The sequence below is a fragment of the Mixophyes fleayi genome, chromosome 3 (genome assembly GCF_038048845.1).
Source record: "Mixophyes fleayi isolate aMixFle1 chromosome 3, aMixFle1.hap1, whole genome shotgun sequence".
In the NCBI taxonomy this organism is placed as follows: Eukaryota; Metazoa; Chordata; class Amphibia; order Anura; family Limnodynastidae; genus Mixophyes; species Mixophyes fleayi.
Genome location: NC_134404.1, coordinates 203,307,007 through 204,416,227, shown reverse-complemented (window position 1 = coordinate 204,416,227; position 1,109,221 = coordinate 203,307,007). Strand labels below are relative to the sequence as shown.

The following is a 1,109,221-nucleotide window of genomic DNA, read 5'->3' as shown; positions in this document are numbered from 1 at the left end:
ACATCTTCACTTTTCTACCCCCCAGAAACTCACAGTTTGATACATTTGCTCCCTAGTTCTTGTCACATAACTTGAATCTTACACTAAGATGCTTGTGTCTAGAGGACCAGTCAACTATAGTTTATGACACCCCCCCCCCCCCCCCACATGCTGAAAGATTTCAGAAATTCTTCTGACAAGAAGGACCAGTTAGGGGGATAACTCCAAGAGCATTATGTATTCATATAAATAATTCACATATATTAAAACAATACCTTATATAAACCATATTTGTGAAGGTGGCTGATATATATATGTAATCAGGGTAGCTAGCTACATAAAATGTGTCAGCGATAATGCTAGTCTCATAAGAAAGATATTGATATAGCTTAACTTCCCAAGGTTCCACCTAATATAATCATGTTTCCTGTGTATCTGTACTAAAATTTACACTTAGATTAATTGATACCCTTTTTTTCTGCTATTTATTGGAAAATAGTTAAAATATATATAGAACTTGTACTAGAATTGTGTTTGAACAAAGGCCCATAAAACCAGTTGTCTGTATCTTGTCCCATTATTAACTGGTCTTTGCACTGTCAGCTGCTGCTTAAAGGGTGTTAGCCTTGAGACTGTGGGAAGATGAATACTCATAAAATTCCACACCTCAGGTAAGTCAGACACAATGGCAAACAGCTAGATAGGTCCACACAGGGGCGGGCTGGGCTGGGGGCAGGGAGACACATGCCCCCCAGGCCAGACAACAAAAGATTATTTTGGGCCGGTCCGTAGTTCTACTTGGTGGCTGGCCCCTCCCCCGGGACCAGCCACCTTCTCTCAATGGCCGCGGATCCTTTAATCTGCCCCCCCCCCTCCCTCCCTTCCATTACGTGTGTGCCTCCACTGCTGTCACATTGGACGCGCTCCTTCTGGCTGTTGGAACAACACAGGGGAAGGGCTTTCCCAACAGCATGCACGCCCTTTCTTTCCCATCACCCAAATAAGGCTCCAGAGGAGCGCATCACATATACTTGTTTCTAACGTCCCTCAGAGAGGAACTGCACTCGGGTGCACATATTGGCATTAACCATACGTGTTACTTCTTGGGTGAGACCGCTTTCATTTTTTACACTTCCATTTGCAATTTGACCTCTTATTCACAGCTGTAATCCTGGTAGATTTGTTGCGGTCATCCAGGGCTTCATATTACTGTTAACATCGATAGACAGTCAGAATTAGAACAGACTTAAATTCTGCTCATATTAGACTTGTATACTATCATACACCTACAGATCTTCACATGGGGTCAGTGTTTTATGTAATGGTGATGGTGATGAAATCTGGTCTTATTTATTCAGTCACTCATTTAATATTTGTTGAATTTATATTTTGACTATTTTTTTTATTATTATTATTATTAATTTTTATTTATAGGGCGCCACAAAGTATCCGTAGCGCCGTACAAGGACAAACAATGGCACAGTACAAGGTGAAACAGCACAGTACAAGTAACAGTAAGCACTATAACTCTGGGGGCTCAGGCACAGCATGAAAGAGAGGGAGGGAGGGGAAAAGTGAGTATAGGCAGGTAACTATGGCCCAAGAGGGTGGGCACGGATGACAGGTTGAGAGTCACTGAGGGGAGCGGAGAGAAGCGAGAGGAGACAGAGGGCAGAGGGACTGAGAGGAGGTGAGCTGAGTAGCTGGAGAGCGCAGTTAAAAGTGATGGAAACAGAAGGTAGGAGAGCCCTGCTCAAAGGAGCGAACAATCTAAAGGGAGGGGAAGACAGACAGACACATGGATGAGACGGAGAGACTGAAGAAACTGAGACGGAGTCGAGGAAGGGGGAGAAGGGAAGAAGGGATGAGAAAGAGAGGTAGCCGACCGGTGGGAGTTTAGGCATGAGACTGGAAGGCTTTAAGGAAAAGGTGGGTTTTTAATGTTCGTTTGAAAGAGGACAGATTAGGGGAAGTTCTGATGGAGCGGGGGATATTATATATACAATATTTTGCTAAATGATTGATTATTTTATATATTTGTTTAAATAAACATTTTTAATTTGCCTAAGACAAAGTCTGAAATTTTTTCATTTTTATATATTTATTTTTATTAGTTTTTTCTTATTTCCCTGGCACACCTTATATTGTTCATGTTTAGTACCAAATATTAAGGTGTCTGTTACAGCTCCCACTGGAAGCCAGATAAACTCTTAGAACTAGGCAATGAGAAGTTTTCACCTATAGGAAGCCGCCTTTCCCGTAGAAATCGATATTGTCACAGATACTCAGATGCCCCCAGGGCTTCAACTCAGTTGTAAGAGTTTATCTTAGAAACCAGGTAGTGATGGAATATGGAGGCTGGGAGTAGCAGTACCGCAGATGGTATACACAGAATAACCAGAATTGAGGCAAATGATTGATGGCAGGCAACAAACAGGAATACCAAGGTCAAGCCAGAAGGTCAGAGCGGGCAGCGGGCAAGGAAGCAATTGTCAAAAATTTTAGATGAATCCCAACTCTCTCTTCTAGCGAAACGTCTGAGCTTTGTGCCTATGGCAGAAATCAATTTGTTTGAACTTTAAACTGCCAGAAACCTGGTCCTCTATGGCTGCTATATATATGATCTATTAATAATTTGGGGTGGTGGTGAATCACTAGTACTTTAGAATTAACTTTATTAAATTTAAAATGAAACTTTCCTAAAAGTTGATTAAAGATGGCATATACACTGTGGGAAGTGGTCTTGTTCTATTTGAGAAGGAGGTATTACTATGGTAATAGTAATACCTCCTAATACATCTTCAGAATACCTCCTAATCTGAAGATGACTTATGAAAATAAATTGTCATTATGACAGAGGTCATTATTGTAGACAATTATTGTAGAGATTTATTCAGTTGGGTACGGTATAGTTTTTATACTGTGTAGTTCTCTTTCTGAGTATGTTTATTTCTGGAGCTTAAGGGGCAGATTCAATTGTCCTTTGCAAACACGCTTTTTCACCGTTACTATGGTAAAAAGTAACGTTCATTTTTCTTCGCACCTCTATGGTGTGCGAGCAAAAATGATTATTACTTCTATAAAAAAAATCCAAGCAAGGTTTCTGGCGGCCGTTCCGGAGGCACCTCGCGTGGATATTTTTAAAATTAAATTCCTCCCTAAGAACTTATATATTTGTTTTGTATGGTAGATACCTAGATATTAGTGAATATGGATAGTATATTGAGGGGAGATTTGTTTGTGTTTAAATATTTGCAGACATTAGTACATAATGGTATTTGTTTAATAAATGTATCTAGATATTTATATATGCTTGTAGACATTAATATAATTTGATTTGTATATGTTGAAATGCCTATTGACACCAATGTTTTAATTCTATCTGTCTACTAAAAGTAACCTGTAGTACTGAAAATGTAAAGAAAATTAATGATAACAGAATTAAAAATTATTTAAGACAACATAAAAATAGTAAAAATAAAACATAAAAAAATAAGAAGAACATCTCCTTGCGTTTTACTCTACATCCCCTCGTAAGACTTGTAGAACTGCCATTTTAATTCATCACTTAATTCTTGTTACAGTCCATTCCACTAGGGCTGGACTGGCCAGCTGGCACTTCTGGCAAATGCCAGAAGGGCCGATGATCAGATGGGCTGGTCCACAACATGCTCGCCGAGCGGCAGCACTCTGCGCGCTGCTTGACGGATGGAGAGTCAGTGACCGCCGCCTATGCAAGTAATCACATGGGACGGCACCACGTGATAGGTGCCATCCCATGTGATTACTTCATAGGCTTCAGTCACTGACTCTCCGTCCGCAGAGCAGCACGCAGAAAGGATGTAACAAGGTAAGTGGCTGTGTCTGTGTGTCTACAGTGTGTGTGTGTGTGTGTGTGTCTGTGTGGTTACAGTGTGTGACTGCGGCTACAGTGTATGTGTATGTGTCTCTGTGGCTAGATTGTGCATCTGTGTGGCTACAGTGTGCGTGTGTGGCCCCATGTGGCTATAGTGTGCATATGTGGCTCCATGTGGCTATAGTGTGCGTGTGTGTGGCCCCATGTTCATATAGTGTACGTGTGTGTGTGGCCCCATATTCATATAGTATGCGTGTGTTTATGTGGCCCCATGTTCATATAGTGTGTGTGTGTGGCCCCATGTTCATATAGTGTGTGTGTGTGTGGCCACATGTTCATAAAGTGTGCATGTGGCCCCATGTTCATATATTGTGTGTGTGTTGCCACATGTTTGTATAGTCTACATGCGTGTGTGTGTGTGGCCCCATGTTCATATAGTGTGCGTGTGTCGCCCCATGTTCATATAGTGTGCGTGTGTGTGGCCCCATGTTCATATAGTGTGTGTGTGTGTGGCCATGTTCATATAGTGTGCATGTGTGTGTGTGCGCGCAGAATTTTAATATAATATGTGAGGGTAGGGAGGATCTTAATATAGAGTGGGAGGTAGGCTATTTAATGGTGGAGTGTAGGTGGGGGCTAATTATTTAAGGTGAGGTGAATGAACCTTTAATTTAATGCTGGGGTGGTTTAGGGGAGGAGGGCTATTTATTAAATGTGAAAATGAATTATTGCCGGGGATGGTTGTGGAAAATGGCTATATTTATTACACTTTAATGCTATTTAATTTATTGCTGAGGCTGTTCGGAGGGAGGGAAATATGTTTTGAGTAAATATATACTGTTAATTTAATGTTGGGGCTGGTTGAAGGGAAATAGGTCTACATATTAAATATGAATATTATTATTGTGGGGACAGGAGAAAGGCCTAATTATAAAACGTGAGTACTATTGTTTTAACACTGGGGCTGGTTAGAGTTTTCTAAATCTCATGTACTTTTATTTTTTCAAAATAGGGCATCCAATATTCCAGAATCAAGACAAGAAAAGAACTGAGCTAAAAAAAACAGCTGCTACAAGTGGTGAAAGTGACCAAGACAGGTAGGAGAGAGCAGGACAATCTGCCAACTGTCCTGAATCTGGTGGGGCAGTCCTGAATGTGGGTGACTGTATCACTTAGTCAGGATTTGGTCCAACTGCAAGGACAGTTGGGAGGTATGTCCTCTTCAAAACGTACTGCTTGTGAAGGCAGAACTGTGTGCTTCTAACAGTAGTACCTGTATATTTGTCTAACATGATAACCATGTTACATAATAGGGGCCCTGCTGTCTTAAATACCCTGGTGTAACGGATTACTGGATACACTACTAATCTTGATTAGCGCTGGCTTACCTGAGGTGCGGAGTCTAACGATCTCCCCGGTATTCACCAAGAACCGCCGCAAGGCGGGATGGGCTTTGCTGCCAGGAGTCGCAGGTCGGGGTACTCAGGTTTGCCTCAAGATGTAGTACAGCGGGTTAGGAGCAGGTTGAGAATAGTCGGACAGGCCGGGTTAGTACACAGGTAGGCAATGCAGACAGAATCGGGAGACAATCTCAGAGTCAATCAAACCGGGTCGGTACACGGGTCACCAGAACATGTTGCGAAGTCAGCTAGCCGGGTTGGTACACAGAAATGGCAGATAAACGTATAGAGGAAGGAGCGTCAGACAATCCGGGTCAGGAGCACAGGAAATCAGGGAGGTCAGCAAGCCGGGTCGGTACACAGGGGCAATACACACAAGGAGCAGAAACCAGGAGGACACAGGAATCAGAAGCCAGGAACAGGTAAGTTGCTCTGACACTTCTAGAGTGTCAGAGCGCTGTTTAAATAGGAAGTCCAGATGTGAATTCCCCGCCCAGGTCTGACGGTCATGTGACCGCCGAACCTGGAAGTGCGGCTTCCGGGTCCGACGGAGCGGCAGGGGAGCGAGGAAAGGTAAGTATCATTACACCTGGGCCCCTGAGCCTTAATCCACCTCTGGTTAGGGGAAGGGAACTGATAGCTGCTCCCAGTTCCCGGACAGGACACAGACTGCAGAGCAAGCCGAGGAGCTCTAAGTATCACAAGATTCGGTAATCTCGTGAGACAAAGAGCTTCCCTGCTCACTCTACAGGAAGTTCCTCATTCTTATGGGTGTCTGTAGCACCAGAAGCATAGATAAGTACAGTGGGCTGGGGGTATCATAATGTGCCTGGGGGAATGACGTGATGTGGCTGGGAAGGAGTGATAAATGTAATGTTTTATTATAATGTATGTATCAATGCCCCATGTTGGCCACACCCACAACACAATGTGGTCACGCCCTCTTCGTCGCCGCCGCTGTGCGGCGCCACATGGTTTCTTTTCTACTGGAACTGAGGTGGGCCTGTGTACTTTAAATGCCAGGGCTAATATTTAGTCTTAGTCTGGCCCTGCATTCCAGGATATTAGATGACCAAGGAAGATACACAATCTTAATTGGATCTATCTCCCAGACATCCATAACTATAGCTACTCTCTACTCTTCAAACGTGGGACAGGGCCCCTTTTTCCCTGATTTTTTTGCCAAGCTTTTCTAATCTGCTAAGGGTCATATTATACATGGTGGAGACTTTAATATCATGTTAAATGTAAAATTGGATCGCTCTCCGCCTTCTCCCTCCTCTCTGCGCTCCTCAAGAGACTCTCATCAATTGAATTCCCTGATTAAATTACATGACTTGTACGGCACATGGCGACTGTTGAATTCATCAGCACGCGTGTACACGCATTTTTTGGTCCCTCACAACATTCATACTTGCATAGAAATGATCATCACTGACAGATCTACCACTCTCCACTTGCGCTCTTGGGATGTAATCCCCATTACTTGGACAGATAATTTAGCAGTTTCACTTTACTTTAACATTTTTGTTCACCCCTGCCGATTTTGGCATCTACATGATGACCTCCTTTCCAAAAGGGAAAATAAACAAAAAGTCATGCGGACGATCTTGGAGTTCAGGGAATTTAACTCCTATCCAGATATTCCTCACTCTATAACATGGGAGGCTTATAAGGCCACAAATCGAGGGTTACTAATTGGATGGAGTTGGATGGAGCCACCACCAGAGCGAATATAGTTGTAATCCCAAAAGAGGGAAAAGACCCGAGTCAATGTGCAAGCTACCGGCCAATTTCTTTATTAAATGTTGATTTAAAACTTTTTTCCAATATTTTAGCTAACCGACTTACCCATGTGATTCCCTCCCTGGTCCATCCAGACCAAGTGGGTTTCATCAGTAACCGCCAAGTGGCGGATAACACGAGAAAAATCATTAACTTAATCCATGCTGCTAATAAATATAACACCCCTGCTCTGGTGGTTGCTTTTGATGTGGAGAAAGCGTTCAACTGCGTCTTGTAGCCCCTTATGCGCAAAGTTCTTCACGCAACCATTATTCAAGGTCCTTTCCTTAATGGAATCACATCATTGTATTATAATCCCTCAGCAATAGTTCTGGCTAATGGTTGTGCCTTCCCGGTCTTTACAATTTGTAACGGTACAAGGATGTTCCCTTTCTTCCCTTCTCTTTGCATTAATGTTGGAACCGCTTGCCGCTAGAATCAGCATTAATCCTAACATTACCAGAATTTCAACTGGCTCAAGGTCATTTATATTAGCCCTCTATGCAGATGATGTACTCCTTACCCTCACGAACCTGTACGTTTCAATCCCTTCTGTTTTTTCCGAAATTAAAAATTATAGTTTACTTTCTAACTGTAAAATTATCTCAGACAAAAATGAAGCCCTAGCTCTCAATTTTCAATCTAATACTCAAAAACACTTGCAAGACACTTTTAAGTTTAATTGGCAATCACAACATATTAAATATTTAGGAATCAAGCTAACCAAAAGTTATGATAAGCTATTTGGACAACTTTCCCCCTTTAATAGGCAATTTAAAATGCGATCTCTGCTCTTGGTCACCCCAATACATATCATGGATTGGTAGTGTCGCCTCAATAAAAATGAATATCTTACCCAGGCTTATTTATCTATTTCAAACCTTAACAGTATGTTTCCCTTTGCTTGTTCTCAAAGATATACAGTCTAGTATCGCTCAGTTTGTATGGTCCAGCAGAAGTCCAAGAGTCCGTCTAAGTCCTTTACAGGCATGCTAAAAAGGAAAAAGGGCGGCTTTCATAAATACTATGTAGCGTCACATCTCAATCAAGCAGTTTTAGCTCACGCACGCCCCCACACTAGATTGTGGGTTGACACAGAAGCAGATTTTCTCCAGGTGTTATCTCCCAGTATCTTATTCTGGCTTGATATAAAAGACCTTCCTCCTCCACACATCCTCTCTCCTACAGATCGCTTTTCACTTGAAAATATGGAAATATTCTACGTGTCCTTCCCTCTCCCCATTTTGGTACAGAATATGCCTCTCAACAATAAAATCTCAATCTGGACTAACCCCTTGTCACGGGCACTAGGAGTCTTTACCCAGGGATCACCAGGTGATAGGCTTACCAGAGCAGTATAGGTGGTAATATGGTACTCTGGTAGCAGGGTGATCACGGAACAGGAAATAGCAGATGATGAGATGCTCAGGAAAGTCTATGACTAGCAGCACTGGCAATATGGAGGTAGTAATACACGAGGAACTGTATGGACAAAGGACACGTGAAGGTAGTCAGTGGTCTGCGGTAGCAAGTTGTACCACTGCTATAGTGAGGAGGAATGTCCAACAGAAACGAGGAGGTGATGAGAGTCAGCGGTCTGCGGATAGCAAGTTGTACCGCTGTCTGAGTGAAGGAATGGAATCCAAGTGGAGGTATCCGGGGAGTCAGTGGTCTGCGTTAGCAAGTTGTACCACTGCTATGTGAGAGGATACTGGAACAGGTGAAACTGTAAACAGGAGTCAGTGGTCTGCCACTAGCAAGTTGTACTACTGAATATATATGTGAGGAGGTGCACGGGGAGAGACTGCAACACAATATATACACGGGCACCTTGACTTTGATCCACAGAAATATGCACAATATAAATGTATAAATGACTGAACAACACTGCCAATATAGAAAGTCTCTTGAAGTAATCCGGCATGAGATAACACAGTCAATGATGGCAGTAGAGTCAGCAGATAGTACACTCCAGAGGAGAACCAACACAGTCAATGATGGCAATAGACTCAGCGGATAGTACACTCCAGAGGAGAACCAACACAGTCCAGCAAGGTATGCAATACACAGCACAGTCAATGGGAAGTATGCATACCGTGGTTCAGGAGAAGGCAGTCAGACAGGAGTGCAGAGATACCTGAAGGGCAGGAGGCCAGCAGGATACAAGTCCCTTGATGGGTGAAGCAGGGGTCTAGCAGGTGCAGCGCACAGGTAGGTAGACCAGCAGGGAACACAGGAAGGCGTGGAGAGCGGATCAGCAGTAGATGGATGAGTAGCGCTGAGAAGTAACAGCAGCGGGTCTCTGCGGGAACACGGAGGTAACCAATAGCAACCAGCAGGTGCAGTAACGATGGGACACCGGAGCAGAGTTGAACTGGAACAGATGATCACGGAGAGTAGCGGGTAGCAATAGTGGCAGCAGACTCAAGGAAACACGGTAGAGTAGACAAGGACTGAAGACTGAAGCGCACAGAGGCAGCGGATAGGAATCAGCTAAACAGTCACGATGAAACACAGACGGGTTGCAGGTTGAAGACTGTAGTGCACGGAGGCAGCGGATAGGAATCAGCTAGCAGTCACGATGATGAAACACAGACGAGTTGCAGGTTGAAGCCTGTAGTGCACGGAGGCAGCGGATAGGAATCAGCTGGCAGTCACAATCATGAACAGGTGAGTGGATGTGGTTGAAGCCTGTAATGCACGGAGGCAGCGGATAGGCATCAGCTAACAGTCCCAATGATACATGGTAGAGTTGAAGTGATTAGAAGACTGTAGTGCACGGAGGCAGCGGATAGGAATCAGCTCACAGTCACGATGATATAGTAGATGGTAGAAGTGGTATGGGAACCACAGTAGCAGAAGTGGTTTGGAAACCACAGAGGTAGAAGTGGTTTGGAAACCACAGGAATCAGCAGGGCTGAATGAACAAGGAAACACAGGAACACCTTCAGAGACTCATGGGGAATGAGACTCCAAGATCAGGCAACGTGGTGTTGACCACAGGTGCTTAATATAGGGAGGTTGCCTGATCTGCCAATTAAGTTAAAGGAACATACACTGAAGGTTTGGAAAGGGCTGCGCATGCGCAGTCCCTCAGGATGGAGGACGGCCACGGTTCCTAAATGTCCGGGAAGAAGCACTCACAGTCCGGTGAGTGACAGTACCCCCCCTTTTAAAGGTGGGCACAGAACGCCTGGAACCGGGCTTGTCCGGATTTTTGGAATAAAACTTCTTCAGAAGGGCAGGAGCATTAAGATCTTCAGCTTTGATCCATGAACGCTCTTCAGGACCAAAGCCCTTCCAATGAACGAGGAAACGGAGGACTCCTCGCGAAATTTTTGCATCCAATATCTCAGTAATCTCGAAATCCTCCTCCTGATGAACTTGAACTGGCTGCGGTGCTGAGGGAGGAGTCGAGAAACGGTTGATGATGAGAGGTTTGAGCAAGGACACATGGAAGGCATTGGAAATCCGAAGATTCTTAGGAAGAAGAAGTTTAACACATACTGGATTGATAACTTGAATGATCCTATATGGACCAATAAAACGAGGGGCGAATTTCATAGATGGAACCTTCAAACGAATATTTTTGGTAGATAACCAGACACGATCTCCAATTTTTAGTGGTGGAATAGCCCGCCTCTTCTTATCTGCGAAAGACTTATATTTATTAGATGTCTTCTTTAAACAGGTTTTGACCTGAGACCAGATATTTTTGAAGGTGTGACAAGCAGTCTCCACAGCAGGAACTTGGGTGGGCGGGAGGGCAGGAAATTCCGGAAAAGACGGATGGTGACCGTAGACCACAAAGAATGGAGTTTTGGATGATGACTCATGGTACATGTTGTTATGGGCGAATTCAGCCCAAGGGAGCAATTCTACCCAGTTGTCTTGGTTGGCTGAAGAGAACATCCTAATAAAAGTCTCAAGATCTTGATTGACTCGTTCCGTTTGTCCGTTAGATTGCGGATGGTAAGACGATGAGAGTGCTAATCGTATGCCCAAGGTTTTACAAAGGGCCCGCCAGAATCTGGAAACGAATTGTACTCCTCTATCCGACACAATCTCAGACGGACATCCATGGATGCGGAAGATTTCTTTAATGAAATGTTCAGCCAGAGTAGACGAGGAAGGTAAACCGGACAGAGGGACGAAATGGGCCATCTTCGAAAATCTGTCTACCACTACCCAAATAGTATTGTGATTCTTACTTGGTGGCAAATCAGTAACGAAATCCATACTAATATGGGTCCAAGGCTTGGACGGAATGGGTAGTGGTCGCAGCAACCCTGCTGGAGTTCTGCGGGAGGATTTGAACTGAGAACATAAATCACAGGAAGCAATAAACTCTTTGACGTCTCTCCTCATTGAAGGCCACCAGTAACTACGAGAGAGAATCTCAAAGGTCTTGTGTTCACCGGCGTGTCCAGAAAAACGAGAGGCATGGAACCACGAAAGGATTTTCCTCCTCAGAGTAGGAGGCACAAGGGTCTTCCCAAATGGTAGCATTTTGGTGGATGAAGCAGCCAGAGAAATACATTTGGGGTCTAGAATAGCATGGTTGGGAACCTCTTCTACATCAGAGGACGTCACAAAAGCTCGAGATAGAGCGTCAGCTTTCTTGTTCTTAGCGGCTGGTTTGAAGGTTATAATTAATTCAAAACGGGAAAAGAAAAGAGACCATCTTGCTTGACGAGGGTTCAAGCATTGAGCAGATTGCAAATATGACAAGTTCTTATGATCCGTGAAGATCGTCACCGGATGGCGAGCTCCTTCCAACAAGTATCTCCATTCCTCTAATGCAGCTTTGATGGCCAGCAACTCCTTGTCCCCGATAGTATAATTTTTCTCTGCGGGCAGAAGACCCCGAGAGTAGAAGGCACAAGGATGTAATTTTTGTTGCTCCGAGCGTTGGGAGAGAATAGCTCCTAAGCCCACATTAGAGGCATCTACTTCTAGGAAGAAGGGGAGTGTCACATCAGGCTGTCGCAGAATGGGAGCAGATGAGAAGGCCTCTTTGAGGATTTGAAAGGCTTGGAGAGCCTCAGATGACCATTGCTTAGTATTAGCCCCTTTCCGAGTTAGGGCCACAATGGGAGATGCAATGGATGAGAAGTCCTGAATGAAGCGTCTATAGTAATTGGCAAAACCTAAAAAACGCTGGATGGCACGAAGAGTAGTTGGCTGAGGCCAATGTAGTACAGCATTTACTTTGTCTGGATCCATCTTCAGGCCAACTCCGGAAACTATATACCCCAAGAATGGAATCTGGGGTAACTCGAATGAACATTTTTCCAATTTACAGAACAACGAGTTTTTCCGTAGTCTGGAGAGGACCTCTGCCACATGTTGGTGATGAGAAGGCAGGTCCTGTGAGAAGATCAATATGTCGTCTAGGTAGACAACGACACATACATATAATAAGTCCCGAAAGATCTCATTGATGAAACCCTGGAAAACAGCGGGGGCATTACACAGCCCGAAGGGCATTACTAAATATTCGTAATGCCCATCTCTGGTGTTAAACGCGGTCTTCCATTCGTCACCGGAACGGATTCTAATTAAATTGTAAGCACCACGAAGATCCAACTTAGTAAATATCCGAGCTCCCTTGATGCGATCAAATAGCTCAGTGATCAGCGGAATGGGATACCGATTCTTGATAGTAATGGCGTTGAGTCCACGAAAATCTATACAAGGGCGTAATGATCCATCCTTCTTTTTGACGAAGAAGAACCCAGCTCCAGCGGGAGAGGTGGAAGGTCGAATGAACCCACGCTGGAGATTCTCCTGTATGTACTCAGATGTGGCTTGAGTTTCAGGTAACGAGAGAGGATAGACCCGACCCCTGGGAGGAGTCTTGCCAGGTAGAAGGTCGATCGGACAATCCCAAGAACGATGAGGAGGAAGACGTTCAGACTGAGCTTTATCAAACACATCGGCAAATGAAGCATACTGAGGAGGGAGTCCCGGGGAGGAAGATGAGATGGAAGATCGCTGTACTTTAAGAGGAATAACTTGAGAGAGACAACGATGGTGACATTCAGACCCCCAAGACGTAACTTGAGGGGTGCGCCAGTCAATCTGGGGAGAGTGACACTGAAGCCATGGAAGGCCTAAGACAATCGGACTTGTCGTAACTGGAAGAATTAAAAACGAAATTTCTTCATGGTGTAGTACACCAATCTGAAGGGTTACTGGAGACGTACTCTGGGTGATGAGACCATTGATGAGGCGTGATCCATCTATAGCCGTCACAGTAATGGGTGTTTTTAAAGTGATCACTGGTAGGGACCATTGATTCACTAGTGATTTAGAAATGAAATTTCCTGCTGCTCCGGAATCAATCAATGCCTGTGACTCAAAGGATTTGGTAGCAAAGGAAATCGTAACATCAAAAGCGCAGACTTTAGATTTCATAGACAATGGAGAGGACTCCAGGGACCCTAACTTCACCTCTCCAGAACTAGTTAGGGCCTGGCATTTCCCGATCTCTTAGGGCAAGAGCTGAGCATATGCGTGGAATCAGCACAATAGATACAGAGTCTATTCTTTACTCTTCGTTTCCTTTCCTCTGAAGATAATTTGGAACGTCCTATCTCCATGGGAATCACAGAGGATGGAGCTGGACGAAATTGAGGGTTTAAACGAAGAGGTGCTTTGACAGCTGTTGTTTTCTCAGACTCTCTTTCACGAAATCTCATATCTACACGATGGCAAAGAGAGATCAAATCTTCTAGTGACGAAGGAAGCTCTTGGGTAGTCAGTGCATCTTTAATTTTATCGGAGAGCCCCTGCCAGAAGGCGGCAACTAATGCTTCAGTGTTCCACTGAAGTTCAGAGGCTAAGATCCTAAATTGAATGACATACTGTCCTACTGTATGGGAGCCTTGTCGCAAACGAAGAATGCTGGAAGCAGCGGAGGTCACACGACCTGGTTCATCGAACACACTTCGGAACGTGGAAATGAATTTGGCACTATCTTGTAGAATTGGATCGTTTCTTTCCCACAGAGGGGAGGCCCAAGCCAGGGCTTGTCCAGAAAACAATGAGATAAGATAGGCCACTCTGGAACGATGGGTAGAAAAATTTTGAGGTTGGAGTTCAAAATGGACTGAACATTGGTTAAGGAAACCTCTACAAGTTTTGGGGTCCCCGTCATATTTTGACGGAGTAGGCAGGTGAAGCGTAGGAGCTGTAGACACCTGGGATGGCACTGGGGAAACGGAGGAAAGCACAGGAGCTTCAATACTAGCTGTAACAGTCTGTCCAGATGTTCCTTGGGAGGTTAACGATTGGTAACATTGAAGTAACAGCTGTTGGCGAGCATCCTGTTGCTCCACACGGCTGACCAGATGCTGCAGCATCTCTTTAGCAGTAGGTTCCGTATCTGGGTCTGTCATGGCCTGATCTTACTGTCACGGGCACTAGGAGTCTTTACCCAGGGATCACCAGGTGATAGGCTTACCAGAGCAGTATAGGTGGTAATATGGTACTCTGGTAGCAGGGTGATCACGGAACAGGAAATAGCAGATGATGAGATGCTCAGGAAAGTCTATGACTAGCAGCACTGGCAATATGGAGGTAGTAATACACGAGGAACTGTATGGACAAAGGACACGTGAAGGTAGTCAGTGGTCTGCGGTAGCAAGTTGTACCACTGCTATAGTGAGGAGGAATGTCCAACAGAAACGAGGAGGTGATGAGAGTCAGCGGTCTGCGGATAGCAAGTTGTACCGCTGTCTGAGTGAAGGAATGGAATCCAAGTGGAGGTATCCGGGGAGTCAGTGGTCTGCGTTAGCAAGTTGTACCACTGCTATGTGAGAGGATACTGGAACAGGTGAAACTGTAAACAGGAGTCAGTGGTCTGCCACTAGCAAGTTGTACTACTGAATATATATGTGAGGAGGTGCACGGGGAGAGACTGCAACACAATATATACACGGGCACCTTGACTTTGATCCACAGAAATATGCACAATATAAATGTATAAATGACTGAACAACACTGCCAATATAGAAAGTCTCTTGAAGTAATCCGGCATGAGATAACACAGTCAATGATGGCAGTAGAGTCAGCAGATAGTACACTCCAGAGGAGAACCAACACAGTCAATGATGGCAATAGACTCAGCGGATAGTACACTCCAGAGGAGAACCAACACAGTCCAGCAAGGTATGCAATACACAGCACAGTCAATGGGAAGTATGCATACCGTGGTTCAGGAGAAGGCAGTCAGACAGGAGTGCAGAGATACCTGAAGGGCAGGAGGCCAGCAGGATACAAGTCCCTTGATGGGTGAAGCAGGGGTCTAGCAGGTGCAGCGCACAGGTAGGTAGACCAGCAGGGAACACAGGAAGGCGTGGAGAGCGGATCAGCAGTAGATGGATGAGTAGCGCTGAGAAGTAACAGCAGCGGGTCTCTGCGGGAACACGGAGGTAACCAATAGCAACCAGCAGGTGCAGTAACGATGGGACACCGGAGCAGAGTTGAACTGGAACAGATGATCACGGAGAGTAGCGGGTAGCAATAGTGGCAGCAGACTCAAGGAAACACGGTAGAGTAGACAAGGACTGAAGACTGAAGCGCACAGAGGCAGCGGATAGGAATCAGCTAAACAGTCACGATGAAACACAGACGGGTTGCAGGTTGAAGACTGTAGTGCACGGAGGCAGCGGATAGGAATCAGCTAGCAGTCACGATGATGAAACACAGACGAGTTGCAGGTTGAAGCCTGTAGTGCACGGAGGCAGCGGATAGGAATCAGCTGGCAGTCACAATCATGAACAGGTGAGTGGATGTGGTTGAAGCCTGTAATGCACGGAGGCAGCGGATAGGCATCAGCTAACAGTCCCAATGATACATGGTAGAGTTGAAGTGATTAGAAGACTGTAGTGCACGGAGGCAGCGGATAGGAATCAGCTCACAGTCACGATGATATAGTAGATGGTAGAAGTGGTATGGGAACCACAGTAGCAGAAGTGGTTTGGAAACCACAGAGGTAGAAGTGGTTTGGAAACCACAGGAATCAGCAGGGCTGAATGAACAAGGAAACACAGGAACACCTTCAGAGACTCATGGGGAATGAGACTCCAAGATCAGGCAACGTGGTGTTGACCACAGGTGCTTAATATAGGGAGGTTGCCTGATCTGCCAATTAAGTTAAAGGAACATACACTGAAGGTTTGGAAAGGGCTGCGCATGCGCAGTCCCTCAGGATGGAGGACGGCCACGGTTCCTAAATGTCCGGGAAGAAGCACTCACAGTCCGGTGAGTGACACCCCTTAATACTGCTCCAGACTGTTATATACAAGATATTAATACTGTTACGTTAAACCTATGTGAAATGTCTTTAATGCTTTTTTCTAATATTCTGGTATGTAATACTGATTCACTTTCTGTACCTCTTATTTTTGAAAAAATCTCAATATAATTTATTTAAAAAAAAAAATAGGAAGAACAACTTGTGGTTTTAAACCAAATGTTTTTTTTCTGTGTAAATGAAATTGTGGAAAAACAATAAGAAGATGTAAGTGTATGAATTTATTATAATTTTTAATGAATTTATATAATGAAAGTTGGTTACAACAAAAAATGTGTGCTGCCTTGTACATTTGACAGCTAATTAAGTAAATAACTTGGATGGCGAATCATTAAAAGACGCACATTGTCTGAGAATGTCGTTTTTATCGACCAGTCCTTTGAAGAAATCACTTTTATTAACGCATAAGAAAGTAAAGTATCCCTGGTTACCACAAGTTTTATGTACACAGCATCTATTCAATATGCCCCTGGTGATACCAAATAATGCTATAGCTATGATCTAGCTTTCAGGAGTGACAGAATATAGCACGGACACGGTTAACAAGTTTGCGGGCAAAAGAACAGTGAGCTTGTGGAGGCACATCACAAACCGGGATAGGATAATGGCGGTTTAGAAGCAAAGGATCCCGGCTGCAACAGTCGGAGTAGAGAGATTTGGAGTGTGCCGTTGCGATTAGCGCATCCATTTTTAATGCAGCAATGGACTCAAGCAAACATGCATATATTTACCATCGCTAGACAACAAATTACCATAGAATTTCATGAGAATTTAGAATCTAAGGTGTTTGAGTGACTTTCTCCATCTCCAAACTGCATAGACCAGCCATCTATGAAATACTTACATTAGACAATTATTTGATTTAGACTGTATACAAATGAATGGCAGTAAGATTATATATATATATATATATATATATATATATATATATATATATATATATTTATTTGCATACCATAAAATACCAATTTTGAAAATAAGAAATGCATGGCCTACATTTTTCAATGCATACCTCTAGGATGCTCTTAACCTGTCCATAACACTTTAATTCAGTATACCTCTCTCAGCTTTAACATTCTCTTCCTGTTCTATATATTGAAGGAGAAACTTACACAGATAAGGCTTCCAGCTAGGGAGTTTCTATTATTATCATATTGCTATGACTACAGACCATCTGACATATGGCATATGAATGTAGATATATTATTAATGCCATAGCCGTGGGATGTAAGTGTCTCAGACCCAATGAGTACATTTGGTGGAAGCCAGTTGTTAAATCCAAGCTGCAGCTAATTCAGTTTCTAAATCCTCTTTTGTAATGTGCAAACATGATATTTTCCTGGCCTTTAACAATTACCATTTAGTTCTGTTTAGGATTAGAACCAACCCTACCATTTCCAACTATTTCAGTATGGTCAGTAACTTTTGGATTCTTATCATGTACCAGGGTTCTATTGATGTAGATCAAATAAGGTACTAATCATTCTCTGAGTAAAATGAAAGAACCAGGGCAACTATAGTCAAAGATAATTATGATTACAGTCAAGAATCCTCAACAACATCTCTGCAGTGCTTTCAAATTTAAAAGTAAAGTCTTTTTCAACAGTTTTGGAACATGCATTAGTCAGTCCACAGGGTGCTTACTAATAAATCATTGGAAGTACTGGAGTTCAGTGAAATTACAAAATCACGTTCTGTAATATGGAACTAGAAATAATGATTGAAATGATTGAAAAGAGGAACTTATATTAGCAGATCCTGATATTCCATATGAAGCAGAGAGAATTCATATGAATACCAGTTTAATCTATTGGTTATAAAAAAAAATAAGAATAATGGCAGCTTGTCAAACTAATCTATGAATGAAATCATAAATTTGATTATCTCTAATCTCAATAGTTTAATAAATGCTGCCTAGATTAAAGAAACTTTATGATGTTGGCAAGGCTGCCATCAGAAATTTTGGGGCCCAGTACAAATAAAACAGGCAGGGACTCTACCCTCCTCTTTTCAACTCCCTCCAGATCTACCAACATGAGATCTGAACTCCCCACATAACCCTTACATCATCATCATCATCATTTATTTATATAGCACCAGCAGATTCCATAGCATTTTACAATTGGTAACAAACAGTAATAAAACTATACTGAGTAATACATACATACAGACAGAGGTAAGAGGGCCCTGCTTGCAAGCTTACAATCTATAGGACAATGATTTGATACACAAGTGTAACTGCTACATCATATTGAAGATTTGTCCAGCTAGAATGCAAAGGTTACAAAGTATTTAGTGGGCTGTATGCTCAGTCACACAACTATGTTGTTCAGAGGGTGTTGTCTTGTGTTAGCTGTGTTGAGGGTGGTAATAGGGTAACCTAGGGAGATTAAGAGGATGGTAGAGGAATAATATGAGCTTGTCTGAAGAGGTGTTTTCAGAGGATGCTTGAAGGTTTTAAGACTAGAGGAAAGTCTTATTTTGTGGGGAGGGAATTCCATAAAGTGGGTGCAGCCCAAGAAAAGTCCTGCAACCGAGAATGGGAGGAAGTGATAAGAGTGGAAGAGAGACGCAGATTTTGTGCATAATGGAGGTGTCGAGTTGGGAGATATTTTGAGACAAGTGAGGAGATGTATGTTGGTGCAATTTTGTTGATGGCCTTTGTCATGAACGCCCACCCTGTCCCAGATACAGCAATCTGAACAGCTGGCCGTGACTGGCGTCACCTTAGTCACTTAGCAATGAATACTCCTTTTCTGTCACCACAAAGGATTTATTATGGTGTCCTTATGTTTACCAAAATCACTTATTAATGTTTCACACTTAAATCACATGCGCATGTAGTATGAGTCTCTCTGGGTTTCGTAAGTTCATAAAGAATCAGGGAGAATACACTAGATTAAATTTATTTAATCTGAAAAAATGTTTCCAAGGCTTAGTTACAATTATTTTTATAACAAGACATATATTAAGTTGCGAAAATAAGTTTCAGAAATTAAATAGGAAATTAAACCAGAGTTACTACTTACTAGTTAAGACACAATTGAGAAGTATGGGACATTTCGGTTTTGGTAGACCCACTCATGAAAGGCTCTTCACCCACACCTTAGGAATTATATTTTCAATTAAGTCAGATTGATTCCCAAAATGACACAGAGCTTTCTGAATTGAGTTATGAATGTCCTGAGATCTAGAATGTTCACAGTTCTCACCTCTACTAATTCTGCTTGGCTAGATGGTTTAAAACTTTGAGCTTCAAACTCCTCCAAGATGTTTATCCTTCCGGGGCCTGGCTAGTTTCAAAAGATTATTGACACTTGCATAGGTTCAGACTCATGTCATTTAGCAAAGCACACGTTGAGATTACATTACAAGGAAACATACAATATTGACTGTTCTACCTGAATATTAAGGGAAAATAACAATAGTACATAATCGACACAGCCTTGCATGTTAGTAGAAGAATTTTATATTGGATTTGTTGAAAAACAGGCAACCAATATAGAGGCTGACAGAGTGACTCAGCAGACGAAAAACGATTTGCCAGGAAAATCAATCTAGCCGCTGCATGCAAAATAGATTGTGAGAGCTCGAGTCCGATTTTGGGAAGACCATAAGAGGGAATTACAATAGTTGATGTGGGAGATCATGAGTGCATGAATTAAAGTTTGGCAGTGTCTTGAGTGAGATATGCACATATTCTGGAAATGTTTTTTAGACGTATGCAGCATGATATAAATATAGACTTGATGTGGGGAACAAAGGGTAGTTGTGAGTCAAGGATTACACCTAGGCAGCGAACTTGCAGGGTGGGATTTGTGGTTATGTTGTCAACAGAAATGTCAGGCAGGAAGCTTCTGTTGTTGGTTTGGAATATTATTAATTCTGTTTTTGAAAGACTGAGTTTGAGTTGGCGAGAGGACATCTAATTTGAAATGGCAGAAAGACAGTAATGGGAGACAACACAGATGGTGAGAGATCAGGAGAGGATTGAAAAATGTGTGTATCATCCACATAGAGATGATACTGAAATCCAAAGGAGCTTATTAGTTTTCCAAGAGAAGTGGTGTAGATAGAGAATAGCAGAGGACCTAGGACTAAGCCTTGTGGTACTCCAACTGATAAAGGAAGAGGATTGGAGGTTGTTCCAGAGAAAGTAACACTGAGAGAGTGATTAGATAGGAAGGCTGAGAATCAGGATAGGAAGTGTCTTGAAGACCTAGGGACCTATTAGACCTAGCGTCTGTATGAGGAGAGTGTGGTGAATAGTGTCAAATGCAGCAGAGAGTTCCAGGAGAATTAGAAGAGAGTAGTCACCTTTAGTTTAAGCTGTGATCAAATCATTGACAACCTTGGTCAGCGCAGTCTCTGTGCTGTGTTGAAAGCGAAAGCCTGATTGTTTGCAGAAAGGAAATGTGTGAGGCTAGTGTAGGCGAGTCTCTCGAAAAGTTTGGAGGGGCGTGTGAGCTGAGAGATAGGGCAGTAATTTTAGAGTGAGTTTTGGTCAGAGATTAGTTTTTTTAGAATAGGAGTAATCACTGTGTGCTTGAATTGTGATGGAAAGATACCAGTACAGAGAGATAGATTACAGATTTGGGATCAAATGAAGAGAGGGTGCCAGAGGATGCTGGGAAGGAATTGAGCTGATTGCTAGTCAAGGGAGATGATACCCTTTGAAGTCGGATCTTACCAATCTTGTCCATGAAATAGGAAGCAAGATTTTGGGCACTGATTGTAGTCGGAGGGGGTGGGAGGATTGAGAAGAAATTTAAATGTGTTAAAAAAGCAATTGCGTTTAGAAGCCTGAGTATAGATGAGATATTGGAAATATGCTTATTTAGCAGTGCCCAGAGCTTTTCGATAGGAGTGGTAGATAGCAGTATATGCGCTGAAATCATTAGAGGTACAAGATTTCTATATCTAAATCATGTTACATACACCTGAAGAACATTTCCAGAATACACACATATCTGACACAAGACACCACAAAAACATTAATTAATGCACTCATCATCTCCCGCATCTACTATTGCAATTCCCTCCTTACTGGTCTTCCCAAAGTCAGACTTGAACCCCTACAATCTATTTTGCACGTAGCGGCTAGATTGATTTTCCTTGCAAACCGTTATTCCTCTGCTGAGCCACTCTGTCAGTCTCCACATTGGCTGCCTGTATTTCAACGAATCCAATATAAAATTCTTCTACTAACATATAAGGCTATCAAGAAAATTGCACTAACATACATTTTCTCACTTGTCTCAAAATATCTCCCTACTCTACACCTCCGTTCTGCACAAGATCTACGTCTCTCTTCCACTCTCATCACATCCTCCCATTCTCAGTTACAGGATTTTTTCCGGGCTGCACCCACTTTGTGGAATTCCCTCCCTCGCACACTAAGACTTTCCTCTAGTCTTCAAACCTTCACTGAAAACCCACCTCTTCAGACAAGGTCATGATATTCCTCAACCACCATCTTAAATTCCTAGATTACCCTATTACCATCCTCTACACAGCTAACGCAAGACAACAACCCTCTGACCAACACTGCCACACACACACACACACACACACACACACACACACAGCCCACTCAATACTTTTACCTTTGCATTCTAGCTGGTCCATTGTGCAATATGATGTAGCACATGTCCTAGTGTTTCTAACTCCCATTGTCCTATAGATTGTAAGCTTGCGAGCAGGGCTCTCTTATCTCTCTGTCTGTATGTATTACCCATTATTAATGTTTGTTCCCAATTGTAAAGCGCTACGGAATCTGCTGGCGCTATATAAATAAATGTTGATGATGATGAAGATGAAGATTTACGCCAGTGATATTCAGCTTTACGAGAAAGTTTTTCTAGATTTTGTGTTACTTTAGTGTGCCATGATTGACAACAAAGTCTTTGCGAAGTATGAAGAGTCGCTGGAGCCACTTGATCCAGGGTAGTTGCTAGGGTATGGTGAAAATGAGGAAATGCAATATCAAGGGAGGAGAATGTAGGAATTAAAGAGAGAAGGTGTTGCAGACAAGTGGAAAACTGTTGAAAATCAATAGAGTTAATATTCCTGCGGGTATGAATAGGCTTGGAAGAATTTGACAGCAGGGAGGTTAAGGAATTGGGAGTGAGCGAGTAACTAATAAGGTGATGATCTGAGAGAGGAAAGGAGTGTTAAGGAAATTAAAAACTGAGCATAGTCTAAGAGAAAACAAGATCAAGACAGTGGCCATCCTGATGAGTAGCAGATTCAATCCACTGGGAGAGGTCAAGTGAGGAGGTTAGAGAGAATAGTTTTGAAGTAGAATTGGAATGTGGATTAGCAATCGGGATGTTGAAATCACCCATGATGATGGTGGGGATATCAGAAGATAAGAAGTGAGGGAGCCATGCAGAGAAATTTTCGAGAAATTGTTGGTGTGGTCCAGGGGGGCGACAGATCACAGCGATACGCATAGTGAATGGATTAAAAATCCTCACAGTATGTACTTCAAAAGATGTGAATGTGAGTGATAGGACATTTGGTAGAAGTGTGAATGTGCACTGTGGGGAGAGAAGTAGTCAAACCCCACCTCCCTATCTGCCTCTAGGTCTGGGGGTGTGAGTGATATCGAGGTCACTATGTGAAAGGGCTGCAGGTGAGGCAGTGTCTGATTGCGTGAGCCATGATTCTTTTATTACCCTGAGATTGTGGTTGTTTGAGAGAAAGAGGTCATGTATGGGGATAAGTTTTTTACAAACAGAGTGTGCATTCCAAAGGACACATTTAAAGGACTTTGGAAGAGAGCAGAGACAAGTGATGCATTTGAGGTATGCTGGATTCCAGTAACGTTCAGATACATGTGTGTGGGAGAAGTGTGGTGGACCTGGATTAGTTGATATATCACCAACTAATAGAAGCAGGGAGGAAGAAAGATAGGAAAAAAGATTGTAAGATGTTTGTCCTTTTAGTTTCTGATGACAGGGTGAGGTTGTAATAACTATCGATTATAAATAGTACAACAGTTCATGAGTGTTAACTAGAGGTGAGTGAAGTAATGAAGGGGCAATATAGACAGAATGTGTGTTGCAGGACAGGTGAAGGATGATATAGTTCTAAAGATAATGCCATGAAAGGAAAGCAAGAAAAATAATTTGGCAAACATTGGGGTTTAGAAAGAAAATAGCCACAAATGCGGAAATTAAAAGAATTACCGAGTTGTAATGTCCTGTGCAATTACAAGTAGCAGAGTAAAGCTGCAGCAGACGTAAATTATTTCTAGATGTCTTTAATTGTTGTTCATTGTTTGTTCATGCTTCTCAGACCTTCCAACATGACCTCCAGAGTCCAGACATCCCCACAAACCCCTTACATGCCTATCAGACCTCTCCACATGTCATCAGACCTCCCCATATGCCCTTTTAATGCCAGTAAGGCTGCACTTCAAACCTCCCCACATGTTCCTCAGACATCCCCACATGCTCCTTACATGCCTTTTAGACTTCTCCACATGCCATTAGACCTCGTCACATGCCCCTATAATGCCCCTCACGCCACCCTTCAGACCTCCCCATATGCCCCTTATATAGACCGGAGACTGTGCCTTAGACCTCCCCACACGGGCCACTCACATCTCCCCACATGCCTCTTATATGCCCATCAGACCTCTCCACATGCTCCTTGCATGCCCCTCAGAACTCTCCACATGCCATCGCACCTCAACACATGCCCCTTACATACCCCTCAGACTTTCCCACATGCCCCTTACATCCATCTCAGACATCCCCACATGCCACCCTGACCTCCACATATTAGCTAGTGTCATGGAATATTTGATGATTTTGCTATAGAGTTGTTGTGATGAAATAAAACAGCAACTTGTTAAGAAGACCAGTGTTCTTCACCTTCTGAGAACACAGATTGCAGATACAATCGTACATAATATTCTCTTTGCAGACACATATGAAGCCTGGAATGTTATTGTAAAGCGCTTAAATCACCCCCGACCAACTACACAGTATGTCACTATATGGGGTAACCCTGTGTTTCCCCCAGGCCTAGATAATAATTGTTTCTCTTCCTCAATATCCAAAGGCATTACATTGATAAAAGATGTTTTTGATCCTCATACAAAAATTCAGCCTACATAATACTCACTTCTTTATGTATTTACAATTACGACACTATTTCATGTCACATACAAACAATAAAATATCTCTCCCTGCATCTAGCACTTTAGATGATCTGCTACATTTTTCCAAAAACCGAAAATTCCTAATTAGATTGTTATATCCTGATTTACTTCCACCATAAATGTCTAAAATATGGGCTTCCTCATAAAATGCTTGGACCAAATATTCTCTTTTACTCAACTTTGTAACATATTTGGTTAAATATAATGATTACATATATCTCAAAGAAATCATTATATATTGAATGAATTGGGTTTCTGCCCCAAATGTAAACACATTTATGCATTCTTTTATCCTAACATATGGCAATGTAGAAAAATCCAGAAATTCTGGAACAAAATCTTAACCTTTCTATCCTCAGTGTTGGGTATTTCTTTACCAATTGATAAACATGCCATTTTTCTCTGTCATTTTGATAATTGGATTCCCCTTATTCCCCCTAGAGAATCTCAAGATGTTAAACCATTTCTCGCAGTCACTCTCACAATTGCCAAATTAGCAATTTGCCATCACTGGACTGTTCCATCCCCTCCTTCTCTCTCAGAAGTAAAAACGGAACTCCTAAATACATTATATTTCAATAGAAGATCTGGATATTGACAAGGGGTTGAAAAGGTCTGCAAGAAATGGAACCCATTTATTGAATCTCTTCAATTCAATATACAAGAAGAAATTCTAAAAATGTTTGAGAATACAACTAGGTCTCTTTACTGCTCCCTGGGAAGAGATTGAATGCTTCTCTTCTTCATTGCCTTGTTTTATAGGGTGGCAAGTTGGATGGAGTAATTCCGCATGCTCTGGCCTTTTCACAAATACCCCCCCAGGGTATGATCATCTCATTACATGGGGTTGAAAGCCTCCTACTTATATTCGGGTTCTCTAATGCAATTTTTAATAACTACTCATGGTCATTTGTTAGTTGTTTTATTAGTTGTTTTATAATGTTTATTATTTACTGCTAATTCTAAAACATAATATATTTCACATTATATATTATTACAATCTATTACCATTGTAACGCATCCATCTGATTTCTAATACACAAACATTATCTACTGTTTTATTGGTTGAACTATATAGAATACCTGTTTGTAATTCAATTATATCATATATGCTTTTTTTTGGGTGACTTCTACTCATTGTACATGCATTTGAAAAATTATTAATAAAATGGTTTTAAAAAAAAAAAGAAGACCAAAATAAAGAGTCACGTATTTGGCAATTTCTACTATAGCACCAACATATTCTACAGTGCTGTACAATCAGGGAAAGAAAACATAGTTAACAATACAGTACCAAACAATGAAACAGAGGTTGAGAGCGCCTTAATGCTTCCAATCTAAAGGAGGAGGAAAATAAGACATATGGTACAATTGCTTGTTTTGTACAATGGACCAGGGGGTAAATGTATCATACCCCGGTTTTGTCAACTCGCGGGAGTTCGGCGTCTTCGCAGCTTAAATTTAAAGCGGCGCTGCCTTGTAAAGGGAAACTTCCCTTTACAAGGCAGCGCTGCTTTAAATTTAAGCTGTCAACTCGCCGAACTCGCGGGAGTTGACAAAACCGGGGTATGATGAATTTACCCCCAGGTTTGTGTAAATCATAAAGATGAACTTGTCAAGTGACAGATAATTCTGAATGAAATTCTTTCCAAGCAGAGAAATAAAGTAAATTGAGGAGCATATATTGTTGAAGAATATAACACGTTCAAGAGAGTCTAGTATAAATGTCTTAGAGTAATAATAAATATGTTCTGGAGAGCAGTATTACTAAACGTATAAAGATATATCATTATCAAACTTCAGAATGAAGAAATTTGGTAAGTGTTTTTGAAATGTTGTGTTTTTCTGGGTACCCTGAAAATTATAAGTGAAATATTTTGAATCCCTACAAGCGCTTCACTATCCACTGCAGCTACATATAACCATAACAACTATACACCAGTTGTGAATAAGTGATTTGTGAAATAAAAGTATGGAATTATCCAGCGCTGTTTAATCTCTCATATGAATTCATAGAGTGAAATCAACAACATTCATGTGATAAATTTATACTTATATATTATTACACTTATATTCAGATATATATGTCTTTTCTCCAACGTTGACCACAGTATTCAATCACATGAAATAAAATAAAGAATAAATATAGTGTGGTACTTTAGTAACAATCTTATGTAAATAAATAGAAAACTTTGAATATTAATTCAAATGTTGTTCATTCTCCAAAATGGTTATATTCTTCAGAGGATCCAAAATCTCCCCTATGGGGATGCACTTACAATGAAAATAACATCAACAGCAATCGATCTGATATATTCTTGATTATGAGCTTCAAAAGGTATCTTTTAGTAATATTCCCATACTTTTCTTACTCATCAGCAGAAGAAACGATAATACCAAAATTCTGAATGAAAAAATCCTCTTCTGATGTAAACAAAAACCATTTATTCAATCATCATAAAATCTAATTTCAATAAAATGAAGTAAAGAGTCAAAATCACTCCTACCAGACTTATGCAACATGATCGCAGATTATCATCCGGATCAACTGGAATTAATGAGCCAAGTTAGATGTTATCAGTAGAAAATGAACATCCACCTGCCAACTTGATGCAACTCCTCACCAACACCTTTTGACCCAATGGTCTTTTTCAAGGTAAGTGTAATCAAGTGGAGTCTTGATGTATTTATTAGGGATGTGCACCGGCAACTTTTGGTGTCTCGTGTTTTGGATTCGGATTTTCGCAATGTTTTGGGTTCGGATTTGTTTCGCAAAACACCTGCCGAAAGGTTTTGGTTCGGATTTAAGGTTTTGGATTCGGATTTTTTTTGAAAAAAGCATAAAAAGTTCAAAAATCAAGTTTTTGGGCTTATTTTCACTCCTACGCTATTATTAACCTCAATAACATTCATTAACAAGCATTTCCACTAATTTACAGTGTATTCTGAACACCTCACAATATAGTTATTAGTCCAAAACGTTGCAACGAGGTATCTTTCTGGACTGCGTAGTGGAGTGGTCCCCACAATATAATAAGAAAACCATCAACTGGTCTTAATCGCACCAAAAAATGTACCTGGACTGCGTAGAGGAGTGGTCACCACAATATAATTTAAAAACCCTGAACTTGTATGATTCGCACCAATAAATGTATCTGGACAGCGTAGAGGAGTGGGTCACCACAATATAATAAGAAAACCATCAACTGGTCTTAATCACACCAAAAAATGTACCTGGACTGCGTAGAGGAGTGGTCACCACAATATAATTAATTAAAAACCCTCCACGGCTCTGAATTTCCAAAAAAATAAATTCTGGACTGTGTAGTGGGGTGGCCCCGGTACTAAATTTGTTACCGGGGCCACAATACCTCCATCAACCCTCTAAATCCCACTCCACTGATGGCGGACACTGGGCGCACGTCTAACACCAACATTGCAGTTACAGCCGCAGTTATACGCTTTGCAATAGGGTGACTACTATCGTATTTTGTGGTCATGGCAAACGACTGTTGGACGGTCAATTGTTTTGTGAAAGACTTAGCGGTCTTACGACTTCCCCTCTGGGAAGATGACCGACTAACAGCAGCAGCAGTGGCAGTAGTAGGCGTACCGCTGCAGGACTCAGATGAATTCCGTATTGGAGAGGACTCAGTCTGGCTGCTGACTTGGGCTGCAGGACTCAATCTGATGGAGATCGTGGAGGAAGTTGACGAGGAGGGTGTTGCTGGTGTGTATCCAACTGGACCACGGGATTTAGGTGTCCCTGTACCGATGACGGTCCTAGCCCCAGTTCCTGAACTAACCACTGAACTATGAAGGTTATTTAGGTGACGTATAAGGGAGGATGTCCCTAGGTGGGCAAGATCCTTACCCCTGCTTATTTGAGCTTTACATAAGCTACATATGGCCATACATTGGTTGTCCGGATTTGGATAAAAATAACTCCAGACCGAAGAGGTACATTTTTTGGTCTTCTGACCAGGCATGACGATGGGCTTTTTCATCCCATGGACATCAGCTGTTTCCCCCCCTTGTGCCTCATTTACAATAACCACATCACCATCCTCATCATCAAGTTCCTCCACAGCGCCAGCTACATCATCAATAGCCTCCTCCCGAGCCACCTCTTCCCGTACAGTGATGGGAAGGTCAGGCTTGACAACCACCAACACCCTTGGACTCGCCTTAGGGATTTGTGATAATTTCTCTTTAGAAGGCAGAGTTGTTTGCTGTTTTGTTGCTGACAGCATAACTCTCTTCAATTTTTTGTAGGGGGGGGAGGAGGAGGAGGGCTAAGATCCTTGGGTGAAGCTGAACCACTAGTCATAAACACGCGCCAGGGCCTAAGCCGTTCCTTGCCACTACGTGTCGTAAATGGCATATTGCCAACTTTACGTTTCTCCTCAGATGATTTTAAGTTTCTCTTTTTGGTTTTTTGAGAACTTGGGCTTTTTGGATTTTACATGCCCTGTACTAGGAGATTGGGCATCGGGCTTGGAAGACGACGTTGATGGCATTTCATCGTCTATGTCATGACTAGTGGCAGCAGCTTCAGCATTAGGAGGAAGTGGGTCTTGATCTTTCCCTACTTTATCCGCCAAATTTTTGCTCTCCATTATATGTAGCACAAGATACTGCAGAATGTGTGAACTTGGTAATATTGCAGTACCAATGGGCTTATACTGCAGGATTGGTTTGGCAAATTTTGTTGTAATTAAAAAAAAATTTAATTTTTTTTTTGTATTTTTTTTTATAACTTTTTTAAATTTTTTTTAAACACTTGGGAATAATGGGGAAATAACTATGCCCTTAGATGCACAGACCACAGGAAACAGCACGACTGGACTGAACAGGACACAGCACAGGACCCAGCAGCACCACTGAACTCAAAATTAACAGAGCACAGCACACAGCACCACTGGACTGATACTGCAGAACAGAACACAGCACAGCACAGCACAGAACAGCACAGCACAGCACAGCACAGCACAGAACTAAACAGCACAGCACGAGATCTACCAAAACAGAGGACCACCTAACACACCCTCCCTCTACCCTGATCAATGCCCGAGTGAAGATGGCGGCGACTAGCGGGGAATTTATAGGTTCCGAGTATCGCGAGATCCGACAGCGGGATTATGACTCGGAGCCTCGCTTTCAAGTTTTCACTTGGCGCCAATACCCGGATCTGTCTCGGATCCGACTCGGATCGGCAACGTTCGGGTGGGCTCGGATTCAGGAATCCGAGTGCGCTCATCTCTAGTATTTATAAGGACATAATGTTGATCACATGATCGGAACTGACCAATAAAAAAATAATAATGATAGATAATTCTAAATTAAAATCTTTCCAAGCAGTGAAATAAAGTACCTTGAGGAACAGATATTTCTGGAGAATACAAGATGTTCAAGAGGGTGTAGTACAACTGTCTTAGAGTAATAGAAAATATGTTCTGGAGAGCAGTACTACTAAACGTATTGTGACGACTATGTAGTATATCTAATGACTGATTGTTATTTTCTGTATGACAATGTATATTGTATGTAACCTCAAAGTGTGCTTTGCTAGATGACAGGAGTTTGAACTTATGCAAGTGTCATTTATCTGTTGAAAATAGCCAGACCAGGGAGAGATAGGATCTTGGAGGAGTTTGAAGCCCCAAAGTTGTAAACCATCTAGCCAAGTAGAACGAGCAAAGGTGGGAATTCGAGGTCCTGTGAACATTCCTGATCTCAGGACATCCATAGCTCACTTTGAAAGCCCTGTTAGATCAATCTGTCCTTATTGACAGCTAAACTCCAAAGGTGGGGGGTGAAAGCTAAGTGGAAAAAGGTTTAAAATCTTCTGACGTAGACAATAATGTGTGCATTTTCATGAGGGGGTCTATCAAGACTGAAATGTCACATTTTCCTCAATTGTGTTCCCTCACACACCAGGGGGTAAATGTATTAATCTCCGGTTTTGTCAACTCGCGGGAGTTCGGCGAGATGACAGCTTAAATTTAAAGCGGCCCTGCGTTGTAAAGGGAAACTTCCCTTTACAAGGCAGCGCCGCTTTAAATTCAAGTTGTCATCTCGCCGAACTCCCACGAGTTGACAAAACCGGAGATTGATACATTTACCTCCAGGTCTTAACTAGTAAGTAGTAATTGTGATATTATTTCATATTTTATTTTCTGAAACTAATTTTGGGAAAATTTATTGTCTGTCTTGTTATAAACTTTTCTGGTAATTAAGCCTTTTTCAGATTAAATAAGTTTAATCTAATGTGTTCTTCGTGATTCTTTGTGAACTTACGAAGCCCAGGGAGGCTCATGCTACATGTGTATGTGATTTAAGTGTGAAGCATTAATGAGTAGTTTTGGTGAGCGTAAGGACACCATAATAAATCCTTTGTGGTGACAGAAAAGGTGTATTCATTGCTAAGTGTCTAAGGTGACGTCAGTCATGGCCAGCTGTTCAGATTTCTGTATCTGGGACAGACTGGGCGTTCGTGACACGTATAAATATATATTATCATCAAACTTAAGATTGAAGTAGTTTGATAAGTCTTTTTGAACAGTTGTGTTATTCTGGGTACACTTAAAATTATGCAGATAAAGATTAGTCCTAAAGGCAAGATTTGCCTTTAAACACATTACCGTTTTAAATTTAGCCAAACTCACCGAATATCGTAGAGTTGCAAAAAAGCGCTGTTTGATACATTTACCTCCTGGAGTGAATTGTAAGAGGTGAGGATATGGGAGGATGATAGATGTAGATCTTTACCAGACTTTAGAGCATAGTTAGAGAAGTAAACAGAGATAAGAGAAGACATTTAGAACAGTGCAACCTTGTGATTTCATCCTTGCTCACAAGATTAAATATAGATATGGTGCTTGAAGGAGTTAGAAGGCAATAGTGAAAATGTTGAAACTAGTGATAGAGGGCCTGATTCATTACATATCTGCTGGTGTTGATCGTATCATCTTCAAAATCACTCTGCGCATGCTCAGAACCAGTATATACGTCTAGTAAAACAGCCCTTTTCCATTCAATAATGTACGGAAAGGGCTGTTAATACCCCCTACGTGAAAGGGGGGTATCCTGGACAGGGAAGTGTCGTGTGTCCGAAGTCAATGTACAGTGTCGGCATGCCACATTAGAACGCATGCAGTCACGGCCATAGAAAGCTCCATGGCAGTGGAAGTAACCTTCCATTTGTATCGTATCTCTTACTCCAGGTTTGTGGCATGCTTAACTTTACTGTGTACAAAAAAGTAATTTTTTCGTTGTCAAGCTTGTTTCTGTGTAAATATTATAGGGTCCCTAGGACTGAAGAAAAGAAGATGTTTTCAATGGATATTTTGAATATAATTTTTTTGAACTTTCATTTTTTTGAACTACTCCTGGACCTGGAATGTTATTTTTTTTGGACACCAACAGGGCCTTGGGAATATTTTTGTTTGTTTTGTTTATGGTTTCAAGCCTTTTTGGATTGAAAGCTTACAAGATTGGATTCCATACAGATGAAGACATCAGATGGTAAGTATCTGGGGTTTTGTTATTTTTAATAAATATATGTGGTTTAAACGAGGGTTGTGTGCTTTATTTAAGGGTGTTATTGTTTTTATTAAAGTAATGTGGTTATAAAGAGGGTGTTGTTTTTTGTCACGACTTGCACTCTGCAGCTGCTGTCTGCAGTGACTTTATTGGATTCATTATGTATTCTACTTGTAGTACCACTGCCCACCAACGCGGCCACTGTGCTACCTTGATCATTTTCCTTGATTACTGAGAGTGGTGTCACCTGCATGAGGCCTATATAAACCTGCCTGCTTCATACGGTCTGAGCCAGATCATCAGGTCATTCCTATGAGCATTCCCTGTGCTCAGCTTCTGCCTGCTAGCTGGACTCCTGCATATTTCTTCATTGAATTCACTACTGCTGTTATCTGCTATCTGGACTCCTGCAAATTACTTCATTGTATTCACTACTGCTGTTGCCTGCTAGCTGGACTCCTGCATATTACTTCATTGAATTCTCTACTGCTGTTATCAGCTATCTGGACTCCTGTATTTTCAACCATTATACCTGGGACTTATAGTTCCACGCTGCCTGTTGAAATCTACTATTGCAGTTACCTGTTGTTTATCATCTGCACATTGAACTGCCTCGTGAGTTACCTTGTCATCTGTGTTTGTTAATAAACTCATTATAACCACTTATCCCCTCTCCGTGGTCATACCTGGGAAATCCTGACAGTATAATCTGGCCATAATACCGAGCCTGCTGCTGCACGACTTTCATCCCTTTTTGAAAAGGATTTCCAGGGGAGTGACCTATTCTGTATTCATTAAGACCATGGCTACTATTTCCTCCGAAAATTCCCTGTTTCAATTGCTCCAAGACGACATTCTGCAACTTCGCACTCAAATAGTGCAAGTATCTTCTTTGTTGAATCAAGTGCTCAAGCAACTTCCAGTTTCCACCCCTGATACATGCTGCAGTAAGGAGTCTAACTGTGCTGCTAACATTTCATTATCAAATTTGTCTGCCTTTGACTTTCTGCAAGCAGCACCTTCCAATAGTCCTGTAACAAATTCCAGGTTTTCAGGTGCTCCACGCCCCCACCTGACCGAAGAGGAGCGATGGCGCAGGAGGACCTACAAACTGTGTCTTTACTGTGCCAGTGATTTACATTTTTTACAGGATTGCCCGCTCCGTAGACTCCGACCATCTTCAACCTCTATCTCCAGCTCTGAGTTACAAGCTTCTGTCTCCATTCCAGACACGTTATCTGCTCCCATGAGAACCCGGGTTCCCCCGTTCAACCCAGAGGGGGCGCTGCCCTTAAAGTTTGCTCCAGAGGGAGAGCTGCCCTTAAAGTTTGCTCCAGAGGGAACGCTGCCCTTAAAGTTTGCTCCAGAGGGGGCGCTGCCCTTAAAGTTTGCTCCAGAGGGGGCGCTGCCCTCAAAGTTTGCTCCAGAGGGGGCGCTGCCCTTAAAGGTTGCTCCAGAGGGGGGCTGCCCTTAAAGTCTGCTCCAGAGGGGGCGCTGCCCTTAAAGTCTGCTCCAGAGGGGGTGCTGCCCTTACAGTTTACTCCAGAGGGGGCACTGCCCTTAAAGACTTCTCCAGAGGGGGCGCTGCCCTTAAAGACTTCTCCAAAGGGGGCGCTGCCCTTACAGTCCTCTCCAGAGGAGGTGCTGCCCTTACAGTCTGCTCCAGAGGGGGCATTGCCCTTACAGTCTGCTTCAGAGGGGGCGCTGCCCTTACAGTCTGCTCCAGAGGGGGCGCTGCCCTTACAGTCTTCTCCAGAGGGGGCTCTGCCCTTACAGTCTGCTCCAGAGGGGGCGCTGCCCTTACAGTCTGCTCCAGAGGTGGTCCTGTCCCTCCAGCCCACTCCAGAGTTGCCTGTCCATGCGGTTCAGCCTGAGTTGCCTGTCCATGCGGTTCAGCCCGAGTTGCCTGTCCATGCGGTTCAGCCCGAGTTGCCTGTCCATGCGGTTCAGCCCGAGTTGCCTGTCCATGCGGTTCAGCCCGAGTTGCCTGTCCATGCGGTTCAGCCCGAGTTGCCTGTCCATGCGGTTCAGCCCGAGTTGCCTGTCCATGCGGTTCAGCCCGAGTTGCCAGTCCATGCGGTTCAGCCCGAGTTGCCTGTCCATGCGGTTCAGCCCGAGTTGCCACTCTATGCGGTTCAGCCCGAGTTACCACTTGGAGCGGTCTGCTCTGAGGCTTCTCACAGCGCTGTCTACCCTGAGGCTTCTCACAGTGCTGTCTACCTTGAGGCTTCTCACAGCACTGTCTGCCCTGAGGCTTCTCACAGCGCTGTCTGCCCTGAGGCTTCTCACAGCGCTGTCTGCCCTGAGGCTTCTCACAGCGCTGTCTGCCCTGAGGCTTCTCACAGCGCTGTCTGCCCTGAGGCTTCTCACAGCGCTGTCTGCCCTGAGGCTTCTCACAACAAAGATATTCCCCCTAGGAGATATAGTGAGGAGTATGCTAATATAGCCTTTTGTGGACCACAAGACATTGAAGAGGCAAAAGCAAGCGACGACTGGGAGCAATACAAAACGGCTGGATGACAATCATATATGGACTGAGGTTGACAGGCTGAGTAACTGAAAAACGATCAGGAACAAGTGGGTCTTTTGTAAGAAAGTGAATGCGGACGGTACCATCGCACACTATAAAGCCCGCCTTGTTGCCAAGGGCTACACACAAAAGTCGGGATCGATTACAGAGAGATCTTCTCGCCTGTTGCCAGATACAGCACCCTGAGGTTAGTGATTGCCACCTCCACTATCCATGATTTGTTGTTGTATCAGCTTGACTTTGATTCAGCATTCTTGAATGGAGAATTGTTAGAGGAGATTTACATGGAGCCACGTGATCACTACAACGAGGGTGTCTACCAAGACGGTAAAGTCTGCCTTCTAGAGAAGTCACTTTATGGACTTAAACAAAGTGGTTGATGTTGGTACATAAAACTTGATACTGTATTGCTAGACATGGACTTTAATAAGTCAGAGACTGATCATTGTCTGTATCACAAAACCATAGAGGAAAGGATGTTCTTCATAGTTGTGTACGTAGATAATCTGTTGCTAACAGGCCAAGAGAGACACATCACCAGTACCAAACATCTGTTGAAACAGAAATTAAAATGAAAGGATCTAGGTTCTGCAAACAAGCTGTTAGGCATGAGGATCGTGCAAAATTTGAATGATGGAAATGTTACAATTAATCAACAGACATACATCGAAAATATACTTACAAAGTATGGGATGTTTGACGCAAAACCAGCTAATACACCTGTGGATAGAAGCTTAAAAATGACAAAGGAAATGTCACCAACAAGCAGTGAAGAGATAGAGAAAATGAGCAAAATCCCTTACAGAAATGCTGTTGGAAGCTTAATGTTTGCAAGTATTAAGAATCAACTAGACGTGACATATGATGCGAATCGTGTGAGTCAATCTGCAATCAATCTTGAGAAAAGACATCGGACTAAAATCAAAAGAATTCCAAGAATTCATGACTTACATTGTATATTAACTCTTGGGGCTAGATTTACTAAGCTGCAGGTTTGAAAAAGTGGGGATGTTGCCTATAGCAACCAATCAAATTCTAGCTGTCATTTTGCAGAAGGTACTAAATAAATGAAAGATAGAATCTGATTGGTTGCTATAGGCAACATCCCCACTTTTTCAAACCCGCAGCTTAGTAAATCTAGCCCTTGATTTCCTGTTACAGGAAAAAGAGACTTTATTGAAAAATGTAATGTTTGATAAAGGCAAATTGTTTTTCTTTGTGACAGGAGACGTTGCTAAGCAAGGGGGTGTGTTAGTGTACAGGAGCGCTTTTGCTCCATCTCCTATCACGTTGCCCTGGTTACCTGTAATCTCTGGTGGTCTAGAAGGAAACACGAAGTGGGGCAACACTCCAATGTCTACTGTGCATGGCCAGACCTTCGAAACCGAAAATTCGGCTTTTCGCTCCCACTTCCATCCAGACTATTGAACAGAGAAGTCGCAGCTTGGAGAGCTGCGTGCCACATAATATATAAGTTCCCCAAAAGCCCTCATATATTCACCAGAGGCTCCCATGACTATATTAAAGAGTTTGTGTCCACAATAAGCTGACACAAGTATAGGGCCTGATTAACCATTATGCAAGCTTTAAAAAAAAAAAGTCCAGCGCTGCCTCCTCCGTGATCGGCCGTGGATGTTAAGCATTGTGGCTTAACATCCACATTAACACCGCTGAACACCTTTAGTAACATCAGAAGGTATAACCAACAATCACAAGGGGGCTTGAGGCAATGTAATTGTGTGTGATGGCATAGGGGACTTGTAACATTGTAATGTGTGTGTGATGGCAAAGGTGGTTTGTTATAGCATAGTGTGTGTGTGTGTGTGTGTGTGTGATGGCTTAGGGGGCTTGTGCAATGTAATGTGTGTGTGTGTGTGTGATGACACAGGGGGCTTGTGGCAATGTAATTGTGTGATGGCACAGGGGGCTTGTGACAGTGTAGTGAGTGTGTGATGGCCATACTTGCCAACTCTCCCGGAATGTCCAGGAGACTCCCGGATTCGGGATGGGTCTCCCGGACTCCCCGGAGTGTATGGCAATCTCCCGCATCTGCCCACTTCCTAGTGAAGTGGGCAGAATTAGGTCCAAAATGCCACGATTCTCCGGGAATTGCGGCATTTCGCTGTAAAATGATGCGTTTGCGTCATTACATCACGGAGGTGGGGCCAAAATTATGTGATTTTCAGGTCCCCACTCCCCGCATGCCCACCTCCCACGGGCAGCACCTGGAAGCCAACTACAAGAAGTTGGCAAGTATGCTAATGGCACAAGGGGGTTTGTGACATGGCATGTGATGGTAAAGGGGGCTTGTGGCAATGTGTGTGTGTGTGATGGCAAAGGGGGCTTGTGGCAATGTAATCTGTATGTAATGGCAAAGGGGGCTTGTGGCAATGTGTGCGTGATGGCACAGGGGGCTTGTGGCAATGTAATGTATGTGTGAGGGCAGGGGTCACAAGGTGGCAACAAAATATGTGTGTGTGAGGGAGGTGGTCGCTAATTAATGTGTGCAATTTGGTTTGTGGGGTGATGGTGGGGCAATTTAATTTAGCAGCGGAGACTATAAAATGCTTATAGTTGATAACATAACCAAAAGACCTTAGTCTTAACCTTAAATCTTAAGTAATATAATAAAAGGCACAACACCAACTTGTTGGCAAAAATTAGCTGCAATTTATTTAAATAGGCTGAAGCTGCTATAGTGGCGTGAGAACACTGTATTCGACCTTTCCACAAAATGCACACTGTTTATTACCCTTAATGGGACAGCCGTCCCCAGGTGTCCCCAGGCTACCTGGAACCCGCACCCCTCTGGGCTAATCGTAATGCACCACAAGTCAGCCCAGGAGAGCTGTACTTGCACCGAATCTAAGATGAGTCTTCGAAGGATACGGGTTCCAAACACCTGACTACCATAAATGTGTGCTTACCTACCTTGTATACTACCGTACAGTGTTCATCTGCCACGCCAGGTTCCCTCCTGAACCTAGGCTCGCCACCATACTACCCCTTAACAAACTCACCTAATGCCCTATAAATATACCCAACCCCTCATTCGTTAGGTGCACCCCATCAGGCATCAGGTCTATACAGGCTCGGGTTCTGAAATCTAATTCCTAGGTGCTCAGTTCTCAATACCCCAATTGACCGTAGATATTTGGCCACGACCGCATTCACCTTCTTACGGGCATGGTCCGCCAGTCTTCCGTCCGCAAAGATCTCCATACTAGCCGGGGAACTATGTCGGACCAGCACAGTAGAAGTTCACGCCAGGAGGCATGCACCCAAGCTAGGTTGGACACTATGGCTAGGCACAATTCTGTAGATTTGGCAGTGCCAAAATCATTTCCAGATGTATAACCAGAATGTGTGGGACCCCCATCTCCGGAATTTTTCTGGACAGTAGTCCTTTAAAACTCGGTCACCTCATTCCCCTCCAACCTAACCAGGACATGACTACCGGGCAGGGGAGCACAGCTGTGTCACCAGCTGCACGGTGCAAAGCGACCCAATGAACAAATGAATGACCCAGGACCCAGATCTTCAGCGCATTTCCATGCACTGTAATGCAGCAAAAAACCTATATCGTTAAAGCATCACACAGCATCATAGAATCCCATAGGCCATTGGAAAACTTTGAAACCACAGCACATCTAGAAAAACGAGACCCCCCCCCAAGAGAAGAAGAAAAACATGATGCGAGATAAGAGGGAAACGAAAAGAATTAGAAGAAGATGAGTAGAAGAGAAAGATGGGCGATCCAGATGAAAAAACTGTCAAAACCTTGTGGTACCAATAGCCAATCAGGTCCACTTTTAGAGGGAAAATCCGGAGAAATCCCTTCGCGCCCCTGCACCCAAGAGCAGCAAGCAATGTAGTCATGAGTCCACCCATGAAAAGGAGGTTAAGAAAAAGTCGAGAGAAGAGAGGGCCTAACGTATCTACGATATGCAGTGGACTTCCATCTGCCTAATTCCTGAATAAATGAGCCTGACTCACCCTCTATCGCAGCAGACGTGGCCGCACAGATTCTAAATGAATGCGTGTCAAATTGCTATCTATTCAAACCTCAGGCGTCTAGCTTGCGATTAAAAACTACTGTAAACTGGTACCGTGTGAGGGAGGAATCATCACTGTGCAATAGCTAGGGTAACGAATCCTTTGGCCTTAGACAATAAAAAATCAGCGACCACCCTTACTGGGCAAACTAAGCCACCGTGCCAAGGCGAAAGTATATCTTATCGCCCCCTCCTCAGTTGATCTGTCTTAGATTGCCGCACCCTACAGGCTATGGAATGAGGGGATATAACCACGTCTCTAGTCAACATCCCGGAGACAGGATTGAACCAGCCTGAGGCAACAAACTCACTCACTGGAAATACGCCAAAGAATAGCATAACAAAAGCCGAGCTAAAAAGGCAACTTTCGTATGGGTCCCTAGCCACCCCAGATATTGCACCTAGCAAGTCCTGCAATATCCCCTGACTAATAGGTCTCCTACCATCAGGAAGAACCAGGTGCGTCATCGCCCAGCCTCGGAGCACTCTGGAGATTAGAAACTCTTTGGTTACATCGACTATCCCATAAAGCTTAGAGAAAAATGAGATACCTGCAAGCGTGGAGGACATCACTGATCCGGCCCTACCAGCACTATAGCCAGCCCACAAAAACTCCTGCATCTGGTCGTGCCCATCTCTACTGACACCCGGGGTCGCATTCTGAAATAGTAGCCACTCCAGCCAGGAAGCCCGATATTTACGCAATGTCGCAGGGGCCAACGAGGATTCTGCCAGGCTCCTTATTCCGGCCTTACAATCTGCCAGACATAATTGGGAGAGGGAGAATTGAGTGTCAATCTCAATCCCCAGATAAGACAACCGAGTCGTGGGACCGTCTGTCTTATCATGAGCAACCGGAACCCCTAGAGAGTTCGTATGTTCTCCCTGCATCCCCAACTTGATCCATCACATCTGCCGAGAGAGAGAGGTTAGCATCTATATCATGAAACAATGCAAGCGACCTCTGCAAGCCAGAGGAATCAGAGTGGGTTCTAATCACCTGCTGTTCATCCGCTACTCTGGCAGCGCGAGACCCCCTGTCACCAGCTCTCCGGGCTATGTGGGTACTGAATGCCCCGCCGCCCGGTATACCAGCTATATCTGACCTGGCCACACTCACCCCAAGCCCTACGTCTGCTTCTCCAGCCTCCTGGGCAGGACCACGAGGCCTGGGTACCCTACTGGGGTGCGCCGCTACTCTAGATGTCGCAGCGACCAAATTTGCATCTACCCCGTGCTGGGCCCTGGACCTCCTAACCGATCCTCCTTCTGAATAGGCTCTCTGCGGATTTAAATACGCACTACTAGCCATTGGGTTACGTGATAGCCGAGCACCACCTATAGGTTCACTGGCAGCATACTGACCCGCATAACCATACTCCTGCCTACCAATCTGGATATGAATATCAATGGTAGCGGTAAATAGGTATATTTATTAAACGTAAATACTATTAATTTATTGCTGGGGCAGTTTGGAGGGAGGGAAATAGGTTTATTTATTAAATGGGAATACTATTCGTTTAATGCGGTGGTAGTCACAAAAACGACTACGAAAAATCTGACAGCACTTTCTCCGATAGGAGAAGTGCGAATTTCAGCATTCCTACCTTCTGTTGATAACGACAGCTTGGAATTACTGCTGGAAACAATTGCGCCTAATGAACAGTGTGGCTTGTAAAAAGAACGTCATGTTAAACTGTGACCTGTCCATTCTTCTTATTAAGGTGGTTATTTAAGGCAGCTATGCGTCCACAATGTAGACTCAACATTGTACACACAGCGTTTCCTTAAATAACCACCTTAATAAGAAGAATGGGCAGATCACAGTTTAACATGACGTTCTTTTTACAAGCTGGACTGTTCATTAGGCGCAATTGTTTCCAGCAGTAATTCCAAGCTGGCGATATCAACTGAAGGTAGGAATGCTGACATTCGCACTTCTATCGGAGAACGTGCTGTCGGATTTTCCGTACTCGTTTATTCGTACCCAACCCATTTTAATGTCGGGGTTGGTTAGAGGGATATAGATCTATTTATTAAATGGGAATACTATTATTATAATGTTGGGTCCTAATTATTAATTGTGAGTGCTATTGATTTAACGCCGGGGCTGGTTGGAGTGTTCTAAATGTCCATTTTTATCTTCCAAATAGGACTCTCAACATTCTCGGATCTAGACAAGCCTTAACTAAAGAAACCAGCAGCCACAGGTGGTGAAAGTGACAAGAACAGGTAGGAGAGAGCAGGACAGTCTGTCAAATGTTCTGATTCTAGTGGGGTGATATTTGGTGACTGTTCTTCCCAATTTAAGGAGGCCAAGACTGTGTACTCTTTATATACACACTGCATTCGTTATATGTTACACTATGGTGCTAGCTGTCCTTCGTGAGCTTTCCACACCGCCTCTAATGGTTTGGTTACGCCTCTCTAGCGGCTGGCCACACCCCATCTGGTGAACCTCTAACATTGTATTCAACTGTGGCCTTTCATGCAGTAGTCTGACACCGTCTGTATACCTGATTCCAGTACTATCATCATCTCTTTGGGATCATCAATCTTCCTTTAGGCCTAGTGTTAAATCCTGAGACAGTCCAGGGGACCGCGGCCTGCAAATTCTTCCCGCTGGAGAACTCGTTAGACCCCATGCCCCTGCTTTGCCAGTGCCAGTTAGGAATAGCACAGGTCTATCTTCCTGCAGAGCGTAACAATAATAGAAGAACATGGAAGTTTTCTTCTGGTTCCCATAAGATTTCTTTTGAACCCGAATATCTGCAATTGCGTCAAATTTTGGAGTCTCAGGGGCGCACGCAGGATTTTTAAGCGGGGGTTTCCACCCCTCCAAAAAAACATAGAGAAAGCTGCTGCGCATGCCCATTTCGGCAACACTGCACTGTATAGCAGCCGTGGCGCTGTCAAAGAAGCGTCCGCGGCGGTGCTGTATTGTACTACAATACAGCACCGCCGCGGACGCTTCTTTGACAGCGCCACGGCTGCTGTATAGTACAGTGCTGCTATGTAGGGACACTGTTCTTCGCGGAGGGCAGGGTTTTCTGGAGAACCAGAAATCCCCTTTGCGTGCGCCCCTGAGTCTGTTTCGAAAAATGGGTTTTCATGCAGTGCTGGACTGTCCAACTGGCAGTTCTGGCAAATGCCAGGTGGGACTCCACCCCAGGAACCAGCCACCTGACTACATGTGCAGCATTCCAACCCCAACCCCCCCACTGCAGCCGCAGTGCTGGGTGGTAGATTCTTTGTTGGTTGGGGGAGCAGGTTCCTAAAAAAAAATACTTACCTCATTGCGATGCCCCTCCTCCCTGCTCCATTCGTACTGAATGTCGGTTGTGATGTCATCACTTCACGCCTGACATTCAGTGAGAAGCGGTGCAGAGAGTAGCAAGCAAGCAAGAAGACAGAAGAGAGAAAGGAAGAGAATAAAGGAAGAAAAGAGATTTAAGAAGCTAATAGAAAGGTAAGTAAAGGAATGGAAGCAAGGGGGGCAGCAGCATAGGACAGTGTGATGAATAAGGGTGGGGGAGTAGCATGACACAGTGTGATGAATGAAAGGGGGGGAAGCAGCATGGCACAGCGTGATGAATGAAGGGGGGGAGCAGCATGGCACAGTGTGATGAAGGGGGAGGGCAGCATGGGACATTGTGATAAAGGTGGGGGCAGCATGGAACAGTGTTATAAAGGGTGGGAAGCATCATTGCACAGTGTGATAAAGGGGGGAGAAGCAGCATAGCACCGTGTGATAAGGGAGGGGAAGCAGCAAGGCACAGTGTGATAAACGGGGGGAAGCAGTATGGTACAGTGTGATGAATGAAATGGGGAAGACGCAGCATGGCTCAGTGTGATGAAGGGGGGCTAGATGAAGGGGTTAAAAGTGGTAATGTGTGTGATGGTACAATATTATTTTGTTATCATTTAAATATTTCTTGTAATTCTTTATAATGTTCCCAGGAGATTAGTGCAAACGAGTTCTGTTTGTTCAAATTATCTCTCAAGACTGCCTGCCTATGTGAGATGACAGCTGCGGCTCCCTCCCCGCCTGGCGCAAACATCAGGAGAATCAGGTAAGTTACCGTAATACAATTGATCATGTACGATGTACTTTTGATACCTTTTTTCCCCTTTCTTGAACATGGGGCACTACTGCATGGCATAATAGGATTTGGGGGCACTACTGCGTGACATAGTATGGTTTGGGGAACTACTCTGTGGTATATTGTGATTTTGGGGGACTAGTCTGTGGTATTTTGTGATTTTGGGGAACTACTCTGTGGTATATTGTGATCTTAGGGCACTACTTAATGGTATATTGTGATTTGGGGGCTCTATAGTGGCTTAATATTAATTGGGGACACGCAGGTGTAAGGGATGTGTGGCCATGCCCTTTTCGGCGTCGCCGCACAGTGGCGACACACAGTTTCTTTCCTAATCATCTATGGAGAGGGACCCAAAAGTTCACTGTACCCAGACCCCAAAATTCTCTTGATGGTCTTCTATATAGCATTGCCTGATACTGGTGCGCCCTATGCTGCAAATAGAGAGGTAAGCTGCGCTGATACATTTGTATCTCACGGGACACTGTATAACAATGAGGTTTTCAAAAAGTACTGGTATTGTTGTTATTATTATTATTATTATTATTATTATTATTATTATTATTATCTGGAACAGAGGTGGGCCTGTGTGCTTTAAATGCCAGGGCTGATTATTAGTCCCAGTCCAGCCCTGTTTCCAGGATTCTTTCTATAAGAAAGTGGTCATTTTCATCAACTTAAACACAACCTTGAGGAGACAAGATGCCACCAGTAAATTGATTTGGAATCACCCATTTCAGTAAATCAGCATGAAAACCTGGGTATACTTTCACTGAATCCAGGAGCTTAAGCTGGAAAGCAACTGTACTGACCTGAACTAAAATTTTAAACGTAGCAACAATTTTTTGATCCAGCTTAAAAGTAGACACGCTTTCTCTTTGTTTTAAAATACAGAACCAACCATCATTACCAATTTTTAAAGCTGGCGTTGCTTTAAACTGCTTGTTGGCAGACTTTTGAAAACTTCCCAGGGCATGCAATATTGTCTCTTTTAACACCTCAAGTTTATTTAATAGCAACTCCAATCTGTTAATGACAGCAGGAATTGATTAAATCGCAAATCAGCAATAAAAGAGCTTTATTTAGCGTTCACATGCTGCAGATTATGGAGGAAAACTCTGCTATTGGAAGAACGTTAACCCAGCCACCTTGCAGATGGCAAATATACCACCGAAGATATTGCTCTAGCTTCTGCTTTGTATGCTCGGTCTAAATGTTGGATTGAAGATGGAAAGCAGTCAATTTTTAATATTATTTTTAACAGCAGTACAAAACTGCCTCCAAAAACACAAGGTAAGTGCAATTCCCTTATCAGAGACCACTTAAGCCAATATATAATAAATACTGGGACAATTGAGCAGATACCTGTACATACATAGTAACTGGTGACGCAAGGTATACATTACCTAAGAACACATTTTACAGGATGCTTAAAGAAACAACAAGTTGCTACCTGGTAACTATAAAAAATCCCTGTACATATACATAGAGGGTCATAGTCCTTTGTTACTGATGAAAAGCGAAAGACAGGACTTAGGCTGGACAAGATCTATCTATCTATCATACATCTTTGTATCTTAAATAGAAAGGGGACAAGTGCTCAGATATAAATAGAAATGCAGATAACACTGCTGCCTCAAATACTTAAAGAGTGTCTGGTCCTTTTCTTAAATTGCAATAGACGTAGGTAGGTGTCAGACGCACAAATAAAATTCATACATCAACAGTAAGAGTAAAGGTATAAAAATTATAATACAAATAGTCAATTGTAAGCATGAATTGGTAATGTGAAAATAAATAGTAAAAATAACATTAAAAGAACTAAAATAAGATAGAATAAATTGAAATGTATTTACATTTATTCAATGACTTTTGTTTATTTTATTTTATGTAAGTTTAATCATTTATTTTCCCATTACCAATTCCCTTTTATTATTATCAATTCATCACCAGTCCATTATGATGTCTTAAAATGTACTTGCTTTATTACTTTTTGCTTTATTATTTATGTACCTTTACTCTTAGGGTTAATGTATGCGTATATGTTATTCATATCTCTATGTTTGTGTTGCCTTTACAGCAACCTCCTAAGTTCCTTGATGTATGACTAACAGAATCTTGTATTTTCTGCTGACGTTGCCTCGGTCACATGCATGCGTCACAGTTCCCAAGTGACAGGAACCCACCAGAGCTTTCCCTTCTGAATGACAGGCAGGGAAGTAAGCTCTTGCAAGCAAACATGAACAGCTGTTGCCGAGAAGAAAGAATAGCGCTAGCTTATGAGAATCCATCAGAAATAGCATACGTGGAGGAGGTGAATGATGGAAGGGGGCAATAGTCACATGACAAACATGGCATTTGTTATTCTGTAATTAGAAATAGACATTTGGAAAGTTCTTCCATAAACATTTTATTTAATTTTATATGGGTACATTTATTTAAACTGGTGATCATGAAAAAGAAAATGTATTCAACAGCTACCAGTTATGTGCTTTATTGTTTTTTAAATATGTAAAAGCAAAATTACATTTGAAAAATGAATACTTGTTACTTGGGTTACAACACCTTTTTCATTTACACTGACTATCATAAACCTTTGATTATACAGTCACGTTTCTCTAATATGAAATATGTCGATAAATTTTCAAATGGGTTTAAAAATGGGTTTAAAATTTCAGTGTAAAAATAAAGCTATCAAATATTTGTGTGCTACATCAAAAAGCAGCCAGTATTAAACTTATGTGCAACATAATGAACTAATTTGCACCCCATGTATTGTAACATGGTTTGTCCAGGAGAAAGCTTACTCATTTTTTTGCCTTGCTCTCATTCATGACTCAGACCCAGTACATGGGCAGACTTGAGGGCAAATCAGAAACATGGTGCTGAAACACAGTAAGAATGCTGAAAATGTATCCTGTAAAAATCATTTAAATGTAACTCATTGCTCTTTATTGTATAGGATTTTTTTCTTACCACTTTTCTTACTATACTAGAGTAGAGTTTGAAAGTTGCAGTGGAAAGTCTGGTTCGGGGAGTGGAACAAGAAAGTCATGTTATAAGAGTCAAGATCAACTCTGAGACAAGTCTGGTTAGAACGAATCATGCCTGAGCTTCGAGCCCTCCAGCAACAAGTGATATGTCTTCTGATGGGTGTATCTGCATCTGTGTCCTTGCCCTTACTGTGCTCGGCCCATTCTTGCCCACCCCTTTTCCCACTCCACCTCTCTAGTGGTGAAAACGTGTAGTCTAAGATGTGCCAAAATCTGTCTGTAGTCAAAAATTTTTGTATGTATGCACAGAAAGAAAATGCATAAAACATATGAACGTCCAACTTTATACACCTCCTCTCTCTATTTTCCTCACATCAGACACACACATACTTGCCTACTCTCCCGGAATTTCTCCTCCATTTTGGGGAGTCCTCCCGTACTCCTGGGAGGGCTGGCATTCTCCCGGATGTGAGGAAGGCAGGGCTTAATGATGCGTTTTTGCGGCATCAAGCCCCGCCACCTACTTTGAAATGCAGTGAATTTTAGCATTTCTTAACAGAGGGCAGGGCTACGGTGACACAATAGCGTCGCTACACCCCCTCCTACCCCCTGTCACAAGAACTCTCCTCCAGGATCTCCCGGAGCAGAGGTTTAAAAGGTTGCCAAGTATGACCTATATAAAGTTACTGCAGCACAAGCAATACTACTTAAAACACCTCCCATTATATTTTATTCATTTTTCCATCAATACACACAGCTTTAATTAACATTTACACCACACATGCATCAGGATAAACTACACAGCAATAAGTTACATGTCCACTGAGTTCTGCAACTAGCATCAAACATAAAAACAGACACTCACTTCATAAACTTACTACAAGCTATAAACACTCAGGGCCTGAGTCATTAAGGAGAGCAAAGCAAAACAACAAGTTTGCTCCTGGACAAACCATGTTACAATGCAAGGGGTGCAAATTGGTTTATTATTTTGCACATAAGGAAAATACTGGCTGTTTTTTCATCTAGCACACAAATACTTGATTGCTTTATTTTTACATTGAAATTTAAAATTGATCTAGGAATTTACCTCCCCCTCCAATGCAACATGGTTCTGCGAAGGTGCAAATTTACTCCTTTATATGCTTTGCTCCCCTTAATGACTCAGGCCCCCAGTACCTTAAACATCCTGACCAAGAGTTTTTGGCACAAGCAAGATTTAAACATTATTCTAAAAACAAGAGAAATTGCGAATGTTGCGAAAAGTAGACTACGAGCAAGAGTACACCACTTACACTACGAACAATAATAGCTATAAACACTGAGGGACTGATTCATCAGGGCATGTATTTGCTGATTTTTGAGCGTACACAAAATCACTCTGCCCATGCCCAGAAACAGGACATACGGCCGGGGTGTGAACGGGGCAGGGAAGGGGTATTTTGCCACAGTCAATGTACAGTAGGGGCGTGCCAAACTCAAGCACACACAGCCATGTCCAAATCAAGTTCTGAGCATCTCAAAATTTCTTGTTTTTCTGTCGTATCTCTTGCTCCAGCTAAAGGGCTAGAATAAGTCATGATCCGTAGTGATGACCGTCTCGTATGCATGCTATAACAAGTGTTTGCAATCACGTGTAACTGTAAAAATGCATTTTATGCTCAGTAGACATTAACAACATTCATGGAAAAACAATAACAAAAAAAAACACTTTTTAAAAAACAAAAACAAAAACTGTTTTATCATTAACTACAATATTATTAATTCAATCATCTTTTTACCCTCACTGGTAGATTAGGGGATTGTACATCATATTTGACTAGAGTCACTCATTTTGGTTTAAAATTGGGTATTAACAAACTTATATTTAACAACAAATGCAATTTATTTTAATATTAATATTTTATTAACCACATAAATATTATACGCTTGCACCCCAGTAGCTGTGTTGAGAGTTGTAGTGTTATTTGATTACTGTATTGTTCTGTAATACCGTGTACTGTCTTGTTGTTTTCCCTAAGTATGGCGCTGCGGACCTCATGTGGCGCCCTATAAATAAAGGTTAATAATGATAATAATAATGCACTAAATATCATTTACCTGAATAGAAGCTTTCTTTAGTTACAGTAATTAATATTATTTAACAATTGCTGGCTCTCCAAGTTGTGTCTGTTTGTCAACAGAAACTGTTTACAGCAGTTGGGGCAGTTTGAATTAGAACTTTATATCAGACAATTGTAGATTGAAAATAGCCCGAACAGAAATCGAACTGTCCCAAATGCTGCTAGCAAAATGCAGAGAACGGCCAGCTGTGATGGAACAGATGCTGTAGCTGGTAGGCAGTTACATCCTGTTAAGGGATTTTTAGTGTACTATGCCTTTCATAATATGTTTATAATAACATTTTAAAGCAAAACACAAGTATCCAATAACATTGAATCTAGTTCTCCGTATCCTCAACTAGTTTAAGTCACTGTGGTCTCACTGTTAGTTATCTTCTCTGAGCATGGACAAAGTAAAGCAGGTGTGACTCTGCATGTTGGACCTTAAAGACCATGGCTTGTCCAATCAGCTGAGACCTGATACAAGGTGACACACTGGAGATATTCATGAAAACTAGTGCACGGGAAAAAAAGTGGTATTTCCTTTATAGACAACAGTAAAGTTGTTTTTTTTGTTATAGAAAATACGGTACCATATTTTTTAAAAGCATGCTTTAGCTAAACAGATTATAATATATTGTAAGACTATTGTTAGATTGTTGTGATTAATATTTTATTCAATGTAAATGGCTACTTATGTCAGGGTTACATATTGTAAACCCAACAGCTATCTATTTTACTAAACTGAAAAGCAGGTCAGCCAATGATTTCCTAAACCCAGCTAGGGAGCAACAGTACAAGCATTTAGCAAACTATCTCAAGCTAGAACTCTGTGCCACATGACTATCAATTATAAACGTTTACGTGTTTGAGATGCTGGGCACTTACATCATAATAAAATGTCAATATTTAATATAACTATAAAAGCGATACAACCAATAACTTCTCTCTTAATTTTACCACAGTAAATACAGAAAAGAACAAAAGGTCACAGTCTTATCAGTGATTTTATGTTTACACCACTTAAGTAGAAGGGTAGAGATGGCTGAATTGCAGCTCTCTGTATCCATAGTTTATGCTCTCTGCTGCCAATAAGTGAGAATCATAGCTTTATATTAAATAGAAGAAAGGACAGATAAAGGAGAAAAGGGCAGTTAAAAGTTAACAACAATGCTGTTGTTGGTTTTGTATCTGGTTTGTTACCAGTTAGTGTCTACATCTAGTTTTTCTGTTTGTGTATTTGTGCTATATTGTTTCCAAAACACCTCTGGTGACTTTATGATGTATTTCCCAAACCTCTGCAGTACAGTACAGTGTGTTTTCTGTTAATACGTTCTCATGTCACAAAGAAGAAATTAAAACAAGGAAGTCTTACATCCTGGAGTAAACTTAACAATCAGATTGAAAACTTTCTCTACGCAATACAGACTTTTCATCATACTTGCCTACTCTCCCGGGAATCTAGGCACTCTCCCGGATCAAGGGCAGAGGCTTTCTGATGTGATTCATGTTGCTAAGCCATGCCCCCGCCGCACCAGAGATTTGAGAGTGAGGGGAGTCACCATGCCCTCTTCCATACTTGCCAGCCGACCTCCCCTCCAGGTTTTCTCTTGTAGGGGAAAAATCAAATGTTGGCACGAATGCTTTACATACAAATGCATGTATGTGTCTGGCCTAACAGGATATGGATTAAGGACTGCACATGCTAATTATAGTTGCCAACTGTCAGTTAATTTAGAGAGTTAAGATATGTCCACCCCCCCCCCCCCCCCGCGCATTTGGACCCGTTGAAAAAAAAATAGAGATTGGTACATATATGGCAATTTTACATCATTACTTATACCTTTATTATTATCTTTACCCAGGCCTCTGGTACCCGCAAGAGATATACCTTGTCAGAATTGCTTCATTAGGTCTTATTTTACATATACAAGCCCTTTCTGTACTCAGAAAACCAACACAACACTGCCATGGGGTGAGGAGATGCACACATATATAAATGTATTCCTGTGCTCATATAAGGGTATCTTTCGAAATGCGTGTTGCCATGTGTCACAAACTGTTTCAGTTATGGTGGTCTAGAGTAATGATTTCTATTATGAAAGTACAATAAAAGAGATATGCTAGAAATGATGGGCTACAGGCTTTCTCAAGATTAGCAGCTGGTTTAGGCATAAGGAAAGGATTAATCTGGTGTGCCTCGATGAATATTGATTCTATGCAAATTCTGGGTGAAAACTTGTGGTTATAGGTTCAGGTCAGTGCAAGGTTTCCTTGTCAGATTATTGAGTCTCTTAGGCCAGTGTCCAGCAATCCTGTATCCTGTGTATTGACCTGACCTGACTACCACTGCTGCTAGCTGCAACTCATACTGACTTTACAACTGTCCTGTTCATCTTCTATTTCTGGCACTTGGAATGTGTTTGCACTGAAGATACCTGGACTGCTGCATTATCTGATCTCTTCATCTTAGTCCGAGTTTGCACTAATAGAACTTCCACTGTTATATTGGGGAGCAAGTGTTGCCACAACTTGTTTCTTGTCCGAGCATCTGATAGTGTACAATATTGCACCTGTGCTGTATTATTCATAGTCTAACTTGTGCCTTAGAGAATGCATCAATGTAGTGGGAATCCTGCTACTGCTGACTGCCTGGTCTGGTTATGTTGAACCAATGCTGTTAATTGAGCATCTGTCGCCAGGGCCGGATTTACCGCAGGGCAACCTAGGCACCTGCCTAGGGCCTAGCGGCTCTCGGGGGGCACAGCTGGGGGGGAACAGGAGCAATTTGAAAAAAACATTTTAAAAAAACATCCGGCCCTCTCCCGACTCGTGGCACCCGAACCCCCCACCCCCGCGACTCGTGCGGGGGTGCCACGAATCGGGGGAGGGGGGACGGGTGCCGCAAATCGGGGGAGGGGCCACACGCGGCTAGTCTGGTGGCTGGTCTCCCTCTCTCTTCTGTGTGGCCTGCTGTGTGTCACATGGGACATGCACATCACAGGTGCCGTCCCATGTGTGAAGGGGATGAAGACTGCACGGCTCCTATGGAAAAAGGTAAGTTGAGGGAGGGGTGAGGTAGTATAGTGTGTGTATTGTGTGTGTGTGTATTGTGTGTGTCCGTGTGGCCACTGTGTCCGTGTATTATGTGTGTGTGTGTGTGTGTGTGTGTGGCCACTGTGTCCGTGTATTATGTGTGTGTGTGTGGCCACTTTGTCCGTGTATTATGTGTGTGTGTGTGTGAGGGGCCACTGCGTCCGTGTATTATGTGTGTGTGAGGGACCACTGCGTGCGTGTATTATGTGTGTGTGTGAGGGGCCACTGCGTGCGTGTATTATGTGTGTGTGTATGAGGGGCCACTGCGTGCGTGTATTATGTTTGTGTGTGAGGGGCCACTGCGTGCGTGTATTATGTGTGTGTGTGAGGGGCCACTGCTTGCGTGTATTATGTGTGTGTGTGAGGGGCCACTGCGTGCGTGTATTATGCGTGTGTGAGTGGCCACTGCGTGTGTAAATTATGTGTGTGTGAGGGGCCACTGCGTGCGTGTATTGTGTGTGAGGAGCCACCGCGTGCGTGTATTATGTGTGTGTGTGGGTGTGTGTGTGTGAGGAGCCACCGCGTGCGTGTGTTTGTGTGTGTGTGTGTGTGGGAGGGGCCACTGCATGCGTGTATTATGTGTGTGTGTGTGTGTGTGAGGGGCCACTGCGTGCGTGTATTATGTGTGTGTGTGTGTTTGTGTGAGGGGCCACTGCGTGCGTGTATTATGTGTGTGTGAGGGGCCAATGCGTGCGTCTATTATGTGTGTGTGTGTGTGGGGCCACTGCGTGCGTGTATTATGCGTGTGTGAGGGGCCACTGCATGTGTGTATTATGTTTGTGTGTGAGGGGCCACTGTGTGTGTGAAGGTGGGGGGCAAAACGATATCTTGCCTAGGGCCCCATGAGGTGTAAATCCGGCAGACTGTAGCTGTGCAATGCTGAACGGGTACTGTACCTCTTTACTGATGTGTCTGCTCTTCTGTGTCTGGACCTGCTGCTGGCTGAGGAAATTTCAATGTCTGACCTACTTCTATATTTTTATTTTTGCTGTTTTTGAACTGCAGTGTTCAGCTTCTCTGTGTCTGGATTTATGGTTCCTGCTCTGGGTTCAGTGTTGAGTTCAATTCAATTCCAATTGATTAACACAAACTTTTTATGCATTAGTCAGCTTGAACTTACACCTGCTACTTGCTGCTGACTATTTAAACTATAAGTATTGTGGCAAAAGCCTGCTACTGCAGAAGCACACGCAAACAACTTCTTCTTTTTTATGGTGCTTTATTGTCAGGATGGTAAATATTTTGACACCGTATACTTGCACAGCAATCATGGAGACCCTAAACACTAGCTATACACAGTCCAGCTCTCTCTCAGGACCAGCCAGCTCACCCAGCGTTGGTCTCCGTGCACAAATGATATAAAACAAGCTTTTATACCTGATACTCCTCCCCCAGCCTTAGGTTGATGGACAGGTGACACACCCACCTTCTCTTTAAAAGGAAACGCCCATCACTGGCTCTGTAATTTAAACAGACACACCCTGTCTGTTTGCTGAGAAGAAGGATTTCAAGTCATGTAAGTTAAACCAAATTTAAACTATTGCTTTTCATACATAGGTCTTTACATTCAATCTAGGTGCATTACTGCACAAATGTTTTACTCTACTTCCCTGCTTTTTCTGCATATTGCCAGCTAAATGCCTCCTTTTGTTACATATCCCTCCCCCTAGTGTCTCCAAGTAGGGGGATGTGGACTTCGCAAGGAGCGCATATTTTCGTGACAACGCATCTGCATTTTTGTGTCGAATCCCGGGTCTATGTTCTACTGAGGATTTGAAAGGTTGCAGTGCCAAGAACCAGCGGGTTACCTTGGCATTTACCTCCCGGTTGTTCTGCATCCATCTCAATGGTGCATGGTCTGTTATTAAGGTGAACTCTCTGCCTAGGAGATAATAGCGCAGAGCTTCTGTAGCCCATTTTATGGCGAGACATTCTTTCTCCACAGTGGCATATTTTTGTTCCCTTGGAATAACTTACGGCTTAGGTACAGGACAGGATTTTCTACTCCATTCTTCTCCTGTGACAGGACTGCACCTAAGCCAACACCAGAAGCATCAGTTTGGAGGAAGAACCTCCGGGTAAAATCCGGTGCTTGTAGAACTGGGGAGGAACAAAGAGCTAACCAAAGATCAGACAAGGCGGTTTCTGCAGAGTCAGACCAGGTTAATCTATGTGGACAACTTTTTTTTAACTTGTCCGTTAGTGGAGCAGCTCTAGTGGCGAAGTGGCTTACAAACCGCCTGTAGTAACCTACTAAGCCTAAAAAGGTTCTTAACTGTGACTTTTTCTCTGGTCTTACCCAATTTTTGACTGCCTCCACTTTGTCTAGCTGGGGTTTGACATGCCCTCGACCAACATCGTACCCCAAATATTTGGCTTCTCTCATGGCTATGGCACATTTCTCTGGGTTAGCTGTTAACCCTGCTGACCTTAATGAAGCTAAGACCGCCTCAACTTTGGCTAAATGTGATCCCCAGTCTGGGGTATAAATCACTATATCGTCCAGGTAAGCGGCTGCATAAGCTGTGTGAGGTCGTAGCAATTTATTCATGGCCCTTTGGAAGGTGGCAGGTGCTCCATGCAATCCAAAGGGTAGGACTTTATATTGATAGAGACCATCAGGGGTGGAAAATGCAGTTTTTGGCTTGGCCGTGGAAGTCAGGGGAACTTGCCATTAACCCTTTGTTAGATCAAGGGTTGTTAAATAATTGCTACCAGCAAGATTTTCCACTAGTTCATCCACACGTGGCATTGGATAGGCATCAAACTGCGACATACTGTTTAGGCGTCTAAAGTCATTGCAGAACCTAGATGTCCCATTGGGTTTCGGGACAAGCACAATGGGACTATTCCACTTACTAGTGGACTCTTCAAACACATCTAACTGGAGCATCTTCTCGACCTCCTTTCTCACGTCCACGCGTCTGGCTTCGGGAATACGATACAGCTTCTGCTTTACAATGACTCCTGGCGCAGTGACAATGTCGTGTTTGATTAAGGTAGTGCGCCCAGGAATGGAAGAGAAGACATCCCTGTTCCGGCAAATCATTTCTTCAGTATGCTGTCTCTGCTGAATGGACAAAGCTGGCTCTATGGGCACTTCAGACTTTTCAATGGCAGTACTCACTACCTGAGGAGAGGTTTCCTCATCATGCCAAGGTTTAAGGAGGTTAACATGGTATATTTGCTCCTCCCTTCTCCTACCTAACTGGCGGACTCTGTAATTGACAGGACCGACAGCCTATAGAACTTCATATGGACCCTGCCAATGGGCGAAAAGTTTGCTTTCCTGGGTGGGAACCAGGACTAGGACCTTTTCCCCAGGCTTGAAAGATCGAACAACAGCACTTTTATCATAACTTTTTCTCTGTCGTTCCTGAGCCTCTTTTACATGTTGCTGCTCAATGGGCCCTATCTTTCCTAGCCTCTCATACATTTGGGACACAAATTGTACCAGATTTGGCTCCCTGGGACCTTGCTGCTCCCACCCTTCTTTTAACATATCCAAGATATCCCTGGGCTGTCTCCCAAACAATAACTCAAAGGGACTAAACCCTGTTGAAGCTTGAGGTACCTCACGGATGGCAAACATCAAATAGGGAATAAGATTGTCCCAATCTTTTTTCTCTTGAGCCACTGCTTTCCTGAGCATGTGCTTTAAAGTGCGGTTAAAGCGTTCCACCAAGCCATCTGTTTGTGGATGGTATACAGAGGTGTGAAGCGCTGTAACCCCTAGCAACTGGCACATGTCCTTCATCAGTTTAGACATGAATGGAGTACCCTGATCTGTGAGAATTTCTTTGGGTATTCCCAAGCGTGTAAACATTGATACAAGTTCTCTAGCTATGGTTCTGGACTTTATGTTTCGTAGGGGAATTGCCTCTGGATACCTGGTTGCATAGTCAAGCACCACTAGTATATATTAGCGCCCACGTGCGGGTTTTCCAGTGGCCCCACAAGGTCCATAACTATCCGTTTAAAGGGAACTTGTACTATTGGTATTTGAATGAGAGGTGCCCTGTACAAGGGTTTGGGACAGGTTCTCTGACAAATGGGACAGGACCGGCAATACTTTTTCACTGCCATGTGTACCCCGGGACAGTAAAACCTAAGCAGAACTCGTTGCCGTGTTTTATCCTCCACTAGGTGTCCCCCACAGACATGTGTGTGTGTGCTGCTTTTAACACTAGGGGTACATGGACCTGAGGAACCATTAATGGTTCTACTTTTCCCCCCTGTACCATAGCAACTCTATACAGGAAATTATTTTTGACAACAAAATATGGTATACCTTCTGCAGGCTGGGCGGCTTTCGCTACCCCATTTACCTCAGTCACACTTTTATAGGCATGTTCCAAAGTTGCTCTCGAGCAAAGTCCTACAGAGGAAACAAAATTGGTATTGCGGACCAGTCCATATCCTCACTGACAGGCGGGGTGGGCTCATCTGCGACATCATCGACCAATGCTAGTTTGGACTGTCCATGTTTCCCCGCAGGTGGATGCTTTTGTGGAACTCCTGCTGTGACTCCCAGGATGGCATTCCTGTTTGGCGGTTCCCAAAGATCGATGTCCAGATGTTGTGGATCTTTAGGCGGTTCCTTTAAGACCGGGCTTCCGACCGTTGCATCAGTTGCCGTCATGTCCGGCCGGATCCGTTCCCCGAGGACATCATTAAACCGTGGGAAGTCTCGCCCCAAAATGAGTGGATATGGGAGTTTAGGTGCTATGGCAGCTACCACCATAACAGTTTTGTCTTTGAGTGTGACTGGTAATATTGTTCTTTCATACTCCTCTGTCGTGCCATGTACGCAAAGAACCTTCACCTTGGGCAACCGAGAAGTTATGGTTTCGGGTAAGGCAGAGCTGGAAACCAATGAGAGTTCACTCCCCGAGTCAACCAAGGCCAGAACAAGTTTCTGGTTGATTAGCACAGTCACCCGAAACAAACAAGGACTTCCTGATGTGGGACTCATGGTAAAACAGCTTGGAAAAGCAGGCCCAATATGTGCCACGGAACAGTCCATGGGTTCCGGTAGTTTAGGACACTCTACCTTAAAGTGGCCTAGCTCACCACATTCAAAACACTTCAGATTAGACAGCTTTGCACCTGGCCCTCACGCCGTAGCAGTTTTGCCATTGGGCCCTGTAGCAAGGATTGTCAAACCTGGCTTTTGGCGTGGCAGCGGCTTTGGCACAAATGCAGGTTCTTTAGTCATTTGCTGTAGCGCACAAAACCTTTCTACCACGGTGGCAAGCTCTTCATAAGTTTGTGGGTCTGATTGCAGAACCCACCTGTGCAAATCGCGGTCCGGCCCCGGATGCAGTGATCTATCGCTAGAACTTCAATAATCCGAGAAGGCAAATTATCCTCAGGCTGCAGCCATTTCTTTAAAATTTTAGAAAGCTCAGCCACTTGCGCTCTGACCGGTTTTTCTTTAATATAGCGCCATTGGTGATAGCGCTGGGCTCGGCCTGGCCTGGAAACTCCAATGCGAGCCAATATCTCAGACTTTAGGCACAAATAATCAGAGGCCCGTTCCTCATCTAGATCCATTTACGCTCGCTGAGCTTCACCAGTCAGATATGGAGCCAGCCTCTCAGCCCAATCTTTAGGAGGCCATTTTGCCCTTTTTGCAAGTCTCTCAAAGGACACCAGATAAGCTTCTATGTCATCACCTGTCGACATTTTCTGGAGAACAGGACCAAGTGGTTCATTTCTGTCATGTCTCACCTGGCTTAACTCTTCTCTTAAGAGCCTTGTGTTTTCCACCTGTGCCTCGGCAACTCGTAGCATCTGAGCTTGCTGCTGTTGCTGCTCAGCAGCCACATTCACGAGAGTTCTCAGTACTTCCTCCATGTTGACGTCTGCGCGGGTTGGGTAGCGGAAACTTGCTTCCCGGAAGATCCCACTTCTGACACCACTTGTGGCAAAAGCCCGCTACTGCAGAAGCACACGCGAACAACTTCTTCCTTTTTATGGTGCTTTATTGTCAGGATGGTAAATATTTTGACACTGTATACTTGCACAGCAATCATGGAGACCCTTAACACTAGCTATACATAGTCCAGCTCTCTCTCAGGACCAGCCAGCTCACTCAGCGTTGGTCTCCATGCACAAATGATATAAACAAGCTTTTATACCTGATACTTCTCCCCAGCCTTAGCTTGATGGACAGGTGACACACACACCTTCTCTTTAAAAGGAAACGCCTATCACTGGCTCTGTAATTCAAACAGACACACCCTGTCTGTGTGCTGAGAGGAAGGATTTCAAGTCATGTAAGTTAAACCAAATTTAAACTATTGCTTTTCATACATAGGTCTTTACATTCAATCTAGGTGCATTACTGCACAAATGTTTTACTCTACTTCCCTGCTTTCTCTGCATATTGCCAGCTAAATGCCTCCTTTTGTTTCAGTATTACTGTGCTCCAGATGATCTTGTTACATATTGAACATAGGAATTGTGAAAATGTGTGTGTGTCTGTGTATATTACTTGTACTTGTATATATGCTGGTGGTGATGCACTTTTATGTATGATGCAGTATTAACACACTGCACCGCTGTGCAGGTACTTGTGCAAGGGCTGATTATGGGTCACAGCCGCCCTAGGCTACTACGCCAGTTGCCGCCCCCCCAACCATTGTGTGTGCAAATATATAAATACACATATATATATATATATATATATATATATATATATATATATATATATATATATATACATTGATCTGTTTCTGCGTGTCCCAGGATCTGGCTATTCACCTTTGCTCAGCTAAGTTCACCTGTACCTGCTCTTGTATTCACTGCTATTTACCTGTTTCCAGCCACACCTGGATATCTGTTATTTATGCTCAGCTTTAACTAGTCTGTACCTTCTGTGCATTACTGGATTGAGTTATTGCTTCACCATACTCCTGACTCCATAGCTTTCATTGCAAGATACCAATTATTAGAACAGAAATTAGACAATTGCTTACCCTTCCTCCATCCAACCTCTCTCCTCTCCAACTCCTTTCTTTATCCTTCCTCATTTATCAATGTATCATTGGGTCCACAGCGTTGTACAGAGAGCACACATCAAAACAGTACATAGCACTGCAGGACAATACGATAAACACATTGCAGTACAATTCACAACACACTGTGGCAATAAGGTACAAGCGGTATCCTAAAACAAAATAACTAGAAAAGTGAAGAATGTTTGAACGGTGTATAATATAATATATGGTAGGGAGTACTTGCCTTTAAAAGATGTGTGCAGGCAAGCTTTAACCAAAATGGAAGTATGGCAATGGTTATGCTAAAATTCAGGATGAATTAAGCTTACATTTGGTATAGGACAGACCAGGAAAAGGGAAGACTTGGTCCGCTTCACATATATTGCAACATGTGGACCTAACATTCCCTGCTTTGAATACAAAGTACAGCTTTAAAGCAGCTAGAGCAGCCATTATGGTGTATAATGTTTAATGTATATTTTTATATGTTTTGATGTTATTACAAAACTGGAAAGTGCACCCATCACTCTGAAATTATTACAGGAACTTTTTGTTCTATTTGGAGATGAACCCCCAGCTAATGGCCCTGATTACGTGAGTGGAGACCAATTTTGAATATCTATTCTGAAAAGTGTGCAAACAGATGGCTCCTCACACAGGTTTTTCTGAAGCACTTTGACGTTTATTTACTTGTCAGGATGGTTAAACAGTCTTGGCAGTGTCTTCAGCAATCAAACAAAACATTCACAGAAATAAACAGTCCCGTAGCCCTAAACTCTGGCTATCACAGTTAGGTCCCTAACTGGTCACTGGCCACTTTTTGGCAGTAGTCTCCCACCTACAACACAAGATAACTATTTATGCCTCCTTCCCAGCACTACACTAGCTGATTCCTTAATTGCTTAGCCTTAGACCCAGGTGCTCCACTTGGCCTGCTGTGCTGTATGTGTATCCCAAGGATCCCATTTGCCACACTATGTATTATTATTTCATATATTGTGATCTAGTTACATTTCCCTCCAAGTTTCAGCTGTACTTTACTGTTGTTCTTCTGTATACTTAAGATAAAGTTAATGTTTTAACTTGCATCTTGGAAACCTGTGTATTCTTGCTATAATTCACTTGAGAGGCTCAAAGATTGGCAGCAATTGGGGACTAAATTTGCCTATGTACTAAACTGATTCTGCCTATGTTCTTGTTTCTGTAGAAGAGGTTCTGTCGAAATGCATGTTCCTATATCTGTAGGACACATGTTTCTATGCCTGTAGAAACATTCTGTTAGTGTGATGTGGAGCAGACCTTTGTTGGAATGCTGCATACACAGTTGTCATCTTACCTTTATTATAAGTGTGACTTTATATTAGTTTTTAATAAAATGATCAACATTTAATCTGTTGGACTCTCCCTCCTCTTCTTTTGTCCAGTGTCCTCCATGTGTATATAGGAACAGATCAGCATAAAAGTCTCTTTGCACTATGAGTTCAAACCCGATGATGCTAGGTTTCTGACCCAGTGAAGAATAGGAGACTATAGACAGAGAGCTACAATACAATACGGTACTGCATACTGCTCTTGTTCTGCTTGACAGAAGACAAGGAAGGCCTGAAAGTATTGTTCTAAATGGATGGTCATCTTTAAATTTTTAATATTCGTTTATGCAATGTATTTGCTACGTTGGATCTGTGTAGCGAATCCTAACTTGGCATGGTGACAGAGGTCTGGCACGTATCTGTTATCTTGTCAGTCCTTGACATTGACATTATACATATGCACTAGTTGTGAAAGATTATAGGTTCCCCACACTGTAGAAATGTGACCTTTTCTCAGTTTCTAACAGCTGTTTGAAATGTCTGCTGACTAGAAAGGGCCGATAAACCTAAAATATATGTTTATATAGAAGAACTACTAATTTCATTGACAGATGTATGCAAAAGATTTAAGAGCTTTTCAGAATAAAAATATTTGAAATAAACTCCTGATTATGGGGAATGATACTTTCCTACATTCAGCAGACTATGGCAGTAATCCCATTCACGGACACTGCACTTAGCCTTCTTTAGCTACCTTAAGACAATTCTAGCCATAAATGTCTGATAACAAAAAACAGTTGCTTGCTTTCAGCAGCATAGTGAATGTAAATACAATGTTAACTATCTCAAGTTCTCTCATAGTATACAGATTTTAAACTATATATTTATGAAAGTTATTAATAGTTCATTTATAAAAAGAATGTGTATTTTAAGGTTTCATGTTCTTAAGAAATACAGTCCTGCTAACTCTGCAGACTGCATTACATCACAAGAGGGTGCTATTGTACCATGAACTATCTACTACTGCTCGAATCAAGTATGCACAGACTCTTTCAAGCTACATAAAGTATTTCTTCCATGGCCTGGCCAGCCATGTAGGTAAGAGCATAAGGTACATATGGAAGGTAGCTATAAAAGGAAGTGGTGGATGTGACATAATGACAACATTAGTATCATGAAATGGGTGAGGCAAATGTGTAAAATGATGCTTATTGCATCATTCCATCTCTACTCTTATTGCGTCATTCCATCTCTTGGCAGGGCCTGATTAGCATAGATACTGATGGAGTAAGTGCTCCAGGCCTCGTTCAGAAATAGGCCTATGAGAAAAGACATTAGACAAGTGGTGGAGGAGAGAGAACAAAATAGAGAGACATGGAGCAAAGGATAAAAAAGGGTGTGTGTGATTGTGTGCGTGTGTGAAAGGGGGGGGGGCGCTGATGGTGTATGAACAATGATGCTCTCTGTATTGTACACCGGTCAATGGAATGCTTTCTATACTGTAGAGATAATTAGAATTCCCTCTGTATTGTATAGAGGTCAGTAAAATGTTCTCTGTATTGTATATCAGTCAAAAGAATGCTCTCTGTATTGTATATCAGTCAGTAGAATGCTCTCTGAATCAGAGGCGGAGCTAGCGAGCTGTGAGTCCTGGTGCAGGAAGGCGGGGAGGAGCGAACTGGGGCCCCGACCCTCTGCGTCTGTCATGCAGTGGGCCCTAATATCTCCATGGGCCCCGCTTCACGGCACCTGCTGCGCCAATGGTAGGTCCGCCACTGCTCTGAATAATATATCAGTCAAAGCAGGGGAGCACAAAGGGCGAGCCACATGCCATAAACAGTGGTGTGCTCCAATGCAAGCGAGAATAGAGAGGGCAGCAGGAGGTGTAGCTTAAGTTCTAGCCACACCCACTCCAGACTGGTCACGCTTAATGCATGGAATTTCCACTTCTTTTTTATGCAGAAATTAAGCACTAGCTGGGACAGTAGTAGCCAACGCCGCCTCCTTTATCCTCAGATAAGTCACCCTACCCCCTTCAGTGCTGAGAGATTTCAGCCATACCCAGTGCCTTATTGAACCATATCATTTCAGGCCACTGATCGTCATATTTTGGAGACCGAAATCCAGTAGAATAAACCCAATTTTGTGGCAATATCCATTCAGCTTACATTCTTTTTCAAACTTTCAGCGTAATATCTAATACACTTTGAGGAAGGATGGAACATGGCAATGCTGGGCCCCAGATCAAATTTGGAGGAGGACCTGGCGATGCTGCTCCAAGCTCCAAGGCGTGCAGCATCGCCAGACCCTTTTATAAATTTTGAGAGCACGGACACTGATCTTTTGAACTTGCATCGGAGATGGCACATGTGCAATGAGGTTCCGTTTACAGCGTTAGTAGAACTAATTTTACCAGTTATGTTCCATTTAATATATAGCTAGCACAATTGTTAGCCAAGAGCTAACTGCATTACCTGTGCTACATTGATCCTTGTCTGCTATTTCTCTGCACAACACATTGGGGCTCAGGGCTGCAGCTGATCCACCCTAAATGTGCACCCCTACTCTCTCTTCCCTCTTCTCTTTCTGTGTGAGTGTCTGCCTGTCAGGGTTGCACCTGCAGATATCCATTAAAAGGCCAGCTCAGTGCCTGTTGTCTGCTTGTCTGACCGAATTTCAATTACTGAACTTGGCTTGAATGACCTTACATCTGTCTGTTTATGGTCCTGACTTTTGGCCTGCCCCTGACCTTATCTCTCTCTCATTCTGTATCTGCTGATCTGTTCCTAATCAGCTGCTCCCTAGCAGGACAAACCTGAGAATAGTGACTTGTGGTTTCTCACTGGAAAGACCTTAAGAGGATCCCTGGTGAAGCCAGATGCAGCTACTGCTGCATCTGGCTTCTAGAGTAGAACATCAAGAGACTAACCAGGCCCAGCTCCTACAGTAAATTCAAGGGGTGGTATCCTGTCTGGACTCTCTCCAAAGCTCCTTACCATCCCGTCCTGTGGCAATAGTAAGTACGGCAACCACCTCAGCCGTTACCACGACTGCCAGCACCGCTGGGACCTGGGGTCTTCGTATACATCCTCCAAAAAAGTTTGATGGCGACCCCAAGAAATGCCGTGGCTTCCACAATCAGTGTGTCATCCAATTTGAACTAGAGATGAGCGGGCTCGGATATCTGAAATCCGAGCCCACCCGAACGTTGCCGATCCGAGCCGGATCCGAGACAGATACGGGTATTCCCGCCAATTGCAAAACTGAAACCGAGGCTCTGAGTCATAATCCCGCTGTCGGATCTCGCGATACTCGGATCCTATAAATTCCCCGCTAGCCGCCGCCATCTTCACTCGGGCATTGATCAGGGTAGAGGGAGGTTGTGTTAGGTGGTCCTCTGTCCTGCTATATCCCGTGCTGTGCTGTGCTGTGCTGTGCTGGGGAAATAACAATGCCCTTAGAAGGACAGACCACAGGACACAGCACCACTGGACTGAGCACAGCACAGCACAGCACGAAATTTTTTAAAAAAAGTTATAAAAAAAATAAAAAAAAAATAATTATAAAAAAAAGAAATTTAAAAAAAATATCCAAAAACAATCCTGCAGTATAAGTCCATTGGTACTGCAATATTACAAAGTTCACTGATTTTGCAGAATAGAATGGGAATTAGTGGAAATGATTCTTATTGAATGTTATTGAGGTTAATAATAGCGTAGGAGCGAAAATAAACCAAAAAACTTGATTTTAACACTTTTTATGTTTTTTTCAAAATAAATCCGAATCCAAAACCTTAAATCCGAACCAAAACGTTTCGTCAGGTGTTTTGCGAAACAAATCCAAACCCAAAACCTCAAGCAAATCCGAATCCAAAACACAAAACACGAGACACCAAAAGTGGCCGGTGCACATCCCTAATTTGAACTGGCTCCAGAGAATTTCTCTTCTGAGCGCACCAAGGTGGCCTACATATCTCTCTTCTGCTTGGGCATCACCTTTGTGGGAACATTTTGATCCTGTACTCCAGAATGTTACTGTGTTCATCATTAGTTTCTGCAAGGTCTTCGTTGAACCTGGAAGAGTGTCCTCTGCCACTTCTGGCCTATTGAATCTTCCTCAGGGATCTCTTACTGCTGGTCAGTATGCGGTCCAATTCCGGACCATTGCTTCTGAGCTGAAATAACGAGGCCTTGATTGCCACCTTCTGGCAGTGTCTGAATGATCGCGTAAAAGATTACCTGGGCTCCCGCGAATTGCCTACTAACCTTGATGATGTGATATCCTGCTGTGTCAAGGTAGACATTCGGCATAGAGAACACACACAGGAGCCGCTCATTTCTCACTTTCAGTCTCCAGTTGTTCCCACGGAGGAGCCTATGCAGATAGGTCGCTCCCGATTAACCCCTTAAGAACGGGAGAGGCGCATCAAAAATCGGCTGTGCTTATATTGTGGAGATTCTGGACATCTCCTCTCCTCTTGATCTAAGAGGCCGGGAAACACCACTTCCTAGGTGATATTAGTGAGGTCAACCTAGGATCCCAGTCCTCTTCTCCCTATCCGTACAAAGAATCTGAGTTCCTAATGCCCATCACCCTTCTTACCCATAAAGGACCCCAAGCTTTCGTGGACTCGGCATCCGCCGGGAACTTAATATCCGCCAGTTTGGTCTCTGAACTCCATTTGGCCACCCAGGCTTTGCCACAGCCTTTGGCATTAATTGCTGTTGATGGTAATCGAGTCTCTAAAGCAGGGGTGTCCAACCTTTTAGCTTCCCTGGGCCACATTGGAAGACGACGAGTTGGTTTGGGCCGCACATAAAGTACACTAACACTAACGATAGCTGATCATCGAAAAAAACATAGAAAACATAGTTAACATATTAAACTTACTTGGAAATGAAGTTAGTAAGAGTTAGGAAACCTGTTGCAGAATCATGATTAAAGCAGTAGTCCCATTACCAGCTACAATTTAACTTATCTGCATCTGCCCCTTAGTGGGGTTTGGGGAATTAAATGCCGAAAACTTTTTTTTCTCTCTTTCTGCACCCATGGATCATTTTTTTTATTGACCAGTTTGAAATGGTCACCGATATAGGTAGCATCAGGAAGACTAATAGAAATCTACAGAGATTTTAAGATAGGGTGGCGGGAAAAATGGCTCATGGAGCAGCCTCCGATGAGGGTAACAGTGGGTGATATTTTCACCCTACTCAGCACTGCACATTTAAAATGGTTTAAAATATTAAAAATACAATTATCTCTTAATATTTATATTAGGTACATACAGAGAACACAGCTAGTTCATAATTGCATGGTGCAGAAAGTCCAAATTCAGAGTAACAACAATAAGATACTGGATAATCTTTCACTGCTGCTGATAGTTCACGCGGGTGACTCCTCTGTGCTGCGCTACGCAGTGGATTTCGGGTGTGATGACGTCACCCCTGACATTCACTTTGAGTGCCACACGAAGGAGGAGACCAGGGAGGGAGCCGGAGTGCCAGCTGACGTGAACGCAAGGTAAGTATTTTCTTTTTTTTTTTGCAGGATTTTTTTTTTCAGCGCTGCCCCCTTGCCACAACCAAAACTCCTGCTGGGCCACATTTACAGGCATGCTGGGCCGCATATCCCATTCAGCTGTCGGTAGGAGTTCTACACACATGGATTAGTTTCCTATTAGTTTCAAAGTCTATTAATCCAATCATTTTAGGTCTCCCTTGGCTGAGAATGCACTTTCCACAATTTGATTGGATTCACGCATAAGTTATTTCCTGGGGCCCGACCTGCAAGGGACGCTGCCTGAATTCAGTACGACCTCCTGAGTCTTCTATTCCATGCTTCTCCATATCCTCGCTTGAGATGAAACCATATTCTGAATTCCTTGATGTTTTCAGTAAAGCTGCATCTAAGGTTCTGACTTATCAGTCGTCCTCTTAGATTGTACGCTCCTTCGAGCAGGGTCTTCTCTCCTCCTGTCTTCACCACTTTTACTCTGCTCGCCAGCTACCTAGCCTTACTCCTTGAGGTCCCTCTTCCCCCATACCCTCTCGCTTCCTCCTCTTCCCCTGGGGATCCCCCTCTAATCCGTGCCCTCCCTCCTTGGTGCCGTTGTTGGCTAACCTTCCCCCGCCCCTCTAGCTGTGCCTTGAGCTCACTGAGTTACTGTGATTATTGTTTACTGTTCTGTGCCATCTCTCATCGTATTGTTATTTCGTTTGTCTCTGTACGGCGCCGCGGACACCTAGTGGCGCCTTATAAATAAAAATTAATAATAATAATAATAATCATCGGTCCTGGGATTGTCCTATAGATCTGATTCCCGGTAAAAGCATTTCCAGGGGCAAGGTGTAGCCTTTATCCTTACCTGAGACCCAAGCCATTTTGCAGTACATGAAGGAGAACCTCAAATGTGGGTTTATTCGAAAATCCTCTTCCCCGGCTGGCGCTGGGTTCTTCTTCGTTAAGAAAAAGGGAGGTACCCTATGACCATGCATAGACTACTGCCAGCTGAACGCGATTATGGTAAAAAAATCGCTATCCTCTCCCTCTAATTCCTGAACTCTTTGACTGCCTTCATGGGGCGCAAATCTTCACCAAGTTTGACCTAAGAGGTGCCTATAATTTGATCAGAATTCGCGAAGGGGACTAGTGGAAGACCGCATTTAACACTAGGGACGGTCACTACGAATATCTTGCAATGCCCTTCAGGCTTTGTAACGCACCAGTCGTCCTCCTAGTGTCAGGCGCCGTCCCTGCTGATCCCCTGTCAGTCGGGGAACGGACGCCTTCCTTCTTCTGGGCCACAGCGGTCTGTTGCTAGGCAACAGACGCGCTGCAGCTTCCGCTCCAGGGTCCCGTCGGGCGCATGCACCTTACCTCGTCCCGTTGCTACCTGTTCTGCGGGACACCCACCTCCTAGCTCCTCCAATCATAAGCTGACCTTCCCTATTTAAATCTGGATCTGGCGCCATTAGGGTGTCAGAGTAACAGGTTCTATACCAAGTATCCTGGTTCCCCTGCTCCATTGTTCCCTAATGTGCTACCTCTGTTTCCTGTTCTTCATTGTGACCCGGCTTGGCGACCATCCTATTATCTGCTGACCTCCACTGTACTGCGACCTCGGCCTGTTGACTACTCTTTTCGGATTCTCCCTGGTACCATTCTTTCCCGTTTATCTCGACCCGGACCATCTGACCCTTCTACACTACACCGGCAACTGACTAGTAGGACCGTGACCTGCGTACCCTGTGCATCGAAGTCCAAACTTCCTTGCGGGGGTCCCTGTCAAACACCAGGGGTACGTTAGACTCCGCACCTGCTAGTTCAGTGGCGCTAATACCGGTTAGTGTTTGCTCTGCCATATTCCTCAGAAGGCCCGTGGCCTGACACCTAGAGTTCGTTAACAAGATCTTCCGAGATATTTTATACCATACTGTAGTCATTTACTTGGACGATATTTTGATTTTCTCTCAAGATCTCTCATCCCACTGTAACCACATTAAGGAGGTACTCCGTTGCCTAGGGGAGAATCATTTGTACTGTAAGCTAGAGAAATGTCTCAGGTACCCTTTCTTGGTTATTTAATCTCCCGCACAGGTCTGCAGATGGATCCGAGCAAAGTTGAGGCTATTCTCAATTGACCCCAAACCGTCAGTTTGAAAGCTACCCAACTCTTCATTGGTTTTACCAATTATTACCGACAATTTATGTCTGGCTGGTAGCGATGGTAGCAATAGCCGACAGAGCGTTTACCACAAGGATAGTTTAGTAGACACAGAGGCTGTGATGCTCTGTGGATAGATGTGCTAGAGACTTCAGAGAACAGGTAGCAATAATCTGCAGAGCATTGCCACAGGTTAGTGGTGTAGTCACAGACTCTTTGATGATCTGCGGATAGATGTACTGAAGACTTCAGAGAACAGGTAGCAATAATCTTCAGAGTGTTACCACAGGATAGTGGAGTAGTCACAAAGGCTGTGATGATCTGTGGATCGATGTGCTGGAGACTTCAGAGAACAGGCAGCAGACAGGAGCCAGGGAACAGTACATCTGAACAGGAGAGTAGACCTGAAAATCTGGCAACTTGATAGAGAAGCAGGTGCTTTAAATAGACAGAGCTGACAGGCAATTAGCCAATCAAGAGAATGCAGAAAGTTTTGAGCAGACCAGGGGGTAAATGTATCAAAGTGCGAGTTTGCCAGCGTGTTGTAATACAGTAAATACAGCTTACGCAAGTAGCGTAGCGCATGCGCAATGAGCTACGTTACTTGCGTAAGCTCTAGGTACAGTATTATGTGATTTCCCCACTAGCTTGGGGATGCCATAATACTGTACTTTGAACTTACGCAAACAACGTAAGCTCAGTGCGATACGGACCTCCTACTAGGTAGGAGGTGTTTGCGGCGTCTCAAGACTTTTTTTATTTTTCTTCAAGCAAGCACACAGATTCGGGATCTTACAAATATGGGCCTCTTCTGGGCGAAGTGTTCCTGCTTTTCAACAATCGTTTTTGGAAGTATAAAATGGCTGGGACTGGGGCAAGCCATCAAGATGGAGGTATAAATATTAAGGGACTGGGGCAAGCCAGGACGTTGGTAAGAAGAAAGAAGACATCATTGGTGAGTATTTGTTTTTTTTTATTTTTATTAAATAGATGTGGTTAAAAAGAGGGTGGTTAGTGTCTTTATTGTGGGGTTTTTATTTTTAATAAATATATGTAGTGTTTATGAGGGAGTTGTTGTTTTGTAAACTTTTTTCTTTGTGGAACTACAGGGCCCAGCAAGCCAGGGATATCAGGGCATGTTGGCACTTGTGGTTCTCCAAGTGCCAACATGCCCTGGCTGCCATGGGTATACTGGTGCTTGTAGTTATACAATCACCAGCATGGCCACACTGTTTTTGGCAACCTGGCTGGCTGGGACTTGTAGTTCCACAAAAAAATTGGTGTCAGTTTGTTTTTTTAATACTTTATCGCCGTATTACCCTACTACCCGAAGAGCCCTAGTGCTATTAGCACTGGGCTGGTTCTTTCTAGGGGGGGGGGGGCCCGCTCGTTTTTTTCGGTGGACCCCACTCCCTAGGAAATCCAGCCCAGCGCTGAACAGTCTAGGGTTGGTTAGTCATTTTGGCAGGGGGACCCCTGCCGCGCGTCCCCCTGCTATAGTGCCGTCAACCCTGGCTGGTTTGCCTAGTGCTGGTAAAGTGAAAATCGGGGGGACCCCACGCAAATTTTTTCCCCGATTTTAACGGGACCAGCACTAGTCAGGCAGCACTAGGGTTAAGCATGAATAGCGGGGGGACCTCACGCTTTTTTTTTTTTCAACTTTTATCTGTTCTTTAACTTTTTAACACTGCCTGGGCAGTGTAACAGTGATGTGTTGATACAACACGCTGCTATCAAGCAGCGTGTTGTATCTGGAGTGTTTAGAAGCAAACTCTCCTGAGTTTGCTAACTCACAGCTTCATACATTGTAGACTTGTATAGCTGCAGTGGCAAACAGTGGTGAGTTTGATCTCTGGCGATTTTGTAAGTAGCGATTTTGACAGAAGCAGAACTCTGGCGATTTTGTATGAAAACTCAGCTTCATACATCGGCGAGTTTCAACTCTCCCGAGAAAATCGCTGGAGTTGCAAACTCGCACTTTGATACATTTACCCCCCAGGTGTGAGTGTGCTCAGTTCAGCCCAGCAAGTGAATGCAGAAAGAGGGAAACAGGTGAGAACAGTACCCATAATGCAGGTTTATCTGGTGCAATGTGTGACAGTACCCCCACTTTTAAAAGTGAACACTGGACACCCAAGCGTTGGTTTCTTAGGATTTCTAGAATGGAATCTCTTAGGATAGGAGTATGGACATCAGAAGAGTCAATCCATGTGCGTTCTTCTGGACTGAAGCCTTTCCAACCCACAATATACTTAAGCTTACCACGTGAAATCTTACTATCCAGGATTTGACTTATGTCAAATTCCTCATCATGTGTAGCAGGAAGAGGTGCTGGAAATGTCCTGATGGGGGAAAATTGATTAATGATGAGAGGTTTGAGTAAGGACACATGAAAGGCGTTGGAAATCCGTAGAGCAGTGGACAACTTCAATTTCACCGAAGCAGGATTGATGACCTGGGGGTAAATGTATCAAGGTCCGATTTTTTTCAGCGAGTGACGGCAGAAAAAAGGAACAAGTGAGAACAGTGACCATAATGCAGATTTATCTTGTGCAATGTGTGACAATTCCTCCGGTAAGCTCAGACCGTGTGGATTTCTGTCTAAAAAAAATTCTCCCAATGAGGCCAATTACTGTATCGGTGACAAGGAACTGTTGGCCATCAAAGTTGCTCTTGAAGAATGGCATTACCTATTGGAGGGGGGCTCTTTTTCCTGTCACAGTGTTTACTGACCATAATTTTTTTTACTTATCTTCAGTCTGATCAATGTCTAAATCCTAGACAGGCTCGGTGGTCATTGTTTTTCAGCCGATTCCAGTTGATTTTAACTTTCCGTCCTGGCACCAAGAATTTCAGGGCTGATGCTCTTTCTAGGTCTTTCGACCCTGCTGACTCCAATTCTTCTCCGGTATTTAAGCCCATTATCTCTCTGTCCAAAATTCTAGGCTTGACCTCTGTCAAAACCCCTCCCGTTGGCAGATCTTTCATCACCACCCACCTGCGCACCAGAGTGAGTGTGTGTTATTTTAATACAGAGTAAGTGTGTGTGTTATGTTAATGTACAGTGTGTGTGTGGGCACAGTCTGATAATGTAGAGTGTGTATGTGTGGACACAGTCTGTTAATGTAGAGTGTGTGTTGGCATACTCTGATATTGTAGAGTGTGTGTGTCGGCACAGTCTGTTAATGTAGATTGTGTGTGTCGGCACAGTCTGTTGATGTAGATTGTGTGTGGGCACAGTCTGGTAATGTAGAGTGTGTGACTGAGCACAATCTGTTAATCTAGAGTGTGTGTGTGTGGGCCCAGTCTGTTAATGTAGAGTGTGTGTGTGGGCACAGTCTGTTAATGTAGTGTGTGTGTATGTGTGTGTGCAGAGTCTGTTATTGTAGTGTGTATGTTTGTGTGTGGGCACAGCCTGTTAATGTAGTGTGTGTGTGGGCACATTATGTTATTGTAGTGTGTGTGTGTGTGTGGGCACAGTATGTTAATATGTGAGGGAAGGGTGATCTTAATATAATGTGGGAGGTAGGTTATTTAATGGTGGAGTGCAGGTGGGGGCTAATTATTTAATGGGTGCTATTTTATTTGTGGGGTCATGGTGGGGCAATTTAATTTAATAGTGGGGCCTATTAATTTAAGGTGAGGTGACGGGACCTTTAATTTAATGCTGGGGTGGTTTGGGACTATTAATTGAAAATGGGGCTGATTTTGTGGAGGAGGGCTATTTATAAAATGTGAATAAGAATTATGTAATGTTGTAAATGGTTTTGGGAAATGGTTATATTAAACGTAAATGCTATTTAACTTAATACTGGGGCTGTTTGGAGGGAGGGAAATAGGTTTATATATTAAATGATTAGTATTAATTTATTTCTGAAACTGGTTGGATGGAAATAAGTCTATTTGTTAAATGTGTTTGCTATTATTTTAATGTCAGGACTGGTTGGGGGAAATAGATCTATTTAGCAAATGTGAATATTATTTTAATGTGGCGGATGGAGGGAGGCCTAATTATAAAATGTGGGTACTACTGATTTAACACTGGGCTGATTGGAGTTTTCTAAATCTCATGTACCCATTTTATTTTTAAATAGGGCCTCCAACATTCCAGGATCAAGGCAAGCAACAACTGAGCTAGTGTGTGTAGGATAGGAGTGGGGGCTGCTAAAGTGTGCGTAGGATAGGAGGGGGGCTGTTAAAGGGAGTGTAGGAGGGGTGGGGTCTGCTAAAGGGTGTGTAGGATAGGAGGAGGGGTTGCTTAAGTGTGGAATGGGAGAGTCTTAAAATATTGTGTGAAATAAGGGAAGGGAGGGGTGCTGTCTTAATAGTTCATGGGTGGGAGGTTGGGTATTAATTTAATGGTGGAGTTTAGGTTGGGGCTAAATATTTGTGGGATGATGGGGAAATTTAATTTATTGGTGTGGCAATTTAATTTAATACTGGGGCCTATTAAATTAATATTCGGTGAAGGGACCTTTAATTTAAAGCTGGGGTGGTTTGGGGCTATTAATTGAATGTGGGGCTGAGTTTGGGAGGAGAGCTATTTATTAAATGTGAATATTAATTATTTAATGCCGTGATGTTTGTGGGAAATGGTTTTATTAAACATAAATACTATTAATTTATTGCTGGGGCTGTTTGGAGGGAGGTAAATAAGTTTATTTATTAAATGGGAATACTATTACTTTGATGTTGGGGTCGGTTGGAGGGAAAAATATATATTTATTAAATTTATATACTATTAATTTAATGTTGGGGCTGGAGGGAGGCCTAATTATTAAATGTGGGTGCTATTGATTAAATGCCAGGGCTGTCCTTCATGAGCTTTCCACACCTCCTCTAATGGTTTGGTTACTCCTCCCTAGTGGCTGCCCACACTCCCTCTGGTGGGCCTCTACCTTATGTCACTCACCGGACCGTGAGTGCCTCTTCCCGGACATTTAGGAACCGTGGACGTCCTCCATCCTGAGGGTCTGCGCATGCGCAGCCCTTTCCTATACTTCAGTGTATGTCCCTTTAACTCAATTGGCAGATCAGGCAACACTCCCTATATTAAGCACCTGTGGTCAACACCACGTTGCCTGATCTTGGAGTCTCATTCCCCATGAGCCTCTGAAGGTGTTCCTGTGTTTCCTCGTGTATTCAGCGCTGCTGATTCTTGTGGTTTCCAAACCACTTCTACCTCTGTGGTTTCCTAACCACTTCTACTACTGTGGTTCCCATACCACTTCTACCATCAACTGTATCATCGTGACTGTTTGCTGATTCCTATCCGCTGCCTCCGTGCACTACAGTCTCCTATACCACTTCAACGCTATTATATTCCATAGTGACTGTTTGCTGATTCCTATCCGCTGCCTCAGTGCACTACAGTCTCCTATACCACTTCAACGCTATTATATTCCATTGTGACTGTTTGCTGATTCCTATCCGCTGCCTCCGTGCACTACAGTCTCCTATACCACTTCAACGCTATTATATTCCATAGTGACTGTTTGCTGATTCCTATCCGCTGCCTCCGTGCATTACAGCCTTCTCTCCTTATCCACTCACCTGTTCATCATCAAGTCTGTGAGCTGATTCCTAGCCGCTGCCTCCGTGCACTGCAGTCTCCAGCTTGCAACTCGTCTGTGTTCATCATCGTGACTGTGAGCTGATTCCTATCCGCTGCCTCCGTGCACTACAGCCTCCAGCTGGCAACTCGCCTGTGTTCATCATCGTGACTGTGAGCTGATTCCTATCCGCTGCCTCCGTGCACTACAGCCTCCAGCTGGCAACTCGCCTGTGTTTATCATCGTGACCGTGAGCTGATTCCTATCCGCTGCCTCCGTGCACTACAGCCTTCAGCTGGCAACTCGCCTGTGTTCATCATCGTGACTGCAAGCTGATTCCTATCCGCTGCTCCTGTGCACCTCAGCCTCATCTCATCTCTCCCGTGGGTCCGCAGAGTCCTGCTGCCGCTGCCAGTCCTATCGTTCATCTACTGCTGATCCGCTCTCCACGCCTTCCTGGTTCCCCTGGTCGCTACCCTCCTGTCAGCATTGGATTCGTATCCCTGTTGGTCTACTTACCTGTGCGCTGCACCTACTAGACTCCTGCTTCTTACATCCAGGGACTTCTCATCCTGTCGGCCTCCTGCCGCCCAGGTATCACTGCACTCCTGTCTGACTGCCTTCTGAACCACGGTATGCATACTTCTCATTGACTGTGCTGGTGTATTGCATATCTTGCTGGACTGTGTTGGTTCTCCTCTGGAGTCTGCAATCCGCTGAGTCTTTTGCCATCATTGACTGTGTTACCTTGTGCTGGATTACTTCAGAGACTTCCTACATTTGCAGACCTGTTCAGTCATTTATATATATTGTGCATATTACTGTGGATCGTGTTTAATGTGCCCGTGTACATCTTGTGTTGCAGTCTCTCCCCGTACACCTCCTCACATATATTTTCAGTGGTACAACTTGCTGAAGGCAGACCACTGATTCCTGTTCCGGTATCACCTGTTCCATTCCTCTCACATAGCAGTGGTACAACTTGCTACCGCAGACCACTGACTTCCCGGATACCTCCACTTGGATTCCATTCCTTCACTCAGACAGCGGTACCACTTGCTATCCGCAGACCGCTGACTCTCATCACCTCCTCGTTTCTGTTGGACATTTCTCCTCACTATAGCAGTGGTACAACTTGCTAACGCAGACCACTGACTACCTCCACTTGCCCTTGTCCATACAGTTCCTCGTGTATTATTACCTCCATATTACCAGTGCTGCTAGTCATAGACTTTCCTGAGCATCTCATCATCTACTATTGCCTGTTCCGTGATCACCCTGCTACCAGAGTACACTATTACCATCTACATTGCTCTGGTAAGCTTACCACCTGGTGATCCCTGGGTAAAGACTCCTAGTGCCCGTGACAGTAAGATCAGGCCATGACAGACCCAGATACGGAACCTACCGCCAAAGAGATGCTGCAGCATCTGGTCAGCCGTGTGGAGCAACAGGATGCCCGCCAACAGCTGTTACTTCAGTGTTATCAGTCATTAACCTCCCAAGGAACATCTGGACAGACTGTGACAGCTACTCCTGAGGCTTCTGTGCTTTCCTCTGTTTCCCCAGTGCCATCCCAGGTGTCTACAGCTTCCACGCTTCACCTGCCTACTCCGTCAAAGTACGATGGAGACCCCAAAACTTGTAGGGGTTTCCTTAACCAATGTTCAGTCCATTTTGAGCTCCAACCTCAAAATTTTTCTACCCATCGTTCCAGAGTGGCCTATCTTATCTCTTTGTTTTCAGGACAAGCCCTGGCTTGGGCCTCCCCTCTGTGGGAGAGAAATGACCCTATATTGCAAGATAGTGCCAAATTCATTTCTACATTTCGAAGTGTGTTCGATGAACCAGGTCGTGTGACCTCCGCTGCTTCCAGCATCCTCCGCCTACGACAAGGACCTCATACAGTAGGCCAGTACGTCATTCAATTTAGGATCTTAGCCTCTGAACTTCAGTGGAACACTGAAGCCCTAGTTGCCGCCTTCTGGCAGGGGCTCTCCGATAAAATTAAAGATGCACTGACTACTCAAGAGCTTCCTTCGTCACTTGAAGATTTGATCTCTCTTTGCCATCGTGTTGATATGAGATTTCGTGAAAGGGAGGCTGAGAGAACAACTTCTGCTAAAGCACCTCTTCGTTCTAACCCTCAATTTCGTCCAGTTTCACCCTCTGTGATTCCCATGGAGATAGGACGTTCCAAATTATCTTCCGAGGAGAGAAAACGAAGAGTAAAGAATAGACTCTGTATCTATTGTGCTGATTCCACTCATATTCTCAGCTCCTGCCCTAAGAGATCGGGAAATGCCAGGCCCTAACTAGTTCTGGAGAGGTGAAGTTAGGGTCCCTGGAGTCCTCTCCATCTTCCATGAAATTTAAAGTCTGCGCTTTTGATGTTACGATTTCCTCTGCTACCAAAACCTTTGAGTCACAGGCATTAATTGATTCCGGAGCAGCAGGAAATTTTATTTCCAAATCATTAGTAAATCAATGGTCTCTACCAGTGATTACCTTAAAAACACCCATTACTGTGACGGCTATAGATGGATCACGTCTCATCAACGGTCTCATCACTCAGAGTACGTCTCCAGTAACACTTCAGATTGGTGCCCTGCATCATGAAGTAATATCGTTTTTAATCCTTCCTGTTACGACAAGTCCAATTGTCTTAGGCCTTCCATGGCTTCAGTGTCACTCTCCCCAGATTGACTGGCGCACCCCTCAAGTCACGTCTTGGGGGCCTGAATGTCATCATCGTTGCCTTTCCCAAGTTATTCCTCTCAAAGTACAGCAATCTTCCATCTCATCTACCTCACCGGGACTCCCTCCTCAATATGCTTCATTTACCGATGTGTTTGATAAAGCTCAGTCTGAACGCCTTCCTCCTCATCGTTCTTGGGATTGTCCGATCGACCTTCTACCTGGCAAGACTCCCCCCAGGGGCCGGGTCTATCCACTCTCGTTACCTGAGACTCAAGCTACATCTGAGTATATACAGGAGAACCTCCAGCGTGGGTTTATTCGACCTTCCACCTCTCCCGCTGGAGCTGGGTTCTTCTTCGTCAAAAAGAAGGATGGATCATTACGCCCTTGCATAGATTTTCGTGGACTCAACGCCATTACTATCAAGAATCGGTATCCCATTCCGCTGATCACTGAGCTATTCGATCGCATCAAGGGAGCCCGTATTTTTACTAAGTTGGATCTTCGTGGTGCCTACAATTTAATCAGAATCCGTTCCGGTGACGAATGGAAGACAGCGTTTAACACCAGAGACGGGCATTACGAATATCTGGTAATGCCTTTCGGGCTGTGTAATGCCCCCGCTGTTTTTCAAGGCTTCATCAATGAGATCTTTCGGGACTTATTATATGTATGTGTCGTCGTCTACCTGGACGACATATTGATCTTTTCCCAGGACCTGCCTTCTCACCACCAACATGTGGCAGAAGTCCTCTCCAGGCTACGAAAAAATTCATTGTTCTGTAAATTAGAAAAATGTTCATTCGAATTACCCCAGATTCCATTCTTGGGGTATATAGTTTCCGGAGTTGGCCTGAAGATGGATCCAGACAAGGTGAATGCTGTACTACATTGGCCCCAGCCAACTACTCTTCGTGCTATTCAGCGTTTTTTAGGTTTTGCCAATTACTATAGACGCTTCATTCAAGACTTTTCTTCCATTGCATCTCCTATTGTGGCCCTGACTCGAAAAGGGGCTAATCCTAAGCAATGGTCGCCTGAGGCTTTTCAAGCCTTTCAAACACTCAAAGAGTCCTTCTCTTCGGCTCCAATCCTTCGACAGCCTGATGTGACACTCCCCTTCTTTCTAGAAGTAGATGCCTCTAATGTGGGCTTGGGAGCTATTCTCTCCCAACGCTCTGAACAGCAAAAATTCCATCCTTGTGCCTTCTATTCTCGGGGTCTTCTGCCCGCAGAGAAGAATTATACTATCGGGGACAAGGAGTTACTGGCTATCAAAGCTGCATTAGAGGAGTGGAGATACCTATTGGAAGGAGCTCGCCATCCGGTGACGATCTTCACGGATCATAAGAACTTGTCATATCTTCAGTCTGCCCAATGCTTGAACCCTCGCCAAGCAAGATGGTCTCTTTTCTTTTCCCGTTTCGAATTAATAATAACCTTCAAACCAGCTGCCAAGAACAAAAAAGCTGACGCTTTATCTAGAGCTTTTGTGACGTCCTCTGATATAGAAGAGGTTTCCAACCATACCATTCTAGACCCCAAATGTATCTCACTGGCTGCTTCATCCACCAAAACGCTACCATTTGGGAAGACTCTCGTGCCTCCTACTCTAAGGAGGAAAATCCTTTCGTGGTTCCATGCCTCTCGTTTTTCTGGACACGCCGGTGAACACAAGACCTTTGAGATGCTCTCTCGAAGTTACTGGTGGCCTTCAATGAGGAGAGACGTCAAAGAGTTCATTGCTTCCTGTGAATTATGTTCCCAATTCAAATCTTTCCGCAGAACTCCAGCAGGGTTGCTGCGACCACTACCCATTCCGTCCAAGCCGTGGACCCATATTAGTATGGATTTCGTTACTGACTTACCACCTAGTAAGAATCATAACACTATTTGGGTGGTGGTGGACAGATTTTCGAAGATGGCTCATTTCGTCCCTCTGTCTGGTTTGCCTTCCTCGTCTATCCTGGCCGAACATTTCATTAAAGAGATCTTCCGCATCCATGGATGTCCGTCTGAGATTGTGTCAGATAGAGGAGTACAATTCGTTTCCAGATTCTGGCGAGCCCTTTGTAAAACCTTGGGCATACGATTAGCACTCTCATCTTCTTACCATCCGCAATCTAACGGACAGACTGAGCGTGTCAATCAAGATCTTGAGACTTTTATAAGGATGTTCTCTTCAGCCAATCAAGACAACTGGGTAGAGTTGCTTCCTTGGGCCGAATTCGCCCATAACAACATGTACCATGAGTCATCATCCAAAACTCCATTTTTTGTGGTCTACGGTCACCATCCGTCTTTTCCGGAATTTCCTGCCCTCCCGCCCACCCAAGTTCCAGCGGTGGAGACGGCCTGTCAGACCTTTAAAAATATCTGGTCTCAGGTCAAAACCTGTTTGAAGAAAACATCTATCAAATATAAATCTTTCGCAGATAAGAAGAGGCGGGCTATTCCACCACTAAAAATTGGAGATCGTGTCTGGTTATCTACTAAAAACATTCGTTTGAAGGTCCCATCTATGAAATTCGCCCCTCGTTTTATTGGTCCATATAGGATCATTCAAGTAATCAATCCAGTATGTGTGAAACTTCTTCTTCCTAAGAATCTTCGGATTTCTAATGCCTTCCATGTGTCCTTACTCAAGCCTCTTATTATCAACCGTTTTTCAAAACCTCCCTCAGCTCCGCAGCCAGTTCAAGTTCATCAGGAGGAGGATTTTGAAATTACTGAGGTATTAGACGCAAAAATTTCGCGAGGAGTACTCCGTTTCCTCGTTCATTGGAAGGGCTTTGGTCCTGAGGAGCGCTCTTGGATCAAAGCTGAAGATCTTAATGCTCCTGCCCTTTTGAAGAGGTTTTATTCCAAAAATCCGGACAAGCCCGGTTCCAGGCGTTCTGTGCCCACCTTTAAAAGGGGGGGTACTGTCACTCACCGGACCGTGAGTGCCTCTTCCCGGACATTTAGGAACCGTGGACGTCCTCCATCCTGAGGGTCTGCGCATGCGCAGCCCTTTCCTATACTTCAGTGTATGTCCCTTTAACTCAATTGGCAGATCAGGCAACACTCCCTATATTAAGCACCTGTGGTCAACACCACGTTGCCTGATCTTGGAGTCTCATTCCCCATGAGCCTCTGAAGGTGTTCCTGTGTTTCCTCGTGTATTCAGCGCTGCTGATTCTTGTGGTTTCCAAACCACTTCTACCTCTGTGGTTTCCTAACCACTTCTACTACTGTGGTTCCCATACCACTTCTACCATCAACTGTATCATCGTGACTGTTTGCTGATTCCTATCCGCTGCCTCCGTGCACTACAGTCTCCTATACCACTTCAACGCTATTATATTCCATAGTGACTGTTTGCTGATTCCTATCCGCTGCCTCCGTGCACTACAGTCTCCTATACCACTTCAACGCTATTATATTCCATTGTGACTGTTTGCTGATTCCTATCCGCTGCCTCCGTGCACTACAGTCTCCTATACCACTTCAACGCTATTATATTCCATAGTAACTGTTTGCTGATTCCTATCCGCTGCCTCCGTGCATTACAGCCTTCTCTCCTTATCCACTCACCTGTTCATCATCAAGTCTGTGAGCTGATTCCTAGCCGCTGCCTCCGTGCACTGCAGTCTCCAGCTTGCAACTCATCTGTGTTCATCATCGTGACTGTGAGCTGATTCCTATCCGCTGCCTCCGTGCACTACAGCCTCCAGCTGGCAACTCGCCTGTGTTCATCATCGTGACTGTGAGCTGATTCCTATCCGCTGCCTCTGTGCACTACAGCCTCCAGCTGGCAACTCGCCTGTGTTCATCATCGTGACCGTGAGCTGATTCCTATCCGCTGCCTCCGTGCACTACAGCCTTCAGCTGGCAACTCGCCTGTGTTCATCATCGTGACTGCAAGCTGATTCCTATCCGCTGCTCCTGTGCACCTCAGCCTCATCTCATCTCTCCCGTGGGTCCGCAGAGTCCTGCTGCCGCTGCCAGTCCTATCGTCCATCTACTGCTGATCCGCTCTCCACGCCTTCCTGGTTCCCCTGGTCGCTACCCTCCTGTCAGCATTGGATTCGTGTCCCTGTTGGTCTACTTACCTGTGCGCTGCACCTACTAGACTCCTGCTTCTTACATCCAGGGACTTCTCATCCTGTCGGCCTCCTGCCGCCCAGGTATCACTGCACTCCTGTCTGACTGCCTTCTGAACCACGGTATGCATACTTCTCATTGACTGTGCTGGTGTATTGCATATCTTGCTGGACTGTGTTGGTTCTCCTCTGGAGTCTGCAATCCGCTGAGTCTTTTGCCATCATTGACTGTGTTACCTTGTGCTGGATTACTTCAGAGACTTCCTACATTTGCAGACCTGTTCAGTCATTTATATATATTGTGCATATTACTGTGGATCGTGTTTAATGTGCCCGTGTACATCTTGTGTTGCAGTCTCTCCCCGTACACCTCCTCACATATATTTTCAGTGGTACAACTTGCTGAAGGCAGACCACTGATTCCTGTTCCGGTATCACCTGTTCCATTCCTCTCACATAGCAGTGGTACAACTTGCTACCGCAGACCACTGACTTCCCGGATACCTCCACTTGGATTCCATTCCTTCACTCAGACAGCGGTACCACTTGCTATCCGCAGACCGCTGACTCTCATCACCTCCTCGTTTCTGTTGGACATTTCTCCTCACTATAGCAGTGGTACAACTTGCTAACGCAGACCACTGACTACCTCCACTTGCCCTTGTCCATACAGTTCCTCGTGTATTATTACCTCCATATTACCAGTGCTGCTAGTCATAGACTTTCCTGAGCATCTCATCATCTACTATTGCCTGTTCCGTGATCACCCTGCTACCAGAGTACACTATTACCATCTACATTGCTCTGGTAAGCTTACCACCTGGTGATCCCTGGGTAAAGACTCCTAGTGCCCGTGACACCTTAGCTCGCTTAGTCAGGATTTGGTCCGACTGAAAGGACAGCTGGGTGGTATGTCCCGCTTCACACTGTACTACTTGTGAAGACAGATCTGCGTGCACCTAACGGTAGTGCACACAGTTTTGCCTGTGTATTTGTCAAAAATGATAACCCCCCCCTGTCTTAAGTGCCCCAGGCCCCCAGGAACCTTATTCCAGCTCTAGCTCAAGTGGTTCTTGCATTGATTCCATTGCCTGCCTTCTACCTTGAGTTGGTCCAATTCTCAGATCACTTTGTTGACATATGGCCAGCCCCCATTGCACTGGCAATATCATTAATCCTTCCTCCTTTGCACTTAGTATATCACCAGCAAACCCTTGGAATAGCTCTCCCCTTCACTTATGCCATTGTCTGCCAACCCTCCCTGCACTGCTATTAAATCAAATCACCACCAATCACAGGGCACATTTAGGATTCATACACAATTGTTACTACAAAAGTGTTTTCTTGCAGATGCTTGAAGCTTTTTACCTTTTTGATGATCACACCGGATAGCCGTTTATTATAACGATTATATTTAGTGCATTTTTTGAAACACACAGTATACATTTTTATATGTTAAAGAGAGATATTTGACTGGTAGTTTACAGCTCATGATGTCAGGGAAAGATGCAACAGTGCAGTGAAGTGCGTATATGCTGCTGTGGCAGACTGATCAAATATGATTCTGCCAACAAGTTTCATAATAGTTAAACTTATTAAACAGTCAGATATGTTTCTATGAAGGGAAGTTTGAAAGGATGTGTTAGTAGGCAACTAAACGACTTTGAGCACAGAGGCATAAACTAGGGATGTGCACCGGCGACTTTTGAGGTCTCGTGTTTTGTGTTTTGGATCCGGATTTTCGTTATTTTTGAGGTTCGGATTTGTCTCGCAAAACACTTGACGAAAGGTCTCGGTTCGGATTTAAGGTTTTGGATTCGGATTTTTTTGCATAAAAACATAAAAAGTTTAAAAATCAAGTTTTTGGGCTTATTTTCACTCCTAGGCTATTATTAACCTCAATAACATTCAATAACAAGCATTTCCACTAATTTACAGTGTATTCTGAACACCTCACAATATAGTTATTAGTCCAAAACGTTGCAACAAGGTATCTTTCTGGACTGCGTAGAGGAGTGGGTCACCACAATATATATTAAAAACCCTGAACTTTTATGATTCGCACCAATAAATGTACCTGGACTGCGTAGAGGAGTGGGTCACCACAATATATATTAAAAACCCTGAACTTTTATGAATCGCACCAATAAATGTACCTGGACTGCGTAGAGGAGTGGGTCACCACAATATATATTAAAAACCCTGAACTTTTATGATTCGCACCAATAAATGTACCTGGACTGCGTAGAGGAGTGGGTCACCACAATATCTTAAAAACCCAGAACTTTTATGAATCGCACCAATAAATGTACCTGGACTGCGTAGAGGAGTGGGTCACCACAATATATATTAAAAACCCTGAACTTTTATGATTCGCACCAATAAATGTACCTGGACTGCGTAGAGGAGTGGGTCACCACAATATCTTAAAAACCCAGAACTTTTATGAATCGCACCAATAAATGTACCTGGACTGCGTAGAGGAGTGGGTCACCACAATATATATTAAAAACCCTGAACTTTTATGAATCGCACCAATAAATGTACCTGGACTGCGTAGAGGAGTGGGTCACCACAATATATTAAAAACCCTGAACTTTTATGAATCGCACCAATAAATGTACCTGGACTGCGTAGAGGAGTGGGTCACCACAATATCTTAAAAACCCTGAACTTTTATGAATCGCACCAATAAATGTACCTGGACTGCGTAGAGGAGTGGGCACTGGGCACCACAATAAAATATATAAAAAACCTTCAACAGGTCTGCATTACACTACACATACGGCTGCTCCTCTATCCTCTCCATCATATACATGTTGGAGTTTTAGCGTGTGACAACCTCTTGTTTTTGATAATGTCAGTGCATTTTGAATATTTTTCAATTTGCCCCACACCACTGAATGTACTTTATCTATGATACGCATCTATCTATCTTGACTGCGTAGTGTGGTGGCCCCGGTACACAATTTGGTACCGAGGCCACAATATAATTAAAAAACCCTCCACGTGTCAGAATTCCACCAAACAAGTATCTGGACTGCATAGTGGGGTGGCCCCGGTACCCAATTTGATACCGGGGCCACAATACCTCCTCCAAACATGGTACAGACAATTCGTCATTGAGATCCCAGACAGACAGGGTCAAAGTGTTATTGTTTGACTTTGTAAACCCAAAAAACTGTCCCTGTTGCACATAGTCGTGCAATGAAGACTGACTTTTTCATTTAAAGGCACGATCTTTCAAGTGTAGTGTTTGTAAGTCTAAGTCATATTATACTTTTGGTAAAATTGGTTTATTTTGTTCCTCTTTATGGTAATTAGTAATAGAATTAAAGTATGAAATAGAATTAAAGTATGAAATAGAATTAAAGTATTAAATAGAATTAAAGTATGAAATAGAATTAAAGTATGAAATAGAGTGGTATATAGAGTTGTAGTGTGGTATAGATAGAGTGGTCCACACAATATAATAATAATAAAACCCTCAACTGGTCTTAATTCCACCAAACAAGTATCTGGACTGCATAGTGGGGTGGCCCCGGTACCCAATTTGATACCGGGGCCACAATACCTCCTCCAAACATGGTACAGACAATTCGTCATTGAGATCCCAGACAGACAGGGTCGAAGTGTTATTGTTTGACTTTGTAAACCCAAAAAACTGTCCCTGTTGCACATAGTCGTGCAATGAAGACTGACTTTTTTATTTAAAGGCACCATCTTTCAAGTGTAGTGTTTGTAAGTCTAAGTCATATTATACTTTTGGTAAAATTGGTTTATTTTGTTCCTCTTTATGGTAATTAGTAATAGAATTAAAGTATGAAATAGAATTAAAGTATGAAATAGAATTAAAGTATTAAATAGAATTAAAGTATGAAATAGAATTAAAGTATGAAATAGAGTGGTATATAGAGTTGTAGTGTGGTATAGATAGAGTGGTCCACACAATATAATAATAATAAAACCCTCAACTGGTCTGAATTCCACCAAACAAGTATCTGGACTGCGTAGTGTGGTGGCCCCGGTACACAATTTGGTACCGAGGCCACAATATAATTAAAAAATTGGGCATCAACTGTCACCATTGTTTAATATCTGATACACCTAAATATGGACTGCACAGTGGAGTGGCCCCGGTAGTAAATTTGGTGCCGGGGCCACAATACCTCCTCCAACTTCCAAGTGTAGTGTTTATAAAGACAGACAGCGTCGAAGTGTTATTAGTTGACTTTCTTAACCCTAAAATTGTCCCTGTTGCAAATATTCGTGCAATGGACAGTTACTTTTTTATTGAAAGACTCAAGCTTTCAAGTGTAGTGTTTATAAAATATAAACAACAATACAGTAGTTTTAGAGCACGTCAATACCTCTTGTTTTAAATTATGACACGGCATTTTACTTTTGGTTTAATTTCTTGAATTTTTTTAAATTTGGTTTTACTTTTTGAACATGGCAAACGACTGTTGATTGGTCATATAATGCAAAAAAAAAAGGTCCAAGATGGAATTGTCCTTGGGCCCTCACACCCACCCTTATGTTGTTGAAATAGGACATGCACACTTTAACAAACCAATCATTTCAGCGACAGGGCCTACCAAACAACTTTGGCTGAAATGATTGGTTTGTTTGGGCCCCCACACCAAAAAAGCTATTCATCTCTCCCTGTACAGACTAAACAGGCTCTACTGAGGCAAGATGTCGTCCTCATCCTCAACCTCTGATTCCTCTCCCCCTACAGTGTGTACTTCCTCCTCATCACACATTATCAATTCGTCCCCGCTGGACTCCACAACCACAGGTCCCTCTGTAGTATCTGGAGGGCAGTGCTGTACTTCATTGAGGAATTGATTATTCATTTTTATAAACATCATTTTTTCAACGTTGTGAGGAAGCAACCTCCTTCGCCGCTCACTGACCAGGTTCCCCGCTGCACTAAAAACTCTTTCCGAGTACACACTGGAGGGGGGACAACTCAGGTAAAATAGAGCCAGTTTGTACAGGGGCTTCCAAACTGCCTTTTTTTCCTGCCAGTAACATTATGGACTGTCTGACATGTCTACTTGGATGGTGTCAGCAAAGTAATCATCCACAATTTTTTCTATTGTGACAGCATCCAATGCAGCGAGAGTAGACATGTCTGCAATGGTTGGCAGGTCCTTCAGTCCGGACCAGATGTTATCAGCATCCCCGTCAGTGCCTCTTTTGGGAAAACTGAGCTTTTTCCTCGCAGCCATAGATGTGGAAGAAAATGAGGGTGGAGCTGTTGGCATGTCACTGTCCTCTTCAGAGGACAATCTCCTGACCAGAAGGTCTTTGCACCGCTGTAGACTTGTGTCCACCGGAAACAGAGACACAACATACGCTTTAAACCGAGGATCGAGCACGGTGGCCAGAATGTATTCCTCTGACTTTAAAAGAGTGACCACCCTCGGATCCTGGCAAAGCGTACGAAGGGCTACATCCACAATAGCTAAATGCTTGGTGTAATCGCAATGGTTTGAATCCCGTATTGAGGAGGACTCAGTCTGGCTGCTGACTTGGGCTGCAGGACTGAATCTGATGGAGATTGTGGAGGAAGTTGACGAGGAGGGTGTTGCTGGTGTGTATCCAACTGGACCACGGGATTTAGGTGTCCCTGTACCGATGAGGGTCCTAGCCCCAGTTCCTGAACTAACCACTGAACTATGAAGGTTATTCAGGTGACGTATAAGGGAGGATGTCCCTAGGTGGGCAAGATCCTTACCCCTGCTTATTTGAGCTTTACATAAGCTACATATGGCCATACATTGGTTGTCTGGATTTGGATAAAAATAACTCCAGACCGAAGAGGTGCATTTTTTGGTCTTCTGACCAGGCATGACGATGGGCTTTTTCATCCCATGGACATCAGCTGTTTCCCCCCCTGGTGCCTCATTTACAATAACCACATCACCATCCTCATCATCAAGTTCCTCCACAGCGCCAGCTACATCATCAATAGCCTCCTCCCGAGCCACCTCTTCCCGTACAGTGATGGGAAGGTCAGGCTTGACAACCACCAACATCCTTGGACTTGCCTTGTGGATTTGTGATAATTTCTCTTTAGAAGGCAGAGATGTTTGCTGTTTTGTTGCTGACAGCATAACTCTCTTCAATTTTTTGTAGGGGGGGGGAGGAGGAGGAGGGCTAAGATCCGTGGGTGAAGCTGAACCACTAGTCATGAACACGGGCCAGGGCCTAAGCCGTTCCTTGCCACTCCGTGTCGTAAATGGCATATTGGCAACTTTACGTTTCTCCTCAGATGATTTTAAGTTTCTCTTTTTGCTACTTTTTCTTAACTTGGGCTTTTTGGATTTTACATGCCCGGTACTACGAGATTGGGCATCGGGCTTGGAAGACGACGTTGATGGCATTTCATCGTCTATGTCATGACTAGTGGCAGCAGCTTCAGCATTAGGAGGAAGTGGGTCTTGATCTTTCCCTACTTTATCCTCCAAATTTTTGGTCTCCATTATATGTAGCACAAGATACTGCAGAATGTGTGAACTTGGTAATATTGCAGTACCAATGGACTTATACTGCTGGATTGGTTTTGCAAATTTGGTTATAATTATTATATATTTTTTTTTTTTTTACATTTTTTATTTTTTTTAACTTTTTTTTTATTTTTTAAAAACTTGGGAATAATGGGGAAATAACTATGCCCTTAGAAGCACAGAGCACAGGACACAGCACCACTGGACTGAACAGGACACGGCACAGGACCCAGCAGCACTACGGAACTCAGCAGGACAGAGCACAGGACACAGCACCACTGGACTGATACTGCAGAATGTGTGAACTTTGTAATATTGCAGTACCAATGGACTTATACTGCTGGATTGGTTTTGCAAATTTGGTTATAATTATTATATATTTTTATTTTTTTTTAAATTTTTTATTTTTTTTTACTTTTTTTTTATTTTTTAAAAACTTGGGAATAATGGGGAAATAACTATGCCCTTAGAAGCACAGAGCACAGGACACAGCACCACTGGACTGATACTGCAGAATGTGTGAACTTTGTAATATTGCAGTACCAATGGACTTATACTGCTGGATTGGTTTTGCAAATTTGGTTATAATTATTATATTTATTGATTTTTTTTTTACTTTTTTATTTTTTTTTACTTTTTTTTATTTTTTAAAAACTTGGGAATAATGGGGAAATAACTATGCCCTTAGAAGCACAGAGCACAGGACACAGCACCACTGGACTGAACAGGACACGGCACAGGACCCAGCAGCACTACGGACCTCAGCAGGACAGAGCACAGGACACAGCACCACTGGACTGATACTGCAGAATGTGTGAACTTTGTAATATTGCAGTACCAATGGACTTATACTGCTGGATTGGTTTTGCAAATTTGGTTATAATTATTATATATTTTTTTTTTTTTTTAAATTTTTTAATTTTTTTTACTTTTTTTTTATTTTTTAAAAACTTGGGAATATTGGGGAAATAACTATGCCCTTAGAAGCACAGAGCACAGGACACAGCACCACTGGACTGAACAGGACACAGCACAGGACCCAGCAGCACCACTGACCTCAGAAGGACAGAGCACAGCACACAGCACCACTGGACTGATACTGCAGAACACAGCACAGCACAGCACAGCACAGCACAGCACAGAACTAAACAGCACAGCACGAGATCTACCAGGACAGAGGACCACCTAACACACCCTCCCTCTACCCTGATCAATGCCCGAGTGAAGATGGCGGCGACTAGCGGGGAATTTATAGGATCCGAGTATCGCGAGATCCGACAACGGGATTATGAGTCAGAGCCTCAGTTTCACATTTGAATTTGGCGCCAATACCCGGATCTGTCTCGGATCCGACTCGGATCCGCAACGTTCGGGTGGGCTCGGATTTCATAAATCCGAGTGCGCTCATCCCTAGCATAAACCAGTCGCAGATAATGTAAAAGGATACTTTTTTTTTTATAGCACATGACTGGCAGCTTTTTCCCTGCTTTGCTTTAGAAATGACCCGCTGTCTCTTCAGTCATCACATCCAGGTTTTCCTAAATGTTACTACAACCGAATTCCAGTAGTTCTAAATTCAGCCTACTTTTGTGTTGTCCCCACCCACAGTTGATTTGGACCCCGCCCACTTGAGGCCACTTCAAGAATATTTTGCAGAGCCACTTTAAGTTCCCAATCCGCCCCTGAATGGATATATATCTCAGGGTTGTTATTTATTATGGTTTGATACAATTTTGCCAGGGCTTTATTTATGGACTCTGTATTAAGCAATTTATTTTTATCATGTGACTGTTTTAATGGTTTAATTAATTGTGACTACATTTGCTAATTGCTGATTGGTTACCATGGCAACATTTTTTAACTGTTTTAGGGTGAGTTGTATAAGGGATCACTGTCCACTGTGTGGATCACTTTGAGAAAGGATCTGGCGAAATCAGAAATGATGGATTATAAGAACACATTTGCATTTCAGTAACAATTTGAGTGCTGATTCCACTTGTTATATTTTGGACACCATTTGAAGAGCATGTGGGCTGTAAGTTTAATACTAGAGAGCCCTTCTCCAAAATAATAATAATATGGGCACAAGTAGGATATCAATGTATGTGATGTATGCCTGAGGTAAACAATGCACATATACTGATCAGCACGCATTTTTAGCTGGTTGACAATTTGCATATGGTAAACAGGCTTGTGGTTTGTAGCACAATTGTTGAAAACTCTTAGCATGTCTATCAGATGTGAAGAAATGAGCTTTCTTTTTCAAAGAACACAAATCACACACAGACTGGTAGTATTGAGGAATATGTTTCCTACCAACATGAGGTTGGTTTAAAGATTATTATTTTGAAATATATAGAAATTCTATGTAGACTATTAGATGATTAGAAAACAAAGGTAGATACAAAGAAACCATTAACAAGTTGTTGTTAATTTCCATACATCAATTTTTTTTATCAATTCCCCAGTTTATTTCACGACAAAGGGGCCCTGACTACACTGTAGAGCAGGGGTGTCCAACCTTTTAGCTTCCCTGGGCCACATTGGAAGACGACGAGTTGGTTTGGGCCGCACATAAGATACACTAACAATAACGATAGCTGATCATCCAAAAAAACATAGAAAACATAGTTAACATATATATATGAGAAAAAAAGTGATATATATTAGAGATGAGCGCACTCGGATTTCCTGAATCCGAGCCCACCCGAACGTTGCCGATCCGAGTCGGATCCGAGACAGATCCGGGTATTGGCGCCAAATGAAAAATTGAAACCTAGGCTCGGAGTCATAATCCCGCTGTCGGATCTCGCGATACTCGGAACCTATAAATTCCCCGCTAGTCGCCGCCATCTTCACTCGGGCATTGATCAGGGTAGAGGGAGGGTGTGTTAGGTGGTCCTCTGTTCTGGTAGATCTCGTGCTGTGCTGTTTAGTTCTGTGCTGTGCTGTGCTGTGCTGTGTTCTGCAGTATCAGTCCAGTGGTGCTGTGTGCTGTGCTCTGTCAATTTTGAGTTCAGTGGTGCTGCTGGGTCCTGTGTGCTGTGTCCTGTTCAGTCCAGTGGTCCTGTGTCCCGTGCTCTGTGCTTCTAAGGGCATAGTTATTTCCCCAATATTCCCAAGTGTTTAAAAAATTAAAAAAAAGTTAATAAAAAAAATATACAAAAACAAATTAACAAAAAATTTAATTACAACAAAATTTGCCAAACCAATCCTGCAGTATAAGCCCATTGGTACTGCAATATTACCAAGTTCACACATTCAGCAGTAAAAGTCCAGTGGTACTGCTGCAATATTACAAAGTTCACACATTCTGCAGTATCAGTCCAGTGGTGCTGTGTGCTGTGCTCTGTCAATTTTGAGTTCAGTGGTGCTGCTGGGTCCTGTGTGCTGTGTCCTGTTCAGTCCAGTGGTCCTGTGTCCTGTGCTCTGTGCTTCTAAGGGCATAGTTATTTCCCCAATATTCCCAAGTGTTTAAAAAATTCAAAAAAAGTTATAAAAAAAAAATACAAAAAAATAATTAATTTTTTTTTTAATTACAACAAAATTTGCAAAACCAATCCTGCAGTATAAGCCCATTGGTACTGCAATATTACCAAGTTCACACATTCTGCAGTATCTTGTGCTACATATAATGGAGAGCAAAAATTTGGAGGATAAAGTAGGGAAAGATCAAGACCCACTTCCTCCTAATGCTGAAGCTGCTGCCACTAGTCATGACATAGACGATGAAATGCCATCAACGTCGTTGTCACGATTTGCACTCTGCAGCTGCTGTCTGCAGTGACTCTATTGGATTTGGTATGCTTTCCACTTGTAGTACCACTTCCCACCAAAGGGGCCACTGTGCTACTTGATTATTCTCCTTGATCACTGGGAGTGGTTTCAGCTGCATGAGGCCTATTTATACCTGCCTGCTTCAAACAGTCTGGGCCAGATCATCAGGTCATTCTGAGGAGCATTCCCTGTGCTCAGCTTCTATCTGCTATCTGGACTCCTGCATATTTCTTCGTTGAAATCCACTATTTGCTGTTACCTGTGTCCTGGACTCCTGCATATTTCTTCGTTGAAATCTACTATTTGCTGTTACCTGTGTCCTGGACTCCTGCATCTTCAACCATTATACCTGGTACTTGTAGTTCTACGCTGCCTGTTTAAATCCACTATTTGCTGTTACCTGTGTCCTGGACTCCTGCATATTTCTTCGTTGAAATCTACTATTTGCTGTTACCTGTGTCCTGGACTCCTGCATCTTCAACCATTATACCTGGTACTTGTAGTTCTACGCTGCCTGTTTAAATCCACTATTTGCTGTTACCTGTGTCCTGGACTCCTGCATCTTCAACCATTATACCTGGTACTTGTAGTTCTACGCTGCCTGTTTAAATCCACTATTTGCTGTTACCTGTGTCCTGGACTCCTGCATCTTTAACCATTATACCTAGTACTTGTAGTTCTATGTTGCCTGTTGAAATCTACTATTGCAGTTACCTGTTTCTCATCTGCACTTTGAACTGTCTCATGAGTTACCTTGTCATCTCTGTTTATTAATAAACTCATTATAACCACTTATCTCCTCTCCGTGGTCATACCTGGGAAATCCTGACAGTATGATCTGGCCCTAAAACCAAGCCTGCTGCTGCACGGCTTTCATCTCTTTTGGAAAGGATTTCCAGGGAAGTGACCTACTCCGTTTTCAACATTAAGACCATGGCTGCTATTTCCTCAGAAAATTCCCTGTTCCAGTTGCTCCAAGTGGACATTCTTCAACTTCGCACTCAAATAGCGCAAGTATCTTCCTTGCTGAACCAAGTGCTTAAGCAACTTCCAGTTTCCACCCCTAATACATCCTGCTGTAAGGAGTCTAACTATGCTGCTCACATTTCATTACCAAATTTGTCTGCCTTTGACTCTCTGCAAGCAGTACCTCCCAATATTCCTGTAACAAATTCCAGGTTTTCAGGTGCTCCACGCCCTCACCTGACCGAAGAGGAGCGATGGCGCAGGATGACCTACAAACTGTGTCTTTACTGTGCCAGTGATGTACATTTTTTACAGGATTGCCCGCTCCGTAGACTCCGACCATCTTCAACCTCTATCTCCAGCTCTAAATTACAAGCTTCTGTCTTCATTCCAGACATGTTATCTGCTCCCATGAGAACCCAGGTTCCCCAGTTCAACCCAGAGGAGGCGCTGCCCTTAAAGACTTCTCCAGAGGGGGCGCTGCCCTTAAAGACTGCTCCAGAGGGGGCGCTGCCCTTCCAGTCCGCTCCAGAGGGGGCGCTGCCCTTCCAGTCCGCTCCAGAGGGGGCGCTGCCCTTCCAGTCCGCTCCAGAGGGGGCGCTGCCCTTCCAGTCCGCTCCAGAGGGGGCGCTGCCCTTCCAGTCCGCTCCAGAGGGGGCGCTGCCCTTCCAGTCCGCTCCAGAGGGGGCGCTGCCCTTCCAGTCCGCTCCAGAGGGGGCGCTGCCCTTCCAGTCCGCTCCAGAGGGGGCGCTGCCCTTAAAGTCTGCTCCAGAGGGGGCGCTGCCCTTAAAGTCTGCTCCAGAGGGGGCGCTGCCCTTAAAGTCTGCTCCAGAGGGGGCGCTGCCCTTAAAGACTTCTCCAGAGGAGGCGCTGCCCTTCCAGTCTGCTCCAGAGGGGGCGCTGCCCTTCCAGTCTGCTCCAGAGGGGGCGCTGCCCTTAAAGACTTCTCCAGAGGGGGCGCTGCCCTTAAAGACTTCTCCAGAGGGGGCGCTGCCCTTAAAGTCTGCTCCAGAGGGGGCGCTGCCCTTAAAGTCTGCTCCAGAGGGGGCGCTGCCCTTAAAGACTTCTCCAGAGGAGGCGCTGCCCTTCCAGTCTGCTCCAGAGGGGGCGCTGCCCTTCCAGTCTGCTCCAGAGGGGGCGCTGCCCTTAAAGACTTCTCCAGAGGAGGCGCTGCCCTTAAAGACTTCTCCAGAGGGGGCGCTGCCCTTAAAGACTTCTCCAGAGGGGGCGCTGCCCTTCCAGTCCGCTCCAGAGGGGGCGCTGCCCTTCCAGTCCGCTCCAGAGGGGGCGCTGCCCTTCCAGTCCGCTCCAGAGGGGGCGCTGCCCTTCCCGTCCGCTCCAGAGGGGGCGCTGCCCTTCCCGTCCGCTCCAGAGGGGGCGCTGCCCTTCCCGTCTGCTCCAGAGGGGGCGCTGCCCTTCCCGTCTGCTCCAGAGGGGGCGCTGCCCTTCCAGTCCGCTCCAGAGGGGGCGCTGCCCTTCCCGTCTGCTCCAGAGGGGGCGCTGCCCTTAAAGACTTCTCCAGAGGGGGTCCTGTCCCTCCAGTCTGCTCCAGAAGAGTTGCCAGTCCATGCGGTCCAGCCCGAGTTGCCAGTCCATGCGGTCCAGCCCGAGTTGCCAGTCCATGCGGTCCAGCCCGAGTTGCCACTTGGTGCTGTCTGCCCTCAGGCTTCTCAAAGTGCTGTCTGCCCTCAGGCTTCTCAAAGTTCTGTCCCTGCCAGGCCTGCCGCCCAGTCCGGGCCTGCTCCCAAGTCTGCCGCCCAATCCGGGCGCCCTGCCAAGTCATCTGCCCAGTAGGGATTATCTTCTGCCAAGGGGGTCCTACCCAAGTCCCAAGGGATGTATGTTCAACCCGAGCTGGCCGAGTCTCATGCTAATTCGAATTCACCTTCTGTTCAAGTCTTCCAACCACCTACTTTCAATGGGGATATTCAGCAATTTCGTGCTCTTATTAAATTCTGTATATCCTATTTTCCCTCTGTATCCAACCTCCTTGATACTCAACGAAAGCAAGTGTTTTTCATGTTGGCCAACTTTACAGGGGAAGCTCTGGAATGGGCAGAGCCCTTAATTGAAACCCAAGATCCCATTCTGTCTGATTTACAGCTTTTTACTGAGGCCGTGATCAAAGAATTTACACCAGCACCTGCTATTCTCACTCCCAGTGCTTCATCTATGCCACATGTTCTATCTCCAGCTACTCCCACTTTGAGATTATCGTTTTCTTCACTCCATTTCCAGCAACCCTCTAAAAACCATAAAAAGAAAGTGAAGAGGAAGAAGAAGAAGAAGAAAGATTCTCCTGGATCTCAACTCCCCTGTGGTGTGGTTTCTATACCCTTCCCGTCCTTGCATGAAGACTTCTCAAATACATGCCCAATTCTGGACTATGACTCTGACTTTTCTGACCATTTCTAGTATTTGGGCGTCTGGAATCCGCCCTTTAAGGAGGGGGTACTGTCACGATTTGCACTCTGCAGCTGCTGTCTGCAGTGACTCTATTGGATTTGGTATGCTTTCCACTTGTAGTACCACTTCCCACTAAAGGGGCCACTGTGCTACTTGATTATTCTCCTTGATCACTGGGAGTGGTTTCAGCTGCATGAGGCCTATTTATACCTGCCTGCTTCAAACAGTCTGGGCCAGATCATCAGGTCATTCTGAGGAGCATTCCCTGTGCTCAGCTTCTATCTGCTATCTGGACTCCTGCATATTTCTTCGTTGAAATCCACTATTTGCTGTTACCTGTGTCCTGGACTCCTGCATATTTCTTCGTTGAAATCCACTATTTGCTGTTACCTGTGTCCTGGACTCCTGCATATTTCTTCGTTGAAATCTACTATTTGCTGTTACCTGTGTCCTGGACTCCTGCATCTTCAACCATTATACCTGGTACTTGTAGTTCTACGCTGCCTGTTTAAATCCACTATTTGCTGTTACCTGTGTCCTGGACTCCTGCATCTTCAACCATTATACCTGGTACTTGTAGTTCTACGCTGCCTGTTTAAATCCACTATTTGCTGTTACCTGTGTCCTGGACTCCTGCATCTTTAACCATTATACCTGGTACTTGTAGTTCTATGTTGCCTGTTGAAATCTACTATTGCAGTTACCTGTTTCTCATCTGCACTTTGAACTGTCTCATGAGTTACCTTGTCATCTCTGTTTATTAATAAACTCATTATAACCACTTATCTCCTCTCTGTGGTCATACCTGGGAAATCCTGACAGTCGTCTTCCAAGCCCGATGCCCAATCTCTTAGTACAGGGCATCGGGCTTGGAAGAGGTGGCTCGGGAGGAGGCTATTGATGATGTAGCTGGCGCTGTGGAGGAACTTGATGATGAGGATGGTGATGTGGTTATTGTAAATGAGGCACCAGGGGGGGAAACAGCTGATGTCCATGGGATGAAAAAGCCCATCGTCATGCCTAGTCAGAAGACCAAAAAATGCACCTCTTCGGTCTGGAGTTATTTTTATCCAAATCCGGACAACCAATGTATGGCCATATGTAGCTTATGTAAAGCTCAAATAAGCAGGGGTAAGGATCTTGCCCACCTAGGGACATCCTCCCTTATACGTCACCTGAATAACCTTCATAGTTCAGTGGTTAGTTCAGGAACTGTGGCTAGGACCGTCATCGGTACAGAGACACCGAAATCCCGTGGTCCAGTTGGATACACACCAGCAACACCCTCCTCGTCAACTTCCTCCACGATCTTCATCAGATTCAGTCCTGCAGCCCAAGTCAGCAGCCAGACTGAGTCCTCTCCAATACGGGATTCAAACCATTGCGATTACACCAAGCATTTAGCTCTTGTGGATGTAGCCCTTCGTACGCTTTGCCAGGATCCGAGGGTGGTCACTCTTTTAAAGTCAGAGGAATACATTCTGGCCACCGTGCTCGATCCTCGGTTTAAAGCGTATGTTGTGTCTCTGTTTCCGGTGGACACAAGTCTACAGCGGTGCAAAGACCTTCTGGTCAGGAGATTGTCCTCTGAAGAGGACCATGACATGCCAACAGCTCCACCCTCATTTTCTTCCACATCTATGGCTGTGAGGAAAAAGCTCAGTTTTCCTAAAAGAGCCGCTGGCGGGGATGCTGATAACATCTGGTCTGGACTGAAGGCCCTGCCAACCATTGCAGACATGTCTACTGTCGCTGCATTGGATGCTGTCACAATTGAAAAAATGGTGGAGGATTATTTTGCTGACACCATCCAAATAGACATGTCAGACAGTCCATATTGTTACTGGCAGGAAAAAAAGGCAGTTTGGAAGCCCCTGTACAAACTGGCTCTATTTTACCTGAGTTGTCCCCCCTCCAGTGTGTACTCGGAAAGAGTTTTTAGTGCAGCGGGGAACCTGGTCAGTGAGCGGAGAAGGAGGTTGCTTCCTCGTAACGTTGAAAAAATGATGTTTATAAAAATGAATAATCAATTCCTCAATGAAGTACAGCACTGCCCTCCAGATAGTACAGAGGGACCTGTGGTTGTGGAGTCCAGCGGGGACGAATTGATAATGTGTGAGGAGGAGGAAGTACACACTGTAGGGGGAGAGGAATCAGAGGTTGAGGATGAGGACAACATCTTTCCTCAGTAGAGCCTGTTTAGTTTGTACAGGGAGAGATGAATTGTTTTTTTTGGTGTGGGGGCCTAAACAAACCAATCATTTCAGCCACAGTTGTTTGGTAGGCCCTGTCGCTGAAATGATTGGTTTGTTAAAGTGTGCATGTCCTATTTCAACAACATGTGGGTGGGAGGGCCCAAGGACAATTCCATCTTGCAACTATTTTTTTGGCATTATGTGACCATTCAACAGTCGTTTGCCATGTTCAAAAAGTAAAAGAAAATGTCAACAAATTCAAAAAATGTAATCAAAAGTTAAATGCCCTGTCATTATTTAAAACAAGAGTTGTTGCATGCTAGAATTAGTGTAGTGTTAATATGTTATAAACACTACACTTGGAACTTGGAGGAGGTATTGTGGCCCCGGTATCAAATTTAGTACTGGGGCCACCCCACTACGCAGTCCAGATACTTGTTTGGTGAAATTCTGACCAGTTGAGGGTGTAACTATTTATTATATTGTGGCCCCGGTATCAAATTTAGTACCGGGGCCACCCCAATTTGGGAATTCAGAGCCGTGGAGGGATTTTTATTAATTCTATTGTGGTGACCTCTCCTCTACGCAGTCCAGGTACATTATTCGGTGCGATTCATACCAGTTGATGGTTTTCTTATTATATATATTGTGGTGACCACTCCTCTACGCAGTCCAGATACATTTATTGGTACGAATCATACAAGTTCAGGGTTTTTAAATTATATTGTGGTGACCACTCCTCTACGCAGTCCAGGTATATTATTCGGTGCGATTCATACCAGTTGATGGTTTTCTTATTATATATATTGTGCTGACCACTCCTCTACGCAGTCCAGATACATTTATTGGTGCGAATCATACAAGTTCAGGGTTTTTAATTTATATTGTGGTGACCACTCCTCTACGCAGTCCAGATACATTTATTGGTGCGAATCATACAAGTTCAGAGTTTTTAAATTATATTGTGGTGACCTACTCCTCTACGCAGTCCAGATACATTTATTGGTGCGAATCATACAAGTTCAGGGTTTTTAATTTATATTGTGGTGACCCACTCCTCTACGCAGTCCAGGTATATTATTCGGTGCGATTCATACCAGTTGATGGTTTTCTTATTATATATATTGTGCTGACCACTCCTCTACGCAGTCCAGATACATTTATTGGTGCGATTCATACAAGTTCAGGGTTTTTAATTTATATTGTGGTGACCACTCCTCTACGCAGTCCAGATACATTTATTGGTGCGAATCATACAAGTTCAGGGTTTTTAAATTATATTGTGGTGACCTACTCCTCTACGCAGTCCAGATACATTTATTGGTGCGAATCATGCAAGTTCAGGGTTTTTAATTTATATTGTGGTGACCACTCCTCTACGCAGTCCAGATACATTTATTGGTGCGAATCATACAAGTTCAGGGTTTTTAAATTATATTGTGGTGACCACTCCTCTACGCAGTCCAGATACATCTATAGGTGCGAATCATGCAAGTTCAGGGTTTTTAAATTATATTGTGGTGACCCACTCCTCTACGCAGTCCAGGTACATTATTCGGTGCGATTCATACCAGTTGATGGTTTTCTTATTATATATATTGTGGTGACCACTCCACTACGCAGTCCAGAAAGATACCTCGTTGCAACGTTTTGGACAAATAACTATATTGTGAGGTGTTCAGAATACACTGTAAATTAGTGGAAATGCTTGTTATTGAATGTCATTGAGGTTAATAATAGCGTAGGAGTGAAAATAAGCCCAAAAACTTGATTTTTTAACTTTTTATGCTTTTTTCAAAAAAAATCCGAATCCAAAACCTTAAATTCGATCCAAAACCTTTCGGCAGGTGTTTTGCGAAACAAATCCGAACCCAAAACATCACGAAAATCCGAATACAAAACACAAAACACGAGACACCAAAAGTCGCCGGTGCACATCCCTAATATAAATATATATATATATATATATATATATATATATATACCACTTCTTTTTCAAATCCCCTTATACTTACCTTTCAATCGCCCTGTTCAAAAAATCCTCTCTAGTTATTATACTATAATCACTTTTTGTATTGTTTCGATGCAATATCAATAAAGTGCATTTATGCCAGGCATTGTATATCAGGGTGCCCTGACCAGGCCTGCGGTACCTGACATATACATCACTGTGACCCCAAATTGTGACCTGTTTTGCTAATTACACCACTATGTTAGTTAAGGGATAACAACTTATAATGGGCCAAAGAGAATAATATATAATGCCCCATTAGTATTACAAGTAGAAGTATGTAGCAGGGAGATAAGGTCCATGGTGCTCCAGGACCAGGTGACTTTTATTCACCGGTCAGCGTCCCTTGAAATAATAAAAAAAAATCCCCCTTAACTTACCTTTTAATCGGCTTGTTTTCCTGTCCTCTTCTCTTCTTTTCTCTAATTCTGTGCTGCTGATTGTTCTTCTCGCGCGGGTGACTCCTCTGTGCTGCGCTCCGCAATGGATGTTGGGCATAATGACATCACGCCCGACATTCACTGCGAGCACCGCACGGAGGAGGAGACAAGGGAGGGAGCCCAGGGCCCTCTTAACAACTTCTTGGGCCCCCGGGCACAGCAGTGCACCGGGGCCCCTATATACACATGTATATATATAAAAATTTTTTTTATATATATGGGCCCTGCAGCCCAGGGGGGCCCGTCGGAGGCAGCAAAAAAAATAAAAAAAAACTGGGAAAAAAAAGTCAATACTTACCTTGCGGTCAGCTGGCTATCTGGCTCCCTCCATGGTCTCCTCCGTCGCGCTCCGCAATGGATGTCGGGCGGGCGTGATGACGTCACGCCCGACATGCACTGCGAGCGCGACGGAGGAGGAGACCATGGAGGGAGCCGGATCGCCAGCTGACCGCAAGGTAAGTATTGTCTTTTTTTTTTTTTCCAGTTTTTTTTTTTGCTGCCTCCGACGGGCTACAGGGCCCCTGGGCACCTGCCCATTGTGCCCAATGGGAAAGACGGCCCTGAGGGAGCCTGAGTACCAGCTGATGTGACCGCAAGGTAAGTATTTTCTTTTCTTTTTTTTGCAGGATTTTTTTTTTCCATTAACAGTGCTGCCCCCTTGCCACAACCAAAACTCCTTCTGGGCCACATTTACAGGCGTTCTGGGCCGCGGGTTGGACAACCCTGAGCTAAATGGTAAAACTAAATAAAAATAGATAAAACTAGGTAGAAGATTAAATAAAAATGCAAGCAGTAGCAATTAGATAATGCTAAAAAAAAGTACAAAACCATTGAGTGTCCGGACTTTTGGATATAAATTTATTTTGGACTTGGTTTACAGACATTTTAGGATTAAAAGCTGCTGACAACAGATGAAAACATCAGTGGTGAGTATATTGAGAATCTATTATTTTTTTAAAAAGTATGTGGTATAAATGAGGAATGTTTAGTATCTTTATTGGGGTTTTATTATTTTTATTAAAAGTATGTGGTTTTAATGAGGGTGTTGTGGCTTTGTAAACATTTTCTTTTGTGTAACTACAGGTCCCAGCCAGCCGCGGGTGTCAGGGCATGTTGGCACTTGTGGTTCTCCAACATGCCCTGGCTGCCATGGGTATGCTGATGCTTGTAAATATACAAGCATCAGCATGCCCACACTGTTTATGGCACCCTGGCTGGCTGAGACTTGTAGTTTCACAAAACAAAATGGCATCTGTTTATTTTTTTTTAACTCTTTTATCACCATTATTGCCCTACACCTACCGCCCAGGGGTGTAGGAAGAGCCCTAGTGCTTTCAGCACTGGGCTGGTTGTCAATCGAGGGGGGCCGCCCTTTTTTTTCCGGCAAATCCCACTCTCTATGGAATCAAGCCCAGCGCTGAACAGCCTGGGGTTGGTTTGTCATTATAGCAGGGGGACCCCAGCTCCGTGTCCCCGTGTTATAGTGCCACCCACCCCAGGCTGGTTTGCCTAGTGCTGGTGATGTGAAAATGGGGGGACCCCATTTCATGTTTCCCCGATTTTCATGTAACCAGCAGTAAGCTGGCGGCACTAGGGTTAATAGTGAATAGAGGGGGGACCCCACGCTTTTTTTTTTAACTTTCATTTATTTTTATCAGTTTTGACAGCTGCCGGGACCTCCGGCTCTATTGGCAGGGACGGTGTAACAGTGATGTGTTTACTAATCTCGCAGCTAGATAAGGACAACACAGGAGAATTTGCTAAACACGGGAGTGTTTGACATTGCAGCAAATGGCCAGAGATGACCAGCAATTTGTAAGATCAGGGTAAAAATCGCAGCTTAATACATTTGAGAAATTTGGACTAAAATTGCGGGTTATCACCTATGATTTGCCGCGAGTTTAACACGCTGAAAAAATCGCACCTTGATACATTAACCCCCTGATGTTAGTTTTGAACAACAAAGCACATGCAATATTACTGTGTCAGTATTCATCAAGTTGTGTGATAGTGCCCTCTACTGGATAAATTGAATAACCTATTTAAACAAAATTATTTGACAATGTTTTCTCATAAAGAAATAGTCTATAAAGGAGTGCACTTATTGACTCCTTAGATTTGATTTTAAAGAACATATTTAGTAACCTATCGATTAACTAGTAAATTGTGTTGCAATTCACTTTTGGTGTACACTGTGCAGTGCAACACTCATTTTACAACCAACCCATACGTGTATATGTTACCGTAAAAGACCGAAATTGGAGAATGTCGACTTTCACCAGTGAATGTCAACAAACACCAAATACGTCGGTGAAAGATCGAATATTTCATTACATTCTTGTACATTCGGACCCTCACTGGTGTATGTCGACAATCACAGACATGCTCTGGTGAAGGACGAAAAGGGAGGAGCCGACATATAGGCGACAGGTTGTTTCCTGTCAAATCCCGTGTTCTGGTGGAATGAGTGAGCTTCGTCAGTCTTATGCAAGATTTATTGGGGAGAGCATCGTTTTCTTCATTTTTTCCGATACCCTAATTTATACAGAATGGATACTGGAGTGGATTGTGATCTTTTTCTTGAAAAGTTAAATGCATTAATTGCGAGTAAACGAGAAGACAATTGTTTTTATTTTTCTCAAGAAAAGTACTCGAAAATACTTTCTGAACATTTTGAATGTACTGTATAATTGAGTAAGTTTTTACCTTCTATTATTTTCGTATCTTATTTTAAATGTACTGTGAATTAAAGTTCCTAATCATTCCTCTCAAAAAGAGAGGCGAAAATTTATCGCGACTGAACTACGGAGAAAGAAATATGAATCTCGAACATGTTCAACATTCACCATTAGTGCATGGTGAATGTCGACATTCACCGGTGTAAGTCAGAAATAAGGATATTTAACAAATATTTCGGACATACACCAAGCGACTATGTGAATGTTGACATTCACTGGTGAAAGTCGACATTCTCCAATTTCGGTGTTTCACCGTAACATATACACATAGACTATCTTCAGACCTTTGACCTCCCTATATCCTGAAAGTGTTCATATCACACTCCATTCTCTTAAAAAAAACACAACAAAAAATATTAATTTGGTTATAACACCTGAATAAAACTGACAGACTGTTTTTGTTGTTGCAAAGCCTTAATCTCCCCCATCCTGGCTTCAATAAATTCTAGAGTACCCTCAAGTAGTTATAGTTAAGATCACATGCAATCTAGTTTCTGTAATATGATCGGTCAAAAAAGCGGCATACATCTAGATTATTGATTGGCTGCCACTTCATTTTTAAACCCTGATCTCCAGGGCCTGATTAAGGGTTCTGGACACCCTAGGCTTATACACCAGTAGCAGCACCCCTCCACCCCCCCCCCACCCGCCCCCTTTAAATCATTAAAGGAAAACTCGGGAGTATTCTTCAGCAAGCAAATTTAGACAGATTCTCTTACATGTTTCTGTTGTTCTTTCCTGCTTGTTCGTGTAGCTTTGTTGTCATTTACCTGTCTTTTGGAAAGTTGGGGTCCTATTTTGAAAAGTTTCAAACCCTGAATATTTAGGTTCTTTAGAGAGCATTCTAAGGAATGCCACACAATACAGAGATCATGCCCCCACCAGCTTTTTCATCACCCACCCATTTGCTCACCCCCCTCAGTCATTTTCTCAACCCACAGCAGTCAATTTGTGACTTCCCCTAGCCATTTCAACAACCATTCCCCCATGCCATACCATCGCCCCATGCCAATTATAACTCTTCTCTTGGCTCAAGCACTTCTTCTGACAGGTAGTCAGCAGCATATTGGGCTCTGTAAGCAGCCCTGTCAGTGCAGCACGGTCTGTGTGCATAGTCTGTTCACGTGAGATGTGATATTCACACTAAGCAGTGCACCGCAGCTGCCCTGACAGGGCAGCTAAGAGCATCGGATTTGCTGTTAACTGCCTGCAACACTGAACAGTCGGAGCCGCCCCTTTGGTCTCAAGGGGGCAACTCAGGTGGAAATGATGATCGGAGATCCGGTCCAATCACAGGGAAAAAAATAATAAAAAATAAAACTAGAAACATTAATTTTGCTGGTGCTTCGCCTCCCAGAACCTAGCGCCCCAGGCTGCAGCCTGATCAGCCTATTGGTTGATCAGACCCTGCTGATCTCCCACCAGTCTGGTTCAAATTTGGTCAAGCAAGTAGCGAAATGCATGTGGTCTGTGTTTGTCAGACTGGAATGTTGCCAATTATAAAAGATTGATATTTAGGGAATATCCATGGACTGAAGACATTAGTCTAGGATGCCCCAGTCAGAGGGACACTGTCTAGTAGTCTAATGAAGCTGTAAGTTATAATTCTGCTGCAGACTCAATCAGAAACAATCAGAGACAATAGCTAGATCAATTATTTTAGAATCCAGGAATAGATGTAAAGACATATAATTGCTCATCAACTTACTATTTTAGGATACCAACATTTATTTCCCTAAATCTCCTTGTATATTTTGGGAATGTGGAAAGGAGGAAAATATTATTTAACCATATTATTTAACCTATGCTGTTTTGTTTTAGCAGATTATTATGATTCACATTACTTAACATTGGTGAATTTATCCCAGCTATCAAGAAGCATGGACTCTTTTCTAATTTCAGTGAGCAAGATTGAGTGCTTTTGAAACAGCTCTGTAGTGATACAATTGTTATTATTTTGTAGCAAGGCAGACATTAAAGATACAAAGTGATTTGAGTGGCTTAAAAACAGAAATAATAGAGCCAAGACACTACCTGTATTTAGTATAAGGAACAGCAAAACGTGTCAATTTCAGAGATTATATTATTAGAGAAGAAGATCAGATAGCCATGTTTATTTATTAATACACTTTATTAAACATATACAGTACTAATACATTATTTAAAGGGTACATTTCGAGATACTTACAGTAAATTTATATATATGACTTTTTTTTCTGTTGTCTTCCCCCATATACATAATTATAATAAATGTTAACAAAAGGCCTCTGCACTAGATATTTTTATTCACAATATATTTTTGCAGATATCTTTATTCTTGCTATTTCGCAGTTTTGTTTAAAAAAATGACAGTATTATTTTAAGGAAACCCAATAAAAGTTATTATGTTTTAGTATACTTAAGTACAGTGGTCAAAGTGGATATGTAGAAGTAGCGGTAAGTGAATGGATCTGGATAGTTTTACAATCAAAGCAGTAGGAAAAGTGGCGGCTTTGCATTCCATCATATATTATGCCCACTTTGAGCTCCAATCAGTGGACCACATATTGGCAACCACTTTCTATGCTCTTTTCTTGTTATGTAAATGATTTGTAGATTGCATTGAAGTGGGCGCATCCCACAATTTGAAACAAGATGAATAACAAAGACAAAAATGTAATATGGATATTTTTAGTACAAATAAATTTTGAATTATCAGTGTGGTTGGATACCTTTTGCTCTGTTAGTTGAAACTGGTTTATAATGCAGAGTCCAAACCAGAGATTACATATTATGTAAAAGTCCTCATGAAATCCATCCAAGGACATGCCTCTGAACCCTTAGCTTTAGGAGCTATTTTTACAGAAATATGGAGTCAGCAACAACATATTTAGCGGATAGCCAAGAAATCTCCTCGTCAGTGGTAAATCCACCATGGGTGTAGGGTGTGTAGTTAACATAGGACCTGGTCAGTGGTCCCAGGCTTATTGGGGCTTGTTCTGGACTATATGCTAGCCCCTTCTCATGGATCATCCACCATATTAAATACCCTGCTGCTTAAAATGTAGCTCAGCACAGCCATTGAGTCAGGGCTGGGGGCTGATTGCCTCTTCCTTATGACTCACCACTCCCCTCCCATGCATTCTTCCTCTTTCCAAACCGAATGCTCCTCTCTCTACCTCCCTTCCTACTTCTCTCTCTCTTCTTCTCGCTCTCACTTTCCACCATTTGGGCTATTCCAAACCCTGCACCCTTTAGCCACATGGTGTAGGTGATGGCTCTAGAGTGTGCAGACACCATGCAGGAGGCAGACAGAGGAGTCTGACACACAAGTTCTACAGATCAGATAAGTGTTGTGTTGGAGTATTAATGTAATGTGTATGTAAGTTTTAATATAATGTGTTTTTGGGAGGGTTTTAAAGTAATGTTTGTGTATAGGAGGGTTTCAAGGTTATGCAGTGGGACTATTAATAGAATATGTGTGGTAGAGGATATTAATGTAAGTTGTTGTCGTAATTATTACATAATCATCATCATCATCAACATTTATTTATATAGCTCCAGCAAATTCCGTAGCGCTTTACAATTGGGAACAAACATTAATAAGACAATACTGGGTAATACATACAGACAGAGAGGTAAGAGAACCCTGCTCGAAAGCTTACAATCTATAGGACAATGGGAGTTAGAAACACAATACATTGTGCTACATCATATTGCACAATGGACCAGCCAGACTGCAAAGGTAAAAGTACTGAGTGGGCTATGTGTGTTGCAATGTTGGTCAGAAGGTTGTTGTCTTGCGTTAGCAGTTTAGAGGATGGTAATAGGGTAATCTAGGGAAATTAAGATGATGGTTGAGGAATATCATAACCTTGTCTGAAGAGGTGGGTTTTCAGTGAACGCTTGAAGGTTTGAAGACTAGAGGAAAGTCTTACTGTGCGTGGGAGGGAATTCCACAAAGTGGGTGCAGCCTGGAAAAAATCCTGTAACCGAGAATGGGAGGATGTGATGAGAGTGGAAGAGAGACGTAGATCTTGTGCAGAACGGAGGTGTCGATTATGGAGATATTTGGAGACAAGTGAGGAAATGTATGTCGGTGCAATTTTGTTGATGGCCTTGTATGTTAATAGAAAAATTTTATATTGGATTCGTTGAAATACAGGCAGCCAATGTGGAGACTGACAGAGTGGCTCAGCAGAGGAATAACGGTTTGTAAGGAAAATCAATCTAGCCGCTGCGTGCAAAATAGATGGTAGGGGTTCAAGTCTGACTTTGGGAAGACCAGTAAAGGAGGGAATTGCAATAGTCGATGCGGGAGATAAGTGCATGAATTAATGTTTTTGCGGTGTCTTGTGTCAGATATGTTTGTATTCTGGAAATGTTCTTTAGGTGTATGTAACATGATTTAGATATAGAGTTGATGTGGGGAATAAACGACAGTTGTGAATCAAGGATTACACCTAGGCAACGAGCTTGCGGGGTGGGATTGATGGTCATGTTATCAACAGAAATAGAAATGTCAGGCAGGAAGCTACTGTTTTTGGGTGGGAATATTATTAATTCAGTTTTTGAAAGATTGAGTTTGAGTTGGCGAGAAGACATCCAAGATGAAATAGCAGAAAGACAGTCAGTAACGCGAGACAACACAGATGGTGAAAGATCAGGAGAGGATAGAGAAATTTGTGTATCATCCGCATAGAGATGATACTGAAATCCAAAGGAGCTTATTAGTTTTCCAAGAGAAGTGGTGTAGATAGAGAATAGCAGAGGACCTAGGACTGAGCCTTGTGGAACTCCAACTGATAAAGGAAGTGGAGCAGAGGTGGATCCAGAGAAATTAACACTGAAAGAGCGATTAGATAGCTAGGATGAGAACCAGGATAGGACAGTGCCTTCAAGACCTGACATTGTAGCGTTTGTATGAGGAGAGAGTGGTCAACAGTGTCAAATGCAGCAGAAAGATCCAGGAGAATTAGAAGAGAGTATTGGTTATTATTTTTTGTTGTGATCAAATCATTGACAACTTTGGTCAGCGCAGTCTCTGTGGAGTGTTGAGAGCGAAATCCTGACTGAAGAGGATCCAATAGGTTGTTTGCTGTAAGAAAGTGTGTGAGGCGGGTGTAGGCAATTTTCTCGAGAAGCTTCTGGGGGTCTCCCTGTCTTCCGCGCCCTCCTTTTGGGCCCCGTCATTTGCGGATACTCCCCCCGCCCTCACTAGCTGTGCATTGAGCTTACTGAGTTACTGTGCTTTATGTTTACTGTACTGTGCTGTCTCAGCTTGTATTGTAATTTGTTTTTGTCCCTGTACGACGCCACAGACAACTTGTGGCGCCCTATAAATAAAAATTAGTAATAATAATAAAAAAAGCTTGGAGGGGCATGGGAGATGGGGTGGTAATTTATGAGAGAGTTAGGGTCAGAATTCTGTTTTTTTAAAATGGGAGTAATCACTGCACGCTTGAATCGTGGTGGAAAAATACCAGTAGAAAGAGATAGATTACAGATTTTAGTTAGAGGGGGAATGAGCACAGGAGACAGGGACATACCAATTTGGGAGGGAATGGGATCAAGAGGACAGGAGGTAGAGTAGGAAGATGAGAAGAGAGTAGAAACTTCCTCTTCATTTGTGGGATCAAATGAAGAGAGGGTGCTACAAAGGAATTGAGCAGATTGCTTGTCAAGGGAGATACCATTTCAAGCCTGATCTTGTCCTTGAAATAGCAAGCAAGATCCTGTGCACTGATGTTAGTTGGAGGATTTGGGGCAGGAGGATTCAGAAGAGAGTTAAATGTGTTAAAGAGGCGTTTGGGGTTAGAAGCCTGAGCATAGATGAGAGATCGGTAGTATGCTTGTTTAGCAGTGTCCAGGACATTTCTGTAGGAGTGGTAGATAACAATATATGTGATGAAATCATTAGAGGCACAAGATTTATGCCAGTGACGTTCTGCTTTACGAGAAAGTTTTTGTAGAGCTCGTGTTACTGTAGTGTGCCATGGTTGGCAACGAATTCTACGCAAAGTATGTGGTGTCTCTGGAGCCACTTGATCCAGGGCAATTGCTAGGGTTTGATGAAAATGGGGTACTGCCCGATTAGGGGAGGAGAATGTAGAAATTGGGGAGAGAAGGTGTTGGAGAGAGGTGGAAAACTGTTGAAAATCAATAGCGTTGATATTCCGGCGGGTACGAAGAGGCTTGGAAGAGTTTGACACTAGGGAGGGTAAAGAACTGGGGGTGATCGAGTATCTAATAAAGTGATGATCCGAGAGGGGGAAAGGAGTGTTAAGGAAATCAGAAACTGAGCATAGTCTAGAGAAAACTAGATCAAGACAGTGGCCATCCTTATGAGTAATCAGGAGTTAAAAAAATAAAGTATAAATGTGATCATGAATATTCCTATGGTATGAGTTGTTTTTTTAACCCGTGAGAACCTTGTGTGCAAGTGCCTAGTGTCTGTGTCCTGTCACACAGATGGGTTATTTATATTTCAGAGAGACCTGGGACTCATCTACTGGATCTACACATAAAATCAATAGGTCAGATATGGTTTTATGACACTTGTCTACAAAGAATTATGTGGTCATCCCAGGACCTTATAATATGGCTGGTAGGGAAGGTTCATCAAAACATTTTTTTTATAGCCCATTTTTGAAGGGACTGCTGTACATATTTGTGATCGGTGCAACAAGCTGCATCAAAGGAGAAAACTATAACTACCAGCTGGATAGGGAACCTAGAAAACTAACCTATCGTCCTAAGTAATATATATTTCATAAAGACATATCATTTATATATTGGATGTACTATTATATTTCCATGATGTCCAGAGAAACAATAACTTATTTATAAGCATTTCTGATTAGAGCTGTTTTTGAGCAAAGCTTGTATAAATGGGTCGAAAAAGTAAATTAACATACACACAGACCTTCTTTTAGTGACCTCACGGTAAAGGGAGCTGGTGGACAGCAAGGAATGTTTAAAAGGTAATATGTGCTTATGATAAATAGTCAGTTAATGGGGTTCAATCTGCTATTGAGATTCTGTTGAATTTGAGTTTTCAATTTCTGTTTTATTTTTGTTTATTTTTAAGAAACTCGTTTGAAATTGTAAAACTGTTTGTCAATTTATTATGCTATTTATGCTTTAAGTATTGTGGTTTCCTTTGATGTACATTAGAGACACATAGAGACTACTACAATATGTGCTGTGATTCAACAAAAGGCATGGCAATAAAGTCTTTGACTGATTAAGATTCAGAGAATGAAATAGACAGTGCAGATAAGTATTTTACTATCGATACTCACACAGTTTTTTCCAATAGTAGCCACACATTCCAAAATGGAATGGCCTTTATTAGCATCATTGGGGGAGAAGTATTTTCACATACAAAACAGTCTATGTCATAAAGGGTTACTGAAGAGATTGGAAATTACAATGCAGAGGAGTTAAGCTGCCTTTCAGCAAAACACAGGCACAGGACAAGTGAAGAGCTGTTGATGTGGGTCCTGAAAATTTGGGAGGTGGTGATATATTATTATCTCCACAAGAATTCATAGGTCTAGGGAATTTCACTATAGATATACAATTATGTTTACTATGGAAAATTGAGAGAGACATAATATCATGCTGCTAGACACTGTATGATTGAGAATTGCAGAAGGATATCAGAGCTTATCTCTTGGCACACAATAGGTGTGTGTGAATATGGGAATACAATTTTACAAGACAATGTAAATACCTCTGCCCCCACACCAATAAATATCACACACTACTGCGTTTCTGGAGGGCAAAAAAGAGATCAAGAGACTATGTTTTGTACGGTTATCCCATTCGTTGGAGAATTTGACACAAAAAGCTGGAAAGCAGCATCCAGTAGTGGATTAGGAAAATGATTCAAATTCAATACTGATTGTACTAGAATCCTAGGACCAGTTTGCATTCATCTGGGAAGGACAGAAATAAACTGCTGCTCTGGTACCATAAGGCTACTCACAAGCGATATCCCAGCAAAGCAGGAGCTGCAACAGTTGAATTTGACTTACTAGAATCACCTGTAAAAATTCTTAATTAATGGCATACACAGGAACTTCCACTTTCCCTATTATTTTCAAGTTGTATATTTTAGAGAAAGAAGGAATGGTTTGTTAACGGATCAAATCCTCATACTTTGACAGGGAGGGATAAGGTTCTATCACACATTGTACACATGTTAAATAAGAAGTTGATAGGGAATTTTACTCCTTTGAATACACGGAATACAAAACTCAAAGTGCTAATTAATGACTCTTGAGGGCAGCAATATATGTGCTCCAAACAAGCCACTGAAAAGTGTACCCACATGGTAAAGTACCAGTGTCGGAGTGGGGCATGAAGGGCCCACCGGGGAAGCCAATGCCTTGGGCCTACATAATACCATGTAGCACTGCAAAGGGGGTGTTGGGGAGCCTGGTGCACTTAAGACATTTATCATCATTTTAGACAAATTTTAGACTAATACACAGGCAAAACTGTGTGCACTACTGTTAGATGCACGCAGTTCTGTCATCACAAGCAGTACAATGTGAAGCAGGACATACTTCCTAACTGTCCTTGAAGTCGGACCAAATCCTGACTAAGTTCCACTAGATTTAGGACAGTTGGCAGACTGTCCTGCTCGCTCCTACCTGTCTTGTCTCTTTCACCGCCTGGGGCTGCTGGTTTCATTAGATTATTTACTGCTTGTCTGGATCCTTGGAGGTCCTATTGGGGAAAAAATGGGTACATGAAATTTAGAAAACTCCAACCATCTCCACCATTAAATCAACAGCACCCACATTTAATAATTAGGCCTCTCTCCAGCCCTAACATTAAAGTAATAGGACTCACATTTGATAAATAGATCTATTTCCCTCCAACCAACCCCAACATTAGATTAATAGTATTCCCATTTAATAAATAAAGCTATTACCCTCCTTCGAAATAGCCCCAGCAATAAATTAACAGTATTTACGTTTAATATGACCATTTCCCACGACCATTCCGAGCATTAAATAATTAGTATTCACATTTAATAATTAGCACTCCTCCCCACATTCACTTATACACCCAAACCACCCAAGCATTAAATGAAATGTCCCGTCACCCCATCTTAATTTTTTTTGTGTAATTTGTTTTTATTAAGTCTTCAAAGTAGAACAAACATGAAATACAAGTAACGAGTAAGGCATGATTGAAACTTAAAGTCACAAATAGGATTCGCAAACTAAGCCTCAGCAAAATAACATTGTTTGTAAGGATATATATTGCAGAACAATTATATAAATGTGTAAGGACATAGACATAAAAGGAAGACAAAGAAAATTCGGAGGGGAGGGGAGGGGGGGGAGGGAGGGGACAACGCCTCGAGGTATATAAAGCCCAAATAAGGGAGGTAGTTTCCTAAGGGTTAACTTTCAACATGACCTCTCTCACCTAGGCATCTATCTACATTCAGGTCTCAACTGAGAATAGTTAGCCCGAGTCCAAAAGGGAGCGCTAAGACGTGCATTTCTTTAATTCATCGTAGCCATATTGCCGTGTATTCAGTGACCTTCTTTCGGCCAGAGAGGTATAAGTCACCCATAAGCCTAAGGTCTATCTGTCTAAACCACTCCCGTATGTCAGGGGGCACAGAAGGCCGCCAGTGGACTGGGACAACTGCTAAGGCGGCATTGCATCGGTGCCGAAGTAGGGATTTTTTGTATTAAGAAATTGGCATATTTTATATGCTAAATAACCAAAAGTCCGGTCTATCCGGGGATCGGGGTGTCTATGATTTTCTCTGTAACAGTTTTCATTTTACTCCAAAATGCCGCTATCACAGGGCACGACCACCATATGTGGAAGGCAGTTCCTAGCCCAGAACCACATCTCCAACAAGACCCTGAGATGCATTTTACTAAGCTGGGAAGGGCCAACGAGAGAGAACCTTGTATCGATGTCTCCACCACAGAGAGGCCAGAGGAGCTTGCCATAGTATATTGGAAAGCTTTGGCCCCAAATTGTTCAGAGGTGTGTCTCCCCAATTCTCTGTCCCAAGTACCGGCATAAACAGGTAATTTGGGCTATAGATTAACAATGAGCAGCTGGTATATCGTTGAGATGGTATCTTTGGGTTCGGCGGAGACGCAGCAAAATTCCTTGAAGCTAGTCAGGTTCCTGCTTGCACCCTCCTTAACATCTCTCGATTGAAAATTGTGTCTAACTTGCAGATATGGCCAAAACTCTGAAGCAGGTAAGCCTAGTCTGTCCTGCAAGAGAGAGAAGGCATGCACTCGCCATTAAACACCAGCTGGCCACTCCAAAGCGTCTTTATCTGTGGACCAAGTTCCAAAAGCCCCTGGTGTGAGTCCAGGTATAAAGCCAGGATTGGCATGCAGGTGGATAAGGGGCAATAGTGGGGATGATATAAATTTCAAGGTTCAGAGTCTGGCCCAGCATTGAAGAGTGGACCCAATGGTGGGGAGTATAGTTGTGGAGATCCCCATTGCTAGTTCCTCAACATGAATCCATTGCTTAGAGTGGCGGTTCCCAAAGTGTGCACCGCGGCTCCCAGGGATGCTGCGGCGCTGTCACAGGGGTGCCGCGAGCCAGCCAGAGAAATTACAAACAAAACAAAAACTTATCAATCCGCGCGGCGCCGGGACCCAGCATCCTCCTCTCATGCAGCTCGACAAGAGGAGGGGGACAGCCTGACAGAGGGCAAGAGGAGGGGGCAGCCTGACAGAGGGCAAGAGGAGGGGGACAGAGGGCAAGAGGAGGGGGACAGCGTGACAAAGGGCAAGACGAGGGGGACAGCATGACAAGGGACAAGAGGAGGGGGACAGCGTGACAGGGGGCAAGAGGAGGGGGGCAGCATGACAGAGGGCAAGAGGAGGGTGACAGCGTGACAGAGGGCAAGAGGAGGGGGACAGCGTGACAAGGAGCAAGAGGAGGGGGACAGTGTGACAAGGGGCAAAAGGAGGGGGACAGCATGACAGGGGGCAAGGGGAGGGGGACAGCATGACAGGGGGCAAGGGGAGAGGGACTACATGACAGGGGGCAAGAGGAGGGGGACAGTGTGACAGAGGGCAGAGGAGGGGGACAGTGTGACAGAGGGCAGAGGGGGGGAACGGCATGGCAGAGGTGGCAGCGTCAGAGGAGGCAATGTGTCGACACAGAGGGGGCAATGTGTCTGGACGCAGAGGGGGCAATGTGTCTATACAACTAAATAAGTATTTCTGTCCTGACCTAAATACTTATTACATATTTTTGACCCAACTACTTCTAAACCAGGACTGCTCAGTAATTATTTTGGAGGGGTGCCTTGAAAAATTTATGGAGACTTTAAGGGTGCCGCGAACTGCAAAAGTTTGGGAACCACTGGCTTAGAGGGTGCCGCTCTAGTCCACTGCATTACTCTATTAAGAAGTACCGCCTTATAATATTTAGCAAAGTGGGGGAGCTTAAGCCCTCCCTGAGTCTTCCGCCTATACAAAATGTCAAGGCAAAACCTAGGGGGTTTACCAGCCCAAACAAATTTGCGTGCCAAGCTTTGTAGGTCTAAGAAAAACCGAGTAGGAATTGTATCGGGAGGGTTTGGAGAAGGTATAGGAGCTTTGGAACAATGTTTATTTTAATTATATTTATCCTCTCTAGCCATGAGAAGCCCCGAGAACGCCAACGGCCAAAGTCTGCTCGAAATTTGGCGATCAATGGAACAAAATTGGTTTTGTACAAGGTGAAGAGGTCTTTCGGCAGCAGCAACCCTAGGTATTTGAGAGGAGTGCCAGGTGAAGGGGAATGAGCATTTAAGGCCTTCCACAATGAGCGGTAGGATGGAGAGGTTCAGAGTCATAGCCATAGATTTTGTGTAGTTAATCTTAAAATTGGACAGTGTCCCAAACCTCTCAAATTCAAGCATTAAGTTAGGTAGTGAGAATAAGGGATTGGTTATCGTCGCCAACAAGTCATCTGCGAAGAGAGCCAATTTGTGCTCTGTCATCCCCATCCTCACCCCAGACACATCAGGATTTTTCCTGATCGACTGGGCCAGTGCCTCCATACATAGTACAAAAAGCAGCGGGGACAACGGGCATCCCAGATGAGTGCCATTGTAAATGGAAAATGAGTCAGAGAGAGAGCCAGTGATCTTAATACTAGCAGTGGGGTTCTTGTAGAGGGAAATGATTCTGTGGAGACTAATCAGACTTAGTCCCATATGCTCCAGCATGCCTTCTAGAAATTGCCAGACCACCCTGTCAAAGGCAATCTCAGCGTCAGTGAATAACAATAGGGTAAGTGAATGACCTTCTTCTATGAGGTGCATCAAGTTAATAATCTTGGTAGTGTTGTTCCGTGCCTCACGGCCTGGGACAAAACCCACTTGGTCACTGTGTATCAGACCTGGCAAGAGGGTCTTTAGGCGGTTTGCCGTCATTTTCGCAAAAAGTTTGAGATCTATGTTTAATAGGGATATCGGATGATAACTGGAGCATAGAGAGGGGTCTTTTCCATCTTTAGGGATAATTGTGATGTGTTTCTTGAGGGACTGCCAGGAGAAGCCCGACTTTTCAGAGATCTCATTTATAGCCCGTAGGAGGAGGGGATTTAACACCTGGCCAAACATCTTATAGCAGCCAATAGTGAATCCATCCGGCCCTTGGCTTTTACCAGATGGTGTGGAAGCAATGGCTTCTTCTAGTTCCTGCATAGTAAAAGGTTGGCCTAGCATCTCCCTATCCAGTTCTGAAAACTTAGGGAAATTGCATCTCTTAAGATACGCTCCAATTTGTTCCTGTTTTACATCTGAGTCCATCAGAGGGGCAAGAACCTGCAATATTATATGGCACAGAATAGTAGGCATGTAACGCTGATGCTTTGTCCCCAGCCAAGTGGCTCTCCCTTCCTTTTGCATCTTTAATTGACTGGATAAATGAGACCGTACGTTGGGTTCCTAATGCATGAGCTAGCATTTTGCCAGGTTTGTTGCCCCATTGAAGGTATTTATATCTGCATCTGTCATGTGCCAATTTCATTCTGTCACCCAGTAATTTATTAAGAGCAGTCCTAGCATCTGTCAATTCCCTTAACATTCCCCCGGCCAGAGAGGATTTATGGATAGAGTCCAAATATCTGATTTTAAGTAGAAGGTTATCTCTTAGAACATTTTTTTCTCATTTGACCTTCGACCCTAATTGGATGATCTTTCCTCGTAAGACACATTTGTGAGCCTTCCAGATGGTAACTTTAGACATTTCAGCAGAGTTGTTATGAGTGATATAATCTTCTATAGCAGCACCTATTTGGTCTCTACAGTAGGTGTCATAAATAAGGGACTCGTTAAGTCTCCACATCCATTGTTTAGTTTATTATAACCCCCCTTCCCTATAATTTAGTATAGATAGGTAGCCCCCTGTCACGAACATCCAGCCTGTCCCAGATACAGCAATCTGAACAGTTGGTCGTGACTGGCGTCACCTTAGTCACTTAGCAATGGATACAGCTTTTCTGCCACCACAAAGGATTTATTAAGGTGTCCTTACGTTCACCAGAACCACTTATTAATATTTCACAAATAAATCATATACACATGTAGCACAAGCTTCCCTGGGCTTTGTAAGTTCACAAAGTATCACAGAGAACACACTCGATTGAATTTATTTAATCTGAAAAATGCTTCCAAGACTTAGTTACAAAAAATAATAACAATACATACAATATGTTGCACAAATGAGTTTCAGAAAATAAAATATGAAATAAATCAGAGTCACTACTTACTAGTTAAGACCTGGGGTAAATGTATCAAGGTCCGATTTTTCATAACCCACGATTTTAGTCCTCAAGTCACCAGATGTATTAAACTGCGATTTTTACTTTGATTTTAAAAATCGCTGGTCATCTCTGGCGATTTGCAGCGATGTCAAATGCTCCCATGTTTAGCTAACTCTCCTGTGTTGTCCTCATCTAGCTGTGTGATTACTAAACACATCACTGTTACACTGCACACTGTCTATACAGCCGAAGCTAAGTCGGCTGTCAAAAGTGTAAAAATAGATAAAAGTTAATAAAAAAAAAAAGCGTGGGAAAATCCCTTATACTATAAATAGACCTCGCGGCTGAGCTAAGTTCATTGCGTATCGGAGCTTGTACACTGTACAAGCTGTTTAGCGGCGTCTCTCATAATTTTTTATTTTTTAACCATTCATGTTCCAGAGTGGAATACAAATATGGGGCCCCTCCTGGGCTGAAGATAAGGAGACTGCAATCAACAAGCGGGCCCTCCTGGCCAGTAGAACTGAAGATATTTACAAGCATGGACTTTTGGAATACAAATTTATTTATGGACTTTACAAGCAGGGACTGTGGAATTACAAATTTATTTGGACATGATTTTCAAGCATTTTTGGATTAAGAGCTGCTGAAAAAAGAAGAAGAATTCAGATTGGTGAGTATTTTGGGGGTTTCTTATTTTTAATAAATTTATGTGGTATGAATGAGGGTGTGCATTGTTTTAATTGGGGTTCTATTATTTTTATTAAAATGTTGTGGTTAAAAATTGGGAGTTGTGGTTTGGTTTTGTGGAACTACAGGTCTCAGCCAACCATGGGTGTCAGGACATGTTGGTACTTGTGGTTCTCCAAGTGCCAGCATGCCCTGGCTGCCATGGGTATGATGGTGCTTGTAGCTATACAAGCATCAGTATGCCCACACTGTTTATGGCAGCCTAGGCTGGCTGGGACTTGTAGTTTCACAAAACAAAATGGCGTCTGTTATTTTTTTTTTACTTAATGTTCGCTGTTATTACCCTACACCCACCACCCAGTGGTGTAGGAAGGGCCCTAGTGCTTTCAGCACTGGTCTGGGTGTCCCTAGAGGGGGGAGCCCACTCATTAGGGAATCCAGCCCAGCGCTGAACAGCCTGGGGTTGGTTGTCATTATGGCAGGGGGACCCCTGCCGCATGTCCCCCTGCTATACTGCCACCCACCCCGGCTGGGTTGCCTAGAGCTGGTTGAGTGAAAATCAGAGGAACCCCACGCACATTTTTCCCCGATTTTCACGCAACCAGCAGTAGGCTGACAGCACAAGGGTTAATAGCGGCCAGACGGGGGGACCTAACGCTTTTCTAAAAAAAGGCTTTTATCTGCTTTTAAACTTTTGACTGCCGTGGAGACCTGCGGCTATTTAGGCAGACAGTGTAACAGTGATGTGTTTACTAATCACGCTGCTAGGATACAACGTGTTGTATCTAGAGACGTTCACTGACCCCCGTGTTCTGGTTTTGGTTTTGGATCTGGATTAACTTTGTGTTTTGGTATTGGTTTTGATTTTGGCAAAACCGCCCTTGTGTGTTTTGGTTTTGGATCTGTATTTTTTTGAAAAATTGCTAAAATATGCTAAAATCACATAATTGTGCTCTTTTTTTTGTTCCTACATTACTATTAATCTCAATAACAAAACTTTCAAGTCATTTGCAGTCAATTTTGACCACCTCACAGGTCACAATATTATTTTCATACACTTTCGGACAAATACTGCAGCGACCTGGCTGGATGCTAAGCGACAGACCAATGATTTAAACACACGGCAGTTTCTAGCACATCTAGGAAACATTGGCACACAGCAGTGGTAGAAAAGAAAAGTGGTGCAAGATGAAATTGTCCTTGGATCATGAAACCAGTTATGGTTCATTTGATCGCTATGGCTGTTTCTTGGATAACTGTGGTAATTGTACAGCTAATACATGGCACAGGGCGCTGACCCCTTCGGGATGCGTGCTTTTAACAGACCCAGACCAATCCAGGGTGCCAGACAGTGCACTAAAAAGAGCCATTGTAATTCCCAGCAAAAAACAAGTTCATCACTGACCTTCGAATCAGCCCCAATTCCCACAAAATTATAATATAGTTAGGTACCTTTGATGTAAAGTGCAGATTACAAACACTTGATGAAACAGCAGAAGTGGAAGGTAATACATATACATGTCTATTTAGAGATCCATGCTTACATTACTTCTGCAAGCAACGTTGTTGTTTGTTAATAAAACTGTTTTCTTTATACCGGTCAAATATTTTTAAAATAATCCTCCACCATTCTTTGGATGTTGATAGTTGACAGTAGGATCAGGTGGAGTTACAGCAGAGGTGTCACTAATTCTGGTCAATTCTTTTACAGTAGGCATGACCAGATGTTAAAATGTTGTACTGAGTCATCTGCATCATCAATGGGTGTTCAAGTTTTTTTGCTAAGCACACAACAGTATATAGCACATGTAGGTAACATTGGCACACAGCGGTTGCTGAAATTTAAAGTGGTGCAAGATGAAATTGTCATTGGGCCCTCCCACCCACCTTTATGCTGGATCTTAAAAAGGACATGCACACTTTAACAAACCAAGCACTTCAGCCACAAAAGTGCCACTCCTTGTGCCACACCTTTGCTTTCAAAACAGCATCAATGTGTCACTCACCGGACCGTGAGTGCCTCTTCCCGGACATTTAGGAACCGTGGCCGTCCTCCATCCTGAGGGTCTGCGCATGCGCAGCCCTTTCCTATACTTCAGTGTATGTCCCTTTAACTCAATTGGCAGATCAGGCAACACTCCCTATATTAAGCACCTGTGGTCAACACCACGTTGCCTGATCTTGGAGTCTCATTCCCCATGAGTCTCTGAAGGTGTTCCTGTATTCCTCGTGTATTCAGCGCTGCTGATTCCTGTGGTTTCCAAACCACTTCTACCTCTGTGGTTTCCAAACCACTTCTACTACTGTGGTTCCCATACCACTTCTACCATCAACTGTATCATCGTGACTGTTTGCTGATTCCTATCCGCTGCCTCCGTGCACTACAGTCTTCCAAACCACTTCAACGCTATTATATATCATTGTGACTGTTTGCTGATTCCTATCCGCTGCCTCCGTGCACTACAGTCCTCTAAACCACATCAACGCTATTATATTTCATTGTGACTGTTTGCTGGTTTCTATCCGTTGCCTCCGTGCACTCCAGCCTTTACTTCACATCCACTCACCTGTTCCTCATCAAGTCTGTGAGCTGATTCCTATCCGCTGCCTCCGTGCACTACAGCCTCCAGCTTGCTACTCGCCTGTGTTCATCATCGTGACTGTTAGCTGATTCCTATCCGCTGCCTCTGTGCACTACAGCCTCCAGCTTGCAACTCGCCTGTGTTCATCATCGTGTCTGTTAGCTGATTCCTATCCGCTGCCTCTGTGCACTACAGCCTCCAGCTTGCAACTCGCCTGTGTTCATCATCGTGACAGTTAGCTGATTCCTATCCGCTGCCCCTGTGCACTGCAGTCTCTTCTCTGCTCTCCTGTGTTTCCTCGAGACTGCTGCTCTCATTGCCATCCGCTACTCTCCGTGATCAACAGCTCCTGGTCTACTCTGCTCTCCCGTGTTCCATCGCTACTGACACCTATTGGTTGCTACTGGTTACCTCCGTGTACCCGCAGAGTCCTGCTGCTGCTGACCGCGCTATCGTCCATCTACTACTGATCCGCTCTCCACGCCTTCACGTGTCCCGCTGGTCTCTACCCTCCTGTCAGCATTGGATTCGTATCTCATCAGCTACTCCTCTGCTGGATCATCTCCATGCTCCTGGGTCCTCCATGAGTCCAGTTCCACGTGTTACTGATTCCTGTGGATTCGTGTCCCTATTGGTCTACTTACCTGTGCGCTGCACCTACTAGACCACTGCCTCATCTATCCTGGGACTTCTCATCCAGCCGGCCTCCTGCCGCTCAGGTATCGCTGCACTCCTATCTGACTGTCTGCTTCTGAACCACGGTATGCATACTTCTCATTGACTGTGCTGGTGTATTGCATATCTTGCTGGACTGTGTTGGTTCTCCTCTGGAGTCTGCTATCCGCTGAGTCTATTGCCATCATTGACTGTGTTAACTTGTGCTGGACTACTTCAAGAGACTTTCTATATTTGCAGACCTGTTCAGTCATATATATATATATTGTGCATGTTACTGTGGATCGTGTATAAGGTGCCTGTGTATATCCTGTGTTGCAGTCTCTCCCCGTGCACCTCCTCACATATATATTCAGTGGTACAACTTGCTGATGACAGACCACTGATCCCTGTTCCCTGTATCACCTGTTCCAGTATCCTCTCACATAGCAGTGGTACAACTTGCTACCGCAGACCACTGACTACCCGGATACCTCCACTTGGATTCCATTCCTTCACTCAGACAGCGGTACAACTTGCTATCCGTAGACCGCTGACTCTCATCACCTCCTTGTTTCTGTTGGACATTCCTCCTCACTATAGCAGTGGTACAACTTGCTATCGCAGACCACTGACTACCTTCACGTGCCCTTGTCCATACAGTTCCTCGTAGATTATTACCTCCATATTACCAGTGCTGCTAGTCATAGACTTTCCTGAGCATCTCATCATTTACCATTTCCTGTTCCGTGATCACCCAGCTACCAGAGTACCCTATTACCATCTATATTGCTCTGGTAAGCCTACCACCTGGTGATCCCTGGGTAAAGACTCCTAGTGCCCGTGACAGTAAGATCAGGCCATGACAGACCCAGATACGGAACCTACCGCCAAGGAGATGCTGCAGCATCTGGTCAGCCGTGTGGAGCAACAGGATGCCCGCCAACAGCTGTTACTTCAGTGTTATCAGTCATTAACCTCCCAAGGAACATCTGGACAGACTGTGACAGCTACTACTGAGGTTCCTGTGCTTTCCTCCGTTTCCCCAGTGCCATCCCAGGTGTCTACAGCTTCCACGCTTCACCTGCCTACTCCGTCAAAATACGATGGAGACCCCAAAACTTGTAGGGGTTTCCTTAACCAATGTTCAGTCCATTTTGAGCTCCAACCTCAAAATTTTTCTACCCATCGTTCCAGAGTGGCCTATCTTATCTCTTTGTTTTCAGGACAAGCCCTGGCTTGGGCCTCCCCTCTGTGGGAAAGAAACGATCCAATATTACAAGATAGTGCCAAATTCATTTCTACATTCCGAAGTGTGTTCGATGAACCAGGTCGTGTGACCTCCGCTGCTTCCAGCATCCTCCGTCTACGACAAGGATCTCATACAGTAGGCCAGTACGTCATTCAATTTAGGATCTTAGCCTCTGAACTTCAGTGGAATACTGAAGCCCTAGTTGCCGCCTTCTGGCAGGGGCTTTCCGATAAAATTAAAGATGCACTGACTACTCAAGAGCTTCCTTCGTCACTTGAAGATTTGATCTCTCTATGCCATCGTGTTGATATGAGATTTCGTGAAAGAGAGGCTGAGAAAACAACTTCTACTAAAGCACCTCTTCGTTCTAACCCTCAATTTCGTCCAGTTTCACCCTCTGTGATCCCCATGGAGATAGGACGTTCCAAATTATCTTCCGAGGAGAGGAAACGAAGAGTAAAGAATAGACTCTGTATCTATTGTGCTGATTCCACTCATATTCTCAGCTCTTGCCCTAAGAGATCGGGAAATGCCAGGCCCTAACTAGTTCTGGAGAGGTGAAGTTAGGGTCCCTGGAGTCCTCTCCATCTTCCATGAAATCTAAAGTCTGCGCCTTTGACGTTACGATTTCCTGTGCTACCAAAACCTTTGAGTCACAGGCATTGATTGATTCCGGAGCAGCAGGAAATTTTATTTCCAAATCATTAGTAAATCAATGGTCTCTACCAGTGATTACCTTAAAAACACCCATTACTGTGACAGCTATAGATGGATCACGTCTCATCAACGGTCTCATCACTCAGAGTACGTCTCCAGTAACCCTTCAGATTGGTGCCCTGCATCATGAAGAAATATCGTTTTTAATCCTTCCTGTTACGACAAGTCCAATTGTCTTAGGCCTTCCATGGCTTCAGTGTCACTCTCCCCAGATTGACTGGCGCACCCCTCAAGTCACGTCTTGGGGGTCTGAATGTCACCATCGTTGCCTTTCCCAAGTCATTCCACTCAAAGTACAGCAATCTTCCATCTCGTCTACCTCACCGGGACTCCCTCCTCAATATGCTTCATTTACTGATGTTTTTGATAAAGCTCAGTCTGAACGTCTTCCTCCTCATCGTTCTTGGGATTGTCCGATCGACCTTCTACCTGGCAAGACTCCCCCCAGGGGCCGGGTCTATCCACTCTCGTTACCTGAAACTCAAGCTACATCTGAGTATATACAGGAGAACCTCCAGCGTGGGTTTATTCGACCTTCCACCTCTCCCGCTGGAGCTGGGTTCTTCTTCGTTAAAAAGAAGGATGGATCTTTACGCCCTTGCATAGATTTTCGTGGACTCAATGCCATTACTATCAAGAATCGGTATCCCATTCCGCTGATCACTGAGCTATTCGATCGCATCAAGGGAGCCCGTATCTTTACTAAGTTGGATCTTCGTGGTGCCTACAATTTAATCAGAATCCGTTCCGGTGACGAATGGAAGACAGCGTTTAACACCAGAGACGGGCATTACGAATATCTGGTAATGCCTTTCGGGCTGTGTAATGCCCCCGCTGTTTTTCAAGGTTTCATCAATGAGATCTTCCGGGACTTATTATATGTATGTGTCGTTGTCTACCTGGACGACATATTGATCTTTTCACAGGACCTGCCTTCTCACCACCAACATGTGGCAGAAGTCCTCTCCAGGCTACGGAAAAATTCATTGTTCTGTAAATTAGAAAAATGTTCATTCGAATTACCCCAGATTCCATTCTTGGGGTATATAGTTTCCGGAGTTGGCCTGAAGATGGATCCCGACAAGGTGAATGCTGTACTACATTGGCCCCAGCCAACTACTCTTCGTGCTATCCAGCGTTTTTTAGGTTTTGCCAATTACTATAGACGCTTCATTCAAGACTTTTCTTCCATTGCATCTCCTATTGTGGCCCTGACTAGGAAGGGGGCTAATCCTAAGCAATGGTCACCTGAGGCTCTTCAAGCCTTTCAAACACTAAAAGAGTCCTTCTCTTCGGCTCCAATCCTTCGACAGCCTGATGTGACACTCCCCTTCTTCCTGGAAGTAGATGCCTCTAATGTGGGCTTAGGAGCTATTCTCTCCCAACGCTCGGAACAGCAAAAATTTCATCCTTGTGCCTTCTATTCTCGGGGTCTCCTGCCCGCAGAGAAGAATTATACTATCGGGGACAAGGAGTTACTGGCTATCAAAGCTGCATTAGAGGAATGGAGATACTTATTGGAAGGAGCTCGCCATCCGGTGACGATCTTCACGGATCATAAGAACTTGTCATATCTCCAGTCTGCCCAATGCTTGAACCCTCGTCAAGCAAGATGGTCTCTTTTCTTTTCCCGTTTTGAATTAATAATAACCTTCAAACCAGCTGCCAAGAACAAAAAAGCTGACGCTTTATCTAGAGCTTTTGTGACGTCCTCTGATATAGAAGAGGTTTCCAACCATACCATTCTAGACCCCAAATGTATCTCACTGGCTGCTTCATCCACCAAAACGCTACCATTTGGGAAGACCCTCGTGCCTCCTACTCTAAGGAGGAAAATCCTTTCGTGGTTCCATGCCTCTCGTTTTTCTGGACACGCCGGTGAACACAAGACCTTTGAGATTCTCTCTCGAAGTTACTGGTGGCCTTCAATGAGGAGAGACGTCAAAGAGTTCATTGCTTCCTGTGAGCTATGTTCCCAGTTCAAATCCTCCCGCAGAACTCCAGCAGGGTTGCTGCGACCACTACCCATTCCGTCCAAACCGTGGACCCATATTAGTATGGATTTCGTTACTGACTTACCACCTAGTAAGAATCATAACACTATTTGGGTGGTGGTGGACAGATTTTCGAAGATGGCTCATTTCATTCCTCTGGCTGGTTTGCCTTCCTCGTCTATTCTGGCTGAACATTTCATTAAAGAGATCTTCCGTATCCATGGATGTCCGTCTGAGATTGTGTCGGATAGAGGAGTACAATTCGTTTCCAGATTCTGGCGAGCCCTTTGTAAAACCTTGGGCATACGATTAGCACTCTCATCTTCTTACCATCCGCAATCTAACGGACAAACTGAACGTGTCAATCAAGATCTTGAGACTTTTATAAGGATGTTCTCATCAGCCAATCAAGACAACTGGGTAGAGTTGCTTCCTTGGGCTGAATTCGCCCATAACAACATGTACCATGAGTCATCATCCAAAACTCCATTTTTTGTGGTCTACGGTCACCATCCGTCTTTTCCGGAATTTCCTGCCCTCCCGCCCACCCAAGTTCCTGCGGTGGAAACTGTTTGTCAGACCTTTAAAAATATCTGGTCTCAGGTTAAAACCTGTTTAAAGAAGACATCTATCAAATATAAATCTTTCGCAGATAAGAAGAGGCGGGCTATTCCACCACTAAAAATTGGAGATCGTGTCTGGTTATCCACCAAAAATATTCGTTTGAAGGTCCCATCTATGAAATTCGCCCCTCGTTTTATTGGTCCATATAGGATCATTCAAGTAATCAATCCAGTATGTGTGAAACTTCTTCTTCCTAAGAATCTTCGGATTTCTAATGCCTTTCATGTATCCTTGCTCAAACCTCTTATTATCAACCGTTTCTCAACTCCTCCCTCAGCTCCGCAGCCAGTTCAAGTTCATCAGGAGGAGGATTTCGAGATTACTGAGGTACTAGACGCAAAAATTTCGCGAGGAGTCCTCCACTTCCTCGTTCATTGGAAGGGCTTTGGTCCTGAGGAGCGCTCTTGGATCAAAGCTGAAGATCTTAATGCTCCTGCCCTTTTGAAGAAGTTTTATTCCAAAAATCCGGACAAGCCCGGTTCCAGGCGTTCTGTGCCCACCTTTAAAAGGGGGGGTACTGTCACTCACCGGACCGTGAGTGCCTCTTCCCGGACATTTAGGAACCGTGGCCGTCCTCCATCCTGAGGGTCTGCGCATGCGCAGCCCTTTCCTATACTTCAGTGTATGTCCCTTTAACTCAATTGGCAGATCAGGCAACACTCCCTATATTAAGCACCTGTGGTCAACACCACGTTGCCTGATCTTGGAGTCTCATTCCCCATGAGTCTCTGAAGGTGTTCCTGTATTCCTCGTTTATTCAGCGCTGCTGATTCCTGTGGTTTCCAAACCACTTCTACCTCTGTGGTTTCCAAACCACTTCTACTACTGTGGTTCCCATACCACTTCTACCATCAACTGTATCATCGTGACTGTTTGCTGATTCCTATCCGCTGCCTCTGTGCACTACAGTCTTCCAAACCACTTCAACGCTATTATATATCATTGTGACTGTTTGCTGATTCCTATCCGCTGCCTCCGTGCACTACAGTCCTCTAAACCACATCAACGCTATTATATTTCATTGTGACTGTTTGCTGGTTTCTATCCGTTGCCTCCGTGCACTCCAGCCTTTACTTCACATCCACTCACCTGTTCCTCATCAAGTCTGTGAGCTGATTCCTATCCGCTGCCTCCGTGCACTACAGCCTCCAGCTTGCTACTCGCCTGTGTTCATCATCGTGACTGTTAGCTGATTCCTATCCGCTGCCTCTGTGCACTACAGCCTCCAGCTTGCAACTCGCCTGTGTTCATCATCGTGTCTGTTAGCTGATTCCTATCCGCTGCCTCTGTGCACTACAGCCTCCAGCTTGCAACTCGCCTGTGTTCATCATCGTGACAGTTAGCTGATTCCTATCCGCTGCCCCTGTGCACTGCAGTCTCTTCTCTGCTCTCCTGTGTTTCCTCGAGACTGCTGCTCTCATTGCCATCCGCTACTCTCCGTGATCAACAGCTCCTGGTCTACTCTGCTCTCCCGTGTTCCATCGCTACTGACACCTATTGGTTGCTACTGGTTACCTCCGTGTACCCGCAGAGTCCTGCTGCTGCTGACCGCGCTATCGTCCATCTACTACTGATCCGCTCTCCACGCCTTCACGTGTCCCGCTGGTCTCTACCCTCCTGTCAGCATTGGATTCGTATCTCATCAGCTACTCCTCTGCTGGATCATCTCCATGCTCCTGGGTCCTCCATGAGTCCAGTTCCACGTGTTACTGATTCCTGTGGATTCGTGTCCCTATTGGTCTACTTACCTGTGCGTTGCACCTACTAGACCACTGCCTCATCTATCCTGGGACTTCTCATCCAGCCGGCCTCCTGCCGCTCAGGTATCGCTGCACTCCTATCTGACTGTCTGCTTCTGAACCACGGTATGCATACTTCTCATTGACTGTGCTGGTGTATTGCATATCTTGCTGGACTGTGTTGGTTCTCCTCTGGAGTCTGCTATCCGCTGAGTCTATTGCCATCATTGACTGTGTTAACTTGTGCTGGACTACTTCAAGAGACTTTCTATATTTGCAGACCTGTTCAGTCATATATATATATATTGTGCATGTTACTGTGGATCGTGTATAAGGTGCCTGTGTATATCCTGTGTTGCAGTCTCTCCCCGTGCACCTCCTCACATATATATTCAGTGGTACAACTTGCTGATGACAGACCACTGATCCCTGTTCCCTGTATCACCTGTTCCAGTATCCTCTCACATAGCAGTGGTACAACTTGCTACCGCAGACCACTGACTACCCGGATACCTCCACTTGGATTCCATTCCTTCACTCAGACAGTGGTACAACTTGCTATCCGTAGACCGCTGACTCTCATCACCTCCTTGTTTCTGTTGGACATTCCTCCTCACTATAGCAGTGGTACAACTTGCTATCGCAGACCACTGACTACCTTCACGTGCCCTTGTCCATACAGTTCCTCGTAGATTATTACCTCCATATTACCAGTGCTGCTAGTCATAGACTTTCCTGAGCATCTCATCATTTACCATTTCCTGTTCCGTGATCACCCAGCTACCAGAGTACCCTATTACCATCTATATTGCTCTGGTAAGCCTACCACCTGGTGATCCCTGGGTAAAGACTCCTAGTGCCCGTGACACAATGCATCAATTATTCTACACTTGCACATAGTATTTACAGAAACTCGGCAGGGAGGTTGGAGAGCTAACCACAGATCTTCTGAGGATGTAAGCTTGGTCAAGTCTCTTCATGTAATCCCAGACAGATTTGATGATGTTGAGATCAGGACTCTCTAGGGCCATTTCATAACTTCCAGGATTCCTTGTTCCTTTTTACGATGAAGATAGATCTTAATAACATTGGCTGTATGTTTGGGGCCGTTGTCCTGCTGCAGAATAAATTACGAGCCAATCAGACGCCTCCCTGATGGTATTGCATGATATTGCCTGTATTTTTCAGCATTGATGACACCATAAATCCTGACCAAATCCCCAACTCCATATGCTGAAATGGAGCCCCAAACCTGCAAGGAATCTCCACCAACAACGCTTCACTGTTTCCTGCAGACACTCATTATTGTACTGCTCTGCAGCCCTTTGGTCGAACAAACTGCCTTCTGTTACAGCCAAATATTTCAAATTTTGACTCATCAGTCAGGAGCACCTGCTGCCATTCTTCTGCACCACAGTTCCTATATTTTCGTACATAGTTGAATCACTTGGCCTTGTTTCCACGTCAAAGGTGGGATTTTTGACCGCAATTCTTCTATGAAGACCGCTTCTGGCCAGACTTCTCCCAACATTAGATGGGTGTAACTGGGTCCCACTGTTTTTTTCAGTTCTGAGCCGAAGGTCTGGAGAGCGGTACAATAATGAGTGTCTGCAGGCAACAGTGAAGCATACTGGAGGTTCCTTGCAAGTTTGGGACTGCAGCTCGAATTAGCAGTTGGATGTAGCAAGTAACAACAGGATATTGTAAGATGTGGAACCACATATTCATATTCTCACAGTACTTTTGGATCAAAGGAGTCATTAATTTGACCAATTTATTATTAATATTATTGCTGTACAGACTTTTTTGATCTCTTGGAGAAACGAAAGAAATTCTAAATAGACAAATAATTGATTGATTTAATATGTGATATTAGGTAATGTATTGAGTATTTTATCATGTAATACAGTTTCCAGATATAATCTGCATTTTTTATGAATTATATGTGATATAGCTGTACCTTTTTTATGTATGATAAATATATTTGATATATATGGTTTTAGTGAATTTAATTTATATAATAAATAATTTTGAAACATCTGCAGATCTTACATTTCTTCGTAGCTACACTGTTGCATACTTTTGTTTTATTATTCTTAATTTGAGGGTTGCAGACCCCTTGCATTTAGTGGTGTCTAGCTACGGTCATATTAAGCACTGGAAAGGAAGATTTTTTGTTTATTGTTAAATAAACTCGAAAGCTTGGTATTGGATTCCAAGATGGTTGAATGGATAAAATATTGGCTGCAGGATAGAAAACACAGTTATAGTAAATGGAGTGCATTCATAGGAGGGAAAGGCTACCAATGGAGTACCTCAAGGATCACTTTGACAAGTGCTTTTTAATATCTTTATTGGTGACATTGCAAATGTTATTGAAGGGAAAGTATTAGTCTTTGCAGATGACACAAAGATATGCAACAGGATAGACACATCAGGAGGGGTAAAATATATACTAAACTGCGGGTTTGAAAAAGTGGAGATGGGTCCTATAGCAACCAATCAGATTCTAGATATAATTTATTTAGTACATTCTACGTTCTTGATTCTGATTGGTTGCTGCAGGCAACATCTCCTTTTTTTCAAACATGTAGTTTAGTAAATATACCCCTAAAGGAGTTTGCAAAACCCTTCAGCAGCAGTTAAATAGATTGATACACTGCAGAGACTTTTTACAGCATGACACATGCTGGGATTTACAGAGCCCCACATCCAAAATCAAGTCCATTTGGTGTTTGGTCTGCACAATTGTGAAAACTGCTACAACTTAAAGGACGAGACCCTCCTTTTTCGATAACGGTGCAGATTCATGTCGTGGGTAAAAGTGGCTAAAAATGACTATTGCTGACGATGTGGAGGGAAATTTGACCACCTCGTAGAGAACTGCTGAGCATAAAAATTGGTCTAAAGAACAGTGGCCTGGCCTGTTGGCACCTTTTCTTGCAGGAGAAGCTCAAAAAAATACTTCTAGTTAAGCACTGCAGATGCTCAGGACTACGAAGAACTAACAGTTGGGTTTACTCCATGGACCAAGAAACTGAAAGAGTTGTCATGGACCGTTATTTGAGGTCTCTGTCCATGGTTATGCACAAGTGGGTAAGCTACAGGGACCCTCAGACAGCTGACAAGTTGGTGGAGAGATATATGGCAAAAGAGGAACTACTGGCTGCTCCGCAGTGTCCCTTAGGTCCACTATCGTACACTTCAGTAATATCTGGTAAGACTATTCCATGAGAAAAGGATTTTGAGTGGTTCAGAGGAGGTAAAAAGGAAAAGACTGTTGGCACTGGGCATGGAGACTGGTCAGTGAGACCAACAAGGTCCCCTCCACAAAAAACTTGACAATCATGTGCTTAAATGTTTTAGTTGTTTTATGCCAGGATATGTTATTTCTGTTTGTCCAGTTATGCAAAAACCTATGCAATGTGATGCTGCCTTTGAATGTCACTGCTGAGGTGCATATTGAGACTGATTATGGTTCCTCTATTGTTAAGTTAAGGTTGATCCCTTTCTTGGTGTATGAAGCTACAATACGGAGAGATCTTAATTTTTTGGAAATTATGAGAATCCTATATGGGCTCAAGTGTGAATGGTTTAGAGCCTTTTAACGGCATTGAGCGTCTGTCCGCAGTGGGTGTGTCTTTTGAACACCCAGAGCCATTTCCATTTGCTAGTATGGCTGGGGAAATGATGAGGGTCAAAATGAGGCACCTCTTAAGGGAGAAGGAGAAGATGTAGATAGGGATGAAAGTATGCCTTACCTTGAAATGAGGAAGGAACTGTTTGCGTCAGAACAGTTAAAAGACCCCACCCTAATAAAAGCCAGAACATTTTTTGTAAGTGATTAATGGGGAGTCTGTAGAAGCTGATGACAGGCTTGCATTTTCACACATGGCAACTCGTAATGAGTTTTTGTACCAAATTACAAAAAGAGGTGAGGATGTGGTATAACAGCAGGTAGTTTCCCAGTCATATAGGAGAACCGTATTATACCTAGCTCATGGTCACATCACAGCAGGACACTTAGGCGCAGGGAAGACTAATAGGATTTTACAGCGGTTCTTTGGCCAGGGGTGCATAAAGAGGTGTCGGAATATTGTCCTGTTGCCAGTATCATGCTCCCAGACCTCATATGAGGAACCCACTAATGCCCATGCCTATTATAGAGGTTATGTTTGACAGGGTAGCCATGGATCTTGTGGTGCCCTTGTTAAAGTCTACTTGGGGGAATCAATATGGACTAGTGATAATGGATTATTCTACCCGGCATTCCAAGGCCATCCATTTGCACAATATCTAAACCAAGAAAATAGCTACAATAGAGAGCTTGTGCATGTCTCTAGCAGAGTGGGAATAAATAAAGAAAACCTGACTGACCAAGGCATTTTCTTTATGTCTAGAATCATGAAGGAAAAGTGCAAGTTGTTTAAGGTCGCTCACTTCAGGACATCTGTTTACCATCTCCAGACTGATGGGTTTGTAGAAGGGTTCAACAAAATCTTAAACAGCATGCTAAAAAAAGGTTGTAGATAAAGATGGGAAAAACTGGGATTATTTATTACCATATTTGTTAATGGCCAATAGATAAATTCCTCAGTCCTCTACAGAGCTCTCTCCATTTGATTTATTGATGGGAGATGCCCCAGAAGGTTGCTGGATGTGGCAAAAGAGATGTAGGAGGAGCAACCTACTCCTTATAAAAGTGTTATTGAACATTGATCTCAGATGCAGGATAGAATTGCTGCCGTAGAGCCCATTGTCAAGGAACACATTCAACAGGACCAATAAGCTCAACAGAGGGTGTAAAATCGGAAACACCAGAGTACATACGCTTGCCCCTGGGGACAAAGTTGTTATATTGGTACACACGGTAGTAAGCAAGCTTTTGGCTAAATGACAGAGTCTGTTTGAGGAGAGGGAGAAAGTGAATGAGGTGTACCAGGGAGGGGAAAAAAAGGCCACCCAAATTTACCATGTTAACCTAATAAAACAATGGAAGGATAGGTTAGCCTTGCGAACTGAACCTGGCCACACAGTAAACCAACTCCCTTTAGTTCCAGAAGTAAAAGTGTCAGAGACACTTTCAGCTGCCCAAAAGAACGAGGTTAAAGTGTTCCTCATAGGAAATAGGGATATATTTTCAGAGCTACCCGTCTGAACGGCCATAATAAATCATGACATTGTCACAGAACCAGGGGTCAAGGTCAACCTAAAATCATATAGAATACCTGAAGCCAGCGAGAGCCTATTTCCTTGGAGGATAAAAAAATGTTAGGACTGTATCAGATGCCGTCCACGTGCCTCGCTTGCCGGGGATGGTCGTCTTCTTCTCTCGGAGCGCCCCGTTGCTAGGCAACGGGGACGCTCCTTCCGGCCAGCTCCTGCACATGCTTCTCTGCTTCCTGTCGGCGGTCAATGCATCTGACCGCCGACCCACTGCCCACCAATGAGGGCTGACTCCTGTGTATATATTTCCTGCTCTGAAACCACTAGGGTGCCAGAGCAACTAGTTTACTTGTATCTTAGCCTCCAGCGTTTCCTCATATTATATATTATATATATTGTGGCAAGAGCCAGCTACTGCAGAAGCACACGCGTACAACTTCTTCCTTTTTATGGTTCTTTATTGTCAGGATGGTAATAATGTTTTGACACTGTATACTTGCACAGCAATTATGGAGACCCTCAACGCTTACTATACATAGTCCAGCTCTCTGTCCAGATCAGCCAGCTAGCCCAACGTTGATCTCCCTGAACAATGAAACAAGCAGGGTTTTATACCTGACACTCCTCCCACAGGCCTAGCTTGATGGACAGGTGACACACCCACCTTCTCTTTAAAAGGAAACGCCCATCCCTGGCTCTGTTTAGACTATCAGACCCACCCTGTCTGTTTGCTGAGAGGAAGCAGCTTTTAAATCATGTAAGTAAACCAATTTTAACATATTTTTTTTACCTGGTTTAATCTCCACCTAGGTACTAAACTGTGCCAATGTTTTAATCTACTTCCCTGCTTTCTCTGCATATTGCCAGCTAAATGCCTCCTTTTGTTACATATCCCTCCCAGTAGCCTCTCCAAGTAGGGGGACGCGGACTTCGCGAGGAGCGCATATTTTCGTGACAACGCATCTGCATTTTTGTGTAGAATCCCAGGCCTATGTTCTACTGAGAACTTGAAAGGTTGTAGTGCCAAGAACCAGCGGGTTACCTTGGCATTTACCTCCCGGTTGTTCTGCATCCATCTTAATGGTGCATGATCTGTTATTAGGGTGACTCTCTGCCTAGGAGATAATAGCGCAGAGCTTCTGTAGCCCATTTTATGGCGAGACATTCTTTCTCCACAGTGGCATATTTTTGTTCCCTTGGAAGCAACTTACGACTTAGGTACAGGACAGGATTTTCTACTCCATTCTTCTCCTGTGACAAGACTGCACCTAAGCCAACACCAGAAGCATCAGTTTGGAGGAAGAACCTCCGGGTAAAATCTGGTGCTAGTAGAACTGGAGAGGAACAAAGAGCTAACCGAAGATCAGACCAGGCGGTTTCTGCAGAGTCAGACCAGGTTAATCTATCTGGACAACTTTTTTTTAACATGTCCGTAAGTGGAGCAGCTCTAGTGGCGAAGTGGCTTACAAACCACCTGTAGTAACCTACTAAGCCTAAAAAGGTTCTTAACTGTGACTTTTTCCTCTGGTCTTGTCCAATTTTTGACTGCCTCCACTTTGTCTAGCTGGGGTTTTACATGCCCTCGACCAACAATGTACCCCAAATATTAAGCCTCTCTCATGGCTATGGCACATTTCTCTGGGTTAGCTGTTAACCCTGCGGACCGTAATGAAGCTAAGACCGCCTCAACTTTGGCTAAATGTGATCCCCAGTCTGGGGTATAAATCACTATATCGTCCAAGTAAGCAGCTGCATAAGCTGTATGAGGTCGTAGCAATTTATTCATAGCCCTTTGGAAGGTGGCAGGTGCCCCATGCAACCCAAAGGGTAGGACTTTATATTGATAGAGACCATCAGGGGTGGAAAATGCAGTCTTTGGCTTGGCCGTGGAAGTCAGGGGAACTTGCCAATAACCCTTTGTTAGATCAAGGGTTGTTAAATAATTGCTACCAGCAAGATTTTCCACTAGTTCATCCACACGTGGCATCGGATAGGCATCAAACTGCAACATACTGTTTAGGCGCCTAAAGTCATTGCAGAACCTAATTATCCCATTGGGTTTCGGGACAAGCACAATGGGACTATTCCATTCACTAGTGGACTCTTCAATTACATCTAACTGGAGCATCTTCTCGACCTCCTTTCTCACGTCCACCCGTCTGGCTTCTGGAATACGATATGGCTTCTGCTTGACAATGACTCCTGGCGCAGTGACAATGTCGTATTCGATTAAGGTAGTGCGCCCTGGAATGGAAGAGAAGACATCCCTGTTATGGCAAATCATTTCTTCAGTCTGTTGTCTCTGCTGAATGGCAAAGGCTGGCTCTATGGGCACTTCAGACTTTTCAATGGCAGTACTCACTACCTGAGGATAGGTTTCATCATCCTGCCAGGGTTTAAGGAGGTTCACATGATATATTTGCTCCTCCCTTCTCCTACCTAACTGGTGGACTCTTTAATTGACATGACCGACAGCCTCTAGAACTTTATATGGACCCTGCCAATGGGCGAAAAGTTTGCTTTCCTGGGTAGGAACCAGGACTAGGACCTTGTCCCCAGGCTTGAAAGATCGAACAACAGCACTTTTGTCATAACTTTTCTTCTGTCGTTCCTGAGCCTCTTTTACATGTTGCTGCACAATGGGCCCTATCTTTCCTAGCCTCTCATACATTTGGGACACAAATTGTACCAGATTTGGCTCTCTGGGACCTTGCTACTCCCACCCTTCTTTTAACATATCCAAGATACCCCTGGGCTGTCTACCAAACAATAACTCAAAGGGACTAAACCCTGTTCAAGCTTGAGTTACCTCACGGATGGCAAACATCAAATAGAGAATAAGAGTGTCCCAATCTTTTTTCTCTTGAGCCACTGCTTTCCTGAGCATGTGCTTTAATGTGCGGTTAAAGCGTTCCACCAAGCCATCTGTTTGTGGATGGTATACAGAGGTGTGAAGCACCGTAACCCCTAGCAACTGGCACATGTCCTTCATCAGTTTAGACATGAATGGAGTACCCTGGTATGTGTGAATTTCTTTGGGTATTCCCAAGCACGTAAACATCAATACAAGTTCTTTAGCTATGGTGCTGGACTTTATGTTTCGTAGGGGAATTGCCTCTGGATACCTGGTTGCATAGTCAAGCACCACTAGTATATATTGGTGCCCACGTGCAGATTTTTCCAGGGGCCCACAAGGTCCATAGCTATCCGTTCAAAGGGAACTTGTACTATTGGTATTGGAATGAGAGGTGCCCTGTACATGGGTTTGGGACAGGTTCTCTGACAAATGGGACAGGACCGGCAATACTTTTTCACTGCCATGTGTACACCGGGCCAGTAAAACCTAAGCAGAACTCGTTCCCGTGTTTTATCCTCCCCTAGGTGTCCCCCACAGACATGTGTATGTGCTGCTTTTAACACTAGGGTTACATGGACCTGAGGAACAATTAGTTGTTCTACTTTTTCCCCCTGTACATTAGCAACTCTATACAGGAAATTATTTTTAACAATAAAATATAGTATACCTTCTGCAGGCTGGGCGGCTTTCGCTACCCCATTTACCTCAGTCACACTTTTAAAGGCATGTTCCAAAGTGGCATCATTAAGTTGGTCTCGAGCAAAGTCCTGCAAAGGAAACAAAATTGGTATTGCGGACCAGTCCGTATCCTCACTGACAGGCGGGGTGGGCTCATCTGCGACATCACCGACCAATGCTAGTTTGGACTGTCCATGTTTCCCTCCGATTCTTATTTCTCACAAGTATTCATGTGATCATGGAACAGAGAAAAAAAGGACAATATAGTGTAATACAGTCCAATTAATATATATAACAAAAAATAAAAAATAAATAATAAATAAAAAATAAAAATAAAAAATAAATAAATAGTTCAATAGACACAGAAGATCTTCTCTTATATGTAGACACCCCCTATGGTGGGGTACTCACAAGAGTCAGATGAAATATGGGCTCATCAAAAGATAACTTGTCTTTTCTTTTCATATAGTCTCCATCCATGGGATATTTCCATTAACACGAATTTTAGATGTTTCACCAGCATAAAAAAAGAAATAAAATATCTCTAGTGTGATATTGCTTGGATAAAAATTTATTCATATAATCACAGAGATATATAGTATAAAAACAAAGTATATCTACTCATACCAGATAGATGAAATATTCAGGCAGTTGGTAAAGGTTCCACAAAGTTTCCAAACTGGTTCCCATGCAGAGTACACCAAAACATAAACATCCATTCAGTGTAAGAGATATTAATTGCTCACCTTCTGAACTGACTTTTTTTTATGGCCATTGACTCCATACAGAGTAATTGAAAAATCAGAAACATAGACAATTTATTAGCAAGAACAGAAATGTCTTGGATTTATAAACTTGATAGTCTAATCCCTAAAGGGTTAAACAGGGACTTTGAGTTAAAGTGTTTTCTGACTTGAACTATTATTCATCTGAGATGTCTCAATGTTACTTGATATTGTCAAGTCATTTTCTGTGCTTCTGTTATGTGTAATTATTTTTTTATTTTTTTCTCCTTATTTTTTATTTTTCTTTTTGTTTCCATGGCAACCTATGTAAACAATACATCTTTGAAAGACCCTGCATTATACTACAAAACCGGAAGTGACGCCAGTATCCTAAACAATAAGAAAGGATCTCAATATTGTTATATATGTCACTTCATTGATGTTTGTAAAATGTTATATAATATGTCATTATGTCTGTATTATGCTTGAGCGATGGGGGCCCATTTGATATATATGTAACTGGAATCCTGTATGATATTGACAAATCGAAAAAATGGAAGTGATGTCACATGATTGATATTTATTCATTTCTGTGAGTTATGTGTATACTTACCCCTGTATATATCACGGTGGTTGAGAAATACTAAGCAGGAATCATAGAATAGTGTTTTACATGGAAATATATCTATGTCACGAAACCGGAAGTCCCCATAACCGGAAGTGATGTAGCGCTATTTTCAATATCCTGCCCAAGCACATTTTCGTTTTACTCTCATATATGGTTGGTATTTGTATGCATCTCTCACTTAGAATATCTAATTGCAAGGATTTTCTGTGTACCATATTTGTATCTTTTAGAATATCGCTAAACCGGATATGATGTCACTATGTTCAAAACCGGAAGTGACATAGCGCTGTTATAGTTAGAATTTTTTTTTATTTTTTTTTTATTTTTTTTTCTCTTTTTTTTTTCTTTTCTTGTTTTAATGAAAGGGAAAGTAAGAACAATTATATTCATTTATTGCTTTTATGTGATATAAGTAACTGGATTTGGAATTGCTGATATATGGAAATTATGATGTTTCACCAAACTAATTGAAAGAATGCCCTTATTGGAGGGTTTGAATATAAATAGCCTATAGGAAAGATCAGTTAACTATGCACCTTGAAAAAGACCAGTTCAGGTCGAAACATGTTGGAGCTTGTTTATTACTGATTTTAATATCTCTTACACTGAATGGATGTTTATGTTTTGGTGTACTCTGCATGGGAACCAGTTTGGAAACTTTGTGGAACCTTTACCAACTGCCTGAATATTTCATCTATCTGGTATGAGTAGATATACTTTGTTTTTATACTATATATCTCTGTGATTATATGAATAAATTTTTATCCAAGCAATATCACACTAGAGATATTTTATTTCTTTTTTTATGCTGGTGAAACATCTAAAATTCGTGTTAATGGAAATATCCCATGGATGGAGACTATATGAAAAGAAAAGACAAGTTATCTTTTGATGAGCCCATATTTCATCTGACTCTTGTGAGTACCCCACCATAGGGGGTGTCTACATATAAGAGAAGATCTTCTGTGTCTATTGAACTATTTATTTATTTTTTATTTTTATTTTTTATTTATTATTTATTTTTTATTTTTTGTTATATATATTAATTGGACTCTATTACACTATATTGTCCTTTTTTTCTCTGTTCCATGATCACATGAATACTTGTGAGAAATAAGAATCGGAGGGTGGTCATCACCAAATTTAAGTATTATCTTTATTATTTATTTAGAAAGAATATTTATAAGCGCCTGTAGGTCTTCATATTATTGTAATTTGTCTATGAATTGTTGGGAAGTTGTGTATATTCCCTTTGAATTCCAGCGGGCGGCTGTTAAAAGTGAAGCGCTATTTGGATTTCACATTCCGTTTTTATATTGTCCATGTTTCCCCACAGGTGGATGCTTTTGTGGAACTCCTGCTGTGACTACCAGGATGGCATTCCTGTTTGGCAGTTCCCAAAGATCGATGTCCAGATGTTGTGGATCTTTAGGCGGTTCCTTTAAGACCGGGCTTCCGACCGTTGCATCAGTTGCCGGCATGTCCGGCCGGATCCGCTCACCGAGGACATCATTAAACAGTGGGAAATCTCGCCCCAAAATGAGTGGATATGGGAGTTTAGGTGCTATGGCAGCTACCACCATAACAGTTTTGTCTTTAAGTGTGACTGGTAGTATTGTTCTTTCATACTCCTCTGTTGTGCCATGTACGCAAAGAACTTTCACTTTGGGCAACTGAGAAGTTATGGTTTCGGGTAAAGCAGAGCTGGAAACCAATGAGAGTTCACTCCCTGAGTCAACCAAGGCCAGAACAAGGTTTTGGTTGATTAGCACAGTCACCCAGAACAAACAAGGACTTCCTGATGTGGGACTCATGGTAAAACAGCTTGGAAATGCAGGTCCAATATTTGCTACAGAACAGTCCATGGGTTCCTGTAGTTTAGGACACTCTGCCTTAAAGTGGCCTGGCTCACCACATTCAAAACACTTCAGATTAGACAGCTTTGCACCTGGCCCTCTGTCCTTAGCAGTTTTGCCATTGGGCCCTGTGGCAAGGATTGTCAAACCTGGCTTTTGGCGTGGCAGCGGTTTTGGCACAAATGCAGGTTCTTTAGTCATTTGCTGTAGCGCACAAAACCTTTCTACCACGGTGGCAAGCTCTTCATAAGTTTGTGGGTCTGATTGCAGAACCCACCTTTGCAAACCACGGTTCAGCCCCCGGATGCAGTGATCTATCGCCAGAACTTCAATAATCCGAGAAGGCGAATTCTCCTCAGGCTGCAGCCATTTCTTTAAAATTTTAGAAAGCTCAGCCACTTGCGCTCTGACCGGTTTTTCTTTATCATAGCGCCATTGGTGATAGCGCTGGGCGCGGCCTGGCCCGGAAACTCCAATGCGAGCCAATATCTCAGACTTTAGACACAGATAATCAGAGGCCCGTTCCTCATCAAGATCCATATAAGCTCGCTGAGCTTCACCAGTCAGATATGGCGCCAGTCTCTCAGCCAATCTTTAGGAGGCCATTTTGCCCTTTTTGCAAGTCTCTCTAAAGACACCAGATATGCTTCTATGTCATCAGCTGGTGACATTTTCTGGAGAACAGGACCAGATGGTTCATTTCTGTCATGCCTCACCTGGCTTAACTCTTCTCTTAAGAGCCTTGTATTTTCCACCTGTGCCTCGGCGACTTGTAGCATCTGAGCTTGCTGCTGTTGCTGCGCAGCGGCCACATTCACAAGGGTTCTCAGTACTTCCTCCATGTTGACGTCTGCGCGGGTTGGGTAGCGGAAACTTACTTTCCAGAGCATCCTACTCCTGACACCACTTGTGGCAAGAGCCCGCTACTGCAGAAGCACACGCGTACAACTTCTTCCTTTTTATGGTTCTTTATTGTCAGGATGGTAATAATGTTTTGACACCGTATACTTGCACAGCAATTATGGAGACCCTCAACGCTTACTATACATAGTCCAGCTCTCTGTCCAGATCAGCCAGCTAGCCCAGCGTTGATCCCTGGCTCTGTTTAGACTATCAGACCCACCCTGTCTGTTTGCTGAGAGGAAGCAGCTTTTAAATCATGTAAGTAAACCAATTTTAAACTACACATATGTTTTTACCTGGTTTAATCTCCACCTAGGTACATAACTGTGCCAATGTTTTACTCTACTTCCCTGCTTTCTCTGCATATTGCCAGCTAAATGCCTCCTTTTGTTACAATATATATTCTGATTGTATTCCAGTGTACCGACCCGGCTCTTCCTGACTCTGCTTTGGATTCTCCCTTGGTCCTGCATATTACTCTCCGGATTGACCCTTGGCTTGTTGACCATTCTCTGGCTCCTGATTTTGTACCTTATCTGCCCGCACGGTTCCATACTTCAGCTTGTACGACCACAATTACCTACCCCATCTCGCAGGTAGCTCCCTGGGAGGGCCGCAACCTGCACGTCGTTCGCCGCGAACTTCTTTGCGGGCAGGCCCGGTGCTCCCATTAGGCAACCTTAGGCAGTTGCCTAGGGTGCCGGGACCTGCAGGGCAGGGCACCGGGACCTGCAGGGCGGGGTGCCGCCGCTGTTTTTTCAATATCCGCCACCACTGTCAATTCATTCTGATGCGCCCGGTGCATTGCACACCTGATCACTGACGTCAGTGATCAGGTGACAGATCTTTACCCGGCGGCGCCTGCTGTATTATCACACTGTCTGTCAGTGAAAGACAGTGTGAATAAAGTTCTTTCCAGACGCCCCCCTCCCCTCCCACCATGCATCGCTCCGCCTCCTGTGTGAAGAAGATGAGGAGCAGCCATAGGAAAGAGATAAGAGAAGAGAAGAAAAGAAAAGAAAAGAGAAGAGAAGAGGTTTGAAGAGCCCCCCCTGCATCTACAGACCAGGTAAATAAAATCTAATCATTTATTTATTGTGTATGTCAGGGGGTGGGGTGTTGAAATTTTGCCTAATCCGCCGAAAACCCTAGCACTGGCCCTGCTTGCGGGGGTCCCTGGTGAAGATCTGCGGCGTGTTAGACTCCGCGCCTCCTAGTGTAGCAGTGGCAATACCCGCAGGTGCCGCAATCTTCTTCGTGACAGCTTGCTCTTGCCATGTCGACAGAAACACCAGGTGATCTGCCAGAGACCTACTTCTCCACCTTGCCCACAGAGTTGAAAAACAGGAGTCCGAACAGGCGCAGCTGCTCCAGTGCATCCAAGGTGTCGCTGCACGTCTCAAATCTCTCCAGGCTTTTGTGACCTCTGCCCAAGCTGTTCCTGTGATGATCTCTGGGGCCGGGGCTGCCTCATCCTCTTCTGTTGTGGCTTCTACCGCTTCCTTAAAACTTTACCTGCCGGACAAGTTTGATGGGAAACCCAAGAAATGTAGAGGATTCCTTAACCAGTGTCTAATACACTTTGAGTGTAATCCTGCATCCTTACCCTCTGAGCGGATAAAGGTGGCCTTTATTATATCCCTTTTATCTGGACAAGACCTTGCCTGGGCTTCCCCCCTGTGGGAATGGAACGACCCTCTCTTGTCTAATGTATCTACCTTTATTGAGGCTTTTCGGAGAGTTTTTGATGAACCCGGCTGGGTATCTTCTGCTGCCTCCAGTCTTTTGAACCTTCACCAGGGATCTCTGACAGTCGGTCAGTACGCGATTCAATTTCGCACACTCTACTCCGAACTCAGGTGGAATAATGAAGCTTTAGTGGCCACATTCTGGCATTGCCTGGCAGATCGCGTCAAAGACAAATTAGTTTCACGTGATCTCCCTGCTGATCTTGACTCCCTAATTTCTCTATGTAATCGCATCGATCTGCGTTTTCGGGAGCGTACTCAGGAACGCTCTGCTACCAGACGGATCTCTCCACGCCTTGCTCCTCTGTTTCAGAACCCTGCACCTTTGGAAGAACTCATGCAGATTGGCCGTTACCCGGTTATCCCCTGAAGAACGTCAGCGACGCTTCAAGCAAAATCTCTGTTTATACTGCGGGGAACCAGGTCATGTTATCTCTTCTTGCACCAAGAGACCGGGAAACGTCCGCTCCTAGTCGGTGGCAGGGAGGCCGACCTAGGTGTTGGGGTTACTACTCCCTACTCTAATTCTGGCACTGATTGCCTCATGCCCATCTCCCTGAATACTCCGGTCGGCCCCTTTGAGACCTTAGCCTTTGTGGACTCCGGCTCCGCCAGAAATTTCATCTCTGCCACACTGGCATCGCAACTCCAATTTGCCTCAGCCACTGTTTCTCACCGATGTGGATGGGAATCGAATTTACAATGGTTCCGTTTCTCACATCTGCGCTCCCATTCGGCTGACGGTAGGGGTGCTACATTCTGAAGTTATCGAGTTCTTGGTTCTTCCTCGTTCTGTAAATTCTGTTATTCTAGGATTACCTTGGCTCAAGCTTCATTCTCCCCAATTTGATTGGAATCGTGCGATGGTTATCTCATGGGACCCCCAATGCTTCAAGTCCTGCCTCTCCAGCGTTAAACCTGGACAATCCTCTCTCCAGTGTCATGTGACTTCTCCTCAAGTTGACTTGTCAACTCCCTACATCTCCTTCCTGGAGACCGCTGCTGAATCTCTTCCTCCCCACCGCCCCTGGGATTGCGCTATTGAGTTACTACCGGATAAACCGCTTCCCAAGGGCAGAATTTATCCATTGTCTCTCCCCGAGAATTCGGCAATGGCAACATATATCACTGAAAATCTCCAGCGAGGCTTCATCAGAAAGTCTACCTCCCCCGCTGGTGCAGAATTTTTTCATTGTTAAAAAGAAGGATGGCACCTTACGGCCTTGTATTGATTACCGGCGACTGAATGCCATCACCATCAAGAACAGGTACCCTTTACCACTTATCTCCGAGCTTTTTGACAGGATCGCTGGATCAAAGATCTTTACTAAGTTGGATCTGCGAGGGGCATATAACCTCATCCAAATACGCCCAGGAGACGAGTGGAAGACTGCTTTCTGTACTAGAGAAGGGCACTATGAGTACCTAGTCATGCCCTTCGGCCTTTGCAACGCCCCTGCTGTTTTCCAGTCTTTTATTAATGAGATTTTTCAGGACCTCCTCCACATTTCTGTGGTAGCCTACGAAGACATCATTTTAATCTTCTCTCCTGATTTACCATCCCATCGTCTTCATGTGAAAGAAGTCTTATCTCGCTTACGTTCCAATAAGTTATATTGTAAGCTCGAGAAATATGTCTTCGAGGTGCCACAGATTCCTTTTCTGGGCTACATTGTGTCGGGAACCGGTCTCCAGATGGATCCAGTGAAGTTATCCGCCATTCTCAATTGGCCAAGACCAATTGGCCCAAAGGCTATTCAGAGATTTATTGGCTTCGCCAACTATTACTGGCAGTTTATCCACAATTTTCCTCCATCATTGCTCCCATCACCGCCCTTACGAGAAGGTCAGCTAATCCCCAGAATTGGTCTTCTTCGGAGGCCATTTCCGCCTTTGAATTACTTAAGAAGGCCGTTTCGTTTGCTTCCGTGCTTGCTCAGCCAGATCAGAACAAACCCTTCCTAGTAGAAGTAGATGCTTCCTCTGTCGGTGTTGGGGCAGTATTATCACAGGAATCCATCTCTGGGACACTCCTTCCCTGTGGCTTCTTCTCTAGGAGATTCTCTCCCCCCCGAGGCTAACTACGGCATTGGTGACAAAGAGTTACTTGCAGTAAAGTCTGCGCTTGAGGAATGGCATCATCTTCTAGAGGGCGCTCTCTACCCGGTTACCGTCTTCACCGATCATAAAAACCTCATCTATCTTCGAGATGCCCGGTATTTGAATCCCCGTCAAGCCAGGTGGTCTTCGTTTTTTGATCAGTTTGATGTGAAACTCACCTACCGTGCTGGTACTCTGAATTCCAAGGCTGATGCCCTCTCCCGGTCTTTCGATATCTCCGATATACCACCCATTGCTGAGCCTCCACCGGTTATCGAACCTTCCTGCATTGTGGTTATCACTCGTAACCCCCTTTGGGTTGTTCTTTTCTAGAATCTCACCTACGTCTGAAGGCGCTCCGTTGGGCACATGTTTCAAGATTTGCTGGACATGCCGGTACAGAGAAGATCCTCTCGCTATTATCTCTACATTATTGGTGGCCAACTGTCCGTACGGATGTCCGGGACTTCGTAGCGTCTTGTACTATCTGTGCCCAGAACAAAGTTCCCAGGCAACTTCCTGCGGGACTATTGCAACCACTTCCCATTCCTGATCATCCTTGGTCTAGCACCTCTATGGACTTCATCACTGATTTGCCTCCCAGCTATGGCTTCAACACCATTTGGGTAACAGTGGATAGATTTTCTAAGATGGCCCATTTTGTCCCACTAAAGGGTCTTCCATCTGCCTCCAAATTTGCACAAGTTTTCATCAAGGAAATCTTTCGCCTCCACGGTTGTCCTCAGGAGATAATCTCTGACTGTGGCTTCCAGTTCATATCTCGCTTTTGGAGGGCCTTTTGCAAGGATTTAGGCATTGCCTTTAAATTTTCCTCTGGCTAGCACCCACAAACCAACGGGCAGACAGAATGGGTAAATCAGGACTTGGAATTATTCTTCCGCTGCTTCTCATCTCACAACCAGTCCAATTGGAGTCTTCTGCTGCCTTGGGCCAAATTTGCCCACAACAATCATTCACATTCTTCTTCTGGATATTCTCCCTTCTTCACCGTGTATGGTACCCATCCTATTCTCCCCATGTTCTCCTCTCTGTCTCCCACGGTTCCTGTCGCCCATGCCATGACTCAAGATATGGCTAAACTATGGGCTTCCACTAAGCAAAACCTCCTAAGGTCCGGACATAATTATAAATCTGCTGACCACCATCGGAGATTAGTGCCGGTCCTCCAAGTTGGGGACAAAGTATGGCTGTCCACGCGGAACCTTAGATTACGGGTCCACTCTATGAAATTGGCACCTCGTTTCATTGGTCCCTTCCCGGTGATTCAAGTAATTAATCCAGTTACCTTTAGACTCCAACTCCCTCCTACTTTGAAGATCCATAACACCTTTCATATCTCGCTCCTCAAACCTCTGGTACTCAAGAAATTTTCTCATGTCACCCCTATTCCTCGAGCCATTCCTACCACTACCGGTGATGAATATGAAGTTAGCCAAGTCCTTGCGGAACGCAAACTTCGAGGACGGTTGCAATATCTTGTGCATTGGAGGGGTTTCGGACCTGAGGAGAGGTCTTGGGTTTTTTAAAGAAGATTTACATGCTCCTCGCTTGTTGGCTGCCTTCCTCAAGCAGTGGTCATTATCCGCTAATTTCTCCAATTATGAGGTGGGGGATTCTATCAGACGCCGTCCCCGTGCCTCGCTTGCCGGGGACGGTCGTCTTCTTTCGGAGTGCCCCGTTGCTAGGAAACGGGGACGCTCCTTCCGGCCAGCTCCTACGCATGTGGGCCCATTGCCTAGCAACGGGACGCGCTTCTCTGCTTCCTGTCGGCGGTCAGCGCGTCTGACCTCCGACCCACTGCCCACCAATGAGGGCTGACTCCTGTGTATATATTTCCTGCTCTGACACCACTAGGGTGCCAGAGCAACTAGTTTACTTGTATTATAGCCTCCAACGTTTTCTCATATTATATATTATATATATATTCTGATTGCATTCCAGTGTACCGACCCAGCTCTTCCTGACTCTGCTTTGGATTCTCCCTTGGTCCTGCATATTACTCTCCGGATTGACCCTTGGCTTGTTGACCATTCTCTGCCTCCTGATTTTGTACCTTATCTGCCCGCACGGTTACAGACTTCAGCTTGTACGACCACGATTACCTACGCCACCTCGCAGGTAGCTCCCTGGGAGGGCCGCGACCTGCACGTCATTCGCCGCGAAGTCCAAACTTCCTTGTGGGGGGTCCCTGGTGAAGATCGGCGGCGTGTTAGACTCCGCGCCTCCTAGTGTAGCAGTGCCAATACCCGCAGGTGCCGCAATCTTCTTCGTGACAGACTTGATGTTATGGAAGAGTCCAACAGTCAGTGGTTCGACCCCATAGTTCTAATCCTGAAACTTAATGGAGCCTACGATTCTGTAACAATTTTTGTAAGCTAAACCCAGTGTCCAAGTTTGATGCATACCTTATTCCCTGTGTGGATGATCTGACAGGCTAGGAACATTCAAATAGATCACCACACTGGATCTGAGAAAAGGTTATTGGCAAGTACCATTGACTGACACTGCAAATGAAAAAGTAGCCTTCTTTGTTCCAGAAGGGCTCTATCAGTATAAGGAGTTGCCGTTTGGGTTACATGGGAGACTGTATGCAACTGCCTATCTGAATGATGTTGTGATTCACAGTCCGGATTAGGACTCTTACTTAAATAACCCAAAGAAATGTTGCCTAGCGATGGAAGAGGTTAAGTATCTGGGGTTCACCATAGGTGGATGTTTGGTTACGCCCCAATTGAAAAAAGTTGAGGCTATCCAAAACTGGCCCTGCCCTTTGAATAAAAAACGGATGAGAGCCTTTTTGGGGATCACATGGTATTATCTGCGATTTATTCCTAATTTTGCCACCAAAGCGTTTCCTTGATCAGTCTTTACTAAAGGAAGGCAGTCTAACATAGTGAAATGGAACTTTCAAAAAAAACTTATTCTTGTCGTTAAAAATTGCATTATTATGCAGCTGGCGTCGATAACGCCAGATTTTTCAGAAGAATTTGTTGTACAGACGGATGCCTTAGATGTAGGGGTAGGTGCTGTATTGTCCCAAAACCGAGATGGGGAGGAGCACATAAAAGCTGGAACACCTGGTTTACAAGATGGTTTTTAGCACTGCAAAATTTTATGTTCACAGTTAAACATAGGCCCGCTACACAACTAGCCTTGTATGTTCTGTTTAGGGGCTACAAGTGTTCTACCCCCTAGGTCGAAACAGGGAAGGGGGATGTGTGACAAAATCATTAGAATAGTGTAGCTGGGCAGATATGTTTGTCCCAGGTTTCTGACCTACATGTCCCATGGAGATTGTTTTATGTGGGAAAGAGCTTCCCGAAGAGTGTGTCCAGCTTTAGGGAAAAGCTGGTAAGGGTCCCTGGGGTGGAAATGGAGAGCGATGGGTGGCCTCCATTTACAAAGCCCAGTCTGGGTCTTTTGTTCTGCCAGTCTGAAAGCAGACTGATTAATGGTTGCACCTGTGATAGGTGTTTAAAAGGATATCTCAGTCTCTGCTCTGCCTGGGGGAAGGGACTGCAGAGTCTCTAAAATATAAAGCCTCATATTGGCTGTGAGTAACTATATATGCTGGAACTTCTTATGTTTTTGTTTCATTTGATAGTCAGAAATGACATGTTTTGTTAGTACTAGACAGGAAAGGTGTTTATTTTAAACTCTTCTTTATTTTTTTTTGCTTAATAAAACTATCTAAGGCAAGTTGTACCAAAACCTTGGACTAGTGTGACTTCTTTGCTGCTGTATACTACCATCTACACCAGGAGATAGCACTTGTTCCCCTAGCCCAGTTACAACTTAAATATTATATCTTGCCTCAGCATAGGCTACTGGTTTTGAGCCTGAACATATGCACATCAATATGATTTTTTTTTACATGTGTCTATTCCTACATATTTTAAAAGAGTAAAGGCGTCCAACTATAAATGAGCCCAAAGATGTCCACAAAAGAAGTTTAATAGACAAAAGACTCAGCTATCCTGAATGCACGTTGCTTATCTCACTGCAAAATAGTATGACTAATAATCACTAATGGCACAATAAGAAATTCACTGCATAGCCAGCTATTTTGTTTGCTTGTATGCACCCCTGCAAAGAAGTATTAAGGTAGACATAGTTAATCAGATGGCAGTTAGAGATGGTTGCATATTTGATCATTTTTGTGTCCTCCCTCCCACATAATTCTCTACTCACAAAAAAAACTTGTGAAAGCAGTGGGTAATTACAAGGTGAAATTACAAGCGTGTCATCACATCCAGCACAGGATTGTTTCAAAGATCTACTGGAATACTATCTCAGTTTAGCTGCTGAACACAGCAAGTTCAACTGTTATTGTTATTACCATCACTAATTCTTCTTTGGTGATATTTGCAGTGTCTTCGGAGGTAGCAACTGTCACCACATGTTCTGCAACTCTCTGTCCAGCACCAAGCATGATGCCGAAGAAAATTTCCAGGTACACAGCTACTGCAAGCTGGCACATAATCACAAGTACCCATGCAGCACACTGAATGACCTCTCCAGAACCAGAAGAGGAAGAAGGTTCATTTAAGATAAATGGGCAGTAATTGTTGCCAGCAGCAGACTGTCTTAAGTACATCTTTCTTCTATTATGTCTTCACCTTTCGCTGTCTCTATTCATTCCAACCATACCACACCACAGGTAGTTGCACAGAAATGTCAGTTGCCAATGATATATAATTATCAATGATTAATACATCAGTATATTAATAAATGCAAAATGTCTTCATTTCAATATCAAATGTATTGTGTGTAAAAATTCTAACATATGGCTTTTCAGTGAGAAATTGGGTATAACTCTTTTTAGCAGAGTAAGCTTGGCCAAGCTGAATTGACAGAAATTCCAATGACTAGCGACTAGCTGACCACATTTGTACGTAGATAGATGACTAAGTCTCCTTCAGGGCCATCTTAACAACATTACGGCCCCCCGGGCAAAGCAGTGCATCGGGGCCCCTATATATAATATATATATATATATATATATATATATATATATATGGGCCCCGATGCACTGCTTTTTTTAAATGTACTCGCTCAGTGACCCTTTAAGTTTTTCTTTTGCAGGATTATTTATTCTTATTAAGAGCCTTGCCTATGGGGCCCCCTTGCCCATGGGCACCCCGGGCACCTGCCCATCGTGCCCAATGGAAAAGATGGCCCTGGTCTCCTTATCAGATTTGTAGAAACACACCCTGTAATATTTACTGAAACCTTATGTGTAGGAGAATATGTTACATGTTGTTTAAGAATATTGGTGATTCCCTATATATTTTTATTGAGAAGTGACATATAAAGCATTTGCATGTTAGAAACCTACCATGAAAAAATGAGATGTGTTTTTTAACATAAATCACCATGGCTATAAAAAGAAGCTTGGTAATTATTATTTTCCTTGGTTAATTTTTTCAGACAATTAATTAATTAATGATTTAGAATTTCCACAGTGTCATGTGACTACCATGGCAACCACAGTCATATGGCACATGTGAGCAGAGAGGCTTTGAAATGCCCCTGTGAGCCTAGTCTACACTGTAAAATTCTTCCCCTACTTCTACTCAGTGGTGGATCCAGGGGGGGGGGGGGGGCAGACACTTGCTGCCGACGGCTGCACAGTATGTGCAGGTCCGTCCAGCCGTGACAGGCAGGGACAGTGTGCTGCCCGGCTGCTCTGATTGCTAAGATGTTAGAAAGGGGTGGGGCCTAAATCACCCCCCCTCCTATCTCGCCCCGGGTACAGCATTTTTCTAGATCCGCCCCTGCTTCTACTCACTCTGCCATCACATGACCACAGAGGCTTCTTATACAGTACACAACACTGAGCCACTGGCAGCCATAATTATCTGCTCTCCAGAGAGATTCTGATAGAGAGATAATCATTTGTAGGAAGACAGCAAAGAGAAAAATGACAGATGGTTGAGATGCATGCTTAAAATGTATTTAGGTTGTAAATAAAAGGAAAAAAACCTTCTATATGGAATTGCTGTTTTAAGTTGGCTGATTTGGCAATCTGTATATTGTTGAATTATATTGAAACTGTACAAATATTCAAGTAGCCACTAGTTTCACAGACGAAAGAGAGCAAGAGAGAGAGATGGCAAAAACATATGAACTTTAGACTTAACTACAAGCCTGTATTATATCCCATGTGCCTTGCTGTCATCTGTCTTGGATGTAATAAAGTCCATAGAAAGGGATACCTCTATGTTGTCCAGCCACTATGTTGGAATTGATAAATAAGGTTAAATGTTCCAAAAAACAATGGCTACAATTGTTTCTTCATTACCTTAGATATCAATTGTTCCACAAACTTCTCAGATTGTACACTCATTGTGACAGGGCCATCTGTACCTTCTGTTTTATGTCATTGTATGCTATTTATCATGATCCTGTTAATGTACAGTACTGCTCAGTATGATACAAGATTGTAATAAATAATGCTAATAGTGATGTTAACTGGAAATAGTCAGCTCCATATCACTCTGATATTATTATTGATATCATCATACGTTATCTACATGTTTTCCCCGTATAATAAAATCCATATAAAGTGTGTAAGTCCTATTTTCACATGCGTATGCATATACATTATTGAGTGCTAAATATATAGATAGAGATACATTGAAAATGTTTCATCAGCAACTCCAGTGTAACGCCTCCTAGTGGGGTTTTAGTAAACCATGCATTCCAGTGACTACAGGAGGGGGTCACCTGGAGGGCGAGCTAGGTGTTTCTGGTCGCTATGGTGACATCACAGCCCAGACTGCTAGTGACTGAGAAGAAGAAGGGGCTATCAAAACTGGGGGGGGGGTGAGGGAATATAGAGGAGGCAGAGAGACAACAGAGGTGATTTGAAAATCTGGGATCCTCCCAGGCTCCCCCGGCATTGCCTGGGTGCATGAGCGCGATGACTGTGCAAGGGCAAGTAATGTGTGCCCTGAATAGGGGGAGAGTCCCCAGAGCAGAGACAATTGGAGAGAAGGGGGGATCATCATCATTTATTTATATAGCACCACTAATTCAGCAGCGCTGTACAGAGAACTCACTCACATCAGTCCCTGCCCCATTGGGGCTTACAGTCTAAATTCCCTAACACACACACACACACACTCACAGACTAGGGTCAATTTGTTATCAGCAAATTAACCTACCAGTATGTTTTTGGAGTGTGGGAGGAAACCGGAGCACCTGAAGGAAACCCACGCAAACACAGGGAGAACATACAACCTCCTCACAGATAAGGCCAAGGTCCGGAATTGAACTCATGACCTCAGTGCTGTAAGGCAGAAGTGTTAATCACTTAGCCACCGTGCTATCCAGTGTCAGTGTGCATACACTGCAGATAAAAGTGTCAGAGTCAAAGCTGAGAGTACACTGCAGATAGAGTGTCAGAGCCTAGGCTGAGAGTTACACAGAGAAAGTGTCAGAGCTACACTGTGATTCATGCCTGTGTATACTGGAAAAAAACAGAGCCTGAACTGTGAGTAGCTGTGGAACTACGGTCACCAGAGCCGGATTTAGACCTCATAGGGCCCTAGGCAGGATACTGTTTTTGGGCCCCCTCCCTGAAACAATCCATAGCACTATATTTTTGCAGCCTACCATATACCCCTATAGTTACGTAGAAGTGAAAGCATGTGCCGCCGCATGCCTACCATATACCCCTATAGTTAAGTAGATATGAAAGCATGTGCCGCCAAAGGAGGTGAGGGCGTGGCTTGCATCTTTGGGGGCGTACCTAACATGTGAAAAGAGCAAGGCCACCCTGCTGCAGAAAAATTCACCCCTAAATAATTACCAAGCAGTCCCGTTTTTTTAAGTAGTTGGGTCAAAACAACTTAATAAATATTGAAGTCAGGGCAGAAATACTTACTTAAGTTGTTTGCAAAAATAATACGCATAAATCCAAGTATGTGCTCTTGTCACTTTTGTCCCTCTATCATCACACTGTGCCCCTTCATTGTCACTTTTGCCCCTTCACAATATCACATGTGCCCTTTCACCATCACCTCTGTGCCCATCACCACGTCTGTGCCAATCACCATCACCACCTCTGTGCCCATCATCACCACCTCTGTGCCTCTTCACCATCACCACCTCTGTGCCCTTCACCATCACCACCTCTGTGCCAATCACCATCACCACCTCTGTGCCCTTCACCATCACCACCTCTGTGCCCATCACCACCTCTGTGCCAATCACCATCACCAATTCTGTGCCCCTTCACCATCACCACCTCTGTGCCCTTCACCATCACCACCTCTGTGCCAATCACTATCACCAATTCTGTGCCCCTTCACCATCACCACCTCTGTGCCCTTCAACATCACCACTTCTGTGCCAATCACCATCACCACCTCTGTGCCAATCACCATATCTGTGCCCTTCACCCTCACCACCTCTGTGCCCATCACCACCTCTGTGCCCATCACCATCACCACCTCTGTCCCTCCATTGTTTTACTTACCTTTCTATTGCCTTTCTTCTCCGGCGCGCTGCTCCTCCTCGGTCAGTCCAGATTTAAAAAAAAAAAAAAAAGTCATGTGATCGCTCGTCGGGTCCCGGCAGCCTCTCCTCCTCTCTCTATCACTGAGACACTGAGAGGAGAAGAGGCTGCCGGGACCCGATTCGCGGCACCCGACCCCCCGTCGGGGAGGGGCCGGTTTTTTTTTTTAATTGCTCCTGTCCCCCCTAGCTGTGCCCCCCGAGAGCCGCTAGCACCTAGGCAGGTGCCTAGGTTGCCTAGCGGTAAATCCGGCCCTGACGGTCACCAGGAGAACCTGGTATATACTGTGATAACACCCAGGGCCGCCATCAGAAATCGTGGGGCCCAGTACAATGAAGCAGGCAGGGCCGCCCTCCCCAATGACCCACACCCCCCATGACCCCGCCCAATGACCCCTCCATCAACCAGGGCCATCTTTCCGACTGGGCACGATGGGCAGGTGCCTGGGGGCCCAAGGCATTGAAAAAAAAAATCCTGTAGAAAAATAAATAAATAAATAAATAAATTACCTTTTGTAGTCACGATCCAGCTCCCTCCCTGGTCCTCTCTTCCATGAAGGGGGGCAGACTTAGGCGATTAAAAGGTAAGTTAAGGGGGGCCCTAATATATATATATATATATATATATATATATCTCATCATCATCATCATCATCATCATCATCATCATCATTTATTTATATAGCGCCAACATATTCCGTAGCCCTTTACAATTGGGGACAAACGTAATAAACTAATAAACAAACTGGGTAAAACAGACAAAGAGGTGAGAAGGCCCTGCTCGCAAGCTTACAATCTATGGGACAATGGGAGATTGACACATGAGGTTAAGTATACATTTTGCATCTTGGCCCAGCCAGACTGCAAAGGTAAGGTGACTCATAAGCTAAATGATCCTGTCACACAACAATGTTGGTCCGGGGGTAGTTGTCTTGTGTGAAATTGTGTAACAGGCTAAAGGTAGTGAGGTTAAGATGGTGGTTGAGGAATATTATAAGCTTGTCTGAATAGGTAGGTTTTCAGAGAACGCTTGAAAGTTTGTAGAACAGAGGAGAGTCTTATTGTGCGAGGGAGAGAGTTCCATAGAGTGGGTGCAGCCCGAAAAAAGTCCTGTAACCGGGAATGGGAGGATGTAATGAGGGTGGATGAGAGACGCAGATCTTTTGCAGAACGGAGTTGCCGAGTTGGGAGATATTTTGAGACAAGAGAGGAGATGTATGTTGGTGCAGCTTTGTTGATGGCCTTGTAGGTTAGTAAAAGTATTTTATATTGGATTCGGTAGAAGACAGGCAGCCAGTGTAGAGACATACAGAGTGATTCAACAGAGGAATAGCTATTTGCAAGGAAAATCAGTCTTGCCGAAGCATGCAAAATAGATTTTAGGGGTTTGAGTCTGTTTTTGGGAAGACCAGTAAGGAGGGAATTGCAATAGTCAATGCGGGAGATGATTAGTGCATGAATTAAGGTTTTAGCAGTGTCTTGTGTGAGATATGTGCGGATTCTGGAAATGTTCTTTAGATGTATGTAACATGATTTAGATATAGAGTCAATGTGGGGAACAAAGGATAGGCGTGAATCAAGGATTACACCTAGGCAGCGAGCTTGTGGGGTGGGATTTATGGTCATGTTATCAACAGAGATAGAAATGTCAGGTATGCTCTTGTTGGCGGGTGGGAATATTATTAACTCTGTTTTAGAAAGATTAAGTTTGAGTTGACGAGAGGACATCCAAGATGAAATGGCAGAAAGACAGTCAGTTACACGGGACAACACAGATGTCGAGATATCAGGAGAGGATAGATAGATTTGGGTATCATCCGCATAGAGATGATACTGAAAGCCAAAGGAACTTATTAGATTTCCAAGAGAAGCGGTATAGATAGAGAACAGCAGAGGACCTAGCACCGAGCCTTGTGGTACTCCAACTGATAGGGGAAGCGGAGCAGAGGTGGCTCCAGAGAAATTAACAGTGAAAGAGCGATTAGAGAGGTAAGATGAGAACCAGGATAGAACTGTGTCTTGAAGACCTAGGGATTGCAGCGTTTGTATGAGAAGAGAGTGGTCAACGGTGTCAAATGCAGCCGAGAGATCAAGGAGAATTAGGAGAGAGTAATGGCGTTCAGTCTTAGCAGTGATCAGATCATTAACAACCTTGGTCAGCGCAGTCTCTGTGGAGTGTTGAGAACGAAAGCCAGACTGAAGAGGATCCAACAGGTTGTTTGCGGAAAGAAAGCGTGTGAGGCGAGTGTAGGCAAGTCTCTCTAGAAGCTTGGAGGGGCAAGGGAGCTGAGAGATGGGACGGTAATTTGAGAGAGAGTTTGGGTCGGAGTTTTGTTTTTTTAGAATAGGAGTAATCACTGCATGCTTGTATAGTGATGGAAAGATGCCAGTAGAGAGTGAGAGATTACAGATTTGAGTTAGAGGTGAAATGAGCACAGAAGACAGGGATCTACCAATTTGCGAGGGAATAGGATCAAGAGGACAGGAGGTAGAGTAGGAAGATAAGAAGAGCGTAGAAATTTCCTCTGCATTTGTGGGGTCAAATGAAGAAAGGGTGTCAGAGGGTAGTGGGAAGGAAATGAGCTGATGGCTTGTTGAGGAAGAGGATACCATTTCTAGTCTGATCTTGTCAATCTTGTCCTTGAAGTAGGAAGCAAGATCCTGAGCACTGATAGTAGATGGAGGGTTCGGGGTGGGAGGATTGAGAAGATGATTAAATGTATTGAAAAGGCGTTTGGGGTTAGAAGCCTGAGCATAGATAAGAGATTGAAAGTATGTTTGTTTTGCAGTGTCCAGAGCATTTCGATAGGAGTGGTAGACAGAAGTATATGTGAAGAAGTCATTAGAGGTGCGAGATTTACGCCAGTGACGTTCTGCTTTACGGGACAGTTTTTGAAGATTTCGTGTTGCTTTGGTGTGCCACGGTTGACATCGAAGTCGACGTGTAGTATGAAGTGTCGCTGGAGCCACTTGATCAAGGGCCGTTGCTAAGGTTAGGTGAAAATGAGGTACTGCCATCTCAGGGGATGAGAATGTAGAGATAGGGGAGAGAAGGTGTTGGAGAGAGGTGGAAAATTGTTGAAGATTAATAGAATTAAGATTTCTACGAGTATGAGGAGGCTTGGTTGAGTTAGACAGTAGAGAGGTTAGAGCAGTGGGGGTGAGAGTGTAGCTGATAAGGTGATGATCCGAGAGGGGGAAGGGTGTATTAATAAAATTAGAAACTGAGCATAGTCTAGAGAAAACAAGATCAAGGCAGTGGCCATCCTTATGAGTAGATGATTCAATCCACTGGGAGAGGTCAAGTGAGGATGTTAGAGAGAGTAGTTTGGAAGCAGCTTTGGAAGGTGGGTTATCAATGGGGATGTTGAAGTCACCCATGATGATGGTGGGGATGTCTGAAGATAAGAAGTGAGGGAGCCATGCAGAGAAATCCTCAATAAATTGTTGGTGTGCTCCAGGGGGACGATATATCACCGCAACACGTAGGGAGAATGGATTAAAAATGCGAATAGCATGTACTTCAAAAGATGTGAACGTGAGTGATGGGACATTTGGTAGAACTGTGTATGTGCACTGTGGGGAGAGAAGTAGTCCAACCCCACCTCCTTGTCTGCCTTCAGGTCTGGAGGTGTGGGTGAGATGGAGGCCACCATGTGAAAGTGCTGCAGGTGAGGCAGTGTCTGATTGCATAAAGGTTGAGGTTTTTTGAGAGGAAGAGATCATGAACGGAGGTAAGTTTGTTACAAACAGAGCGTGCATTCCAAAGGGCACATTTAAAGGACTTGGGAAGAGAGGGGAGACAGGTGATGTGTTTGAGGTTTGCTATAGAACGGTAGTGTTCTGATGTATGTGTGTGTGAGGAGTGTGGGGGACCTGGATTAGGTGATATATCACCAGCTAATAGAAGCAGAGTGAGCGAAAGATAGGCAAGGGGATTGTAAGATGTGTGGCCTTTTATTTTCTGGCGACAGGTGGAGGCTGTACTTGTTAGAGATAATAAATAGGATAACAGTTCATGGGTGTTAAATAGAGGTGAGTGGAGTAATGCAGGTGCAATATGAACAAATTTGTGTGTTGGTGAAGGGGTGAAAGATGACACAGTCCTAAAGATCATGCCATGAAATGAGACTAAGAAAAGCAATTTGTGAAACATTGTGATAAAAGGGGTAAAAGCAAAAAGCAAGGGTATTTTAAGAATTACCTCTTAGCAGTCTTCCATATAAATAGACAAGTAATGCAGAAACAGGCTGTGGCAGATGTTGCTTATTGCTGGAAGTAAAATCCAGTCAAATGTAGTCCAATGTTTGTCCAACTGTGTTGTCTAACTGTGCATTTTCGTCCACTTTGTGAGAAAATCCCACTTAGTGTAGAAATCACATAGGTCTACCCATAGACTGAGGCTAAGATGTAGTCAGTCTAATTTAGGAATACACTACAGATGTGCTAATTGGTCAGCTAATCAAAGGAAAAGAAAACATTTGTGGGAAAGGATAGAGGAGGCCAGATACCTATCATAAATTAGGCAGCAATAAAAGACTGTGCCAACCTTAGTTTAAACAGATAACAGTTTCCTATAACATACTTTTAAACACAGATTGCAGGGATGAATTTCACAGAATAATGATCAGAGTAGTAGTAGCAGCATGGATGAACATACCAGAAACACAGACAAAGTGAGCACAGAGTATGCTTATAGATGCGAAGTCCCGTGTCTCTCTTTTTTTTTTTCCTTTGACTCACTGCTCCTTTGACTCACTGCTCCTTATATATATATATATATATATATATATATATATATATATATATATACACACACACACATATATAATCACTTTTTTTTACATAAAATATAGATTATATATATATATATATATATATATATATATATATATATACATATATATATATATATATATATAATATATTTTATGTAAAAAAAGTGATTATATGTATGTGTGTGTATATATATATATATATATATATATATATATATATATATATACACACTAGTATTAGGGGAGAGGGAGGGAGAGAGATACTTCTGACCTTAACTCCCGCAGTGGAACACATATGTGTTCCACCAACAGGAAGTCCAGCATTTATAACTTCCTGTTGGTGAACAGGAAGTCCAGCATTTGGAACTTCCTGTTGGTGGATGCGTTCCACTGCTGAAGCGTCTTCGCTGCTGTCTTCAGTCTGGCTGTCACAGTGACAGCCAGGCTGAAGATAGCGGGCCCCCTGGTTAGAGTGTGCCGCCGGGCCCCCTGGTGAGCCCGGGCCCTGTACCCCCCTGATAACACCAGCAGTGTATGATGTGTGCAGGAGGAGTAAGGAGAGGTACTTGCAACCATATTGATATTGCTCATTAACTACTGTGCTGGAGAGCATAAGGAGCTGTGTATATATTTCTTTATTGCTGCAACCATTATGATTATCATGCTAGAGGAAGAAGAGTGTAAATAAAGATTTCAGTTTGTGGAAGAGATGGGCTGGTGCCCAAATTATTCTGACTTTTATTGCACTGCACTACACAGTGATATCACCTATATCCCACTGCCTTACAAAGAGACTTTGTAGTAAACACCCCCTCCCTACCACATTCACTCCTCTTCATCCTCTCCAATCTTACCCTCTTTAAGGAGAGTGAGAATCCGCTGGAGCCCAACCATTAATACTCACATAAGTGAAAACGTTGTTTTCTTTCAGTAAATGTTTGTCAGAGAGCAACTATCGTTTTTCCTACTTCTACTTTTCCCCACTTGTGGGCCATACCCCCTCATCTGGCACACTTCTGTACTGGGGGTGCCCTAGAATGCACTTGCTCCAGGTGCCACAGCTCCAGGCTACACCTCTGCAGCCACAACACTGAGTAACTATACCTAAATACTGATATATATATATTACACAGGCAGGACCTCTCTCAATTTTACAATGAGTTGGAGGGGTTTGATGAGCTGTGAAACAGCTTTATCGTTCATCTCTCTCTCTCTTTCTCCCTCCTTTTCTCAGTGTAGTGTGCATTGTTTCCAGTGAAAGCATGAAGTGTTTTGCCATGGAGACAGGGGGTTTGGGGAGCGCTCCCTAATAGTGTAAGAGAAAAGAAGGCTGCTTGGGGGGAAGAGAGTTGGTAAGGGTAGTTCCAGCCCTTAAGTATATAGATTAAAGAAAGGTCTCCCCGTAGCGCACAAATGTATGGCAAATATGTAGAAATAAGTTTAATAACATTAAATGCACTGGTTACAAACAATGCAAGGTTGCAACCTAAGTATTCAAACATGTCATAGACAAATAGGCATATAAAGACATAATAGTCACAACGGCTCAAACCTAAATAATCAGCAATAATCCTATATGGTTGGACACAGAGGTCCCATGTAGCTGAATAGGTTAAATGAGTTGTAGCTCTGCTACAACTCTAGGACACTTGAGCCTGCTCGTATCTACTGTGATGTGTTTGAATGCACCTTATTAATCCGGTTTCAGATTATGCCAATTCTGTTCCGAATGTGAAGCAGGGCCAGTTTGTCCATTTAGAGACTGTGAATGCTTTTATCGTTTGGACTAACCTTTGTGTATTGGGACTCATTTAACCTATTAACATTGGTCCTGTACTAACATTTATATTGTAATACTACACTATTGTGCGCCTTGTCCTCTCCTATCCTCTATTTACAGATTTTTCCATATTACACTGTTTGGTCTATGGTTGTACACGGGAAGTGTTCATAAAGACTTTTTTGGACTTTATATTCCAATTTTTGTATTACATAACTGATAATTTGTTGTAGCGCCTATTTATGGTATCTTGCTTTTTCTATAAAATATCTCTCTCTCTCATATATATATATATATATATATATATATATATATATATATATATATATATATAGCTATCTAATATATAAAAGCCTAGCGGTGTATGATAGTGTGTGTGTGTGTGTGTGTGTGTGTAAAAAAATATTTTCTCAGAAAGGGCTCATCCAATTGACATACATATGGATGTTTCCTTAAATGTAAGGCTTTTAAATGCCTGTTTAGACACAGTGTCACTCTATATATGCTTCTGCTATGTTTTAACTCCTTGTCCTAAGCTGTGATTTTATAAAGTTGTATAAAACATAAAAATGAAGTGCCCTTATAAAGTCATTTGTGGTGTTTCAACATTTTTATTTCTGTTGATAGACTGAAAAATATCTGCTACAAATCTGTCACAAATAATTGTCAAATATGGATAGCAAGGCATTAGGTGATTAGGAATTAATGTATATAGTTTAAGCATTTTATATTAAGCAAAAACAAAACAAACTAAGTGTATATTAAAGATATATTAAAAATTGCAATCTAAATATATATATTAAAGGTTTCTGAGGTCTGGGGAAAACTATTGACAAAAATCAGCTTTGTCACCTACATCAATTTCATGCTGAGCCAACAAACCCATGGACAATTTCTTAAATGACAGCAAGTCTATTAGTATTGGCTTTGTAACAAAACTTCTTGGTGTTAGCGGATAATAAAGTGTGTGATACCTGGAATAGAGCTAAAATGATGTCGGGACCTGGCAATTTTCTATTTAGCACAGACAGTTTAAGAAAAAAATAGAGGTGCCTCAGTGACAACTTGAATTTATTAAGCCCCTCACCCCAAGTGTTACTACTGTATCTATTTTGTAATGTTTGTAAGGGAAAATATTTGATTTTTATTTTACATAAAGTCTCTTTATTATCTATTTCTTACACAATATTATATTAATTGGACCTCTAAATAGAAAAGACAAATATAATACACATAATTTGATATTGCTTTTTTACATTTCTCTAAATTATATTCTAAAGTGTCAGTGTGTGGCAAATATACATCACTCACTTCCTTCACTGACCATGGAATGGTAACATGTTACCGATCTTGTATAGCCAGCAAATGCACCACTTCTTCTAGATGCCTGATAGAACTGGGGAGAATACAAATATCTCATTGTCAGGGAGGTTCACAGTCTGCTCAGTACCAGTCTGTGGCATGCCGGCATGTTAGCTGACAGCAGGCATCACAGGATCAGTAGCATGCTACTAGTTTATGTGTATATTCTGTCAATAGGAGCTGGGAGATTTCTATCTAATATATATGGGAAAAACAGACAGAAGAAGAGTGTGTCTAGAGGCACTCCAGGATGTAAATAAATTGATTAAAAAGTTAAACTTCATTGGTATGTATTAAAAGTAGTATCATATGGGGGGCGTGGTCTGGCAGCCATCCTAGTAAGCCACGTTTTCTTAGAGCTCCTAGAGATTACCGCTAATTACACTTTTTAATGTCCTTCCCGTTCCCAAATACTGCATAAAACGGGCATCCCTGACTCCGTGGTACCCCCAGCACTATTCGGACTTGGGTGCTGACTAATACCTTGCCCGCAGCCGGCTCAGAGCTCCGGAGGCCTGGCCGGCACTGGATATCACTCTGAGCTGCCGCCCCACGAGGTCCCGCTGCGCTAATGAGGTGTGGTGCCTGAAGGGGTCCGGCGATCGGGGAGTGTCCTACCTGGTCCTGTGGCTGGGTCAGCGGCTCTTCAGGCGGCATCCCCGCGAATTAAGGCCTGCTTGTACTCCTGTGGCTGCGGTCTCTGGTGCATCTGACGGCCGGACAGCCTGACTTCCGGTTTGCGGCAGGGGACTTCCGGTCGGCGGTCTCCGTGCAGCGTACACTGCTGCATCTGGAGCGGATCTGGTCTCCATTCTGGGCAAAACCCGCGGAGGCTTTCCTGTGCAGCCCCTTAGCTGCCGTTACCCCAGGCAAGTGCCTCCCTATGTCTTTTGGAGCTACTGGGCAGGGGAGTGTGCGGATCGTGGAGCACCCGATGGAAAGGGCTCCCGTTAAAATCGCCATTGACAGCTGCTAACAATTGCCAGTCTAGAAGCCGGAGAGATCTGTCCTACATTACTGCAGGTCAGTGTGCTTGGACTGAGACAGCACTGTGTTCCCCCATTTGGTAGCCAAACCTATGTTGCAGACAGGGTGCCCCCATGTTGGTTACACAGGGCTTCAAACAGTAAAGTGTGCAGCCTGGACGCCATTCCAGACAGACAAGATACTGCAGGACTCAGCATTAAAACTTGGATAAAGCGTGACGTGGCCTGGCAGCCGCTTCGGTAGGACGCGCTAGTGAAGGGCTCCGTGGAAATAACAGGTTTCTTCCTGTGACTCACTTTTCTTAGGATGTAAAACCTGTGGTTGCAATCGTCCAGAGCATTACTAAAAGGGCAAGTACTTCCTATACACAAACAAATCTTTATTTCCAACCTCTATCTAATCATGAGTAAATCCGCCTCCAAAATAAAAAGAGGGCAAAATGCTGAAATTACCCAGCACTTTTCTAGACAAGACAAACCAACTACGGCCGGCTCCCCGAGAAATGGGTCATCTCGGGAAAAGGACATGGAAGTGGAAGACGCTCCGGCAACAAGGAAAGACATTTCAGACATTCACTCACTCCTGGTAGATCTTAAACAATCTCTCACAGCTGAATTTCAGAAGACAGTGGGGGAACTGAAAAAAGATATTTCTGACCTGAACCAGCGAACCATTACCTTAGAACAGTCCCAAACACAATGTAAGACCTTCCACAATGAAACCAACCAAGACTTGGAATACCTCGGCAAGGAGCTTGAATTCCTTTGAGACAAGAACGAGGACTTTGAAAACAGGGAGAGAAGAAACAATCTCCGTATTCGGCATATCCCCGAGGACATTGATGCTCATTTATTGGAACCCTATTTGACCCGCCTCTTTATCCACCTGGTTCCCTCCCTCTCTGAGTCCCAGATTCAGATAGAGAGGGCTCACAGAGCCCTTCGACCCAAACCTAAAGACTCATCCCCTCCCAGAGATGTCATCCTGAAGTTTCTTTCTTTTAAGATTAAGGAAAAGATCACAATGAGTGCCAGGAACTCAAACTTCATCTTCTTTGAAGGCTCCAAGTTACAAATTTTTCAGGACTTAGCTCCATCTACGGTCGCTAAGAGGAGGGATCTTAAAGAAATCACAGTCGCTCTAAGGGACCAAGGTTACAAATACCGTTGGGGATTCCCCTTTTGCTTGGTGGTGCTGTCGGAGGGCCGTTCAGTGTCCATCAGATCTTTGGAAGAGGGCCGCCATTTCCTACGACAACTTCAAATCCGTGCCCCTGCAGGTCCAGCTCCTGAGATTGAGACCTCAAATTCACAGCATACCTGATTGATGTTAAAAATTGTGTGTTAACATGTCTTTCTTTCCTAGAATAACTGTCCTCAGGTAGTGCCCCAAGAGGCACATATTTACCTTATTTCTTTTGCTCCAGTGTTAAAATATAATGTATAGTAAGTAAGCTCCCTATAAGGGAATCAATACATTCTAATGCTTTTGTACTCGCACAGGATGTCTTTTGCCCACGCACCCTGGTTTGGAATTCCCTGCTGGCAGTAAGGGAGTCCGGGGGCTTGGAGGGGGTGGTGTCATTCCCTCCCTACTCTACCCGGAGAAACTCCCCAATATAGCTGTAGGATCAGCAGTGTCCGCTGGGCATCTTTCATTCCAGAGGGCGAGCATAATCTTTCTTCTCTTTCTTGAATAAGGTAACAATTGTTGAGTTTACGGTGTTTTTTATATTTATACCTACTTGACCCTAACAGTCACATTGTTATTCTTTCTTTTTATCTTATATTTAAATGCTCTGGATGGTGGCGGCCACCTAAGGCCAGTACCATTCCCCCACAACACAAAGGAACCGCCATAGTCAGTACGAATTAATAGATAGCACTTTTGCGTCCGCCTTGAGAGCGGTTACTAGTTCCGAACTCGAGCCTTCCCTCCTTGGGGCTCCTAACAAGTAGCAGACTTCCCACACCAGGGAACCTCTGACTGCTTCCCCCTATCCCCCCCGCCCCTTAAATTCCTTTACCTTTCTTCCCTTCCCCCCCACCCTGATCCACTCCCTAGGTTTACTCAACTTAAGCTACCACCTTATTCATATTACTCTGTACCGAATTTTTTGCTACAAAAATGCCTCTTACTGTTTTATCTATGAATGTAAAGGGACTGAATACCCCTCAAAAGAGGTCATATTTGCACTCCTATACTAACAAATGTCATGCCGATATTGTATACTTGCAGGAAACTCATTTTAAGAGGGATCACCACTCCTCGCTGTACTCTAAGAAGTACCCCACGGTCTATTACGCAAACTACACCTCCAAACGCCATGGGGTTGCAATTATGATACATAAGTCAGTTCCCCTGGTGGTGTCCAAGACCATTGCGGATGCAGAGGGTCGCTACCTCATCATATTGGGTAAGATTGGGCCTATCCCGATAACTTTAATGACAATTTATGCCCCGAACACGGGTCACTCTAACTTCTTTCACACCACTTTTCGGGAACTGCACTCCCACCGCTTGGGTCGGGTGTTACTGGGAGGTGACTTTAACACAATTCTTTCCCAAACTCTAGATCGCTCAACTGGGCCACTTTCGCGGGCACATACACCTGGTTCTAAATCCTTAAACAAACACATTGTAGAGGCGGGTCTGTTTGCTTCTTGGCGGGCCACATTCCCCTCTGCAAGAGATTATACATTTTACTCTCACCCCCATAACTCATACTCGAGAATTGATATGATTCTTTGTTGCCCACATCTTATGTCGTCATTGATCTCAGCAGATATTCTTTCCAACCCCTGGTCTGGGCAACCAAGGCTACTTTTGATTTCGCGTCCACCGGAGGAGTGGGGGCAACATGGAAGCTGAATGGAGCCCTTCTTAGGCTCCCTCAGTTTCAGAACCTTTTGAATGATAAGTTGGATGAATATTTTGAGATTAATACCACTGAGGATGTAAGCTTTTCCACCACATGGCAGGCACACAAAGCAGTTATCCGGGGGGAGATTATCAAATTTGCAGCAACCCGTAAAAAACAACGGTTGGCCCAGATTGAATTACTTTCTTCGCAGATCCTCGATCTCGAAACACAGCATAAACAAACACAATCCGCCCAGTTGTTAACCCAATTAACTAAAGCACGAGGGGAGCTTAGCCACCTTATAGCCGAAAAGACAGAAAAAAGCCTCCGATGGGTGGGACAGAGGTTCTACGAAAAAGGTAACAAAGCAGACTCATTGTTGGCAAATAGTCTTAAAGCCAAAAGAGCCTCTCAAACAATTAGCGGCATCCGTGATTCAAAGGGCAACCTGTCACATGACCCACGGGTCATCAATAAAACTTTTCGTTCCTTTTACGAAGCCTTGTACAGCCTTCCAAATCAGGGGGAGGCCAACTTAAGTAATCCTGACTTAGTTAATTACTTACGTTCATGTCACCTTCCATCTTTAAGTACGTCCAAAGCGAAGGAACTGTCTGCGGAAATAACCGAAGAAGAGGTTAAATGTGCCCTCAGCTCGCAGAAACCCTCTAAAGCACCAGGCCCAGACGGCTTCATTATGGCCTATTACAAAACATTTGCCCCCAAATTACTTCCCAAACTATCTACTCTATTTAATGCGATATTACGGGGGGATACTTTTCACCCTGACTCAACCTCGTCTAATATCATAGTTCTACCTAAACCGGGAAAAGACCACACCGCTTGCGCAAATTATCGTCCTATTTCCCTCCTCAACACTGACGTGAAACTCTTCGCCAAAATTCTAGCTAACAGAATGAATGGAGTCTTGGCCGACCTTATCGACCCAGACCAGGTGGGATTTATTCCTAATAGACAGGCCCCGGATAACACTCGCAGAGTAATTGATTTAATTCACCATGTCAATTCAAACAAACTCCCCTCGCTACTTTTGGCTTTGGACGCGGAGAAAGCATTCAACAGGGTTTCCTGGCCCTTTATGTTCTCCGCGTTAGAGGCTTTTGGTTTCCGAGGACATTTTCTACAAGCCATTTCGGCATTATACTCTAATCCCACCTCACGGGTTGTGACTAACGGCCAGGTGTCCAGTCATTTCCAACTACACAATGGAACGAGACAAGGCTGCCCGCTGTCCCCCTACTGTTTGCTTTATGCATTGAACCTCTAGCAGCCAAAATACGCCGCAATCCTGACATAACTGGTATCTCCCTGGGTTTAGAACAATATAAAATCTCCCTCTTTGCCGACGATGTATTACTAACGTTGACAAACCCGATGGTTTCGCTTCCAAATTTAATGTTAGAACTAGAACATTTTGGTAAGCTATCGGGCTACAAAATCAATGACTAAGTCTGAGGCATTACCACTTCATATTTCTCGTACCTTTAGAGAAGCTCTCCAACAGTCTTTTACATTTCAATGGCGGCCTCATTCAATCAGATATTTGGGGATAAATATCACTAAACACTTTTCTGGCCTTTACAATTCAAACTATCTATCTCTACTAACCAATATCCAATGAGACTTATCTAAATGGGAGCCCATGTACATTTCTTGGATAGGCAGAATTCAGGTAATTAAGATGAACATCCTTCCTCGCCTACTTTACTTATTCCAAACTCTCCCAGTGCCAATCCCTCGCAAAATCCTAACAACACTCCAATCAACCTGCAACAGGTTTATATGGCAAGGAAAGAAACCTAGATTGAGGAGGACCATGTTGGCTAAGCCCAAAGAGGCTGGAGGACTTGGCCTTCCGCTAATACATGAATACTTTCTGGCTACTCAGTTAAGTTTTGTCATTTCCTGGCACCTTAACCCAGGCCTGAAAAGGTGGGTGGACATTGAAAATGCTTTGTCACCAGTCGCCCCTGTGCATCATCTACCATGGCTTCCCAGATCCAGTAGACCTGCCTCGGCATACTTTTGCCCCTCCATATCTTTTACACTAAATTCCTGGGATCTGGCCAACAAAAAACACAGCCTGGCACCTTACCCATCCCCTTTGACACCTATCTGGACTCACCCACTTTTTCAGCCAGGTAGGTCAGAGGCGATGGCCGACTGGTGGAAAAGGCATAAAATGGAACGTTTCCTCCATATCGTGGGGGAAACCGCACCTGCCTCATACGAAGTAATCCAGAATAAATGCCATCCGCCACTATCGGCTTATTTCCAATATATACAAATCCGGAACTTTATACAGTCACAGGCCAGATCCACCCAATTGCGTAAAAGAACCCCATTTGAGCGACATTGTATACATTCGGCGGGACGCAGGGGTAACATTTCAATTTTGTACCGCATGCTCATAACCCCTCTGGACCAAACTCCCGAACCTCACGAGGAGGCTTGGCAACAAGATCTGGGGATAACACTGGACAGCGAGGAGTGGTCTATCATTCGTGCGAGAACTGCAAAGATCTCCATAAACGCAGGCATTCAAGAAAATTGCTTTAAAATTTACTCGCGCTGGTACCTAGACCCAGAAAAACTACACCGCATGTACCCATCTGCTTCTGACCGTTGTTGGCGTTTGTGTGGAGCTAAGGGAAGTTTCCTGCACATTTGGTGGGAATGCCCGGTTGTCCAAGCTTTCTGGAATCTAACTCTGGCTATTACACGTAAGGTAACTGGAATCAGAGTCACTAAAGTACCGGCTCAGGTGTTGCTAAATCAACCTATTCCTGATATTAGCAAGGCCGAAAACTGTTTAATCGCCCATATCTACCAGGCTTCCAAGCTACTTATTGCAAGAGCATGGAAACAACCGTCCGCTCCTTCTAAAACAGAGCTACTTAATCGTATCTGGTTCATTTCCTCTATGGAACATATCTCTGCTCTACTAAATGACACTGTTCCTAAATTCCGGGAAGTTTGGACACCATGGTTCAAGTGGCAAAAATCTCCTGTTCCGGGTACTGTTTGATTCGTATAACCTAACCCTATGCCCTCCCTCCCCCTTTCCCTCCATCCCCCCCCCTCCTCTCCCCAAAAACGAAAAAACAAAACCACCGCTTTACCATAAATGTTTTCAAGTCTTAATATTTAATAGACTACCCTATTTCTTATTTCAGCATTGTTTTCTAATTATCGCTAGGGTTAAAATTTTATATGTGCAAATCTGGGTCTTCTATTTTTGTATTATCTATCATTTGTTGTTGGCACAACTGTTAAGTATGTTACCTTTTTTGTCTCTGCGGTTTCAAAATAAAAATTTTAAAAAAAAAAAGTAGTATCATACATAAGCGAAAATTAAAACAAAAATATTTTGTGCAAATGTGAAATAAAATTGCATTCACTGCTGCAAATGCATGTAATCTCTCTGCAAATATTAAAAATGATCACTTGAATAAATCATTTGTGTTTGCCTCTTGTTGATATAGTGCTATAATCAATACCTATTTTGAATAATATAGTATTGGTATAAATTTGTCTACTAGAAAATTCTCTAAACTCTTGGTAATCCTTGTTAATTATACAGACTCTATCTCAGTCAGCTGTAACAGTGCCGTGTGGGTTAACCCTATTATAATCATACATGTTATATAGTAGAATACAGGGCAATTGTTGAATATTGAATAATATACTCGTGATCTGCAATTCCAACTGCCGATGCTCAAGCAGTCTTGCTTTGTAGAATTCAATAAATATCCCAGGGCATATGATTAGCAGTTGTCATTTGTCATATATCTGTTGATAGATTGATGCATTACATAGTATTTACATTGTGGATAATCTTAAAACACTCCGTAGTCTCCGATCTTAATAGTATCAAATAAGGTGGAAATCTAATAATAATAAAGGATAGCTCAATATCCAGTGTAATTGTGTTGCATAATTCGCAAACAATATCTCCCCAGTACTATCTAGACCCAGCGTTTGCAGCTAACTGAATCTACTGATAGTGTTAGTAATTACTCTGATTATAATAGATGAGATATTCCATTGAGCTCACTAATAATATTATATGATATCTGCATTATGAATAGTCTTAAAATAGTCCATAGTTTCTGATCCTGATTATATCAAGTGAGGTTGAGAATATTGTAATGAATGAAGGATAACACAGTATCCAATATAATTATATTGCAGGATCCGCAAACACAAGCTCCCCAGTACTATCTAGACCCTGCGTATGCAGCTAACTGGATCTGCTAATGATATTTGTGAGCGCTCCGATAATAAGGAGATATAGCATTGAGCCCACCAAGGATATAACTAAAGTATTGTCATAAAGATTTCTATAGAGTGGCTGACCACAAGGACACTGAATAAAGCATGTGTATAATAACGAGGCATGTAGAGAGATACAATGCAAATGCCGACGCGCGTTTCGCTTGTATGCTTTTTCAAGGCAAGACGAGCGGTAGTATTGATTGGATATTTAAATGGTTAGGATCGAGCCATTGTGTCAAATGGCACCAATCAGATCACAGTCTGGCGGGGAAGTTTGGCAGCACTATCCACCTATCCTAATCCTGTTCCTTTCTAAGGTAAGTATAATTGGTAAGTGTAATAGAAGGGGGGAGTTGCTATCTAATGCGTTTGATTGGCATTACTAACAGCCAATCCGACATGAATTCCATTTATCCCTAGTTGTTACAAGGTTGTGGGCGATGTAGTGTATGTACACATGGGCAATAAATATTTCATTCATGAGCACTAATGATATAATGTACATAATAAATAATAACATACATTACAGTTAGAACAATTTATGTCATAGATTATTTAAGTTGAGTTTTATTATTCATGTAATATCTATATATTTAAATATACATCTATTCATCTATATATTTAAATATACCTGGTTTAAACTGCATAGTCAGCTATAGAGAGGATGGAATACATGATAATCTATTCGCTTAGTGCGGCCTTATCCCATAGCCATTAAGATTTCTATCTAAGACACATGGGTCTTGGTGGTTGGTTTTAAAATTATATATGTATGCCAATCAGCTACAACATTAAAGCCACCTGCCTAATATTGTGTAAGTCCCTCTCATGCCATTCTGAAGGTGTCCTGTGGTATGTGGCACCAAGATGTCAGCAGCAGATCCTTTAAGTCCAGTAAATTGCGAGGTTGGGCCTCCATGGCTCGGATTTGATTTTTCAGCACATCCCACATATGCTCGAGCAGATTGAGATATGGGAATTTGGAGGCCAAGGCATCACTTTGAACTCTTTGTCATGTTCCTCAAACTATTCCGGTAAAAATTTTTGCAGTGTCTGATGACACATTATCCTGCTGAAAGAGGCCACTGCCATCAGGATATACCATTGCCATTAAGGAGTGAACTTGGTCTACAATAATGTTTAGGTAGGAGGTAAAAAGTAACATCCACATGGATGCCAGGGCCTAAGGTTTCCCAGCAGAACATTACCCAGAGCATCACACTGCCACCAGCTTGCCTTCCTCCTATAGTGCATCCTTGTGTCATCTCTACCCTAGGAAAATGATGCACACGCACTCGGCCATCCACTTGATGTAAATAAAAATGTGATTCATCAGACCTGGCCACCTTTTTCCATTGCTCGATGGTCCACTGTGGGTGCTTTGTCAGTGGTCAGCGGTCTCCATGGACACTACGCAGTGCCATACACAGCAAGCAGAGACGCACTGTGTTCTGACACCTTTCTATAATAGACAGCTTTAACTTTATCAGCAAGTTGTGCTACAGTAGCTCTTATGTGGGATTGGATCAGGCGGGCTTGCTTTTGATCCCTTCGTGAATCAATGAGCCCTAGGCATCCATGACCCTGTCACTAGTTCACTGGATGTCCTTCCTTGCACCATTGCATATCGGCAACACCCCACAAGACCTGCCATTTAGGAGATGCGCCTCTTACCCATTCATCTAGCTATCACAATTTGGCCCTTGTCTAATTCGCTCAGATGCTTAAACTTGCCCATTTTTTATGCTTTCAACAGATCAACTTCAAGAACTGATGTTCATTTACTGACTAATATATCCCTCCCTTGGACAGGTACCATTGTAAGGAGATAATCAATGTTATTCATTTCACTTTTTAGTGGTTTTAATGTTGTAGCTGATCTGTGTATATAAAAAGAATAAAACAAAGTTGTATTATAAAAGTAGTATGTATATGTGTCTGTGATATTGTATGCATAGTTGGCATTACTTTCCAGGAATTTTTTCTGCTCTACCATTATGCCAAAATTTGATAACAGTGTACTTTTTGTATTTTACAGTTTAGAGAATAAGAATTGCATCTAACAAAGAGAAAAAGGGAATTTACGTGTACAATTTGACAATGCTGAAAAACAGGAAAATTTCCAGGAACACATATTTAAAACCTGAAAAGTAGGCACAGTTGACAACTACGTGCGAGTGATTTTTTTTAAAAACTTTTCATGTTATGATATGTGTTCTAAGAGATAATATACACCTCTACAGTAAATTACTACATATAATATATATGCCACCTGGGAGTCCCATGACCTGTACAAAAGTGTTACGAGCCGCGTCCCGGACGTCGCTTTGACGACCGGGACATCACTTCCGGCCAGGACCCGGCCGTTGCCAGGGCAACGGTCGGATGCTTTCTGTCTGGCGCCGCCTCCCGGCGGTGAGGCTGTGTCGGGCGCGTGCGCATTACCAGCCTGTGGGCTAATTAATTTCATTAAAGTGTTTATTCAAGGGGCTGTGTATTCTAAGAGCCAGGCTCTGATTGGCTGCTCACAGTATTTAAGGCCTGCTGCCTCATTGCCGGTTATAGCTTCTGTATTCCAGTCTGCTGACCTGCTTGTTCCCGTTCCTGTCCTCTGAAACAGCTACTGATTTCCCGTGTATGACCCTTGTCTTTGAATTGGACTTCGCTTGTGTATCCTGTGACCCTGATCTCTGGCCTATTTACTGTTTCTGCTATCCGCTTGTGACCCCTGACCTCAGTTTGTTTTCCGATACTGTTGTTTGCTGCCGGCCCTTGACCTCTGCGTGGACCTCACTCCGCTTGCCTGGGTTCTCCCCAGCCGGTACACACTTCACGACCCTCTGTCAGTCTGCGGCCCAGTCTGTCCCCACCATCAGGGGCTCCAATGAACACCTGATTGGCAGAGTAGATTCCATGTTGTGTTGTGCTGGCTGGAGGGGTTCCTAACATTATAACCGGCCTACTGAGACGACGTTGTGATGGATGGAAGCGGATCCACACCGTCTCCGGCACAAGCCTAGCAGGCCATGTTGAGTCCTTGTACCAGATGATCCAGGGATTGGCTGAGCGATTGTCCGTTCAAGTGGAAGCCGCAAAAACTTCACAACCCGCTCCGAGTTCCACCTGTGAACCTAAGATGAACTTGCCGGATCGGTTCTCTGGAAATAGATCCCTGTTTCGGAATTTCAGGGAGAGCTACAAACTGTATTTCCGGTTGAGACCGCACTCCTCTGGTTCTGAGCAACAAAGAGTCGGGATTGTCATTTCCCTCCTACAAGGTGACCCCCAGTCCTGGGCCTTTTCTTTGCCACAGACCAGTCCTGTCATGCAGTCCGTAGACGCTTTGTTCGAGGCATTAGGTCTACTATATAATGTCCCGGATTGAATGGCCTCCGCAGAAGCTCATCTATGGGCCTTGAAACAAGGCTGACGGTCGGCAGAGGAATATTGCGGTGAATTCTGTAGATGGTCACCTGATAGCAGATGGAATGATCCCGCCTTACGTAGTCAGTTCCGTCTTGGTCTGTCGGAACAGATTAAAGACTCTTTAGTCCAATACCCGTCTCCTTCCTCTTTGGAGGATCTGATGCACCTCTCCATTAAAATCGACAGGAGATTTAAAGAACGGAAAACCGAGAAGGAGGCATCTTCACCTCCATCTGCCTTCATTCCTGTTTCCACGGATGGTGAGGAACCTATGCAATTAGGAGTGTATTGTCTCTCCCCTGAGGAAAGAGACAGGAGACGATCACAGGGCTTATGTCTCTATTGCGGCACAAAAGGCCACTTCCTGCCCAAATAAGCTTGGAAAAGAGCATGCCTGGGGAACGAGGGGAAAGTTCACCTAGGTCTGCAGATTGTCTCCCTGACAAATGCTGTATTGATCCCTGCACAGCTCATGTTCAGTGCTCATTCTGTGGACCTGTCGGCCTTCATTGACAGTGGAGCTGCAGGCAACTTCCTTGACTTCGAGTTTGCCCGCTCTGCTTGAATTCCGCGGGTTAAACTCAAATCTGCCATCACGGTATGTGGCTTAGATGGTAGTCCATTGCCAGGCGGTAAGATTACCTGGGAGACCCCACTACTACAATTGAACATTGGAGCTCTCCACTCAGAATCCATAGTCTTCCGCCTTATCAAATGCCCGTCAGTTCCTTTGATTCTGGGCCACCCTTGGCTATCCCGCCATAACCCTGTCATAGATTGGGTAAAAGGAGAGATTGTCCAGTGGAGCTCTTATTGTACTCAGTCTTGCTTGACACTACCTCTGCGTGTGATTCAGCCTATTCCGGAGCACCTTCCTTCACACTGTCATGACTTCTGGGATGTTTTCTCCAAAAAGGCTGCTGACACTCTACCACCGCACCGGGATTTTGACTGTGCCATTGAGCTCATTCCGGGTTCAAAATTACCCAAGGGACGCTTGTACTCTCTCTCCGGTCCAGAGACCAAATCCATGCAAGAATATATTGACGAAAACTTGGAGAAAGGCTTCATCAGGCCATTCAAGTCCCCAGTAAGAGCAGGGTGCTTCTTTGTATCCAAGAAGGACGGTGGACTCAGACCCTGTATCAATTACCGAGGGCTGAATCTTATTACGGTTAAAAATACCTATCCCCTTCCTCTCATATCTGTACTTTTTGACCAATTAAGAGGGGCAACTATCTTCACAAAAATCGATCTTCGTGGTGCCTATAACCTCATACGTATTAGAGCAGGTAATGAGTGTAAGACGGCATTCAACACGCTCTCGGGTCACTACGAATATCTGGTCATGCCGTTTGGCCTTAGTAATGCCCCTGCAGTATTCCAGGATTTGATTAATGAGGTGTTACGTGAGTTTCTGGGATTCTTTGTTATTGTCTACTTGGACGACATCCTCATTTATTCAGAATCGTTGTCAGTGCACCAGGGTCATGTCAGACAAGTCCTACAGAAATTGCGGGAACATCATCTCTACGCTAAAATCGAGAAATGTGAGTTAGAGGTCCGGAAGGTATCCTTCTTAGGTTACATAATCTCCTCAGAAGGTTTCTCCATGGATCCAACCAAGGTCCAAGCCATCATAGATTGGGTACAACCGAATAACCTCAAGGCAGTCCAGAGATTCCTGGGATTCGCCAATTACAGGAGATTTACTGGCGGTTTTGCGAATATCGTGGCTCCTATCGTCTCCTTGACCCGCAAGGGAAGTGATCCAGCTGTTTGGTCACCACAGGCAGTAACTGCATTTAAAACTCTGAAGAAAGCTTTTGTGTCTGCTCAGGTCCTCAGACACACGGATCCTAAGGTACCATTTATTCTTGAAGTAGATGCCTCTGACGTCGGTGCTGGGGCCATCTTGTCTCAAAAAGATACCCAGACCCCCAGTTTACATCCGTGTGCCTTTTTTTCCCGTCAGTTCTCTTCAGCAGAAACCAACTATGACGTAGGAAACCGAGAACTTTTGGCAATTAAATGGGCCTTTGAGGAATGGCGGCATTGGTTGGAAGGCGCTGCACACCAGATCACCGTTATAACGGATCATAAGAACCTACAGTATATACAGTCAGCCAAACCCCCGTCAGGCTCGTTGGTCACTGTTTTTCACTCGGTTTAACTTTATAATCACCTACCGTCCTGGTTCTAAAAATGTCCAAGCAGACGCCCTGTCCAGAAGTTTCCTGGCACATCATACTCCGGTCTCTAGCCCAGAGCCTATTGTTCCAATGTCCGTGATTCATGCTGGGTTAACCCAAGACCTAAGTTGCACCCTACAAAGATTTCAAAAATTGGCTCCTGATAATACTCCAGTAGGATGCTTGTTTGTTCCAGTACATCTTAGGAAGGCAGTCCTGGCGGAAGCACCTAATAATCAGACCGCTGGACATCCTGGGGTCTTGAAAACGTTGGAAATTCTTTCACATACGGTATGGTGGCCATCTTTGTCTGCTGACGTCAAGGATCACGTCCGGTCTTGTGAGGCTTGTGCCAGAAACAAAATTCCCAGGACTCGTCCGGTAGGCCAGTTGGTTCCTTTGGCCATTCCTGCAAAACCATGGACGCACTTGTGCATGGACTTTATAGTGGATCTGCCTATCTCTACAGGACACAATACCATCTGGGTCGTGGTAGACCACTTTAGCAAGATGTCTCATTTCATTCCATTAACCAGACTCCCTTCTTCTCGAGATTTGGCCGTCTTATATATTCAGCACATTTTCCGGCTCCATGGACTTCCTACTGACATTGTTTCTGATTGGGGGTCTCAGTTCATAGCACTGTTTTGGAGATCCTTCTGTATCCTTCTCGGAAATTAAGGTCAGTTTGTCATCCGCATATCACCCTCAATCAAATGGGCAAACTGAGAGGGTTAACCAGTCCTTGGAGAAGTTTTTACGTTGCTACACATCAGAGTTCCATGACAACTGGTCCTCCTTGTTACCCTGGGCGGAATTTGCCTACAATAATTCCTGTCACTCATCCACCAAAACCTCCCCGTTTTTTTGCAATTATGGTTTTCACCACAGGTCTAACTCTTTATACTCACTCAAGTCCGCTGGTACCCAGAAGATCCGCTCCACTGCCAGGGATCTCAGAGTTATCTGGAAGAAGGTCCAATCATCATTAAGACAAGCCTCATTTGTGGCAAAATAAAAATCGTAACCGCCATCGTACCATCTGCTCCCTCAAGGTGGGCCAGAAAGTTTGGTTGTCTACAAAAAATATCCGGCTTAGACAGCCTTGCAGGAAGTTGGGCCCTAAGTTCATCGGGCCATTTTCTATCGTTAAGCAGGATAATTCTGTTGCGTTTAGGCTAAAAATTCCGAGCTCCTTAAGAATCCCCAACACATTTCATTGTTCACTGTTGAAACCAGTACTGTATCCTAGCCAAACCCAGTCATCAAGTGTGCTTAGGGGAGATTCAAGCAAACCACCAAGATATGTGGTTCAAAGGATCCTGGATTCTAAAAGAGTACAAGGACAGGTGCACTTCCTGGTGCAGTGGAGGAACCGCAGGTTAGAAGAACGGTCTTGGGTTCCGCGGAGACAACTCCATGCCCCCAAATAGTTGAAAGAGTTTTTTAAGAGGTTCCCAAGAAAACCTGGATGTCGGGGTCCCTCGCCCCTCCTCAAGGGGGTGGTACTTTTACGAGCCGCGGGGGTGGCCAGCCGCCGTGACTCACTCACCTGCGTCCCGGCCGTCGCTATGACGACCGGGACGTCACTTCCGGCCAGGACCCAGCCGTTGCCAGAGCAACGGTCGGATGCTTTCTGTCTGGCGCCGCCTCCCGGCGGTGAGGCTGTGTCGGGCGCGTGCGCACTACCAGCCTGTGGGCTAATTAATTCATTCAAGTGTTTATTCAAGGGGCTGTGTATTCTAAGAGCCAGGCTCTGATTGGCTGCTCACAGTATTTAAGGCCTGCTGCCTCATTGCCGGTTATAGCTTCTGTACTCCAGTCTGCTGACCTGCTTGTTCCCGTTCCTGTCCTCTGAAACCGCTACTGATTTCCCGTGTATGACCCTTGGCTTTGAATTGGACTTCGCTTGTGTATCCTGTGACCCTGATCTCTGGCCTGTTTACTGTTTCTGCCATCCGCTTGTGACCCCTGACCTGAGCTTGTTTTCCGATACTGTTGTCTGCTGCCGGCCCTTGACCTCTGCGTGGACCTCACTCCGCTTGCCTGGGTTCTCCCAAGCCGGTACACACTTCACAACCCTCTGTCAGTCTGCGGCCCAGTCTGTCCCCACCATCAGGGTCTCCAGTGAACACCTGATTGGCAGAGTAGATTCCGGGTTGTGTTGTGCCGGCTGGATGGGTTCCTAACAAAAAGCACTCTGCCCGCTGTCTATTGCCTTTATATGGTCCTGGAAATCCTCATTGACTTGTAATATTCTTATCGTTTACAGAAATGGGTATATGGAGATTTTAATAAAGTTAGAAAAATACCTCAAATACCTTTTTGTTACCCCCATCTCTAGTCATTAATTATGATGTCTTCTATAATTTCTTAATTGCATATTTGGAGGCAAGATATAATTATTGTATAACATTGCAAGAAAGAACTGAGGTTTTTACGGTAGTGATGTATATCTTTATGTGTATTTGTACCTATTTTCACCCACAATGGTGTTCGAGTTGGACGAATGTCTGTTTTATTTGGCAATAATATGTATTTTGCTCATGGCTGTCTATTCAAATTGCTTAGTTTATATTTCCATTTGGACTGCGTCAGGAAAGAAGATTTCCATTTGATTTTTAAAGGGGAAAACAAAATGTTTGAATTTTCTTAGATTTAATTGTATTTGTATTTAATCATATTTTACATTATAAATACAACTTCCGCATTTATAAATAACTGTCAAGTCACTATTCTCTGTTGTGTATATGACATTTCATTACATTATTATATTATGTAGAAATAGGGTAATGCGACTGTCACGAACATGCTCCCAGCTGCCATGACTTTGGGGTGTTCGCTGTATGAGGCCACACACGATTTCAGCCCGCAGTCTCTCTCTACCTATCACAGGTTATAGACCTACGGAATCGCCCCCAACACAGCGCTCTCACAACTCCAGACACTTCAGGTTCTGCCACCACCAATTCAAAACAGGCAATAGGACCCCAATATACTGTTCCACACTGGCACGCAGGTTTCTAGTTATCCACAAACTTACGAGACCCACACCAGCACACACAGGGTTAACTCTTCACACCTCCAGACTGTTACACAAATGTAAATGCAAGCACGCACAGCTTGTTAATCAAATGTATCAACAAATCACACACTGGCATTCCAAGGGTTAACCTGGTCGAGCAATCTCTTCTTTTAATAGGCTAATGGATTTGTTAGAGTATCAAGGACGCAACTTATTAAATTATAGATTTAATATACAAAAATACAGGGCATTCAGATATAAAAAAAAATAATGAATAAACAATTAATAGACTGACATAACAAGCAAAAACAGTTTAAAATAAAAAGGGATAACAGTACAGAGCATAACTCACTTATTATCTGTATGCCTGGGGCAGGTCGAGAAGATGGACAGCCCTTCAATTAGATTGATTCCCCCAAGAAGCTGACCGTTTGTCCTTTCCAAAATACAGGTTTTTAAGCAAAATGAAATGGGATGGTATGGTCTCCACTGGGGCAGTGTTTAATGCTAATAGGGGGCAGGGATGTCCCCTGGGGGTCACTATACTTTGCTCACAAATATTTCCAAAGTCTTGACCTGTGGGTAATTCTTCACAGATATTTCCCAGAGAAATAACTCCCCCTTCAATAAACCGATCATAATCTCCCGCACATTTAAATACCAAACATGATGAAATTATGACAATGTCACATACCTTTTTCAAAGATATGTGATTTTAACTGTTCAAGGATACCCCCCATACCTGTCATCCACAACCCTGGTGTGATTTCTGCTCCTCAGTATGGAGAGACACTCAGTTTTCCCGAAATATGAACTATGACAACATTTTTTGCTTTGAAGGTCATATTTCTATATACGTGTATAGGCTTTCACATACTACCTGCAAGGATCTTCAGCTGGGAACGGCCCCACAAAGTCTATTCAAGTGTCCAAAACTCCCTCCCAAGCCAGGCTGTCTCACAGTAGGAGCCATTTGAAGATGTCCCAGGTGACCCACTTATCTTTTCACACTGGAATGTGCAAAGCCATCAAACACACTTACATTAGACTCTCTGTCTTTAAATTTTACACTTTAACTTATTAATGGATTCATTTGATACAACCTATTTACACTGCAGTTATGAATTATCCCTTATAAATAACTGCAAGCTCTCTATGTTCATGACAACGACTTTAACATTTACTGTTAACAACGTCAAGCCAGATTTCTATGCTGTCTCTATGCCCTTGTGACTTCTGACATAAACCTGGCACATATGTTATTGATGTACAGCTGGTTGCATTGTGAGATTCATCTGACTGCAAATGTGCTTTTTTATGTGTGCATACTTTCATGCTTACATTCAGGACACAAACTCAACATGGACCGCAGTGTGTATAAATAGTGTCATTCCCCAAAATGCAATTCTATAGTCTTTCTCTATAGATGTTTTGCACAATTACAACAGATTTTTTACAATGTCTAAAAAATTGATATGTGAACAGACATGTTTGCACTGCGGGAGATGATGCAAACTACCCAATTACTGCCTCAGTAAAGAGTTGCAAATTTGACAGCATGGTATGGTTTCTCTCGATAAAGGTGTTTGCACATTCCAAGGCTTCTCCTCTAAAATGTAAAAAAAGAAACAGTAGCTGCCTTTTTGGGTTGCTGACAAGGCTAGGTATGGAGAAAAAATATGAAGCACAAAACCTCAGAAGGGCACTAAGTTGAGAAAGGTTCCCATCAAAGGTAGGTGACAGCTGATACTGGACACCCTCAGCAGGAGACAACTTAGACTGTGCACCCTCGGCAGCAAACGGCTGGAACTAGGCCCCTTTGGCAGCAGACGGCTGGAACTGGGCACTCCCGGCAGCAGACTTGGATCGGATAGCACTGGGAGAAGCCTCGGACTAGACAGCACCAAGTGGCAACTCGGGCTGAACCGCATGGAGTGGCAACTCGGGCTGAACCGTATGGAGTGGCAACTCGGGCTGAACCGCATGGAGTGGCAACTCGGGCTGAACCGCATGGAGTGGCAACTCGGGCTGAACCGCATGGAGTGGCAACTCGGGCTGAACTGCATGGAGTGGCAACGCGGGCTGAACCGCATGGAGTGGCAACGCGGGCTGAACCGCATGGAGTGGCAACTCGGGCTGAACCGCATGGAGTGACAACTCGGGCTGAACCGCATGGAGTGACAACTCGGGCTGAACCGCATGGAGTGACAACTCGGGCTGAACCGTACTAAGCAGCAGTACAGGCTGTAGGGACTTCGCCCTCTTTGGAGCAGTAATTTGTAAGGCAGACATATTGCAGGAGAAAGCAAATGAAAATACATGCAGCCTCAGGAATGAAAATCTGAAGCAGAATCTTTCACAGTGCTCCAAAATTGTTTTTTTGCGATGTTATACTGTCAGACTTCAATGCTGAAAGCTGGAAATTACAGCTATGGAGCCCGGAATATGGTAAAAGCATATGATATTTATTGAACAAATATGATCCAGATAATGCAGATAATGCAGAAAATGGTATAAACTAATTATTGCAGACACTGAAGAAGGATTTCTGAAAGAGGCTAAAAGCAGGTAATGATAAGGAATACCGCTGGTGCAGGTAAACAGGCTGAGTGGAGAGAAACCAGGTACAGAGATGTCGGCCAGCGGCTTGTAGTAGTCCCAGGGAACAGGAGAAACAAGTGAGCACAACAATTTCAGGCACAGCAACATAAATGACCAGCAAAGGTAACTGGGAGAGGCAGGAATAAATAATAAGAAAACAGGTGCAGATGATAGATAGTGCAGCAGGTTAACTCCTGGTAATGAGAAGAGACAAGGCAAGGCACAATAGCAGCACCTCTGGTGGATTAGAGGCACTACAGGATAATTACCATAATCTAAAGTTCAATATAGTCCCAGAGGCAGGAGCTGCGATGCAAAGCAGCATGCTGATGCAATGCTGCAGTGGAAACTAAGGCAGTTTCTGATATAATCAGAGCTCATTAAACAGACAGCAACATCAATACACATTTAGATAAGCAGATAGACAAAGGTGGGCTGCACCAAGAAGAAAAATGGCAAAAGAAAGACCACACAAGCTATATTTTTAACATTAGACAGCATTCATTATGCAAAGTGAAGAGGTAGTAATCAGAGGACACTATACGGAAAGCAGTGGCATCAGTAGACATTTAGACACGAAGATAGATAAAAGTGGGCTGCACTAAGAAAAATGGTGAGAGAAATATCTCTTTCATATTGATATGCTGTGTTGACACATCATCAATGTGACTCTTAGAAAAGGTAAGATTTTATCTGGTAGTAGCATTTGTAGGAGAAGCTGAAGCAGAAGATGTGTCATGGGAATTCTGGTTAAACCAGTGTTGGACAATTTTGGAATACCCATTAAACCCACTTGATTGTAACAGTCCTCACCTCACTGCAGCCGGACTATCAGAATATTGCCTGCAAACCTTTGAGGTTTATCCTGAGACTGTATACCTGTGATGTAAATATAATACTTTTGTTGATTGTGATACACTTACATCTCTGTTGCTGCCATATGCCATCTACCCGGGTCCCTCTTGGTCGCCTGTGGCATTCCTGAGCACCACTTCTTCAATCGTAAACAAGCACTTGCTGTTTGTTCTGCTACATAGGTGTGGCCATCTTGGATTCAGTCAGGTGATCTTTACAGCCTAACCAAATTCAGCAGCTGTGATCACATAATCTGTGCAACCAATTGCTATTAGGAACACTATTTAAACTTGCTCCTCAGTTCTGCTCATTGCCAGGACAACGCACTTTCTCTCCTGAGGATAGTTCATGACTCTAGGCTCCAGTTTTTTCTGGCACTGTTTTTGATTACATCTTTTTGCAAGCACTCTGCATTCTAAGTACACATCATTCTGCAAAGTACCCTGCACTTCCTGAAGTGCTCAACTTTCTGCAAATACTGCATTTTCCAAACTGCTCATCCTTCTGCAATAATTCTGCATTTCACCAAGAGTGCTCATACCTCATCAAGAACTTTGCATCATCAATTGCTTATTCTGCAGTGCTTGGGGTTTTTCTGGTATCACAGTCCTGTAGCTGGGGCTGATTCTTAGTCTTTAGGGCTTATTTTCAGTTCTGTGTATCTGTGTGTGGATTTCAGGTCTGTGGCTCAGAGTCTAACAGTCCTGAGTTCTCCAATCCTAGTCACAGTTCTGAGTTCTGAATTCCTGTTTCCTTTCTGTTCTGCATTTCCGAGTGCTGCGCATTCTGAGTTCTTAGTAGTGAGTTCCAGTTCCATGTGCCTGGTTACAAGTGCCAGGGTTGAGTTTCCACAAACAGTTCCAGAGTGTTACTATGGGGGATTCCAGTTCCATACTGTGGCGCAGACTCTGGTCCTAGACTCCCATCCTGCTAGTGCTACTCAGTGCATTCCAGAGGAACAGAGGTTTTAGCAAGACCCCCAGTTCCTGCTACACTGCTATTTCAGCAAGACCCAAGGGTCCTGAATTGGATCAAGAAAAGCAGAATACCATGAAAAAAGGATTCTCCAGGGTGCTGGAGTAAGGTTACACGTCCCCCCTCTCCCTATCTCATTGCTTGATGTGTAGGTCTTGATGGCTTTCTGCTGTTGCTCTAGTCACTGATATAAAGTGTGGAATTTCACCGTATTACTAACTCTTGCATCAATTGGTGGCATGGCAGATGATATATTTTTATTGCAGTTGCAATGAAAATGTCAAAAATGACCAAAAATGTATGAGCCACAGACAGCATCTCCTGCACTGACTTCTCAGATTTTAAGAAATTCTGCAACACCAAGTTTCTTATGTGTGCAAAGCATGGTAGATGTTGAAATTCACCCAGTCATAATGCACACACAATGTTCAATCCATTATCGGCAATGAGGAATCCTGAGGAGAGTCTTAGCGGGATGAGCCATTTTGCTATTGCACTCCTGAGTTTTTCCAACAGATTGACACTGGTATCTTTCTTTGTGAAACCAGTAATATAAAGACTAGCTTGCCTTTTGAATAACCTTGCATTATTTGTTAGTACTACAATGCTGAAAGCATGTGGAGGATGATGATAAAGCTATCAGCGCTGCTGCTGGCAATACAACTGCCCAGTGGGCTGCCATGATCATGTAGTCTTTTGTTTGACCAGTACTGCTTGTCCACATATCTGTAGTCAAGTGGATAGTCGGTACAATGGCATTTTCTAGGGACTGAATTACTGTATTTTTTAAATTAAGTGTATTGAAAAAAAATTTCATAACAGGTGGGAGAGGAGGAGGAGACAGAAAAAAGACAGGGGCCAAAGGAGGTATGCAAAAGCATCATGAGCAATTCAATGGATCAGACGTCTTTTATAAACCACACTGTCAAAAAAGAAATAAGATGGATGCCACTGGTATACATGGTGCATAATGGAGCAGAGGAGAATATCAGAGAGAGGGACAAGGAATGTAGGGCATGTTAAAATGGGGAAGATAAGAGGGGGGAGGAGGAAGAGAAGTTTACTTAAACAGAGGAAGTTGAGTACTCTAAACATTTATATAGCAATCAATATATGAGAGTGGGTTGTCAAGATGTACAATAGGACACATTACCTTAACTAATCAGCTACAACCTGATGCAAATAACATAACGGAGGTGGTTCCTAAATTATCTACTTATTGTGGCATCACTGAGGCTACAGATGCCTTGACAAATGTTGTTTGGGATGGGATAAAATTATTTCCAAGCAGAAAAGGTGCATTTTTTTTTGTTTTATGCCCTGGCATGACAAGGCACTTATCATGGACAGGAGTTGGTACCACTGGTGGCTGCCTTACTTCAAAAGCATCCTCCTCCTCAATATCTTTATTTAAGTACAACACAGTCATTGTAAGATCCACAATTATCCTCCTCTTCCTCTTGCACATTTTGATGTCCAAATCAATATTGCTACTCCTCCTCACAATTCCAAATGGTTGAGGAATTTGGGAAGGAGGCTGCTCTATCATTACAGAATCGGAAATCTCGGACTCACATATAGCACTTATGAATACCCTCCTGAGAGACTTCTCTCAGGATTTTGTGAGTGCCCAAGGTATTGTTCAGTCACAGTGTTCTTTTTTCTTTTCAAGCACTAATGTGGCTGTTTTGGAGGTGACAGACCTACACTCTGAGTGAGAAAGTGGTGCATGGGAAGTTGAGGAAGATGAATAACAATGTTGGCTACTGTCTTTTGCTATGGGCGTTCTAGTACATGTACCAGCAGTAGCCGGACTCCTACTAGCAAAAAGTGGGCATGGTCTGAGCCCTTTCTTGCCACTGCAGGTGATGCATGGAATGCTAGCTATTTTAATTTTTTTGGAACAAATCACCACATTCAGCAGAAACTTTGCCCTTAATCCTTACATCAAGAGCTGATATTTTCTTTGAGATTGACCAACAGTGTTCGTATTTTGAGCACGCTCTCTTACACTTTGTTACTGCATAACCATTTTTTTTACTAGTAGAAGTAAAAAAAGTACTAATACTGGCAATACTACAGATCTTCTCTACTAAAAAGTACATGATTCGCAAATATTAAATAATCACTGCATTCTATCAAATTTCCACCATCTTAACTTAATACATTTTCTGCCAAAAAAAGGAAGAGAGGGGAGAACATCGTTTGGCCACTTCGTCTGCAGAGTTATTACCCATGACAAGGCTAATAATTCCCTTTCTGGTGAGCAGGAACTTTAGTGATCACAACCTCTTCAGGATGCATCATTCCCCATTCCCATAACTCTGAGCACTAAAACATGCACCAGGGGTTTATTCTGGCTATCCGCGAATCCGCACCTGTGCCAGGTATCCAAGTGTAATGTCAGGGACCGAACTACTTATGAGCTGTCGCTATATATAGTACGTGGTCCTGAAGGTTGGAGTAGTTAGGCTTCCTTTACTGCTTCCAATTCTGCCCTTTGTGCCGACAGGTGACCAGGTAATTTAACAAGACTCTGAAGCCCTGTAGTCTTATCCAAGACTGCATAACCTGTCACATATTTCCCATCGGTGTGAAACCGAGACCCATCAACAAAGATGACTCAGTCATCCGGATGTGTTGTTTGTCTGAACAAAGTCATTGTTTCATCATATGGCATTTGTCCACAGTAGTGTTCCGCTGTGTTTAGCAGTTGAGACAATCCATATTTGGCCTTGTGATTTACTTTGAGATTGCGCCCACTCATATCCATTATCCATCTGCCAAACCTCTGTTGAGAGACACCAGGCAGCATGTCCCGGAAAAAAAGGGTTAATTGAGAGTGTGGGGTATGTATAGTAAGGAATCTTAAATCCACAATATGGTCTGTCACTTTGACAGCATAATGTATTGCAGCCAGTTGTTTTGCACATTCATCAAAACCTCTTTCCATAGGAGAAAGAACTCTTGAGAAATTCGCCAGTTTTCTAGTCACAGATCCTACTTCTTGTAGTAAGACTGTTGATATGGACTCTGTGCGTGAGCCTGAATTGCCAGCTCACTCTCTGAGTGTGGAGTGGCCAAAACTTGGGCAGAAGAGAGATCTCTTTTCAGAGTAGAAAATGCCTCTTTCTGTGCTTCTGCCCATCCTCACCTCTGAGCAAATCATACAGAGGTTTCACTTTTGTAGCAAAATCCTCTATGAATTCCCTCATGAAGTTTGTAACCGCAAATCTTGTAGGGTATTTGGTCTAGGTAATTTGACCATTGCCTCAACTCGGGCGGCCATTATAACTTTTGTCCCATGAGTGATCTTGACTCCCAGAAATATGACCTCTGACCTAGCCAGGTTTGCTTTGTGAGGACTCAGTTTGCCCCTGCACATACAAGGAGGGCTAAAAATTCCTGTAGGAGTGTCAAATGTTCCCCCATAGTCTCTGTATGGAGTAGTAGATCATCCATACATTGCAGCAGGCATTCTGGGTGTAAAAATACGCTCAGTACTTCTGTTAATGCCTGATGGAAATATGTGGGACTACTGTGAAATCCTTGGGGTAATACACAAAACATGTATTGCGTATCTTGCACGGTGAACGCAAATTTGTAATGGCAGCTTTCTGTCAATGGTATCGAAAAGAAACCATTCGCTACATCAATGGTAGAGAATACCTTACTTTTGCCGTTTATTCTTGCCAATATGTCTGGTGTCTCTGCTACCACCTGTGCTGACATGGGGGTATATTTATTCAAAACCCTGAGATCAATTGTGAGTCTCCAGGTGTTAGTCTCCTTCTTCTTGACAGGCCATAAGGGATTATTACATTTCCCTTTATGACTACCCCATTGCTTCTAAATCAGTCACAGCTTCTATTACTGGTTCCATAGCTTCAGGTGGGAAACAATATTGGCGTTGAGGTGGTGGATTTGTTCCCTGTATGTCCACCTGAACATCAATCAGCTTTCCACAATCATTCTTCCCTTGAGCCCATAGCTCTGGGAATTTGTATACAATAGGTTCAAGGTCTGTGTTATGCGAGACCTCTGGCCATTTCTGTACAATTATGTTGACTGTTCCACCAATTTCATGTATGGGTGGTCCTAACTGATGTTTCTTTATCACACAGACCTTTGAGTTTCATGGGCCCTTCCATACCAAACAGTTTGCTAGATCTAAGATTCGGCCATTCACTGTCATAACATCAGTTCCGATAATGTTATCAGAACCTGAATAATAATTTTTAAGGTGATGATATTGTTGATTTCCACAGTGACTTCCTCAATTCTTTGGGCTCTTACCCCACCCTTGTTGGTGATCAAATCCAGTCACCACACATTGAGGCTGTTTGGTAGTAAGTCATGTTCCATATTAGTGATTGAAATTTCTGCCCCAGTATCAAGCATATTTTTCAGTAATTCATTTTTTATTCTGCCCATTATGTGGGGTCTCCCTGAGGAATCCAATATGATATTGCATATTGGTGCCAGATCCCTAGGGGTCCCTAACCTTCAATCTAGTTGCACAAGATTCCCAGTAGTAGTAGCTGTGCAAACTGCTACTTGTGCTTTCTGTATGTCACAATTGTTTACCTATTCTAAAGAGTTCTGTGTCTGTGGAGTCACTGAGTTATGCGACTGTACATGAGACTGTCCTGTTTGGCCAGTATGTGTACCTACAAGCGACACACATTTTTGCATCTGATTCAGGTGTTGCAGTTTTGACTCAAAATATGTTTGTTCGTCTAACTCTCTAACGTGAGGCTTTTTTTTTTAAAGCCATTTCTATTGCCCAAGTGTTCAGAGATACTTATATACTTGCGAACACCTTGTGGACAGTTACGTCTTACATGGCCAAACTTTAGGCATGCATAACATTTCACATTCATCCATTTCTCCTGTGGAGGAGCTGGAGGGGTAATATGTGTCTGTCTGCGCCAGGGCTGCCAAGAAGAATTCAGGGCCCGGGTACAACAAATTCATGGGGCCCCCCTCATATTCAAGTAAAAAAATTTAGGTGTATGGTCATACATTCAGGGGCGTGGCTAGCCAAATGGCGGTGCAAAAATTTTGGGAGGTGTGGTCATGCATTTGGGGGCGTGGCAAATGTGCCATTGGGGCGTGGCTAACATAAAAACCACTAGGCTCTCAATTCGCCAGAGCGTCACATATGTTCAAGCACTCCTGACTTTCAGGACATCTACCACCACAGTGTAGTATACAAACAATGCAGTGTGTACACAAACAGTTCAGTCTTGGCCTACACCTTACATTGGGCACAACATTCACCAAAAATTGGTATTGTCCTTACTAGAATCACAACATTTCACACACTGTGCTGCTCTCTCCTACCTGTTCTTCTCACTTTCTCCACCTGTGGCTGCTGGTTTCTTTAGTTGTGGCTTGTCCGGATCCAGGAATGTTGAAGGACCTATTTTGAAAAAAAAATGGCTACATTTAGAAAATTACAGCCAGCCCCGGCCTTAAATCAATAGCACTCACGATTAATAATTAGGCCTTCCTCCAGCCCCAACATTAAAATAATAGTATTCACATTTAATAAATAAACCTATTTCACTTCCTGCAAACAGCCCCAGCAATACCTATTTCCCGCAACCATCACTGCCATTAAATAATTCATAGTCACATTTAATAAATAGACCTCATTCTCCCTAAACTCACCCCAAGATTCAATAGCCCCCAAACCACCCCATCTTAAATTAATAGTCCCTACTATTAAATTGCCTCACCATCACCCTACAAACAAAATAGCGCCCATTAATTAGCCGCCACCTACCTCACACACACTACATTGCAACAAGCCCCCTGTGCCATCACACACATTACTGTGCCCCTTCATCACAACTACACTGTACCCCCTTATGCTCACACTGCGACCTCCATGCTGCTTTCCCCCCTTCTTTTTTACTTTGTGCCTCTCTCCCACTTTTTTTATTCCTCTGTTCCTCTCTCCCACTTTTTTTCCTCCTCTGTTCCTCTCTCCCACTTTTTTTTCCTCCTCTGTTCCTCTCTCCCACTTTTTTTTCCTCCTCTGTTCCTCTCTCCCACTTTTTTTCCCTCCTCTGTTCCTCTCTCCCCAATTTTTTTTTATTCCTCTGTGGCTCTCTCCTTTTTTTTCCTCCTCTGTTCCTCTCTCCCACTTTTTTTCCCTCCTCTGTTCCTCTCTCCCCAATTTTTTTTTTATTCATCTGTGGCTCTCTCCTTTTTTTCCTCCTCTGTTCCTCTCTCCCACTTTTTTTTTATTCCCCTGTGGCTCTCTCCTTTTTTTCCTCCTCTGTTCCTCTCTCCCACTTTTTTTTTTATTACTCTGTGGCTCTCTCCTTTTTTTCCTCCTCTGTTTCTCTGTCCCCTTTCTTTATAGTACTGTCCCTCCCTGTTTTCCTCCCCTAGCCTCTCCGTTTCTTTACTTACCTTTTGTCAACTTCTTTCTTTTCTTTTCTGCTCTTCTGTCTCCTCTTCTGTCTTCTTTCTTCCTGCTGGCTGCGGCGCTCCTCACTGACTGACAGGCGTGACTTGATGACGTCACGCCCGGCAGTCAGTGTGAATGGAGGAGAGGAGGGACACGGCGCCGCGCGATCACGTGAGTATTTTTTTTTTTTATTATTTATTTTTTCTTACAGCTCCCAAGAAACCCAAGACCCCCCCCCCCCCCCCGCGGGAAAAAAAATAAAAAAAGTTAAAAAAAAAATACCGCAAGAGAGAAAAATAAAATAAGAAAATAAATAAATTTTATTAGCAGCGAGGGCCCGGCCCGGGCCCCCTGGCATGGCCGGGCCCGGGTAAACTGTACCCGCTCCCCCCCCTCTCGGCGGCCCTGGTCTGCGCACATTGCCATATGTTGTGTAACGGTTATCTTGTGTTCTGCCATTTACCACAACATATTCCCTGATCTTCAGTGACTTCCTATTTTTCATCAAATCTTGTCTGTACTCTTCTATAAACATTGCTGCGTCTGCAAGCGTTGATTCTTTAGCCACACTTAAGCGAATTGCTGTGTCAACATGTGGAAAAGTTTCCACAAACATGCGCATCATGCCTTGTCGAACTTCTGTACCTTGATCTTTGGTTACTTTTCTATACATTGCTTCAAACCTACCACATAGAGACAATGGCTCATCGTGAATAGTTGGTTTAAAGTTAGATTGGATCTCTGCAGTAACTTCCCAATGACCAGTTGCCAATTTCAAGAGGACAGAAAGTCTCTCTTCCTCATTGTGAAATTGACCATTTTTGGCAGCAGTTTTTCCATTTGCTGCATACCTCTGATTGAGGTGAGTGGATAATCGCAATTTAAACAAGTCCATGCGATGTTCTGGGATGACATTAAATTTGTCACAATGTCCCTCAAAAATATCACAAGAGGTTAAAGGGTCTATAGTGGGATCATATTTTGGAATTTCCTTACTGATTTTAAACAGCAATTGAGTCTTCTCCATAGTATAATTTTGATGGGGAACATGCAATCCTGTGCCATCACCGTGACTTGTTTGTGGTGTTGGAGCGGTATGTAGTGTTTCCCAATCGCTGCCTAGGCCTAAAACTTGATAATCCAAAAATTGTGCACGACCATTAGATCCATTCCCTATGAGTGTTGGAGAATAAGTTAATGTGCGTGCTAAAGGGTCAGCCACTGAGGCTATTGGATTTCTCTGATCTATCACAGGAGTAAGTATGGGCATATTATGTCCTATACTCCCTGTTTCACTGCTTCTCTTATCTATATTGGCCATATCTTTGTCTCCCAATTGTGCTTCAAGTATGGAAACAATTTTAACCTTTTCAATGCAGCACTGACAATGAGAATCTGCATCAGTGCCCTTTTTGTTTTTAACATCTCAGCATGTTCAGATGTCCAAATCTTATCTTCATAAGCATGTACCAATTTAGCTAAAATTTGAAGACGTTTAGGTTTTTTGTTGAATACGGTTCTCCTGTTAATACACAGCGTATCATGTGTATAAGCCTGTTCTAAAAGTGTTGCCCAGAAATTTTCAGCAGTTGTGTAATTATTAGGTATCACTAGGTTAAACATACTATTTGACAGCTTCTCAATGATAATAAAATTCATACTCGCCTGTCCAGATACAGAGGTAATTTTTGTTCTGTGTTCAGTGTTACTTCTCACTGCAGTAATACCGGTCCCCTAAAGCCTTAAAAATGCTGCTTCCAGAAAGATCCTCTTCAGTTTAGGAACGCCTTTCTCTTCTCAGCAGGACTCTTCCAAATGACTGTTGCAACCTTGAAAAGTGAATCCACGTTTCTCACAAACACTCACAGTGCGACAATCCGTTCCTTCTTAACGAAACAAATAAAACAACGAGCATCCAAGAAACTTTATATTTTAAACTAGATACGTTGTAATTAATTGTATTTCTTCTAGGAGGCAAATAAAACAATGTTATCGGTCCAAACCTCTTTCCAGAAAAAGTGTACGCTAATAACACATAAGTATCACCTCCTCTGTGTACCTATGCTATTCCTCCCCGCCCCTCTACCGAATTAGGTTTACAATATAACAATTTTCACTACTATATCCTAGTAGAAATATTACAATTAAAATAGTTGGGCCAAGGCTCGCCAATGTAAAAGGACCTGTGGTTGCGCCTCAAATACGCACACTATCCTCTAATTCTGTTCTCAGATACACTCGTTATAAATATTGCACTTTTATGCACTTTTCCTTACACAATGTTGCCTTACTAAGTCTTTTCACCACACTAAATAACACTTAAGCTTAACAGAATTATTTATCCAGTAACCACTGTATCTCAGCAGTACTTCACAGTATACATTCATTATAAATAACCAATACTCACAACATATGTATGTATTTAAATGTAAAGTATTTTACTGTTCACACACAAAAGCTTGCATTCACAGTTCACACATATATCATAATGTTGTTCAACATAACATAGCATATCAATATAAAATTAACCCTAGGTTCACCACCTTTATTCCTTACACTATCCTTGGTTTACATATGCTTATCCTTAATAAGAATTAGTATTTATAATATTGATTTAACTATCACAGATATCAGACAATAGCTACATAGTTATATGTATATAAATAGTTAAATCCACATTACAAACACATATAGCTTTATAGATATAAATATATATTATCAATGATACTTATCAAATCCATGTATCCTGGATCCAATTCTTTATCTGTAATGTAGGGAACATTCCTGTAGTATAGAATCCTTTCCTGTAGCTTAGTGTAGGTTTTCTGTAGTATAGTGTATTTTCTGTAGTGCAGTAGTATAATTTATATGTAGTGTAGTGTGGTGTGGTATAATATATATTTTCTGTAGTGTAGTGTGTCTGTGGTGTAGTGTGTCCCTAGTGTAGTGTAGGACAGTGCTTGTTGTCCTGGGGCAGGCAGTGAGAGGGCGAGGGGAAGTCCCAGGACTGGCTTTTATAGTCCAGACCCGGAAACTCCCAGCCTCCCCAGCAGTAACGTGTGTGTGGTGATTGTGTGTGTCCAGGGGTGAAGATGTCATTACCCCTGGCGGTTCTCCCCACTGTGTATGTGCCGACAGTGGGGTTCTGCTATGTAACTGTGCATGCGCAGTTGCAGTGTGACCATGCACACGCCGATATCAGCGTGTGCACCCTAGGTACTGCACATGTGCGGGTAGCGCATGCGCAGTTGTACTATGTACGTGTGTGCGCGCGCTTCACATGCGCACATACAACACTGCTCCCCCTTCTCAGTATAAAATAACCGACTCACAATAACATTGAATATTCGGATGCACATAGATGAGCACCTTGCAAATTAGTGATGAACTAAGAATACAGCATACTATGTTTTTAACAGTGATGACTCATCTATTTTCTAAGAGCCATATACAGCACATTGAGTGGTTTGAGCAATGCTTCCTATGTTTTACTCTTTATGCACCTTGTTTAAACAAAGGGGAACAGAAGATTTTAAAAGACAGGAAAATGCAACTCATGTCTCCGAGCCTTAGATCCTGTTAGAGAAAGCTATAGGGAAACAGCAAACAAAAGGTTTTCTAAAACACTTATAGTGATCGGGCTACAGGAGATATGAAGTAGAGTGGAGGGCTCATAATTTGTAAGGAACATGACACATGACTGTGCTTTGGTATAGACACATGCTGTCTTCCAAGATGTCATCTTACATGGTTCAGTGCTGTTAAATAAAGTGATTGGGGTTTATACTGGAAGGGTGGAGGAACCCTTTAAATATTATGTAAAGAAATAAGTTGAGTGAGGAACAGGAACCTTTTGGAGACATTTAAGGGAACGTCCGGCCTGAGGTTTTTGGGGACATATCTGAAGTATTTTGCCATTTTAAATTTGGCCCTAGAACTGCCCTACATTTATATGAATGGGCTTAAAAATAGCCATAGCCAGTACAGTCACTGAGGACAGCCAAATTTTCCACGCTCCAGACATGGCTAGAGGGGAATAATGCCTATGGTGTTTTTAAAAAGAGAAATAAAAAATGTCTGTATGTATCATTAAATAGCTGACTTTTTTTGTAAATAAGGACCAAGTTCAAAAGGTTGCCAATTTAATAATGCTCACACCATAATTATTGTTAAAATTTTATTAAAATTCCCCTTTAAATATAATTCCTAGTACATGATGGCCAAGCAACTAATGAAATAATGCTGGTCATAGAAATAATATTAATAATAATAAATAGTTCACTATTGTTACAGCATCTCTGTTTCTATAAATGTGTAAATTTCCCTTCTGCATACAGCAGACAACAACTGCGCAACTAAATTTTTAAGGGGATGCTTTACAACCTTTAAAAAAAGACTAATCAATCTTTAGTAATTAACAATGGAATACTAATTTCCTTAAACAGAATCTTTTTTTTCGCCAGCTAAAGCACATTTCTTTTAAAATCACACCGTTACAGGAAGATAAAATATGCATTCTAATACAGTAAAATTCCTCAGACATCACAAAAAGTTCCAAATATTCACAAAAGAAAATTTTCTTATGTCATGAAAAAAAAAGCGCTCACATACACCATATTTTACATGAAACTTAAGTATAAAATATCAATTCTAAATGTTTAGATTGCTTTTCCTCTATAGAAATCTGTAGATGTCGACTTTATTTTGTAAAAGACAAGTCACATAAAAACACCAACAGTGGCAAAAGATAAAAACAATAACGAAAGAGCAGCATTTTCTCTGATGCTTTCTACTCAGCTATGCCTGTGGAATAATAGTTAAACGTTTTGCCCCATAGTTGGAATCCTGTTAGATCGAGATTCTATGGGGTGCATTGCACAGCAATGCATGACATATCTGCTAATGCCGTGGATCTTTACCTTAGGAGCTGGGATATCATGCATAAAAGGATTTGGAATGCTCCAAAATGACTGGACTGATGGATTTTACGCATTCAGAATAACCATTTTTCTTTGAATTATGAGGCTGTGAATGGCCATATTGCATTTTGAAAATGCTGCTTTGGAGCATTATATTGCCATATATTATCCTTGCACTTTATGCCCACTTTAAAAATGACTATAGTGACACAGCACCTGTGCAAAACCAGTCACAGACGTGTTCTGATCTATATTTTTTTAATGGAATAACCCTAAAGGCAACTCTTCAAATGTGTTTGTTTCCTGGACTAACAAACAGTTGTGGTCAGTGAAGAGGTTTGATGTCGAATCCCCAGAGCAAAAAAGTAGCTGGAAATACTATAAATCTTTGCAAGATGATGGTACTTTTACATCAAGGTTGATAGACGGCATCTCATACTCTATGTCCTCTGTGACAATCACATTTTGGCTGGGTTAAGGCAAAGTACAGGCATTTGATGTTCTCTTGTGATTGCCTGCAAAGCAACCTAATGTGTCCCACTGCCCCAAACTCAGGGGGTCTTTATGGCACTTTAAATTTTGTTCACAGTTTTTGATGTCCAGTTAGATCACTACATTTAGGTATCTCCCTCACAGAGTCACTGTGTGTGCAAACATTATACTGTAACTCAAAAGAGGCTGAGTTAGAGCTAACAGTGCAAAAGGAATTAAAAAAGCAGAGAGACTTCCAGTAGAGGGCACCAAAGCACCAGCAGTCTTCCTGGGACTACAGTATCTGTAGAAATACATTCCATTTGTGCACTTCGAGGACAAGGCTGATTTTGGTAACTCACATGGGAAATGGAATCATAAAAACAGATACTTTCTTCCCCTTTTTAACAATCCAAGAGAATGCTTCCATGGGAGTGCTCCATAAAACTTCAACGTCAACGCTTTTTAAAAAAATTATTTTGACCTAGGAAAGAAGAAAACAAATAGCAATCACAATTTAAAATCAAACAGAGAATAAAGTTCCAAACCAAGTATTGCAGCTTCATTAGTTCTGTATTTGAATTGTTATACTGTATTTTTATTAACTAACTTAACTATCTTTCTGTACGTCCATTTTCCAAAATTTATTGTAAGTTCTTTGGGGCTAAAGGATAACTCCAACCAAAACGAAAAATATCAGTTTGTGCGGCATTCAAAGAGATCAAATAAAGAAAAACCACTGGTTAAGGAATCCTGAGTTTAAATTAAGGATGAGTTTGCTTTTGCCTACTGTATATTGTTCAGGCGTGGAAGGCTAAGGGGGGCTTTGACCTTATTAGCCAAGGGCGGCCTGAACCCTTAATTAGGCCCCGATCGTATACATCTAGGATGGTCCCTATTATCCATAAATATGTTGATGACTCTCAGCACTGTGTCCACCCAGGAGCAGAAGTAGGAAAAATATCTACAAAGATGTCATGAAAGAACACTTTTCCCATAACTGGCTACTTTGTCTGGCCAGCTCCTGAAATCCACTACCAGTTCTTACCTACTCTAATGCCAGTGGGACATTGTGTGTTAGAGTCATGTATTGTGGGGATGCAACATTAAGCTCCTTCTGACATAAGGGACACCTTTTGCATCAACTAGCGTTTTCACCGGGAAGTGAATTAATTGCTATAAATCTAGGAATGTAATTAAACATTAACAAATATAAATGTGACACATGAAATGAAGAACATTCTAATGTCCTCTGACTTAATTAAGACATGGAGACAGAATTTTATGGTAAAAATTATGTGTAATAGACAGGAAACTTAGGGGCTAATTTATTATTTTACCCCACGTCATGAGATAATGTATGATTTATTTTTATCACTGGGATAACTCACCTTTTATCTGCATTTATCAAAAACATATCGTGAGACGGTTGAGCGTTACTCAGCTGCCCCAGCTATACTTGCCTGGTGCAATAAGACTAATTAGAGTTGATTTTTCTATAGTTATTCACATGCTTAATGGAGCTGAAAGCCCAGATTTACGGCTAATTTGTTGAAAAAAAAAATTGGTATAAAGTAGTAAAATACTCACACATACACACATAAATCACATTATATATTACATTTTCTTCTCTAGTTCTTTGTAAACATTATTTAATTAATTATACATTAGTGCATTAAAATGCTCTATTCTAAGATTAAGTTAGGAAGAAAATATGTACCTGCTTAATTCCTCTTCCAATCCTATTGTGATAAAACAAGATATTTAGACTGTCTTGACTACCAGGTATCTTGTTTCTGATCTCCATGGTGTTCAAAATTTATGTGCACTGTTAAATTATATGTAGCAATATATTATGGTGATGTTGTGAGGAATGTTGGTGGATATTCATTTATAGCCTTTATCTGTTTAGGTTTGTTTCTGTGTGTGTTAACTTTGTAATTTCAGTGCCTGTGTCACTTGTGTGTTCTCCTGTTTAATTCCATTTCCCTGTGATAACTCCTGCAGTAAAGACAGCACATTCCTTGTGGCTATTGCATTTGCTGATCCCACTGCAAATACAATCAATACTTGATTGCTGGTTTTTGTATCATTGTGGGCCCATGGAAAGTCGGATGACACCTTGGATGAACCAGTGCCACAAGTGGAATTAGGACGATCTGTACTGGGCACACCTTTTGTGTGAGCCACTTTGAACATTGTATTGTTGTTATATTTTATCAAGTATTATAATATTGTGATTTATGTTAAAAAGTCTTGTTAAATAATGTTGAGTTATAATTGGCTATCCATTTCAGTGATAAAGTAACCCAAGTAGTAGTGCTGCATGATAGCCTGACAGACCTAAGCAGATATCTATAGATGTTGAGAAGTATTTCCTAAAACTGGAGTATTGTGATACACTTTATCATCTTTCCTCTTCCTTTACATCCCACCTCCCCTTTATTGCTTTATCTTTTGTATCCCCTGTTTCTTCTCTCCCACCTCTTTCTCTTCCAGCTGGAATCTCATAGTCTATTACCAGGGCACCCTGAGCACATCACCCAGCACAATCCAACGTAGTAGGTGTGAACATGCAGACCCATAGGTAGCCGCAAACTCTCTGCTATGCATCCACACTGTCATCCCTTCCCTGGAGTAGATGGAACCAGAGCCATGGGTCTCCCTATACTTCCCTGTTATAAGCTGCACTTTTAAGGATGATATTGGAACTGTTGGTAGATGGTTTACCACAGGTTTTGGCCAATTATGCACCTTTTGTTTACAGTTAACATTAGGATATATTGCTAGAATTTATGAACTTTTATTAAACATATGTGAACTTTTATTGGACTAAATAAATTTTTAGATATTTTAACTGTTATTTCCCTACCTTATTTTTAAAGTGTTCCCCACACCACTTTGATTTTAAGTTCATTTGGGAAGGGCCCTCTTTACCTCATATTTCATGTCATTGTATGTAATCTATTTGCATCATGATCCCTTCAATGTACAGCCCAATATAATATATTAATACTTTGGATCCACTGTGTGTCGATTTGTGCAAAGGCACCTAGATTGGGGTTTATATGTTAGCAGAGCAAGATAGCAAATTTGTAGAGAAGCAATAGTGAAGATTAAATGCATTCCTAGGGAAGTACAGAGAAGGTGCACTGGAGAAACTCAATTTGCGAATGAAGATCCCGGCAGGCTGCGCTGACGTCACTTTGAAGGGCCAAACTATGATTCCTGCTGTTAGCCTGGTAATTTAAGGAGGCGGCGCCTGTACAAAGTTTTTTACAAAACCTAGTACATTTTATAGGCGGCCCCTCCTTAAATTACCAGGTTAACAGCAAGAATCATAGTGTGGCCCTTCAAAGTGACGTCAGAGCAGCCTGCCGGGATCTTCATTCGTCGGAAGTGTTTCGGGTGTGTGTTTCAAGCTGTCACTATTAGCACTCTGTTGGGGATTACACCTTTGGTATATTCATGTCGGGATATCCGTTGTTGGGGTTTCCGTCATCGTTATAATGAGTACCACCGACATTAAACTTGTCCTAAGTTTCATATGGGATTAAGCTGACTAAATAGGAGGGCTGCCCCTTGGACTGATTGCTGATTTGTGAAACTACATTTTCCATTCTCCAACACCTGTCAGCAGTGATTGAAGTTAATGACACTGCAAACACTACTCTTAGTTATATTAATACTCTAATTACAAGATGTAGTGTATTCTACCCTAGAATTGTTTAATGGACTGGGCCAAATTATTTCCACTTTTTAGAAGCAGTTAAAAATAATTAGATTTCAAACAGGTGATTCTTCTTCACTTTGCAACTGAACTGAACTGTGGTGAGTAGCAGGTGCCTGCAATATAAAATCATTCATTACCCTAGCTGAAATAGAGTAAAGTGCCACTGTGTGTATTGCAATGAGCATGGATGAAAGAAATCCAACTAATTGTCTGAGGAGGTCAGGCAGAAGATTGTAGCTAAGCAGCGGCGGATTGGGAACTTAAAGTGGCCCTAGAAAAAATTCTTGAAGTGGCCTCGTGTGGGCGGGACCAAATCAACTGTAGGTGGGCCAACACAAAAGTAGGCGGGATTTAGAACTACTAGGATATGGTTGTAGTTACATTTAGGAAAACCTAGATGTGATGATTTAATAAACATTGGGTCATTACTAAGGCAATGCAGGGGAAAGACTGCCTGTCCCGTGTTATACAAATACATGAATCCTTTTGCATTATCTGCGACTGGTTTATACCTCTGTGTTCAAACTTGTTTATTGCCTACCAACACATCCTTCCAATATTCCTTTCATAGAAACATATTTTACTTTGTTTAATAAGTTTATCTATTATGAAACATGTTGGCACAATCATATCTGATCAGTTTGCAAGAGAAGCATATGAGCACCTCACGCACTGATGCATCTTCCCCTGACATCATGAGCTGCAAACTACCAGTAAAATCTGGTGATATACTAAATGCAAAGGAAGCAGGATTAATGATATTATCAGTGCAATGGGGACTGGCCATATATTCAAGTGATCTGAGAATGGGATCAGTGCAAGGTATAAGGCAGGAATGACCAAGCTGGAATAAGGCTCTTGGGGGGGCCTGGGGCACTTAAAACAGGGGGGGTTATCATATTGGATACATTTTAGACAAATACACAAGCAAAGCTGTGTGCACTACTGTTAGTTGCACGCAGCTCAGCCTTCATGTGAAGTGGGACATACCTCCCGACCTCCCCCCCCTTAATGCCATCACATCCACACATTACATAGCCACATGCCCCCCTGCCATCAAATCCACACATTACATAGCCATGTTTCCCCCTGCCGTCACACACACACACACACACACACATTACATAGCCATATTTCCCCCTGCCATCTCACACACACACACACACACACATTACATAGCCATATTTCCCCATGCCATCTCACACACACACACACACACACATTACATAGCCATGTTTCCCCCTGCCATCTCACACACACACACACACACACACATTACATAGCCATGTTTCCCCCTGCCATCACACACACACACACACACACACACACACACATTACATAGCCATATTTCCCCCTGCCATCTCACACACACACACACATTACATAGCCATATTTCCCCCTGCCATCTCACACACACACACACACACATTACATAGCCATATTTCCCCCTGCCATCTCACACACACACACACACACATTACATAGCCATATTTCCCCCTGCCATCTCACACACACATACACACACATTATATAGCCATATGCTCCCATGCGCTCACACAATACATTTAGAGGCCCCCCTACACCAACATTATATTACTTATAGAGGCCCCTCTAGACAAATATTACATTACATTTAGAGTGCCCCTACAAACACATTACATTAACACATTACATTACATTTAGATTTAGAGGCCCCCCTAGACAAACATTATATTACATTTAGAGGCCCCCTACACACAAATATTAATTACATTTACACACACACACACACACACTTCCAGCCGCGCTTCTCAGCACACATGGGATGGCACCTGTCATGTGGTGCGCATCCCATGTGACCTCTGCAGCCACACATAGAGGAGTGAGGTATCGCATTCGCAGCTACTAGGGGGAAGGTGGCTGGTCCCAGGGAAGGGTTAGCCACCAACTATACTACGGAGTCAGCATCTCAGACTGGTTGGAGTTGCTCCCTCCCCTGCCCCCCCCCCCCCCCCCCATTAGGCATAGTTTCCGGTTGCCAGGACTAAGCAGATCTAGGTGCACAGTGATTCAAAGAAAAAAAATGAATGGACAAAAAAAAAAAAAGTAGCCTATGGACGGCCTCATTAGGCCATCGGCCTACCGGGAAAATTCCCTGTAAGGTCTATGGCCAATCCGCCCCTGTAGCGAAGCATGGACAATCTCAAAGTAAAAAAATCTAATTCCAGAGACCTTGATGTTCACGTTTTCACCTTATGTAATCTTATTAACAAGTTTAAGGTCCATGGCACTGCAGCCAGCCTCCATGGAAAGGGAAAACTTGATGGAAAACAGCAGCGCAAAATTGTTTAAGTAATGAAGAAAGCAGCTTGATCGACTGACAAATAAAGTCAAGCTGTCCTTCAGACACAAGGTACGACAGTTTCAATACTCATCCTTCAACTCATTGAAAGGGGATTAGCAGAGGGTTGGGCCCCTCTGCTTAGAGCAAGACATAAGTAAGAATGACTAGTGTTTGCCTTAGACACTTGAACAAGCCAAATTCCTCCTGGGAGAATGTCATGGAGGAGGTTAAGTGGGGTTTTGGGATTTTTGTGAATCATCTGGTACTGGGTAAACATGTGCATGGCATCATTAAATCTGGATATCACTGGGCCATTTTGGAGCACAAAGTTGAACCCGGTTTCAGAAAACTGGGTCTGTGTCAATGGTCATGGGCCTTTTCGCAGGGCAATGACCAGCAATGAATCCAGATCTAAATCCCATAGATCACCTGTGGTATGGATCTGAAAACAGCAGTTGGGAGAATGCACCCTTCAAACCTGGGAGAACAGCAGGTTATTGCACAAGAAGAGTGAACCAAACTGGCAGTAAACAGTTGATTGCACTAATTTTGACCGAAAACTGTGCTACCAAATATTAAATCTAGGGTGTCAATAATTTTGTCAATGCTATTTTATTTTCAATTTCTGATTTAAAAAGGGAAATACAGTATTAAATTCACAATAAAATAACAAAGACTCTGTCTATTAACAGACAAAGAATTGTGGAGACCATTTACTGTTCTAAATTTCACGTTCAGTTTAGAAGAATTTATGGGTTATCTGAATATTTATATATATAATCTAGTGGGGAAATGAGACAGAGAAAAAAATGGTGACAGTAAAGAGAATATATCAGTGTCAGCTGTATAGGTGGGAGTATCCTGGGATCTAGTATTGAGGTTGGTTTTGAGAAAATGTCTAAGATTTCATGGCTTGGAGAGAATTTGATCAGGTGCAGGAAGGAATTAGATGGCAAGAAGCAGCACTAGAGAAGTCTTTTACGTAGGAGCGAGAAGTGGTTATCAGAGATGAGGGAAGGCAGATCTAAGAGGGCATGAGGGATAGAATTTGGAGAGGAGTTCTGAGATGCAGGAAAGAGTGATATTGTTAAGAGCTGTGTAGACGAATATAAGTTATTTGAATTGGAATTTGAAGGATATGGGGAGCCATGGTAGAAATTTGCAGAGCTCTTCAGCTGATGTGGAGTGGTGAGAGATAATTATTGGCATTTAGGATAGATTGAATCAGGGACATAAGGGTGAGGGAGATGCCAACTAGGGCGAGGTTGCAGTATTTGAGACTGCGTCTGATTATAAAATGGAAAACAGTTTTGGCTGCAATCTTAAAGGGCATATTCTTGCAATGTATTTAAGATGAAAGTTATATAGAAAGAGCCAATGCCATGATGTCCCTGAGGAAAGTACTATACTGTACTATATATATATTACGACTCTGTCTCGTTAAGTATTTGTACTGTATTCATTTTGTACTAATGATTTCATGACATAGTTATATATACACATCCCAATCCATAAGTTGTCTACCTAAGATAAGATGATGAATTTTCTGTAAATACAGTATTAATAAAACAAATATTAGAAAATACAATTTAATGAAAATAATAAAAACCGTCCCTTAGGAAAGTCTACATATTGAAAATCTATCACAATGTTGAACCCGGTTTCAGAAAACTGGGTCTATGTCAAAGGTCATGGGCCATGGGACCATAAATGTCATGAGACATTTATCAGTAGGGCTTATCTATGTTAGACCTTATAGTTAGGAGGATTAATCTATCCCACATTTGATTGTTTTATTTTTTGATTTATGCATTAATTTTTATATATGATGCATGGACTTTTTATTACTTTTATTATTCTCTTACTTTTATGCACTGAATAAGAGGGACTCTTTAAATCTATGTCAGAGTCCGATTAAATCCCACTCATTGGCCCTTTAAATAGGGGTCGTGTTTGAACTAATATCAGCTTTGAGAAAGTCCTAGGATAGATGGAACGAAATGCGTCAGCAGTATATCGGAGCTGTGGGCGCTGATGTTTGGTTATGCAAGCACCTTCATTCAAGTGGAACTTTTCGTCATCTCTTTTGTTTCCACCAGATTCTTAAGAAGTTACACCTACTGGAGGCGACACCGAGTGGTGAGGAAACACTATATTCATCATATCCACTAGTTGCGGTGGTGTCTGGAAGTACATTTCATCTGTACTTTAGATTGTCAATACCTCCGGAGGGCTTAATAGTACTTCGAACTGGTAAGCAGTCCGTTTTTATCTATTAATTCTGGGTGGACTTTTTTAATAATCGACCAGAAGAGATAATTGTGTGCACACTCCATAAAGGACAACTCATACACTCTTAAATGTGAGTAATAGGATTCGTTTTGCAAGGTTAATTTTGAAATATTTGGGATATTTCTCCCTAAAGAACTGTTAGCAAGAATCCGGAGAAGAGTTGTTATATATTTTTTCCTTTACATGCTCTGCAGAGTTTCTCATACTTTTGGTATATATTCAAGGTGCTTGGACGTTCATTTAAGCCCTCATCAATTACTCCGATTTATATACTCATCACACTTAATCAATTAATGACAACTGTTAATAATATAGGCAGTAATGACAAAATATAAAAAAATAAAAAAAGTTGTTTTTATTTCTTTCTCCATGAAAAACATTTATTAAGATGTAATTAATGTATATTATACATAAAATACAGTTTTATAGTTGCTCCTTATTACAAACACATGTTCTAGCATACCTACTCAGCCGTCATCACTAGTAATCGCACTTAGACTAGACCTGTAGCTGAAGCACGGGATACGGCTGAAAAACAAGTACCTGAGAGCTGCCCAGAGCTTGAATCGGACCCTGCTGTATGCACTTGAGTTTGGCACGCTCATTCTGTACATTGACTACAGGCATATACTCTATCCCCACCCCGTTCCCTCCCTGAGATCATAGGTTATCATAAGTGTCCTTTGCACTCAAAGGTGAATTGAATGTTGCTGCTTTCTGTGGCGTAAGGGCAGGTTCTGGCATGTGCAGATTAACTGTGCTGATTATGCGCAAAACAAAAAGTCAGTTACTCTCCTAAATGAATCAGACCCTCCAAGTACAAGCATAATAGTAAAAAACACAACTTGCTTTCATCTAATCTTCTTTCATAGTTTTTGAGTTCTTGATAAGTCTGCAATGACACAGTATTTTCCTGTATAACTATCCTATTCAATTCTTGTCTTACTGGTCTTTAAATTGTTCCTATTTTTTGTCAATCTTAGCAGTAGTGTCCTGCATTAAAGCTTTTATTTCCTACTTTACATCACAAGCATCTTTACCTCTCTTTTTTTTTACTACTGTTCAATTCTTTCGAACAGATGGAGAAGCACATTTCTAGATGCACTCCAAGTAATGTTTCAGCCCATTTCACACAAAAAAATTCTACCTACACTTTTTAAAGTGAATAACATATAATAATCATTAAAAACCAGACGGCATGTCCAGCTCCTCTAGTTCTCAACATTCCCTAGTACTACACAGTCTAGTCAAGTGCATGATCTCCCTACCATATTTAAAACTAACCCCAGGCTGGTCAGCACAGAGCTATGGGGAGGAATGCTAGAGAACAGCAAGTCTTCACCCTCCCATAGGCTTTCAGCTCTCTTCTTCCAACCCACATCACACCAGGGGGTAAATGTATCAATCTGCGGGTTCTTGAACACCCGCGTGTTCAGCCTCTTCCGCGATTAAATTTCAAGCGGCGCTGCATTGTAAAGGGAAGTTAACCCTTTACAATGCAGCGCCGCTTGAAATTTAATCGCGGAAGAGGCTGAACACGCGGGTGTTCAAGAACCCGCAGATTGATACATTTACCCCCAGGACTGCGGGGGCTAGGGTAATGAAAAAGGTTCTACCACTTGGAGGGGCAACTTTGGACCGCCAATGGTCCCAGTTTAATAACCCCTGTCCATTATACCACCAAAAATGTAATAAAACAAATCACAACATTTTCAAATAAACTTTCATGAAATTAAAGACCCCCAATCTTGTTGAAATAAAGTTATTTGGGTTGTATTTATTTTGTACTAATGACTTAATGATATTCGTTATCTATCTATATTAGTGAGGTATACACAATACGAGATTTGTTGACTAAGGCATGTTATTTCGTTTTAGAGTTGGACATAGATCTGTTTTTATGGTGTAACTTACATATTTCTGTACTGCACTTGTGATTTGTATGCATGCATCCTTATGTAGACTTCTTGTGTACTGTTGACTTGCACCTCCTTATATCTGGAGAGGCACGAGGGAGAAAAGGGACCCGCAAAGGTAGGCTGAGTACAGTAAGGGCATGTTCGCTTAAATGGGACTCAGTACACAAATATGTCTGTCAGGGAGGGTATCTCTTGTGGGTGCTGGAAGGGTGGTGCAAAGATACGCAAAAATGGTGATGACTATCGTTGCCACTATCAACCTGCTTCTGATGGACTAATTGTGAATTCACCCTTCCAGCATCCAACTGTAAATGAGCATCATTGTATTCCATTTCCATCCCATAGTATAAAAGCGTAATAATCCAATTTCTTTCTGTCCCAATATCATTTTCAACTGAATGTGGAAAACATGGCCTGATACTAATAAGGTTTATATAAGTGTTTCAGACACATAAGGTACAATGCATTTCCATAAAAATATTAATGCCAGCCTAAACGAGAAATTTAAAATAACTTTGTAGTGATTTTTCACTTTCCTGATTTAAGACAAGAAACCATTAGAGAATAGGGCTAAAGTTAATTTTAAGCAGAACACATTTCCAAAAATCATTACACTGAAAAGTGAGGAGAGTAATATCTGGCTTAATATTGAGGAGTGTAGCCTGTGGTCAGAATAGAGGAAAATGTGAATCTGTTTAATTTGTATTTTCTGTCCTTTAGCAGAAATAGCCTTTTAATAACTGACACTCACAGCTTGCGAGAAGATGAAATACTTACATATACATAGGCTGCAGTTGTAAGTGAGATGTCTTCTGAGGACCCTGGTAGCCATAGGAGTCAAAGCCACCTATGAAATCAACTGCAATGGAAGGAGAAAACTTCATTATCATTGTGACCTCGGCAGAACGCTGCAATGAATCAGACGTGAACTTCCAGGCTTGTATGACAGGCTGCTAATAATCATTAAAAGTAACTAATTACCGGAATGTACAAAGATGATTCATGTTACAAAATGAGAAGGGACTGTGACAGAGAAAAAGTGGATGAATGATAAATCATTATTAAACTTTCTCAACCTTCTTGATCATTTTTATCACCATTTCTATTTAATGTATGAAAGGCTAAGAAGTTCTGGATAGAAAGAGAAGAAAAGAATGACTAAAAATGTTGGAGCATACACAGAGATTTAACAAAACACTAAATAAGTTATGAAACGGTACACTTGTGAAGCAATAGAAAGGTGCAAATGAATATATCGCCTGTGTATCATTAACTGTATTACAAGAACAGTCAATCTTGTGACTTACAAAATATATATACCTAGCAGATATATGACCAAGTGGCTTCTAAACAGGGTAGCAGTTTCCATCCCTCTCCTCCTGTCGTCACAGGGCCCCAACAGTTTTTCATGTGATTTTTGTTAAGGGGAACTTTATTCAGCCACAACCTTGACTGATTCTCTACTTTATGCCAGACTGACAAGGACTTACCCGACTTGAGAAGGGCGAAGCTGGCAATCACAAAAGAATGTTAACACCGAAAGTTTCAAATCACTAGCTGCCAGAATTGCTAAGAATGCAGAAGCCGGCACACAGAAAGTCATGTTACTTTCTGGGACTTTACTATTATTAGGGGTGTTAATGGAGTAATGCAAAGAGGCACCGAATGTAGAAAGTAGAAGGCTTGCTATAAAATATTGTACATCCGACGCCTCTTTGCATGACTCTCTTAACACCCCTGTCACGAATGCCCAGCCTGTCCCAGATACAGCAATCTGAACAGCAGGCCATGACTGGCGTCACCTCAGTCCCTTAGCAATGAATACACCTTTTCTGCCACCACAAAGAATTTATTATGGTGTCCTTACATTCACCAGAACCACTTATTAATGTTTCACACTTAAATCACATACACATGTAGCCTGAGTTCACAAAGAATCACGGAGAGCACACTAGATTAAATTTATTTAATCTGAAAAATGTTTCCAAGGATTAGTTACAAAAATTAATAAGAAGATAGACAATATGTTGCACAAATAAGTTTCAGAAAATAAAATCACTACTAGTTAATACCTGGTGTGTGAGGGAACACAATGAGAAAAAAAATAGGACATTTCAGTCTTGATAGACCCCCTCATGAAAATGCTCACGTTATTGTCTAAGGCAGAAGATTTGAAACCTTTCTCCAAATAGCTCTCACCCCCCACATTTGGAGTTTAGCTGTTAATAAGGACAGATTGATCTCCCAGATTTCACAGAGCTTTTAAAGTGAGCTAGGGTTGTCCTGAGCTTTGGAATGTTCACTGGACCTGATTTCTGACCTCTGCTCATTTGGCTTGGCTGGTCAGGTCCACATCCTCTGCATACCCAAAAATCTCAACAGAGCTGCTTATCTATCTCTGGATAATTTCAAAAGATTAATGACTCATGTCATTTAGCAAAGCACACGTTGAGATTACATTACAAGGCTACATAAAATATTCACATTGTCATACATGAATTCATCAGAAAATAACAATCATTCATTAGATATGCTACACAATCGTCACAACCCCTGATAATAGTATAGTCCCAGAAAGTCACATGACTTACTGTGTGCCGGCTTTTGCATTCTTCGCGATTCTGGCAGCTAGTGATTTGAAAACTTTGGTGTTAACATTGTTTCGTGATTGCCAGGTTCTCCCTTCTCAAGTCGGGTAAGTCCTTATTGGTGTTGTGCTAGTTGGGATCACATACCCAACCCCTTTATGCACCACAAAACTTTAACTGCTGCCCCAGCTCTTACTGAGTAATGGTGGAGCTCGGGGGCTTAGGCATCATGTGACCTCATCCACAAAATATAGGGAGGTCACAACCCATCTGAGATCAGAGGAGGAGGGCCATGCAGTCTGCAAAACGTAGTTTTCCTTCTTATTCTGTGCTGCTTTTATAAACAACTATACACCCAGGGTGAAGTAGTTATTTAATTAGGTAAGATTGAGGGCATGTGGAGATATTTTTTATTTACTTTTTACTGACATTGGGAGTATTGTGCAGCCCTTGAAGTGTATCAGGTTGCCCATCACTACCTTAGTGCAAGGTGCCTAATAACGGAATGGATTCTTCAGCTATCCTAATATATGATGCTTTCACTACATAACACTGCAACTTTTGATGCTTTAGATTCATAATTCCATTAATCTTATATTGTGATTTTTTTACTTATTTTAAAAACTTTTACAAATGGTGCAAATCTGTTGCACACAAACCACACACACTTATTTGGTGCTGCAAACTTGTTCTCCAGTCACAAGAACTTACCCAGGGTAAACTACTAAAAATGAATTCCCTCATATTAGGCAATCATATAACATTAATGCAATTCGGACACTATATCCTTATGATATAGGACACATTTGAGCATTAAGATTATTAAATTATGTTTTTATGCTCTATTTATCACCATTTTCTAGTACAACACTATATTAATAGATTATGTCCACCTTATATCACCAAGATAGCAGGCACGTAGCTGAGAGTCCTCAGCTTGAAAATAGAACAGAATGTATCAAAAAGGGAGAAAAGAAGTGATGCCTGTAAGGCATTAGGGCAATGCCACAAAGAAATAACTTCAAACTTCAGGAAAAACCTCTACACAATTGCCTAATGAAGTATCTAATTTAGTTGCAGTCAACTTGTTTTGTCACTCAATTTGTCATGTTCCCCAGATGCTTGTGTGAGGAGAGAGTTTTAACACAGATATAAAGTATTGTGGCTCAGTAATGAGATTATAGATAGGCACATCTAGAACACATTTGTCCTGATGATATTTAAATGCAAATAATCTATTATCACCTTGATTTATAGTAATCATTCAATCTTTTCCACCTCAGGTCTACAAATCCTGAAACATGTCTCCATCTGTCTCTTGTTCCCTTAAGTTCACTAGCTCTAGAAGTTTCTCACTCATGTCTCAACAATGATTTTTATATTCCTCCCTTTGGCTATCAGTAACCATGGTCATGGGCTGCCCCAGAGTGATCCATTTAAGGTTGATATGCCCTCTTTCCTCTGCCACAACACATACAGTAAATTATTTAACCACAAGAACAGCAGCTTACTTTTTTCAAATAAGATATTATTAACACTTATTTACATAGCACCAACATTATCCGCAAAGCTTTACAACTGATAGTAAACATAGTAATAAAAATGACTGGGTATTGCCAAACAATAACAAGTAGCACTTCCCATAATCCAGTTTTCTACTCCATCATAAGTACGGAGAGGCACAATTCTTTATCCCCAAGAATTATTGTTCAGCAGTAGAAATGTTAATCAGTTTGAGAAAGGCATATAGTCCATATTGGATTGTAGAGATTAGAGTAATGTTGATCAATTTAGTTTTATTGGTTTAATATGTGTTGAGTACGATTAATTCTTGACACATTAATATTTTCTTGAATTTTTGAGAGACACCCATAGACAGAAGAACAAATATTTAGGCAGCGGCCCGAAGCGGATTTCTAGAATGGGGTCCTCTACAGCATAAACAATGCAAAAACCTCTCTGGTGTCTATCATACAATACATAGTTACTCCGGTGTCAATTATATAATACCTCAAAGAAGTGTAAAAAATGCGCCATGTCATGAACACGCTCCCAGCTGCCGTGACTTTGGGGGTGTTTGCTGTATGAGATCACACAATTCCAGCCCGCAGTCTCTCTTTACCTCTCACACAGGTTATAGGCCTACGCAATCGCCCCCAAACACAGCGCTCTCACACCCCCAGACACTTCAGGTTTGCCACTACCTATTGAATATGGGCAATAGGACCCCAATATATTGTCCCACACTGGCACACAAGGCTTCTAGCTATCCACAGACTAGCAAGACCCACACCAGCAAGTTAAGGGTTAACTCTTCACACCTCCAGACTGTTATACAAATGTAAATGCACACACACACAGCTTGTTAATCAAATGTATCAACAAATCACACACTGGCATTCTAAGGATTAACTTGGCCGAGCTATATTCTTCTTAACAGGCTAATGGATTTGTTAGAGTATCAAGGACACAACATATTAAATTATAGATATAATATATAAAAGTACTGGGCATGCAGATATAAAAAAATAATAAACAATTAATAGCCTTTTCTGGCCAAGGGAAATTGGCTTGGAAGATGGAGAGCTTACAATGTGAATTGATTTCCCAAAAAGTCTGACAACCTGCCCTTCCCAACACAGGTTTTTTAAGCAAAATGAAATGGGGCGGTTTTCTCAGTGGCAGTGTTAAATGCTAATAGGGGGCAGGGATGTCCCTTGGGAGTCACTTAGGATTTGTTCAAAACGATTCCTAAAGTTTTGACCTTTGGTAGCTTCTCTCAGATATATCACAGAGACATAACTCCCCCCTTCAATAAACCGGTCATAGTCTCCCACACATTTAAATACCAAACATGATGGAATTATGACAATGTAACATACCTTTTCTAAAGATATGTGATTATAGCTGTTCCCAGATACCGCCAGTATCTGTCATTCCCAATCCTGGTGTGATTTCAGCTCCTTGGTATGGAGTGGCTCCCAAATTTCCCAAAATGTGAACTATGAAAACATTTTCCTTTGAAGCCCATATTTCTATATATCTGTTTAGGCTTTCAAATGTGGACTTTGTCTCCAAGATTCCCCCTAAGCATCTGTCTCTCTCATTTACGTTTAGTGGTTCTTTGGGGGCAATTCAGTTGGCCGTGTTACGGGTAAAAGTAATGCAGCCTGCATATTATTAGCATTATTACGGTAATAATGTGCTTAATTACCGTTATTGTTGTAGTTTCAACGCCGGCCCTTGAGCTGCAAGTAGAAACCTGGGTTAAATCTACTGTAATAACGGTAATAGTTTTAACGGCGCGCTAATTTGGGGGGTATTGAATTCCCCTTTGTGTTTACACTACCTATTGAAAGGAAGTCAATTAGGAAGTGGAATACATGATCAAAAACAATTGATGTCTGATCTGCACATATTAAGCAGGTCTCCTCACAAAAGGGTTTGCTCAACCTAATTACCTCCTACTGGGCTAATTGTTTCCTTTTTAAAACATTTGGTCAAACATTTATCTGAGTTGTAAATCAGGTTCATTTATGTATCAATGCAATATTTTATTTGGGCCCTGGCATTTAATATTCTATTTCATCATATCAGATTTATGCTCTCATCCTGACACACCACATGATTACTAATGTGCAAATTGGAAGGAATATCACTAATGAACGTATGGGGCTATATTTACTAAACTGCGGGTTTTAAAAAGTGGAGATGTTGCCTATTGCAACCAATCAGATTTTAGCTGTCATTTATTTGGTACATTCTACAAATGACAGCTATAATCTGATTGGTTGCTATAGGCAACATCTCCACTTTTTCAAACCCGCAGTTTAGTAAATATACCCCATAGAGTCTATCCACTAGTAACAAAAGTATGCTGCAAGACAAAATATTATTATACTTCCCAACTGATAAAAGGCAATATGTAATAACAAAAAAAGAAAATCAATAAATGTCACATATTAAGTTACTGTCATTTCTAGTACGATTCAAAACTTTGGTTGATGTAAAGCCTGCCCCTTGAATGGATGTGCATGAGTCATGGCCATGAGCGATGTCTGAATAAAGGAACCACCTCTGGGCATGACTAAAGTATAGTGGCACTACCAAAGCATGTAAGTATCCACTCTGGTGCCTAGGGAGAAACTCCAGGCAAGAGAAGGGAGAAACAAACCTTTCAGTGAGAAGGTCCTTTGAATCACCCTCTTTTTCATTGCCTTTCCAACTTCAGGGATAGTACTGTCAGAGGAGTGTTGAGTATGAGCTAGTCTGTGTTCTGAGAATGAAGATAAGCGTTTCAGCAATAGTGAGAGTGGTAACCGAGTGCCAGAGGGAACCTACGTTCCTAGTGGGAGGCTCTTGAACCCAGTGATGAAGATACTGCTGAGAATGGAGAATGGAGAGAGAGACCCTGGCGTGAAGGAAGAGGAGGGCAGGCTGATAGACATTTGTAGCAGGAGAGTGAGAGACAGGATTTCAGCCCCTATCATCGAGAGCGTCAGCTCTGGGGCTATTTATGTAATATACCTCTACTGTAATTTATGCAACCAAGTTCTGAACTGTGTAAAAAAAGGTGCAATAAAAGGGATTGTTTTTTTAATTAGAAAGAGGTGGTCTATTTAGTGTAATAATAACATATTACAGAACAAAACGTTTCTTTGCCGCAGTTGACTATTACAAGGAAATATTTAAAAAATCCATTTAGAAAACCCCCTGACACTTTGCACTGCCAATATAAATATTTTTAAACAAATCCTTAAACCACTACCTTTTGTGTAGTTTTATTTCTTAATTTTATATTCTGGGGCATATGATTGCCTGAGTTTTGAAGGCTGCTCTCACTAAATGAGCAATATGTCCCACTCAGTGCTTCCAAGAGGATTAACTGGCCCATGTGTGGCTGCTTCTCTTGGACCCCCTCACTAGGCAGCACAAGCTTTAAAGCCACTTCTGCAAGTACAGCTTAGGGAGGTAACATTTGAGTGGAGTTCTCCTTTAATCAGGGCCTAATTCTCTAACAGGCTGACTAGGGCAAAAATCTTTGGGGTGCAGAATTGTGTCAAGTAGAGGTATAAACTCAAATTAATTTTAAAATATTATAGAATATTTGTTCTCCAAAGTAAGAAGATAAAGAAAAATATAGTAAGCATTTAATCTTGACGTATTCCCATGGTAAAGGCTGAAGACAATGAATCAACCACAGCCGGGCACTTGAGTTTAAGCGAGTAGGAAAGACAAGGATGGCAACAGGAGAAGGTATGACAACCCCTTCCCCATCCACATCTTCACCCTCAGTAGCTTTCATCCATGCCTCCGTTATATACAGTTCCAATTCTAATGACAATTAAATGAATGGAATGATTGCCATTAGCCTTTTTATAAGCAGAGAGGAGTTTCTAAACCAGGGGAACAAAAACATTGGTTTGGCATAAAGGAAGCCAGATTTTAAATTAAGGACTATTTTGTTTTTACCTAGCACGTATTAGCCTGGTGTGGAAGACGAGGGGGCAGTATGACCGTATTAGCCTGGGGCGACCTTAACCCTTAATCAGGCCCTGCCTTTAATGTAACTTTAGCTATGGAATTCACAATAATTGTTAATAATAATTATTATTAACAATAATAATAATAATAATAATAATAATAATAATAATAAATAATGATATTAAGGATAATCTGTTTATTTCTACCACACAAGTTAACCAAAAAACTTTTTTTTAAAAAAATGTTACAATTGTATTAATATTTTTGCTGTCTTATTTGCAAAAGGGTCCATAGTGACAGTTCCAGTAAGATCTAATTTATTTTAACAGCGACTTAAGCTTTAAGTGCTGTTGATTTTCTATACTCTGATGTACATTAGAGTTGAATTTGTTTAAGAAGTGATGACAGCAACATTTTTTTCTACAATTGATTTTAAAACTGGAAGCCCTGTAAATGTTGTGCTAAATGAGATTATTTGTAGCAATAAATGTTATTTTTCACGTGTACAATAAAATACAATAAAAAAGTAATTGTGGCAGAAACAAAATCCAACAGTAATATTTTGCTATAATTTTATATATAACGTCCAGTGTATTTACGTAGTTCAATTATAATCAGTGAAAATTTCGAATATAGTACAGCACAGTGTCTTAGTGGTTAGCACTTCTGCCGCACAGCACTGGAGTAATGAGTTTGATTCCTGACAATGGCCTTATCTGTGTGGAATTTGTACCCTGTCTTTGCATGGCTTTCCTCCCACAATCAAAAACATACTAGTAGGTTAATTTGCTGCTACCAAAATTGACCCTAGTGTGTATGTGTGTTGGGGAATTTAGACTGTAAGCTCCTATGGGGCAGAGACTGATGTGAGTGAGTTCTCTGTACAGCGAATTAGTGGCGCTATATAAATAAATGATGATGATGATGATGATGATGATGAATATGTGTAAAGTTATAATGTGAAAGATATTGAGTAACATCCACACAACCTCCTTCTTTGTGTTGTACAGTGCAGTCAGACACCTACTGTCATTAACTGTTTAAAATGCTATGGGGTATATTCAATTGTCCGCGTTACTCGCAAAAGTAATGCAGCTTTAAAAGTATTACCGTTATTATGGTAATTCTAACCCAGCTGCGAGCTGAAAGCCGGCGTTAAAGGTACCGTAATAATGGTAATAGTGCGCAAGACGCATTACTTTTGCGAGTAACGCGGACAATTGAATATGCCCCTATGATTTATGATATTAATGTAATTATCAATATAATTTTAATCATTGCAATAAAGGTGCTGTTATTGGTTCAAAAGGAACACTTTTGTATCATGCCGTACTTATAAAGATAAGGTGGATAAAGATAAAGTCACCTTTGAGCCTGTCCTTTAGTCTAATGCCTTTATATGATCTTCAGTAACTTTTTTTATTTAGAGGTTCCCCCTACCCTATATTATCCCTTAAATAGTTTTTCTTCTGTATCGGCAGCTTGTAGTTTGCCTACAGTCTATTAAAATTCATGTAGCACTTTTGTATTTGTTTAGATACTTTTGAGGTTATGAATAGGTAATGCTATTATATTTGAAGAAAGGGGCTCTTTTGAGTGGCTCTCATTGCTACTGACCCTATACGTGGAATGGTAACAATGGAATTTATTTTTAAGCTTATTGAACCCTATATTATTGTCACACGCCGGCCCTGCGGACGGGTACCGACGTTGTTACCTTCCTCCTGTAAGCGTTGATCAGGGTGTCCTGACTTCATTCTCGGATCAACATCCACCATCTAGTCTCTTGCTCTGTGCATGTGCTACCAACTACCCTCTCCTAACTAACCTCCTATCTGTTCCCATTGGTCCTAGCATTTTGGAGCACTATTTAAACCTCCCAATTCCTTCTGTCCGATGCCTGTTCTTCGAGTTACTCACTCTCAGTAAGGATCTGGCTTCCTTTAGTCTGACTCACCTGCTGTTGTTCTGTATGAACGTCTCGGATCAGTGCCTCTCCGCTGCTACCTCAAATAGAACTGCTTGCTGCACCTGTATTCACCAGCCATGCTCTGATTTACCATCTACGGACCAGGTAAGTTCTACTTCACTACTGTTTCTATTTGAACTGCCGCTGTACCAGTAACTCCCCACCTGTTGCTCTGAATCACCATCTGCGGATCAGCTAAGTTCTACTCCACTACTGCTTCTATTTGAACTGTCGCTGTACCAGTAAATCACCTGTTGTTGCTCTGAGTTACAATCTACGGATCAGCTAGTTCTATCCCACTATTGCCCTCATTGAACTGCCGTTGTATCAGTATCCATCTGCAGTTGTCCTGAGTTGCCATCTACGTCTCAGCTAATTCTATTTCAGCTATTGCTTCCATTCGCACTACCACCAGTGACTTTCCTGCTGTTGCTTCAAGCTACCACTTACAGATTTGCTACTCCATTGCTACTTTCTCCGCTACACTATCATTGCTCTGCCTTCCTATGCCACTACCTTCAGTGCCTCTCTGACTTGTCATCACCACTCCGCTGTATCAAGCTCCACCAGGTACTCTGCAAACACTCATTCAGGGAATCGCAACCTGTAGGATAGGAGCAGCAAAATCCATACCCTCTTGCGGGGGGTCACTGGCGAAAACCACCTACCCATTAGACTCTGCGCCCCTGAATGAGCTCTATCATTTGGCAGGTACAAGGGATCCACTAAATATCCAACGGATTTGTGACAATTATATTATGTGTGTATGTATATATATATATATATATATATATATATATATATACACACAAGTTAACCCGTGCATGATACTCATGCATTCTAGTCAAATCAAGCTACTTAAGGTGTTAAAAAGGTTCTTGTCATGCATTTGGGCCATAGCCCAGGCCTCAACCACCAACACTTTTAACAATTAACAAATTAAATTAACAAATTAAAAACATCTTAGTATACCAAATTTCAGCCCTTTCTGAATTTTCCACACACACTAAGAATTTAGTAGGTCAGTGTATAACGCCGCCCAGCAGGTGGCGCTGCAGCTTGGTATATATATAGCACCACAGCGCATTTATACAAGCTTGGTGGCATTTACAGGTTCATTCATATTGATGGTAGTCTCTCCCTGAGTATATAACTCTCCCCAAGATCTCAACATTCCCACTAACTGGCAACAAGTCTTCCAAGTAGATCTTCCTTCCTGGGTCATATATCTCACACCTAAGTCTGAAATTCCATTGTTCATAGGAACACTCCTCAGTGGAACCAAACATATCTGTCTTGTGATTTTAAGTTACCAATCATGAAAAGGTCAACTTGTAACTGTTTAAATACATATTAACCTTCCCCTTATTACATAACCTCCCCCTCTGATACAGGGTGTAGGTTACATTTACATTTGGTCTTTGTTGATACTGAGTTTAATAACTCAGTTTAATAAAACCTCCAATTGCAATTTTAAGGACATATTAGAAGAAATAGATTAATCATTAAGAAATCTGTGGTGACCACGAGTGAATTGATTTGAACAAGATGTATTCAGCTAATTTGTGTTTAAACCCTTGATATATTTGAATAATCTTGGAAAGGTTTCAGGTGCAAAATCACGATTCAAGATTTAACTGAAGCAAAAGTGTTCTTCATTTTTATTAGTTTACTCTCTTTGGACCCTTCTAGTTATCACAGATAAGCATAAGCCTATCTTAATAAAAACAAGAAAAAGGCCACCATTTGAGTGTAATGTATTTTCCTTGCTTTCTATGCATTCTGTGTTTGTCCAATTTATTGCAAGTATTGCCCTGAAAAAATCCCTTGCAGCAACTATTAACCATACCATAAGAATGCCGGCTTGTGTACCTCTTTTCATTATTTTTGTGTGTTATAATATAACACAGCCTATGGGGAATTCTTTTTAACATTAAACTTCATTAGTTGCGAAAGCAGCAATCCATATCCAATTTTCTTTCCATGTCAAGCTTGTTCATGTATAAATCCAGTTCTTTTGTTGGATATTTGCAATTAATCCTATGAACAAAGCAAATGCAAATCTTGTGCTGTCAACCTCACCATTTCCAGCTGATTCTTTTCCTGACTTCCATCCATTACACTGAATAATGAACAAAAATTCCCACATTAAGTACGACCTAATTTTCTTGTGATAATAGACACACAAAAAGTCTCTAAGCACCTGACGCCTCATGGTAGTAACATCCTAATTTTACGTCTCTTTTAAGTGTTAAGTAAGATTTAAGCACCAAAGGAAATTAACCATAAAACAATTACCATAACAAAAATGCCACATTTTAAATTAATTACTCCCCATTTTAAATAAACTTGATATTCTACCGAGATTCATTATTTCTCTTCACATATGTCAACCAGCAATCATTAGTCTGTGAAACTCATAGGACGACTCCTATAATATTTGGTATAGGCTGCAAAATCACACCAAATACTTGAGAATACAAAGCACTGATTATTCCATAGGATAAAAGAATTTACATAATGTTGTGCTTGCTTTACACTATAGGCTACTAATGGATCTATTGTACTTTATCTGTTCTTTGTTCCGCTTCTGTCCTGTCAATACTTTCATTGTTCTCTAGCATTCAGATAAATAGCACAGACATTTGAATCATATTTCTTTGAGATAAACATCAGGATTGAGTGTGTCATTCAGAGTTTCAATTGCGCCATTCACCTTTAGCCATGCTGGACTTCAATAGTTTAACTATAGAATGGGTGGGGTTAGTACAGCATGATTTGGTGCACCCTCTACTGTTCAGAAGCTGCCAGGTCATATCATCAGGCTGAAGAAAACTTGTCCCATGGATAGTGTAAGTTTAATTTACCAACCAGCCCCTAGACTAGCCAGTGTAGCATGATTTTGTAGAGATCCACAGCATCAATGGCTCCCTAATCATGGCAACCATACCAAGGGCTGAGTACTGCAAGGCTTGCTGCTTTTGTATGCAGTGCTAAGGAACAGTGTTGGTTCTCTCTCTAGTGAATACAACTAGCCATAGTGCAAGGAAATGTGAGAAAATCTTCCTAACTACCCTGCTATCTATGGTAACTAGAATGATTAACTGAGTTCCCCAGAAGTAGTAAGTAAGCTATCCCCTATGTGGAACGGTAAGATACCTGTCCATTTACACCAGTGGTCAGTGAACAGGGGTAAATTACCACAAATGGGGTAAAAATGAAATTCCTGAGGGTAATGCTGTCGAGTCACATGCTGACAGTTGAATTGTAGACCCCTTTAAATGTGAATTTGCTGTTGTACCAGAAGAGCCTCAAGGGTTGGCAGAGGCACTTCTTGAGCTTCGATGCAATAATGAAGCACATATTGCATTTGAAAACAAAGCAGATCTGTCATATTTTTGGATGTCAACAGCTGCAAAGGCATTCAAAATTGCACATGAGGCAGTCAAAAAGTTGCTGTCTTTTGCAACAACCTACCTTTGCGAACAAGGATTTTCCACTCTAACGAACATAAAAACAAAGCAGAGATATCGATTGGACGCTGAAGACTGTATCCAAATTGCTCCGACATCAAAATGTCCCAATCATCATCATCATCTAAATTTATTTATATAGTGCCAACAGATTCCATAGCGCTTATGGATGCTCTCATATCAAAAATGAAGCAACATCATTGTCAGGCGCCGTCTCCGCACTGACACTTGGTGCAGGAGACGGACGCCCGCACCTTCCAAGCAACCACGTCCTGTTGCCTAGCAGCGGGACGCTATCTCTGCTCACCTGTCTGCAGCCAGCATGTCTTACCGCCAAAATCTCCCTAACCCTATCAGGAGGCACCTTAGGGTATATAAGGCAGCCTCTGACACATGTCTAGTGCCAGAGCATTTGGTCTTCAGCCTTGCTCCAGCGTTTGTTCCTGTGTTGCTGTTATTTGTATTCTGACCCCGGCTTGTTCCGGACTTCTCCTTTGGTTCCTGATTCTGGCTTAGAGTGATATTTGGTATTGACCCGGCTTCCTGACCATTCTCCTGCTTCTGATTTGGCTATATCCGTTCCTCTGGTTTTAGACCCGGCTTGCTGACTACTCTTCCATCCTGCATCCTGGTGGGCTATCACCACTGCCTCAATTTTTACCTCGCCAGCTGACTGATACTGAGGGCCGCAACCTGCACGTCCCTTGCAGCAAAGTCCATACCTCCTTGCGGGGGTTCCTGGTGAAAACCAGGGGCGTGTTAGACTCCGAGCCTCAGTACTCAGTAGTGCCAACTGCTGGCAGGTATCATCAATTCCACCTAGTAATTCTGACAATCATTTCTTCAAAACCTGAAGTTTCGAAGTTGTAGCTTTCAAAGAAATTTTGAATATATTCAATAAAAATTTTAATTCCAATAATTAATATATGATTTCCTTCCTTTCAAATCAAGGCGGTAACGTCGGCGTATCTAAATATATATGGGCGTAAAAGGTAAAAAAGTTTCCTGACCCATGATTTACACAATGACCTCTGATGAAACCAAAGACAAAAGACAGATTCTATTTCCTAGGATGGGGTAATTACATTTTTGAACTGGATCTATAAAATTATATTGAAGGCTTCAGATGTGGAGATATACATCCATCAACTGTGCTGCAAGTTGTCCCTTCGGTAGTGGAGAAAATCTTCTGCAGATAAGTACTCTTGTAATTATTTCACTAAATGTGGGAAGCATATTCATTTCTTTGGATACTATTCACTGCAGACTAATATCTTTGTGATCATACCCATGGGCGTTGAGGAGGAGGGGGGGATGGGTTCTAATTAATCTAATTTTTCCTCAATTTTTATTGTAAGTTTATCTTTGTATGGGGTTGCAGAGCCCTTAGAGGCAGCCATTTCTCTTATGCACTTACAATTGTGTTTCATTATCTTACCATTTTCAAACATGTGGGTATCTGATTATTTTTCACACACAGTTTGCTTGTTATATAATTATATATTGCGTGATCTGTGCTGTGTACTGTGTTCACTAATTATGTTCCATATTTCATGTACCTATACATTTTCCAAACAGGTCCCCAACATTCCGGTATCCATACAAGAATCCAGTACCAGGTTGAAAGTTTTAATAACAGGTAGGTAAAAGCAACACCATTTTAATACATAATGGTGGGAATTCAATTGCTGGTGATGTGGACATCGCACCACACACAAAATTACAGTAGACATATCTGACAAAATCTCTGCTGTGAAGTGTCTCACAGATGTTCTGGAGACACTTTGTGGAAAATTGAATTCCCCCATAATGTCATGTGTAAAGAGGCACACAGCCCATGTTGGCCACGTCCCATCACTATGTGGTCATGCTCCATTTGACAATACGCATGCCGCTCGGCAGCGGCACGCATCCCTTCTCCTGCTATGTGTGGAGGGGTGGGCACAGAGGTGCTGTACCAGGGCCCCAAATTCCTCCTGACAGCCCTGATCATACCACTGAAGGGGAAAGAATATGAGTTTCTCTGGATTCGATTGTTTGGAGGAGAGCACATACATAAATTGAGTGGTGAGCACTAGAACTGTGATCTGGAAATCATCTGTTGCTTGATAGCAGATTTAATAAAAAAAAAATAAAATATATATATATATATATATATATATATATATATATATATATATATATATATATATGTGCATATACATACATCCATACACACATGTACACACATGTACACACTTGTATTCCAGGATCAAGAGAATCATATTTAAGAGTGTTCTCTCTGGTACTGGCAATACCTGTGGATGATAGACCTAAGTATGGACTTATAAAGTATTAATTTCTGTAGTATTTTATAGGAAGTTGCTTATTTTCATCATATTGGGCAGTTTGATTGATTAGGTACATTGGGCGATTTTAATTTGTGATTTTATTATATTCTTTTTAATATAATTTTTTAATAAACTATTTGACGTATAAGATCAGACCTCTCATTAATTCCTTTTCTTTTTGTTGTTGGTTTTAGTGTGGTAGATACAGAGCCTGCTATTTTGAGAGCTGCAGATCTATTGAGCATCGATTTATTATTGATATTAACAATATTTATATCCACTAGCACCTGAAATATTTTTTTATCATTACACAAATGATACAAAAGTGACAGTATCCCCCCTATTATAATCAGCACTTAAGCTATCTATGACAGCTGGTTACCATGATTTTGGAAAGACTCACAGGTCACCCTAGTCATGATCTACATATCCTAGGCTGATCAGTATGGGTCTGGTTGCATTTACTAGAGGGGAAAAAAAAAACAGGGAGGCACTGCACATCTTTACTTATCACAACTATCCCAAGCATTACAAAGCATGTGTACTCTTCTTATCTACCCTCATGACATTACTGACTATGGAAAGGTGGTGGTTGGAGGTTGGAGTTGTCAGTTATGACAGCCATAACAGCCCAGATACTACTATAATAACATTGCACCTTCATTCTTGTGAGTATAATTTTTTTTCTTCATCCATTGGTTAATCTGTGATAAGAAAATGGTTTATAAATTACACACAGAAAGTGTTAGTAAATCACTCCAATAGGTAAATGTTTATTAGGCTAGTGTATAAGGAACACAACATTTCAAGGATGGACCCAGGGGCGTTTTAAGAATTTAGCAGGACTGTGTGTAAGATTAGTGCACACAGGCCCAAGAATGAAGAGAGCCCTATGTCACCTATCCTGCGCTCAAAATTTTATATTGCTTTCAGAATTATTATTTTTCCCTCCACATGAAGATCTACTCTCCATTATGTCCTCACCACATTGGCACCAGTCAGCCAGGCTCAGAAAGATCAATCTTACTCTTTCCTTCCCAGGTTCCCAACCGGACTTGACAGTAGATTCATCCACCAGCATTGAGCTGTCAATGCAGGAGTCAACAAAGGAGGAAGCTCCTCAAATGCTGGTTCCTGCATTGACAGCTCAATGCTGGTGGATGAATCTACTGTCTTGTGATGCGTTACCTGTCAGATGACACATCAAGTCCGTAGGGAGCCAGCAAGGCAGGAGTGAGAATGAGTTTTCTAAGCCCAGCCAACTGGTGTAGTATGGGGTATGGGAGATGGGGCCCCCTGACTTATTGGCCCATGTACAGTGTACACCCTGCGCACATTATAGGTGCTCCACTGGATGCACTCCCATCCTTCTGTCTGTCCCTGTAACATTATGTTCCTTCTATGCCAGCTTAATAAACATTCCCCTATAGGGTACATAAAGAAGCACTCCCCGTGTGCAGAGTCTGAACCATTTTGTTTGTCAAAGTAATTGGAGGATTTGGAAAAGAGACCAGTTCAAGAGAGCACCAAGGCATAACAATTTTGAATTGTTGGGGGAGAATTGTTCATCTGTGATAAGGGCACTGTTGCTACATTTTATCAACGCTCTACAACAAGTTTGCCTGTGCTAATTACTTATCAAAGTCATACCTTTTTTAATTCAGACATTGTGGGCCTGATGAAGGCTAGCAAAACAAATGTAAAGTGTGTTTTTGAAAAAAACCCCACATAAATCAGGCATATGCTTGTCTGTATTCAACAGCAAGCGGATCTAATGAAACGTCTCTTGTTGAAAACGGGTATAGGTACGCTCTGCATATATGGCACTTATCGTATTAAGTCAGACAATACAATGCATCAGAGGAAGGGATACTTAACAAAGCGGAACTAGAGTTTCTTAAAATCAAGGACCCTAGATTACCGGTTATATACCATCTCCCAAAAGTGCACAAGTCCCGTACCAACCCACCAGGGAGACCTATTGTTTCTGGGATAAATTCCCTTACTACCAACCTGTCAAGCTACATAGACTTTTTCTTGCAGCCACTTGTTACTCAACAAAAAAGCTATTTAAGGGATACTAGCCATGCATTGGAGATCCTACAGGAGGTTCAGTGGGAAGAGGGTTTTATCCTTCTCACATGTGATGTAACCTCACTTTATACGATAATTGATCACGATAAGGGGTGCCACCATGTGAGCTCCATTCTGAGAGAGGAATCTCACCTCCAAATGGAACAGATAGAATTTCTTCTGCAGAGTATAAAATTTGTCCTGCACCATAACTATTTTTGGGCTAACAGTGGGTACTACAGACAGATTCGCGGGACAGCTATGGGCGCGAAATTCGCGCCCAGTTACGCGAAGTTGTTTGTGGCCCACTGGGAGAATCTAAATATATGGAATAACAATCCATTTGCAGAATATGTACACAAATGGTATAGGTTCATAGATGATGTCCTGTGCATATGGACAGGGACTATAGAAAAGCTAGAGGAGTTTCTACTGTACATCAATACCAATGACCTCAATATGAGGTTTACAGCCAACTTTAGTAAAGAGAAGGTTGTCTTTTTAGACTTAGAGATATACATTGAAAACAATAAGGTTGCAACTAAAACACATCTGAAGGAAGTGGACTGTAATTCTTATATTCCGGCCTGTAGCAGCCACCATACCAACTGGCTGCGCAACATCCCCAAAGGCCAGTTCACTAGAATTAGGAGGAACTGCTCCACTATAGAACAATACGACATCCAGGCCGATCTGATTAGGGACAGGTTTCTGCAAAGGGGCTACGATAGCACCTCTGTAGAAAGAGCCCTTGTAGAGGTCAGAAAAGAAGACAGAGAAAATCTCTTAACTAAGAAAACAACAAAGTCCTTTGAACAGTTTGATGCCCCCTCTTTCATCACCAGATATAGTAGGGATTCCAAAAAGATAGAGAAAATCATCTGTAAACATTGGAACATCCTTTTGGGAGATGAGAGATTGAGGGAGATCTTACCTAACAAACCAAGGTTCATTTACAAAAAAGCCAACAACTTAAAGAATGCCCTTGTGACAAGTAGTATTCCAACCACTGTACCAACGCCTAGTACTACATGGTTAGGAGAGGCCAAAAAAGGGTTTTTTCATTGTACAAGATGTCATGCCTGTAAGATTAGCCATATGAGGGGCACTAAGCCCATGAGCACATTCACCTCTACTGTTACTGGTGCCACCCACACAATCAGAGAAAAAATCACCTGTGACATGAAGGGGGTGATATATTTGATAGAGTGTCCTTGTGGAAAGCAGTACGTGGGAAGGACTGCAAGAGAACTACACATCCGCATTAGTGAACATCATAGGAATAAAAAAAAAAAAAAAAAAGGGGTTTGAGGCACACAGTGTCTCAAACCACTTCTCTCTCTTCCACAATAAAGATCCTTCATTGCTAAAGTTTTTGGGCATTTGCAAAGTGAAGAAATCATGGAGAGGGGGAGATTTCATTCGATCCATGTCACGTGAAGAAAGCAAATGGATCTACACTTTGAAGACACTAACACCGCGAGGTCTAAACATCGACTTTGAACTTAATAGTTTTCTGTAACATACTAAACTTTTCCTTTTTTCTGGTTATTAATTCAATAAAAGGTTCTTCCTGCGATTTATAACATTCTTCGTCCCCCATAAGGAACAGCATATACACTCAAACAGATTCAGTATAAACTGCTATAACCTGTATAGCCTTAATTGGCACATCTGGTCATAAAGTGGCTTTTATTGGTCCATCCGTTTTTAAAACAACTACAAAAAGAGGCATAGTGGCTCTAGCCCTCTACACATCCCTGAGGAAGCCCATCATTGGGTGAAACGCGTAGGATATCGATCCCAAACGGATTAACCAACATTCACTAGCATCTCCAACTTTACACTTTCAAGCCGGCTGCACGGACCGGACATACTTCAACGCATGCGCATGCGTGAACTACGGACTTTCACTTTGGCAGCTGGACGCCAAGCAGCGTGGAACAAGGCTTCTACAGCGGCTTCCCCGAACGGACATCTGAGAAGTGGATCTTCTAGGAGCGGGGTGAGTCTACCATCTCTTTTCCCCTCCTGTGATGTACCGGAGCTGCTATCATAAGATCATTGTACACTGACTTTTATATCCATTTTACTATTTGACTGTTTATTGTGCAATCAGCACGGAAACTCTATGCAGCACATGTGACTCATCACCCACTATTGTTTGGGGCCTTGTTTTTATGGTGACTGCACCAATACATTGGACTTCGCTACCATTGCTGCCAACAAACCTACTGAGCAGAATGGGTGTCCATTCAGCATTACATATGTCAGCATGATTGATATGTGCTTGTTGTTTTATTATCAGTGAAACATTGTGAGATACAATACACATCTTTATTTCATCTGCGATTTAATAAACATCTATTACATATTCCTTTATTGTTCCATCACTACAGGCGCCTGGGGATTACCCCAAGTCTTTTTTTGTGGTTCTCTATATTACAACCAGGGGGAGGGGTCCCCCCTTTACAGTGTCCCCGTTTTTGGCAGCCATCTCCTATCTATACTGGTTGTTTGCGCAGGTATTACCCCACAAATTGTCTAATACACTGCAGGATACGTACAAAATATATGTGTAATGTAAATTACTAGCAGAACGCACAGATAAAGTATTCAGTTATTGTCACCTGTAAATAATATAGTCATTCATGAAAAATAATTAAAAAAAAAAATTTATTTTCATTTTCTCCCCCATGAAATACATTTATCGAGATGTTATTAATGTCTACTGTACATAAAACACATTTTTTACATTTGCTGCTGATTGCAAACACATGTTCTAGCATTGCATACGCGACCTTCATCACTATCACTCTGCACTTGCACCTGCCCTATAGATGGTAAAAGTGATACCACAGAAAAGCATGTACCTTAGAGGTGCTCAAAGCTTGAATCGGACACTGCTGCATGCGATCAACCCTCTCATGTCCTTACTGTATATTGACACCCGTCCATTGGCCCCCCTCTCCGTTCCACCCTTCAAAATGTAATCTGTCCGAAGTGTCATTTATGAGCGAACATAAATTGTGTTCTTTGGCATATGTTTGAGTTTTGCGCATGTGCAGAGTGAAAAAAAACACAAAATAGCCACGTAAATGGACTTATGTTCCTTAATGAATCAGGCCCTGTGAGTGTATGATATCCCTAAATTTACAATAAGATACCATATTTGCTTTTCCTTTTATTTGCACAGTCTGAACCCAAAATTTCATGCATAATACTATTATCATGGTAATTTTTATTCCTCAAGTAAAACAAACCATTGTTTTAACGTTCTTTATGCCCCTTTGTAGAACATCTTATAACCTTCATGTTGAAATTTAAATTTGAGTGGAAAAAAATCTCTTCATCATCTTTGTTGTCTTTGTATATGTACAAGAGAATTTAACTGGAGCACAGTTCAAGCTGTCTGGGATAAAGCAACAAATGGGACTGACAGGCAAGAAACCATCATCTTTTTTAGGCTAAACGGGCGGTTCCCAAAGTGTGCGCTGCGGCTCCAAGGGGTGCCGCGGCGCTGTCACTGGGGTGCCGTGGGCCAGGCAAAAAAAAAAGAAAGAAAACAGAAAAACTTACAAATCCGCGCGGCGCCGGGACACAGCAGCCTCCTGTCTCCCGCAGCAGCTGTCACTGACGTCATTCAATGACAGCTGCGGGAGAGGAGGCTGCTGGGTCCCGGCACCGCGCGGATTGGTAAGTTTGTTTTCTTTCTTTTTTTTTTGCCTGGTGCGGGGCAGAGGGAGGGGGACAGAGGGCAGAGGAGGAGGGGGACAGATGGCAAAGGAGGAGGACAGAGGGCATAGGAGGAGGGGGACAGAGAGCAGACCGAGGGCAGAGGAGGAGGGGGACAGAGAGCAGACCAAGGGCAGAGGAGGAGGAGGACAGATGGCAAAGGAGGAGGACAGAGGGCATAGGAGGAGGGGGACAGAGGGCAGACCAGGAGCACAGATGGCAGAGTAGGAGGGGGACAGAGAGCAGACCGAGGGCAGAGGAGGAGAAGGACAGATGGCAAAGGAGGAGGACAAAGGGCAGAGGAGGAGGGGGACAGAGGGCAGACCAGGAGCACAGATGGCAGAGGAGGAGGGGGACAGAGAGCAGACCAAGGGCAGAAGAGGAGGAGGACAGATGGCAAAGGAGGAGGACAGAGGGCATAGGAGGATGGGGACAGAGGGCAGACCAGGAGCACAGATGGCAGAGGAGGAGGGGGACAGAGAGCAGACCGAGGGCAGAGGAGGAGAAGGACAGATGGCAAAGGAGGAGGACAAAGGGCAGAGGAGGAGGGGGACAGAGGGCAGACCAGGAGCACAGATGGCAGAGGAGGAGGGGGACAGAGAGTAGACCGAGGGCAGAGGAGGAGGAGGACAGATGGCAAAGGAGGGGGACAGAGGGCAGACCAGGAGCACAGATGGCAGAGGAGGAGGGGGACAGAGAGCAGACCAAGGGCAGGGGAGGAGAAGGACAGATGGCAAAGGAGGAGGACAGAGGGCAGAGGAGGAGGGGGACAGAGAGCAGACCGAGGGCAGAGGAGGAGGAGGACAGATGGCAAAGGAGGAGGACAGAGGGCAGAGGAGGAGGGGGACAGAGAGCAGACCGAGGGCAGAGGAGGAGGAGGGGGACAGAGGGCAGAGGAGGAGGAGGGGGACAGAGGGCAGAGGAGGAGGAGGGGGACAGAGGGCAGAGGAGGAGGAGGAGGAGGGGGACAGAGGGCAGAGAAGGAGGAGGGGGACAGAGGGCAGAGGAGGAGGAGGGGGACAGAGGGCAGAGGGGGACAGAGGGCAGAGGGGGACAGAGGGGGACAGAGGACAGAGGGCAGAGGGGGGCAGAGGGCAGAGGAGGAGGACGACAGAGAGCAGAGGAGGAGGGCAGAGGAGGGGGACAGAGGGCAGACCAGGAGGACAGAGGAGGGGGACAGAGGGCAGAGGAGGAGGGCAGAGAGCAGAGTAGGGGGACAGAAGGCAGAGGAGGGGGACATATGGCAGAGGAGGGGGACATATGGCAGAGGAGGGGGACATATGGCAGAGGAGGGGGACATATGGCAGAGGAAGGGGACATATGGCAGAGGAGGAGAGAGGGCAGAGGAGGGGGAGAGAGGGCAGAGGAGGGGGACAGCGTGAGAGATGGCAGAGGTGGGGCCAGCGTGACAGAGGGCAGAGGAGGGGGCCAGCGTGACAGAGGGCAGAGGAGGGGGCCAGCATGACAGAGGGCAGAGGAGGGGGCCAGCGTGACAGAGGGCAGAGGAGGGGGCCAGCGTGACAGAGGGCAGAGGAGGGGGCCAGCGTGACAGAGGGCAGAGGAGGGGGCCAGCGTGACAGAGGGCAGAGGAGGGGGCCAGAGTGACAGAGGGCAGAGGAGGGGGCCAGCATGACAGAGGGCAGAGGAGGGGGCCAGCGTGACAGAGGGGGCAACGTGAGAGAGGGCAGTGTGCCTGGATGCAGAGGGGGCAGTGTGCCTGGTTGCAGAGGGGGTAGTGTGCCTGGTTGCAGAGGGGGCAGTGTGCCTGGATGCAGAGGGGTATTTTTGCATACAACTAAATAAGTATTTCTGTTGTGACCTAAATACTTATTACAACTTTTTGACCCAACTACCTCTAAAACAGGACTGTTCAGTAATTATTTTGGAGGGGTGCCTTGAAAAAATTTGGAGACTCTAAGGGTGCCGCAAACTGCAAAAGTTTGGGAACCACTGGGCTAAACTATAGTTGAACAAATACCTAATTATGCTTTATCTATATACACTAGTATACTATGGGTGTCAAATTGCAAACGGCAGCTCTACAACGCAAATACAGCGTTATACCCACTGCGCACCTCGATTTGCACAAATGCGCCTTGAATTCTGCCTGGGAACATACGTTTGTAAAGCAAGATAGTAGCATTAACGAAGCAGTAGAAGTTTGCAAAAGGCAGAGGGGGAGAGTTGGGTGGAGTTTCTAGTACAGAAAAGACATACTGGTGTACTCATTGCAGTAGTACTTGCAGACAGACCTCGTCTTACACTTTTAATGAGACAAAACAGATCCCATTTACAGGACACTGTATAAAATAAAAATATTTTAAAATGGGTGAATCCTCACCTAGTCCCAGTGCTGGATAACCTGGAATGGTTTCCACCATAACAGGGGACCTATGAGTGTGGTGATCCACTGCAATAGTTAAAAAAAAAAATCTGCCAGGCTAGTCAAAGTAGGACTGGTGCTAAATGAAAAACAATTCTGCAGGGGCCCAATCTTCTTAATTACCCTAGTCCTAACAGAGCAGGTGGTGAGCAAAAGTTCCAGCACACAGTTTTTTCTGCCGCCCTCCCCGTAGAAGCACCAGCCTGGGGATGGCTTCCACACTTGTGAATATAAGGGGGCATGCTGCCAATTTTATAATTATTTTTATTTTATTATAAGCAGTATAGTCTACTACATGTAGCAATTTTGTGTTGGAAGTGTATGCCTGCAAACTCGCTTCTCTGGAGAACAGATCTAGTTAAAAGTATAGGATGAGAGCCAATCTCCTCCAACTGCTGGTTAGCATGCCAAGCAATTTAATAAAAAGCTTCTCATAAACAAAAGTGGCACATAATAAAAGTAGTTCCAATGCCCCCTCACTCTTATGATATATTTAAGTCTAATGCTAAACTGAACAGTAAATTAGGAGAAAAATTGGAAAGTTGATTTCATTGAAAGGGTGGAACTAAAGGGATAAGTGGCTTTACTTTGATGTGACCTTTAAACTTTTGCTCAGTGTAAGATTTTTCTGACTCTCTGCACATATAGGCGCACTTATATTTTGCAGAGGCTGCAAGTGCAGAGAGGAGACATCCACCTTAATGTATGCTGTGTAGACCATAAAGATGCTTCAGTGCAAGCACACACGCTGCTAGCAGGATATACAGATGAGAGCCAGGAGCAGAGAAAAAACCTCTGCGCATGCACCCGGAGGTTCCCCTCTTCTGGTCCCTAGACCACTGGGGACCACGGAAATAGAGTGTAGCACTCTCTATTCAACACCCCCCCTCGCCAAGTGACGCCTCTGGTTACAGGTAAAAAAATCAACATGCATTAACCTTATTTATAAACATTCACATAGTTTTCCTGTAATAGAAAACATTGGAGTTAATACAACAAAATGTCAGCAAAAACATCAACATTCATGGCATTGCAAACCACATTTTCCACATCATTTAATAAACACTTGTGAGCAAGTCCCCTTGGATATTAGCTGCATTCTGTTCACTTGCAACATGGAATACACTAACTGACTTTTTCTCAACAATTTCACGTATAAATTGTTGTCTAATGGCAATATGCTGAGACCTACCATGATGCTTGATACTTGCAGACAAGACAATGGCACTTTGTATTTGATGTCAATAACTCTACTTAGAAGTTGTAGATTATACAAAATTTCTTTAATCCAAAGGGCTTCTTTGGCTGCTTCAGTTAAAGCCATATACTCTGCTTCAGTGCTGGAAAGAGCAACTGTAGCTGCTTCCTACTTACTCAGCTTACCACTGTGCCTAATCCAAACAGGTAACCAGTATACGAACGACAATCATCTTCATCTGCTTCCCAATATGCTTCACAGAAAATCTCCAGTTCTAAAGATTTGGATTTAGAGAACTTTAATTTTAGTAAACTTGTACCTTTTAGGTATCTCAGGATTCTCTTAACAGTTGTCCAGTGCTGTTTTCCAGGGATATTGTAAACTGACTCACTGAACCTAACACATGTGTGATGTCAGGACGAGTTCCAACAAATGTATACATGAAACTTCCTATTACATTCTTATAGGGGATTGCATTAATCTTCTCCATTTCAGATTCAGATATCTGTGGTAAATGTTGTTCTTTTATCTATAGGGGTATTGATTGACTTAGCATCTGTCATTCCATACTTTACAAGTATAGACTCAATATAACTTTGTTGATCTAAGGTGAGTGACCCAGCATTGAAACTTGGTGAAATTCTTATTTCCAACATGAGATGTCAATTTAAATTTCTATCCCAACAGACTTTTTACAGTGTCTATGTGATTTTTCTGGACTGCAAGCAACAGATCATCCACATGTACAACAATGATGAACAACTGTCTATCTATTATTTTGTGGTATAGACAGTGGTCAGTCTCTGAATGTTCAGGGCCAGATTAATTAAGGAAAGTGAAGCAAAAAGAAGAAGGAGTAACTTTGCACCTTGGCAAACTGCATTGGAGGGGGAGGTAAATTTAAACTGTTGGGACAGATTTATAGTTGGGATAGGGCATGTCCTAGATCAACTATAAATTTCAGTATAAATATAAAGCTATTAAGTATTTGTGTGCCATATGAAAAAACAGCCAGTATTTTCCTTACATGCAAAATAAACTAATTTGCACCCCTTGCATTGTAACATGGTTTGTCCGGGAAAAAAATTACTTTTTTAGTCTTTCTTTAATGAATCAGACCCACAAAGTCCATGTCAATCAACATAGTGCCAAGTTTAATGTACCAACACTGGCCACTTTATTTTAAGCCAGAGATTTATTTAATAAACATGCTTTTCTCTCTGGAAACATGCTCTTGTTATAATGCTCAGGGGTTTCCATATAGATTTCCTAAACTAATTAACCATTTAGGAATGCAGAGTCAATATGTAACAGGTAGAGCAATAAATCATGCACTGTAGATACGGCAATGACTAAACGAAGTGTACTGTACCTTGCCATAGGCGAGAAGATTTCCCCATATTTAATTCCGGACCTTTGAGTAAATCCCTTTGCTACAAGATGAGCCTTGTAATGGGCAATTGATCCATTTTTGCAGAAAACCCATTTGTTTTAATTGTTTTACAGTGGATTGGCCTATTAACAGTCCAGTGGTTTGTTTTCATCCAAGGATGTCCTTTCTTTATCTACAGTTGATTTCCAATGTTCCCACTCATCACTGATTTTTGCCTTTTGCAAATTTTGTGGTTCTGATAAAAAATGTTGGCATATTTCAGAAGACTCTTTTGTAACTTATGTACCACACGTGCGTGTAGTACTTTTTCTGTTTATACATATACAGCATGGGGCAATAGGGAGTCAGACACTGCACCTTCGCGCAGTAGCATTATTGGTCTCAGTGTCAGTCCCCTACGCAGTAGTGTTATTGTCCTGCTATATGCAGCATGCTGCTATCTGGATATACAGATGAGAGCTGGGAACATAGAAAAGACTTCTGCACAGTATGTCAGGCTATATGGAACCCAGTGGCAGCGTCGGACTGGCCTGCCGGCAGCCGGTCTAATCACCGGTAGACCCGGCCTCGTTGAAGCTCCGCCCCCTCCACTGTTAGGGCGGAGCTTACGGACCTTAGCCCTTGAGAAAGTCCATAGCAAGACGAAACTTGTTGGGACTCCACCCATTACAGTTCTATTGGCCAATAGCACTAACCGTAAGTGACGTCTATACCGGAAGTGCGTCTGCGCTCCACAGGTGGAACGCACCATCAGTCTCTAACAGTAGCGTTGTGATCACCCGCTGCTGCCCCATCTACTCTTCCCCTTGGACCGGGCTGCCATTTATGATTTGGAACATTGCATTTGGAATTATCTGGCAGGATCTGGACTCATTTCCCTTTACATCAAACCGCAAGTATTATTACCAACTTGCACGGAGCATTAGTCTGATTTACCACCAGATGACATTAGCAGAATAGTTACACGGAGTTGTGAAAACAGCAGGCTGGTCTATCCTTGATTGACAAAGCGTGGCTTAGTTTTTTTCACTTAAAACCATTCATGAGGTCCGATTATTGACTTTATACACAATGTCAACGGCATCTGCAATGTTTTCAGCCCGCCTCCATCTGTTTCTGATTTATGTAATTAGAGATTGCTTTTTATGTGCATTTTGTTGTTCATATTTTATTGTCATTTTAACGAGATAACATCTTTACTCATGTAAACTCCTGAGGCTTCATTTATGGCGTTATATGTTTCATGTCCTTTATGCATATCTGTAATAAATGTTTTAACTTTTTATACTAATTTATATTGATCCTCATATTCTTAGTTATATTTAGTTAGTACATAAGCAACCTAGTACATTAGGCCAATCAGTCGATGAGCGCCCAGCATTGTATTTTATTGGTATTTTAATTAAAGGGAGGGATACCCTTAGCAGGTGCAGCTCTCGCAAATCCTGGGTGGAGAGCGCGATTCCATATTGTATTTTTACTACCACGCAGGTGCAGAGAGACGGTTCTCTGCACCTGTGCGGTAGTGTTTTTCACTTTCAACAGGGTATATCTTGCCGCGGCCGCCCAGAGGAGTTTTCCACTGACAGAGGAGAAAGGTGCCCGCTCCCAAGCCAGCCAGCCTTTTTTTTTGTATGGGAAGTAATTGAGCTCCTATGCAGCATCCATCCCTCACACTCTCACCCATGTGGGAGGCTTTGAATCTGCACTGTGTTTCCCCCAGGCAGAATTTGCTGTTGGGAGAGTTTTATTTTTGGTGAACAGATTTAAATCTGATTTATAGAAATGACATTAAAGTCCATAGCCCCTCCAATACACCCCAGATAATGCACTGAGCAGTTTCTCTCTTTTACTGTGTCCTGGTAACATTTAAAGCAAAGCTGTTTAATTAAAACTTTTCAATTCGCCATCTAAATGTTAATACCATTTAATGTTAAAGACATGTATCAGGTATTTGTTATAATGCTCATTCTCTTTAGATTTGACATTTTGTTCTATTAGTGTAACTCACTGTAGAGAAATCAAAGCTAATATATGACTATTTGATGTGGTTTATGTCCATTTGTGTCAAGATTAAGTTCTAACGGCTTTAGTACTCTATTGCTCAAATATTAATATTATTGTCCATCTTACTTACATATACCATATTGGCACCTGCACCTGGGATTTATTCTATTAACCAAATAGAATGCAAGACAATAAATAATGCTGGGGTGGTTTGGGTCATTAATTGAATGTGGGGCTGAGTGTGGGGAGGAGGGCTATCTTTTAAATGTGAATATTAATTATTTAATGCTAGGAATGGTCGTGGGAAATGGATGTATTAAACGTACATACTATTAATTTAATGTTGGGGTTGGTTGGAGGGAAATAGATCTATTTATCAAATGTGAGCACTATTACTTTAATATTGAGGCTGGAGAGAGGCCTAATTATTAAATGTGGGTGCTGTTGATTTAATGGCAGGGATGGTTGGCGTTTCTAAATGTACCCATTATTTTTTCCAAATAGGGCCCTCAACATTCCAGGATCCAGACAAGTCGCAACTAAAGAAACCAGCAGCCACAGGTGGTAAAAGTGACAACAGGTAGGACAGTCTGTCAAATGGCCTAAGTCTACTGCAGGCTTGGCTAACCTGTGGTACTCCAGGTGTTGTGAAACTACAAGTCCCAGCATACCCTTACAGCAATAAGCTGCTATATATTGGCAAAGCATGCTGGGGCTTGTAGTTTCACAACACCTGGAGTACCACAGGTTAGCCAAGCCTGGTATAGTGGGATAATCCTGATTTTTGGTGACTGTTCTGTCCAATCTAAGGGGCAGGTCAAGACTGTGTATTCTTTATACATACACTGTATGCTTTATATACTACAGTAAGGTGCTAGCTGTCCTTCGTGGACTGACCACTCCCCCTCTAGTGTCAGGTCCCGCCTCTATGATGGCTGACCACACCCCCTCTGGTGGGCCCCTAGTGTTGCAGTCCCCTGGTGGGCCCTTCATGTCCCAGTCCGACACTGCCCAGCGGTGCCCCACTTCCGATGCCTAGACCACCAGAGGCCACAGAGATGGAGCGTAGCGCTTTCTATTCAGCAAGTATTACATGTATCTACAGATATTGGTATGTGTCAGTAACTATGCATTCATTCTAATTGACAGAATGAAAACAAAGTTTGATGCAGCTCCATAGTAGACAAAGAATTTGGAAGGCTTTTATATGACATGTAGTGATCATAACATTACAACATTTGTCTTATTTTCATTGTTATATATATTAGACAGTCTATATTTAACCAGTTCTGAGAAGTAGTAAAGTGTATACACTGCCTAACCAACTTGTGTGCTCTCAAATAAAAACCATTGAGTTTTAGAAATATATAAAAATATATTTAAAACGTTTAGTTTTAGTTATTCACCTTAGGAAAACATTATTTCAAGGAATAATAAAGAAACCAGTGTGGCTAAATAAGAAAGTATTAAACTGATAAAGAGTAGTAATTACAAGAGTGTGTGACAAAAGGTAAAGGTAAACAAGCCAATCAACTTTACTTACCCAACAGAAGGAAATGCTCATTGTCTAAACATTAAAATTTATAAAGCATTTGTCAAAGATGGTACCCACCCACATGTGCCAAGAGAGTTGAGTAAAAGTAACTCATTATTTGTTTTATTTGTGTGCTTCATTATACTGTAACTAGGTCCGTAATGCAAGACTGGTAAAAAGCAGATGTGGTACAAACATTTAAAAAAAAGTAAAAATGCAGCCACAAAATTATAGATTAATAAGTTTGATATCAATTGCGGTAATAGTTGCTGTTCTGCTTATCACCTCCCTATATAAGTTTTGCAATTTAATCTCACATTGCTGTTACATATGCTAGGAACATCACGTGTCATCCTGTACGTGATTTGGGCCCAATTTGTTTACAGTTCAATCTAAATTCTGGAGCTGAATTTAAAAATGGCAACCAGATATCGAATGTGCTAGACGTCCTGGGTTTGATGTTAGAACATCTTACACAGATGTCAAACGTGTTTGACGTTTGATAAGGTATTTTACATGTCAAATACAATGGATGTCAAATACAATCATAAAAAATGTTGAATAATTTTGAGACTTTTAAAAAACAACTTTGATCCTAATCAAAGAGGCTCAAATCAAGAAAAAAAATCTTTCAAACTTGCAAAAGTTCAAACATTTTCTGTAAGTTTTCAAACTTTAGCTTAAACTTAACTAACTTGTGAACCATTTTTAAAATGGTTTGAGCATTTTGAGGTCTCTTCCTGAACGCTAAATACCTCTATGATTGTTTGGAGAACCCAACAATTCACATGTATCTGATTGGTGGGAAATACCGACCTGTGTGTAGATGATTTGGACAACCGATTCGAGCTACATCCCATATTTCTGACTGGATGTCTATTCCAACCATTTACAATAAAAGATATTTAGCTAGTTATGGATCCAGATCTCTGCTGGTCTATTATGTTTTGCAGCCAGGATATGCTTCTGCAGGTTGTTTTTGATAATTCTGATGTACAGTAGGTAGGTAATGGATTTAAAAGTGCACTCGGTCCATATTACTGTTCATGGTTAACAGGTAGATATGTTATTTTTGTGCTATTTTATTGCAACTCATCTGTAAGAGAGAGCTACTGTAAAATGTTGTTTGCTCCAGAATTACCTTGCTCTACCACCTCGCTCTTGGCATCAGGTCTCTGCTTAGACATATACCTCTTTCTGTCTTAAGTATGCTACTTTAGTGAATCTCATCTGACTGCTCATTTGTGACCTCACTTTTTACCTATATCTGATTGCTAACTGACCCACTGTGATCAGTGGTTGTCTCACAACTATGCCCATTATCTCCTTGACTGTTTGAGAGGACACTCTTTAGACTTCATTGCCTCAGTTTGTTTGCTTTACTGTTGGCAGCGAGGTGTATCTACAATTTGTGCCCATAACAGTTTGCTTGGGCCATCAACTGCATTGACACACCCTGCCTACTTTGGCTATTTAGAAGCTATTAGAATGAGTAAAATAACAGGATCTGAAACAAAATTTACTTATAAGGATATTCAATTTTCTAACATATAGGCCCCAGTTTCAGCCATATTTGTTATATCTCAAATCACATGTTTGAATCAGCTTTAATACACAAAAGTAGTAGAACCAGTTTTGGACTGAGAAGCAGCCTGCATTTGCATATCAAATGCTGTGAGCCAACTCAGACAGAGGTACAGAGCTAGTAATTATTTCCTGTGACAAGGCTCTAAGGGGTACGAGGAAAAATTAGTGGAGATTCCAACCCTAACATTGTCATAAGTCGTCTCGTTATGGAGACACCTCCGTGCCAAATTGGATCTCCTCCATTGGGCTTGGTAGCTTACAGTACTGTATTTGAATAGAATATGTAGCTTACAGTGCTATCTTTCAATGCAATATGTATAGTTTGTGATTGATTGTCTATATTATTGCATGCGATATGAATGAAGTTGTAGGGATTTGTCTTTGTGGTACGCATTTATATGCTTATAGGATTAATGCTATTGTGAGACTTCTTCCCCTACACACATGCATTTGAAGTTTGATCTATATGCATGTTTACGTATATGATAAGTTTCTATGGGAGATAGCTGAAGTTTTTATTTAATATATGGTTTAACACAATGTGGCAGAGTAATAAATGTTGTTACATTGCAAAGCACTGTGCACATTGTGGTGCTTGTTTGAGATAGCTGGAATAAAATAATGTGAGGTTATGGTTTATATATAATGGATGTGAATGTTATGAGATATAAATGTTATTTAATGTTTATAGTATTATAAAGTTTATGTGGTATAAATGGATATATGCCCCCTTCCCCCCACACACAATACAGACTTGTACACACAGCACAATAGGGCACACTGATTCAGACACACCGTCCAATACACAAAATAAGCTCATGTCTCACACAAATACCCTTAAAGATTAAAGAGTTATTCTGACACACCAACACACACACACTTGTTGTTATTGCATTGTGAGGACCCATGTCTGGAACATGGCGCATAGAGACACCCCTTTTCTAATGCCCTTTCGACAGAACAATCATATGGGTATGTGTAGGAGCTGTTTGTCACTGGAGTTACCATTTTAGATTTACACTTTTACTTTGCTTAAAGGACTGAAAAGAACTACATGGTTGGGAAAGTTTGATGTAGTTTGACCATCTGAGGACATCCACATTCTCGCATACATAAGTAAATAAGTAACAATAATAATAATAATGGTGGGGGAAATTGAATGTATTTTGGTTGTCTGAGTATATACACATGCCCACATACACCAACACCTAGTCATGGAGGTTACAGCCCTGTTCAACCACTGCATATCATTCTAGCAAGTTTTATCCCTCCTTAAAACTGTTATACAGTTCTTTATGTAGAATTTCACCCCACGAAAAGATCATGGCTCGGCACTCCACAGTGCGCACTATCATTTGCAGGCCGTGCCCGACCTTGAGTGCCTGTAGCAATATAGCAATAGCCTGCCTATTTCTCAAAGCTTGTGATGGATATATTTGAGCCTGCCAACATCTGAACCGACCCAGTTGAAGAGATGCTGCCCCATCTGCTTTATGCATTGGTCATTTTTGACTGCAAGTAAGATTTAATCTGCGGTCATGTCACTCAAGAGCTTCCAGAAGCCACCACTGATGTCAGGTGGAGCAGGCTGAGCACAGTGACAGGACTTTTTTCCCAGGCGTGGGCCTGCTGGCCCTTCGGTTAGCTTACATCTCTTCCTGTGTTGCCACAGGTATTTTCTTGCAAACAAGCCTTGGCAGGCTGCACAGTGCATGAAGCCTTTGGCATCCACCTCTTTGTCTAGAAGTTTGCACAGGAACAAAATGCCATATTTTGACCTCATTACCTCAGTGTTGTGCGCAAAGTTGCCCCTAGATGTGCCAATTACATACAACTTTCTTTCAAGTGCTTGGGGAATTTCATGGCCAGGCTACTTCAGACTAATTGCGATGAACATACTCCAAATGCCGGGCAGAGATTTTGGACAGACACCGCTTTGTCTCTTTGCTCCACTGGTGGAAAATGGCGCATCACTGCTGGTGTCTGAACCACTCTCCTCCAAAGTGTCAGGGGCATACTCCTCTCCACTTCTCTCTGAGCTATAATCTGATTTGGTGGGCTCTGTGATGCTCCAGTGTCCCTACTTATCTTTCAGCAGCAGACGGATGCAACAGTGTCTTTATCTCCATTGAGTGAGTATGCACGGGAACTCTGCATGTTCTTGCTTATGCATGACCTCTAGCGGTGGCACGTGCACACACACACTCTTCCCTTCACATCGGACATACAAACACTTTTGATCCAACAAAGTGACTGGTGGAGACATGCCAGATTTTTATGCTGAGCATATCAGCAAAGTCCCCTGCATTGATTAGCTTTAGGAAGCTTTGTCTTTGTCCCCCCTACAACTAAGGTCCCCACAATGTTGGTGTGTAAATAGGTCAATGTCCCCACAAGCATAGGAATGCAAGTACACACACATATATACAATAATCTTGCATATATATATATATATATATATATATATATATATATATATATATATATATATATATATATATAATAGAGGCAGTGAATGTAGTGTACTGTTTTAACATCTATGCTAACATCTATGATATGATCTGTGCTAACAGAGCAAATGAAACCTGTTAATGTTGTATAATATGATTAATATACTGTTTTATATTATGTATAAGATTACTACAATTAGAATGATAATTGGAATACAACATTTTTTAATGAAGTTACATCTTGCATGAAGTTGTTAATGATAATATAAGCATAAGTAATATTTATGATGTAAATATTGGTTCTCTAAACTTAGAGCAGGAATTGTATCGCTTTGGTTAAACCAGAATTAGTTTTGTGAGGAGTTGATGATCTCACAGTCTGTTTATGTATTGTGAAATAAAAGGACACTTTGTCAGTATGTGTCCTCAAAAAACGGGAACACCAATGCCTAATATAATGACTCTTCCTGCTCTTATTTCCCATTCTGATGTGGGTTTTTTTTTCAGTAGCTTTCCTGTATTCTGGGGCAGAAGGAAATTTTATTGTACAAGGCCTGGTTTAAAAGTATCAGATTCAAGTAAATTCTTTTCAAAACATTTATGTATGTAATACCTATAGAAAGAATGTGATTTGTGCTAGATATATGTATATTAACCTATCCCCTTAATTTACAAGGGAACCTACAGAAAGAACTAATCTCACTATATGCTATCCCCACATCTTTAAATTGTGTTCAGCTACATTGTATTCAACAACATCTTCTTGTCATCAACCATTGGTCCAGTCTATCCATATATAAACCTGCTTTATTTCCTTCAAGAAAATGCCTCCAAAATTGGCATAGGAGAAATTCTATCCCAATGCCATAAACTTGTCAAATGTCACCTATGTGGTTTCTTTTCTAATACATTTTCATCTGCTGAAAGAAATTATTCCATCAGAGACATTTCTGGCTGTAAAAGTTGCCTTAGAGAAATTGAGACATATTTTGGATTTTGGAAGTAACGCTTCATCCTTTTTCTATCTCCACTACTTCTGGAGGCTTCCTTGTCAGGCCTGCTGGGCAATTTTTATGGTTACATTTCAAATTCATCAATCTATTTTGGCTCTTATTCCAAGAATTTAAGTAGATGTACTCTTGGTTCTTCAATCCTTAGGCTATGGAAGACCCACAGGAAGCATCGTATACCATTGATGCCTCATAAAAAGTGGCCGCTACATATATCAAGGGAATACTTTTGCTTCTGACAATGATGCTGTTGTGATCTGGACATCGACAATTTCCCCTCTATTCTTCAATATTTATGAGCTGAAATTTGTAATAACTAATATTATATTTCGCAAGGTAGTTAAAGTGCAACTTAACTTGCTCACTGGATGCTCTAGTAAAAGTACTTGTGCTTCCTGGTTGAAACTTTTTGCTAATATATTTTCAGCATGCATTCAACTTCATACAATAAACTTTTAACTCTCACATGAACTCACCATAAAATTATGAAAGTATTTAAAGTATTGAAACTTCAGAAAGAATAAGACTGATGATTTATTCACCACTAAGCCTAAAAAGACAACTGTCTTATACAAAAAGAAGAACATTTTCAAACATTCATGTAGAAAAGTTCTGGGTGGAGACACACATATATACTTTGCATAGGCTGTTACTTGACACTAATTTTATTAATTTCTTTTGTTATTCTGTAGAGTAATGCACTAAAATCGTTACTACACACATTTGTCAAACATTTCTTCCCATTATGTTTTCAATTTTCAATTATTTTATGACTCACTCATTTCTTTATACTAATAAACCTCTTTCAAATTGACTGATGTGAATTATTGATTGAAATCAAGTAGGAGAATTTTTCCCAGGACATTTATGGATTTTGTTATATTTAGACATGAGTAGGCTAAACATAATCATTAGCTTCCTTTGATAAAATGAGCAAAATGAAGTATTAATTTTGCTAAACCAATCTGGCATGCTAGAGTTAACAGGTTCACCTAGCACTTACTAGTGTAGAAATATTGCACTTTTAACAAACACGCTGTCCTCCCTCTTGTTAAACTAGAGAAAAAGTCATACATAGCCATTCATCCCAATGGAGTGCTGGGTGTACTGTATGTGGAGTCAAATGCCTATTGGATGTCCAGAGTGGTTTAGGAAAAAACATCAGTGGGTGGTGGTGGATAATATATGAGCAGAATGGTAAAAGTAATACTTAACAATACAAATAGTAGGTAGAATTTTTTTTTAAAATAAATTATGTAATAGTATTAATAATTATTATAATAAAATCTCTCTCTCATTCATAAAATTCCATTATACCATGAGTAAATCAAAGCATAATTTGATTAATTAACATACTTTATTATTTCCTTTTATTATACCTTTATTATTCATTTGCCTATCTCTCCTTTCTTTCAATTATTATATTTCAGTTTACATAATTTCATTATTATGACCTTTCACAACTTAATCCATTATCTCCATTGTTGGAAAGCTAGCATGTAGAGCATATTTATATTAAACATATTCAATTATTTAATTTTCATTATTCTCGCTGACCTCTTTCACTTCCATTACTTCATGTTTTACCTTTTACTCTCATACATTTATATTCATTTACCAGCTCTAACACAACTATTTGTTACCTGAAAAAAATTGCATCTTGTAATCATTAGTTTATTTTTCTTAAGCAATTTTAATTAACTCTATTCACTTATTTTATTTTTATGCTATTATTTAATAATTAATCAATCACCAATCAAATCGTTATTTCTACAAATCTCCCCATTTCTTATACTATTAGATCATATAATGTATCTTTCATTGTTATTGTCTTGTTGCATTATTACTGTATATTCATTTTCATCAATGTTTAGTTAGGTCAATTACAATTTTATTACAATTAAATATTTGCAGTACCAACTATTACTTTTACTGTCCTGCTTCTGCACTCATCCAAAACTAGCTGCTCCTGAAGATGTTTGCTGCACCACAACCAGATCAAGTAAATCTATATTCACATGACTCAGAAAATCAACCCAGTGCTCCATGGCAATAGATTACTAAATTGTAGAGACAAGGTTTGCAAAAGTTTGATAGAAAAACACTGCTTTACACTTAATTTTACTTCATATTTCTAAGCTGATTTATTAAGTTTCATTTAACAGTGAACAATGAGGCCCCCAAGTGCAAATCCACTTTAGATCTCTCGCTTTCATTAATTACATTTTTGCATTTTTCTCCTAAAATAAATCTTGTCTTTTTCTCACTTATGTCTTAAACTAACCATGAGTGTCAGGAGAGATCAGGACTTTCTTTATTACGTGCCACTTTCATGTCTTTACAACTTTTATTATATTTTCCCTCAAAAGTGCATCTGGTAGGTGCAGAATGAATCTGATTAAGTGTAGTAGGAATGACAGGATGGGTGTATTTTATGTGAACACCTCCTCAAATGTGCTTTCATTTCCTAGGCCTGAAAACTTGATTGTTGGTCTAGTTAGATGACTAGGGGACCTGCCAGGAAATCACTGCCTGCCGCTGACTTTTTGAGTTTTAGCTCCAGCTGAGGTACATGCAGAGACAGGACCAATGTGAGGAAGGAGACACAGTTGGGACTCACACTGATCACAAGAGAAATTAAGATACCCGGCACACACAACACATGGAAGGTTACAAAGCTGGACTGTGCTGTGATACTTTGAGTTGAGGAGGGTCACTTAAGACAGTATGGCTCAGGCTGATAGCACAGTTATGGCAGTTTGTGGGTTTCTGCTCACCATGCTTCCGCAGGCACTGGCAGGCATGCAGCTGCTATGTGAGGGGTTCAAGGTAGCTGAGAATTTGGAGATGGTGGTCTTGGAGAACACCTCAAATTTGAGTTAAAGAAAATGGATCTGTAGGCTAATTGCTGGTCCCGTTGCTGTGCTCATGACAACTGTCATCTGGCTGCCATGTCTGAGGGCCACTGCCACCTGCACAGATGTATCCTCAAAGGCTTCAACATGTGAACTGACAAAGCAAGTGGGTGCTGGCATCCGTCCCAAACAGGAAGATAATAACTATATTAGCATACCTAATTCTGTATCTTGAAATTGTTATTACCTTCTGTGTTTTTGATGGCCCAGTTGTTTTTGACATAAATGGGTATAAATAGCAGCATGCGTGGGCACCAATCCCAATCAGCATCTGAGTTAGACCATTGGAAAATGCAGGTGAACTATGACGGATACCATATGTGTGACCATTGCCTGACTGCTGTAGTTGTGCCCCATGAGGATTTAGTCTTGGCAATGGACACATCTGGAAACAAATTTATATTGTGGTACCTTAACATATCAGTTTGCTTTGTGATTATCCATAGGATGGTCCATATTTAAAGTGAAACTAAACCTGAACATTTTTTATAGGTGGATGAACTGCCTTAAACATTTGGGGTAAATGTATTAACTTCCGATTTTTGCAAGTCGCTGCTATTCATCGAGTTTACAGTGAAAATTTAAAGCGACAATGGCTTTAAAGGCAAGACTGACAATGATGCTGTTGTGATCTGAACGTCAACAATTTCCACTCTACTTTTCAATATTTATGAGCTGAAATTTGTTTGGTCAGTAAAATGTTTGGCATGAATTATTTTTATCATACCCATAAATGGCTACCATCACCTTACCAGGCAAGTCCTGTCCTTCACATTAATGAATGAAACCTCATATTAATTACCTTGATATATAGCAATATATGATAGAAATATGAGTATATGACAATTCATCTTCTAATTAGGTACATAAAAGAAATTTCCCTTCTCATAGCCAGTCATATGTTGAACAGAGATATACCATATTGCTAGTCATATTACATAAAGAAGCATATAAATTGCCAGTCTTCAGACATCCCACCTCTTCAACACTGTGCTGTCTGCTGTTTAGGTATATACCCCTGCTATAAACAACAGAGGAGTGATCAACAATAACATTAATTTCTGCTTTTTAGTAGGGATGAGCGCACTCGGATTTATGAAATCCGAGCCCACCCGAACGTTGCGGATCCGAGTCGGATCCGAGACAGATCCGGGTATTGGCGCCAAATTCAAATCTGAAACTGAGGCTCTGACTCATAATCCCGTAGTCGGATCTCGCGATACTCGGATCCTATAAATTCCCCGCTAGTCGCCGCCATCTTCACTCGGGCATTGATCAGGGTAGAGGGAGGGTGTGTTAGGTGGTCCTCTGTCCTGGTAGATCTCGTGCTGTGCTGTTTAGTTCTGTGCTGTGCTGTTTAGTTCTGTGCTGTGCTGTGCTGTGCTGTGTTCTGCAGTATCAGTCCAGTGGTGCTGTGTGCTGTGCTCTGTCCTTCTGAGGTCAGTGGTGCTGCTGGGTCCTGTGCTGTGTCCTGTTCAGTCCAGTGGTGCTGTGTCCTGTGCTCTGTGCTTCTAAGGGCATAGTTATTTCCCCAATATTCCCCTGTGTTTAAAAAAATAAAAAAAAGTTTTTTAAAAAAATACCAAAAACTACTTTAATTTTTTTTAATTACCACAAAATTTGCACAACCAATCCTGCAGTATAAGCCCATTGGTACTGCAATATTACCAAGTTCACACATTCAGCAGTAAAAGTCCAGTGGTACTGCAATATTACAAAGTTCACACATTCTGCAGTATCAGTCCAGTGGTGCTGTGTCCTGTGCTCTGTCCTGCTGAGTTCCGTAGTGCTGCTGGGTCCTGTGCCGTGTCCTGTTCAGTCCAGTGGTGCTGTGTCCTGTGCTCTGTGCTTCTAAGGGCATAGTTATTTCCCCATTATTCCCAAGTTTTTAAAAAATAAAAAAAAAGTAAAAAAAAATAATTTTTTTTTAAAAAAAAAATATATATAATAATTATAACCAAATTTGCAAAACCAATCCAGCAGTATAAGTCCATTGGTACTGCAATATTACAAAGTTCACACATTCTGCAGTATCAGTCCAGTGGTGCTGTGTCCTGTGCTCTGTCCTGCTGAGTTCCGTAGTGCTGCTGGGTCCTGTGCCGTGTCCTGTTCAGTCCAGTGGTGCTGTGTCCTGTGCTCTGTGCTTCTAAGGGCATAGTTATTTCCCCATTATTCCCAAGTTTTTTAAAAATAAAAAAAAAGTAAAAAAAAAAAAAAAATTAAAAAAAAAAAAAATATAATACTTATAACCAAATTTGCAAAACCAATACAGCAGTATAAGTCCATTGGTACTGCAATATTACCAAGTTCACACATTCTGCAGTATCTTGTGCTACATATAATGGAGACCAAAAATTTGGAGGATAAAGTAGGGAAAGATCAAGACCCACTTCCTCCTAATGCTGAAGCTGCTGCCACTAGTCATGACATAGACGATGAAATGCCATCAACGTCGTCTTCCAAGCCCGATGCCCAATCTCGTAGTACCGGGCATGTAAAATCCAAAAAGCCCAAGTTAAGAAAAAGTAGCAAAAAGAGAAACTTAAAATCATCTGAGGAGAAACGTAAAGTTGCCAATATGCCATTTACGACACGGAGTGGCAAGGAACGGCTTAGGCCCTGGCCCGTGTTCATGACTAGTGGTTCAGCTTCACCCACGGATCTTAGCCCTCCTCCTCCTCCCCCCCCCTACAAAAAATTGAAGAGAGTTATGCTGTCAGCAACAAAACAGCAAACAACTCTGCCTTCTAAAGAGAAATTATCACAAATCCACAAGGCGAGTCCAAGGATGTTGGTGGTTGTCAAGCCTGACCTTCCCATCACTGTACGGGAAGAGGTGGCTCGGGAGGAGGCTATTGATGATGTAGCTGGCGCTGTGGAGGAACTTGATGATGAGGATGGTGATGTGGTTATTGTAAATGAGGCACCAGGGGGGGAAACAGCTGATGTCCATGGGATGAAAAAGCCCATCGTCATGCCTGGTCAGAAGACCAAAAAATGCACCTCTTCGGTCTGGAGTTATTTTTATCCAAATCCAGACAACCAATGTATGGCCATATGTAGCTTATGTAAAGCTCAAATAAGCAGGGGTAAGGATCTTGCCCACCTAGGAACATCCTCCCTTATACGTCACCTGAATAACCTTCATAGTTCAGTGGTTAGTTCAGGAACTGGGGCTAGGACCCTCATCGGTACAGGGACACCTAAATCCCGTGGTCCAGTTGGATACACACCAGCAACACCCTCCTCGTCAACTTCCTCCACAATCTCCATCAGGTTCAGTCCTGCAGCCCAAGTCAGCAGCCAGACTGAGTCCTCCTCAATACGGGATTCATCCGAGGAATCCTGCAGCGGTACGCCTACTACTGCCACTGCTGCTGTTGCTGCTGTTAGTCGGTCATCTTCCCAGAGGGGAAGTCGTAAGACCGCTAAGTCTTTCACAAAACAATTGACCGTCCAACAGTCGTTTGCCATGACCACAAAATACGATAGTAGTCACCCTATTGCAAAGCGTATAACTGCGGCTGTAACTGCAATGTTGGTGTTAGACGTGCGCCCGGTGTCCGCCATCAGTGGAGTGGGATTTAGAGGGTTGATGGAGGTATTGTGTCCCCGGTACCAAATCCCCTCGAGATTCCACTTCACTAGGCAGGCGATACCAAAAATCTACAGAGAAGTACGATCAAGTGTCCTCAGTGCTCTTAAAAATGCGGTTGTACCCACTGTCCACTTAACCACGGACATGTGGACAAGTGGTTCTGGGCAAACGAAGGACTATATGACTGTGACAGCCCACTGGGTAGATGCATCCCCTTCCGCAGCAACAGCAACAGCTGCATCAGTAGCAGCAACTACAAAATGGCGGCTCGTGCAAAGGCAGGCAACATTGTGTATTACAGGCTTTAATAAGAGGCACAATGCTGACAACATATTAGAGAAAATGAGGGAAATTATCTCCCAGTGGCTTACCCCACTTAGACTCTCATGGGGATTTGTGGTGTCAGACAATGCCAGTAACATTGTGCGGGCATTAAATATGGGCAATTTCCAGCACGTCCCATGTTTTGCCCACACCATTAATTTGGTGGTGCAGCATTACCTCAAGAGTGACAGGGGTGTGCAGGAGATGCTTGCGGTGGCGCGCAAAATTGCTGGACACTTTCGGCATTCAGCCAGTGCCTACCGCAGACTAGAGGCACATCAAAAAAGCATGAACCTGCCCTGCCATCACCTCAAACAAGAGGTTGTGACACGCTGGAACTCCACCCTCTATATGCTGCAGAGGATGGAGGAGCAGCAAAAGGCCATTCAGGCCTACACAGCCACCTACGACATAGGCAAAGGAGTGGGGATGCGCCTCAGTCAAGCGCAGTGGAGACTGATTTCCGTGTTGTGCAAGGTTCTGCAGCCATTTGAACGTGCCACACGAGAAGTCAGTTCCGACACTGCCAGCTTGAGTCAGGTCATTCCCCTGATCAGGCTGTTGCAGAAGCAGCTGGAGAAAGTGAGGGAGGAGCTGGAAAGCCATTGCGATTACACCAAGCATGTAGCTCTTGTGGATGTAGCCCTTCGTACGCTTTGCCAGGATCCGAGGGTGGTCACTCTTTTAAAGTCAGAGGAATACATTCTGGCCACCGTGCTCGATCCTCGGTTTAAAGCGTATGTTGTGTCTCTGTTTCCGGCGGACACAAGTCTACAGCGGTGCAAAGACCTGCTGGTCAGGAGATTGTCCTCTGAAGAGGACCGTGACATGCCAACAGCTCCACCCTCATTTTCTTCCACATCTATGGCTGCGAGGAAAAAGCTCAGTTTTCCCAAAAGAGGCACTGGCGGGGATGCTAATAACATCTGGTCCGGACTGAAGGACCTGCCAACCATTGCAGACATGTCTACTCTCGCTGCATTGGATGCTGTCACAATAGAAAAAATTGTGGATGATTACTTTGCTGACACCATCCAAGTAGACATGTCAGACAGTCCATATTGTTACTGGCAGGAAAAAAAAGGCAGTTTGGAAGCCCCTGTACAAACTGGCTCTATTTTACCTGAGTTGTCCCCCCTCCAGTGTGTACTCGGAAAGAGTTTTTAGTGCAGCGGGGAACCTGGTCAGTGAGCGGCGAAGGAGGTTGCTTCCTCACAACGTTGAAAAAATGATGTTTATAAAAATGAATAATCAATTCCTCAATGAAGTACAGCACTGCCCTCCAGATACTACAGAGGGACCTGTGGTTGTGGAGTCCAGCGGGGACGAATTGATAATGTGTGATGAGGAGGAAGTACACACTGTAGGGGGAGAGGAATCAAAGGTTGAGGATGAGGACGACATCTTGCCTCAGTAGAGCCTGTTTAGTCTGTACAGGGAGAGATGAATAGCTTTTTTGGTGTGGGGGCCCAAACAAACCAATCATTTCAGCCAAAGTTGTTTGGTAGGCCCTGTCGCTGAAATGATTGGTTTGTTAAAGTGTGCATGTCCTATTTCAACAACATAAGGGTGGGTGTGAGGGCCCAAGGACAATTCCATCTTGGAACTTTTTTTTTTGCATTATATGACCAATCAACAGTCGTTTGCCATGTTCAAAAAGTAAAACCAAATTTAAAAAAATTCAAGAAATTAAACCAAAAGTAAAATGCCGTGTCATAATTTAAAACAAGAGGTATTGACGTGCTCTAAAACTACTGTATTGTTGTTAATATTTTATAAACACTACACTTGAAAGCTTGAGTCTTTCAATAAAAAAGTAACTGTCCATTGCACGAATATTTGCAACAGGGACAATTTTAGGGTTAAGAAAGTCAACTAACAACACTTCGACGCTGTCTGTCTTTATAAACACTACACTTGGAAGTTGGAGGAGGTATTGTGGCCCCGGCACCAAATTTACTACCGGGGCCACTCCACTGTGCAGTCCATATTTAGGTGTATCAGATATTAAACAACGGTGACAGTTGATGCCCAATTTTTTAATTATATTGTGGCCTCGGTACCAAATTGTGTACCGGGGCCACCCCACTACGCAGTCCAGATACTTGTTTGGTGGAATTCAGACCAGTTGAGGGTTTTATTATTATATTGTGGGGACCACTCTATCTATACCACACTACAACTCTATACCACTCTATTTAATACTTTAATTCTATTTAATACTTTAATTCTATTTCATACTTTAATTCTATTTAATACTTTAATTCTATTTCATACTTTAATTCTATTTAATACTTTAATTCTATTACTAATTACCATAAAGAGGAACTGCCGCTTCTATTTAATACTTTAATTCTATTAGTAGTTACCATAAAGAGGAACAAAATAAACCAATTTTACCAAAAGTATAATATGACTTAGACTTACAAACACTACACTTGAAAGATGGTGCCTTTAAATGAAAAAGTCAGTCTTCATTGCACGACTATGTGCAACAGGGACAGTTTTTTGGTTTACAAAGTCAACCAATAACACTTCGACCCTGTCTGTCTTTAACATACTTGATGGGATCTCAATGACGAATTGTCTGTACCATGTTTGGAGGAGGTATTGTGGCCCCGGTATCAAATTGGGTACCGGGGCCACCCCACTACGCAGTCCAGATACTTGTTTGGTGGAATTCTGACACGTGGAGGGTGTATTTATTTTATTGTGGCCCCGGTATCAAATTGGGTACCGGGGCCACCCCACTACGCAGTCCAGATACTTGTTTGGTGGAATTCTGACACGTGGAGGGTGTATTTATTTTATTGTGGCCCCGGTATCAAATTGGGTACCGGGGCCACCCCACTACGCAGTCCAGATACTTGTTTGGTGGAATTCTGACACGTGGAGGGTTTTTTAATTATATTGTGGCCTCGGTACCAAATTGTGTACCGGGGCCACCACACTACGCAGTCAAGATAGATAGATGCGTATCATAGATAAAGTACATTCAGTGGTGTGGGGCAAATTGAAAAATATTCAAAATGCACTGACATTATCAAAAACAAGAGGTTGTCACACGCTAAAACTCCATCATGTATATGATGGAGAGGATGGAGGAGCAGCCGTATGTGTAGTGTAATGCAGACCTGTTGAAGGTTTTTTATATATTTTATTGTGGTGCCCAGTGCCCACTCCTCTAGGCAGTCCAGGTACATTTATTGGTGCGATTCATAAAAGTTCAGGGTTTTTAATATATTGTGGTGACCCACTCCTCTACGCAGTCCAGGTACATTTATTGGTGCGATTCATAAAAGTTCAGGGTTTTTAATATATTGTGGTGACCCACTCCTCTAGGCAGTCCAGGTACATTTATTGGTGCGATTCATAAAAGTTCAGGGTTTTTAATATATTGTGGTGACCCACTCCTCTACGCAGTCCAGGTACATTTATTGGTGCGATTCATAAAAGTTCAGGGTTTTTAATATATTGTGGTGACCCACTCCTCTACGCAGTCCAGGTACATTTATTGGTGCGAATCAAACAAGTTGATGGTTTTCTTATTATATATATTGTGGTGACCCACTCCTCTACGCAGTCCAGGTACATTTATTGGTGCGATTCATAAAAGTTCAGGGTTTTTAATATATTGTGGTGACCCACCCCTCTACGCAGTCCAGGTACATTTATTGGTGCGAATCAAACAAGTTGATGGTTTTCTTATTATATATATTGTGGTGACCCACTCCTCTACGCAGTCCAGGTACATTTATTGGTGCGATTCATAAAAGTTCAGGGTTTTTAATATATTGTGGTGACCCACTCCTCTACGCAGTCCAGGTACATTTATTGGTGCGATTCATAAAAGTTCAGGGTTTTTAATATATTGTGGTGACCCACTCCTCTACGCAGTCCAGGTACATTTATTGGTGCGATTCATAAAAGTTCAGGGTTTTTAATATATTGTGGTGACCCACTCCTCTAGGCAGTCCAGGTACATTTATTGGTGCGATTCATAAAAGTTCAGGGTTTTTAATATATTGTGGTGACCCACTCCTCTACGCAGTCCAGGTACATTTATTGGTGCGATTCATAAAAGTTCAGGGTTTTTAATATATTGTGGTGACCCACTCCTCTACGCAGTCCAGGTACATTTATTGGTGCGATTCATAAAAGTTCAGGGTTTTTAATATATTGTGGTGACCCACTCCTCTACGCAGTCCAGGTACATTTATTGGTGCGATTCATAAAAGTTCAGGGTTTTTAATATATTGTGGTGACCCACTCCTCTACGCAGTCCAGGTACATTTATTGGTGCGATTCATAAAAGTTCAGGGTTTTTAATATATTGTGGTGACCCACTCCTCTAGGCAGTCCAGGTACATTTATTGGTGCGATTCATAAAAGTTCAGGGTTTTTAATATATTGTGGTGACCCACTCCTCTACGCAGTCCAGGTACATTTATTGGTGCGATTCATAAAAGTTCAGGGTTTTTAATATATTGTGGTGACCCACTCCTCTACGCAGTCCAGGTACATTTATTGGTGCGAATCAAACAAGTTGATGGTTTTCTTATTATATATATTGTGGTGACCCACTCCTCTACGCAGTCCAGGTACATTTATTGGTGCGATTCATAAAAGTTCAGGGTTTTTAATATATTGTGGTGACCCACTCCTCTACGCAGTCCAGGTACATTTATTGGTGCGAATCAAACAAGTTGATGGTTTTCTTATTATATATATTGTGGTGACCCACTCCTCTACGCAGTCCAGGTACATTTATTGGTGCGATTCATAAAAGTTCAGGGTTTTTAATATATTGTGGTGACCCACTCCTCTACGCAGTCCAGGTACATTTATTGGTGCGATTCATAAAAGTTCAGGGTTTTTAATATATTGTGGTGACCCACTCCTCTACGCAGTCCAGGTACATTTATTGGTGCGATTCATAAAAGTTCAGGGTTTTTAATATATTGTGGTGACCCACTCCTCTACGCAGTCCAGGTACATTTATTGGTGCGATTCATAAAAGTTCAGGGTTTTTAATATATTGTGGTGACCCACTCCTCTACGCAGTCCAGGTACATTTATTGGTGCGAATCAAACAAGTTGATGGTTTTCTTATTATATATATTGTGGTGACCCACTCCTCTACGCAGTCCAGGTACATTTATTGGTGCGATTCATAAAAGTTCAGGGTTTTTAATATATTGTGGTGACCCACTCCTCTACGCAGTCCAGGTACATTTATTGGTGCGATTCATAAAAGTTCAGGGTTTTTAATATATTGTGGTGACCCACTCCTCTACGCAGTCCAGGTACATTTATTGGTGCGATTCATAAAAGTTCAGGGTTTTTAATATATTGTGGTGACCCACTCCTCTACGCAGTCCAGGTACATTTATTGGTGCGATTCATAAAAGTTCAGGGTTTTTAATATATTGTGGTGACCCACTCCTCTACGCAGTCCAGGTACATTTATTGGTGCGATTCATAAAAGTTCAGGGTTTTTAATATATTGTGGTGACCCACTCCTCTAGGCAGTCCAGGTACATTTATTGGTGCGATTCATAAAAGTTCAGGGTTTTTAATATATTGTGGTGACCCACTCCTCTACGCAGTCCAGGTACATTTATTGGTGCGATTCATAAAAGTTCAGGGTTTTTAATATATTGTGGTGACCCACTCCTCTACGCAGTCCAGGTACATTTATTGGTGCGAATCAAACAAGTTGATGGTTTTCTTATTATATATATTGTGGTGACCCACTCCTCTACGCAGTCCAGGTACATTTATTGGTGCGATTCATAAAAGTTCAGGGTTTTTAATATATTGTGGTGACCCACTCCTCTACGCAGTCCAGGTACATTTATTGGTGCGAATCAAACAAGTTGATGGTTTTCTTATTATATATATTGTGGTGACCCACTCCTCTACGCAGTCCAGGTACATTTATTGGTGCGATTCATAAAAGTTCAGGGTTTTTAATATATTGTGGTGACCCACTCCTCTACGCAGTCCAGGTACATTTATTGGTGCGATTCATAAAAGTTCAGGGTTTTTAATATATTGTGGTGACCCACTCCTCTACGCAGTCCAGGTACATTTATTGGTGCGATTCATAAAAGTTCAGGGTTTTTAATATATTGTGGTGACCCACTCCTCTACGCAGTCCAGGTACATTTATTGGTGCGATTCATAAAAGTTCAGGGTTTTTAATATATTGTGGTGACCCACTCCTCTACGCAGTCCAGGTACATTTATTGGTGCGAATCAAACAAGTTGATGGTTTTCTTATTATATATATTGTGGTGACCCACTCCTCTACGCAGTCCAGGTACATTTATTGGTGCGATTCATAAAAGTTCAGGGTTTTTAATATATTGTGGTGACCCACTCCTCTACGCAGTCCAGGTACATTTATTGGTGCGATTCATAAAAGTTCAGGGTTTTTAATATATTGTGGTGACCCACTCCTCTACGCAGTCCAGGTACATTTATTGGTGCGTATCAAACAAGTTGATGGTTTTCTTATTATATATATTGTGGTGACCCACTCCTCTAGGCAGTCCAGGTACATTTATTGGTGCGATTCATAAAAGTTCAGGGTTTTTAATATATTGTGGTGACCCACTCCTCTACGCAGTCCAGGTACATTTATTGGTGCGATTCATAAAAGTTCAGGGTTTTTAATATATTGTGGTGACCCACTCCTCTACGCAGTCCAGGTACATTTATTGGTGCGATTCATAAAAGTTCAGGGTTTTTAATATATTGTGGTGACCCACTCCTCTACGCAGTCCAGGTACATTTATTGGTGCGAATCAAACAAGTTGATGGTTTTCTTATTATATATATTGTGGTGACCCACTCCTCTACGCAGTCCAGGTACATTTATTGGTGCGAATCAAACAAGTTGATGGTTTTCTTATTATATATATTGTGGTGACCCACTCCTCTACGCAGTCCAGGTACATTTATTGGTGCGATTCATAAAAGTTCAGGGTTTTTAATATATTGTGGTGACCCACTCCTCTACGCAGTCCAGGTACATTTATTGGTGCGAATCAAACAAGTTGATGGTTTTCTTATTATATATATTGTGGTGACCCACTCCTCTACGCAGTCCAGGTACATTTATTGGTGCGATTCATAAAAGTTCAGGGTTTTTAATATATTGTGGTGACCCACTCCTCTACGCAGTCCAGGTACATTTATTGGTGCGATTCATAAAAGTTCAGGGTTTTTAATATATTGTGGTGACCCACTCCTCTACGCAGTCCAGGTACATTTATTGGTGCGATTCATAAAAGTTCAGGGTTTTTAATATATTGTGGTGACCCACTCCTCTAGGCAGTCCAGGTACATTTATTGGTGCGATTCATAAGAGTTCAGGGTTTTTAATATATTGTGGTGACCCACTCCTCTACGCAGTCCAGGTACATTTATTGGTGCGATTCATAAAAGTTCAGGGTTTTTAATATATTGTGGTGACCCACTCCTCTACGCAGTCCAGGTACATTTATTGGTGCGATTCATAAAAGTTCAGGGTTTTTAATATATTGTGGTGACCCACTCCTCTACGCAGTCCAGGTACATTTATTGGTGCGAATCAAACAAGTTGATGGTTTTCTTATTATATATATTGTGGTGACCCACTCCTCTACGCAGTCCAGGTACATTTATTGGTGCGATTCATAAAAGTTCAGGGTTTTTAATATATTGTGGTGACCCACTCCTCTACGCAGTCCAGGTACATTTATTGGTGCGAATCAAACAAGTTGATGGTTTTCTTATTATATATATTGTGGTGACCCACTCCTCTACGCAGTCCAGGTACATTTATTGGTGCGATTCATAAAAGTTCAGGGTTTTTAATATATTGTGGTGACCCACTCCTCTACGCAGTCCAGGTACATTTATTGGTGCGATTCATAAAAGTTCAGGGTTTTTAATATATTGTGGTGACCCACTCCTCTACGCAGTCCAGGTACATTTATTGGTGCGATTCATAAAAGTTCAGGGTTTTTAATATATTGTGGTGACCCACTCCTCTACGCAGTCCAGGTACATTTATTGGTGCGATTCATAAAAGTTCAGGGTTTTTAATATATTGTGGTGACCCACTCCTCTACGCAGTCCAGGTACATTTATTGGTGCAAATCAAACAAGTTGATGGTTTTCTTATTATATATATTGTGGTGACCCACTCCTCTACGCAGTCCAGGTACATTTATTGGTGCGATTCATAAAAGTTCAGGGTTTTTAATATATTGTGGTGACCCACTCCTCTACGCAGTCCAGGTACATTTATTGGTGCGATTCATAAAAGTTCAGGGTTTTTAATATATTGTGGTGACCCACTCCTCTACGCAGTCCAGGTACATTTATTGGTGCGTATCAAACAAGTTGATGGTTTTCTTATTATATATATTGTGGTGACCCACTCCTCTAGGCAGTCCAGGTACATTTATTGGTGCGATTCATAAAAGTTCAGGGTTTTTAATATATTGTGGTGACCCACTCCTCTACGCAGTCCAGGTACATTTATTGGTGCGATTCATAAAAGTTCAGGGTTTTTAATATATTGTGGTGACCCACTCCTCTACGCAGTCCAGGTACATTTATTGGTGCGATTCATAAAAGTTCAGGGTTTTTAATATATTGTGGTGACCCACTCCTCTACGCAGTCCAGGTACATTTATTGGTGCGAATCAAACAAGTTGATGGTTTTCTTATTATATATATTGTGGTGACCCACTCCTCTACGCAGTCCAGGTACATTTATTGGTGCGATTCATAAAAGTTCAGGGTTTTTAATATATTGTGGTGACCCACTCCTCTACGCAGTCCAGGTACATTTATTGGTGCGATTCATAAAAGTTCAGGGTTTTTAATATATTGTGGTGACCCACTCCTCTACGCAGTCCAGGTACATTTATTGGTGCGAATCAAACAAGTTGATGGTTTTCTTATTATATATATTGTGGTGACCCACTCCTCTACGCAGTCCAGGTACATTTATTGGTGCGATTCATAAAAGTTCAGGGTTTTTAATATATATTGTGGTGACCCACTCCTCTAGGCAGTCCAGGTACATTTATTGGTGCGAATCATAAAAGTTCAGGGTTTTTAATATATATTGTGGTGACCCACTCCTCTACGCAGTCCAGAAAGATACCTTGTTGCAACGTTTTGGACTAATAACTATATTGTGAGGTGTTCAGAATACACTGTAAATTAGTGGAAATGCTTGTTATTGAATGTTATTGAGGTTAATAATAGCCTAGGAGTGAAAATAAGCCTAAAAACTTGATTTTTAAACTTTTTATGTTTTTTTCAAAAAAAATCCGAATCCAAAAACTTAAATCCGAACCGAGACCTTTCGTCAAGTGTTTTGCGAGACAAATCCGAACCCCAAAAATAACGAAAATCCGGATCCAAAACACAAAACACGAGACCTCAAAAGTCGCCGGTGCACATCCCTACTTTTTAGTAAGAAGACACCATAATGATTTGACTAATTTCGGTTGCTAACTATAGCTCTAGCCTCAGTTCACTGGACTAGACCTTAAACTAGCAAATGGATCACTTTTGCATCCCACAGTCTAGAACATCTAACTCTTTGAAATGTACCTGATCAGAAACAGTAAGTGGGAATATTACAGTAAGGAAGGAGAGACCCTACAAGGTTACAATGCAGATTTTAGTGAAGAGACCCACATCGGCTATATGTTTCAGGTGATGGTTGCCCAATTTCAGACATGGGTCATCTTTGCTTTGGTCAACAACTAAGCTACCTCCATTCTATTGCAGATAATTATTATAAAGACATTGTACATTTCTTAAGGTTATGTTCATCAAAGCTGCACTGAATATATTCTGATTTCATTCCCAATGGGTTAATTAATTTAACATGTTAACCATTTTGATGAACAAGCTATTTAGAAGTGCACAAGAATAAATTGTAATATATCAATAAGAAACTATTTGATTAAAAAAAAGCTAAGTATCAACATTATTTCATTTAAATGTTGCTGCCGTTTCATTTAAGATTTTCGGGGTGTGCACAAAGAACTACTTAGTGAGAAGTTAATCAACAGACAGATCATAATGGCATCCCCCGCATCTTTCTCATCGCTTTTCCCATTCATTGGTTTTCAATCACTATGCCAAGCCTCAGGTGCCATACAGATTTGATAAACTGTGTAACAAAAAGAGAATGCTATTATGTCTCATGCAGATGCAAGTAGAATAAAGAAATAATTGCTACCCAAGAGTACTTTTCTATTATTTGTTACGCAAACTCCAAATAGTTTTATATTGCTTATTTATTTTAAATACAAAGCTTCGTCCAAGTACCCTGTTATACACAGTAGGAGTACCGTATATTTTTTCCAGACAATTAAGGGAACTAAAGATGGCCAGTAGGTTGCAAAAACACTTGCAGTTACAAGCCATAATGATAATATGTTCCAGTTATTTATTTAGGAAACTTTGTGCATGATTAGAATTGCTAAGTGATGCGCATTTGTGGCCAGTTGTAAAGAACCATACATAAATACAAAATAATAGTCATCAAGCTAAACATCACTAACGCCAGTCCTGTAACACTGTGGTGTGCAAGATTCCTCAGTCTTTGCAAACCATATATGAAGGGAAGGAAAACTTACACTAGTTTTGGATGTATAGTGAATTTATTCTACACCCCCACAAGGGCACTTATATACACAAGCTAAAACATAGGTAACGTATAATTAAAGCATTCTATGCTCCAGAGACTACATGCACAACAAGTTAAAGACTCAACTTGATATATTTCACTAAAAATAATAAGAACATGATGTTAAAATATTTATGTATGTACTTACTCATATTTAGGAATTTAAAAAGTTTATGTAATGCCCAAAGCTTTCTATGCATTTTCAGCTAGGTATAAATTGACTTTGCAAATTCACAAGCATTTCCTGGGGTCCTAAGGCAGTTCCTGTCATTTGCAGTTGGTGAAACTACATCACCCAGCAACTACAGTCAAAGGAATTCTAGGAGAAACATGTTTATATACCCTTGCAAAACTGGCAGGGACAGCATTGAAAAAGCAACAGTAGAGAATGTTCTACAAAATAAGGGCATCGGGCTAGCCACAGCCACAATACAATCCAATAGTATCCAAGACCAGGAGACCTCAGAGAACTAACAACTCGGAATTAGACTACAATAGAGACCGGAGACATCCAGTGATCTACTTCAGCACAACCAGGTAGTAAGTTCTACTGATTCATTTACTACCTTTACTGCCTTATTGTATAGCTTAATAGGAACTGTGTTAGAGACATAAAGGTGACAGATTGTCCACCATATTAGCTGGTTATAACTGTGAAAGTAATCTGAGAGTTAGGACATGCTATGGAGATTAGTGGAGGCACTGAATATGCCAACTATGAGTGGGACTCCAAGAAACACATTACACCACAGAACATCTATTCAAGGGCTAAACTGATACAACTATTTTGGAAATATAAATAAGAAGACACATTCATATATTTGTTATGCTCATATTAATGACATTTTAAATACGATTGATTTGGGGTGACATAGAGTCTTTATTATCTATGAGACTTTTGTGTGTGTTCAATTGTTTTTTTTACATTATGTGAAGTGCTTTTTTCTGCAAAACTGGAAGTGGAAGGTGCAAAACCTGCTTGACTTAAAGTATAGTGTAAGATCTGAACTCTGCTACCTCAACTCGAAAATGCGAAATGAGTCCCATTGAAAGTATAAGACAAGTCCAATCTTTATTACCTCAGATGTGATGGAAAAATGTTCTTTAGTAGCAAAAAAAGGCTTCTGCAAAGTAGGGAAAATAATATTAAATATGCGAACACCCAGGATTCTCCTTGTAAAATGGGTTATTTTTGCATCATCTACTCCAGCAACTCTGCTGGTCCCAGACGAGCTACTTGGAGATAGAAACATTTCTGACCGGCCAACCGCAGTAAGGCCTACTGCAGCCTACATGTACAAGTAATACAGCAGCTCAAGTAGATAACTACTCAAATTCCTCCTCCATGCAGAAAGTGCGGACGAGCAGCCTAGCTGTGAAACTGGTAGCCTCACAAGGGGTCCTCCTGAAAAATTCACCTCTTTGCAAGACTCCACATAGCATCAGCCTTCTGTAAACCAGCTCTGCAGTAAAGCCTACTCTCAGACTTGACTGTGGCCTGGTCCTCACCAACTGTTTCTTACATTTTGGGACCTGGGTTTACACAAACCTCCAGGGAAGTGCAACATTGGGCCTATTTAATCGAGCGATTGATCTTCCTACTACATCCAATGAGAGCACTGTTATTAGTTATTCTGTGTTTGTCCTGCCTAACATTACACTATAGCAATATACTGCTTCAGTACTTCAAGGATTGAACTAAATTTTATATTGTGATTTATCTGTCAAGGAGGAAATATCCTTGAAGTATCTTAAGAATTAAAGCAGAATCTTCTTTTTCATAGGATTTTTTCAAACCTAAAATTTCACTTTAGACTGGTTGATTCTGAAAGCTTTGTTGTATATTGGTTGTGCCTAGAACAAATTGGTTATAACCAATAACCAACCATGGGTTGAACTAAAATAAGTAGTGCCTAAAGATGCTTTCTAGCAGTAATCGGACATAAGCGTGTCTAAGAAGTGCTCCTACCCTAGTTGCCTCAAGTTGCTTAAACAGGAGACTCCTGAATACTCACCATCCTTGTATTGGATTGCAGTGTAGAATTGTTTGAATGGAGGATAAAGCACCACAATTAGCTGCCAAACAGTTGACTTTCAGACACAAGGTACGACAGTTTCAACTTGCACCATCTGTTGCCAACTCAATGAATGTGGGTTATGTAATAGATGGCCCAGGGTGGGGGGGGGGGGGGTGTACTGCTAAGAGAGGGACATAAGAAAGCCCAACTGGAGTTTGCCAACTTACCTGTACAAGCCAAATTCCTTCTGGGTGATTGGCCTATGGACAGATGAGACCAAATTAGAAGTTTTTGGTGTAGCAAGTCATCCCTATGTGTACAGGAAGCAAAAAGAACACCTTTCCTACAGTCAAACATGGCGATACAGTGATGTTTTGGGGTTGTTGTGCTTCATCTTGCATTGCGTGGCTTGAATGTGTGCAAGCCATCATGAAATCTGGAGATTACCAGGCCATTTTAGAGTACAATGTTGAACCCAGTGTCAGTAAGCTGGGTCTCTGTAGCAGACCTTGCTTCTACCACAGGACAATGACCCCAATCACACTTCAGAAAGCACCCAGGAATGGTTCAAGACAAGGGGCCTGATTCATTAAGGAACTTAGGCAAGACATTTCTTACTTAAGTCTCCTGGACAAAACCATGTTAAAATTAAAGGGGTGAAAACTAGTTTTCTATTTTGCACTGTCTGTTGTTTCATGTAGCACACAAATGTCAATTTTAAATTTCAGTGTACAAATAAGCTATCAGGTATTTGTGTGCTACATGAAAAAACAGTCAGTATTTAACTTATGTGCAAAATAGAAAACTAATTTTCACCCCTTACATTGTAACATGGTTTTGTCCAGGTGCCTTAAGTAAGAAATTTTGCCTAAGTTCCATAATGAATCAGGCCCAAGATGCTGAACTGTTCTGAAGTGGCTAGCAGTGAGTTCTGATCTGCATCCCATACTACTGTTGAGACATCTGAAAACAGCAGTTGTGAGAAGGCACCCAAATCTGTAATAACTACAGTAGTTTGCACAGGAAGAGTGGAGAAAACTGCCAGGAGGGAGATGCCAGATGCTCATCAATGGCTATATGAATGCAATTATTTTGACTTAAGGCTGTGCTGCCAAATATTAAGTCTATAGTGTCAATATTCTTGACAATGATATTTTTTCCTTTTTTTGACTTACAATGATATACAGTATTACATTCAAAATAAGAAAAACAAAGCTTCTGTAATATTAATAGAGATGTGGAGACTAAATACTGTTAATTTTAACTTATGTTTAAAAGAAATTGTTGAGTTATTACAATAAAGTCCTCAGGATGTATTGTTTTCACAGATCTCCTTCAAGTATGAGGCTATGAAAAAAAATTAGATCAAACTGTGGTATTTCCTGTTCTCAGTTTACACCTGCTTCTACAGCTTCTACAGCTTCTACAGCTTCTACATACTTTTAATTTGGAGATCCAAACCATATACCCCTTTTTAGCAATATGCATATTCTTCCCCCTGCTAACTCAATGCAATAGTTTCTAAAAAGATACTCAAATTGCTAAGTCAAAAGTTTGACAAAAATAACTAGTAGACTCTCACAATGCCCAACATGCAATGCTATTGGGTCGATTAGGAATACGGAGGTCCAGCTGACCTATGAGCCTCAAAAAATCATGGTAGAATTTCAGTCTTTTTAGAAGACACATTATAATTTACCAAAACCAGAGATCTCCCCCTTAGATTTCAAGAATAAAATTGATGACCGTCTACCAAAATTGTCTCCAGAAGCTGATTAAATTCCTAATGCCCCAATAGCAGAGGAAGAAACTTTGTCTACTATTTACTCAATGAAATCAGCATATGCTCCTGGCCCTGAGTGTTTCCTGGCTGTCTATTATGAAAAAATGAACGCAATTCTGACCGTGAAACTTACAGAATTCATTAGCTCCACCCAAGACAGGGCATCCTCTGGTTTGCAATGCAGCAGCCACAATTTCTGTGATCCATAAAGGCAGCAAATATCTTACTTCTTGTGGTAACTACCATATGATTACCCTCCTGAATGTTGATATGAATATTTTTGGTAAGATATTAGACAATAGGCTTAAAGTATGGCTTCCCAAGATGATCCTTCCTGATCAAGTTGCGTTTCTGCCAGGCTGTCGAGCTTTAGACAACAAGAGGGTAATTGATCAAATCCATCAAATTAATACCACTAAGACTTCCATGTGGATAATGGCAATGGTCGCTGAAAAGACCTTTATGATGATAGCTCTTGAGTCATTTATTTTGAAGGGAAGTTTTTGGCTGGGATCTCAGCTCTTTACTGGAATACGTCAGCCTCGATTCTGGTTAATGGCTTCATCAGGGTGCCATTTGGATCCTTGAATGGCACTTGACTGAGCTGTTTTCATTCACTCCTCAATTTCGCCCTTATAATGGAACCACTTGCTGCAAAATTCTGATATTCCTTGTATTAATTTAGACTAATGCAATTACAAAATAAGTTTAAAATGAATCTCTATGCTGATCACTGCACTCCCTAATGTTTTAATCGAATGAGAAGCTCTCTAATTTTAAAATGAAGATCAGAAACCCTGGATTTCTTTTTGCTTCCTACTAAAGGCTACTTGAAATCAACTCTCAATTCAAATGACAATCCAATAAATTTAAATATTTAAATATGCCACTAAGCTTTATAAAACTAATTACACCTCCTTCATAGTAACCATTAAAGCAGACCTCTTAACATGGAATAAATTGCGCGGTGGAGGAGGAGACCAGGGAGGGAGCCAGATCGCCAGCTGACAGCACGGTAAGTATTTTCTTCTTTTCTTTTTCCAGGTTTTTCTTTTTTGGCTTCCTCCGACGGGCCCCCCTTTGCTGCAGGGCCCCCGGACACCTGCCTATTGGGCCTTATGGGAAAGATGGCCCTGATATTAATGCCAGGTGATACAGGTTCAGCAAATACACACAGAGGGCCTGAGTCATTAAGTAGAGCAAACCATAAAAAAGGAGCAACTTTGCACCTGGGCAAAACCATGTTGCATTGGAGGGTGAGGTAAATTTAAAATGTGGGGACAGATTTATACTTGGGATAGAGCATGTACTAGATCAACTTTACATTTCAGTGCAAATATAAAGTTATTAAGTATTTGTGTGCTACATGAAAAAACAGTCAGCATTTTCCTTATGTGCAAAATAATATACTAATTTGCACCCCTTGCATTGTAACATGCTTTGTCCAGGAGAAAACTTACTTCTTTTTGCTTTGCTCTCCTTAATGTATCAGTTTCAGAAACTGGACTTGACGCATTTTTGGTGTCGTTTAAATTAATTCATGTGTTGCCACAGTTATTTTCTTGCAAACATGCCTTGGCAAGCGGCAACAGTGCATAAAACCTTTAGGAACTAAACCTTTTTTGGGTTATTTGCATGGAATCAGAACTACGCACCATGTCTCTTAGTTGTGGGAAAAGTTATCTTTATTTCGAAGATGTTCAAATTGTATATGCCTTTCCTTTGAATGTTTGGGAAATTTAAGTCCCCTGACAACTTTATATGTTGTTCTATTTTTGAAACCTTCTGATTCCTCGATGTTTGTGTGGGGATGTCTCTGGTGGAGACCCCCGCCAGCGATGTGTCCCTGGAGGGACAGAAGATGTCAGAGCCGGTGCCCGTGAAGAGGGCGAAGATATCCGGCAGCGCTGTGCCCCTGGAGGGGCTGAAGAGGTCCCCGATGGTGCCCAGCAGGAAGAAAGAAGAGAAGAAAAACTTACCCGTCCATCGATCCAGCGGCGGTGAGTATAACTTCTTTCTTGCAGGTCCTGTGCGCGGGGGAAGGATGAGCCAATCAGGGCTCATCTTTCCCCGCTGGCCAATCAGCGGCCGGATGCGCGAGCCAATCGCGGCTCGCGCCCGGCCATTCAAAAGATTGGCGCCGACGCGAGCCAATCAGCGCTCGCGCCGGCTGATGACGTCACGCCGGCGACTATATAAGTCGGCGGGTGGCGCCATTTTGTCAGAAGTCCGTCGGCGGAGAAGAGAGAGGACGTCTCTGCAAGACGTCCAGCAAGAAGACCAGCGGCAGCGGCGGCAGGGGGCCCTTGTAAGGGCCGTGAGCTACCCTGCCGCCAGAAGACTCCAAGCAAGCCGCCGGAGCGGAGATCGTCGGCGGGGAGCCCTTGTCAGGGCTGAGAGCGCCCCCGCCAAGCACCCCTCAACAGCGCCGAACCGGAGAAGAGGCGCCGCCGGTTGGAGGGTCTGGAAGACCCGGAGAAGGCGGAAGAAGACGGCGTGGCAAGCTGAGACTCCTGCGCAGAGCAGGTAAGTATACTCAGCGTTAATTCGGGCACTAGGCTCGTGGCACAGTCGGGCACAAGGCCCGTTGGCACTGTAAAGTAGGGGCACAAGGCCCAGGGACCTGGGCACTAGGCCCCAACGAAGTTTAGTGGGCCAGTAGGCCATTAGTATATTGATATAAAGGGGACAAGCCCCTGTTAGATAGCAGGGGCGTGAGAGCCCAGGTACAAGGGCACAAGGCCCTTAGGTAGTTAGGGGCCTAGAGGCCATAGGAAGGCCAGAGGGCCTGGTTAGAGGCTGGTAGCCTGTAGGTTATTAAGGGCACAAGGCCCTCAGTTAGTTAGGGAGGCCACAGGCCTCAGGCAGGGGCTAGGACCCCTAGGTAGTAGGGCATAAGGCCCTAGTGAGTGGGCTCAGAGCCCTGAGGTAGAGAGGGGGCTGAGGCCCATTAATCAGAGCACAAGGCTCTGTGTGTAGCTGGGCAGAGACCCATGGTGTGTAGGGCATAAGGCCCTGGTGGTGTGTGGTAGAGGCGTGAGAGCCTCGTGAGAGTAGGCGCGGTCCTGTGTGAGGTGAGCACACGTGGTTAGGAGGTACGGTCGAGCGTAGGCTCCTGTGGTGTTGTAGCAACCTGCTGGTTGGCTAGCAGCGGTGTGTTCGGGTAAGTAGCGGGCAAAGTACTGTAGACTGTATTTATTCTGTCTGTGTGGCGAGCGTAGTTTACATTACAGTATTTTGGTGTGCTTTCTAACTGTGTCCAGGGGCAAGACGTCAGGCCCCCATTAAAGGTAGGCTCTTGTTTCCTGTGGTTTTCCTGTGCTAACCCGTGCTGTGGGGGACAATTGTAAGTACCAGCATACACATAGTCAGGGGAGAACACACGTAGTTTTCCTGTCCCTTAGGTCCCCGGGGTCACACTGGTACCCAGAGGGGGTGGCTGAGTGAGTTGGTGGCAGTACAGCACACCTTGAGGCAGTTCCAGGGGCGGCCGTGGTTCTGATCAAGGGTCCTCAAGGCCGGTTCCGTGCAGGTGGACCTGTGGTTCCGGACGTAGGGACACGTGTGAGATACCCGAGTACAGGCAGTCGGGCGGTTCAGTTCGATCGGCTGTTCCGTGCGGCAGTCGGCCCGCGGGTTAGTGTGCTGTTTTACTGAGCCTCAGCCGGGCTTAAAGAACCCGTACTTAGGGCCTGTGTGTGACTCCATAGCAAGAAGGCAGCTTCTTGGTACGACCTGGGTGAGGGGGTTAGGAACCGCCCTCCGGTTTAGGCTGTGAACACCGGCTGGTGTTCCCCGTAGCGTGTAACTGAGTAGTTCCGTTAGTGCACCACATTTAGTTAGTCATAGTGTTTGACGTAGTTGCGTTGCCGACCATTAGAACGTTGTTAGGGTCGGGTCGCCGTTGTAGTTAGTCCAGTTTTGTGGGTGCCATCTTAGTCTCACGGAGAGCGTAGAGGGAGGCTGTGTGTTCTTGTCATCCGTAGGAGTCGGGAAGGTGCAGGAGAACCGGATCGGAAGTGGGAGTGTCCCGGTGAGTATCACGCTCGATTCCCCCTTTCGGTTAGGCCCTCACCGGCAGGTGTGTGAGGTACTTGAGGCGGGATTAGTCCTCGGATTAGTCTTGGCCTTCAGTGCCTGTAGTCCCCCGCGTCTTGGCAAGAATAAAGTGAGGAGGCGGCAAGGAGCTTGGACTGACCGTGTCCTTGTGCTTTGCCGTAGTCTCGGACAGCCCTTACCTGGTAGGCACGGCCGTAATCTCTGCCTCTATCTTAGAGGGACGTGATTGGAGGTGACTGCGGCTGCGGATCTGCTGGGATTGGATCGCAGCTGGGAAATCGGAAGCGGACTGGAGGTGACCATCGTTTTCAAGGTGAGTTCTTTTGTGTTGCGTCTGTCCCTGTCTTTCCCCACAGGGGGCGTTACATTTTGGCGTAGTCGGCAGGATCAACGATGGCTCATCGGGGGATCATTCCGCTGTACGAGGGATACAGCTGTGTCATCTCTCGTGACGAAGTGGCAGCGTTCACGAAGCAAATCCTGGAACGTTGTGAGACAAGGAAGAAGAAGAACAGAGGTACTAAACGGCAACCGGTGGAAGAAATGCTGTGCTGGAAGTGTGGGTTGCCTGGACACTTCGCATACCAGTGCCCAGTTGCCGAGGAGCTCTTTGATGAATGGGAGGACGAAGAAGTCTCCGATGAATGGGAAGACGTAGAAGTCTTCGAGTGGAAGGACGAGGAAGCCTTCCATCAATGGTCTCAAGAGAAGTCGGAGTCGGGAGGGAAGGATCGGCAGAGCCTGCTTACTGTTGGATCGCAGGTGATCGTCCCGTCCAAGCAAGATTCGCGACAGGAATACCCGCGACAGCCGGATGCTGGAGCTGGGGTATTGGAGACGTCGGATACGTCAGACGACTTGTCCGTGGCTGTGGAAGAGTTGGTCCCTGAAGACGAAGGGAGAACTGAGCAGACCCTCCACGGGGCAACGTTGTGTCCGGAGACATGTGAAGATGTCTGCCCGGTGGTACCTGAGAGGATGGAAGCCATCAGTACCCCGGAAGAGAGAGCTGCTGAAGAAGTACTGCCTGGAGAAGACTGTACTTTAGAGAGCGCAGCTGGAGAGTGGTGGATGTTGTCACCTTCTGAAGAAGCTTCCCGCACAACCGAGGAGGTATCGGACGGATGGGAGGTTCCGGCATGCGCCGAGGAAGAGACTCCCTGGATACCGACTTCGGGCGAGGAAGTTGCCATGATGGTGTGGATCCTGCGCGAGAGGGCTTTACCGCGAAGGACCCGGTGGACGCAAGTCAGGGATGCCGGTAAGCGACCCTGGGAGGTAGACGTAGAGGAGAGGACGTCGATTGTGGGGACCACAATGGAAAAAAGCGGCGGAAATGTGGGGATGTCTCTGGTGGAGACCCCCGCCAGCGATGTGTCCCTGGAGGGACAGAAGATGTCAGAGCCGGTGCCCGTGAAGAGGGCGAAGATATCCGGCAGCGCTGTGCCCCTGGAGGGGCTGAAGAGGTCCCCGATGGTGCCCAGCAGGAAGAAAGAAGAGAAGAAGAACTTACCCGTCCATCGATCCAGCGGCGGTGAGTATAACTTCTTTCTTGCAGGTCCTGTGCGCGGGGGAAGGATGAGCCAATCAGGGCTCATCTTTCCCCGCTGGCCAATCAGCGGGCGGATGCGCGAGCCAATCGCGGCTCGCGCCCGGCCATTCAAAAGATTGGCGCCGACGCGAGCCAATCAGCGCTCGCGCCGGCTGATGACGTCACGCCGGCGACTATATAAGTCGCCGGGTGGCGCCATTTTGTCAGAAGTCCGTCGGCGGAGAAGAGAGAGGACGTCTCTGCAAGACGTCCAGCAAGAAGACCAGCGGCAGCGGCGGCAGGGGGCCCTTGTAAGGGCCGTGAGCTACCCTGCCGCCAGAAGACTCCAAGCAAGCCGCCGGAGCGGAGATCGTCGGCGGGGAGCCCTTGTCAGGGCTGAGAGCGCCCCCGCCAAGCACCCCTCAACAGCGCCGAACCGGAGAAGAGGCGCCGCCGGTTGGAGGGTCTGGAAGACCCGGAGAAGGCGGAAGAAGACGGCGTGGCAAGCTGAGACTCCTGCGCAGAGCAGGTAAGTATACTCAGCGTTAATTCGGGCACTAGGCTCGTGGCACAGTCGGGCACAAGGCCCGTTGGCACTGTAAAGTAGGGGCACAAGGCCCAGGGACCTGGGCACTAGGCCCCAACGAAGTTTAGTGGGCCAGTAGGCCATTAGTATATTGATATAAAGGGGACAAGCCCCTGTTAGATAGCAGGGGCGTGAGAGCCCAGGTACAAGGGCACAAGGCCCTTAGGTAGTTAGGGGCCTAGAGGCCATAGGAAGGCCAGAGGGCCTGGTTAGAGGCTGGTAGCCTGTAGGTTATTAAGGGCACAAGGCCCTCAGTTAGTTAGGGAGGCCACAGGCCTCAGGCAGGGGCTAGGACCCCTAGGTAGTAGGGCATAAGGCCCTAGTGAGTGGGCTCAGAGCCCTGAGGTAGAGAGGGGGCTGAGGCCCATTAATCAGAGCACAAGGCTCTGTGTGTAGCTGGGCAGAGACCCATGGTGTGTAGGGCATAAGGCCCTGGTGGTGTGTGGTAGAGGCGTGAGAGCCTCGTGAGAGTAGGCGCGGTCCTGTGTGAGGTGAGCACACGTGGTTAGGAGGTACGGTCGAGCGTAGGCTCCTGTGGTGTTGTAGCAACCTGCTGGTTGGCTAGCAGCGGTGTGTTCGGGTAAGTAGCGGGCAAAGTACTGTAGACTGTATTTATTCTGTCTGTGTGGCGAGCGTAGTTTACATTACAGTATTTTGGTGTGCTTTCTAACTGTGTCCAGGGGCAAGACGTCAGGCCCCCATTAAAGGTAGGCTCTTGTTTCCTGTGGTTTTCCTGTGCTAACCCGTGCTGTGGGGGACAAGTGTAAGTACCAGCATACACATAGTCAGGGGAGAACACACGTAGTTTTCCTGTCCCTTAGGTCCCCGGGGTCACACTGGTACCCAGAGGGGGTGGCTGAGTGAGTTGGTGGCAGTACAGCACACCTTGAGGCAGTTCCAGGGGCGGCCGTGGTTCTGATCAAGGGTCCTCAAGGCCGGTTCCGTGCAGGTGGACCTGTGGTTCCGGACGTAGGGACACGTGTGAGATACCCGAGTACAGGCAGTCGGGCGGTTCAGTTCGATCGGCTGTTCCGTGCGGCAGTCGGCCCGCGGGTTAGTGTGCTGTTTTACTGAGCCTCAGCCGGGCTTAAAGAACCCGTACTTAGGGCCTGTGTGTGACTCCATAGCAAGAAGGCAGCTTCTTGGTACGACCTGGGTGAGGGGGTTAGGAACCGCCCTCCGGTTTAGGCTGTGAACACCGGCTGGTGTTCCCCGTAGCGTGTAACTGAGTAGTTCCGTTAGTGCACCACATTTAGTTAGTCATAGTGTTTGACGTAGTTGCGTTGCCGACCATTAGAACGTTGTTAGGGTCGGGTCGCCGTTGTAGTTAGTCCAGTTTTGTGGGTGCCATCTTAGTCTCACGGAGAGCGTAGAGGGAGGCTGTGTGTTCTTGTCATCCGTAGGAGTCGGGAAGGTGCAGGAGAACCGGATCGGAAGTGGGAGTGTCCCGGTGAGTATCACGCTCGATTCCCCCTTTCGGTTAGGCCCTCACCGGCAGGTGTGTGAGGTACTTGAGGCGGGATTAGTCCTCGGATTAGTCTTGGCCTTCAGTGCCTGTAGTCCCCCGCGTCTTGGCAAGAATAAAGTGAGGAGGCGGCAAGGAGCTTGGACTGACCGTGTCCTTGTGCTTTGCCGTAGTCTCGGACAGCCCTTACCTGGTAGGCACGGCCGTAATCTCTGCCTCTATCTTAGAGGGACGTGATTGGAGGTGACTGCGGCTGCGGATCTGCTGGGATTGGATCGCAGCTGGGAAATCGGAAGCGGACTGGAGGTGACCATCGTTTTCAAGGTGAGTTCTTTTGTGTTGCGTCTGTCCCTGTCTTTCCCCACAGGGGGCGTTACATTTGTATGATCAAGTTATCAGTGTATATTAATATTAAAAGATCACATGAGGTAGCATATAGTGAACTTGACTGCACTTAACCCACTTTCCTGAATTTATTTAACTAAAGTATTTTAACAGTCTCTTCTGTCTCACTGCCATAATCTTTTGATGCTCTCTCTCAGCGTGGTCTCCCCTCATCTTTCTCCCTTTTTTCTTTTTTGTTCAGCTTCCCTTCTCCTCCTGACCTTTCCAACCCCTTCTCCTATGCCTTTTATTTGTTCCCTTATAATTGTGGAAATTGTTTATAGTTTGTTCCCTGATTGTTTCTATCACCTATCTTACTTGCGGTGTACCCAGTAATTAGAATTTGCAAAAAAAAAAAGTATTTTAAAAGATCTTACAGTGACTGGTGCCCATTTCTTTCACTCTCTACCATCTCCCTATAATATTCTTCTGTGGCTACAAATTGTGGTCTACAGTGTAAAAGAATACCCGATGACAGTAACACCAACATCAAAGACCACAATATAAAAATAACGATTAACATCACTGCCACAGTTAGTATATATGTACATACCATAATTTAGATGTACAGCATCTCCGTCAGCACTGAAACCCGTCACCTATAAATTCCGAACAAAAGGCGGCGACTGGAAAGGACGTCATTCACACTGCTGACATTGCAATTACTGCTTTTAAGGCGGCAATGGGTGGACCCGGCGCCTTTATCATGTATTCTAGCACCGGATCCACCCACTGCTGCCTTAAAAAGCGGCAATCGCACTGTCTGCAGTGTGAATGACGTCCTTCCCAGTCGCCGCCTTTTGTTTGTTTGGAGTTTACAGATGACGGGTATAAGTGCTGTCGGAGATGCTGTACATCTAATTTATGGTATACACATATGTACTCACTGTCGCAGTGATGTTAATCATTATTTTTATATTGTTGTCTTTGCTGTCAGTATTACTGTTATTTGTAATGGTGACTGGTGCTGCAGCTGAAGCCTGCAACGTGGGCTGCATTCGTGCATTCGTGAGGTTGCTTGAAACAGGATTGTGGAATCATTTGCTAATTTCATGTTAAAGGTTCTCAGTGCCTGTAAAAGTGCCTAATATAGGAGCTTACTGAAGACTTCAACATTATATAACAATAATAAAGTGTAGAACAAAGCTTTTTATAATGTAAGTTCAGAATAAAACAATGTGGAGATGATTGTTTATTGGTTTTGTGCAGGGTCGACTTTCTTTGGATTCGGCCTATCAATCACTCTTCAGTCCTAACCTTTCAGTTGCACTTACAGGATTTCTTAAACTAATGTTTGAGAATGAATGAGTGAAGGTTACGGAAATATTTGCAGTAAAGGTTATTGTAGTGATTTTGAGGCTCATTTTAAAGGTGGATACATATGAGATGAAAAAGTACATAGACAAAAGATGTGCATTAGAAAATTTAGGAGCATATATTGAGCATGATGTATCTCAAGATATACACAACTCAAGCGTAGTGTAGAGATGGCATAGAGATGTCGTAGAGATATGGCATGACAGTGTTAGTCGTAAATGCTAAAGTTGCATTACCATAAGTACACAATATAATGAAGTGTCATATGCACAAAACAGAATTTTGTCTTGACTGTGATATTAATACATGTGTTTCAGATAAAATTTAATTAAATATAAACACAGATACAAAATGCAAATGAAATTCACTTAGATACATTTATATGTTGTTTTCCTTTTTAAAAACCAAATAAGAATCTTCAGTAATAAGGCAATCCAAATGTAAATGTCAATTAAGTAACATGACTTCATATAAAATACCAGAGATGCTAATTAAGTTGTCAGCAGGAGGAGACAATACACAATCACTCTCTCCAGGTGCATTTGTAGGACAAACGTCCCCCAATCAAGATGAAAAACAAATTCTCAATTCTAAAATAGAAGCTTGTCCAGCATCTCCAGTCAGGAGAAAAATAGTGGAAATTGAGGAGGAAGGGAACATAATAAAAAGTAGTTTATTTTATTTGAGTGATTAGTTTTGATAGCGGTACATGGTTCTGTATTAAATAAAGGGTTTATCTTTGCACCCTTCCATAACATCAATACTTTTAGAAATTATATAAATCTTAATAAACACACCAAAAATGTAACACTCAAAAGCTACTTCCAAAAGGACAACACTTTAGTACACAATTATCATAACACTAATTTTAAATTTTTTTATTTTTTTTTATGATTTAGCAGAAAGATTAATTTCTGATAATACAAACAAAATGCAAGACACTGTTCCTGCAGTTCCCTTTAATGCTAAGTTAAGATCTATATTAAAAAAAGCTTTTGAACAAGATATCCTTAATAAAAATTAATTTATGATGACATTTTTTCTGAAATAAAATCTATGATTTTAGGTTTAACTATGTTGATCATCTTTTAGAAAGGTTTTTGGGAGATGTTGCCATCTTATTTGAAAGACCACTCAAACTATTAGAATTGTTGGAAAACATTAAATGGGACACTGAATTTATTTTTGTTACCACAGGAGTAAATTCCCTATATACCTCTATAAGGCACATACAATAGCAAGAGAAGCAAAATATTGTTTAGAAGGACAAGTCCATTTAGATTACAAACAAAATTATTTTCAGAAAGCATTGATTTCCTTCTTACTCAATTATTTTAAATTCTTTGATAAATGTTATTTACTATTACAAGGCACAGCTATGAGAACCAAGTTCGACACAAGCTATGCTTACCTCTTTATGGGATATTAAGAATCTACATTTTTCTGGCAGAATAATCCCTTTAGTGTGAACCTGGTCCTAAAGAGAATATATTTTGACAATGTCTTTTTTATATGGAAGATATATTTTAATATACTGACCAATTTTTTAAGCTTTTCAAATAATATTTTTTTTAAAGTCAAAGTAAGGTACTATTTCTAGATTTAGAAATGTATAGAGATGGTTCTATTAAAGCCAAAATATATTTTGAGAAAATTTATGACAATAACTATTTTACCCCAGCAAATTGCTGTAATCCATTGCGGATTAAGTTTTTTTTTTAAACCACAGGCTAATTTCCTGACTGATCAGTTTATTGAAAGGGGTTATATATTAAAATGTCATCGGAAACCTGTTTTAGAAAAGAAGAAAATATGGAAATATTCCGGTACACCTATACTTCCTTTTATAAAGGAATTTTGTGATGAAGCCACATAAAAAAATAAAAGGTTTTAAATAAACATTGGCATATTCTTTTTAAAGATCTAGTTTTAAAATATTTTCTCCCACAAAGATCTCCAGCTATTTTAGAAAGTCTCCTAATGTCAAAAATAAGTTAACCCCTACATTACCTAGAAATAATAACACAAAATAGGTAATTTAGCTCAATCTTAACAATAAAGATTTTTTTTTCCTTGTGACACTTGCAAGCTATACAGTTTTTTAATTAAGATAGATGTCTTCTCCTGTGTAGAAAATAAAAAGTATAGAACTCACAGTTACTCGTAGCTGCAATTTCATTATCTATTTATTGGAGTAACCATGTGGCCGTCAATATATAGGAAAGACATCCTGCACATTGAAAGTGAGAGTTAGGGGACATTATTGGTGTATACAAAAAGATATATTAACCCTCAGTGTGTCAAAAAACATTTTTTTGAAAAACGCAGTAAAGACACTAAGGGATTAAAAATTGTGTGGATATATATATATATATATATATATATATATATATATATATATATATATATATACATATATACATATACACACACACAAATACATACGCACAATACTGGGCAAGCATTTTAGGCAGGTGTGCAAAGTAAGAATGCTTTCAAAAGTACAAGTGTTAATTGTTTTTTTTCCAATTAACAAAATGCAAAGTGAATTGCAGAGGAAGCAAATATTTTGTCTGGGGAGAGAGAGTCGGGAGCAATTTAACTGTGAACTGTTCAGCACCTGTTTTTGTTTTTCAAAGAAGGCAAGAGTTTTAAACTATTGTTGGTTGTTGTGGTGCACACCTAGTTATTCATTGAGCTGTGAGTTGGGTGTGGTCCATAAAAAATACCCTGTACATAGAAGTTTGCTGTTTGCCTGTGTGTAATGCTAAAGCAACTGTGTGTTTTGCTAATTGCCTGCAGAAAATGCTGGCTATATATATAAAGATCAAGTTTGTTGTTTAAAGGCTGCAATAGAACAAAGGGTAATTATTGCCAGTACAAACTGTCTTTGCAAGAGAAATAAAATATATAAAAAAAAACAAAGGTTACTAACAGGTGTGTTTGAAGCTCAGTCCCAGCAAGATGATTTGCAAAACTAGCACTAGAGTTCGCAGAGTAGAGATGAAGTTGCTCTCTGCACAAAACTGGTGTTATCTGTGTGAGAATATGTGGCCTGGGAAGAGTATGATTACTTGGAGAAAACTTTTAGAGAAGTGAACCACTGTCTTGTAGAAGTGTGAAATTTCAAGCAACAGTATTATATAAAGATGACAGTCCAAGAAGCTGTTTCTGAGTCCTTAAGAAATGAGATGCATTCTTTTCATGAAATGTATAAAGAAAGAGGAACAGTGGAGGCTCTTAAAGAAACTGCAGAGGGATTCCAGCAAAAAGAGCAGGAAATTGTGGTTTTTGAATCCTTGAAAGATGAGTTGTGTGAATTGCAAGAGTCCTATGAAGAAAGTGAAAAAGCAGTGGGAGCTCTTAAAGAGATAGTAGTAGAGAAAGATGAAAAATTTACGGTCATAAAAAAAAAGCTTGTCATTGTTCATCAGGAGGTGAAAACAGCAAGAGAATCTGTAAAGGAACTTGTGAAGTGCAAGTTAGAGAGGCTTCATCTGACTGTAAAGCATGAAGAGCTTGAAAGATTCCTACATGAGTAAAGACTCTTTCTTATAGATACACTGAGGAACGTGACTAAGAGGTGGACTTGGCATCCTTTCAGAGGAACTGGTGAACACCAAGGATGAGAAAATTCAATTGGATAAACCCTAAGTCTAAGTCCTCAAACAGAACACTGTTGCTGGTCAAGCTCCAGCTGACCAGAGGTGTTTCTTGGACACTTTAAAGCCAAGTGCACTAGACCCCAAAAAACAATGGACTATTCATTTTCCAAGTTGGGCCTCTTTCCAAGCTCTGTTCCAGGAGTTTCACATCACAACCAATAGTTAGTTCACCTTTAAAGTGACTGTGTGGGAGAAAAACAAGGTTGCCCAGGCAGTCGTAGACTCTGGGAGTGAACTTATACTGGTCTTCAGCTCTGTCCTGGCTGTAGCCAAGGTCTCGCAGGTTAAAGTGTGAGTTAAAGTGCGCTGCACACATGGGATAGCCAAGATATTAAAAGGACTCTTTGGGTCATTAGAGTTAAAGGCTAAACCGTGAAGATAGTGGCTGCCATAGCGTTTAAGATGCCGTATCCGCTTATTCTATGGTGCAATTTCCCACTGTTTAGAGGTCATCTGTGAGGAAGTCCCGCCAGGCACATCAACAACTAATTCAATGGTCAAAACCCTGGTCTCAAAGGATCTGCCAATGAAATCACAGTGTCAGGACCTTGATCTTTGTGAACTACCAACCCGGAATGCTATTGTGTTGGTTACGGCAAGACTTCCACGAAACGGTCACTGTGCATGGAAGCCTGGACAGTCGAAATCAGCATTGACTGGTGATGTTGCAGATAAGCCGTCCCAGCCTGTTGGTGAGGGTATAGACTGGTTTGATTATCCAGAACTGTTGAGTGTGCCAAACTTTGTATGTGACCAGATAAATTACATGACAAAACATCATGCCTTTAAATTGGCTAATAATGTTGGACATAGTGCGAGACCTATCAATTCAGCAGGTTGTAGGCCATCATAACTTGTCAAAAATAATGTGTTATTTTGAGTGTTTACTGTGAAGCGGAGGAAGGTAAAGCAAATGGTAGTTCCACAGGTTCATGTATCCCTAGTGTTGGAAGCTACACACACTGAAGTGGGTAACAGATACCTAGGGGAAGGTAGAACAAAGGAACAAGCTCTACACAGGTTTTACTGCCCAGAGTCTAATTAGCCATACAAGGATTTTGGAGGGCTTGTTTTGAATGCCAGAAAACCTCTTACTTTTGCTGTACAGCCACAGTTAGAAAACGGGATTTATACTTACGATAAATCTTTTTCTCTGAGTCCATCTGGGGGACACTCCTTAACCATGGGGTTGAGTCGGGGGGAGGAGTCTGGCACCCAAAGGGTTAACTTTTTTCAGCTGACAGCATATCACCCCCGCCAATTCCCACATACCTCAGTTTGATTACAAAAGCCATTAGGACGATAGGCCAATCAACCAAGACACACCACTCAACAGAGGGGGGAGTGGAGACAAAACAACGAAAAGACGGGGGGGATCGAAGTGTCCCCCAGATGGACTCAGAGAAAAAGATTTATCGTAAGTATAAATCCCATTTTCTCTTTAATCCATCTGGGGGACACTCCTTAACCATGGGGACTTACAAAAGCAATCCCTCTGAAGGGTGGGACCGCTCTGATCTCCTTGCACGCAGAACACTTCTGTTAAAGGAGGCGTCCCCAGACGCAAATATATTAAATTGGTAGAATTTCGTAAAGGTATGGACCGAGGACCAGGTGGCTGCTCTGCACAGCTGGTCCGCCGTGGCTCCATTACGAGCCGCCCAAGACGCCCCAACCGACCTGGTAGAATGGGCAACAATACGTTTCGACACAGGGAGATTAATACGGACATAAGCCTCCCTGATAGTCAGGGTAAGCCATCTGGCAATAGTTTGCTTAGATACTGGCCATCCCCGTTTGGAAAAGTCAAACAACACAAATAGAGACTGTCTTACGCATCTTTGCAGATCTCTTAACATATATACGTAATGCCCTCACTACGTGCAAATATTTATATTTTTTTGTCTTTGTTCCAGGAGTCTGAGGGTCCTCTCTCTACGGGACCCTGTAGGGCAGGTTTTACCTGCAGCCCCAAGGCCTTGCTAGGACGTCCCTTACCAGTGGATATCTTGTTCTTGCTCAGAACTCTGGGACTTCCCTGTCTTTTGTTCGGTTCTTGTCCAGCAACCACCAGCTGAGGACCTACCTCCTCCACTGGTACCTTGAACACGGGAATGCTCCTCTGGGGTGGGACCCTGCCCAGGGTAAGGTCGCGACGGATGTCACCATCTTTCCCAGCAGCTTCAAAGACCTGGCTACTGACAGCCTCTTGTCTGACAGGATCCTGCCTGTCCACTCCATCTAGGACCTCAACTTGTCCTGTGAAGACAACCTTCTGCTGCGTACCAAGTCCCTCACTAGTCTCAAGAAACTCATTCTTAGACAAGGGATTCTCTGTGACTCTTTCAGACTCTAGAAGTTCGGTCATAGACTGAACAACTCGTCTAGCCTTAGCACCCTGAATGGGTGTGACTAAAACCTTTTCCCTTACTGGAAATTCTAAGCCTGTATAGCTTTGTCTGACCAAAGCAAATCGACAGCCCTGAGCTCTTTCTGATTTGACAGAAGCCAGCGAGGTAATTTTTTTCAAAACCTGAGGTGAGCTAGTCCCATGAATTCTATCACGATATTCTGGACCTACTCGTCTACCGAGGACCCTGTCTGCTGCCGGGCAAACCCAAGCAGCCATCCTCCCACCCCACCCTCTGGAACCAGAGGTGGGTGGTAGTCATGCTGCTGGTCTATCCGGCAGCTTGGCGGAAGAAGCTCTCCGCGCCACAGGGGCAAAGGATGACCTTCTCCTACGGGATTGTCTCCGGGATTCCACAGCCCCTGGACTGGTAGTCTGGCCTCTGCCAGACCCGCCCCCGTAAGGAGGCTGTCTGAAAGAACTAAACCTAGGCCTAGCCCTAGATCTTGGAGTATTTACAGGCAAGGACGTCTTCTTGCCCCCTGAAGCCTGTAAAATCCACGAGTCTAATTCTGGACCAAATAACATCCCACCCGTATACGGGATGGATTCTAATGATCGTTTAGACTCTGAATCCGCATTCCAAGCCCTTAACCATAGCTACTACAGCTGTAGCTGAAATAGACGAAGCTATGGAGGCCGAATTATGGGCCGCTTCATATACATAGCCTGCTGCCTCCCTTAGCTGCATGGCCAGAGGCAGTAAATCTGAATCCTGCAAGGCAGACTCTAACTGCCCTGCCCAGACTTCCATGGCTCTAGCTACCCAGGTAGAGGACAATGCTGGCCTGAGGCTAATACCGGCGGCCGAGAAGATCGACTTCAGCAGGGATTCTATTTTCTTGTCATTCTCGTCCTGTAAGGTCGCTGACCCGGGTACAGGTAGTGTAGTCTGACGAACCAATCTCGCCACAGGTATATCTACCTTTGCCACCTGTTCCCAACAGGTCATATCCTCCTCCTGAAGGGGATACAATACGCCAAACTTCCTTGGCATAGAGAACCTTTTATCTGGATATTTCCAAGAGGCCTCTACAATATCCCTCAACTCAACTGAGGGAGGGAACCTGACCACCTGCTTAGAAGCCTTCTTAAAGAGGGAGCGGTCCAAAGACTTTGTCTCCTCTACTTCAGCAAACCCCAGGGTCTGACGAACTGCTCTTACCAGGTCGTTCATACCCTGGTGTCTAGAGTTTCCCTTTTTTTTAAACCTACAGCACCTGGTATTCCCAGGTGGTCTCCCATCCAAGTACTAACCAGACCCGGCCCTGCTTAGCTTCCAAGATCAGACGAGATTGGGCTTGTTCAGGGTGGTGTGGCTGTAGGTCTTCTGACTCTATAATGGACACATCTGAATCGTCCAACAATTCCCCCTGCTCCTCTGAGGAACACTCAGTCTGACACTGACCACAGCGCTTTAGCTGTTTGTCTACGTCTTTTAACACTACGCTTAGTTCTCCAGTAGATGGGTAAGTCGGTCCAGGCTTTTAGCCACCGCTGACCATTCCACCTCTCCCATCTGGGAAACCACCGAGAGGGCTGGGGAGGGAAATACACCGACCCCTGGGGAAAATGACTCATCTGTCATTCCTACTGTTATACCCTGAGAAACCACAGATGTAGCTGGGATCTCAACTGGTTTAGATAACAGATTTACAAGGGTATTAACTCCCTGTGTTAAGGCAGCCGCCCACTCAGGAGGATCAACCGTTATGGTGGAGGTGTCTATAGGCTGTTTCACAGGAGCAATTGCAGACTGCACAGAGCCCCCCCTGATCCAGCCATTCACTTGTTAGTTTAACATTACATTTTGAACAGACATTATGTTTGGTACGTGTTGTTTTGCTTTTATCTGCCATCACAAGATAAGAAAAACTAAATCACGTTTCAAAATTCACAAACACTTCTCCAATTTATCAGAAAATACAGATTAGGTTATATTAACATATCATAGTATTTCTGATTTAAATAAGACCGGCTTGGAGAACTTTATAGTTTTCTCATAAACAACAGTTCTCTCAACACCTCATAGTCTTATAATACACATGCATACACAGAAGAAACAAAGCGATACTTAGCGTGGAAGATATGTGTCAACAGTGCACTTCTCTCCAAATGACTGTTGCATCTGTCCTCCTTTTGAACTTTGGCGCCAAAAGGGATCTTCCACGTGCTCACTGAGCGCGGGGGGGAGCGGTGTTTCTCAAACACATTCCCCTTCCACTGGCTCTTCTTCTGTGTTATTTACTTTAACAGCGTTTTGCCCTTTCTCTTATATTTGGGGAAAACCTGTTAGAATGTGTTCCCCGCTAGCGCTATTCAAAGTGCGCCATCCTCAAGAATTCACTGCCATCCCCATGGGAGGAGGACCTTGGTATACTCCAGCTGGCTTCCGGGGAACCTCAGCAGTAAAGGCGCTCTCTGCCTAATGGCAGCGCCCGTCCTGCATCAGCGGGGAGAGTCTCTTGCCGACTTCTTTCCACTGTGAGAAGCGCTTCTTACCTCTGTCAGCGGGGCCGCTCCCCCCGACAGGCGCTTCTCCCACGAGTCAGCTCTGTTTACATGGAGCCTCTCGCCACTGTCAAAAGAAAAAAACTGCAAAAGAAAAGGAAAAAACCTATATCCAGTGAACTCTGTTCACTGTCTCTCTTGGAGCTCTTCAGGTGCAACCTTCTTCCAAGGGCACCCAATTCAAACTGAGGTATGTGGGAATTGGTGGGGGTGATATGCTGTCAGCTGAAAAAAGTTAACTCTTTAGGTGCCAGACTCCTCCCCCGACTCAACCCCATGGTTAAGGAGTGTCCCCCAGATGGATGAAAGAGAAAGGGCAAATAGGCGTGTCTTTTGTAAGGACGAGAAACCATGGGAGAAAAGATATTGCGTTTGAAAATATGGTACTCAGGTGTCGAAAAGATAGGGTGCCCTTAGATCACTGGTAGGTGTTATTGTGAGGGTATTAAAAAATATTTAAAAAGGCAATAGAACCAGCCTTGTCTCAGATTGACAAAATAAATGCAGGGTCTCTCTTTCACAGAGATGCACTACTCGCAAAGTCCACACCACCCTAAATGGTGACTCTAGGGATGGATATATATACTTTCCTGCTACTGCTCCATCTCTAGTTTTTCCAAATTAGCCTTCCCACTCTCGGACCACAACCTCCTTTCCTTCAGCTTCACCTCATGCCATTTCTCCTGCACCCAAATCAACACGTACAAACGAAACTTAAGTACTTTAAACCCAAACAACTTCTCATTTTCACTAAAAACTATTTTCTCCAATGACTGCATTGTCCTGTCCTAATCAGGCTGCCTCTTTCTTTAACAAAACACTCACTTCAGCCCTAGACAATAGCGGCTCCAGCTACTACATATAGTCTCCGACGATCCAAACACCAAACAATGGCACACCAAACAGACCCGCTACAGGCAATAGTGCTCCCGCACTGCAGAGCGCCACTGGAGGAAATCTTGTTCTATCCCCATTCCCTCCACTATAAATTCATGCTTTCATCTAACAGCACTGCCCTTTCAACTGCCCTTCTTCAAATCTCTAATATCCATGCAGTCTTCTAACCCACCTCACCTCTTTGCCACCTTCAACTCACTTCTCTGCCCACCTGCACCTCCTCCCCCTTCCTCCCTCACAGCTCAAGATTTTGCCACCTTTTTCAAAGACAAAATCGACACCAATTGACAAGATATTTCCTCAAACCAAATTCCACTCACTCCACCCATTCTACCCACCTTTACCTACAATCCCAACCCATCCTTAATTCATTCTCTTCAGTAACTGAAGATGAAATCTCTGCACTCATCTCATCATCTCAACCTACAACCTGTCCACCCGACCCTCCCAACTTCTCCGCTACCTCTCCTCCAATGCATGACCATCCTTTTCTCACCTCTTCAACTTGTCTCTCCCCACTGCACATTTCCATCCTCCTTTAAACATGCGCTCATCTCACCAATTCTAAAGAAACCATCCCTTGATCCAGCCTCTCTCTCTTACTACCACCCCATTTTTCTACTCTCCTTTGCCTCTAAGCTACTTGAATGATTAGTATACAAATGCCTGTCTCCCTTTCTCTCCTCTCATTCCATTCTCGACTCTCTGCAATCAGGCTTCTGTCCCCAACATTTCACAGAAACTGCTCTCACAAAAGTGATCAACGATCTACTTACGCAAAGTCTAAAGGTCATTTCTCCATACTCATTCTCCTGGACCGCTCTGCTGCTTTTGACACTGTTGATGACCCTCTTCTGCTACACACCATCACTCAATTCGTGAAATAGTTCTTTCCTGGTTCACTACCTAGCTATCGAACAGCTCTTTTAGTGTTTCTACCTCTGACACATCCTCCCCTCCACTTCCACTATCTGTTGGGGTCCCACAAGGCTTTGTTCTTGGCCCTTTACTTTTTCATTATATCCCTCTAACTTGGGGCACTAATTCACTCATTCACCCTCCAATACCACCTCCTCTACACTGATGACAATCAAATATATATCTCTTCCCCTGACCTCTCTCCTTCTGTATTATCTTGTTTAACCAACTGTCTTTCTGCTAACTTCACATGGATGTTCAAATGCTACCTAAAACACAACATGTCCAAAACATAGCTTATTAATTTCCCTCCTGCCAGAGTCAGAACCTACCCTCAAACCTCCTTTACGGTCAATAACACCACAATTTCTTCAGTCTCCCAAGCCCGCTGCCTTTGTGTCACACTTGACTCCACCCACTGCTTTATTCGTCACATCCTAACTCTCTCCCAGTACTGTCGACTATACCATAAAAAAATTGCCAGAATACGTTCTATTCTTGCCCAGCATGCTACCAAAACCCTTATCCATTCTCTCATCATCTCCGGTCTTGACTATTGCAACCTTCTGCTATCTGGCATTCGTGACACCCATATAGCCACACTTCAATCCATCCTAAGTGCTGCTGCAATGCTGATCTTTCTCTCTCACCACTGCACATCTGCTGCACCACTTTGCAAGTCCCTACACTGGCTCCCTGTGTCCTCCAGAATCAAATTCAAATTACTCACCCTTACTTACAAAGTCCTGAACAATACTACCCCAGCATACTTCTCAAATCTTATATCAAAATACTCTCACTCCCGCCCTCTTAGATCTATCTCTGACCTGTGACTTGTCTTGTCTCTGGTAACCACCTCTCACTACTGCCTACAAGATTTCTCCCTTGCTGCTCCCTGTAATGAAACGAGTTTGATAACACCGTAACTTGCCTGTTTCTCATTTCTCACAAAGTCTGGATTATATTTATAGCATGCACTTTTTAAAACCCTTGCATTTGTTCCCCAGCTCAACAGAATACCACTGCAGTGTCTAATTACATGTGGATAAGGGGACATTGTAGCTCATTGTAAATATGTATATTGATGATGTGGCAGTGAGGTTGTCATTCATTGTCCTTAAAGTCAAGCCAGGTGGGTTATGGGTAAAGATCAGGTGGTGTCCAGGATACAGGTGAAGGGGCTGGAGCTACATTCATTCTTCCCCCTTAACCACAGCCTTCAAATCTTTAGACGCTCTTTGAAAACATCTCTTTTTTAGAGGTGACTTTATCCCCGATAACACTATTCACACTATTGCACCCTCACAACTATCTTAATCTCCACTCTGAACCACATTTGCTCATCTTGTTTCAGCTGTACCCATTTCCAATTAGAATGTAAGCTCTGTAATGAGCAGGGTTCTGCATACTTTTTGTTTTCAGATCTGCATCTATTTTGTCTACCTTGTATTTCTCTGTTTTAAGTATGTACTGTTTTCCCTTCTGTGCAGGGCTGCAGAGCAATGTGGCACCTTACAAATCTACAATAATGATAATATATGACAAAGGAAGTGATTTGCCACAAGCACCTAAGGAAGGAGTCAGGTGTTCTCCGGCAGTCTGCCGGAGAAGGCTGCAGAAAGGGTTAAGTCCTTGCACAGTAAAACTACTATGCTGAACACATAGATGTGGTCTAGTGAAGCAATTAGACCAAATGGAGAGATTTTGTGCAAATAAACCTGTTCTTTTCATTTGTACAGGATGACCAATGCCAGATGGTGGCCGGTGGGCAGACAGGAGAATTAATTCAGTGTTGGGTTTCCTGGTGTCAACCTGATGGAAGTATATGCTGTCTATTGTGAGGTATCTATCTTATACTATAACACCCTCTATCTGCTCATTAGTTATCAAAAACTATCTGTGGTTTTATATAGTGCTGAAAAATTATCCAATTTACAACTGAGGAGGATTGAAGGTTTAATGCTGCAACATGACAATAAAGTTATGATTATTTGACAAATATAATTTGTAAGATATTGTAGGAATAATTTTTCATGCTACAATTGATTAATTTATAATATTTGATTTTTTTTTTTATTGGAACCATTTGTGACACAATATCATATTATATTTTTGTTAGTCAGTTGAACATTAATAAGTTCAAAAATGACTATTCCAAAATGAATACTTATTAAAGGCCCACACTGCTATTACTCAGTTTTCAGATTTTCAAGATATTCAAATGATGCAAGACATTTTTCACAGCTAATTTATATCTTATAGTTAATCAATATCCTAACTAGAAACCAATAATTGAAAATGGCATACTTTCACAAATGATTTCCCCCCAAATTTACTATTTAGTTTTCAGAAAAGAATGGGGCACTATAATACACTTAGCAGAAACCCTGTTTTAAATAAAAGTTCCTTTAAAGATATAGGGTGATAGATAAAGCATGGGTTAATAGAAATGAATGACCTAAAAATGCTATTAGCTAGGAACACAATCTGATTAGCTGTTCTGGCTCACACATCTATTCAAATGCATGTTGACTTAACATTGGCTCAGATTTTAACTTACATTATTTTTATTTGATGTTTAGTTCACTTTCATTAATATAAATTGGTATAAGATGTATAACATGTTTGAGGTCCTTTTGTTGTCATACTAATATCTGCTATGCTTTACAAGTGAAGATTTCTTTTGAACGATAAGATGTTTTTTTTTCAAAAGAATCTTTGATAACTGACATGTACTACTATTGATGTTTTATATTTTGCAATGAAATATATTAATTGTTTTGTGTTATTATTGATGTCATCAGATCCACCAATAGAAACAGATTCACTGATGTATATGAACAGATTTTAATCATTCATATCACTTTTTCCTTTTTTATTTTTATTTGTAAGTACTGATGAGAAGATTCGGAGATTATATGCAAAAGAATACTAATTTGTTTTCTCATCTAGGTTAGTTATTTCACTTATTACGTTATTTTATACGGAGAACACTAATCTGGCATCTCTAATATCTCTTAACATATTTTTTAGTATGAATGGCTGGTATGTTTTACAGATCCACAATATAATTAACATTCTTTTATTTATAAAGCACAACAAGACTTCTGTAATGCTCAACAAAATTTAAAACATTCATAAATACATACAGATAAGAAAAATGGATACAGATAAGTAGAATAATAATTACATGAATGCAATTAACAGAACAAATTGCACGGCCTACAAAAATAATTCATCAAAAAAACAAAACAGGGACTAAGGGAAGGACTGACAGTGGTTAGATATGAGACATAGTACAGACAAGAGACATAAGGTAGAGGGACCCTGCCCCTGAGAACTAACATTGTAAAGGGAGGGGGTAATGAGATAAAAGGAGCAAATGGGAACAATATACATAGTGGGGTTCACTATGGCGTAGACGGCCTAGGAGCCCAGAATGTGCATAGGCCAATTTGGGCAACATCCAGGATGGTGTAGGGACCTAGAAGGTTCAGGGGCCATGATAGTGTCTGACCTAGATAGTGTAGAACCCGGGAAGTGAAAAGAGATATGACAGAGGCAACGTAATCTATAATCAGCAATGCAATAGGTTGTAAAACAACAGCAAGGCAACACTATGGCAAAGCAATTTTATAATAGAGCAGTACAACAAAAAAGGCAATGCAGTTTAATAATGAAAGAGTTAAGAACAGTAAATACAAAGTCAACTGCAAACTAGTGGGAGGGGGAATTGGTGGCAGGAGGGTAGTGAAGAGACAGTAGCAGGGAAGAAATGGTAAGAAAGAAGAGGTGAGAGAGTTTGTGGAAAGCAGAAGTACCAAGTGAAATGGTAGTGGTCATAGAGAGAGAGAGAAAACAGGATACGAGCAAGAAAACAGGATACGAGCAGCTGGATGGTGAGAGTGATGTAGAGTAATAGAGAGAGAAAACACATATATAATTACCAAGTTACAATGTCCAGGACAGTGAAATCAGAAGTGGAGTGGCAGGGTAAAACAGTTGTCACTTGTTACTGGCGGGTATCAAAGGTTGTTCCCTGTATGTTTAACTGTCATTTAACTGTGCATTTCCTTCACTTTATGAGAAAAAACAATTAAGGATATATTTACTAAACTGCCGTTCTGACGAACCACCGAATATCTGCGCTTTGACATTTTAAAACAGCAATTTTATTAAAGAGAAAACCGGTGGGTTTTGTCTTTAATAAAATTTCTATTTCAAACAATGGCAAGAAAGCGTTGAGAATTGGCGGTTCGTCGTAACCGCAGTTTAGTAAATATACCCCTAAGTGTAGAAGAACCACTAACTTTCATGGCTTTATTAGTTAGCACAGTCTGTGTCCCCAGTATGCTAGGTTATTTTCATGTTCTGTATTTATAACATTATATGAAAACATATAAACCTATAATAAAAGAAGAACAAATAAAGTTTTCCTGCAGCCCAGGACATTCCTGTGTTATACATCGGTCTTTATATAATTTTTTTTTAGATTCTTGTTCTGTGCTAGTCACTTGTTTCCTTAGTCAATAACATAACTACATGAGACACACAAACACTCAGGGCCGGACTGGCCATCTGGCACTTCTGGCAAATGCCAGAAGGGCCGATGGCTATATGGGCCGGCCCAACTCCCCCTGTCTTCTTGGTGGCTGGTGGTTCCAGGAACCAGCCACCTCTGCTGCGCGCTCCCCAGCTCCCTTCCCCGTTATGCTGTGCAGCCAGTTACACTGGTGAGTTTCCTGTTTTTTTTTCTAATTTGTTTTTTTTTTTACTGAAGAGGGGGGGGTCCCCGCGATTTTCGGGGGGTGCCCGCGATTTTTGGAGGGGGGGGTCGCGGGGGTGCCGCGATTTTCGGGGGGTGCCCGCGATTTTCGGAGGGGGGGGGTCGCGGGGGTGCCGCGATTTTCGGGGGGTGCCCGCGATTTTCGGAGGGTGGTCGCGGGGGTGCCGCGATTTTCGGGGGGGGGGGGGGGTGTCGTGGGGGTGAGAGCCAGGGGGTGCTGGGAAAGGGGATGAGAGCCAAGGGGTGCTAGGAGAGTGGGTGAGAGACAGGGGGTGCTGGGAGAGGGGGTGAGAGAGTCGAAGGGGGTGCTGGGAAAGGAGGTGAGAGAGCCGAAGGGGGTGCTGGGAAAGGGGGTGAGAGCCAGGGGGTGCTGGGAAAGGGGGTGAGAGAGCCAAAGGGGGTGCTGGGAAAGGGGGTGAGAGAGCGGAAGGGGGTGCTGGGAAAGGGGGTGAGAGCCAGGGGGTGCTGGGAAAGGGGGTGAGAGAGCCAAAGGGGGTGCTGGGAAAGGGGGTGAGAGAGCGGAAGGGGGTGCTGGGAAAGGGGGTGAGAGAGCGGAAGGGGGTGCTGGGAAAGGGGGTGAGAGCCAGGGGGTGCTGGGAGAGGGGGTAAGAGAGCCGAAGATGGTGCTGGGAGAGGGGGTGAGAGAGCCGAAGGGGGTGCTGGGAAAGGGGATGAGAGCCAGAGGGTGCTGGGAGAGGGGGTGAGAGAGCCGAAGGGGGTGCTGGGAAAGGAGGGGAGAGAGCCAAAGGGGGTGAGAGCCAGGGGGTGCTAGGAGAGGGGGTGAGAGAGCGGAAGGGAGTGCTGGGAAAGGGGATGAGAGAGCGGAAGGGGGTGCTGGGAGAGGGGGTGAGAGAGCCGAAGGGGGTGCTGGGAAAGGGGATGAGAGCCAGGGGGTGCTGGGAGAGGGGGTGAGAGAGCCGAAGGGGGTGCTGGGAAAGGAGGTGAGAGAGCCGAAGGGGGTGCTGGGAAAGGGGGTGAGAGCCAGGGGGTGCTGGGAGAGGGGGTGAGAGAGCCAAAGGGGGTGCTGGGAAAGGGGGTGAGAGAGCGGAAGGGGGTGCTGGGAAAGGGGGTGAGAGAGCGGAAGGGGGTGCTGGGAAAGGGGGGGAGAGCCAGGGGGTGCTGGGAGAGGGGGTGAGAGAGCCAAAGGGGAAGGGGGTTCTGGGAGAGGGGGTGAGAGAGCCAGGGTGGTAGGGGGTGCAGGAAGAGGAGTGAGAGAGCCGGGGGGTAGAGGGTGCAGGAAGACGTGTGAGAGAGCCAGGGGAGTAGGTGGTACAGGAAGATGTGTGAGAGCCTTCGGAGAAGGTGGTGCAGGGGGTTAAGTGAGAGGGACAAAGGAGAAGATGGTGCAGGGGCATAGGTAAAAGAAAGTGTAAAGGGAGAGACATCTTAAGAATGGGAATGTCAGGGATGCAGCCATCATAAAACACAAGTAGTAATGAAGAATGGAAATGCACAGAGGGGACAAGTGTTAAAAAAACAAAAAAAAAACAAGCCTTCATACTCCATTCACTTATATTTTCTATACCCCCACTCCTAAATTTCTGCTTCGACCACTGCCCTCTATTCCTGCTCCCGACTGCCTGTGTGAGCTGACAGCTGCTGATCCCTCCTCGCCCAGCGCGCCCAGTAGGAGAACAGAACACAGGATGCCATAATCAGGTAAGTTCATATATTTTCTCGTGTGCAATATGTTTTTAACCATCCTTTCTTGAACTGGGGACACTACAGCGTATCCAATAATGTTTAACACTATGTATTGCTCATTATTGCGCTGTAAAGTTTTTTGCATATTTATCTGTACAGAGATTTTTAATTAAGAGGAAAAAACATTGCTTGTCATAAATTTTATCTGTAATTGTGTCAATATATCTATTTTTGTTTGCATTGTAAATTATGTATTAAGCTGCTCTTGGGAGACTCACACTCAGTATCTGATATGCTGTACCAATTTTTATTTGTGAATGAGTTTTTATCTGAGCTTTACTAATGATTTGGGGGCACTACTATGCCATAATATGATTTGTGGGCACTTCTGCATGACCGAATATGTATTGAGGGTAATACTATGTGGCATAATATGACCGTGGGGCACTACGATGTGGCATAATATGAACTGGGCACACTACAGTGTGGCATCATATGAACTTCTGCCAAAGGCAAGTCTTTCATTGTTGAATATGACGGGAGCCCAAAGAAGTTGCTGTATCGGGGCCCAAAATTCCTCTTGTCAGCCCTGCCTGTGAGTCAAGGCGGTAGACGCCTCCAGGTAAATAATCTAGATGTTTCCTATCTAATCAAACTGATGGATCACATCCAATTATTTCTCACCCACCTCCTCTATCCCCCTTAATTTATATACTGTGTTATTTAAAATGAATAGAAAAGACGCATATCCAATTACTGTAGTAAAACAAAAATATTTTTCTGTGACATTTTGCTGTAGATGGAAATACTTTTAATGCGGCCGTGTGGGTTCAACTGATCATTCAATAGTTATGTTTTTTTTAGATATATGTTAGTTTTATTTCATGTGGAATGATTCATGAAAATTCTGCCATTACTATTTAATTGAGGGAATAGGGTACCTGTTACCTATATGTGTGTGTAAGTACTCTGTTCGTTGTTGCTATTTTGTGGGAGATTTGAAAAAAGCAAAACATTGTTTCCTACAGTGGCGTCTGTATAATTGGTGGTATTGCTGTAGTATGGGGTGGCGTGCTGGTGGCAATGTTGTAGTGTGTTTGGTGCTTAGTATTGCTAATAAGTAGGAGAGGGTATTGCTATAATGTGGGGGGTGACGCTGGACGCTGTAATGTGGGGGGTGATGCTGAATGCTGTAATGTGGGGGGTGATGCTGGACGCTGTAATGTGGGGGGTGATGCTGGACGCTGTAATGTGGGGGGTGATGCTGAATGCTGTAATGTGGGGGGTGATGCCGGTTGCTGTAATGTGGGGGTGATTGATGTAGTATGAGTGTGTGTGGGGGGTTATTTATTGCTGTAATTTGGGTACTAATAATGTATTGTCATGGTGTTTATTGATGTAATTGGGGTGCTAATAATGTAATGTTGAGGGTCATTAGGAGAAATAAATACCCCCCCCCACACACACACTCATACTACATCATGTTGTACTGCGCCAGCATCAGTGTGCAACAATATAGTGCATGGAGCCCACAACACGTGGGCCTGTGTGCTTTAAATGCCAGGGCTGATTTTTAGTCCCAGTCCGGCCCTGCAAACACTAGATCGCACTCATTTAGATTTGCCTATGATATATACAGCCCTAATGACTGCCCCCTCTGCACAATACAATTAGTGTGCTGATTGCTAACTGCACCTTGGTATCACCGAGTACATGTGTCTTAAGCTGCAGGCGATTCTACCTAGCTTTAAACTTGGGAATTACTATAATGAAAGTGTGACTATGAGTGTTTTTTTTGTCTATGTCTATTGCTGTTCAGTCTTGTATGATATCATGTTGGCGTTATACATAAAATATTTTTACTTCAACTTGCAGTTGTATTAGAAAGAAACTATGGCTGATAGAGAAAAGCCTTATTTTTTCAAACAGAAGAGTGAAGAGAAATAGAGACTAGAAATCTAATTACTCATGTTGATCCCTAGTGTCCATTGAAAGCAAATTTGTCTCAGCAGGATATTATTAACACAGGTAAGTAGAGGAAACTTTCATTACTTTTAATTGTGCATTGGGAGAATGGGAATTGACAGTGGAATTATACCCTTACCTTCTTACAGAAAAGTTACTTAAAATGTTTGTACTGTTGCAGCAAGTTATTAGAATGTATTTTTTTTTTGTTTTGAGTTCAACTGAGTTTAGTATTGTGCGGATGCCCTTTTGTTCCAGACAACTGGACTGCACGTAGGTCAACCTTATGTATCACTCTGGCCTCTTGATACCACAGCGTGGTTAAATAGATCATCTAGGTAAATAGGTGAAAATCACACCCTTTTATCACATAAAACACAGCACAAACAGCAGCAAATATATGACAATTACTGGAGGGTTTAGCACACCACAGCTTAAGCACAAACCCTATTCCACTCAATAATATAGTCACTGTCTTCTTGGTAACGCAATCCCGGCTGCTGAGCAACGTCCTACAACCATCTGTCTAATGACTACAAAGTAGAAAGTCCATGTACACTTCATTATCCACTTGTGTATCGCTGCCCAGCGACCAGCCCCTCCTCAGCACTGTTGAGAGATAGTGATAGTCCAACACCCTGCCTGCATTGCATCTGTGCCTTTTATTCCATCCTGGGCTATCCCTATCTCTGACCCCCACCCCCTTTCCCACCTGGGATTGACTCTTCATTTACTCGCTAGAAGGCTGTTCTTAGACCTACACCATCTCTTATCGCATGATAGGCACCGCGCGATGCCTGGCTTCAGCGCATCTGCTAAAACAGGATGTGTCCAAGCGGACTATCCGGTGACTATCTGCATATAGATGCACCTTCTAGGGGACAAGTTACACTGTAGTAGAAGTGTAACTCTTGACAACATTTGAGAACCCTATACAATTGTTATAAAGTACACACATAAGCATTACAATACATGCAATCTCAGAACAATTATGGTGAGAAGGGGGGTGTCATCTAGGCTAAACCTTTAATCTCAATACCAGACATCCAATCCTGCCACAAGTATTATGGGGTTTGAGTATTGTTTCTTTCCTTTCCAACATTGGCTATAAAACGTAGAGCTATCACCACTGCAAGGGGTTGGGCTGTTCTAGGGCATGGAGGTTAAGGGGACCTGAAAATGCCTCCTCATCCTCTTAAGGTGGAAAGTGGAATGAACCCCCCTTTCAGAAGAGCAGAGTGTGGGTCTTGGGAGAGTGGACCAGAATCACCAGGCCCTCATCCCATATTTTGCAATTGGGCTATGTAACACCCCTGCCTAAGGATAGCAAGTCATAAAGCAAGAGATTAGCAAAGGCTGAATTTTCTGGGCTTGGGTGAGAAGAGAGTAAGTAGAGGTATAAAAAGTATCACTAATTTCTCAATATTTAGAATTAAGTAAATTGTTTTTTCCTCAGGACTGCTGCAAAAAAGAGGAACAAATTATAATATGTAAATATGCAAATCAAAAATCGATCCTGTTATTTCACATCATGCTCATCATAGTAATTGCGCTTTTATTTTAGTATTGTTCATCATAAAGTGACATTTTTGGCAGTAAAATCCCACTACTAAACCTCCCTACTGATCAATTGCCCATTGCACCAAACAGCAATGAATAAATGATATATAGTGATTGAAAACAAGTTTAGACCCTGCAGTATAATATAATAAGAAGCTGTGATATGTAATAAGTGGTGATTGTCCAGATATGTGTTGAGTGGAGGAAGGGGGAGATGTCTAACTGCCCCCTGGAGGTTGTAAAGTCTTCTGCTTTGTGCCTGGGTTTTTTAACCTGTCATCTAATTTTGGATTGTTCTGGAAGTTTACAGTGTGGGGCTGGAGTAATAGTCTAGTCACCCTTCTGCTAAACTTATGTAGTTTACTCACATTTCACAGATCTAACGTAGTGATAACACAATGATGCCTGTTTGAGGTACATTTCTAGAACCTGTATAAATCAGTTTTTATAAATGTGCTTTTTTCTATAACATATTTTTGCACAGTTATGCGTGAACCAGATTTTATATATGTCCACATTGTAAATTTACACTGAATATATAAAAAAAAGACAAGCAAGCATCCTTGTGTAGATGTAGCCATAAAAAGGACACAGGGTGGTACCTGTCCTCATGCATTCATGTTATGGATAGCACGGTGGGCAGCACGGTGGCTAAGTGGTTAGCACTTCTGCCTCACAGCGCTGGGGTCATGAGTTCAATTCCCGACCATGGCCTTATCTGTGTGGAGTTTGTATGTTCTCCCTGTGTTTGCATGGGTTTCCTCCAGGTACTCTGGATTCCTCCCACACTCCAAAAACATACTAGTAGGTTAATTGGCGGCTATCAAAATTGACTCTAGTCTCTCTCTCTCTGTGTGTGTATGTTAGGGAATTTAGACTGTAAGCTCCAATGGGGCAGGGACTGATGTGAATGAGTTCTCTGTACAGCGGATGTGGGTCCACAAATACCTCTAGGAACCAGCCAATCTACATCTACATGTCTTTGACAGCAAAAGACAAAAGGCTAGCATGGGACTGGATATGGTCATGCAATTAGATGTAAAAGGGCTCATTTAAAAAGCTGTAAAACGGCAGACTTGGGGTAAAACCTAACAAGCATAGCATTTCGTGATATTATGCTCCTTTTTTAGTGGAAGCGCAATTTCATGGGAAGTGCGTGAAACTGCAGGTGCAAGTGCAATATTTTGAATCTTAAGAGGAGTTCTTTGTATTGCACTCACAGCTGTGAACTCCCTAGTTGCTAGATTCCCCGTTTTGCTAACATGATTTTTAAACATTGTCTGAAGTGACGGAGCTCAAGATTTCACCTGTTCTTTCAATTCACAATTTATGGTACAACTTGTATAGGTAAGCACATATTTCAGCTCATTTCTATCATTGTAAAAACAAAAACATTGTACAAATATACAATCGTGACAAGAATGCAATGTCTCCTAACTTTCATGATTGATTTAAGATATATAAGGCCTGATCATCAGATATTTCAGGAGAAAAAACAAAAATGTTAAATTATTGACGGAGGTGTTCCTAAAGACTTGTAATAATTTTTTGACACAGATAAGAACCTACTATGCAATATTGCGATTAACTTCTAATGGGAGAATCACAAAAAGCTTCAAAATATTAGAAAACATATTTTGGTTTTCTGCTGCATAGAAAGTCAGAAACCAAAGTAAGTTCTGGTCAATTGTAATTACGTTATAAATTATTGTACCCATGAATATCCTACATATAGAGCAAATCATTTATCAACTTGACAGTGGCATTCATTCTCTTTGGTTCACTGGCCTTACACAGATTCTCTGAAATTAAAAACATTTTCAGACTTTTTTTACGCTCCTACGCTCAGTATGTCACTGAAGTTAATGGTTAGAGTAATAATATGTCACAAGTATGAATACTTACAACTGTCCTCTTCTTCAGAAATACATTTCAAGACATAACACGCATAGATAAACCCAGCGAGCTGAAATAAAACAGATATATGTGAGGCTAAAGGGTCAGTACTAGATCATTTACAATACTAACTCTAATACTGCATGCGGTACTCAAGCATGAGAACTATCATTCTGGACTAATGACCTAGTTTTAATATGCTGTTCAGTTAAACCCTGATATTTTGTTTACCATAGAAAAAGAAACAAATTGTATATAATCTGGGAAAGTGCAAAGTCTAAAAAGCAGCTAAAACTTTAATGAAACAAGGAAGAAATATACCAGACATACATTAGTTCTCCATCCCCTGATAACACTGCTAGCACACATAGAAAATATTCACCCCCCAGGACTGGATTTGTGGATAGGCCACAGAGACCTGGGCATAAGATGGCAAAGATAGAGAAGTGGTTCTCTACTAACTGTGAACATGATTGCTTTTATATTATTCTTGTTTTGTATATTAATTATATCCATATTCTAAACATTTAACCACGGGCTTAATATAACTAGGTCTTTTTTTTTTTTGTACAAATGGGATGTGTTTTGGGGCAGCGCGGTGGCTAAGTGGTTAGCACTTCTGCCTCACAGCGCTGGGTTCATGGGTTCAATTTCCGACCATGGCCTTATCTGCGTGGAGTTTATATGTTCTCTCCGTGTGTGCGTGGGTTTCCTCCGGGTGCTCCGGTTTCCTCCCACACTCCAAAAATATACTAGTAGGTTGATTGGCTGCTATTAAAATTGACCCTAGTCTCTCTGTCTGTGTGTGTTAGGGAATTTAGACTGTAAGCTCCAATGGGGCAGGGACTGATGTGAATGAGTTCTCTGTACAGCGCTGCGGAATTAGTGGCGCTATATAAATAAATGGTGATGATGAGTGATTGTTAAAGCTCTGTTAAAGTTTTGCATGCATATTGTTGCCTGATTATGTGTTGCTGGTATTGACGAGAAAACGACAATGGCTTGCTTCTGCTACCAGTTGCTGTTTTTCCTCTGCCACATTTGGCCAGTTTCATGTCTGCTCCTTGCAGGTCAGAGTAATTACCCAGTGGGCATTACTGCCAGCCACCACCATGCCCACTGCTCCATATGTCTAGTGGAAAACCCAGGATTTCTAGAGGGGGATTTCCTGATTTCGAAATAAAGTAGTCCTAAGCGTATAATAGTGTATCTGCATATTACACGATTCGAGCACTAGGAGTTGAGGGAAAGGGGGTGTTCTGGGCAACATGTCTGTGTAGGACCCAGATAACCACTTGTCTAAAAAGTTACTGCTACCTAAACTGTTAGCGGTTATTTGTATATGTCTGAATGGGTGATTATATGGTTTCTTGAAATATTCAGATGCCTCCAAGATCTGTCTGAATAAGCTATAGACAATAGGGACATTGCAAGATTACCAGAACCATGAAATAATTACATTTTTGTGGGGTTATATTATTATATTAGAATATTGAGCATATTTGTAAGAAAACAAACACAAGACTATAATGGAAGAGGATGCTGAATTAGTGAACAGAGATATGCCAATATTGCAATTAATAACTACAGACTAGTGATAATTATCAAATGTCGCAGACCAAAGATGAAGCAATTCTCAAAGTGATCAAGGTAAGTTTGTGCTTGCCACTAGCAAGTGAGCAAAAATGAAGAGGCAGTGTAGTAATTCATCAGGTAACCTAAATCAGTATACAATTGTTTAAATTTAGGCTGCTGGATTTTAGTACATTATGCACACATTCTGAGAGAGAGTCTAAACAGTGGCTTTCAATTAACATACCACAGTCACCCCTTTATAAGCTTGTGAAAGAAAATTACTCATGCAGTGATTTACAGAAATGATAACCAGCTTTGTAAACTCCTCAAAATGTGAATTTACAGTACAGTGACGAATTGAAATACAAAAATGTAACACAAAGATTATGTAGCTGGAACTTTGCATCTCTGCAATACGACCTGGTTTTTGTGATGGTGGGTTTGAGTCATTAAGAAAAGAAAAAAAAATGAGTAAATGTTCTACGGGACAAACCATGTTACAATGTAAGGGGGTACAAATTAGTTCATTATTTTGCACATAAATTAAATACTGGCTGTTTTTTTTCCATCTAGCTCATAAATACTTGATAGCTTTATTTTTACACTGAAATTTAAAGTTGAACTAGGACATGCCTTACCCCAACTATAAATCTACCCCACGTTTTAAATTTACTTCCCGCTCCAATGCAACATGGTTTTGCTCAGGTGTAAAGTTACTCCTTTTTTCTGCTTTGCTCTCCTTTAATGACTGAGGCCTGGTGTGCGCAAAATTTTGCTCATCTCTATTGTGCACCTTAAAGTGTGCTAGGAAGACAACTGACACACAATGGTGCAAAACCAAGCATTTTGCGGTGCGCCTTCGATTCTTTATGTAAATGACCTCCAGATTCTACAAATTTGCATTTCACATTTGCTTGATTAAAACCATAACATTATTAGTATTATCAATAATATATCAAAAACAAATATTATTTCACAGTTAATGTAAGACTTTCAATTTATGCTATATACATGCATGAAGCAGATTTTTAACAGGATAATGAGCCATTCACTATGAAATATAAATGCAGTAAAACAACCAGGATACATTGTTTCCAGCCCTGACTTCAATATGTACTCATGTCATGAAGCATCGTGGACAGATTCATCAGATAAAGCTGTGCCTGCTTATGGATTGGCATTTATCTTCGAGAGAGAATTTATTTCATTTTTAGGATATTTTCATATCACTCTGAAGTATGTCCTGGAAAAGTACAGAAAATAAATGAATCTGTCTTATATTGCATTGTTAGCTGTCAAAATACCCTATCTGTTAAACTAAAGCAGAATTGGAGCAAACAGCTATGTAAAAGGTAGTCTAGTCCTTGCAAATGTTCTAGCATCACAAGTTGTATTAGCTTCAGCCATTGTTTCATTATTTCTCTAACTAAACAGTTGTGCTATAATCTCAAACTTCCATTACTTTTACATGACAAATCTAAGGCTGGATCAATTAAAGGGTCAGCTGCTAATCCTCTGAAATTCCTAAAAGCAAAGCCTAGCTGGACTGGGGCAGCAGGGACAGGAGTCCGAGCATTAGAGAAACCCCTTTTGTGTTTCTAAAATATAGTGGGCAAACATTCAACTTTTTAATACAACCTTTGCTGCCTCCATCATTGTATTTAAAGATGGAGTAGAATGTCAAATAAAATAAGTGATTCATACTTCATGATGCCAATTTTGAGTTAAGGCTTTCATGCTATAAATACCTTCCCATGTTCTTATTGTAAAGGCATCAAGAGTTGGAATTTTTGGGAAACAAAAATTCCCAGCTACAAGTTTCAAGTGGCAAATGGCTACATTCCTGGGAACAGGAAATACATGAGATCCCTATACACACCTAGCATTGCTTTATCCTATGTTGTTTCCTCTAATGTTCATGTAACTATATATTTTTCTGCAAAAGTAGTTGAATTGTTAGAATAACCATCTGCATATTCTCTGTACGGTTTCAGAAGGCCTCATAAACATTGGATTTTAGCTCTAACAATTACTATCTGAAATCAACCTATGTTATCAGTGCTAGGTAATAACCAATTAACTTGTCAAATATTAATCAGATCTAGTTTGATCAGGAGGGTTGGCCTATTGCCTGATACCAAAATATTGCAGCATTTTTGGTTAGTATTACTTATGCTTTCATCAAAGACAAAAATTAGCAATCCTGCCCTGGTAATGCACATCAGGTAATGAGTAGGATTCAATTAAACAACTTTACCATGACTATGAAGACTGGCCAATAGCTTGAAAAGCCAGTAATTCTAATATGTTTTCCCTAGGGAGGTCTAGATCAGTGATGGGCAAACTTTTTTAGGAGCGGGCCAAATGAAAAAGAAAAACTTTAGGCGGGTCAATATAATTTATTAAAAAACTCAAATATCGAAATATATAATACAAATTTTTTGAATGGGACGGGAGGGTGTTATATAGCAGTGTTACCTCTATAAGTGCAGCGATCGTACAGACACAGCACTTATTTCAGCAGGTTGTTGCAGATCCATCTTTCTCGTGAGCCACTAACTGACAACACAGCAGCCTATCGAAATCCACCTTAGTATGTGGTCCAGCCCATCTCTTCTTACATGACTTTCAGCCATTAGGGGGCGGGCAGGTGTTTGAGTGATTGACATACGAAGTGTCCTTTTAGGAAGGAGGATGAAGTGTAATAGAAGAAATAGCTGGGGAGGCATAAAAATGAAGCTTCTGACACACAGGGTCGGCCCTAATAATTTTATGCATATTTTAATGGAATTCTTTAAAATATTGGCGGGCTGGATAGAACCTCTAAGTGGGCCGAATCTGGCCCGCGGGCTGTAGTTTTCCCATCACTGGTCTAGATGAAAAATGTCTGACTCACAAATGTAGCCCTTCACCCCTACAGTGATAAAGCACAATCACCTGATCTTGCTGGCTGTTAGAACCATGCCAAAACCATGAGGTCTTATTAAAGGATTATGAGCATAGCCTGAACATCAAATATCAGATAGACCATCCAAAGTATTGGAAAAGGAGCCTCAGACAGAAGTGAAAATGAGTAAATAGTTTAGTTAGTTATGTTGTTGGTATGTCTTGTAGAGCTTACTAGGACAATAGCCACAGGTTACATCTCGCCAGTTTAATATGTAATATTTTGTAAATGATATCACAGGTTGCAATAGAACGATCTCCATTTAACAGGGCTATTTTAAACAGATTATTAACTGCTATGTATGTTAGAAGTTTATAGTAAAATACTACAATACTATACACAGGGAAGTACATACAGTTGGACAGATAGTTTTGTTTTAGAAAAGGTAGAATATCCATTTTTGTGCCATAATATACACATTTTCATTTTACAGATGCAGCCCAATATGAATCTATATCTAGATTTGTGCATTTCTTAGACTTGTAGCCCATTTCAGTTGGAGATGTGGAATAGAGTAGAGCAAACATAATTAGAGGTGTACTTCGGAGGGATCACTACAGTTTTGTTAGACTTAAGCATATGCATTTGTACGTCTGATACCCAAATACTTCAGATTGGGAGTTGAGCAAGTATGGACATACATCTGTAACTTTTTGCTAAATACACTTTCTAATAAAGTGTATCTAGCACATCTTTCCTGAAGCTCCTACTATGAGCAATGGACCGGCTAATAAGTAATTTGTCTATGGCTGCCCCTCCACTTCATTACAATCCCAATATCATCAGCACCGCCTACACAAGCATCTTCTCACAAATGTATTATGCCTCTAAAGGCAGTGGAAAATTACAAGATTGAGTGACAGTAAGGACAGAATTGTTTCTCAACTCTACTGGAATATCATCTCAGTACAGCTACTGGAACCAGACATTTTAATTGCCAATGCTATTGCCATCTCTGTTACATCTTTGGTAATCTTGCTGTCTCCTTGGTAGTAGCAGCCACAACTTTTGCAAACATGGAGAACAGGTGCCCTGGCTGTGTGTCCAGCAACATATATAATATCAAAAAAACTGAGTTGACAGATAAATCAAAATAGTGCAAGTGTAGCACAAAAGGCGAAAGATGACTCCAGAACCAGAGGAGGAAGGAGGTTTAGTTAAGATACATGATGTACAGTTGAGTGTCATAACAATGCTACAATGCTAATTAACTTTTCATGTTTCCACCTAACACTATTTCCTCATTCAAATTGTACCACACTATTGGCTTCTGCTAAAGTATATGTACAGGGTGGTGAATAAAGATCTCCCACATTTTGAAAGGGAATAAAAAATTAATGAAACTATTTAGGAAAATATTGTATTTATTTCTGAAAAGAACATCAAACACAGTTTTGTTTTAATTGGTTTTAAAAATCATATCGACCAAATGGCAGCCGTCATTGGCAATACATTGCTGAAGACGTTCCCGGAATTCCTCCATCACTCTCCGGGGTCATATCAGGCGGAACGGCTTCAATTTCCTGTCTGATCCTTTACTTCAAATCCTGTATTGCTGTGGTTATTTTTTGTTTTTAGACTGTCTAAAATACACAAGCCTACTAAAGGCACTTTGATGTGTAGTGACCAGTCACTTCCCATCTCTAGCATGTGGTTTGTATGGATAGGACTAACAACAATAGAGCTATCACTGTCTTTGTTCCATGATCTTGCTATAATGGAACACTTCCAAATATGCTTCCATTAATCAGAACACATGCATACTAATGTGCATTCACTGATGAACCATCTCTATATTAATAGCATAAGTTCAACTTTTATGAGTGAGTTATTTCTATGATACCGTTGTTGACCAGGGCACATCATATGCCAAATTAAAAGTCTTGGTATGTAGAATTGCAGAAAAATATTGCCGTTGTAATCGCTTGCCTTTTTTATTTCAAAAAACGTTCACCCTCTATTTACAACAATGCATTACTATTGTTCTCTGGAAATGTGGCAGTTGACAAACCTGTGCAACTGCTGGTTAATCTGGGAACTGTGACAGTTAGTGAACTCTCCCTGTGCACCTGCTAAATGACCTAGAACATGTGACCTGCTGGGTGATCTGGAAACTTGGACACTTATTTGCATCCCTGCTGGGTGACTGACAGTTATTTGCAGCCACATATATCAGGGTTTCTTGTGGGGACCTCAATCATGGATTGTTGTGTTATTTAATTATTCACTTATCCACGCTTTGTTTGCAACAAACATGCCAAGAGGCCACCCTTGAGGACGTTGATGTGATGGAACCCTTACTGGTCGTCCAGAGCGCACAGATCAAAGATCTTACAGTCAAGACCCTTATCACAATCAACATATAACAAAAACAACTGATACGCTGCTTGTATTGGACATTACGTATTCACCACAATAATACTCTTTTGGTCATATGGACGTGCAATGTGTGAACTGTGGTGCCCTATACATTTTGGTAGAGGAGTTTAACGGCCATTTTTCAGACTGCTGTCACAATAGAAAGGTTTTGTTTAAGTTGGTTAGTGTCGGTTTTATCTAGATTTTATGTATTTCACTGTACATTTAAGAGATAAATAAACCCTGATCAAACCTATTTTTGTCTTTAAATATAACATAAGAAATGCTATTTCAATTTAAAAATTAATGTTGACAAGTGCTTAAAGAATTTTTCATGTGTAAAGATCAATGGCAGGAAGAGTAGTCTGCCACATGGAGACAACTGAGGCAGAGAAGGTGGGGCAGGTGTTCTGTGAAGATTAATGATATGACAATTCTGGGGATAGTAGAGGGTCTTGCCCTCATTTAAAATGAATAATGTGCAGCTTTTCTGTAACTGCTGTTTGTCACGAGACAAAACATCATGCACACTTTGCTTTGTCTCTTGGCTAGAAACATTAACACTATATTGAGACCTTATGTGAAGGACAAGGCTACAAATTAGAAGATCAGATTTATTGAGGATATGCCTCAGCTAACACTGTCATTTTGTCCAGCAGAGTGAGTATCACATCAAAGTAGTGGTTTAATGCAACTGAAATAGGTGCAATATTAATCCAGAGGATGAGAATTTGCTACTATTTCTAAATAAGCCAACTCACATGTAGGCTTATGCAGTGATCGAAGTGAAATTCAGTAGTGGCCGGTATGGAAGTTTAGAAGTGGTGGTATGAAAAATGTAAAGACAATGTAAGTGAATGGAAGATGATAGTTTTACAATGAAGGCAATAGAACAAATGCTGGTATAGCATATCAACATATACACCCTCACTTTGGTCTATGTATATTGTATTGCTGGATGCTTTTTGGATACATATGGAGATCCGACTCCAGCTTCATAGTCTGAACTATTATTGCTAATGTATCTAGTATGACCTTTTATAATGATGATTAAATTTGTTTATTTGGTTTTTAAATCCATTTTTTTTTCAGACAAATGTCCTTTATACAACAGGCAGTCCAAGATATCTGTTATTTATTTGAATAATATAGAAATACCTCTTGGCCTGCTTCGCTAGCCCTGTTTTCCCTGTTTTATTAATCTTCGGCCTTCTTCTTGCTGATTTCTACTATCCCTTTCACTATCTGTCAGATACAATCTGATTTGCTTTACCCTGTCACCAGTGTTTGTATATATTTGTGTATCATGTTGTGTCTTGGTTCTGTTTTCTGTATATGTAATGTACGGCGCTGCGGACCCTTTGTGGCGCCTTATAAGTCAAAGATAATAATAATAATAATAATAATAATAATAATATGCTGAAATAAAAACAAAAAAATAAACCAAGTCTGCATGAGGTCTATTTTTTTAGTTAAATTTTTTTAGCTGTATTATTAAAAAGGATCAACTGATCTTGCTGTTATACAACAAAGCTCGTTCCTGAAGGGATATAAAAGTGTTTGTGATAAGGGAATGGCTCTAAGATTACCATGAATGTAGTTCTATAGTAATTTGCAATTAATTATGGTAATCTTATAATGTTTTTATAAATTGGAGGACAGAGTACTACCCATTAATTATCATATACGTGTCTCTGCCATGACAAGGGTAGGAGTATTTTGGTGCTTACAGACAACTAAAAACAAATAGCCTCTATTTGTCAGTACAGGTGGCCCCTGTCCTAAATTGTCTAAGCCTAGGCTGTGTCCTGTAATCATAGTCATCTGTCTCATGACTGCACCTTCCCCAACAACCTTGCATGTCCTTGTTCTGGTTCTATGTATGATTTATTTTTATATGATATTTTGCTATACCAACTGCCTGGAGCTGTGGAGTTTTGCGGATTCTTAAAATACACAATAATATAATTCCTCTTAAATTTGTCTTTAAATAATAACTGATGTATTAAAATATTGTTAAATGTATGCAGTAAATGTATTATACTGTATATCTTTTGGGTACCAAAATAAATATGATGCATATAATTTCAGGGTTGAGACAATAAAAAAAGCACAGTTACCATCTTTGTAGAAAGATTTGTGGTTACATTATGCCTGCCTAATGACATAGGTCTTACAATAGGCATATCATAATCATTTATTTATATAGCGCCACTAATTCTGCAGCGCTGTACAGCAAACTCATTTACATCAGTCCCTGCCCCATTGGAGCTTACAGTCTAAATTCCCTAATATAGACACACAGACAGATATCAATTTGATAGCAGCCAATTAACCTACTAGTATGTTTTGGAGTGCATATATTTTGTATCTTGGTAGGAGATTTCCGTGTTGCAAGTAGACTTTAGTCTATGGTTCCCGACTGGCTGGATATTGGAATTTAAAAAAGACAGCAGATCTTGTTAGGATAACATTTTGATGGCTTAGTCTTGTTAAGAATGGAAACTCTTTAGTAAAATCTTATAATCATCACCATTTATTTATATAGCGCCACTAATTCCACAGCGCTATACAGTGAACTCATTCACATCAGTCCCTGCCCCATTGAAACTTACAGTCTAAATTCCCTAACATGCATGCACACAGAGAGAGAGATTAGGGTCAATTTTGATAGCAATCAATTAACCTACTAGTATGTTTTTGGAGTGAGTAAGGAAACCGGAGCACCCGGAGGAAACCCATGCAAACACGGGGAGAACATACAAACTCCGCACAGATAAGGCCATGGTCGGGAATTGAACTCATGACCCCAGTGCTGTAAGGCAGAAGTGCTAACCACTTAGCCACCATGCTGCCCCCAGTAAAATCTTATAATACATGTTATGTTCCACAGATTAAGATTCTAAGCTTGCCTTGTCCACTAACTATGTCCAGTAGATGCTGTATGAGTTTCCCTTATCCTTGAAATAAAAAAACCTTTATGTGCATGTTACATGAACTTTGTTCTTTCCTTAGAATTCACTAAATGCTATGTTTCGTATGAAAAATAAAGCAAAAACAGTTACAAGAACCAATTTCATTTAATTCTCATCTTTCAAGTGCATCAGCGTTCTGGGAAAAGAAAGCAATCCAACTTACTGATTTGTAGTTGGTAAACCTGTGTCAGTCCTGGGAAAACATGACATATGAAAGCCTAACTTGAACTTCCATCCTCTAAAGGATTTTAACATGCTCTGCTGCCACCACAAATGAACTGGGCAATATAGAGAGAGTTCGTCGCAATGGTCTTGCTGACAAAATTGTCTCTGTTAGAAGTGTGCATTTTCTTTCATAAAATCTTAACCTCAACTGTATCTCCTTATGGCTCTTACTGGATTTGTATGTAAACCAGATTAGATGTCTGCATACAGAATTGCGACAGGTTCATCCATCTCTATTCTTCTTGTCAGTCACCCGTTATTGAATGATATGGATTCTGTACTTCTTCCTGATTTGCCTGAGGACAATACTCTAATACAGCACCAGGATTCTTCAAACATACTCTTCCCAGGATTCAAAGATGAGGATAAAATCTGTCTCAACTGCTGATCTAGTGACCTGACAAAGAAACTGGGATACTATTTTGGGGGGAGCTTTTATTTTTAGGATTTGTCAATGTTATGCAACTTCAAACCAAACGACTCACACTTAATTTTCTCCTTTACTAAACAAACATGTGCTAGTGATTTAAGCCTACAGGTACACAAACATTGGTACTGTAAACCGTGCTGAACCGCATGACAAGTCTTACACATAGAACATTCTGTAGCTTGTTGTTTCTGCCACAGATCAGAATGTATGGAAACTAGCCTGCGCAATTCATCCCCATTGAGTCATCTATTGTGTCTTGGAGACATAGCCTACTATAATGACACATTATTACATTAATGCCATAAGCAGGACATAGGCACTAGTCAACTAGCTGATGTGTCCAACCTAATAAGAAAAAAACATGACTACAGATAGTTAAACAATTTGTTTCTTTCTGAAATGATTTGCTGACCGTTTGTATATTGCTTTTTCAAATAAAGTGAGAGTTGTCTGAAATAGAGGGGGCTTCAGGGAAAGTATGTTTCAGCATATGGTGGATTTCATCACACATATAAAAAGCAAATAATAATGGCTAAGTCTGCGTGGGATAACTCTGAAGGATTTCTATTCCTTAGTATTAAGGCTTTAACTTCTTGCACTTCTGGGAATGCGATAGAATAGTTTAATCATCTGATTGCTCTTTCAATGCCTGAGGCAGAAGTAGCTTTTTATCATTCTGTCTCTGTGTGTCATCCCTTTTTATAATTTCTGCAGTACCTGGGGTCCAGGATAAGAAAACCTGCTTTTTATTCTAGAGATCTGAGAGAACCATGACAAGATCACTGTTCACAGTCGCAATAAATGGATCAATCAGTTCAAATATAGAGCAGGTTTACATGAAAACATTGATTTAAATAGATAGTTATATTTTTGTGTAAGGCATTTGACTTGATAAGCTATGGCATGAGGATAAATAATATAGGCTACTAAAAAATCATTTTGTAGAGAGGAATGAAATATACTGAGAAAGCCACAGAGATACAAATATGGACAGCAGGGTTTTACATTTACAGTGTGCAAAGTTTTGTAGCTCATCACAGTAGTAGAATTTCCAGATCTAAAATCCTAAAGTTTAAACAAAGAACGCTGTTGGTTTACACCGAGAATATACATGTAATGAATGTTCTTAGACATGCTGTTTATTTTTTTGTTGTCACAAGGAAAGTTTTAGCAAAATATGCACTTTAACCACGGAGAGTTGGGGTGCTGTCTCAGGTCCAGGCTGGGCTTTGGGGGCATCTGTCCCCCCAGGCTAGCCCCATAGTGGGCTACCCTGGGCTTGGTCACCTCAGGCTGCTGAGTTGAGTCTTGCCCCCAGGCTAAGATTAGCCAGCCCTTCCCTGCTCAGGTCTCACTTAATACTTTGAGCGTTGCATAAATTACATACCGGTTGAAAGTAGTTTAGGCAGGTGGAATTCCCTTGGGAAACTTCTGATGATGTTACAACTGTGATGTCAAAGAATTTCCCTGTATCAAACAGCAAATGCTTATTTTCACATTGAGCTGTACACAGTGTTCCATTTGAAGGCTATGGTAAACAACAATGGAACCTTGGGAAGCATTTATATCTTGGTTCCCAGTATAGGGCTGCATACAGTATTGGGCTGCTCCTATATTGAACAAAAATGTAAATGTATTGACTGCTCAGCAAACAGCTAAAAAAATGCAGTCTAAATGGATGTATACATGCTATGCATTTAGGGTATTAAGGTAACATGTTACATAATGCTCTAAAGAGAATACCTAATCAGTCCCCTTTCCAGTGGATCCTACAGTCTAAATTCTCAATCACAAAAACACACTAGGGTCAATTTTGTCCAGCAAAATAACCTAGCAGTATACTGTATTCTTGGAATGTGGGAGGAAATTGGAGCACCTGGAAGAAACCAATGCAAATACTGAGAGATCACCCAAACTCCACACAAAGCAGCCCTGGGTGGTATGAAACCCATGGCCCCAGTGCTGTGAGACAACAATGCAATACTCAATGCTTTATATAGTATAAAGCAGGGTTGTCCAACCCGCGGCCCACGGGCCGCATGCGGCCCAGCACGTATGTAAATGTGGCCCAGAAGGAGTTTTGGTTGTGGCAAGGGGGCAGCACTGTTAATAGAAAAAAAAATCCTGCAAAAAAAAAGAAAAGAAAATACTTACCTTGCGGTCACGTCAGCTGGTACTCCGGCTCTCTCCCTTGTCTCTTCCTCTGTGCGGTGCTCACAGTGAATGTCGGCGTGATGTCATCACGCCCAACATCCATTGCGGAGCGCAGCACAGAGGAGTCACCCGCGCGAGAAGAACAATCAGCAGCACAGAATTGGAGAAAAGAAGAGAAGAGGACAGGAGAACAAGCCGATTAAAAGGTAAGTTAAGGGGGATTTTTTTTATTATTTCAAGGGACGCTGACCAGTGAATAAAAGTCACCTGGTCCTGGAGCATCATGGACCTTATCTCCCTGCTACATACTTCTACTTGTAATACTAATGGGGCATTATATATTATTCTCTTTGGCCCATTATAAGTTGTTATCCCTTAGTTATAACATAGTGGTGTAATTAGCAAAACAGGTCACAATTTGGGGTCACAGTGATGTATATGTCAGGTACCACAGGCCTAGTCAGGGCACCCTGATATACAATGCCTGGCTTAAATGCACTTTATTGATACTGCATCAAAATAATACAAAAAGTGATTATAGTATAATAACTAGAGAGGATTTTTTGAACAGGGCGATTGAAAGGTAAGTATAGGGGGATTTGAAAAAAAAGTTTTATATATATATATATATATATATATATATATATATATATGTATATCACTTTTTTTCTCATATATATATGTTAACTATGTTTTCTATGGTTTTTTGGATGATCAGCTATCTTTATTGTTAGTGTATCTTATGTGCGGCCCAAACCAACTCGTCGTCTTAAAATGTGGCCCAGGGAAGCTAAAAGGTTGGACACCCCTGGTATAAAGAATTATACACATATGACCAGTGGTTGAAGTGGAAATTTATAAGAGGTGAATATAGAAAGTGTAAGCGAATGTAATTTAATAGTTTTACAATGAAGGCAGTAATAGAAGTGGCGCTATGGCATGCCACAGTACACATCACCACTTAGACAACTGCAGGTGACAGTATAAGGATATCAGCGTTGTGTATGATTTTATTACTCTATTAAAATTAATCTAGCAGACTTATAATTTATAATTTATTTTCACTGATACAGCACATATTCACCTATTTCTCAATGCTTTACTATATAAAGGTCTATACAGAGTCTTTATATATTACGTTACAATAAGTTGATGTGAAGACAGGACTACATTTACTTCTGTAAATTTGAATGAAATTTTTTAATCCATGAGTTACACCAATTTTGATTGCAAAACTACTGAAGATGAACCCAAGGATTGTTCCAGTGTAGCTATCTGTATTGAGAACATATTTGCTTCCATACACCCAATTATTTTGCTAAATTTGAGGGAGTAGAGATGGGATGAACTTACAAGAAAACATTGTGTATATGCTACTTCTTGTCACTTTAAAAATTGTTCTTGTGAAAAGAATTATGTAAATATGTGTTATGTAGATTACATACCTCCCAAATGTCTCAATTTATGCAGGTGTGGGACTGTACTGATTTGAGGGCTCTGTCCCGACGTCCTCCCTGTGGACACCTTTGTCACATGGATCAGAAAGTTGGGAATTATGTGTTGTTCACTGCTGCTCTACATAGCAGATCAGTGATAAATGGATGCCACGTGCATCTATTTCTGGCGCATCAATGAAATTACATACCTCTATGTTGACATGGTTGCCCACCCTTTCGAAGAGTGCCCCGATTTGAAGGCATCCATTGTTGTAAGTTATGAAATTAGGTATATTTTCACTCTAAACAGACATATGATGGCATGGTAAACTACTGTACATAAGCCAATATTATCCTATGACTTGTAGAACATAGAAAATACTCTGACGACGGACCGTGGGAAAACCAGAGTGTAATAAATAGGACTGATGGGTCAATCTCAGTCATTGTAGTCACAGTTTCTAGTGTAGCAAGTCTTCAGCGCTGCATAAGGACTTTTTATTTTTAAATTATAGATTGCTGACTGGTGTTTTTTTACAGCATGGTGCATTTAAATCTCACTTTACTATCCCACACCCACCATACCTGGGGTGAGGGATAAACGCTTGTGCATTTTTTTGCGCGCCCCCCCCCCTCCCGATCCCCTTAGGGAATCCAGGCCCATGCTAAATTGGCTAAACCTGATTGGAATTATGGCAGGAGAACCCCACTACATATTCCTTGCTATAGTGGCACCATCCCTGGCTGCCATTGCCTAGTACAGGTATCACCACCCCACATTCTCCATCTGCCCTGACTTTGCAGATACCAATCTAGCTATGAACGCTAGAGCAGGTAGTACATGCATTTTTTAATTTTTTTTTTTAAATGCATTTAAAAAAATAAATAAATTCACACAGCAGTCATTTTCATCAAGTTGGCCATGATTGATGTCTCTCTATCGCATGATATGCTTAAAGCATGTCTTACTCAGCCATGTGAAGTTTATATACTATGCAGTCACAGGTATCTTAAGACAGCTGCAGCTCTCCATACTATGTAAAATGCATATTTTATTAAAATGCAATTTACATCTATGTTGCGTTCAACTTAACATCAGGCTCCCAATGTAACAAAGTAAACTTTTTGTAAAATGTGAAGTGTGTGCTTATGTGTAAGGTTGTATAGAGAAACCCAGAAATTCTTCTCGCTACAATTCAGCCACATTTCAGTTCAAAATGTGTTAATCACAGCAAATAATGTTTTTAAAAAAGGAATAAATTCTGCTTGCAAATTGCAATTCGCTTTAATTAACTCCCTTCGCCTACTTGCTTCACTGTGTACGGAACCTGGCTGCCATTGACCACTCTATTGCACTATCCTCCAGTTTGCCTTTCTTTCAGCCATTGTATTCCTGTTCAATTTCTGGACCATTACACCAATGTGCTAGATTGCTACTTATGCAATTAGTACGCTGTCCTATTACTAAGGATAGATCAGATATCATGGTAGTTATGGTTTTATGACGGAGCATAAAGGGTCCCATTACAATTTAGTGTTGGGACACAGACATTTCTGTTACATCCCTCCATTGTGCATTTTGTGCAAATGCTCCTATTATTACATTGTACCTATACATGCAAGCACCTATTCCCCTGTTGACTGTGTATCCACTAACAGACTTTTCATAACAAAATATCTGAATGTTTTGAGAATGTTTAAGACATTGTTACAACCAGGACTCACCTGAGCTTGAATGATGTGTGACAAAGGGTTAGTCACAAGATACCCAGATGCCTGGCAATGATTAAACTCCCAATTTATATCAAACGCTTTCCATTAATTCTCAAAATCCTACCACCACCAGGTTTGTTTCAAGAACTGAACCCTTACATTAAGCATCAAAACTTTAAAACAACCAGAGATGTCATTAGCCAAATATTACCCTGTATTTCAGTTATGCATTGTTTACAAATAGCTAAGCTGATTGACCATGAGTCTGGTAAGAACACAAAGCCAAAACCTTGTTAAATGAGAAAATACTTAATTCTTAATGTAACAATAATAATAAATATAATAAGATATACAGTATTAAAATTATGCAAGCAAATTTCTTTAAGAATAAAAGGAGAAATCCAAAAACAGAAAAACTCATGTAAATCCTTGATTTGTTTTCTGGGGAGAGAACTTCATTAACCAAGTGAATTTCTTAGTCTGACAAACGACAAATGTTTGTCATGGTTTTAAAAGCCAATTCTTTTACCCTACACCTTCCCTTTTCTTTGTTTTTTCATAAAAGCAGTGTGTATGCTAATTGGGGGGATTTCAACTTGGGTATGAAGCATAGTATATGCAAGAATAGCTACAGATTCTTATATAGTCCATGATTTTCCTTCTGATAATCACAGGATCATAATTTTTCAACTTTAATTAACAGAACATGAAATTACCTACATGTAGACAAGATGCATCACTAGAAAATATTAATTATTTAGGCCAATATTTAATTTATATATTATATATATAATATATTTGTTTTTAAGCAGATCCCTAAACTCTGCATACTTGATGTACCTACTCGTCCTGATTAAACATAAATGCAGACATTGATGCCAGATTGAATTAGGAGCATTATATCTTTGATTTATTTCCTTTTCCTACATAAAACATAAGAACTTTAGTGACCACACTATGTATTTACAACATTTGCTGCGCCATATGTTAGCTTCCAGGCTGATTTAATCTTGAACTAGAGACATCTCATATGGCTGATTATGGCACCCTCTGCTATGTGGCATGATACTGGCACTAAACAGTCCCCAGGCTCTATTAAATTAACCCATTTGTACTTGCCCATAGTGAATTGCAGCAATACATATTTTATATTTTAACCACTTTCATGGCATCAAAAATAAAAAAAATGTATTTTCTCATGTTGACTGTAGTAGAACACTTTGGGGAAATACTACAGTAATAGTGAGACTGGGTAGAATTTACACGCATTGTACTAGGTCTCACTGTGGCTGTCTAGGGCCACTCATACAGCTGCAGTTAGACCCCACCATTCATCAGTGAGGTCTGGCAGAAAATGAAAAGGACTGTCTCTGTAGTACTACGGATTTTAACTGTCTGCACACCTGGGTGGACAGGTAAGTAATTTGCAATGGAATATAGGATGTGTTAATATGTTGCTGGAGAAGAGGAAATGTGTTGGGAGAGGGAGAGAATATATTCATACAAGGGAGGAGAATGTGCTGTCACACAGGGGAGAATGTTTTACTATAGAAGTGGGAGAATGTGCTACATAGATAGGTATTGCTACAGAGTGAGGGACATAATGCTACTGGGTGGGGAATGCGTTGCTATGGATGGGGGGGGATAATACTATAAAGGTGGTATTTATGTATAGCTTCCTGTAATGCAAGTATAACACTAGTCAATAAGGGCAGCTCTTAAGTTCTAGTCTAACAAAGCGTGGGCTGGCCAAGCCTCTTTCAGCACCACTGACCTTAGATTAGCCCCAGAGTTGGTGCAAGAGATATGGCAGAAAAACAAGTAACTTCGACGGCCATAGAGTTGTATACGGCCGTGGCTGCATGAACTCGAGTTTGGCACGCCACTACTGTAAACTGGCTACAGCAACACGCCCCTTCCCTGTCCAGTTCCATCCTCTATGTAGTCAGCTGTAGTATGTGTCACATGCGCTTGCCAGTGCATGAAACAGGCCTGAACTCACGGCCATATCTGACAGTTCTGGGCATGCGCAGAGTGATTTTGCATTTACTCAAAATCGTCAGATATGTGCCTTGATGAATCAGGCCCTCTATCTGCACAGTACAGAAAATTTGGAGCATCAGAATAAATTAAATGTATTACATTTAAACAGCATATTAAAATGCATATGTTCGTAATGTTTTGTGTTTCTCCTAGTGCCATGAAAATTGCCTAATCAGGAAAATAATATATTCAGTAAACATGATGACTCCTAAAATATTAACTTTAGATAACACGCTTTCCTGCAAATCACTACATGTAAGCAATGGGTTAATGCTAACTTAATCATAAAATGTGCCAGGGAAACATTATAATCAGGAGTGTGCTCGTACAGAGGCTGATGTTAAGTTGAACGCAAATTGCATTTCTGCCGTATAATAGACTTTTTTACTTTTGCTCAAAATCACAAAGCACTGGCTCCAGAACTAGTGGTTTGTGTGCAAACTCAGATGTAAAAAGACAATTTGTGTTCAATGTAACATGGTCTCCAAAATCATTGCAAACAAGTATGATTTACTTTATATTGGGGAGTTAAAGAAGTTTAGAAATGGAAACATTGAACAGTGTGCATACTCACTATTAAGTGTGAAGTTTATATATGCGACCGACACAAATAGGAGCGTAGAACACAGAATGATTAGAAGTTTGTGTGACACACCTGACATTGCTGAATTAGAGAGATTTGTCCACAGTGAATAAACCCTGAATTTACAGAGGAAACAGATTCGCATTAGATGTCATACTGATTTATGTCTTAGATATAAGGAGGATTTAATAAAATGGGAACTGTATTATTGTTGTAATGACTGATAATTCAAGACACACCGATAAAAACTGTATGTAATGGATGAACATACTGACTAAAACCTTTTTAAATTAAGATTTTTTTTTGTTGCTAAGATTGGGAAATATTATAATCAGCAGTGGGCTCATGTAACCATTGGAAACCGGCCTGATATACCGCACGTGTGGAATCTATGAATTACACCTGCCTTTTATGAATAAACCCTGAATTTATTTAGAGTATACATGAATCACATCATAGGGACTCACTTTTCTGGTACAAAGACACAATCTGAATCAATAAAGCGCTACGGAACCTGCTGGCACTATATAAATAAATGTTGATGATGATGCTTACATTTGGTTCCATAAATATATGAATAGACAATTGGTCTTACATAAAATATAAACATTCTTAAAATTATGAGGATGAAAGAAAGGTACTCAAGAAAAAAATCAATTTTGTTTATTGCCCAGATAAGAGCTCAAAATATACTAAAAGATTAGGAATTTCGTTTGGCTAAAAAGGACCATATTAGGAATCACTCCAAGTTAAGTGTATATTCTTCTTTATAGGACATAATAATCCATGTTCGAAAGCACTTCTTTATACATTTGTAATCTCTATAGTAACATAACATGTGCGAATGATCTACATATGCCCCATAAGGCAGCTATAGGGAAAATGTATTTTCAAGGGGAACTAATATAACATACTGATATTTCATATGCATATGGGCTGGAAATTATATGGGCAGCACAGTGGCTTAGTGGTTAGCACTCCTTCCTCACAGCACTGAGGTCATGAGTTTGATTCTCAACCATGGCTTTATCTGTGTGGAGTTTGTATGTTCTCTCTGTGTTTGCGTGGGTTGCCTCGGGTGCTCTGGTTTCCTCCCTCAATCCAAAATCATACTAGTAGGTTAATTGGCTGCTCTGAAATTGACACTGTGTGTGTGTCAGGGAATTTAGACTGTAAGCTGTTTAGGAGCAGGGACTGATGTAAGAGAGTTTTCTGTACAGTACTGTCGAATTAGTGATGCTATATAAATAAATGATGATAATGTTAGTGGAATTAATGCTATATCTCTGTGTTTCAGAATAGAGCTATACATTTATTCAGATAGTTGGTGTACAGCAATCCTGTTTTTAAATTATGTGGTTATTCCACTATTTGAGCAATCAGAGAGTAACTGAAGACCTACTCAAATCATAAGCTCTTAAATGAAATCTTAGTGGTAGCAAGACTTTGGGTGGTTTTGTTTTGAATAACCAACATCACATCCATATGCCACAAATTTCCAGGTGGGTTTTGTCCTGTGCTACACTTACCTCTCCTCGCTCCAGAACCGTTCTCGCTGTCTGCATCAGGACGGCACTTCACATGACCGCATGTTGGTGCAGAGAATTTGAAAACTCCCTGTGACTTTATCACTGATAATTAACTTCTGGTATGAATTTATTTAAAGGAAATAACGCAAGGCGCTTATTTATATAATTGCATATGCACTTATTTTTTATATTGTATATATTCTGAGATAGGAAATTGTTATTTGATACCAGGGTAGAAACTCGTTTTTCCTGTTTTAACCTTACTAAAAGGATATGCCTTATTTCTGATGTATATATCTGATACAATAGGCCATTTTGGATGGAGGTCTTTTGTGTATTGGGATGTGTTTTGTATGGAAGTGACATTTTTTGGGATTTGTAAAGTTGCTAGTGGAAACCTCCAATTAGGCATTTGCAGAAGGGAATCTGATAGCAGGAATTGCTAATAAAGTTTTGTGATGAAGTGTCATGCCTGCTCTGGCAAAAGGCCCAGCAGCGGGTCGTTACCGTGTGGCCTTTTGTCCAGAATGAATTTCATAGATAAGCGCAAATTTTGTTAGCTTTGCTATGCATGTAAATGTTTGTGTAAATAGGGCACATCCTGATGCTAAAAATAGCCTGTGTCTGAAATGTATAAAGGCACTAGCTTGTATTTGAAACTTGTTCTTCTGATTTCAACATTTGACCTGATCACTGTTACCTCTAACCAGTGTGAGCAAATAAACATCTTGCTTCAAAGACCTGCTTGGAAACATCTTCAATATTGCTGTATTCCTATGATCTATAGGCCCAAACTCTAATCCGTTCTCTGGCTGTTCTGAGGTTTTGACCCAAGCTTTCCAGTACTACCGCTCTCCCTATTACCCATGCAGCCCTGGTCAGTGTGATAGGCCAGGGGGAGATCCATCCACAGCAACCCTGATCTATAGTGAGAGGTCAGGAGCACCAGCCCAGGTACACTAGCAACGAGGTACGCTAGTAGCGTCAGTTACCCAGAAGAAACCTAGTTCTGGATGCTGGCAAGGAGTCCAGTGGCGGCAGCTCGTGTAAGCCCCTCCTACTGCGGCAAGAGGGCGCATTTGGGATAACAAAATGGAACGGTGGCAAAGTAAGCCCAGCCGGTTCCCAGCAACAATAGACAGGGTGGCATAAGTGGTCCATCCTGTCACACTCCCTTTATATAAACCACGCTCTGACACTCGTCCAGTGTCAGAGCAACTTGTGTGTATTCTGACTTAAAATAGAGCAAATTAAAATGAACACCAATTCAAAAATATAGTATAATATAACTTTATATTCAATTCAGAAAATCTGAAATAGATATGTGTTGGAGTAATTTTGTCGATGTGAAACGTTTACCGTTAAACTCTTTCAAACCAGACATTTGAAATATTCCATTTGTGTATATGTTTACATTAATACAAATATGTGCTCGTACTGTATGCCATACTGCCCATATAAGGGAAAGTCAGCATTATTCAATTTGATTTTTATTAAAGCAGCACAATATACATTTTAATAGTCAATCTGTATCTAGTCTGCAGACCTGTCAAGTAGCAAATAGAAAGAAGAACTTTGGCCGTTTTTAATTAATTCATGTAATTATAATTTATAATTACCAATTTAGAAGCTGTCTATTATGAAGGTTAAAGCAATAAGTAAAAATTTGTAGCATACAGAATGCTTGGTGTAGAACAGTGCTGTTTGCTTGATATGATTCCTACAACCTATTTAATAACCCCATTCATTAAAAATCAACATTGTTTAAAATGTTAACATTGAATACATCTTGCAAGAGTTATAACATGAGTCCAGCTGTAAGTGTTATGGCTGTTTCTTCTCTGTAAATAGTTATCATATAAAGGTTCGAAGATTGTCACAAACTGTCAACTCCTGTAGAAAATGTGAGAGTAGGAGGCAGCAAAAAAGTAGAAAGCCTATTCACATCAATTAACAACCATACATAGTATCACACTCCCATCATTGCTCGATCCTCCCCATAGATATAAACACTATTGTATAGCATGTTTGTGGGCAAGCGATAATGACCACATGCAAGGAAGACTCTGACAGTTGTGGTGCTTTATCAACACACCTACATTTATATCCAAAAATCTGTAGACCATCATCTACAACTTCACCTGAACTTACGGTACCATTCCGACTACACTAGCACCACTTCTTTTTTTTTTCTCTCTCTCTCTAGTAGGTATCAGGTTTGAATACGTGCTGACTCAAATGACCCACATGTTCCTCTACAGCAGTAAACTCCACTTTATTTGTCAGTAGTTTTTATTGAAATGATGAACCTAATTTGAATAAAAACGACGAATAAAAACTACTGACAAATAAAGTGAAGTTTACTGCTGTGGAAGAACATGTGGGTCATTGGAGCCAGCACGTATTCAAACCTGATACCTACTACTATTGTTGTGAGATCCACTCCGTTACTAGAAGACCACCATTATACAGATTAGCCTATATTACTATTTTTCTGATACGCATACTTCTTGGGGAGTGATCTCTGGTGGAGGTTTTCAATGTAACAGATAATACTGCACCATGATATATTTCTCTTTGCTTTCTCGTGAAAGCATCCATGTCCACGTGAGGACTGATATACCAAAGAGCCATCAACTCAATAAAAACAGTGATTGAAGTGCGTTTATCCATCTTCCTTCTGTTACGTATATTATTTGAACATTTCTATTAGAAGGCGCCTACTCCATATGTTCTGTTTACATCAATTTATACATTTCTGGACTAACCTACCAGTTTTGAAGTAGTGCTGCCACCTGTACATATGAGACTCATCTTTATATGAATTATTTATCTATTTACAAAAGATATCATCATCATTTATTTATTTATAATAAGATATCTTGTTAAGCGCCAATTGTATTCGTATATATATATATATATATATATATATATATATATATATATCTATCTAATATATAAATGCTTAGTGGCGTCTGTGTGTGAAAAAAAAAACCAAGTTGCAGCGCCACCTGCTGGGCAGAGTTATACACTGACCTACTAAATTCCTAGTGTGTGTGGGAAAAAAATTTCAAAAAGGGCTGAAATTTGGTAGGGCTCAAACTCATTTTCGTGAGGTAATTTTACCTCATGAACACACATGTGTAGAGGCGTGCATTAGTGTGTGTGTGGAAAAAACTATTTTCTCAGAAAGGGCTCATCCAATTGACCTGAAATTTGGTATACTGACATTATTTGACAAAAAAATTAGAATAGTCAAGTCAGTTAACTTCCATCATCCCCCCTTCCCCCCGTGGGAGGGGTAGTAAAGGCTAAATTTACGAGTTGAGGGGTCAAACTCATTTTCGTGAGGTAATTTTACCTCATGAACACACATTAAAAAGGGCGCTTGCGTCGGGAAGTAACGATCTTCCCCTGAGGAGGCCTGGGCTAGGCCCAAATGCATGACAAGAACCTTTTTAAGACCTTAAGTATCTTGATTTGACTAGAATGCATGAGTATCATGCACGGGTTAACATATATATATATATATATACATATATACATACACACACACACACATATATACTCATTTATATACACAAAAGAAGTTTGATTGTTCCTTTGCACGTTTGTTGGCGATTATCGTTCACAGCTATTAAGGTAAAGCCGCCAATACTTACATATATAGTTTAGTATCGAAAAAGCAAGCTAATAGACCACATAGCGACAACGCAACAATGCGACTTTGAGGATACCAGGTTTATCTGCAACAATTCTACCCACTTCACACTGGCTGGCCACCCAGGGGTGCCTTACAAATGCCAGGGAAGCCTACACAGTACCTTCTAAGATTCCTTTAGTAACTCAGGCAAATTCAGTTAGAAAGTTACTATGGTAATTGTTGCACATTATTACCGTTACTATAGTAATTTCAACACTGATGTTTTCTCGCAGCCTTGTGAGCCATGAGCAAAAATCCATGTTAAAATTACCCTAGTAACGGGAATAATGTGTGCCAAGCGTTGTTCTAGAGAACAACGCGGGGTATTGAATCTGCACCTTATTGTAATAAAAACAATCACTAGAATATTATATACTAACAGTAAGTACCAGGCAGGTTTACCACATATTCTGTCCCTTACCACACTAGCTTAAGGAGTTACAGTCACCTGGCTGTCCTGAATTGCAGAATCCAAAACCCATGGATCTCTCTCAGCTGCATATGTAGTCCATTGGTAGAAAACGGCAACTCAACACCAGTCAACTTGCACCCTCCAAGAATCAATTCCGAGAATGAACATCCCACAAACACCCCCCCCCAACTTGTAATGGCCCCTTATATCCATGGTAAAATTTTCAGTGTTTTCTCCTCCCCGGGCAAACCCCTGGCTGTCATCTTCTTTAGCATTGGTGGGTGCTGGATCAGGGGGTTGCAGGGAGAGTGTAGATGAGCTTTCTTTCACAGTAGCTCTCCTGCCCGGTTTTCCTGACTATGAAAACACAGACAATGAAGACACCTACAAGAAAACACGATGACTATGGCACCTACATGAATATAATAAAGACTTACATAAAAAGCGAACTTTGCGAAGAATCTTTAATCTGAAGTGTGTATTTATGGGGTCCTCACATTGCTGCTTTAAATTAAGATTTCTCTATGTCGTTCTGTTAAGTGACGTGAAACTGAAATGCTGGCAACCAGTGTGTTTGGAAGTAGTAGCTGTAAGCATGGTCCTGTCTTCATAAAGCTGGTGTGTCGCTTTTTAGATAAGTTTTTATTATATTCATGTCGGTGTTATAGTCGTGTTTTTTTGTAGGTGTCCTTGTTTTCTGTGTTTTCACACTTGGGAAAACGTACCCAACCCATCCCGCTGGGTTCTAGACAAAATGTTTGGATTAGCCCTGTGGAGGACAATGGATACTAATTGGCTTTCCCCACCTCCACATACATGATAGCAGTCAGCCCCTCACCTGTATCCTGGAACTTGATCCTTACCCATAACCCACCTGGCTTCACTTTAAGAACAATGAATAACATCTTCACTGCAATATACATATTTACAATGAGCTACAATGTCCCCTTATCCACATGAAATTAGGCAGAGCTATAAAATGTTCATATTGTTATATTTCACATTTTTTGAGAAATGAGGGATATGCTGGTTAAGGTGTTATCAAACATGTTTCGTCACAGTGACAGAGCGACAAAAATTGAACTTTGACCCAAGGAGACTGTTCTGAGCCTGCATTCGGACACACCTGCACCAATTGGGATAAACCAACACGAGGTGGTCCAGCTAGATCCTGGCCAGGTTTTACGGGGTGTAAGGCCCTGGTCGGTCCTCCAGTTGGTGTACACTGGGCAAAATTTTAACCCGGGGAGCCCTTTCTAAGCCTTCCCCTGGATGGATTTGAACAAAAACTTCATAGACTAGTAACATTGGATCCCAGACGACAGACTAGGGAGTTGAGATCCTGGTCGAATCTCCCATTAGTGTATGCTGGGCAGAACTTTGACCTGGGGAGCCTGTTCTGGGCTTTCCACTGGATGGATTAAGATGACATTTAATAGAAAAACAAAAACACTGGGCAGCCACCTCATGGGTGTGTTGGAAGACCTACTAAGCTGCTAATTATTTTTAAAAGGTTGAGAGCTACATCCAACTTATTGATAACGTAATAACTTGAACTTTAAACCTGGGCAATATCGGGTACTTCAGCTACCTAAATAAAACACAAAACCTGGCTAAATCATGCTTGGCTACCATAAATAAAATATCTACCGATTTTACTCAACACCACAGGCAATCCTAAAGCTCTACCTTTGTAAATTCTTCAGCACAATGCAGCATTAATAAAATGATGTCCAAGATGTTCAAGAATTCAAACAATTACTGGAAGGGAGCTGTCACTCACCGGACTGTGAGTGCTACTTCTAAAGTAGCTAGGAACCGTGTCCGTCCATTACTATGAGGTACTGCGCATGTGCAGCCCCTTTTAACCTTCAGTTCTGTTCCGTTAACTTAATTGGCTGATCAGGCAACACTCCCTATATTAAGCACCTGTGGTCAATACCACGTTGCCTGATCTTGGAGTCTCATTCCTCATGAGTCTCTGAAGGTGCTCCTCGTGTGTTCAGCTAATGCTGATTCCTGTTTGCCGTTTGTGGTTTCCAGACCACTTCTATTCCTCGTGTTCCTAGTGACTTCAGCAGCTGATTCCTATCCGCTGCCTCCGTGTATCTACAGCTACAGATTACTGCAAACTCTCCTGTGTTTCTTCGTGACTCCAGCAGCTGATTCCTATCCGCTGCCTCTGTGTATCTACAGCTACAGATTACTGCAAACTCTCCTGTGTTTCATCGTGACTCCAGCAACTGATTCCTATCCGCTGCCTCCGTGTATCTACAGCTACAGATTACTGCAAACTCTCCTGAGTTACATCGCTACTGTTCCAGCTGATTCCTGTTCGCTACTTCAGCGTGTCTACAGAGTCTGCTCGTCTCAGCGCTCCAGTCTGCATTCTACCTGCCGTCAGCTGCCCCGCTGCCTACTGCTTCTACAGTGTGTCCATTTGTGTCAACTCGCCTGTTGCATCGAGTCTACGCTCCTCGGCTTCCAGCTTTGCTACATCGCTTCAACTCTCCCGTGGTCTCCTGCTGTTCTATTCTATATACTACTGCTTCCTGAGTATTTATCATCTTGCTGGCCTACCTACAGTGCGCTGCACCTACCTGCCGCTTCCATTCTGCAAGGACTTCGCATCTCGTCTGTTCCCGGCCGCTCAGGTATCCCTGCAGTTATCCCTAACAGCCTGCTCATCTGAACCACGGTATGCATACTTCTCATTGACTGTGCTGGTGTATTGCATATCCATCTGGACTGAGTTGTTCTCCTCCGGAGTTTCCATCCTCTGAGACTATTGCTATTATTGACTGTTTCCTTTTGCTGGACTATTTGAGTGACTTTGTTTATCTGTGCAGTGCTGTTCATTCTTTATTATCATTGTGTGCAGTTCAACGTGGGATCAAGTTCAGTGTACCCGTGTAGACTCTGCATAGCATTTATCTCCTCGTGTCCTTCCTCACATATATATTCAGTGGTACAACTTGCTAGAGGCAGACCACTGATTCCTGTTTCCCTGTGTCACCAGTTGCACATATATTCTCACATAAGCAGTGGTATAACTTGCTACTCGCAGACCACTGACTTCCCCGTGACCTTCACCTGGATTCCATTCCTTCACTACAGACAGCGGTACACTTGCTATACGCAGACCGCTGACTTCCACCTCCTTATTACTCCTGGACATTCTTTTCACTATAGCAGTGGTACAACTTGCCGTGCGCAGACCACTGACTACCCTCACGTGTCCTTGTCCATCCAGATCTTCATGTTCAGTTACCTATTGTTTACCAGTGCTGCTAGTCATAGACTTTCTGAGCATTCTCTAACCATCTGCTGTTTCCAGTTCCATTATCACCCTGCCATCAGAGTATTATATACCAACTCTACTGCTCTGATAAGACCATCAGCGGGTGATACTGGGTAAAGACTCCTAGTGCCCGTGACAGGAGCCTGTAAGAACAACTACAAGATTAACTGAGGAAGTCTAAACCAGATGTCATAACACGTCATCAGAAAAACCCAAACCAGAATGAACTATAATAACCCAAATGTGAAAAGAAAAAAAGAAGCAAACTAAACACATAATTTAACAAACCAAAATCCCTGACAAGCTGAAAGTATCAGTGCCTTTTTCTGTGCGCATTAAAAAGGACTAATTGGGATAAACTAACAATTAGGACTAACTAATAAACATTAGCTCTCACCAAGCTAATCAATCAAAGTCACTGGTTATAATCACAATAGATCTGTCCCTATCCTACTGACTTGTTTTATACAGCCACGAATATATCCCTGTTTCTCTAACTCCAAAGATACATTAATTAAAGGGCAGAAAAAATTATTTACTGCCACTAAATTCTATATTTTTATGTTTCTCTGCCATACAGGAATAAAAGTGCATCAACAGACTAAAAAAAAAAAACAACATGTACTCAAAAGTAGGAAACGAACTTGTCTCAAACCTCTCATGAATGTAGAGGTTATCCAGGTCATACTATACAGATCCAAAAGAAAGTGGAAATTATCAGACTGGTTTCAGCCCATCACTACCTTCTAACTAAAAACTCCTTCAGAATAGCCTGTCAACCTAACAGCTAAAACAAAGGCCAAAAAATGATGCCCACAGTATATTTAGCTAAGTCTTGATGTCCCTAACATATCAGGAGGAACATTAGATGGGGTACTGGCCAAATGGTCCCTTAGTTGGTATTATACCTACTTAGTAGTATCTGATACCACTATCCCTAGCAGCAAATTCTTGCACCCTGGATGTCCTGAGATAATGTTATCTGTTTTGTTTTTTTCCAGAAAACGTGAATACACACTGTGAAAGGGGTACATAGTAAGTAACCATCTTCTCCAAATATCACCATTTACTCATACACCAATTAGAACCTGTTTAAAATGCAAAACACACTTGACCCAAGAACTGTTTATGTAAATCCTGCTTCCACCCAGCACAACATTCATTCACAACATTCAAGATTAGTCAAGAGTAATAAATCAACCAGATATTTCAAATGAAAAACAGGTCCATGTGCTGCAAGCACAGGTTCCTCCACCAAGTTGAACATTTAATTGCACACCACAGATGGCATATATAGATTGTGTGAATGAGGGACTACAGCCAATTTAGAATGTGATACACATGTGATATGCAGACAGACTCTAATTTACATTTTCAGGTAACTAGGATAAATTATGTAAAATTTGGGAGAGTGCTAAATAAATAAAAAGTTTTGAATACGTAAGAAGTTTAAATACACCCAAAGTGCAAAGGAGAAATCAGAAAATCAAACCAGTCCTATAGATTTAGTTCTCAATGAATCTATAACACTAACACACTCACACAGAGAAGAAGCACTAACTCCATCATACTGACATTATGCACACAGATGAACAAATATAATTGAATGTCTCATCTCCTGAAGTATTCTGTGCTGCTGTGATTTTATTGTTCTTTCCCTGTCCACTAGAAAACAGAGAACATGTAAATCAGTAAGAGATGTAGTTTGAATATAAAGATAAATCTTCTGCATCTCTATAGTTTTTGTAATTAACTCGGAGTCTTGGCAGCAGTGGGACATACCTGTCTGAGGAAGATACCCCATACATTAGACATGTGCATCAAGTGATTGCTTCACATTCTTCCTTGGGTCATCCTCCTCAACTATGTATGTCTCAGTGCTTCTTTGTCAAATGGCCAATAAAGATACATATTGTAATACTGCTGGCATTTGCTTAGCCTGGCCTCCCTGTGTTTTAATCACTCGCAGTTGCATCTGCCGGCTATCATTTCTTTAGAATACAGGATTGAATTTTTCTGGTGTGGATTCTAGTGTAATCGCCTTTTTATTATCATTTTATGGTTTCCATCTGACATTGCATTACAATCCACCAGTGGAAAACTAATTAAAGTAATTAAGTAATTAATGAAATATTGAAACCAGGAATAGTTTCCTGCTCCTGCAATTCTGCCACCCTTGTCCCAGTGTTCGGTTAGCCTTGCACAAATTCCTTTACCATCCCTAGGTCTCATACAAAGTATATAAAGGGACTGATGCAGAGTGGGACATAGCTCACACCCTATCTTACATACATCTCTCTGTACTTATGCAGCATCCATGATTCTGGCACTTAAGCCTGCCTGCACCTAGAGAGGTGGGAGGGGAAAGGGGAGGGTCATTCTAATGTCGGCTAAGTACAGTAAAAGCGTACTTGCGCAAATGTTGCTCATACAGACCTGCAGAAGCACACACATATGCCTGTTAGGAGTTGTATGTTACCTAACTGCTATAGTACAGGTGGAAATACTCACTGACTGATGATGACTTGTCGTACACTAGGTGCATATGTTGCTGATGCAGCGGAAAACACATCTCAAGATGTGTACAGCTCTGCATTTGGGTAGAGGTATGCTATTTTTCTGTGTTCCTTTATTAGGAATAATTTTTTCCCATTTTGCGGCTATCTATGCATCAGACCCAAAAAGTGCATGTGGCTCTCATAGGCCACCTTTTATAAAAGTCTTTCTGTGAATCCAGGACCCTTGATGTACAAAATGCTTATATAAATCTTAGTCTTTCAATTTGTTTACGTACAAGAGATGTTTTTTGGCAAATTATTGTCCTTTTATTAACACACCATTAAATAATAAGCTTAAAAGAGTTAAAACATATCGCACAGTTTACACTCAGCAGTATTGTTTCATAGTATCTCTTGTCATTAATTATTATATTTAAATAGCTAATGCATCTGGTGCTAATGTGATGAGGTGAACAGAGATCAGTTATGCAATTTTACTTACTTCCTTTTCATTGATGGCCTTTAAATGGCCCTAAAAGGCTTTGCAATAATTTGAGTGCAACAGCATGAGCTAATGACTGAACCAAGAGATTCAGAGGTTATGTTTTAAAACACTCAACTTGTTTTGCATCTGCATGATTGAATTGCACTGAGTAATAATCTGATGCCTGCTGGCAGCATTTGAAAATATTTTGAAGGATCAACCTTTATTAACGTGAAAATTTCTTTATGGAACAATCTCTTGTATGTACTAATTTACAAAAAGAAAAATAATGACTTTTATTATTATAAAACCTGTAATTGCGTTTGCTGGGAAATGCATATTTTCTGAAATGTAAGGTTTTATGTCTGTTTAGATGGAATGATTGTTCCTTGATGGTATGAGCGTCTTAACATTCTCTTTGTTTAACTGTTACTAGAAAATGCTTCTTTTTTACTCATGCTCACAGGGTCAACCAGGAGAATTACGTGGAGAAACTGCCTGGTATTAAATTCCATAAACAAGAAATTATGATCTGAAACTAGAATGTAACTCCTTTAGAAGCAATGGGGAATATTTCACCTCACCGGCCTCCCCCACTCCCATCTCTCCCCCCTCCGCTCTGTACTCAATGCAGCCGCTAGACTCATCTTCCTCACACGCCGCTCCTCATCTGCCTCGCAATACACTGGCTTCCCTTCCCCTACAGAATCCTTTTCAAGCTCCTCACCACCACTTACAAGGCTCTCTCCCACTCTACAGCCCCCTATATCTCTAACCTCCTCTCCATTCACACTCCTGCTCACTCCCTGCGCTCGGCCAACAACCGCCGGCTCTCCTCCACTCTTATCACCTCTTCCCACTCCAGAATCCAAGACTTTTCCCATGCAGCCCCCCTTCACTGGAAAGACCTCCCTTGTTCCATCCGCCTCTCTCATAATCTGTGCTCCTTCAAACGTGCACTGAAAACCCACCTCTTTCTTAAAGCCTACCAACCATCCGCTTAACCCCTTCATCTCCTCCACTCGCTCTCTCCCTTGCTCCCCTTGTGCCTGTTCTGTTTTCCCTCCTTTAGGATGTAAGAACACATGAGCAGAGCCCTCTTCTCTCCTGTCTCCCTACCTGTTCTTCTGCTCCGTATTTGTTGCTTTAGCCTGGAGTTTCTGAAGTACTGGTATTTTTGTTTATTGCTTTGTACTGTTTCACCCTGTATAGTCTACTGTTTGTACTGTGTACGGCGCTGCGGAAATCTTGTGGTGCCTAACAAATAAAAGATAATAATAATAATAATAATAATAATAATAATAATATTTGTTTATTTAGGAGAGGAAATGTCCCATCTGTTTTATTCCTGCCCCATATATTGTTTAAACTCAGTATATGTGTATTTAAAAACAAACTTCACCTTCTAAAAGATATGCTCATACCTATAGTATAGTTTCTTTCCCCCAAAATGTGTATGTTGCATTTCATTAAAATAATAAATGTAGCAATCTTGAAAATTATTGGTTGGTGACTTGACATGTAAACAGTGCATTATCACTGTGCTAGATTGAAAGGTCATTTACAACTGTGTAAAATTGCAATCCCTAAGTGCAAATGCCGATGTCATGGGGAAATACATGGATGTGTTCGCCAAATTGGCAGCGTCTGCTGGAGCACATATGTTTGTAGACTACAGATTATGTGCATGATTGTGCCCACTTTTGCAGTGACATGCAAAAATTAGATTTTGTTTTGTGGGATGACATTTGGGTTATTTTAAAAGACCATGGGTGTGCACCTTGAAATGCACTAGGTGGTGTGACAGACACAGGGAAAGTGATAAATGGCAGATATGTATTTCTGAATTTCTTCCATTTATGTGTTTTAAAACCCCAGGGAGATTGTGTGTTGGAAGGAGATACTCAAAGTTTGCATCATTATCCTTTATTTATATAGCACCAACAATTATGCAGCGATATACAGAGAATATTTGTCATTCAAATCAGTCCCTGCCCATATTGGCGCTAACAGTCTAAATTCCATAACACACAGATGGACCCAACGGACGAACCAGTTAGTTGTCAGCATCCAACTAACCATCTACTCACATGAAAAAGCCTCTTGATCTTTTCAGCATTTTTTAACATGTATGATGGTAATTGTGCCGCATGTATCAGTTCAAATGTTTTAGATTATGCCAAGACCCTCCTAATGTGTGTATTGGAAGCACTCAATCCAAGTATATTCCAAGCCATTCTTTTTCCATTAATTGCTTTTTTTAAAAAAAATATTACTCTATTAGTTTTGCATATGTTTATTCCTTTATGAATAAATGTTACTTTGCATTATATTTAACAGACTGAAGTACCAGTTAAATATATCTAAAGTCCCACAAGTAACCTAAGTTCTACAGTAGTCAATGGACTTTGTATCTGCAACTTGCTCATATATGTATATATGGCAGCATTGCAAGTGAAAACAATAAATAAGAGCAGGCAAGAATAGGATGCGTATAGTAAGGGCATGATAATGTAAGTGTGAATCATTCAGAAGTGAATTTATCAGCAGATACACCTGTCAGGCGGCATAGCTTTTGCGGGTGCTTGATCCCTGGATCAAAGATCAACAGCATGGATCTTTGTAGTGTTAAAATTAAAGATTAAAATATTTAAATAATTTCAAAACAAGTCATGCCCACACCAAAGTTTTTTCATGCACCAGTGCTCATAGCCTGGGCTGGTTACTGCTAATGCAGGGGGAGGATGACAGCAGAATTTTAATATGTGCACTACTGGTTCCAGCAAGCCCTGATAGCCAATAAACTTCATATGTATGCTAGTGCTTGTGTAACTACAAATGCCAGCATACCCATGTTTCAAATGTCATTTAAATTTATTGTTTTATCATTTGAATGTATGGCCTTACTTACACTATACTGTGTGTCAAAGCACATCAAATGACACTCCAATAAAAATAGGGGATAGTACTATTTCTAAAGTGATATTAACATCAAGGTCCATTGCATGATGCTAGCAAATGCAGCACCAATTCAGTATGCATGAAAATAGTTCAAATCCAAAGTCAAGAGCAAGCTGATAAAAGGCAAAATCAGGAATCAGGCAGGAAAATGGCAGAAAGCCAGAAGCAACAGTGCACTCAGGATCCAAACAGAACCATCGGACACTACACAGAACTTATATAACATGCGCACCCCTTTAAAGTACAAGTGTGAGTGACGTCTTGTGTGTTAGGAAGTCCAACCTTGGGACAGACAAATACCATGTGGAGCATCAAAGTCTCCTTTCCCTAAAAAAAACAAATATCCAAGAGAAAGAAAGGGAGGAAAGACCCCCCAGAAAACCCTGTTGACTTGTTGCTTGGGAAAGTGGTGAAATAGTTAGACATGACTATAATTGACCTTGGAAGTTAAAGTTTAGTGAATTCCAAGTGAGCTTATTGACATGCATAAAGCAAACCTGTGTTCAGAGTAGAAGGCTTCAGAACTCAGTCAACATATGTGGAGTCAGAGATATACTTAGTACATGAGAGGTTGATATAACAAAGAGAGGAGCAGAAGATAGTAAGCCTGACCTGGTCTATCTTAGGCTTTCCAAGTATTATGAAGCTACAAGTCCTAGCATGCCCTGCCATTTATTGGCTGGCTATCTACTGGCAAAGCTTGCTAGGGCTTTTAGGCTCAACACATGGAAAGCCACTGGTTGGACATCACTGCATCAGGGAATCAAGCAAGGGCTGTGAGACCATTGGCAGGGCCATGTGTACCAATTCTACCCTTGAGATACTACAGGGTAGCAGCTGGTAGAGACACAATGCTGAGTTATTATAAGGGGAATGTAGAGGCTGACAATATAGAGAAACAAAGTTATAGTCTTGAAGTAGCAAGAGTGCTAGTTCTTGGAACTACCATGTGAGCCACTGCCTTCATATGTGAATAAGGACCATGCAGGAGAAATAAAGATATAAACAAACCGTGCCTTTACTTCATCCTGAGAGAGGATCTGGTGCTCATTCTTTATAACAACTGTTTGTGTACTATACTACTACACCTAGGTGAGCTGCTCATCAACTACATAATTACTAAACCTACAAAGGGACACTTGTTCACTTTAAACCCACCAATACCTGAGATGAACAGACCTAAGCTAGCTTGGCAGAGACTGATCAAGAGGCAGTTGCCAAAGTGAGGCATATACCACACTTCCAATGAACAGGGGGCTACACATAACATAACACCTATCATTACTTACAAATGCACCGACATTAGCTTATCCCAGTATGTCAATAACTTGCAGCCAGAATCTGAAGAACTCTGCAGTGGTGCAGCCTGTCAAATGCTACCTAGCCTACATTTATTTCTGGTGTCATAATGATAACAGGTGTTCATTAACAATGATTATAAATAATAAATTATTAACTATGTTATGTTTTATTTTCAGTTTTAGTAGATCATTTAAATGTTGTGGTGTTTAAAAACACAAATATGACTAAAAGGGTAAATGAGGATTTACTTGTCTATATATTTATAAAGGCACTCATAAGCACGACCTTTAATGACTTTACTATTATGTTATATGTGTCGAATACTTTGGGTGCCTTAGTGAATTTAATTATTTTGCAATCCTTGGTAAAGACGTTTCGAGTTGTCAAGGTAACGCTGTTCATTTGTCATGCCAGTAATTCTTTTAGAACTCGTATTGATCCAGACACTTTTTCTCCACATGAAGCAGGAGGAAACTAATGGTGATTAAATAGAATCTCTGCATTTCTGTGTGAACTGAGCTCCTAGGTATAAAAAAAAATGAAGATTTGCAGGGTCACAATAATGGTTCCTTCACTATGTCCTGCATCTGAACTAATACTCTTGGCTTTCATTCTGCTAGGTCTCTTTGTGTTGTGTATATGATAAAAGCAGCCACAAATTCAGACCTACAAAAGCTTCTTTAATGGATGCTTCTCAAACACAGATAGGGCAATTTAACAATATGATGTGTTGTAACCCATCGGAATTAGATATTCGTAAATGGCTGTTAAAGGTTACATAACATTTATGCGATTTGTAAAAAATAATTAAACAAAGCAATCACGGGTATAAATAGCATGTCATATCAATTATTATTTTTATAATGAATCAGTATATCGGGTTGGGAAGTGCTGTATTCACTCAGTAATGAGGAAACAGTATAAAGTAGTAGATTGTTTACATATATAAATATATATGGGCACAACTAATTTTTAATTTTTGATTTTTTTTTTTACAATGAATAGTATAGCGTGGCTTTAGTTAGTGAATTTTAGCGTCGTCTGCTTTTACTGTATTTTTGCTCTGCCTCTTTTGAGCAATGATGGTAAGCAGTATAGCAATTGCCGCATTTAGTGCCACGGTGTGTGGTAATGTAACTTTGCTGTACAAGGTTTGGCTATTCTGATAGTATGGTATTAGAGAGGAGGAAATATGCCTACACACAGTACAGTAATGTGATACTGCCTAAATGAGGCTATGCAGAGAAATTGGGTCCAGCTGTATTATGTTTTTTACGGATTATATGATGAGGTTGGATTGTGTTATTGTGGGATGATGGCCCTTCGCTTATGCATGCCTCATTACACTTTTCCAAATTGGGACACGGTGTGATCATGTGTAGTGAATATGGGGTTAAGAGAATGTTTGTTTCTTAGAACATGTTTAACATATTGTTTCTTCAATACCACTGTGTGTTAGTAAACAATTAAGGAAACATACTACACCTTACCCCCTACTCTGGATTAAGGAACCATGCATTGTTCTATTTTGTAATGTTCATATAAGTTTGCTGTATAAATAGCCAGGAATCATCATACTGTTGGAAAGTAATGTAACAAACAATATTTCTTACTGTTTATTCTGGGACAGGATAAATAGCTAGGAATCTGTTAATAGGAGCTCTCCTGTTTGTTTGATCTATCATCTGTGCAAGTACTGCTACAACTATGTTTAGGATCATTCCTGCAGTTCACTGATTCAGCTGATTGCTAGGCAAATAGTTACAAGCTTCATTCAGCTCTCATTCTGACAGCCTCATGTGTGCAATCACCTACTACATTCATGCAACTAATCGTCCTGCAGTTCTGATTGGAGGTGCTGCCTTTATAAACCTCTTCCTGGAAGCATACCAATGCTGGTGAAAGTTCCTGCTTGATCTAGTGTGCCTTGTAACCTGACCTGCTATCAGTTTTTGTCCCGGATTGTTTATAAGAATAAACTCGACTCTTGGCTTTGTTAATCGGATTTGCTCCACATAAACCCATGCCTGTCTAGCTCAAAGTTTTGCTAATATACCCTGGTTGCTCATTACCTCCTACTGTGTTCTGTCCTTTCCACCGGGCAGGTGCTATATCAACAACTACTACTACCCTAGTCTAAGTCCTGGGAGCAACTGAGTACTGTGGAAAGTAACAAGTTTCTCGGAAAAGGGGCCTGCAAAGGTGAACATCATGCAAAGCGGTTCTAGCAGTTGAGGATCTCACACTACTCTGCCCTTAACAGAATCTTATAGTATACACATAGTTCTATTATATAATGCTTATTGATTTTGTTATATAATCACAAATCTAGATTTAGACATCTATTGTTCTATTGTGCAATGTATGTGTTTATTATTTCAATAACTAGGATCCTTCTTGTATTTATGTATCATGTACTATCCACATACCTTCCAATATTTAGAATTCCGAAAGTGTTATACAAGAAGCCCCACCCTGATCCAACCAAATTCCACCACTACACAAACATATTTTGGCAAACCCTGCCCACTTACCTGTTAAGTCACGCCCCTTCTGAGGGGATATTCTGCCAAAATCAGGACAGTTGGGAGGTATGTGTTTATAACATTTTGCAGAATAAGTAGGAGCCTTGCATCTCACACTAGCAGTTTCATCTTTGGACTGAAGTGCTGTGTCAAAGATTAAATGAAAAGCAATTAAACCTGTCAGGACTTGTATAGGTGTTGGGACTCCCTGATGACCATTTGTACCACTGATCATCCCCAAAGCTAAGTATATACATATCTCTTGTTTGTATGTGTCTAGATATGCCCTGCCATGACTTTACAATACAATACACTGCAGCATACATACAGCATATATGTTTAATATATTCAATTAATGTCACCTGTTAATGTAGTCATTAATGAAAAACCATTAAAAAAAGTTTGTTTTTCCCCCATGAACTACATTTATCAGGTTATTAATATCTACTGTACATACAATTTTAACGTTGCTCTTGTTTGTTCTAACATGCATACATGACCGTCATCACTAGTAATCGGCACTTACTTGCGTCAAAAAATCACGTACCTCAGAGATGCCTAAAGCTTGAATCAGGCGCTGCTGCATGTGTTCCAGCTTGGCATTACTGTACATTGACTACATGCATATGCCCCTTCCCCTCCCCCATTCCGTCCATGACATTGCAGGCTGTCGGAAGTGTCCATTGTGCTCGAAGATGAATTTCATGCACTTGCGTTCCCTGGCATATGGTCCATTTCTGGGCATGCGCATTGGAATTTAACACAAAATACAGCATGTATCAGCAGGGCTGCCATCAGAAACTGTGGTACTAATTAATCTGACGCCCCCCCCTCCCTGGGTTCAGTACTAGTTAATCTGGTGGGGCCCCCCCTCCCCATACATGTGCCTCCCTCCACATACATCTACCCCCCTCCACATACATCTACCCCCTCCCCATACATGTGCACCCCTCAATCTACGCCATACATGCGTCCCCTATTCCTCATCACAGTACATTCCCCCCCACTCCCTCATCACAGTAAATGTCCCCCCCCCCCAGTTAATGTCCCACCCACAGTTAATGTCCTCCTCTCCCCCCTCCCATAGTTAATGTCCCCCTCTCTCCCCCCAATCACAGTTAAGATCCCCTTCTCCCTCCCCCCTCCACAATTAAGATCCCCCTCTCCCTTCCTCCACAGATCAGGTCCCCTAGGCTCTCCCTCTCCCCCCCCCTTAAAAAAAATAGCTCATTAACTTACCTTCTCCTTCACGATGCTGCTGCTCTGTCCCCCGATCACTGATACACAGGGAGTCCGGACAGAGACGTCTGTCCGGGCCCCTCACAGCAGTACTGGCCGTACCCCCCTGATGGCGGACCTGTGTATTGGTATTTACATTCCTTAATGAATCAGGCCCTGGAAGGAGAAATTAGTGCAAACAAGCTGAATTTTTTTTTGTAGCATCTTATTAAATAATAATTGTGCTTTGGGACATTTGTTCCTATCAGACAATACAAGCAGTTGATATATACAATTATTGCTGGGGATATGTTCTCTAATATGAGCACTATTATACATTGATTTGAGTTTGTGTCCTGTATTTCCAATTACAGAGTATCTTATAATCAAGAGCCCCTTTCAATTATTCAGTGATTTTCGAACTTAGAGATGCGGCTGATGAAGAGTGAGTACTATGCCAGTTCGTGTGACCTATCTTACATGAAATCTGCCCATGCAGATTTGCGTGATGCTGCTACTTACACCAGTCTTTCTGCAAAAAAATGAAATGTGAAGAGGAATTCTTACGTAGGCGGAGTACAGTTACAAACAGTTACACACGGCTGCGGACTGGAAAAAAAGATGCATATACCCCCTAAGAAAGCTGTATAATTTGCGGGTGAGAGGAGTAGGTGCAAATAGCAGATGGTGGGGATGGTCTACTGCACTAGACACTGCTTGTGATTGGCGGTTTGTGATTGAACCACAGATCAGTATTTATTTTGTGCATATATGATGTTTTCGTGTTTAAGCACAATTTTGTTTAACAACTTCTGATTTCGCACAGGAAATGTTTTATTGATGCTTAATAGCGAATGTGTTTGTTGCACATAACATAAATGGATGGGCACAAGTGGGACGTAAGTGTCAGTGACTAGTAAATTATTTTTTAGGGTAAATTCTGCCCAATTTGCGATCAACTCTGCATCAGGCCCTATGTGTTTTTTGGCATATCATATAATTAATATTTTCAGGTTTAAGTCACATTGATGAAAATAGGTATTGTTCATTTCCTATTTATTTTGATATTCCTTGATACTACTTTTACTTTGCTTATACCTCCCAATATTCCTTCAGTTGTGTTAAAGATATTGGCTGATAGGACAGCGGAGCAGTCCATTTGATTGGGAAAGTTTTGAGTTACGGCTTTTATGGTTGTATGACAACTTTGTTTTCATTAATATTGGAGCTGTACAAAAAAAGTGTGTGTTTGCTGTTACTGTGCAATGCTAGTGGATTGTAGATATTATGCAGTGTTAATATTAGAGATGCTCACTGACCCCCGTGTTTTGGTTTTGGATCTGGATTACAGTCGTGTTTTGGTTTTGCCAAACCGTCATTGCGTGTTTTTGTTTTGGTTTTGTTTTGCCATTTTTTTAAAAAATACAATTTTTTGGGTCTAAAATAACCTAGTTTAGTGCTCCACTAGTTTCTTGGATAAGTAAGGTAATTCTAAAGCTAATAAATTATGAAAAAAAACAGTTTAATCCCTGGTAGGCCGTCCTTAATGCGAACACTTGCCTGCAAATTATACAGACAAACCTGGTTGTCTACCTCCTCCATCTTTGATTATTGGCAATGAAGCCATCATCTTTGGGTGTATATTACACCCTCCACTTGTAGCTGAATAGGTAAAAAAGCAGCCTGCATAGACTGTGGAATTAGAAAGTAAAAATAAATGGACCAAGGTAGTTTGGTATCTGTCTGCATCAGACCCCCTTTCCACTAGGAGTAAAATAGAAAACTATTCAGCCGTTATAGAGTCTAGAATATAAATAGAAATTGAGAAAGGCAGTTTGGTATCTGTCTGCATCATAATCAACATCATCATTAGTGTCCTCGTCGCTTACGCAAATCTCCCCCTCATCCTCTTCAAATTCAAAAGTGGCATCCTCACTTGGTGTATCACCGACTACACTCGGGCTGTTTTGGCACACATCAGCAGAACTGCTGAAAGGAACCTTCTTTATGGGTACACTGTCACTAACAGAATGCTCATGATTAGACATACCACTGGTGGATGGACTCTTCACAGGGATTGGTGTCATTTCTGATTCATAGCATACATTATCCTCTAATGCCTTACTGTTTTCTTGCAACTCGGCTTTCACGCGTAACAGTACTTGTGCACCACTTTTAGACTCCAAATTACTTGGTTTTGCTTTGTCACGAGTGTCCATACAAGAAGGCGGCTCAGTAACATTTTTTGATCTGCCACTAATAGACAAAGGTGAAGGCCTCATTCTCTCTTTGCCACTGCGTGTGTAGAATGGCATGTTGGCAATTTTTTTTTTTTATCGGCACTTAACTTTTCCTCAGTTACACTTCTTTTTCCCTTGAACATGGTACATTTTTTTTGTGTGTGTTTTTTTTGACCGATTTCAAAAGACTGTAGTTTGACATCGCCTTTCCCAGACGACGTACTGGGAACACTACCATCAGGACTGGTGACAGAACCTGGTTGCTCATTCTGCTCATATGTGGACTGCTTTGAATCCATTATGAGCCCAAAGCACTTGTAGTGCTACAAATTATTTTAGATACTGCTGACAAATATGACTTGACAGCCAGAAATATTAATACAAAAGAATGGGGGACACCCCAAAAGCACTTGGGAGTGCTAAATATTATATTTTAAGTCTGCTGACAACCAGGACTTTTGAAAGCCAGAAATATTAATGCAAAAGAATGGGGGACACCTCAAAGCACGTGTAGTGCCAAATATTGAAAGAAAAAAAAAAAAAAAAAAGACTCCTCTATCCTCCTCTCTTCTCTATCAATTGTAATCTCTGTCCCTGCTCTAATCAGCCTGTGACTACACCCTGCTCTCTCCCTGTCAAATGGCGATGGATTGCTGTGGAGGCAGGTATTTATAATTTTCAAGTATCGCGAGAACCGAGCCCCGAGATCCGACAATGTCACGATGACGTTCGGCCTCGATTTGGAATCCGATCGGGCGGGAGAGTACCGAGCCTGCTCGGCTCAGTACTCGGATAAGCAAAGTTCGGATGGGTTCGGTTCTCGGGGAACCGAGCCCGCCCATCTCTAGTTAATATAGCACTGATTTGCCCTAATCACTAACATTTTATAATAGTTTATAGGGATACTACTATTCTGCTTGGCAAGTGAATCTAATCCTGTGTCTGATGCAGCCTTGACAACCCTTATGAACCACAATGGTTAATATGAACATAGTGATTATGTAACCTTTTTGCATTTTAAATAATTATGTTTAATGTTAAGTAATAAAGACCAAAGGAAGGAACACAATGCAAAGTGAGTATCACATCTTACGTGCAAAATCGAAATATACTAGACACCCACACATATTGAAAAAAGTAAGGACGATTCTAGAACTAAACATTTCTGAGGATAAATCATTAAAACCTGGGACTATCCCTGAAAAATAAGGACAGTTACCAACTATATGTTACTATGTGATGTTGCTGTAGTACAGTGTTACTGTATTTTACAGATAATATGCAATGTGTTCTTGTTACTATTTTAGATATTATGCAGTGAGGTTTAAGTATAATATTGTGTTACTGTGTAGTATTAAAGTAATACATTGTTACTGTATTGCAGACATTGTGTTGTACGGTATTAATGTAGTACTGTGTAACAAAGTAAAATTTTCAAAACTGTTACACTAAATATTCACATTTAAATACAGAATTTGGCACTGAGTGTTTCCAATCACAACCCACACCATTGTTTTTTGTCATCACAGCTCTATTTATAGACTATAAATTCTACCAGTCATTGCAGTGTATCATATTATGGGCTTATAGTAGTGTGTTGCTGCTGCCGAGTATATATGCTGGGCATGATCTCATGGGCTCTGTTGGGCACTCCTATGACATGCAAGTCATTGCATGATATAATAGACAGTGCCAGGTATATTGTATTTCCACTGCTAAATATATAGCAATGTAAAAAATATGCACACCCTTATTGAAAAATACAGGTATTTGTGATGTAAAGCCAGAAATCAAGATAAATCAGATTAAATGTCAGACCTTTTCCCACCTTTAATGTGACATTGCAATCACCAAATTGAAGAGAAAAACAAATAGACAATTTTTAGGAAAAATAATTGAAAATAAAACACCTCTCAGTGCTCACTGCGGGACCGCTGCGCGGACATTGAAAACACTTGCTGAGTGACATCATTCTTTATGGTATATGCTCAGGAAAAAACTGTCACTGTGTATGTTACAATGCAGGTTGTCATCTTACATGGTTATTAAAGATGTTGTGTAAGTTACACACCTCTTGTGTTCTTGTAATAAGCTTGTTACCCTTAGATTACCAGCATTTCTTGTTGTTACACGGAAGGCCCCTCTGACAGTTGGAGAGGAACAATTCCACACATGCAGTGTTTGGAAGCATTAATAACAGGTAAATTACAGAGCAATATTCTGGAAACACTAATTAAGTACCTTGCACACTATGCTGTATGGAAGCTTTAAGAACATGATTCTAATGATCTGTTAAAATAATCAATAAAGTACAAAGTATTGTCTATTACCAGCTAATCACATAGCCCCATCATATTAAGCAGCACTGTACAGAGAATAGTCATTCACATCAGCACCTGACCCATTGATGCTTACATTCCAAAAAAATTTCCACACAAACCAGGGTCCACTTTTATCGGCAGCATGTTTTGTTTTTCTGTTAGTGTGGGAGGAAACTGGAGCAAACCAGGCCACAGTTGGGATCCAAGAGTGTGGAGGCCCAGCTTCTAGACCCACAACTAATTGTTCCCCACATGAAGTTTACACTGATGTTTCCTCTTATAAAAGACAAGTTAACCCGTGCATGATACTCATGCATTCTAGTCAAATCAAGCTACTTAAGGTGTTAAAAAGGTTCTTGTCATGTATTTGGGCCATAGCCTCCTCAGGGGAAGAGCGTTACTTCCCTACGCAAGCGCCCTTTTTTAAAGTAGTTTTGTCCACATGTCACCACCTCATAATTTTTCTCCATCACCTCATCCTTCATCTTTATCGCCACATCTATTCAGATGTCTATCCAGACACAGAGATCTCTCTCAGTGGTCCTGAGTATCACACTCCTCTCGCTCTGTCACCCCCGGCAACCACCAACCACTCCCCATTGTCACCCTCGGCAACCACCAACCACTCCCAACTGTCACTTCTCCTTTAAGAAATATATATATATATTTTTAAAATCTTTATAGACACTTTTAACAATTAACAAATTAAATTAACAAATTAAAAACATCTTAGTATACCAAATTTCAGTCCTTTGAGTTTTTTTTCCACACACACTAAGAATTTAGTAGGTCAGTGTATAACTCCGCCCAGCAGGTGGCGCTGCAGCTTGTTTTTTTTTTTTCACACACACACGCCACTAGGCATTTATATAGTAGATATCTCAGGGCTCACTTTTGAGCTCACATTGTTGTAACTTTATTGCAAGTAAGAAATAAATATGGAATTCTTTCCTTTGCGCATTTTATTACAACGATAATGTGCTTTCTACTGTTGTGGAAATAACATCTGTTCATACATCTGGTTGCTTTCAAGTTTGAATGCTTAAAGTGTTTGGGAAAAGTGGATAATATCAACAGATACTAAATGTTGAGTATATTATGAAGTTTGCAGTTCTTATCTGTAAAATTACTTATTTTGTGCTTTAAAATATACCCTGTGTGAACTGAGATGGGCGATTACTAGTCACCAACAAAAATGGTGTGTTATAGGCTGCCTAATTAGATAGTTTTTATATATATATATATATATATAATTTAACCAGATCTTCTCGTAAATAAACATATACTTGTTTTCTGTTTCACCAGTACCACACATATTAAACAATTTGTTTTTTTACAAATAAATACCTTTACTTTAATGATCTTCATAAGCGCATACACAAATAACTTGACAATGAAAGAATAATGAATTGATCAAAGTTAAATGTTCACCTACTCATTGTAATAGAAAAATTCTATGAAACAAAACAATTAAACATTTGTTTGTTTCATAGAATTCAATTGAAAGCCTGAAAGGTAATGTAAAGAAATTCATATGTTACTACTCAATTGCATTATGTTTGATAGAAACAAACTGGTTATTTAGGTCACTAAAGTTCCTGAAATTATTATAAAAGCTTTTACGTATATAGTATAATGCTACAGTATTTAATGCTGGATTTCTGTGAACTAGTTGTACTCGTAATTACATTGTACTCTATAGCAGGTTTTATAAGTCGCTCTATTGCCTGAAGAGCCAATTTCTCCTTATAGCTGGATTTGACTATTGCTGTTAATAGGCTCAGCAGCCTATTAAGAAAAAAAAAGTGCAGGTAGCCCAGTGACCCAGTGCAAGGTAGCCCACTATGGGATTGGTCTGGGGTGCAGATGCTCTGTGGCCCCCAGACCAGCCAGCCCTGGATGTGGAGGATAAACCCTCTCTCTGACAAAGACCAGAGGGTCTGGTGAAAGTTCTTTATCAAGCCTCTACTATACCTAAGGATCTCCAGAATCTTTGGGTAATCTCAATATGTGGTTCTATACAGTGGGGCACGCAGGGGGGGTTTCTGAGTCTCTAGAAACCCCCCCCTGCGCTAACTAAGTGGCCACTGTCCTATACAGCAGCCGCGGCGCTGTCAAAGAAGCGTCCGCGGCGGAGCTATAGTGTATACAGCACCGCCGTGGACGCTTCTTAGACAGCGCCGCGGCTGCTGTATAGGACAAATCTGACTAAACGGAGCTGCGCAGCAGCTCTCTCTCTGGTTGTCTTTTTTTCTTTGGGTCGGGGGGAAACCCCCCCCCCCCCCCCGACAATCCTCCGTGCGCCCCTGCTATGTGTGTGACTACAGATTATAATCTAACATAGTGCATACCTACCAACTGTTTGGATTTAGGTGAGACCTTCCTGATTTGTGGGCTCTGTCCCAACATCACGATCAGGACAGTTTTTCCTAATAGGTGGGAAAGGTGGTGGAGATTCTGTCTGCAGTTGCTCTGCATGGCAGAGCTGCATGGCAGAGCAGCGGTGAAGGGTGCCATGCGCACTGGTGCACACAGTAATAAAGGGGTTTGGAGGGGAAGGGAGGACAGAACTGGGCATCCTAGCGCTTCAAGAGTGCTAGACACACAACTGGGGTCATACCACCAGCATGCTCTGTGGCCAAACCCCTGTCCCGTTGCCAGAGGGACAAACGTTGTGAGCTATGGCTGGTAATGATAGTGCCAGACGAATGTCATATTCTGTTAATATACAGTGCCAGTAAGTGTCTAGTTCTTTATTTGTATGATAGATTGATACTCAATAACTTTTTGTTTACATTCTTGTGTTAAATGTAATTTAGACATTAGATATTGATATTGGTGCGGCAATGTGGGCTGAGGTCACTGTTTCCACTAGGTTTTTATTTTTATTACCTTGGTATTTTTTTTGTGCTTATCGTCATGATATTGATTTTACACTATTATACTTGTATATTTTGGTTGCTTTTATGCTTGTACTTTGCAATCCTTAAAAAGCATATGATAGGTTGTATAGGACAAGTTTTACATCCACACATAGGGGTATATTTCTCAGAGCAATAATAGGGCTAGGCAATTTTTTAAAAAATATTTATTTTTCTAAGTCTGGACTTTCATTTTCACTGCACATGCAGGAGCCGGCTAGCCAGGTCACACATGCACATGTCCCCTTAGGCTAGGTACACACTGGAGAATTTTCAGACCAATCTGTTATCTACCATTGTACCTAGGACTGAAGGTCCGACATGTCCAGCAATTCATGCACACACACTATACACAATTTACATTCAGACTTGTACTCTTCATTTGGTCCTATAGTCATTTTGAAAATGACAGCACAATGGTCATTCATTCATTCCTGTCATACTGATTAACTGCCTTGTTATAGCTATCCACATGTCCTAACGGATTTCATTAGCTTCTGTGATTCTGAAATGAAATATTCAGTCTCAGAAAGAACAAACAAATTATTCCATCTACAGCACTCTACATTTACTCACCAGGTCATATTCATTGCCGGCATTGGCTGAAAAGACAATGGGGTATATTACGAAACTGCGGGTTTGAAAAAGTGGAGATGTTGCCTATAGCAACAAATCGGCTTCTAATTATCATTTATTTAGTACATTCTACAAAATGACAGCTAGAATCTGATTGGTTGCTATAGGCAACATCTCCACTTTTTCAAACCCGCAGTTATATAAATATACCCCCATGACTCTGTAAACTCTATGGAGATCATGATCGTGCGTGCATACACACTACATTATCGGAAAGTGATTAAAACAAGATTATTAAACAGTACAACTAACCAAATGAAACGACAATCTGCACATCGGAATGACTGTCGTTCATTGTCTAAGTCTACACACTCATGCGATATGTGGTCGAGTGGTCGTTTATCGGGTGATTGGCCTCAATCGTTTGAAAAACCTCCAGTGTGTACCTAGCCTTAGACTGGCCTGGACAGATTTTAATGATAACATTTGGTTAACCGTTTTTTTTTTTTTATCACTGTGATGAGTGACAATAAAAAAATTGGTTATTGCAGCATGTTCTAAAATAGGCCTCTCAGTTAGCAGGCCACAATTTATTCTTTGTTTTTCTAAAGTTACATGTGTGTATGATTCTTTGTATCTATAGTTAGGTGAGGAGAACTCCTGCTTTCTGTTGCTTCATTTGTTACCAACTAGTAGTTTTGTATAGTTCAGAGTATTTTTGTACACAAATTATATTACCTTTGTATTTTCAGTCGAAAGCATGTTTCACACTTCGAGAAATCTGTTTTGAACTCAGATCTAATCTACCTTTTCTCACCTAAAGAAACTTTGGTTTTTGATCTGTCATCACATATCCTTCCGACATCCCCATAATTAGACTGGTTACTACGGGGCTTTCAGACGATTGGACCAAACACGCGATAAATGACCGCCCAATATTGCATTAGTGTGTACGCTTCAGCGATAAACATTTATCATTCCAAAGCACATCGTATTGTTTGATTTTTTAACCAGAAATAAAAATCTTTTTCAACAATGGAACGATGACGTTCCAATTCTTCAGTGTGTATGCACTCACGACTGACAGTGTCCATAGATCTCTATGGGGTGTGCAGAGTCCTGATCTTTTCAGCTGATGGTTATGACAGATGAAGAGCACAGATCTGAAGGTAAATCGTGTAAAACATGTTTAGTGTGTACACATGAATCGGCATGCTGATCAGGACTTTTTTTGTTCAGTGGTTGGTACAATCGTGAAGGATATCACTTTGGGAGACATTTTCTGTAGTGTGTACCCAGACTTAGTCTGCTGTATTAATTGCGCAGCTACTCCACCCTCTACAACAGTTGAATCAGAGACATATATTTACATACTGCATTTTAAAAGCCTGCATAAGTCTTTGCGGCAAAGACTTATGTAGGCAAAGACTTTGCCTGCTATTATAAGCATGTCCCAAAAGCACCTGCAACATCATGGTCTCTGCATTACCTCTACCTGACACTGCACCATTTGACATTCCAGGTCTCTGTACCATCTATGTCCCAGCACCATCCTGGCCTCAGCATCTTATAGACCTTCAAACTATAGTGGGCCCCACTATGCCTATTGTTCCACTTGTTCCTATTGTCTCCCTCACTTAGAACGTAAGCTCTCATGACAGGATCCTCTACCTTTTGTCTCATGTCTGTCCACTCCCTGTATTTCTCACTTGTCCCTGTCATGTCTTATGCTGAATTGATTTCTGCATGCCTTACAATCTGTTCTGTTAATTACATCCATATATTATTCAGGTTACATGTACCCATGTATGGTTAATGTTCTGTAGCTGTTTGTTCATTGTATAACTATTCATTGTTTAATTTTTTAAATGTGTACTTTTTTCATCCCAGTATGTATGAGGGTACTTTGTGGTATCTTATAAATAAAAGGTAACAATAATAATAATTGTTCATACAATTAGTTGCATGAAGTAAGCTGTACTGTGGAAATGTATTGCAGATCCAGGTAAAAGATATTATTATTATTATTATTATTATTATTATTATTATTATTATCACTGCCAGACATTGTGGTAAAACAGGACATAGAAGAATGTTGTGTATCAATCTATACAGTTTTCTATGTATATAAATTTCAGTTTGTCTCATCTCATATAACAAGAATAAAAGATGTATTTACTAAGAATTTCAAAATAAATCCAATGGAATATTAGATGTCAGGATGAAAACTAATAAATAGTCCTGAAGGCTTAAACTTCTAAATCTGTCCCATGGTAGAAAGAAAATGGTTTAAGACTATAACTTTTCAACTAGAGAAATCAATGCAGTAATTTTGAGTAAGTTGTCATGAGACAGAATGCTATATAAATCCTCTTCCAAAATTAAGCAATGTATACAACACAATGACAGCTGAGTGGTAGGTCTACCCACAAAGGTCGTAACAGTGAGGACTTGTACAGTGAATTGGGAATTGTAACAGCAAATCACGCAATGGAACAGACTGTCATTGTCACTCAGAAATGCTGTTCAGAGACCACATGCTAAGTTTTTTCTAAAAATGCAAAAAGGTACTTGTTACGTATTAGATTAATAAAACACACTACACAATTACAACTTGCATTATTACTCTTTTCAGAGCCATATTGTTTACAAGTGTAGAGAGTAGGGCAGTTTTGCCTAGCCTTTGACACGCCAGGTGTTGTGAAACTACAAGTCCCAGCATACTTTGCCAATATATAGCAGCTTATTGCTGGAAGGGTATGCTGGGACTTGTAGTTTCACAACACCTGGAGTGTCACAGGTTAGCCAACACTGGAGTAGGGCATGCATGTAGACAATATACAAAGACATAGAAGAATCCTGACTAAATTAATTTGTGCAGGCACACTACGCTTCAAAAGGGAAACGTAACATATTGGGCCTAATGCTGAGTTGGAGCATATTGGGAGCAATTTATGCTTAAAAACCCCTGTCTATTAACAAAAACCCTAATGTATGCCATATGCTGAGTTGGAGACATCTCAAGATGTGCCCAGTTCTGCACCAAAAGCATATGTGGCAGGTTACGTCAGGCATACATACATACATACATACATACATCCACATACACACACAAAATTCATATAAAATCCCACAAAATACACTAATACATGATTGATCAATGCAGAAAGTGCCTATCAGCTTCAGGGGTGAATCAGCCACTCACAAGCGGCTAGCTAGTGCTATGTGAATGAGGCTACTATGAGAGTACTGGGGGGGCAAGGCTACAATTAGACCTATGATGAGGAGGGGAGGCTACAGTGAGACCTATGTAGGGGGCTACAATGACACCAATGATATTGGCTACAATAAGAACTATCAGGGGGGTCTGCAATAGACCAATAGGAAATGAGACTAATGAGACTGTCACGAACGCCCAGCCTGTCCCAGATACAGCAAACTGAACAGCTGGCCGTGACTGGCATCACCTTAGTCACTTAGCAATGAATACACCTTTTCTGCCACCACAAAGGATTTATTATGGTGTCCTTACATTCACCAGAACCACTTATTAATGTTTCACACTTAAATTATATACACATGTAACATGAGCCTCCCTGGGCTTTGTAATTTCACAATGAAGAGTCACTACTTACTAGTTAAGACCTGGGGGTAAATAGAATCTGATTGGTTGTCATAGGCAACATCTCCACTTTTCAAACCCGCCGGAAAACTCTCAGCATGATACATTTACCCCCTGGTGTGTGAGGGAACACAGTTGCCAAAGATGAGACATTTCAGTCTTGATAGACCCCCTAATGAAACTGCACACATTCTTGTCTAAGTCAGATTTTAAACCCTTCTTACAGGCTCTTCACCCCCACCTTAGTAATTACATTTTCAGTCAGATTGATACCCAAAATGACACAGAGCTTTCCTAAGTAAATTATCTATCACTGAGATATATGTTTGGGCAGCTCAGAAAATCTCTCACCTCTGCTCGAGTGGCTAGATGATTTATAACTTTGGGGCTTCAAACTCCTCGAAGATCCTTATCTATCCCGGGCCTGGCTAGTTTCAAAAGACTCGCATAGGTTCAAACTCATGTCATCTAGCAAAGCACACGTTGAGATTACATTACAAGGTTATATACAATACACATTGTCATACATGAATTCAACAGAATATATCAGTCACTAATTAGATATACTTCTTAATCATCACAGAGACCTATAAGGGTTGGGGTTTCAATGAGTCCTATAGGAGGGGAGCTTTAATAAGACCAATAGGGGGTAGGGCTGCAATGAAAGATATAGAAACACAATGCTGTTTAAAACAGAAATTTTCACTGCAGGATTGCTTCAAATGTATATAGATAGATCTTTTGTAGTGCTTTATGCATATATTATTTTTTTTCTCTTTAGAAAATATTATAAAAATTATATTTATCTAACACCAGATTGTCAAGGAACCCCCTGAGCTTTCCTAATACCTAATGTCATTGATAATGAATAGTTAATGGAATTTCAAACTGTAGGAGGTGTACCAAGTCTGAGCTCTGGTAGCACAGAAAGGGAGTAAAATATGTAAGTTAATTATATTGTGCTAACACAACCCCCATTGGTGTGTACAGCAATTGAAGCAATTGTGTGCCATGGTACCCTTTGGTTTGTAATAAAGATTCCAGCATATGCTCCTCTATCTGTTTTCAGAACAATGTTTAAAATAAAATACAAAACCTGTGGCTGGCGGAGCAGAATTAGCTGGCTGTGGCTGGTTCATAGTGGTAGATGGTTTTTGGAGTGACCATGTGACTTACCATGTGACAGAATGCTCATGTTTTCATTCTCTGCACAGCTAGATGGGCCTTAGAGTTTGCTACAGGTAATGCAGATTTGTGAAACCCTAGAGATCAGTATTTTTTGTAACATTTTTCAGTATCTTAACAACTGGCTATTGGTTCTAAAAACAAGTCATATTTTACCTTTACCTTCGTGAAAGGCAAGAGTTCACATTGAGACTAGAGCACCCACATGAAGTGAACAGATCATTAAACAGTATATTAACCTATGAATGGCTAATCAAACTGGTGAGAAGACCTCAGAGTCCGATCCTGGATTATCCTGTGACAACATAAGAGGTGCAGAGATTATTATAGTTAGTTGTCCCATTTCAGGTACACTTATTTCTCACCCTGCTATAGAGCACACATTAATTATATCACTATCTTTAGATTCCTGCATACAAGAACTTGCTCTGCACAATGAGCCTCATTTAGAGTTAAGAGAAAATCCAGCTAAAGGGTAAGAATTTGAACTAGCTATTTGGAGGGGAGCAGCAATACAAGAGGGGCGCGGAGGGGGGCTGGAATGCAAGGGGCGCGGAGAAGTATGCAATGAGAGGAGCATGGGTGGGAGGCTGCATTGAAAGAGGTACAGAGATCACTGCAATGAAAGAGGCATGGAAGGGGAATGAGAGAGACATGGAGGGTAAAATGAGATACGAGAGATACAAGTGTAACAATAATACAGTTTTCTCTCTTGTGAATGCCGACAGTATACCCTTCATTTTAGACAAAAGGGGCCCCCTGTCCCAATTGCCCTGGGCCCCCCAAAGCCTTAATCTAGCTTTGACAGGTGTATATGCATTTCTGTGCTGGTCTACATGAACCACATTTCTGTTAAGATGCCATTACTGTACCTGGACTACATTAGATCATCCCTACCCTCCCCCAATCCGCATGTGCTCTCTGAGTATGTGCTGTGAAAATTTTTGTAATTTCCGCTATGCAAACTGGTGCCAGTGCAACTGGACTATAGGCTGAGCTCTATGGGAGAGTATCTTGCAAGTTGGCATGTGTGGACCACAAGTCAAATATACCGCTCACATATATATTGTGACAAGTTCATGAAAGATATTTTTTGGAGTAGATGGTGGCATACTTCAACAAAACAGTCTTTAATGGAGATACAGTCCAGCAGATAAGGTGGAATTATCCCACAGCTAGTTTTGTTTTTCAGGTTGCAATTAACAAGCGAACAACACATCAGACACTATATGACCTACACAACCCAACGCACAAATATACTAATTCAATATCTGCAGCTCCCTTTGGCAAACTGCTGAAATCGCCACAAAGCACATAAACAATATCAATAAGGAAGCGCTGATAGAATTGACAATTTAGTTATTTATTCTTGTATATAAATAAAATACAATCATATATGCAAAAACCTAAAATTGCTTAATCATATACCGGTATATCACAAGCCTAAGAGATCTCTGTTATAAATATATGTGATGTACATCCGCATTCGAGAATTGAAAAAGAAAAAAATAATCAAAAAAACTGCATGCATATATATCACCTTATTTAAAAATGATCAAAATAAAATTCATACAGATATGCTACAAAAGTTCCAATATTCATTCTGTATCCAAATAGATATTAATTGGTGTCACTATACTGAAATGCAAAATAGCCCTATGAAGACCACTTGTTTTATGGATAATAATAATGATAATCCACTTTCAGAGAGATTAATGGCACTCCACCATAAATGCATGTACACCAGATTCTCGCCTTGTAGTGGAATAGTCCCAGAGACATACGTCTCCTCTAAACCAGATAACTCTCCAGAATTCTTCTCACAACATATATCCAATAGTCTCCACGGAAAACATAAATATATAGCACTTATCTGTTTGCAGCATCAATCATATCATCGCTTTTAAGAATGGCCATTCATTGCGAGTAATAATATGCTGCTGCTGATTGTCTTATAGCAGTATGCAGTGGTCAGACACAGGCAAAGTGAAATCATGAAAATTACGTCTTCTACTTCTTCTAGCTTTAAATTCCTTGATTTTCCCCAAGACGAGTGAGTGAGAGATAAGGCAGCCTGTCCCACACTTTTATAGGAAAACTGTACAGATGCAGGTAATTATTTGGACAGCTAGTCCCCAAAACCTGCAGTGATCCATCCCAACTCACCATCTGCCCACTTCAGGTCACATTTTATGCTGCGGTTGGTTTTAGTTAATTCTGAAAACAGTGTTGTTTGCTACCAACTTGAATTGACATTATATAAGAGTTTAGTGCAGCTAAATATTTGTGAATATGGACATTTATAAAGACTCAAGCACACTAGCAGAATTATTATTTAACCATGAACAATGACCCTAACCACCGGCGTCCGCGCATGCATTTAATATGAGGTTATCTTGCAGCGGTTCATATGCACAGGACGCGTTTCCATTTTTTTGCTAATGCATTCAGATGTAAACAGCACAGAGCTTTTCTGTTCTTTTCTATTTATTTGAATGGACTTTCAGCATGTAGAAACACCATTAAAATAAATGGTCTATTAAAATGAAAGGAGAAGCTCCACTAGTAAATAAATACAAAATAATAATAAAGAAGACCTAGCCTCCACACCTAAAATCCATAATTAGCACCAGTGCTGTACAGCTGGTTTCCAATAAAATTGGACAGCGAACGTAGTGTCACTTTATTAAAGGTTAAACATTCTGGGCCAGAGAGCAAGATAATCCATAGTGTGTGGTCCCCATGCCATAATGTGAACCAGTACCAGCTTGGCCCACATGGGGCTGCAAGGTCAATAGAGGGGCAACTCACAAATAGACAAGTTCTCCCCTCACCCTCACAAGACTGCCAGCACTGATCTGAAAAATGGTGGTGCTCTTCCTGACATTGGGATAATGATAAACTATCAGGATGCTGAAGTGGCATCCCAATGGACCCAACATAATCTGAATGGCATCAATAAATTCCCTACCGCTTATACAAATATAGTATTAAGACATAAATAAACACAGACAAGCATTTCTAAAAAATAAAGTTTAAAGCACTCCCTGATATTGTTCACCACAGAGGCACAGTGGTTAGCACTGTTGGCTCACAGAATTTGAATCATGGCTTCAATTCTGAAGTTGGCGTTATCTTTGTGGAGTTTTAAGTTCTCCCTGTGTTTGCATGGTTTCCCTCCTGGTGCTCCAGTTAACACCAACACTCTAAAGACATATGTAAGGTCCCTATCGGAGATGTGCCTCACAGGGCGACTAACTCCTAATACCTCCGAATTTACCACGATCTGCGGGGATGACTGGATCCTACCTCGGTCCCGGATTGGGTTTTCTCCGGACGCCCGCAAGTAACACCTAAGAGGGAAAAACACAGTTAAACCGAGTCTACCCAGTAAGGGCTGTCCGAGACTACGGCAAAGAACAAGGGCACCGTCAGTCCAAGCTCCTTGCCGCCTCCTCACTTTGTTCTTGCCAAGACGCGGGGGACTACAGGCACTGAAGGCCAAGACTAGTCCGAGGACTAATCCCGCCTCAAGTACCTCACACACCTGCCGGTGAGGGCCTAACCGAAAGGAGGAATCGAGCGTGATACTCACCGGGACACTGCCACTTCCGATCCGGTTCTCCTGCACCTTCCCGACTCCTGCGGATGACAAGAACACACAGCCTCCCTCTACGCTCTCCGTGAGACTAAGATGGCACCCACCAAACTGGACTGACTGCAACAGCGACCCGACCCTAACAACGTTCTAATGGTCGGCAACGCAACTAGTCAAACCACTATGCCTAACTAGGTGTGGTGCACTAACGGAACTGCTCACTTACACGCTACGGGGAACACCAGCCGGTGTTCACAGCCTAAACCGGAGGGCGGTTCCTAACCCCCTCACCCAGGTCGTACCAAGAAGCTGCCTTCTTGCTATGGGGTCACCCACGGACCCTAAGGACCGGTTCTTTAAGCCCGGCTGAGGCTCAGTAGAACAGCACACTAACCCGCGGGCCGACTGCCGCACGGAACAGCCGATCGAACTGAACCGCCCGACTGCCTGTACTCGGGTATCTCACACGTGTCCCTACGTCCGGAACCACAGGTCCACCTGCACGGAACCGGCCTTGAGGACCCTTGATCAGAACCACGGCAGCCCCTGGAACTGCCTCAAGGTGTGCTGCACTGCCACCGACTCACTCAGCCACCCCCTCTGGGTACCAGGGTGACCCCGGGGACCTAAGGGACAGGGAAACTACGTGTGTTCTCCCCTGACTATGTGTATGCTGGTAACTACACTTGTCCCCACAACACGGGTTAGCACAGGAAACCACAGGAACAAGAGCCTACCTTTAATGGGGGCCTGACGTCTTGCCCCTGGACACAGTTATGTAGCACACCCCAAAATACCGTAATGTAAACTACACTCGCCGCACAGACAGAATAAATACAGTATACGGTACTTTGCACGCTACTTACCAGAGCACACCGCTGTTAGCCAACCAGCAGGTTGCTACAGCACCACAGGAGCCTCCGCTCTACTGTACCTCCTAACCACGTGTGCTCACCTCACACAGGACCGCGCCTACACTCACGAGGCTCTCACGCCTCTACCACACACCACCAGGGCCTTATGCCCTACACACCATGGGTCTCTGCCCAGCTACACACAGAGCCTTCTGCTCTGTTTCATGTGCCTCAGCCCCCTCTCTAACTCAGGGCTCTGAGCCCACTAACTAGGGCCTTGTGCCCTACTACCTAGGGGTCCTAGCTCCTGCCTACCGAGGCCTGTGGCCTCCCTAGCTATCTACTAGGGCCTTGTGCCCTTAATAGCCTACGGGCTACTAGCCCCTAACCAGGCCCTCTGGCCTTCCTATGGCCTCTAGGCCACTAACTACCTAAGGGCCTTGTGCCCTTATACACCTGGGGCTCTCACGCCCCCTGTCTAACTAATAGGGGCTTGTCCCCTTTATATCAATACTATGGCCTACTGGCCCACTAACTTCGTTGGGGCCTAGTGCCCAGGTCCCTGGGCCTTGTGCCCCTAAGATAGTGCCAACGGGCCTTGTGCCCGACTTTACTAAATGTGCTGCGGGCGTGGGCCCGGGAGAGGAGTTGCCTGGCAAGGCCTTACCTGGGGCTGTCTTCGGGGAGCTTCTCCTGGACTCCTTCCCCGTCTGCCGCCGCTTCTACGCTCTGCCGCCGGCTTCTGTTCTTGATCACGCCGGTCTTCAGGCAGCAGAGGCGCTCTTAGCCCTAACAAGGGCTCTCTGCCGCCACTGCTGGTCTCCGCTGTCTTCTCTTCTTGTCTTGATCCCGCAGCTCTCCGCGACACGTCCTCTTCCTGCTCTCTCCGCCGACGAACTGAACATGGCGGCGCGCGCGCTGACTTAAATAGTCGGCGCCGCGCTAACGTCATCACGTAGCGTCGACGCGACGCCACGTGATGACATGGCGGGCCCGGATTGGTCCGTCGCCATTTTCCTTTTTGAAATGGCCGGGAGGTGAGCCCTGATTGGCTCACCGTCCCGGCTGAACTGAGGGAACCGCCGCCCGAGGGATGACGACGGCCCCGGCCAGGTAAGTCCTCTACACATACTGGAAGGTTGATTGACTTCTGATTAAATGAATCCTAGCGTGTGTCCATGTGGTAGGCAATATGGATTATAACAGGCAGGAACTGATGTGAATCATTAAATGTTCTCTGTAAAGTGCTGCATAATATGTAGATACTATATAATAATTTAATAAATAAATATTAAAACAAAGGAGGCATTTTGATGGCAATCTGCAGAGGAAGCATGCAAACAGATTTACACAGTCTTGCTGTGGTGCACATAGTTTAAAGGTAAACAGCTGGAAGACATATGTGTAACAAAATAATAGTTTAAAGTCTCATTTACTTACATGGTCAGTGCCTTTTCCCCCACAGCAGGAGGGCCTGTCTGGAGAAAGACTAATCAAACAGAGCACCTGAGAGTATTTCCTTTTAAAGAGAAGATGGTGTCACCTGCCCATCAAACTATGGCTGTGGGAGGAGTGTCAGGTATAAAAACCTCTTTGTGTCGCTATTCAGTATGACCAATGTTGGAAAAAAGTGCTAGTGTGTGGAATCTCTATGATATCAAATACGTTTACCATTCTGACATTAAAAAAACTACATAAAAAAGTAGAAAAAAAAAAGAGCTAAGTTAAAAAGTGGATTTTTAATCCAATGACATTCTTACATCTTTGAAAACCATTGAAGATAATTTGTAATCTAAATGGGAAAGCCAAAACAGATTTTTTTTTAAAAAAGGGCTTTAATGGCTTTAATTTGTGATCCAAAAATGAAAGCCAATCCAAATCTTCTATTAATCAAATGTGATAACACAAACTGTTGTCTCTGAGCTTTGATACAGAATGAGAGTGAATGCAATTGATATGTACTCCCCTTTGCATCTCAGCCAATCATAATAGGTTTTCTTGCATTAGCTGCTTGTGATTGGCTGGAGGTAAAGGGGAGTACTGGGCACTCCCTGTTTTGGTCACACATCAATAGAGATTAGTTGAATCTTGATTGATGTGTAAGAAAAACAGTTAGCAGTGCTGTGCAGTTCTATTGACGTTTAAGGTCTATTCATTTCTATAGCCTTCATTTCAAATGACTGTCTACATGTAACACACAACTCAATTGAAATGAATAGACTATGTGAATGAATGTGTGATAAAAATGAATGAAAAAATTGAAGCACAATGCTGGGTTTAACGTAGTACTCAATGTGCTCCTATAGAAATTAGTGGATGTTTTTGAAGTGCCCTCCTGGCCTGCCCTAGACAAATACAACCTTAAAGAGCGCAGAAGTATTGTATGTTTTCTCACAGTCTAAATGAGATAACAGGAGGAAATACTAGAGGAAAGGGAGCAAAGCCAGTATGTCTGTCTTGTCTGCAGGAGCCAGAATACATGTTCAATGTTGTGGACAAGCCAGATATTTTCAATTATGACAGCGAGTGAAGGTGGATCAGTTCTTTTCCAGCAATGAGCTGCTAGGCATTTCATAGCATTTAAAATGTGCCAAATTAGCCTTTATGTATGCTTGGGGACATCAGGAATGCATTTTGTGTTCTGTTGTGTATGCTGTATTCAGATACTGTTGTATTTTTGTCAGCAAATAGAATCTGAATATGTGAAGATGGGATGTTGTCTGTGTTCTTTAGATCCTCTCAATATGTTTCATGTATATTTATGTATTTTTATATGATAACATTTTTGTAAAAATGGACAATTGTGTCATCATACATCAAGTATAATTGGGTGCTTTAGATTGACATAAAAGCTCATTGATTTTTGCATCTCAAAGTGTGCATGACATTGTGTTAGTTACAGATCAAAATGACAGATTTTCTTAAAACAGATAGGAAAAAAGAGAGTGGTTGAAAGATCTCTTAAATAAAGATACTCATCTGTCAAATGCTGAAATGGACATGATTTCCCTGCTGATTCCACTGCTTCAGAACAATGATAATGTTGGTCTTTCCAAGAAGTAGATGCAGGGATTTATCTGCTCATATTTCATGCGAATTATCGAGCATTTGCTTCTGGGGTCTATATAATGAGATCTTCCTGTCTACACCTCAGTTAACCTGCTTCAATCATTTGTCCTATATTTTATATGGCCTTCAAGACACATGTTCTACTTGATCAAGGGAGCAAACACAACCAAGGGCACACACACATAAAAAGTAACACAGATAAAATAGAAGCTTGATAGTATAGAGAAAATCATTAGGGATAAAATCTAGCTCTTCAATCAAAAAGGACTGAAAATATTCAGATTATATGACTTTTGTGTAATCAATTGTTTACAGAGCGTAATAGAGAAGAAAAAGGTAATATGTATTGATGTAGCAATAATAAGCTTACATTGATATTCATTTCCATTTCCATAATTAGACCAACATTCTGCAATACAACATAAGATGTTTATTCTCTGAGCCAAAGATTGGTATTCGATTTGGGGAATTTATGTAACAAAACAGTTGTATTAAACTTTAGTGTTTTTATACCTTTTATTTTACAAGAAACTATTGTATTATATCTCTGTATGTCATTTTGCTACTTGTTTTTCATCTTCAGCATTGTGGATTTATTTCCATATTAAATTACACTTAATAAGTTCTGGTCTCTGCGTTCTATGAACTCGCGTGTCAGACTTAGCTTTGTATTACCAGGGCCGCCACCAAGAGGGTATGGCACAAGGTAAGGTAATTGGAGACATTTACTGTGATTTGGGAGGGGGGCAGAGAATGTCCTGTAATATGGGAGGGGGAGGAGCATTTACTGTGATATGGGAGGGGGAAGCAGAACATTTACTGTGATATCGGCTTGGGGAAGCAGAACATTTACTGCGATATGGGCTGGGGGGAGCAGAACATTTACTGTGATATCGTCTGGGGGGAGCAGAGCATTTACTGTGATATGGGAAGGGGGGAGTGGAGTGTTTACTGTCTTATGGGAAGGGGGGATTGTTAATGTGAAGCTCTACGCTCTGTCTACCATCTTGGTAGTGGTGTCCTCTGTGGTCTAATGAAAACAGTTAGTGGGGTAGCCTTCATCCATCTGCATCGGTTTACTGAGCATGCACAGACAAGAAGTTTGTCTCTCAGCAGTTCTTCCAGTGACAGTTGAACTGTAAAGACGTTTTAACTAGAACTGCATGATTTTTGTGTTTTATTACTTATATATAGATATATAAAGTGACCAGAGGCACACAAATATATATAAGCAACTTGTTCTCTGACATTGCTTACAATATCAGCCTACTACCATCTGCATATATGAATGTACTATAAAAGTGTTAGTACATTAACTGCATATACTTATCACACTGCCTGTCTGTTACAGTCAGTATCAACTGTGAGCAACTGTATATATGTATATATCATCAGTTACAACCAGTTCTGAAATAAAACCTACAAAACTATACAATGTATAAAAGCTTCATGTGGTTTATCACCAACACTACTGGCACCTATTACATATAATAAGAGCACAAGTGCCCAGATAATAGGTTTCTGATAATAGAGATCAGAACATATACTGTGATATGGAGTGCGGAGCATAGCATTTACTGTTATGTGGAGTGCGGAGCATAGCATTTACTGTGATATGGAAGGGGGAAGAGTAGCATGTACTGTGATATGGAAAGAGTGGCGCATAGTATTTACTGTGCTGAGGGGGGAAGCAGATCATGTACTGTGATGGAGGTGCAGAGCATGTACTGTGATGACTTGATGGGGGAGGCATGTACTGTAATGAGGGAAGGGGGAAGCACAGCATGTATTGTGATGATGTAGGAGCAGAGGAAGTACTGTGATAAGGGAGGGGAGGAGTAGAGCACATACTGTGATGATGGGGGGGGAGCGGACCATGTAATATGATGGGCGGAGCAGTGCATGTGTTGTGATGAGGGGGGGAAGTGGAGTATGCACTGTGATGAGGAAGATGGGGAGCGGAGCATTTACTGTGATGGAGAGGGGAGACATTTAATGTGATAAGGGAGGGGGAGGCATTTACTCTGATGAGGGAGAAAGGGGAGGGCTGTACTTTGATGAGGAAGGGGAACAAGTACTGTGATGAGGGAGGGTGCGTGTACGGTGCAGATGGAGGGGTGCCTGTGCTGCAAAAAGAGAGGGGGGCATGTATGGTAAAGAGAGAGGGGGGGCTGTCAGATTAACTAGTATTAGGCCCTATAGTTTCTGATGGCAGCCCTTGGTATTAGAATACTTCATAGCTGAAACAGAGGGGATCATTTTGTTTACGATAACTTGATGAAAACTAATTCTGATAGATTAGTTTAAAGGGAGAACTGAAGACCTCCTGAGTAAGAGTATTAGCTCTTCAGAAAAACCTTGGTGGCATAATTAGTAAGGCAAAGTCAGTGTGTGAAGTAGACAGTGGGAGAATAATCATTTTTAACTTCAATATTATTTTTATAGATTTTCTAAAGGTTAAGGGGTACAGAAAGCAAACAAGGGAGGGTTAAGGGAAAGACAAGGTTTAGGGGAAAAGGGGGTACATAGTGGGGTAAGAACACACCAGTTTAACAATATTGCTTTAACTTGTCTAGTAGAGAATTAACACATTTTGACAACTAAAAACTACTCCAATGAGTATAATCATTTTTAAATAGACTAGGCAGTTGTTTTTTTCTCAACCCTTTGTCATTGAGTGCTGGATCGTGACAAACTGGTTTAAATGGATATGAGACCATATTGGTATAATATTTATACATGATAACGTCATATCTTACATGTGGGGTACAATCTAATTCAAATGTATACATTGGAGGACTGACTCTTGCTTTTGAAGCTTCAAGAGAAATTATATTCATTATATATCAAGATGCATTAACATATAATTATATAACAAGAGTAACATATTTATAATGTATTAATTATGGGCTGTGGGTTTTATGCATTCTTATTTTTTATTTTCATTGGCTTCTCCAAACAAGTCTGCAAATCCAATAGCTTTATCTTATGTCCATCTTCCCATGCACTATTTAGAGCCGTGTAATATACCGTATTTCCCCATGTATAAGAAGCACCTTTTTTTCCCAAATCTTGGGTCTAAAAAACAGGTGCGTCTTATACACTGCAAGCACTTACTTACCTTATTGAAGAACTCGGCATCTGGTGTGAGGAGTCCCCGCTAATCAGCTCCAGTGTGTCCAGCGTTTCCCCGGTACTTTGCAGAAGGATCTTCAGGTTCTTCAGGCGCCTCCCACAGTCTCGGCGCTGTCAGTCACGTGACTGACAGTTCCGATGATCGTCGATGACTACCGATGTTTGTCTGTCTGATTAAAGCTGCACAGTGTTGATGACATTAGACAAGTCACGTAGACACGCTTGGGGGCGTGTCTACGTGACTTGTCTCTTGTCAACAAGACTGTGCAGTAGCGCTCATGTGGGACTGAATGTGTGACCATTGTAATCTGACAACAAATTTAAAGCTCCTGTAGTGAATCCTGGACAACAAATTTCAGGCTCTAGTGAATTTGGGACAACAAACTTATATATCTTTTTTTTCATTTTGGGTCCCAAAATTAAGGTGTGTCTTATACATGGGGAAATACGGTAATTGTTTTTATTTTGCAACATTCTTTTGACTTGGAATATCTTAATAAATATATGTGGAAAAGTTTTTTTGCTTTTTTTAAATGCAAATTTTTAAAATAATTATATGATAAATTTGCAGGTGTTTTAAAATAATTAGGTTTGGAAGGTATAATTTACAGGCGTGCAAGTTTTTATAATTAACAAATTTAATGGCACATAGTAAAATTGCATATGTTTATACACTTTTAATGAACTGATAGTTTAAAACTCTCTTAATTCATGAGAGTGCCTAGCAGTATTTAAATGCTCCTGTGGGTGTCCTTTAATCACTGCAGGGCCTATTATATTTTTAAAGTGGTTCAAAACTTTAAAAATAATTTTATATAAGTTTCCACTTCTAATAATAGTAGTATGGTGGGTATCCCTTACCTGACACTCCAAAGTTTATAGTATTTAGCAGGGTTCCAGCATTTACATATACCTGGGGTCTCTGCCATTCACTGTTTGCATTTCCAATTGTAAGCCTAAAAGCTAATTTGTTAGAACTCCATGGGTATTAGCGATATTTCACTACTACTATTGGAAAGGGTAGTGATTTAGTAAAATTGAAACAATATTAGACCCACTTAAAACTATACTGTGCACACAGTGAATATCAATTTTTAAAATGGCATGTGAAACAAAAGTGCCATGAAAAATTAAAATAGAGTGATAACTGCTACCTTTTAAATGTTCAGGTCACCTTTAGACTAGCCACATTTGTAAGGCTCATGTAAAAAAAACATGGTACGTCATGAGATAAAGTATAGTTCAGTGAATAAGAGCACTGATTGCATAAAACACTTCAAAGGGACGCTTACGACAGCCTATCTTTTTATGAGTGGAGCAGGGAGAAGAATAATTGTATGCATATAGTAAATGTACAGTACGGGCTTTCCAAGCTCAAGCTCATGCAGCAATATCTGATTCAAGATTTAGGCATCTCAGGTACATGTTTTTCTATCGTATCACTTGCTCCAGTTATAGGGCAAGTGTCCATGCTAGAACATGTGTTTGCAATCAGCAGAAACTGATCAAATTTATTTTATGTACAGTATACCTTAATAACATCCTAATACATATAATATATATTTTATGGGGAGATGGGTTCATTTAAAAAAAAAACTTTTTTTTCTTTTTAATGTTTTTTTTTTTTATAAATTCTATTTTTATTGAAAATAGTACAGCTTATAAATATGTCAACAGTTTTGTGCATACAGTTGAGTAGTTAAGATACATTTAGATGTTTCACAACAATCTTTGCGGACAAAACTGTAATCTATGCAAATAAACGTATAAAAAAAAAAGTGTGCATTTGTTTAACCATATTTGGATGGGGAGTAAAGGGAGAGGTAAGACAAGAAGGGTGGGGTGGGTATTATTTAGGGAATAGGACTTGGACTTTAGTTATTCCATTGAATGTATAATGTGGTGTCTTTGAACTTCATCAATTCAAACCATAGAAGATAGAATATCCTATATTTATCTCCGGAGGAGTAGATCAGGTCATCCATGGATATGTAAGAATCTAAACGGTCAAACCATTCTTTTATGGAGGGGCCTGTTGATGGTCTCCAGTGGACCGGTATCACAGCCTTTGCTGCTTTGCTAATGTTTTTCACAATAGACTTTTTAAATTGGGAGATGGGCATTTTTGTATCGTTTATTCGCCAATAAGATGGACAATTTGGTAAGGCAAAACCCACTATGGCACTGGAAAGGATAATAACTGTATCCCAGAAGGGTCTGAGAGATGAACATGACCACCAAATATGTAGCAGAGTACCCGGCTCCATTTGGCATCTCCAACAAAGATCTGGAGTCCCCGTAACATTTTAGCTAGGAGGCTGGGACACCGGTACCACCTAGATAACACCTTCTATTGTGTATCGACCACTTGTACACTTAAAGCACTGGTTTGGGTGCGTTGGAATATGTCACTCCAATCTTGTTCAGATACACCCTTTCCCAGATCACCTTTCCAATCGTTGGTGAACTTCAGTAGATCTTGGAATGAATATTCAATTAATATGCTATAAATGGCAGATAAAGTATGTTTTGGGTATTTAAGAGTTGTACATAACATCTCAAATTGTGTAAGTATCCGCCCTGCCATCTCAAAAATCTCTGGGAAGCCTATGAAATGTTTCAACTGCAGATACCTCCATATATCTATATTGGATAAATCCCATTTCGACTGCAAATTAGCAAAAGGTATGGCCCCTGACACACCCACCAGCTGGCCGATACGAGTAACCCCTGCCTGTATCCATTGATTAAAGGCATGTTTTGTGAAGCCAGGAGGGAAGTCTGGGTTGTCGAAGAGTGGGGTCAAGGGAGAGTATTTTGTTGAAATGTAGGGAAGTTCCCTAGCTTGGATGATTTTGTCAGGGTAGGAGCAATTGTCGGGTGTTTGGTGGTGGGGAATGACGATAGCCAAGGAGTGAAGCTAATCTGTGCTCGCAGTGTATATCCCTCAATCCTAACCCATTGCTAATCTGATTCCCCTCTTGTCCAGTCTAGAACCCTATTTAACATGACAGCTTCATAATAAGTAGAAAATGTGGCAGTTGTAAACCACCAGTATGTTTGCGTCTGTAGAAGATGTCACGTTTGAAACGGGGCCTCCTACCTCTCTAAACAAAATGTCTTATAGCCCTGTGTAATTCGTTATACCATGAGACGGGGATGTGAACCTGAAGGGTATGTAGTAGGTAAAGGATTCTAGGCAGTAGGTTCATTTTAAATATATTGACTCTACCTATCAGAGTAAAGTCCTTTGGGAGCCAGCCTCTCAAATTGTTTCGAATGGTGGCCGTAATGGGTAAAAAATTATCTGCATAAATGTTTCAGACATCTTTGCTTATGACCACCCCTAAATATTTAAGTTGGGTAGTGTCGAAGTCAGCAAATTGGATAAAGTAATTTCAATTAAAATAAAGCAAACTTGGTTGTTTTTGTTTGAAAAGATGCATACAGTACGCTACGACGTGAAAGGGCACGCTACGGCGTGGAAGGGCGTACGCAGCTGCAACACGTGGCAACAACAGTATTTAGTCTTTTACATACATTGATGACTATAAGTTATAGGCATATCAGTAAAACATATGGTACACGTTGAAGGAATCTAGTCATGTGTGGTATCATACTAATCCTCTTCGCATTTGCAACTGTCCGGTTCACTCTGCGAAGGAGTCGCAGAGTGCATACGCAAGTTATTAATGTTAAGGAATTATGGACTATTATGATGAGTAATCTTGGCGGGAAGATCAGAGCTCATCCCCTGGAGAGATGATCCCCTCCTTTGGATTCCTGAGCTTAAACTAGCCTATGATCTGCAACCCCCTGGACCCTCCGGATGCCTGGACCCATAGAAGCAAGCCACACCTTTGCATTGTTTTACTGTATCTCTGTTTGCATATAAGCAGCAGCTCCTCATCCAGAGTTCAGTCACCTAGACCACAGACTTCAGGACTGAATGACTGTTCACTGGATCCAGAGCGCCTGCGATAAGTAACGGCTGTACTTACTATTTATTTCACTTACATATATATACTGCTACTTTAAGAGAATAAATCTTTGTGCGTTGGAAACACAAATCGAGATTTGACAATCGTTATTGGATAGCGACAAAATGCTCATAACAATTTGGGGGCTCGCAGCGGAGACTTCGTTGCCAGACGATATGCAAGACCAACGGATTTCGGTTCCCCAACAAAGGGTGGAGACGCATCATATACGTGTAAGAACGCAATATGTTCAAAACCTGAATTTTACTCTGTGTTGTGAAACCGAATGTCCGTTTTGCATTATCTAAGGTACGCTAACTGAACCTAGGGACAAAAGAGAAAAGTGTTTCTTTTTTTTCTGTCATATTGCGTTTTGATGTATTGTATTGCTGTGCGTATGTGTACTTCCTGCTTTGCGTACGCGAACTTCGTGGTTAAACAATCGTTTTGATAGTTGTTATACATGCATAGTATAATTACTTGTTAAAACCTCTGGGACTTATTACTATTGTTGGGAACTTTGATTTTCTGCGCAGAAAAGGTGTATGTCGTGTGATTTGTTGACTTTCAATACACTAAGGTTTGATCTATTGTTAAATAGAGTGTCAGTTGCTGTTTGACGAGGCAGGTGCCCAACTGGTGTACAGTATACAAGGCAGGTATACCGGGGGGCGGAAACTAAGGTAGTTCTTCGCGACGTGCACCCAAGGGTAATCGCATCGCTTACTGATAACCTTTAAGCGTTGTGATTGCACCGCACGGCAAGGAAAGCCGTGATTGTGACTTGAGAGTAACGGGGAGGAATTACGTTGGTAAGGCTGGTAACTGACTTTACCGGATGCTACCAGTTGTAATAAACTCAACAGATTTTGTTGGAGAGTCAGGGGTGATCAGGGAGCTGATAACCCTTTAGTCCGCATTGATATTTCTGTATTAGGGGTCCTCGTTCAATACGAGAGGAAGCGAGTGGACGCGGCTTGTAGCAAATACGTCCACGGGCCGGTAAAATATCTCTAGCGGTAGTGTTGAAATTAGTGACACCTTTCCCAACAATAGGGAGTTTTAATGCAGAGGTACTAAATACTGTAAAAGATAAAGTATGGTTGATTAAGTCAACGAAAGTGAGGAATAAAAATAATGATTGTTTGAAATTGTGGCAAATGGAAGGTAAAACATGGCAGAGTAGAAGATGAACCCACTGTAATTTCAGCCATTGCTCATGCTGTTAATATGGTAGAGGTTCAGCGTAAGTATGGGAAAGGAGCAATGGCTGAGATAGGTGAGAGTAGTGTGACCACTAGAAGTGATAGCATTCAAAATACTGAAACAGCAAACCCTGTAGTGTCTTCTGAAGACAGTGAACCAGTGGGTGCATATCCAGTCCGCACAATATCAGTTCCCAATGGGAAAGCGGACAAGGATGGTGTAGTTCCTTTAAAGAATGTTACAATGCATTGTCCCTGGACTAGATCAGAATTACGTTCCATTATGACTGAATTTCCAGGTCCTAGAAAAGAGTTGGCAAAGTGTCAAAAATTTGTTAAAGACTTAGGAAATGCACACGAACCAACCAATAAGGATTGGCGTGTAGTGTTGAGGGCATGTCTTCCTCCCAGTACTAACGTACAAAAATGTATTAAAGATTATTCGTTGGAGGAAGATGATACCTTGACAGATGAGGTGAATCAAGAGAATATAGAACAAATTATCCAACATTTAGCCATCTATTTTCCAGTAGTGGTAAACTGGAGTAAGATTTTCACCATAAAACAAAAAGATAGTGAAACTGCAGCGGACTATTTTGGTAGAGCTCTTGCATCAATAACACTGTTCACTGGGATATCAAACATAGGTGAGGACCCACATCACAGGGAAGTAGCTGTAGGAGTACTAATGGATTGTTAGGAACTCCCAAGTCAGTACAGTGAAACTCGGGAACTACTCTGAAGGCCCGGTATTCACTGGAGCCCCTAGTGGTGGGGACAGACTGGGCTGCGGGCCGACCGAGGGTCGAGTAACGTATACTGACTTAAAGGAGTCCCCAGGAGTGGAGTGTTTGGCGGACTGTAGTTAAGAAGAATCCTAGGTCAAAGGGTCACAAGCACAGATGCAATATCCAAAGACAAGTGAAGGGTCAAACACACAGGCAGAGAAGAAAAATCCGAAGTCCAGGCAAAAAGGTCGAGGACAGAAGAGAAGGGTCACAGGTCCAATAACAAGCAGGGGTCAAAACACGGGTAGTCAATCTAAGGTAGCAAGAACCGAACAGATAGCACAAGCAGGTAGCAGGACTGAGGACAGAACGCTATAACCGGCAGTGAGGCTAAGTCCTCACTGCCTTAAATAGTACTGATGGCCAATCAGGACACAGTCCAGAATGTGTCCTCAGCTGCAGCATAATAAAAATGCAGATCCTGCAGCCAATGGAAACAACAGAGTGCCAGCGGTAAACTAACTCCTTAATCAGCCCTGATTGTCTGATCTACAACAGCCTTGCACGGCTGACTCAAATTCTCCCTATGCGCACGGGCCCGGCTGTTTAACAGCTGGCCGGGCGCGGCGCCAGAAGCTCCCCTGCGTCCCGGTTGTTGACCAGGCAACCGGGACGCTGAAACCGGAAGTGACGCCCCGGTTGCCGTAGCAACAGACGGGGCGTCCCCAGAGAACCAGGAAGAGTGGCGGCGGCGCCCGCGGCCGCCGTGATCTCTAACATGGATGGTCTTATGGAAAATATAAAAACCAGAGTACAAACCTCATTACCTAATTGGAGAGGCATCATGGTAGATTCCCTTAGGGAGTCTGCTGTGGAGCATGATAAAAATATCTTTAGGAAAAAGGAAGAAAAGAGTGACAAGTTGATGACGGTGAGTATACAAGCATTAGAGGGAATGCATACTTGACCACCAGCCTATAACCCACATAACAGGAAACGCAGAATGTTGAGATGTTATAATTGCAAAGAAGAAGGACATATGAGAAAAGATTGTACTAAGGGAAGGTATAATCCTAATGAAGGGTCACATAGATATCCTCCAAGGAGGGATTCACATAGACTAGAAGACTCACACCTGCCAGCGCATATTACAGCAGCAAATGCTGCGCGGGAAAGCAATAGTTTGCGCTAGGGGTCAAGTCATACCTGTAGTCTACAGCCAGTGAGGTTAACTGAGAGTCTGAGAGAAGAACCAACAATGATAGTTGACATAGCTGGTAGGAAAAATACTTTTCTTGTAGATACAGGGGCGGCCAGATCTGTGATAACCTCTCCTTTTAATCTACAGGTGACCAGTAAAACTATTCCAGCTATGGGGGTAACGGGAAGAGTGTTGCATTATCCTCTAACTAATCCCGCTGAAGTTACTATCGAGCCCCTGCATACTAAGCATTCGTTTCTCTCGGCTGCAGTGGCTCCTACTAACTCGCTAGGGAGAGACTTGTTATGTAAAATGGGATGTGTCATATACTGTACTTCAGATGGTGTGTTCCTAGATATACCCGAGAAGGTCGCTCATGAGGTACAGGACATATTGGACACCCGTCAAAGGTTAATGTTACACTCTACTGTTATAGAACAAAGTCCATCTCAAGTAAAGGGGATGTTGCTGGAAATACCAGGTTCACTATGGACCAGAGATGGACAGGACACTGGACTGATGGCAAACGTAGCCCCTGTCATGGTAAATCTAAAAAGTGGTAGGATAGCTCCAAAAATCCCACAGTATCCATTAAAACCAGAGGTTGAACTAGGGGTATATCCTGTTATTGAAAGGCTGTTGCAACAGGGGATTTTAATTCGTACATCAAGCACAGCAAATAGTCCCATTTTCCCTGTGAAGAAGAGTGGGGGGAGGGGCTATAGATTAGTCCAGGACTTAAGGGGAATTAATAAAGTTGTTGAGAGCCAATTCCCCGTAGTGCCGAATCCAGCTGTCATCCTCATGCAGATTCCACCATCTGCTAGTCATTTTACTGTCATTGAACTATGTTCTGCTTTCTTCTCAGTCCCTCTTCACCCTGACTGTCAAAACCTATTTGCATTCTCCTACAGGGGATTGCAATACACATGGACCAGACTTCCCCAGGGGTTCATTGACAGCCCCAGTATTTTCTCTCAAGCCTTACATGACTGTTTGCAATCCTTTTAACCCCGCAATGGGTCTGTTCTAATTCAATATGTGGACGATTTGCTGCTGTGCTCTGATTCTTTTATGTCATGTTTACATGATACTAAATTGTTGTTGCTTTATCTCTCACAAACAGGGCACAAGGTGGCAAAGGATAAATTACAGCCATGTCAGACTAAGGTCAAATACTTAGGACACTGCCTCACCAAGGGGCTAAGACACCTGACAACCGACAGGATTGAGGCCATACAACACATGACTCTGCCGCAGAGCCAGAAGCAGATTCGTACTTTCCTGGGGATGTGTGGATACTGTAGATCCTGGATCCCAGGTTTTTCTATTCTGGAATTACCATTGCAGGAGCTAGTCTCTTCCTCAAAACCAGAACGTGTTGTACACACAGAAGAGTCAGAGCAAGCGTTCTTTAATCTTAAAGATAGTCTGACTAGAGCACCTGCATTGGGAATACCTGATTATGAAAAGCCTTTTGAGCTATACTGTACGGAAGCTGATGGTTGTGCAGCAGGTGTTCTCACACAGAAACATGGTCACGCCAGCAGACCGGTAGCATACTACAGTGCACAATTGGACACTGTGGCAAGATCACTCCCAACATGTCTCAGAAGCGTAGCAGCAACTGCTCTTCTGGTAAGTAAGAGCGAGGACGCTGTATTAGGACACAATTCAACTGTCTATACGCCCCATGCTGTATTAGCTCTGTTAAATTCAGCCCAAACCAGACATGTTTCTTCAGCTAGATTCACAAAGTGGGATCTAGCCCTGATGGCACCCTCAAACATCACCATCAAACGATGTAGCACCTTAAATCCAGCTACATACCTTCCATATGTGTCTCTAGAGACACAAAGAGTGGGAGGTGAGGAGACCCTGGTTGATGATGAGTTAGACAAGAGTACTGACACGCATGATTGTATGGAACACCTGAACCAGACCTTTACTGCAAGGCCCGACATACGTGACACCCCCTTAGAAAATGTAGATTTTACGTTTTATACAGACAGGAGTTGTCATGGACAGACAGAGACGGGAGAGCTATGTACTGGTTACGCTGTGGTAGACGATCAGGATATGGTAGAAGCTGAACCCCTTGGCCCACCTCACTCAGCCCAAGTGGCGGAACTAGTAGCATTAAGTAGAGCGTGTGAGTTGGCAGAGGGTAAATCAGCCAATATATATACTGACTCTAGGTACGCCTTCGGGGTAGTGCACGATTTTGGGGCCCTTTGGCGTCTTAGAAACTTTACGACAGCAGCAGGTACGTCAGTGGCACACTCACAACACATAAAAGGACTTCTGGCAGCGATACAATTACCCAGAACGGTAGCCGTTATAAAGTACAAAGCCCATACCTTTGAAGAAGACCCAGTGTTATTGGGCAACAACAGGGCAGACGAAGCTGCTAAATGGGCAGCAGGGCAACCTATGACTGTATCGACCGAGACTATGATGGTTTTTCAGACATTAGACATGCAGAAATTAATTGAAATGCAAGATTTGTGTTCCCAGGAGGAAAAGGCAGTCTGGAAGGCGAAGGGATATGGTCAAGAGTCCTCAGGACTCTGGAGCGATGGACAAGGTAAGCCTGTAGCTCCCCGAACATACTATCCAAGCCTGGCTGAAGCAGCACACGGTCTGACTTACCTGGGTAAAGAAGGTATGTGCAAACTGGTGAGAGCATACTGGTGTGCTCCTGGATTTTCCTCTCAGGCGGGTAAGAAAGCAATGTCATGTCTTACTTGTTTGAGGAAAAATGTCGAGAAAACTATTCCAACTGAGCCATCCCACATCCCTCCTACAGACGGACCTTTTCAGGTAATACAAATTGACTATATCCAATTACCACCGTGCAGGGATCTAAAGTATGTGTTAGTGTGTATTGATGTGTTTTCCGGTTGGGTAGAAGCATATCCGGCAGCCACTAATACTGCTGTGTTCACTGCAAAGAAAATTGTACAAGATTTTGTGTGTAGGTTCGGTATCCCTAGAATCATTGAAAGTGATAGGGGTACCCACTTTACTGGTGATATCTTCCAGAATATGTAAAAGCTCATGGGAATCAGTAGCAGACTTCACACCCCTTACCGACCACAAGCCAGTGGTAAGGTGGAAAGAGTAAATGGTACTATAAAGAACAAGCTTGGTAAAATAATGGCCTGAAACTGGGTTGGCATGGCCTGAAGCTTTGCCACTAGTCCTCCATAGCATTCGGACCACTCCTAGACCTCCTCTTAATCTGTCCCCCTTTGAGATACTGTTCGGCCGACAACCTCATTTGATCGTGAGTCCGCAAGACGACTTAAAGTGTAATAATGAAGTGACTGTGCAATATCTTATAAAAATGAGCAGACAGCTGAAACAACAACAACAAAAACTCAAAATGCTGTGACCTGGTATGCCAGAAACGAATTGTCATGATGTTGAACCTGGGAACTATGTTATGATCCGCAATTTCTTACGTTCAGGTTGTTTAACAGACCGTTGGGAAGGCCCGTACCAAGTGCTGCTGACCAGTACTACATCACTGAAGGTTACAGAGAGAGACACTTGGGTCCATTCCACCCACTGCAGGAAAGTCAATAACCCGGAGAAATTCAAGATAAAACTGAGACCGACGACACCGATCTGTCACTCGTAAATCTGTTCTGGGAGACCTAAAGCCCGCACCCAAGACACCTGAGCCAGAGACGTTGCATCAGAACTATCTTTCCAGCTATGGAGTGGCGGTTTTTGTTTTTCTTTTGTTCCAGGATTTTCCTTGTTTTTACTTTTTCTAGGACATTCTATTTTTGTGAAGGAGGATGGAGGATAGAGGAAGGCTCTGGCAGTGATGTGGATGAAATGGAGGTTGAGGAAAAGTTATTAGAATACCCAGAGAAGTCCATCATCGAGCTTGGTCCAGGGGTTATGAAAAGATCTGCTAGCTCGGGAACTCGGAGACAGTGTGAGGGGCTATTGTCTGATGAGTATTGTATCTGCAAGTTTTGTGACTCCCTAGTTGAAGAGAGATGCATCCAGCGATGTCAGTCCACCGGTAATCTGAATGTGGGCGGGCATCCTTTGGAGGTTTATCACTCCCTGGTGGGTAAGGTGCTAAACCAAACCGAGTGCTGGGTGTGCTCTTATGTGCCGCAGGGGCAGCATAACATAGGACTAGTGCCATTCCCATTAAACATCTCCGAAGTACTCGAATTGAGGGGTGGGAGGCCCATAGAGGGGAGGTACCACAACACTAGGTCCCCTAGTCTAACGCTTCGACAATACTCTGTAGACAGATCTTTGCTGTGTCTAAATATCTCTCATGCAAAGCGTCTGGAGAATTGGGAAGCTGACCTATCAGATCAGACAATTGCTCGCCACGCTCATTTTGGAGGGAGACTGAGGCCACCAATAAGCAGGAATGTTGACGGAAGTCACAAATTAGGGCGTGTAACCAAACATAAGAAAGTATCCATTGGAAAAGTCTCTATAGATAATTGTAAAAATGTCATCCATGCTGACACGTGTCTTGAGCAACTGGAGACACTAGGCATGGATAGTTTTATCGAAACTCTGTGTGATGTAATTAATGGACACACTGTTCCTTATGTTCTCCCTGATGATGTGTACTTTGTCTGTGGGAGGAAAGCTTATTCCTGGGTGACTCCGAGTTCCAAAGGTTTGTGTTTCTTAGCTAAACTGGATCCTGAAATCATGACTATTACTCATGAGGAAATGGTTGGTATTCACAAGACTACATCACCACCATACATACACACACAGTATGAACACCGTGGCAAGAGAAATATGATACCTGGTGAGGAACCCATAGCTACAAAATTGATTAGTGAAACCGCGGGTTTTCAAGTTATGGTTGCACTATATATTACCAGGACTGCTCGGGGAACATTATACTTTAAATATATCCAAGACCTAGCTAAATTAATAGATAATATCACCGAGATGTATGATGACACTTTCAGGTATACTGAAAGGGAGCTACAAGCGTACAAGAAGGAGTTGGTGCAACATAGACTGGTACTAAATTATCTCACCTCTATTACTGGTGGGTACTGTGTGACACTGGCCACCCAGTTCGGTGTCAAATGTTGCACGTACATCACCAACAATACGGATGACCCTAAAGAGGTTATAGACCGGAAGATGGATGAAATTCTGCAACTGAAATGGGAATTTCGAAGGAACCATAATTCTTCGTTATATGAGGTCGGGGAAAAGGTGGCAGGTTGGTTCTCATGGTTGAACCCTGTGAAATGGTTCTCTGGTCTGGGGAAGTGGGTACAGGAAATGGTTGCTAATGTAGGTAATCTCCTTCTCCTTATACTGGGAGTCATCTTAGCAATTGGTTTAGGTGTCAAATGTGTTCCTACTGTGTTGAAGTGTGGAAAACAGTCTTCTAGGAGAAACACTGAGAACGAGACTGAAAGGGTGGTGCAAGACACCGAGATCATGGTATGTGAAGAAGTGTTATATAACCCTGAACTTGTAACGGTGATTGGGTGATAGTTTATTATACTATCAAAGGGTGGAGCTGTCGAAGTCAGCAAATTGGATAAAGTCATTTCAATTAAAATCGAGCAAACTTGGTTGTCTTTGTTTGAAAAGATACGTACAGTACGCTACGGCGTGAAAGGGCACGCTACGGTGTGGAAGGGCGTACGCAGCTGCAACACGTGGCAACAACAGTATTTAGTCTTTTACATACATTCGCACAAACACGCACACTTGTAAAATAGTACACATTAATGGTAGTTGCAACACATAGTCATTTATGTCGAAATATAGTAGTATTTATATGTAATATTATAAGTTATAGGCATATCAGTGAAACATATGGTACACGTTGAAGGAATCTAGTCATGTGTGGTATCATACTAATCCTCTTCGCATTTGCAACTGTCCGGTTCACTCTGCGAAGGAATCGCAGAGTGCATACGCAAGTTATTAATGTTAAGGAATTATGGACTATTATGATGAGTAATCTTGGCGGGAAGATCAGAGCTCATCCCCTGGAGAGATGATCCCCTCCTTTGGATTCCTGAGCTTAAACTAGCCTATGATCTGCAACCCCCTGGACCCTCCGGATGCCTGGACCCATAGAAGCAAGCCACACCTTTGCATTGTTTTACTGTATCTCTGTTTGCATATAAGCAGCAGCTCCTCATCCAGAGTTCAGTCACCTAGACCACAGACTTCAGGACTGAATGACTGTTCACTGGATCCAGAGCGCCTGCGATAAGTAACGGCTGTACTTACTATTTATTTCACTTACATATATATACTGCTACTTTAAGAGAATAAATCTTTGTGCGTTGGAAACACAAATCGAGATTCGACAATCGTTATTGGATAGCGACAAAACGCTCATAACAGTAGGATGCCAGACAAAAGGGAAAGCTGGCTTCAGGCCTTCAACTACCGTGAATGGCGTTGTTATATTAAGGGCCACGGATTTTGAATAATTTACTTTAAAGTTAGAGAGCTCTCCAAAATTGTGGCATTCAGACATTATATTCGGTATTGAAATTACAGGGTTTGTGGGAACAGCTAAGAGATCATCAGTGAAAAGAGCAAGTTTAAATTCTTTGTCTCCATCTTCAGGCCAGAAATATCCAGATTCAATCTGATGGACCGTGCCAAGGCCTCCATACACAGGATAAAAATAATTGGGGACAGAGGGCAACCCTGTCTGGACCCATTAGTAATGTTAGCGAGTTCTGACTAATCTCCATTAACTCAGACTCTAGCCGTCAGAAGGGAGTACAACGTTTGAATTCATGCCAGACTCAGGGGGCCTAAACCCAAATGATGAAGCATGCCCATTATGAAATCCCAGTCCACTCTAATGAATGCTTTTTCTGCATCAGTGGATAACAGGACCATCAGAGTATCAGTGGATGTTGCACAATGAATTAGGTCTATTATTTTTGTGGTGTGGTGTTACAAATCCTACCTGGTCTGAGTGAATTATCTGGGGCAATAATAATTTCAGCCTATTCACTATATAAGTTTGGCATATAATTTTAAATCTACATTTAACAATGATATGGGTCTATAGCTGGGGCATAAGGCTGGATATTTCCCTTCCTTAGATAAAATTGAGATATGTGCCATCAGAGAATGGCTTGAGAAGTGGGATTGCGCTGATATTGAGTTGAAGGCCTGAAGCATAAATGCCAATAATTGCTTTTTGAAGCTTTTGTATTACGAAACTGTAAAACCATCGTGGCCTGGACTCTTCCCTGAAGTTGTCTTAAGTGCATCCTCCAGCTCCCCAGACAAAAAGGGGGCCTCTAGCAATTGTATGTTGTCCCCATCTAGTGTGGGAAAGTCAATCCTATTAAGGTAATTGGCTATACGTTCCTGTTTAAATGAACGCGCGGTTGGGCAAAAGTCACTAGTGAGGTTATAGAGTTTTGAATAATAAGTATGGAATGCCACGGCTATATCAGACAAGGTGACACATACTTTCCCATTATCTAATTTGATATGTGGTATGTATAATTGCACTCTTTAAGCCCTCAGGGCCCATGCTGAGTTTGCCTGATTTATCTCCCCATTGAAAGAACTTATTACAGCATTTGTGATAATCCAGCTTTATCTTAATCGGACATCAATTTATTTAAAGCCTTTCTAGTGTCAGCTAACTCAGCTAGGATTTATTTAGTACTTTCTACAAAATGACAGCTAGAATCTGATTGGTTGCTATAGGCAACATCTCCACTTTTTCAAGCCCGCAGTTTACTAAACATACCCCTTAATTTCTTTCTAATTGTAACTGTATCTATTATTGTCAGATTTCCCCCACTAATGTGATGTGGTCCTTATAAAGTATGATGATGCCGAGAAAAGGCTAATTTCAAGAGTTAATGTTGACCTACAACTCACTCGCTCCATTCAATCACACAAAACTAGTTACCAGCAGATGAGTTGTACATCAAGGTCAAACAAAAAGACTAGTAAAAGTAAACAAATGTTGTTTATTTTTAACTTTTTAGTGTTCACAGCAAGCTAAACTTAAATAAGTACACTGAGTTGAGATGTAATAGAACAGAAATCTAAGCCACATAACCATGGCTATGTTTCAATCTCTAAACTCTGTACATCTAGGGCCTGATTCATTAAGGAAAGTAAGGCAAAAAATGAGTAAGTTTTCTTCTGGACAAAACCATGTTACAATGCAAGGGGTATAAATTAGTTTATTATTTTGCACATAAGATAAATACTGGCTGTTTTCTCATGTAGAACACAAATACTTGATAGCTTTATTTGTACAGTGAAATTTAAAGTTGATCTAGAATATGTCCTATCCCAACTATAAATCTGCCACATCGCATTTTAAATTTACCTCCCCTCCAATGCAACATGGTTTTACCAAGGTATAAAGTTACTCATCTTTTTGCTTTACTTTCCTTAATGAATCAGGCCCATAGTGTCCTGTGTTTATGTCTCTCAGCTCCCACAATAAATTGGCAGCCTCAGATTCTAGAGTCTCCCCACTTTAGGTAGGCTCACTACAGGTAGCTCAAGCTTCTAAGTGTAAAATCTTTAAGCACCATCTCTAATGTCAGCCATTCTCGGGTGTTCTAACAGTATATAAATGTTTTCACAAATGGTTTCCATTTGTGAAATCCTTTATAATAAAAAGAAAATTAAGAAAACATTTTTTTACTGCAATTCTTGAACAAAGTAAACCATGGTATGTTAAACTAATGGTTATACATTACTGAAACTTTACTGTAATCAAAATAATCTATCAAAGTTTGCAGAGTATTGAGGTTCTCTGGGCATAATAACTCATTCCATCATCATTGTTTCATAGAGCAAAAAAAATGGAAACATTAAATAGTTACATCATTGGACTTTAAGTTGCCTAAGTAAGTCCTTGTATGCAGTATTTGCATTAATAATTACCTACATTTACCTATGCCTTTATATATTTTGTGATCAACATTAACTGAATTTGTCTCTGCTTTATATTTATTGCCATTTTCTGAAACGGTCTGCACACATTAGTGTCTTTTCTTGCTGTCAGTTTCATTCAGTTCATTAGCATTTATTCCTTCACCTTCACAATGTAAATGTATGAATGGTTGGCAAAGTGACACAGTGATTAGAATTACTACCTCACAGCGCTTGGGTCCAGTGGCGGATCCAGAGGGGGGGCAATCGGGGCTTGCTGCCGGCGGCTGCACACTATGTGCAGATCCGTTCAGCAGAGAGAGTTAGGGAGAGAGTCCTGCCCAACTGCTCTGATTGACACAATCAGAGCAGCCGGGCAGGACTCTCTCCCTAACTCTCTCTGCTGAACTGATCTGTACATAGTGTGCAGCCGTCAGCAGCCTTATGTGTCAAAAAGGGGGCGGGGCTAAATCGCCCCCCCCTAAATCGCCCCCGGTACAATTAACTTCTGGATCCGCCCCTGCTTGGGTCATGGATTCAAATCCAACCAAGATACTGGAATTGTCTCTTCAGAACGCACACATTTTTCACCTTTTACTATCTTGGTGGAATGTGTATGTTCTCGCTGTGTTTGTGTGTTTTGTTTTCCTGGGGCTCTGTTTTCCTCCACAGTGCAAAAAATATATTGGTAGGTTTGCTAGCTTTGGAAAAAATTGACCCACTGGTTTGTCTTTGTTTGTGTGGGGGACCATTTAGACTGTAAGAACTACTGCAGCAAGAATTGATTTAAATGATTAAACATTCTCTGTAAAGCGCTACCTAATATGTTGGCGATATATAAATATTTTGCTCCTAGTCTTGTGAACCGTCTCTCAACATTGTGTCATTGTGAATTTCCAACTTAAAGAGAAGTCTAATATTCTTTTTATATTAAATTATTTATTTTCTTTTCTGCACACTAGCAGAATTCTGTGGAACCTTGTAATATTGAAGTGGCTCATATAACTGATATTTATCCAGTAATAATAAGTACCAAATCAAGTCTTTTATTCATGTAAAGCTAACATAGGGCTTTTAAGTGCCCAGATTGTTTGAAATCGTGCACTTGAGTCATGCAAGAGTTAATGTTTAAGGTAGTGGGTGTTTGCCAGGGACTGGCCAATCACAAGAGGATAGGTGAGGACAGTCTGGGACACCAAGAGGTTGTATAAACTAAAGCCACACTGGACACTTGACACTGGAAATTATCCAACCCACCCCATTTCTTACTGTCACGTGCAGTCCTTGTGTCACGTTTTAACATGCTTTTTCTTTCAGAAGGGTCTCGGCATGGGGGGACACACATGCAAATCACCAGCCATAAATGAACCATCTCGTGGTACTGGAGCAATCTCTCTCAAAAACGGAAGATCATTGTTGGTAACATTTCCTCCGGGTGGGTTGTTGGGTACCGTCTGTGCGGTGAGCTGATTGGTTGCCCATTTTTTGGTGTTAGGAATGGCTGTTAGCTGATTGGTTTATGATTTCTTTGCCACCATTGAATTTATTTAATTCAATAGTGGCATTTGATTCTCTTCCAAACAAGTTTCATGTGTCATTATTTCTTTGTTATGGTATGGTCAACAGTTGTCAGAGGGCATAATGCAAAGTCTACTAGAGGTGCTAACACTTGCCAAAGTAGATCTGGGGCCTGATTCATTAAGGACCTTAACTTGAGAAACTTCTTATTTCAGTCTCCTGGACAAAACCATGCTACAATGCAAGGGATGCAAATTAGCATTCTGTTTTGCACATAAGCTAAATACTGACTGTTTTTTCATGTAGCACACAAATACTTGATAGTTTATTTGTACACTGACATTTAAAGTTGATATTTGTGTCATCCCACATCGGTGTGTGCCGTATGCGTACTCTAGACATGAAAACCCATCCTTATTATAATTACATGTGATAACTTATGTTACAGACTGAGGGGTATATTCATCAACAGGCTTTGTCTTTAATAAAATGAATGTTTAAAAAATAATGGCAAACCACAGAGAATCAGCGTTTTTTTTCGGAATAACCCCATAATCATAAGTAAATATATACTTGTGTCAGAAGTGCACTTAGTTAAAAAAGTAACATTATACCTCAGCAGGGATGTATAATGACTGAATGGATAAAATAATTATCAGTTGGAAGGTAAAAGGCATGAATCATTAATGTTAACGACAGTGGGTAAAAAAATAACACCTCTGAATGTTTGTGTGGGTCCACCTCATGCATAGTGACGTCGCAAATTTCCTTGCACATACTCAAAAAAAGCCCTGCTTTGTCGTGATAATCTTGCTGCTGCGCCCCATAGTGGCCGCACCCCAATGCAGTGGACGTAGTTTTACCGTTTACTGGGAGATCACATAGTTCCTTTCTTCTATTTAAACAGTAAATTGTAGCTTAGAAGAGGACATGCTATCACCAGAACAGGACAGAGTTGGGACAACATGCAGCTACAGGCACAGATGTCAAACAGTGCCCATCCCTCCAAGCTTCCACCTAATCATAACACTGAGTAGTAATGCTATGTGGCTTGAATTTCATCATTTTGGGTGTTCTGCTGTCACTAACCAATGAAAAACAAGAAATCATCCTTGGTGATGATAATCCACTGCAGGACACATTGAAGACACAGTACTGCTGATAGCCTGGGCCAGAAAAAATAAGTTGTATGTAGGAACTTTTTTTTGTACAAATTTGTGTTACATATATAGCTCTGTGTGTATTTTTCATATATTTTAATCATGCAGCACAGTTCCATTTTCATGAAAAGCGTGTAAAAAATACAGGTGCACTTTTGGTGTATTTCGGATACATGCAAAAACAAGTGTACCTATGTCTGTATATAAAGTCAGACATATCTTCATGTAAACAATTCAAAATGAGCTGTACTTACGCCAGATGTACTAGTGTGTTTATATATACCTAATGGAAGTGTAGGAAGCACGTTATAGCCGTATGTGTTAGTATTCAATGCAGAAATGACATCTGCTACAAGTGCTGCTCTTCAACATCCCACTTCACCAAGGACTGTAAGTTCAGTGTCAACTGCACAGAGTACAACAGCACAGATCACAACACAGCTGTACACCCTGGGCCACCCCCATGGACTATACTAAACAATCACAGTGACACAGAGCATGGGGAGTACTGTGGAGAGGGAAGAAACACTACTGCAGTCACACAAGAGATTACTTCACAATGTACCGAAGTCTGCAAAGAAGCCATAAGGGGTAGATCTTGTTCCAAAATCTGTTTAGTCAGAGACTACCCAAAGGGCCAGCCAGATAAAGCTGTGAAACTTTATGCAATCCTAGACGATCAAAGTAACAAAACTCCTTACTTCTTACTCTTTAATGACTTGAGCAGTGAGATTTGAGACAACAGGGAGGAGAGCTACTGGCTATCAAGTTGAGTCCATGGACGGAAGAACGTATCTTCCCTTACCAACTATCACTGAATGAAACCAGATTCCAGATAACAGGTCTGAAATAAACCAGGCACACTATTTATAGCGTCCATTTGAAATGTGTATCACATCTCATACCAGAACTAGACCCTGGGTCATAATAGGAGATGTATGTCTAAGAGAAGTACACAGACCAGTTTATGTTAATAGTATGCTTACCCATACTTTGGAAAATGGACATCCTTCTATTTTTCAGCCATGTCACATTAACTTTCTGATAAAATAACTGCTACACTGTCTTGTCATAGACTCCTCTAGTGACAACCACATCTGTGACAACTACTAGATCATCTAGGGTGCACAGTCTTCCAAAGAACAAAGACAGATGATCAGGGGGCAATGTCCATTGAGGACAAACTATTTTTAGAAATAATGGAGAATGAACTAGTTAAAGATGAGGCAAACAGCTGGATTGCACCTCTACCCTTTAGAACCCACAGACATTGCCTCCCTAACAGAGAACAAGTATTTAAACGTTTCTCTTCACTTAAACATAACTTTCACAGAAAACCAGAGATGAGAGATCACTTCTTCTCTTTCATGGGCAAAATATTTCAGAATGGTCACACCGAAATAGCTTCCCTCCTCAAAGATGCAGATATATGCAACCAATGTTTAGAGTATATCACCCAAAGAAACCAGGGCAGATCAGAGTTGTATAAAACAACAAATATGATACAAAAAGGCGCGTGACAAATTATTAGTAATACAAATTGAATTCAAATAGTTGTGATATACACTTCTAAAGTACAGGCGGCTGCCAGTCCCCCATAGAGACACACCCTGTCTGTTTGCTGTGAGGAGGAAACTTTTTTCTATTTTATTTAAATTGCACACTGTAGTGTGTGTATACTATCTGACAGCATTGTTCACAAAAATCTGTGCCTGACAGTGTCTACTCTACTCATTTGTCATTTGCTGAAAAAGTTTAAACATTTTTCAAATTTTTGGACAAATTGTGTGTGTTCATTGATATGGTTCATAATCTGTCACCAGAAGAACAAGAGCACCAACCAGCTGCTGGCATCAGTTATGATGATACTAGTCCTTCAACATCATTTACTAAAGCCTATGCTCAAGGGCATAGTGGGTCAGGGAAACTGAAATCCCAAAAACAAGCTTTTACAAAAACATAAAATTGCCAATATGCCATTCTACACACGCAGTGGCAAGGAAAGATTAAGACCTTTGCCTTTATTTATGAGTGATATAGTTCTACAACTGTCAGTGAGGCATCTACTTCTGTCTGGCATGACAATGCAAGACCTTGTCATTCAGAGCCTAGAAGAGGTGCCAAAAAAATGACATATTTAAAAGCGGTGCTGAAAAAAACCCAGTAAGGCAGTATAAAAAAAATGTGTGTTTGGAAACAAATCCCTGTGGAGAGTCTTCCCATGAGTGCAATGTTTGAGCATGACCTTTCTGATACTGTACTCATAAAGAAGCCTCCTTTCACCATTTCTGAAAATGTGTGGATGAGCAGCACATGTATAGCTGGTAAAATAGAAATTGAGGATGCCACTTTGGATTTGCAACAGGATGAGGGGGATATGTGTGCAGCTGACGATGGCGATAATGAGAATGTTTTACGTGTAAGTCCTGCACCAGTGGAAGCAGTTCTTGCCAGTGATAAGAAGAAGTCCATTGTCATGCCTGGGCATAAGACCAAAAAATCCACCTCTCATGTGTTGAATTATTTTTACCCAAATCCTGACAACAGTTGTCTAGCCATTTGTAGTATTTGTAAAGCCACACCGACAACACCTTCCTCACCAATATCCTTACTAGGCATCTGAATTAGTCCTGCATTTTGCAAAAGCTAGATGACTCCTCCACTATCCTGGATTCCTCAGAAGTATCCTTGAGCGTTAGACCTGCTGCTGGTGGATTTTCATCCCAGAAGCAGACCAAGAAGAAGACAACTAGTAGTTTACAACAATTGACTGTTAAACAATCCTTTACAAGAGGATGCAAGTATGACAGCTGTAACCCAGTCGCACAGAGGATCACAGGTGCCATGGCGACTATGCTAGTATTAGATCTATGTCCAATATCCACCATTAATGCAGCAGGTTTTAGACAGTTAATTGAGATCTTGTGTTCCCATTACCAAATTCCATCTCAACACCACTTTACTAGACAAGCAATTCCTCACCTGTACCAGGAGGTTACAAAAAAAACTAATTATTGGGCTACAAAATGCCATTTTACCCACTGCACACCTAAACACAGATATGGGGACAAGTGGAACTTGGCAAACTAAAGATTATAAGACTGTGACAGCCCACTGGGTTGTTGAATCACCTTCAGCAGCAAGAACAGCAGCAGCATCTAACAATCAATGCCAGTACGCAGGCTACTCTGTGTATCACCGGCTTCACTAAGAGGCCTACCGCTAATAAACTGTTAGAAAAACTAAGGGATGTCATTGCAACATGGCTTATCCTGCTTGGACTCTCCTCAGGATATGTGATTTCTGATAACGCCACCAATATTGTGAGAGCATTATAACTGGGTGAATGCTATCACATTCCCTGTTTTACTCACACAATCAACTTGGTGGTACAGAGCTTTTTATGACAGGGACGTGCAGGAGATGCTGTCTGTCAGGACATTTTTGGCATTCTGCAACAGTATTTAGGATATTGCAGGAGCTGCAATAACAATTTAATTTGCCCTGCCACCAACTGAAGCAAGGGGTAGTAACAAGGTGGAATTCGACCCTTTATACACTTCAGAGGATGTAGGAACAGAGAAAAGCCATCCACACTTACTCAATAAGCCATGAAATTGTGAAATGAGAGGGAATGTACTTTTCTCCACTGCAGTGGAAAATACTTTCCGTGCTGTGCAAGGTGCTGAAACCATTCAAAGTAGTCACCTGTGAAGTGAGTTCAGACACTGCTAGCTTGAGTCAAGTGATTCCCCTAATTAGACTTTTGGAAAAGCAGCTAGAGAAATTGGAGGTGATGAAACAAAGCAATTCTGCTAAGTATGTTGGACTTGTAGATTAAATACTTTACTCACTTCTCCAGGATCCAAGAGTTATCGACATCTTGTAATTGGATCACTATATTTTGGGGACGGTGCTTGATCCTAGGTTTAAGAGCTATGTCTTCTCTTTGTTTCCAACTGACCCAGATCTCAAGAGATGCAAGGAGCTCCTGGTGACAGCTGAAGTGTTACGTGACAGGACGACATCTCCTACTTCAGTTTCTCGGGCAATTGCTGCTAGGAAAAAACTTAGCTTTCCCAAGAGACCCAGGGATGATGCAGATGACTCAGCAAAACATTTTGACATCTGGTCTAAAAGAATTGATCAAAAATCGTGACACCTCTGCTGTAAATCCCCCTGATCCTACTATCAACATCCAAAGGATGGTGGAGGATTATTTTAAAGACAGTATAGAAATAAACACGTCAGACAGTCCCTTTACATACTAGGAGGAAAAAAAGGCAATTTGCAGACCCATGTACAAACTTGCTTTGCAATACCTAAGCTGCTCAATCTCTAGTAAGTACTTAGAAAGAGTTTTCTGTACAGCCGGGAACCTTGCAAGTGATCGGCTTAGGAGGCTACTTCTTTAAAATATGTTAAAGATGATGTTCATAAAAATGAACTACAAATTCCACAAAAGTGGCAGTCCTTTTCTCCGAGGTACTTGGATTGTTAAACTGTACATGTCCTTTTTAATATCCAACATAAGGGTGGGTAGTTGTGCCCAAAGACAATTCCATATTGCAGGACTTTTCTTTAGTGCCACTGCTGTGTGGCAATGTTTCATATATGTGCTATAAACTGCTGTGTGTTTGTGCTATTGCTCTGTTGCTTAGTAACCAGCCAGCTCGCTGCAGTCTTTGGCCTTAACTGGATGAAAATAATATTCTGACACATAAGATGGTCCAAATTGACTGTAAATGACTGGAAATAATGTATTGAGGTTAATAATAATGTAGGAACAAAAAAGAGCCAAATTATGTGATTCTAGCATTTTTAAGCAAATTTTGCAAAACAAATACAGTTTCAAAACCAATACACAAAGTTAATACAGATCTAAAACCAAAACACGGGGGTGAGTGAACACAATCAGCCCAGCCGAGTAGCATTCTCTGCCTGCCTGTCAGCCACCAGGAACATGAGTATATTGAGCTGCCGCTGGATGCCCACTCTTTCTTTTAGCAAAAAAGAGGGCTGGGCACAAATCGCCTTACCCCCAATAAAACAATTCTAGGCCTGCCCCTGATCTGGGGAAAAAATGATCAGCATAATTTGCAGAATCCTTAATTCCATACAAGTAGAAGCAGCAAAACTCATCAGAGTTTAACAACCTTCATGGCTGAAGTCTCAGCTATTGTCAATGCAAGACCTCTGAGTTCAGTTTCTAATGACCCTGAAGATCCATTTCTGCTTACTCCTGCCACTCTTCTTACCCAGAAAACTGGGACTATCTATGCACTTCTTGGAGAGTTCAACACAAAAGACTTATTCAGACATCACGGGAGGCAAGTACAAAGCCGTGCAAACACTTTCTGGGACAGGTGGAAGAGACAGTACATCTCTATCTTGCGACCATGAAACAAGTGGAAAGTTTCCAAATCTAACTTAAAACCTGGTGACGTTTTGTTAATCAGAGATTGCCAGTCACAACGCAATGAGTGGCCCTTAAGTCTTGTCACCAAAACATTTCCAAGCAAGGATGGGAAGATCTGTAAGGATGAGGTCAAGATCTTCAAGCACTGAGAGACTAAGTTGTTATTTAGACCAGTATATGAACTGATCTTATTGTTACTTTCTGTGGATTTAACTGATGGTATCAGCTAATATCAGACAGGGAATGTTAAGCCTTCAGCATTGTTGTTTTATATATGCATTCTTTCTGTGTAAACTCCATCTAGTGGCCAGCCTAGCATCAGCTTAAACTAAACACTCAGGCCTCCATTGTTAGCACTTAATGCATCTGGGGTAATGCAGGAGATCACCATTTTAGATTTCACATCTTAGTTAGGGATGCAGTATATATCTCGGTTTAACACAGCATCTGTCAAGTTATGCAGTTATACCATGTTTTCATTGCATTATATCTGTTTATATTGTGATTGCATTCTATCATTTCTGTATTACTGTCACTCACCAGACTGTGAGTGCTTCTTCCCGTGTATTTAGGAACCGTGCCCGTCCACCATCCTGAGGGTCTGCGCATGTGCAGCCCTTTCAAACCTTCAGTTCATGTTCCTTTAACTTAATTGGCTGATCAGGCAACACTCCCTATATTAAGCACCTGTGGTCAATACCACGTTGCCTGATCTTGGAGTCTCATTCCCCATGAGCCTCTGAAGGTGTTCCTGTGTTTCCTCGTGTATTCAGCTCTGCTGATTCCTGTGGTTTCCAGACCACTTCAACTCTCCTGTGGTTTCCAGACCACTTCAACTCTCCTGTGTTTCATCGTGACTGTATTAGCTGATTCCTATCCGCTGCCTCCGTGCACTACAGTTATCAACTCACTTCAACTCTCCTGTGTTTCATCGTGACTGTATTAGCTGATTCTTATCCGCTGCCTCCGTGCACTACAGTTATCAACTCACTTCAACTCTCCAGTGTTTCATCGTGACTGTGTTAGCTGATTCCTATCCGCTGCCTCCGTGCACTACAGTTATCAACTCACTTCAAACTCTCCTGTGTTTCATCGAGACTGCACCAGCTGATTCCTATCCGCTGTCTCCGTGCTCAACAGTTCCAGCTCATCTCAACTCTCCCGTGTTTCATCGAGACTGCACCTGCTGATTCCTATCCGCTGCCTCCGTGTACCTGCAGTGTCCTGCTTGCCGCTACCCTTCAGTTCTATTCGTGTCTGCAGCCAGCTGATCCGCTCTCCGTGCTTCTACAGGTTTCCTGCCTGTGTCAACTCGCCTGTCTGCATCGGATCAACGCCTCGCTGCTTTCATCTCGTCTAGACCATCTCTACACGTCAGTGTTCTCCAGGTGTCCAGTCCTATATACTACTGCTTCCTGAGTATTTGTTCCCATCTCCGCTGGTCTACCTTCCTGTGCGCTGCACCTACTTGATTACCGCTTCTACCCTCCTGGGACTTCGCATCCTGCCGGCCTCCAGCCGTTCAGGTATCTCTGCACTCCTGTCTGTCAGCCTGCTCCTGAACCACGGTATGCATACTTCTCATTGACTGTGCTGGTGTATTGCATATCTTGCTGGACTGAGTTGTTCTCCCTTGGAGTTTACTATCCGCTGAGACTATTGCCATCATTTGACTGTGTTACCTATTGCCCGGATAGTTCCTGTGACTTTGTATTATTGTGCAGTGCTGTTCAGTCATTACTATATTGTGCATATCATCGTGGGATCAAGTTCAGTGTGCCCGTGTAGACTCTGTATTGCATTTCTCTCCCCGTGCTCCTCCTCACTTATATATTCAGTGGTACAACTTGCTAGAGGCAGACCACTGATCCCTGTTTCCCGAGTCACCTGTTTCTGTATCTTTTCACATAGCAGTGGTACAACTTGCTAACGCAGACCACTGACTTCCCGGATACCTCCACCTGGATTCCATTCCTTCACATAGACAGCGGTACAACTTGCTAAACGCAGACCGCTGACTCTCATCACCTCCTCGTTGCTGCTGGACATTCCTCCTCACTATAGCAGTGGTACAACTTGCTACCGCAGACCACTGACTACCCTCACGTTTCCTTTGTCCATTCAGTTCCTCGTGTACTTCTACCTGTATATTACCAGTGCTGCTAGTCATAGACTTTCCTCGAGCATTCTCTACCATCTGCTGTCTCCTGTTCCGTGATCACCCCGCTACCAGAGTACCATATTACCATCTATACTTCTCTGGTAAGTCCATCACCTGGTGATCCCTGGGTAAAGACTCCTAGTGCCCGTGACAATTACATTTTCACTGCTTGAATTTGCATGTTCTTTACTACTTAAGTAAACACTGTTCTTCAGATCTTCACATTTAGACTGGATTAGTAAAGTAGGAGTGGTTATGCTGTCTGTCTGATTATACTAAGGCTAAAGGGAAGTTTATAGTGAGGACAGAACATCTTGTCAATAAAAGTGAAAGTCCCATTTACCATATAAAAACCAAATGAAATACAAAACCTCCATGTCCGTTACTTATCCTTTTAAAATTTAAATGGGATTCGTCTTTCATGCAGCAGTCTGTATGAAAATGTCAGTTAAGTAATGTGAATAGATGACTGCAACTTTATATAATATAACTTTATGTAATATAGCTGAAAATGAATTAAGTAGGGGTTACTACAGTTGGAAAGGTCAATCTGCAATTAGTCAACCAACTACATAGCACTGCTGATTGTCACCATCACATCATCATCATTGCGTTTATTTACTCCAGCCCTCTAGCACTCACAAGACCTACCCCTCTGCGAATGTGTTCATTGCGTAAACACGCAACACTGTGCTCTGTCTAAGCTTGGCTACCCCTTCTGTCCCCGATACACTTCTCTAGTCTTAAAGAGTCGTAAGACATAGAGATGCAAAATTCTTGTGACGGACATATACATATGCACTTTTGTTGTGTGGAAGAACAATATGAAAATCAGTATTTTACAAAAAAAACAAAAAACGACATATGGCAACCTCTAAATGGACCACTCACTGCTATTTTCATGCATATTTGTTACTCTGAGAAGAACTTCTTTCAATAAATCGTTTCCTGCTCAATGCAGGAAACATACATCTAAAAAGTGGGTACACATGATTTTCAGTAATTCAGTATGCACTGAAATCCTAGTGTAATGTATTTAGTGGTGGAGCTTTCTTGTGCCCTTCCTATCTCTTCTTCCTACCCCATGTACTAACTATAAAACAGGGTGTTTGGCATGATTTGGTGATAACTGTCCAGTTCCTGGTTTTACATAAAAAAATACAATGGGGGCAAAATACAGAAAAGATCACAATGCATTCCCTAGCATTTATGCAGGAAGCAAAAAAATTAGTACTTCATATCTTGAAATACCTGTGTGACAGTTACCAGCAAATTGCAGCAGGAGCTAGAGTTACTTCTGGAATTACTCTTTCTTGCAGAAACATTTTGATCTCTTTGCACTTCAAATTTGTCTCTGTGTACAAAAACACCCATGTGTTAGATACTTTTGGAACCAGTGATGCCAATGTGGTATAGACCATAGCAAGAAAAGTGAAACACTGGCTGTTACTTCAGTTTGCAGTAGACTATGTTTGAAAATTAAGAATTAAATCAGGTGTCATGGCATTTTTGTATACATTAATATAGAGCCAGATTCTGGAAAAGGAAATCAATTTGATAAAAGCTATTTGAAAGCATTTTATTTCCTGATTCATAATATTATTTTAAGAGTTTTACAACTAGCAATTCTTCAAAACACAATTCTTCAAAACATTCAGATTTAATCTAAATAATAAATGACTGTTATTGCTAATAAGTGACCAGAAATTGTTTTGCAGTGAATTATTTCCAAAGCAGTATGCTACAAACAGTGATTGTATGACTGGGAATCGTTCTGAAAATAAATGGATTGTGATGACACATTAGATTAAGCGATGACAGGTACGTAAGTTGCAAAGTGGTGAAAAAGAATGGAAGGAGATTCGGAAGGTATTCTTCACCCTGCCACTGAGCTTGTGATGGATTGTGCACAGCTGCTTACTAAAAGATCCTGGCACACGTTCTTTGTTCTTCTCCACATTAAAAATGCAGTCTTATAAACATCATTTCTCCAGAATGATTTGTACTAATTATTAGATGTAATAAGCCTAGCAGTGTTTCACTTCCAGTCCTACAAGTCTACATCTGAACAACATTTATTACTAAGAACTTCTTTTGAATTAATGTTTTAAAGTTGCCCTTGTTTGTCTGCAACAGGTATTTTTACAATGACATATGATATGTATAAACCATGGTAGAAAAGAGGACAACAATATTGAGCGAGGAGATCATATTGCCGGTAACCACAATGGCAACAATTAAGTAACATATGCCCAAAAACAATGCCTGAAGGCATGATGTTGTTGGTGGCAAATGAAATCATACCGAACATACATAGGAAAAGTGTGTACTATATGTTGGCTCAGCCACATCTCAAGATTAGTATTTGTGCTAGGGTTACAAGTGTATATTTAGACCCCACAGTAGCTCAAACATGTGACTTGACAGTGTTAGCAGTAAATAAAAAAGTTCACATTTCCTTATTTGTCCACAATTATAATAATATAATGAAGTGTCCCATACACAATAGAAAAGATTGTGTTGGCAGTTAACACATGCAAAAGTCACATTTACAATATAAAACATGATGAAATGCAATCATCTCCATATCTGTTGTTTGCTCCTTTAAAAATCAAATGGCAAATTTTCTATTCAAATGAAAATGTCAATTAGGCAATCCAAATGGATACAATTTGATCTTATATAGCCGCAACACTAATAATTTACTATAAGTACTGTTGGAGCAGTGGCGGAACTACCATTGGTGTGGCAGGTGCAGTGCACCAGGGCCCATGAAAATAATGTGGCCTGCTGCATGGCAAATGCAGAGGGTCGGGGGCCCCGGTTCCCTCTTCCCCGCCTACCTGCACCGGAGCTCACAGCTCGCTAGTTCTGCTCTGTGCTGGAGGGCTAAATAGTGCTGCTGATACTCATCATCATCATCATCATTGTGTATTGTTGTGCAAACCTTCCAGCACTTACTGCACAGTGAGCTTTAGGGTTTACTGTGAATCTCTTGTGGCGGACAAAGACTATCTTAGAGGACTATCTTGGACCCTGCAGACTTGTTAAACTGTATGCATTGGAAATTGTATCCTGTGTATACTTTTCAGAATTAAAGTTCTCTTATGCCTTGTGGAAATACATTTTATCTGCAACTCTCCCTGTATATTTGCAACCAGTCAAGAAAATCTTACAACTCAAATTTCTTGCCTTCTGTTTGCCATGATTTGGCCACATTTTCTAGATTTTTTTAATAATTTATCTGACCTGCAGAGTTTACTAATTCTAAACAGCCCTGTACCCTGTAAACCAGGTTTCTGAAATGTATATGATCCTATATGGATACTGGCGTAGACTATTAACCCTTGAATTAGAGGAATCCAAGAGAACATAAAACCACCATGGATGGTGGTTTTATGTTCTCTTGGATTCCTCTGGAATTTTCACAGTTGTTATGCAATTTTTTGATGTAGTGTGTACCTTTAACCTCTACAAGAGTGCTGTTTAGTGATGACAACGGGCAAGTTAGATGATGACACCGGGCATTGCTCAGTGGATGCTTTCTAAGATGGAAATCCCAAATATGTCCTCATAACAAAATGCTTGCATGCTGATTATGTGTCACCAATTTCCCACTGTACTTTATTACAAGGCTATAAAGATGGTGATGCAATAATCTTATTATGATGGCAGAAGCTGGGAAGATGGGACATTTCACTGAATTCGGGATAGATGTACTCATGAGTCTTGTGTTGCACATCCATTAAAAATCAAGAGTTTGTGTTGTGGAATGCTATATGCATTCTCTGGAGGCGACTGGAAGATGTCCTACACATTCGATAAGATGCTCTTTGTATCTTCTTTGTGTTGGATACATGAAAGTGCATTGCTATGTGCACAAAGTGCAAAGAAATAACATTCAAGCACATAAATGTGACACATGGAAAAATAATGTCCCCTTACTCCTATTCCATGATTAAGGTATGAATGGGGATAGAACAGCAGTATGCAAGTTTAAAAATGGAAAAGTTTTAATAGTGATTGGGGTGCTCATAGGGTGTTATGAACCCCCCAGTCAGCAACTGATCACCCCTATACAAAACCTATGGTGCAGGATGTTTACCACCATGAGCAGCCACCCTTCCCAGAACCACAGTGTTCACTGGTATTTGGATGGCCCCTGGACTTGATCCCAGTAGGGTATAGCTATTAACAGCAGTGAGGTATAGTCAGGAAGACTCCCAGCTATGGAGCAACATGCAAACAAAACAAGACAAACAGGACACAAAAAAAGAATGGTCAATTTGCAAGCTGGCTCAATGGGCAGGAGAGGTACACAGAGTCAATAAACAGGCTGAGAGTTCAAAGGCAGGCAGAGACCCAACAGCAATTAAAAAAGCCAAGGTCAAACACAGAAATCCAGCAATGGAAAAACTACCAATTTATACAGGATAAAAATACAAGAACTAGTCTACAATCATGGCCAAAAGTTTTGAGAATGACACAAGTTTTCACAAAGTTTGCTGCGTCAGTGTTTTTAGACCTTTTGTCAGATGCTGCTATGGTATACTGAAGAAATATTACAAGCATTTCATAAGTGTCAAAGGCTTTTTTTTGATAATTACATTAAGTTTATGCAAAGAGTGCTCCATCATACTGGAAAAGAAATTGTTCATCCCCAAACTGTTTTTGGATGGCTGGGAGAAGTTTCTCTTGGAGGATGTTTTGGAACCATTCTTTATTCATAGCTGTGTTCTTAGGCAAAATTATGAGTGAGCCCACTCCTTTGGCTAAGAAGCAAGCCCAGACATGTATGGTCTAAGGGTGCATTACTGTTGGCATGCCACAGGACTGATGGTAGCGCTCACCTTTCCTTCTCCGGACAAGCATTTTTTCACGTGCCTCAAACAATCTGAAAGGGGATTCATCAAAGAAAATGACTTTACCTCAGTCCACAGCAGTCCAATCCCTGTGCCTCTTGCAGAATATCAGTCTCATGATATTTTTTCTGGAGAGAAGTAGCTTCTTTGCTGGCCTTGTTGACACCAGGCCATCCTCCAAATGTCTTTGCCTCACTGTGCGTGCAGATGCACTCACACCTGCCTGCTGCCATTCCTGAGCAAGCTCTGCACTGGAGGTGCCCGATTCTGCAGCTGAATCAGCTTTAGGAGACGGTCCTGGCGCTTGCTGCACATTCTTGGGCGCCCTGAAGCCTTCTTCACAACTATTGAACCTCTCTCCTTGAAATTCTTGACGATTCAATAAATGGTTGATATAGGTTCAATCTTACCAGCAGAAATATTCTTGTCTTTTTGTGCAAAGCAATGATGACTGCACCAATTTCCTTGCAGATATCCATGGTTAACAGAGGAAGTACAATGATTTCAAGTACCACCCTCCTTTTAAAGCTTCCAGTCTGGTGTCATTCTCAAAACTTTTGGCCATGACTGTAGGTAAACATAACACAAGCATAGCAATAACAGCAATGAGTGTATTTATGTAGGTCCTGGTCAATCAGCTACTGTATAGAAACCATGTGAGCAGAGAGTGTTGACTGCTGCTAGGTAATGAGCAGTAATGAGTCTAGCAAGAGCTGATAGTCAGTTGCAACGTGGAATCCTCATTAGCAGCTCAGCAAGCAGGGTTAGTAAGGTTGCTCAGCAACAGGCACACAACTATTCTGATATTCAGCAAAATATGAAGTGGATTTTTGAGACAACAGAGCAGCAAAACAAAAGACATAGCAGCAAAAACTGCTCAGGGGGATTTGGACAAAATATAAAGAACTACATATTCAGCTGTTAAGTGACCATTAATTTCCTCAGCAAAGCACAATAAAATAATAAACCACAGCTGTATTTTAATAATATAATTATTAAAAAGGAAATGTGATAGATAATAAAAAAGAAATAATAATGAGAAATCTAGAGATGAAAATAATAATTAAATGGCTATTGAAGATGTTCATATGATAAAATATTAATAGCTTCTATGGGTGTTTCTACAGGCTTGGAACATTTATTAACTGAGCGATATATATAGGGATCATTAATAACCTCATTAAAACAGGCAGTTCTTATACATGGATATTGTACCAAAATGGATTTATATAAGGATGGATGATGATGGAAAAGAATAGCACTTAGCACATCTATGTTTTATCCACCATTTTTATCAATCTTTAATACAACTGGAACCTTTACAACAGCAAGAATGGATGAATTTTAAGAGTGGTATCAGACGGACGCTTCTCACGCCACATTTGTATCGTAACCTCTAATAGTGTCAAATTCAAGTAATTAATTTCTACAAGTGAAAAGGTTAGGATGTCAAATATTAGGTTTTTTTTTAAATGCTGATAGCAGAATCCAAAATTCTCAATATAATGCTCTCCAATTGAAATACATTATTTTTATACAAACCCTGTTTTCTATTTGCAATAAGAACACTATAAAAATGAGTGCTTCTGAAGCTAGAAAACCACTAGCAAAAAGGAAAGCACCTGTGGAACCACTTTTAGTGACCCATGTAGAGTTGGATGTATGTCTGATCTTTTGCAAAAAATACAAATGTGCAACAAAAATCCATACACACTAGTCTGTATGCAGATTTTATCTCAACTTACACTTATAACCCTATACAATTGGAGAGGTGGAATAGGGAGGGAAGGAGTGGGCAAGACAAATATACACCTGTCAGGTTGCATATCTCTTGTGTGTGCTGGAGGGCAGTGAAATGAAATGTAGTAGTGACAATGACGATCAGCAGCATTAGCTAGCCGATTCTCATTGGAGGATTGCAGATTGTCCTTTCTCGCTAATAGTACTTAACTCATTAGTGTTGCTTCAATTTCATAAGGAGTTGCAGCTATCTATTCACATTAATTACTATAACAACACTATTCTCTCTATTGTATATGACACTTTATTACATTATTATATTGTGTAAAATAGGGTATTGCAACTTTTGTATTTCCTGCTAACACTGTCAAGCCACATCACTATACAAGCTATACGCTTTTTCTATGCTATTGTGGGGTATATGTAAACATACTTGTTACCACTTATGGTGGCTTAGTGGTTAGCACTTCTGCCTCACAGCACAGGTGTCAAGAGTTCAATCCCTGACCACATATCTGTGTGGAGTTTGTATGTTCTCCCCTTGTTTGCGTGGGTTTCCTCCAGGTTCTCTGGTTTCCTCCCACACTCCAAAAATATACTGCTAGGTTAATTGGCTGCTATTAAATTGCCCTTAGTCTCTCTCGGTCTGTGTGTGTGTGTATGTTAGGGATTTAGATTGTATGCTCCAATGGGGCAGGGACTGATGTGAATGAGTTCTCTGTACAGCACTGTGGAATTAGTGCCGCTATATAAATTGATGATGATTATGTAAACCTGGAGCATATGCTATTGTCATACAGCTGGATGCATCTTGAGATGCCTTCGACTGAACATATGCACTTTTTCGCGCATGCGCATTTTCCTGCCCACGGTCGGGGATAAATACGTCCAACCCTTCATGAGCCTCTTGCTGTTTTCCTGTGCAAGCTTACTATGTATATATATATATATATATATATATATATATATAAACTGGCAGTTTACGCACTCGGATATTGCAGCAGTAGAGATGTACAGTATATATATGTATATATATATATATATATATATATATATATATATATACACACACACACACACTGTACATCTCTACTGCTGCAATATCCAAGTGCGTAAACTGCCAGTTTTACAGTAGACATAAATCAGGAATGATTTTATTTTTTTATTCCCCTAGGCTGCTTCCTTCTCAAAGTAACTATAGGGCTTGAAGAAGCCAATTATATCATCTTAAAAAGAAATCTATAAGCAACATATTAATGTACCCGTTGTGCATTGCTTATGAACTAGTGACTATCTGATGGCACATTATTAAATCCTAAATAATTATTGCAAGTACATTCAAAGGTAGCAGAAGGATAGATGGCAAAGCGATGTCATTAAAACAATGTTATGTTCTAAAGATAATTAACCTTTTCCTATATATAGACAGTTCAAATGCTTTAGATCTACAGCAAAATTGTGGCATTTAAAAAAATGATAGGTATTTACATGAAGCACATTAACAATGACATTTAGGTAGTCAGATATATGATTATAAATTGTTTAAAGGGAAAGGCCATCTCTTGGTGATATAAATATATTTGTCTCCAATCTCATATGAAGCAGAAGTGAGAAAAAATAAACTTCTTGCAGACATATTACAGATCATACAGGTTTTTTTTTGTATGGAATCAGCACAGTCTGACCTTTAGCATATCAGTGGCATACATATATCACTTAATAGCACGTAATGCAAGTCATTTGTCTTGTGAATAGACAATCGATTTGACAATGTCCCTGAATATCTTTTACTAGGAATAAGGGCCTTGAATCATGAAAGTATGCAAATACTGACATATGTACAGTACTCATAGATTTAGCTTTAAAAAGGTGGTTGGCAAATTTTTACATTCCTAGCAGAATAAAAGTCTATATATGGTACATGTCATTATAAAATTAAGATATTCTCTAAACATTTCCCTCAAAAAGGAATGTTTGTTTAATCCCAACTTAGTTTACTATAAATTGCAATAGCTGTAAATTGAAATAAGTGTTTTATATGTACTTATTTTAAACTATGTGTGGTATATTTACTAAACTGCGGGTTTGAAAAAGTGGAGATGCTGCCTATAGCAACCAATCAGATCCTTGCTGTTATTTTGTAGAATGTAGTAAATAAATGACAACTAGAATCTGATTGGTTGCTATAGGCAACATTTCCACTTTTTCAAACCCGCAGTTTAGTAAATATACCCCTACCTGTGTTTTGTTTCATTAGATGCCGCTTACAAAGCACACACACCAGAAAAGGCCTTGGTTTTGCAGGAGTGCACCTGGATGATTTGCCTAGCACACATCACAGTGCACATCTGTTCTTTACTCAGAGAGGTCTCTGCAAACTAAATGTGAGCCTTGGGGTGCAGAGAGATGGAAAATCTGAAGAGGTGCACTGTGCAAACATTTAAATGTCACATCAAAGTACAACTTTAGTACCACTACTTCCAATAAATATATTTTTTTTCAGCTTTTCTATTAAAAATGCTGCTGGCTTAAGCCATATTTAGATTAAGGGCTAGATTTACTAAGCTTCGGGTTTGAAAAAGTGGGGATGTTGCCTATAGCAACCAATCAGATTTCCGCTGTCATTTATTTAGTACCTTCTATAAAATGACAACTAGAATCTGATTGGTTGCTATAGGCAACATCCCCACTTTTTCAAACCCACAGCTTAGTAAAGCTAGCCCTAAGTCTTTTGGCTTCTATCATAGCATGAGGTCAGAAGCATAGTTGAAACTGGATTCTCATTCCCACTACTCATTTCACCACAGGTAACTCCATCTTATATCACTCACGTTCTCCTTTCCCCCTAGTGAATGTTTCATACCTTCAGACATCTGTTATGAACTGTGATTTTATCTCCTTCTAACCTAAAGAAAGATTTGGGGTCTATTTATTAAGATCTCCACAATAACTATATTTTTCATTGCTGCATGTCTTACTGCTTGCCAAGCCAGTCCTGGGGCTCTCTGCACATGTCAGCTTGGGTATGCTGCAAACTGGAACTGAAAGCCTGGACTTGGGTTTCCAGTTCCATATTCTACAAAAAAAACCAATCACGACAGCAAAAGCATATGAGTTGAAACTAGATGTCCAAGCATACAAGTGAAAACTGGACGTCAAGAATACAGGGCTGAAACTGTAGTTTAAACTGGATATGAACTGGACTTTCACTAACTCTTCAACTTCTAAGATTGTACAAGTTCTCAAACATCGAACCCCCTGCACCCAACCTCCTCAATTCCTCAATTTACAATCCTGCAACTTCATCTGATATATCTACCCATTGTTTCAAAGCTGTCTGATTTCTATAACTGCTGCATTCTTTCTTCAGTCCTATCTCATTTTGTAACATGCCCACTCTATTAATATCTTTTACCACAAACTTCTACACTCAATTCAATAATTCCATATCTCTCCACACAAGGCCTTCATCCTGCCCTTCCGCATCCTCCCTTACCTCCCCTGTACCATTTCTTTTCCATCCTACCTGTCCAATATCCTTACTTACCCCTTTAAACCTACCCTATCATCACTTAAACCCACTCTCCTGAAGCTTCAAATAATTAGCGTCCACCTCCTCTACTACCAAACTCTACAGCTAAGCTAAATATCCCCTTTGCTCTTATTGTCTCTCACTTCCTGTCCCTCAAATTGTAAGCTCTCATGGGCAGGGCCCTCTATCCTATATCTATAACCTATATCTCTTGTCTGTCCACTCTGCCTTACATGTTTGTCCATGCCGTGTCTTACGCTACATTTTTTTCTGTATATTAAGCGATTTATTCTGTTAATTGCATCCATGCATTCATTAATCTGCTCAATTGTACCCCATTCCTGCTATTATGTATACTGTTTTCATGTTTGTCGAATTTTGTATAATTATGTAATTTACTATGGAATCTGTGGCTCCATATAAATAAAAGATGAGGATAATGATGAATATGGCTTAACTTAAATGTTAGCAAGAGGACATCGGGACGGCCATTATTTAGTGTGCGTGACTCTTTTTTTGCATTACTCTGACACTTTGATGGTGCAAGATGGCAATGAAAAATTTGTTCCATTAAAAGTATAGACGTGCCATGGAAAACCAGTTCTGAGTAGGTGTAAAATTCAAGTTGTTTTGGACATGGTTGTGTGCACTACTGCACAGCAAGGGAGGCACCTAAAATGTTCTGTCTCTATGTCTTTATTTAATTTCAATCATGTCAAGGAAATCTTATTTCAGCACTGCTCAGCAAAAATACTCCATGCATTGCCAGTAACACCTTCATTCTGCCTAATCCCCTCCCGCCCCCCTCAACTGGTGCCAGTAACACCTTCACTTTGCCTAATCCCCTCCCCCCCTCAACTGGTGCCAGTAACACCTTAACTCTGGCTAACCCCCCCCCCCCCCAACAAGTGCAGCCCTCACACTGCCGTCTTACCCTGCAAACACATGCCCGTCAGCGGATATCTAGGGCCACTTGCACAGATTGATGCACACAACAAGTCCAAGTTAATTTTTCATTTTTTAATGACCTTCAATGTTTGGTCTGCATACCATCATCATGGATCATGTGAGCACAAAAGGTGCTTTTTGCAAAGGACAGAACACGGCTAAAATATTAAATAAATGCACCAATATCTTACTTTTATTATCTACGGTTTGTATTTTCAACAACAGGGATTGAAAGATATTACACAACAAGGAGTTCAAACTTCAAGGGTAGTTTCTCTTTGGCAGTTTGTAATCAAACTGATTTTTAGGATGAAAAATAAAAGGGCTCCCATGCCCTAGAGGTACTGTGGAGATTCCCTTTACACAGATTAAGAGAATTGAATTTTGCAAACAAGAAAAAAATGTGTAGCTTAAAGTTGTCTTCATATAGGGAATAAAAGCTGTGCGTGTAATGATAAACAATAAAAGCAGACACTGAAAGACTCATTTACTAACTGAAGAATATGTAGGAGCAAAGTGCATTTCATTTTGCACAAATGCGTCTATATGTCTGCCTAGAGCAGGGGTGTACAACACAGAGTCCACTATCCCATGTTGGTCCCACATAACAAATTTATTGCCCTGCTAGACAAAACCAAAATTGCTGGCCTGCCCCTGGTCTGCTGCAAACACTCCAGTACCTGTAGCTTGCAACTGCATCATTCAGGAGGAGTAAGAAAAGCTGCTGATCACATGACTGATGTGCTTACTACTCACTTCAGTGCTGCCAACCATGTAACACACGTCCTCACTCCCTCCTGGCTATTGCTGTCTATTAGAGCCGCAGGCTGTAAAAGAGGCCTGACCTTTGAGGAACTGGGCGTGTCAAAAGTAGCTATGGACGAGTGAATCTGGGTGGGTTTTGGACATATCCAAGCCAATTTCTCCCTATTTAGCTCTTGTTTGGTTTTTAAATGTCAAAAAGTAAACTGTGAATAGAGAAATTGGGGGCAGCACAGCAAAATTTACGCAGAGTTGGGAAGAATTTGAACTTTCTGGAACTCATAAGTTGCATGCCTTTTTCAGGTCACACCCACCATGAGGTACAACAAAGTGTGTCCCTTTTAACATAAACATTTATATGTGTTAAAATAAATAGCTGATTGCATAGTTTGGAGAAAAGAGATGTAAGGTAAGTACTGAAGCATTAAAGTGAATAATTAACATGTACAATGCTAAAAATGATATACAGTTATAACATCTATTATCTTAGATGCATGGGATTTAAAGATTTCAGGAAAATAGTGTTTTTCAATCATTCGGAATACCATGCCTAAAAATTTTTTAAATTAGATTTAGAACTTACACACTGCTACTGACATATACCTCCTCATTACATTTTTTTACAGTGCTCCTTACAATTACTCTAGGAGGAGGCGATGATTTTTTTTCTTTCTGATCTAAAAGACAGCCCTAAGGTTGGACTGTTCCTCAAATTTAACTTTTAGTAATGTTTACACTTCAATTTGCTTTAATACTTTTTATAATTGTCTTCTACCAATTAAATGGAGAAATGAGTTATTACTCTATAAGAACAGTAAGTACCGCTACCGATTAGCAGGACACCTCAGCAATTGAAAACCCTGTTCTCATTCTAATGTCACTTAGAAAAAACCTCAGACCACCACTCACTACCTGACATTTACTTAACCTGGCGTGTGCTCCAGTACACCTGTTGGTAAATGTATCAAGGTCCGATTTTGCAAATCCAGCGATTTTATCGTGAGAGTTGAAACTTGCAGATGAATGAAGCTGAGATTTCATGCAAAATCGCCAGAGTTGTGCTTCTGTCAAAATCGCTATTTGCAAAATTGACAGAGATGACCAGCGATTTTGAAGATTAGGGTCAAAATCGCAGCTTGATACATTTCTGTTTTTTTTCACTAAAATTGAGGGTTATCACCCGCGACTTGCCGCGATTTTAACACGCTGTCAAAATCGGACCTTGATACATTTACCCCCTGATCTCTGTTTCCACAATACCAAGGCCTTACCCAAGCAGGCATGCCACAAGGAGAGCAATGAGAGAGGATCTTGAAAACTGGAAGCAGGCATGTGACCTGTAATCAGTTTTTAAATAAATGTCAAACAACTAGTGGAGAAAAAGTAATTTATACCACGGTTATTTCTAAGCAGAGTCGGACTAAGCTACCATGGGGCCATAGGTATGATATTCATTCGGTCCCTCTCCTCTGGTTTTCCATGACAAATTGCCATTTTGCAGGGCACTGTACTTAACCTTTCCACAAAACTACTCTATTTAATGTAATGTAAATTGGTGAATGTTTACTATTATTGGAGTCTGTAGAGAATCAACAGCCATTACAATGCTGCTCCTTCCCATTTCCCTGTGCTGCTTGGCACTTGCTCTTAGAAGGCTGCTTTGCTGTGATTGGTAGTTCAGCAGTAGCAAGTTTCTGAACTGCCAATAGCAGCACAGAGAGTGTCAGGGCACGCACATCTCTTATGGGGTCAATGGTGACAGTAAAGAGTGGAGAGTGTTACCAAATTCTGATGTGGCCTTTCATCAATAGGTACCAATTTCGAACAATAATAAAACAAAAGGAATTTAGTACACTGGAAGCAAGGAGTCAAGAAATAGGATTTTAATGTACTTTGGAATATTTTTTATTTTAAATAAAAATTAAATATAATTTTTTTTTGGGCAGAGTGGGAGTAGTTGAATACTAATTAAAAGCCAATATTTGGAGACTCATGTACTTGGCATTTCTGGCCGAGTGCCTCATATTGTTGGTGCTCTAAGTGCTAAAGCAAACCATTTATATTTTTATGCAAGGAAAGTTAACTCATTTATTATATGTAAATAATGTTTTGCATGCAATTATGTTAGTGTAGGTCTGGTGTATAATGAGAAGTTTTCCTGTCTTATCGTGGTATAACAACTCTTTAAAAATGGTTGTATAAATGAATGGTGCTAGCTGGAGCTGCTTATCACTTTTTCTGTCAGTCAGTTTCAGTAGTTTAGATATGCTGAGAATTAATGTTCTCTGTGTTTTTGTAACATTTTAATACAGTAAAAATAAAACAATTCTATCTTACCTTTATATGTTGTTATATACCACAGTGTTTACGATATCCCTTTTTTAATTAACAGAATAATCAAGATTTCTACAGAAGAGAGAGGCAATATTAGACAGCAGAAGTGCTATAATACTGTATATGGTACCTATGTGGCTGTATGACTGTTTACAGAATCTTGTGGTTCCAACCAAGCAGTCATATTACAGGTGGTCGATACACGGCATTAGGTGTTACAATAGGTAAAGTGTGATGTTACTCTAGGAGGACATGGTCATAGTCTTGCCACACATTGCCAGTCCTGCATCTCTTTATATAATAATCTGCATCTCGAACAATATGTTTTTTTGGGTCAATAATTTTATTTTGTATTTTTCTCTCAAAACCTATATTTGTAGAGTATTGTCAAGTACTGTATAGTGTTTCACTATAATCCATGTAAAAGCGCTTGACCAATTATTTCCAAGGTCAGCATACCCACTTGCATGTTTAATTGCATTTGCTTTGCAATTTTTTTTAAGTGCTTTTTGCCTCAGTCAGTGCGTTTATCGCAAGTTAAACTCAATGAATTTTTGGAGTGATGTCCAAAGACATTCTGAAAGCAAGCAAAAATGTGAGTTCAATGCATGTCCAATGCAAATTTATAAACGCTAATCAAGCACCAGTGGATGCAAAGCCTTATATTTACTGGCTTGTTGTCATTATACTTTCTGGGTGTTGTTGAGTTGCAATATGTATAGTTGTCTATATAATTCTTTAGTGTCAGATGCTTATCAGACTGGAATCTCTTTTCTATGTGGTTTTATAACATTCACTTACAAAGTCTCTGTTTGTGTATCTTTAGTCTTTGAATGATGGTCAAGGTATAACACCATTTCTAAACTGATTGGTTGCATGAAGCATCTAGTAGGATGTCAGAAAAGTCTTTGGGGGCAACTTGTGAATGGGCATGATCAGAGTTTCATCAGTTCTCCCGGAAGGGCACACAGATGGTCCAATAAGGTTAAATATGCATACTTGTTATTGACTATCAGTTGATATCCTGCATATCCGCTTTGGACAAGCCTCTCTACTCAGCAGCGGTAAACATACCCGCTATAGACTATTAGCTGTGATGCTGCATATCTGTTTGGGACTAGCTCCTCTGCTCTCCAATTGTATATATACACAGTTACAGACTCTTATCACTCCTCCACTTATCCGCACCTGGACAAGTCCTCACCTCATCACAGCAGTGGTACAACTTGCTATACACAGACCACTGACTCTCCCGCTACCTACCTACACCTGGACAAGTCTTCCCTTCACAGCAGTGGTACAACTTGCTATACACAGACCACTGACTCTCCCGCTACCTACCTGCACCTGGACAAGTCTTCCCTTCACAGCAGTGGTACAACTTGCTATACGCAGACCACTGACTCTCCCGCTACCTACCTGCACCTGGACAAGTCTTCTCATCACAGCAGTGGTACAACTTGCTATACGCAGACCGCTGACTCTCCCGCTACCTACCTGCACTTGGACAAGTCTTCCCTTCACAGCAGTGGTACAACTTGCTATCCGCAGACCACTGACTCTCCCGTTACCTACCTTCACCTGTTCACGTCCACTCTACTCTCCTACCAGTACAGCTGCAAGTCGCTGACTCTCCTACCAGTATAGCTGCAAGTCACTGACTTTCATCTATTCCATTAGCATTCTCTCTCCATCTGCTGTTATATACGTTCCTACTATTCACCCTACTGCCCATAGGACCGCTGTGTAAACCCCGCCCCTCTGGTAAGCATTATCAACTGGTGAATCCTGGGCAGAACTCCTAGTACCCGTGACAGTAAGATCAGGCCATGACAGACCCTGTCCCCTGGGTCTTCCTCCAAAGTATGCTTCCTTTGCGGATGTGTTCGATAAAATCCAGTCTGAATGCCTTCCGCCCCATCGGGCGTGGGATTGTCTGATTGATTTACAACCTGGCAAGAACCCTCCTAGGGGTCGTGTGTATCCTCTCTCGCTACCAGAGACCCAAGCAACATCTGATTATATCAAGGAGAATCTCCATTGTGGTTTTATTCGACCTTCCACTTCTCCCGCTGGAGCGGGGTTCTTTTTTGTTAAGAAGAAAGATGGGTCATTACGACCCTGTATAGATTATCGTGGACTTAATGCCATTACCATTAAAAATCGGTACCCTATTCCGCTAATTACCGAGCTCTTTGACTGCATTAAGGGAGCCCGCATATTTACCAAACTTGATCTCCGAGGCGCTTATAACTTGATCCGCATCAAGTCCGGAGACGAATGGAAGACAGCTTTTAACACCAGGGTGGGACACTATGAATATCTAGTTATGCCCTTCGGGTTGTGTAACGCCCCAGCTGTCTTCCAGGGATTCGTGAATGAGATCTTCCGGTACTTGTTGTATGTTTGTGTCGTTGTCTACCTGGACGACATATTAATTTTCTCCCAGGATCTGCCCACTCATCATCAACATGTGGCAGAGGTCCTTTCCAGACTCTGGAGAAACTCATTATTCTGCAAGTTAGAGAAATGTTCCTTTGAGTTATCCCAGATTCCATTCTTGGGATATATTGTGTCCGGAGTAGGTCTAAAGATGGATCCGGAGAAGGTGAACGCTGTACTACGTTGGCCCCAGCCAACTACCCTCAGAGCAATCCAACGCTTTTTAGGGTTTGCAAACTACTACAGACGCTTCATTCAAGGTTTTTCCTCCATTGCTTCTTTAATAGTGGCTCTGACCAGTAAGGGCGCTAATACTAAACAATGGTCCTCCGAGGCCCTTCAAGCCATTCACTTCCCCAAGAAGGCATTCTCTACCGCTCCTGTTCTTCGACAGCCTGACATGACCCTTCCTTTCTTTCTGGAAGTAGACGCCTCTAATGTTGGTCTAGGGGCCATTCTATCTCAAAGATCGGAGCAACAAAAATTCCATCCTTGTGCCTTCTACTCCCGAGGTCTTCTTCCTGCGGAAAGAAACTATACCATCGGGGACAAGGAGTTGTTGGCCATAAAAGCAGCATTAATGGAGTGGAGATATCTGCTGGAGGGGGCTTGTCATCCTGTAACTATTTTTACTGACCACAAAAACCTGTTATATCTGCAGTCAGCTCAGTGTTTGAATCCTCGTCAAGCAAGATGGTCACTTTTCTTTTCCCGTTTTGAACTTATCATAACCTTCAAACCAGCTTCCAAGAATAGAAAAGCAGACGCCTTATCTCGGGCATTTGTGGCGTCCTCTGACACTGAGGATAGTCCTAATCATCCCATATTGGATCCCAAATGTGTGACTCTGGCCACTTCTTCCACCAAGGTGCTACCATTTGGGAGAACCCTCGTGCCTCCATCTCTACGTAAAAAAATATTATCGTGGTATCATTCTTCCCATTTTTCTGGACATTCGGGAGAACATAAGACATTAGAAATCCTTTCGCGAAGCTACTGGTGGCCCTCTATGAGGAGAGATGTCAAAGAATTTGTGGCCGCGTGTGAGGTTTGTTCCCAGCTTAAAACCCCCTGCAGAACACCGGCGGGATTACTTCAACCACTACCCATTCCTTCCAAACCATGGACCCATATTAGTATGGACTTTGTCACCGATCTTCCTCCTAGCAAAAGTTGCAATACCATCTGGGTAGTGGTGGATAGATTTTCGAAAATGGCACATTTTGTTCCTTTGACCGGATTACCTTCCTCATCTACTCTGGCTGACCATTTTTTCAAGGAGATCTTTCGGATTCATGGATGTCCATCTGAGATTGTTTCGGATAGAGGAGTGCAGTTTGTCTCCAGATTCTGGCGAGCCCTTTGCAAGACCTTGGGTATCCGATTGTCACTATCATCCTCCTACCATCCTCAATCAAATGGACAGACCGAGAGAGTCAACCAAGATCTTGAGACTTTCATAAGCATGTTCTCCTCAGCCAACCAAGACAATTGGGTAGATTTGCTTCCATGGGCTGAATTCGCCCATAACAATATGTATCACGAGTCATCTTCAAAAACTCCATTCTTTGTGGTATACGGTCACCATCCGTCTCTCCCAGAATTTCCTGCCCTCCCTCCCACCCAAGTTCCTGCAGTGGAGAGTTTATGTCAGAGTTTAAAAACTATCTGATCTCAGGTTAAATCCTCCCTGAAGAAGACATCTGCCAGATACAAGTGTTTTGCTGATAAAAAGAGGCGAGCTATTCCACCACTTAAAGTTGGAGACCACGTATGGCTTTCAACCAAAAATATTTGCCTGAAGGTTCCGTCCATGAAGTTCGCTCCCCGTTTCATTGGTCCATATAAAGTCACTCAGGTGATAAATCCGGTGTGCTTCAAACTTCTATTACCTAAGAACCTTCGTATCTCCAACGCCTTCCATGTGTCATTACTCAAGCCTCTTATCATCAACTGTTTCTCTGTTCCTCCTTCAGCACCTCGGCCAGTACAAGTTCATCAAGAGGAGGAGTTTGAAATTACTCATATTCTGGATGCCAAAATTTTGCGAGGAGTTCTTCGCTTCCTAGTGCATTGGAAGGGCTTTGGTCCAGAGGAGCGTTCTTGGATCCGCGCAAATGATCTCAACGCTCCAGCTCTTCTAAAAAAAAATTACTCCAAGTTTCCGGGCAAACCCGGCTCCAAGTTTTCTGTGCCCACCTTTAAAAGGGGGGGTACTGTCACTCACCGGACCGTGAGTGCCTCTGCGCTGGTGTGTGGTTCTCTATCCTTCCTGCCGGCGCCTGTCCTGAGCCGCGGCCGTCCGCCATCTTGATGGACTGCGCATGCGCAGCATCCATGAACTCTTATGACCTTGCTTTTAACCTAATTGGTGGATCAATCACCTCTCCCTATTTAAGGCACCTGTGGCCATGGTATCGTTGCCTGATCTTGAGTCTCATTCGCTGTGAGTCTCTGAAGGTGTCTCCTGTGTCCTGCTCGTGTCTTCAGCTGTCTGCTGGATTAACTGCTCTGCTCATCGGCGGTTCCCATACCCGCTACTGACTCCTGTTCACGTCCACTCTACTCTCCTACCAGTACAGCTGCAAGTCGCTGACTCTCCTACCAGTATAGCTGCAAGTCACTGACTTTCATCTATTCCATTGGCATTCTCTCTCCATCTGCTGTTATATACGTTCCTACTATTCACCCTACTGCCCAGAGGACCGCTGTGTAAACCCCGCCCCTCTAGTAAGCATTATCAACTGGTGAATCCTGGGCAGAACTCTTAGTGCCCGTGACAGTATTAATATGTGTTGTGTTACTCTACTGTGCTTGACATTAAACATTGTAATCTGTCACCTAGTTTTCAGGTAAGTTCTATGAAAGGTGGGACGAGTCATTGCTCATCTAACCCATGCTTAATTACTGAGTATATATGTACGTCCAAAGTACATGATTTAATTAGCTATGAAAATAACCTATTGTGAAAACACTGTAGTCAAAAGTGACTGAATTAAATAAAGTTCTTGTTTTTTCACTCTATTCACATGTATTGCAGATAAATCTTGAAAACAGTCTGTCTTGGTCCAAACAGCTGTCTGGGCAGGTAGTTCCTGAATATATCTGTACTACAATCTGGTAGTCATGCCGGTATCACAGCTTACACATCTGTAATCATTATCTAAAAAGAGCAGGGCAAGAGCTAGAATGCTAAGCGAGAATTATATTATTTCATTTCCTATTTAAAGGCAAGTATCTTTCAGCAAAGCTCTATTTGTGGAATTTAATACCAATTCTAAATGATCGCTCTGCAAAAGGGAAGCTAAATTATCGACTGTTAAAGTATGATTCCCTTATGCATATGAATTCAAGCTCTTAAATGCTAAAGTATTGTGATATTTGGTCTGCAAAAATTTTACTGAATTGTAGTGCATCTGCATGAATTGAAGATCTGAAAAGCTGCAGGAACAAATTAAAGGACAGCAGTAAGCTTAAACCATCCTAGTTATATAACACGTAGCAATGAAATTATGTTTTTCAAGGGCTTCTCAATGTTGTAGGCTTGCATAGAAAGGACAGCCAGATGGCAATCTAGCCAAGTTTTAGATTTCCAAGTAAATCATAAATATATGTGCTCTAACTGGCATGTCCCAAAGACATATTGCAGGTTAGAATTGCAAACTGTATCCAGATATATCATCCAATGAAATCTAAAATGTATTTTTTAACACAAATCTATTTGTGTATGGGCCAGACTGATGTTGTGAATTGTGTATGTTTAATCCCATTCGAATTGGGCCCTTAGTATTTTCAATGTTTTCCTCAATATTAAACTAATGTTTTTAACTATTTTATCATCATCTTTAAGTCATTTTTAGTTCTGCACAGTGCCAGTGGTGATTTGAGGGAGTTTTTTTTTTTACATTTTTATACAGGTTATGCAATTTTGTAAAATTTGAAAATGTATAAACTGATCAGTTTTCATGTGTTAATTGAGAAAGTTACCAAAATAAACAAAATATATGGCTCTTTGTGTCATCTTTTAGGCTGTTATATTGTTGAAAGAATTAATGCTACATGGTATGCCACACATCTAGACGTCTATTTAATAACATAGTATGAATAGCACATGCACTAAGTGCTCATTTTACATTATAAACCAGCCTATGCCATATACAATGGAAATCAATGACTTCATAATATTGTATATACAGATAGTGCTCTTTGAAGCAGGCAGACATTATATATATAAAACATTCATGTCACAGTGGCTTAGTGGTTAGCACTTCTGCATCACGGCACTGGCGTTCGATTAGCGACTATGGGCTAGATTTACTAAGCTGCGTGTTTGAAAAAGTGGGGATGTTGCCCATAGCAACCAATCAGATCCTAGCTGTCATTTTGTAGAAGGTACTAAATAAATGAAAGCTAGAATCTGATTGGTTGCTATAGGCAACATCCCCACTTTTGCAAACCCGCAGCTTAGTAAATCTAGCCCTATGGCTTTATCTGTGTGTCTTCCCCATATTTTGTTTGCGTTGGTTTCCTCCCACACTCCAAATACATACTAGTAGGTTAATTATCTGCTGTTAAAATTAGAGATGGGCAGGTTCGGTTCCCCGAGAACGGAACCCACCCGAATTTTGGGTATCCCAGTACCGAGCTGAGTAGCTCGGTACTCTCCGGGCCGCTCCGAATCCAAATCGAGGCCGAACGTCATCATGACGTCGTCGGATCTCACGATACTTCAAGATTATAAATACACGCCTCCACAGCAATTCATCGCCATTTGACAGAGGGAGAGAGCAGGGTGTAGTCACAGGCTGATTAGAGCAGGGACAGAGAATAAATATTCTTATTCCAATTGCTGTAACAAAAATCGCTAGAGAAGAGAGGAGGATAGAGGTTTATTTTATTTTTTTAATATTTGGCCCTCCCCAGTGCTTTTGGGCTGTCCCCCATAATTGTGCATAAATATTTCTGGCTGTCAAAATTACTATCTGTCAGCAGTATCTACCAACTAATTTTTAGCACTTCCCAGTGCTTTTGGGGTGTCCCCCATAATTGTGCATAAATATTTCTGGCTGTCAAAAGTCATATCTGTCAGCAGTATCTTACCAAATAATTTTTACCACTACAAGTGCTTTGCGCTCAGAGTGGATTCAAAGCAGTCCACATATGATCAGAATGAGCAACCAGGTTCTGTCACCAGTCCTGATGTTAGTGTTCCCAGTACGTCATCTGGGCAAGGCGATGTCAAACTACACAGTGTTTCGAAATCAGTCCAAAAAAACAAAAACCCCCAAAAAATTGACTGTGTTGAAGCGAAAAAGAAGTGTTACTGAGCAAAAGTTAAGTGCCGATAAAAAAAAAATTGCCAACATGCCATTCTACACACGCAGTGGCAAAGAGAGAATGAGGCCTTCACCTTTGCCTATTAGTGGCAGATCCCAAAAAGTTACCGAGCCTACAATTGGTGCACAACTACTGTTACGCGTCAAAGCCGAGCTGCACGATAACAGTAAGGCATTAGAAGATAATGTTTGCTCTGAATCAGAAATTACACCAATCCCTGTGGAGAGTCCATCCAACAGTGGGATGTCTAATCGTGAGCATTCTGTTAGTGTACCCATAAAAAAGGGCCCTTTTAGCAGTTCTGCTGATGTGTGCCTGAACAGCCCGAGTGTAGCCGGTGATACACCAAGTGAGGATGACACTTTGTCTTTAGAAGAGGATGTGGGGGAGATTTGGGTATCCGACGATGAGGATGCGGTTGATTGTGTAAGTCCTGTAGCAGTGTGGCACCAGTGGGAGCAGTTCTGGCACGTGAGGTTCTGGCACCAATATGCACTTTCCAAACACAAGCAGGGATGACGCAGGTGGCAGACCACAACAGTTTGACATCTGGGCTGGTTTGAAGGATTTGCCAAAAAAATGTGTGTCCTTGACCATAACTCCAACCAATCCCACTATTAACATGCAAAGGATGGTGGAGGGCCTATCAGGGATTAAACTGTATTTTTCCTAATTTTCACTAATAATGTTTGGGTATAATATACACCCAAAGATGAGTGCTCAATTGCTAAGAGTCATTGATGAAGAGGAAGACAAGCAGGCTTGTCTGTAGAATTTGCAGGCAAATTGTGCTGCGTTATATAGGTAACACCCAAAGAGAAGAGCTCCATTGCTCCATTGCTAATTGTAATTGCTGAAATAGAAATAATAGGGCTGACAGTCTTGGTCTAAATCTGCAGTTACATTTTATTGTACCATAGCTCACTGCGAAACAGGAGAGGTGGCAGGGTTTAGTGATAATCTTCCTCAAACAATACTAATTCATCCCACCATCATAGAAGTCTGTGTAGTATGATGTAATTGCCGATAATGGCCTTCCAAAGGGAATGACTAGTTGATTTTACGGCAGAGCTGTCACGATATTTGGGCAATTTTTTTACAGCACAGCAAATATCAAAATGTTGAGCGGACTCATCTGCATCACCACTGGGTGTCTTGGGAAAGCAATTTCTTTTACAACAAGCAGTTGCCAGAGAAACTGAAGGAGAAGACGTCCCAACAAGATGTTGATAAGTCTGGGATCCTTGCAAAGAAAATTATTTAATCTACAATTAAAATATAGTTAGCACATTTATTTTGTTTTAGTGCACACTATAATTTTCTGTAGCACCTTTTCAAAATGTATTATTAAGGCAATCACTTGACTCAAGCTAACCGTGTCTGCACTTTCTTCACAGGTAACTACTTCGCTGGACTAAAGTATATTCCCCTCAAATGCTAGTCTTCTTGCAGCTGCTGCATTCTCCTACATGCTGTTGCAGAAACCAGAAATTGACCCTAAATGTTTCTGGACACAAACAGCATCTCCTGCATGTCATTTTTAAAAAGTTCTGTAACACCAAGTTGCTAGTGTGTGCAAAACAGGAAATGTGATGGAATTCAACCCCGCTGTAATGCTTGACCAATATTGGGGTCGTAATCAGAAATGACATATCCTCAGGAGAGTCCAAGCAGGATTAGCCATCTTTCAATGACATCCCTTAGTTTTTGGAACAGTTTGTCAGCTGTATGCCTCTTACTGAAGCCGCTGATACACAGAGTAGCCTACTTCTCAAAAATGCTGTCCATGCTGGGGAAGGCGAATGACCAACCCAGTGGGCTTTCACAGTCATATAATCTTTAGTTTGCCCAGTTCCGTTTGTACACATATCTGTGGTTAAGTGTACAGTGGGTAGAATGCCATTTTGACTCCCAATAATTAAATTTTTAGGAACTTTCCGGTACAGGAGAGAATTAACTTTTCTAGTAAAATGGTATAGTAATGACGTTCGCGAACAGGGACAGAACACCTCAATTAAATGTCTTAAACCAACTGTATTAATAGTGGACATTGGACGCAGATCTAACACTAGCATAGTACCCAGGGCGTCTGTGATCCGCTTTGCGACTGGGTGACAGGTTTCATTCTTGCTTCCTCTTGCAGAGGATTGTTTAACTGCCAATTGTTGGTTCAGGAGATATTGATTATGAAGGTGGTGGGGGGAAGATTGCAGGTGCTGGGATGTAGATGAGAGAAGGGAGGTAGATTATGCTGGAATGCTTGTTGTTATTTTTTTAACCGAAGTTTCTGATTTTCCCAACAGTTTTCCAAGAACTCGCTGAAAAATGACGAAACATGGATGAGGATCCCAGATGGTTAAGGTCCCTACCTCTACTGAGTGTGGCTTTAAAATCGCTACAAATGGATAGACAACTCTTGCCAGGATTTGTGTAAAAATAATTCCACACTTAAGAGGTGGATTTTTGGTCTTATGCCCACGCATGACGATGGCCTTTTTGTTATCACTGGCAAGAACTGCAGCACTTTTTCTTTTAAAGTGTATGAAAATCATATTGTGACATAGGAGGTGTTCAAAAATGAATACAAAATGACCGGAAATTAGTGTTACTGAGGTTAATAATAATGTAGCTACAAAATAATACCTAAATTATGTTATTTTAGCACCAATAAATGTAATTTTTTTAACAAATTGCAAAACAAAACCAAAACCAAAACACGCAACGGCGGTTTTGCAAAACCAAAACCATAACCAAAACACAACGGTAATCCAGATCCAAAACCGAATCCAAAACCAAAACACGGGGGTCAGTGACCATCTCTAGTTAAAATTGACTTTATTCTCACTATGTCTGTGTGTGTGAGTATGTTAGGGAACAGGGCTGGACTGGGACTAAAAATCCCTGGCATTTGAAGCATACAGGCCCACCTCTATCGATGAGCAGGAAAAAACTGTGTGCCTGGCGGCGTCAAGGGCATGGCCGCATTATGTTGGAGGCGTGGTCAACATGGGGCATTGATACATACATTATGATAATACATTACATTTATCACGTATACATTAATACAATAATACATTGCATTTATAAATCTCATGAGACTTAGAGCTCCTTAGCTTGCTCTGCAGGCGGTGTCCTGTTCGGGGACTGGGCGCAACGATCAGATTCCTCCTGCTAACCAGAGCTGGATTATAGCTCGGGGGACCCGAGCAACTGAAGACAGGGGGGCTCCAATGATGTAATATGGTTATAAGACACATTTTCTACAAATACACAATACTGTGAGCACTACTGTTATGTGCACACAGTTCTGCCTTCACAAGCAATATAGTGTGAAGCAGGACATACATCCCAACTGTCCTTGCAGTCAGACCAAATCCTGACTAAGTGGGACAGTCACCCACCACATTCACCACAGTTGGAAGACTGTCCTGCTCTCTTGTTACTTTCACCACTTGTGGCTGCTGGTGTCTGTAGATCAGTTGCTGCTTGTCTGGATCCTGGAATGCTGGGGGCCCTATTTGAAAAAAAAAATGGGTACATGAAATTGTGAAAACTCCAACCAGCACTGGTGTTAAATCAATATGGCACCCATGTTTTAAAATTAGCCTCACTCCAGCCCCATTATTAAAATAATAGTATTCACATTTGATAAATACATCTATCTCCCTCCAACTAGCCCTGACATTAAATTAATAGTATATACATTTAATAAATAAACCTATTGCCCTCCCTCCAAACAACCCCAGCAAGAAATTAAATAGCATTTATGTTTAATAATATAATCATTTCCCACAACCATCCCAGACATTAAATAATTCATAATCACATTTAATAAAAAGACCTCATTTTCCCCAAACAGCCGCACATTCAAGTAATAGCTCCCAAACCACCCCAGCATTAAATTAAAGATCCAATCATCCCATCTTAAATTGATAGACCCCACTATTAAATTAAATTACCCCACCGTCACCCCACAATAAAATAGCACCCAATAATTAGCCCCTACCTGCAATTCACCATTAGATTAATAGCCTGCCTCCCACATTATATTAAGACTTCCCACACACATTATAGTAATATACTGTCCACCGCACGCATTATATTCATATACTGTCCCACACACACATTGGCCATTTTTATTTCCTTCCTCCTACTGCCATTGCCTGCCCTGCAGTCATTTTCACTTTCTTCCCCCCTGCAGACATTTTCACAAACTCGTACAAGCCCCCTGCAAACATTTTCAGTTCCTCCTCCGTGCAGGCTTTTTTACTTAATCCCCCCCCCCTGGCTAACATACACAGAAAGTTCTACTTAGTCTGAAGTTCTAGATGTCACTAAAACGACTGAAAAGGGTTAATTCAGGAAAGTTACCTAAGTTAATAATCAATTGTTAGGTTCCATTTGTTGAGAACCATTGTGTAAGCTTGTTATCTCCAAACTTTGTGGAACCAGCCCTGGCAGGGGGCCAAGGAGGAAGATGGGCAACTGTCAGTATCTCTGGGTGATAATGGTTGCCAGAAGAGTTAACTCCCTCCCTGTACCAGAAAACTTAAGCGTGGGAACCAGAACCAGGATAAAAGGTAAAAAGCTGTGCCCGCAGAGTCCAGTGATTTCAACACAGGGATTGTAAAGCTGGATATGAGGACTGGTGAGGGGTTATGGATCCTATTGTACAAGAGACAAAGGACTGTGAGGATTTGCAATAATTTTGATTCACTTTCATTTCTTGTGGGTATTGTGGATCTGCCTGCCTGCCAAAAGTAGAATGACAGTGAAGCAGGCGCTTCTTTTCTGACAGTTTTGGGAGAGGAGTGCTACTACAAAGGATTAAGCCCGAAGTAAATACCCCAGGTTTGGTTACAAGAAGACTGGTACATAATTTCCTTTTCATACCTCATCTTCCAAAAGTGACATATATTAGGCAGGCAAGTATTCATTAAACTGGTTCATGGTCAACCAACTCATCTGATGTGCCTGATCAATTAAAGGTAAGAGTCCACAACACATATCTTAAAATAGGAACAAAGCACAGCCTATTATCTCATTTGGTATGCATTAATTTTAAACATTTCACCTTCTCTCCCAATGGTTAAACCTCATGCAAACTTAAGTAACTAAGACAATGTCAGGGATGATTTTATTGCATGTGTCAAATATGTTTAACTTTTTTTAAATACATTGGTGTGACAATTATGTGTTATTGCTATTTTCCCTTAATATTTAGGTATGACGATGTATGTTGTATGTAACCTTGTAATGTAATCTTAACATGTGCTTTGCTAGCTGACATCCGTATTAACCTATGCAAGTGTCAATAATCTTTTGAAATTAGCCAGATAGAGATAGATATGCATCTCTGAAGAGTTTTTTTTTTAGTATGCAGAGGATGTGGATCTGATTAGCCAAGCTGAAAGAGCAGAGGTGAGAACTCGGGTCCTGTGAACATTCCAGATCTCAGGACATCCCTAGCTCATTTTGAAAGCCCTGTGACATTTGGGAGATCAATCTGTCCTTATTGACAGCTAAACTCCAAAGGTGGGGGTGAGAGCTATGTGAAAAAAGGTTTAAAATCTTCTGCTTTAGACATCACAGTGTGCATTTTCATGAGGGGGTCTATCGAGACTGAAATGTGTCATATTTCTCAATTGTGCTCCCTCGCACACACCAAGTCTTAACTAGTAAGTAGTGAATCTGCAACTTATTGTATGTCTTGTTATTAACTTTTTTGGTAATTAAGCCTTGGAAACATTTTTCAGATTAAATAAATTTTATCTAGCGTATTCTCCGTAATCCTTTGTGAATTTACGAAGCCCAGGGAGGCTCATGCTACATGTGTATGTGATTTAAGTGTGAAACATTAATAAGTGGTTTTGGTGAACGTAAGGACACCATAATAACACCATAATAAATCCTTCATGGTGGCAGAAAAGGTGCATTCATTGCTGTGTGTCTAAGGTGACGCCAGTCACGGCCAGCTGTTCAGATTGCTGTATCTGGGACAGGCTGGGAGTTCCTGACAATTGTTTTTTGTGTTCATTCCTCCGCAAAGTAATTTTATATGCACTTCAATATTGTGTTCTCCTTCCTCTTTTCTTCTGATACATTTAATTTAACTTTATTAAGGACCTCCAGTACAACAGGAATGAGCCTGAGTCTAATTGACAGCTCTCCCAATAAAAACACTTTAACATAAACAGCACTTTAAAACTAAATCAGGGATCATGTTAATGAAACACATCATTTTAAATTAGAGATGAGCGGGCTCGGATATCTGAAATCCGAGCCCACCCGAACATTGCCAATCCGAGTCGGATCCGAGACAGATCCGGGTATTGGCGCCAAATTCAAATCTGAAACTGAGGCTCTGACTCATAATCCCGTTGTCGGATCTCGCGATACTCGGATCCTATAAATTCCCCGCTAGTCGCCGCCATCTTCACTCGGGCATTGATCAGGGTAGAGGGAGGGTGTGTTAGGTGGTCCTCTGTCCTGGTAGATCTCGTGCTGTGCTGTTTAGTTCTGTGCTGTGCTGTTTAGTTCTGTGCTGTGCTGTGCTGTGCTCTGCAGTATCAGTCCAGTGGTGCTGTGTGCTGTGCTCTGTCCTTCTGAGGTCAGTGGTGCTGCTGGGTCCAGTGCTGTGTCCTGTTCAGTCCAGTGGTGCTGTGTCCTGTGCTCTGTGCTTCTAAGGGCATAGTTATTTCCCCAATATTCCCCTGTGTTTAAAAAATTAAAAAAAAGTTATTTAAAAAAATACCAAAAACTAATTTAATTTTTTTTAATTACCACAAAATTTGCACAACCAATCCTGCAGTATAAGCCCATTGGTACTGCAATATTACCAAGTTCACACATTCAGCAGTAAAAGTCCAGTGGTACTGCAATATTACAAAGTTTACACATTCTGCAGTATCAGTCCAGTGGTGCTGTGTGCTGTGCTCTGTCCTTCTGAGGTCAGTGGTGCTGCTGGGTCCTGTGCCGTGTCCTGTTCAGTCCAGTGGTGCTGTGTCCTGTGCTCTGTGCTTCTAAGGGCATAGTTATTTCCCCATTATTCCCAAGTTTTTAAAAAATTAAAAAAAAAATTACAATTAAAAATTAAAAAAAAAAAATATATAATTATAACCAAATTTGCAAAACCAATCCAGCAGTATAAGTCCATTGGTACTGCAATATTACAAAGTTCACACATTCTGCAGTATCAGTCCAGTGGTGCTGTGTCCTGTGCTCTGTCCTGCTGAGTTCCGTAGTGCTGCTGGGTCCTGTGCCGTGTCCTGTTCAGTCCAGTGGTGCTGTGTCCTGTGCTCTGTGCTTCTAAGGGCATAGTTATTTCCCCATTATTCCCAAGTTTTTAAAAAATAAAAAAAAAGTTAAAAAAAAAAAAAAATAAAAAAAAAAAAATATATATAATAATTATTATAACCAAATTTGCAAAACCAATACAGCAGTATAAGTCCATTGGTACTGCAATATTACCAAGTTCACACATTCTGCAGTATCTTGTGCTACATATAATGGAGACCAAAAATTTGGAGGATAAAGTAGGGAAAGATCAAGACCCACTTCCTCCTAATGCTGAAGCTGCTGCCACTAGTCATGACATAGACGATGAAGTGCCATCAACGTCGTCTTCCAAGCCCGATGCCCAATCTCGTAGTACCGGGCATGTAAAATCCAAAAAGCCCAAGTTAAGAAAAAGTAGCAAAAAGAGAAACTTAAAATCATCTGAGGAGAAACGTAAAGTTGCCAATATGCCATTTACGACACGGAGTGGCAAGGAACGGCTTAGGCCCTGGCCCGTGTTCATGACTAGTGGTTCAGCTTCACCCACGGATCTTAGCCCTCCTCCTCCTCCCCCTACCTACAAAAAATTGAAGAGAGTTATGCTGTCAGCAACAAAACAGCAAACAACTCTGCCTTCTAAAGAGAAATTATCACAAATCCTCAAGACGAGTCCAAGGGTGTTGGTGGTTGTCAAGCCTGACCTTCCCATCACTGTACGGGAAGAGGTGGCTCGGGAGGAGCCTATTGATGATGTAGCTGGCGCTGTGGAGGAACTTGATGATGAGGATGGTGATGTGGTTATTGTAAATGAGGCACCAGGGGGGGAAACAGCTGATGTCCATGGGATGAAAAAGCCCATCGTCATGCCTGGTCAGAAGACCAAAAAATGCACCTCTTCGGTCTGGAGTTATTTTTATCCAAATCCAGACAACCAATGTATGGCCATATGTAGCTTATGTAAAGCTCAAATAAGCAGGGGTAAGGATCTTGCCCACCTAGGAACATCCTCCCTTATACGTCACCTGAATAACCTTCATAGTTCAGTGGTTAGTTCAGGAACTGGGGCTAGGACCCTCATCGGTACAGGGACACCTAAATCCCGTGGTCCAGTTGGATACACACCAGCAACACCCTCCTCGTCAACTTCCTCCACAATCTCCATCAGATTCAGTCCTGCAGCCCAAGTCAGCAGCCAGACTGAGTCCTCCTCAATACGGGATTCATCCGAGGAATCCTGCAGCGGTACGCCTACTACTGCCACTGCTGCTGTTGCTGCTGTTAGTCGGTCATCTTCCCAGAGGGGAAGTCGTAAGACCGCTAAGTCTTTCACAAAACAATTGACCGTCCAACAGTCGTTTGCCATGACCACAAAATACGATAGTAGTCACTCTATTGCAAAGCGTATAACTGCGGCTGTAACTGCAATGTTGGTGTTAGACGTGCGCCCGGTGTCCGCCATCAGTGGAGTGGGATTTAGAGGGTTGATGGAGGTATTGTGTCCCCGGTACCAAATCCCGTCGAGATTCCACTTCACTAGGCAGGCGATACCAAAAATGTACAGAGAAGTACGATCAAGTGTCCTCAGTGCTCTAAAAAATGCGGTTGTACCCACTGTCCACTTAACCACGGACATGTGGACAAGTGGTTCTGGGCAAACGAAGGACTATATGACTGTGACAGCCCACTGGGTAGATGCATCCCCTTCCGCAGCAACAGCAACAGCTGCATCAGTAGCAGCAACTACAAAATGGCGGCTCGTGCAAAGGCAGGCAACATTGTGCATTACAGGCTTTAATAAGAGGCACAATGCTGACAACATATTAGAGAAAATGAGGGAAATTATCTCCCAGTGGCTTACCCCACTTAGACTCTCATGGGGATTTGTGGTGTCAGACAATGCCAGTAACATTGTGCGGGCATTAAATATGGGCAATTTCCAGCACGTCCCATGTTTTGCCCACACCATTAATTTGGTGGTGCAGCATTACCTCAAGAGTGACAGGGGTGTGCAGGAGATGCTTGCGGTGGCGCGCAAAATTGCTGGACACTTTCGGCATTCAGCCAGTGCCTACCGCAGACTAGAGGCACATCAAAAAAGCATGAACCTGCCCTGCCATCACCTCAAACAAGAGGTTGTGACGCGCTGGAACTCCACCCTCTATATGCTGCAGAGGATGGAGGAGCAGCAAAAGGCCATTCAGGCCTACACAGCCACCTACGACATAGGCAAAGGAGTGGGGATGCGCCTCAGTCAAGCGCAGTGGAGACTGATTTCCGTGTTGTGCAAGGTTCTGCAGCCATTTGAACTTGCCACACGAGAAGTCAGTTCCGACACTGCCAGCTTGAGTCAGGTCATTCCCCTGATCAGGCTGTTGCAGAAGCAGCTGGAGAAAGTGAGGGAGGAGCTGGTAAGCCATTGCGATTACACCAAGCATGTAGCTCTTGTGGATGTAGCCCTTCGTACGCTTTGCCAGGATCCGAGGGTGGTCACTCTTTTAAAGTCAGAGGAATACATTCTGGCCACCGTGCTCGATCCTCGGTTTAAAGCGTATGTTGTGTCTCTGTTTCCGGCGGACACAAGTCTACAGCGGTGCAAAGACCTGCTGGTCAGGAGATTGTCCTCTGAAGAGGACCGTGACATCCCAACAGCTCCACCCTCATTTTCTTTCACATCTATGGCTGCGAGGAAAAAGCTCAGTTTTCCCAAAAGAGGCACTGGCGGGGATGCTGATAACATCTGGTCCGGACTGAAGGACCTGCCAACCATTGCAGACATGTCTACTCTCGCTGCATTGGATGCTGTCACAATAGAAAAAATTGTGGATGATTACTTTGCTGACACCATCCAAGTAGACATGTCAGACAGTCCATATTGTTACTGGCAGGAAAAAAAGGCAGTTTGGAAGCCCCTGTACAAACTGGCTCTATTTTACCTGAGTTGTCCCCCCTCCAGTGTGTACTCGGAAAGAGTTTTTAGTGCAGCGGGGAACCTGGTCAGTGAGCGGCGAAGGAGGTTGCTTCCTCAGAACGTTGAAAAAATGATGTTTATAAAAATGAATAATCAATTCCTCAATGAAGTACAGCACTGCCCTCCAGACAGTACAGAGGGACCTGTGGTTGTGGAGTCCAGCGGGGACGAATTGATAATGTGTGATGAGGAGGAAGTACACACTGTAGGGGGAGAGGAATCAGAGGTTGAGGATGAGGACGACATCTTGCCTCAGTAGAGCCTGTTTAGTCTGTACAGGGAGAGATGAATAGCTTTTTTGGTGTGGGGGCCCAAACAAACCAATCATTTCAGCCAAAGTTGTTTGGTAGGCCCTGTCGCTGAAATGATTGGTTTGTTAAAGTGTGCATGTCCTATTTCAACAACATAAGGGTGGGTGTGAGGGCCCAAGGACAATTCCATCTTGGACCTTTTTTTTTTGCATTATATGACCAATCAACAGTCGTTTGCCATGTTCAAAAAGTAAAACCAAATTTAAAAAAATACAAGAAATTAAACCAAAAGTAAAATGCCGTGTCATAATTTAAAACAAGAGGTATTGACGTGCTCTAAAACTACTGTATTGTTGTTTATATTTTATAAACACTACACTTGAAAGCTTGAGTCTTTCAATAAAAAAGTAACTGTCCATTGCACGAATATTTGCAACAGGGACAATTTTAGGGTTAAGAAAGTCAACTAATAACACTTCGACGCTGTCTGTCTTTATAAACACTACACTTGGAAGTTGGAGGAGGTATTGTGGCCCCGGCACCAAATTTACTACCGGGGCCACTCCACTGTGCAGTCCATATTTAGGTGTATCAGATATTAAACAACGGTGACAGTTGATGCCCAATTTTTTAATTATATTGTGGCCTCGGTACCAAATTGTGTACCGGGGCCACCACACTACGCAGTCCAGATACTTGTTTGGTGGAATTCAGACCAGTTGAGGGTTTTATTATTATTATATTGTGTGGACCACTCTATCTATACCACACTACAACTCTATATACCACTCTATTTCATACTTTAATTCTATTTCATACTTTAATTCTATTTAATACTTTAATTCTATTTCATACTTTAATTCTATTTCATACTTTAATTCTATTACTAATTACCATAAAGAGGAACAAAATAAACCAATTTTACCAAAAGTATAATATGACTTAGACTTACAAACACTACACTTGAAAGATCGTGCCTTTAAATGAAAAAGTCAGTCTTCATTGCACGACTATGTGCAACAGGGACAGTTTTTTGGGTTTACAAAGTCAAACAATAACACTTTGACCCTGTCTGTCTGGGATCTCAATGACGAATTGTCTGTACCATGTTTGGAGGAGGTATTGTGGCCCCGGTATCAAATTGGGTACCGGGGCCACCCCACTATGCAGTCCAGATACTTGTTTGGTGGAATTCTGACACGTGGAGGATTTTTTAATTATATTGTGGCCTCGGTACCAAATTGTGTACCGGGGCCACCACACTACGCAGTCAAGATAGATAGATGCGTATCATAGATAAAGTACATTCAGTGGTGTGGGGCAAATTGAAAAATATTCAAAATGCACTGACATTATCAAAAACAAGAGGTTGTCACACGCTAAAACTCCAACATGTATATGATGGAGAGGATGGAGGAGCAGCCGTATGTGTAGTGTAATGCAGATCTGTTGAAGGTTTTTTATATATTTTATTGTGGTGCCCAGTGCCCACTCCTCTACGCAGTCCAGGTACATTTATTGGTGCGATTCATAAAAGTTCAGGGTTTTTAAGATATTGTGGTGACCCACTCCTCTACGCAGTCCAGGTACATTTATTGGTGCGATTCATAAAAGTTCAGGGTTTTTAATATATTGTGGTGACCCACTCCTCTACGCAGTCCAGGTACATTTATTGGTGCGATTCATAAAAGTTCTGGGTTTTTAAGATATTGTGGTGACCCACTCCTCTACGCAGTCCAGGTACATTTATTGGTGCGAATCATAAAAGTTCAGGGTTTTTAATATATATTGTGGTGACCCACTCCTCTACGCAGTCCAGGTACATTTATTGGTGCGATTCATAAAAGTTCAGGGTTTTTAATATATATTGTGGTGACCCACTCCTCTACGCAGTCCAGGTACAATTATTGGTGCGAATCATAAAAGTTCAGGGTTTTTAATATATATTGTGGTGACCCACTCCTCTAGGCAGTCCAGGTACATTTATTGGTGCGATTCATAAAAGTTCTGGGTTTTTAAGATATTGTGGTGACCCACTCCTCTACGCAGTCCAGGTACATTTATTGGTGCGATTCATAAAAGTTCAGGGTTTTTAATATATATTGTGGTGACCCACTCCTCTACGCAGTCCAGGTACATTTATTGGTGCGATTCATAAAAGTTCAGCATTTTTAATATATATTGTGGTGACCCACTCCTCTACGCAGTCCAGAAAGATACCTTGTTGCAACGTTTTGGACTAATAACTATATTGTGAGGTGTTCAGAATACACTGTAAATTAGTGGAAATGCTTGTTATTGAATGTTATTGAGGTTAATAATAGCCTAGGAGTGAAAATAAGCCCAAAAACTTGATTTTTAAACTTTTTATGTTTTTTTGCAAAAAAATCCGAATCCAAAACCTTAAATCCGAACCGAGACCTTTCGTCAAGTGTTTTGCGAGACAAATCCGAACCTCAAAAATAACGAAAATCCGGATCCAAAACACAAAACACGAGACCTCAAAAGTCGCCGGTGCACATCCCTATTTTAAATCAATGTCAATTGTCTCTGAACTTTACACCATGTGGACTATCTGACTGAGCTCATGCTAAAGGAGACTGATCTATGTAGGGACTGTGCTTGTGGGGTTCTGATGTGAGGACGCAGTAGGTCATTTTTCCATACCTCAAGCTCATCTTCACAATCTGAGATGAATATTTGAATAGTTGTAAAGGAATTTGGTTTAAGCAGTCAATGTAGGTTTGCACCAGATATACCTGGTAGTTTTCTGATTATTGGTTGCATTAGACAAATGTGTTTCTAGGTATCTTTGTGGCTCTAAGAATTTGATTGTCAAGCGCTATAATATGGTAGCCCTTGTTTAAGAATGTCTTCCTTCGTGTGCTGAGTTTTTGATTCTAGTCTGTAAAAGGAAAAGCTACTGTACACTTGACTGTAGATGATAGTTTTTGTTATGTTTGGAATCCTTGATGTACTATCTGAAGCTTGTTGTATGGGTAATGCATTGCTTTAAATTCTTGTGGTATACAGGACATGGGTATCGGTGTGAGAATAGTTTAGTTTTCGGTTAATGGTGGGGTGAAACTAAATGAAATGTTTATGATGCATTACGTCTTCAGTTGTGGTTATTAGGAAATTGTCAATGTAGTAGAATTAGGCCACAGACTTCATACAACAGGTGAACAAGAACTCCCTTTCATGTTTTGCTATAAACAGTTTTGCTTGCTGTGATGCCATTTTACTTTGCATGGAGGGTCTGTTGATATGTGATTGCCAAATGAGAATGCTTATGACTTTCTGTAGTGGGCTAACATCAAGTCACCAGCCAAAGTCGGGGTCAAACAAAAGCTTATTGTGAGGATCTACAGCACAACACAACACAGCAACACACGTGAACAGCAAATTAAAGCTATGCACAAGAGTTGTGAGACTTCCTCCCTTCCCAGACATCAGAGAAGACTAAACTGAATTTCAGCCCTTAAATAGGCCCAAACTTCTCCCCTATGAGGAATGGTTGGGACTTCCTCCTGACTCACAGTAGATTAACCCTTTCCTCAGATGTGGAAGTTTCTCTTTCTCCCATAGTCACTGATGGACTTTTCTCTTAATGATGTACTATGCTCTAAAGAGGTGGTTCTGCCATCTCTGCCCTGCTACCTGGATTTAATCTTTCTTATATACTACCTAACAAAGTACAAAGCATTGTTTTACTATACAAGTTAGAAAATAAATCTGTGGACTAATTTCACATTATAAATCAAAGCATTTTGTGGTGCTTTGATTTTTCGTTCCTTATTAACTACTACAATATTGCACATTGGATAAGCATATGTAAAAATCAAAGAAAACAGAACTAATGAATTGTTATTGTCACAAACAGTAAAAATATTACATATATAATTTACAATGCTCACATGCAAATAACAGCTATTGAGTTGTGAAATATTTTAGTTATACGTTAATGAAGTTCTTTAGAGTAAAACACATTGGGCCTGATCCATTAAGTAAATTAAATTAAGAAGTTTCTTATTTGAGTCTCCTGGACAAAACCATGTTACAATGCAAGGGGTGAAAATTAGTTTTATGTTTTGCACATAAGTTAAATACTGACTGTTTTTTCATGTAGCACACACATATCAACTTTAAATTTCAGTGTACAAATAAGCTATCAAGTATTTATTATTCTATATGGACAAAAGTATTTGGCCACACTTGTTAATTATTGAATTTCAATCAGACCCGTTGCCAGAGGTGTGTAAAATCACCCAATTGAATTTTACTCCTGATCTACCTAACTCAAAAACAACACAGTAACTTGGCTTGGAAACACCAGACATACAGCATTTGAACAATGAAGGGATTCTTATGAAAATTAAATAAAGACCATGGGCTAGATTTACTAAGCTGCGGGTTTGAAAAAGTGGGGATGTTGCCTATAGCAACCAATCAGATTCTAGCTGTCATTTTGTAGAAGGTACTAAATAAATGAAAGCTAGAATCTGATTGGTTATTATAGGCAACATCCCCACTTTTTCAAACCCGCAGCTTAGTAAATCTAGCCCCATGACTTTCTATATTTTCTTAAATGATCATTTATTTATAAAGCACTACAGAATATGCTGCCACTATATAAATATATATATTAATAATAATAATAATAATAATAATAATAATAATAATAATAGTGCTGCAGAGCTTCATAACTGGGAACAAATCTAGTAATAAATCAGGACTAGGTATTATTAAAAAGTTAATGATGCACATTTGAAGAGCTCCTCACAATTAGGGCAGACATTACTAATCAATCACAGTTTTCCTCCATTCTGAGGACTGACTTTTGCTGCATCCAGTAAGGGGGTCAATACTAAGGATGAGCGGGCTCGGATTCCACTAATCCGAGCCCACCCGAACACTGCGGATCCGACGGGATCCGAGCACTGTTCGGGTATTTCCGGCGCCAAAAAAATGAAACTGAGGCTCTGACGTCCAAGTCTCGCGTCGGATCTCGCGAGACTCGGATGTCATAAATACTCACCTTGCGGCCGCCATCTTCATTTCGCCTGACATCAGGGAAGAGGGAGGGTGTGTAGGGTAGTGGTGCTCCTGCGTGATCAGTGCTTTGTCCTTGCTGAGTCCAGTGGTGCTTTATGCCTGTGTCCAGTGCTCTGTCCTTGCTGAGTCCAGTGGTGCTTTTGCCCTGTGCTCTGTCCTGCTGAGTCCAGTGGTGCTTTGGCCAGTGTCTGTCCTGCTGAGTCCAGTGGTGCTTTAGTCCTGTGCTTAGTTGTGCTAAGTCCATAAAAATTTTATAATTATTAAAATCTCTTCAAAATTACAAAAAACTATTTATTTTAAAAATTATACAAAATGAATAAAAAAAAAATATTTAAGCAGTTCTAAAGAATAGGTACTGCAATCTATATTACATTTAATACGTTCAATTTTTAAGCAGTGCAAGAGAATAGGTACTGCAATCTATATTACATTTAATACGTTCAATTTTTAAGCAGTGCAAGAGAATAGGTACTGCAATCTATATTACATTTACTACGTTCATTCTTTAAGCAGTTCCAGAGAATAGGTACTGCAATCTATATTACATTTAATACGTTCAATTTTTAAGCAGTGCAAGGGAATAGGTACTGCAATCTATATTACATTTACTACATTCATTCTTTAAGCAGTTCCAGAGAATAGGTACTGCAATCTATATTACATTTACTTCGTTGATTTTTTAAGCAGTGCAAGAGAATAGGTACTGCAATCTATATTACATTTACTTCGTTGATTTTTTAAGCAGTGCAAGAGAATAGGTACTGCAATCTATATTACCTTTACTACGTTCTTTCTTTCTGTAGTTCAAAAAAGGAGTAACTGCCGATTCTATTAATACTTTCTTTATTTCAGTAGTTCCAAAAAATAGTAACTTCCATTTATATTACTACGTTCTTTCTTTCTGTAGTTCAAAAAAATAGTAACTTCCATTTATATTACTACGTTAATTGTTTGTGCAGTCCCAAAAAAGAGGAACTGCGGTCTTAACATCTATGTTGGTTTTAGACGTCCATCCGGTGTCCGCCATCTGTGCAGTGGAATTCAGACCTGTTGAGGGTGATATATTGTGGCCCCGGTACCAAATTTGGTACCGGGGCCACTCCACTATGCAGTCCAGATAGATGCGTATCAGATATTAAACTACATTCAGTGTTGGGGGCAAATCCAAAAATAATTAAAATGCACTGTCATGATCGAAAACAAGAGGTATTGACACGCTAGAACTCCACCCTCTATATGCTGCAGAGGATGGAGGAGCAGCTATATGTGCAGTGGAATTGAGACCAGTTGGAGGAGGTATTGTGGCCCCGGTAACAAATTGGGTACCGGGGCCACCCCACTACGCAGTCCAGAAAGCTACCGCGGTGCAAAGTTTTGGACTAAAAAGAATATTGTGAGGTGTAAGGTGTTCAGAATAGACTGGTAATTAGTGGAAATTATTGTTATTGAATCTTATTGAGATTAATAATAGCGTAGGAGTGTAAAAAAAACCAAAATAATGTATTTTAGCGCTTTTTATGCTTTTTTAAAAATAAATCAGAACCCAAAACCCTAAATCAGAACCAAAACCTTTCGTCAGGTGTTTTGACAAAACAAATCAGAACCCAAAACCTCAAGCTAATCAGAACCCAAAACCCAAAACACTAAAAGTGCCAGGTGCACACCCCTAGTCAATACTCACCTTTCCGACCAGCCCCGGCATATTCAGAACATCTAACCCGCTGACACGACGGAGGCTGAGCCTATCCACAGAGTGCAGCCGGCACCCCTCCTGTATCTCTGAAGAGGTTCCCATCGGAACTTCAGCACCGGGCCCAGTCCCAGTTACATGTAACCGGAAGTACCAGACGACATTATCATCTTCACTTTCGGTCTTCCATGTTGCATGACGTCTATGGAGAGCTACTCCAGGGCTATGACTATAGTCTAAATCTGTGGTGCGATTTCACTAAAAGCCCTCTGTGGTTTGTCCCCCTCTCTATATTGCATCACTGTGGCAGTTGAAACGCCAACATAAGTTTAAAGTTACCAGAACACCACTGTACACCTTCAGACAGAAGTTTTCATTATCAAATCTGTCATAAACACCCACCTGTCTGTGTACTAATCTTCTTATGTTACTAGCACCTGAGCCATTCCAATAAGACACTGTTGCTGAGTAGTGTCTATCCTGCCACACTACATCTTGTGCTTAAGCAGCTTACACAGTTTGTTAGTATACAAGATTAACAGAGTTTTTTTATGACAAACATGTAAACTGTTACCTCATTCATGCCTGTAGGCTTCTGTGCTTCTTCAGTTGCCTACTAGCTGCATGTTACCGCAGCCCTGCTGACTTGAGGATGCCTTCCTGACAATTTTTCAAATGGGCCATACTCATTATCATCATCATCATCATTTATTAGCGCTTTACAATTGGACTCTAAACTAAATGCTCATACCATAATATTTGGTACCATACCCATCACCGAGGATATCTTTAACATAAGAGGTGTCCACTGCAAACAATCTGCGTATCCTAGTCTGCTTGGACATCATAGCTCCTCCTAAACAAGCGAAGCCCGACAAACCAATTCCTCCTTTGGCTCTGGGTCTGCCACATCTTTGTCCAACATTGCTGAATCTCAGGCCACGGTGCGACAGGGGCGTCAAACTTCCCTGACCTCTCTGCCTAGGACACAATCAGATTCACCTAATGTACCGGCGGAAGCACAGTATCTGGGGATGGATGGCCCTGTTGAGGTCTATTCAGTCTATACTGGTAGCTATGAATAAGATTGATTGAGGAATGCGCTGATAAAAATATCAAATAGTTTATTGACTAGTATTACAAATACATTTAAAATCCATCATAAACAATACAAATAGATGAAAATAAAAGCAATAAAGATATATATATAAATATATATATATTGATTATATTGTTACCAATATTTCACAACACTAAATCAATCCGATTGAATGATAAAATAGACCTACATTTGATCAACATAAATCTTAGCACATCATGATGTTTGATGTTTAATTTTTGAAATAATAAGTGGGATCACTTCAATTATTTCTCCTAACATATAAGATATGAAAGAGTTATATTGAAACAATGATCTCCAAAAAATTCAGATGGAACTATATTTTCATGAGTCCTCAGTCCATGTAACAGATCTGTTATTCACTCATGACTGATATACATCATTATGTGGATAATATCTCTGAAATAGACTTATGTACTGTATGAAGATCATAAAAGACAAATATATTAGGATGCCAAATCTCATCCAATACCAAAAGTTCAATAATATGATAACTTATCTTAATGAAGAATCTTATACATTGCCGTCCAATGGAATGGCCATTGAATCCCGAGAAAAGGTTTGTGTTTACTTCACAGAGTGCAGCTGCTAGCGTCCTAACAGCTGATCGTAAACCGGAAGTGATGTCACTCGTCAGCTGACACGTTTCTCCGCTCTCATCTGTAATTTCATCAGAGGTAAGAACTGGTAGCTCTTAAGGTGGACATCACCTCTGAATTCAGAGCATCAATCAAAGAAATCAAGGTTGATGTGACCCAATTAGGTGCCAAAACGAATCAAATTAAACAAAAGTTGGAAGAACTTGTGTCTTCCCACAATGACTTGATATCTGCTCATGATCTTCTGAAGGAAGAAGTTGCTGAGTCTAAGGACAAACTGGTGGATCTTGAGGACCGATCGCGATGCAACAACATCAAAATTCGGGGGAATTCCTGACTCTGATGCTAACTCAGACATCTATTAATATGCCACGGACCTGTTCCATGAGCTATTACCAACGGCCTCTACTAATGACCTTCACACAGACCGTATTCACTGTCCGCCTAAATCCCAGATTGCCCTGGACTCTGCACCTAAGGATACCTTACTACGGGTCCACTTTTATAGAATTAAAGAACAGATTCTGTGAGCTTCCTTGCCCTCTTCTCCTATGCGAGCAGAAGTGGGTGATTTACAATTGTATCCAGATATAAATGCTGCTACTCTGGTCAAGTGCAAGTCATTTCACCAGATCACGGCGTCTTTAAGATCAGTCAATATTCAATACCGCTGGGGCTTCCCGACTAAATTGCTAGTCCACAGGAATGGAGCTACCCTGCCATGCGTAGATGACTCTGCAAGAGACGGAGCCGGCGAAGAAATCGTTGGCGGGAAACCCTTGTAAGGGCTAAAAGCGATCTCGCCACGAAGACCGCAGGAAGCAGAGTGCCAAATCAGAGAAGAGGCGCCACTGGCTGGAGGATCTGGAAGATCCGGGGAGGAGGACGTTGAGGCAAGTTGAGAGTCCCGCGTGGAGCAGGGGAGTATAGGTCGAATATAGGTCTCATTTAGTTTGGGCATAAGGTCCGGGGGAAATTCAGGCATTAGGCCTGTGGCGCAGGTAGTGGGCACAAGGCCCGGCAGCAGATAGGACCTAGGTAGGGTTATTTTGGGCATGAGGCCCCGTAGTTTGAGTGAGTGGAGCACAAAGCCCCATAGTTAGAGAGAGGGGGACACAAGGTCCCATAGTTGGAGAGGGGGAGGCATAAGGCCCCAGTGGTAGCAATAGGGCGCAAGGCCCTTGAGAGTAGCAGGGTGCAAGGCCCTTGAGTGTAGAAACACGTAGGCCTCTAAGTTAGTGGGGCGTTAGGCTCCTGACAGAGTAGCAGGGCGGCAGTCCTTTAGTTGTGAAAAGGACATTGGGTCCTTGTGGTTAGAGGAACAGTAGGTCCTGGTGGTTAGCAGGGCAGTAGGCCGTTATATTAGGTAGTAGGCTACAGGCCCTGGTTTAGCCGGATGCTAGGTACCTGGGTAGCTTTGGGGACACTTGGTCCCTTGAGAGTTAAGTGGTTAAGTTACTGAGAGTGGATTACAAATCCCCTCTACCCATGCGAAAGGGCACCTAAAGTCCTGAGTCCCAAGACTAGGCAGGCTTAACGGCCGGGCTCGGGTCACGGGCAGAGGCCTGTGGAGCCAGGCGGCTGAGAACGTGTGAGTGGGTGGATTCCATTCAAGGAGAAGCAAGGTATGGTGCATCTCGAAGTATCCCTCAGGATTGGGTGAGTACCTGGGGTGTTGGGGAAGGGATTGTTCTGTGTGGCTTGTCTCCCTTGTTTTACAGGCATTGGTTGGTTCTCCGACAAGGCCTTTGGAAGACCCCTGCAAGTGGAAACTCCCTGGAGCAGGGACAGAGGGAGTCGCCGGAGTAGACCCACATCCGTGAATCTGTCTTACAAAATCTGTCTCTTTGCAAATTACGTCCTGCTATTTGTTACGAAACCTGAGTTCTCACTGTCTGAATTATCCCAAATCCTACATGATTACTCAGGGGTCTCTTATTATAAACTCAAAACCTCTAAGTCAGAGGATCTTGGGGTGGCCCTTCCACAGAACTCCTTGCGGTCTCTAAAGTCACTATAAAAATTCCAATGGTGTACTACAACTATGACATATCTAGGCGTACGTATCCCCCCAAATCCTGCTTCAGTCACTAAGTGCAATTATCAGCCGCTTTTGAGAAAGTTTGATACACTCACCAAATATTGGGTAAACTATGAAATCTCTAGGCTGGGAAGAATGGCTGCCCTGAAAATAATGTTGCTCCCGAAGATCCTGTATTTGTTCTGTTCTGTCCCCTACCTTTTTCCTGGATCTCTCCTAAACAAATTATACAGTATAGCATTTCACTTTATTTGGTGTAATAAGCGCCCTAGAGATTGAATGTTTTGTTCTATGTCATATATATGTTATAGGTTAACAATGTCCATTATACAAACTTCGTATATTATTGACTGTAACCAGTATACATTGCTATGTCTGTTTTCCTTTACCTTATAAATACAAAAAAAAAACTTTTCAAGTTAGAAAAAAAAGTTAATGATGCAATTTAGATCACCAACTGTTATTGAATTTTGCCTCAGTAATCCAACTTTTTTTTTTTTTTAAATCCAGTATTTTTATTGAAATTTTTTAAGATATAAACATACTAAACAACAAAAAGAAAAGAAAAACAATCGCATACATATCGGAATTAAATGACGGAATTTACAAGATTACATTAAAGCATAATAATAATAAATGTGCTATATTCATTCAGGATCATACATCGTAAATGCTTATACATAAGTATGTTACACATGCAGGGTTTATTACATGGACTCAGATACTTATTATAAGAACTGCGGTAGCCATACATTTAAGTAGATAGAGCATCTGTACTAGATGACATAGGATAGAATGGAGACTCTAACCATCTGTACCATATATTCTCAAATTCCTTCAGAGCCTGTCTGCTAGTATAAACAAATCTCTCGTGCCTTATGGTGGTATTGACCAGTGCCTTCCAATTTTTAACCGTGGGACTCGTCGGGGCCAACCACAGCCTTGCTATACAGACCTTAGCCAACATCAATAACTGTGAAATATACATTTTTGTCAGTTTATTAACTTTCCCCTTCAATCGGAGCCCAAAGAGACAAGTGGCCGGTGAACTAAGAGACACTTCAATTCCAGTAACCTGAATACATCTCCTGATCCTTCGCCAGAAGATTTGTATACATGAACACTCCCATAGAAGGTGCCAAAAGTTAGCATTGATCGAATTGCATTTCGGACAGTTAGGGGTAGCATCCGGGTGAAATTTTGCCAATCTAATAGTGGTAAAGTAGGCCCTGTGTAAGATAAACACCTGTATTTGTTGAAATTTTAATGATGAAGTATAACCTTTAGTACTGTCTGTAACCATTTCCCACTCCTTGTCTGATAAAGGGCCAATATCTATTTCCCACTGATTCCTCAAACCATCCAAATCATCTGCATTGGATTCATACAGAAGACATGAATACATTCGAGAGATCAGACCTCTATAACCCAAGGCCTGTAATTGTTTCCTCAGTGGATCCACCCCAAACACCAAAGTCTCCCCTTTAAATTGTGTGTTTAGGGCGTGTCGTAACTGAAGGTAAGAATAAAACATTGTTCTGGGTACAGAGAATTCCCCAACCAACTGTTCGAAGGATTTAAGTACATTTGTATCATAAAGCTGACCTACGGACACCACACCCAACCGAGACCACTCCCTGGCCCTCTTCACTGCCTTCAACTTCTCAAATTTCTTTGCCCCCCCAGATAGTAGTATATGGATCAATGTCAGTTTGTTTCATTATTTTATTACAGATTGTCCAAATCTTAACTGCCTGAATCAGGAGCGGAGGAGCCCGCATACCAAGCCGCCCCGCCAGCAGTGACTGTAAGGGAGTGTGATTAGAATTAAATTGGTGTACCAACACCCAATGTAGCTCATGGTAATCGGGGTCCGAAACCCATGCCTTAAGGTGGACCAATTGAGAGGCAAAATAATATAATTTCAAGTTAGGAAGTGCAAATCCACCAGAAGATCTGGATCTATACAGCGAGCTGAGCTTGACCTTAGCCCTTCCCCCTCCCCAAACCAATGAAATCAAATAGCTATCAATGCATCGGAAAATGGAGGGTCGAATATATACAGGTGACTGCTGGAGTATATATAAAAACTTTGGCTGCACCATCATCTTAATTAAATTTATCCTACCGGAGACAGAAAGTGGGAGCTTCTTCCATACATGAGTTTTTTCTTTAATGTATTTGATCTGGGGCTGCAAATTAAGTTCTACATATTCAGCGGGGGTATTAGAGATCCATATTCCCAAGTATTTGAATTTCGATGCCCATTTTAACTGTAAGCCTTCTGGCATTGTCACGGGACACTCCCATCCCAGAGGGAACACGCTAGATAATCCCAATTAATTTTTAGGCCGGAAAAAACCCCAAATCCATCAACCACCCGCAGCAAATGTTTTAGGGAAGTGTCGTGATCTGAAAGGAACAACAGCATATCATCTGCATATAATGCCACCTTATCCTCTCTGTGCTCTGATCTAAGTCCCACAATTTCTCTATCATGCCGGATCTTACAGGCCAGCGGCTCTATTGCTAATGCAAACAGGGCCGGAGACAACGGGCATCCCTGTCTAGTACCCCGCTCTAATTGAAATTGTTGAGAAAGATGCCCATTGACACAGACCCGCGCCACTGGATGTGAATACAAAAGTTTAACCCATTTTATAAATTCCGGGCCCACTCCAAATCGGGACAATACCTCCCACAGGTATGGCCACTCCACCGAGTCAAACGCCTTGGCTGCGTCCAAGGACACCACAACTTTGCTCTCAGAAGAGGGTGACCGCACCTGCAGGAGAGTATACAGCCTTCTAAGATTGATAGACGTGGACTTGCCTGGCATAAATCCCGTCTGATCCGGATGAATTAATTCCAGCACCACTCTACTTAACCTCAAAGCCAGTAATTTTGCTAGAATCTTAACATCATTTGACAAAAGTGAAATCGGGCGGTAGGATTTAGGGTACAACAAATCTTTCCCTGACTTAGGCAGCACCACCACTATTGCCTCTGCCATTGAAGGGGAAAGAGCGCCAATCTCACCCAGCTCGCTGAATGTATCCAACAACCTAGACACAAAAAAGGGCCGGTGTTTTTTATATAATTCAATTGGGATTCCATCTACTCCAGGGGCTTTACCATTAGGGAATGACATAATAGCTATATCAATCTCTTCAAGAGTAAACGGTGAGTCCAAAAACTCCCTACTATCAACAGAGAGGACAGGAAGGGAGATACCATTCAAATACTGCTGTAACGTATCCATGTCATATCTGACCTGTGACTAATATGTATTTGTGTAATATTTATGAAATACCTCAACAATATCAGGCATCAGATACTTCTTAACCCCACTGTCATCACAGATAACCGGTACTGATGCATCTGCCCTCTCCGCCCTTGTCAGATAAGCCAGGAAGCTACCATTTCTATCGTCCTCTGCATATCGTACATGCTTAGAAAACAGAAATTTACGTTTGGATTTCTCAAATACATACTCTACCCACTCTCTCTGGACCAACTGCCATGTTCCCCTTGCAACCTCAGTTTTGTCCGCAATGTATTGTGCTTCTAAGTATTTACACTTTTTCTCTAATATCTGTTCTTTTTGTCTGGACGACTTTTTAATTTCAGCTATGCCAGCAATTAATGTCCCCCTTAGGAAAGCCTTAAAAGCATCCCAAACTATAGGTGGCCTTGCTGTTACCAGATTATCTTCAAAGAAGCCTTCCCAACTTTTAGCCTTTAGCTGCGATATTAAAATTCCAAGCATGTAAAGATTGTGAAGACTCTTGTGTGTGTGTTTTGGTATTTACATACATTTTATACATTTAGTAATTTTGGGGAAATCGCAAAACCATGAATATTCTAGGAGTCAATTTAAATAATAACGATTTAGCATATACATACAGTATGTATGCAATGTTCCCTATTCTCATTGGTGGAAAATATTTTGGAATTTGAAACTGTTCTGTCTGATAAAAATCTAAAAAATATTTTTTGTTGCAAATAAGAAGATTCCATATTCATAAGAATTCAGCAACACTTTTGAATTGATGACTATCATGTCAATATTCTTCAAACCCCTGCTAAATGGACATTTAAAAAATATTAAGAATTATTAAGAAATTCAAGATTAGTATCCCTTTATAAGGTCTAAGCATTTTAGGGTGAAAGTTATTTTTTTTGTAGGTTCATATGTATTGCGCATTATTTATATGACATTATATATACCAGTTTGCAGCTGTTCACCTCCAGTGCTGACTGCTTTGAGAGGGCAGTGCTGTCAATGCTGCCAGTGAGAGAGGGGAGTGCTGTGAGTGAGAGAGGGGAGTGCTGTGAGTGAGAGAGGGGAGTGCTGTGAGTGAGAGAGGGGAGTGCTATCAGCACTGACAGCTTAGAGAGGGGAGTGCTGCCAGCTGAGAGAGGGAAATGTTGTCAGAGCGGTCAGTGAGAACTGGATTGGTTAAGTGTGTAAATAGTGTCATTGCGGCTGTTAAAGGGACGATGCGAGGACATGCATGCTGTACAATGTACATCAGTTAGCTAAAAGCATTGTACAGCACGTGAGTCCTTGTATCGCCCCTTTAACAGCCGCAATGACAATGACGTATTCCTGGGAGGCGGCATGTTCAATCGTCTTAATAATTGCACTTCACTTTTTACAACAGCCGTGAATGTCAGCATGTCAGCCATCCGTGGTTCATCCAACCCAACCCAGTTGTCCTGTTTAGCAGAAATATAACATCTGAGGAATTCTTGAATAGTCCTCTCAGTGAGACCATTGGTTTGGGGATGATAGGCGAAAGAGAACTTTAGCTTGAGCCCACAAATGCAACAGAAAGCTTTCCAAAATCTGGCCACGAACTGGGTCCCATGGTCAGAAATAATCTAACCAGGACATCTGTGTAACCAGAAAATCTCCTTGATTAATAACTGAGGAAAGGTAGAAGCTGGAGATAACCCTTTTAAGTGTACAATGTGAGCAGCCCGGGAAAGACGATCTGTGGCAACCCAAGCAACAGTACATCCCTTGGAAGGAGGTAAGTAATGAAATCCATCAAAAGATGGCCCCAGGGATGATCAGGAATGGGAAGACGATGCAACAGGTCATGAGGAGACTGTCTGGGGACCATATTCTGAGCACAGACAGGACAAGCGTAAACATACTCGTGAACGTTGGACTGCAGGGAAGGCCACCATTAGCTTGGTCTTCTTAATACCGGAGTGAATAGCAAAACGAGAGGCGTGAGCCTATTTGAGGAGTTTATCACATACGTGAGAACGTATGAAGGTCTTCACATGAGGAATTTCCAAGTCCGCGGGTGTAGTACCTATCATACATTCAGGATCTATAATTGGTGTATGCTTATCTTGTTCTTCTGAATCAGTAGAGTCAAATGAACAGGCGAGAGCATCCATTTTTTTTGTTCTTTGACCCTAGCATGATATTGAAACTGGAGAAAAATAAAGATCATCTAGCTTGCCGTGGGTTCAAGTAGGTCGCTGATTGTAGATATAAAAGATTCTTGTGATCTGTGTAGATGGTCACAGGGAACTGAGTGCCTTCTAAAAGATGTCTCCACTCTTCCAGTGATAACTTAATGGCAAGAAGCTCCCTATCTCTAAAACCATAGTTCTTTTCTACAGAAATCAGCATTCGAGAAAAAAACCCACACGGAAATATTTTCTAATAGGAGGATTTGTGAGCTAAGACAGTCCCAACTCCGACATAGGATGCATCTACTTCTAGTTAGAAAGGCTTTCGTAGAGTAGGAGTGTAGGTAAATCCTCTTTGAGTAAGCAAAAAGCCTTAACAGCTTCAAATGGCCAATGTTTGGAATTAGCAGACCTCTTGATTAAAGCGGTAATTGGAGCAACCACAGAAATGAATCCCCTAATAAATTGTCTGCAATAATTGGCAAATCCTATAAATCGCTGGACGACTTTGAGGATGACGGATTGGGGCCAGTCTAAGATGGCTTTGAGTTTTTCAGCATCCATTTGAAGCCCAGAGCCTGACACTACATAGCCAAAATAAGGAAGCTGGTTCTTTTCAAAAACACATTTTTATAGTTTACAGAATAATTGATGTTGCCGGAGGGGCTAAAGAACAGTAGATATATATACAAGCAGGTTAATGTGCCTTATCACAGCGCTATTGTACAATGCTGCCCCAATATAACACAGAGGCAACCACTTTCCTCAATAAAGATCACAAAAATACAACAACAATGTGTATATGTCGGGCGCATGTGAAACAAAAAACTCTCTTCCGATTGTATATCAAACGTTTTGGGAAACAGTAGTCAAATTCAATGTCTGTCAGAATTGGCCTCTAGATTCTTGAACAATAAAGAGACTGGATATATACCCTCAATGTTTCCAGTATCCTATGTCAGCCAGCCAAATTCTACCCGGAGTTTCTCCAATGTTTTTCCACAGGCATAGGAAAGAAAGAGATAAGATCTATAAATACCACTCTAACAGTAGATACATGTTCGCGATGAGAGGCAATGTCAGGTGAGAATATCAACCAAATAGATGACCATGAAATACAGGAGGTCTCTGAAGATCTCACTGATAAAATTTTGAAAAACTACAGGCGTGTTACATCACTAAATACTAAAAGTGACCATCGTGATTATCAGAAACTATTTTCCACTCGTCACCTTTCCTGATACAAATTAGATTGTAGGCGCCTCTGAGGTCCAACTTGGTAAAGATGGTGGCCCCTTTAATCCTATCAAAGAGTTATGAGATCAAGGGTAACAGATACCTATTCTTAACGGTGATGGCAGTCCCCAAAAATCAATGCAGGGGTGGAGCCCTCCATCTTTTTGACAAAAAAAAAAAATCCTGCTCCAGCAGGAGATTAATATTTTCTTATAAAACACATTTTTAAGTTGTCCTCAATGTACTCAGACATAGCTTGTGATTCAGTTAAGGACAAGAGGTGGAAGCAACCCCTAGGAGGAGACATGTCTGGTAATAGGTTGATAGTACAGTCCCAGGGCTGATGCGGGAGTAATTTGGAAGCTGACTGCTCACAAAATACGTCAGGGTATGCGGCATACTGTGTTGGAATATCCAAAGATGCTGTAGAAGAGGAAGATGACTCCTTCTTAGGCAACTGCACCTTCTAAAAGGAGAGTGGCAGTTGGGTCCCAAGGAAAGTACTTGAGCTTTCTGCCAATCCAGTACCGGGGAATGAAGTCTGAGCAAGAGGAAACCCAAGACAAGACCAGAGGATTTATGGCTTTAGGAATCACTAGGAAAGATATGATCTCGATATGCAGTGCTCCTATTTAGAATCTAATGGAACCCCACTGAATCCTACTGCCATCAATGGCCATGATGGAAACAGGTTGGATCAGTGTAACCATGGGTAATGACAGGTTCACTGCCGTAGCAGCAGATATGAAATTCCCAGCGGTGCCGGAATCTATGAGGACAGGTACAGAAACATGTTGATTGGCATTACGAAGAACTACACCAGTAAAAAAGTTAGTGTCACAAAGAGAAAATTTGTGCATACCTAACCCAGCCTCTCTGGAGCCTGTTAGGGCTTCCTGTATCCCTGGCACTTAAGACAATTTCCAAGGAGGTCACCTGGTTCCCCAGAGTACAAACACAGGTTATTTTTAAATCATCTCTCCCTTTCTTCTGGGAAGAGGCGTGTATGACCGACTTGCATGGATTCCTCCACAGACATTCCTGGACTCAGGAACCCAGGAGCTAGGCGTAGGCTAGTGCAACGAGAGTGTTCCCACTCTTGATTCCTCTCCCTAAAACAGATATCAGTTTGGTTGCACAGAGAGATAAGAGCATCAAGGGAGACAGGAAGTTCACGACCTGCAAGTTCATCCTTATTCAGTTTGGATAATCCCTATCAAAATGTGGCTACAAAAGCTTCATTGTTCCACTGTAACTCAACAACCAAAGTACAGAATTGAATAGCATCCCATGCTAAGGCATTTCCGGACAGAAGTCAGGTAATGCATGCAACTTTAGTATTCTCAGTAGGAAAGTTCCCCAGCTTTAATTCAAACTGTATTGCGCACTGGTTTAGAAATCCTCGACAGGCCTTGGTATCACCATCAAATTTAGGAGGATTAGGAATCCGGAGATTGGACACCATGGCTTGGGTCACTGCAGGAGTTTGTGCCGAAGGTGAAGGATCTGGCGGAGCGGCTTGTGAAGCCAAAGTGTTCTGCAGCATATCGAGGCGAGTAGAGAGACCCTGAAGGTATTGTAGAAGTTGTGCTTGTTACTTCTCTTGCTCCTCTACCCGACTGATAAGATGTTCCAGGAGATCTCGTGGAGGAGGTTTGCCAGGGTCCTCCATCATTGAGTCAGAGCAAACTGTTGGCACTGAAGGCAACTATCAATCCAATCAGAAATGGTGCAGGCCTTCCTTAGACATGGAGTCTAATGGACCCCCCGGTCTTCACTTAGACCCGCCACAAGGCAGGATGGATTTTACTGCCGGGAGTCCGCAGGTCGCAGCCCTCAGGATAGCCCCCTGATGTGATAGTGGGTAGATGGATGGATGCAGATAGATAAACACAGGCAGGTACAGAGGTTGTGGTCAATATACCAAGCGGGTCAGGTGCACTCTGAGGTACACAGAGCCGAGGACAATCCAAAAAGCGAAGGCAGTGAACAAGCCTGGTCGGATACCCACTGAAGCACGTAGTGCCAAGGATAATCCAGAAAACGAGGTCAGCAAACAAGCCAAGTCAGAAGAACACTGAAGAAAGCAGTACAAGGGTTAAACCAGGATACATAGTCAGACAAGCCAGGAGAAAGTCACTAGGGGCCGAAAACCAGAAAGCACAGTGGGAGCCAGAAGCAGTGGTTGACAACCTTTTGCTCTAACACAAACAGTGAATCTTATGTAGTGCATGGAGCTTCAAACTTCCCGTCCAGAGTCACATGATCACAGCACCAAGCAAAAAGTAAAAAAGAGAATGCTGTGATCAGGAACATGGAGCAGGTAAGTTCCTCACAATTTTATAGTAGTCAATCCACAGTTATCACATTTTGCAGAAGAAATCTTGAAAGTTCTAGATTTGCATGATCATTAGGGAATGAACTCTTAACTTTATTGTGTACACATGGTTTGCTTCAGTGGTGGGATTCAAATAAATTAGCAACCGGTTCTCTGTATTAATGACCGTTTCAAGTATACAAAAAGATATACCGAAAGGTAGTTTAATATTTAATGCTTTTAATACTCAAGTAAGAATAATACAAGAGATACACAAAACTAGATTATGTTATAAGAAAGAGTTTTGTGCCATGCTGCTTTTCCCTCTCTACCCATTGTGCCATGCTGCTTTTGCCCTCCTTCACAATGTGCCATGTTGCTATTGTCCCTCTTCACACTGTGCCATGCTGCTTTCACCCCTCTTCACACTGTGCCATGCTGCTTTTGCCCTCCTTCACAATGTGCCATGCTGCTTTCACCCCTATTCACACTGTGCCATGCTGCTTTTGCCCCCTTCACACTGTGCCATGCTGCTTTTGCCCCTTCACACTGTGCCATGCTGCTTTTGCTCCCCCTTGCTTCCATTCCTTCACTTACCTTATCTTCTTTCTTCTCTTTTCTTCTCTTCTTGTCTTTTGTCTTCTTTCTTGCTGACTCCTCTCTGTGCCGATCCTCAATGAATGTCAGGCGTGATGCCGTCACTCCTGACATTCAGTGCGGAGGAAAAGTGCCGACGATGCGAACAGATAAGTATTTTTTTTTATTTTAAAGGACCCTGCTCCCCCACCAACGAAGAGGGTGGACTCAGTCTGGAGCCACCAGTTCGCTGAACTGACCTTAAAATTAGGTATCGGTTCGGGAATCCCACCACTGGTTTGCTCAAACTTAACAGCAATGCCCTTTTTTTTTATCATCATATGCAACCCTACCAAAGAAAAATGTGAAGGGTTTGCTACCAATCTTTATTTTACTTTATTTTTTTTTTGCCTGAGATTATATAAAGAGGAACACTAGTAACTATGGCACCTTATACTACGTATTTTTAAAGTGCATTATATTTATATTTATATTAACATTTGCAATTTGTGATAACAAAACAGTGATTAAAACAACACAAATAATTATGTAAAAACATGGGTAAAATTAGTGACAGCCCATGGCTGGCAGAAAATGTATGCAATATCCATAGAGTGTATGGAAAACCAGAAATGTAGCAGTGGGTACATCATTACTTGTTTATTATCATTTATTTATATAGCACCACCATATTATGCAGCGCTGTACAGAGAATATTTAATATTATCATTCATAGGAGCTCCTTCCTTTTATAGTATAACATGAAAATCTGTAAAATTAAGGATCATATTTTGTTTTATTGAGTAAAAGCAGCTGTGAACATTTCGGTGGTAACATTTCCATTATAAACATTTGTCATGAGAAAATGACCTCACCTTAAACTTGAAATGGCCAATTCCATGGAAGATTTAATAACATCCTCCCTAGCTATCCAAGAAGCACGTAATGAAATTGAGGCTTTTGGTCAGAGTGCCAAAATCAATAGCTATTATGTGAATAAAGATGTTTTCATAGATAGTACATATTTTCCCCTAGAAAATTCCTGGCAAAGTTGTGAAATACCAGGTTGAACAAAGCAGCTAAAATAGAAGCATTTAAAATATTTAATGTATTTTTAATTAATTAGGGTCTCTTTCTATGTAAACAGAATTCTTGCTCTTGCTAAGGGGTGAAGGCTAATGCCAACAGCCAGGATGTTAGTTACTCTATACACTATTTAAAGAACTAGATAAAGATATGCTCATTAAAGATAAGGTTTTATTTTCCAATAACAGACCAGCACTTGGATATTCATCTAACGCTGATGACATCAAAGCTGGAATCAAATATTACATTTCTAGCACAAAGGAAACAAAAAAGTCATTACATTTTTGGGTTTATTATTAAAAGTAATAATTTGATTTCTAAGCTTTTTTTCCCTTTTTTGTCTCAATATTAGGTAATAGGTATAAGTTGTAAAATTTAACAAGTTATTATCTTCCTCTCAAAGTTTAATTTTGTGTTCTATTTTTCGATGAAAACATATCTGAATAAGTATGTATGAATATTTTTTGAGCATAATGAGATCCGTTGGAAATAGGAAGGGGCCTATGTAAGTCAGTGCTTGCTGCCTGACTCCATCATGCTGAAGATAAGTTGGTTGCCCTAAAAGTCATTCTCTATGTGTGGAGTGAACAGAAGGCAGAATCAGAAGGAAAAGGGAGGAGGCGGAGGGAGGAGCATCTTGGTCGAAACATGTCACCTGGTTAGTGGATGTGAAGTGAGAATGTATGAGGATATTAAAAGTGTGTGGGGGAGCCACTAAAGATCCATAAATAAATTGAGTGAATCAACAATCAATAAATAAAGGAGCTTATGAGAGTGTGATGGAGTGATTGTAAGGATCTAAGATGAAATAAATTATGGAGAAAATGATTAAATAAATAAGTGAATATAAATAAATAGATAAAATCCCAAATGGAAAGATATATATATATATATATATATATATATAGACACACACACACACACACACACACAATATGTCGTCAACTATCACATATGACCCACACTCAACTTAATTTGAATTGTGTCTGTTTTCTCATAAAATAGTAGTTAGTGACCAAGTTCTAGATACTGCTGCCTTTCTTAGGTGATGTAACAGTTGACTACTGTTAAACAAGTAGGAAGGGAAAGTTGCCAGTGATGTTTCTTGAGTGGTCAGTGATCAGATTAATACGGCCGGAGAGAGATTCAGTGAAATACACACAGGTCTGATATTGCGAATGCTCTGATTTACTAAGACAAAGACATCAATTTTGGAAGTTCAGATTATGTAGACATATCACAATCACGTAAGCATATCAAGTATGTAAAATATAAGACATTATGCCAACCAATAGAAAAGTACATATCTCAAGGCTAAGCAGGCTAGAGAAAAAATACATTAGATGTGGGTATAATGATATTTCCACGTATTTCTAGAAAAATCGGTAATAAGCAGATGCATTATCTATGCTCCTCATTAGACCTTGAGTTTAACAAGTAACAAAAGAGCTGTTGTGTATCTTACCAGGCACTGAGCCAATATGTCATCTATACAAACCTTAAGACCTTGATTTTAGCAAGTAACAAAATACAGATGCAGGCCATGAAACTAAACTGCTTGTAGATTCATTTCATACTTCTTTTTTGAACAAAATAAAATGTTAACTCTATGTTAGATGACTCAGATGAGGGGGGGGGGGCAGTCTGTATGGAGGTTCTTCAGATAGCACAGGTTCTTCAGATAGATCCCAAATAGCTTCACTAAATCTTGATAATAGTGAACAATGTCATCAGTAGTAAAGTCCTTGGTGCAAAGCCCATGTATAGAAAATGGAAAGTAAAACACAGCCTATATAAAGTTCTTGATATGGATACATAAACTCACATTTAGAAGTCCGTAGTCAAAGATGGTAAATTTTCACATGTTGGTCCTCCTGTGATGATCTTCTGTTAACTAACCCAAAGTATGGCGGCGGCAAGCGGGGAATTTATACAATCCGAGTCTCGCGAGATCCGACGGCGGGATTTGGAATCTGAGCCTCACTTTCAGTGTTTCTCCCCGCCGGAAATACCCGAACAGTGCTCGGATCGCCCTCGGATCCGTACTGTTCGGGTGGGCTCAGATTGCGATAATCCGAGCCCGCTCATCCTTATTATGAATATGTGATCCACCCCAATCTTTCTATCACAGTGAAAAAATATGCGTACATCCTGCAAATGATACTATCATGACTCAGTAATGCTTTTATGACCATAAAATAGCAAATGTGGAAACTTAGACACAATTTACAAGATGCATGGTAATATTTTTTCTAGTTTGTAAATGTCTTTGATAAGCTTATATTGCAGCACATGGTTTGCTTGGGTATCTTGGGTATCATGGTAACCCTATCACAGCTTAGTATACTGCTAGGAGTTGTGAAATACAATGAACTGTAATGCACAGAGCTCAATAATGTATGATATGACTTTTACCAAAATTAACAACCATTGCATTATACCGTACATCTTTCCAGTCTACTCACAACGATGCATGACCTTTCCTTAACATAACACTATTCTTGGTTTTGCCAATCTTTTCACATAGCTTGGGAAACAAGACCATTATGATTCAGTTTGGTTACAAAAGCAGAAATAACAATGAATGCGTATTGGAATACACTGCAGAGGAAGGTTATGAGGAAGAGATCAGAGACAAGATTTGCATGCCTGCTGATGCATCTTGGTGGACATCCTGCCTACCACCTGATAGACTCTTGTTTCACTGAGTTTGAAATTCTAATGTTCAGGTTGCTAATAGGATGTTACCTGTATCTTCCTAATTATGGTTTGCTCAACCTGATAGGAAAATTGACTGTATAGTTTTATTTTATTGAAACCTTTTCATGTGCTTATTAGCATTTATTCATAAAGCACCAGCACACACTGCAGTAGTTTAACAATATACTGCCTAGAGGTTGCACAGAGATGGGGAGGCAGATGCCGCTCCTGAAAAACTCTCTCCGGTCTCCAGTACCTTTATTCCACTGTCACCGCGGCTCTCCTTATACACACTACACAGAAAGCATACACAGAACCAACACTGCACTCCACCTCCTATCAGTAAATAAGCTGCTAAGATGTGCTAGATGTGAGAAAGTGAGGACATTGTACTGGAGGTATTTACATTCAGTACCATAGAAATGATACAGCAAACGTGGTAACAATTTAAAAGAATATAATAAAATTAAGAAATATTAATCTTATCTTGCTGCCTGTACCAGCTTATGTAGTAAATATATTTTATAATACATATGGGTTCTTTGAGGAGGTACGGTGTGAAAATTGCAGAATTTTTGAGGGAATAAATATTTTTTTCATTCTGCAAGTTATTCCCACAATTTTGATTTGTTTATATCTGTATTTGAGGATATAGACTGCACTCTGTGCAAGTTAGTATTAAAGATGATTTCATAATCCTTTTTCTGTACTGACATATTATGACAATGTTTTTCTTTCACTACAGACATCTCTATTTGGCTTTGTTCTTTCTCTAGTCTCTTTAAGAATCATAAAGGTTATAGCATACTGTTATTTTCCTTGTCAGATATCTAATCCTTGGCAACCCGCTGAGCGAAAATACCTTGTCGCCTTGAGCTGTCATTTTGCTAGATGTCAGCTGTTTTGACCTGTATGTTAAATTTTAATGCTGCTATGAGATGTAAATGTTCCTTTTAGCTCTGCTGTTTAGAAAAAAAACAATGGTAATATCTATTTTATAGGAGACACTGCATCATCGTAAGACAATCCAAACAAATCAGAAATAGTTGTTACTTTATGTTCAAGGATCTGTATGGCAGCAGCTTTCGTGCAAATCTCTTTGCATATTCTGATATTCTTATTTAATAAAATACGTAAGGGTCTATTTATGAAGGGCCACCTGATTTTAGCGTTAACTAACATTTTTTATTAACAATCATCGCAGCAAGACATTTCTCCACAGTGATAACTGCAGCCTACAATCTGAGCGATCACAGTATCTGGGAATATGACAGATTGTTAAGATTCTTCTCCACACTACAATAGCAAGAAACATAACAACTGATAAATGAAATGTGAAAGATTGGGAGTAAAAGGAGAACAATTGTCATTGTGCCCTTTCTTAAGTAATTAGTATCACTGTAGTATATTGATGGTTTTATTGGTTGGCTAACTTGTAAGTTAATTTGTTTCAAACGAAAGCTGATTATTGTGCAGACACAGCGTGTCAGCGCTGTTACAGCTATTCTCTATGTTACTGATTATTCATGTTCTCCTCTGAATTTAACATTTAAAAAATTGAGGAAAAGGAATACAAGGACTCTATCCCTCCCACTCCCGTGGACACACTGTTATCTCTTGTCACACTGCAACCCTGGCTCCCGCATCTTCACTCTGTCTCACTATAGAATCCCTGCACCTGAGGACCTGCAGGATGCAGCACCCTGAGGACCATTATCACAGCCCTTACAAAATATTGATTGCTTCATCCGTTTTATTAGTGTCTGTCAGGCTTCTCTTGGCTGGAGGTATCTGTGCACCCCCTCAGTACATCTGACAAACTCTTCCCATCTCCCATATCCATGCTGAGAGTCTGATATGTGTCACCCCTCATTCTCTTTATCCTCAACATCACCTCTACCAAAAAGTACGCTCTGTCTATAAGGACCTATCAAACACTTGCAGGATCACCTTTTCCTCACTGTAGCTCAGGCTGATCCGCCACAATGAAGCAGGATGGGGAAGGACCAGGAGCTGCTTCAGGCTGTAAAGATTGACGACCTTAGCATGGTTCAGAAGCTGCTATAGAGACCAAAGACAGGCAAAGCCAGTGAGTAGGAGGGTGATACATGGTTTGAATTGTCTTGCACAAATATCAGAGCTCGGATCAAGGTTCCGTTTCCCTTACACTAAAGAACAATCGCTGAAAGGTTTACTATTCACCAAATTGGTGACTCATCTGCATTGTCTGCTCGTCATCAAATGTGACTCAATATTGTATATTGGTCACCTGAATCTGCATTTCATTTGGATATGTCAGCTAACATCAGACAACTATTACAAGTGTTCCAACATTGCTAAGGGTCAGGGAAGATATACATCAGACCCTCTTGCACCAATATGGTATTTTAAGAAAAAAAACGAAATTCTCCAGAAGTAACTATAACAAATAATGTCTTCCTATTGTTGCCTGTTTTCCACTATATAATGTGCATAAAATAAAATATATTTTCTGCAATATGCTACCAAAATAAAGCAATATAAAACACGATTGACTAAGAAATAAAAAAAAAATGAATCCTGCAAATGAGAGACTACAGTGAGGATGGGATGAAAACCCTTTGGTCTTTAACTGTTTAAACATGTTAACAACCCCTTCCCCCACCCCACCCCCAAACAGACTGAGAGGCACTTTGTACCAGAAGTGTTATTTCTAAGCAGGTATTCAAAGTGAATAATATTGACCACATGTGAATTTTTTTTTAAAATGAGTCTGCATCTTTTTGCAGATTTGCATTTATAATAGCTGGGTCTCTCGACAATACTCTCTAATTTTCCACAATGTGCATTAGCTCTGTGAACGAAAAGTAAAAACAATAACTATGTAAATAAGTCCACCACATTCTAAATACTGTTCAAACTTGAAAAATGTCATATTTAGCACATCTTAATTATCCATGTTAATTAATATTGAACCACATGGGCTTTCATTTCAATGAAGCGTTTTTTGTGTTGAGATATATTTTCTTCTCTAGGGGATAAATGAAATTTCTAGATAAAAGACATATGTTACAGTGAAAAGCCTTAATTATATGCTACTAGCGTAAGTACCTAGCATTGCCTGGGTTTAAATCTTGAAGTTAATGAGTTGGATGTAACTGTCAACATTTTAAAAACAATTAGCAGCTAAGATGTCATACAAATTGAATGGAAGGCCCAGAACAGGCAACAGGCTCTCTTTGCAAAAGTTCTTGCCAGTGTACACCAAAGGACCGACCGGGACCCGACCACTCCATTAGGCATCCCAGACCAATTGCTACCCCTCTGTGAAGTTTTCATTCAAATCCATTCAGTGGAAGGTCCATAACAGGTTAAAGTTCTGCTCAGCATACACCAACGGGAGTTCCGACTGGGACCTCAAAAACTCCATTAGGCATCCCAGACCAATTCCCACCACTCTGTGAAGTTTCTCTCCAAATCATAGTAACATAGTAACATAGTTGAAAAAAGACACCAGTCCATCAAGTTTATCCTATTTTGGATTTCCTGTAATCCCTCACTTATATTTGAAATTGATCCAGATTAAGCAACCGCCAATCTCTTTCAATTGGGATAAATCCCTCCAGACCCAATATTGCAGTCCTAGTTTTTCCCTATATCTACTACTATCCTTCATTTTAATTAATGGTTGTATTCCTGGATACACTTAAACATATCTATTGAATCTGCCATCACAACCTTCCCTGGCAGTTATTCCACATCTTGACTGCCCTTACTATAAAGAACCCCTTCCTTAACTGGTTGTGAAATTTCCTCTTCCTAACCTTAGGGGGTGACTGCATGTCCTGTGTATAGTCCTTGGGGTAAAAAGTTCCCATAAAAGTTCTCTGTATTGACCCTTAATGTATTTGTACATAGTAAACATATTTCCTCTTAGATGTCTCTTTTCTAAAGTAAACATGCTTAAACTGGCTAACCTTTTCTCATAACTTAATGACTCCATACCCTTTATCAATTTTGTCGCCCATCTCTGCACCCTTTCTAGTTCCAAAATATATTTTTTATAGAGTGGTGCCCAGAACTGTACTCCATATTCAATATGAGGTCTTACCAACGATTTATACAGTGGCAAAATTACACTGTCTTCCCTTGCATCTATGCCCCTTTTTATGCATTCAAATACTTTACTTGCCCTTGCAGCTGCTGCTTGACATTGAGCACTATTGCTAAGTCTACTGTCTACGAGCACTCCCAAATCCTTTTCCATTATAGATTTATCCAACTTAATTTATAGATTCCGGGCTTGTTTTTGATCCCTAAATGCATAACCTTACATTTATCTATGCTATGTTAAACCTCATATTCCATTTGGCCTCCCGATCCTCCAGTTTATTTAAGTCCCTCTGTAGAAAAGCTACATCTTGCTCTGATTTTATTACCTTACAGAGTTTAGTATTATCTGCAGAAATGGAAACTTTACACTCTAAACCATCACCAAGGTAATTAATAAATATATTAAAAAGGACTGACCGCAGCATAGAACCATGAGGTACACCACTTAAAACTTTTGACCAATTAGAAAATGTTCCATTTATCACAACTCTGTTCCCTATTCTCTAACCAGTTTTCGATACAAGTACAACATTTTAAAGACAGCCCACTTTTCTTCCGTATTTTTTCCTTCAAAAACTTTATCCCATTTGTGGGAAAACTAGGTATTAATATCGCCTCAACCTGTCTGCACCTCGTTTCTCACAAACTCTGGACTATAAAAACATATACTTTTCTAGCCCTCTGGTTCCCCATATTTCTCAGTCATATTTAGACTTGTGTATATTCTATTTTGATAGTAGTAAAAGGTCTGCCAGCATGTATCCTTATCTTGCAGACTAGTCCATTGTTTCAGTCTAGGCAAAATGGTTATTGTCCACTAGTCCTGTATGAATGTACAGCACACCATAGGGGTCTGTTGTCTTTGTTTAGATGTGAACTCGATGTTTAATTACAGAGGACTGCATTGTGTATTTAAATATAAATGTGTCTGGATTGTGATTTCTTCTGTTTTATCAAACTCTGCTGTATAGCCACAAAACAATACATGTCCCTAATCAAATCAGGAGTGACTCATCTGCTGTCCTTTTGGCTGTATGTTTACCTGTGAAAAGGTAAACACAGAAAAGGACCAAATCAGGCAGGTCCTGAATTGCTGATGAGATCATTTTTGGGCTTAAAAGAGAGCTCAAGAGGACAGCAAATTGGCATTCACTACCCAGTGATAGCTGAAGTCAGGGCTGGCATTGAGATATAGATCTCTGCCCCTGACAGGAAAGGGACAATCGGTCCCTGGAGTACTGCAGTTGCCCTGAACTACCTCTCCAGGTCTTGGGGAGCTGTGTGTCCACCGAAAGCGGAGTGACAGTGACGCAAGGCTGCTACCTTTGCTGGAAGCCTTAATGGAGAGACAGGGAGAAGCGTGGATTGATAGACAGCAGTCCCTGAGAGTGGCAAGGATACTGGTGAGGTGTTTAATTATACCCTGTATGTTGTCTGTGCCAGACTGCAGTGTTATTTGTTGCACATTATTAATTAAATATGTTTATTGCTATTTTGTGCTACCATTTTGTTAACTAAACTTATTTGTATTATTTTGGATACTTGCCTGGGTGATTTTGAACCTTGGGTAGGTACCGGGTAGGCCAGCTATGCGGTGCAGAAGGTTACGTTAAACCCGGTATTCTCACACCATTCTATGCACTTTATAGACTCCTTTAGCATATTAACATTTGCCTTTCTAAAGTTCTAGTTGATCCCTTATACAGTTGCTTCTGGAAACTAATTTCAAATGAGACCATATTACGATTACTGTTTCCCAAATGTTCCCTTACTTGAATATTTGATATTACGTCTATATTATTTGTTATTACTAGGTCCAGTATAGTCTGGTTCCGCAGGTCTCAGTACTCCAATCAATGTCCGGATAATTTAAATCCCCAATAATTAAAACTTGACCTAGTTGTGTAGCCTTTTCAATTTGCTGTAGAAGTTGGGCTTCCTCAATCATACTAATATCTGGCGGTTTATAGCTTATCCCTATTAGCAACTTCTCTGAACTTTTCCCTCTGCTGGATATTTCCACCCACAACGCCTCTATATTATCACCAATATTCTCGTAAACAACTTCCAGAATACTTGGTTTTAAATCTGTTTTAATATAAAGACATACTCCTCCCCTTTTATTTACCCTATCCCTCCTGAAGAGAGTATAGCCTTCCGAGTTACCTGCCCAGTCATCTGTATCATCCCACCAGATCTCCGTAATACCTATAATATCACACTGCTCAATTTATTGCTACTAGTTCTAACTCCCCCATTTTACCTGTCAAGCTTCTTGCATTTGCAAGCATACACTTAAGTCTATTGCATCCCTTAGGTATTTCTTTTTGCTTTAAAAAGGGACTCTCCTTATCATCTACGCTTCACGTCAAGTTGAATGCCCAGAACGGGCTCTCCGGGTCAAAATTCTGCCCAAGACACGCCAACAGGACGTCTGACCAGGGCCTCTTGGATCCAATGTTACCACTCTGTGAAGTTTTCATCCAAGTCTATCCAGTGGAAGGCTCAGAACAGACTCCCTGGGTCAAAGTTCTGCCCAACAAACAACAGGAGGTCCAACCAGGACCCTAACCCCCCTAAAAACCTGGCCATGATCCAACTGGACCACCTTGCATTGGTTTCATCCCAATCGGTGCAGGAGTGTCCAAATGCATAACCAAACAGACAAACAAACAAACCGACCAATTATTTTTATATATAAGATTATAAGCATTGAATACTGCTTGATTGATATTAATGAAAATGTAACTTTTCAGGGTTGAAGATAATGTATTACCTTACCAGATGTTATGGTTGCCTCAAGGTCAGGAGTATAAATAAGCAGATACTTTGGAATTTTCCCCAAATTAAATTAAATTTTTCAGATATGGTAATCTTGCAATTCCACTTTTGGTAAGACGTACCATGGAATGGCCCTTATGCACTTTATTTGTTTAGTCCACAGCATCAATCAATGAAAGCTCTTAGTTTCTGTTTCTGAGTTCCATCCTGTCCTACTCTTTCATCAATAAAACTAATGTTAGACTTTTTTTTACAGTCAGTGCCTGAATTGATAAAATGAGGGCACTCTCAAGTTATACAGCACCATGCTCTATGTATAAGGAGGATAGGACAAAGGGATTGTAGAGTGTATAAAAACTACAGGTGGAGCACATTTATTTGAGACAAACAGCACAACGTAGCATGGAGAAACTGTGCCAAACCACATTAGCTCAGACCATTTAATATTTTGTGCAAGTAAATGTAATGCATATGATTGTACTAGGCTGACGGTGTGTTTCTAGTGCTACATTGCATCATTAGTCTTTAATAAATTTGTTGCACCTATAATTCCAAGTCTGCACTAATCATGTATCAGTGCTATAATTAATGAGCGTTGTGCTTCAAAGTTGGCATTTCATGAGAAGGCAGCAAATAAAAAATAAAACATAACCTCAGCCAAAAACTAAGATTGCAACATATCTGAATTCCTGTGTATAAGACAATCTAAGCAATTATCATGTATATACATATATGAATATAAAAAGAGACTATTGCTACCAAAGAGATAACTTTCAAAATTAGTTATCTTTCTCCTGTGTTAGAAACTCTTTTATTTATATATGTGAGCATCGGTCAATGCTTTTTTATTGTTAATAAATAAAACACTTAAAGTATGAACTTCAAGTAAATTTAGAATTACATACTGAATGAATATAGACAACAGGGAATAAAGGATACCAAAAACCTTGTAAATCAGGACATGTATGAAATACACATTGTTGTGGTTAGGGCGCAACCATGAATTACTAAATTATAAGTAAGACTGTATATAAATGCTTGATTTTCCCCCATGAATAAAATGGTTTCCAACATGTAAACTCATTGAGGGCAGGAGTTAATTTGTTTAATTGACATTTTCCCTTATCCAGTTGCTACAGGTGATATGTTCTGTTGTAAGGAAAAGTTTCTCAAACCTAATTAAGGTATTTGTCTCCCCAAGCTACAGGATTTTATGAGGTACGCTTGTCCCCATGTCTGTGGATTTCCATCTGATAATCCAATTTCCCTCCAACATTAAAATCTAGTATAACTATATAAATTAAGATTATTGTAAAGGCAGAGGGATATTGGTATTTAAAGGTGTTAGTCTTGTCAATTAGTAAGGTGCTGTGGGGAGTAGCTCTTTCAGCTAAGCAGACGCCATAGCTACAGAATTACTGGCTGGTGTGTGCTTGGGAAAAAAAAAAAAGAGAAGAAAGCTTTGTTAGGATAGGAATAGCCTCCTTTCAGTGACATCACAGAAGGGGCCTGATGTGTGTACTATGTTAACCCTTTGAAAGTTAGGGTGTGAAATATTAACTCTTTGGTTACTGGAGATAACATATGCCAGAGTTTTAGGGTCCTAATACAGTTTTAGGGTCCTATTGACCTAATATAATAATAGAATTATTATTGACCTAATACAATGTATTATTGACCTAATACAATAGTTGGTGGCAGCCATTCAGTTGTATATGTGTGTGAAAGTGATTTAACTGCTTTTGGGTGGTATTCAGTTAGATCTGTAACCTGTGTGAAAGGTGAGTGCAAGATTAAGTGCTGGAAACCTGTTTAACCCCTTACAATAACATCCAAGTCAGTGATTGTGAATATGACACTCATATTTCCTGACTTCATTGCAATCAGATAACTGCCATTCTTGCTGTCTACTTTATAGTAAAAAAAAAAACTGCAGACATGCAACATGCATGTAAACGAATTGCAAATAAGCCATTCTGCATTAATATTTCATATGTGTGTTGATTTATTTGCCTGGTTGGTTATCCATAAGTATACTCAAAGCAAGTGCTTGCACACAGATGAATTCTGCAGGATTTAATAAAATTGGGTGTACTTGCATGAAATTGCTGTTCTATTTGTAAACTAAATCAAACAACATTAAATAATGTGGCTGGCACTAGTGAGGAGCGAAATTTTCAAAATTGTTCCATGTAATACTTGTTTCATTCCATGGAATTCTGTATGTTAGGCTGGATGCTGACTTTTGCATGTTTCTGTGGCAGAATTTAGCCTTAAATGTTCCATGTGGAGTTTCCCCTATAATTTGTTGCCACTCGGAATTCAAACCACACTACAGAACAGAATGAATCGAGCTCTATTTGTAGATTATATATTCCATGAAAAGTTAGTTTGTAATGGCCATTCTATAGACGTGGAACATGAATAATGGATCACTAGAACTTAGCACATGGTCAAATGGGCTATTCCACCATAAATTTGAATTTGCACAAAACTTGATGTAACTTTGCTCATCTCTAGCTGAAACTCTACACACATTTGGTGGAAGCTGCATTTTGCATAGAATAATGTGGTATTCAGTATCATCTTCCAATAGATGTCCAAATATTCAACTACAAAAAACAAAACAGAAATGTAAAGAGGCATTCGCACAATGGATTATTTTATTAATATTTGTTTATATGTCACACTACATCATTCTGGTATACAGAAGTGAGTGTGGTAACTATGACTGACAGGCAGTTCTGCTTGCAACCCCATGCCTTCTGAAAGCATTTGTGCATGCTGCTGCACACTAAACTGACATAGCTACTCCAACTCAATTCTGTAAGCTGGGAAAACATAATGTCAAAAATAAATACATGTTAACGAAGAATTCATATCTGTTGATATATTTCCTTTTCCCAGTGAAATAATACTGTTTCTGCTTTTCACACAAATTTTACAATGGCAACAGCATGCTTTTAATTAGTTAACAAATGCCTTTAACTTCAAATAATGAATTCAGTCCATGTGACTCAGCTGGGAAACAAGTGTAAAATCAGTAGTATAGTATTATCTTACTGGGAATACAGAAGGTTGGTAGGTATGCATTGGGTGAATGCCTTTTATCATTTCTATTTTCTTTTTGCTGAATTTCCTTAATTTTTTTTGGCATAAATGTATAACGTAAAACTTACCTGTAACTCCAAGCTCATGTAAATTGACTTAAAAATGGAAACAACCAGATACCTACAGCTTTATTGTTTAATATATATCTGTTTTGGAACCATTATACTGTTCTATTTATTTTGCAAATGTACCCATAATAGATCATAATAGAGCATAAGAACTGTAATCCAATTGGAGTCATATAGTGAATTATGTGAACTTCCACATTCTTTTTAAAAGCTTCTCTGTCAGCATGAGTATAGAGGATGGCTGGAAACTTTTGGCCTAGGGATCAGTTTTACGAGGTCTATGGTATTGCACTACAAAGCCAGGATTACAATAGTAGGCTATAATATCATTGAATTATTTATTTATTTATCTATTGAGCATATAGAAATTTATGTAATATAGATCCACAATGCCATTTCTCACTATAGAATATTCATGGCTATACGTATTTGTTACACAAGTTGCTTAATGCTGGAATTGGTGTAAACAAGAAGATCACATTAATGATCACTCATTACCATTGCCAGTTCCAAATCTGTTCCCTGAGCTTTCATCTTCCCATTATGTTTGTTTTATATGCAGGAAGAAGCATAAAGTAGTCATCATTAGAAAAGCATTCAGAGTAGAATGAAACTGAAGTACAATGAAGCCGGACTTGAAAGAAGTCCAAATGACTACATTAAATGCTATGTTTATTACTGTGGAAAGTGACTACAAAGCACCCCTTGCCACATGTACTGGGATGTAGCTGTTTGTTACAGTTTTACAAAAATAATCCCTTAACCAAAAAACAGGAAAGTCAGTTGATGATGGTAATAAAACCTTTAAATAGGTCTTTTCTTTGTTAATTAAGCTCCCAGTTGAAGGCATGTACTAACAGCATAATGACCGTAGCAGAGTTACATGAAGCAGCCATTGACAAGGGCTGGGGTTATGTAGTGCTGGCAGGGTGATTATCAACCTGGTGCATGCTCATTACAAAAGCTTTACATTGCAATTATCAGATTAATGAAGTACTGCATTATCTGAATGAAAATGTGGTTTGTGTGCTTAACACAGCTTTAAAATGGCTTATTTCTGTGTAAAAGATCCAAGAAGAGACCCGTGCGAGATGTCTGTTTTCAGATGCTTGCGGACTTAAATAAAAATAATAAGCAAATAAAATATTACTGGAATACAGTATATATTGATAATTTTATTTCAGTATTTATTATTATGGATAAAGTCAGAAATTTTGACAGTATCCAGATAACTGTTGACTATAAAAAAATAATATCCTTCAACCATAATTGGAGAACTGAGCTGGGTGTGAGTGATGTAATTTAGGATGAGAGAAGTTCACGATTAATATTTTAAATCTTAATCTCAAACTTTTATTTTTAATCATCATTTTACAGACACCTGGGGGGCATTCAATTGAATGCGCATTATTAGCGTTAGTACGGTAATAGTGCGCATTATTACTGTTAGCTCAGAGAGCCGCAAGCAGAAATCTGCGTTAAAATTACCGTACTAACTGTAATAGTGTGTGGGCCACGTCACTCTCATGAGTAACGCTGCCAATCGAATCCCCCCCCTAGAATAAATCAGAGTAAAGGGTTCCATCCAATACTCAACAAGTCAATCCTGTTGTTCTACGAATGAGTACTAGCAGGTATTATTGGCATTAATCCAAAGCTACCTTGATTAAGTTAATAGCATTGGGATAAATTTGATTCTGATTTTAGCCATCACATGTAAATAAAGTTTGCATACAATTGTAAAGACTCTAAGTAGCTCCAAGTGCACATTTTCTTTGTTAATTCAAAATGTTCTTGTGACTTTGATGTGAAATTGGACACTGAATAAAATGTTGCCTATCACATTTTGGCCTTCGTTATATAAAAATAGTTGACATGCACCAGTTTCTTCCCCCCCATGCTATATCACATTATAACTGCTGAAAATAGATTTTAAACTTTCACCCAATTTTTTATTCTTTCCAATGTTTAAAACATTTTATCTTCTCCACTAGAAGAGTGGTGAACCTTCTAGTGGAGTCATAAAAAAGAAAAAACATTTTACTTACTGCAAAAAAGATCTGGAGAGAGCTGTGTGCCACTTCTATATACTGGTATTCTAGTAAACACGCAGAAATAGTAATATAGCGATGATCCTCTGGTGCCCAATCTGGAGCTGGAGTCACTGAGGTTACCATGCACCCTGGGCCATTTTCCATCCACCAGGAACGATGCATTGATACATTAAATGTGAAGATAAGGTCTTTCTCCTAAAAAATATGATATATATGTACATACAATTAACTTGAAAAAAGGCATAATGAAATATTTACATGTGCGCTTACAAATAACATTAATTTTTTTAAAGGAATAGATTCTGCTAATTTACCACTGTGTATATCCCCACTTCGACCAATATATATATATATATATATATATATATATATATATACACAAGTTAACCCGTGCATTATACTCATGCATTCTAGTCAAATCAAGCTACTTAAGGTCTTAAAAAGGCTCTTGTCATGCATTTGGGCCTAGCCCAGGCCTCCTGAGGGGAAGAGCGTTACTTACCGACGCAAGCGCCCTTTTTAATGTGTGTTCATGAGGTAAAATTACCTCACGAAAATGAGTTTGACCCCTCAACTCGTAAATTTAGCCTTTACTACCCCTCCCACGGGGGGAAGGGGGGATGATGGAAGTTAACTGACTTCACTATTCTAATTTTTTTGTCAAATAATGTCAGCATACCAAATTTCAGGTCAATTGGATGATCCTTTCTGAGAAAAGAGTTTTTTCCACACACACACACACACTAACACACGCTGCCAGGCTTTTACTTTTATATATTAGATATTAGACAATGCTAGGAATTTAGTAGGTCAGTGTAGAACTCCGCCCAGCAGGTGGCGCTGCAGCTTGTTTTGATTTTTTCCACACACAGACTAACACACGCCGCTAGGCTTTTATATTATAGATACATATATACAAGCATGTTATAGACGAGCTAGAATTTAATAGGACATATTACATATGTAGCTCTAAGTGTCGCTGAGCTCAACTGTCCAGCGACACTGGCTTGAATTTGTAAGGGTTAATTTAGTGCTTCACAGTCTCTGCAGGTTTGAGCTTTCAGCAAAATGTACTAAAAACATAAAAAATGTTTTTTAAACCTTAATTTATTTAAAATTATGCTTTATTCACAGAATAACGCATTATTTTAACTATTTAGCCTATCACCATCCTGAGATGACAGAACGGTTATTGTGGTGGTAGAAGTTTCGATGCAGTCTTTCTTAGATAGGCTTCCACATGCAAATTCATGGGGAAGCTATCGCAGGCAAAAGCTAGGGAATCATACCACCAATGGGGGTTACTGCTGGCAACAGTAGTTTTAACTGGCAATAGGGCTTTTGCCCTTTAAAAATCAACCCCTAAGTGTCTATAGGAAGATTAATGTATTGGACTGTGACACCTCCTGGCTTTGTTCCTGAACTGTGGTACCACACCTAATTAAACATTTGTGGGGTGGACATTCCTGGATAAATCTACAATTCTGTTCAGCTTCAAAATTTGTGTACTGGTAGTTTGGGTGGATCTGGAATGGCTAAAGACCCACACACATTGATAGTGTAAAAGAAAATGGAGCATCTGGTTTAAAGGCTAAATAAATAAATAAAACACGCTTTTTCTGAACAAGTGGCTAGCATGATACATACAGCAGACATTCTTTAATCTATTATTCCATAACACTTTACTTCATGTGTCCTATTGCAGAATTTGATGACTACTCCATCTAGCCTGCACATTTTAATTACTATGTTACTGTTTAATTTTGACTTTCTAAACTTCAATGCTTCTGTGGGGCTATATTTGTTGTGGTGTGTAGGTTTGATTTTTAATTGTGACTTTAATTTTAATCTATAGTCATTTTTCTATCCATACGCATGCATTGACTATGTTGCTGTTTATGCCCAACTATATATAATTGGATATGTTAATAGATATTTTTTATTGTAACCTCTGAGCACTCATAGAAATGTTTGGTGTAGGAGTATGTGGCTCTGCCATGATCATGTAGCCCAGAGTTTAATTAATAGCCGGAAAAGGTTGTACTGTGTTAAGGCACTTCTCTGTTGATCAAACTCTAGATGTGAACTAATTTCTCCTGAGGCAGTATATTCAGAGAGCATTAATTGCCAACAGATGGATCTGTTACCTAATACTGAAATATTAGTACTAGCCGTTAATAAATCCCTTGACATTTCGGAGATCACTAATGCCTCAAACATTTACTGTACTTCTATACTTTGATATCCTAGAGTAGCATGTTATTAAATTTCAGAGAAATATCACCATAATGATGCTTGTTGGTAAATATACAAATATACAAATGTATCAAGCTGGCACCTAAGTTTTACCTCATCTCAAAATGTATAGTAACCTTATGGATATGTTAATAAATGCACACAATGGATTCAGAGCTCTAAATAGCTTTAGAGATCCAACAATAATAATCACATTAGTAGAGTCATGGAAACAAAGTCAAATATGTACTATGCACTGAAGAGAAAAATTAGGTTACTAAACTCCATTCAATACATCTTTCTTACTCCCAGCCGCATTTAAAACAGGTTCAAAATCCAATTATTTGAAATTCTTAGAATTAATGCATTCCACCTTAGAAAAAACAGGCCTGACTCTCTGTGTACTGTTTCTTGCACATTGGTGCAACATTTTATTATTATTATTATTATTATTATTATTATTATTATTATCTTTAATTTACAAGGTGCCACAAAGGGTCCGCAGCGCCGTACACGACATACAGAAAACAGTGAGCCATGACACAACATGATACAGAAAGAACAAAAAATGATCAAAAATATATATACACAGACACAGGTAACATTGTAGTGCAAATCAAATTATTACTGGGACAATGAGTGAAAGTGATGGTAGAAATCAGCGAGAAGTAGGCCAAAGCTTAAGAAAATAGGGTTAGGGAGGCAGGCCAATAGGTACAGAGGGTGAAGGAATAGTAGAAGGAGCACACAAGGAAAGAGGGCCCTGCTCCTGAGACCTTACATTCTAAAGGAAAGGAAAAGGGGGAGACAAAAATAGGGTGGTACTAACTGGGGGAGAGAGCCGTGACAAGGGAGTTAGGAGGAGGACTGACAGACTTGAATAAAGAAATGAGTCTTAAGGGCACACTTGAAGCCTTTAAGAGTAGATGCTAACCTGATGGAACGTGGAAGATCGTTCCACAGCTTTGGAGCAGCTTGGACAAAGTCCTGGAGACGGGAGTGATAAGAGGTGATCAGTGAAACAGTGAGGCGGCGGTCACAGCAGAGCGGTAGATATGGAATTGGAGATGTAGGTAGGGGAGGATTGATTAAAAGCTTTAAAGGTGAGGGTGAGGAGCTTAAATTTAATTCTGTAGGCTATGGGGAGCCAATGTAGTGACTGTTGGAGGGAGACAGCAGAGATGGAGCGGCGGCAGAGACAAATGAGGTGGGCAGCAGCATTGAGGATAGACTTAAGAGGATCAAGGTGAGAATCAGGTAGGCCACAGAGAAGGAGGTTACAGTAGTCAAGGCAAGATATTACAAGCGAGTGAACGAGGATTTTCGTAGCTTCCGTGATGATAAAGGGGCATATCTTGGATATATTCCAAAGGTGGAAGAAACAGATTTTGAGAGGAACAGAATGTGAGGCTTAAAGGAGAGGGAGGAATCAAGGATGACCCCATGGCATTGGACTTGAGGGACAGAAACGAGGGTAGTGTTATTAACAGAAATAGAGGGGGGGAGGTGGGAGAGTCCTGGAAGGGGGGGAAGACGATAAATTCAGTCTTGGAAATATTGAGTTTAACGAAGCGTTGGGACATCCAAGATGAGATGGCCGAAAGACAGCAGGAGACACGAGACAGAATGGAAGGGGAGAGGTCAGTGGATGAAAGATATATTTGGGTATCATCAGCATAGAGGTAGTACTGGAGGCCAAAAGAGCGGATGAGTACACCTAGGGAGGAGGTGTAGAGGGAGAAAAGCAGGTGGCCAAGAACGGAACTTTGAGGAACGCCAACAGGTAAGGGAAAAGGAGGGGGATTGTGAAGTCATGTGTAGAGACTGAGAGGGAGCGGTTGGTGAGGTAAGAGGAAAACCAAGAGAGGACAGTGATACAGGGGCCTATAAAATTGAGAGTTTGCAAAAGGAGTGCGTGGTCAATGGTGTCGAACGCAGAAGAGAGGTCAAGAAGGATAAGAAGGGAATAGTGTCTTTTAGATTTAGTGAGAGGTCATTAACGGAGGGGGCAAAAACCAGATTGGAGCGGATCAAGGAGTGAGTGAGAAGAGAGAAAGGAGGTGAGACGGTTGTAGACAACCCGTTCAAGGAGTTTGTAGGCAAAAGGAAGAAGCGAAATAGGGCGGTAATTAGAGAGAGAGAGGTGGGATCAAGGGACGGTTTCTTGAGTATAGGGGAGACAAGAGCATGTTTAAAAGACCCACGACTACAAAGTGTGGGTGGTGCAATGTGTAGCAGTCTTATACATGCAATATAGGAATAAGTCCACCCCTTGGCTGAAGTCCTTGAGGAATGCCTGGATTTTGATATGATGATTGTCTTTCCTGAATTCATGTTGACTCATGTCCATGAAAAAAAAAGAAAAACAGAATACAAAAGTGTATCATTGTTATGGAAAGAGGATTACCAATGTGCTAATCTTCAAAAGAGTTATGTTAAAAGTTTTTATTTGTAAAAGGATAAGGACTCTCTTCATTACAATATTAGTAAATTAATTTACAATGTATTATTTTTGAGGGGGTGCTCTTCCAACATAGATTAACATTTAACCAGCTCTGGTCTTTTAGGTTAATTTTCAAAAGAGGAAAGTTTTATCCCTCTCCTATAGAAGCCACAAAATCGCACTCTTTGGAATTACACTCATATGGACAGAGTCTAAAACAGCATATGAAATAAAGATGTCCTGCCATGTCTTACAATGTACCATCAAAATAGCTGATTGGAGCTCTTGAAGCACCTAAGGTGTTTTGCCAAAAGACAAGCCTACCATATTCATTGATCTGATTTTGCTGATTCATTAAGGAAAGTTAAATTTTTCATCCTTCATAGGATATTGATGCCTTGACCTAACCTTATGTCTGCTACTCCACCTAGAGCTGAGGCCTACATATTTGAGACTCACTACTATTGAATTGAAATTGTACATCAATGTTTCATAAAACATTTTAAAGTTTCTGGTGCCTTGCTTTAATATGCCATCATACTAATATGATTCCTACTCCATCCAGCTGGTTCCACAAATGGGTACATGTGAGTGCAAAGCCTGCTGGGGACATTCAATGCGGAAAAATTGGAATAAAGTAGGCAATGCATGTAATATGTTCATACTAAGCCTCTAATCTGCCTATGCTAACGATCGATCAAACCTCATATCCTACGCAGTGACCTTGTGAGAGTGCACTGAAATGTACTCCATCTACATTGTGTAAATACAAACCCTCAATAATTTGGGCTAAGATCCTCTTAGAGAACCTAATCAGAATTAATGGGAAACCTAACAGAACATTACATTAAACTTCAGGTGGATATACTGTAAGTGCTATGATTATATACCAGCAAAGGTGGTAGGCCATATTTTACTAGCAGTGTCCTTGACTATGCCAACAGAGGTTAATAACCATTTTATACTGGAAGTGCGCATGACAAGATCAAAAGTTGAGTACACATAAATTAGCGGCAGCAGTGCTAAGGTTTGTGTCAGCAGCAATGCCCACGACTGTACTCAAAGAGGTTGATTCTCATGTATTAGAAGCTACGGTGGCAGAGGTAGGTCCTACTATGCCAGTACACTTTACTACTATGTCAACAATTGTAGATGCCAACATATTCGCAGGAGGTATGCCTCTAACAATGTCAGCAAGTGAGGGTATGCAGCTATGCCAATATAGGTGGATTCCAATGTACAAGCAGCTCTATCGACCATTATGGCAGCAGAGGTTGATACCCAAACAATAACAAACAATGGGGTTGATGAATATATCACAGTGAACTTAAACCCCCTTGACTCCTTCATAAGGAAAAATATTTCACATACTCATTGCCGCTTATTCCTGTATGGTATTGGGACCAGCTAGCATCTAGACGGAGTATAAGTGGGAGGATTGGAATGTGCAGGACATTTTTGGAGGAGGAATTATCAGTGCAGCACAGATTTCTACATCAGAGTTGGCACAATGTCACTTATTTCCTGACGCAACTATTCCTGCAGCATTAGCCAGCCAGCACAAGAGATGGAAACATACCACTGATTTACTAAATGGGGCAAATGGATTATTGAAAAAATAAATGAGTAAATTGGGTGAACAGATTTCTCTGGACTCTAGCTGCCAGGCAGGTCAACCGGTTTCATCTTCAATATGTAATATAGTGGGGGAGATGGGAGAGTCTGTTGGGGTGCCAAATCAGGGGATAGTGAATCTAATCTATAATCATTAATCCAATAATTGGACAGATGTAAAGAATCTGGCGGAGGATATTTCACTTTTTTGTCACAGTGCCATCAATATCATCATCATTATAAGCAGCAGTTGCAATTATAATCAACTCTATGCCCATCTTCCTCCATAGCATTGCTATTTGTTTTGCAACCTCTTCGCTACAAAGCAGGAGTCACTTAAATTGAAGTTATTAAATCTCCAAAACTTGTTTTACTTTTTAAATGGTGTCTGAGTTTCATATTTTTTACACTTATTTTTTTGGGCATTGTGTGAAACCTGTGATATAAGCATAAATCAACTAATGGTGGAAAACATACAATTCAAGCAATCTAAAATGAAAACACTTGAGGGTAGATTTACTGAAAATCTTGGTTGGTAGCGTTTTGAAACTGCTGCACATCCACACAAATTTCAGGCGGTTTAGTGCTCCAAATCACCATATTTACTATAGGGCACTTTGAGGCTGGAAGGTGATACTACTGGTGATATGGGGCGGTTTCACAACATCTAACACGCTGGCCACAAAAACATCGACTTGTGGTTTCAACGAACTGTCCTTTAGTAAATCTTGGCCTCAGTGTTCACTGCACCATTGTGTACAGTTGATACCCTGTTCAAATTTGGGTGTGGTGGTTAGGCAGTCTCACATGGTGTTCATGGTGGAAGAGTCAATGCATTCTACATTAGTTCTAAACTAGACTACTAACAATGAATCTTGCTGTAAAGTATAGAAATGTGTGATTAATATATAACAACAGTCCCCGGCGCTAATGTAAAATAGTAATGCAGAGACAGAGATGTAAAGGATAAATGAGTAAATTTATAAAGACAAACACATGTATAAGAAATGATATTTGCAAAAGCTAAATAAAAACAAGGTCTGCAGACACATTGAAAAATACCAAAAAATATATGCATATAAAAAGTAGGGATGTGCACCGGCGACTTTTGAGGTCTCGTGTTTTGTGTTTTGGATCCGGATTTTCATTATTTTTGGGGTTCGGATTTGTCTCGCAAAACACTTGACGAAAGGTCTCGGTTCGGATTTAAGGTTTTGGATTCGGATTTTTTTTGGAAAAAACATAAAAAGTTTAAAAATCAAGTTTTTGGGCTTATTTTCACTCCTATGCTATTAGTAACCTCAATAACATTCAATAACAAGCATTTCCACTAATTTACAGTGTATTCTGAACACCTCACAATATAGTTATTAGTCCAAAACGTTGCAACGAGGTATCTTTCTGGACTGCGTAGAGGAGTGGGTCACCACAATATATATAATAAGAAAACCATCAACTTGTATGATTCGCACCAATAAATGTACCTGGACTGCGTAGAGGAGTGGGTCACCACAATATATATTAAAAACCCTGAACTTGTATGATTCGCACCAATAAATGTACCTGGACTGCGTAGAGGAGTGGGTCACCACAATATATATTAAAAACCCTGAACTTGTATGATTCGCACCAATAAATGTACCTGGACTGCGTAGAGGAGTGGGTCACCACAATATATATTAAAAACCCTGAACTTTTATGATTCGCACCAATAAATGTATCTGGACTGCGTAGAGGAGTGGGTCACCACAATATATATAATAAGAAAACCATCAACTTGTATGATTCGCACCAATAAATGTACCTGGACTGCGTAGAGGAGTGGGTCACCACAATATATATTAAAAACCCTGAACTTTTATGATTCGCACCAATAAATGTATCTGGACTGCGTAGAGGAGTGGGCACTGGGCACCACAATAAAATATATAAAAAACCTTCAACAGTTCTGCATTACACTGCACATACGGCTGCTCCTCCATCCTCTCCATCATATACATGTTGGAGTTTTAGCGTGTGACAACCTCTTGTTTTTGATAATGTCAGTGCATTTTGAATATTTTTCAATTTGCCCCACACCACTGAATGTACTTTATCTATGATACGCATCTATCTATCTTGACTGCGTAGTGTGGTGGCCCCGGTACACAATTTGGTACCGAGGCCACAATATAATTAAAAAACCCTCCACGGGTCAGAATTCCACCAAAAAAGGGTATGGACTGCGTAGTGTGGTGGCCCCGGTACACAATTTGGTACCGAGGCCACAATATAATTAAAATATTGGGCATCAACTGTCACCGTTGTTTAATATCTGATACACCTAAATATGGACTGCACAGTGGAGTGGCCCCGGTAGTAAATTTGGTGCCGGGGCCACAATACCTCCTATAACTTCCAAGTGTAGTGTTTATAAAGACAGACAGCGTCGAAGTGTTATTAGTTGACTTTCTTAACCCTAAAATTGTCCCTGTTGCAAATATTCGTGCAATGGACAGTTACTTTTTTATTGAAAGACTCAAGCTTTCAAGTGTAGTGTTTATAAAATATAAACAACAATACAGTAGTTTTAGAGCACGTCAATACCTCTTGTTTTAAATTATGACAGGGCATTTTACTTTTGGTTTAATTTCTTGAATTTGTTTAAATTTGGTTTTACTTTTTGAACATGGCAAACGACTGTTGATTGGTCATATAATGCAAAAAAAAAGTTCCAAGATGGAATTGTCCTTGGGCCCTCACACCCACCCTTATGTTGTTGAAATAGGACATGCACACTTTAACAAACCAATCATTTCAGCGACAGGGCCTACCAAACAACTTTGGCTGAAATGATTGGTTTGTTTGGGCCCCCACACCAAAAAAGCTATTCATCTCTCCCTGTACAGACTAAACAGGCTCTACTGAGGCAAGATGTCGTCCTCATCCTCAACCTCTGATTCCTCTCCCCCTACAGTGTGTACTTCCTCCTCATCACACATTATCAATTCGTCCCCGCTGGACTCCACAACCACAGGTCCCTCTGTAGTATCTGGAGGGCAGTGCTGTACTTCATTGAGGAATTGATTATTCATTTTTATAAACATCATTTTTTCAACGTTATGAGGAAGCAACCTCCTTCGCCGCTCACTGACCAGGTTCCCCGCTGCACTAAAAACTCTTTCCGAGTACACACTGGAGGGAGGACAACTCAGGTAAAATAGAGCCAGTTTGTACAGGGGCTTCCAAACTGCCTTTTTTTCCTGCCAGTAACAATATGGACTGTCTGACATGTCTACTTGGATGGTGTCAGCAAAGTAATCATCCACAATTTTTTCCATTGTGACAGCATCCAATGCAGCGAGAGTAGACATGTCTGCAATGGTTGGCAGGTCCTTCAGTCCGGACCAGATGTTATCAGCATCCCCGCCAGTGCCTCTTTTGGGAAAACTGAGCTTTTTCCTCACAGCCATAGATGTGGAAGAAAATGAGGGTGGAGCTGTTGGCATGTCACGGTCCTCTTCAGAGGACAATCTCCTGACCAGCAGGTCTTTGCACCGCTGTAGACTTGTGTCCGCCGGAAACAGAGACACAACATACGCTTTAAACCGAGGATCGAGCACGGTGGCCAGAATGTATTCCTCTGACTTTAAAAGAGTGACCACCCTCGGATCCTGGCAAAGCGTACGAAGGGCTACATCCACAAGAGCTACATGCTTGATGTAATCGCAATGGCTTACCAGCTCCTCCCTCACTTTCTCCAGCTGCTTCTGCAACAGCCTGATCAGGGGAATGACCTGACTCAAGCTGGCAGTGTCGGAACTGACTTCTCGTGTGGCAAGTTCAAATGGCTGCAGAACCTTGCACAACACGGAAATCAGTCTCCACTGCGCTTGACTGAGGCGCATCCCCACTCCTTTGCCTATGTCGTAGGTGGCTGTGTAGGCCTGAATGGCCTTTTGCTGCTCCTCCATCCTCTGCAGCATATAGAGGGTGGAGTTCCAGCGCGTCACAACCTCTTGTTTGAGGTGATGGCAGGGCAGGTTCATGCTTTTTTGATGTGCCTTTAGTCTGCGGTAGGCACTGGCTGAATGCCGAAAGTGTCCAGCAATTTTGCGCGCCACCGCAAGCATCTCCTGCACACCCTTGTCACTCTTGAGGTAATGCTGCACCACCAAATTAATGGTGTGGGCAAAACATGGGACGTGCTGGAAATTGCCCATATTTAATGCCCGCACAATGTTACTGGCATTGTCTGACACCACAAATCCCCATGAGAGTCTAAGTGGGGTAAGCCACTGGGAGATAATTTCCCTCATTTTCTCTAATATGTTGTCAGCGTTGTGCCTCTTATTAAAGCCTGTAATACACAATGTTGCCTGCCTTTGCACGAGCAGCCATTTTGTAGTTGCTGCTACTGATGCAGCTGTTGCTGTTGCTGCGGAAGGGGATGCATCTACCCAGTGGGCTGTCACAGTCATATAGTCCTTCGTTTGCCCAGAACCACTTGTCCACATGTCCGTGGTTAAGTGGACAGTGGGTACAACCGCATTTTTTAGAGCACTGAGGACACTTGATCGTACTTCTCTGTACATTTTTAGTATCGCCTGCCTAGTGAAGTGGAATCTCGACGGGATTTGGTACCGGGGACACAATACCTCCATCAACCCTCTAAATCCCACTCCACTGATGGCGGACACCGGGCGCACGTCTAACACCAACATTGCAGTTACAGCCGCAGTTATACGCTTTGCAATAGGGTGACTACTATCGTATTTTGTGGTCATGGCAAACGACTGTTGGACGGTCAATTGTTTTGTGAAAGACTTAGCGGTCTTACGACTTCCCCTCTGGGAAAATGACCGACTAACAGCAGCAACAGCAGCAGTGGCAGTAGTAGGCGTACCGCTGCAGGATTCCTCGGATGAATCCCGTATTGAGGAGGACTCAGTCTGGCTGCTGACTTGGGCTGCAGGACTGAATCTGATGGAGATTGTGGAGGAAGTTGACGAGGAGGGTGTTGCTGGTGTGTATCCAACTGGACCACGGGATTTAGGTGTCCCTGTACCGATGAGGGTCCTAGAACCATTTCCTGAACTAACCACTGAACTATGAAGGTTATTCAGGTGACGTATATGGGAGGATGTTCCTAGGTGGGCAAGATCCTTACCCCTGCTTATTTGAGCTTTACATAAGCTACATATGGCCATACATTGGTTGTCTGGATTTGGATAAAAATAACTCCAGACCGAAGAGGTGCATTTTTTGGTCTTCTGACCAGGCATGACGATGGGCTTTTTCATCCCATGGACATCAGCTGTTTCCCCCCCTGGTGCCTCATTTACAATAACCACATCACCATCCTCATCATCAAGTTCCTCCACAGCGCCAGCTACATCATCAATAGCCTCCTCCCGAGCCACCTCTTCCCGTACAGTGATGGGAAGGTCAGGCTTGACAACCACCAACATCCTTGGACTCGCCTTGTGGATTTGTGATAATTTCTCTTTAGAAGGCAGAGTTGTTTGCTGTTTTGTTGCTGACAGCATAACTCTCTTCAATTTTTTGTAGGGGGGGGGAGGAGGAGGAGGGCTATGATCCGTGGGTGAAGCTGAACCACTAGTCATGAACACGGGCCAGGGCCTAAGCCGTTCCTTGCCACTCCGTGTCGTAAATGGCATATTGGCAACTTTACGTTTCTCCTCAGATAATTTTAAGTTTCTCTTTTTGCTACTTTTTCTTAACTTGGGCTTTTTGGATTTTACATGCCCGGTACTACGAGATTGGGCATCGGGCTTGGAAGACGACGTTGATGGCATTTCATTGTCTATGTCATGACTAGTGGCAGCAGCTTCAGCATTAGGAGGAAGTGGGTCTTGATCTTTCCTTACTTTATCCTCCAAATTTTTGGTCTCCATTATATGTAGCACAAGATACTGCAGAATGTGTGAACTTGGTAATATTGCAGTACCAATGGACTTATACTGCTGGATTGGTTTTGCAAATTTGGTTATAATTATATATATTTTTTTTAATTTTTAATTTTTTATTTTTTTTTACTTTTTTTTTATTTTTTAAAAACTTGGGAATAATGGGGAAATAACTATGCCCTTAGAAGCACAGAGCACAGGACACAGCACCACTGGACTGATACTGCAGAATGTGTGAACTTTGTAATATTGCAGTACCAATGGACTTATACTGCTGGATTGGTTTTGCAAATTTGGTTATAATTATATATTTTGTTTTTAATTTTTAATTTTTTATTTTTTTTTACTTTTTTTTATTTTTTAAAAACTTGGGAATAATGGGGAAATAACTATGCCCTTAGAAGCACAGAGCACAGGACACAGCACCACTGGACTGAACAGGACACGGCACAGGACCCAGCAGCACTACGGAACTCAGCAGGACAGAGCACAGGACACAGCACCACTGGACTGATACTGCAGAATGTGTGAACTTTGTAATATTGCAGTATCACTGGACTTTTACTGCTGAATGTGTGAACTTGGTAATATTGCAGTACCAATGGGCTTATACTGCAGGATTGGTTGTGCAAATTTTGTGGTAATTAAAAAAAATTAAATTAGTTTTTGGTATTTTTTTAAATAACTTTTTTTTATTTTTTTAAACACAGGGGAATATTGGGGAAATAACTATGCCCTTAGAAGCACAGAGCACAGGACACAGCACCACTGGACTGAACAGGACACAGCACAGGACCCAGCAGCACCACTGACCTCAGAAGGACAGAGCACAGCACACAGCACCACTGGACTGATACTGCAGAACACAGCACAGCACAGCACAGCACAGAACTAAACAGCACAGCACAGAACTAAACAGCACAGCACGAGATCTACCAGGACAGAGGACCACCTAACACACCCTCCCTCTACCCTGATCAATGCCCGAGTGAAGATGGCGGCGACTAGCGGGGAATTTATAGGATCCGAGTATCGCGAGATCCGACAACGGGATTATGAGTCAGAGCCTCAGTTTCAGATTTGAATTTGGCGCCAATACCCGGATCTGTCTCGGATCCAACTCGGATCGGCAACGTTCGGGTGGGCTCGGATTTCAGAAATCCGAGTGCGCTCATCTCTAATAAAAAGCACAAAAATAAAAGAAAAAATGTGTATATAAAAAAGAAAGAAAATTGTAGGGCCTGTAAGTAAGTGTAACCACTTAATAGTATACACTATAGTCCTCCTGATAGAGAAAATAGCATGCTTCACCATACAAATGCTCTAATAGTCCACTGTTCAATTGTCAGAGAAATGTGTGATGCACAGAGAATGGACATATCGGGGTATATTTACTAAACTGCGGGTTTGAAAAAGTTGAGATGTTGCCTATAGCAACCAATCAGGCCCTAGCTGCCATTTTGTAGAATGCACTAAATAAATTAAAGTTATAATCTAATTGGTTCCTATAAGCAACATCTCCACTTTTTCAACCCCCTAGTTAAGTAAATATACCCCATTTTGTCAATAGGTCTGACAGTGTCAACATGGACAGTAAATCATTTTCGCTATCACCTGCCATCCAAGGCAAGAAAAATAGAAGTGTAAATACATAATAGTTGTGAACACACCGTCACAGGCATCATATTACCTCAGGGAAAAAACTTGATGCGGTGCACTTGATTTCCACTAATACTCAATGCCTCTATTTCTATTTCATTTCATCTATCCATTTCGCTCCAGCACTAGAACTTTAGTGAAAGCACTAATGAGCCTTAGGAGAAAATCACATGAACGAATCCCAAAAAGCGTTATTTTTTTTAACAAACTATTTCATCGTTGCACAGCTATGAGCTAAGCAATACTGATTAAAAAAGCACTTCTATAGCCATCCTGTCACCAGATACAGACGGGATAAATTTTACTTAGACCAATGACAGTTGCCCTTGTCTATCAGCATTACACTCACACAAGACTTGGGAAATGCCACATTACACAATTGTTCAATGTAAAATAAACATATATGTGATGCAGTAAGCACAGCCAAAGAGAGCACATTACATCAGACTACCTTGCTTTAATGCTCTACAGTATCAAGCACTGCCTACTATGAAACCAGATTTCATTTTGTGTAGCAAGATTATCAAAATGAGATGAAGAGTTAGAGAGGGTACATTTTAGGAGTTCATTGCTATGTGGCACAGAGACATTTCTATTACGCAAAACATTTTGGATTTTGCAGCAGGTTAAAGCTGGCAGAGGTCAGGTCTCACGCCGTGCTTTCAATGGGAATGTATTTTATACCTTCTGACTGCACTTTGGAGGAGAAGCACATTATTTAAGTATAGATGCACCTAGAAATATATACTAGTATAAAAATAAGCTTCAAATATGATAAAATGCCACATATGAAAAGACTGATATCCCCTTATTCATGATTATTTATAGATATAAATTTGACTAAACCAAGCAGTATTTTAGGAGTAAAACAGACCATTTTTATTTCATAAATAGTTCTAAAGTCGTAGGAAGTTGGACTTTAAAGTACCATTTACACTTTTGCACACTGCTACTCTTTACATTATGTAACCCCTGGGGATGCTGCAATTGGACTTGAGCACCCAGGGGCTAATAATCACAATTGCATCAGTAAAAAAAGAGATGGATATAGCTATTTACCAGTCCAGGAAGAGAAACTACATCTCCCACAAGGCTATTATGATAAGGGGCGGAGCCTAAGACTGTGAAACCAGAGGGCGGAGAGGGAGAGAGAGAGAGGAGCATCCTGGGAGAGACTGAGCTGTGTGACCAGTCCAGATAGGTGACCCTAGGCAGAAGGGCACTGGATGGGTGGTCTGAGCAGAGAGAACAGACAGTCTGCAGAGATATCAGAGCAGAGTGGAGTCCTGAACAGAACCTGCTGGAAGTCACAGTTTGAAGCTGTAGGAGGAGGTTTGCATGCACCTCTGAAGAAGGACATTTTACAAGTCAGCCATTTTGAAGATAATCAAGTTCAGACCTGTGACACACACTGGTGCAGATAAGTTACTGGTTATTTTACCTCTGTTATTATTCAAGTGGGGTTTGGACTATATCCGGCCACAAGGACTGAAGAGTCAGGGATAGATGGGTCCCAGAATACAAATAAGAAAGGATTTTACAGTTGTTGCTACAGGAGGGTTTGCATACTGTGACTGCTGTACCTCACTGCAAGTGATTTAAAGACCTCTAAAAGCTGCAAACTGGACATATGCTTCTTCCATGCCATGCTGCATCCATACAGAAGGGCCCCAACTTGCAGTGCACTGCTCCATTTTTGTGGCATGTTTGAACACTGCTGATGTGTGTGTTTGGCAGTACATTGTAGAGCTATAAGGAAAATATATACATTCACCCTGTGAGATATTCCCAGTATCAGGAGCAAGCAAGGTATCGGATATATTTTTCCAGTGTATAAGGCTGTGATAATTAATGTTTATATTGTATGCTGTTAATGTTATTGATTTATTGTGAGTTATTGTGTTAATTTAGTGTTCATAGTAAGAAGTGGTGCTCCACTTTCATCCACACTGTCTTATTACTGTATTGTATTGTTCGCACTATTATTTCAAATTATACTAAAGTATATTTTTCTATAAAATCACAAAGCTGCATTTAGGGTTTCCATTTCAATAAATGTGCCTGGATGACTTTTGCAGTACACAGTTTGTTACAGAGTGTTAATGCTGGGCAGGGGGTTTCCCGAATCTCCCCCTGGTGTATCTTTAGAACACCCCCAGAAGAAAAAGCAGCGTTTCGGGTGGAAGCACTGAAAAACAAGTACCGAGGTGAGAAGCATCTACATCATTCAATATATATACACCCTCACAATGCATAATACAGAAGGGGTGTTACAATTAGATTCAGATTAGACTCCCCACTCACCTAAGTGCAGTCCGAGGGGTATATTTACTAAACTGCGGGTTTGACAAAGTGGAGATGTTGCTTATAGCAACCAATCAGATTCTAGTTATCATTTGTACATTCTACAAAATGACAGCTAGAATTTGATTGGTTGCTATAGGCAACATCTCCACTTTTTCAAACCCGCAGTTTAGTAAACATACCCCTTAATTTCTTCCTAATTGTAACTATCTATTCTTGTCAGATTTCCCCCACTAAAGTGATGTGGTCCTTATAAAGTATGACGATGCCCAGAAACGGCTAATTTCAAGAGTTAATGTTGGCCTACAACTCACTCACTCCCCTCAATCACACAAAGCTGAGAGCTGAGAGTTGGCACACACCTTGGTGTGCAAAGCCTACCATTTAGTAAACAATCAAAGGGCCTGAGTCATTAAGGAGGGCAAAGCATATAAAAGGAGTAACTATGCACTGGGAAAACCATGCTGCATTGGAGGGGGAGGTAAATTTAAAATGTGAGGACAGATTTATAGTTGGGATACGGCATGTCCTAGATCAACTTTACATTTCAGTGTAAAAACAAAGCTATCAAGTATTTGTGTGCTACATGAAAAACCAGCCAGTATTTAACTTACATACAAAATAATAAACTAATTTGCACCCCTGTATTTTAAGATGAATTGTCCCAGAGAACAATTACTCCTTTTTTGCCTTACTTTCCTTAATGACTCAGGCCAAAGATGTTTAGCAGTGGGCATCCCTGCATTTATGCTTCTTTTGCAATAAACAGTGGAGAGTCTAGCCTGGAAGTTCTGGGAGGCTCCCAAATTTCCTCCTGGACTCCCGGAAGAGTAGGCAAACCTCCTTCATCTGATAAAATGCCAAAATTCATCAGCATATGTCCCAGCTTTACGCCAAGTGATAAATTACCTGTACAGAACTCCAATCTGCCTACAAAAGGCAACAAAGTCACAAACAAATGCCCACTAAATGTCTGCAATATGGCTGCAAGCAGTGAAGGAAGTAGTATCTGCAAGAGAGGTGATTCTGCAATCATCCAATTAGAAGCTAGTAGGTAATGTTGCAGGTTGTCATGATCAATGTGTACTTGCACCTGCCCTCTGCAACAGCCCCTGTTGTATGAACATGCCCAAACTGTATTCAGCCTACGTAAAACCGCTTCTTCACTCCCTGTTCCCCTCTCTCATACGGGGGCACAAATGTCAAATACACGCAGGTCTGAATGCACATAAGTGTGTTTTTTTAATTTTTACTCTATGCACACTGCATCAGCTCCATAATATTTTTTTGCAGATTATTTAATGCTTAGAATACTAGTAGTCACCATAAATATGGATATATTTGTACACTATGTTCCAATGTTTATTAGAAATCTGTTTGTGTTTTTATTCCAAGGTTCTCAAATTATGTTACCTGGAAAAACAACAAAGATGAAAATTGTTACATTGCAAAAATAGATTACCCAAATGAATCCTATTGAATGCATTGTAACAAAACTGCAATTTCATGGAAATGCGGACAAGGGATTGGTGGAGGGCAGGAAGACAATTGCCCTGGGACAGTCTTGTTTTTAAAGCTGAATATCCTGATATGTGACCAAATCTGTGTGCAATTCTACTTTACACTGAACTGATTATCCTTTAAATCATCTTTAGTGTTGATAAAAAGGAAAATAAACCATGGACATGCTGGAATTAATGCCTTCTTTCAAAATATTTCAAGGGCTTTAGGTATCATTAATTTGGCCATACAGGTTATAATTAAATAAAATGGAGACAGTCAACAAACTGGCAAAACATTTATTTTTTTTATTTCCTAGTGGTCAAAAACAGATTTTTTTAAGTTACCCAAGGGATCCAATTACTTTGAATTGAAAGGGAAAAACATTCTGTGCACTGTGGAGATAAAAAGGGAGAAATACACAAATTGCATTTAAAAAATATTGTTTACTTTTTTCAAAGAAATTACCAAAGCTTCTGAACATCGACTTATTATGTTGTTTAAGATAAGATCTAAAACGATAAATCCTTGAACTGATGTAAGCAATTAAAACTATATAGCAAAACACTGTAGAAAGAATTAGACAGAACTAGGTCATCCTTATATTTTTCAATGTTATTCTAGTTGTAGGAAACTTGTACTCTAGCATTGAAGGTATGATAAAAGTTCCTCTTCATCTTTGTGAAGACAACATGGGCACAGCTGAACCTGCTAAAGTTCTCGAAGCCTGAAGGAATGCAAAGCCTGTTACTTGAATGTAGGTCAGGTCATCATAGGGAATATGTATAAAGAGATTGTTATATAATAAACTAGAAGAACATATTTTTTAAGGCATATATAGGTTCGGGGGAAATATTTAATCTGACCATTTGTGGTAATAGATGTAAATACTCATACAGAAAAAAACAAAAAAAAACCATAATTTTAAAGTCCTGGGGCCTGATTCATTAAGAATCTTAACCTAAGAAACTTCTTATTTCAGTCTCCTGGACAAAACCATGTTACAATGCAAGGGGTGCAAATTAGTTTTCTGTTTTGCACATAAGTTAAATACTGACTGTTTTTTCATGCAGCACACAAATATCAACTTTAAATTTCAGTGTACAAATAAGCTATCAAGTATTTGTGTGCTACATGAAAAAACAGTCAGTATTTAGCTTATGTCCAAAACAGAATACTAATTGGCACCCCTTATATTGTAACATGGTTTTGTCCAGGAGACTGAAATAAGAAGTTTCTTAAGTTAAGATCCTTAATGAATCAGGCCCCTGAACATTATCATTTCTGGATCATCCCCTTAAAAAATTGGCCCTTTTCTCCTAAAATACCGCTCATGTTAGCCTCATTTATGACTTAACAAAGTCATAAGAGTAAGGGGACATTTAGGGGGGTCATGTTGAGTTGCATGCAAATTGCATTTTTTTCCGCTTATAATATGCTTTTTTATTTCTGCACAAGCGCCCAAAGCACTAGTTCCGCAAACTAAATGTACAAGTATAACAGAAAATAAAGACATTGCCAATGCCCCCTTACTCTTAGGACATTGGACATGCGTTTATATGTGGGCATATACAGATCAGGCTATTTAGCGTCATAGTGGTTGCACCGAAAAGCCAACTTATGTGTGGCCATGCAGACACAGTGCCGTGTGAGGTGCATAAAAGGCAACAGAATAAACGTGTGTGCCTAAGATACCTGTGAACAGATGAAACCCTTACAATGATGTCACAAAATGGTAAAAGCATAAAGTGCAGTAATTTTACTGTTTAGGTTTTAGTTTAAAAGTATTGGGCACAACATTGGTCAACTGTTTTAAATGTTACGTAAACTTTGTATGTCAAAAGAACAAGTTAGTTCTGGCTGTTATAATAGCCAAGGAAACATCAGTTTATAAACAGTTTATATGTAAAGGAAAATGATTTGTGGTGTTTCCAGGAAGGCAAGAATACTAATTATCTTCTCTTTACAGTATTACAAATACACCTTTTGGTAAGATAATGAAAATCAATGTAAGGGAAACCTCCATATACCTTACAGGAAGTATAATGAGAAAAAAAAAAATTTTTATTTTTTTTTTATTATTTTTTTATTTTTTGCTGTATTAAATGCCCCCCTTGCCCTGCCGCTAGCACAGTCCACCCCTGCTAGTCCTAGGGGGGGCCTGAGAGTACAGGTTGATTAAGTTAATGAGAAAATTTACCTCTGTACTTGAACAGATGGTAAAGCGACTAATATAGTCTATGTCTCAGCCATACAACATATTTTCATGTTGTTACTTTGGCATATACAAATTTAGAATTATACAATGTTTTGCTATTTAAATGTATATATTATTTATATTCTATTTTTGAATGGACTGTATTAAAACTTCTACTTCTGAAAATAAATGTACTTTAACAGTTTTAGTTATGACATAATAATGTTCTTTATTTGCATTGGAGCCCATAGTTGTCATTATTCTTCTTTTCACTGGGAAGTGGAATTTAAATATTTAATCTAAGGGTATGAGCTAATAAAATAATATTTGTGAGGGGAAATCTGTTGCAATAAGAAGTATTGTATAATTTCCCCTCCATGGATTACTTGAAGTAGCATCACCATCTGGAATCACGTATGCTTTGTACTCATTAAGCCAAATGGATCCATAAAAAATATGTACACTATTTTGTTTTGCTATCATAGTTCCTTTTGGTGAGATCATGTAGAGTTGGATGCATTTTACTTAAAAAAATGCAAATGTAAAATGTGTTTGAAAAAATGACAGAATTAAGTTATGCATCTTAAGATTGGCGTGACTCCGCATACTATTGCATATTCAATTAGCCACAGAGTGCCTCCAGAACGGTTGTGAAGGCACTCCGCGACGATTGAACATTGCAAATTTCTCTTCGTCCCCATAGGGGTGAAAGGAGAAATGTGCGGTGTTGAGGTTCCCGTAGTCCCTAAAAACGTGATCAGCCTCAATGTTCGGAGGAACATTATGACTAATTGAATATGCCCCGCTATGATAAATGCATCTACTGCATAAAGGTATACCGACTGCGAGCCAGGCCTTATCGCCCAACATTAGTGCCTAAATGCGTTATTCGTTATTTTTCTTTTAAATTAACAGTCTACTCTGTGAAATACTCACTTTTTTTAGGCAAATAGGTTAAGTTTCTATATGTCCTAGAATAGATTTCTTTTGCACCACCGAAGAAGTACTTCAGCACCCTGGAGAGCATTGATATACATACTAGAGTGATTTTTGACTTTCAGTTGCTAAAACGACAAAAGTCTCTGCTTGCTACAAAATGGCTGGCTAAGACAAGGCAAGCAACTGTGATAAATATTATTACTCAATGTGTATTATGTCTCATTTACACCTATAAATTAAAATTCTGTTTACAAGCATTTAAAAAAGTTTTTCTGGGGTGCTATTGCAATATTCCCACACGGGGTGAGCACAGCACATCATGAGGCATTTGCCTTACTCAGCTTGTGTCCTTTATATATACAATATCCATATCCATTTTCACCAATTCACTCAGTAGCCGGTATGCACCACACCATCACACCCCCATCAAGCCTTCCCAAGCAGCCCTCAACCCCCCACTCACGCACACGCACATACTAGAGAAGTTTATAGAAGGAAAGGTGCTTCTTGCAGATACTAAAGCTTCTATCAGTATGTACTATCGTTAGCTTACAGAGCACCATTTCTTGTTCTGCACTGAACTCTCATTGGCTGTTGCAGTTCAGTACATAACCATAAGTGGAGATCTATCAACCAATAACAGATTTTGCTGCTATAAGATCAATTTCCAAGCAGACATGACTCTTTTATATGTCATCATTCTGTTCCTACAGCAGATATGTTCAGCAAGTGGGACCCATCTAGATCACTACTGTTGCAACCACGGTAGTTTCACCCCTACATTTACTGCAAATTAGGGAAAGCAAGAAAATTCAGTTACAGCAGTAAAAAAATGTTATGATAATGAAACAAACAAACAATAAATTGTCCTTTTTCTTACTGGTCCAATGTTAATTTCATATGGGATTATCAAGGACTTATTGAACTCAGTCAACCTCTGTAATATATATTACACTGGCCCTTGTCCACGGGGGGACTGTTGTCCTGAGATCTGACTACTCAGCCTGTAGAGCTAATTCAGCTTGAGGAGAGATACAGACCTCGGAGCAAGTCTCCTGAAATTATTTTAGGTGGAAGGTTTCAAGATTAAGTCTTATGCCATAGACGCAACGGTACCAGGGGTGGAGAGGAGGCAGATTCTTTCTCACTCTGTAATCTTGTGTACAAGGGGGAGGTATACCCCTGCCACTAGCAAGAATGTTACAAGTGTGAAACTCCTACAGACTGATTCACATGCAACCTGAATGACTCAGACTGGAAAGGTTAAAGAGACAGGAGGCTGGATTACCTTCTATTAGCATACGTGCAGAAACTATATAAAAAGGGGTCACCTAGTCCTTTGTTTTCCATTAAGTATTCCATCTGTACTTCTGGATGATCCCCAGTGTGTAATAGTCCTTGTAAATACACTTTAAGTGCAGTAAAACACCATTATGCTTTCAAGATCATGCATGTTACTTATTGCCTGCTGTATCCTGTGACCAACAAATAAGAGCTAAACTCTATCAGTTCCCCTGTCTTGTGTTAAACCCAGTGCCATGAGTCAATCAGCAGAGATGCTGCAGTACACCCAGAGGAAAGCAGTTCCAGGTGCCCATGAAGGAGCTGTTGGCACTCAAGAGTGCACCAGTAGGAGTGGTCAGTAATGGCAAGATACTGATGGTAAGAGGTAATCCCAAATAAACTGCTAGGAAATAAAAGAGTCTAAGAGACAAAGGACAGATATTTCTTGGGATAGCTTATAGGCATATGCAATAGCAACTAAGTAGGGACTTGTATCATACACTGATGTCCATTATGAGTAGAATTCTTACTCAGACAAACAAAATGCAAGTCATATAAGTGCTCGTACATATGAGTGCTTGTCTTGAACACATGGTACAATCATTCCAATCTGTTATCACTGTAACTTATCAAAAAACTACTCGTTGTGTTCATTGTCCATAATGCCATTGGGAAATTGAATTGACAGTGCATTACTGCACCACGGATGCAAAGCAAGTACCTGTGTGTGTACCTGAGGGGCACATGATACCTCAGTACATTCTATGCCTGTATGCACAATTTTCTTGACTGTAACTATTTCTTCCCTTGCAGCCATTTAGACAAATGTGCCTATATAGTGTTGTGGTCACAGAAGTGGTATAACTATAGAATAGGCACAGAGTGTGTCAAATGTGTATCAAATGGATGACTGGATGACTGATATACACTTCCTATCTCTCAACACCAGCTATAATTTGTTAAAGCAAGAATGTCCCAGTTGCCCTCTTCTCCACCTCCCCACCCCACATCTTGCCTACCCTGATGGAAGTTAATGTCTGTAAATTAATAGTGCACGCCTTTGTGCTGAAAACATTACTAATGCATAAGCTCCTCAACAGTGCAGATAATGAAATCATTCTGCTAATGCCTGTATCCAGCACATTGCAAAATAAGGTATATACAAAGTCTCTGCAGGTTCACAAAATATGACCAAAAATAAGAGATAATCAATGTATAAGTCCCTATTTTTGTCTCACTAATAAAAAATCTGTCCTCTACGCCTAATAAGTTGAACTGTACTGCTCCAAATTAAAAATAGTAGCTTCAGAGTTTTTTCAACAAAAGTAACAATTTAAAACTTGCAACCAAGTAATAGCAACAATAATAGCTTTAAAACAATGAATCGAGAGACTTGCTTTTTGGCAGAGAGAAACAGATCAGCAATGACTTTCAGGTCGTGTTTATGTTTATTATATGCTACTGGGACTAATTTGTGCCATTTCTTCCTTGTCATGTTCTGTTCAGAGCATCTGTTTTCTACAAGGGAATAGTTTTCTGAATAAAGCCATAGTGGATAAAAAGCAGTACTTTACATCATCATGTTTTATATTAGTATTTGCTCACATCAACCCTTCCCCACCAAGCTTAGTTAAAACACATTTAGCTATATATATTATATATATATATATATATATATATATATATATATATATATATATATATTGGAAATGTTCACTGACCCCCGCGTTTTGGTTTTGGATATGTATTAAGTTCGTGTTTTGGTAAAATCGCCCTTGGGTGTCTCGGTTTCGGTTTTGGATCTGTATTTTTTACAAACATTTCTAAACTATGCTAAAATCAAATAATGTTGCTCTTTTTTTGTTCCTACATTAATCTTAACCTCAATAACACTAATTTCCATTAATTCCCAGTCAATTTTGACAACCTCACAGGTCACAATATTATTTTCATACACTTTCAGACAAAGACTGCAGCGAGCTGGCTGGATGCTAAGCGACAGAACAACAACACAAACAAACGGCAGTTTATAGCACATCAATGAAACATTGCCACACAACAGTGGCAGAAAAGAAAAGTGGTGCAAGATGGAATTGTCCTTGGGACCTCCCACCCACCCATATGTTAAAAGCTATAACAAACTCTCACAGAAACAGGAGGGGTAGCAGGTACAGTATAACAAACCAAGCACTTCAGCGACAAGGACTGTCACTCTTGTATCTGAAGTGATTGCTTTGTTTGGGCCCCCACAAAACAAGCTAGCAATGGGCTTAAGGCAGCTAAACGAACAGTGCTGTCAATGAACTGTAAAACTGCAGCAAGAGGCTGGTTAGAGCAATGGCACAAACACATAGCAGTATATATCAGATGTATGTAAAATTGCCAGTGCCACACAGCAGTGTCAGGAAAGAAAAGTGGTGCAAGATGGAATTGTCTTTGGCCCTCCCACACACCCTTAAGTTGGATCATAAAAAGGACATGCACAGTTTAACAAACCAAGCACTTCAGCGACAAGGAGTGACACTTTTGTAGCTGAAGTGCTTGGTTTGTTTGGGCCATTATACCAAAAAATGTAATAAGCATTCCAGCATTAGCTAGCGTCCTTCTCTTTATCAAGCAGGTTGTCAGCTGTATGCCTCTTAGTGAAGCCGGTGATACACAGAGATCATTTCTGAATCTGAACATACAGATTCTTCTAATGTCTTGCTGATTTCTTCCAGCTCGACTTTTACACTTAAAAGTATTTGGGCACCACTGTTGGAGTCAGAATGGCAAGGTCTTGCATCGTCATAACTGACCTTACAAGAAGATGCCTCAATGACAATTGCAGAACTAGCACTCATACAGAAAGATGAAGGCCTGAATCTTTCCTTGCCACTGCATGTGTAGAATGGCATGTTGGCACTTTTATTTTTTTTCTGCAGTTAAGCTTGCCTTGATTACAGGTGTTTATTTCTTTACTGAGGTAAAAGATGTTTTTGTACATTTTATTTTCCTGACTTAAAACCACTATGCACTTTAACATAGGCTTTAGCAAATGATGTAGAGGGATTACTATCATCATGACTGGTGCCAGCAGCTGCTTGGTGCTTCTGTGGAGTGATCCATATCGATGGCACAGAGCAATGTAACTGGAGACTTTTAAGAACACTGCCAGTCCTATTATTTCTGTTTTAGCACTGAATGAGCAATGGCACGTAGACTGGCAAAAACACTGCTACCTCTCCTGTTTCTGTGTGAGTTATGGCACAGTACAATGTCACTGGAGAATTTTAAGAACACTGCCAGCCCTATTATTTCTGTTTCAGCACTGAACACTGACACCTCTCTTTTTTCTGTGTGAGCAATGGCAGAGTACAATGTCACTGGAGAATTTTAAGAACACTGCCAGCCCTATTATTTCTGTTTCAGCACTGAACACTGACACCTCTCTTTTTTCTGTGTGATCAATGGCAGAGTACAATGTCACTGGAGACTTTAAGAACACTGCCAGCTTTATTATATCTGTTTCAGCACTGATCACTGCACCTCACCTGTTTCTCTGGGAGCTATGACACTGTACAATGTCAATGGAGACTTCTAAGAACACTGCCAGCTCTCTTCTTTCTCTTTCATTAATCACGCTGCCCAACTGCACCGGAGAAACCTGCTACCCCTAGTGTGTCTCTCAGTGAAATGTCAGAGATCTCCCTAGATGGTGGTACTTATAGAATCCAAAACTCGCAAGATCCGACGAAGCAACAATGACGTTTTGCTTCGTTTACAGTTCAGAGGGCGCGCAAAAGTACTGAGCTTCTCTTAGAGATATTTCTAATTATATATATATATATATATATATATATATATATATATATATACATACACACACACACTTTGCCACATACTGCTAAAGGGAGATCATAGGAACACAGGTGAAGCACCTGAGTGTAATCATTTAAGGGTTCAGCTAGCTAGTGCTTAGGAGGAAGCATAAATAGCTGCTTTGTGTTGTGTGTGGTATGACCGATACCAGCCAGTGGCCGGTAACCAGTGAAGATGCTGTATGTCAAGCTAGCAGCAGGGTCGTATGGCTATGTAAATATTTTTGTTTGGAGTGAATGCTGAAACTACAAAAATTGCTGTCTTTTACCATCCTGAAAACCCAAATTAAACTACAGCAAAGGGGTTTAGCATACCTGTGTCAGCACCGTTTGTTTGGCGTGCCTTTCACTATATATATATATATATATATATATATATATATATATATATATATCTTGTGACACAGGCACGTATTTAATGATGCATACACAAACAACTTCTTGCTGAAACAGTGCTTTTATTGTTCCATCAAAATAAGACAGCATACACTTTCCGTCAGAGACCTCTCATTGACTAGACATAACCCTCCTGTCTAGACACCGGCCACTGTTTGACAAAGCACAATACAGGTTTATATAGTTGAGAATTTTCCCACAGCCTTAGCTTGATGGACAGGTGACACTCCCACCTTGCTTTTACAAAGGAGTTCCCTGTAGGTGTTCCGTAACCACTCTTTACCGCAGACACACCTTGTCAGCCTTCCATGGCTGTGGAAAAGAAACTTTTAAATGTAAAACGTTCATGTAAATTAAATTATATATATATATATATATATGTGTGTGTGTGTGTGTGTGTGTGTGTGTGTTGTGAATGGGCACCCTTCTGGTGATTCACATACGTACAACTTCTTACTCAAAACAGTGCTTTTATTGTTCCTTCACAATTAGGACAACATACACTTCATCAGGTGTCACCAGGCAATCTCTGGCTGATCCCAGTTTCCCTCTCTGGTTATTAGCCACTAGCTGGCATCGGTTGCCAAGCACAGTACCACAATTCAGGTTTATTTTACTTGACACTCCTCCCACAATCCTGGCTAGACAGACAACTGACCCTCCCACTTTGCCTTTAGAAGGAAGCCTTGTCAGGTGCTCTGTAATTAATCTTCATTGCAGACGCTCCTTGTCAGCCTTGCTATTAGCTGTGAAAGATACTTTCAAAGCATGCAAGGTAAATCACATTTTATACTTTTAGTCTGTCACATGTCTTATGCCTGTATATATCTGAACCTGCAGCGTTTACCTGCAAACTATCAGCCGAATAGCTGATTTCTCTCTTAGGGGCCCTGTGGAAAACCACTCTGTTCTGGAGCAAAAACGAATACTGTAAAAGTAAGCGAACCTGTGGCAAGATTATCTTTTAAATTGGCCACACACATTGGTGGCCAAATCAGGCACATTTGGCATCTGGTCATTGCAGTCAGAAAATGTCTGCACACTTGTTATAAAGTACAATGTTCCATCTAGCTGAACAGTTTAAAATTAGAATAAACTGCTAACACTTTTAACTGGATATTCAGCCTTCTAAAATATGTAGCATTTCAAGGAGGTGTACCACACTTATATGTGCATGCCCTTATTGTATTTGAGTTACATTTTCAACTTGCTAAAAAATCTATGTTTTACTGCTTATGCATAGTAATACAAAGCAGAATTTTCGGCTATGTTCAAGTCTAAATGAGGTCCAATGGGTCTTTAGGATGGTATAAATAGCACAACATTTTTTTCAATTGATTACAATTTTATTGCATTTTATTAAATTAGATGTACTATTAATGACACTGTATGCATTTATTTACTAAAAACTAGGTATGAGATCTGTTTATATGATTCTAAGCTTCTGAGCCAATGAGAGATGACTGTGAAATAATATTAATTGCTTAATTATTTTATAGTTGGTAGTAATATTCCTAAACCCAAATAGATTACTTACAAAGGGTCATTTGGTGCAATTATTATTGCTCTACTACATTATGTTATATATCCTTTTGTCTTAAGAGTGCACTTGTGTCCGTTTGACAGATTTCCCATCAGTTGTAACAGTTGAAGAGTTACTTATCTTATTCCATTAACAGATTACCAAGAACAATGTGTGGGCTGTACCTGTAATACTTCAGGAAATTGGAGTGCCTCAGTACTTGAAACTTTATTTTCTTTGCAAGCTTCCAATATTGTTAAAGATTTCCATGAGTGAAGGCAGTCAGCTTAGTAAAGCTTTTCTTTTTAATGAATTAAAATGGCTACAATACCTGCACAGTTGGTAGCATCCTTGAAATATTAGGCTGGAAAGAAGATATCAAGGTATTCAATTAAATGCAAAGTTGGACATAAGCCACTATTTTGAATGCATTTCTGTGCTTTTACTCTTGTAAGCTTTTTTCCATGTACCACATTTCATTATTACTGTGTGTCCATTTATAAATTATTATGATTATTTCTGGCATGATTTATCTATATATGCTATTTATAGTGATTGCTCATTACATTTTACAATATTTTGAAAAATGTATATACATTATATTTGTATTTTAATTGTATTTATATTACTTACTGTTAGCATTTGCCTATGGATACAAACATGTATATATTGTACATTTAATCAATGATGTAATTGTCCCAGTTGCAGGGGATGCAGCTGCAAAGAGGATCCTGCATTCCCTGTCATAGCCCTATGTGTACATATCTGCAAAACTCTGCTGTGGGGCACACAAATGTATAGTTAGGTCCCTGCATAAAATGCAACAAATGACCGTTCTGTTTTTCTAAGTAGTAAAATACAGCAAACAATACACACACATGTTCACAGACCAGCACACACACACATGCACAAATACACCCCCCCATATCACGTTAACTGCACGTAAGAGTCACCTAGTCATAACTCTGAAAGCGTTACATTTCACTATGCCTTGACAAGCAGCAGGTTAGGAGTAGAGGTGTAGGAAGCTGTAGAAATTATATTTGTGACTATTTGCCAAACTTCAAATGAAAATTCTTGCATTGCACCAAAATATGCAAATTGCAGTCTCCACTGACCTATCAAAAATCCACCCCGATTTGTCAGTCCAAAAATCTTGATTAAATTTTTCGAAGCAAAGAACTCCCCTAAAAATGTGTGTCAACCTCCAGTTTATCTTATTTTATCAATCTTAAAACAGGTCTGCCAAACTGGGCATAATCTGCACCTAGCAAAGAATGACCTCTATTAGTCCACAATGACCTATGGGATGCAAGGGAGACAGACATTTGAATTAAGAATATCGCCTATTAGCTGTCAGGTAGAACAAATTAACGTGCCACAATTCCATTCACATGTGGATTACAATGAAACACAATTAAGGTATATGTGGGTATAAGAGGGGAACATGCTCTGGTATCCTGTGCTATTGGTATTAAGACATCATTGTTTGATTTAGCTTGCATGAATAATGGAATTAGTTTTATCTTTTTTTTCTTGTCTTAGAACATGGTAGAAGCTTATATATAGCCAGATAAACATACTCTCAGAAAGATTCCTTAATGATGTTAAATGCTGGAGATTTGTGCAAGGGGTGTTTGACCTTTAGTAATGTAGCATTTAGTATGGACTTATTATGACACTTTAAATACCTGTTTTGTGAAAATATGTAAATTTCAGTATGCCTAGCATCAAAGAATGCTGTCTCTGACTTTTACTGAATCATAAATAACATTCGTAATATATTCTGAGTGCTCTTTGACAGCCATGTAAATACACTGAATTGCAAAGCATGTAGCGAACAAATTGCTGAGATTTTGGCTACATAAATTAATGTCAGTTTGTTTGCAAAAAGCACAGAAGGCAATGGGCAGTAGTAAAAAAAATAATACTCATTTTTCACCTTGCAGATTTCCCAACATATTAATTTACAACAAACAATATTACAGATAAAATATAAACTGGAACTATTAATGAAAAATATCAACATTAGGATGTTTTACAATGTTACCACTATTCTTTTAAATGACTATATCATCCTTCGCCTCCTCTTACTACCAATAATAGTAACATAGATGCCAACTGTCCTTACTTTCCAGTGGCAGTCCAAGGTTTAATGATATGTCAGTTTGACTATATTGACTAACTATGCTGTACAATTCCTCCTGTTTCCTATACTGAATGCAATTCAAATCCAATATACTTACTATCTATTCTTATTCTCCAAGGTTTACAAGTTAATATTTATTGAAGTTGAGTATTTATAATAGGAAAGAAACATATATTATAATACACCTAGTTATTACAGATAGTGAACGTTACGTAAAATATAGGAAAATAATTATTATAACATTTATTATGATATATTATAATATACTTACTATATTTGGCCCATTCTGAAGTCAGAGGACACTGAATATAAATTGAGTATTTACAGTTGAAAAAAACATAAATGTTATGTAAAATATCTAAAAATAATTACTGTATTTATTAGATCATATTGTAATATGCTTTAGTGCATTCTAACATCAGAGCACAATAATAAAGTGCTCTGGGAACAATGGCGGTGACCCTCGTCATCTACAAAGACTATTTTCTGTTCACTGGCAGCCTAACGCTGCTGGCGAATGGAGAAATTGTTATACACCTACCTGTTGGTATAGCAGTCCTCAGTTTTTTACACTGCTGCAATTTGTTATTTTTATCCAATTGAAACTGCTCTGATTTTGCATACTGATTACTATTTTAGATATATTTCAGAATGTTATGAGGTAGGCTTTTTTTTTACTGGCTTTCAGTATACTTTATGTTACTCCAGACTTCTAAAGAACATTTATATTTCTTCACACAATTCATGGGATTTGTACTTGTACAATGTGAACATGTTCGATAATATACCAATTGCTAAGTCTTATCTTGCTGCAATGTCATACTTCATATTGTGTTACGGTAATCAGTCCCATTGCCAAATCCCATCTTCCCTGACCTGTTACAATGAGAACTTCACAAACACCTAGCATAGAACAGCTGCCGGTGTGGCTCACTGTTTTGCTGCACAAAAATGCAATCTGTAATGATTCACTTGTTCCTTTAAGCTAGGGTTGTTGATACATTCCTCAGAGATGTGGAGGAGGAAGATATTTACAGCTCAGAGGGTTCTTACACCTTCTGCTTGTTCCTTTCACTAGTAACTGTACCACAGGAGCTAGGACAAAACTTCCATGTAACCTGAAAATAGATTTATAACACACTTTATATATTTCATATATTTTATTCCCTTACTAAATGTAATTGAAAATGTGTAGACTGTGGATGCATCAGGGAACTGTAAACTACTATATACAAGTATCGTGTTTACCTAGAATGTTCCCTCATGCAATAAGTATTAGCATGGGAAATCTTTACTTGTAAATGCTTAAGTTCACCAAATTTGTTTCCAATCGGTTCCAAATATAAATTCTTAATGAAAATATGATGTTTTACTACATAGGGCAGATCAAAAGTAGTTTTTACTCAACAAATAGCATTATGAAGTGTCTGGATTAGCTTAAAAATGATGTATTCAGTACTTGGTTTCTCAATAAATAGATATTAAATGGGTATTATATTTTAAGTACATTTATGGTGCTTTACTAATTGTACAAGAAACAAAAGAGTGTTAAAGCAAGGCTTGATTTTTTTAATCAAATGTAACTTATATATTTTTTTGTGCCTTTATATTAACCCATTAAATATCCTCAGCAATTTACTGTGTCTCCTAAATGGTGTGTGGTCACATTGTAATGGAAGTGTGGTCCTGTCATCTATCTATCTATCTATTTATCTATCTATCTATCTACAGTAGGGAGATATATGTAATGCAACTACAAATCTAGCTTGCCGGGCATTTCTACACTAAAATCAGGCTACTGCCATGGGCCTGGATTTTAGGAAGGTCCCATAGCGGTCACACACCCTGAAATGGTGCTTATAATACCACTGCCTGTGAGTTTTTAAAATCAGAGATCAAGTGAAGCTGAAACAGTGCATCACTGTGATGCACAAGACCCTGCACATGCTCGGAAGAGCAGATCCAGGGCCATGGGAGAATGAACTGCATTGTTTGGCCCCACATTTTGCAACGGGGCCTGGAGTGTTCCACCCCTGAGTAGAGGTTACTTGAAACAATGTGCAGCCCCAGCTTCTGTTTTTGCATTCCTCGAATTGATATGTGACATTATCATCACCATTTATTTATATAGCGCCACTGATTCCGCAGCACTGTATAGAGAACTCATTCACATCAGTCCCTGCCCCATTGGAGCTTACAGCCTAAATTTCATAACATACACACATAGACCGAGAGAGACTAAGCGCAATTTTGATAGCAGCCAATTAACCTACTAGTATGTTTTTGGAGTGTGGGAGGAAACCGGAGCACCCGGAGGAAACCCACGCAAACACAGGGAGAACATACAAACTCCACACAGATAAGGCCATGGTCGGGAATTGAACTCATGACCCCAGCGCTGTGAGGCAGAAGTGCAAATCGCTTAGCCACCGTGCTATCCATAACATGAATGTATGAGGACAGGTACCACCCTGTGCCTTTTTTATGGCTATATCTACACAAGGATGCTTACTGTTTTTGCATTCCTCGAATTGATATGTGACATTATCATCACCATTTATTTATATAGCGCCACTGATTCCGCAGCACTGTATAGAGAACTCATTCACATCAGTCCCTGCCCCATTGGAGCTTACAGCCTAAATTTCATAACATACACACATAGACCGAGAGAGACTAAGTGCAATTTTGATAGCAGCCAATTAACCTAATAGTATGTTTTTGGAGTGTGGGAGGAAACCGGAGCACCCGGAGGAAACCCACGCAAACACGGGGAGAACATACAAATTCCACACAGATAAGGCCATGGTCGGGAATTGAACTCGTGAGGCAGAAGTGCTAACCACTGAGCCACCGTGCTGCCCTATATATTGCCTACATTGGGGTCCTTTACAAACCACAACAATGCAATATTTCTTGATATACACTGGTCCATGAGAGGAGTTAGGCATTTTGAGAGGGGGTTTTCCTTGCTGAATACATATTATACCGCTTTCATACTGCCGCCCCGGCAATATCCCGGGTTTTTCAAGCTGGGTTTTTGCCGGGGCTCGGAGCGTCCAAGCTCAGAAACACCATTCATACTGCACCTCGGACCCGGGAATTTCCTGGGTTGACCCCATTCATACTGCACAAGTCTGTGCCCTGGCAATTTGTGGGAGTCATCACCAGAGCAGTTTTCATTGGCTGAAAAATGGTGATACACAATATAATAATACAATAATGAATAAAGCAGAGCTGTGTGAAGCAGGACATATCTCCTAACTGTTCCTACAGTCAGGACAAATTCAAGGAGAAGACACAACTCCCTGTTCATTTACTGTTACCCTGCCGAATTTCTTACACCCATATGTAAGTGCATGTATTTCGCACCTGAATAAATTCTGTCAGCACTTCACTATGTAAGATTCCCTTTATTTGGCGCGATCTATGCCACGCATGCGCGGTTTACACGGATCGGGATTCAGCAGCTGCACCACGAGCACTCAGCGCCATTACACACGCCGCCATCAGCAGTCAGCGCTACCCGCCTGACCCGCACACCTTACGGCAACGGATAGACGCATCCACAACACAGCCGCGGACCGCAGCTAGACCACATACAAGATCTGGAACAATCAGGATCGTCAACCACCATAACAGTAGTTTGAAGCGTACCCACTACCGTTTCAAGGTAATTACATAGGATTACCACAGCACAAGATTGTCATCACTGCCTGTATACTGTTGTCACCTCTGTGTGAATCCTCTACACATCGGTATTCTGGAGACACTCCAGGTCGTCAAGTCCAAGCTACCCAGGACTGTTATCGAGATTGTAGAGACTGCAAATTTTCACCATTTAGCATTATTTCTGTTTTTATTTTTGTTTTGTGTTTTGTTTTGTGTTTTATTTTTGTATTTTGGATCCATCCCATTTCTGCCATTCGGTTCCGGTTTACTCCTTTTCCCTAGCTGCTCGTATATCCCAGTTGCCCCAGTGCACACACCCCCTCCTGTTTCAGCACAAATTCATGAGTGTGTCAGAATAGTTGGCAGACTGTCCTGCTCTCTCCTACCTGTTCTTGTTGCTTTCACTACTTGCTGCTGCTGCTCATGTCCAAAGCTCAGTTGCTGCTTGTCTGGATCCTGGAATGTTGGGTCTCTATTTGGAAAAAGGGCAGGTACATGATAAAGAAATCCCAGCAATGAGTAAACACAGTAGCCCCCCCCCCCACATCAAAGCAGCCTGATATTAACTAAAAAGCACTCATGTTTAATAATTAGACCTCCCAACAACCAACCCAGACAGTAAATTAATGTCAATCACCTTTAATAAAAAGATCCATTTTCCCCAAACAACCCCAACATTAAATAGTATTTACATTTAATAAATAAACCTATTTCCTCCCAAACCTTAAATAATTAGAATTCATTTTCACGAAATAGCTCTCCTTCTCCCCAAACTCAGCCACACTTTCAATTAATAGCACCCAATCCACCCCAGCATTAAATGAATAGACCCATCCCACCATTAATAAAAATCTGCCATAACCCCATTATTAAATTTAATATCCCCAACCTTCACCCCACCAATTATAAGCTCACACTCTCGACCTACTATTAAAATTAATATTTCACATCCCATCCACATCAAATAAAATACCCATAAAGTAACAAAAAACTTCAAATAAAAAATGTGGCACAAATAATGAAGACAGCTCTGTATTTATGGAGGAAAAGCTTAAATTAATAAAGGGACAGGTCCTACAGAGGAAGTTGCATTTTAATATAAATCTTTTACTTTTATATTTTATTTACACTATGCACATTTTCTGTAGTATTCACAAAACCACAAATATAAGCATAGGCTGACATTCTGGGAGCAATTGAATGGGTTGTTAAGTGGGTAGCCCATAAAATGCCTTTGTGGTTCATAAATGACCTTTACTAACACTTGGGGACCAAGAACCCAGGACCCAGTTGAACACGAAACCTTGATGTCTTAGGTATAAACGGTTACTACCCTCTGTTCTACAATATAATGACATTTATCATTTATTTTACATTGTGCCCAGTGACAGATGTAAGAGTTTTATATGTACATTTATTCTTAAACATAAAAAGTGTACACTTTTATGTAATGACTACATGTAGAACATATACACAAAGAAAAGGATTGTTTAAAATGTAAATCATTATCTTGAAAGTGGTGTGACTATACAGGCAAACGACATATGAATCAGCTTAATACTCTTAAGTTTTAAACAGTACTCTTACATACCATTATTGAGCTTATCACTAGAGATGGGTGGGCTCGGTTCCCCGAGAACCGAACCCACCAGAACTTTGCCTATCCGAGTACTGAGCCAAGCAGGCTCGGTACTCTCCCACCCACTCGGATTCCCAATCCAGGCCGAACGTGATCGTGACGTCGTCGGAACTCGGGGCTCAGGTCTCGCGATAATTGAAATCCATAAATACCCGCCTCCACAGCAATCCATCGCCATTTGACAGAGGGACAGAGCAGGGTATAGTCCAGCGGTTCCCAAACTGTGCGCCGCGGCGCTGTCACTGGGGTGCCGCGAGCCACACATAAAAAAAAAACAAAAAACAAAGACCATAAACTTACCAATCCGCCAGGCGCCGGGACCCAGCAGCCTCCTCTCCCCCGCAGCAGCTTGTTACTGACGTCGATATTCAGTGACAGCTGCGGGAGAGAGGAGGCTGCTGGCTCCCGGCGCCCGACGGATTGGTAAGTTTATGTTCTTTGTTTTGTTTTTTTATGCCTGGCGTGGGGCAGAGGAGTGAGAGGAAGTGTGACAGCGGGGCACAGGAGAGTGACAGCGGGGCACAGAAGAGAGTGACAGCGGGGCACAGGAGAGTGACAGCGGGGCACAGGAGAGTGACAGCGGGGCACAGGAGAGTGACAGCGGGGCACAGAAGAGAGTGACAGCGGGGCACAGAAGAGAGTTACAGCGGGGCACAGGAGAGTGACAGCGGGGCACAGGAGAGAGTGACAGCGGGGCACAGGAGAGAGTGACAGCGGGGCACAGAAGAGAGTGACAGCGGGGCACAGAAGAGAGTGGCTCAGGAGAGTGACAGAAGAGAGTGGCTCAGGAGAGTGACAGAAGAGAGTGGCTCAGGAGAGTGACAGAAGAGAGTGGCACAGGAGGACACAGCGTGAGAGGGGCAGTGGAGGGGGGACACAGCGTGAGAGGGGCAGTGTAGGGGGGACACAGCGTGAGAGGGGCAGTGGAGGGGAGACACAGCGTGAGAGGGGCAGTGGAGGGGGGACACAGCGTGAGAGGGGCAGTGGAGGGGGGACACAGCGTGAGAGGGGCAGTGGAGGGGGACACAGCGTGAGAGGGGCAGTGGAGGGGAGACACAGCGTGAGAGGGGCAGTGGAGGGGAGACACAGCGTGAGAGGGGCAATGGAGGGGGGACACAGCGTGAGAGGGGCAGAGGACGGGGGACATCGTGAGAGGGCAGAGGAGGGGGGACTTCGTGAGAGGGCAGAGGAGGGGGACTTCGTGAGAGGGCAGAGGAGGGGGACATTGTGAGAGGGGCAGAGGAGGGGGACATTGTGAGAGAGGGCAGAGGAGGGGGGACAGGGTGACGGGGCAGTGTGAGAGAGGGCAGTGTGTCTGGATGCAGAGGGGGCAGTGTGTCTGGATGCAGAGAGGGCAGAGTGTCTGGATGCAGAGGGGGCAGTGTGTCTGAGGGCAGAGTGTCTGGATGCAGAGGGGGCATTTTTGCATACAACTAAATAAGTATTTCTGTCCTGACCTAAATACTTATTATAATTTTTTGACCCAACTACTTCTAAAACAGGACTGCTTAATAATTATTTTGCAGGGGTGCCTTGAAAAAATTTGGAGACTCTAAGGGTGCCGCGAACTACAAAAGTTTGGGAACCACTGGTGTAGTCACAGGCTGATTGGAGCAGGGACAGAGAATATACCATATTCTTCATCCAATTCTGATAACAATTCTGATAACAATTCTGATAACAATTGATAGAGAAGAGAGGAGTATAGAGTAGTCTTTTTTTTCAATATTTGGAACTATAAGTGCTTTGGGATGTCCCCCATTCTTGCATTAATATTTCTGGCTGTCAAAAGTCATATTTGTCAGCAGTATCTAAAACAATATGTAGCACTACAAGTGCTTTGGGCTCATAATGGATTCAAAGCAGTCCACATATGAGCAGAATCAGCAACCAGGTTCTGTCACCAGTCCTGATCGTAGTGTTCCCAGTACGTCATCTGAGAAAGGCGATGTCAAACTACACAGTCTTTTGAAATCAGTCAAAAAAACAAGAAGTATAACTGAGGAAATGTTAAGTGCGGATAAAAAAAAAAATTGCCTGCATGCCATTCTACACACGCAGTGGCAAAGAGAGAATGAGGCCTTCGCCTTTGTCTATTAGTGCCAGATCATAAAATTTTACAGAGCCTACAAGTCTTGCACAAGCTGCAAGATAACAGTAAGGCATTAGAGGATAATGTTTGCTCTGAATCACAAATGACACCAATCCCTGTGGAGAGTCCATCCAACAGTGGGATGTCTAATCATGAGCATTCTGTTAGTGTACCCATAAAGAGGGACCCTTTCAGCAGTTCTGCTGATGTGTGCCCAGCACGAGTGTAGCCAGTGATACACAAATTGAGGATGCCACATTTGGAATTAGAAGAGGGGGAGATTTGTGTAGGCGATGAGGGCGCTAATGATGTTGATGATTATGATGCAGACAGATACCAAATTGCCTTTCTCAATTTCTATTTATATTCTAGATTATATAACAGCTGAATAGTTTTCTATTTTACTCCTAGTGGAGAGGGGATCCGATGCAGATAGATACCAAACTGCCTTTGTCCATTTCTTTTTATATTCTAGTTCTACAGTTTATGCAGGCTGCTTTTTTTCTATTCAACTACAAGGTGGAGGGCGGGCATAGATAGACACCAAACTACCTTGGTCCATTTATTTTTACTTTCTAATTCTACAGTCTATGCAGGCTGAGTTTTTTCTATGCAACTACAAGTGGAGGGTGTAATATACACCCAAAGATGATGGCTAATAGGCTAAGATGAAGAGGAAGACAACCAGGTTTGTGTGCAGCATTAAGGATGGCCTACCAGCGATTAAACTGTTTTCTTCCTAATTTATTAGCTTTAGAATTACCTTACTTATCCAAGAAACAGGTGGAGCACTAAATTAGGTTATTTTATGCCCCAAAACATTGATTTTTAAACAAAATTGCAAAACAAAACCAAACAAAACCAAAACCAAAACACGCAAGGGCGGTTTAGCAAAATCAAAACACGACGGTAATCCAGATCCAAAACCAAAACACGGGGGTCAGTGAGCATCTCTACTTATCACATCTCATTATACATTGTAGGACTAAATAGAATAACAGAAGACAAAACCTTGAACTTCTCTACAGCAATTTTCATAAAATGTAAAAAGTAAAGATTTTGTGTGCTTATAATAAGACTTAAATATATGGATGTGATATAATTTAACCCTTGAAGGGGCATCAACAAATCTCACATTCTTGCTTTCTGTCTATGCTTCGACAAGTATTCACCACCCTGTGTTGCCATAACTGTGTGAATGACCATTGCAGTCCTAATAGGATCAATGATAACTTTTTGAAGCCCTGTTTGAGCTTCACACTGGTGGAAGGGTAACATTTGCTGAATGAACATGGACAAGTATTTATTAAAACCACTAACTTTTTTGTTTTGGCCCACTATTTATGCAAATAGATAGTTACATAGCTAGTAAGACTGAGAAAAAGACACAGCTCCATCAAATGGAACCTTGCATAAATTCTAATTAATAGATTACACGACTTAAAATAGAAAAACAACTTCTTTTAAATTACAAACAATTCTTTAGGATTCCAAAATGGATTTTATTTGTTCACTGAAGCTGCCTATATTAATCTATGCTTTCTAGCTTGAAATTAAATTACTTTACACTTCTTATCAGTATAAACTGCTAAGTCTTTTTTTTTTATATCAGATCTAGTCTACAGATTGAGTAAAAACGGGGTTGTTTCCCTTGGCTATTCTCACTACATCGCTGGAACACAAAACAAAGTGGTATGTTGCCAGTTACTGAATGCTTGTATTTAAGGATTAATTGCAAGTTAGATAAAGGGTTTGCTGACAAAGTATATCTGAACTATTGTGTTGTATTCTATACACATTTGCTCTCTAAATTACTCCTTTTTCTCCTAATTAAAGCACAATTGTAATGAAGAAAAAAAATGCAGATTTTGAAAACAATGTAGATTTATATATCTTATTTTGTTTCAATGATCAAAGGTTCCCTGACTCCCGAGGGTTGCTTTGTTCAAGGACTGCTGTTCAGTAATGTAACGCAGTACAAGCAGTCTTTCATTTTATGTGCTTGTTATCAAGGGTTATTAATTAGACTTTGATAGACCCAGTTCTGTTTTGGGGAAAGAGACGTGGCTAACACTTCATTTTCACAGATTATCCTTGTCAAAGAAGGCAATATTCTGGCGCCCTTTCACCAATACACTAACAAGTTATACAAACTCTTTCAACTAGTTAGTAAAAATGTGCAGAATTGAGAAAAACCTTCTTTCTCCTATACCTTGTGCCCCTGATCCCTCATATAACTGATGGTATGAGGCTCTTTTCTGAAATAATCTTATAGTTTAATAAAAGAAATCCACCATCTTAAAGTGATATATATTTAATATTACTTCTAACCATAACAGGCCTCCACAACACATAAATTAGCTTGAATTGGAAATACAAACCTCTATGGACACGACCCATAACATCACCTGCAACATTCACTCAGACTCATTCCTACATGACCATTGTTTAAATCATGAGAATAACTTAACCAATAACTGTGAAATACCGTTCCCCACTCTGGGCATATGGAAAAACATTATACTGTCTCAAGTCTTAACCAAACCGGAATGATGAGGATAACTTGTCTTTTATCTGCCTTTTGCATGATAGCTTAAAGGCTCAATGCCTGATACCACAGTTGAGTCTTCAGTTGCCTATGTTCTTGAAGCTTGTCCCTGTAAGGTGGAACCCCAAAGGTAAGTCTTTATTCTGGAGCCTCAGAGGCTTAATTTGCCTGCTTTAAAAATAGATCTTTTTTAAATAAAATAGATTTTTTTTTATCTGAGCTTTTACATTTTGTAATCCCGATACTTGGATAATTTGTATGATATGTACTGTTGTGCTTTTGTATATATCTGTTGTTATAAATAAAAAGTTTTTAAAAATAAAAAAAATATAGATCTTTTCTGATCTTGCCTCACACTGGCAAGATCAGTTATCTTCTTTTGCAGACAAATCATTATTATTATTATTATCCTTTATTTTTAAAGCTCTGATTCATTAAGGATCTTAACTTGAGAAACTTCTTATTTCAGTCTTCTGGAAAACTATGCAGGGCCAGACTGGCCATCTGGCCCTTCTGGCAAATATGGGCCGGCCCGACTCCTCCTGTCTTCCTGGTAGCTGGTTCCTTCTCGGGAACCAGCTACCTCTGTTGAGCGCTCCTCAGCTCCCTCCCCCGTTGCACTGTTACAAGCAATCTGGACAGTTTCCAGATTTGTTTTCTCTGCATGAGGGTCGCAGGGGGTGTTGCGATTTTTGCGGAGGTTGCGCAGTGATTTTCGGGGGGGTGGGAGTCACGGGGGTGCCGCGAGTTGCGCGCGGGGGATCACGGTGGCTCAGTGGTTAGCACTTCTGCCTCACAGTGCTGGGGTCATGAGTTAAATTCCCAACCATGGCCTTATCTGTGAGGAGTTTGTATGTTCTCCCCGTGTTTGCGTGGGTTTCCTCCGGGTGCTCCGATTTCCTCCCACACTCCAAAAACATACTGATAGGTTAATTGGCTGCTATCAAATTGACCCTTGTCTGTGTGTGTGTGTGTGTGTTAGGGAATTTAGACTGTAAGCTCCAATGGGGCAGGGACTGATGTGAGTGAGTTCTCTGTACAGCGCTGTGGAATAAGTGGCGCTATATAAATGGTGATGATGATGATGATGATGATGAGTGTGAGAGAGCCAGGGGGCAAGGGGGTGCTGGGAGAGGGGGTATGAGAGCCAAGGGGGAAGGGGGTGCTGGGAGAGGGGGTGAGAGAGCCAGGGTGTAGGGGGTGCTGGGAGAGGGGATGAGAGAGCCAGGGGGTAGGGGGTGCTGGGAGAGGGGGTGAGAGAGCCAGGGGGTTGGGAGAGGGGGTGAGAGAGCCAGGGGGTAGGGAGTGCTGGGAGAGGGGGTGAGAGAGCCAGGGGGTTGGGAGAGGGGGTGAGAGAGCCAGGGGGTGGGGAGTGCTGGGAGAGGGGGTATGAGAGCCAAAGGGGAAGGGGATGCTGCGAGAGGGGGTGAGAGCCAAAGGGGAAGGGGGTGCTGGTAGAGGGGGTGAGAGAGCCAGGGTGTAGGGGGTGCTGGGAGAGGGGGTGAGAGAGCCAGGGGGTAGGGGTGCTGGGAGAGGGAGTGAGAGAGCCAGGGGGTAGGGAGTGCTGGAAGAGGGGTGAGAGCCAAGGAGGTAGGGGTGCAGAAAGAGAGGTGAGAGCCAGGGGGGTAGGGGTGCAGGAAGAGAGGTGAGAGAGCCAGGGGGTAGGGGTGCAGGAAGAGAGGTGAGAGAGGCAGGGGGTAGAGGGTGCAGGAAGAGTGGTGAGAGCGCCAGGGGGTAGAGGGTGCAGGAAGAGGGGTGAGAGCACCAGGGGGTAGAGGGTGCAGGAAGACGTATGAGAGTGCCAGGGGAGAAGGTGGTTCAGGAAGACGTGTGAGTGCACCAGGGGAGAAGGTGGTGCAGGAATACGTGTGAGAGAGCCAGGAGAGAAGGTGGTGCAGGGGGTTAAGTGAGAGGGACAAAGGAGTAGATGGTGCAGGAGCATAGGTAAAAGAAAGTGTAAAGGAAGAGACATCTTAAGAATGGGAATGTAAAACACAAGTAGTAATGAAGAATGGGAATGCACACAAGGGACAAGTGTTAAAAAATAAATAAAAAATTAAGCCTTCATACTCCATTCACTTATATTTTCCATACTCCCACTTCTAAATTTCCGCTTCGACCACTGCCCTCTATTCCTGTTCCCGACTGCCTGTGTGAGCTGACAGCTGCTGATCCCCCTTGCTCAGGGCGCCCAGTAAGAGAACAGAACACAGGATGCCATAATAAGGTAAGTTCAAATATTTTCTCGTGTGCAATGTGTTTTTAACCATCCTTTCTTGAACTGGGGGCACTACTGTGTATCCAATGACGTTTAAAACACTATGTATTGCCAGCGCCGGATTAAGGGAATGGAGGCCCCTGGGCTAAGGGGGCCTCCATTCCCCTGTGAGGGCCCCCCCCCGTGATCCGTGCAACCCCCCCCCCCGTGATCCAAGCCGCCCCCAAAGCACTTACCTCCTTCTCCTGGCATTGCAGTCCTACCCCGGCGCGCTGTACGCTCTTTACTGAGGAGATCTCATGAGAGTGAGACTCACGAGATCTCCTCAGTAAGGAGACTACAGCACGCCGGGGAAGGACCGCAGTGAAAGTGCTCAGCAGCATTGATCGCGCCAGGGGCGACCCCGCCCCGACCAATCAATAATGCTATTGAGCACTTTCAAAGGCCCCCTGGATGCCGGAGGCCCCTGGGCTATAGCCCAGTTAGCCCTAGGGATAATCCGGCCCTGTGTATTGCTCATTATTGTGCTGTAATGTTTCTTGCATATTTATCTGTAGAAAGATTTTTAATTAAGAGGAAAAAACATTGCTTGTCATAAATTTTATCTGATTGTGTCAATATATCTATTTTTGTTTGCATTGTAAATGGTGTATTAAGCTGCTCCTGGGACTTTCACTCTCAGTATCTGATATGCTGTACCAATTTTTATTTGTGAATGAGTTTTTGTCTGGGCACTACTAATGATTAAGGGGCACTACTATGGCATAATATGACCTTGGGACACTACGATGTGGCATAATATGAACTTCTGCCAAAGACAAGTCTTTCATTGTTGAATATGATGGGAGCCCAAAGAAGTTGCTGTATCGGGGCCCAAAATTCCTCTTGTCGGCCCTGCCTGTGAGTCATGGGGGTAGACGTCTCCAGGTAAATAATCTAAATGTTTCCTATCTGTTTTCCATCAAACTGATGGATCACAACCAATTATCTCTCACCCACCTCCAATATCCCCCTTAATTTATATACTGTGTTATTTAAAATGAATAGAAAAGACACATATCCAGTTACTAAAAAAAAAGTTAGTAAAAAAAAAATATTTTTCTCTGACATTTTGCTGTAGATTTTAATACTTTTAATGTGGCCGTGTGGCTTCAAATGATCATTCAATAGTTATGTTTTTTTTTAGATATATGTTAGTTTTATTTCATGGGGAATGATTAAAGAAAACTCTGCCATTACTATTTAATTGAGGGAAAAGGGTACCTGTTACCTATATGTGTTTAAGTATTCTGTTTGTTGTTGCTATCTTGTGGGAGATTTGAAAAAAGCAAAACATTGGTTTCCTACAGTGGCGCCTGTAAAATTGGTGGTATTGCTGTACTATGGGGTGGCGTGGTGGTGGCAATGTTGTAGTGTGTTTGGGGCTTAGTATTGTTAATAAGTAGGAAAGGGTATTGCTGTAATGTGGGGTTCAGAGCTGGATTAAGGCTTTGGGGGGCCCGGGGCACTTAAGACAGGGGGGCCCCTAAGATCTAAAATTAAGGGCACAGTGACACATCCTGCATTACATCACCTACAGCCCACAGTATGACACTTACAGCTCTCCCAGATGGCTCGCCTAGGTTGTCTGCATAAGAAAAATCATTGCTTCCACTAGAATAACAATATTTTACAGACTTTGCTGCTCTCTCCTACCCGTTCTTCTCACTTTCACCACCTGTGCTGCAGGTTTCTTTAGTTGCGGCTTGTCTGGATCCTGGAATGTTGGGGGCCCTATTTGGAAAAAAAATATGGGTACATTTAGAAAATTACAGCCAGCCCCGGCGTTAAATCAATACTACCCACGATTAATAATTAGGCCTTCCTCCAGTCCCAACATGAAAATTATAGTATTCACATTTAATAAATAAACCTATTTCCCTCCCTACAAACAGCCCCAGCAATAAATTAATAGTATTTACATTTCAGAAATATACCTATTTCCTGAACCCGTCACTGCCATTAAATAATGCATAGGCACAATTAATAAAGAAAGAGACCTCATTCTCCCCAAACTCACCCCCACATTCAGTAGCGCCCAAACCACCCCATCTTAAATTAATAGTCCCCACTATTGTGCCTCTCTCCCCCCTTTTTTCCTGATAATGTGCCTCTCTCCCCCCTTTTTTCTCATACTGTGCATCTCACCCTTTTTTCTCATACTGTGCCTCTCTCCTCCCATTTTCCCATACTGTGCCTCTCTCCTCCCATTTTCCCTTACTGTGCCTCTCTCCTCCCCTTTTTCCTTTCTGTGCCTCTCTCCTCCCCTTTTTCCTTACTGTGCCTCTCTCCTTCCCATTTTCCTTACTGTGCCTCTCTCCTCCCCTTTTCCCTTACTGTGCCTCTCTCATTCCTATTTTCCTTACTGTGCCTCTCTCATTCCTATTTTCCTTACTGTGCCTCTCTCCTCCCATTTCCCCTTACTGTGCCTCTCTCCTTCCCATTTTCCCTTACTGTGTCTCTCTCCTTCCCATTTTCCCTTACTGTGCCTCTCTCCTCCCATTTTCCTTACTGTGCCTCTCTCCTCCCATTTTCCTAACTGTGCCTCTCTCCTTCCCATTTTCCTTACTGTGCCTCTCTCCTTCCCATTTTCCCTTACTGTGCCTCTCTCCTTCGTATTTTCCTTACTGTGCCTCTCTCCTTCCCATTTTCCTTACTGTGCCTCTCTCCTCCCATTTTCCCTTACTGTGCCTCTCTCCTCCCCTTTTCCCTTACTGTGCCTCTCTCCTCCCCTTTTCCCTTACTGTGACTTTCTCCTCCCCATTTTCCTTACTGTGCCTCTCTCCTTCCCATTTTCCCTTACTGTGCCTCTCTCCTCCCATTTTCCCTTACTGTGCCTCTCTCCTTCCCATTTTCCCTTACTGTGTCTCTCTCCTTCCCATTTTCCCTTACTGTGCCTCTCTCCTCCCATTTTCCTTACTGTGCCTCTCTCCTCCCATTTTCCTAACTGTGCCTCTCTCCTTCCCATTTTCCTTACTGTGCCTCTCTCCTTCCCATTTTCCCTTACTGTGCCTCTCTCCTCCCATTTTCCCTTACTGTGCCTCTTTCCTTCCCATTTTCCTTACTGTGCCTCTCTCCTTCCCATTTTCCCTTACTGTGCCTCTCTCCTCCCATTTTCCTTACTGTGCCTCTCTCCTTCCCATTTTCCTTACTGTGCCTCTCTCCTTCCCATTTTCCTTACTGTGCCTCTCTTCTTTCCTTTTTCCTTACTGTGCCTCTCTCCTTCCCATTTTCCGTACTGTGCCTCTCTCCTCCCCTTTTCCCTTACTGTGTCTCTCTCCTCCCCATTTTCCTTACTGTGCCTCTCTCCTTCCCATTTTCCTTACTGTGCCTCTCTCCTCCCATTTTCCTAACTGTGCCTTTCTCCTTCCCATTTTCCTTACTGTGCCTCTCTCCTTCCCATTTTCCCTTACTGTGCCTCTCTCCTTTCTATTTTCCTTACTGTGCCTCTCTCCTTCCCATTTTCCTTACTGTGCCTCTCTCCTTCCCATTTTCCTTACTGTGCCTCTCTCCTCCCCTTTTCAGTTACTGTGCCTCTCTCCTTCCTATTTTCCTTACTGTGCCTCTCTCCTTCCCATTTTCCTTTCTGTGCCTCTCTCCTCCCCTTTTCCCCTACTGTGCCTCTCTCCTCCCCATTTTCCTTACTGTGCCTCTCTCCTTCCCATTTTCCTTACTGTGCCTCTCTCCTCCCCTTTTCCCTTACTGTGCCTCTCTCCTTCCTATTTTCCTTACTGTGCCTCTTTCCTTCCCATTTTCCTTACTGTGCCTCTCTCCTTCCCATTTTCCTTACTGTGCCTCTCTACTTCCCATTTTCCTTACTGTGCCTCTCTCCTTCCCATTTTCCTTACTGTGCCTCTCTCCTTCCCATTTTCCTTACTGTGCCTCTCTCCTCCCCGTTTCCCTCTCCTCCCATTTTCCCTTACTGTGCCTCTCTCCTCCCCATTTTCCTTAATGTGCCTCTCTCCTTCCCATTTTCCTTACTGTGCCTCTCTTCTTTCCTTTTTCCTTACTGTGCCTCTCTTCTTCCCATTTTCCTTACTGTGCCTCTCTCCTTCCCATTTTCCCTTACTGTGCCTCTCTCCTCCCCATTTTCCTTACTTTGCCTCTCTCCTTCCCATTTTCCTTACTGTGCCTCTCTCCTTCCCATTTGCCTTACTGTGCCTCTTTCCTTCCCATTTTACTTACTGTGCCTCTCTCCTTCCCATTTTCCTTACTGTGCCTCTCTCCTCCCCATTTTCCTTACTGTGCCTCTCTCCTTCCCATTTTCCTTACTGTGCCTCTCTCCTTCCTATTTTCCTTACTGTGCCTCTCTCCTTCCCATTTTCCTTACTGTGCCTCTCTCCTTCCCATTTTCCTTACTGTGCCTCTCTCCTTCCCATTTTCCTTACTGTGCCTCTCTCCTTCCCATTTTCCCTTACTGTGCCTCTCTCCTTCCTATTTTTCTTACTGTGCCTCTCTCCTTCCCATTTTCCTTACTGTGCCTCTCTCCTTCCCATTTTCCTTACTGTGCCTCTCTCCTTCCCATTTTCCTTACTGTGCCTCTCTCCTCCTCTTTTCCCTTACTGTGCCTTTCTCCTTCCTATTGTCCTTACTGTGCCTCTTTCCTTCCCATTTTCCTTACTGTGCCTCTCTCCTTCCCATTTTCCTTACTGTGCCTCTCTCCTCCCCTTTTCCCTTACTGTGCCTCTCTCCTTCCTATTTTCCTTACTGTGCTTCTTTCCTTCCCATTTTCCTTACTGTACCTCTCTCCTTCCCATTTTCCTTACTGTGCCTCTCTCCTTCCCATTTTCCTTACTGTGCCTCTCTCCTTCCCATTTTCCTTATTGTGCCTCTCTCCTCCTCTTTTCCCTTACTGTGCCTCTCTCCTTCCCATTTTCCTTACTGTGCCTCTCTTCTTTCCTTTTTCTTCATAGTGTGCCTTTCTGCTTTATTCCCTTTTTTTACTTACCTTTCTATTAGTTTCTTTCTTTTCTTCTCTTCTGTCTTCTCTCTTCTTGCTTCCTCTCTGCGCTGCTCATCTTTGAATGACAGGCGTGAATTGATGACGTCACGCCTGTCATTCAGTGTTAACAGAGCAGAGAAGAAGGACGCCGGCGCCACGAACAGGTGAATAATTCTCTATTTATTTATTTTCTTGCTACCCTGCTCCCCCCACCAACGAAGAGGAGCAACCCCCCCCCCCTCCCGCCGCAAAAAAATAAAAATCACGGGCAGTGCTGTCAGACAGCAACAGACAGGTTAGATCATACGGGCGACGGGGGGGTCCGCGGAGTAAGGGGGGCCCGGAGCAGTTGCTGTCAGACAGCAACTGACAGCTGGCGAGTTAATGCAGGCGGCGGGGGGACCTCGGAGAGAGGGGGCCCGGGGCACGTGCCCCCTGTGCCCGCCCCTTAATCCGGCTATGGTGGGGTTGATGCTGGTTGCTGTAATGTGGGGGTGATGGCGGTTGCTGCAATGTGGGGGGTGATGCCGGTTGCTGCAATGTGGGGGTCATGCTGGACGCTGTAATGTGGGGGTCATGCTGGATGCTGCAATGTGGGGGGTCATGCTGGACGCTGTAATGTGGGGGGTGATGCCGGTTGCTGCAATGTGGGGGGTCATGCTGGATGCTGTAATGTGGGGGGTGATGCCGGTTGCTGCAATGTGGGGGGTCATGCTGGACGCTGTAATGTGGGGGGTGATGCCGGTTGTTGTAATGTGGGGGGTGATGCCAGTTGCTGTAATGTGGGTGGTGATTAATGTAGTATGAGTGTGTGTGGGGGGTTATTTATTGCTGTAATTTGGGCACTAATAATGTATTGTCAAGGTATTTATTGATGTAATTGGGGTGCTAACAATGTAATGTTGAGGGTCATTAGGAGAAATAATTCTCCCTCACACACACACTCATACTACATCATATTGTACAGCACCAGCAACGCGCACTTTGCCAGCATCAGTGTGCAACAATATAGTGCATGGAGCTCACAACACGTGGGCCTGTGTGCTTTAAATGCCAGGGCTGATTTTTAGTCCCAGTCTGGCCCTGAAGCTATGTTACAATGCAAGGGGTGCAAATTAGTATTCTGTTTTGCACATAAGTTAATTACTGCCTGTTTTTTCATGTAACACACAAATACTTGATAGCTTATTTGTACACTGAAATGTAAAGTTGATATTTGTGTGCTACATGAAAAAACAGGCAGTATTTAACTTATGTGCAAAACAGAATACTAATTTGCACCCCTTGCATTGTAACATGGTTTTGTCCAGGAGACTGAAATAAGAAGTTTCTCAAGTTAAGGTACTTAATGAATTAGGCCCCTGGTGTGCATGTATGTAAGGTAATGTTATTAGCATCGAAATCCAGAGTCGTCATCGCCTGGGTGCATCCTGCCTGGCAGGGCCAGTGAAGAGTCCCCAGCCATGCGCCATGTCCCAGTAAGTACATCAGAAGGTCTGGCGTGTGACATAATCATTAACATCAGTGCCTAACCCAGTGGACCTTACAGTGTAAACTCTCTACCACAGAAACAAACAAACTATGGTCTAATTTGTCAGCAGCCAATTAACCTACCAGTATCTTTTTGGACTGTGGGTGGAAACTCAAGCAAACACTATGAGAACATACAAACTCCACACTTCTGAGGCAGTATTACCAAACACTGAGACACCATGACACATTTATGGTTAACCTAACCAATCATCATGTCTATTTCTCTCATTTTTTGCACTCTTATTTTATTAGAATACTCACTATGAATATGTAGTGAGATACTGTAATGTAGACTCCATATTCCTGACTGCCATTCACCAGCTATCAACTACTATGATGGTGTAACCCAACACTAAGTGAAACTAACCTTTATTCCTTTCTTTCCTTAGTAATGTTCCACTTAGGTACACTTACAAGCACTAATAACGGTGCAGCAGTCTGTTTTGAATTGTTTCATAACAGTAGCTCTCATCATACTCAAGTGGGTACAGCATAGACTGTATGGGGCTGTTACGTGAATTTATTTTCTTTAGTTTGTTCTCCTCATTTGAACTGCCTTGATGCTCTCACTAACGCTCCTTATTATTTTCTAATGCTAGAGTCACTAACTGTTGGCAAAATGTTTCAGCAGCATTGTAAATGGTGGTAAACTATTTGATGGGCACAGCAACTGTGAGCATAATGTTTGGTTGGCACTATAACTACTGCATAATGTTTGTTGGGCTGTGTTACTGGCATATTGTTTATTGGCAGTGTACATGCTTAGGTAAGGTTTGTTGGGCATTGTAAATACTGCTACTACTGACAAAATCTTTCTAAGAACTATACTTCCAGACATTCTATTTTTGAGGTATTGTAACAGCTGCTATAAGGCTGGCATAATGTCTGTGTGGCAACATAACTGCATATTTTCTCCTATAGCAGAAGAAGATGTAAACAATCTGATCTTTATTTGGAGTAGGGGGGATTTAGGAATGGAGGTTATTTAATGTTTTGCCCTGGGAGTCAAAATTCCTTAGAATTTCTCTGCTGCTGATGGATATGACGAGATGGTCACTGACCCACGTGTTTTGGTTTTGTATTCGGTTTTGGATCTGGATTAGCTTCATGTTTTGGTTTTGGTTTTGCAAAACCGCCCTTGCGTGTTTTGGTTTTGTTTGGTTTTGTTTTGCTATTTTCGAAAAAAATACCATTTTTTTGGTCTAAAATAACCTAATTTAGTACTCCACCAGATTCTTAGATAAGTGAGGTAATTCTAAAGGTAATAAATTATGAAAAAAACAGTTTAATCCCAGGTAGGCCGTCCTTAATTCGAACACTTGTCTGCAAATTATACAGACAAACCTGCTTGTCTACCTCCTCCATCTTTGATTATTGGCAATGTAGCCATAGTCTTTGGGTGTATATTACACCCTACACTTGTAGTTGAATATTAAAAAAAGCAGCCTGCACAGACTGTGAAACTAGAAAGTAAAATTAAATGGACCACGGTAGTTTGGTGGCTATCTATGCCCCCCCCCCCCCCCCCCCCCGCTCTCCACTTGTAGTTGAATATTAAAAAAAGCAGCCTGCACAGTTTGTGAAACTAGAAAGTAAAATTAAATGGACCACGGTAGTTTGGTGGCTATCTATGCCCCCCCCCTCGCAGCCTCCACTTGTAGTTGTATATAAAAAAAAGCAGCCTGCATAGACTGTGGAACTAGAAATTCGAATATACAAAGAAATGGACAAAGGCAGTTTGTTATCTGTCTGCATCAGACCCCCTCCCCATCCACTTGTAGTAAAATAGAAAAAAAAGCAGCCTGCATAGACTGTAGAACTAGAAATTCGAATATACAAAGAAATGGACAAAGGCAGTTTGGTATCTGTCTGCATCAGATCCCCTCTCCACTAGGCGTAAAATAGAAAACTATTCAGCCGTTATGTAATCTAGAATATAAATAGAAATTGAGAAAGGCAATTTGGTATCTGTCTGCATCATAATCATCAACATCCTCATTAGCGCCCTCGTCGTCACCTCCACAAATCTCCCCCTCATCCTCTTCTATTTCCAAAGTGGCATCCTAAATTTGTGTATCAGCGGCTACACTCGGGCTGTTCAGGTACACATCAGCAGAACTGCTGAAAGGCCCCTTCTTTATGGGTACACTAACAGAATGCTCACGATTAGACATCCCACTGTTGGATGGACTCTCCACAGGGATTGGTGTCATTTGTGAATCAGAGCAAACATTATCCTCTAATGCCTTACTGTTATCTTGCAGCTCGGCTTTGACGCGTAACAGTAGTTGTGCACCAATTGTAGGCTCGGTAACTTTTTGGGATCTGCCACTAATAGCCAAAGGTGAAGGCCTCATTCTCTCTTTGCCACTGCGTGTGTAGAATGGCATGTTGTTTTTTTTTTTTATCGGCACTTAACTTTTGCTCAGTAACACTTCTTTTTCGCTTCAACACAGTAAAAAAAAAAATTGTTTTTGTTTTTTGGACTGATTTCGAAACACTCTGTAGTTTAACATCGCCTTGCCCAGATGACGTACTGGGAACACTAACATCAGGACTGGTGACAGAACCTGGTTGCTCATTCTGCTCATATGTGGACTGCTTTGAATCCATTCTCAGCCCAAAGCACTTGTAGTGCTAAAAATTATTTGGTAACATACTGCTGACAGATAGTAATTTTGACAGCCAGAAATATTTATGCACAATTAGGGGGGACACCCCAAAAGCACTGGGGAGGGCTAAAAATTAGTTGGTAGATACTGCTGACAGATAGTAATTTTGACAGCCAGAAATATTTATGCACAATTAGGGGGGACACCCCAAAAGCACTGGGGAGTGCCAAATATTGAAAAGAAAAAAAACCTCTATCCTCCTCTCTTCTCTAGCGATTTTTGTTACAACAATTGGAATAAGAATATTGGATTCTCTGTCCCTGCTCTAATCAGCCTGTGACTACACCCTGCTCTCTCCCTCTGTCAAATGGCGATGGATTGCTGTGGAGGCGTGTATTTATAATCTTGAAGTATCGCGAGAACCGAGCCCTGAGATCCGACGACGTCACGATGACGTTCGGCCTCGATTTGGATTCGGAGCGGGCGGGAGAGTACCGAGCTACTCAGCTCGGTACTCGGATACCCAAAGTTCGGGTGGGTTCGGTTCTCGGGGAACCGGACCGCCCATCTCTAGATATGACCCATAAGAAGAAATGATGGTATGGCCTCTTATGTGTGTTTTTCTATAGTTCTGGAGTATTATAAGTCAACTTTTTATTAAATCAAGAATTAAATGTTTTAGTCTTTTACCTATCTCTATCTCTATGTCCAATATATGAATTTTTTGATAAATTTAAAACACAAACCTGGTGATCTAGTTGGGACCACTGCAGCGACCCAGGGAGGTCTAGAGCAGCTGCCACTTTAGTCAATTTAAAGTGACCACGCTATCCCTCGAGAACAGATAAGAGATCAGCCAGGATTAGTTGAGGGCTGGTTTACCTACCCCCAGCTGTGTTGAAAAAGTGTAAAAGAGGATACTTATTCCTGTGAGACATCTGTCACAGCTGTGTTCCTCTGGTCAACACACTTTAATATATCCTTTGGCTAAAATACACTGACCCCACACTCTGAGTCAGCGCTCTGACTCAATAACTTGTCAGAAAGGATTCAGCCTGAGCAACCAGCAAAAATGTACTGTACAAATTACACATTGACCAAGCAGAGAAAACCTTTCCAGGTGCCAGTGAAGGAGCCTGTTTGTGACAGGGATACCATTCTACAAATGGGGACTCTATATTGGTATGAAGTTGACACATCAGGTAAGTGGCTGGCTTGGACAAGTGGCTGCAGTAGGAGTAGTCAGTGACAGTTTCTTGCTGACAACCAGCGCAACATCACAAAGGCTGGTCACACAATAAGCCTACAGCATAAATATTAAAATTAAACATTGGTGCATGGTAATTAAATAGCATAAATCATTGGATGATAAAGCAGATACTGATATATTAAATCATTAATAGTATAAAAACACCACCCAAGGACCATATGCTATTGAATTCAACAACACACATCAGAGGACAGGGTTATAATCCCTCAATGCTGGTTCTTAGACTATTTCAGACACTGTCATTTAAGAGTGATTTGACTGATTTGGCCATAAAATCTGAGAATATCTGTAAAATATATTTCATTGCTGGACACATTTTCTCTTAATCAGAAATGGCAAATGTGTCAATATTTCAACTACAAGGGACTTTGTGGCAGAGAAAACAATATGTTTGACATAAACATCAGCTTGTAATGACATGAATAATGATAGCAGCCTATGTGTGCCTGAGTATGAATTAAACAGGGCTATTATCGTTATTATGGCTGCTGTGCAATACATTTAAAAGTCTGCGGGCTCCGGATTCAAACTTTACATGAATAGCGAATCTTCAGCATTAGGTAGAAGCATTAGGTAGCTCTGCACTAACAAGAACTCAGAGCTTATTTTTTCTATATTTTATTTTTCTCTTTTTCTGATTCAATAATATTTTTAGTCTTCATTTTAATATTATTGGTTTCAGGGGCGGGCTGGTAACTACTAGGAGTAAGCTAGTCATATTGAATCAGCAACATTATCCATTTGCACTAAAGTCATTGGTTATGACAATTTCTTCTTTGTGTACTACTGAATTATTTCTGTACAGCGCCCAAAACAGGGGCATAACTAGAGACTGGGGGCCTGTAGAAATATTTTAGAAGAGTCCCTGTGTACTATCCAATTGTGAAACACTCCCATATGCTCATAGAAATTTGATGAGAAGGTCCATTTCATCTGTGGCCTCCATAGCAGCTGTACCCACTCAGCCTATGGTAGTAATGTCCTTGCCTGTGAACCTGCCAGTGTCAGTCCTGATATGTAAGAGTAGCCTGGTGTGGGTCCTGTCCTTCCACACTTACCAGCCCTCTCCAATGGTCTTTCTAGTAAGTTTGATATTGAATGTCTCATGAATCTCAAGGTCATCTGGTTTAGAAAGTTCACAACAATGGGCAGAAAAAGAACATGCTCAGGATTATTATATATAGGAGTATTTTCCATTTGTAATAGATGCCACCTAAATCAAATACTCATTGGGGGACATTTAATATTAATATACTTTGCATAGTTTGGCTTGCAATATATTAACTTCTCCAGGCAGATACAAAAAAACTTGAATGACATGAACATACATTGGAACTCTCAAACTTTTATCCTATTCCTTTAAGATTTTTAGGACTCATAACTTAGTGCCAAAATCTCAGGATCACTTTGCCCTGAGTCCCGTACATATGTATTTTAATAAGTTTATCTATGTCATTTAATCTACAGGTCATGAAACCATGTTTACAGCTTTAATACTGAATGAGAAAATCAAAAGAGCTGAAAATACAGTCACACAAACAATGCTATATATGATTGTATATGTGCTTGTGTTTGTAGATTGGTCTTTTATTGCACTGACTCCCATATCTCTATTCTCTGGATGAAGAGGGTCTTCCAGAGTTTTCTCTGTGCTCTGATGAATCCTTATAGTACATCTTGCAAGACACAATACTTAAATATAACTGATTGTAACAGTGTAAGTTATCTTTCACTGTCCAAATAAATCTGAAGATTAAATTGCTGTCTATACAGTAAAAGACATACAGATGGAGTACATGACTTTAAGACAAATGGCATAATCAAGACCCCCTTGATAATGAGATGGGGACATTTTCACCATCTGACCAAGTTAAAGCCTATGTTCGTCATTTCTCCTCCACTAAAATGCAATAATATAGGCCAATTTATAGAAAGGCTGAAAAATAGAAAGGTGGTAGTCCTAAAGTAAGTTGGACTTCGAAGTAATGTTTCACATTTTCCACTACAAGTGTTTTCAGGTGTGTCAATAAAAACCTGCAAATCTAGGCACAGGTTGGGTTTCCAGGAGCAGTTTGACATAAAGAAGTACTCTGTTCAACATAATGAATTGTAAATGACTCATACTACTACTGAAAGTTGGACTGCACGAGTTGAGTGAGAAACTGTGTAATCTCTGCTTATATTTTTACTTTAATACATTTTTTATTTCTTCATGATTCAGCATTTTTATATATTTTAATTGTCTATTTAACATTTTGTTACCCTATTTGGTAGAAAATGGGCATCATAAATGTATATGTCAGACACAGGTTGTCAATGTCCTTATATACTTGCAAGAGCTGTTCTAGAGGAGGAGCCAACTGCAGGGAAATGGTAATAGAGGATGCCTCAAGCAGTGATCAGAGATGCCATTAGTAGCAGTCAGGAACAATCCAGGGACAAATAGTGGGAGACACCCATGGATGACAAAACAGCAGCTCCACAGTGCAAGTGCAACTTTGGACCAGCATTACACTTAGGGCTAGATTTACTAAGCTGCGGGTTTGAAAAAGTGGGGATGTTGCCTATAGCAACCAATCAGATTCTAGCTGTCATTTATTTAGTACCTTCTACAAAATGACAGCTAGAATCTGATTGGTTGCTATAGGCAACATCCCCACTTTTTCAAACCCGCAGCTTAGTAAATCTAGCCCCTAGATTTACACTGTAGAGCATATGTTTGTGGAATATGATGGGCGTATTTGCAGAGGTCAGGCAGCTTGCACAGGCAGAGGGGAGAAGTTGGGCAGAGTGAAGGCACACTGGTGCAATTTCAGTATGCAAAGTGAGCTTATTGAAACAAGATATAGGGGTAGAGCGGACGGTCATTTCTACTCCACCAAAGCAAATTAATTTGCACCAGCTCAGAGATGGTAGAGATTAGATCTTGCCCTGTTATCTTATTGGGACCCACATTGTGTCTGTGTTTTGGAGAAAAAAGTACATTCCCATACTCTGAGCAATGTAAACACTTCACATACACAAAACTGCACCAGAAAAAAGGCAGTTACCATATCCACACACTCACATGATTAATAAAATCCACATATACAGTAAAACTGAGCAGTATTTAGTAGAAAAGTTAAAAGTGTATTTAATTGAAAGGGGTTGTACTTAAGGGTTAGCAGGTTTAAAATGTATATATTTGCACAATGCGCCTCTAAAAAAGAGTGTTCCACTTGTCCGCACATAGATTGCACTTTTAGTTAGCGGTGGTGGCTCCCAAGTGTTAAGAGGGTGCATTCACCTAAAGTGCACTGAATAGACAATCAAAACATTCTGCCATGTGTCTCAGGGGAACTTTGTTAAAGACTCCACTGCCTGCTGAACTTACAAGCTGTGAACTGTCAACAGTTTTGCTTAGTTGAGCAATTAGATCATTTGGGCCATACACATTGTGATTTGGAAGCCCAATTAGGCCATTTATATCTAATTTGATGAAAATTACCATGTGCATGGACACAAAAACACAGCCAATTCCAATCTACTGATGTCGTCCAGGGCAGATGTCAGATGTAGTTTGGATGATTTCCACATCTGACTAAGCAAACCTTTGTCATTTGACCATGATAATGTAGCCCTGTCAGATCATTAGAGAGAGTTCAGAACTTTAAGATTTGGCCATACACTTCTATGTGCGACAATCGGGCACTTGCAACCAAATTTATTCAAGATATGTCTTGGGAAGCGCAAGCAATTCTCTTAGAAGTGATTCACTTAAGTTATGGGATATCACTGTTAACTATCACAAAGCAGTTGAACAAGGCCTGAAGAAGTAGAACTAGAATCAAATATCTGTCTTTGTTGATGGGCTAAATCAGTCTGCCTAATTGTAATCTTGGCATAATGTCTGCTAGCCATGTTTTTTTTACATTGATTTCTATAGTCACCCAGTTATTGTATTAGGTTTACTGGTTACCATTATAATGCTCACTACAGCATATGTCATATTCCCATGAACAGCCTCATGTCACCACCATCCACCCCACCACACAAACATATATGCTATAAATCTTACAACCGTCTGCTTTCTCTGTCTCTTCTTCTGCTTCTAGCAGTAGGGGGCATTTTTTCTAAACCCTTTATCTTGCATAGTCCTTTGTTTTCTCCTTCCAGATAAAGAAACCCCAATAATCTTATTAACATAAACTGACAGTCTTCATTCCTTATGTTCAGTTTGCATTTAACTAACCCTGTGTCTGCCATCTACCTACCATTCCCTTGGTTCATTATATCAGTTTATTATTTTGCTTGGCTCTTCTACCCTGTGAAACTCCCACAATCTTTATGGATGAATTTAACATACCCTTTAATTACCCTCATTCCTCGACTACTTCAAAATTACTACTGATTTCCTGGAATACCGCATGAGGACGTTACACTTCACTGCAGATTTTCTTGATTATCCTAAACTTACACAGCAAAATAGATCTAGTTTAGATCTCCTTGACCACAAATCATTTCTTCTTTAGTACCTGAAACTCCCTCCTTAGCCCAACATTTTAGACACCCATATTTGATCCAGAGATGGAGGACGAAGTCTCTGTCCTTCTTTCTTCCTCCCACAATACTACCAGCCCTATTGATCCTATTTGATAACAACCTGTCAACTCTCTCTCACTGGATCTCATTCCTCATCTTAAAGCTGTCTATTTCATCTTGTAACAGATTGATATTCTTAGGACTGCATTGATTACTAGCACCCTAAAGAAACTTTCTTTATCCATCCTCTCCCTTAAGCTTCTGCACTGCCTTATATTTTCAGGGACACTTATTACATTTCCTAGATAGACTGTTTTTATATCACTCAGTTTAGTAGATAACTTCATCCCTAATCGCCCACACCTGCACTCCAGAACTTATTTCTAAACCGTCAAATCAAAAATAAATAATGCAACAAAAAACAAACCTCACTTTATATTGCATTCCTTATCCCTACAGAACTTTTTTGCATACCTGTCTGTGTTTAATGAGATTTATCAAAATGCAAAAAGTATGTTTGTTTTAAAAACCTGATGTTTTTGCCAGTAAAGGTCTTGTTTTTGCTTCCCCCTATATACTAATAGGGTTAATATTTATTTTAGGGTTAAACTGGGAGGAGGAGCAGAGCACTAGGTGTCATTCTGACACCCTGTCCCAGACCTGGATTAAGGCTCTGGGGCACTTTAGACAGGGGGTTATGATTTGACATGGTTATCATTTTAGACAAATTTTAGACAATACACAGGCAAAACTGTATGCACTACCGCTAGGTTCATACAGCTCTGCCGTCACAAATATTATAGTGAGAAGTGGGGCATACTTCCCAACTGTCCTTGCAGTCAGAGCAAATACTGACTAGGGATGTGCACCGGCGACTTTTGAGGTCTCGTGTTTTGTGTTTTGGATCCGGATTTTCGTTATTTTTGGGGTTCGGATTTGTCTCGCAAAACACTTGACGAAAGGTCTCGGTTCGGATTTAAGGTTTTGGATTCGGATTTTTTTTGAAAAAAACAGAAAAAGTTTAAAAATCAAGTTTTTGGGCTTATTTTCACTCCTAGGCTATTATTAACCTCAATAACATTCAATAACAAGCATTTCCACTAATTTACAGTGTATTCTGAACACCTCACAATATAGTTATTAGTCCAAAACGTTGCAACAAGGTATCTTTCTGGACTGCGTAGAGGAGTGGGTCACCACAATATATATTAAAAACCCTGAACTTTTATGATTCGCACCAATAAATGTACCTGGACTGCGTAGAGGAGTGGGTCACCACAATATATATTAAAAACCCTGAACTTTTATGAATCGCACCAATAAATGTACCTGGACTGCGTAGAGGAGTGGGTCACCACAATATATATTAAAAACCCTGAACTTTTATGATTCGCACCAATAAATGTACCTGGACTGCCTAGAGGAGTGGGTCACCACAATATATATAATAAGAAAACCATCAACTTGTATGATTCGCACCAATAAATGTACCTGGACTGCGTAGAGGAGTGGGTCACCACAATATATATTAAAAAGTAAAAACCCTGAACTTTTATGATTCGCACCAATAAATGTACCTGGACCGCCTAGAGGAGTGGGTCACCACAATATATATAATAAGAAAACCATCAACTTGTATGATTCGCACCAATAAATGTACCTGGACTGCGTAGAGGAGTGGGTCACCACAATATATTAAAAACCCTGAACTTTTATGAATCGCACCAATAAATGTACCTGGACTGCGTAGAGGAGTGGGTCACCACAATATATATAATAAGAAAACCATCAACTTGTCTGATTCGCACCAATAAATGTACCTGGACTGCGTAGAGGAGTGGGTCACCACAATATATTAAAAACCCTGAACTTTTATGAATCGCACCAATAAATGTACCTGGACTGCGTAGAGGAGTGGGTCACCACAATATATATAATAAGAAAACCATCAACTTGTTTGATTCGCACCAATAAATGTACCTGGACTGCGTAGAGGAGTGGGTCACCACAATATATTAAAAACCCTGAACTTTTATGAATCGCACCAATAAATGTACCTGGACTGCGTAGAGGAGTGGGTCACCACAATATATTAAAAACCCTGAACTTTTATGAATCGCACCAATAAATGTACCTGGACTGCGTAGAGGAGTGGGTCACCACAATATATATAATAAGAAAACCATCAACTTGTCTGATTCGCACCAATAAATGTACCTGGACTGCGTAGAGGAGTGGGTCACCACAATATATTAAAAACCCTGAACTTTTATGAATCGCACCAATAAATGTACCTGGACTGCGTAGAGGAGTGGGTCACCACAATATATATTAAAAACCCTGAACTTTTATGAATCGCACCAATAAATGTACCTGGACTGCGTAGAGGAGTGGGTCACCACAATATATATTAAAAACCCTGAACTTTTATGAATCGCACCAATAAATGTACCTGGACTGCGTAGAGGAGTGGGTCACCACAATATATATAATAAGAAAACCATCAACTTGTTTGATTCGCACCAATAAATGTACCTGGACTGCGTAGAGGAGTGGGTCACCACAATATATTAAAAACCCTGAACTTTTATGAATCGCACCAATAAATGTACCTGGACTGCGTAGAGGAGTGGGTCACCACAATATATATTAAAAACCCTGAACTTTTATGAATCGCACCAATAAATGTACCTGGACTGCGTAGAGGAGTGGGTCACCACAATATATATAATAAGAAAACCATCAACTTGTTTGATTCGCACCAATAAATGTACCTGGACTGCGTAGAGGAGTGGGTCACCACAATATATTAAAAACCCTGAACTTTTATGAATCGCACCAATAAATGTACCTGGACTGCGTAGAGGAGTGGGTCACCACAATATATTAAAAACCCTGAACTTTTATGAATCACACCAATAAATGTACCTGGACTGCGTAGAGGAGTGGGTCACCACAATATATATAATAAGAAAACCATCAACTTGTTTGATTCGCACCAATAAATGTACCTGGACTGCGTAGAGGAGTGGGTCACCACAATATATTAAAAACCCTGAACTTTTATGAATCGCACCAATAAATGTACCTGGACTGCGTAGAGGAGTGGGTCACCACAATATATTAAAAACCCTGAACTTTTATGAATCGCACCAATAAATGTACCTGGACTGCGTAGAGGAGTGGGTCACCACAATATATATAATAAGAAAACCATCAACTTGTTTGATTCGCACCAATAAATGTACCTGGACTGCGTAGAGGAGTGGGTCACCACAATATATTAAAAACCCTGAACTTTTATGAATCGCACCAATAAATGTACCTGGACTGCGTAGAGGAGTGGGTCACCACAATATATATAATAAGAAAACCATCAACTTGTTTGATTCGCACCAATAAATGTACCTGGACTGCGTAGAGGAGTGGGTCACCACAATATATTAAAAACCCTGAACTTTTATGAATCGCACCAATAAATGTACCTGGACTGCCTAGAGGAGTGGGCACTGGGCACCACAATAAAATATATAAAAAACCTTCAACAGGTCTGCATTACACTACACATACGGCTGCTCCTCCATCCTCTCCATCATATACATGTTGGAGTTTTAGCGTGTGACAACCTCTTGTTTTTGATAATGTCAGTGCATTTTGAATATTTTTCAATTTGCCCCACACCACTGAATGTACTTTATCTTTGATACGCATCTATCTATCTTGACTGCGTAGTGTGGTGGCCCCGGTACACAATTTGGTACCGAGGCCACAATATAATTAAAAAATTGGGCATCAACTGTCACCGTTGTTTAATATCTGATACACCTAAATATGGACTGCACAGTGGAGTGGCCCCGGTAGTAAATTTGGTGCCGGGGCCACAATACCTCCTCCAACTTCCAAGTGTAGTGTTTATAAAGACAGACAGCGTCGAAGTGTTATTAGTTGACTTTCTTAACCCTAAAATTGTCCCTGTTGCAAATATTCGTGCAATGGAAAGTTACTTTTTTATTGAAAGACTCAAGCTTTCAAGTGTAGTGTTTATAAAATATAAACAACAATACAGTAGTTTTAGAGCACGTCAATACCTCTTGTTTTAAATTATGACAGGGCATTTTACTTTTGGTTTAATTTCTTGAATTTTTTTAAATTTGGTTTTACTTTTTGAACATGGCAAACGACTGTTGATTGGTCATATAATGCAAAAAAAAAAGGTCCAAGATGGAATTGTCCTTGGGCCCTCACACCCACCCTTATGTTGTTGAAATAGGACATGCACACTTTAACAAACCAATCATTTCAGCGACAGGGCCTACCAAACAACTTTGGCTGAAATGATTGGTTTGTTTGGGCCCCCACATCAAAAAAGCTATTCATCTCTCCCTGTACAGACTAAACAGGCTCTACTGAGGCAAGATGTCGTCCTCATCCTCAACCTCTGATTCCTCTCCCCCTACAGTGTGTACTTCCTCCTCATCACACATTATCAATTCGTCCCCGCTGGACTCCACAACCACAGGTCCCTCTGTAGTATCTGGAGGGCAGTGCTGTACTTCATTGAGGAATTGATTATTCATTTTTATAAACATCATTTTTTCAACGTTGTGAGGAAGCAACCTCCTTCGCCGCTCACTGACCAGGTTCCCCGCTGCACTAAAAACTCTTTCCGAGTACACACTGGAGGGGGGACAACTCAGGTAAAATAGAGCCAGTTTGTACAGGGGCTTCCAAACTGCCTTTTTTTCCTGCCAGTAACAATATGGACTGTCTGACATGTCTACTTGGATGGTGTCAGCAAAGTAATCATCCACAATTTTTTCTATTGTGACAGCATCCAATGCAGCGAGAGTAGACATGTCTGCAATGGTTGGCAGGTCCTTCAGTCCGGACCAGATGTTATCAGCATCCCCGCCAGTGCCTCTTTTGGGAAAACTGAGCTTTTTCCTCGCAGCCATAGATGTGGAAGAAAATGAGGGTGGAGCTGTTGGCATGTCACGGTCCTCTTCAGAGGACAATCTCCTGACCAGCAGGTCTTTGCACCGCTGTAGACTTGTGTCCGCCGGAAACAGAGACACAACATACGCTTTAAACCGAGGATCGAGCACGGTGGCCAGAATGTATTCCTCTGACTTTAAAAGAGTGACCACCCTCGGATCCTGGCAAAGCGTACGAAGGGCTACATCCACAAGAGCTACATGCTTGGTGTAATCGCAATGGCTTTCCAGCTCCTCCCTCACTTTCTCCAGCTGCTTCTGCAACAGCCTGATCAGGGGAATGACCTGACTCAAGCTGGCAGTGTCGGAACTGACTTCTCGTGTGGCAAGTTCAAATGGCTGCAGAACCTTGCACAACACAGAGATCAGTCTCCACTGCGCTTGACTGAGGCGCATCCCCACTCCTTTGCCTATGTCGTAGGTGGCTGTGTAGGCCTGAATGGCCTTTTGCTGCTCCTCCATCCTCTGCAGCATATAGAGGGTGGAGTTCCAGCGCGTCACAACCTCTTGTTTGAGGTGATGGCAGGGCAGGTTCATGCTTTTTTGATGTGCCTCTAGTCTGCGGTAGGCACTGGCTGAATGCCGAAAGTGTCCAGCAATTTTGCGCGCCACCGCAAGCATCTCCTGCACACCCCTGTCACTCTTGAGGTAATGCTGCACCACCAAATTAATGGTGTGGGCAAAACATGGGACGTGCTGGAAATTGCCCATATTTAATGCCCGCACAATGTTACTGGCATTGTCTGACACCACAAATCCCCATGAGAGTCTAAGTGGGGTAAGCCACTGGGAGATAATTTCCCTCATTTTCTCTAATATGTTGTCAGCGTTGTGCCTCTTATTAAAGCCTGTAATACACAATGTTACCTGCCTTTGCACGAGCCGCCATTTTGTAGTTGCTGCTACTGATGCAGCTGTTGCTGTTGCTGCGGAAGGGGATGCATCTACCCAGTGGGCTGTCACAGTCATATAGTCCTCGTTTGCCCAGAACCACTTGTCCACATGTCCGTGGTTAAGTGGACAGTGGGTACAACCGCATTTTTTAGAGCACTGAGGACACTTGATCGTACTTCTCTGTACATTTTTGGTATCGCCTGCCTAGTGAAGTGGAATCTCGACGGGATTTGGTACCAGGGACACAATACCTCCATCAACCCTCTAAATCCCACTCCACTGATGGCGGACACCGGGCGCACGCCTAACACTAACATTGCAGTTACAGCCGCATTTATACGCTTTGCAATAGGGTGACTACTATCGTATTTTGTGGTCATGGCAAACGACTGTTGGACGGTCAATTGTTTTGTGAAAGACTTAGCGGTCTTACGACTTCCCCTCTGGGAAGATGACCGACTAACAGCAGCAACAGCAGCAGTGGCAGTAGTAGGAGTACCGCTGCAGGATTCCTCGGATGAATCCCGTATTGAGGAGGACTCAGTCTGGCTGCTGACTTGGGCTGCAGGACTGAATCTGATGGAGATTGTGGAGGAAGTTGACGAGGAGGGTGTTGCTGGTGTGTATCCAACTGGACCACGGGATTTAGGTGTCCCTGTACCGATGAGGGTCCTAGCCCCAGTTCCTGAACTAACCACTGAACTATGAAGGTTATTCAGGTGACGTATAAGGGAGGATGTTCCTAGGTGGGCAAGATCCTTACCCCTGCTTATTTGAGCTTTACATAAGCTACATATGGCCATACATTGGTTGTCTGGATTTGGATAAAAATAACTCCAGACCGAAGAGGTGCATTTTTTGGTCTTCTGACCAGGCATGACGATGGGCTTTTTCATCCCATGGACATCAGCTGTTTCCCCCCCTGGTGCCTCATTTACAATAACCACATCACCATCCTCATCATCAAGTTCCTCCACAGCGCCAGCTACATCATCAATAGCCTCCTCCCGAGCCACCTCTTCCCGTACAGTGATGGGAAGGTCAGGCTTGACAACCACCAACATCCTTGGACTCGCCTTGTGGATTTGTGATAATTTCTCTTTAGAAGGCAGAGTTGTTTGCTGTTTTGTTGCTGACAGCATAACTCTCTTCAATTTTTTGTAGGGGGGGGGGAGGAGGAGGAGGGCTAAGATCCGTGGGTGAAGCTGAACCACTAGTCATGAACACGGGCCAGGGCCTAAGCCGTTCCTTGCCACTCCGTGTCGTAAATGGCATATTGGCAACTTTACGTTTCTCCTCAGATGATTTTAAGTTTCTCTTTTTGCTACTTTTTCTTAACTTGGGCTTTTTGGATTTTACATGCCCGGTACTACGAGATTGGGCATCGGGCTTGGAAGATGACGTTGATGGCATTTCATCGTCTATGTCATGACTAGTGGCAGCAGCTTCAGCATTAGGAGGAAGTGGGTCTTGATCTTTCCCTACTTTATCCTCCAAATTTTTGGTCTCCATTATATGTAGCACAAGATACTGCAGAATGTGTGAACTTGGTAATATTGCAGTACCAATGGACTTATACTGCTGTATTGGTTTTGCAAATTTGGTTATAATTATTATATTTATTTTTTTTTTTAAATTTTTATTTTTTTTTACTTTTTTTTTATTTTTTAAAAACTTGGGAATAATGGGGAAATAACTATGCCCTTAGAAGCACAGAGCACAGGACACAGCACCACTGGACTGAACAGGACACGGCACAGGACCCAGCAGCACTACGGAACTCAGCAGGACAGAGCACAGGACACAGCAGCACCACTGGACTGATACTGCAGAATGTGTGAACTTTGTAATATTGCAGTACCAATGGACTTATACTGCTGGATTGGTTTTGCAAATTTGGTTATAATTATATATATTTTTTTTTTAATTTTTAATTGTAATTTTTTTTTTACTTTTTTTTTATTTTTTAAAAACTTGGGAATAATGGGGAAATAACTATGCCCTTAGAAGCACAGAGCACAGGACACAGCACCACTGGACTGAACAGGACATGGCACAGGACCCAGCAGCACTACGTAACTCAGCAGGACAGAGCACAGGACACAGCACCACTGGACTGATACTGCAGAATGTGTAAACTTTGTAATATTGCAGTACCACTGGACTTTTACTGCTGAATGTGTGAACTTGGTAATATTGCAGTACCAATGGGCTTATACTGCAGGATTGGTTGTGCAAATTTTGTGGTAATTAAAAAAAATTAAAGTAGTTTTTGGTATTTTTTTAAATAACTTTTTTTTATTTTTTTAAACACAGGGGAATATTGGGGAAATAACTATGCCCTTAGAAGCACAGAGCACAGGACACAGCACCACTGGACTGAACAGGACACAGCACAGGACCCAGCAGCACCACTGACCTCAGAAGGACAGAGCACAGCACACAGCACCACTGGACTGATACTGCAGAACACAGCACAGCACAGCACAGCACAGCACAGAACTAAACAGCACAGCACAGAACTAAACAGCACAGCACGAGATCTACCAGGACAGAGGACCACCTAACACACCCTCCCTCTACCCTGATCAATGCCCGAGTGAAGATGGCGGCGACTAGCGGGGAATTTATAGGATCCGAGTATCGCGAGATCCGACAACGGGATTATGAGTCAGAGCCTCAGTTTCAGATTTGAATTTGGCGCCAATACCCGGATCTGTCTCGGATCCGACTCGGATCCGCAACGTTCGGGTGGGCTCGGATTTCATAAATCCGAGTGCGCTCATCCCTAATACTGACTAACTGAGAAAGTCACTCAAATATGGGACTGTCCCACCAGATTCAGGACAGTTGGCAGACTGTCCTGCTCTCTCCTACCTGTTCTTGTTACTTTCACCACTTGTGGCTGCTGGCGTGTTTAACTCAGTTGCTTGTCTTGATCCTGGAATTTTGGATGTCCTATTTGGAAAAAAAAAATGGGCACATGAGATTTAGAAAACTCCAACCAGCCCAGGTGTTAAATCAATAGCACTCACGTTTTATTATTAGGCCTCTCTCTATCTCCAACATTAAAATAATAATATTCACATTTAATAAATAGACCTATTTTCCTCCAACCAGCCCCAACATTAAATTAGCAGTATTCACATTTAATATATATACATATTTCCCTCACTCCAAACATCCCCAGCAATAAATTAAATAGCATTTATGTTTAATAAATATAACCATTTCCCACAACCAATAATTAAATAGCCCTCCATCTCAAAATCAGGCCGATATTCAATCAATAGCCCCAAACCACCCCAGCATTAAATTAAAGGTCTCATCGCCTCTCCTTAAATAGGCCCCATTATTAAAATAAGCAGCCCAATAAATTAAATTGACCCACCATAACCCCATAAATAAAATAGCACCCATTAAATAATTAGCCTCCACCTGCACTCCACTATTAAATAGCCTACCTCCCACACTAAGACCCCCCTTCCCTTACACATTATATTAACGTACTGTCCACACAGACACAAACTTTATTAACATACTGTCCACACACACTATATTAACATACTGCCCACATACTATATTAACATTCCCCCCTTTAAACTCACCTGGTTCCATCTAAGCGCGTTGTCTACAGCACTTCACACATGGGATGGCACCTGTCACGTGGTGCTTGCCTTTGTGATACTACGCCAAAAGGAAGGAAGGATCCGCGGCCAATGACATAAGGTGGCTGGTCCCGGAGGAAGGGCCAGCTATCAAGTAATAGAGACCTGGGCTGGTCATTCCATCAGCCCAAAATAGACTTTTTCCTGTCTGGCCTGGGGGGCCCCCTGGCCCATGATGCCCCTGTTTCCCGCCTAGTTTATTTGTTTGATTAGATGTGCCTTGGTGCACTAAATATACAGTCATAGCTACTACAGCTCAAATATTGAGGATAAAAGAAATTGCTTTGATGTATACATCTCATTACTAGAAATATTATAGAACTCTGACCATGCGCTCATAAGACAATGCAATAAACTCTTCTGGAGTCTGGAGTCAGCAAGACTGTTCAAAATATTTTTTTGTTACAAGTGTATTAAGATTGACATAGCATAATTTTGAGTTATCCTACAGTTAATATTAGTTAATTCTACACCAGGCAAAAAGGGTATGAGAACTAATCTCTTCATCCTTTCTTTCATCGACAGGTAATCATCTATACCTTATCTGCACCACTGTCTGAACTGAATTAAGAAAGTACTATTTTTTGTTAATACATGGCATGCTGTTCTTTCACTGTTTAAGACATTTATTGCTAGCCTTTGTTGTGGGAGATTATTGGGGGTTGATTGAAGTCACTGATCACATGTGCTTACCCGTACATAATCAGTATGTAATTAGCTGAAAACTAGTCTTGACTGCTTAGTGTCAGACTGCACCACCTTCCCCTGCTACCTTCTATCCAACCTCTCCTGCCTTGTTCCCCTTCCTCCCCACCCCCCTTGTCCAATAACCTTACCTACTTCAAAATACACTATCACCACTTCACTGATGTTCTCTTCTTGCTCGCCGAGATGGATAAGACTATGAGCTAGCTTTCCATTCTGTTTAATGTCTGATATCAATGTCCTATTGTTTTTAGATTGCAAAGTGTGCTTACACAGGGCACATGACCTGTAATGTCTTATGTGTTTAATAAACAGCGATTATTCAAAAAAGTCAGCGAGTAACTGAATCCTTCATATAGAGTGTCAGCTCTTGTACAAAATCTTAGCAGTGACAGAACAGGATGTGTAATAATTAGTGTGAAATATCATTTTGGGGAATATTAGGCCAGGTGGTTTTGTTTTGATTAAGCCTTTCACACCCACAAGTCACGTATGATCAGGTAAACCTTTTCGTGACACTAGTCATATATGTTATAACCAAACTTCTTTGTATTGTGTATTGCATTAATTATATTTATAATAACTATAAGAATAGATGTAATGATTTACTGAAGCATCCAGATCTTTTAGATTTCTGGATAACCTACAAATGATCAATATCCTAGTTTTATCTTTCATTTATGGTGTAGTATAAACAGTATATATCATAATATTGGTAATGAGAGCTGTCATTTTTCAAACAGACTGCATTGATTTTGCAGCTGAGATACTCTAAATCATAGCCCTGAAGAGAGAGCCTGCTTTTCTATATCCGCATCTTACCGCTTTGTTTGAGTATTTCTGGGTAATGATACAAACAATCTCATTATTATTTTCTCCAGCAAACGTTTAGCACAGCTCATCAACGTTTAGTAGAGTGTTTAGGATAGTTTATAATTAGTTGCATTAATCAACTTTTGCATTTGGAAAGCATAAAGCTCGCTTATTGCAGAGGTGTCAATGTTTGCATTTAGTCATGCAAATATACAGCAGTGTATTATGTAACTGATAAGAGAGGAGTATTATAGTTTCATAGCGAAGTTACATTGAATACTCTCTACAGAGGGAACATTTTATACTTTAATATCACATTCACAAAGGTTTGCAAAATGTTTCTAAATGTTAAAGTTTGCCTAAAAATTATTTTGCCTAATTAAAATCGTTTACTGAAATAATGCCTGATATTGAACGAGGAAATTTGCCTGAAGTTATCTGTTGAAACCGCAGACACGGCTATCGCCAAATATTTGTTGTAAATCACTAACCTGCCTGCAACAGTAATAACTACGAAATTCGGAGCAGTCCATAATTGTTTACTTGGTTCAGATGTTATTAAATAAAATAATTTTTTAACAACCTATCTGTCAAATCACTGCAATGTGAGACTGAGCTTTCAATAGATAACATCAGAAAGTGGTCCTATTTCAAGTATCAGGAGTTATTTCAGTATTCTGTACTACCTAGCATAATTATTTTAATTAGGCAACATCAATTTTCAATGTAGTAGTGCTTAAATAAACAAAAAACATTTTATCCATCAATTTCACTGAGTGCTCACAGATGTTTGAAGGACTTCTGACTACTAGGAATGCTAACAACCAGATTAGACATGCACTGGATGACCCCTTCAAATCAGCACTAGATATAATTGCAGATAACTTGTTAGTCACTATTATTATTTTTTTATTATTTATTTATATGGCACCACAAAACTCCACAGCGACATAGTGGGAAAACAGAGCATACATTAGTACATAAAACTAACAAGCAAAATACCGAATAAGCAAAGTCAAAATACAGACAATTTAAGAAGTATAAATGCAATAATACCAGAAAATGAATAATAATATGTATGAAATGATAAGCAAGATAAAGAACAAACATAAACAAACATACATAGTACAGATCATGCAAGAGCAAAAACACAAGAACGCACAGATAGACAAAGTACGAGTGGACAGAAAGAGACGGTCCTGCTCATTACAGCTTACCAATTTACATGTAATATTTCTTTTATTAATATGGGAACCTTACTGGTGTCTAAATAGTCTAATAGGACTATTCAAGGTCTCTCTTAATTCAATTAATAAAATAATAAACACATACATAACAGAGATAAGGGAATAGTCTTATTTCCATCTTAAGCAATGCATTGCATGAACATCATCCAGCCCAACTAGTCTAATGTGAACATGGTGGTTTAAATAAAAAATAACAGTTGGCTCATTCTCCCAAAATATAACAGAACTGAAATTAAGTGCAGGGGCATATTTAGTTCTATCTTAAGCTATTATCAATAAGTATACATTTTTACCAGTGCTTCATTTGTGCGGGTACACAGCAGAACAGCATTCTGACATTTATTACCTCCAGCATAAACACTGCCTGCTTTCAGGATGTGAAATGGGATAGGCAAACAAGAAACCACACAAGGGGAGTTCAGGGACAGGCAATTTAGGAAATACAGCGCAAGCACAATCCTGACCATGACAGTGACATCACTTGCAGATCAAGATGGATATGTCATAAAGAAATGACATGCTGAACACCACGCCTCTTGACTCACCAGTGGAATTTAATACAGTGGTGTTCTGGCTCCAGAACTGTCACATGGACAGAGTTATGCAGCTCTCATTATTGGAGTTGGATGGAGACTCTGGGCCTCATTTAGAGTTGAACGCAATTTACACTTAAATCGCAAGTGTAAATTGCATCCTGTAATTTACACAGGATTCCAAGTCACACGGATCTTTAGATCTGTCCAACTCAGAATACTATGCAAATTGCACAAGCACACCTCTTTATCTGCCTTATGGGCCGGTGCGCATGATACACATAAGTGTATCAGTCACAATAGCCCTGTAAAGCAGATTAATGAACAAAAAAAAATGTAAAAAAAAATAAATCGTGCATCTCTCTCCGAAACAGCAAACAGCACTAGGGTTGCTTAAGCTGTTTGGGAGGGGGTGCAAACTTTTTTAAAATTTAAATATATTTTTCAATACCTATCTGCCGCTGCGTTCAACTCAGCATAGCATGTAAAGTGCCTTTACATTGCTATGCTCGCCCACTAACCTCCGCATTCCACCTCTCTAAGCAGCAGAGAGGTGCAAGGGGGATATCCGTCCCAGTCAGAATGCAAACTGAGCTGGATCCTTGGCTAAAAGTGCTATTTGTGCTGATGAGTTGAACTTGCATACGTCTCTAAATCAGGGCCCTCAGTGAGCTGCATACTCTGTCAAAGCGGTAGGCAATGTGGAACTTTAAGAATTACTAGGACTTGTGGTTCCACAGCAACTGGAGTGTTACAGTTTGCTTAAGTCTGTTTTATTATATTATACTAAATCCTATCATAGCTGAGCGTGGTACAGTATTGTACATTTTGCTTACTGTACATACTGTATCAGTGGTGACTGAATTAGATACTATTGCATACAGTTATAAAAGTGGCCATAGATGTAAAAATAGATTCCTAATGTTGTTTTATATGCATGGTATATTAAATTAGAAGATACTCAGGGGATGAAGTTGAGACAGACATAAATTGAGCGGATTTACACTCAAAAAAGCAGCTCACAAAATGAGCGTATTTACGTCTGTATGCTGAGTTGTAGGCATCTCAAGATGCATCCAGTTCTGCACCTGTAGCATATACACCAGGTTTACATCAGGCTTAAGTCAGACATACTTACGACATTTTTCTTTGCTAATAAAACTGTTGTCTTTATACCGTTAATGCTGGTGTCAGGGCAACATAAATTGTACTTGCAGCTGCTGCAATTTCCTACATGCTGTTGCAGAATGCTGAAAATGTGCCGAAATTTTTTGGGTCACAGACAGCATCTCCTGCACATCCCTAGCATTTTTCAAAAAGCTCTGTACCACCAAGTTGATTGTGTGAACAAAATAGGGAATTTTTCGACACTTTTAGTCAAGTGATTCCACTAATTAGACTTCATAACACTGCCAGCCCTATTATTTCTCTTTCAGCACTGAATTCTGCCACCTCTCCTAATTCTGCATGAGCTATGGCACTGTACAATGTCACTGGAGACTTTTAAGAACACTTTCAGCCCTTTTCTTTCTCTTTCATTAATGACGCTGCCCAACTGCAATGGAGACTGCGTTGGATCTCCGTGGAGAGCGGTACTTATAGAATCCAAAACTTGCAAGAGCCGGCGACGCAACAATGACGTTTTACCTCATTTTCAGTTACGAGGACGCACGTAAGTTTTAAACACGGCTTGGCTCAGTTCTCAGTTCTGCAATGTTCGGGTGGACTCGGTTTTCCGAAAACTGAGCCCGAGCATCTCTAATTTAGATAGACTAGGTAAATTGAACAAATCCAGTTAAAGGGTGCAAATTTGTACCTGGACAAACCATGTTGTGATGCAAGAGGTTTGAATGCAATCTTACTGTATGCAAGGAAAATACTATTATTTATTTTTACACTTTGATTTAGAGTTATACTAGAAAACAACCCCTCCCAAGTGTTAATCTGTCGTCACATTTTACATTTGCCTCCCCCCTCCCCCTGCAGCACAATATGCAAAATTGAACCTTCTAGCTGAATTTACAAATAGCTCAAAATCATGCCCAAATTCTTTATTCTATTATCTATCCTATCTGATTTTATGCTGATAACTGGCCATTATTCTACTGCCTCATATGAGGTTCTCACTTCTCCTCATGGTAGATAATGTCTGGTGCATTGCCACTTCTATGATATGGTACAGTATATAGTCTTATTCTATAAGTTACTTCAGATCCTTCTTCTGCTTATCTAGACTAGTCATCCATGTGTTTTTTATGGCCTTAGATGGTTATTTGGTGGAGCACTTAGTTGCTTAGATAATTTTTATAGACTCTACTGTATAAAGTAATTTTCATGAAAAACTGGAACAGCATTACTCTATTTGTTGGTGAACATGATTTAGCCATTAAAAGGTGCTAAGTAGGTCACACAACAAATAAAAATAACTCACACAACAGGGGGTATTACTTAAATTATTCACCAAAAAGCATGGGCTTCAGCAATCTTTACGTCTCATGAAAGACAAGAATTCCTTTCACTTTCATGCATTTACAGTTGACATTGGCCTTAATATCTTTGTGGGGAAAAGGAGAGGGCACATATCTGGAACAGTAGCATTCTAGAAACATCCATGGCATTTAAGACAGAGTGAAATGAGTCAGTAGTGAGAAGAAGTTTTTAGGGGACTTGGGGGGAGTTGATATATGGGATGATTTTGTTTTGTGGGATAGGGAATATGAAAAATTAATTGAAGGTTATGGGGTGTGACAGGTCTGACAAAATGACTGATGAACCCCTATTTTATTGTTTCTACTTTCATGTGTGTATTACGTTAAGGCTTACTTAACAAAGTGATTTCACAATGCTTATATAATCAAGGTCTTTCTAGAAACTTCTTCACATATTTTGTTAGGGAGGTGTCTTTGGGCTTACTGCACATGCTCAAGTTGCTTATCAGTATTAAACCAATAGAATGTCCGACAATCATGTTTATACCTTATATAGCCCAGGACCCTAAAATCATTTGCATATAAGCTTAGTAACTGCAACATAATCTCGCCTCACCTTTGACCATTCAAGGGATGCCAAGCACCTATGTTTTTTCCAGTTTGTTTTTCCTAGATTTCGGGATAACGTGCCTTCAGTGGCACCAAGAAAGACAGGGTCCGAGAAATAATCTGTGATTAAACATGTCTGTTGGAAAATCTATTGGCAGTAGCTAAGTATTTCTTTTATTTACTCTTTGTATTTTATACTAACTCTTTTATATTAATTATTTACATGAAACAAACATACTTTTTGTTTGACAATCTGAGAGTCATGTATTATTAATCCATTGTACCCTGAGCCCAATATTTCCCACCAGAAACAGGGGGAAATCAACTACATGGCATTGAGGAAATAAATTACAGGGGAGATGGAGGGTAGGAAATAATTTACAGGAAGGGGGGGGGGTTATGACTTAGTCCTGCTGTTCCGCACAGTAAATGGAATAGGAAAAATTGTCTGGGTGGAAGGGAAAATATAAAAAGCCCTTGAAGCTAATGTAACAGAGCCAGTCAGGAAGTTAAAGATGAAAAAAGGTGGGATAATTCAGCAACACAGCTGTCCAAAACATACTGCAAAATCAGCCATCAATTACTTATAAAAAAAAATGAAGGTTTTAGAATAGTCTTAACAGTAGGGGCTGGCAAACAAATTTTAGCCTGAGGTTCAAGAACACAGATCTGGACAATGAGCAGCAGCCAATCATTAAAAGGAGGTTTTCATTATAGAACGGAAGGACTGATCTATCAAAGGGTGAACAGCCCCTTTGCTGGAGAAAACATGTGTTGTTTCCATGCTTTCACTTTGCTCTATATATTTATGGGGATACAGCCAATGATAACTCCTATTGGGGGGTGCTTATTTATTCAACACCAGAACTCCCTGTTCTGGTAGCACTCATCAGATTGCATTTCCAGAATTGAGGCATTACAATGCTTTATTCTTGGAAAAAAGCATTTAATGCAGAACTTTTTAAATTAGTATTTGTTTATATATAAAAAAGGATTGTGTTAATTATATGGGCTCCACTGTAGCTCACCAGTGCCTTGCTGCACTGCTTCTTCCATATGAAACACTGGTTTCAGATGTTTTTATACTGGAAATTTACCATAATGCCAGCCAGGCAGTGGAAGATTTAGAAACAGCAGTTAAAATGAAGAAGTAGTGCAGTGCTGGTGTATTACAGTGGCACCCATATAATTAACAAGTTTCCCCCAAAAAATCTTGATTCATTTAATTAAGTTTAAAAAAAATTATGTATTATATATAATGCTGTTGATATGTCTGTGTTTCTACACATTTAGTATATATAGTGTACATACATTTACCTAGATAAAAGATAATTTAACCTCTTCTCCATATTGTGTTTTATTTCTAAAAGGAGGCAGAGACTAAGACATTATGGTCTCAGGCAGGACGGGATCTAACTCTTGCGAGAATCAAAAGTGACCCAAGCTCACAGGAGCCAAAGATAGGAATCCAGTAAGGAACCTGGAACATGGTACGCTGCAAACTTCTCTAGCTCTATAATTGATCCTGTCCACCATGAAAATATTGCTATTCATAGGTGGGGCCCATGTGTAGGGTAATCTTTAAATGGGTTTTATTGGATTTCAGGTCCAATAAACCCATTGTATTTTGTGGATAAACCATATTCCCAGAAAACACCAAGTTCTAAGCATTCTGCATAAAAGGTGCTTGTCTAAATAAGCCTACTGGGGTGCAATTTGAAATAAAATATGCAAGCACATGCAATTGCACAAAATACAATTTTTAATGTTATGGCTCCCTAGTGATTCCTGGCCTTGGGAAGAAAACATTGACTACTTTTAAAACATGTTTTATCAAAAATTTGATGGAAACTTACCTACACAATATCAACTAAATATTACTGATCTTGTTCTCTGTTTTTCCAAGAACTAAATGGCACGGGTTATTGTTTAAAGACCCTGCTATTTTGTTATTAAATGTATAATATAAAACTAAGATAGAGCGTTAATTCTATTTAAAGCATATTATTAGCTGGTTACAAGTACAGCCAGTACAAGTACAATTTCCACATTCCTTATTTTCGGATAAATGTCATTATATTGCCTGAAGGACATAGTTAAATCATTGTCCTACCCAATTAATTTTAAAAAAAAAGTGGGCCTTTTGCAGAATGGATTTCGTACATTTGGCAGATAATGGGAAAGCATCAACCAACAGCTACAAATACTGTAAAAGAACATTCTGCTGTTAGCATAAATGCACACCTACATTTATCATGTTGTAATTAAAGTGAATTGAATTAAATAAGAATAGATAAGATGCATGCACATATGTCCCATAACAAAATGGAGTTACACTGAAGCTACTTTAGAACAGTTTAGTTTAGTCAGTATTAATGAAGTTTTGATTCCACAAATTAGTTCCATACTCAATTGTTTTCTAGTTCTTAATTTAGAATTGTTCACGCACTGGATCTGCTTGAGTCTGATAAGCATTTAAATTGCCCAGTTTAAGTATATAAAGTTCATTTTCTTTTTAACCCAATGCATTCATTGGGGAAGTGCTGCACAACCTTATGATATTAGAGTTTTCACTTTTTGTACTAATATATATATATATATATATATATATATATATATATATATACATACACATCTATATATATATATATATATATATATATATATATTTATAGTTAATATTAATATTGTAATATTTTCACTATACTTTTTATCTACATATTTTTGCCATGGTATGGTTGCTTGCAACATGTAGTAAACAAAATATTTCATTAAGCTTTTATGGGTTTAAAGTGATAAGACTATCCAGTTAGGTTTATGCTTTATTTAAAAATTGTGTTTATTTTGCTTAATAGTAAAACAGGCACATTGACAATACAACATAAGCAGATGGTGACAGTGCAGACTACAAAACAGGCATATGCTAAGCGCCAACATTTTTAGACAGACATAAATCTAATGCTTAGAAAAAGTTGTGACTATCCTTTAACTACTTGATCAAGTGTGACAACTGGTCTACAGGAGATAAGAAAGTAAAAGACAGCGAGGGCACTGAAGGCATTCTGGAGATATGATACTGAAAATGATAACCCAGTCACTTGGGAGTCCAGCAGTACAGTTCAATAAATCATGGAACTCTAAGCTATTCATCATCAAGACTTCTGCAGAATGGCCTGTGCTCATTGTGTTATGAGCTGCACAGTGACCTATACAGTACCTGATGCCTGAGCAGTGTAAGTGTTGATTGCTTTGCTAAAGTGAATACGGCTCTTTGCTGGATAAAGGCCTATTTCAAGAACAGTTAAATCATAAGTTTTACTGAACACCATGTTAATACTGTATCCAGTGATGGAAATCTAAAGAAAAAAGTGATGACATTGGAGACATACATCATTTAAACCAAATAAATCAATATCAATATATAGTTTTGTAAATAATTTTATATAGTTCAAGATTCAAATTTACCGTTATTATTCATTGTGACAAGATTGGCATATGTTCTAGTAAAACAGAATTTTTGTTGTTATTATTATTATTATTATTATTATTATTATGGTTCATTTATAAGGCACCACAACAATCTGCAGTACTGTAAAGTGGGGAAGTAGAGCATATTACAATGAGGACCAACAGGCAAACTACTGGACATACAGGAAGAATAATTCTATACATAAGATGTAGTACACAATGTATACAACAAGTGTTGTAAAGAAAATGCAGGATGCAAGAAGAAAGGATGCACGAGTGGACAAGGTGGGAGCAGACAGGAGCTTCATAATCAAACCAGTCATGACCCACAAAGTGTGGTAGTCCCTAATATTACACTGCCTCTTTTCTACCAATTTAAATAAGTGTGGTTGATCTTTTCCCAATGTACTTGTTAGCCCTGCATTATATTATACCATAGAGAGGAGTCTCTAAGTAGGAATAGAAATGTGCAAAATACACGATTTCATTGGTAGGAATTAATCAGATTGAATTTGAATTTTTGACTGAAATCATATGAGCTGTTTATATTGCAATCCCTTTTAGCCAGGGCCGTCTTTCCGACTGGGCACGGTGGGCATGTGCCCGGGGGCCCAGCGGGAAAAGGGGCCCAAGGCAGGATGAAAATAAAAAATCCTGTTTAAAAAAAATAAGAAAAAAAAATTACCTTTTGCGGTCACTTGACCGTTCATGTCAATCCGGCTCCCTTCCTTAACCCCTCTTACGTGCTGCACTCGCAGTGAATGTTGGGCATGATGACATCATCACACCCTACACGGAGCGCAGCACGGAGCGAGGAAAAAAGAGAAGGGGATTGGAAGGTGAGTTAAGGGGACACTGAGTGAGCACATGTAAAAAAAAAAAAAGTGGAGATATATATATATATATATATATATATATATATATATATCACTTTTTTTTTACACACATATATGGGCCCCAGTGCACTGCTTTGCCCCGGGGGTTAAGATGGCCCTGCTTTTAGCTTCTCTGTCCCAGATTAGTTTAATTATATGCAGGCATCACAAAAAATAACTTTGAAAACCCCCCACCTCACATAAAAAGCTGGGCTTTGTTTGCCCTCTATTTATACACTGGAATACAGAAACAAAATATAATTAGTTCTAGCTATGGGTCTATAGTTTGGCTTGCAATGTGTTTCACTGATGTAAGACATTGGGCAAGGGTGGTGCTGTACCTAAACTGGGAAAGCAAGCCTAAAAATATATATTTTTTATGGATTTCTGTGTAGAACTGAAATGTGTTGTAAAGCACAGACATATAATTGTATGTCAGCTATATATACCCCTATTCTGCAGAGGAGCTCATTTTGAATTCATCGCTGTTTATATAAGAATTTAGGATTTCAAAAATCACCAACCTATATAAAGAGAGAAAGTCAGGGATTATAGAGAATGTAAAAAGAACAATGATGCAGAGTGATAAATAGATGGCTAGTTTTACATACTAATCTTATTAACTCCCGAAACCTAGTTTATATTTATAATAACAGTTTATGTATTTGTGTGGTCAAAGGCTTGTGGTAAAAAATGAATTAATATAAATAAACTGTACCTGATATCATGGGCTGTTTATAGACTGATTATATCTCTACTGAAATAATCAGTGATTTGCAGAGAACATATCACTATCTCTATGTGTCAGAGTTGAATAGTTTCAAAAATTAGTAAGCAAGATTCAAAGAAACATGTTATCATATAGCAATCAGAAATGTTATTTGCATTTGGAAATGTAATTGTCTAAACCTATTACGCACATTAACCACATTATTGTTTTGAATACATAAAATTCTTTATGGAAAACTCCAATGATAAAGGATAACTTGGGAATTTTTCAATAAATCTCCCTCTTTTTTTATAGCAATGTCAACTGGTGTTGGCTTGTTAGAGAACTCATTTTAAAATCACATTTTGAACAGAATATTAAATCCGTAAGTCTAATATCACATTATATTTTAATGATTCATAAAATTCTAATAAGTTTTGGTGGGGGAGTTTCTAGTGCTTGCTACAGTGGTTTTACTGAAATACAATTTTTCAGGTTTCTATTTTTTTCTTTAGTTGATATAGGAATTTATATGTTAATGATATTGTACTAGTGATTTAGGGTGGCAGAACATAGTATATCATATTCTTTCTATTTTGGATTTATTTTGTCTTTGCAAGCGAAGACAAAATCCTTCCACATAAATTACAAGTCCCTGAACTGGAACAATATTTATTTCCTGTCAATTTGTCTCTGTTGTAGTATTATACTTTTATTGGTACATGAGGAGCTATTTCTTATTGTGAGATGACTAACTGCAGCTCAAATACTATGCTGTCATTTACAACACAGTTTCACATTTGTAGCCCTAACCAACATTGTACATTGAAATTGGGATAATTAGGGTATTATTTCTGTAGAATACAGTATAAACCTTTGAATAGATTGATTCAGCTGTATCTTTAACAAGCTAAAGATTTGTAGCACGGCAACATGAAATAAATTGACAAATGTGTTAAACACAGTATATAAAATAAAAGCACCAAACCACAAAAGACGAAGAATCATGTACTATTAAAGTCTTCTATATTGTCTGAAATAAAGTTGAGTCCATTCATGAGGGCACATGGAAGATGTTTATGTGATTGTTATGATTTTCTTTGTACATTTTCTACAACACCAAAACATTGAACTACGGTCTATAGCAGAAGTTTAAGTGAAGCCATAAGCTGAGGGCAATTAAAATATCGTGTTATACTTCATCCGCACTGACCGTTAGGGGTTAAACATTTTTTGCAGCCAGCCAATCATTCTGTGGGGAGTGGTTTGCAGGAGGATATAAATTAACTTGGCACAGTGGGCTGGCTCTCTTGGTTCCTGGATTTCAGATACCTCCCTCCTGCCCTGCATAGGTTTGGTTATGTTACAATTTAATTTTCTTGTCTCAAGACAAGGTGCACTAGGTAGGAGAGCAATGCAGTCAGCGACTAATCGAAGGTGCTACCGTTTAATTGGCCGCACATCACTGCCCCTTTTGCAGTAACCCGACTCTTGGTCCTCTGGGGCGGAGGGTCCCTTGTCGTACGCGGCAATGTGAGTCCAGAAGGGGCAGTCGCGATGACGCCAAGTTTAGTACCGGCCAATGGTAAAGACTTGGGATTCGTAAAGTCTTGGGACAGTGGTATTGAGATTCACCTTACGCTGTATTGGTTTAAAGATTGGTTGTTAGCTGACTGCTTCGCTCTCATCGCCATCAGAGTCTTAAATAAAATTTCCACTAAATAAACTGCAACCTTTTTTGCCAAAAATTATATCTTGTGTCCGTGTGGTTATTCTTAGTTAAGTATGTTATCAAGTTTAACTTAAAGGTATAAGTGTAATGATAAAAGGTATTAACACTGAGTATTTTATAGAGTCTTTAAGACAAGGCAAGGCACAAAGTTGAGGTTTTTGCATAGATCGAATTCTACCGCCGTACAGGTGCAAATTTGTTTTTGCCATTCTGTGGAATGATCATTCTGCACTGTGTGGCTCATGCTGAGTTGAAAGCAATCTGCATTTTTGGCGCATGAATTATTTGGAACTCGTGCTTTGTGCGCTTGCTCAGAAGACAAAAAGTATATTAACCACCAAAAATGCAAATTGCTAACATGTCAGCATGAGCCCCTGTATGTGTAAATTCTGCTTTACACATTTTGCAGGAAACATTTGTATTCAATAACATGTCACAGCTGACTTTGCATGCAACACACCTAAAAGCTACACAAAACTAGGGAGATAATTTTGATAACTTATATTAAATGGTTCTCTTGCAAAATATAAAATGTTATTCATAGCTTATATAACGTACATTACATACATTACAAATATGTGGAAATTCCAAACAGAAATTGACATTACATTGAAAACATTGAATATATTATTTTGTTTAATATATATAATATCAAAACGAAATGCTTTTCTCGTTTACATGACATAAGTACAGTATACTGTATTGTATATTCCTAATACAGCCAGTAGTGATGTAATGCAAAGTACTGAAGCTTCATAATTGTGAAAATAGTTTGTAATATAAATAAGTGAACGTTCACTGGGTTTTTTTCTAAGGTAGTTGAATTACAAATAATTTGGAGCATAATGAAATGCCTCTCACTTTTGCATTGTTATTTGAACAGAAAGGTCATGGACATTTAAATATATTATAGAATACTAGGCATGGCAGGATGCTTTGGTATTAAGTAATCTTGTGAAGGTATGTTAACATTCTGTGGGAGTGACCAAGGAGAGGTGTTAAAAAATAGGGAGCACACATTTAGTAGCTCAGTGAAACTCTACTGCTTCTCTGGTTTACCTCTACAGTTATCAGAAAGTGGTTTACTTTATGGCATGTTTTGCTATGACTAAACCTCAATGGTTGGGGGAGTCTGAATGTTAGGTAGGGCTACACTGATATCTTCCAAGTCCTAATACATTTATTGTAATTGCATAGTATAAGAAGTAGGTAATGGAATATCTACTGTCAGGTAAGGCATCCTATTAAATAGCATCATTTTAATTATAGCTGTCTGTCCAAATGATGATTCATATAAATTATGCCACTTATTTAAATCTTCTTTATCAGCAGTGAGTAACGGAGCATAGTTAAGCTGAAATGTGTGGTGTGGTTATTGAGGTAGTTGGATAATGTAACCATTATGACACTTTCAATTAAGGAAATATGCATTGATTTGACAGTTCTCTATATTGGAACAATAGATTAATGCAATCAATTATACATTTTTAAGGATAATTTATTGATTTTAATATGTAAGTATAAGTATATTGGTTTAGGAAAAATGATATGTAATAAAATTACACAAAGAAAATCCTCTCTGCAATACCAATGACTGATTGTCTCAGTCATTGTTTCACTTTGCTGTTTTATTTACTAGATATTACAAAGAATGAGAAGCATTGAATGCTCTTCCATCTGTAATTTTATGCTTTTTTTTTATCTAACACGCTGAATCTGAATAAATGCAAGATTCTAGCTTTAATATAATAAGCGTCTTCTAAAAAGGTCACGTTAACCTTCTAGAAATTAGAAATTCATTTATTGTATCTTTCATCGAATAACATCAGCAATTGACAAAATCATAAAAAGAATATCTGCCATTTATGGAGATTGATTGATAGAATAAAGTTTATTAGCATAAGAAACCTGTACTTTGTTCATGCCAATACTCCCAGTCTAGTAGAAATTATGTTTTATATTATTTTCAGTAGACAAAAATGACAGCCAAAGCACATTTGGTTGATTTCCAATTGTGGTACCAGGTCCTTAAATAATGAAACTACATGTATTATTGAAATAATTATTTATTTTCCTCTTTTGTGAGAATAATCTAACTTCCAAACTGAACTAGCAGGAAGTGAAATTATGAAGAATGATCAAATACTCATATCCTGAATAGTCTACAGTGTAATTTACATTATCCAAGTTGCTCAGCTCTCTTGAGCATCAAACTAATTTAATTTAGATTACATCAGATCCACAAACTCTGATTTAGTCATATACAAAGTATTTTATGTAGCTGAATGATGCACATGTTTTATACCATGTCAGTGTCCAAAGTGGCTTAATGTATTCTATGAATATCACCAGTACAATCTTATTATGCCGTACCAATAAATAGTGAAATAATTATTTTATATGCTATCAGTAACATTATTTATAGAGATTCAAGTGCTGATGGCTAAATGTATACCTTAATATAATGATTATTGTGCTCCAGTCCCACAGTCCAAAAACACACTGGCAGGGCTGGACTGGCCATCTGGCACATGCCAGAAGGGCCAATGGTCAGATGGGCCCGGTCTGAGCTGTCAGTCAGTGCACTGCATGGTGTGTGCACTGACATTTCCTGGTCACATGTGCCGTGCGCACATGTAACCAGTATAGGTCCTGGAAGGCAGCAGATGAAGAGCAGAGAGAAGCAGACAGGCAAGAAGCTGAGAAGGTAAGTACAGAAAACGGGAGGGGGGGGGAGAGAAAAGGTGCCAGACAGACAGAAAATGGGGGAGAAGAGAAAGATTGCCACACAGAAAACGGGGGGGAAGGTTGGGGGGCACTATTGGGGCATAATATCAACTGGGGGCACTATTGGGGCATAATATCAACTGGGGGCACTATTGGGGCATAATATCAACTAAGGGCACTATTGGGGCATAATATCAACTAAGGGCACTATTGGGGCATAATATCAACTAGGGGCACTATTGGGGCATAATATCAACTAAGGGCACTATTGGGGCATAATATCACTGGCAGCACTATTGGGGCATAATATCAACTGGGGGCACTGTTGGGGCATAATATCAACTGGGGGCACTATTGGGGCATAATATCAACTGGGGGCACTATTGGGGCATAATATAAACTAAGGGCACTATTGAGGCATAATATCAACTAAGGGCACTATTGGGACATAATATCAACTGGGAGCACTATTGGGGCATAATATCAACTGGGGGCACTATTGGGGCATAATATCAACTGGGGGCACTATTGGGGCATAATATCAACTGGGGGCACTATTGGGGCACAATATCAACTAAGGGCACTATTGGGGCACAATATCAACTAAGGGCACTATTGGGGCACAATATCAACTAAGGGCACTATTGGGGCATAATATCAACTAAGGGCACTATTGGGGCATAATATCAACTAAGGGTACTATTGGGACATAATATCAACTAAGGGCACTATTGGGGCATAATATCAACTGGGGGCACTATTGGGGCATAATATCAACTGGGGGCACTATTGGGGCATAATATAAACTAAGGGCACTATTGAGGCATAATATCAACTAAGGGCACTATTGGGACATAATATCAACTGGGAGCACTATTGGGGCATAATATCAACTGGGGGCACTATTGGGGCATAATATCAACTGGGGGCACTATTGGGGCATAATATCAACTGGGGGCACTATTGGGGCACAATATCAACTAAGGGCACTATTGGGGCACAATATCAACTAAGGGCACTATTGGGGCACAATATCAACTAAGGGCACTATTGGGGCATAATATCAACTAAGGGCACTATTGGGGCATAATATCAACTAAGGGTACTATTGGGACATAATATCAACTAAGGGCACTATTGGGGCATAATATCAACTGGAGGCACTACTGTGTGGTAAAATATGATTGTGGGGCACTACTGTGTAGTAAAATTTGATTTTGGGGCACTACTGTGTGGTAAAATATAATTTTGGGGCACTACTGTGTGGCATAATAATAGTAGGAGAATGTTAATATAATGTGGCAGGTAGGCTATTAATTTGGAGTTTAGGTGGGGGCTAATTATTTCATTTGTGCTATTTTATTTGTGGGGTGATCTGGGTTAATTTTATATTAGGGCCTAGCAATTTAAGATAGGGTGATTGGACATTTAATTTAATGCTGGGGTGGTTTGGGGACTATTAATTGAAAGTGGGGCTGTTTGGGAAAAAAATGTGAATATAAATTTAATGGCAGTGATGGTTGCGGGAAATAGGTATATTTATTAAGCGTAAATGCTATTTCATTTATGGCTGGGGTTGTTTGGAGGGAGGGAAATAGGTTTATTTATCAGCAGCAGCAGCAGCTATTTATATTAGATGTAAATACTAGTATTTTAATGTTGGGACTGGATGGAGTCAATAAAACATGGGTTGTATTGATTAAACACCAGGGCTGGTTGGAGTTTTCTAAATTACCTGTACCCATTTTTTTTCCACATAGGGCCTCCAACATTCCAGTATCCAGACAAGCAGCAACTGAACTAAAGACACCAGGAGCCATAGGTGGTGAAAGTAACAAGACAGGTAGGAGAGAGCAGGACAGTTTGCCAACTGTCCTGAATCTGGTAGGGAAGTCCCGAATTTTGGTGACTGTCTCGTTTAGTGAGATTTGATCCGACTACAAGGACAGTTGGTAGGTATGTCCCACTTCACACTGTACTGCTTGTGAAGGCAGAGCTGTGTGCAACTAACAGTATTGCACACAGTATTGCCTGTGTATTTGTCTAACATTTGTCTAAAATGATAGCAATGTTACATAATAGGGGCTCCCTGTTTTAAACACCCCAGGCCCCCCAAGTGTTAATCCAGCTCTGGTTAGCAGGAGGGAGCGGATAGCTGCTCCAAGTCTCTGGATAGGACACAGCCTGTAGAACCAGCCGAGGAGCTCTAAGTCTCACAAGATTTGGTAATCTTGTGAGACTAAGAGCTTCCCTGCTCACTCTACAGGAAGTTCCCATCCTGATGGATGTCAGCAGCACCAGAAGCATAGATAAGTACAGTGGGCTGGGGATGGCGTGATAAATGTAATGTTTTATTTTAATGTATGTATCATTGCCCCATGTGGCCACACCCATAACACAATGTGGTCACTCCTTTTTCAGTGCTGCCACGCAGGCCCACCTCGGTTTCTTTCCTGCTGGAACTGAGATGGGCCTGTGGACTTTAAAAGCCAGGGCTGATTTTTAGTCCCAGTCCGGCCCTGCACACTGGTAATTGGTTTCTAAAGAAAAACCCTAGTTTGGTGTATTTTTGGAAAGGAATTTAGCCTATAAATTCTAATGGTGCAAGGACTGATGTGAATCATTACATATTCTCAGTACTGTGCTGTGTAATATGACTGGTGCTATATAAAAAAACACTAATAATTATTATAATAATACAATAGACATTTCTAAAGGGTGGGATAAGGAATAATAATATTAGAATTTTTAACCCTTTTCAAATGTTGTTTAACATAGAAAGGAATATTTTAATAGCCATTATTCACAGACACCTCCTTTTGCAAATTATACTTTTAAGAACTTGATCATAATAGTTTTTGCTGCAGTTTAACAAACATATCGTCAGTATCATCATCATCAACAGCATCATCATCATCATTTATTTATATAACACCACTAGTTCTGCAGCGCTGTACAGAGAACTCACATCAGTCCTTGCCCCATTGGGGCTTACAGTCTAAATTCCCTAACACACACACACACACACAGACAGACAGAGAGAGTGACTAAGTTCAATTTGATAGCAGCCAATTAACCTTAAGGAAGCATGGTCTGTTGGGTATGTTTGAGGATAAAGTCTGTTGATCATCATTGTTCTTGTGCTTTTCTAGATACACAACATTTACATTTGGGTGGCATCCATATTTTTTACTTTTACTGAAATATCATGCACACATTTTTAACATCAAAACTTTTGCTATTTAAATTGCCAACTTACCAAATAGGGATGTGGCTCTCAAAGGTTCTGGTAGCCGACCCCACAACCAAGCTTACCACGTTAATTGTCATTACATTCCAGCACAGATTACAAAGTTACAAATGACAACACAAATGAGCGTGAAAATGCCTGTTTATTACATCTATGCTAATATTAAATTCACACAACAGTTTTGATATATCAAATAAGTTGCTAAAATAAAAAAATAAAAAAAAATACTATTTAAAAAATTACCCCTATACTTCGCCCCTTTGCACCCGTGCCTAAAATTGTTCTAATTGTTTATTAAGCTTCCCAGATAGCTAAAGTACATGCCATTATTTCAAATCCACACTAAATTATTTTGTATAGTAACTTGTATTTGCTATTGGAGTTTGGAACTATTATTTTGATTAATGGCTCCTAATCAACCTTTCTGAGGACAAGAGGTCTATTTAGTGTTAATTAGCAGGTATACTATAAATTGTTTCAAGGTGGTTCTTGAACCAGTTTGTCAAATTGGCCATAAAGTTCAAAAAATTTGCAGTAATTTTTTTTTAAACTAAATTAGATCAATCCAATCAGTTTTGACCATGTTTGAGCCAGTTTGAACATGTTCAATCTTAAATGGTTATTTTGTCTATTATTTTTAACATTTTTCTCATGCAAATTACTAATTGAACAAAGCATGCCCACACTTATCTCATCTCTTCTCTCAACTGGCACTTTCCCTTTGGTGTTCGAACATGCATCATTCCAATCCTCCAGAAACTCTACTTTCCTCTTCAACTACCACTTTGTTTTTCACCTCCTCTTTGCTTCCAAACTACTTCACTAGTTGAGCACAACTGCCTAACACATTTTATCACTTGTTAGTCGCCTTGTACATCTCTTCGAATAGTGAACTAATATATTCCTTCAGCTTTTACTATCACCTCTACGGAGAGCACCTCCAAATCTACCCCTCCTCACCTGACCTTTCTTCTTTTTTATCCTGTGTGTCCAATTATGCTTTATCTAACTTGCATGCCTCTTACCTCCCATCATCTTGCCTCCTCCTTCATACCATTGCTAGAAAATTTTCCTTTTCCAGCTATCTGGAGTTCCGTTCACCTATCTGTCTCCTCTCTAATCAGTCCTAAAAACCAAGGTGAAACTGATCTTCCTTTATTGTAATTTCAAATCCGCTGCAAATTCCTACACTGGCTCCCTATAGTAGAATCCAATTCAAGCTACTCACCCTCACCTCTCTCTTATAAACCTCTGACCTTATCGCAAGATAATGCTCCTAACACTCTCTTAAATCTGCCTCTGGTCTGAACCTGACCTCTTCTCCTCTATGATAACCACCTACAGATGATGCTAGTTTATTTTAGACAAACTGCAGTATTTTAGTGACATACTTGACCATTTTGTTGGGTTGAGCCATACAAAGCTGTACATACTCTCCACACCTTTATGTGCCACCCAATGCCATATTTTCATTGTTTGGAAAATATTCATTGGATGACTGCAATCTATATTTTTGTGAAGTAAATGGCTGACTGCAGAAACAGGGCACTTTATTTAGCAAGGCGTTCAAACTATCCTCCTCAGTGATAAATCACTTAATGACTGGATCAGAACATGTATGGGAAATGTTGGCTTAAGTCATCTGCTTACAGACATGCTCAATAAAATAAATAGTGTATTTTTAAATGCAACTCAATTAATATAAAGAGATATATGCAGAGAGTGTACACTTGTTGATTGTGGTTGTAGCTATCAATTTTTCAGAACTTACAAAACAAAATTTCATTGTTTCAGAAGATTTATAATTAGTTAAATGTTGTGCTCTACACACATACTGAGACGTTATATGGGGAAAGCTGAAAGGGATCCATAAGCACAATGGCTGCAAGTCAAGTAATCAAAGAGCCCCTGCTAATTCTAGGCTTTGTGCTTGATTCCCTTCAGGCAGTACTTCCAAATTCTCTGTTTGGAAGTCATGGTATTATTATTTTTTATTACTACTGCTGCTGCAAAGAGCACAAACTCAATGTACATCATTGATGTAATCAGGAGCAATTTATACCAGAGAGAAGACATGCAGGAAAAGATTTGCTGTATGTTCAGAAATGACTTACAAATTACACACAATAAGTATCTGCAGATGTTATTTGATGACACTGCTGATGCTTTCTTAATGACTCTTCCTCTCTTATGGATGCACAATATGATTAGCTGTTGGTTAAAGTGCTGTGTTATGCAGAGAAACTGTTGTTTTCCCCTGAAAGCCACAGTTAAAAAGTTCAATTCAGTCTACATGGCTAAACTGCAGCTAAGTAACTCAAACCTTACGAGGGCTTGCTGGCATATGTAATTTTGTTTATAAACAACATTTATACCCATAAATATTTTTATATCCATATACTGGAAAAAATATTAGTGGCATCTATGTATCCTTACACCATGGGCCTGATTCATTAAGGATCTTAACTTAAGAAACTTCTTATTTCAGTCTCCTGGACAAAACCATGTTACAATGCAAGGGGTGCAAATTAGTATTCTGTTTTGCACATAAGTTAAATACTGACTGTTTTGTCATGTAGCACACAAATACTTGATAGCTTATTTGTACACTGAAATGTAAAGTTGATATTTGTGTGCTACATGAAAAAACAGTCAGTATTTAACTTATGTGCAAAACAGAATACTAGTTTGCACCCCTTGCATTGTAACATGGTTTTGTCCAGGAGACTGAAATAAGAAGTTTCTCAAGTTAAGATCCTTAATGAATCAGGCCCCATGCTATTATTTATGTTAAGGTTTCTTTTCTTTTTTTTTTCTTTTTGAACTACTTCATTTTAAAATAATTGTCATAACTTTTTCTACTGTTTTATTGTGGGAAAAAACACGATTTACACAATTTTGAAGCTCAATAAATAATGATTTCATCAATCTCCAGGTGACATTACCATATTGATGATACAATCTTTGGGTGCATGAATACATGGTGTGATCATGTTACTGATAACAGTGAGTAAGAAAAACTCTCATTCTGCTTTGAGACATGCAAGAAATCCTCAACCTTTAGGAGCATAAAGCTTCAAAATGGAGCAATAAAGAAAATAAGAAAACATACATGTGACAGGTCCTCTTTAACTCTTGGGGTATATTTAATAAATTACTGGTCTGAAAAAGTGGAGATTTTGTCTATAGCAACCAATCAGATTTTAGTACATTCTACAAAATGACATCTAGATTCTGATTGGTTGCTATAGGCAACATCTCCACTTTTTCAAACCCGCAGTTTAGTAAATATACCCCATGGACTTATGTGCATATTTTTCACATCAGTTGGCCACGTCAATGAGGTATTGGAATAACTCTTTCATTGCATGCCTCAGTGCATTTGCTTTTACATTTTTCAAGACAAATTCAACTTTCTTTTGGCAGAGTATGTGTTTTAACTTTATTTCCTTTTATTTCCTTTTAGAATTTTTAGCTGCTCAACTATTTATCTTATTATAAGGTTGCCCAAATATATTTTTAATACGCATGTATCCAAGTTCCGCATGTTAAATAGAAGTTATTGATCATGTAATTTCCACATAAGCTTGGAACAGTGTTGACAGATTGAAACAGAACATGGCAAATAGGGCAACAAAAACAAAGTGCAATTAAATTATTGACCCCGCTGAGTAGAATGAGTCTGGGGTACTGAAGGCAAAGGTGACAGGAGGAGGACTACAGGATTAGAGGGCCCTGCTTGCAGAGGAAGAATAAGGTTTGTGTATAATAATAATTATATATATATATATATATATATATATATATATACACATACACACATACATACACACATACATATACTATGCATATGATACAAGTTTTAATTTTGCTATAGCTGTTATGTGTATCTACATTAAAATACAAATGTTTACATAATGCCATTATTTTAATGCTGAAAAAAAAACAAGTCCGTCAACACCATCCAATTCAAATAAATGTACCCACATAAACTGTGAAAATGTCTCTATGCAATTTAACTAGGATTGTCTGTTGATCAAACTTTGTGTATATTGGTCTTTTACTTCTAATTTTTATGGTTAACAAACTAATTCTATTTCCAATTATTTCCACAAGTAGGCCTCCCATGCTGATGCATAGTAAACATCTGGCTGCCGTAATTTTGTGATAGTTTGTGTAAAGGCTAGAATTCACTTTTTACAAAAAAAAAAGCCATGTTTTAATCCTTATAGACTTCCTTGAAAACCAAATTACTAATCTTATATTATATTTTTGCAGAGTATTCCATATTGTTAATAAAGGAAAAGCTGGTTTTGTTTTAACACCATATATTCAAAAGCTATATTATTTTGATGAAACCCAGCTGCTAAAAATAATTACATTGCATCAATTTACTTGCATCACTGGTATATCAAACTCTAGAAAGAACTTACCTCCTGGGCTTGCAAAAAGCACTCTCTTCTATACTGTGTTGAACTATGGCAACCATCAGATAAGGGTGGGTGAATAATTGTGTCTAGCAGACTGCATGATGGAATGTCCAAGTTTTGTTCTGGAACTGTACTTAACAGTATGTGGTTGGAATATACACGATAGATAGATAGACAGACATTACCTCCAGCATGGAGAACACAGTGCTAGAGATGGATAAGGAATGACAGTGGAGTCAGAGGAAGGCAATATTGCCTGCCCTAGATGGAGCGATGTAATGAATGCATTGGGACCCAGGCTGTTTCAAAATATTTTCCATAAGTACTCATGATCAGCAGTAGTGCCATTTTTCTGTTTTATACCAGCATTTGTGCATGTACCACTCTGCCAAACTACTCCACTTGGAGTAGCAGGTGGTTAACTGAAGGCCTTTACAAGCACCAGCTAGAGTTGCTTTTGTCTGCACCTTCATTCCTTAATCTCAATATTTTTTTTTAGCCTTCGATCCCTGATCCTGTTGTCAGTGGTGGTCTTGTCTCTGCCTCTTTTACTCTGTATGGTGTGACTGGTCTTCTCTCAGTTTGTAGTTTTTTAAAAAATTATGCATCATAGGCAAATAGATGTTACAGTATGTTTCCAACAAACATGTCTAATCACTTTAGTTGGATCCTCAAAACAGACACCTATTGAATGTAAATGGCACACAAAGTATTCATTTAAGAAGTTAAAACAACAATATTTTAGAAAACTGTCAATTAAACTGCATAACCAAATTTATGTTCCAGCAGTGTTTATTTACCAATGGAAACAAGTCAAAAAGGAATGACAGCAACAAAATGCTTTGCTCACCTTGACAATTCTAAAAAATATTGAGTTAAATAACCTTGAGGACTTGAGCAAAACAGGGAATGTGGAGGACTTGACCATGACTCAATGCGGTCATGATATTTATCCCATTGTTTGCTACCACATAACTATCTTGCAGTTCCCTGGGACTTTAACCAATCATTAATGATATATTGTAATGTTGTCAAGACACTGGGTCTACCTTCAAACGTACCTTAAAATCCAGAGAGAATCTACTTTCCGGCATGTATATTGCACAAATTAAAGTAATACAGTAATTAAATGAAAAAAAATTGAAAATTTAAAAATTATATTATATATATATATATATATATATATATATATAAAATATAAGTTTTGTCAGAAGTCAAGAACTCTCCTTGTCGAACAATAGCAAATAAGCTGCGAAAATGCTGTATAAATTTCAAGCACCAATCAGAGAGGAGAAAAAAAGATTAATTTTTGTAATAGGTTGGGGTTTTGTTAATATCTTGATTTAGAGAATACTGCGTCTAGAGATTGGTTAAATATTTAAAATGGCACAAAGCTCTTAATATTATGACTCCACAGCTGTTTTTTGTTGTTGTTGCTGTCAAAAATAGGGTAAGTAAGTGCCAAATGCCATCAATTATGGCTGTACAACAATGTAAAATAGAAATCATGTGAAAAATGTAGTGTCGAAGTCGTATAATTGGATGAACGAAAGTATATTGGTTAATGTTGTTTTATTGGTCGATTACACTCAGTATACCACGCTACACGTGGCATACTGCGATCGCACGGTAAAATACGCACGTACACACTCGCATTACAACATTTAGTTATTTATATAATTCATGTTCATATTGAATCTATTCTACAGTGATTTATGAGCAGATAGCATTTAGTTTATTATTAGTCTATATATTATGATTATATGTACACCTCAGTGTTATTTAAGGTTCAGGTTAAAGGAAATGTGTCATGTCTGATATCATATTAATCCCCTTTACAACAGCAGCTGCCTGGTGCATTCGGCGAAGAGATCGCACATTGCATACTCTAGTTATTGATGTTAGGGAATAAACCTTTAGTATGATGCTGACTATAAAATGCTAATAGACTAGTTGTAACTTGAGTCGTGGCGGGAACAAAGGAGCACATCCCCTGGAGAGATGACCCCCACCTTTGGATTCTTTAGTTTGAACTAGCCTATGACAGGTTTACCCTGGACCCACCCGAAGTCTGGACCTATAGAAGCAAGCCACGTCATCTGCATTGTTCACTCTGTAACACTGAATGTATATATATCATAGCTGCGCTCCCACTAGCTCAGTCTACTCTGACCCCAGTATTCAAGGGTGAACTACTGTCTACCGGTATCCTGGGGGGCGCAGTGCGAGCGCATGCGAACGCAGCGGTATGTGGGTATCTTTTGGTATTGGCTGTACTGTACTGTATCATAATATAATAATGTATTGAGCTGTTAACTATTTACATCTGCTAAAATAAATCACTTTGTGTGTTGGAAACACAATACAATCGCCTATGCAATGCTTATTTGAAAACTATAGAATTACTTTAATAGTAGCAATAAACAATAATCAATTGTACACACAATCACAAAACACTGACAATTAAAATCTATAATGTGTGTCCAAATCACTGCTCCCAATTAGGGTAATGGATCCCCACTGGACATCAAAAAACACAATAAAAGAAAAGTTGTGCTTCTTTTCTTTTATTATATTAAAAATATGGTTGAAGATTGAACCCAATTTTAAAATTTTAGATGGTTAAAACAGGATGAGAGGTTTGAGTAATGATTCAGTCAAAATAGAGCTAATAGGCCATCATCTCAAATTAATATGCATGAAGAAACAGCACTGATATTTTACAGGTTCATCAGACAGACATTTTCATGAGTCTTTGAAGCATTGTATGTTCTTGTGATATTATGCTTTTTTATGCAATGTTGCAAGCTATCTTGAACCACTGACTTGGCTTTGATCGCTAGCAGTTATTTGTGGTTATCCGAGTTCAGAGATCAATCATACAACCTGAATATTTCCTTTGAATGAAGGAACTTGTTATTGAAGTTGACACTTTTCTGATCGTTCTTAATTTGATGAGATCATTTCATAACTATGTTATAAATTGAAGCAGATACATAAAAATACATTAAAAAAATATTCTTACTCTAAGTAACAATAATAAAATAATACTAATAATAATAATAATGGGCCTGATTCAATAAGGAGCGTAAAGCAAAAAAAAAAAGGAGTAACTTTGCACCTGGGCAAAACCATGTTGCATTTTCATTGGAGGGGGAGGTAAATTTAAAATGTGGGGACAGATTTATAGTTGGGGTAGAGTATGTCATAGATCAACTTTATATTTCAGTGTACAAATAAAGCTATCAAGTATTTGTGTGCCTGATGAAAAAACAGCCAGTATTTAACTTATGTACAAAATAATACACTAATTTGTACCCCTTGCATTGTAACATAGTTTGTGCAGGAGAAAACTTACTCATTTTTTTGGCTTACTTCCCTTAAAGAATCAGGTCCAATATTACTATCATGCCCAAGTTAATTAGAGTTCTTGAATGCAATATTTTTGTAGTAGGTGTTATGGGATGTATCTGGTAATGTTAATAAATATACTTTACATTTAAATATGTATGTTTATTTTATTTTTTTTAGTTTATTTCCTCTTTAGGCAATAGAAGATATGTTGAGCTTTCTTACGACCAACAATAATTGGGTTTATACCTATAGACATTGCAAAAATTAAAAAATAAAGAGGGGGGAAAAGTGGAAAAGGCAAGTGAATGTAGCAGATGATTGTCAGGATTTACGGAATTAAAGATAGCACAGAGTTGATATTTACACAGATGCAACCAAACTTTGGAAGTGGATAGAATAATGATGCTGTTGACTGATAGAACGGATTCTAATACCTCCATCATCGTTCAAACCCCTCTCCGATATCTTTCTGTGTTTCTATATTTAACTTTAGCTGTCTTGGATGCATCCATGGGCACATGATTGAAAGACAGAGATGATCTGGATATCTGTATACAAAATATATTGGAGTCATTTTGAGAATAATAGTTTACCGAGTGAAAACAAAGAACAAACACCTCAGATCAAGCCTTTGATTACTCCCCCCACAAAGAGGTCTGGGGGGGAAATCAAAATCAAGAAAGGGTAATTTCATGGATGCTAAGGAATAAGAACCTAATAATACCACTTTCATACTGCCGCCCCGGCAATATCCCGGGTTGTTAACCCGGGATATTGCCGGGGCACAGGGCAGTATAGATAAGAAGATTCCCGGGTCGGGCGGGTTCATACTGCACCTGCCCGACCCGGGTTTTAGAAAAAAAAAAGTGTAAAAAAAGATTTTAATTAAAAAAAAATACATAACAAATGTTTACTTAACTTATTTTCAGCCAGCGGTGTCTCCGGTGCGTTGCCGGCTGTCAGGGGGACCTCTGGGTACTAAAATGACGTCATTTCTAATGGACTAGAAATGACGCCATTTTAGTACCCAGAGGTCCCCCTGACAGCCTGCAACGTACCGGAGACACCGCTGGCTGAAAATAAGTTAAGTAAACATTTGTTATGTATATTTTATTAATTAAAAACTTTTTTTTTTACTTCCACATTATTTTTTTTTAAAGTATGAATGGTGAGACCCGGTAATTACACGGGTTGCACCATTCATACTGCAGGCGAGCGGGGTCCAACCCAGGAATTACCCCTCGAAAAATCCCGGGTCTAAGTCCCGGGATTTTAGACCCGGGATTTTGTGGTTGGACTATTCATACTGCACCAAGACCCGGGTTTTCAGCGGGCCTCTGCAAAAACCCGGGTTTTTGGTGCAGTATGAATGGGGTATAAGTAACATCATATGACTATGATGATAAAACTAAATCAAGGAGAAGGAAAGATTCATAGATTTGTCATTAGGTATTTTTCTGGCTACTTTTGTGAGTGTATAATGGTGGGCTAAAACAAAATTGAAGAAAGTTTGAGGTGATAAAAAGGGTCAACCTCATCTGTAAACAAGGACCTTAACTAATTTGGAAGAAAATTGGAGAAGAACAATGGATCAGCAAGGAAGGGGCAAGTTGATGTTTCTTGAGACACATAGTGAAAGGTTGAAAATGTCACTGATAATTAGGGCAGCATGGAGGAATAAGTGTATAGAAAACAACTAGATAAAGGACTTTTTCTAAAATAATTTGGCAGAATTATTTCAATGTACTGTACATGGCTTTAAAGAGAATATGTTTAATGGTCATTGATTAATAGCTATGCAACAGCTATAATCCTTGAGTATTTTACACCCTACAAATTTACCAATTAATAATTTTGAATATTTTTGTATTTTTGCAATATAAAATGTACTGTTCTGCAAAATTAAATTTTTTTAAATACAAACTTCCACAATTATTTTACGATAGAAAAATGTATATTTTCCCCAGTGAAATGGTGCCCCTCATGTACAACCCGTCCTCAGTCCTTTCACTGCCAAAAAACGTGTATATCAGTTTACACAGCACTATAGGAGACGTATGAGAGACACTTATACAATCAGATCTGTTTTGAAAAACTAACCTCCACCCTTCCTTGACTCCCCTGGCTATGTGACTTACTGACACAGTGATATAATATAACACATATTAACTGCTCCCTTTGTTTCCATAACTCAGCAGGTCTCTAAGTGCAGTAACTAAAAGAAGGAGGAGCTTCCATTTCTCAAATCCCTGAAAATTCTGCAATGGCTGCTGCAGGTACTTCAACATATTTCTCATATGGAAAAACTGTATTAATGATATGGGAACACTCTGATATACTATTTTACTCTACAGTTATGTGACCAAGTCAGCAGAAGCTGGTAGGTGCTGACTCTGCCCCTTGTTTATTCAATGGCTCAGAAGAGCTCAACTTGATTGACAGACTTTTCTATTCAGCCAAAAAAAAAGAGAGAAAAAATATGGTGGAAGTAGTTATGGATACGTTTCAGATGGAATAACCAATACAAATTTGATTGCCCTAACATATTTTATAACTGGTAAAAAAACATATTTAAAACATGTGGACAGCATTGTGGTATAACCCATTAAAGAAGCTCATACATGTTATGGGAAGAAATCACCAATGAAGCAGGTTAGTTGCAGTTTTGAAAGATTACCCAATATAAACTTCAACCAACTTCCCCATCTGACACAGTTTAATGATTTGGGCCACAGCTGGTCATTTGTCTATCTGGACATCTAGCTAGGTCATTCACATTACTGGATAAAAAACAGTTGGTTTGATTATTATTTTTTTAGAACTGATCTGATGGCTTGAAAGACCTGCAAAGAAACCATTTTAGTAAGTTATTTATGTATAAAGTTATTTAACCAGAATATAGCAGACAAAACAATTAAAACAATTTGTAAATCCTCTCAATTTTGATGTTACCATTTATACAGTGTATTATATCTTACTGTAGTCAAGTAACATTATTATAATTACATAACTATTTTTTTCATATCTAAAAGGAAACACCAAACACCTCTCAATTAGATATTTGCTTTCATGTCTCTAATGTGCATAAAATGCCCCCCTCATACCCATCACTTGCAGTAAAATTCTGCCAATGCCTCAGACCCCCACTTGCCACAAAATGCAGCCACATGCACTCAGACTCCCACATGTACTCCAAAACTCACATGCCATCTGACCTCCCCACATGCTTATCAGACCTCCCCTACCGGAAGTGGAGAGAGAACACAGTGCATTCCCTCCTCCTCCTCCTCTGGTAGGCTGCTCAACTCCCCTGTATTGTTCAGAGAAGGTCATGTGACGTGGGAGCCAGCTGCTCCCATTCAGACTTATTCTCTACTTTATAACAAAGCAGAAAAGAGATCAAGGAAGAGAAACCGCTAGGATTAAACTCTTGCAAAAAATAGAGAAGGAAAAAGAAACTACTGAACCAGAATAAATTCAGCTGTCTTCTCTTTCTTATGTGAAGTTAGGTCTGTATGTTTACTGCAATACAATAAGAAGAATATAAAGCCCGTTTGCGTTAGTACATGGTACATAGTACATTGTGTAGCAAACGGTATTGTAACAAGGCTGTTCTAGTCTCTGCTGCAACCGTTAGCAACATCTGACAGCAATTTAGTGTATCTGTTCAATATAGATTCACTGTGCTGTCATTCATTAAGGCACTTTTCATTATTGTATTGCAGTAACTCATACTTACTTGCAACTGTTACTAAAGAGGGAATAAAAGAAATGCACATCAAATACAATCACTACTTCCCATGAACAATTGATAAACAATAAACCCAACTCATTCGATTTACCTCTATGTGATTTATTGAATAGGGCTATTACTATAATAGATATATATTTGAACTTGCACTCAGTGAGCTTTAAATTCCACTATTTGTATTTTCACTTTTCACTAAGCACTATAAAAGATTTTAATATTTTGCTGTTTCATAGGATTTTAGTGAATTAATAATAAAGTTTATGTTTTAAACTGAGAAGATTAATTAGTTTCAATAAACTTTCTAGCTGTCAGTGCACTACTGTAGATGAACTCTGCTTCTCATTTCTTTCTAGGTTTAATCTCTGCTTAGACACTGTGGGCCTTATTCATTAAGGAACGTAAAATGCGATATGTGCCGTATTTTGTGTAAAATTCTACTGCTCTTGCTCAGAAATGGCATATACGCCAATGAACACAAGTACATCCAATTAATCTTCGAGCGTAAAGGACACTTACAACAGGCAATGTACAGTCGGGGCTTGCCAAGGCCGAGTGCTCGCAGCATCGTTCGACTAATGTTTTGGGCATCTCTAAGGCACATGTTTCTCAGTGGTATCATTTCCACCAGCTACAGGTCAGGTGTAAGTGGCGAGTAAAAGTGATGGCAGTCACATATTCTTGCTGGAACAGTGGTGGAAGTGGGGGTTTATAGGGTGGTATGCCATACCGTCACTTCTCCTACTGCCTTCAGTGTAAAACAATCAGATTCCATTCACTTACATTCCATATACATTTTTCATTCCACCACGTCTAAATTCCCACTTCAACCACTGTGCTAGAACATATGTCTGCAATCAAGGGCAGCTGTAAATTTATATATTTTTTTAATGTTTTTACATTAACGACTATATTATTAACAAGTGACAATAATTGAATAGTTTACTTCTGTGCGTTCTGCTGGAACTTTATATTCCACAGATGTATTGTACGTATCCTGCAATGAATTGTATCTGTCTCAAGTGCTGTATATGCAGAGTGCACCTAAGCTCATATTCCGCAAGAGACATTTCTTCAGATATGCTTGTAGTTGAATGCAGATGAGCATATGTCCGAATCACATGCGTTTAAAAAAATAAAGCACAATATGTGCATTTTGTGTGCCTTAATGAATCAGGTCCTGTAAGTTTAATTAGTTAAACTCCTGTTAGGTTGATTATATGGCTGCATTTAATAAGACTAGGATGCAGTATTTTTAAACAAGATACAAGGAGTTACTAAATGACAGCATATGTACAGACCAGAATATAATTAGGTAAGTAACATAAATATGGTCCTATTAGCATGGTTGGGTAGACAGTAAGGCTATGTGTCAGGGTGTTTATCAGATAGTATATGTTAGTGTTGACTTGTGTAAACTGTGAAACTGTACAAGTATATTGGAAGAGGAAAGAAATAACCACCAATTGAGAAGGTGGCATCATCTAGTGAACAGAGAGGGAGCTTTTAAAGACTTAACACGGCTACATGTGAAGTATTGCCCACAATTGCTGAAGAATAGCTACTTACAGTATCTGCTGTTAGCTAAGAACAGTTTATGGGTGGATTCCTGCAGAAGAAGAATACCCAAGAAAGAGAATCAAATTACAGTACATATAACTCAAGAATAATAGTTCCACATTAAGTATAATTCAACTCTTGAATCGTTCCCTAACAAAAATTACAGTTATGTCTAAAGACCCATGTAAGATTGTCAAATGATGCAAGAACTGTTTGTAAATCTATTTCAGAAAGTGCACAGAGGTAATGAAGTAGTTTTTATATAAACAGATGAATATGTTTGACTGCTTAATGAAATTTTAGAATTTATTTTCAATCAATATGTTCTATCACTGTATCATTTAACTTAATATGCAGCTTGGAATTAATCCACATCAAAGAAAAGAATGTTCCCACTCACTGAATTTACTATCACTAAATAATGGAAAGTTAATTTTTAGTGTACATAAATATTTATAGCTCAATTTACAGAAAACAGGGGTGTCCCATCACATATAGTTATAAATCCTGTAGATCCACAAAAGCGGACAGCGAATCAAAATAGGAAGCTGACATTGTGCAGGATAACAGAACATTAGATGCTATGTTCTACACTTAGGGGGTATTCAATTGACGGCGGGATCGCTGAAAATCCCGCACTCAAAGAATATTACCGTTAATACGGTAATTACTCGCTGGATTTCAGCTCGCAGGTCCCTGCGAGCTGAAATCCAGCGAGTAAATTACCGTATTAACGGTATTTACGAGCAGGATTACCATATTAACGGTAACATTCTTTGAGCGCGGGATTTTCGGCGATCCCGCCACCAATTGAATACCCCCCTTAATGTCTTCTAATCGAACAGTTAGGCCTCATACACCCCAGCATGAACAATCATGTGATCATTCTCAGTGAGCTGAAATCAGCCCTAGTGGGATGCATCATGTACCTAAATGCAGTGGGCGAAGTGGAAATGTAGAAGTGGCAGTATTTAAAACTGCTGTATTGTATGTATTATACATGAGCGCTTTAAGTTCAAAGTTGAAGTAGACTTATTTTAATAGTCAAATTAATAGTCACATTTTACTAAATATAGCTAGGTTTTGTAGATACTATAAAAGTCTACAAGTATAGTGACAACACAAATGCTGCATTATGTGTTAATGCTACTAATTATTTTTTATTTGCTTGTGGATATGCTTTCACTTTTATGCTGCTATCCCCACCAATGCTGCATTTAACAAGACTAAAGGATCTTTTACCTGGAAACTGGTAGAATAGGAGCATTGAGCTCCGTCTCCTAACCTGTCGGTTTCCCTGGTGGCCTAGTGTAGGAGTAAGTGGGGCAGGACGACAATGTAAACAGTGTACAGATGTCTAAAACCTGAAGATCAGCTTCAGTGCCGAATCTTCCGCTACACTGTGCACGAGACAAACACAGCTCTGATAGCTGTGTGTCAGTTAAAGCTCCAGAGACCTAATAGAATGTGACCGGAGGCTTTTCTAACCCTATAACTGTGTATACTGTGTACTGACCCGGCTTGTCAGTTAACCCTTCTTCTGCTGAATCCCTGGCTTATCTGCACCAACTGATCTACTGTGTACCGACCCGGCTTATCAATTAACCCTTCTCCTGCTGAATCCCTGGCTTATCTGCATCAACTGATCTACTGTGTACCGACCCGGCTTGTCAATTAACCCTTCTCCTGCTGAATCCCTGGCTTATCTGCACCAACTGATCTACTGTGTACCGACCCGGCTTGTCAATTAACCCTTCTCCTGCTGAATCCCTGGCTTATCTGCAGCAACTGATCAACTGTGTACTGACCTGGCTTGTCAGTTAACCCTTCTCCTGCTGAATCCCTGGCTTAACTGCATCAACTGCATATAAAACATTATTTTATATGCCATTATTTTGTTTTTCCTGATTGTACATTTACAAGTTTCTACTTTTTACCTGTTATTATTCTACTATTTATATGCCTTTATCTTGTTTTTCCTGATTTTATATTTACCAGCAACTAGTTTTACCTGTTATTATTCTTGCCTATTTCCATTGTCCTTATTACCTCTCCTTCTATTATTCTTTGCCTTCCACGCCCTAATTGGTTATTGTCCTCCATCTTGCTATTGTCTCCCTGCTTATTCTTACCTGTTATCCGCTGTCCTTATTATCTTACTGTTCTGCTATCATTCTTACCTGTCTTCATTGTCCTTATTATCTCACTGTACTGTTGTTCCATGCCCTCCACGCCCTAATTCGTTATTATCTTCCACCTTTTCATTGTCTTCCTGCCTTTGTTCTTACCTGTTTTTCACTGTCCCCACTATCTCACTGTTCTGTTACTCTCTCTCCCTACTATGCCTCCCCGCTCTCACTCCATACCCATACTCTCCCCCCGCCCTACCTCTCCCGTTCCTCCCCGCCATCCCCCGCGCGCTGCTCATCTTGCTAACCTCATCCCCATTTCCCCCCTCTCCTCTCCCCCTTTCTTCTGTGCCCTCTGGAATGCCAGATCCGTCCGCAACAAGCTGACTGCTATCCACGACCTCTTTCTATCCAACTCCTTTAACCTTCTTGCCGTTACTGAAACCTGGCTCTCCGATTCTGATACTACTTCCCCCGCTGCCCTCTCCTATGGTGGCCTCTCCTTCACCCACTCCGCCAGGCCTGGTGCCCGCCCTGGCGGTGGAGTTGGCCTCCTCCTCTCCTCCACCTGTACTTTTCGTGTCATTCCCCCTGAACCCTCCCTCTCCTTCTCCTCTTTTGAAGCTCACTCCATCCGCCTCTTCTACCCCATCCATCTCCGCGTCACTGTCATCTACCGCCCCCCTGGCCCCACCTCCCTCTTCCTTGACAACTTTGCTAGCTGGCTTCCTCACTACCTCTCCTCCGATCTCCCCTCGATCATTCTCGGTGACTTTAATATCCCCATCGACAACCCCACCTACCCTGCTTCCAGCAAACTGCTCACCCTCTCTTCCTCCCTTGGTCTCACCCAATGGACCTCCTCCTCTACCCACTGCCTTGGTCACTCCCTTGATCTTGTCTTCTCCTACCTATGTAATCTCTCCGACTTCTCCATCTCTCCCTTTCCTCTATCCGACCACCATCTCCTCTCCTTCTCTCTCTCCTCTTCTCCTGCTCCCCTCCCCCTGCCCAAACCTACTCTGTCCATACGCAACCTCGATGCTCTTGACCCTGCCTCTCTGTCCTCCTCTCTCGATACCCTCCTTTCTCCCCTTTCCTCCCAGGCCTGCCCCAACCAGGCGGTCTCCCTCTACAATCACACCCTCACCTCCGCTCTGGACGCGGTTGCCCCTGCCCACTCCGTCCACCCCCGCTGCTCCAAACCCCAACCCTGGCACTCCAAATTTACCCGCTTCCTCCAAAAATGCTCCCGTTCTGCCGAACGTCACTGGAGAAAATCCCGCTCCCTGGCTGACTTCCTCCACTTTAAATTCATCCTTTCATCCTACAGCTCTGCCCTCTCACTCGCTAAACAATCTTTCTTTAAATCCCTCATCTCTTCCCAGTCCTCTAACCCCCGCCGCCTCTTTGCCACCTTTAGCACTCTCCTGGCCCCCTCCCCTCCCCCCACCCCCCTCCTCCCTGACTGCCTCTGATTTCCCCTCCTTCTTCTCCTCTAAAATCGAGGCCATCCGACTTGAAATCTCCTCCTCCACTCTCTCTTCCACCCCTCCCACTCTTCTGTCCTCCCCCCCCAACCACCTTCCCCTCCACTCCTTCCGTCCCACCACCGGCGAGGAAGTCCACTCTCTCATTTTATCATCCCCCCCCACTACCTGCCCCCTGGATCCCATCCCCTCCCACCTTCTTCGCTCCCTTTCCCCCACCACCTGCTCCCACCTCGCTCACCTCTTTAATCTCTCCCTCTCCACTGGCATCTTCCCCTCCTCCTTCAAACATGCTCTCGTATCCCCCATTCTTAAGAAACCTAATCTCGACTCCACTTCTCTCTCGAACTATCGCCCCATATCTCTTCTCCCATTTGCCTCCAAAATTCTTGAGAGGCTCGTCTGCAGCCGTCTCACCTCCTACCTTTCTGAATACTCCCTCCTTGATCCTCTCCAGTCTGGTTTCCGCCCCCTCCACTCCACTGAAACTGCCCTGGCTAAAGTCACCAATGACCTCCTCTCTGCAAAAGCCAGGGGCCACTTCTCCCTTCTCATCCTCCTTGACCTCTCTGCAGCCTTTGACACCGTTGACCACCCCCTCCTCCTTCACACCCTCCAGTCTTTCGGGATCTCCGGCCCAGTCCTGTCCTGGTTCACCTCTTACCTTACTCACCGTTCCTTCTCTGTCACCACCTCTGGGTCTCTCTCCCCCCCATCCACCCTTCCAGTCGGGGTCCCTCAGGGCTCTGTTCTGGGACCCTTACTCTTCTCTCTATACACCTCCTCCCTGGGTGAACTCATCAGCTCCTTCGGCTTCAGCTACCACCTTTACGCTGACGACACTCAACTATACCTCTCCTCTCCTAATCTCTCTCCCTCCCTCCTCTCTAGGGTGTCCGCCTGCCTCTCTGCCATCTCCTCCTGGATGTCCTCTCGATTCCTCAAACTTAACCTTGCCAAAACTGAGCTCATAGTTTTTCCTCCCTCTCATACCCCATCCCCTTCTGACCTCTCCATCACTGTCGACAACACCTCTATCTCCCCTGTCCCCCAACTTCGCTGCCTTGGTGTCATCCTCGACTCCTCTCTCTCCTTTGGCCCCCACATCCTCTCTCTTGCTAAATCCTGCCGCTTCCAGCTGCGCAACATCGCTCGCATCCGGCCCTTCCTCTCCCAAGATGCCACCAAATGCCTTATCCACTCTCTGATCATCTCCCGCCTGGACTACTGCAACCTCCTCCTCACTGGCCTCCCCCACTCTCATCTCGATCCCCTTCGATCCGTCCTTAACGCTGCAGCTAGGCTTATTTTCCTCTCTCGCCGCTCCTCTTTTGTCTCCCCCCTCTACCTAGCCCTTCACTGGCTCCCATTCCCCTTCAGAATCCTCTTTAAGCTCCTCACACTCACCTACAAGGCCCTCGCCAACTCCACTGCGCCCTACATCTCCACCCTCCTCTCTATTCATGCTCCATCCCGCCCTCTCCGTTCTGCCTCTGACCGTCGCCTCTCTTCCCCCCTTATAACCTCCTCCCACGCGCGTATCCAAGACTTCGCCCGCGCTGCCCCCCTCCACTGGAACAAGCTCCCTCCCTCCATCAGAACTTCCCCTAATCTATCCAGCTTCAAACGGGCCCTAAAAACCCACCTTTTTCTTAAAGCCTTTCTGTCTCCCACTTAACTTCCTACCTTATCTTCTGCCTCTGTCCCCCTACTCTCCCTCTCTCCCCTGCGTCTCTCTGTCTGTCCACCCCTCCCCTTAGATTGTACGCTCCTCTGAGCAGGGCCATCTCTCCTCCTGTTTCCACCACTTCTAACTCTGCTCTCCAGCTACTTAGCCCTCCTCCTCAAAGGTCCTCCACCCCACATCCACTTTCGCTCCCTCCTCCCCCCTGGGGGTCTCCCTGTCTTCCACGCCCCCCTTCTTGGGCCCCGTCATTTTCGGATCCTCCCTCCCCCTTCCCCACCCTCTCTAGCTGTGCATTGAGCGTACTGAGTTGCTGTGTTTACTGTACTGTGCTGTCTCCCATTGTATTGTGATTTTGTTTGTCTCTGTACGGCGCTGCGGATGCCTTGTAGCGCCTTATAAATAAATATTAATAATAATAATAATAATATAACGAGAGTCTGTTCCCATATCAGAGATATTATCCTCCACAAACATGTGGAGACTAAGTACCATTACAACAACCCAACAACCTGCATCTGTATATACTGCATACAAGGCTGTATACCTGTTTGCTGTTGTACTTCAACTGCTATACATTCAACTGTGAGTTCCTGCATTTTCTGCTTGTTACCAAGTTCAAATAAACCAGCAACCTGGTTACGTTAAAAGCGTTTGTTGCTTCACATCCACATAATATCATTAGCACCTTTTACTAACGTGAAAAGAAACCAGTTACCCAAAGTCAGAAAGAAAAAAAATGCTGCTGCATTCTCATTATGTAATCCATACAGAAATAATCACTATATAGCCTCTTTTGCAGATACTGTGAGGAGCACTGCAAAAAAAATTAATGACCAGTCATGGGGTCAGGTGACCAACCAGGATTTACATTTTTTCCAATAAAATCCAAGAGTTTCTGGTTTCTCTGTGAAGTTGCCTGTTCCACCACAAAACACAATTCACATGAAATTCTCCAGCAATTTTATTCATCTCTGTGTCAAAGGAATATTCTTCATCCAGAGAGAGATCATTTCATAAAATTTGTCCTGAAAAATAAATTCTTAGGTGAACTCAAAAGTATCACCAATTACTACAGTACCTACATTTGTGCCAAAATTACCAAGCATCAAAGGATCCAGAAAAAGTGGCAACATATGAAAAGAAATTGTATTTTTATTTGTGTGAGTTTAAGTAGAATGGATTGCATTAATATTTAGGAACTGCTTCAGTTAATTACATAACTCCCTTTGTGAAGTTGTCAGATTGCATATGCCAAGCTGTTCTTTCCATCATCTTATAAGGGCATGCATAGCACTTACTGGAAATTACTATTAATGGGCACAGAAAACCTTTCTTAAAATGTTACTCATTTACTATTTCCTAATATAATTGCAAGCACATACAAAGTGTTTTAAAAGCTTTTTAAAACAATTTTAGCAGTAAGATTTACAAATACAGAGTAAATAAACAGCTTTAAAAAATGTTAACTTTCCTCTTAGCTATTTATTAGAGACTGAAGGCCCTACTTGATTAAACAGGTAACTGATATTGATTAAAATGCATCACCAATGAATAAATCAAATGTAACCTATAGACCTAAGCATTGAGCATACTTTTTGTCTTCTTGAGCAAGTAATATACTTTTTCCACTTTATTTTACATTTTGAATTCTATACATTATGATATGATTAATTTATTTAAGAAATTGATTAACATTCTACTTCATTTTATAATCAGCAATTGATGAAATATATGACTTTGCTTATGGGTTTTGTAAAGGCATTAAAAAAAAACAACTAGCATTTCCGTAAGTATCCAGGAAACATGATATAGTCTGCAGAATGACTTACACAGCTATATCTTAGAATTATTTTGCTTGAGGAACCACTGGAATAAGTGTTAATTTGACATGAGCAAAGTTAAACGTGCAAACTTGTGGGTGCTGTTTATTGTGGAAGCTATGTAAAAAGGTATGATGTGACAAACACCTTTAGTGTAATAAGCCACACTCACACTCGTGTTCTCCGTAATTTACTGTTCAATCCACTAGCTATATATACTGATGGTAAAGTGAAGTTAGCTGTCACTTCCTATCTGATATGTCCATAAGACTTGTTCATATAATTAAGTCATTGTAAAGTCTGAATTTTCTTTTGACATGCATGATTCTTGTCACATGGATGTGCATGGTCAAACCACTTCTATATTCCCACAAAGGCACACCCACTTTAAATAAAAGCTGGACCCATTCTGGGTCCACTAACCAGGATAGTCCCATTGACCTACTGGAACATATGCTACTAGCCATGGCTACAAAATTGGTGGCCATATTCTTCCTAATAGATAGTAACTTGCAATGGTCACATACATTCCTTCATAAACAATTCCTTAAGCAAAACTAAGGGGTGTGAAAACAGAAATAATTTACATTTATAATATAAAATTGGTGGTAACAAAATAAATCACGTATTCATATTTTGCATCTTTTTTAACTTATTTTTATGTTGGGGGGCTTTTTCAATGGTAACAAAATGTACATACTATTATAACTCTTTAGTCTCCTATGTATAAAGTGGCCTTTTGTATACATTGAAGTTATTAGGGAGAGAACTTTAGTCTTCTTAGGTTTATTAACATTGTGTGTACTAGAGACATCCTGGGAGACTTGATTAAGACAAGTGAATGTTTGTTACAAATTTGCATTGTGGGTGGTTGTGCAAATGGACAGTGAAAATAGTGGACATCATTTTTCTCTGTGTCATTTACACAAAAAGTCTAACATTACGAAGTAGTACAATAGTCTAAAATGTATAGAAAATAAATCCTTAAATGTCTTTAGGTATAAATATGTCACCGAAAAGTTGTATATGAAATTAATGAACAAAGCATGCAATGCAACAGTATTTCGAAAACATATGGAACTGTACTTCATTATAAAATCAATGGTGTCAACATTTGAAAAAAATAAATAAAAGGACAGTGTTAGGTGGTGCATCTAATTCAGTCACATCAGTCATATATAAACCACATCACTAGAATACAACCCTTCATGTATTGTAACATCACCTGGACATGATCATAATATTTGTAAACCATTATACAGTAATTATAAATACTCAACTTTAAGTATTATTTGTGATGCCTACTTAAGGCTGAGTCACAAAAATCTATTTGTCAATTTTTTACTATAAAACTATTAAAGCAATTTATATTCATAGTTTATTATTGCTATATGGAAATGAACAAATTTTAAATCAGTATGTATATTAACAATGATATACAAAATTGTTTAAAATTAATTAAAAGTGAATGTGATATTAGGGTCTAATGCTGAATTGGCTGCAATTTGGCACCAATACAACTGCTAAAATATTTTTGCAGGTCAATAATACATAATATTAAATTGAATAAACATTCTTGAACTCTTTGTTTTTGCCTGTTAGCATACAAGAAGCATAACAATTGTAATTAAAATGATCACTAACAGAAACATTTGTATCCAGTAGTAAACAGAATATGCAAAGGATTTATCAATTAAACAACAGGGAACAAAATTGTGATCCATTACTGCATTCCAGAGAAGTAAATAAGAGGTGATATATGTATCATATGGTTCTGGCAAAGGAAGACCATTTTTAATTATTTTAAAAAGCACCCAACTTTCAGAAATGATAGAATAACCAAATAAATGGGAAGTACTCTTGGGATTGGTAAAATTTAATAGAACAGTTATTATATCTAATGTATATGTTGTGTTAAAAAATGTAGAGAATAGTGGTAGCATTTCACTTGAGTTACAATAAAATATTTTGTAAGAGAGCTAGAAAAACTATGAATTTTATAAGGGCAGAGTTTGAATAGCTCAGAGAAGCATTGAAGCTATTAGACTGGGAAAGTGTACTCTTAAACATAACAATTTTCACCGTACCAAGTTGAACCCCTTATATGTTGAAGAGATCTATATGTCTCATAAAGTGGGGAGGTGCTCCTACACATTACCAATATACATATTGAAAAAAGGAAAATAGGAAAGGGGGGGATGGGAAAATGTGTATATAGGGCACTCTTTTAGGTTCAATATATAGAGTAAATTTCTGTTAAAAGTAATATCTTTATTATAATAAACAGATGATACAGTGCATGTCGGGCGTGAACGCCCACCCGACATCCATTGCGGAGCGCGACTGAGGAGGAGACCAGGGAGGGAGCCGGATCGCCAGCTGACAGCACGGTAAGTATTTTCTTCTTTTTTGCAGGTTTTTTTTTTCCTGCCTCCGGAGGGCCCCCCTAGGCTGCAGGGCCCATATAGATAATAATTTATATATTTGTTTGTATATATAGGGGCCCCGGTGCACTGCTGTGCCCGGGGGCCCAAGAGGTTCTTAAGAGGGCCCTGCTTGCGACAGCTTGCGGTTCAACATGAGGGAAAGGGTGTAACGCGGAATTGTGAAGGTTTGACCCGGTAAGTAAATCCTAGATGCAGTAAGGCGCAGACGCAACACACGTCAAAAAAAGGGCTAAATCTGTGTGTCAGCAATTAGGTGGCGCAAGTAGTTAGCTAGCTGCAGGAACTGTTCGCAACTCGGTAAGGTATTACGAGTGGGACGCAACTGGGGTTGCTTGCTACTCATAATACCCTACTAAGCTGTGGCACACTCCCACTCCTACACATCTTAGAAGCACATTGCGTCCGACTCTAAATGAGCTCCCTAATTGTTATTTGTCCAACACAGCAGGAGGTGCAGTTATGCCCATATTAGATTAAAACAGATAAAGCACCTGGCCTAGATGCCATTATGAGCACCAGTATTGGGAGTATTCACAAGACAAGTGCCATATATGGCACTTCTACAGGACAAATTGATTCAGTCTTGAATTGATTCAGAATTGATTGAAAGCTCCAGGTAATGCTTGCTAAAATAAATTGATCTGCCTATTGCATAAAGTATTATGACCTTGAATTCTTATTGGCTACTGGTAGTGTTTACAAAATAAAATAATGACCTTTTCCAAACAGCTGTTTCCTGAGTGACAGGACTATTATTACTCTGTTTAATATTCTGTAGGCTGATCTGCTGTAACCCTGGTCATTTTGCAAATAATTAAAAGACCTGTTATGACAGAGGAAAGGCTGGTACTGATCAGCATTGACTGGAAATGTTCTGCCAACAATATCTAATATTTAAAGTGAAAACTCATTTGAAATGTACATTTTTCACTTGGTACCTAAAAAAATAAGTATAACTATACCAAATACTTGGTTTTTTTTTTAAGCTATGTATCAGTTTTCCCAATTTATTTTGGTGGGAGGAGACAGCTTACAAGCTGCAATGTTCTGTTGAGCTAAAAAACAATCCAGAACCCAATTTGAGCTGGTTGCATTTCTGATAAAATGTTTATGATAGTCTTGTAGTTTTTTTAAGACCTTCTAAATATGTAAAACAATTTAACCCATACCATAGGTTGTTGTTGTTGTTGTTATTATTATTAATATATTTATATAACACCATTCATATTTTACAGCTCTGTACAGAGAATATGTAGTCATTCACATCAGTCCTTGACCCATTGGAGCTTACAATCTAAATTCCCTAGCACACACAAAACACACAGAGGCTAGGAAGCCAATTAACCTTCCAGGTGGTTTCTGGACTGTTCGAGGAAACACAGGGAGAACATACAAACTGCACACAGATAGTGCCCAGGTTGGAATGGAATATGTCCCCAGTCTTATGAGGCAGAAAAGCTAATAACGAAATAAACACAAAGCTCCATTTGACACAGTTTGATGAGTTACGGAAAACCAGCCAAAACACCCTTGGAACACTTAAATCTCTGAACTGTTTGGATGAATTGAGTCACTCTGTTTACTTTAGACAACAGCGACAATACTGTATGATCATTCATCGACAGTGTGATTATAGAAGCAAAGCTGTGAGCAGTTCACACTGTGCGGCTACAGTCTAACTTAATTACAGCAATTTATATTGCCTGTGTACATGATTGTTTAAGAGTGAACATTTTGCTGGCTCACAGGTTGACATGAAATGACAGAACTCTATTTAAATAAACCATCTCATTAAATTCCGGGAGTCCATTATTCCTTGAGCTCATTACAATTCTAGAGAATTGTGGTTCTGGTGACTCACATACAGGAGATAGTCATCATTTTGATGTGTACTGCATTAGTCATACTTTTCTGGGAACTGGAAGATATTTTTGCAGCCTTCCTTACTAGAGCGAAAATCAACAGAAGTGTCAACACCAATACATTATTCAATAATGCAATTACCACCTAAGAGGAGCCTGCAAGTTAAACAGTAAAGATGCCAAGATGTTATGTCAAGAAAGACTCTCACAGCTCCACGAATACTGGTAACAAAATATAGTATACAATTCAGTGTTTATTGATAACAGAAGTTTAAAGCAGATGCAAAATGAGCAAAACATACACGGAAACAAAGGGCACAGGTTTAAGAAGCCGGAACTGAAAATGGCTAATGAGTTATAGCTGAAAATAGCTTAAACCCCATCTTCATGCACTACAGACTCTAGCTGCAGTATGTTAAATATGTGCCAGCTTATTATATTATGTGTGTGGAAATCAGGGTTAAACCAGACATTGCTTTTAGAAAGTGCTAGACTGTTACTGACATTTTAAATCAATTTCTACTTTAAAATGTTTTGGGTTTTTTTAAGCTTAAAAAGTATGTGGCTATAAGAAATAATGAATAAAGGGGGGTTCTCTAGTGCATTAAAAACAATCTTTTATTTGTCAGTTTGTTAAACAAATTCACTAGCTGCATACCATTAATACAGAATGAACAGGTATATTAGTATATTTGCAGCTCCAGTTGATTAGCTGAATACACACCAGGACAGGGTAATACAATGTCGCCAGAGGAGCTTTAAGAGTTTATGTTGAGTGGAATGCAACCTGCATTTTTTGCAAATATGCTTTTTTTTACATTTCTGCAAGTGCACAAAGCACCAGTTCCCAAACTAGTGGTTTGTGCGCATGCTCAGATGCAAAAAAGGCCCAATATAGACCCAATTAAGCAACCAGTTTATTCCATTTGAACAAATCCATCAACCACATCACTCTCTCTCTGTCATTATAAGCTCCAAGGGGAGGTGTTTGATATTACAGCATGCCGCTAGATGGGTGTATACCCAGATTTGCAAGACAACCTTCTAACCAATCGGCACTTATAACCAGTCAATTATTTACCCAATAAGGGCTTGTTAATCTCAACATGGACCATTTCTTCCAGAAAATTGTTAAAATTAAAAAATATTTTGGTATCCTCATATATGTTTTCAGTAGGATAAAACACAAAAATTTAGTAAGCTTTTACCACACACAAATCATTAAATTGGCTGGACACAATTATTGCCACCTTTTAGAAGTAGTTAGGAATAATAAGATTTCAAGCCCATGATTCTCCTTTTCACTTTTGAACTAAACTTACATGTGATGAGCAGCAGGTGCCGGGAATATAAAAATCAATCATTAGAGAAATAGACTAATTCCCCTGTTTTGTGTTACTGTGCACAGAGAAAAGAAAGAAAGCCAGATAAATGTCTGAGGAGGTTAGAAAGAGGATTATAGTCAGACATGGACAATCTAAACGCTACAAATCAATATCCAGAAGCTTTGATATTCCAGCTACTACCATGTTTTGTTGGGTTTTTTATAAATCTTTTTACTCAGTTTTTAATTTTTTGAACAAAAAAGATCAGTGATAACAAGTGCTTTGTATATAATAATATCAGTTATATACATTGATAAATTTGAATACAATTGTGATTCTCAGAGCATTTTGATACAAATATTCATCAAATATCACCATTATCCAAATAATTGTATTGATTATGTTATACAAAAGAGATGCAAGTAACCTTATGCATGTTCACTTATAAATGTAACTGTTCAGTAAGAACAGTTAATGACCATGGAATAGAATAAAAAAACCAAGGTAAGAAAACATAGAATCAGAGGAAGGGAGGGAGTAGTTGTCTGCATGTAAGAAAATAAAACAAGGGGTGTAGACCAATCTTTTATCCATCTAAGGATATAAGGTATCCCTAAGGAGTTCGAAAGGGCCAGGTTAGGGGGTTATCAGGACAACGTTTTCAAAAGTAAGATTTTAGACAGTTTATTAGTCTGATTTAGCTTAATTGTCTGAGTAAATACCAAGTAGTGAATTCAAATAGTTTAAAGATGTTCTGTTGGACTTAGGGTTCTAAGGACTCAATATACGTCCCCCATTTTTTTCGGAACCTCATTCCCCTTTTTTCTATATCTGGGAGAGTGGCTCTCCTATCTAAATATACAATATCTAAAATCTCAATTTTGAGCATTCCCAAAGTCGGGGGTACTGGTTATTTTCATTGTCGTAAAATCAGCTGCTTCGCTACAGCAACAATTACGTTCAGAGCAGCTAAAATATCAGAAGAGGGTAAAGCATCTTTCCAATGCTGAAGTCAGCTAATAAAAGTGGTTCTGCAGCCAATGTAACATGTGTTTTGAAAGTATAATTAATAAAGTCAACAATATAGCAATATTTCTTAACCTTTCTACAGTCCCAAAAGTTGTGTAGCCAATCTGCTCTTTGAGTTTTGCATTTTGAACAGAGACCTGTCTCTCCTTCAACCATAAAACAACATCTTGCCTGTGGAATATATGCTCTATGAATCACCTTTAAATGTATTTCCTGAAGACGAGCAGTGGTTAGTGATTTCTAAATAGATTCGAAATGGCAGGTTAAAGTAATTGGTTCATTTATACTAACAATATAATTTTGCCATGCCTCAACTGTTCGCTGCCAGGGAATTGACAGTTGTGTTTGTATTAAATCTGCATATATATCCCTGATTCTAAACATAGAAGTTTTCAGAAAGGCAAGTAGACTTTCCAAGCCATCTGTATTTCCTGTGGGGTTTCTTGGCTCTGATATTGAGTTTGTGTAGTGTCGAAGCTGATGATACATGAAAAATTGGGAGTTTGATATACCTGTTTTTTCCCATAGTTGTTCAAAAGTGTAAAGCCTGTCACCTGGATCAAAGACATCCTTAATTGCCATTATACCCTTATCAAGCCACATAAGGAAATTGATATTTTCCAAGCTGGGTTAAAATGCTGGATTACCCCAGGTCGGGAGGAATCTGGTAGCTCTAAAATCCCTGTTGTATTTTGTATTAATATGAACCCAGGCCTTGTATGTGTCTCTGAATAAAATGCTTTGACAATTATGTATTGGTATCAAGGATTTAGGTAAATGTAGTAGTGCAGCCAATTACATTAGGTAAATGTAGCGTGCCAAATAAACTCTGAAAACAAATTTGTGCAGATGTGTGTCCAGCTTATTTAAACCTATAGGAAGCATTTGTTTTGGATATGATATCTTTGGGAAGACGACGCTTTTAATAACCGCATTGCATTCCAGAAGAGAGAGTGGAAGATCGTGCTAATTAGCTAAGAGCATTGTAATTTTTTTAATAGGTGGGTAGTTGGCAGTGTATAAATTTTGTAGTTTAGCTTGAATGTGAATTCCCAGATACTTACTTTTGGTATGATTCAACGTGAACTGAGACGTATGAGATGAATTACCCACTATAGCTTGTGTGCCCGACAATGGTAACATTTTTGACTTATCAATCTTTATTGTGTATCCTGCAAAGGAGCTAAATTCTTGTATTGTGCAGAGAATAGCGGGAAGTGATCTCTCTGGATTGGACACCATCAATATGCCATCTGCAAAGAGAGCTAACTTAGCTTCGTCACTCCACACCTGTATGCCTGTATATTCAATATTCTCCCTTAGTGCCACTGTAATAGGTTAATAATAATGGGAATAGTGGACACGCCTGTCTAGTACCTCTCTCCACTGTAAATGAGGATGAGAGATAACCATTAATCAACACTTGTGTGTTAGGGGGGTGATATAAGGATTTCAAGGTATTATATTGATCAGGGAAGCCAAACTTGTGAAGGGTTTTGAACAGATGATCCCACGTCACAAGATCAAACGCCTTTTCAGCATGTAAAGATAGTAACAAGGCTGGATCATCTGTCCCCGACCCCTCCAATGCGTGGAGAATCGTTAGAATCTTTCTAACATTGGTTACTGCATGTTGCCTCCATATGAAACCTGTTTGATCATTGTGAATTAAATTTGGCAACAGAATTTTAAGTCGTCCTGCCATTATATTCGTGAATAACTTGTAATATACATCTAGTAGAGAGATGGGTCTGTACGATCCTGGAAACCCTAAATTGCGTCCTGGTTTAGGAAGTACTGTAATAATGGCACTATTACAATATATTGGAACTTTATTGTCTGAGAGTATTAAATTGAAAAATTCTGTCAACAAAACTGCTACTCTGTCTTGAAGGACACTAAATCCTTCTGGGACTGGGGACTTAAAAGATTTCCGTTGTTTATTTGCCTTTAAAACCTCTTCAGAGGAAATAGGCTGGATCAGAGCATCTGCCTGTATTTCTGTCAATTGAAGTAGGGAAATTTTTCCCCAAAAAGAATCACGTGCGCTTGCATCAATAGGGCTTTGAGTGTAAAGTTTAGAATAGAAAGATCTCAAGATCTCTATGATTTCTATCCTTTGATGCTTAACAGTTCCATCATGTGATTGTAATGATGTAGTATTACTATTTAGTCTAGTTCCATTTAATAAATTAGAGAGAATTTTACTTGATTTATTACCAACTTTTTAAAAATTAAATTTGATTGCCATTGCTTGGCGCTTACATTGCTGCTGCATGACCTGATCAAAATGTATTTGCTTTTGTTTATTTTTATTTTCTAGGGTGGGTTGGCCTTTGTACACCGCAAAGGATTCTGTCAGTTCCCGTTGAGCTTCCAAATATGTCTTCTGCTGATCGTTATTGTATTTTGTCATATAGGAAATACTATCTCCTCACAAAACCGTTTTGGCTGTCTGCCAAAACAACATGGGGTCATCAGTGTGTTGTTGATTGTTATGTACATAATTGTCCCAGACTAATTTTACCATATCTTGAAAACTTCTCGAATTGGAAAGATTAGTGGGAAATTTCCATTGCTTATGTTTTCCCAGTGGGGCCTGTCTTTCTATCTTCATCCAAATCACGGCATGGTCAGAGAGGCTTATTGGTTCAATACCAGATGATACGGTTTTGTTGGCTAGAGAGTGGGAGATCAAGAATTAGTCTATTCGGGAAAATGTATTATGAGCTGCAGACAAATAAGTGTATTCTAGACCAGTTGGGTGTCTAGCTCTCCATACATCCAGCAAACCCAGTTGATCTGAAACATACCTTATACCAATTTGATTTGACATCTTTTGTACTGATGGACCTGATCAATCTAGGTATCTGGAGGACACCCTGTTAAAGTCTCCACCAACTATGAGGAGTGAGTCTGAATATGTATAGAGTTTGTTAATCAATTGTAAGAAAAATGTCTTGGCCTGTGTATTTGGGGCATAGACATTACATATTACATACTTACTACCTTCAATAGTGACAACCAATTTAATAAATCTCCTTTCTTTTTTTATTACCTTGTGATAAATTTGGAGATTTTTCCGTATTAGAATCACTACCCCTCTTGTCTTCCTATTATACGAAGCATATGCCAGGGTTTTTTGCCCTAACATGGACAATGTGTCATGCTCTGCATCAGTCACATGTTTCTCCTGCTTTAGACTTATTTAGATATGTTAATAATTTTTTCCGCTTAATAGGCGAGTTAATACCCAAAAAGGTTCCATGAACAATACTTTAATGCAGCCATTTATCCCTTACGTATCTGTGTTATACGCAGAGATAATGACAATAAATGGCATATATTAGAGGACAGTATCTTCAAACCAGCAGCAATACATGTTACATAACATATCGTATGTAAGACTTCCCCTCTAAAGACTCCAATTTGATGCCTGGTCTGATATTTGTAAACTGCAAGAAAAAACATCTACCATTAAGGGAAAGTAAGAACAGGGGTAAAAACATCAAATATAGATAGAATAAAAGTGGTTTAACAAAACAATCATGATACCCGGACATATTCGGGTACAAAGAACTAACATGTAAGTTTGATGCAATATCTCTGAAAACAATGAGAAAGAACAAAATTGATGAGGGACCCACTCTATTCGTGGGATGATTATGTGAAGAAAATGGACTACTCCTATTCAAAATTAAGAAAAGGACCGAAAATCATACCTAATTTTTTTTATTTTTTTTTGTGGAAGATTTTAGGTTTACAGGATGTAAAAGATCTTTTAGAAGCGAATCTTAACTAAACTAATCTAACTAAATATACAACCGATATATTATAATAGGTCTAATTCTATAATGAAGAGTATTAGCAAATTATGATGAGAAAAATGGAGAGGATTTGGAACTGTCAATATCACCAAATTCCAGGTAAACATCAGTACACCAGAATTTTTGATCACTAAATCATCTATTAAGTCTTTAGCCATTAGTACCCTAGTGACTCTGAACATCTCTAGTGTCATAAATGTGTAATCAAACTATGCCCGCACAAGATACTATCATGAATTGTACTATTAACTGGCGTTAAATAAGCATTTATATGATTGACCAAAATGAGATGAAAAAGTCATATTTACGTGAATATAAGACCAAATACCGCATTTTCTCAGTAGAGTGACAAGCCAGTGTATAGCTAAGATAAGTCCAGAACATCATCAGTCTCTGACCTGCTGTCTCAACTTCAATCTCCATTTCCGATAAGAAGGCTAGTTCATCATCCACAGTCATAAAGTCTTTATAGTCTCGGCCATCAAAGATACTCAGGCGTGTGGGATACAAAAGAGCAAATTGTCTTTCTTTACTAATGTGGCACAAACTGTGGAGAACTCTTTTCGCTTTAGTAACTTCTGCCGAATAATGTTGGAAAAGCAGTAGACGGTTACCTTCCCAGTTTATTGAACCTAGAGTCTTTGAGGCCAGCCAAAGAGCATTCTTGTGTATATAGTTGAGGCATTTAAAAATGACAGTGTGGGGGTGGTCTTTCATGTTCCCTCTTGGTGGTCCCAATCTATGCATACGTTCAATTTCAACATTAGTAGATTGTTCATTTAATCCCAAATTCCGGGGTAGCTCTTTAGAGATGAACGATAGAAGAGCTGAGCCTTTAACTGTTTCTCAGACAAATAAAGAACTGGAAGTGCTCAAATCAATTTATAGGCTATAACAGGTGCATGAAAGGGTGGGGCTATCCTAAAGTACTGACATTGGATTGCTATTTGGAGGTTTCTGGGGTACCTCTTTGGTAAGTTAGCTCTCAATTTAAAAACACATATGTATGGCCCAAATATATGGGACTCTCATTGTTTAGAGTAGGACCACCCTATTAGCAAAAGCACCATGGAGTGGTGGGTGGCTTCAACATACATTTGCAAATGTGTGCAACCAAGACTTTTGCATTTTTATCTACAGTAGAAATAGCAGATCTGTTGCAGGCTATAGCAGTGTGCTGGGGGAATTTGTCTGTGTTTTTTCCTTTAACTGTTTCTGGCAGACCTACGAGACGTAAATTATGTCTCCTGGATCTATTTTCCAAGTCATCTAACTTGTTTAGCATTTGTTTTTGAGTTTTAAGTAATGAGGCTGTAAGAGTCTTCAGACACTTAATTTCGTGCATGTTTTCTCTAATGCGCAACTCATTCATTTGAACTTGTTTGGTGGTCTGTGATACCTGGTCTTTAAGCTCTTGTATGGCTGCTGTAAGAGTATTCATCTGTTGTTGCATTAATGGCTCTATATTCTTCTTAATGGCACACACCACAGCTTCATAAGAGAGCAGGGTTATGTGCGTCCATTGACGTAGGACTAGATTGAGATGGAGAAGGAGGAGGATTGGCAGTCATAGTAGTTGAAGTATCGCTTGAATCCTTATCGCATGTCTTCTGTTTTGACCTGCTTTCCTTTTACGTTCAGTTTCAGTGAGTTGCGGTTTGCCACACATGGATGAATTAACGAATTTATCCATTGTAAATGAAGAAAATTAAAAACCAATGCTTTAGGCAGATATAATTAGATTAGTCCCATTTAATATTTAACAGAGTGGGTATTAATCCCTCCGGATTCCATTTGAATGTTACATCTCAGGGATTAGTTACGTGAAGGCGAGTGATTTTCTTCACTATATACTTTGTAAAAACCTGAGAAAACAAGACCAATTACTTGTGGATGGTATTATATCCTTTCTGAACGCAGGCAGAAAGTAAGTTCATATATTCTCAAAAACCACTAGGTGGCAATCAGTTCCAGAAAATCAATCTGTTGCTATAGATTATGTGGGCTGTGATGTAAAATATACAAATAGACGGAGGTGCCCAGGGGCAGGCTGGGCTGGAGGACAGGGGGGCATCTGCCCCCTGGGCCGGTCCCATAGTGGGCTAATTTGGACCAGCCACTGGGCCACCTGCATTTTTTTTCCTTTAAAATAGGCTGCCGAGTCGAGTTTTGCCCCCTGGGCCAAAATTTGCCAGCCCTCCTGAGAATGTATACCAACTGCCAAATATACTACCTATATTTGTGGAATATACCATATAATTTCTCTAATACACTGTTTTTGCAGCTTTGTGCTGGCAGAGATATTATGCCTGTTAGATCCAGATTAGTATAACAGCAAATAATGTACCTCTGATCTGGATGGTTAATAAAAGATCCTTAGGAGTGTGAAATTAGACTTGGCAAACTGACCTCAAAGTCAATAGATCTATGGCACAAAAAGGGTAAAAAGTCTGCTAACATTCTATAACTTTCCATTGACTTAAGAGGAGTGCTTGTTAGAGAGAAATAGGATAACAGAGAGGAAGATAAATTATGAATAAATTGATTAGTTTTTCAATGCCATTCAGCTTTCAAGGCTGACTGGCAGACCTACAAAATGAATAGAATGAGAATATGGAATATTGTCATAAATATAATTTTAATTGCTAATATGAGGACACACACCTGAACACATGTAATACATTAAGATATCACTTGGCCTATGGCAAGGATTAAGTCCCCCCTATTATCATTTGCAAAACATGATGAGCAACTACAATATTCAGTATATAAGAGTGTAACAAGTTTTCTCAAGATAGTAGAATAAGTCACAAATTATTCTTAACTTTATATATCTACAAATACCTCATGAGAGGGCCCAAGATTAGCTGTTAATTTTAATGTTTCTTTGACAAAGGTTACAGCTTCCTGCAACATCTTTACGTTATGAAATACAAAACATTGTAGCTTTATTTATGGATGCTAGCAGCAGGGCCAGCGCTAACATTTGACAAACCTTTCATGTTACCTATGGTACCAACAGTTACGGGGCGCCTATAACTCTGAATGAGTGACATAACCCATCTAGTGATTTTGATACAAAGCACCAGTCACTGATTTACATATTCAAGCTGCCAGCTGCGGCTCCTCATTTTCAGTGTTACACTGGGAGTGAGGTGCTTGGCTATGATGTCACAGCCAAGCAATACACTTCCAGTCTGAGGAGTCAAGGATGCCGTCCACATCTGCCTCCTGCTAAGGTAAGATGCAGTAGAGGCACTGCTTCCAAGGTGAATGGGGGTCACCTTGGGCCCCAGGGCTTGCACTGGCCTGGGCTAGCAGTGCATGTTTACTTGCAAATGATTATTGGGCGTCATCAGCCAAGCTCATTACCATTAATGATATATACAGTAACTTATACTGTGCAATTAAATGTAATTCTGGCTGACTAAGAAGTATTGTGAAAAGTTAGTGGGTCCACTATTGAGCCTTCTCCTATTCCTGGACTGTCAAGAGGTACCTTGCTTCCTCTGGAGTCTAATACAGGACTATAGGGGCTTCCCTAAGAAAGAAAAGTTTGCACATTGCTACTTCTTGTAAAATCAACATAATTGAAACTAAGTACAATCTTTCTTTCCTCAACTTTCTCTGTTATCTGACTATTGAGAATATCTGTGTAATTCAATTACCCGCGTTGTTCTTTAGAATTCTATCCGCACCTAAGTGTCTGTGTGTTGTTGTGAGACCTTCATAAAATAAATGCCTGACAAATTGCAAGACAGAGGCTTTCTTGCCTTATTAGAGTTCAGAAGAGAGCTCTGTCAGGAATCAGATTTAATATTTTTACAGTTTGAAATGTATTCGGTTTATGATTAGGAAGGGAAATCCAGTTAAAAAATTAGGGCAATTTCAGATTTAGGTTTGTTGGGAAGATGTAAGGGGTTGAATTAAGACCACACTGTCATGGTAAATTGATGTTGAAACAGCTCTGAGATCTACTTGATTTTATATACAGTTAAAACTTCCTCATTTTGCTATTTGTCATGTTCCAGCAAGATCATGTGACATAAGGTAATTGTTAAAGTAGTCCTGATGGTGCTGGCGGTCCCGGCTCTGGCCTCAATTCCCCCCAGTTTCCGTAGTTCCCCATCCCATTCCCTGCCCAAGGTACATGGTTAGACATTTCACTATAATTTGAGGCATGTTCCATTTTGGCGCCTTCAGGGTTTTTTTTTTAAGGCAGCAGATGATATCAGCTCACTCCATCTTGCCTCATAGATCTCCCTGTAGTTGTGTGCATTTTCCACTATAACAGTGCAGAATATTTTGCAAGCAGTTTCATCGCATTTACTACATGCAAAAAAGATTGATGGAATAATAAAGTCTTCCATTTTCTCCAAAGAGGTACATTTTATGGTAGGAAACAATAGCCTTCCCATTTGTCTAAGTTTCTGATGGATGTACTCATGTTTAAAAACATTTGCTATAGTGATTCTGTCCCATCTGTATGATGCATCTGTCATTTTAATTGTGAATAAAATTTAATCTTGTGTCATATAACTCAAAAGCCACAGTTCGTGCCGGGTGAAAAGGATTCGTCAAAGACCCCCTGCGACTGGACTCCATGTTTTTGCCAGGTTTGGCTTTGTTGCATTTGTGGTTTAGTTTACATCTCTGCATGTGTTGGGGTAATCAAAAACAACCACCTGATCAGTTTAAAATTATGAAATCCTTCCCTACCTATGTTACACACCAGCTTTGCCTACCAATTATGCCACCACCAGGGTTTGTTGTGAAGAGCTGACACTCTTACTCAGGAAGCCTTCGGTTCTCCCTTAAAACTAATCTAATCTATCATAATTTACTTTAATCAGCGTTACCATAAAGCGTAATGTTCTCCCCTGTTTTAGCTATGTAGCGGTTTGACCAAAAGGACGCGTGAATTTGTAAGAAGACCTGAGCTTATTAAGTGTAATTTAATATGGAAAATAAATTCACAATGCTTAATATAAAACAATTAATCAAAATGACATACAAAGACATATTGCAATCGTTTCTTGTAAAATAAAAAGGATAAATCACACAATTGATACACTCACGTATGATAAAAATTACTGTTGCTGGGAGAAGCAGAAAATGGGACACTTCAATATCTGACTCACTCCCTAAAAGTGAACAACTTCTTAGAGTTTTAGTTTTAAAACTTCCTGTGATATCAGAACTAGAAAATCTATGTAAATGCAAATTACGGTTTTATGACTCCTGTTGAAGACACCTTTTCAGGTCAGGTTTTATTTATCCTGTCCTAACTTCTGACCTGAATGGCTTACAAATATGAATTTACCACCACACAGCAGGTCATAAGATTTTCTTTGTCTGCATACCACACATGCCTACTGTAAGAATGATATGGGAGATATTATAATCTGATATTTTCCTGTGTCTCAGCTTGACATTAACATTTAACCCAGCTTCCTGCTCAGTAGTCAAAATGTTTGAAATATCCCATATGTTTGTTGCATATCACTGTCCTAAAAGAGATATTTCGAAAGCTTCAACTTTTGTGACCCATGCCATAAATTGATACAAGGTGCTCCTCTGTAACCACAAGTCTGGCCTCTCTTATCTACAAACAACCTCTGGGGAGAACAGAAGAGTTTAACATAAATAAAGGGACACATTCATTTAGACTCAGTTTTAATGTTTTTAACCACTGACTTTATACAGCTCATCTGAGCCATATTAAGCTATTGCTAGCTATTATATCACAAACACATATTTGCAGTTTTATATGCCTAGAAATTAGCTTGCACATGAGAGTTGGCACAAGAATTATCTTGCAAACAAGCCTTGGCAAGCTGTACAGTGCATTAAACGACATCTTTTTTTGGTTGTTTGCATGGAATTAGAACTTGTCTGCAAAGCTACCTATTTCAAAAATAGGCTACACGGGGACAAGTGCCTCCTTTACAGAGCTAATACCTTCATTTCATGGAGAGGAGATATGCCCGTGGATATAACACATGCTGATTGTACTCTGGAGCTCTGGTAGGCGGACTTGCATCTATCTATATACGCTGTTTGTGGATTGGACTTTGTCCTTTTTAATTATCTGTACTTTGCATTGCAATATTGGTAGCTGTTTGTATTAAAGGATAAAACACTATATATCCTTTTTATCTTCCCTGTTGTGTTGAAATCTCTCCATCTTGAAAATTGTATGAGAGAAAATCCACAGGAGAAATATCTATGTGATACAAACAAACCAGTTATGATGATATGTGGCGAATTACACCATTAATCGTGTAAGTGAATATTATGGTGTGAATAAATGTTTTTAGTCACATTTTCTTGCATGACCCACTATAAAACATAACGTGGAGGGGCTTTTCTGACTTTATATAAAAATCTTTTAAGTTAGCATTGAACACATGAGGTGTGCCTGAATAAGGGGAATACCACTTGATTCATTCTGATACATGTTTTTACTTTGTTTTGAGGATAACAATACCAACAGGACTTTATCCCTACAAGTTCTGGTAGTTATTCTCAGTATATGGGAGAAGAACTTGAGAATTCAGTGAACATATATCTAGGTGGATTATTTGATCAATTCCTGGATTAATTTATGGTATGGACTCTGGATAACTCTGGACTCTATTACATTGTATATATTTGTATGAGCAAAAGTTTAGCGCCGTATGTTATACTTTACTTTGTTATATGTTATATTATAGAAATTAGGTGGATTCTATCATTAGTATAATTAGCGGCAGCTATCCTATTTAGCGCGGATGTTTTTTTTCATCTCTATACACTATCTGTAAAGTTTCTGTGCTTTGTATTTCTGCATTGATCCCTGCAATGGTATCTTATAACTACTGTTTTATGAACTACTCTCTTCTGAAGAGTCAGGGACATCTTCACTTTTATCTAGGCTATGAACAGAGCCGCCTGCAATGCCATTGACAATGTTCATATTTACAAAAGAAAAAAAGATATAAATAAATGTCCATAACAGTAACAAAATTTTTTAAGGGACTTCATGATTGTTTAAATGTAATAAATCACTTCATAGAGAATGTCATCCTCCACTCTACCTTCGTTCTGGCAATAGCCTCTCTATCTCTGCTTCCTGTTATGTGTAATCAGGAGGGCACCTGTGTCCCCTTTTTTTTTGTGCACTGAGGACCCTGACGCTTCTATGCAACAATACAGAAATGGTGCTCAATCAATTTATAGGTTCATGGTAGGTGATTGAAAGCACGGGGTGATCCAGAAATAAAAAACACAGAGGAATATCATCCACCAGCAGACTGATGGGAACCAGCAAGCGCTACTATTCTGCTTTTATATATAATGCAAAAGTCACACATTTACATATATATGATAAGTCACCTTCCTGCGTCAAGGCACTTCTGCGCAACCTGACATCTGCAGGTCTCACAACTGAAAGTATACATAAGCCTTCAGTTCCACTAATGGCCAGTAGTGGAGTATACATACTTTCCCCTCCATGGCATACACACAAACACATTAGCACACTTATTGTTGAACAAAATGACACATTTCTGTTGTGCTAGATTTTGAGGCTGGGTATTTTAAATAGGCCTCCTGCATTGACAAGCATAGTTAGTTTCATGGGGACCTCATTTAATGTTACAACTACATCTGATGTCTCCACGGGTATATAAACAGATCTATGTCCCCACAAGTACAGCAATACAAGTACACACACACACTAAAAGATAATCAATGACTTGTTTACAAAATACATTTTTGTATTCCTATCATGCTCTCAAACTATTTCACTTGAAATTTAAAAGTTAACTAAATGAGGGACATCTTCAGCCTAATGAGGGGAGGGGAGGGGGGGGGGGGGGGTCCAAATGGACATATAGACCATGCGTTTAATTGATTTTATTTACTTTTACTGTTGCACCCACAGGGTAAATGTTACTATTTGCAGAATACAAAAGCAGGTGAAGTCTGAAATTATACTAATTTGAGAGTCACTATCTTGTTGTAAATTATTCTTAAATAAATATAAAATATTTAGGTCCTCCTAAAGTTACCCAAATCAATAAAAAAAAAACAACTCCCGTATGTCATGTATAGTACAGTATGTTGAGTCCACTTTTAGATGTTACAATACATATACTGTATACTCAGTGCTTACTCTTTACATTGAGGCCCCTACCTGTCCATTTTGAAAGTCATAGGGTATATTTACTAAACTGAGGGTTTGAATAAGTGGAGATGTTGCCTATAGCAACTAATCAGATTCTAGCTGTCATTTTGTAGAATACACTAAATAAATGAAAGCTAGAATCTGTTTGGTTGCTATAGGCAACATCTCCACTTTTTCAGCCGCAGTTTAGTAAATATACCCCTTAATCTTTTATAAAGCCATTTGGTGATAAAATGATATTGTTGTAAGTGTTTAATTAAAACAGCCTGTGCACACAGAAACAACAACTAAAACAGGTTTGTGTTGTGAGCCAATTACTATAGCAAACATTAATTTTCTCTTTCCATGTAACGAGTACTTCAAGAACTACAAAAGATCAATTTGCAAGAAATAAGCATTAGAGAACACAACCTGCAATTTTGAAACAAAGCAAAAGATACACGAAAACAGTCACGTCACTGAGACTAACATTTTTCAATTATTCTCAGTTTCTTTGTTTATAATTTGTATTTTTGTCAGGCTGTGATTTTTGGCTGCTGAGATACAGAAAACTATTTTATATTATTTATTGTTGCATAACATTTTTTGATGCTGTTGCTAACATTGTAACTCTTTTTTCTACTGGCAACAATCAAGATTGTGTTTATAGTAACGTACATACTAGGCACTACTCATTATGGATTCAGAGTGATGTGTACTTTCATATTACTTGTGAGAAAATGGTATCTACCGAGGCTGACCAGCCTACTAAGTTCTCCTGTATGTGGTAAACATTTGCACCCAGGCAGATATCCAACTCAACCAATGGCAGCATTTATTAAGGAAACAACAACAACAAGAGCAGGCACAACACCAACACATGTATAGATGTAATAGTTACAGGTATATACAATGGACACAAGGGTAGTACATACATCTCCAACATCTTCTCTCTTGTCTCAAAATATCTCCCAACTCTGCAACTCCGTTCTGCACAAGATCTGCATCTCTCATCCACCCTCATTACATCCTCCCATTCCCGGTTACAGGACTCTTTTCGGGCTGCACCCAATCTATGGAATTCACTCCCTCACACAATAAGACTCTCCTCTGGTCTACAAACTTTCAAGCATTCTCTGACAACCTACCTCTTCAGATAAGCTTATAATATTCCTCAACCACCCTCTTAACCTCACTAGATTACCCTATTACCACCCGTTACACAATTTCACACAAGACAACTACCCCCTGACCAACATTGTTGTATGACGGAATCATTTAGCTTACAAATCACTTTTACCTTTGCAGTCTGGCTGGACCGAAATGTAAAATGTAGACTTAACCTCATGTATCAAACTCCCATTGTCCCATAGATTGTAAGCTTGCGAGCAGGACCTTCTCATCTCTTTCTGTTTTACCCAGTTTGTTTATTAGTTTACTGTGTTTGTCACCAATTGTAAAGCGCTTCGGAATATGTTAGCGCTATATAAATAAATGATTATGATGATGATGATACCAGTCCTATTATTGCCACCTTGGGAAATCCAACCATAAGCATAAGCTTTGTTTTCCAGCTCCTACTATGGTCCTTAACACAAGTCATGGGACTTCTGAACCTGAGTGACTACCAGCAAGGCTTCGGTCCTGCTTCGATGTCTCCTCACTTCTGGAGATCTCACAAATTCGCAAGACCTGGGGTAACTTATCCCTTCTACTGATATCTGACTTCCTTCAGGTGACAGGAACCATTACTTCCTACACTACCCTGATGTTATATCCCAGAATATCCTCATGCTGTAAGGGTGTGTTTGGACTTGTGAATACACTCTACTGTGCATCAAACATTACATTTGCCTGTCTAGATTTGGAACAAAGAGGAGGACACTAGGATTATCTAGATCTCCTGTAGTTTAGAGAAACAAAGCTTCTGTTAAACAATAGTCTGGTCTGCCTGATAATATATTTATTGATGTATTGTTTCAGAGATCTAGAATACACAGACTCCTTTCATATATGTAAACAATAGGAAGCCCTAGGGCTAACATGCATAGCTCACCTACAGTGTAACAAATAACATGATCTCATATATTATCTTAAGGCTGATATTCAAACACAGCATGGGGTGAGCAGAGATACTATGGGGAATGAAAACACACATACTGAATGCAGATAGCCATAATGTGTTCTAGGGCAAGCACTCTAGGGAAACATGGGGAAAAAAACGTCATCATTCCCACAGCCGTATCTAGGCATCTGCGGGCCGTGCCATCGCCCAGGGCACAAGCCCAAGGGGGCGCAGCAGCTGCCCGCTACCTGGCCCTGTATCTAAAAGCTTTTAGTTCCGCAGGGGAACGCATCCACTGACAGAAAGTTCTGCATTTGGAACGCAAACTTGGAACGCAAACCTGTCAGTGGAACGTACATGCGTTCACTGCGGAAGTAAGTAAAAGGCTGAATATACTCTCTCTCTCTTTCTCTCCCCTGATGTTTGCTGCAGGAGCACTTTAAAAACAATAATGTACTTAACTTTTTGACAACAGTGAAGTGTTTTAAAAAGGGGGGGGACTTATTAAACACTTAAACTCAAAAACAAGCAATCAATTGGTTTGTGATGTGCAACAGTACAGGTGCAGTGAAATTTGTTTAAAACCCATTTTTATGTTTGCTTATAATGGTATGTAGATGACTATTACTCTAATCCTAGCTACTGTATATATTATTATTATTATTATTAATTTTTATTTATAGGGCGCCACTAGGTGTTCGTAGTGCCGTACAGGGACAAACAAAATTACAATACGAGGAGAGATAGTACAGTACAGTAAACAATAAGCACAGTAACTCCGTGAGCTCAAAGCACAGCTAGGGGTGGGGAAGGTCCGCATACGACGGTGCCCAAGAAGGAGGGCACGGATGACAGGGAGACCCCCAGGGGGGAGAGGAGGGAGCGATAGGGGACGGGGATGGGGGGGGAGAGGGTCCTAGAGGAGGAGGGCAAGGTAGATGGAGAGCAGAGTTAAAAGTGGTGAAGACAGGTGACCCTGCTCAAAGAAGCATACAATCTAAGGGGTGGGGTAGGTAGACAGAGAGACACGAGGGAGAGAGGGAGAGAAGGAGGAACGGAGGATAAGGATAAGGGAAGGGGAATGAAGGGGAAGAGGCAGAAGAAAAGGTAGGAAATTAAGTGGGAGAATGGAAGGCTTTAAGAAAAAGGTGGGTTTTTAAAGCCTGTTTGAAACTGGACAGATTAGGGGAAGTTCTGATGGAGGGAGGGAGCTTGTTTCAGTGGAGGGGGGCAGCGCGGGCGAAATCTTGGATACGCGCATGGGAGGAGGTGATCAGGGGGTAAGAGAGGCGACGGTCATTGGCAGATCGGAGATGGTGGGATGGAGCATGAATAGAGAGGAGGGTGGAGATGTAGGGTGCAGTGGAGTTGGCGAGGGCCTTGTATGTAAGAGTGAGGAGCTTGAAGAGGATTCTGTAGGGGAAGGGGAGCAAGTGAAGGGATTGGTAGAGGGGGGAGACAGACGAGGAGCAGCGAGAAAGGAAAATAAGCTTAGTGGCTGCGCTAAGAACAGATCGAAGGGGAGCAAGATGAGATTGGGGGAGGCCAGTGAGGAGGAGGTTACAGTAGTCCAAATGGGAGATGATCAGAGAGTGAATAAGACATTTGGTGGCATCTTGGGAGAGGAAGGGCCGGATGCGAGCGATGTTACGCAGCTGGAAGCGGCAGGAATTAGCAAGAGAGAGAATGTGGGGGCCAAAGGAGAGAGAGGAGTCGAGGATGACACAGAGGCAGCGAAGTTGGGGGACAGGGGAGATAGAGGTGTTGTCGACAGTGATAGAGAGGTCAGAAGGGGGCGAGGTGTGAGTGGGAGGAAAGACTATGAGTTCAGTTTTGGCGAGGTTGAGTTTGAGGAATCTGGAGGACATCCAGGAGGAGATGGCAGAGAGGCAGGCGGACACCCTAGAGAGGAGGGAGGGAAAGAGATCAGGAGAGGAGAGGTATAGTTGGGTGTCGTCAGCGTAGAGGTAGTTGAGGCCGTAGGAGCTGATGAGTTCACCCAGGGAAGAGGTGTATAAAGAGAAGAGTAAGGGTCCCAGAACAGAGCCCTGAGGGACCCCCGACTGGAAGGGTGGACGGGGGGGATAGAGACCCAGAGGTGGTGACGGAGAAGGAATGGCCAGCAAGGTAAGAGGTGAACCAGGACAAGACTGAGCCAGAGAGGCCAAAGGATTGGAGGGTGTGGAGGAGAAGGGGGTGGTCGACGGTGTCGAAGGCAGCAGAGAGATCAAGGAGGATGAGAAGGGAGAAGTTACCCCTGGCTTTAGCAGAGAGGAGATCATTGGTGACTTTGGCCAGGGCAGTTTCAGTGGAGTGAAGGGGGCGGAAACCAGACTGGAGAGGATCGAGGTGGGAATGTTCCGAAAGGTTAGGAGGAGAGATGGCTGCAGACAAGCATTTGAGAATTTTGGAGGCAAAGGGAAGGAGAGATATGGGGCGATAGTTGGAGGGAGAAGTGGGGTCAAGATTAGGTTTCTTAAGAATGGGGGACACGAGAGCATGTTTGAAGGAGGAGGGGAAGATGCCGATGGAGAGGGAAAGAGTAAAGAGGTGGGCGAGGTGGGAGCAGGTGGTGGGGGAAAGGGAGCGAAGAAGGTGGGAGGGGATGGGATCCAGGGGACAGGTAGAGGGGGGAGAGGATGAAATGAGAGAGTGGACTTCCTCGCCCGTGGGGGGAAGGAGTAGAGGGGAAGGTGGCTGGGGGGAGGATGGAGGAGTGGGGGGGTGGATGAAAGAGAGGAAGAGATTTCAAGTTGGATGGCCTCAATTGTAGAGGAGAAAAAGGAGGCAAGGTCGGAGGCAGTCAGGGAGGAGGGGGTGGGGCCAGGAGAGTGCTGAAGGTGGCGAAGAGGCGGCGGGGGTTAGAGGATTGGGAAGAGATGAGGGATTTAAAGAAAGATTGTTTAGCGAGTGAGAGGGCAGAGCTGTAGGATGAAAGGATGAATTTAACATGGAGGAAGTCAGCCAGGGAGCGGGATTTTCTCCAGTGGCGTTCAGCGGTACGGGAGCATTTTTGGAGTAAGTAGGTAAATTTGGAGTGCCAGGGTTGGGGTTTGGAGCAGCGAGGGTGGACGAAGTGGGCAGGGGCGACTCCATCCAGAGCAGAGGTGAGGGTAAGATTGTAGAGGGAGCAGGCCCGGCGCTCCCATTAGGCAACCTTAGGCAGTTGCCTAGGGCGCCGGGACCTGCAGGGCGCCACTGACTAGATTTTCTTATCTAGTCAGCGGTGTGGGACATAAGTGCAGCAGAGGAGCGCCTGCTGCTCTTTTGTAGTGGCCGCCGCCGTCCTCTTCTGCACTTATGTCCCACACCGCTGACTAGATAAGAAAATCTAGTCAGCTTTTGTAGTGGCCTCCTCTTCTTTCTTTTAATGGATGCGCCAGGGCTTCCCGAAGCAGTCACATGATCACTGATGTCAGTGATCATGTGACCTTCCCAGTAATAGTTTCACACTGTCTGTCACTGACAGACAGTGTGATTAAAGTTATTTACTGACGCCTCCCTCCCCTCCCAGCATGCACAGCTGTGCTCCACCCTCCTCCTTTGATGTGAGAAGCTGAGGAGCAGTGGGCAGCCATTGAAGAGGTCTCCTGCACTTGCTGACCAGCCTTGAGGAATAAGAAAAAGTGAGTATCTCCTTTTTTATTTTATGTTTTTTTTATTATTTTTTATAATTATTTTTTTTCTATAAGGGCTACCCATGCTGTATCTTTGATTTAAAAACTATGGTGGATGAAATAATTATTTTATTGCCACCTCATGCTCTATATTTAACTTGCTGCAAGTCAAATGTAGAGCATGAGGTGCCAATAAAATAATCATTGTATCCACCATAGTTTTTAAATCAAAGATACAGCATGAGGTGGTAAATAATAGTAATTTCTCTCCCAAATACCTTGCAAATGAAAGATATAGTATGACGTGACAAATAGTAATTTTTCTATGGTATAAAAATCACTATTGCCATGTCATACTCTATATTTCATTTGCAAGGTATTTGGGAGAAAAAGTACTATTATTTAGCACTATTTGACTTGCTGCAAGTCAAAAATAGAGCGTAAGGTGCCAATAAAATAGTAATTTTCTCGCCCATACTTTGCGAGTCAAACATAGAGCATGAGGTGCCAAATAGTCATTTTTCTACCGTATAAAAATGACTATTTGCCACCTCATGCTCTATATTTGATTTTCAAACTATGGTGGAGAAAACGACTATTTGATTGGCACCTCATGCTCTATATTTGACTTGCAATCTATGGGGTACAATTTCTACACCATAGTTTGCAAGTGAAGCAGAGGGGTGCAGTGGTGTGATGCAGAGGGGGGTGCAGTGGTGTGATGCAGAGGGGGGTGCAGTGGGTGGGTGCAGTGGTGTGATGAAGGAACATATGTGTGATGAAGGGACATGTTAGGGCCGTCCATTGCCTTTAACAAATGCATAATTCATAGGCTTATTGTGTCAAGTTTTTCCCCCCAAAATCTAACACCTGGATACCTCCCCTCTAGAAATCCTGTGTCTGCAGTGGAGTCTGGACAGCGTTCTGCATCAAACAACACGACATCTGGACCGCTGGAGGAGGTAAGGCTATTTTTTTTTTTTAAACACAAATGCACACAGTCGAGTAGGTATGGGTCTGTGAGGCAGGTATTTGGTGTGTTTGCGAGGGGGGGGCGGTATCTTGAAATTTTGCCTAGGGCGCTGAGAACCCTAGCACCGGCCCTGAGAGGGAGACCGCCTGGTTGGGGCAGGCCAGGGAGGAAAGGGAAGAGAGGGGGGTATCGAGAGAGGAGGACAGAGAGGCCGGGTCAAGAGCGTCGAGGTTGCGTATGGACAGAGTAGGTTTGGGCAGGGGGAGGGGAGCAGGAGAAGAGGAGAGAGAGAAGAAGAGGAGATGGTGATCGGATAGAGGAAAGGGAGAGATGGAGAAGTCAGAGAGACTACATAGGTAGGAGAAGACAAGATCAAGGGAGTGACCAAGGCAGTGGTTAGAGAAGGAGGTCCATTGGGTAAGACCAAGGGAGGAAGAGATGGTGAGCAGTTTGCTGGAAGCTGGGTCGGTGGGATTGTCCATGGGGAAGTTAAAGTCACCGAGGATGATGGAGGGGAGGTCGGAGGAGAGGTGGTGAGGAAGCCAGGCAGCAAAGTTGTCAAGGCAGAGGGAGGTGGGGCCAGGGGGGCGGTAGATGACAGTGACACGGAGATGGATGGGGTAGAAGAGGCGGATGGAGTGGGCTTCAAAGGAGGAGGAGAGGGAGGGTTCAGGGGGAATGACACGAAAAGTACAGGTGGAGGATAGGAGGAAGCCCACCCCCCCCGCCTGGGCGGGCACCAGGTCTGGCGGAGTGGGTGAAGGAGAGGCAGCCATAAGAGAAGGCGGCGGGGGAGGCGGTGTCAGAATCAGAGAGCCAGGCTTCAGTAATGGCAAGAAGGTTAAGGGAGTTGGATAAAAAGAGGTCGTGGATAGCAGTCAGTTTGTTGCGGACTGATCTAGCGTTCCAAAGGGCACATGAAAAAGGTGGAGAGGAGAGGGGGGAGATGGGGATGAGGTTAGCAAGATGGACAGTGCACGGGGGAGGGCGGGGAGGAGCGGGAGAGGTAGGGCGGGGGGAGAGTATGGGTATAGAACAAGAGCGGGGAGGCATAGTTGGGAGAGAGAGGGGGGGTGACAAAGGATAGGACTGAGAAGGACAATGGAATGGAGCAAGAACAAAGGCAGAGCCAATAGGCAGAGGCAAAAGCAATGTAAAGTGGCGTAAAGATTAAATAAAATGGAGATAAATTAAAATGCAAATAAAATGAGGAAAATACAATATAATCAGATAAAATAAAATTGAAAAGTAAAATAAGGTTAGAATGGACTAAGGTAAAATTAGAATGAAAAGCACAAGGTAGTAGAAATAATGGATGGCTGCAGAGAGCCTGTACCAGGAGGAACAGAGTAGTTAGCACCGAGGTGAGGGCAGCAATGGGGGACTGAAATAGACCACAGCGGTTAAGTTAAGTTAAGGACTGACAGAGCAGAATATAAAATATGATTGCAGTAAAATACTGTGCACTAAAATTAAAATAAAGTGCAGGTGAATGAAATAAATAAATAAGTGAAAATGAGATGAGATGAGGTGAAGTAAAAGCGCATAAGATTAAAATAAGATAAAATAATAAGATAGAGTAAATTAAAGTAATAATAAATTAAAATAAAATAAAATTGCAGTGCAAATAATATTAAAATAAAATACAGAACAATAGGATAAAATAGTATACAGTACAATACAATGTGATAAAATTAAATGGAAGTAATAACATTAACGGAGGCTGCAGAGAGCCGGTACCAGGTGAGAAGCGGGAGAGTCCTGGATGGAGAGTTCTGGATGGAGAGACCTGGTCGGAGTGTCCAGAGACCAGGGAAGGGGAGAGTCCAGAGACAGGACGCTGTAGCCGTCTGGAGGGACCAGAAAACGGGAACAGGCAGCAGGAGACGTGGCAGGCAGGCCACGGGAACAGTAGCGGAGTACAGTAGCAGCCACAGGAACAGTAGTGGAGTATAGAAAGAAGACCAGGTGGCGGGAAGATGAGATGGCGGCAGGCTAGGTGGCTGGAGTCCAGAGGAGTGGCCGGCAGTCCAGGTGGTGGGGAAAACGAGGACGTGGCAGGCAGCCCAGGCGGCAGGCGGATCCGGATGAGCAGGCAACAGTCAGCGGTCCCAGGCGGCGGTCCCAGAGATGGCAGGCGGACTCGCCGGAGAAGCAGAGTAAGCCGGCAGCGGGGCAGCTTGGCCGGAGCCGGGGTCCAAGCAGGGGAGCCAGAGGAGGAACAGCTTCAGGCGGGACACAGCAGGCGGCACCGAGGACTACAGGAGACTGGAGGTGAGAAACCAGCAGGACGGGTGGTCGGAGGTTTGAGGTCGACAGCTGGACCGGAGGTAGGAAGGTAAGAATCCATGGGGATAGTAGGTCCAAGCCGCGGCCTGTAGTAGGTGGAGGTGACGGCAGCAGCCAGGAGCAAACTCAGTGGTGAGCCACGTGATGGGCATATGGATGAATGGGGCAGACAAAAGAAGTGGAAGGCAGCATCACCCGACAGGAATTAGGGACCCAAATAGCCATCCAAGCTGGGATCCCACGGTGAGCAGGAGAGCACAACCACGCGTCTGCACTCGTCGGAGGTCAAGATGGATTGATGTATGACCACCTCACAGGAAATTCTTTTATATACATGAAGTAATTGATGTTACTCTACGCAATTATTACTGTACGTAGTACTACATAGCAGGGAGATGAATGGAGATCTCCCAAACACACTGGTGGAAAAAGGTCATGTCTCAAAGCATTTATTTACAAGTAAAAACATATAGAGATCAATAGGTAGGGGTTTAAAACACATAAAACACAACAAACATGACATTTTGGGCTAGACTAAAAATGCCACAATAACCCCCAATTCTTATACTCGTCTTCAATGCAGAATGTCAATGTGTATGATATTTGAGTGAAATATTTAAATCTTACAAACAACCTGTATGCATGCTACATACAAACTATGATAATATTCAAGCGCATACATATTGGTTCATCATATCATATAAACAAACCAAAAAACCAGAGCCGTAATCAGGCATGTGCGGGCGGTGCCGTTGCCCAGGGTGCAAGCCCAAGGGGGTGCAGCAGCCGCCCGCTACCTAGCCCTGTATCAACAGGCTTTTTACTTATGTGTGTTCCACTGCGGAAGTAAAAGGCTGAATATATTCTCTCCCTCCCCCCCCCAATTTACAGCCTATTTTATTTTAAACTGCAAGTCACTCCAGCACACACTGGTGGTGCGGTCATTTAATTTGCTTGACTGAAGGTCTTGTTATGTGGTGTTTATCGTTTTAATATGACGTATCCAATATTTATAACTATGGGAGATCTAATATTGCCCTCCTCCCCTCTGTAAATTAATTGCACTTAATGGAACAAACATCTTTGTTAGGTAGAACTGATATGAATATTTATTAAATGGTCTGAGCATTATCTTCTACATTTCTGGTACATTTTATGCAAGTGCCAGTTCTAATCTCAAGATTATTAGCCATTTAGTACTAAAAGCACATTGTAGTTATTGAAATTAGATTTTAGTGTTCCCCCTTATGGTTAAAATAGTGCATTATCTTTTGCCCAAAGCACCTTTTTACATATTGCAGTGTTTTAAGGGGCAAAAGAAGCTGCGTCACAGTGTTTTGAGGGGCAAAGGAAGCTGCATCTCTTAGGAACCCCTCCAGCCGGCACAACACAACCCGGAATCTACTCTGCCAATCAGGTGTTCACTGGAGCCCCTGATGGTGGGGACAGACTGGGCCGCAGACTGACAGAGGGTTGTGAAGTGTGTACCGGCTGGGGAGAACCCAGGCAAGCAGAGTGAGGTCCACGCAGAGGTCAAGGGCCGGCAGCAGACAACAGTACCAGTAAACAAGCCGAGGTCAGGGGTCACAGGCGGATAGCAGAAATGGTAAACAGGCCAGAGATCAGGGTCACAGGATACACAAGCGAAGTCCAATTCAGAGCCAAGGGTCATACACAGGAAATCAGTAGAGGTTCAGAAGACAGGAATGGGAACAAGCAGGTCAGCAGACTGGAGTGCAGAAGTTATAACCGGCAATAACCTCATTGCCTTAAATATCAGTACCAGCCAATCAAAGCCTTGCAGTGGGATCACATGGACAGAGGTCCTGATACAAATTACCTACTTAATTAGCCCACAGGCTTGCCTATTCCTGCACCTGCGCCCGGCTGTCCCCAGCCGCCGGGACGCGCGCTGCTGCAGTTAGCATCCAGCCGTTGCCTAGGGTAAATCTCGGAAGTGACGTCCCGGTCATCATAGCGACAGCCGGGACGCCTGCAGACAGGAGGTGAGAGTCGCGGCGGTGCCCGCGGCCGCCGCAACTGCTGACAGCATCGCAGTGTTTTGAGGGGCAAAGGAAGCTGCATCGCAGTGTTTTGAGGGGCAAAGGAAGGCTACATGGTTCAGTGTGATGAAGAGAGCCATTACTATGGCATAATATGAACTGGGGGTATTACTGTGCCATAATATGAATATAATATGAAATACCAGATTTTTGTCAGGTAAGGTATTCTTTAATATTTTTTCTTTAACATTTCAAAACTCTTCCTTATAACAATCTAGTTGTGTGTATCTCTTTTATTGTTCTTATTTGAGTATTAAGTGCATGAAATACTAGAATACCTTTCGGTATATATTTTTGCATACTTTCAATGGTCATTAGAGCAGAGAACCGGTTGTTAATTTATTTGAATCCCACCACTGTGTGTATATATATGTATATATATATATATATATATATATATATATATATATATATAGTAACAAAGAGAGGCATTTAGCTGGCAATATGCAGAGAAAGCATGGAAGTAGAGTAAAACATTGGTGCAGTTATGCACATAGATTAATGATAAACCAGGTAAAGACTTATGTGTGACAAACAATAGTTTAAAGTTTGGTTAACTCACATGGTTTGAAAGTTCCTTTCTCACAGCAAACTAACAGGGTGTGTCTGTGTAAACAGAACCATTGATTGGCGCTTTCTCTTAAAGGGATGGTGGGTGTGTCACCTGCCCATCAAGCTAGAGCTGGGGGAGGAGCATCATGCATAAAAGCTTGCTTGTTTCATTTGCTCAGTGAGACCAATGCTGGGGAAGCTGGCTGGTCCTTTAGAGAGCTGGTCTCCGTCTAGCTAGCGTGTAGCGTCTCCATAATTGCTGTGTAATTAATATGGTGTCAAAACATTTACCATCCTGACAATAAAACTACATAAAAAGGAAGAAGTTGTTTGCGTGTGCTTCAGCAGTAGCGGGCTCTTGCCACAATATATATATATATATATATATATATAAATATAATGCATTTGCAAATATGTGTAACAGAATTCTTTCAGTAAGGTGCTAGCCACACCCTCACATTAGGTTGGCCACACCCACTCGACAAATGTCACTCCCACTTAGATGGGCGGCGCCGGTGCCCTGTCTTGCCCAGGGCACTAAAATGTCTAGTTACGGCACTGATCATTCCATCCTTGTTTTTTAGGAAGTATATCAAATCAAATCAAATCAAATTGATGTGCTTTGGTATGATAAAACATGATCATTGGAGCGTACACACAAATGCAATATCTGACCAAATGGTAATTTATCGTGTGATAGGCATGATAATTAGGTAAAAACCTGTAGTGTGTACCCAGCTTTACTCTATTCCTGAAGACCAAACAGTTATGGGCCCAGGGACTGCTTGTTATGTCCCTGCCTGCAGTTCCTCTATACTACACTGCCATTCACCTCAAACATACAATGAAGTGAGCAGAATTAGTGCAACACCATCTGGCATAGAGTGGATTATGACAAATGTCCCATTCAACCTATTCCAACTTTCTCAGGACAGTACTACTTTTCACAACATGAATTAATCCTCAAGCTATGTTAGTGTATTCAACACAAGAAACAAACTTATATGAACTTTAAGAAATAAGTGTGGGTGGTTAACCACAGTGGCAACCAACCCGGGGGGTATGCCAGCCTGGGCTAATTACACCATTACAGGGAGACACATAGCATGGGGTCTTCCTGTCATAATGTGAAATCAGCACAAATCAGCACAAGCCTGGTCAGCACCAGGCAGAATTCCCAGGGGCATCAAACCTGCAAACACCATCCAGCCCATCCTGTGGAATAGCACTGGTCTTATCTTGGCACCCTTTGCATGGCGGGTACTAAGGTAATGGTTTAAAGGGAGAAAATCAGTTGTAGACATGCAGTCAGTGTAGCTAGAGTATGTGGAACGACAAACACCGGTATACCCTAGCAATCAGGCCTGCAGGAATGTGTAATTATTTATTTAATATGACTTAGTGCCAACATATTGTGCAGCGCTGTACAGAAATTCTGTAATCATTCACATTGGATTGTGCAAAAAAAAGTGCAGAAAAACTGTAGCACCTGGAGGAAATATTTACAAACAGTGGGGAGAACAAACAAATTCCACATAAATAGCGTTGTGGTTCAAATCAAGCCCAAAATTAAGAGACAGCAACACAAATCCCTCTGACACTATGCTGCCCAGTTGCTCCAGAATGGTACCTAATAAAATGCACATACACATTTTTTACAAACATTTGTTATTAAAATAAAGACACCACTAATTACTACCATTTTCTTAGACTGCTAAAGCCAAAGTGAATATTCTTTCTAACGTAGTCCCTAGAGAATCTTCATCCAAGATGCAATCCAACGCAACTGCTTCTTACTGATCTCCTCCACTAAATAAAATAGAGCTGAATAGAACTGGAGAAGTGTTATGTCAATTACCTAAATGTCGTTTTGCCTCTAATTGAGTGATCTACAATGTTACCTACCTGAAACATATGGTATGTGTAAGACACATTTTCCTTACCTACTGTTTCCTAAATTACACTGAACTGAATCATGCCAGAGAAGACTTATGTATCTATCCAATGTAGTATTATATTATGCATATGACTGCAGGGAAAATGTTTGTGCACATACTAGCAATGCCTGAAGCAGCTCTGGTCCCCATACAGCTGTTTGGGGATTACTGCAGGAGCTGTCCACTTAGTTGATCCTTTTCATGTATAATTCATTAATGTGCCTTTTTATAGAGATGGGCGAGCTCGGTTTTCGTGAAAACCAAACCCACCCAAACTTTGGGGTTCCGAGTACCGACGAGTCGGCTAGGTACTCTCGCGCCTATTCGGATTCCAAAACGTGGCAAAAAGTCATTGTGACGTCGTCAGATCTCGCGGGTTTGGGAATCTATAAATACCGACCTCCACTGCGATCTAGCACCATTTGAGAGAGGGACAGAGAAGGGGTAGGACAGAGTATAGAGTAATTTGGCAGGCAAGAGAAAGAGGAGGGTGGTAGCAGTGTTAGAGAAAGCTCCATTGCTGAAATTCCCATTCCTGAAATCCTAATATACCAGTCATTGCACTCTTTTTTTCTGAATTTGCACTACAAAGTGTAGGGTCTGATAAACACACAAAGACGAGTGCTCAATTTCTAAGTCATTGATGAAGAGGAAGACAAGCAGGCTTGTCTGTAGAATTTGCAGGCAAATTCTTCTGCGTTATATAGATAACACCCAAAGACGAGTGCTCAATTGCTAAGAGTTATTGATGAAGAGGAAGAGAAGCAGGCTTGTCTGTAGAATTTACAGGCAAGTTCTACTGCATTATATAGGTAACACCCAAAGAGAAGAGCTCCATTGCTCCATTGCTAATTGTAATTGCTGAAATAGAAATATTAGGCCTGCCTGGCTTGGTCTAAATCTGCAGTTATATTTTATTGTACCACAGTTCACTCAGAAACAGGAGAGGTGGCAGGGTTCAGTGCTGAAAGAGAAATTGTAATAATAGGGCTGTCAGTGTTCTTCAAAGTCTCCAGTGACATTCTACTGTGTCATAGCTCATACAGAAAGAGGAGGGGTGGCATTGTTCTCACTCTCCAGTCTCAGTCATGATATTAATCCTTCTACCACATGTAGTAAAGTCTATGTTCAAGTGTATAGTATTTTTAAGTCAGGGAAACAAAAATGTAAATAAAAATCTTGTACTTTTTTGAAGAAAAAAACCTCTAAAAAAGGTGAAAGTTTACTGTACAAAAACATAAAATTGCCAACATGCCATTCTACCCAAAATATTACCAGGCATACCAGCATCAGGTAGCTCCTTTATCTTAGCTAGATTTCAGCCCCTGCTGCAATCTACACTGTCATCACAATCACCCTCATCATTGTGTACATCATCCTCAAACAATACTAATTCATCCCCGCTGGAATCCACCATTTTAGAAGTTTGCATACTTTGATGTAATTGCCGATAATGGCCTTCCTCATGGAATTTGTAGTTCATTTTATGGCAGAGCTAACACAATTTTTGGGCAATTCTTTTAGAGCAGAGCAAATGTCAAAATGTTGTTCTGACTCATCTGCATCTCCACTGGGTGTCTTGGGAAAGCTAAGTTTTTTCCGAGAAGCAGTTGCGAGAAAAACTGAAGGAGTAGAAGTCATTACAAGATGTTGATAGCTTTTGGATCCTGGCGAAGCAAATTAAGTCCTTGATCTACAATTACAATATAGTTAGCAGATTTACTTTTTATTTCATCCGTAAAATTTCTCTAGCTGCTTCTCAAAAAGTATAATTAAGGCAATCACTTGACTCAAGCTAACCGTGTCTGCACTCTCTTCACAGGAGACTACTTCGCTGGACTAAAGTACATTCCCCTCAAATGCTAGTTTTCTTGCAGCTGCTGCATTCTCCTACATGCTGTTACAGAATCCCAAAAATGACCCTAAATTTTTCGGGACACAAACAGCATCTCCTGCATGTCATTGTCATTTTTTAAAAGTTCTGTAACACCAAGTTGATTGTGTGAGCAAAACAAGAAATGTGATGGAACCCTTCCATCCCCCCCTACTGCAATGCTCTAACAATATTGGTGTCGTTATCAGAAATCACATATCCTCAGGAGAGTCCAAGCAGGATTAGCTATGTTGCAATGACATCCCTTACTTTTGTAACAGATTGTCAGCTGTATGCCTCTTAGTGAAGCCGCTGATACAGAGTAGCCTACTTTTGAAAAATGTGACGTACTTGGGTACATGCTGCTGCAATCTCCTACATGCTGTTGGAGAATGGCGGTAAAGTCCAGAAATTTTTCCAGCCACAGACAGCATCTCCTGCACGTCCCTGTCATCATCCTCATCATCAGCAGCTAATTATATAGCACCAGTAATTGTACTGCGCTGTACAGAGCAGATGAGAACTAAGCAGAAATAATTATAAGTTATGTTAGTTATGTAGATTGTTACAAGATATAGTTATAAGTTATGTTAGTTATGTAGATTGTTACAAGATATAGTTATAAGTTATGTTAGCTCACATCAGTCCCTACCCCATTTAACTTTGCCTTGATTACAGGTGTTTGTTAATTTACCAAGTAAAATTGAGTTTTTTTACATTTTGGTTGCCCTCACTTTAAATACACTATGCACCTCAGTCTTTAACATTGGCTTTAGCAGATGATGTACAGGCATTCCTATAATCAGGACTGGTGCCAGCAGCTGCTTGGTGCTCCTGGTCTCTTCTTGACTGATGTGAATCCATATCAATGGCACAGTACAATGTCACTACACTTTAAAGAACACTGCCATGCCCATTAATAAAGCTATGGCACAATACAATTTGAGTGGAGACTTTGAAAAATAAATTCAAGGCCGATTACTTCTGTTGAAGCACAGGACACTGGCAACTATTTGGGGGGTGAGCTATGGCACAGTCTTTTGGGCAAAAGAATTAGGAACCCCTCCAGCCGGCACAACACAACCCAGAATCTACTCTGCCAATCAGGTGTTCACTGGAGCCCCTGATGGTGGGGACAGACTGGGCCGCAGACTGACAGAGGGTCGTGAAGTGTGTACCGGCTGGGGAGAACCCAGGCAAGCGGAGTGAGGTCCACGCAGAGGTCAAGGGCCGGCAGCAGACAACAGTATCGGTAAACAAGCTGAGGTCAGGGGTTACAGACGGATAGTAGAAACGGTAAACAGGCCAGAGATCAGGGTCACAGGAAACACAAGCGAAGTCCAATTCAAAGCCAAGGGTCATACACGGGAAATCAGTAGCAGTATCAGAATACGGGAACAGGAACAAGCAGGTCAGCAGACTGGAGCACAGAAGCTATAACCGGCAATGTGGCAGCAGACCTCATTGCCTTAAGTACTAATGGCCACCAATCAGAGCCTAGCTCTGAATTTAGATACAGCCCCCTGCCTAGCTAATGAGCAGGATAATCAGCCCGCAGGCTAGAATCTACAATGAGCGCATGCGCCCGGCTTCCTCATCACCGGGATGCAGCGCTGAGGCGTCATGGCCGGAAACGACGTCCCGGTCGCCATAGCGACGGCCGAGACGCAGGTGAGTGAGTCGCGGCGGCTGGGCACCGCCGCGGCTCGTAACAAATATAGGTAATGTTTTTGAAAGCTCACTACACAATTCACATTCACTACTCATTCACTCTCATTCATTACTTAGTCACTCATTTTATATGATATTTAATTAATTGACAGACACGTATCTGTTCACTCAAAGTATTTTTTTATATTTCACATCTCCCTGTTGGACGATGCAAAGACAGAGGGTATTAATTAACACATCCTATCTACAATTTCATTTGATTTTATTGATTGCATCCATAATTGCCCATGTGTTCGTCATTTAATATATCACTGAATGAATATACTTATTATAACATTAATATACCATATATACATTCACTCCATTGCACATTTTGCTATTGGTTTCATCTATTCATTGAAAATGAAATTAAAAATGTATGGTGTTAAAAGTATGCTGCTCTTTCTTCTCACACTGGTTATTTTTTTTTAGAACTCTAAACTCCTTGTCTGTGTGTGGTGTTTTAGAGTTTTTTCCATGACTCTAGCTGGATAATGCCCTTAGCCTGACCACCAGGCTGTACTTCAGTCTCTACCTTCTCAGCATTACATAGCTTAGAATTGGCAAACAAGGGTCACAAGCAGTATAAATGAAGCAGGTGACATGGTGCACAAACTACAGTTGCTGGAAATAATGGGTGCCAGTTAATTTTCTATGGTGAATAAATAAATTACTAAGTATTTATTCCCATGGAAATATATAACACAATATAAACACATTAATCCGGCGGTTCCCAAACTGTGCGCCGCGGCTCCCAGGGGTGCCACGGGGCAGCTGTCATATCAGTGACAGCTGCTGCGTGAGAGAGGAGGATGCTGGGTCCCGGCGCCGCGCGAATTGGTAAGTGTTTCTGTTTGTTTTTTTTATAGCTGGAGCACGGCAGAGGGGGCAAAGTGAGAGAGGGCAGAGGAGAGTAACAGCGTGACAGGAGAGGGACAGAGGAAAGTGACAGCGTGACAGGAGTGGGACAGAGAAGAGGGACAGAGGAGATGGTCAGCGTGACAGGAGGGGGACAGCGTGACAGGAGGGGGACAGAGGAGAGTGACAGCGTGACAGGAGGGGGACAGAGGAGAGTGACAGCGTGACAGAGGAGAGGGACAGAGGAGAGGGACAGCGTGACAGGAGTGGGACAGAGGAGAGTGACAGCGTGACAGGAGGGGGACAGAGGAGAGTGACAGCGTGACAGAGGAGAGGGACAGAGGAGAGGGACAGCGTGACAGGAGTGGGACAGAGGAGAGGGACAGTGTGACAGGAGTGGGACAGAGGAGAGTGACAGCGTGACAGGAGGGGGACAGAGGAGAGTGACAGCGTGACAGAGGAGAGGGACAGAGGAGAGGGACAGCGTGACAGGAGTGGGACAGAGGAGAGTGACAGCGTGACAGGAGGGGGACAGAGGAGAGGGACAGCGTGACAGGAGGGGGACCGAGGAGAGGGACAGAGGAGAGGGACAGCGTGACAGGAGGGGGACAGAGGAGAGGGACAGCATGGCAGGAGGGGGACAGAGGAGAGGGACAGCGTGACAGGAGGGGGACAGAGGAGAGGGAAAGCATGACAGGAGAGGGACAGAGGAGAGGGACAGCGTGACAGGGCAGAGGAGCTGGGACAGCTTGACAGAGGGCAGAGGAGCTGGGACAGCTTGACAGAGGGCAGAGGAGCTGGGACAGCTTGGCAGAGGAGGGGGACAGCGTGAGAGGGCAGAGGAGGGGGACAGAGGACAGAGGAGCTGGGACAGCGTGACAGAGGGCAGAGGAGGGGGACAGCATCAGAGGGCAGAGGTGCTGGGACAGCGTGACAGAGGGCAGAGGAGGGGGACAGAGGGCAGAGGAGCTGGGACAGCTTGACAGAGGGCAGATGAGCTGGGACAGCGTGGCAGAGGGCAGAGGAGGGGGACAGTGGGCAGAGGAGGAGGACAGCGTGAGAGGGGCAGTGGAGGGGGACAGCGTGACAGAGGGCAGAGGAGGGGGACAGTGGGCAGAGGAGGAGGACAGCGTGAGAGGGGCAGTGGAGGGGGACATCATGACCGGAGGGAGACAGCGTGACAGAGGGCAGAGGAGGGGGGACAGCGTGGCAGAGGAGGGGGGACAGCGTGAGAGAGGGCAGAGGGGGCAGAGTGTGTGGATGTAGAGGGGGCATTTTTGCATACAACTAAATAAGCATTTCTGTCCTGACCTAAATACTTATTACAATTTTTTGACCCAACTACTTCTAAAACAGGACTGCTCGGTAATTATTTTGGAGGGGTGCCTTAAAAAAATTATGGAGACTCTAAGGGTGCCGCAAACTGCAAAAGTTTGGGAACCACTGCATTAATCACTTGAGCACTTTCAACTACTGCTAAATAATCACTTCTGCATTAACACACCCTTTTCTCATGCTTATCAGGATATCTAATATTCACTTGTCTCAGGGGATGATACCCACTCGCTGTATAATGGGTGTTTTCCACTCCCTTCACTCTGCTCTGTGGCTTGAAAGGTAACTGACAAAAGTTCTTCTTACAACATCTTACAGATCTCCTCTTAGTAAGCTTGTCACTATACCAGATGATCCCATGTACTGGGGGGCCTCAGTTGTCACACAAATCTCTCTTAGATTCCAACTTTTACACATGTCAGTATTAGCTGCACTCTAAGTTCTTGTCTTCCTGAAGTCTGCACCCGCTCTGTCATTACACTTGCCTTCGATCTTCTCTGTACTCAAGCTGGAATTCAGACCAGGCTTCCTCTTAAACTAGAGCTAACACTGGAACTTGAGTCCACCTCACCTCTGAACCAGGGACAGGCTGGGTTGGGGGGCAGGGGTCGCACCACATAATGGGCTACTTTGGCCTGGGTAACTTTGCCACCTGCATTTTTTTCCTTTAAAATAGGCTGCTGAGTCGAGTCTTGCCCCGGGCTAAAATTTGCCAGCCCTCCCCTGCTGTCAACACTAGGTAATCCAGGTCCGTATTGCCTCAAAAAGGGCATCACTCTTATGCCACAATGGGATGTTAAAGAACATTGTCAGACGCCGTCCCCGCTGATTCCCTGTCAGACGGGGAAAGGACATCTGCCGCAGGACTCCGCTTCCGGGTACTCGGGCGCATGCGCCCTGTTCTCAGTCCCGTTGCTAGGCAATGGGACGCCGCTTCTCCTTCCAGTTACGCCTCCTCCTCTCCGCCAATCACTGCAGTCAGCCCTCTATTTAAACCTGTCTCTGGTGCCATTAGGGTGCCAGAGTAACAGGTTCACCACCAGTGTTCCTGGCTTCCTTATTCTCCATACTCCTGAGTATCCTGCTTCCTGATTACCTGTTGTGACCCCGGCTTGGCGACCATTCTACTCTTCTGTGTGACCCATTCTGTACTGTGACTTCGGCTTGGCGACTATTCCTTTGGATTTCCCTCTGTACCTGATATTCCTGATTGCTGTGACCCGGAACCGTCTGACCTTTCTACACTACACTGGTGACTGGCTAATAGGACCGCGACCTGCATGCCCTGTGCAGCAAAGTCCAAACCTCCTTGCGGGGGTCCCTGGTGAACACCAGGGGCACGTTAGACTCCGCACCTGTTAGACCAGTTGCGCTAATACCGGTTAGTGTTTACTCCTCTCCAGTATCCCTAGGCCTACGGCCTGACAGTTTACTCTGGCCATGACTGACGGTACCGGAGAACCCTAAGCCCGAGATCTCCTCATCCATTTAGGAGTACGGGTAGAACAGCAAGAGGCCAACCAAGTGCAACTCCTACAGTGTATACAAGGGGTGATTTCTCGCCTGGATTCCCTGAGCATCCCTCAGGCAGCTGCTCCAGCCTCAGCCCCTGTTCCTGCTCCTGCTCCAGCCTCTGTGCCTCCTACCGGAGCTGTTGCCACCTCTAGAACTCTACGGATTCCTACCCCGGAGAAGTATGACGGTAATCCCAAAGGATGCAGTGGATTTTTGAATCAGTGTTCCATACAATTCGAATTGACACCGGAGAATTTCTCATCCGAGAGAGCTAAGGTGGCCTATATTATTTCTCTTTTGACGGGACAAGCCCTAGCCTGGGCCTCCCCACTTTGGGAGCGGAGAGATGGATCTCTCCTCCATTCTGACACCTTTATTGAGAACTTTCGAAAGGTATTTGATGAGCCCGGCCGAGTGTCTTCGGCTGCATCTAGTCTGCTAGCTCTTCGTCAAGGCTCCCTTACAGCAGGTCAATACGCTGTTCAGTTCCATACCTTAGCCTCAGAATTAGGATGGAATGATGAGGCTCTAACGGCTACCTATTGGCAAGGTCTGTCTGATCCTATCAAGGACGCTCTGGCTTCCCAAGATCTTCCGTCCAAGCTTGACGATTTGGTCTCTCTGTCTATCAAGGTAGACATTCGCCATCAAGAGCGTTCTACGGAGAAGATCCAGGGTCGCCATACTGTTCGCCTGGCTCCTCGTTTCCAATCTCCAGTTCTTCCAGCCGAAGAGCCGATGCAAATTGGTCGCTCTCGTTTGTCTCGGGATGAAAGGGAACGCAGGATTAAGAACCGTTTGTGTCTATACTGTGGAGAATCCGGCCATCTGTTGTCTTCTTGTCCTAAGAAGCCAGAAAACTCCACCGCCTAGGCAACACCAGGGAGGTTGTTCTAGGTTCCTGTCTCCATTCTTCCTCTCCTTCAAAAGATAACAGTTTTCTGATGCCTGTCACCCTCCAGTTTTCGGATACTTCCCTAAACTGTTCTGCATTTGTGGATTCTGGATCTGCAGGGAACTTCATCTCCGCCACTCTGGTGTCCAAGCTTTACATACCCTGCTCTCCGTTGCCGCAACCATTGGTTCTTACTGCAGTTGATGGTAACCGTGTCAGCAACGGTTCCATCACCTACACCACCGCACCAGTCCAGTTGCAGGTAGGGGTTCTTCACCAAGAGTGGATTCAGTTCCTGGTCATTCCGCAGTCCATTAACTCCATCATCTTAGGGCTACCATGGCTCAGAAAACATTCACCCCAATTTGATTGGGTTCACGCTCAAGTAACCTCCTGGGGTTCTTCATGTTTCGACCAATGTCTCTCGAGAGTACTTCCTCCTAACCACCTTCCTTGTCTCTCTCTGGACTCCCAGGTCAAACTACCAGAGCCATACTTAGACTTCATTGATGTTTTCAGCAAGACTGCGGCAGAAAGTCTTCCGCTACATCGGGCATGGGATTGTCCCATCGAACTAATTCCCGGCAAAACCATTCCCAAGGGTAGAGTCTATCCACTGGCTCTTCCTGAAACAAAGGCGATGTCCTTATATATCTCAGACAACCTTCAAAGAGGATTTATCAGAAAGTCCACCTCGCCCGCAGGAGCTGGATTCTTTTTCGTAAAGAAGAAAGACGGTCCATTAAGACCTTGCATAGACTACCGCCGTCTTAATGCCATCACCATTAAGAATCGTTATCCTCTCTCCTTAATTACAGAACTGTTTGATCGAATCAGAGGAGCCAAGATCTTCTCTAAATTAGATCTCAGAGGGGCCTACAACCTGATCCGCATTCGGAAAGGCGACGAGTGGAAAACGGCATTTAACACCCGTGACGGGCACTATGAGTACTTAGTGATGCCTTTTGGACTTTGCAATGCCCCAGCAGTTTTCCAAGATTTTGTCAACGAGATCTTCAGGGATCTCCTGTATCAATTCGTGATTGTCTACCTGGACGATATTTAAATATTTTCATCTGATATATATTCTCATCGTCTTCATGTCAAGACTGTTCTTTCTCGTCTCAGAAAATATTCCTTATATTGTAAACTGGAGAAATGCCTTTTCGAATGTTCACAAGTTCCGTTTCTGGGGTACATAGTTTCCGGCACCGGTCTGCTGATGGATCCAAAAAAAGTAGAGGCCATTATCAGCTGGCCATTACCAACTGGCCTCAAGGCTACTCAACGCTTCATCGGGTTTGCCAACTATTACCGTCAGTTTATTAAAGGTTTTTCGTCCATCATCTGTCCCATCACAGCTTTAACCCGCAAAGGTGCCTGCAACAAACCGTGGCCTGTCGAAGCTATACTGGCTTTTAAAACTCTTAAAGAAGCATTCCTTTCGGCCCCTATACTCAAACAGCCTGACCAGGGGAGACCGTTTTTTCTTGAGGTAGACGCTTCTTCGGTAGGAATTGGAGCGGTACTGTCCCAGAGATCTTCTTCAGGTACACTGGAGACTTGTGGATTCCTGTCTAAGAAATTTTCCGGGAGTGAACTAAATTATGGAATCGGCGACAAGGAATTGCTGGCCATCAAGATTGCTCTTGAGGAGTGGCGCCACTTGCTGGAGGGTGCCTTACATCCCGTCACGGTAATGACAGACCACAAGAATCTTACTTACCTCCAGGAAGCACAATGTCTTAACCCCCGTCAGGCTCGCTGGTCTCTCTTTTTTTCCAGATTTCAACTTATCCTGACTTTCCGTCCCGGTTCCAAGAACTCTAAGGCCGATGCACTTTCCAGGTCCTTTGATAATACAGATGCTCTCCCCTATCCAGACAACAAGATGATCCTAAATCTGATACAAGTAGTGGCTATTACCAATTCCTCAGCAACCTCTCCCCCTCCGGGGTGTTCGTTTGTGGAACCACATCTCCGCTCTAAATTACTATGTTGGGCACACAAGTCCAAATTTGCTGGTCATGCCGGTTACAAAAGAACGAAGGAATTCCTTTCCAGATACTACTGGTGGCCTAAACTTGCTTCGGATGTTCAGAGATTCGTATCTGCATGTTCGGTTTGTGCCTGCCATAAAGTGCCAAGACAAAGTCCTCCGGTTAGTGTTTACTCCTCTCCAGTATCCCTGGGCCTACGGCCTGACAAACATATTTCCACAAACAATTCTTTAATGCACTGCTGTCCAATTTATCACCTGTCAAGCTGGCAGTGGGCATTTCCTTCTAGATCTATCCTTGATAACAAAAAATTATCATATTAGTCAAGAGTTGACCATTTTTTTTTTTAACAGTTTGCTAAATTGTCCCTCATATGCTTGAGGTTGAAGGTCTCCATTGCAGTTTACCACTTATCAACCTTCCTTTTAATATGATACAACTTCCCTTCTACCTTTAGATTAATGTACTGGTGATCTTTACTTTTAAAGAAAGACAAAGGCATGCTTACTTTGATTCATCAAGCTTGCTACATAAAAGTGTTACATACTCTGTCAGCACCTTAGGAGAAAAATAATAATAGAAACTGTACAAATCCCGTCTGGTTCCTGACCTTCATGCTGTGCTCAGCAGACATTTATTGGTAAGAATCTGCTAATTCAACAAACAGAACAGTTCCTCGGGAAGGGGTCATTCTAAGTGACAGAAGCTCTATTCTCATGCAGCTGTTATTTTCTATGACATGATAGGAATGTTATAAGATGACAGCTGAGGAAAATAGAGGCTGACTCATCCCTTAATAACGCAAGGTGGATTGTTCCATGCTGACACTAATGACACAACGTTTTTGCCAAAATGCCATGAAAACAGAAGTGTTCTATTGCATGTCTTAGACGGAGATCTCATAGTGGATATGACAGCAAGACTAAAACACATACTAATTCCCCTTTTTGTTAAAGTAGATGTGACTTCTGGCAGCATTCTGCCACTGAACAGAAGCTATTATTTTCATAGCACCCGTCAGAAATGACACAGCCAGATATATTTCCTTTTAACTAAGTTTTTGACTAAAATAAAATTGATATACATACTGTATTAAACTGCATTATAACTGTAAACTAACTTAAATGTAATGTAATGATACAGATATCTCTAACAGCAACAATTATTTCCATATTTTCTCAGAAACAGTACCAATAGGCAAATCTGGGTGGTTGTCTAGGGAAGCAGTGGTTAGGGGGCACCTTAAATACAGAATGAATGAAGTAATGTCACTGATCCAATGTTTTAATGCCCTGTGGAACTCCCACATGGGGCACCAGCCAGTGATATGAAGAGCAAAAGAGAAGCAGTTAGAAGCTTCTAACATGTAAGTGTTATTTTGGTTGTGTGGTACTTGGCTATGATGTCACAGCCAAGTGCCAGACTCCCAGTCTGAGGAGCAGCAGAGAATGTTGCTCCTATGCTGCTCCCACTAAGGTAAACAACAGGTGGGGGGAGGCAGCACCAGGAGGGGTGCCACTTCAGATTGGTAATGGGGAGCCACCTGCCTCACAGCACTGGATCATGAGTTTGATTCCCATCCATGGCCTTATATGTGTGGAGTTAGTTTTTTATGTTCTCCCTGTGTTTGCGTGGCTTTCCTCCGGGTGCTCCAGTTTCCTCCCACACTCCAAAAACATATTTGTAGGTTAATTGGCTGCTATCAAAATTGACCCTAGTCTGTTCTGTGTGTGTGTGTGTGTCTATGTTAGGGAATTTAGACTGTAAGCTCCAATGGGGCAGGGACTGATGTGAATGAGTTCTCTCTGCAGCGCTGCAGAATTAGTGGCGCTATATAAATAACTGAAGATGATGATTCACAGGCCGTAGTTATGACCATTTATTAGAGTTGGGTTAACTTAGCAAAAGTTAGTTAAAAGTAGCATGAAACTTGCTTTATGTGAAGGTACTGCTAGCAACATTTGCAAATATACACAGACTAAACATTTATGATTTTATCAGAGCTTACAACATTTCATGTAAAGCTGTGATATGCGGGTAGAGTATTTTTGGAGGTACTTTGATGTTAGTCTATAAGTCTATTGAAGAACAGAATAAAGAACTGCACTGAATCTAAATTGCAATATTAGAGAAGGCAACACATTGTATCCAGGCATCGCACACCCTTCATGAAAATAAGGATATCATTCCCATATCATGATAGAACGCTGTTTTTAAAGTTTTATGTACTTTTATTGTTTCATTTGCGTTTGCCTTTTCATATGGAGAGTTGGGTGTTACCTGGGCGTTACTTCTATGTAACTAACACTGATTAAAAGATACTCGATCCCCACTTGTCACAATCTTTAGAATTCGTCCTCTTGCATTTTGAACCCCTTTATTGCTTATCTATTAAATGATAATGAATCAGGCATAAATTTCCATTTGCTTGGTTGAACGTACATTTTTTGTGTCAATCAAGACAATTAGCCAGCATAAAATAATTTTAAAATTGTTCAGGTATATGTTTTATTTCTACATGCAACTTTCAAAAAGGTAAGTAATGCTATCAAAGGGATTCAAATGGTTTCTTCTTATTTGTCCAATACACTAATTAATTCCATCTGTGTATTTAACAAATATTTGAAAGCAGAACGGTCTTATTAGGACAAGAAATATTTATAACATAAGACATCAGAAGCAGATGTTAACACTTGAAATATATCATAACGTATTTATAGCAAAAAAACTATCCCTTTAAAAACAATGTTATACTTTTGCAATATAATATATGACAAGCCAATCACATTCCATAAAGAAATTGCTTAGAATCAGAGGAGTAGCAGAAAGGTTTTTTACTTCTTTTTGATGTCTCCTGTTTTGATTAATATATGAAGAATGTAGCTCATTGCTATGATTTCAGGAGATAATAGGTTCAGTTTGAAATCCTACTTTTAAGTTACTCTATCTTTAGTCTATTTGCAGAAAGAAATTTCACATAAAAGAACCTATTATATTTAATATATTCAAACACTGAAAAAGTTAAAGTATTTCATAAACGTATTGCATTAAAATGTATTGTATTTGAAGACATAGTATTCTAAAGTAGACAATAGTACCATATGTTGAAAAAACCTTATCATGGAAACATGTAATAGTAAAATCTAGAGTAAGAAGGCTTCAATGATACTATAGGTTGTTAATAGTGAGCGCTACGCTTCATCCCCAATCTTGGTAGTGGTGTCCCCCATGGTCTAGTGAAGATAGGAAATGGGGCAGCCTCCAGCCGTCCGCTTTGCTCTACTGAGCATGCACAAACAGGAAGTTTGGTTCTCAGCAGGTTCTTCCAGTGACTGGAGCTGCATCCTTTTTGTGTTCTCTTACTTATATGTAGATATATAAAGTGACTGGAGGCACAAAAATATATATGAGCAACCTGGTCTCTGACATATATGCTTACTACCAACTGCATATATGAATGTACTATACTAGAGTTGAGCACATTAACTGCATAAGCCAGTTATATTGTCTGTCTGTTACAGTCAGTATCAACTGTGAGCAACTGTAGATATGTATATCTCATCTGTTACAACAAGTTCTGAAATAAAACCAACAAATTGATTAAGTCTAAAAAGCTTCTTGTGGTTTAACATCTACTACCAACGCCGCTGACACCTATTTCATATAAAAGCACAAGTGCCCAGATAATAGGTTTCCTGACAATATATGTATTGTGGATTTTGCAGAATATACCACAGGGTACTATGACAAGCTAATTCCAAGGGTACCCTTAAGCTAGTCACACATGCACATATCTAATTGTTCAGACTGAGCTTTTTTTTATCTACTTGCCTGCATGTTGCTATGTGTATGGGCAAATGAAGACTTATAACATTCATAATTTCATAATGGTCATTATGAAATTGATCATACATGCCTCCAATTTTCTGTCTGAAAAGTTTACATTCATGTGTTTAAATTAGAGATATTCACTGACCCCCGTGTTCTGGTTTTGGTTTTGGATCTGGATTAACTTCGTGTTTTGGTTTTGGCAAAACTGCCCTTCCATGTTTTGGATCCCCATTTTTTTCTAAAATCCCTATTTTTTATTTAGAAAATCACATAATTTTGCTCTTATTTTTCCCTACATTATTATTAACCTCAATAACACTAATTTCAAGTCATTTGCAGTCAATTTTGACCATCTCACAGGTCACAATATTATTTTCATACACTTTCAAACAAAGACTGCAGCGACCTGGCTGGATGCTAAGTGACAGAGCAATGACACAAACACACGGCAGTTCATAGCACATCTAGGAAACATTGCCACACAGCAGTGACTGAAAAGAAAAGTGGTGCAAGATGGAATTGTCCTTGAGCCCACCCACCCACTCTTATGTAAGATATTGAAAAGGACATGTACAGTTTAACAAAGCAACCACTCCAGCGACAAGCAGTGCCACTTTTCTGGCTGAAGTGCTTGGTTTGCTTGGGCCCCCACAAAAACAAGCTAACAATGGGCTTAAGGCACCTAAGCAAACAGTGCTGTTAATGAACTCTACTGTGGCAAGTCATGCACCAGTGGAAGCAGTTCTTGCTAGTGATAAGGAGAATTCCATTGTCATGCCTGGGCATAAGACCAAAAAATCCACCTCTTATGTGTGGAACTATTTTTACACAAATCCTGACAACAGATGTCTAGCCATTTGTAGTGTATGTCAAGCCACAGTCAGTAGAGGTAGGGACCTTAACCATCTAGGAACCTCATTCATGTTATACCATTTAAAGTAAGTTCTTGGAAAGTTTTTATGAAAATCAGAAACTTATGCTAAAAAATAACAACAAGCAGTCCAGCATCCGCTACCTCCCTTCTCTCAGCTAGATCCCAGCACCTGCAATCTAAACCCCCAACACCTTCATCATCAATATCCTTACAAGTGATCAGAGTTCATCCTGCATCCAAGTTTCTAAGGCGAGATGACTCCTCCCCTATCCAGGACTCCTCAGAAGAATCCTTGAATGTTAGGCCCACTGCTGCTGCTCCTGCTGCTGGGGGTGGATCTTCAACCCAGAATCAAATCAAGAAGAAGACTACTAGTAGTTTACAACAATTGACTGTTAAACAATCCTTTGCAAGAGGAAGCAAGTATGAAAGCTGTCACCTAGTAGCAAAGCGGATCACAGACTTCATGGTGACTATGCTAATATTAGATCTGCGTCCAATATCCACTATTAATGCAGCTGGTTTTAGACAGTTACTTACGGTCTTCTGTCCCCGATACCAAATTCCATCACGACACGATTGTACTAGAAAAGCTATTCCTCACCTCTACCAGAAGGTTCGTAAAAATGTAATTATTGGGCTACAAAATGTCATTCTACCCACTGTACACAACCACAGATATGTTGACAAGCGGAACTGGGCAAACTAAAGATTATATGACTGTGACAGGCCACTGGGTTGGTGAATCGCCTTCACCAGCAGGGACAGCAGCAACATGCATCCAAGAGTGTCACATTTTTCAGAGGCGGGCTACTCTGTGTGTCATCTGTTTCACTTAGAGGTGTATAATTATTATTATCGTAGATTTGTAAGGCACCACAGTGCTACACAGCGCCGTACAGTAGAGAAGACAAAGACGTACATAAAAAAGGACATACATAAAACAAGAACAGACAAGGCAGACAAAATGAAAGGAGACATGGAAACAAAGGGTATGGAGGACACTGCTCATTAGAGAGCTTACATTCGAAGGGAAAGAGGGCACAGCTGAAACAAGAGGAGCGAGTGTTGCTCAGAGTGGAGATTGGGATAGTTGTGAGGGTGCATTACTGTGAATAGTGTTATCGAGGACAATGTCACCTCTAAAAAAGAGTTGGGTTTTCAAAGAGCATCTAAAGATTTGAAGACTATAGGAAAGTCTGATTGAGCATGGTAAGGAATTCCATAAGTGGGGAGCAGCACAGGAGAAGTCTTGAAGACGGGAGAGAGAGGTGGTTATCAGAGACGAGACAAGGCGCAGGTCAGAGGTAATACGCTGTCAACCTGTTTAAAAAACTAAGGGATGTCATTGCAACATGGCTTATTCTGCTTGGACTCTCCTGAGGATATGTGATTTCTGACAACACCTCCAATACTGTTAGAGCATTACAGCGGGGGGAATTCCATCACATTCCCTGTTTTGCTCACGCAATCAACTTGGTGGTACAGAACTTTATAAAAAATGACAATGATATGCAGGAGATGCTGTCTGTGTCTGTGTCCCGAAATATCTTCTCTTTCTTTCCAACTGACCCAGATCTCAAGAAATGCAATAAGCTCCTGGTCAGCAAGCTGACAGCTCAAGTGGTATATGACACAATGACGTCTCCTCCTTCAGTTTCTCTGGAAATTGCTGCTAGTGAAAAACTTAGTTTACCCAAGACACCCTGTGTTGATGCAGATGAGTCTACACAACATTTTGACATTTGGTCTGATCTAAAAGAATTGCCCAAAAACCATGACGGCTCTTCCACAAAATGAACTACAAATTCCATGAGGAAGGCCATTACCAGCAATTACATAAAAGTACACTGACTTCTGTGATGATGGATTCCAGCGGGGATGAATTAGTATTGTTTGAGGATGATGTACACACTGATGAGGGTGAATATGATGACAGTGTAGATTGCAGGTGCTGAGATCTAGTTGAGAGAAGGTAGCAAACTGAAGCTGGTATGCTTGGTAATATATTGGGTAGAATGGCACGTTGGCAATTTTATGTTTTTCTACAGGAAACTTTTTACTTACAAACTTTTTATTTACATTTTTGTTTCCCTTATTTAAAACCACTATGCACTTGATCATAGGCTTTAGCACATGAAGTAGAGGGATTAGTATCATCATGACTGAGACTGGAGAGTGACAACAACGCCACCCCTCATATTTCTGTATGTCACTGGAGACTTTTAAGAACACTGACAGCCCTATTATTACAATTTATGTTTCAGCACTGAACCCTGCCACTTCTCCTGTTTCTGAGTGAGCTATGGCACAGTAAAATGTAACTGCAGATTTTGAAGAACACTGCCAGCCATATTATTTTTATTTCAGCAATGACAATAAGCAATGGAGCTCTCCTCTTTGTATGTTACCTATATAACACAGTACAATGTGACTGCAGATTTAGACCAAGACTGCCAGCCCTATTATTTCTATTTCAGCAATGTCAATTAGCAATGGAGCAAGAGAGTTCTCCTCTATGTGTGTTACATATATAACACTGTACAATTTGACTGCAGATTTAGAAGACCAACACTGCCAGCCATATTATTTCTATTTCAGCAATGACAAATAGCAATGGAGCAATGGAGCTCTCCTGAATGTCACTGGAGACTTTGAAGAACATTGCTACCCCTCTGCTTTCTTTTCTAGCTATGACGCGGCCCAACTGCACTAGAGACTGCCAAGAACCGTGCCACCCCTTCTGTTTTCCTCTGTGAAATGGCGCTAGATTGCCGTGCAGGGAGGTATTTATAGAATCAAAACTCGCGAGATCCGACGACGTAACAATGACGTTTTGCCTTTTTTTCAAATCTGAGGGCGCGCAAAAGTACCAAGCCAGCTCAGCTCAGTACTCGGATCTGCTAATTTCAGATGTGTTCGGTTCTCAGGGAACCGAGCCTGAGCATCTCTAGTTTAAATTAATTATTATTTTAGAAACAATTGTTTCTGCGTTCTTTTCTTCCAAATTAAAATTATGCTATATGTGAGATCACAAATGAATAATTTGACCTCAATTTCTCGCATTCTAATATTTTTGGTGTCTGATATAATGGGCCCTATTTGTCACTGCATCTGATCAATCTGCGTGCGTGTGTGTGTGTGGCTTTAGATTTAGGGTTCTTGCATCTCTGGATCTGAAAGTCCCAAAATTGGTTGGAATAAACAAACTAGGAGATTATATAAGTAGTATAACATGATAAAACTGCCACCCTAAAGGAGTATGACATTTATGTTATCATCAATAATTATTTGTCACCATGAATGACTGAATTGATTTCCACAATCTTTTAAATGCACAGATAATTTTCCTATCACTTGGTCAAATGATGGATTATATTACAATCAGCCATGTGCCTAAAATGTATCTAGTGGACAATGATTTCAGCATTCAATTGCTAAAGGGACAATTATAATCACATTAATACTACTTTACCTCTGATAGATTGGAAACTACAGAGGTCTGTTTCAGGTCTTAAGAACAATATGACAAGTGTTTGTGTGCAAGCATTCTGTTTTATGTAAAATGTACTGTATTATATGTATTTTGTGGCCCATTGGCTGATAATTCAACATATTTTGGTTTCCCCTTCCTCCTTCACTTCCAATATTCTAATTTACAGTTTAGGGTAAATTATGCCTTAAAATTTACAGCAACCTGCTAAAATGACAGACTTAAAAACACTGCAAAGAGGTAATATAGTTTTAGAAACTTGCTGTGATTATAGTGTATTGCGCCATCTCTTGGTGGCCGCGTGATATACTGCAGAGAGATCCTCGGACTCATCAGGATACTCAGTGAATTAACTCCTGGGGGTAAATATATCACAATGCGATTTTGAAAATCGCATATGTATGAAGCTGATATTTCATGTAAAATCGCCAGAGTTGTGTTTCTGTCAAAATCGCTATTTACACAATCGATCAAAGTCCCGACTGTTTGCCACTTTAGCTATAAAAGTTTCAAATGTATGAAGCTGCGATTAAGCACACTCTCCTGAGTGTGCTTTAAAAACCGCTACATACAACACGCTGCATCCTAGCAGAGTGATTGTCCTGTCTATACAGCCGGAGGTCTGGCAGCTGTCAAAAGTGTTAAAATAGCTCAAAGTTTTTTTAAAAAAGTGTGGGGTTCCCCTGCCCCCTGCCGGCCACTATTAACGCTAGTGCTGCCAGTCTAATGCTGATTACGCAAAAATTGGGGAAAAAATTTGTGTTGCCCCCCCCCTGCCAATTTTCACGTAGGCAAACCAGCCTGGGTGGGTGACACATGGCAGGGCTCCCTCTGCCATAATGACAACCACAGACTGTTCAACGCTGGGCTGGATTCCCTAGGGAGTAGGGTCCGCCGATAAAAACGAGCGGGCCCCCCCTCTAGGAATAACCAACCCAGTGTTGAAAGCACTAGGGCTCTTCCTCCCCCTGGGAGGTGGGTGTAGGGTAAAAAAGGCGATTATATAGTTAAAAAAATTAACTGACGCCATTTTGTTTTGTGGAACTACAAGTACAAGCCAGCCCGGGCTGCCATAAACAATGTGGGCATGCTGATGCTTGTATAACTACAAGCACCAGCGTACCCATGGCAGCCAGGGCATGCTGGCACTTGGTGAATCACAAGTGCCAACATGCACTGACGCCCAGGACTGGATGGGACCTGTAGTTCTACAAATCAAAATGTTAAATAAACCACTACTCCCTCATTCAAACCACATAGTTTTAATAAAAATAATAAAACTCCCCAAAAAACAAAACACACCCTCATTAATATTACATATATTTATTAAAAATAAGAAACCTGCAAAATACTTACCAATCAGATTTCTTCTTCTTTCATCAGCAGCTTTTAATCCAAAAATGCTTGAAAACCATGTCCCAAATAAATTTGTAATTGCAAAGTCCTGCTTGTAAATGTCCCAAATATATTTGTAATTCCAAAGTCCTGCTTGTAAATGTCTTCTGTTCTTCTTGGGCAAAAAGCCCCCCTAGTTGCTTGCAGTTTTCAGCCAGATGGGCCCAATATTTGTAATCCGAATCCAGAACATGCTTGAAAAAAATTTAAAAAACCCAGTTTACCAACGATGCAAACTTCTGTTTGTACAGTGTACGAGCAGACCGACGTGAATGAATAGAATCCAGCCGCGAGGTCTATTTATTCTTTATAGGGAGTTCCCACGTTGTCATGGGGATTCCCCATAGGGTATAACTAGACCTCGCGGCTAGATTCTATTCATTCACGTCGGTCTGCTTGTACACTGTACAAACAGAAGTTTGCATCGTTGGTAAACTGTGCAGAAAAACTCAATGTGCAGAAAAATCTAACTTTTATTTACTGCAGGATTACTGCTTTAACATGAAGGATAAACATTTGCATCATTATACAGTACTCACCAGCCTGAGGTTGTCACACAAGTCTGTTTGTGTCCTGAACATTTATCTTGTCAATTAATTCCATAGGAATTAGCCGTTTAAATTCCTCTTCATAGGAGGTGTATGTCATTACCAGGGCCGGACCACCACCAGTCCTTGCATCTGCACGCCTCTCCTCTGACATTTTCTCCTTTACTCAGCGTTTAATATCAGAGATGTGTTTTCTACAATTTTCAATACTCCTTTTGATGGGGGCGCCAACAGCATTGACCACATCACACACCTGACTCCACACCTGACTTTTTCCTTGAGAAAGCAGTCTTGAAAGCTAGACTGCCCAAAATGCGCACATACTCCGGCACTAAACTGTGTATAACTGCACAGTTTTTGGTTGAACTAAAGCGCAGATTGCGCCCAGACTTTGTCTTGCTAGCAGAAGGTCCTGCCTCTTCTTCCTGCTCTTCCTCACCTCCTAGCTCCTCTCTGTCCTCCTCCACACTCTCCCTAGCTTCCTCATCTCTTCTGCCTCTCACCATGCTGACAGACAAAGAACACACATGGTATTTCAGACTAAAAATTGCTACTTAATACATATAGTGATTTGGTGACTGAAATCGCAGGTTCTCTTGCGATTTGCAGCAATTTTAAATCACTGAAAAAATTGCAGCTTCATACATTTACCCCCTGGTATTATGCAATCATCCAACATATATAAGTATGTATATATATATATATATATATATATATATATATATATATCACTTGTGAATAACTGAATGTAAAACAGTGTCCTTAATTTTTACCACTGGGGTTTTTGCTCCACAAAATTTGGGTCTGCCCACCACGGAGGTTTAAACATCATTCCCTTGAGTCCATGCTCAGACCAGAAAACACGATATGAGTAAGAAAAGTTCCACTTTTTCAGTTTAATCAATTGGGTCGTTGAGGATCGAAATATAGCAGTAGTATGAGCTGAAGATGATACCAGGGAACTGTAAAATTGGAGAAGGGCACTTCCAGGTATTTTTAAGTTCCAAAAATCTGTTCAATTATGTTTAATAACTCCACAGGCATATAGCTGAACAATACAAAAATCATCTTGATTGTGAATTCTGAATTTCAGGCAAATCCATTGCATTGTTGCAAAAATTAAGTACATTATTTTTGGTTTGACATGCAAATGCCACATCAACCATAAATATGGTAGCACTTTGCTCTTTGATTGATTTGTGCATTGCAAGTCTAATCATAGGAGAAGTAACAGCAGTATTGGAATTTTCCAGTTTATGCAGGATCTGCCTTACCATTCACTGACAGGGATCAAAGTTTTTAGCAATGAATTTATAATCTTTTTCATCCTCATGAGCAACTATTTTTGTGGCTATTAGAAATCTTTGGAGGCATCATTTACTTTCACCAAACCTGTGACCTTTGAAACGCAGACTGAAGCTTTATAGAGAAGCTCATTTCATAGATTTGAACAAATAACTTATATGATTATCCTTGAGATACACATATTCTCTTTCCTTCAAAGTTACTGACTGAAATATTTTTCATTATGTTTGTTTAAATTTTTGTTGCGTATTATTAAAACGTTGACAAAGTTCAGATAACATTTTAGATAAAATTAATTTTGGAATACAGACAGATTGGAGGGGATTACATCTTCATTCACTACTGTACCGTTTGTAAAGTATAGAAGATTGACAAATGAAAAGTGATGTAATTGAAGAGAATAGAATTATGCTTATCATGTACAATTTTATGAGTACAATTGGAAAAAGAAATGGCTCTTTTTCATTTTTTAGGTAATGAGGGTCCATTAAACTGATATGAAGGAACATTTTGTATGTAACGATTGCATGTGCAATCTTCTACTTCATGCAATTTCATAAACTGTAGGAATATCTATCTATCTATCTATCTATCTATCTATCTATCTATCTACTCACTTACAGTTTATTTCAGTCTCATCTGAGGTTGAAGTGCAAATTCTGTCTACCCAGAATGCACCACTCTGTTGAGAATTATGCTTCCATAACCTTTAAGTGGTGTTAAATACAAAGCTAATATGAACCAGTGAGTTCAAGCAACCATACAACAGTACATAGTTGATAAATAGCTAATACTAAAATTAGCTGATAAAGGAGGTTCCCTGTATGCAATGGATACATGTTATTATACTATTGAAAATAAGAGTCAACAAACCGATACTTATAGCTATTTACAGTAGATAAACAAAATATTCAAAACAGTTCTGGAGAATATTCGCCTCATGTGGCAACAACATTTTGCATGTTCTGGTGGTGGAATTTGGTCTTAGGTGTTCCAAGTCCTATGCCAACCACACCACGCAGCAGAATGAGTTTACTGTTTATGTTCAACTTTATTCATACTTTATATTCCATTTCCAATTTACATATAGAGTGCTAAATGGTACAGTACTACAGTACTAAAAGGCTATTCCTTGGACTGGTAAAGCAAACTTAGCACTCAAGTTAATATTGCTGGAACATGTCATCTCTGCATAATCTGCCATGAACTACTATTTACCGTTGAAAGGGGATGCTTTTTTATGTTTTAAAGTAGGGTTTCCCAAAGCTAGTCCTCAGGGAGCCCTAACAGTGCATGTTTTCCAGGTGACAAGTCAAATTATTAGCACCACCTGTGGATCTGTTACAATGTGTCAGTCAGTAATAAATGCACCTGTGTCCCAGCAAGGAGATATGGAAAACATGCACTGTTAGGGAAATGTGAGGACTGGGTTTGGGAAACCTTGTTTTACAGGCTATTAGGTGATTTAAAAGAATTGATGATTAATTTGAATCTGGTTTCTCCAATATTTAATACAATGCTTAAAATTCATAAAAATCTATTAAGGTCACCTGTTAGATTAATTGTGGCTTCACCAAAGTGTACTCATTCCTTTGACTAAACAAACTCAGTTGAAATCTCAACCTATTCCTCTGGATAAATGCATATTGATTGCATATGACGTTAATAGTTTGTATCACATGGTTGAGGAATAGCTGCTGTTTCTGAAGTATCCTATTTACTACTTTTACTTGTGACTAAAAAGAACTGTTTATGGATATTGTAGCACTGTTTTTGAAGAAAATTGATTTCCTTTCTCAGGATTCTTACTGTGGACAGCGTAAGGAGACAATGGGATATATTTACTAAACTGCGGGTTTGAAAAAGTGGAGATGTTACCTATAGCAACCAATCAGATTCTAGCTGTAATTTAGTAGCAAATACTAAATAAATGACAGCTAGAATCTGATTGGTTGCTATAGGCAACATCTCCACTTTTTCAAACCCGCAGTTTAGTAAATATACCCCTAAGATGGGTTTGAATGTCACCACTTGGAAATGCATTTGTTACATGTGTGATGAAAAAATAATTGATCACTTTTTGTGGATCATGTAATTATATGGCGAGACTTCAGTATATGAACAATTTTTTTTTGCATGTGGGAAACGCACATTGCTTTTCATGCTTATATTAATATTAGTTTGCATGATCTACAGTTTAGAAGCCATGATTCTGTTTTGGATACATAGGTTGATAGGCACAACAGTCATGGGTATTGAATTTATTTCTGCACGAGGACCCATGGGTGATCAGTTTGATAGACACTGTAGAGGAGAGTCAAAAAGCTCATGCCTGCAGCACGCCAAGTTTGAATGAAAATGTAAATGTGTGTAATGTTTGCCACCAGTAGTCTAATAAACATTATTATAGCGGAGTGATGCCGCTGAAAGCCTCATAAACTCCCAGTGACCAATGCCAGCAGTGAATTAATCTAGCCCTCACAGTACTGATGAACAGTGAGTGAGGAAATGTTTTTGAACTAGGCAAGCAATATTCAAAAGGAATGAACTACTGAGGCACATATCTGTTTCACATTTGAGAGTACGCCGATTTGCTTACCATAACTATGCAAAATTGTATTTGAACTTGTACTGTGCATGCCCACAAAAGAAAGGAATACACTAATGTCTGCATGCAGATTTGTGCCCTCTTACCACTGAAGAGGTGGAACCAGGGCCGGTGCTAGGGTTCTCGGCACCCTAGGCAAAATTTCGCCACCGCCCCCGCCCCCCGCCCCCCGAACCCACTAAATAAAAAAAAAATTAGATTTTACTTACCTTTTCTTCCTCTAGCTGCTCCTCGCGATGCATGCTGAGAGGGGAGAGGAGGGGGGTAGAACTTTATTCACACTGTCTGTCAGCGACAGACAGTGTGATACCTCAGAGGCGCCGCCGGACAGACTGTCACATGATCACTGACTGAGGTCAGTGGTCATGCGGACATTAAAAAACAGCAGTGGCGCCCCGCTGTGCATCTCTCTCGTGCCGCTGAACCGCTGACTAGATTAGAAAATCTAGTCAGCGGCACACTGCAGGTCCCGGCGCCCTTGGCAACTGCCTAAGGTTGCCTAATGGGAGCGCCGGGCCTGGGTGGAACAGGGGATGAAAAGGATGTGCCAACATAGCCTGAGTACAGTATTGATGTGTTCGCATAGTTCTTAACTGAACCAGATCAGCACAGAGATGCATACATGCCTATCAGTAGCCATATCACTTGCGGGTGACTGAGGTCAAATACAAGCTGATGATGATAATGATGATGGCGATCTCCAACATTAGCTAGTTGTTTCTGATTTCCTGATTGTGGAATCTGAAGCTGAGAGATGCTTTGTTCATTGCTCGTGCCTATATGATTTTGTGGGTATATTTTACAATGTTCTATTTTCATTTGTACACTGCTGTTTTTGTTTTTTAACATAATTGTTTTTGTTAAAGTCTTTTTGTGGTAAGGGGGAGGGAAACAGAAAAAAAGAGGGGAATGGGAAGGGGTATATAGTGGGGAGCAGACAGAACAGAGAATATCACAAAATAGAAATTGACATCAGTAAATGGAGGACAATAAAACAGTAAAACAGAAGTCTATACCTGCAATTTTGCAGAGGATTTTTTTTTTAATTTAAATAAAACCTAATAGCAAATACGTTTTTATAACCTGGTTGTGTGTAATACATCTAACACTGTGGCGGAACTACCATTGGTGCAGCAGGTGCAGGGCACTGGGGCCCATGGAGATAATTGAGCTCCCTGCATGGGGAACTAGTTAGCTGTGGGCCACGATTTCCTCCTCCTCGCTTCACTGCACAGGGGCCCACAGCTCGCTAGTTCCCCGTCTGATCTACCATAAACCTGGCACATATGCAATTGGTGCAGCGCTGCATGCATGTTTCTGACTCAGTATGTGGGCATTCTTTTTTAAGTGCAAATTTTTAGATCTTATTTTTTATGCATCCAACTCAGCATGATCCCGTAAGTGTTGGATCCAAGATGAAAAGTTGCTATCTGTACCCAAAAAGTATAGCTACATGATTAAACCTATATAGATTAGTCTACAGTCATTTAGCATTTGTGAGTTCTTACTTTAGCTTTGGGTCAGCCTTTGATACCTGTGAGAGAAATGAACACTGCGTACTATTATTCATGTTAATATATGTTTAGATAATTTGCATTCATATTGTGTGGACTTTTCTCAATTTTAATTCTTCACTGTAAAATTACTTATCATTATTATTATTATTATTATTATTATTATTATTACTATTATTATTTGTAACACATCAAACTATTTAACAGCACTGTACAGTGGGGAGATAAAACAAACTTAAATTGTTTACAATACAGAATATTATCAACGTGGGTTGAGAGCTTACAGTCTTATCAATAACATAACTTTGTAAATTGCAGTGGGGCCTAGAGCCCTGTGTAGAGATGCAGTTAAACAGGATCTGTCATAAACAATTATGGGGAAGGGGGGCGTTTTATAAAAATCCAGATGCCATTAAGGAAGTATATACCAAAATGTAATGCAGATGCACAGGCCTGTGTACTCTAGTAGAAGATTCAGCCCTTGTGCAATCCCTTGTGCTCATAAATAATTATATTGTTTAGGCTTGACATATTTATATAGTAATATGCATCTATGAATATTGGCAGACACCTATCAGAAGGTTAGCTGCTCCCTGCAGAGCATGGAAGATAGAGAAATTGTCAGCTGCAGTCAAAGAGACTGCTGGGAGAGTTAGTCTCTGAGGTACCAGTAAAAGAGAATGGACATATCACAGTTAACAGCCTGACAGGAAAGGAATAAAGAGAAATAGGATAAGATTAAACCAGAGATATAGTGACAGAGCAAGTAATAAAGAGAGAACACTGTAGAAGCGATTCCACAATGTAATAAATTCTTCTCTCATTCACATCCTGTAATTCATTCCCCCTTAACTTATACTCCACGCTTTAATTCCCCCCCTCCCTTATCTACCACACTATAATTAATTCCTCCCCTACTTTGCACCACCGTAGTTCCAGGGATGGTTAGTGTTCATTGCAGAGTCACCTTAAAGACAAGAAAACATTACATGAGTGATATGATGTCACCCCCAAGGTGTGCTCTAGGCAGTCAACTAGTGCCTACTCATAGCACTGGCCGTACATGTACAAGGTGTTATACAGATTACAGTGATCTTTCTTCATCAAGAAATCTAATGCTCATCTATCGCTGTAGAGTTGGACTAATTTTTTGTAAGCAACACAGATATAAAATGCATTACAAAGAATTAGTGTATGTGTATTAGTGTATGTTGAGGTGCACTTATGTAAAATCAGGGGCGGGCTGGGCCAGGCAGAAAAAAAGTCTATTTTGGGCCAGTGGAGCGACGGGCCCAAGTCTCTATTACTTGGTGGCTGGCCTCTCCTCTGGGATCAGCCACTTTCCATATTAGCCGTGGATCTTTTCAATCCGTCCCTTTCTCCCCCCCCTTTCTGCAGCCTTTTTGAAAGAGATCCGGTATTACATAGGACACGCACCACGTGACAGGTGCCGTCCCATGTGTGAAGTGCAGCAGATAGCGCACGCAAAATGGAACAGGGTAAGTGTGTGTGTGTGTGTGGGGGGGGGGTGGGTGTGTTAAGTTAGTGTGTATGCGTCGTCATTATGTTAATATAGTGTGTAGCCATTATGTTAATATAGTGTATGCTTGTGTGGCCGTTATGTTAATATAGTGTGTGGCCATTATGTTAAATTAGTGTCTGGCCATTATGTTAATATAGTGTGTGTGTGTCAGTGTGTAGTATGCTAATATGTGAGGGAAGAGGGGTCTTGGTGAGGGAGGTAGGCTATTTTATGGTGGAGTTCAGGTGGGGGCTAATTATTTAATGGGTGCTATTTTAATTGTTGGTGATGGGGCAATTTAATTTATTGGTGGGGCTATTTAATCTAATAGTGTGGATTATTAATTTACGGTGAGGTGACCGGATCTTTAATTTAATGCTGGGGGGTTGAGGCTATTAATTGAATATGGTGTTGATTTTGGGGAGGAGTGCTATTTATTAAATATAAATATGAATTATTTAATGCTGGGGATGGTTGTGGTAAATGGTTATATTTATTAAACATAAATGCTTTTAATTTATTGCTGGGGCTGTTTATAGGGAGGGAAATAGTACAATGTTGTACAAAGCTGGACCTTCAAAGTAATGTCACTGGAGCCTGCCGGGATCTTCATTCGCCAGTCTTTGACGTCTGTTTTTAAAGCTGTCACTGTTTGCACCCTGTCGAGGATTAGACGTTCGCTATCATCATGTCGGTGTATTCGATGTCTGGGTTTCCATGATTGATATGAGGTAACCAACCCAATTATAAAACCACTAGGCTGATCAGGCTGCAGCGTGGGGAGTTGGGTCCCAGGGGGACACGGTGCTGCCTGTATTTAATTAATTTTTTTACCTTTTTTTTTTTATTTGGCGCACTACGTGGCTGTCAGGCCCCGACTGTCACTATGCAGACAGGCAGCCTGAGAGTAAATCCCATGCTGTTGGCTGCCTGTGACTGCAGCCATAAAGCTCCTGTGGTGTGTATGGCTGCAGGGGGGAGAAGGGGGGTTAAGGAAAATTACTGAAGGAGGGGGGGTAAGGAAGGTTAAGGAGAATTGTTGCGGGGGGGAGGTGAGGAATAGAGCTGCAGGGGGAGAGGTGAGGAAAATAGCTGCTGAGGGGTGAGGAAAATGCCTGGGGGGGTCAGGAAAATGGCTGTGGGGGGGAGGTGAGGAAAATTGCTGCAGCGGGAGAGGTGAGGAAAATAGCTGCGGGGGGGTGAGGAAAATTGGCTGCAGGGGGAGGGGATGAAGAAAATGGCTTCAGGGTGGTAAGGAAAATGGCTGTAGGGTCTCTGTGGTCTCTGTGGTCTCTTTCTCTCTGTGGTCTCAGCGATCACTAGAACACTAAAAACTAGTGAGATGGGGCTGGTAGAGGTTTGCATTTGATTGACCACAAATGTTCAGATATTGCTTATATATGGGGTAGATTTATCTGGCTATAATGGAGTGTTTTGTTTGAACTAAACCTAATCTTTCAGGTTTTGTTAACATTTTGCATTATAATAAAATTTTGCATTTTCAAAACAGGACCCTGACTTTCCAGAAGCCAGCGAGAAAACAACAAAGCAGCAAGAACAAGTAAGATAGAAGAGCAAGAGCAGGTAAGAGACAACGGCACAATCTGTCTAAATTTAAATGCTGGAGAATACTCCTAAATATTCATATTCAGGAGTATTCCTATATGCCTATACACTGGGGTGGGCGCTGCAGGCGTATTAGCCTAGGGTTGCCAGAATCCTTTATCGGACCCTGGGTACTATTGATTTAATGCTGGGGATTGTTGGAGTTTTCTAACTTTCATGTACCCATTTTTTTCCCCAAATAGAGCCCCCAACATTCCAGGATCCAGACAAGGAAAAACTGAGCTAAAGACACCAGCAGCCGCAGGTGGTGAAAGTGACAGGAAATGGTAGGAGAGAGCAGGACAGTCTACCAACTGTCCTGAATCTGGTGGGGAAGTCCTGAATTTGAATTTGGATTTGTCTCAGAATTCGTCTGACCGCAAGGACAGTTGGGAGCAGGGCCGGACTGGGACTAAAAATCAGCCCTGGAATTTAAAACACACAGGGCTCCATGCACAATATTGTTGCACGATAAAGTGGCATTGCTGGTGCAGTCCAACATGAAGCACCAGCACAAATTTGTGTATCACGCTTTGTCTTCTGCCCACCCATATCAATTCCCTTGTTGTGCAAATCAGTTTGCTTGAATTACAAAAGCGTACTGTGCGTGCAACAACATAAAATGACTACAGTAAACCCAGGGCCTAATTAAGGGTTCCGGTCACCGTAGGCATATACACCGACAGCGCCTCCCTACCCCAATGTATAGGAATACTCCTAATTATAAATATTCGGAAATATTCTCCAGCATTCAAATTTAGATTGATTGCACTGTTGTCTCTTACCTTTTCTTGCTCTTCCCTCTTGCTGCTTTGTTGTCTTCTCGCTGGCTTTTGGGAAATTTGGAGTCCTGTATTGAAAATGCAAAAATTATATTATATTGAAAAATGTTAACAAACCCTGAATGATTAGGAAAAAAAATACACTTACCTCAGCAGCCTCCCGGAATCCACTGTGTGCTTTCTACAGCTAAATCGCGCTTTGTGAATCCTACGTTGCTGCGCGTGATGTCACATAGCGTGGCCACGTGGAACTTGAAGCGCGGGAGCTGGATTGTTCCACACAGCCGTCATGACGTCACACGTCATGACGTTCCACCGCGAGGCTGCACGATACTTGAACCGCAGGAACTCCGGGAGTGCTGGGAGCTGGACCGGCTCACACAGCCACCGACTGCCAGATGGCAAGTCCGGCCTTGGTTGGGAGGTATGTCCCGCTTCACACTGTACATATTCTAGCTTTCATTTATTTAGTACATTCTACAAAATGACAGCTAGAATCTGATTGGTTGCTATAGGCAACATCCCCACTTTTTCAAACCCACAGCTTAGTAAATCTAGCCCCTAGTCCTCTAATCCTCCTTTCAGTACGACCCCTAATATTATTTGTTTTAGATTATCTCTAAACCAAATAATAACCCTATTAGTATCTAGGGCAATGCAAAAATATCAGGTTTTTAAAGCAAACAGCCTTATTTTCATTTTGATAAATCCCATTATGATCCCACATATGTAAAAAAAAGTGCTGTAGGGAGAAGGAACATATAAAATAAAATGTGAGGTTTGTTTTTTGTTGCATTATTTTTATTATTTAAGATTTACCATTTATACTAATAATAAAGTATCGCTGGGCTAAGCAACACTTAAATAGCCTCTTGATAAATATATATTGTATCTTTAAGAATGGGCTGCTACTTATGGGCCAGTGTTGTGTGCTTACCCCCCCAGGCTAAAATCTACCAGGCAGCCCATGCTAAAGATACTTGTGACTCTGCATACTACATAAAACACATATGCAGGAGGAAGTTATGTTTAATGTGTATCACATGGCTGTATCATGTGCCTGTCATCATCATTAACTTGATTATGATGACTGGTGTGTTTGTGTGGTTTTTGTTAAAGAAAAGAAATGTTAAAGAAATAAATGTTTCTTCTCCCAAAAGTGCTACCAACACTAGTGCTCTTATCCTAGACTGGTAGAATCAATTTCAGGGTGACCAACACCAGGGGTCAGACACCTGCAACAGATATGCCTTCTTACAGGCGTACCTGCTACTGTCTTGATCTCTAGATAGATAGCAAGTATATGAACTAGAGATGTGTGCAGACCCCCATGGTTTGGTTTTGGTTCTTAAACCATCTTCATGTTTTGGTTTTGCCTACATGTGTTTTGGTTTTGGATCTGGATTTTATTTAATATTGTGAATAACAGGTAAAATCATTTGTCATTTATTAACATTCATTTACAGTCATTTACAGTCTATTTTCTAATGGTCTCTTAAAAACTGTCAAAATATTCACCAATATTAGACAAAAGCTGCAGCGAGCTGGCTGGCTAAAAATAATGATAGAGTAGCGGCACAAATTCATGTCAGTTTAATAAAACATACATTGTGGCACAGCTGTGGATGGCAGGTTAATAAAGTAAAGGACACCTTTAAAATATAAAGGTAGAGCACTGGCTGATAGTATGATAATTTTAGAAAATAAGATATCCCAGGGTAGGTCCACCCCACAACTGAAATGGTTTGAGAAAATTGCTGAAGCATAAGAGTGTGGAGTTCCACCTTGTTACTACCACTTGCTTCAGTTGGTGGCATGGCAGATCATTTTTTTAAAAACTGCTGCAATGCTCTACAAGTGATCGCTGGATGCCGAAAATGTCCAGAAATTTTATGAGCCATCTACAGCATCTCCTGCTGAAATTCTGAACATCCAAGTTTCATGTGCAATGCATGGTACAATTCCTATGAAACATAGTGAGAGAGCACTAGCTGATAGGATGGTCATTTTAGGAAAGAAAATAGATGAAGGTGGATCTGAACCAGAAGTTATATGGGAGAATATCCAAAGATCACAATATTTTCAACGTTAGACAGCATGTGTCATGAAATGAAAAGAGGCAGTAATCAAAGCTCATTAGATGGACAGCATCATAAATAGATATTTAGACAAGTAGATAGACGAAGGTGGGCTGTACCCAGAAATTAAATGGTGGAAAAAAGACCACGGACACAATATTTTCAATATTAGACAGCATGTATCACTGAGAGTAAAAAGACAGTAATCAAAGATCATTAAATGGACATTAGCATCAATAGACATTTAAGACGTGGTATGTGGACGGCAGTTGGAGTAAGCTGTACACTGGATCAGCTCTTAACCCAACCTCTCACTTTTCCTTATTCTCACAAATATAACGGTTTGGATATTTATAAATACTGTTTCAAACATCAAAGTAGCACGGAGGATCAACTTCTTTCCGAAAAACAAGGCTGTTTTAGGATCTACAGAACTACCATTTCTGTCCAGCTGTGGGACCCACACAACTAAACTGTCATTGCTGTTTCAACATCTGTTCAGCTGCTCACTGAGCTCAATTGGGATTTCTGTTACCATCTCTGTTTTCTGCTGGACCCTCCGCACCCAACTGTCAGCATCCTCCTGGACCACGTTGTGTCAGAGCGGCAGAAACTGCCTACTCCATTAACCCCAGCTAGGGGGTGGTAAAGCATCCTTCACCTCTTCCATTGCCCCACACAATTTGTATCAATTGTTCCTTTTTTGCTCTCTCATTACCTACCCTAGCTAATACATATTCATTCACATATCTCCATCATGGGCCTACTCAATTCTATACACCTACTCAAATCTAGTCTCTCCTATTTACTGTCACCATGCTTCTCTCCAAACTCCTCTTCTTTCTCTATCATCCTATTCCTCCCTTTTCAATTATAATTTCCCCTTTACTACTTCCCTCCTCACTAGTCTGTACACATTAACTTTTTTGTCTCCTGCACCCACCACACTCACCAGCCTACATAAACAGAAATAAACCTCACACCCACAAATCCTCCTCATATGTCTTCTTTCTCACCCTGCTCCTTCTCATGGCTGCTAGTGATATCTCACCTAACCCTGGGCCCCGTACAATACCCATTATCTGCTCACGCTCCTTGCTCCACCCCAAACCTTTCCATCCATCCCATACTTCCAATCCCACCAACCTTATCCACATATCTCCACTACCCTCTTTTCCCTTCTCCTGTGCACTATGGAATGCTAGATCTGTTTGTAACAAACTTACATCCATTCATGATCTATTCATTTCTAAATCCCTCAACCTCCTTGCCATTACAGAAACTTGATTAACCTCCTCTGACACTACATTTCCTGCAGCTCTTTCCTATGGGGGACTTTCCCTCAGCCACACTTACTGACCTGGAAACAGACAAGGTGGTGGAGTAAGCATTCAACACTATCCAAGCTGCACCTTCCAAGTCATACCCTCTGAACCCTCCCTCTCATTCTCTTCCTTTGAAGTCCACACTATCTGTCTATTTTATCCTCTCCACCTTTATGATGCTGTCATTTATTGCCCCCCCGGTCAAGTTTTCCACTTCCTTGACAACTTTGCAGCCTGGCTCACTTTTTTCCTATCCTTTGACCTGCCTACACTCATACTAGGCGATTTAAACATTCCCATGGATAATCCCACTGTCTCTTCTGCCACTAAATTTCTTTCTCTTATTTCCTCCTTTGGTCTCTCCCATTGGAGCTCATCTCCCACCCACTGTGATGGGCACTCCCTTGACCTTGTCTTCTCCCACTACTGCTCCATCTCATATGTTAAAAAGGACATGCACAGCTTAACAAACCAAGCACTGTAGCGACAGGTAATGCCACTTCTGTGGCAGAAGTGTTTGATTTGATTAATCCCTCACCAAAGAGAACATTTTGGTTGTTGTTTGTTGAACTGTATAACAGATAGAGATTTTAACAATTTACTAATGGGCATCAGTTTAACAGGTGTCCTCTTCCTCAATGCTAATAATGTCATCACTTTCATCATCCTCCCCCTCACTTATCAAATATAATCATCATAATATTATTATAATCATATAATAATATTAGTTCATCCCCACTGAATCCAGCGCTGCAGATTCTGTTTGTAATTGATGACAATATCAGTATTTCTCATACAATTTGTTGTTTATTTTGATGAACACTAGCTTTTCAACCTTTTTAGGAAGTAGTCTTCTATGACGATCACTCACAATGTGCTAAACACTCTTTCCAAGTACATACTGGCTGGTGGACAGATTAAGTACACCATAGATAGTTTGTACAAGGGCCTCCAAATTGAATTTTTCCTTTTAGATTTTAAAGGGACTGTCTGAGACGTTAATTTGTACATTATCATTAAAGTAATCCTCCATCAGTCTACTAATACAAGGTGTATCAGATTGAAACATGATAGAGGTATCGATATATTTGGACATTTCTTTTTATCATTGCCACATGTTATAATAACCTTTCACATTGGTGTGCTGTGTTGACTCATCATCAGAGTGACTCTTCGACAAGGGAATTTTTTTCTGGCAGTAGCATTTTTAGGAGAAACTGAAGCAGTGGACATGGCATGTATGATTTGAGGTGACAGCTGAGAGCCGTTTGCATCTGTAAAGATTTAGGTTAGTTGAAAAGAAAGACTTTACATATGACGTAAACTTAGGACCAAGAATGGTTGCCAAAATGTAATGATACAATTTCAAGATGCTGAAAACCCTTGGGTCTTGGCAAACCGAATAAAGATTGTGATCTACAAGGCCAACAGACTTTGCAAAATCGCTTACTTTTATCTCCTTTAGTCTCTATAGCTATTTTACAGTAGTTTGAGTAGTGGTATGCCTTGACTCAGACTGGCAGTGTCTGAATTCCTTTAATTTGTAACAATTATAGCAATACAAAGAGTAGATTACCTGTGAATGACATGGCATTATGTGCTAGCGCTACTATGCTGTAAAGATGAGGAGTAAGAAGATAAAGCTACCGGTGCTGCTGCTGCTGATGGGGATACACCCATCTAGTGGACTGTTCCAGTCATGCAGTCTTTTGTTTGTTCAGCACCGCTTGTCCACCTATCAGTACTTAAGTGAAAGGATGGAGGGGAGTGAAAGGGGAGTCAGTTGGCATTTGAAAATTGGATGCTGGACTACATACTAATAATAAGAAGGTTGACAATGAAGGTGTTGATGGTGGAGAATGAATGAGGTGATTATCTATTTTAATGCTAGCCAATGCTGGTCTGCTTGCTACTATATACATTTTTCCACCTTTATATAAACAACTTGAATGAATTTGTTGGTAAATGATGAAACAGGTAGGAGGTGCCTAGATGATCCACATCACCATCACTACTTACTGTGGTATCACAAAGGCGGTGCTGCTCACAGTCAAAAAGCACCCTGTTTTATGCTCCACTAAATAGTTCAGATGTCACTTTCACAAATGCATGCACCTGAAACACTTAGGACTTTGAAAGCAGTGAAGATATATAAGATTTTAAGCTTAAAATGCGCTATATTCTGACAAACATGTGACTCCACAATAGTGAAGTCAGCAAACTTTTAGATATACTTATTATTTTGATTACTAGTATGCAGCTTCCTCACTTATTTGCAAATGTCCAATCTAAAAGAATCCAAAAAAAGGAGAGAGCACCACAATTAATGTAAAACTTTACTTCACTTGGTAAATAATGTTGGTGCCAAAGTGGACTCCTACCAGAATATAAAAAGCAATGTGCTTGTCTGATAGTTATGTTGAACAACATGATCTTCTTAAGTAAGTTTTTCAAAGTCTCAGGATTGAGACTTGGATAAACTTTAGTAGGGTTAGGGTTAGGGTTTAAAAGCAAGAAATAATATTTTTTTTCACTCCTAATTAGTTTACTAATATACTATTAATACCAGGAGCCACTGATAGTCTACTCTGCACTTTCTAACTCCAGATTTATCAGCACACATTTCGAGCAGACTGATCTGTAAATAAACTGTTAAGATTTGTGCAATAAAATCACAGCTATTTCAATATACATTGCCTCTTTCACTCTATCCAACCCTTTACAACACTTGTGAAAACATATTTGCAGCAAAAGTCCTACAATACTACATTAGGGAAGACTATATATAGAATATATTGCTCCAATACTCATGTGAGCTTACATTTTACCAGAAATTACATTTGCCTTATTTTCAGACTTCAATTTGACGCAAGAGTAATGACTTGGTTCGACTAGGTACCCCAAAATTCAGATCTGTCAGATTACTCTGAATCCAAACTACTCATCTCTAACATGAACACACATTTATTGCACTTTCTGTATGTTGAAGCCTCTTCCCTCCCCCAAGTGTCAGCATAGGGACATATGCTTACACATTTTTCGTGGTTGATGCATAGAACAGGAATGCGTATATTACACAAAAAAAAGGTACTTTGCCCAACCCCTTAATTACCCACAAAGACTTGTTTAACAATATACCTTTCTTTTCCCTACATTGCATATGACACATGAGCATGCACTGCTTAGTGTTACAAAATGGATTTGGAATATGCATTACACATTTCTATTGTATTATTTGATTCCACTTTGTGACATAAAGAGCAGTTTTCCACAAGCATCTAAGAGAGGAGTTAGGTATTCAGCCCATAGTCTGCAGGGCAAGACTGCAAACAAGGTCACACACTGGTACAGCGGTGCATCTAGTTTAAAGATATACAGGTGGAGGACATATGTGTGACAAAATAATAGTATAGGGTGTGATTTAACTTACATATTTTGAAGTGGATTACAGGTTTGCAGTAAGACTATTCAAGCAGAGCACCTGTAGAGAACTCCTCTATAAAGACCAGGTGGGAGTGTCACCTGTCCATCAAGCTACAGCTGTGGGCTGAGTGTAAAGTATTTAAGAGTTATTCATTATGCAGGGTAACTGATGCCGAACAAGTTGACTGGGAACTACGGAGATGGTCTGATAACTAGGCATTAGGTCACAAGAAGATGTATGGAACTTTGTGTTATGAGCTATCATACCATTCTGACAATAAAAGCAAAGTATAAGTAAGAAAGTAAGAAGTTATCATGTGTGCATCAGCTGAAGGATGCCTGTGTCACAACTTATATTTATTTTTGCCCGTCTGGTTTCTTTTATCAGCAGTTTCACTTCTGACCTAAACCACAATGCAGTCTTGTCCAATTGGGATATTTAATAAGCAATGAGAGCTGAAGAACAATTGAGTACACTCTAGAGAACACAGAGAGCACAGGTTAACATATTCATTGTGCAAAGTTCAGGTAGACAAAGCTAAGGATCTTAATGCAGCATGTGAGAAAAATTGATCAAATAGGTGGTTTTGCTAAGACAAAGCAAATCATGAGTGAACTCCTATCACGGTAATAGGCACAAATCACAGCTTTCATCTTCAAAATAATTTATAGAAAGAAGACCTTGATAGAAGGTGGAAACATTCACTCAATAGAAATGTTTCATCTAATTTAACAAATGTGCTGCAATACAAAGACATTATTTTTTTCTACTAGACATGCAGAAAGATACAATTGTGTACAGTACACAACAATATAATTCATGAACATTTACTTAAAGGGACAATATCATAGGAAAAAAGTGTTTGTTTTTATTAGAGATGTTCACTGACCCCCGTGTTCTGGTTTTGGTTTTTGGATTTGGATTAACTTCGTGTTTTGGTTCTGGTAAAACCGTCCTTGCATGTTTTGGTTTTGGTTTTGTATCCTTATTTTTTTCTAAAATCACTATAATTTTACAAAAATCACATAATTTAGCTTTTTATTCCCTACATTATTATTAACCTCAATAACACTAATTTAAAGTAATTTACAGTCAATTTGGACCATCTCATAGGTCACAATATTATTTTCATACACTTTCAAACAAATACTGCAGCGACCTGGCTGGATGCTATGCGACAGAGCAATGACTCAAACACACGGTAGTTCCTAGCACATCTAGGAAACATTGCCACACAGCAGTGGCAGAAAAGAAAAGTGGTGCAAGATGAAATTGTCCTTGGATCATGAAATCAGTTATGGTTCATTTGATCGCTCCACCCGTTCTTTGGATAACTGTGGTAATTCTACAGCTAATATATGGCACCGAGCGCTGCCACCTCCCCCCTGGGATTTGTGCTTTTATCAGTCCCAGACCAATCCAGGGTGCCAGACAGTGCACTAAAAAGAGCTTCGAATCAGCCCCAATTCACAAACAATTATAATATAGTTAGGTACCTTTGACGTAAAGTGCGGATTACAAACACGTTGTGCAATACTGATGAAACAGCAGCAAAGTGGATGGTAATACATATACACATCTATTTAGACATCCATGCTTCCATTACTTCTGCAAGCAACGTTTTTTTATTAACTTTGTTAATAAAACTGTCTTTATACCTTTCAAAAATATTAAAAATAATTCTCTGCCATTCTTTGGATGTTGTTAGTTGAAAGTAGGATCAGGTGGAGTTACAGTACAGGTATCACCAATTCTGATCAATTCTTTACAATAGACAAGACCAGATGTCAAAATGTTGTGCTGAGTCATCTGCATCATCCCTGGGCCTCTTGGGAAAGTTTTTTCCTAGCAGCAGTTGAGTGAGAAACTGAAGGAGGAGATGTCGTCCTGTCACGTAACACTTGAGCTGTCATCTTACTCACCAGGAGCTCCTTGCATCTCAGATCTGGATCATTTGTAAACGAAAAGAAGACATAGCTCTTAAACCGAGGATCAAGCACAGTCACCAAAATGTAGTGATCTGATTTCAAGATTTTAATAACTCTTGGATCCTGGAGAAGCGAATAAAGTACTTGGTCTACAAGTCCGACATGCTTAGCGTAATTGCTTTGTTTAATCTCCTCCTTCAGTTTCTTAAGCTGCCTTTACAAAAGTCTAATTAAGGGAATCACTTGACTCAAGCTAGCAGTGTCTGAACTCACTTCACAGGTGTCTACTTCGAATGGTTTTAGCACCTTGCACAACATGGAAAGTATTCTCCACTGCGCTTGAGTAAAATACATCCCCCTCCTTTCCCAATGTCATGGCTTGTGGAGTAAGCATGGATGGCTTTTCACTGTTCCTCCATCCGCAGAAGCATATAAAGGGTGGAATTTCACCTTGTCACAACCTCTTGATTCAGTTGGTGGCAGGGCAAATTAAATTGCTCTTGTAGCTGTTGCAATCTCCTACATGCTGTTGCCGAATGCCGGAAATGTCCAGATATTTTACAGGGCCACAGACAGCATCTTCTGCATGTCCCTGTCATTTTTTAAAAGCTCTGCACCACCAAGTTTATTGTGTGAGCAAAACAGGGAATGTGATGGAATTCAACCAGCTGTAATGCTCCCCCAATATTGGTGGCATTATCAGAAATGACATATCCTGAGGAGAGTCCAAGCGGGATAAGACATGTTGCAATGACATCCCTTAGTTTTTGTAACAGATCGTTAGCTGTATGCCTCTTAGTGAAGCCGGTGATACACAGAGTTGCCTACCTCTGAAAAATGTGACGTACTTGGGTACATGCTGCTACTGTTCCTGCTGGTGAGGCGAATCACCAACCCAGTGGGCTGTCACAATCATATAATCTTTAGTTTGCCCAGTTCCACTTGTCCACATATCTGTGGTTAAGTGTACAGTGGGTAGAATGGCATTTTGTAGCCTAATAATTACATTTTTACAAACCTTCTGGTAGAGGTGAGGAATAGCTTTTCAAGTAAAATGGTGCTGTGATGGAATTTGGTAACGGGGACACAAGACCTCAAGTAATTGTCTAAAAGCAGCTGCATTAATAGTGGATATTGGACGCAGATCTAATACTAGCATAGTTGCCATGGCGTCTGTGATCTGCTTTGCGACTGGGTGACAGCTTTCATACTTGCTTCCTCTTGCAAATTACTGTTTAACAGTCAATTGTTGTAAACTACTAGTAGTCTTCTTCTTGGTCTGCTTCTGGGATAAAGATTCACCCCCAGCAGCAGCAGCAGCAGTGGGACTAACGCTCAAGAATTCTTCTGAGGAATCCAGGATAGTGGTAGTCATCTAGCCTTAGCAACTTGAATGCAGGACTAACTCCGGTCGCTACTGAGGATATTGATGAGGATGGTGTTGTGGGTGTAGATTGCAGGTGTCGGGATCTAGTTGAGAGAAGAGACCTAGCTGATGATGGACTGCTTGTTGTTATTTCTTAGCATAACTTTCTGATTTTCTCAACAGCTTGCCATTAATTCACTTCAAATTGCATAACATGGATGAGATTCCTAGCTGGTAAAGGTCCTTACCTCTACTGACTTTGGATTTACAAACGCTACAAATGGCTAGACAACTGTTGTCAGAATTTGGGTAAAAATAATTCCCCACGTAAGAGGTGTTTTTTTTCATCTTATGCCCAGGCATGACAATGGTCTTCTTCTTATTACTTTGAAGAACTGCTTCCACTGGTGCAGGACTTACACAAACAACAACATCCTCATTAGCGCCCTCGTCAGCTACACAAATATCCCCCTCATTCTGTTGCAATTCCAAAGTGGCATCCTCAATTTGTGTATCACCGGCTACACTTGGGCTGTTCATGCACACATCTGCAGAAATGCTGAAAGGTGCCTTCTTTATGGGTACACTATCAGACAGGTCAGGATTACAATTAGCACTCGTGGATAGACTCTCCTCAGGGGTTTGTGTCATATCTGAATCTGAACATACATTTTCCTCTAATGCCTTACTGTTTTCTTCCAGCTCGGCTTTTACGCGTAAAAGTATTTGCACACCACTTTTGAAGTTCAAATTAGAAGGTCTTGCTTAGTCATGACTGACCTTACAAGAAGATGCCACAGTGACAGTTGCAGAACTAGCACTCATAGAGAAAGGCGAAGGCCTCATTGTTTCCCTGCCACTGCATGTGTAGAATGACATGTTGGCAATTTTTTTTTCTACAGATAACTTTGCCTGGATTAGAGGTCTTTTATTCTTGACCAAGGTAAAAGGTGTTTTTTTTACATTTTTGTTTCCCTGACTTAAAAACACTATGCACTTTAACATAGGCTTTAGCAGATGACGTAGAGGGATGACTATCATCATGACTGGTGCCAGGAGCTGCTTGGTGCTCCTGGTTTTCTGTGTACTGCTGTGAATCAATTTTTATAAAACAGTACAATATGACTGCAGATTAAGAACAACACTGCTAGCCCTATTATTTCTATTTCAGCAATAACAATTAGCAATGGAGCTCTCCTCTTTGTGTGTTACCTATATAACACAGTACAATGTGACTGCAGATTTAGAAGACCAAACCTGCCAGCCCTATTATTTCCATTTCAGCAATGACAGTTAGCAATGGAGCTCTCCTCTCTGTGTTTTACCTATATAACACAGTACAATGTGACTGCAGATTTAGAAGATCAAGCCTGCCAGACCTATTATTTCAATTTCAGCAAAGACAATTAGCAATGGAGCAATGAAGCTATCCTCTTTATATGTTACCTATATAACACCATACATTGTGACTACAGATTTAGAAGACCAAGCCTGCCAGACCTATTATTTGTATTTGCAATGGAGCTCTCCTGAATGTCACTGAAGACTTTGAAGAACACTGCTACCCCTCCTCTTTCTTCTCTACCTATGACACTGCCCAACTGCACTAGAGACTGCCAATTACTGTGCTACCCCTTATGTGTCCCTCTGTAAAATGGCGCTGGATCACCATGGAGGACGGTACTTATTGAATCCAAAACTTCCGAGATCCGACGACATAACAATGACGTTTTGCCTTGCTTTCAATTCCGAGGGCGCGTAAAAGTACCGAGCCGGCTTGGCCGGCTATGCTTTCTGGATATTATGGAGACCCAGTGTAGGGATTTTCAGAATGGTGATGTAGATGTGACCTCTATCTTGCAGTGGCATTTAATATGCATTAGAGCAGGGATAGACAGATGATGGGAAGACGGTTACAGTGGTGAAGCTGGGAGATAACGATATAATAGATAAGGACAAATACTGGCAGTGTTAGAAAAGGGACATATTCTGACAGTGTTTTCAAGGAAGAGACAACATGACAGCACAAGGGACTGGATGGGTGGAGTCAAGCTGAGGGAGAAGTCAAGGAGGACATCAAGGCAGAGAGCATAGGGAACTGTGAAGATGTTGACAATGATGTTGGAAAATAAAGGGTTAGTGATACTGGGAGGAAGGAGGATAAATAGCTCATTTTGGACATGTTGAGCTTAAAGTAGCTTTGTTACATCCATGTGGCGATGGTAGAGAGGCAATTTTACCCATATAGGGGAGGGCTGGCAAATTTTAGCCCTGGGGGAAAGACTCGACCCAGCAGCCTACTAGGAACATTTTAAAGGAAAGAAAATGCTGGTGGCCCAGTGACCCAGCCCAAGGTAGCCCACTATGGGACCGACCAGGGGGACAGGTGCCTCCCTGCCCCCCCCAGCCCAACCTGCCCCTGTACTTATAGCATATAAGAGAAGGAGAGAGGTTAAGGGAGGGCAGTTATATTTGTAAGTCATCTGCATAAAGGCAGTAGTGGAGGCCAAAGGAGTGTATTAGTTCATCAAGAGAAGATGTTTAAAAGAAAGAAAAGCAGAGCCTTGAGAGAGAGATTGCTGGGGAGATGTTCCAGAAGGTAGAGACACTGAAGGAGTGTTCAGAAAGAAAGAAGGTAAACTAGGAAAGTACAGTGCCATGAAGGTCAAAGAAGGGGAATGGTGTGCAGGAGAAGGGTGATTATCTGTATTGAAAATAGCAGAGAAATCAAATAGGATGAATATAGAGAAGTGACATTTTGACTTAGCTGTGAGCAAATCATTTGTCACGTTAAGATGTGAATATTTGTGTAATGTGGAGGGAGTGAGAAGAGAACAAATGGGTTTTACACAAGTCTTTCAAGAGTTTAGAAGCAAGGGGAAGAGAGTAACAGGCCAGAAGTTGCACATAGGTTCGCATAATGGTTTCTTGAAGATAGGAGATGTTAGAGCACATTTGATTATGCAAAAGAACGTGCCGATAGAGTGGGTGAGATTGAAGAGGTGAGCTCATTGTGGACAAGCATTTGGGGAAGGAAAGGGAATCAATTGGACAGGTTAAAGAGGAAGAGGTAGTAAAACTTCAAGTTTGCTTTTCTCAAGTTGACCTTTGATAAAGTCTCCCCTATGAGATGAAACACATTGGAACGGCACAGGAAGCAATGTGCTTTCCACAGTGAAACGCACACGACCCTCTGACTTCTCCAGGCATAACGAACAACACCGTGGTTAAGGATTCCTCTCTCTTTCTAACAAAACACATACGAGGAGCCATTGTATGTATAGTGGTTTACCCTATGAGCAATATCAGTGACTGCGGTGTACCACGCTTGTTGTAATCAATCAGCGATCATTGATATTGTCAGTACATGAATTTATAAAGACCCTCTTCTCCTCACAGTCTGGTCTAGAGGATATTCATTAGTGTTCAGTTGTTATCTGTATAATGACTATCTGATTGTACAGAATTGTTTCTATGTTGATGTTTTTTAATTTCTCTATTAAAGATTTTTAGCAGATATATGAGTATAGCATCATTTTAACATCCCCAAACTTGTGTTAATTGGGTCTCTTGGCCATATTATCTGCTCTATTTTGAGGTTTAGATATCCATTTCCCAGCACTTCATGTACTTTATATACAACAAGTACTCATTCATTCAAAGATTGACTTGAAGAACTTCTCAAGTACCTCCATATACTTTTAATCCGAATCCTCCATTAGGACATCTCATCACAACTGACCTCAAGTCATCAATGGTGATACATCCATTTCTTTACAACAGACTTTTATCCCTTGAACTTTTATGTGGGCCAGTTGGACTCTTGTCAGTAATTTGGAACCATTGCTATTTAGGAGTATATTTGGTATACTCCTTCAATATTCACCGTGGTACAGGTCGATACTGGACACTCATACCCTCATATTTTATCCACCAATAGTTTCGTAACATACATTATATTTTTTCAGAGGATTAATTTGTTTACCCTTGTGATTGTGCACGAGACTGCTGGTTCAATAGGTGTCACTAAGCACCAAATATTACAATTAGGATATTATATATGTACATCTATATAGATACATTTATCTATTATCTACATATTCTTGCAAAAAAACATAATTATATATCGCGCAGAAAGATTCTTTAGTGGCAGCCAACCAGACAGGAAAGAACAAACATAATTGCTGACATTCCACACTCAATCTTACTGCTTCTTTCTTTTTCCAATTTATCTCAGGATTATGTGTACTCAATCAACACAAGCACAATATTGGAAACTATATTCCTTACGCGAGAACCAATAGAACCCCCAGACAAATGACTACCATCCAACCCACATAGTTCAATAACAGTCTCAAATGGTGAAGTGGGCATCTTCAATGTCTGGGCTAATATGTTCAAGAAATTTCCTGTGGACCTATAATCAATGAAAGCATGATTGTTAGTAGACAAGTCCTCAAAGGCTAACTTGACAGGTAATAACAGCATGTTCTGTGTGCAAGGAAATACTTGAGTACCTAGGTGTGATTCCTTGTACACATCTAGGCACTGCAGTTTCTCGGCTTCTTGAGGCAGAAATATGTGTAATGACCCTTCTCTCGACAGTAAAGGCAGAGGCATAAAAATCTTCACCTTTGTTTCTCCTTGGACATTAAAGCCCCAATCTGTATATATTCTAAGTGGAGGGGATTAACATGAGAATGTTGTGGAGTAGGAATAACGTTCTATTCTCCTGTCTATAATGCATCTATCAATTTTGAAAGATAACTGCATTAATGTTACTATGCTATTAGGAGCTGGATACTGTAACAAGAGGTCTTTAACTTGCTCATATAGTTCCAGTCAAAATTGACTTTTTGAGAGCTAGATCTCTCCAACCATATTCAATAGGTGCCACCTGAAGTCAGTGCAATAATCTAATACTGGTATGCAGAGCCGTAACTTAGAATTCTAGCGCCCTGGGCGAGAAAGACAAATGCCGCCCCCCTAACCCTCAATTTTAACCAAATTAACCTAAAATATTCCTAAATTGCGCCCCCCTTCAGCGTTGCGCCCTGGGCGGTCGCCCCTGTCGCACAGCCCTAGTTACGGCCCTGCTGGTATGTCCCCGTCACAAAGAATGGAGGTTAATCTCTGCTGAGGTAATTCAGTCAGGGTCGTCATATAGTAAATCTAATTACACAAAAAAGAAATCTACAGAATTAAATACACTGTTCTTAGGCTCAAGACTGAATGCCCAAGATTGATACCATCCAACTGGAGTAATAAAATGATGATTCCAAATCTAGATGTTCTGATCCTGAGGTCCATGGTCTAAATTTAAAATACAATGTAAGTTGTCCCTGAAGTTATTGAAATACTTCTGGTCTACAGTGAACTGGTCAGGGAGATGCACTTTAGGTTCTTGGACACAAGCAGTAGCAATCTGAGACCCTCTAGATGTCCTGTACCAACTGGGTCAGGACTTGAAACTGACTTGTAATTAGCTAATACCTGAGCATGTCTAGTCTCAGTAGGTATGGAAGGTTATAATGTAATATATGCAACTAGCTATTTAATAAAACTAAATATCTAATTTTCCGGTCTTCACCTAAAGCAGTCCCTATTTCTCAAAGAGCTAGATATGCTGACTGGTACTCAGTTGCCCCCAGATCTTGTGCATTGTATAGGTTTATAGGCTGGTGCATACAAGTAAATATAGAAGACTAATCCCCAAATAATACTAAACAGCAGACTAGAAAACTACAATACATACACATGTCAAGAAAACCAATGTATAGCCAAACAGATGCAGTGTGAGTAACAGAATTCCTGTAACTAGCTGAAATCAATAAGAACAGCATGAAAGAATAGTTGAATAATCTGAAGTCAGTGCAAATTTCAAACTAGAGTAACAGTGCAGGCAGCATCCAAGAGCAAACTTAAAGCAAGCAGGTTGGTACCAGCGGCAGACAAAGTAATCATGAGACATGATTACTCAACATGAGAAGAAAAAAATAATACAGAGCACGAACACCAGGGTAACAATGTTATAACTGGCAATGAAAAATAGCATTGAGAGCCTAATAAATCCACCATAACCACTTCAAAACAGCCAATTAGTCCAGCCCTCACAATGCTAAAGAAAGTCTAGCACCTGTGTCAGAGGGGTGGGGTACGTTTTACTGATTGCAATAATTCTGACAATAGTTATACAGACTTAAAAATGCTGATCACTATAAGGGCATCTTGGAGGAAATACAGGCTTACCATAAAACAGACAGACAACACCTGATAAATGCCTGATATAAATTGTGACTGTAAAAAAACACCACCAGTGGGATACTCGTCGCTTAAAGTGGCCACAGTGAGATTGCCAGTTTTAAGGCGGCAATGGTCGGACCCGCCACCTGTATAATCTTAACCATAACCCGAATTGTACCCCTAATCCTAACCCTAACAATTAGATCAGTGGCGGAACTAGCCAGCTGTGGGCCACAGTGCAGGGAGATGGGGAGGAGGGAACTGGGCCCCCTGACACTCTGCATCTGCCATGCAGCAGGCCTCATTCCCCTCCATGGGCCCCAATGGTAGTACCGGCACTGCATTAGATTACATTATACAGGCCGGTGGGAAGTGGCATTGCCGCCTTAAAACCGTCAATCTGACTGTGGCCATTTTAAGTGCAGAGATTCCCACTGGCGGTGTTGTCTACAGTCGCAATTTATATCAGGCGTGTATCAGGTGTGTCGGACATGGTGTCTGTTTGTTTTATGGTAAGTCTGTATTTCCTTCATGTCGCTCTTATACTAATTGGCATTTTTAGGTCGGTATAACTATTGTCGGAATTGCTGCAATCGGAAAAATGACTACCACTGTGTCAGAGGGTGTCAAGAAAACCAAATATACAGTCTAAACATGCTGGGATGCAGTGGAACTCCTGAGTCTACCACTGTTTTTATTCCAGCTTCTGTTCACAATCCTGACATTGTTTTACACTCAGCAAAACATATGCTTTCTGGAATTAATCAATCAAAAATCAGTTAATCAATCTAGTGATTCCTCACTTTTTAACAAATTAAATTTGACCAGATGAGGCGGAATACACAATTATTTTATTTGTTAAAGTATCTGGCACTAATTTTAACATATTGAATATTCTATAATACTTACCAAGGAGCTAAAGCCAGAGTGTAGATACCTATTAAATATGTAGATACATAATTAGGCATATTCTTGAAAATATATTAGTAGTGTCTTTCACATGAGGTTTTAATATTAGCCCTGAATATACTTTTCCCTCCTTTCCCTCTTTTCCAGCACTGTAAATTGTCCATACTAAACAGATTACACTAAACTAGCTGCTGCAGGAGATTTGTCTTAGCTATGCTCTTTATTTTCACTATAGACAGATTGTTTTTATCTGGATCCAGAGAGTACACAGGGATTCAAATCAAGTCAGGTCACATCAGTTGACAAAAGATTGTTTTCCACAGTCATTAAAAAGTAAAATGTGATTCTGTGAAATAGTAAAGATGTAGCAAGCTGTTACATCGGGAAGGCAATCATCCAATGACTCATAAAGAACCTTCATTCCTTCAGGCAGCATTTAAAACCCCATTAAGACTTTGGTCCTGGCAGTTAAGGCATCACCCACTGTGTGAGCCTAGGGGATCACAATTTCAATGTGCTATGCACAGTTGTTTTAACCTGAGAAGTCAAAATTGTTCATTTACTTATTTATATTTCCATGGTAAAACAGTTGGCTATAGTCCAATTGTTGAAGAGCTTGGCTCTAAGACAAAGAAGACAGGCATATTGCCCAATGTGTCTCCTTTATTAATTTGATCTGCTGCATTTTGCATTGCCTTCTATTCATCACTGGGCTTTTAAAACACAGATAACTGATTGTATGTAAGTTATAAGCTTGGGAAATTAGGGAATTTACAGGATAAAAGAAAAGGGTTGCAATATGGACTTGAAAGTGTGACCCTGGTATTATTTTACCAATTGTTATTTCTTTAAATACTATATACCTTTACTTACTTAGAATTAAGCTTGGGCATATTTCCTATTTAAGTAATGCAATATTTCCCACCACTATGAGTTATTTTCATTCTCATTATATATAACTGATTTCTTTCAGAGCTCACTACATGGGAAGGGTTATCATTTTAAAACGTGGACACCCATGTGACATAAACTTTATAATTTCCTGATCTGGGTGTCTTGTTGAGTGTAAATTTAAGTAAAACAGCTAAAACAATACAAATAGCTTTACAATCACATTCCCACTTATTTTTTTTTTCTCCAGACTGATCAAAACACTGATACATGGTAAAATAAGCATTCATTGAACCAAAACTAGGTCCATCCTTGGAAAAACTGGACAAATGGCAGGCCTATGCAAGGAAGGTGAAAGCCAGGTCCAGGTCAGTTCTATTCTAAGAAGGAAAGGTCAAGAAACAGATCCAAGATGATACCAGACAAATCAAAAGTCAGGGATATTGCAGAAAAAGAACCTAGCAAAGTGATGTCCAGGGAAGACTCAATGAAAGTGACACTACTGTATATATCTCAGAACATCCATTCTCAGCCATGTATCCATGTGAACACACAAATGGTGCTTGTGAGAGAGATGACAAAAGGATTAACAGGAAATGGTTGGGTTTTTTTAAACAAAAAAGTCCCTCCTGACAAAAGTGCAAACTGTATTTACCATAAATTTAAAAGCAGTAGTGGACAATGTTTTAATTGGTATCCATAAAACTCAAACAAAATACAATGGGGGAGATTCAATTGGCAGCGATGTGACGAGCAGACATTGCACTGCGCTCATTGCCGGTAATTACAGTAGAATCTCTGATCCTTTTGTAGGTGCGCGGAAAAATGAGCGGAGATTCCAGTCATAACATCAGCGTGAGATGTCTCCGCTGATGTTCCTGAGACACCTCATGCCATATGGAATCTCCCCCAATGTGTGCTATTAAATTATCATGTGTAAAGTCAAAGTAAAATATTCATATTTCTTACCATATACATGCATATTCCTATAAACATCCAACAATAAATTCCTGCAATTTGTTCTTGACTGTAATTGTTACAAATGTATGTTTTATATTTTTACTTAATCTAGCTTTATTCATTAGTTACTATTTGATTTTGTATATTATATTCTCCCTTACACTTGTGTTGTGTAGGCAGCTTTCTGTTTTGCCTCTTTGCACTCTCTGTATACACTTTTATATGCTGACTGGAAGTTAGTAAGCTTTGTCAAGGACTTAATGGAGACTTCTATCCTGATATAATGGATCCTCAGCAGTAGTAGCACTAGTCTTGTGGTTAAAGGCAGTGATTAACAATTACAGTGAGATATTTGCTGGAGACCCTGATTTTGAATCCAAGTATTAGTATTACAAAAAACAGATTATAGGCTTGGTTGGGTAGACAAATGTTGTTGGAAATGATAATCTTTTATATTTTTTAAACAATTTTTAATCAGTTATTTTACACATTTCCATTTATTTTGTGGATTTTCAAACCAGAAAACATAGGGGACATGTAAGTAATTTTTTTTCTAGGTAATGTCATGACTGATTCAGTGCTCTCTAGGGAAACATATAATTTGTACATGCTGCTTCAATTATAGCAGCTGCTTTTCCCTTAGTACGCAGCAAATGGGTATTCTGTTACTGCAAGTTGTCAATTCTATGACATATGTTACTTAGGAGGTCTGAAAGACAGCAATAGTCAGACCTGGGGGAAAGGTAGTATGGGATTCAAAGAATGACTTTCAGAACTATACAGGCAGAATCATAAGGGCAGATATCAGCAATCAGGCACTATATCTGGTGACTGCAAAAAAAGTCAAAAAGTAAATGTGAAGTCGTTATATATATAAACAGCAACATAAATATATCCAGACACCAGAATGAAGAGTTATATTGGGCAAAACGTCAGCCCTGGACTTAAATAACAGAAATTGCAATAATAACATATCAGGATACATATGAATGAATGGAAGCATACAACCTCACATGCTTACATGTAAGTGAAATGCATAAATAGTATTGTATAACCCAATGTACAATTATATACAACTACTCCATACAAAACAAGAAATATGACAGTTCACTATTTTTCTCCATGTACTGCATGAGAAACAGTTTTACTAGCTAACAGATGAACAAAGTACTGATCTGTTCCGTCAAAATATTGCCTGTGAAGAGGATAATAACGTGAAAGATCAAATGTATATATAATTTCTTCAAACAAGCTTTAATTTTGTTTCGGCAGTAAAAAAATAAAATGACCTAAAAACTACTGGAACAAATAGGAAATAGAAAACACTTCATCTGTTAGCTGTACTTAATATTAGCCCATTTGCTTATTACAAGCAATGTCTGTATGCAAGTATAAAAACAAAAATTGGTAACGGATGATCTAATTTATTTTGCTTCTTAAACTATACAACTGCCAGCCGTTATCAGTGGAATCCATCCTAATTGTCAAAGAAATTGATGTTCCATTTGAAGGTACTTTCAAATTTAACTTTCAGGATTAAAAGAAAATGAACATAATAATAAACACCCTGGTTTCAATCAGCAGCTTTGGAGACGACGCATTTAAAGAAAATAAAAATCCACTAAGTAACTTAAGAAAAAAAACACATACAAATTAAGAAGGAGTATGTGTCTGGTGATATATCATACATCCAACACATCAACGAAGAAAAACGTTTATATGTTCCTGTGTGAGTATTAATTGTGAGTTTAATAAGAAAATCGGCTATGTATTAAGGGCTGTATTTAGTTTTGATGATGCCTTTGCCATTGCCAGTGGATGTAAACCCCCCAAGTTCATGTCCCTCTATCCAACACTCTTTTCTTCAATACTTTACTGAGAATAGCTATTAGCAGCATGTTTTTCATCATTACAGTTAAATTTATTTACATTTTCGAAACATAAAGCTGACATTGAATATAAACAGCAAATAAGATAAAATAAGAAAAAACACTGGGGGCCTTATTCATCAAGGAATGCAAAATGAGCGTAATTCAACAAGGAGCAGATGTAAATATACATCCGTTGTTGAATACGGGTCTAGGTCTGCACTGCACTAACAGACAATAAATACACTGCAGGATACGTCCAATATATATGTTGAATATAAAGTCCTAAAAGAACTCTCAGGGAAATATAAAAACAATTCAATTAATGTCACCTGTTAATAATATAGCCATTAACTACAAACAGTAAAATACATTAGGATGTAATTAATGTCTACTGTACATAACATACATTATATTGCTCTCTGTATAGTATGGCGGTCATAGAAATGCTCTCCGTATAGTATGGCGGTCATAGAAATGCTCTCCATATAGTATGGCGGTCATGGGAATGCTCTCTGTATAGTATGGAGGTCACAGGAATGCTCTCGGTAAGGTATGGCGGACACTAGGAGGCTCTTTATATTGTATGTGTGTGTGTATTCATATATATATATATATATATATATATATATATATATATATAATTATTCATTTAGTGTAATGGTGATAAGGGGGCACAATGTGATAAAGATGGCTCCATGCCACGGTGTGATAAAGGAGAAACTGTGATGGAGGGCACAGTGGGATGAAGGGGCAGTGTGATACAGATGGTACCGTGACAGTTATGTTTTCATTTGTTTCAGTGAGTTTTATTTCAATAACCAATTCATTTTTTATACAGCTAGCATGTGATAGCTAGCATGTGATAGCTGCATTTAAAGTACTTTGATTCTATGGAGGCTTATTACATAAAGATCCTTACAAAGCCAGACCGTTAAGAAACGGGAGGGAGGGGGTTTCAGTGCGGTCTAGAACTTGTAAAGCGCTAGCCACACACCCACAGTAGGTTGACCGCGCCCACTCGACGATTGACACTCCCACTTAGATGGGGGGCGCCGCTGCCCTGTCTCGCCCAGGGCACTAAAATGTCTAGTTACGGCACTGGTGATTTTACACGAATTATGGCACGTATCAGCATTTATGTTCTTTGATTAAAGAGATTAATTTGTATGTGTATATGGTTTTATTTAGAAAACAATTACTTTGTTCAGCAGTTTCACATATTATGAAAAGCAGTACATACCGTATCTATACAATGACAGATGTTGTATGCTGAATATAAACATATACCCAGAACAAAGTTTGACCTTCAAGTGATGTCACCTTATTCCTGTTGAAGAAAAATGTAAGTATCCCTTTTTTTTTTTTTTCAATAAAATACATTGTGGCAAGAGCCCGCTACTGCAGAAGCGCACGCGAACAACAACTTCCTTTTTATGGTGCTTTATTGTCAGGATGGTAAATGTTGGACACCGTATACTTGTTGTCACAAATCGGGATCTTAGCCGCACTTACCTCATCCGCCGCTGTCATATCACGGCTACCTGGGTCCCTTCTGGTCATCTGCAGCATTCCCATTCTCCACACCTTCGTTTGTAAACAAACACATACTGTTTGTTCTGCTGCATGGGTGCGGCCATCTTGGATGCAGTCAGGTGATCATTCCAAACCAACCAGATTCAGAAGCTGTGATCACATGAACTGATCAGCCAATAGTTGTTTGGGACATCCTATTTAAACCTGCTGCTGTGATCTGTTCATTGCCAGAACAACACACTTCTCTCCAGAGGATAGTTCTTGGCTTCAGTGTTCCTGACTGCATTACAAGTGCAGTGTTCCTGACTGCATTACAAGTGCAGTGTTCCTGTCTGCATTGCAAGTGCAGTGTTCCTGTCTGCATTGCAAGTGCAGTGTTCCTGACTGCATTACAAGTGCAGTGTTTCTGACTGCATTACAAGTGCAGTGTTCCTGACTGCATTACAAGTGCAGTGTTCCTGTCAGAATTACAAAGTGCACTGTTCCTGTCTGCATTACTAGTGCACTGTTCCTGTCAACATTTCTAGACTGCTCATTCCCCTTCTATATTCTACAATGAGCAAGAAGATCATCCAGGCTGCTAAGTTCTGTTTCACTCCTGCTCCAGCTAGTCCCAAGGGTCCCGAATCGGATCAAGAAATTCAGACGACCGTGACAGTTTGTTCTGGCCTAATGGATCCGCTAGGGGAACATACCCCGAGGGAGGACTCTGTCCATATATTAGCTGAATGTATTGAGAGACAAGAAACTAACCAGGGACAAATTTTGAGATTGCTGCAGGATTTTTCTACACGTATGGATACCTTGCAGTTATTCCGCAGTCAACCATCCCATACTCCGCCTGAGCCAGTAATACCTGCTTCACTACCTACTTCATCTGGACTCCATCTTCCCACGCCAGCTAAATACAATGGCGATCCGAAGAATTTCCGCGGGTTTCTCAACCAGTGTAGTATACACTTTGAATTACAACCCGGGATTTCCAAACAGCACGTACCAAAACTGCTTATATTGTTTCGCTACTATCAGGGCAAGGTCTGGCATGGGCATCACCGCTCTGGGAAAAATCTGACCCAATTTTATTTGATATTGATATCTTCCTGTCTACCTTCCGCAGAATATTCGACGAGCCTGGAAGAACAAAGTCAGCCGCTTTAGATATTCTGCGCCTTCGGCAAGGGCAGCAGTCTGTGGGCCAATATGCCGTTCAAATTCAAACACTTTCTTCTGAACTATCTTGGAATAACGATGCTCTTGTTGCAGTCTTCTGGCAGGGTCTGTCTGACCACATTAAGGATGTATTAGCGTCTCGGGACTTACCTACAACGCTAGACCAATTGATTACCACCTGTAATCGGGTTGATCTTCGGTTCAGAGAGAGAGCTCTAGAAAAGAGGAAGCTGAAACATCCCAGGTTCCACTCTATTCAACGGGTCCGTGTACCGTCTCCTTTCCCTGAAGGACCCATGCAATTAGGCAAAGCACGTCTTTCACCCACTAAGCGAGAACGGCGAGTTAGAGAGAAACTTTGCTTATACTGTGCCAGTTCCGGACATCTGTTACATCATTGTCCTCATAAGCCGGGTAAACACACCCTCCTAGCTGACGTTGAGGAAGTGAGCCTAGAAGTGGCCCTTCGCTCCCCACAAGGCAAGGACTGTATTATCCCAGTCACACTGAAACACGCTCAAGGCGCCCAATACATTTCAGCCCTGCTGGATTCTGGAGCAGCTGGCAATTTCAAGTCTGCCAGATTAGCTGCTGAACTAGCCATTCCACTAGAGAAAATTCCAGTGACCATCTTTCTCTCTGCGGTTGACGGTAGCCGTATTCCAGGGGGTACCATTACGCATCAGACTTCTCCAGTGACGCTCCAAATAGGAGTTCTGCATTCCGAGTCTCTTACCTTTTTTGTCATCCCAGAAGCCACTAGCCCTGTGGTTCTCGGGTTTCCATGGCTTCAAACGCATAACCCCCATATTGACTGGTCGACTCCACAAATCCTGGCGTGGGCTCCAACTTGTTTCGGGTCCTGTTTACAACGTGTTCTTCCACATTGCTCCACCTCTGATAAGGAAGTTTTGCCAGTTCCTTCTGCCTACCAAGAGTTCACAGACGTTTTCAGTAAGCAGGCCGCTGAAACTCTACCACCTCATCGGGATTGGGACTGTCCCATTGATCTTGTTCCGGGTAAAACCCCACCGCGTGGCAGAGTCTACCCTCTTTCTATCTCTGAGACAAAATCTATGTCTGAATATGTAAAAGAGAACTTGGAAAGGGGCTTTATTCGCCAATCCTCTTCACCGGCAGGAGCCGAGTTCTTTTTTGTAAAAAAAAAAGATGGTGGATTACGTCCCTGCATCGATTACCGAGGTCTCAACGACATTACCATCAAGAACCGGTATCCTCTGCCCCTCATCACAGAGCTATTTGACAGAGTCAAAGGTGCCCAAATATTTACGAAGTTGGATCTCTGCGGGGCCTACAATTTGATCCGTATCAGGCGTGGCGATGAATTGAAAACCGCCTTTAACACCAGGGATGGGCACTACGAATATCTTGTCATGCCATTCGGTCTGAGCAATGCCCCAGCGGTTTTTCAGAATTTCATAAACGAAATCTTTCGGGACTTACTGTACCATACTATTGTGGTATATTTGGATGATATCCTCGTTTTCTCCTCTGATATCCAGTCCCATCGCAGACATGTTAAAGAGGTCCTCAGCCGTCTCAGAAGGAATAAACTGTATTGCAAGCTTGAAAAATGCACCTTCGAAGTTGAATCCATTCCATTCTTGGGGTATATCATCTCGGGCACTGGTCTCAGTATGGACCCAGAGAAGGTGCAAGCTATTCTTAACTGGCCTCAACCATCTACACTAAAGGCAGTACAGCGATTTCTGGGATTTGCTAACTACTATCGAAAATTTATTTGTTGCTCCTCTACTGTAGTAGCACCACTCACCGCCCTCACCAGGAAAGGAGCTAATCCTGCCAAGTGGTCTGAAGAAGCCCAATCTGCTTTTCAACTTCTGAAACAAGCATTTATTTCTGCTTCCATACTCAGGCAACCAGATTTAACCTGTCCATTCTACTTGGAAGTTGATGCCTCATCTGTCGGAGTAGGGGCAGTTCTCTCCCAAAAACCAGCTGATGAGCAATGGCATCCCTGCGGGTTCTTCTCCCGAAAATTTTTACCAGCTGAACGAAATTATGCCATAGGGGACAAAGAGCTGCTTGCCATCAAATTGGCGCTTGAAGAGTGGAGACATTTACTTGAGGGAGCTCGTTATCCTGTCACAATATACACGGATCACAAGAATCTGCTCTACCTTAAAACTGCACAGTGCATGAATCCACGTCAGGCCCGATGGGCACTATTCTTTTCTCGATTTGATATCCATGTCACCTTCCGTCCCGGTTCCAAAAATCGCAAGGCCGATGCTCTGTCACGTTCTATGGTAAAAGAGGAAGATTCCATCACTGTGGATCCACGGCCTATTATCAGCCCACTCAGCATCGCAGTCAGTAGACCCGACAATACACCTCCTCAGGGGAAAACTTTTGTTCCTGAGAATCTGCGTAAAAAATTGCTCCAATGGGCACATTGTTCCAGATTTGCCGGTCATGCTGGCATCCGCAAAACTCAATCTTTCATATCGAGAAGCTACTGGTGGCCTACGCTTCATCAGGATGTTCAGCAATTTGTTTCCGCATGTGGCAGCTGTGCCCAACATAAAAGTTCAAGACAATCTTCAGCTGGTCAACTTTTGCGTCTGCCTATTCCCACCAAACCCTGGACCCATATTTCTATGGACTTTGTTTCCGATTTGCCCAATTCTAATAATTTCAATACCATCTGGGTCATCGTTGACCGATTCTCTAAAATGGCGCATTTTGTTCCTCTCCGTGGACTCCCATCAGCACCTATCCTGGCTCAGCAATTTATAAAGGAGATCTTCCGTTTGCATGGGTGTCCTGAAGAAATCGTCTCAGATAGAGAAGTTCAGTTTGTGGCGAAATTCTGGAGATCCTTGTGCCAAGCACTACAGATCAAACTAAACTTCTCTTCGGCCTATCATCCCCAATCCAACGGGCAAACGGAAAGAGTTAATCAAGACCTAGAGACATTTCTCCGTTTGTACATATCCTATTCTCAAGACGACTGGGTAGATATGCTTCCTTGGGCAGAATTTGCTCATAATAATCATTATCACGAATCCTCTGCTTCCACTCCATTTCATACGGTCTATGGCCTACACCCCAGGGTACCCTTGTTTACTCCACTTCCTGCAGCCTCAGTACCTGCCTCTGAAGTTTTCCTAAAGAATTTTTCAGGCCACTGGCGCCAGGTATGGGAATCTCTACTTAAAGTGTCCCAACGCTACAAAATTCAGGCCGACAAAAAGCGACGAGCCATTCCAAGCTTGAAACCTGGAGACAGAGTCTGGCTGTCTACTCGCAATCTACGCCTCAGAGTTCCATCTATGAAATTCGCTCCTCGCTTTATTGGACCGTTTAACATCTCCCGAGTCATCAATCCAGTGTCCTACAAATGGCCTGGATCAAAGCTTCTGATGTTCACGCTCCATCTCTCATCAAAAAATTTCACCGCAAGTTTCCAACTAAGCCCCAATCTAAGTGTCCAGTGGCCACTCGTAAGGGAGGGGGTACTGTCACAAATCGGGATCTTAGCCGCACTTACCTCATCCGCCGCTGTCATATCACGGCTACCTGGGTCCCTTCTGGTCATCTGCAGCATTCCCGTTCTCCACACCTTCGTTTGTAAACAAACACATAGGGGTAAACGTATCAAGCTGAGAGTTTTCCGGCGGGTTTGAAAAACCAATCAGATTCTAGCTCTCATTTATTTAGTACATTCTACAAAATGATAGCTAGAATGTGATTGGTTGCTATAGGCAACATCTCCACTTTTCAAACCCGCCGGAAAACTCTCAGCTTGATACATTTACCCCATACTGTTTGTTCTGCTGCATGGGCGCGGCCATCTTGGATGCAGTCAGGTGATCATTCCAAACCAACCAGATTCAGAAGCTGTGATCACATGAACTGATCAGCCAATAGTTGTTTGGGACATCCTATTTAAACCTGCTGCTGTGATCTGTTCATTGCCAGAACAACACACTTCTCTCCAGAGGATAGTTCTTGGCTTAAGTGTTCCTGACTGCATTACAAGTGCAGTGTTCCTGTCCGCATTGCAAGTGCAGTGTTCCTGTCCGCATTGCAAGTGCAGTGTTCCTGACTGCATTACAAGTGCAGTGTTCCTGACTGCATTATAAGTGCAGTGTTCCTGACTGCATTACAAGTGCAGTGTTCCTGTCTGCATTACTAGTGCACTGTTCCTATCAACATTTCAAGACTGCTCATTCCCCTGCTATATTCTACAATGAGCAAGAAGATCATCCAGGCTGCTAAGTTCTGTTTCACTCCTGCTCCAGCTAGTCCCAAGGGTCCCGAATCGGATCAAGAAATTCAGATGACCGTGACACTTGTACAGCAATCATGGAGACCCTAAACACTAGCTATACATAGTCCAGCTCTCTCTCAGGACCAGCCAGCTCACCCAGCATTGGTCTCCCTGAACAAATGAAACAAATAAGCTTTTATACATGATGCTCCTCCCCCAGCCTTAGCTTGATGGACAGGTGACACACCCACCTTCTCTTTAAAAGAAAACACCCATCACTGCATCTGTTTGCACAACCAGACACGCCCTGTCTGTTTGCTGAGAGGAAGGATTTCAGATCATGTAAGTTTAACCAAATTTAAACTATTGCTTTTCATACATAAGTCTTCACTCTAGGTGCATTACTGCACAAATGTTTTACTCTACTTCCCTGCTTTCTCTGTATATTGCCAGCTAAATGCCTCCTTTTGTTACAACATGTATCATGTGTTCACAAAACTATTTATTTATAATACCCATTTCTCTATTCCTATATAAAACGTGAATTGTGTGCATCTATATACTAAGCTAAGCTTTTTTTTAATCTCTAAATATGACATTTAGAAAGACTACAATGAAAATAACACTATTCGCTGGCATCCTGCATTTTATTTAACGTTTATACCTGTGTTTCCTAGATAATAGTTATTTTCAAAATAGTCTGGTGTAATATGCACTGCGTGAGACTTTTACAAGCAAAATCTGCTGCTATTGTTTGTAGCGAATTTTATATTTACATACATATTGGGAATTTATTTTTAATAGAAGATACATTGTCTATGTGGCACTATAAATGATATAACTATATTTTTTGCAACGTGGCAGGGGCATAACTAGAAATGTCTGGCCCATAGCAAAAGCAGGAAAACCCCACCACACCTAATTCAGTTCCGGTGATGCTGCAGAAACTTAAAACATGAAAAAATTAAGTATTTTTTCTAGCTCCAATAAAGAAGGAGACAGTCAAGGGAAGTAATGACACAAGATTTAAAATATATTCTTTTATTACGAGCCATGCTCTGACATATTTAAGGATGCACCGAACATAACATTGGTTATACAGATATTTTTATACATAGCGTCACTTGGACATTATGGACCTGATTTATTGATGCACACAAAACGGACTTAAATTGCGCAATTTGGGCATATGCACCTCCGCATTTAACAAGGAGCCGATCTCTTGTTGAAAACGGGTCTAGGTACGCTATGCTCTGGCAGACAACACAATGCAGAATAAGTCCAATACATATGTGGAATATAAAGCTCCAGCAAAACACAGATATTTTATTATATAGTCATTAAAAAAAAATGAAAACATTTTTTTTTCATCCCTCCTCACCCCACAAAATACATTTTTTAGGATGTTATTAATGTCTACTTAACATAAAATACATTTTTATAGTTGCTGCTGATTGCAAACACATGTTCTAGCATGCATATGCAACCATCATCACTAGTAATTGGCATTACACCAGACCTGTGGCTGGGGGAAGTGATATGACAGAAAAACACATATCTTTGAGATGCCCAAAGCTTGAATTGGGTGCTGCTGCATAAAGCTTGTAGGCTGTCTGAAGGGTCCTTTGTGTTTGAAGATGAATTGGATGTTCTTGTGTTCTTTGACATATGGTCTTAGGCACGATTGGTGTGTGCAGTGAGGTGGTGGTATCCACAATATTTTTATTATGATAACACACTATGTGTGATTTTTTTTCTGTTTTCCCTGAATCATATATTGGGTCCACACGTATGAGGAGCGGATTGGACTTGCTCAACTGAGTGATTGACATGCACATGGTTCTCCATTCTAGGACAGGAATAGCTGATTACTCTCCTAGAGGTCTGTGGCAAGCCATTCCCTTTGTCATATATCTCTATCCCTAGCGTCACCAAGTAGGGTTGAACGATCTTTGCAGAGGGGCACAGATTTCCGTGACAATGCATCTATATTGTTGTGCAAATTCCCTGGTCTGTGTTTCACTTTGTTTCACTGAGTTTTGACCAAAACTTGTCTAATGACATATCCCAAATGTTTGGCCTCTTCTATTACCACCTTATGTGTCCTATCAAGCTCACCTAGGGGCATATAAATGGGGACCTTATCTTCACGCCACCTGAGAATCCTGTTCTGAAACAACCTGTTCTGTCTCTCCTTCCACTCATAGCCCCTTATTTTTGTAAAAGGATGCTTATGTGGTTTTTCTAACACTGGCTGTACTGCAACAGTGGGATAGGTTTTCAGGCATTCAGGACAAGCCCTACAAAACTTTTTTATGGTTACATAGGCCAGTAAAACCTGTTCTCTCATTTTACATATCCCTAACTGTCTGCCACCCATCTGAGTGTGTACAGCTTCTAGCACTAAGCGTAAATGGAATTGTGGACGTACCAATTATTCTACCTTCTTCCCCTTCACAGCTGCAACTCAAAACAATACTTTATTTTTGACCACATAGGATGGCATACGGTCTGCCAAGTTGTCAGGTTTTGCAATATCTCCAATATTACTAGCAACTTGAAGATATGTTGTAAAGTTACATCCTTCCCCTGGTCATGTGCAAAGCCTTGCACACTCAATAGTTATGGATAATTAGATTAGTCTATACCTCTCCAACAGGCAAGGCGTCCACATACTCAACGTCACCCACCATCGATAATTCCGACTGTCCAGGCTTCTGTGAACGGAGACACTTTTGTGGCAGTCCTGCTGTGACCGCCAAGTTATCATTCCGCATTGGTGTAACAAGCCGTGGTGGCTTCAGGCACCGCCGCGACTCGCTCCTTCTGGTGCCCTCGCATCCTGGCCGTCGTCATGACGTCTGGGACTTCACTTCCGCCTTGTCCCAGCCGTTACCAAGGCAACGGTCGGGACGCTCTTTTGTTGCTAGCGCCGCGTCCCGGCACCTAGAGCAGCTGGGCGCGTGCGCAAAGTAAATTAGTTATTGCCCAGCTGGGCTTCTTTCACTCCCCCTGCTCCTGGGGCAGTGTTTCTATTGGGCCACTCTGGTATATAAGGCAGGAAGGGGCAAGCCCTCCCTGCCGGTTATAGTTCCTGCTTAGCTGAGTTCTAGCCTGCTGTGTTCTTTGCTCTTTGCCATCCATTGTATTTTTGATTATTGTTGCCGACCTTTGCCTGAATATCTGACTACGTTTGACCGCCTGTGCCCCTTGATCTTTTGCCTGGACTCTTACGCTGCTGTTTTGCCTGTGCCCTCTGACCTCGGTTTGTTCATTGGATACGTTGTGTGCTGCCGGCCCTCGAACCTTGCCTGAACTTCACTCCGCCTTCCTGGGTTCTCCGCAGCCAGTACCCATCTCACGACCCTCCGTTTGTCTGCAGCCAAATCTGTCCCCACCACTAGGGGCAACAATGAAAACCAGACTTTCGGAGTAGACTCCGGGTTTTGTGGTGCTGGCTGTTGGGGTTCCTAACAGTTGGCAGTTCCCATCGATCAAGTTTCAGGACCTGTGACTTCTTGGGCAGGTCCTTTAAGATCGGGATTCCGTCCATTGATTCAGTTGTTGACATTCCCGGACAGACTTGCTCACAGCAGACCTCTTTAAAGAGTGGGAAGTCTCGTCCCATGACAAGTGGATATGGCAGCTTCAGCACTATGGCAACCAGTACAATCACGGTTTGGCCTCTGTCTGATAGCCAAAATAGTTCTTTGACAATACTTAGTTACCCCATGTGTGCAGTGCATTTTAATTATAAGCAACCGCAAGACCTTGGATGCAACCAGGACAAAATTGGAGACCAGTATTAGCTCACACCCAGAATCCATGACTGCTTGGTCAACCTTGTTCACCTGCACAGTCACTTATGTACTTAAAGCAGGTCAACTGGTTGCGAAACTATGAAAACAGCAACTTCAGAAGACCGGCCCATCTTTGGCAAGTGACCAGTCTTTGGGTATTTGGGATCTAGTGCACTTGGCTTTATAATGTTCAAGCTCTCCGCACTCTAAACACCTCCGGTCAGACACCTTTGCAACTGGACCTTGGATAATAATAGCACTACAAAGCATTTCTAACCAGTCAGCGCTATGAGACACCACTGACCGAGCAGCGCTATGAGACACCACTGACTGACAATGTATAGCTCAAGCATAGCAAACTTTTGGTCAGTTCCTATTGTTTTGGTGTACAAAAGGGTCTCAAACTGGCAAACTCAGATTTTGAACATAAATGAGCTTTAATTATCATCAGCAAAATAACAGAGCATTAACTCACTGTGTGGCTCATTTCTTACATAGTGGGCAGCTAGACAACTTACAGTTGTTCGCTAGTGGCTAAATACCTGAATGACACAGGTCACATATCTCCAATGTTCCCTCCTCAGGCAATCTGTGAGGATTCACAACACTAGCTCCAGATGACAGATGTCAGAAAACATCTTACAATGAGAGCCACAAACAAAATCTTTCAATTCTTGTAATCAGTGCTCTGCTTTCTCCACTCTGCAACCAGCCCTTCAGTGAAAAGGTCAGGTTAATCAGAACTTTATATCTCACATGTATGTAGCCTTTATAAAATGTCTCATTGCTACCAAACCTTTGCAGGAGTAACGTTTTTTTTTGCTTTCTCAGCTTGCGCATTGAAGAAGGCTTGTTTTGTTTTACTGTACATCACAATTCTACTTTCTCCAAACCTTAAGCCTCGGCTTTGTGTCCCACTATTCTCCTTTGACTTTGGCTTCGTCGGTCAATATTCTACCTTCTCCAATCCATTGAACACACTGGTCCTCACACCTCCCTGCATCTTGCAGGACACATAATGGTCTCACACTGGGCCCTCTTTCAAGCTTCTCTATGAGCCTGTGTCTGGCAGACTCCATTCTCCTGGTACAGACCTAATTTTATTTTCCAGTTGGTACTAGATTTCCCGTCTCTTGAAGGACACACAGCTCCTCTCTGAACTTTGAACTATGCTGCAAATAGATGTGGTCACCTTTTTAATCCTGTACAGGATGATCCCAAACTCCAGGAACTAAAAATGTGGCAAACCAGCTGTACATTACCTATATGTATAAACTGCTGTGAATGATATATGTATAAACAGTGCATTTTGGTGTCATTACTTCAAAGTTCATTAAGAGAACTTGGGTATTACATCAGGTTTCTGTAACCTGTGTGCTTTCATATGGTCACAGAACTCCTCATCAATCTCTAATATCCATCCGAATTATAGTAAACTGTGTAAGGTATACCATTAGAGAGTATTAAATTCCCAATCAACAGTCTTTGGTCCTTTATGCTCACGACAGATACTGCTTCTTCGGTATATTCCATGACTTTAACTTAGAAAGTAAAATGAATAGGAGCAAATAGTACAGGGTTATTTAATAATCATATTTTTATAATTAATTCATTTTAATTACAAATGGTGTAAGTAATATTACTTATTCATCCAAGAGGACTATCCTTTTATCTTCAACTATTTGTATATTCCCTTTTTATCATCTCAAAGAAACCCCTTACCCAAACTCCCACCTTACATCATTTTCCCCACTGTTATTATACTTTAAATATAGTGACAGTGCTTGATTATCCAAAAGGCTAACTAGGTTGTAGCCTAGGGCACAAGGCTTTTGGGGGTGCAAAATTATGACAGGAAGAAGTATAAACTGAAATTCAAGAGAAAAATATGAAATGTATGTAAGGTTTAAAACATGATGTATTCCCATGGTAAAGGCTAAAGGCAATTAGTCATTCTTAAGTGGGCACTTGAGGATAAGCGAGCAGCAGAAACAAGGATGGCGACAGGAGCAGGCATAACAGCCCCCTCACCTTCACATCTTCACACTCAGTAGCTCTTGTTTATGCCTTCGTTCTGCTATACAGTTCTGATTTTAATGAAAACAAAATGAGTGACAAAAATTGCTGTGACCTTTTTAAAAAGACAAGTGGAGCTGAATTTTGAAAACACAGGAACATAGGTGGTAGTTGGGGAAGGGGTGGCGGTAAGAAAGACAGATTTTAAATTAAGGATGACTTTATTTTTGCCTACCGTATATTCACCTGGAGTGAAATATGAGGGGGCTACGAGCATGTTAGTCTAAGGTGGTCTGAACCCTTAATAAGGCCCTGCTCACTGCCATGTTTCATCTGAAATGTTAGACTTTTGCTGATTTTGGACATTCTGGCCTAAGGTCATCCCTAATCTGAGCAGAAGGAACTTCTTTATTATATATTATTGCTAGTTCAAAAACTGTTTTATGTGGGCCACCATTCAGCAACAAGATATTTAATTGTATGGCTTGTTTGATCTAGGAGAGTTCTTTGATGTATTGTATGCTGTTTTTCATTTGTCTTTGCTAATAATTATTATTATAACAAAATTACGCCTTTGCTACCATTATCCGCCTATTTGTACATTCATCTTATTATTTTTTATCTTAATAGTTATGTTTTTAACATTTATGTATTATATGTTGACTTAGAGAATGTTAATGGTTGATTTTTATTTATATTTCCCAAGCCATTTCTTTGTGTTAGTAAATTCTACCAATTTTGGGGATATGATCTAGTGCTTTTCTTTTAGTGTGTTCCTCTTGGTTCGTATTGTTAACGGATAATGAGCAATATTCCTGAGAACAGCTGTTTAACATTTGTGTCTATTTACTGTAAATAAATGTTATCATTCAGTTAGCTCCTGAAATATTATAAGTTGTATTCCTATTAGGGATGCTCGGTTTTCTGAAAACCGCGCCCACCCGAACTTATGGGATCCAAGTAGGCTCGCGAGCTGGCTAAGTACTTTCGTGCTCCTCGGATCTGAATTGAGGCAAAACTTCATTGTTACATTGTCAGATCTCGCGGGTTTTGGATTCCATAGAAGATCCAGCGCCATTGGTCACACAAACAGGGGTAGCAGTGTTCTTGTCACTCTCCATTCTCCAGTGACATTACTCAGTGCCATTGCTCACACAGAAACATGGGTAGCAGTGTTCTTTTCACTCTCCAGTCTCCAGTGCCATTGCTCATACAGAAACAGGAGGGGTACCAGTGTTCTTGTCACTTGACAAAAATTGACTGGAACTGACTGGAATTTAATGTTATTGAGGTTAATAATAATGTAGGAACTAAAAAGGAGCCAAATTATGTGATTTTACACAAAAAATAGGGATTTTAGAAAAAAATAGGGATCCAAAACCAAAGCCAATCCAAAACATATGAGTGCGGTTTTGCCAAAACCAAAACACAAAGTTAATCCAGATCCAAAACCAAAACCAAAACAAAAACACAGTGGTCAGTGAACATCTCTAATTCCTAATTGTAGGGAAACTACATGTTGGAAACCTAGGTTAGATTAAGAAGATTAGGTAGGGTTTAATAGGAAGGCTATATTTTAATAAAATATAAGTGTATTTCCTTATGGTAAGCAGCCAGAACACAAAACATAAAAACAGCACTAAACTTAAATACATCTTCACTTCAGCATGGGGGTTGGATGAACAAAAATACAGCCTTATAATCAGCAAAACAAATGGTTTAACAGGTACAATCAGCTTACCACAGCAGAGTAATATGCTTGTGCACTTTTCCCAAGGTCTGCTGCTTAGGGGCTTATTCAGCACTCCTTACCTAAGGAAATGGAGTGTGCTGGGAACTCCACCAGGCGCTCAGAAACAGAGGCAAGACTTGAGATAGAATTGCAGAAATGTAGCTACATTGAGTAGTTGATAAAAATTGAAGTGCTGCAAAAGTCAGTGGAGCAGGAGTCTTTTTGCTACATAAGGCTCAAAAAATGATGCAAGCCTCAAAAGCAGAAAGCACACTGCTTCAAGAGGGTTGTTTAAAGTGGACACACACACATATTATAAATTCATACACATAGTCTAACAGAGAATGACACTGGGCTAACATTAAATAACAGCAAGTGACATTGACACAGACAGACTAAAATTGGCATTCACACACACTAAATCCCCCCTCATCAGTCCACCACTGATCAATGCTCTACAGTAGACCTGGAAAACGTACATTAATTTTAAGACACATTACCACAATTTCCTTTTATTGAATCGAATGTCTACCTGTGCCTCTATGGGCAAGTCAAAGCATGCCAAAAATATCAATATCCTTTGATACTGTTTCTATACTCATTTATGTCATTAGGGCAATATAAGTCTCTGCTGTATGTGTGTAGTCACATGGGGTATACATGCTAATTATCTATTCTTATATAACATCAAAAACATTATTTTAAACTTACAACACAAGCTGCGACAAAACCAGTTTTTAAACAAAGACAATACAGATGTTTGTTTCATGAAATAAAATATTTAGCTTTATTGTCCCATTCTGAAAATGTTATACAGTACTGAATTTGCCTGTAATGTAAAACAAGATACAATTTTCCTACAGCTGAAATTGTCAGCAAAGCCAAGGTGTTAAGCAGACAGCTGCGCTCATCATTTATTGAAATTGCTCCATCACATAGCATGGTCCTGGATCTACCCCTTGGGGGTTATTGGAACAAATGAATATAAAAGCTTTCAGATTTTATCTATTACTATTTCAGTCTCTTTCTGCCCAAACATATGCAGGTGTTGGGTGAAAAATAAAGGACAAACATGTATGTAATGAGTTATCCCTGTTTACATACATTAGCACAATAAAATGTTAATTCAGCCAGTTCGCAGGGAATGTGTTGGCTATATTAGGTCTCATAACCACTGGCATAATTTCATGCATTTTACTAGGTTTCTTAATGCTAGTATGGGTATGATGCATATTAATAGATTTGAAAACAGAAGAGAGTTAAACAATGCAAGACCTGTAAGGCTGGAGTCACATCTGAACTTTGAAAGCAGATTTATACCAGGCGCACACTTAGTGGGGGGGGGGGGGTTCCAGTTGCCTGGAAGCCCCTCCAACCAGGACTCGTGAATCTGGTTCCCTTTCTCAGGATCAGCCATGGATTTACAGAACCGGTCCATTCCATCCCATCCCCGGGATGTATGTCCCACTTCACACTGTACTGCTTATTAACGTCAAGCAACATGCACTACAGTTAGATACAAACAACTCGCCCTTAATAAGCAATACAGTGTGAAGCAGGACATCCATCCAACTATACTTCCCCACCAGAAACCAGGACAGTTGGCTACCATTGCCCTGGTATTTGAAAGGGATGGAGAGCAGCCTAGCACTGTCTAAAATGATAGCCCACTCCCCTTTCATACTCTCTGGCAGTGTGGAATGGAAACTCCCCTCAAGAAATCCTGTGTTTGCCCCTATATACAGTATATGTTAGTAGAAATATTTTGTTAATTCTTATTACTAAAGTCTATAGATCTGCCCTTTGGTGACACACTAGCTTAAATACATCCAAAATGTCTAATGCTCATTAATGCTAATTCTAATGCTGATGAAACCCAGGTCCAATGAAATGCTCTAGCAATACACAAACTGTAAAAAGCTATTGAAATATAACAGCAAGGTTTCCACAGCAGAAATAGACCACAGAAATATTCATGAATACATTCCTTCCATTTTGTTGAGCTTTTATAAGCAACAGAAATATTCTGCTTCTAAAACACAGGTGTGGCACTTGCCATATGAGACATACATACGTTTATTTAAATGGCCCAGAAACAAAATTGATAACTGCAATAATAATTAAGACACCACAAATTAATTAAAACTATCTAACAATTCTGGCCCCTTTGTAACCCTCAAGGCTTGAAGCTGTATAGATGGAGTTAGAATAAGATCTAAGTGTGGAGTTAAATAAAACTAGTCTATTTTGATTTTTTTTACCAAGGCAATGGCAAATCAGTCCACAATCTGAGATCAAAGTGGCAAATCTCCTTTGATCTTCAAGGACTTTTAGCAGATTATTTGAATGATGCATAAATTATTAATGCAGAATATAAAAGAATTGAATTTTGCGAGAGTGTATTGTCAGGAATTGCAAAGCATGAAAAGCAGTAATGGTGAACAAAAAAAAAATCTAAAATAGCCCATTATTTGTAGAATTATAAAAATGGTCCCAAAGCTCTAAAAGTAGAGTTTGACATTAGAATTTGACAGTAGAATTTGACATTAAATGTTCCTAGCCCTTCCCCAAACACAATATACAACAGAATTAAATTACTGTATAGACTGCAATTAATGAAGTATTATCAGTTGGAGGGGTCAACAACTGAACAGTGAATAAAAATTGGCTAGATATTGGTCCTGGCATCGTCATCACAAAAGACATGTCTCCTATGAAGTGTAGATATATATATATATATATATATATATATATATATATATATATATATATATATATATATATAAATTGATGTATGCCCAATTATAAGTGAGGCCCACCATCACTGTCCAAACTCTATTCATAGACTATACAGTACACTAAGAGAATTGTGAATTTATAAATACAATGTGGGATGGCATTGCATGGAATGGTGCACAAAGAGGAGAACTTAAACATTGTGGACCTGATTAATTAAGGAAAGTAAGTCCCGTTAAAATGCCGTATTTTGTGTAAATTTGCTCTGCACATGCTCAGAAATGGCCTATATGCCAGTGAACGCTAGTGTATGCAATTTATCATTGAACGCAAATGACACTTCCGACTAACTACAATTTCAAGGGTGGTACTGGGGTGGGAAGGGACGTTTAAATGTAGGCAATGTACAGTAAGGGCATGTTTCTGTCTGCATATGGCTAGTAACGTGTATGCAGAGAGTACCTATACCTGTGTTCAACTGAAAACGTTTCTTCAAATTCACTTGTACTTAAATACGGGGGTAAGAGTGTGCAAATTCCGTCTGATTAAAAAAAGAAGCAAATTACGTTCACTTTGTGTTCCTTGATGAATTAGGCCCTGTATTGCTGGAATTTTTCCGCATTTTTTGCAATTGCTTATTTAATGTCAAAATAATAGACAAATCTCTCTGTGTGAATCGATTATCAGATCCTGTAGAAAATCAGGAACCATATGTGTTTTAAAACAATTTAAAGATAAATACTTTAAATATTTCATACATCTCATGGTTTTAATTTGGAAGTGATGATATGGCCCCCACAGAGCCCTGATCTCAACATCATCGAGTCTGTCTGAGATTACATGAAGTGGCAGAAGTATTTTAGCAATCCTATATTTACAGAAGATCTGTGGTTAGTTCTCCAAGATGTTTGGAATACCCTCCCTGCCGCGTTCCTTCAAAAACTATGTGCAAGTGTTCCTAGAAGAACTGAGGCTATTTTGAAGGCAAAGGGTGGTCAGATCAAATATCAATTTGATTTAGATTTCTCTTCTGTTCATTCACTTTGAATTTTGTTAATTTATAAAAAATAAACTATTAACACTTCTATTTTTGAAAGCATTCTTACTTTGCAGCATATTTTCACATCTGCCTAAACTTTTGCACAGTGTTGTATATATAATATACAATATTAAATATGAGTAGACAGATTTGAGATACCTCGCAGGAGCTAGTTTACATGCAAGAAGTTATATCTTGTTTAAGATACTTTGCAGGGAAAAAGTTTCCAAGCGAGAAGTTAGTTACCCCGCAAAGAAAAACATTTTCTAAGCGGGAAGAGATACCTTGCAGGAACAAGTTTCCAGGCAAGAGGATGGTTATCTCGCAGTGAAAAAAATATTTTCTAAGCGGGAAGAGATGAGAGTGAAAGAAGGTTTCCGGTGGAGATGAGGTTCCTCACTGTGAGAAAGCATTTCCAGTGAGAAGGGTGAATAGACGTCGCTTTGGAAAAGTTTGGTCTCATGGACGCACAATCAACATAGGGCAATATTAAAACAGGATAAGTAAATAGTAGAATTCCACGGGTCTACAATATACATTATGAGTAGGAAATACGGTCTTCGAGCAACCTTTTATTGTGAGAAGTATACAAAAATAACTGCTGAATATGTGCAAAATTGTCATAATGTTGGTAGCTTTCATCCTGAAATATTGAACACAGTTAAACTTTGTATGTTAAGTTCACAAAAAATTTTAATTAAACATATCACGTGTTTAAATTTATGGCAGTATGAGGGCAACGTTTGGTGCGAGAAAGTAGCACAGACAGATAAAGAACATTGTTCAAAACCTGAGTATGCAACAGCGCGAACCCCCACCTTATGTGGATAGCAACAAAAGTACAGGGAAAACAGTGAACCCTGTAAATTATATTCTGTTTTGGTAAAAGTAAATGTATTAATTTAAGTGAAGGGGATGGTGCCAAGCTTGTTTTAATCTTTGCAATAGTTTATAAACTACAGTTATCAGACAGTTTTCAGAGAAGTGTTATAACTGTGGGAGAAAAGGGCATGTAGCTAGAATATGCAGATAGGATAATAAACCCTTTCATTCCCATGCAGATAACAGGAGACTAATTGACAAATACTTAACAATAGGCTAGAGAGATAAGCATCAGGGATGTACTCATTCAATGACAGAAAATGTCATGAGTATGCATTCTAATCCCTGAAATCTGGGGCACACCTGTAATCTACCTGGAACTACTCAAATTTCTTTTAGCAGATACAGGGGCGGCCAGATCAATATACATTTATCTTCTAAATTTGTCAGTCACCAGAAAAGAAAATGTTCTAGATGTGGGAGTGACTTGAGAAGTGCATCATTAACCCTTGACTGCTCTGGCAAAAGTTACTATTGGGTCATTGCATACTAACCATTTTATTCTTCTAGATGCAGTGGCTCATACTAACTTTCTAGGCTGAAATTTTGTTATGCAAAATAAGGTGTGTAATTTACTGTGTCTCTAATGGTGTCTTTGTAGATATTTTAGGAATCCATGCACAGGATATACTGAACACCCACAAAGGCTAATTTTGTTCTCCTCTGCTATAGAGACAAGTCCATCACAGGTAGAAGAAATATTTTCACCCTGGATTAATGGCTAATATAGCTCCCGTTAGGATTAAAAAGAATAGGGGGGGGGGGCTACAGACTATTACACGATTTAGGGGTATCAATGAAGTAGTTGAGAGCCAATTCCCTGTAGTGCCCAATCCAGCTGTCATCCTGATGCAAATCTAATTTTTCTGCAAACCATTTCACTGTTATCGTTCCTTCTTCCTAGTCCCTCTACATCCTGACTGCCAGTACCCAGGGTCGCTGAGAGGGGGGGCGAGTGGGTACTAATTACTCAGGCCCGGGCATGCCAGGGGGCCCGACCCGGGCCCTCGCGCCGACGGTTTTGTTTTTTTTTAATTGTTTTTTTTTTTCAAAACAATTTTTTGTTTTGTTTTTTTGTGGCGGGGAGGGGAGGCTCACGTGATCGCGGTGCCAGCGCCCCTCCTCTCTGCTGCTCTGTTCTCCATTCAGACTGTCTGAATGCCGGGTGTGACATCATCATGTCACGCACAGCATTCAGTCAGTCTGGAGCAATGTAGCACAGAGGAGCAGTACTAAAGCTGTTAGTTGTGCTGCAGGAGTCTTGACACAAAAACACAGTGACTCTAGCAGACCGGTAGCATTTTACAGTGCACAATTAGACACTGTGGCCCTATGTGTTTTAGAAGTGTAGCAGCAACTGTTCTTCTAGTAAGTAAGAGCAAGGATGTTGTACTGGGAAATGATTTAACTGTTTACACACCACATGCGGTATCTGCCCTCCTTAATTCTGACCAAACTAGGCATGTCTCTTCAGCAAGCTTTACGAAATGAGAGTTAGCACTAATGGCACCTGCAAACATCACAATTAAGAGATGTAATATGCTAAATCCAGCTATTTACCTACAATATGTGCCTCAAAATGCACAAAGGATGGAAGGAGAGGAGACTCTAGCTGAAGGTGAATTTGGCAGTTATACAGATAAGCATGAATGTATGGAATATTTGAATCAGACCTTTACCATAAGACCTGACATACATGACATCCCTTAAGAAAATGTAGATTTTACTTTTTATACAGATGGAAGTTGTCATAGACAGACGGATACATGAGAATTATGTACTGGTTATGCTATTGCAGATGATGAAGGTGTTATAGAAACTGAATCCCTTGGCCCAATTCACTCAGCCCCAGTGGCTGAACTTGTGGTATTGAGTAGAGCATGTGAGTTTGTAAAGGATAAATCAGTGAATAAATACAGTGATTCTAGTTACGCTTTTGGGGTAGTGCCTGAAAATGGGACTCTATGATGTCTTAGGAATTTTATGACAGCGGAAGGCACATCAGTAGCGCACTCACAAAACATGAAAGGACTTCTGACAGCTATACAACTACCTAAGGAAGTAGCCACACATACGACAGGGACTGCATTTCTGTTTGTAACGATAGAGCAGATGAGGCTACTAAGAGAGCAGCAGGCTCACTTCTATGAACAAATGTTAACAAAATAATGATTTTTGAAGCTCTCATTGTACAGAAATTAAGAAAAATGCAGGGTTTGTTTCCCCTACAGTAGAAGGCTATCTAGAAGTCGAAGGGATGTGGTCAAGACTCTGGAATCTGGAAAGTTGGACAAGGTAGGCCAGTAGCTCCCAAGGCATATCTTCCAAGCTTAGCAGAGGCGGCACATTCTCAGACTCACCTAGGTAAGCAGACTATGTGCAAATTGATAAGAGCATACTGTTGTGACCAGGCTTCTCTTCACAGGCTAGTAAGAAAAGCAATGTCTTCTTTTACTTGTCTGAAAAAGAATACAGGAAGAGCAATACCGAAAGAGCCATCCCACATTTCTCCTATAGATGGTCCTTTCCAGGTCATACAAATCGACTTCCTCCAATTTGCATCCAGCAGGAATCTTAAGTATGCATTAGTATATATCAATATTTTCTCTAATTGGGTAGAGGCTTATCCAGCTGCTTCTAATACTGTTGTTTCAACTGCTAAGAAAATCATCCAGGAATTTGTTTGCAAGTTTGGTATTTTCAAAATCATTGAAAGTGATCGGGGTACACATTTAACTGGGGATGTCATGCAGCTTATGTGTAAGATCATGGGTATTGATAGTAAGTTACACACTCCCTATAGGCCACAAGTCAGTGAGAAAGTAGAAAGTAAATGGTACTATCAAGAACAAATTGAGTAGAGTGATGTCTGAAACTGCAGTAGTGTGGTTGAAAGCATTGCCACTAGTACTCCACAGCATTAGAACCACTCCTAGCCGACCTCTTAACCTGTCACTTTTTGATAAACAAAATCACTTGATGGTAGATCCCCAAAATGATTGAAAATTTAACGATGAATTGAGTATTCAATATCTTATAAAGAGGAGCAAACAGTTGAGACAGCAACAAAGGAATTTCAAAATATTACCTCCTGATATGCCAGACACTAACTCTCATGATGTTGAACCTGAAGAATATGTTATAATCTGCAATTTCTTATGCTCAAGTTGTTTAACAGACAGGTGGGAAGGCCCATACCAAGTGTTGATGACCAGCACCACATCTCTAAAGTAGCCGAAAAAGGCCCTTGGATCCATTCTCCTAGTACAGAAAAGTCAACAATCTGGAGAAGGTTTAAGACAAGGCTAAGACTGACATTACAACCCCGTCACTCATGAATCTGTTCCGTGAGACTTAATATTGCAATCATTACATCTAAGCTAAGGATTCCGCAAGGTCTGCTCTACCATTATGCAGTAACAGTTTTTCTGCTTTTCTTTTTCTATTCTCTTTCTCATCCTTATTTTTTCCAGAACAATCTATTTTTGCAAAAGTGATCAGGTGATGGAGACTGGTTCGGGTCATGGTACTGATATTGTGGATATGAAGGGGAATATGTTAGCACATTCAGTTCAACCTAACACTTTATTTAATACCGAAGTAAAGAAAAACTCTGCTAACCTTGGAGCTCAGAGAAGGTGTGAGGGGCTGTTCTCTGAAGAATATTGTATTTGTAAGTATTGTGACCCCATAATCGAATAGAAGTGCATCCAGCGATGTATGTCTGTGGCCCGGTCCGCCAGGAGGGTTAATACCTGGCGCCGGAGGGGTTATAAGCAAGTGTGTAAACTGCTTTAAAATGTAAATAAAAATGTTTTATATGTGTGGGCTGCAGCGCTGGCTGAGTAGCACCCAGTGCTGCAGCATGTAAGGGGCTAAACCCCGGCGAGCATAAAAATGTAAATTATAAAAATGAATGGGGATGTATATGTGTAGGCGCTGCAGCGCCGGTAAAGAACTGGCGCTCAGCGCTGAAGGGGTTAATGCCCGGTGCTAGGGAGTGTAACTATGTATGGTTTAAATGTAATAATGTGGTTTAAATGTAAATCTATGTATTTTAAATTTATATGGAGGTGTATATGTATAAAATGAATAAGGAATGATACTAAAACATCCTCCAAGAGCAACGTCTTCCAACCATCCAAGAACTGTTTGGTTATGAACAATGCCTTTTCCATCATGATGGCGCACCTTGACATAAGGTAAAAGTGATAACTAAGTGGCTCGGGGATCAAAACATAGAAATTTTGGGTCCATGGCCAGGAAAGTCCCCAGACCTTAATCCTATTGAGAACTTGTGGTCAATCCTCAAGAGGCGGGTGGACAAACAAAAACCCACAAATTCTGACAAACTCCAGCATTGATTAGGCAAGAATAGGCAGCCATCAGTCAGAATGTGGCCCAGAAGGTCTTTGACAGCATGCCAGGGAGAATTGCAGAGGTCTTCAAAAAGAAGGGTCAACACTGCAAATACTGACTCTTGGCATAAACTTAATGTAATTGTCAATAAAAATCTTTGACACTTATGACGTGCTTGTAATTTTATTTCAGTATACCATAGCAACATCTGACAAATGGGTCTAAAAACACTGAACCAGCAAACTTTGTGAACACCAATATTTGTGTCATTCTCAATACTTTTGGCTATGACTGTAGATTCTTGAAAGGGTGAGAGTGTTGGATACACTCTCAAAGGGTGGACTGTTGAAGTTTAACAATTGGACAAGGGTGATATTCAATAATTTCTGTACACAACAATTGGTTGCGATGTGATTAATACGCAACTTAATCATTATCACAGCAACATGTAAATACATTTAATGTATTCTATAATTTTATATGAACTATAATGTGGTAAAAAAGTGAATCAATGTTTCCAACATATTAATTGCACCAAGTTGGTCTCATTCTTTTCACAAATTTTATAGTGCTGGGCGCTCATCAAATGTTTTACCTAATAGTGCAGAACCTAGTACTCCAATGATGTTATAAAATCATTAAATAGTAGCTAACATTTATTAAAATACAACAAAAGATATGATCATGTGTTACCATGAATAAATGAATAATTGAATAAGTGATATATACATTTAGATGGAAATTAATACCACTTTAAATAATAATGTGATCTACACAATAATGTATAAGTTACCAACCTAACTGCATAGAAAACAGATAAAAAGCAATTAACAATTAATAACAATAAATAATCCAAGGGATTGCATAAGAAGAATCAATCTCATCAATATATGATCTCTATCAAAAATCGTCCATGAATCACAGTTCTAATTATCCGGATTGATGACGCGTGCTGCTGAAGATAAATACCCTATATAAATAATAAAAAATATATAAATATAAATATAAATAAATATTATCAGTCCTCATGAAGGTTATAAACTTCCGAATCAAAGAGAATCCGTCACGCTTAACATCAATATATCAACAAAGATGAATGAATCAGCCTACTAGTTGTGTTGTTCCATGCATTTGTTCCAATACAACAATGTCTAACTCCGTGTTTTATGATGATATGATACTTGCGGTTTGAAGTTAAATGAGTGTAAGGTCCGAACTTGGCAAAGAAATCCAGTATATTGTCCCGATGATAAAACAGACATACACAAAAACAGCTTGTCCCAAATGGAAAAAAGAGAGTTTCAGCAGCGGGTGATCACGCCGCTGCTGTTAGCGGCTAATGGTGCGTTCCACTGTGTAATGCAAACGCACTTCCGGTATTGACGTCACTTCCGGATAGTGCTTTAGGCCAATAGAATAATACTGGGTGGAGTAGCAACGCGTTTCGTCCTGCTCCGGACTTTCTCAAGGGCTATTGTGAACGTCTGTGATCCTGTGGTTTAAATATGCTGGGATTGAACCTAATAGGTTCCCAAATCTTTTGTGTCCCAGTCTCTATTCTCCGCGTTAAAAGGCTCATTGTGCACACAAATAAATGCAATATATTTTTACTCTTAATGGTTACATCAATCAGCGTGATATCTTACTATGTTATATGCATCCCCAAGAATTGTGCAGCAATAAACAGTGTGCATAGTCATATTGTAGTTGTCTCAAGTTACCTTATTGCGATGATGTTGATAAATAAAATAAAATAAAAAAATAATAAAAATAAATACAAAATAAAGTAAAATAAAATAAAAAAAATAAAAAATAAAAAAATAATAATAGTAAAATAATAAAAATAAATATAAAAATAAAAAATAAATAAAAAATAAAATAAAAAATAAAAAATAAAAAATTGTGAACAGATATACGAATTTTTATATATGAACATTGAATGCATAGCAGAGATTTTCCAATGGAAACAGATTCTGTTTACAATATCATAAGGAAGCAATTTTTATAAATGACAAGATGTTAAAATAACATATTTTTGTTACGTGATCCTTTTGGACTTAATGGTATATATTTTGTACAGTCTAGTCATAGTGGCTCATAATGAAGGTTTGCTCACTGTGAAGATAGAGGGCAATCTCCATTTGGAAACAAGTATGATATTAGACAGTAATAAAATGACATTTAACAGGATCCCATGTTGAATTTACTATAGTTTGATTCCTCTTATGAATCCACTTCTTCTTTGTCTGGGCATAGTGCAGATACGCTCTCCATTGCTATATATATATATATATATATATATATATATATATATATATATATATATATATATATATATCTCGGTATAAAATATATTTTTATTACTTTACTATTATTATTTTTTATTTTATTTTACTTTATTTTGTATTTATTTTTATTATTTTTTTATTTTATTTATCAACATCATCGCAATAAGGTAACTTGAGACAACTACAATATGACTATGCACACTGTTTATTGCTGCACGATTCTTGGGGATGCATATAACATAGTAAGAATATCACGCTGATTGATGTAACCATTAAGAGTAAAAATATATTGCATTTATTTATGTGCACAATGAGCCGTTTAACGCGGAGAATAGAGACTGGGACACGAAAGATTTGGGAACCTATTAGGTTCAATCCCAGCATATTTAAACCACAGGATCACAGACGTTCACAATAGCCCTTGAGAAAGTCCGGAGCAGGATGAAACGCGTTGCTACTCCACCCAGTATTATTCTATTGGCCTAAAGCACTATCCGGAAGTGACGTTAATACCGGAAGTGCGTTTGCGTTCCACAGTGGAACGCACCGTTAGCCGCTAACAGCAGCGGCGTGATCACCCGCTGCTGAAACTCTCTTTTTTCTATTTGGGACAAGCTGTTTTTGTGTATGTCTGTTTTATCATCGGGACAATATACTGGATTTCTTTGCCAAGTTCGGACCTTACACTCATTTAACTTCAAACCGCAAGTATCATATCATCATAAAACACGGCGTTAGACATTGTTGTATTGGAACAAATGCATGGAACAACACAACTAGTAGGCTGATTCATTCATCTTTGTTGATATATTGATGTTAAGTGTGACGGATTCTCCTTGATTCGGAAGTTTATAACCTTCATGAGGACTGATAATATTTATTTATATTTATATTTATATATTTTTTATTATTTATATAGGGTATTTATCTTCAGCAGCACGCGTCATCAATCCGGATAATTAGAACTGTGATTCATGGACGATTTTTGATAGAGATCATATATTGATGAGATTGATTCTTCTTATGCAATCCCTTGGATTATTTATTGTTATTAATTGTTAATTGCTTTTTATCTGTTTTCTATGCAGTTAGGCGGGTAACTTATACATTATTGTGTAGATCACATTATTATTTAAAGTGGTATTAATTTCCATCTAAATGTATATATCACTTATTCAATTATTCATTTGTTCATGGTAACACATGATCATATCTTTTATTATATTTTAATAAATGTTAGCTACTATTTAATGATTTTATAACATCATTGGAGTACTAGGTTCTGCACTATTAGGTAAAACATTTGATGAGCGCCCAGCACTATAAAATTCTTGATCTATTCTAAAGGGAGGGATACCCTTAGCAGGTGCAGCTCTCACAAACCTTGGGAGGAGAGCGCGATTCCATATTATAATATCTCATTCTTTTCACATTTGCATGAGTATACTTCCGGTATTATTTATGCAGCGTTCGCACATTGTGAATGCTAGTTATAACTTATATTACTTTTATCCACCAAATAGCAGCTCCAGAGATGTCATAAAAGAACCACTTTATAAAGGTTTAGAGGTGGGAGCCTGAGTAAAGGACACCTGGCCACACATGGAAAGATGACCCCCATCTCAAGGAATGATGACCAGAGGAATCAAACAATGGGCCATCAAGTTCTTAGGAGGTCATGACCCATCTACCTATGAATGTGGACCTTTATACTGTAACTCTTTTTCTTTGTGATGTCACTGCTTTTATGTCTGTAAAGTGTATAAAAGTGTTCACCTCTGGCTTTGGAAACCAGAGCGCTTTAATTGAGGTTTGTGTTGGTGCCAATTGTGCCAGCATATGCATGCAAAACTTTGCCCCGTAATCTATTTTAGAAATAAAACCTTTGTGCTTTGGATCCACAGCGATCGCATCAGAGAATCTTTATTTTATATGATACATGCGAACATAACAATTTAATAGTAGAAGAACATAAATCATTTTTGGAAATGAGAAGATGGGACAATGTGATGTTTAAATTGCTCATAAAGGTGTCAAGATTTTCATTTGGCCTACAGAGATGTGCATGAGAGGGACATAAACACCTTTGGATATCTTAAACAGACTTCAACATGTGAATTTTCAACCAGGCACTTAACTTGATACAATAGATTTGGAGTCACTATACACCGATCAGCCATAACATTAAAATCACTGATAAATGAAGTGAATAACATTGATTACCTCATTACGATGGTAACTGTCAAGTGGTGGAATACAGAAAAAAGAGGATGTTGTCGCACTAGTTAGACACACCAACTGCACTTCTCTTTATACATTTTATCGGTATCATATTATCAACATTTCTAGGTATATTTTGCGACCATTATGTTTTGAGGTGCTACCATCCGGTAACCAAATAATCAGAAGTAAGCAAAAAAGAGAAAATAGAAATGGATCTTAAAGGTGTACACGGTGCACCTTTGAGATCCACTTCTTTTTTCTCTTTTTTGCTTACTTCTGATTAAGTGGTGGAATACATCAGGCAGCAAGTGAACCATCCATTCTTGAGGTTGATGTGTTGAAAGGAAGAAAAATGGGCAAGTGTAATGATCTATGCCACCTTCACAAGGGCCAAATTGTGAAGGCTACACGACTGGATCAGATCATCTCCAAAATGGCAGGCGTTTGTGGTGCTTTCAGTATGCAGTGATTAGTACCTACTAAAAGTGGTGCAAGGAAGGACAATTGGTGAACTGGGTCATGGGTGCCCAGGGATCATTGATGTTTGTTGGAGGCGAAGACTATCCCGACTGATTCAATCCCACACAAGAGCTACTTTAGCACAAATTGCTGAAGAAGTTAATGTTAGCTATGATAGAAAGGTGTCAGAAAACAAGGTGCATTTCAGCTTGCTATGTATGGGACTGTGTAGCTGCAGATCGGTCAGAGTGCCCATGCTGACCCTTGTCCACTGCTGAAATTGCATACAATGGGTACGTGAGCACCAAAACTGGACCATGGAGCAATGAAAGAAGGTGGCCTGGTCTGATGAATGAAGCATTTTCTTTTGCATCATGTGAATGGTCGGGGGTGTGTGCATTTATCATTTACCTGGGGAAGAGATGGCATCAGGATGCACTATGAGAAGAAGGCAATCCGGCATAGGCAGTGTAATGCTCTGGGCAATGTTCAGCTGTGAATCCTTGGGTCCTGGCATTCATGTGGATGTTACATTGACACGTACCACCTACCTAAACATTGTTGTAGGCAAAGTAAACCCCTTCATGGCAACAGTATTCCCTGATGGCAGTGGCCTCTTTCAGCAGGAAATTTGTGCTTTGCCACACTGCACAAATTGTTCAAGAATAGTTTGAGGAATATGACAAAGAGTTCAAGGTGTTGACTTGGCCTCCAAATTCCTCAGATCTCAATCCAATCTAGCATCTGTGAAATGTGCTGGAAAAATAAGTCCGAGCAATGGAAACTCCACCTGCCAACTTACAGGACTCAAAGGATAAGATGATAATGTCCTGGTGCCAGATACCACAGGACACCTTCAGAGGTTTTGTAGAGTTCATGCCTCAATGGGTCAGAACCATTTTGGCAGCACAAGTGGGACCTCCTATACAATATTAGGCAGGTGGTTTTAATGTTACAACTGATATGTGTATATTGCTATGAGGAATATGGATTGCATAAAAACAGTTGAATACTTTCAAATTATCTTTTGTTACAATTGTTGAATTTTAGAAAGAGAGGTTATATATCACCGCACTAAGTATTTTTATTTATATTTACATATCCAGACATATATTCAATTGTGTGTCATATGGCTGGATTGGTGCACCTTTGCATGTGAAATATTCAGTTTGAAAACACATGTGGAGGAAGAAAGCATGCTTTAACAAGGGCACTCTGTAATAATTATTTTATTTAAAATATACCTTTTATTAGTTAAATTTTAAAATATGATGTTCCTAAATATTTTAAAATTTAACTAATAAAAGGTATATTTTAAATAAAATAATTATTACAGAGTGCCCTTGTTAAAGCATGCTTTCTTCCTCCACATGTGTTTTCAAATTGTTGAATTTTGCTTTAATTCACATTTTTTATTTTGTTTAAAGATCAATCCTATGTTCAGGAGCACAGAATACAGATGAAGCACTTCCCACCATCATATGCAAATTATTTGAAAATGGAGTATTTCTCAGTAAATGAGACATGAACCAATTAAAGAACAATAGAGATGTGTACCAGTGAAGATGGAATACTCTTATTTAAAGGCTCCAAAAATCCTTGTTTGGAATTTGTAGATAGACCAAACAATAATAATTTAAATATCAAATTGATGTACTGCATTTATTATTAGGAGACTAAATTAAGGAAAGCTAACTTTAACACTGAGCACAAATGATATCTGTATAACATTGTAATTAAAAATGTGTTTATTATATATTACATATGGATTATGTAATCCATCTATACATCTTAAACCTGGCTATGGATGCATATATCTCCAACCTCATTTTCACTCTCTAGTTACCTATAGCAAGATCTCTCTTCAGGACTGCTGTAAAACAATTAGAGTAAGAAAACTCTCATGTTTACTTTAACTTATTGCTGTGATGCAGCCATTAGGATGATATGGAAGACATTCAAATCTAGCATTCACAAAAATTACTCACAATACTTTTCTTTACTTAAGCAGTACTGTGTACATCCGATTTAAGCAACATTCAGCTGTCCAGCTGCTGTGCAACTATAAGTCTTGTACAGTGGTGGGATTCAGCCGGTTCTCACCGGTTCGCCAGAACCAATACCTAATTTTAGGCTCGGTTCGGAGAACTGGTGACTACAGACTGAGTCCACCATCTACAATGGTGGGGGAAGAAGGGTCCTTTAAGAAAAAAAACATACTCACCTGTTTGCGGCGTCGGCACTCCTCCTCCCTGCTCCGTCCGCACTGAATGTTGGGTGTGGCGTCATCAGGCCCGTCGTTCAGTGAGGAGCGGCGCAGAGAGGAGTCAGCAAGAAAGAAGCAAGAAGAGAAGAAAAGAGAAAAAAGAAGCCTATAGAAAAGGTAAATGAAGGAATGGAAGCATGGGGGAGCAGAGGCAGCATGGCAGAGCGTTTTGACTGGCAAAAGCAGCATGGCACAGTGTTTTGAGGGGCAAAAGCAGAATGTCACAGGGTTTTTAGGGGCAAAAACAGGCATGGCAGAGTGTTTTGAGGGGCAAAAGCACCATGGCAGAGTGTATTGAGGGGCAAAAGCAGCATGGCACAGTGTTTTGAGTGGCAATAGCAGAATGTCACAGGGTTTTGATGGGCAAAAACAGGCATGGCAGAGTGTTATGAGGGGCAAAAGCAGCATGGCATAGTGTATTTTGGGGCAAAAGCAGCATGGCAGAGTGTATTGAGGGGCAAAAGCAGCATTGCACAGTGTTTTGAGGGGGCAAAAGCAGCATGGCATGGTGTGAAAAAGGGCAAAACTAGTAAGGTACAGTGTGATGAAGAGGGGCATTATTGTGGCATAATTTGAAATGGGGGCACTACTGTGTGGCATAACATGACTCATTACTATTATTATCTTGATATTAGCATGGTGGCTAAGTGGTTAGCACTTCTGCCTTACAGTGCTGGGGTCATGAGTTCAAACATACTGGTAGGTTAATTGGCTGCTAGCAAAATTGACCCTAATCTAAGCTCCAATGGGACAGGGACTAATGTGAATGAGTTCTCTGTACAGCGCTGCAGAATTAGTGGCGCTATATAAATAAATGATGATGATGATAAAATAAGAAATATTTTATATACACACGCATATCTGGGTTTGACTAGATAACTGCCTCTTGATATTGTAATAAATAATTTATCATTATGCAGCTTTTATAATATTTGTTGTTTATTATTTTGCTATTGTCTGTATAATGTCTTAATAATTTGTACTCTTTTATTGCCTATATTTAAATTTAATTCCTATTGTGATGCAATGTTAAATATTAAACTACCTTTTGCTATATATTTTTGTATACCTAAAATGGTCATTAGGGCAGAGAACTAGTTGTTAATTTATTTGAATCCTACCACTGGTCTTATCACATTGGGCATGCTGTAACTTTTAGTTACAAAATAACAGAAGAGCCACGTGTGACGTCTGCTGTATACAATGCTGTGTTTGTATTGGATTGTATGTATCTCCCTGCATCGGCTGTGAACAATGCCCATGCTTCAGAATGGCAACCTCTTTTGAGTATTTACTGACTCAGTGAATCGCATACAGCAGAACACTCCCCTGATCAAATGGCATCATGAAATATGGGTTGAACATTTGAGTTGTCAGAGTATATAATGCCTTCCTATACTAAGTGACTCCAATGGTTAGATTTACTAAACTGCAGGTTTGAAAACATGGAGATGTTGCCTATAACAAACCAATCAGATTCTTGCTGTCACTTTGTAGAATGTACTAAACTAATGATATTCAAAATATGATTTGTTGCTATAGGCAACATCTTCACTTTCAAACCCTCAGTTTAGTAAATATACCCATAGGACCGTTCCCATCAGCAAACTATATTTACAACTTAAATGCTGTTTTACCGGAGTATTGGCTTTCCTATTGCTGGAGGCAGAATTACCACATTTGACCTGCTATAAACAGGAATTGTTACTCAATATTATGTTAAGACCTTGCTGCACTCGGTGAAGGACATTGGTCATGACAGTGTTCGTTAACAATGGATCTATAATGACAACATACAACAGAATACCATTGAAACAGTATTATAACATAAGAATCAAGTAACTCATCAGTGAGTGCTTTGGCAATCAATAATAATAAAAAAAAGCATTCTTATAGACTGTATCAAAGACAGTAGAATGTAAGATTATGAAGTTTGAGATGCCTTAAATGTGACGAATAGTAACTACTCTGCAATTTGTTTACAATGCACAGAATCATGACTCAGCTGTCTGAGCTGTCACTCTGTCAGATGCATAATAACAGATGTTTAGTCGGTAAAATCTCAAAAGATTGAGTCTGACATTATATCATTCTATCAGGACTATGAATTACAATTGTAGCTTACACAGGAGGGAAATGAAAGCTTACACAGGAAAGACTAGTGGTTTTCTGGGAATAACTGTAATATATAATAAGACACACACAAAAAGGCAAGAATAATTCACAGCAAGTGATGTAAAATAGCACTTCTGGGAAGTACGCTATCAAATATTCATATTGTCCTTCATGGCTATGAAAGTCTGTCTAATGCAATGATAGTGTTGGCCTACCTGGCACTGAATGTCAATCTACCCTGTCCAGTAAGTATGTGATTGTCAGTGTGAACTGATGGGAAATGATAGTTCTATTGAGCTGCTTCTTCAACTGCATTTGTTTGAAAAGATGCCATTGGCAGCTTTTTCCAGTTTCTATGTTACTATGTAAAATAACAGATTTTTATATATTTATAACCATTACAGTTTGTAAGAATGTTGAAATTCAATTAAGAGTTATAAATAATTGGCCAAGAAATCATTTTAAATACCAGTGTATAAATATGCAAGAAATCTCTTTCAATCACTAACAAGCAATAAAAAAAATACAGGAAAATCGGAATATATATATTGTTGCAAGATCGGGTAAGGAGTACTGTCTCCTAGGGTTAGACGGCGACACTTCACACACATCGGCCAGATATATCACACCATTCCAGAGTCTAGTCTTATTCACCATCATCAAACGTACATTTATTGTTTGCATCACAATAAATGGCAACACTTCTTGTCAGGATGGCACCAGTAAGCAATAGCCTTTGCTTACACCTCCTGATGACCCTAATGCTAACTAAACATAGTTCAACTCTCTCATAACTGGCCAACTAGTTCAGCATCAGTCATACCTGAAAAGTGCGCAATTCAAGATTAAATACACAAGTCTTCTCCCTTTGGCCTAATTACCTCATTATACCACCCCTGTGTGTGCAGACTAGGAGTCTAACTCTGCAAGGATTTAACCCTGCATGCAGCCATCCTCTGAAGATTCCCCCGGGACCTCACCTGTCCCTATGCAGGAATGGTGTGGCAAATAGGCCTCTTTGCCACTATATATTAGAGATGAGCGCACTCGGATTTCCTGAATCCGAGCCCACCTGAACGTTGCCGATCCGAGTCGGATCCGAGACAGATCCGGGTATTGGCGCCAAATGAAAACTTGAAACCAAGGCTCGGAGTCATAATCCCGCTGTCGGATCTCGCGATACTCGGAACCTATAAATTCCCCGCTAGTCACCGCCATCTTCACTCGGGCATTGATCAGGGTAGAGGGAGGGTGTGTTAGGTGGTCCTCTGGTAGATCTCGTGTTGTGCTGTTTAGTTCTGTGCTGTGCTGTTTAGTTCTGTGCTGTGCTGTGCTGTGCTGTGCTGTGTTCTGCAGTATCAGTCCAGTGGTGCTGTGTGCTGTGCTCTGTCCATTTTGAGTTCAGTGGTGCTGCTGGTTCCTGTGTTGTGTCCTTTTCAGTCCAGTGGTCCTGTGTCCTGCTATTACAAAGTTCACTGATTCAGCAGTGTAAGTCCAGTGGTACTGCTATTACAAAGTTCACTGATTCAGCAGTATAAGTCCAGTGGTACTGCTATTACAAAGTTCTCTGATTCAGCAGTATAAGTCCAGTGGTACTGCTATTACAAAGTTCACTGATTCAGCAGTATAAGTCCAGTGGTACTGCTATTACAAAGTTCACTGATTCAGCAGTGTATAAGTCCAGTGGTACTGCTATTACAAAGTTCACTGATTCAGCAGTATAAGTCCAGTGGTACTGATATATTGCAAAGTTCACTGATTCAGCAGTGTAAGTCCAGTGGTACTGCTATTACAAAGTTCACTGATTCAGCAGTATAAGTCCAGTGGTACTGCTATTAAAAAGTTCTCTGATTCAGCAGTATAAGTCCAGTGGTACTGCTATTACAAAGTTCACTGATTCAGCAGTATAAGTCCAGTGGTACTGCTATTACAAAGTTCACTGATTCAGCAGTGTATAAGTCCAGTGGTACTGCTATTACAAAGTTCACTGATTCAGCAGTATAAGTCCAGTGGTACTGATATATTACAAAGTTCACTGATTCAGCAGTATAAGTCCAGTGGTACTGCTATACTACAAAGTTCACTGATTCAGCAGTATAAGTCCAGTGCTACTCTCCTGTGCCGCATATAATTTTTAAAGGCTTTGCCGAGTGTGTGTGGCTTAGGGGTACACTCTCTTGTGCTACATATAATGGAAAACCAAAATTTGGAGGATAAAGTAGGGAAAGATCAAGACCCACTTCCTCCTAATGCTGAAGCTGCTTCCACTAGTCATGACATAGACGATGAAATGCCATCAATGTCGTCTGGTAAGCCCGATGCCCAATCTCCTAGTACAGGGCATGTAAAATCCAAAAAGCCCAAGTTCTCAAAAAATAGCAAAAAGAGAAACTTAAAATCATCTGAGGAGAAACGTAAAGTTGGCAATATGCCATTTACGACACGTAGTGGCAAGGAACGACTTAGGCCCTGGTCCGTGTTCATGACTAGTGGTCCAGCTTCACCCAAGGATCTAAGCCCTCCTCCTCCCCCCCTACAAAAAATTTAAGAGAGTTATGCTGTCAGCAACAACAACAAAACAGCAAAGAACTCTGTCTTCTAAACAGATGACATCACAAATCCCCAAGGCGAGTCCAAGGGTGTTGTTTGTTGTGAACCCTGATCTTCCCATCACTGTACGGGAAGAGGTGACTCCATCCAGCATTTGCAGCACGCCCTCTGCATATGCTGGAAGGATCACTCACAGTCCAGTTATAGATTTGGCTAATGAAGGTGTGAATGTTGTACAGCGGGAGGAGGATATTGATGTAGCTGGCGCTGAGGAGGATGTTGATGATTATGATGCAGACAGATACCAAATTGCCTTTCTCAATTTCTATTTATATTCTAGATTATATAACGGCTGAATAGTTTTCTATTTTACTCCTAGTGGAGAGGGGATCCGATGCAGACAGATACCAAACTGCCTTTGTCCATTTCTTTGTATATTTGAATTTCTAGTTCTACAGTCTATGCAGGCTTCTTTATTTATATTCAACTACAAGTGTAGGGCGGGGTGGGGGGTGGGGGGGCATAGATAGCCACCAAAGTAACGTGGTCCATTTAATTTCACTTTCTAGCTCCACAGTCTGTGCAGCCTGCTTTTTTTTATCTTCAAAGTATTTACAAGCCTTGCAATCTAAATTAACTAGAGGTAGTGACGTGGTAGAACTCCAAAAGGCAGTTTGGAAGCCCCTGTACAAACTGGCTCTATTTTTTAACTGAGTTGTCCCCCCTCCAGTGTGTACTCGGAAAGAGTTTTTAGTGCAGCGGGGAACCTGGTCAGTGAGCGGCGAAGGAGGTTGCTTCCTCACAACGTTGAAAAAATGATGTTTATAAAAATGAATAATCAATTCCTCAATGAAGTACAGCACTGCCCTCCAGATAGTACAGAGGGACCTGTAGTTGTGGAGTCCAGCGGGGACGAATTGATAATGTGTGAGGAGGAGGAAGTACACACTGTAGGGGGAGAGGAATCAGAGGTTGAGGATGAGGACGACATCTTTCCTCAGTAGAGCCTGTTTAGTTTGTAGTTGTACAGGGAGAGATGAATTGTTATTTTGGTGTGGGGGCCCAAAGAAACCAATCATTTCAGCCACAGTTGTTTGGTAGGCCCTGTCGCTGAAATGATTGGTTTAAGGGTGGGCTTTATGTGACCATTCAACAGTCGTTTGCCATGTTCAAAAAGTAAATAAAAATTAGAAAATGTCAACAAATTCAAAAAATGTAATCAAAACTTAAATGCCCTGTCATTATTTTAAACAAGAGGGTTTGACGTGCTAGAATTAGTGTAGTGTTAATATGTTATAAACACTACACTTGGAACTTGGAGGAGGTATTGTGGCCCCGGTATCCAATTTAGTACCGGTGCCACCCCACTACGCAGTCCAGATACTTGTTTGGTGGAATTCTGACCAGTTGAGGGTGTAACTATTTATTATATTGTGGCCCCGGTATCAAAGTTAGTACCGGGGCCACCCCACTACGCAGTCCAGATACTTGTTTGGTGGAATTCTGACCAGTTGAGGGTGTAACTATTTATTATATTGTGGCCCCGGTATCAAAGTTAGTACCGGGGCCACCCCACTACGCAGTCCAGATACTTGTTTGGTGGAATTCTGACCAGTTGAGGGTGTAACTATTTATTATATTGTGGCCCCGGTATCAAAGTTAGTACCGGGGCCACCCCACTACGCAGTCCAGATACTTGTTTGGTGGAATTCTGACCAGTTGAGGGTGTAACTATTTATTATATTGTGGCCCCGGTATCAAAGTTAGTACCGGGGCCACCCCACTACGCAGTCCAGATACTTGTTTGGTGGAATTCTGACCAGTTGAGGGTGTAACTATTTATTATATTGTGGCCCCGGTATCAAAGTTAGTACTGGGGCCACCCCACTACGCAGTCCAGATACTTGTTTGGTGGAATTCTGACCAGTTGAGGGTGTAACTATTTATTATATTGTGGCCCCGGTATCAAAGTTAGTACCGGGGCCACCCCACTACGCAGTCCAGATACTTGTTTGGTGGAATTCTGACCAGTTGAGGGTGTAACTATTTATTATATTGTGGCCCCGGTATCAAAGTTAGTACCGGGGCCACCCCACTACGCAGTCCAGATACTTGTTTGGTGGAATTCTGACCAGTTGAGGGTGTAACTATTTATTATATTGTGGCCCCGGTATCAAATTTAGTACCGGGGCCACTCCACTACACAGTCCAGAATTTTATTTTGGGAAATTCAGAGCCGTGGAGGGTTTTTTATTAATTATATTGTGGTGACCAGACCACTCCTCTACGCAGTCCAGGTACATTATTTGGTGCGATTCAGACCAGTTGATGGTTTTCTTATTATATTGTGGTGACCCACTCCTCTACGCAGTCCAGATACATTTATTGGTGCGAATGATACAAGTTCAGGGTTTTTAAATCATATTGTGGTGACCCACTCCTCTACGCAGTCCAGGTACATTATTCGGTGCAATTCATACCAGTTGATGGTTTTCTTATTATATATATTGTGGTGACCCACTCCTCTACGCAGTCCAGATACATTTATTGGTGCGAATCATACAAGTTCAGGGTTTTTAATTTATATTGTGGTGACCCACTCCTCTACGCAGTCCAGGTACATTATTCGGTGCGATTCATACCAGTTGATGGTTTTCTTATTATATATATTGTGGTGACCCACTCCTCTACGCAGTCCAGATACATTTATTGGTGCGAATCATACAAATTCAGGGTTTTTAATTTATATTGTGGTGACCACTCCTCTATGCAGTCCAGGTACATTATTCGGTGCGATTCATACCAGTTGATGGTTTTCTTATTATATATATTGTGGTGACCCACTCCTCTACGCAGTCCAGATACATTTATTGGTGCGAATCATACAAGTTCAGGGTTTTTAATTTATATTGTGGTGACCACTCCTCTATGCAGTCCAGGTACATTATTCGGTGCGATTCATACCAGTTGATGGTTTTCTTATTATATATATTGTGGTGACCACTCCTCTACGCAGTCCAGATACATTTATTGGTGCGAATCATACAAGTTCAGGGTTTTTAATTTATATTGTGGTGACCCACTCCTCTACGCAGTCCAGGTACATTTTTTGGTGCGATTAAGACCAGTTGATGGTTTTCTTATTATATTGTGGGGACCACTCCACTACGCAGTCCAGAAAGATACCTCGTTGCAACGTTTTGGACTAATAACTATATTGTGAGGTGTTCAGAATACACTGTAAATTAGTGGAAATGCTTGTTATTGAATGTTATTGAGATTAATAATAATAGCGTAGGAGTGAAAATAAGCCCAAAAACTTGATTTTTGAACTTTTTATGCTTTTTTCAAAAAAAAATCCGAATCCAAAACCTTAAATCCGAACCAAAACCTTTCGGCAGGTGTTTTGCGAAACAAATCCGAACCCAAAACATCGCGAAAATCCGAATCCAAAACACAAAACACGAGACACCAGAAGTCGCCGGTGCACATCCCTACTATATATATATATATATATATATATATATATATATATATATATATATATATCTAAGTGGGGTGGTTTGTGCAGGTACTTCTTCCCCCTACTCCATTTCGGTGGTAATCGTTTCACCGATGACGACAATTCCGTCAAGCTTCAGACCTACAAAAAAAATCTGATTGCATAAAAAAACGAATTCAATAAAAACAGACTTACTTGAAAACCAAAGCTCCAGGGGGTAAATGTATGAAGCTCCGGGTTCTTCAACACCCGCGAGTTCGGCGTCTTCAGCGCTTAAATTTAAAGCGGCGCTGCCTTGTAAAGGGGAGTTTCCCTTTACAAAGCAGCGCCGCTTTAAATTTAATCGCCGAAGACGCTGAACTCGCGGGTGTTGAAGAACCCGCATGTTAATACAGTTACCCCCAGATGTCCGATGGCACCGGCATGCAGACAGGCAGTCATTCTGAAGACACAGGTGTCCGCAGGTTTGAACCCTTAACCTGTGGGGTCCAGACATTGCTGCTTTAAATTAACATTGATCTAGGCTGCACTGACGTCAAACTGAACTGCCGGACACTTGTGTCTTCGTAGTGACCGCCTGTCTGCATGCCGGTACCATCAGATATCTGATGCTTTGGTTTTCAGGTAAGTCTGTTTTTAATGTATTCATTTTTTTATGCAATTGGATTATTTTTATTGGTCTGAAGCTTGTCGGAATTGTTGTCATCGTTAAAATGTACCCAGCCCCTCCATTTGATGATTTGCAGTTGCTCTTATTCTCTACAAACAGGCGATTTGCTTACAGAGCATGTGAGTATAACATTAACTGACACTGTTGTCTGAGCAGCAGGTAAGTGATCGTCTCATTCATCGGGTCTTCTGAAGAAGTGGGAAAAATGCTTTCCTGATCTGTTGTTTTGCTTTGATCATTGATCATGTCAGCACCAGAGTGATTATCATAGAAAAAAAGAGACAAAAAAAACCAGCACATCAGGAAAGAGGGATCAGCTACACCTTCAAACTCCATGCAGCACCTCCCCATGTATCAGTTACACCAGTGAAGACACGCCAAGTAGCTACTATTGATTAAACATATTTAACCCAATATACTAAATGTTCCGACAGATTATTTTGGGGATCAAGATGAAAGACAATATTTTTTTTTCAGTACATTTGGAATTTTTTTTTGTTTTTTTGTTTATTAGATGCCATTTGGATTAAAAGCTTAGAAGATTGTACAGAAGAAGAACAGAGTTGGTGAGTACGGATGTTTTTTTGAAAAAATAAATAATGTAGATAAACAAGAGGGCTGTGTTTTATTTACATTTTTTTTGGTTGCACTACAGGGCCCAGTGGACCCTTGTTGCCAGCATGCTCTGGCAGCCATGGGTATGCTGGTGCTTGTAGTACTACAACTACCAGCATGCCCAGACTGTTCATGGCAGATTGGGCTTGGTAGGAACTGTAGTGCATCAACTCAAAATTGTGTTTATTCTACCAGTAACCTAAATTTTATTACCCCACACCCACCACCCAGGGTTGTGGGAAGAGCCCTACTGCATTCAGCATGAGGCTGGGTAATCCGAGGTAGGAGGTCACATTTTTTGGGCACCCAACTCTCTAGGAAATTCAGCCCCATGCTGACCACCCTGGGGTTGTCTGTCATTATGGCACGGGGACCCCATGCTGTGGGTACCTCTGCTATAGTGCCACCAGCCTGACTGGCACAGCCTACTGCTGGCTGGTGTATAATTCGGGGAACCCCATGCTTTTGCCCCTACCCCAATTTTGCACCTACCAGCACTAGGCTAGCAGCACTAGGGTGAATTTGTTTGGGGTGGGGGGGGTGGGCACTCTTTTTTTTTTTTTTAAATATATTTCTAACACTGGTTTGAGCCAGCGGGTCCCTCGGCTTTACTGGACCCACAGGCATTGCTTATTTAATGTCGACATTATATTTGTTGGCAATCACAATGTCTGCATTTTCAGAGTGTCGGGCAAAAAGATATGTTGGCATTTAGCCTGCTGGCATTTCATGTCGGCGCGATAAGTGTCGGTATTTCCTCCTTTGGAAATTCCTACCCAAAATTAGTTTTTTCTATATAATTCTTTTCACAAAAGCAAATGGTAATATATAACACATGTGTAGTAGTAATAATTATATAATATTTTATATCACATGTTCTTCCCGAACTTGGATGTGTGAAAGAGTCAGCCACCAATAAAAACTGGCACACTTTACACCGTACACGCCTGAAACGACTATAAAAATGAAATTATATATATATAAAAACAATAAGAGCATGTAAATGCAAGGTACAATAGAAACCACTGCATAACTACCAAGGGACAGGAGCCATCAAAGTTGTTGTTGTTTTGTTTGTTTTTTCAATCAAGTGTATGTATTGAGATTTTAAGCAAGAAAAAAGGAAAGAAAATAACAAGACAATAAGAATTATACAAAAATACAAAAATAAACCAATACATAATAAAGATAAAAACAAATAAATATGGCATATATGAGAATAATATAAAATATTGGTCACAAGTAATTGGTCTAAATGTCTACAGTTGAATATGCTTAGAAAAGTATAACTATAAAATAGGTAAAACATTTATAGCAAACAAGTTCACATTTATGGTATATGGTCTATGGATTGGGCACCCAGATAGCATAGTTTGGAGTAGCAACTTCAGATCCAATAAAATATTTAGAATGTATCCCTCTTGATGAAATTGTATTATATTGAGATAAGTGGTCTCTAGTAAGGTATAAATACCATTCATGTGTTATGCTTTAATTAATCAGCTCTATTCATTTACTAAAACAAGGGCTTTCCTTAGCTCACAATACAAACCAAAGAGAGAGTTAATCTCGTATTGACAAGTCCATTTATCCATGTTTTTCTTTAAAGAGAGCCCAAACATAGCCATACCACTAGAAAAGCCAACCCATCTGTCTTACCAATAGCGAAAATCACATCAAGCAAACATTCATTCACACATGGGCATTTCCAAAATAATAGCCATAAAGAACCCAATATTTTGCCACACCTGTTCAGCTACAGTTAATGGATCCACCAAATTTTATTAGCCTTACGGGAGTACTTCAACCCTGTGCAAAAAAATAGTATAAATTAATTTGCTGAGATTTGAAAGCTAAACACAGAATAAAAGATCAATCTCCATGTAAAATAATCTCTAACCATCAATGTTTTGCTCCATCCATTCTATTATTGTAGAACAAACTGGGAGATTCAGAAAATCTATCCACCACCCAAAGTGTTTCTTCTAAATGGTACTTCATCAGGGATATGACATGATACCCAGAGTTAAGAGTTTAAATAGTGTAAGTATCCAATGAGAAACATTAAATGCATGAGTAGCATGCTAAGTAACCATTGAGGATTATCTGTCTTTTCCAGATCCCACAGCATTAGAAACACTCAATCAGGAACATTATAACAAACATCCTTTTACAAAAATAACGAGAGGAATGGTTTGATGTCTTATGATAAACAGATCAAGGAGCCAATCAACAGATTTGTTTCCTGAAATAAGTTTTCCCTGAAATGTAAAATAAGCCAATGATTGAATCATTCATAAGAATATAGTAAACAAACATACAAGTACAGCATATCTAAACAATTAGTAATGTTCTCTATTTGTTTTATTCATTTTGTGTCTACAATAATAAACAATTGATGATAGGCCCTGTGTGTCATTTTTATAGAGGATACACTGACTCAAATATCATAGTAAGCCAAGAAGCTTTTTCCAAAAGCTAAGTCTTACAATAAACTTCATTTGATGTAGTGCTTATATTATTACTATTTTCAGTATTTAAATCACATATACAAATCCCAGGTTCATAAATCAAAGTGTTCACCGATTTTCATGCTGACAATAGTTCCTGTATTGTGACTACACTCCAATAAGTTGGAGGGTGTGATTGCAGTAGCCCATCTATAGCTGAAGAATAATCAAACAATAAAGTTCAGCAACAAGAATTGGTGCCAGCCGAATGCATCAGAACTGATTGGAGGGGAGGACAGAAGCCCTTGCGTATATTGCTGAGCACTACCTCATTTCTGACGTGAATAGCTAAGAAGCAAATCTAAGGGACTCGGGAAACATAATGAGGTACTGCCTTTTCTCTGATCTATGAGCCAATCAAAGCCTTCAAAAAGCTATTTATTCTTTATAATGTGATCTGATGAATGGAGCCTGCATGTAAACAGAAATTGAGAGTTCAGGTTGCATAAATCAAAAAGATAATAGTTGCCATCGCACTTAGCAGTACATATAATAAAAGAATATAAACCACGAATATATATAAGCATATAAAGCTTAAAATAAGTGTATTAATAAATAAGCTAAAAAGTAAATATATACAAAAATATATAAAATGTATATGAATAGTCACTGCATGAAGTATATTAGAAAAATATTTTTAGGGACAAAATTACAATTTCAAACAATTCAATTTTATAGAATACATTTTTAAACAGAAATAATCATTTAGAAAAGTCTCAATTTCTGTATATCTACAACTATTACATTCTAATTTAAATATGGAGAATGATTGACCAGAAATACTCAAAACCAGTATTATATGACCGTTTGATAAATCTCAAAGGTTAAAAGACCAAGATATAAATAACAATAAAATATCACGAAAATCATAAACAGGACTAATTTCACATCTTTTATTAAGGCCTTTTGCTTATAATGTGGCAAAACTGTGGAAATCCAGTATGTCGCTCATTGGGCTAATTTCATCAATCTATTGCCTGCTCTAGCATCTGGATAAACCATTTCAATAGATGTTAATTTTAAACTTCCGTCTTTTGCCTGGTGACATTTTCTAAAGTGTTGTGGAACACTATGATTTTCCACCTTGTTCTTATTGTTCCTGATATTATTATTATTTTTATTATCAGAGATTTGTAAAGTGCCACAGTGCTCCTCAGTGCCCTACAGTAGGGAAAACAGGACATACATTAAACAGGGGCATATAAGGTAGACACAATAAATGCAGACATGAAAACAAAGGGTATGGAGGACCCTGCTCATTAAAGAGCTTACATTCTATGTGTGCAGAACTGAAACAACAGGAGCGAATGTGACTTGAAGTGGAGATTGGGACATTTATGAGAGTGCATTAGTGTGAGTAGTATCATCAGGGATAAGGTAAGTGCTAAAGAAGAGATGGGTTTTCAGATATGAAGGCTGTGGGAAAGTCTGATTTGGCGTGGTAGGGAATTCCATAAGTGGGTAGCACCAAAGAAGTCATATAGGTGGGAATGAGCGGTGGTTACCAGAGATTAGACAAGGCGCAGGTCAGAGGTAGATCTAATAGGGTGAGATAGAGAGTATTTTGATATGAAAGTTAAGATGTATGCAGGGGTAGTGTTGCTGAGGGCTTTGCAGGTAAGTGTGAGTAATATGAATTGGATTCTGGAGGACACAAGGAGCCAGTGTAGGGATTTGCAAAGTAATGTAGCATATGTGTTGGTAGTTAGTTGGGTATGAAACATGGCATATTCTGGCAATGTTTCTAAGGTGGAGATGACAGAACTGGTTATAGGGAAAAAAGTATGACATCAAGGCAGATAGGCTCTAGAATTCAGATTTTAAAGGCCTCTTAGTTTTCCTGATATATTTCAGCCGACAATTGTGCTCTAGCATGTAGATAATGAATATTGTAATACAATTCATTAGTGTGCCAATAGTTCTCTTGTCTCGATTATTCAAATGGAAAAAGTATGTATTATCCCTCAGGAATAATTTACTTTACACATTGCAGGACCCACAAGGGAAGAAACCTTTCATATTTTTCAAAAAAACTAAACTAATTTCCAAGATATTATTAGTTTTAGACTTATTAAAACCATATTAGGTCTACTGGGAATGTCATATGTTAAAATTGAATTTAAATGAAATAGATGCCAATGTTTCTCTACAATATATTTTATTGTTTTCTCAGCAGAATTAAATTGGGTAACAACTGGACAAAATAATTTGTTATCCTCAATATAATTTAATTTCTTATCATTGTATGTTAATAGAGATTACCATTCCAGACTTTTGGCTTTTTAAAGTATTATCTACCAATGTTAAAGGGTTCCCACATTACAAAAAGTGTTCTTTATAATTTTCTCCTTGTTGTTCGATTGATTGAAGATTCAAGCAATGTATTTGAAGACAAGTGTAAGGAGAGAAGGGTATATTATTCTTACAGCTGCCTAAATGAGAGCTTCAGTAGTCTAAATAGCTGTTGCTAATGACCTCTTTTATAAAATTATAGCAATTAACTGTTTTCCCAAAAAATTGTGTGCTATCCATCACAAATTCAAAAATGATATCTTACGTCCTCAAAATGTATGGGTAAATTTAAAATGATAATAATTTTATGCAGTATCTCTACATATTTAGTAAAACTCAACTCTTCTCCATCCCACATGGTGAGTATATAATTGATATACCTTTTATAATATATATAAACTGACTGTACCTGTCATTAGCATATACATGATTTTTTTTCCAAGCTACTCAAAAGTAGATTAGAATAGCTTGGAGCAAAATCTATTCCCATAGTAGTGCCTCTTAATGGAATATTAAAAAAAATCTAAACATGTAAAATAATTGTGCTTTAAAATGAATATAGCAAAACCCACAATAAAATGTATTTCCTCAAATATTCATAGATTATCAGCTTGTTTAATTACAATCTGTTATTTGACATTCGATTTGCTTCTTAGATATTTGTGTCTGAAAGAACGTGGTGCCCCACAATGTACTTGGGTGTTTCCATCCCCCTCTTCAATCGGTTCTCAATGTGTTCTTATCACCCTAAAGCAAAAATCAAAGGTGTTTGGTTGGCACAAATGCTTCTCCTGGAACCTTATTGACCAATTATTTTTCAGCCATTGATTGGCTACTGATTAATGAACCCAGTATAGGTAAATATGACTTAAGTTCTGAAAATAGTAATAATATAGGCACTGCATTAAATTAAGTTGATTGCAAATTTTAGCGGCTAGAAAACACTTCCTGGCTTAATATGATATTTGAGCCAGTAAGTGTTTCCTCTAGAAAAATGACATCCAGGGGCTATCAGTAATTGTTCATTATTGTAGCTACAAAAAACATAAAACAAGTTGATTACAGTAATACCATTTTATGTAATGAGTTCTGGATATGTCTATTATAATGAAATTAAACCATTCCTCTCTATTTTTTGTACAAAACAAAAGACAATAAAAACCCTGTTTATTATATTGTTTTTGATTGACTGCTTCTATTTCTATGTAGTCTTTGAAACATTTCTCATTGTATAATTATTATGTACCACTCTGGTGTCAAATTGGATATTACCTTAACCTTGCACTATTTAAATTGTGAATGCTGAGTGTCCGTTGTGGGTTTACTTGGCATCCTGAATCTTACTCTGAGTTTAAATCTGCACTGTGGAGTGCCCCGTTGTGTCTGTTGTGTTCTTTATATATTTCTGCCAAAAGAAAAGAACAGGCATTTGCAATGGGAAGCCTCAGATATTCTACTATGCTTGGATTTTTCTTCACGGATTGTTTATTGGGACTTAATTTTGGCACAAGTATATGTTTAATAAGTATACTATGCATTAGTTCTATCTATCTGAATACACTGGCTTGTCCTTTTCCATTCTACCTTCTGGTTTATTCAGCTTGCTTGTTATTCTAGTCCGTAGCAACTGTTCCTAGCCTACGTACAGTCCCCTTTTTGTCCCGATTCCTGCCACAATGATTCTAATCCTGATATCTGCTAGCCCACTACCCACCACCTTTATGTAATGTGACTTACATGACCTCTATAATTTTACACTAGGTATATTGCCTACAAATTTCATAGCTACACTATCTTTGAACTCCAGCGTAAGTCGGACTAATAGTTTTATTGAGCATAAAAAATAATAAACAAAAATACCAATAAAAAACTAATTATTAGTAATTATATTTTCAATAAAATCAGACATCCAGCAATTCTCAAACTAAAACTTGCCAGATAATGACTAATCAGTAATGGACTGACTTATTGTATATCTCTTCCCACCCCAAAAACATTATGTATGGTAGTACTGAGTTTATATTTATTTCCTAAGCAAGATCTTTTATGGTCAGCAAGCACTTAGAAAGAGAATATGGTTTCCAGACATACATGACAAACATATTAATAAGACACACGTATATACCAATAAGTCTCAAAATTAGTGTAGACAGACATTACATTTTATTTTAGCATTAACATGTTCTATAGTGCTGTACAAAATAATGATAAAAATATGATATACATAGACTGATACACCTACTATTGCTAATTACAAACATGTGACAAATTTGTTTTCATGTTAAAAATTAAAAGTAAAATATAGTGTACAAATAGTATGAGCAATCTGAACATAATGCACATAGCATAACACAAAATATTGACTATAAGTGGACTTTCGGTCTCCGAAAAGAAAAAAGTTAAAAACTAGCTCTATAGACTGCCAGTTCCAAGTCTGACAGCTATCCCCTAGGAGAGAAAGACAGTAAGTTGTCTCACTACCTAGGCCTGCCAGTTCCAGGTGAGGGTTTTGTCTCCCCAAGACACACATATATTATTAGCCCTTCTGCACAGTGGATGCATTTCACATTCCTATGGCAAAACAATCAGTGTCGTTTTTCACTTTGGAGCAGTAGGAAAATAATAGAGAAACTCATTGTCTTCATGTTAATGTGTGAGTGTACACAATGGGTTTATTGATAGATACCACGTATATTATTGAAAAAAAGCAATGTCCAATGGTTATCATCTATTTGAAACAATGACAGTCAAAGATAGGGCATAAAATGCTGCCTACTTTACGTTGTTAACTACCACCTTAATTAAATACAAAGTAGAATAATGCTGTCATTGTTGTCATTTATGCCTTATTTAAACCATAACACATATATAAGTTCAGGTGGACATTTTTGGTGTATTTGAAGCTGCCTGACACTTCATCTACTCTCCTAATACACCCTTTCATTCACTTGGCTGAGATTCATTTTTTTTAAAAAACACTATGTACAGGTGTGGAAGACAAACACTGTATGTGTTCACTGTAAGGAATAGAGTATATAATGTTTTTAAACAGAGATAAAAACACCAATTTGGGGGTCATCAATACTGTCATTATTTCCTATGTCCCATTTGTATATTTGTTTTGCACTGGGGTACAGTAAGAGACATATTGCTGCAACTAGCCAATGTTTAGCAAGACATATCTCAATCCAAAAAGGGAAAATTGCCATCATTGTCTTCTCGACTTGCTAATCCTTGCACTTGTCTGTCCAAAAATGCAGTCATGCAGAAATGGTACGTGATGTCATGAAAGGGGAAAAGACAGCATCTGCGTTGCCCATCTGCATTTTTCACAATTCGTATATGACCATTTGTGCCTATATGTAATAGGAATATTTCTGAGAACTCACTGTGCAAAAAATGCTGTAAACCATAACAACCAGATTTTTTCTATCCGTTTGCAGAGTTTAGAAAACAAAAGTAAACATCAGATTAATTGCTATGTACTATGGCACTTTTTTTGCAGTTACCTATTTATCAGTTTTCAGTATGTATGTAACACAGAGATCAACAAACTATATTTTAAAATAGTCCAACATGTGTTCAGCATGTAGAGAACACACAAGAATGTTTATGGGTGAAGATTAGAATGCTATTCATGTACCTTTAGTATGGGTACACACTACAGTGTTTTCAGCTAATCATCGGGCCAATCACACGATAAACTACCATTCGGCCCGATATCATATTAGTGTGCACGCTGCAACGATGAACGCTTATAGTTCCAGAGCACATCTTGTCATTTCATTTGATTTTTAAACTGGACTAAAAATGTTTTTCAAGGATGGAATGATGTTGCTCCAATTCTGCAGTGTGTATGCAGTACGACCGCCAGTGTCCTTAGATCTCTATGGGATGTGCAGAGTCATGATCTTTTCAGCTAATGGTTATGACAGATGAAGAGCACAGATCTGAAGGTAAATCGTGTACACATGAATCAGTTTGCTGATCGTGACTTTTTTTTCTGTCGTTGGTAAAATCGCTAAAGACGTCACATCGGAAGAAAATTTCTGTAGTGTGTAACCAGCCTTTCACATGAATACATATTTACTCTTTCTCATGAACACCATGTTGTTGACATCATCACTTAATTGCCAAGTACCACTATTATTTTATTTAGATTTCACAACACAAAACAATAGACTTAAACTTGGATACACTATATAACATGTTTTTTATTTAGTATTTTTTTTCAAATTTTAAACTTAAAATAAAAATAAACAGAAACCTTTTTTTACACATTGAAGTAATAAATATAATTGTTAAGAGGGCCTTGACAATGTCATCAAGGAAGCAACAGTTGTAAAAGATTTTAGTCCATGACCAGAGAGTGCAAAAATCATTCCTAATTGCAGACTGAGAAAGCTTTAAAATGTGACACGCTTAGATACAAGTTCGCATAAGAGAGAAAGAGAAATAATATAATTACATCGAGAATGTTAGATTCTGAAAAGACACAAGGTCCCAAGGTCTCAACACATTTATAGGTATTCTACCTTAGACAATGAGATAGTAGATAGCATAAAGTGAAAATAAATAAAAGAAAAAAGTTTTGTTTATTATAAATAAACTAGTTTCAGGATGATGCAATTGTTTAAGAATATTAACTAAGTTACTATGAATCAGAAAAATAAAAAAAAGGACAGTGTTACCCAATACCCTGTTCCTACTTTTTAGTTGTAGCTTCTTGTTTGCCTCAATTTCCTCCAGAAATCATGACGTGTTTAGATAAAAGAAGATGACGTGAGATAACGTAGGAACAAGTAAGGGGACATACATAAGGTAAGTGTGTTTAAAGGGGACCATCTGTAATAAGAGGGAGCAGATATGACATAATGGTTTTAGCTAAGAGGGGTGGATATGAGATTATGAGTAGCAAACTGTCAGGCACCGTCCCTCTGTTTCTGCTTCCGCACAGGGACGGACGCCTGCCTCTGATGACGCAATCACGCCTGGTTGCCGGGCAACCAGACGCACTATGCTCAACAGGCTGGGACAGAGCTCTGCGCTTGCACGTCCCATTGCTAGGCAACAGGTTATTATTTTTGGACCCGTGTACATCATCGCCGTCGATAATCACGGCATCCAGTCTGATTCCTGTTTATGACCTCAGCTTTCTCCTGACTTCACTTCTGCTTATCCCTATTGGCTCAGCTATTGGATCCCTGTGTCTGATTTTGGCTGCCTGACTACCCTTTCCGATTTCCCTGACCATCCTTAATCACCTAGTTGCTTCACTGCTGACCCAAGTGGAACAGATATGTTATGAGATCGAGAAGAAAATGGAACTGGAAATAATATGGAGCAAAAGACAACCCGGGCAGCCATGGCTACATATCGATCCTGTACAGTTCTCTCGTGTCCTCCTCATCCCCTTTCATGGAACCGTTTGAACGGGCATGGGAACAGGATCTTGGAGTAACTCTGGATGAGGAGGGATGGTCGCTCACTCGACAAAAGATTTCAAAGTCTTCCATTAACACAGCCATTCGTGAAAACACATACAAGATATATACTAGGTGGTACATAGTTCCTGCGAGACTACACTCTATCTTCCCCCACGCCTCAGACCTATGTTGGCGTAACTGTGGATATGTGGGTTCTTTCCTCCACATATGGTGGGACTGCCCGCTTGTGTCCAGATTTTGGGATGAGGTATTGTTACTGGTTCAGCAGGTTACCTCAATCAAAGTGCCTAAGAACTCGCTATCGGTGTTACTGTATAAACCTATGAAAGGGATCTCGAAGTCATCGGATAAACTTGTTCGACACATATATAATGCAGCTAAGCTACAGCTAGCTAGTGATTGGAAGAAAGCTGCACAACCCTCTAGAGAGGCTGTTATAAATAGAACCTGGCACATTGCCTCCATGGAATATATGACAAGTCTTCTTCATGACACAGTTCCAGCTTTCCACAAAGTGTGGGGACCTTGGTATAGTTTTAATAATAGCACTATGCCAGGTCTCTTTTAAGCCTTATATGCTCTCTCCCCCACCCCTCTTCTTCTTTAACACCTTTCATTTTTCAATACTAACCAGGCATGTAAGGTTCACGAACAGAGACATATCCCTAGTTTGGAATGCCCCCTCCCTTTCCCCTCAGTTCCCTTCCCTTCCTCCCCCTAACAAAATAAATAAAAAAAAAAATGTCCAGCAGCTTACCCTACTTGATATTTATTCCCAACCTTACATAGTCTATCTTTGGTAGGGGGGAAATCTGTCTTATTCGCTCTATAGGCCTTTAATACCCAGCTACCACTGGGAATGTACCGCATTGTGAGAGTTACATCTATGTACTATATGTCTTTTTTTGTTTATTTCTTTTTTTCTCCATCTCGGTGCATTGTATATTCTTGGTACTCGATTACTGTCATTGACATGTATTGTTGGGCTTTATGTCTACCTGCGGTTATAAATAAAAAAGTTTAAAAAGAAAATATGGAGCAAAAGAGGAACATGAAAGAAGAGGAAGCAGTCGAGTTGGAACATATGGAAAACACGGGAGTAGTCAAGTCAGACAAACATGTGTTAAAGTGGACAGAAATGATATAAGGGAAGAAATGATGAAGAAAATGAGTAGAGGCATGCAATAAAATATTCTAATGAAGTTCCAGGGCAGTTAGTGTGCATTCTTGAAGGTATTAACCTTCTTGGATGTGCATAACGATCAGATTTTTATACTTCAGAGATGATTTCAATCCAACTTTGCACTACTTTCACCAGATTTTTGTAAGACTTCAGAGTTGATTTTAATCGGCCACTGGCACTACTTTCAGGGGGTGCACTTTATGTGTGATTCTAAATATATATAAAATATATTAAAAAGATTCATAAAAAATGAAGTGGTTTATTTATTAAGATACTGTAATATGAAAGATTAACTATTGTTGCCTATCGCAGTGATAGAATATCTTCTTTTACCCATTTTATCAATAAAAGGTTTTTGGCGATACTGGCTGCCCATGGTAAGAGGAGTCTTATCACTTATCAGGCCAGTGTATTGTCCCTCTTTGCATGTGTGAGCCAGCGATAGCCTTCACTAGCCTGGGGGGCTTTGTTAAATAATGAGAAGCCCTAAATCTGACAAAAAAAATCCAGTTTTGCCAGATTTAGAGCTTTTCTCTTTATTGTCACAGTTAATTAGAACATAAAGGAAGCTCCAACAAGTCATGTTTTAGATGAACAAAGTTAACGTTTTAAATATTTATAGTTGTGGTCCAAATATGATCTTCCTCTCTCACCGTTCCATATCTGCTGCACCACTTTGCAAATCTCTGCACTGGCTCCCTGTGTCCTCCAAATTCAAATTATTCACCCTTACGTACAAAGCCCTCAACAACACTACCCCTGCATAAATCTCAAATCTCTTATCAAAATACTATCTCTCCCGTCCTCTTAGATCTACCTCTGACCTGCGCCTTGTCTCATCCTCTGGTAACCACCTCTCACTCCCACCTACAAGACTTCTCTCGTGCTGCTCCCCACTTATGGAATTCCCTACCACGCTCAATCAGACTTTCCCACACCCTTTGAATCTTTAGTTGCTCTCTGAAAACCTATTTCTCTTTTAGAGATGACCTTATCCCCGATAACACTATACACACTAATGCACTCCCACAACTGTCCCAATCTCCACTCTGAACAATCTCCACATTTGCTCCTCTTGTTTCAGCTGTGCCCTCTTCCATTAAAAATGTAAGCTCTCTAATGAGCAGGGGGCTTCATACCCTTTGTTTTCATGTCTGTATTTATTTTGTCTATCTGTATGGCACTGTGGTGCACAGTGTGGCCTTCAAAATCTACGATAATAATAATAACAATAAATATGAACTATTTTGTAATGACATTTTTACTATCCATCAAATGCTATTTCTGTCACAGACCACAATCCCATACAATGTTGTGCAAAGCATCTTAATAGGAGAACACCAAAGGGCAGGGTGAGAGCCATTTCTCTGCCTTCAAAAATTCAATGTGCCTTCACAGTTATTCAATAAGTAAAGAGAATCAAAGAAGGCAGGAATAGAGAGAATTTTAGCTAGAATAGGAGGATACAAAATAAATGTATCACAAATGTATGCATCAACTGTACACATATTAAATTACTTTTTTTAATTTAATGTGTGATCCAAAAGATATATAGTCAATTATTTAATGCTGTGTCATAGGTAGTCATTGATAAAATAACCCCAAGGCAGCATAAACATTAAGCACAGCCATGCATACATTAGATGGAGATGGTAATGGTAATGGAGATGGTCATCGATATAGACAAATTGGGCTTCTCAAAGAGATGTATCCATGTCTCTAGTTAAACTACTTAATCATATCTAGTCTCCAGAAAGTCCAACAATGATTGCCATGCATAATAGAATATACTTAGGTAATTTAATGCAATTTTTTAAGGGAAATAAAAGAAAAATGTTGTCCAGCACTGACAGGTGATCTTAACCCCAATATAAGTATATTGTGCACAAAATTCTCCTTTATGTATATGCTGAGTCAGTGATTTTTATATATTGTTTGTGTCTAAATGCCGGACAGCATTTTTCATTTATTTTCACTTGCACAGTGGTCTTATTTGTCCTTGGCTGCCGTTTCAAATGATTTTATTCACTTGTACACATTTTATCAGTTTAAAGAAGCGCTCCTTTTTCTCTTTCACTATTTTCTAATTTTTTAAGGGAGCTTATTACGGATTCAGTGAGCCAACAGAAAAAGTGAGGATTTACGGACATGAAACAGCAACCTTTTGCCTTTCTAGCAATAAACAGCGGTTGATGACTTTTAGGGATGGTGAGCCAGGTTTGACATTTACAGTTGCATTTTCTCATTTAGGTATTGATGTTCAATCAAGTTTGGCAAGATCAAAGTTTTTATTCCAAAAAATATTAAAAGTTAATTCAGTTGAAGTTAAAAGTAATCTACAGGGACATGAAAACAAATATATATTGCAATATACAGTGTCTTCTGCTGACACAGGATAGCGGCACACTACGTATGAAGTGTCATCATATCTGGGGCTTTTTACTATTACCCTGGCACCCACACCCCAGGGTTGTCAGGAAGAGCCCCACCCTTTTTCAACACTTGCTTAATCCTGTGTGGAATGTGCAATAACAAAGGGACCCTACGCTGTGGGTTTCCCTGTTATAGTGTTATCCGATGGTGTAACTACAACTGTAACAAGGGCTGCAGTGGCTGTAGTGCAGGAAGGTGATAGGAAAGCCCAAACAGGGCTTCATTGAGAAAATCAAAGAGCTCTGGAGAACGGCATCATATCCATTACCTCCACAAAATGTTCCTAAAGGGCCTGGAATTGTAATGTAAATATAACTGCTGGCATGATGATCATCATCATCAGCTATTTATATAGCATCACTAATTCCGCAGCGCTGTAAAGAGAACTCACTCACATCAGTCCCTGCCCCATTGATGCTTACATTCTAAATTCCTTAACATACACACACAGACAGAGAGAGAGAGAGAGATTAGGGTAAATTTTGATAGCAGCCAATTAATCTATTAGTATGTTTTTGTTGTGTTGGAGGAAACTGGAGCACCTGGAGGAAACCCACGCAAACACAGGGAGAACATACAAACTTTACACAGATAAGACCATGGTCGGGAATTGAACTCATGACCCCAGTGCTGCTAGGAAGAAGCGCAAACCACTAGGCCACTGTGCTGCCCCAATATGATCCAATCTAGCCTGTAAAACCGGATGTTGGTTAACACTTTAGCAAAGGACCTTCACAGTCATTGGCCTCCTGCTTTAGTGAGAACCAGCTCTGGGGGTAAATGTATTAAGCTCCGGATTCTTCAACACCCGCAAGTTCGGCGTCTTCAGCGCTTAAATTTAAAGGGGCGCTGTCTTGTAAAGGGAAGTTTCACTTTACAAGGCAGCGCCGCTTTAAATTTAAGCGCTGAAGACGCCAAACTCTCGGGTGTTGAAGAACCCGGAGCTTAATACATTTACCCCCTGGGCTCTTTATGATAATTAGTATAAAGTGTCTTCTTACTGCTTGAATGAAATCCTTACATGTACAATATTTTGTTAAATGTGTTTGTTCAACAGTACTTGTTCAACAAATCTATTTTCCGATGCCATTTTGACATTTGGAATTTCCACTGAAATTATCATCTCACCTAAACAAGTGTCAGTGACACTAAAGAGAATTAGGTTCAATTATGCACTTACATTTACACTTACAGGATGAAGCATTAAAAGGGAGCAAACTGACAGCCAAGCTAATTAATTCAAATTTCCAAGTTGCTTAGCTATTAAGTCAGCTCCTTTAGCACAGGACTTCTTGGCTTAAGCTGTTGAATTCCAGTAAGTTCTCTAGATGTTGATGTAACCCTTTGCACCCATTGCATTTATAGTAATGTTAGCCATTCCCATTCTCGCACATGTAGATTACTTCTCGTACAATTGAATTATATTATAAATTCATCCACTAAAAAGGATCTTTTGAAAAAAATATAGGGTGTTTGATCTGAGGCAGAAATGAAAATAAAGATGAATAAAGATTGCAAAATGGATTAAAATAGTCTAAGTGCAGTAGAATTAACTTTTTCACTGAAGAGGATAAGCAGCTTATTTTGATTTTCTGAATAAAGGTTCTTGATTATCACACTAAGGGCTAGATTTACTAAGCTGCGGGTTTGAAAAAGTGGGGATGTTGCCTATAGCAACCAATCAGATTCTAGCTGTCATTTTGCAGAAGGTACTAAATAAATGAAAGCTAGACTCTGATTGGTTGCTATAGGCAACATCCCCACTTTTTCAAACCCGCAGCTTAGTAAATCTAGCCCTTAGACTTCTGGATACAGTTTATGTGTACATTTTTCCCCTTTTTGTATAGTATTGGGTAATAAATACTTGTCTAATCAGCTTAGAAACAATACACACTAAAATGATGGGTTTATTCAACAAAATCACACTATGACCAAACAGAAATAACATTTAGAATGAAGCAATCTTTAATATAAAGCTGCATAACTTAAATAAAATAGACTATTTAACATGTCAAGAAATATATTATCATTGTTGCTAATCAGATCATAACAATGAATAAATTTAGCTATTGCATTCTTTAGAGGGATTATGTCAATGTTATTAAAATGGTCAATAAATTGTGATATTTAGTGCAGAGCTTAATAGGCTCTTTGATGTTCTGCAGGAGTACGCAAAGGACAACTCACAAACGGATGCACACAGGTCACTGGTCAAGGTCATGATAACTGGTATTCGTATGTGAACAGGTAAACCCAGGTCAAATAGTAAATAAGAATAATAAGGGTCAGATATTACTCTAGAAAGCAATAAATGGTTGCTCAGGCATGGTACAAAAGTAAATAAAGCCTTAAATAGGGTGAATGTTCAGAGAAAAAAGACATGAGTAAGATATACAAGCACCTAAGAATAGGTGTGATCCTGCAAACTTCAAATTGGGCTGTGTGTTTCAGATAGCAAGCCAGAAAATCAGGCATGTTGTACATATCAACAGTTATCTGGGGAGAAGTCATTGGAAATTTCATCTGAAAACTAAATCCTTGGTTGATAATTGCTGAGAATCACCATTGGCATGGGGCAGCACGGTGGCATAGAGGTTAGCACTTCTGCCTTACAGCACTGGGGTCATGAGTTCAATTCCTGACCATAGCCTTATCTGTGAGGAGTTTGTATATTCTCCCCATGTTTGCGTGGGTTTCCTCCTGGTGCTCCTGTTTCCTCCCACACTCCAAAAACATACTGGTAGGTTAATTGGCTGCTAACAAAAATTTACCCTTGTCTGTGTATGTTAGGGAATTTAGACTGTAAGCCCCAATGGGGCAGGGACTGATGTGAGTGAGTTCTCTGTACAGCGCTGCGGAATTAGTGGAGCTATATAATATAAATAAATGGTGATGATGATTGGCATCTCTCCCACACATATTTTAGCATTTGTTAGAATAGTTGTTGGTTATTTTAGCACCTCTCTCCCTCTACTATACTTTTCCTTACATCAATTTTTGTTCTTTTTACATATTCTGGAGATGTCCGAGATTGTGCCTCGACCTGTTCTTTAGCTGGTGTAAATAATACTCCCAGGTCAAGTCTTTTCCTTTACTGGTGAAGCCAAATTTTCTTTAGCTCTGGACAGGTAAAAATGACTGGGAAAGTTGACCATGCAAAACTTAAACTTTCAGCTCACTGACTGAGCTATGGACAGCTGCCTCTTATCTTTAGGCTCAGGTACAGAGAAGGGAGAATAATAATAATAATAATAATAGAGAAGGTATAAACAAAAAAGAGAAACTTTGTTTTTAAATGCTGTGCTAGTTGTGCTGATGCTGGTAGACATCCATGTGACTTGCTGAGTGATCTATACACTGTTTATTCTTGATTTCAAGCTTCAAGACTACCTACTTAATTTCAGTGCTTCAACACGGTTTTTGTCTGCACATCATGCAAAGATCCCAGAACCAGCACTCTGATAAGTCATACATTCTGGTGTCTGTGTGAGTAGAATCTGGGCCTCAAGCAGAGCTGGATTAAGGTTCTGGGGGGCCCGGGGCACTTAAGACAGGGGGGCCCCATATTGTCGAATATGATATTAATTTTAAACAAATAAACAGGCAATGCTATGTGCACTACTGTTAGATGCACACAACTCTGCCTTTACAAGCATAACAGTGTGAAGTAGGACATATCTCCCAACTATCCTTGTAGTCAGATCAAATCCTGACTAAGTGAGACAGTCACCCAAATTCTGGACAGTCCCACCATATTGAGAACAGTTGGAAGATGGTCCTGGTCTCCCCTACCTGCTGTTGTCGCTTTCACCACCTGTGGCTGCTGGTGTCTTAAGCTCAGTTGCCGTTTGTGTAGATTCTGGGATGTCGGGGCCCTATTTTGAATCAAAAACAGGTACATAAAGTTTAGGAGTCCCCAAAGAGTCCTGTTAATAAATCAATAGCACCCCCTTTAATAATTAGGACTCCCTCCCTGCAACCAGCCCCAAATTTGGAATTAAATTAATACTATTCACTTTTAATAATAGAACTATTTTCCCCAAGCAGCCCCGACATTAAATTAATAGCGTACACATTTAATAAACTTATTTCCCTCCCCACCAAACAGCCTGGTATAAATGAATAGAGTTTACATGTAATAAATAAACCTATTTTTCAAAACCATTGCCAACATTTTATAATTCATATTCACATTTAATAAATAGCACTCCTCCCCAAACTCAAGCACACATTAAATACCTCACAATCACTCCACAAATAATTAACAAAATAACCTTACTATATGTAAGTATATATTGGTTATCCCTAACAGCCTAGTCCAGCTAAGCACTAGCAGGCCTGATTTGTTGCAAGGCAACAGAGCTAGCATGGAGGCATATTACATTTTGTACATTATGCCATAATTTTGTCATTTTTACCATAATGCCCACTTTTAGAAAAGTTACTTCCCTGGGGCATGGAGAGAGGGTCCACAATAAATAGACAATCTAGGTCTGAGCACATCGTACTTCTCTGTTCTCCATTTATATCCCCAACATCCCACTCCTCAATCCTCTTCATCTTAATTCTCTATCTTCCCTCTCACTCCTCATTCCCCACCTACTTAGCATCTTCAACCCCCTTCTCATCAGCGTTGGTTTCCCTTCCTGGGTTGTCACTCTGCAACCCCCTCTATTTGTATATTCACCCCCTCCTTGTCCATAATCACCCCCTCTCCTTGTCCATAAATCACCCCCTCTCCTTGTCCATAAATCACCCCTTCTCCTTGTCCATTAATCACCCCTTCTCCTTGTCCATAAATCACCCCATCCTTGTCCATAAATCACCCCCTCCTTGTCCATAAATCACCCCCTCCTTGTCCATAAATCACCCCCTCCTTGTCCATAAATCACCCCTTCCTTGTCCATAAATCACCCCCTCTCCTTGTCCATAAATCACCCCCTCTCCTTGTCCACAATTATCCCCTTCATTTTCATAATTGCCTCCTCCTCTGGCTGAAACACACACAGACACAGTCACACACACACAGAAAGTCTCACACAGTCACACAAACACAAACACAAACACACACACACAAACACACACAGAAAGTCTCACACACACAGTCACACACACAGAAAGTCACACACACAGCAGATCTTAACTTACCTTATCCCCCACAGACAGGCAGGGCAGATCTTCTCTGCTCCTCCTCACACTGTCATCTACACGGCAGCTAAGGAAGCCCAGAACACTCAAAAAAAAAAAGCAAAAGCATGCTTGTGCTTATAGTGCCAAAAGAGCACTTAAAAACGGAACCCTGTGCTGCCCCTTGTAGACTGACATTTGGGGGCAGCAAAAAGATCCACAGCTGGTCCCGGGGGGCCCCCTGAGAGAGGGGGGCCCGGGGCACATGCCCCCTGTGCCCCTCCCTTAATCCGGCCCTGGCCTCAAGTATGAAGTGTGCTCCAATACATGCCACAAAGCATCTTGGTTTTGCACTTAGAAGTGCTGTGCAGAAAGGTGAAAATATATAAATAGGTGCACTGTACGCAAGTGCAAACATCACATTAAAGGCCAACCGCTTACTACTGTCAGTAAATTACATTTTTCGATTCGGGATTATCATCAATTATGGCTTATATTAAAAATAAGAATGAGGGGACATATTTTTGCTACATTGCATTAAGTGAACTTAGAAATGCACTTCTCCACAGAAATGCAGCATGTGGCAGTAAAATGTGTCCCAAGTATAGGACAATATCCAATGAACCCCAGCTCACAGTTGGTGCGAAATCAAAGCCCTTCTTCAAAGTGATAAAGACTCTCTTCATACTTCAATAATCACACTCTGCAAAATGTGATCTCAATTTTGAACTGCTCTGCATAACTAGGGGCTCTACTCTTTGCAAGGAATCCCCTCTCAGGTTACTTACCTTGAGACTCGGGGCACCTCTGTGAACCCCAGACACCACATACTATAGACATCAGTAATTATGTGTGTGTATTATGTCTAACCACCTATGTGATTGTAATTCAGTTTGTAGTGTAGCTTAATTAATTTATTATAAAATATTAATATTAACATATTAATTAAACTTAGCTATTGCAGTAAGCTATCTGGTTGTTTATATCAGGTACAAGCTCCGTATGATATAGCATTTTACTAATTTCTTTATCTATTTTGATTTCTTCAGCAAAGCTTTTTAGTTTTTGCTAATACATTCCCATTGTCTCTTATGTTATTTAAGACATGAACTAGGCTCAAAAAAGCAAAAGGAAAAAGAAATATCTGACCCAATAAAGGGGTTGGTCCTAAAATTATAGTTGGCAGGACTTTGTGTTGTTTTTATGCTTTCTACTATGAGTATTTGTCATGCGGACCTTCTATCCTGCAAAACTTTATGGGGGCATTTCCTTAAAGTAGGAATCCCCCTGTGGATGTGCTAGGCAGATAGAAATAAACATGCTTCTGAATAGTTTGTGGTTTGTAAGGGTATATTTTCCCGCTACGCAAAAAATGAATATATGCAAGTGTAATAATAATTTCATCTGTGAACCGGAGAGAGGTTAACTTTCCATTTAAATCTGGTGAATACGTATCCACCAATTCAATTATCAACATAAGCACAATGCAATATTCCCTTCAATAACTAAAACTCTTACTTGGCAATCTGATGCTGTGCAATGAAGCAATTAAGGCACCGGAGTAGATTAAGCAGCATAACCTACAGGTTTTTTGAGACTCCATTTAATTCCTCCATTACTCTTGCTATACTGTTAGCTTGGCTTTGAAAAATCCTGTTAATTGATAGAACAGTTAGATGATCTTGGCAAGACTGCCAGCAATGAGGAAGGAGAGGACACATTTAATGATATATCAAGTGATGGATACATATGCAGACAGGTCTGGTGTTCTGATTGGTGTCTGAGGAAATTAGATCTCTAGTCGGATGCCTGAGGTGCTTTCTGAGACTTTTAAAGATGTGTCTGTCTTGGAATACTTATGAGAATAGCCAAGGTACATCTGTGTAATGAAGTAAAGGGCAAGCTTTCAATATGGTAATCTCATTGACTAAAATATGCATAATGTATATTGTCTTCCTACCAGACATCCAACTCATTCAAAAGTAGAGCATTGCTATGCAAAACACTTTGTTTATCCAATATCTGTTGTTTTATGTAAACCGTGTATTAGGGATAATTACAGAGGAAATGTTTGTGCTTAAACAAGAAAACATACTTTAAATCAGGAAAATAACTGCTCCGGAAGACTGCCTGTTTAATTTATTAAGTAATTTAGATTAAAAATAAAATCCTGCTGCTGGTACGGAAATACATAATTTTCACCATTTACCCCATTTCATATTAAAGTTACATTTTTCATTGAGCCTTATTAAATAAATATTTTAAAATGTTTCATTATTAGAATAGTTATGAGTACATTATATCCTTTATGATGAGTTTAGGAACGCAATAATGTTGAAACAGGAAACTGGGACGTCCATGGTATATGTAGTTTGCTTAGACAATAAAATCCACCTTTGCTTCTTTTGGGGACTAGAGACAGGTTTATATAAACCTATTCCTACTAATCCTGAACATTAGGTGCCAACGGCTACCTGAATTGTAGCATTTTAAATGACACGTTTCCAGTTGCATATACCAAGGCTGTCCTGGGAAGACATGTGGATATCCTAGTAAACTGGAACATTGTTATTTACCTCTGAATACTGTGTTATGTACTAGGCAGGATGTAGCACCTGGCACTGAATCCTGGATGTTTTATTTTAACAACAGCTGGAGAGCCCTAGGACTGCTATCAGCTATTGTACATACTACAAAGTACCCCAGCTTATGTATTTTGGAGATGGAATTTTGCTATACTTTCTCTTGTAGTTTTATGGCTCTATAAAGAAAATGAACACACAGCACAGTTGTATAGAATGTGCGCGATGGCTGAGGATGAAGTTATTTTGTAGTGTATTCTGGTAGTTACAGTTTCACACAGTCAAGCACGGCCAGCTTCATAATTATGTGCAGTAGACTCCATACAGCTGTAGTGTGAAGGTCAAAGTTTTTTCTCTCTTTTATCAGCAAGAAAAAAAAATACTGTGGAAGCAATGAAAAAAAATATTGTATTATATATGTATCCGAGGTGAGTATGAACGGTATACAGTAGCAACACTATATTCTGCTCTGTGACAGGACCAGTGGAGCTAGATAAAATGCTTTGTAAAGAGGTGTGGCTAGTGGATGGGATAAATCATAGGACACTAAGCGTTGCATGCTGACCTCCTCCAATGATGTAAATCAAAACCTGAAATCTGGACACTAATTTTTTTTTATTATAAATACAAAATATTCAGTTAAACTCATTTGTAGATACCATATATGAAATAATTAATTCAGTTGCTGCCACATTGGAGCTTGCAGTCTCTACCACACAAATAAGGGTTAATTTTGTCAAAGGCAGGTTTTTGGACTGTCACAAACCCACACAAACATAGAGAGAACATACAAATTTCGACTAGTGCCCTTGTCATAGTCAAATCCACTGACCCAGCAGTGCTAACCACCGTGCCACCACGGATTGCTGCTACACATCAATGACATTTGACGGAGGGACAATTCAGTTGGATGCATTTTTTTACTGTTTAGTCATTGTGGTAGTGTTTCCTACACTTTTTTTTACTTCTCAAAATTAAATTCTAGAATGCTCTTTGTGTGTTTCACGTGTAAAACTATGTCCTTTGCGAGGCATGCAAAGTACACGCGGGTTTATTGTAGTCTACAAAAGTCACGTCAATAAATATTTCTTCATATCAATAGTAAGTTGCCATAATAAACCTTGATGACTGTCTGTCAGGCATCTGTATTGTTGTCTGTGGCTTCTGTTGACACCTATTGCTAATGAAAAGTGAATTGCAACCTTCATTTGTACACCAATAAAAAAATTCTCATAGGATTGTTTTCAAGTATGATGTCATTATTATAATATATATTTGTTACAGATGTGCGGAGACACCCCATGTTTTCATTTAGGCTCTAAAACCATCATGCTGTTTTGGTTTTTAGCTAAATCACCCCCATATGTTTTGTTTCTGCACTTTCTTAAAAATCATGTAAATAAATATATATATATATATATATAGAAAATATACAGCAATAAACAATTGGCGCAAACAACAGTATTGTATAATAATATTTCAAAAAGAGTCCACGAAAACACCTCTTCCACGTATGGAGGCAGCCTTCCTTATATTGGGTGGTAAGTCCAGAGTATATAATGTTCCTACATTCCTCCTGAAGAAGTCATTTAGACGAAACGCGTTGAGGCTTTGTCACTGACTGTGCATCCCTGTCCTGAGTCTACCTGGAGTATCTAACCATTAAGTTTTCTGTGCGGAGACTGTGGGAAGTTCCTGCGTATACCCGAGGGGCTGGATCTACAGCAATCAGTGTAACCTGTATAACAGATAAGCATGTTTTTGATTGATCTATTGTGAGTGCATATTCTATATGATTGCAAATTAAATATCCGTTGTTTTGAAATACTACACCATATGGTACATTAACTTGTTTCCCCATATCTGATGAGTGGAGGAGAGGTTTTGTGACTGGTGTATGATTGAGGAACAGACATACAGATGTGCTGATTATGCAGATTTCTGGAGAAACATCGTGATACCGGGGAAGCTGGTTATATTATTATTCTGGAAGTTGCTACACAGCTAAACGGTTCCTGCCTTTGAATAAGAGCAGTTTATGCAGATAAGCTATTTTATTGATCTTTTGGTGTGGTGATTATGGTGATGGGCTATCACATATACACACTAGTCCTCTGATTTCTCTGTTTTTCTGTCTTTTACATATATGTAAGACTGGACTTATAACCTTGGTCCAAGAGGACTATCCAGAATCTTGAAAGATCCATTTATTTATGACTTATATTTTCCACTGAACTTTGGTTTATTTTCCAATACTGTCACACCTTGAGCGCCGATTCCTGCACTATATATATATATATATATATATATATATATATATAAACACTAGTTTACAGTCATTTACAGTCTACTTTCTAATTACAACCTCAGAACTGTCAATATTTAAAAAATATATACAATACCTATTAATACAGTGGCACAGCAATGGCAGGTAGGATAGTAGTTTAGCAAAGTAAAGAACATCCTTAAAACAGATGTGCAGAGCACTGACTGATAGGATGATCATTTAAGAAATGAAGATATCCCAAGCTGGACCCACCATACAAGTATATGGTTTGAGAAACTCGCCCTTTTTTATGTTCTACGTTAAACAGCATGTGGGAGATGTAGAGGGAAGCAGCGGGAGTAATACATGGTAAGTTTAGAAAAGAAGACACAACACAGAGGGCCCATCCCACACCTGAAATAGTTTGAGAAAGAAAATCGTCATAATTTATTCTCACTCTTATACAGCATGTGTGACACATTGTAGAGGGATAGCAGCGGCAATGCTAAAAGGCCATTTTAGAACACCACCTTCAAGCAAAAATTATTGAATTAAGAATGTTTTCATCTGTGATAATTATGCAGATTTTGTAATTGAATTGCTTTTTTCACAGGTGTCTGTATTTTATGCTGCAAAATAACGCACAAGGTAAAATTTACAATTTGCTTCTAATTGAATCAACCCCTTGGTGTTTCTGTGTTCTTGTTTGGCACATTACGATGTACAATACATGAATCATAAAAGGGGATACTGACTGACATTGCAGAGCAAATATGAATAACCCAGTGGCATCGCAGAATATATTTAAACCTTTGTCAATGGCTGGATTTCTATAAATGTTATATTCTTTGTTGTTTTGTTCCTAGAACAGTTTATCAAAATACAAAAAGTAAGTAAGGCCCTGGAGGGCAGCCATTCTCATACTAAATAAAATAGGGTGAATCAAAGATCTCTATAACTGAATAGTACAGTAGGCCAATCTAATTCATCAGCTTCTGAAATGATTCATTATGGTACAATGTCTCTTTGAAGAACATTGGCAGAACTAATGACGCACATGGGTCTAACTTGAATTCACCTTGGAAAACAGAATCCAAGACTATATCTGCTAGTTTTCCATGGGGCATACACTTATTGAAACACATTAGACTCAGGATACATTCTTTACTGTAAGTTGTTTACACATACTGAAACAATCTTTACTTCGTAGCAACAGATAATATTATGGTATTAATGGCTTACAGACATTAACATTTTAAGTAACTATGTTCACTACCTTTACCCAAAATTATGATATTGTGATGTTCAAGCCAATAGTATATAAGGGACAGATATATATATATATATATATATATATATATATATATATATATATGCAGCATGTACAGCCACATAAGGTTCTTTTGTAACAGGAGACCACGGGACTCAGATTGGTGATGCCCTATTTATTTGCCCTTTGATCCACGGCATTAATCTGTCACTTGGGTGATAAAGGATGGCTTGCTTATTTCTTAAGCCACATCACAAAGTAGAAGCACTGGTTGACTGTCATGGTATAAGACTGGGACTAAATCCCTGGGCCCTCTAACTTATCAGGCTACAGTTTACAGATCTATGCTACTTTTTGTCCTGGGAAAGGCAAGTTAGGACTAGAAGGGTTAAATGATTTGGTGAGACATAGAAGTGGTTTATAATCTATATGTCACTTTGTGTATGTTCCGCTGGTCGCCAAACAAAGTCACAAGCAATAATCTGCATAGTTACATCCCTGAAAATGTGCATGTCGCACCACTGTGTCTGGTATTTTTGTTCAGGTAGTGTGTGAACTCTAAGTAGGTTATCTGTTGTGGGCAGTGGTCATATACAGGGCAATCTGCTGTTTAGGGCAGCCATTGGTATGTATGGTTTAATAGATATATTGAGCGTTGCCCATTCCATTGGTGCCACCAAAAAGATGGAATTGACACACCTCCTTTTTATGATCTAGGGAAATAGTAAGACATTGCAACTATTCTTGCTGTTTACTTAATTTTTGGCAATATTGTTTTCTTCTATGGAAGCTTCGCTATAGGTGAGAAAAATTTTCATAACTGAGCTGTAAAATTTCAAACATTTCACCAGCTGAGTTTGGCCTTAAATGTTTCCAGTCCTTCTACACATTTTGAAATACAGTGCAGAATGGCATTCCATGGAATAGCAAAGCAAAACCAGAACTTGGAGATTTTGGGCCTCATGTACAGATACATGTTTTTAATAAATATTATGTATTTTACCATTTCATGAACTCATCTATTATTGGTTATTAGTTACCAGCGCTGTTTACCCCTTTTTTTTGCTCATGAACAGATGGATGCAATTTTAACATACAGCGAAACTGGAATTTGCATCCCATATTTTACTTAACATTTTGAGCTGCATGTATCTAAATATATGCGCTATTCGGAATGGTATGTAAATTGCATACATTTTCGTAAGATACACTTAAGACATTACAAATGTCTGATACAATTTTAGCATAAAATTTACCAGTTACCCTGTAAGCTGATAAATAAAAAAATAAAAAAAATCAGTGCCCCCTCAAAATAGCTTAACCAGCCCTAGTGATGCTAGCCTAGCTCCTCCAGCAGGGACTAATTGACACCTTGGGACCAACCACTTTGCTGCTGTGGATCCAGTTTTCCATACTCCATTGTGGCTGCCCCTCTCCTCTGCTGACATTAGATTTCAAGGCGCCACCACATGATCTACAAACCAGATGGAAGAAGGTAAGTGTGGAGGAGAAAGGGCTCTTAATGTAATGGGGGAGGAGACCAGGTATTAATTTAATGATTAGGGTGGGAGATATCAATTTATTGATGAGGGAAATTTATTTGATGTTGGGGACTATTTTAGTTAATAGTGGGATCATGGTAGCACTTATTAATTTAAGATGGGGTGATGGTACTATTTATTTAATACTCCCATCACAAATGAGCTCTTAGCAGCAATACATTCATATACATATATATATATATATATATATATATATATATATATACCTGAATGTCAGCACTATGCTTTGCCAACCGTGGTTTGTGGCACTATAGCAGGGAAACTCACAGTGTGTGGGTCTCCCTGCCCTAAGCTGGTCAGCAGGGGGCTGGATTCCTTAGGTAGATCGGGACCATAAATATAAATACACCCCCTTGCTGACCAGCTTAGGGCAGGGAGACCCACACACTGCGGGTTTCCCTGCTATAGTGTCACAAACCATGGTTGGCAAAGCTTAGTGCTGATATTCGGGTGGAACCCAAGCTTTTTGTTCCTCTAATTTTGCTAGTAGTAGCCTAGGCTGGAAACATTAGGGATGGATAACTTATTTGGGAGAGGACACTGTTTTTATGTTGTTTTTTTCCCAATATATATATTTATTTATTTATTTATTTACTTTGTTTGACAACAGCAAGGTCTGTACTGATGGTCATCATTATCAGCATTAATCTTGCATCAGGGGGAAAGCAGCTGAAGCCAATACACCTCATAGGGGTGTATCAGCAGTGATTTCCCTCTCAGTATAGTATGTAAGAGAGTTAACAGGACCTTACTTTACTATATTTACTCCTGCCCACCTGCTACCTCTACGACTATAAGAGTAGTGAGACAAGTGCAAAGGGGAGTTTGCGCAGTTTGAAAAAGCTATTTTTGCACTTATGAGTCAGACTTATGTCCAACTATACATGAGGCCCTGTCCCCAATTGTAAAGCGCTGCGGAATTTGCTGGCACTAAATAAATAAATGCTGATGATGATGACTACCAGAACTGTGCACCTATTTTGTTCATCTCTAGAAGCTAACCTTGTTTTTACAATTACAATTATGCTGCATTTTAATAATCACTTTCAATTTTAATTTCACTGGATGTTGGAGTTTGAAAATGTAAATAATTTGACAGGGATCACAAAAGCCAAACAGTCGTAACTTAATTTATTTATGTTACACACACAAAAATGGATATATGAATAAGATACCATTCTGAGTAAATTAAGACTAATAGGACAATATTATTTAGAGCCTTTGATGTTATTATGTGCTAGATTCACTAAAAGGTCAATTAAACAGTTAATATTTTAGCAAAAAATACCATGATTAGGCATAATCTTTTTTAACACATGCAAATAATTTCCTCATTTAAATGTGCTTATCTTAGCACTGTTGTTAAGAGTACCATTATTAGTGTTAGCTCCAAGCTCTAAATATCTGCAATTATTGAGAAACCTAATTTGCACAACAACTTGTTTTTTTGGTAATGAGATCAGATAAATTGAATCTATTTTCCTACCGTAAAAATCACAACACAATAAGTACAGAATATATATTACAACTTACATGAGTTTATATGTAATGCAAAAATAAATCATTATCAGTGATTAGAATGCCTGTGGATAAGGTTTTTTAAAACCTGTTTTATTCTCAAGATTCCTAGTAGATTTTTTAACAATTTAATGTATGTGCTACTGAACACACTGATTTAGAAGATTAAGAATTAGGAACTAATCCAGTGGCTAGGTGCAAAATTTGCATTTGGAAAAACGTTTTTCTGTTGTTAGGATGGTTGGGAAAGGGGGACACGGGAAGGCCTACCCCATGTTCTGCAAAATATGTTTGTACCACATGCGTTGCAATAATGTTTACACTTTACTCTAAATCAGTTTCACTGTGAAGAACTTTGAACATTCACTATTATAGTGGAGTTTGATCAGATATCCATAGAAGAGGTGTTATTTACTATGTACTAATGCAAGGAATTATTTGACCCTATATAATTAAAGTGCATCTACCAACGTGAATTAATATTTTCCAGCACACCAGTAAATAGGAGGCAACCTACATATCATGTTTGTCATCTCTCCCCGAAATTTTTCAATTATTTTGCATATTTACATTTTAATTTATCTTATGCCAGCATTATAGTGCTTTATTAAAAGATAGCTTTGTAAGAGCAAATGCATTTCATTTACAAAATGTATCAAACCAAAACCTTTTATGGTGTTTAAGTTGTGCATTTTAGGGTGAGTGAGAGGTCCACACTAAGTGGGGTATTATGGGTCAACAATGATTTGCATATTTAACACCTATTAAAACATAATTATCACACTGACATTTCAAATACTGAAAGTTCAATACATGAGGCTAAATAAAAGGACAGTAATTTGATATGGCTGCCAATCACTTAACACAATCTTAAAAATCTATTAAATAAAACAGAGCTTATCAAAATGTTGAGTTTTTATTTTTCTACTCAACCGACAGATATGGTTACTGATCACAAAGTGTGTCAGAATTAATTAGAATACTGTATAAATCAGAGTCAAATTTATACATAAAAGGGGTTCTCATCTAAAGAACAGGATAGCATTTTTTATGCACAGTGACAGGACAAGGCATTGTGGAAGTGGAAGGACATATATAAAAAAATCTGTCAATTATCAGAGCCTATCTACCAAAACATGAATTTCAAACATACAGTGGCCTGACTGACTAGGTACCAAAATAAATTGTGTGGAAAGATCACTAGTATCATTAGGTTTAAAGGTTCTAAGTAGAGTATCATTAGATTTGCTTCTTTTAAGTTAATTCATTACATATTGAACTACCAAAGTGCTTTTGTTGTTGACAAAATTGTATAAGTTTGTGAATTCAGAGCATATTTATATTCTCCAACAAAGAGATCTGAATAGATTGTTTGTCCAAGTAAATATGTAGTAGATGGGTCATAGATAAATGGAAAACTATGCATTAGGGGCCTGATTCATTAAGGATCTTAACTTGAGAAACTTCTTATTTCAGTCTCCTGGACAAAACCATGTTACAATGCAAGGGGCGCAAATTAGTATTCTGTTTTGCACATAAGTTAAATACTGACTGTTTTTTCATGTAGCACATTGATAACTCTGAGATCCCTGGCAGTGGAGCGGATCTCCTGGATACCAACGGACTGAAGTGAATACAAGGAGTTAGATCTGGGGTGAAAACCGTAATTGCAAAAAAACTGAGAGATTTTGGTAGATGAGTGACAGGAGTTGTTACAGGCAAATTCCGCCCAGGGCAACAAGGAGGACCAGTTGTCATGGAACTCCGATGTGTACCATCGTAAAAACTTCTCCAAAGATTGACTAACCCTTTCAATTTGCCCATTTGACTGAGGGTGGTATGCGGAGGACAAACTGACCTTGATTCCAAGGAGGGTACAGAAGGATTTCCAGAACTGCGATATGAACTGAGAACCCCGATCGGAGACGATGTCAGTAGGGAGTCCATGGAGACGGAAAACGTGCTGAATGAACAAGATGGCCAAATCTCGAGCAGTAGGAAGCTTGGTTAATGAAATAAAATGCGACATTTTGCTGAACCGGTCTACCACGACCCAAAAAGTATTGTGTCCCGCAGAGGGTGGCAGATTAACTATAAAGTCCATGGACAAATGTGTCCAAGGTTTTGCAGGAGCGGTCAACGGAACTAACTGACCTACCGAGCGAGTCCTGGGAACTTTGTTCCTGGCACAAACTTCACAAGACAGGACGTGACTCTTGACGTCAGCAGACAAAGACGGCCACCATACAGTACGGGAAAAGGATTTCCAATGTTTTGAAGACTCCAGGATGTCCAGCAGACTGACTATTGTGTGCTTCAGTAAGGACTGCTTTTCTTAGATGAACTGGGACAAACAAGCATCCTACCGGAGTATTATCAGGAGCCAAACTCTGGAACCTTTGTAAGGTACAACTTAAGTCTTGGGTTAACCCAGCATGGATCATAGACACAGGAACAATAGGCTCTGGACTAGTGACCGGGGCATGGTGTGACAGGAAACTTCTGGACAGGGCGTCTGCCCGAACATTTTTAGAACCTGGACGATAGGTGATTATAAAGTTAAAACGGGTGAAGAACAGTGACCAACGAGCCTGTCGAGGGTTCAGTCGTTTGGACGACTGTATATACTGTAGATTTTTATGATCCGTTATAACGGAGACCTGATGTGCGGCGCCTTCCAACCAATGTCGCCATTGCTCAAAGGCCCATTTAATTGCTAACAGTTCTCGATTTCCAACATCATAGTTGGTTTCCGCTGAAGAGAACTGACGGTAAAAATAGGCACATGGATGTAGGCGGTGAGTATGGGGATCTTTTTGTGACAAGATGGCCCCGGCACTGACGTCAGAGGCATCAACTTCAATGATAAACGGTACTTTAGGATCCGGGTGTCTATGGACCTGAGCAGACACGAAGGCTTTCTTCAGGGTTTCAAATGCCATTATTGTTTGTGGAGACCAATTAGCTGGATTGCTTCCCTTGCGGGTCAAGGTAACGATAGGGGCCACGATATCATTAAAGCTGCCAATAAATCTCCTGTAATAATTGGCAAATCCCAGGAATCTCTGGACCGCCTTGAGGTTATTCGGCTGTACCCAGTCCAGGATTGCTTGGACCTTGGTTGGGTCCATGGAGAAACCTTCTGAGGAGATTATATAACCTAGGAAGGATACCTTATGGACCTCGAACTCGCATTTCTCGAGTTTAGCATAGAGATGGTGTTCTCGCAATTTCTGTAGGACTTGTCTGACGTGACCCTGATGTACTGACAACAATTCAGAATATATGAGGATGTCGTCCAAGTAAACAACAACAAAGTATCCCAAAAACTCACGTAACACCTCATTACTCAAATCCTGGAATACAGCAGGGGCATTACTAAGGCCAAATGGCATGACCAGATATTCGTAGTGGCCCGAGAGCGTGTTGAATGCCGTCTTCCACTCATCACCAGCTCTAATACGTATGAGGGTATAGGCACCACGAAGATCGATTTTTGTGAAGATAGTTGCCACTCTTAATTGGTCAAAAAGTACGGATATGAGAGGAAGGGGATAGGTATTTTTAACCGTAATAAGATTCAGCCCTCGGTAATTGATACAGGGTCTGAGTCCACCGTCCTTCTTGGATACAAAGAAGCACCCTGCTCCTAATGGGGACTTGGATGGCCTGATGAAGCCTTTCTCCAAGTTTTCGTCAATATATTCTTGCATGGATTGGGTCTCTGGACCAGAGAGAGAGTACAAGCGTCCCTTGGGTAATTTTGAACCCGGAATGAGCTCAATGGCACAGTCGAAATCCCGGTGCGGTGGTAGAGAGTCAGCAGCCTTTTTGGAGAAAACATCCCAGAAGTCATGATAGTGTGAAGGAAGCTGCTCCGGAATAGGCTGAATCACACGCAGAGGTAGTGTCAAGCAAGACTGAGTACAATAAGGGCTCCACTGGACAATCTCTCCTTTTACCCAATCTATGACAGGGTTATGGCGGGATAGCCAAGGATGGCCCAGAATCAAAGGAACTGACGGGCATTCGATAAGGCGGAAGACTATGGATTTTGAGTGGAGAGCTCCGATGTTCAATTGTAGTAGCGGGGTCTCCCAGGTAATCTTACCGCCTGGCAATGGAGTGCCATCTAAGCCACATACCGTGATGGCAGATTTGAGTTTAACCCGCGGAATTCCAGCAGAGCGGGCAAGCTCGAAGTCAATGAAGTTGCCTGCAGCTCCACTGTAAATGAAGGCCGACAGGTCCACAGAACGAGCATTGAACGTGAGCTGTGCAGGGATCAATACAGCATTTTTCGGGGAGACAATCTGCAGACCTAGGTGAACTTTCCCCTCGTTCCCTAGGCATGCTCTTTTCCCGGCTTATTCGGGCAGGAATGGGAGAAGTGGCCTTTTGTGCCGCAATAGAGACATAAGCCCTGTGATCGTCTCCTGTCTCTTTCCTCAGGGGAGAGACGATACACTCCTAATTGCATAGGTTCCTCACCATCCGTGGAAACAGGAATGAAGGCGGATGGAGGTGAAGATGCCTCCTTTTTGGTTTTCCGCTCTTCAAATCTCCTGTCGATTTTAATGGAGAGGTGCATCAGATCCTCCAGAGAGGTAGGAGATGGGTATTGCACCAGAGAGTCTTTAATCTGTTCCGACTGGCCGAGACGGAACTGGCTACGTAAGGCGGGGTCATTCCATCCACTATCAGGTGACCATCTATGGAATTCAGCGCAATATTCCTCTGCCGACCGCCGGCCTTGTTTCAAGGCCCGTAGATGAGCTTCTGCAGAGGTCATTCAATCTGGGTCATCATATAGTAGACCTAATGCCTCAAAGAAAGCGTCTATGGACTGCATGGCAGGACTGGTCTGTGGCAAAGAAAAAGCCCAGGACTGGGGGTCACCTTGTAGGAGGGAAATGATAATCCCGACTCTTTGTTGCTCTGAACCAGAGGAGCGGGGTCTTAACCGGAAATAGAGCTTGCAGCTCTCCCTGAAATTCCGAAACAGGGATCTATTTCCAGAGAACCGATCCGGTAAATTCACCTTAGGTTCACAGGTGGAACTTGGAGTGGGTTGTGAAGTTTTCGCGGCTTCCTCTTGAACGGACAACCGCTCAGCCAATCCCTGGATCATCTGGTACAAGGACTCAACATGGCCTGCTAAGGCTTGTGCCGGAGACGGTGTGGATCCGCTTTCATCCATCGCAGCCTCGTCTCAGTGTGTGGGCCGGTTATAATGTTAGGAACCCCTCCAGCCGGCACAACACAACCCGGAATCTACTCTGCCAGTCAGGTGTTCACTGGAGCCCCTGATGGTGGGGACAGACTGGGCCGCAGACTGACAGAGGGTCGTGAAGTGTGTACCGACTGGGGAGAACCCAGGCAAGCGGAGTGAGGTCCACGCAGAGGTCAAGGGCAGGCAGCAGACAACAGTATCAGTAAACAAGCTGAGGTCAGGGGTCACAGGCGGATAGTAGAAACGGTAAACAGGCCAGAGATCAGGATCACAGGATACACAAGCGAAGTCCAATTCAAAGCCAAGGGTCATACACGAGAAATCAGTAGCGGTATCAGAAGACTAGAACCTTTTCCTTAAAGCCTTCCAGTCTCCTGCCTAAACTCCCACCGGTCGGCTACCTCTCTTTCTCATCCCTTCTTCCCTTCTCCCCCTTCCTTGACTCCATCTCCGTTTCTCCCGTCTCTCCGTCTCATCCATGTGTCTGTCTGTCTTCCCCTCCCTTTAGATTGTTCGCTCCTTTGAGCAGGGCTCTCCTACCTCCGGTTTCCATCACTTTTAACTGCGCTCTCCAGCTACTCTGCTCACTTCCTCTCGGTCCCTCTGCCCTCTGTCTCATCTCGCTTCTCTCTGCTCCCCTCAGTGACTCTCAACCTGTCATCTGTGCCCACCCTCTTGGGCCATAGTTACCTGCCTATACTCACTTTTCCCCTCCCTCCCTCTCTTTCATGCTGTGCCTGAGCCCCCAGAGTTATAGTGCTTACTGTTACTTGTACTGTGCTGTTTCACCTTGTACTGTGCCATTGTTTGTCCCTGTACGGTGCTACGGATACTTTGTGGCGCCCTATAAATAAAAATTATTAATAATAATAATAATAGAACAGGAACAAGCAGGTCAGCAGACTGGAGCACAGAAGCTATAACCGGCAATGAGGCAGCAGACCTCATTGCCTTAAATACAGACACAGACCAATCAGCAGTTGAACACATCCCTGCAGACTAATTACAAGTATCCAGCAGGGCCAATCAGGGCTTGTCCCTGACCTACACAGTTGCAGGCTAATGCCTGTTAATCAGCCTTATAGACTGACTGCTATGAGCATGCGCCCGGCTACCAGCACCGCCGGGACGCAGCGCTAGTGAACTAGTGTCCGGCCGTTGCCCTGGTGACGGCCGGACAGGAAGAGGAAATGACGTCCCGGTCATCAAGGTGACGGCCCGGACGCTGGGGCGCATGAGAAGCGAGCCGCGGCGGCTGTGAGTACCGCCGTGGCTCGTGACACATACCATTATCCCTCAACCACCAAACTTCACAGTTGGCAGGTAATGTTCTCCCGGCATCTGTCAAACCAGACTAATCCATCTGACTGCCACACAGAGAAACATGATTTGATTATGCCACAGAACACGTTTCCACTGTTCCACAGTTTATTGTTGGTTTGCTTTACACCACTCCATCTGACGCTTGGCATGGTCTTGGTGATGTGAGGCTTGCATGCAGCTGCTCGGCCATGGAAACCCATTCCATTAAGCTCCTGCCGCATAGTTCTTTGTGTTTACATTAATGCCAGTGGAAGTTCGGAACTCTTTAGCTATGAAGTCAGCAGAGCGTTGGCGACTTTTACGCACCATGCGCCTTGGCAGTCGTTTATCCCACTCTGTGATTTTACGTGGACTTTGCATTCATGTCTGAGTTGCTGTTGTTTCTACACACTTCTGCTTTCTAATAATATCACTTACAGCTGACCGGGGAATATCCAGCAGGGATGAAATTTCATAAACTGTCTTATTGTAAAGGTGACATCCTATCACAGTACCACGCTTGAAGTCACTGAGCTGTTCAGTACAACTCATTTTGTATGACAAATATTTGCAAATGGAGACTGCATAGCTTGGTACTTTATTTTATACACCTCTGGCAACGGGTCTGATTGAAACACTACAAATCAATAATTAACCGGTGTGACCAAATATATTTGTCCATATGACCAAGAGATGTGTCTATGTGTTTTTCATATTATTGTGAAAACAGCAATACATTTTGTATGGACTTTTGTGCATCCTAGTTGGAGTTTACTGGCTTTGTATATTTTTAAAACACAGTCCTGGTGGTCAGACAAATCTAAACTAATGGTACCACATGCTTAAGTGTAGAGTGTAGAGAGTCATTCTGGCTCTTATGAGGGTCTCTCCCTGCTCCTGGAAACACTGGGGATGTCACTAAGATTTCACAAGGATGTACATAAGGGAAGAAAAGTGTTGCCCCATGTCAGAGAATGTGTCACTGCTTTAAGTACAACTGGAGATGTCATCCAGCAGCAATACCTCCGAATCAGCAGGTTAGAATTGAGAGATGCACAGGCTCAGCAGAGGGCAATGGTGAGAAAGGTGGTCTGTGAAGCATCATGTAAAACTGGGACAAAGAGAAGTTCAGAGAGGTACAGAAGTACAGAGAGACCACCCATACAAATGGGAGGGTGAAAAGACAGATTATACTGTCTCGAAAGCACAGGAGGGCAGTTTTGGTAGTGTTGCATCACCAGCATGGACATGTGGGCAATGAAAAAAATGGCACTAGTAGCCGGTCCATTCTATTATTCTTGGATGGAGACCTATATTAATGGATACTTTAAAACTTGTAGAACCTATATTCTGAGGAAGACTCTGCCAAAAAGGGGTACACTCCTCAAGAATATTTTATGCAATGTGCCACTGGAGCTAGTGTGTATAGTTTTCCTCTAAGTGTAGGCAGACAAGGGCAATACAAGCAATATTCTTCTGGTCACCGATCATTTCACAACATATGTTCAGGCCTACCTGATTAAAAACCGGTAACCCGTGATAGTGGTTAAAGTGCTCTGGGAAAAATTCTTTCTACATTATGAACTGTCTGCTAGAATACACCCAGATCAAGTAACTTTGAGAGTAAAATCATAAATGAGCTACACGAGTTATGTGGGATCAAGAAAGCCAGGACAACACCATTTCATCTCCATGGAGATTCACAGCCAGAACGATTGAATCGATCTCTTTTCAACATGATGGGGATTTTGGGCACTATCAAGGAAGCACAATGGCGCAGACATGTGAGTCAACTTGTACATGTTTACAATTGCACCAGAAACAAATCAACTCACCCTATCCCCTTATGTCCGGTAGAGAAGCTAGATTACCAGTGGACCCATGCTTTGGAGTCTGAGATGAGTAAGCACCCACCTAGTCTCACTTACGATATGTAAGCAAACTCAAAGAAGGGTTAAGAGACGCCTATAGATTTGACACGGAGTGTTACACCTTAAACTGATATCTAAAGAAAAACCTACAAAGAAAACAAATTAATTACAAAGCTTACAAAAAGGCAAAAATAATCAGTACTACTCTAAACTGAATTCTAACTAGAAGAAGTGCAACAGTTCTACATGTAAGCCCCCCTCCTTCCTTTTCACTTGTGGTGTTGTGTTGCGTGTTGCTCCCATAGATGGACACAGCAAATCAGAGCTCAACAAAAAGATTTGTGATAAGAAGCAGAATTTTTTAAAAAAATTGTAGTGATTTGCAAGTTTAAAACCAAATTTTATATAACAATCACTGAAAACAGAATTGCAATGAAACAAGTCAACAACATGCACTCAACTGATTGATTAAATAAGTTGAATTGGATCTGCCTGTCATCATATAGTCAAGAAAAAAAATGAAACTAGTTAAGTTCCATTAACCCATTTATAAATTAGCTCCTTAGTACAATGCAAACTAAAAACACACATAGACCCGACTTAACTATACGCATTAATGGAAAGAAAGTATTGGAAACAGTATTGAATCAATGGATATGATTCCACTGGTAGAACAGGTTCCCTGTTCAGAACAAATGAAAACTAGATGCTATGCAAAGGGAGTTAATGGTGAGCATATAGAGTACATTTCTGTTCATTAGTGAGAGCTATTGACGGTGGATATAAAATCATGCAGTTTGTTATTATATCCAGGGGTAGGATTTTGATTTCAAATATGTTTCCCAGTTCTTGAACAGTACTGTGTTTTGTAGCCTTTCCATTATAGTTTAAAATAAATGTTAAAGGATTAAATGACGTTATGTTACCTGTCTATAAAGCAATAACCTTTCAATTTTTACATTCCTGTTGTATTAGTTGCTATGTAACTGCACAGCTATATGATAAGACATCATTTTTCCTCTTTGTAGATGTTAGAGGTTATTCTACATTATCAATCCTTTGTGAAAGTAGTGTGCTCTTCATGTAAGATCAATCTACAAAGAGTGCCAGTGTGTTGACAGGATACTGCGTATCATATATACAATTTTAATTACACATTTACATCAGCATATAAACAGCAAACATGTGTCTTTGTCAAAGGCTTAGCCCCACTCTAATGTGATCCCAGCCGAAACATAATAATAAAATAATAAATAATAAAAAATGATTACCGTATATACTCGAGTATAAGTCGACCCGAATATAAGCCGAGGCACCTAATTTTACCACAAAAAACTGGAAAAACGTATTGACTCGAGTATAAGCCTAGGGTGGGAAATGCAGCAGCTACTGGTAAATTTCAAAAATAAAAATATTGGGGGGTGGCATCAATGCATTAGATAAATACACAAATTTTTTATTAAATCTCTGTTTGTAAACTAATAAGAGACTATCAGTAAATGTTAATCTGGTGTGGAGGAGAAAGAGGGGTCATTCTTGATGAATTGTCTTGTGACCTTTGAATCTTGGCATGGCCAGATATATGTTTTTCATGGATGTTTCTTACATGTGATGAGTGTTAGTATAAATGTCTTTAAATTAAGTAGAAACATGGCTCAACTGGAGAACAGGTACACAAAATCTCTTTGAGAGAGAGATTGATTTTACTTACCGTACTTACTGGGATTAAACAGTTGGCATACCAAGCTGGAAATTCCGGTTACCCTGGTGTATTGAAGTCCGTTAAAATGACACTACACAAGGAGCGATCATCAGCAGGGTGTCCCCAAAAAGAAGAAGCAGAGTTTGGCTCCTAACTCACCCCCAAGACATAAGAGCCGCCAATACAACAGTCGAGGAAAGAGAGAGAGGTCTTCAGACTATCACTTCCGCAGTGGAACGCATGTGCGTTCCACAGACAGGAAGTTCGGCATTTGGAACGCAAGTTTGCGTTCCAAATGCCGAACTTCCTCTCTGTGGAACGCACATGCTTTCCACTGTGGTAGTTAAGACCTGAGGGACCGGAGAGGTAAGTTCACTCGTGTATAAGCCGAGTGGGGCTTTTTCAGCATAAAAAATCTGCTGAAAAACTCGGCTTATACACGAGTATATACGGTATTTGCTCAAACTGCCTCAGGCAACAGACACTGTGAAAGACAGGCTCTGGCCTCCCCCCTCAGCCCAGCCTGCTCCTGGTGATAGAGTTCCCTTAGAATCCCCTGTCCAATATATGGATTTATGATTCAGACAATGTTAAGCCCCTTGTTTAATTTTTTCCAGATGAATTATATTTGTGGCAGTCTGTAATATACTGTTCAACTATACTAAATTTAGTACATTCCATTCCTTAAGAAAAAATATTAATCATTGCAACATTTACTTATATATCATCATCATCATCAACATTTATTTATATAGCGCCGGCAAATTCCTTAGCGCTTTACAATTGGGAACAAACATTAATAAAACAACACTGGGTAATACAAACAGGCATAGAGGTTAGAGGGCCCTGTTCGCAAGCTTACAATCTATGGAACAATGGGAGTTTGAAACACAAGGGCATGTGCTACATCATATTACACACTGGACCAGCTAGAATGCAAAGGTAAAAAGTATTGAGTTGGCTGTGTGATTAGTCACACAGCAATTTCGGTCAGAGGGTTGATGTCTTGTGTTAGCTGTGTAGAGGGTGGTAATAGGGTAACCTAGGGAGATTAAGATGGTGGTTGAGGAATATCATAAGCTTGTCTGAAGAGGTAGGTTTTCAGAGAATTCTTGAAGGTTTGAAGACAAGAGGAAGTTCTTACTGTGCGAGGGAGGGAATTCCACAAAGTGGGTGCAGCCCGAAAGAAGTCCTGTAACCAGGAGTGGGAGTATGTTATGAGAGTGAAAGAAGTCGCAGATCTTGAGCAGAACAGAAGTGTCAAGTTGGGAGATATCTTGAGACAAGTGAGGAGATGTATGTTGGTGCAATTTTGTTGATGGCCTTGTATGTTAGTAGAAGAATTTTATATTGGATTTGTTGAAAAACAGGCAACCAATGTAGAGACCGACAGAGTGGCTCAGCAGAGGAAGAACGGTTTGCAAGGAAAATCAATCTAGCCGCAGCGTGCAAAATAGATTGTAGGTGTTCCAGTCTGATTTTGGGAAGACCAGTAAGGAGGGAATTGCATTAGTCGATGCAGGAGATGATGAGTGCATGAATTAAGGTTTTTGCATATATGATATTTTTTAAAGTTTTATTACTGTATAAAACCTACGTGAAGATGATTTCCGATACTTAAATAGATATTTCAACTGTATGTTTATTATCATATTTATTAAGTATGTTAGTTTAATTAAGTCAGTATATATAATTATAATATTAATTTGCTATGAAGTGATAAGAATGCATGTCAGAATTATGAAATGAGTAGGTCTGTGTCATGGTGGCTAAGGTAATTGTTAATACAGTTACCCTGGCTATCTTGCAAAGGTCCCTTTCAAAATACTTCAGGCTCTGATGCCTGGAGAATACAAGTTACTGGAATATACCTGAACTACTAATGGACATTGTCTTTAAACAACATTTTATAGGGGTTTGCCTATAGTAAGTCAGCCTCAGCACTACCATTTGGGTGCAAAAATTACAGGAAATGAAGAAATGCAAATGTGTTATTGCCGTACTCTTAATATTTATTTTTATTTGTCTTACTTCCTTTACCTTTATTGTACATGTTACAATCATATATGTGTTTAAGTATTGGGAAAGTGGTGGTAATGTGATGTGCAGTAATTTCAGTTGCCCTCAAAGGCAGGATCACTGCATTTGTTCCATAGCGTCTGCACACCAGAACTGTTCTTCATAGTTAATTAGCATCTTGCTTAATTCCACACATCTACTTTTGATTTAGGTGGTACTGGACTAAGAAAAGGTTATGTAATGGTGTAAAAGTTTGCCCAAAAAAATTCACATTGAAAAGTCAAGGTTAAAACATAAATATTATTACTATAAAAATCCCTCTGGCGATGCTTAGTACAAAGATCTATTGTCTATTTGTTGGAAGTACGCGATACAAAGCATAATTTACGCGTTTTTAAAGTGATACTAATAGGTTTGAATCTTGCCAATTCAAAGCAGCACTATAAACCTACATCCTGTGGTGACTTCTAAATACAGCTGTACTTTAATTGATTACTTGCCTGAAGGGTATGTTTTATTCTGCATTTTAATCCAATTTATTATACAAAAATGTTCAACCTCGACATGTCATCTTATAACAAGGGGAAATACTTATGAGTGTCATTATGGGTTGGTGTCATATTTATTCTCAGCTGTGAATGCAGAAAATAAAAAACATGAATGTGAAATGGGAATAGCTGGCTAATGACCAATATGCCAAAAATGATAACTAAATCAGCACAATAGCATCAAAGGCTTCTTTTATCTTTACTAAGTGAAAATGTACAATTGCAGACAAAATAGGTAATTGAAACTAAACACAAGACTGCACATAAGCTACATTTTTTGTGTGTGTTACATAATAATATTAGTGTATTATATTAAGCTGTTTATAATTGCAAAATTAATTATGTACATATATTTATAGGTATTCAAAGAGCATAAGTTGAACATGCCCAATAGAAATTGTAGCACAATTTCATTCTACTTGAGTTTTGCAGCGAAACAGGCAATTTTGCAGAGGTGCAAAGGCAATATAATCTCAAGTTCAGTTTGGTGTTGCCATTTCTCATTGTGAGGGCTTATGTAGAGTTGGATGGAATAGTGTTTTCTGCATACAGTATGCTTTTTACTTTTGTGCATGCCCAGGCATTAGTCCATATGTAAACTGAGTCACATCTTGAGATAATGTGCCCCTTAAGACTGAACGGGGAAGGGTTGATGTATAAGGGTGTGTTGGAGCAAATGTGATTAATGTAGACTGAGATGGGAAACTTGCGGCTGCTCACTCACTAATGTAAGTTACGAACTGATACTGATGACATAGATGTGTCCAGCTCAACATAGCCCTGTAAAATGTGTCTTTTTGGTAGATGCAATTTCCATTTGCTATGTAAATTGCGTCCAACTCTACATGAGACCCTGTATTTTATTTCACAAATAGAGCTGGGATATGATGTCATCTCCTGATCCTTCTTTATAAAGTATCAGTAATAAAAACATTAGCACTTGTATCCTTACATTTAAGGTTTTGTAATATAAATAAAGGTATCTTAGCAAGGGGATGCAAGGAAAGCACACCTAGAAGATTATTATTATGGTTGATTTGTAAGGAACCACATTGATCCACAGCACCTGACCGTGGAGAAAACTGGACATATATAAAACAGAGAAGTACAAGTAGATCATAAAAATACAGACACGGAAACAAAGCATAGGGAAGGCCCCGCTCATGAGAAAGCAAATCATTTAATTGGAAGAGGCAACAAGAAGAGCGAGTGTGGCTCAGAGTGGAGTTTGGGACAGCTGAGAGGGTGCGTGAGTTTGGGTAGTATAGGCAGGAGTAAGATAAGCTCTAATAAAGAGATGAGTTTTCATAGAGTGTTTATAGATGTAAAGGCTGTGAGAAAGTCTGATCAGGCATGTAGGGAATTCCCTAAGTGGGTAGTGGTACAGGAGAAGTCTGGTAGGACGTAATAAGAGGTGGATGCAAGAGATAAAATTTGAGATGAAGAGTATTTTGAGATGAGATGTGAGATGTATGAAGGGGTGTTGTTGTTCAGGGCTCTGTAGTCGAGGGTGAGTAGTTTGAATTGAATACTGAAAAACACAGGAAGACACTGTTGGGATTTTCATAGTGATGCAACAGATGTGGAGTGGCAAGAGAGGTAGATTAGTCTTTCTGTGGTATTTTTGATAGATTGAGGTCAAGATATATGGGTGCAGGGAATACCAGATAGGAGAAGGATGCAGTAGTTGTAGCATATCTTAGGTAACAAAATAACACATTCTGTCAATATTTCGAAGGTGGAGATGACAGGACTCCAGAGAGATTGAATTTGATGAATAAATCCAGTTGGCAGAGACAAGAGTTATACTAAAGCAACAGTTTTGGAAAGCTGAGAAAATTGTGATATTTTTGACGATGAGGGAGATTACATGTTTATAAGCTCGTGTTTTGGTCGTATTGAGCCTTAGGTAGAATTTGGAAATTCATGTGGATTTACAAGTTGGTTACACAAAATAGTACAGACATGGAGAGGTCAGGGGAAAAGAGGTGGATTTGGGTGTTGTCAGCATAGAGGTGGTACTGGAAGCTTGATTAATTAATTTCCCAAGAAAAGAGATGTGCAGGGATTAAAGCAGAGGACTGAGAACAGAGCCTTGTGAAACCCAACAGATAGTGGGACTGGAGGGGAGGATGTGCCGGAGGTAGAGACACAGAGCAGAGGTGCGATAAATAGGAAGTGAACAAGAGAAGAACAGTTTTGAAAACAGCAGAGAGGTCCAGGAGGATGAGTATGGAGAACTGCACCCTGGGCTTTGCTGTAAGTAGATCATTGATCTCTTTTTGACCATTATTATAGCTAGCTTATAACATCCATATAACAACAATATGCAATTGAACCGTGAAATTAATTTTAATTGGCCTAGTTAGTGCAAGCAATCAACAACCAAAAAATTCCAAAACAAGCACACATTAAGTCAGTTCATTAATATTTACTTTACTGCCTTACCCAAAGCCGTAACTTAAAATTAAGGTTTGGGCAAGAAAGAAAACTGACTGGACCTCAATTTTAACCTAAAGTATTCATAAAGCGCTACAGAATTTGTTGGCGCAACATAAATAAATGTTGATGATAATCCTGTACCCCCATCAGCTTTGCGCCCTAGGTGGTTGCCCCTCTCACACAAATCTAGTTACACTTTTATGGGTATAGAAATAAACAAGAATACAATTTACAACTGGATGGTATAGTGTAAATCTGTGCATCCAAATTTATCACAATTGTTACAACATTTGTGTGCTTACGACTCATATCCCAATAGACAATAATTTTTCCCATTCACACGGTCAGCTTAGTGCATCTACTGTTTATGCTGACCTCTGACTCCTGTGTGCATGGGGCTGCAGAGCCCAAAAAGACCATTCACAACTTAGTATACTTTATATTTAGGCCCCTAAATTCACAAATTAAAATTTTCAGATATGAGCCATGGAGGAAAAACACATTGTTCAATCTTACCTAATGTTCTACTGCTGTTCTGTTGATAAATAAATATTACCTTCCCACTCAATTACAATCAGCTGAAGATCCTCCCACAGCTTTAAGACAGTATCCTGATTAGATTTCATGAGGGCTCAATTTAGAAGTCAATTTTCTAAGTTACTGGGCCCTACCTCTGTATATGAATTAACTGGTCTACACTGAACATCTATCACTCTGATTCTACCAGCTTATTTAGAGAAGCAACTCCCTACTAAAATGCAATATGCTCCAGGGAAGTAATATGAGAGTATGTGGACATGTTTAATTAAGTATAATAACTCCAGTTATTACAGCTATATTATTCAACGCAGTAATACAAAGACTTTTATATGTCAAATAATGTTGTTAATTGTTTTTTACGTTTTTTACGACTGTCATTCTGCTCTCAAAAGATTAATAAAAGTAAAGTGATATTGAGCCTATCTTTATTTTGAAAGTCATGATTGTCATGTCCTGATCATGTAGTAATACAGCCTAACTTTATACCTGAAGACTACACACACACCTCGGTTGTATCATTAGCTTCATATACGTTATTTCACAGTGTAACATATCACATTAATGCAATAATTATAAGACAATAAATGTACAATCCTGTTAGTCATAGAGTTCAAAATGTTTATTCTTAGGTATTGTTTGACAAGTTTTCAAGCGCATAAAATAATTAACACTTCCAAATGACTAATTCATAGTTGAATAAGTTTATATTGACTTAATTACTAGCTGAAATAATAACTTAGAAATGATAACTTACCTTGGAAAGGTCCCCAGCTTCCAAATAGAAACAGATAATAAATACATTCCAAGATACCCAAAGCACGAGCCAGACAGCATACTACAGAGGTAAAAAGGAAGATAAAAGTCAGACGTATTATTCACTGATAGAAAGGTTAATTAGACAGGTAAAAAAAAATAAGCCATCACTACTATTGTCTCTCAAAATTGGACATTATATTGGGCCCATTTTTGTTCAATAAAAGGTACACAGTGTAAAATCAATAATTTGTAGACGTAGGGTCCATGTTTCTAATTTTTATAGATAAGATCTAGTTTTATTGCCAGCTTCTAAATGAGGTTAATATAATGTACTGAAATAATTTAATTTCCACTTTAACTAGGTTGATTAAGAGCATTCCAATACTTTTTGAGCTCTGAGCTTAAAAAAAAAAAGGAAGAAAAGAAATCAATTTAAGCTTTTTTATTTGGTGCATAATTATGCACAACTCAAAAATAAATAAGATACTGTATTATTTTCAAACAAACCTAATATTGTGCTATTTATGCATTCTGTCAGTTAAGTACTAATACTCCGCAAGACAGTCTATTTTTTCGCTTACCAGTTTCTTAATACCTAATGAGCATGCCCATTATACATACTGAGCATGCTCATGGAAGCCAATGCAACACATAATGGTAGGTGCAGTCACAGCAGAGGTATGTGTACTCTGTTTTCATTACTGTTTGGCGCTGCGGAGCATTATGGTGCCTTGCATATCAACTACAATAATAATAAAAAAATATATAGATTTACCAGCCTAGGTGGTCCTGTAATAGCCAGGAAGTAGATAATAATATATTAAATAAAGGGAACGGCACTATTTTTTTTTCCTTTTTTGCACTCACTAGAAAAAGCATCTATGCCCATATTAAACAATATAGATGGACCGGGTTTCTCTATACTTCTCTATTGCTAATGAGCATCAGCTATCACAGAGGACTGGTAATAGAAATGCATTGCTCTTTTTAGGTATTTTCTTCACTTGACTGTAGTCTAGACTTTTCATTTGAACTAGTTTTTCTATTATCATCATAAACCAGCTACCATGGATCTTGTCATATGAAAAAAGCAAAGGAGTTGTTTTGTTACATACTATATTGTCCCATGGATGCACACCCCTGTTCTGTATCACAGCTTAGTAATTGGGATTTTAATTAAATTAAATTTTGAAATTCAACTCTTAAATGACATCTGTGCATGCTTCCATGTGCAGCAAATAGGTGGTCCCACCTCCCCTATACCTGGAGCTGAGCCAGATCACTGGAAATCATGTTCAATTTCTTTGCAAAGCTGTAGGCAAAGATGTATCTAGAATATCTGAATAGAGGGTGGCCCCCGTTTGTTGTACATCAGTTGTTATATAAGAGCACACCATTGGGGATATATTCCTCATATCTAACTCTGATGACAACAAATCTGTCGCAGATGAGGTCCATAGTTGTATACTTTTATACTTTTGTATAGTTATTTTTCAGATAAAAGAAGCTCTGTATTCTATTCTATGCTAAAAATCCTAGTACATAGAATTCAACAATTTCTGCTTATTATATGATGACTGGAAACCCCATTTATAAGATTATTCATGTCAGGAAATACTGAAAAATGCATTCACTCCTTCGTGTTTGATCTGATCTATGCTTCACAAAAACCCAATATGTGTCTGACTGTTCTTTGAATCCATATGGCATGGACCATTGATAATGTATAATTGGAATATATTTTAGCAGGGTAATTTTAATATGTGGTGATTTATTATTCTTCAATGCTCATGGTTACAATGCATTAAAATACAGGTATAACATCATATAATTAAGGAGGAATAATGACAAAAACAAACAACAGAATGTTCATGTTACATTACAATCAAGAATAAAAATGACAGAAACAAAAGAAAACATGATACAATACTTGAACAAGTGTCAGGTAAAGGTCCACAAACCATATGTAAACATCAGTGGCCAGGCTTGCAAGCTCTTCATCTATAGAATAACCCATTTCCCTTAAAGTTTGGTGTGCTTACTGGTAACCAGTTGCCCCAGGTCATGTGCACAAGTCAGAGATATTTACTAATTGGAAGAATTGAAAAACACATAATGGATTTTGCTTTGTAGGTAAGTATCACAAGCAAGTAACAATTTGGTAACAATTAAAAATGTTAATGACAGGGTTATGTACAGGCTAGGTACCTTCCAAAAACAGGCAATGGTAAGGTACAGAATCAGAATCCAAAATTTAAGACGGGATCAGTACTGATGTGCAATAAGGTAAAATAATCAGAATCCAGGTGAGAAGACAAGTAACCAAAATCCCAGATCAAGAAGCAAACAGGGTCAAATATAAATACCAACAAAATATATTCACAACCAGATAGCTAAAACAGATGCTATTACAGACAATAACAATGCAATGTGTATTATGGGACTGATTTACAATTAGGCCCAGGTGCAGAATTTGTAGGCTAGCAAACCATGTTTCACTGCAAGGAGTGCAAATACATACTTTTGACAAGCAGGACAAATGCTGTATATTCTTACATGATGCACATACATACTGACCAGCTCTACTTTACATTGCATTGTAGTGTTGCGTTAGGCTTTTTACCCCTCACACCTCTAATTTGACATTTGCCCTATTGCAGTTCAAAATGGTTCCTTTTTATATTACATAAAAGACAGTCAGGGTGATAGCTGGCAACCAAGAATGAACCTAGATGCATTCTCAGGACACCTATGCACACCCTAGGGGGACATGGCATACCCATAATATTCCGTGACAATGCCACTTTGGGTGTGCCCTGCTGCTTTGCTGTTGCATACTTAAGTTTTCTTCAAAACAATGTTGGGAGGTATAGCTAATCCTTAAAACAATGTATGATGAAAAAGTATATGCAACAATGAAGAAATACATAGTCATGGTAACAGAATCCCAGTTATTGTATAAGGTAAATCTGGTAGAATACAGTTCAATCCGAATAGTGGAGGTAGAGCAAACTGAAAGTTATGTAATGATAAGAATCAGGATAGTGAAACCCAAGCAGAGCTGCTTGCTTTGGTATGGTTGTTACATATGGGATACAATTTTAAGTAGCCTGATTTCCCTTCTAAAGAGGAGGAAATTGCAAAGAGTCTGTAGTTCTGTCTGAGGTTACTTGCTATTTCTTGAAGGGAACATGTAAATGTTAGCCAAAGAACAGCTAGGTTTAAACTGATCATCACAGGGCTTTATTTGCATTATTAACGTGGAACACATCCAGATTTACCCCATAATGATGCCAAACAGCTCAGGCTACATAGTATAGATGGATGATCACAAAAAATGTCAGAGAGGGACTCAATAATTTATTTCTTTGTTACATTAAACAAATTACTCCCCTCCCACTAACCTTGCCCCCTTTTCATGATGTTGATGTCTCATGCATAAATTGCTGAGTTTCATGCTGGAATATTGACAGTTGATCAACTGTGTATGTAACTGTGTTGAAAAAAAACTAAGCAAAACTTAATTATTCAGCTTTCAGAGACCATTGTGGTGATTTGGAGATACAATAGGCTATTTTGCATATTCTAAATGTTCTCATGCACACTTGTATTTTCACATCTGTATTCTGAGTAAGACACATTGTTTGATATGTGCAAACTTAAATACTGTGCATAGTCGTATATTGAGCAACTATAAGTTGCAAGGTGCATACTTTGTACTTATCTTAGATGTAGGTGCAGAATTTATGCTTTTGCAAGTAACATGTTTGAATATATACGTGTAACCCTAAATACTCTCATAGGGTGTAGGTAAAGTACGTGCCACATTCTCTTTGCACTCCACTTGTAGGCAATCTAACGTTATCCACCTCTCGGAATGTAACATAAACACATGCAGCTGAAAATAATGCTGCAAGTTGTGTGCATGCTCTGTGCAACAAATTTTGTGCAATATGCATAAGTTGCCGCATGCACTTACGTCCAACTATAAATCAGGCCCCATATACATAATTACATTTTAAAGACATTCCCTTAGCAATCTTAAAACCTGATGTTGCATCCTGTCTGATATTGCAACATAGAAATGTATCTTGAAGCACTGGTTAGGAATCGCAGACCTAATCTACATATATACTCCTCCTGGGTTTACTGAGATTTGGGCAACAGCAGCAGCACATCAGTGGTCTGTTCAAAAAGCAGTCTGGGGACTAACCAAGTGAAAGTAAATCTGTAATTGGTTAGTCTTCCTATTACCTGGGGGCTGGCTAGGAAATCAGGATTGAACTCACTTGCACTTTTCTTATGTGATACATGTAAAGTCCCTCTAAAGTCTATGTGGGCATACTGATTTTGCTTTTGATAATAGTGTTTCACTCTCTTCACTTTCTCTGGAAAAGCTGAATGTATTCTGTTGCTTTTGATGTTTCTCCCATAGTGCCGTCCCATAACGTCAGTTTTAATACAACTTGCCAATATTTACTTATTTGTTCAAACACCCTTTAATCTTGACATAGATCTCAGAATCAGACTGAAACATTAATACGCTAATCCTTTTAAAGGCTGTATAGGAACACTGAATTTCCGACAGTGGCCATGTTTAAATGCATTGTAATCTGAAACAACTAATTGATGACGCTGTCCAATTTGCATTCACTTGCCATAATGCCAAGTTTTAAAATAGCTCATTAAGTTGTTGTTGAACTGGTAGACTGGTAGATCAATAGTGTGAAGCATTTTGGCACTCTACTGTTTACTTTAGAAATAAATAGAATTTATGTAAAAATATTACAGAACAAAATGAATGCAAAGGTATTCAGACATTTTGATCTTTCTCTTCTGTAACAGCTACAGTCCAGTGATCGGATGTAGAAGGAAATGTAACTCAGTTAACGTCAGCATTGTAGAACTGTGCTTGGGTATGTCATTTGACAGTAACCTAGTGAAGGTCATACCAAATGTCTTCTGCACAAGGTGTTTTGCTGAAAAGGCAATGATAACATTTTATAAATAGGAGATTTATCAAATGTGTGTGGCAGCATTCAAGTGGGTTTATTCAATGGAAATTGTATTTTTGCAAACCAAAAGCTATGAAAGAGCACATACATTATTCATAAAAAGGCAGAATATAAAATAGATTGTGTTTAATCAGTAGCCCATATATACAGTCTATACAATAGCTATAATTTTCAAATACACTTTTAATAGGATACATACAGTTTATAAAATTGCTGCATTCAGACTACATATATTAATAAGTCTCCCAAAATGTTCTGTTGCAGTTCAATATGTGGTCATTGTGGACAGCATACCTGATACTGTATAGGGAGCAATAGACACCTGGGGGTAAATGTATGAAGCTCCGATTTCTGCAAGTCGACTTGCAGAAATTGGAGCTTCATACATTTACCCCCTAGTCATCAATATTTTACTGAAAGTATATTCTCTTTGTCATATGTTTGGTATTTTCTAAAAAGGTACTGATATGGATGAGCCTTAGATTCCTATAACAGTTTACTATAATAGCGGAAATAGACTCTATCTTCCATTGAAACTCTGCTGAGAGACTCCAGTTCCAGGTGGGCAAGTTCAATTTTTAATACAAAGCAATGCGAGAGTGAGCAAATGACGTACAGGACTTGGATTAGAGCAAAACTGATTTTATTAACAGATAGATTATATTTATTCAGAATTTGAAGGCCTGAACAACAGGAGAGAGAATCACATGCCGCCAACTGCCTTGGGACTATAAGCTTGGGTGGGTTAGCCCCGTGGCAGTTGATTTCCAACTTATGGAGGGTTTTGTTTTAGAGGACCATATTCCACAAAAAGCAGCTGTGGCTTCAGAATGATCTGCAAACAGTCGTACATCTTAAAATGTTGTAGGTATTGATAAAAAAAAGACTATACATATAGGTGTGACAGGGTGAGAAACTGCCACATCTGAGGAAAGGGTTAACCTCCTGGTAGTCACAAGGAAGTCCCATCCATTCCACAGAGGGCAGTAGTTTGGGCTTATTTAAGGCCTCATATACATTCTAGGCTTGGCTGGTGTCTAGGGACGGCAGAAATCTTATACCTCTCCACTGAAGGATCCTATATATGCTGAATTTTCTGCACTACTTTGGTTTTCTGTTCACCTGTATTGCTGTGTGGGCTGTGGATCCTCACAATAAAGTCTGACCCCAACTCAAGACTTTAGCTGGTGACTTGTTGCTAACCCACTACAATGTGTAATGTATTTTTCTGTTAGTGGTGTAACTATGCATCTTTAGACAATACATGGTATCTAGTAAAGCTATTGTAGCATCTGCACATAAAAGTTAAATATTAACTTATGAGTAAGGACCCAACACATGTCGCACAGTGTTATTTAGAGTAAGCCCCCATAATAATTTTTATGAATACATATTGTATACTATCTATTAAACCCTTCACTGCTAAGGTTGAGTGGGATTTACCCTACAGATATTTCCCATGACTGTGAAGGCATGTCCTATTTGTCCTTTGCAGTGCACTCGGTTAACTAGCTATGGTGGAGTGATCATTGGTCAATCAGCAATGAAGTCAGTGATGTCATAATGGGCATGTGTGATGAAATCACAGAGCATTTGTCCTGTCCCCAGCTCTAGGGGGGGAATTATAATGAGCACAGGAATGAATGGGGGCTCTAACAGAAACTCAATTTTACCTAGGCATTAGGATATCCTCATTTCAAGGAAAGGAGTTTCCTCTTTAAAATAAGGATGGTCTTTACAAGATATTCTCTATTGATCACTTGTGATCAACAGACAGTATGTTCACTACACTACAGAAAATGTAAAAAAGAGCCAAGGGACAAGGAAGTTCTATAAGCGCATTGATCTCCCCCATCCTGGCTCCTCGCGCCAAAAGGGTACCCTCATTTGAAAGAGAGAAGTCTCTTTTTTTGTGCCCATTAGTAGGTGATCACAGACAATATACCCACATCACTACAGAAAATTAAAAGAACCAATACATAAAAATGTGCATGCAAAAAACAAAGCAAAATGTGGTACCATTTTGTCTGAAGACCTGCAACTATTCTGCAGGGTTTAACAACCCCTGTTATGTAAATATATTACAAACTTTCTTTTTGCTAAAAAACTGTATTTATTTCTGGAAAATTCCAGTCTCGGTTTATAAAGTTCAATGACCCCGTATTTGTGTCAATGACCCCGTATTTGTGTCAATGACCCTGTATTTGATGTGTATTTGGTATGAGATCTAAAATGGTGTGCCTTGTTGGCCTGGCCATATAGTGCTTAGTCTACACATTGTCAGGATACCAGGGTGTTAGGGTGAAAGACCACTATGTAACCATGGTATCTAGGAGTTCAGGATCACAAAGGCAAAGAGAGAGAGAGAGGATACAACAATATCTTTATTACAGAAGGGTTAATACAACTGTAAACAATAGCGGTAATAACTAGGATCAATTAAAACAAACAAATGATCACCAAGCTTCAAAAATCACCCAACAGCATCCCAGTGTCCATTAGCCTTTAACTGCTAAAATGAAAATAGGTATATTACTTAGCCGGGCCAAGTTGTATAAAACAGCTGCTGTAGCTTTCTAGTGGGCCTGATGCTGTTGCCAGGCCAACCACAGGGAAGATGAACCAGTACCCTAAGAGTACCATGGTGCCCGGCTGAGCTGTGTATTCCAATGCAAAATAATATTAAGACACACTATATAGCTTACATGCTATTAAAATCTATAGGACATGTGTCCTGCTAAGCTGTAGAAATTGTTTTCTGGGCCGAGTTGTAATTCCAGCAGTGGTGTTGATGCAGTTTCTATTGTGATACGACAATGGTACACCAGCATGAAGAGAATACCTGGAGCTGGACCAAGCTGTCTTTTTCTTTTCTTTCAACAATACTTCAAAGCCTATGATAATATCATCTGGGACAATCTTCGGCCCAGCTGTTTCACAAATATAGTGGTCCTGTAGCAATTACTGAAGTAACAAAGCATTGGGTTTTCTGGTCCCCTAGTCCAATCAAGCTAATGGTCCTATTCCCTTAACCAAGTACCAGCATTAATTATGCTTGGGGTACAACAACCAGGTCAAGCTGTTTCTCTCAAAGTGGTCCTGATGATGATGTCTTGGTAAAAGGACAATCAGGTCTGCTGGATCCTTCGGGAGTTAGTTTTTTTCAGCCAAGCTGCTGCTGCTCCCATAGGCTTGCAGTATATGACCTGGCAAAGTTGCAAGTTCTGATTCTCAATGTCTTGCTGTTCCCAGCTGCTCAGCCAAAGCTCTTTTCTGAAATGGGAGCCTCCTTGTTTTAACCCCTTCCATGCTTTTGTGATGTGAAAGATGCTTTGGATGGTCCAGACTTCCCTTTCTCAATGTCGGAGTGATGACTTGATCAGGAAACAGTATATCAACCATGTTATAATCCAATATGATGTTCCGATGAATGTGTGTAACCCACCTGGCTTTATTTACGGTGTTAGTCAGTTTCACAATACGGACTACTCCGACAGTGACTACAACGATGTGGGAAATCCGAACACTCATACACCGACTTTAAACAAAAATAGATTTACCATTACACAGATGCATTCATTTCACTACCGGATCTGTTGCTGACTGTTGTAAATTACGTCAATTCAAAATGCAACTCCTCTTAAAGCACCGATGTTATTCATCTAATGTAAGCATTACTTTGTAGTGATTATGGTTAGGGTTAGGGATTATTATTAAAGGTTAGGGATTAGTGATAGGGTTAGGGATTAGGGTTAGGGTTAGAGATTAAGATTAAGGTTAACCTTACCGCTACAAGCTGGGTCCATGTATTGCCCCTTTAATTATCAGTCGCCTTCTTAAGTGACATAATTTATAACAGTCGGGAAGATAATCAGTTGTAAAATCAGTGCATCTGTGTAATGCTAAGTCGATGTTTGTTCCATGTCGGGGTATGAGAGATCGGATTTCCCACATCGTTCTACTCACTGTCGGGTTAGTCAGTGCCATTTAAGCATACTACACCTGTAACAAATGAGCTTAATAAATTGAATCAACCCAGTGTTAAACTAAACTGTTCACAGTAGCATCCTTCCATCTTAAGTGTTCAAAGTGACAAGGATAAGTAAGCCTGTCAGACCCATTTTTTGCATTATATGCAAGAAGTGCAAACAAGCAAAATAAATAAAAATTTGTCTTATTCTGACGTGTTGATTGTGGGGAAAACTTGAGTGTATAATGCTGATTTTGCTGGTTTTGAAGGAAAACAATACACGCACTTACATTTCCAATTGACTTTATTGCATTTATAATAGACAAACACCTTTTTGGCCATTTTCAGTAAATTTTCTGTGTTGTGTTGGAAGTTAGAAAATAAACCAATTATACTTTTAGAGAAAGCCAAGTGTTCTGAAAATAACAAGGTACAATTTGTGTGGGTACTGTACAGAGAAATTGCTAACATTGATGTGACCAGCACAAAATGTGCCAATGTAGGCTCAGAGCAGAGTTGGAAAAAATCCCATCAGCAGTGAAAGGGTTCCATCAACAAATGCCAATCATCTTTATTTTTTTGCCAATTCCAAAGTTCCTTTCCATTCTTTGTATAGCAGCAGTATATGTAGTTTGTAGACAACAGAAAAGTCACTCAAATGAAGTATATTGTTAATTAAAAGATGAAACAGGTCACAAAGCTGCAGCATGACTTTGATCTTATGGTTATATGATATGAAAGTCTAATGAACCCTGTGTCAGACCATTCCTATATGTATATGATATGATTGACAAGCCACACCATTCTTAGACTGTTAAAATGTTTCATGATAAATTAAAGAACACTGTGAAATGTATAAAATTAAGTAAGTAATAAAAGTAAACTAACATTGTTATGTAGACATGTGTCACACAGATTTCCTGTGTACAAAACTGCCGTTTACATTAGCGTTCGGTGCTGATCTGCCATTACATTGGGTTTAAGTAAAATTAATTTTAAGAGTCCCAGGGTAACACTGAGACTTCAAGATTCGATGTTATAATTCATCCTTTTACTAAGATTAAACATTCATTAACAATAATTATATTTACTTACTCAGTATATGTTATGGCTCTAAAGTTAAGCCCTAAATCCCATAAAAACAGCGGCTTAAAAACAAATTCTGAAGACTAATGAGTGTTCACAAGAATCGTGAATCACTTTCAGGCATGGATGGCTAAAGAAAGAGTCAGTGCTACTAGACTATAATTATGTGGCTCAGGTGGGGAAATTAGTGAGGAGATTGAATACTGCCTCCACTGTAACAAGGTAACCTAAAGGCAGATGGGACCTCTGATCTATACGGTCTGTACCTTCCACAGCTTAGCTATTCCAGTGAAGACGTTTATATTTTCATTTATTATGAAAAATAAAAAAAAATATTCCTTAAGTTTTCATTTTTGTGCTAAAATATTTACTGCCATCAACTACATTAGTGTTAAATTCTGAGAATAAATAATATCATTTTTGCATATGGGAATTTTTTTATTTTGCTATTGGTGTATCTTTATATTCTTAGAAGATACATTGTTTCCAGAAAGGTCTTGTTGCACCTAAAAGTTAAATATTTATTTGTAAATTTGCTATGGATTTCTTTATGCTGTGTTGCTTGACGAGAGAGATAGGTTACTAGCACACATTTTTGCTTAATAGCTTAATTCATTTGTTACTGCAGCAGAAAGAGAAGCATTTATACATTAAAGGATCTTGCACAGAATAAAGCGGTGAACTTTTTATATAACTTTTGGACCATTATAACTTACAAAAGGAATAACAAATTAAAAAGAGGATTGTACAATAATAGTAAAATTGTGATGCTATCTTATCACATTATTTTGATTAACTCTGTGCTGCAAAATTCTAACTAGTAGATTTTGCTAGAAGAGAATTAAGATATCTCCGCAGTCAGATTCACCAGGCAGTATATTTTATGGATGGCTAACCAACTCATCACGCTAGGCTCACATTATGAATGAACACTAATCCCTATTTGATCTTTAGATGGAGAGAAAACAAATGTTATGTTCCCACTGGCCTCAAAGCGAAAGCATCGGTAAGTGGCTTCTGGTTGGATTGAGCAACGGGGAAACCAAGCATCATTAGCTGTTTCTGCACGAAGATCACTGCAATAAGACTAAATAGCCTTGAAATGACCTGCAAACTACAATGCAGATTAAACTATGCCCAAACTATTAACAACATACTGCATATTAAATGACTGGACAGTCAGATTATCTTGATTGAAAATGACTGGATTTTAGCCACTCACAATATCAAACATTATCTGCAGAGGCACTCAATATTGGCAAGCAGATGTAATTCTCTCACTACATGGACTTATTTTTAATGTAGTAAACCCCAAATTTGCATTGCAGCAAAGCTCATATAAAAATCTGTAAGGGCAATCACCTTACAACTGTTAAATGACTGAAATAGAATATGTTGTAAAACAAATATTTCATGTTTTCTATCATGATGCATATTGCTATTCTCATCTGCAATGTCAGAGGGGAAAACAAGCTTCCTTCTTAGTGATGTCACTCAAAAAACAGGCATTCAGTTTTTTGTTTATACTATATATAAAATGCCATGACAGCGCTGACATGTAAAAATAGCAGTTGATTAATAAACAAAGTATCCCAATAAAAATAATTAAAATTAATATTGAACTCTCTTGATCCATGTGCCATATGTTAATGCCTTCCAAGCAGATATCAATAAAGGTCCATGATTCAAAATCTCCAAAAAGCACAATAAAAATCCTAGATGGATTATATCCCAAACGCTCTCTCGCTCTTCACATGGATTGTATAGTTGAGCATGCATGCTATTATTTCAATCACAATCTCATGTGTCAGTAAATCTATTTATGTGCACAATAGGTTAATACACATTAATAATCTTCTGAGTGTATTGAGGTAAATAAACATACAAATGAGTATATGATGTTATGACATTTGAATGCTGATCAGCAAATAGCTTTTAGGTATCCATATAGATGTCCACATATACTTAGCTGCACATGTGTTTTCAAAATCATGGAGAAATATTCCTAGGCAGCAATATTATTTAAGCAGCAAACCTCCTTTTACAGTCGTTTGCAGACCCATGGATCCACTTGATATTTTCCATTGCTTAAATGTCCATGTGCATATCATATTTAGAATCCCCACACTCCGTTTTTCAAAATACTGAACAACCTAGAACCGATCTCCAGCTGTTAAACCCACTAAATTAGTGCTTCAGACCATGCTTACATATTTTGACAACATAATTAATCTCAGACCCTGTTTATATATTTTCACACCACACTTGATCTCTCTCCCTCTACTCTATCTCCATTGGCATCCCCCCACTTACAGTTACACACTCATTTCTCTCCACTATCCTTTACTTTGCTGTACTCTAACCGCGTTATTTCTAACTCCTTTTTCTTTACTTTCTTCCATAATATATTATCATATATAACATACCACTATCTTCTTGTGTATCTCAATTTTCACTCTCTGACCCATCCTTCATTACCCTATTCTATCCAACCCTTCCCCTGCCATTCATCTCTATTGTTACATCTAGCCTCCTCCATACAATCCATCCTAACACCACCCTACCTCTCCGCCATCACTCTTACAATCCAAACTATTATAACCCTTTATCTCAATCCCTCCATCCGCAACTACACATCCACTCCTTACTCCAAACATCATTCGCCACATAAACAACCTCTATCTCCCACCCTCACCCATTTTCCTACCTCCCCTACCCCCCAACCTGGCCCTTCCACACCCAATCAACATCCTTTTCTTTGGTCTTAACTAACAAACTGTACTCTTCTTTACCCAAGCTTGAGGCATAAGGAACAACCCAGTTCCATAGACCAAGACCAAACTACCAAAACCAGACCCCATGTACAACAACCAAGACAAGGCACACTGTCACCCTACAACAGCCTGTGCTTCACAGCTACATACAGATAAGTATTACTTTTTCGAGCATTTAAATATCATTCCATCTATAGTATTAACATCTTGTGCACACAAGTATATTTACTGACAAATGATACTGTGATTGAAATAATAGCATGCATGCTCAACTATACAATCTGTGTCAAGAGAGAGAGCTCAAAGAGTACAATATAAACCATCTAGGATTTTTATTGTGTTTTTTGTACATTTTGAATCATGGACTTTCATTGACATCTGTTTGGACGGCATTAATATATGGTACAAAAGATCATGAGAGTTAAATATTAATTTGAATTTGAATTATTTTTATTGTGATACTGTGTTTATTAACAAACTGCTATATTTTTATATAGCAGTGCTTTCATTGCATATTATATATAGAGTGCTAAAGAGATATAGATTAGCCCTCATTAGTAAACGGCACCATTTTGAATTATTAATATTTGGAAGTTATATATTAGCGCCTGAATAGTTATATATTGTTATATATAATTTACTTTTTTGTGCAATTCTCTGTTTATAATTTGTTATCTGTATAGATAACAAAATTGAAAATACCATCTTGCTAGACTAGAGACACACCACACCACAGAGACCTGGGGCTATACTCTGCATTCTCATGTATAGAACTGAAGCGTCCACGTGAATTGGATTACAAAAGGTAATAATTTAGGAAAAAGGAATAATGATTAAAAAACTATGAGCACCTATATGATTTGCAATATCCTCACTATGTTGGCACAGAGATACATGGAAAATAACATATTTAATCACCAAGTAATTAGCAATGCTAAAATGCAAAACAAAATGGAAAGGTGTCCTTTTAAGCAATTTCAGGACAGTGGGTATTAATGCAATTCATGTTACAGTTTTTTTAAGTAATTGCTAATAGTGCTAAAACATGTTGATAAAAAACATTTTCGGAAATACAATAAAGAGCATATCTGTAAAAAATAGAAATACTATTAGCATTCTAGGCAATTAAAAATATGAAAAATGCTTTAATGAAAATGCTGAGTCAACATTGGTTTTATTGAGCACATACTGAGCACAAATTTTACCCAGGATTTTTAATAAACTTATGTACCATCTAATGGTACGGTATTGGTACTGAATTGTGCTAAGAGCAAATATGCACATGGTTACATTTTACTTTGCATTCAATTATTAAATAAACACGATAGTGTTGTGTTACCAAGTTGTCATTTGACCCACTATTACCCTGCACAGTCACTCACTGCACGTCATACCAGGGGCAGACTGTAAAACAATGTGTAAAACAAAAACAAAACAGCTGGTGATGCCCATCATGGTTAAACTTTCCGTTGTATTGCAATAAGCTTGTTGAAATAACACTCATGAACTCCTTTTCCATCATTATTCCTTAACTGTAATATCCTAAACCCGACGCCACAAAATAAGAACTTTTCAATCTTACAATGATTTTTTCTACCTCTCTCTCCTTCTGCTTCTAGTAGCTTGGGACATATCACAAAATCCAACCCCCTATCACACACTTCTCCTATACATTCTGAACTAGCACACTAAAGACATCTATCTAACTGTAATCATGTCACCTGTCTCCTATCACTTTCAAAATACTTTAAATGTGCTCTTTTGAATGCATGCTCTGTTTGTAACAAACTAACCTCCATCCTTGATCTCTTCCTCTCAAACAACTTCAACCTTATAGCAGTAACATAAACATACCTCATACAATAAGACACTGTCTCACCTGCAGCCGCCTCCTTTGGTACCAAATAAGGAGGTAGGGTTGCAACGCTCACTGCATATTTATAGTTCTACCAACTGTTCCATCACTCATGTTCCCAATTTTTATTTCAACATCTCAACTGCTTAGCCACATTCTTCTTGTGTTGACAAACTAGCATCTCTAACCTATCTGAGCCTCTTCTACTCACCATCATGGCCTTGATATTATTTTCTCTGGACTTTGTTCCATTTCAGATTTTTTTTACTACACCTCTCTCCAACAACTTCTCCTAACAAATTCTACATTTTCCTATTCTGATCCATCTCAATCAAATCCTGGCAATAGCCCTAATCAAGTGACTCCAGCTACTCTTTTCTCTTGACCACAATCTTACCCATGGAACATTAAAGAAACACACTACTTTCACTACAACATCATTGGTGAAAGTATTTTAATTCTCATGGCTTTATCTAATATACTGCTAGCTAGTATCCCTTAAAAAAACTCTGGACACAGTTAAACAATTATACTTCCGATCTCTCTTCTCTGCTTAGGCTTCTAATACCAAATGCTTTTTTAATATTTTTAAATCTCTACTTAGCTCTGCACACCAACCTCATCAACTACCAATTACTCTCCAAGATCTTGCTTCCTACTTCAAGGACAAAATTCAAAAGATCTGAAAGGAAATTGCATCCTCTTACCTATGCAGCAACCTGCAATTCCTTTCTCACAAGGGAATATGAAGTATCTGCTGTCTTCTTCTCTACTGTCTGTCCACTTGTCCCTATCCCTTTAAATACCAGTTGATCATTGTCTGGTGTGTTCATCCCAACATTATCTGTCTCTCTCCACACTGGTATCTTCCCATCATTGCTAATGCATGCTATTATTACTTCTAACACAGGAACCATTGCACCCTTTTCAGTCAGGCTTTTGTTTCCAACAATCCACAGAAACTGCACTGACAAAGGTGCGTAATTATTTGGGCACTGCTAAATCAAAAGGCCTCTACTTGCTTTTATTTCTGGATTTATCTGTTGTATTTCACATTATTGACTACTCACTTTTCAAACCAATTATGCATTCCAGGACACTTCAGGACACTTTCCTATCTTGTCATCTTACTTTTCAAACCATTCCTTCATTGTTTGTTTCACTGGATCCATCTCCATTCAGCATCTTCTGCCACTTTTAGCTGCAATCATTTTTGGTCCTAATGCTTTTTCTAGTCTCTATCTATATCACCTCTATTGGAAAATTAATAGTTTTCTTTGGACTTCAGAATTGCCTCTAAATTTACCTATCTTCTCCAGATCTCTCACCATTTTTGTAGGCTTGCATCATTTTTGCATTTCGCCACATCAAACTCAATCTTTCAAAACTGATCTAATAATATTTTCACCTGTCAATAGAAGCTACCAACCAGACATTTCAATTTCTGTACACATAATAGCAATAAGCCCAACATCCAATGTCCTGTTACATATATCTAAGAAATATTTTGAGGATATGACAGTATCATCATCATCATCATCAACATTTATTTATATAGCGCCAACAAATTTCGTAGTGCTTTATAATTGGGGACAAACACAGTAATAAACAAACAATCAACAGACAAAGAGGTAAGAAGGCCCTGCTCTCAAGCTTACAATCTATGGGACAATGAGCGTTGGATAGATGAGGTTAACTTGACATATTGCATTTCGGTGCAGCCACATTGCAAAGGTAAAAAAAAACTAAAAAAAGAAAAAAGTATCTCACGCAAAACACTTTAAAACTTTAAATCTCATAATCTCCTGCTTTGACTATTTTAATTACTCTATTACCAGTTTGCCCCTTTAATTACCCCTGCAATCTGTTTTGAATGAGCTAGACTAATTTTCTACACAAAACATTCTTCTACTGCTGCTCTGCTCTACATTGACAGCCCATATTTTACAGGATCCAATACAAAATCTTTGTACCTATATACTTAAGTTAACAATTTAGTAAATAGTTGCGTATCCAGTGTAAAATAATTAATTGCTTATCTGTTTAGTGTCTGGAGCCTGCAAAATTCCCTGATCGATCTCTTTCACTAGTTGCTCAAACAGTGCAGTATGTGAAAACAAAAACAATATAGCAAAGATAACCACTTGTAGAGTAGTACATAGATCACCCTTTAATCTATAACTAATATAGCACATAGTAAAAATCTCTATGCAACTAGATAGAAGAATAGCACAGTGGTAGTAGAATGAGCTCTGGCTCCCATGTATCTTTTATGCTGAAACTATAAACACATAGTTGTATCTAGTTGTATTGAGGTTTTGCAGTTTGATGTAATTTCCTGGAAGTTACACTGACAGGGTTGATGGACACCATGCAAGACGGGTATTCAACACCGCCCACATGTGCTCAATAGGACATATGTACCCTCAAAATTGTATATAATGGAGGAGAGGGATGAGGTTCTTCACATTTTTTTCCCATGATTACGTTCTTAAATGGACAATCATGTAAGGTATTACCTGGATTTTCCTGAGGGACTTATTTTCTGCATTTCTGTGACACATGCTGGGGTGGAAGTCCACCCCGGGAAGGGATTCTAGAACTTGGACTTGACTACCTAGTGAAAGAGATCTACTTGGGAATTCTGCAAGATCCAGAGATGATTCACTTTACACTGGGTATGTAGCCATCTATAGTTATGCTCATTTTTAATATAAAGGAACACTTCCGCAATACACTATAAAGGCGCCTGTTCTTCTGTGCTTACTTTATTTTCAGACCACATACCTGTCAGGATGGATAGAGGCTGGCATATAAGCAGTGCAGACATAGGGGTTCCACTGTATCTCGCTTTGCTTAAACATTCCTACACTCAGAACATTACCATCATTATTACCATTGATTTATATAGCGCCACTAATTCCGCAGTGCTGTACTCACTCACTTCAGTCCCTGCCCCATTGGAGCTTACAGTCTAAATTCCCTAACACACACACACACGCAGACAGACAGACAGACACACAGACTAGGGTCAATTTGTAAGCAGCCAATTAACCTACCAGTATGTTTTTTGGAGTGTGGGAGGAAACTGGAGCACCCAAAGGAAACCCACGCAAACACAGGGAGAACATACAAACTCCTCACAGATAAGACCATGGTCGGGAATTGAACTCATGACCCTAGTGCTGTGAGACAGAAGTGCTAACCACTTAGCCACTGTGCTGCCCCACTCAGATGTTGCACCTTGCTCATCAGTCTGTGAGGGCTGAACTGATGCATCGCAGGGATTTTTCACTGGAGATTTAATAGGCTGTCAGTGCTGTTGTACGGTGTCTGTTCGGATCCTAGCAATCTGTGCTGTTTCGTGTTCCTGGCTCGTTACCAACCCTGCTTGTATTTGACTACACTGTTTTTCTGCCGCTTGCCTTGACCTCTGTTGGTTACTGGCTATGTTCTATGCCACCTGTACTGACCTTAACCTATTCTGTTGATTCTGTCTTCCTCTATCCCTCACAGCTGTTAGTTACTGTTCTTCTTGAATGCTGCATGTGTTCACCACGACTTGTTACCAATTTTCCTTGTTAGCTGTCGCTTGTGACCGGATGGGCTTACTTCGTCACCCGGTCTGTTGGGGGAAGAAGGATGAAGGGATGTTCTTCCTGCACAGTTTATCTGTGTTGCTTACTCACCATTAGTAACCAACTGTTACTGACCACTCCTACTGGTGTTACCTTGCCACCAGACACTCGCCAACTGCTAATGTTAGCTGCACAGTAGTTGTAGGAGAATCTCACTGGCACCACTTTGCTGAACCTAGAACCGCTTACTTCTGGGGTAGCTGGTATAGCTGCTACAGCGCCTCTTTGCTGTGGGTTGGCTGGTAACTTCTGACCACTTACTATGGATCAGGACTGCTAGGTAGCGGGTAGAGCATTGACAAAGACTAAAAATCTTCTGTTCTTCAGGCTTCAGCAAACCTCAAACTTTGTTACATGTGGAGTTTTGCAGTATATAACTCACCATTGTAATGAAGCAGGGGGTGTGCTGAAGCCTAAAGTCTTTCCTGCACATAGGAAAATCTGTTGGAAGCTGCAAGTAGCACATGGCAGTCTGTGTCTTTTGGGAATGTGTCATTCCAAGATCCAGACCATTCCCACCCCAAATGGAGGAGGTAATTTCTAGAAGATTGAGTAGTGGTTTATTGGAGACTTGGGGGGGAATAGGTATTTGGGAAGTAATTTGTTTGGTGTAGAGGGACGGTGGGAAATAAATTACATAGGGGGCTTGAACTACAGAAAGGTGTACGTGAGGGAGAGTGGGAAATTAATTATCAGGGAGAAGGGAGGGTGGGAAATGAACTACAGGTGTGTATTGTGACACAGCCTCACTTACCCACATATTCCATATTTCCCCTTGCATGGTATGTATAGGATTTCAACCTCTTTGTTATGTACAAACTATGTGCTATATATATGAATGTATATACATGCACAATTTTGCTATGTGTTTACATACTTCACAAAATTTGGACTAAACAGAAAATAAAAAGGTATTTTCTGTAATTGCTTCTTTTTGAAGTGTGTTTGTACTATAGACCTTCGAATACAAACACTGGTTACACATATCAAAACCTGCGGCATGACATTTATTTAAGAAAGTAATCCCTTCTTAGAGTATCTGCTGCTTACAGTTATTTTCATTGTAGGTAGCAGTGAACATGTAGAGCACACACAGTAGACCCTGCTATAGAGAAGCTATCAGTCGGATCTTACTGCAGGAATTAAGTGGCAGAGCGGACTAATAAGACACTCCAAGGAGAATTTAAGAAAAAAGCTGGCTTGTGCTCTTTTAGTACAAGGTGTTCCTAAAAATGCCAGATGTAAAAAGATTTCCATAGAGACCCATAAAAAAGCTTGATACTAAATATAACCAGAACACAAAGCCACTGCCTCCAGCTAACAAACAGCTGTGCAATCTTTTACATACTTACAACATAAACTCTATCACAAGCGTGCTGGCACTCAAAAATCCAAATGATCTTCTATACAATTACAATGACAGTGCCAAAGAGGCTGGCTTATAGCATGTTTCACATTATGGGAGCAGAAGAGAATGGGATAAAACAATGGTATTCTATCTGTAGTCTCATTTTTAATTCAATAAATACATTTGTTATATATAATGCAATAAATAAATATTGGCATGTATCCCTCTGCCCCCAACAGAATCACTACTTAGTATTTACAGCATGTTATAGTGCCCTTGTTGTCGTAGGACCTGACTTTTTTGCTTTGACTTTGATATCTCTTTGTGCTTTCAGCCATCAAACTTAAAGGAGGTAGTCCAAATTGATAAAGTAAGCATCTTAGATAAACCATTGGACATGTTTTGATACTATACATATATTATATATACTGCAAGGCAATGTATGTGCCAGAAGTCATGTTATTGCATTAAAGAAATATTGCGAGAGAAGTCAATTCACCTCTGCATAGCTGCATGTAAATTATACCTTTTATTGCTGCTAAAGAGCAAGTAGGAATGCCAAAAATATATGTATTAAAAATGCTGTTAGTATTCCTTCATTAAATGACATTAAACTCAACAAAGTAAAAACACCCAGTCTATGCATAATTTTTTTAAATTGTTTTTTTAAATGAACAGTGCTAAAGAAAGGATTTCTTCAGTGATAAAATCACTTTCAATTATGAAGGCAGAAAATCTTCTTAAGGAGAGCATCAGGTCATAGATATTTATAATCTGTCACCGGTTATTTTATTTATAATCTCTAAGGTTTAGATACTGGCAACTGAGTTTCCAATCTGCTGTTTTATATAATATAGGCAAATAAAAATTGTTTTTAACTAATCGGTTCTCATTAAGACGTTTTTTTTCTGCCTTAACTCAGAATTGCAAGTGATTTTATTTCTGAAGAAATCCTTTCCTTAGCCCTGTTCATTCTTTTTTTTTAATGAAATTCTACTACAGGTTATTGGACTTGGCATTCCCCTATATGAATAGGAGCACGTAAGATTTCTGGGGTACTATAATTTAATAATAATACTGGATACCCAACAATAATATTATTTATACCCAGCGCCAGATATTTCTTTTTCTATTAATTTGTCTATTGCATAAGGACAAACTGATGTCTTCAACTATCAATTAGGAGAGGGGTCATTTAGCAAATGTTAAAATGTAACTCTTCTAAAAATGAAATCTTTATAAATATACTTTTGCTGCATTCTTCATCAAGATAATTTTCCTTTTGCATTTTATTCCACTTTAAACACATAACAAGAAGAGATTTGTCATATTAACAAGGTTGCAAACCATTGCCATTTTGTGAAAGAAGACACAATTCCGCCATAACCTCCCTCATCTGTAGTTGTATGTATTATTACTCAAAAGCCTCACATCAAAATGCAAAAGATCACCATTTTTAGATAGTTTTCTTGGATGGGTATAGTGATGACAGTAATTAAAAGCTGAATATGGAAAATATAAGCAAGTCATTATCAACTCTATATTGCCTGTTTATCACTTTCATGAGTATAAGGTGATGCATCCCACATACATTTTTAAAATGAGTTAAAATTAGCTTTGTGAACATCCCCTTTAGTACACCTGGTTAAGTCATACACTGATGCAAGTTAAAATGCTAGTTTTATGCACAAAAGTGTTGATGATAGGTTGGCAACGAATTATATAGCAGGTATTTCCCTCTGTTTGTATGTTTTGTGGTTGATATATGTTTATTTTATCTCCTCGCTGTACAGAACTGCATAATATGTTGGTACTTTATAAATAAAAGATTTATAATAATACATGATGGAAAAATGATGGTGCAGTATCCTGGGCATAGCTGTTAAACATCAGCTGATAAGTTATTGGTTGTCCAAGCCATTCAGTTTTACTAGTACAATGTTAGACATACTTACTCCTGTTATATAACGTGTTCTACACTGGATGGTTCCAAATATTCCAAGTATGACAATAATGATATGAACAAAATTTGCCAAGATAGGTGCCCACTGGTAGCCAAGGAAGTCAAATATTTGTCTTTCCAGTATACAGGCCTACAAAATAAAAGATAAATATTAATATTATTGGAAAATAAAATACATTGAATAACACTGTAATAAAAACTGTTCTTGATGCATGCGCAGCAAAACAAAGCTTATTGTTAAGTTGAATGTAACTTGTAACCCCTTATGCGTAGAGAGGCAGATCATGGGTGTGTCAGCACATGTTCTATACAGTAGGGGTTTGCACACGTCGATACAGATACACCTGTTTATAGGAGTAATGATGATCAGCACCAGTACATATTTTTACTAGTTGGAAAAAAAGACAATTAAATAAATAATTTAAAAATGTGACTATCTATGCATTGTATAGCCAGCATCAGTGCTTATACCCTGGTCTGGATACCACAAATGTGGCTAATAAAGAATATGGAGCATCAGACTATGCCAGGCTGGGCTGATGACAGTATAAGACCTGATGACCTGCAACATGGAGATCCCCTTTCATACTGTTCACCAAGAGGGGCTAGCTGGGCTAAGGGGCATCTGCCCACTGGGCCGGTTCCATAGTGGGCTACCTTGGGCTGGGTTACTGGGCCACCTGCATTTTAGTTTCCTCTAAAATGTTCCTAATAGACTGTTGAGTCATGTCTTGCCCCCTGGGCCAAAATTTGACAGCCCGTCCCTGTTCACTTACCCCAACCTGATCAGCACAGGGGGAAATTCACAGAGGAATTGGGCCAGCAAAAAAAGAGCGCCCTTTCCCCACCAGGACATACCAGGCCCATACTGCATAGCAGGTCCATGTGTCTGTCTGTCTTCCCCTCCCTTTAGATTGTTCGCTCCTTTGAGCAGGGCTCTCCTACCTCTTGGTTCTTCTGTCCTCTGTCTCCTCTCGCTTCTCTCCGCTCCCCTCAGTGACTCTCGACCTGTCATCCGTGCCCACCCTCTTGGGCCATAGTTACCTGCCTATACTCACTTTTCCTCTCCCTCCCTCTCTTTCATGCTGTGCCTGAGCCCCCAGAGTTATAGTGCTTACTGTTACTTGTACTGTGCTGTTTAACCTTGTACTGTGCCATTGTTTGTCCTTGTACGGCGCTACGGATACTTTGTGGCGCCCTATAAATAAAAATTAATAATAATAATAATAATAATAATAATAATAATAATAATAGCACTGGGGCTCTTCCTGACAACGCAGTCTGGATGTAAAAGATAGAAAAGCATAGACAATGAGTTCTATGAATAAGTGAGAATGAGAATTCAGAGTTAAAGATTTCCATGGGCCAAAGCCACACACAAATAGGTGTGGTTTGGACTGTTAATGGGAAGGGCTTCTTTCAGTCCTAATTTTGCTTTTTAAATGTTGAGAGCTATGTTACTGAATGATAATCTATGAGCACATTGTCTTTTGTTGAGACATATACAGATATTATTATTGGGTGGATTGTTGAAAATACGAAACGGTGCACACTGCAGCAGTATATGTGTGGTTATGTCCCATGGGAATTTTTTCCAAGATACAAATATTGTTCTTGATGTCTTCATCTTAATGATATTTCTACAATGTATTATTAAATTAAATATATTTTTGTCAACTTGCATTGTAACAATAATTAATTAAGCAATATTACATTATTCAATGTAAAGTAATGTGTAATTATTTGACTGCAAAGAGGACTGTGATGAAGACAGAAACAGTATATGCTACCGAAAGCAGGAAGACAATAATACCTTGTAGGGAGTCCATATCTCACAGTGTGAAATCTCATAGATGTTCCAATTACAGCTAAATAACAACAATTAACTAAATATTATATGAAGAAATGTGAAGAGCACACTCCAGGATATCATAACTCAAGAGAAATGGCAATTATAACCGGCAATGCACACTGATAATTGTTCACAATACTGTAAACATGGAAGCTCAGAGGTTAACTCCTGTGTTGCTGAATATGACAAAATGGCACAATGCCAAAATGTAGTATTGTGGAGAAAACAATTATTGTATATCCCTTTGAGCCAAAAATATAATCTACATAAAATTATGTATATACACAAAAACAAAATCAATTGCTGTTCATTTTGATGAGCCATATTGTCCTCTAATGTAAAGTGGACCTATTCCCAGAAATAACATTTTCTAAAGCAATGGTACATTATGACCTGCCTACAACTCATGATGGCCATTACAGGCAGAATATTTTTTTCTATTTTGTCCCTTCGTCTTTAAGTGAAACTCATATAAAATACCTATCGTTTTTAGGCATCCCAGCACTTTAAATTAAATGATCATCAGCCAGCATACTGGGGAAAAAATATCAAAATGTAATTGCAAAAAAACCAACTATTTCAGCTTTCTTACACAGACACAAGCTCATGAATATGTAAGCTATAAATACAATAGAATTTCAAGAAGTATTTTTAATCAATAATTGACAGAGACACAATGCACAAAATATAATTATGTTGCTTGGACAAAAAAACAAAAGCAGTACAACATTACACTCATTATACTCTGTGGTCCTAATTTACTGAAAATTCAGCTAGGATGTATAATTTTGCATCTTGGTTATAGGTTGCAAGTTTGCAATGTGGAGACAGATTTAAAGGTGGGATGGAGTGCATAGTAGCTGAACTCAAATCCTAGTGCTACAATAAAACTGCTCACTATTTATGTGTTGTATGCAAAAGCTGGCAGCATTGTCCTTGCATACCAAAAAATGAATGTGCACCCTCTTACATCACAACATGATTATCTGGGTATAAATTGACACCTTTTATCTGCATTGGCATTTGTAAATGAGGTATTCAAATATGTATATATACACTCTTATATATGCTGATGTCTACTTGAAAGATTTCCTTCACCATACAAACCATAGTAGGAGGTGGGTGTCCTACTGATATTCAATGGAATCTGGCGGATTACTATTATGATCTTAGTATATTTGTATGACTGTTTAGTATTATACAAATATAGAGTTGTTTGAGTGTTTGTTCTTTATGAGTATTCTCAGTGGTTGGTTGTCTTGCCTACACTGACTATTGTGCAGAAAATGTTTTATATATAATGATATGTTCCCAGAGTGGCTGCCCTACATTCAAAAATAGGAATGCATAAGCCATTCTGCATGACCTCCACGGACATAAAGGATTGCTTGCTTTTTTACTCACTAGTCCTAATTTCCACATATTTGTAGTATTTATATGCTTTGTTTTAGGTTAGTCATGTTCTTTATTCATTGTCACACAAGGAAATAACTTCTTTAGAGGTGGACTTTATGCTGTGTAAATATTTGATTTCTGTAAAATATGTCACACTGTGCATGCTCACAACTTGTGTCAATATTTTGAGTTGAGAGAGTTGCAATAGTCTAGACGAGAAAAGATAAGTGAATGGACCACAATTTTGGCTACTTGCTGAGAAAGAAAGGGACACATTTTTCTGAACTTATGGAGGAGGAAATGATAGGATTTGGTGAGGGACTGGATATGAGGGGAAAAGCTGAGGGCAGAGTCAAGAGTGACTCCAAGGTAGCAGACATTGACAGGAGATAGAATCATGTTGTCAACCAAGAGGTAGATATTGGGAGGGATAGCAACATTGACCGGAGTTAAGATGATGAGCACAGATTTGGAGATGTTGAGTTTGAGAAAGTGACATCCAGATAGTTGCAGCTGAGAGACAGCCAGATACTTTGGTTAAGAAGGTGGGAGGGAGGTCAGGTGAGGAAATATAGACTTGCGTGTCATCAGGGTAGAGGTGGTACCAGAGGATAAATGATTGAACAAGTTCACAGAGAGATGTGGTGTATATTGAGAAGAGCAGAGGGTTCAGGACAGAGCATTGGGAGACTCCAATAGAACAATAGAAAGTGGAAGTTAGACACAAAGACACTACAAGAGTGGCCAGAGAGGTAGGAGGCAAACCAGGAGAGATCTGTTTTGTGAAGACCTAGGGAGTGAAGGGTGGTGAGAAGAAAAGAGTGATCAACAGTTTCAAAAACAGTAGAGAGGTCAAGGAGTATGAGAAGGGAGAAATGACCTTTGGACGCAGCTGAGAAAAGGTTGTTTTTTACTTTAGCAAGGGCAGATTTATTTTAGTGAAGAGGATGGAAGCCAGACTGGAGAGGGTAAGAAGAGAGTGGGAAAAGAGAAAGTGGATCAGACAATTCGTTCGAGAATTTTAGAAGCAAATGGAAGCGAAAATATGAGGCGATAGTTGTAAAGAGAGGATGGGTAAAGGAAAGGTTTCTTTTTAATAGGGAATATGAGAACTTGCTTGTAAGGAAAGGCCAGGGAGTGATAGATCACAGCAACGTGAAGGTGGAGAGGGAGAAGAGGCAGATAGAGTGAACTACAAATGAGGAGAAGGAGAAGGAGGGTTCCAGGGTGATAACATTGAAAGTGTAGCCAGGAGACAGTAGGACACCTACACCACCTCCTTGGTGGTTCCTAGGAAAGGGAGTGTGGGAGCAGGGCCATCTTTTCCATTGGGCACAATGGGCAGATGCCTGGGGGCCCCACGGGCAAAGGGACCCCATAGGCAGGGCTCTTAATTAGAATAAATAATCCTGCAAAAGAAAAAACCTGCAAACAAAACCTTCAAGGGTCACTGAGCAAGTACATCTATCTATCTCTATCTCTATATATCTATATCTATATCTGTATCTCTATTCAACACTTCCACCCATTCCCCCACATCGCTCTCTACATCATTACTCCATACTACATGCCCAAGCCTATATCTGCTGCCCATCACCTTGTTCCCCTGAACATCCAATCCCACCAACCTTATTATATTCCTTCCTCTTGCACACCTTCCCCTATCCTACACACTCTGGCATGCAACATCTGTCTGCTATAAGCTCACTCCCATTCATGACCTCTTCCTCTCCCATCCTTTGGTCTCCTGGCCATTACAGAAACATGGATTTCCCCATGTGATACTGCTTCCCCACTGCACTCTTCCACAGGGTCTCTCCTTCTCCCACACAGGGCCATCTTAACAACATTATGGGCACCCGGCATAGGGGCCCCGGTGCACTGCTTTGCCGGGGGCCCATAATGTTGTTAAGATGGCCCTGTGTGGAAAAAGGAGAGACCCTGTGGAAGAGTGCAGTGGGGAAGCAGTATCACATGGGGAAATCCATGTTTCTGTAATGGCCAGGAGACCAAAGGATGGGAGAGGAAGAGGTCATGAATGGGAGTGAGCTTATAGCAGACAGATGTTGCATGCCAGAGTGTGTAGGATAGGGGAAGGTGTGTGAGAGGAAGGAATATAATAAGGTTGGTGGGATTGGATGTTCAGGGGGACAAGGTGATGGGCAGCAGATATAGGCTTGGGCATGTAGTATGGTGTAATGACGTAGAGAGCGATGTGGGGGAATGGATGGACGTGTTGAATAGAGAGTGATAAGATACAGTAGTAATTGAGTTCTTGCAGAATCATGAAATAGGGTAGTAGGCCAGTGTCCAGTTTAAACTCAGTTTCAACTCTTCATACTTGTGAATGCCTTGAGCAGCCTTGAAAGTAGAATGATTAGATAGAAGAATGAAAAAGCTGTAGCAGGGGGAAGGAGTGGCTGAGCAAGTAGTACAGCAGGCTGATTAAACAGAGGGGATGTTGCAGGGAAATAAACTGACAGATAAAAACAAACTTTCTTGAGGTGAGAAAGAAATAAGATCAGAGTTACAAACAAACTTCTTAAAGTGTGAGGCTTGCAGCCAGGGAGAGATGGAAACATCAGGAGCAAAATATGGAGTTTCAGGTGACTACTAAATGTTGTCCTTGTGTACTGTGTATTGGGTAGAATGTGCCACTTCCTTTCTTCCTTTTTCTCCTGTTTAACGCTGGTATAACTCTGAAGTATGTTTTTTAAATTATAATACACTGTAACTAGACACAATTAGAACTAGACACAAATTAGCTATGCAGCCAACACTGGCTTGCAGCTACTCTGCAATGATTATATATAGTTAACAAAAACATGTTATCCACCAGCAAAAACTAACAATAAAAGTTTTAAAAAACAAACAAACAGGGAAAGGACAGCATATCATGTATTAAGATAGAAAACATTACTTTCTTAATTCAGCTAAGATAATGGTGCAGTTAAGGTATGGATAATTACCATGTATTAAAAAATAAATATATTTGCTTCCACTTGCGCTTGGAGAGTCAGGTCTGGGGCACTCACATGAAAATTCAGTGCAATAGGGGCATGGAAAAGCAGGTCAACCATACCCTTTAGAGATGCGTCTTATTTTAACTTATATATAGACATATGTTTAATGTATGCTTTTAGGAGGTGTATCCTTGTGTGTACCATAGGTCTGGTGGAAGTTGCATAACTATTTAGTGAAAAATAAAGGGGCATTAATGTTCACGTGCGGACACAAGATAAGTGTCTCTGTTTTGTCTTATTTTGAGTTACAAAGAACTCAGCCTCAAGACATACATTTTAGAAAAACAGGCGCAGGTTTTGGAGTTGGTTTGGAATTGATCATAATAATTTGTTGCATCCATGCTTCCCACAAATCTACACGCTAAAATTAAGGCTATCTCTTTTGAAATATTACCAAAAGAAACTCCTATCTGCCCCCCCCCCTTCCCCTTTACACTGAAAACTTTGGATAGGGCAACTAATACAGAACCTTGCGTTTGCACTAGTTTTCTTTATATGTTTGTAAACATATTTTAAAAGCATACTCAAAATATAATAGAAAGACTGATCTATTCTAGATTGAAGCAATATGTGATTAGGAGCCTTTGTTGACAGTGTTAACATTGTACTGGTTTAGTATACACTAACCAACTATTCCTTTTAAATTATGGCTAGATACACATGTTTAAAGGGCATGCAATTATGTTGTTAAATTCTGCATGGAAACAGATAGTTATTATTAAACAGCTCACAGACTCCTTTACAGAAGTGCAAACCTGCAGCGCAAATGATCCAGTGTGATGTCACACTTCTGCTTTTGTGAGAATGCACCTGGTTTTACAGGGAAGTTCATGGATTTGCAGAATCTACAGAGGTGCAAATATTATCAGCATCCATTAGAAGTAGAGATGCTCAGGCTCGGTTTCCCGAACTTAGCAGATCGAGTACCGGTACTTTCACGCGCCCTCGGAATTGAAAATGAGGCAAAACGTCATTGTTACGTTGTCGGATCTCGGAGCTCGCAAGCTTTGGATTCTATAAGTACCGCCCTCCACGGTGATCCAGCGCCATTTCACAGAGGGACACAGAAGGGTAGCACAGTTCTTGGCAGTCACTAGTGCAGCTGGGCAGTGTGATATTTAGAATAGAAAGGGGAGGGGTAGCAGTGTTCTTCAAAGTTTCCAGTGACATTCAGGAGAGCTCCATTGCTCCATTGCTAATTGTCATTGCTGAAATAGAAATAATAGGGCTTGCAGGCTTGGTCTTCTAAATCTGCAGTCACATTGTACTGTGTTATATAGGTAAAACACAAAGAGGAGAGCTCCATTGCTAATTGCACCACTTTTCTTTACTGACACTGCTGTGTGACAATGTTTCCTAGATGTGCTAGGAACTGCTGTGTGTTTGAGTCATTGCTCTGTCGATCCAAAACCAAAACCAAAACACGCAAGGGCCGTTTTACCAAAACCAAAACATGAGGTTAATCCAGATCCAAAACCAAAACCAAAACCAGTGAACATCTCTAGTTAATAGGAGTTGGGTGGATTGGGTGCATCCAATGCTGATTACAGATAAGGTGTATTAGTGCACCTACTTTTGCACCAGCATGCAAAAATGTTATTTCGTTTTGCTATGAAAGACTAAAGGATGACTAAAATTGAGTGTCACGCAATGGCCTCACATGCAATCAAAACATACACTCTTCAGCCAGGAACAGGGGAGGCCGGGCTTTGGGCAGGGGGGCTTAGTAGGCTACCTTGGGCTGGGTCACTGGGCCACCTACACTTTTTTTTTCCTTTAAAATGTTCCTAATATCTGCTGAGTCGAGTCTTGCCTCCCCGGGCTAAAATTTGCCAGCACTTCCCTGGCCAGGTTTCTTTTACAAGGGGCATTTTCTGATTTGCTGGAGAGCACGTAACCTTTTTCTCCCTGTAAAATGACTTGATTCCTTAGCGGTGCTTTCTCATTCTGTTCGTTTAATGATATGCCCAATGCACATTCCAGTTGAACGTTCGCAAAAAAGTAGGTACATTTCATAACGTGTAATAAATGTAATAAAAACGATGTCCTATCACTTTTATGATTAAGACAATTAAGACATAAATGCAGCCAAGTCCTAGCAATATATTTGGGAAAAAACTGAAAAGTTTAAATGAATAAAGGAGCTTGTGAGTAATTGGAACTCGGTTGGACTTGATGTTCACTCTGTCCACCATTGATATTTTGAAGTTGCACTGCAAACATATAAAGCTAGGTGAAAGATTTTCAGATGTAGCTCCAAGGACAGTAAAATGGCCAAGTTTCTTGACATGTACTAGGCTGTCCAGAAGGCACACTTGCACAAATAAAGAAACAATCCAGATCTGAATTTGTTATGGTTTATAAATGACCCTTAGGGCTAGATTTACTAAGCTGCGGGTTTGAAAAAGTGGGGATGTTGCCTATGGCAACCAATCAGATTCTAGCTTTCATTTATTTAGCACCTTCTACAAAATGACAGCTAGAACCTGATTGGTTGCTATAGGCAACATCCCCACTTTTTCAAACCCGCAGCTTAGTAAATCTAGCCCTTAGTCTCACTGGGACTAACATAAAACATACACATCAGTAGTCCCAATTTTCTCAGGACAGTCCCAGATATTTGGTTATGCATTGATTACTTTCTCAGACACTTTTAATCCATGCCAGCAGTCCACTTTGAAATGCTAAGTATTCTGTGAGTTTCATAATTATCCTAAGGCACATCTTCCATTAACATTGTACCACTTCATTTGACTCTACATCAGGAGGATTTCTTTCAATTAATATAACCTGAGAACAAGCTCAGAAAACCTACATAATTTCCTGTCATGTTGAATATAAATGGTAATCTGTCAAAGCATTTTAATATATTTTTTCCCTCATTGCCTGAAGGCATACTGAGGATGCAAGTCATTTGCTACATACAGTGTAGAGAGGATGTCTAAAAACCTTGTGCCCACTGAAACGAGAATTGGCAATAGCCTAATAAATCTCATATTTCATAAGCTGTAAAATGTAAAACAATGGATTGTGTCGCTATGAAAAAGACAAGCAATATTTGCCTTATTAGTGTTATTGGAGTCATGGCTTTACGTGTTATTTTTGTAAATATTGCAACATTTAAACAGTTTTATGTCTCAAACCACCTTCAGAATTTAAAATAGAAGTTTTACTGAAATAATTTCATTTTGTAATTCTTTCCATGTAGTTTTTTGCCTGTAAACATTTTAATGCTTTTACCTAACTGACACAAGAGAAGGGTATGTTCAATTTATAAAATTAATTCATAGGTGACAAACTTCAAGGACACAAGTAAATTCTTCTATGCACAGGTTGATGCTTCTATGATACAAGGTGGTCTAACATGAAAATGTATCCAGTGACATTAACTATTATGCACTAAAAATAGCCAAATGTGTGTGGACGCCCAAACATCACATCCATATGTTCTTAATTGAACATATTCGCTGCTATAAAAGCCTCTACTCTTCTAGGAAGGCTTTCCACTAGATTTTGAAACATGTCTGCAGGGATTCAGCCACAAGAACATTATTGAGGTCAGCCACAGAGGTCTGGCTTGCTTTTGGTGTTCAACTTTATCCCAAAAATCATAGGTTGATGTTAAGGCTCTGCGCAGGCCAGACAAGTTCTTCCACACCAAACTCGGGAAACCATTTTAAATATACCTTGTGTCAGACGCCGTCCCCGCTGATTCCCTGTCAGATGGGGAACGGACGTCTGATCTCCCTGGCGGTTGCCACGGACTTCCGGATTGCGGGCGCATGCGCCCTGGCCTCAGTTCCGTTGCTAGGCAACGGGACGCTTCTGCAGATTCCGCCTCCGCTCTCCACCAATCACTTCTGTTTGGGCTCTATTTAAACCTGCTTCTGGCGCCATTAGGGTGCCAGAGTAACAGGTTCACCACCAGTGTTCCTGGCTTCCCTATTCCTCCATACTCCTGAGTATTCTGATTCCTGATTACCTGTTGTGACCACGGCTTGGCGACCATTCTACTCTTCTGTGTGACCCATTCTGTACTGTGACTTCGGCTTGGCGACTATTCTTTGGATTACCCTTTTGTACCTGATATTCCTGATTGCTGTGACCCGGAACCGTCTGACCTCTCTACGCTACACTGGTAACTGGCTAACAGGACCGCGACCTGCGTACTCTCTGCTGCGAAGTCCAAACCTCCTTGCGGGGGTCCCTGGTGAACACCAGGGGTACGTTAGACTCCGCGCCTGTTCGACCAGTGGCACCAATACCGGCTAGTGTCATATCATCTTCAGCCTCATAGGCCTACAGCGTGACAGTTTACTCTGGCCATGACTGACGGTACCGGAGAACCCTCATCCCGAGACATCCTCATCCATTTAGGAGTACGGGTAGAGCGCCAGGAGGCCAACCAAGCACAACTCTTGCAGTGTTTACAAGGAGTGATTTCCCGTTTGGATGCCCTGAGCACCTCTCAGGCAGCAGCCCCAGTTCCTGATCCTGCTCTGGCTGCTGTTCCACCAAGCGCAGTACTGGCTACCTCTAGAACACTACGGATTCCAACCCCAGAGAAATACGACGGTAATCCCAAAGGATGCCGTGGATTCCTAAATCAGTGTTCCATCCAATTTGAACTTTCACCGGAGAACTTCGCATCTGAGAGAGCTAAGGTGGCCTATATTATTTCCCTCCTGAAGGGACAGGCCCTAGCTTGGGCCTCGCCACTGTGGGAACGAAGAGATGGATCTCTCCTTCATTCTGACACGTTCATTGAGAACTTCCGGAGGGTATTTGATGAACCTGGTCGCGTGTCTTCGGCTGCATCCAGCTTGTTAGCTCTTCGCCAAGGTTCTTTAACTGCAGGTCAATATGCGGTTTAGTTCCGTACCTTAGCCTCAGAATTAGGCTGGAATGATGAAGCTCTCTCCGCCACCTATTGGCAAGGCCTGTCAGACCCTATCAAGGACGCACTGGCTTCGCAAGAGCTTCCATCCAAGCTTGACGACCTGGTCTCTTTGTGTGTCAAGGTAGACATTCGCCTTCAAGAGCGCTCTCAGGAGAGGGTCCAAGGTCGTCGCACTGTGCGTTTGGCGCCTCGTTTTCAATCTCCAGCTCTCCCGGCGGAAGAGCCGATGCAAATTGGACGCTCTCACCTGTCACGGGATGAGAGAGAACGCAGGATCAAGAATCGTTTGTGTTTGTACTGTGGAGAATCTGGCCATCTGTTATCTTCCTGTCCCAAGAGGCCGGAAAACTTCACCGCCTAGGCAACACCAGGGAGGTTGTTCTAGGTTCATGTCTCCATTCTCCCTCTCCTTCCAAATATAACAGTTTTCTGATGCCTGTCACCCTCACATTTTCGGACTCTTCCCTAAATTGTTCTGCTTTTGTGGATTCCGGATCTGCAGGAAATTTCATCTCTGCCACTCTGGTGTCGAAGCTTCATATACCCTGCACTCCATTGCCGCAACCTCTGGTTCTTACTGCAGTTGACGGTAACCGTGTCAGCAACGGCTCCATCAAGAGTGGATTCAGTTCCTGGTTATCCCACAGTCCGTTAATTCCATCATTTTAGGGCTACCATGGCTCAGGAAACATTCACCACAATTCGATTGGGCTCTCGCACAAGTTACCTCTTGGGGCTCCTCGTGCTTCAATCAATGCCTCTCGAAAATACTTCCTCCTAAGCAACTTCCTTGTCTCTCTCTGGACTCCCATCTCAAACTTCCAGAGCCGTATTTAGACTTTATTGATGTGTTTAGCAAGACCGCTGCAGAGACGCTTCCTCCACATCGAGCATGGGATTGTCCTATTGAGCTAATTCCCGGCAAAACTATTCCCAAAGGTAGAGTCTATCCTCTGGCTCTCCCTGAGACTAAGGCAATGTCTTTATATATATCAGATAACCTTCAAAGAGGATTTATCAGAAAATCTACCTCGCCAGCAGGAGCTGGATTCTTTTTTGTAAAGAAAAAGGACGGTTCATTAAGACCGTGCATAGACTACCACCGTCTTAGTGATATTACCATCAAGAACCGCTATCTGCTCCCATTGATCACAGAATTGTTCGACCGGATTAGAGGAGCCAAAATCTTCTCTAAATTAGATCTCAGAGGGGCCTACAACTTAATCCGCATTCGAAAGGGCGATGAGTGGAAAACGGCATTTAACACCCGTGACAGGCACTATGAGCACTTAGTCATGCCGTTTGGACTTTGCAATGCCCCTGTAGTGTTTCTGTTACGAACCGCGGCTCCCCGACGGCCCGCCGCGGCTCGCTTCCGGTCTTCTCAGACGCCCCGGCCGTCTCCATGACGACCGGGGTGTCACTTCCGCCTCTGACGTCCCGGTTGCCTAGGCAACAACCGGGACGCTGTAATCCAGAGGCCGCAGCGCCCGGCCAGCGGGCTGACACCCGGGCACAGATCAGCAAGGAAAGGTAGGGTTGTTATATTTATCTATAGACTCTTATGGGAGTCTTATATATTTACTGTATTGGTACTGGCTTGGTGTTGTCAGCATTGTGTCAGTGCAGAGTCATACAGTGGGAGGGGTTTCTGTTATCATGATTCCTATTGGCCCTTCTTGCTATTTAAGGCAGTGAGGACTAAGCCTCATTGCCAGTTATAGCTTCCTGTTTAGCTAGGCTCCTGTTCCTGTTTCCCTGCTCCTGTGCTTATTCTATTTTTGGATTTCCCGTGTATGACCCCTGGCTTGTTTTTGGACTTTTTCGTATTGCCTGTGACCCCTGACTTCGGCTCGTTTTCTGATATCCCTGTCCGCTGCCGGCCCTGGACCTTTTGCCTGGATCCCACATCGCTGTGTTCTACTACGCTGCCTCAGGGTTCTCCCCAGTCAGTGCACACTACACGACCCTCCGTTCGTCTGCAGCCAAGTCTGTCCCCACCACTAGGGGCTCCAGCGAACACCAGACATCGGAGCAGATTCTGGGTTGTGTCGTGCTGACTGAAGGAGTTCCTAACAGTTTCAAGGTTTTGTCAACGAGATCTTCAGGGATCTTTTGTATCAATTTGTGATTGTCTATCTGGACGATATTTTGATATTTTCATCTGACTTACATGTTCATCGTCTCCATGTCAAGACTGTTCTTTCTCGTCTCCGGAAACATTCCTTATATTGCAAGCTGGAGAAGTGTCTTTTTGAGCGTTCACAAGTTCCATTTCTAGGATACATAGTTTCTGGCACCGGCCTACTGATGGATCCGCAGAAAGTGAAGGCCATTGTCAACTGGCCATTACCTATTGGTCTCAAAGCTACCCAATGCTTTATTGGCTTTGCCAATTATTACCAGCAGTTCATTAAAGGCTTTTCATCCATTATCTGTCCTATTACAGCTTTAACTCGAAAAGGTGCCTGCAGCAAACCATGGCCTGTCGAAGCTATATTGGCCTTCAAAACTCTTAAAGAAGCATTTCTTTCAGCTCCTATACTCAAACAGCCAGACCAGGGGAGACCGTTTTTTATTGAAGTGGACGCTTCTTCAGTCGGGATTGGAGCAATACTTTCCCAGAAATCTGCTTCAGGAACATTAGAGACTTGTGGATTCCTATCTAAGAAATTCTCTAGCCCTGAACTAAATTATGGAATCGCTGACAAGGAATTATTAGCCATCAAGATTGCCCTTGAGGAGTGGCGTCACTTACTAGAGGGTGCCTTACATCCCGTCACGGTCATGACAGATCATAAAAATCTTACGTATCTCCAGGAAGCACAATGTCTTAACCCCCGTCAAGCTCGCTGGTCTCTTTTCTTTGCCAGGTTCCAACTCATTCTCACCTTTCGTCCCGGTTCCAAAAACTCCAAGGCCGATGCTCTCTCTAGGTCCTTTGATAATGATGGTACTCTCATTTGTTTAGACAACAAAATGATTCTAAATCCAATACAAACAGTGGCCATTACCAATTCTTCAGTAATCTCTCCCCCTCCAGGGCGTTCATTCGTGGAACCTCATCTCCGCTCTAAACTACTATGTTGGGCTCACGAGTCCAAATTTGCCGGCCATGCCGGTTACAAGAGAACCAAAGAATTCCTCTCCAGATATTATTGGTGGCCTAAACTGGCTTCAGATGTTCAAAAATTCGTATCTGCATGTTCGGTTTGTGCACGCCACAAGGTGCCAAGACAAAGTCCTCCTGGTCTTCTCCTTCCTCTGCCTATTCCGGATTCTCCCTGGACCAGCATTATGATGGACTTCATCACCGATCTCCCTTTGTGCAATGGCTACAATACCATCTGGGTCGTGGTAGACCGCTTTTCAAAAATGTCACACTTCACTCCTTGTAAAGGTCTCCCTTCAGCCCCTAAACTGGCAGATTTGTTTCTAAAAAACATCTTCCATCTTCATGGATGCCCTCAAGAGATCATCTCTGACAGAGGAGTACAATTTATCGCTAAGTTCTGGAGAGCTTTTTGTAAAAAGATTGGAGTCAGTCTCAAATTTTCTTCCGGATATCACCCCCAAACTAACGGACAGACTGAACGAGTAAATCAAGACTTGGAGTGCTTTCTACGGTGTTTTGCTTCTGATCATCAAACGACATGGAATGATCTTTTGTATTGGGCCGAATTCGCCCACAACAATCTTCTACATTCCTCCTCTGGGCGTTCTCCATTTTTCATTATCTACGGCAGACATCCCACTCCTCCTCTCTTATCCGAAGCTCCCTCCTCTCTAGTACCAGCGGCTGATACTCTCATCCATGACTTCTCTCAAATCTGGTCTCAAACCAAGGAAGCACTGTCTACTTCTGTACAGAGACAGAAGAGAGCGGCTGATCTCCATAGAAGAGTTGCTCCAGTACTAAGGGTAGGAGACCGTGTTTGGTTGTCCACGCGCAACCTTCGACTTTAAGTTCCATCCATGAAATTGGCTCCTAAGTTTATTGGTCCCTTTTCCATAGCACAAGTTATCAATCCGGTTTCCTTCAAACTTACATTACCTCCGTCTCTTAAGATCCATAACACATTCCATATTTCATTGCTGAAACCGCTGATTCTCAACAAGTTCTTCAGAGAACCTGCTCCTCCTCCACCTATTAAAACATCTTTAGGGGATGAATTCGAGATCGAGAGAATTCTGAAGAGACGTTTCTTCCAGCGCAAACCTCAGTATCTTGTACACTGGAGAGGTTACGGTCCGAAGGAGAGATCGTGGGTCTCAGAAGCCGACCTTCATGCTCCTCGTCTCCTTGCAAAATTTCTGGGGAGGGGGTACTGTCAGACGCCGTCTCCGCTGATTCCCTGTCAGATGGGGAACGGACGTCTGATCTCCCCGACGGCTGCCACGGACTTCCGGATTGCGGGCGCATGCGCCCTGGCCTCAGTTCCGTTGCTAGGCAATGGGACGCTTCTGCAGATTCCGCCTGCGCTCTCCACCAATCACTTCTGTTTGGGCTCTATTTAAACCTGCCTCTGAAACCATTAGGGTGCCAGAGTAACAGGTTCACCACCAGTGTTCCTGGCTTCCCTATTCCTCCATACTCCTGAGTATTCTAAATCCTGATTACCTGTTGTGACCCCGGCTTGGCGACCATTCTACTCTTCTGTGTGACCCATTCTGTACTGTGACTTCGGCTTGGCGACTTTTCTTTGGATTACCCTTTTGTACCTGATATTCCTGATTGCTGTGACCCGGAACCGTCTGACCTCTCTACGCTACACTGGTAACTGGCTAACAGGACCGCAACCTGCGTACTCTCTGCTGCAAAGTCCAAACCTCCTTGCGTGGGTCCCTGGTGAACACCAGGGGTACATTAGACTCTGCCCCTGTTTGACCAGTGGCACCAATACCGGTTAGTGTCATATCATCTTCAGCCTCATAGGCCTACAGCGTGACACCTTGCCTTGTGCAATGGGGTATTGTCATGCTGATACAGGAAAGGACCTTTCCCAAACTGTTGTTACAAAGATAGAAGCACACAATTCTTTAGAATATCATTGAAGGCTGTAGCATTAAGATTTTTCTTCACTGGAGCTTAGGGGCCAATACCTAACCAAGAAAAACAGCCCCAAACTATTATTCCTCCTCCACCTGTTAGGAACTCCCAAGTCAGTACAGTGAAACTCGGGAACTACTCAGAAGGCCAGGTGTTCGCTGAAGCCCCTAGTGGTGGGGACAGACTGGGCTGCGGACCGACCGAGGGTCGAGTAGCGTATACTGACTTAAAGGAGTTTCCCAGGAGTGATTGGTGGACGGTATATAAGAGAAATCCAAGGTCAAAAGGTCACAGGCACAGATGCAATATCCAAGGGCAAGCGAAGGGTCAAACTCACAGGCAAAGAAGCAAAATCCGAATTCCAGGCAAAAGGTTAAGGTCAGAAGAGAAGGTTCACAGGTCCAATAACAAGCAGGGGTCAAACACGGGTGGTCAAATCTAAGGTAGCAGGAACCTAAACGGATAGTACAAGCAGGCAGCAGGACTGAGGACAGAACGCTATAACCGGCAATGAGGCATCAGCCCTCATTGCCTTAAATGCAGCCCAGAGCCAATCACAAACAGAGCCACAGTTGCAGACTAATTGCCAGATACTAAAAGGCCAATCAGGGCTTAGCCCTGAATCTCACACCTGCATGCTAAAGACTGCTAATTCAGCCACAGGCTGAATCTAACTATTAGTCCCTAATGCGCAGGCGCACCTGGCTGCAGCGACGCTGCAGCAACGGTCGGGAGCTGGAAGGAAGTGACGTCCCGGTCGTCATAGCGACGGCCGGGACGCTGGGACCGACAGGATGCGAGCCGCGGCGGCTGTGAGTACCGCCGCGGCTCGTGACAGTACCCCCCCTTGAGGAGGGGTTAAGGAACTCCGACATCCAGGTTTTGTGGGAAACTTTGTAAAAAACTCTTTGATGAGCCTTCCAGCGTGAAGGCGCCTCTGTGGTATCCAAGACCGCTCCTCAGGGCCATAACCCTTCCAATGTACGAGGAATTAAACTCGGCCTTGAACCTTCCTTGAGTCAAGGATTTTTTCGATAATATATTCGTGGTCACCGTTCGCCATCAGAGGCCTGGGCCTGTTAGAGCGAGACCGATTAAACTTGCTGGGAGCAGCGACTTTCTTTAGAAGCGAACAATGAAAGGTCGCCGGTATTTTTAAGGAAGTGGGTAGTTTTAATCTAAATGCCACTGGATTAATTTTCTTCTCAATTGGAAACGGTCCAATGTATCGGGGCCCCAGCTTCCTACAAGGTTGTCGCAACTTGATGTTCCGTGTAGATAACCAAACCTGATCTCCCACTTTCAGTGAACAAGGTCTACGGTGACGGTCAGCGAAGATCTTGGACTTTCGAGAAGCGTGACCTAGTGCAACGTGTACCTTTTCCCAGACGGACCTTAACCTGGCCGTAAAAGCAGGCGTTCCGGAATCCCCACAGGGAACAGTAGTAGAAAATGAGTTGGATTTTGGGTGAAACCCGAAGTTGCAGAAAAACAGGGGATGTATGAATAGTGGAATGGCAGGAATTATTGTACGCAAATTCTGCCCAGGGCAAGAGAGAGGACCAGTTGTCGTGGAATTTAGACACATAGATGCGCAGAAACTGTTCCAGAGCTTGGTTTGTCCTCTCTGTCTGTCCATTCGACTGGGGATGATACGCTGAGGACAGGCTGATAGAGATCCCAATAGAATTACAAAAGGCTTTCCAAAACCGGGCAATAAACTGGGATCCTCGATCTGATACGATATCTTCCGGAGTCCCATGAAGACGAAAAATATGCATCAAAAACAAGGTGGCCAGGGTTCTGGCATCCGGCAACTTGGGCAAAGATATAAAATGTGCCATCTTACTGAACCGGTCGACAACTACCAGGATGGTGTTATGTCCTGCGGATACTGGTAGGTCGACAATGAAATCCATCGACAAATGAGTCCAAAGCCTGCTCGGCATCGTCAAAGGTTATAAAAATCGCCCAGAAGGATGATTCCTATCCGTCTTGTTTTTAGCACACTCAGGACAAGCCCGAACATAATTCTCCACATCGTCTGACAAAGTGGGCCACCACAACCAACGAGAAAGGACCTCAATAGTCCTACGGATTCCCGGATGGCCAGCAGAGCGGTTGTTGTGACCTTCAATGAGAACAGATTTCCTTAACTGTACTGGAACAAATAATTTGTTGACCGGTGTCTGAACTGGAGCGATTCTCTGGAAACGCCGGATAGTTGCCCCTAGATCCTGGGTGAGTCCAAGATGGACAGTAGTTGTAGGAACAATAGGCAACGGGTCAGGAGACTGAGGATGATGGGCCAAAAAACTTTGAGACAAGGAATCGGCCTTAGCGTTTTTAGAACCTGGACGAAATGTAATAATGAAGTTAAATCTGGTGAACAATAAGGCCCAGCGGGCCTGCCTAGGATTCAGGGTTTTAGCGGTCTGGATGTATTGGAGGTTTTTATGGTCCGTGAAGATGGTGATGGTATGAGTAGCTCCCTCTAACCAATGTCGCCATTCCTCCAGTGCCAACTTAATGGCCAACAATTCACGATTGCCGACATCGTAATTACATTCGGCAGACAAAAATTTCTTAGAAAAGAATGCACAAGGATGTAATTTTTTGCTCCTTGGGTCTTTCTGAGAAAGGATGGCGCCAGCACCGATATCTGAAGCGTCCACCTCTACAATGAACGGAAGTTCCGGATCAGGATGTCTCAGCACTGGAGCAGAAATGAAGGCAGTTTTGAGTGCCGAGAAACTTGCCAATGCCTCCGAAGGCCACTTTGCTGGGTTAGCTCCCTTTCGAGTGAGGGCAGTGATCGGAGCTACTAACGAAGAAAAAGAGTCAATAAACCTACGGTAATAATTTGCAAATCCAAGGAACCTCTGGATCGCCTTCAGATTAGTAGGGAGGACCCAATCCTGGATTGCTTGAACTTTGGCAGGGTCCATTGGGAATCCTGATGAGGAGATGATATATCCTAGGAATGACACAGTGGCCACCTCAAATTCGCATTTCTCCGTTTTTGCAAATAGGTGATGTTCCCGTAATTTCAGCAGAACCTGGCGAACATGCTGACGATGCTGGAGTAAAGACTCAGAGTAGATTAAAATATCATCTAGATACACAACTACTGTTTTACCCAGGAACTCTCGTAGGACATCGTTGATCAGGTCCTGGAAAACCGCCGGAGCGTTGCATAACCCAAATGGCATCACGAGATATTCATAATGTCCCGACTGGGTATTGAAAGCAGTCTTCCATTCATCCCCCTTCCTGATTCGAATAAGATTGTAAGCCCCTCTGAGGTCAATCTTCGAAAATATAGTGGCAGATTTTAATTGATCAAACAAGACCGAAATCAACGGTAACGGGTACATATTCTTGATAGTGATGTTATTCAGTCCACGGAAATCAATGCATGGTCTAAGACTGCCATCTTTTTTTGACACGAAAAAACAACCTGCGCCTACGGGAGATTTAGAAGAACGTATGAATCCTTTTTTCAGGTTTTCCTTCACATATAGCTCCATGGCCTGAGTCTCCAGAATGGACAAGGAGTATAACCGCCCTTTGGGCAACTTGGAACCCGGGACTAAATCAATGGCACAGTCATATTCTCGATGTGGTGGAAGGGAATCAGCTTTCCTTTTGCAGAACACATCAGTGAAGTCCTGGTAAGGTACCGGCAACAAGTCTGGAAAAGGCTGTAGGATTCTAAGCGGCAGGGTCAAGCAAGACGTGGAACACTCGGGACTCCAACGAGTAATCTCTCCACTTTTCCAGTCAATCAGGGGATTATGACTGCGAAGCCAGGGATACCCCAATATCAACGTAGCGGAGGGACAAGTGATAAGATAGAAGGAGAGCTCCTCCGTATGGAGGACTCCTACAGACAACCGAACCATTGGAGTCCTAGCGAGAATCCTTCCCCCAGGCAAGGGGTTACCATCCAAACCACATGTGGTGATGCTTGATCCTAACTTGATATGCGGAATATCAAGCGCCTGAGCCAAATGTATATCCAGGAAATTACCAGCCGCACCACTGTCAAGAAAAACTTTCAAGTCCATGGATCTCTCACGGAAAGTTAGACGTCCAGGAACTAATAAAGAATTTTCTGAAGAGGTAATCTGAAGACCCAAGCGCACCTCTTCACCTGCACTTAGGCTTTGGAGTTTCCCGGCTTGTTGGGACATGAACGAACTAAGTGGCCTGGTTGACCACAATACATACACAAGCCTAGTGAGCGTCCTCTGGAGCGTTCCTCCGGAGGCAAACGGTAAGCGCCCAACTGCATGGGTTCAGAGGAATCGGGCAAGGTGTTATCGAGGTTAGCGAAAACGTCCATAGGAGCAGAGGACTCCCGTTCAGCCTTCCTCTCTCTGATCCGACGATCAATCTTTATAACAAGTTGCATCAAATTCTCCAACGTGTCGGATATCGGATACTGGACTAAGGAATCCTTAATTTGCTCGGTAAGTCCTAAGCGAAATTGACTTCGCAATGCTGGGTCGTTCCAGGCGCTATCAGTGGACCATCGCCGAAATTCCGCACAATACTCTTCCGCTGAGCGGCGTCCCTGCCTTAGGGTACGGAGATGAGCCTCAGCTGAGGCTACCCTGTCCGGGTCATCGTATAATAACCCTATAGCTTGAAAAAAGGCATCCACAGACTGTAAGGCTGGACTTGTAGAAGGCAAGGAGAAGGCCCAAGACTGAGGGTCACCCTGGAGTAATGAGATTATGATCCCTACCCTCTGTTGTTCGGAACCAGAGGAACGTGGTCTCAGTCGAAAGTACAACTTGCAGCTCTCTTTGAAATTACGGAAGGCTGGCCTGTTTCCAGAGAATCGGTCAGGCAAATTCATCTTAGGCTCCGGTGTGTCACCAGCGAGAACTTGCTGGGGCTGCTGGCCTCTGGAAGCCTCTTCTTGGACTGCCAGGCACTGGGATAAAGTCTGCACCACTTGGGAAACCGCCTGTATCTGGTTGGCCAGAATCTGGGCTTGGGACAGACTCCTCTCTGTCCATGGCCGGTTATAATGTTAGGAACTCCCAAGTCAGTACAGTGAAACTCGGGAACTACTCAGAAGGCCAGGTGTTCGCTGGAGCCCCTAGTGGTGGGGACAGACTGGGCTGTGGGCCGACCGAGGGTCGAGTAGCGTATACTGACTTAAAGGAGTTTCCCAGGAGTGATTGGTGGACGGTATATAAGAGAAATCCAAGGTCAAAAGGTCACAGGCATAGATGCAATATCCAAGGGCAAGCGAAGGGTCAAACTCACAGGCAAAGAAGCAAAATCCGAATTCCAGGCAAAAGGTCAAGGTCAGAAGAGAAGGTTCACAGGTCCAATAACAAGCAGGGGTCAAACACGGGTGGTCAAATCTAAGGTAGCAGGAACCTAAACGGATAGTACAAGCAGGCAGCAGGACTGAGGACAGAACGCTATAACCGGCAATGAGGCATCAGCCCTCATTGCCTTAAATGCAGCCCAGAGCCAATCACAAACAGAGCCACAGTTGCAGACTAATTGCCAGATACTAAAAGGCCAATCAGGGCTTAGCCCTGAATCTCACACCTGCATGCTAAAGACTGCTAATTCAGCCACAGGCTGAATCTAACTATTAGTCCCTAATGCGCAGGCGCGCCTAGCTGCAGGAGCTGGAAGGAAGTGACGTCCCGGTCGTCATAGCGACGGCTGGGACGCTGGGACCGACAGGATGCGAGCTGCGGCGGCTGTGAGTACCGCCGTGGCTCGTGACACCACCAAATGTTTCTGTTGACAGAACATATTGAGGTGGGAAGCATTGTCCTGGCACCATTCAAATTGATGTTTGGCATTGCACATGGTGATTTCAGGCTTGTGTGCGGCTGCTCGGCCATGGAAACCCAATCACTGAAGCTCTTGATGAACAGTTCTTGTGCTGACACTACTTCCAGAAGCAGTTTGAAACTCGGTAGTGAGTGTAACAACCAAGGACAAACGATTTTTATGCACTTCAGCATTCGGCGGTCCAGTTCTTTGAGCTTGTGTGGCCTATTACTCCATGGCTGAGATGTTATTGCCCTTAGACATTTCCACTACACAGTAATAGCGCTTACAGTTGATCAGGGCAGAAATTTGACAAAGTGACTTGTTGGAAAGGTGGAATCCTATGACTGCCACGGTGAGCTCTTTAGTATGCTTGATTTTATTTACCTGTTTATTTACCTTTGGCTGAAATGGAAAAAAACATTTATTGTAATCATTCATATTAGTCCCTACCCCATTGGTAATGACTGCCTGAATATTCTACCACACAAACACACGTTCATTTTTGTCAAATGCCAATTAACCTACCAGTTTGTTTTTGAACTCTGGGGACAAACCGAAGCATGCTGATAAAACCCACTTAAACACTGTGAAAACATATGCAAACTCCAAGCAGATAGTGCCCTGGTTGGAATTGAACTCATCGCCCCAATGTGATAAGGATACAATGTTAACCACTGTGCCACCACGCTGATATTGCATATAAATGTTAATAAATCTATTCGCTTTAGTAACATAAAAAACTTCAAAAAGTATCAATATTTTTATAAAAGACAATTGTGTATTAGCCATTATACATTTATTTCTGCTAATACACAGAATACATGAAGCTGAAAAAAGAAAGATATCTGTGACATAATTCAGAGAAACTTTACAGGTAAGACCAGAAAAGACTAGAAACTAAGAATAATTACAGAAACCTTTCAACCTTGAGCTGTTTGCGTCTGCTTTGCAAAGTCTCTTATGAGCCAGGATATAATTGAATAGAAGATGTTAGAATCACACTTATCTTCATTAGTGTCACTCTACTGCTTCAGAAATAAAATACATTTTCCATATTTTACCACATTGGATTCCAATTTGCAGTTGTTAAAACAGTCAACCATGTAAACCTTAAAAAATACCCATATTTTCAGAAAAAATATTAATTTATAATGTAATGTAGTCATTAAGGGTCATTTACAAACTGCTAAAGTATAAACTGGAATGCAAATTATCTTTTTGCACAATTGCATGTGATGAAGAGATGCACATGGATTTGTGGGCTGAGATGGTGGCATCTATAGGGTGCATTAGTTTGCATCTGCTAATGGCAAGAGTTAGATGAATATCTAGGGGTAAATGTATCAAGCTGAGAGTTTTCCGGCGGGTTTGAAAAACCAATCAGATTCTAGCTTTCATTTATTTAGTACAATCCACAAAATGACAGCTAGAATGTTATTGGTCGCTATAGGCAACATATCCACTTTTCAAACCAGCTGGAAAACTCTCAGCTTGATACATTTACCCCCTAGTCTCCTCAAGGTTACTAAATATGGGAAGGAAAAAAAATTGCTTGTAGGAATGTTTTTTTTTTTATCAAAGGTCCATTTGACACTATGATCCTTCTACACTAGCCTTCCCCCCACCCCCCCCCCCCCCCGGACCAGGCAATGCATGGTTCTAGATGCCTCCGCTGGGACGAGTCATCTTCATGTGGTCGTGGATAGTATGGGCCATTCCATCTTCCCTTTCCTTATGTGTGTCCATCTCTGACATTGAGTCACATGGGATGCACACCACATGACAGGCGCACCATTCCATGTGTGCAGAAGAGTCTGCCTCTCCAACACAGCATGGATGGAACAAGGTAAGTCTGAGGGAGGATGGGGGTATTTTGATGTAATGAGGGTGGGAGGCAGGCTATTAATTTAGTGCTGGAGTGTGGATGGGGCTAATAATTTAATGGTGGGTGCTGTTAATTTAGGAGTGATGGTGGGGTATTTAATTTAATAATGGGACCTACTCATTTAATATAGGATAATGGGACCTTTAAAATATTGCTGGGGTGGTTTGGGGGATATTAATTTAAAGAGGGGAGAAGGAGGGCTATTAATTAAAGGTGAATATATATTACTTAATGTCAGGGATGGTTGTGGGAAATAAGCATATTTATTAAATGTAAATGCTATCATTTTATTGCCCAGGCTGTTTGGGGGAAGGGAAATAGGATTATTTATTAAATGACAATACCAATAATTTAATGTTGGGGCTGGTTGGGGGAGAAATAGGTTTATTTATTAAATGTGAATGCTATTAATTTAATATCAGGGCGGGTTGGTGGGAAATAGGTTTATTTATCAAATGTGAATACAATTAATTTTATTTAATAGTTGGGGTTGGTTGCAGGGAGTGAAGCCTAATTGTTAAATGTAACTAACACCAGGGCTGGTTGGGGCTTTCTAAATTATATGTACCTGCTGTCACGAAAGTCAGATAGTTGGAATGGTCTTGATCTCTGTTTGAATGACAGCTACCCCCAGAGAGGTGCGGAGTATAACGGAGGAGAGGTATTAACCAGGGATTCCCGCAAGGGAATATGGTCTTAGCTGCTCTCAACCGCAGTTCGCGGTCCTCTAGGCGGCACAGTGCAGATAATACAGAGAACTACAAAGTAACTGTAAAGCAGAATGGAATGTAGCCTTAGGTGTATGGAATTCCGGAACAGGACGGCTGTATAGCCACAAATATCGATAATAGGATAGGCTGAGCAGGAAGTACAGTCATAGGTCTAAACAACGGAATAAGCTGAACAAATATAGCTGTGAAGCGATGCACTGCGGTGAGCAGAAGTACTGAGATCCACACAGGTGTTATAACTCTGGAACAGGACCGATGTGGAACGATACTCTGCAGTGAGGCCACTTTCTTGACTGTGGAGTAAGCTGAACAGGTAATGCTGTGAGGAGATGAACTGCGGAGAGCAAAAGCACTGAGATCCACACAGGTGTTATAACTCTGGAACAGGACCGATGCTGCAGCCGATGAAAAAATGGCCTAACTTGCAAAGACAGGAACAAAGATAAGTATGAGCACAGTTGGAGTCAGAGGAGATGCTTCCTATCAGGTAGGAAACCTGATGAACTGACACTCATATAAAGGAGAAGGACGCTTATAAAGGGAACTGGCTGGTGATCCTTCTATCACCGTGGAGCAGAGGTTTTAAAAGGTTCCCGTGGTTGCGCATGTGCAGAATGCTTGGCAAGATGGCGTCCGAGAATTGAAAAATGCCAGGCTGTACAACAGATAGGAGTAACCATGGGAAACTCATGTATACGAGGCTCAGAATGGAACTTAACCGGTGAGATGCGTGATACCTGCCTTTTTCCAAATATGACTCTAACATTCCAGGATCTGAACAAGCAGCAATTGCGCTTAAGATACCAGCAACTGTAGGTAGTGAAAGTTGCAAGAACAAATAGGAAAGAGCAGGACAGTCTGCCAACCATCCTAAATCTGGTGGGGAAACCCCGAATATGGGTCATTCTCCTACTTAGTCGGGGTTTTGTCCAATTGCAACGACAGTTGAGAGATTTATCCGACTTCACACTGCTCTGCTCGTGAAGGGGAAACTGTGTGCACCTAACAGTAGTACACTTAGGGGTATATTCAATTTCCTGCATTGTTATAAAGAACAATATGGGGAATTGAAACTACCCCTTAGTATTTCCTGTGTAGTCTAAAATGATAGCCATATTACATCATAGGGCGACCCCTGTCTTAAGTGCCCCAGGTCCCCCCAAAGTCTTAATCCAGCTCTGCTTGTCATATGCAGGCCTGTCCTCAATAACATAAACACATAAATGGACAAATTACTGCCTCCCACAAGATCAGCACACTCATCTCCTGCTGCTGTGACCATTCTGGTGATCTGATTGGCTAGGAAACAAAGTACACACATGAGCCGGTGGTGAACATTGAATACAATAAGGTGATTAGAACCTAGTCAAACAACATGACGTCTTCTCATTATGCTAACCACCACTGCACTGAAAAGTATAAGGGCTCTTTCCAGCTATGTGTTTTGGCGACTGAGGTAAAGGAGTGAGGTGACAATAGCAGTTTGGCGAAAAAAGAGGTCACAGCTTTATTTTAATCAATCTTTTGAAATGGTGACAAAGAGAAAAATCACTGCATCCTTCAGCTCCAGCCATAACTATAAACCACATCAAATAAGAAGGGCCCTACATATATCCTGGCGCCTCCAGGCCCTGGGGAATCACTCCCCTTTTATCATAAGGCTGGTATCAAGCATATCAGCTGCACTTTAAAAGAGGGTATTCCCATGGCTGCCACTTGCGCCACCCCCCCATGACCACCACTTGCGTCCCCCCATCATGACCGTATGCCTTGCAGTGCCTCATCTGCAAATAAAACATACATTAACATACAATACAACCTATAACACCCTCTGTGTCCTGGTTGGGTGGGAATTCTAAAAAGAATTTTAATTTGCTTTCCTTGATTCCGTCATTTAAACACTTATAATCCTTTCTGGCCACCCATTGTTCCTCCCCCCTCCACTTGTTTCACCTTAACCAGCTCCCCCATCCCCATTACATACCTGATATTTCTTATCAATTTCACCTTTATTTCAGCACTACACCTTTAATCTACTTGGAGGGAAGGTACCAGCCTTGGCGTTTATACTCATTCGGTCCTAATAAGCCCTCTGTCTTCTTATATGTTAAATATAGTATTCTTATGGCCATCTTTATCTACTATGTTTTTAGACTTCACACATTTTGTCTGGTGCTGGTAAGATGACTACATTACTTGGCAGAAAAGAAAGGTCAAAATAAATGCCATTTTGGTGCTAATCTTGACTTATAAGAGTATTAATATGTATTTATCAAAGGCAAATTAGAATAGCATCATGTTATGTATATAATGAGTGCTTAATAAACTGATAATCAGCAAAGTATATAAAAAGGTGCAAAAAGAAAAAGACGTGTTCTGGAGGTATTGGAATGTACAATTTTATATTGTATTGTATGTATTTTACAAAATATTATTCCAACAAAGCTAATTCCCCTTTAATATATTCAGAATGTTCTTGTTTCTTTTTTATAAGTACAATAGTTAATATAATCTAAGAACACTTTCCAAAGCAACCATGTTAAACATTTGTAATTTGATTGAAAAGAATGCAAAAAAAAAGTATTGTACATATTAGGCCAACAGAAAGAAGAGATGATATATTGAGAAAAGAGTAGATATAAGTTTATTAGATAATAAATTGTATTCTTAGTTCAAAACCTCAGGTGTATTAAAACTATACAGTGTTTTGTGCAGTTATAACAATAGAACAATATGTTTTTCAAATTGCAAATAACAAAAATACTGTGCATGATTTCTGGCAATAACAAACAGTGTAATTTTTATTTGTCTGTGTTGCACCTATTTTTATTCACAGCACATAAGGTTAATGCTACAAACAACAATTTCATGAACCACCTGATAACTCAATATCCACTATCATATCATATGATGTGTTGTTAGGTCTTAATTGTCCTCTGACATGACCATTCCTTTCTGTTTTAACTCACAGAGGGTCATTTAATTCCAGCAAAATATACGGTGTGCAACAAATTTCTATTTGTGCTCATAAAACAGCCCATGCCCATAGCCCACAATATTTGTTCCAGATTGTAAACCTACTCCTGTAAAATCACTCTGTGCAACATTTTACAGGTTTGTGGATCCAACTGGAAATACCTATCGTGGAAACGATAAAATAGTGATACACAAGATGCAATAAAACATCAAATAAAATAATAAAAACTTTTGCTTGAAGTTTATCCCCTTCATTAATTTCACCTTTTTCCTTGAGCTTCTACAGAGTGTACAATTGGAATGAGGTAAGGTGGTGTAGATCATATGGGTCTTGTTCATTCCACATTGTAAGCAAAATGTCCACAAAGGTGAACAGATCCTTTAAAAGAAATAATTAGATAAATCGATAGCATAGAAGAATCTCTTACCCATATGTCCTCCTCATAGGTTGACCTAAATATAGAGAAGTAACACGAGCACAAGAATGGTGTAGGTTAACTTAACTTGGTTGCTTAGTATTCATGTTAGAAGTATCCATTTTGAACTTGATCTGCCAGCAGGAATGTGACACAGATACTATGCACAACATTACAAGTATCATGAAAATAGTTGTATTATCTCACTTATATTTGATTTATAACATATACACAGTGGATAAGTGGTTAGCACTTCTGCCTCACAGCACTAGGGTCATGAGTTCAATTCCCGATCATGGCCTTATCTGTGTGGAGTTTGTATGTTCTCCCTGTGTTTGCGCGGGCTTCCTCCGGGTGCTCCGGTTTCCTCCCATACTCCAGAAACATACTAGTAGGTTAATTAACTGCTATCAAAATTGACCCTAATCTCTCTCTCTCTCTGTCTGTGTGTATGCATGTTAAGGAATTTAGACTGTAAGCTCCAATGGTGCAGGGACTGATGTGAATGAGTTCTCTGTACAGCGCTGTGGAATCAGTGGCGCTATATAAATAAATGTTGATGATATAATGTTTTTTTTAAGAAACAATGCAATTTCCCCATTGTTTCTATTGAAACAGAAATGTGTAATCTGAAAGGCATATTAATTCTGACCTGTTATGGACAGGGCTTTTAATCAATCTCCAAGTGACTACAGCAAATATATAAATCTTCATTAACAAATCAGAAATGTCCTAAAACCCAAACACCACGAGTTACAGTGAATTATGGGGGCCTTAAAAGATTTATACAATTATCCTAGCCCAGAAACGGTTTGCTGGACTCCATGTTGAAATGTAAATGTAATTATCTTCTTGTAGAATTATAATGAAAGCTATAATTAATTCATCAATATGTTTGTAACATTTTTTATATGATTGTCCTTGAACTATTTCCAAAACAGTAAACAAAATGCTTGCTGATAAATATTTATTAATTGGTAACATACTTATTGACATTTTTTCCCTTTTAGCCTCGCAAAGAACATCATTTGCAAAGAGCGCTAATAGGGCGCTGTAAGTCACTTTGGAATTTAGTCAGTAAGTTGACTTGGCCCACCTAGCACACCTAGTTTTCACTCTCTGTCGTCTATGCGTTCCTAAGCTTGTGGGGAGGCAAAGAAATCTGGAGATCCACTGTGCAAAAGTGCAAATGCCCCATTAGAGTCCAATCTCATCGCTTTAATTAAAGCTTTTCAGTTTCGTTCTAAAATACTGTCTGTATTAGTCTTAAATTAATAATGAAAGTCGCGGGACACATGGCACTTTTATGCTTGATGCTTATTTTCTTCAGTAGGGAATGGGAATCTAGAAATACAATAGCAAACAAGTGTCCTATTAAAAGTAAAAAAAACTTGGAAGTAAATTTATCAAGCTGCGGGTTTGAAAAAGTGGAGATGTTGCCTATAGCAACCAATCAGATTCTAGCTGTCATTTTGGCAGTTTGCCTTTACATACCATCGCCCCTTTAAATTTTACCTGCAAAGTCGCCAATTTCCGGCGACTTGCAGGAATCGAACATTCATGCATTTACCCCCAAATGTCAAAATGTTGTGCTGAGTCATCAGCATCATCCCTGGGTCTCTTGGGAAAGCTAAGTTATTTCCTAGCAGCAGTTGAGTGAGAAACTGAAGGAGGAGACGCCATCCTGTCACGTAACACTTGAGCTGTCATCTTCCTCACCAGGAGCTCCTTGCCTCTCTTCAGATCTGGGTCAGTTGGAAACAAAGAGAAGACATAGCTCTTAAACCGAGGATCAATCACAATCGCCAAAATGTAGTGATCCAATTTCAAGAATTTGATAACTTGGATCCTGAGTAAAGTATTTGAACTAGAAGTCCGACATACTTGGCGTAATTGCTTTGTTTAATCTCCTCCTTCAGTTTCTCAAGCTGCTTTTCCAAAAGTCTAAATAAGGGAATCACTTGACTCAAGCTAGCAGTGTCTGAACTCACTTCACAGGTGACTACTTCTAATGGTTTCAGCACCTTGCACATCATGGAAAGTATTCTCCACTGCGCTTCAGTAAAGTATATCCCCCCTCCTTTCCCAATGTCATGACTTGTGGAGTAAGCGTGGATGGCTTTTCGCTGTTCCTCGATCCGCAGAAGCATATACAGGGTTGAATTTCCACCTTGTCAACACCTCTTCCTCCAAGTGGTGGCAGGGCAAATGAAATTGCACTTGTAGCTGTTTCAATCTCTTATATGCTGTTGCTGATTTCCGGAAATGTCCAGATATTTTAGGAGCCACAGACAGAATCTCCTGGACTTTCCTGTGGTTTATTAAAAAGCTCTGCAACACCAAGATTTGTGTGAGCAAAACAGGGAATGTGATAGAATTCACCCAGCAGTAATGCCCTCAAAATATTGGTGGCATTATCAGGAATAACATACTGAGGAGAGTCCAAGTGGGATAAGCCATGTTGCAATGACATCCCTTAGCTTTTGTAACAGATTGTCAGCTGTATGCCTCTTAGTGAAGCCGTTGATACACAGAGTAGCCTGCCTCTGAAAAATGTGACGTACTTGGGTACATGCTGCTGCTGTTCCTGTTGGTGAAGGTGAATCACCAACCCAGTGGGCTGTCACAGTCATATATTATTTAGTTTGCCCAGTTCCACTTGTCATATATCTGTGGTTAAGTGTACAGTGGGTAGAATGGCATTTTGCAGCCCAATAATTACATTTTTACAAACCTTCTGGTAGAGGTGAAAATAGCTTTTACGAACCTTCTGTTAGAGGTGAGGAATAGCTTTTCTTGTAAAATGGTGTCATGATGGAATTTGGTAACGGGAACATAAGACCTGAAGTAATTGTCTAAAACCAGCTGCATTAATAGTGGATATTGGACGCAGATCTAATGCTAGCATAGTCGCTATGGCGTCTGTGGTCCGCTTTGCGACTGGGTGACAGCTTTCATACTTGCTTTCTCTTGCAAAGGGTTGTTTAACAGTCAATTGTTGTAATCTCCTAGTAGTCATCTTCTTGGTCTGCTTCTGGGATGAAGTTTCACCCCCAGCAGCAGCAGTGGGACTAACTATCAAGAATTCTTCTGAGGAATCCAGGATAGTGAAGGAGTCATCTAGCCTTTGCAACTTGACTGACCTTACAAGATGCCTCAGTGACAGTTGCAGAACTAGCACTCATAGAGAAAGGCGAAGGCCTCATTCTTTCCTTGCCACAGCGTGTGTAGAATGGCAATTTATTTTATTTTTTTTCTGCAGATAACTTTGCCTGGATTACAGGTGTGTTTTTCTTAAAGGTAAAAAGTGATTTTTTACATTTTTGTTTACCTGACTTTAAAACACTATGTACTTTAACATAGGCTTTAGCAGATAACGTAGAGGGATTACTATCATCATGACTTGTGCCAGCAGCTGTTTAGTGCTCTGTGTACTGCTGTAAATCTATTTTGATAACACAGTACAATGTGATTGCAGATTAAGAACAACACTGCCAGCCCTATTATTTCTATTTCAGCAATGACAATTAGCAATGGAGCAATGGAGCTCTCCTCTTTGTGTTTTACCTATATAACACAGTACAGTGTGACTGCAGATTTAGAAGACCAAGCCTGCCAGCCCTATTATTTCTATTTCAGCAATGACAATTAGCAATGTAGCTCTCCTCTTTTTGTTTTACCTATATAACACAGTACAATGTGACTGAAGATTTCGAAGACCAAGCCTGCCAGCCCAATTATTTCTATTTCAGCAATGACAATTAGCAATGGAGCAATGGAGCTCTCCTCTTTGTGTTTTACTTATAACACACAAAGTATAATGTGACTGCAGATTTAAAACCAAGCCTGCCGGCCCTATTATTTCCATTTTAGCAATGACAATTAGCAATGGAGCAATGGTGCTCTCCTCTTTGTGTTTTACCTATATAACACAGCACAATGTGACTGCAGATTTAGAAGACCAGGCCTGCCAGCCCTATTATTTCTATTTCAGCAATGACAATTAGCAATGGAGCAATGGAGCTCTCTTCTTTGTGTTTTACCTATATAACACAGCACAATGTGACTGCAGATTTAGAAGACCAGGCCTGCCAGCCCTATTATTTCTATTTTAGCAATGACAATTAGCAATGGAGCAATGAAGCTCTCCTCTTTGTGTTTTACCTATATAACACAGTACAATGTGACTGCAGATTTAGAATACCAAGCCTGCCAGACCTATTATTTCTATTTCAGCATTGACAAATAGCAATGGAGCTCTCATGAATGTCACTGGAGACTTTGAAGAACACTGCTACCCCTCCTCTTTCTTTTCTACCTATGATGCTGCCCAGCTGCACTAGAGACTACCAAGAACTGTGCTATCCCTTTTGGGTCCCTCTGTGAAATGGCGCTGGATCGCCATGGAGGGCGGTATTTATAGAATGCAAAACCCCCGAGATCCAACAACGTAACAATGACTTTTTGCCTTGTTTTCAATTCCGAGGGCACGCAAAAATACAGAGCCGGCTCGGCTCGTTACTCGGATCTGCTAAGTTCGAGTGTGTTCGGCTCTCGGGGAACCGAGCCTGAGCATCTCTAGTTGTGATCCATACAGCTCCAGAACTGATAGGACTAATTATTGTAGAGTGTAAGTTACTGTAATTGTTGCTCCTATAGTTGAAAAGCCTGCAAGTCTAGTCACTTGTGGTTATCGTCAGGGAGTGGGATCATTCGTGACAGTTTTAAAAGTATCTGGTCAGCAGGTCACACAACCAGAGTATATTCTGAACTATGTATATAGTATTTGGAGCAGTTTATCCCTTTCAACAACTTATCTTGCTAGGTCACTGTGTTTGCTTGTATATAGGTAAACAGGCTTTGCCTGGCACATATTCTGCTCTGCAACTCTTTTGTCCCTAGGTGGCTCCTGTACCATGAGGGCAGAAACACACTTCTATGTGAGCAGACACATTATGCTGATGAAGCTACAGTACACATTGCAAGCAAGGTAAGTGGGACTTTACCCATTAACTATCATTTCACTTTTGACAGTGTGTGGCTTTTCAGTGCTGTGGAACTACCGGCACTGCAGGCCTTGCCAGAGGGCATGCTGGTACTTGTAGTTAAAAAAAGCTGGAAAGTCAAGTACCTTACTCTAGTGCAGTTATATGGACAGAGACAACATACATTATATTACATATACATTATACTTTTAGTTTCAGTTTTTATCTGTTCTTCCATTTATTTTACTACTTTGTTTATTACTAATACCTATCATTTGAGAAGTGAATCACATGCAACTACCTTTCAGCATGTTGTCGCATAACATACTTCCTCATTGAAAAAAATTGCATTCATGCAACTTGAGGTGATTGGGGGTAGGGTGGGTTAGAAGTCAAACTCAATGGATTCTGGATTCATCACTAGACTCCAAGGCTGTCATTGGTAGAGGAGGAAGGGGGGGGGGGCACACATCTGTGGAACCTTGACACTACTTGGCCACAATGTTTTTTAACCTTTACATACATTAAGTGGGTGCGGAGAGATTAAAGCGCACATGTTGCCTACACATAGTGGACGCAGCCATTTTGTGTAATGACCTAATATTCATGATAATGCAGCCTATCTATTCACTAGGAATTCTTAGTGAATAGATCTACATTCTCATGAATATTGGCTCAGCCCGCAACATAGCGACCTCCAAAAGTACTTCAGTGATATCATTGGTTCTTTCCTAAGGAACAAACAGATGCTGCATTTTCATAAAATATTGGTTCAGCTCATTAAACAGTTTCCTCTATTCTGTGTAGGTGACAGACTGACTGAAAAGGATACCTCCTATGACAGGTCTTTTTCATTATAACGAGAGTCCTTAAAATCTCAGACTTGCAATTCTTAATTTATTTACTCTGCATAGCAATAAAAGATTCCCATGCAGATGGACTCCACTACCTGCACAGCTCCGGAACAGCTACAGAGAGGAAGCAGACAGGCCACAATACAAGCTGCAAGGTAAGTGAGCCTACAGTCAATGACACTTTACATTTATCAGTGCCTCTAGCTCTTCAGTATTGTGGAACTACAAAGAACTGCATGCCCTGTTAGAGTGCAAGCTGGGACTGGTAGTTCCAAAATAGTTGGAGAGACATAGGCTACACTGATATTCAGCCAGCCATATCATAAAATTAAATTGGAACTATCAGTTTATTATATGGTACCTAAATATCCTTAAAAGATGGCCCTCTGCTCATGCACTATGGGGCAGTGCTACCCCTAAATGTTGACCTCTAACCCACTTAAGTTTCCTGCGTGTTTGTCACTCCCATACGGACATGCAGGTAGGAGATGATTCGGGCACACGACATGCAACATGATGTTGTCTGTATATGCATGCATGCCATACACCTCATAGTTTGTCAGCCACAGACTCAGTGATAAAGGGTGTGCTGCCTGGCCACTTGAGTGGGTGAGATTTGTAACCGTCTGCCATCTACCTAAGGCTTAAGTAGCAATAGTCTGCATAGGCTTCAGCATTTCTTTTTATATACAAATAAAGTTGTCTCAATGATACAGTATTTGGAACAACTATGTTTTATATATATATTTGAATAACCCCTATATATTTTAATTTTAGACCATAGGTCCCCCCCCCGTCTCGATTTTCAATTTGATTATGCTCCAAGTGTCAAATTTTCCACATTATTTTTCATATTTGAGTGTGCGCTGCATGCAAGGAATATCATCTGTTTACCTTGATTTTACGTCCTAGTTTTCTATTCCAATTTATTCTGCTGACTAATTCACATTTCGTAAATTAGTAATGTGCAGCTGATTCCTCCGGTAACTGCCATGCTTGAAAATGACATGGTTTCCCACTGTTAACAAGTTAAATATTATATTAAACGATCCATGGAGCAGATATGAAAGGCACACCTGTTAAACGTTTAAAATTATGTTATGTTTGGCATCAATTTGTTTTTATTTCTATACAAACCATTCTTTGAATTTCTAAATTATTGCTAATTGTGAAATATTCTTTTTTAAATGGCTATCAGTTTGTGCTTTTCACCAGTGGATCAAGCACCAGCAAGTTTTCTATCTCCTGACAGGCGCATATGCATTTGAGCCACAGTCTACATAAGTCACATTTACTCCAACACACCCTTACACGCCCCTCCTCCCCCATTCTGCCTCTTCAAACATAAGGGGCCGCAAGAGGTCATAAGTACAACATTTGTCTACAGATGGCCACAAACATAACTTGTGCTTTGTAGGCATGCGCAGAATTAAAAATGTGTATTATAAACAAAAAATGCAGTTTGCGTTCAACTCTACATGTGCCCCATTGTGTGCTGCTATAATGGTTAGCAATGGAATCTAGCTATAGGGTAAGTATCAATAAAGCTTTGGCAAATTACTATACTATTCCACTATACTGGATAACCCATTGGTTATTAAAACACTTTTTGTTTTTACTTTCTTTTTTGTTCTGTGCACAGTCCCACAGTCGTAGAATGTGGATCAACTGCAAATAATGTCACTTCTTAAAACCATATGAAATGCAAATATCTTTCCCATAGAAAAACTTCCAGACTAGTATACGAAACATAAAATTGGGTGTAACAGGAAAGTGCTTAGATATTACTTTGCTCAAGTACAATTTGAATTGCTTCAGAGGGCACCTCAATACCTAGATCAGCAGGTTCAATTGGAGGCTTTTATTTGTATATATAAATGTATACATTACTAGTGCCCATTGGAATATACACATTGACGCAGTGTTTACGTTAAACTGTGTGCTATAATTTAAAATCATGGGAAATAACCATCTGAACAACAATGTCCAGGCTTCCCAGAGTGATGGTGTTTGATCACAGATCACAAAGTACATCTAGATGTGTTCAACAGATAGTGATTTCATCAACATGGTAATTGGTGTGGCAAGTTATCTATCATGTTTTATTAGACTTTCATCTGGATTCACATAAAAGTATTACTGTGAATGAAAAGGCCCCAAGGAAGAAAGTAGCAGAGTTGTTTCTCATATCACATTATATAGCATTCACAACTGGTAACAAATTCACAGCTCTTCTAGCACATTATATACAAAATTACAATGAAATATGGATTTTCCTATCCTTAAAGGGCATACAATTTCTTGGTGTTCTGTCAGATCATTATGTATCACAGTAGGATAGGTATCATTATGCTTTCTTAATTCTCTACAATGTCTGCTTTTATTGTACAATCATGAAGCATTTAGTTTATATAGAAAGGTTTGAATACATCTTCTAATTATCAGTGTACTGTTTTATGGTAGATGTAGCTTTCTAAGAGGCTTAGAAATGTAAACACTGTTATTGTTCCACTTTTTCTAGATTGAAATCTTCACAATAAATTGCTATGACCTGTTTGAGCTTTTATTGGCATTACAGTATTTTCAAGGTAGACAGTGGCCACCAGTCTCACAACGAGAAACAAAGATGCTTTGTTGTGGAGGTAATGCCCTGCAATGATCTTATTATCCATATCACAGCACAAACAGGAACGATGTTGGTCTATATCTACAAAGTGGTGCTTATTGATTATCACTAAATAAAGCAGGAGTTTTCTGCTTAAAATAAGAGAGCCAAGGAAAAGCTGTAGAACATTCATATCACTGCAGCTATACCAATGATATTTTAATAATAGCAACAAAAGTGAGAATATAAAATCATGTAATTATTGGTGCTTAAAAGTATATTTCACTTCAATCAGGATCAATAGGGCACACAGCTTGGGAGGACAATGTGCCTAAATATTATTAAAACCCCAATTTACAAATGTTCTAAAGAACACATGCATCTGTACTAGGTTCCTTGTAATGCCAGCATTTATTGATTTGGTGTATTTAACATCAGCTTACATATCAGCCGACTATTAGATCCAGGTATACAGAATCTATTTGCACTGACATTCAGGGGAGACCTGAAACAGATTGCCCCTTGTAGCTCACAGAATCTCCTTTAACCCAGGGAAATATCCCATCATGTCACAGCTGTGACATTGCTGCCTTTCCTTTTAACATTGAGCTGAAGTCAGAATTCGCTGGAAGTTTTCATATTTATAGCACAATTGCCTCTGTATAACAGACCATCATTACCCAATAGGTAGTGCAATTATTAGTACAATATATAAAAAGTTGAATATTATAAATGACATAGATTGCAGAACATTACAGACTATGGTGTTGATTTAGAATGCAACATAAAAGATGTTAGTTTGCGTAGAGTGTGTGTTTTCATACAGTGTGCATGTGGGGGCCATGTTCATACAGTGTTCGTGTGGGCGCAGCATTTTAATATAATATGTGAGGGAAGGGAGGATCTCAATGTAGTGTGGGAGGTAGGCTATTTAATTGTGGAGTGTAGGTGGGGACTAAATATTTAAGAAGAGGTGAAGGAACCTTTGATTTAATGCTGGGATGGTTTAGGGCTGTCAATTGAATATGGGGCTGATTTTGGGGAGGAGGGATATTTATTAAATGTGAATATGAATTATTTTTTGACGGAGATGGTTGTGGAAAATGGCTATATTTATTAAACTTTAATGCTATTTAATGTATTGCTGGGACTGTTTGAAGGGAGGGAAATATGTTTTGAGTAAATGGGTATATTGTTAATTTAATGTTGGGGCTGGTTGGAGGGAAATAGGTCTACTTATTAAATGTGAATATTATTATGGTGGGGACTGGAGGGAGGCCTAATTATAAAACATGAGTGCTATTGTTTTAACTCTGGGTCTGGTTGGAGTTTTCTAAATCTCACTTACCCATTTTTTTTCAAAATAGGACATCTAATATTCCAGGATCAAGACAAGAAGGAACTGAGCTAAAGAAACCAGCTGCTACAAGTGGTAAAAGTGACCAATACAGATAGGAGAGAGCAGGACAGTCTGCCAATTGTCCTGAATCTGGTGGGGCAGTCCTGAATTTGGGTGACTGTCTCACTTTGGTCTGACTGCAAGGACAGTTGGGAGGTATGTCCCACTTCACAATGTACTGCTTGTGAAGGCAGAGCTGTGTGCTTCTAACAGTAGTGCACACAGTATTGCCTGTGTATTTGTCTAAAAGGATAACCGTGTTACATAATAGGGCCCCTGCTGTCTTAAATACCCTGGTCCCCAGCCTTAATCCACCTCTGGTTAGGGGACATGAACTGATAGCTGCTCCCAGTTCCCGGATAGGACACAGAGGAAGCCGAGGAGCTCTAGGTATCACAAGATTTGGTAATCTCATGAGACAAAGAGCTTCCCTGCTCACTCTACAGGAAATTCCCACCCTTATGGATGTCAGCAGCACCAGAAGCATAGATAAGTACAGTGGTCTGGGAGTGTCATAATGTGCCTGGGGGATGGCGTGATGTGGCTCAGAGGGCGTGATAAATGTAATGTTTTAATATAATGTATGTATCATTGCCCCATGTTGGCCACACCCACAACACAATGTGGTCACGCCCTTTTCGGCGCTGCCGATGCACAGCGGCACACAGTTTATTTCCTGCTGGAACTGAAGTGGGCCTGTGTACTTTTAATGCCAGGGCTGATTTTTAGTTTTTAGTCCCAGTCCGGCCCTTGTTACTTGCTTGCTAAGATACAGGCAACCTTAAAACTTTCAAAACAAAAACTGAACCCATTTTTCTAACGGTGCACAATTTGAAAAGGGTAAAGAACGTATTTCAAAGATCCATCTAACCCAAAATAAGTATCTCAAAAGGGGAGTGCTTAGCTTACATCTGCATACAAATATTTGCCTGTGAATACCCCTGCCTCTCTAAGTACAAAGGGCCACAAGTGTCATATAAGTGCAACTCAACCTATTAACACAAGTTACATGCAAACGCAGTGCAAAAGAAATTTAGGCAGTGCAAGTGCACTTGTTTCCCAACTCTAAATCACCCCCTAACTTAGCAAGCTTGTTTAAATTGATCTTCAGCACCCTGATAAATGGAGAAAGCTAAATAGCAAATGGGAATTTTAGTAGTTACTTAAAAAAAAAATACCAATCAAATAGAGAACATAGTTCCATTCCTTAAAAGAAAACTCTGCTAATAATAAAGTTCTGCAAAAGTTAATAACACTTATACACACTCTTTATCTTCAAAACACTAATTTAAAATGAATTTCGGTAATGGGGTCTACATTGTTTCCTCATATGTTATGCATGGACAGTGCTGCAAGGAATGAGAGGAGACACCTTGTCTGCGTAATAATGATGAGGACATACACACAATAACTGATGGAGACGGCCTTGTAACTGAAGTCTTTTCTTAATTGTAAAGCCTTCATGAGAGAGATAGGAGAGGTTTTTGAAAATGAGCCAGGAACTATAGTACATTTCCCTTAACAAGCTAATCTGCTCTGAAAAACAAGAACAGCTTTAGTCATTAGAAAGTACTTGCTAACCTGTGCAGCAAATTGAAATAGCTGGCTATACATGTAACAATAATATAATTTGGGGTCATAATTAGAGAGCATTTGGCTTTTGAATTTCTTTACTGTATAAACAACATACCAGTTTTGCAATACATTTGATGATTTGTATACAGGGGAGGGCTGGCAAATGTTAGCCTGGTGGGCAAAACTCGACTCAGCAGCCTATTTTAAAGGGAAAAAAAATGCAGATGGCCCAGTGACCCAGCTCAAAGTAGTCCACTATGGGACTGGCCCAGGGGCAATTGCCCCCCTGCCCCCCAGCCCAGCCTGCTTCTGTTTATATACAGTATCATCGATATGTCAATATGCTCTTTTGAGTACTAGCTATAATGCAAAGATAGTAATTGTAATGTACTTAGATAAGTCCCCATACCTAGTTTGGATTAAAGGGGAGTTGAACACCAAAAAAGTTAATGAACAGCTAACATAAAGGACCTTTCTACTGACTAGGTGAAGTGAGAACCTTGTCTCAATGCCACCAAAATATGGCAGAAATTAGGTTCTCATGTAGCCTCCAGGTACTGAAATGCCTCTCTCCTGCACACCAGTTCTTTGATCACTGGTGTTACGAGCCGCGGCAGTGCCCAGCCGCCGCGACTCACTCACTTGCGTCCTGGCCGTCGCTATGGTGACCGGGACATCACTTCCGGCCCTGACCCGGCCGTTGCCGGGGCAACGAGAAGACGCTTCAGCGCTGCGTCCCGGCAATGAGAGGAAGCCGGGCGCAGCGCTCACCATATGTTCTAGCCTGTGGGCTAATTAATGCAGCCTATTAATTATGCTGGGGGCTGTGTCTAATTCAGAGCTAGGCTCTGATTGGTGGCCATTGGTATTTAAGGCAATGAGGTCTGCTGCCTCATTGCCGGTTATAGCTCCTGTGTTCCAGTCTGCTAACCTGCTAGTTCCTGTCCTGTATCCTGATATCTCTATTTGACTCCCCGTGTATGACCCTTGGCTTTGATTTGGACCTTGCTCGTGTTTCCTGTGACCCTGATCTTTGGCCTGTTTACCCGTTCTGCTATTTGCCTGTGACCCCTGACCTCAGCTTGTTCATCGATACTGTTGTCTGCTGCCGGCCCTTGACCTCTGCGTGGACCTGACTCCTCTTGCCTAGGTTCTCCCCAGCTGGTATGCACTTCACGACCCTCTGTCAGTCTGCGGCCCAGTCTGTCCCCACCATCAGGGGCTCCAGTGAACACCTGACTGGCAGAGTAGATTCCGGGTTGTGTTGTGCCGGCTGGAGGGGTTCCTAACATTATAACCGGCCCACTCACGGAGACGAGGTTGGAATGGATGCAAGTGGATCCTCACCGTCTCCGGCACAAGCCCTAGCAGCCCATGTTGAGTCCTTATATCAGATGATCCAGGGATTGGCTGAGCGTCTGTCTGTTCAAGAAGAAGCCGCAAAAGTGTCACAACCCACTCCAAGTTCCGTCTGTGAACCTAAGATGAACTTGCCGGATCGCTTCTCTGGAAATAGGTCCCTGTTTCGGAATTTCAGGGAGAGCTGCAAGCTCTATTTCCGATTGAGACCCCGCTCCTCCGGGTCAGAGCATCAAAGAGTCGGGATTATCATTTCCCTTCTACAGGGTGACCCCCAGTCCTGGGCGTTTTCCTTGCCGCAGACCAGTCCTGCCATGCAGTCAGTAGACGCTTTCTTCGAGGCGTTAGGTCTACTATATGATGACCCGGACCGTACTACCTCCGCTGAAACTCATCTACGGGCCTTGAAACAAGGCCGGCGCTCGGCAGAGGAATACTGCGCTGAATTCCGTAGATGGTCACCTGATAGTGGATGGAATGATCCTGCCTTGCGGAGTCAGTTCCGTCTTGGCCTGTCGGAACAGGTCAAAGACTCTTTGGTGCAGTACCCATCTCCTACCTCTCTGGAGGATCTGATGCACCTCTCCATTAAAATCGACAGGAGATTTAAAGAGCGGAAACTCGAAAAGGAGACATCATCACCTCTATCCGGCTTCATTCCTGTTCCCACGGATGGTGAGGAACCCATGCTATTGGGGGCGTATCGTCTCTCCCCTGAGGAAAGAGACAAGAGAAGATCACAGGGCCTATGTCTCTATTGCGGCACAAAAGGCCACTTCTCCCGTTCCTGCACGAATAAGCCGGGAAAAGAGCATGCCTAGGGAACGAGGGGAAAGTTCACCTAGGTCTGCAGATTGTCTCCCCGAAAAACGCCGTATTGATCCCTGCACAGCTCATGTTTAGTGCTCGTTCAATGGACCTGTCCGCCTTCGTTGATAGTGGAGCTGCAGGCAACTTCCTGGACATCGGGTTCGCCCGCGCTGCTAAAATTCCGATGGTAAAACTCAAGTCCGCTATTACTGTCTGTGGATTAGATGGAGGTCCGTTGCCTGGTGGCAAGATTTCCTGGGAGACCTCGCCACTACAATTAAAAATCGGAGCTCTCCATTCAGAGTCAATAACCTTCCTTCTTATCGATTGTTCATCAGTTCCCTTGATCTTGGGCCACCCATGGCTTTCCCGTCATAACCCTGTCATGGACTGGGTAAAAGGAGAAATTGTCCAGTGGAGCGCTTACTGTACACAGTCCTGCTTGTCACTGCCCCTGCGGGTGATTCAGTCTATTCCGGAGCAGCTTCCCTCACAATATCATGAGTTCTGGGATGTGTTCTCCAAGAAAGCTGCTGACACCTTACCACCTCACCGTGACTTTGACTGTGCCATCGAGCTTATTCCTGGTTCCAAGTTGCCTAAGGGTCGCCTGTACTCTCTCTCTGGTCCGGAGACCAAGTCCATGCAGGAATACATTGAAGAAAATCTGGAGAAGGGCTTCATCAGGCCATCTAAATCTCCCGTAGGAGCAGGATGCTTCTTTGTATCCAAAAAGGACGGAGGACTAAGACCCTGTATTGATTACCGGGGATTGAATCTTATTACAATCAAGAATACCTATCCCCTTCCGCTCATCTCCGTATTATTTGATCAGCTGAGAGGTGCTACTGTCTTCTCAAAAATCGATCTTCGTGGAGCGTATAACCTCATCCGTATCAAGGAGGGAGACGAGTGGAAGACGGCATTCAATACGCACTCTGGCCATTATGAATACTTGGTTATGCCGTTCGGTCTTAGCAATGCACCTGCAGTATTCCAGGACTTAATCAATGAGGTTCTTCGGGACTTTCTTGGTAGTTTCGTGGTCGTCTATTTAGATGATATCCTCATCCATTCCAGATCTCTGTCTGTACATCAGAATCACGTTAAACAAGTTCTACAAAGACTGTGAGAGAACCACCTTTACGCCAAACTAGAAAAGTGTGAGTTCGAGGTGCAGAAAGTATCCTTTTTAGGTTACATAATCTCTTCTGAGGGATTCTCCATGGATCCAACTAAGGTTCAGGCTATTCTAGATTGGGTGCAACCAAACAACCTTAAGGCGGTGCAGAGGTTTCTGGGCTTCTCCAATTATTATAGAAGGTTCATTCCAGGTTTTGCGGACATCGTGGCTCCCATTGTCGCCCTAACCCGTAAAGGAATGGATCCAACTAATTGGTCGCCTCAAGCAGTAGCCTCATTCGAAAGCCTGAAAAAAGCCTTTGTCTCCGCTCAGGTCCTTAGACACCCGGATCCAGCTAAATCATTTGTTCTTGAGGTCGACGCCTCTGACGTCGGTGCTGGGGCTATACTATCACAGAAGGACCCTCATACTAATCGTCTACACCCGTGTGCCTATTTCTCCCGTCAGTTCTCTTCAGCAGAAGCCAACTATGATGTCGGAGATAGGGAACTGTTGGCAATCAAACGGGCCTTCGAGGAGTGGCGACATTGGCTGGAGGGTGCTCCACATCAGATCTCTGTCATTACCGACCACAAGAACTTGCAATATATACAATCGGCCAAACGTCTAAATCCCAGACAGGCCCGTTGGTCGTTGTTCTTTACCCGGTTCAATTTCCTGATCACCTATCGACCGGGTTCCAAAAATGTCCGGGCAGATGCTCTGTCCAGAAGTTTCTTGGCACACCACGTTCCAGTTTCGAACCCAGAGCCTATTATTCCTCCTTCCATAATCCATGTTGGATTAACCCAAGATCTGAGTATCACACTTCAGAGATTCCAGAAATTAGCCCCTGATACTACTCCGGAACAACGTCTTTTTGTTCCAGTCCATCTAAGGAAGGCGGTTCTTGCAGAGGCGCATGATAGTAGGTCTACTGGACACCCTGGAGTTTATAAGACGCTGGAGATCCTTTCCCGTAAGGTCTGGTGGCCATCCTTGTCCGCTGACGTCAAGAGTCATGTCCTCTCGTGTGAAATTTGTGCCAGGAACAAAGTCCCCAGGACTCGCCCGGTGGGTCAATTGCTTCCATTGCCCATTCCTGCAAAACCTTGGACACATTTGTCCATGGATTTTATTGTTGATTTGCCACCTTCTGCAGGACATAATACTATTTGGGTTGTGGTGGACCGTTTCAGTAAAATGGCACATTTCATCCCATTAACCAGGCTTCCTACAGCTCGAGATCTGGCCATTCTCTTCATACAACATGTTTTCCGGCTCCATGGACTTCCTTCCGATATTGTTTCTGATCGTGGTTCACAATTCATAGCACAATTCTGGAAATCCTTCTGCACCCTCCTTGGAATCCGGATCAGTCTGTCATCTGCATACCACCCTCAGTCTAACGGGCAAACTGAAAGGGTTAACCAAGCACTTGAACAGTTCCTCCGATGTTATTCCTCAGAATTCCATGACAACTGGTCATCTTTGCTGCCTTGGGCAGAGTTTGCCTACAATAACTCATCTCACTCATCTACTCAAACTTCCCCATTCTATTGTAACTTCGGTTTCCATCCCAGGTCTAATTCTCTGTACTCTCTCAAATCTGCTGGTATTCCGGAGATTCATTCCACAGCTGCTGATCTGAAAGTAATTTGGAGGAAAGTACAGTCCTCCTTGAAAAAATCCTCATTGTCGGCCAAAAAGTTTTCGGATCGCCACCGTACCACCTGCCCATTCAAAGTGGGCCAGAAAGTATGGCTATCAACTAGAAATCTTAGGCTCAGACAGCCTTGTAAAAAACTAGGGCCTAAATTTATTGGGCCGTTCATGATTACCAAACAGATCAATCCGGTAGCTTTTAGATTGAAGATTTCTAGTTCACTAAAAATTTCGAACACATTTCATTGTTCATTGTTGAAGCCGGTATTGTATCCTAGCCAATCCTCAACTGTGCCTGGGGGAAGTTCGAGTAAGCCACTAAGATATGTGGTTCAAAAGATTTTAGATTCCAAAAAAGTGCAAGGACAGGTGCAGTGGAGGAACCGCGGGTTAGAAGAGCGATCTTGGGTTCCGCGAAGACAACTCCATGCCCCTAAACAATTGAAGGAATTCTTCAGGAGGTTCCCAAGAAAACCTGGATGTCGGGGTCCCTCGACCCCTCCTCAAGGGGGGGTACTGTTACGAGCCGCGGCGGTGCCCAGCCGCCGCGACTCACTCACTTGCGTCCCGGCCGTCGCTATGGCGACCGGGACGTCACTTCCGGCCCTGACCCGGCCGTTGCCGGGGCAACGAGAAGACGCTTCAGCGCTGCGTCCCGGCAATGAGAGGAAGCCGGGCGCAGCGCTCACCATATGTTCTAGCCTGTGGGCTAATTAATGCAGCCTATTAATTATGCTGGGGGCTGTGTCTAATTCAGAGCTAGGCTCTGATTGGTGGCCATTGGTATTTAAGGCAATGAGGTCTGCTGCCTCATTGCCGGTTATAGCTCCTGTGTTCCAGTCTGCTAACCTGCTAGTTCCTGTCCTGTATCCTGATATCTCTATTTGACTCCCCGTGTATGACCCTTGGCTTTGATTTGGACCTTGCTCGTGTTTCCTGTGACCCTGATCTTTGGCCTGTTTACCCGTTCTGCTATTTGCCTGTGACCCCTGACCTCAGCTTGTTCATCGATACTGTTGTCTGCTGCCGGCCCTTGACCTCTGCGTGGACCTGACTCCTCTTGCCTGGGTTCTCCCCAGCTGGTACGCACTTCACGACCCTCTGTCAGTCTGCGGCCCAGTCTGTCCCCACCATCAGGGGCTCCAGTGAACACCTGACTGGCAGAGTAGATTCCGGGTTGTGTTGTGCCGAGTGGAGGGGTTCCTAACAACTGGCTACTTCTCAATAAATGATTACAGAATGAATGCAGAGTGACACAAGACATTTGCACCACTTTGTTCAATCACTGTAGCACTGTCACACGCCGGTCCCATAGTTAGGTGCCGGCGCTGTGACTTTCCCTTTAAGAACCATGATTCTGCTTGCTTCTGCCTCAGAGACATTACTTTCACAGGTGTTCCTGGCTACTGTGATCTGGACCTCCTCCCAAACCTCATTGGTCCTAAAGCACTATATTAACCTCCCATGGTTATGGACTCATTGTCTGTTCTTCGTGTTACTCTGGTTGCATTAGGATCTGGCTGTATACCTTTTCCTTCCATGTGTCTGTTACCTGCTCGCTGGACTATACTTGCCGCCGAAGTTACCTGTCATCCTGGCTTCCTGGTCGGCTCAGCTGTAACCCCTCACTGCTGTTCACCTGCAAGCTGTAACTCCTTACCGCTGTTCACCTGCAAGTTGCAAACTCCTCACCGCTGTTCACCTGCAAGCTGCAAACTCCTCACCGCTGTTCACCTGCAAGCTGGAACTCCTCTCCGCTATTCATCTGCACGCTGAACGAGTATCGTGAGTTGTTGCTATAACTGTGCCTTATCTATTGGTTCAACTTTACGTCTGGCTGGCTAAGACCACTACATCTCACTGTTAGAGTTACTATCAAGTTACCTGTCACCTGTAGTTCCACGTCTGGCACGGCTTATCCTCACTCTGCTGTTACCTGTTTACTGGACTGTTATTGTGAACTACTTGTTGTGCCGGTGGCTAGTACTTGGGCTCAAGTTGCGTGTCTCTGTTCAGTTGCTCCATACTACAGCGAACTTACCATTGCAGTTACAACTGCTACCAGTAGTTCCACGCATGGTTCAGATACTACTCACGTCTCTGCTACTTCTAGGCAACATTCTACAGCATGTGTCAGTGTTCATCCAAGTCCTTGGGTGATGTTTAACACTTACTGCTCTACCTAATAAGAATAACCGCGATTCCAGTACCACCTGCTATGTTGAGTCATCTCTACTCTCGGATCAGCCAAGTTCTATATACTACTCTGTTTGGACTGTAAGTTGTACCAGTGATTCACATTCATCTGCTGCGTGGTTCTCTATTGGATCCTAGTGTTCTTGTTTATCATCACTGCGTTGAACTGTATATCATCTCATCTCATGCTGTTGCCAAGGGTTACCGACTATGAAGTAGCATATGTGATTTGTCTCTGCATTCTGACGAATTGCTGTGTATTCATCTCTGCCAATATATATATATATATATATTTCCTTCCATTCCTGTTGTACCAACATTCAATACACTACGTTGCAGCACTACTACTTTCTCCTGTGTTATTATTGATGCTTGTAAGCTGTGAACTTATCCTGAGAATATCATTGTGTTCTGCCTCCACCACCCTCTACTGAGTACTAGTCTGGGAGACCGCGACCTGCAAACTAGGAGCAGCGGAGACCATATTCCCTTGCGGGGATCCCTGGTGAAAACCTCCTATCCGTTAGACTCCGCACTCCTAGGCAAGTTCTCTATAGTAGAGGCAAGGGATCTGCAAAAAACCCTCCGAGCCGTGACAAGCACAGTGACTGACAGCAAGAGAGTAGGGACAGCATGAGACAGGAACTAAGTCTCACTGTGTTACAGACTGATTACTGAGGTGTGTGTGTGTAGGTGGGCACAGTATACAAATGTTGATTCAAACATCAGTATCTGCTTTTGAAGTTGGTCCTCCCCATATCTGACATGTACAGCAGACTGATTTGGAACTTTTTCAATATTTTTTATCAGTTTACATCTTTTACCTATAACAACAAATTAAAATGTTGGCTTAGGTACCACACTTGTATTGATGGAAAATGTAACAATTGGTCTTGTTGTCTAACTTGCACTCAGCAGATGAAAGTTAATTTTGGAGTCCACAAACTACCAAAAAAACTGCAGATGTAAATAACTCTATTTCAATAGTAATCATTACACACCTTGGCTCAAAAATATCCCTAAAAGCCAACTCAATCGCATTAGAAGGAACTGCTCCTTAGAGAACAGATTTGAGAGACAACAAAGTAGATGATTATGGTTTTTCAGGAAAAGTGATATCCTAAAGAGATGCTAGATGAAGCTTATAAATATGCTAAGAACTAGATTGAGATTCTATTCTTGATAATAAGATTAAGAAAACACAGAATGTACAAGAGAATACAATAAAAGGTTTGAAATTTATTTCTAAGTATAACATACAATCACAGAAGATTAGATATACAGTATAATATAGAAAAATTGCCATTCATTGAAACACGATTCTGTTTTAACAACCCATCATTCCTGAAAACCTAATATCATATTTAAGAAGAACAAAAACTTAAAAGATAAATTAGCCCTTAGCTTCTTAAAGACACAAAAGAAAGTTAATGAGGGAGTATCGTCATTAGAAGGCTTTTTGGATGAACGTAAATGTAATTACAAATGCAGTAAATTAAAATGTATAACATGCCAGCATATGATAAATAAAAATAAGGAGGTAGTCTCTTGGGTGTCAGGAGAGAGTTTCATGATTCTTGGTTTTCATAATTGCAACACATTATATGTAAGTGCTGCAGTGACCGTGTGGCCTGCAGTACGTTGGGAGAACAACTAGACCCCTGAAAACCAGATTTATGGAACATAGGTGTAACATCATTAATAAATTTGAAGTCCATAGTGTCTCCAGACACTATAAAGAAAAACACAACGCTACTCCAGATGGTTTGAGGGTCACCATTATGGAATCCATCAATCCCACTGCAGGGGGGGGGGGGGGTGGAGCAGATAGATTCAGGGCTCTCTTTGAAAGGGAGATTATTTGGATTTTTAAACTTTGTACACTTTTACCAGAGGGGTTGAATGAGACCCTAGAGTTCCATTTCAGATAAACCAATAATTAAATATATATGCAAATTTGACATTTAAATAAAACAATGATATATTAACTGCATAAATAATGATTATGAGATTTTGGAGTGTTTTTTAGATTTCTATTTCTATGAGGACAGCTTGTAATGAGTCCTAGCATTCTGTCTAAAGTATTGGGAGTTTTTTTAATGTAATGTGAAAATGTGATTTCATTGTTCTATACTAGGTGGTAAATGTATCAAGCTGAGAGTTTTCAGGTGGGTTTGAAAAGTGGAGATGCTGCCTATAGCAACCAATCAGATTCTAGCTATCATTTTGTAGAATGTACTAAATAAATGATAGCTAGAATCTGATTGGCTTTTCAAACCCGTCAGAAAACTCTCAGCTTGATAAATTTACCCCCAGGTATAATTTAGAAGTTCCATCTATTGAGAGGAAGAGATTATTATAATTAATACTATTACTTCTTCACATCCTATTCATTACATCTCCATGTGGCTCAGAAGCTTAGAATATGTATCTATTAACCAGCTAATGTGGGTTTGATCCTGTTAGTGTCTTTGGATGTTTTCATGTTATTTTATTTTTATTTTAATTTGTTGATTATAGAAGAGTATTCGGATCGGGCTTGTTTTGATTGTTAGCTTTATTGATTTTTATCTTCTGGGGTCTCATTTTTATGTTTCTTTTTCATTGCTTGTTTGTATTTAATTATGAAAGTGCGGTCATTATTATTATATATTTTATTAATCCATGATTGATTGCTATAAGTTACTTTTTGTGTGACTATTGCAATTTTAGAATAATGAACTTATGAAGTGAGAGAAACGTTTGTCATTAGAAGAATATATTCACTTAGAACTGCATGCTGAAGCATTGGCGTACAAATGGTTAAATGATGACAAAATATTCTCTCCAGCCGCTCATAATAGTTTGTTTTTATAAAAACTGTTTATAAGTTAATGTGCTTTTTTTAATACAGTTATAGAAGAATGAAATTTAGACTGGAAAGTTAAATATTTTTAGTTTGGATTGCCATACTATGTTAATCAGGTGACCACATCCTCTCAGGTGTTTGCATTCACAATGAGAACTTGGGGATTGGAGGAGACAAACAACTTCAAAATATAGAGACAGATCTGTGACTGTGGGGCATCTTTGATAAAGTCACAAACTGGTGATGAGTGAAGAGCTGTATATTCCCCATATGCTGATCACTCTTATCAACAAGCATTTCTTACTCTTTACTTCATATGTAATATCGCTGCACAGTTTCCTTTCATTTGGTATCTCTACTGCTGATTGACATGTGTAGCAAACTACAGAGTGCCTGATTGGGAGGTAATTCAGGCTATATAAAGATCAAGAGTTGGGATATTTTTCCCTTAGCAACAGCCACTCCAAGATTGGGTGAGACAGTTCCTTAATTTTCTGATACTATTGCAACATAAGAACATTTTGATTTTTACATTCAGCTGGGTCCCGTTTGATTATCTGCACATTGACACTTTGGTGTGGAATAGAAAGCACTGAGAGTTTACTAGAGATATCTGTTACTGTGGGAGTGAGATTACCACTCACTCAGGATACCTGCACAGCTTTTATACATGAGACCTTATTCAGTCTAACATATGGACATCCGTTTATTTTTTGTGTAGTATAAAGATATAATATGAGTCCTCATTGTTGAAAATCTACATTATTCTCTGATTTTAACTTTTGGTTTTGTTTTAGCATACCATGGAGTCATATATGGACATCATTTGAGAGGTGTGTCATTGGTTTTATTTTAGATTATTCATTGGTATTTTTTTTAAAAATATATTTTTTATATACACTATTTGTTATATTAATATGTAATAAATACGTTTCTTTTCTGACACTATATTCCGCAGTATTCATTATCAGATACTTTTATTATACTTCTGTGATTTTTCCAATACTATAGCGCCCCTATCTGTTTTTGTTTTGTATTTGAGGATAGGCATTTCCCCTTATAGGGAGCGACACTGAATTGGAATCTTGGTGGTGTTATATTTTGAATAACAGCTATTGAAATTTGAATGCCTAACAGTTTGTTGTGTTTTTGTGATGAAAGTTAATGGCTTGTTAATTAAATAATCTGGGAAAGCAGAGCACATAAGGATTATTATAAAAACATTATATACTAAAGAAAACAAAACAAAAACATACAGTAAATGTAATTTATTTTCTTTCAGTATACTGGACACTCTAAACTGACCTGTCATCTCCTCATTGGACATCAAGTAATGGGTTGTCTAGCTAAATGTGTTTGTTTAAAACAGAAATAAATAGAAACAGAAAGGAATTGTTATAATTACTATATCTATCCTTTCCACTGTATATGCTGCATCCTAGCTAGCACCATTAAGAAATTAGAGAGCTGCCTGCTACTTGTGCATGACCACTGATGGTGTTTATCGGCAGAAAGGATCCCAGGCCAGCAGTGCCGTAACTAGACATTCTAGTGCCCTGGGGGAGACAGGGTACTGGCGCCCCCCATCTAAGTGGGAGTGACATTTGCCAAGTGGGTGTGGCCAACCTAATGTGGGGGTGTGGCTAGCACTTTACTGAAAGAATTCTGTTACACATATTTGCAAATGCAAGCTTCCTTTGCCCCTCAAAACACTGCGATACAGCTTCCTTTGCCCATCAAAACACACGATTCCTTTATTCCCTCAAAACACTGCGATGTTAGTTCATTGGGCTATGTCTATTTACAGTATTAGGTGATTTTCCCACGCTAGTAGGGAAATCACCTAATACTGTAAATAAACCTAATGCAATGAACTAAGTTCATTGCGTAGTGGAGTTCCTACTAGCTAGGAGCTGTTTGCGGCTGCTCCTCCCATTTGTTATTTTTCTGCAATCAAGACAGAAGAATCGTGGGAATTACAAATATGCCCCCCCCCCGGGTGAAGAAGTGAAAACTTCAATCAACAATGCCCCTTCCCGGGTGAAGAAATGAACAGATTACAAGCAAGGACATTTGAAATTACAAGTTTATTTTGGACAATTACAAGCATGGACTTTTGGAAGTACAAATTACTTTGGGACAGGGACAAGCCAGACTTTGGATAAAAATTTATTTTGGATTTGGTTTACAGCCATTTTTGGATTGAAAGCTGAAGAAAAAAGGAAATAACTTCATTGCTGAGTATCAGGGAATTTATTATTTTTAATACAAATATGTGGTATCAATGAGGGTGTTTACTGTACTTATTGTGGGTTTATTATTTTTAATAAATCCTAGTGGTTTTAATGAGGGTGTGGTGGTTTTGTAAACAATTTCTTTTGTGGAACTACAGGAGCCAGCCAGCCGTGGGTGTCAGGGCATGTAGGCACTTGTGGTTCTCCAAGTGCCAACATGCCCTGGCTGCCGTGGGTATGCTGGTGCTTGTAGTTATACAAGCAGCAGCATGCCCACAATATATTTTGGGCACCCTGGCTGGCTGGGACTTGTAGTTCCACAAAACAAAATGGCGGCTGTTTATTTTTTCCACTATTTTTCACCGTTTTTACCCTACTACCCACAGCCCACAGGGGTAGGAAGAGCCCAACTGCTATCAGCACTGGGCTGGGTGTCCCTAGGGAGGGGGCCCGCTCATTTTTTTGATCTCCAGCGATTTTGCAAATAACGATTTTGACAGAAGCACAACTTTGGTGATTTTACATGAAATCTCAGCTTCATACATCTGCGAGTTTCAACTCTCCCAAGAAAATAGCTGGATTTGCAAAATCGGACCTTGATAAATTTACCCCCAGGTGTGTACCTTGATCTACCCAGTGCATAACATCTAGGAGCATGGGTTAACAACTATGACAATGTGTGATGTGCATCAAGTTAATTATGTTAACTATACTGATTTTTACTTGAACCTGAGTGAGAGAGAGGGAGAGACAGGGTGAGGGGGAGAGAGAGAGAGACTCTTCAGTCTTTTACTTTCACAGTGGAAAGCATGTGCATTCCACTAACAGGAAGTTCGGCATTTGGAACGCAAATTTGCGTTCCAAATGCCGAACTTCCTGTCAAAGTGTGAATGTAATTACAGTGAAAGTAATAGGCTGTAGATACAGAGCCAGGTAGCGGGCGACTGCTGCGCCCCCTTGGGCTTGCCCCCCGGGGCGACACCGCCCGCACCTGCCTAGTTACGGCTCTGCAGGCCAGCGATGTATAGTTGAGGCCAGAGACTCACACTCAGTCCTTAAGAGCTACCAACAGCTCACGTTTTCAGGATTTCAATCTGTAGAAGCAGGTAGCATAATTACTGACCCAGCCAAATAGATCAACTCACCTGTGCATTTGCTAAAGCAATCCTGAAAACATGAACTGTTGGTAGCTCTTGAGGACTGAGTCTGGGCACCTTTGGTTTAGGCAGTTCAGAGCTCTTCCCAATCTGACGATTCCCACCACCTAAGTCCCAGATGTAGCCCACTGATGTTGAATGCATGCTACCATTTGTTTTTTCCTTGTAAAACATGAGGTATTATGTATAACATATAACCATATCCCAAGAACCATCTAAAGGTCAAATCATTTAATGGTGAGTCCACTTTTTAAAATAATGTTGTGTTGATGTGTAGATAAAAGGATAAGTAGTAATAGTAATCATGCATCTAGCATACATACAGCCAATATAGTGGCAACCAGACTAAAAGCATGCATTAAAAAATAAATAAAATGCTAATATTATATACAAATATTTGCAACCCAGTTGGCCAGTCATGTATTATGGTGCTTTCTTTAAGCTAATTGGCTATGCTAATACACAAATCAATGTCAAGATAGTGAGCAATTAGATGATTGGGTCCAAGTTATATGGTATAAGAGAACAGTTGTTGATAAACTATACTTACAGTTTAAAATATTAAATCTGTACACACAATGTTAAAACAGTATTAAAAACACAAAACAGGCACTCATTATTGAAACATCACAAATACAATTGAAAAACATTGGCACATTCTACAGTATGATGAAGAATTGAAATCCATTATTCCAGCTAAACCGAAGATAGTTTTCAGGAAGGCTTATAATCTAAAGAACATACTAACCAGCAGGTTTTTACCCATACATGAGCATAAGAACACTGTCTCATCCCAAGGATTTTATTAGTGCACCGAATGTGCAGGCTGCAGAAATTTGAAAACACAATCTATTAAATCTACTGTCACCTATACCTCTACGGTCACTAATCAGATAAACTGTAACTCTGAAGGTGTTATATACCTTTCGGAGTGCCCATGCGGCCTCCAATTTATAGTTCGGACTAAAAGAAAATTAAGAATCCGAATAATGGAGCATATCTGTAATATTAAGAGAGGCACTACAACACACAGTTTGTGTAATAATTTTTTAGACAAACATAACAGGGACCCCATTACCCTAACGTTTTGGGGCATAAAACTTTTGCTAAAGAATTGGAGAGGGGGGGCAACATTTTTGCTATGTCTAAATTAGAAAAAGAATATATGTATAAATTAAAAATGTTTGCACCATTAGGTCTTTATCTTGAATTTGATTTATGGCCCTTCTTGCAGTAGACTCACTTTATGTGTACAGCTTGGAATATCCGTATAAAGAAAGCAGATATAGGATTGGGTAAAGAGAAACAATTCCCATATAAACACCTTTTTATTTAATTTTATCTATGCACACAATTTTTTTTCTGAACAAATGTAACGGGAAAATAATAACAACAGGACCCTTAGTAAATTTTAATATTTTTATGAATTTTACCAAGGTTAATAAAGTTATTTGAATTTTAACTATATAAAAGAAGGCAAAAAACAGACGACACCTATCCTTGACAAAATCCAAAGGACAAAACGTGTCGGATACAGGGTACATTGAAGGTGCTTCAAGGAGGATTCAGTGGAACGGACATATAGGGAAAGAATAGGATAAGAAATTCTCTTTCATTTCAACTGTCGAGTGCCGTGCGCCACCATACTACTTGCAACAAAGGAGCATAAACATGTTTTTGTGTTTTTAATACTGTTTTAAGAATGTGTGCACAGATTTAATACTTTACATACCATACCCAACAGTGTCCCATGCGCTTATATTTATGACATTATAACTTGTTGTGTGTATAACATACACATTATATCAGCAGCAGGGTTACACTTAAAGAAGAAGTACTGATCTTTTATGATATACTTACAGTTTATTTACTATGGTTACACATTATTCCATTCTACTGTATATTAAGAATAAATTGTGATGGTGGCATACTGAATATATAAAGTGTCAATGCAAAAACAAGGACAATGGAGACATAAGTAGGAGTGTGAATATATAAAAACCAGAGCATATAGTACTTGTGTATGGAGTGTGGGCAAGAATAACAGAATGCATATTTTACTAGTTAGGATGAGGTATATTTATGCAGTATTGGTGAAAATATCACTCTGTTTGGAACACAGTTGCTGTTTATGTCTGTGTTATTTTCTGTTTCATGGAATAGACTAAAATAAGCACATACAAATATTTTACATTTTGAAATCTTGCCAATATATAAACTTACTAATGGTATTAATAATTCTTCAATTTCAATAGTTGCACAGAAAGCCTTTAAACACACAAGGCAACTAAAATGAATTGGCAGTGGTCGTCAGCTTCTAAACTTGCAGGACACTACATTATTATGGATATATAATTTCTACAAACGCTAACAGTTATTTTCTTCTTAATTGTTTAAAAAGCCATTTCTTTGAAGATACAAAGGTCTCAGTCAGTTCCAAGTCTGGTAAACAAGGGTTTGTTTATAATTAGGCAAACCGAGACAATTGTGGGGTGGGGAGGTAGAAGGACTGGAAAATATAATTAACAAAATGTTACTTTTGGCATAAGTCCATAATTCTACCTTGTTGGTAGATGTAATAAACTAGTTAATTAAGGAGCACATATGGTATGTTCTCCTGAGGCTGTGAGCACTGAGGAATATTAATATAAACTCTAGAAGTGGTACCAACTTTAGGTTTTCCTATCCTCCATGCTATTACCTCCATGTCTATCTCCCTTACTTACATCCTAAGTGATATGTTAAGGGGTAAAAAGGGCACCACATCAGTTGCTTCATCAGGGAGCAGAAAAGCTAGGTACACGTCTACCCCTTCATTGACCATCATCTCCCATGATAGCATGAATGATGGTGTGGGTTGATGTACTAGTTTCTGTAGCCAGGAGGAAGAGCCTTTGTTTTTTGTTCCTAGGATGAGTTTGCATTTAGATGTGGCAACACTGTTAACATTGGGCAGTCAGACCACTAGAAAAATGCATGCATGTTCTGTCCTATAATTGTATAGTATGCCTTTCTAGAATGTAAAGAAGTTTGTCGTAGACATTTATCCTGCTGCCGCTTTAGTCAGAAACTTTTTAAAGACAATTTTGTTACTAATTCTACATTTTCCAGCAAAATCTCCACTGGCCAATAAAAATACTGCTATTTGTAGCAACTCAAAATGATCTGAAACATTGTGCTTATCTCATGCTTATGGAACAGGTCAAAAATAACTAAAATAGTTCCTTAAACACAGTAAATGATTTATTGAACACACTTTGTATGTATCTTCTAGTGCCAATAGTTACATATTTGTTTTTTAGTTTAACATGTGCTATATGTATTTTGCTTAATTATAGAATGTAGTTCATTACAATTACAGCTAATTATAACTTTAATAAATAAGCTAGCACATGTTGCTCTATAACTGGGAGATGTACTTGTAACACAATACTAACATGTATTACGTACTGGCTGTAATTACTGCTACTGATTGACCTTTTACTGTACTTAAAAACATAAAGCCCTTCTCAGAGTATTCTTGTGCTACGACAAGGTGAGAATTCACTGAAATGCCCTCTGGCTGGTGAGAAAAAAATGGAAGGAAGGAAAAAGAAAAAAACAGCTTTAATCAACTCTAAGGAAAAAATGGAAAATGGACAACATAAAATAGAATATATTTTATTATATTTTATTTTATTATATTAATATATTTTATTATTTATAGCAAGAGGAGCTACATTTTGGCACCTATTGTTGGATTACCATGTGGTTCAAACCTTTGGGGTGCCGATTTATACACTATACTGATATTTTATTTGTGTCTAAAAATACCTTAAAGTAGATGTCTTTGGTTTGCTTGAATCAATAAAGTTTGGATGGATCCCTGAGGCTTAATCTTCCAGGAGTGGGTTAAGCTAGTAAATGATCTTATTGATATTGAGAGTTTTATTCGTACAAGTTGAAATGCTTAATCAAAATTAACATGTGTTTGATCTAAATGGATTAAGTCCATACTTGCACTGAATGGAGATGATGACCCACCTTTGTGACATGGGTGCTCAGTTCTAAATAGTTGTTATATGCGTTTTATCTCTTTTATTTTAAAAGAAAAATATCAGATCCTCCATGCCTATGTTATAGAGACCTTTGGCAGATTCTCACGCAAATATTTTTGTAATTATATTTTTGTGAGAAAGCTAATGAAATAAACTTGATTGAAAACAAATAGAGCATACATTATTCTACTTATATAAGAGTGCATACTCTATCCTCAACCTATATTTTACTTATTTTAGTTTTTTTTTATACTCTTATCACTTCATATTTTTTACTATTACAAATCATGATCGAAGTCATTTTATATACTTGCCCAGATCACTTTAATGAGTAATGTCATATTACCATTGATTAAACTATGTTATGAACTTTACAATGGTTCAGGAATTTGTAGCAGGTGATTTCATTATTATAATGTCACAGTAAAAGGATTAATTCAATGACTCCACTTTATTTTGTCTGTCTAAATACATAATAATCTTCTTTAATTCTCATAAAACTAATAGGTTAGTTACCCACCGGCATTAAGAAAATGCCAGTGACACAACATTTGAAACACATTTATGTTTGACATGCGGTGTGTAATCAGAGCTTAGACCTGTTTTTAAGGGGAGGGGGGTGTCAATGGAGAACATTCCTTTTGAGCCACTTTCCTTCACTTCAGTGAATGAACATAAATTGGCGTGCAGACTAAAAGATGCTGCCATTCCAGATCACAAACGGAAATGGGTCATTTGTATCAATAAATGCTATCACCACTTAGATGCTTTAACCTGTATCGAAAAAAACACTAGTGAAAGCATGTAGGTGACTGGACATAAGTTTTAGAAATGCAATTTTATCTTATCTACTGTGTATTACTGGGGAAAACTTATTCTATAAAAAATCTTTGGCAGTAGACCTCAATGTCATCCCTCAAATCTAGCTTTGATTTTAGATAGCAGTCTAGAAACTAAAATATCTTGGGATTTACCTCACTCGCTCCTATGACCAACTGTTCACGGAAAATTTTTCTGCTTTATTTTCAGCCATCAAGACTGATCGTTTAAAATGGGATAAACTCATTGTTTCTTGGACGGGTAGAATAAACTCCCTCAAAATGAATATCCTTCCTCGACTTCTATATCTATTTCAAGACTTACCCCTTAAAGTCCCCACCAATTCTTTAAATTCTTTCAACAAATGGCTACTAAATTTGTTTGGTCTGCCAGGAAGCCCAGGATTCGAATGCAGACTCTCCACAAACCAATCCAAGAAGGAGGACTGGGAGTTCCCCACTTTCTTAAATATTATCACACCACTCATCTTACCCTGTGTGTACTCCTCCACTCTCCTCTGGGACAGCGAGTCTGGGTCAATATTGTATCCGCTCTACCCGACACTACCTCGCTTCTGTGGCTGAATCCACAGCACCGGCCTTCCAGCTCACGTCTCCTCCCCCTCCTCTAGCTTTCTCCCTCGCCTGCTTGACTCATACAGTCTCCTCGTACAATCTAGCCTCCAACTCATGGCGCATGACTCCTTTATGGAATAACCCTTCTTTTATTCCCGGACTGCCCCAATCCAATTTTCCCACTGGACGCGTTGTGGCATTAATTTCCTCTCCGACATCGTGCCGCTTCAATTCTTTCCCTCTTTTGCGGACACTCAAAAGCGATTTTGCATCCCTTTGACCTGCTTTTTTCAATATCTCCAATTTTGACATTTATATAACTCTATCCGACGCACAGTCATTGATATACTTCTAACCTCTCCTTTGGTCACGTTCTGCGATCTCCACTCCCCTTCCAGGGGCCTGATCTCCACATTCTACCGCATTATTGTAAAACACAAATGCCCCCTTAAGGACTTCCACAAACTTAAATGGGAGGAGTATATGGGGGAATTGATTACTCCCGAGGATTGGGAAAATATTCGCCTGAATCTTTCTAAAGCCTCTATCTGCGTTAAGATAACCGAAAATTGTCTCAAGATTTTTTACCGTTGGTATTTGGTCCCAAGCCAGCTTCATACAATATATCCAGCCTCCTCACCGCTGTGCTGGCATCAATGTGGTCAAGTGGGTATATATATATATATATATATATATATATATATATATATATATATATATATATATATATACACAGGGTGATTCAAGAGTCGCAGTACACCCTTTTATTTCAAAAACTCTACAGGAATTGGGCCGATTGGCCGATTTCAAGATGGCGCCCATGTTTGGTAATACCTTAAAAGATAGACCACGTCACCCATACCTTACTGGAGTATTCAGGTTTCCCAATTTCCTGTAGAGTTTTTGAAATAAAAGGGTGTACTGCGACTTTTGAATCACCCTGTATATGTATGTGTGTGTGTGTATATATATATATATATATATATATATATATATATATATATATATATATATGTATATGTATATATATATATATATATATATATATATATATATATATATATATATATATATATATATATGGTGGCACTGTCCTAAACTACTCCCTTTCTGGGAATCGATTCACCGGTTAATTTCCAACATAACTCAAGTTTCTCTCCCTTCATCTCTTTCTTATTCTCTTCTTCCACTCTCAATTCCTAAGATATCGAAACAAACTCAGAAACTTAATACACATATTTTTAGTGCCGTTAGACGCCAAATTGCCCTTTTCTGGAAATATCCAAGTCCGCCCCCCTTGACTCCTGTTATCACTCGAATCTGGCAAGTCTATCATATGGAATATATTACTAGCATTCTTCGCCACACCCCTGTCCAATTTAATAAGGTCTGGAGTTCTTGGACTGAATATCATGGAGCCTCTCCTCCTCTGGCTTTTTAAGGCCTCTGAGCCCTAATTTACAATTTTTAGTGCTATCTTGGATTTTCATCTTCATTTCACTTTTCCTCTCATCTCACTGACTAGTGACTTCCTCTTCCCTCCTACTCCTATTCTTCCCTCTCTCCCTTCTCTTTTCTCATCTCTCCCCGATTTTTCTTTTTTCTCCTCATATCAATAACAATATGCTGTTTACATAATTTGGAAACTACATTACGTTTTTGCTTTTCCTGTTTTATCCGTTTCCTTCATTCTCTTTTCTGTAAAATTTAATAAAATATCTTTTAAAAAAAAAAAAAAATCTTTGGTGGTGGGTGGTTCACCATTCATTCCTAAGCCTTTTAACTGTATAGCTGATGAGAAATATCACCATTCTAAAGTGGGAACTACAGCACAAATTTCTTCTGATAAACTAAATAATCTTTCACTGTCAGTTATCAGGGGTTAACACAAAATGGATTCACTTGCTATACAAGATTCCAAGGGGTATATTTTCTAAACTGTGGGTTTGAAAAAGTGGAGATGTTGCCTATAGCAACCAATCAGATTCTAGCTGTCATTTTGTAGAATGCAAAATGAAAATGAAAGCTAGAATCCGATTGGTTGCTATAGGCAACATCTACACTTTTTCAAAGTCGCAGTTTAGTAAATATACCCCAAGAATGTTACATTGCAAAAACTAATAAGGGATTTATTACAGCAAAATAATATTTTTTTATTAGGGCCATTGTTTAATATCTCAAAAGTAAATAAGGTATTAATCAGGGTTTAGCAAAACCTCCTATACTGACAGCATAACTGGCTTTAGAATTCTGATTAAGCAACTTTATAATGAGGACTCTAAAGCCATACTGTGTCTATAGAAGTTGCAATATTTTTTTTTTCACCAAACCCTGATTAACATCTTTCTTTTACTTCATGTATTTTGTTTTATATTAGTAATAGTACATTCACTTCTTGTGAAGAGATCACTGCCCCCCTTCCCCATAATCCGTACCTAACTCCTCTATTTTATTTAAATAAATATATATATATCTATAATATAAATGCTTAGTGGTATGTGTTAGTCTGTCTGTGTGTGTGTGTGTGTGTGTGTGGAAAAAATAAAATCAAGCTGCAGCGCCACCTGCTGGGTGGAGTTATACACTGAACTACTAAATTCTTAGTGTGTGTGGGAAAAAAAATTCAGAAAGGGCTGAAATTTGGTATACTAAGATGTTTTTAATTTGTTAATTTAATTTGTTATTTGTTAAAAGTGTTTATAAAGATTTAAAAAAAATATATATATATTTCTTGAAGGAGAAGTGACAGTTGGGAGTGGTTGGTGGTTGCCGGGGGTGACAGTGGGGAGTGTTTGGTGGTTGCCGGGGGTGACAGAGTGAGAGGAGTGTGATACTCAGGACCGCTGAGAGAGATCCCTGTGTCTGGATAGACATCTGGATAGATGTGGCGATGAAAATGAAGGATGAGGTGATGGAGAAGAATGATGAGGTGGTGACATGTGGACAAAACCACGTTAAAAAAGGGCGCTTGCGTCGGGAAGTAACGCTCTTCCCCTGAGGAGGCCTGGGCTATTGCCCAAATGCATGACAAGAACCTTTTTAACACCTTAAGTAGCTTGATTTGACTAGAATGCATGAGTATCATGCACGGGTTAACTTGTGTGTGTGTGTGTGTGTGTGTGTGTGTGTGTATGTATGTATGTATGTATATATATATATATATATATATATATATATGTATATATATATATATATATATATATATATATATATATATAATGTGTGTATATGTATATGTGTATATATATATATATATATATATATATATATATATATATATATTATTTGTAACAACTGTTTTTCCTGTCATTGAAAATTAATAACATCATATTTAATCATGGCTGTTCTTTAAATGGAACCATATAGAGGGGGTAGAGGTAGACTATCAAAAGAATAATTGTATATAATTTCTTGCATTTAATATTGTTTATATTGTTATATATTATATTATATATTATTAATATATAATATTGTTTACTCAGATTTTCAATAATATATATCACATTTGAATGGGTGATTTCAAGTACTTTATAAAGAATGAGAAGACAACACTAACAGCAAAAGTTAACATACTTCTATCTGCCAGAGGATGGCCAGGAAATAGCAATCACACAACAACAATACAGAATGATATCCATGACAAACACAAAACAATAATACAGATGGATGGGGAAGGGGGGTTGGGGAGAGTTTTTGTTTATCATGATCAAGATAAACTTGCTTTTCACAAAATGTTTATTGACAATAAAGTAACCCCAGGATATTAGAAATGTTCAAACTATTCAAACCAGTTCGAAATTTGATCCAACTAGCCCGAAATTCATTTTTGGGTGGATGACAATGGTGATCACTTTATAATACTTTAATAATTTAATTAGTGGTCTAGCTGTTATGTCGAATTTGTAGTTTGAACTCAAAGTTTGAATTTGAAGTTCATTTTCACAATTTGAAGTTAAAGTCTCTAAAATAAACAATTGTTGCTTTTTCCAACTGTTTCAGCTTAAATTACTATGTTATCATATTTTTAAAACATTTTTTATTAGAATATTACTGTGTTTGAGTTCAAAGTTGAATTTAATTTTAGCATTGAAAAAACATTTAAACTAGTAGACAATGTAGTAATTTAAGCTTGAATGTTTTGTTTTGTTTCATGTTCAGTTATTTCTAATTAACTTGCTCAAATTCCACTGAAATATTTTAGTCTATCTAAAGTGTTAGTAAACCAATTTGAAACAATTTTTCTAAATGGCACAGAGAAACCACTTGGATGCCTTTGTTTGGTACGGCTTACCTGGTAGATTGGACAGTTCTGGTTAATTAAATCTATGATTGCATAGAGTTTGTACCAAAACGCTTACATTTTGGGAAGCCAGACCGTATGTGAACGTCTCTCTCCTGTCTACAACTCTTGAAGCATAGGGGTGAAACAGAGTCTGTGAATGTTTCTACTATATAGAGGACAATGTACCTCTATATAGTAGATCTGTATCTCTTTAGCCATTTATATTTTGTAACTAGTGCTATGGCATTAACCAGAAACTGCCAAATATGTATTCTCATTCTTGGCAAAAATGTTACATATTCAATACATAAATTCTTTAGAGAATTTATATAGCATAAGAAAAGATCCTAGAGTGGATATTTATTTAAAGATTGTTTACCCTACTCATCTAATACCATGAAATATTATAGGAGTATCATAGTTTGATGCTAAGATTTTTGCTTTTCCTAAATCTGCACTATGGACCCATGTGCTGATTCAATTCTTAGTCATGTGCCTCCGGAATAGTACATTGCAGATTTTTATTCACACCTCACACGGGTGATAGTTTGTAAAGATCATCTTACCTCTGCACGGGAAAAAACTGTAGAGAGTCGTGACACCATTAATGTTTTTGCAATTTCAACACTGTGCTTTAAGTGTACTACCCTATGATAAGATCCATGTTTGTAAGTTCAATATTCTAGATACTTAGCGATTGTGTATGTGAACAAGAACTTGCCATCTGATTGCAAATTAATTTAGAGAAAAATTCAGTGTGCCTAAAGGAAGTGCTAGATGTATGTATATTTCTGTTTCTGTCTTTGAAGTTTTAGAGTGTTAGTGGAACCTCTTATACATACTTGGCTGCATATCCAGTGAAGCGCCAGAGATATGTTTTCTGTTTGTTTATTGTATCACGTTTTCCATTAAGATTGTATCTCAGGCTGCATCATGTTTGCACACAGGGATCATAGATCCCAGCTAGTGGATAGTAATTTTACTATGGGTTCTCCCACAGTTGATGTTAGTGATGACTATTACACCAGCATCATGTATAAATTGGAAAAGGTTCTTATCAAAGAAAAACAAATTTGGTGGGAGGTGGTTAGTTTAAAGAAGTATGAAGCTAAACAGCTCATCCCTAAGGGTTTGATGAACAACAGACAACCATCTTTCAGTACTGCTTCACCCTCTTTTAAGGAAGAGTGGAACTCCATCCTAAGAACATGTTCATTTTCGCTTATAAATCTCATTTTGAAAGATAGGAGGAAAGACCTATATAATTTAGAAGAAGAGATAAAAACACTTAATATGATGATACATCCTTTTAAGGATCAGAAGGATTATGGCATAATACAAAGCAAAATTGAAAAAAAGAATAGATAAGCATATCAGAATACTATTAATAGAAAAAAGAAAAAAATCTTGAGAGATAGGAATTCCATCAGATAGGAGTCTCTGGGCACCTCAGGGGATTTTTCATCACATAAAGAGCATACGTTTAACAACAAATCTTTTTCAGAAAGGATGAAAGGGACGGTTAAACAAGGAGGTAAACATTATAACGTGAGAAGGTTCTCGCCCTTAAGGCATAATAAATCTATTCATGGTATAAGGTCTCATTCAAACCGTGATGATAGAAGTTCAGATAGGAATAATAAATGGAATGAAGATAAATATGCCCTAAGAAATATAAATAGGATATCCCCTTTGGTTGAAAGAGAGGGAGTTGGATAAAAATTCTCTGTCTAAATGGAGGGTACTAGTAAGGAATAAGTTTGAAGTCTTAGGGAAAGGTTCTGACCATATGGATGATTGTTTTAAAAGTCTGTTTTACACATAGGAGAATCAAGGAGAAAAAGAAGATAACACTAATGAGAAGTAAGAAAAAGTTAAAGAAGAGAGGGAAGAAAGGGGAATACCCATATTAATTGAGAAGGAGAATGAGGAGAAAAGTGAAACAAAAATTTTCAATTTAAGTTCGTACAATTTAACAGAAGGGAAAACATCTTTATTGAATAAGGGGTTAAAGTTTGTTCCCATGAACAATATTATCCCCTTCAATACATTTGTGGATCTTTAAAAATTTATTAGAAAGATTACTATCAAAAAAGTTTTTTCAAATAAAAGATGAGAATTGGGGGAATCCATGTATTGAAGAACCCCAAGAATATAAGAAATTCAAAAAGAAATCCACTTTTTTCCCTCACATGTGAAGAGCAATTTTATTGAGACTTTTAGCAAAATGGTTGTGGAAGATATAAAGAAAGACTGAGAAAAAACAGAGATTAAATAAGAAAAAATCCTCTAATTTAACCATCAAAGAAAGAAAGGCAATTAAATCCTTGATGGAAAATATCCTTATCTGCAGGTTTTATTGTCATAAAACCTGCAGATAAGTGTGGGGGAGTTGTTGTTATGGATACTGTAAAATATATACAGGAGATCCATAGACAACTAAACTCAGAGGGAACATACAAAAAACTTAGGAGTGATCCCACAGTACAAATTAGTAAATATCTGAAGGCATTAATAGAGAGGTATCAGAATATAGGAGTGCTTGATGGGGAATTAGCTAGATATATATATGTTCAGCATCCAAGAATTCCGGTAATTTACACTATGCCAAAGATTCATAAAAACAAGACAGATCCACCCGGAAGGCTGATTGTGTCAGGGACATGGCCGATCACTATTAATCTGTCGGAAGTCTTAGACCATACTTGCAACCTGTAACCCAACAATCCAAGTCCTATTTGTAGGACACCAGCAATTGTTTGAGCAATTTATCTGGTATTCTTTGGGATGCTGAGTACATTCTAGTCACAGCAGATGTTAAATCTTTATACACCATAATTGTTCATGAATTGGGAATAGAAGCTATAAAGTCAAGCCTTATAAATACAACCTACTCAGAAGGTCTTAAGGGATTTATCCTAGAAAGCATTGGTTTTGTTTTATCACACAATTATTTCAGATTTCAAGGCAACTAATATTTACAATGTATCGGTACAACTATGGGCACCAGGTTCACCCCTAGTTATGCCAACATGTTCATTGCCCATTGGGAAGAATCATGGGTAAGGTACCGGTACATAGATGACATTTTTTTTATCTGGAGAGGATCAGAAGAGGATCTGCAAACTTTCTTGAATTATCTTAATACGATTAATTCCAACATTGAACTCACGTTTGAGTGAAGCAGGTCTAGCGTTAACTTTCTGGACATTACTGTTTATATCAATGAGATGGGTTTGCAAACAAAGACTTTTCATAAACCCACTGACACGGTCAGTTACATTAACTATGAGAGCAATCATAATCGGACCTGGTTGGACAATGCACCACTGGGTAAGATGAAAAGAGTAAGACGTAACTGTACAGAAGAGAAAAATTTCAATGAGCAAGTAAAGGATATGAAGCTAGTTTTCAGTTCGAAAGGATATCAGGAAGCTCTGCTTTGTAAAGCAGAAAATTAGGTCAAAACGATCGATAGGATCTTTTTTTATCTCTAAAGATAATCACTTACCTAGAGGAACTAATAAGTATGAATGGGCGTTTATTTACCAATACAATGGCAATTTCAAACAAGTGGAAATGGTTTTTGAAAAGCATTGGAGCATTCTAAAAAGTGATAGCACCATAGAGAGTTTAATTCCAGATAGACCAACCTTCATTTATAGAAAAGCTCCGAATTTGAAAGATAAATTAGTGAGAAGCCATCTTCCTGAAGTAAAAAAGACATTCTATTCGGACTAGTGGATTCCACAGATGTGGACTATGTGCAGCTTGCAAAGCATGTAAGGTGGATCAGAGCAAAACCACCAATTTGTTGATAAATGGACATGAACTCAATATAGATCAGTTAACGTGCCACACTAAGAATGTAGTTTATGCTGTACAGTGCATTTGCGATAAAATATACATAGGGAGAACCACACGTTCTTTGAAGGTTAGGTTGCGTGAGCATTTGTACAATATCCGACATGTTCAGTGGATCATGTAAAAGGTTTCTGGGGTCTACAGAAAATAGAGGAAAGTTGGAAAAATAGGGATATTTTAAGTAGATTATCTAAATTAGAAATGAAGTGGATATACACTTTAGAAACTTTGCTCCCTAAACGACTCAATGCAGAGTTTGAAATTAAGTGGTTTTTAAAAAGAAAATGTAATCTTGATTCATATCCCTTTCCTTAGCCACTATCACATGATATATAGTTTTCATTTATTTATTTTAAAGAAGTGTATTTTATCAGATACATATATTTTATTATGGAACGACAAGTGTATTATTAGAAAATATTCATTTATACTTTTTTTTCCGAGGTAATTATGCTCTGCTATCAAAAACTTACAAATGGACTATACTGCTGGAATTATATTTTTTGTTGCATGTAGAAAGTATTAATGTATTAGATAGAATGTATTATTGGGTTCAAATTCTTTTACCGGAAAACTCTGATGACAACACATATGGATAAGGCTGTCAAATAATATATACAAGCCTCAATATGAAATGTGGGGAATTTCCAGGTAGCGGATAGTCCAAGCCTCGATTTCAGAATGGCCATTTGAAGAAAGGCGGTTGGTGGAAGAGACCACTATATAAAGGATCCTTTGGAGGACTTTTATTTAGCCTTGAAAAAGACTTGTTTACCAAGTTGAAATGCATTGGTTTTTAATGTTGGACTTCTGACCGCGGAGACTGTGAACGAGATCATAGACCGATATGCAAACCTAAGCTGCCACACTTACCTTGTTAAGCTGTGATATTCAACTTCTCCTGGTACGAGTCCAATTTTATTGTGCAAGTTCATTGTTATTAAAATGATAATATGCTAGATTGTTTTCATCTTTTTTTCCTTGAGTGCAATTAAGACGTTTTGGAATCTTGGGAGAAACCTGAGGAATACAACCACACTCGTTTTTGGGCATGAACAAATTATGATTTCTGTAAGTATATACCCATAAGGGTGAGAATTTCACGGCAAACACGGGTGATAGTTTGTAAAGACCATCTTACCTCTGGACGGGGAAAAACTGTAGAGATTTGTGACACCATTTATGTTTTTGCAATTTCAACACTGTGCTTTAAGTATACTACACTATGGTAAGATCCATATTTGTAAGTTCAATATTCTAGATACTCAGAGATTGTGTATGTGAACAAGAACTTGGCATCTAATTGCAAATTATCTAAAGAAAAATTCAGTGTGCCTAAAGGAAGCACTAGATGTATGTATATTTCTGTTTTTATCTTTGAAATACTGTTCTGTGCCAATATGTGGCAAATTTACACAAGTCGAAAACCAAATTACACAGATCTGATTGTGCTATGGTAGAACCATACATTCTGATTTAACAGATGATTGCACAAGCATGGTGATGTTGTCATCTGCCAACCAGATTTCTAGAGCTGACTAATTAAACTAAGCCACAGATGCAATTATGATGAGCTTATAGGCACAGCAATGTCAGGCCAGTCTCTAAAATAAACACAGTGATTGGCACAATCACATACTTTCCAAGACTCTCTCCCGCATCCTACCCACTTCCTAGTGAAGTGGGTGGGCTGGTAGCCACCATGATGCGATTTGCAGTGAATGGCGTAATTTTGGCCTTGCCCCTATAGTAAAAATGACATAATTGCATCATGAAACGTAGCCAGAACAATGTGATTTGCCTGTCCCTCGGGTCACACTTTACGGTCCCTCCAGGATCTTCCAGAGGAGCCAATAAAAAGTTGGCAAGTATCCACAGTCACAACTTTCAGATGGTATCTTATTAATTTTAGACAGCACATAAGGTTATTTCTTACCCCACAAAATAAATCAGACTTTTGTACTGTATGGACAAGTGCCTTTGTGTAGCAAAAATGTAGAACAGACTATGGGTTTTGGGTTTAAATCTGAAAACTCTCTAAAGACTAAAATACAAGTCATGTGGCAATAATGTATGAAAATTAAGCAAAAACTGCTCATCTCATTGCTTAAAAAAAATAAGACTAGTACAACTACTTATTCAGTCATGAGCAAGTTTTTGAACCATATAGAAAAGTTGATCTAATTTATATTATATAGATAATCTGATTAAAACAAGTAGTGTACTATATTAATATGTGTATTTTTACTGTGCTGAACCATATAGACAATTAATTTAAATAATAAAGCATACATTATGAATATGAGAACATTTTCAAATAATGATCTCTTAATTTTATAGAAATTTGTCATTTATTGTACAATTGGATGAATGCAGATTTGTCTACAAAAAATGGAGCAATTCAAGTATATGCAAGTTGTTTTTCTTGCCTTTGCAGTTATGTTTGCAGTATATTTTTTACTTCACACGCTGAAGTGCACATGCAATTCAGTTGTAATGCTCACTTTGCAGGTATCTCGCATTAAACCATGTCCTTCGCAAGGTATGCAAAGTACATGGGCGGGATTAATGTGAGGTGTGGAAAAATCCAGCCCATAAATACTTATACATATCTATTGCAAGTTATAATAATCCCTGATACCATCATGTTACAAATCTGTCTTGACACCTGCTGCTTGTCAAAAACTGAATTACAAGCTCCATTCATACTGCAGTAAACACCACACACATATTCATAAGCGTCACAGAAATATGCAGTGCAGTGTTGACAATCAGCAGGCACACTTTAAAAAGCATAGATGTTATGCTGTACATAACACAAAGAGCACACAGGAGAGCTTACAATCCGATGTGGAGGCGAAGAACTAGAATAAAATGTGAGAGAGGAGTTTGCAGGGAGTGGGCATGAGTAATACGGATGTTGAATAAAGATGAAAGCTGGTGTGTGGCTGAATACTGAGTGAGATGAAGTGCTAAGGGGATCCTGGGATGGTGTAAAATAGCAGGTGATTATGGAGTTGCAAAACGGTAAATTACAGGTGTTATTATTGGTTATAATTCTTTTATAAAGCACCTTTCTCCCAATAGGACTCAAAGCACTTTACATTGTTGCAGAAGGACCCACTGAAACTTATAGTCTAAATTCTTTACCACACACACACACACACACACACACACACACACACACACACACACTCACAGACATGGGTCCATTTTTTGTGGGCAGCCAATTAACTTACCAATATGTTTTTGGACTGTGTGGGAGGAAACCGAAGTGTCCTGTAGGAAACTCACAAAAACACAGGTAAAATATAGAAATCTCACATGGACATGGTAGGAATCACATCCATGACCCCAGTGCTGTGAAGCAGTAATGCTAACCACTGTGGAAAGCAGTGCTGATATGCTGATATATGCTGACATGACTGTATTTGTCATACCTGAAATGAAGCAAATATTTTATATCGTTTCAGGCAGGAGATATGAGGCAGTTGTGAACTAAACAGCAGATTTATCTTGGTAGTTCCGTTGGTAGTCATTGGTATAATGAACAGATTTCTGACATCGGTAACTGTGGCAAAAGAATGCAGATTGCTCTAATTTAGACAAGTCGGAAATAGTGTCTTTCTAGAAAAGTGACACAGAGCAATTTTGGCCACCCTGCTATCAACCCTGACTGTAGAACATGCCGGCACTCAGAGTGACGTCACTTCAAATAGCGGCAGTGATAGTGATAGTATTAAAGAGGCAATGCGAGGACGCGCGGGCTCTATAATAGATTTTGCAAAGGGTTTACAATTATAGAGCCGACGGGTCCTCGCATTGCCCCCTTAATACTAGCAATGTAACTGTCGCTATTTGAAGTAACGTCACTCTGAGTGCCGGCATGTTCTACAGTTGGGGTAGATAGCAGGTTTGCCAAAATTGATCTGTGTCACTTTTTCAGTAAGTCACTCTACGTGTCTAAATTAGAGCAATCAGCTTTCTTTTTTGCAGTTACTGATGTTGAAAATATGTTCTTCGCTATCGCGTACCCCATCCAGTAGTTCAGTATGTACAGACAATCAGTGCAGATATCACAAAAGCTGGATAGGAACTTAGCAGGTAAGGCAATATGATATAATTACTACCATAGCTGGACAAGTGGGGACTTTTATCTGACAGATCTCCAATCAGGCTAGGGAGAGGACATGCCGTTAATGATGTAAGATCGCCTGACCAGCCTCAGGTGTACAAAAAATATCCGTGAGAAATTAGAACACTGTAGTAAAAAACATATGACCGAAAGCAGGCTGGCATAAGACAAGTAATCATATGCAAATTATATGCAGATCATAACAGTGTATTGTGTTTGACCTCTGACCACTTTGAACTCCAATATTTTGTTTCCAATCATATGACTTAAGAAGATGACTTTAAAAGCAGGACTCCACCATTTGCAGGCTTGTTGACATGTCTAATTATATAGCAAACAAACATTATGCTTCTGCTGGGCGCGTCTACACAATTAACAAAACAATTAAATGTTATCAGAGAAAGCACTCCACAAAATCCTGTCTTTCAAAAGTGAATGTACATATGTTACATTATAAAACCAACACACATTACTGATGGTATTTTAGCAGTAATGCAAAAGCAATAAAGATGTACAGTATACATAATCAAATTTTATAAGCAAAAAACCACATACAGCTACCCTTCCCTTTTGACAAACACCTGGCTGTTTCCATGTTCCCCACTCCCACCTGTCTGCTCCACATAACAGACACATCTCACTCTATTATGCTTTATTATTACCTAGGGAAACACATTTCATATATGTGCTTTATTTTAGTCTATAAACCATTTTTCATTTTAATTAGGTGTATTATCTTCTGACCTTTACAGGTAAAAAAATTATTATTTTAAAAACTCTTCACCAACTTTGGAGGTACGATCAAAAATGAGCGAATTATACATAGATTCACAGGTGATAATTATCTTATTGGAATTCACTTTGGGGTTTTTAACACTTATATATATGTTTTCAGAGGACATATATAGTGTGAGTCATGAACAGAAAAGTTACATTTAATTGAATTGCCCCCAAAGAGTGAGAATTTGGGCCACATATAGAATTAGACATATGTCTGTTTTATTTGCATAAAATACGCCTTTCTGCGCAGATCATGTGTACCAAAAATGTGCATGTGCACGTCAGTATTCCCATTTTGCCACTCCTTGTGATTGGAGAGGGGGAAAGGGACGGTCAAGCACAGACTAAGTGCAGTGAGGCTTTGTTCACATATTTGCCACAAATGTAGACCTGGACGCAAATGAATATATACCTGCCAGACACCATATCTCTTGCGGGTGCTGGAGGGTTGGAGCAGCGACATGCAATGATGATGACGTTCAGCAGCACTATCTAGCTGCATTTGACTGGGTGATTGCAGATTGACTTCTCTAGCTGAAGTACTTAATTTACTATTATGGCTGCTATATTTTATTAAGTTGCAACCGTCTATTTGCATTACTTAATTGATATTTCCATTTGGACAGGAAGGAAGATTTACATTTGACTTTTAAAGAGGAAAAAAACATATGTTTGTATTCACTGCCACTGCACTTAAATAAATTGAATTTAATTTGTATTTTGTATTTGTATTTTCTATTTAATATGGGAAATGTGGCTTTGTGTACAAAAAAGATAATTGACCTTCCTATTAACACTGTCCAGCCACATCTCTACACTTTCTATATGTTATAGTGGGGTGCAAGTGTACACATTTGTTACTATTGAAATAAACAAGGTGCATATGCTAGTGTCATAGAGCTTCACTCATCATGAGATGCGTTTGACTGAACATATGTACGTGCACGTAGCTTTTCATGTGTTTGTCTAAAGGTAAACATTATTTGCACACTGTGGATAGAAACACTATAGCACACGTGTAGATGGTTATTAGAGGTATATTTTGTGAATAGAGCTCCTTATCTTCACCAGTATAGGTATCTACATAACTGGAGAATTTAGGCATCCAACATTTTGGCATCTTAAGCCCTGCCTAATATCCGAGCCACATCCATTGTTCCAACTGTTCTTAATTTTCAAGACAATCCCAGGTTTTCAAGATTTGTCTCTGGAAATTTCCCTTCTTCTTCAAATCTGACTAATTGCCCGATACAACTCTGCTTATTATGTAAATTTTAAAAACAAGAGAGTGGGAAATAAGTGCCTGTGTCAACACTACCTTCATCATGCCACATCAGTGTAAAAGAAGGCTACAAATTGACACCCTACATAGGGCTCTCTGCTTTCTGGAGGTATGAGCATCCCAAAATGCAATTGTGGTTTGAGAGGCAGGACAGTTAATGCAGTGAACCGATGGAGCAATACCTTGGAAGATACCGGGCCTGATTCATTAAGGAACTTAAATTAATAAGTTTCTTATTTAAGTCTCCTGGACAAAACCATGTTACAATGCAAGGGGTGCAAATTAGTATTCTGTTTTGCACATAAGTTAAATACTGACTGCTTTTTCATGTAGCACACAAATACTTGATAGCTTATTTGTACACTGAAATTTAAAGTTGATATTTGTGTGCTACATGAAAAAACAGTCAGTATTTAACTTATGTGCAAAACAGAATACTAATTTGCACCCCTTGCATTGTAACATGGTTTTGTCCAAGAGACTTAAATAAGAAACTTCTTAATTTAAATTCCTTAATGAATCAGGCCCACCATTCTAAACATCCCTGGTAACTAAAACACCTACAAAGATTCCCTCTATGGGGAAGGTTCAGTAATCTACAGACTTGAGGTGTCTTGACATTGTTTTACAAAAATGCTGTGTGAGGCCAAACAAAAAATTATTAAAAGACTTGCATTCGGCCGCAATGTGTTTGATGGAGGAATGTGTGTGCTGCTTTGATCCTAGAGGATTTAGATAAAGCTAAGTGAAGTACCCTTTTAAATTGCTTGTGGGCTGTACATTGTCTTCCACTCAGAAATGATGTACAACAACAGAGAGACAGTCCCACTCTGTGATGTACTGTAAACTGACCCTCCTCAGGGTCCAGTAGGGTCAGAGGTAGACAGCCCATGTGTCATGCACTTGCTTGGAGTAAAGGACAGGTTTGGAGGCTTGTGCAATCCCAGCAATAAATGTTACATACTCCCCCTAAGTAGCAGAGGAAGCAATACCTTAGAAGGGAGCTTAAGGTAGAGGAAGTGTGAGGAAGCCTATAAATGTCTATAATCACTCCATCAAAAATGGAATATATATATTGTTAAGGAGCGGGTGTGAGAAAGCCCATTGAGAAATTGGGAAGCTAGGAAGCGTATACATTCCAAGCCCCACCCAAATGTGCCTGCGGACCTGCTGCTTTCTAATATATGGATGGAGAGAACAAATATTTCCAGAAAGGTGCTGACATAGAGGTTATCACAGACCTCACTACCAGTTGAACCCAAAGTATCATCGTGGCACATCCCCATCCACCTTGCTAGCAGGTAAGTGCTTTAACGGGAGAAATGTCTGCTCTGCCAAGAGTCCAGGAGACTTAGACTAATGCAGAAGTCTCACAGGTATTCACAGAGTATAGGCAATTATGTGTATAATGTACCTTTTTATCTTTAATGTTGTGTAGTGTATAGATTAATCCAATCTATTATACCTCCCAACTGTCCTGATCTCAGTGGGACAGTCCCGACTTTATGGTTCTGTCCCACTCAGGGACATGTTTGTCTGTAGGTTGGGAATGTTGGGGGGAAGGGAGATTTCTAATGGGCAGCATAGTGCTCTTGCCTCTGGGCTTGTGGCAATGCCCCATCACACCATGGTCACACCCCCTGTCCCGCTGCCAGGAACAGACTTTTTGCAAGGTATACATTTATGTATAAGTGCTCCATTAAGATTTTACAATTTTATACAATTGTATTTGTTTGATTTGCTACCAGCATGCTGATCTTAAAGAAAGTTGCTTTTATTTTGAGACAGAGCCCTTTCTATTCCATTCCTCTATACAATGCAGTCATGTGTCATGGCATGTAAACGAACCATTAATAAAATACATTGCTTATAACCAGTTGTGTATGTATTTGCACTCTAACTCTATACTGTCTTTCACAGCTATCAATATGCTAAACAAAGATTGCAATCTTTCTATTCAGACCTCAGAGGCCTAGTCAATCCTGCAATTTCATCTCTGTCATTCAGTTTTGTGAAGTGGAGCTCATTAATAAAAACCCCTTGAAGTTTCCCAAGGCATGATCCCCTGCCACTTCAACTAGTAAGGAAAGCTAAATTCCCCAATCTATTTTACAGGAGATAAAGGTCATGCATGAATTACTGAAAACTCCTGTGCAATTTAACTAGTAATGAACAAACCCGAAAGGACCATTAGTTTCCTCCCTAGAGTTTTTAATTTTTCCACATTACACTATTTTCAGTATATTTCCAAGTCAAGAGTGATTTAAATGCCTTCTTAATTGTGCTTCCTAGCAGAATGTACTGTACAGTCCAATCATTTTAATGGAAAAAACTAGGGAGGTTTTTCAAAAGAGCAGATCTAGAGCCTTTATTATTATATGTACATTTGCAATATGGATGCATTAAGACTATACTCCCCAGTCAAAAATACTTTTTCCATTGTCTTTTCTTCACATACCAAAGATTTAGAGCATATAAAAAGAATGAAATGTATTTTAAATGTGTTGTCCATTTTCAGATGTCTTTTACTCTTATTACCACACACTGCCTTTTACAGTGGACAGAAATAAACTATAAAGCTGTGTGCCACACTGTTGTACACCTGTTGGGCAGTCCAAAAAAGCCAGGAACTACAGATAGACGGTCAGCAACCATTATGAACCGTTGCTGACTGATGCAAGAAAGAAAAATGCCGCCCCATAGCCCTCAATTTCAACCAAAATATTCTTAAACTGCGCCCCTCTTCAGCATTGCACCCTGGGCAGTCGCCCGTACCGCACAGCCCTAGGTATGGCCCTGGACTGATCTATCATTTCTGCTCAGTAATATATACAGGATGCTGTACTTCTGCATGGGACCACCTTCTGGAGTCTGAGAAGACCCAGATTATCTCTTAAACTAAAAAGAAATAAAACTCAACTTTTGGAGTAACCTTAAACTGGAGCTGGTTTATCAGCTCCACGTGGAGCACTGAAACAGTTGCTATAAATATATATAAATATATATTTGTAGTGTTTCACAAAGTTTATTACTAGTGGACATTCTAATAAAACAATCATAAAGTTAAAAATAATAAATAGACATTAAAAATATGTATGACCAAAAAGCCACATCTTCATTTTAAGCCCCTATAATCTTCCCTGGGCTAGAAAACTTGACACATATTGGGGCTCGTTAAGAGTTATATAAATGTTTGCTAATGCATATTTTCATACTGCGCATTAACACATTAAAAGGCATACGCACACAATTTAATAGTATTTTTTTGTATTGCTGTCTCATTCTCCTTGGTGTGTCAATTGTCAGTATATCCATCCACCAGCACTGACATATGAATACAGGAGCAGGAGGGCTCCTTGTCATCTTGGTGCAGATATTCTTTCTTGTGATGTGTCATCTGTTAGGTGACACAACAAATCCGTCCGGAGAGCCAGGAAGGGAGGAATGAGATTGAGTCTTCTGAGCTCAGTCTATAGGTGCAGTATGGGGAGCCACAAAGCTGTGGTGAAGGCTTAATGAAGCTGAGATCCTTGTCGGTAGGTAAAAAATTATTCTGCAACAGAATAAAACTCTGGATGGATGCATGATCCCTGCAGGACGTTTCCACTCTGATGTCAGCAACACCAGGACAGCACAAGCACGCACAGTGGGCTGGGGTTGTCATAATGTGTCTGTGGAGTTGGCGTGATGTGTTTGCGGTGGTGTGATGTAATGATATATTATAATGTATGTATTATATATTGCATGATCTGCGCTGTGTACTGTGTTCACTTATTGCTCGGATTTCCCTATTTCATGTATCTATACATTATCCAAACAGGTCCCAACACTCCAGGATTCAGACAAGAATCCAGTACCAGGTTGTGAATACTACAACTAGGTAGGTGAGAACAACACTGTTTTAATACATGTCATGTCTAAAGAGGTGCAGCCACGCCCCATGTTGGCTAGGCCCCCAACACTATGTGACCACTCCTCCTCCTGAAAGATACACTATGCAAATGGTCATATGTCTGAACATGAATCAGCCCCAAAGTATCTAGGTCATTAAGAGATTCAAAGGTTCTACTAAAGTTTTTCTAAATGTTTGTGCTTAATTCTGAACTTTTTAGATATATATTTACATCATTGTGTAGATTTGTTGATTTCTGCTCAAAACAAAAGAATAGTAATAAAAGCTAAGCTGAAAACAGAAGAATAGTAAAATGTTCAACATGGTGTTAACAAGATAACTTTAATATTTTATGTGAAGGAAAGCCATCCTCTTAAGTGAAGTCAATATTGCATATTAGCATACTTTCTGTGTGCCACCACTAAATATGAGAAATTCACTGTGATCATGGTAAAACTAGGATACATTAAAACCTGCAGTGACTTTAAAATTTTGCACCAATAGATGTTAAGACAATTTAGATGCAATGAGAGAGCCTGGTCATATGAACATATCTTATCAAATAGTGTACACATAGAAAGGTTGTGCTTGAACATGGTTGCAATACCATCTGAACTGAGCTAAGAAGCACATTGTAGGTGTACATACAAGGTTGTGATAAGTGAAAAAACAAGGCAATGCACTAAATGAGACAGGCACATTGTCATTATGTGAGTTTGAATAGCAACTAAACTTTAATCAGTTTATATGTGATGTGTTTTAATAAAAAAATGATTTTTGTAAGTGAAAAACCATAGTTTAGGCCTGGTAAACCTGTGGCTCTTCAGGTGTTGTGAAACTACAAATTCCAGCAAGCTTGCCAGTAGGTAGCCATCTGATAGTTGGCAGGATATACTGTAACGTGTAGTTTGACAACACCTGGAGAGCCACAGGTTGGCATAGTCCATAAATCATTGCAAATGGAGACACATTTAAATTTATCTGACAGCTACATACTTATATCTTTCTTTAAAAATATTTATTACATTTAATATACTTAAATGCTTCTTTTTTTTTTGCAGTGATGTGAACACATTCCAATACATTTGAAAGAAACAGTATGATTTGGAAACTCTGTCTAATATTATATTCCATTAAAAATTGCCACTCTGTATTCAGAGTATTGAACAAAGAATAGCAAAAGAACAACTATTTTGTCCACTTAGCTGAAAAAGGCAGCCGCAACTGTTCATAGCCTGGAATGCTAAAGACAAAACCCACTGTAAACATGTCGAAATTATAAACATTTAGAAAACACATAAACTGTTACTCTTGAAATCACACATGATAATTTATTGTTACTTGCTGCCTTTATTTCCCGATTTATTTTCTGACAGGTGTCTGATGTTGTTTTCCTGTCACAACTTCATATTTTCCTGGCCTATATTTGCATGCTCTTTTTCTTCTGACTATTTAAAGCTGCCTATCACTTTGATAAGTAGTTTATGAGGTGAAAAAACTGTTCTTGGTAATGCTTAGTGAGGCAAGTAATTGACAGTGGCCTAGAGTGGCAATAGGGTAAGCCCAGCGGTGAAAAAAAGACTGTTTTATAAAATGTAACATTGGCAACTATGGATTTTTTCTTTACCTTTGAAGGTTTTTGCTCTGCTTTTGGCAACCATTCAGATTAAAGGGTCTATTTATGACCAGAGTAAACTATCAATATTTATCGCTGCATATTGCAGAGATAACGCTATCCTTTGCTTTTTTGCAGCTCAATAAATTGCCTAATGCCACTGTAGCCATAATGATTAATTGGGTCAGCGGTAAGCACTGGTAATTTGGTTAATGCTGGAGAAATTTATGATTTTGCAGAAATTAACGCCTTGTTAAATAAGAAAAAGCAGTAAAAGAGCCTTTTGCCAGGATTTACGCTACCATTTTGGATCTACACCGTAGATAGGCCTCTTAGTGTTAGATTTGAAATACAGCATATGGTGAATCTTCTTTACCTAAGTTTTAATTTTATTGTTGAATATCTCTAAGAAAAGGGATTTTGTAAAAATATGTTTGTATTCTTAGATGTTCCCACCAGACACAGCGCTCACCTGTTCAGGTAGGATAGGTCTCGTCAGGTTAAGAACATGGTAGGAGGATCCACTGGCTGAGGGCAGTTCTTGGGCACAGAAAACTACACATCTCCGAATAAACAAGGAGTAGAAAGACAGGAAGTGACACCAGAGCTAGCCTCTAGTGAGGAGTTTAGCTCCAAAGAGAGAGGAGCATGGGAGCGTGGCCAGAGTAGAAGGAAGAGCGGTCATTGCCGGGACTGCTGCCTGAATGAAAAGAGTGAATGAGAAAGGCAAAGAAGAACAAGCTGAATCCAGGAAGGCTGCTAGCGAGCACTGAAAATACTTGGACAGGGAGTTCTTTAAAAGGAGAAGCACAGCCAAAGAGGAAAACAATATTATATAGTGGCTGAATGCAATGAAGAAAGGATGCTAGAGACCTGCTAGAATCACAGAGGAAACTGCCAGTGTCAGCAACAGCAAGTGTGAGTAACCCACCTAATACTGCACCATACTGTACAAGGGGCTAAGCTGTAAGTACAGCAACCTGCTTGATCTAGCGGTCTCGCCTTAAACTGTTTAACACTGTTGGGACTACTTTTCCCCTCATCTTCATACGGGCAGCACGGTGGCTAAGTGCTTAGCACTTCTGCCTCACAGCACTGGGGTCATGAGTTCAATTCCCGACCATGACCTTATCTGTGTGGAGTTTGTATGTTCTCCCCGTGTTTGCATAGGTTTCCTCCAGGTGCTCTGGTTTCCTCCCACACTCCAAAAACATACTGGTAGTTTAATTGGCTGCTATCAAATTGACCCTAGTCTCTCTCTCTCTCTCTGCCTGTGTGTGTGTGTGTGTGTGTGTTAGGGAATTTAGACTGTAAGCTAAAATGGGGCAGGGACTGATGTGAATGAGTTCTCACAGCGCTGTACAGTGCTGCAGAATCAGTGGTGCTATATAAATAAATGATGATGATGATGATGATGATGATTTTAGCCATTTCTATGTTTGGGACTACTTCCTTCATCTTTTTTCATATTCATAATCACTATTATTGTTGGGAATACTCCCCCATCACAGTGAGAGGGACATATTAAATTAATTTCCCTTAATATAGAGGGATCTGGTATAACTAATTATCTTTGTATTAAATTTCCAGTATTGGTATTCAGCACTAACCGCTGCTACCACTTTTCCTGACTGGTGTATGGGCCCATACCAATGGGTCAAATCATTTGATCCCAGTGTTTTTCCAGTCTATGTTGATTTACTTGAATTACATTACTTGATGTTAGCTAGTTTAGGGTGTGTGCCTGTGCGTCTATCTATGAATATTGCCTACATTACACCCATCTTCAAGTGTGAGTGGTTACATGCTAAGTGTGAGGTCTTTATTATGGTATTTTTATCAGTCAAATGGCTATTATCAATGTTATTATAAACTGATAACATTCTTTCGAATGTTTATCCTGACTCTTGCACCAAATTTATACTTTTGTCTTTGTCACCAGATGGACCAAATGGAAGTATTTGCCACACTCCCAGTATTGGTTCTACAGATTTGTTTTGTAGTTACTTTTGATCTCAGTAACCTGCTATTTCTGGCAACAACTACTGGTGTTATTCGGCCTCCAGACACACACTGACTGTAAGTGCCAGTTTCTCACCAGTTGTAGGCAGGGCCGGTGCTAGGGTCCATGGCGCCCTAGGCAAAATCGGCGCCCTCTCCCCCCCCCGCAAAAATCGGCGCCCTCCTCCCACCTCCCTCCTCCCCCCTCACCCCGTCTTTTCTTACCTTGTCTCACCACCGCCGCCTCTCTGCTCCGTCTCCTCCCCTCCACTCACTGACACTAGTGACTGGAGGGGAGAAGACGGAGCAGAGAGGCGGCGGTGGTGAGCAATAGCCTCTTCCCCCCCTCCCCGTGCATCTGAATGCTGTGCGGTGGCCGTGACAGGTATGGTCAGCGGTCGCCGCAGAGTTTTAAAATTAATTTCCAGTTCTGTGGCGCCCTCCAGGCGCCCTCCAGAGCCCGGCGCCCTAGGCAAGTGCTTAACCTTGCCTAATGGGAGCGCCGGGCCTGGTTGTAGGACAGTAGTCGTAGTGCCAATCAGGCTTCATCAGCACCTTGAATGGCTTACTTCTGGGTGTGTGAGTATGGCTGTTTCCTCCTGAATACTTACTTAGGATCAGGACTGCAGGGTAGCAAGCACAATATTAACTCAGGATACTGGGTTCAACACAGGACAGCCAGGGAATATATTTGAGTGTTAGCTGTTATCTGTAGGTCCCATGAATCAGCTGTCAATAGGAAAATAGTGCAGCATTTAGTAAGAGTAGTGTTTAATTATAGTAAACTCTTAAAAGAGTGGTTGCACATCAAAGTGAGGTAGTGACGATACACCCAGGTGGAAAACAAGAACTTACACACCAGAATACAGCAACAGCTGCTCTTTTTAAAGAGTTAAAATCATTCTCCATTCTGCTACAAATTCAAATAAGCTCTTGAAATACTGGACAGATCCTAGTAGAGGATTTTAGGAGAGTGGCTAATCTGAAAGTGGAAGCAGACTGTACTGAACCAACCATTAAGGGCTAGAGTGGATTGGCCAATGGACAAGTACTTTATACTCATGTGCAGTTCTTATCTCCCCTGGACATTTATGAGGGCGGATGTCTTCTCTTGCAAACAGGACAGCTTTCAGCACAGTGATATTGCATATTTTAGTGGTTAGCATCAGGCAATACCTCTGGGAGCATAGAACAATGGGCTACAATCTAAAATTGGGATATAAACACAATTTACAGTAGTCTGCGATTTCCCTACTGTATGGTTCATCATTTAGGTGGTGTCCACTACTAGCTTTAACACACACAATGGAAGACTTCCTGGGACATTTAATCCAAGAAATGCAATTGTCAAGGTGATGCCTTCCCCCTACCTACTCAGACCAGATGCTTAATTTATATGCAATATCCTATTCCTATATCTGTTAGGAACCCCTCCAGCCGGCACAACACAACCCGGAATCTACTCTGCCAGTCAGGTGTTCACTGGAGCCCCTGATGGTGGGGACAGACTGGGCCGCAGACTGACAGAGGGTCGTGAAGTGTGTACCGGCTGGGGAGAACCCAGGCAAGTGGAGTGAGGTCCATGCAGAGGTCAAGGGCCGGCAGCAGACAACAGTACCAGTAAACAAGCCGAGGTCAGGGGTCACAGGCGGATAGCAGAAACGGTAAACAGGCCAGGGATCAGGGTCACAGGAAACACAAGCGAAGTCCAGTTCAAAGCCAAGGGTCATACACGGGAAATCAGTAGAGGTTCAGAAGACAGGAACAGGAACAAGCAGGTCAGCAGACTGGAGTGCAGAAGCTATAACCGGCAATGAGGCAGCAGACCTCATTGCCCTAAATACTGAAGCAAACCAATGAGAGCCCAGCTCTCTAATACATCCAGCTGTTCAAATTAGCCCGCAGGCTTGCCCCGCTGTTGCGCACGCGCCCGGCTGCCCTGCAATGCCGGGACGCGGCGCTGAAGAGAGGAGCGTCCATCCGTTGCCACGGCAACGGCAGGCAAGCCCCCGGAAGTGACGTCCCGGTCGCCATAGAGACGGCCGGGACGGAGGTAGGAGAGTCGCAGCGGCTGGGCACTGCCGCGGCTCATAACAATATCACAGTGCTACACAAACATGCTGTAAACATGCTGCCTCAGAAATGTCAGTACTTTTATATTTTCTGCATTTACAATAATATACATCAGGTGAACTGCGCCAAAAATTGAAATACATTTATACAATAAGTTATTATTTTTTTTCAATATTCTTGTATGGGAAGGTAGATCTAGCCACAGTTTTTTTGTATGCCAACTCTATTTCATGGATACAGTCACTTAAGCCACTAAAGTTCCTATGTCTTTATTTGTTATTCACTGATGTATTTGACGTCCACATAAGCATGCCAAGTGGCCATTCCCTTTTTACCTGGTATCATCATCAGTCACTTACTATGAGTCAGGCAGGAAAGTCAGAGAACACAACTTGTGAAGGCACTGCATTCAAGAAGAGGTGAGATTTATCTAACTTTGAAATTATTGCCCCTCCAACTATGCAGAGATGCATTGTGCCAGGGGCTACATAGAAAGGAGAAATTCAGATCTGCATGTCAGAGTCTCAAACTATAGAGATACAGCCTCAGGTATTGCCCTAGGCTTCACCACATATAACTAAATTATATACTGTGACATAACTCATGACCAATGACATTTAATCAGGTAGTAATAGAAGAGCAAATAAAATCAGTTCAAATAGTATGATATACAGAATTGGTATAACACACTTTTTACTTATTATAAAAAGCAAATAGCTAGTTTAAGTCCTCAATTCATGGGAAAAAACTTACACAACAAATAAAACTGGCTGTCAGACACAGGCTCACAGCATATCATGTGATGGCAGAAGGTGGTGAAGAATGATGTCATAGTGCAGACAGAACCCAGAGAGAAATTCCAAATCTCGCTGCTCACTACATCATGTGCCCTATAACTGTGGTTGTCATGGTCATCCAGAATCAGAAATTAATAGCAGCCTGAAGAAAAATTAAATATAGCTTATTTAGTATGCCAATATAATAGAACACATTTTAAAAACCAATTCAGACTTGTAGGTGCCTTTTTGCTACGTAGAAAATGGATATTTCCACTTCTAATCATTGCTTATTTCAGGTGTTATTGGTTTGAAAATACCGTATTTCAATATGTAACATTCAAACCAATTTCCTGCATTGCCATTTAGGGGGAAAATCACCCTACCACTGCTCTCCTCAACAGAGCCCTAGGGACTACTCCATGCAGCCGATTTTCCCTTTGTCATCGTCAATTGTCTGACAGCTTCAGCTGACAACCAGTTCTATGTGATACTGCAGAGGGGGGACTGGTATGGACTAATATAAAGTCTCAAGTACTGCGCTTCCCACTTCTAATTTGTTCATACTCATACTCGGGCTCCATTTTAAAATTGGGAGAAAGCAGCACTCCTGACTAATTTAGAGTCTGGCTTTAAAGAGTCACTGGAGAATATTTATTAAAGTGTGATTTTGCAAAAACTCATGATGTTTGGAGTTTTTGTGTGTGGTTTGTAAACCATGCATAACCACACATCAAAATGCATGAATGAAAACCACCTGATCTAAAATGTCAATCTGGATTTTTACATATGAGCAGACTATAAATTGTGCAATGTATGAATGAGTGGTTTGCACTTCAAACTGTCATAAAAAGACAGTTTTTAAAAATGTGTTTCTAATAAGTGAGATTGCATGCTGTGTAAGCTACCATAGCTATCAGAGAGGGGAAGAAAACAAACAATGAACTGTAATTTAAAAAATTCCACTCTCTAGTATGTTGAAAACGCATTGGTAGGTGCAGTTTGATGAATTGATAGGACAAAAAGATCTGTGCAAAGAGTTTGTTAGTTTTGTTTACTTTTTATTACTATATAATCAGTGGTCGAAGTGGGCCAGTATACAATAGTATGCCATATTGCCACTTTTCCTACGGCTCGTAAAACTATCAAATTCACTTAAATTATCCATGCCACCACTTCTAAATTTCCACTTCGACCACTGTAATATATTTAATATTATGTATTATATATACATAGTTACTGCTTTATTGTTTTTTGTCATATAACGTAATATTATACGTTTGATGTTTGTATGGCTCCTCTTTCCTGTCCTTTAATACCTGTTTGTGTGCACTGCTTTGTGAGATCCATGCGAAGATTCCTTTAGTTACACTGACTGGACAGTTAATTGCAGAAACCACTTCCTGGGTGATGCAGATGCAGCTGATGAATCTGTTTTTACTATATAGGCCCTTATTTCTGTTAAACTGCATAGGCTTGCCTGCATATGATCGATTGTCTATGAAGCATAGATAAAGTAATGTAACAGAGATAAAACCTTAGTTAAGATGGAATACACTAAGCAGGACAAGAGTTTATACCGCTTCAATCAAAGATAACAACAAAACAATACTGACATGCATGCTTTGAATGAAACTAACACTGTTACTTATTATTCTTATCTTTTATTTATGAGGTTCCACAAAGTTTCCGCAGCGCAATAAATACATACTCGGCAGAGAACGGCTGCACAGGGCAAAGAGGTAAAAGTGAGTTACAGAACAAAGAGAAAATGGAAAAGGGATGTAGGGAGGTGAGGAGTGAACTAAATGAGTCAGACCCTGTGCCCTTCAGTCTGGGTGCCACTAACAGGATCAGGGCAGTGATGGAGTATCAAACAGGGCCCTCTTAAGAACATCTTGGGCCCCCGGGCACAGCAGTGCACCCGGGGCCCCTATAAATACAAAAAAAAAAAGATTATATATATGGGCCCTGCAGCCAGGGGGGCCCGTCGGAGGTAGCAAACAAAAAACCTGAAAAAATGGATGTCGGGCGGGCGTTATGACGTCCCACCCGACATGCACTGCGAGCGCGACGGAGGAGGAGACCATGGAGGGAGCCAGATCGCCAGCTGACCACAAGGTAAGTATTTTCTTCTTTCTTTCAGGTTTTTTTTTTTTTTTGCTGCCTCCGACGGGCCCCCCTGGGCTTCAGGGGAAAGACGGCCCTGGTATCAAAGGCAGGGAGAGGAGGAGAAACAGGAGCAAGGTGCAGAAAAAGAGGCTGAGGAGCCGAAGGCAAATGTAAACAGAGGAAGAGGACACGAGGATAGGAGGGCCCTGCTCAAGGGAGCTTACAATCTAGTGGGGAGGGGGAAACTGACAGGAGACACAGAGTGAGGAGATAGGATGAGGGGATTAGAACTCTGAGGGGTGAGTTGAACAAAAGTAAGTAGGAGCAGAGGAAGAATGATGGTGAGGTATAGTACGGTTAGTGAAGAAGGATCGTGAGAGGGCAGCAGGGGTGAGGTTAGACAGAGGAAGGGTAGGCTTCCATAAATAGATTTGAAGGCTAGGGGATAGCCTGCAAATGAGGGAGACACACACATCTACATTGCCCAAAGCACAACATCAAGCAAATACCTATTGCACAAATTGCCTGCTCTATTTCTCATATACATTCCCAGCACACTTCTCTTCAACATCATATTTCTCCCTCTCCCTATTATAAAGAAAGTTCTCATTGCTTCTCCATCTATGACAATTGTCCATAATTGTCCATTCTTCCGGAATGTGCAGGAGACTCCTGAATTACAGGTATCTCTCCCAGGCTCCTGGGAGAGCAGTCCACCCTCCTGCATCCTGCCCACTTCCTAAGGAAGTGGGTGGGACTGAGTCCTCAATGACATCATTCACCACAAATTATGTCATCTTAGCGATGATGCAATCACTGCATTGCGCAATGAGAGTTAAGACTAAAAAATCATTTGTACTGCCACTCCTCCCCAAAGTGGAGAGTCATTAAGTTTGCAGGTATTCTGTTGTTGCTTGCTGTTGCTTGTATAAACGTTCCCCCATGACATTGCTTTGAATATGCTAAATACAGTGTGGCTGGTGGAGTGGAATATACCCAGCCTTTCAACCCAGGCTGCGTTCAACACGTAATTCACGCCACAATTACAAACCACACCTGCTTCTACCATGCAGTTTTGATAAAATCACATGTATTTTAGGAGTTTGCAAAGTGCCACACATTGGAGTAACTCCTTCAGGTTTAAAGCTGAAAAATGCTTCCAATTTGTTGTGGTTTGCAAACCACAAAAAATTACCAAAATTACCAATTTAGTAAATTCCCCCTAAACCTAAAATACTTGTCCAGTATTAAAAGACATCTCCTAAAAATCACAAATATATATGGAACACCCTTTTCCCTAGTGTGTGTGTGTGTGTGTGTGTGTGTGTGTGTGGAAAGCGGGTATGTACTTTCTCTCCTTCTCCTTTATTTTAACATAATCTGCGCAGTTCCTCCACCTTAGTCAGGTGCAGTAATACCTTCACTGTTGAGTGAATCGGCAACACCAGAGGGAGACTAAAGCACTCTCTGCCCATCAACTTATGACCTCAGGCACATAAATGAAACCTCAATACTCCAAACTGGTCTTTAGAAGCCGCAATAGAAGCCACATCAGCACGATTATTTCTCTGATAAATTTTACTATAGAAAAGGTTTATTCTAGAGGTAGGTGTCAAGAGCCGCGGCGGTACTCACAGCCGCCGCGGCTCGCTTCCTGTGCCCCCAGGCGTCCCGGTCGTCACTTTACTGTAGCGCCGTGTCCCGCCAACAGAGGACAGCCAGGCGCGTGTGCAAAGCTAAGCAATAGCTTGTAGACTATTAAGGTTTAATTTATTAATTAGAAGGGGCCTGTGTGTAATTTCAGAGCTAGGCTCTGGTTGGCTGACTGGTGTATTTAGGGCAGTGAGGTCTGCAGCCTCACTGCCGGTTATAGCTTTTCTGCCCAGTCTTGCTGACCTGTTCCTGTTTGCTACTCCCTGTCCTGTGGATACTCTGTTTGATTCCCTGTGTATGACCCCTGCTTGGATTATTGGACTCTGCCTGTTTTGCTCGTGACCCTGACACTTCTTGCCTGTACCTTGGACCTTGCTACCGTGCCTGTGACCCCGACCTCTGGCGTGTTTATCGATTACCCTGCTTGCCTGTGACCCTTGACTTTGGCTATCGTTTTGACTACCCGCTGCCTTCTCCCAGTCTCCTGGCCCGCCGCTGTTGTCCTGCATTACCAACCCACACTACACTTGGAGCTAAGTCCTGGGGGCATCCGAGTACCGGTGAGCGCGTCAAGCTCTAAGGGAAAGGCGGCTGCTATAGGCAAAGATCTCCGTCATCTAGTTCTGTGGGTTGGTGATCAGGGCCAGCAGCCTAACAGTAGGTATCTTTCAATGAAAACAGTTTAAACATTAGACAAGAATTTTCAGAGCGATATCCTAAGATAGCAGTAAAATGTATATGAATACTTAAACACAATTTGTACGTTTCCCTCTTTCTATCCTCTATCACAGTAAGATGTACCTCTGGTCCACTTATCTGCAAGTTAGCTGAGAGCATACACAAATCTCTAATGACATAAACACTTCTTATGATAATGCATTATTATCACACTCAACCTTGCTTCAAATAGTGTGTGACCTCTGTGTGACTGTGAATGTCAGATCTCATCTATAAGCATGCTGGGAGATGTAGTGACAGCCGGGACCTGGTCAGTTGTGCATGCGCGGCCCATCTCAGACACCGGCGCTACATATATGTAAAGGTTTCCAATGACCTTATCAGAACTTGAGATGTTGACAAAGTTAAATAGCTCAATTATTTGCCATTTGAAGCTTTAAAGGTTTCCTGCACTGTCCTTCTAATGGGGGTATTCAATTGTTAGCGTTAACGGGGAAAACGAGCGCTCAAAAAATCTGAAATTCCGCGAGTAAAGTACCGTATTAACGCTTTTCGCGCGCAATATTACCGTATAAACGGTAATATTTTTTGAGCGCTCGTTTTTTTTCGTTAACGCTAACAATTGAATACCCCATAAGTTTACAGACAGGAAGTGTGCATAGAGAAAGTACTACCATTATCACAGCAGCGTGACTTAATTTGTTTTCACATTTTATGAGCTTCTATTTTTTGTCTAGTATCTTTCACTGCACTTTAATGAAACATATATGGTGAAAAATACATGATGTGTCTATGTTCATGTGTAGAAACATTAGATGTTATGGTGATGTCTACACTTAATTTATATTACAAAACTGGCATAAAGTACAGTTAAATCACTTATATAATAGGACAAATATTTTATATTTCCAAAAAAATAATTATGTTAATATTGTAAAACTTACTTTAATTTCTCTAGGTGAATATTAACATACTTTAACTATTCTATAAGAAAGTTTCACTATCTGGAATTGGCTCAGTGGTTTCCTGATTGTCAAAAGTTTTTGATCAATAGACGGTTATCTTCCTTAGGAAACCTAAATTCTGTTTACCCAAGCAATGTTCTTCCCACTGTGCTAAAAATACATAAGAAATACATAAGAACATTTAAAAGTACTCAAGATTTATCTCTTGAATTAGCTATCAGCCTAAGAAATGGCAGGTGCTGTAAAATATATATATTAGTTTTACATATTAAAAAAGCCACAACACCTGCATAAAATAAGTACACTTTAGAAGCAATGAGTCAGGTATGCCAAAACATATATAAGACACCTAAATACACAAACAATCCACCAGAGAATTACAATAAGAGACCTCTGTGATTGGAAAATCTAAGTCTGAAAGTGTAAGCCTGTAAGCAACAAATAAGAAATGGAATATATCTCCATTATCAAATGGAGGCTCAGGGAAAGTTTTCTACAAGTGCACAAATAGCTGTAACTGACAGAGATAATTCCATACAAGGTTCAGCCCATTTATAAATAGGATGGTATTACAATTAGAACACAAAACAGCAATAAGTGCATTTCTGTTAGCAAGGATGTCCTATTAGATGCTGCTGCTTTGATAGTAAGGGATTAATACACTCATTAAGAATTCTCCAGAGAATACAGTGTATGTATGTAAAACACAGTCCCTGGTCTTGTTGAAACACATCACCTGGGATTTTATAAAGAAAAACTGTTATACTCTGCGATGAGATGATAGTTTCAAATACGCTCTTTAGCCAAACCCATAATGATGATTTTATTGAAAATAAATACACTTTTGTCTGTTTAATACATAAGTTTAAGCAATAGAAGACTAAAAAGTTGCACATGTTTCAATAAAAAACAAAATATAAATATATATAAGATAAATAACCATTTTGATCTTGTTTAGGTTCTGTGACAGGCAGGCAGGGAGTTTTGCAGACGCAGAGACAGCTGCTATTGTGTAAGGAGGACACAGTTTGTTGTATATACAGTCTGTTCAGAATGAAACCTACTTTCAGAACTTGTAACTAATTTTTGATGACCCATATAAAATGTAAAGTAAAATTATATTACATTTTATATATATATATATATATATATATATATATATATATATATATATATATATAATGTGTGTATATATACTCATTCACATAGGAAGAAGAGCATACTCTTATTTTTTAAATAATCAATGTGCACATGGATCCTATAGTCTGCAATGGATGCTGTCACACCAGTGCTTTGTCTGTCCCCTCACCACCCTGGGAAATTTGAGAGCTTTTAAAGATGCTGCAATATTGAATTTACTGGATTTTGCCTAAAGGGTGCCACACCAGCAGATTTTCTGCCCTGACAGCTATTAAAATGCTGGAAGATATGTTTCATGTTCAGTGTAAGCTGTGTACAGCAAAGGCGTGTTGCGACACAATTAAATTTGGACACATCCGCAAAATTTGATTCACAGAGAAATTTGCCATAACTTAGCTTATCTCTAATGTAAGGTAAATGGTTCATACAGCTCCTGTCTGCCATCCAATGATTGCAAAATGAGCAGATAACTATCCCTCAGCACTCTTCTACAGCAAAATATTCACAGACTTATTATTAGACATGAGTGGTTTGGATTCTGAGAAAAGAGACAAGATCCGACTTTGGGGATCAGAGTTTAAGCGAGTCATGACTCCACTTCTCGTACCAAAATGGACTCTGAAAATGGAGCAAAACATAATTTCCTCTAAAATGTCGGATCTCACAAGTTTTGGATTGATATTTTACTCTCAGATATATCCCTCTCTCATGCTCTCATCTGCCATTTTAGAAGAGTGTAGGGAGGAGGTTATCTGCAAGGCTGTGCCCCAAAAATCTCGCTCACACTACAGACTACAGCGTTAGGCTAGGTACACACTACAGTGTTTGCAGTCTATTATCAGGTCAATTGGACGATAAACGACTGATTGGCCCATTATCACATTAGTGTGTACCCTGGAATGATGAACGATTATCGTAGCAAAGCACATGGAATCAGAGATCGAGATTTTGAAACTGACTTGAAATTCTCATTCGGCCATGGAACAATGTTGTTCCAACCCTTCAATGTGTATGCACTCACAATCAGGATCTCCATAGAGTTTACAGAGTCATGATCTTTTCAGCCGATGGTTATGACAGATGAAGAGCACAGATCTGAAGTTAAATCTTGTAAAACGTGTATAGTGATACACATGAATCGGCGTGCTGATCGGGACTTTTTTTTTCAGTCGTTGGCAAAATCATTATAGATAACACATTGGTCGAACATTTATGTATTGTGTACCTAGCCTTAGACAGGGTAAAAGAGGGAAGTTACATAGAAAACAAAAGAATAGCTGTGATTATTTTAATGCAGTTTATTTATGTAGAGTTCAGTCAGCTAGAAGAGTTTGCTGATTAATTTGCTTTCAGTATGTCATAGTTTAGAGTAGTGGCTATCGGTTGTTCTGAATGTATAAACTAAAATATTTAGTGGAGAAAAACAGGATGCTTTTGCTGTATGACTCTTGGCAGCAGAACCCAACAAACAAATAGATTTATTTCTTTAATAGCTAAAATGCTTCTTGTGAAAGTTTTATTGCAAAGGGAAGTGCCAGTGGCATCTTTATAAAGTAGGTAAAATACAGTGTTGTTTAAATGTGACCAGCATTCCCCCAAAAAACAATATATTTCTTTCTTTTAAAAATGAAAGTATTTTCTCTTTTCTAGTGAAAGTAATTCCTGTGAATGGCTGTCAGTGACATCTTTATTAAGCGGTCAAAAAATCTAATGTTTGCATGTGAGCAGCAGTGCAGCATCACCCGCCCACAAAAAACATATCTAAATATATTTATTTTCACAAATTTTAACATTTATTTTTATATTAATATTTTAATTTTAAATTTTATATTATACTTTTTTCCCATCAATTTACATTTACCTTTTTCTGTATCCTTATGGGCTTTCCCTAATTTTGTTTCATTTCTTAATAAATCGTATATTGAGACCTAAAGAACCGATGGCGTCTGTATAGTGATATAACTGTTAGTCTCCTGTATTAGAGGAATATATGTATTTTTGAGTATTAAATGAATATGTATATATGAATGTTTTAATATGTATAGTTATTTTTAATCTTTTATGTTTTAAACATGCTTTTCGTGTGGCAATTAGAATTCACATGTGTCCAATTGAAGAGGGACACATGAAGCTCTATATAAAGATGCACTGTGCTCTTCTTATTGGTTTATGAAGTGGCTATAGGTTTCTCTTAACTTGTAATTGATTTATTTTTATTTTATTGATAGTTTTTATATACATACGCTTAATTGTGTTTTGTACTTTTGTTAAATAAATATGTTAAATATTTTATTAGTGATTTTATCAGTTTTTAGTTATATCCAATTTTTATTAGATCAACTATCCACAAAAGTGTATCTATATTATACACTCTGCAAGTTCTATTCTGTGCAGTTCAAACAAAATTTCTATGGTTTGCTTTATATTAGGGGTTGACACTTCTCTTTGTGAACAGCTGCATTTAGTATCCTGTTTTTATGTACTGTGGTTACTTTACATTATCTGTATACGCATTTATTATACATCCTTTCTATCGCCTAAGACAGTAATTCTTCCATGTGTCCATTATACCAAATTCCATTTCAGTTCCATTTCTCCCAAACAGCAATTCCTCAGCTATACCGGGAAGCTAAGCAAAAAGTAATTCAGTCCCTACAAAATGCAATTGTACAGATTATTTACTTAACTACGGATATGTGGACAAGCGGTACTGGCCAAACCAAAAACTACATGACCCACTGGCTAGGTCATCAAGACCAACACATCAAATCATGAGTTAGAGAGAGGGGGGAGATTTTACCTTACGCCAGCAGATTGGAGAATCCTTACTGTTTTATACAAGCTACTGAAGCCATTTGAAACTGTAAAAAATAAAGTGAGTTCAAACACTGCCAGTCTGAGTCAAGTCATACTTCTAATCAAACTACTGGAAAAGCAACTGGAGAAGCTGAAGGAGGAGATGAAACGTAGCAATTCAGCAAAGTATTTTGGCCTTGTAGATTAAGTACTTTATTCACTTCGCCGAGAGACAAGGGTTTGCAGCATTTTGAAATTGGATCACTACATTTTGTCAACCATGCTTGATCCTAGGTTTAAGTCATATGTAATGTCATTCTTTCCAACTGACACAAATCTTCACAGATGCAAGCAGCTTCTTGACAGCAAGCTGTTGGCTCAAGTCGAACATGTGTCACGTGTCATCTCCTACTTCAGCTTCTCTTAAACATGGTAGTCACAGTGAGTCAGCACAGCATAATGTGAAAGGTTATGACATCTGGCCAGGCTTAAAAGTAATGCCCAAATATATTGGCACCTCTCCCATGTCTCAATCTGATACACATTGAATTAGTAGTAGGGTGGAGGATTACTTTAACAATAATGTATAAATTAGCATCTCAGACAGTATCTTTAAATTCTGTGAGGGGGGGGGAAAGGCAATTTGGAGTTCCTTGTACAAACTAGCAATGGTGCTGTCCACCCTCCAGTGTGTACACTGAAAGAGTGTTTAGCACTGCCGGCAATATTGAGGGCTTGATTAATCAAGGCACGCATATTACCATCATCATCATAATTTATTTATATAGCGCCACTAATTCCGCAGCGCTGTACAGAGAACTCATTCACATTAGTCCCTGCCCTATTGGAGCTTACAGTCTAAATTCCCTAACATGCACACACACAGACAGACACAGAGAGAGACTAGGGTAAATTTTTGATAGCAGCCAATTAACCTACTAGTATGTTTTTGGAGTGTGGGAGGAAACCCGGAGCACCCGGAGGAAACCCACGCAAACTCGGGGAGAACATGCGAACTCCACACAGATAAGGCCATGGTCGAGAATTGAACTCATGACTCCAGTGCTGTCAGGCAGATGTGCTAACCACTAAGCCACCATGCTGCCCATACTGAGCACAACATGTGTTTGTTTTAAAATGCACATAAATTGGCTCCCGAATTCAACAAGGAACATATCTGAAAACACATGTGGTGATGAATTTGGGTGTAAATTTGCTCTGCTGTACTACCCACAACACTGCAGGATATGTCAAATAACTACATGTTATAGCATGCATATGAGACTGTCATCACTAGTACTCAGGTCTTGGCGGCCCTTGCTACAGGGCTAGTCTATCAGGGGGTACCTAGTACCTAAGTACTCTTAACCCAATCCACTTCTCATTTTCACTAAAACAACTACTGCATTGTCCTGTCCTAATCAGGCTGCTTCTTTCTTTAACAAAACACCACTTCAGCTACTAGACAATGCAGCTCCAGCTACTACATATAAGCTACATATAATCCGATGAGTCAAACACCAGCCATGGCACAACAAACAGACCCGCTACCTGCAAAAGTGCTCTGGCACTGCAGAGTGCCATCTCATTCCTATCCCGATTTCCTCCCCTATAAATTAATCCTTTCATCTTACAGCACTGTCATTTCAATTGTCAAATAAACATTCTTCAAGTCTCTTATATTCACAGTCTTCTAACTCACATCACCTCTTTGCCACCTTCAACTCACTTCTCTGTCCACCTGCACCTCCTCCTCCTCCTACTTCCTCCCTCACTGTCCATGACTTTGCCACCATTTCAAAGACAAAATTGAAACCATTCGACAAGATATTTCCTCATGTCAAATTCCACTCACTCTACCCACCTTTACCTACACTCCGCCAATCAACCCTGAATTCATTCTCTCCAGTAAATGAAGATGAAGTCTCTGCACTCATCTTATCATCTCACCCTACAGCCTGTCCACTTGACCCTATTCCCTCCCAACAACTGCGCTCCCTTTTCTCCACTACATGCCCATCTCTAACTCACCTCTTCAACCTGTCTCTCTACAGTGGCACATTTCCATCCTCCTTTAAACATGCGCTCATCTCACCTATTCTAAAGAAGCCATCTCATGATCCAGCCTCTCTCTCCAATTACCGCCCTATTTTTCTCCTCCCCTTTGCCTCCAAACTACTTGAGTGATTAGTGTACAAACGCCTGTCTCACTTTCTCTCCTTTCGTTCCATTTTCGACTCTCTACAATCAGGCTTCAGCCCCCAACATTCCACTAAAACTGCTCTCACAAAAGTGACCAATAATCTACTTACTGCAAAATCTAATGGTAATTTCACCATACTCATTCTCCTGGAACTCTCTGCTGCTTTTGATACTGTTGATCATCCTCTTCTCCTACACACCCTTCACTCCATTGACCATAGTGACACAGTTCTTTCCTGGTTCACTTCCTACCTATTGAATAGCTCCTTTAGTTTTCTAACTCTGGCACATCCTCCCCTCCACTCCCACTATCTGCTGGGGTCCCATGAGGCTCTGTTATTGGCCCTTTACTTTTTTCATTATATCCCTCTAATTTGGGGCACCAATTCGCTCATTCGGCCTCCAATACCACCTCTACTCTGATGACACCCAAATCTATATCTCTTCCCCTGACCTCTCTCATGCTGTACTATCTTGTGTTACCAACTGTCTTTCTGCTATCTCCACATGGATGGTCGCGATGGATGTCATCGCGACCTGTATCACTTTTAATTTAAAGTATCAATGTTGGGTTAAGTGTTTAAACACTTAACCTGCGGGGTCCTACATTGCCGCTTTAAATTATAAGCTATACAGGTCGCGATTATGTGAAAATCTACTGACGGACACCTGATTAGTCGGTATAACTTCGAGTCACCATCCTGCTGCGACTTTGGAGGTAAGTCTGCTTATATTACAATCGTTTTTTACCACATTCGGTATTTAGGTGTAGTACTCTTTGGTGTCAGAATGGTGGTAATCATGAAAACGATTACCACCTTAAATGCCCATTAGTAAATTGTTAAAAATCCCTAGCTATTCTGCAGTTCATTAATCAACAACCAAAATGTTCTCTTTTGAGGGTGCCCAAACAAATCAAACACTTCCTCCACAAAGTGGTAGTCCTTGTCGCTGAAGTGCTTGGTTTGTGAAACTATGTGCATGTCCTTTTCATCATATGGGTAGGTGGGTGGTCTCAAGGACAATTCTATCTTGTACCATTTTACATTATGGCCTTGGTTTATCCTCATCATCTGTTAAATTGCTACAGATGCTGCTGCCTGTTTAAAGACCTCTTTTTCTTACTTCCTCTTCTTTATCCATGAGGCATACTGTGTAAGTAAATGTCTATTCATACCACTGCCCGTCCAATGACCTCTGCCTGTTACTGCAGCTTTACTGTCTATGATGGGTGCCCTGTAGCATTCTAAATTAATTGTTTGCGTAGTCCTTCTACATTTTTATTATGGATGCAGCCCACTGTCGTCTATCTACTGGTCTACATGTCTACTGATGACCTTTTCTTCTTACTACCAGTGTCAATCTGGAAAACTCAGGAATATCATTTGCAGCATTCACTATCTACATGTAGATACTTTATGCACGCTGCTGTGCCACTAGGGATTGTATCGTTTATTAAACTGCTATTATTTCCACTACATGGTCTTTAATTTTAGCCAGCTCGTTGCAGCTGTTGGTCAAAACTGATGAAAAGATGTAATGTCAATGCTATAAATAATACTGTAGGAGCAAAAATGACTCAAAATCACATAATTGTACCCGTTTTTCACAATTTTTAGTTAAATCCAAATCAAAAGCCAAAACTTTTCAGGATATTTGGGCAAAAGCAGAACCAAAACAAACACAAAGAAATTTTAGAACCAAAACCAAAATATGGGGTACGAGCATATCTCTACTTGTTATACACTTAAGATATGTATCTAAAGGGGGTTCAAAGTCCCACTTATATCTATCTATTAAGCTGGCCAAATGAATGCCTGATTAAAATTAGAGATACTCGGGCTCAGTTCCCCTAAACCGAACACGCCCGAACTTAGCAGGTCCGAGTACCAAGCAGAGTTGGCTCGGCAATTTTGCGTGCTCTCGGAATTGAAAACGAGATAAAACGTCATTGTTACGTCGTTGGATCTTGCGAGTTTTGGATTTTATAAGTACCACCCTGCACAGTGATCCAGTGCAATTTCACAGAGGGACAAAGAAGGAATAGCACGGTTTTTGGCAGTCTCTAGTGCAGTTGGGCAGCGTCATGGGTAGAAAAGAAAGAGGAGGGATAGCAGTGTTCTTCAAAGTCTCCAGTGACATGCAGGAGAGCTCCATTGCTAAATGTCATTGCTGAGATAGAAATAATAGGGCTGGTAGTCTTGGTCTAAATATACAGTCACACTGTACTGTGTTATCTAGCTAACACAGGAACATAACAGTTCCATTGCTTCACTGCAAATTGTCATTGCTGAAATAGAAATAATAGACCTGGCAGTGTTGTTCTTAATCTGCAATCACATTGTACTGTGTTATCAAAATGGATTCACAGCAGTACACAGACGACCAGGAGCACCAAGTCATGATGATAGTAATCCCTCTATGTCATCTGCTAAAGCTTATGTTAAAGTGCATAGTGTTTTAAAGTCAGGGAAACAAAAATGTAAAAAACACCTTTTACCTTGGTCAAAAAAAAAAAACCTGTAATCCAGGCAAAGTCGTCTGCAGAAAAAAATAAAATTGCTAACATGCCATTCTACACACGCGGAAAGAAAAGAATGAGGCCTTTGCCTTTCTCTATGAGTTCTAGTTCTGCAACTGTCACTGAGGCATCTTCTTGTAAGGTCAGTCGTGACCAAGTAAGATCATATCATTCTGACTCCAAAAGTGGTGTCCAAATACTTTTACATGTAAAAGCCGAGCTGGAAGAAAACAGTAAAGCATTAGAGGAAAATGCATGTTCAGATTCAGAAATGACACATATCCTTGAGAAGAGTCTATCCACGAGTGCCATGTGTAAGCCTGACTTTTCTGATAGTGTACCCATAAAGAAGGCCCCTTTCAGCATATCTGCAGATGTGAGCATGAGCAGCCCAAGTGTACCCGATGATACACAAATTGAGGATGCCAATTTGGAATTGCAACAAGATGAGGGGGATATTTGTGTAGCTGACGAGGGTTGTTAAGGCTAATAAGGATGTTGACGAGGATGATGTTGTTTGTGTAAGTCCTGCACCAGTGCAGGCAGTTTGTGCTAAGAAGAAGGCCATTGTCATGCCTGGACATACGACCAAAAAGCCAACTCTTATGTGTGGAATTATTTTTACCCAAATCCTGGCAACAGATGTCTAGCCATTTGTAGCGTTTGTAAAGCCACAGTCGGAAGAGGTAGGGAACTTAACCACCTAGGAATCTCATCCATGTTACGCCATTTGAAGCGAGTTCATGGCAAGCTGTTGGGAAAAATGGAAACTTGATAAATAAATAGCAACAAGCAGTCCATCATCAGCTAGGTCCCTTCTCTCAGCTATATCCTGACACCTGAATCTACACCAACAACACAGTCCTCATCAAAATCCTCAGTAGCGATCGGAGTTTGTCCTGTATCCAAGTTGCTAAGGCTAGATGACTCCTCCACTATCCTGGATTCCTCAGAAGAATTCTTGAGCGTTAGTCCCACTGATGCTTCTGCTGCTGGGGGTGAATCTTCATCCCAGATGCAGACCAAGAAGAAGACTTCTAGTAGTTTACAACAATTAACTGTTAAACAATCCTTTGCTAGAGGAAGCAAGTATGAAAGCTGTCACCCAGTCGCAAAGCGGACCACAGACGCCATAGCGACTATGCTAGTTTTAGATCTGCGTCCAATATCCACTATTAATGCAGCTGGTTTTAGGCAATTACTTACAGTCTTGTGTCCCCGTTACCAAATTCCATCACGGCTATATTTTACTGGAAAAGTTATTCCTCAACTCTACCAGAAGGTTCGTAAAAATGTAGTTATTGGGCTACAAAATGCCATTCTACCCACTGTACACTTAACCACAGATATGTGGACAAGCGGAACTGGGCAAACTAAAGATTATATGACTGTGACAGCCCACTGGGTTGGTGATTTGCCTTCACCACCAGGAACAGCAGCAGCATGTACCCAATACGTCACATTTTTCATAGGTAGGCAACTCTGTGTATCACCGCCTTCACTAAGAGGCATACAGCTGACAATCTGTTACAAAAACTAAGAATGTCATTGCAACATGGCTTGTCCCACTTGGACTCTCCTCAGGATATGTCATTTCTGATAATGCCACCAATATTGTGAGAGCATTACAGCTGAGTGAATTCCATCACATTCCCTGTTTTGCTCACACAATAAACTTGGTGGTGCAGAGCTTTTTAAAAAATGACAGGAACGTGCAGGAGATGCTCTCTGTGGCTTGTAAAATATTTGGACATTTTGGGCATTCGGCAACTGCATGTAGGAGACTGCAGCAGCTACAAAAGCAATTTAATTTGCCCTGCCACCAACTGAAGCAAGAAGTGGTGACAAGATCCACCCTGTATATGCGTCTGCGGATGGTGAAACAGCGAAAAGCCATACACGCTTCCTCCACAAGCCATGACATTGGGAAAGGAGGGGGGATGTATTTTACTCAAGGTCAGTGAAGAATACTTTCCGTGTTGTGCAAGGTGCTGAAACCATTCGAAGTAGTCACCTGTGAAGTGAGTTCAGACACTGCTATCTTGAGTCAAGTGATTTCCTTAATTAACATAGTAACATAGTAACATAGTTGATGAGGTTGAAAAAAGACACCAGTCCATCAAGTTCAACCTATTTTGGATCTCCTGCGATCCTGAACTTATATTTGAAATTAATCCAGAGTAGGCAACCGCCCATCTGTTTCAATTTTGAAAATCCCCCCAGACTCAATATTGCAATCCAATTTTACCCTATATCCACTACTATCCTTCATTTTAAATTAACGGTCGTATCCCTGGATACACCTTTCCGCTAAAAATTTGTCTAACCCTTTCTTAAACATATCTATTGAATCTGCCATCACAACCTTCCCTGGCAATGAATTCCATATCTTGACTGCCCTTACTGTGAAGAACCCCTTCCTTTGCTGGTTGTGAAATTTCCTCTCCTCTAACCTTGGGGGATGACCACGTGTCCTGTGTATGGTCCTTGGGGTAAAAAGTTCCCATGAAAGCTCTCTGTATTGACCCCTAATGTATTTGTGCATAGTAATCATATCTCCCCTTAGACGCCTCTTTTCTAAAGTAAACATGCCTAAACTGGCTAACCTTTCCTCATAACTTAATAACTCCATACCCTTTATCAATTTTGTCGCCCTTCTCTGAACCCTTTCTAGTTCCAAATTATCTTTTTTATAGAGTGGTGCCCAGAACTGTACTGCATATTCAAGATGAGGTCTTACCAATGATTTATACAGTGGCAAAATTACACTGTCTTCCCTTGCATCTATGCCCCTTTTTATGCATGCCAATACTTTGTTTGCCCTTGCAGCTGCTGCTTGACATTGAGCACTATTGCTAAGTCTACTGTCTACGAGCACTCCCAAATCCTTTTCCATTATAGATTCTCCCAAATTAATTCCATTTAATTTATAGATTGCGTTCTTGTTTTTGATCCCTGAATGCATAACCTTACATTTATCTGTGTTAAACCTCATATTCCATTTAGCCGCCCAATCCTCCAGTTTATTTAAGTCCCTCTGTAGAGAAGCTACATCTTGCTCTGATTTTATTACCTTACAGAGTTTAGTGTCATCTGTAAAAATAGAAACTTTACTCTCTAAACCATCACCAAGGTCATTAATAAATATATTAAAAAGGAGTGGTCCCAGCACGGAACCTTGAGGTACTCCACTTAAGACCTTTCACCAATTAGAAAATGTTCCATTTATCACAACTCTCTGTTCCCTATTCTCTAACCAGTTTTCGATCCAAGTACAAATTTTGATTTCTAGACCCAGTTCCCTTATTTTATAAACCAACCTCTTGTGTGGCACTGTATCAAAGGCCTTTGCAAAATCTAAGTAGACCACATCTACTGTCCTGCCCTGGTCTAAGTTCCCACTAACTTCCTCGTAGAAACTAATTAGATTAGTTTGACATGACCTATCCCTCACAAATCCATGTTGATTCCCACTAATAATTGTATTGCGTACCAAGTAATCCTGAATACCTTCCAGTAGTTTCCCCACTATTGATGTCAGGCTTACAGGTCTATAATTCTCTGGTTGTGATCTCGTCCCCTTTTTAAACAACAGCACTACATCTGCTATTCGCCAATCCCTTGGTACTGAGCCTGATGAGATTGAATCTCTGAAAATTAAGAATAGCGGTCTAGCTATTTCCGAGTTTAACTCCATAAGGACCCTTGGGTGTATGCCATCTGGACCTGGAGCTTTATTTATCTTAATATTCTTCAGTTGCCTTTGGAATTCTTCCTCTGACAACCAAGTATTAATTAATGGCATGGTTTCATTTCCATTTTTATGTATTACTCCTGCCATTTGTTCCTCTCTGGTAAATACTGAAGAAAAGAACGTGTTTAATATCTCTGCTTTTTCCTTAGTATCATTTATCAATTCACCCATCTCACTTCTTAGGGGTCTTATATTATCTTTTTTAATCCTTTTGCCATTTATATACTTAAAAAACTTTTTGGAGTTTGTCTTACTTTCTTTTGCAACGTGCCTTTCATTTTCTAATTTAGCCAATCTAATTTCCTTTTTGCATGTTTTATTACATTCCTTGTACCTATGGAAGGACTCCTCTGACCCTTCAGACTTAAACAATTTAAATGCACGCTTATTCCTTTGCATTTCTTCCCTTACCTTTTTATTTAGCCACATTGGTTTAGACTTATTTCTTTTATATTTATTTCCCATAGGAATGAACTTATACGTGTATGTTTCCAACAACATTTTAAAGACAGCCCACATTTCTTCCGTATTTTTTCCTTCAAAGGCTTTGTCCCAGTCTATGCTCTTTATAGACTCCTTTAGCATATTAAAATTTGCCTTTTTAAAGTTTAAAGTCCTAGTTGATCCCTTATACTGTTGTTTCTGGAAACTAATTTCAAATGAGACCATATTATGATCACTGTTTCCCAAGTGCTCCTTTACTTGAATATTTGATATTACGTCTACATTGTTTGTTATTACTAGGTCCAGTATAGTCCGGTTCCTAGTTGGTTCAACTAATTGGGACATGTAATGGTCTTTTAGCGTGCTCAGAAACCTATTTCCCCTAGCTGTACCGCAGGTCTCAGTACTCCAATCAATGTCCGGATAATTAAAATCCCCCATAATTAAAATTTGACCTAGTTGTGTAGCCTTTTCAATTTGCTGTAGAAGTTGGGCTTCCTCAATCGTACTAATATCTGGCGGTTTATAGCATATCCCTATCAGAAACTTCTCTGAACTTTTTCCTCCGCTGGATATTTCCACCCACAATGCCTCTATATTATCACCAATATTCTCGTATATAACTTCCTGAATACTTGGTTTTAATTCTGGCTTAATATAAAGACATACTCCTCCTCCCCTTTTATTTACCCTATCCCTCCTGAAGAGAGAATAGCCTTCCAAGTTGACTGCCCAGTCATGTGTATCATCACACCAGGTCTCAGTAATACCTATAATATCATACTGCTCATTCATTGCTACTAGTTCTAACTCCCCCATTTTACCTGTCAGGCTTCTTGCATTTGCAAGCATACACTTAAGTCTATTGCCTCCCTTAGGTATTTCTTTTTGCTTTAAAAAGGGCCGCTCCTTATCGGCTATGCTTCCCTTTCCCCCCTCTCCACCCCCTTTACTCTTGTTAAATTCCTCCTTACTACTCTCAATGTCTATTCCATAAATACTTGCTTGCCCCTCCCCCCGGAGCCTAGTTTAAAATCTCCTCCAACCTTCTAACCATCCTCTCCCCTAGCACTGCAGCCCCCTCCTCATTCAGGTGCAATCCATCACGACAATAAAGATGGCAACTGACCGAGAAATCAGCCCAGTGCTCTAAGAATCCAAAACCCTCCTTCCTACACCAATCTTTTAGCCACGCATTAACCTCCCTAATCTCCCGCTGCCCCCCTGGACTAGCGCGTGGCACAGGTAGTATTTCCGAAAATACTACCTTGGATGTCCTTGCCTTAAGTTTGCGACCTATGTCCCTGAAATCATTCTTTAGGACACCCCTTCTTCCTCTAACTCGGTCATTGGTGCCAACATGCACCAAAACCGCTGGGTCATTCCCAGGCACTCCCAACAATCTGTCCACCCGATCCGCAATATGCCGAGCCCGAGCACCTGGGAGACAACACACTGTTCGGCATGCACGGTCCCGGTAACAGATTGCCCTATCTACCTTCCTAATAATTGAATCCCCTACCACCACAATCTGCCTGGGTCCCTGAGTAACTTTGGTCCCTTCTGTGCTGGAGAGACCATTCCCCTGGTTGCTAGAGGAAGCAGTGTCATCCAACTCTACCAATTCTGAACTGCCTGCCTTTAGACTTTTCGAAAAAGCAGCTTGAGAAACTGAAGGAAGAGATTAAACAAAGCAATTCCGCTAAGTATGTCGGACTTGTAGATCAAGTACTTTATCCGCTTCGCCAGGATCCAAGAGTTATCAAAACCTTGAAATCGGATAACTACATTTTGGCAACTGTGCTTGATCCTATGGTTAAGAGTTATGTCTTCTCTTTGTTTCCAATTGACCCAGATCTGAAAAGATTGAAGGAGCACCTGGTGAGCAAGATGACAGCTCAAGTGTTACGAGACAGGACAGCGTCTCCTCCTTCAGTTTTTTCACTCAACTGCTGCTAGAAAAAAAACTTAGCTTTCACAAGAGACCCAGGGATGATGCAGATGACTCAGCACAACATTTTGACATCTGGTCTGGTCTAAAAGAATTGACCAAAAAAAAAAATCGACACTACTTCCGTAACTCCACCTGATCCTACTATCAACATCCAAAGAATGGTGGAGGATTATTTTCACAACAGCATAGAAATAAACACATCAGACAGTCCCTTTACCTTTACATGCTGGGAGGATAAAAAGTGAATTTGGAGACCCATGTATCAAGGACAATTCCAGCTTGCACCACTTTTCCTTTCAGCTACCGCTGTGTGCCAATATTCCCTGCATGTGTTATATACTGTTGTGTGTTTTGCAAAAATCTTAGTCACCCACTGATGATGCAGATGACTCAGCACAACATTTTGACATCTGGTCTTGTCTACTGTAAAAGAATTGATCAGAAATAGGGACACCTCTGCTGTAACTCCACCTGATCCTACTATCAACATCCAAAGAATGGTGGAGAATTATTTTTAATCTTTTTTGAATGGTATAAAGGCAATAGTTTTATTAACAAGGAACAACGTTGCTTGCAGAAATAATGTAAGCATGGATTTCTAAATAAACGTGTATATGTATTACACAAACCTTCCAATTTGTTGCTGTTTCATCAGTATTGCACAAAGTGTTTGTAATCTACAGTTTACGTCAAAGGTACCTAACTATATTATATTTTTTGGGGAATTGGGGCTGATTTGAAGCTCAGTGATGACCTTGCTTTTTGCTGTGAATAACAATGGCTCTTTTAAGTGCATTGTCTGGCACTCTGGATTGGTCTTGGTTTGATAAAAGCATGCATCCCGGGATGGGGGGGGGGGGGGTCAGAGCTCATTGACATGTATTAGCTGTAGAATTACCACAGTTATCCAAGGAACGGGTGGAGCGGTCAAATGAACCATAACTGATTTCATGATCCAAGGACAATTCCATCTTGCACCACTTTTCTTTTCTGCCACTGCTGTGTGGCAATGTTTCCTAGATGTGCTATGAACTGCCGTGTGTTTGTGTTATTGCTCTGTCGCTTAGCATCCAGCCAGGTCGCTGCAGTCTTTGTTTGAAAGTGTATGAAAATAATATTGTGAACTTGAGGTGGTCAAAATTGACTACTTATGATTTGTAATTAGTTTTATTAAGGTTAATAATAATGTAGCCAAAAAATAGCAAAATTATGTGGTTTTAGCAAAAAAAAAAAAAGGTATTTTAGAAAAAAATAGAGAACCAAAACCAAAACACGCAAGGGCGTTTTTGCCAAAACCAAAACACGAAATGAATCCAGATCTAAACCAAAACTAAAACCAGAACATGGGGGGGCAGTGAACATTTCTAATTAAAATGTAAACAGTATTCACAAATATCATGCTTTTTTTAAATGAGCTGAACCTCATCTGTATATCTATTTGCAAAGGTAAATGATGTGATTAACATTAAATCCAGTTTGCACTTATAGCATTGCTCCAAGCAGACATGTAGAAGAAGTTTTACACAATTTGCTATAGATGAATGCTGAGAGTTAATTGTCTGTTTGCATTACATTGGGTAAAAACATCATGCACCTTTAATTCATAAAAATGCTACAACACAACACATAGGACCTGAGTCATTAAAGAAAGTATCTGACAATTTTGTGCGTATCGTCTGCAAAATCACTCTGTACATGCACAGACCTGGACGATACACAACAGAACGAAGCCATGTCCAAGTCAAACTTGGGCACACACAAAAGTACTCTGGTTTTCTGCCGAATCTCTTGCTCCAGCTAGAGGTCTAATCTAAGTCCTAGTTATGTCAGTTTTCAATGCATGCTGTAACATATGTTTGCAATCAGGAGCAACTGTACAAATGTCTGTTATGTACAGTAGACACCAAGTATACCCTAATAAACATTTTTGAAGAAAAAAGACAAAAAACATTTGAAAAGAAAAAAAATAATTCCATGTATAGTCATAAATTACTATAATATTGACTGGTAACATTAATTCATAGTTTTTATGCATTCTTTTGAAATTTGTCTAGTCTAGAAGAGCCTACACCCATAGTCATCACCATACGTATCTTGAGATCCGTTCCTTGTTGGCTTTGGGAGTATGCAGAGCCGAGTTACCCGCAGTTTAAAACAAGCGCACAATGCTCAGTATGCATACCTAATGACTCAGGCCCATTTTGTATAGATTCAGTGATTGAATCTTCTTTTCTAAATATTAATTCCACCCATAAATGATTAACCACTACCCCTCTTTTCAATTAGGAGAAATATGAATAAAGCAAGTATGTATATTTTTTGTATGTATAGTCATATTTTGAGCACTAAATGGCAAGATAATAGAAACCTATGGATTTCTGATATAAAAGATGCCAGGTCACTTTACCATCCATCCCTGCAATTTCTTCTACTGCCTATTGCTGCTGTTCCCAATAATCTGCAATCTCTCCCCACTACACACACACTGTTTCTTCCTATGCAATGATTGCACATGGTCATTTTCTGCAATCTTCTCATTACTTTCAGATATCATTGGTTGATTTTTACCCATCTCTTCAATATCTTCCCCATCTGAACAAGCCTCCCCTCATGAATGCATAGAAACCTTTCAAAGACAGACAAACATAGAAGAGTTTGTCTGAGAGTATAGGAACACTTGCATGAAAAGTGGGCCCTCTCTACAATGGAAATTCTTACTTCTGCTTTCCACCCACATCCTTCCAATCCTTCTATCAATCAAAATACCATGACAATTTCATCAAGAAGCTGCAATGACTTACAATAGATGAGGTTTAAAATAGAAAATTACTTTTTATTTTATAAAGAAACAAAAGAAAATCTTTTTAGTCAATCAATTATATTTATTTTCCTTTCTTTTGGCTAGATTTAATTTATTAATTTGTGATGGGTTATTCAATTGTGTTTCTATTCAAATTATACTATAGCCAAACGCATGCTGTATGAGTTCCCACCACTTCTCATGGGAGAGTATTTTATGTGTAGTGTGTACGTCTATTTATATTGCCGACTGTAAAATCTGAAAAACAAAGTTTGACAGTTTGTCTCATTCTCTTGACATTTGTCCTTGTTGTTTCCTTACTTTTTAAGCCTACAGTTATAAAAGATGGGATCTGTCTCATGTCAACAAAATAATGCTCTTGGAGCTTCAAAATAGCTAATAATTGTCGTATTTTAAACCCGCATCAGCAGCTATCTGTCGGAATTCAAGATCAGCAGCTGGAAATTAAAACCTTCTTTTCATACCATATAATATAGCTGTACAACACAAGGGTGATTCTTGCAGCAAAAGCATATCATTTCTCTTGCTGACTGCTTAATAAATCAATAAGTGAAACTAGAGACAGTTCAACATTGCAGTTAGGACAATTACTGATTCAATGCTTCTCTTTTCCTATGCTAGTTAGCAGTAACGGTGAGTGTTCATAGGAAGCAAACCAAAGTGAGTGAAAAATGAGCAGGAAAAGTAGTGGGTGCTGTGAACATTTTTTTCTAAGGGGTGAACACAAGCAAGTGTCCCAGGCTCTTCTACCAGCACGCCACATTGAAAAATGGGTGCGATAAAAAACAAGCCATGCAGGTGTGGTTTGTCTAATGAGGGTTTTATATAGCCAATTAAATATATGTAAAATTGTTATCTCTAAAAGTGATAATCAAATACAACAGCTACCACCACCATCTTTCTGCATTTATTGCTAACGACCTCTATACAGAAAGCATTCAAATGACCTCTATACAATGTATAGATACATTTTACAGGTAGCTGAGTAAGATTAGAAACACATCAATTTTACTTATAATGGTTTAAGATATGGAAAATATAAATAGTAGAAATAGTGAGCCTAATTCATCCTGGAACACAATGTGAATGCAACTTGCGTTTAAAAAAAATTGGATGTAACTTGCATGCACATATGCCCATATTCAAATACAAGCATAGGTATTTGGAATAATCTCCGGCTCAAGAGAATTCTTCTGTTATATTACATATTGTAGAATACATAGAAATAGTATCAATCTATTGCTTTTCTGGATGGAATGGAATTAATTCAACTAGGTGCTACTTGCAGTTGTAATGTATTACAATAGGAAAGGAAAAAGAAAAGTACTACTAAAATGGAAGGCACACTAGATATTAGCTATTTAATTTAATAGTGAAAGAACATTCTGCATCAATATAGGAATTTATAAAGGTGAATAGAAATAATAAATGGACATAACACATAAAAACTGCATATGTTATTAGTATATGTTAAAAATAGTTAAAAAGAGTCTGGGGCAGGCTAATTGGTACAAAATAAATGTATTAATACTGTAGTGCGGAAGTGGTGTAATGGTAAGATAGAGTATATATATATATATATATATATATATATATATATATATATATATGTATCTCTATATCCAAAATTATGTTACTTACAGATATCAGTTCAATAAAGAATCAACAATTCGTACTACTAGTTTGGACTTAACACAAATATTTTCAGTGGTTCATGCTTCTAGTATAGATTTTATTAGCATGTTTCACTTCTCACTGATAGAACATTATTTGTCCATTTTTTCAGACATTCATACATAAATGAGGCTCCCGAGTATTCTTTATGTTTATATCTCATGAACTAATGGTAAGTATCAAACATATTCTTAGCGCTAATAGAATGAATGAAAGACGTTGTAATAATAAGTTTACATTCACAGATTGCAGCCATCAACAATCTTTAGGTGTGTTGAGGGTGTTAACACCGAGTGTCATGTTAATCACGCTGGTTGTAATCCCGATATTATTATGAAACCTATATATTTGTTGCGCTAAAATGATGTAAGGTAAATATATCTTATTCAAAGGTGACCATCAGAGATACAAGTGGCAAATATATATAAATATGCCACAAATGAATGCTCTAATCGATGGACATCTGCGGCGGATGACAGCACTAGTGACACACCATTGATTATTACTAGCAAGAATGCTAAGAGTTTCTCCTGCTGATAATCGGTTATTTGTCAATTTATTCAGGCATTCATACATAAATGAGGTTCCCGAGTATTCTTTATGTTTATATCTCTTGAACTAATGGTAAGTATCAGACATATTCTTAGCGCTAAAAGAATGAATGAAAGATTGCAGCTATCAACAATCTTGAGGTGTGTTGAGGGTGTTAGCCCCGAGTGTCATGTTAATCACGCTGGTTGTAATCCCGATATTATTATTTATGTGGGGATTGTGAACCTATATATTTGTTGCACTGAAATGATGTGCGGTAAGTATAGGTACACACTACAGGTTTTTCAGCCGACTATTGGGTCCATCAAGCGATAAATGACTGTTTGGGAAAGTATTGCATAAGTGTGTATACTTAAAAAATTAAGGACAGTCGTTCCAAAGTCCTGATCATTGTTTCATTTGATTATTCAGCAAAACAATAAATCTCGTTCCAACGACCTTCCATTCCTGCAGTGTGTACAAAATCATAACCAATTGCTCAACCAACTGCTGATAGTGCCTCAAACAGCGACTCCTTTCTTGGCATGTATATTTACATTTATGATGTTGTCTCTACCTCTCCCATGTGGTGTGGTGTCCAAACATCAATCAAATCGGAATAATGTGCTTTTAATTAGAGATGGTCACTGACCCCCGTGTTTTGGTTTTGTATTCGGTTTTGGATCTGGATTACCTTCGTGTTTTGGTTTTGGTTTTGCAAAACCGCCCTTGCATGTTTTGGTTTTGGTTTTGGTTTTGTTTTGCTATTTTCGAAATAAATACAATTTTTTTGGTCTAAAATAACCTAATTTAGTGCTCCACCAGTTTCTTAGATAAGTGAGGTAATTCTAAAGCTAATAAATTATGAAAAAAACAGTTTAATCCCTGGTAGGCCATCCTTAATTCGAACACTTGTCTGCAAATTATACAGACAAACCTGGTTGTCTACCTCCTCCATCTTTGATTATTGCCAATGTAGCCATCGCCTTTGGGTGTATATTACACCCTACACTTGCAGTTGAATATTAAAAAAAGCAGCCTGCACAGACTGTGGAACTAGAAAGTAAAATTAAATGGTTGCTATCTATGCCCCCCCCCGCCCTCCACTTGTAGTTAAATATAAAAAAAGCAGCCTGCACAGACTGTGGAACTAGAAATTCGAATATACAAAGAAATGGACAAAGGCAGTTTGGTATCTGTCTGCATCAGACCCCCCCATCCACTTGTAGTAAAATAGACAAAAAAGCAGCATACATAGACTGTAGAACTAGAAATTTGAATATACAAAGAAATGGACAAAGGCAGTTTGGTATCTGTCTGCATCAGACCCCTTCCCCATCCACTTGTAGTACAATAGAAAAAAAAGCAGCCTGCATGGACTGTAGAACTAGAAATTTGAATATACAAAGAAATGGACAAAGGCAGTTTGGTATCTGTCTGCATCAGATCCCCTCTCTACTAGGAGTAAAATAGAAAACTATTCAGCCGTTATATAATCTGGAATATAAATAGAAATTGAGAAAGGCAATTTGGTATCTGTCTGCATCATAATCATCAACATCCTCATTAGCACCCTCGTTGCCTACACAAATCTCCCCCTCATCCTCTTCTAATTCCAAAGTGGCATCCTCAATTTGTGTCTCACCAGCTACATTTGGGCTATTAAGGCACACATCAGCAGAATGCGCACGATTAGACATCCCACTGTTGGATGGACTCTCCACAGGGATTGGTGTCATTTCTGAATCAGAGCAAACATTATCCTCGAATGCCTTACTGTTATCTTGCAGCTCGTCTTTGATGCGTAACAGTAGTTGTGCACCAATTGTAGGCTCGGTAACTTTTTGGGATCTGCCACTAATAGCCAAAGGTGAAGGCCTCATTCTCTCTTTGCCACTGCGTGTGTAGAATGGCATGTTGGCAATTTGTTTTTTATCGGCACTTAACTTTTGCTCAGTAACACTTCTTTTTCGCTTCAACACAGTAAATTTTTGTTTTGTTTTGTTTTTTTGGACTGATTTCGAAACACTGTGTAGTTTGACATCGCCTTGCCCAGATGACGTACTGGGAACACGAACATCAGGACTGGTAACAGAACCTGGTCGCTCATTCTGATCATATGTGGACTGCTTTGAATCCATTCGGAGCCCAAAGTACTTGTAGTGCTAAAAATTATTTGGTAAGATACTGCTGACAGATAGTAATTTTGACAGCCAGAAATATTTATGCACAATTAGGAGGGACACCCCAAAAGCACTGGGGAGTGCTAAAAATTAGTTGGTAGATACTGCTGACAGATAGTAATTTTCACAGCCAGAAATATTTATGCACAATTAGGGGGGACACCCCAAAAGCACTGGGTAGTGCTAAAAATTAGTTGGTAGATACTGCTGACAGATAGTAATTTTGACAGCCAGAAATATTTATGCACAATTATGGGGGACACCCCATAAGCACTTGGGAGTGCTAAAAATTAGTTGGTAGATACTGCTGACAGATAGTAATTTTGAGAGCCAGAAATATTTATGAACAATTAGGGGGGGGACCCCAAAAGCACTGGGGAGTGCCAAATATTGAAAAGAAAAAAAACCTCTATCCTCCTCTCTTCTCTAGCGATTTTTGTTACAACAATTGGAAAAAGAATATTGGATTCTCTGTCCCTGCTCTAATCAGCCTGTGACTACACCCTGCTCTCTCCCTCTGTGAAATGGTGATGGATGGCTGTGGAGGCGTGCATTTATAATCTTGAAGTATCGCGAGAACCGAGCCCCGAGATCCGATGACGTTCGGCCTCAATTTGGATTCGGAGCGGGCGGGAGCGTACCGAGCTACTCAGCTCGGTACTCGGATACCCAAAGTTCGGGTGGGTTCGGTTCTCGGGGAACTCGGTCGCCCATCTCTACTTTTAATGGAGAAGCAATATTAAACCTGTTTTGCATGCTCTATATGTCCTTTATGTGTTCCCCTATGCAAGTGTATACAACATGTATTGATATCACATGTGAAAATATGCATTCTCATTAAAGTATGATTTATTTCCTGATGTGACGTGTTCATCTATTTGATTTTGTATTATTATATTTAATTATTTTTTACATACAATTGCATAATAGTAATATATTTATGTGTATTGACTGTACATATGGGTGTCCTCCTTCTGGATGAGAGGAGTGACAAGTTGAAACAGCTCCTGGATTGTGGGTTCATTCATCCTAGGAAATTCTTCAAGTCATTAGGGTTGTTTTCCAATATCTCCTGTAACAGGGGTATATAAAAAAAAGAGTATCTCCTCTGGGACCACTTTTTGGCCCAACAGGTTCCATTCTTTCTTCTTCTTAGCCTCCAGGTTTGTGCTTACAGTGTTTTTGCCATAGCGAGTTGCAAAAAACCACACACTTACTGCTATTCAATTGTGGCCATTACATTTATATAAAGCGCAGTAAACCGTAGTAAATGTTTTAGTTGCAAACAAACGTACACTACACAGAAAGAAGTGCTATAAAATGAATGGCAATGACATCTTTCGTTTTCCAGAATCTGAGTTTGTGGGAGTTTTTGCCGGTGATATTCAGCCCTTTATTTAAATTTATTTGGCATACTGCTGTAGGGATGCTGTGACGAAATGTAGTTTATCTAATGACTGATTGTTATTTTCTGTTGAAGTTATGTATAGCACTGTGAATATTTTATGTAACATTTGGTTAACTGACCTGAGTCTGACCTAGGCAAGTGTCAATGGTCTTTTGAAAGTAGCCAGGCCCAGAGACAGATAAAATCTCTGAGTAGTTTGTGTATGCAGAGGAGTTATACTTATCCAGGCCGCGCACGAGCAGAGGTGAGAACTCAGTTCTTGTGAAATGCCAGGTTTCAGGACATCCATAATTTACTTTGAAAGCCCTGTGTCATTTTGGGCATCCATCTAACTTAGGTGAAAATAAAATTTCTAATGTTTGGGGTAAAGAGAAAACAAGAAATGGTTTAAAAATCCCTTGTATCAGTAGTACAGTTTTCATTTCATGAGGGGGTCTATCAAGACTGAAATTATCTGACTCTGATTTTATTTCCTATTTTTTTTTCTGAAACTCATTTGTGCAACATATTGTATGTCTTGTTATTAAGTTTTGTAAGTAAGCCTTGGAAACATTTTTCAGAAGAAATACATTTAATCTAGTGTATTCTCCGTGATTCTTTGTGAACTTACAAAGTCCAGGGAGGCTCATGCTAAATGTGTATGTGATTTAAGTGTGAAACATTAATAAGTGGTTCTGACACAAGCCAGGTCGGTACACAGAAAGTCAGCCAGTGCGTGTTCCCAGGGATTAAGCAGATGCAGGGCTAAATAGACAAGTCGGGTCGATACACAGAAAGTCAGCCAGTATTCACAGGGAGAAGTGCACAGGGAAAGCACAGGGATCAGGAGCAGCCAGACACTAAGTACACTTGTTGCTCTGACACCGGGGAGTGTCAGAGTGAAGACTAAATAGTGGGGAAGTTTGAGTTCCCCGCCTCTCAGGTCACGTGATCAGACAGACCTAACAATATTGTGTCAATCAGGTTGACTTCCTTATTACTGTGATATAGATACATTCAAGATATAATCTACTTCAGTATAAATATTTATTTTAGAGACTGTGATATAGATCCATTCTAGATATTATCTGCATCAGTATAAATGTTTATTTCAGAGACTGCTATATAGGTCCATTCAATATATTATATGAGTAATTAGAAATATTGTACTTATTTCAGACACTGAATTACACATCAATTTATTATATCATCTGCATTGTTAATTAGATGGCATAAATACATATCTGGAGAAAATAATAATAATAAAATATAAAAACAAATTATATCAAAGTAAATATTTTTATATAAAAAACAATCTTATCATGTGTCAGAGTTGTGGGAAGAGATTGTGGTGACAAGTCGCCCCTGGTGGTCATTATGTCCACATCCATACATACCCAGACAAGAAGACTTGGTGGAGTCACTGCGCTTGAAGAAATAAGTGATACACACACAGCAATTTTACATGTCACCCCTTAGCAAGAGTAAGGGAGTGTTACATTTAGAGGCACTGCTGAGATGCTAAACCAAACTCCGTGAACAGTAAACACAGCCATGATTACACAACCACAGAAAGATTTTGATGCTGGAGAAGATACCAGTCGTGAGAATACCAGATCCATTCCATTTAATACAGGACTTTCAGAGGCTCTGTCTGGTAGTAATAAGGGCAGCAGAGTGAGTACTTGGTAGCATTGGAGAGGATTATGGAATAAATCAGCAGGAATCAACAAGAGTGATATATACGAGGCTAAGAGGTTTTTTTCAGGAACAAAGTCTACCCCTGCTAGAAAACAGACCTGTAAAGATTAGAAAGAGATAGCGGGATTTCATGTGGATGAGTGGCAATGTCCAAAATCGGTAAATTGTCAAAGAGTGTTGGAGAGTCTGACAGGCCCAACCCTGGGGGTCATAAAAGCCATGCAGAGAGGTGATCTGAATGCAGCTACACAACATTATTTAAAAATGCTGGTTGAGGATCCTGCTGTTACCTTAAAGATTAGACCCCTTTTCCATATATATATATATATATATATATATACACAAATATAAATACATATATATATATATATACATACATACATACATACATACACACATATCATTGGCTGGATTATGTGCCCTATCATTTGTGAAAGTTAAACATCAAACAGAAACAGAGTAGAAAAGTAAACACTATGGTGGACTATAGAAAACTATGGTAATGTATTCATGAACTATAAAAAAATGTATCACTTAATCGTATCAAGGTAAAAGTATATAAAGAAATGTTAAACCCTACAATGAATTACGAGGAATTATTTGTAAAAGATATAGTGTATATATTGTAATATGCATAAACATAGAATGCATGTCAATAAAATGTACATCCACCGTGAACAAGTAGTAGTTGACTCATATTCAGTGTATATGATCTGTCTATCGATTAGCATGTAGGACTGTATTTAGTATCTTCTAAAGGTTTATAATATTTTTTATTAAATTGTTATATGTTGTAAATTGTTACATATAGTCATATATAGTATAAATGATTCATCAGTTCAAATTATACTGTATGTGTTACTATGGCAACAAAATGATTTTTTTTTTATTGAGGGTATTTAATGGTTAATTCTGTATGTATATATATATATATATATATATATATATATATAGTTAGAGAAACTACACTATTTTATATTCTACATCAAATTATACTTTAGTAAATCTACTGTGATTTTATTTTGCAGCTACAAAAATATACTGTATCTTTCTGCACAAATAACTAAGATTGTATTCTAAGAATCTATGAAGTGCATCAATTTGTTACATTCAAATTGCACTATCCATGAAATAGTGCAAGCATCAAATTAAACATACCGAATGTAGAGTATCATCTTGCAGTCAATCACTGAACACAAAGCAAACAATTGTTTTGTCAGCAGCAAATTAATTCTAGACAATGTAACTATGTAAATATTTTCACAGCTGAAATATGTCCTGCAATTAAAGCTATATCAATATAACTAACACTAATTCACTTTACTCTGCTCTGTGGCATTGAAGAAATACTGTAGCAATACCAATCTTGACTAAAAAACAGTAAATTCAGTTGTTGTATGTAAGGTACCTGCTCTAGACATGTTGTCAATCACCTGCTGCATTAACTAATTCCAGCAACCTAAATATCCAGAGGCATAACCTGTATTTTTGGACTATACTGAGTATCACCATATGTTGTTATGGTTACAACTAAATGCAATTTTTATTAGGTCAAAGCAATACATGATAAATCTATGCAACAACAAGAATAGAGGTCACAAAACTCAAGTTGTCTATACTGTACCTTGATTGGATTGATTAAACTGAACTCAATAGAGAGGTCATAAATCTAGTCTTACAATGCCAATTACTGCGGCATATCTGCCAATGGTCCTATTTACAGGGTAGTTTATAGACTGACATATCACTTGCTACATGAAGGAACACAATTGTTGAATTAGAAAACCTGTTCCTTCATTTGAGTTCCTTCAATTGAGCACATTTATAAATATTCATCAATATTTCCGGTTTATTAACAGTTATTAACCCTGTTAAACATTGTTGTAAAAGTCAGGTTAACGTTTTTCTTCCCTTTTTTCTCAATTTGGAATTATTGCCCTGTTAAGTATCATTTGTCTTTGCAACGATGACAAAGGACTTTGCGGGGCAATTTCCTACTGTCACAATGAGACAGTTCATCTGAATAGGAAATTCAGGGTGTCTAGACTACAGACAATTAAGTTGTGATTGGCTGCCCTTGAGTTTACAATATTGGTAGTTGCCAACCCAACATATCCTGAGGCAGCCCCTGAAGATCTGAGGCACTATCCATTTATTGATTGCTGAAAACTACATTCCCTGTAAGCCTCAGTAGCAAGGGCTGGTGGGGAAAAGAGATAAATAGCTTGTGCAGGTCGTCCATCATTCTCTTTTTGGCTGGACCATCTACAAAGAAAGAAGGCTGGAGACCACCCCACAGAAGTTCCACTGGGAGAACCCCAAGGCAAAGCCAAAGCAGGTTCTAATTTCTCGGATTTTACATTGACTAAAAAAAAACTTCAACCATGTTCTGGCCCAGTGTTTCCCAACTCCAGTCCTCAGGGACCCCTAACAGTGCATGTTTTCCATATCTCTTTGCTGGAGCACATGTGTATTCATTACTGACTGACACATTTTGAAAGATCCACAGGTGGTAGTAATTATTTCACTCGTGATCTGGAAAATCTGCACTGTTAAGGGTCCCTGGGGACCAGAGTTGGGAAACAGTGTTCTAGCCGGTTCAAACCAGTTCACAGACGTTACAATTTTTATGTTTTTTATTTGCAAATGATGACCTGCAATTCTTCAAACCGAGTACGAATTGAAAGATGTTCAATTTTTTTTCTTTTAATTTAAGATTATTATTTTAAATAGTATTTATAAATGCAAAATATTTAAAAATACTAATTTTAACTTGAGCTGCAAGTGTGAACCACAAACTCTGCACCTCAAATGTGTCCTTAGAATACCACCTGCAAATTTGAATTGGAGTCTATTGACAATTGTACCACAAACATGTTCATGGGCATGAAATTGGTCTTCAATTTTCAGTCACAATAGACATAAGAAATAATTGTGAAAAACCTCTAATTTGCCTATTGTCAGTTGAAGCCATTTTCTTACTGCCTTTTGATTGGGAAAAAAAATAAAGTTTAAAGACACTATCACCTCTAGATAACATACTGAACTTCTTCACACATAGTGTGAGGCACAATGTCTGATCCATCAACCCAAAGGTTAACATAAATACTCATTGATTGCTTTTCTTTTGAGCTGTAAAAACCAAAGCTCCATAAGGCTTTATTCCAACACAGGGTGCTCATTTGTTCTACTGAAACTGTTCTTTCTTGCTCTGTTCAGTCAATAAGTCAATTTCAGTTTCACTGGTACAGGCAAAGTCACATTAAATTCTATCAGCTAATTAGTAACATCACAGTCATTTATAGTTTTCCAGCACAATGTGACTAGTGAAAAGCCATTGTGAGGAGTGAGAAGGAATGTAGAAATAAAAATTGCAGCTTGATTGCATGGACATATGTATTTCATTAATATAACACTAATTATGAGGTAAAGGCAATTTAGGAAAATCAAGCATGAATCCTGTGGAGAGGAGGAAAATATTGCTGATGATGTTATTTTCTCCAGTTTCTTTTTTTTCTAGCTGGAACTGTGTACAATATAGTTTGAATACTTGCATTTGTTTTCAGTATTAACATGGGCTCCAACTGTAGACATCTACATGATAAATAATTCACGCCTTCCTAAAAATTTAAGTTTATTGGTTAATTTTGAGCTGTTTTTTTTGCCTTTCTTTAATTATCCTTGCGTACCTATTTTGGGTTCTCGTTAATATCTCGACTATGTATCCTGTAATATAAATGCCCTTATTTCCAGAAGCACAACATAAATCAGTATTTCAAGGAAGAAATAATCACTCCTTGGAGTCAAGTACCTTCTGCCAGCCAGTAAGGTGAGTATTAAAACCAGTGCTTCAGTTTGTTTCAACCTTCCGTCACAGATAAAGACCATTTCATGGCTTCTCTGTCCATCACGTAGGGATCTTGATTAATAGGTTGATAGAAGTGTCAGTTCATGAAGAGATGAATGATTACTATACTGTAGAAAACCCCTTATATGGTTGTCTTGGAAAACCTGTTACCACATACGCATATGTTTTTAAAGATACATTTTAAAGAAAAAAATAGGTTCTTTGTATTTTTACTAGCCAATGCTTATAAATAGTTTTATACAATAATAATATTACTCATAAACCAGTAGATGAATGATGTTAATGAGTTAATTAGACAAATCTAGTCATGTACAACAGACCTGTGTAAATATATCAGGGCAGCTTCTAGAGGCATATGCATGTTTATATCTACAGTGATTAGCACCAGAGAGCAGCTGTACCGAATGAAATGGAAAAACAGAGTTTATTACGCATCTTACAAACTGAGATCAATTAATATATTTATTTTTGATTACTGTGGAAGATGCCGTGGTGCACTTGCTGTCTGAGGGATGGCACTCAGACAGTACAGTTGTGGAAATAAGTTTTAGGGTTTATATATACCAGAATAGGATTACATATAATAGTCCGCCAACAGTTTGCCTCTTAGGTACTGTGATGGACTGGAGAATGAAGGGCCAACTGGTGAAATGCAATGGAAGGGGCCCAGGAATAGGGTGTAAATAGTGTGCACCTCTAAAGGGGTGACACCCGTCACAGGAATTGTGATGTCAGAAATACTTAAAAGGTAGGGGGTGGAGTTCACACACAGTAGGGCTCACCAGGGATGTCTACGGTACTCCAGTAATCCAGCTAACTCTTCAAAGGTACAGTAGAGGACATGATTTTAACCAAGAATGAGAGTTTGCCTCTGAGGCTGCTAATATTTTATGCTAGCAAAACAATTTGAGAAAAACAAACTCTATTTCCAGCTGAATGCAGCTTACTAAATACTCTCTAACCTTTTGTTTTAAATTGTAAATATAATACATGATAGTATCCTGTATAAATGTCACATAAATAAAATAGGATCTTAATGTTTTTCTTTGTATTCATATGATATGGAATCACTCTAGACATCATTTATGAAGGTCACTGGTTACGCAGAGCAAAATGCTTTAGTTTGGTATGAGTGTGCATAAATAGTCAGCCCAGCGCATATCTAGGCACATACATACTCTTTGTTTTTGAAAAACGCTTTCCTTAACCAAAAATAGGTTTAAGAGAAGGCAACAATACTGAAGAGACACACTGTTCTAAGTTGAAATGTTACATAAAAGTCCAACCACCTATCACTTTAGATCCACCCATTTCATTAAATTAATCATTTATTTTTCTCCTAAAATACTGCTCAGTTTAGCCTTATGTATGGGTTAAATTAATCGTGAGAGTGAAAGGACATCTGGACTGTCCTTATTACACTGTTGTAGTTCTTTTTTTTTCTTTTTTTTTTAAGTGCATTTGAAAGGTGTAAAGTGTGTCCCAATAAAAGTATAGGATGAGACCCAATCTGATCCAGCTCACAAATGGTGCCAAATTCAAGTGATGTTGCAAAGTGAAAATGACTGTGTGCCATTATACAAAGCAAAGAACACCCTTAAAAATGTGCCCTCTCCCCTCTCCTTTGGTCCTAAGGGTCTGCTATTAGTTCCATTTGTTGTAACAGAAAATGTTGTGTTCCCTGGTTAGTTGCCCAGATGCCCCGACTCTCTTAAAGTCAGCTCGATCAAAACAAAAGGTGTGAATGTTCGTGAAAAAGATCTTAAGCTTTGCATGCCTTTCACACAGATAATTTGAATGTGGTCTTTATACAAGATACACACTTTAAGCAAGGATCCGTCCCTATACAGCAAACACTTTCCACACATTTTGGTATAGTAATATCAAAATGGGAAGAAAAATGGAATTATCATTTTGCTCTCTAAATGCCTTCCAATTACAGATGTAACACAACACTCCATTGGGGGAGGGGTTAGGGGCTCTTAGTGAACTGTACTATTTAACACCACTAGTATTCTTTTATTAACATTTATACTCCTATTAAGGCAGATCCACATATAGAAGTCATTATAGTCCTGGGTGGTGACCTCAACTGGGCAATAAATCCTCTGGTCAATTACACTGGCAGTGCTTCAAGACATATCTCCATTCTGCCTGCTCTAGAATAGACTATTTGTCAGTCATAGACATTTGCATTTAGTAAGGGATGCTGGCATAGGCCTAATGTCACACGCCAGACTCCCGCTGGGAGGACCCATCACAAATCCTCCCTGGCTGGGGGAACTCTTGCAGAGCTAACTGAAGCGAGATCCACCCTTAATAAACTCTTAAGTTGTCAGATGAAGTTTGTCTTGAGAAAGTGCAAAGAAAAAGAAAAATATTATTAGTGGGGGTACAAACCGGAGAGTTTCCTAGCTAGGGCCTTGCATGGACAAAGGGCAGTCTCCTTCATTCATAGGGGACACAAAGGTAGAGAATGCGATTTTAATCATGCAATAATGAAGGCCTTCTATTCCTATTGTATGACGCTCTACAATATCTCTTGGGCATCCTCACCAGTAGACATCACAATCAGAAAAGAGAGAATAGCAGATTATCTTCAGAAATGCAATTTTCCCACTATTTCAGAAGAAGCTATGGAGACCTTTAACAATCCCTTTTCTTTGTCAAATTAGAAGAAGCAATTTCATCCTCCCCTTCAGGTAAAAGACCAGGCCTAGATTTTTTCTCCATAGCATATTATAAATCCTTCGTTATGAAATTGAATCCCCTACTCTTTAGGACTTTTAATGAGATATCAGCTGAAGGCGGGCTTCTCTCTGCAGTCACTTGAGTCACATATTGCGATTATATCAAATGATGGGAAGGACCTATCATTAGTGCTCCAGCTTCAGACTAATTTCCCTGCTGAATGCTGACTTGAAAATGTTTGCGAAAATGATTGCCAACTGTTTAAATGCCCTTTTTCCTGCTCTAATCAATAACGATTAGCTTTGCTTTGTTCTGGGCTGAGAGGTCCGGGACAATACCACTAAGAGCATAACCTTGATACCCCGCTGGAAAATTGTCTACTCCCATCTTCCTGTAATCAATGGAAGCAGAGAAGGTGTTCGAAAGGGTTATTAGTTATTCCTCTCAGGTGTGCTGGAGCACTTGGGACTGAGTCCTACCTACCAACAAATAATTTTCTCCTTATATAAGAATTCCATATGTAGAATTAAAATTGATACCTTTTTTTCAGATACTTTTCACATCAGAATATGGACCAGGCATAGTTGCCCTTTATCCCCCTTGGCCTGTAGTTATATGGAGGCCCTAGCCAACTCAATAAGAAATAACCCCGGGTGTCCAGGTGAGTGGGAACAGATCACCCTCACCTGCTCGCATTTGTTACTAGCATTTAATCTCTCTTCCCAATTTGATATTAGAATTCCAAAAATTCAGCCATTTAACTGACTTCAAAATAAATTATTCCAACTTGGTAGCTCTGAATGTCTCCATTCTACCAGCCACACTGAATGACATTTACCTGGCACTCCACACTTATTAAATACTTTAGTGTGCCAAACACTAAAGTCCCAATACACTTGTTGAAGGCGAACTTCCCTTCAATCAGTAAACTGCAATCGGAGCTCTGCCATTGGAATTCTGGGGCTTCTCCTGGCTAGGGAGGATAAAAATCATCCTACAGACATTACCTATCAGCACCCCATCCAGATACTTCATAGATTTGCAGTCACTTATCCATTACTTTGTCTGGGCAGTGAAAGCTCTCAGATCTCTTAAGATACACTGACTATAAGGAGGTTTCAGGAAGGACTTCATCTTCCCCTCTTCTATAAATATCATCAGGCAGTAATGCTCACTAGAGTACTAGAATGAATGCAAGCTTCAGTCTCCAAGCAATGGGTCAAGCTGAGGAATTTGAAATTTGTTCCCTCATTACTGTCTACCCTTATGCCATTGTCACATAATCCAGACTTTTCCACAGGACTGTGTCCCAAAACATTTGATTTGGTGGCCAGTTGATGGAGGGTTGTAAAGTTTGCACCTTTGCTACCCTGCAAGAAAATTTTAACCTACCCCCAACTGAATTCTGGCTATGCGAGGGTTATGTGCTGTGCTCCCCAAGATCCTAAACATAGCATCTATGTTGTTTATAAAAAGCTAATGGGAAAATCTTTAGAATTACATCCCTGGTTATGCCAAATTATGCACATATGGTGGAACTCTCCTAGACTAGCCTCCTTCTGGCTCAAGGTAAAGGAGCTTTCAGCAAAAATTCTGAGCTGTCCTGTTTCTCTTGGACTAAGCTTCTGACTATTGAACCTCACAAGTATGTCGATCTCTCCTGGTGTGTGTTTGGGCACCACAGAGCATAATTGGCTTTATGTACAGATTACATGTTATTAACAATAGCAAATCCATTACATTCTCTGCCCCCCTCCCTTTTTGCCAAACTTGATTTAAACTGTAACTATAAGATTAATAACATAGATTAACAATAAGATTAATCCTGCCAGAAGTCTTAGACTTTTACATCTCTCAAGCTGATGAGACTACTTTAGAACATATATTTCTATTCCATTGGCAACTGCACAAAATCAAATACCTGGGAGCTTTCATTATCAAGTGCTATTTCTACTTTTTCTGGCTAACTTCCCCCACATACTTTCCCAAATCAAGTTAGATCTTGCTTCATGGTCCCACCACTTTATATCTTGGATAGGCCAAATTAATGGTACTAAAATGAATATCCTCCCTAGACTTTCATATGTCTTCCAGACCCTTCCTATTCGTGTTCCCCCTACATATTTAAATTCCTTCAATACTAAACCTTATGATTTATTTGGGATGGGAGGCACCTTCAGATACGCCTCTGAGTGCTACAGAGGTCCTCTCAGGATGGTGGACTGGGCCTTCCTATTATTAAGTGAGACTACCTTTCTGCGCTGATAGCTCAGTGCATATTATGGAACAGCCCTGCCTCCTCTAGAGTATGAGCCCTTTTTAAGGCTGAAAGTCTGGGACCTCTCTCTCCTGCTCCCGTGGCTTCGATGCCAACAAAAGCTCAGTTTCCCCTCTCTGATGATAAGAGATTTTGCTTCCCAAACATTTAGCCTGTCCCCTCATCCTTCCCCAATTATCCCATTGTTCAATTCTCTGGAATTCCTCCCTAGCCTGGTTCCATCTGTGTTATGCCTATGGCAGATGAGTATCAGATAAACTATATGGACAAAAATATTTTGCCACACTTGTTAATTATTGAATTGAGGGTTCAATCAGACCCGTTGGAAGAGGTGAATAAAATCAAGCAACTAGCCATGCAGCCTCCATTTTCAACACTTGTGATACAAAATGGGTTGTTCTGAAGAACTTAGTGACTTCAAGCATGGTACTGGGATAGGATGCCATATTTACAATAAGATGGTTTGTGAATTTCATCCCTGCTGGATATTCCACAGTCAACTGTAAGTGATATTATTAGGAAGTGGAAGCATTTAGGAACAACAGCAACTCAGCCATAAAGGGGAAGACCACGTAAAATCACAGAGCGGGGTCATCGACTCCTAAAGCGCATGGTGCATAAAAGTCGCCAACGCTCTGCTGATTCCATAGCTGAAAATTTCTGAACTTCCACCGGCACAAAAACTGTGTGGTGGGAGCTTAATGTAATTGGTTTCCATGGCTGAGCAGCTGCATACAAGCTTCATATCACAAGACCAATGCCAAGCATCGGATGGAGTGGTGTAAAGCACACAGACACTGGATTGTGGAGCAGAGGAAATGTGTTCTGTCGAGTGACAAATCATGCGTCTCTGTTTGGCAGTCAGATGTGCGAGTCTGGGATTGGTGGATGCCAAGAATTTGATTTTTGCAGTCTTATATTTCATGATTGATTCCCTACAATATAAACTTTTCCTTCTACCTCTTAATATACCCGCCAACACACATCACCAAAATAAACTTATCCGGCAAAATCTTTCTATGGCCACTTGTTCTCTTGTTGCTGACTTTAAACAGTCTACCTCTCCCATCCTCCAATCCATTATTAGTAGGGTCTGGCACATCCAACACTTGGAATTAATGACCAGTATCCTTAATAACTCCTCCAAGTCCTTTGACAAAGTTTGGGGTTCCTGGTTATCCTTCTTCCACCCATTTTCTCCTTTTACTTAACTTTCTGTCTTTTCTCCTTTCTCTTCTCCCCCTTTTATTCCTCTTTAACGATTCTAGACACACCGTTTCTTCCCACACCTTTTTCCCTGGTCATACACCACATGATATGTATGCTATTCTCAACAGTCTTACTTCTTTTGTTTGTGTCTGTAAAGCTGATTTATTGATGTAATGCTACTGTCTGTTCTATCAATGTGTACTGACTTTCAATAAACATGTTTTTAAAAAAAAAGTAATCGCATATCAGACATTTAAATAATAATGTCAAAGCGGTAATTCCTGTTCATTGAAGGTCTCCTTCTCCCTCTACCCTGAAGTAATGGCTGGCCAGAATATATTTTTACATGGTCAGGGATGATAATTCTGTCTAGCTCATTTTCAAGATTTTTCAACAATTAGTTATAGGTGGTTAGAATTTAAAGACTCCATTGATTACAGGTCCCTGCTCATCAATGAAGTACATGTTACGATCCAGAGGGAATTATAAATGGCGGCCCTACTGGGTTGTCAACAGGCTTTTGGCAGACACAGCTCATTACTATAAACACTTTTACAATTGTGCAGGTATATAGGCCTCCACTACACAAACCCTGAGAACACCAGTCCCCTCCTTCCCCCTCTCCCTTTCCTTTAACCCCTTGTATCGCACATCCAATTGTTTAAGTTCTGAGAAAAGGAGAGATTATGCTTTTGTTTTTTGTCACCATTGTTAACAGTGTTTGTCACATAACTTCTATATCTTTTTATAATCTTCAATAGAAAATAGACTAAATAAAAAAAAAAAACAATGTGCCTTCTCATCTCTATTTCATTCTAAAAAAAAGGTGACTCCACAAAATGAAAGAATGAAAATAAAGCCCATTGGTGTACCTACTTCGAACTTATACGCAAATAACATTTTCACTCCCCCCCACCCCCAACTGCTCTCATCAGCTGGGACAAAAATCTGCTTGTCTATAGGCACTGCTATCTTGCACTGCAAACCCTTTCGCTTCGGTGAAAAATGTAGGAGTACCTGAACAAAACATTCTACGTATATTTATATAGTGCAAACAAATACAGTTACAAAAAAGACGAAGAGATAAGAGCGCCCTGCTAACTTTTGCACCAATATGCTTTTAAATCAACATGAATCTTTGTACATACCAATAATTTGCATAATATCTCCCAATCATTTCAGTCACTTTAAGATGGAATTGTACTGTAGGTGCAAAGGAGCAAATTCATGCCTAAGCACTGTGATTCCTTCATGATTTTATAAATAGATAGCAACTTTCTGCATTGATCATCCTAGTTATGTTGTTTATTAATTATAGCTACAGATACCATTAATTGCAAGGCAATATCCTGCTTGTGTTTTAAACCATTTAAAGAAAACTACTTTTATAATGAAATATAATACCAGCTGGGCTACAGTTCTTGATCAATATACTGTTTGACTGGTGGATAAAAACTGTGCATCAATACAAACGTTACCTCTGAATGAGCCTTCAAATAATTGACTGTGATTGAAAAATCGACTATGATAACACCTGTAGGTCCACAATGTAGAGACAAAGTACTTAATTCACAAAATTATAAAATATATTAAAAAAAGTCTTGAAAAATTATTAGTTTGCAGTGAAAATCTGAAACGAATGTCATTTTCTTCAAAATATGTGATGTTTTAATGCTTGAATAAACTACTTAAAAGGACTAAAGGAAATGATCAAGCATCACTTTGAACTTTTTAATGCAATATGGTGATGTAACTCGTACGGACATGGCCTAGCGCACTTCTAGCTTTGCAGTGAGGCTTAGTCACGGTATTGTTTGCTCCACTGCTGTTTCTTCAACCGAATCCTGTACATGTTATCTGACTCTGCTGGAGCTTCAAATTGTTTTTTTAAGCGCTCTTCCTTTAAACGGATGTATGCAACTAGTGTTTTATTATAAGCTGCACAATAAAAAAAAGTTGCTTATAATGCAGTATGAAGCTCCCCCTTTCTGTTGCTTTTTCAGAATCTCTATAGCCCATAAGGATTCAAGTAAAAAGAAAAGGAAGCTTCAGACTAAGCTAGTATCTTAGTGCAAGAGGCATCCAGACACCCATTTTACTAAAAAAATTCTATTAACAAAGTGGTTCTCTTCTATTACTGAGATGTTTTGTTATAAATGTCGGGCCTGATTCATTAAAGATCTTAACTTAAGAAACTTCTTATTTAAGTCTCCTGGACAAAACCATGTTACAATGCAAGGGGTGCAAATTAGTATTCTGTTTTGCACATAAGTTAAATACTGACTGTTTTTTCATGTAGCACACAAATACCTGATAGCTTATTTGTACACTGAAATTTAAAGTTGATATGTGTGTGCTACATGAAAAAACAGTCAGTATTTAACTTATGTGCAAAACAGATTACTAATTTGCACCCCTTGCATTGTAACATGGTTTTGTCCAGGAGACTTAAATAAGAAGTTTCTTAAGTTAAGATCCTTAATGAATCAGGCCCGTTATGATTATTATTTTATTATGGTGAAAAAGTTGGTGAAGCACACTGTAATAATTTCTTATACACATTTTTTTTCAACTGGCTAGTTATCCACACACACTTTGAAGACAACTTTTAACAACTGATTCTCAATAAAGTAGTGGTAAATAGAAAAAAAACATAAATCTTGTTTTTTATGCGTTTTTCAATTTTTATATGAACATCAATTTTTGTAAAAAAAATCTAAATGTTAAAAATATGACAGCTGTGCAACTAAATAATAACATCAACAATATTATAAACTTAACAACCTTGAGGATAGTGTTCCTTTAAATTGAAGGCTACACGCTTGAACCATTGTACTGCTCACCTCTGTCAGTAATTAGGTAAGGTATAATAATATGGTATATTAATAATAACAACAGCAACAATAATCATCAACATCATCTTCATCATCATTATATCTGTCCATCTACTTTGATAAGAAAGCTATTTAAATTATGTATTTAATTCATGAAAATTAGCAGGTTTGATTGAAATCATTGAGCTAATATAGATTGCCTCACTTAGTTTATATCAGAGGCAAGAAGGAGGTAGGCACGCCAGAATTAATTAAAGTAAGTAAACGTAAATTGATTTAACCATGATGGAGTATTCCTCTTACAAGGCATAAAAATAATTGCGCTGCTTTAGAGTTATGCATGGCTGGAATTTTCTGTATCGCTCTAGTGATTCTGAGTGGAATACCCTGAACACTTAGCTTTTCATTGCTTATCATGTGTTCCTAGCCCCATCATTAAATAAGATATACACATATGATTGATCTAAAAGAATAATGCATCAATTATAGGCTTCCATAGTAACATGCACTTAACAAATCATAGAAAACACATAGCTCAGAATGTGCATAAGTTATTTCCACTAGGTTAAAATCCAACTGTGATCATTGTGGTAGCTGAAGTTGTCTTCACAAATACAGAGCATGTTTATAAAACAATACAAATTATACACGTGTTTCACTGTCAACAGTCACAGGGGACATTTTGGGTAAAAGGTTGTTAATAGCATTCTTTGATTTTTACAGCCTCATGATGTGAAGACTTCTTTTACAGAGATAACTCTGGGTGACTACTGGCTTTCTTTTGTCATCATGCATTTATATGCAGCAATAACTACAGCAAAGTGGTAGATTTTCTACAAGATGTTGCTAAGCAGTCTGGGATAGACAGAACTGTGCCTGAGTTGGTTTGCCTGAGTTCAATCTGGTTTGCACATGATGGAGCCGTTTTGCACATGTGAACAATTCAAACACTTTGGAGAAAATACAATTCACGCCAGAATAGCGCCACGATAATTGTACTACTGTTAATACAGTAATTTTAACCCTGCTTTAACGGTAATTACACGCACTATTTCCGTAATATCGGTAAAACTGCACAGGCCGCGTTACTTTCTGTAGTAAGGCGCCCAATTGAATTCCCCCCTTTGAAAATTAAATTCATAGGAGGGTATTCAATTAGGATTCACGAAAGCAATTACGCGTGGCTGCGTGTATAAAGTGCCATTACGATACCGCAACATCGCAATAAACATCTTGTTTGTAATAAACAAAGAAAGATACATTAAAAAAAGTATTAAAGAATGCAAAGAAGAAAAGAGACAGGAGAGAAATACAAGCTAAGGGATAGAAAGTGGGGGGGAGGGGGTAGCCGGGAGGGGTTGGGGGGCTTTGAGAAATCACCAGGATCGTCCTTAGAAGGGAGTTCAATAGAGTATAATGAGATCCACCACATGATCGTCTCAAAGGTGAAGGTGTTAACCCTAAGTAGACCCAAAGGACTAGGCCAGACCCAGGTGAGAAGCGTGATATTCAGACCAGGTGAACCACTTCATCAGAGGGGAGGTTACCGAAATTGAATACTTGAAACCAATAATTTCCATTATATTGCTCTGCTGAATCTTTGCTATAATTTTTGAGAGAGGTGAAGGAGCTTTGTTCTTCCAGTGCTGAGTGATATCCGCTCTAGCAGCAATTAAGATATGGCCAGCAATATACATCTTTGATGAGCTGGGAAATCAGGGGAATATAGTTGGAGAAGTGCCAAAGAAGGTTGTGGTGTGATGATTGAGGAAGTTACTTGTTGAATCAATCCAAACACTTCATTCCATAATGATCTAATTTTTGGGGCAAGTCCAAAAAATATGGAAAATGGAGCCGGCTTCCACACTCCCTTTAACAAAACTGAGTGTAGTATAATCTATGAATCATCTTAATGGCTGATACATTTCGACATTGTGTATACATTTTTGAAAATATGATCCCAATCCTCATCTGACATGGGGAGAGCATTGTCAGATTCCCATTGTAACTGAGCTTGCATCTTACAATGGTCAGGTGCTGTCAGTAGAAACTGATACCAGTTGGATATGCCCCCAGAGTGGGTACAAGAACAAATGAGAAAATTCACTACAGCTGGTAGGGGCTTCAGTGGAGGTGGGGAAGACTTCTGGGACTGGATCCAGTGGCGTACCCGGAGGTATTTGTAGAAATCTGGAAATGCTCCTCAAGATGGGAGAATGGTACCAAGACTCTCCGTTCAAAAAGGTCCAGGACCTTCGTTGCTACTTTAAGGCTTTTTAATTGTGAACGGCAAACCTTAAATGTGAACACTGTAGTATATGCAGTTCAAATTAAAAAAATAGTAAAATACTTTTTTTACTATTTAAAAAAATGAAATAGTGTTAAAACTTAAAATATTTAAAATCACTAATTTAAGGCAAACTTTAAATGGTGACATGAAAGTGAATGGCTAATTTTAAATGCAAACTGTGAATGACAGATTTGAATTGGGATTTATTGTCTTTTGTGCTGCAAACTGGTGAAATTCAATTGAATCCTCCCATGCTGCACAGCATGACCATTAGAAAGGTTATATAAAGGTTATATAACCCTCCATAACAGAGAACGCTCGAAAATGTTACTAAAGAAAGACCATTACTCTAGAGACAGATTCTCTTTAAGTGTCTTAATCACTAAAACCTCAGGACTATTTGTGCTATGTATGTACTGTCAGACCAACTGGAACCAAGAGCATCTACTTTTTTAGTATACTGCTTCCATATAATTAACTGTTAGATGACTGTTGGTGCTTCATTAGCTAGGGATCTGACCATTTTAATTGTTTCTGTTAGTTTAGTGGGTCAATCAAACTGCTGTCACTTGGTATGTTGATCATGCCATTCACCACTAGTCATCCTGCACTACCATTGCCATACAATCAAGATCTTTGTGGTTCCTTTGGCATGGTCTGGATTTCCTTCCTCAGCTTGGGATCCTTGATTCAAACCCTTTATTTACTTTAAATATACCTCCCCAGGAAATGGAAATTTTATCTTGAAGAACCTGTTAAAATATGGCTATTAGCTACCCATAAAATGTCGTATTTATGCCCTTATGCCAAAGCATAGGCACCTCAAGATGCATTCAGCTCTGCGCCCGGAGAGTAAGTGCCAGGTTTACGACAGGCTTAGCTGAGGCATACATACACCCACACAGTGATGGAACAACCATTGGTGCAGCAGGTGCTGTGCACAGGGGCCTATGGAGATAATGGGGCCCGCTACACAGCAGATGCAGAGGGTTGGAACTAGCCAGCTGTGGGCCCCGGTTCCCTCCTTACCACTTCCCTACACCGGGTTTCATAGCTTGCTATTTCCGCCTCTGCACCACCATACACAACCAAGTAGTAAGCAGAAGAAAAATTTGCTAACATCTGTTAACATTTCCTATCAGGCACAATATAATACAGCGGATATAATATTCCTTCTCCCTTACTAATGAAAGTAGCAAAAAAAATTTTTTTAATATACACCCACAAAGTCCTGTAATACATTCACAATCAATGAAGAAAGCACATATTAGCTTCAAAGGTGAATTTACAATCAACCAATCAGAATCGGCTAGCAAGTGCTGGCGATCATCATCATCATTAGCAGTGTGTATTTAAACCTGCCCTCTAGCAGATGCAGAAGATGAGAATCATGTCAGGAGTAGACGTGTATGTGACTCCGTGCTGGTCTGCCTCAGCCACATTTATGTGTGAATATACCCTTACAGTACTTGGTCCATGTTAGACCACCCCTTCCCTCCCCCGTTCTGCCTTTTCAGTCGTAATGAAGTGCAAGTGTATGTTTGTGCAATTCTGCATGTGCGCATATACACTTGCCTTTTTTTATAGATATGCAAAGTAAAAATTTGCAGATTTTACAATACAGAAACGGGCATAAGTCCATCTAAGTATCATTTCCACAGTACTTTCATAGTGATTTAATAGTACGATATACTTTGAAATACAGTTAGTACAGTTTTAGGAACTTATAAAATATAGGAATAATGAATGTAAATTCAGGATAACACTTCATAGACTTAGGTGTTTTGGTGTTGGGCTAGACTATTACTTTACAAAGTGATCTAGCTATATGCAGTCCTTCACATCTGTATGTGAAGCCTTCAGCTGACCCCAAAATGGGACAATAGGTGGATTGGACGTTCCATCTTTCCAGTTCTTCCAATTGATCTGTGAGTTAAGATAAAGCTACACACTGAGCAATAGTTGCTGAATTTGGCAGATCAAACTGACACATGCTTGGCCATGGTATTGCTATTTAGCTACATAACTACGCAGGTAACACAATAGGGAAAAGTAAAACAGAAAAAGTACAAATATCTTAAAACGATCAAATTACAGTGCGGAGAGGTTTTCCAATCAGCTGCACTTAAACTGAACAAGAAAATGGATATTTGGAAAATTTGTAATAGAACCTGTCAGCACAAATAAAAAGAACAAAGACATGTATTATAAACAGCGCCAGATTAAAGTTCTAGAATTCTCCAAGATAATGATGACCTGTTGTAATTGTTGGACTGACATATTTTAACATGATTGAAAGGCCCAAATGTCAACCTCAATTTGGTAAGACTGCTATTATCATTATATACAGAGAAACCACAAGAAAATGATAGAACAGCATGGGGGACAGCGAGAAATCTCCTGTGGTTAGTCATACAACTGCCTGTGTTATTCTGCATACAACAATTTAGGAACATATTACGCTTTGGTTGTATGTCACACGGTCACATTGGTCAATAAGCATTGTATAACAATACAATAGACAGACTATGATGTTGTAGTTCAAGAACAGAGTTCCACAATGACCTGCTGGCAAGTTCCCCAAAGACTTGTATAGTAGACTTTATCAGCTAACGAGGTTAGATTACATTTTTTATTGTTGCTGTAAACAGATAGTGTATTGATAGCTAATGCTTCATGATGGCTCAAGCACGATGAGTGCTGACAAACTGTATTATAAAATGAAATACATAATGATACAATATTAAACAAATTTACTGTTTTTTTTGTCATAGAAGCAACTACAATGCTCTCTCTTTATAATGCTCCATGTTTAACACCATCTTGGTTGTCGCCAACTACATTCTATGCAAAAATGCGTATTAAAAAGTATTAATACTATCGTAAGTCACCCTTATTACAAGGCCATATGCTGCCATTAAAAAGAAGGAGCACTGTATTTAGGATTATAAACACAGTTATCAATAGAGACACAAATATTTACTTGGTGGCTTGCCATAGTTAAGAACCTTTTCCTCAGAGGGTTCAGTTGGGATTTTAACCCGAGTCTGTGAATTATTTCTGTATAATGTTTACTCTTTTTGCAACATTTTATTTATTTCCCACAAAAGGCTCATGTATGAAATGGAAACACAATTGAAGTGTCCATCGAGTGCCATTGTGACAACTTTCAGTTTATGAACTTTGTGCATGTTTCGGTTTTTGGTTGTGTCGCGAAAAGTGAATGCACTTGGCACAGGACAATGGGCAGATGTAGACAGATTATGGGTATTCTTCACTGCTGTGGGATAGGCACAATGATGCTTCTTAGTACTATATGTGTCACACAAGATTTCCTTTTTGCAAGATGAGCTATTTATATGACCTGGTAGAGATGACCAAGAGGTGTTCCTGATTGTGTGTGAAGCTCCAATGCTTTCCTACCACACAAACCCCCCAGAAATTAGCAGTACACTACCTCAAAGTGTAGAAAAGCAGTACATTTCATACATGTTCCTTGCAACATAGAGAGTCAATACATGTAAGACAGAATGAGCGCAATGTATATGTAATCTAAAATAAGGAATACAAAAAACAAGGAAACTATAATACTCGTCACTTGAAAAAAAGGCATTTCCAATGCCCCAATATTAAAGCAGAGAGAATATTAAAAACATTGTTTTCAGTGTAAATATACACTCTCTCAATGTATATTTTTTCATTTTTTATTTTTGATAATTTTATATGATTTGTTATTCCAACACACTTTACATTTTTACAATCCCACTAATTATTTTCCCAAGACAAAAATGTCTGTGATTCAGTTCAGCCTCCAGACAGGCCAAATTGGAAGAATTTCAAAATATGCTGATGTATTTTACTAATACTTTACTGTGACATACAACAATCTGCAGAGATAAGATAGTTTGTCTTGCTCTCCTTTTAAAGGTTATTCTTGGAGAATGCTTGAGTTCATGTTGTTCCTATTCATTACATAGTAGGTCCTCATTAAAAGCTTAATGCAGTATCAACTTACTAATAGTAAATATTGTATTCTCTGCCTTCATCAATGTCTTTTGAAGGTAACAACATAGCAAGGCTCAAAAGATTTTTGTAATTGAAATGATGCAAGTATATATATACTTATCTAAATTTTTTCTCTAAAATTACTATACAAATGTGCTCTAGCAATAAAGGTACAGTAATACAGGGCATCATACCCAATAATCGAACAAAAACTACTCGCTGAATTTATGTAATGCTGCATATTTGTTCCATAAATGTTTAATTTTTAAGATAGTTTATTTAAAGGAGATAGAGTTTATCATTGATATAATTGATGGGCCACCAGCAGAGCTGCAAACCTTCACGTGTAGGCTCATTTTTCCACCTTTAAGCTCCTGCACTAAATTAGAGCTGGGTGCTGCAGGTGAAGCTCAGCATCATCCTTCAACACAGCGTGATTATACTATCAGCTTCCGTACCATGTGATTGTACACCACAGTACAACTAAGTGAGATAGGAGGAGGAGGGATTGCAGTGCAGCCAGCACCAGTTGATCTTCCTCCTTTCTGTACGGGGAAAATCTGAATCCTGACTGAGTGGCATGTGGGGAGTTTGAATAACGTGGGGAGGTCTGAAGGGGGTTTTGGAGGACAAGTGGGATCTAAAGATATGTGGGGCAATTTGTGACAAGTAATGTCTCTTTCTAACTAAATGTATTGTTTTAACTTATTACTGAGATCAATAGTACTGTACGATGCTTTATGAAGGCACGATGGCCGCACATTCAGCCTTTGAAGTGTATCAGGTTGCATATCACTGATTTAGATGGTATTGTAGAAGCTTGAAAAGAAAGCTGATGACACATACAAATTGAGCATGTTTCTTTCTGACAGATGGAGCGAACTTGGCTCCCCCAAAAGTGAGGAGGACACACTGGATTGTGCTGTACTAATCATTTCCACCCTCTATGTACAATATGAAAGAGCAGGGTAGTTTGAGCTGAAAGATCATCTGGCCAAGTGGCAATCGATCGCATGGTTAATCTAAAAGAAACATTGTCCCTTCTGTAACTTTTTGAAGAGGAGAGGAAATATAATTGTATTAGCTTATTTTAAACAAAACTAGACAAATCCTACTTTGATGTTTTAAAGATTTATTTATTGATCTATGTATAGTGCATACAAATTGTATGCAGTACTGTACATAGAAAATTTGCTAAGTAGGTTACCTGACCAATTAAGCCCAGGGATATATGAGATAAAGGACCTTATTTAGAGTCAGACGCAAAGTCCGTTTTAGGCGCATCTAAAAAAAAAAACACTATCACACATGTGCAGAAAGCACCAAATCCGACTGCATCTTGGACGCAATTAACACTTGAGACAGCTTGCGACTCTCTACAAGAGAATGGGAGGAACATGAAATTGTGAAGGAGTGACCATGTAAATAAATCCTAGTCACAGTGAGGCGCAGACGCAACACACGTCAAACAGGGCTAAAGCTCTGCGGGAGGAATTAGGTGGCACAAGCGTTAGCTAGCTGCAGGAACTGCTTGCAGCTTGATAGGATATTAAGAGTGGGACGCAACTGGGGTTGCTTGCCACTCGTAATACCCTACCAAGCTGCGGCACACTCCCACTCCTACACTTCTTAAACGGACTTTGCGTCCGACTCTAAATGAGGTCCAAAATGTCTTGTTCAAGGTCACAAGGTGCTGACTTTGGGAATCAACCTGTATCTCTAGCACATCTCTAAATGTTCATTTAACAGCTGATCTCTTCTTTTTCCAAATGATACAAACAACTTTGCATGTGTAAAAAACATATAGCTTCATGGAAGGCAGCAAAACATTCTACAGCTAGGTAACATCAAGTAAAAATCTGGTATTTATGAAGAGAGTATAACATTTGATATTACAGGAAGAAAAACTATAGGTATATCTTGCAGGTTCTTCCTAGAGCATACATGAGTAAAACAGGCATTGGATGCATAAAATAAATATTTTCTTGCTTACTAAGGACGAGTGTACACAGTACTGTGGATACAACATGGATTAGGAGACAGAATGCAGTGGCAGATTGTCCTGATGTACTATGCTACACAACATTGCAAAACAAGCAAACAAAAACTAATTTGGCATGGTGCAAAATACAATATACTATGACCAGCCTGAGTGCTTACAGTCAATTTAAAAATCAATTGGCATGGAGTTTGAAGATCAGAAAATGTTTGAAAAATTAAATTGGTAAAAAAAAAAGTCCTTTAAATGTAATTTATAAATGACAAAATCCAGAATTATAAGATAGTATGCCTCATTCAGAGCTAGGAGTAAATCCATCTAGAAGGAACTATTCTGCACCTTGGCAAAACCATGGTTGTGCTGGGGCAGATTTAGAGTTGGGTGGAGTACTATTAACTGCAACTTTAAATCATAGTGTAAAGATAAAGCTCACTGGTTTAACCACAAAGCATCTTTTCTTAACCAAATTTTTTTTGTGAATTAACAATAAAAAGGTGTGTGAATCAGCTGGGTAATATTGGCTCAATATCAGGAAAAATGCAGTGAACTGAACTGTGGTCTCATCTATATGATGGCTAACATAGTGTAGCTCTGATTAATGTTAAGGAAATGAACATCAAACCTGTCACATATAAGATAAATGTATTATATCATAGCATTAATGTCATATGAAATTATTTATAGCTAATGTTCAGATTCCATTGATTATGTTATAATTGTGCATTTAAATAAAACATTGCATCTTATTTAAAATTTTTCTTTCTATTTATAGTTATATATTTGCATATTAAGTTTCAGTGAAAATTTCCTATCATTGGACACTTATTTTGTTTTGTTTTTACTTCTTTTCACTTTGGTATATAAAGAATTAATTAGTTATACGTCAACATTTACAGGGCTATGTATAATGTTGAACACTAAATTGTTGCAATTATGTAGAAGTCAAACAAATTGCTGCAACAAAAAAATTAAATTAATTTTGCTTATGTGACCACGGATTCACATATTAAGGCAAGCAAAATAACAAAGCACAAAGTAAAAAAAAAGTGCACTTTTACTGGACTGCACATTTGACCTATGCAATAAAAGCTTTCAAAAACAAAAGGAGATACATATACACAGCCAGGATGTTTCCATGGACTCAAGATTAAGTCAAAAACAAGAATAAGCCAAACAGTAATTTAGTAGAAACAAAAAAGAAATTGTTAATCACATAAAGGGGGTAGTCCTAAAGTTGTAGAAGGATGGACTTTGAAGTCATTTTTTCACTCTTTCAAACATGTGTATTTCCGGTCAAGCCTGTAGTCTCTCAAAAGTTGGGCAGCTGTCAAAATCATGATGCGTGTGCTCACACGTTTTGCACTTTTGGAAATGATCTTTACCGTAAATAAAAATAAAGAAAGCTACGTTTCCAGAATAAATATAAATATCTCAATGTATATACCTTCCAATGAAATTGAAAGCACATAAAGGTATATAACAGAAAAATAAAGGAGTGCAATGTATACATTTGCTTTATTGGGATATTATATTATTCTTCAGCTTTATCTCTCCCATTTTATTTAAATGTGTATTCTTATAGCATACATACTATCTTCCACATCCTATACCAATTATATTATTAGTTATCTGTCAACACCATTTTTTAGCACAGGTTCATTTTGTCTTAAGTGCTCGTTTGAATCACTTTTTAGGCAGTTTTTTCATGAATTATAGTATTGTGTATATTTTAATTATGATATCATTTGTATCGCTTTTTACAATCAGCCAAAATTCATCACAGTAGGTTAATGGAGCCATCAAACCTAACCATTTGATCTTGGTTCACTACCATTACTTTGAGAGAGATCTGTTGCTGTATACTTTTTTGATGCACTCCTTTCATATTTTGTTATTGTTTTATATAATTTTAGTTTAGTTCCTTTTATATGTTTTTAGTATGCTTCAATAAATTTTGTTATTATTCTGTATTATTTAATTTATAAATAAAACACAGGATTTTTTAAAACATTTTTTACACTACAGTGAATTTATCTTCCAAAACCAAAACATACTTTTAATGTTGGTTCATTATTCTTAAATAAGCAAATATTAATAAAAAATATGCATCCTATGCATACCAGATATGCTAAATTAAATCTTTTAACTAGGTCTAAGTGAATTCAATAGATCATTGATTATATTTAATAATATGCTGTATAATTAATAGTTTTACAATTACATAGTTTCATTTTAATAGAAAAGTGACAAAGCATCAATTAATGACAAATGACCACAAAAGAATTTCATTTGTAAGAAAGAAAATATTTGGCTGCACAGGAATATGAACGTTTTTTTTTTATGTTATGATATTTTTATTGATTAAATGTTTAATAATAAAACGTTTTAATTTCCACGATTACGTTTTTTTTTGTACAGTATCTCTAACACCCCTTTGAACCATATGTTGTTTCATATTTAAACGTTGGGTACATTATCATTAATGAACATATACTACGATTTGCATGATTTTTTAATTGTTGTCATTTTTGGTAAGTCCAGTGGTTCTAGTGTTAAGAGCCACTGTCCTGGAGTTTGCTTTACCAAAAATATTAAGTAAAGACTAAACATAAAAACTGAAGTATATCATATATGCAGTAAACATAAAATAAATTGTTTATTCTTATGATACCTAATATAAAAAGCTGAAATGGTAAGTTTTAGAATGTCAGTAATGCACGTTCCAGTAAATGTCAGCTTTTTCTGAAAATTAGAACAGAACAAATATTTGTGGTGTATTATTTAGCCTAGTGACACACAGTAATTGATTACATATATATGAATGCTCATATTCTCTTTAAAGAAGAACAATGTGGAGCAAAGATATACCTCCCAGTACTATAAATACTATAAATATCAACAAACTACACTACTATTGTGTCTACTAATGGGCGAAACTTGAAAATTCATACTTTCCTTAATATTAAACAAAGAAACATAATTTTGTCTAATACACCTAATTTTGTTACTAAAAACATGGGTTTAAAGGCACAATTAACTATGTATTTACAGGACTTGTCTCTCCTGTCAGACTGTCATCTTTGCCTCAGATATGCCCCTCAGTTCCACGTCTGCCTATTTCCTCAAACAAAACATATTTGCTGCCATTTTAATATACATTCCTCAAATGTTCTACTGGGTAGGTGCATTTGAGCACATCACTGATGGTTGGTAGATCTTGGTTTACTACATGTTAGGAACTCCAGCAGCCAATACCACAACAACCAGAGTCTGCTCCGAAAGTCTGGTGTTCACTGTTGCCCCTAGTGGTGGGGACAGACTTGACTGCAGACAAACAGAGGGTCATGTGATGGATACCGGCTGCAGAGAACCCAGGAATGAGGAGTAATGGCAGACAGCGAATCCAGTAAACTAGCCAAGGTCAGGGGTCACTTGCAAAGAAGAATAGTCAGAACGCGCCAAAGGGTCAGGGTCACAAGCAGGTCAGCAGAATCCGAAGTACAGGTCAAAATATCAGGGACACAGGCAAGAAGGCGAAATCCAGTAAACAGGCAATGGTCACAACAGCAATCCAGCAGTAACAGAGAGCAGGTCAGCAAGTGTACTACACAGATGCTATAACCGGCAGGGAGGCTAAGCCCTCCCTGCCTTAAGTACTTTGTGTGGCCAATAACAGCCCAGCTTTGATACAGTCACCGCCCACCAGCTACTCCTAAATAATTGCTAATTAGCCCGCAGGCTAGCCAGGGGGGTTTTGCGCATGCGCCCGGCTTCTCATTGCCGGGACGCAATGCTGAGCAGAAGCAACGGTCGGGTCTGGCCCGGAAGTGACGTCCTGGTCGCCAAGGTGACGGCCGGGACGCAGGGAAGAACAGGAAGTGAGCTGCAGCGACTGTAAGTACCGCCGTGGCTCGTGACACTACACTCTCCATCTTTACTTGATAATGTAACATTCTTATATTGTAATGCTAATTATGCCAATTAGTGAATATTATAATAATCATGATTAATATTTTTATTAATACTATTATTATTGTTGTTGATTTGTAAGGTGCTAAAAAGCTCTGCTGCATTGGACAGTGGGAAAAACAGCATATATAAAACAAGAATGCACAAGGTGCACAATATACATACAGATGTAAAAACAAAGCTAGGGAGAGTGCTATGGATGCCTCCGAGCATCAGGATGGGTAAAGCAGTGAGTTCATGTGCAAATCATCATAAGTGGTCCACTAGCTGCCTGCCCTGACCCTTGCTCTTTGGACTGCTACTTACCCAGACACCATAATTGATCTCTGGCTGTACTAGGACTGTACCTTGGAGGCCACCTGGCTACATCGCAGACATAGAAATTGGTCTGTTTGAGTATCTTTTTTTTCCTGCTCTCAGTTCTGTCTCAGTTATATTTAGTGCCATAGTCAGTTCCATAATAAATCCCTACTACTATTATGTGCATATACCTGGCAAAAATCAAGTTAGCAATTATTGCTCTAAAGAAAAAGGGTTGTTAAAAGTCAAGACCACAATTAGTATGGTTCTAGGGGTTCATCCGAAGACTTGGGGCTAGATTTACTAAGCTGCGGGTTTGAAAAAGTGGGGATGTTGCCTATAGCAACCAATCAGATTCTAGCTTTCATTTATTTAGTACCTTCTACTAAATGACAGCTAGAATCTGATTGGTTGCTATAGGCAACATCCCCACTTTTTCAAACCCGCAGCTTAGTAAATCTAGCCCTTGATGTCTGGCATCTTAATTACAAACACCTAGTAAAAAGGAGTTGAGACAAGTGGAGCCATTGTGACTCAAATTAGAGATTGTAACAACAGCAATAGTTTACTAGTGTGAGTAGTATAGGTGAAAGTATGGTAGGCTCTAGTAAAGAGGTTGGTTTTCAGAGAGTGTTTAAGATTGGAAGGATGGGGTATAGGTAGATAGTGTCAGAGGAAAATGCTTATAATTCTGTTAGGTGGTTATGAGAAAGGAAGCAAGGCAGAGATCAGAGGCAGATCAAAATTGTATATGGAAGGGTATTTGCAGATGAGTTTGATATGTATGAACTAGTTATTGAGCGCTTTGTTGGTGTGGGTGAGTAATTTTAATTGGATTGTGGAGAATATGAGAAGCCAGTACACGGATTTGCAAAATGATGCTTCAAATGTAGAGGTGCGAGAGAGGAAAATCAGTCTTGCCACAGCATTTAGGACAGATGAAATCAGGGACAGATGGGTGGGGGGAATGACATATAGGAGGAGCTTGCAGTTGTCAAGTTGTAAGATGATGAGTGAATGGAAAAGAGTTTTAGTTTCATCTTTGTAAAGTAAAGGACATTTTCTAGCAATATTTCAAAAGTGGGGTCGGCATAACTGCAACGATATGAGGAGTAAAGCAGAAGTTGATTTAAAGGTAACACCAAGACAGTGGGCTTGGTAGAATGAGGAAATAATTTAGTTGTTTATAGTTAGTAGGTGGATAACCACAAGGCGCTCAGGTTGTTGGAGGCAAAGGGGAGGACAGAAATAGGGCAATAGTTGTAGAAAGAAACTCTTTCTTTTAGAAAGTGAGATGATGGGTATGTGTATGGGAAATAGGACTGTAGGCAGATTATTGAGTGAGGGGATGAGATGATTTCAGAGACATTGTGACTGATGGCAGAATGTTACGTATGACAATTTCCATAGCATATCTGACGTGAAATTGTTCTGTACATGTCCACAAATTGGACGCACACAAATGCTCCTATGCAGACTTGTGGCATCTCGCCTGCTTGCACCTGGAGGTTAACAAAGCTCAGATCATGAAGCCAGGTGTGTTTATGCAAATGCAGATCTACATAAAAATGCATATATGCCTGTCAGGCAGGTGCAACTGCACGCTGATAATGATAATGACTTATAGTAAACCGGATGCTTATGCTGCTGATACGGAGGCAGACACATCTTGAGATGTGTACAGTTCACCAAATGGGGGAGATGTGCTTGTATTCCATCTTCTTTTTTTTAGAGTAATATACTCTAATGTGAAGAAGTTGGTGTTTGAGCAAGGTTTCTTACAGGTTTCTTACAGTAGTTCTTGTGTTTTGGATTGTCGGAAACTGTGAGATGAATGCAGGGAAAAACAGTTTGCATGTTTTTTTGTATTGTCTCACATAAGTGCTGTACAATTACATCATGCTCCAATATGACAAAATGAACAGACTCTAATGACTACTGAATATAGGCTGTGCATGGTCCGCAACTCTTATGAAACTGCACAAAGTTAGATATAGAAAGAGGGCACTCTAAAACCTATTTGATACCTAAAATAAACAAAACTATGGCCAGTTGCAGCTCTCCTTATAGGCTCTGGGACCTGATTAAGGATATAAACATAAACAAAAAGAAAACTGAGAGCGCAAAAAACTGTAAGCTACTAGTTGGAATAATTAAAAATTCATTTATTATATAAAATAATATGTATTTAAAAATGATATAAATATACCATTACACATATTTATAAAACAATAGCCAGTATTGGGTATAACAAAAAACTGGCATATATATGATTCAACACTCTAAAATGTGTCAGAGCACATAAAATATTTCACTAAATGGATTCACAGCAGATGTAATAATAATTGGATATACTCGTGTATATGTATAGGTTGAAACTTGTAGACACAACAAAGTGTGTAAGATGATAATCCAACAAATACACGGCTCAATCCTGGAAAATGAATGTACTAGAGCACACAAATGTAAAAACAAATCCTCATACCGCAGGTAATTTAGTCCATGATAATGATAAAGTCACTCATGAATGATTCAGGAAGTTCATATGAACAAAAACCTTGTGTGTGAAATCCCCAATTGAGTACACAAAAGTCACCCTCTCTGTGAGAGGAACATTGTTGCCTTTTAGGTTGTTATATACTTGATGTTAGTCCCGGATAGGCAATCTAATGTGATAGTAAAGATCACTCATAGATAATTCAAGAGGTTCATATGAACCAGACTTCGTGTATAAAGTCCCCAATTGAGTACACAATAGTCACCCTCTCTATGAGAGGAACATAGATGCCTTTTAAGATGTTGTATACTTAACGTTAGTCCCGAATAGGCAATCAAATGTCATGGAGATTCAGCCTCAAAGCGGTATTGTATAGAGGTTTGACCATTCAAATCACGGAGAAAGTTTCTTCAACCCCGGGGTATGTTAGTGACTCCGCTGTTACAATCACTGACTGGAATCCAGCAAATACCTGACGCGTTTCTCGGCACTCTGGCCGTTTCATCAGAGGTGTAATTATCAGAACAGACCAGCCTTCTCTATATAGTCAGTGCTTCTAATCACATGGGGATAGTAAACCAATCCTTTATCGCTGATCATGTGATACAATGGTGCAATGGAATAAGGTTCCAGGATGCCTAGTCGGCCATGCTGGATATACCCCAATAGATGCTTTGCGTTGAATCACCAAATGGGGGAGATGTGCTTGTATTCCATCTTCTTTTTTTTAGAGTAATATACTCTAATGTGAAGAAGTTGTGTTTGAGCAAGGTTTCTTACAGGTTTCTTACAGTAGTTCTTGTGTTTTGGATTGTCGGAAACTGTGAGATGAATGCAGGGAAAAACAGTTTGCATGTTTTTTTGTATTGTCTCACATAAGTGCTGTACAATTACATCATGCTCCAATATGACAAAATGAACAGACTCTAATGACTACTGAATATAGGCTGTGCATGGTTCGCAACTCTTATGAAACTGGAAAGTACCTGCTGGTGTTCACATGGCTCAAGAGGGAGGTACGGAGACTAACATGCCACCGGTCTTCACCTGGAACTCCCGCAAGGAGGTATGAGTTTTGCTGTAGAGGACGCGCAGGTCACACTCCTCCTACTGAGCCACCAGCAAGATACAGAAAGTGGAGGGTAGTCAGTCACGCAGCAATGTTCTGGCAGCAAAGGTATACAAGGGATATCTAGGAAGCATGGTCAAGGATGAGCCGGCATGGTCAAGAATGGGCTGGGTCGGTAACTTTCTGAAACCAGCAGTACACAAGGAGAATCTGAAAGAGAGGTCAGGCACAAGCGAAGGACAAACCAGGTAGGCCAAATAGAGGAGTTATCAGGAGAATAGTCAGGAACAGGCTGAAATCATACACAGAAAATAATCACAGGAACACACTAGAAGCGCTGGAGCTGGGAAACCCAATACTCTGGCAACAGCATGATGTCTGAGACAGTTTTAATTGTACCCAGGACCAATCAAAATGCCTGCGGTCTGACGTCAGCAGCTGACGCCAGAATTCCTAATAGCGTCCCATTGCTAGGCAACGGGACGTGCAATCGCGCGGGAGAGCCAGCAGAGGAGCCAGAAGTATTGCGTCTTTTTGCCCAGCAACCAGATGCAGCAGAAGACTTGACAGGCGGCCATCTTGATGCCGAAGAGAGAAGGCGCCTGACAACACAGATGTCATAGCAGGGGGAAAATGAGTACATGGAGATTCTTAAAGGATGCCAACGAGAAGCAGATGTGCAGAGACAACTGAGCGAAGGGTGAGTAAAAGAAAAGAAGTAAAAAGTTTTTTATTTAAAAATATTTTACTACTACTTTATAGTGCTATTTTTAGAGATGAGCAAAGAACACCTGGCTATGGCAACAGGAACAACATATGACAGTGTAAACAAAAAGCATTGTTACATGGTTTTTCCTTAACAATGCAGCACACCGTTTATCACACTACATCTCAGTGCTTAAACCCACCACTCATTGGTAATTATTTTTTTGACATCTCTGTTTAGTGAACTACTCCCTTGTGCACTGTACAATGAGACACGGTCAGTGGCGCTGCATCATAGCTGTTTTAATTGAGGTTTAGTTGGAAGACACCTTAAATATAATTAACAGAATAAATGAACTATACATTTAATTAACAGAACAAGATTCAACATTTAAATATGTTGAGCAAATTAAATTTTTACATTTCGGATATCGATCACTGTGGCTGGATGCTTACATACTGTACCACTCCTCTTTAAGAAATAGTTTGGAGATCCTCTTAACATTCCTTCTTTTCCCCAATACTAAATGGCTTCCACCAGTAGGTTATTAGCGAAACAGTATTTAAACAAGTGATAGCTAACTTGGATCACTTCCCTAGGAAGGGAAAGATGATATATGGAAAATGAGCTCAGGTTTCTAGTATTAAGGGGATGCGAGGTACATAAAAATACTACAAAACATATTGCTAAAATAAAGAGTGACAATGAACATTTATATTACAAATACAAAAAGCTAAATCATAACATGCTATAAAATTTAATACATGCACTGTTTTAACTTTTCTCACACAAAACTCATTGGCTCGAATTCAGAATTGGACAAACATGTTTTCTTGCATAAGATACACATTTCTGTATTACACATGCTCACTAAAATACATACGTACATACGCATCTTTATTATAGATATTAAAACAGTGACAAAAGACAACGGCGCTCAGTGCAACATCAAACGGTCACGTGAATAAAATTGTGCTTATATAAAAAAATCCCATACAGTAGGCTGCTTCGCTTTATACATCAATTGCAGATGTGATACCTAGATAAATACAAAAAGAGAAGCGCTAAACATAGTGTGATACCATCAATACAAAAAACAAGTGACCATAAAATTTCAAGTTGGTCTCGTACCAAAATCAGATAATAAAATCGCTTAACTGAACAATAGTGTCCCTTGGAATCCCAGAATTATTTCTTGCATAGATTGAACCTTCTGTGTCTTGTTTTCCAAGAACTAAAACTCAATAGGAAATAGCAAACAATAGTGTAGTGCGTTCAGAACATACAAATCTTCTTAAAAAAGATTTTAATTAAAAAATTGTGCCATATCCATACATAGCAATAAAATGCCCGTACATAATATCTATTTAAGACAAGCTTATCTGTAAAGTAGACTCATCCGAGAATCATTCAAAGCCCCTTGGCCGCAGATGATAACAGTTCTTTCCACCAAACAACGGATTCCACTTTTCAGGTCACGTAACCAGATTAACAGATAGCCATTCAAATAACCGATGCTCCCCTTGACACGTTTCGTCTATAAAGACTTTCACCCTTTTGAGAAAGTCTTTATATATATAGACGAAACGTGTCAAGGGAGCATCGCTTATTTGAATGGCTATCTGTTAATCTGGTTACGTGACCTGAAAAGTGGAATCCGTTGTTTGGTGGAAAGAACTGTTATCATCTGCGGCCAAGGGGCTTTGAATGATTCTCGGATGAGTCTACTTTTTTAAGAAGATTTGTATGTTCTGAACGCACTACACTATTGTTTGCTATTTCCTATTGAGTTTTAGTTCTTGGAAAACAAGACACAGAAGGTTCAATCTATGCAAGAAATAATTCTGGGATTCCAAGGGACACTATTGTTCAGATAAGCGATTTTATTATCTGATTTTGGTACGAGACCAACTTGAAATTTTATGGTCACTTGTTTTTTGTATTGATGGTATCACACTATGTTTGGCGCTTCTCTTTTTGTATTTATATTATATATATGTATGTATATATATATATATATATATATATATATATATATATATATATATATACATATATATATATATATATACTGTAGATATATATATATATATATATATATAGATATATATAGTGACAGAAGCACTGGACAAGTAGTGACAGACAGAGGTATATGTCCCCTCACGAAAGACTCTGCAATGGTGACCAATTAGCTCTGTATTTTGTATGTGTGTGTGTTTATTTTGTGTTGATTTGTATTCCCTTATGCCTAAAATGAAAAAAATAAGTATAGGCTGAGAACAGTAAGTGCGCATTTATGCAATTACAGCACAATTGGATGTGGATGCATCTCCAGATAAGTCTTTATCAGGCGTATCTCTTGTGGGTACTGGAAGGCTGGTGCAACAATATGCAATCATGATGATTACCATCAGCAACACTATGTAACTATGTAGCTACTTCTGATTTTCTGATTGAATATAGACCCCTCCAGCTGGTAGTATGCGACTATATTATATAAAATTGCAGCCAACTATTCCAATATTTTGTATTTAATTATTTTTTTTTATGGAAAATGTGACCTCTGCATTTATTGATAACATTTTCCAGACACTTTTCTCTCATGTATTTGACACCTCATCCCATTAATATTCTGTGTGCGAATATGGGTAATGCATCTTTAGCATTTACTACTAATGCTGTTAAGCCGCATCTCTACGCTGTACTACTGCTTTAACTATACTTACTTGTTACACTTGATGTATGTACATACTATTAGTTTTGAGCTGGACAGATTTTGAGATACGTCCACTTTAACAAATGCACGTAAGTATACTTTTATCTTACAGACCTTCAGAGTGCAAAGGCATCCGTCTTTAAATAATCCCTAATACGTGTTTGCGTGGGTTTCCTCCGAGTGCTCTGGTTTCCTCCCACACTCCAAAAACATACTAGTAGGTTAATTGGCTGCTATCAAATTGACCCTAGTCTCTCTGTCTGTGTGTGTCTTTGTCTATCTGTCTCTGTCTGTCTGTGTGTGTGTGTGTTAGGGAATTTAGACTGTAAGCCCCAATGGGCCAAGGACTGATGTGAGTGAGTTCTCTGTACAGCACTGCGGAATTAGTAGCTCTATATAAATAAATGATAATAATAATAATAATAATAATAATAATAATAATATGTTGATGGTAATAGTATTGCATGCATACAATATATATGCATTACAAATAATTAGGCTGATTAAATATAATGTTGTTAATAAGTAGTATATATGAAATAAAATGTACTATGACATGGGGTATAAATTGCTTTGTCTCCAACTTATTCCAGTCACTTTCATTTTTATTCATTTATACAATACCTGGTCACATTTGACCTATACGCTATATGGCCAAACCTGTAAATTATTGAATTGAGGTGTTTCAATCAGACCCATTGCCAGGGATGTATAAAATCAAGCACCTAGACATGCAGACTCCATCTACAAACATTTGTGAAACAAAATGAGTCGTTCTGAAGAGCTTAGTGACTTCAAGTGTGGTACTGTGATAGGATAGAATGAATGGGCACAGGAACACTCCAGTATCTTGTGGAAAGCCTTCCAAGAAAAGTGGAAGCTGTTATCGCTGCAAAAGGGGGACCAACTCCATATTAAAGTATATGTATTTTAATACAATGTAATTACAGTCCCTGTTGGTGTAATGGTCAAGCGTCCAAATACATTTGTCCATATAGTGTATATTTTGAGAGATTGCAAATAGAGATGCTTAAATTACTCTAGCCAGTCCAAATTAAATTTAAACATTGGCCGGGTCGACAGCATTTGAGTTCAAAGTCTATGTTCACAGCTCACAAGGTCGTTATACTCTAAAATGTTATTGTGTGCTATGGAAAACATTAAAAATACATACAATCTAGATATTTAGGCTTGACTCAAACATGGAAAATCCTGTGTGCCTTGCTTGAATGTGAAAAACACATTGAAATAATTTCAAGCATCTCCAATTCCAAAGCACAATTTACAATCTGCACCAGCAAACATGCTGTACTAGTCAACTTTAGTTGATTTGAATTATAAAATTTATATATTCATTGGATTTCCCCCAATTAAACTAACCAAATCCTGAATAGACACACTCTCAAGAGTGTGTCTATCTCTGCAATCTCCTTTAAAGCACTTTATTTAACCTTCATCACCTTTTTAATAAATTTAAATCTCTTTTGAACTCACCAATGCTAACACCTCCAACCTCTGTCACTGCACAAGATCTTGACTAGATTTACAAGAGCTAATGTTAAATGGCATTCTCTTCCAAGAGCAACAATCTGATCAATTACTTCTCCATCCCTCTATTCATTTGATCCCTCTTCTCCTACCATTGTACTACCTGTCCACTTCACCCAATCCCCTCACAAATTAGTCAATCATCCCAGCCCTAACTAACACCTGGTGACAAATTTATCAAGCTGCGGGTTTTAAAAAGTGGAGGTGTTGCCTATAGCAACCAATCAGATTCTAGCTGTCATTTTGTAGAATGTACTAAATAAATGACAACTAGAATCTGATGGGTTGCTATAGGCAACATCTTCACTTTTTGAAACCTGCAGCTTTATAAATGTACCCCTTGGTAAATTTGGTGCCTTAGCATCATTATTCAAGCAGTATGCAACTACTAATTTTATTAAAAAAATATTTTGACCCAATTTCATTTCATATTATAGTCCCAGAGCTCCCTACACTCATCTCACATGCTCCCTGCCTCAAACAACATATTAGGACCTCTATAGTCATGTTTTCAATCCTAACACCCCAGAGAATGCACTGACTAAGGTGAATGATGCTTTTGTTATAGCTAAATCTGTTTCTGTTTCTTTACACCATTATGCTTAATGGGACAACATTCATTTCTCATACAAGCTCTGCGTTCCCTAGGTCTAAAGGACAGTGTTCTATCCTGGTTTTTATCCTACTTATGAAACCTCTACTTCAGTTTTTATTGCATTAGGTTCACCTCTTCTCTGCTTCCTCTATCAGTTGCACCATAAGGCTCTGTCCTTGGCCCATGGCTCTTCTCTATCTACACCAGTTCTTTTGGAAAATAAGCTCATTACATTACCTCCTCTATGCAGAAGACACTCAGATTTACTCAGATTTAGCATCTCTGGATCTTTCATCTATTTTGGCCCATGTTACTGAATCTCTTTCAGTTCTTTCATCATGGTTGTCCTCAGGCGCGGGCTGGGAGAGGGATGGCCGGGGGGCACACAGGCGGCCGCATCATATTACAGGGGATGCGGCCACGGGGGGAGAAACTGTTTTTTGCATCCGGGGGCGGTTGGGTGGCCTACCCCCCGGCCCTAATAGGCATCTAACCCAGCTGCCCCCTGCCCCCCGGGCCAGCCCGCCACTGGTTGTCCTCTTGCCTGCTCAAACTCAATCCTTCAAAGCAGAGTAAAATGTTTTTCAACTTGTCAAAAAAAATACTTACCTGACATCTCTATTTCTCTTGACAACAGAACTCCTGGCCGTAGAGCTATCCTGGGCTCAGAGCTGTCCTTCTCCACCACCATCTCCAGAATATACCAGTATCATACTTAAGACACTGCAGAAACTGATGCATGCATTAATAACCACCCATATTAACTACTGTCATTTATTCTTACTAGTCTTTCCCTAAGAAAAATTTAACTTTACAATCTATTTTAATTGCAGTGGCTAGTTTAATTATTCTCACAAAACATTCTTATACTGCTGTTCCTCTCAGCAAGCCCCTACATTGGTTCTCTATAATTTACTGAATCCAATATAAAATATTTATACTAACATATAAAGCCAGTAATGAAAGTGCCAACATAGAGCTCTTTACATATCTCAAAATGTCTCCCAACTCCATCCCTCCACTCCACTCCCAAGTGCCACAATTCTCCCACACACACTCATCACTTATGTGCACTACTTTCCATTCCTGGTTTTAGTACCTTTTCCTTTAGTCTCCAAACTTTCAAGCATTTGCTGAAAACTCACTTCTTAAGACAAGCTTATTAAATTCCTGAATAACCAATTTAATAAATCTAGGCTATTCTACCTGATTATCACCCTTCAACACAGTTCACTTAAAACTTAAATTTATTCTCTTTCTACACTCAAACAGACTATTGAGCCCCAAACCAACATTGGTGTGTGACTAGATCATATATTAAGAAATGTAAATGTAGAACAGTTTTTAAAATCAATAAAACAAAATAACTGCAGGCATTGTGTAATGTCTGGTGTAACATGTAGCCTGAAGAAAGGTTGAAAGAATTTGAAAAATTTCTCAGCACAAGGGTGCAATATCATTCAATTGCTTTTTAAACCTTTGCCAAATCCTACTTCCTCTGTGGCCTCACTGAAAGTGGTATGCTAGTATACTAATCTGTTTTCTTGTCTTTTTTTGCTCATGAATATTTATAATCATTGCCCCAAAATAGATTATAACAGTTTTCTGATGCAAAGATGCAAAGATGAGGCATTAACAGTCCATCACAGATATAGAGGAGCAGTAGCTGGCAGCTCCTCCTGCATCTTAGTGACCAGTGTTCTGTCTGTGGGCACCTAGGTGACATTAACAACACAAGATGAGTCCCATTGTATCACTTATTCAGTGTTTTACATAACCCCTAACCATTAATGAACTAAGCAACCACTTAGGTTTGCCTAACGGTAGTGACGGCCCTGATGTATGTAACATCTTTTTGGTTTTTAATTAATTTTAGTGTATGTTCCATGTTTCCAAAAAAATGCATTACAAGCACAAATGTAAATAAGCCCATTCACAAACTCAAATTATTGTACATGAGTTTTTTTTGTACAGAATATGTTTTTTTGTGTAAAGTATAAAAAACAACTATAATTTTTAGATGTATAAGAAAAGTAGAAACCAATAATTTAGAATACATTTCTGATATTTTGTCCTTTTCCAAAATTCCCTACCTTACACTATTGACACGGCTTGCATGATCATAGGCACATCGCTCCCTCAACCCTCTAGGTAATATGAAAAGGGGTTAGCCTTGTTTCCCTTTCAATACTCAGAGCAACCTGGGGAATGCCTCCATATGTGCCCTATCTCTGCTCCTTGTAGTGTAGTTCAATTGAGAACTCCATGTCCAGGATCGGCATCTACTGATTGTTTTAAATTGTGGCTACATCATTATGCAAAAGAAATGCCACATACACCGCATTATACAGGGCCAACATTTTCTCCTTAGCAAAAGGTGCGAGCTTGCAGTTCAAAGCCTGACACATTTATACAAAAGGAGTTGCACAACATTATGCTATGCAGCTGTCTCGTTGAGCATTTATTGTAAAAATGTATTATAGCAGTATAGAATACACATGGGTTTTATGCACACTATGTCCATTTACAGTAACCATAGAAATAACATTAATTCCTAATACTAGAGCCTCTCACTATTTGCTCAGGTCTGCACAGATCAGGGAGAATAAAGGAGCCTCAGATCAAAGTGTGTACAAACACACCCCACTGTGGCCCAAACTTCAGCTAGTGATAGAACAGTAAGAACAATCTATTAGATTAAAATATCTGAATAAGACAGTATTTTTTTTCTTAGTCAATTATAATGACACACAACTATACTACAACATGTTTCACACCTAAACCTCATTACTGCGCAGTTAATATTTTAAAACTCCTTAAGATTTCATTAGTCTAGCTAGCCATGTGAAAACCTTCACACCTCTACTGACTTGCAGTTTGACTGATGAATAAGATACTCTAAATTAATACTTTCTAAATCAATGACAAGGTTTGACCACTTAGGGTCTCATTTAGAGTCGCAAAGTGCGTCTAAGACGTACATGCAAGAGCAGGAGTGGGAGTGTGCCGCAGCTTGCATGCCACTCGTAATACCCTACTGAGCTGCGACCAGTCCCCGCAGCTAGCTAACTACTAGTACCACCTAATTCCTGCCGCACTTTTTCAGTCTTTTTTGACGTGTGTTCCGTCTGCGTCTTGATCCGTCTAGGGTTGTTTTTGCGTGTAGACGCCCATAGTATATATCTAGTATTCATAGTCACGCCTACATAACTCTGTGTTCCACCCTTTCCCTCGTACTGAGACGCAAGCTGTTGCAAGTGTACACTGCGTCTGAAAAGCAGACGGAACTGATGCTTACTGTGCATGCATGTTAGTGGAAATGTGCACAATGCGCCTGAAATGGACTATGCGTGCGACTCTAAATGAGGCCCTTAATATGCATTTATTATTTATATTTTACAGAAACATATTACATTAATACCGCCTCCTTAAAAGTCTCCCCTAACAGTTTTAATTTTTTCACTGTGTTTTGCCATTTTCTAGTATGCAAGTTTTTTGCATATTAGTGGTACCTTATGATAGGCATGTGAATTCTGAAAATACTGTGTGCCTCTGACCCTGGTTACACTCCTTGGGCCTGAGTCATTAAGGAGAGCAAGGCATAAAAAAAGCATAAAAAGAAATAACTTTGCACCTTGACACTTGGCCTTATGTCTTACTAATGAGACTGGTTTGTTAGTTTTAAATTGTAAGCAGGGGTACTGAAGGCTAGGGATAGGTAGTCATGGCCTCCCTGTCCATCCTTCCTTGGCCATAGCTGATTATAGGTGAGAGAAATGACTACCTGAACCAATAGCTTCCTAGTGGTCACACGTCATATGCTGCTCGTGCTGCAATGGTCTTTGCAAAGGCTGTGTGTGTGACACCTCTAGAGGCGGGTGTTGGGGGTTTATACTGGGTCCCTGAATGCTCTTCTTTTGTTCATTACACGGCAGTGGGACAGAGAACCACCAAGTCTCCAATACAAGTAGGACACCAAATAAATAAAGGGAAGTCAGATTTATTATGCAGAAACAATACGTCACTAAAATATTTCAGGTCAAAGAACGATTAGCAACAGGTACAATCTGAATACAGTGTTCCCAGGCCTAAGCTAACATAGGTGTCAGTTACTGTATTTTATAGTGCATTTACATTGGTCTTTGCTATGGGCAACACTATCGGGCCTTACTTCAGAATAACAAGGGCAACAACAATATTCCTATATGTCAATACTTCTGTAATGTAAACAGTTTGGTTACAACTATACTTCACAGTACTCTAAATACCTTTTAATAACGGTCACGTGACCAGTGACTCAACAGTAGTGACCACATGGTTCATGGCAGAGGATGCTCCCTGGCCATTCTGTGTTTAATTATAAAACATAATTGTTATGGCTGATGCTATCCTTAGCCTGCTTGATGGCCAACAGCTGTAGCTATATACTGTGCTGCCGCAGTAACTGGGTATGTTGTTATACAAATAATAGTTTGCTAGCACACTGATTGGTGGATGGTGATAACCATTCCCAAATCTGGGGTGTGTCAGGAGCATGGAACTACAGGAAGGGTAAGGCTAGGTAAACACTGAAGAATTTTCCGACCAACGTGTTATCTCAAACTATTGTACCTACAACTGAAGGTCTTATCCGTCTGACGATTCATGCATACACACTGACACAATTTACCTTCAGATCTGTGCTCTTCATCTGGTCCTTCATCTGGTCCTCTAGTCTTCAGAGAATGACTGCATAATATTCATTCATTAATTCTTGGCACATTGTCACACTGATTAAAACACCTTGTTATAGCTATCTCTAAAACGAAGCAGTCTGTTTCAGAACGTTCAAATTAATAATTCCTTCTCTACATTTATTCACTGGGACATTCATTGATAGCCTCGGCTGAAAAGAACCTGACTCTGTAAACTCTATGGGGATCGTGAGCATGAGTTCATTATTCATCACACACGTGATCATTAGGTGATTGGTTGGAAAATATTAAACAGTACGACCAACCAAATGAGCCAACAATCGACACTTTGGAACGACTTTCGACCATCGTGTCACTATACACACTAACCTGTCTTTCGACTGAAGGGTCGTATGTTGGCTGATTTGCCCCATTATTGAACGAAAATGCTTCAGTGTGTACCTAGCCTAAGTGATGGATTTTGGTCATCTCCAGAGATCTAAGGTCTGATTGAAAGTTGAAAACCTTGCACATACTTATAAAAAGAAAATACAAAGAACAACACTAAAAATAAGAATATATAAATAAACCTATCAAATGTGGAAGAATCAACATGCACCGAATAATTGGGCTAAATATCAGTGTCAGTGGACTTAATATAATCTCTGATGTGAGGTTTAAACAATTCCCAACACAAGGGCAGGTTATAACTTTCACAGGGAATGACTCAGAAAGAATCCTTACTGTTAAAGTCTGTTAGGAGCTGGTAAGTCACAATTAGGCTTTTGCTCTTAAATGTATCATCGCAGCATACTGATCCTTTCTTTTCCTAAGAAAGCAGGTGGTCACCTGAAAGCTTAAAATACAGTAGTTTGTCTTAAACAAAGTGTGCTGTATTAGATCCAACGTTTCTATTATTCCATTTCATTGCTCCTAGTCACTGTGAGACTAATCTCTATTTTCTTTATTTTTTTATAAGGATTTTTTAGGAAATGGCAATGTTTACTTTTGCTAGCAAGTAAATGTATCTGATATTATTTGTGGAATATAATAGTTAAGTACCTTTATGTGTATTAACTTTTATTGTTATTTTATTATTCGTGCATTGTTGCCATTTGTAAACATTGAACTAGAGAGCAGATACAATTGGTGCTTTATAATTAGATAATAAGAATAAAAATGATTATGTTCAATGATTCTCGCATTGTAAGGAACGTTTTTTTCATGCCATAAATGAAATATAAAGTGAGGTGGGCATAGATAGTACTGTCAGAATCGTCTCTCTGCTTTACTTTCTTCTTAACTTGCTTCAATTTAGCAAGCTGTTTTTGATCTAAAACTTCCTAGAACTATATCTACCAAAATGCTTGGAACCAGAGTTGAAGCACACAGGCATAATGTGGCATAGAAGCTACTAACCTGCAGTGATTTAAATGACCACTAAGCCTAAGCAATACATTATATTGTTATGTTGAATTACAGTTAGCATTCACAGAAATATTATACAGAACTAAAGGTTTTTCAGATAAAGCTTTGATTTGCCAGGACCCATGTATTCATTTATTAATGTGTCTTTTTGAATTGGGATTTTTCCAAGATCAGTGTCTATGAAATAAAGCAGGATGAGTGGATTATGTGAATGTTGCAGATGCATGAAATTTTTAATGTATCGAGGCTCTAGTACAAACAGTATATCAACAATTGGTTGAAAAGCTATTTAAAGCACATTATTTAGTAGGCATAGCCTGTGCATTATATCATTCACATTGAGCCACAGCTATTGTCAAAAAACATTCTCTGTAATGTATGGGTGGCACTAAGATGCTCTCTGAATTCTATGGCAATCTCAATAATACATTCTCTATTGTATTGTGGTAACTAAGGCTCTCTCTCTATTAAATGACAGTAACTAAGAACCTCTCTGTATTCTATGGAGCCGACTAGAATACATTGTAAAGCGCTACGGAATTTGCTGGTGCTATATAAATAAATGTTGATGATGATGTTGATGATTCTGTATTGTATGGCAGCCACTTGAATAATCTCTCTATTATATGGCAGACACTAGACTAGTCTGTATCTTATATAGAGGTCACTACAATAGTCTCTACATTAAATACTAGTCAGATGGAACTGTGTTATATTACTAATAGTTTTTTTATATAACAATTTTTCATATATTTTATTGACTATATAAAACCACACCCACATTAGACAAATCACACCAGAATGGTTTTAGTAACGTACATTTTTCCATTGTGGTGCACTGGTAGAAGAGCCTGGGGCACTTGCTTGTATTTGCACCCAAGACCAAAAATAGCATTAAGTTGCTCATGTCTGTTTTCCTGGAGCTTTTGCTTCTGTACGAGGTCTGCCAATCCATCCTGTTTGTGCTCTGAAACAGCTTGACAGCCCTTGCAAATGAACGACACGTCTACAAATTAGCCCAGTCAGCTACTGTTTTGCTTTTGTATTTTTATTGTAATTTTCAGGATTATATAACCTCTACATTTTTAGTTTTCCTGCACCAGATGCACATAATGCACCCAACTGTCCCCTCCTACAGCGCCTTTCAGCTCCACCCCTTTTCCAGCATAATTGTGTCACTGCTCACAATTTGATGCACCAACAAATGCAATGATGCTGATGGAGGTGCAACAATGTTACCAGTGCAAAAAACTATTTTAATGTTATGCTGAATTATCCCATTGTAAACTAACCATATTGGGTCTTATCCAGCAATCCTGTTTAAATCAATCTCAATATAATATTTGTTTGTCGGTCTCTTTAGTTGTTTGTTTTTCTTCTTTCTGGTACAATAGCTATACAAAACATTGAAAATAGTTTTCAACAAACAGTGAATATTTTGATAACAGTATTAGGTGGTGTTTATGGGAACTGGTGAAACTTTATCATTTTGCTAGTGTAGGTTAAAAAATGAATCAGTAGCTGATTGGTTGCAGTGGGTTACAGAAGCTTTTTTTGTGCACCAATTTTCATAAATAGCCCTCAATATATATGCAAACTCATCTTACTGTTTACCACTGAGTGCCGCTGTTCAGTTGCTGTCTGTAGACGCTTTCCTTTAATCTCAGCATATGGCCACTCCCAATATAATTAAGGAATGTAAATAGAGACAACTCTGGGTACATGGCCTGTAGTTAATTGATGAACATGATCAGTCTGTAATTTGCACTTTTTCAATCATATATTGGGACCTAAAGTAAACTATAATAAATCCTACATATGACTGGGGAAAATATTGCATGTGAGTGTATTATACTCATACACTTAAAATAAATGTATAATTTAAATAGCCACAATTTGTTATTAATGTACTCTGTCGGAAATATTTTTATTACAAACTGGAGGGTTAAATTTAACTTAATATGTTCATAATGTTCACTCCTATTCAGCAGGTTGCCATGTTAGGAGGGAGGTGCTTCTCTAAGTAAACAGGCAAAATGTGAGTGACAGTTTGACAGACTTGCTATTAGATATGAACTGAGTTTTACCAATTCAAGCTTAAACTCGCGGTTCTGAAAGCAGAGAAAACATCAGTTTCTAGTGATGTCAGAATATCACGCTCTACAATGTGTATGCATGTACTACTCTCTCCTCGTGACAGCCGTCATTTTGTGTTGGGGAGCAGTTACGAGATTGTCCAAAACTGAGAGCACTTGGAAATGTATGCAAACAAATTTAAACATTAAATATTAATGATTTTAAATAAAATGAATTAGTAAATAATTATTTTATTGGCATCAGAGCCCTATAAACTGGGGAGTTGTAGATTAGAGATCTGTATTACTGCCAGGCATGATATAGAAGGGGGAGTGTACTATCTGTTACTGTACAAATAATAGAGTATTATGTAAGTACCTACTATCATCATCATCATCACTTATTTATATAGCGCCACTAATTCCGCAGCGCTGTACAGAGAACTCATTCACATCAGTCCCTGCCCCATTGGAGCTTACAGTCTAAATTCCCTAATATAGACACACACTCACACACAGACATAGACAGACAGGCAGGGATAGGCTAGGGTAATTTATATATCATTAAATCATTAAATGTAATTATAATTAAGAGTGACATTGGTTATTATGAACTATTCTAGTATCTTTGACTCTTTTAGACTTTTCCAAACAGCAATGCAATATTAATTTTATTAATTAGTATAGCACAAAAACATTTAAGCAAAGGCTCGATCTCTACAATAAATTCAAGTCAAGAAGATTAGAAGTTCAACTATTATTGAAAATTATTAATTGCCAAGTTGAAAACCTTCTCATGTTGTGTCTTTGTCAGTTGCAGAGCAAAACATTGCTGAGAAGGACAGTTGTTTATTATTTCAATTCATTTCATCCTTGGAATTGATCAAAACAATATTGTGTGGCAAGCAGCAAAAAGTGGGTAGGAGAACAACAACAACACATAGAGGGAGCGCTCAGCAGATCGTGAACAAAACAAACAAGGCCAAAACAATATGTAAAATATATTTGCATTATTATACCCTGTGAAGGAATGAAATAGTCAAAACAGTTATTAAACAATTTAGTCTAGCAGAGGCTGATTTGCAGGGTATTAATTATGCAATCACCCCTTTCCCTACCTTATTGGGCATTTACCTGGTGTGATGGCAGCTAAAACAGAATATTGTTTGTCATTTAATGTATTTTGCAGTGACAATGCCGAAAACATTATTACTGCTATTGTCATGGATCAGTCTATTGAACAGAAGCATCTCAGTACTAGTACTAGCAGAAGTACTACTTCTACTTGTAAAGGTTATGTAAGAGGAAAGTCTCAGAAAGGGCACAACAAAAAAACTATTTGTTGATCTGGAAAAAACACAGTTGTTTCAAGCTGTGCTGCTTTGCATTGGCAGCTCCTGTCTTCTGGAGCTTGGACTTGATATTTTAGGTTTATCTGGCAGTACCTATGTTCACCAGAGGTGCTGCAATTTTCCAAGTTTACATGTGTCACTAATTATCTCCTGCACCTGGGTGTTCCCTATTTATACCTGCCTCTCTCTCTCTCTCTTGTGCTGGTCATTGTTGTTTCTTTGCCTTCCTTATGGTTTGTTTTCCCTGCTGCTTCTGTGCTCTCAGACTCCACATCCTGCTGCTACACAACTGCTCCGAATATCTCTTTACCTTCCATTGTACCTGCATCTGCAGTATTCACTGTGCAATTTCAGCTATATTGGGTTCGTACCATTTACCTGTATTTGCTGAGCAACAAACACCGTTATGCTTCTTCACATCCCAGACTTCATTGCTGTGATTTACTTTGAAGCGTGACACAAGCGTTATGGGAAAACTTAATGATGAGGATAATGATTGTGATGAATTTAGTAAAAAAAATAGAAAAACTATAATACATTTTTTTTAAAAAACATGGGTTACAGAATATGCTTGTGCTGCATAAATAAATGATAATAATAATAATAATACAATTGTAGTGGCAAAAAATGCTGAGACTATTACCATTTATTTTACTAATACTGGTCCTGATGATGTTCATACTAGAATGCCCAGTGAAAAAGCAAATGCCCACCAAGGTCATGCATCTTCTTTAACTTCTCATATATCACCTTCTAGTTCTACTATAAGTCTGTCTGAAACAGACACAAATCAGAAGAAGAATACTGAGGAGGAAAAACAACCAATTAGACCTTCACATAGTCCTCAGGAGAGTATGTGTCCATGACATTTCAGGTTCACATCAATCAAGAAATTTGGAGTTCAATTTTAGGGTTTAGTGGTCCCTAAGAGTCTGAGTATTTCTGTCCCAATGCAATATTATTATTATTATTATTCTTTATATGGCGTCACAACATTTCCGCAGCGCCATACAAAATAAAATACAAACAGTACACCATACAGGGTACAACAGTACAGAGCAAAATGTGTAAAACCAAGACTCCAATAGCTCCAAGGAAAGCAAGTACAGTGACATTGGAGAAGAAGAAATGGTATTGAGACAGAATGGAAGAGGGTCCTGCTCGTACGAGCTTTCATACTAAAGGAGAAATGTAGAGAAATATATATTGCTGCAACTTTGTTGGTCATTAATATTTGAAAAAATCACCGTGTCCATTAATGTACACTGAAATCACACTAAAAAAATTACAAGTAAACCCGTTTCTGTGTCATACACAGAATGAAAAGTTTTAGAAAATAAAACAAGTGTACCTAAAAATTTTACAGAAATATAATAATTTCTAATTGAGCAATTTTAGTGAAGCTTGTCCGTGTGATCAAGCCCTGACTAGTGCAGTGCTCTGAACACTTCTCTAAAAAGCTTCTGAGTAAAATAATGAAGAAGATCTTTGATTTAGTTTTTCTATGAAAAGCTCTTTGAACACAAATAAGCAGGGATTCCAAAACAAAATATATTGTAAATCCAATCTATAATCTATATTGTTTGATTTAGCAGATGTGTAGGCTTGAAAATGTTACTAATTATAAAGTATACACAGTCCCATTTTAATGATTGTAAACAGAATTTACACACTTAGGATGGCCACATAGGGCCAGCTTTTGAGTTAAGAGCAAAGCAAGAAAAGGAGCAAATTTGCACCTTGGCAAAACCATGTTGCATTAGAGGGGGAGGTAAATTTACAATGTAGGGACAGATTTATAGTTGGGCATATCATAGATCAAGTTTAATTTCAGTGTAAAAATAAAGCTATCAAGTATTTGTGTGCTAGATGAAAAAACAGCCAGTATTTTTCTTATGTGTAAAATTATAAACTAATTTGCACCCCTTGCATTGTAACATGGTTTGACCAAGTGCAAATTTGCTCCTTTTCTTTGCTTTGCTCCTAACTCAATATCAGGCCCAAATTGTCTAATCCTGCATGTTGGAAAATTGAACAGCCATTCATTATTTAGGTCACATGACTGGATATCTATTAATGAGATCTTACAGGTCAATAGCAATCATTTGTTCCAGAATTACATCTACCAAAAATAATCAGATACATTCCAGTCACATTTTTTTGGACATGGAGAACTGTTTTGGGGCCACATATTCAACAAATAAGTCCAGGGGGTAAATGTATTAACCTGTGCAAATCGCCAATATTTGGCGACTTTGCCAGTCAAATTTAAAACAACAATGTGTTTAAGGCAAGTTTTGCACATTGCCGTTTTAAAGTTGGCTGGCAAATTCACTAAATGCTAGAATCGCCGGTTAATACATTTACCCCCAGAAGTGAATGTCAAATTAAAATGCACATATGTTTTCCAACAAGCATTTGCTTTCTACTATTTTCATCAATAGCTACACGTTTCTCGTTATTTGAAGTGCATTCCCATTAGCAGCAACATAATGAACTGAATATACCAGAACAAATTCGGAACACACGTGCAAACACATTTATAAATGTATGCATCTTCTTCTGTAAGATATGGTATAAAGGCTACATTCCTAAATATATTATCATTTTGGAGCTACATTTATTGAATTGGAGTAACTTGCATTTTAGTTTTGAGTCTGTTTACCAGCCATTTCATTATTCACATAAAAACTTTTTTTGCTGTATAACTAAAACAATTGTTTAGGTCGACCACAAAAACAGGAGAGCTTAAAAAAACATTTGGCTACATTTAAAGTTAAACTATACCACCAAATTCATCAATCTCTATAGATCGCAGGTGGGATATTTTGATTGGTCCATAAATAAATGTCCGTATTGCCTAATAATTAAAAGAACAATTAAAATCAACAATTCAATCAAGTGAAATCAGTCAAGCCAGCAAATGCCATGCAGCGTTGGCTGCCTCTAAAACTATTATTAATGACATGTATTGCTTTATATAGTAGAGAAGGAATTCAATGAAGTAGGTAACTCGAAAAAAATGTAAATAGTGAAGTAAATACAAAAAAAAATAATTTGAATAAATGTTATAACTTGTGAGAATGCAACACTGTAAATTATAAGCAGTCGGGAATATCAAGGCGTTCACTAGTTTCCCCCAAGTATTCAACCAGCTATATCTCTTTATTCCACTAGTGCCAATATTTCTAATCCTGGGCTACACACCTCCAGTCTTAAGACAGAAGGGGTAATTGCTGTGACATTAAAATAAATTAATTCACTTTTGCATAATAAAGGAAAACCTTAATAAATGGCATGCTGGAAACATTTAACAATCAAAACTGGTTGTTTTTACAATGGAAAACTGCTGTCTGAGGCTGGGAGAAAACTTGCTATTTGTCATTAAATCGAAGTTGTGTTTTTGAACTTTATTTCATACAGGTTTGCATTTAATAAAAATGATGTGAACCAGTTTGGCAGGTTCACATCCCTAATATTTGCTGGTATTAACATTTAGGACAAATGGCTACGTCATGTTTTCCCAAACCCAGTCCTCAGGGCTCCCCAACAGCCCAACAGTGCAGGTTTTCTGGATCACATGTGACATAATTAGCACCACCTGTGGATCTGTTACAATGTGTCAGTCAGTAATGAATACACCTGTGCTCCAGCAAGGAGATATGAAAAACCTGCACTGTTGAGGAGCCCTGAGGACTGGGTTTGGGAAACCCTGGGCTACATGGTGACTTATCGGTAACCTCTCCCTTCAAATTGCCTACACACAAACACACAGGAGATGTTCTTAAATATGCCCTGCTGCTGGTAACATTGTAATGTTTTAGTAAAAAAAAAATAAACTGTCAAAAATATAAAACATTTTCTTAATAGTTTCTTATCTCTGGGCAATGCTGTGTGTTGGCCTCTCAAGTTGATACTCTGCCTTAGTGAGTTTATATCAGGTCTAGGCATCCACTGACACACTAACCAAACTACATCTCACACAATGCTCAGTCCATTACTGGTTTAAACAACTAAGATTTTTCGACCCAATAGGCTAATTAGGCAGAAATTGGCCCTACTTAAAATATTTTAGGTTTGGATTCACACCTATGGTAACCCCCGTTGTGCAAGTAGAGCTAATACTGTGTCTGTATTAATTTATTTGAAGTACCGTATATACTCGTGTATAAGCCGAGTTTTTCAGCATACTTTTGTATGCTTAAAAAGGGCACTCGGCTTATACACGGGTGAACTTACCTGGTGTCCGGTCCCTCGGCTTCAACTTCTGCATATGCGTTCCAACACAGGAAGTTCGGCATTTGGAACGCAAACTTGCGTTCCAAATGCCGAACTTCCTGTTGTTGGAACGCATATGCGTTCCACTGCCGGGTAAGTGAAACGCTCTCTCTCACTCTCTCAAGACTGTGCGGAGAAATTGTTTGACCTGGTGGATAGTTTTGCTAAAAGCAACAAACGAAAAGTAGCAGTGTGGCCTTTGCAGATAATTTTACTCGTTCTGTGGCCAGAAATTATTCAGGACATTTCTAAGGAAGTTGTAGACGAAAACAAAATGAACAAGGTGAGAATGTCCATTTCTACACAAACTCCAGTTAATAATCTCACCTATACGGAGATTAACATATTGTGTAGTACAGTTGAACAAGAATAAATGATCACAAAATAGCATTGAACATGGGCTGTATAATTGTTACCAAATTATAGATATACATAATATTATAGATATACATAATATGGGAGTCAGATATTGATAAATAATGTGAAAACTACCTGGGAGGGATTTAGTTTCATGGTAAGATGTCGTTTTAGTCTCTCTCTCTCTCTCTCTACTAATGAACAAACAAACAATACAGCCACCATGTTCATACATTTATATCCCTAAATGTATATCCCTACCCCTTTATTTAGGTTAGGTTGTACCCAATGCCAATGATTTTATAATTATTTATGAATGTTCCTTGTCATCTACTGTTATTTATGGTTTAGCTAAAAATGATTTCATAGATTGAACCTATCATTTTTATTTAGGTTTTTAAATTAGCGCTCTTTTCCACCCTAGGCTTATACTCGAGTCAATAAGTTTTCCCAGTTTTATGTAGTAAAATTAGGTGCCTCGGCTTATATTCGGGTCGACTTATACTCGAGTATATACGGTATATGTAGTGCTCACTTAACCATTATAATATGACGTAGATAAATTGTAATCCAAAGAACATAATCAGAAGCCCTTACAATACAATGAATGGTATACACCTGTGTTTATTTTACACTTCTTTTAATTGCTATAACAGCTGTAGAGTAAGATGATACCAAGCCAAAAAAACATCTGAAGACATTCTACATAGAACATGAGCATTATGCTACATTTTCCTGTTTCCCTGACAACCTGCCAGGTTTCATAACTTCACAAAATTCCCCACTGAATTCAAGATCAGACATTTAATAATTCAATGCTCTCTTTTTATGTGGTGGGATGGCATTTTGTCACCAAGAACATAATCACTCTAAAGCAGAAGCTGTCTCTCTAGGCATGGGGAAAAAGGAACAGCGATTCAATGCATTATTGGCATGTTTACAAGGGGGAATTTAAAATAGCAAGTACTTTACCTACAAATAGTGCAATCTAAAGTCTAGCATAGCTAAGAAATATTCTAGAACTTTGTTAATCACTTTCTGTCCAAAATCAATACGTTTCTCATCTTTTTGACATTTATATATTTCTCCTGTCAATGACTGCATGTGAATATGATAGATTTAGAATTGTATTGATATGAAAGCGTTAGATAACATGAAATTGGAATGTATGAAGTTTTCATATAAAAAAAACAAAGCATGGACCAGAAGCAACGGTTTCAACTAACAAACATTTTCAGAAGAATGCTTCAGATGTGTTCTCAGTTATCATAAGCTTCTTCAATTAGTAGATTAGTATTATTTTTTTAATTTAGAAGGCGCCACAAAGAAACTGTAGTGCCATACAGAGAGCATAAAGTAAAAGATAACAATACAGTACAATATAGTACAATACAATATAGATAAAACAGTGCAATACACAGCAAGAAATAGCATAAATGCGATGCAAGACAGGGTAGAGCCTCTCATTATCACTTGAGGAGAGAGGTATGAAGAGAGGTGGACAAGATCAGGAGCAAATCAGTGCAGCTGATCATGTGCCCAGTAGGATCTTCCAGGCAAACAGGGATGTCCTTTTATTTCTTGCTTTCAGTGACCCTCACCTATCACACAGTGTATAGATTCTTACAGGCAAAATACCATTGCAAACAACATACTAGTTATTTTTTCAAGATCAGTCATGCTGCGGAATTAGTGGCACTATATAAATAGTTGAGGAGGAGAAGGCACATGTGACCCTAACTTTTTCTTAACTACAAGTGGACAGGATCAGGAAAGCACAAAAATATGTATGCTGCTGGCTAAACAGATCTACGTGCAGTGAATGCATAAAAAAAGTTCATACAAGGTTGGTGCAGATATAAAGTACATTTTACAAATTGTGAGAACTTTCAATCTAGTAGGAGAGGAAAATGCTGAGATAATAGGACCTAGTGAGACTGAGAGTAGAGATTGGGATGGTAGCTGATAGTACCTAGATGGATAAGTGTAAGGTATGGATAGAATAGACTGTACTGACCAGGTTTTGATAGTGCTTGTATGACTGACAGTTGGTTAAAAGTCTGCTCAGGTGGAGCAAGTTCCATAAATGGGGAACAGCAGGAAAGAAAACTTGGAGGCAGAAGTGAGAGGTGGCAATTTTGTAGAATGCACTAAATAAATGATAAAAAAAATTCTGATTGGCTGCTATAGGCAACATTTACAATTTTTCAAACCGCAGCTTGTTAAATTTACCCCTTAGACTTAGTTGTAAGTAGAATGTAGGTCACTTTAGTGAGGACAGTCTTGGTGGAGTGTAAAGGGTGGAAGCCATATTGCAGAAAGTCGAGCAGGGAGTAAGTAAAGAGGTGGAGAGAGATAGGATAGTATTTAGAGAGAAAGATAAGATTGAGGAGAGGTGAGCACATGTCTCAAGATTAAATGGAAAGTGCCAGTGGAGAGAAACATGTAGAAGAGGTCAGCTACATGCTGGCAAGCATTGAGGGACCTTTGTCCTGGGGAGCAAACATAAACACGTGACCAGGTTTTTCTACCAGCACTCCACAACAGGAAACTGGGTACATTTTGGTGTAGTTTGTCTAATGTTGTTGTGGTTTTACATAGTCTAGAACATATAGAAATATTGTTATGTCATAGAGCTATAATGAAATACAACACCTACCAGCTCCATCTGACTAGTCAATGCAGAGACTATACTAGTGACTTTTGTAACACACAGAGTTCATTGTCATAGCAAAGAGGGACTTTGAAATTAATTAATTTATCTGATCACTCTTTATGACATTCTGGAGTACATGCAAATTGCCATCATAAAAACTGAGGCAGCAGACTTTGTGAAAAATAATATTTCTGTCATTCTTAAAACTTTTGGCCATGACTGTAGAAGGGGGCAGTCATAAAGAATGAGATTGCTAAGAAGGAGTTCCAGAGTATTATACATAATATTAACTAGAAAGAGCAAATTTTTAGTAAACCACAGTGAATAAAAGTGTACACATGGGAGAACAGGCTGTGATATAAGGAGTTATGAGGGTTGAAAATAAGAATATAAAAATAATTAAAATGTAAGATCATTGTCAAAAAACAGATTTAAGAAACATGGTTTGTAATGACTTCACTAGGGATTGTCAATGCACTCCACGATTTAGGTGCATGAAGTTAACAGAAATTCATAGGAGACTGGTGGATTTTGCCATCTTGTAGTAGTTTTTACACATAGAATGTCAACCTCTTCACCTCCTGTTTAACTCTTCTATCACTGTAACTATACTGTAATTCTCAACTTACAATTGTAACAAGAACAGACTAAAACTTAATATGCGTCCGATAATATGCAATACTAGATATGTATCAGACACTGAAGAGTAAATGTACCAACCAGCGGATTCTGCAAGTCGTCGATTTCAGGCGACTGTAGGGGAAATATAAAAGGGCAATGGTTTTCAAGGCACTAAAGAGACGTGATCAATGACTGTTTAATAATTTGATTGTGTAGTTTCTTGAGAAAAGTCCAAACAATGCATACAGATCGACATACCATAGAATTAATGGGACCTGCACTTCTTGAATACACAATAGTTGCAACTGGTGCAGAGGTGGTATATATAGATAATTGACATAGAATTAATAGAAACTGCAAATATTAAATTCTGGGTAATTGTTCCTAGTGCACAGTTCTTATAAATAGATAATTAGTTGTGAATGAGTGAGAAGATGCAGATAGTAGTCCATTTCTCCTACACAATAGCTTTAGAGATAACTGGGCCTGATTCATTAAGAAGTTTCTTATTTAAGTCTCCTGGACAAAACCATGGTACAATGCAAGGGGTGCAAATTAGTTTTCTGTTTTGCACATAAGTTAAATACTGACTGTTTTTTCATGTAGCGCACAAATATCAACTTTAAATTTCAGTGTACAAATAAGCTATCAAGTATTTGTGTGCTATATGAAAAAAACAGTCAGTATTTAACTTATGTGCAAAACAGAAAACTAATTTGCACCCCTTGCATTGTCACATGGTTTTGTCCAGGAGACTTAAATAAGAAACTTCTTAATTTAAGATCCTTAATGAATCAGACCCAACTAACTAGATAACTAATTGGAACCCCTGCATAATTCTAACTATAATGTAATCATCAACCTACACTTTTAGCAAACACAAACTTAGAAGATGCAAACACTAAAGTAAGATCTACACCTTAGACTAGAGCTACACCCTACATTGAAGTTGTAATGGTCACAGAAACGTGATCAGTGACTGGACTAATCCCGCCTACAACCTCAAACTACATAGTCCTGCAATAATATGCTGACATAACGCATATAGACCAGCATATCATAGAGTTAACAGAAACTACACATCTTGATTATTGGCTAATTGTAACTGGTGCAGTATAGGTGAAAACAAATAATTACCATAGAACTAATAGAAATAGCACATCTTGAATAATGACTAATTGTAACTGGTGCAGAGATGGTATGTTTCTTCCACAGATATCAAATCAATGTATTCCCTCAAAGCATTTCTTGTTTACCCTTAATCCCCTCAAAGCATTATATTTCATATAAATGAAACATACCATATTAGTACAATAATCAAATTTATTGTTTAGGTTATAAGGATATGAAAGTCCCCACTGTAGCACTCATAAACTTTTACATGGTCATGAAACTGCTCAGTGGCTTCTAATATATTTATAGACTTATATTATGTTAGACAACAGCGCACCTATAACTTTCTGTTTAAAACTTTATAACTTAAGTTGTTGATTATATATACACTATATAGGTGCTTGAATGCTTCACATATAAAGATGTCTTACCTTCAATGACAGTTGTCTATCTACCTTGCAAAGGGAAGAAAATGTATTATTGGATTTTTAACAATATTAGTTGTAACATTACAAGACATAAAACAGCAAACATCGTAGCTGCATTAGAACATATGCATAAAGAATGCTATAATTGCATAGTTATTTGCAACTAGCTCTGTGATGCTGAGTGCTAAAAATAATCATGTGCTCATTTTCATTTATCATTTATATTTTATACAAAGCAATTAGGGGCAATGGTGATGATGGAAATAGTGTGACTTACAGGGCAGTAAGCACCAAGTGTGCCTCATCCTAAACAGAGATTGTGCCTGAACTTACATAACATCCATTGCATCCTTGGAAGTCAAATATACTTTGGGAGCTGGGTAGGCTTACTTTCTTGTTAGATCTTTATAATTGTTGCCAAATAAACATGTGCATTTTATTTTCTGAACTCTATATCTCTCTGAATAGTATACACATATGTGGGAATCCTTCTGTGGTTATCCATCTCTTTTCTAAAATGTATTTATGCAATATAAGACAGATAGATTGACAGATAAGTCCAGACAAACATATACACGCATATACTTTGCTTTAATTTAAAAGTGTAAATGATGTGGTGTGAAGAGGGGCCCTCCAGCTGCTGTGCCCAGGAAGAGGGGAATGAAAAAAGAGACTTCATATGACTCACTGGTCCTGCGTTCCAGCGGTGAGTACTTCCATTCTTCCCGACACGTCCGGCAGCAGAGGGCAAGTAAGCCAATCAGGGCTCACCTCCCCCTGCTGTCCAGTCAGTGGGCGGATAGGTGAGCTAATATTGGCTCACCTTCGGCTGTTTGAACTGTTGGCGCCACAGCCATTCAATCAGGGCTGGTGGTGGCGCCGAGTGATGTCAAGGCACCAGCTTTTTTTTACGCTGCCGGGCACCGCCATGGAGTGGTCAGTTCACCAGCGGAGAAGGAAGAGGACGTCGTGGGACGTTCAGCGGCAGAGGAGCCGGAGACGTCGGCAAAAGTGGTAGGGAGACCATGTAAGGGCTATGAGCTACCTTGCCAAGCGAAGACGACGCGGCAAGAGAAGGAGCTGGAGAGGCAATCATCGGCAAGGAGCCCTTGTAAGGGCTAAGAACGCCCCTGCCACGAAGGCACCGGGAAGCAGAGCACCAAACCGGAGAAGTGGCGCCGCTGCCTGGAGGGTCTGGAAGACCCGGGGGACGACGACGTTGGGGCAAGTTGAGAGTCCTGCGCAGAGCAGGTGAGTATAAAAGCCTCAGTTAGGTCGGGCATAAGGCCCGGGAGCAAATCAAGCATTAGGCCTGTGGCACAGGTAGTGGGAAAAAGGCACAGCCACAGGTAGGACCTATGTAGGGTTCTTTTGGGCACTAGGTCCCATATCTAGAGTTGTGGGGCACAAGGCCCCATAGTTAGGGTGAGGGAGACACAAGGCCCCCAAGCCAGAGTGAGGGGGGCACAAGGTCCCATAGTTAGAGAGAGGGGGACACAAGGTCCCATAGTTAAAGAGAGGGGGACACAAGGTCCCAGTGGTAGCACTTGGGCACAAGGCCCAATAGGTAGTTGTAACAGGGTGCGAGGCCCTTGAGCGTTAGCAAGGCACAAGGCCCTTCTGTTTAGCAGAGCGCAAGGCCCTTGAGCATAGCAGAGAACAAGGCCCTTGAGCATAGCAGGGCACAAGGCCCTTGAGGTAAGCAGGATGAAAAGCCCTTCAGCGTAGAGAGGCGCAGGCCTCTAAGCTAGTGGGGCGCTAGGCTCCTGACAGAGTAGCAGAATAACAACCCTGTAGTTGTGAAAAGGACATTGGGTCCTCGTGGTTAGAGGGACTGTAGGTCCTGGAGGTTAGCAGGGCAGTAGGCCCTTATAGTTGGTAGTAGGTGATAGGCCCTGTTTTAGTAGGACGCTAGGTTGCTGGGCAGCACGGTGGCGAAGTGGTTAGCACTTCTGCCTCACAGCGATGGGGTCATGAGTTCAATTCCTGACCATGGCCTTATCTGTGTGGAGTTTGTATGTTCTCCCTGTGTTTGCATGGGTTTCCTCCGGGTGCTCCGGTTTCCTCCCACACTCCAAAAACATACTAGTAGATTAATTGGTTGCTATCAAAAATTGATCCTTGTGTGTGTGTGTGTGTGTGTGTGTGTGTGTGTGTGTATATTAGGGAATTTAGACTGTAAGCTCCAATGGGGCAGGGACTGATGTGAATGAGTTCTCTGTACAGCGCTGCGGAATCAGTGGCGCTATATAAATAAATGATGATGATGATGATGATGGGTAGCATAGGTGACACCTGGTCCCTTGATAGCTAAGTGGATAAGTTACTGAAAGTGTCTTACAAAGCCCCTCTACCCATCCGAAAGAGCATCTAAAGTCCTGAGCCCCAAGACAAGGCGGGCTTAACAGATGGGGCTCGGGCCATGGGCGGAGGCCTGTAGAACGACAGAGTTCCAGTGGACTCGGGTGGCCGAGGACGTGTGAGTGAGAAGATTCCGTAAGAGGAAAAGAAAGGTACGATGTGTCTCGTAGTGGTCCCTCAGGATTGGGTGAGTACCTGGGGTGTTGGGGAAGGAATTGTTCTGTGTGGCTTGGTCTCCCTTGTTTTACAGGCATTGGTTGTCAGACAAGGTCTTCGGAAGACCCCTGCGAGTAAGGACAACTGGAGTAGCAGGGATAGAGGGAGTCGCCGTCGTATACCCGATTCCGTGAGTAAAGCCAGGCGAGGGCTGTTCCCGTGGTGCACTCACCTTTCGGAGCTGCTCCTCCCGTATTTTCCCCTTTCCCTTACAGCATAATGAGTGCCCGGCACACGGGATCAGGGGCCCTTTTCCCCTGCTGCGCTTTGGGCGCTCGGATATCTCCCCCCACCTTCTCACACTGTAATTATATATGATGTGTTAAAAAACACAGCAACATATATTACTCATCATGAGCTGCCCATGATAACTTTTCACTCATCACTAACAAATGATAATGTCCTAAAAATTAAACATTTAAAAAAAACAAGAAAAATATGGTCAATACTGTAATCTCATTTTGGCATTGCCATGGTCCAATTTTTAAAGTGTTACTAAAAAATCTGATAGCTATTTATGGGCTAACTAAGTATATTTATCTGATCTTAAATACAATGATCACTTTTGTGATATTTTCAATTACATATATATTAGTTATAAGTATTGTATAGAAATAAAATATAAGTTGTATTCCCATTAGTTTTTTTGGTAAAAAAAAAAAATCTACAGGACAAAATAAGAATTTGTCTGCAACTAATTAATGTAAAATTAAGCAATGTTTCTTGAATGTTATGGATGATTTGCAGTTTCTTTTGGAATAAAAGGACTTTGGACGTTCTTTAATTGTTGTTAATCCAATGAAAAAGATCATTCCTTGAATTTTTCAGGAAAGCTATGCATCTGATAATGAGCATCTGTTTAACATAGTCCCCCCAAAATAAAATTAATAACAATATATATAAATATATATATATATATATATATATATATATATATATATATATATTTCAGGAATAAACTGTATCTCATGTCTTTCTGATAAAAAGGTAATGTGTCAACTGCAATTTTGCAATGCATAAACATCAATGATTGAGTTACCTCAATAATATTATACTAAAGTTGAGACTATTACTTTATCCTCACACCTTATCCATTACCCAATATGCTCTAAAATGATAGTAAAGAAAATTATACCCCAACCCTCTCAAAGAGACCTACATATCGGAAAATTCCTTCAAGCTAAATAATTGATATGTCTGTACTAGTAAATGGATTCTACCCTATATGTCATTATTCAAGAAGGTTTATTCTCTATCACACTTAAGAGAGAGTGCTCTCCTGAATATTATATCTTCAATGTCAAGAGAAGGAGGAAAACAGAATATTGCCAATAAGAGGCACTCAAAATATTGAAATATAAAAGTATAAAGAAATATATTTTAATATTTTAGTAGTTGGCTAGGTTATACAATATGTATTTTAACATTCTCTATATAAAGTTAGGTATTTTAAAATTTACATGTGGATTTCGAATGCCTCCTATTGACAGTATTCTGTTTTCTCCCTTCCTTCCAATACCTGAAAACTCCACCTGCACACATGAGGTAAACTCTTTTGAAATTAATCACTATTATGTGTTTGTTTCTACATGTTCTGATATTAGCCCTGAAAATGGTCTCAAAGACTGATAGCTATATTTAAAAGACTGATGTTAGGAACCAGTAGTATGGCTACAGCCGTAACTTAGAATTCTAGCGCCTGGGCGAGAAAGACAAATGCCGCCCCCCTAGCCCTCAATTTTAACCAAATTAACCTAAAATATTCCTAAATTATGCCCCCCTTCAGCCTTGTGCCCTGAGTGGTCGCCCCCTGTCGCACAGCCCTAGTTACAGCCCTGAGTATGGCCAACATACTCCCACTATTCCACTACTTGGCACAACTGTGTCATTAAAGGTGATGAGCAGTGTTTATGACTTACGTATTGAGGAAAGATCTTTTGCAAATGAAAACCTTTTTTCTTATTGACTCTGACTCTAAAAGTTTATCATGTGCATTTTATAGGAAAGTATATATCATAAAAATAAATTCAATAGGGCATTCACCAGACTTTTTAGATAAAGGAAAAAAATAACATGCATATTAATATGACATACCTTTAATGATATTATCGAGACATAAAGGGGGTCAACCAGTTAATAACCTTAAATACCATACAATAATAACACTAAATTAAACAAATTTGTAACCACAAGATGGGCAGGATAAATTGCAGTATAACTATGGACAACATCATGTTATTCTACTGCAGAGTACAGCAATCTTTGGTGAAACCCAGAATTAACCACCATGCAAAGCCTTAGACGCTTTGGTGATCATGTTGTCCATTGCCCCTTGATGTACAGCAAAACAGGAAGCGGACCTAGACACTAACATGTTGAAAATCAGGTGCTATTTTCCCCAGTGATATTCTGAAAAACCGGAAAAGGACACTTAGCCACAGTGGTTAGCACTTCTGACTCACAGTGCTTAGGTCATGAGTTCAATTCGCAACCATGGCCTTATCTGTGTGGAGTTTGTATGTTCTCCCCGTGTTTGCGTGGGTTTCCTCCGGGTGCTCCGGTTTCCTCCCACACTCCAAAAACATACTAGTAAGTTAATTGGCTGCTATCAAAATTGACCCTAGTCTCTCTCTCTCTCTGTGTCTCTCTGTGTATGTGTTAGGGAATTTAGACTGTAAGCTCCAATGGGGCAGGGACTGATGTGAGTGAGTTCTCTGTACAGTGCTGCGGAATCAGTGGCGCTATATAAATAAATGGTGATGATGATGATGATTAGAGTCACTAAGCACTAAATACATAAAAAAAGGAAAATAAGGATGTGCTTATTTCTGTAGCCCAGTGTTTCCCAAACCCAGCCCTCAGGAACCCCTAACAGTGCAGCTTTTTCATATTTCGCTGATGGAGCACAGGTGTATTCATTACTGACTGACACATTTTGAGAGATCCCCAGGTGGTACAATTATATCACTTGTGACCTGGAAAACCTGCACTGTTAGGGGTCCTGAGGACTTGGCTTGGGAAACACTGTTATAGCCCCTTCAAAAAAACAAACATAACAGTAAAAACATAGTAAACACTAAAATGTTCACTGTGAAAGTCATATCTGTCTCTGTTTATATGATTTGTTTAATTATGCACATTAAAATGCTCATATAAGAAAATAACATTGATATCTTGACAACATGAATCTGACGACATTAACTAGATAAAACAGCAAGTCTTGGACCATCTTTACAAATAATTGTGGCTGGGGGGCAAGGGGGCATCTGCCCTCCCCGGGCTAGTCCCATAGTGGGTTACCTTGGGCTGGGTCACTGTGATACCTGCATTTTTTCCTTTAAAATGTCCCTAATAGGCTGCTCAGCCAAGTCTTCTAAATGAACAGATTGTTCTATTATTACTTTTTTCATCCCAAGTAAGGCAAAACATTCATAGAAACCTATTGCAAATTGTACTGTTACTTTTGGTTCACCACAATGAAATGTATTATTAATAAGACAAATTGTGTTTAATAAGTGAAAGTTCTAAGGGGAAAAAGGGAAAAATGTGACACATGGAAACACTAGAGTAGTTGAAGCAGTAAATATGTCTATGGCGCAGTACCGTACTGTCCTGCAGTCATTTGTGGAAAGATGCAAGATAGCAAATGACCAAATAAGTTTCAGGATGTTAATATAAAAGAAAATTTATTTTCGCTAAATATACATCCAGAATAAAATATTGTTTTTTACTTACAGCCTATGTATTGTACGTACATGCATTTTAGAAAACGTTTCCATTGTAGTTCCTTCCTAGAAACACATTTGTACTTCCTTTTGCATTATTTATTCTTTTCTGTGGCTTCTTGACAAACTTCTGACAGTTGCTAGAATTAAATAGATGTTTCTTTTTATGCCTATTACTTTTCACATATACAGCATGGTATATTCTTGTAAGTTCTTATTTGTCCTCTGGAAAAATAGATCTGATGGATTGTTATGTTGACTTTCCATATACTGACTAGCGTGTTCCGTAGAAAGATTAAAATAAACATTACAGTTCCTTAAGTAGAACCAAGTTCCAGTAAAATTTTGCACAACTTGAACTCTGCTGTGGAATAGGCCATTTGGCAGCAATGTAAAGATATGTTAATACAATCTTCAAGTTCTACCTTTGCAAGTGGAGGGAAAAAAATTGTGCCAGTCAGCGCGTTGTAAAAAATGTAGCAGCAACCTATAATATATATATTTGAATGCCTATATGGGTAATAACAAGGGGCCTGATTCATTAAGGATCTTAAATGAAGAGGTATCTTATTTCAGTCTTCTGGACAAAACCATGTTACAATGCAAGGGGTGCAAATTAGTTTTCTGTTTTGCACATAAGTTAAATACTGACTGTTTTTTCATGTAGCACACAAATACTTGATAGCTTATTTGTACACTGAAATTTAAAGTTGATATTTGTCTGCTACATGAAAAACAGTCAGTATTTAACTTATGTGCAAAACAGAACACTAGTTTGCACCCCTTGCATTGTAACATGGTTTTATCCAGGAGACTGAAATAAGATACCTCTTCATTTAAGATCCTTAATGAATCAGGCCCAAGTACAACAACAATGGATGTTGGATTCATTACAGATCTGACGGAAATAAAAAAGGAGGGAATGTGACTATATGGACAATATGTAAAACCCTATTTAAAATATTACACTCCAGAAATAGAAATAATAAGCAAATCCAGAAATTCTGCTATGTAACATGCGCACACATAATAGAAGAGAAGATTAAAATAGTAAGAGATCAACGATAGGGCAAAGCTCATGTCACAAGCAATGTGCGCTCTAAGAAGAGTAATCTGGAAAGGAAAGAGTTAATAGATCATTCTAATGAGGAGTCCGCCCTGAAGAGCTGCATTCTCATTCTCCAGGATTTTTGTCTAGAAAGTTACATCTTTAACACTATCATGTCTAGATCGCTCATCTCAAAGGGAACATAAGTCACAAATCAAAATCACAAATAGTAGCGTTCACCAACGGTTTTCCCTAAAACAATTCAAGGAGAATGAGTGCCAGAGGGACCGTAAACTCCTTCTATAATGCTATAGACATGTGACATTTGTCTGCTCCTTGCTGATTGACTTCTCTCCTTTCTATGCACTGAGAGGCCCTGATTCTTCAGGGGAGGGGAGTGTAACTTATTCAGCACATTCTGGGCGCATCTGGACTGATTCACTAACTAATCTGCAAATCGCCAGTTGTTGAAATGTATCTGAATTTCACAAATAGGTTGAATTGATTCTCCCATCTCTAGTGACATGCATGACATATTCAACTGCTCAGCAAAGCGTATATGAACATTTTATTCTAACACACAGGTGTTCTCATCTTAAGCTTTTAACGTGCGTCCTTAAAGCCTATTAAATGTGATTTGACAAAACTGGTGTGAACAAATGGACGTCTGCACACACACCCAAGCATCACCCCCATTCCTGATACATCTTTGCTTCCCTTTGCTTTGTTTACAATGTTGCCTGCAGCGTTCCTAAGCATTACATTTTGGCAAAATACAATGGAGCTCTATGGTAATGCTCATCAAGTACAAAGCAGACTATGCTGCAGGGAAGATTTGAGATGGGTTATTGAGCATGCTTATAAAACTTCTTAACTCTGTTACAGCAAGGACAAAGTACAATATTTATTCTACTCTTTTAAGCAGCATTGTTTTTCAATGACTGTGTGTACAAGACCTAATGCATGCAGTTATTCTTTCATTCTTAATATATTTACTCAGAGAATTTATAATTTTGCCCCATGGTACAAAATATGAATTGCTAGATCCTATGTTTTACAGTAGTCACAACATTACACAGATAAACACAATAAAGTTAAGCCATCTATAATAACATGATATAAAAGTCACTGTCTATAAATTATTGTGAAATAATACTCTGTAAATGACCAAATAAAAAGATCAGGATTGACCTGGGAAAAATGGAATAAACTATAAAATATACTATCCGTGTTTTATTATGACATTTATATAATACTGCCAGTGGTAACACCTTTTATAGACATCACCGTTCTTAGTTTTATAAGACTGTGGAACAGATAAATACTTATGAATAGACCAGGTGTAAAGGATTTAGTATGAGTAAAGAATCTCGCAGGAAAGAGATGTGATAAATAAGTTGAACTAAAGAACAGCAAATGAGCGCAGCATGATTGACAAAGCAAAGCTGTGCTGATCAAAAGGGAAAAATTAATATATTAATAATGACTGCAGGCAGAATTGCAGAGTTTTGACTGAATGCTTTCTGAGAATAAGAAGTAGTGCATGAGGAATGGGGAGGAGTATTGTCATATTCATTTTTGAACAATGAGTTGCCAGCTTGATACTTTAAATAATCAAGTCCCTCAATAAAGAGCCACTATTGTATTGTGTGGATAGCACTAATACTGTATATTAACACTGGCAGGTGTCCTCTGTTATATGTGAATTAACTGTAATAGTGGGATTTGGAGAGATGGAATGACTGATATTAAGATTTAAGTTATTTACCCCTACTGCTGAGACACACACACACACACACACACACACACACACACGCACACACGCCTCTCTAAGCAGCTTTTGTTTTCTACATCCTTATACCCACGACCATAGAGCTCCATGGAACTGGCCTCGCCATCATCTGTATAAAATAAATAAGATTAAGAAAGAACATTGTACTAGAAATCTTAAATGTCTATTATTTATATGCTGGCAAACAGACTTGGGAAAATATGGAGTAAGATGAAGGAAGAGGGGCAATTCTGCCATTCTTAATCAACACAACTTTTCCACACAGTTAGTCTTACTTGCAATTATACCTGTGTTTTAACTTACTGAACTTTTATTTGGGATAATATAATCATACATAATGCCTGGTGAAAATGCAGATTGGTGAATAGTTGTCATTATAAATAATTTCTCCTAACGAGATCAATTCCGACCCATACTCTCTCAAATTACGGATATTACTCATATGCCTCTAAACTGGCTGCCTGTTTTCTACCAAATCCAATATAAAATACTTTTACTAACCTACAAATCCATCAACAAAGCTGCACCAACATACATCTTCTCTCTTCTCTCAAAATATCTCCCAACTCGGCAACTCCGTTCTGCACAAGATATGCGTCTCTCATCCACCCACATTACATCCTCCCATTCCCGATTACAGGATTTTTTTTGGGCTGCGCCCACTCGATGGAATTCTCTTCCTCGCACAATAAGACTCTCCTCTGGTCTACAAACTTTCAAGTGTTCTCTGAAAACCCACCTCTTCAGACAAGCTTATAATATTCCTCAACCACCCTCTTAACCTCACTACATTACCCTATTACCACCCATTACACAATTTCACACAAGACAACTACCCCCTGACCAACATTGTTGTGTGACAGGATCATTTAGCTTATGAGTCACTTTTACCTTTGCAGTCTGGCTGGGCCAAAATGCAAAATGTAGACTTAACCTCATATGTCAAACTCCCATTGTTCCATAGATTGTAAGCTTGCGAGCAGGGCCTTCTCACCTCTTTGTCTGTTTTACCCAGTTTGTTTTTTAGTTTACTATGTTTGTCCCTAATTGTAAAATGCTACGGAATATGTTGGCGTTATATAAATAAATGATGATGATGATGAATTACTATATATTTTTGATAGTGTGTAAAATAAATCAGGGTAACATAAGCATTTTGTGTGTCAAAATAGTATCAAAGCTTTATTTTTGTTAAGCAAATTTGAGATTTGAATTTTGCAAATTTGTCTCGGCAACAAAAAATATTTTTTGAAACTCCCAATAATTTTGTGAAACATAATTGATTTGCCACACACAAAATGTATTTTGTAGCTCATGTAATGTATTATCTGCCTAGAAATCATTTCAATGACATAAAATCTATTTTAAAAAAAAAAAAACATTCTTTTGGGAGCCTGGAATAAATATTATGCTACACAGATATTAGATACTGTTTCTTTAATTTTCTCAAAGCACAATCTGCCCATTTCAGCCTTTCCTCTTTGAACTGCTGCACACTTATTCTACCTCACTGAACCTAGCCTTGGCTGAAATATCCAAAATTTCCCTCGCCACAGGAAAATTCCCATTTACTTTCGAAACATGCAATTATAGTTTCAGTGATCAAGAAACCAGACACAAATTTGCCATACAGCAAAAAACACATTTATCTACTTATATTTGCCTCAAAATATCTATATTACCTTATTCAAAATAGATTGATTCTTTTACCCAGGGACATAACAAGACATGTGTGGAACACATATTAACAGGTGGTGAGAGCCCCCATGTAGTACTCTGTGGTGAAAAGGGAAGGTTGGCCCCCTCAGTCATTGGCCCCATAACAGCTGCACCACCCTGCATCTATGGCAGCTATGCCGTTGCATTTACCCATCTCTAAATTCCTAATAAACCCTCATCAATACAAGTTTTGGCGTGGACCTTCCATACAAAGTGCATTCACACAAGTAGCCTTCATTTTCCCCACAGCCAAATAAAAAGGTGAATCTTACCCTTCCTGAATTCCTCTTTTGCATTAAATGCCTTTGACCAACCGCTGCTGCCACCAACACTCCCCATTGGCATCTGTGATACTGTCCATCCCTTTATCATATTACTCTTACATAGCATTGAGAGTTTCCTTTAATGTCACCACAGCCCTCCACTCTCTCTGCTTTCAGTTGATGCCCAGATCTATATCTCCACTCTTGGTACTCACTGCCCATGAATTAGGCATCAGCTCTAACTATATAAGCCATTGCTAATGGGTGTTTCAAAAGAATCAAAAAATTCAACACAGAAAAGACAGAAATTATACTGTCCCATATATCATTTTCAAAATCTATGCCTGATATCTTTTTAACAGTCAATAGCACCATCTTTTATCTACTCCCCTGTCTTGTTGTCATCTTCATATTCCTGTTTTTTTTAGCACTAATATTAAGACAATCCCCAAGTCTGGCTGCTTCCAAGTTTGCAAAGTCTTGTCGATATATTACTTCTTCACTCTAAAGATCACCAAGATGTTTATAATTTCCTGGCTTAATAAATGCTACTGTATATCATTCTTTCCTTTCAATGACAAGGCTACACCTCCTGCAAATTCATTCACGAATGCTGCTAGAAGACTCATTTGCACATCCTGCTATTTATTATATTCTGTATTTTGTGTCAATTTGCTTCCTATAATTTCCTTTATAAAATAATGACCCTAAGCTACGAATTCCTCAACATGCCCTTTTCCACTTTAATTTTTGAACACATCTCTGCACTCTCCAGTTTATGTGCTCAAGTGTCACAATCTTACATGTTCCCAGTTCCAGCACTGTGGGTCTCTGACAGCATGCCAGGTGACACCCGGAAGTATCAGCATCACCTGACTGCAAACCAGGAGGCAGGGAACTCAAACCCTTTTACTATTTAAACCTGCTCTGACACTGAGACAGTGTCAGAGCAACAAGTGCCTCAGCTTTTCTGACTCCCGGTCCTTGTTCATTTCCTGTGCTCTCGCTTCCCAAGTTGCTATCCTCTACATTGACTGCTCGTGTACCACACCCTGGCTCCGTTCTGTCATTGCACCAGTTTCTTGAAATTGCTACCACATTGTACTCCTGTGTATTGAGTCTGGCTCCATTCTCATTTGCCTCCTGGCTCTGTAACTGCACTGACCGATTGTGTACCAGACCCTGGTTCTGTCCTGACACTCAATCTGCCTCCTGATTCTGCTATCTCTTTGTCCCGCTGTGTACCAGATCTCGGCTTTGTTCTAACACTCCACCTGCCACCAGTACCTAATACTTTATTAACTATTAGTGTACCTATTCAGACTCAGTTTCTCTGATTGCTGTCATTTGCTTCTACCCTCTCCTACTGTGTCCTGTATCATGTGTTACACCTAGTGGCAGGTCAGGGAAACGCGACCTGCAGGTCCACGGCAGCTAAGTCCATTCCGCCTTGCGGTGGTTCTTGGTGACCACTGGGGAATCCATAAGACTCCGCACCCCTGGTCGGCTAGCGAAAATCTAGGTTGACACAAGGAATCCTACCACTCAATTCAATACACCAAGTCAGCAGAATGGTTAGGTCTTCTTGAAAACAAGAGCATGTAACCAGAAACAGCTCAATCATGTGCTACACCCTTTGCATGCCAGTTCTCTCAAATCTGTATATGTTAATAACTGACACTATTATGTTATTTTGTTAATTTTTGGAATTCCTGAATTGTATGCACATAGCTGTCTTCCGGTGTACTGCCAAAGCTGTTCCCTTAGGATAAACTTAAATCAATAATAATCTGTGCACTGAGGTTATATCTGTTCTGACCATAACATTTTCACAATTCATTGCATTTGACAATATCACCCACTTGTCCTAAGCTCATCCAGTTACTGCTATCATTATGTACAAGCCTTGCATTACAATAACTAAATATTCAGATACAACAAATGATATTAACAGTAAATACTTTTTTGACAAATGTCTCTGCATTTATAATTAATGTTGCATGGTATACTGTAGGTATGCAATATCCATTCTATTACTATAATTTAGTCCGGAAAAACAAATCCTGAATATCCATGCTGCTTTTGTAAATGTGTTTGATTGTAAACCACGGGCTGTAATTACCCCTCCCCTTCGCATGCTTGATAGAATACAATGGATGACTAAAAAGAATAAATTAAAGTAAAACTAAAAGAACAATATAAAATATTTCCTTACTATTTTAGGAAATACTATATAAATAGAATATATTTTATTGTATTGGCAGTAAATTGCAATTTATTGCTTATTAATTTTGTATGAATGGAAAAAAATATTTATTAAAGCAGTTACTTGGTTGAGGTCACTAAATCCATTTCAGTTAAAAGCTTTGCTTGTGATTATAAACTAAAAGGTAGATATAATGAAACATCTCAGTCAAAACTATATATATAGGGATGTATAGACAAACTGTCCCTTCAGTTCCAGAATAACTGACATCTACTGCCACCACCAAAGTTCCAGATTAATTCTCCTCTGCAACTGTGGAGGCCCACACTATGGGACATTCATGGATCTGTCACTTAAAGGGAGGGGGGGTTCCTCAGTATAGTAATTGTTTTAACTGAAGTTTTATAAACTGGATAGAACTACGTAATACACAGTAAACTATTTAATTAGTGAATGCTTCACTAATGCAATACAAAGCTCAACAAACTAGGATTAATGTATGAGGCAGTTAGCTTAAGCTTCAGCACTTCTGAACCATGTCCTTCTATTAATTAATCTTCTTTTAGTTTCAGAAAACAAATTATTAATTAAAATAGGATTTGGTATAAAATATGCCTTATATAATTTCCTTTTTATGTGACTTATTTCCGTGCTATTAATCATCCTGCTGGTATTATGGGGCGATGAAAGAGTGTAATGTTGTAAACATAATGTATTTGTAACTGGGAATCTCAATTGGCCTAAAAGTAATATTTAAAATATATTAGGCATCATTTATAAAGCAGCAAACCTGTGGTTCAGTAGCTGAAATGCTGTCTTTTTTTACATCATATGCATATTTTTGTGAAAAAAAAATACCTATATATGTGTCACACTTCAATGAAAATCACAGCTATGGAGCCCAGGATGTGATAAAGCATAAAGGTGTTTATTGATAAAAAAAAATCAGATAATAGTGCAATCCAAAATAATGCTGAAACTGCACAGGAATATCTAAGAAGACTGGATACTGGTTGCAAGGAATACAGTGGATGCAGGAAGAATGTTTAGATGAAGAGAGATTGAGAGAGGCAAGCATGAGAGAGATGTGTATATATATTTTTATTTATATATATATATATATATATATATATATATATATATATATATATATATATATATTTCATATGGTTCAGTCTGTCAAGATGTTGGTGCTTTGTTTCTTCTGAGGGGAAGGAGCTGAATGAAGTTGGATCAGGTGTTCATTGATGATTGTGAGCTAGAAGGATGATTGGATGAAGCTGATTCAGGTGTTACTTGATGATTGCAATCTAGGTGTATGATTGATCTTCATATTGCACCAACATATAGATTTTGTGTTGCAGAAATGTTAACATAAACTTCAAGGGCTGGATTGTGTGCATTTAGGGGGCATTTTTGGGTCAGTGGGCCATAGACTGTGTCCTTCTGCTGGGAAAGCTCATTTTTATCCACACAAATGGGAAGGTCCTTTAGTATCATGGAAAAGTTGAAATTGTTTAAGGGATGGTGCTAAAGTGATATTTTAAGTATTTCCACCATGCAGTCTAACAGAGCAACCAATCAGTCATATTTGCTGAAATTTAAATGCTCTGCGCGCTTATATTTTCTGTGGTTGGTAAATTAGGATTATTTTTTTTTATATTACTAAATAGTAAAAGAACTGCTTCAAATGTAACCATGTGTGATAACACAATTGTAGGTTAGATATAGCATAAGGGGCAGCATTATTTCTCCTGTACTTTTAACACATAGTATGCTGTATTTGAAACTGTATTAATGCATGTTGAGATATATCCATGTAAATGAAAACTGTCACCCCTACCACGCTTGTCATGCTTTCAAACCTCACAACATTTCCAATTTAGGCCGCACGTTACCGATACAAGGGGACTGAACCACCGATTCATTTATTCTGATTCCTGAAAGTTGGGAGGTACGTCCCCGTTCACCATGATACACCAGGATTCAATATATCTGTGTGTTTCTTTACACAAGCAAATTGTATTTAGCACTTAACAACACTGAGGTTTGTGAGTACAGGTAGTGGACAAAAAAAATAAATAAACCTGGGTAAATGGGGTACACCAAGCATATGGAAAGCGATGTGTGGTTCATGTGTTATTTAAGCAAATGACATCCCAGCACTGTCAAGGTCATAATAAAAAATGCTAAACTGCCTTTGTTGCCTAAAATTATTATTAGCCTGACTGCAAGAGGCTTTAAAAGAGGGGTGATTCGGGAATTTTGGCAGACAATTTAGTGACAAAGAGACAGCTCAACTTTCTAATGTTTCACAAGCAATGATATGTAAAGTATGTCACCATGGAACTCAGAGGGAAATACATGTAACCCCCTGTCACTGTGTGTAGTGTGGGGTGCAAAGGGTACACAGTGCACCTCCTTCTCAAGCCCTGGCTAGCTGATGGGCATGGGTGTAAATGATCAGGGGGTCCCTGCACATGCAGGTGTTTCTCTGTAGTTAGTGGGACACAGGGGATGTCACTTTGTAATGCAGTGTAAAAGTCACAATAATTTGGGCGCCAGACCATCTCTATAACAAACTCAACTCTTTATTTACACTCCTCTTCCTCAAGCACGATAATCATAATGGTTGCAGCAATAAAGAAAAATATATACATCTCCTTACTCTCTCCAGCACAGTTCTTAATGAGCAATACGAATATGGTTGCAATTATCTTATTACTCCTCCTGCACAGTTCTTAATGTTATCCAGATGTTAAATAACATAAATCATAGGTCTCTTACACCCCATACTCACTGCAGATCACCCTTTCTGCAAGGGCACTCACATGGATGCTAATAGGCAGGCAGCCTCTCCTCCATGCAGCTCTGACACGCTCTGTGTACCTCTCAACTGCAGCTCATCCCTCCTCTGCGGGGATAATGTCTCCTGTGCTCTGACACGTCACTCTGTGTACTCTCAGCCTCAGGATCTGACACTACAGCTACCATGCCTCTTGTAGCAGCCCTCACTCCAGGGCCTCTTCCATGTGACGTGTCCCCCTCTCTCTTGGGTTATCTATAGTGGCATGGAGTTCTCCCCCTCATCCAGGGCACACATTCCTTGCCCTGGCTCAGTCACCACAGACAGCCAGGCAATGCTGGGGGAGCCTGGGAGCTTCCCCCCCAGGTCCCCAGCTACCATCTCTCCTCTCCTGTGTCTCTCCTCTGTCTCTCCCAGTCCCTGTCTCTCTCCACAGCCCCTCCTTCCTTTCACTTAGTCTCACAGGCTGGGCTGGGTTATCACCATGGTAACCAGTTTATGTAACTTTTTATAAACTTCTAGCTTACCCTCCAAGTGACCCCTCCTGTATTTACTGAAGTGCAGGGTTTTACTAGAACACCACTAGGGGGGTGTTAAATACATTAGAAAGGGCAATACCATAAACTAGACATGAACTGAATTACTTTAATTGGAAAAATGGAGCAGCATCCCCCTGTACAATGTGAAACACCGGAGGTGGAGCACTACATCGTGAGGCCCAATAGCAAAATTTTGGGGGTGGTTTTGCCAATCTAGTTCATCCTCTTATACCCTCCGCTCTGTTCTCTGCACATGCTTTGAGGTAATATAGGATGCAGGCAATAATGGGGAACAGCTCTGTCTCACCTCTGGCCCCCATGTTTTGTCCATTACATGTATATATGTGACTTGTCCAAAGTTCAAGTCAAGAATGTGTAGTGTATTTTCATTATTTTAGATCTAGAGAACAGGATACTCTCACTGTAGTTCACAATGTATGATACTGTTCTGTTATCATTGCATTTTCATCTTATCCTTGTAGAGCTTTCTAAATAATGATAATATGCTTTGATGAAGGAAAATCTTTGCCTAACAAAAGAAAATTGGAACGTGTATGAAAAACGATTGCATACTAAAAAAATAAAAGCGAAATTAAAAGGACAAACACATAAATTTTTTAGACACAATGCCCCTGCTGTGAAGGTGTTAACAAAGTTTACATGCCTCTGGCCAAATTAAGAATACTAAAGTAAACTAAATTGTCTCTTAAAGTTTTATTGCAGTAATTCCACTGCTGATCAACAATCCAATCATGTATCCCAGGTATTTAGTGTTACGTGTGATGACAAATCCCTTGATGTGTCTGCATTGACTTTCCTTCATTTTATTAAGCCAGTCATAAAATAAATGTTAAAGTTCAAAATCAAATAAGCAAAAAAATGAAAAATAGAAACTTACATGCCATAACAACGAAGCCTTGGGGGCAAATTTATCAAGCTGTGGGTTTGAAAAAGTAGAGATGTTGCCTATAGCAACCAATCAGATTCTAGTTATCATTTAATTAGTACATTCTACAAAATGACAGCTAGAATCTGATTGGTTGCTATAGGCATCTTCTCCACTTTTTCAAACCTGCAGGCTCTTCTCTTTTACATTGAATGAAAACGTATCTACAAATATAATGGTAGCTTTGTGATATTATTATAGTTTTGATATTTGTGAACAATCACAACATTGCAATTCTTAGTATATTTAGAAATTACATCATATTTAACAAGAGTATGATTAAAATGTCATTAGAACAAAAAAAAAATGAAAAGCATTATAGATTATTAAGTATATAGACCTGAAAATCACCAAAACAGGTCCTTGTCACTTGAGAACACTGACCATTAGCATCTGAAATAAGTGCCAGTGTTAAGTGTGGGAAGCTCAAAGCCAGGATGTTAATTTGACAAGCACCTACAGTATGTCTCACATGATATAGTGAATAGTCTATAAAAGCGCAGTGCTGCACTGTTCTATCTCCCATGTGGAGGATTCAGTGATATACACCTGAGTTACATCATATATAAAGTAAAAAAACAGTGTGTTTATAGATTTCTCAGTTATTTGTAGTGGTGCAGGGAGAGTCTTGTGTTCTCTGGGAAAACAGCAATTTATTTTCTGAAATAGCAGGAACACCTTACCGCTGCCTCTGTTATTTTATGGGATCATTTTTTTCTGCTAATAGCCTTTGCAGTAAATGAGGGGAGGAGAGCGAAGTAGATGACAAACTTGTCATTTTCCATCTGCATAACCAAAGTCATTTATGATTCATCAAAAAAATAAAAAAATCTCTATATTTTTAATAACCATTCAGATACCTAAGAAATGTGTGTAAACTATTTCCAGTCCAATACATAAAAGCGAATAGTAAACAGGTCTGAAATGTTAGGGATTACATTTTACCAATATTTTATCATACGAGAAATTTACTATTTGGCTTCAGCAAACAAACATTTTTTTTGCAATTAGATGTGTGGTTTGTAAACTGTGAATGGCAAATATTCTCTGTATATTGTTGCGAAATTGGTGGTGCTATATAAAAAATAAATGATGATGATTAAACCACATAGGGACAGATTCAATTGGCCACGATGTATGTACCTGAGAACATCGCGGCCATGCTAAATGACCATTTATATGGTTAAAAGTAGCGATTACTTTTGCTCGCACATCTATGGGGCGCAAACAAAAGTTAGCGATACTTTCACTAAAAGTAGTGTCTCTCGGCGGTTCGGGACATCGTGCGGAAATGCTTATTAGAATTGAATCTGCCCCATTATGTCAAGCCTTTTGATATGAAACTGCATGTAAAACAGACAGGGAAAAAAGGTCGATTTTTTAGGCGTGGTTAGGAAAATCAAATTTCCTTAAGTTGTATGCCATTGATGTATGTAATAACACAGTTGCATGTGTATATTTTGTTCTATGCACTCTGATACAATGTTTTACAGACACCCATACAATGTTATGTAGGGATTGCAAATGCACATGTATTTTTAATGGGATTGTTGCTTTAACATCAATTCATATAACCAACTTGCTTATCCATGCAAAACTTTGTTATAGAAAAAGTGTTAAATAAATGCTATGCAATTACATATTAAATGGAATAAAATGTTTCCTGCTGATAAACATATGGGTATATTAGTTTTGCTTGGATAGATATGACAAATATGCTCAACATAGCAACTGCATTCTTTTTTTTTGTTTGCATTATTTATTTAAATGTAGTTATACAAGTGAGCCTGCTACTGTGGCACCAGACCGGGTTGTCAAGCCAGGCACAATAAACTTCCTCAGAAATGCCACATAGGCAAAGTAAATGCAATTATTTCTCTTTTTTGGGATCGAGAGAACAGTATTTTGGTTTACCAAAAAGGGTCTCCCAACAACAAAGTGAGCATTTTATTTGCAAACAATAAACCTAGCTATAGGGCAGTGATGGCTATCCTGTGACACTCCAGGTGTTGTGAAACTACAAGTCCCAGCATGCTTTGCCAGTAGATAACTAGCTGATAGCTGGCAAAGCATGCTGGGGCTTATAATTTTCACCTGGAGTGTCACAGGTTAGCCATCACTGCTATAGGGAGTTCAGACTCAGTTTTTTGCCTCTGTCTACCAAATGGCCAGCTAGCCCACTTACCACCTTAGCTGTAGTGGCTTAAAACATAAATAACATGGCCCTTTTTTTTTTTTATCTCTGAAGCTCTCTCCTTGCCTACTCATTTTTTTTGGGCATAAGACCCCATCCTGTCTTCACAGGGTACTCTGTATCAGACCTTTTGCCTTTTGTATAGTTGGATTATATATGTACATCCATATTTTTATATTAAAAGTTATAAAATGGTTGCTGCATTGGAGTTAAAGAGGACTTTTCTAACATTGAAATGTGTTAGAAAGTATGATTCACTCTCTATTAAAATAACTTGTTTTAAGATTACAGCCTTTTTACACATGCATAAAAATATATATTTTGTATATATGCGAGTTTTAAACCATGCACATTGTTGGTATTTTGTATGAATGGTAGACCTTCTCACATTGAGTCTTATGACCATTATGCACATTTTTCAATGCACTGTAATGACAAAAGTAAAAAGTATTTTAAGAATTAAGTTTTGGGCACTTACCATTCCAGATTTTAAAAATATGCATATAGTTTTAAATATGGCAGCCAACATATTCACACATACTTCACAAGTTTTGGCTAAATCAAAATTTCTTAATGCATGTGTGAATGAATGCTAACGAGTCTATTTATTAAAAATGCTAAAAATATTGACCAGTGAAAAATTATTTACTCAAAGAATAAACCATTTTTCACTGATTTACCTCTGTATCCACCATCCTGAGATGGTGATAACAGAACAAATATTGCTGCGGTACATGTATTGCCTCAATGCTAGTTAAATAGACCCGGTGAATCTTTCTGCTAGCAGGGGTTATAGCAAACAGGTGTTTTTGCCAGCCATAGGTATTTTTGCCCTTTAATAAATAGATCCCTTAGTTTTTCCATTCTAAATAATTATTTGCTCCAATCATCAGCACCAATATTTGCTTGACCACCTTGAACTAATTACCTTTGGAGACAAGAAATGGTAGAAACAATAAAATACTTATTGTATATTGTATTCTGGGCTTACAATACTCTGAATCTTCCACGATAAAAATTAATAATGTGTATTTTTGTATAGGTGTAAACATTTGCTTCAAATAGCTGCCCTCCTGGTGCAACCAGTCTCCAAACATTCAATAGCAGGCAAATTGAAAATTACTATATGGGGATTATTTGCAGAGTGCAAAAATGCAAAATTCTATAGTAACAAAGCAGAAATGTGCTTTCATATTTAGCTAGCTTTACATTGCCCACATACAATTTTCTACTTTATATGTAAACTACCACCTTTTCGTGTACTTTTGTGAGTACTGTTCTTTTGTATTGTGGAGGTCATAAAACACTGCTGTTTACTAAATAAATAGTTATATTTATTTATATATGTTTTTAACTAGAAAGTGTGTGTGTTTCTTCAAACTATCTTTTGCTACATATTGGTATCATGATTTCTTTTTATTCCATGGACAAAGCATCCAATTCTATTATTCATTCCAGGAATAAAACCACCAAAAGTATGACTAAGTTTATTACATGTCCCTGGTTAATGTCTTAGAGTAACATCCTTTCCTTTCCTTTATGCAGCATTCCAGTGTATATGCTGAAACATTGGTGTGTAAAACAAATTTATTCATTCTGTAATCACATACCTCTCTTTATTATAGTACCAATTTATCATGAAATTGCCTTGTGTTTCCGCATAGGCAAGTATAGTGTGTTCTAAGGAGCAATATAACAGCATAAAAGAAATGCATAATGCTGTATTGCGCTATTGTATTTTATTGACCTCTTTACTTTTTAAAAATGACCACTATAGTTGTAATAAATATGATGCATTATTATGTTACTGAGCTGCTTTAGGTCTGTAACACTTTCATAAGAGAAATAAAACAAACACTTTCTGAACTAGCAGACAACTGTACAAATACTACAGTAATCTATAAGTGGATAAATAATAATAAAATTAATTGTTACATGGCATATCATTAGTGCTAATAATTATGTTACATGAGGTTTTTTTTTACTAAGGGAACACAAAAAAAAATCTTTGTACTATCTATTCTTACTCTTCTACGGCCTCATACCCACTGGTGTTTTAAATGTATTTTACATATTGTCCATTTTTTAATGTTTGTAAAATGTATGTAAATTGGTCTGACATTAGAAACTATTATTTATCATGTGACAACATCCATTGATGTTTTTCTTGCTTTGCATTACAGCCATGTTAAAAATGCAGGTAGATGGAAAGAATGAAACATTCTATACAGTAAATGTCACTGCTTTAGGGTCTGATGTCCAGCGATTTTATGTCATTTATCAGGACTATATGCATTTTAGACTTTTGGTAGATGTATAACACAATGTCCCATATGGTCACTAAAGATTTACTTTAAAAGCAAAAAAGGAATAGATAATAGGCGCTCAAAATCACCTATTAAATATCTATAGGTAAATTATATAAAACTATGGCCAGTTGCAGCTCTCCTTACAGGCTCTGGGACCCGAATATACATGCAAAAGACACAAAAGGAGATGAGAGTGCAAATACTGAAAACCAATAGTTATTTGAATAATAATTCAATTTAATATATAAAATATAAAATCAAGCATGATTAAAATATTTGCAGATTATAATGGTATTGTATACATATTCAATGGAACATTAGCTGATATCCAGTCTGTCAAGAACTAATAGGACAGTAAATATTTCTCTCTAGATATTCATAGCACATTGAAAATATGAGCACCTAGCTCTAAATAATCAAAGCACATTAAAAATAATTCTAGAATGAATCTCAGCAGGTATAGTAATTGATCAATCGACTCTTGCATTAAGAGGTTGAAGCCTATAAACACAGCTCAGTACATGCATGTATTAAGTAAAAATATAAAGCTGGATCCGGAAAAATCAATCCATTAAGGCACCTGATTATAGAGTGCAACAAATCCTGAGATCACAGGAGATTAGGAATCTGTCCGTTTAGTGAAAAATCACCTGTAGTTAATCGGACTGTTCATACAGGCACAACTCAGTGCACAAATCCTCCTTAAGCATCGAAAGCACCCTCTCTGTGAGAGGAAAAACAATAGTCCTTAGACATGAAGTACTTATCGTTAGTCTCAGGCTGATGATCGAATATTCATATGGATCGTTCTCCGGGCAATGATGGATAAAGGTGGTAACTCTGTGATCATAAAACAGGCTTTACAACCCCGGGGTGTAGTGGGTACTCCGCTGTCAGAACACCAAATAGGAAGAATAAAACACCTGACGCGTTTCTCGGCACTCTGGCCGTTTCATCAGAGGTATGAATGTCCAGGCATATCCGCCGTCCATATATAGTTCCTGCTTATAGTCACGTGGGGATGGTGAACCAATCACTTAATGGTAATCACGTGACATGAAAGCTCCAATAAAAACAGGTTCCCATTCATAAAAATACCAGTGGTTAAGCACGTCACTAGTAAACACACTGTGGTGATAGTAATTACAGCTGATCGTTCTACTAACAGGAATCCGTCATATATTATAGCTATTCATACTGGTGTTTAGCATTAATACACCTCAGATTGTCTAGGTTACTCATAGATAGATATTCATATCGACAGCTGTGAGTGCTAAAACTCCACAAAGATTTAGAATATGCACTAAATATTAATGCATATATAACAATATTAATACTAAAGGTCGTTGGCTCAAACTTTCAACAAATAAATAAGCAAATAAACAAGTGAAAAAGAAGAGGAAAAGGCATCCTCAAACCTAATATTCCACATGTTCCACATATTAGAAGTTGTGTATAATGGATTAGAATCAAAACAGATAAAAATCTAGATTAACAAGTATTAATACTAGACTATCCTATAAAATATACATAACTAGATATGGAATACAAATCAACAAATATTATTCAATATTGTATACAATACCATTATAATCTGCAAATATTTTAATCATGCTTGATTTTATATTTTATATATTAAATTGAATTATTATTCAAATAACTATTGGTTTTCAGTATTTGCACTCTCATCTCCTTTTGTGTATTTACTTTAAAAGTATGTTTTATTTCAGATAATTAATTTGAAAATGCCTCAATGATTTTAAAAGTGTGACAACCTAGATCAAAACAAAATGTATACTTTATTTTTTTCCCATCTGCCACTGGGAAATTCTGTGGCTCTGTAATGCTGCATGTGCAAATCCATATCACAGCTTTGGAGTAACAGAGTTTCCTTTGCTGACTGGGTGACAAATTTGAATCAACACTAATAGACCGATTTTGGAGAATAAACATCTCCCATTGATGGCATAAGAATGTGGAGAATGTAGATAAAATCACTTGGTTTTCTTATCTGGTAGATCAAATATGGCGTGAAATTACCATGCTTTGAAGGACAGAAATGAGTAACTCTCACCGACTTCATGGGACAGATTAAATAAAACTTCGAGCAGTGAAAAGAGGACATGTTGTCCATCGCAAACAATCAGATTCTTGCTATCATTTAACTAGTATATACTAGAAAATAGTACCTAGAGTCTGGGTTGTTGCTATGGGCAATTCCAACTCATTTCCTTTATAGAAGTTTCAGCACATCTACCCCCATGAGATAACATGAGTAAATGTTGCAACTTTGATGCATAAAAGAGTTCAGTATATATATTTCTATGCCACTTGGATGTCCGAAATGTTATACACCATTGTTTGTTACTGAGTCTAAGCAATAAGAAGTCCCATGAGTGCCAATTATGGAATATTTTACACGTGGTATTGTTAGTTAAAAGTAGAGATGGGCGGGCTCGGTTCCCCGAGAACTGAACCCACCCGAACTTTGGGTATCCGAGTACCGAGCCCGCTCGGAATCCAAATCGAGGCCGAACGTCATCGTGACGTAGTCGGATCTCGGGGCTCGGTTCTCGCGATACTTGAAGATTATAAATACACGCCTCCACAGCAATCCATCGCCATTTGACAGAGGGAGAGAGCAGGGTGTAGTCACAGGCTGATTAGAGCAGGGACAGAGAATACAATATTCTGATTCAAATTGTGTCATTTTGTAGAAAGTACTAAATAAATGAAAGCTAGAATCTGATTGGTTGCTATAGGCAACATCCCCACTTTTTCAAACCCGCAGCTTAGTAAATCAAGCCCTAAGTGTAGGGTGTAATATACATCCAAAGACGATGGCTGCATTGCCAATATGCATAGATGGAGAGGAAGACCATCTGTTTTGTGTGTAGAATAAATGAAGGCCTACCTACCAGAAATTAAACAGTTTTTTTGATAATTTATTAGCTTTACAATTAGATTACTTATCTATGAAACAGGTGGAGCACTAAATTGGTTATTTTAGGCCCAAAAAAATTGATTTTCCAACAAAATAGCAAAACAAAACCAAACAAAACCAAAACCAAAACCAAAACACGCAATGGCGGTTTTGCAAAACCAAAACCAAAACACGACGGTAATCCAGATCCAAAACCGAATACAAAACCAAAACAAGGGGGTCAGTGACCATCTCTAGTTAATAGTATCTTCTGGAGCTCCAAGGTAATGTTTTTATATAGATATATATATATATATATATATATATATATATATATATATATATAGTGACAGGATGGACCATCTATTCCACACTTTCTGTTGTTACTGGGAACCAGCTGGGCTTACTTTGCCACCGTTCACTGTCGTTGTCCAAAATGCGCCCTCTAACCGCATTAGGAGGGGATTACAAATGCTGCCACCAGTGAACTTTTTACTAGCATCCAGAACCAAGATCCTTCTGGGTAACTGTCACTGCTAGGGTACGCCTTTGTTGGTGTACCTGGGCTGGTACCCCTGACCTCTTACTATGGATCAGGGTGGCTGTGGATGTATCCCCCTGGCCTATCACACTGGCCAGAGCTGCTGGATAGCAGGCAGAGTGGTGGTGCTGGAAAACTAGGTCCAAACCTCAGACAGCCGGGAATGGATTCGATTTTGGGTATAATATGTAGGTCACAGGATTTTCAGCATGGAGAAGTTCTCAAGCAGGTCTTTGAAGCAAGTGATGTTTATTTGCTTTCACACTGGTTGAAGGTACCAGAGATTAGGTCAGATGGAACAAGAATTATACATTCAGTACAAACTAGTGCTGTTTTATACAGTTTTGGACACAGCCTCACAGAGTAAGCTATCCCCCTGAAGTCTGAGTTATTTTAGTAACAGGATGCAATGTGTTTACCCAAACATTTATTTAAATGCAATTTATACTTTACAAAATTTACACTTTTCTACGATATCTTGAATCCCATTGATCGGAGATTTCCTTTCACTTCAACCAGGGTACAAGCAATGTCTCCCTCCCATGCATTCAAGTGTTGGTCACTCACATTGAATAGACTTATTTAGCATTTTCTGCTATCCGCAAACAGACTCCCTCCTCACATATGCCTAATTGGAGATTTCCTCTAGCAAAGTTACAAAAACCCCAAACAAGACATTTCCTCTACCAAAATACACAAAAGACTTCCTCAACAAATACTTATTACAGAAATGAATACCTCAGACACGAATTCCATTCCTCTACAAAGTGCCACACGACATAGTAAAATCAGTACATTGCAATGATATAAATAACCGTCTGGCGCTATTTCCTTTAAATAAATTCATACTATAAGTCATTTATAAGTGATCCAGCACACACAAATAAATATATATATATATATATATATATATATATATATATATATAAAACGAGAGAGAGAGAGAGAGAGAGAGAGAAAGATACGCACACACATAGGTTGAAACATGTGTAGTATGATGGAAATACAGCTAACAAAGAGACCTGGCTCAAGTAAGAGCTGGTCTAAGGGACTGAATAGAGAAAGAGTTTGGGCTCCATTCCTGAGGCCCAGTTCGGTCTTCTGATCTCACAGCCATACAGCAGGTTGATTAGCTGCTACAACTGGCAGTATGTCAGTATGCTGTGTTTGTCTCACTACCTGGGGAAAGAGGAAACCTTTGCAAAGAGAGACATTTGGCTATTGTGTAAGTGAGTCTGCAACTATTGTGCATGTGCTTTGGGTGCTAGGTGTACCACAGATAAAGAGGGACTTATTGCTATAAAGATCTGGACAGGTTAGGATTTACTTTGGTAAAAGCTGACACAAGGGAGTGAGTTGAGTTTGTCACAAAGATAGCATTGCATGATGTCTGGCAAATAGTGAGACACACTAATGATTGAGAGCAGGGAGACATGTAGAGAAGTATGGAGTTCAAGAGACAGAGTGACTGTTCCAGGAGAAAGCGTCTGTTTGTCACGCTTCAAATGCAGAAAACTAGAAATCACAGCTATGGAGCACGGAATTTGATGAAAGCATAAGATGTTTATTGAACAGGTATAAACCAGAGAGTACAGGAAATAGTACGAACCAAGTATTGCAGATACGGAACAAGGATTTCTGAGTGAAGCTGAAAGCTGGTAGCAATATGGAATACAGCTGATGCAGGTGGAATGACTGAGTGGAGAGAAATCTGGTACACATATGTCAGCAGTAGCATCTAGAAGTCCCAGAGAACAGGATAAGCAGGAGAACACACCAATAAGGAATAACAACAATGACCAGCAGAGGTAATGGGAGAGGCAGATATAAATAGAGAGCAGAAGATTAATTATTGCAGCAGGTTAACCCCTAGTAGTAAGAAGAAGCAAGGCACAATAGCAGCACCTCTGGTGGATAAGAGGTACTGCCAGATAATACATGCATTGTAACAAGTCCAATATAGTTCTGGAGGCAGGAGCTGCCAATAAAAAGCAGCATGCAGATGCAGTTAAGATGAAGGCAGATTCTGACACCGTTTTTGAGGTTAGCTGTGTGAGCTACTGCCTTCAGGTGAATTGTAACAAAGACCTAAACAGGAGAGAGGAAAGTGAGTTGTAAAAAAGCTTTACATTTAATTAATTACCAGACATGATCTGGGTGGGAAAAAATTGTTTGGGAATTGTTCAGGAACTTATGCCAAGGGGGTACACCTGCACCTCACTGCTAACAGTCAGAGGGATACACCTGAAAATCATTCTTACCAAGTTTATATGATGTTAAAATTCGGTATCTCAAAATTTACAAAGAAGGTTTAGTGAAACTCATATGAAGTTTGCCACTTTTTACATTCAGAGTTTGATAATTATGCTACCTATTTGCTAAGGATCTTCGATTATACTTTTTCCTTTCTAGCTCACCAGTATATTTTAAAAAATATTTTAATTATTTAAGACAATATCTCAAGGAATCCAAAGAAATTGTATAGTTCAAACAGAGAAAAAAAGAGAAATATTAGCCAATATCTATAGGATGACATATAATAGTAAACCTGTTGAACAGAAATGACCGGAAAGAAGGTTAAAGAGTCTGTACCTTCTAAGGGAGCCAGCTGGAAGGTAACAAAAAACAACATGACTAATGACTATTGGAAGCAATCCTGTCATCTGCGGTGAATTCCAATGTTTTTGTGTCTCGAGCCTGGGAACACAGTGCGCCAGATAAAAAAAAGCTTCATGACTGAACTGAAAACTTATATTAAAAAAAATTGGTTGACCTACTACAGAGAAAAATTGTAATAATCAAGAGCACCACAGGAATTGGGAACTGCACTGTATCTAAGATTAATGGAAAAATACATTGCCATTTCAATTTTACTGAGAAAATACTTTTGGTCCAAGTCAAGGAATGGAAAAGTTCTACCTATCAGAAATTGTGTGTATGGGAGATAAAATATTTTTATGGATATAGTGGTCTGGATTTTAATTTTAAAGAGAACCTGATACTTTATTTTATATAATATTGAGCACTATTAAATTAATATTTTAGTGTTTGTGTCAATTTCCACTGCAGCACTGTTTCAGAGCTGCAGGCTTATAAATGTTTCCCCTCCTGCATTAAAATAAGATCACTGCAACACTAATGCATACTGATGCTGTCCTCCATTGGCTATTATGTTCTTCTTATAGCTGGTCTCCATACTTCTCATCTAACTCTTCTATAATCCAGCCAAAATACTGCTGCAAGATGAATACACAGGAAGTTATTTTCTTGCTTTCTCTCGCTTGCACTTCTGAAATTCTCTCTCAGCTCCCAATTAATATTAGGATTAGCTACAAAGTTCTTCTGCTGCTTACATGTCTTCACTCATCTCTAGATATATTTGCTGCAGCAATTGATCTCTAAAGCATTACAAAGTAATGCTTCCTCCAACACTACTACCTAAGGAACCTCCATGTTTTATCAGAGCATATATATATATATATATATATATATATATATATATCTATATCTATCTACTATATAAATGCCTAGTGGCGTGTGTGGAAAACAAAAAACCAAGCTGCAGCGCCACCTGCTGGGCAGAGTTATACACGGACCTATATATTTCTTGAAGGAGAAGTGACAGTTGGGAGTGGTTGGTGGTTGCCGGGGGTGACAGTGGGGAGTTTTTAACACCTTAAGTAGCTTGATGAAGGATGTGGCGATGAAGATGAAGAATGAGGTGATGGAGAAAAATGATGAGGTGGTGACATGTGGACAAAACCACGTTAAAAAAGGGCGCTTGCGTCGGGAAGTAACGCTCTTCCCCTGAGGAGGCCTGGGCTAGGCCCAAATGCATGACAAGAACCTTTTTAACACCTTAAGTAGCTTGATTTGACTAGGATGCATGAATATCATGCACGGGTTAACTTGTATGTATATATATATATATATATATATATATATATATATATATATATATATATGGAAATACTATGGAAATGGCTTTTAAAGTTTTTGTTGTAGTATGTGAAAGAACTTTAACAATAGGTCAGTATGGAGATAACTGTTCACCACATATATACTTAGGTGCCGAGTGATAAACTAATTGCAGGACTGCAATTCTGAACAGTTTAACCAGGACAAAGAGACCAGAGATTATTGACACTTGCCAGCTGACCATTGTTAACTCCATATTAGGCTACTAACTATGCGTACTAATCAAATTACATTTGAAACAATTGAAACACTTACTAACGGACATCATGCTCTATACATACATACAGCAAACACCACTATAACAAGATTAGCGCACAGTCATTATATGTTGAAGACAACTTCCCTCTTCTCATTTAAGCTGGGTACACACTACAGAAATTTCGACCAACTTTTTATGCAGAGCGATTTTACATGCGATCGATGATCCGATCGCTCGGTCCATGGACTGCATACACCCTAGCCTTGTTTAGGACGATAAAGGGAAGAGCGGACGTCCCTTTAGCGACTTTTTACAGCCATGTTGTCGTGAGCAATGACTGTAATTTCGTACTCACTGTTGTGGATCGGTCGGAAGTTTATACACACTACACAGCAAAAATGAGATTGGACCGAAAATATTAAACGGTACGACCGACCAAATGAGGCGATAATCGTCCATTTGGGCAGACTTTCGACCATCGTGTCACTGCACACACTGACCCGACTTTTGAACGAGCGGTCATATGTCGGTTGTTTGAGCCGATTATTGGATGAAAACAGTGTAGTGTGAACCCAGCTTTACTAGCTATACTAAGGGACTTTTTCAAAAGCTGTCTGTGAGGCTAACAAGGTATTAAGTGGTATATGAAGCAGTCTTAGAGGTAAATGTATGAAGCTCTGATTTCTTGCCTTTACAAGCCATTGCCGCTTTAAATTTCCCCTGCAAAGTCACCAATTTCTGGCAACTTTCAGAAATCAGAGCTTCATACATTTACCCCTTAGTATAATATTTATCAGTGGTTACACCATAAAGTTGCATTTTTCAGCATTTCGTGTGATTTTTTTTTTATATATGCATTTAAATATTGACTGTGACATAGATTTTCATTTTTATTATAAAAAAAGCATATGCTTGATCAAATTCCACATGTGTAAGGATTTTGTCATATTGTATTGGCTACTGGTATAAGGCCAAAAGTGAATTAATGATCAAGCAGTCTTTTGAGTGCACAACTGACTTTCTCTTCCTCTAAATGTTCTTTTGTTTTATTTTGTGTAATCTGTCTCCAACAATCAGAAACATGACTATGAGTGGGAAGATGTGGTTTTAGGGACCTCCACTAATACATCTATAAAATTTGCTTTAATTAAGCTCTTTATCTAATAAACTAGTCCTGGTTGGACTTTTTATATTTGGAACTCTCCACTCTCAGATTCCTCTTCAGGGTCCTGTGTAATGGCTGCCTGCCACAAGTGGCTATATAACCGAGAGTGTAGTCATTCCTTTAGTCCATCTTCCAGGTCTCCTAGGAGTGTAAGAGGAAGCAAGCTTGAGCAGACCTAATATGATGTACTCACGCCCACAGCATGTGGCTGGATATCGATTCTCAGCTAGTCCACTTTGCCTTGTGGATCTGTTCCTCTTTGTCTCCTAGGGGTAAATGTATCAAGCTGAGAGTTTTCCGGCGGTTTTGAAAAGTGGAGATGTTATCTATAGCAACCAATCAGATTCTAGCTATCATTTTGTAGAATGTACTAAAATGATAGCTAGAATCTGATTGGTTTTTCAAACCCGCCGGAAAACTCTCAGCTTGATACATTTATCCCCTAGTCTCCTGACCAATCAGTAACCCCTACTTCTGCCCACCACCATTTCCTGAAGAGGCACTACCTGGTTCCCTGGAGCACTCCCGGATTGCTATGGCTGAATCTGTGATGATGAGTGACACTGATCCAGACCTAGTCATCCATGGAACTTCCTTCAAGATCTCTTTTGGCCAGGCATAGATCTCCTGTGGAACCACAACTGGTCCATGAATCCACTCTTCAACACCATCTGCCACCCAGACTCCTGACCTTTCAGTTCCCCTTACCTGTGCTCTCCACCAAGATCTGCAGAGACACTCAAGGGTCTCCATCCAAACACAATCCTGTACCGCCACAGCAGGACCCGCACTGGTAAGAGACTTTACCCTAGATCCCCTGCTGGATATGTACTTTAAGGCCCCATAGAAGCACTGTAGCTACAATTGCCTTAGTTACTCAATAGCTATATATTCATCTTTGGAATTTGGTGGATGCACAGTGACATCCCAGTTTGCATGTCACTTTGCATCCACCAAACTACTGTTTTGTTTCTCATCAGTCAATTATTAATTATCAATTTTTCTGTATTTGCCAGGGCTTTGATTGATTTTAATTGTTACTGGAACCATCCACCGAGAGACTCCAGCCAATTACCTCCTTTTAAACATAAATACTAAAGTAAGACTATACAGCATCCATGCTAGCAGTTTCTCTTTTCTTTTTTTTTTTAGTAATTGCTAGGAAATATAAAAACGTGGCATGTGATGATTACAAGCTTGACAATGCTATTTTGCCACTGGATCTGCAATCAACAAAATAAATATGACAGAAATCGCCACTAAAAAGGAAAAGCATTAAACATCTATGTAATAAAACATATATTCACAAAAAAAATACCTAAAAACATATATAATGTACCACTAAGCCTTCATAAGCAACATAGTCCCATATGTATTTCATAAGTATCCACGTTTAATCTCAGGCTATAAGTACATAAGTACTAATGTAACAATAGTAATAATGCCCTGCAATATCGTACACCTGCACATGAACAAAGCTAAATTCAGCCCCCAAACCGTGCTATTTCTCTGGCTCTATATATCTACCATCAGTTAAATGTTCAGACAATACTTCTAATCTAGTGCTGGTCATAATTGCCTGTATAGTCCACAGCAACAAAAAATATATATATTAACAAAAAAGCACCTTTATTGACTGCTGGCTGCCTGAAAAATTAGTTTGTTTGTGTGACAGGGTGCCAGCGTGAAAGTAATAGGAGAAGTGTCAATTGTTCTGTTGTTGGGTATCGCTTTTTCCCAATTGCAAAACACTGGTGCTGTGCTTCTAATTGCAGCCTCTCGCTTGATTTTCATTTCCTCAATCACTGGAGTGGTACTCCTAATTACTACCTCTGACTCATCTCATCTCTGAATTAGCCTCTTTCAAAGAGGAATTAAGACCTGTTCCTATTCAGTTTAAAGTCAAGGCGGTATCCAATACGCTTCATGTAGCCGGTCCACTATGTATATTATTAATTAATTCGCTTGAAGATCTCACCATGCTCATTTTTATAGAAAATATGAAAAAAAATATATATAACTGTATATTAAAAAATATTAAATATTATATTATATTTAATTTCAAGATATATATTTCTGACAAAACCACAAATCCTCAGTATAATGGCTAAATTATTAGATCGATCCATTTAGCAGGCACACAGAATTAATGTACTCCAGCAATGGATATAAATATAATAAGATGAAATTACTATCTGTGTCTCTTAATTACAGTAGTTGCCAATATAGACTTGCACTAATTATATAACCATCATAATAATTTGACAGTTGTCCCCTCATTTTAGCACTATAATTCAGAATTCAGGTTTTCAACACACTTTGGGACCTTTTGTATTTATAACAAAATTGATGATCATATTAAGGACTGGACCCTGTGTAAGAATCCTAAAATAATTTGAATAATTTTCCTAATCTGTCATATGTGGTTACAAACTGTATAAAATTCTCCAACATGATTTTACCCTGTTCTTTTACCTTGAGTTGGAATAATAATTTATTTTGTAGCAATGCTTCATCCAAAATTCTCTCTGAGTTCCCTCTTTGTCTAATTCTTTTTAGCATTTAGCTTGCCTGGGTACCAAAATCCACCTCCAGTCTGCAGTTATGTTTTATTAAGCTAGCCTTTTGGGATGTTCCTTAGCCATTTATTATAATGGTCAATTTTACAATGTAAATGGATGTTTTAATCTACAATTTAGCTGAAATTTGTGGATACAACTCTCGAGCTCTATAATTAAAAGGTGATATTGAGGAAAGTAACACACACATAACTGAAAGTATTAGTAAAATTTAGGTTATAGATGTTTCAATTAACAAAAGTGGCAAACTGGTGCCACTATAATAAGGCCAGAGGGCACCTCCGAGACATCCACATGTTTGCAAAAAAAGAATATTACTGTATGTACTTTGTCGAGATGAGGAATGTGGGTGTACAGGGCCTGTTTAAGGTGAGAAACCTATATGTCTTTTTCCCTTGTACATCATGGGTAATATTTAAATTGTGCATAATATCTCTGACGTGGGATCTCAGAGAGGTAACATGTAAAATTATTAACATAATAGGAAATATTACAAATCAAAGATCCAATCCCTCAAATAATAGAATGACTTGTGAATTTTAGGTAGAAAGTGGTAGAACATTGTAGTGATGAGGTGCTTAGAAACAAAAAGGAAACTAGCCCTTCGATATTGCACCAACATGCACATAATCACTAAAAATATCTCCCAACTCAACACTTCCATTTTGCACAAGATCTGTGTCTCTCATACACACTCATTACATGCTCTCATTCCCGTTCACACAACTTTTTTTGGGCTACACCCACGTGCTATATAAATAAATGTTGATGATGATGAATGTTGATGATATTACCCAATTTGCACAGGGCACTATATAGCAAACCCAGCAGCAGCTCAGTGTAAGTTTCTAAAAGCTCAAAGAGGAGCTGTGTGTCCTGCAATAGGCAGGAAAGCTGAAAGGACCAGTTGAAGATGGCTCAGAGAAGTGGACAGTACCAGGAGATTTTAATCCACTATACAGAGGCTCAGCGAGGATCTGAGAAGACAGTTCAGGGAGAATCAGAGTAGTAGGCTCAGTGTGAGGTCATTCTGTTTCATGCAAGGCAGAAGGTCTGAGGCAGCAACTCTGTGGATAGCTCATGAGACAGCCAGGTTAGACGATATAGTGTGACCTGCAGGAGACAGGCAATAGAAACTGCAGTACCAGAAAGGTGGTCTATTCACCAAGAGGGGTTTGTGCAAGACAGAAGCTCAATTGAGTTCTGTACTACAGAGAGAGAGAATGCAATGACTGGCTGTGGAAGGAACCATGGCTATACAAAGTCTCTATATTCATGTGTTCAACCATTAATGAATAGTGGCCTAGCTGCCCACGCTTAGAAAGGGGCCAAGAAGTGACCTGAATGGAAAATAGGATGATATGTAAGAAGCTGCGATTCTTGAAAATCAATGTTTCTTGGTGATTTTGTGGGAATTATTTTTTTAGTAAAATGGCTGGATAAGAGCAAAAATGGCTGAATGATAGACACAACGGTTGAAAATATTAACTGTAACTGTTTTCATTAAATGTTTTTTTTTTACTGGCTTGCATAAATCTTGCTCTGCTAACATTAATACTTTCAGGTCTATCAATTGTCTACTTAGAATAAGATGAATTTTCTGCAAACTGACCACAGAAGGTTCCAGAAAAACCTATGATGTCCTAAGTGTCGTAGATGCATATGTGCTCTAATCAGTGGTGTGATGGATGTTAACCAATTGTAATAATTTTGCTGATGTTTTTCTTGTTTTCCTTGTGTATATGTCATACTGGGTGTGATTGCTGTGTTTCAACCAGACACCCCATTATGCATGATAGTAAATAAACATAAACTTGCTTTCATCTAATCTGTGTTCACAGGTTTTGAGATTTTGATAAGTCTGTTGAAACCATGTTTGAAACCCGCAGATGTATGCAAGGGTAAACTGACAGAGACCCACTGTAAACTTGACATTTTCAAAAGTGCCACTTTACAAAACACCATCCTGGCTATGGTCATAAAAGAAGGCCCCAGACTTAAGAATTATGGTGGCAATCATTATTATTGATTAAGGGGCAAAATGAATTTATCATCATATTAAGGGGCAATATTATTTTATTGCTAGCTAGGGGGAACACTCATTTTAGAATGGGTGCACCATTTATAGTGCACTACAAGTGCCAGCATGCTCGTGCGGGAATGTGAACCGGAAGAGCTTTAAACAAGCTGCATAATTTATGCATGACAGCTTATAATTGCACATTCACATTTTTGTGAAAGCACGAGGAATAAGTTTGCCCAAATACTTAATATGTATAGGTTGCCACTTGTATCCAGAAATATGTTTTAAGTTTATTTAACTTCTAAAATAAGACCTGAGGGAGAGATGTTTCTGATTTGGTGTGATATTGATTTTATAATGGAACAAAGTACTAAATCTATCAATTGATGAACTGTAAGTTTTCAAATTGTACATGGGGGAGTAATAAAAATAGTAAAAAGTGATATACATATAGCATCAGCTCATGCTCTACTTTCCATACTGCAATACCCCGGATATCAGATGTGTGAAGCATAACCTCTATAAGCATAACAAAATGATTGTGGAATATTACTGGAAAGTTCTCTCTGTTGCTCTTAGCTATATGTTAGTAGTCCACTGGGCCCTGGTAGAGTGTCATAATCTTATGGAGGAAGCAGCAGGCAACATTACACATTAGTTCTAATTGCTGGAATACCGCTGCTCTACCATTTCCTATGGAGGCTCAACCTACAATGATGACAGAACCACATCTGGCTTCATAGGACTAACACTGTTTAAAGTAAAGTCTGGGTTCAATTATACAACAAGGGTTCCTCTTGGTATATTGCACCCAGGAGGTCCTTGAGTATGTATTTGTATTGACTCTTTTAACTGTGTAGGTATAATGCTATCAAGGAGTCCTTTCAGGCTGATATTGTCCCTCCTGGCTGTTATGGCTGACAGTACTGACATGAACTTCCAGGTCATCAAGTGTGAGCACAGAAGCTATGATCGGCAGGAAGGCTAAGCCCTCCCTGCCTTAAATAGTGACAATAGCCAATCAACACTTTCCAGCAGCAACCTCTACAATTAGGCACAGAAGGCTTAATTAATTGCTGGCAACCTGACTGACTGACAGCTGTGCCAGTACACGGCAGTGAGAATGAGAGCTGTTGCCGTGGTGACAGCCGAGATAAGGAGATGCAAGTGATGTCCTGGCTGTCATGGCAGCAGTCGGGATGCACTGCAATGTAAACAGATGAACCGCCGCGGCGGCGGCTCATGCCACTGATTCTGTTCTTCACAACATCAAGCTGCATTTACAAACTATATATAATGAGAGCCTGCTCATACACTGTGCTGAGTATGTCTGATATCCTCATTCATGAGTGCAAGCAATCTCATTTTCAAGTGGAGATTTCAACCTTAATAGATAAATCTGATTTAACACCTATTCCGTTTTAAAAGTGGCTGTAACTGGCGCTAGGACAGAGGTTTTAATGCTTGCTCTTCAAGGTCTTCATTAGTCACAAGTGCAGGTAAGCTAATACACCTGGCCTGTAAAAGGGAGAACTTTCCATCCCTACTCTCCGTGGTCAGTCTCTCTTCTCTTATGGCTCTCCCACCAGAGTGTACAAGTGACATATATAAATGTAGGGCGAATGTACATTATAATGTCAGTGAAAGAAAACACATATGGATATGAGGATCACTAATCACTAATACATGCAAATTGTTTTGTTCTAAATTAAAACTTGTGTATTAAAAGGAGTAGTGTAATCCATACTGTAAAAAAAGAAAGAATGCTAGAAGTCACATCAGTAAAGGATAAAAGCAATTGGCCTGGTGCACAGTCATAGAACACATTGACTAATTTTAATAGTGAATATATATATATATATATATATATATATATTTCTAAGAAACTGTCATCTTAGACCTCATATATCTAGTGTTGTTGGTTTAATTATTGTTGGGTGTGCTCAGTATGATGTATCTGCATTTCAGTAGTCCTGTAGGCAAATGAATATCTTTACATGTGCAGGTGCAATAATATAAATATGTCCTTATATTTACATTCTCAAAAAGTGTAGATTTGTTGGTGTAATATGGGACATGCAATTTTCTTCCATTCTATAAAATTAATTAAAAAAAACACATATAACCCTCTTGTCTCTATTAAGAGCCTAGGGGCCATCAAGTGATATATAGGTCAATAGCAGGTGTCATGCCATCCGTCTACACAAAGCAAGATAACATATCTAGCGGCTATACATGCAATATCCAATTTAAAATGAAACACCAAAATAACATGACATTGCCTCGGACAGAACTGTCTGTACAATTAATTATCTATACGTAGTCATGCACTGATGAACAACAGCGTTGAAAGAAAGATGCCTCAAAATAGTTACCCTACATGAAGTCAATAATAAAGGAAAATCATTACATTAAAGCTTCAACCTAATTCTCCTCTTATAAACTCAAGGTTTCATGACAGTTTCAAATCTTTTAAATGCTAATAATATATTGATGACATGTGAAATGGCAGTTTAAATTGAGTGAACACAATTGTATCTTTACACAAATATACAATAATTTTGATGAGACTCTTTTTTCCTTGTACACTCAAAGGGCCTGAGTCATTAAGGAGAGCAAAGCATAAAAAAGTAATAATTTTGCACCTGGGTAAAACCATGTTGCTTTGGAGGGGGAGGTAGATTTAAAATGTGGGGACAGATTTATAGTTGGGGCAGGGCATGTCCTAGATCAACTTTAAAATTCAGTGTAAAAATAAAGCTATCAAGCATTTGTGTGCTAGATGAGAAAACTACCAGTATTTAAATTATGTGCAAAATAATATACTAATTTGCACCCCTTGTATTGTAACATGGTTTGTCCCAGAGAACATTTACTCTTTTTTTTGCCTTACTTTCCTTAATGACTCAGGCCCAAAGTCTACATATTGATGTGCTATATTGTGTGATGGCAATAGTTGCAACGACAGATGAAAATTAACGGGGCAAAACCCCGTTAATTAGTAAATGGGTCCCAAATACTGAATTCTCACATTTTTTTAGGGCTTCAGACTGAATGCAAACACTGATTGGATAGCTTTTAAAATTGCGCCCTTCTCCAACATGAGCGCTGTCACAGATTTCTCCATGAAATCCTAAGAATACGATAATCATAGTTCTGACAGGTTGATAATAATATCTTAGTGCAAAAATAAAGTAAAAACAATGTATGGAAATCTGCTTTATGTAAAGTCATGGACATGACACTGAGGCTGTTTTTATAATATAGGTGTACACATAAACAGCCCTAGTGTGCCACTCTTTAAGACATACCAATGATATCATTCCATGCTTTTGCATTATTTTATTTATTTCTTAATTTTTCATGGTTGATTTTTTTTGTGGTACATTGTAGTTGTGTAAGCCATCAAATAAGCCAGAAAATTATTTTAGAGTGTTGGGTTACGTGGTGTCAACATGTGAGGTGATACAATTATTAATTTAAAGAATATCTATGCGTAATGCCTTGTGCAGTGTCAACTACAAGTGCGGCTCTGAGCTGCATATATTAGTTCCAGCATATTATCAAATAATGTTAACGTACTGTAGCAATTCTAGAAATCTGTAAAATTGAAAAGCTTCCATTAAAATAAAAATAAACTCAAATAAAATAATTGTTCCACTCCAACCTGTCCTGAATATTTAGCCAGACTCATTTATTTGTACACTGCACTAGCAGTCCAATTCTCTTAAATTCATGTCACTAAAATCTCTGCACAGCTCCTGGTTACTGACTGTAAGAGGTTATACTTACAGCATATGACTGAATTCCGTTTTCATTGGGCTCTTATTCTAGTTATAACTAATTGTAATCTGCTATCTATGAAAACACACCATATTGTAGCATACTATAACATGCTGGCATAATAGAGCACATTATAATCAGTTTACTTTCTTCCATTTATTTTTTTACCAGGTAAAGTGATGGAGGAGGGGTGTTGTACAGTGGCACAAGCAAGATGCATGTTCACTCATTTAGGACATACAGTATGTACTCATTTCTTAGGAATACTTCAACTCTAAATACAGCCTTTGACCTCTGACATGTTATGTACAATCTATTTACAGGTGTATCTAGAACAAAGTTTATTATGGTCCTCAAAGTCTGAAGGGAGGAACACACACCCCTCCCTTCTCTTACCTTACTTAGCTGGCTAGCTGCCTGCTACTGTTGTCTGATGCTCCACTGTACTCCACTCTGCACTTCCAGCGTCAGCATTCCCTTCCCTTATGCACCAAAATGTTTAAGCCCTTCCATGCTTGACATCCTGGGGTGTTAAATACCTTGTAGTGTTGGAGGTCACACAGCAGGGAGCTAATTAAGCACCTGCATTATTCTTCTTTGAGCACAGATCTCAGAGGAGATGGCAGAGTGCAGCAAGGCTCAAAGCAACACAGGTGGCAGCAACACAGGGCCGAGCAGCCAAGGAACCCTAATGAGCCTTCTCAGCTGCCCAGCTCCATAGCAGCAGCAGCTACAGACATGCTCAGCTCATTACATTGTCATAATGACTGACAAACTTTAATTTTAATTATAGTTGTCCTATTTTTTAGATCAAATCAACAATTGCAATTATAAAGTATGGAATCTATACTGTGGGGTGCTCATTGCCATGATAGACGTCTAACAATATTATCCCAGAGTAACTATTCACAGTGAAATTTGAATTCACTTTAATTTGAAATTTCAAGGCTAATACATTATTCCTAGCATCATTGTATAATATGAAGTATTCAATTCACAGTTTCCCAAAATAATTAAGACTTTTTTATACTACAGAATTGTTGAAGCCACAGGTCAGTTGGTTGTACTGCAGCTCTCCGGTTGCTTAGAGAATTGGTATTTGTTCTTGAATAACTTGTCAGTTAAATATGATATAGTTTACCAATGCATGAGCTGGTTGACTACATACAGTCATGAACATTATTTAGATTAGTGCCTCAGCTTACCAATATTTCAGAGTGATCTCAAAAGGTATCAGCTGAGCTTCCAATTGTATGCAGTTTAATTACTTCAGTTAGAATAGCATTGTAACTGCTTTGTTACTTGATTTCTTATTCCCAGCAATCCAGTCCATATTAATCACATCAATACCTTGCATACATATGTCAGCAGCTACAGGAAAATGTAGGCCATTTAGAGAGAAAGAGTGATAAATGTCCCACCTAAAACATATATACTGGGAGTTTCTGGATAAGGGATTTTTCCATAAATGATAACTCAGGGCCTGAGTCAATTAAGGAGACTAAAGCATAAAAAAGGAGTAACTTTGAACCTAGGCAAAACCATGTTGCATTGGAGGGGGAGGTAAATTTAAAATGTGGGGACAGATTTATTGTTTAGATAGGTCATGTCCTAGATCAACTTTAAATTGCAGTGTAAAAATAAAGCTATCAAGTATTTGTGTGTTACATGAAAAAACAGCCAGTATTTAACTTATGTGCGAAATAATAAACTAATTTGCACCCCATGCATTGTAACATGGTTTGTCCCGGAGAACATTTATTCCAGGCCTGTCCAACCCGTGGCCCTCCAGGTGTTGTGAAACTACAAGACCCAGCATGCCCTTCCAGCTATCAACTGGTTGTCTACTGGCAAAGCATGCTGGGGCTTGTAGTTTCACAACACCTGGAGGGCCGCAGGTTGGACAGGTCTGATTTATTCCTTTTCTTGCCTTACTTTCCTTAATGACTCAGGCCCACTGTGTCTAAAATGAACCGTCTTTCCTCACACTGCCTCTGCCCTCCCCCTCATTATAGTGTTTAGTAGAGCTCCTTACAGTAAATGTTGGAAAAAAACACAAGGTGGCCATGTCTGTGTATGTGACATCAGGCAGTAGCATTAATTCATATTTTTTCTTTCTGGTTTCGGAATCTTCCGCATCACAGGTTTCTAGATAGGAGATCCCATATTTTTATACAAGTAGCAACAATGGGTTGATGAAAAAATGACAAAGGAAATGTGTCACTTTTTTTAAGTTGATAAAACACATGAAATAATCATAACAAGTGCGTGGGTACATTCTAAAAAATGCAGCAGTTTAGCCCTGAAACCAAAATTGGCATAGTCATACATGCTCCCACCATGCACATACTATGAAGTTACAAGTTACACTCATAGAAGAGGAAATATTTGTTTCTTATAGCACTATTTGTAGTACAGTCATGCAAAAGTTTAAATATATCAAATAGGTTGTAAAATAAGTTACAAACCAGTTTTAAATATCGTCAGGCTCAACATATTAACCAACAGTTCACAAGTCGTACAAATTCATGTTTCTGTGGCCAAAAGGTGAGAGTCTCCATTTAGTGTTAGAGACTTTAGGAGCTTGGGTTTGGCATTTTGGGGTGTGCTTTAGGTTTACAATGGATGTGGCCTAAAATGTCCCAATTTTCAAATCAAGAATGTTGAGTGGTATTTAATGACAGGAGGAGGAGAATAGGATTTTCTTAAAACAATTCAATTAACAACTATATTTTCAGTGCATTATATCTTCATTAAAAGGAAAATAAAAGTGACTTATAGATCCCATATCATTTTAGAAATACAAAAGCAAATAGATGACAGATAGCAGCTTCCAGCTATATCTATGGCAGAGGTAGGCGGGCATGTGCCCTCTAGGTCGATCCCATAGTGGGACACCTTGGGCTGGGTCACTGGGCCATCTGCATTTTTTTTCCTTTAAAATGTTCCTAATAGGCTGCTCAGTCTAGTCTTGTCCTCTGGGCTAAAATTTGCCAGCCCTCCCCTGACCTATAGTATATCCAAAATCATGCTACCAATACTGTAATCTTGAACAAATAACTAAATTTCTTTGTTCCACATACTTAGCTTGCAATCCAACTAACTCATCACAATCACTAAACAAAGGAACTGAAAGCATATGTGTGCTCAAGGCCATTATACAACAAGATGAAGGAACGGATGTCTGACAGTGTCAAAGCATTTTAAAAGTGAATCTTGCTAGGCATAGCAGGAGAACAGAATCTGAAAAAATACCAGAAGCACTATATAGGCATTGATAAAAATATACAGATTTTTTTTTAACCACCTATTTTAGATACCCTTTTACACAAATAATTAGTAATATAAAGAGTGGGTTGAAGTGGAAATTTGGAGAGGTATGGAAAATCTATGTGAATAGAATTTGGTAGTTTTACGATTAACGCAGTAGGTGAAGGGGAGGTTTGACATACCACCATATACCACCCCACTTCAAGTAGTGGTGGATAATGATTTTTTTACTTATCGTGTCATTAATTTACATGTATATTACAACTTTTTAATGTACATTTGACTTGGATCAGGGCATGTTTTAGTACTAATTTTTTATCTTTATCAGAATGTTCTCAACAGCACAGGCGAGGACTGTACTGATCTTTTGGGAGGCAGTGAACTGTCCTGGTGTGACTACATAAGTGAGGGTAGCATGAGGGGATTTGTCACACAGTTGTCAACTGTTCCTAACTTCCAAATGCATTTCCGAATTTACAGATTTAGCCCTGGAAAAAGTTGTTCATGAAAGTGTCCCTATTTTCCCATATTGATCAACTGAACAATAAAGTTTCTTGTTTGGCATGTTTAGTTCAATTCTTACCCTCTATTCTTATTCTCTTGGCCTTATAAATTAATATGTATTTAATTGAGGCATTTAAAATACACAAAAATATGTTACAATCAAATTGACTAAACTTTTCATAATTGGAATGTAGTGCTCCGACGTTAGCTAAAACAGTATTGCTCATGGTGTGCTTAAAGGCCTCAGCTAAGCAGCAAGGCGGCCCTGAAGACCAGTTCAAATATCGGCAAGTGTGATGTAATGATGTGAAAAGTGGAATAGTGGCAAGTGTGACCAAACATTGCATAGTAGTACATTGTAGCGTAATATTATTACATTGGTGGGGTTCTTCAGCAACACAAGATAGTGATGGAAGGTTCCTAACAAGCTAAAGTGAGAGATATACCTCTATGTAAAATCCAGCTTGCTAATGCACCAATAGCTTTGATAGGGGATATCCAGTCAAAGAATACAGTTTTTTTTTAATATATTGCCACCCAATTTATTTAAAACCTAAAAATATAAATATACACACAAATCTAATGAACATGATGCTAAAATAGTTATAAGAACAATAAATACATGATGTTATATTATTTTTACAATGACTAATTTTGCATATGAAGTCCTACCCACACAATCAAGAGTTTGCATTACCACATACTGTGAGTGTGAATACTGAGATTAATATAAAAACATGATTTTCCCTACTTTAAAATTTGTAATAACAGGAATATTTTCATTTATGCTATGCAGGCAACCACGAATACAGCCTATAAATACATAGCAGAATGCAAACTTATCACTCCTAACATAAAATGTAGCTTTATTATATTTTAAATTGATAGTTGATTCACTATTATTTATTCCCCACATCGACTCTATATCTAAATCATGTTACATACATCTAAAAAACATTTCCAGAATACGCACATATCTCACACAAGACACTGCAAAAACCTTAATTCATGCACTCATCATCTGTCGCATCGACTATTCCCTTCTTACTACTTCCCAAAGTCAGACTTGAACCCTTACAATCTATTTTGCACACAGCAGCTAGATTGATTTTCCTTGCAAACTGTTCTTCCTCTGCCGAGCCACTCTGTCAGTTTCCACATTGGTTGCTTGTATTTCAACAAATCCAATATAAAATTGTTCTACTAACATACAAGGCCATCAACAAAATGGCACCGACATACATCTCCTCACTTGTCTCAAAATATCTCTCAACTCGACATCTCTGTTTTGCACAAGATCTGCATCTCTCTTCCACCCTCATCACATCCTCCCATTTTCGGTTACAGGACTTTATTCGGGCTGCACCCACTTTGTGGAATTCCGTCCCTCGCACAGTAAGACTTTCCTCTAGGGTTCAAACCTTCAAGCGTTCTCTGAAAACCCACCTCTTCAGACAAGCATATGATATTTCTCAACCACCATGTTAATCTCCCTAGGTTACCCTTTTACCACCCTCTACACAGATAACACAAGACAACAACCCTCTGACCAACATTGCTACACACACAGCCCACTCAATACTTTTACCTTTGCGTTCTAGCTGGTCCATTGTGCAATATGATGTAGCACGTGCCCTTGTGTTTCAAACTCCCATTGTCCCATAGATTGTAAGCTTGTGAGCAGAGTTCTCTTACCTCTCTGTCTGTATATATTACCCAGTATTGTTTTATTAATGCTTGTTCCCAATTGTAAAGCGCTACAGAATTTGCTGGTGCTATATAAATAAATGTTGATGATGATGATGATGTTTTATTTTTTTGTATATTCAAGCTAATACTATTTTAAAGGCATTGGACAATCCAGTTGGCCACTCTTTCATTACCTAATAATATGTATGTTTATCTACTACAATATAGGTTAAAAATATAAAATTCTTGAAATATTTTTACATTGTGTGTGACTGCTTGTAGCTTTCTAATGAAAGATTTGCCCATTTGTTACAGTTGTAGAGAAATTACAATCACCATTTACCCTTACCGAGCCTCAGTACCATACAAAACAATACAAAAAAGATTACAATAGTGTACGATTGATATTAGCTAAGAATAAGTAAATAGCAGATGATGAGAATCATAGGTAGAAATAACTTTTTAAATGAAAGTGTAATAACAGTGATTTCGAAAAACATTGTCGTGCATATATTTTATCCGCGACAACTCGCTTAAATAAGACAAAACTCTAAAATTATAACTATCATTGTCCTGTTTCAAACAAAAGTCCTTTTTATTTCTTATTCTTTCCTTATTTAATTTTATTGTAGTCTTGGAAGAATTAGTTAAATTAGAATTGATTGAGGTCAAAAGCATTACTTTAAATATTATATCATTTTACTTCAGAGTGATTTCAAAACACTGGAATATAAATATAAAATAAGCACTAATAAGTGAACAAGTTTATAAAAACATTACACATTTGCATATTGTATATTGTTACTCAATTTGTGTGTAAGCAAATATTTAAGTTTCCAAACGGTGGACCATTGAAGTATGTGCTGGCCAAAAATGAAAACACTTTGAGTGGAATTCAATTAGCAGTGAAGTTTCTCACGAATGTTCCAGAGATACTTTGTGGAGATTTTTATAGCAATCTCCGCTCATTTTTCGGAAAAACAAACAGAGATTTGTACCGTAATTGTCAGCAATGTGAGTGGCACCACATCGCCGACAGTTGAATTTTTTCTTAGACAAATATGGAAAACTGAATCTCATCAAAAGCATGGGCTTCTACACAAATAAATGTATAAATAAATATCACATATACTGCTATCTACCACTCCTGTCAAAATGCTCTGCACATGGCTAAACAAACATACTTCTAATCTCTCATCTCTGCTCAGCCTTCAAACCCCCAAACACATTTTTAAGACATTTAAATCTCTCCTCAACCCTCCCACCTCAACCCTCCAACTACAGTCGCCCAAGATCAAGGACAAGATTGTTAAAATCTGAATTAAAATGGTTTATTTTCAAACAACCAGCTCAATTCCTTCTTAGCACCCTCTCGCATCTTTTCTTTATTTGATCCCACTAGCATGCAGTGATTATTCCTATTCTGGAAAAAAATAAAAGTCTATCTCAAATTACTGTCCCGTCTCTCTGCTCCCACGCCCCAAGCTTCTCAAGAGAATTGCCTACATCCGCCTTACATATTTTCTTTCCTCACACAACCTATTGGGCCCTTTTCAGTCAGGCTTTTAATCACAACAGTCCGCAGAGACTGCACTGGAAAGGTTGTCAATGATTTGATCACTGCTTCATCTGACTCGCTTCTAATTCTCCTGGACCTCTCTGCTGCATTTGACGCTGTTGATCACTCTCTTGTTATATAAACACTACAATTCCTAGGTCTTCAGAACACTGTCCTATCATGGTTCTCATCTTATCTATCTAATCATTCTTTCAGTGTTAGTTTCTCTGGATTCTCCTCCTCTCCGTTTCCTTAATTATTTGGAGTATTACAAGGCTCAATCCTAAATCCTCTGCTCTTCTCTATCTATACACTGCAAAACTTTAACTCATGCACTTACTCTACTAACATACAAAGCCATCAACAAAAATGCATCTCCCAACTCAACAACTCTGATCTGCACAAGGTCTGCATCTGTCATCCACACTCATTACCTACACCTAATACAGGACTTTTTTCAGGCTGCACCCACTTTGTGGACTTTCCTCTAGTCTTCATACCGTAAAAAGTGTTCTCTAAAATCCCATCTCTTCAGACAAACTTATCAAATTCCTCAACCACCTTCTTCACCACCCTTTGCACAGTTCCCATAAGACAACAACTCTCTGACCTCCTGACCAACATTGCTCTGTGACTGAATCATCTAGCCAACTAATCACTTTTTACCTTTGCAAACTGGCTGGGCCAATATGCAATATGTAGCACATAAATTCCTGATAACTCGCATCAAACTCCCATTGTCCTATAGATTGTAAGCTTGCGAGTAGGGCCCTCTTAGCTCTATGTCTATCTGCATTACCCAGTATTGTTTTATTACTGTGTTTGTTCCATATTGTAAAGTGCTACTGAATAAGCTGGTGCTATATAAATAAATGTTGTTGATGATGATGATGATGATAATGATTATATCCTGTGGCAGCATCCTGGAGCTCAGGTAATTCTGTAGCTATGACAGAAGAACAGGGGCAGGCAGTTTAAATTGGTTCAACAGAACGAAAGGTAAGAAGGTGTTTGTGGGGAGGCTTTTGTCAATGAATCAGTGTCTGCTTGTGCATCACATTGAGTTTGTGTCAGTCATTGTCATCATGAGTCTCTGTGTTAGATAACTGATTTTTTTATTTTAAATTGATATTTTATAAGGGAAAATCTACTCCCTATGTCAAATAATAACAGATATTACAGTTCACATTAGCTTTCTATCTACTATGTAAAAGACTTTGACCTGCCATTTTGTATTTTTATATGGTCACCCTTACTTTCTAAGAATTTACAGTAGGAAGTACATTATCCAATAATGGTTTAATAACTTGAAGATTTTGTTCAATAATACTTATTTGATTTCTGGGAACCTGTGGGGAGGAGGACTGGTGACACCTCAGTACTACGTTACTGGGACCAAACAGTCATCAGTGCAAAGATGAGGCAGGTCCCTCGACTTTCCACCCCTTTACATGAACTATTGGGTATATCCCTGAGAGGAACTTCTGATTCTGTTTCCGTTTGCTGACATAATTACAACTGAAAATCATCATCATCAGCTATTTATATTAGAGATGTTCACTGACCCCCATGTTCTGGTTTTGGTTTTGGATCTGGATTAAATTTGTGTTTTGGCAAAACCGCCCTTGTGTATTTTGGCTTTAGTTTTGGATCCCTGATTTTTTTTTTTTTGCTAAAATCACATACTTTTGCATTTTTACACCCTACATTATTATTAACCTCAATAATACTAATTTCAAGTAATTTTCAGTCCATTTTGACCACCTCACATGGCACAATATTATTTTCATACACTATCAAACGAAGACTGCAGTGACCTGGCTGGATGATAAGCGACAGAGCAATAACACAAACACACGGCAGTTCATAGCACATCTAAAAAACATTGCCACACAGCAATGGCAGAAAAGAAAAGTCGTGCAAGATGGAATTGTCCTGGGATTATGAAATCACTTATGGTTCATTTGAGCTCTCCACCCATTCCTTAGATAACTGTGGTAATTCCACAGCTAATACATGGTGATGAGCGCTGACCCTCCCCCCCAGATGCGTATTTTTATCAGACCCAGACCAATCCAGGGTGCCAGATAATGCACTAAAAAGAGTCATTGTAATTCACAGCAAAAAGCAAGTTCATCGCTGAGATTCGAATCAGCCCCAATTCCCAATAAATTATAATATAGTTAGGTACCTTTGACGCAAAGTGCAGATTACAAACACTTTGTGCAATATTGATGAAGCAGCAGCAAAGTGAAAGGTAATACATATACACGTCTATTGAGACTTCCATACTTACATTACTTCTGCAAGCAACGTTGTTCTTTGTTAATAAAATTGTCTTTATACCGTTCAAAATTTTTTCAAATAATCCCCCACCATCCTTTGGATGTTGATAGTTGATAGTAGGATCAGGTGGAGTTACAGCAGAGGTGTCACTAATTCTGATCAATTCCTTTGCAGTAGACAAGACCAGATGTCAAAATATTGTGCTGAGTCATCTGCATCATCAATGGGCGTCTAAGATTTTTGCAAAGCACACAACAGTATATTGCACATGTAGGTAACATTGACCCCCAGCAGCAGCAGCAGCAGCGGGACTAATGTTCAAGAATTCTTCTGAGGAATCCAGGATAGTGGAGGAGTCATCTAGTTTTAGCAACTTGGATGCAGGACTAACTCTGATCGCTACTGAGGATATTGATGAGGACGGTGTTGTGGGTGTAGATTGCAGGTGTCGGGATCTAACTGAGAGAAGGGACCTAGCTGATGATGGACTGCTTGTTGTTATGTTTTACCATAAGTTGCAATGAACTCGCTTAAAACCTAATCTTGACCCCACTTCTCCCTCTAACTATCGGCCCATATCTCTTCTCCCCTTTGCCTCCAAAATTCTCGAGAGGCTCGTCTGTAGCCATCTCTCCTCCTGCCTTTCTGAACACTCCCTCCTCGATCCTCTCCAGTCTGGTTTCCGTCCTCTGCACTCCACTGAAACTGCCCTGGCTAAAGTAACCAATGATCTCCTCTCGGCTAAAGCCAGGGGCCACTTCTCCCTTCTCATCCTCCTTGACCTCTCTCAGCCTTCGACACCGTCGAACACCCCCTTCTCCTCCACACCCTCCAGTCCTTTGGCCTCTCCGGCCCAGTCCTGTCCTGGTTCACCTCTTAGCTTGCTGACCGTTCCTTCTCCGTCACCACCTCTGGGTCTCTCTCCCCCCATCCACCCTTCCAGTTGGGGTCCCTCAGGGCTCTGTTTTGGGACCCTTACTCTTCTCTCTATACACCTCCTCCCTGGGTGAACTCATCAGCTCCTTCGGCCTCAACTATCATCTCTACGCTGACGACACTCAACTTTACCTCTCCTCTCCTGATCTCTCTCCCTCTCTCCTCTCTAGGGTGTCCACCTGCCTCTCTGCCATCTCCTCCTGGATGTCCTCTCGATTCCTCAAACTTAACCTCGCCAAAACTGAACTCATTGTCTTCCCTCCCCCTCGCTCCTCGCCCACTTCTGACCTCTCTATCACTGTCGACAACACCTCTATCTCCTCTGTCCCCCAATTTCGCTGCCTCAGGGTCATCCTCGACTAATCTCTCTCTCCTTTGGCCCCCACATTCTCTCTCTTGCTAAATCCTGCCGCTTCCAGCTGCATAACATCGCACGTATCCGGCCCTTCCTTTCCCAAGGTGCCACTAAATGTCTTATTCACTCTCTGATCATCTCCCGCATAGACTACTGTAACCTCCTCCTTACTGGCCTCCCCCACTCTCACCTCGCTCCCCTTTGATCTGTACTTAACGCTGCCGCTAGGCTCATCTTCCTTTCTCGCCACTCCTCCTCTGTCTCCCCCCTCTACCAATCCCTTCACTGACTCCCCTTACCCTACAGAATCCTGTTCAAGCTCCTCACTCTTACATACAAAGCCCTCACAAACTCCACACGCACATCGAAGACTTCTCCCGCGCTGCCCCCCTCCACTGGAACCAGCTCCCCCGCTCCATCAGAACTTCCCCTAATCTGTCCAGTTTCAAACGGTGTTTAAAAACCCACCTATTTCTTAAAGCTTTCCAGTCTCCCACTTAACTTCCTACCTTTTCTTCTGACTCTTCTACCTCATTCCCCTTCCCCTATCCTTATCCTCCGTTCCTCCTTCTCTCCCTCTCTCCCCTGTGTCTCTCTGTTAGTCTTCCCCTCCCCTTAGATTGTATGCTCCTTCTAGCAGGGTCTCCTCCTGTCTTCACCACTTTTAACTCTGCTCGCCAGCGACCTAGCCTTACTCCTTGAGGACCCTCTTCCCCCATCCCCTCTCGCTTCCTCCTCTTCCCCAGGGGGTCTCCCTCTCATTCGTGCCCTCCCTCCTTGGTGCTGTTATTGGCTGACCTTCCCCCGCCCCTCTAGCTGTGCCTTGAGCTCACTGAGTTACTGTGACTATTGTTTACTGTTCTGTGCCGTCTCTCCTCGTATTGTTATTTCGTTTGTCCCTGTACGGCACCGCAGACACCTAGTGGCGCTGTATAAATAAAAATTAATAATAATAATAAAAATGGCGTTACATGGATGAGGTTCCTAGATGGAACACCCTAACTCTACTGACTGTGGCTTTACAAATGCTACAAATGGCAACTGTTGTCAGGATTTGGGTAAAAATAATTTCACACATAAGAGGTGGATTTTTTGGACTTATGTCCAGGCATGACAATGGCTTTCTTCTTATCACATGCAAGAACTGCCTCCACTGGTGCAGGACTTACGCAAACAACATCATCCTCATCAACATCCTCATTATCACCCTCACCCTGTTGCAATTCCAAAGTGGCATCCTCAGTTTGTGTATCACCGGCTACACTTGGGCTGTTCATGCACACATCAGCAGAAATGCTGAAAGGGGCCTTCTTTATGAGTACACTATCAGACAGATCAGAATTACACATAGCACTCGTGGATAGACTCTTCTCAAGGATTTGTGTCATTTCTGAATCTGAACATATATTTTCCTCTAATGCCTTACTGTTTTCTTCCAGCTCAGCTTTTACACATAAAGGTATTTGGACACCACTTTTGTAGTCCAAATGACAAGGTCTTGCTTAGTCATGACTGACCTTCCAAGAAGATGCCTCAGTGGCAGTTGCAGAACTAGCACTCATAGAGAAAGGCGAAGGCCTCATTCTTACCTTGCCACTGCATGTGTAGAATGGCATGTAAGCAATTTTATTTTTTTTGCAGATAACTTTGCCTGGATTACAGGTCTTTTTTCTTGACTAAGGTAGAAGGTGTTTTTTTAACATTTTTGTTTCCTTGATTTAAAACACTATGCCCTTTAACATAGGCTTTAGCAGATGATGTAGAGGAATTACTATCATGACAGGTGCCAGCAGCTGCTTGTTGCTCTTGGTCTTCTGTGTACTGCTGTGAATCTATTCTGATAACACAGTACAATGTGACTGCAGATTAAGAACAACACTGCCAGCCCTATTATTTCTATTTCAGCAACGACATTTAGCAATGGAGCAATGGAGCTCTCCTCTTTGTGTTTTACCTATATAACAAAGTAAAATCTGACTGCAGATATAGAAGACAAAGCCTGCCAGACCTATTATTTGTATTTCAGCTATGACAATTAGCAATAGAATAATAGAGCTCTACTCTTTGTATGTTACCTTTATATCACAGTACAATGTGACTGCAGATTTAGAAGACCAAGCCTACCAGACCTTTTACATATATTATGACAATTAGCAATGGAGCAATGGATCTTTCCTGAATGTCACTGGAGAGTTTGAAGAACACTGCTACCCCTCCTCTTTCTTTTCTACCTATGCCGCTGCCCTACTGCACTAGAGACTGCCAAGAACTGCGCTATCCCTTCTGTGTCACTCTGTGAAATGGCACTGGATTGCCGTGGAGGGCGGTACTTATAGAACCCAAAACTCACGAGATCCGAGATCTGACGACGTAACCATGCTGTTTTGCCTCGTTTTCAATTCCGAGGGTGCACGAAAGTACCGAGACTTGGATCTGCTAAGTTTGGGTGTGTTCGGTTCTCAGAGAACCGAGTCTGAGCATCTCTAATTTATATAGCGCCACTTATTCCACAGTGCTGTACAGAGAACTCACTCACATCAGTTTCTGCCCCATTGGAGCTTACAGTCTAAATTACCTAACACACACACACACATACAGAAACAGACAGAGAAAGAGCCTAGGGTCAATTTGATAGCAGCCAATATCCTTTTAGTATGTTTTTGGGAGGAAACCTTAGCACCCATAGAAAACCCACACAAACACAGGGAGAACATACAAACTCCACACAGAGAAGACCATGGTTGAGAATCAAAATGACCCCAGTGCTGTAAGGCAGAAGTGCTAACCATTAAGCCACCGTGCTGCCCAATAGTGATATGGTAAAAGTGTACCTCTCGCCTGCATGCCATTGGAGGAAACAATTTTTTTTGGCCACACCTAAATTTATTCTGTCAATTCACTAGTAACCAGTGACGTAACTGAGGAATGAAAAAGAAAGTGAATCACTGATAAAGCTGCATACTTAGCAATATTGTTTCAGCTTCTAAAATGGCCACTTTTATTGTTAACATGTATATAGCAATAAAATATTGCTTTTCAAAAGAATAAAATAGTGAATATGTATCAGTCAATTGTACACGGTGCAGGCAGCCGTTTTGGTGGACTCACACATTGCAATTGATAGACTGCATTCTAATGATTATTGGCTCAGCCAACAAAATGTGGCCTCCACTGTGAATAAGAATCTGGTAGACTTGAAAACATTTCTGCAGTACATATATAATATAAAATATAACAGACATGACAATTGTTAGTGATTTGTGCAAAGGACCATGAAATATTATAAACAACCATTGAGAAAAATGGTGTAACAAAGTCCAAGTTAGTCAGTCTACAGTCTGTGTAGGTCGCTTATTGCTTTTAGCTGCACGTTTGGCATTAATTTCTTTAAGCGCATCATTGTTTCGGAATATGTAACTGTTTGGACATGGCTCTAGGTCCTCCAGGACATCCAGTTGAGAGCGGTATTAATAATTCTCATCCTTTTGCTTTAGCTGTGCCATGTTCTAAATGTCTACCCATTGTAAAGCTGAATTGTGTGCTTTCAAGTACACATAGTTATAAGTCACATAAACAGCCACAAAGATACACGCAAAGATATCATGATGTTACAAAAGGCAACTTCATCATTATAGATGTGCTTCACTGCCCTTTGCAGATGACCCACATTATACTGACAATCTGTAAAAAGTTAAAGTCCTTTATATCAGAGTGTCCTTTTGAAGCAGTTGATTCTTTTGTATGCTGTATAACTAATGTATATTTAACTACACTGTAAAAATTGTATGTCTGAATATAGTGCACCTTACAATGTGTTACCATTCATTAGCTATATACTACCATACCATTCTTGCGAAGGGAAAATAACTGACTGCTAAATAATTGAACTTCATTGTTAGACTTAAATAAATTTATTCCAAGGAAGCCATTTACTAGATTAAACATTGTTTTATATCTTATTTATACATCATTTTTATTTTTCCCCTCATTGCTGTGTAAAGCACAAACACATAGTCTATTCATAATTAACTTTCTGTCAACATAACATTGACCATCTACATAAGAGAAAATATTTTCATTATTTTTGTAGTTTGGGAAATGCATTTTAAATTAAGTTTTAAAATGAGTGATATTTCATTAGAGACTTTAAACTTTGCCTGATATTAAAATTCAGACAAATGCATGAAATATTTCTTTAACTAAATATGTCTCTGGGAGATGGTAATGTTTTGCTGTCATTCATTTCTAGCAATCGCCAGGAAGAATTCCTTTGAGGGACGACTGGACATATCAACATCAGCACAGTAATTGCCTCAGGTAGCATCTAACCAACAGTGCCCAATTTATCTATCACATGAAGCCTGAAACACTAAATGCTGACATGTAATGCAAATGAATCCACTGAAAAAATATGATTTTCTAGGCCTCATTAGTAATTTTGGTATATTATTGTTGTTGTTATTTTATTATTATTATTATTATTATTATTATTAGTGTTTTCTAAATATATTTTGATATTATTGTTCCATGGCTCTAGAATGTAAATTTTACCTACTTTCATCTCCGTAGTCACCATAAATTAGCAAACCTCTATTTCATTACCATAATTGTGCATTATGTAAGTAAACAATGCCTAGTGTCTCCTAGAGGGTCACATTGCTTACAGCATCTGGACAAAAAACTATAAAATATAAATGTACTTGTTTAAAAAAAATAATTGGATTAAATTTTTTTTATAAAATTAGAATGGGTCTCTTTGCAAAGCCAACTAGAGGTATAAAAGAGATCCTATTAGCTTCACTCTTACAGATCTAAGCATTTGTTTGCTTTATGCAGCTGAATAAAAGAATAGAACTTGGAGGATTAAACTACATCTCCTTGGTGTGCTCCTTTACAGTACACAGCTATCGTGAAATATACCAATGCAGCTACACTACTTTCTTATAAGATTTTTCTTACACCTATTCCTTAAGTTAACCGCTTTAAAAGGCAGATTCAATCAACATCGAAATGCCGCAGTAGTATAACTGTGTTGCCGTATGATGCTTTAGTAAAGATTTCCGCTCTTTTTTGTTCACACCTCATAGAGGTGCGAACAAAAAAGAGCGACATTTTCATTACTGTAATTGAAGTTAATGTGTGCATGGCCATCGCTGTGCCGTTACTACGAAACCTTGCAGCTAATTGAATCTCCCCCAAAGAATTTAACTTCTTCATGGCCAGATTCATTTTCATTCAAATCCAATGCAACAATTACACAGTAGCTACATTTTTATTAGATGCTCTTTTTATTTTAATTTTTTTTATTTTTTTTTATTTAGCATACTGGGAAAAAAACTTCCCATTTTAAATATAGTCAAACACACTAGTAGGTGAAATGCATTTAGCAATGGTTATGTATATTTTGTCCATATCTGTTCTGCTATTTTTGCATTGCTAGTGCCACCCCACAAATAGTAGGTAGTATTACAACCTCTATTGCTAAACCAATTTGCATACTCCATTACTGGTTGCATTTCTATACTTACATGAGCATTAAGAAAACACATGGGTACATGTTTTTCTTCTTTAATTTTTACTTCTATGTTTATTTTTATAATAAAAAACATTTGTTTTCTGCATTATGGGTTTAAAGTATAGTTTTGTTATGCTTTTATTATAAGAGCATGTGTTAACATATACTAGTATAAACTTCATATTACGTTAATACATGTTTCAAAACTAGGACACCTTATTTGGATCTTACAAGTCTTCTCTCATCTTGAGGCAGCCCTCTATAATGATATCAGAGGGTTCCACACAAAGTATATTCAAGGTAGCTTTTGAAATGTCCCAGTTCTTAAATCAAATATGTTGAGAGGTATGTGTGTGTCAAATACAATATGGTCATACTATTGTGTTCCAACGCACATATCTGCATGTTACTTACAGTGCGCAAACAATAATCCAACCAACAACTTCCTTCTTGCACTTAAAAAAAGCGCTATTGTTCCTTGCCCTATTTGTTTGATTTTTTTTTAAATTAATTTCAATATCAGATAGACACATCTATCCAACACTGTTTGCTGAGCAAGGCAGGTTATTCCTACGGACCAGAATGTAACTATGTTAGTCTAAGCTGCTGTCATGAGGCCTGGCTATACATGGGGACCTGTCCAAGAGAAATAAAAGTGCCTTGGTGTACAAACATAATATGGCTTCATAACAAATGTATTCAGGCAGTTATATGAGTTGGAAATAAATGAGGATAACATGACTGTGTATATCATTCAGACTATTATACTGCTAATTATATTTCAGACTAATATACTGCTATATATAATTCAGACTATTATACTGCTATATTGCTACTAATGCAATAAGTACTCTGTCCTAGTGGATACTGGTTAGGTATGTTGTGGTGAATATAACTTTGCAATGGTCCGTGAAGGGCCTCATCACAATTTTGCTATGGACATTTGTTTTTTTAAGCAGCCTATGCTCCCGACTAGGGCACAAGATTACTATAACCCATTATTATGTCTGGGTTTTTTTTTGTGGAAGGAAGAAGGAGCCCCAAACCAGTATCTTGCCTAAGAGCCAATGGATTCTTATCCAGTGTCTGGCTATGAGACCCAGACACTTCTAATTATGCCCCAGAATATTGAATTTCAGAATCCAGAGGTACCAAGATTGGGGGGCGGGTATAACGTACCAGGGCCTAGGACTGAGCTGGATGCAACATGATGTATTTTATTGCTTTGTCTTTTGTATGTCTTTTGTATGTTTTTATAGGTCAGTTTTTCCCCCTCCAACTGGGAATACGAGGAAGTGTGAAGTGTGTGTGTGTGTGCATGGGGGGGGGGGGGCTGCTCGTGAGCTGCTGCCCAGACTCTACAACCCATGACAGACAGTTTTGCTGCAAAGCTATCTTTTATCGCAGAGCCCGGGCCACTGAGCTCTTATTCTCAGGACATGAGGTAATCCTTATCTGGCAAGACTAAGAGCTCTCCTGCTCACACTGCAGGAATCTTCCATGGTTCCACACTGATGGTGATGTATGTCAGCAGCATTGCATCTCTGCAAAGCTAAGTACAGTGGGCTGTGGCATGATGTGGCTTGGTGGCCATGATATGGCAAGGAGGACATGGTGTGGCCGGGGAAGGCACTCAGCTATGCTGGGTTTTATTTGAAAGTGACATAGGGGTCATCCTAGCGCTTCTCATGTGCAGGACTCAAATTTTTCCTGCAGCCCTGTTTGTACCGGTTAGTTAACCTTGTTATTTTCATTAACTATAGAAACCATCTTGCTCTCTGCAGCAGTCACAGAGAAGCACAAGAAAATGCAAAACGTGCACAAACGAGTCTGGACTGTGGTACGTCTAATATTAGTTTGATTAGGATCTGTAAAACTTATAAAACCAGTGTCTTGTTTTCTAAAGGATGAAACTTTGAATTTAACATAGCTCCAGAAAAAAATTCTCGGTTTTAACAATAAATTTGTAAAATATATAAAAGGCTTAATTTAAGCTATTTTTATCCATGTCTTATTATAATATTTTAAATATAACACATTGCAGCACTGTATTAACCATGTCCACTTTTAGTGTCACAGTAAGTAAACTGCATTGCAAACTAGGAATAAAGTCTTGAAGAATGCTCTTATATTAATATAAAAGTTGGACAGCACTGTTGCACAGATGTTAGCATTGCTGTCTCAAAGCGCTGTGGTTAGGAGTTTGATTCCAACCAGGGTCCTTAATTCCTGTAGTTTTGACTAGGCTGATTGGCTTCTGACAAAATTAACCCTAGTGAGTGTGATAGGAAATTTAGATTGTAAGCTCCACTGGGGTTAGGACTGAAGTGAATAATTAGGTATTCTCTGTAAAGCGCTTCAAAATATGTAGGCGCTATATAATTAACTGTTAATAAATAACCATTTTCAACAAAACTCACCTGTGTTATATTTTATCAGAGGTCTGTATAATATTATATAAAAGATAGATATCAAATTATTATAATTAATTAAGGTGAAATATATGAAGTTATAAGGAAATGTCTGTTTATTAATAAAATTTTAAAGAATGCATTTCTCCTTTAATATTAAACTATCAAGATAGAAAATAAATAGTACATAATAAATAAACTACAATATTTTTTTAGCCAAGCATCCCACAGTCATGTAATCAGGCAATGTTTATTACTTCCCCAATGTTTTCCTCAATACAGTAAAATAGTTTTATCAATATTTTCCTCTTCACTCTTTTAAAACTGGTGCATCCAAATACAATAACAGCTTCAGTTAATAATTTCAAGTAAAATACATCCTGAAACACTGGGATACATACATAAATAAAGGGACAATGACTTACTGACTAAACTATCATATGAGTTGGATTCCACAATGGACCATGATAGTAAACTTGTCAGTGGTGGTGATTTTGATTCATAATAATTAGAGATGAGCGCACTCGGATTTCCTGAATCCGAGCCCACCCGAACGTTTCCGATCCGAGTCGGATCCGAGACAGATCCGGGTATAGGCACCAAATGAAAACCTGAAACCGAGGCTTGGAGTCATAATCCCGCTGTCGGATCTCGCGATACTCGGATTCTATAAATTCCCCGCTAGTCGCCGCCATCTTCACTCGGGCATTGATCAGGGTAGAAGGAGGGTGTGTTAGGTGGTCCTCTGTTCTGGTAGATCTCGTGCTGTGCTGTTTAGTTCTGTGCTGTGCTGTGCTGTGCTGTGTTCTGCAGTATCAGTCCAGTGGTGCTGTGTGCTGTGCTCTGTCAAATTTGAGTTCAGTGGTGCTGCTGGGTCCTGTGCTGTGTCCTGTTAAGTCCAGTGGTGCTGTGTCCTGTGCTGTGTGCTTCTAAGGGCATAGTTCTTTATTTCCCCATTATTCCCAAGTGTTTAAAAAATTAAAAAAAAGTTATAAAAAAAAATACAAAAAAATTATTTAAAAAAAAATTAATTACAACAAAATTTGCAAAACCAATCCTGCAGTATTGCAGCATTGGTACTGCAATATTACCAAGTTCACTGATACAGCAGTATAAGTCCAGTGGTACTGATATATTACAAAGTTCACTGATTCAACAGTATAAGTCCAGTGGTACTGATATATTACAAAGTTCACTGATTCAGCAGTATAAGTCCAGTGGTACTGATATATTACAAAGTTCACTGATTCAGCAGTATAAGTCCAGTGGTACTGATATATTACAAAGTTCACTGATTCAGCAGTATAAGTCCAGTGGTACTGATATATTACAAAGTTCACTGATTCAGCAGTATAAGTCCAGTGGTACTGATATATTACAACGTTCACTGATTCAGCAGTATAAGTCCAGTGGTACTGATATATTACAAAGTTCACTGATTCAGCAGTATAAGTCCAGTGGTACAGATATATTACAAAGTTCACTGATTCAGCAGTATAAGTCCAGTGGTACTGATATACAAAGTTCACTGATTCAGCAGTATAAGTCCAGTGGTACTCTCCTGTGCCGCTTATAATTTTTAAAGGCTTTGCCGAGTGTGTGTGGCTTAGGGGTACGCTCTCTTGTGCTACATATAATGGAAAACCAAAATTTGGAGGATAAAGTAGGGAAAGATCATGACCCACTTCCTCCTAATGCTGAAGCTGCTGTCACTAGTCATGACATAGACGATGAAATGTAATCAACGTCGTCTGGCAAGCCCGATGCCCAATCTCCTAGTACAGGGCATTTAAAATCCAAAAAGCCCAAGTTCTCAAAAAATAGCAAAAAATAGAAACTTAAAATCATCTGAGGAGAAACGTAAAGTTGGCAATATGCCATTTACGACACGTAGTGGCAAGGAACGGCTTAGGCCCTGGCCCGTGTTCATGACTAGTGGTCCAGCTTCACCCAAGGATCTAAGCCCTCCTCCTCCCCCCCTACAAAAAATTTAAGAGAGTTATGCTGTCAGCAACAACAACAAAACAGCAAAGAACTCTGCCTTCTAAACAGATGACATCACAAATCCCCAAGAGTCCAAGGGTGTTGGTGGTTGTGAAGCCTGACCTTCCCATCGCTGTACGGGAAGAGGTGACTCCATCCAGCATTTGCAGCACGCCCTCTGCATATGCTGGAAGGATCACCCACAGTCCAGTTACAGATTTGGCTAATGAAGGTGTGAATGTTGTACACCGGGAGGAGGATATTGATGTAGCTGGCGCTGAGGAGGATGTTGATGATTATGATGCAGACAGATACCAAATTGCCTTTCTCAATTTCTATTTATATTCTAGATTATATAACGGCTGAATAGTTTTCTTTTTTACTCCTAGTGGAGAGGGGATCTGATGCAGACAGATACCAAACAGCCTTTGTCCATTTCTTTGTATATTTGAATTTCTAGTTCTACAGTCTATGCAGGCTGCTTTTTTTATATTCAACTACAAGTATAGGGCGGGGGGGGGCATAGATAGCCACCAAAGTAACGTGGTCCATTTAATTTCACCTTCTAGCTCCACAGTCTGTGCAGCCTGCTTTTTTTATCTTTAAAGTATTTACAAGCCTTGCAATCTAAATTAACTAGAGGTAGTGACGTGCTAGAACTCCACCCTCTATATGCTGCAGAGGATGGAGGAGCATCAAAAGGCCATTCAAGCCTACACAGCCACCTACGACATAGGAAAAGGAGTGGGGATGCGCCTGAGTCAAGCGCACTGGAGAATGATTTCCGTGTTGTGCAAGGTTCTGCAGCCATTTGAACTTGCCACACGAGAAGTCCGTTCCGACACTGCCAGCTTGAGTCAGGTGATTCCCCTGATCAGCCTTTTGCAGAAGCAGCTGGAGAAAGTGAGGGAGGAGCTGGTACACCATTGCGATTCCACCAAGCATGTAGCTCTTGTGGATGAAGCCCTTCGTACGCTTTGCCAGGATCCGAGGGTGGTCAGTCTTTTAAAGTCAGAGGAATACATTCTGCCCACCGTGCTCGATCCTCGGTTTAAAGCGTATGTTGTGTCTCTGTTTCCGGCGGACACAAGTCTACAGCGGTGCAAAGACCTGCTGGTCAGGAGATTGTCCTCTGAAGAGGACCGTGACATGCCAACAGCTCCACCCTCATTTTCTTCCACATCTATGGCTGCGAGGAAAAAGCTCAGTTTTCCTAAAAGAGCCGCTGCCAACCATTGCAGACATGTCTACTGTCGCTGCATTGGATGCTGTCACAATTGAAAAAATGGTGGAGGATTATTTTGCTGACACCATCCAAATAGACATGTCAGACAGTCCATATTGTTACTGGCAGAAAAAAAAGGCAGTTTGGAAGCCCCTGTACAAACTGGCTCTATTTTACCTGAGTTGTCCCCCCTCCAGTGTGTACTCGGAAAGAGTTTTTAGTGCAGCGGGGAACCTGGTCAGTGAGCGGCGAAGGAGGTTGCTTCCTCACAACGTTGAAAAAATGATGTTTTTGAAAATGAATAATCAATTCCTCAATGAAGTACAGGACTGCCCTCCAGATAGTACAGAGGGGCCTGTGGTTGTGGAGTCCAGCGGGGACGAATTGATAATGTGTGAGGAGGAGGAAGTACACACTGTAGGGGGAGAGGAATCAGAGGTTGAGCATGAGGATGACATCTTGCCCCAGTAGAGCCTGTTTATTTTGTACAGGGAGAGATGAATAGCTTTTTTGGTGTGGGGGCCCAAACAAACCAATCATTTCAGCCACAGTTGTTTGGTAGGCCCTGTCGCTGAAATGATTGGTTTGTTAAAGTGTGCATGTCCTATTTCAACAACATAAGGGTGGGTGGGAGGGCCCAAGGACAATTCCATCTTGCAACTCTTTTTTTTGGCATTATGTGACCATTCAACAGTCGTTTGCCATGTTCAAAAAGTAAAACAAAATGTCAACAAATTCAAAAAATTAAACCAAAAGTAAAATGCCCTGTCATTATTTAAAACAAGAGGTATTGACGTGCTAGAATTACTGTAGTGTTATATGTTATAAACACTACACTTGGAAGTTGGAGGAGGTATTGTGGCCCCGGTACCAAATTTAGTACCGGGGCCACTCCCTTATGCAGTCCAGATAGAGGTGTATCAGATATTAAACAACGTTGACTGTTGCTGCAAAAATTTTAAATAATATTGTGGGGAACACTACACTATGCAGTCCATAAACTTTTTTGGTGGAATTCAGACCTGGGGAGGGTTTTTTAATTATATTGTGGCCCGGTAAAAAATTGTGTACCGGGGCCACCCCACTACGCAGTCAAGAAACTTTTTTTTTGGAATTCAGACCCGTGGAGGGTTTTTTAATTATATTGTGGTGACCACTCCTCTACGCAGTCCCGGTACATTTTTTGGTGCGATTCAGACCAGTTGATGGTTTTCTTATTATATTGTGGTGACCACTCCTCTACGCAGTCCAGGTACATTTTTTGGTGCGATTCAGACCAGTTGATAGTTTTCTTATTATATTGTGGTGACCACTCCTCTACGCAGTCCAGATACATTTTTTGGTGCGATTAAGACTAGTTCAGGGTTTTTAAATTATATTGTGGTGACCACTCCTCTATGCAGTCCAGATCCATTTTTTGGTGCGATTAAGACCAGTTCAGGGTTTTTAAATTATATTGTGGTGACCACTCCTCTACGCAGTCCAGGTACATTTTTTGGTGCGATTAAGACCAGTTCAGGGTTTTTAAATTATATTGTGGTGACCACTCCTCTACGCAGTCCAGATACATTTTTTGGTGCGATTAAGACCAGTTCAGGGTTTTTAAATTATATTGTGGTGACCACTCCTCTACGCAGTCCAGGTACATTTTTTGGTGCGATTCAGACCAGTTCAGGGTTTTTAAATTTTATTATGGTGACCACTCCTCTACGCAGTCCAGGTACATTTTTTGGTGCGATTAAGACCAGTTCAGGGTTTTTAAACTAAATTGTGGTGACCACTCCTCTACGCAGTCCAGGTACATTTTTTGGTGCGATTCAGACCAGTTGATGGTTTTCTTATTATATTGGGGTGACCACTCCTCTACGCAGTCCAGGTACATTTTTTGGTGCGATTCAGACCAGTTTAGGGTTTTTAAATTATATTGTGGTGACCACTCCTCTACGCAGTCCAGATACATTTTTTGGTGCGATTAAGACCAGTTCAGGGTTTTTAAATTATATTGTGGTGACCACTCCTCTACGCAGTCCAGGTACATTTTTTGGTGCGATTAAGACCAGTTCAGGGTTTTTAAATTATATTGTGGTGACCACTCCTCTACGCAGTCCAGGTACATTTTTTGGTGCGATTCAGACCAGTTCAGGGTTTTTAAATTATATTGTGGTGACCACTCCTCTATGCAGTCCAGGTACATTTTTTGGTGCGATTCAGACCAGTTGATGGTTTTCTTATTATATTGTGGTGACCACTCCTCTACGCAGTCCAGGTACATTTTTTGGTGCGATTCAGACCAGTTCAGGGTTTTTAAATTATATTGTGGTGACCACTCCTCTACACAGTCTAGGTACATTTTTTGGTGCGATTCAGACCAGTTGATGGTTTTCTTATTATATTGTGGGGACCACTCCACTACGCAGGCCAGAAAGATACCTCGTTGCAACGTTTTGGACTAATAACAATATTGTGAGGTGTTCAGAATACACTGTAAATTAGTGGAAATGATTGTTATTGAATGTTATTGAGGTTAATAATAGCGTAGGAGTGAAAATAAGCCCAAAAACTAGATTTTTGAACTTTTTATGCTTTTTTCAAAAAAAATCCGAATCCAAAACCTTAAATCCGAACCAAAACCTTTCAGCAGGTGTTTTGCGAAATAAATCCGAACCCAAAACCTCAAGAAAATCCGAATCCAAAACAAAAAACACGAGACACCAAAAGTCGCCGGTGCACATCCCTAATAATAATAGACAAAATGAAATGCAGCAAATATTAATCTTGACTTATCAAGGCAACTTGGACTCAAAAACATGAGCATCTAAGTGCTCCTTTAGTCTAACTGCTTATTGATTCATTAATTCAGCCCATACTGAGCACAAAATAATTGTATACTGTTCAGGCACTTGTTAAGATGTAATTAATGCAACATAGTTCTGTATATACCTGTATGCATAGGGTCCAATAGTTTCCAGGTGATCCCCTTGTTTTCAATGGTTCATGTCTTTCTCAATCTTTACTAATTATTTAATTGCATATAATGTATGTTAAAGAGAACATACACAAAATTATTTTTTATAGTATAAGTCACATGAACTATACTTCTATATTACTTTACATGTAAGTAAAACACAAAAATGATAAGCATTTTAAGTTGTAATGTTTAAAAAAAGCAATGAATGAATGTAGAATGTTGAGTGAATGTAGGGCACCCAGGCACTGCTGTCAAAATGCTTATTAATATATTTGCGCTTTTGACACCAGTAAAAGTAAGTAAGTGGGTATGGAAATGGACCTCGTTGGTTCCCATAACACTATACCCACTAGCATTTGTGAATTTGGTCAGGAGTGTTGCCATTCTTGGACGCTGCGTGCACCATTTACATGAAGTCGCTTGTGTGTTTTCCATAAACCTCAATCCCCATCATTCCTTTATAGCAAGAGCAATCGCTCGTTATAATTGCATGTACATTGTAAGTCTGCTGACAAAAAGAATATCACTCCTATGCACACACTGTTTTATTAATTAGTGACTTTTTTGTTGGACTCTTCAGAGAAAGAAGAAAATCTGCATTCATTTTTGTTGCTAAATATGTTAATTGTTAATAAATGTATAAAGGATATATAAAGGATATTTATACAGTTTCTAGTACTTGTCATAGTATTACTATTTACTAGTAACCTTTATTTATTTAACACATAGGGCAACACGCAGGCAAGGCTTTTGAAAGATATCGGGAGCCCTCTAGGACAGCCTGCATGCCGGACCCCAGGTAAGTTACCCTTCTGTCACCAGGCTTCGCTTGGGATATTCTATCCAAAACTGAATTTATAGTTTGCGGTGGAAATAGTCTTAAATTTTCTATTTCTCATGTATTGCAAATTGTAAAAGGTGAAAATCAAGATTATGCTAACAGATAGCTTGGTACTGTGCTATTTAGTCTACGCTTAATTACATATCATATAGCTTCAAAAAGCACAGCTGCTTAGAGACAAGAAAGCAATGAAGCACTGTTAACCATTACATTGCCAACTTTTAATTTCCAAAATGTCAAAACATAAGTGTGTGTAAATGTAATTCTGCATCTGCCCCTCCGTTAGAGTGGAAACATCCACAACATGAAATAAACGGTGTAAAAGTCATGGTCAAGTGAATTTACTAAGCAGTGCTTTATTGTGTGGTTTGCAAACCTTTAAACCATACGTGGCTTAGGACAAGCTGCATGTGTTTTATTAATATATCTGTCTACTCCCAGACTTCTATTTACACCCTTCACTCTATTTGCTTCTTCCACACATACATCCTTTCTAATTACCTGTCCTACTTATGGGTATATTTACTAAGTGCTGTTCCAACAAACCGCCAATACTTGCAGCTTTGCCATCATTCTTTTAAAAAAGCAATTTTATTAAAGACAAAACCCAATGGCCTTTGTCTTTAATGAAATTGGCATTTTTAAAAATTACGCCACATGCCAATTGGTTTGTTGGAACCGCTGCTTAGTAAATACACCCCTTAACCCTTGTTCTCTCTCCCTCTGCTACCCCTTAGATCTTCAACTCCACTTCCTCCTTTCTCCCACAACCCCATTTTCCCTCCCAAACTTTATACCTCCCATTTCACTCTTAATTATCCCATTCACCACTTTCACCACTTTTTCCCTCTTCCCTCCAATCTTTTACTTTTCCAAACTCCCACACACTAAAACTGCCATCTTAATTTCAATAACCTCTACCATTACACATACCTTCGTTACATCACTCCAACATAACCCTATTCCTTCTAAGTTTTAGATTTTTGTCTCCCTAGCAGCTCTCTATCAACAATAGTACTGCATATCTCCAATGCATCACCTCCTAAGAACCCAAGAATTTCATCTGCAGGACAAAAAGAGATCACCTACAGCGCTCTATGTCTATGAACGGATGAGTACTAGTTTTTCTAGTTTTACTATGTGGAGGACGCAGTGTTTATGTACTGCACACACATAGCACCCCTATACATGGCTAAGCACATTAGTATACCCACTTTTGCTTTGGCAAAACTGCCACTTAGTAAATCTCCCCCATACTGAATAAAATTAAAAGGCAGCCAGAAGCCGGTATGACATACACAACTAGGTTATATTCTATATATTCCATTTTGTGCAAATGTAAACTGTACTATACATTTTTTCTTATGTCTTAGATATTTGAGTGGGGTACGTTTTAACAAAGATGAGAATTCTGACAGTAATTACACCGACAGTAATATGCCGAAGAGTAGAATCCCGACATGGAGCAAATTCAGACTTATCATAAAAGCGACTCACAACATTTTAGACATGCCACATATAAATGCCAAAAGTTGAAAATGCCAGCAGTGTGATTCTCGTGACATATCTGTTTTTAAGGGGGCAATGACTGGACCCAGCTCCTGTATATTATAAAAGCCCTAACCCTAAACGTAACCATAACTCTATATACAGCCTTAACCTGACTCTAATCCTAACCCACACCCTAAACCTAAACCTAACCCTAACCCTACATACAGCCTAACCCTTATCCTAACCCTAACCCTATTTTTTGATTATAGAAGAAAAAAGCGGTGACCACCCCAACGGAAAACAAGCATGAAACCTCACAACTCTAGCCCAGAATACATGTGACCTACCTCAACCACTCTGTCAGGATCCTTATTTATTCAGTCCTTGTCTAAGGATTCTAGAAAAGACCTTACCTGCCAATCCATGAGTTTGATATGTCCTAAAAGCCTTACTGTTGGCACGCAAGGGTTGCCATTTGGGTTCACGCCTCTTTTCTGGCATAGCTTCTCTTCCACCAGATGTTTATCTCACCTGACACCTCTGCTGAATTCAAATGGCAAAACTCTGGGTTGCAGCAGGGAGCCCTCTGTGCAGAGAGCCACAGGCTCAGTTAACACACTTGCTGCATGCTTTTCATTTCATCTATGCAAACCTGCATCAGGGAATGACTTAATAATTTGCTGCTCTTAATAAATTGCCAGCACCTGAGGCTAGTTGCCTTAGGTTCAGGCATATTTAAAATCTTTCTGCTGACAACATATTAAACAACTACTTCAGTGAACATTTTGTTACCCAGAATTCAAAGACTCTTATTTTGTATATGTGCTGTTGAAGACTGAAATTATATACCTATCTGCTACTGAAGTTTATTAGTAAATGTTATAATTATCAATACCATTCACACTCTCCAAAAGCAGACATCATTCTTAAAAGAAAGTCCAACTTGCTTTAGCTTGTGATTGGCTTCCCAGTGCTAAAGGTTGTATTCAGACTATCTTTAAGTTCAGTAGGCAGTGCATCCTTAACATTGTAACACCAATCACAGTAATAACTTCCTGAGTGTGGCACCACTGCACTGTGAAGCTCAACTATTCTCAACCATAGATACAGTATATTTTCAGTTTAAAATGATGGACCTGAAAACCAGTGTTTAAATTTAGTTTCATTGCAGTTGCTCATATATATAATGTTAATCTTGTCTGGATTACTAGAAAATACTATCAAGCACGTTCTCCGATTGATGAAGTAGCAAGTAAGTAACAGGTAGCAGTTAAGAATTTGGAGGCATTGAAAATCACATTGGGCATATTCAACAATCTGAATGGCTAAGCGTTATGTGCCTGATTATGCCTTGCACTGATGTGATGTCAATTGCAAAGTTACTTTTTGAGCTTTAAGTTTCATATTAAAATTAAATGTCAAATTCAGTTTGGTATTTGACCTAATGTTCCCAGTATATTTTTGCCCATATCTTTAAATATGAGTCAATGCATCCCTACAACAAACCTGGCCATCATTTACTTGCTCAAAAAATACAGTTGTCATAAATGTAACCAGTGGTCGAAGTAGAAACCTATATGCGGCGGTATGGACAATGCAATGGGAATGTAATTGAATGGAATTCGATAGTAATGCAAGGAAAGCAGAAGCGGAAGTGAGTGTAAATAAATAAATATATATATATATATATATATATATATATATATATATATGTATATAAGACTGTATACATGTAAGGCAATATATGGGCTTTGATATTACATATTAAGAACATTGCACTGCAATTAAATTGCAGTTAATATTGTAACATTGTTCACAACTGTTGATTTGTGGCTTCTCACTATGGAATTATATTCACTTATTTTTTTTAACTTCACCAACACACTTTAATATCATTCTGCATTGGTCTTTGTAATACATTGAAAAACATGTATTACCCTGAATAGTAAACAGTCTGAAACCGGCATATTGTTAAGTAAGACGGCTTATGCTGAATGCATTAGTCAACATACAATCCCATCTGAAGTGTCATATGTGATACAAACCACAGGGAAACACAAAACTGTAGCAAACAGGGATAATCTACAACAGCCTGACAAGGAAGATGAATGGTGACTGCTCCTTTGCAACTGGTATTTTCATGCATGTCAACAAAAAGATCAGATGCTTTATAGAAATATTCTTCCTAAGACACTGAAAAACAAATCACAGCTGTCTAAAAATTAATACAGCATTTATACCAGCTATTTTCCACAAAGACATATATATGTAGTTGATATTAAGTTATATAATAATGTTTAAACACAATGTAGTGTAAATGTAATTTGAACTCTGCACATCCTTTTATTTACCATGTAGGGTATTAGCCCACTCAGGGTGAAATTATATGGGCTGAATAAATGCCAAGCTTTAGAAGCCATTGCAATAAACAACTGGGTTGTTTTTATAGCCGTGTATATAAATCCAATCATTGTTTGATATGCACTGTTTTTAGGATACATGCACTTTAAAGGCAGAATACGGGCTCTTCAAAGTAACTTAATTAGTGAGACATATTTTTTTCTTGACTTGCTTTTTTTAGGTTAATCAGCAAAGGGTATGCTGTCCTCTCTGTATCTTCACTCAACAAATACAACTGAAACATTTAGTATATTTTATTGGAGCTTTGTGGTCATTCAGACACAATCAGTGCACTCAGGATTTTGTTCTGAATATGAAAAACTGACCACAAAGCACAAAGCAGTAGTTTGTCCACTGCAATTTAAGACCTTCAGCTAACAGTATCAGTTCATTAAAGTGTGCGAAGAAGGCTGTATTCGATGGAACATAATCAGAGGTTTTAGAGTAATGTAGTATGTTCCTAAGTTTGTTTTTGTTTTGTTTATACAGAGGTTATATACTGATCTAGTATGCTGTAGTTTACTGAATAGTAAACTTGCTGCTATCTAAAGCAGTACAAAATAATAACTCTTTTATAACACGGTAAGGAGTTTTTCTAATGTTTATGAAATTACATATTGGCATTGTACAATGTTTCTCATGTCCACCTTATTACATTTGCTGTATTTTTTTCTGAAAGGTTTATAACAAATTAGACCGTCATCTCTTATTACTGTAATTCCTTATCACAGTTAACACTCAATGGAGGTTATTTATAAAGCCCACTGATGAACACTGCAAAATGCCTTGGTCTATTCAGCACACTTGAAAGTGCACGCTTAACCTCCCTCACATAGTAGAAATGCATGTCAATGTGTGGATAGGCAAGTGAAGTCTCCAGAGGTGCACTGTGCAAATATATACGCATTAAGTCAAATCCAAATTCCTACTACTTTAAGCTCACCTGCCAACATCAAGGCTCACCTACAGGAGATGCCTTTGACGTTGGCAGGTGAGCTTATCCCAATATAGCTATATTGTGCAAAAAAAAATCTCCTATTTATGTATATGTTGACACATAGTGGATTATATATTTTTGTTTTAGAGTGCCTGACTATCTTTTCTTTTGTTTTTACATACACAAGTTTTAAGTTTCCTGGCTGCACTTTTCAAATGGTTTTATTCACTTGCACACATTTCATTAACTTAAAGAAGCGTACCTTGTTTTCACTAACGTCTACTAGTTTAGTTTCACTTTATTCAATCAAATACGTTTTTTTATTTTTTTTTCTACTAACATCACTTTATTGTTGGGAATATGGTTATTATAAATATATTGCGTTCTAAATAAATAATAAAATGAGACCCAATAACTGCCAGCATTGATATGGTACAAAAGTGAAATCTCTCTGCGCAGTGGAAATGGCTGTGTCTCCCTCCGTACAGCAAGGAGTACCCTCTTCACCCCTTTATCTCATTTCTGGACTGCACCACAAAACTAAGTGCACTGCTGCATATTCTTGATACCACTAGGAATGCCTTCAATCTGCCTTACTCTTCCTTTCTGTGCATACTTCTGTTTTTCCTTAAATGCATCCATCTTACTCCATAAATCTAAGCTCCCCAACTGAAAAATTGAGAAACCAAACCTTTTTTGCATTGTGGAATGGCTGTTTTGAGCTTCGCAAATGATATCTGCCTATGGTATGTAATGTTCTGATCCAGTCTATCAAGTTATACACATGCTATTGAGCATTTGCTACTCCTGTAATAGATGCCATATTGCTTTGCTAATTCATGTGTGTATTCATAAAGAATAGGCATAACAGAGCAAAATTAGACTTAGAAATAAAATGTAGAGTATTAGTAACAACTTAACAAATAAGTTTGAGACTGATTGCGGTTCTTGAGTTTTGAAATGGTCAGATCTGGAGGTGGTGCAGAGCAGGGGATGAAATCATAGCAACCTGTATGCCTGTGCAGGTTGCTGGGAATTTAAAATACTACGATTACCAGAATGTAATCGTAAAGTGTCATGTGTACAGTCTTTCATAACAACTTAAGTACAAAACACAGCTGTAGGGCCTGATTCATCATGTGCCAATTTTGAGCGTATTGTCCGCAAAATCACTCTGTGCATGCCCAGAACAGGGACATACGTCCGTGAACGCAGCCCTGTCCGCTGCATGTTCGTACGCATAGGACACTTACTACACCAACAATTTTGAGGAGTGAACTGGGTGAGGAAGGGGCACTATGCCATAGTCAATGTGCATTAGCAGTAGAGATGGGCGGGTCCGGTTCTCCGAGAACCGAACCCACCCGAACTTTGGGTATCCGAGTACCGAGCTGAGCAGCTCGGTACTCTCCCGCCCATTCCGAATCCAAATCGAGGCCGAACGTCATTGTGACGTCGTCGGATCTCGGTTCTCGCGATACTTCAACTTTATAAATACACGCCTCCACAGCAATCCATCGCCATTTGACAGAGGGAGAGAGCAGGGTGTAGTCATAGGCTGATTAGAGCAGGGACAGAGAATACAATATTGTTCTTGCAATTGCTCTAACCAAAATCGCTAGTGCAGAGAGGAGGATAGAGGTTTATTATTTTTTCTTCATATTTGGCCCTCCCCAGCGCTTTTGGGGTGTCCCCCATAATTGTGCATAAATATTTCTGGCTGTCAAAAGTCATATCTGTCAGCAGTATCTACTAAATAATTTTTAGCACTCCTCAGTGCTTTTGGGGTGTCCTCCCTAATTGTGCATTAATATTTCTGGCTGTCAAAAGTCATATCTGTCAGCAGTATCTACTAAATAATTTTTAGCACTCCTCAGTGCTTTTGGGGTGTCCTCCCTAATTGTGCATTAATATTTCTGGCTGTCAAAAGTCATATCTGTCAGCAGTATATACTAAATAATTTTTAGCACTCCTCAGTGCTTTTGGGGTGTCCTCCCTAATTGTGCATTAATATTTCTGGCTGTCAAAAGTCATATCTGTCAGCAGTATCTACTAAATAATTTTTAGCACTCCTCAGTGCTTTTGGGGTGTCCTCCCTAATTGTGCATTAATATTTCTGGCTGTCAAAAGTCATATCTGTCAGCAGTATCTACCAAATAATTTTTAGCACTCCTCAGTGCTTTTGGGGTGTCCTCCCTAATTGTGCATTAATATTTCTGGCTGTCAAAAGTCATTTCTGTCAGCAGTATCTACTAAACAATTTTTAGCACACCTCAGTGCTTTTGGGGTGTCCTCCCTAATTGTGCATTAATATTTCTGGCTGTCAAAAGTCATATCTGTCAGCAGTATCTATTAAATAATTTTTAGCACTCCTCAGTGCTTTTGGGGTGTCCTCCCTAATTGTGCATTAATATTTCTGGCTGTCAAAAGTCATATCTGTCAGCAGTATCTACTAAAAATTTTTTAGCACTCCTCAGTGCTTTTGGGGTGTCCTCCCTAATTGTGCATTAATATTTCTGGCTGTCAAAAGTCATATCTGTCAGCAGTATCTACTAAATAATTTTTAGCACTCCTCAGTGCTTTTGGGGTGTCCTCCCTAATTGTGCATTAATATTTCTGGCTGTCAAAAGTCATATCTGTCAGCAGTATCTACTAAATAATTTTTAGCACTCCTCAGTGCTTTTGGGGTGTCCTCCCTAATTGTGCATTAATATTTCTGGCTGTCAAAAGTCATATCTGTCAGCAGTATCTACTAAATAATTTTTAGCACTCCTCAGTGCTTTTGGGGTGTCCTCCCTAATTGTGCATTAATATTTCTGGCTGTCAAAAGTCATATCTGTCAGCAGTATCTACTAAATAATTTTTAGCACTCCTCAGTGCTTTTGGGGTGTCCTCCCCAATTGTGCATTAATATTTCTGGCTGTCAAAAGTCATATCTGTCAGCAGTATCTACCAAATAATTTTTAGCACTCCTCAGTGCTTTTGGGGTGTCCTCCCTAATTGTGCATTAATATTTCTGGCTGTCAAAAGTCATTTCTGTCAGCAGTATCTACTAAATAATTTTTAGCACTCCTCAGTGCTTTTGGGGTGTCCTCCCTAATTGTGCATTAATATTTCTGGCTGTCAAAAGTCATATCTGTCAGCAGTATCTACTAAATAATTTTTAGCACTCCTCAGTGCTTTTGGGGTGTCCTCCCTAATTGTGCATTAATATTTCTGGCAGTCAAAAGTCATATCTGTCAGTAGTATCTACTAAATAATTTTTAGCACTCCTCAGTGCTTTTGGGGTGTCCTCCCTAATTGTGCATTAATATTTCTGGCTGTCAAAAGTCATATCTGTCAGCAGTATCTACCAAATAATTTTTAGCACTCCTCAGTGCTTTTGGGGTGTCCTCCCTAATTGTGCATTAATATTTCTGGCTATCAAAAGTCATTTCTGTCAGCAGTATCTACTAAATAATTTTTAGCACTCCTCAGTGCTTTTGGGGTGTCCTCCCTAATTGTGCATTAATATTTCTGGCTGTCAAAAGTCATATCTGTCAGCAGTATCTACTAAATAATTTTTAGCACTCCTCAGTGCTTTTGGGGTGTCCTCCCTAATTGTGCATTAATATTTCTGGCTGTCAAAAGTCATATCTGTCAGCAGTATCTACTAAATAATTTTTAGCACTCCTCAGTGCTTTTGGGGTGTCCTCCCTAATTGTGCATTAATATTTCTGGCTGTCAAAAGTCATATCTGTCAGCAGTATCTACCAAATAATTTTTAGCACTCCTCAGTGCTTTTGGGGTGTCCTCCCTAATTGTGCATTAATATTTCTGGCTGTCAAAAGTCATATCTGTCAGCAGTGTCTACTAAATAATTTTTAGCACTCCTCAGTGCTTTTGGGGTGTCCTCCCTAATTGTGCATTAATATTTCTGGCTGTCAAAAGTCATATCTGTCAGCAGTATCTACTAAATAATTTTTAGCACTCCTCAGTGCTTTTGGGGTGTCCTCCCTAATTGTGCATTAATATTTCTGGCTGTCAAAAGTCATATCTGTCAGCAGTATCTACTAAATAATTTTTAGCACTCCTCAGTGCTTTTGGGGTGTCCTCCCTAATTGTGCATTAATATTTCTGGCTGTCAAAAGTCATATCTGTCAGCAGTATCTACTAAATAATTTTTAGCACTCCTCAGTGCTTTTGGGGTGTCCTCCCTAATTGTGCATTAATATTTCTGGCTGTCAAAAGTCATATCTGTCAGCAGTATCTACTAAATAATTTTTAGCACTCCTCAGTGCTTTTGGGGTGTCCTCCCTAATTGTGCATTAATATTTCTGGCTGTCAAAAGTCATATCTGTCAGCAGTATCTACTAAATAATTTTTAGCACTCCTCAGTGCTTTTGGGGTGTCCTCCCTAATTGTGCATTAATATTTCTGGCTGTCAAAAGTCATATCTGTCAGCAGTATCTACTAAATAATTTTTAGCACTCCTCAGTGCTTTTGGGGTGTCCTCCCTAATTGTGCATTAATATTTCTGGCTGTCAAAAGTCATATCTGTCAGCAGTATCTACTAAATAATTTTTAGCACTCCTCAGTGCTTTTGGGGTGTCCTCCCTAATTGTGCATTAATATTTCTGGCTGTCAAAAGTCATATCTGTCAGCAGTATCTACTAAATAATTTTTAGCACTCCTCAGTGCTTTTGGGGTGTCCTCCCTAATTGTGCATTAATATTTCTGGCTGTCAAAAGTCATATCTGTCAGCAGTATCTACTAAATAATTTTTAGCACTCCTCAGTGCTTTTGGGGTGTCCTCCCTAATTGTGCATTAATATTTCTGGCTGTCAAAAGTCATATCTGTCAGCAGTATCTACCAAATAATTTTTAGCACTCCTCAGTGCTTTTGGGGTGTCCTCCCTAATTGTGCATTAATATTTCTGGCTGTCAAAAGTCATTTCTGTCAGCAGTATCTACTAAATAATTTTTAGCACACCTCAGTGCTTTTGGGGTGTCCTCCCTAATTGTGCATTAATATTTCTGGCTGTCAAAAGTCATATCTGTCAGCAGTATCTACTAAATAATTTTTAGCACTCCTCAGTGCTTTTGGGGTGTCCTCCCTAATTGTGCATTAATATTTCTGGCTGTCAAAAGTCATATCTGTCAGCAGTATCTACTAAATAATTTTTAGCACTCCCCAGTGCTTTTGGGGTGTCCTCCCTAATTGTGCATTAATATTTCTGGCTGTCAAAAGTCATATCTGTCAGCAGTATCTACTAAATAATTTTTAGCACTCCTCAGTGCTTTTGGGGTGTCCTCCCTAATTGTGCATTAATATTTCTGGCTGTCAAAAGTCATATCTGTCAGCAGTATCTACCAAATAATTTTTAGCACTCCTCAGTGCTTTTGGGGTGTCCTCCCTAATTGTGCATTAATATTTCTGGCTATCAAAAGTCATTTCTGTCAGCAGTATCTACTAAATAATTTTTAGCACTCCTCAGTGCTTTTGGGGTGTCCTCCCTAATTGTGCATTAATATTTCTGGCTGTCAAAAGTCATATCTGTCAGCAGTATCTACTAAATAATTTTTAGCACTCCTCAGTGCTTTTGGGGTGTCCTCCCTAATTGTGCATTAATATTTCTGGCTGTCAAAAGTCATATCTGTCAGCAGTATCTACTAAAAAATTTTTAGCACTCCTCAGTGCTTTTGGGGTGTCCTCCCTAATTGTGCATTAATATTTCTGGCTGTCAAAAGTCATATCTGTCAGCAGTATCTACCAAATAATTTTTAGCACTCCTCAGTGCTTTTGGGGTGTCCTCCCTAATTGTGCATTAATATTTCTGGCTGTCAAAAGTCATATCTGTCAGCAGTGTCTACTAAATAATTTTGTCACTCACCGGACTGTGAGTGCTTCTTCCCGGACATTTAGGAACCGTGGCCGTCCTCCATCCTGAGGGACTGCGCATGCGCAGCCCTTTCTATACCTCCAGTGTATGTTCCTTTAACTTAATTGGCAGATCAGGCAACCTCCCTATATTAAGCACCTGTGGTCATCACCACATTGCCTGATCTTGGAGTCTCATTCCCCATGAGTCTCTGAAGGTGTTCCTGTGTTTCCTTGTTTATTCAGCCCTGCTGATTCCTGTGGTTTCCAAACCACTTCTACCTCTGTGGTTTCCAAACCACTTCTGCTACTGTGGTTCCCATACCACTTCTACCATCTACTGTATCATCGTGACTGTGAGCTGATTCCTATCCGCTGCCTCCGTGCACTACAGTCTTCTAATCACTTCAACTCTACCATGTATCATTGGGACTGTTAGCTGATGCCTATCCGCTGCCTCCGTGCATTACAGGCTTCAACCACATCCACTCACCTGTTCATGATTGTGACTGCCAGCTGATTCCTATCCGCTGCCTCCGTGCACTACAGGCTTCAACCTGCAACTCGTCTGTGTTTCATCATCGTGACTGTTTGGCTGATGCCTATCCGCTGCCTCCGTGCACTACAGTCTTCAACCTGCAACTCGTCTGTGTTTCATCATCGTGACTGCTAGCTGATTCCTACCCGCTGCCTCCGTGCACTACAGTCTTCAACCTGCAACCCGTCTGTGTTTCATCGTGACTGTTTGGCTGATTCCTATCCGCTGCCTCTGTGCGCTTCAGTCTTCAGTCCTTGTCAACGCTCCCGTGTTTCCTTGAGTCTGCCTCCACTATTGCTACCCGCTATTCTCCGTGATCAACAGTGCCTGTTCAACTCTGCTCTCCCGTGTCCCATCGTTACTGCACCTGCTGGTTGCTATTGGCTACCTCCGTGTTCCCGCAGAGACCCGCTGCTGCTACTCCTCAGCACTACTCATCCATCTACTGCTGATCCGCTCTCCACGCTTTCCTGTGTTCCCTGCTGGTCTACCTTCCCGTGCGCTGCACCTACTAGACCACCGCTTCACCCATCCAGGGACTTCGCATCCTGCCGGCCTCCTGCCGTTCAGGTATCTCTGCACTCCTGTCTGACTGCCTCCTGAACCACGGTATGCATACTTCTCATTGACTGTGCTGTGTATTGCATACCTTGCTGGACTGTGTTGGTTCTCCTCTGGAGTGTGCTATCCGCTGAGTCTATTGCCATCATTGACTGTGTTATCTTATGCTGGACTACTTCAAGAGACTTTCTATATTGGCAGTATTGTTCAGTCATTTATACATTTATATTGTGCATATTACTGTGGATCAAAGTCAAGGTGCCCGTGTATATATTGTGTTGCAGTCTCTCCCCGTGCACCTCCTCACATATATATTCAGTAGTACAACTTGCTAGTGGCAGACCACTGACTCCTGTTTACAGTTTCACCTGTTCCAGTATCCTCTCACATAGCAGTGGTACAACTTGCTAACGCAGACCACTGACTCCCCGGATATCTCCACTTGGATTCCATTCCTTCACTCAGACAGCGGTACAACTTGCTATCCGCAGACCGCTGACTCTCATCACCTCCTCGTTTCTGTTGGACATTCCTCCTCACTATAGCAGTGGTACAACTTGCTACCGCAGACCACTGACTACCTTCACGTGTCCTTTGTCCATACAGTTCCTCGTGTATTACTACCTCCATATTGCCAGTGCTGCTAGTCATAGACTTTCCTGAGCATCTCATCATCTGCTATTTCCTGTTCCGTGATCACCCTGCTACCAGAGTACCATATTACCACCTATACTGCTCTGGTAAGCCTATCACCTGGTGATCCCTGGGTAAAGACTCCTAGTGCCCGTGACAGTAAGATCAGGCCATGACAGACCCAGATACGGAACCTACTGCTAAAGAGATGCTGCAGCATCTGGTCAGTCGTGTGGAGCAACAGGATGCTCGCCAACAGCTGTTACTTCAATGTTACCAATCGTTAACCTCCCAAGGAACATCTGGACAGACTGTTACAGCTAGTATTGAAGCTCCTGTGCTTTCCTCCGTTTCCCCAGTGCCATCCCAGGTGTCTACAGCTCCTACGCTTCACCTGCCTACTCCGTCAAAATATGACGGGGACCCCAAAACTTGTAGAGGTTTCCTTAACCAATGTTCAGTCCATTTTGAACTCCAACCTCAAAATTTTTCTACCCATCGTTCCAGAGTGGCCTATCTTATCTCATTGTTTTCTGGACAAGCCCTGGCTTGGGCCTCCCCTCTGTGGGAAAGAAACGATCCAATTCTACAAGATAGTGCCAAATTCATTTCCACGTTCCGAAGTGTGTTCGATGAACCAGGTCGTGTGACCTCCGCTGCTTCCAGCATTCTTCGTTTGCGACAAGGCTCCCATACAGTAGGACAGTATGTCATTCAATTTAGGATCTTAGCCTCTGAACTTCAGTGGAACACTGAAGCATTAGTTGCCGCCTTCTGGCAGGGGCTCTCCGATAAAATTAAAGATGCACTGACTACCCAAGAGCTTCCTTCGTCACTAGAAGATTTGATCTCTCTTTGCCATCGTGTAGACATGAGATTTCGTGAAAGAGAATCTGAGAAAACAACTTCTGCTAAAGCACCTCTTCGTTTAAACCCTCAATTTCGTCCAGTGTCACCTTCTGTGATTCCCATGGAGATAGGACGTTCCAAATTATCTTTAGAAGAGAGGAAACGAAGAGTAAAGAATAGACTCTGTATCTATTGTGCTGATTCCACACATATGCTCAGTTCTTGCCCTAAGAAATCGGGAAATGCCAGGCCCTAACTAGTTCTGGAGAGGTGAAGTTAGGGTCCCTGGAGTCCTCTCCATTGTCTATGAAATCTAAAGTCTGCGCTTTCGATGTTACGATTTCCTTTGCTACCAAATCCTTTGAGTCACAGGCATTGATTGATTCCGGAGCAGCAGGAAATTTCATTTCTAAATCACTAGTGAATCAATGGTCCCTACCAGTGATCACTTTAAAAACACCCATTACTGTGACGGCTATAGATGGATCACGTCTCATCAATGGTCTCATCACCCAGAGTACGTCTCCAGTAACCCTTCAGATTGGTGTACTACACCATGAAGAAATTTCGTTTTTAATTCTTCCTGTTACGACAAGTCCGATTGTCTTAGGCCTTCCATGGCTTCAATGTCACTCTCCCCAGATTGACTGGCGCACCCCTCAAGTTACGTCTTGGGGGCCTGAATGTCACCATCGTTGTCTCTCTCAAGTTATTCCTCTTAAAGTACAGCAATCTTCCATCTCATCTTCCTCCCCGGGACTCCCTCCTCAGTATGCTTCATTTGCCGATGTGTTTGATAAAGCTCAGTCTGAACGTCTTCCTCCTCATCGTTCTTGGGATTGTCCGATCGACCTTCTACCTGGCAAGACTCCTCCCAGGGGTCGGGTCTATCCTCTCTCGTTACCTGAAACTCAAGCCACATCTGAGTACATACAGGAGAATCTCCAGCGTGGGTTCATTCGACCTTCCACCTCTCCCGCTGGAGCTGGGTTCTTCTTCGTCAAAAAGAAGGATGGATCATTACGCCCTTGTATAGATTTTCGTGGACTCAACGCCATTACTATCAAGAATCGGTATCCCATTCCGCTGATCACTGAGCTATTTGATCGCATCAAGGGAGCTCGGATATTTACTAAGTTGGATCTTCGTGGTGCCTACAATTTAATTAGAATCCGTTCCGGTGACGAATGGAAGACCGCGTTTAACACCAGAGATGGGCATTACGAATATTTAGTAATGCCCTTCGGGCTGTGTAATGCCCCCGCGGTTTTCCAGGGTTTCATCAATGAGATCTTTCGGGACTTATTATATGTATGTGTCGTTGTCTACCTGGACGACATATTGATCTTCTCACAGGACCTGCCTTCTCATCACCAACATGTGGCAGAGGTCCTCTCCAGACTACGGAAAAACTCATTGTTCTGTAAATTGGAAAAATGTTCATTCGAGTTACCCCAGATTCCATTCTTGGGGTATATAGTTTCCGGAGTTGGCCTGAAGATGGATCCAGACAAAGTAAATGCTGTACTACATTGGCCTCAGCCAACTACTCTTCGTGCCATCCAGCGTTTTTTAGGTTTTGCCAATTACTATAGACGCTTCATTCAAGACTTCTCATCCATTGCATCTCCCATTGTGGCCTTAACTCGGAAAGGGGCTAATACTAAGCAATGGTCATCTGAGGCTCTCCAAGCCTTTCAAATCCTCAAAGAGTCCTTCTCGTCTGCTCCTATTCTGCGACAACCTGATGTGACACTCCCCTTCTTCCTAGAAGTAGATGCCTCTAATGTGGGCTTAGGAGCTATTCTCTCCCAACGCTCGGAGCAACAAAAATTACATCCTTGTGCCTTCTACTCTCGGGGTCTTCTGCCCGCAGAGAAAAACTATACTATCGGGGACAAGGAGTTGCTGGCCATCAAAGCTGCATTAGAGGAATGGAGATACTTGTTGGAAGGAGCTCGCCATCCGGTGACGATCTTCACGGATCATAAGAACTTGTCATATTTGCAATCTGCTCAATGCTTGAACCCTCGTCAAGCAAGATGGTCTCTTTTCTTTTCCCGTTTTGAATTAATTATAACCTTCAAACCAGCTGCTAAGAACAAGAAAGCTGACGCTCTATCTCGAGCTTTTGTGACGTCCTCTGATGTAGAAGAGGTTCCCAACCATGCTATTCTAGACCCCAAATGTATTTCTCTGGCTGCTTCATCCACCAAAATGCTACCATTTGGGAAGACCCTCGTGCCTCCTACTCTGAGGAAGAAAATCCTTTCGTGGTTCCATGCCTCTCGTTTTTCTGGACACGCCGGTGAACATAAGACCTTTGAGATTCTCTCTCGTAGTTACTGGTGGCCTTCAATGAGGAGAGACGTCAAAGAGTTTATTGCTTCCTGTGATTTATGTTCTCAGTTCAAATCCTCCCGCAGAACTCCAGCAGGGTTGCTGCGACCACTACCCATTCCGTCCAAGCCTTGGACCCATATTAGTATGGATTTCGTTACTGATTTGCCACCAAGTAAGAATCACAATACTATTTGGGTAGTGGTAGACAGATTTTCGAAGATGGCTCATTTCGTCCCTCTGTCCGGTTTACCTTCCTCGTCTACTCTGGCTGAACATTTCATTAAAGAAATCTTCCGCATCCATGGATGTCCGTCTGAGATTGTGTCAGATAGAGGAGTACAATTCGTTTCCAGATTCTGGCGGGCCCTTTGTAAAACCTTGGGCATACGATTAGCACTCTCATCGTCTTACCATCCGCAATCTAACGGACAAACGGAACGAGTCAATCAAGATCTTGAGACTTTTATTAGGATGTTCTCTTCAGCCAACCAAGACAACTGGGTAGAATTGCTCCCTTGGGCTGAATTCGCCCATAACAACATGTACCATGAGTCATCATCCAAAACTCCATTCTTTGTGGTCTACGGTCACCATCCGTCTTTTCCGGAATTTCCTGCCCTCCCGCCCACCCAAGTTCCTGCTGTGGAGACTGCTTGTCAGACCTTCAAAAATATCTGGTCTCAGGTCAAAACCTGTTTAAAGAAGACATCTAACAAATATAAGTCTTTCGCAGATAAGAAGAGGCGGGCTATTCCACCACTAAAAATTGGAGATCGTGTCTGGTTATCTACCAAAAATATTCGTTTGAAGGTTCCATCTATGAAATTCGCCCCTCGTTTTATTGGTCCATATAGGATCATTCAAGTTATCAATCCAGTATGTGTTAAACTTCTTCTTCCTAAGAATCTTCGGATCTCCAATGCCTTCCATGTGTCCTTGCTCAAACCTCTCATCATCAACCGTTTCTCGACTCCTTCCTCAGCACCGCAGCCAGTTCAAGTTCATCAGGAGGAGGATTTCGAGATTACTGAGGTATTGGATGCAAAAATTTCGCGAGGAGTCCTCCGTTTCCTCGTTCATTGGAAGGGCTTTGGTCCTGAAGAGCGTTCATGGATCAAAGCTGAAGATCTTAATGCTCCTGCCCTTCTGAAGAAGTTTTATTCCAAAAATCCGGACAAGCCCGGTTCCAGGCGTTCTGTGCCCACCTTTAAAAGGGGGGGTACTGTCACTCACCGGACTGTGAGTGCTTCTTCCCGGACATTTAGGAACCGTGGCCGTCCTCCATCCTGAGGGACTGCGCATGCGCAGCCCTTTCTATACCTCCAGTGTATGTTCCTTTAACTTAATTGGCAGATCAGGCAACCTCCCTATATTAAGCACCTGTGGTCATCACCACATTGCCTGATCTTGGAGTCTCATTCCCCATGAGTCTCTGAAGGTGTTCCTGTGTTTCCTTGTTTATTCAGCCCTGCTGATTCCTGTGGTTTCCAAACCACTTCTACCTCTGTGGTTTCCAAACCACTTCTGCTACTGTGGTTCCCATACCACTTCTACCATCTACTGTATCATCGTGACTGTGAGCTGATTCCTATCCGCTGCCTCCGTGCACTACAGTCTTCTAATCACTTCAACTCTACCATGTATCATTGGGACTGTTAGCTGATGCCTATCCGCTGCCTCCGTGCATTACAGGCTTCAACCACATCCACTCACCTGTTCATGATTGTGACTGCCAGCTGATTCCTATCCGCTGCCTCCGTGCACTACAGGCTTCAACCTGCAACTCGTCTGTGTTTCATCATCGTGACTGTTTGGCTGATGCCTATCCGCTGCCTCCGTGCACTACAGTCTTCAACCTGCAACTCGTCTGTGTTTCATCATCGTGACTGCTAGCTGATTCCTACCCGCTGCCTCCGTGCACTACAGTCTTCAACCTGCAACCCGTCTGTGTTTCATCGTGACTGTTTGGCTGATTCCTATCCGCTGCCTCTGTGCGCTTCAGTCTTCAGTCCTTGTCAACGCTCCCGTGTTTCCTTGAGTCTGCCTCCACTATTGCTACCCGCTATTCTCCGTGATCAACAGTGCCTGTTCAACTCTGCTCTCCCGTGTCCCATCGTTACTGCACCTGCTGGTTGCTATTGGCTACCTCCGTGTTCCCGCAGAGACCCGCTGCTGCTACTCCTCAGCACTACTCATCCATCTACTGCTGATCCGCTCTCCACGCTTTCCTGTGTTCCCTGCTGGTCTACCTTCCCGTGCGCTGCACCTACTAGACCACCGCTTCACCCATCCAGGGACTTCGCATCCTGCCGGCCTCCTGCCGTTCAGGTATCTCTGCACTCCTGTCTGACTGCCTCCTGAACCACGGTATGCATACTTCTCATTGACTGTGCTGTGTATTGCATACCTTGCTGGACTGTGTTGGTTCTCCTCTGGAGTGTGCTATCCGCTGAGTCTATTGCCATCATTGACTGTGTTATCTTATGCTGGACTACTTCAAGAGACTTTCTATATTGGCAGTATTGTTCAGTCATTTATACATTTATATTGTGCATATTACTGTGGATCAAAGTCAAGGTGCCCGTGTATATATTGTGTTGCAGTCTCTCCCCGTGCACCTCCTCACATATATATTCAGTAGTACAACTTGCTAGTGGCAGACCACTGACTCCTGTTTACAGTTTCACCTGTTCCAGTATCCTCTCACATAGCAGTGGTACAACTTGCTAACGCAGACCACTGACTCCCCGGATATCTCCACTTGGATTCCATTCCTTCACTCAGACAGCGGTACAACTTGCTATCCGCAGACCGCTGACTCTCATCACCTCCTCGTTTCTGTTGGACATTCCTCCTCACTATAGCAGTGGTACAACTTGCTACCGCAGACCACTGACTACCTTCACGTGTCCTTTGTCCATACAGTTCCTCGTGTATTACTACCTCCATATTGCCAGTGCTGCTAGTCATAGACTTTCCTGAGCATCTCATCATCTGCTATTTCCTGTTCCGTGATCACCCTGCTACCAGAGTACCATATTACCACCTATACTGCTCTGGTAAGCCTATCACCTGGTGATCCCTGGGTAAAGACTCCTAGTGCCCGTGACAAATTTTTAGCACTCCTCAGTGCTTTTGGGGTGTCCTCCCTAATTGTGCATTAATATTTCTGGCTGTCAAAAGTCATATCTGTCAGCAGTATCTACTAAATAATTTTTAGCACTCCTCAGTGCTTTTTGGGTGTCCTCCCTAATTGTGCATTAATATTTCTGGCTGTCAAAAGTCATAACTGTCAGCAGTATCTACTAAATAATTTTTAGCACTCCCCAGTGGTTTGCGCTCAGAATGGATTCAAAGCAGTCCACATATGATCTGAATGAGCAACCAGGTTCTGTCACCAGTCCTGATGTTAGTGTTCCCAGTACGTCATCTGGCCAAGGCGATGTCAAACAACAGAGTGTTTTCAAATTAGTGCAAAAAACAAAAACCAAAAAAAAATTTACTGTATTGAAGCGAAAAAGAAGTGTAACTGAGCAAAAGTTAAGTGACGATAAAAAAAAAATTGCAAGCATGCCATTCTACACACGCAGTGGCAAAGAGAGAATGAGGCCTTCACCTTTGGCTATTAGTGGCAGATCCCAAAAAGTTACCCAGCCTACAATTGGTGCACAACTACTGTTACGCGTCAAAGCCGAGCTGCAAGATAACAGTGAGGCATTACAGGAGAATATTTGCTCTGATTCACAAATGACAACAATCCCTGTGGAGAGTCCATCCAACAGTGGGATGTCTAATCGTGAGCATTCTGCTGATGTGTGCCTTAATAGCCCGAGTGTAGCCGGTGATACCCAAATTGAGGATGCCACTTTGGAATTAGAAGAGGATGAGGGGGAGATTTGTGTAGGCGACGAGGGCGCTAATGAGGATGTTGATGAGGATGAGGTTGTTTGTGTAAGTCCTGCACCAGTGGCAGCAGTTCTGGCACGTGACAAGAAAAAGGCCATTGTCATGCCTGGGCATAAAACAAAAAAATCCACTTCTTATGTGTGGAATTATTTCTACCCAAATCCAGACAACAATTGTATAGCCATTTGTAGTGTATGTGAAGCCACAGTCAGTCGAGGGAGGGACCTTAACCATCTTGGAACCTCGTCTATGTTACGCCATTTAACGAGAGTTGATGGCAAAGTGTTGGGAAAAGCTGAAAGTTCTTCCCAAAAGAATACAAGCACTCCCTCATCAGCTAAGACCCTCCGCTCACCGACATACCGACGGCTACAAAATACACCCACCACACCATCCTCATCAATATCCTCAGTAGCGCTCAGAGTTAGCCCGGCATCCCACTTAAAGCTGGATGACTCCGGCACTATTATTGATTCCTCTGAAGAAAGCGTTAGTCCTGCTGCTGCTGTTGCTGCTGCTGGGGGTGAATCGTCATCCCAGAGGCAGGTTAATAAAATGAGCAGTCCTACATTTCAGCAATTAACTGTGAAACAATCATTTGCGAGGGGAAGCAAATATGACAGCAGTCACCCAGTCGCCAAGCGAATCACAGACGCCATGGCTGCAATGTTAGTGTTAGATCTGCGTCCAATCTCCACAATAAACGCAGCTGGTTTTTCACAGTTAATTGAGGTTTTGTGTCCGCGTTACAGAATTCCATCGCGACACAATTTCTCCCGTAAAGCTATTCCACAACTATACCAAAAAGTGTGTAAAAATGTAGAGATTGCGCTGAAAAATGCCATTCTGCCCACTGTTCACTTAACCACAGATATGTGGACAAGTGGAAGTGGCCAAACCAAAGACTATATGACTGTGACAGCCCACTGGGTTGGTCATTCACCTTCACCAGCAGGAACAGCAGCAGCATGTACACCACTACGTAACATTTGTCACAGGCAGGCCACTCTTTGTATCACCGGCTTCACTAACAGGCATACGGCTGACAATTTGTTACGCAAACTGAGAGATGTGATTGATGCATGGCTTATACCACTCGGACTCTCCCCAGGGTATGTCATTTCAGATAACGCCAACAATATAGTGCGAGCATTACAGCTGGGTGATTTCCAACATATTCCCTGTTTTGCTCACACCATCAACTTGGTGGTGCAGAGCTTCCTACGAAATAACCGTGAGGTGCAGGAGATGCTTTCGGTGGCCCGTAAAATTTCAGGCCATTTCAGGCATTCAGCCACAGCATGTAGGAGATTACAGCAGCTCCAAGAGCAGTTTAACTTGCCCTGCCACCAACTTAAGCAAGAGGTGGTAACTCGGTGGAATTCCACCCTGTACATGCTTCAGAGGATGGAGGAACAGCGCAAAGCCATCCAAGCATATTGCACAAGTCATGACATTGGGAAAGGAGGGGGGATGTATTTCACTCTTGCACAGTGGGGAATCCTTTCAGTGCTGTGCAAGGTGCTGAAACCATTTGAAGTTGTGACATGTGAGGTCAGTGCAGACTCTGCTAGTTTAAGGCCAAGTCATTCCTTTAATTAGACTATTGGAAAAGCAGCTTGAGAAAATGAAGGAGGAGCTGAAAGCAAGCAATTCAGCAAAGTATGTTGGCCTTGTCGATCAAGTACTTAATTCGCTTCACAATGATCCTCGAGTTATTAAGATCTTGAACTCGGATCAGTACGTTTTGGCCACTGTGCTTGATCCAAGGTTTAAAACCTACATTGAGTCTTTACTTGTAAATGAGCGAGATGTGAACTTTTGCAAGGAGCTATTGCTCAGCAAGTTGGCCGCTGAACTGGGCCTCGGCTTGATGACACGTCCTCCTTCACTTTCTCAAGCTGTTGCTCGTAAAAAATTAAATTTCCAAAAAAGAAGCAGGGAAGACACAGGGGGCAGACCAGAACAATTTAACATCTGGGCTGGTTTGAAGGATTTTTCAAAAAAATGTGTCACTTTGCCCATAACTCCATCCAATATGAGTATAAACATGCAAAGGATGGTGGAGGATTACTTTCAAGAGGTAGTTGATATGGAAATGTCAGACAGTCCCTTTCCTTACTGGGAAGAAAAGCAGGCCATTTGGAAACCCATGTACAAACTTGCTTTGCAATACCTAAGCTGCCCACCCTCCAGTGTGTACTCTGAACGAGTGTTCAGCACAGCAGGGAACTTAGTCAGTGATCGCCGTAGAAGGTTACTTCCCAAAAATGTGGAGAAAATGATGTTTATAAAAATGAACTACATCTTCCACGAGGAAGGCCTTCACCATCCAAGACATCCAAGCACTGACTGTTCTCTAATGGCGGATTCAAGCGGCGATGAATTGATAGTCTGTGATGATGACGTACACACTGATGAGGGTGAGGATTAAGCTGAAGATGATGCCGATAACATCTTTTTAAAACTTTCTATGTAAGTGTAGGGTGCAATCTACCCCCAAAGAGGAAAGGGACTTGTGGCATTTCCATATCACATACCATCTTGAAAGGCTGCTGTTAGGGCAATTTATCCTTAAGGGTAGGGTGTCATAGACAGAGTGACCCTAAACTGGCTTTGTCCATTTTTCATAATATTGTACAGTCTATAATGGCTGAATTTTTGGGTATTTTATACAAGTGGAGGGGGGCCTAGAGAGACAGAAACCAAACTGGCTTTTTCCATGTCAATTAATATTGTACAGTCTATAATGGCTGAATTTTTTGGTATTTTATACAAGTGGAGGGGGGCCTAGAGAGACAGAGTGACCCCAAACTGTCTTTCTCCATGTCAATTAATATTGTACAGTCTATAATGGCTGAATTTTTTAGTATTTTATACAAGTGGAGGGGGGCCTAGAGAGACAGAAACCAAACTGGCTTTCTCCATGTCAATTAATATTGTACAGTTTATAATGGCTGAATTTTTTGGTATTTTATACAAGTGGAGGGGGGCCTTGAGAGACAGAAACCAAACTGGCTTTTTCCATTTCTTTACATATTTAACTATAAGTGTAGGGTGTAATATACATTCAAAGACGATGGCTGCATTGCCAATATGCATAGATGGAGAGGAAGACAATCTGTTTTGTGTGTAGAATAGGCCTACCAACGAAGAATTAAACTGTTTTTTTGGATGATTTATTACCTCAACAATTAGATTACTTGTCTCTAAAACAGTTGGAGCACTAAATTGGGTTAATTTAGGCCCAAAAACATGGATTTTCCAAAAAAATAGCAAAACAAAACCAAACAAAACCAAAACCAAAACACGCAATGGCGGTTTTGCAAAACCAAAACCAAAACCAAAACACGACGGTAATCCAGATCCAAAACCGAATCCAAAACCAAAACACGGGGGTCAGTGACCATCTCTAATTAGCAGTGTGCCAAACTCAAGCACACACAGCCACATGTGAATCCAGCTCTGAGTGTCTCAAAGTGACTTGTTTTTCTGAGGTATCTCTTGCTCCAGCTAAGGGGTAATCTAGTACTGATCATTAGTGTTGACAGTCTCGTATACATACTATAATATGTGTTTGCAATTACAAACAACTGTAAATATGTATTTTATGTTCAGTAGACATTAACAACATCCTAATAAATGTATTTCATTGGGAAAAAAAGAAATATTTTTTTAACTGTTTTATCATTAATGCCTTTTTTACTAACAGGTGACATTAATTCAATATTTTTTTTTAATTTTCTTGTGCGTTCATTTTGTGCATTTATAATCGACATAGGTATTGGATGTATTCTTCAGCGGCTTGTGTAGTATAGCACAGCAGTCCTGCCTCTCAATGTCAAAAGCACATGTATCTAGAGATCCGTGCTCTGAATAATTCGGGAGTATGCAAAGCCTAAATACGTGCACTGGACACGGGTTGCGCTCAGAATGTGTGCCTTGATGAATGGGGCCCGCATACTCTAAATAAATAACAAAATATAGATATGTGCTATGCTTTGAAAAAAGTTGTAAAGATGAAAAATACTGGACCTGCTGTAATAGCAGCTCAAGTGACAGAGTATAGTGTAAAGTTAAATTTGGTTTAATAATAACAGGACCAACTCCTAAAGTAAAAAAAAGCAACAAAAAACGTTAGACTATAGTGTTTCCTAACCCAAAAAACATCCTTATTAAGTATCAAAGCTTAGTAAAGTGGGTATCATGTAATACTATCGTACAAGTGATTGACTTCTGGTGAGATTTCTCTTCCCAGTTAAGGTGGAAGATATGACAACAGACTCTATGGGAACGCTATGTTTTGCTGGTATGAGGCATTTTAAAAGAAAAACCTACACAGTGACTGAGCCTAGTTAGAAAGAGATCAATTTGTTGACAATACACTCTACCACAGTTATGTAATGGGACCCTTAAATATGTTAAAACTCACAGATCTGTCCGTCCTTTTACTATGATAATAATCAAACAAAAATGTACCACTTTGTCTAAATGTTTTGTATAGTTTACTATCATACATACCTTGTGGTTTATATATATATATATATATATATATATATATATATATATATATATATATATATTATTTGTATACTGACAAAAGGAGATCAAAAGAGATAAAAAAAAAAAGCTAACCATTGTCCGATCCTTACTGTGCATTACTGTTATTAACTGTACTTCATATAAGCGTAACCGGTTTTTTTTTTGTGTGTGTGTGTGCATGTGCACGTGTATGCGTGTGTGTGTATGTGTGTGTCCTAGACCCGCCAGGACACAGAAATCACCATGAAACTTACAGTAATAGACCATGGAAAGGAGAAGCCCTAACAGAGCTTGTATTTCAGCCTCGAGTGTCAAAGAAGGACAAGTGACCTCTTGTTTTAGATGAAAAATCTCCTCATAGTAGTTAATCATTCTAATTCTTACTCTTGCATAGCATTAACATTAGACTAAGTCCTAAAGCTTAACATATTCCAAGCTTTAGCTGTAGACCTATCATTAATGCAAAGGGTCTTAAATTGACCATTCTTATAAAGATCCATGACTGCCAACACTGGTTTTTTTTCTCAGCAATGGCTATTAATGCATACTGCTCTGCTTTTGTCATGTGCAGTCGCTGACATGAATTTTGTCTTTAGTGCAATCAAATCATCATCATCAACAGTTATTTCTATAGCGCCAGCAAATTCCGTAGCGCTTTACAATTGGGAACAAACATTGATAAGACAATACTGGGTAATACATACAGACAGAGAGGTAAGAGAACCTTGCTCGCAAGTTTACAATCTATGACAAAACTATCCACTGCATAAACAAAAACTACTCAATCCTGAAGAAAATGCAGGTGTGGCAATTACAATGTAATTGGCAACAGACATCCTCAGTTGTGTCCATACTTGCCAACTCTTCCTGAATGTCAAGGAGACTCCCTGAAATAGGGGTGTTCGCCCTCACTCCCTGAAGAGTCTGGCATTCTCCCTGATACTGAGCCAGTACAAGACGTGGTTGGCTTTGCCATCTGTGACATGATGACACAGCTCAGAAATTGTGTCCTATTTCCATGTATTGATGCCTGTGGAGGTGGCCATTTTCATGGAGACCAAAATTTAATCAAAGACTGACAGGTAAGACAACATGACTTCAGTAATGAAGACAGAAATGTAAAAGACACTTCAGTCTTTAGAGATTCATTAGCTGCTTTTCTTAAACACATAGTTGCCTACTCTCCCAGAATGTTCGGGTGACTCCTGCATTTCTGGGAGCTCCCCCCCTGCTCCCGGGAGAGCAGGGCAACCTCCCGGTTCTTGCCCCCGCAATAGATAAGTGGTGGGGCGGGGTTTAATGATGCAAATATTGTGTATCTTAGCTCCGCCCCTGCTGTAATTATCCAAAATTGGGACAATCATTTAGGAGGCAGGGCCAAAATGATGCAATTAGTCAAGCCCTGCCCCCGCACCCCCACCTCCCCCGGGATCTCACTGCCGCCAACGAGGAAAAGTTGGCAAGTATGGTTGAGACATAGTGCTGGTGATGACAGTTGTAAAAAAATTGTAAAACTAACTACCACACATAAAATTAAAAAGAAATGAAGCCTTGGCTTCTTGTTGTCCTTGCATTAGATCACTGACAGAGATGTGGAAATACATTATAAAGATTTGTTGTCTGGCTTCAGGTAGAATTGTCTCCAGATTCTATTCTAAGCTGTAATCATTGAAGTTCTGCTTATCAGTGTTCTACCAGCCTTGCTAGCTTTAAAAGGCTTAATGCAACATTGGACAAATGCACTGCTTTTCAGTAACTCAGTGGCATACCAGTTTCATCAGTCAGTCTTATTGTATCAGTATAAAAAGAGTAGGATTACCAAGTACATTTAATATATTACCGGCCGCTCCTGCAGGTCAGAATTGTAATAATACAGATGTGCTTTCTATCATTAAAAAGTAACAAGATTCTTAAAACTGGAATTAATCAGATTACCACACATTCTTAGCACTACTAACTGAATTACTGCACACATTGTTAACTAAATTCCCCTGCATATTTGGAGCTTGCTTATAAACGCATCAGGACCTCACTCATTTTATTTAATCATGCTCAGCATTTAGAGGAATAAATAGGGGCTTCAGCATGTAATTTCAAACAGAACATTTTGTGTTGCTCTTAATTGTTTTATAGTGAGAAAGCTCTGCAAAGAGTGCAGCAGTGAATTAGTGAGGGTTCTATCTCAATAATGCTCTGCATGATGAAAAAATCTATTGCAAACTGAAATAAAGGTACCTGAAGCACAGATCGTGAGGCAGTAAGTTCACATTATTGAAAGAAAACTGATGCCGCATTTAAAATATTCTTTTTTTCAAAACAATATCATAACAATTGAAGAAAATTTTAATTATCTGTCTCTTAATCATAAAAAAAATGATTCAAATTGATAATGTAATTCAAATCCTGCCCACTTCCCAAGAAAGAGAACTGGAATTCCAGACTTTGTGGGAGACTAGGCATGTGTGATTTCTACTTTTTTGTCCATTATACAGTAGGGACCTCATTTAGAGTCGGATGCAAAGTCCGTGTAAGGAGTGTAGGAGTGGGAGTGTGTCGCAGCTTGGTAGGGTATTACGAGTTGCAAGCAAACCCCAGTTGCGTCCCACCCGTAATACCCTATTGAGCTGCGAGCAGTTCCTGCAACCAGCTAACACTTGCGCCACCTAATTCCCGCCGCACAGCTTTAGCCCTGTTTTGACGTGTGTTGCGTCTGCGCCTCACTGCGACTAGGATGCATTTACATGGTCACGCCTTCACAATTCCGTGTTCCTCCCATTCTCTCGTAGTGAGTCACAAGCTGTCGCAAGTGTTAATTGCGCCCAAGATGCAGGCGGATTTGGAGCTTTCTGCGCATGCGTGGTAGTGTTTTTTGGTTAGATGCGCCTAAATTGGACTTTGCGTCCGACTCTAAATGAGGTCCCAGGTGTAGTAAAAGGGATGCAGCTGATACACTACTTTGGGGAAATATTTGTTGCACTTCATTCTAGATGCATGCTAAGTTGTAGTAAATGTGCAATACCTCATTGGTGATAAGCGTCTCACCTTGTGCTTGATATATAAATTATTGTGAAATGGGAAATGCTTACAATGGGAGCGGGAGCGTATATAGATGATACTTAACATACATGCAAGTGTAGATTGCTGCAGTAATCAATTAGCTATTAGCAATGATTTGATATAGTGCAAGTTATACTACTAAAAGCAAATGACTGCTTTGTTTTGGTTGTTATGAATTACTACTGCTATGCAATTTAAAACATATGTTAGTAAACAAACATTATTGTGTCCCTTAATTATCCTGAACAGATATTCCTAAAAGAAAACAGCTTCCTGTAACACTATCCAATGGGAGACAATGGCTAAGAAGACACACAAACAACCTTAATAGGGGTAGACTCAGGGTTGCCAACATGTTTACTGACAATTTTATAAAACATTCTGACAGCTTTCATTTTGTTGACACTTGCCTGACATTAAATTAGAAGAATCATCTACAACAAAGGGATGTTTGATGTGATACGTCTGTGTGCATTATTGTTGTACAGCAGAAGGAGGTCCTTTTAGTGACAGCTACTCTTTTCATACAGGCAGGTGGAAATTTGACTTATTTTTTTTACTGATGTTTAGAGGCTCATTGTACACTACTTCCAAGTTTTTACAATCACCCCAGTAAAAGATGGATGTGTCTATATTTGGTAGTTTGCAGATACCCCAGAGAATTAGTATGGAGCAATCAGTAAAAAACACCACAATAAAATCCAACCTACTTGCACAATAGGACAGACATCTTCATTAACCTAAACTTTTCTGTTTTTCACCTAAAATACTGTTCAGTTTTGCCTCATTTATCTCTCAAAATAATCATAAGTGAGAGGACATCTGGATAGCCTTTATTTCCCAATGGGCCTGATACAGAGTGGGGACGTACACCAGTTTGTGTAGTGTATCTTGTGTGATATCTCACTGCGCATACCCAGGAAGTGGGCACAAGCAGATCTTCCTAAGCAGACTTGTGTGATTCTGGTACTCACACCCACCAACACATGCAGAGGCAGCACGGGGGAGGAATGGGGCGTGCAAACATAGACCAAGCACACTTAAGGCGTGGTCATGTAAATGCGGCTCATGCAGAAACACGCATATATGCTCACTGATTTCACAACTGTCTGTTTGATTTGTTTTGTCTGTTGTCCAGCCAGCAGCAACCCTTATAAATTCAAATATTAAAAAATGTCAATCTCATGAATTCAAAAGGTTTTGAAGCACGTTTTACGAATGACTTGCTTTATTATGTTATAACATGATATCTATTCTAAGCAAATGTTTTAAATATCAATAGGAAATCTCATTGAAAATGCTATGCTGATAATTAATCAATATTGTCTGTAATCTTACAGTTATATTACTGATGGTTCTGTTGATTACCAGGAAGCTATATTAAGCTCTATGCCATTCTTATCTTGTATGTACTTCTCTCTCTCCTGTGCTATCTGAAATATCAGCGAGGGAAATCAAACCTGCCACATCACCCAGACAAAAATATTCCGACAACATGTGCAAGTGTTTGTGCATTCTATTTATTCACATGGAGCTCAGCCAGCATAATGTTTCTGGATGACCAATACATATAATGAAGTGGCTAGAATTCCTGTAAGTGATGAAGCTGGAATAACAAGTAGAGGTGAATATTGTTTTTGCTGAATACTATTTAAGAGTTAGCATAGTTTTATAAATATAATTTTTTATCCTATTTTATCATTTTTATATTGCAAAATCAGTGTATATTCAGTGATGGATGTCATTAATGTCTTGTGAAGTGATTAAATAGGGTTCTCCCACAGTCCCAGCATAAAGCTCAATCTGTATTATCTGGCAGCCGTAGGGCTTTGGGGAATTTAAATAGAGAAGGGGCACATTGCTGGAAGGAGGCCAATGAACGGAATGGAGTTGCAACTGACCAATCACACACCAATATTCGCTTGACACAAACTGCCCTCTTTTCAAATGTCTCAGAACCCAGTATCTATCTCACAGAAAGACTAGAAAATTGTCATTTTTGATTTTTATTTGCAACATCTCTGAGAATTAAATGACCACTTAATAAGAGCCAAAACAATAAAATATTGTTTTTAAAGGAAATGCTATGTATAATGCCTTGTTAACTGGCATTTAAGCATCACCATAGAAATACAGTAAATAGCACACTACATCACAACATGTTACGATAGTTAATGCATGATGATAATGCTGTTCACAGCAAAAGTAATTTTAATGAAAACATCCTTACTTTTATCAGTATTAGAAAGCAGATATGTGCTATAAAAAAAAAACTTTTGAAGTGAAAGAAGAACTACCACATGCCTAAATCATTTCAAATTGCATTTATCTCTTAAAATGGATTCACTTGACAGGTTGGATGACCAGAACGTTAAGAATACAGGATTCCACATGGACATCCCTAGGTTGAGATGTCCATTACTCTGATAGTGAATTAAAGAGCAGTCGTCATGCCATCACAATCACACTAGCCTTTATGTGACTGCTTTGGCACACAGATGTTATCCCTTTTCATACTTACTAGACTAAGAGGAAAATTCAATTAAACGCGAGGTGTCTCTGGAATGTCCGAGACACCTTGCGGCGGAGATTTGCCATATTGCAAGGTTCTCCTCTGCTCATGGTTTTGTGCCTGGATATCTAATATGGAAGCAGTTATTAAAGCTTGATAAAGGTAATGCATGGTGTCTGAGTCATTTATTTATTTTAACTTTGCTATACAATGTTCTCCAAAGGCAGTCACAAGTATTTCCTTGGCAACAGAACTTATCACTGCTTCTTACAGTACACAGCATGGATTAAACTGACTGTGCATCTACTCATCAATGTTTTCTTTTTTAAAACATTTCAGTTTAGTAACCTGACATAGGTGCAATGCATGCTGAGCTGGGTATAACAACTTATTTTGGTGTGTACTTTTTATTATTTGTTTCAATGTAAAACTGCTACACAGCATTTGGTAAATTAATGTTTTGAAACATTTAATGGCCCTTTATTGAATCAAATGTGATTTTTTTTTTCATTGCCTTGGTGACGCTGTAAAAAGTAGAGTAGGTTATTCCTTGACAAGATCCCATTTAAAAGATATTTTATTTTTTATTGTATTTCCTTGCTAATGATTATGCTAATTAAACCCATAATGTATCTGAACTGACACCTGACAAGAAAAAGATTTTAAGGGGGAACTACACAAGAAAATATGTGTCATTAGACATGTTTGTAAAATATAGATTAGTATCTGAGCCATAATGCTGGGCTATCCTGGTGATTTCATTAGTAACATTGATTCAGACATTTATTACAATTTCAGTTCAATGAGTACAGAAATACAATCTGACCCCATTGGTCCCTACCAGAAAGTTGAATCCTTTTATACTATGCTACCTTTTATACAGTACAAGTTATGAGAACAAAAAACACACTGATTTACATATGCTTTTCAAATGAACTACACAATTCCAAATGCTACTACGACAACTAAACAAATCTCTATATGTAAAGAGCATTGTCACGGTTTGGTGGATAGGATTCTTTGATCTGCCCAACTTGGCACTACTGCTAGCAAGGCAAGGAGTCTAATGAATGGACGGTGTTCACCAGGGACCGCCACATGGCGGTTTGGTCTTAGCTGCGTCCGCCCGCAGGTCGCGGCCCTTACCAGGAGTGTCAGGCGAGACTTTTTAGGGGAATGAGCAGAATGAGATTAGCAGGGTAAAACCAAGAAGATGGAGCACGAGCTCTGTAGACAATTAATACAATGGAATAGCGGAGCGTAAGCTCTGAAGACAAGTAGAGTAGCTGAATGATGAAGCGTAAGCTCTTGAGGAGAATTAGTGCTGCAGAGTGGTGGAGCATAAGCTCTGTAGGCCAGCAATACTGTGGGATGAGATGGAGAGTGAGCTCTTGTGGCCAGCAGTATAGCTGGGAGAGGTGCAGCATGAGCTCTTGTGGCCAGCGGTATAGCTGAGAGAGATGGAGCGTGAGCTCTTGTGGCCAGCGGTTCAGTGGAATGAGATGGAGCGTAAGCTCTCGTGGCCAGTGGTACAGCTGAGAGGAATGGAGCGTAAGCTCTTAGAACCAACGGCACAGCAGAGAGAGATGGAGCGTAAGCTCTTATGGCCAGTAGTACAGTGGAGAGATGGAGCGTAAGCTCTTAAAGGCAGTGACACAGTGGAGAGTTGGAGCGTAAGCTCGTAGAACCCGCAGCACAGCGAAGAGAGATGGAGCATAAGCTCTACAGCCAGCGGTACAGCGGAGAGGAGGAGCGTGAGCTCTGAAGCCAGCGGCACAGCGGCGATATGGAGCATGAGGTTCTGAAGCCAGCGGCACAGCAGAAATATGGAGCATGAGCTCTGAAGCCAAGGGCACAGCGGAGTTATGGAGCGTGAGTTCTGAAGCCAGTGGCACAGCGGAGATATGGAGCTCTGAAGACCAATGGAACACGCAGGGAGAGAGATGGAACTTCTAATACCAGGCAGGTAACACGATCAACAGGCACTGAAGTGAAGGGGGAGCAGGGCCGGTGCTAGGGTTCTCAGCGCCCTAGGCAAAATTTCAAGATACCGCCCCCCCCACCCCTTGTGAACACACCAAATACCTACCTCACAGACACTTACCTACTCAACTGTGTGCATTTGTGTTTAAAAAAAATAAAAATTAGCCTTACCTTCTCCAGCGGTCCAGATGCCGTGATGTTTGATGTAGAACGCTGTCCAGACTCCACTGCAGACACAGGATTTCTAGAGGGGAGGTATCCAGGTGTTAGATTTTGGAACACCTGCATCACACCACTGCACCCCCCTCTGAATCACACCACTGGAACCCCCTCTGCATCACTTGCAATCTATGGTGTAGAAATTGTACCCCATAGATTGCAAGTCAAATATAGAGCATTAGGTGCCAATCAAATAGTCATTTTCTCCACCATAGTTTGAAAATCAAATATAGAGCATGAGGTGGCAAATAGTCATTTTTATGTTGTAGAAAAATTACTATTTGCCACCTCATGCTCTATATTTGACTTGCAAAGTATGGGGGAGAAAATGACTTTTATTGGCACCTTACGCTCTATTTTTGACTTGCAGCAAGTCAAATATAGAGCATGAGGTGGCAATAAAATAATCATTTTCTCCACCATAGTTTGAAAAGCAAGTATAGAGCATAAGTTGCCAAATAATATTAATTTCTCTCCCAAATACCTTGCAAATGAAATATAGAGTATGACGTGGCAATAGTGATTTTTATAGCATAGAAAAATGACCATTTGCCACGTCATACTCTATATTTCATTTGCAAGCTATTTGGGAGAGAAATTACTATTATTTACCACCTCATGCTGTATCTTTGGTTTAAAAACGATGGTGGACACAATGATTATTTTATTGGCACCTCATGCTCTATATTTGACTTGCAGCAAGTCAAATATGGAGCATGAGGTGCCAATAAAATAATTATTTTATCCACCATAGTGTTTAAATCAAATATAGAGCATGAAGTGCCAATTAATAGTCATTTTTCCACTGCATAGTTTGCAAATCAAATATAGAGTATGACGTGGCAAGTAGTCATTTTTATACCATTGAAAAATTACTATTTGCCACCTCATGCTCTATATTTGATTTTCAAGCTATGTGGGAGAAAAATTACTATTATTTGGTACTTCATGCCTATCTTTGATTTAAAAACTTTGGTGAATAAAATAATTATTTTATTGGCACGTCATGCTGTATTATTGACTTGCAGCGAGTCAAATATAGGTCATGAGGTGCAACAAAATAATTATTTTATCCACCATAGTTTTTAAATCTAAAATAGAGCATAAAGTGCAAAATAATAATGAAATCCCACCCCCAACATTTTTTTTGCCTCCACACTTTAGGATTTTACCTTTGGGTACCCCTTCTTTAAAAAAAAAAAAAATTAATAATAAAAAAAAATAAAAAATTAAATATACTCACTGCTTTTGAGGCTGGTCAGCAGATGCAGGGAGGATCTCTTTTAATGGCTCAGCAGAGCGGTGATTGCTGGGAGGGGAGGGGAGGGGGGTGTTGGGTAGAAACTTTATTCACACTGTCTGTCACCGACAGACAGTGTGAACCTGCAGACAGGCGCCGCTAGACAGACTGTCAAATGATCACTGACTGACGTCAGTGATCATGTGTGAGATCCGCCGGGCAGCCCGGGCGCATCATACTGAAGAGGACCGCGGACAGTTAAAAACAGCGGCGGCGGCTATTCTCTCCCAGGCCGCTGACTAGATTTTAAAATCTAGTCAGCGGCGCCCTGCAGGTCCCGGCGCCCTAGGCAACTGCCTATGGTTGCCTAATGGGAGCGCCGGGCCTGGGTGGGAGTACCTTTTAACGTTTGTAGCCAGAATGGGTATCCAATAGGGAGCAAGCAGAGGACATAAAAGGTAGAGTCCGCGCATGCGCAGAGACGGAAACAGGACGCCAGCAGCCGAAGCATGGAGCTCCTCGTAAGGCAGGTAAGTGTGTCGGACCTCGGTTGTAGAGCCGAAGGACCGCCGTGTGACAAGCATCCTGCAAACATTAAAGAATCCTTTCTTAGTGTATGTGAGAAGATAGATCATAATGATAAAAGTGCAAGTAACTCTTCCATCGTTCATCTTGATCGAGAAGTCCTGCTTCTTCTTCATGCATTTCACCAGTGTTACAAAAGGTTTCTTAATAAATTTGTCAAATAACCAAATTTTGCAACCAACTGTATACACAACAGTCTAAATATCTTAAATTGTAGACACCTGAAGACCTTGCTTAAATGGTCCAGATAAAATCAATACATCTTTGCTTACAAGTAAAAAAAAAGGAAAAGTTAAAGACTTTAACAAATGTGAAGAATGTTGCAAATCTCCTGGATCCTATACTAAAAGGAAGAAATGCTAGTGATGATAGCAAAACTGTATTGGACTTACATACAACACACTTATGAGTTCATTTTGAAAAGGTACTTTTAGATGTTACAGAACATAGAACATCTGTAGGTGTCGAAGAATATAGTCTGGGACTACAGTGGTGTCACGTTTTTGCCCCTATATTGATTTCTTTTATTTTTGCATATTTGTCACTCTTAACTGTTTCAGATCTTCAAACAAAATTAAATATAAGATGAAGACAACCTGTGTAAACACTAAATACAATTTTTAAATGGTTATTTCATTTATTGAAGAAAAATAGTTATCTAACACCTATATCACCCATGTGAAAAATTAATTGCCTCCCCTAAACTTAATAACTGGTTTTGCCACTTTTAACAGCAACTACTAAAACCAAATGCTTCCAATAGCTGATGATCAGTCTTTCACGTCACTGTGGAGGAATCTTCATCATCATCATCATCATTTATTTATATAGCACCACTAATTCCGCAGCGCTGTACAGAGAACTCATTCACATCAGTCCCTGCCCCCATTGGAGCTTACAGTCTAAATTCCCTTATATAGACACACACACGCACACACACACACACACAGACAGACAGAGGGAGGGATACAGACTAGGGTCAATTTTGATAGCAGCCAATTAACCTACCAGTATGTTTTTGGAGAATTGCAGAATTGCTTTAATTCAGCCACGTTGGAGGGCTTTCGAACACTAAATGCCTATTTAAGGTCCTGCTACAGTGTGTTAATTGGATTCAAGTCAGGACTTTGACTAGGCAATTCCAAAACCTTAATCTGTTTCTTTTAAGCCATTCACAGGTAGACTTGCTTTTGTGCTTTGAATCATTGTTTTGCTGCATAATCCAAATGCGCTTGAGCTTCAGATCACAAGACTGATGACCAGACATTTACCCTCTGAATTTTCAGGTAGAGAGCAGAAATCATGATTTCATCAGTTATGGCAAGTTGCCCAGGTCCTGACGCAAAAAAGCATCCACACCATCACACTACCACCACCACCATGTTTGACTGTTGGTAAGATGTTCTTCTAGTGGAATGTTGTGTTAGCTGGACGCCAGATGTAACGGGACCAATGTCTTTCAAAAAATTAAATTTTTGACTTATTAGTCCACAGAACATTAGCCCAAAAGGCTTGGGGGGGTCTTCAATTTTTGGGGGGCAAATATGGGACAAGTCTTTATGTTTCTCTTGATTAGCGGTGGTTTTCACCTTGCAACTATCCCATAGATACCCTTTTTGCCCAGTCTCTTTCTTATGGTGGTATCATGAACGTTGATATTAACTGAGGCGAGTGAGTTCCTTAGATGTCCATCTGGGCGGTTTTGTGACTTCCTGGATGAGTTATCAATGTGCTCTTGGAAGAATTTTGGTAGGTCGGCATCTCCTGGGAAGATTAACCTTTTCTCCATTTGGAGATAATAGCACTCAATGTGGTTCACTGGAGTCCCAGAACCTTAAAAATGGCTTTGTAACCCTTTCCAGACTGATATATTTCAATAGCTTTCACCTCTTCTGGAATTTCTTTTGATCATGGCATATACTGTGCTGCTTGTAAATGCCTCTTAGCCAACTTCACATTGCTAAAACATTTGCTTCTTACCTGCTTCAGATTCATTGATCTTCTGCAGCATGTGAAAAAACTGGTGTATGTTTGGAAATATCCACACCAAATCAAGAAGTAGACTAACTTGTTACAGAGTGGACAAGCTTGTCTCAATCCAAGGTGACTTCAGTTTTCAGAAGTTCATGAAGCAGAAACTGTTGATAATAACAGCTCAAAAAATTAGACTGATGAGGTAAATTTTCATGATGTGACAAGGATTTTGTTCAATTAATTATTGATAACACCTTTTATTTACACTTATTTACATAACAACTATTTTTATATTGTTGATAATGGTTTCTTGAGCAATTTGTAGCTCAATGTGTAATAACAATTGAAAACAGTTTAAAGCAATTTTTAGTAGAGTCACTGTTTGCGGCTTCAGTGTTTTTAAACCTTTTTGTCAGATGTTGCTATGGTATACTGAAGTAAAATTGCAAGCATTTCATAAGTGTCAAAGGCTTTTATTGACAATTACATTGACTCTTTGCATGAACTTAATGTAATTGTCATAAAAACCTTTGACACTTATGAAATGGTTATAATTTTACCTCAGTATACTATAGCAACATCTGACAAAAAGGTTTAAAAACACTGAAGCATCAAACTTTGTGAAAACCAATACTTGTGTCATTCTCAAACTTTTGGCCATGACTGTAAATTTAATTTAGTGTCTAAATAGAGTACACTTTTAAATTTAATAAATATCTCAATATGATTGGTATGAGCAAACCAAGTTACACAAAACACATTTCATATTGCTGAAGCAATGTAAATTTAGATTTATAAAGGCTTCTAAGAAAATAAGCTTTGCATACATTTACATTTTCAACAAATGTCCTTTTTAAAAGAAAACAAAAAAAAATAAAACATTTTTTGATGTTCCAGAGATTTCAGAATTTGTCCCATCACTGTGTCTTAGGCAGGCAAAAGCCATCTGCTTGTCTTCTACTGTACTAACTATCTTTCACAAGTTATAATGTTTATTTTAGAATTAACCATTGTAGAAGGCAGTATAGGTCCCTTGAATTAAGGCGGATATTGAAATAAATTGTAAAGGCACAAAAATCAAGCAGTTGTAAGTGGGAGGCTGAAAATCTCCACACTAATTGGAAACAACAAAAGACAATAAACGACTAAAGTGCTATCTGTGCAATAAATAATACTAATATCTCTCAAAAAAAATTTTTTCATCACTAAAATATTACTTTATAAAAGAGTATACAGTATATATAACAGACATAAAATACACTATCTATATTAATGTATAAACTTGAATAAAATTGCAAATAAAAAATTGTCTGCTGATGAAAATGAGGGACCACCTCTTGAACAGTTCAATATTCCAACCGAATCCATACAAAAAGTGTTTGCAAATACACCATTAAACTTTCAGTGCTTACTCTGGAACAACTGTCCTAATGAACGAAACACAGTCTTGATTGCTGCAATTTGGCTTTTCCAGAGTGTAACGCATAAAGCCTCCAACTAGATGCAGTGCATAAATGTATGCTGAACAGCGAATAATCACTATAAATTAGGGGTGTGCTCCGGGCACTTTTAGGGTTTTGGGTTTTGGGTTTTGGGTTTCGATTAGCTTGAGGTTTTGGGTTCTGATTTATTTTTTAAAAAGCATAAAAAGCGCTAAAATCCTGTTTTTTGGTTGTTTTCCACTCCTACGCTATTATTAACCTCAATAGCATTCAATAACAATCATTTCCACTAATTTCCAGTCTATTCTGAACACCTCACACCTCACAATATTGTTTTTAGTCCAAAACGTTGCACCGAGGTAGCTTTCTGGACTGCGTAGTGGAGTGGGCCCGGTACCCAATTTGGTACCGGGGCCACAATATATCACCCTCAACTGGTCTGAATTCCACTGCACAGATAAAAACAAAGAACATAGTATTAGAAATAGCAGTTCCTCTTTTTTGGAACTATAAAAACAAAAAACATAGTAATAGAAATGGCAGTTCCTCTTTTTTGAAACTACAGAAACAAAGAACGTAGTAATAGAAATGGCAGTTCCTCTTTTTTGGGAACTACAGAAACAATGAACGTAGTAATAGAACTGGCAGTTCCTATTTTTTGGAACTACAGAAACAATGAACGTAGTAATATAACTGGCAGTTTCTATTTTTTGGGAACTACAGAAACAATGAACATAGTAATAGAACTGGCAGTTCCTATTTTTTGGGAACTACAGAAACAATGAACGTAGTAATAGAACTTGCAGTTCCTATTTTTTGGGAACTACAGAAACAATGAACGTAGTAATATAACTGGCAGTTTCTATTTTTTGGAACTATAAAAACAAAAAACATAGTAATAGAAATGGCAGTTCCTCTTTTTTGAAACTACAGAAACAAAGAACGTAGTAATAGAAATGGCAGTTCCTCTTTTTTGGGAACTACAGAAACAATGAACGTAGTAATAGAACTGGCAGTTCCTATTTTTTGGAACTACAGAAACAATGAACGTAGTAATATAACTGGCAGTTTCTATTTTTTGGGAACTACAGAAACAATGAACATAGTAATAGAACTGGCAGTTCCTATTTTTTGGGAACTACAGAAACAATGAACGTAGTAATAGAACTTGCAGTTCCTATTTTTTGGGAACTACAGAAACAATGAACGTAGTAATAGAACTGGCAGTTCCTATTTTTTGGAACTACAGAAACAATGAACGTAGTAATATAACTGGCAGTTTCTATTTTTTGGAACTATAAAAACAAAAAACATAGTAATAGAAATGGCAGTTCCTCTTTTTTGAAACTACAGAAACAAAGAACGTAGTAATAGAAATGGCAGTTCCTCTTTTTTGGGAACTACAGAAACAATGAACTTAGTAATAGAACTGGCAGTTCCTATTTTTTGGAACTACAGAAACAATGAACGTAGTAATATAACTGGCAGTTTCTATTTTTTGGGAACTACAGAAACAATGAACATAGTAATAGAACTGGCAGTTCCTATTTTTTGGGAACTACAGAAACAATGAACGTAGTAATAGAACTTGCAGTTCCTATTTTTTGGGAACTACAGAAACAATGAACGTAGTAATAGAACTGGCAGTTCCTATTTTTTGGAACTACAGAAACAATGAACGTAGTAATATAACTGGCAGTTTCTATTTTTTGGAACTATAAAAACAAAAAACATAGTAATAGAAATGGCAGTTCCTCTTTTTTGAAACTACAGAAACAAAGAACGTAGTAATAGAAATGGCAGTTCCTCTTTTTTGGGAACTACAGAAACAATGAACGTAGTAATAGAACTGGCAGTTCCTATTTTTTGGAACTACAGAAACAATGAACGTAGTAATATAACTGGCAGTTTCTATTTTTTGGGAACTACAGAAACAATGAACATAGTAATAGAACTGGCAGTTCCTATTTTTTGGGAACTACAGAAACAATGAACGTAGTAATAGAACTTGCAGTTCCTATTTTTTGGGAACTACAGAAACAATGAACGTAGTAATAGAACTGGAAGTTCCTATTTTTTGGAACTACAGAAACAATGAACGTAGTAATATAACTGGCAGTTTCTATTTTTTGGAACTACACAAAAAATGAACATAGTATTAGAAATGGCAGTTCCTCTTTTTTGGAACTATAAAAACAAAAAACATAATAATAGAAATGGCAGTTCCTCTTTTTTGAAACTACAGAAACAAAGAACGTAGTAATAGAAATGGCAGTTCCTCTTTTTTGGAACTATAAATACAAAGAACATAGTAATAGAAATGGCAGTTCCTCTTTTTTGGAACTACAGAAACAAAGAATGTAGTAATAGAAATGGCAGTTCCTCTTTTTTGGAACTATAAAAACAAAGAACATAGTAATAGAACTGGCAGTTCCTCTTTTTTGGAACTACAGAAACAAAGAACGTAGTAATAGAAATGGCAGTTCCTCTTTTTTGGAACTATAAAAACAAAGAACATAGTAATAGAAATGGCAGTTCCTCTTTTTTGGAACTACAGAAACAATGAACGTAGTAATAGAACTGGCAGTTCCTATTTTTTGGGAACTACAGAAACAATGAACGTAGTAATAGAACTGGCAGTTCCTATTTTTTGGAACTACAGAAACAATGAACGTAGTAATATAACTGGCAGTTTCTATTTTTTGGAACTACACAAAAAATGAACGTAGTAATAGAAATGGCAGTTCCTCTTTTTTGGAACTACAGAAATAATGAACAGTATATAAATAAATAAATAGTAAATAGCAGTACCTATTATTTTTTTGGTACAGCAGCAACAGTGAACGTAGTTTTACTTTTAAATAGCAGTAACTATTATTTTTTGGTACAGCAGCAACAGTGAACGTAGTTTGACTTTGAAATAGCAGTACCTAGTATTTTTTAACTAATTTTTTTATCTTTTTTTTCAATTATTTTTTTATAATTTTTTTAAATTATTTTATAATTTTTTTTTCATTTTTTTATAACTTTGGAATAATTTATAAATGACAATGCCCTTAGCAGAACAGAGCACAGGACACAGGCAGCACCACTGGACTCAGCAGGACAGAGCACAGGACACAGCACCACTGGATTCAGCAGGACAGAGCACAGGACAAAAGCACCACTGCACTCAGCAGGACAGAGCACTGGAAAAAATAACCACTGAAATGATCAGCAGGACAGAGCACAGGACCAAGTAACCACTGGATATTAAGCAGGACAGAGTGACAGGACACAGGACAGAGGACGGAGCACCACTAAACCTATAACCTCCCTCTTCAATGATCTGAGCCCGACTGAAGATGCCGGGCGCGAGCGGGGAATTTATGCAATTCGAGTCTCGCGAGATCCGACGCGAGACTCGGACGTCAGAACCTCAGTTTCATTTTTGGCACCGGAAATACTCGAACAGTGCTCGGATCCCATCGGATCCGCACTGTTCGAGTGGGCTCGGATTAGAGAAATCCAAGCATGCTCATCCTTACTATAAATGCATGAAATACTTGCAGGGATCCCCCTGATACTCTTCCGTTGTTCAAATCCACTGGTCTGTGGCTAGCTCGGGTCTCTGCTGCTAAACCTCAGTATGTGAGGAATAATTAGCAGGCAAGCTGCAGTGCATGTTGCTGTCTCCTCCACTTGAGTGCTTTCCTTGCCGTCAGATATCCTATAACGTTTTGTCCACTCAGGAGGTATAGAGCCGAAGAAAGATGTTGTGCACTTAAAATATCAGTTAAAAACTTAATACAAGCAATATATAAACACGTTTTGTTACATATAGTAACTTCATCAGAGGGATATAAAAAGGCATATAGTATAGTCTTTATTCCTGGCTTAGTTATGGTCCACCAAGTAGCAGAAAGGACATGAAGTACCAATATAGTAAGCTCCAAGGTAGCCCATCAAGAGGGCTATCCAAGGATAAATGTATCAAGCTGCGAGTTTCCGGCAGGTTTGAAAAGCGAAGATGTTGCCTATAGCAACCAATCAGATTCTAGCTATCATTTTGTAGAATGTACTAAATAAATGATAACTAATCTGCTTGGTTGCTACAGGCAACATCTCCACTTATCAAACCCACCGGAAACTTGCAGCTTGATACATTTACCCCAGGTGTTAAACATATAGAAGCGCCAGATAAATCTTTGAAGAGAGACTCTCTTTGTTGTGTCAGCTCCAAAATGCTCTGGGTATTAGACATTCCAGAATGTGTACACATTTAGCTCAACAGAAAAAAAATAACATATCTCTTAATAATTTTACCTCCATTAACAAACAACCTGTGCAAGACAAACATAAATGGTATGGAAAATAAAGGAAATAAACTGACATAAAGCTATTTTCTGTTGCCAGTAATAATGTTTCAAGTTAGACTGACCTAACCTGATAGAGGAGTGTTTTTTATAGAAGCATGTGTCTTTTTACATAATGAATTAATGTTCTATATAATTTCCTGTAACATTTTCTATCGTTATGTAATGCATCTATAGTTAGAAACCCACTATCAGGCACAAGGTTTGCAATATCAGTTTTTCTCATCCTAATGATCTTACAAAAGGCAGCATCAATAATTGGGTAGTTCATGTCATCATTGTTTCTATATTGGCAACATGGCCATGTCAGTACATTATTAGAGCTCTTAGATGTAACAAGCAGAGCTTATATGGCAGTAGCACGCACTTATTTTCCTTATCTGCCCAGTACCTCTCTTGGGCACAAGAGCCCTACTGGCACATGCTTGGTACTTTTTGTAGCAGTCAGGGCATAGCCATGGCATATCATTAAAGGAGAAAAAACAAAGAAAAAACAAAGATAAACTCACTGAGCTGGTCCTGGTATTTATAGCTACAGATCATCACTTTTTTTCTCAATATGCTGAAATATGTGGCAACACAATAATCACAATCCTTGTTTATAAGTTAATTCTATGTAAATTATGAAGATTTTCTACACGTTCATTATCATACTAAGGGGAAGATTCAACTGCTGGCACGGTGGCAAATGGACATTGCACTGTGCACATTGCAATTATGGCAGAAATTTAGGGGTATATTTACTAGACTGTGTGTTTGAAAAAGTGGAGATGTTGCCTATAGCAACCAATCAGATTCTAGGGGGTAAATGAATCAAGCTGAGAGTTTTCTGGCTGGTTTGAAAAGTGGAGATGTTGCTTATAGCAACCAATCAGATTCTAGCTATCATTTTGCAGAATGTACTAAATAAATGATAGCTAGAATCTGATTGGTTTTTCAAACCCGCCGGAAAAATCTCAGCTTGAAACATTTATCCCTAGATGTCATTTTGTAGAATGCACTAAATAAATGATAACTAGGGGCCTGATTCATTAAGGATCTTAACTTGAGAAACTTCTTATTTCAGTCTCCTGGACAAAACCATGTTACAATGCAAGGGGTGCAAATTAGTAATCTGTTTTGCACATAAGTTAAATACTGACTGTTTTTTCATGTAGCACACAAATATCAACTTTAAATTTCAGTGTACAAATAAGCTATCAAGTATTTGTGTGCTACATGAAAAAGCAGTCAGTATTTAACTTATGTGCAAAACAGAATACTAATTTGCACCCCTTGCATTGTAACATGGTTTTGTCCAGGAGACTGAAATAAGAAGTTTCTCAAGTTAAGATCCTTAATGAATCAGGCCCCAGAATCTGATTGGTTGCTATAGGCAACATCTCCTCTTTTTCAAACCCACAGTTTAGTAAATTTACCCCTTAGTGTATTTATTTCCCTGTTGTTGACACTTGTTAGTAACACATGGGACCAACTATACAAAAATACATTTAAAAGAACAACAAAAGAATTGCAGAATAATACAGATCTAGTTTTAATATCAGCCAATAAGGTGCAGTGAGGTATCATGCTTTTACACAAAACAGATAGCTACAGACAACGAGATGTCACAAACCGTTGGAGTGGAGCCATAGTAGAGGTAGCATTTGGTGTTGGCTCACCTGCACCATGGGGTCTAAATTAGTTTCCAGCCTACACCAGAGACCCCAAAAAGGAGAATGTGTGTGTGTGTTTAGCCTTATTTAACCTTTAAATTGGCCTGTTCTGGAACAAGAGATTGTTCTTCTAATTTGTCCATCTTACATATATTCAGGGACCATACTGTATATAGTCCTCCATGGTAGGTCAGCTTTCATGAGGACCTGTATTCTTCTGAAATATTGCACAACATATATTTTATTACATGAAATCTATTTTTAATTTGTTGATTCTCTCTCCGTTTAGCAAGTTAATAGCTTTTTGGTTTACGAGTGAACTTAATTTATAAGAAAAAGCAAAACTAAACTCTCATAAACCTGTGTGAAAATAGAATTATATTCAAATCAGGACCTCAGGCTAGATATGTCAGTGAGGCACATTACCAGCTTAGTATTACTGTGCTAAATGCAGGAAAAGGGAGGCTGTCTTTTCTTTCCTTCAACTACAGATTCACTTTAATTGTGTCTGACAGGGTTGAATCCAGCTGGCTTCATACACATCTCTATGTCACAATAGCTAATTTTTATGTGGTCCTAAGCCAAATGAGCACTTGCCAATGGATTTGTCTGATGGGCAAGAATCACTCCCAGTCACTGCACATTTTAGAGAGAGCTAAATCAGTTCCACTGGCCTAGAGAACTGTTCTTTATTTTTTTCCTCCAGTCTGCATTTCATTTGATTTTCAATCCTAGATGTTTGCCATTCAACTGTTATATATAATATGATATCTGATGTCATCGCAGTGACATCACATATAAAACAGTGAAAGGATGTAATTTGTCATATGTTTTTTAATATGTCATCATTTGGGACGGGGACCAATTTCCTCTGATTTTTAGCCTTTTACAAATCATTAAGGACCTCATTTAGAGTCTGGCGTAATGTGCGTCTAAGACGTGGAGGAATGGGAGTGTGCCGCAGCTTGGTAGGGTAATAGGAGTGGCATGTAACCCCAGTTGCATCCCACTCGTAATACCCTACCAAGCTGCGAGCAGTTCATGGAGGTAGCTAACTACTTGCACCACCTAATTCCTGCCGCACTCTTTTAGCCCTTTTTTGATGTGTGTTGCATCTGTGTCCAGGATTTACCTACGGGATAACACCCCCTGTGTCTATATTATCCAAGTTCACGCCTTTACAATTCCGCATTCCGCCCTTTCTGACGCAAGTGTTAATTGCGTCTAAGATGCAAGTGGATATGGTGCACATGCTTTGTTGTGGTTTTGTGGTTGATGTGCCTAAAACGGACTTTGCGTCCGACTCTAAATGAGGCCCTAACTGTGCTTTTAAGGATTTATTTAAATGAATGCCCTGCTTTTGTTTTCAAATTAAAAAGTATATGAATAATATAACAGCATTATTTAAAATCCAGCATAACACAGTTGAACAACACTTAACATGGATATTCAGTTACTGCACTAGAAACCTGAATAATTCAAGCCCCTCTTGCATCACATTGTATTGGTAAATTAAGCCAGGAAGACCCTGGCATCAATACACCACATGAAATGGAAGCAATTTATTGCCTCTCTCAAATATTTTAAATTAAAGGTAGCCAGTCTTGGCTAGATAGCTTGATTTCAGGTTGACCAGCCACAAGGAATCGCCATTCATCATAGTAACCAAATACAGGTTATATTTAGTAGGTTCTTTTGTAGACCATATGTGTCTCTTCTAAAGACATGGTGGTCATCTACTATACTAAAGACTAACCAATCGAAGCACGGAAAATATAAGGGGCCCTGGTGTCTGTTGTTGCCACAATAATTAATGAGGCTCAAGAGGTGTTATGCAACCTCCATAAGTTCCCTGCATAACATTTGGCCACCTGTAATCATAGCAGTCAAACAAAATCTAGTCTGTGCAGGGTTTTTTTTTAGCAGAGGGAGACCCAAAAGATCATAACCCCCTACTTCCAAAGACAGGCTTCAGCCCTGAAAAATGTAATGGCTTTTCATAGCCATCCTAGAATTGATTTTATCTAGCCTCTAGCATAATGATTTGAAAAAAACATAGACCTGGGGGTAAATGTATGAACATGCAAGTTCTTCAACACCCGCGTGTTCAGCGTGTTCGGAGATTAAATTTCAAGCGGCACTGCATTGTAAAGGGAAGTTTCCCTTTACAATGCAGCGCCGCTTGAAATTTAATCGCAGCCCTCTTGCTAGCCAACTTTGCTGGAAATATGACCTGGTTGCTTTGGTAGAGTGAGGACCCCTCTTCTCTTAATTAAGTGAGAGCAGTAAAAAAAACAAAGAGGATCCTGGTAGCTACCATGATTCTGTGGTGGCTAAGGAGAGAAGAGGCATCTCCCAAGAGGTGGCAACCCTACCCATTCTCTAAGATTCCTATTGAAAATAGTAACATTTCTTCTTTTCAATTTCTTCTTTTTTCTCCATTTTGTTTTTTTGTCTGTTTTTTTGCTTTTGGCATCTTCCGTCTTCTCCAGCGCTATGATGGCACACATTTTAAGAGATTTACAGAAGAGATTCTATTATGTAGACTCTAATCTGAGCTCAGATTGGTTGACCGTTTTAGAGAGTGGCAGAAAAAATTTAAATAATTAATTTCTATCTACTTTTCATGTGATTGTTTCATATCTTTTTACATCTGATAAAGACTGAGAATGATGGGTTCAACTAACTGTAAAGAACAAGCGTACATGCCATGGGGATTAACAAGAATGTTTAGTTTTTTTGTCTTTTCTTTTACAAAAAGGAGCGTTTGTGTTTTATTTTAGCTTTATTATTTATTTATTATTTACTTTGTAATATTTATTATCATCAATATTGTTCATATTATGTATTTATTATTTCTTTGTTAACTGTTTCTTGATGCTCATTGATTAGGCAATCTGTTGCTTTACAGCTGTTGTGGAACTATAATTGCAGGCAAATGCCCAGTTCCACAACAATTGCAGATAACAGGTTAACTAGGCCTACCGATCTCTTGATGACATGGGAAATAAGTGGAACTATAGATGAGAAATGTATTATTATGTTATGGTGAATGTAGTGCAAATCGAATTTCGCTCAGGTGTAAATTTCCAGCGATACAATCCTAGAGGAACTTCCTTTTGGAACAAAAATAATAGGGCAGTTTTGCGTGGAACACGTAGAGGTATGTTTACTAAAACTGTGGTTTTGAAAAAGTGGAGATGTTGCCTATAGCAACCAATCAGATTCTAGCTGTCATTTTGTAGAATGTACAAAATAAATGATAACTAGAATCTGATTGGTTGCTATAGGCAACATCTCCACTTTTTCAAACCGGCAGTTTAATAAATATGCGGGCAGCACGGTGGCTAAGTGGTTAGCACTTCAGCCTTAGATCACTGGGGTCATGAGTTCAATTCCCGACCATGGCCTTATCTGTGAGGAGTTTGTATGTTCTCCACATGTTTCCGTGGGTTTCCTCCGGGTGCTCTGGTTTCCTCCCACAGTCCAAAAAGAAAACATACTGGAAGGTTAATTGGCTGCTAACAAATTGACCCTAGTGTGTGTGTGTGTGTGTGTGTGTGTGTGTGTTAGGGAATTTAGACTGTAAGCCCCAATGATATGAGTGAGTTCTCTGTACAGCGCTGCAGAATTAGTGGTGCTATATAAATAAATGGTTATGATGATGATGATATGCCTCTTAATATCAAATTCCACCAAGAACAAACATGCAGAATTCCACAGCCAATTGTAGAATGAGGTTAATACACTGAGAAACAGTTTGTACAATTTTATTGATTTCAAGATTGAACACTGGCCTGTTTTGGTTCAAAACCAAAGCTAGCACAAAAAGGAGCTCAGATAGAGACTTTGTTAATGGGCTGGGTGCTAGTAGTTTATCCTGTGCCCCATCAGCACCAGCCAGCACAAAACACAGAAGTGATTTTATTTTCCTGGGCTTCAGTGTTCTGGAGCTACATCCCCAAGTATATACATCTGGTTAGTGGTATTAATCAACTAAATAGGTCTGCCCCAGGGTGTGTGACAATGTGGATCAATATGAAGCCCAAACTCCTTCCTATTGGTCCACAGATTCACAACAGGATACAGGCTTCAAGACTGAACATGAAGCACTGGCAAAATCAGCCACTCTGTATAATAACAGATGTCCTACTCAGTACACAGGTTTTTCTCTTTTCATTGTTTCAAGATATACAATTCAGTGTAATTCTCCAGAAAGGTCCAGTGCCCTGTATGTACTATAGTGACTCTAGGCTAGTTTGAATTCTCCCAATGTACATACCTGATTTCTATGTAAATGTAACATAGTAACATAGTAACATAGTTGATGAGGTTGAAAAAAGACACCAGTCCATCAAGTTCAACCTATTTTGGATCTCCTGCGATCCTGCACTTATATTTGAAATTAATCCAGAGTAAGCAACCGCCAATCTGTTTCAATTTTGAAAATCCCCCCAGACTCAATATTGCAATCCAATTTTTACCCTATATCCACTACTATCCTTTATTTTAAATTAACGGTCGTATCCCTGGATACACCTTTCCGCTAAAAATTTGTCTAACCCTTTCTTAAACATATCTATTGAATCTGCCATCACAACCTTCCCTGGCAATGAATTCCATATCTTGACTGCCCTTACTGTAAAGAACCCCTTCCTTTGCTGGTTGTGAAATTTCCTCTCCTCTAACCTTAGGGGATGACCACGTGTCCTGTGTATGGTCCTTGGGGTAAAAAGTTCCCATGAAAGCTCTCCGTATTGACCCCTAATGTATTTGTACATAGTAATCATATCTCCCCTTAGACGCCTCTTTTCTAAAGTAAACATGCCTAAACTGGCTAACCTTTCCTCATAACTTAATGACTCCATACCCTTTATCAATTTTGTCGCCCTTCTCTGAACCCTTTCTAGTTCCAAATTATCTTTTTTATAGAGTGGTGCCCAGAACTGTACTGCATATTCAAGATGAGGTCTTACCAACGATTTATACAGTGGCAAAATTACACTGTCTTCCCTTGCATCTATGCCCCTTTTTATGCATGCCAATACTTTGTTTGCCCTTGCAGCTGCTGCTTGACATTGAGCACTATTGCTAAGTCTACTGTCTACGAGCACTCCCAAATCCTTTTCCATTATAGATTCTCCTAAATTAATTCCATTTAATTTATAGATTGCGTTCTTGTTTTTGATCCCTGAATGCATAACCTTATATTTATCTGTGTTAAACCTCATATTCCATTTGGCCGCCCAATCCTCCAGTTTTTTTAAGTCCCTCTGTAGAGAAGCTACATTTTGCTCTGATTTTATTACCTTGCAGAGTTTAGTGTCATCTGCAAAAATAAAAACTTTACTCTCTAAACCATCACCAAGGTCATTAATAAATATATTAAAAAGGAGTGGCCCCAGCACGGAACCTTGAGGTACTCCACTTAAGACTTTTGACCAATTACAAAATGTTCCATTTATCACAACTCTCTGTTCCCTATTCTCTAACCAGTTTCCGATCCAAGTACAAATTTTGATTCCTAGACCCAGTTCCCTTATTTTGTAAACCAACCTCTTGTGTGGCACTGTATCAAAGGCCTTTGCAAAATCTAAGTAGACCACATCTTCTGTCCTGCCCTGGTCTAAGTTCCCACTAACTTCCTCGTAGAAACTAATTAGATTAGTTTGACATGACCTATCCCTCACAAATCCATGTTGATTCCCACTAATAATTTTATTGCGTACCAAGTAATCCTGAATACTGTCCCTTAAAATACCTTCCAGTAGTTTCCCCACTATTGATGTCAGGCTTACAGGTCTATAATTCTCTGGTTGTGATCTCGTCCCCTTTTTAAACAACGGCACCACATCTGCTATTCGCCAATCCCTTGGTACTGAGCCTGATGAGATTGAATCTCTGAAAATTAAGAATAGCGGTCTAGCTATTTCCGAGTTTAACTCCATAAGGACCCTTGGGTGTATGCCATCTGGACCTGGAGCTTTATTTATCTTAATATTCTTCAGTCGCCTTTGGACTTCTTCCTCTGACAACCAAGTATTAATTAATGGCATGGTTTCATTTCCATTTTTATGTATTACTCCTGCCATTTGTTCCTCTCTGGTAAATACTGAAGAAAAGAACGTGTTTAATACCTCTGCTTTTTCCTTAGTATCATTTATCAATTCACCCATCTCACTTCTTAGGGGTCCTATATTATCTTTTTTAATTCTTTTGCCATTTATATACTTAAAAAACTTTCTCTGGTCATTTTGACTTTGAAGTCCCTTCTTGATCTTGATTTTCTTCCACAGTATAAAAAATATTTGAAGATAAATGTATAATCTTTGTCTAAAATTGTTTTGCAAATATATATTTACAACTATATCCTTAGCTGTAATTTAGATATTCTACAATGAAGAAGATGGAAAAAGTGGCATTACATGGCATGTTCTCAAATTCACTCAATATCACAAAGTAAGATTATATTATTCTATTATTGTAAATATAAATAACACATTAGTTATTAAACATGTAAGCAGGTGGTCAAATATTCATGCTCTGAAATAAACAGGACATACCATTGACCTTCTGCTGACATTCTGTGACATTTTTATGTCACTATTTTCTTTTATGCCTGTCATCTAACGCACAATAAATAGGCATTAGGGATTGAATGGATCCTTCTATTAGTAAATATAAGATGACAAATTGCTACATATTGCTCACATTGAGAGAAAAAGTACACTAACCATAAGAGAACTGTAAAGAAATTGTTGCCAGAACAGGCAGTAAATATATCCTGAAATTAAACTTTAATATTACAATTACAAATGTAATTAATCGGGGAAATATGTATCAGGGAAATATGTATCACAAAGCCATTAAGTTGCTAAGACTGCTTATGTCAGTACTTTATAGAGATATAGTTCTAGTATACCAGGTCTTGAACACAAGTAATATCTAAATATTGTGGATAAACACAATAAACACTTATGAGAGACTGCCCCTGATTGGTTGCTTGGGAACATTTTGTGACAGCAATGAGGTTTTTGTTGTTATTCATTTGGATTATATCAGCTCAAGAACAGAAGAAAATTCCAGATAAATTTATCTTAATATCACTACACTGCAGAAAAAAATTGGGCCAAAATGATTTGAGTTTTTGTTTGGGGACCATGTTATTTATTTATTGATTAATGTTTACATTTATTTTATGAGGTCATCACTTATTTAAGAAACAGGGACATCATTCATTTTTTTAAAAAAATGGGGACATTGATTATTTCTTTAATAAACAGGGGGCATTATAAATTCTTATTTTAGTAATTTCTCAATTCAATAAAGGGGGCACTATTATAGATTGATTTAGCTATTTAGGGCCTGATTCATTAAGGATCTTTAATTAAGACAAAACCATGTTACAATGCAAGGGGTGCAAATGAGTTTTCTGTTTTGCACATAAGTTAAATACTGACTGTTTTTTCATGTAGCACAAATATCAACTTTAAATTTCAGTGTACAAATAAGCTATCGAGTATTTGTGTGCTACATGAAAAAACAGCCAGTATTTAACTTATGTGCAAAACAGAATACTAATTTGCACCCCTTGCATTGTAACATGGTTTTGTCCAGGAGACTGAAATAAGAAACTTCTAAATGTAAGATCCTTAATGAATCAGGCCTTTAGTTCTTATTATGGAGGCATATTTACAGTATATACTAATGCCTGGTAACCACCAAACAGGGGTGCCAGGAGGGGCCCAGTGCTACTTAACATTGTGTCACGCATCTCTAAGGACAGGGACCCAACCCTTTGTTAGGTTTCACCCTCTGGAGGACTGGGCCTGATGCTGAGAGATGCTGTTACAGAAGGGGAATATAGGTTTATTTTTTAACATTGCTCTATTTTATTTTTTAATGGTAGGACAAGCAAGATAACTCAAACAGCATGCGAATGGAGCTATCTTGACTTTCACAACCACCTCTTATTTCGATCAGGTTTTGTCTAACCACAACTTCATAAATCTCATGCTTAGTATTTTTAGCACAAAAAAATCTGTAATATGCGCTTTGTAAAATGGTGCTTTTCCTGTGGTTTTGTAGCGGTTTCATTTTTTCAAATCTGGCAGTTTGAAAATCACAAACAAAATGTAGCACATAAAATAAAACCGTATAATCATAGCAGATAATACAGTTTTATTAATTGAAAGTCAGATCAGCTGCTTTAAACTAACAGGCTGATGTATGCTTATACTGTATATGCTTTGGATTTGCTCCCAGATTTGAAATAAGCAACAAATGTTTCTTATACACTTTTCTTTTTCTTGGTAGTATGCCCAGACTGTTGTAAGGTTAAAGTTCCACGCTTAAACCTTCAACAAGCAAATAAATCTTACAGTACACTTACGTTTTATATTGACATTTTGTCAATAATATTAAATATTGGATTACAATTCTTATTACAGATAGATCATAAAAGCAGCTGAGGCCAGGTATAACACATAGTAACAGGGAAATGGTATGTAAGAGAGATGAAGCTAGGAAAACGGAAAGATTGGTGATTGTGATTTACAACAGCGGTGCTGTCTGACAAGCCACACCGTGGCTGAATGCATAACAATAAGAGCATGTACCTGACCTTTGAGATGCCTAACTATGAAATGTGCACAGAAGACATTTAAGTACAGCAATGGAATTATGTGTTGGCAGATCTAGGAAATGTGCTGCTTCAGGTTACGTAATATGATAAAATATTCATATTCCATTGCCATACCACAAAGAGTCTGGAATTAAAAATAGAAATTCCATTTATAGAAGATAACTGGATCAGGATAAGTACAGATTTTGAAAAAATCTGATAGATCACAAGACTTAAAACACACAGGGATTATTATTTTACTTTTAGTTTGCTTTTGTCTAAATAAATACAATAATAATAAAAAAGTATTATTCTATTTTAATGCACCATGTATTTAGATTTTAGGAAGTGTTCCTAATGCTGGGGAAGTTAAAATTTGCCAACAAAGAGCCATTGTAATTGCTTCTGTCCAATAATCCATTTATCTCCTCCCAAAATTATTCTGTGACCATTATTCATGTATTATAATCTATTTTGGGAGAATATGTCTGAAATCATTAGGGGTACTGCATGACATCATTACGGTACGTGACCAGGACTAGAATTGTCCAGGTATTTGAGAAATATTGTCAGCATAGTGGAATAGCATAAAAACATGTCTATCCCAACCCCCCACCCCCCTGCACTAGGAATAATGAAGTGTATATACAATGACTATAAGAAACTATTTATCCCTTTTACTATTTCTGACATATTACTTTAATATATCATGGAATCAAAATGGATTTATACTGGAATTCTTAACACTTTTGATAACAACATACTCTGCAACATCAACAAGACAAAAAAATATAATGTAATAAAAGCATAAATTAATATTTAATTCTAGGGCTCTGTCGCACAATGGTGTAAAGGTGGTTGATGGAGAGGTCTGTAGACAGAGAAAAGAAATGTGTGAGGGGATGTGTGACTTACCTTGTATGTACACTTACCCCCTTTGGTGTTGGGAAGTCTGTGTCAGTTAGCATCAGTTCACCACCCTCCAAGGAACTGATGACACAGAATTCCTGGAGCTCATACACCCCCGGGGGGTTATAATATATACAAGATAAGTAACACACCACCTTGTGTCTGTCCCTTCTATTCTCTCCATGCAGATCTCACCATCATCCACCTTTACCGCCAGGCACGGGCTAGCAAATGTCAACCCGGGGGGCGCACAGGCGGCCGCATCACATGACACGCGATGCGGCCACATTATTGTCTTGTGATGCTGCCGTGGATGCAATATTGTCCGTGGATGCAATATTGAGGTAATATTGCATCCACGGGGGGAACGGGCGGCCGGCCCAAATAGCGGTCAAACTGCCCCTTGAACTTATTTCACCTGCCAGTACCATATCTTAATAATGTGCCTTTTCTTCTGTCAGTTTTGTAAAACACAGAAAAATGCACTTTAGTAAATTTCCCCCAATGTTGTCTCCCTTCTGCTCTGAAAGGCAATATAGCTCAAACAACATTCTGTTTGAGCAGTCACGCCAATAAGAACCAGATCTAGTATGTCTGCCTTTTTTCTGGTGGTTTGACATGCGGTTTTGCAAGCTGCAGATGCATACATTGCTCAATTTGTATTCTTTACATGTAAAAGAATTGTGATGGGGATTTCAGAACTGGCGCTTTGAAAATATGTGAATCTCACGGTTTAGAAACGGTGCTTATATCTGCCAAAAACACAAGTGGTTTTGCAAAACCGTCAATTAAGTAGATCATTTTCCAAAACTGAGAGTGGGGACAAAGTAAATGATTGTAAAGTAGTTTTATTAATAGATATTTTTATATTACTATGGCCTTGTATTGGAAATAATAAATATGTGTGTCAATAGAAAAATCTATAACAAATATGCTAAAGTATTATCTGTACCAATACTTAAAGGAAGGCGATAAAATAAATATATTGTGCGCTACCTCATACATTCTGTAAATCAGCACAGGACTTGGTATATCATTTCCAAAGTTTCAGACAAGCACATCAGATGGAATAACATAAAACTGTGAAAGTGAGCACAGACAGAAACCTGTAACTGTATCTGGAATATGACAACAATGTACTGTACAGGTCTCCTATCTTTTTTTAACTAACCCCCTCCCCCCCATGATTCTACAAGATATGGTTGTCTTAGTTCATTAAAGCCCAAAATCACACCCCCCTCCAATGCTTACATTTGGTTCCAAATAATTTAAATCATGTATAGAATATCTTAGCTTCTGATTAATGTCATTGAATGTAATTTGTTTGCACCATGTTTCCTCAATGTACATTGCCTCTTAATACTTTGGTGCTTTATAAGTAATAGATAATAATATTATATCATTATATTACATTTAGGGACATATTCAATTGTTGGTGAAAACGCCAAAAATCTTGCGGCACGCGCACTATTACCGCCATTACGGTAATAGTGCACGTAAATACCATTATTACGGTAGTCTTCTTGCTGGATTTCAGCTCGCAGCTCCCTGAGCCACGAGCTGAAATCCAGCTTACTATTACCATAATAACGGTAATCGTTTTAACGCCGCGGGGATTCAAAACAATTGAATATGCCCCATAGAAACACGTTGGATAGCTGCTATTCCTGAAAGATGTATGCATTTGTGAAAGCGGCTCCCTAGGGAAGAATCAAGGTCATATGAATTTGAGTCCAAAAGGGACAGTGGGAGTGAGGTGCAGATTGAGCTACATTATTTGGTGACTTGGTGCCTGAGATGCCCATCTCTACCTGTGCTGCACTAAAATAATGTTTTTCCATATGTATGCACTGGTCAGCTCATTAAAGCACCACATATAATGATGTGTCCATTGTTCCCAGAATTTTAACTGCAATAAATAAATTAGCCACTGTTCTTTTTCTTCCCAATGTATTTCTGTGTGCTTACTAGGTAGCAATGTCACATTGATATGAAGAAGCATAACGTTGCATTCGCTGGCAAAATAATTTTTATTTCATTACTTAACATCTATATTAAAACCAAAAGTTAACAGAGTTGTCTGAGTAAGCAATTTTACTCTACATGTAGATGTCTCATTGAACAGATGGCTAATTTTCCCAAGCAGTGTTTCTTCAATTGGATTTGATCCCTTAATCTTTTTTTATTGTACTTTTTTGTACTAGCCTGAATAAGATTTAAAAGGTGAATTATAATCTTGTATGTTTAATGCCTAGTTTCGGAGCTTTAATTTATATTCAGTAAATCTTCCGATGATACATACTCATTATAATGTATGCTGCTGTTATAAATTTTACATAATTCATATAATTACTAATAATGAGCCTTACAGTCTTGCTCTCCAACAGTTGCTCGTTAAATGGGAGGAAACACATTCAGGAACATTCAAACACTTTGAGGTTGTAACTTTTTTTTTCTTGGCTTTTTTACAAATGAGTTGGTCTGAGTGAGTAATTTGTAGCTTATGTAAAAATATGCATTACAAAGAGCAAAAAAACAGCTCAATTCTTAAATTAAGTTACGTTTATATTAACCAGTTTATCCCTCAGGGGCAGGCTGTCAAATTTCAGCCCGGGGAGCGCACAGGCAGCCGCATCACATGACACACGATGCGGCCGCCTGTGCACCACTGGTAATATTCAGTATAAGAGGACGGCACCGCTTGCATCCACGGGGGAGTGCGGCCGGCCCAAACAGCGGTTAGACTGAGCGGCCCGGGGGGAAGATGCCCCCTGCCGCCCGGCCCCAGCGCGTCCCTGCTATCCCTGGATGTTTTACAAATTAAGTCAGACCAGTTTTCTAAAGTTCCTGCTACTTTGTTACAATATTTCTTATTGTATCTTTTGTGAGTGAATAATATGTATTTTTTTTACATTTTCACAGCAGCCCCCATCTTCATATAGCATTTGTGTACTTTCTAATTCAACTAAAAAAATATTAATATAAATAATATGATTATATAAAAGTATGTTTCTTTAAAAAAGGTAATAAAATATACAAGCAGCTTTAACATATGTATTCATTTCTGTAGATAATAGCTGTACAATCACTGCTTAGTAATGTAATTATTAGATATCAGGGCTTTGATCACTTCAGTACTTATTAGGTAAACTTCCGTATAATAAGGAATGACTTACATCTTAATGTAGATTACAGGGAGTCACATCAGAGATTCCTGTTCTGTACAGGAGTGTCAGGCTATTGTATCATGTCTTGTTATGGTCACCATACTCCTTGATAAGTGCTAATTTTTTTATAATTTTTACAAACAGGTATATTATCTCATCTATAAGTTAATGTATATGTTAAGATTATTAAAAGTAAAATTCCATGGGGTACCCAAGCAGATAGGCTACATGAGCGAAGGCTACCTTAGAGAACTGCGCAAAAGCCAACAACCCTTTTGTTTGCAATCCTGTAAAAAGAATGTTTACAATTTTTCAATGTATTAAAAAATTGTCCAGCAAAGTATACAATTGTTTTCAAGAGTCTCTCTGTATCTGCATTGAAAAGTAAATATCATGGCCACAGAGGTTTGTCTATTTCAAAATAGTCAGTTTCAAACTATGCTAAATTTCTGAGTGATTTGTTATTTAAGGGTCTATTTCAGAAGACCCTCTGTTATGAAGATTTTCTAAAGCTGCTTATTGCAGCAACAGAATATCTTCTATCATGCAGTTTAACAAAAAATGTCACTGGGGCAGCTAATGCTCACCCCATCCACCCCAACGACATTGGCCATCTTCCTAGCCGCCAGGCCAATGCAGGATCCTTCTGCACATGTGTGAATCGACATACAGTTTTGCACACTAGAACTGGAAGCCCAAATTTGGGCTTCCAGTTCCAACTTCCATAACAAAATGTATTTTTTTTTTTTAGAAAAAAGATAAAAAATGCTTTACTTTAATAAAGTATTTTTTCTTGTGAGCACCTCGCTAAGGCCATCCTGAGCATTCAGAGGTCAGCAGCTTTCTGATGCTTTGCTTGGGGAAGCCTTGCTGGAGACCCTTGGTGAAGACTGCCACTGGCAATAGCTGGTAATAGTATTCACCAGCCAGAGGGCTTAGATAAATAGGAAAGATCCCTAAAAATGTTGAAAACTCCTGTAGGTTACAAAATTACTCTAAATACATCGACAATGAAAAGGTAAATTTACTAAACATGAACTTTTCTGGTGTTTTAGAAACTGTAGCACATCACCAGCTATTTTGCCCTAAAAGTTTCGGGCCCACGTTACTAGAGACGACTGACCCAATGCTGTGTAGCACTGGGCTCCTCATGGTATACCTGGCCAGTGGATAAAGCGGTAATAAAATACATTTTCTGCCAACTTATACTAAATAATAAAATGCTGTGTCCCCTTGCATTAAAAAATAAAAGACTGTGGCCTCCCTTAAGAAAAGTTTGTGCCCCCTTATAGTAAATAAGATATAATTGTGCAATTTATTTTAATAAAATATAATAATTTTGTCTGCTTTTTATTTTATTTATTTTTTTATTTTATCTTATTGCTTCCCTAATATTTTCTGTAGTGCAATGATTCAACGTAATCCATAGGGAATAAAAAAGCCAGAAACGAAGCGCCCTGCTTCCGAGGACCTCCATTCGTGAAATTAGTTAATGTTCTTTAAACCCACCTCCTTAATAGACTTGCAGCCAATCAGGAGAGGTCTATCATCTTTAAAGGATGTGAGTCCACTCCTGAGTTTAGTACAAAAAGTGAGTTAGTGAGATATTATTGTGACATAAATACATATCATATGTAAATCTGCTATTATAATGTATACAATAGTAAAATAAGCATGCAAGCAAATAATAAACACTGGGTGCAGTTTGTGCACTGGAAGGTAGAATCTTTAAGTATAAAAATGTATAGTTTGTTGCTTTGCATAGTGCTGTGATTTTCTTTTATTATTATGTGTGTGTTGAGGGATATGCAGTCTTATTTCATTTTGGAATTCAGTTGTCCATTTGCTGAAGTGTTTTAGCCAGTGTTTTAGTGTTCTGTTCCAACTGCCCTTTGTCAATATGCTAGGTGGTATCAGTAAGTAATGAAAAATAACATGTTCCTCTGTTATCATAACCTGGCTGTTAGTGGCAATAATGTATTTGTTTAACAATGTTTTAATATGTATCACATGAAGTTGTTTATGTTGAAAGTTTAATAATACACTTACTAACTTGTCCGTGTTTTGTACCCAAATCTCTCTATCATTTCATCCAAATAATCTGATATAAAGACCTGCATGTAAATATTTATGGCTCCTAAAAGTTACTGTTTGTTTTTTAAATTCAAAGTGATAGCATGTGTCCTGTGTATTTTTGTAATTTTTTCGTGGCACCACATATCATGCTATGATATGTTGGTTTGTCTACAAGGGGGGAGCATGAATTATGTCTGATCAAATGTGCATTACTGTAAAATATTATTAGTCTCTCTCTCTCTCTGATATTTTGTTTACCAGGCTGTGGGGGATCCCTAGGTTTCTGGTGGCTGCTAACATTATGTATGGATTAATAAATATTAACCTACAGGGAGGAGTGCTCATCATTTAGATGTGTAGAAGTTAGTTAGGAAAACATCAAAAGCATTACAGAAATGTCTGCCCAGATGTGGAAGTCGGTATGATATTACATAAATTACAGACACCATTCTCTATGTTGCTATTTTCCTTTTAAATACCTGTTTAAATACCTGATGAAGAAGGGACATGTTGATGTGAACCTCTGTAATCCCATTCTGCATATACTTTCTCATATACACTCAATGGCCCTTTTATTAGGTACACCTGTACACCTGCTCGTTAATTCAAATATCTCATCAGTCATGTGGCAGCAATTCATTGCATAAAAGCATTGCAGACATGGTCAGACGGTTCAGTTATTGTTCAGGCAAAACACAAAAATGGAGAAAAAATGGAATCTAAGTGCTTCTGGAATGATTGTTGGTGCCAAACAGGGTAGTTTGACAATCAAATAAACTGCTTTTCTACTGGGGCAGCTAATGCTCACCCCATCCACAACAACATAAACAACAGTCTGTAGAGTGTACAGAAAATGATGGGCAAAACTAAACACATTCAGTGAGCAGTAGTTCTGTGGGTGAAAATGACTTGTTAATGAGAGAGGTCAGAGGACATTAACTCTTATAACCATGCATTATAACAATGGTATACAGAAGAGGATTTCAGAATGCACAGCACAAATTGCAATTTCTGCAGCGACATGCGTGATTTTGATATGCGACATGTGACCATCCTGCCATGTGTCAATGGTGCAGGCTGATAGTGGTGTTATAGTGTGGGAAATGTTTTCTTGGCACACATTAGGCCCGTTATTATCAACTGAGCATCATTTAAATGTCACAGCCTAACTGACTATTATTTCTGACCATGTGCATTCCTTGATGGCCATAGTCTGCCCATCTTCCAATGGCTATATCCAGCAGGATATTGCACCAAGTCACAAAGCACATGTTATCTCAAGCTGGTAACCCGAACATGACAATTACATAGACACAGCAGTTGTAAGCATATTTGGCTGGCATACAAGGAACACAGATGCTTCTCTCTGTAGACTTCTTGGCTCTTTCACCAAGTAGTGAGAGAGACACACTGCAGACTGACAAACACTTTTATTTACACCTTGCAGTTGTAGCTGCTAATCAGCCTGGAAGGCTAGTAGACCCAAATTGGGCATCAGGAATGGAGCCTGCAGTCTTTCTTCATTCACTCTAGGGAACCGTTAAACCAACTCTTACTAGAGCCAAACATTTTGAAAATCTGTCTTTCCTTCACACTACACAATTTCCAGTAATGTCTAATGCTACTCTAGATAGAGATCACATTGTGATACAAATTGATTTGTTGAATCAGGTGACAAAAAGGGGGAAGACATTGTGGAACAACTGGTAGTTCATAAGCTGTATAAAAGAACAGTGTTAGACTTGGCTTATGGTCACCAAACAACAGGATATTCTAAAAACATCTCTGAGAAAAATTTAATGTGTGACATGTTGACTGCTACATTTTAGGAGTCCTTTGGTCCCCGTTACCAAGTATAGAGATCCCCTTTGAATGAATAGTTGGGCCTCTAACAAAGTCTGCCTGGGGCCATTAGTATATTCTAGTTACAATGGATCAGGACATGGGATTTGATTATTGACTGATCATTGGCATAAGCACGTTGCAAAAGCAGACTTGATGGCAGGGATACAACAGGTGGGCTACTGCTGAGGTCATATTCTAACTCCACCCCTGTTATTACCCAGAGTCCAGCAATCACCAATGAAAGGGCTCATGGCCCGGGGGGTTGGCCCAGGGGAGGGGCAATGACTGTTTTTTTTTTAAGGAAGTTAAAAGGGGAACCCTGGAGGGACATGTGGGTGGTTGCTGTGGGATTTTCTTGGAGGAGGACTTGGAGTGATGATGAGTAGTCATGGTCAGTCAGATCGGGTGTTGTATCTTTGGCACTGATATGTTATCACTCCATCGGGATACACTCATAGATTTTGAGGAATTAGTGAGGTTGGTAGGGAGACTAATACACATAGCACTGCCAAGCTGATGGAGAGTTGGCCAAGCGTCCGGGATCACCAAGTACACAGACCCACTGATCGGATCCAAGCCCCAGGCCCACCTTGATTTTACAACTGGGGACTTTGTTGCTGGGAGTTTGTGACTGTTGGGGCTCTGAGCTCTGAAGTAACCTCATGGGGACTTTGTAGGGGTTTTCCTGACACTGGTGAAGTTACTGACATTTTCGCTTTATTTGGTGGGGCAATACATTTCTCCTTGGAGAGCACTGTTGCGTTTACTTTGTGTGTACACATGCCTCCTTAACTGTATGATCTATGAACCTAGAGGGCCGGGTATCTAGAGAATGATTACAACCCCATTGTCCTCACACTATCAAGTACCCAGAAGCGATACCATCACACTCTTCAATTAAAAGAATATCTAGAGAACATGTCTGAGTGGGAATACTGAAATAAATCATAACTGACAAAAGTACCCCATTTATGTTGAAAATCATGAAGGAATTATGTATTGAAGGTCTTTCATTTAAGGATTTTAGTTTACCACTCTCAGACTGAAGGTTTGGTGGAAAGATTTAATAAAACACTAAGGGCTAGATTTACTAAGCTGCGGGTTTCAAAAAGTGGGGATGTTGCCTATAGCAACCAATCAGATTCTAGCTTTCATTTATATAGTACATTCTACAAAATGACAGCTAGAATCTGATTGGTTGCTATAGGCAACATCCCCACTTTTTCAACCCTGCAGCTTAGTAAATTTAGCCCTAAAAAGTATACTAAAGGAGGTTGTCGATAAAGATGGGAAAACTGTGAATATGTGGTACCACATTTATTGCCTGCCATTAGGGAAGTTCCACAATAATCTATCATGTTCTTGGCATTTGGCTTGTTTTACAGAAAACAACCCAGGATATTGCTGGACATAACAAAAGAAACATGGTAGAAGAAACACAGCACTAAAAAAGTGTTACTGAGCAATACTCTTATATGCAGGAGGAGGTAGCTGCATTAGTTGCAATATTGAGAAAGGTGTAACTATGTGGAAAAGTATGTTTTTTGGCGGCAAACGGCAGGGATCATTTGAGATCTTAGAAAATGTGGACAAGGTCAATTATAAAGTATATAATTACCGGCATCTACCCAAAGTTTGCTATTGGTTCCATCAAGGCACTGTTTCGCCCATAATTATAATGATATTTTTAAAATAAGTTTGCATTACCCTTATGATCTGCTGTGCCATGTTATATATTAGCATGCTAAATACATTTTCTGTTCCCATGGAAAGAGTGATGCATAGCATGTATGTTTTCTATTCAGACTGAACTTGAATGGGCTTTCTTGAGATATAAAAATATAGTACAAAGCTAAGAGCTGATTATAGCTACCGTATGCTGTGCAAGTCAGCTCAGAGAATAAAGCAGACTGGCTTTAAGCAGCTTTATATTTCAAGCAATGCACAAGGAAGGATTTTTTTTTTTGCTTCTGTGAATTTTGCTAAACAGGGAAGATTAGACTCTGCTAGTAAACACTGACAATAAGATCTGTGCTATAAGGTTTGTCTAATTTGATAGCCGGTTGGTGTTATTGCATTTTCTAAGACTGGAGGACTCTGGCAAAAGTAGGTGATGAACAACCTTTATAAAATTGCTATTTTCAAACATGGAGAGTTCTCTGTGGTCTACATATCAGTCTATGTGTAGAATAAGGAAATTATAATGCCTGGAAAGACATTTCATCTTTTTTCTCTGAAGAAGTTTATTAAAAACATTTTATTCACATTTCATGAAAATATTGTTCTCATCTGACAGTAAAAAGAAAAACTAGTGCCAATAACCCAATCACTAATTCCTATTTGGGCACAGAACATTGTATATCTTTTATTCTGATTTTATCTTTTCCCCCAAATATAGGAATGTGCCCTGTCAATTTGCTATACGGTACATTTTTCTATTGTGTATGACTTGAAACGTGCATTGTTATCATACAGACAGCGCACTGTCGATTAAGAACACACTGACCGTAGAAATACGGAAAGGATCACGGGACCTTTGTAGACATTGAGGGACCTGTTGGATATTGTGGAACACTGGAGTCCAGGTGCCTGATTTATTAAGGAATGTAAATCCTGATACGTGCTGTACTTTGTGTAAAATTGCTCCGTGCATGTTTAAAAAGGACTATACGCCAGTGAACACAAGTGCATGCAGTTGATCTTAGAATGCAAAGGACACTTCTGACAGCTTGCGATTTCAAGGACAGAATGGGGGGAGGGAAAGGGTTATTCATATAGGCAATGTACAGTAAGGGCACTCCAAGTTGAGCACACACATATCTGTCCGATTCAAGCTCAAGGCATCTCTCAGGTACATGGTTTTCAGCCGTATTACTTGAACCAGCTACAGGGCGGGTGTAGGTACCGATTGATAGTGATGACAGCTACGTATGCATGCTAGAACATGTGTTTGAAATTAAGTGCAACTGTAAAAATACGTTTTATGTACAGTAGGCTTTAATAACATCCATATATATGTATTACATGTAAAGTTAAAAAGTAAAAAAAATTATAATTTTTGTTAATGTATTTTTATTAATGATGATATTATTAACAGGTGTTACTGTATATTTGTCCTCCTTTATCCTATTTAAATATTTGTGTATGGATAGAAAGGATCCATAACTATATTTGTTAAATTGTTATGATATAGCTATCATGTGCCAACACTTTTAGAATGATTTTACTGAATTAGCTCATTATTATATTATCTAGAAGTACATTATAAAATGTAACAAATGCTCACAAAATATAAATAGGGTTTATTAATAGTTTATAATCTAACAGGAAATTAATTTCTTATGAGCTATGGGAAATCTGGTTTGTGATGGATGTGAATCTTTGTACCAATTGTAAGTGATCAGTTTGCCTGGAAATTAATGATCTCATCTTAGATTACCAGGTCTGGATGGACATGAAAACTATAGTGCAAAGGTCTTCTATCAAATTGCAAAATGGTTTATGTTACATGCTGCATTCCATATACAGTCCAGACAGATACAAGGTTATATACAATGAGAGTTTACCGTACAACAAATTTTTATGGTTATAGTCAATGGCAGCATGAATGGCAGAGAGGGGCAATAGGCACTACATAAAGAGCAGAATGTATGGTTGTGTCCAGTAGCGGATCCACGTGGGGGAGATCGGGGCATCCCTCTCCTCTGTGGACTGGTGTTGGCTGCCTGAGCCGCACAGTATATTCCTATATTCTTGTTCCTTGGCAGAGAGAGATCCTACCCAGTGCTCTGATGGTGTTTTAAATACAATCAGAGCGGCTACGCAGCATTTTCTGTCACTTCTCTGCCGACAGGGACAAGAATATAGTGTGCGACTGACAGAGAAACAGGGACAGGGCATAAATCTCCCCCCCCCCCCCCCCCCCCCGATCAAGAAAAAAAAGCTAGGTCTGCCCCTGGTTGTGGCTTGACATGAAAATTCTAAAACAGAAAATGGAAGAGAAAGCAAAGGTTTTAGAGAATTGTCTAAAAAACATGTGTCATCTTCAGAGTTGGTGAACGGGTACTAAGCTCTCTAGACACCTCTCCACCTCAGTTGCCCCTTCTCTCAGTAATGCTCCACTACCTTGGGGTGGAGCAAGCAGGGCAGGCAGACAGAGGAGGAGAATATCAGTGCTGCTGCTACTCTGTGACATCATAGTGCAGCTCCATATTTTCAGCATATCAATGACATTGGGCAGCAGCAACCAGCAGCATCATTACAGATAAGAAACATTAAGGATGTGCTCAATTTAATTTAAATGAATAAACGTACCTCCTGTCTGCCAATGATGAAAGGGGCATATTTAGTTTAAATCCATATAGTGGCCAGCACGTAGTGTGGGAGTGCCGGAACAGAGATCACTGGTCCTGGTCATCCAAACACATCAGGGGCAGCCATGTTGTGGGGTAACCATGTTGTAGGATAAGCTGTGTCACAAGCCGGACCCATGGCCGAGGCCCGGCGTCTTTACCTGCTCTCCTGCGTGGTCCTCGTCCAGTGGTATCCTCCACAGACTATCACTTCCAAGGGGTGGGGTACGAATTAGCGATGAATAGAATTCCGGCAAGAGAGATTCAAACACTATAATTCCGTCAGCTGTTATAGCGACATGTAGCAAATGTAGATTTACTGAGAAAGTGAAGGCAAACAATTGCCAGAACTTTAATTCTCATCACTTAAGTTTCCGACAGTGAGATTGCTGGTCTTAAGGGGGTGATGGCACCACCCAGCTCCAGGACAAGATACAAGTGCTAATAGAAAACCTAAAATAAAAAGTGTAGGGGTGTAGGGGGTGGTTTTTATTAACACTATTAACTCTGGCAGTGCTACAGTTAATAGTGTTTATAGGATAGACCCCCTAGACCACCTTACCTGGCATCTCGATTCTGCTAATGGGTTTCGTCTAGCACTCTCGCAGAGGAACACGACCTGTGGGGCACTGGCTGCAAAATCCATACCTCCTTGTGGGGGTCCCTGGTGAAGACCACCTGCCTCATTAGACTCTGCGCCTCCAAGTACAGTAGTGTCAAACTAAACAGACCCCAGGGTCAGACAACTCTGTTTCTGTGACAGGCTGCATTTTCTCAAAGTGAGAGTGCAGCCATTGATAACTAGAGATTTTTCAAACCTCAGAAATTATATTTCTACCAATTCTCCCAAATTTGGATGTAAACTTTGCAATGTGCAAATTATATTGGTTAATTGCTCCCCTTTGACTGAAGGTATTGTGTAAGTGTCTCATATCAATACATAAACATTGATTCCCTTTCAGATATATTGTTTATTGTTTTATTAAATACACTGGTTGAGATCAAAAAGACAGGGCAATCAATGGGGGCAAAGTAAGTATCAATAAAAGTGACAAATAGGCTGACGATAGCAAGAGAGGGGATGTTATATATTTAAATATATATAGTTTTTTGGTTTCTTTGGAAGCAGATACATGGAAACCCCCTTTTAGAAATCATGTGGTTGCTCCTCGTGGGCATTATTCTTTGGGACAATTTTCGACTAATCAGCAACAATTTGCAAATGAAATCACTGAGGACAAATCTATGAAATTAGGCTGAATTTTTTAATTGGCTAAATTCAGAGGTGAGCTGTGGGTCCCAGTGCAGGGAATCGGGAAGGAGGGAACCAGGGATTCCAACTATCTGCATCTGCCATGCAGTGGGCCCCATTATCTCTATGGGCCCCGGTGCATGGCACCTGCTGCACCAATGGTAAATTGACTCATCCATCTCAGGTGATGACAGTAGGTGTTATTTGGTCGAGAATGAAAAACAAATGGAATGGAAAAGTTACTTAATAAAGATTTGCTGTCTGTGAAAGGAAAAGAGAAAATAGTGAGATCAGCAACAGAACACTACTGAATTAGGATGAGATCAAGAGAACAACTGTGGGTTAATTAGTTCATTAAAACAGTTTTTGATGGAAGTGAGGCATCTATAGGAATGTAAATGTGACCAAGTGAGATAGTGGAGATTTCAATTAAATATATGGTTTAGCATTAATGTATGGGCCATGTTTACTGATTACTAGAGGCTACCTTAATTAAGGGAGCATGACTATAATCAAAACTTGGATTAAATAAGTGATTAAGCATACATTCCTACAGTGGCGGTACCACCATGGGTTTGAGCTTTGCACCCCCCTTCTGTTCCGAAAATTCAGACCACACATGCTCGGAAGCAAAGTACGGGGCCCAGGATGCTAGAACATTGCCAGGCCCTACCCAGATTTTGTTATGGGGCTCAGCGATGCACTGTTCCGCCCTTGCTTTCTTAACAGTTGATGCATTGTGAGCAGGGCACTCTGTCCTTTTCAGATTTATCTAAAATAGACTATTCTTAACATAATGCTAAGCTACAGGATTTTCAGCTGATTATTGGTCCAATCACACGAAAAACGACCATTCATCCCAATTTCGCATTAATGTGTAGGCTCCAAAGATGAACAATTATTGTTCCAAAGCAAATTGTATCGTTTGATTTGATTTTTAAACCGAACTAAAAATTTTGTTCAACGATGGAACAATGTTGTTCCAATTCTGCAGTGTGCATGCACTCCTTACCGGCAGTGTCCATAGATCTCTATGGAGTGTGCAGAGTCACCATCTTTTCAGATAATGGTTATGACAGATGAAGAGCACAGATCTGAAGGTAAATCGTGTAAAATGTTTTTAGTGTGTACACAGCCATGCTGATCGAGATTTTTTTTATTTTCAGTCGTTGGTAAAATCATTAACTATATCGCATCGGGAGAAATTTTCTGCACTGTGTACCTAACCTAAACTAGAAACAGTGGATGAGATAACATTTCTTTGGTATATGATTTAGGTACATTTTATGAACCAAAGAAAATCCCTACAAGGTCAATGACTGATGATACTAATTATGCATAAAAACATTCAGAGAAGTATCCTAGTGGCACAAAATCATATAAGGATTGAGATCAGGAAACATAATGCAATACACAGAGATGCAGGGGCGGATCTAGAAAAATGCTGTACCTGGGGCGATTTAGGCCCCGCCCCTTTCTAGCATCTTAGGCTGCCGACGGCTGCACACTATGTGCAGGTCCGTCCAGCCGTGACAGGCAGGGACAGTGTGCTGCCCGGCTGCTCTGATTGTGTTTTAAACACAGTCAGAGCAGCCGGGCAGCACACTGTCCCTGCCTGTCACGGCTGGACGGATCTGCACATACTGTGCAGCCGTCGGCAGCAAGTGTCTGCTAGGGGGGGCGATCGCCCCGATCGCCTCCCCCCCTGGATCCGCCACTGCAGAGATGTTATTCTGCTACTATAAACTACCGAATCTCCTGAGGTAGCAAGAAATAATTATTTGTGCTTTTCTGTATCAGCAATGGTAATGAAGCCCAAACGTGTGTATAAATCATATAATGTAAATTAAATTGCTGCTTAACGTTCACTTCTGTATACATTGCTAATTTCTGTACAGAATGTGCTATGTTCACGAGATCTCTTGTATAAATATCAACGGTAAGCACAGGAGATGACATGGAAAAACGGGATAATGTTGTTAGGACATTGTGAACAACTATGACCAAATATACAGTAAATATTTGGCACTATTAGATTTTCTAAATGATATGCAATTTGTCACACTGTCTAGAACATTGTATACCTGTGTCTATATTAGTTTTAGTTCCAAAGCAAAGTAATGTATTTACGCTCTGAAAATGTCAGGTCACAAAACACAAAGTTTTAAAGGAAGTCTCATTCTATAAGGCTGTAAACCCTTTGTATATTTAAGATTTTATTAGATACATCGGGCCTGATCCATCACAAGGCACGTATCTGACAATTTTTGAGATGCAAAATCATTCTGCGTATGCCCAGAACCGGGACATACATCAAGTAAACTCAGCCATGTCCACGCAGTCTTCGAGCGCAAAGGACACTTAATACAGCCTACAATTTTGGGGAGTGAACAAGGTGGGGAAGGGGTGTTTGGCCATAGTAAATTTACAGTAAGGGGCTACCAAACTCAAGCGTATGGAACAACGTCCAAATCAAGCTCTGGACATCACAAAGTTACTTGCTTTTCTACCGCATCTCTTGCTCCAGCTACTGCCTAGTCTAAGTCCTGGGTATTAGTGATGACATTCTCGTATGCATGCTGTAACATGTGTTTGCAAACAGGAGCAACTGTAAAAATTTATTTTATGTTCAATAGACATTAAGAACATCCTAGTAAAAGTATTTCATGCGGAGAGGGACAATTTTTTTTCTATCTTACTGTTTTATCATTAATGTCTATATTATTAACAGGTGACAATAATTCAATACTTTGTTCTTTATAATTCACATAGGATTGGACGTATCCTGCAGTGTCTTTTGTAGTAAAGCATAGCAGACCTGTACCCAAATTCATCCATGCACATATCTTCAGATCAGTTCCCTACTGATTCGGGAGTACACAGAGCTGATTTCTGTGCGTTTTTAAACGCACATTGCGCTCAAATGTGTGCCTTGATGAAACAGGCCCTGAATGATTTTGTAGGATAGTTACTCTCAAAGAAGAAAAATGCAAATAATTAAGATATATAGAATAGATATACACATAGTAGGTAAGGTTATTTGGCAACAGCAAAAATGAGAGCATAGCAAATCTGTACAAATATTAAAACAACTTCCATAGTTCATAGTCTGTAACCCATACAGAGATTGTTTATCATCCAGATTTATAGATGTGTTCAAAATGAAATGATCTGCTAAGTCCTAATAAGCTTTACTTAGCCACTGAGATAGTAAGGGTCACATTCACAAAAACAGTGTTAAACGTGCATTTAAACTGTATCTTAAGGGTATAGCGCCAAATTAAAAACACTGGAAACAACTTAGAATTTTAGCATTTCTCCAAATTTAATATAAAAATATGTTACCTATTTAATAATAAAATAATGAAGACATCATAATAGCATATTCATTGCATTAATCATCTCAAGTTAAAGAACTGTCACTATTTTTTTCTGCATTTAGCCCCTTCATCCCTACTTGCAATGTGGCTGTGGGTCCCTGAACCTCAGCAATGTGGGACAATTTATCCGTGCATTCCTTGATGCTCCAGAGCTCACAGTCGGGAGCTTGAATGCAAACTTCTACATATGTCAGTAGTCTTAACAAGTTTATGCTTAAACTTCAAGGCGACTGGAGGCAACATCATGAGTAAGTTCTTCCTGATCTCTGGTAGGTTTCAGGCATATTGGGGTGTGAGAGGGATGAGGAATGATTTACTGCTGAACAAAATTCTGGATATTATTGTAGTTATTCCCATTTTTAACACCACTTAGAATATGTTGACAATACTGGTCACTAATTTGTCCCTATCTATCCATATCCTCTGTGGTATTATATTGATTTTGAATCACACTGAGCTCCTCTTCTTGCCCTATGCCCAGGTCAGGACTAAATCAATGTAGGATTAAAATTTATGCTATGAGTTTGGCAAAACACTGACCTAACACTCCGTGCATGTGAGCCTGGTGTCCAAGGAATAAATGATGTCTCTGCAAGAGTCTTGTAGAGCAGTGAGATCACAAACAATGAGATCTTTATTCCTATTCACTCAATTAACCTGGTCAGGATACCTATGCTATAGACAGCAAATACCATGCACTTTCACCACAGAGAAGCATTTATACGAGTAATCAAGTAATAACAAAGTAGACTTTTCTGCAAATCATTATCTTTGAAAAAAGATAACATTAATCTCTTAAACAACTGTAAATATACTGTACTTTATACACAATTTGACACACATAGTTTTTCTTTAAGCTTCTCAATAAAGTGAGCTGAAATGTTTAGCAATATTTGAAACTAAAATGTCATTTAGGGATATATAATGATAGAATATGATTATTTGGTTGTATATCAATATGGGCAAAAAGTTTTGTTCAATGAAGGACACAAATATTAGCAATTCACTGCTCCCCTCCAGTCACTCAGATAAGTGGCATTGAATAAAGTGTTTTACACAGTAGGCTGTATTATCAAATCCGTGGCAACGCATCACTAATAGTAGCCTATGGAATTATACAGTTCAGACCAATTGTGGTAAAGTAAGGCTAATTGCTTGCTAATGAGCAGACATTTCTGCATTTCAAAACCTGGAATTTCAACATTTCTGAATATCCGAGATGCACATTTGACACTGACCACTTAACATATTACAGATACAATACTTTTATAAAACAGCAGAATGGCATAATAAGAGATGTCCATGAAACATACTTCTTAATACTTTAAAATTATTGCACAAAGAATCCAACAGCTCCAAATAAAAAAAAAAATGGTTTATTGCATAAAAAAAAGTATGTATTTGTAACAGTAATAACGTTAGTGATATATAGATTGGATCTAAAACTCCAATATTATTCTGAATACATTTTTGAGCAATGCTGAAAGGACAGTGGGCCTGATTCATTAAGGAAAGTAAGGCAAAATAAAAGAGTAAATGTTCTCCTGGACAAACCATGTTACAATGTAAGGGGTGCACATTACTTTATTATTTTGCACATAAGTTAAATACTGGCTGCTTTTTTATGTAGCAAACAAATACTTGATAGCTTTATTTTTACACTGAAATTTAAAGTTAATCTAGGACATGGCCGTCCTAACTATAAATCTGTCCGCAGATTTTACATTTACCCCCTCCAAAACGACATGGTTTTGCCAAGGTACAAAGTTACTCCTTTTCTTTGCTTTACCTTCCTTAATGAATCAGACTCAGTAAGTTTATCCTTTCACTTTCAACAGCACTGCAAGAACAGAACTTCAGGTTATGTTCGATTTTACTGATAAACTGTATATCTGCTGCTAACTAGTGTTCTATTTTGGTAGTGCGTTCAGGTTCAGAGAATGAAATTACATTTTACTATGTACTTCACTGTAATTACTTTTACTGTACTTTTGGGTGTACTTTTAATGCTGTAAAAACATTTTGCAGTTTGAAAATTTGTTTTGCTTTATTCTCTCACAAATAATAATATTCAAACACAATATAATACAAGTCACTTCAATTTAAGTCACAGGAACTCGCTATTAAAAAAAGTCCAGATGAGAAATAAATTCAGAAACATTGTTTGGTTTCACAGATTCGTCATTCAATTCAAGATAAGCTCTCTTCTCCCAAATATTGACTACTTCTGGTCAGTAAAAATATGCTTTTAAAGCAGTAGGAGTGCAAGGCTGAAAACCAAAGGACATTGGCACATGCCTCAGTGTCATTCTGCTCAATGCAACGCTGGTTCTTTAAGGCTGTGAATGAATTAATCATGCCAATTAAATAATGGTTTGCATGTTTAACTTCTAAAGACGTTGAAATATACTGATTGGACACAGTAAAAGGCAAAGAATATTATAGGCATTGCATAGCTGTGCAGATTGAGTTGTGGTATTCATCCTTGCTCACTGGCCCATATCTCCGAAGCACATAACAGAGCAAAATTACCTCTAAATTTCCTGCAAATGGACTTTTTCGACAGAACAGGCCTTTTGGCAGAGGTGCAAAGCTACAGTGATACAATATTTGAGTTCCGCGTTTGCTGCTCAATACCAACTATTTGCCCTATAAGGCATAAAAAAAAATTGGAATAGGTTTGAAAATTCTGCTCAACTCTAGCATACAGTATCATACAAAATCACATAAAATAGTACATGTCACATGACGTGCCACTGCCAAGTGTTGCAGAGATACAAGTACCTGAAAGGTTTTTTACTTTTTGACATACTGTAAGGTATGTTAGTAGGGTGAATATTTACAAGTATCTGCAAACATTCATCTGAATTCAAGGGAAGTGACTCAATAATCTATATTTTATTGAAACCATTTCCACCATAATTCTTTCTATTTAATTTTGTGAGCTATCAGTAACACTTACACTTAAGATGTTAGCAAAACCTGATTTTGCACCAAATCTTCATTACTTTCTGATGCATTCTGTTATTATGTACTTTATAGCAGTCAAACAATGTATCTTTCTAAAACAAAATCTTGTGCAGTATCCTTCTGAAGCTAATGCTTCTACCAAGAGCCCTGTAAGTATTTTCTCATCAGTTTCCTTTAACAAATCATATTGCCGAGTGATTCATTTTCTTTTAACCACCATGCACACAATACTATGTAATTCAGAAAACACTTTCACTACACTATCGGCAGTCCTGAACTACCAGACGAGTCTGCACTGCTGGGTGACAGTGTTAAAGGTTTTGTAACATCTTCCCCACTGCTTCACTTCTATTATCAGTGACTCTCCCAGGCAAGTGAGCACTCACTGTGTCTGGAAGATTAACTGTTTCTTGTCTGGGGTGGGGGTTGTCTGGATTAGTAAAGGTGTTTTGCTTGCTGATGAAACCTTCATCTTTTTAGGGAAATCATTGTAAAAAGTATTTTAGAGCATTGAAAAACATTTCTTCTAACAATGAAGGACAAAATGTGGAAAATGCTAAGAATTGCACATGATAATAACAACCCTATCTTTATATACAGATTAAATGCTATTTGACAGAGGAAGGATTTAAAAGAGAGGCAGGTACTCTTCTATCACTTACCAGTTGCATTCCACAGATAAACATCAGTGTGCACCTGCCACTGCAAAACCCCATGATTTCCAAAAGCCTGTTCTCAGGACTCGTCGTCAGTTGCTTCCCAGTGAAGTCAAACAGCAATAGGAAACGTTTGGTGCCTGTCTGGATTTTGCTGGTCTCTGAGGTGACTCTTTTACCCGGCAAAATAAAAGGTTCGGCATTAGGACCTAGGAGTTCACCTGCAGCCACAGCATACCTTTACTGGTACCAGAAAGATCAGCCAGGGGTTTTGAAGTCGTACACAAGAGGATGATCTCCACAGCTGCTCAATGCTCACATATCCCATGGCTGCAGACAGCTGATAGAGGCAGCCTGGTAACATCTCAGTCCCTGCATGCTGCAAGCAATGAAAGCGCTCCGGAGCATGTATCACACACAGCAGAGGAGGGATGCTCTCATCCACACAAGGAGAAGGAGGAGGAGGCGTGTGAGGAAGATGAGGAGGGGTGCAGGAGGGAATCCTCTCAGTTTCTTCGCCACCTCTTTCTCCTCCTTGTCTTGATTGTATAGACATCTGATAAACAGTTCATCAAATGCCATTTAGATATCCTGTGATAGAGACCCATAGGGAGACTCACAAAATGTGGCTGCTGTGGAAAGATTGTCAAAAGCATTGTGAGCAATGGTCTTCACACTAGAAAGGCGTAAAGAAAACATTGCAATTATTGTCTACTTTCAAGTTAAAGGATTTTTGCAATATAGAATGAATTATAGTATACATATACTCAAAGTCTGTCCCTTTAAACTAATTATAATACAAGCAAGCTTCCTGCTCACCAGTGTTTTTATAGCTTAATTCAAAATGCATATGTTTAATATACTATAATACAAAACACAATGACTATTTTCATTGTTACAATAATATTTTTCATTGTTTACTCTATATCAGTTTAATCTCATTGTGATTTGTTACAACAGTCAGGTGTTTGGAATAGTTCCTTTAACTTCACATGACGCATTATGGGTCTGACGCAAGTTGAACGCAACTTGCTCGTAATTTACGGACCAAAATGTGCACAGGAAAATATCGTATTTCAGCCCACATCCTGAGTCGGACGTTTTTCAATATATACGCCCAGCTCTGCAAGTGTAGCATCTGTGACAGGTTTACAGCAGGCATACTTACACCAACATACACATAGGTTATACGTGCAATAAAACTTTATAAATAATTGTTTTAATAGGGAGAATCTGCTATTAGGCTTCATATTATAAATACAGTAGATGTAACCTGCCTTCTCATGTATGAATGAAAGTAACAAAAATATTTTTTAAATACACACACACAATCCTATCATATATGAATGATCAATAAAGAAAGCACCTAACAGTGTCAGAGTGAGATCACAATCAGCCAATCAGAAGCAGTTAGCTAGTGCTGGCAATCATCATCATCCGAGGCTGGTGCAAATAATACAGCTGTAAATAGTGTATCTGCACCTGTGTTCGGGTCTGCACCAGCTCCACAAACATGCCCATACTGTACTGTATGTTAACCCTTCCCTGTCACACTGCTTCAGGCACGTAGCTAATTACGGGTTGTTTTGTGGGCATGAGCAGAGTTACGCAGATCACCATATGTTCTGGGGATACTCCATTGTATACCAAATCAGGTTTATAGAATAGTCACATATCACATGGAGTATGCTGTTTAAATACAACTACAAATAGATAAGATACCCTTGAGTCCTAGCCCATAATCAATACTTACTGTCTGACATTTTTAAAATGGAGGACAGTTCACAAACACTGCTTTTCTATGTTGTTGTCCATCATAGAAAAAATGTCAGTGAATATTGATAGGTCATTCACTTATTGAATAATAATTTCTATTTTAATCCCTTCAGTAGTAAGCATGAGTGTCTTAATAGTAGTTATTGTCTGGTCAAGTGAGATTAGGTGGGTTATAATGTCAAGATCACCCCCACCCTGGCTTCAATAAACTCAGGGGTACCCTAATGTGCTGTGGTAGGTTGTCTAGCCATTTTGGGTAGATTGTATTTGTCATGTCAGGAGGTATAACTAATGTTATTTTCTCAAAATTCAAAGTCTAAAACAAATTTGTTTGAGTACTGCATATTATTTACTAATACTGATGTTGGAATAAAATAAGGGCCAAAATAGGCTCAGCAGCGAATGGGGTTAAGGGATAAATAAACCTAAAATATGAGTTTTATTTTTTAAATGAGCTTTGTTAACATTTGCCAATAAAATATGTAAAACTTTCAGGGGTTTGTCAGAAATTGAGGTTTTTGAGCACTGCATAACAATAGTTAGTTGTTCTATAATTAAGGTATTGCTAGTGAGGGGTGGACTTGCAAAGCAGCAATCGTCCAAACCATGCCAGCCCTGTTTTCACATATCAAGACTGTCTCTGAATGAGAGACAGGGCATGTATATCAATGTGGGTATTTACAGTAGGTGTCTAATCCATACTTGCCAACATTTAATAATTTTCTTCCGGGAGCTGCAAGGGGGAGGTGGGCGTGTAGGGGGCGTGGCTTCGGAAATGGCATCATTTTAGCCCCGCCCCGTGATGTAGCTACAGTATATAGTAGATTTCCCCACAAGGCTTCAGGATAGAAAATAGATATTGACAAGGTGTTACTGCAGGAGAATGCATAAATGTGCATTTCTACCTCTAAATTATTTTTCATATAAGCTCTTTATTAAACAAATTTTGTGTGGGGCTGAAGCAGAGCCGGATTTACACTTCATGGGGCCCTAGGCAAGATATCGGTTTGGGCCCCCCCCCCCTTCACACACACAGTGGCCCCTCACACACATAATATACACACACAGTGGCCCCTCACACACACACACACACACATAATACACGCACGCAGTGGCCCCTCACACACACACACACACACACACACACACACACACATAATACACCAAAAAAACACTTATAACAGTGGAAAAAGTGCACATATAAATGTATGACTATGAAAATATCATATAAACATGCTGCAGCAATTGAATAATGATGTCCAATCTGATATATCCCTCAATAATTTTTTAGCATGATGAAAATGTCCCCCACAGCGTGTGAATCACATAATCCAATGACCCAATAATGGCAGGCACGAAGTGAAGCGATAATGAATAAAATAGTGTGGCCACACTGATGATCACTAAAGTTGATATCACCATTAATAGAACAAATGTTCGCTTCTATAAATCGTGTACAAATTTCACAGTGGTAGTAAGAGCCGTCAATCGAGGTAATAAAGTCCCTTTAAAAACATTGACCTCACTCACTGGATATAAAGTCGGTACTATATAGATCTGGTCCGATGTTTAGTCCCGTAATTGGGTCTGCAAGTGTATGTACCTCAGTGAGCAGTAGAGCTCCGTGGGGCCCGTGATGTAGCCGAAGCTCTGTACACCGGCTTGAGAGTGGAGACTTCAATTTCAGCCACCACATGACCACACTAGCCCCCTGTGGCCCACTCCCCCGACTCACGGCACCCGACCCCCCCTCCTGAGTAAAATGCTGTTTAATTATGTAAAACAAGTTGCATAATATCATATTATTGTAGCTTGGTAATTTACAAAATAACTGCTATTCTAGTCTATTTATAAAATACCATCATCCAGGTAGGCCTGGTCCAGGTTCTGCTCCTGTTTAACGGTGACCCCAGCAGGTAAGATGTCCTTCGGCTCTGTGACCAGAGGGCCATTTTTTGGAGGTCGCTGGTTGTTGGACTGCTGCTGGATTACAGTGGGATAGGGGCTAGGCCTTATTCTCTGTGCCTGGTTGGGTCCTATACAAAAGTGGAAGCTGCTCAAATCAATTTATAGGCCATAACAGGTGCTTGAAAGGGTGGGGTTATCCTGCAAGGAAACTACACACAACATTTTTTCCCCCAGCACACTGCAATAGCCAGCAACAGATCTGCCATTTCTACTGTAGATAAAAATGCAAAAGTCTTTGTTGCACACATTTGCAAATGTATGTTTAAGCCATCCGCCACGCCAAGGCGCTTTTGCTAATAGGATGGTCCTACTCTAAACAATGAGAGTCCCATATATTTGGGCCATACATATGTGTTTTTAAATTGAGAGCCAACTTACCAAAGAGGTACCCCAGAAGCCTCCAAAGAGCAATTCAGTGCCAGTACCCCCTCTCAGCTACTGACACCAACATGCTTCTCAGACAAATACAAAAGTGGAAGCTGCTCAAATCAATTTATAGGCCATAACAGGTGCTTGAAAGGGTGGGGTTATCCTGCAAGGAAACTACACACAACATTTTTTCCCCCAGTACACTGCAATAGCCTGTAAGACTGGGAGTGAAGTCAGAGCACATTATATGCTGGAACTCCTGGTGGCTTCCACACCTCATCAGCCACTACATGACCACACTAGCCCCGTGTGGCCCCTCCCCCGACTCGCAGCACCCAACCCCCCCTCCCCCGACTCGCGGCACCCCCCCTCCCTTCCCCGCACGAGTCTCGGGGGGGAGGGTCGGGTGCCGCGAGGGGCCGATTTTTATTTTGTTTTCATTTTTTTTCAAATTGCCCCCCCCAGCTGTGCCCTCGAGAGCCGCTAGGCCCTAGGCAGGTGCCTAGGTTGCCTAGCGGTAAGTCCGGCCCTGGGCTGAAGTACTACAGGGGCCTGCAAGAATTTTTGTCTTGCAAATAACTTTGGAGGGTGTCAATAAACTAGGTGGGACTATAGGGTTCTTCACGGTCTCCGTGATTGATTCCACCCACCATGGAGGAGCAAAGTCCAACAAGCTGAAGGTGTACGCCAGGGAACCCTGTAAGGAGGTTTGGATTTCGCTGCAGACCTGGTTCTCAGGATGGGTACCAGGCAAGACCGACAGGAGAGGATGATTAGAATACAGGATACCAGGATTAGCTTTAGAAGTGTAGGAGGCTGGATACAGGAAGAATGGAAGAGATACAGCTACAGAATGCCAAGATACCAGGATTAGTTTAGAAGCATATAACGCTGGATACCTGGAACAATTGAAGAGATACAGATACGGGATGCCAGGATACCAGGATTAGCTTAGAAGCATATGACGCTGGATACCAGGATCAATAAAAGAGATACAGATACAGGATACCAGGATTAGCTTAGAAGCATATGTTGCTGGATACCAGGAACAATTGAGGAGGTACAGATACTGGATGCCAGGATGCTAGGATTATTTTAGAAGTATATGACACTGGATACCAGGATCAATGGAAGAAATACAGATACGGGATACCAGGATTAGCTTAAAGGTATATGACGCTGGATACCAAAAGCAACAAAAGTGATATAGATACAGGATGCCAGGATACCAGGATTAGCTTAGAAGCATATGATGCTGGACACCAGAAACAATTGAAGAGTTATAAATGCAGGAAGCCAGGATACCAGGATTAGCTTAGAAGCATATGATGCTGGACACCAGAAACAATTGAAGAGTTATAAATGCAGGAAGCCAGGATACTACGATTTCAGGATACCATGATACTGAGGCACAGGGAACCAAACAGTCCAACAACTACTCTTGTCACAGGACATGAAGATCTGGAACTCTCTGGAGGATCCAGGTGCCCTTAAAAGCTGGAGGTGATGAGGACCTGATTCATTAAGGAAAATAAAGCAAAAGAAAATTAGTAACTTTGCACCTTGGCAAAACCATGTTGCTTTGGAGGGGGAAGTAATTTTTAAAATGTGGGGACAGATTTATAGTTGGATAGAGCATGTCCAAGATAAACTTTGAATTTCAGTGTACAAATAAAGCTTTCAAGTATTTGTGTGCTACATGAAAAAACAGCCAGTATTTAACTTATGTGCAAAATAATAAACTACATTGCACCCCGTGCATTGTGACATAGCTTTGTACAGGAGAAAACTTACTCAATTTTTTGCCTTACTTTCCTTAATTAATCAGGTTCAAAGTGCTTTGGTGCTGATTAATTGAATGAGTTGCACAGTGATAAATACACACAGTGGGCTTGACTCATCTACGAATGCAACTTCCACGCAACTTGCGTTTTTAAATTGGGCCCGGAACTTGAGTGTATGTGCGCCCAAATACAAATTCAAGTGGATCTCAAGATACATTTACATTTGAAACTGGATGTAAGTACACCCTACCTAAACACTACTTGTTGTATGTTTACAGAAAGAAGAGTGCAGGATTCATTCATGCATACGTGCAATACACAGTCCCATCAGAACGCACGCAAAAAGAAATATTATAAAACAAATAGCAACTCATAATATTATAATTAGTAATAAAAATGTTTGCTTTTTTTACATTAAATACATAAATCAGGATATTTTTAATACGTACTGTACTACAATGTGTTTATATATTCAATCTTCATTGCATACACATTTTCTTTGCTATCTAGTGCCACGACTAATGCTATCATCACTATTGGTCAGCACTTACACCTGCCCTGTAGCTGTTACAAATAATATGGCTAAAAAAACATACTTTCGAGAAACACGGACCTGGAATCGGCCACACCTGCTTGGGCACACACTTGTCATGCCCTTATTGTACATTGCCTATGCTAATCTATCCCTTCCCTGTTCCGCTTCTCAAACCATAGACTGTTGTGTCATTTACACGTAATTGCGTTCACTGTCGCCAGGTCCGTTTCTGAGAATGTGCAGAGCTATTTCACAGGAGATATGGCATGCAAAGGGACTTACATCCGAAGATGAATTAGGCCCAATATGTGTGGCTAATCTTAGACAGAAGCATTATCAACCATCAATACTAAAGCAGCCATTGGTGACTGACAATTTTGCGCAATTACAGTCACTGGTTTGTTAAATCCTTCATAGGGATTACAGGTTTCTTACTCCTACAACGATGAGCAGTCCCAACTTCATTGTGGATAACTTGCTGCTGCCGCCATCAAACAATTAATATTCTATGACAGATTAGTTGAACCACAAATTCCTTATATAGATTTACTTGAAGGCCAGCAATCTGCTGCTAATACCCTTAAACACAAGTCTGTATCTAAGCAAAATATTAAAACCTTTTCTGTGCATAACATGCCAGATCTTAACGAGAACAGTCTCTATTTCTATTGAAAATGATCCAATTGTGATAATGTCATTCTGGAATGTTTAAGCTGTATTACTTGACTAAATCAAACTATATGGAAATTATCCAACTATCTTTGTTTGCTTGCTTTAAATTCCTTCGCTCACATCTAATGATTGCAGGAATCTCTGGTATATATACTTTATTAAAGGCATGGGGCTAGATTTACTAAGCTGCGGGTTTGAAAAAGTAGGGATGTTGCCTATAGCAACCAATCAGATTCCAGCTTTCATTTTGTAGAAGGTACTAAATAAATGAAAGCTAGAATCTGATTGGTTGCTATAGGCAACATCCCCACTTTTTCAAACCCGCAGCTTAGTAAATCTGGCCCTTGGGCTTTTTATTTTTTTTATGATAACTGTTTCTTTGTTCTTGTTCTTTCTATCATTCCTTTTCTCATGCTTTAAGGCTTATTTATCAATCTGCAGAGATAATGCTGATTTTCTATCGCCTCTTATCCCAGCTATAGAAAATCCAATATCTCTGTAATTTATTAATAAAATATCACATTTAAAGGAGTTACTGAGGCGCAATCTGGGACTCCTGGTTGCCAATGGTTCATTAATGGGGGGATCAAGAATGGCTGTAATCCACAGTCAAAGCAAGTCATAAGAAGCTGTATTTGTCTTTTGTGTAGTTGAGCCTCATTATTTATAAGAAGAAATCTGTATGTACTGTAGATGTGTGGAGATGTCGCCGGAGGAGACCCCCGCCAGCGTTGTGCCACTGGAGGGGCCGAAGATGTTGCTATGCCCGGTGCCCGTGAAGAGGGCGAAGACGTCTGCCAGCGCTGTGCCCCTGGAGGGGCTGAAGAGGTCCCTGATGGTGCCCAGCAGGAAGAAAGAAGAGGAGAAGAACTTACCCGTCCATCGATCCAGCGGTGAGTATCGTGGCTTCTTCTTTCCAGGTCCCATCCGCGGAGGAAGGATGAGCCAATCAGGGCTCATCTATCCCCGCTGGCCAATCAGCGGCTGGATACGTGAGCCAATCACGGCTCGCGCCCGGCCGTTTGAAAGATTGGCGCCGCGGCGAGCCAATCAGAGCTCGCGGCGGCGGCGGCTTCTGATGATGTCGCGCCGGCGTCTATATAAGTCGCCGGGCGGCACCATTTTCTCAGAAGTCCGTCGGCGGAGAAGAGGGAGGACGTCTCTTCAAGACGTCCAGCAACAAGATCAGCGGCAGCAGCGGCAGGGGGCCCTTGTAAGGGCCGTGAGCTACCCTGCCGCCCGAAGACTACAATCAAGCCGCCGGAGCAGTGATCGCCGGCAGGGAGCCCTTGTAAGGGCTGAGAGCGCCCCCGCCAAGCAGCCCTCAACAGCGCCGAACAGGAGAAGAGGCGCCGCCGGCTTGAGGGTCTGGAAGACCCGGAGAAGGAAGAAGGCGGCATGGCAAGTTGAGATTCCTGCGCAGAGCAGGTAAGTATACTCAACGTTAAATTCGGGCACAAGGCCCGTGGCCACGGTCGGGCACAAGGCCCATGGGGACTGTCTATTAGGGGGACAAGGCCCAGGGACCTGGGCACTAGGCCCCTACGAGTTAGTGGGCCAGAAGGCCATATTGTCTATAAAGGGCACAAGGCCCTGTTAGTTAGGCAGGGGGCGTGAGAGCCCCAGGTACAAGGGCACAAGGCCCTTAGGCAGTTAGTGGCCTAGTGGCCATAGGAAGGCCACAGGGCCTGAGTAGGGGCTGGTAGCTCATAGGCTATAAAGGGCACAAGGCCCTCAGTTAGTCAGGGAGGCCACAGGCCTCAGTAGGCAGGGGCTGGGACCCCTAGGTAGCAGGGCACAAGGCCCTAGTTAGTGGGCTCAGAGCCCTGAGGTAGAGAGGGGGCTGAGGCCCATTAATCAGAGCACAAGGCTCTGTGTGCAACTGGGCAAGAGGCCCATGGTGTGAAGGGCAGAAGGCCCTGGAGGTGGTGTGATAGAGGTGTGGGAGCCTCGTGAGTGTAGGCACAGTCCTGTGTGAGGTGAGCACACGTAGTTAGGAGGTACAGTAGAGCAGAGGCTCCTGTGGTGCTGTAGCAACCGGCTGGTTGGCTAGCAGCGGTGTGCTCTGGTAAGTAGCTTACAAAGTACTGTATATTGTATTCTGTCTGTGCGGCGGGTATTGTTGAATTACAGTATTTTGGGTGTGCTACGTAATTGTGTCCAGGGGCAAGACGTCAGGCCCCCATTAAAGGTAGGCTCTTGTTCCGGTGTTGTTCTGTGCTAACCCGTTCTGTGGGGACAAGTGTAGTTACCAGCATACACATAGTAAGGGGAGAACACACGTAGTTTTCCTGTCCCTTAGGTCCCCGGGGTCACACTGGTTCCCAGAGGGGGTGGCTGAGTGAGTTGGTGGCAGTGCAGCACACCTTGAGGCAGTTCCAGGGGCGGCCATGGTTCTGATTGAGGGTCCCCAAGGCCGGTTCCGTGCAGGTGGACCTGTGGTTCCGGACGTAGGGACACGTGTGAGATACCCGAGTACAGGCAGTCGGGCGGTTCAGTTCGATCGGCTGTTCCGTGCGGCAGTCGGCCCGCGGGTTAGTGTGCTGTTCCACTGAGCCTCAGCCGGGCTTGAAGCAGCCGGTCCTTAGGGTCCGTGGGTGACCCCATTGTAAGGAGACAGTCTCCTTGGTTAGAGCTGGGTGAGGGGGTTAGGAACCGCTCTCTGGTTTAGTCCGTGAACACCGGCTGGTGTTCCCCGTAGTGTGTAAGTGAGCAGTTCCGTTAGTGCACCACACCTAGTTAGTCATAGTGGTTTGACTTAGTTGCGTTGCCGACCATTAGAACGTTGTTAGGGTCGGGTCGCTGTCGTAGTCAGTCCAGTTTTGTGGGTGCCATCTTAGTCTCACTGAGAGCGTAGAGGGAGGCTGTGTGTTGTTGTCATCCGCAGGTATCGGGGAGGTGCAGGAGAACAGGATCATAAGTGGGAGTGTCCCGGTGAGTATCACGCTCGATTCCCCCTTTCGGTTAGGCCCTCACCAGCAGGTGTGTGAGGTACTTGAGGCGGGATTAGTCCTCGTACTAGTCTTGGTCTTAAGTGCCTGTAGTCCCCCGTGTCTTGGCAAGAGCAAAAGCGAGGAGGCTGCAAGTGGGCTTGGACTGAGAGTGTCCTTGTTCGTTGCCGTATTCTCGGACAGCCCTTACCTGGTAGGCACGGCCATAATCTCTGTCTCTTTCTTAGAGGGACGTGGTTGGAGGTGACAGGGGTTGCGGCTGCGGATCTGCTGGGATTGGATCGCAGCTGGGATATCGGAAGCGGACTGGAGGTGACCATCGTTTTCAAGGTATGTTCTTTTGTGTTGCGTCTGTCCCTGTTTTTCCCACAGGGGGCGTTACAGATGGAATGGAGTTCTTTTAGAAAAGCAGTACAATCAGGCAAATGTTACTGGGCACGTCAATGTCATTGCCTGCCTCTAGTCATGCTGCAATTCCATGGGGATAAGAGATTATATAAATGGATAAATGTACTGCACTGGTGATTTATGTCAATTAGACAAGGCCCATGGTGTGCTGGTTGAAGAGACAGCTACTCTATCTGTATATGTTATAAACATGCACTTGTGGGTCTAATACTAAATATGCAAAAAAGCTTTGGAGGGTCACATCAGCTTGGAGATTACCAAGACTATAAGAAGACTTGGTGAAAACACAAAAGGAAATTAGAACAATACAATAATGTATTTAGTATCAACTGAAAAAATGCCATTGTTATATTATACTATTGTATAAAAGTATAGTACCATAAGGTACACTAATATTAGATTGCAAGAGGACTAATGCGGCTACAACAGCCATATATTATCTGCCAGCAAGGAATTTTTTGTTGCACATTATAAATTTGTAGGGAATCCATGAACTTGTAGTGATGGCATTTTGTTTTTGTCATTCAGGTTCTCATGCTGAAAGGATTTTAATAGAGTAGGATGAAAAGCTAATGTATGCTCTCATTGTCCCCAGGGAGCAAAAGCTTACAATGATGTGAAGAGCTTCCATTTTGTCACTAATTCACTTGTCACAAATAAGCCACCAGCATTCCAATGTTCTATTTATTTCAGCAGCACATCTTTCCTTTCAGGCTACTAACACATTGCAGTGAGACCAATCAACTTTTACTTAATACTTTTAGAATACTACTATTTTATTATTATTATTATTATTATTATTATTATTATTACTATTCTATACTGTTGTAGGTGTCTATTTATAGCGTTAACCTATTATCTAATGCTTTATATGGTGAGCGAAGATCTGTATAGAGATGAAAGTAGTTAAATGCCGAGCTATTGCAACCACACTGCACTTACCTTAAAGGGTTAAATCTGAGGCATTTTGCAAATAGCAAATAGGACTACAAGTGGGGGGTGTCCTTAGTAGTGATAAGCCCATGTCACAAAGTATAGTCCTCCCTTTTTCTCTGGAACATTCTGGGATCCACTGAGTGACAAATATCTAACTTGTATTCATTATATTTAAGTTTATTTGTCTTTATTTTGCTTTACTTTTGCCTTTTCTTATTCATTTCTATTTTCAATTTATTCTTTCCATTACTCCATATTTCACATCATCTTTGCCTTCTCCCCTTTTTATATATTTTCTTTATCTTCTTTCTCCTTTCTCTTTGTTTTTGTTTTTCCCTTTTCCTCAACCTTTGTCAAACCCAAATAACCGCCCACCTTCGGGACAGTAGTTCCCCCTCTATCCCTCCCCTATTGCCAGACATATTCCCTGTCTCTACATGGTTAAGGTTAGTTTTCTGGATTTTGAGTTTGTGCTAGGCCTAGTGAGAGATTGGGGTTGGGTCATTGATGGCAAAAGTAGATATCAAATCTGTGTTCCGCATTTTGACATCAGTTTTACGTTTTATGGGTTTTGGTACCATGGAAGGTTTCTTTGTGAACAGATGCCTTCCAATAGGGTGTTTTGTTACATGTGCTTACTTCGGGCGTTTTAGCTAATTTTTGCATTAGTGCATTGCAGCTGGCAGTGGGCACCATGGCATATTGTTTACCTAGACGACTTTGTTATCGTGCCCTCTCCTAACTCTGTACTGTGTTCTAGCATATTGTTTGATTCTAAGGGCTAGATTTACTAAACTGTGGGTTTGAAAAAGTGGAGATGTTGCCTATAGCAACCAATCAGATTCTATCTGTCATTTATTTAGTGCACTCTACAAAATGACAGCTAGAATCTGATTGGTTGCTATAGGCAACATCCCCACTTTTTCAAACCCGCAGTTTAGTATATATACCCCTAAGGCTCTTTTCCAAGTTTTCAGCATTCCCATTGCCAACAAGAAGACCAAAGACCCTACCACGAGCCTAGTCTTCTTAGGCATATAAATAGGTACAGTAGTCGGTTGCTGTTGCCTCCCTGCAGATAAAATCAGAAAATTGAGAGACAGTATTGGGTTATTCAGGAGTGTGATTAAAGTTTCACTTAAACAAGTGCAATCATTATTGAGGTCTCTGAACTTTGCTTGATGCATTTTTTGCAGTAAGCTACAAAGGGCTATCGCAGGTGTAACCAAGACGCAATGTGAAAGTTATGCTTTACCGGGAAATTAAAGATGATCTGGCCATTTGGGATAAGCTTTTGGTCCATTTTAATGGGGGGTGGATTTGGATGAAGGCGGCTATATCCAACAGAGAGCTACAGTTCTTTACGAATGCAGTGGGTTCTGTAGATTTTGGGACTTTTTTGGAAGGGTCTTGATGTGCTATGCCATGGCCTGATAAATGGTTTTCAGCCAGTTTAACTGCCAATTTGTTTGCACTGAAGCTTTTCCCCATCATTGTGGCTATGTAGTTTTGGGCTCATTGTCTTCATGATAGGTGAATTTGTTTTCTGGTACGATAATTTTGGTACAGTTCAGGCTATAAACAGACAGAGCGCAACCTCCCCTACCACAATTAGGCTCATTAGGCACCTAGTTTTGCATTGTCTGGAACATAATATTGTATTTATGGCCAAACACATTCTGTCACGGTTGGCTTACAGGAAATTGATCCCTAGGCTCTGCTGACCATGGCTAGGCCCACCCACGCAGAGTCTAACAGACAGGTGGTTTTCACCAGGAACCCCCGCAAGGAGGTATGGTCTTAGCTGCACCAAGTCTGCAGGTCGCGGTCCCGTGAGTGAGTGTACAGCAGAACGATGTGGGGGAGCCAGGTGAAGTGGATGGAGACGATGGAGTCCACAGACGAGTGGTATAAATACAGGCACAACAATAATATAGGCTGATGGTCAGCAGCCAATGAGTCACTAGGAGAATAGGTGCTCTGTGGTATACAACGAGAGGACAGAGGCTGTCACTATGAAGTACTCTGGTAATGGAAGTACTGGAGCAGCAATAGTTCAACACAGCCAGAGGCTGAAGGCTGACTGGAGTGATGGAGGTAACTCGTAGTAACAGCTGATGAGTCCCAGATGAAATAGCAGCTCTGAACGGTAGTGATGAGAGAACTGGAGCTGTTACAATAGAGTACACTGGAGATGGTAATAGAGGTACTGGAACAGCGATAGTTCAACATGGGAGCAAACTGGAGTAGTGAAGGTAACTCGTAGTAACAGTTGATGAGTCACAGAGAGAGTAGCGGCTCTGAGTGGTAGCTATGAGAGAACTGAAGCTGTCACGAGGAAGTACACTGGAGATGGTAATAGAGGTACTGGAGCAGCGATAGTTCAACACGGCCAGAGACTGGGAGCAGACTGGTGTAGCGGAGGTAACCCATGGTAACAGCTGATGAGTCACAGATGTAGTGATGCTCTGAGTGGTAGCGATGAGAGAACTGAAGCTGTCATGAGGAAGTACACTGGAGATTGTAATAGAGGTACTGGAGCAGCGATAGTTCAACACGGCCAGAGACTGGGAGCAGACTGGAGTAGCGGAGGTAACTCGTGGTAACAGCTGATGAGTCACAGGTGTAGTAGCAGCTCTGAGTGGTAGTGATGTGAGAACTGAAGCTGTCACGATCATGTACACTGGAGATGGTAATAGAGGTACTGGAGCAGCGATAGTTCAACACGGCCAGAGACTGAGAGCAGACTGGAGTAGCGGAGGTAACCAGTGGTAACAGCTGATAAGTCACAGATGTAGTAGCGGCTCTAGTGGTAGTGATGAGAGAACTGAAGCTCTCACGATGAAGTACACTGGAGATGGTAAGTGAGGTTCTGGAGCAGTGAAGGTTCAACACGGCTAGAGACTGAGAGTAGGCTGGAGTAGCAGAGGTAACTCGTGATAGCAGCTGAGGAGTCACAGGTGTAATAGCGGCTCTGAGTGGTAGCGATAAGAGAACTGGAGCTATCACGATGAAGTACACTGGAGATAGTAAGTGAGGTACTGGAGCAGCGAAGGTTCAACACGGCCAGAGACTGAGAGCAGGCTGGAGTAGCAGAGGTAACTCGTGATAGAAGCTGAGGAGTCACAGGTGTAATAGCGGCTCTGAGTAGTAGCGATGAAGGAACCGGAGCTGTCACGATGAAGTACAATGGAGATGGTAAGTGAGGTACTGGAGCAGCGATGGTTCAGCACAGGCCACGAACTGAGAGCAGACTCGAGCACAGGCAAATCATGAGGAGAACAGGAACCAGAACCATAGGCTGCAGGAAGTGAACTTGAAGAACAGGCATCAGACAGGTGAATCCAGGAGGTTTAAATAGTGCTCCAGAAGTGCTTTGCCAATGAAAAAGAGGGAGGAGGTCCTGAAGTGCAATAGGCTTGCACCTGCACAGATCTGAATATAGCTGAATGAATGAACTGGAGAATGTCTGATGCTGGGACATGGCAGTTTCCAGATGAATGGACTGCAGGTAAGGAGACAGGTACTATCTGCGGGACCGGAGCGTTACACATTCCAGGTATTGACAAAACATTAGCTGATTCGCTTTCCTGTTTTAACTGGTCTAAGTTTAGGGAATTGGCTCCTGATGCTGATGCTGATGGTACTCTTTCTCATGTTTGGCAAATTGCAAGCCAGCATGGATGGGCTTCTGGAGGCATCATTGGCTCCCTCCACCATGAAAATATACAAAGCATCTTCGCGTGGGTCGGTTATTTTTTCTGGTAAAATAGGAAATCAACATTCTGAATTAAAATGGTATATGTTGGAATCTGTAATGTACAAATACAAGCTTGGCGTTTCCAAGGCACTAATATCATCTACTTTGGCCTGGATATCCTTTATGGTGCAGTTGTGGGAGGCAAAGCATTACACTAAACACTAAAGGCTTCTTGATTAGGAAAGCTCTGCAGGGTTGGGCCAACATGAGACCAGTAGCTGAAGACACTAGGGGGTAAATGTATTAACCTCCGGATTGTTGAACTCCCGCGAGTTCGCCGTCTTCAGCGCTTAAATTTAAAGCGGCGCTGCCTTGTAAAGGGAAACTTCCCTTTACAAGGCAGTGCCGCTTTAAATTTAAGCGCTGAAGAAGGCGAACTCGAGGGAGTTCAACATTCCGGAGGTTAATACATTTACCCCTAGGCATCTCATAGATATTAATATGTTGCACTTGCTGATAGAGAAAGCTATGGAGTTTACAGTTTCTGTCTGCTTTTTGGTACAGCCTTTTTCATAGCTTATTTTGGTGCCATTAGAATAGGTGAGTTAGTGGTGCCATCCAAGACATTGATTAATGCTGGTTTGTTATCAGATACATCCCTGCTCTTTAAGATTCACAAATCCAAAATGGATCAACTTGGTAAGGGAAGTTGAATCACAATGACAGCACATCCAGATACCGCGATATGTCCAGTGGTTTGAATTAGGCCAATTACGGCACACATTAATTCAGAATTGGTGCAGACACCTCCGCGGCAGTAGAAGGTCCTCCTTGGCATGCATCAAATGGTTGAGCGGTTGGAAGTCAGCCTTGTATAAAAAATTAAATATTCCATCCCATTATGCCAACCCAGGGTTCATCTGCTTCTCACTTTTGGAAGTGGGGACATGAAGGGATTTCCTTATTTTTCCTCAAAGAAGGTCTTCATAGCATTAGCACTTTCAAGTTTTTTTAAGGTTTTTAGCTTCATATGGATTGCTCCTTACCTATCCCTTTCACAGTCTTTTCTCATTCTTATGTTCAGCAATTGGGCTGATATGTGTTGTCTGCCAGCAGGATACATCCTAGTAATTGAGTTGTATGGAGCTATTGCAATGGATTGGTATAAATGGAATGTGTTGTCCTACCTATAAAAGGATAATTTTTGGTAAAATAGCCACAAGCAATGCCCCTGATGTATTGATCATACATCTTGGGGCAATGACCTGGGTAAGGGTAAAACAAGTGGCCTAATATGGTGCATAATTGATGATCTGAAGCTGCTTGTTTTTAGCTGGCCATGTATGAAAATTTGCTGGTCACATATAATTCCTTGTTTAATTTGGAGGGGTATCCCTAATGGTTTGATAATGGATAACACGAGGAGGCAAGTTAATTGAATTCATTTTGTCATTCTCACCTCTACAGGTTAGATGGGGTACATCTCATGGACACAGGCTTGGGTTTGTTTATTGAGCAAATTTATACTAGACTGGTGGAGTTCCTGGGGTCGCATGGTTGCAGGCTGCCTGTCTTATAGAGGCAGGCAGCATTGGCGGGAAAGCGGTGCAGACAGTGGTTAATACCGGGCCAAGTGTTTGTTAGCTAAAGGAGTCTTCATTTCTTCGATCCTGTCTCTGTAGGGAGTCACCTGCGCAGCTGCCCTTGTTATCGTTTTCAGAAGTGTACCCATGAGGCCAAAGGGGATGAAGTCTTTCTGTTGCTATAAAGTAGCACCGGGATCTATGAGCAACCTGGCCATCCCTATAACCTATTTTGATAAGGTATTTTAGTATTGACTGGTAGCTTGCCTGCATCAGCTTTCGTGGCTACCATTTTTTGCATCAATTAATAAAACTGAGACCTTAGTTCCAATTCATTCACGTGTCCCCGTAGTTATTTCAGGTTTTAATATGCAAATCATATCTTAAGGTGTTTGAGGATGGGGCAGTTTGGAGGAGTCAGCCCATTGGCATTTATGACATGTTAGCTAAACAGGAAAATGTAATAAAACAGACAATAAGAGCTGCTCATTAGAGTTTACAGAGCTTATTTTAGATACATCTCCTAGAGATTAACAATCTAACAAAAGATTAAAAAAAATAGACATGTAGCTTTTGCAAAAAAATTATCCTTTACTCTTTTGAATAAAATGATAGTCAGTAATATGTGAAAATATTTAAAAAAAACATATGTTTTATACATACATCTCTTGCAGACTGTATCCAAAACTACCTGTTAAGGGAATTTTCTTTCTTTTGAAGGTGTGTTCCAGATACCCATTGATACATCTAACCTAGGTACATCTTCTGACCATTGTGTTTAATTCCACATTCCACATTGTGAAAAGCTACTAATGCTATTGAATCCAAACCTGCTGCCATTTGGCAGATGATGTGGCATTTGGGAAATGTATATACAATTATAGAGCATACTTGCCTGCCCACAGAAGAAAGAAGAGCTTCACCTTACAGGTAAATTACATTACAAAATGTAGAAAGTTGGAAGTGATGCCAATGACAAAATTTAACATATTCTCTTTTGTTTATTAAGTATTTTTATTTGAAATGATTTCCACATTTGTATTTGAAGGAAGCAGGATATGTGAGATAATGGATTTCCACATGTTTCTAGGTACATCCTGATCCCAAGTTACACTGAGTTATATGTGTAGTTCTCTCCCATGGAATTTTGTACTGGACATTGTTCATGGCTGGGAAACCCACTGTGTCTTTATCATTGTGATTCATGGAAATAAGACTGCCATGTGTCTCAGCATCCCATCATATTTGGAATTTCCAGCAGAGCAAATTCTTCTGCTTAGACAAAGGACACATACACTTACTATTGTATGTTACAATTTGGATGCATTATACAGCATCTGTTTTCTACAGATGCTCAGGCTCGGTTCCCCGAGAACCGAACATACCAGAACTTAGCAGATCCGAGTACCGAACTGAGCCGAACCGAGCCGGCTCGGTCCTGTCGCTGCCCTTGAAATTGAAAACGAGGCAAAACGTCATTGTTACGTCCTCGGATCTCGGATCTTGCGAGTTTTGGATTCCTTTTTAAGATTCAGCATAACGGAGGGTGAGAGGGAGGTCGGACCCCTCTTTTTCTTTTCTGCCACTGCTGTGTGCCAATGTGTCCTAAATGTGCTAGGAACTGCCGTGTGTTTATGTTATTGCTCTGTCGCTTAGCATCCAGCCAGGCCGCTGCAGTATTTGTTTGAAAGTGTATGAAAATAATATTATGATCTGTGAGGTGGTCAAAATGAACTTCAAATGAGTTGAAATTAGTGTTATTGAGGTTAATAATAATGTAGGAACAAAAAAAGTGCAAAAGTATGGGATTTTAGCATATTTTAGGTTTATTCCTAAAAAATCCAAAACACACGAGGGCGGTATTGCCAAAACCAAACCAAAACACGTTGCTAATCCTGATCCAAAACCAAAACCAAAACAAGTTCACAGGGGTCAATGAGCATCTCTACTGTTTTCTAACAATACAGTTTTATATGAATATTTATTTATTTTTGTTGTTTATATTTTTTGTTTGCTTTTTTAGACACTTTTTGATAATCACTATTTGGTATTATTACAATAATAATACATAAATAATAGAGATGAGTTGTTCAGATTCAGGAAAAAATCAGACAGATCCGTGTTTTAGGGATCCAAGTGAAACATGTGTCATGACTCGGTTTCATGCGCCAATTTCGGATCTCAAAACGTTATTTTCAGTTATTTCTGAAAATAGAGTTAAGAGTGAGAGAGAGAAATAGAAAGCAATAAAATCATGTGATTATTTAAAAGCAGTTCTGTAGCTAGAATAGTTTGCTGATCAATTGATTTTAATTTCAATCTTTCAGAGAGTTTAGATGAACTATTAGCTACTGGTTGTTGTTAATGCATATATAATAGTTAGATATTGTGATCTAATTAGTATATATTTAGTGGAGAAAAACAGTGTACCTTTGCTTTATGACTATTAGCAGCAGAATCCCCCCAAAAAAGGATTTATTTCTTTTAAAATGTTATGTTTTACTAGTGAAAGTAATCTTGTGTAGGGCGGTGACATCTGAATTATTTTAGAAAAAAAGCGGGTGTTTGCGTGTGAGTGTCAATGCAGCTGCACACCCACAAAAATCCCGATATATTCTAAACATTTTTCTATTTTTCAATATTTGTCAATTTTAAAATGGTCATCCAGTGACATCTATATTTAGAAAAGGGTGTTTGCATGTGAGGATTTTTTCTGGGCATTTTAGGCATTCAGCGACTGCATGTAAAATATTGCAGAAGCTGCAAAAAAAATGTCATCTACCATGCCACCAACTGAAGCAAGCCCATTAGTTAAATTAAGCAACAAAAAAATTCCGTGTAAGGTACAATTGAAAAAAATGTTGAAATGTTACACACACACTGAGTTTGGAAAGTAGACAGCATGCATCATGGAGAGTGAAGAGTAGCAATCAGATGTTATTAGATGGACAGAGGCATCAGTAGATATTTAGACAAGTAGATATCCAATTGTAAAGCGCTAAACAATTTGCTGTTGCTATATAAATGAATGATGATGATAGACGAAGTTGACCTGCACCCATACCAAAATCTTCAAAGACTAGTACTAAGAACTTCTCGATGGCCTGCACTCATACTGCAAAACTTCAAATACTATGCACACAATACATTTTGAATGTTACAGGGATTCCATCATAGACAGTCAAGCTACAGTAACAGGCAGAGGTCATTCAATGGACAGTGGTATGAATGAATGCAGTTAGACAATTATAAAAGTAAATAGACGAATGTGGTCTGCACCCATACAAAAACTTCAAAGACTAGTACTATGCACTTCTCGATGGGCAGAGTATTCATCGGTAACCAAAGGCAGAGCTTTCATACCTCATTTTACTTATATGCTCTGTGCCATAATGCTTCCCTTCTGTATCAAACCAGGGCACACGTATGTATTTAAAGGTGAGGGTTGAAGAATCAGTCCCCCGGGGAAAGCTTCATCCAATCCTGGGGTAAAGAGGACTGCTTGAGACTTGCAGTGGAGGTGGCCCCCAAGACTCAGGTATATAAATATCGAATGTATATAAATAATATTTATGTTTTCTATTAATGAAGTGTAAGAAAAACAGTCAGTTCAGACAGGCCAATAGTTGCCCTTGCTACATAAGCAAGTATGTATAATACACACATTGATGCATATTTGGTTGCCCAAAACATGTCTTGACAATGCATTTGACGTCATTGGGAGTCAAGAAGGGGTGTAGTCACTCTGATGCCAGATTTAGCACCAGCCAATTGTAAAGGATTATATCATATAACAAGTGGTGTAATGACAATTTGATCTTCCACTGTTTAGGTTTGCTATTAGTTTTTAGATGACTAACATTGTTCTTTTCACCATCATTTCTGTTTAAATAAAAACTGTGACCATTTGCCAACTTTACAATGGTGTCTGTGTGGTTATTTATTTATTCAATTGCAGTAATAGTAAGTGTGAACATGCGAAGGAGGTTTGTGTGCAATGAAAGGGAAATATCAGCACTATGCAGTTTAATTATTTTTCTAATTGAATCGGAGAAAGCAAATGCAGCTATGACAAAGTTACAAAATCCTTTATTAAGACAGCTCATTGCAGACTTTGGCCAAAATTGGTGAAAATTGGAATAGTTGTAAAGAGATCATTAGAAAATAGACCTGACTTATTGAAAAAGAATGTGAGTGCTCTATATAATAATATAGGAGCAAAAAAGGCATTATCTTACCTATTTTTCACAATTTGTAATTAAATCCAGATCCAAAGCCAAAACCTTTTGAGATTTTTTTTGGCAAATCCTGTCCCAAAACCAAAACACAAACACATTTTAGAACTAAAATCATACCCATAACCAATACACTGGGGTCAGTGCACATCTCTAATATACAGTATAATAATAGGTGTGCTCACTTTACTTTTTAAAATACAGTTTTTTTGAAAGGTAGGAAATTACTACTTATTATAATGTATTGTTTGGTTATAGCTCATGCCCAGCTTATGTGTCCCTTCTATAGTATCTTCTGGAGAATTCAGAATATGTGTCGATTTTTACAAAGGTTTACAGTACTGAAAATACCCCTCATCTCTGTGGCCAATACTATTAATCTGGATTTGTTCGTTATCCTGCATGTCCCAAAGAATAGCATAACAATCACTTTAAATAAAATGTTTTGATAAACTAAATAGGACATATTGAAGAGTGAATCTCTTTTAGTCATGTTTTTGCTAGAGTACATTATGTAAATGTCTCATCAGTAAAACTAGAAAACCCATTGTGAAAGCTCAAATCATATGAATTTATGTTTTTCTGTTTTGCCTCTAAACTGAATTTATAGAAACCTTGTTTTTCCATTTTGGGTATAGTGACAATTGTTTTGGTTGACTGAAAAAAAAATCTACTGTGCTTGGTTGCCTACTACATAAATAATTATTCCCATGCTTTACATTCAGTTAAATATGCTTTGTTAAAAACTTGTAGGAGCTAGGAATAGCTGCAGCCCATATTTTCTATAAGTATAAGCATAAAAACATTTTACATGCTGTGTTTTTGTTCGGCGAAAACAATGAAAGCGTTACATTGTTCTACCTTTCTGACAAGTCATTTTGAAGATAGGAAGTCTAGAAACTGACAGCTCTATGTTGGTGTGATAAAGAGAACAATCAGTCAGTAATCAACTGTCCCTAAAGACTCTGAGTTGTACAGCTTCATTAACAATGTCTTAATAGAATGTCAACTAGGTTAGCATTGACTTGTTAAGCTGGTGCTGAATGAAATGAAAATATTCTCAAAATGTCAGATAACGGGGCACAGCTCATAATGTGGAACTGTTCTATTAAAAAGGATGAAAGACATGCTTTATTGAGTGACTTGGTTTCTGTCTGCATTTCAAAGTACAACAATTAATACAAAGATGAAAATACATTTTATTTGATTTCAATTCATTGATCAATATAGATTTTGTTTATCCAAATTAAAATCTATGTAGGCTATGACTAGGAGTCAGTATAATATATGTGGTATATTTAATATTGCTATATCATCAGGTGAATTGATTTTTTGCATCCTTTTTTGATTGTAAATATACCCTTATGAACTTACACAATGTTCCTGTACTCTTGGCTATTTTTAGAGTTCATGTTATTCCAGAATTTGTGAGCTAATACTACATTTATGATTGTACATCAACAAATATGCACAGCTCCAGTGCTTTGGTTAACAGGAGATTCATGGTATTGGGTTAATAGTGTGATTTTTGGTGACATGAATCATAAATGTTTTATTATTTGTTAAAAACAAGAAAAAAATAAAAAGTTTATAATTTTAATTTTTCATATTAGGAGGATAGCTTTTTTCATATTAAGGTTAGTTGATACATGCACTTCAAAGATCCATTGTAACTTTCTGGATATCCATTATCTGAATCATTTGCAAGCTGTACCTGAAAAGTACTAAAATGGCCGGTGCCTAATCTGTACCACATCTCTTAAATTATGATAAAAATTGTTTTTCTGGTGAGCCAAGTTTTACTACTGGTTATCTCTGGATGAGGTGAGATGTGGGTTTTGTTGCTCTTTAAATGTATTCATGAAATTTTAAAGTGGGTATGTCTATCCAAAATGGTGGAGTTGGCTTTATCTAGGTCTACCTATATTTTCCCCAAAAATATCCATTCAAAGTGGGCATACATACACTGGATAGCATAACATATCACATAATACCAAAAAATGTCTATCAGTCTCCTACCCAGCAAATGAACTGCATCATAATACCAATCAAGTGTTGTCCTATGCACAGATCCATTAGGTTAAAGCCTCATTATCCTAGCTTAGATGTCACTTTGTGTCCCCTCCAGGGCCAGTGCAGATGCCATGGATGCCCAAGCAGGTCCCCCCTCTAGTAGCATCTCCCTTTGTACAGAGTAGCCCCAGGCCCAGGTGTGATGAAACATGTTTTGGCATGGCTTGGTATCAGTTGTGTTTCATACAGAGGATTTTTATTGTCTTTTAAAAAAGGCAAGAGAATATGGGTATGAGTATGCTCCGTTTTTACGGCACTTGCCATATGCAGACAGAAACAACACACTGCAGGACATACAAATGCATATGCATATGTATATATAAAATCCCATCAGAACGAACAGATAAAAAATAAGCTATTAATAATATAATCATTATTGAAAAAACATTAAAAAAAAATCCCATTTTTTTAATATCAAATACATTGTTCAGGATGTTCTTATTGCCTGCTGTACATAAAATGTATTTTTACAGTTGCCCTTGATTGCAAATACACGTACTAACTTGCATACTCGTCATCACTGTCAATCAGCAATTACACCTGCCCTGTAGCTGGTACGTCTGAAAATCAAATACCTAAGAGATATCCAGTGCTTGAATCGGACGGATGCACAAGTGTTTCAACTTTGCATGCCCTAACTGTACATTGACTCCGTGCATACTGTTAAAGTAATAATTTAAATCCTATAGCAAGCTCAATTTAAGAAAAAAGTATAATTGTTTAGTTTACAAAATAAATGCTTGTGCTGGGATTAAATTATCATCAAGCTTCATATTTGAATCTCTAATTTCTATACACAAAGAGGACCATTTTAACAGAGACAAAAACATAGGCTTTCTTACAGTTGAAATGGCATACTACAATTGGCTGAGATATAATATGGGCGTTTCTTGGTGCTTCAGGATCCTAAGGATTAAATGGAATGGTTTTAGGAGACTAAAAGGTTTGCGTCATTATTCTCATCATTTATTTATATAGCACCACTAATTCCGCAGCGCTGCACAGAGAACTCATTCACATCAGTCCCTGCCCCATTGGAGCTAACATTAAAATTCCCTAAATTCCTAACATTAATTCCTAACATACATACACTCACACACAGACTAGGGTCAATTTTGATACCAGCCAATGAAAATACCAGTATGTTTTTGCAGTGTGGGAGGAAACGGGACGACCCGGAGGAAACCCACGCAAACAGGGGGAGAACATACAAACTCCACACAGATAAGACCATGGTCAGGAATCGAACTCATGACCACAGGGTTGTGAGGCTGAAGTGCTAATCACTTAGCCACCGTGCTCCCAATGGCCATAGATGGCACTAAAGTTTCTGATTGAAAACATAGAGCTCCGAATTACTATAGACGACATGTAAAACTGAAGTTCTTTTCAGGGTTAAAATGTTTTATAAACAAACACTAAAAAAGGAAAGACACCCTTAAATGTTTAGTTTTTAAACTTTAAAATCTATTGATCTATCCTCTGTCACTAGGAGAAATCTTACTTTTGCATCCAGGCACACAATCAGGCACATTACTGAGGCTATCCTGCATTCAGCAATGTACATATGCAATGCCAAGCTATTCTCATCAACAGCTGTCGTCACCTTGATACTCCTAAACTTACTGTGATTAAGAGTGGGGCATTGCAAATGCAAACCTATGCTTAATCAAGATTGTGTCTGATATAAACAGATCTCACCTAGAACAGACTGTTTTTATTCAACATTTGTGGGTGCGGGTATGCCTTTACGGTCCTAAGGATTTTGTTTTCAGGCATGAGTGTATACATTCCTACACATACAAGTAACTTGTATGCTTGGGTGGTTAGATGTTACTTAATGGTAATGTTAAGGGATGGCTGTTCTGAAGTGAGCTCAGTGTCTTTGTTTGTGTTTTGTGCATGAACAGGTGGCAGCTCTGATAGTAAACCATCAGATTGTAATCTCTCAAAACAAACCACTGATCATGGGTCTAAAATAATAATAGAGAATGCCATCCCTCAAAATTTGCAAGTAAATGCAGTGGATTAGTTCTAAAACAGCTGTACCCAATAATTTATAGAGATGTGCACCGGCCACTTTTGGTGTCTCGTGTTTTGTGTTTTGGGTTCGGATTTTCGCAATGTTTTTGGTTCGGATTTGTTTCGCAAAAAAACCTGTCGAAAGGTTTTGGTTTGGATTTAAGGTTTTGGATTCGGATTTATTTTGAAAAAAGCATAAAAAGTTCCAAAATCAAGTTTTTGGGCTTATTTTCACTCCTACGCTATTATTAACCTCAATAACATTCAATAACAATAATTTTCCACCAATTTACAGTCTATTCTGAACACCCTCACACCTCACAATATTGTTTTTAGTCCAAAACGTTTCACCGAGGTAGCTTTCTGGACTGCATAGTGGAGTGGTCCCGGTACCCAATTTGGTACCGGGGCCACAATAAATCACCCTCAACTGGTCTCAATTCCACCAAAAAAGTATCTGGACTGCGTAGTGGAATGGTCCCCACAATATAATAAAAAAAAAACAATTGTTCTGAATTCCACCAAACAAGTATCTGGACTGCGTAGTGGAGTGGTCCCCACAATATAATAAAAAATCCCTCAACTGGTCTGAATTCCACCAAAAAAGTATCTGGACTGCGTAGTGGAGTGGTCCCAACAATATAATAAAAAAAACCCTCAACTGGTCTGAATTCCACCAAAAAAGTATCTGGACTGCGTAGTGGAGTGGTCCCCACAATATAATGAAAAAGCCCTCAACTGGTCTGAATTCTACCAAAAAAGTATCTGGACTGCGTAGTGGAGTGGTCCCCACAATATAATAAAAAAAAAACAATTGTTCCGAATTCCACCAAACAAGTATCTGGATTGCGTAGTGGAGTGGCCCTGGTACCCAATTTGATACCGGGGCCACAATATAATAAAAAAAACCTCAATTGTTCTGAATTCCACCAAACAAGTATCTGGACTGCGTAGTGGAGTGGTCCCCACAATATAATAAAAAATCCCTCAACTAGTCTGAATTCCACCAAAAAAGTATCTGGACTGCGTAGTGGAGTGGTCCCCACAATATAATAAAAAATCCCTCAACTAGTCTGAATTCCACCAAAAAAGTATCTGGACTGCGTAGTGGAGTGGTCCCCACAATATAATAAAAAATCCCTCAACTGGTCTGAATTCCACCAAAAAAGTATCTGGACTGCATAGTGGAGTGGTCCCCACAATATAATAAAAAATCCCTCAACTAGTCTGAATTCCACCAAAAAAGTATCTGGACTGCGTAGTGGAGTGGTCCCCACAATATAATAAAAAATCCCTCAACTGGTCTGAATTCCACCAAAAAAGTATCTGGACTGCGTAGTGGAGTGGTCCCCACAATATAATAAAAAAAACCCTCAACTGGTCTGAATTCCACCAAAAAAGTATCTGGACTGCGTAGTGGAGTGGTCCCCACAATATAATAAAAAAAACCCTCAACTGGTCTGAATTCCACCAAAAAAGTATCTGGACTGCGTAGTGGAGTGGTCCCCACAATATAATAAAAAAAAAACAATTGTTCTGAATTCCACCAAACAAGTATCTGGATTGCGTAGTGGAGTGGCCCTGGTACCCAATTTGATACCGGGGCCACAATATAATAAAAAAAACCTCAATTGTTCTGAATTCCACCAAACAAGTATCTGGACTGCGTAGTGGAGTGGCCCCGGTACCCAATTTGATACCGGGGCCACAATATAATAAAAAAAAAACTCAATTGTTCTGAATTCCACCAAACAAGTATCTGGACTGCGTAGTGGAGTGGTCCCCACAATATAATAAAAAATCCCTCAACTAGTCTGAATTCCACCAAAAAAGTATCTGGACTGCGTAGTGGAGTGGTCCCCACAATATAATAAAAAATCCCTCAACTGGTCTGAATTCCACCAAAAAAGTATCTGGACTGCATAGTGGAGTGGTCCCCACAATATAATAAAAAATCCCTCAACTGGTCTGAATTCCACCAAAAAAGTATCTGGACTGCGTAGTGCAGTGGTCCCCACAATATAATAAAAAATTCCTCAACTGGTCTGAATTCCACCAAAAAAGTATCTGGACTGCGTAGTGGAGTGGTCCCCACAATATAATAAAAAAAAAACAATTGTTCTGAATTCCACCAAACAAGTATCTGGACTGCGTAGTGGAGTGGCCCCGGTACCCAATTTGATACAGGGGCCACAATATAATAAAAAAAACCTCAATTGTTCAGAATTCCACCAAACAAGTATCTGGACTGCGTAGTGGAGTGGCCCCGGTACCCAATTTGATACCATGGCCACAATATAATAAGAAAAACCTCAATTGTTCTGAATTCCACCAAACAAGTATCTGAACTGCGTAGTGGAGTGGTCCCCACAATATAATAAAAAATCCCTCAACTGGTCTGAATTCCACCGAAAAAGAATCTGGACTGCGTAGTGGAGTGGTCCCTACAATATAATAAAAAATCCCTCAACTGGTCTGAATTCCACCAAAAAAGTATCTGGACTGCGTAGTGGAGTGGTCCCCACAATATAATAAAAAAACCCTCAACTGGTCTGAATTCCACCAAAAAAGTATCTGGACTACGTAGTGGAGTGGTCCCCACAATATAATAAAAAATCCCTCAACTGGTCTGAATTCCACCAAAAAAGTATCTGGACTGTGTAGTTAAGTGGTCCCCACAATATAATAAAAAATCCCTCAACTGGCCTGAATTCCACCAAAAAAGTATCTGGACTGCGTAGTGGAGTGGTCCCCACAATATAATAAAAAAACCCTCAACTGGTCTGAATTCCACCAAAAAAGTATCTGGACTGCGTAGTGGAGTGGTCCCCACAATATAATAAAAAATCTCTCAACTGGTCTGAATTCCACCAAAAAAGTATCTGGACTGCGTAGTGGAGTGGTCCCCACAATATAATAAAAAATCCCTCAACTGGTCTGAATTCCACCAAACAAGTATCTGGACTGCGTAGTGGAGTGGCCCCGGTACCCAATTTGGTACCGGGGCCACAATATAATAATAAAACCCTCAACTGGTCTGAATTCCAGTGCACAGATGGCGGACACCGGATGGACGTCTAAAACCAACATAGCAGTTAAGGGCGCAGTTCCTCTATTTTGTGACTGCACAAACAATTAACGTTGTAATAAAAATGACAGGTTTTTTTTTTTTTAAATATAGAAAGAAAGAAGGTAGTACTAGAAATGGCAGTTATTTTTTTTTTTAAATAGAGAAAGAAAGAAGGTAGTAATAGAAATGGCAGTTATTTTTTTTTTTTAAAATAGAGAAAGAAAGAAGGTAGCAATAGAAATGTCAGTTCGTCTTTTTGGGAACTGCACAAACAGTGATGAAAATGAAGGTGGAGCTGGTGGCATGTCACAGTCCTCTTCAGAGGACAATTTCCTGACCGGCAGGTCTTTGCACCGCTGTAGACTTGTGTCCGCTAGGAGTAAAATAGAAAACTATTCAGCCGTTATATAATCTAGAATATAAATAGAAATTGAGAAAGGCAATTTGGTATCTGTCTTAGAGATGTGCACCGGCGACTTTTGGTGTCTCGTGTTTTGTGTTTTGGATTCGGATTTCCGTGATGTTTTGGGTTCGGATTTGTTTCGCAAAACACCTGCCGAAAGGTTTTGGTTCGGATTTAAGGTTTTGGATTCGGATTTTTTTTGAAAAAAGCATAAAAAGTTAAAAAATCAAGTTTTTGGGCTTATTTTCACTCCTACGCTACTATTAACCTCAAAAACATTCAATAACAAGCATTTCCACTAATTTACTGTGTATTCTGAACACCTCACAATATAGTTATTAGTCCAAAACGTTGCAACGAGGTATCTTTCTGGACTGCGTAGTGGAGTGGTCCCCACAATATAATAAGAAAACCATCAACTGGTCTTAATCGCACCAATAATGTACCTGGACTGCGCAGAGGAGTGGGTCACCACAATATATATAATAAGAAAACCATCAACTGGTATGAAGAATCGCACCGAATAATGTACCTGGACTGCGTAGAGGAGTGGGTCACCACAATATAAATTAAAAACCCTGAACTTGTATGATTCGCACCACTAATGTACCTGGACTGCATAGAGGAGTGGGTCACCACAATATAAATTAAAAACCCTGAACTTGTATGATTCGCACCAATAATGTACCTGGACTGCGTAGAGGAGTGGGTCACCACAATATATATAAGAAGAAAACCATCAACTGGTATGAAGAATCGCACCGAATAATGTACCTGGACTGCGTAGAGGAGTGGGTCACCACAATATAAATTAAAAACCCTGAACTTGTATGATTCGCACCAATAATGTACCTGGACTGCGTAGAGGAGTGGGTCACCACAATATAAATTAAAAACTCTGAACTTGTATGATTCGCACCAATAATGTACCTGGACTGCGTAGAGGAGTGGGTCACCACAATATATATAATAAGAAAACCATCAACTGGTATGAAGAATCGCACCGAATAATGTACCTGGACTGCGTAGAGGAGTGGGTCACCACAATATAAATTTAAAACCCTGAACTTGTATGATTCGCACCAATAATGTACCTGGACTGCGTAGAGGAGTGGGTCACCACAATATAAAAAAAAAACCCTGAACTTGTATGATTCGCACCAATAATGTACCTGGACTGCGTAGAGGAGTGGGTCACCACAATATAAAAAAAAAACCCTGAACTTGTATGATTCGCACCAATAATGTACCTGGACTGCGTAGAGAAGTGGGTCAAAACAATATATATAATAAGAAAACCATCAACTGGTATAAAGAATCACACCGAATAATGTACCTGGACTGCGTAGAGGAGTGGGTCACCACAATATAAATTAAAAACCCTGAACTTGTATGATTCGCACCAATAATGTACCTGGACTGCGTAGAGGAGTGGGTCACCACAATATAAATTAAAAACCCTGAACTTGTATGATTCGCACCAATAATGTACCTGGACTGCGTAGAGGAGTGGGTCCCCACAATATAAATTAAAAACCCTGAACTTGTATGATTCGCACTAATAATGTACCTGGACTGCGTAGAGGAGTGGGTCACCACAATATAAATTAAAAACCCTGAACTTGTATGATTCGCACCAATAATGTACCTGGACTGCGTAGAGGAGTAGGTCACCACAATATAAATTAAAAACACTGAACTTGTATGATTCGCACCAATAAATGTATCTGGACTGTGTAGAGGAGTGGTCACCACAATATAATTAAAAAACCCTCCACGGGTCTGAAGTCCCAAAAAAAAGGTTGTGGACTGCGTAGTGGGGTGGCCCCGGTACACAATTTTTTACCGGGGCCACAATATTATTAAAAAACCCTCCATGGGTCTGAATTCCACCCAAAAAGTTTATGGACTGCGTAGTGTAGTGTTCCCCACAATATTATTTAAAAATTTTGCAGCAACAGTCAACGTTGTTTAATATCTGATACACCTCTATCTGGACTGCATAGTGGAGTGGCCCCGGTACCCAATTTGGTACCGGGGCCACAATACCTCCTCCAACCATGTTACAGAGCATTCATCATCATTGAGATCCCATCAAGTATGTTAAAGACGGACAGGGTCGAAGTGTTATTGGTTGACTTTGTAAACCAAAAAACTGTCCCTGTTGCACTGGTGCAATGAAGACTGACTTTTTCATTTAAAGGCACCATCTTTCAAGTGTAGTGTTTGTAAGTCATATTATACTTTTGGTAAAATTTGTTTAATTTGTTCCTCTTTATGGTAACTACTAATAGAATTAAAGTATTAAATAGACGCGGCAGTTCCTCTTTATGGGAATTAGTAATAGAATAAAAGTATTAAATAGAATTAAAGTATTAAATAGAGTGGTATAGAGTGGTAGTGTGGTATAGAGTGGTCCCCACAATATAATAATAAAACCCTCAACTGGTCAGAATTCCACCAAACAAGTATCTGGACTGCGTAGTGGGGTGGCCCCGGTACCCAATTTGATACCGGGGCCACAATAAAATAAATACACCCTCAACTGGTCAGAATTCCACCAAACAAGTATCTGGACTGCGTAGTGGGGTGGCCCCGGTACCCAATTTGATACCGGGGCCACAATAAAATAAATACACCCTCAACTGGTCAGAATTCCACCAAACAAGTATCTGGACTGCGTAGTGGGGTGGCCCCGGTACCCAATTTGATACCGGGGCCACAATATAATAAAAAAAAATTCAATTGTTCTGAATACCTCCTCCAAGTTCCAAGTGTAGTATTTATAACATCTTAACACTACACTAATTCTAGCACGTCAAAACCTCTTGTTTTAAATAATGACAGGGCATTTTACTTTTGATTTAATTTATTGAATTTGTTTGCATTTTCTTTTACTTTTTGAACATGGCAAACAACTGTTGAATGGTCACATAATGCCAAAAAAATAGTTGCAAGATGGAATTGTCCTTGGGCCCTCCCACCCACCCTTATGTTGTTGAAATAGGACATGCACACTTTAACAAACCAATCATTTCAGCGACAGGGCCTACCAAACAACTGTGGCTGAAATGATTGGTTTGTTTGGGCCCCCACACCAACAAAACAATTCATCTCTCCCTGTACTAACTAAACAGGCTCTACTGAGGAAAGATGTCGTCCTCATCCTCAGCCTCTGATTCCTCTCCCCCTACAGTGTGTACTTCCTCCTCCTCACACATTATCAATTCGTCCCCGCTGGACTCCACAACCACAGGTCCCTCTGTACTATCTGGAAGGCAGTGCTGTACTTCATTGAGGAATTGATTATTCATTTTTATAAACATAATTTTTTTAACGTTGTGAGGAAGCAACCTCCTTCGCCGCTCACTGACCAGGTTCCCCGCTGCACTAAAAACTCTTTCCGAGTACACACTGGAGGGGGGACAACTCAGTTAAAAAATAGAGCCAGTTTGTACAGGGGCTTCCAAACTGCCTTTTGGAGTTCTGCCACGTCACTACCTCTAGTTAATTTAGATTGCAAGGCTTGTAAATATAAATACTTTGAAGATAAAAAAAGCAGGCTGCACAGACTGGAGCTAGAGAGTGAAATTAAATGGACCACGTTACTTTGGTGGCTATCTATGCCCCCCTTCCCGCCCTACACTTGTAGTTGAATATAAATAAAGCAGCCTGCATAGACTGTAGAACTAGAAATTCAAATATACAAAGAAATGGACAAAGGCAGTTTGGTATCTGTCTGCATCAGATCCCCTCTCCACTAGGAGTAAAATAGAAAACTATTCAGCCGTTATATAATCTAGAATATAAATAGAAATTGAGAACGGCAATTTGGTATCTGTCTGCATCATAATCATCAACATTCTCCTCAGCGCCAGCTACATCAATATCCTCCTCCCGGTGTACAACATTCACACCTTCATTAGCCAAATCTGTAACTGGACTGTGGGTGATCCTTCCAGCATATGCAGAGGGCGTGCTGCAAATGCTGGATGGATTCACCTCTTCCCGTACAGTGATGGGAAGTTCAGGGTTCACAACCAACAACACCCTTGGACTCGCCTTGGGGATTTGTGATGTCATCTGTTTACAAGGCAGAGTTCTTTGCTGTTTTGTTGTTGTTGCTGACAGCATAACTCTTAAATTTGTAGGGGGGAGGAGGAGGGCTTAGATCCTTGGGTGAAGCTGGACCACTAGTCATGAACACGGGCCAGGGCCGTTCCTTGCAACTACATGTCGTAAATGGCATATTGCCAACTTTACGTTTCTCCTCAGATGATTTTAAGTTTCTCTTTTTGCTATTTTTTGAGAACTTGGGCTTTTTGGATTTTACATGCCCTGTACTAGGAGATTGGGCATCGGGCTTGCCAGACGACGTTGATGGCATTTCATTGTCTATGTCATGACTAGTGGCAGCAGCTTCAGCATTAGGAGGAAGTGGGTCTTGGTCTTTCCCTACTTTATCCTCTAAATTTTTGTTTTCCATTATATGTAGTACAAGAGAGCGTATCCCTAAGCCACACACACTCGGCAAAGCCTTTAAAAATTATATGCGGCACAGAAGAGTAGCACTGGACTTATACTGCTGAATCAGTGAACTTTGTAATAGCAGTACCACTGGACTTATACTGCTGAATCAGTGAACTTTGTAATATCAGTACCACTGGACTTATATTGCTGAATCAGTGAACTTGGTAATATAATATTGCAGTACCAATGGGCTTATATACTGCAGGATTGGTTTTGCAAATTTTGTTGTAATTCATTTTTTTTCAAAAAAAAAATTTGTATTTTTTTTATAACTTTTTTTTTAATTTTTAAAAACTTGGGAATAATGGGGAAATAATTATGCCCTTAGAAGCACAGAGCACAGGACACAGGACCACTGGACCACTGGACTGAACAGGGCACAGCACAGGACCCAGCAGCACCACTGAACTCAAAATTGACAGAGCACAGCACACAGCACCACTGGACTTTTACTGTTGAATGTGTGAACTTGGTAATATTGCAATACCAATGGGCTTATACTGCAGGATTGGTTTTGCAAATTTTATTGTAATTAATTTTTTTTTAAATTATTTATTTTTTGGTATTTTTTTTAATAACTTTTTTTTATTTTTTAAAACACTTGGGAATAATGGGGAAATAACTATGCCCTTAGAAGCACAGAGCACAGGACCCAGCAGCACCACTGAACTCAAAATTGACAGAGCACAGCACACAGCACCACTGGACTGATACTGCAGAACACAGCACAGCACAGCACAGCACAGCACAGAACTAAACAGCACAGCACCAGATCTACCAGGACAGAGGACCACCTAACACACCCTCCCTCTACCCTGATCAATGCCCGAGTGAAGATGGTGGCGACTAGCGAGTGTAACAGATTCTGGATACTATATTACTAATCTTGATTAGCGCTGGCTTACCTGAGGTGCGGAGTCTAACGATCTCCCCGGTGTTCACCAAGAACCGCCGCAAGGCGGGGTGGGCTTCGCTGCCAGGAGTCGCAGGTCGCGGTCCCCAGGTTCGCCTCAAGATGTAGTACAGCGGAGTGAAGCGGTGGTAGTGGAGTCAACAAGCCGGTTCGGTACACAGGAATGGAGTCAGGCAGAATCAGAAGGCAACTCGGAGTCAACAAGCCAGGTTCGGTACACGGGTCACAAGAATAGGAGAATGGTCAGCAAGCCGGGTCGGTACACAGGGATTGGAGAGCCAGGGAAGTCAAACAGGCAGAGATCAGCACACAGGAGACACTGGAAACAGGAAGACACTGCAATCCACGAAGAGCAGGAGCCAGGAACAGGTAAGTGTTGCTCTGACACTCAGCGAGTGTCAGAGTGAGGTTTTTATACTGAAGGGGATTCAAAATCCCCGCCTCTAGGTTATGGTCATGTGACCGCCTCCGGGTGCGGTCACATGGTCCTGAATGCGGAAGTGCGGCTGGATGGAGCGGCGGGGATCAGGTAAGTCCGTGACAGTACCCCCTTCCATAAAGGTGGACTCCGAACACCTAATAGGGTTTCAAAGGAAATTTTTTATGGAAGGATTTAAGTAGACGGGGAGCATGTAGGTCAATGGCTCTTACCCATGAGCGCTCCTCAGGGCTAACCCTTCCAATCCACCAAGAACTGTATGGCACCTTGAACTTTACGAGAATCTAGGATAGTTTTAATCTCGTATTCAACTTGATCCTGATCCACAGCAGGAGGAGGAGTTCTGGATGAGGTGGAGAATCTGTTGGTTACCATCGGTTTTAACAAGGAGACATGGAAGACATTGGGTATGCGTAAGGAGGGAGGCAGACTCAATCTAAAGGCTACGGGATTAATAATCTCAGATATAGCAAATGGGCCAATAAACTTGGGAGCAAATTTTTTACTGGGAACCTTTAAACGAATGTTCTGGGTGGATAGCCATACCCTGTCACCAACTGCAAAACTTGGAGTCATTCTTCTCCTTTTATCGTAGAATTTTTTGGAACGAGTAGTTGCTTGTTTTAAGTTTGTCTTGGTTTGTTCCCAAATATCAGAGAAGTTACGAACCAGAGAGTCCACTGCTGGAACTTCAGAAGATGAGACTTGAGAGAAGGTGGGTAGTCTAGGATGGCAGCCATACAAAACAAAAAAGGAGGAGTTAGAGATGGCCTCATGAAAATGGTTGTTATGGGCGAACTCGGCCCAAGGGAGAAGGTCCACCCAGTTGTCTTGGTTACTAGAGATAAATATTCTTAGAAACTTCTCTAATTCTTGGTTTGTTCTCTCAGTAGCCCCATTGGACTGGGGATGATATGCGGAAGAGAAGTCAAGCTTAATCCCGGATTTATTGCAAAAAGACCGCCAAAATTGTGATATGAATTGTGATCCCCTATCGGAGACAATATGTTGAGGACAGCCATGGAGGAGAAATATTTCTTTAATAAAAATATCGGCTAAGGAGGAGGAAGAAGGAAGGCCTTTGAGAGCAATAAAGTGGGCTGTTTTAGAGAAGCGATCCGTGACCACAAGCACTACAGTACAGGATTTGGAAGGGGGAAGGTCCGTGATAAAATCCATGGAGATCTGTGACCAAGGGTAATCAGGAATGGGTAATGGGAGCAAGCATCCATAAGGCTTCTTCCTAGAGGTCTTGTGTTGAGCACATTTGAAACAAGCAGCAACAAATCTCTTCACATCCTCCAGCAAGGAAGGCCACCAGTAGCTTCGGGACAATAAGTCCCAGGTCTTGCGAATGCCGGCATGCCCAGAAAAGAGTGAGTGATGAGCCCAGTGAAGGAGCCGGGTGCGTAGATGTGGCAAGATGAATGTTTTGCCTGGAGGACAACCCTTTTTCAGGTGTGTAGCTGCCAATACTTGACATGGATTTACAATGAATTTCTTATCTTCCGAGGATTCCATGTCAGCTGGATCAAAAGAGCGAGATAAGGCGTCTGCCTTCGTGTTCTTAGATCCTAAGTGAAAAGTGATGTTGAAATCAAAGCGTGAGAAGAATAAGGACCACCTTGCTTGTCGAGGGTTTAGACATCGAGCAGTGCGTAAGTAAAGCAAATTCTTATGGTCGGTATATATGGTGATAGGGAATTGCGCTCCTTCTAGTAAATGTCTCCATTCGGAGAGAGCCAATTTGATGGCCAGGAGCTCTTTGTCGCCAATCCTATAATTCCTCTCAGCAGGTAAAAAGCGACGGGAAAAGAATCCGCAGGGATGAAGTTTTCCAGAAGGACCTCGCTGTGATAGTACGGCTCCTGTGCCAACAGAAGAGGCATCTACCTCCAGGACAAAGGGACGAGAACAATCTGGCTGTTGAAGAATGGGTGCAGATGAAAAGAGAGACTTTAATAATATAAAGGCTTGGATAGCCTCAGAGGACCAAATACCAGCATCAGCAGATTTGCGGGTCAATGCTGTGATGGGAGCCACGAGAGAGGAGTACCCCTTGATAAATTGACGATAATAGTTGGAGAATCCTAGGAAGCGTTGAGTGGCTTTAAGGCCCGAAGGTTGGGGCCAGTCAAGTATGGCTTTCAATTTTGTGGGATCCATCTGTAGACCGGTGCCCGAAATAATATATCCCAGGAAGGGAATTTGTCTCTGCTCGAAGGTGCATTTCTCCAATTTGCAAAATAACTGATTTTTTCGGATACGAGAGAGGACCTCCAATACATGAGTACGATGAGATGCTAGATCTTGAGAAAAGATGAGAATGTCGTCCAAGTAGATGACTACAGATTGGTACAAGAGGTCTTGAAACAGCTCATTCATAAAGCTCTGAAATATGGCTGGGGCATTGCATAGCCCGAAAGGCATGACCAGATATTCAAAGTGGCCGTCTCGGGTGTTAAACGCCGTCTTCCATTCATCCCCCTCCTTAATGCGTATAAGGTTATACGCTCCTCTGAGGTCAAGTTAAGAAAAGATGGTGGCACCCTTGATCCGGTCAAATAGTTCAGAAATCAGTGGCAGTAGATACCGATTTTTAACGGTAATGGCATTCAGGCCTCTGTAATCAATGCAAGGGCGGAGGCCCCCATCTTTCTTTTTTACGAAGAAGAAGCCAGCCCCAGCTGGGGAGGCAGACTTGCGGATGAAGCCCCTGTTTAGATTTTCTTGGATGTACTCCTCCATAGCCTTAGATTCCGGGAGGGAAAGGGGGTAAACACGGCCCCTGGGAATGGGTTTACCAGGTATCAGATCAATGCCACAGTCCCAGATTCTGTGAGGGGGAAGTCTAGTGGCCTCTTGTTGACAAAAAACATCAGAGAAGGTTTGGTATGGCTCAGGCAGGAGAGTCACAGGAAATTCTTGGGTACGTCTGGGACTATTCGGGGGAACCACTCTCTGTAGGCAGCGAGAGAAGCAGGACTGTCCCCAGGACAATATGTGACCATATTTCCAGTCCAAGGTGGGAGAGTGGACACGAAGCCAAGGAAGTCCTAGGATGACTGGGTTGGTAGATCTCTGTATTACTAGAAAAGAAATCTTCTCCCGATGAAGTGCTCCTATCTGAAGTAGAAGAGGAATAGTGCGTACCAGGATGGACCCCTCAGAGATTCTTCCCCCATCAATGGCCATCAGAGAGATGGGTTGTTCCAAGGCTTGTGTGGGAATAGCGAATTGTTTAACTACTGTGGCAGAAATGAAATTTCCTGCGGCTCCGGAATCTAGAAGAGCCGACTGCGGGAAGGTCTTTTGTCCTAACTGAAGGGAAATGGGAATAGACAGGCAATCATTACTATTGGGAACTGACTGACACTGAGAAAAGAGGCCCAATGACACAGCTCCAGAACTCGTTAGGCCCTGTCGTTTCCCGAGCGTTTGGGACAAGAACTCAGAAGATGGCCACTCTCTCCACAATATAAACACAACTTGTTCCGAAATCTCCTCTCCCTCTCTTCGGCTGATAGGCGGGTCCTCCCAAGTTGCATGGGCTCTTCAGGGGGAAGAACAGGGGTTTGGAAGTTGGGGGCCAAGCGAATCATGCTACGCCGCGACTGTTCCTTCTCGGAATTACGTTCCTTGAAACGCAAATCAACTTTGACACAGAGGGAGATAATGTCGTCCAAAGACGTAGGGAGTTCCTGGGATACCAACTCGTCTTTGATTCGGTCTGAAAGGCCCTGCCAGAATGTAGCTACTAGAGCCTCATCGTTCCAGCGAAGTTCAGAGGCCATGGTTCTGAAGTGGACCGCATACTGCCCCACAGACTGGTTTCCCTGGCGGAGACGTAGTAAGCCGGAAGCGGCATTGGACACCCTTCCTGGCTCATCAAATATTTTCTTGAAGGTGGACAAGAAGAGGTTAAAGTGATGTAGAATGGGGTCGTCCCTCTCCCATAAGGGGGAAGCCCATGCTAAAGCTTGACCGGACAATAACGAAATCACATAGGCCACTTTCGTTTTTCCGGAGGGGAAGTTCCCAGGTAGAAGCTCGAATTGTATGGAGCATTGATTTTATTATTATTATTATTAATATTTATTTATAAGGCGCTACAAGGCATCCGCAGCGCCGTACAGAGACAAACAAAATCACAATACAATGGGAGACAGCACAGTACAGTAAACACAGCAACTCAGTACGCTCAATGCACAGCTAGAGAGGGCGGGGAAGGGGGAGGGAGGATCCGAAAACGACGGGGTCCAAGAAGGGGGGCGCGGAAGACAGGGAGACCCCCAGGGGGGGGGAGGGAGCGAAAGTGGACGTGGGGTGGAGGACCTTTGAGGAGGAGGGCTAAGTAGCTGGAGAGCAGAGTTAGAAGTGGTGGAAACAGGAGGAGAGATGGCCCTGCTCAGAGGAGCGTACAATCTAAGGGATTGTAAAAATCTTGTAAAGGATTTAAAAATCCTCTGCAATTTTTAGGGTCTCCATCGAACTTAGGTGGGTTAGGTAACCGTAGCTGCGAGGAAGAAGCTGCTGCTGCGGCCTGAGGTACAGGGGCCACTGCTGGCCCAGGTGATCCACCAGCCACTAGGGTGTTCTGGACAACATCCAAGCGAGTGGATAGACTATTGAGGAATTTTAAAAGTTGCTCTTGGTTAGCTTCTTGCTTATCCATCCTTCCTACTAAATGCTCCAACAGATCTTTAGCTGTGGTATCCATGGTCAGAGCTAACTGTAACAGATTCTGGATACTATATTACTAATCTTGATTAGCGCTGGCTTACCTGAGGTGCGGAGTCTAACGATCTCCCCGGTGTTCACCAAGAACCGCCGCAAGGCGGGGTGGGCTTCGCTGCCAGGAGTCGCAGGTCGCGGTACCCAGGTTCGCCTCAAGATGTAGTACAGCGGAGTGAAGCGGTGGTAGCGGAGTCAACAAGCCGGTTCGGTACACAGGAATGGAGTCAGGCAGAATCAGAAGGCAACTCGGAGTCAACAAGCCAGGTTCGGTACACGGGTCACAAGAATAGGAGAATGGTCAGCAAGCCGGGTCGGTACACAGGGATTGGAGAGCCAGGGAAGTCAAACAGGCAGAGATCAGCACACAGGAGACACTGGAAACAGGAAGACACTGCAATCCACGAAGAGCAGGAGCCAGGAACAGGTAAGTGTTGCTCTGACACTCAGCGAGTGTCAGAGTGAGGTTTTTATACTGAAGGGGATTCAAAATCCCCGCCTCTAGGTTGTGGTCATGTGACCGCCTCCGGGTGCGGTCACATGGTCCTGAATGCGGAAGTGCGGCTGGATGGAGCGGCGGGGATCAGGTAAGTCCGTGACAGTACCCCCTTCCATAAAGGTGGACTCCGAACACCTAATAGGGTTTCAAAGGTAAGTCCGTGACAGCGAGGAATTTATAGGTTCCAAGTATCGCGAGATCCGACAGCGGGATTATGACTCAGAGCCTCGGTTTCAAGTTTTCATTTGGCGCCAATACCCGGATCTGTTTTGGACCTGACTCGGATCGGAAAGGTTCGGGTGGGCTCGGATTCACAAAATCCGAGTGCGCTCATCTCTAATCAGGAAATTAACTCATATAAGATTCTTTAATCAGTGGGATAGCCAAAAAATGTAGTTTACATTGACACTTTGGGCTACATTTACTAAGCTGCGGGTTTGAAAAAGTGGGGATGTTGCCTATAGCAACCAATCAGATTCTAGCTGTCATTTTGTAGAAAGTACTAAATAAATGAAAGCTAGAATCTTATTGGTTGCTATAGGCAACATCCACAGTTTTTCAAACCCGCAACTTAGTAAATCTAGCCCCAAGTCTTTTGGTGGGGAATTATAGTTATAGATTATTATATTTATTTAGAGCCCTCACAATTTTGTAACAAAAAAAAGTGTTGGCCGACATTTGAGTATCTTTATGTATATCTCTAAACCAGATAGAAACCATGATTTCTTATGTAATAATATGGCTTCTCAATCAATCTCGGTGTGGCATAAATATGGAATAAAGCATAGGCCTTTCTTCCTCACAATTTTTTCTAAGACTATTTTGATCAACCTGACTCTTCCCTTGTCCATTATGAACATTGGTTTTCAATGGTGTCATAAACAAAAGATACTCTTCTTCAATGATCTCTGGTCAATCTAGGACAATAAGTCATTCCACATGTTACAATATATGAGAGATGCTCTAGCTATGTGTTTTACCTAAATTGGACATTTTCCTGTTACCTCCTAATGGCTCTCCTAATGGCCCACCTTTATTCCCCCCACATTCAGGGATTTGGCTTGGAGAAATAGATACAAACATGGAATGAATGATTTACAGATGAATAGAAAGTCTCCATTTTCACTGTGGTCATTGACATTTCCTATAAGGTCCTCATTCACTGGTCCCACTCTGAAATGTTCTTTTTTTGTATTGGAATGTCACTTGAGAGAGGGCAAAGTGAGAAAAATGGGGTAAAGTTCCGTTTGATATGCGTTCAGCACTTCTCAACAATTCAGACCAAAGTATTCACCCCCATACCCCATCCAATAGACCAATGCAAAAAGCTGACTAAAAACTGAATTATCACTTTTTATAATAAAAGCAAATTTGGATGAGATTATGGTCAACAAAATTATAATAATTAGGGTTAGCATTTATGAATGTTTTCCTTATTTCCCAGCTTGGTAAGTTTAGATGTATGTTGTTATGGTTTTCTGTTAAATCTCAGTCTCTCTCTTGACATCTGTGGCTGATCAGCAGATCATTTACTGTTGGATGTGTGCACTTTCCCTAATCCTACTCCGGGTCTCTCTGAAGTTGGTTCTCACTGCCCAGCTTCATATTGCTGGTGATAGCATTTACATGTTAACTTCCTGGACCCATAAATTCAGCTTCAGTTGGTTTCTGGCTCCTGACCCTTGGCTCTGCATTGTGGTGACCTCTGCCTTCTGATCCTTGGTTCTGCATTATTGTCAGGTACCATCCCCATACTTCTCCTAGGTGCCGAGGAACGGTCGCCTGTCTTACTTCCTGCTCGCGTCCCATTGCCTGCTCTTCCGGATTCTGTATCCCGCAATGCGTGCATGCACATTTTAGCTGTGCACTGTTGCTAGGCAACGGGAAGCTTGTTCTGTAGCTCCGTCGGCAGTCAACTGCGCTCTGACCAACGAAATCACTCTTCTCCTATCAGGGCTTATATCCTCCTATTTTAGGACCTCACTTTCGCATGTACCTTGTGTTACGAGCCGCAGCGGTGCCCAGCCGCCGCGAATCACTCACCTGCGTCACTTCCGGCCCTGACCCGGCCGTTGCCGGGGCAACGAGAAGACGCTTCAGCGCTGCGTCCCGGCAATGAGAGGAAGCCGGGCGCAGCGCTCACCATATGTTCTAGCCTGTGGGCTAATTAATGCAGCCTATTAATTATGCTGGGGGCTGTGTCTAATTCAGAGCTAGGCTCTGATTGGTGGCCACTGGTATTTAAGGCAATGAGGTCTGCTGCCTTATTGCCGGTTATAGCTCCTGTGTTCCAGTCTGCTAACCTGCTAGTTCCTGTCCTGTATCCTGATATCCCTATTTGACTCCCCGTGTATGACCCTTGGCTTTGATTTGGACCTTGCTAGTGTTTCCTGTGACCCTGATCTTTGGCCTGATTACCCGTTCTGCTATTTGCCTGTGACCCCTGACCTCAGCTTGTTCATCGATACTGTTGTCTGCTGCCGGCCCTTGACCTCTGCGTGGACCTGACTCCTCTTGCCTGGGTTCTCCCCAGCTGGTACCCACTTTACGACCCTCTGTCAGTCTGCGGCCCAGTCTGTCCCCAACATCAGGGGCTCCAGTGAACACCTGACTGGCAGAGTAGATTCCGGGTTGTGTTGTGCCGGCTGGAGGGGTTCCTAACATTATAACCGGCCCACTCACGGAGACGAGGTTGGAATGGATGCAAGAGGATCCTCACCGTCTCCGGCACAAGCCCTAGCAGCCCATGTTGAGTCCTTATATCAGATGATCCAAGGATTGGCTGAGCGTCTGTCTGTTCAAGAAGAAGCCGCAAAAGTGTCACAACCCACTCCAAGTTCCGTCTGTGAACCTAAGATGAACTTGCCAGATCGCTTCTCTGGAAATAGGTCCCTGTTTCGGAATTTCAGGGAGAGCTGCAAGCTCTATTTCCGATTGAGACCCCGCTCCTCCGGGTCAGAGCATCAAAGAGTCGGGATTATCATTTCCCTTCTACAGGGTGACCCCCAGTCCTGGGCGTTTTCATTGCCGCAGACCAGTCCTGCCATGCAGTCAGTAGACGCTTTCTTCGAGGCGTTAGGTCTACTATAGGACGACCCGGACCGTACTGCCTCCACTGAAACTCATCTACGGGCCTTGAAACAAGGCCGGCGCTCGGCAGAGGAATACTGCGCTGAATTCCGTAGATGGTCACCTGATAGTGGATGGAATGATCCTGCCTTGCGGAGTCAGTTCCGTCTTGGCCTGTCGGAACAGGTCAAAGACTCTTTGGTGCAGTACCCATCTCCTACCTCTCTGGAGGATCTGATGCACCTCTCCATTAAAATCGACAGGAGATTTAAAGAGCGGAAAATCGAAAAGGAGACATCATCACCTCTATCCGGCTTCATTCCTGTTCCCACGGATGGTGAGGAACCCATGCAATTAGGGGCGTATCGTCTCTCCCCTGAGGAAAGAGACAAGAGAAGATCACAGGGCCTATGTCTCTATTGCGGCACAAAAGGCCACTTCTCCCGTTCCTGCCCGAATAAGTCGGGAAAAGAGCATGCCTAGGGAACGAGGGGAAAGTTCACCTAGGTCTGCAGATTGTCTCCCCGAAAAACGCCGTATTGATCCCTGCACAGCTCATGTTTAGTGCTCGTTCAATGGACCTGTCCGCCTTCGTTGATAGTGGAGCTGCAGGCAACTTCCTGGACATCGGGTTCGCCCGCGCTGCTAAAATTCCGATGGTAAAACTCAAGTCCGCTATTACTGTCTGTGGATTAGATGGAGGTCCGTTGCCTGGTGGCAAGATCTCCTGGGAGACCTCGCCACTACAATTAAAAATCGGAGCTCTCCATTCAGAGTCAATAACCTTCCTTCTTATCGATTGTTCATCAGTTCCCTTGATCTTGGGCCACCCATAGCTTTCCCGTCATAACCCTGTCATGGACTGGGTAAAAGGAGAAATTGTCCAGTGGAGCTCTTACTGTACACAGTCCTGCTTGTCACTGCCCCTGCGGGTGATTCAGTCTATTCCGGAGCAGCTTCCCTCACAATATCATGAGTTCTGGGATGTGTTCTCCAAGAAAGCTGCTGACACTTTACCACCTCACCGTGACTTTGACTGTGCCATCGAGCTTATTCCTGGTTCCAAGTTGCCTAAGGGTCGCCTGTACTCTCTCTCTGGTCCGGAGACCAAGTCCATGCAGGAATACATTGAAGAAAATCTGGAGAAGGGCTTCATCAGGCCATCTAAATCTTCCGTAGGAGCAGGATGCTTCTTTGTATCCAAAAAGGACGGAGGACTAAGACCCTGTATTGATTACCGGGGATTGAATCTTATTACAATCAAGAATACCTATCCCCTTCCGCTCATCTCCGTATTATTTGATCAGCTGAGAGGTGCTACTGTCTTCTCAAAAATCGATCTTCGTGGAGCGTATAACCTCATCCGTATCAAGGAGGGAGACGAGTGGAAGACGGCATTCAATACGCACTCTGGCCATTATGAATACTTGGTTATGCCGTTCGGTCTTAGCAATGCACCTGCAGTATTCCAGGACTTAATCAATGAGGTTCTTCGGGACTTTCTTGGTAGTTTCGTGGTCGTCTATTTAGATGATATCCTCATCTATTCCAGATCTCTGTCTGTACATCAGAATCACGTTAAACAAGTTCTACGAAGACTGCGAGAGAACCACCTTTACGCCAAACTAGAAAAGTGTGAGTTCGAGGTGCAGAAAGTATCCTTTTTAGGTTACATAATCTCTTCTGAGGGATTCTCCATGGATCCAACTAAGGTTCAGGCTATTCTAGATTGGGTGCAACCAAACAACCTTAAGGCGGTGCAGAGGTTTCTGGGCTTCTCCAATTATTATAGAAGGTTCATTCCAGGTTTTGCGGACATCGTGGCTCCCATTGTCGCCCTAACCCGTAAAGGAATGGATCCAACTAATTGGTCGCCTCAAGCAGTAGCCTCATTCGAAAGCCTGAAAAAAGCCTTTGTCTCCGCTCAGGTCCTTAGACACCCGGATCCAGCTAAATCATTTGTTCTTGAGGTCGACGCCTCTGACGTCGGTGCTGGGGCTATACTATCACAGAAGGACCCTCATATTAATCGTCTACGCCCGTGTGCCTATTTTTCCCGCCAGTTCTCTTCAGCAGAAGCCAACTATGATGTCGGGAATAGGGAACTGTTGGCAATCAAATGGGCCTTCGAGGAGTGGCGACATTGGCTGGAGGGTGCTCCACATCAGATCTCTGTCATTACCGACCACAAGAACTTGCAATATATACAATCGGCCAAACGTCTAAATCCCAGACAGGCCCGTTGGTCGTTATTCTTTACCCGGTTCAATTTCCTGATCACTTATCGACCGGGTTCCAAAAATGTCCAGGCAGATGCTCTGTCCAGAAGTTTCTTGGCACACCACGTTTCAGTTTCGAACCCAGAGCCTATTATTCCTCCTTCCATAATCCATGTGTCACTCACCGGACTGTGAGTGCTTCTTCCCGGACATTTAGGAACCGTGGCCGTCCTCCATCCTGAGGGACTGCGCATGCGCAGCCCTTTCTATACCTTCAGTGTATGTTCCTTTAACTTAATTGGCAGATCAGGCAACCTCCCTATATTAAGCACCTGTGGTCATCACCACATTGCCTGATCTTGGAGTCTCATTCCCCATGAGTCTCTGAAGGTGTTCCTGTGTTTCCTTGTTTATTCAGCCCTGCTGATTCCTGTGGTTTCCAAACCACTTCTACCTCTGTGGTTTCCAAACCACTTCTACTACTGTGGTTCCCATACCACTTCTACCATCTACTGTATCATCGTGACTGTTAGCTGATTCCTGTGGTTTCCAAACCACTTCTACCTCTGTGGTTTCCAAACCACTTCTACTACTGTGGTTCCCATACCACTTCTACCATCTACTGTATCATCGTGACTGTGAGCTGATTCCTATCCGCTGCCTCCGTGCACTACAGTCTTCTAACCACTTCAACTCTACCATGTATTATTGGGACTGTTAGCTGATGCCTATCCGCTGCCTCCGTGCACTACAGTCTTTCATCCACATCCACTCACCTGTTCATGATTGTGACTGTTAGCTGATTCCTATCCGCTGCCTCTGTGCACTACAGTCTTCTACCTGCAACTCGTCTGTGTTTCATCATCGTGACTGCTAGCTGATTCCTATCCGCTGCCTCCGTGCACTACAGTCTTCAACCTGCAACCCGTCTGTGTTTCATCGTGACTGTTTGGCTGATTCCTATCCGCTGCCTCTGTGCGCTTCAGTCTTCAGTCCTTGTCTACTCTCCGTGATCATCTGTTCCAGTTCAACTCTGCTCCGGTGTCCCATCGTTACTGCACCTGCTGGTTGCTATTGGTTACCTCCGTGTTCCCGCAGAGACCCGCTGCTGTTACTTCTCAGCGCTACTCATCCATCTACTGCTGATCCGCTCTCCACGCCTTCCTGTGTTCCCTGCTGGTCTACCTACCTGTGCGCTGCACCTGCTAGACCCCTGCTTCACCCATCCAGGGACTGGTATCCTGCTGGCCTCCTGCCCTTCAGGTATCTCTGCACTCCTGTCTGACTGCCTTCTCCTGAACCACGGTATGCATACTTCCCATTGACTGTGCTGTGTATTGCATACCTTGCTGGACTGTGTTGGTTCTCCTCTGGAGTGTACTATCCGCTGAGTCTATTGCCATCATTGACTGTGTTATCTCATGCCGGATTACTTCAAGAGACTTTCTATATTGGCAGTGTTGTTCAGTCATTTATACATTTATATTGTGCATATTACTGTGGATCAAAGTCAAGGTGCCCGTGTATATATTGTGTTGCAGTCTCTCCCCGTGCACCTCCTCACATATATATTCAGTAGTACCACTTGCTAGTGGCAGACCACTGACTCCTGTTTACAGTTTCACCTGTTCCAGTATCCTCTCACATAGCAGTGGTACAACTTGCTAACGCAGACCACTGACTCCCCGGATACCTCCACTTGGATTCCATTCCTTCACTCGGACAGCGGTACAACTTGCTATCCGCAGACCGCTGACTCTCATCACCTCCTCGTTTCTGTTGGACATTCCTCCTCACTATAGCAGTGGTACAACTTGCTACCGCAGACCACTGACTACCTTCACGTGTCCTTTGTCCATACAGTTCCTCGTGTATTACTACCTCCCTATTGCCAGTGCTGCTAGTCATAGACTTTCCTGAGCATCTCATCATCTGCTATTTCCTGTTCCGTGATCACCCTGCTACCAGAGTACCATATTACCACCTATACTGCTCTGGTAAGCCTATCACCTGGTGATCCCTGGGTAAAGACTCCTAGTGCCCGTGACAGTAAGATCAGGCCATGACAGACCCAGATACGGAACCTACCGCTAAAGAGATGCTGCAGCATCTGGTCAGTCGTGTGGAGCAACAGGATGCTCGCCAACAGCTGTTACTTCAATGTTACCAATCGTTAACCTCCCAAGGAACATCTGGACAGACTGTTACAGCTAGTATTGAAGCTCCTGTGCTTTCCTCCGTTTCCCCAGTGCCATCCCAGGTGTCTACAGCTCCTACGCTTCACCTGCCTACTCCGTCAAAATATGACGGGGACCCCAAAACTTGTAGAGGTTTCCTTAACCAATGTTCAGTCCATTTTGAACTCCAACCTCAAAATTTTTCTACCCATCGTTCCAGAGTGGCCTATCTTATCTCATTGTTTTCTGGACAAGCCCTGGCTTGGGCCTCCCCTCTGTGGGAAAGAAACGATCCAATTCTACAAGATAGTGCCAAATTCATTTCCACGTTCCGAAGTGTGTTCGATGAACCAGGTCGTGTGATCTCCGCTGCTTCCAGCATTCTTCGTTTGCGACAAGGCTCCCATACAGTAGGACAGTATGTCATTCAATTTAGGATCTTAGCCTCTGAACTTCAGTGGAACACTGAAGCATTAGTTGCCGCCTTCTGGCAGGGGCTCTCCGATAAAATTAAAGATGCACTGACTACCCAAGAGCTTCCTTCGTCACTAGAAGATTTGATCTCTCTTTGCCATCGTGTAGACATGAGATTTCGTGAAAGAGAATCTGAGAAAACAACTTCTGCTAAAGCACCTCTTCGTTTAAACCCTCAATTTCGTCCAGTTTCACCTTCTGTGATTCCCATGGAGATAGGACGTTCCAAATTATCTTTAGAAGAGAGGAAACGAAGAGTAAAGAATAGACTCTGTATCTATTGTGCTGATTCCACACATATGCTCAGTTCTTGCCCTAAGAAATCGGGAAATGCCAGGCCCTAACTAGTTCTGGAGAGGTGAAGTTAGGGTCCCTGGAGTCCTCTCCATTGTCTATGAAATCTAAAGTCTGCGCTTTCGATGTTACGATTTCCTTTGCTACTAAATCCTTTGAGTCACAGGCATTGATTGATTCCGGAGCAGCAGGAAATTTCATTTCTAAATCACTAGTGAATCAATGGTCCCTACCAGTGATCACTTTAAAAACACCCATTACTGTGACGGCTATAGATGGATCACGTCTCATCAATGGTCTCATCACCCAGAGTACGTCTCCAGTAACCCTTCAGATTGGTGTACTACACCATGAAGAAATTTCGTTTTTAATTCTTCCTGTTACGACAAGTCCGATTGTCTTAGGCCTTCCATGGCTTCAATGTCACTCTCCCCAGATTGACTGGCGCACCCCTCAAGTTACGTCTTGGGGGCCTGAATGTCACCATCGTTGTCTCTCTCAAGTTATTCCTCTTAAAGTACAGCAATCTTCCATCTCATCTTCCTCCCCGGGACTCCCTCCTCAGTATGCTTCATTTGCCGATGTGTTTGATAAAGCTCAGTCTGAACGTCTTCCTCCTCATCGTTCTTGGGATTGTCCGATCGACCTTCTACCTGGCAAGACTCCTCCCAGGGGTCGGGTCTATCCTCTCTCGTTACCTGAAACTCAAGCCACATCTGAGTACATACAGGAGAATCTCCAGCGTGGGTTCATTCGACCTTCCACCTCTCCCGCTGGAGCTGGGTTCTTCTTCGTCAAAAAGAAGGATGGATCATTACGCCCTTGTATAGATTTTCGTGGACTCAACGCCATTACTATCAAGAATCGGTATCCCATTCCGCTGATCACTGAGCTATTTGATCGCATCAAGGGAGCTCGGATATTTACTAAGTTGGATCTTCGTGGTGCCTACAATTTAATTAGAATCCGTTCCGGTGACGAATGGAAGACCGCGTTTAACACCAGAGATGGGCATTACGAATATTTAGTAATGCCCTTCGGGCTGTGTAATGCCCCCGCGGTTTTCCAGGGTTTCATCAATGAGATCTTTCGGGACTTATTATATGTATGTGTCGTTGTCTACCTGGACGACATATTGATCTTCTCACAGGACCTGCCTTCTCATCACCAACATGTGGCAGAGGTCCTCTCCAGACTACGGAAAAACTCATTGTTCTGTAAATTGGAAAAATGTTCATTCGAGTTACCCCAGATTCCATTCTTGGGGTATATAGTTTCCGGAGTTGGCCTGAAGATGGATCCAGACAAAGTAAATGCTGTACTACATTGGCCTCAGCCAACTACTCTTCGTGCCATCCAGCGTTTTTTAGGTTTTGCCAATTACTATAGACGCTTCATTCAAGACTTCTCATCCATTGCATCTCCCATTGTGGCCTTAACTCGGAAAGGGGCTAATACTAAGCAATGGTCATCTGAGGCTCTCCAAGCCTTTCAAATCCTCAAAGAGTCCTTCTCGTCTGCTCCCATTCTGCGACAACCTGATGTGACACTCCCCTTCTTCCTAGAAGTAGATGCCTCTAATGTGGGCTTAGGAGCTATTCTCTCCCAACGCTCGGAGCAACAAAAATTACATCCTTGTGCCTTCTACTCTCGGGGTCTTCTGCCCGCAGAGAAAAACTATACTATCGGGGACAAGGAGTTGCTGGCCATCAAAGCTGCATTAGAGGAATGGAGATACTTGTTGGAAGGAGCTCGCCATCCGGTGACGATCTTCACGGATCATAAGAACTTGTCATATTTGCAATCTGCTCAATGCTTGAACCCTCGTCAAGCAAGATGGTCTCTTTTCTTTTCCCGTTTTGAATTAATTATAACCTTCAAACCAGCTGCTAAGAACAAGAAAGCTGACGCTCTATCTCGAGCTTTTGTGACGTCCTCTGATATAGAAGAGGTTCCCAACCATGCTATTCTAGACCCCAAATGTATTTCTCTGGCTGCTTCATCCACCAAAATGCTACCATTTGGGAAGACCCTCGTGCCTCCTACTCTGAGGAGGAAAATCCTTTCGTGGTTCCATGCCTCTCGTTTTTCTGGACACGCCGGTGAACATAAGACCTTTGAGATTCTCTCTCGTAGTTACTGGTGGCCTTCAATGAGGAGAGACGTCAAAGAGTTTATTGCTTCCTGTGATTTATGTTCTCAGTTCAAATCCTCCCGCAGAACTCCAGCAGGGTTGCTGCGACCACTACCCATTCCGTCCAAGCCTTGGACCCATATTAGTATGGATTTCGTTACTGATTTGCCACCAAGTAAGAATCACAATACTATTTGGGTAGTGGTAGACAGATTTTCGAAGATGGCTCATTTCGTCCCTCTGTCCGGTTTTCCTTCCTCGTCTACTCTGGCTGAACATTTCATTAAAGAAATCTTCCGCATCCATGGATGTCCGTCTGAGATTGTGTCAGATAGAGGAGTACAATTCGTTTCCAGATTCTGGCGGGCCCTTTGTAAAACCTTGGGCATACGATTAGCACTCTCATCGTCTTACCATCCGCAATCTAACGGACAAACGGAACGAGTCAATCAAGATCTTGAGACTTTTATTAGGATGTTCTCTTCAGCCAACCAAGACAACTGGGTAGAATTGCTCCCTTGGGCTGAATTCGCCCATAACAACATGTACCATGAGTCATCATCCAAAACTCCATTCTTTGTGGTCTACGGTCACCATCCGTCTTTTCCGGAATTTCCTGCCCTCCCGCCCACCCAAGTTCCTGCTGTGGAGACTGCTTGTCAGACCTTCAAAAATATCTGGTCTCAGGTCAAAACCTGTTTAAAGAAGACATCTAACAAATATAAGTCTTTCGCAGATAAGAAGAGGCGGGCTATTCCACCACTAAAAATTGGAGATCGTGTCTGGTTATCTACCAAAAATATTCGTTTGAAGGTTCCATCTATGAAATTCGCCCCTCGTTTTATTGGTCCATATAGGATCATTCAAGTTATCAATCCAGTATGTGTTAAACTTCTTCTTCCTAAGAATCTTCGGATCTCCAATGCCTTCCATGTGTCCTTGCTCAAACCTCTCATCATCAACCGTTTCTCGACTCCTTCCTCAGCACCGCAGCCAGTTCAAGTTCATCAGGAGGAGGATTTCGAGATTACTGAGGTATTGGATGCAAAAATTTCGCGAGGAGTCCTCCGTTTCCTCGTTCATTGGAAGGGCTTTGGTCCTGAGGAGCGTTCATGGATCAAAGCTGAAGATCTTAATGCTCCTGCCCTTCTGAAGAAGTTTTATTCCAAAAATCCGGACAAGCCCGGTTCCAGGCGTTCTGTGCCCACCTTTAAAAGGGGGGGTACTGTCACTCACCGGACTGTGAGTGCTTCTTCCCGGACATTTAGGAACCGTGGCCGTCCTCCATCCTGAGGGACTGCGCATGCGCAGCCCTTTCTATACCTTCAGTGTATGTTCCTTTAACTTAATTGGCAGATCAGGCAACCTCCCTATATTAAGCACCTGTGGTCATCACCACATTGCCTGATCTTGGAGTCTCATTCCCCATGAGTCTCTGAAGGTGTTCCTGTGTTTCCTTGTTTATTCAGCCCTGCTGATTCCTGTGGTTTCCAAACCACTTCTACCTCTGTGGTTTCCAAACCACTTCTACTACTGTGGTTCCCATACCACTTCTACCATCTACTGTATCATCGTGACTGTTAGCTGATTCCTGTGGTTTCCAAACCACTTCTACCTCTGTGGTTTCCAAACCACTTCTACTACTGTGGTTCCCATACCACTTCTACCATCTACTGTATCATCGTGACTGTGAGCTGATTCCTATCCGCTGCCTCCGTGCACTACAGTCTTCTAACCACTTCAACTCTACCATGTATTATTGGGACTGTTAGCTGATGCCTATCCGCTGCCTCCGTGCACTACAGTCTTTCATCCACATCCACTCACCTGTTCATGATTGTGACTGTTAGCTGATTCCTATCCGCTGCCTCTGTGCACTACAGTCTTCTACCTGCAACTCGTCTGTGTTTCATCATCGTGACTGCTAGCTGATTCCTATCCGCTGCCTCCGTGCACTACAGTCTTCAACCTGCAACCCGTCTGTGTTTCATCGTGACTGTTTGGCTGATTCCTATCCGCTGCCTCTGTGCGCTTCAGTCTTCAGTCCTTGTCTACTCTCCGTGATCATCTGTTCCAGTTCAACTCTGCTCCGGTGTCCCATCGTTACTGCACCTGCTGGTTGCTATTGGTTACCTCCGTGTTCCCGCAGAGACCCGCTGCTGTTACTTCTCAGCGCTACTCATCCATCTACTGCTGATCCGCTCTCCACGCCTTCCTGTGTTCCCTGCTGGTCTACCTACCTGTGCGCTGCACCTGCTAGACCCCTGCTTCACCCATCCAGGGACTGGTATCCTGCTGGCCTCCTGCCCTTCAGGTATCTCTGCACTCCTGTCTGACTGCCTTCTCCTGAACCACGGTATGCATACTTCCCATTGACTGTGCTGTGTATTGCATACCTTGCTGGACTGTGTTGGTTCTCCTCTGGAGTGTACTATCCGCTGAGTCTATTGCCATCATTGACTGTGTTATCTCATGCCGGATTACTTCAAGAGACTTTCTATATTGGCAGTGTTGTTCAGTCATTTATACATTTATATTGTGCATATTACTGTGGATCAAAGTCAAGGTGCCCGTGTATATATTGTGTTGCAGTCTCTCCCCGTGCACCTCCTCACATATATATTCAGTAGTACCACTTGCTAGTGGCAGACCACTGACTCCTGTTTACAGTTTCACCTGTTCCAGTATCCTCTCACATAGCAGTGGTACAACTTGCTAACGCAGACCACTGACTCCCCGGATACCTCCACTTGGATTCCATTCCTTCACTCGGACAGCGGTACAACTTGCTATCCGCAGACCGCTGACTCTCATCACCTCCTCGTTTCTGTTGGACATTCCTCCTCACTATAGCAGTGGTACAACTTGCTACCGCAGACCACTGACTACCTTCACGTGTCCTTTGTCCATACAGTTCCTCGTGTATTACTACCTCCCTATTGCCAGTGCTGCTAGTCATAGACTTTCCTGAGCATCTCATCATCTGCTATTTCCTGTTCCGTGATCACCCTGCTACCAGAGTACCATATTACCACCTATACTGCTCTGGTAAGCCTATCACCTGGTGATCCCTGGGTAAAGACTCCTAGTGCCCGTGACACCATGTTGGATTAACCCAAGATCTGAGTATCACACTTCAGAGATTCCAGAAATTAGCCCCTGATACTACTCCAGAACAACGTCTTTTTGTTCCAGTCCATCTGAGGAAGGCGGTTCTTGCAGAGGCGCATAATAGTAGGTCTGCTGGACACCCTGGAGTTTATAAGATGCTGGAGATCCTTTCCCGTACGGTCTGGTGGCCATCCTTGTCCGCTGACGTCAAGAGTCATGTCCTCTCGTGTGAAATTTGTGCCAGGAACAAAGTCCCCAGGACTCGCCCGGTGGGTCAATTGCTTCCATTGCCCATTCCTGCAAAACCTTGGACACATTTGTCCATGGATTTTATTGTTGATTTGCCACCTTCTGCAGGACATAATATTATTTGGGTTGTGGTGGACCGTTTCAGTAAAATGGCACATTTCATCCCATTAACCAGGCTTCCTACAGCTCGAGATCTGGCCATTCTCTTCATACAACATGTTTTCCGGCTCCATGGACTTCCTTCCGATATTGTTTCTGATCGTGGTTCACAATTCATAGCACTATTCTGGAAATCCTTCTGCACCCTCCTCGGAATCCGGATCAGTCTGTCATCTGCATACCACCCTCAGTATAACGGGCAAACTGAAAGGGTTAACCAAGCACTTGAACAGTTCCTCCGATGTTATTCCTCAGAATTCCATGACAACTGGTCATCTTTGCTGCCTTGGGCAGAGTTTGCCTACAATAACTCATCTCACTCATCTACTCAAACTTCCCCGTTCTACTGTAACTTCGGTTTCCATCCCAGGTCTAATTCTCTGTACTCTCTCAAATCTGCTGGTATTCCGGAGATTCATTCCACAGCTGCTGATCTGAAAGTAATTTGGGGGAAAGTTCAGTCCTCCTTGAAAAAATCCTCATTGTCGGCCAAAAATTTTTCGGTTCGCCACCGTACCACCTGCCCATTCAAAGTGGGCCAGAAAGTATGGCTATCAACTAGAAATCTTAGGCTCAGACAGCCTTGTAAAAAACTAGGGCCTGGGGCGTGGCTTAGCTTCCATACTGAACGGTCGCATATCAGAGGAGCTCTCTGATAGTTTGAAATTTAACCCGTTTTATTTGGGGTCCCCCTGCACGAAAAGGGGAATAAAAGAGAGGCAAACATAGTCCCAAGAAATTGTGATACTCGCTGCCCTCAACTGAGGAACCTAGGGTTCATGGTGTTGCCTGTGCTGGCTTTACACTGCTGCATGCTTGCGGTTCCTGGCCCCGGGACCTCACGTGGCTACCCCCCGGTAAAACCTGGTCACAAGAGTACTGACCGCTAAGGAGACAGAGCAGAGCCCTATATCTGGCTCCTATTTTGTAACTTCCCACTCTGAAGGGAAGGTGTTGGTGACATCCGTGACCCCCGCGAGAAAAAGGAGCGAGAAGCTGCCTGTGCCTGCGCCTGCCAACACTCACTTACCTCCACAGTCCTCCAGAACATCGGGTACAGACTGTCAGAGGAAGATCCCTGGAACCGCCGATACCGGAAGTTGGGGAAGCCATTGCCCAGCTTCTTTTCCGGTTTTCCTCACAAGTCCAAATATTCGGCTGGAGGCTCCAGCAGGTGGCGCTAGTTCCCTCACTTATCGCTCTATTGCCAGGCAGCAACACCACTTGGCTCCCCTTGGATACCAGACATCCTCTGTGCATCGCAGAGCTCACGGTGAGCAGAAACAGGCTGGAAACTCTCCTGGGATCTGGGTGAGTCACGAAGCTGCCCCTGGTTGAAATCAACTGTGTGCCTACTCCCATTAGCTGGCATTATCACTTCTGGCTCCCTTCAAAGTTAATCTCACTGTCTTGCCCCTGGGTTTGTGGAATACAGCTGAGCTTGTGAGCCTGCCGACCTGACCACCTCATATGTATTAGAAAGGATATCAAGTTAAATACCCCTGAAGGCTGGACAAACGACCACACTGCAGGACCTTTCTATGCTGCTTTCCTTAGATCCTGGTTTGTGCATATTATGTCCTATCTGCCCTCAAGACACAGCTCTGCTACCATCTAGTGGCTGATTTGCAATAGTAATTTTAGGTTTTATACTCTGAAGCCTTACAGAGTGATTCTGAGAATACTGAAAGATCTCAGTTACAAAGAAATGTTGCCTTGATTCTAATCTAAGTGGGTGTGGGATGCATTACATACTATTGATGTCTTGAAGCAAAGTGTCGTATATCTTTCTATGCAGGCTGGGAAGCCATCTTTTGTTCTGTACATCTGATAGTTGCAGGCTGCGGTCCGTACAGTGATCCTTGAACGATTGTGGGTGCTCTCTACTTGCCAATATGTCTCACAAAAATAAAAAAAATAAGTAGCACTCCCAAACATACCATTATAAAAGCTCTGGAAAAGGCTGGTGGCCGTTCTAAAGCAGTGACTGAAGCAGCTGATACGGGATCGGATTCAGAAGATAATTCATCACCTGAAAATCTACTTACCCCCAAGGATGTGATTGCCATAGTCACAAAAACAATTCAGTCAGAATTGAGATCAATTGTCTCTGAGCTTCGGTCGGAAATATCGGAAATCGGTTCTCGCACTGATGTTGTTGAAAATCAGCTGGATGTAGTCTCCAAGCACCAACAAACAACAGACACAGAGATAGCTGACTTACGTGCGGAATTTTCTACTTTCAAGGACCAACTGGAAGATCTAGAGAACCGAAACAGACGTAACAACATCCGGATAAAAAATGTCCCGGAATCCATTTCTTCAGAAGCTTTGCCTGACTACTTAGAGGGCCTATTCCTCCAGATGTTACCAGACCTCTCAAAAGAATCACTTAACCTAGATAGGGCCCATAGAGCCCTCCGCCCGAAACCAAATCCAGATCAACCCCCCAGAGACATAATTATACGTTTCCACTTCTTCAAAACCAAAGAACGAATAATGGCTTCAGCTAGAAACGCACAATCGATCTCCTACTCTGGATCGCACCTGCAGTTGTATCAAGATTTGGCTCCATCTACTTTGAAAAAATGAAGGGACCTTATTAATGTCACAAAAGTTCTACGCAATCACTCAATAAAATATAAGTGGGGCTTCCCATTCCAGCTAATTGTCTCAAAAGATGGCCGGAGCCACTCGGTGAGAACCCCGGAACAGGGTCTTGACCTGCTTAGGCGTCTTCACCTTATCCAGGACTCTGATCCTTCTACTTCAGCTTCTCCTCCGCAGCAGAAGACTTCGGCTCCGACTCCATCTTGGCAGAAAATGTGATTCTTGTACATAACCTGACTCCAGTCTATTCGCTATATTAAGATCTCCTCTTCGTAAGGTTGGAGTAATTATACTGTCTTAACTATGGCTATGGTTGTTAATACGTATTTAGCTTAATATTTTATTTACATTTATTGTGTACACTTCTTTAGAGTTTATATAAAAATGGATTATAGGCCTTCGCTATTTTCACAGATTAAGTAACTTTTTGATATAGGTATTAGTAACCAGTGATATTAACCAATTCCGATCCAGTTGTGAGATATAAAAATAGTCATGGAGTCTTAATTAATTTGTATACTAGTACTTACTCCGGGTTTTCTTTTGTTCCGGAGCCTATATAGAATATGTTTACAGTTCTTGTTTATAATGTTGAAATGTTCTTTTTGTTTGAACTGCTCTGACTTATCTCTATTTGATGTTTATATCATGCCACTTATGTCACTTCGTTCTAGTAATCACCTACGAGATCCTCTCCACCCATGCTTGTCTCACCCACACCCATGTGCCTTAATAGTGAGCTAAGCACAGATTTTATTAGCTCTACACGGCTTTTCTCATGTAGTGCCACTACCCCCACTAATCACTCCACTACCAAAGAGATGGTGTCATGCAACCCGCCACATCTCTTTCATCTAGGTCCTGGATATCGTCCCGAGATCAGGACCGCCATACATTCCCATCCCCTCTTTCCTTATGTGTCTTCCCTCCCCCACATCCAACTACTAGGCTTAAATGAAGGACTCAAACTCATTATTAAAATAGAGCCTCTCTTACATCATTATCCCCCATGAGTATTAAAATAATATCTCTAAATGTCAACAGCCTTAATTCACCGAATAAGCGCACAATGGCTTTGCAATATTTTAAGAGGAAAAACCCAGATCTAATTTTCTTGCAAGAAACGCATCTTAGAGACCATCATCCCTCATTGGCTTCTAAATCTTATCCACATGCCTTCTATTCTACTACAAACACAAAACGCAGAGGTACAGCAATACTGATACATAGTAGAGTCCCACTGACTGTTGAATCACAGATATCTGACCCTCATGGTAGATATGTTATCTTGAAGGGCACTTTGGGCCAGAATCCTGTAACCTTAGCCTCAGTATATGCCCCAAACGTGCAACAGGGAGCTTTTTACGCAGATCTCTTTCAGCAACTATCCTCTCATGCAAGTGGTATGACTATTGTAGGAGGGGACTTTAATACGATCTTGGACCCATCTCTAGATAGATCTAGCCAAACTCATATCTCCCCAGGACACTCTAAGGAGTCTAGCAGGCTGAGAGACCAATTGAAGCTATTCAATTTGTATGATGCCTTGCGAGTCTTATACCCCTCTTCCAGAGAATACACTCATTATTCGGCCCCTCATGACCTGTATTCAAGAATAGATTATTTCTTTGTTGATCATCGGACAACCCAGAAATTGGGAGATGTCCGAGTCTTCCCGGTGTCCTGGTCAGACCACGAGGCAATTGAGCTGTCTTTGCTTTTACCACGGCTCTTGCAATCACGTCCTAAATGGCGTCTGGATGAGTCATTACTTCTTAAAGAAGATAACATTAGTCAGATATCTCAGGCTATTACTGATTATGTTTCACAGAATGCGACCCCGGAGATATCACAACCTATACTCTGGGAAGCCCATAAGGCTACTATAAGAGGCACCTTCATCAGAATAGCAGCGCATCAAAGGCAGAAAGAAAAAGAGCGCATCCGCGAACTCGAGCAACAGATTCAGCAAGTTGCATCTCGCCACCAAACAAACCCTAAAAAGAAGCTATATTTAAAACTCCTCTCACTTAGAGGACAGTTGAATCAAATACTATCAAAACAGGCGGCTAAGACTCTGTTGTGGGTTCAGCAAAAATATTATGAAAAAGGCGACAAAGCAGATGGTATCTTGGCTCGCAAACTTCGAGCCCGCCGTACCCGCAACAGAATAATATCGGTAAAAGATTCTTCGGGTTCTCCTCTTTTTGACCCTCAAAAAATTGCGCAACGGTTTAGGGATTATTATGCTTCCCTATATAATTTGTGTCCAACGATAGAAGATCCAATCCTCCTTAAAGAAAACATTAAGAGCTACCTCCACTCCTGCCACTTACCCAAACTCAGTAGAAGTCAGTTGGCGACCCTTAACGCAGAGCTCACCCCAGAAGAAATTACTGAGGCCATTAAAACGCTGAAACGTCAATCAGCCCCAGGTCCCGACGGATTTTCTTCTTTATATTACAAAAAATTTGTTCGCCAACTGGTCCCCATGCTTTCAGGGTTATTTAGCTCGATCCTAGAAGGGGGAAAATTTGATGGAGCCACCACCGGAGCGGGGATTGTCCTAATACCTAAACCAGACAGAGATCCGACGGAAGTGAGTAACTATAGGCCCATCTCCCTGCTTAACGTTGATCTAAAACTTTTTGCTAAGATACTAGCAAATAGACTAGGGGCTGTTCTCCCTTCTCTGGTCCACCCGGACCAAGTCGGATTTGTTCCAGGAAGGCAAGCTTCAGATAACACTAGAAGAATAATAGATTTAATCCATATAGCTAATAGTGCATCTCTCCCTGCCTTGGTGGTTGCTCTAGACGCTGAGAAAGCCTTTGACAGAGTGGCTTGGCCATTTATCCAGCAGACCTTGGGAAGCATGGGGATCCAGGGTTCCTTTTGTAAGGGGATCTCGGCACTATACCATAATCCCACAGCTTCAGTGTTAGCAAACGGCCTCACATCCACGCCCTTTAGAATAAGTAATGGCACTCGCCAAGGCTGCCCCCTATCACCCTTACTTTTTGCCCTCATTATGGAACCCTTAGCTGCTAGAATCAGAAACAATACGGAAATTACGGGTATTCCCACGAGCTCTAGAGATAATAAGATAGCTCTATACGCTGATGATGTTATACTTACATTAACTAACCCGCATGAGTCACTGCCTAATCTTTTTGAAGAAATTTCGCTCTATAGTTCCTTATCAAACTACAAAATTAATGCGGACAAGTCGGAAATCCTAGATCTTAATATTCCTCAGCACATCACCCAGCCACTTAAAACTGCATATAATTTTCGATGGCAACACAATAAGATTAAGTATTTGGGAATATATATAACCAAGAATTACTCTTCTTTATACGCAGCTAACTTCCCTAGACTAATTAATGCAATTCGAGGCGACCTAACGCAATGGAATAAATTTCACATTTCCTGGATTGGCAGGATGGCCTCAATTAAAATGAATGTTTTACCTAGATTGCTTTATCTGTGGCAAACACTCCCAATTCAGGTTCCCCTGCATGTACTCCAGCACCTTCAGCAAATGGTTTCTAAATTTGTATGGGCGGGGCGTAAGCCTAGAGTACGTATGCGAATACTCTCTAAACATCAAACCTCTGGAGGACTGGGCCTCCCAAATATAATAAAATACTACAGAGCTACACATATGTCACAGTGTATCTTGTGGCACTCACCCCCTCAATATAGAGTGTGGACGCAGATTGAGACAGATATATTACAACTGTATTCTCCATACTCCTTACTCTGGATACCATCCCAACACAGGACTAGACGTTTAGCCCAGCTTCCAACTGCTCGTTTTTCTGTTTCATTGTGGGATCAAGTGACCAGATTCTATAAGTTGCGTTCCAACTACCCATTGCTTGTCCCACTCTGGAACAATAGAAACTTTGAGCCAGGGTTAGATCATAAAATGTTTCACTACTGGTCCGCACATAACTTGCTCTTCATTTGGGATCTGGCTCCGTCGGGAGTTTTTCCCTACATTCTCAGACTTACAGAGAAGATTTCATTTACCTCAGAAAATCTTCTATCAATATCTTCAACTCAGGCACCTCTATCGATCTTTAAATGCGCCCCCCCCCCCTTCGGTTCATTGTTCTTCATTAGAATCTCTGTGTCGCCGTTCCCCGACTACCAGAGGCTTAATCTCCACTTTGTATCAATTGATTAATAGCTTTGGCCAGCCCGACAAAGACCCTCATGAGCTCGCCTGGGAGAGGGACACCGGGGAGACCCTGACTCCTAAAGAATGGTCAAAGGTGAGAGCTAATATAGCCAAGTCATCTATATCAGTTAAGATAAAGGAAAACTCTTACAAAATTTTCTACAGATGGTATTTGGTCCCCTCTCGTCTCCACTCTATCTTCCCGACTACTAGTGATAGATGTTGGAGAGGATGCGGTTTGCGGGGTACCCTGTTGCACGTCTGGTGGTGCTGTCCTAAATTACGACCTTATTGGCTTCAAATTCATAATCTCATCAAGGACATTACTCTGGTTAAAATGCCCGAGTCCCCCCTATACTCGCTTCTACCTAGACGGCTCCCGGGCACTAGTCGCTCCTCACAAAAACTTATCAATCATATATTAAATGCTTCTAAATGTTTAATTGCCGCTCTATGGAAAAACTCCTCTCCCCCCTCTCTTTCAGCCACTATTAATAAAGTTTGGTCAGTTTATAGAATGGAAAGCATCACAGCTCATCTTAAAGACAAACCAGTGAATTTCAAGAACACATGGTCTTCCTGGACCAATTACTATGAGGCTGAGCCTCCCTTGACAACCGTTTGACGAATCTCCATTGCTCTGATAGGTTGCCCCTTCAGGCTTAGGAGGGATCACCACACAAGTAAGTTGTGTAAATTCCCAAATTAAATTGATCCCTATATAGCCACAAGGGTTAATGCCTCCCTTCTCTATAGTCGGTAGCATAAAACAATGAGTAAAATATCCTCCGGTTCCCCTCCCCATCCCCCTAAAACCTTTCCTTTCCTTTTTGTTCGTCTCCCCCCCCCCCCTGAAAAATAAAAACAAACAACATTTTTCTTTTGCATGTACAACATACCGGATTTTAGGATAATTTATCCAAATCTTTCTTACTATTGTGTATAAAGCTTACTGATATTCATATGTAAACATTATGTTTATACATTCTTTTGGTATGTTTCAAACTCATTGCTTTGTTTTGAAAAAACCCCAATAAAAATTATTTTCAAAAAAAAAACAAAAAAACTAGGGCCTAAATTTATTGGGCCGTTCATGATTACCAAACAGATCAATCCGGTAGCTTTTAGATTGAAGATTTCTAGTTCACTAAAAATTCCGAACACATTTCATTGTTCATTGTTGAAGCCGATTTTGTATCCTAGCCAATCCTCAACTGTGCCTGGGGGAAGTTCGAGTAAGCCACTAAGATATGTGGTTCAAAGGATTTTAGATTCCAAAAAAGTGCAAGGACAGGTGCACTTCCTGGTGCAGTGGAGGAACCGCGGGTTAGAAGAGCGATCTTGGGTTCCGCGAAGACAACTCCATGCCCCTAAACAATTGAAGGAATTCTTCAGGAGGTTCCCAAGAAAACCTGGATGTCGGGGTCCCTCGACCCCTCCTCAAGGGGGGGGTACTGTTACGAGCCGCGGTGGTGCCCAGCCACCGCGACTCACTCACCTGCGTCCCGGCCGTCGCTATGGCGACCGGGACGTCACTTCCGGCCCTGACCCGGCCGTTGCCGGGGCAACGAGAAGACGCTTCAGCGCTGCGTCCCGGCAATGAGAGGAAGCCGGGCGCAGCGCTCACCATATGTTCTAGCCTGTGGGCTAATTAATGCAGCCTATTAATTATGCTGGGGGCTGTGTCTAATTCAGAGCTAGGCTCTGATTGGTGGCCACTGGTATTTAAGGCAATGAGGTCTGCTGCCTCATTGCCGGTTATAGCTCCTGTGTTCCAGTCTGCTAAACTGCTAGTTCCTGTCCTGTATCCTGATATCCCTATTTGACTCCCCGTGTATGACCCTTGGCTTTGATTTGGACCTTGCTCGTGTTTCCTGTGACCCTGATCTTTGGCCTGTTTACCCGTTCTGCTATTTGCCTGTGACCCCTGACCTCAGCTTGTTCATCGATACTGTTGTCTGCTGCCGGCCCTTGACCTCTGCGTGGACCTGACTCCTCTTGCCTGGGTTCTCCCCAGCTGGTACGCACTTCACGACCCTCTGTCAGTCTGCGGCCCAGTCTGTCCCCACCATCAGGGGCTCCAGTGAACACCTGACTGGCACAGTAGATTTCGGGTTGTGTTGTGCCGGCTGGAGGGGTTCCTAACACCTTGGGAGAGTATTGGACCTCTGCTTGTTTTGTGACCATTCCTTTTACTCTGTTGTCCGGTACTGCATTGACCACAAGGCTCCTGATTTTGGCTACACTGACCACTCTCCTGTATTTTCCCTTTTGTACCCTTTTGCTGGCTTGTATCCCTGCTATTCCTGTGTATACTCCATTGCACTGGTGAATAACTGGGAAAACCATGCAGCTCGTGCAGCCAAGTCCATACCTCCTTGCGGGGATCTCTGGAGAATATTGGAGGTGCGTTATACTCCACGCCTCTCAGTCTATTTGTGCCAATACCAGTCAGTGGTAACTTCTGCTATTACAAGTGTGACAAATATGGTGACTTCTGGCTCCTGATCCTTGGCTCTGCATCACCGTTGGTACTGGTTCCTGACTCTGGTTTCTAATTTTGGCACTGTGTTACTGTATTATCCTTCATATCATTATTGGCAATTCAGTACTGTGTCTTAATAAAGTATCTTTTACACAACTTCATTGTTCCTGCCAGTGTATCCCGAACACTAATTAGTATTTTATCAGTCTCTGTGCCAACAGTGCTCTTGGTCTTGTCTCTCTAACTAAGTGTCCCTAGGAAGTAATCTCCTGACATGATACTAAGGGTCTGCTCTTGCTTACCCTTGGTTTCAGACATATACAAATCCAGGGCCAAGTTTAGACAGCAGTAACTGAGATAATTAGGCTATACTATTATTGTGATATAAAGTTTCCTTTTTTTATATGTAATGCTAATTTTGCTTGTTGTGCACTTGCTGCTACAGTTTTTATTTTATGTTTTTTATTTGTTTATTTGATGATTCTTGAATAACATTTCCCACCTGTTTTTTTCATGGATTCCCCTGTCAGTTTCAAAGTTTCTCCCTTAAAACTTAAAGAAATATTTTTAAAAAAGCCAGAACAAGTTCCAGTCTTAGAGTTGTTTTTTAGAACCACCAAGAAAAATGTAATCTGGTCAAAATTTATAATAGGTGTGCAGAAACGGGGCGCTACTGGACTGAGACCTTTGTACTCATCACCCGTTTCTCACGGTTTAATGTACTTTTTAATCCTTTGCCCAGTCTACATATATACACCGGAGCATCAATGTGTTATGTGTATTGTTTTTTCATGTTATTAGGTATATTTTTCCCTTGCTATTAACTGCAATATTGTATGTAGTAGAAATATAAAGAATATTGCCATACTGTGTGAAATAACAGGACAGCGGAAGTAATTTTGCTTGTGTTAGCTAAGGTAATTACCATTTGTCTCAAATGTCCATTGTTCTGAGGTGCAGTTTAGATTTGGTTTGTAATCAGAAGAATGTCTCAGTTAACTAGCTGGCAGCCTATGTTAATTAGCTAGGTCAACAGGTAATCTGTTGACCTCGCCTCCACAGTAATATACTGGCTGAAATAGCATTGGGAAATGTATCAATATGTATCAATATAAATGTTATTGTAACAAAATGTACCCCAGACTCAGATGGCGTAACACTGCTGATACAATGTGTCAAAAGTCTTGTTTCATGTAAGCTTGCAGTGTCATTCCCTGATGTAATATTTTAACCCCATGTTTAGTGTATCCAGTCAAAATAGCTAATTGAGTCAAGCCATTCCATTGTATAATCAAGGTAACAAGGAAAGTAAGTCTAACAGCTAAAGTGTCCACTGAGAGACCCCTACTGTAATGGGGAGGTTTGAGTCATTTGACCTTACTTCCTGTGTATACAGCAAAGAATATAAGGAGAGCAGAATACCAAGGGAGCTATTCTAGCTTGGAGGATCCTGGTGTACAAGATATCAGCGAAAAGGACTCTGGGCCAGGCATTGTGGTGCCGCTGGAGGAAACCGTACCAG

At 40.6% G+C, this 1,109,221-nt stretch overlaps 1 protein-coding gene, 2 long non-coding RNA genes and 1 other non-coding gene across 5 annotated transcripts; 2 read left to right on the top strand and 2 right to left on the bottom strand.

Moving 5' to 3' along the window:
• The first annotated feature begins 167,066 nt into the window (after positions 1 to 167,066).
• On the top strand, positions 167,067 to 201,817 carry LOC142144331 (uncharacterized). 2 transcript variants are annotated; one of them, XR_012689686.1, is made up of 4 exons: positions 167,067 to 167,398; positions 167,617 to 167,751; positions 198,622 to 198,775; positions 200,777 to 201,817. It is a non-coding gene; the product is annotated as an uncharacterized LOC142144331 (long non-coding RNA). The 2 variants fall into 2 exon arrangements; XR_012689685.1 differs by lacking the exon at positions 167,067 to 167,398 and having other exon boundaries at positions 167,430 to 167,751.
• Positions 189,240 to 1,045,404, bottom strand: NKAIN2 (sodium/potassium transporting ATPase interacting 2). The gene is made up of 7 exons (XM_075203011.1): positions 1,044,936 to 1,045,404; positions 740,700 to 740,837; positions 719,057 to 719,137; positions 445,476 to 445,676; positions 288,900 to 288,960; positions 201,511 to 201,592; positions 189,240 to 190,950 (listed from the first exon to the last, which is right to left on the bottom strand). The coding sequence occupies exons 1-7, from the start codon at positions 1,044,987 to 1,044,989 to the stop codon at positions 190,941 to 190,943; spliced, it is 627 nt and encodes a 208-aa protein (XP_075059112.1). The 5' UTR covers positions 1,044,990 to 1,045,404; the 3' UTR covers positions 189,240 to 190,940.
• LOC142144332 (uncharacterized) lies at positions 264,711 to 320,062 on the top strand. The gene is made up of 3 exons (XR_012689687.1): positions 264,711 to 265,261; positions 317,276 to 317,309; positions 319,723 to 320,062. It is a non-coding gene; the product is annotated as an uncharacterized LOC142144332 (long non-coding RNA).
• LOC142145082 (5S ribosomal RNA) lies at positions 273,922 to 274,040 on the bottom strand. Its single transcript, XR_012689823.1, has one exon. It is a non-coding gene; the product is annotated as a 5S ribosomal RNA (ribosomal RNA).
• Positions 1,045,405 to 1,109,221: the final 63,817 nt, after the last annotated feature.

Excerpts from the sequence above, each read along its gene's own strand:
- NKAIN2 (XM_075203011.1), bottom strand. The coding sequence starts at position 1,044,989 with ATGGGGTTTTGCAGTGGCAGGTGCACACTGATGTTTATCTGTGGAATG. Across the intron at positions 288,961-445,475 it reads CTCTCCAGATCTTTTTTGCA|CTCGCTGGGTTTATCTATGC; the intron begins GTAAGTAAAATG and ends GTTTTATTTCAG. Across the intron at positions 201,593-288,899 it reads TTCTGAAGAAGAGGACAGTT|TTGATTTCATAGGTGGCTTT; the intron begins GTAAGTATTCAT and ends CTTCCATTGCAG.